Raw genomic sequence first — 1,112,607 nt, 5'->3', positions numbered from 1 at the left:
ATAAAATTACTTAAATTTAGATAAAACGATGAGGATACATTAATATAGGCACCTGAAAAGCAAATGTAACCTACAAATGTAAACCCAGGAACAGTAAAAATATCTAAATATAAACTGTAAAGAAATGAAATATGAACACATCACGGCAGTATATATTATTTGAAACATATATTGTTATTTCTGAACACTTTTGAAAGGACCTAACACAGAGCAAGTATTATTTTCCAAACTTGTTTGAGCACACAGTTATATTAATATATCACCAAAAAAATGGTGGTATAGGAGGGATAAATGAGAGTGAATGTGCAAGAACTAGGGAAAGGAATTAAAGAGAGATGAATTTTCAAGCATGCAACCATCAGTAGTTTCAACTAATCATGTCTTAAACTTTGACCAGTTGATTGGAATCCCCTGGCTTGGATAACTGCTTTTTCTCTTTGGTCCAGTATAGGGAGTCCATGAGCAGGTGTCAACACATCTTAGGAATGTACTGTTTGGTGCTGAAAAAAGATACTCACACATTTGAAAACAAATAAATAAATTATCTGAATGGGATGGGGGTTAAGTTTGGAAAGAATTACTCAGGGAGACCTGATCTGTGTGTTTGGCTAGGCACAAATGACCAAGAAGGTAGGAACATCAGAGGATATATAAAATGGCTTTGGAAGCAGACAGGCATGGTGGGATGAAAAAAGCAATACTGGCTTATTTAAAGTGGGGCACCAACATAAAGACATTCTAAGATTGAAGGAAGATCTGCTTTTAGCTGGGGTTTAGATTTGATAGGAAAGGAACTAGGACCATTGTCGACTTTTGAGTATTCTAGGTGAGGCAACAGACTCAGGTCAAAGGATTTGAACCTTATTTGCCTGAGATGGGGAAAGCCTCTAGGTGGGGAAATTACCTACTGCTGCATAAAGTACGTCCTAGATTATATACAACAGTGGTAGCTATAAATATGGTAAAAGTGAAAACGAGAGATAAAAAACAGATGAGACCAGAGGGGAGGATATAGCTCAAGTGGTAGAATGCATGCTTAGCACACACACGGTTCTGGGTTCAATTCCCAGTACCTCCTCTAAAAAGAAACAAGTAAGTACACTTATCCCACCCCCCATTAAAACAATACATAAATTAAGAAGAAAAAAAACCAAAAAAACAGGTGAGACTAAATAATTTCATGGGATTTTCTGCCCTGTGTCTAAAACTGTGGTCTGTAACTCTCCAAGCATTCAGAAAGGACAAGGAGAATTGAAGGAAGAAATAAGGCAGAAAAAGAAGAGAAAATAGAACAGTCGATGCCAAGCAAGAAAATACCAAACACCTCAATTACTTAAAAATGGAAGGCTATGCCCAATGTCAATCATACGCTGTAAGAGCCCAAAGCTCACACAGATTCCTGTTTATAAGGACCCTTGGGTTGCAGTAACAGCTTAAACTGTTAAAAATTTCTAAAACAAACAGAACTGACACAATCTCCTACCCTCGGATTGCTCCAGGGAGTTCTCCAACCCCCAAAGGCACAAAGGAAGGTTTGCAACCTGAAAACGCACGTTTATACCAACATTTGGCCAAAGGTGCCAGCCTGCCAAGCACAGTAAATGACTTTGCCCTTTCGACAACGTTGGGACTTTTCGGCTTACACAATGCCCCACCATCAGGACTTCATCTGAATGGGCGCCTTTACTCCTGAGTTGATACTAACGCCTCGGGCAAGCTCCACCGCGACCGTCCCAGGTGTGGCCGGTCCTCGGAGCCCGCCCGAACGGAGGGTGGCTGAGACGATGAGGCAGAGGGGTGAGGGCCGCTGCTCCGGCCCAGACGCAGGACAGTAAGGCCAAAACGCAAAGCTACCAGGTCCAAGTCCCATTTGGCCCTGCGACAGCGGGTCCAGCAGCCCCGAGACGTCAGCGCAGGCGTACGACGCTCCGCGATGCGAAAGCCACGCCGGAAGTGTCTCTCGGCGCCCCGGATGCGACCGGACGGCGACGGTTGCCAGGGCGACAGGAGCTTCCGAAAGCCGTTGGTACTCTAGATTGGAGACTTAGAAGTTTCTTTGTTGCAGGCTTTGACTGCTGGGCTCGTCCTCTCGGGGTCCCCAGGATGTTCTTTTACCTGAGCAAGAAAGTGAGTTTCCCGGGGTTCGCCCTCGCTCCTCCTCCGATCGCTCGCCCTGCGGGCGATTCCCGCATCCTGCCTTAGAGGCCAGGCGTCGTGATCGCGGCTTCGCCATCCCTCCTCCCACTTTCCTGCCTGGTCCAGCCTCGGACCTCCTGCTGAGCCCGAGATAGTCCCGGTGGAGCCAGCAGCCCTCTCGCACGATTCTTTCCCATTCCCGCCCCGGGTTAGGTCCTTCTGGGGGAGCTGCAGGACCCTGTGTGCTTCCCTATCCTTCCTCCGTCACCTGTTGCTGATGCAGTTGACTTAAATTCTTTGGATTATCACGGGCCGCTGAGCAGGAGAAAAATAATAACAAAAAGGAAGACAAACTGTGTGTGCAAAGAGAATATGGATTGATGGTATAGGTTTATACCTCCATTACCCCCTCTTCCTTTAAAAAAAAATCCATCAGGTCACTCCTCTCTTGGGTTCTTTCCCAGTCACTCACCTTGTCTTGTGTGCAGTTCATTCTCTTTCCCAAATGGCGGGGCCCGGGGCAGTTCAGGGGACTATGCTCATTTTCATAACGGCTCGCACTTCTGCAAGGCTGGCCGTTTTTCGTCTTCAGCCTTCGTCTCGGGTAGACCCATTCCCGACGCCTTCGTGAAGAGTTATGAGAGTGGATCTGGTTGCTTTTCAGATTGCCATTCCCAATAATGTGAAGCTGAAGTGTATATCTTGGAACAAAGACCAAGGATTCATAGCATGCGGTGGTGAAGATGGATTACTGAAAGTTTTGAAATTGGAGACACAGACAGGTAAATGGGAATGCAAATCCAAATGTTTGAACTCCATGGGAAATCATTTGTTCAGTGAGATTTGCTCATGGTATTTGTCAGTATGCAATTCTAATTCTTTCAAAAGGAAAAGAACAAAACCCCAAACATTCTGTGGTGTTTTTCTAGAGTATTTTTGTAATAAAATTCAGAGAATATCACATGTAAATGTTAGATGAATTTGGCTGAAGTTATTGATGGAAAATGAAAAAGAATGAGGAAAGAAAACTGAGTCACTGTGTTGCCCTAGGCAATGTGTGTTATTGTGCTGTGTTATTAGGAGACCAATAAAAATGATGCGAATCAGCATTTCAGTAAGGTTACAAAATCTCACATTTTGGCAGATTATTTACAGGTTTATGTCATCCTTTCTGATTTTCAGATGTGTGAATTAGTATGCACCTAGTTCTCAAGAACAGAAAATTGGATTAAAAACATTTTTATTAAGAAGTCTCTTGTGTTTTATTGCTTGATTTCTCTCTTTCTGGTTCTCTGGAATCATAGCAAACTGTTACACATTTTGTTAGGATCTAGTGTTGCTCCAGGTTGGAGAGCTAGACGATCCCTAATCTAAATTGTAGATCTAGATGAGGAGATTGGAGTTGGAACCTCAGCTCTGCCATAAGACTTCTGAATGTCTTTCAGCACATTGCTGAATATCCTTGGGTTTTAGTTCAGTTTTTTGTAAAATAAAGGATTGAGCTGAATTTTTTTGGATTCCTTACAGCATTGCTTCTCAAGCATTATCAGACATTAGGAATCATCTGATGAGGTTGTTAAAATGGATTTCTGGGCTCTAGCCCCAGAGTTGATCTGGAATGGGATCTGACAATTTGCATTTCTAGTGATACTGACGTTATAGGTTCTCAGACCACACTTTGAGTAGCACTGCTTTACAGCTTTGAAGTGGTATTTAGGAATATTAATTGAGCACTTTCTATGTTTGGGGTGTTTAACCTTCAGTATCTCATTTGACTTCATAATAATCTTGAAAGGTAGGTATTCCAGATGAGAAAACTGAGCAGTTAATAAATGGCCCAAGGTCACATAGAAAATAAGTGACACAGATAAGATTTGAAATAATGGGAATAGAAAAGAGTTTTACTTGAGCCAAACTGAGGACTATAGGCGGGAAGCAGCCTCTCAGGTAGTTCTGGGAAACTTCCAAAGAAGATGGTTTTATCTCTTGCTGAAACAAACAGCATCAAACATGACAATGGTACATTCCTTCAAGGAATGTATATGCTTCCTACACAACGAGTCAGTCTGGCTTTGTCTTTGGCTCCTGGGAAGAGAGCCTTATCATTGAAGGAGTACCAGCACTGAGCATTTATATTTATCTCTGTGTTCAGAATGGACATTCTTTACTTCTGGACAATGCACACTTTAATGATTAAAACAGATACACAAGATATGTTTGATAGGCTACAAAACAGGCTGTTCTAGTTAGCATAAAGTTTAAGTTAAATAATAAATAAGCCAGAATGACTTCCCCATACTTCAATATGTGAAAATTTCTTCTGTCAGAATTTAGTTTGTCTCACTTTCAAGCCCTCGGCTTTAACCACTACACAGAGGGCTCATGGACAGCCTCAGTAGAGAGAGAATAATTGTTTTGATGTGTTAGATTAATTCTATGAAATAAGAGGCAGATTTGGAAGGTAGATACTTATGTACCAATTAGAGTTTGACCTCTGATGTTTAGCAATTTAATCTCCCAGTGCTTTAGTTTTCTTAACTGTGTTAAGAGAAAATAATTTTTGTCTTTGTTGTTTTTCAAATATATAGGTACATATGTGTATGTATGTATTTTTTGTTTTGCTTAAAACATGTAGGAAGTTTTAGTTACATTAAGAAATGCACTTATGTTGAAGACTTTTCAAGAAAAAAATTACTTCTTTTCCTGTTCTGCACTTTTGATGAAGTATGGTTAGAGTATTCTTTGCAATTAGTGAGCAAGATGGCATATAGATTCTTGAGCGTCTTGAAAGATGGAGTAAATTATTTGTTTTGGAATGTAACGAGTGTAAATCATATTTTAAAGAGATAAATATGAGAACTATTGCTGGAAGATTCTTAAAAGTTCAGTCTATTGTATTTAATAATCATAGTTGTGATACAACAGATCCTCCAGTAACAATTACCAGATATTGCATTCCTAGTACATGTGAAGTACTGTGTTGTACTAAAGATGCAAAGATGTGACTTTGTAAGTACCATTTTGGAGTTTAGCTACAAAATAGCTAAGTTATTATCATTCATCAATATAATGTAACAATCCTCTACATCAGTAAAACACCTTCTATGGCATCATTTTAATGGCTCTTTAGTATTCCATTATGTTGGTATATATGATAGTTTATTTAACCAGTTCTAGTGTTGGACATTTAGATGTCTTCATATAGGTTGTCTCTAACAATATCTTCATATCTAAAGATATTTATTAAAGATATTTCTTTGTGTAAACCTTCAATTACTTGCTAGGATAAATTTCTAGAAGTGGAATCCACTGGATCAAAGGTCATGTACATTTATTTATAAAGCGTCTTCATATGTTTAGACAACTTATCTCCTAGGAAGTTTGCACTACTTTGCATTCCCTGTGGTGATGTACCCGGTTTTCACTCCCTTGCCTTAGAAGGAAAGGAACTAGAACCAGCATTAGCCTGCAGCTTTTTCCATCAGGTTAAGATAGGCGGGTGACTTTCTTCTCTCACAGGCCAACTTCCATATGTTTTGCTGGAGCCCACCTCCTCCCTCCTTCCATGGACCTCATTACTTTTTTATCCTCTCTCTCCTTTGAGTTTCAGTTTGATTTCTCCCTCTTTTCTCTCCCTCACCAGTGATTTTCATGTTACAAATCCAATGGACAGCTTTTATTTTTGGTTCTTATCAGCATTTGACCTTTCCTTCTGTCTTGAATCATAGTTTTTCAAGACAAAAGGAGGACTGAAGTTTTAAAATTATTGTTGTATTTCTATATATTGCTTTTCCCTCCTTTCTCAATCTCTTTACTAGATTTTCCTCTAACTGTTGGAATTCCTGAGAACTTGGTTCTGGGCTCTCTTCATTTTACATTCTCTTTAGACTTATTCTTTCATTCCCATGGCTTTAAATGCCATCTGTGGGGTGATGATTCCTAAGTAAACATCCCCAGCCCAGTCCTGATTTTTCAGACTTAGACATCGCCACAAGAATCTTTCATGGGTTTTAAATGCCTTCTTTTATTGGTGTCTTCTTTCATCATCCAACGGTTATTGGTACATGCTTTTAGAAGAATTCTGTCAGTATTACCCAATTTTTGTTCCCATGCCAGTCTGGTTTGTTTCCTCATTGGTCATGGGGAGTTTAGGAATGTAACTCACTAGAGTCTTGGGATACTGGTGGCTTTGCTCTACCTCTACCTCATTGAAAACTTTTGGCTTTTTTTTTTTTAACATCAGAACTTTCAGATGAATTTTGCAAAATTTTCTGCATGATCAAGTTCTGGAGTTGCTGCCAGCAAAAGACAATGTTTCAATGTGGATTATACTTGTTCAACATGTAAAGTGGAATTCCAAAAAATTATTCTCATCTGTCAGAATATATTTTGTGAAGAGTCCTTTACTTAATAGTTTAACAAAGAGAAAGTATGCCTGCTGTGCAGAATTATGAATTCAGACCATATAAATAAAGGGAAGGATGAAACTATTTCATCACACTTTCAGATATGTTAGGTCCTGTAAACCCTTAGAATCACATATCATTAATTTCACTTGGTTACAGTGACTATCACTATAGGCATTAGAATGGATTTTCAGTGCTATAAGAAACATGTTTCTAGAATACTAGAATAAGGTTTAAGTGTGTAGAACAATTTTTAAGCGATTCAATGAGTGAAAGAACCTTCTGTTAAAAAATAATGATCCACCTAATGTATATCAACAATATTTATTTTGTCTTAATTGTTTGACAGATGATTGTGATGTTATATATGTGCATTCTTGTTAATGTTACCAAGACAGTAACTGGATAATTAGAACTAGTGGTTTTAGAGGAACTTAGGTATTTTTTTTCTGAGATTGTTTTCAGAATAAAGGATATTTTTCATAATATTTTAACATACATGTTATTTGAAAGTAGAATTTTATTCAGCAGCAACTTTTATAATTCCCATTCTCACAAATTCTTAAAAGAGTTTCATAAATTAGTGTTTTTAAATAGATGTTTTAAATGCTGTATTTTACATGTATTAGTCAGATTTTCTAAGTGAAGATTAATGTACTGAGATGACATATTAATGTATTATTCTCTACAATATGATTAGTAATCAAGGAGAATAAATCACTTTAAATAAAAAAGTCTTTAAAGGCATACATTGCTCTTTGGATAAAATCTAAAAAAAATTTTTTTTATTGTTTCCTGCAAAGACTTCCTAATTTTTCCTGTGCCCATCACTTCTGCCTCCTCTTGGGCCATTCTCCCCCAGTTCAACCACATCGGCCTTTTTTCAGTTTGTCAGAGGCTCTACACTTCTACTCAGGGGCCTTTGCCTCGCTGTTTCCTAGCCCGGAATACTGCCCCCCTTTCCCTGCCTTGCTTGGCTTTTTCCAGTTTCTCCCTCAGTCTCAGCATAAATATCATTTCTTCAGAAATCCTTCCCTGGTTCTCCCTCTGTCCAATCTAAATTAATCCCCTTCTGTTACTGCCTCTTTTTATACCTTTACTTCCCCAGTTTATAATTATATATATATATATATACATAGTTATGTGGGTGTGTGAGGGTGTATTTAATATCTGTCCCCTCAGTAGACTCCAGGCTCTCTGAAGGGAGAGGCCTTAACTATTTTATTCATCATTTTATATTCAGAACCTTCCACAGTACATAGGGCAGTGTGGCCATTCAATAAATATTTGTTGAATGAATGAATGAATAAATACAAGATTCTGTAAAATCTAGTAAAAACCAGTTTCCAAAATCTTTGCTTTTTGATCAATCTTATGCCTTAGAGTTCTCAATCTGTATCTCATAAATATTTTTATGTGTTATCTTTGGGGAAGGAATAAGTAACAATAATAATGTTATATATTTAGTATACTGAATAAACAACATCCTTTACACATTTTTGCTTTATTTTTCCAGAAAAACATCTTTGCAAGAGGGTACATGTTATTGTCCATGTTTTTGCCATGAGAAAAGCGGATCAGAATGAGGCATACTTAAAAGAAATCTTTCTAATATTATCCGGGAATAGGAACTCCTTTCAAAAAAAGCAAGAAATGTCAAAATTTTATAATCTGCCACTTAGATATTTGCCATAGTATTTTTTTGTTTTTGTTTTTTTAGATGATGGAAAGTTGAGGGGTCTTGCAGCCCCTAGTAACCTTTCTATGAATCAGACTCTTGAAGGGCATAGTGGTGAGTCATGTAAATTTTTAAATCATATTTGAATAGTATTAACTTTAGGAATTTAGAAACTGTCTACTTAATGCAACAATGTCATCCTTTTAAATAATGGTAATATTTTAAGAAATCATTTCTATTTAGCCATAATTAATACAGCCTAGAGTCATTCACCAACTTTCAGATGATTAAATAACATCTTCAACAGATGTGAAAAAAAGTGGCTATTTTATATTTTATATATTAAAAATACTGATATCTGCCTATGGATAGGATATAATCCTTTTTTGGAGTCTATCCTATGGTCCCAGATTAAAGTAGACTAAAGAGGCATCTGAATGCACTACATGAGCCTAGACTGAATCATGAAATGACAAAAACAAGTATCTATAAAGGACATTATTTGGACAGTTGATAAAACTTGAAAGTGGGCTGTGGGTTAGATAATATTGTACCATTACTAAACTTTCTAATTTGTAAAATGGTTTTACAAGAGAAATGCTCCTGTTCTTAGGATATACACACTAAAATATTTAGGGATTAAAAACTGAAAGAAACCCCATTTGGTCATATAACCCGGAGGTTTAAGATATGCTCAAGAGTTTGTTACTAATAGGATGGAAAACAAGGTTGAGGGGGGGGAGAGAAATAGGGGACACATCAACCACAAACAAATATCCACCCCCTCCCCTGACCAAAAAAAAGTACTTAGTATGGTGCCCTTTGGGCATCATAATCCTTGGGAGTCAGGCAAATTGGGTAGATTTTACTTACATTTGTTTCTGTCGTCAGATATAATGGCAGCTCTTGCAGCTGATCCTACAGGGACTTTAGCTGGCATGGAATAGAAACAAACATGTGAAATAGGGTTATGCGTTCTTGTAGAAATGAGTAATAATAGTAGCTACATCCTGTGAATATCTTTGAGTAATATTAAAGTAATATTAAAAAGTAATATTAGTTGCCCAGGAACAGTATTGATTTTAATCTGCCCTTGGTATTTACTGTAAAAATATAAATTTGAAATTAACTGTGGCTCCCTTTTTGGTTTCTAAACTGTTTTATAATTTTTTAGGTTCTGTTCAAGTTGTCACATGGAATGAACAATACCAGAAGTTGACTACCAGTGATCAAAATGGTCTTATCATTGTTTGGATGTTATATAAAGGTATATTGGGAGAGTTTATTTAATCTTTCACAAAATGGAGTCTGGATTACAGTATCTGAATGGGGAAATAACTTCTTTTAAATAGACCCTTTTTTAACCAGCAACAGGAGGAGTTCACAGGAGTGATATTTCTGAATTTATGGCTGCCTACTCTTCCCTTTAACATTATTTCTTTTGAACTGTGACCTTGCGTTAAGAAGGTGAATTAGATGACTGTTGGTTATCTCCAAACTGAACTTAGGACTCTTAGCAGTATAGTTTCTGCTTGAGATAGCCTTTTTTTTCTTTTTCTTTTTTCAGTTTTCCAGTAAAAATTGGTTTCTCTGTGGTTGGTGGCTAGAGTTAGTTCAGTAGATAAGAACATATTTATGAAGAAGTCAAAGGCAATAATTCATTTCCTTTAATGAGTCAGGTAGCTTCCTTTTCTTCCACAGATACAGATTTTATCTCAGCTCTGACTACTGGCTCACAAGTTGTGCCTTTTGCCCACAAGAGAGAGAGAAGGATTAATTTAGGTGCATCACCGTTACCAGAAAAATAACTTAATAATACACATTCTCTTGAGGCCTGCAGCCATCATCTTTAAATGAAAAGGGCCCCTTAGTTCATATGTGTTGTTTTGAAAACGTTTAGGGTATGCCTTTTAAATATTCTCAATTAAAATATGCTGTAGTACATGAATTCATTTATTTATTTTTAGAGTTTATGTCTGTGTGTATGTGTGTAGGTAGTAGAATGTGAAAGTACAGGAGATTAAACTTTGTCTGTTTCCAAAGTAGGTCTTCTCTGAGCCTCAGTCTTGACTTGATGATACCCTGCTCTGACTAGTTAATCCACATTGCATGATTATTTGCCTGGCTTCAAGCCAGAGTTCCCTGTACCAGAATGTAGCAAAGCCTTTTAAAAACAAAAACAAAACAAAATGGCCTTGTGATTTATCTCACATTTGGTTATACCTTGAGTCAGGTCACATCTCACTCCAGCCCCTTGTACAAGAACGTTTTTGTCACTCAGCATTAGTGATGTGGTATCACCAGTGTGATATGAACAGCTTAAAATTTTTTTCAAGTAGGCTTAGAGTTTTTACATAATATGCTGATATTTAATACGCCTATAGTCAATCATTGGAGAGTTTATGCATACGTATAAAGGTATTGTAGTTATTCTGGTTTTTTCCTTGTTATGTGAGATGCACTCAAGTGGGAAAAGTTGGGCTTTGAGGAAAATCAATTGTTTTGGTTCTTCCAAAGCAAATGAAGTTTTATTTTTCAATTGACAGAAAAAAAGAAAGAGAAAAAGATTATGAAAATGAATATATGTACGTATATGCATGACTGGGACATTGTGCTGTACACCAGAGGCTGATACATTATAATTAACTGTACTTTAATTAAAAAAAATTCATTCTGAACAAAAAAATTGAAATAAATCAGTGGGAAAATGTAAAAAAAGAAAAAGAGAGAGAAAGAAAGCAAGAAAGAGGAAAAAAAAAGATGGGCATTTATTGTGTTTTCTGTGATAACCTTTGAAGCAATTATTAGTTAAGACCTAAGTTAATTTTGCATCTTGTTCTGTTGGATTTGAAGATTTTATAGTTTGATGTGTCAAGTTGTAGAAAACTTTGCAGTTATTTATCCCACTGTGTATTTTATGGCATGTTTTCAACTCTGAAGTACCATTTGTTAGATGGGAGTTTTGACTTGTAATTTGTTTTTATTTGTGAAAACAGGCTCATGGTATGAAGAGATGATCAACAATAGGAACAAATCAGTGGTTCGAAGTATGAGCTGGAATGCCGACGGACAGAAGATCTGCATCGTGTACGAAGATGGGGCTGTGATAGTTGGTTCTGTGGACGGTAATGCATTTTTGCACCTAGAGCTAAGATCAAGATTTAGCTGACATTTTTGATCTTTAGAGGTTTAAATTAATTGTCATATGTTAGCATTCTGACAGGGAAATGAACATGAAAAGGGAAAATAGTTGCCTTACAATTTGATGACATTCAAGAATCATTTATTTTCAAGTATAGTCAGGTAAAAAAAAAACAATTTAAAAGTTTCCTACAGTAGCACTGGAAAAAAATGAATTTTTCAGAATTATTTTAAATATATCTACCTAATTATATGACTTATCTTTACATTTGTTAGACTGTATTATAAATATGTAAATATTTCAAAAAGTATGTAGAGGTCTAACGATCACTTTTTAAACATTGAGATGAAAATGATATATAACAGTTTCAGGAGTATAGCATAATGATTCAGTATTTTTATATATTATGAAATGATCATCTGGTCATTTTTTAATAGAACTGAGCATGTCATTGCTGTGTTTTGTAGGCTAAAAACCTATATCTTTAAAATTCTAGTTCATCCATAACACTAGGGCTTCTAAGAGTTTGGACTTTTGTTTTAGTGTGAAGTTCTGTCCATTAGAGAAATAATTTACTAAAAAAATTTTTTTGTACAGAAAATAGTAAATTTTCTGAGAGCCTTCAAAATGACAGCTGTAGTTCTAGGCACTAGGTACAACAAAAAAAATTTCAGATCTGGATCAGGAGAGATGGGTAAGTAACCAGGCAATTACAATGCCTCGTGATAGGTGCTAAGGGAGGGAAGATACAGCAACACATGGAAGAAGTATGCAACCCAGAATCAGAGGGATCAGGGAAGGCATCCTGGAGGAAGTGATGTCTATGCTGAGGCATTAGCTACAAGGAAGGTTGGTGTGTACAATATCCTAGACCTAAGAAACAGCATTTGAGGAGGTCCAGAGGAGTTGAACTTACCCATGTTTAGGGTATTGAAACAATTTTGAGAATCAGTGTAGTATAAAACGAAAGGGGAGAAGAGTTGTATGTGATGAAATTAGGATATTAGCCTAGATTAGTGTCTGACTGGGGACATACCTCTTTCTGTGTATTAGGGGGCAAAGCAGAAAGGATAAGTGGCTTCAGTTCTGTTCCGAATGTTTGAAAGTGGGAATGGGGGATATCTTTTTTGAAAGCTTTTATTTTCTTCCCAAAGTGGAAGTGAGTAGGAGTGAGGTTCTGAGTCAGAGTTTAGAAGAGAAGGAGGAAAGTTGGAAACAGCTGCTATTTCAGATGCTTAGTAGGGTGTTTGACACATAGTAGGTGCTCAGTATTGACTGAATAAATTGAACAAATGCATGAATGCTGTGAAGAGTGTGAGAGCTTTTTCAGGAAACAAAGATTTTTAGAGAGGTTATTGGAGAATCATGACCTTGAACTTTTAATGAAATGATTATGTTTTATGTTTTGTTTTAGGGAATCGCATTTGGGGAAAAGACCTGAAGGGTATACAGTTATGCCATGTAGCCTGGTCCGCAGATAGCAAAATCTTACTTTTTGGAATGGCAAATGGAGAAATACACATTTATGATAATCAGGGGAATTTTATAGTAAGTATATATATTCTTTACTTTTATTTATAGTTTTATATGATTATTTTCTATATCATTCACATATGTATACACATTTATTTATTATGATAGTTTATGTAATCAAGAAAGTCTTCAATTCAGGTTTTCCTCCAATCATCTAAAATTGTTTAATTAAAAAAACTTCTGCGTTGCTTTAAGGTAAATTAATGCTCTTAATTCTGATTTTCTGGTAGCTGGAAAGGACAAGACCTCAGTGTATTGAAGCTGAGGGATAATGAGTAGGATGATGTGTGGTTTAATCTTTGTGTCTTCTAATACCTGAAGCCAAAGTTTCCATGAGATACCAAAGATATTTTTGTAGCAAGCTACTAAAGATTGTAAAAAGGATGGAAGACTTAAACATCAGGTCCTGAAAAGAAGACAAAATAGAATAGGCTGAGGAAGCATAATATCAAGAAAAACCTTGTCTTTGTGAGATCTGGCTGTGATGGATCTCTGACCTTACTTCTGGGGCAGTTTTTTTGAGGGGGGAGGGTAGGTAATTAGGTTTTTGTTTATTTATTTATTTTAATGGAGGTACTAGGGATTGAACCCAGGACCTCGTGCCTGCTAAGCATGCACTGTACCTCTGAGCTCCACCCTCCCCCTACTTTTGTTTTTACTGAGGATTAAGATGTTACATAAATCCACTCATTTGTGAAAGTGATAATAACCAACCAACTTTTACATGACACTTTGCTATTTTCAAATCACTTTTGTATACCTCGTGTCATTGAGTCTCATAAAAACTCTAGGCATTTTTTTTTTTTATCTTCATTTTACAAATGGGGAAAACTGAAACTCAGGTAAAGTGATTTGTCCACGATTGGTAAACCAGTAAGTGATGGAGCTTGCATCCCAAACCAGATTTTTAAATTTTTTCAGTGTTCTTTATATAACACTCTGATTCATACTGACTCCTGTTTTAAAATATAAAATACTAACCTAACTGATTTTATTTAGATGAAAATGAAACTCAATTGTTTAGTGAATGTCACTGGAGCAATCAGTATTGCTGGAATTCATTGGTACCATGGCACAGAAGGCTACGTGGAGCCAGATTGCCCTTGCCTTGCTATTTGCTTTGACAATGGGAGATGCCAAATAATGAGACATGAAAATGACCAAAGTATGTAATTTTTCTTTTTTTTTAATGTGGAGAATTAAAAAAATATTTTAAAATTGTCTTTAAGATGATAAAATTCTCTAGGCTAAGTTTTTCACTATAATTACTTCATTTTTTCTTTTTGACTAGATCCTGTTTTAATTGATACTGGCATGTATGTAGTCAGCATCCAGTGGAACCACATTGGCAGCGTGCTAGCTGTGGCAGGCTCCCAGAAGGCCATCACTCAGGATAAAGATGTAAACATTGTACAGTTTTACACTCCATTTGGTGAGGTAAGTGTATTAAAGGTTTTGTCTTCTTTCTATTTAAATATGCACTGAGTAAGGGGGGAAACTGAATGGAGGGAGGGATATGAATTTGTCACATTTTTTAAAAGGGACATTTCAAGTAAAAATGATGAACCATCAGGTGAATGTCTTTGAATGTTATCCCCATATTATAAGTCTTCATGGTTGTATTTTATCATGGAATTTATTTGATAATCTGTACATTTAGAAAACCAGATGTTTCACATCAGAAATCACTAGGGAGTAGCTGAGAATATTTTCTGTGATCTGAATATGCATCTCCTTTTACAGCTGGTTTTTGAGTTATTTTTAGTATAATTTAGTTGTTCAAGGTTAATTTTGGGGGGTTTTAATATGATATATTAAATATGCAAAGATATTAAATATACATATCTGTGTGTCCTTTTCCCAAACTTCTAGTAGTTTTAATTTGTTGTGGAATAAATAATTATTTTAAGAAAATCTATCTTAATAATTAATCTTAGGTGATGCTACATTAAAATATAAGTGTTGTTTTCATAAATACATGTGCTATCTTCCTCAATAGTATTATTAATAAATTTAATTTTTGAAGAGAATTTTATTTAAGCAGCAGTAGAAAAGATCAAGTAAGAGGATTCATATATTGTACATTTTAAAGTATTTAGAAAATGAGAACTTAGTAGTAAGTAAACTTAATACATTTTTGCCTATTTTATTTTCTAACTTTAGACTATATTCAGTCTCTTTTGGACATCCTGTTGATTTTTATAAATTCATCATAGACTTCAATAATACATATTTTTGGCTACACAAAAGCCTATACCAGTTGCTCTACTATTTTAATATTAATATTTTTATGTATTTTCATAATTTTTCTAAGGGTAAGAAATGGTGTCAGCTGATGCTGAAAGTTACCCAGTACAGTGTGCTCTCAAGAGCAGGTACTCTCTGTACGTTGTCAGCTAATAATATTTCTGGTAGATGTAAAAGCTAAGGAAAAACAAAAGCATAGTTCTCAAGGTTCCTAAATAATTAAAAATCTGAGTTCTAGTTATCTCAATGTTGATAGCCTCCTTTTTATTTATTTTTTTATTTTTTTAAAATTTTTTATTGATTTATAATCATTTTACAATATTGTGTCAAATTCCAGTGTTCAGCACAATTTTTCAGTTATTCATGGACATATACACACTCATTGTCACATTTTTTTCTCTGTGAGTTACCATAACATTTTGTGTATATTTCCCTGTGCTATACAGTGTGATAGCCTCCTTTTTAATTCGTGTTCTTTATTGGTTATTTTTGTTTGTTGTCATTGTCTGATTTATCATTATATTATTTTACCAGCTTATTCTTGTTAGTTCGGTCTTCTCTAAGTATAAAAAATTGCATTCAAAGGTCTTCTTGCTTTGTCTTGCAAATCAACGTGTTATGTGTTAAACTGAAAACTGTAAGTAGTTTTCAGTATAGTTATAATTAAAAGTATCTAACATAGTTCCTTGAGGTATTTAGTCACTTAATATTTTTTATTTTGTTGTGTTTTGAATGAGTGAATATATGAGGGATTTGTTTTTGGATCTGTGTTATTAAGATAGAGAAAGTAACTTGGAAGGAGATTACCTAAAGATTTAAACTTAAGGAAAGCCTCAGAGAAGTATTTGCTTTTGATTCTGACGGCTAGGGTCTTCTGGTTTTCACAGTGTGGTCTTAGCCATGGGAGGGGTAACAGAGCATGTGGTTTGTAGTCAGGTTGACCTGGCTTTGGCTTTGAATTCCCTTTCTACAGTGTAGTTTCACTTAGAGAAGTCATTTAACTTCTAAGACTCAGTTTACTTATTTCCTGAAATAAAGGTAACACCTCATGACATTGTTGTAAAAATTAAAGGAGATGACAATGGGAAAATGTCTACCGCGGTGCTCAATGAATGTTTACTAACCGTTGGTTTCTCCCCTGCTGCTGCCACCGCCTGGCATGTTTGCGGCGTTGGGAGATGGCCTTGCTCTCGCAATGTGGGTTGTCAGTACCAAGAGTGATGTTGTGAGAGCCTGCTTATTCCCTCTGGCTTCATACAGGCAGCAGGACAGATAGAGTGGACCCTCCTAGGTTAAACCTTTTTTCCCCCATTGATTTCCCTGGCAAAATAGAGTTTAATATATTTGATTTTAGAGCATACTTACTTAAGAACAATGGCTACCAGGGTGATCTATTAAAATTCTAGGGATTATACTCTTGTGTCAAATAAGCAAAGATTAAAAATGTTTTCTTTCTATGGCCACATTAAAAAAGTCTTTGTATTTGTTTATTCATTTGTAAATTTAGCCATAAAATAGAATGTGTTAGTATATGAAGAAATTAATTTGACTGCATTAATTTACGTAATAGGTATTTTTTGAATACTTGTTTACCAAGGAATCTATTAAGGGATAGGGAAATAAATGTGGATATGATAAAGTTAGTGCTCTCAAGTAGCTCACTGTCTGAATTCTCTGGAACTCTAGAGGGAGGGAAGAAGGCAGGAAGTAATATTTAAGTTGTATCTGTTTAAGATGCCTAGGAGAACTCCAGGAGGATGAGGAACAGGATAGGGGAGGCGTAAGGGAAAGGGAAGGATGATTTCAGGTGGAAGAGATACTATATGGGCCAAAGGCATGGAGGCACGGGCGTTCCCTCCTGTGTGAGAACACAGTCATTATGGCTAACTAGTAGGGTGCTGAACCAAAGAGTTTTGGGCAAAGGGGAAAGGCACTGTATACTATGCTAAAGAATGTGATGGTGAGCTATTGATTTTTTAAAATTATTAAACATTTTTTAAAGCAGAGTAGGATATGATTGGATTTGTGTTCCTGAATGATAACTGTGGCATCGGAGTGGAGACTGAATTTGAAGGGTGGGAATGATAAAGAGGCAAAAGGTAAATATTGCAGTTAGGAGGCTATTACCATAGTTCAGCCAAGAAAGGAGGCAGCTGTAGTGGAGGACAGAAAGGGGTGAAAGCAATAGGGCTTGCTGACTGCTTGGCTGTTGTGGGTGGGGTGGAGATGAACGGGATGCAAGACTTAAGGATTGAGTTTACTACTCCAATATTTCACTTGATTCTACAAAGCACAGTTTTTTACAACTCTAAAATTGGGATGCATCTTATAATCGAAGTTGTCCTATTTTAATTAGCAGTGTAATTTTCTTTCCTTAGTTGTACATAAAAATAAAGATGCATATTTAAATCTCTGCAATCTTAGGTTTGATGAAATTTGATACTGAATTCTTCGGCTCTGGTTTGTAAACTTCTATCATAATACTTGTTTTTCATTATAAAAATTGAAGGAAAATGATTTGAAGTATGTAGCAATCTTTCACAAAATATTTTTTGTACCACTTTTGATCTCTGTGAAGTGATTTTATTTATTTAATTGTGATAATTTAGGTTAAATATAATAATTTTTTTTTCAGCATCTGGGTACTTTGAAAGTTCCTGGAAAGCAGATGTCTGCACTATCCTGGGAAGGAGGTGGACTGAAAATTGCTCTAGCTGTTGATTCTTTTATATATTTTGCAAATATTCGACCTGATTATAAGGTAAGTATCATGAGCAGTTATAAAAAAAGATATTTTTTACTAAATTATTTTACTAAATAATTTTGTAATAGCTGGAAGTATAATGTCTGTTTCTTGCTTATATTCATAGCCATTTTGTTTAGAAGCCAGTTGAAAGGAGGCTTTTTCAGTGTGAAGACCTTAGAACTAGTAAGCTTTTCTAGGATACTGTATATAATTAGTAAAATTATTCCTGCAGTCAGGGTCTCAGCAGGAAACAGAGGAGTAATTGAAGAGAGATTCCTGAAGGGTTTATTACAGCAGTATGGACAGGGCTAAGGGGACCAGTAAGGAATGACAAAGCCAGCACCCAGGGACTAGCAGCAGTGGGCAAGAGAAGGAGTATTGTTCCTGGAACCCACTAGTGTGGTCGCTGTGCAAGAGGGGCTGCCCTGTGGGAGCACAGCCACCGCTAGCCGGCTGGGCAGAGACAGCTTGGGGGAATAAATACTTTCACCCAGTTATCTACCTGCTGGTGCCTTCTGTTGGCCAAACCCAGCTGGAAAGCAGAAGGCAAGGTAGCTCAGGTGATGGAGTTCACAGAAGTCATCCTCCAGGGCAGAGAGCAGGGTAGAGAAGGGCAAAGTGGACCAGGAGAAAATAAGAATAAGCAGTGTAATAACTAACCAGTATTTTACCTTAAAGTTAACATTTGAGTCATAACAAGATCTGAAGTATGGGATTGATCTGGTAAACTACTAAGAATATTTGTTGTGAAAAGACTTACATATTTAATTTTTAAAGATCAAGCACCTTGGAGAAATGGCTGATTCTAGAACTAGGGTGGGGAAAGTGAAAGATGAGCCTGGAGCATCTTATAGTGCCAGGAAGTAAGGAAGTGCTCAAAACAGAAAGGTGGGAGTGTGCCAAAGGGACAGAGGAGCCATCTTGAAAGAGCTCAAGGCTGGAACAATCTCAGCAACGAAATAAATGACGTAACATTGGATTTTCACCCAGATTATAAAATAAATGTCCATGAGTACAAACCAATGTCAATAAATTATTAAATAAATGGGGGAGAAGAAACAAATCTTACAGAAGTATTCTAACTTACTCAGACACCACCCTCCAGGAGGTGGAGTGTAGTCCCTCCCGTTCCCCCAACTTGGACTGCATTTAGTGGCTCACTTCCAAAGAGCAGGGTATGGAAAGGGGGAAAAAGAAAGTGACTTGCAGCGGAGAAACCTGGCAAGCACTACCTTGTCCAGGCGAGCGAGGCCAGCGTCATCGGTGATGTCACATGGAGCTCACATACCCCTGCTGTGACATGATGGGCGGAGCTCTTCACTTGTGGGGTGGTCTCCCCAAAAACCAATGATCCCCTTCTAAGCCTGAGAAAAGCAGCAGACAAACCTGAATTGAGGGACATTCTACATTAATACCTGACTAGTACTCCTCAACACTGTCAAGGTCATCAGAAACCAGGGAAGACTGAGAAACCATTACAGCCCAGAGGAGCCTCAGGAGACATGATGACTAAATGTGGTGTATTCCAATTGGGATTCTGGATTAGAAAAAGGATATTAGGGAAAAACAAATAAAATCTAAATTAAGTTTGGAGTCCAGTAAGTAGTAATGTATCAGTGTTGGTTTCAGTTGAGACAGATGTACTGCGGTAATGTAAGATGTTAACAGTAGGGGAAAATAAGTAAAGAGTATAGGGAACTTTGTAGTATTTTTGCAAATTTTTTTGAGTTGAAATAACTTTAATTGGTTTATTTTTAATCACATTTTTCACCTTAGTACAAGTCCCTTTATTTTTATTTTTTATTAATTTTTTTAATTGAAGTGTTGTCAGTTTACTATGTGTTAATTTCTGATGTATAGCATAGTGATTGTTATACTATTTTTGCAGTTTTTATATAAATCTAAAATTTTTTTAAGGATGGGATAAAAAAGGCAGAGGACCTATCTCTGAATTTTGGTTTGGGGACTCAGAATTGAACTCTGGCAGGGGTCGCTCCTTCTGTTGCCCCCAAGCAGCTGTTGTTGACTGCTGAAAAATCTGAAATTTTCACCACTGAAGCTTAAATCTTACAAATTAAATTAAGGAAAGTTAAACTAAGTTTATTTTGAAGCATATTTTTAAACTGTCTTTATTACTCTTAGATTTTTTTGTTATTTTAGTGAGAAAAGGTCTTAAGCTGAATATTCAGCCCTTAACGCTTCCATTTCTAAAGAATGGATTTTGTCACCACTGATAAACCACATATCTGCAATATTTCTAGAAGGAAATGTAATAATATGACTTTCCCAATGGTAATTTCTTTCTCCCTTTCTCTCTTGTCCCTCCTATCTTCCCTCCTTCTGTTCCCTCCCTTCCCTCCTCCCACAGTGGGGTTATTGCTCAAACACTGTAGTTTATGCGTATACCAGACCTGATCGTCCAGAGTACTGCGTTATCTTTTGGGATACAAAAAACAATGAGAAATATGTTAAATATGTCAAGAGTCTCATTTCTATTACTACCTGTGGGGATTTCTGCATTTTGGCTACAAAAGCTGATGAAAATCATCCTCAGGTAGGTGTTCCTTGATGTCTTAAAACTTAGGTGGGTTAACTGCTTGGCAGAATTGGGCTATGGTTATCCATCTTCTCAAGCATGGCCTCTATACTGGCAGATACAGCAAAGTATTGGGTCTTTTGGCCAGGTCTGTCTAGACCTCTGCTTGGAAAACTATGTGACTCCATTGGTTCTGTGTTCCCTGATTTTTTCTCCAATCAGTTAATCCATTGGCAGTTCATACTGACCAGTACTGAAGCTTTTTGTCTCTGGAATATATTTAAAATACCACAGTTCTTTTCCAATTTAAAATTCCATAAGCAAAAATGAATAACCAGATGTCTAGTACAAATGCTCAAGAAATTATGTAACAGTGACCATTTATAACAATTTGGGTAGCTTTGACATTCAGAAATGTACTTTTATGTGGAGTTATATTACTTTAAAAATCAATGTCTCATAAAATAAATAATATAAATAATGCCCTTTTAAAAATATGCTATAAATGTAAATATTTCCAGAAATATGCAAATTTTTCAAAAAAGGACTCCTTTATCTTTGTCTGTGTTATAAATTATTTTATCACATTAAAAAGTATAGAATTTTTAGTTTAGGGTGGCCATTTGAACAGCCACATTTGGCTCTCTTCTCTCCTGAAACTCATTAAAACAACAGGAAAAGTATTTTTAAAAAAGCCATACGCCCATAGGGACCAGAAAGGGAGAGGAAACGGCATCATAATTTCGGGGGTTAGAAAGTAGGTGGGTTAGTGGTAATTACCTTAGCAGACCCAGGAAAAATGGGATCCTCAGCCATTAGTAGAGAAAGCAAAGAAGCAGCTAGTTTTTATCATAGAATCCCAAAGAGACGCAGGACTTGATGGCACCTCACAGCAGAAAGAAACAAACAGAAAAGCAATTTGAAAGTACCAGAGATTATGCAGGCAGGAGAAAACTTTGGGGAAAAAAGAGGGGCATCTAAAGAAGCAGATTTCTAGATCCCCTTCCCACTACTGAGCTCATAGGGAGCTGCCCTTCTACCTCCAGGGGAGACTGGTTTGCCCCCAGAGAGGGTACATAGTCTGCACTGCAGGGCACCATGCATCAGGAAGGGTCAAGGAATTTGCTGAGAACAGGGCAGTTAAATAATGCTACCCTAGGCTTCTTTTCCCACTTGGTTCCCAGGACAGATTTCACCAGATCAGGTGTCATAATGGCATTCGACTTGTCAACCTCAATACTTTGGAGAATTGCTTTCAAATTTCTGAGGGAAAATGACTTCCCATCTTGAATTCCACACCTTAAGCTAATTATTAATGAAATATGAGGGTGGAATTCAGACATTTTTAGATATACAAGATCACCAAAAATATACCTTCCAAGCTTCCTTATCTTAGGAAGTTACTTCAGGAAATGGTTCACCAAAATGAAGAATAAACAGAAAGACGAAGAAACAGGGTCACCTGACAACAGTGGTAAAGAGTGGTACCCGCTGACAGTTATGCACATGCCGAGGCAGTCGTCAAATGAGAACAGGCCACGTGGCTCCAAAAGAAATTCAAGATGAAATTAATAGAATACTTACTTAAATTAATGTGGTTTAACTCTTGAGGGGAGACATACAAACTGGGGGATAACTGGACTTGAGTTAGTAGTAAATACCAAGAAAACTAAGCACAGAAAAAAAAAAGAATTACCCACTACAAGGAAAGCAAAATACGCTTGAAAGGAAAATAAATCATGTTATACCTGACTCAGCTGTGGGCCAAAATAGTCAAAATGCTATTCTCAACTGGATTTTTTTTAACATTAAACATTTTTGAAAACTGAAGTATAGTGAAGATTTTAAAAACGAAATCCTGATTTAACAAAATTATAATGGAACGATGGAGGGATGGGTGTGTGCTGCTGTGTGATGGGAGCCTGGGAAAGAGGGGTGAAGGAGGGCTCAACACGTAGCTGTCCTGGTGGGTAGTGGTTATGTAATGCGCCAGACTGAAACACAAGTAGCGTTGTAAGCATGTTACTTAGATTTGTGGAGGTAAATATCAAAAGGATGACATACAGGAGCTGGACGTACTTAATCTAGGGAGCAAGCAACGGGAAGTTGTGGGGATGGGCGGGACTTCCTTTTTTAATAAGAAAGTCTTATTTGATCATGTGAATGATGAATATATAAAACATTTGTATTTTGTGACAGTAAATAAGCTTATTTTAGGTAGTGAAAGAATAAATTATGATATTTTAGTATAATCCTTATTTAGTTTACATGTATGAAATTAAACAAGTTTTATGTGAGGTACTGAGAAAAGAAAAAGTCTACATGCATTGAAAGTTGGCTTATTTGAAGTTATTATTCTAATCAGGAAAATGTCTATGTAAAATAATATTCTTAGTACTGGATATAGAGAAGGTGACTAATGGCAAAAAAAGAGAGAAATTATTATTAGAATGTAAAGTGTGTATTGTGCTTGATTATTTTTCCTAATACTAATTATTGATAATTATTTGTGTGTGTGTGTGTGTGAATCACTGGGCATTTTAAGTTATTTTCATTAGGTTAGATTTTGTTTTTTCTGAATTAACTGACTTTTTTTTTTGAATTTCTATCATTTATATATTGCTTCAAAGGAGGAGAACGATATGGAAACATTTGGTGCAACGGTAACAAATTAAGTTAGCTCTTATATAGCTGGATATAGGATAAAAATGAGTTTTGAGGTTGTAGCTGATCAGGAATTTTAAAGGTACAAATGGTGAAAAGTAGCCAGTGTACTTGTGTTTCTTAACTGATCTCTTAATAACCAATGTTCCATTAAATCGAGAAATCAGCCTTGGTTTAATTTTAATTCATATTTCTTTATTTTTGATGCTGTAGATTATCTTTGCTATTCTTTGCACTTAATTTTATCAATTACTTCCATGGTAGTGATACTTGAAAAAGAGATAAGCATGTTCTGTTAAACATTATTTCTTTTATTGAAAGTACATAAACAAGAGGTTTGATATTTTCTATTTTATTTGTTCACAGTTTGTGCTAGTTCTTTGTAATTCTATTGGCACACCCCTGGATCCCAAATACATTGATATTGGTAAGGAGATGTTAATATTTATTTCCTCTTTAATCAAGTTTTATTTGTGAAACTAATTTAAAAGTGCAACAATGGCATTATTAATTAGAATGGTATTCTCTAAAGCAAGGATGAGCGTACTTCCTGGCTTGCCAGGCTCAGTACCAGTGTATGCCTGTTGTGGTAGAATTATTAATAACTCCCCCATTTCACTCTCAGAAGAATCCTGCTTAATACAGTAAATTATAAGGTTATTAAATTGACAACATTCTCACAACTTCCATACTGTCATCATTTGCTTTAAATGGGAAGTATAACTTAGAGGAATCGGTATCTAACCTAATGATTCGTATGTAATAAACTGAGGATTATAGAAAGAATTTTCCATGGAAGCACTTATTATTAATAAACTGCTTGTAAATACTTCTCTTCCATAAAAAACACTTTAGCTGCTTGTGAAAGTGAGTTTGTCCTTTCCAGATTTTTCTAATGAAATCAGTCTGTTAATAGGGACAGCTTAAAAAAATTCCTGACTTCTTGTTTTCAGAAGGCATTGTTACTGTGGATTTACCATTCCCTCTATCCGATAGCTATGAAAGTAACCATTAAAAAATTACAAATCTTGTTCTAAGGATTTTGTCAAAAATCGTTACCAATATTTTGTTGCCATTTCACTATATTTCCAAAATAATGTTTTTCTTTTACAGTGTATGGTAGTTTATTGGACAAGGAATTAGAAAAAATAGTTGGTTTCAAAAATTGAAAACTCATTGAATTCTCTGAATCTGAGAACTAGTCCTTTTTTTTTTTTTTTTTTTTTTTTTAAGATTTCACACTCAGCCTTAACAATCAAATGTTAAAGTCTGCCTTCTAAATGTTTGTATTTTGTTAAGGTCTTTGGGTGATACAAGCAAATGTGAAAAATACTTACTGACCTCAAAGATTTTATACTGTTGTGTGTAGGGTCTTGATAACTCATCTTTATACGTTGAAACTTTTCAACTTCATGTCTTATATTCACTGTTACATATGTATGTTTATATGTTTCTCTCTCTATATTTATATATATATATACACACATAAATGTTAGTGTTCTTTGTTAATGTTAGTGTTCCTTAGCTTAAAATTATTACAGACTCTTATCACATAAATATATTCTATTTATTAGAAATATAACAGTCCTAAATCTTAAGGGATGAATTCTGACAGACTTCAGATTATATGCTTTTTCTTTTAATGTCAAAAATTTTAACATAGAATCATAATGATGACAGGGTTAGCCTCAAAGTAATTTTAATCACAGGCAGTCTATTTTTTTAATAAAGACAGATGTAAATCCTTTACCTTCATAAAATGGCAAATGCTTGAGGGCATGATTATTTGTATTTTTGAGACTTGAAACTTTTTTTTACAGTCTCGCTGGCTGAAATTTTAACAAACAGTCCTTTCATTGGTCTGCAGTAAACTCAGCCAAAGACTCAACATTTTTGTTTCATACGTATCCTGTAAAATTCCTTTTTAAAGTTTCTGTGCCAAATTTTCATGAGGACTGGAGGCTAAAGCAGAAAAAGTATGTAACTGTTATCGTTCTAGGAAGTGTAATTTTTGTCACCTACTCTTCCTGAAAATCTTTATAGAAACTTTAAACAAGAACTTTATGCATTATTACAGAAGTTTAGTTTGTGGGGCTCTGTTATACTGCACATATAGGAGTTAGGTTTTTGGGGGCCTCTTCCTTTGAGCCCTCAGAATATTCGGTGTGCTTCTATCTGAAGTACTTACTCTGCACTGTGATTATTGATTTTCTTGCCTATCCTCCCCACAGGATTTTTAGCTTCTTAAAGATCTGTCTACATTTATTCATTTTTGTATCCCCACTGCCTAACACTGTACAAATAACAAGTGTTTATTGACTGTATGAAAGTATTTTAAAATAGAATCCATCTATTTAGCAAGCCATCAATGAGTATATACTGTTTCAGGTACTGTACTGGGTATTCTGACATTTCCTCTAGGATGTCTAAACAAATAAAATGTAGTTAATCTATTGAACAATGACTGTTGCTCCTCTGTTGTGTGCTAGGTACTGTGCTAGGTGCCGGATAAGTGGATGTCAGTGCGTAAGAATGTCAGGGACATTCTTTTCTACTTGGAGAAGGTTTCATTTGAGCTGAGTTTTGAAGGATCAATATTTCTTCAGGTGACATTTTAAGGAGAGGAAACAGCATTTGCAGAGGAATGAAAGCATGAAAAGTGCCTGAAAAGTACCAGGTGCCGGTGCTGCGGCCATTTTGGTGGGAGCTTGTATGACCTTTCTAATGACGGCCTGTAGCACACGCACTAGGTCTTCCATGTGTTCCAGAGAGACGTCATTTGATCTGAACATTTCAGTGCAGTTTCAGTTCACCAGCTCTTTAAACGGCTAAGAAATGAGTAAGTAGGAAAGTGGGGGAACATTACAGATGTAGACATTTATTTCGGGCCTCAGCATTAAAATATTACAAGCAGGTTTTACTTATAAGTGAATTCCTAGATTGCTTTAAATTATTTTACATCCTCGCTTGGCTAGTAACTACTACCTATTAGTGTTACAATTAATGGAAGCATAATTACTTTCTTTAAAAATTTTTCCTAATAATCTTTCTAGATATTTTGAATTTTTTCTTTCCAGGTATTGAATAGTTGAAAAGGACATGGAGTACTTTTATCCTGGTTGTGTTTTTTTTTTTTTCCTAAAATATTCTGTTAAAATTTGGTCTTCTAACTTTAATTCTAGGAAGCTAAGAACTAAATCCACCTGGATGGAATGGTTAATAAATAAAGATTTAGCATAATTTATGTAGGTAGAATTATCTCCATATGAATTTGCTGAAGCTACTCCCATACTGATTGAAAACAAAGAACATATTTTATATATATTTGGATTTGTTTTTTGTATTGACTCGTGAATTTGTATATGGTTTTATTATTAAAAATAAAAAGTAATAGCAACCATGCCTAACAGTTATTAACCCTTAATGAGAAGCAATGGGTAAGAGCACAGAGTCTAGAACCAGAATGTCTGGTTTTGTGTCCCAGCTTTTACCACTGTCTAGCTGTGCAATTTCAGCAAGTTATTAACCATTCCATCCTTCAGTTTCTTCATCTGCTAAATGGAGATAATAATAATGCCTACCTTATAGGGTGGGTGTGAGTTAATATATGTAATGTATTAATTATATATTATAACAATATAATTATATTAAATGCTTGACATATAATTTTTAAAAATTCAATAAATACTAGCTTTTAAAATGATTAAGTATTTCTTCTATGCTAGACACTGTTCTGTGCTTTAGATTTTTTATCTCTTTTAATCCTTAAAGTATCTCTGTAAGGTTGGTAATATTATTATTATTATCATCTTCAATTTATAGTAAGCAAACTGAGGTTCAGAGAGTAAGTAATTTACTTAAGGCCACAGAGTTAGCAAGTGCCTGTGTTTGAATCCAAGAAATCTGACTTGCTTTGAAGCACTGACATTTTAATTTTGAATTAATTAGGCTAATGATAAACTTGTGCTTATTTGGGATGTATCAAAAAGAAAGGAACATGAGTATAATTTATAACTGTAGTTAAACATCAGTTAGGAAAATGCTCTTCTAACGCTTAGGAAAAACTGTATTTTATTAGAAAGCAGTTACGGTTTGTGAACTAACTTCAAATCACACATAATAGTTACCAACATCATAATATCTGTGGTAGAATTTACTGAATGGTTTAGCAGTTATCTTATGATTTAGAGCAGATGAGGTCAGTAAAAGCTGAGCAAAGCTTGGGCCTGACATCCCCAGGGGCCCTGCTGCCATTCTCAGGAGTGCCTTCCCACCAGCTGTTCCCCAGAGGAAGGCTTGTAGCTCCCTCTAGAGTTTGGTAGTGGTATACATTTTGAATAGAGAAATCTTGGCAATTGTAATAAAAAAATTTTTTAAAATATGATTCAACTATACTGAGTTATTTAGCATATAAAATTGTTGAATTTGAATCTAAACTTATTAATCTATTCAATTAACACCATACCATCAGTCTAGTTTCTAGTTCCTTGTTCAGTTTCTAAGTCTCCTACTGCCTTAAATGTCCTTTATTTGGACTGTGGCAAGAACTGTGTAAATGGTAGCTGCTAACACCATTTCTTTATTCTGACCATATTAATGATTACTTTGTAAGTATTTGTAAATAGAAAAATATGTTTTGTACCATTTAAATTGTGAATTTAGAAACTAGGTACTAAAATGATCTTTTATAAAAGTTTTTGTTTTTCCATATTTTGTGTGAATGTGTGTGTCTAATTTTATATTGTTTAGTTTGTTACCTTGGACAAGTTATTTTACTTCCTTAATCCTCTATTTCTTTATATGTAAGATGGATTTGATGGGACTATTTCATCAAAGGATACACAGTAGGGATTTACTTAAATGTTCTCTAAGAAATGGAACAGATGAAAAAATGTTTAAGAGAATATATTCCTAAACTAGGAAGGAACTTTGGAGAATTTTCTTTTCTAAATTAATGAGGAAATATAAGACATATGAGATCAGAGGGAAGGATAAAGGCCTGAACCAGCCAGTGATGGTAGTGGAGATGGGAGGAAGGAGTGGGAGTTTTTAAATCCACCTGTCAGTTAGTGGACATATGGGCTATTTCCATTTTGTTGGCTGTTATGAATGCTGTTATGCACATTTGTGTATGAGTTTTTGTGTGGGCATATGTTTTCATTTCTCTTGGGTATATACCTAGGAGTGGAATTGCTGGGGCATATGGTAATTCTATACTTAACATTTCAAAGAACAACCAAGCTGTTTTTCAAAGTGAATGTGCCTACCATTTCTCTGTCATATTTTTGCAAATACTTGTTACTGTCTGATTTCTTGATTCTAGCCATCTTGTGGGTGCAAAGTGGTATCTCACTGTAATTTTGACTTGTGTTTGCCTGGTGGCTAATGATGTTGAGCATCTTTTCATTGACCTAGTGGCCATTTGTATATCTTCATTGGAGAAACGTCTATTTAGATCCTATTTGTCTTTTTATTATTGAGTTCTTTACATATTCTAGATACAATTCCTTATCGTGTATATGATTTTCAAATACTACTTCCATTTGGGTGTTGTATTTTCACTTTTTTTGGTTTTCTTTGCGCGGGGGGGAGTTAGTTGTGTTTATTTATTTATTAATTTATTTATTTTTAATGGAGGTACTGGGGATTGAACCCAGGACTCTGTGCATGCTAAGCACACACACTACCACTGAGCTATACCCTCCCCCCATCTTTTCACTTTTTTGATGGTGTCCTTTGGAGCACAGATATTTTTAATTTTGATAAAGTCCAGTTTATCTACTTTTTCTTTTGCTGCTTGCGCTTTTGGTGTCATGTTTAAGAAACCATTGTCTAACCCAAGGTCACAAAGATTTGTACCTAAGTTACCTTCTCAGTTCTATAGTTAGGTCTTTGACCCATTTTGAGTTGATATTTTTGTATAGTCCTACAAGCTTTTGACTCAGAATTTCTGATGCCCCAGACTGTGTGGAGTATATTGTCTGTAAAATGAGGGATTGGACTCAGTGATCACTGAAGTCTTTTGAAGCACAAACGTTTTGTGATTCTGTCTAACTGTAACCTAATTGTCTTTATGTTCTTTTTAATAGTACCATTATTTGTTACAATGACCAAAACCCATGTGATAGCAGCTTCGAAAGAAGCGTTTTATACCTGGCAATATCGTGTGGCAAAGAAGCTCACAGCGTTGGAAATTAATCAGATCACACGGTCTCGAAAAGAAGGCAGAGAAAGGTACATCTTTTGATGCATATTTTTTAGTAACTCAACCATATCACATTTAAATCAGACATAGCTATTATAAACTGTCATGCGTGAGAACTATAATTAGCAGTCATCTTCCTTCACACATACTTGAGATCTTACTGCAGTCTTCCCTTTCCTTTAAGACTCACTCATGTACTAAGATAAGAGTTATAACCCCAGTTTAAAAAAAAAATTGGATATGTGAATTCATGTGGAAGCAGAAAAAAAAAAGTTGAAAAATACTGTATCTTGTGTTCTCGGTAGTTCTGAACAACTCAATGGGAAGGGCCTTTGGCCTCTTTTGGGGGAGAAAGTGGATCTTGGGAAAAGTTGGGGCAGAAAATTCTAGCGTCTTCACTGAGTGAGCGTCCTCCATTAACCAGCTAAAGAGATTCTGGGTTTTGTTTAAATAAAGAAGGTATCATTTCCTTTTTCCTTATATTTCTGTCTGGGATGTACTTACTAGTTTTAATGACTTTGAGTCCGTTCCCTCTGGACCTCAGTTTCCCTGTCTGTAAAATACAGTTGACGATGGTGATCAGAGCCAACACTGACTGAGTACTTCTTATGTGCCAGACTCTGGTAAGTCTAGTTAGGACTCTTATTATTCCTGTTTCACAGAGAGGAAACTGAGACAAAGAGACTTAAATGACTTGCCAGAGGTTACCAGCTGATAAGGAGGGATGGGACATGGAGCCACTCTGCCCCGATTGGCCTTCCTTGTGGTTTCCTGCTTGTTTTAAGGAAAGGATGTCGGTCACACGATCTTTTGAGAGACCTCCTATTTTAACCTTCGACTTTTATTTTGTGATAACTAAGTAGAAATATTATGTTTGTACTTAATAGATATGTATTAGAAAGCAGAAACTTGGTACTTCTAAAATGATATACCTCTCTGTATTTGATACATTTCTATTACATTTATTTGACATTTGATCTCCCTATTACATTGCTGAAAGTACGAATGTGGCATCAATTTAACAATGACAAAATTTCATATTTTAAAGATAGAAAATGACTTGATTTTTCCTGTGGTTATATTGCAACTATAATTTCTTAAACTCCCTTTAGATATCAAGCTCTGTGCATGTGTGCTTTACAAACATTTTATTTATGCTTCTCAAAAACTCTGCAAAGGGGAAATTGTTAACCTTATTTTACAGATGGAGAAATTGCAGCTCAGAGAAGTTAAATAACTTGCCCAGGGCCTCATAGCATTCCTATGATATTTCTTCTCTATTCACCTCCATTCATTTTAGTATTTTTTTCATCAGACATTATAGAGCCCCTGACACTGTGTGGCAGGGACTGGAGATGCAGTCTTTGCCTCCAGGAAAACCACCATCTAGTGGGAGAGACAAGGACACTAGCAGTGATACTGCGATGTGAGTAAGCAGTACCACACAGGTGCCCGAGAGATGGTGCACAAGGTGGGGCAGCTTCATAACCGGTAAGCACAGGGGAGGATTCTTTACTTCAGAACAAAAATTCCATTCATTAGAGCTTCCCAAGTACACTTCAGTTCTACCTTTAGTGAGCACAGTGACAGGAGGGAAGTTATGGAGAAGCAACAGAGTAACTTAGTGCATTGGAAGTTACTGCTAACTGGTGTTCATTTGGAGACTAAGGGAAGCTATCTCTTGGGGCTTACTGCAGTTCACTGGAAATACGTGATTCAGCATCCAGATATATTTTTAGCACAGCCTTTAGGAACATGGCACTCACATAACTAGTAAACACCTTGTAGATAGTTTCTGCCTTTATAAGACTGAGCTGGGCCAAGAACTCTTTAAAATAATCAAGATATTTATATTAAATAACAATATTCATTGGTGTCATCCAATCCTTTAATTGTCCTAGAGATCATGAAATAGTAAAAATCTTCCTTATACTGTCATTGAAATTTGAATTTTTTTTTTTTTTCAGAATTTATCATGTTGATGATATTCCTTCTGGGTCAGTGGATGGGGTGCTTGATTATAGTAAAGCCATTCAAGTAGGTGATTTTATTATTGCCAGCAAATGTTAATATCCGTAGATTTAGAAATACTGTAGTTTTATTTTGAGACCAGAAAAAAAATTATTTCCAGTGAATAGCATATTATTCTAGTAATTCTTTTAAAAATTTCTATTCTGAAAAACTTTTTCTGAATCTGCTGCTTTTTCTCTTCTTTTGGTTTTAAAGAAAAATTTTTATTTTGACATAATCATAGGCTCACAAGAAGTTGCAAAAATAGCGCATAGAACCCCTTTACCCAGATTCTCAGTGGTGACATGTAATAGTAGGATAACATCAAAGTCAGGAAGTCGACATTGGTAATGATGCTGTTAACTAGACTATGACCCAGTTCCTTACTCAGTTTTCACTAGTTCTTACATGTAGGTTTATGTAACTTTATCACCATAAAGGAACTTGCCTCATGCTACTTCATTTCCACACCCTCTCCACCCCCATCCCTGTCCCCTGGCAGTCACTAATCTGTTTCCGTCTCTATAGTTTTGTCACTCTGAGAATGTTTTATGAATGGAACCATATAGCATGTAACCTTTTGAGATTGGCTTTTTTCCCCAAAAAACCCAAACCCAAAACCAAAAAAATGCTAAAGACCCATCCAGGTTGTACAGTGCCGTGCCGTTTGCCCCTTCCTCATTCTGGCATGTGCTGGTCCTTCTGCCGAATGTTCATCTTCTACAGCTAAGCTCAGGTTTTTGGCTCTCTTCACATTTTGTTGTAAGTTTACGCTCCTCCCTCTGTGCTCTCACAACTCCTGAGTTTACCTCTCCTCTTACCATACTGCGCTGTCATTAGGTGTCAGTCCACTGTCTTCCCCAGTAGACTTTTGAGTAATCCCTGAGGGCAGAGATTTCTATACTTAGATGCTATAGTGAAGTATTCTTCTTCGTGAATTTCATACTACCTTATACCAGATTAGTCATTCAATAAATATTTGTTAAAGAGTAACATTGATTTATTTTAGGGAACAAGGGATCCAATTTGTGCCATAACTGCATCTGACAAGACATTGATTGTGGTAAGTTCTTAAAAAATTTTTTCTATGAATGAGAATTGTTTAAATTGTAAAAATAGAATAAAGCAGTATGTTTTGGATTTGAATTTCATCTTTGGGCCCCTCCAGTTTTACTACGTCCAACGTAAGAAATAAGAACGTTTTAAAGATTGCCTCACAAATTATTAATCATTTGCAGAAATAGCAGTTTATAAAAGCAGTAGAACAGTGGCCAGCTGGGGAGAGTCTGACACGGGGTTGAATGAGCCCTGTAAAGGGTTGGCAGATGTGGAGAGGACTGGATGGTGGTAGTGGGTCTTGGAAAGTTGCCTCCTTTATGTGGCCTGTTATTTTGTACCAGAGAAGGTGCTTTGGCTCAGTCAGTTTCACGAGACTTAGAATGAGGAGGTAGTGTGTTTGCTAGCCAGTGAAGTAAAGTCTGTGGCAAATTTTTGTTGAATTTTTCAAACAAAATCAGTGTATCAATGTTACAGTGTCTTTTCTTGAGCTCTGATATTTGAAAATATTAATTTTAGAAATAAATGTTTAATGTAGTAATGCTGGTGGAGTCACTGAATTTGAATTATGTAAACAGATCCTTGATAGTGTGTATTTCCAGTTCTACTTACATTCTTTAGACATTAGCTAAGTTTATGGGAGGAAAAATCTTAAGAACATAGTGTTCATTATTCCTCATCTAATGATGTTGGTGTATGTTTTAAGCAGTTTATCTTACAGTCAGATCTGAGGAATCTCTTGTTTTCTTTTTAGATTCTTTGCTATACAGGTTTTTTTGTTTTTTTTTTTTTTGGCTGTGTTAGTTGTGTTTCTGACATTTGCAGGAAAAATCAAAAAACATGCAAGTCAAATCAGTCACAAAAATTGACTTGATTCCTAGATGACAGGGTGTACCTATGAGCAACACACTCAAATAGTTTTAATACCAGCCAAAAATTTTAATGGAAAAGATATCTTCTGCATTTAAGTTTCCACTGTTGAAATTCAAATGGTTTTTAGAACCATTACTTTTTCAACGTTTTTAGACCACAGAACCCCCTTTTTCAAAAACAAAATCTTATTGTGTACCTCAGCATATTAACTCTTTTAAAGACTATACCTCCCTTTTATACATTAAAAACATCCCCGCTCCTGACCACCCCGCTCTCCCCAGCCTTTCTGATAGGCCCTCTGCAGGCGCTGCAAGAGCAGTGATGCTCGGATTAGGGGTGGGGGGGATGGCGGGGAGGGATGGCTGAGTGCAGCCTTGCACTTTTTCCCATTGCCGTGGCCTGAGGCACGGCAGGGTTTGGAAATCATAGCTCTCTCCTGTCTGTTGCTCTAACTCTTGGTCTGTCAACCTTGAGGCTTGTACAGAGTTGCACAGAAACTTACACTCTGTTTTATTTTTAAGCACATTTAGACTAATACTCATTGTATCACTGTTTTCTGATTATCTCCCTTTGCCACAAACTAGTATCACATAGATGGCATAGGAGAAAAATGTAGACTTTCAGTAACAACTGTTTCCTGTAATGATCTTATATTGATATTTCATATAAGTACTTTATATTTTAGCTTTTAATGTACCCTGAATATTAACCAAGACAACTGTAAATAATCCTAGATATTTCTTCCTTGTGATAGAAATCTTTGTGTATTATCAAAGAATAGGTTTCTGATTTCTTTCTTGAATGTTACATTTAAAAAATTAGATCACCTTCAGCCACTTTAAAAAGGTTTTAATTAAATTAGGAGGTAAACATGTACTCAGAACATATTTCTGAGTATGGAATTGGGAATTCACTATGACACCATCACTTTGGCTTTGAAACAGTTGTATGAACATATAGGGAGACCTGTAGTTGTAATATATTATTATGATGTTTAAATATGCTTTCATAATCAAACATATTTTCCATAGAGTCGTGAATCTGGCACCATTCAGAGATACAGTCTTCCTAATGTTGGTTTGATTCAAAAATATTCCCTTAATTGTCGAGCCTACCAGTTATCCTTGAATTGCAACTCCAGGTAAGTCTGAAAACTTTCCTCACTTAGATGTTGGACTTAGAAGTAATTCGTTGGGATTGTTGCACTTATGTAATAAATGCAAAGATATGTGTTTGTTTTCTACTTAATAAAGCTCAGTGTGACTACTATACTGTATTTGTATTTAAACACTGTATTTACTATACTGTGTTTAGATATCTTTCTCTAACTGGGCAAAATATAGAAATTCTAGTGTAATATTTTAACTTATTTACACACCAATTGCTTTAGTCCCTTTGGATATTTTTTTCTCACACGGAAGCAAAATGGAAAGCAGCCCACATCGTCTAACAAATTTATAAACATGTGTTTAAAGCCAGTTATTTATTTAAAGCCATTTCTCCCTGATTCTCAGGTTCTGATGAACTAATTTTGAAGAATGGTGGTAGGTAATTATATTCATGATCGCTGGTGGCACTTTCACAATTTTTCTCCTCTTTCAATTTCACCGTTTGTAGTCGTCTTGCAATCATAGACATCGCAGGAGTTCTAACCTTCTTTGACTTGGATGCTCGGGTAACAGACAGCACAGGACAGCAAGTCACCGGCGAGTTGTTAAAATTGGAGCGAAAAGATGTCTGGGATATGAAGTGGGCCAAAGATAATCCTGATCTGTTTGCAATGATGGAGAAGACAAGGATGTATGTTTTCAGAAACTTGGATCCTGAGGTAAAAACAAGAAATGAGCATTAACAGTGCATAAATAATGAGCCAAATATCAAAACCTGGACATTTCCCCTTTGTTTCTTCAAGAGGTTTATTAGTGTTGGCTCCATGAATTTCTGAAAATAAACAGAAACATTTCTGTGGAATTTAAAAATATTTGGTCTTAAGTGGGAATAATATTTACTCCTTTAAAGATTCTCTACTTTCTCTGAAAGACGCTTCTAAGTATTTCTCTCCTTTTTAAAAGATGGAACCATGGTCACCAACTGTATAGCCTTTGTTTTTTCCTTTGTTAAAGTAAAAAAAAAAAAAAAAAGAAAGAAAATAGTGTTATTTACTGAAATTGCTTAAAACAGCCTAAATAAAAAATGTGGTTTTGAAACTGCCTTATCTTTTCATACTTTTGCCTTTCTGTCCACCTTCTGTGCTTACCTTGTCTTATTTGTGTTTACATGAAGTCCGTCACCCACTAATCCATGTTCTTCCTCACCCTGATGGTCTTACTGTGCCTCGCCTACGTTCTCTGAGCTATCAGGGAGCCCCTTTCTCACTGATTTTCAAGTTACAGTTTTATTTTCTACTTGTGGCTCTCATCAGCTAATTTTTAGCCTCTGAATTTTCCTGTCACTTAGTCTGCTCTGTATCAGCTGTAGATGTGTTTAGGAAATTCAGAATCATTTGAGCAGTAGCCTAATCAAAACATCGTTAAGAAAGTAAATCTTTTAAACAATTTTTGAATTATTAGTGGATTTTCACATTGGAAGTTTCGGTACTCCTGCTATATTCCACTACTGTGCATAATAAGAGATGACTTGATAAATGCTTTGTGTCATTAATTGATGTTTCTTTGGACCTATAGTTTCCTTCTTGGGAAGAAATTGCTCGCTTGAGCCTCTGAGCTACTGAAGATCTTCTGTAATGATTTATTTAGTGGTAAACTCTTTGCCTCTTTAATATCCTAAATTATTTTCACATTTCCCCGTTTGAGCCCTACTCAGAATCTTTGGGTTAGTAAATGACCTGATGTAAATTGCTCTCAAAGGTTTTTGTTGAAGTTTTTAGGAGTCTTAAGGATTTTTGTAACTGGGAATGGCTCAAAAGAAAGGTGTTCAGGGCTGCTGCATTTGACCTGTATGCATAGGCTGCTTTCAAGGATCCGAGGGAAATTTGACCCTTGCTACAAAACAAGTATGAAAATTATCCCATGGGATCACCTTGAGGATGGAAGTAAAATACTTTCTGAATGTTAGGGTCCTTTTTCCATCCTTGGCTCTACTTATAGTAATTCTGAAATCATATGCCTGGAAAAGGGAGAGGATTATGCCCAGCTGTCCATAATGTGTGTGTAGCACACATAGTTAATCTAGTACCAGGGGAAATCTTAGGCTGGTGGAAAGCATTCCTTGAGTAGTTTAACAAAACAGCCTTTTATTTATTTATTTTTGGAGTTTGTTGTCTGGCCCGTTAAGTTCTTCAGTTTCTATTAGATTTAGAACTAGGTGAATTTCTTATAACCTTACCACTGACTGAATTTCTTTATAAATCATGCTGTGCTGTTCTTTTCATTCATGAGAACGCTGTCTGGCTGTGGTCCCTGCTTGGTTAGTTACTCTGCTATTTATTCCTCCAGCTGCTTACTGACTGAGCATGTGAAGACATACTCTTCAAAACAGAGCTTACTAGAACTCCTTCAGGACACAGTGTTCTTTATTATTATTCAGGAGATAAGCTATTATTTGATGGTTAATGTTGAATACATTTTTATCCATTTGAGTATTAACTATGAATTCTAGAGTCATACCTTTCCTTAAGTTGTAAACCTTTCTTCAGATTATGTGTGAGAAAAGGGTGCCATTTGTGTACAAAGTTCTAGTTCATTGATAAAGTACATTTTCTTTGAAAATTAAAAAATAACTGTTTAATGTTGATATTCCCTGCTTGATCCTTTTCATCTCGTCACCCTCTCAAGATACTGATTCAGCTTTTTTATTCTTTGTCTTGGATCTTCCCTCTCTTTGGTGCTATTATTTTATATTCATAGTCCTTTCATATCTCACATTTTCATCAGTTTCGTATTTTTGTACTTTTGTACATTTTCCAAACAAGGGTTTTCTAAAGTTTTGAATCCGTACCCATCATAGATGTATACTTACTTATTTAGAAGAGAACATCCTTCTCTTTTAAAGGTATGTGCTGAAATAGGGGTGAAATGTCATGATGTCTCTAAATTTACTTTGAAATACTTTAGCCAAAAAAATTGACTGAAGCGTATTTAGCAAAATGTTAATTATTTAGATGATGGCTATATGGGTGTTAATGACATTCTCTTTACTTTTTTGTTGTTTTGAAAATTTTGATAATAAAATTTAAAATCATGATATGTTAAAGAAGGGAAATTTTGTACAATTAAACTTAACATTTGTTTTTGTCTTTAAAGGAGCCCATTCAGACTTCTGGATATATTTGTAACTTTGAGGACTTAGAAATCAAATCTGTTCTTTTGGATGAGATATTAAAGGTAATTCTTGTTAAGAAACAATTATATTTTTGTTGCTGGCTTAACTAGGATTCATTTTTGCACCGGGCAGTGTAGTGTCCTGGTTAGGAGTGTGGGTTGAAGAGGTCCAGCCTTGCTCTGTCACTTGTACAACCTTTAGGCTGGTTCCTTCATCTTTTCAACTTCATTTTCCTTCCCTGTTTATAAGCCTCAGTGTTTACCTCTATAAAATGTGGATGGTAATAGCACCTATCTTATATGATTGTTATCTTACAAGATAATTTATGAAAAGCACTTAGCACAGCGGGAGGAACTGAAAACTGGTAGATAATTGTTGTCATCATTATTTTAATATTAATAATAGAGATACTGAAGAAATATTTGATAATTTTCTTTAGTCTTTATCTTGTTCAGGGATATTTGAGTAACTTTTGTTTGGAGGTCCACTATCCTCCCATCTTGTTTTTAGGTTTTCATAAAATACTCTATTTCCAGATAATAGAATTCAGATAATTTTTGAATCTCTACTTTGGCCTTCATTGAACATTCTTTGAGAATTGTTTACTTTAAGAATATATTGAAAATTTACCTTCACTTTATCTAAATATTTACTTTGTCTATGTACTGTGTATGTCTTTTGGAATTGGGATAGATTTTAAATTTCCAGATGTTAGCTGCATTTTATAGCATGTTTTCATATTTTGGTTTATATGTAAATCGCAGCTCTTTTATTGTGAACCAGTTTGTTGCTAATGATGCTTGCTCTGCAGCAGCAGGATGGGCCTCCACCCTAAACTTGGTTCGCATGTCAAGAGTGATGACACTACAGACATACCAAAAGGGTGCAAGAAGATATTACCTTCATAATGGGGTTTTTAAGGGAGAAAGGACAGGCTTCCCAAGCTGGTCCAAAGATGGTTTGAGAGCAGAGAAAGGAGACTGGCTTGGTTTTTTTGGGACGTGGCGGAGTTAGAGGGTGGGGTTAGGGTGAGGGTTTCCATGTGTACGTAGATGTTTGTGAGTTTTGAAACTCCTGTGGCGCCAAAGGATGGACCACTTGTTCTTTCTCATCACCTTGCCCAGATGTGAGGCGGAAGGAGAAGGGGGAGGGATGAGGCTTAAAAGTTGTCAGCTGTCAAACATCAGAAAGGAATGTCTGAGGTTTTATTGCAATCTAGATGTTTTAATGATTAACATTAGGTAAACACCAGAACATTATTCTAGAAAGCTGTAACCCGTATGTAGAAAGATACATTTGATAGACTAGAAAAATAAATGGAAATAATTTTATAAGAATGGCATCACTGTACAATCTACTTTTTTAGTGTTAAATTTAATTTTAATTTAATAATGTGACAGTATTTGAAGGAATTGTAGAACATTAGGTAATTTTTTCTCACCACAAACAATACATTTTTCTGGGTAAGAAAAAACTATGAAAAACTAAGTTTATTGGTTTTAAACTACATTTTCATTGTTAATAGTATTGATTGTCCACTCTAAAAGATGATGCTCTTACATTTTCTCCCTCTTTCCTTCTTTTTTTTCAGACATACTATTTTTATGTTGTCAAGATTTAGAACTTTACACTTTGTTGTGTAACCCTAATTTTCAGTTACTTAGTCTCACATTAAGAGACAGCTATTACCAGTTTTTTCTGCATTTTCTTTGTACATGAATTATTAATTTTGATTAATCTTTCAGTTGGCTGGATTTCATGACTGTAGTTTTTAAGAAAGGCTCATAGTTGCTGATTGCTTTAAGATCTAGAATGCTTAAAAATGCCTGTGATATTGTTGGCCTGATAATTATATTTTTATGAAGAATTTTTAAAAATGCATATTTAAATTGTTAGATGTACTTTAAAATTCTTGATACACTGGACACATTTTTTGCATATCTAATTCTAGAATAAAGAATATCTATAATACTGTTGCCCAGTTTATTGGCAGGGCTGGTTAAACTGTAAGGGAAACCAAGTTCTCTGTGACAATTTTGTTATCTGACTTACTATGTGCCAACCCATAAAGAAAAGAATATTGTCATACTTCAGTTCCCACTGAGGCCTTGTCGACCCGGGAATTGTTTAGGTAAACTGTGGATTCCTTCAGACATACAGTTTTCAGAAATAACATGAGTGTTATACACCTAAAACTAATACAATGTTGTATGCCAATTATATCTCAGTAAAATAGGGGAAAAAGAGAAATAACATGAGAACTTTCTTGGAAGACTAGAGAAGAAGGAATGCAAAAAGGAAAGGAAGGGAATTAACATTTACTGACGTTCCTTCGTATGAGGTGTTCATTTGTCTTTGCATATTTATGTTTATTTGTCATTACAACTGTACTTGGTAGATATTACACAGACCTCATTTGTAGATGAGGAAGGCTCTTAGTGGGTAAGATATTTAACCAAAGTTCATCTATTCGTTGACTCAGCAAATATTTATTGAGATCTAGTAAGACAGTTTCTGGCCTCAAGTGGAGGATCTGGGGAGATGGACAAGACATTCAGCCACCGGAAGAGGGTTGGGATGCTGTGGTTCAGTTGGTAGGTGTATCTCTTCTAAGGTTTGAAGCAAGAGAGCATGAGGTCAGTTCTGAGACTGCGAATAATGTGAGTAGTGCAGCTAGGCACTGTGCTAAATGTTTGATGTGTTTTCTCAGTTAATCCTCACAATGCTTGGAAGTAAGTTTGATTATTCCATTTGTCCAAAGGAAGAATCTGAACAAGTCTGCGTAATTGTGAGGGACCCCCCCTTCCACCACTGTCCCCTTTTAACCTCAGGAGGGACTTGTGGGTTGGGGGTGTTTTCCAGATAACTCAAAAGATTCATATATGGGAATTCTTTTCTTCCTGGTTTTGCTCATAATATGATGCAGTTCCTTGTTTGCTTTTTACTGTAAAAAAGAAATACATATTCTACAGGGAACTATTTTTTTTCCTTTTCATCTTTACTTTCAGAATCCAGAACATCCAAACAAAGATTATATCATTAACTTCGAGATTCGGTCCCTGCGAGATAGCCGAGCACTGATTGAGAAGGTTGGAATTGAAGATGCATCTCAATTCATAGAGGACAATCCACACCCCCGACTTTGGTATTTAAAAAATTCAACAACAAAAAAACCTCCCCACATGTCAGGTGTAAGCCTTACAGTCTCAGCTCTGTCTTCCTCTGCACTCATCCTAGCCTCCTGATGGGAGTAGACTTCCGTTCTTGTTCTTTTAAAAATACAGAAATTCAGTTTCGATTTGGAAGTACTCAACACAAGCATAAAATGATATGAACGTGGATAAATGTGTTAAAATAATCACTTCCCACCATGGTTCACTAGAAACAACAGGTGTAATAATTGAATTCTGATTCGAAACTTGTTTATCAGTAACTTGCCATATGCTTTCCTGTTCTTTTGTACTAAAGGCGCCTGCTGGCTGAAGCAGCTCTTCAGAAGCTGGATTTGCACACTGCGGAGCAGGCGTTCGTGCGCTGTAAGGATTACCAAGGCATTAAGTTTGTGAAGCGCCTGGGCAACCTACAGAGCGAGTCCATGAAGCAGGCGGAGGTGGTCGCCTACTTCGGCAGGTTCGAGGAAGCAGAGAGAATGTACCTCGATATGGACAGAAGGTCAGTGATGAAGGTGCCGGCACCCGGAGTACTTCCAGAAATTGTAACTTTTTTTTTTCTCAAGTAGGGATTGTAAAACCATGTGTTTTAGAAAATAAATTCAGTTTGGATTACAACCTGGATATTCTGCATGACCTTCATGAATTTATGCTTTGTAATTTGGGGGCAGCTTTCTTCCCTTTTTATACATGTAGTAAGGGCTGGCCATGGGTTAGTTTTTTCATTTGGTAGGAGAAAAAAGTCATATATGGCTGCAGAAACTGGAAGCTTTAGCATTTATTTACTAAGCTGATTGTTTGGGTTCTCTTTTTTGATTTAGGCCTTTTGTCAAGGAGCATGAAATAACAATCAAAGGTATTAGGGGACTGAGTTTTATTCTTCATATTTCATTTGATTTGTAGAAAATAATTATGAACTTCATTTCAGCTGTGAACATTTTATCTAATTTTTATTATTTGTAGTTCTGAGAGATTGCTAATACAACTTGGGCCCTCACAAGAAGTATAAAACCAAACATGTAAACATGAAATAAGCCTGATCATGTCTTAAAAAACTGATGAAAAGAAGTGACTGTTTTTTAAATCATTATTTTGCCAAGTAACTTGAAAGTCTAGGAAAATAAGAGGCAGGAAATTGTTTCCCTTTTCTTATTCCAGGTTCTCCCTATTGCCTTTTACCTAATGGGGCTAAATTTTAAAATGTTTGTAGAGTTACCTCATTTGTCCATTCATTGCTGTGTATTCTCAGTGCCCTAGAATTGAACCTAGCATGGAGTAGGCACTTGATAAATATTTGTTGAATGAGTGAATGAATGAATGAATGTCATTTTTTTGTAGAGATCTTGCTATTGGCCTCCGGCAGAAATTGGGAGATTGGTTTAGAGTACTTCAACTCCTGAAAACTGGATCTGGTGATGCAGATGACAGTCTCCTTGAACAAGCCCACAATGCCATCGGAGACTACTTTGCTGATCGACAAAAGTGGTAGGTAACCTATCTGGACCCCCTCATCCATTCACCCAGCACTTAAAATTGTAGCTGCCTGAGTACTCCCCTATGACATAATGCTAGGGCTGCCTGAGTACTCCCCTATGACATAATGCTAGGGCTGCCTGAGTACTCCCCTATGACATAATGCTAGGTAAATGAAGGCCATCTTCCCGGGCCTAAATTCATGTAGTTCTAGATTCACGTTGAGGAGCAAGAGCTCCTTCAAGCTGTCATGTAAGCATCATAAGCCTTCAGAGTTTCAAAACTCACAAAACTTACATTTTAGTCCCAGATAACTTTCTGCTGTTTGAGGATATAGTTTATATTTGCTTGTTTTGTTATTACAGATTTTTTCCCAGAAATCATTGGCTTTGTTCTTAAGTTATCATTTTGATCAGTATGCTTATTTATTTATGTCAGTGTTAGGAAATACAACAGTATATCAGATTAAAACAGTATTTCTTAAGAATATTCAAAGACATTCTGTAATGAAGATGATGACTAGGGTAATACTAGTACTGGAATCCTAATGAAAGAACATTTTTGTGAAAGTGCTTATTTATCAGGACATTCATACTAGTTTCATTAGTTTTAAAAGTTTTTTTTTTCTTTCCCTAGGTTGAATGCTGTACAGTATTATGTACAAGGCCGGAACCAGGAGCGCTTAGCTGAATGTTATTATATGTTAGAAGATTATGAAGGATTGGAGAATCTTGCCAATTCACTTCCAGAAAACCACAAGTTGCTTCCAGTAGGTATTAAAAATTTTAGTTTTTGGAGCCGTTAGGTTACTTTATAAGGTTTTTACGTTATAGTCAGGAAATGTCCTCTATAATACATAAAATTAAAAATTACTACAGCTTTACAGTTTCTTAGACATAGAATGATGCTTTAGTTATTAAAGAAATTTGTCAGTATGCTTGAAAATGGAGAGAAAAATGTCAGTCATATTCCTACTATTTTAACATGATCATACTCTTGCGTAGGGTTGTCAGTTTTGTAAAATTGTTTTAAAGAGTTAGCTGAAAATGTGAAATACTTACAGATGAAATGATATGTTGTCAGAATTTCACTTCAGAATAATCTGAGGTGGGTCTGAGGAGTGGTGTGTGTGTATGTATGCTTGAAATTTGCTATGAGAAAAGTTTAAAAAGATAGCTTGACCTTTATTAGGTTACATTAACAATAAGGGGTTTAATGTTAAAAAAAAGAGAAACTGAAAGCAGAGTTCTCTTTAATTTTGTTCTATTTTCTCTTTTTAAGCCTCGTTAAATTAATTGTTGAATAATGTAAATGAGCTTGTATTTTATTTGTTTTATCTGAAATATAAATCACTGAGCTATATGATACCTAGAGAGGTAAGAGCTCTCAACTACAGGATCTGGACATATATCAGTTGTAGGTTCTCCCACAATGTTTTGTCTACTAATAGATGAGTAAAGAATTCTGATAATTCAGGTTTTTTTCTTCATTGTGAATCAGAGCAATTATCCCTGTAATAATGGCATTTTCACATACCCTTATTCTCAATCTTATGTGTTTACTTAAGTAGAAAAGAAACTGAAATTACTTACAACATAACCCTGGATATAGGGACAGTGAATTTGATATTACTGTCATCTGTTAGGTGTGTCTGATGGTGCAGAAAAAAATGTTGCTGTAGGGTATCCAGAATAGTAATATTATTGAGTAAATACTAATTATAGCTATAATAATAATAGTAATTAAATAATTAAAGTATAGTTTAATTTTTAAAATTGTAGTACAGTCAGTTACAATGTGTCAGTCTCTGGTGTACAGCACAATGTCTCAGTCTTGCATATACATACATATATTCGTTTTCATAAAGTATATTTTAATTTAAACTGCAAATTTTAAATCAAGTTTTGAAGGATTTTTTAATAATTGGGAAAATGAACAAAATATTTAAGTGGGGAATACAGTATACAAAACTGTATATACTATGATTATGAAACATACATACACACACATACACATATAGTCATAGGACACAGATGTTAGGACATTCCATCAGAATATGGAGAGAGGTTTCTTATGGGTAATAAGAATTATGAGTAGCTTTACTTTTTCATATTTTCTAATTTTTTTTACTGTAAGAATTACTTTATAATCAGAAAAATATAACCATCACTTAAAAAAAGATAGTTGGGTACAAAATGTACTTTTATGATATTTCCCAAAATCTTTTAGGAGTGGGGATGCAGAGAGAAAAACTAACCAATTAGATAATAAGAAAGGAAAAAAAACCTGATATTCTGAAAATGTTGAGTACAGCCCACTGGGTATGACTGGGTTTTGTTGTGGTTCTCCCTCTTCTGTTTTTGGTCTAGCTTCCTGAACTGATGAGTGGTCAACTTGTCTGGGGCATTTTTTATAGAGGTATTTGAGAGCTCTGTGAGTGTGAGGTTTTCCTTAAGCCTCTAATGATTAACATTGAGTGTAACATCAATTGCCTTAAAGGTTTTTTTTACCCACTAGTGTGGGGTTTGTTTTGGAACTTGGCATTTCTGTAAAATAGCTACTGAACTGAGAGAAGATACAAGTGCAATATCATTAGAACCTGGTTAAAAACCAGATCCTCGGTGTGAGTCACTGATTTTACAAAACATGATGCCTTAGCATCCTTTCTGGTTTGTAGCCTCTACCTCTGTGTCTGTTTAAAAGGAGAATTGGTAGACACCAGTGAAGTTAATATTCATGTCCCTATGGAGTTTCGTAAGTTAAAATATAAGTGATTTCCTTGTTCTGTGAAATCTGATAGTATTGTTTTGTCCACAGGAAATAGCACAAATGTTTGTGAGAGTTGGAATGTGTGAACAAGCAGTGACTGCGTTTTTGAAATGTTATCAACCAAAGGCAGCAGTGGATACCTGTGTACATCTCAACCAAGTAAGGAACTGAAATCAAAGTCACCGTAGTGATGCTTTAAAGACTGTTGCCAATGTAAGGGTTGGAGAGCTTGAGATGGATTTTGTGAAAGGAGTCAGATTGTCTCTTACTTAGTTGAGGACTAAGAAAATGTTAGAATGTGCACTTACCTCTTGAAGTGCTACCATTAAGGGTGACCCACTTGTAACTAATTCAATATGGGAACATGAACAAAACTGCTTTTAGTCTGGCAAATTTTTGTCTGGAAGTAATTTCATAATTTTCTGCATTTTATTATGATTGGGTTTTGTTTCCAAAGGAGGAACAGTTAACGGTCATTGCAAGAGGAAGGAATTGAATTGCTTTATCAATATTTATTTTGGCAAATCTATTTTCCTTTCCCTATATAGAAACCATATATTTGATATTTTTAAGAGCTGGAATTTAACTATAATTAAAGTACAGAATTATTGAAATTATTGACTATCAATGTATTCTTTTCAGTATTTTTTTAAAGTATTTTATAAAGCTTCATTTGCTTTATAAAAATAACTTCAGATGTTAAATCTGATAGGACGTTTTCTTAACTGAAATTGCATATTTTGTATTACTTTTATAGTAACAAATAGAGAATGAGAATTATAAGATTAATGTGATTATAAACTTTGAAGTTTTCTTTTTCAGATATACTTCGTAAGCATATCTTAGGTCATTGGATTATTTTGACACATGTTTGAGTCATAACATTTATAGTTGCTCTGATTTTAAGTGATTTTTAAAAATTGATACCAGTTTTTACGTTTTGATATAGTCTCATGTATTCTTATAAACTTAAAGCTTTATTGTGTGTATTTTAAGACATATCTGACTGTAAATGCTTGGGTAACTGTATGTTATATATATTTTTATCCAGTGGAACAAAGCTGTTGAATTGGCTAAAAGTCATAGTATGAAGGAAATTGGTTCCCTGATAGCGAGGTATGCATCTCATTTATTGGAAAAGAATAAAATTTTTGATGCCATAGAACTCTACCGGAAAGCCAGTTACTTTTATGATGCTGCTAAACTGATGTTTAAGGTAATGTAATAATCTTTGTGAGTATTTGGTTTCTTCTAGTTACCAATTTTTTTTCTATACTGAAGAGTACCTTTTCCATTTTCTTTGGAAACAAATATTTGTTATAGCAAAATCCCTCTCATTCCATTGCTATTGTAACTATATGTTATCTTAGTATTATTACCTTTTACTAAAAAGGCTATTTATTAATTTTAGCACTTTAATGATACCTAAGCAATTGTATATTTACTTAATATCAAAGTTAACAAAGAATTATAGACTTTTCAGGGACCATAAAGTACAAATTCCCTTAAGTGGAAATTAAATACCCCTGACAGCAGAATTTTGAGTCCTTTAAAAGGACTCAATTTAAAATGTTGAAATTTTAAAGACTTTACATTTTTAATAGTATGCATTTGGAGGGAAGATGACCAGTACAGTATTAATGTATACAAATTTTACATTCTTTTCTGTTCTTTTCCCATTTGATTTAATGAAAAAGGAAAATTTTCCCTCCAAATCATTTAAATAAACTTAAATTTCTGAAGGATGTACCATGTTAAAGCCATCTTATTTCTGGGTACTTGGAACATTACTCTAAAAATCTCCTTGTTATGGAAAATACTACCCATTCCATGAAAGTTTTCTTCATTCTGATTTAGTTTTTTAGCAGCATCTATTACTTTCTAAGATGGTTATGAGCTCTAACTCCAATAGCTAAACACTAAGGAAAAAACTAAATACTTATCAGTACTAAGGAAAAGAAAAAAAATTTTTTAATGGAGATACAGGGGATTGAACCCAGGACCTCGCCCATGCTTAAGCACATGCTCTACCACTGAGCTATACCCCCAAGAAATGGGTTTTAAAATACTTATCATAAATGAGTAGTATTTATATCCCATCATACTGACTTTCCTCCTTTTTGTTAGAGAATCATATTTCAGAAATGATAAGTGTACAAATATAGTTTAAGAAATACCTTCCATAACTCTTTAAATGTTTAAAGATTGCAGATGAAGAGGCAAAGAAAAGAACTAAACCATTACGTGTTAAGAAGCTCTATGTACTATCAGCTTTACTTATAGAGCAGTACCATGAACAAATGAAAAATGCCCAACGAGGAAAAGTTAAAGGAAAGAACTCAGAGGTAAGGTAGATTATTTAGTAACATTAAATCATCTGAAGTGTTTAAGGAAAAAAGAACTACCAAAATTCTCTTTATGGACAGGACATTTAACTTGTTTGTTTGCATTTATTTTCTTAAATGGTATGAGGAAAATGAATGAATGATTTGGAATTGGTACTCAAATTTTAGACATTGCAACTTGCAAATACTGCAAATTATTTTTTTACAAGACTAATCTGTAATCTTTGTTTAAATTCCTTACTTGGAAAATCCTTTCTAACAATGAGTTTTAAAAGCTTTCCTAGAATATGTACATTCTTTTAATGTGTGATGGAACCTTACATTAATTTAAAGGCTAGTTAATTCTATTTTAAAATTTGATCATACCATGGGGAGAACCTTCTCACGATGTATACATACATCAAATCAGCATGATGTACACTTTAAAAATCTCGTAATTTTTAAAATCAATTATACCTCAATAAAACTGAAGACAAAATTTAATCACACCTGTTTAACAAAATATGAATTATAATGGAGAAACTAAGTCTGGAATGAGTTTTGTAATGATAAAATCTGCGAATTTAGGTATTTTAATGTATAACAATTTCAGAAGTCATCTTCATTGGAAGACCATTGTTATGGTGGTGCTGACAGAAAATGTGGGTCTGCTTTACTTCTAGGCCACTTCTGCTTTGGCTGGTTTGCTGGAAGAAGAAGCTCTGTCCACAACTAGTCGTTTCACAGATAATGCGTGGAGGGGGGCTGAGGCTTACCACTTCTTCATCTTGGCACAGAGGCAGCTCTACGAGGGCAGTGCTGACAGTGCACTGAAGACAGGTGGGCCTGTTAACCTAGTCTATGTAACATGCCTAAAAAATTATAAATTGAGTATGAAGGGCCAGCTCCTTCACTTTGCCCCTATATTAGTTTCAGTAACACTTTTTGTCTGGATTTATTTTCATATGTTCAAGATTTGCTATCTATGATTTGTTTTGTACATTTTCTTTTTGAAGTTCTTTTTATTTTTTAATACATGGAAAGCAATATATACATGGTTAATAGAATAAGCAGAAGTTTGAGGTAAGGAAAAAGAACATTTATAAAGCATTCACTATCACTATTTTATTTATGCAAAGTTAAACACTTAATAGCCCAGTCCATATCCTTGTGTGTGTTTGTGTGTGTATATATATATATATAATATAAATCTTTACATATTTAATATGTAAGAATCAATGTATATTATATAAAATAAATATATGTAAATAGAAATAAAATAAGTATATATATATTTAAAAATAATTTTTTTTTACAATGCTGGGAGTATAACAGACCATACTTGTGTGAATTTTTAAGACAATGATCTGTTATCAAGTACTTCCATATTAGTAGATAGATTTCTATAGCATTTAACTTTTTAAATAAAAATGATACTTATGTAACAGTTTCAACTAAAATATGAAAAAATGCAAAGACAAGAGTAAAATAATCTAATAACTTATAAAATAATCTTAAAACTCCAGGATAAGCATTGTTAACATTTGAGTGAACCTCCTTTTAGACATTTCTCCACGCCTATAAAATTGTATACAGTTTTACTTAAAATCATATCATACTGTAAATTATTGCCTATGAACCTATGAAATTAGAGGATATTCTTTATTTTAATTCAGTGAATTTCCTTTTTGTAAATTTCTTCCAATGAGCTTTGTTGTAAACACTTGACCCCAACACCAGTGTATAAGAATCTATTGTAAAATACATGAATATGTTGCTTTGAATTGTTTTATGAAGTTTCCAGTATTATACTCTAACAAGATATTTTTGAGATTGCCAGGTCTAGAGAATAAAAAGATACAATTTGGTTGCTAATCTGTTATTAATTCTCCAGTGCATTTTAAAGAAAGAGATTATATCTGCAGTGTAGAAATACTGAAAATAAGACACGGTAGCTGTCAAAATAAATTGTCTGAACTAACAACTTAGAGTCTCATTTTCATTCTTTTTTCTCAAAGTTCTATTGTTTCAATAAGACAAACAGAAAAGCAATAATCTGTTCAAAGAAACACAAAGAGAAAACATATGATTTCATACTTTGCTTTTTTAGCAAAAAGAAACAGGATGTATTATTTTGAGAATCCACAGAAATATCTGACACACTTATATGGAACAAAAGATGTGTGTTTTGACACCTTTTTTTTTTTTGAGTCTGTGTGTATATTTCTAAATGGCACAACCATGTGCATCATTTGGTGGTGGTTGTTTTCATAGGCCCTGAGTTGTTAGCTGGGTTTGCAGAATGTGGAGATCATGTAGCCTCCATCCTCCTACTGGTTCTTCAGTCACCATTGTTTTCTTTAAGTTTGCTTAAGTTCATGTAGGTTAAACTGAAACAGCTTAACATAGATTCTTTCCTATGCATGTTCATGATATCATGATTGCTTTTAAAAATCCAAATTGTCTTCTCTTTCCTAGCTCTTCACCTGAGAGACTATGAAGACATTATCCCTGCCGTTGAGATCTACTCTCTGTTGGCCCTCTGTGCATGTGCCAGTAGAGCTTTTGGTACCTGTTCAAAAGCTTTTATTAAACTTGAATCTTTAGAGACCCTCAATTCAGAACGGAAACAGCAATATGAAGATCTTGCTCTAGAAATCTTCACCAAACATACTCCAAAAGATAACAGAAAATCTGAACTGGACAGCCTTCTTGAAGGGTAGGCTAACTGTAATTAGTAGATGTCAGTCTACCTTATTAGAAGCTTGGATTTTTATACCTAAATAGTGTCACGCAATAATAGAAGCACTAAATTTTGAAGTACTCTACCTTAACAGTATACCCTACTTTATTTACTCTTGAAAGTGTATTAATGCTTTATTTTCTCATTGTAAGAAGTTTTTATTTGAAATTTACCTTGAAATGTTTTTCATTCTTCAGTTTTTTTAAGTGTAATAAATAAAGTTTTAAGTAATTAGAAGTTTTATAGTATAATTGCTTTTCCTCTTATTTTTACAGAGGGGAAGGGAAACTGCCAACGTGTGTTGCCACAGGAAGCCCAATCACTGAGTATCAATTCTGGATGTGCAGCGTGTGCAAGCACTGTGTTCTGGCTCAGGAAATCAGTAACTACAACTTTTGCCCCTTATGTCATAGTCCAGTGGGATGAAGGAGTGACAAACTATGTATAATTGGAGTGTTTATTGTAATAAAGTTGACTCTGAACATCTTATATGAAAATCAGCATTATTATTTCATAGTTGTATTTTATAAAAAATTCAGTAGATAACATACATGATATATACACACATATATAAATTATGTATAATTTTGTGTAAAAATATAACTGTTAAATAATGATGCTAATTTTCATAGAAAGTGTATGGAAATCCATCGTATTGTCTGTCTGTTTATCTATCTTGTGGTTGTTTATATGATACTATGGAAATATTCCAAACAAGAAATTTTTTTTCTCACAGTGTCAGGGTTACTAATTCATTAAAAAGCTTGGTGCAGGGGAGGAGGGAATCATGGGAATGGGGCAAAGTTGAATTTAGGGAATTGCCATAACCTGTAAGAGAAGGAGGTTTAACAGCTGTAATACTGAAATGAGCACTATCTGTAGCTGCATTTAATTAAATAAGTTTCTTGAATGTCTTCTCTTTTATTTTTAGCAGTGAGGAGAAGGCATTTTAAGACTTTTTACAATTTGAATTATTTGTAATAGCTTATTTTTTATAGAGATTTTCCTTTTTTATCTACCCTTTTAGTTTCATCTAAGAGATGGCATTTGGCATGTAATCTTCATATTATTGTGCCAAACACTTGGCTCTGTTTAGAATGATATAAATTTATACAAAGATATCCAGTTTATAGTTATAGATTCATTTGAAACATTGTTGCTAAGCTGGACCTTTCATTTAAACAACTCTTGGACTATGGGGAGTGATTCTCACTATGCATGTTTTGAGTCACTGTCATTTAAATTAAAAAGAAAAAATTGTAATCAGTAATAGGTAATTTCTCACCTGTTTTATATAACTAATAATGTTCTCCATTTATTTCTCATGAATTTACATCCTCTCATTTTGTGGCTGCAGACCAGACGTTAGCACTATTTTATCAAGATTATATGCAGAATTTGGGCTGATTTTAGTAGAGGCAATACAGAGAAATATGCAACATTGTTATTGCAGCTTCAGTGCTTAGGTTAGTTCTCTCAATGTGATATGTTTTTGGTTCTGTAGAGACAAGTTAAGCCTGTTGCAGATTGAGAATAGTGGGCTACGAGAAGAGGTTTAGAACCCAGATGAGTTCATGATGGATAGTGGGCTCCTGTGCCTAAGTAAAATGAGGCCAGAAGTCTTAGAAGTCTTGACTACATTCACGTGCCTTGTGGGAATTTACCTTGATTTAATGATAGCCTCCAAATACACTACCAGGCAAGCCATTCCAGAAGTCACGGAACAGAAAAGGTTACAAACCACATGAGATGCTCAAATCACATGCTTTATTGAATCAGCTTGAAATACACAGCGAAGAACAGGGAGAAAGTGATGGGATAGATTAACACTATTAGTGTAGGATGCCAGTCAGGTAGAAAGATTACGGTTCCTGATTCCTGAGTTATGTATTGTTCTTATGTCCTGGCTCCTACTCTGCCTTGTCAGCTTCCCCCTGAGTTGAGATTTGAGCCAGGGGCCCCAATCAAATGGAATGTGCTTGAGGCCAGTGAGGCACACTTGCTCTATAGAAGAGGCAGTTTCACCTGGTCACAACTGTAGGTGCCAGTGAGCCCGCTGAGCAGTCATGGATTCTGTTTTATTTCTTGGGCAGAGGACAGGCCAGAAGTGTCACCAATGGGCAACTGAATCAAGACCTCACACACATGGAGAACTTTGTATGTCTCATGTATATCTAGTGTGTCATGAATACTTAGTGCCTTGGTTGCCTTTTGTATTTTTAGTGCCTCATCAAATACTAGGCAGAGTCACATACATACACTCTATTTACTATGTCTAATGAATCTCATAAGTTACTAACTTATGTAAGTTTAACACAATGAATTTAATCTAATTGGTTTTCTCCTATGACAGAATAGAATATTCCCCCAAATCTAACGATGAGATCAGCCCTAGGGAATATATCTCCTGCTGAACTTAGTTCCTTCTTGCCACAAGACTGTTTTCACGAATTGAACTATTCTCTGCTTCATTGATAAAAGAGAAATTTTCAGGGATGTAGGCTTAAGGATTCCTGCAGGACTGCATGTTCAGTGTTGTGATTCTTGGTCCGTGGTCTAATGCCCGAATATCTCTTCCTTCCCTTTCCCTTTCTCATCCCAGGAATCAGCTGAGAACTCAAAGTTAGATTGCCATTCCTCTAGCCCGCACTGTGACTTGTTGGTTACACTCCCAGTTGCCTCAGTTCCACAGTCAGCTGTTGACTCCTCAAGTTTTTCCTGGCATATCTTTTGGGAACTTTCTTTTGGAGCCTTCTCATTTGCCACTAATTCTTTGATTCTTGAGCCCTAGAATTTTTCCTCCAACTAATTATTTCAGAAAGATCTCGAGTTGTTGCCATTACTTCTTGTTCAGTTTAATCCAGAAACAAAAATCTCTAAAAAACAACCTCTCATGCCTTGTAGACCTAATTATCACATATGTATATGTCTGTATGTATATATGCTTATACACATACATACACCCACATGCATATACACGTACATATACATACAGACATATCTTCTCTACTATTACAAAAGCTTAGGACTGTTTGAGATTTAGATCTGTGGACATTTTAGTGATCTGCCATAATGTCTTGGGGATGGGCTTTGTCCTGCTTGAAAATGGTGCTGGAGAAGGATCCACAGTATGAATTGACCCAGTTGATTTTATTCAACATGAATGAAATTTCAGGATGACAACACCCACAAACCCTCCCCTGATGAAAGGGGCAAACAGAAGCAAAATTGTCTATATATAACAAATACTTAGAGAGAATTTGGTTAGACAGAAAGAAACAGTATGTTCAAGATAGTACAATGAAGGTTGTTCTCTTCTTGTAATAAACATGGACTGACTCCCTTTAAGTAATGCTGAGTTGTTCTTTATCACAAAATTTGGCCTCAATTATGTCAAGTTTCAAGGCAGCATGCTAGGCCAAAGTATTGGGATGATGGGACTGACTGATAAAGCTATACAAATAAGCAGTGGGCTAACAAGCAGCATAGCATTGTTGACCTGCTGTCATGCACACATGCTAATTTTATTTTATATGAATATATGAGATCTTAGGTTTTACATGAAATCAAGTGAAAAAAAAAAAGACTTGAAGTAAAAAATTTCCTGTTTCCTTTATCTGTAACTTTTGATAACATGGTATTTGTTTTGTTTTGATTTAAATATTTGTGTAGGGGTTGGGTAGGAAGGTGTTGGGTTTCAGAATGGGTAAGGGAAGAGAGGGACAGGAGGTATAACAGATGTGCAGTATCACTTTTGCTACCAACAGGAAAACAACAACTTATAAAAAGCTAGTCAAATGTCTGATGACTGGAGGTTGCCGAGAATTACTCCTTAGAGGTTACATAGTTTCTCCTTCAGAAATGGAGGAAAAACTATTAACAGACTTTTAATGGAAGATCAAAAGTGCTTACTTAATTTGATGATATTATAGCTCCAAAATAGTGCTACTGTTTCTAAAGTGAAAATAGCAATATTGAGTTGCCCCCTACTGTCTATTCTTATTATTTTCTCAACTTTTTTTTTTTTTTTGAAGAAATTTAACACTTACTGTTTTGAGCATAAAAGTAATGTATGTTCATGGTAGAAAGTTTTAAAATGAATAGAGTATAGATGAGAAAAACAATCTTAGTAACATTTTTAAAAATATAAGACAATTTATATTTTGAATTTAGGAGAAAACTGAAGTGAAACTGAAGAAATTGTCATTCTGCAAGTTTTCTTCATAATAAGAGCTCTTTGTTTTTAAGAGATTTCTCTAAAATGAAAAGAAAAAGTAGACATTAAGAGGCTGAGAGTTACTGTTTTACTAAACTACTCATTTCTTATTTGGCATGGTTTAAATTTCTAGTTAGTAAAATTGAGAGGAATTTAGACAAAAATGAGATACATCTACACACCCACTATAAAAGCTAGAATTGAAACTGACAAATAAATGATAAAGATATGGAGCAATTGAGACCCTCGTACATTGCTGGTGGAAATGTAAAGTAGTACACTTGTTCTGGAAAATCTGACTTCTAGAAGTTCTCTGTATATTCTGGAAAAATATATGTATTAACGTGTGTGTGTGTACACATAATTTAAAGTTTTTTAAATTAATTACTTTTCCTGTCCCAGTCAACAACAGGGAAACGTTACAGCCATGAAGCTCAGGCAGGAGGCTGACCTGCAGGGGAAGGAGGAGCCTGCGGAGGAGTCTTACTTGATTTTGTTTGTGGGGCACAGGTTGTTGTGGCCATACTTCTTGAGGCAGATACAGCTTGGGGCTGTGGGCGAGCATGACACTTTAGGTAGATCATCTTGTAGCTGTATTTCTAGGTGAGCTGGCTGAGGGAAGGCTTGATGATGCCACCCCGCAGGCAAAGCACCAAGTGCAAGTGGACTGTGTGGAAAATGGGCCAGAGAGTTGGGGAGAGGCAGCCCCAGCACTTCAGTTGCAGGGCAGGGCCCTCCCCTTATCAGATATATGATTTGCAGGTATATTCTTTCATTCTGTGGGTTATTTACTCTGTTGATAGTCTTCTGATGCACAAAAGTTTTAATTTTCATAAAGTTGTCTATTTTTTTCTTATGTTGCCTGTCCCTTTGGTGTCATATCCAGGAAATCACCACCAAATCCAATGTCATGAAGCTTTTGATTTATGTTTTCTTCTAAGAATATTTTATTTTTAGCTCTTACATTTAGGTCTTTAATTAATTTTGAGCTAATTTTTAAAATATGGTATTTAGCCCCAACTTCATTCTTTTGCATGTAGATATAGTTTTCCCAGCACCATTTATCGAAAATACTGCCCTTATGCCAATACCACACTGTTTTGATTTCTGTAGCTTTAGTAAGTTTTGAATCAGGAAGTGTGAGTCCTCCAACTTTGTTCTTTTTCAAGATTACTTTGGCTATTTGGGATCCCTTGTAATTCCTACGACTTTTAGGAAGTTTTTTTTTTTGTTTTTTTTTTTTTGTTTTTTTTTTTTTAGGGAGAATTTTTATATTTCTGTAAAAACATCATTGAGATTTTGATAGGGATTTCACTGAATTTGTTGATTGCTTTAGCATAACATGGGGTGTCTGTGGCTTTAATTTCTTTCATCAGTGTTTTGTAGTTTTCATTATACAAGCCTTTCACCTCCTTGGTTAAGTTATTTCCTAAGTATTTTATTCTTTTTGATGCTATTTTAAGTGGAATTGTTTTTTAATCTCTATGGAGTGTTCATTTTACATAATTTTTACTTGAATTAAACATATTGTACTTAACAAATTACTGCATGGGTTTCCCTTTGGTATAAAGGGCCAGGGAAGTAAACTAACATTGTCACCCACAGACTATCAACACAAAATACTTTTCAGTTGATCCTTACACTATTCTAGAGGTTCGAAAAGGTTGAGAAGTTTGCAGTCTAGAATCTTGGAGTTTTGAAATAAGACTCAGGACCACAGGACAACTAAGCTCACGAGATTTAGACACAAAGTGTCTCAGTGTAACCTATAGCCTACTGAAGCCAGCCTCTAGGGAGTGGACGCAGGAATCGGAAAAGCGCTACGATAAATCCGGGGGGCATTTAGCCATTCATAAAGCAAACCAAGGTCTTTCCGCTTCCGGGAGTCAGCCGCCGCACCCCCGCCATTCGTGTAACAAAGGGCAAGCTCCTTGCAACATCTGCCCGCGGACCTGGTAACCAGTGTGGAAGTATCGATCTACTGCTTTTCTGGAAACGAGCCAGGCGAGACCAGCAGTAACGAGAACTCCATTTCACAAGGATCTGTCTGCCCAAGCTTTCCGGGAGCGCCCAAGTTCTCCGCCGGCACTGTCGCTGATCTCGCGAGTCGACGGGTCCTCAGAAAACACAAACTTCCCCCTTTGCTAGCGCCGAGGTTTTGCCGTCAAGTTAAATTCCGGAGTGCGGAAGTGGCTTTGTGGTCCCGCCTCTAATCGCTCAGAGATCAACCCCATTTCTACACGGAAAGCAAGGCCTCCGAACGCTATGGAGGGGCAGCAAGGACAAGAAAGCCACGCAACCCTAGCCATTGCCCAGGCTCACTTCGAGAAGGGAGAATACGCGGAGGCCGAGGAGCTGTACTCCGCTTACATTCACCAGTGCGCCTGTGCAGCCTCCGTGGGAGCGGCGCCCGGGAGGTAACTATCGCGAGAACTGGGGACAGCGGGGTCTGGGCAAGGTGGGAGGCAGGGCTTGTTCAGTCCGGTTTCTCGGCCGCATGACCTCACCGGCGGCAAGGACGTAGCGGCCAGATATTTGACTTTCCAGAAAGGCAGCGAAGGGGCGGTCCTGCGGTGTCAGGCCCCCGCGGCCCCCGCTGCCTTTCACTTCGAGTGTCCCTCTTCCACGTTACTGTGATCCAGAGCCTTAGAGCCGATAGGACTTTTCTTTGTCATTTTAAAAGGAGAGGTAGCCAGGACCTGGTGAGGGCCGGCGAGTGCTACCATAGCCACAGCCACAGCGTCACAGCAGGTGTTTTCTTTTTCACTTGTGAAAAGAACCTTAAATATATGGAAATAATAGAATGAACCTCCAGGTAACCATCCCTGGGCTTAAGCATCATCAGGGCATCGTAGTATTTATCCCATGGATGTTTCAGAATCCATTTTTAGATACTAAGGATTCTTAAAAAGACCTAAACACAATATCATTATCACATAATTCCTAATGTCAAATATCCAGTTTTGGAGTTTTCTTATTGAGCAATAATGGTGGTTTTGTTTGGTTTGTTTTTAGCAGTTGGTTCACGTCGGGATGCACATCAAGGCTCAATATATGTAAGGCCCTCCATTTTTTTTCCCCTTGCAGTTTATTTGGTGAGGCAACCGAGTCATGTGTCCTGAGAGTTTCCCATATTTTGATTTGTTGAATTCATCCCCCTGATTTTTAATATCTTCTACATTGCTTGTGCTTTGGTAGTTAAACCTTGAGGTTTGATCCAATTCAGATCCAGAATTAAGGTGAAAATACTATTAAAGGTGGTAATGTGTACTTCCATCAGAGAGTGTGTAATGTCTTTTCCTGGTGTTAGCAACCTCACCTGCTAATACCTGCTCTCCCAAAGCATCTTGGACTTATGCCCGAATGTGTACCATTTGTTGTACTCGAAGTTTTGACTTTGTTCTTGGTGGTGTTGAGTGGTCCAGGATGAGAAGATAAAGAACAGAAAACAGTTGAATGACCAGCTGTTTTTTGGTAACAGTTTTGAGTTGTTTACCTGCCTCCTCTCCTGTCAAGGACTTGCTTTTTCTTGGCAGGATGCCAGCTTGTTTTATTTGTATGAAACTTGAGATTCTTCTCCTGTTTGTTAAACTCAGTTGTAATTAAATCAGAAAAACTAAATGGCTTTCTCATTTCAGCAATATACCAGAATAATAGTTAATAGAAGTTTTGGAACAAGCAATAAGGTGATACCACCAACCCTCCAAACGTTAGGAAACATAGAAAATGCAGTTTTCTATCCTTGTTTCAAGCTCTGAGAATAGATTTATCTAGTAGGTTTTTAAAAATTTGTAAAATTTTTTATTGATGTATAGTTGCATGTACATTATTATATGTTACAGGTGTACAATATAGTGATTCACAATTTTTAAAGGTTATACTCCATTTATAGTTATTATAAAATATTGACTATCTTCCCCATGTTGTACAGTATATCCTTGTAGCTTATTTTATACCTAATACTTTGTACTTCTTTACCCTCTACCTCTGTACTCTCCCTCCCTCCTTCCCTCTCCCTACTGGTAACCACTAGTTTGTTTTTTATTTTTGTTGAGTCTGCCTCTTTTTTGTTAAATTTGCTAGTTTGTTGTAATTTTTAGACTTAACTAGCAAGTTTCAAAAAGTGTTTATCACCAACAGATCTATTGATGCCATCTAGTCTTTTTTTTTCCTTTTTTTTTGGGAGGGGGGAAGGGTGATCCCATCTAGTCTTGTTCCTTTGTACATCTCAGCCTAAAATCACAAATTTGTTGCTTGCCAAATATAATTCCTGCTCCTTAACAGCGTAGGAAAGAAAATCTGCTGTGGTTTAGTAGAAGGTTGCTCAGCATGGCTGTATGAACCTTCTAATTTTCTTACAGTTCTGAAATTCTTCTAGGAGCTCATGGATTTAAACTGAATTCTGTTATTTCAACTTTCTTCCTTACATATATCTTTTAGAGTTTAAGTTTATTTTTAAAATAATGGATCATTGAATTATTTTGAAACAGTGTCTGGAATATTTGCATGCCTGCTGCTCTGAATGGTCTATAACATTTTCTTTTAATATCCAAAATTGCAGTCTTAGCCATAAACCTAATTTCCAAATATTTTCTTCTTTGCTAAAATTAGCAAGTGCAAAAAAAAAATCTATGCTTGGATCAGTTAACTTGGTTACATTCCATGAAAATAAATATACCGTTGCAAAAATTTCAGAATTAAAAAATTACGCTTTAACTCTTAGCCCACATCTTTAAACTACGAAACAATTTCCATAAGGAGAGTAGGCTTTTAGAATTTGTTATAATGAGATCTAATTCTCAATCAAACATTCGATGATCCTCTGATAATAAGATATTTATAACAAAGTTTTGAAGCTTAGAAATTTAATGGCTAAAACCTTATTAGGTCCCGAGGCTGCATTTTTCTTTGTTAGATACTTTATTTTATTTTATTTATTTATTTATTTTTAACATTTTTTATTGATTTATAATCATTTTACAATGTTGTGTCAAATTCCAGTGTTCAGCACAATTTTTCAGTCATTCATGGACATATACACACTCATTGTCACATTTTTTACTCTGTGAGTTATCATAACATTTTGTGTATATTTCCCTGTGCTTTACAGTGTAATCTTGTTTATCTATTCTACAATTTTGAAATCCCAGTCTATCCCTTCCCACCCTCCACCCCCCTGCATTTTTCTTAAAGACACTTTACTGGGCAGCAGTTCAGCTAATATCATAGCAGAGATAGATGACGGAGTGTTTCCTCTTGATTTTTAGGTTTTAACGGTGGTGCTAGTGGCAACCAGAAGTGTCCATGTACCCCCTCTCCCAGTCCTAGTGCACAGAAAGAGAAATTCTCTGAAGTTGCAGTGGTTCCTCTCCATTGTTTGGAAAATTAGGTTTGAAGGAGACCCCCTAGGCTGTGAGTTCCCCTTCTGGCAGCAATAGTAACAAGTCTCTGTCTGAGAGCCCAAGGATCAAGATGTTAAGAGGAGTAACATTTAATAACACTGATGGCTGTCACAAATATTTTCTAAGAACTAGACTTCATGCTCTGGAGCATAACAAAGAATGACAGAGAAGCTTAGCCTGCATCTTCTCTGTTTGGTTCAAATTTGAGAATCCCTTTGGAAAAAAAAGAAAAGAAAACAGAACCATCTCTGACATGGAGCAGAGACCATTGATGTTCTTTGTGCAGATGATTTGTCCAGCAGGGGTTGGCTGGTGTGTGTGGGAGTGTGTGTGTGTGTGTGTGTCCGTGTCCTGTTGAGCTGGTGGCTGGTCAGAGCTGCCTGAGTATCTGACTCCTCCCAGGAAAGTTGCTCACCCAAAGCTCTGCAGCCCTCAGATGGAGAGCCGGTTCTACACACAGGACCCCCAGAGTGGACCGGAGCCTTAATACTCTACAGCAGGAAGCCAGTCTGGCCTTGGGGAGAATACTTGTTAAGGCTGGAGGGAGGGCACTCCCTGGGGATTGGCGTGTTGAGTTTTCACCTACAGTTAACCTCCGTTTCTTCACTGGTGGAAATGACTTCAAATCTCATTGTTTTCACTTAAAAATTTGAGAATAAAATTGACGATTCATCTTGAGACAGACTTGAACTGTGGGCTGGCTTTCCCTCCTTGCTCTGTTTAATTCTGATTTGTCTTCTTTGCCCCACTGGCATGTGCTTAGAAAATAAACGATCATTTTAATATTGCATTCAGCAAAACAAGTTGACAATGAACGAGGGCTTTGAACACATGATAAAATGAGTGTGCTTTTCAGATAAACGTTGTGGTGCTGTAACCCTGCAAAAGCAGATTGCGGAATTAAACAAAAATTGATTCCACTGCTTTATTTCTTTGCACCTTGTTTCTTCCGCTTGGTTTTTTAGTGTAGATCTGCATGTTATAGGCTATGAAGTTTGACAAGACCCCAAAGAGAATGAAAGTGGAAACGAGGAATGTGGTAACACGTTTTTAATGTGAACTTTTTGTTTAAAGCAAATGCCGCCCTGAGGATTTGGCTACTGCATATAACAACAGGGGGCAAATCAAGTACTTGAGGGTTGATTTTTATGAAGCCATGGATGACTACACATCTGCCATAGACGTCCAACCCAGTTTTGAAGTTCCCTATTACAACAGAGGGTTGATCTTATATAGGCTGGGTAAGAAACTTTTTCCCCCTTTTGTCCTTGACTATATTCTGTGAATTGAGAACTCTCAAATGTTGTAAAACTAAAGTAGTAATCACTGAGTGTGAAAGTTATGTGAAATTCAGGTTTAGAGCCTGGAACAAAGGAAGCGTACCTGAATGTTTTTAGTCATTGGATAGATGTTACAGACCACAGTGGAGCACTGGGGTGGGAATTGGCGCCGGAGTGAGAATGACCCCATTGCTTTGTGTCTGTGTATTCCCAGCTGCAACATGAGGGTAATGCCGATGATCCCCTGTGAAACTTTTCTGAGTTAAAATCTTCGAAGGCACAGGAGGCAATATAAAGCCAAGGGATTTTTAGATCCTCGGATTAAAGGGACAGTTGGGGCTGTTTCTCATTTAAAGTGTTAAAAAGAATATTGCTTTCCTGTTTCTTAATTTTACTGTAATTATATCAAATAGGTGATACAATTTTGTTGAAATTTTGTGATGACTTAAGGTATTTACCTGTTAAATCCCAGGATGTAAACCTATAACTAATTTTAATTCTGTAAGAGTATGCGAAATTACTTTGATCCACACATTCTTATATCTTTATTAAGAAGAAAAAATTCCTTTAGTAAGAGTGGTTGAAGGCCTGTGAATGTAAAAGCAGAAGTATGTGTACCCAAACTTTGCTGTGAATAATATATAGAAATACTCAGGTTTTTTTCTCTTTTCCATTTTTTGGGTTCTGGTACAGGATACTTTGATGATGCTTTGGAAGATTTCAAGAAAGTATTAGACTTAAATCCTGGATTTCAAGATGCTGTTTTGAGCTTAAAACAGACTATTCTAGACAAAGAAGAAAAGCAAAGAAGAAATTATTGAAAAATATTGAAAAAATTTTAACTTAATTGGAATAATAATTCATGATCCCTACACCTGGCATCTCATTGTCTGTAGTTTCACATTGGTGTTAAGCTATTTTGATTCATATTTAAGATAAAGACATTCCTGCATCAGCACTGAAAGTTAAATAATGTACGTAAGGTAGTTACTTTCAAGTTGAGTAACTATTGAGCAGGTATGCTTTTTATAAAGTGTAAACGAGTAATAACAATGTATAATTGTATATTATTACGGTAAAATATTTAAAGAAATGTGTGGTGTTCTCTTCAGTAAAACTATTTTTTTGCTATTTTTTATTCCCAACTTTTTATTTAAATATTTTTACCTCTACAGAAAATTGGAAGTATAATACAGTAAACACTTAAAAACACACTTAGATTCATCAGTTGTTAACATTGTATCATATTTGCTTTTTCTCTAAATTTGAATATATAACTTTTTGCTGAACTGTTTGGAAGTAAGTTGCAGATATCACAATACTTTACACCTAAATATTTCAGCCTGCATTTTCTAAGGATAGAGACAGCCTTCTTTATAGCCACACCATTATAATATCTAGTAAAATTAATAATTCTGTAATATCACCCATACCCCTCCCATATTCAAATTCCCCAATTGTTTCCAAAATGTGTAGATTTTTATTTCTGGATCTGGAGACAGTCAAGTTACATGGCATTTTGTTTTTATTTGTTTGGAGTGGGAGAGGTAATTAGGTTTACCTAGTTATTTATTTTTAGAGGTAGTACTGGGGATTGAACCCAGAACCCTGTGCATGCTCAGTATGCACTCTACCACTTGAGCTATACCATCCCTAGGCATTTTATTAAGTCTCTTGGAGTTCTTTTAATCTGCAGTAGTCCCCTGCCCATTTTCTCCCCATGGCATCCACTTTGAGAGCAAACCTATTTTGTATAGCTAAGCTAGAGAGATGTAACATTTGGTCTTAAAAATAAATATATGTCTTACTTGAGAGCAGTTAGAAATAATTCAACTTCCAGTTGCTTTTCTCTAGTAACCACTGATAGGGTAGGTTAAGGTTTAAATGTGGAACATAGTTTTCTGTCTCTGGATACTGACAATAACGACTGCTATCCTCAGCATTAACTGATTACTCACTGTAAGCCAAGCACCGTTCAAACGCTCTATAACATTTTGCAAGTGGGATGGGGCTGCTTAGTGAGGTTAGGAACTGACAAAAAGCACTTAGTAAATATAAGGCTTAAAAAAATCTGTTTTATTTGGGTGCTGCCAACGAATGATAAGGCTGTGATGAAGCTTTCAAGAACTGGGAAGAATTTGAAGGGAAAACAAGCCAGAGCCGGCTGTGTCTCATCTAGAATTTTTTTGTATGTATGTGTTTTTATTGTTGATGTTTGGCTTGATAAGATACAGATCCTGCATCTTGGGATCTCCCAAACTGGTGTATAATTGCGGTGGAAAAACTGTTCTGGGGTGGAAATTGCCCTCATCAGGAGAAAAGAGCGTGTTTGCCCAGTGTCTCCAGAGGAGAGCTCAGAGTAACCACTGTGGTCCCAGATGCATTCACCATGTTTTTGTTTTTGTCTCGAGTTTAAGTGACCTCATAAAGCAGAGGAAGTAATTGCCTCGTTTGTAGTTCATAACTAATATCTGGCAAAATGCATGGAGAATTTGGGCTGCAGGTGAATGAATATTAAAAGAAAGTCAAGTTTGAAAGGAAACTAAAAGTCTCTGTATTTCTGGAATGATTCACATTTTCCAGATGACTTATCTTTCTATGTGTTGGAAATGTCTTTAAAAGAATTTATAAAGCTGCATTAAAATGTAGAAAAATCCTTCTTAAGAAAACTTAAAAAAAAAAAAAATTAAAGCAAAGTCTGTAGACTTTGGGAGAGCTTAAGCCAATCTACCCAGAAAATCAAATCCTTAAAAAATGCTTCAATAACTTTATTTCCTCTTGGCTCATATTCTCTTTTCTTTACACTTGATTGGGATAAGATGTAATATGAAAAAAAAAAAAAAAACCTTGTTAAAAATGTTGATTTATGGGATTTTATTATTCAATATTTCTTCATTAGAAAAACAAAGACACTGAAGGGCAAGAACCAGCACTTACTGATTTGGAGCCCAGGTGCTTCTCAAGTTACTGGAAATAAATAAAGTATAATATGTTGTCCTCATTTTTCTTCAAAACTTTAGCCATTACACATTCAGATTCTAAACTTCTGGTTGGTTAATAATACCTTTGCTACGTGCCTTTTAAAAAAGACATTACTTGCTGTTTGCTAGTGTTCATATTTCCCACATTTCAGTATTTGTAGAACTCTTCTGCTAGAAGAGTGCCCAAACTATATTGCTTTCCAGTTTTTCTCTGTGCAAACAAGGCAAAAAATTGTGGTTTGTTACAAAGTTTGTCTTTTATAAAGTAAGGTAAGAGAGAATAAATGGATATAAATTACTTTTGAGCTTAGAAAATGACTTTGAGCTCTGAAGCATGGAGCTATTTGGTTTTTTTCTGAAATCTGGAACTGAGTCAGCATGTGGACCTTCTTTATGATCGCGAACTACGGTAGATGGCAAATGAGATTTCCAGGTCAGCTTTTAGTCCTTATCTGTTTGCCCTTTTCTAGGTTTTTCCTGGCTTTTCCATCTCTCACTGGCCTCTCGACCCTCCCAACGCTGTATATACATGGTCTCAGCCTTCTGCCGTTTTTCCAGTTTTAGTCTTTCTCGATGGGGATGATATAGCTTAACCTTGCCACCCGGCCCAAATCAGTTCAGCATTTACACTGCTACTCATCTCAGTATCTTCATCTCTGCCGAGTCTAGTCCCCCTTCAACATTTAACTCTAAGTTTCACATAATTAAATCTTGCTTAACAACTTTAATTTGTTCTTGAATGCCTCAGCTAAGTGAAAAGCCATGGAAATGAAAAAAAAAATTCTACCATTTTGAAGCCCATTTTAGCCGAGACCCAAATACTTTTCACAGATAGAAAAATATATCAATTGGGTGATAAGAACAAGTTTATAATAAGTAATAACTTGAAATTACAACAGTTACATATACTGTAACGACATTAATGCTTCCTTTCTCTCTTTTTTTTTCTTTCTGTGCCATAAGAAAACAGCTTCATTGGTATACAAAGTGTACAATTCAATGGTTTTAAAGTATATTCAGAGTTTCTGTACTAGTCTTAAAACCAGTTTTTTAAGCTTTGTGGGTCTCCTGCTCTTTTTGCACGCACACTGCACTTAATGAAGTTATAACAGAAAAACACACCCTGGCAAATTTAAGGCGAAATGTGAGCGTGTTTCAGAACACCTAACAGCACACGCACAGCACAGATGGAAGAGTCCTGAGAACTGCCGCCTCTTTGGTTCCATCCAAGTAAGTAGCATGATTCCAATTTGGCCAATGTGATCTTCTCTGACTAGAAACTTGTGTGGAGTAAACAGGAGGTACGTGTCTGCCCGCAGCTGTGAAGTGGAACTTTCACGTACAGCACGCTTATTAAATGTGTTTGAGTAAACAGATTGTTATCTTAAAAAAACTAATTATTGACAAACATATGGTAAATAATGTTCCAAGAGCCTGGTTAATGAAACTGCTGGGACATGAGCTAAGTGTGTAATTTTAACAGCTGCTAAAGAAATGCACGTTGTGGTGTTTCTTACATTCCTCAAAAATGTGACACTAAGTGATGGAAAAGGGATTCCAGTTAAACATGGTGTTTGGTGAGAGAGAAGGGAGACTGAGAGAGACTGAGGCTTGTAGAATTTCACCTCTAATGTTAAAGGGACTTCAAAAACACCATTTCATTCTTTAGGAAAGAAAGATGAAAAATATAATTAAAACCCCCTTTTTTTGAAAAACAAAGCAATTGATAAGATTAAAAACTGTAATTTTACTTGTTAAAATCACAAGAAGATAGAAGGACACATCCACATAGCAAAAAACATGATAAAAAGAAGAAACCTACAAGGAAGCCCCTAAAAGCAGCAGTTATGACCTATGAATATGCATTTAACAGCACGGATCAGAGCCCAGCAGGTCCTCCCAGCTCTGTGTGTCAGCAAACGTGCAGCACTGACGTGATGAAGGTCTTATTTTTCAGAGGAGGAAACAGGCTAAGAAATTCAGTAACATGCCCAAAGTTACATCCAAAATACATATAAACGTTCACAACTGCAATTAGTGTCAATTGATTTTTTTGTTGCTGGCATCAACTCAAAACAGAAAAATAGATTTTTTTTTGTGTGTCCTGATACAAAATTTAAATTGCTCATAAAATGTTTTAGTGCTCATCAAAGTAAGTACCAAAACAATATAAAAATATTTTTAGTTTTTATAATGGAACATTTATTATAATTCTGGAATTGCTTGTTGGTAATCTTCCTGCCTGATTGAAAACAGACACAAAAGATGGTGAAAAGCAGATTAATACTGAGAGCAAACTCCATTTGGAAAATTGAAAGCCACGGCTGCCAATATGTAAATTTGTATCTTATGTTAAGAAAAAGTGTCCAACATTTATAAAGAAGGCAAAAGGGGGATTGCATATCCTTTCAATCTTGTGCTGAGCACAGCCTGACAGACCCACCCACGACTTTCAGTTCTTCAGGACTGCATCTTTCTTTGATTTCCTAATTACTCTCTTTGTGGGGGGAAGGAAGGGTTAGCATTTTTTTCTTTATTTAAAAAAAATTTTATTTCTTACTGAAATGTAGTTGATTTACAATGTTAGTTTCAGGTGTACAGCAAAGCATTTCAGTTACATATATACACATACATATATGTATTTTCCAGATTTTTTTCCATTATATGTTATTATAAGAAATTGAATATAATTCCCTGTGCTATATGGTAGTTCTTTGTTGTTTATGTATTTTGTATATAGTAATGTGTATCTTTTAATCCCAAACTGCTAATTTATCCCTCCCCCACCTTTTCCCTTTTGGTAACTATAGTTTGTTTTTTATGTTCATGAGTCTTTTTTTGGTTTGTAAATAAAATCTGTATCATTTTTTTTTTTTTAGATTCCACATGTAAGTGATATCATATGATATTTGTCTTTAGGGCCCAGACTCTGTGAAATTGAAGATTTCTTGAATTTCACGTTAACTTGCAGATTTTTCTCCAGGGAAGATGCAGATGATTGTGGTAGAAACGATAACCCCAAAGGTTCTGGTTTTATTGCCCTGGAGGACATTAACCAGTTTTGGTTTTAACCTAGTGACTTTAGTCCCAAACTCCTTCCTCCTTGACCACAACTACTCAGTTCCTCAAAGGCTCTCTTCCCATCCTGGTGGTTCTTGAGTTAAACACACACTTGTGCCGGGAGGGTTTGAAAGCACACAGTGGCAGTGGGACATCAGTCCGTGAGAAGCAGAGTTCTCACAAAAGCTCCCGTTGAGGAGCTTTGTACCTGCTGCTTCCTCTGTCACCCCAAGGCTGAGCCCTCCTGTCCTTCAGGCCTTTGCTGGTCTGTTACCTCCTTGTGGCTCTTCTCTGACCATCTCGTTTAAAATGCAAATCCAAATCTGACTCCTCCTCTCCCTGATTTCCTCTCTCCATCCATATCACATTTTAATTTTGTCTGCCTGTCTTCTCCTCCCGGGGAGGTAAGCTGTCCCACGGCGGAGGTTTCTGCCTCTCTTGTTTCCTCCTGTATCGTTAGCATCTAGAACAGTGTCTGGCAGACAGAAGGGCCTCGACTCTGTCCAATGGGTACATGAATTAGTTACCATAATCTGCTAATTAACTTGCTGTGTGGATCTTGCAGATTCAGTCCTGGCTGTTAGTTGTGAGGCGGACAATTGTTTGTCCCCTTGTTTCTCTGCTGATTTTGAGGAAGGGCCTGAATTATAGTTGTTTTCATTTTATTGACAATAGGTCACAGTTCTAGTTTAATTTAGAGGAAGAAAGCTGTCTAAAAGACAAGCTCAGATTCCACAAGGACTTCATGTTTTAATATGACTTTGTAACAGGTGCCTGTCATGGGGTCATGTGTTGAATTGTGTACCTCCCCGCCAAAGATATGCTGAAGTCTTAAGCACCAGTAGCTTAGAACGTGACCCTATTTGGGGTTATAAAGACATAATTAGCTCAGGCGAGGTTATGCTGGAGTGGGGTGGGCCCTTAAGCCAATATGACTGGTGTCCTTATAAGAAGAGAATTTGGATACAGATGCAGAGGAGGAAGCCATGTGACGATGGAGGCAGAGATGGAGTGATGCTGCCATTAGCCTGGGGCTCCTGGAACTGAAAGAGGCAAGGAAGGAGCCCCTGGCAGGAGCAGAGCCCTGCTGACATCTTGATTTCAGACTTCTAGTGTCCGGAGCTGTGAGAGATTAGCTTCTTTTCTTAGAAGCCACCCGGTTTGTGGTACTTTTATGGCAGCCCCGGGAAACTAGGTACCCAGGAAATGTTAGTTCAGTTTCCGAATGACAAGCCTTTTACACAGACGCCTTCGTGTTCTGGCACCCACAAAATGCAGCTCTGTGGGAAAAGGGGTGAACATTTTGTGAGGACAAGCCTATAGACAAAAGATTTCCAGAGGAGGGGAGGAAAGAGAGGGCTCTACTTTCCTTCTTTGTTCACGACCCTGACTGAACTAGGAGAAGGGCAGTGACTAAGCTCCCTGCAAAACATGCCCTGGCCTCCTGCTGAGAAGTTCATTGCCTCCCCATGTGCCTTTGAGATACTCGGCTCTTGGAGGACAGAGGCTCCTCTGGCTTGAGAATGGAAAAGAAAAGTGGGAGGCCCTTCAGGCTGCCAAACAACAAGCCAGGTGAGACGCCATCCAAGTTGGCTGAGCCAGCAGGATTGGGAGCTGTCGGTGGGTCCAGCAGAACGATAATCATTTCCATTATGAACAGCAGCTGCCCGTAGACTTAATGGAATAGGAGCAGCCTCTTGGATCGGAGGGTGGGGTGAAGGGTGAATGGAATGGGGCGCCTGCATATGGAACCCCAAGCCTCCGTCTCACTGGTGCCAGCGCGTGACAATGGCCAGGGGCCACTGCTCTTCCCTGTTATTCTCACTCCCACCTCCCTGCCTCTGCTCTCCTGTTCTCTCCCCAGTGTTCTCTCCCAGAATACGCTCTTTCCTTCGTTGATTTAAACCCTACCATTCATCAAGTCTCAACAACTACCATTAACCCTTCCCTGCCAAGATCAGCCCAAACTCATCTTGTTCTCCATTTTCCATTATGATCTAGACAGAGCACCTTTGCCACTGAATATGGTCCACTGGCCAGTAGCACTGGCATCACCTGGGAGCTCATTAGATGTGCAGACCCTAAGTTCTAAGCCAGACCTACTGAATCAGAATTTACATTTTCATGAGCTCCCCTTGTGCTTCATCTGCACACAAAGGTGTGGGAAGCACGGGTCCGTATGAAGCATGGGTCCGTATTGCTGGTTCTTGGAGTGTGGTTTCTAGAGCACCAGCACCAGCATCACCTAGGAACTTGTCAGAATGCAACCTGTGAGCCCCACACCAGACCTACTGAACTGAGTCCCTGGGGGTGGGGTGGGGGACCCTGCCTTCTCCCGGAGACTCTGAAGCACACTCAGATTTGAGAACCACTTGTCTACGTCACTCCGTCCATCATCTAATGATGCTCTTTCATTTCCTGGCTGTTTGTCTTTCCCTTCAAGTTGGGGACGCTGAGACCAGGAACAGTGTTTGTGTGTGTCTGTGCGGCTGAGGTCTCTGCATGGGGGGATGACTGATGTCCAGAGTAACTGTCCAGTGTTCAAGCACGTGGGGGCTGGAGAGAAGGGAGAGGATGAAAGGGAGGGTCCTGGGAGATTTCCCTTTGTTCTCTGAGTCTCTCAGGGGTTTAAGGTTTCTTGGGGTAGAGGGGAAGGTGTTATGCTTCTTCTCTCAAATCAGAGACCACATGGGTAGGTACCATGTAGTTTTCATAATGGGTTAATATCGCGTCAGGGCCTTACCTGATCCAGAACTCGGTCTCCAACCGTTTTACGTGGCTTTTCCTCTGTGGAAAAAGCCATTATTGCCATTGAGCAAAGAAAGCAGTGCTGGCTCATTGTTCCTTTTCCTGGATCAACAAGTCCTTCATCCGGGCAAGTGGCAGTGCCTAGCTCTCTGGCTTACCAGCGAGAGGGATTCTCAGACATGACTAGCATATAGCCTCCTCCTCATGAGCTCTCATGAAACACTGCTGTGTTCCTTCACCATCCACTAACTCCGCGGCCAGCAGTCTTGGGCTGGGGAGCAGAATGTCCCAGAATGTTGCCTTAAGTGCTCTTCCTCCTCAGGCTGGCTGCTAGCTTTCAAATTTCTAGACATAATTCCTTTTGAATTGCTTAATGGGCATATAATTTTAATCAGAGTCATATGACACTTGAGCTGGAAGAAATCATCTACTCTTCTATTTTTATTTATTTATTAGGCTTTCAACAAAAAACAAAACTGAGGAGTTACAGAGATTATCTGTATACTGTCGACCCTCACACATGCATAGCCTGCCCGTTATCAGTATCGCTGCCCAGAATGGTCCTTTTTTTTTTTTTAACCAAGGATGATATATCATAATCATCCAAAGTCCAGAGTTTATCTTAGGGTTCACTCTTGGTTGTGTACCTCCAGTGGGTTTGGACAAATGTGTGGTGACATGTATCCACCATTATAATATGATACAGAATATTTTCACTGCCCTAAAAATTCCTTTGTGCTCTGCCTATTCATTTATTGTAGACAAACGGGAGAAGGTTCTGGAGTAAATGTCATGCAGCTGGTAAACCAGAGAACTAGGACTGGATCAGCCCTTCCGAACCTTCCGTTTAAGAATAAGAGTGACCTCCGGTTAGTGACTCACCTCAGTTTATACTTATTTGCATGAATCCTGACCCCAAACCCAGACCTGCTTCAAGATCCAATTCTTTGCCCAGGACTGTTTTCCAGAACGGGAGCCCCACAGGCCCAGTCCTGGGATGAACTGTGCGAAGGCCTGGAAACCAGAGAACAGAGAACAGAGAAGCGTTATGTATAAAGGCACCCAAGTCACACCCTAGAGGCAGAGAGGATGCCCCAAGGCGCAGGTAAGTTGTGTGGCTGTAGCTGAGGGGCTGCAGGGAAGGCACTGGCACAAAGAACTCTGGGAGAGGAGAGAAGGGGCTGGTAGATGCAACAGTGTTTCCACCCCCTTTGGTGCTGTTATAATTTGACTTGCAAGTATGGGAAGAAGCAGCTTAATTCCCACAAATCTGAAGCAACCTGCTGGGAGGAGGGGCAGGGACTAGGGACTGGTTAGAGAACCTTCTCCTTAGGCAAATGCCTGCTGTTCTCCCTGAATTCTCATGATATCTCTTCAAGCCTCATGATAGCCCATCAAAATTGGCATTTATTTCTATTTCACCAAAAGGGATGAGTCCTGACTTAAATTAGGCTGGAGTCAAAGCTCCTAGAGAGTCCAGGTCTTTCCTTGCCCTCACACCTGAGCTCCCTATAGGGTGACCAGCTTGCCCTGGTTTGCCCAGGACTTTCTTGGCTTTGAGACCAGAAGTCTAGCATCCCAGGAAACCCCTCAGTCTGGGGTAAACCTGGCTCTCCCTCTTTTTGCTCCCTAGACCACAGGCATCTTGACAGGAGCCACTCTGGCCCCACAGGGCCTGAGTCAGGCCGGTCTTGCTCAGCTGATGGGCCCCTGGCACCAGGGCAGCAGGCTGGCTCCTGCTTCTGGACTGGAGGGTCCACAGCCCCAGCCTGCTGCTGCTCCACCAGCTCCTGTCCTGCTGCGTTGTACTGTGGAGCACTGGCCAACAGGAGGCGCTGTCTGCCTGGCTGTACATCAGCTCAGACAGAGGTGGACAAACAACAGGAAGACAAATGGCTCAGCCATTGGGGAAGCCAATCCCTGCTGTTTTCACCTTGGGACAAATGTAGGTGTGAGGATCAAAAACTCATTCAGAATCAACTTCAGTCAAAAGGGACTTTATTTTAGGGATACAAGTTCATAGGATGCAAGAATGAGCCTGAGGCGCAGGCTTGGGGAGGGGGAGAGTGTGGGAGCCGCCTCTCCCTGCTGGCTCTCCCCAGCTCAGACTTGCTGGAGTCTTGAGGGGCCCAGCAAACAGCACTGGGGTTTGGACCAACTGGCAGTGCAGACAGGCCCGTTTGGAGGGAATGCTGGGCTTCTTTGGGAGAAGAACTGGGTTGGAGGATGTCACTTACAGAGAGCGGAACACTTTTCCAACAGTGATGACTTAGAATGAGAGCAGTTTATCTATTCCCCGCTGCACTGCCACGTGATGGGGAGGATAGGGGTTGCTGCTGCTGCCCCCTCTCCCCCCGGAATACTTATGGCCAGGAGGAAAGAAGAGAAACAGAGACTCGGGAACTTAGGCTCCTCCCAGGAGAGGAAGGAAAGGGAGGAGCTTGGTTCCTCATCCACTAATCTGGGGAGTCACTCTACCTGAGGTCAGGGAGGGAGAGAGGGAGGGATGGGTGAGGGAGGAGAGCCGTTGGGTGTCACTGCCCACACGGAAGGGGCACCAGCAGTGGGGGGGATAAGCTTTTCCTCTCCCTCCCAATAGTCCGACTGGAATAGCCCTGTCTCATAGCCACCGTGGGCACCACGGGCACGTTACCCCCACTGCTCTTCAAGCTTAGAGCCCCTTCCCATCAAGAAGGCTCTGGATTGCTGCTTCCTTCCTGAAGCCTTTCTCACTCTCCTCAGGGCTGTCATCCCTTCTCTGAACACTTAGGCCCGTCAGTTTATACCCACTACTTAGGGCCTTTTGCTTTTCAAAGCAGTTCAAGTTTTAGTCAGTGCTTTCATGCAAAACCTGGAGGCTTAGGGCCCTTTAAGGGTCTCCTTGATGTCAGCCAATCCTTGCACTTAAACTCTGTTCTTCCTTTTCTTTGGTGCTCTTGGTGTTTCTAAAAGCCTGATAATGAACTGGGGGCCTCAGTGGGGAGAAGCCAGCAACTTGAAGCCTTTGTGGTCCAGCTGGGGTCCGGCCCCCGCAGGGACTCTGCGGCCAGGGCTCTTTACCACCAAGGCCAAGAGCGACACTCCACTCGGCCCTCCTCAGCCCTTACGGCTAACCAACCCATGATGTTCAGCTAGGTTAACAGGAGGGACCACCCATTTTTATAGTGAGAAACATTGCTCTTCTGAGACCATTACGTGGGCCAGGAAGGAGAGAACAGGCTGAGTTGAGAGCCCTGTCCATTACAGCACAATCTGGAAAGGAGACAAGCTCTGTAGTTGGGCCCCAAGGAGACATTCTTACCGCCCTCCTCAGAGACTGTTGCGGGACTGGCCAAGGCCGGGCCCACGACCAGAGGCCTGCATCTAAGGCCGTTAGATCACACGTGGAGGAAGACAGAGTTGCGCCAAAGATTTTCTCCAAGGTCAGACTGCGCTCTGTGAACTCCCACAGCTGAGTTCATGTTGGTCCCTGGGGGTGAAGATGGTCAAGTCGTCATCACTGGAAAACATTACGTGGGGAAGTGGGCAGCTGGGCTTCGCGGGTTCTGCCACGGAGGCCGCGACTGCTCCTAACAGGTTAGGCAGACACGTGAGAAAGTGGCGACAAAACAACCGGAGCTGTTGAAAAGTGCTTCCGGAGAACGTCGTTTCTAGCAGCTTTCTCCTCCCCTAAAGGACTTTGGACTTTAGTGACAACTGCTCTTGTCCCTAACATTTCTTCTTTGCTGACAGGAAACCAGACAATAGGGCTGAGGTCATTCATCTCATGTTGTAAAACAAATTCTAAGGCAACAAGCTTGGAGGGCCTCCGAAGTAGAGCGCTGAGCATTCTCCCTTGTTGAAGGAAGGGGCTGATACCTGAAGATCCCTGAACGGGAACCCTACTGACAGGACACTGGGGCTGATGTGTGCTTAGTTAAAGCTGTTTATTACATGTGGATCCGCTATGGATCCATAGAATGACTTACAGGTCATCCTGGGTAATGCCAGCACAATGGCCACCGTTGTGACAAGAAAGCAGCTGGCCAGGACTATGGCCAGGACCTTTGGGTGCTGCCCTCTGAGGAAGAAGGCAGGCTCTTAGGGTTAGCAGGTGACATGAGTTCTGAAGTTCCCTCTCAGATCTTGACTTTCTGGCTAACAGGCACATAGTCCCCAGAGGCACTGAACCCAGGCCATATGGTTAAAGCAGACTTTCCTGGCCCGAGTTCAAGGCGCATGTGGGGCTGAGCTGTCACTGAGGCAGGAAGACTAAGCTCTCTCGGCTCATGTGGACTTTCTTCCAGGACCTCCTTCTTCTACAAGGATAACCAGACTTGTTAAATGTCTCATAAAATGCTTGGCAATTAGCATAGCCAGACACTAGACAAGCTTGGTGGGTGAGAGCCAGGGGGTTTTGGCCAGAGTCCTTAGAACTCACCCAGATCTGCATGCAAGCCCTCTTCAAGGGAGAGTTCCTTGGGCTGAGAGAACAAAATGGGCCCAGCTGAGAGGTTGCCGTGGGATGCACAGTGCTGTTCAGAGAGCTCTGCAGAAAGGTGAGTTCACGGGTTGGTCAGGGCTTCAGGCAGCTCTCAGAAGGTTAGGCTCCTTTGGAGCAATGGAGGGGAAAGTTGAAGATGTTCATGGGCAGCACTTCTCAGTGTCATCACTAGACAGCACAGTAGGAGGCATCTCATCTCGTCTTCTCTCCTCCAAAGGGCACTGGCCTGGACAGGGCCTTCTAGGGTCCTAGTGTAGGTGCACAGGGGTCAGGCAGTGTAGACACATGAGAACAGAAGTGGAGGACAGTGGAGACTCCCTAATAGGAAGTCTATGAATTAGATACTTTACTACCACTTTGAAAGTCTTCAATGACCTGAAGGAGGTTCAGGTCCTCATTCTGCAGGAGAAAGTAGGAAATGGGAAATGACTGGTGCAGGTCACACAGCTAATAGCTGGCTAAGCAGAGGATCAGGCAGAGGTCCAGCTGATGCCAGGCTGCCTCCGACCACACTTAATCTGAGTTACTAGTTACCACTGGTGGGACTTGCCCTCTGGACGCCGATGCCAAGTCACCAAGCAGTATGTGTGAGCCCAGTCTCTTCAAAGAAACTGATGAGGTCCTCAGGGCCTGGGACTCCCAGGGGCTTTGCTCATTGTCCATCAACCATCCCTGTAACCGGGAGCCTAGATCCCTGTTTGGCCCTTTCTGGTTCACTGAGAGGTCACCTCTTCGGGGGCAGAGGCCACATGTTTCCCCACCAGCCTCTTGACCAGTGGCGGCTACAGGACTCCTTCGCTCTGGGAAATAGGGTAAAAGTCTCCCTCCAACAGGTTAGTTTCTTTTCTGCAGCTGCCAGAGGGATGTGGAGACAAGCAAGCTGTGAGGCACTCCGGAGAAACCTCGCGTCACCAGCATCTGCCTTCACCCATCCTGGCCCACTGTTACCCACAAGGAAGCCTGCACGGCGGTGGAGGGAACTGCTGGGAAGTCAGGGGAAGATCCCGACTGAGAAACGGCACAGAAGGCTGGTAGCTCAGGTGACATGACGGTCCCCTGGGAGACTGGGTCCCTGACTTTAGGGGTCTTGCTCTGGCACATGAGGTGTCCTTATAGAATCTTGGGCCAGTACCTCTGGTTGGATTGGGGTTCTGGTTCTGCCCTCTTAGTGTCTAGCTGAGGTCCTTGCCATCTGCAGTGATGTTCCACTGTGGGCTGCCATCAAATTCTGGTGACACTGCCATCCAGCGCTTGTCCGGGAGGAATTCTGCTGTGGCGCCTGCAGCGCTTATCAGCTCCCACCTGAAGAACACCGCCCCCGACGGCTGACTCAGCGGCCATTTCCCCACTGCAGAGCTCAGTGAGGGGCTCATTTCGGGGAGGGAAGCAGCTGATGTTCTCATGGGGGGTTTTCTTCTCTGCCCTCCTTCCCCCAGAAACCCCCCAGAATACCCTTACCTTTCGGTCCCCTTGTCTGCATCTCGGGGCTCTTCCTGGAAGCCCCCCTAGGCCCAGCTGAGTGAGGGTGCTACTCAAGGAAAGTTCTCCCTCAGTCCCCCAACTACTCACCGCCCTCTAACCTGGGCCTGTGACACCTCCGAGCCATCTCCTGGTGGCAGAACAGCTTTCTTGCTTGGCCCGTCCCCAGGCCTGCCCACTGTGGGTGGTGTTTCTTCACCTGAGTGGTTGCAGCAAAGCTTTAACCTCGGACAAGAGTGGACAAAATCAGAATTTACTCATTTTCACATACATTTTAGGAGTTGAATGCCAAGCCTGAATACCACCAGCGGCAAAGATCGTGGGCCCTGCCTTCAAGGAAATCCATTTAGAGGGGAAAATAAGGATACGTAATAAAGGACAAATTACCAGTCCAAGCTCGAATGTGGTTACGACTCTGATTACAAGAGTTTAAAGGAAGGAGGGTTGGGGGAGAGGGAAGGAGGAAGCAGAAAGGCTTGTGGGGGAGGTAGTAATTGAAATGGGCTCTGAAGCCTGAGAAGTCACACAGGAAGAGACGGGATCACTTCCATGAAGAAGATATGGAGGTGATATGGGGTGAGCTGGAGCCATGACCATCTCATTTGTCTTCCACAGAGGAATAGAGAAACTGGCAAGTCTGGAAAGGGATTCCACCGAGTGTCCACAGATGCTCAAGGCCTTTGACACTTGGGTCAGAAGCAGATGCAATGGCTTTAGAGTAGAGCCAGCAGGAGGCCTAAGGCAGGGCTGGAGGGTGGAATGAGGCAGTGCAGAGAGCAGGACACAAGGGTTGAACAGGACACAAGGCTGTTGGAGGCCAAGGAACCCCCTGGAAGCACCCAGCAGGAGACCCCGTGGGTGCAGACAGAAGCCTGTCCACCCACTAATGAAGTCACACCCTCCATGTGTGAGAAGGTTTCTAGACTCTTTAATGTGTCCATCTTCTTCAGAGTCACCTCAAAGGGGGCTCGTATTCTCTGGAGGGAAAGATCCCGTCCCTGTCTACTCTCCAAGCTGGGTTCAGCTTCCTCACCAGAAGCTCAGGCCTGGCAGTCCTCACCACAAAAGGCAAATGTAGCAACTGACGCCTGATGGGCCCGGGCTGCTAAGAGTTTCCTGCTTGCCTGCGGGCCCGGGATCTGGAAGCCATTTGTTCCCAGGTCTAAGGGTTAGCAGGCCAGGCACCAAAATGCAGGCCATTCCTCATGAACTCTGCTGCTGGCTCGCCTTGGAGACCCGGGACCTTCTCTCCATGAGAGCACCAGGAGAGAGATGGCTCAAGCCTGTGTCCTGCTGCTGAGAAGCAGCCTTCAGATTGTGGCCACTTCTTGGGTCCGATATGACAACACACTCCTTTGTGACTGGTGGCCCCTGAGCAGCGCCTGCCCAACTCCTCCTCACCCTTCTCAGCCCCCAACTTGACCACTCTCAGGACCCACCTCATAGAGCACCCCTGGGGAAAAGAGTTTTGCGGCCAGTAGCAGACGGGGCGGCTTACCTGTGTGGAAGATTCCACCAAGGGGTCCTGGCCCAGGGCTCAGGCACTGGTGTCCCATGTAGAGCTCCCAACTAGAAAACAAGCCAGTCACTGGCATGGCTGAGAACAGCTCAGCAGGCCTCACCACCCTGGATGGAGCGGAGGAGAAGCCCGGCAGAAGAGGCCTGTGTGGGGGAGCTCGTGCTGGGAGCCTAAGTGGGAGGCTCCCAAGTGGGGGGAAACTGAAAAAGGCAGGGGGCCTCCCAGGTGGGCAAGGTAAGGTAGTGCCACTCCTGTCTCCAGGATCTCAATGGACCACAGGGGAGGGGGAAGGCTGTGATGTGGTTCACAGCTGGGTTTTGAACCTGTCTTCTGAAGTCAGCCATCTATATACTGTATAGGAAAGAGGTGGGCAGATTAAACCAGGCTGGTCAAGGATTACTGGGTAATGCTGGGTCCTACCTCTAGGAGGGCCCCCAGCCAGCGCTCCCACATCCACTGCCCAGGGGCCTGGCTTTCAGATACCATGGGCAGGTTGCTTTTCAAGGATACCTGGCACCTGTTGTAGGTACACACAAGGGGGAGCGAGGCTCAGAGAGGTTCCCCTGGCTCTGCATCTCCTGGGGCCTCCTCGCCCCCAGTCAGGTGTCACCTCCACTGCAGGGGCTATGTGGTTTACACACATTCCCAGGACTTGGCCCAGCCAATACCCACATCCATTATGTCTTCCGGAGCAGGGAATCTGCCCAAGGTGACGGATCCCTCATAGGAAATGCCTTTCTTGTTGGGAGCAAGATTCTCCTGAGGCATCTGAAGGGCTGAGGTCCTGGCTGGGGCAGGGGCTTTGAAACCACCTTTGTGCCCCACGGAACAGCAGGGTGCCACCTGGCGGTAGCAACTATGTACAGCGTACCAACCTCCAGGCCTGTGTTCCTGGTGATCCTGGAAAATACTTGATTTTCTTCCCTCTAACCTCATCAAATCTTGCTTACAGAAAGGGATATAGTTCGTGGCTGATTAGGCTTAAATACTAAGAGACTGTTCCATGTAAATACTGAGTTTGGCTCACATTCACGGGGTGAGGAATGAATGAAAGAGGAACAGAATGTGGAGTAGCTGTCCATGGTCTCTCCACTGGGCTCATGAGCTGGGACACCTCGATGTTCACACTGAGGCGAAACCACTTATCAGCCAATAAGAAGAGCAAGAAAGTTCTCAAGTCCCAGGGAAGACTTGGAAAGAGCTTATCAGAGAGGCCTGGCCAAGTCCTGCATGACTTGGTGGGACTGAGGTCCAACCTCGTCAGTAGACAGACAGGTGGAGGTGTGTGGGGATGAGCAGTCGGACAGAACAGAGCAGGCAGAAGCATAGAGGAGGCTCAGGATTTAGAGCTCTGATGTCTCATCTCACCTGTTCTGTTCAAGAGCTCAGGTCAGCTCCCTGTATCCTCAAAACCCCAAACCCCGCATGCAGGTTGTGCAGGGGCTCCAAGCTGGTCGCCCACCAACTTGCACTGTAGCTAGGACAACAGCTTCGTTATGCCCCCCAGGGTCCCTACCTGATGGCTCCCACCTGGAACAGCCTCAGTCCACCCCAAGCCTCACCTGCGCAAAGTCTGGCCTCCCACCAATCGTCCAGCAGAAGCGGTGCAGGAGGATGAACCAGGAGTGAGGCAAATTGTTCTAGCTCTGGTCTTGTTTCCTTAGCCGTGTAAGCTGCAGCCATAGTAAGTGGGACTTGGCTTTTCTGTTCACTCTGCAAAGTTGCTCTATGCATTAAGGCTTTGCAGGTCAACCCTGGCAGGGTGAAGATGGAACCATGTGCAGTCTCTGCTCTCACAACACAAGCCGACTCTCAGCTGGGACAAGAGTCTGTGCCAAGTTGAGGCAGAGCAAAGTCCAGGAGGGAAGGGATTCCCCAAGCATCTCAGCCACAAGGGCAGGGCCTGGTGGTCCTTCCCACTGGTACGCGGTGTTTGCCTTGGCTATTGTTTGTGATTAGGATGTCAGCTCTTGTTTCTCAGGGCAGCTGAGTGGGTCCTCACAGAATCCACCTCACCTGGTTGACCCTGTTACAGCACAGTACAGAGGTTCCCAGCACAGTGTTTATTGAAACATCTTCAGACTGTACAGAATTACAGCCGGAGGCCAGCTGGGCATCCAGGGGAAGGCAGCACCCCCAGAAGGGTCTGAAGTGGAAGTAAGGACACCTTCCAGCCTGGAGGAGCAGGTCGCCCTCAGCGTCCCTGGCACCAGGATCACTTGCGGGAATGCTCAAGGTTGATCCCAGGGGAGCAGACCCAGGGCTTCCTCATGGGGGGCGGGCAGGAGACACAGATGGAAGGGCAGGCATTGCCCCGCTGCCTGGCAGGCTGTGCTGAGAGGCCTCTCAATTCACTGTCTCCACTGCCCCCAGCCAGGCCAGCTAACTTACCTGGTTGGTCAGCGTGGCTGGTGGGGGACAGGAGGTTGAGGCCATCAGAACCTGCAAGAGCCCTTCCCCTCTCATCAGCAAGTTCTAGGCAAAAGGCTTTGTTCAGAAAGCTCAGGGCAGCCTCATCCAGAAAATCTTGGGGAGGCAGCTGCTCTCCCCAACCTTGGGAAGACCTGGGGGAGGGTCAGTTAGAAAGGGCGGGCCCGTCCCTGCTGCCCCTCTGGGAGCCCCTCGAGGACTCCTCTATCGTCCTTCATAGACCCGGGGGCAGCAAGAGGATATAGTTTGGGCGCCCCCAGGCCAGAGCCACGGGGAGAAGGACCCGAACAGCAAGGACAGCCTTGGGCAGAGAAGCGGGCGGATGGGGAGGAGAAAGAGGCAGGGGTACTGCGAACGCGGTGACCTGAGCCTGCAGGCGCGTTAGCAGCAGCGCCCCCTCCAGGCGCCGAAGTTGGGGCTGGCCGCGCGGGGGCGATCGCGGGGCGAGGGGTAGGGGGCGTCCCCGAGGGGTAGGTGTGCGCCGCCTGCCGCCCGCCCTGCAGCTCCGTGCGGCCGCCCCCGGGGGTGTTGCGGCGGGGAAGGCGCATCAGTTTTCCCTTATTTAACATCACTGAGTCGAAAGACCTTCAAGCTGCAGGAGCTCTGAGGCTGGAGGGCTGATGATGACTTTTGGTGCGACTGGGCCTATGCGCAGGGTCGAAGCCCCCAGCACAACAGGAGTGCCCTTCCCCCCACCCGCAGCAGATGGAAGTTCCCGGATGGAATGCTGGGCGGGGTCAAGTGTGGACGTGACCCTGAGGCAGTCAGTGAGCAGCGTCTGGCAGCTTGAGCTGGGTCCGTGGGTGAGAGGCCCTGTGAACCCGCAGAGGAAGTGTACGCCTTCTCTGAGCGCCCATCATTACTTGATTCCATCCTAAGCTGTCTTCCACGCGTGCAGTGAGCTGAGGCTAAAATAAGAACCCTTATTTTAAGTAGTAACTGAGCACCTGTTCCGGGAAAGGTACAGTGTGCCATGCTTTCCATTCACTGTTGTCATGGAATCTTCTTGGGAACCCTGCGAGGTAAGTTCTTTCAAAAGCCTATTGTAGATAAGAGGAAATGGGCTTATGGGAGTTAAGTGAATTGCCCAAGACCACAGAGCCGGTTAAAGGCAGAGGCAGGATTTGAACCCAGCACTGCCTGACGCCAAGGCTTGAAAGTAAGTTGTTCACGTCATCGTGAACAGAGGGCATCTGAGCTGCGCGTGGCCTCAGAGGTGTTGTCTATAACCCCGTTGCCCACCCCTCCCCCCTCCCGCCACTTCAGGGGTGGGGCCTGTGACTCCAGGCAGGGGTGCGGGCTTATCCCAGTCCAGGTGCAGAGACAGGCCTGGAGCCCAGGTCGCTGCTGAGTTCCCTCTACTCCCTGCTCCAGGCCTTCTGGGAAGCGCCTGGGACCTGAGTTCCTCCCTGCTCCGAGCCTTCTGGAAGGCGCCTGGGAGCCCTGCTGCGTGTGTCCCTAGGGGGACAGAACTCGTTGGAGGGTCAGGGTGACTGTCCACAGCCGTTGTGAGTGGTCTGAATGGGAGGGCTCAGCTGCTCCACTCTCGCACATGGTTTTGTTATTTTAAATATCTGTGCAGCTGGTCAGATGGCCCTGCAAAGGTAAAGGAGGCCTTGCTGTCCCTCCTAGGACCTGGTGTCTTGTATTGGAGTCCAGAGGATGTGGGATGCAAATCTGACACCGCCACTTAATGTAAACCTGTGTGGGGCGGCTTCCCTCTCCTGTCCAGTTCCTGGGCCTGAGAGTGCCATTTTCCCAAATGACCACTGGGTGTCACTCTCGCTCCACAAGTGGGCCTTCCCGCCGTCTAAGGGTCGTTGCCAGTTTACCTGCGCGGACCTGTGATGGGTGCCAGGGAGGTGTGTCCCCTTGTCTGCCTCTGTTCTGAAGGCAGTGGGTCTGACTTGTCCGGAGATAGTCTGTTGCTCCCTGAGAACACAAGCTGTTTGTAGACAACATCAGGAATCTACTGAAATTGTTCACAGAACGCTTTTCTGTGGTCCCTGAGTGTACCCTGCTCTCCAGCGCCCTTGGTGTCGGGCTGTGTTTTTGCACATGCAGTGTCCCAGTCTCAGCCCCTGGGGCTTGGGAGTGTATGTAGCTAGACCCGTGACCTTATTTGAGGAATGGAAGGGCCTCGAAATCTAGTCAGGCGAGGCGCTGCTGAGACCTTGACACTGCCCTGGTGCTCACAGAACGCAGGCCTGCCTGTCCTCGGTCCCTCTCAACATGCTGGGGGGCAGGTGGGAAGGACCCGCCCTCCCCGTGCCACAGACTGAGGGTCAGAGTGGGGAGGGCCTTGTTCAGTATCGCTCAGCTGGTCAGGGCTGAGTTCCCTCTACTGCAGTTCCGTCCCAGAAGAGGTGCCTGTGATAGGTTGAATCGTGTCCTCCCAAGTTCATGTGTTGAATCCCAACCCCCAGGACCTCAAAATATGACCTTATTTAGAGATACGCTGTTGCAGGCTAATCACTTAAGATGAAGTCATGCTAGACTAGGGTGAGCCCTAATCCAGTGCGACAGTGTCCTTATGAAAGGGGACATGTGGACACAGACAGCGTGCAGGGAGAGGGCCGTGTGAAGGTGAGGGTGGGGGTCAGGGGGATGCTTCTAGATGCCAACGACGCCCAAGATGGCCAGCAAACCACCAGAAGATAACAGACTCTCCCCGACAGCCCTCAGAAGGAACCCACCTTGCCTGCACCATGATCTCGGACTTCTGGCCTCCAGAACCGGGAGGCAATGAACTTCTGTCATTTAAGCCCCCAAGGTTGTGGTCCTTTGTCACAGACGCCCTAACAGAGCAGTACAGTGTCCGCGTCTGAGAGGCTGTTTCACATTCTCGTTTCTTCCTTCCGGGCCTGTGGCTGATCAGCCAGCCCCTCTGTTGTCTCACTCAGCTCTCTGGCTGAACAAGGACTCTTTCTCTCCTCCGTGCTTTCCAGCCTCCTATTGTGGCCCTTGCTCTCAGATGACCCACCCGCTATCAGTCCTCCACAGAATCCATTCTTTCAGGAAGTTGAACTCTACCAGAAGGCAGCAGATTCATACTAAGGGGTGAGTGACTAACGCCTAAGTGGAGTGATCCTGGGGCAAGGCCTCACGTAGCTCTCCCAGGAACATGTATATGTTTGGTAGGTTTGTTGATTCCTGAAGAGGACCCTTTGTTGAATGAAGAATAGTTTTGTCACGTGAGTGTTTGTCCCCGTAATCCATGCAACATGTTATGTGTTTTCCTTACCATGAGGGGCAGAGTCCTGGAACATGTGTCTGTGCTGTGGACCTGGAGGCGCAGGACGGGTTCTGGCTTCTTTACAGGTGGGGGCCCTCAGTGCAGGCCCACCCCTCATCCCAGCCAGGAGAGGCAGGAGCCAGTTTTCTCCCTCCCTCCTCAGCGGAGGGACCAGGACCAGAGCTCTTCCAGCCCTCCTGGCTCTTCTCCCCACCCGCTGCAACTCTGTGCGGCCTGGCCTTGTAAAAGTGGGATGGCTCGCGGGGCTAGGGCTGTTTTCAGCCGCCCTGACCAGACGGGTTGTCCCTGGGGGTGGATGGTGCCGGCCTGCAGGCCTAGTTGGCCTCATGGGAGTCGGGCTGGCTGGACGTGATGATGCCCAGAAAGTCTTGGCACCAGACAGGCCACACTGCCTGGCTTTAATGAGTGATGACCTATGGTCTTCAGCTGTGGAGGGCTGGCGACATGGGGGCGCTGGGGAGGAAGGCAGGGCTGGCGAGGTGTGGGCTCTGGGATTGTCGGGGGGGCTGCCTCCTGAACTGGGTGCAGGAGTCTCTTTCTGCAGAAGTCTTGAAGAAGGCGTGAGAAGCCGTGGTTTCTAGGCTGAGGGCTGGGAAGGCAAGCAGAGTCCTTGGTGGGTGGAGAAGTGGGCAGGGGCTGGGCTGGCTGGATCACCTCCTCCCAGGTAAGTCTCCCTTGGGATCGGTGGGTCCCTCCCCACTGTCCTGTGTGCCTGGCCTGGGTTAAGCCATGCTGCGGGGGAAGCTCATGGTGTAGGAAGAGGCCCTTCTCCTAGCACGATCCGCTGCGGTGATACATGAAATGCTTACTCCACCTCGTCATGGCCCTGAACTGGTGGCTGGGACAGAACAGACTGTGTGCAGTAGAGACAGAAGCAGAGGATGAAGAAGGGCATTACTGTCTGTCGAAGAGTTCAGGGAAAGCTTCCTGGAGGAGGTGGAGTTTGAGCAGGGCCTTGAGGGGCACATGGGTTTGTCTTAGAGGAAGGGCGGGGAGGCCACCCTGGCTGAGGAAATCCTGCAGGGCATCCAGGAAGTAGAGGGTGTGGGACGTGCAGGCCCTTCAAGAGCCTTTCCAGCACAGGAACATCACTATGGATCTCTATCCTAACTGCTGCATCCTTGATTCTCTTCTCACCTTCAGTGTGGTCCGTCATGGGTCGTCGGTCATCGCAGTGAACTTCCTGGTCTTCCCTCTGTGCACCCCAGCTGCCCCGCCTCTTAGCTTTGCCTCGGTTCCCCTCTGCCTTGTAGGTTCTCCCGCCCTCATTGCTGAAATCCTACTGTCCTGTCCAGACCCCAATCCCACCGTGTTCGTTAAACTTTCCTGGTTTCTCTCAGCCCTTCCCCCACACCAGAAACCTCCCTGAAGTCATTTAAAAACCTCCCTCCAGTCGCCACTCAGCAAACATTTGTTGAGCCTCCAACTTGCTGGGCACTGGGGAGGTCTGTGTCCCCAGCCTGCAGAAGGTCACAGTCAGGGGACAGGCAGATGCACTGACCAGTCCTTGCGCGGTGTGGCCAAGCCTGGTTTGTAACGAGGTGCACCCCTGGCCATCTGAGGTCAGCTGAAGCCCTAGCCGCCTCTCCCAGCGTCTCCCAGTGTGAGCCCCCTTCCTGCCATCACTGGGCTGCAAGGGTCGCCCATTAGCCAGCCCCTCTTGCTTGGGTGTGGCCTTGTTTCCTGAAGTGTTATGTTAGTTCACTCTGGTTTTAGCAGAGCCCTTATTTGGAGCTCCCGGCTTCCCGGGATGAAGTGAAAAACTGTGGAGAGTCAGACCTGCTGGCCTCAGCGGCAACACCATCAGAAACCAGATCGCGTTTCTGTTTCCCCGTAAGCGCTGGGAATTGAACTATGTGCGGAAATACAATTCATAAGTCCATGAACATTATTTCCACTGTTCCCAGGCTTTAATTTCCAGAAACAAAATGTCAGTGTTATGGCTGAAATTCTCTTAGTTTTAGGAAACCCATCAAAACCCAGAATTGTTTATGTGTAGTTCCTATATTATATGACAAGAATGGTTTGGGGAGTCATGGAGGGTCACGGGATTGTGGTTGCACAGAAACAAGACAATCTGCGTGTGGTGATCCGTTTTTTAGATTATCTAGATCCCAAGTCCTTACTCTCCCCCAACTCTCCCCCAGGAAAAGCCGAGGGAGCTGTGGGTCTTCTGGAAACCGGGGCTGCGGGTCACCTGCCTCCAGTTGTGCCAGAGCCTGTCACTCGGAGAGCCCTGCACACATGTGCTGGTGTGTGTGTGTGTGTGTGTGTGAGAACGTGTGACTTTGAGTTTGTGTGTGTAAGTGAGTGTGGGTGTGGGAGACGGTGAGTGTGTATGTATGTGAAAATGTGGGTGTGTGAGCGGGTATGTATGAGTGTGTGGGTGTGAGGTCAGTGTGAGAAACAACAAGGCTGAGGCGGGAGAAATGGCTCTGGTCCTGCTCCCCCATGTCCTGCCACTGTTTCCTCTCCCCTCAGTCTCCTCGCGGGTAACCTGGGGTGCGTGACACCGACCTCAAAGGTCACCCGAGGGTCTTGTGATGTCATGTGTAAAGAGTGGAAGAGAGGGCTCCCCTGTCTGCTGGGGAGCTGGAGGTGCTTCCTGGAGCTGCGGTGTGTTAGGGCTGAGTGGAGCCCTTGGGTCTTTCCAGAGGATTCTGGGGTTTCTCAGGTGCTAGGAGCTCCTTCACCCACCTCTTTTCCTTCACCCCGATTATCGGGAAGCTGCTGTGCGCACAGTGGCCGGGCTGGGAAGGTGAGCTGTGCTGACATCTCTCCTCTTGCCGTGAGACCAGCTATTGGAGAAAAAACCCTCCGGGGCAGTTTTTACAGCCTCATTTTTGAGCAGAACATCAGTTCCAACCCATCTTTTTACACGATGCCCCCAAATGAACCATCTGCATTTGCTCAGGTCACTCCTGTACATTGCTCAGCCTTGCTGGAAGCCTTCATAAGGAGGGAAGCCAGAGCCACTTCTAGAAACAGCTCTGAGAACTGCTTTTCGGGATCCTGGGCGTCTGCAGCCCACAGTGCCTGCGAGTTTCCCTCCTGAGGCTTTGGACGGGGCTGTGTGTGCTCTGCTGGTGGAACACAACTGGGCAGGTGGTGGTGGGGCTGGGGATGCCCAGCCAGGGCCCCTCCCCAGGTACAGAGCCTGCCGTATGTCTGCCTCTGCTGGGATCCCCTTTTCAGACCCTTTCAAGGTTTTCAAATGGCAGAAATTCACTGCAGCACTCAAGATCATAATTCGAATCATTTTGACTTAGTTTTGGCTCTCACTTCACAGAACGCAGAGTCTACCTTCCTCAGTGGAGGTGTGTGCAGGCCCCTTTCAGGGAGGACAGAGCCCATTGTTCCAGAGGATGGCTTCTGTCCATGCTTGCAGCTGTCCCCACCCCTGTGCCCCCACCTTTGGTAGGGTGTCTCTCTGCTGTAGGCACTCGACTCAGGGCACTTGACGCTTCAGAAATGGGAGAGGAGACCTTCTCACGGCAAGAACCCACCTTGGCCTCTGGCAGTGGTTCTCTGGTTGCGGGTGATTGATAAGAGTTCTTTCCAGAGCTGTGTCCCATCTCACCCTGACACACGCCCATCCTTTGGAGCCAGAGGCCCAGCAGGTGCAGCTGGCTGGGGCAGATGAGGAGAGGGTTCAGAGACCCCTTCCTGCCAGTCACAAGCTGTCCAGAGCGCAACCGGAAAACCAAACAAGTCATGAAGGAATTGGTTCCTGAATGTCTTCATCTGTAGCAGACTGGTGGGAGGAGGAAGAAGAGAGAAACTTCCAAGTCACCGGGCTGCTGCTCACCTGCCCCGAGGGCCTCACCCTTGGCGACTGGGGTGAGTTGTTGCTTTGACAAGCAGATGTGCACGTGCAGTGGGTGTGGAGAGTCTGTCCCTTAAGATGTTTGGGGCTTCCTTGAGGCACAGGCATGGCCAGCTCTGATGGAGAAGAAAGGGCAAACTCACAGGGAACTTGCTTCATTTGTCTCATGAGTAACTGTGAGCAGGACTCTGAAAACCACCTCATCAGACAGTGAGGACCTGCTGTGCTGAGCGCTGCCTAGGGCCCGGCGAGGCGCGCTCCTCCCGGCAGTGCTAGAATGCACAGTGGGCTTAACTAGCGGGAGAAACAGGGTTGTGTCTGAAGACATCTGTCCATGTTTGGGCAGTTTTGATTTATTGTTAATTTGGGGAGTCTGACTTCTCCTTGAAAAGCATGGAATGTGCATTTTTTAATAATTGCCATCAAAATTTTGCCCTGATAAGGACTGTCTGGTTTCCTGGACACTGGGCAGCAGTAGTTTGGGGTCAGGAGATAGTCACCCTGCAAAACGTTTTCCCAAATGTTCTTTCAGCGGATTCCCCCAGATTCTTGTCAAGAGCAGGGTCAAGCTGCTTCCCAGCCCCACAGTTCTTCATCTTTAAAGACGTCCTGGGGTCTGATGGAGGGAGATGGGTGCCTTTGGGTCTGGCGGGGACAGGGGATCCCTGTTGGACCACGGGGCAGTGTTGCGGAGCGTGCTTTCCCGGTGCTGTTCTGATATGATTTCCTCTAGTTGGAGGAACAGGGAGAGAGACAGTAGGGAGGTGGGGGCACATCTGTGTTCTATGAAAACTGACCCAGAACTCTTCACGCAGCGGGGTTCTCCTTCCCTTCCATCTTGCAGTTGGAATTGACAAAACGGGTTATTGAGTCATCCTCCTGATGGGCCCGTAGTGTCAGAACCTGTCCAGGGCCCTGAGGTGAACTGAGGCAGGATGCGGGGTTGGCGCGTGTGATTGATTACGTTAACCGGGTGATCTGCACATCGAGAGGATGTCAGTATGAGGGGCTGCAGGTTTTCAGGCTGAGTTGTCCGGGGGAGTAAAGGGAGACGGAAGAGACTGTATTTTTCAAAGTTAATGCCAGGAGAGGAAACAGATGAAGAGAAGAATTTTGTTTTTACATTTTGCCTTACAAGGTAATTTGGGGGGGATAAAAACCCTTTGAATAGTTGCCAGCCCTGAACCAGTGAGAGTTCAGAAGTTAGAGTTCCCGACTCTGGTTTCAAATAAAGTACTTAACAGTCCTTTCCCATCATTCAGCATGGATACGTATCCCCGAAATTTCTCCAAAATTTGATTTTGTTCTCCATTTCAAGGAAAAAAGTGTCATGAACAGCCTGAGCCTGGTTTCCCCAGCTGCGACAGATTCTCACGAAACCAGCTCATGGGAACTTGATTTCCAAAGCCGTTTTCAGAGAGGCTGTGTGTCCCCACGGCGGTGGTGCAGGCGTCGGGGAGCTGCCCCTGGTTTGGGCTTTTGGGAGGGGGTGTGGGGGGAGCTGCATACAAATTGGATTCGCATCTAATTGATATTTAAGTCTCTCTCTGGAAACTTAAACTTTGATAGTTTACATCTCTGCTTAATAGCATATTAAATCATTTTATAACTCTTAACAACTGTTTAATCTTTTCATTGTTGAAAAATGAGGTAGTTGATCTAAGCCATGTCAGAATATGCCAGGAAAAACTTATTTAAATGTACCACCCTTTACCATGGCATTCAGAGGATTCGAGGGACCCATATGCGTTTTAGGGGGACCCACCTCTTTTACAATGGGGTCTCCCCCTGAATGGGGTTAGAGATGAGGAATCCTCAGTAGGGGGAGGCTAGGGGAGCCTGGAGAGGGAGGTTGGAGCCTGGGATTTGGCCCCTGGGCTATGGTATTGCTGCCATCTAGGATTTTGGCTCCTAATTGGGCATTGTTGAAAACACGCTTTTCTGGCCGACAGCATGTTCTATGATCTCTCCCTGTGTTCAGCAAGGTTGTTTGTGCACCATCGTAATTAGAGTACTCATGGCTGGGAGAGAGAGGGAGAGTGAGCGAGAGAACAAGAAAGAGAGAGAGAGAGAGGGGGCTCTGTTCTTCCAAAAACAAGTATGCCTTCTCCTTGGGAATGACACCAAAGAATACCTTCTAAATGAAGTATGCTTCCCTTCAGAGATTACAGCATCAGTTGATCAAAGTCCCCTGGAAATAGCTTTTGGCAACTCTGAGTTTCTCTGTAACTCTTCTCTGACGCGCGCCGGGCGGCCCTGGGTTGGGAGCAGCAGCCGTCCTGCCTTTGGAAGCTGGGGAGCCCGGGGCGGGGACAGACAGGTGTCCCGCGTGTCTGCTGACCGCTTTGCAAACCCTGCGGCGTCACGTTGGTTTGGGGTTGGTCTGGTTGGAAGTGGTTTTGTTTCTCCGGAAAATTGATTGTGGTGCATGGGCTGGCTCCCTCTGTCCAAGTAATGCAATACAGGCATCTTCTAAACTTAAACAAGGCTTTGGCCATCCTGGTGAAATGTATTGTCGTCGGCTCTGTGTCCTGACATCCTCTGCAGAGTTGAGGAATGTTTGGACCTTGGCCCCTGAGCCCTTTCTGGTTTAAGTTTAATGAAAGTACGGGCAATCCAAACGTCTACCTGGCAGCAGGGAAGAGACCCTTCATGTTAATTATTGCTAAGCTCCACTGTCTCCTTCCAAGCCCTATATACAGACCTACACATTTGTATACATTTTATATGGTCTATTTCCATTATAAATTGCCCATAAATTAAATACAGATTTCCCTGGGAACATCTTAAAAAAAGGAAAGGATCCGAATGATACATGTTTCTGGTATTGGAGGTGACATGGATGCAAGGGGAGGGGGGCGGGCCCGTGCGCGGACTCCCCAACATGGAGGTCAGGCGTCTGGGTTACAGCAACCTGAGTTGTGTGTGAACGGATATGCAGCGTGCCTTTTCTCCATCTTTTGTGTTGCGAGCTGCACATCGTGGTTTAAAAAAGGATGGAGACTGATTGATTGGCCTAGACAGGCTGGAGGGGGTCCAGGAGGGGGACAGGACAGTGAGGGATGGGAACGCTCCCTCCTTTTCTCCAAGGAGAGCACTGGGTTGGTTGCGTTTGTCACTAGGAGAGTGTTCTCAGCACGGGGTGGCGACGCTTTGGGGCGTCATCTTCTATGTGAGGTGTGTTGCCAGCATAATAGTAAAGAACTAACGTACATCCTAAAAGAAATGAAAGCAGATTCAAGGTTCATCTCTGCGACATCCTTCTCGTTCCCTTGCGTTTCCAGTTCCTTGTTGAATGGAGAGCTCAGGGTTGAGTTTTTCCCAGACTCTCATGCCTGTCCTGAAGCCAATCTGTGCACTGGCCTTTGCTGCCTCAGGGCCTTTGCACCTGCCGCTCCCGCTGTGTGACTTGCTTGCTCCCTCCCCTCTTTTAGGTCCTTACTCAATGCAGCCTTCCTGACCACTCTATTTAAAAATATACCCTGAGTTCTAAACCCCTTCCCTGCTTTATTTTTCTACGTATCTCCATTTGACATATTGTGTATTTTATTTATTATTATAATATAAGCAATAATAAATATAGGGCCTACAAGGCAGGGGTTTTTGTCTCTTTCATGCTCTGTTCTGCTTTAGTGCTTGGCACCTAGTAGATACTCAATAAAATATGTTACATGAACCAATGCCCATGTGTGGGCACTGGGGGTCATCCATTACAAAAATTTACATCCATGCAAAAATCTGCTTTAAGAGATTAGACATGAGCCAGTTAGCAGAAATTGCAAAAAAAGTGGATTTTAGTCTAATAAAAAAACTTTCAAAAATTACAAATTTCAACCAAGGAATGAGTAGATTTCTAGGGGCATAAATGCCCTTGGAGGGAGAATTTAAGGTGAGAGAGGATGACTGCTGGTCAGGGAGATTGAGGGGAGGACCCCTGCCCTGGGGTGGGGAGAAGGGTATGATCATAGGTAGCTTTTCTCCTCCTCTCTGTGATTCTGTTTAAGGATATAAAAGGTTCTATCCTGGGCTCTCCTAACATTCAGTTTCCTAGACTTATGGGTGCTTTGAGGGGTTCAGATGATTCTGGGACCTGTCCCAGATCACACAGCTCTGGGTGAGCCGGGCCTAGATGGTGCGGGTTTCTCTCTCAGAATGTGAGCGCCCCCCGACACTACCATCCTGCCCTGCTGGGAGAGACCCTGCATGTCCAGCTGGGGGTCTGGCCCTGGTGATCTCCAGCCTCCTTCCTCCTGCCCTGCTGGGCCTTTCCCCCGGGGCTAGCTTGTCCCCGAATGAGGTACTCACTTCTCTACTCTTTATTCGAGTCACCAATCCGTGTCCTGCCCTCTCCATGAGTTGACTCTGCTTGTTAGGACCCCCATCCCCCAGGAGCTGGACAGAAATTTTCTCTCCCTGCCCCCCCCATGTCCCACCAACTCTCGCTCAGACCCTCTCAGTGTGAGCTGTGCATGGAGGCAGGACGAAGCCAGCTCTAGGAGGAGCTGGGGCCGCCGAGCTGATGGCAGAGGGGCCTGTTGGTGGATGAGATGCCCGACGCCAGGCCTTACATGGGCACGGGAGGGACCATCCTCTTTCCCCATCTTTCTTTAGGGTGGGCTGTGCATCAATCTTTGTGTGGGGCCCAGGAATGGTGAGGAGGCACTGCCAGCCTCCCAGTTCTAGGATGTGTGGCAAATGCCACCCCGAGGGCCCCATCACCTCAGGTGAGGTCAGCAGGCCCGGGCTTCCTTACAGACCAGCCGAGTGACCTTGGACAAGCTGCTTGTTCTCTCTTCCTGCAGTTTCCGTATCTGTAGAGGGAACTAGACTCTACTCATGAGATGCTTATTACAGTGTTAGATGGGGTGGGGGTGTTTCTTTTCATTGCATAACTCTGTGTGCAGTTTGACTTTTTAACCCTGTATAGGCATCAATTTGATTTTAATAAGAAACTAGATATCTGGAAAACATTTACAAAATGCTCCGTGAGTGTGTCAGTCTCTGCTCTAGATCCCAGGGCCAGTGATGGTGATAAACAGCTCTGGAAACCCTGTGCTTTTGCCCAAGTCCTTATTCCGAGGCCGTGACACCCAGGCCTTCACGGGAGTCAGCCAGTCCCCCTGTGTTGGGGCCAGAAGCATATGCATGAGGGAAGGTCTTCTGCTCCAGCCTGGGGCCGGTGGGCTGGTTGGGGAAACTGCTTTATGGCCCTGGGTGGGGGATGAAGTCTTCCCCACTTGGGCTTCATAAATTATTCTGTGGGGTCCATTAGAGCTGGGTGGGGAGCAAGAGAGTGATTTTATGGGTGATTTACATGGCCTTTGTCCGAGGTCCCACACATTGCCAGCTGGACAGCGGCTTCTGGCTGGTTGCACGGCAAAGCCCCGGCCCGGGGCGGCCCCCACGGTGTGAGATCGCGCTACACGACCTGTGGCTGGGCAGAGGGGCCCCAGGCCCCCACCGGGAGTTTGGCTCCAGAAAAGCTAGTAAGGAAGTAAAGTCATGCAGCCCCGTCTCCCTGTCTGTTCTCAGGAGGACTTGGAACTCAGTCCCCAAAGCTGACGTGACTTGTCCTGCTCGAGTATGAGTCCTCTCAGGAACAATCATGATTTTGGAGACAGCAGTGCCTCTGAGATCATACAACCCAGATTTGGATTTTACTGTGGAAGAAACAGGCTTGGAGAGACAGGGGAGCCTTGCTGAGAGTCACGTAGTAGGTCAGTGGTGGAGCTGAGACCAGACCTCTTACCCCCACCTCAGTTTGCATCTTTGGACCAAAGAGAAGAGGAGGCAGGGATGTCCCTGGAACTTGTGGGGACTTGGTCCTCCTGTCTGTGTAGGATGCCTGAGCCATTGCTTGCCCTCCCAGCCTGTGACTTCCCTTCCCCCTACCCCTGGCACTGAGCCAGGTGCTGCTGAGATGCCCTGGTGCCTCCCCTGAGGCCGCCTGCTGCTGGCCAGGGGTTGCCAGGGAGCTCAGCCCTTGAGGCCTCTCTCCTGGGGTGGGTATGTGAGAATGACTCATTCCTCCCTTACTCTGTTGATGGCGGCAGCCCCTGGGAGGTGGTGGATCTGAACCTCATGCCTGCGCCTCCTGGGCCGCCGCAGGGCTGAGCTCATGGCTTCAGCTCCACGGGCATCTCATCTGCCACTGGGGTACAGGGGGAGGCCTGGCTTCAGGGGTTACACGTGTGCCACTCACTGGCTGTATGGCCCATTGTGCTTTTCCAGGAGCTGCTGCTTTTCCTGGGGGTGTTTTAGGAACAGAGTGCTGTGACTCAGCCTCAGTGGCATGGTGTCCTCAGCCCATGTGAGGCTCTCTTTCCTGCCTGTGCCTCTGTCTTGTTGTCTCCCCACTTCATGAGTGTCCGTGCTTAGAAGGACCTCACAGTATCATCTTGAAACTTTTCTTAAGTTTTGAATTAAGAGGACTCATATTTTCAGTCTGCTCTGGGCCCCCTGGTCCTTTTCCCAACCCCAGGTAGTCCCTTCCAGCCCTCATGCAGCTTAGATGGGTGACTCTGGAGGGCTGGGATGTGGGCATTTTGGATGGTGGGGTGTGGCTCTGGCTGGGATGGAACGGGGTGGGATTGACCTCCAGGGACCATGAGCTTAGCAGAGTTCCTCCTGGCAGCCCCTAGGCCCTGCTTTCTGTGGTTTCTCCTGATGCTCTCCATTCTCTCTACCTTCTGCTGATTTCTGAACCTCCCCTCCAAACTCCTGTTTTGGGGGCAGGTTTTATGGGGTTGGCCATTATTGTAATCAGGATCAGCTAGGTTAGGTAGCAGATTGACCTGGAAATCCCAATGGTTTAAACAGTGTTTCATGTCTTGTTCATGCTGCCTGCCCATCACAGATCAGGGGGCAGAAACTCTGCTCCACGCAGTCACTCAAGGCCCTAAGCTGACAGAGTCTCCATCACTTGTATCTTTACCATCTGGAGCACGCAGCCTCTCTTGATGCTGTGGTAGGAGGAGGGGATGAAGGTGGGTCCCCAACTGCTCTTCATGCTTCAGCTTGGAAATGATGCTCATCACGTTCATTCACGGCTCATCGGCCAGAATTAGTTGTGGGGCCCCATCTAACTGCAAGTGGGCTGGAACGTGGGGTCTTCTACTTCTAGGAAGAAGAAAAGAAACAGATCTTGGTGGGCACTGATATGTCTCCTGAAGTGGCCCCAGAAACTTTGGTTGGATGGGTAAATGAACACAAGGAAGGGAAGAAGAAGCCACGTGCACCTCTCCTCATCTGGAGAGTGTTCTCTTTACTCTTCACATGGGAGCATTTCAGGTGTTTATCATTTGCTTTCTAAATGCAAAGCCCTCCGCCAGGTCCCAAGTTTCCCTCAAGGCAGAAAGGCTCAGCTCATACCCTGTCATGGGGTCTGGAGTGTCAGCAAGCCAGGCTGTCCTGGGTCATAGCAGAAGAGCTGATAAAAAAAAAAAAAAGGGTGCTTAGTATCTGTGGATGTGGATGGCTGGCAAACTGTAAGTTTGATAAACTTAAGTGTAACCAGTGTGAATTTGATCCACATCATTTGGGTGTAAGAAATGTCACATTTATTTTTCTGAATCAAATTGGGCTCAGTCCCCAGCCTCATGGCTGTGGGATGTCCAATCTCTCTCATTATGTGTGTCTCCCCACCCTCCCCACTCCCGTCCCCCCCCCCCCCGCCCCCTGCCATGCCTGGCCCCCTCCTCCTCTTCTCTCTTCCTTCCCTTGAGGTGCAAGGACGGGCTATAGAAAAGCAGACTGTTGTCTCCTTTTGGCCATTTCTCCTTGCCCAGGACTGTGTGGTCCACTTGGGGGCAGGAAGTCCTCAGGCAGTGAATTCCCCCTGTGCTACACTCAGAATGGGGGCCCCACCATAGCTCAGGAGACTGACTCTTAGTGCCCGATTTTGTGAAGCAGACCCCACAGCCTATAGCTCAGGTGATCCTGTCCTGCTTTCCCGAGCCTCACCCCACCCCACCGCCAGACCACTCTTTTGAACCCCTAACCTATGGAACATGCTGGCTCCCTACCTGATGGCTACATGATTGGGGTGCTTGCCGGCCTATCTCCGCCGACACTCGGAGGCATTAGCCATCAGCCACAATATAACCAGAAGATTTAAGTGTGAGTTACCTCATTTTGTTCACGTTTACATGGCCAAAGCCCATCGCAGACAAAACACCAATAAAAGCCCAGGCCCGGAGAAACCCAGGGCCATAGAGCAAATGAAGTGGGTTGATCTCATGGCCCAAAACTTGTGTCTCCCCCCCGCCCCTCTTTTGGCAAAGGAGAAAATGGAATAAGTTTAAAAACAATGTACAGTCTACATTTGATGGCTGTAGAATGCGTATGGCCTTCAGCTGCTTCCAGCAAATTATTCATGATCTATTTGCGCATTAGCTAGACGCTGACACCATGTCTCCTCCTGACACTGACTCAGCCCCGCCAGGCCCTGCCTGGGGCCTTCTGGCCTGGGGCCTTGAAAGATTCCATACCTGAGCCAGGTAGCTCCCTTAGGATCAATTCTATGCTCAAATTCACAGACGGGCTCAGGGAAGTGAAGCATTAGCAGGGCTTTGCGTGGGCCCTGAAACTGGGCACGATGACATTGAGACCATCAATCTGTCCTGATAACAGTCTAGCATAGGTACCTGCCGAGGTCTCAAGGTTAAGCCCAAATGTTCTGCCCATGGGGGAAAAAACCCATGTAATTTGCACTTCTTATGATTCAGTTAGGGAGTAATGCCCCTCACCTCTCACTTTCAATATTCCTTTTGCACCTTGTACCCCGAAGGAGGGCTGAAGCTTGGGTGAGTTGATGAGAAGCACTCTGGCTGGGCAGTCAGGAGATCATCACATCCCATTCAGTGGGACTTTGCCAGTTCCCTGCTCTTCTTGGGCCTTGGTTTCATTCTCTCTTCTAAAAAGCAAAAGGTAGATATTAAAAAAAAATCCATTAGACCCTTTCATCAGACAAAAAGCCCCACATATAGAATAGACAGACTCAGAATTGCTCTTTTGGGGGCTGTGTGGCAGGGCCCTACTTTGCCCTACAGCCCCCTCCCCAGCACCCTTTAAAGGACTCTGCGACCCACAGGGCTCCATCAAGCATAGTCTGAAAACCACTAGGGTGAGTCACCTGTACATCATGGCAATAAACGACATTCTGATTGTTACCGCATCCCTACCTTGATAAAACAATATAAAGCCAAAATGGCTACGGAGCTTCCATAAGACCCAAGAATTAATGCAGAGAAAAGGAAGCCTGTGTCTTCATGAGAGTTTCCTCTTTCTCTCTGTGGCTCGAAGCACTCTTTGTTGACCACTGGGCTGCCTCCACTCCTGGACTCAGACTGTACTGGACCCCAGGGCCCCTTCTCTGTCAGCACTCCTGGCACAGAGGTCTAGGATCCAGAGAAGAGCGATGGCCCACTTTGGCAACGACAAGTTCCCGGACAAAGGGACTTTCTTTGTCCCAGGAAAGCAGACTTCTTTCTCCCCATTTAGCCTGATGAGGACCAGCCTAGGGAAATCTCTGCTTGTTAATGGTGTGGAGACTGAGCAGACAGAGATGTGTGTGTCCTGGGAGGCTCAGCCTGGAACACTTCACTGCAGGCGCCAATCACAGGTAGCCCCCCATTGGGCGGCCTACTTCCCTCACTGGGTCAGCGCGGTACATCTTGCTTTGCTAGGCTCACGCGGCAAGTGAGTTTCCAATTTCTGGGTTGGGGAGGAAGGCTGAGTGTTTTAGCTTGGCCTTTCCTGGCTGGTGAGTTGCAGCTAAGCTGTTGACGCTTGGACACAGTGGGGTTTGGGTTGAACTCAGGACCACATGTCCCCAAAGCCTATGCTCTTGTTGCTGGACCAGCCTGGTTTCATGGTCCGGCTCTGCACTACTTTGGGCCTGTCTTCTCCTCTGGGCCTCAGTTTTCCATTTGGAAAATGAGGTGTTGATCCATATCCCCTTCCAGAGCCATCATCCGTGAATGCCACCACCCTGGAGTTTTCCCAAAAGTGAGTGTGGCTGGGAGGTGTTTAGGGAAGCAGCATGTTCTAGAACTTCCTGGTCTGGGGAAGAGCCAGTTGCTGAGTTTGACCCTTTCCTCTGTCACCATTGATGTATTTCCCAATCATAAAATGTGTCCCCTCCCTAAGCTGGGGGGTAGGGGACCTCGTCCCTGGGGAATACCCAGGCTGGCTCATCCTTTGTGCCCATGGTTGGTCTCCTGGTTGCAGTGTTGATTACAGACTAAGCCCCAGGGAGGTCCAGGAGTCCTCTTCCAGCCAGGCTGGACCCCAGGATGGACACACTGAGCTGATCTGTAACCTATGAATAGAAATGTGTGAAGGCTGGGCATCTGGGGTACAAGGACTCCAGGCTAGGAAAGAAGACATGCTCAGACTGGGCTCTGCTCAGAAGCCAGGACACATGGCCCCTGACTGGCTCTGGGGAAAGAACATTCTTGTGAGGACCCATTGGTGGGAAAATGCATCTTGGCACTAGACTGTGGCTGAGTTTATGCCTTTGCTGGCTCTACGATAATGCTTGGAAAAAGCCACAAGGTGAGAGAGGAGCCCACATGAGCTGTTTGGTCCTCCTTCTTTTATTTCCCAGAGTTCTTCCCTGACCTCTAATAGCCAGCTCCAGTGGGGGCATTTCCTCCTGTGTGTCTGAGGGCTTTGGGGTCTAATGGGCACGTGTTTGTTGTTGCAGACACACACTTCGGACATAGGTGCTGGTTGCAAGACTCCATCACAGCACAGACCCTCTCCTGCAGGCAGTTGTGGGGAACAGATGCACTTACTTTAACTCTTCATCCAGATTTTGGAGAGTGAGAAGAGGAACATAAACTCTTGGCATAACTAAAATGGCTTTTCATGGTGATGGTTTCTCAGGAATGTGTGTGTGTGTGTGTGTGTGTGTGTGAGAGAGAGAGTCCACGCGAAGGTTCAACATCCAATTCACAGGTAGCTTGGGAGCCAGTGGCACCCAGCTGCAGGTAAAGACTGAGCTCGTTGGGTGTGTCCCTTCTGCAGGAAAGGACTGTTGTCCACGTATGTGAGTGTGAACTGGTGTGAGGGGAGGTGACTCCCATGGGGGGCTGGTTGTGTGTTATGCTGTCCATGTTGTCATCCATACCCACTGATGCATGTCCATCACACCGTGCCCAGTCCCAAGGCTTCCATTCAGACTTTGGCTTCCTGAGCCATTTGTCCCCACATCTCTGTGGTCCTCTGCAGAGCTTTCTTCTGGCTCAATGGGGGGATGTTTTCTAGCAGGAGTAGGTTCCTGGGAGGCTGCACAGGGCTCCTGCTTTGGGGCCTCTCTCCTGGCCACCAGCCAGCCCCGGGACTGAGGGGAAGGGGCTTTGAAAAGGCTCTGGCCTGTTGGCCGTCCAGAACGCCTGCAAGGATACCAGCCTGATGAGTGAAGTTGTAATAAATCAAGACCATGTGGCCAGCTCTCCTTTGAGATTCTCCCAGTTAAAGAAATTGAAGGGTGGGAAACATTTTTGGCAATCAGCCCTGAAGCTTCTCTTATATCCCCTTTCTCTTTGCTCTTCAGCCCCCAAATCTGAAAGAGTCATATGGTTCATTTTCAAAACAGAAACAGCCTTGGACTCTGTGTCCCCAAGGGCCAAGAATGTCTCTTCCTGCTATTCAGGTCTAGCCTGGGAGCAGAATGCAGCCTTGGTGTGAACGCTGGAGAATTTGGTGTCATGAAGATTTGGGTTGGGGGAGGGGGCCCCATCTTTTGTGTTTATAGTGGGTCAGATGGCATAGGAAATTCTGGCATTTGTGTGCTGGGGCATCGGGAAGGGCAAACTGAAGCCCAAGGGGAGGAGGGACTGGCTCAGCATCGTCAAGGGAAGCAGTCCCAGGATGCTCCACCCTCCCGTCTCCTGCTCTCAGTCCAGGCTTCTTTCTATTGGGAAGTCTGAGATTTGGAGGTTGAATTGGGGCTTGGTTTAAAGAAGAAAAATCTTTTTTTTCCTTTTTTTCCATTTTTAAAATTGAAGTATAGTCAGTTTACAATGTTGTGTCAGTTTCTGGTGTACAGCATAATGTTTCAGTCAGACATATACATACATATATTCTTTTTCATTGTAGGTTACCACAAGATATTGAATATAGTTCCCTGTGCTATACAGTATAAACTTGGCATTTATCTGTTTTATATATAATAGTATCTGTAAATCTCAAATCCAAGTTTATCCCTTCCCACTCCTTTTCCCTTTCAACTATAAGTTTGTTTTCTATGTCTGGGAGTCTGTTTCATTTGGTGTCTTTTTTTTTTTTTAAGATTCCACATATAAGTGATATCATATGATATTTTTCTTTCTCTTTCTGTCTTACTTCACTTAGAATGATAATCTCCAGGTCCATCCATGTTGCTGCCAATGGCATTATTTTATTCTTTTTTATGGCTGAGTAATATTCCATTGTATAAATATACCACGACTTCTTTATCCAGCCATCTGTCAGTGGACATTTAGGTTGTTTCCATGTCTTGGCTATTGTAAGTAGTGCTGCTATGAACATTGAAGTGCATGTGTCTTTCTGAATCAGCATTTCCTCCAGATATATGCCCAGGAGTGGGATTGCTGGATCATATGGTAAGTTTATTTTTAGTTTTTTGAGGAATCTCTTCAAAAAAACTATGTTTTTTGTTTTTCATGCTTTCTATAATGGCTGCACCAAACTACATTCCCACCAGCAGTGTAGGAGGGTTCCCTTTTCTCCACACCCTCTCTAGTGTTTATCATTTGTGAACTTTTTAATGATGGCCATTCTGACTAGTGTGAGGTGATATTTCTGTGTTGTTTTGATTTGCATTTCTCTGATAATTAGTGATACTGAGAATGTTAAGAAGAAAAATATTAGATAAAGAAGTGAGAAAAAGGCTTTTAGAGTATAGAAATGGGACAGGGAATTCCGGGATGATAGAGAGACAAAAAGTCTAAACAACCAGGGGAATTTTCTCAGTAAAACGTGAGGGAATTGCAGGATCTTAGAGTCATAGGCATGGCTGAAGTGGGTGTGAATCAGGAAGTGCTTGGATCAAGCTTGGGGCAAAAGGGCCTTATTTCAAATCCATAAAATGGCCACTTTCTGAGTTGAGGAAGGCTGCAGTGGTCTGGGTGTCTGTTCTGTGACAGTTTACATCATGGGGAGCCTGGGAGTCTGGTGTTCACGTTGTGAGGATGTTGGGCAGTTAAACAGATCATGCCTTTGCCCCACTATTTAGGCGTGTGCTCAGACTTGACAGTGGATTGGAAAGAACCAGCCTGTGAATTCATGAACATTCCTGGCTCTTTCTAAATTGTGCCCAGCTTTCCTGCAAAGGAAGTGGGTGAGCAGAAGCACCTTGGATCCCGGAGCTCAAGTTTGAACCCTGCAACTTCCTCCCCCAGTGACCATGGGCACATCACTTCCCTTTCCTAGGCCTTCATTTTGTCATCATTGGTGATGATGGTCCTCCTTATTCTTGGTGGGCCCCATTGTCTTGTCTGCCCAACTCTCCTTCCCCTGTTCTTCTGATAATCATTCTCCCTTCTCTACGGGGTGGCCTCTCCTCCATGTTAATTGAGTGATCTTAGTGGAGGCTGCCAGCCATACTCACTCTCCTCTCATCTCTGCCCATGAGTATAGTGGGGTCAATCAATTTATCTCACCCTTCTGGCCACAGTCATTCAACAAGAGTGTGTTATAAAAGAACGTGACCAGAATTGTTCCTGAACATGTGTGAGGCACCCATTGGGGAAAATCCCTACCATGAAATAACTGAGGGAGCCTTGGGAGGGAGGGTGGTGCTGAGTCCCTGTGCAGTAGGTGGAAGGTAAGAGCCATCGTACTATTGTTGATGTGACCAGATGTCTGCCATGGACTGGTGAGACCTGAGATGGGTTGAGCCATCATGGGATTATATCCATCTGACTCTTTTGCTTTCCAGGGCCAGAAATCACAACCCAAACTACCTTAAGCAAAAAGGGAACTTATCAGCTCACTTCTCTGAAAAGAGCAGAAGTCTTGTAACAAACACCTTAAGAAAAAATTTGGACTTTATTCCAAGACTGATGTGAAGACATTTAAACAGTAGAATGACATGATCCAGTGTGTGTTTTAGAAAGATTGGGAATGGACTGGAGGGGCCACACCAGAGGCAAGAGATCAGGTAGGAGGCTGTTGCTTAGATGCAGCTGGACGATGGCAGCATGAGCTGGGGTAAGGGTAGTGTTGGTGGAGAGAGGTGGACAGATGCTGGACAGTTAGGTGGGGGCATGGACTGAGTCAGTTTCAATTTTTGTTTGGGTTAGAGATGGAGAAAAATGAATGAGTCAAAGGCGAATGCCCAATAAATAAATAAATGCAAAAGCTCAAGCCTCTCTCTCAAAAAAAGGTGAATGAATACCTGGTTCTGATTCCGGCAACTAGATAGATGCAGACACTAATCGCTGAGATAGAAAGCATCACAGCAGGGAGATGGGGACATGAAGGGTATCTGGACTCCTTGGGTGGGACATCCAAGCCAAGAGTTGGCTAGTTTAGCTTTATATTCTGGACAGAGATCTTGATGAGAGATTTGAGAATTATCAACGAAGAAATTAATAATTTCAGCCATGGAGTCGGTGCCATAGATCAGAGACAGAGAGGTCTGGTGAAAAGGTGAAAATTTTAAGATGCCTTTAATCCTTTCAGGACCACAGTATTTAAGGGCTGGGCAGAGGTCACAACGGAGAATGAGAAGGAGCACTTGAAAAAGTAGGAGGAATAAAAGAAAAGAGGTGGTGTCATGGATATCAGCGTTACTGAGTATTTCAAGAAGAAGGGAGTGGTCAATTCTGTCAGTTGCGAATAAAGACTCTGGTAAGAATATTTTTGAGAAAGGGGTGGTGGCAGAAATTAGGTGTGGTGGGCTAAGGGCTAAATGGGAATGGAGGAGTGAGGATAAGCCTCTTAAGAAGTCTATCCATGAGCATCCCTATCACCAAGATCATGATCTTGAAAAACCATTTTCCATTAAAACAAATCAAGGCTTTTAGGATAAATAGCTAATTCTGGGTCTGGGAAGAAAATATAAAAGATGAGCCTGGAACATCTTGTCATACCAGATAGCAAGGGTGCTATCAGTGACTGCTAGGGCTGTGTCAAAGGCACCCAGGGGCCAATCTGAAGAGGCTCCTACTGGTAAAACATAGGAATCCATGACTTCATAATAATACTTAAACCCCAAAACTACTTGTCACCTTGGGAGGATGTTAGGGAACACATTTATTATCTTAAGAACTGGGTAAAGATAAGGAAAGAATCAAACATTTATCCTGTCTTTTCCATCTTAACTATACCACCATGTAACCAAGCTATAAGAGAGGAGATACATCTTTTACAGAATTCCAGCTACAAAAGGAAATGCTAGAATTAGGGTCTAGACCATGAGCATCAATGATTGCTAACATTTGAAAAGAAAGACAACCAGACACTAAACACTTCCTGATGAAAGAAACACCACCACCTATAGTCTTGAAATAAGGGGTCAGGCCTGAGCCTGATCGAGCCTCCAGAGCCAGGGGCCAATGTACAGGAAAACAGAAGACAGAGGAATGTGCTAAACTTCACCAAGAGTATGCAATCAGCAAAATCCAGACTGTGGGAAACGCTGCAGGTCAAATGACCAAAGAAAAAGGGATCAAGGAGAAACATGTAGATAGATAATAGGTACTTAAAAGATATATCACAACTAAACTACAGCGTCTAGGGACACAACTTTGGTGATACTCTAAAAACACACAATAAAGTGATTACTTTTTGGGAAAGTGGAAATATGATGGAGATGGAGCAACCTCATGGCTTCTGGGGTGGCTAGAAAAATACCATTTCTTGAACATCTTGACAAAATTATTTACTTTGTAATAATTCATTACATTATGTATGTACATTGGTTTTCCATATCTGTGTTTTATTTTTCAACCAAAAGGTTAAACATGTCTGACTATGACTGGGGAAAAGAATGAGAAGGGTTGGGGTGGTACCTGGGGCTGAGGAAAGTTATTTTATCTTTGTGTAAAGTCAGGCACATTTGAGCATGTTTAAGTACTGATGCCAAAGAATCAATAGCAAGACAGAGGAGTTGGAGACAAGAGAGGGAGTAGATAATAACAAGACTTCTAAGGAAGAAGCAGACAGGAGGAAGAATAAGTGGGATCCTTAGCCTTGGGCAAGAAGGAGATCTCCCATTTGAGTGAGCGGGAGAAGGGAAGGAGGCAGAGGGGACAGTTGGTGGCAAGCATCTTGCAAAACTCCTGTCCAGCGAGGGCATGAGGTCATCTCCCTGGAGCCAGAGGTGAAAGAGTGTCGGGGCCGAGTCGGAGGTTTGAGAGCGGAGAAGATTTGAGCCAGCTCTCTGGGAAAATGAGAACAGTATTGGGTTAGTTGGTGGCCAGACACTTACAGTGACTCCAAACCTAGGGTTGAGTTAATTTCTTCTGTAGGGTTCAGCTGCCCAGAGTTAGGCTCAGGAAATTAATCAGTCAAAAAGAATCCAGGGTTGCAGTTTTGTTGGGGGAATGTGGTGAAACATCAAAGGCACAAGGGTTTGATTTGAGGACATTGGCAAGAGCGGGATTTTGGTATTAAACCATGAAATTTCAGGTGGGCAGGGGAGGAAGTGAAGAGTAGAAGGAAGAGAGAGAGAGGGAGAAAGTCAAAGAAATGAGGGCAGACGTTATCTACATGGCTGAAGAATGCATACAGTAGGAGGAGCATGTTGGTATAACAGTAGTGCATACAAATGAATGAGCTGAAAGCATTCAAGATTGTGGTCAGAAATCAGGGTGACTGAATTCAAGATTTCAGAGTTGAAGGAGTATGGATGAAGACAAGTTCTACAGTGTAATAATAGGAATGATGATTAAGGTGGAGTGGAGGTACAGGTCACTGTTGATTGGAAGGTCAAGGAAGTTAGAAGCCCAGGTGCTGGGTGCAGATGTTGAGGTCACCTAGGGACTTTGGTTGGTGGAGATAATTATTCACCTGATGCTGAAGTTTTTGATGAATGAACAGTGGTAGGGAGTGGTAGTGAGTATATTGCTTGAAGGCATAAGCCTTCGAAGAGCTGGGATTTGCACAGAGTGAAGAAACATTGCTTTGCAAGAGCTGGAGATCAAGGAAGATGTCAGCTTCACCTCTTGATCTTGAAGATAAGCAGCTTCCTCTGGAGGATGCAGCAGGGGAAGTACAGTTCTTAGGGATGGAGAACCATGTGCCCCACGACAGTTCCCAGATGACCACAGCCTTGGGATTAGACACATTGAATAACAAGTCTAGCCAAGTGTGGTCAGCCCTTTGAACATCTGCCATGAATACACTGTTCCCTGCACCTGCCTGATATCTCCTCTGTGCTCTTGCCAGTGGCCAGGCCCCCCAGAAGTCCCTGCACAATGTTCATAAAATGTCCTACATGTTTGATGTCCCTGAAAGAAGAGGGAACACATAATCATGATTTTAAAATAAACAGCAGAAGACAAGAGTATTTCGGTTCTTGGCTCTACCCTGTGCTGGTGAAGTCATCTCTTTGAGCAGACTCTTGCCACGGTGCACTTGGAGGCCTTTGAGGTTTGGCAACAACTGGGCTTTGTCGACAGAAGGCTGGGCCTGTTCACAGATGACAACCTGCATTGCAACCACAGTCATGACAAGGAGGCTGGGGCAAGACCTTGAGCTGCAGAGCTCCACTGTGGGCTTTCTCCTTGCTGATCTGACTCTCTGTCTTCCTGTCTTTTCTCTCTTTGGGGGATGGGACAGAGCAACTCCACTATCAACCAGAGAGGCACTTCAGTGGATTTGCCATCCAACACGGGCCGAATATGCTGAGTGTTGGTGGTTCCTAAGGATTATTCAAACATATACACAAAGGCAAAGGGCTGGGTTCCAGTGCCAAGACTAAACTTTTGAATGTACATCACCCTTAAAAAGCAGGAGCCTTGGAAGGGGGTGATCATGCAGATGGCTCCCACTATGCCTCAGTGAGAGCTTTGGGAGTCAAGGGGAAGAGACTGGGAAGGGAAAAGTATAGAGGCAAAGGCACAGTGTCACATAAGATATGTAATCAGTGTCTTATTGTCCCCAGAGCTTAGATCATTGCTCCTGGAGGGAAGGTTGCATTATCTGTGGGCTATTTAGGAGTATATGGATATCAGAATCACAATCACAAAATGTAACATGTACGTTTTATTTAACAAAACTAAAAAGCATCTGCCTTGTGAAAATCAGATTAGGATTTAAAGCCAGATGACAAACCAGGAAAGATATTTGCAGCATTTCCAGTAGGGTTAATAAGCCCGATGTTTACAACACACTTAAAAAGCAAAAGAAGAAAGAAAAACAACCCACATAGACAAATGGGCAGATAGACTGAATAGGCAATTTACAAAAAGAAGAAATAAAGTGGTCAACATATAAAAAGATGTTCAAACTTGTTAATGATGAAAAAATCCTAATTCATAATTGAGATATCATGTTTTGCCTATTAGTGAAGGTAAATAAATTGGGTGAAAAATAGTAAGTTTTAGTTAAAGTTTTGAGAAATGTTTCATTCAGAAGAGTATAAATTAGTACAACCTGTTTGTAAGGCAGCTTGACAAGTTTCAGAACATAAAATACCTATATCCTTTGATCCAGCAATCCTACTTTGAAAAATTTACCGTAAGAAGGAAGCTGTTCACATGGGGAAAGTTGTATTAGGATGCACTGGTGTATTCATTAATTTCTGATTAATGGAAAACTGGAAAAACCTCTAATGTCCATTATTAAGGGGCCACTTAACTGAAGTATGGGTCATACTACAGATGAAAACTATGTGGTCTTTATAAAATGATAAAGTACCTTCAAATCAGTTGGAAAAAAAGATATTCATGATATACTTTTGAGTGAAAAAAATAAAACAAGCCAAACCACCTCAATTAAGTAACCACTCTTCTAGGTGGAACTTGCTCCAATGTGGGCACTTCCGTTGACTGACAAAACCATCCCAGGATGCTGTGGTCCAGAGAGCAGCCAGTTAGAGGCATTTTTTAGGAAAAGTGGTGTCTCTAAAGTAGGTTCTCAGAGATCCAGGGACAGAGAGGATGCTGGGCGGTGTTGGGCTTTGATGTACCTGTGGAAAGTGAAGTCCTGAGAGGGGTGAGTTGGGTGAGGAAACGCTGGCCCTTGACCTAGTTCATTCATTGTGGGAGCAAATACCGAGTGTGTCTCCTATGTTTTAGCCCTGTGGTTTTGGAAATACAGTGGTTTTAGGGGACCTTATAATATGTGTTTGCATAGTTTGTCTTTTTCTTTTCTTTTAATTTCAACTATTTACAAATAAGTTGTTTTAAATTTATCTCCTGAAGACAGCACATCACTGAGACTTAAAAAATCCACTCTGTCTGGACCTTTAAATTGTAGTGTTTAATACACTGGTGTTCAGAGTAATTATGGATATAGTTGGATTCAGGTATGTCATTTTGCCATTTGTTTTGTATTCGTCACATCTGTTTTAAGTTCCACTTTTCTTCTATTTTTTCCTTGTTTTGGATTGATTGAATATACGATAGTGTTCCATTTTGATTTCCTATTGAAATTTTAGCTATTATTTTAACACTTTGAGTTATTATTTTAGTGGTTTCTCTAGGGAACACAATGTACATCTTCAGCTTATTGCTTTATAATTAGAGTTAATAATGTATGACTTCTTAGAAAACGTAGGCCCCTTGCTCTAGCAAACTTATATTTATCTAGCTCCCTTTTCAGACAGAACATAAGCAACATCCACCTTTTAAGGGCAGCGTGCCAGTTACCCTTGCTTCGTGATAAATAACAAAGCATGATTGGGCTCCAGGTCTTGAATAGTGATGGGAGAGATTCATCTGGTATACCATCCAGTTATGCTATGGCAAGTACCTCCACCTGTAAGATGTACAGAAAGACAGCCAGGCCACAGATCAGTGGGGCCACTGGAAAATGGGGGAAATTATGTGTTAACTATAAGTGAAGCATGTGTGGAAGACAGAGGCTGCAAAGTCTGCTGTAGAGTGAATAAGAAGAAATCTGGATACTCTTTCTAGAAAGGTTTTGTCATTTATTTTTGGTTTCAATGATTAACTATTTACTCTGTTGGTTTGGTAATAAGAAAACTTTTTTTGGTAACATACTCTGTAGCACTGAGTTCAAAAACTCTAAATACATGTTTAATACAAAATTAAGTATGATTATTTTTCTTTCAAGAAAGTTAATGATTAATGAGTAACTTGCAAAAAGTGTTTGTTGATACCACAGGGGTAATTATACCACTAATTCCATGGAAACTAGAAGACACAAATGTGCCTGTTGAAGAGGTATCAGTCTCAAAAGTTTGTAGTTAAGTCTGTGCCCAAAGGTAATGATGATTAATAACTACAAAAGGTGTGTTTACATGTCATTTTATGACTCATTTAGACCAAATGACTGTTCTACTAAGTTAATTCCACTCATTCTCAACTCCAAGTTTTCCTGGGCATGGATGGAAAGTGAAGTGATGGTAGTGGATGTGTTGGCTCTATCAGCAGAAGATTAACTTCTCCAAGAGTTGTATGAAGCCAGCATTGTATCAATGTTGCCAGATGCTTCAAACAGAATACCCACTAAGTTAATTTTAATACTAGTTCAATTTTTCACCCAATTTATGGAATCAAAGTAAAGATTTTAGAAGTTAATTCTGTCAAAGATGAAATAGCTGAAATGAATCCAATTGAATTTGTCAAGAAGTTGAACGTTGAATTTTTTTTTCGCACTGATAATAAAAATACAAATTTTGGTGGAATTGAGTGTTGTAGAAACAAATAATATTCTTACTAAACTAAGACATTTATAGACCAGGAATGTTCTTGGAGTTGCTTGGCTGTACACATAATTATTAATTGCGTTGCTCTATCAACTGAATCACAAGCTGCATTTGTAAAAAGTGAAATAATTTTATACACGCTTAGAAAAACTGAACTACAAGCATTTTGTGACAAAACTGATTTTGAGTACAAAATACATCATCATGGCGATATAGACTTTCTCCTTTTGCTGCCTATCATTAATCAGATTTTAGGAATCTTTGAACTTTTAAAGAACTATGTTGTGAACCAAGTTAAAGGTCCTAAAATGTTGTTCAGGTTTTGCGTAAACAAACTCTCTAAGTTTTGGTTCATTTTGTTCAACACCAGCTGGAAATATTTAATCAAAATTAAATGAAGGGTTCACCCTGCAACATCAGGTTTTCAATCTTTCAGTGAATTGCAGTGATTGAAAACAAAACCTGCATGCTTTATCGCTACCAAAGCAAGGGAGACATTTCTAGGAAAGCAAAGGAGGAGATGAAAAAAATGAAACAATGAGAACATAAATGATGCGCAACAGTTAATATGCAAATTTTATAAGAGGGTCTGGGATATCTTGGTTTAGGAAAGAGTCTTGTGATGTTGCTCATATGGTAATGAAGTGAATTTATATTCTGCTCTGCAATGGAACAAAATTGAGCAGACCTATGATTTTGCAGCATCTAAGTGGTGAGCCATTCAGAAGAATCATAAATAGAGACAACTTATTTGACATGTTTTGTCAAGGAAAACTACTCTGAGGCAAAAGGAAAGCATCTGTGAAATTATTTGAAGTGAAATATTTACTCTTTTCAATGTGAAAAATAATTGAAATTGACAATAGCTTCTATTTAGCCAAATTTTCTCCAAGCTCACCAGATATCTCAGCACCAGGAGGCAGAATGTTGTCTCAATTAAAAAATTGTGATCTACACAGAAGGGTCAATTGAAAGAGTCAATAATCTCAAATTTATTACTCATACCATGCAATGCTGAAGAAAACTGCAAGCAATTTTATGGAAAAAATCTAAAATGATAAGATCATATTGAAAAATTACATTCTTCAGAAAAATTCAGTAATACAATATTAAAGAGTGATATGTCTAAGAAACTGATTAAATTGTGTGAATATGGACCAAGAATAAATTATTTTGCTGATGTTATTTTTTAAAGTTCAGGTTATCAACATAAAGAAAATTTTTAAAATTTGATGTATACAGCTATAAATATATATATTATAGTTTTGGAAAACATTTTATTTTTGAGATTAGCTTTTTGTGTAGAACAATTTTATGGTCCACCAATCAAACCAAATCAATTTGCTAATATATAAATATTTAAAAATTGCATAACTTTTATTATTTTTAGTTTTTTCTGTCACTCTCAAATTTGTCTCAATTTGGACAGCACATTGCTATTACATTTGCCATTAGCATAAGTCACAAATATTCTGATTTTCCACCTTTTAGGCTGATGGTAGTTTTGTGTGTCCCTGCTCTTTTTGTAATTAGTCATGACTGTGTGACTTATTTTGGCCAATGAAATGTGAGCAGAAGTGGTGCGTGATGTTGCTAAGACCCAGTCCATGATTTATCTTCTTTCTCCTGCTGCCATTGTCATGGCAGCTCATGTCAAGGAGGAGCTTCTGTCAGCTTCTGTCAGGTTGCAGCTCTGAATGATGAAGGCCTGGAGCACAGCTCGTAGTGATGCTGGGTGAGAAATAAATGATGAAGTGTGAGGAATAAACACACACACACATTTGTGTGCATAGATCTTTGTGGTGTTAAGCCACTGATATTTTGGGGTTATTTATTATTGTGGCAAAACTTAACCTACCTTAATTGCTAAAGCTGTGAAATAAATTAATCTATTGCTCAATTAATTTATACCTCCATTTGTTCTAAAAGGACTTAGGGCAGTTTATAAAGAGCAGGATAACATAAAAAGGTAGGGATTGAGTAAAGGGAAAATAGGGGTATAAAAATAAAGTCAGAGGGAAATTAGTCCTCAAAATGCATTCCTGTGTATTTCCTACTGATGAGTGGACATTTAGTCTGTGATCTTATCCGCCAGGGTAAATAGGGAAATCTGACCAGTAACAGCATGCATAATATAGCCACAAACAGTGTTTACAGTGTTTTACATATATCTGTATTATATGATGTTATATATATAACAGTACCTATAAGATGCTTGGGAAAAACTTTACATAGAAATGGGACAGTCTGTCAAATATTAGACAACTTTCCACCTGTAAATAAGAGTGTTTCCCACGGCTCTTTTTAATCTCGGTCTCAGTGCAAGCAGAGGACGTAATGACAGTGCTTCAATTCAGGAAAACAACAGGAGTTGATGGGAAACGTGATGGTCAAGAAAGCAGCCTGGATAAGTAGCTCTTGATTACCTGGCCTAGTCCAGCCTGAGCTTTGCAGAATCTCCAGCATGAGTGCATGTCCTTGGTCAGTCCTTCAAGAAGTATTTCTCTTTTCTTGAGGGCTCTTTGTATAAAAAATCGTATAAGAGGGATATTATTCTATTTTCTGGCAGGGTCCTAGAGCAGAATCACATGTGGCTCTTACCCTCCAGAAGCTTCCACTCTAACAACCAGGCAAGATGTATAAATAAACAAACACCCACAGAGTGGACTGAGTTAAATGAGGAAAGACCTGTGCAAACAGCAGGCCCTGATAGCCCCCAGGGAGGGTGGCAGCTCTCCTGTGATGACCGAATCATGCCCCAAGAGGGACCTCATTGGCTTCAGGGGCCTGCGCCTTGGCCGCGGTTTAAGGTGTCTGGATGGTTGGCATCAGTGTCTCTGAATTGCTTCATGTCCAAGGACCATCAGAACATGCTGTATGGAGTGAAGCCACAGGGTCAACCAGCTGACTGTGCCCGGGCAGCCCTGGTGCTCCAAGTGAGCTCAGAGAGAGGAACCCCAGCCAGGGCTGGATGAAGCCGGTGAACCAATGACCCAAAGGCTGGAATGTTTGCAAAAGTCTATTTTTATTTCAGATAAAACTGGAAATGGAGCCACTTGGGGAGCCAACCTCCTGGAGATTAATGGTGAAGAGTGAGCTGAAGCTCACCGGGGAAGTATGTGGAGCTCTGAGCTCACCGATCCACGTCCCTGCAAAACAAAGCTCGGCCATGGAGGCTGGGAAAGAAGCAGCCAGTCTGGACCGAGCATGGTCGGCAGAGACCGGGCCCCTTTTCCATCCGCCTGTCTGTGTCTGCCATTCTTCATGAAGCGCCCAGCTGGTGTCTGGTCCTGTTCTCAGCTGGGAGGCTGGGGCAGGAGGAGTAGGCCCTGCTCTCCTGTCCAGAGGAAACCTACCAGCAGAACAGCACTGAGGAAAGCACCTGGCCCATTACACTACAGTTTAGAGTCCAGGGTCTTGGGATATCCTCAGGTTGTTAACCCCGCAGCCAATAGAAAACCATGTTTTCCCTTCGGAAGCCTTTTCTTAGTTGGTCAGTTGAAGAGCAACTGATGGAGAGATCTGTGTGCCTGGCCCTGGGCTTAGTTTGTGCTGTTGGGGTGGGTGGGGAGTGAGAGGGAGCATCCAGTTCTCTGATGAGAACTAGAGCTGTGGTCCTGGAAGCAGAAACCCAGGCATCATTTAATCGCCAGAGGACTGGCTGCTCTCCATCATGACACAGACCAGGACATCCAGAGACCTTGCTGAGAGTCTCCCAGCTGATAAGAGGCAGATCTGACTCCAGATCTGTGCTGCTCCCCCCGCACCCGTGAGGGGCAACGCTTGCTCCATCCATCATCAGAGTCCAGGAATCTGGGTGGTGGGGAGAGGTCCTTTCCCACTCAGGCCATTCTTGCACCAGCTCTCTTTCCTTCTCTCTCCTTCCTCGCCTTGTGGCTCCTTGGCCCTCCACCGAACACTTGTCAAGTAACCTTGGAGCCTGGAAGTTTCTGAGGCTCCCAGCAGAGAGGTCTGGAATTTGCTGGGGAAATCTAGCGTCCCCCTGCCGCGAATGCCAGGTCTGTCTTCACCCCCCAAAAGAACAGGCCGGGCTCTGGATGTCCCTGGCTTATGGCCACATTGCTGCATATGTCATGTTCACACTCCCCTCCCTGAGTCTGTCTGAACATCAGGACATGAGGAGACGGCTCTCAGTGGGACCTGCTGGCACGATGACCAATGTCTGGGGAAGCCAGTCAGTGACTTGGCGGGACAGGGAACCGTCGGAGCCCCGCAGTGAATGCCTTTCTGCACGAGCCCCTTCTGACAGCAGGGGTGTGGTTTGGGAGCCTGATGTGTTTACTTTGCAGGAAGATGTCAGTCACCTGGACCAGAGTGAGAAGCAAGAGGATTCCTACCAGTGTTTAGACTCTGACTTAGAGGTGCTTTTAGTCAGTGTGCCTGTCCCTTAGTAGTGACTCATTGAGAGATAATCAGCAGAAGGACCCACAGAAGTTTTTTCAAGGCATGATTGGTGATACCAACTTGGTATTTAGTGAGGCTGGTGCTCTGTAATCTTTAACTGATCTCACGTGTGCCTCCTGTCCTCTCGAAGCAATCACACTGGGTCTGCCTTAAAACTCTGCTTCATGTACATTCAAATGTCTGTTCAGATATTCTGAGAGAGCAAGACCCTGTCGAGAGCGGAACTAGGATCAGTCATTGGGCTGTACGCTCCCAGCTCTTGCAGTGATCATTCACTCTTTTATTTCACAAACACTTACTGAGTGATTTCTGCTCGTTTGGGGCTGGGCAGTAAGCTGCAAAGATGACACAGAAGTGATTCTGTCTTTGAGGCTCCAAGTAGGTGAGATGTGACATGTTTATAGAATACCCTAACACCCAGGAGGCCTGGGGATGCTGCAAGGGAGGAAGGATATGTTCCAAGGCAGTTCAGTGAGTCGGCACCTAGAAAGGCTTTCTGGAGGAGGTGTTGTGATGGTTAATTTCATGTGTCAACATGTCTGCACCATGGTACTCAGATGTTTGGTCAAACATTATTTTAGACGTTTCTGTGAAGGTATTTTTGGATGAGACTAACATTTAAATCAGAAGACTTTGAGGAAAGCAGATTCCTTCCAGGATGTGGGTGGGCCTCATCCCGTCATTAGAAAGCCTTAATAGAAAAAGATTGACCTCCCTGAAGTGAGAAGGAATTCTTCTAGCAGATGGTCTCTGGCCACAAACTGTAACTGTTCCCTGGATCTCCAGCTGCTGGCCTACCCTGTAGATTTTGGACTTGCCAAGCCTCCACAATTGTGTGAGCCAGTTCTTTACAATAAATCTCTCTCTCCATACATACATGCCCTGTTGGTTCTGCTTCTCTGGAGAGCCGTGACTGCAGGTGTCAACGCCTGAGGGTACGTCGGAGTCATTGTGAGTTTATGTGAATTCTGGTGCAGAGCGATTTCTGCGCAGGAGAATAGAACATTCTGGAGTATCAGGCTCTCACAGACCCAATTTGGGGTTTATGAAGAGAGCTCACAGGCCTTCTTTCAGGGAGTAGTAGAAAGTGGTTATCAAAGATAAAAGCTTTTCTCTAGGAAAGTGATGGCCTTGGTGGAAGAAAGGCTGGGGAAGCTGCTGGAAATCCCAGAACTGTGGACAAGGCAGTTGTGAGTCCACATGAAAACAGTTAAAACAAAACCCAAAGTCAAGTGAGCAGGTGACTTTAAGACTTTAGAAATCTGAGCTCTTCCTAGTCCTGAGCCCCAGAGGAGCCAGAGACAACTATGTCAACTTGTTTTGGCCTTTGCTTTTCTAAAGTATATAATACTTTAAGTATGTAATGTTAAAACAGCATAGTGTCTTTGCCCAGATTCCTAATTGTATTACAGATTTTTCAGCAGAAAAATTATAACAGAGAATGGAAAGTTTATTCATTGTTCACTCCACTGAGCCTAGGTAGAAAGGAGATTCTGTGGGCGTTTGCCTGCCCAGATCATCTTTTGTAGTTTTGTGTGATTCCTACAACTTCCAGACTCTCTGAAAGCTAGTGGTATGCCTGAGAGCTAATGGTGGTCTTCTCTGATTTTATTCCATTCCATTCCATTCTCACAGTTCTATAAATGTCTACATTTTTTGTATGAAATTACTTTCTGCTTGATATACCTAGAACAATTTTCATTTTCCTGATTGGCTCCTGACTGATTCAGCACTTTTCACCACAAGAACTTTGAGAAAACAGACCTTTGAAGATGGGAAGATGGGTTGGTTATCCCTTCAGGTTAGGTTTGAGCCAGGGATGACCCTCTTGTCAATAGAAAGTGAAATACTGATAATGCATGGCTTATATTAACAAATGGTCTTTAGACACTTGAAGTTGCCTAGGGTTAAAGTGCTTATGGAGGGCAAAACTTTGGCAGATTAAATGGCTGCGGCTACAGGATATTATGGTGGAAATGCAGTGTGAGGACTGCTGGGATATGGGCAGGTTGGCTATTTCTGATTGCACTGAAAAGAAAAAAATGAATAATCTCAGGGTCTTACCTTCTCAGCTCAGTTCATGGCCAGAGAATCAGGGTGCTTCTGTATTTGTCCTAAATGAATTACTTTTTATAAAGTTTGATTGTGAGGTCTTAGATAGTAGCATAATACAATTCACGGCTGCACCAGATTTCTTATGGGCAAGTGGGGACATTGTTCAAGAAAGAGTGAGATCCGAGAATTGGGATGGGGACATTTGGGCAGACTGAGCTGAATCGGAGTAGCTTCACCTACTCCTCCAATCTCTCTGTGCCTACTTTGCTGTCAGAAGCAGCCTTCCCCGTCACTGTATGAGGGGCCTTCTTTCTACTTGATTGAAGACCATATGGTGCTGAGTCTCTTTAAGATGTATTCCCAGTACCCTCATTGCCTCCAGATCTATAACTAAGGCAGATCCTAGCATGACTAAGGGGGATGAGAATGCGGTGAGACCCGGGAGGAGAAAGCATATGTACCAGAAGAATTACAAGGAGACAGACTAGGGAGGAATCCAACTATGTAATGTTGGATTGGGCCGGATTTATCAAGATGTATGTATTAACCAGAGATTCTTGATTTAATATGTTAGTTTGAGCGGCTCAGAGTGACTACAGAAATTTATTTTCTTTTTGACTTAAACCTGGACTCAGTGGTGGCCTGTGCTAAATGAAACTGAGATATCAGGACTTCCTTGGTATAATGCAGACAAAGAAAGCCAAAGGCTAAAAGAGACTGGAATGTTGGGATGGGTTTATCATGTGCAACCTAGTCACGCAACACCTTATGGGAGGGGTTGCCTAATGGCAGTATTTTTACAAAGTCATTGAGAAATATATTGCTGATAGAAGTATCAGTGGCTTTGAAAAGCTTTGTGATGGTTATTCTCTGCAGGCAGGGGTTGATGGGGGGCAGACACTGCCATTGTGAAGGTTTTCTTCATTTCACTGGGGACAATAGGATCCCGGAGTGGTAAATGCCAAAGGTCAGTATTTAACCTCTAGAAACAAGGTGATTGTGGTTAATGAAGCCCACGGCAGGACTAGAGTAGTAATCGGAATCCCATTGTGTCTAATTATCAAGACATCCCTAGGGGTGACTAGGTGGGTAGCCAATGAGAGCTTTACTTGATCTATGTAACTGGGAGAGATTTTAGATCTAATGAACAAAGCCCCGAATTGGTTGGGGCAGCACAAATGGAAAGTCATAGTCTCTCACTCAATTTCCAGACCATGGGAACCGTAGTTTTTTGAAGTGAATGGTGATGATACCACTTGGGCACCACCCTCCCACCGAGGAGTAGCACACCTGAACTGCAGGTGGAACGTGTGTAGCGAACTCATTTTGGATTTGCAAAGCCAGGCCTTTAGAGTGTCCTCTGACTCTGTAGAGCCAGTGCTGGGCACAGATGAGAGCCTGGTGATGCTCGGGCCCTAAACGTGGCCACATTTATGGGTCCATGAGAATGATTGTTAACTCCTGGAAGTTTCTTGGTGGTGATCTCATCCACAGGTTGTTAACTTTTAAAGTTTACAGACCTGAGAATTTGATAAAAGCAATGAAGCAATTGTCAAGAAAAATGAATGCCCGCTTACTTGTACAACATTTATATTCAATTTTTGGAGGTTTTTGGACCGACCCTCTGAAGTTCCAAGGTAAAGGTCCTGTGACTCAATCCAGTGACAATAAAACAATGGGCAAAAATTACAGACAGAAAAGGAAATATACATGGTCACAAAAATATGAAAAGATTCTCTTGTCCACTAAAAACAAGAGTAACGCAAATCATACTGAGATACTATTTTTCACCAGCATTTGGCAATGATCAAAATGTTATATTATAAATTGTTTTTGAGACGTGCCCAAATCTCACAGCTGGTGAGTGGAGGGAGCTGGGGCTTGAGCCTAAGGCCTCTGACTTCAGATTCCTCTTTCTTTTCACTTAGCAGCATGGCGCTCATGAGATTCCTTGCATAGTTGATTGGGTGTGGGGCACGTAGCCTGATCAAACTCCCACACCTTGTTCTGGACCTTTCTGGAGGAGGCCACAAGGAGGAATAGCATCACATGGAAAAGAAAATGAAATTTTCAGTGGCCTGCAAGCAATTCCGGTTATCTTTTGTCTCCAGAGGGAGTGATAGCCATCTGACAATCACTTCCGGACACTTGACCTGCAGCCAGAGGCCTGGCTGGATCTGTATCTGCCAGGAGGACTTGGGGAATTTATGCACCTGAGAGAGGAGGGTCTTGGTAATCAGTACTCCAGGCTCCAGTGTCCTGCCTCTGATTCTGGAGCCCTGAGCCTGAGGGGTCAAGGTCAGGTGTAGGGGAGAGAGACAGAGGAGTAGCTGCTTTGGTCCTTGGGCCACAGTCATGACCCAGGGTTAGCATGGGCCCCAGAGGAGAAACGAAAAATAATAAGGGAGTGTGATAGCAAGAAAGTGAAGGAGGGAGAGAGGAAGAGGGAAAAGGAGGAGGAGAAAGGGGAGGGGGAGGGAGAGAGGTCACATATCTGTTTGTGTGAAGTCTCACCTTGGAGACTGCTCTTCTAGGTCAGGGCAGATACAGAGCAGACATTCTCCCTATCTCCTCTAGTACCGGATGGGGTGTATAATTATTTCACTGTGTGTACAGGATTTCTAGTTACATAATGACTAAAAGCAGATAAAGATCCAGCCAAGAGAACAGCAAACCATGGACATGATGCTAATAAAAGTCCTTAGCCAGGCTCAGGGCTTGGCTGCCAACCTGCTCTGGGGCAAGAGGGGTGGATAGAGCCAGGCATGAGGAGCCCTCCAAGAGCCTGAGGAGGAGGAGGAGGAGATGGTGGAGGGGGGGAGCAGCAAGGAAGGCCAGCCCTCGACTGCCAAGAACAGCAGGTTGCAATGCTTAATGTCCACACTCATGCCAGTGTGCTTAGGAACTGTTGTTATTTTTATGAGAAAAATGCAGAAAGGCTAATCTGTCTATTTATGTCTGTCTGGAATCATGTAATTACTAAAGGGATGCTCTGGTGCCAGGATCCAGCCGTGGCTCTTCCTCTCCCATGATGTCTTTTGGAGGCTGGGCCCGATGCCCCAGCCCGGCTCTAGTGAGGAGCCTGCCAAGGGATTTAGGCACCACTGGGATAGATAGCCAGACAGAGGAAAGGGGACTGGGAAAACCAAGATAATTGGGTCAAATACTTTTATGTATTTTAGAGTTTTGGCAACTGGTAACTTGAGGGTATGTCCATGGAGTCTATGACTGCTGGAAACTAAAGGTCTTTTCCACAAATTCTGACTGTTCAGGGCAGGCTTTACCATCCATCTGTCTGTTCGTCTGGGCCATCCATCCACCTATCCATCCACTCGTCCTTTGAGCAAGCATGTCATGCCAGTCATTTTGCTTGGCTCTAGAGATACAGAGATAAATAAGACATACATAGTCTTTCCACCTGAAAGACTCAGGGTATGGGAGGAGATAGAAATACCAACCGTCGAGCACAATGAAGTGCCTCAGGTGCTGTAATTGACTCTGCAGAGGTCCCTTGAGTCAAGGAAGGATCTGGGTGGTTAGTAAAACTGCAGAGAGCAGGTGACCCTTGAGCTCGGGTCTGGTAGCTGAAGGTATGTTTGGCATATAGGCCTAGACAGCCTTGGTCCTTGGGCCACAGTCATGACCCAAGACTCCAGAGGCTGCCCTGGGGTAGCCCAAGATATACTGAGTATAGCTTCAATTCTAACCCAAACCTATGCCTTGCATAGATTCTCAGCCTGGTATTAGGGACTCTCAGTGATCTGACCTCGAGCTACAATTTTCATTTCATCTCTGCTGCTCCCCACCCCCCGGCTACACGGGCCGTGTCATGCTGTTCCCTGCCTCCTTGCCTGTGACCAGGTTGCTCTGTCTTCTTGGGCTGCCTTCCTTTACCCTACTAGGTTCTTTTTGAGACCTAGGGTATTGCCTTCCTGGAGGGCTCAGTGTTGCATTTATGGAGATATAAGCAGGGGATTGAGCAGAGACCCCACTGTGTGCAGCAGTGTGTGTTTGAGGAGCCGTGTGCGATGAGGCTGGGAGTTGGTGGGTAGGTGTAGGCTGAGAGGAGGGTGATGCTTTGGGAAGGTATGAAGCAGGCCTGGGGCTTACTGATCGGAGGAAGGGGGCGGTAGGCGTCTCACCCACTTCCTTATACCCTAATCCTGACGACCCTCCACCTCATTGACTGAATCATCAGCTGTAGGAAAGTAGGCCTGAAAAGGTCATGTGACTTTCTGCCTTCCGTTCTCTAGGAATTTCTAAATCTGTAGTTCTGATATGTCCTCAAGTTTTGGAGAAGTTGCTTTTCCTGTTTCATAGTTTCACTCTCTGAGCTAAGGAAATGAGGTACCAGTGGTTCTGAGGGGCCTTCTGAATGGATTGAACTAGCCCCTTGGTAGCATGGGACTGCGCCCCAGCAAGGGATAGGCGTTGGCGGTGGAGGGCTCAGGGTTCAGCTGGCCTGCAACAATCAGCCCGAGGCTCAGCCCCTTCCAGCTCAGTAAGCTTAAGCCACGGGCTGGTGGGGGCTGGGTGTTGTCCGGAGCTGCAGATGCCTGGGGGCTGAAGCTGCCACGGATGTTCTCAGGGAGGCACTGGCACCGAGCAGGGGTGCAGGATCGAGCCACAGGGGCAAGAGATTCAAATGGAAGTTTTCTGTTAGTACCTGGAGTGAGCTGGGTGAGACCTCACCCCCTGGGGCCTCTGTCCTCCTATCTGGGAAGTGATGAGGTTGGACTAGCTGCTCTTAGAGCATCTTTCCAGTTCTCTGTTACTTGGCAATAGGCCTCTGTGAAGTGAATGGTCCACACGTGGTGCCAGGGCTATTTCAGGGACAATGATAAGATGTGGAGAAGGTAGAAGGGCTGAGTGTTACCGCTCAGTCCAGCCTCCACAAGTGCCACTAGCAGCTGAGTGGCCCACAGGCTCAGGGCCTGCGGACAGTATGTGGGGCACTCCATGGATGTGGCGCTTCTCTGGGACACCGATGCCTCTCTTTAGCACTTGTTTGTTCACTCATGTCCCTAATCTGTCCAGTTCTGTGCCAGCCATGCCGAGTGGGGATGAGTTTTTGTACTGAGAAGGGGCAGACTGGCCACTGTCCCCAGGTAGCCTACGACTGAGGTGAGTTGGGCTCAGAGCTCGGGTGGGGCCCAGCACCAGGAGGGACTGTGAAGCAGGCTGAGGAAGCTTCCTAGAGGAGCTGGGACCAGAGCAGGGCCTGGAGGTGGAGGATTTGGCCCGGTATAGGGCAGAGGGACCTAGGGAGGGAGAGAGCAGAGCAATTTTTCTCTAGCTGTTATAGGAAAGAAAGAGCTGGAACCACTTTGCACATTTGTTCCTTTGTGGATCTGGAGTTGCTGGAGATCCATCTGGAAATGTGCTCTAATCAGCTGTCTCTCAGCAGGAAAGGGGAGACTGGGTAATACACCAGCCAGCCCAGTGCCAGCGTCAGGGTCCTGAGCTCTCAGGCGCCCCAGCTTGTAGATGGGGGAGCTGAGACTGGGGGGCTGTGGGTGAACAGAGATCACACTGCAGGTGGCAGCAGAGTGGGGGCTGGGATTTAGAGTCCAGATATGCTCCTGGAACCTTTCAGCCCAAACGGCCTTCCCGGGTCACCCCTCTTTGCCTTCTGGGCCTCATCTCCAGCTCCCCCTCACCTGCACTCTGCACCCCAAACTGTGCCAGTCCCAATGGCCCGTGCTGTCCCTTCTCTCAGCCCCATGCCCGCATCCACCTCTTGGCAGGCCTTGGCCTCCCTTCTCCCCAGGAGACTCCTCTTCATCCTCTGCTCTGGTGTTTGCTGCTCTCTGGAGCTGCGCCACCCCTGTGCTTTGCTGCCTCTCTCCCTGGGGCTCACCTGACTGCAGTTATAAGGAAGCAATCACCTCCTGGGGTGTGAGCTCCTTGCAAGCAGGCCCGGGGCATTATTATCTCTCTATTCCTAGCACGCACAGGATACTTGCGAAGGTACTGGATAAACAAGTGAATGCAACCGTCCTGGCCACGTGCCCCGTGTCTCTGCTTTGTTCTTCCTCTGGCCGTGCCCTTCCCCAGAGGACGGGTTCAAAGTGACGCTTCCAAAGGGAGCCTGGAGCCAGGCCCCTTCCCCTGCAAACAGCTGGTGCCAGGGGCCCTGGAATCCTCTGCCCAGATGGCCCTGAGGCCTGCTTGGGGACCTTGTGAGGGTCTCCCTGAGGCCCAGTGAGGGCAGCTCTAGGCCTGAGGCCCTCACGAAGGCCCTGGTGGTGTGGGCCGGAGCCGGAGCTGGGATGGACAGAGGGGTGGGCCACAGTCTCGCACTTGTCCTCTTGCCCCAGGCCCTGCCCACGTTAGAGGCGGCCTGAATGAGTGACTTCATTCTCAGTGGAGCTGCATGTGTTGGGGACCCGAGAGCCAGGCTGAGGTTGGGAGGGGGTTTCAGGATAGTTGGGGACAAATGGGGCAGATGTGCCTTGGCCTTCTGGTGTGTTGAATCTTTGGAGTTAATCATCCTCATATCAATAGGTAGCATTTAATGAGCACCAACTGTGGACCTGACCCCATGTTGAGAGTTTTGTGCCATTTGTATGTTTGAATCTTCACAACGGTTCTTGCAGTGAGGACTAATATTGTTGCAACTTACAGAAGAAACCGAGGCTCAGAATTACACCACAAGGACTCAGACACCTGTCTGTGACTCTGATCCTGTCTGAGCTTTTGACCACCTCTCAGAGGGAGGCCTGTGGTGGGTGCGCTCAGCATTGGGGTGTCTCTGCGTCCAGCACCTGCTGCACTTGGGCAGGAAAGATGCAGCTTATGTGGGGCCTGGCTCTGGGGGGCTGCTTGGTTCCCAGGGGGAGGGTTAGAGGAGCCCGGGGGATGGGGGCGCTCTGACTGGGGCCAGGGGGTGAGGGCAGGAGGCTTGGCCTGATGTGGCTCTGTGACCTGGGCCTGCTGGGAGCTGGGTGCTCTCCACCTGCTCCATGCATCTCACTTGGGAAGTCAGCACTAGAAAGAAGCGTCCTTCCTTCCCCTCATGATCAAGTTTTGGATTCTCTCCACAAGGGAATATCCAGAAGCCCAGTGTTTTTGCTGCACCAGGGAAGACTTCATATGGGGTGGGGAGTATAGCTCAGTGGTAGAGTGCGTGATTGGTGTGCACAAGGTTCTGGGTTCAATTCCCTGTACTTCCGTTAAGTGGGGGCAAAAAGGGAAGGCTCCACAGTAACAAAAATGTGATATTATTATTATATTATCATGATTATGATCTTTACAGTGGCCACTGGGCCTCAATTAGCCCCACTTCCAGGTGTACCCAGGCTGTACAGATGCTCTTCTGTTGTGCTTCCCGAATATTAGAGCCGTTTCCACTGTTCATGCACTTTGAGAGCTCACTCCTGTTAGGGGTCAGGTATTTATTGAGGTCAAGATGAACAAGGGGCAGGGAAGTGGCAGGAGTGTGGCCTTAAGATGGGGATTTTGATGTGTGGATCTGCCGCTCGCCATCTCACTGCGGCTACTACCTGGGACTGGGCATGCAGTCTCCCAGAGCCTCAGTATTCTCATCTGTTAAATGGGAATTCTCCCTGGAGGCATCGTTGTCAGGCTCAAATGCTGACATATGGTTGATGTTCAGTGGTCACTTACAGTTATTGTCTTTCTCACTTTCTGGAACAGTTTCTTGAGCTGTTAAGGGGAAATTGTTCTTAGAAGTCAAGCCGTAGGGGGAGAGTATAGCTCAGTGGTAGAGCACGTGCTTAGCATGCACAAGGTCCTGGGTTCAATCCCCAGTACCTCCATTAAAATAAATAAATAAATAAACCTAATAACCTCCTTCCTGCTGCCCCCCCACCCCCACCAAAAGATAAAATAAGAAGTCAAGCCACCTTCTCTCATGTGGGGTCTGGGTTTTCTTTCCCAGAAGCATGGGCATGTGGGGAACAGAACAGGATGATCTCTGCTCCTCAGCCTGTGTCCTAAGCTCATTTCTCAAAGGACAAAGGGGCTTCATGGGGCAGCGGCTGGAGGCATTGTTGGAAAGCCTACGTTTAGTCTGTGAGGAGAGTGGGAAGTAGGACCAAACTTCCCTAACAGCCTTCCTATCTTGGGGATTGTTATTCGTTACGCCTTTTTTCCCCCTCACAGAGGGAAGAACGCTGGGTGAGCCAGAGCGCTGTCATGGGCAGGCAGAGATTTATTGTCTGTTCTGTTTTCTGGGTTTCCGCCTGTCCTCAGCCAGCCTCAGAGAGGAGCACTGGGCTGCCGAGCCGCCCGCAGCTGGCTGGGCTGGAAAGGATGGAGGCAACCCTTTTGGCTTTGGGGCAGGCGCAGCCCGAGTGTTTTGGACCATCTTTTCCCCAAGCTCTGTTTAAACATCCACCGAGCTCAGCTGGCCTGGCATTCGGAACCAGCCATTGTGTCCTTGGTGACTCATTTGCACCAAACTCCCCTGGAAATTCTGGAGAAAGAGGGTTCCAGAGACATTTTCAATTTTATTCCAGTGGTAAAGCATTTGGTGTTTGTCCCTCAAATCCCTGGCTCCCCGGTGGAGACGGCCTTCTGCTGGCCGGGCGTGGGGTGGACAGCACTCTGCTCTCCCTTCCCTGATACCCATGAACCCACAGACCAGGAGCTCCTCGACAGCTGGCAGGGTCCCCTTCGTGCCCGTGTCCTGGCACCCGCGACATGCTCAGTGAATGGGTGGAACTTTAAAAGAGAAAAGGCTGGGCATAGCCAAGTGAGCCCCAGGGCTGCTCCCATCCTCCTCGCTGGACCCCAGAGGAAGGACAAAGCAGACAGCGTTCTCAGGCAGACATGGGGCAAGGAAGGGGGAGTCGGGGAGGGGGTGCAGGAGATCCAGGATGTACCAGGACCTTGTTGCCTGTCCCTGGAGTGTTTGCCATCTTCTCTGCAGGACCTCTCACTTGTGTTCCCACAGTGTGGCAGGAGAGGGCGGTCAGAGCCAGCACTGGGTTTCCTGCTGGCCTCCTGCTGGGAGCCTGCTTTGCTGGCTCCCTTTTCTCTCACTCTGTTAACCCCAGCAGCCAGAGGGCCCTCTCTCTGGCCCCTTGGGACACCTGGTCCGCACAGTGTCAGAATCTGCGCTCGTCTTGGGGGTCTCTGCCTCAGCCCTTCCACTAGTCTGAGTAGTGCAGGGCACGATGGGGTCACTCCTCCCTCCCAGCACCTTCCCCAGCAAGATTCTTCTTCTTCTTTTTTTTAAACCAGACCTCTTTTTGCTTAAATAAGGCCTTAGGGAGATAGGAGGTTATGAGTGTGAGGACACAGTTGGGTGGACCAGTGAGGGGGTGGGGAAGGTAGCCACCTGCTATGCTGGTGACTTTGACAGGTAGAAAGTTCTTCCTTCTACTGCGCAGACGTCTGAGTTCAGGAAGCGCACACTGGCGACTCTGGCACAGAGTCCTCTGTGACTCTGAACAAGTACCAGCCATCAGTTGACCTAAGTAGCCATCAGCCAGGGCTCCAGTTCCCTGGGGTGGGGTGATGCCCAGGATAGTGCCTTGTTCTTGGGGGTCTGGGAGGGGCACAGCCTCTGCTTCTTGGCTTTTTATAAGATCTTCTTGTTTTATAATCTAGGAGCTTATAAGCTTGGGAACTGCTTTCAGGGGCCAGTGGCAGATAACACCTCTGAGCTGACTTGGAAGTGACTTGGGCCTGATAAGAGGAAGTCCCCGCTCTGGCTGGATGCTGCGAGAGCTCGCTTCCCACTGCCCACGTGATCTCCCTTAGAGTAGGGTTTGAAGACAGAAGGGCCTAGCCCCTAGACCCCAGCTTCCAGCCTTCCCTTGTATTTCATTAATTCTCTCACTCCCACTTCATTTGTATGACAGTCTCATGAACTGAGGACACCTTAGCCCCGAGGCTGGGACAGCTGATCTAAGACCGTAGAGCCAGTGAGTGGGGATTCCCAGCCTGGGGCACTCTCTTCCTCTCCACATGACCTTGCAACTCCATTCCTGCAGTTTCCCTTCTCCTCGAGGCTGAGCATGGAGGCTCTAGGACCTCTTACTGCCAGGCCTAGGGTGGGACTGGGGTGGGGGCACTTCTCCGACCACACATCTGAAGAAGGAGGCAGATGGTTTTACCCTTGGCCTGTCTTCTCACTGAGCTTCCTTTCTTCGTCTCTCTTTTAATTTTGGTTTCATGTTTGCCCCTCCAGCATCACGCCATCAGGTTTCAAGGTGGGAAAGAAAAACCCAGTTAATAGGTTGTTTGAAGGTGCTAGAGGACATGCGTGGCTGGAACCCGGTGCCCTCCTCCTAGCTCAAACTCCCTCCTGCCACTGCGCCCCACCCCTAGTTGTGCTAAAATCAGTGTACGTTTGGGGCAGCATCTCCATGACCTTGCCGGCTGTGTGCAAGGCCCAGGGAAGGCGCATCACAGGGTCTGGAGGCTGAGTGCTCCGGCCCTCCCCGGAGTCCTCTGTCTTGGGTCAGTCTGTCCTCCCTAAGCCCCTTCTTCTCAGGAAGCTCCTGTTCATACATTCCATTTTGTGTATCAAGCAACTGTCTTGCAAACAGCGTTGTTGGTAATTGGTAGGAATGGCTATTAGTTTCGGAGGCTGGCGCCTGCTAAGACCAGCCTAACACCAGCGGCTGCTTTTTTCCTTTTTTTTTTTTTTTTTTCAGCTTTCCTCATATTATTGTAGAAATTACAGAAAAATATTTGGCTTGTCATACTCAACAATATATATGGCTGATTCCCTGTCATTGTATTAATCCTAGAAAAATAAACCTCTTGGCATCTTGCAGATTTTCCCCGAGTGGAGAGGAACACAGGTTCCCATGTGTATTGAAAGCTATTAAACGTCTTTCTGTGTAGCGTTGTGCCTAGGAAGACACCGGTGTGATTAATCAGACTGAGTTCGTGGTACACATTGTCAGGGCTTGGTTGAGTGTTGGGGTGTGTTGACATTGTGCACGGATCCTCCGGGTTTGGACTCTGGGACGTCTGACAGCATGAAGGCCCACATTTGGGGCTGGTTATGGGGGAATTAGGCAAGGCCAGGCGTGCAGCTAGACTTACTAGAGCAGGAAGAGAGGGGTCTGGCTTGCTATGGCAGCCAAGACTCAAGGAAAGTCCGTGATAACAAGATCCCTTGGGGAGGGGCTCTCCTGTTCTGGAACATGCTATGAAGTGTTTTTTAAAAATTTGTTTTGAGGGCGTAGGTAATTAGGTTTATTTATTTTATTTATTATTAATGGAGACACAGGATTGAACCCAGGACCTCGTGCATGCTAAGCACGCACTCTACCCCTGAGCTATACCTTCCCCTGCATAAAATGGTTTTTGCTGGAACCCTGAGGCCATCTCACATTCATTCTTTCATGGGAGCTGGTGAGATAAGCAGGGCTGATGTGACTATGTCCATTTTATGGATGAGAAAATGAAGGCCCAGGCCGGCAGAATGACTTGCCTGAAGCCACAGGGAACTGAGTGGTCAAGCAGAGGCTTGAATGGGGGCCTCGTGATTTCGAGGGCAGCTTTCCATCCATTTCACATGGCCGCTACCAGTTATCTGTACGACTAACTGTTCCTTCCTTGGTGTGTTTGCCCCATTTTCCCTGCTCTTGGAGGCACCAGCAGACAGCTGTGTCCTGGTTCAGTTGACTCTCCTTTCAGCATTTGCTCTGCCCATTGACGAATGCTTGTCTTCCTTTTGTGGCAGGTGCCCACTGTTGCCAGGGCCTGGGCCGTCCCCAGCTACCCTGGACTTGGTGGCAGCTTGGCCCTGCAAAGCCTGCAGCCCAGCTTTCCCCTGGCACAGCCGGAAACATAATTCTTATTTCCTGGCTCCAGGGTCTGTCCCTTTGAAGGCAAAATTGCCGTTTTCCTCTTTGAGGATCATCTGAACCCGAGCAGTATTTCAGTTTATTGACTTGGCTTGAACCTAAAACCGCAGGTGGGGAAAATACAACCTTCCCAGCTCAGGGTCCATTCCTTTGGGAAAACGGGGAAGGAAAAACTGGTCTTTTCATGGCCACTGTCCTTTTGCTGTGAAGGAAGGCATTGCCAGTTCTGAAAGTCGAACCAGACTTTCCTTGGAGACATTTGTGGCTCACAAAATTGCAAGAGTTTCCTTCAATTGGTTGTAATGTTCCTCGGAATTTACAGTCTGGGATGCTCCCCTGAGTCCTGTTCTCTTGCAGGATCCCCACATGTGAGCTCCACTTTGTCCAGGGGAGCGGGGCCAACAAGAGGCAAAGATGGGCACGTTGGTCCTCTCCCCAGCTTCCTGTGGGATTGTGTAGGGGTCAGCACTGTGTGTTCTCAAGGCTCTGGGAGTTTTGAACTTGGCTCCCAATTCAGCCTCTCGTTTCCAAATTATTTTTGTTCTTATGACAGCAGGCAGAGCTCATTCACTGAGTTAGAAAGAAACTTGATGGGGTGGGGGTGGGGGCCGATGAATGCTTTGGGAACATCCTACTTGTTTTTAACCTATTTCTCTTTTTTTATGTATTTATATCTTCTATGTATACATTCATTCTATCTCATCCATGTTCCTTCCTTCCATCCATCTGTATCTCCATTTTTAAGAGCTATTTCTGACCAGCTGGCTCAGATACACACTAGTTCATGAACTATGTATCCTCAATAATGTCTATTATTTAAACAACTTCAAAAATGTGACCTGTGTTTTTTAACTTTTCAGGTCTCATTTTTCTGGGGCATAAATTTGAACCCAGAAATGGGTTGACTACGTAGTGCTTTGTACTTAAAAGACCATTTTATCTTTTAGCAGCGCCTCACATGTGGGTCTTTGCTGACACAGTCCTTTATAATTTGGTTTACGGGTTTTTTTTTTTTTTTTTTTTTTTTTTAACTTCCTTCTGAATTACGAGCATGGTTGCAAGGTCTTGGCCTCCCTCTCCAGTTTGATGACTATTAGGTCCCCACGCACATGCCAAGCTTTAGTCATAGGGCCCTGGTCATGGCCCCCGAAACCCAGCCTACTGTTCCCTGCCTCCACACCGTTACATGTACTGTACCCACCGCCTGGAGTGCGGTTTCACCAGGTTCACCCGCGGAGCTCCTTTTCCACCTTTCCGCAATCACTTGCGTCCCTCCTCCAATGTGCAGCTTTCCCTGCTACCTCCTGGCGGCGTTCGGGCCACCTTAATGCTCTTACAGCTCCAACATACTGTATTCTCCTCTGCGAGCTCCTTGAGGGTGGGACATGGATCTTGGTCGTCTTTATCTCTCGCATCAAGAATAGACTTGTACAGACTAAAAGCAAGTCAGTACTATTGGAGACAGAGATGTTAATGGATTTATCAAAAAAAAAAATGTTAGGATAAAAATGCTACACTTAAATCCAAAACCATGCCATGAACAGCATGTCACATGGGGTCACGATGTCACATGGGGTCACGATGCCACCTGGCCTGTGTAGTGAGGGTGAGTATGTGCACCTGTGGCTCCTGGGAAGCCTCCAAGCCCAAGGTCTTTCTTCCTTTAGTCATCAAGGAATTTACTGCCAGGGCATTGAGGCTGTGGCTAGCAGGAATGTGTACTTCTAGATTGCATCTGATAATTTAAATGAATAGCAAATGCACTAAGAGCAGCATGAAAAATGTTCAGACTCTGATGGTGAGAAAAGCCAAAGAAAAGCCACAGAAGTAGCCCCCGCTTACCCCACCCTTCCTTCTGCTTAGATCAGTGCCTCTGCCCTAAATGGCTCAACATGAGTCAGGGTCCTGGCAGGAGACAGAAGGGGTAACTGGGGAGAGTTGAATGAAGGGACTGTTTACAAAGTGTGAGAAGGACGAGGGCCACAAAAGGGATGCTGAAGCGCCCTGGGCAGGCAACAGTGGGGGGCGAGGAGCGGGAGGAGCCGTAGCTGACAGTGTAGGGACAGTGGTGGCCGAGGGGAAAGGCTGCAGAGAGGAGCAGGGGACTCTGGTGGAAGAGGCCGTGGCTTGGTGATATGGTGGTTGCTGGGCAGTAATAAGTACTCACTCTCACCCTCTGCTCTGGTGCTAGCACCTTCCACCGGCCAAACCCACCCAGAAACCAGAGGGCAAGGGAGCCCATTTCTAGAGCCCCAGGCCAGCCTGCAGGGCACAGAGCAGGGCAGAGGGTGGGTTTGGAGGAGCAAATCCAACATTCAGCATGGGCTTGCTGCACCTGGGCAGGCCACCTGCGTGTTAGTATGCCCATCTGCCAATGAGCAGATATCCTCCCAAGGACCATCTGTGTCCTTGCTGGAGACTTTATGTTACGAGGCTTTGCCTTGTGCCCAGGTGGGTTCATGGGGGGACCTGGGGAGTGGAGTCTTGCACAGTTTGGCAGAGGTCAGTCATTTCCCAGGAGGACACGCTCCCTGACCAGATGGCAGTGCCTCTTCCATCGTCTGCCTTTTCCCCAGCAGATGTAGCCAGGGGCTTGGGCCTCAGGAGTTGGGTGGGGCAGGAGCCTGGCCAAGGAGATGCAGGGGGCCGGGGATTCTCCTTAAGGAAACACCTCGGCACACCTGTAGGAGTGTGCAAATTGCAGGAGAATGGGCTACTCTCTACCTGGACGTGTTGGGGCTGAAAGTAGAGAAGCCATGTGGTTTAGGCAATACATGGAAGCTATGGGACCTGAACTTGAATCCTGACTCCAACCCTTACCTTAAGGGAAGTTCCTTAATCTCCTTGAGCCTCAGTTTCCATGGCTGTAAAATGGGGATGATAATTCTGACTGTTTCAGCTTATTGTAAAGATACGCTTATTGTATGCTAAATACTCCTTTGAGCGGATCTGGCCACCTGACCTTGTGCTTACTTTGGTCCCTGGCCCCTCGAAAACATTTTCACCTTGGGCCTCCACCAGGTGAATGACCAGGGAAGAAACTAAGGCAGCTCAAAATTATGGAAATGTTCAGGCCCTAAAATGGACTTGTTTTTCACTTTCCCACAAGGCATACTTACTAGGAAAAGTTGCGGAAAATTCGATGCTTAGTTTACAGTCCCAAGAACATGAAAAAGCTCCTCTGCCAGTTTAAAAAAAAAAGATGGATGTTGTTTCTGGGAGAAGGAATGTCGTACAGTGGCTCAGGCAGGAGACGGTGAGTCAGATGTGCTGAGAGACGGGCCAGGCTGGCCCCCAGGCCCCCCGGTGAGTCAGTGCTGCCCGCGAGGCCGGCTGGGCAGTGGGCCCAGCGGGCCGCCGAGCCAGGTGCAGCCTCGTCCTGCTGGGACTGAGGCTTCACTGTCCCATCACCCGCCCTGCTACCTCACAGGGTGCCTTCTTCCACTGGTGTTGTCAGCCAGCGTCGTCGATGCAGGCAGTTGCTGCTGTGGTCGCCCCCTTCCCCCTTTTTCCTGTAACATTTATCTGCTTCTGGATGAACCCCTCAACCTCCTGGCCCAACCTGGCCACCCATCCTCGCAGCTGACCCGGAGGTCCTGCTCCCTCTGTTGTCTCTAGGGATCTGTTGATGGAGATGCTATGTCTGGCAGAGCCGAGGTAGAAGAGAATGTTCCATCTGGGGGTCTTTGAACAATGAGTGTCCCTGGAGCTGGAGGGCTTTCCCCCCAGCTTCCCTGGAGGGACCCAGCCTGCAGAAAATCAGGATGCTGGAAACCAGACATTTAAGACACGAGAGGCAGAAAGTCTCCACAGGTAACAAGAGGTTTGCACAACCTGGACTAGAAGCTTGTCCCAGGCAGGTGGGCAGAGTCAGGAGTAAAGGGCCCATTTAAGAGATCTGGTTCCAGACCAGGCACTCCACCCCTTACTTGAAGAAAGTTTGACCTCTTCAGATCCTATTTTTCCTCATCTTTGAAATGAAGGAGACAGTTCTTATCTCACAGGGGTTTGTGAGAATTAAATCAAGATAGTTGATGTACAAGTACATTGTGATCTAAACATTTTAAAAATAAACGTAAGATGCTACTATACATTATTAGACAAGGAAGGAAGGATCAGAGAGGTTAATGCCTCACCTGAAGTCACACAGCTAGAGGACCCAAACACCAGTCTCCTCTTTCCATTGTTCTCTGTTATCTCGGTTTCTTCCATTTAGTGGGGAAGACACAGTGTTTTAATTAGTTTATCATTTTAAGCTCAGGGTGAGGGTCCTTTGCGGGTTAGCCAGGACCTTGACCTCTCTGGCTGGAGTGTCCTCCAAGCAGCCCGTCACAGGCAGAGGGCGCTGTGGCTCTAGGGGTAGCAGCGCCCCCACGGTGTGGATTTCAGCTGTGAGTGCCACTTCCGCCTTATCGCTCCCGCCCCGTCCGAATCCTCCTTGGCAGTTTGCTGTTTGCCCTTTGTCCCCAGCACCACTGTTCCCTTCCGTCCTGCAATGACCACACTCCTTGGTCCCGGTCTGCTCCCCTCATCAGCCTGGGTGGCCCACGTCTTCCTCATCTTGTCCTCTCCCTAGTGCGGATGGACACCTGACTCCCAGCCTGGCCTGCAGGATGTGCTGGAGCAGGTGGCCGAGCTGTGTGGAGGGTCTGCTCAGGTGAGGCAGGCAGCTTTCTGGGTGGATGTCCTGGGGTGGAGGTGGTTGCCTCCACCTTGATAGGCACAGAAAATGTCTATCATTGTTCATATTTTATGCATTTTCTGGGAGGGCTTAAGGGTGGCAGTGACTTCATTCATGCTGGTTGGGGTTAGCTGTGCGGGTCAGGAGAGGCCCTGTCCACAGTCGACAATCCCTGCTCTGCTGTGAAAAAACGTTCTCCTTGGAGCTGAGCTGCCCACCAGCCCCTGGGTCACATCTGATTGCAGCACCACTGGGCAGAGCCGAACCTGGCTGATCCTTGTCCTCAGGACCTTCAGAGAAAGAGAGGGGGAGCTGAGTGGGGTGGTCTCCACCCCCTCCCCACCCCTGTCTCAAAGACGATAGCTCTGGTTTGTAGTGGGAATTGGGGCTCCAGGTGACCGTTTGAAAGCAGAGATCCATGAAAGCACAGAAGGAGATGGGGCCAGTGTAAGACAATTCATGGCGAGTTAGCACAGATCCAGGGCTAAAATCTGGGTTCCTGGTTGTCCAGCTCAAATACTAGTCTTTTAATTTCTCCAGCCCTTTCATCCTTGAGATTCCCTTCCTAGTTATTGTGGGTTGGTTGGATTGATGTCCAGGTGAACGGATACATGAGGGGTTTCCAGGTGACATAGGCTGGGAGTCCAGTGGGCCCAGGTGCCTAGAGACAGAGCATTCCCCGGGGGCCACGGATGGAGACTCCCATTTTCTATCTTCCAGCTGTTTTAGTTCAGTTCCAGGAACTATGCAGAGGGAAGGTGCAGGAGCATGGAGCTGGGCAAGTAAGGTGGTTGGACTTGGGTTCTAGAAGCCTCACCCCAGATGGAGCAGGTGGTTGGAGCAGTGTTGGGGACAGGGCTCTTGTGGGAACATGGGTGAGGAGAGTGCAGCTGGGTGGCTGGCTCAAGCACTATCTGGGCGCTGCTGGCCAGCTTCCCGGGTGGCGGGAGGCTCAGCCAGACCCGCCTGTGCTGGCCATCAGGGAGAGACTTCCCTTGGCCTGGTTTCCAAAGGCAAGGCACAGCCAAGGCCAACATGCTGTTACCAGCTGGGATCTTGGCATTGTCGTCCCTGGACCTCGGCAGGGCTCTCAGCCTTTCCCACAGTCCCCTCTCCTGCCCGGACAGAGCTTGGTCTGCAGTGAGCGCCCATTCCACCACGAGATAGGTGTGGAGTGCCACTCTGGTACCCAGAGGGGACGGTGGTAGTCCTGGGAACAGAGTTTCAGCATGAAGCAGAAGAGACCAATGGGCAGGTCCACTTTGACCCCTAATGGGCTGAAAGGCCTTGAGTCCAGTTGCCTCACCTGTAAAACTGAGGTTGATCGGATTCAGATAAGGGACGTGCATCCAGGCTGGCCCCTGCGTGGGGCCATGCTGATATAAGGGGCTGTCTCTGCCCTCAAAGAGCTTTTTGGTCTGATGGGGCAGATTTAAAGAGAACACTGATTTCTACGGTATGAGGCAGAATTGCATTGTGGCCTGCCCCAGGGGTAGGAAGGTGGCATTGTGGGTTCTCAGAGAGGGGAGACAACCATACCTTGTCCTGGTAACCAGGGAAACCTTCACACAGCAGATGGCATTGGGAGATGGCTTGACTATGGCAGACAGGAGTGTTCCCTGTGAACACAGTAGGACTGGATGGTGTCTGGGGGGATGAGACAGAGTATGTGTGCACCTTCAGCTCCCTCTTCCCAAACTGCTGTTGATAAAGTAGCTGCAGTTTATTGGGAGCTTCGTGGGATAGGGGAATGCGCTTGGCCTTATCTCCGTGGATTCTTATGACTACTCTGTGAGGCATTCATAGCGTTACCTCTGTTTTGCAGACCAAGAAACTGAGATTCAACTAGCTTAACTTGCCCAACATCCCATGACCGCTAATCTGCAAAACTTGGATTCTAACCCAGGTTGATTTGTTCCAAGTCTATCTTCTTAACCACTCTGCCTGCAGTCCTTTGTGGTTTTAAAATGCTTCCTTCTTTTCTTTTTCCTGGATCCAGGATATTTTGAAACCTGTTCCTTGCCAGCTTTCTAAGATGCCTTCCCTTGCTTTGCTACATAACATATTCTGTTCTTGGCCTGCATCTGTGACCCTTCCCTCCAGGTTTCTGCACATCCCTGGGGCAAAACACATGGACATGAGAAAGATCAGGAATCAAAGGGACACATGTCACTGCACTGTGTTTTGGCTGAATGTTCAGCCTTCAGCTAGGCTGGAAATCCATTCAGGGCTCGATAGATCATCGTGCGTGGATGCATTCAAGATGCCACTTCTGTCAGTGGCGTTCTGGTCATTTCTGTGGTTCTTGTCCTAACCCAAGACAGGGAACACAGTGTGTGCTCAGTTAGTAAGTGTTGGGTGGATGAATGATGGGGTCACTTGACTTTCCATGATTGCTGCTTTCAGCAGAGTTACTGTAAAGGAAATAGACAAGACTCATGTCTGCTGGCTTTCTGCACAGTGAGTTCTAAATGTTTGGTTGGTCTCAGATTTCCTAGGACAGCTGGGGGCCCCCTAGGGCAATACTGTTTTTCAATAATAAAGACTAATTAATTAATTATCCAATTCATCCACCAGATGTTTATTGGTACCTACCACATGCCCAACCCTCTTTTTAGGTATGGCAGATAGAGCGGTGGATAATACCGCGTCCCTGCCCTCACGGAGCCTACATTCCAGTAAAGTTAGGACCCACTGAGAAGCATCATGGGCCCACAAATGTCTGCTGGTTGATTTTTCCTTGTGTAATGTGTTAATTTAGAAAACATTTAAAGCTCTGTTGTACTCATAACCTTTCAGCTATCAGGTTACTGCTCCATTTTTAGGAAGAACATTTACCCAACTACCAAATCATCAGAACTCTGCAGGGAGACTTTTCTTATTCAGAAACACTCCCATAACATCTGTGATTCATACCATTTGTTTTATGTAAAGCAGGGATTCCTACCGAAGATTGCAAGCAGGTTAGATTTGGCACCAATTGAAGTACAAGTTGGGGCTGAAACCTCAAGACCGCAAGGCCCTAGCAGGGGAAAGCCATTAGCATATGCATGACTCCCATGTCTTCTGTTTATAGGTCTCTTGTCAAAGCGAATGATTTTTCACTTTGGTGAAAACTTGTAACTTGCCGAGAGTTCCTGCTGTAAAGTATGAATGTCGGAAATCCAAACAAATCTCTGGGATTCTTACATACTACTATCTTCAGAAAAGGTAGGCATTCTTTAAACGGGGAGAAGACTGCCGGGACCCAGAAACCCCAGCTCAAGAATTTGCTCACTGTTCTTCCCTCCTTTCCATGACCGCTCGTGTTTGGTCCTTCCCCGTGGAGTGCAGAGGTGTGACTGTGAAATCAGGATTCTGCTTTTCACGTGTGGCATGGGTAAACTTCCTCCTGATGTAAAGTCATTACACTTTTAATTTAATTGTCCCCCCCAGGCAGCTAAGAGGGGGAAAGGCATCCAAGTTTCACTCCAGTTGAGTTTAGTTGGCTTTGCCTGCAGGAGGTGCGAACCGCTCTGGGCCGTGGTAGCCGTTAAGGGTCCAAACATCTCAATGCTTTCTACTTCTTGATTTGAGCGGCGAAGTATTTCATGAGGCTTTATATTTAACACTGGGGATACTTTCTGAAAAAGAACAAAAACATCCCCTCCTCTGCGCTCATTTTACTAGCTTGGTTCTGCCTGTGAAGTGCACATGCCCACCCAGACGCTGGGTAGCTAGCCTGCCCAGAGTGGGGTCTCAGCTCCCACCCCCTGGCTGTTGGCCTAAAGTGTATTTGGCCTTCTTGCTCTTCCGTCAAGAGGGGCGCCAACATTTTGCAGCTGATGTGTTTGGAGTAAAAATGTTTACAGGCCCAGAGGAGCATTAGCAGCATTGCAAATGCTTTTTATTAAGACTGAGAATGAAGCTGAATTATAGCCTTTTCTGCTTATGGTCTTGGGGAGTTGGATTTTTCTGTTTTGCTGTTGATGTGGCTGGAAGCAGGAGCTCAGTTCCTAATGAGGGAAATTGCTGACATTCATACGATTTGTTTATTGAGCATCAGAGCAGTAGGACAGATTCAGAAGGAATTCTTTGGGAGTTTTGAGGAGAAGACGATAATTACTCATGAAGAGAAGCAGAAGGCTTCCTGGAGGAAGCTTCTGCTGCGTCTGGAGGATGAAAGAGCTCAGCAATCAACCAAGGGGGATGGTTGTGATGGAGGAAGAAAACTCTTGGCAGAAGGAGAGGAGAGGCTGGAGTGGCTGTAACACAGAGTAAAGGCTGGGGAGTGAGCAGGACATAGGCTGAAAAGGGAGCTGAGCTGAGATTGCAGAAAGATTCACAAATGGACGCATGTGAAATTTGTAATAGTATTGGAGAGCCTTAAGAGTTTTGTGTGAATCTATGCTTTGAAAGGACAGCTTGTTGGCTATCTCTCGATCCTGTGGCTGTGCACCGTAGCTGTCTGTTGGGATCTGGAGAACACAGTCCACATCAGGCCTGCCAGACTCAGCATCACGGGGTCCCTGCTGGAACGGAGGTTGGGCCCGCGTGGTCAGCTGAGTCCACCTGCACTGAGGAGTTCTTGCTATGATGACATCTGAATGGTATTCTTCAATATGTGGCTTTGGGCCGGCTCCCCAAAGGATGAAATAGCCAGACCAAGCCAGTCCTGTGAGTGGAGTGTATTCAGACTCATTCAACAATGACACTGCCATCTTTGTAGTTTCCTATGATGTGTGTGACCCAGAGGTCATTGCAAACCCTCCCAGCCCAGGGGGCCTGGGTGCTGAGTCTCAGACTTTGCTTGGTGTTCTCTTCCAGACTTGCCTTGGAGTGTATGTCTGCCCACACCAGTGGATGGAGTTGTTCACCGACCCCATCTCCTTTTTTCTGGGTATTCTCTAGAGTCTTGTTTCTCCATCATTGTTGGGTGAATGAAAGGAGTAGCAGAAAGTCTTGTAAGACAGACAGACAGATGTGCTGGCTGTCTGGAGGCTCGCAGGAGAGCGTCAGCTCAGCTCAGCGTCAGCTGCTGAAGGACGCCTGGAGTCTGCTCAGTGGCCGAGAAGGATGCTGCCTCCTCTGCCGATGACGGGAAAGCTGACCCTGCTCCTGGTTCCAGTGCCTCGGGGGGCTGCTTGGTGTGAGACTAAGTCAAGGGGCTGCAACCACCCCCAGTCCCAGGCCATAAAAACTCTGCAGCCAGGTCATGTGCAGTCCCGCATAAAAAACAGTCATATTACTGAGCAATAATCCCACATCATAAGGTTTATCTTCTGGATTCCAGGCCCACGTCTCAGGACTCCAGTCTGGCCTTGGGCTGTGCACAGAGAAGGGGGAGCCATGGATGGTCTGGGTAGGATGTTTAAAGTAGTGCTGATTCTAGCCTGGGTTTTGTTTAGCTTGGTTAAACTCTCAGATGCATGGCGATTAAATCAGAAACAGTTCATGGTACTGTTTGTATGGGAAAATTGCCTGTGTGGGATTTTTATGTTCTAACCTACTTGTAACAGAAAGATAGCTGTTCTCTCTGTGATACAATCAGCTGTGACCTACTGGAAAGACTGTTAGAGCAGGGGTCCAACTCCTGGGTTCTCGTCCCCCTGTCACTCTCTTGCTCAGTGACCTCAGATGCGTCTCTTCCCAACGGGTTTCCGTTTTCACACCTGTAGGATGGGGTGGTTGGACTAGATGGTATTTGAGGTTCCTCCACCTTTGGGAAGTGGATCGTGACAACTCAGAATTTTTTTCAAGAAACTTGGAAACAGCAGGAGGACATCTTAGAAAACTGATGTAAAATGTCACTTTCGAAAATTCCCCTGTACAAACCTCATGATTAAATGTTTTGCCAAACTGGTTTTGGGTGGGCTCAGGGTCAGTGAATCAGAAACAGAAACCTGAATTTGTCCTGGGAATTCTTGGTGGTTGGAATCAAGTGCCTATGTGAGTCCCTTCAGCCTTTCCCGAGGGTGAGAAGAACAAAGATCAGAGAGGCTGAGGGACAGACTTTCTAGAACAACAGGCAGTTCTTTATGGAGCACACGCCATGTGCCCAGCCCTTTGGCTGGCAGCTGAAGATGGGCCTAACCTCGCTGGGTGGGGACAAGTCATGGTGGCCCATGGCAAGTGTGTGGTGGGAGACTGGACAGTCCCGGGTGCCTCTGTGGGCTGCCTGCATGTGTTTCCACGGCAGCTGTAGGGTTGCGCCGTGTCTGAATGGCAGAGGGCCCTTCTGCCTCTGGGGTGACCAGTCTCCCTGTTTTCTCGGAACTGAGGATTTTCCTGGGACGTGAGACTTTCAGTGTTAAAACAAGAGCATTCCAGGCAAACTGGGATGGCTGGTCACCCTACCTGCCACTGATCTGGCTTGGGAGGAGCTGTGATTAATGGGCCTGCAGTAGCATTCATTTCATCCGTTACCTCCCCTGGGGCTTGTTAATCAGTGGGAAAGAAGCAGAAAATCATACTGGCGTGGGTTTCTGGGTTCTTGACCCAAAGGCAATCCCTGTGAATGCTTGTAAGTAAACAGACTCTCAGAGAGTTCCCTCCTCCAGCTGGTAATGACCTTGAGGCAAGGAAAGGTTGATTCCATGGGGCTAGGTGGCCCCCTGCTATTGAGAAGTGTTTCATTATCCCACATGGAGCTGAGGCTGGCCTCCGGTCGGTGGGAGATCACATATCTGTGGCTCAGCCTCGGGGGGAGCTATGCCCCAAACAAAGCCACAACCATCTTGGCAGAATGATTTAATGAGCTGGGAGTATCCTTAAGAAGCAGCAGGCCTTCATTCAGCCAGAAACAAAACAATACTACCCATAGCAGAGATAAACCCTTTCTTCTCATTGGAGTATCCTTTCCCATCTAAGGCAGGTAGAGCAGTTTCAGCCCATTTACCAGATGACAAGACTGAGGCTAGGAGGTGTAAAGGGTCTTGCCCAGGAATCGTAGGTAAATGAGAGCCCCAGATCTGTCCTTCCCAGGACATCATGGAGATGTACTAATGCCCTAAGTGGTACCCGACAAGTACCCTTGGGATTAGAGGGAGGATTCTGTAGCAGGTGCTGTAGCCCCTCTGCTTTCGGAGGAGACATGAGTGTGTGAAGGAGGAGGAAGAAGAGGAGAAGGGGTCCCTCTGGGATGTTTTGAGGATTGAACAGCACCATGTGGGCATCATCTGCTTCTCTGGAGAATTAAGGCATATTTACTGGGTACCCAGCGTGTTCCAGGTGTAACGGTTAGGAAGTGGACGATTGATTTAAGGAAATAGGGCTTATTTTTCTCAGTTCAACAAGAAGCCCAGGGGTGGAGTCCAGGGCTGCTGCTGGGTGTTGATACCACCATTATTGCAGGCACCTTCCCTGCACAGAGTGTGGCTTTTATCCTCAGGGGTCTTTCATGGGTCAGAAAGTGGCAGCTGCAGCCCAGCCTCCCATCCACATCACAGGCAGGAAGATGCCTAAGGAAGCTTGTGTTGAAATGGGCAGCTCGTGTGTCAGGAAAGAAACTTCATACACAGATGGCAAATGGACTCCCACTGAGGTCTCCTGGCTGGAACTCCGTGCTGTGGCCCCTGAGCAGTAGGGGAGGCTGGGAAGGCAGGTCTTTAGCTGACTGCCTCCCTGCACTGAGCAGTACTGAGTTTCTTTAGGAAGGAAGGGGGGAGGATGGATATTGGGTCGGCAGTGAGTGGGGTTGGCCATACCAGGCCTGGCTAAGCTATGCTTGGGGGTGGTGCGAGCAAAGGGAATTTAAATGATCACAGAATCAGAGTTTCAGGGGCCTTGATTCTGGGATTGTGTGTGTGTGTGTGTACCCACATGTATGTGCGTGTGTATATGTACAACTCTTGACTTCTCAGAACTCACATTTGATTGCAGAGACAAAACAATGACCCATTAAACTGAATACTGATCAGTTAACCTTTGTGGCCAGCCCAGGGCTCTTTGAAGGGCAGGCCTGTGCTTTGCTGGAGGTGGGGCTCAGGCAGAATGGGGAGAAAGAGGGGCTCTACTGGTGGGTGACTTTCTCCTTCTGGAGCTAGAAAGATGCCTCCGAGGTTTGGAGCAGAGAGGGGGTCCTGAGGGATGGCTCCACCCATCAGCTGTGTAAATGCTTTTGGGGTGGGTCACACTTACCATCTCCTAGGTGCCATACTGTAATATTTCCACATACTTTCACATTTCATCTCATTTGCTCTTCCCCACAGGTGTGTGAGGCAGGCAGGCTGGGGCATTATTCCGGCTTTAGAGGACAAGAGAATTGAGGCCCAGAGAGAGGAAGGAGCCTTACTCAGTAAGCTGCTCGGAGGCCTCTCACCTCAGACACCAAGCCCAGGTTCCCTGAGGTCCTTTTACTCAAGTACAAGGTGGGAAACTCCAGTTTCCTGGAGCTCTGCTTCAGGCTTGCATAAATCTGCCTTGTGTTCAGAGCACTGGGCACTCCACCTGCCGAGTCCCGGGGAACGTGGCGGGGCTGCTGTCCTGGGCCCTGACGTCCCCCGCGGACGGGGCAGCACTAATAGAGTGGGCTGCTGGAGGCCTAATTCTGGCCTCTGGCTCTCCCCCAGTGCTTCCCAGGTCTTCTCACTCTGGGAAGCTGCATTTGCCCAGTCGTAACCCGCTCTTCTCCCTGACTTCTGGATCCCATGTCGACCCTAGATCTCACTCTGCACGTAGCCCTTTCATGACTCACCTCTCACCTCTTGCTCTATAGGTACTACTGTCCTGCGTTTCCATCTGTCCTGCTAACAGACCAGCCCTGGAATCTGGCCCCAAGGTTCAGATTTAAGCTCTACCTCAGATTCAAGGACTGCCCTGCCTGTTGGCTGTGTTTCCTCCCTCACTCATGCATCACACACATGCACATGCAGGAACTCACTCATGCATCACACACGCACACACACACACTCGTTCACAGTCTTAAGAGCCAGGCACTGAGCAGGTCTGGGGAAAGAGGGGAAACTAGGATTAGGCTGACACCATCCTTGCCCTCCAGAGCCTCCCAGTCAAGGCTGATTTTGCCCATACCTAAGCTTGAGTTCCAGCAGGATCTGGTCTCAGGCACGAGCTCTTGTCTGGTCAGGAAGGGGCCAATACAGCCACTGTTGTTTGGGTACAGAAATTCAAGGAAGATCCAGACATTCCTCTACCCTGGGAGCAAACCAGCCACTCAGGATACAGGACAGGTCATAATAGGAGTCCAGAATAAGCCAGATGTGTCCCAGAGGGCTGGAGGGACAAGGGGAAAAGACATTAGTTTAACACTGAAGACCAGCTTATTTTGCTTGTTGAAAAAGATGATCATGACTCGGCCCATAGGAGGCACTCATAGCTCAGAAAGTGCCAGCTCATCCCAACCAAGTGGGGAAATGCTTCTCTGGGACTGCCATTTGTCTCTTCCATACCTGCCGAACTCTTACCCGCACGTCAAGGCCCACTCAAGCATGCCCTTCTGTGTGAAGCTTATTTTCACACCACAGGTAGAATGATTTCTTCCTTTTCTGTGCTTTAACAGCACTTCTGAAAAATAATACCTTTATTATAATTCTTTGTTTGCTTGCTGGTATGTCCTCCCACCAGGCTCCTTGTGGTCAAGGCCATGTCTTTCTCATCTCAGTGTTCCTAGGACTTAGCTCGGGCTTGGAACAAAGGAGGTGCTCAGTGAAAGATGTGGCCTGTAATGACATCTACTGTTAACTGCCAGGAGTCTGTTAGCCTTCCCTTCACCTGCAGTCCCCTGGGCTGCACTGTAGCTGGTAGCTGCACTGACCACTTCCCCACTCACTGCCCAGAGCCCGGACACGCTATCACCCCAGTGCAAAGCTCTGAGTTGCTAATAGCCCTGCCCCCAGCAGGGCCATTAGTAGATGCCCTTGGGGGTGGAGGGCCATGAGCCCAGCTCCAGAGGCCTGGCGGTACCATTACTGAGTGGGATGTGTTTACCCAGCCTCTGTAACCCACATGTGCTGTTCCCAGCTGCCCTCTGTGTGAACCTGGCACAGTATTTTAGTGTGTCCTGTAGAATAATATTGAGAGAACGAACAAATCAGTGGCAGAACCTTCTGAGATTTGCCTAATTGCAACTCAAATTGTTCCCATATTGGAAATTACATGGCTAAGATGCCTTTTGGGGAACTGAATATTAGGAGCCCAGGAAGGTCAGCCAACAATGAGTTGCTGGGTTTTTTTTTTCCCTCCATGAACTCTTACCGAGACATTTTCCTGCAATGAGACATGTATAGGTTGACTCAAAACAGATTTCACAATCACTTTATCCAATTTTGGACGACTTAATTCGGCAATTCATGTAACCCTCTTTAATCAGCCTCACGTCCAGGGGCGGCTGTGGTCTCAGACACTCTGACGTAGATGTCACCCAGTGCAGCGCCTGAGTGCAGAGGCCGTGGTCAGTCCCTGCTGTGGCTCTGGGAACTGGGACCATGTTTAGGATTCTTAGTGACCCTGGATCTCTGCGAGGGCCCCAGCCGGTCAGGGGACCTGTGATTCTGTTTCTTGGGCGTGCACATACCTCATGCCCCATGCAGGGCTATGTCCAGGGATGATGGAAGTTAAAAAGTGATTTGTGTGCCAAGATTGTTCCAGTTTTGACACTGTTGTGAAGAGTGTGGAGGTCTTTGGGTTTTTGACTCTGACATTAAATAAAAATATATTGGCTATGTGCCTAGCTCAGAGTCCTTAGGGGGAAAGTAATTTCTTTTCCTTCTTTGTCTTTACAGCTCTGGGGGAACCATATCCCCGGAATTAGTTGGGGAAATAGGTCCAGGTGGTGTCACCCACACTGTCACCTCTCAGGGGCTGAGGAAGATGAAGAGTCTCTACTAGACTTCGGTTTGTCTAGCAATTGCATTTGCAAGCCCTTAGTTGTTGATTCAGCCCCGTCAGGTGAAGGGCTCTGGGGAAAGAGCATCCACATTTCACAGATGGGGCGACCGAGGCCGGAAGCACTTGAGTGATTTGTCCGAGGTCATGCAGGGAGTTCACGGCAGAGCCAGGTTAGGGCCAGTCTCCTGCTCCTGGTCCCGGAGTTTGTTTCGTTTGGTTTTTCGTTAGGGAATCTGCCTCTTGTCTGCTTCCGTGAAACACTGTTGAGCAGTAGAGGCCCTGCTGGCCCTGAAGCATGAAGGCAGGGGCCAGAGGCGGCGTCTGCACACTGCCCTGGAGCTAGACAGCTTGTTCTTGGGAGTTTTCTCAGGTCCCTGGGATGTAGTCATTTAGTCGTTCTCTGCCCAAAGCCCTACAGGCACCTGTTGTTCCTCTGGGCGGTCCCGGTTCCAGACCCGGTATGTTCAGGGCCTCAGTGGGGAGGAGGGGCCCTGTGCGCCAGGGTGTCATCCGGGTGCTCTGCATGGGTCATTTTATTCAGATGGCAGCTGAGTCAGTGCTGAGAGATTTCAGGGAAAGAGGGGATCGGTGTTGCCCGGATGGCAGGAAGTGAGTGTGTGTGAGAGAGACGTGTTTGCATGTGGTATTGTTTGTGGTATGTGTAATGTATGGTGTGTTTTGTGTGTGTCTAGTGTGTGTGTGATATGAGTACACGATGTGTGTGTGGGGTGTCTGTGTGTACTGTGTGTAATGTGTGTGTACACCCGGTATGTGTGTTGTGTGTATAGTGCGTGTGGTATGTTTCTCTCTGGTTTGTTTGTGTGTGCACATGGGTGCTTGGAGAGCAGTGGTCAGGGAAGTCTTCCTGGGGAGGCCTATGGTAGAGCTGTGTCACACCCTGAAGGTGGGGCCCATTTAGGTTGGAGAGGGGGAGCATTTCCAGCAGTGGATAGTGGGGAATGTAGGAGGGTGGAAGGTGGGTGGGAGGGCAGAGAAGGTGGGGGACAGGGGCTGCCGTGGTTGGCACTAAGGCGGCATGTTAGGAGACTGAGTTAGAGGGGTGAGCTGCTGTTGTCCAGACCCAGCCTTCTCCAGGCCCTTGGTTCTCCATTTTAGCACATGGAGGCCTTTAAGCAGAGGAATAATGTGATGAAAAAAGGATGTGGATGGAAAGCAAGGGCACTGCACCTTCTTACCTCCAGGGGTCACTGTGGAGCCCGGGTGCTGTGAACTGGGCAGGGGCCTTGAAAGTTTGATCACACCTGCCCCAGTCCAACCATGTGCTGGCAGCTCCCCAGTTCTTTTCAATTTTCTGAGCTCGGACCTCACACACAGTTACCTCCTTAGCATCTCCACTTGGAAGGCCCATAGGCTCCAACTTAACACATCCCAAGCAGAGAACTTGAGTATTCCCTCTCAAACCTGTTCCACCTCAACACGTGGCCCCCCACCAGCTACCCAGTTACTCCACCTGGAAACCAAGACATCATCCCCCTCACTCCCCTTGCTCATCCCCACACCCACTCATCACCAGTCTTTCTCAGATTTACCTGTTTCTTCACTGTGGTCTCTGTCCTAGTCTAGCTGCCATCATCTCTCCCTTGAACTCTGCAACTCACTCATCTCCTTGATATCATTCCAGAACCTCATCCAATCGACTGTCCCCAAGCAGCCAGACTGCTGTTTATCAAAATAAATCGGGCTGTGGGACTTTGTTGTGCACGGCCCCGCGTCGGCTGCCCTTTGCTCCAGGACATGATGCTCAATCCTTTCTGGCCTCCGCGGCATCCTGCCAGCCGCTCCCTCAAAGTCACCGTTGCGCTCCCGCTGCCCTCCAGGCCCCGGCCGCTGGCTTCCTGCTGGAGCCTGGTGCCCCTGCCTTGTCCAAGGCCTTTGCTGACTGCTCTTTCTCACACACCAGCCCTACTTACGTTCCACGACAGGTTAAGTGCAACTCTGCAGGGAGCGCTTCCACGACCCTCTCCCACAGAGGCTGCTCTTTGCCTTGGAAGTCCTCATCGCACTTTGTGATTCCTATGGTTTCCTTGTTTGATGCCTGGCTGCCCCACTAGCATGTAAGCTCCCCAAGGGCAGGGGCTATGGCTGCCTTGCCCACCAGCGTGAGCTCCACGCCTGGCATGGGGCCAGACGTGTCGGCGCGTCTGCTGACTATTGAAGGGTTGGATAAACGAACCGTGCTTCACTCTCATTGTGTGATCATGCTCTCCTTCCCTCATCTCCCGGGATTTTGAAGGAGGATCCAAGGTTTGAGGATGGGGGCTCACAAGTGGCTCACCCTGCTCTGCAGGAAGGGGCTGGGGCTCTAGCCCACACAGGCCCCTGGAGGCCCCTCGGGCGCCTGGGATGGAGCCAGTAGCCAGAGACTCTCACCCCAAACCCTCCTCATCCACTGAATTCCCTGAGTGACTCAGAGGTTCACTCCCAGTGCCTTCCAGAGAAGTGGCTGTGGGCTCATGGGTTTTCAGACAGCAATTCCCATCTTTGGGTCAGGAAAATAAGGTCTCAGGAGGCTGATCTGGGACTTCAAAAAAAAAAAGCCACCCAGGCCTTTTCTTTCTCTTATAACTTGAGATTCTCTCAACTTCCCAACCCATGCATACAAATAAAGTCACATTAAGAGCAATAATCTGAATTTATTGCTCCCTTCCCACTTTGGTTTATAGGGTCACGACTCCCTTGCAAAGTTCCCACCAAATATTTCTGGATCCCCCAGCATGTCTGGTGCATGCTTATGAGCTTGTGTGGACCTCTCCTTCTAAGATCTGCTGCCCTGTGCCCTGTGTGTCCCTCTCACCATGGGGCCCTGGCATGCTGCCTAAGCCTGGCTTCTGACCACTGTCATCTGTGGATGGCCACAGCTTTCTGTTGCTCATCCCTGATGCCCTGCCCTCTCCCGTCAGAAACTGTGGTCCCACCAGCCATGCGCTGCACTGGTGTGTGGGGCCCTCACGGTGTGGAAACTGAGCCCTGGTCTGACGTGTCCTTTTCAGCTACCAGCTTGTCGTAAAGAATTTAAAGACTGTAAACACGAATCTCTAGGACTAGACTTGGGAGGGACACAACCATTTAGAACCCTCTTTTGCTAAGGTGGGCAAACCTTACAGCCAGGTCTACATGGTTGAGTCTTGCTTTAGGACAGATTCTCTCCCTGAAAGCAGTTCAGTTCCTTATGCTGTTCGATTTCTGGGAATTTTTCCCCAAGTGTGCTTAGTAGGGTTGAGCTGGGACCCCTGCTGTTTACCACTGTGGTCTGGGAGGAGCTGAGCTCAGGGGTCCTGGGGCATTGAAAGTAATATCCATGCTACAGGCTGAGAGACTGACTCTGCTTGCCTGCTGTCTGGTGGAAGACACCAGGCAGATGAGGCAAACATTGGTTCCTCAGTAAATCTCTCTGCACTTTGCTTGTGCTGCTGGAACCCATCTGAGGAAATTCCATGATTCTTGTTTCTTCCCTTTGTAAGTATACATTTTGCATTTTTGCATGTCTGGCCATCTTCTGGCTTACCTCTTGGATTTCTCACCTGGACACACAACATGCAGGAAAATCAAATATTCTCAAGTTCAGGTTGGAATGCCCCTTGGGAAGCTGCAGAATTCCAAGGAGACGTCATGGATTTTTGTCTTAAGTAGATTATAGCCTGAGAGCCCTCCAAGTTGTCTCAGGAACTATAAACATCTCTGAGCAAGACCATACAGCTGGGCATCTGCAGGGGAGCCCAAGGCGGGAGTAATGATTGGCAGAAAGCTTTGGGGCTAGTGGGAATTTTGGGATCTGGCTCCTCCAGTCAAACGGGGGACCCTGTTTCTGAAGTTGGTTCAATGGGCAGGTGGCTTGTCAGTGACAAGTTGCGTGGTCATGCCCAAGGGTGAATCACCTGCTGTAGCTGGCACTGTGTCCCCAAGACCTTCCACCGGCTGGAGGCACCTTTGCTCGGCTCACTTTCATTGGCAAAGCTGATGCACATGGAATCTTTCTTACAGAGTTAAAGGCTGTTATCTTGCTAGGAGAGAGCCAAGAGTTTCCTCTGGGTTTCTAGCCCATGAGGGAGAGTCCTTCAAGGCATCACTGTTGGAATCATTCTGCGGCTAATAATCCAATTCAACATGCATGGAATTTCCTCCTCTGTGCCAGATGCCAAGATGAGGGGGAAACAGAGGTGGCTTAGAGACGGTTCTTGCCCAGAAGGTCATAGTGATCAGAATACAGAGTGGTGGTGCAGAAAAATCATTCCAGCAGCGTGGTAGACATTGTCTACTCACTTTCGCTGGACCATAAATTGTTTGAGATTCTGATGGGAGTAGTGGATTCACTTGTACGAATGTACAAATACACCCCTCCCGACCATGTATTATGTCCTAGTTCAGGGATCCCTTAAGTCAGAACTTCAGGATGAAAAGTTCATCCAAGAGGATAGACTGAGGGGGTGGCTAGAGGGACACCTGCCTGTGAGCTTTTGTATTATTTCAGGCAAGGGAGAAGCTGATCTAGGGAAGATAGTCCTGTTGGGATAGAAGAGGCTGAAGTAGATGCAGGATCTGAGGGTGCAGGTGGTGAAGAGGACATGAAAAAGAAGACTCAGTTTTCTCATCTGGATGATGGGATAGAAAGTGGTGTCATCAACGTGGAAGACACAGATTCCCCTTCATCATTGAGTGACCAGGAACGGGGACATAGTGCCAGACAGTACAGTGGAATGGGGCAGGGATAGAATGGGGGACCTTGGGAGCCATGGAAGAGGGGACAGGTGAAGGGCACCTTTCTCTTTAGCCTAGTTGTGCTGCCCTGGGCAGAGGTGGCCCCACTGGATGGCATGTTCTCGCCATGCTCTCAGCCTTGGGGGTGTGGTTTTATCTCTGATGCTCAGGCTGGCCTTGGGCATATCCAAACGCCTCAGCCAGGCTGGTGTCAGGAAACAGACTTACCTATAGCATCATGCTGTGGCTGGGATAGAGTGTTACGTTCTGTTCACGGGACTGTGGGTTGTCGGGGGCACGTCAGAATCCGCTGGGGAGCTCTTCTTACTCGCTACACCCAGATCACCTGAGATCTGACGGGTGATGTTGTCTGGGGGTAGGGGCAGGCGTGTACATATTTATAGAAAGTTCCCAAGTTGATTCTGATGAATGCTCTGAGAACCACCAATTTCGACCATCCACTCCTTTTATAACTGAAGAAATAGGGTCTTAGGAAGAGCAGAGCTTAGGGGATAGGTGTCCTCCATCCCAGATGGTTGCGATGGGAAAGCAGTACATAGATGTCTTCCCGGAGGGCCATACCAGGAAGCAAGACATCATCAGAGCCAGTCCGTTCTGCTTTGGACCAAGGCAGCCTAGGTTCCCAGATGGACTGATCTCAACAGAGACCATTTCTTTCCTGCTCATGGGTTAGTTTGGCCACAAAACTGGGCCTTCCAATGCCCAGGTAGGCTCCTTGGGGGCTAGGAGGTGAGGGCTGCTGGGGTCAGTAGTGTTGGCTTTTGGTTGAGGCTGTTTGGTACAGGTGATGCTCAGAGGTCTGCGAGCACAGCCTCATGCTCTGGCGGGTCCTCCCAAGGGGATTCTTGAAGCTGACCGAGTGCACATGGCTGGGTCCACCGTCCTGGCCCTCAAGGGCAGCCTGCAGTGCACACCCTTGTATCAGGGTTCTGAAGTGGGAAGGTTGCTCTATGACATTTATAGATGGCGTTCTCCTCTTTATCAGCTTTCTTCCTCTATAAGGAAAGGGAGAAGTTAATTATGTAATTGTGTAAATGACATGATTACATAGAAAAACCCCAATGAGGCATCTCCTAATAGGAGAAGGGCTGTCTCAATGTGGGAGGAGGAAAACAATTCTGGAGAAAAGGGATTCTGGATCGTGGGAGAGGGTGTTTCAGGCCACGTGATTCCCAGAAGCTTTTCTTGCAGGGGCATGAGAAGAGTCAGTTTACGCCGGAGGAGAGCCATACCTGCAGAATCTTTGCCTAGCGTGGATTTGGATGGCAGTGGTCACTATCTGGTTACAGACTGCTGGAACAGTTGAAATGTAGTATGGCAGGCTGGGTAGGTGAGGCAGAAGGGCTTTGATAATTCAGAGCAATGACAGATGGACAGAGGATTCATTCCAATAATTTTATCGATCCTGTTACAGTGAAGGGACCAGACCGGGTTAGTGCAGCCAGACATGTGGACCAGCACTAGAAGAGTAGAGTGGGACCAGGACCTCATGGAAGCACAGAGGAAACAGGAAACCCAGGATGGTGGAGGAGCTTCAGAATGAATGCAGAGGACCAGGCTGGGTAGACACAGAGGTGGCACCTTGGCCCTCCGTAGCCTTGGCTTTCACTCGTGTCCTAGGGAGGGGGAACTGGTGGTGAATGCCAGAACCACCTGGGATCATAGCATACTCTTGCAGATTTAACAGTTACAGTTTTGACTAGAGATCTAAGGCATGCTGTCATTTATAATCTTTTCAAGATAAGAATTTGAATGTAACTCTCTGCAAGGCTGGAGTGGACCATCAGCCATTGGAAACATGCAGTCAGACACAGAGTCGAACTGGCTGCCCACATGCACATCTCCGTGCAGTGTGTACTCTCCTGTCACAGCTCTGGGACTCTTGAGGAAGAGTATAGAAGTGTGCTTGTGTGTGTGTGTGTGTGTGTGAGAGAGAGAGAGAGAGAGAGAGAGAGAGAGAGAGAGAGAGAGAGAGACAAACTCACATTGCATTCCAACCGAATGTTCCCCCACCTCACCAGAACTGTGCAGTGCAAAACCTGCACAACTGAGCAGATCAGCTCTGACTTAGCCAAAAAATGGAATTTTGAAAGAATTTGAAGAGTAGACTATTGAGCTTAGCACTGGCTCAGCTCTGTGATGTGGAAGTGTTCATCATATACTTGATCTGGGCAAATGGAAAAGGAATTTGGGAGGCTCCTGCAAGTAGTTCTCCAGCTAGTGTGCAAATCTGTCTCTCCTCAACTGAGAAATTAAAACTCCAGTGAAAGTCGAAAAGGCTGTTAACCAGGGTTTGAAGAGAAGGCATTGAGAATATGAGCTCTCCTCAGAAATGTAGTACAGGAGAGAGCCAGGAGCTGGTCCACACATGTCTGCTTTTGTGTATTTGTGGCTTGTTGAAGGTCTCTGGGAACGTACTGTAATGTTACTTACAAAGTCCTACTGTGTATGATATGTAGATGTGCTCATAGGAACAAATTCACTTGGTCTCAAATTGTGTACAGAGAGCTCTCATTTTATATGCATTTATATTATATGCTGACTTTGGAAATTAATCTGAAGATGCAACTTCGCTGTCGCCTTCAGACTTCACCACAACAAGCAGATCTATTGATGTGCATCAAGGTTCTAGTCAGGAGCTTAGTTTAGAGACAGAATGGCAGGAACCCTTTGGAGAAGCAGGTGCTCACTATTGGTAACTTCCAATTACCTGTAGGAATGTGATGGTAGATTGCACTGAGTAACATTGACATCTACCAGTATTAAGTCTTCCACCCACAAACACAAGTGTCAACATTTATTTAGGTTTCCTTTAATTTTCTTCAACAACATTTTGTAATTTTCTGTGTACAAGTCTTTTACCTCCTTTGTTAAATTTATTTGTAAGTATTTTGTTCTTTTGGATGATATTGTAAATGGAATTGTTTTCTTAATTACCTTTTCATATTGTTCAATGCTGGTGTATTGAAATACAACTGATTTTGCATGTTGGTCTTCTACCCTGCAACTTTGCTGAATTTGTTTATTAGCTCTAATAGCTCTTTTTGGTGGAGTCTTTGGGATTTTCTATATATAACATTATGCAATTTGTGACCAAATATAGTTTTACTTCTTCCCAGTTTAGATGCTTTTAATTTGTTTTACATGCCTAGATAGTACTTCCAGTAAATACAAAACCACAACGTATCAAGCCTTCTGGGATACAACGAAGGGGAATTTATAGCAGCAAACACCTACATTAAAAAAGGAAAAAAGTCTCAGATGAATAATCTAACTTTAAGGAAATAGAAAAAGAAGAGCAAACGAATAATAGTGTCAAGGAGATTTCCCCTTATGTTTTCTTCTAGGAGTTTTACAGTTTCAAGTCTTAAGTTTAAGTCTTTAATCCATTTGGGGTTTTTTTTTTTTTTTTTTTTTTTTTTTTTTGGTATGGAGTATGGTAGGGATTTTCCTACCATTTTCAAGATTAGACCAGCTATAGGTGAAATATAAAATAGAAAAACAATAGAATCAATGAAAGCAAAAATTGGCTCTTTAACAGTATCAACAAAATTAACAGACCTTTAGCTAGACTGATGAAAAAAATAGAGTAGATGCAAATAAATAAAATCAGAAATGGAAATGAGGACATTACTATAAACCTTAACAAAATGAAAGGATCATAAGAGAATTTAATGAACAAGTTAGATAACCAAGATGAAATGAACAAATCTCTAGAGACACACGAATTACCAAAATTGACTTAAGAAAATGGAAAATCTGAACAGACTGATAAGTAGAGATTTAATCTGCAATTAAAAAACATCCAACAAAGAAAATTCTAGGATGAGATGGCTTCAGGGGTGAATTCTACCAAACATTTAAAGTGGAATTAACATCAATCTTTCTCAGACTTTTCCAAAATTAGAAGAGGAGGGAACCTTTCTTAACTCATTCTATATGAGACCAGCATTACCTTACACCAATGCCAGAGAAAGACATCACAAGAGAAGAAAATTACAGACTTGTGAATATAGATGCAAAAACCAAAACGAAATGCTAGTGAACTGAACATAACAGCATATCAAAAGGATTATACACCATGACCAAGTGGGATTTATTCCAGGAATGCAAGTGGTTCAACATAAGAAAATCAACCAGTGTGATACACCACATTAATAGAACAAAGGAAAAAAAAAACACATAGTCATCTCAATTGATGCAGGAAAAGCATTTGATAAAATCTAACACCTCTAGTGGTGGAAAACACTCAGAAAACTAAAAATAGAAGGGAAATTCTTCAACATGATAAAGGGCATTTATGAGAAACCCACTGCTAACATCATCGCCAACTGCAGAAGACTGAAAGCTTGCCCCTTCGATCAGTAAAGGAAGGATGCCCACGTTCACCCTTCCTAGTCAACACCTTCTCATGTACTTGTTAGCTCTATGTATGTCTTCTTTGGAAAAATGTCTATTTAGATCCTTTGCCCATTTTAAAATTGGGTGGTGGTGGTGATTATTATTATTATTGCTATCAAGTTGTAAGAGTTCTTTATATATTTTGGATATTATTATCTTACCTGATAAGTAGCCTGCAGATATTTTTTTTTTCATTCCATAGGCTGACTTGACATTTTTTTGGTTATTTCCTTTGCTCTGCAAATTTTTTTTTAGTTTGATGTAGTTCCACTTGTTTTTTGCTTTTTGTTGCCTGTGCTTTTGGTGTCAGAGCCAAAGAATCATTGCCAAGAATAGTGTCAAGGAGATTTCTCCTTATGTTTTCTTCTAGAAGTTTTACAGTTTCAGGTCTTAAGTTTAAGTCTTTAATCCATTTGGGGTTGATTTTTTTTTTTTTCCGGTATGGAGTATGGTAGGGCTTTTCCTACCATTTTCAAGTTGCTTTTTTTCTAGATTCAGTGTTTGCTTGATTGCTGTAAGGCTTTGGTTGTTTCCCAGAGTTCTGACAAAGTTGGTTCTAACAGTTTCTGGTTGATTTTTCAATGTTTCTCTGAAGGGACAGGCATTCGGAGCCTGCCACTCTGCCGTTTTGCTGGTGTCACTGACTACTTTCTTTATGAAGCTGTTCTGAACCCAACCAGAGAAAATTTCAACCTTCCCTGGTCCCCTAGTGATCTCTCCTTGTATTGTCCTAAGTGTTCCCAATTTGCATCCTAAAAAGATGGCATTCTCATTATCTTGAGTAGAATGTCAATGACTTTAGAAATAAATCTCATTTTTTTCAGAGCCTTCCACTGAACCTTGTTCATAGGAGACATCTGGAAATATTAGCCAGTTAAACTGACTCATCCTTATCCCTGGGCTTTGGTCTTCCCTGGATACTGGCAGTGCCTGGCTGTGCCCCCATATTGGCATGAACACAGTTTCTTTGCAGGGACATGGGCTCTGGGAAGGGATCTTTCGTCTTGCATCATAGGAGGAGGCAGGGCAAAGGCTTCAGGGGAGCTTTTTGATGGTTCCTTGTCCCCTCTCCCTGTCCTGTTCTGTTTCTCCTGCCAGAGTCCTCCTTTCCAGAGAACCTTTGAGTCAGAAGATGGTTGCGTGTTGGGCTCTGGCTGGACCCGAAGCCCTCCTGTTCCATGGTGATTCCTGCAGCACTATGCTGCCTTGGTGTCTGCGCCAGTCAGTTTGTTTAATGCACAAAAAGCATAATGACTTTAATTGGATTTTAGTGTAAATAATGAACACAATTACAGAGCAGGCCCTTCTGTCACCCTCATGGAATTTATGATTGTTTGAAAAGTCAGCACCCACTTTTAGCCACTCCTGTCCTTACTTCTTGGTCAATCCAGCATCCCCATTAATCACTGGGGTTGGCTTTTGATGCCAAAGTGGAAAGTCTGAGCTGCTTTTCCAACTTGAAATGACAGCTCACCCTTCCTCACCTCCATGCCCACTTGGGGCTCCAGTCTCAGCCTGGATGCCCTGAGGGCCTGTACTTTGAGGTCATATAGGACCAGTGATATTGGAGGTGGTAGCCTGTGTCATGGAAGAAAGGATGGAGAGTTCTGGCCTCCCACCCAGAGTCCTGTTCCACCATCTACTGTATCTCAAGTACTTTGCTGAGCACAGAGGCCCCACAGCCTAGGGGAGCTCATAGCCAGGCCAGGCCAGACCCACCCCAACAAAGCCAAGGAAGATGCAAGTCAGAAGCCAGCACTTGCGTAAGGTCTGACATGAGCCAGCTGTCTAGGGCCTTCCACGGGCCACAACAGGCTCCACACTACTGGGGCAGTGAGTGCCAGGTGGCCTTGTGGGACGGGCCACTTCAACTCCAGAGCACTAGGGGAGGGGCTGAAGTCGCCATTTGGGCTACCACATCTTCCCCACACTCCAAGGGCCGCGAGGGCAGTTTCCGTGGTTTGCCTCCTAACGTAGCTCTCATTCCCCTATTGTCAACATCTTGTTTGCTAACCTGCCATCTGCGCCTTCAAGGCAGTCCCTTCTCCCCTGATCTCCCATCCTCTGGGTCAGGTCCCACATGGTGTGGAATTGCTGAGGCAGGGCACAGTGCCCTCTTTCTTTCACCAACCACAGTGTGAATTTCTCTCTTCAGCTCTGTTGGAAGCTTCCTGAGGGCCGGGGCCCATATCTTCTCCTGGGCCTCTCAGGCACTGAGTAATGATGGCCAAGTCCCCCCTTCCCTTCGCACAGCCTTCATTGTCCCCATGAGAGAGCCATCCACTTCCCTGAGCCCCTTCTGCTGGTGCCCAAAGCGATGAGAGCCGCCCAGGTCTCTTCCAGGAGGGCCAGGAGGGCCTCTTTCTGCCCGTGGACATGAGGGCCTGGTCTCCAGCTCTCAATATGTACTTTTTTCTTGGGAGGAGAGGGTATGTTCTCACGCACTTCTTGCCCCTCTTCCCAGCTGTCACAGACTGGCCCCGTGTGTAGGGCTGGCTGGGCTCGGGCTCCCGGACACGGCCCATCCTCACCAGAGCCGTGCTTTGGAGTTTGGCGTGTGCCCAAGTGTCGGGGGTTGGGGGCGCGGGGAGGGGCAGGCAGCACCCAGTGTGCTCGGAGGATGGCAGAAGCCTAGGCCGCCCTGGGCCCCGCTGTGGTGCCGCAGCCTGGCGGTCATCACCATCTCCCCGATATTTATTGTCATAACATTAATCATGCTGAACTCACTTGGCATTAATGAGGACGTAATGTGTACTTGGATGGGAATTTTTATTGTAGTGCAGTATTAACTAACTGGCCTATTATTTAAAGTGTTACCAGACCTGGTATGTACAAATGGTTTACTTTGCAGTCTCCAAGTGTTGAAACTTTGTATGGTTTGTGTCAAGAAAATATGAATATGGAACACAAAGGAGGCAGGGCTGAGATGATGCGGGACCGTCCCCGCCGGCTGGCAGGGCGACAACGCACACTTGAGCGGAGGGCCCCCACCGGACAGCCTGGGCAGCCTACCTCTGTCCGGGCCTGTGCTGGTCTCATTCTTGTGTCTGAGCCAGATGCTGGATCTGAAAAACTTAGGGTGGTTTTTAGGGGCTTTCTGAGTCACCATCTTGGGGACAAAAAGACACAGAATCGCAGGATTTAGAAGTGGCGAAAAAGCCACAGCCCATGCTGAAGATCCTGTCTCTGGGCTCTTTTCCCCATTGTGGGTCGAGGGCAGCTGTGGTCCTTGTCCCCCTGCAACTGCCCATCTGCAGGATCCACCCTTCCCTACCACCAGCCCCTCCTGGCCCTGCCCACCCTCACCAAGTGTCCTCCCCTGAGGTGTTCCAAGCTTCCTGGCCTTGGCACATGCTGTTTGCTTGTTTTATTAATGTCTCTCCATCTTTTGAGACTCAACTCATCCTTCCTGAAGTCTCCAAGGTTCCCCCATTCCAAAGGTGTACGTAGTTCCGTTTCTCTGTGAACCCCTGTCACGGTCTGTGCAAGCTGGCTCATAGGGGAAATCACTGAGATGAGTGTGACATATTCCTTGTAGTGTGGAAGGCAAGCCACACACACACACACACACACCCCCCCCCATCAATTAGCCAGCAGGGTTTGAGAGCATGTAACCACCTTAGAGATCCAGCTGTGCAGTGCTGATAGCTGGACAGAAGTAAACAAACGGACTATTAGGGCAATAGTTATTCAGAAGAGGGAGAGATTAGTCTGTGCTGGGCCTTGAGGAAGAGATGGGAGCTAGACGTAGCTATGGGGATGTGAGTGAGGGGAGCACCAGGATTGGGAAGGGGCCTAATGAGACCCCTATGCTGTCCCTGCGTGTCTACTTCAGAGTTTACAGAGAGCTTCCACTTTGTCGACTCTGATTGCCGAAGCAACATTACTAAGCATGCAGGGACTACGCCCGTGTCCCCATTTATCAAATGAAAACAACACATCGCAAAAAACGGACGCTCAGGTCAGTTAGCTGATTGGCCAGGGCCCCCGGCTGGTAAGCAGTGGAGCTGCGATTTGAACCAGAAGCGAGACTTTCTGCCACTATTCAGAGGTTGCTGGTGGCTGTGCTGACTTAAAATTGATTTTCGAAAGCAGGTACTTGTGTTTGCAACTGTTTGCTCCACAGTGACTCAGGTTGGTGTGCCCGTAGATGCTGACAGCAAACCCCAGGAGGGGCTGGGGACCCTGCTCTCTTTGATGTGCAGTGAATCAACAGAGTCCTTTAGAAGGACACGAAGTCCAGTTAAGATATCCTTTGCACAGTGGTATACACAGCAGCCATTCAGCCACTCGTCAGCAACTACAGGGCAGGGAAAAGTCAGGAGTAGAAGACCAGTCACTGATTGCATATAACATGTGTGGTACAAGAGAGAATGGGGCTGGGGAGGGTGTAGCTCAGTGGTAGAGTGTGTGCTTAGCGTCCAGGAGGTCCTGAGTTCAATCCCCAGTGCCTCTATTAAAAAACAAACAAATACATAAATAAATCTAATTACCCACCCTCCGAAAAGCCCCAAAATACCATTAAAAAAAGAAAGATTGAGGATTTTAAAGAATTCACATGTAATAATGTCCCCTAATTTGCTGCATTCTCCAGTTCACACTAGTCCACAGACTAACCATGTATGAACAACTAAGGCTATTAGAATTAATAAACAAGAGACGGAAGAACATGTGCTGAGGAGAGAAGGGAAGGAAGTGTATGTATAGACTTACAGTGAAACACACCTTGGACTCAACCACACCCACTGGCAATCTGTACCTACTCCATGGTGTTGATCTAAGCTCTGCTTTGGATTACCAGTTGTGCTTCCACATTCTAACGTTCTAACAGTCTGGGTCCTTGGCATTTTTCCTTTTGATTTTGACTCACTTGGGATCTAGTGTTCTTTTCATGACTCCCTGCTGCCCCTTATGAGCAAAGGCATGGCCTGTCGTTCAAACCCCTGATACCAACCGTAAGGCATTCCCAGGAGCCAGCTAAGTCCACTGTGCGTGGAGGAGCTGGGTGCAGTGGGATGTGGCAGCCTGTCCTTGAGAAGATGGCTCTTGGGTTGGCAGGAGATTCATGCCAGGAAGGTCCGTCCCAGTGGCAAAAGGACTGTTGGCAGTGGTCTGTCCAGACCTCACAGAGATGCTTCCAGGAGCTAGACGGAAGGTCAAAGCTTCATCAGAACTGGGTGTCAGACAGACCAGGGCTCCAGTCCTTGTGAAGTCTTCTCAGGAAGCCAGGGTTAAGATCTAGGCATGTTAGTTAGCATGTGAGTGCTTAGAACAAACACATCCACATCCGCCAATCTCCGTGGCTTACTTTAATGGAAGGTTTATTTCTCATCACACGAGTCCAGCATGATGTTCCTGGTGTCGCTCCAGGTGGCGTCAGACATGTTCAGCTCGGGACTTTAGCTCCCCCATCCTGTGGTTTTGTCTTCCCCGAGGACTGTAGATGGCTCCACTGGATTTTCCGTATCTGGCGGACAGATGGGGGAAAGAGGAGGATTACGCATGGAAGGTTTTAATGGGCCAGGCCACTTTCCACAGGCCAGAACTCAAACGTGGCCACACCTAACTGCTGGGGAGTAGGGTCTATGCCCCCAGAGGAAAAGGAACCAGGTTTTAGTAGATCAGTCTCTGCCACGCCCAACATGGACTGTAAAGTCGTAACTACCATGTCGTGAGGCGCTGCTGTGTGCCTGGCACTGAGCTATTCTTTGTACATACGTGATTTGTATCCTGGTGGATATTTGACCAGACCCACTGGGTACTGGGCATAGGACAGAATGACTTCCCCTTCTGATGGGGTAGAGGGCCTCACACACGCCCAGTCTGTTTCTCATCAGTTCAGGACCTGGCATGGTCAACCTGAAGTGGCTGGATCTTAGGACGGGTGCCTGTGGACCGATATGACCTAAATGGGGGAGTTGGGGGGTCAGTGGGCCTGGCATTGCTGGGCCAGCTTTTTACCAAGGCCTGCCCTCTGGGTTTACTGGCCCAATCGGGATGGGGTGGGTTTGGGATTTCACTGTAAAGAGCCATTGGCTGGACTCCGGGCCCCCAGGTTATCACTGCATGACAGCCTCTGAAGTCCTTTAGTTGCCTCCTTTTCCTCCCTTCTTCTCTGTTCCTTTTTTCTCACTGTTTCTCCTGACCTTCTTTTATTTTCCTCCTAATTAACATTGTGGACAAGGTCCGCTGGTAAGTTAGAAGAGTTTATCCAAGCTGACACTCTGTTTATAATTTATAATTTACATTTCAGCTTTCGCAAGGTCTTTCCACTTCTTGACTGTGGCCAGTGTGTTCTCTCTGTGTGCTTGGCTTCAGATTGTAGAATGAGGGAAGCAAAGGTCAGGCCTCCAATTGCCAGGATGCTGATGAAACCGGGGTCTTAATGTGACAGATGTGTGGACACCATGTGAGGATGTTTACTCTTCGCTACAAGTAGCAACATCTTTATGATGTTCATGGAAATTCCCGGGCCCAGGGGTTTGAGGCATGTGGATTAGGGAGCTGGGTGATTTTCCCCAGCCCAACAAGCACAGCCCCCTGATAATGAACAGCCCTTTCCTTTATCCTTAATGTTGCCTTTGTTTAAGATGCTTCCAAATTATAATGGGGCTAGGCGCCAGAGTGCACACACAGCATTCTCTTCTAAGCTTTGTGCAGCCTTGAGTAAGTCAGTGTTCCTCTCTGACCTCAGGTTAATCAACTGTGTGGTGAGCAGACGGGGAAAGGTGTTATTTAAAATTCCTTTCAGCTCTGAAATCCATGATCTTAATTTTTGTTATTTTTCGTAATCTCTGTAGTTCTCCTCTCACACTGGGAGGCAATGTAGGGGAGTGGAAAGAGATGTTCTCTGAGCCTCAGTTTTCTCATCTTTAAAATGGGGATATGGTCCGTGACTTTGTAGGGATTTGTGAGGATCAAATATACATGAAGATTATACATGAAGAGTGTAACATGGTCCCTGGCTCATGGGTGCCAGCAAAGGCTATGTCTTCTGTGCCTTTCACCCCAGAATTAAGTATGGTCTGTGTTCTCTGGGAAAGCCCAGCCAATCCTCTGCATAGACAGAGGAACCACATGTAGGAGATGGCTGGTCAGGTATGTGGGGCAGCGGTCCAAACTCTGAGACCTGGAGCCACGTTAAACCAAGGCCCTGAGGGGAGAGATGTTATCTCTGGAACCAGCACCTGGCTTTGCCCTTTGGTGCACAGGAGAAAACCCAAGTAGGCCACAGGGAGGTCAGGGTCTCCTTGTAGAAATACATACAAATGTGTTTGTCGTTAGGCCTGCCATGCCAATAATCCATATCTTCTTCTCTTTCCTTGGTTGTGCTTTTCTCTGGTGGCCAGAAGCCAGATAAAACACACCGTCTCATCAGCTTCAGCAGCCGATTGTGCCTCCCCTAGCTGGAGTAGGGGCTGTGGGCAGGGCTCCCTCCACAACTGCAGACTCTGAGTCTCCTCCCCAGGGCTTTAGCAGCTGAGGGGCTTGGGAAGTCGAGTTGGGGCTTCTGGCTGATCCTGGAGACCTGGCCAGCAGTGCCCTGCAGTTATGGCTTCACCCAACACATCACGGCCTAGGGACACCCCAGAGTGCCGGTGGTCAGACCTGGGCAGGGGGAGCACACAGGCTCAGCTCTAGCTGTGTGACTGTGTTTCCCCCGACTCTCCCGCCCAGGTGATCTCACCTGCTCCATCGCCTTCTCGCAAGACCACTTGGTATCATTACTCATTTCCTTATGCACAAGTACCTGGTTTACTGAAGAGCCTCCACTCATTCAGCTTTCCACCTGTAATGGTTTTTATTTTATTTTTTCCAATGATGACTTTCAGTGAAACCATCTGGAATCTCCTTTTCCCACAAGGTTGTGGCTCCCTCAACAATATCTAGTCCAGATGCCATAACTTTTCAGTTCTTAGAAGAATCTTACTTTGTGATTTAAGATTTATTCCTAATAATTAATAAAAAAAGGGAACCCTCCAGTCTCGGATTTGATTCCTGGCTCTTCCCCTTCTGCCCAACAGTGTCTAGTCCCACTATCCGGCTTCAGTGACTTTGAAAGAGAGGGAGAGAGAGTGTGTGTGCACAGGTGGCATTTAGTCCCTTGGATGTCTTGGGAGGGGACAAAGAGACCCTACTGAGGGCAACATCTCCCTTACCTGGGTGAGGTGTAGTCTTCTAGGTTGGCTGTAACCACCCTTCCAGCTCATGAGCTGTGAGTTCCATGAAGAAAGGTGGCAGCTCCAGTGAGCCCTGCTGACAAGGGCTCATTTCTGTGAGACCCTGCTAGGCACCGGAGGTCCCTCCAAGATTTGGCCAGCCCTCCTTGTCCATCCCCAGTGGTAAGATTCAGGCTACACCCATTGATTGTGTGTTTCTCTGCCTCCTACACTGAGTGTTTCTCAAACTCATCTACTTCCTGCAGCCAACCCCAGGGCAGCAGGCATCTTCTGTACTTCTCGGAACCTGAGAAGTCAGGCCGTCACTTCTGCCCCTCCCCCCTTTCTTCCTGGCATCTTCCCACCATACAAATTCTCTCCAGTTTTCTTTCTCCTTGCTTAGGTAGCAAAGGGGTAGGTCAATAAATGCCAAAGTGACGTTAAACAAGTGAATGAGATGCAAGTCTCCTGTTCTTGCAAATACTTCTGTATTGGGTTCCCAGGGTCACCCTAACAAAGCATCGCAAACCAGTTATCTTAGAACATCGGAATATATTGTCTCTGTTCTGGGCCTCTCTCCTACCTTCTGGTGGTTCCTTGGCTTGTGACAGTGTAACTCCAGCCTCCACATGGCACTCTCCCTGTGTGTGTGTGTGTGTGCCTCTCTTCACGCAGCGTTCCTTATATAAGGATACCAGTCACATCCCATCAGGGACCACCTAACTCCAGTATGACATCATTGTAACTAACTGTATCTGCCATGACCCTATTTCCAAATAAGGTCACATTTTGAGGTACTGGGCATTAGTACTTCAACATATGTTTTTTTTGAGCAGGGGAGGCACACAATTCAATCCATAAAAAACATCTAATCTTTACAAGTGATTCTTGGAGTCTTCCTCTTCTCTTGCTTTGGCAGGAAGGCATGGCATTGCACCCTGAACATGGCCCCCTAAATACGCAGACCACCCCTCTCCATCTCTCCAGTTCTCTTTTGTGTTGACTGAGGCTGGTGGTTTGTGGTGGTAGAGTTGATTCTGGTACCTTGGAGCAGTGAGGAGAGATGGTACCTCTCCGAATTAAGCATATGGGATGCTCTGCATCTTTTGTCCATCACTTTGGCCCTTAGCCACAATTCTGAGCCAACAGGTAAAGTCCCACACTCCACACTGTTAGTGCATATTTTGTCTTAGCAAAATTGTGGCTATTTCAAGGCAAAAACAGTGTCTAATGGGATACAGAGGTGAGAGACTTGATCTCTGCCCTGCAGTTGCTCACGGTCTTGTGGGGACAAAGAGATGTGTGAAAAAACCAAGACGACAGTAGGGTGCACACTGTGGGGTCACTGTGAAGAAACAGCATGGATACAGCTGATGTGGGAAATGCCCAGTTCCAGCCCCAGTTCTAGCATTAAGGACACTGGGTCTCATCCTTCAGCATTTACACATTCTAGCAACCCGTGCCCTTTCAGGAAGGGGCTGGAGGAAAAGCGCACCCAGGGCCTTAGGAAGCAGACAGCCCTGAATACAGTGTAACTGCTGCTGGCGGAGGTGCTTTGGGATTCATCATGGTGGTGGTGAGCGCGCAGTGCCCAGAGTGAGCATTGAAAAGTGTAGTCAGAGCCACAGGCTCCCTGACACTGTAGCCCAGAGTAGGGTGCCCTGTGAAACCCCAGTCACTGGATCTGTCCCATGATGGGGAGAGAGAGGAAGGACTAGGCTTCAGAGGTCTGGGTCCTGGAGGGGGTGGTCTTCATGCACAGAGCTCCCCTATGCAAGGCCTTTTGGAAAGGGCACATATTGTCCTGAACTTTGTCCCTGAGCAGCAGTTTGGGCAACTAAGACACTCCGGAACCCCCCAAGTTCAGTGCCCGTAGGTAAACAGAGCTCTAACTGATGGGAACGCCGTGCAAAGTGGCTGCCACGCGGGTCCCGCTAGAGCTCAGGGCAGTGGCAGGAATTCTTTGTGCGGCCCCTCCCTCTGTCTCCATAGAAATAGTCTTGGATGCCTTCAGGCATCACATGTCTCTTTAACATAAGGTTTCAATCTCCTCTCAGAAACTGGAATATAGGTCTGTGATCTCCTGAATTCTCCCATAGCTAAGTGCCACCTGTCATTCACTTCGGTGTCCCCACTTCTGCTCTTTGAAATAGTCTTGAGTCTTGGGTGCTTGTAAGACCTTAAGGTGTATTCACAGCAGCTTGTACCTAGATAGCCTTGTTGCAGCAATGACTCCTCACTGGCTTCACCTCGGCTTTTGGCAGCCGCCTTGCTGGGTGCATCTTCTGAACATGTATGCGCAGAGAAGGCAGGTACCATCCAGGTATCCTATCGATCAGGAAGTTCAGAACTGGTTATCAGCAATATCCCAGAGTGTGTAGCTTCCAGACAAGCTAGAGCAAGGAGTAGAAGGAAATGCATTAAACAAATGTAGGAATTATTATTAGTTTCATTTTGTAAATGAGGTAACGGAAGTTTAAAGAAGTTGTATTGGACTGAACCGCCCCCGCCCCAAATTCGTATGTTGAAGCCCTAACCCCAACTTGATGGGATTCCGAGATGGGGCCTTTGGGAGGTGATTAGGTCTTGAGGGCAGGGGGCCATGTCTGATGTGCTTAGTGCCCCTAAGGAAGAGACACCCGAGAGTTTGAGTTTTCTCTGTGTGCGTGCCCCCAGGAAAGGCCCCATGAGTACACGGTGAGAAGGTGGCCATATGCACACCAGCAAGAGAGCTCTCACTGGAACCTGACCGTGCTGGCACCTTGATCTCAGACTTCCAGCCTCCAGAACTGTGAGAAAATACATTTCTGTTGTTGATAAGCCACCCAGTTTATGGTATTTTGTTACAGCAGCCCATATTGACTAAGACATAAGTAGTCTCCAAGATTGCAAGTCTAGGAAGAGACCAAGATTGGAATACAAACCCATTTCTATCTAAGTCTAGCGCATTGTCCTGATGTGCTGTGCTTCTGATGTGTGTTCATTTAACTTGCCTTCTCAAATCTGTACTGAGCATTGACTACATGGAAGGACCCACATTCTCTCCTGCTTTCTCCTCCTTTTCTCTCTTTCTTTTTGTAGCTCTTGTCCTTTTTCTTACCAAGACCATTGCAATAGTTATTATGACTGCTATAAATTAAATTCCCATGAAAATCCCTTAACACCACACACTAGAGGCATTGCGTTATTATGAACATCCAGTGTCTTTTGCACGTTGCTGGTGAGGTGGTTTGGGAGTGGCTACAGAAGAAAAAAGTGGTTGCTTATACATTCCAGGAGGAGTTGAGGGCTTTGGGGCATATGAATAAGTTCCCTTCCCCCAACCACCTCAGGGCAGTGTTAAAATGATCATAGCCCTAGTGATACCGGTATCTTTATCGAGCACAGGCAGCATTTTCCATTTATTTATTTTGATTCTTTTGAGAGTTGTGAGGCAGGTGTGTTTATCTGCGATGCTCTGAATATCCCTCCATCACCCTTGGGTTACTTTGTGTACCCATGGAGCCGGCTGTGTTTTCCAGATCCTCAGAGATCCACATCCTAGAGGCGGTAAGATGGTTTGATGGGGGTTTTTGGTTTAGCTGAATTGTTCCAACTTCACTGGGGCCAGTTAAAACTTGAAAGGAGCTGGTCAGTTTGGAAGGATTAAGGGATTATATATGATTAAAAAAAGGTTCTGAAACCAGAAGCCCCCAAGTGACGCTGTCTGAGAAACGGGAGCCAATGACCGGTTTCTCTTCATTTTTCAAACTGAGATGAAGACAAGCCTTATATTGGCTTTTAATCTGATACCAGTGTGGCCTCCCACACCAATCAAGGCTTCCCCTGCTTGTGACCTGGGAGGGCTTCTGATTGGAAAGGCAATTCTGAGAGGTGCTGAGGGATTTGGTCAAACATATGGGGATGTAGCATCAGCCCCTTTCTTGAGAGGTGGTTCTGGCTTTGCCCTTGTCCTCGAATGTGTGTGAGAGTGTGTGAGTGTGTGTGTGTGTGTGAGTGTGACAGGGTGCTACCTTATGTACATACCTATGAGGACATCCTTTTAATCCGGAATGGAATTACCTTTCTTGAATAGTGAAAACGATACATGATGATAAAAGGGGCAATCTTGAGGCTGTTTTTCCCAGCAGAAATTCACTTCCAAGACTTTTCGGCATCTGTCTGCCCCACCTAGCCTTGTGTGTGACCCCGGGGCCTGCTTGTTTTGCAGTGTTCAGGCCTCTCCAGGTCTCTGGGAATTACTCAGGATCCACGCTCTCCGTCAGCTCTGGAGTGGGGCCAATCTCATGCCTGCCTTTCTGCTGTCTTCATTAATACTGGGCTCGCGTCCCAGCATTCCTGAGAAATTGATAGAGACAGAACATCAATTGTAGTTTAGCTCTACAACAGGGAAACTCACGGTGACAGGCTGGGGGATTTTTTTGCCAGAGAAGTCGATGGGCCCTTTCCTGGAGCAGCCCCATGTTGAGACGCTCTGGGCCTTCGTGAGGTCACAGAGTGGGACACAGGACAAGAGCAACAAGCCGCTAATCTGCTAATTGCAGCCTGGCTAAGTGATGTTACCTTTGCGTTTGGCTTTTCTGGACTTGATGAATGGCTGTGTGTGTGGAAGAGAACAAACAGGCGTCTCCTCTCAGGCCGGGGGAAAGCTGCAGTGTGTGATTTCGAGCTCACGAGACCCAGGTGGGGGAGATGTGGTTGGACCCGGAACTTCCTGCGGAGGGAGGCTGTAGTATTGGAGCCGGGGAGGGTCGCCCAGGCAGGTTGGAACTGGGTTGGCTCACTCAACGGCCACCAGACCCCTCCGTTGGTTTGTCACAATGTTTGAGAAAAATATGCAGCTGCTTTTTCCTGTTCAGGTCTCTCTGGGTGCCCTTCCATCAGGGGGCTTCCAAGGGCTGGGTGCAGTTCCAAGATGGGAACCCATGTGCCTTTGTACATCGGGCAGGGGAGAGTACGGTGCATCTCTCCCAGACACGCCTGTTCTCTCTCTCATATTCTCCATCTTGGATACCTCCTGCCCTCAGCTTCCCAGTTCAGAGAACTTGGAGTGGTCCAGTACTCCCTCCTCCCACTCCACCTCAGGGGATGGCAGCTCCCTTTCTCAGGAAGTTGTGTCCATCTCTTCTTTCCCACTGGACCCTCCCTGGTCCAGGCCGCCATCAGCTTTCCCATGTGGGCCACAGTGTTAACCTCCCTCTTGTCTCTACTTCTAGTCTTGCCTCTTAATCATAGACTTTTCATCTTTTGGCTGTGGCTTCTCTTTCTAAAGTGTGAATCTGACTGTGTCACTTTGCTGTCTGAAGCCTTTGGTGGTTCCCCATTGCCTCCTGGAACAAGTCCTAACCTCTTGTCCTGACCGATAGGGTGCAGCTGGGCTGGGCTCTTTCCTGGCTTTCTCCAGCATCGTGTTCCCTGCCCCCACCCACCCTGTCCCTTCCAGCCACTGTGAACCTCTCGTGGTGCCCTGAATGTGTCAAGCTCTCTCCAGCAGCTTCTAGGATGTTGTTTGTGCTTCTCCTCTTCCTCTGCCCCCTTGCCCTCTTCTCTTGGTTAATTCTGCTCGTTTTCCTGGTCTCATCTTAGAGGTCACTTCCCCTGAGATAGCTTTTGTGACTCCCTCAGTTTAGGCCTGTCCTTCTCTGCGCCCTCATAGCATTCGATATGTTCCCATACCGCAGTCTGCTCACAGACAATAGTAAATGCCCAGCTATGCAAGGGAAGATACTTTTTCTTCATAAATGGTACAGAATTTCTCTTGAGGAAGGGATTGAATTTGTATAGGAAAATATCTTGACAAACCACTTGGTTTAGAAGATGGACTCTGGGGACCTGAATTAGCAGGAGGTCAAGGAGACCAAAGCAATGACTAAATTGTTGTGTATAAGAACTAGCTGAGAATATCGGTGTCTGTGAGAACAGACTGGGGGAGTCAGATGGCGAGAGGATGGCTGACCAGCATGGCGGACTGGCCAAAGGATTTCAGGACCAGAATAACTCATGTTCAATGAAAGTTATAGGCATTTTTGAGGTATAAACCTCCTTCACCTCCCCAAACCTCCTGTAAAATTTACCCTACACACTAACTACTTGTGTGGGTGTGTGGTATAAATCCAAAAAGGGAGGTGGGTTCATGTCTGGGTCTCTTCCATGGTGGAAATAAATTAACAGCCATAACACACAGAGGAAAGAACGAGAATTCAGAGGAGGAAGGACATCTCAGGTGGATAAACGAACATGAGGGTATTGGCTCTCCTTAGAACACACAAAAACTCCAGAGAAGCCACCAAGCTTTCCAAAATGTGCGGCTCTGCTGGGCGCGTACCAACTTTACTTCGATTTTCAAGGGAGGAGACCCCATCAACACCTGGGTTCCAATTCCTTGTCTGTTTCCTCACTGGGATTAACCTACGAAGGAGTCAGGTGTCGATGACTCTGTTCCCACACTGAATTGAGAAAACAGCTGTGAAACAAATAAAGGAAGGAAATATAATGAAAAATAAAAAGTAGTGGGTCTAATTTGCGGGAGGTGTTTAAGCTTTCAGGAATATCCTGAACAAAACTGAGGCCTCTGATCAAAGGGTCCACACAGGAGATTGGAATGAGGAGGCTCCCGGGTCCCCTGCTGGCCTGGCTCCCTCTTTGTGCAGGAATTGTAGTTTATCCTCTCTCCAAGCGCATCTCACCTGCAAACGTGACAGGGCTTAACGGGCACCAGGATGGTGGTACAGGGAGGAAGGCCGGGGGACCAGGAGGAAGGCAGGTTGGGACTAGATGGCTGGAAACCCGCACTGACTCATTTCTCTGCATGGTCCCTGCTCTTGAGGTATCCGCCATGCCTCTGGGAAGCAGGGCATGGATGTGTGACGAGAGAAGGAGCCGCCCAGGTTAGGGTGTCACAGTGAGTGGCGCTTCTAGAGCTTGGACAAGGGGGTGATTCTTTCTGATCTCCTCTGAGCTGCTTGTTGTGGCACCTACTGGAGCTGGATGCCAGAGCCGGGACCTGGCAACCACATACCCTTGAGGTGTCTACTCCCCATGATGGGTTAATCTTGCCTTTAGATCTGCTGCTCTTTTATTTTTCCTAATTATTCATATTTTGCCCACATTTTAAACCTTCCTTCAAACAACATAACCCCCCCCATATTAGGTTTTATAATTATTATGTGTTGGAGATATAGATAAATCTGCTTTTGCCTTTCCATGTGTGAAACTGATGGGTTTTTCGTCACCTTCCCTCGAGATTCAGTACATGCTTTGTAGTGGTCTTAATGAATCACCTTTCACCATCTACAGAGGTTATTTTTTCCCCTATTTTAAAAAAGGATCTGCCAGTGGAACAACCTACATGAACTGAAATGTTCCTGCCAAGTGCACTTGCCCCAAGGACAACCTCATAGTTGATAGACTTTAATCAGACCCCTCTTCTCTGCTCTCTGGAAATCTTCCTTCAGTTGCTCCTCCTAACCCTGATCTCTGGGGGTTTCACCCCCTCATAAGGCCAGCGGGGAAGTAGTTCTTTGGAAAGCTGGACAGGGAACAGCTTTGGTGAAGAGTGTTTGTCTTTTCCTCTCCAAGAAAGGTCATAGGAAAGCCTTTGCTAAGAATAAGCTTTTTGGAAGGATGCTTGACATGCTTCGGCCTTGGCCTTCAGTGGGGGTTGCACCCTCCGGGGGAGCCAGAGTGTCGGCAGCAGCAGGAGCAGCAGCCTCAGCCTTGGGGGGCCCAACGCCACCCCTCCTACCCCTCTTCCCCCATTAAGGGATGCCCGTCTTCCCTTGGGCTTGGGTGCGGGTTTCCCCCTTTTAGGGATAGATCTGGCTCCGCAAAGACTTCCTATGTCCTCCCTTGCTGTCTGATCTCCCTCCTTCCCACATAGTTCTCCTATGTTGGCATCACTCCAGCAGCTCTAACCTGTTTCTAGGTCATTCTGTGCATCTCATGGTTCCTAGCTGCCTTGCTTGGACATGCTGTTCCCTTGGCTTGAAATGTTCTTTTCTCCCTTTCCCCCTGGCAGACCCCGCTTCTCCTTTTAAGACTCAGTTCAGTTAGCAGCTTTTGGGAGCATCTTCCTTGGCCCTCAGGTTGAGTTAGATGCCTCCTCTGAGCTTCCATCATGTCCTGTACATACCTCTGTCCTGGCTCTGGTTGTGTTCTGTTGAAATGGAATTTGTACTTGCTTGTCTGCTTTACTAGGCCCTTGAGTATAGGGGTGGTGTCTGAATCATTGCTGAAATCTAACACTCAGCACAGTACTGAGCAGAGTGGATACTTATTGAGTTTTTTTTGAATATTAGAGAGGGTTGGGGACTGATTTATGGATTTGAGGGACAGCTGTAGCGAATGGGGCAGGATCTCAATGTTATACTCTGCTTCACTGCTTGCAGACCCTCTTCAGGTCAGCTGGAGACGCTGCTCTCTGCGCATTGCTCCTCCCCAGTTAATAGACTTCTCTAGCTTGGCTAATCTACCCATTTCCCCCCAAACATGCCCTCTACTTTTCATCTCCCTCCTCTTTGTTCATGCCATCTTCCCTGCTTGCAAAACCCATTTCTGCCCTTGTCTTCTGTATGGTCCCTTCATCTATGATTTTCTAAGTCCTTACTCCAGTCACTCTTTCTAGGAATTCTATACTTCTGCCCACATGTATCTTTCTCTTCTGAATTTTGATGATCCTAACTCTGACCTTCTGTGCTGATCCTCAGCATTTCCAGTTTGTCATTGACAAATGTCCCCCTTGGGGTCCTGAAGCCCTGGGTGAATGGCAAGTGAATTGCTAGTCTAAGACCCAAGTGTGTCTCCTTGCCTCCTCTGCCTGGTTCCTAGGGGATATTTGGAGTCTTCTCTTACTTGGCTTGGGTGTTGTGGGAGGCTGATCGGGGAAAGCTGGGCCCAGAGCTTCACAGAGGAAAGGGATGGGGTCTCCTGGAAGTGAAGTATTTGGGCCTTGGTATGGAGTGACTTCCATCCAATGCCATCCACTCCACCTGGAATGTCACCGTCAGTGAATCTTTTCTCATAGAGCACCTTTTAGACCAGGAGGAGCAGCCTAGAATGGAAGCTCACGTTACTGCTTTGGGGCTTGTCCATGGCCAGGACAGACTGTGATATGCTGATGTGTAACAAGTTAGGAGCTGTGAGGAGAGGAGAGGGCATGGACAGACCCCTTCCCCTGACTTCTCCACTTCTGTGTGTGCTGGTCCAGCTGCAGCTGGCTGGCAGAGAAGACTCAGAGGGGACCAGGCTTCCCTCCACCTCTGCTGATGAAACTAGGACCATACTTCCCAATCTGGAGAGGCCACTGCAAATGAAGTGCTTATTTGAAAGTTCCCCTAGAGCTGTCCTTACAGGATCAAGATGCAGAAAATAGTTTAATGAGGACGCCCACCTGCAGTGCACCTGTGCCAATTCTGTAGCCAAAGGCACTAACCTGACCACTCAGAGAGGAAGAAGCTTTTAAGCCTCTTTTGGGAAGCATCAGTCCTGCAGGGCAGATGGAAGCACCACACTGAAGCAGGAGGCAGATGGTGAAGGCATTCTTAGGACTCCACCCCAGCAGCCCACCAGTTAGCCTGCTCCCATGACAGTGTCCGTGGAGCTTAGTGGCTGCTCCTCAGCAAACCAGGGCAGCAGGGAACCACGGGAGGTGTGAGGAGACACCCAGAGTGTGCAGAGTGGGGAGCACTGGATGGAAAACTCAGGTGCTGGGTGGAGAGTATAGCACAACAGCTTCTTTAGAAATATATGTAAAATCATAGTCCATCGCATCCTGTGTGTGTATATATATATGTATATATATATGTGTGTATATATATGTATATATCAGTGCCTATAAATTGAAACAAAAGCATCATGGGACAGTGCTTACCCCTACTATGTAGGATGCACTTGGAACATTTCACTCTATTCTTTCATTTTAAAATGCTTCCTGTGACCTACAATATTTATTTTGTAAGCCTGCTAGTGAGTTGCTTGAACACAGTTTGAAAAATGTGGGTCAGGCACTTGTGGGCGTGGAGAAGTTGGAATGGAGAGCAGGCAAGGCCGTGCTGTCTGCCCTCTCATCTGCCCAGTGGGAAAACAGTCGGATCCTCCTTGTTGGTTTGCTGTAAAACTTAAATGAGATAATCTGTGTAAAGTGCTTAGTACACGGCTTGACATACATGAGAATCAATAATCATTAGAGACGATGATGATGGTGATGATGACGATATTGATTTCTGTCTTAGACAGTAAGTGCACACTGCCATCCTCTGTGGCTCCATCCTCCTTTTTTACAGTCATCACCATTAGTGTGAGACCGTAAGCCACTTTTACACCTGTTTGAAAGCCTTGGCTCCTCAAAGCAGTGAGGTGCACCTTGAAAAGTGGCAGGTGAGGAATCAGAGCTTTGCAAGGAGGCCAAGGTTAAAACCCCGATATCTGATGTATTTGCAGCATGGAAAGATTCTCTTGCACTTCTCATGATAGACACTTGGAGGGAGACAAGAGATAGCAACACAGAGAGGCAGTAAAGACTTCAGACAGAAATGGCTTAGACTTGGAAGAGGCCACCTGGAAAGTAGTGGGGGCTGAAAGTCCAAGCAGGTGGTAGCCACCGGATTGCTGTGTGTTTGGGGCTATTTTCATGCATATTCTTGCCTCTCTTTGTGCAGTGGGGCGCTCTGAGTCTCTGCTCCCCCACCCTGGACCTGCCGCCCTCAGCTCTGACATCCTGCAGCTCTAACGGGAAGGGAGGAGAGAACCAGGGAGTGTGCGCCGTGGGAGTGCCTGGCTCTGAGCTGCGGACTGGAAGTGGAGGGGCCCAGGCCTGCTGCCTGGAAAGGGACCTCTCAGGCCTGCAGGGGAGAAGCTGGTCACCTGGCTCGGGGCTGAGCATCCACACCCACTCTGGACACAGCCAAGAGAAACCCTCCTTGGAGCCCTTTGGTTTGCATATTCAGTCCCATGTTGTGGATTTGGCGTGTTGTCAAGACAACTGGCTCCTTCGCCCTGTCCCCTTTTCTGTTCCATCTTGCACAGATGCTTCTGGTTTCCCTTTTTTCCCGAAAGTGAGCCCAGGATGTTGATGTTGGAGCAGAGCAATGCCAGATGAGCCTGGGAGAAGGGGGCAGGGCAGGGAGAAGTCTGGGCCTCTGGGTGGACTAAACTTTTAGACCTGGCCCAGTAAGCTGCTGGGAGTGAGCCCACAGGGTACCCAGCTCAGTATTGGTACAGACCTTCCTTGACTTACGATGAGGTTACGTCCCGGTAAACCCATCATCAGTTCAAAGTATCATAAGTCGAAGATGCATTTAATACACCTAACCCACTGAACATCATACCTTAGCCTAGCCTACCTTAAATGTGCTCAGAACACGTACATTTTCCTACAGCTGGGCAAAATCACCTAACACAAAGCTGATTTTAAAATGAAGTGTTGAATAGCTCATCCAAGTTATTTACTGAATACTGTGCTGAGAGTGAAAAACAGAATGGTTGTCTGGGTACAGAAGGGTTGTAAGTGGATTGGTTTGTTTACCCTCTTGATCACATGGCTGCCTGGAAAAATCATTAAGTCGAAACGTTGTAAGTTGAGGACCACCTATACAAATGTTTCCAGCGATTCTGAGAGGGCAGTCCAGGCATGGGTGGTGGTCCCATGGTTCTCCTGCTCCCTGTGATTGGATGCCCCTGCTTTTCCATCCCTCAGGGCATTACAGTGACAGCCTGGGAGACCCGGCTGAGGCCGGGCAGTGCCCGAGCGGCTGGCTGGACAGTGCTTCGTGTGCACGTCACCAGTGGCCAGATGACCTGCGGGCACTTGCTGGTGCCACGAATAACACAGTGTAATGTGGAAGTCCAGGGAGTTTTTCTTTTCTGAGGTTTAAGTCCTTCCCCGAGATCTACTTCTTTTACACTCTGAAAATAACCTCCTAGAGCAGTTGCTAGATTTGAGTTGTGCACTCATGGCTCGAGCACAGTGCCCTGCTCTGCAGACGAGTGTCCAGCGAAAATCGGCCCTGGGTCTTCTCATTCTGTCTCTCTGTCTCTCTCCAAAGACCCCTGCCGTGTCTTACTGGAAAGAGCCAATGAACAGCTTCTCCTTTGTAAAGCATCTCCTTGTCTTCCTGCCCGTGCTATGCCCAGTGTCGGGAGAGACAGTAGTGCCTTGAGGAAAGGCCTTGGGGAAGGGGGCTTCTCCAGCTTGGGGACTCAAGGGACACTTGTTGGAAGAGGTAACTTGGAGCCTGTCCTTGAGGTGGGGGCATCACCAGGGTGGAAATGACAGGGGTATGCTGGGGCTGAGCCTGGCCCAGTGGGCGGGAAGGCTGAGAGCCCCAGGTGGATGAAAGCTGTCCTAAGTCTTTGCCTCTGGGGGCTGAGCGAGGCTCAGAGCGGGCTCTTCTGGCCCCGCTTGATGTGGGTGGGCTGTGAGGAGCTGGGGCATGGGGTCTCTGGGCACAGGAAGGACACAGTCAGCTCGTGGGTCTGGCTGGGGATTGGGCCAGGGACAGTGTCCACTGGAGGGCACTGCAGCACTGCCGTGGGCCACCTCGGCAGCCCCTCTGCCCTGGGAGTGGAGCTTGTCCACTGCCCAGAATTCATGGCAGCTCTAGAGGGAGACAGCTCAGTGGGCTTGGGTTTAGCACCCCGGGCCTGAGCATCCTGCAGTGTGCTCTCTCTTTCACAGACAGACAGACAGACAGACAGACAGACAGACACACACACACACACACACACACGCACACACCCCAATCTTCATTCACATGGATACACATAGACCCACATGTTCATCGTCACTCACACTCACAATGAGCAAACTACACATCCATATACACGTTTCTTACCACACACAGATACACGCCTAGTCACGCCCTCTCCCCCATGCTGACCCCCAGTTACGTGGACCCTCCCACATTTCACAAACCCAATCAGTCACACACACACGCACACACACACACTCTCCCCTCACTGCCAGTGTCAGCCATGTGCCTCACACATGCAGGCAGGCCCAGAGCAGCTGTTTGTGTGGTGAGGCTGATGTAATGTCAAGAAATTTCGTGTTATATTTAAAATGACACCTGTAAAAATAATCTTCAATTTGTAATTTAAATACTGTAATACTCAATTACGTGGACTGACAGGAAGTGTCCCAGTGGCTTTGGAGAACAACATTCTTGTGCCCCCCTCCTGTGTCCTGGGGACAAGGTGGGGATGAGCCGGGGCCTCCCCTCTGAGCCGCCTGCCAGGTCGCCCTGCCCGTGCCTGGTGGCTTCCACACAACAAGCGGGTTCCTGCTGCTGACTGCGCTCGCTGTCCCCACGTCCTTCTGTCCCCTATCCCTGGCTGCTTCCAGCAAGAGCGCCTCCTATGGGTTTACCCAGGCTAGCAAACCAAAGACATAGTTTCCACCCTTGGGGAAGGAGGGAGGCTCTTCCAACACCATGGATAGTCCCTGGACAGCCTTTGTCCATGGTCCCCGCACACAATTCCACAACCCCATAACACTGTTCCCTCCAACCCATAGCCTCAGGCCCCCAGCACAAACCTACATTAAATTAATATTTTTAAATTAAAAGCTTTTATTGAGATATAATTGACATATAACATTATATTAGTTTTAGGTGCACAACACAAGGATTCCATGTTTGTACGTATTGCAAAATGATCACCACAATGTCTGGTTAACATCCATCACTCTGTATAGTTACAATTTTTTTTTTCTTGTGATGGGGACTTTTAAAATCTACCTTCTTAGCACTTTCAAACGTGTAATACAGTATTATTAACTATTGTCACCATACTGTGCATTAAATTTAATTTAATTTTAATTAATGTAAAGTCATGTGCGGTGAGTGGCTACCACATTGGGCAGGACAGTTCTCAAGTGTGACCCTGACCACGCTGCACCTCTGCCTCCACGCCCTCCCACTGCTCCGAGAGGAGAATCTTGCCTTCGCAGTGCAACCTCGGTGACCCTGCACATGTGTCCAGTGATGTCACGCTATGCAGTTTGCCCTTCGCTTTCTGTGCTCCAACCTACGGGACTCCTGGAAGTTTCCTGAACCTAGGTGCTATTCTTTTGCACACTGTTTGGACTCACAGTGTTTCCTCTGCTTGGAAACCCTCCCTTGCATTCACTTTCTGTGCAGCCGTTGCCCCCTCCGGCCACCTGCCCCTTTCCCCGAGGCTGGCCCGGACCCAGCTCTGTGGTCCCACAGCACCTGCCGTGGCCCCTTGCTCCCTGCAGTATAGTCACTGTGTCCCTAGTGCTCCCCTCCCCTGCCAGACGGTGTCCTCCAGGAGGTGACAGCTGTCTTCTGGCTGTGGCTTCATCCCTGCACCTGCCTCAGCGTCTTGCACACGGAGATGCTCAGCTAGTGTTGGCTGACTCATTAAATGGAAAGACTGGGCTTCCTCAGCCATGTGTGTTCTGGAAAGTAGCTGAGATGGATGCAAAGCAGAGATGCTTCTGGATTCTTGGGGTCTCTTCTCCTGATGGCCTCACTTTGCCAGGAAAGGGGGGGGGTCATGCCTTTTGCTTGACAGCTCACTGTTTCCTTCTCTGGTTTTCTCCCCTTTCCCACTGTGACTCTTGCCCAGGAGACACAATTGTGCCAGCCTGTGCCCTTGGATGCTGTTCTGAGCTGCAATTTCAAAGGCTGACTTCTGGGCTTATTTGGCTCTTAATGCAGCACCTCTCCTCCCTGCTGCCCCACACCACCTGTCTATCCCCCCGATACCAGTCCCACCAGGCTCAACAAGTACCCCAGGCATTGTGGAATATTCCTAGGTCCCTGTTGGCCCATCCAGTAGTATGTGGATGGACCTTGGCTGCCTTTGGTTGGCTGTGCCCTCACTGACATCCCCTGCAGTCAGAAGGTGGAAAAAAAATGACATTCTTCCCAGAGGTTGATGGAGAATGTGGGGGATGCAGGTTGCTGAGTGAGGGTCCCCCAGATTCAGCCCAGCTTCTGGGATGCAGTGTCCCCTGTGGTTGGCTGCGGTTTCTAAGCTGATTTTAGGGTCACGATGTGGTCAGAATGCCAGCACACTGCAGCCCTGGAGTGTAGGCTTTAGGCTCAGACAGTCCTGCATGTGTGTGCTGCTCCTGTCATCAGATGGTCCTGCCTGTGTGTGTTGCCTCTGCCACTCTGTGTGAACCCGAGCAAGGTCCGTAAGCTTGCTGAGTTCCAGCGCCCTGCTCTGCATGCCGGGGATGACACCCCCGCCTCCCGTGGTTTCCATGCATGCCATCGTGCGGGCTGCGGCTCTGGGCGCAGTGTCTGGCCCAGAGGAGGGGCTCAGTATACGGCAGTTGCTCTTAACATTCACAGGATGCCTAATGAACTCTTCCAGAAAAATCTGAGCCTATGTGTATGTTTTTTCTTTTTTTCTGGCCAGTTTGAGAATTCTGCCACTTTGCTCCTCTAAAGGCTTAAGTAGGCAGGACTGGTGAACCTCTTTCCACAGTAAGAGGTTATTGAACTTCCGGTTATTGAACGCTGACTCTGTACTGGGTATTCTCCTAAAAGCTTCATCAACATCTTTCCAATCTTTGCTGCAAACTTCAAGGGAGACATTAACATTCCCATTCTCCAGACGTGGAAGCTGGCTCAGAGAAATTGGGTCAGTTTCCCAACCTACGTAGTCAGAGTGTTTTGAAGCCAGAAATGCAACCAAGGCTCTTCTTCTTTTTATAAAACACAGATATCTAAGACCGTGAGATGGGGGTGGGGGGGTTGCACGCTGATCATGGCTGGGGCGTAGAGCATCTCGGAGTCTGCAGAGTACCTTCCCGCTCCTCACATTTCCTGTGAAGCCCCGCATCACCTTTGTGAAGCGGGCCGGGTGGGGCTGTTATTCCTGTTTCACAGATGAGGAAGCAAAGCTCAGAAGTAAGTGTAGTGTCGAACATTTTGAAAGTAACGGGGCACCTCCTGGGTCACTGAAAATCAGACCTTTTCCAGGAACTAGTGATGGCTGGAGGTCAACCCTCTCATTGGCTGTGAGTGCCTTGGGGTTCCTTCTAGTCCACCTTCTCGTCCCCTTTCTTTTCATAGCACACTCAGCGGGAGAAACGTCTTTTGGACCTTGTCTTTCAGAATTCTGCATTTTTTCCTTTTTCACACCAGACCCGGCATCTCTAGAACTTGGTTTTTCTTGGAAGGGCTGCCTGTGAGAATAGGCTTTTGTTTGGATTTCTTTCTCCCTGGAGGGGTAGGTGGGGGAGCTGGGAGCCAGGAGGTCAAGGGCTCCTCCCCCTCCCCTTCCGAGGCCTCTGGGCTTGTAGACAAGGCCCCAGGAGAAGAGCTGGTGCCTTCCCTGGGAGGGAAGGCAGGAGTACGAGGGCTGCTTGCTTGAGGACTCTGGGCTTCTTCTGACCTGGAAGACTGATTCTGGAAGCTTCTTGTCCAGGCTACTTTGGGAAGGTAATACCATTCTGGTGGGTTCCTTGAGACCCAAACATTTATGCACTGCCACAACACATCAGAGACCTAGGGCGGCAGGGGAGAGCCCCTGCTTCTGTGTGTGTGTGTGTGTTATGTGTATGTGTGTGCAAAGTGTGACTGACAAAGCCTAGAAATGGCTTCAGTCACTGGGAAGCTAAGCGCACGAGAAATATCAAAGGAGTGCTTTTTCCATGCATTCATTCTTGAGAGAGGAGACACATCCTACTTACGGCCACATCCCCAGCCCATTGCCCAAATTCGGATACACAGAAGACATTTTATAAGTAGTCATTAAGTAAATGAATTCCTTTTTTTAAAAAAATTGAGATACAATTACATACTATAAAATATACAAAACTTAGGTGTACAGTGAGTTTTAGCAAGTGTCTGTGCCCATGTAACCAACACCCCCATCAAGACACAAAACATTTTCATCACCTGAGCGAGTTTTCTGTGCGTCTTTCCTTTATGCCCTCCTGCCCCGCAGAAAACACCACAGTTCTGAATACTGTCTTCATAGATTCATCCTGCCTGTTCTTAGAATTCATAGAAAAATTGGGTCAAACAACCTAAACTTTTTTTCCTAGCTCCGTTAGCTGAGTGTAGTATTTTTGAGATTCATTCATATTGCTGTGTGTATCCGTGGTCCACTTCTTTTTATGATTGTGTACTAGTCCATTCTATGACTCTACCTCAAATTTGTTTCTCTTTTTTCCTTTTGAAGGAAACAACCTTTGGGTTTGTTTTAAAAAGTCTTTATGAATAATTCTTCTGGGAGTATTCACATATAGTCATATATTTTGTGGACATATGTTTTCATTTTTTTTTTGAGTGATTCCGTAGGAGTGAAATTGCTAGAAAATCAGGTACGTGTATGTTTAACTTTATAAGAAATTGCCAAACAGTTTTCCAAAGAGGTTGTACCATTGTACACTTCCACCAGCAAAGTATGAGTGATCCAGGTGTTCTGCATCCTTTCCAAAATTTGGTATTGACAGTCTAGCTGATTTTAGACATTCTGCTGGGTGTGCAGTTGTAACTTACTGTAGTTTTAATTTGCATTTTCCTGATCACTTTTATGTGTTGAATATCCTTTATATGTTTATTGGTCATGTGGATTTCTTTTTTTTTTTAAGCATCTAAGTCTTTTCTTATTTTTAGGTTGTCTTTTAAAAATTGATTTACAGGAATTTTAAAATGTAGTCTGGATTCCAGTTCTTTGTTGGATATATGTATTGTGGATATTTTCCTGTGGCTGGTCTCTGTATTTTTTATGCCTTTTAATGAGCAGAAGTCTGCTTTATTACTTTTTCTGTGCTTTAGTGCTTTTTGTACCCCATCTAGGAAAAATTTGCCTCCCTCCCAGTTCTAAATACATTCTTAGGTTTTCTTTCTTTCTTTCTTTCTTTTTTTTTTTTTTTTTTTTTTTTTTAATAGTTTTAGCTTTTACATTTAGGTTTGTGAAAGTGTCTTGACTTAATTTTGGTGTATGGTCTGAGGTGTTGGTCAAAGTTCACTTTGTGATGGAGGAGTCCCGCACATGAGCATTTGCTGGGATGCCTCTTCTGCTGTAGGAAGCTGGCTGGTCACCGGCTCCTTCACCAAGGACAGCTGTCTTTGGCAGCCTCTACAGGGATACAGTGATTTCTACCTTGGGGAGCATTTCCAGAGGCAATCATTAATTAATTAGTTGTTATTCCTATGGTCACAGCTGGCTCCAATGGCAACTTGAAGGACTTTACACAAGAGAGAGTCTCTCCTGTGGGTCAAGGAAGGCTCTTTGGAGGAAGTCATTGAGATGGGCTTTGAAGAATGGAGAGGATTTTGGTGTGATAAATACAGAAAATGAACTCCAATAAAATCAGTAGTACTGTCCTCAGCTATGAGAAGGGTACTTAGTGGGGTACAGATGCACACCCACATACGTGTGTCTGTGTGTATATATGTCCGTATACACATATCTATATCTGTACCTATATCTACGTCTAAATCTAATCTATATCTAAATAAGAATCTGTATCTAAATCTATCTTTATCTCTAGAGCAAAATCTTTATTTCTCTATCTGACTCTGTATCTATGTTGAAGTTTCTGTCTCCGTCTCTAATCTGCATATCTGTCTCTGCAATCTCTGGACTTGGGAGTAACTAACAGATTCAAGCTTTCGCCAAGCTTGATAGTATAATTCGGGCACTTCAGTGGGCTGGGCATGGACAGTTCTTCCAACCTGCTGGCAGATTTGTCAACACCCTTCTTATCTAAGCTGTAGACCTATAGATCAGCACTGAGCAGTCAGCCAGGCCAAGCCTACCCATTATACAGATGTGGGCACCAGGCCCGTAAGGGGGAGGAGACTCATCGCATGTCCCCAGATCACTGGCAGAACCAGGAGCACAACTCACATGGCCTGGTTCTGGACCTGCGCCCTCTCCGTTTGCCGCCTCCCATCCTCTCAGCACCAGCCCTTCTTCCCTCTGCGTGCTGGGGCTCTTGCAGTGCTCCTTGATGCTGCTGCCATTTGTGGGGCCTCTGTGGGGTCAGGGTAATGAGGCATCAACTCTTGCTAATCTCCCTCTGTTGACTTAAAATTGTTAAGCCATCAGAGCCTCTTTCTTCCCTCCCTCTAATAACTCATGAGCTGTTTGAGGACAGGAGCTGTGTTTTAGCGGCCTTGGCATCCCTGTAGTTCATGAACCGACAGCCCAAACCGTACTCCTCATGCCACAGAGCCCCCGAGTTGCTGAAATCCTGCTTCAGTAAGGACATGCTCAGGGCGACGCATTATTCTAAGTCCAGCCAACAGCTCCGCTAAATACATTTCTCAGTTTAATTAACTTCAGCTTTTCTAGTGGCTTTGATGCTTCCTGTATTCTTGTTTTCCTTTTAAGAACCCATTCAGCTCCCACACCCTGGGGTCCATGCTTTGTTCCTGATGCACATGCTGTACAACCTTGTTTGAGGCCCAGCTTTGGTCTGGTCCTGCTAGAACATCGAGGGGTCCCTCCTACAATGTAGACCCTGCTAGCAATTAGGAGAGGGAAGCTGGTTTGTCCAAGAAGAGCACAGATGTCCTACCAGCAGGGCAGTTGGTATTCAGGTGTCAGTCGACTCTGATGGGGCCGAGAAGGGGGAGCTCAGGTCTAGGAGAGGCAGGGGACAGCATTTGCAGGCTTGAGCTCTTGGATCAACTCAAGGCTCGAGTCCTCTGGGTTCTCTTTTGGGTTTTTGTGGACACATCCTGGAGCCCCTAATGCTGGAGTGTCCCCAGGGAGGCCCAAGTGTGACTCTGTCACTTTATCATTGTCAGCAAGTGCTCCTGAATCTGCTGGCACCATAGCTGTGAGATTCCCACAAGTCAGCGTGACCTGGAGAAAGAGGACCCATCTGAGCACGCTGTCCTTCTTGGAGCCTGCGTGTCCCTTGAAATTAGATTCCCTTTGTTTATTTTCTCATAGCCTTAGTGATGGGCTCCTGCTGACTTAGAGAGAAGCTATGTGTCCTGTGGAGGAGGCAGAGAATAGCTGTTTTCTTAATCCAAATTTGGGGAAGTCTCCATGGCCCCTAGGCTCTCCTGAGGGCCTGGGCAGAGTTCAGCTCCTGTCCATTGCCGGAGGCTACTTGCCACTGGGGAGGGCTCAGGACAGGAGGGTGAGCCCTGAGGTGGCGGCAGGGTAACTGGGGCCTGGGCCTGAGAACAGAGCTTGGTTAAACGACCTGGCTTCAGGAAGCCAGCTGGAATCACCCACGGGGCGTTGACGTTCAGTGTGGGCTCTGTTGGCGTGTTCTGCAGAGTGTCCTCTCTCTCTCAGCCTTTTTTATCATTCAGCCCTCACTCATGGAGATCTGAGCTGGTCACCTTTTCTAGAAAGTTCTCCCTGGCTCCCTCTGCCCAGTATAATTCAATTCTGCAGTCATATCTTATTATATATCAACCCTCTGGCCTCTCCCTACTTTGGTCTCCAGCAATATCTTCCATTTGTATTCTCCAGCTAACCTTTTATTCTTCCCTGTTGAGGGAGTGTTCTTCAGTGAGAGTGGGGCTTGAGAGGGCAGAGACCATGCCTCGTTCAGCCCTGATGGTCCCAGGCACTTAGCACCTCAGAGGAGCTTATGGACAGTTCAAGGGCCACCCCACCATGAAAGTTTCTGTCGCTTCTGGGTCAGACTCATCACCCTGCCCTTTGTGTCTGCAGCATCCTCTGCATAGATGTCTCTCTGGCACTCATACACCAGGACAGTTGTCTGTTTACAGGTTTCTCTCCTTCTAATAACTTAGGAGTCGTTTGAGGACAGAGGCTACATTTCAAATCGTCTTAGCATCCCTGTATTTGATGAAGTGACAGATCAAACCATATTCCACAGGCATGGGAACCACCAGGCTGCTGAAGTTCCACTTGGTAGAGGAACTCTCAGGCTGACACATTGTTTTGAGCCCAGCCAGTTGTGCCACCACACTCCACTGGCTGGAACAGTGGGTAGAGCAGAATTTGCTCTCCTGTTGATTAGGGTCTGGCCAAGCTTTGCTCCTTTGGGGAAGCACCAGTGAGCTGTTCCAGGTGGAGCAGAAACCAGTGTAGCCCACAAAGCTGCCTCATTAGCCTTCCATGTCCCGCCTTGCTGCCTGGGTTGTTGAGAGCAGTAAAGGAGGAGACGAGTGACAGGTGCCCATCCTGGTATGTGACACACAGTAGAGGCTCAATGAAGGCTGGTTCCCTTTGTCTCCATCTCGAGGGACACAGAGGAGAACGTAACAGCCATTGGCCCCTGTAGGTTATGATTTTGAATTGAGGTAAGCAGTGAACTGTCATCCAGCTCAGAAAATCGATCTCGTCATAGGGTACGGTGGGGTCTGGATTTTGCAAATTTTCTTTCCTTTGTCGATCTCCATCCTCCCTCCATTGGTCCTAGGAGGTCCCACTTAAGCCCTGGATATGTGTAGTCTGGGTGAGTCTTGCCTCTCTATCTGGGCTGTGAACTCCTGAAGGCCAAGAGCCTGGACAATTTCCTGGGCCCCAGGCACCAAGCCGAGCTCAGAATAGTATCTTTAACACTTTTGGAGTGAAGATCCCTGAGGCTAATCTAGTGGGCTATCTGGTGTCCCCTAAGTTTCTTTTCCCGAGTTTCCATCAGTCCGGAGCTCCTGACAGCCCAGAGCTCCAGACAGCCCAGATGGGAGAGTGAGGTGATGGAGGTGTGGGGGGGAGGGGGTGGGAGTGTGTAGGGATGAAGGCCGCATTGCTGTGCCTCCCCGGGGCAGTGGCACCTCAGGGCAGCCCGAGGAGCATACTGGTTGGCTCCTGCACACAGAGCAGGGGCCTGGAGGGCCTCGCCCACGTGGCTGACAAGGAGCTCCCTGCCCCACTGACTGCTGGCCAGCTCAGGCTGTTCCCCAGGTCCCTGGCAGAGCTGAGCTTGTTCTGGGCTTTCCAGAATGTGCTTGCCATCAGCCTTCCGGCAGCTCACGTGAACGTTTGAAGTGGGGAGCGAGGTAAGTTGATACCCGCTGTAGCTCAGGGCCTACCCAGCCTAGCAGCCCAGCCCTGATTACACAGGCCTGCTCTGTGACCGGCTGGACGGCTGACACGCAGGGGGACTGGGGCAGCTTATGATTCCCAGGAGGGGAGAGCTCAGGTCCAGGGCCCAGCCCTGATGGACGATTGTTATTGCAACGTGTGTGCACTCGAATGACATCATGCTATGGAGTGCATGAATTTTTTTTGTCAGTCTTTTAACGCAAGTTTATGTTTTTCAGACCTTAAAGCTGCAGGTCATTTTTTACATTTGCTATTGAGAGCAGATGTGACTGATCCCTATCAGGTTCTACTGAAAAACGGTGGGGTTGCGGAAGGTCAAATGCCGAATGCCTCTCAATCTCCATTATTATTTCCTCCACTCAGTGGCCTCAGCAGGAAGCCCGTGCTGGTAATGGTGGCCTTCCGAAAATTCTCAGCCTCCTAGCCCCAGCCTCTGACCATTGGTGATCCCCGTGCTGTGAACCAGGTCTAGCCTCAGCCGCCAGCCAGCGGCAGAGAGCCTGGGCTGGAAGGCAGGGGACTTGGTACTTTCCGGGTCTCCGTTTCCCTGTCTGTACAATGGGAGCACAGATAGGGAGATACAAATATTGTGAGGGCATCATGACACTGCTGGTCTTTAGTTTTGTGACTCCTGGAATTGGAGAGGCTCAGACGACGAATCTTGTCTTTGGCATTACTAGCATCACTCCAGTGATTTGGGGAAGTTCAGGGAGATTCAGGTTGAGCTGGCAGGCGGGATAGGTTTGCCGTCCCCTAGAAGAGAATTGTGAGGGTTGTCTTCTAGGTTCACATCCCTCGTTGGGGTCATAGGTCCCCTCTTGAAGGCAGTTCTGTTTCATAGGCCGCTTTTATAAGAAAATTTCCATCCCAGAGTTGGGAAAAATACACTGCCTCCAAAATAAAATTATCTTATTCTTAGAAGTGCTGGGGGCAAGGGTGGGCTCGGTTAGGGGCAGGCCCAGTTAAAGACCCCTGTTTGGTGCCCACAGCTGAGGTGAGCACTGGCCTCCTTGAGAAACTGAGTTCAGGATCCTGATGCAAAGGAGGTGGGAGAGGTTCCAAGTCTCAGAAGATGGTCCCTGAGGAGACTGCAGCCCCCAGAGAGATCGCATTTGCTTCTAAGAGCACAGCCAGACCTGTGCCGGGTTGGTGTGACAGAGGCCACACTAGCTGTTTGCCTCCTGGAATTGCTGTCATGGCAAAGTACGGAGGTAGCTATGGCCTTCTGAGGAAGGCCTTTTGATTCGGGCAGGATGTATGGCAATGAATGAGCCCTAGAGAGATTAAATTTGTGACCATCAGGGTTCTGATGCTGCCGTGGGGATTAATTCAGGCTTTCGTGCATCTGCCTATGGATTGGTTGATGGATTCATCTGCCCATTCATCCATCCACCTATCCACTCACCTGCTCACCCACCCACCTACCCACGCATCCATTTATTCAGCGAGTGTTTATAGAGCATCTTCTTGTGTCTTCCTCTCATTAGAGTTATAAAGGTGGACAAGATGGTCTCTCCCCTTGAGCTCGGAGTGGGCCAACTAAAGAAGGCAGCTGGGGCTGTGGGAATGGAGTAAAGCTCCATGTGTAACTCCCAGGGGAAAGCGTTGGGGATGCCTGAGGTGTGGAGCAAGAGACAGAGCGGGGAAAGGAGTGGGGTTGAAAGGAGGCACTTGAGAGACAGTGCCAGCAGGAGGCTGCTGGGTTCAAGGCAACTATGGATTTTTCCTTGCCTTCCTTCCAGCAGCACCTGCAACCGCAATATAAGAGGTGGGGCCATTGTTGTGTTGGGTCCCACTGAAAGGGGCAGGCATTCAGGTGTAGGGGTGTGTGTGTGCACACGCATAGCAGGTGGAAAGGCTTGGGGTCTCAAGGCAGCACTTTAGAATTTAGGCATCTGAGAAAAAGGAGATTCTGTATGACTTGGCTCACTGACTGTCTTTTTTTTAAAAGTATATATTCTTTTGAAGGAAATTATTCTTCCCTTTGACTTGGAAACATCCTTTTGTCCATAGTGTAGGTTCTTGGGAACTTGGTGCACAGTGGCTACTTAAAAGGACTTGCTGATGGGGTGAGGCCAGTTATGTTGTCTAAGCTGCTGGAATCTCAGCTCGGAGGGAGGAACTGAGCGCCTGGAGCTGGCCAAGCTTTGTCAGCAGCGGCAGGGACAGCAGAGGGTTCGTCTTTTCTCTGACCCCTCAGGCTCCATCTCTGACTGGGACAGTTAGAGCCAGCTCACGGCCAAGGCCGGAGCTGCCTGTCCTCCTTCCAGCTCAGACCAAGGAATACAACCCTTCTAGCTCTTTCTATCAACACCTCAATGGTGGCAATTCCGCAACTCAGATGCCGTGGCTGGGAAACAATCTCTGTCCTGTCTTTTTTTCCCCTGCCTCACAGGGACATTGCGGGGACCAGATGAACTCAGGGCACGTGCTCTGAGAAGCTGTGAGCCTGGAGTGTAGCATGGAAGTAACATAGAGTTAAATGTTTCAGCAGGAAACAGGTTCCTCGTTTTCCTTGGGAACCTTTCTCAGGCACCTCAGGTTGGCCTTCCTTTAAAGAGGAGGCGGCAGCTTTTAGCACGGGGCCCGAGCAGAGGAAGGCCAAAGGGGGTCCCTCCTGAGGACTCAGGGGAAATTTGGCAAGAAGTATTAATAAAGGCGTCTTTTTCCCCCCGCTTTCTTTCTTCAATGTAAAATGCCAGGTTACGGTTGGCTAAAGCAGTGTAGCATCAGAGCCAGTTAATCTTCTGAGTCCATAATTTTTATGGGCACTGCGGGAGCTGTCCTGGCTTTTTGTTTCCAGCACTGGGATGTCAGGATTTGTATTGTACGGTATATCCAAAGAATAATTCTCCTTTCCTTTGATGTGCCTTGGACATCTTGAGGCACTTAGGGGTGCATTCTCAGGGAAGGTTGGAGGACAGGGTTGCGGGGCCCTCATTATGTTATTAAAATAGATCCAGTGAAGAGAGACTGTGAATTTCTCAGCAGAAAACCGCATTGCTAAGTGGAAGGCTGGTTCAGAAGTCACTCCTTGCCCTGATTTCTTGAACCAAGAACTGCATTTTATTGCAGTCGAGGCAGAAGTAAGATGTTGTGTTGCTCGTGTGATAGTTTCACAGTTGTAGGTTAACGTGGATTGTTTTTCCTGACGTTTGGAACATCCTGTCTTAACAAAATGTCATTTAGATTAAACAAAACACCAAACCATTAAAAATGTTGTCTGTTCATAACTTTGAAATGTCTTTAACAAATCTGCTGTTGCTTGGGGCTGATTGTAACCATCTCCTTAAGTAACATTTCTCCCTTAGTCTTTGCTCACCAGCCCAGCCAGCACAGCCCAGCCAAGGTGATTTTCCTGAGGGGCTACTTCCATCACGTGGTTCTGCTCAGAAGGCTTCAATGGCTCCCCCGATGCGTCCAAAAGACAAGTAGCCAAATCAGGCAGACCCTCCCGTTCAGCCCCCTGGAGCGCTTCCAACCTCATCTACTAGGTGGGGAGCCTCCTGCAGCCCCAGGGGCCCCCTCCCACTCTGGGTGCTTTTCAGCCCCCTCATCTCTGTTAATGCTGTTACATTTCCTCCCATTTCTCCTCCACCATCCCTCACCTCCACCTATTACCATCCAGCTTACGCCTTTGTCCAGAACAAGTCTCACCCCTTTTGAAAAGCCTTTTCTGCTCGTCTCAGCCCCGTGTGTCTCCCTTCCCCATTCCTGGTTTTACACAGACATTACAGAGAGGCCACCAGGGTATTAGGAAGAGTCATGCAGCCCTGGATTTGAAGCTTGCTGTGTGACCTCAGGTGACTTTCTTAACCTCTCTGATTCTCAGTTTCCTCATCTGTACAATGGGGACACAAACACCTACCTCATGTGTATGGGTTCATGAGATAATTTAAATAAGAACTATTAGCACAGCATCTGGCCCGTGGCGGGTGAACCCAGAACGTTCCTTTCCCATCTTATGGCACTTACAACATTCAAATAACTATACTTACCTGGGGCCCTCTGCTCATAGGCTTCCAGCTCTTGGAGGGGGGGGGGACTCAACTAATATTTCCCACAGTGCCTTGCACAGGACACCTCAAGAGACACTGAGCTTAAGTTTTTGAGCCGATGACTGATTTTATGGAAGGAAGGCTGACGGGCTTCCAAGTGAAGTGCCCAGGAGCCTGTCACATTGCAGCCAGGCCCCTGGGGCTGAGCCAGCGCCACTCAGGCCTCGCGTCAATAGAGCTGATTGGAATATCTCTCCTCTCCTTCCTGGATGGCAGTCAGGCCCCTTGGAGTCCCTGTAGGGAAGAAGTTGGCTCCAAAACATGGCCTAGCCCTTTTAATCAGAAAAAAACATGTTAATAGTGAGCCTCGCTGACACCGTCTTAACTAGCTGATCTAAGAGTCTTGCCCACGGCCCTCAGAAAAGCCCTGTGAGAACACCAGGCTTGTATGAGGGGCTTCAACGCTTTGCAGAGGGGCCGCAGGAAGAGCATTTACGAGATGGAGGAAATGGAATCAATGGTGAGGAGAGCCCAGCGTTGTTTTGGCACCAGGGCTGGTGGCTGGGCTGGGGCTCTGGAGGCAGATGATGAGGAAAAGGGCTGGGGGCTGGGGTGGCTCAGTGGACAAGCTGTGGGACTGACCTGAACCTGGTCTGCACAACGTCATCCCAACAACCTCAACGGTCCCTCAGCAGGTGTCACACCTGTAAGGTCCTGTTCAAATCCCACCCCCTGCCTCCTGAAGCCATCCCAGAGCCTTCATGCAGAGGAGTCCGCCCCTGCCCCCTGCCTGCCTGTCTGCTGTCCTCTCTGAGCTTTGCCTTCTGCCCACGTGCTGCCTGCACTTGCCTGTCACCCTCACGAGATGCCAGGATTCAGAGACAGACGCCCGGTCTAACGCATTTCTGCCTCTGTCACCCTCCTGCCTAACAACATCAATGGAGAACTTACTGTGTTCCAAGTACTGTACTAAGTACTTGGCATGGGTTTTTCTCATTCAGTCTTCACAGGCAATGCAGGAGGTGGGTAGTATTTTCAGCCCTATTTCAGAGGTGAGACATCTGAGGCTCCACAGGTTGAGCGATTTGCCTCGTGTTATATGATCTTGTATGAAAAGGAGCTGGGGTCTGAAGCTAGTCTGGCTCTGGGATTTGCACTCCCGCCCGGCATGCTATCCCTCTCCCCTCTGGCTAGAGGCCCTCCCCCCCAGTGGCAGTTGTTGTGAAGATTTCAGTATTGATGCTCATGATATGCTTCTCCCTACTGCTGCAGCCACAGCTCCTGTACTGCTGCAACTTTCCGCTGCTCTCGCCTCCCCCTGGTTGGGCTGGGACCTCTTGGAGGGCAGGGATCAGGGAATTAATCATTCTTTCCCATTCCTTCCTTCTGCCGAGATAGCGTGGTTGCAAACATGGGCTTTGGAGCCAGATGGCTTTAGTTCACATCTTGACTCTGTCTCTTGCTAGCTGTGCAGCCTTGGGAAGGTTACATAATCTCTCTGTGCCTCAGTTTCCTCCCTGAAAATGGTGGTAATGATGACATGCCTACCTCACAGGCTCGTTGTGAGGATGGAGTTAGGATGGAGTGAGTTATCGCACATTATGTGCTTAGAACAATGACTGGGGCACAGCAAGAGCTCCATGTGATGCTCCTTTCATTTTCCTTCCTTCTCCCCGCCGTAACACCCTGTCTCAGCAGGCTCTCGTAACTTCTTATTGGAGAGAAGCATCAAGTGTAGGGAGTGATGTGCCCAAGGCGCTTATCGGGGGACCTGGGAACACAGAGGTGTGAAGACAACAGCTCTTTCAGAATCCACCGCTGAGAAGCCGGTGAATGCTTTGGGTAAGCAGCTCTGAGCTTGGCCATGACAGAGAATCCAAGGCCATTTAGTGGAGACTCTGAGGTAGAGCGCTGGGTGCATCCTGGGAATCGGATTAGGGAAGCCCCATCTTGAACTGGATAAGGAAGAGAAACGGCACTGGGGGGAGCTGGGGAGAGGTGGAGATGCACCGGCGTAAGCAGAGCGAGGGCAGGAGAAGACAGGCAACTAAGTGAGGAGGTCAGGGAGGGGCAGCCTGTTGCTGGGATGGGGAGGATCAGAGGGAAGACCAAGAGGTGTTTCCTGAAGGATTCAGAGCGGCAGCAATATTCTACCCACAGACGGTAAAGCAGGCCAGGCACAGATGTGGGCAAAAGGCCCCTAAATCCAGACTGCATGGTGAGGGTGTGCCAGGACCACAGTCTCCGCCATCCCCTCGGGGGAGATGAGCTTGTCTCTGTGAACCACTTCTGGTGCTTCAAATCTCTCTTGCCTCAGTGGCAGGTCCTGCCACAGGGCCAGACATTAAACGGTTGGACCTGGGCTCTAAATCATAGCTCTTTCACCCCAGCAGTGCGATCACAGGGTCTTAGACAAGTACTCTCCTTTCTTTGATCCTCAGTTTCTTCTTCTGTGAAATGGGGGCAACGACACATACTTCATAGGGTTTTATGAGGATTTAATTACATGGTATTTGTAAAGGGATTTTTGCACAGAAGACAATAAACAGGCATTTTTATCCACTAACACTGGTTCTCAGTGTGTGGTCCCCAGGCTGGCAGCACCAGCATCATGTGGGAACCTGTCTGATGTGCAGATACTCAGGCTCCAATCCCCAACCTCCTGAATCTAAAATCAGGGGTGGGGCCCGCTCCCTGGACTCTGGTGAGCCCTCCAGGTGATTCAAGGCCGAGGACCACTGATCTGATAGAGGCCCAGGGAGAGAGCGCGTGGGAGGCTGCTTAGCAAAGGGGCTGCACACAGTAGGCCCTCAGTATCTGACAGCTCCCCCTCTTCCCCCCTGCCTGGGCAACAGTTCTACCCGAGGAGGTTAATGCTACCGCAGACCTCCAGGAGGTGAAAGGGCCTTGTTCCCCTGGAGGATAGACACATTATGACGGCTTCATCTGATTAAAAGGGGATGTTGATCATTAGTTATGACCCAAATTTCTTCTCTCCCCAGCAATCACTCAAAGTGTTCCCAGATGCGCAGGGGGCTGTTGGTTACCTGCGAACACAACATCCCTTTATAACGAGGATGCTCAGCCTCACGGAGACTTTCAGAGAAGCTGAGCGGCCTCCCCGCCCCCTCAGGCCTGCCCTGCGTTTGATGGAGTGAATGATGGAAGGGAAACATATGCATTCCAGATTGGACCCACAGAGCTGGGCTCCGAGAGGCGGCCTGCTTCCAGCGGCAGTGAGGGGAGGGGGGAGCTGTGCAAGTATTTGTTGTTCCCGTGGGGCTAATTATGGACTTTTAGAGGCAAGTAGCCACCCCAATTTCGGTTAGCACTGTTGTTGGTTACTGCATAATTATGAGGAAGGGGGAGCAGCCTTGGTGGGGAGCGAGGCAAAGGGAAGGCCAGATGCAAATAGCTGAAATACTTCTGAGGAACATTGGGCAACAGTGGCCAAGGTCAGACCTTCAGCTCTGGACACAAAAGACACAGGCAGGAGGCTGGCAGGGGGAAGGCCTGGAGACGGAGAAAGTGGTCCTGCCTGAGGCAAGTGTGGGTAGCTTTATAGGATTCCTGCCCCACTTGCCCTAAGGTGGGTTTAGTTTTGGAAAAGAATGAGCTTTGCTCCCCAGCTCAGGCCACAGACTGGAATCTTCCATCTGCCCCAGTACAGGATGGGCCTCCCATGGCCTCTGATGATCTGATGATGTTTCAGGGAAATTCACTGCTGCTGGGAGGTAGCGGAGCGTGGGAGGTAAGGCAGGGCGTGCTCAGCCCTGACCAGGAACCTGGTGGGGGTCAGGGCACCAGGGCACTGAGGGTTTAAGGGTTCTCTGCTGGACCAGCTGCGAGGTGGGATTCAGGAGGCCGGCAAACAGCTCTCTTGAAGGCTGTGGTCACAACAGCTCTTTCCTGCTGGGAGCAAATGTGTCCTAAGTCTTTTGTGCCGCCTGCTGGAGCCAAGACAGTCAGGCTCCTGAACTGTGGGGCGAGGGCCTGAGAGCTGGAGAGGGAGCCCTGGGGGACGGATGAACAGGTAAAGGAGTAGACGGGAGGGGCAAGGGGAACATTATCCTTGTGAGCTGCTGCCTGGTGTGGGGCTCAGAAGATTCCAGAAATCTATGGTTTGAAGAATGCTTGAAAACAGGATAGGGGAATGCAGAGCCCTGGCCTAGAAGTCAGAAGCCCTGGGTTCTAACTCAGCCCTGCCATTAATTGGCTGTGTGACCTTGATGAAGTTCCTGCCATTTCTGGGCCTTGTGGCCTCATCTGTAGAACCAAGGAGGGGCATGAGTGTTCTTAGGGACCCATTGCAAAAGGCAGGCTCCTGGCCTACACCACTGCAGTAGAGAGAGTGGAACTGGTATCTTTTTTCTCTTTGATCATAATGCTCCCCTCTCCCCTGGCTTCACAGGTGGAGGTAAGTTTGAAACGAGAGACATAGGAAGACATGGGTGTAAAGCTGAATGGTTAGGGCTGGGGCCATGCAGGCTTACTGGCTTTCAGCAGTAAGACTCCAGGGGGAGGGAGAGGACAAGCCCCTCGAAAGAAATTCATTCAGGTTTTGCTTCATGCAGAGAAACCCTTCCTCATCTTCCATAATCTGCTCAAGGAGGAAGGTGGGCATTTCCTTCATAGGAAGGAAAGGTGTATTAGTTTCCTGTTGCTGCTGTGACAAATAACCACCAACTTAGTGGCTGAAAATAACACAGATTTTGTTACCTTACAATTGTGGAGGATGGAAGTCCAAGATGGGTCTTACTGGCTAAAATCAAGGGGTTGGCAGGGCTGTGTTCCTTTGGGAGACCCCAGGGGAGGATCCGTTTCCTTGCCTTTTTTGGTTTGTAGAGGCTGCCCAGGTCCCTTGGCTCATGGCCCCTTCCTCCAAGGCAGTGGCCAAGGGAGGCGTCACACAGTGTCACTCTGACACTGACTCTTCTGCCTCCCTGTTCCATGTTCAAGGATGCTTGTGATCACATTGGGCCCACCTGATAATCCAGCCTACTCTCCCTGTTTTAAGGTCAGTTGATTAATCTATCTGCTACCTCAGTGCCTCTTTGCCACACAGTGTAACATGGGAACAGTTTCCAGGAATTGGGATGTGGGCGTCATCAGGAAGCTAATATTTTGTCTACCACAGATACCAGTTTGCAAAGAGCAATGCTGGGCCCCTGCAAAAGTGGCTTCGTTCCCCGAAGTTGGTTCCTGGCAGTCTTCTGAGTTGAGGGCACTCTCCTCACCCAGACGCGGGCCAGGTGCCTTCTCCAGGATCTCTCCCTCCCACAAGAAGGCCTCCCACTGCACTGTTGAACTCCCCACGTTTTTGTGGGGGCCCAGACTTGCTGATGCCTGGAAAGCAAACTTTCCCAGGCTGAAGGAGAGCTTTCATTCATCCATTACCTTTTTTTTTTTTTTTTTTTGTCCAGAAGTGGGAATGAGAAAGCAGTGGTGAGGAGGTCCAAACTGCAGGTGAACCTGTTCATTCATTCCACAAAGACAGGCTCATTAATGGACCCGTTGATGTCTGTTAACTCTTTCCCTGCCGAGTGAAGCTTAACTCCCTTTAAAGCATCAACATCTCAAAACAAGGGGCTATGATTTGCTTACTAGGGATTTTTCCTCAGCAAAATTTATTGTCTGAGAGATATCATAAATGGTTTCCCAGATTCTGGACCTCTCTTGCCTCTCAAGCCTCTTTTCTAGTCCTTTCCATAAGAATTTCACTTTCGGTTTTTGTTTGCTTGCTTTTTCTTCTGCACGGCTCATTATTTTTGGAGCTTCGTGGTACAATCGGAGCTTCATATAAATAGGAGCTTCAACGAGTTTGTGTAGTAATTTGGCTTCCTCTTTCTCTTTCTTTTTAATTATTTTCTCTTTGCCTAATGAAAGTATCGGATATTCCTAAGGGGTTGGTGGCTTCTTCCTCTCAAGTCCCAGAAGCCCTGAGCCAGTAAGAGTGGGAGGAATGTCACCCACCAGTGATGTGGGAGGAGGTGGTGACCAAGTGTCCCCATCGAGGCTGGGCTCTACCTCACAAGTCTGGTTTTCTTTTCCACTGGCTTTACACAGTGCTTTTAGTAAAAGGGTCAAACATCCTCCACAGAACTCTTGGCTATAGGTGGAAGCCTGTCTTTATTTTATATAGCTAGATTAATTTGAGAGTTCCTTTTAACCTAAATAAAACATACTACATGTCATCTTGCAGTGGGGAAAAATATTTCTTTTTAGGAGAAGAAATGAAACAGTATGATTGTGGGAGGCAGAGGGGCAGATTCTTGACCTGACCCCAAGGGTCTTTGAGCTTTGAACTTGAATCTTCTGATCCGTTTGCCGGTGTGGGTTGTGTCCGTGGTGTGGTTGTTGGACCAAGGATGTCCCAATGCCCTTAGCATCCCTGGCTTTCTCTCTATTATCCCAGGGACAAACTTGATGAATGCAATGCTCTTTTCTCTAACAATTCTGCAGTTTTGCTCCTGCTAAGTCTCAAACTGGGCCTATTTTTAAGTCAGAAGTTCAGTTCTATTGGACAGCAGCCCTGTCCAATAGAAATATAATGTGAGCCACATATATAATTAAAATTTTTCTAGTAGCCCCATTAAAAAGTAAAAAGAAACAGGTGAAATTAATTTTAATAATATATTTTATTTAACCCAATATATCCAAAATATTATCATGTCGACATGTAATCCGTATAAAAACATTAACTAGATATTTTACATCCTTTTTTTTTTTTTGTACTCAGCCTTCAAAATCCAGTGTGTATTTTACACTTAGAGCACTTTTCAATTTAGATACAAAGTTTTTCTTGGCAATGTTTGATCTGTATTTAAAGTTCATAAAATTGAGCATTGAAAAAGTAGATTCACATACCCAGATTGTTCCAAATATAATTAAGAGTTTTCTGATAACTAACTTAAGTATCAATTTTTAAATCTTGATTTTTAAAAATAAAATAAAATTAGAAGTCCAGCTCCTCAGTGACAGCAGCCACGATTCAGGGGCTTCCTAGCCACACGTGGCTGGTGACTGGACTGGCTGGTACAGGTCAGGAGTGGCACTCGACAGGCACCAAACAAAGATATGATATGGGGCCAGAAGGGCAGGCTGAGGGCAGGGGTGCACAGAGCCCTCCCCCTCTCCTTGGTGTCACCGCAGCAGCGACTCTGGGTTTGTGCCTTACTGTCCAGTGCTCTGTGTGCCGCGGGCAGGCCAGAGTCCTGTTCCTGGGGCCTTCATTCTCTTTAGTGCAATCATTAGTTCACACTTTCAATACAATTAGATGCTGGTACTGGATGTGGTATGGGGTTAAACTGAAGAGCCCGTTCGCTGAAACACCAGAGGGGATTGACAATAGTTAAGCAAAGAAAGAAGCGAGATCGTTTCAGATAGTGATGATTGCAACAAGGAAAACGGGAGATGCTAAGCAGAGACAGCCCAGTGGTTGGGCAGGTGGATTAGACGCGTCTAGAAGATGGCCAGGGAGGCCTCTCTGAGGATGAGTGACTAGAACAGAGACTGAGGGTCAGTGAAGATCTGAGGGCATGACCATACCAGTTGGGAGAGGATTCAATACCCAGGCCTGGGGGGGCACAGAGGGAGTGTCCAGAACCCAGGCAGGATGCTGCTGTCTGAGTCCATGACTCAGGTGCCCAGGGAGCAGGTGCAGGTGTGACGGACAGGCTGGTGGGGCAGGAGGACCGGCTCTCCTGGGCCTGAAGGCCCAGCCTCTGCCCCAGAGCCCAACAATTCCTCCCACAGCACTTGTTTGTTGATGGGTTATCATGGCAACAGGGGAAGCACAGGAAAAGTTAATTATCAGCACAGAATAAAACGGAACAATTTGGACTTTGGCTTAAAATTAATTAAAATTCTGTCTGTGATGTTTCTTCCAGGTCCTGGCTGTTTTCTTCAGCCTCGGGCTATCTCTGTGTCTCCTGCCTCAGAGAATAAGGCAATTTAAAAATAAGCTTGCCCCCGAGATTTAGAAAAACTTGTGATTTCTTTTTCCCACATAGAATGCATGTGGAGGGAAGACCTGTTCTCCTGGGAGTTGGGAGTTTAGAGGGCCTTGCAATTCAGCGGCTGCTCAAGGAGGTGGGGTGGGGGGAGTCGGGAGGTGGGGAGCTGTGAAGAGAACATATTGTCATCATCACTTTGTTTTTAAAACCCCAGTCAACCGTTTGGTATTCAGCATTACCAGCTGAATGCTCAGAACATCCCAGAGATTAGGAAGGAGGCCCGGGGAAGAGTTTTTTCCAAGATGCTAATTATTAGTGTGTGCGACACTTGGAGCTTTGATTAGGCTCCCGGCCAAGCATGGAACTCGGAAGGGAAGGCTCAGTCCAGCCCTGGAGCTCGCCCCGCCTCTGGGGCTTGGGAGGAAGCTGAATGTGGCCCACACGGGTTTGGAAAATGAAATGCTGGTCTGAGGAGCAGAAACGAAGAGACTCCATCTCATAAGGATGGCATGTAGCCGGTCCATTTGTTTATTTATTCACTTGTTAAGCACGTGTCTGTGGATTGTCTGCTACCTGCTAGGCGCTGCCTAGGCCCTGAGGATAGAGCAGTAACAGCAGAGACAACGCCGCCAGTCCTCCGGGGGCCTGTGTTTTAGTTGGAGGAATAATAAGATATATAAGCAATGTGTACTGTCTATTGAATGTCAGTATGGACTCTGATCGAAAATAAAATAAGGTGGTGACTGGGGAGTGTTGGGTGTGTGTATGGTGTTCAATTTTAGATAGGAGGGCCAGAAATGGCTGTGCCGACAAGTTGACATTCCAGTGAAGACCTAAAGGAAGAGAGAGTGTGGGCCTCAGAGATGGCCTAGGAAGAGAGAGCCGCAGGTGCACAGGCCTGATGGCAGGACATGCCTGGTGTGTTGATGGAGCAGCAAAGAAGTGGATGTCGCTAGAAGGGCAGGGGCAGGAGGTGAGTTCAGAGGTGATCGGGGCGTGGCGGGTGGGGGCAAATTGTCTAGGGCTATGGCTGATGGGCGGGCGTCTGAAAAGCTGCAGTTTGGATGTGTATGTTTTGCCCCTTGCTGTGGGTCCAAGGGTTGCTTCCTCAACACAGGAGGAGGCTGACCGAGGAGGGGGCTCAGCTTTCATGACATAAAAAGAATTTAAAGTATATACTTTGCACATGTTTGTGCAGGCTTGAAAATACTAATTTTCTTTGTTATTGAATATTGTTTGCTGGCTTGTTTATGCATAAAAAAATAGTACATGAAGTCATTTCTGTGCCCACTGTGCAAAGTTTGAATTTGAATCTACCTTTGGACGAATAAGGATACACTTTGGAAGGCTCTGTCTACACTCGTACAGACAGTGGATCTGCTAATTAGCACGGTTCAGTCTGCTCAGTAAACAGACCCTCTGTTCTCCAGGCTGACCCCCACCCCCTACATCACCCATGTATGCTGGTAATGCTTTATCCACCCTCTTCTGCCAAGTTCTGGTTAATTGGTTTTGAAAGATAAAAGTAATGGTTGCTGTCCTTTTCATTGGCAGATTTAGTGTTATATATTAATAATTCTAAGAGGTTTTCTGCCAGCCACCCTGTATAAGCTTATCTCATGGACTGGTGGAAATGTTTCGGGGGCAGCCTGGAATGTGGGCTCCAGGAACAGCATCTGCCTTGTTCGTTGTATCCCAAATATCCAGTGCATGTTGGGACTCAGGTCGTGTTGAATCAGTGCCAGGAGAACATGTGACTCTCCCCCCAGGGGGCAGCTCCCTTTGTCCCTATACTTGGACTGAAATGTGCTCCTTCCTTTGGGGACCCTGGGACCACTCAACTCTGGGGAGCAGCTTTTAGAATTCTTACTCTGAGCTTGCTGCTGGGCATTCCTGGTGAGATGCAGCAGGCAGTTGGATCTATAAGTCTAGGCACCATAGATTTAAAATTGGTGTAGACGTGGTTTCTGCAGCCCCATGGGACCATTTTAAATCACCTAGGGAAGTGTAGGGGGAGAAAATAAGGGGCTGAGTTGCTGAACTGAGGATACTCCTGTATGGAGAAATGAGCCGGAAATGGGAAGGGCCCGCTAGGATCCCAAGGAGGGTTTGTGGGGCAGAAGAGAAACCAGGAGAGTGTGGTGAGAAAGGGCTTTGCATAACAAAGCATGGCACACTGGCTAGCTTAGACGACAGCAGGTTCCTGTCCCCCAGTTCTGGAGGCCAGAAATCCGAGATCAAGATGTCGGCAGGGGTGCTTCCTTCTGAGGGCTGTAGGGGACCACGTGTTCCACGTCTCTTGCCTAGCTTCTGGTGGTTTGCTGGCCAAGTCTGGTGTTCCTCAGCTTGCAGAGCATCCCCGGGAACTCTGCCTTCATCTTCAGGTGGCCTTCTCCCTGTGTGTGCTTATCTCTGAATTTCCCCTCTTTATAAGGACACCAGTCATCTTGGATTAGGGCCCACCCTGCTCCAGTGTGACCTCATCCTAATTTATTACATCTGCCATGACCCCATTTCCAAAGAAAATCACATTCTGAGACACTGGAAGTGAGGATGTCAACATAAGAATTTGGGAGAGAGCACCCAATCCAACCCGTAACAAGGTGTTTCAGGAAGGAGTAATGTGACAAGTCTTACAGAAGCATCAAGTGAAGTGAAGACAATGAAGTCCTGGTTGGGTGTCCCGACAGGAGCAGGCTTAGTGGAGGGGAAGGCCCAGAAGGCACGTGGCCCCCAGGGTGGCAGAGCTGGTCAGAGCCGGCTCTCTTCTCTCCGGTGCCTCTCTCAAGCTCTAATACAAGCTGTTTAAGACAATTAAACACCAAGAGGAAATTATTGGCCAAATAAAAGCAGCAGAGGAACACTTAATGTGAAATGGTATTATCAGTGACTTTTATCTTTTAAAAAATTTAATAGTTTTATTAAGATATAATTCATATACCATACAGGTCATCTGTCTAAATTGTTTACTACCATATTTTTTAGTGTAGTCACAGGGTTATGCAACCGTAATCTAATTTTAGGACATTTTCACCCTCCCCAAATGAAACCCTGTATCTATTAACAGTTACTCTCCGTTCTCCCCACCCCAAACCCCAGCTCTCGACAACCACTAATTTACTTTCAGTCTCTACAGATTTTACTGTTCTGGACATTTCATATAAATGGAATCATGTAATGTGAGGTCTTCTGTTACTGGCTTACTTACCATGTTTTCAAGATCCATCCACATTATAGCATATATCAGTATTTTGTTTTATTTTTATAGCCAAATAGTCAGTGACTTTTAATTCCAAAGTCTGGGGGACTGGGAGTTTGGGAATAATACCACTGGGTGCCAATTTGGGGTAGTGTTTTTGGGTTTGGGGCCCAGTCTTGTCCTGTCTTGAAGAATTGTATTGCTAATTTCATGTCTAAGTAGGGGGCCAGTAGAAGGAGGCATTAGGGTTTTCAAGAAATCCTTAGAATTCTGCTGTCCTATCATTTCTCAGTTAGAACTAGCTTACACTGGATCTCTGTGACTTGCCTACAAAATGCCAGAGACTGTCCTTGGGACAGAGACCCACTCTGTCCCCCTTTTGTAACCATTCCAGCTTCCACTTCCAGATCACACTGGACATCCCATGGGTAAAGAGATTGTCCCGGCTTTTCTTTTGTCTACTTTATGGTCCTCTTTGACATTATTCTGGAGTTTTCCACTTCCTAATGAATAAAATCTGCTTTCTGAGAATCTGAGAAGCCACTCATTCTCCTTTAGGAAAAGCGTAAGTTGCCTTGCCTCTTTCCCGGCAGCAGGAAGCCACAGTCCTCTTTGGGGAATTCTCCATCATCAATGCTGGTGGGCGTGGCGGAGTCTTGTAGCCTCTCTCGTGCTTCAGAAATCACATCAGTGTCCCAGCAGGCAGCATGTCTGAGGCCCGGTTTGCACAGACACCAGCCCTCCCTTCCTCACCTGCAGGCAGAAGGTGCCCCGCCCTGGAGCATCCCCCGTGGTGCTCCTGCTGCTTCTTCCCGAGGGGTGTGGTCCTCCATTTCCAGGAACCTGCTCTCCAGTCACCCGGAGGGAGGCTCCAGAGAAAGGAGCAGCCTTCTGAGACTAACCAGACTCACCTTCTACCCTTCCCCTGATGATGCCAGGACAGGGCAGCTCCGGGGTCCTTCACCAGCCTGTGGGTAATCCACAGCCGTGCAAATGCCCACCCGTGGGAGTGGGTGGATAGTTTATTTGCAGATGAATACTTTCTCTACATGATTTTTACTTTTTAAAAATTTAGCTCTCTAAGGCACAAGTGCTTGGAGAGTGATTGTGACCATTGTGCCCTAGGGCCTGGCTGCTGGGGTGGGGGTAATCATTATACCCCCATCTCCAGCAGCTGGAGAAATCAGAAAGGGATTATGGCAGAGCCAGAAGAGTAGCAGAATGTTTCTCAGACTCTGGACAGCCTGAGAGTCCTTTCAAAAGGTCCAGCCCCTCCATGTGGGCTTCCCTGGGAGACGGTGGCTATCTGGGGAGGGGGGTCTGTGGGGAAGAAATGAAGCCTGGCGAGCTTTCCCCACCCATGACTGAACTCTCCCCCTGTTTGAGCGGAGAGTTCCCCTGGAGCAAGGGAGATTGTATTTCTTTGAACCAAGGAAGCTTGGGGGACCATGAGGCTCACTCAGTGCTGTGTCTATGGTGAGCCGAGTCCTAGGACCAGATTGGAGGGGGGCTGCCCTCCAAACGAGCATGCACCCTGTGCCTGCCAAGGATTGGCTGGCCCTAGCCTGGTAGCCATCACTAACTCTGCCATCCCAGTGCCTGGCTTAGTGTTAGCTTTTCCAAGGAAGCTTTAAAGGGGGAAGGGGAATTGACAGAGCCCTGGCAGAAGGGGAGTTCAGCCCCCACAGGTGGGCAAGAGTCGCTGTAGAAGTTTCCTTGCTCTGCTGTTACAGGAGAGACACCATTGTCCTGTCTGTGTGCCCATCTGCTTTAACCTCTTTTAAAGGAGCTGGAAAGTCATAATGTGTTTTAAAAAGTTTTAAAAGCCAATGGGATTCAGTGAAAAGAACTCTTCCAAATGTGGCGAGAGGTTGTCCGTCTTGCCGAATGGATGTTTACATCTTGTGCTGTGAACGAGAAATGCCATCACAAATGCCCAAACCACTTCCTTGTCTGGTGGGTACCTCAGTTTCCTGCCAACCAAGGTACTGGATGTAATCCTTTGAGCCTGTCTTGTGTTTGACCTCAGAATCCCCCCTCTTCCCTGTCAGGCTCTCCCAGCATCCTGAACTTTCCCGCGTTTCCCTCCCGCGAAGTTCCAGCTTGGCTCACTGGGTTGCTGGCATTCAGATGGCACGTGGGTGTGAACTGGGCGAGGTCTTGGGGGAGAGGGGGTGGGTCTGAGACTTGGGATCCGTGGTCCCCGGCCCCAGGCCTGGCCCACGGAGGGTGTTCAGAATACACACTTGCTCCAGTAGGTGAAATGGACTTCGGAAGCCCAACTGGGACATACAGAGCCCCCCTGACCTGCACCTGGTTCCCAGGGAGGCTGTGCAGTAAATCAGGGAATGGTCACTGGGCGTAAGATGCCCGTCAGGACATTTGTTGTGCAGGAAGGAGACGGGGGAGGGGGTTGAAGGAGGTGCCAGTGGAGCAAAGAGGGGAGCCCGGGGCCACGAGAAGGATTAAATGAGAGAACAGGAGAACACCACCTGGACCGCAATAACGGCTGTGAGAGTGTTGGTTAAATAAATAAAACCTGGAGTAAGACAGAATTGGGTTTAAGTGTGAGCTCCATTCTTATCAGTGGTGGACCTGGTACATCACTTAACCTTTCTGCACCTTAAATTTGCCATCTACATGGTGGGATTAATCATCATGACCCTCCCGACCCCAAAAGTCGGGTGCTGAGCTCAACATGAGCTCATGAACACTTGTGACTCTTAAATGCTGTGCATGTTGAAGGACAGTAAACAGATTCTTTTTTTGATGATTATCGATGTAAACATATGGGTGGCCCACTCAGCTGTGGGCCTCACTGCTGAATTTTCTTGGCATCAGTTTCTTCCCATTCCATCATCTCTTCTCATCCCTGACTTTTTCCCTTCTGTGTTTCTCCCAAGAGTTAGAATTACAGTGATTTGCTCTCCCTTCTTCAGGCCCTTCCAGAGGGTCGCTGTGGGAGGAGAGCATCGTGGGGCAAAGGCAGGGAGGGGAAGGCGGTGGCGGGAGTATCGGTCCCTTCTGCACAGAGAGATCTCATGCTACAGTGGGCAGTGATGCTGGTGTCTTGACACGTTAGGTGGTTTTGATTCTGAAAGGTGCACAGCAGAGCAGTGGGGCAAGTTTGGATAAATCAGAACTTGCCTGAATCTAGACTCTTCCTTAAACCGAACAACAGGGCATCTCTTTTGTCACTTCTGGTTTCAGGTCTACCTTCTCATCAGGGCCAGAGCGTCCAGGTTAGAGCAAAGCCACCTGCATTCTCCTTCTCTTCGGGCGACAGGTCTCCTCAGAGGGCAGTGCGGGTGGGAGAGGTTTTGTGTCAGTGCGGGCGGAGATGCACTTCCTTCTGGGGGTGATGGGGCAACACTGTCACATCTGTGACTTCAGAGCAGGAACCATTTGGAAAGCTGTAAACTCTGCATATCTCCTTCCCTGCCTCCTCCTCTCCCAGGGGAATTGTGTAAATTTGTTCCGTGACCTACCATTCACTGCAATTTGTAGGGAGGGCATTGAACATGCCACTGGGCTTAAAAATCAGCTGCAGATTTGTACCTACAGATCTAACAGGGTCCGTGAGTTCCAGGCAGAGCAAATGCTTTGGTTATGCTTGCTGACTAGCAGACTACAGAATTTTTTAACTGCAGATTTTTTTTCTGGAAACCACTTTTCTCAGGAGATCCTGGCCTCCTTGTTACCCATAGAATAGCCCTGATCAGATTTGCCCACTCATTGCACAAATACAAATTGAGCTCCTACTACATGTCATGCCCTGGGACCACAGACATGACTGGGCCTTGGTTTGAACAGCCAGAAATTCATCCTCCAGCAAGAGAGACTAATAAGTACACACGTCATTTTGATATAGGTGACTTTGCAGGCTAGAGGCAGGTCCAGGAATGTGGCAGGAGTGGGGAAGTATACTTCTCTGGGTGCAAGGTGGTCTTGGAAGGCTTCCTGGAGGAGGCAGAGGAGGAACTCATGAGTGAAAGGTGAACCGGCATCAACAGGAAAAGGCAGCAGCACGGGGTAGTGGCAGGGCAGTCAGCTATTCCTGTCTGCTGGGGAATGAGGGTCTCCTAAGACGTGGGACTCCAGTGCTAAATGAGGACAGTTCTGAGCAAACTGGGATGGGCGGTCACCATAGGAGTGGAAGACCAGGTGGTTTTAAAGTTGGAAAGCCCTGGGTTTGAATCCCAGCTCTGCTACTTAAAACCGGTGTGACCCTGGGTTAAGTAACCACTGTGGACCCAAACTTCATTATCTAAAACATGAAGGTGTATATGCCACCTTCACAGGACTCTGTCTAGCCTGTTGGTGCCAGTGAGAGGTAGTTATTTAGGTGGAAGAGGCAGCATTTTCCAGTGCCAGGCGGAATACCGTTGGAGGGGTGCAGGGAAGTGTGAAGAGCTTGGCTGGAGACAGGGGCTGGAGCCAAATTATGAAGGGTCTGAATAGTCTCCTAAGGAATTTAGATTTTTTTCCCTTAGGACAACGGTTAATCACTGCATTAATTTTAGAAGATGAGTAAGGCGATCAGATTCTTGCCTTAGAGTGGTTGTCCTGGAAGCAGAGGGGAAAGTAGATTAGGAGTCGAATCTGGAGGGGAAGGATGATGTAGCGAAGTGAGTGGGAACAGGGAATTATATTCTGAGAGAAACAGGAGAACTAATTTGAGAATTCCAGAGGAGGTTGTCAGCCAGCACAGTCAAGCTGCAAGCCCCAGAGGTTAAAAGGGACGGGAACCTCCTCTTCGGAGGTTAGGTGCTGCCCGTGAGCTGTCGCTGCGTGCTGGGCTGGGCTGGAAGGTTTGCTTCCCATACAGATGTGACACCTGGGAAACTGTGCCTGAGGATGACTTCATGAGCTACTTGGGATGTTTTCGATCCTTTGGCTAATGGGCCGGTCCTTCCTGTCTTCTCTCCATCTTCTTCCTTGGCTTCATCCTGCACAGGAGGCTTCTTGCCAGTGCTTTGACATCTCATCATCTCCATGGTGATGGAACAATGGTGTCCTAAACAGATGACCTCACCGTGTGGTTATGCAAAAGAGTGAGCTGGAAAGGGAGCTTTCGGGGTTGGAAGAGTCTGGCTGCGATAGGAAACCCTCGGATCAGATGCCTCTGAAGCCAGTCTCCAGGCCCTGGGAGAGGATGGAGTAGCCCCACAGCTGAAGTAACTTGGACCAGACCACTGAGGGTGGGCTCTGTGTCCTCAGCAACTTGGGATTGGGAAGGATTTTCTATAGATAATGACAATCAGAAGAAGTTATAAAATAATTTTTTTTTAGTATGTAAAGAACTCAAATAAACGAAAAGGTAAAAGACAAATGTGGGAAATTATTTGCAATAAATATAATGGACAGAGAGTTATTATCTTTAGTATGTAAAGAGATGTAGGGAGTTAAAACAACAAGTTATAGTACTAAGGGGAAAAAAGCCCTAGCAGAAAATGTGACAAGGTAGATAACCAGAAAATTTACAAAGGATAAAAGATTTATTTATTAATTTATTTATTCATTCATTCATTCCAATAAATCTGTAGAGTACTTACTCTGTGGCAAGCCCTGTTCTGGATACTAGAGATACAGCAGTAAACAAAACAAACTCTGCTTTCATGGAGTTTCAATGTTCTCCGCTTTTTTTCTATATTCTCTTCTAATTCGTTTTTCATGAACTTAATTCCAGATAAACTGTTTATTCATCTGAAATTATTTCCACATAAAAGTGAATTGAGAATTTATTCTCCCCCACAAAAGTAAACCAGTTGCCCTTACTACTAATTAATTCATCCTTCCTCTCCTCACTGATGGATGCACTATGCTACTTTTATCATGGAATATGTTCATAGATGTTTATATTAGGGCTGTACATTCTGTCTGAGTGATTGAGCTAACAACTTATACTGTAGCGCCGTACTATTTTCTTTTTTTATTGTTGGGGCTTTATGCCACATGAGCTAGCATAGGCTTTATACTTGATTGGAAAAGATTGCGACCACGATAACTTGGACACCGTATTGGTTGCTTTCTCCATGAGATGGCACTCACAGTCTTATTTGTTTAATTTTCTACCTTAATGAATCACTAGTGATTTTTGAACAGTCACAGAACAAAGAGAACTTATGGTTCACAATTTCCGAAGCTGATTTCAAGTATTATCATCATGTTTTATGTTCTATCATGTTTCTGAAGCTTACGAATTTTCCTCTTTCTGGGGAATTAAATTTTTACACGTGGACGTGGCTAGTGGGGCCAGTTCTCCCATGTTCTCTCACACCGCCTTCGTGAGGATGTGAGTCTCCATGAGAAAACAGCCAGCAAGCCTCACTCTTCCCCTCTTGTTGTGTGTGACAAACCTTGAAAACTGGTTGGGAAAGCATTTAAAAAAAAAATTCAGCTTTCCCTCGGAAACGTGGCATTTCTTCAAGTCTGCTTCTGTTTCACAGTAAAGTTTTTTAAAATGTTTTTAATAGACCTTCCATGTTTTCTCATTAAAATTATTTTATATTTATTATTATTATTATTATTATTATTATTATTATTATTATTATTATTATTATTATTAATTTCCCTGCTCATTTAAATAAAATCATTCCCCCCCATTGTATTTTCTATTAAGTTTAAACTACCTATTTCCGGCATATAGGTAACCTATAGATTTGTGTACTTTTAATTTGTAATTATTTGCCATACTAAAGTGTTACTAGTTTTGGTAGTTTTTCTCTTGGGCTTTATTTTTTTGTAGGCTGTAGTATCTTCTGCAAATAATAATTTGATCTCCTGGATTTTTAAAAATACCATGTTTCTGCTTCATGCTATTGGCTAGAAATAGAAAATATATAATCATAATAGTGATGGAAGTCATACTTGCCTTTTTTCTATTTTTAATGCAAATGCACCTATTGTTTCACCATGAACAGGATGTTGATTACAGGTGTAAATTCATGCCTCCTAGTTTGGTAAGGTTATTTTTTTTTAATTCACAAAAAGTATTATATCAAAAAATGTATCCTTAGACTCTCTTACAGCTTTTTTTTATCCTGTGACATATTGATGTGGACTGGTATATCCTTACAAATCTTAAATCATCATTACATTCCAGGAATAAATATAGCATTAGTCATATTGAATTATTCCTTTAATAGCTCCTGGATTTGATTTATTGGTTTTTTTATCTAGGATTTTTGCATTTACACCCTTAAGTAAGATTGGTCTGGATATGTATGCCTGTGTGTATGTGTGTGTGTGTATGTATGTGTATACACATATACAGTGTTACGTATGTAACATTATATGTGTATATGTATATTATCTTTACCAGGTTCCTCATAAAATTATGTTAGCCTCATAAACGGAATTGAGATATTTTCCATTTTTTTTTCTGTGCTCTAGATCTCATCCATAAAACTCAGCTCATCATCTTTTATAGAGATAATTCTTCTACATTTTTTTTTCAACTTATTTCATGGTTGATGGGATCTGTTCATGGTAATAAACACAGCTGTCCTTCCAGAGCATCCTGGACCTGGGATCGACCTGAATTCAGTTTACCCTGATTTTCCTTGGAGAAGCTGAGGTAGACTAGAAACTTCAGAAGACAGTCATTGATTACTGACAGAAAACAACAGGGAACAGTGGCACAGAGGACTCCAGAAGCCACGGCTCTTACAGCACATTATCGAAGTTCATAGCTTCTGATCTCTGTCATCTGCCTTCTAGTTCCAAGGGGCTGGCAGTTTCTCAGACATCTTGCCTAAGTTTTTTCAGTTTCTTGTTCTAGGCGGACTCCAACCAGAGGATTCCATCTTAATAGAGGAATTCCCTCCTAGACATCTTAACATTCTTGTGGTGGAGGCCACATTTGCCTCTCCTTGGCCCTCCTTTCCTCCCTTCTGCCCTTCAGTGTGAGGACACCCCTCCCTGTAGGGGAGAACAGCCCCTTACACTTACAAGAGGGGATGCCACATGGGAGCCCTTAGGACCGTCTTTAGTGGGTAGCAGGTTGGTCTGTAAGGGGCGTATGATATTCACGTTGAGAAAAGATACGTTAGGAGGATGGAAAGGAAGCTCAGGGAAGAGTCAGTTGGCCCCTGAGTCTGGGCTGAAGACACATGTAGGGCAGGTTGGGGCAAAAGGATGAAAAAGTGAAATGAGTCAAAATCTTCAGAATGAGATTATTCTGAAGGCCTTGAATCGTAGGTGAAGGAGTGTGGCTTTCTTCAGTAAGAGACGCAGAGATGAGTGAATAGAAGTTGCCCAGATGTTTCCTTTTCTGGTGGAGGTGCCTTTAAGGGCAGAGTCCGGGCGAGTGCCCTGCCCCGGGACTTGAGCCTCTTCTAGTGGCATTTCTAGATCTCTGGTGGGGGCCAGGATAATGCTGAAGGCCGGGGGCTTCCAGGGCTCCCCTGCATTTACAATCTCTCTATGCCTGTCTGTAAAATTTGGCCCCTGAAGTGAGTTTATACGGGAAAGTGTCTGTCTGGGAGCTGGGACCCTAAAGATGGACCAGTCCAAACATCTCATCTTAGGGGAAGGGTGATGTTCGTTTAGGCTGTGCAGGTATGAAGGAACTCGGATGAGCGCCCAGGCCTCCACGCACTCCTCCTAGTGCGTGGCTTCTGCGCTGCCATACCAGGAGCACAGGTGTAACGAGCAGAGGGAGGCTGGCTAAGGCAGGGCCCTGTGGGATGCAGGATGATGCTGTGGTGGCTGAAATCGGCGAGGCACCCCTTCGTCCAGCCTGTGCGGCGTCCTCGTGCTGCTAAGTGTGGAGCACCAGGCGGCAGACTCACGGAGCTCAGTCTGCAGAACCCCTGGCGAGCTGCCAGCCCCACACCTCCTCAGTAAATGCAGGCAGAGTACTTGGTCCTCTCAGGGCAGCCTATCAGGACAGGCAGAGCTACCTTAGGGCTAGTGACTTCTTAAGGACCCCTCCCTGTCCCCAGGCCTCACTCATCCCACCCAAGGGTTAAATGAGGCTCATCTCCATACCACTGGGGTTGCACAGGGGACCGGGTGGGCACATGGGGTGCTGGGGTGTGCTTGGCCCTGAATTCTACTTTTCTTGGAAGACCATAGCTGACTCGGGCTGGATGTGGAAAGGACACAGGGCTGCCTGGGGACAGACGCATCCTATCTTCACTGGGCTGAGAAGCTGAGCTGGCCCATGACAGGTGGTGGGGCCTGGATGCTGCCTTCAGTGGAAATTGGTTCCACTATCATGGGTATGGGCTAATTCATGACCAAGTCTTCCAGCTTGACTGACCCCATTTAGGCTACTGAGAGAAAAGACAAAAATCAAACCCAGGCAAGGGATCAGCTCCAAGAACCATGGCTAATACTTCCTAGTGGCCACTGCTGAAGTAGGGGTATGTGTGTATGTGTGTGTGTGAGAGAGAGAGAGAGAGAAAGATTGGATGACACACTGATGGGAGAGGTTGGGGGACATTTCCCTGGGTATCAGCTTCCCCGAGATATCTCAGAATTGACTTTTCAGCTGAGTGGATTGACAGGGACTGGGCTAAGGGCTAAAGCAGGTCAGAGCTTAGGACTTCTCTTCCTGCGTTTCAGCATGTGTCTTTGGTAACAGTGATGAAGTTCAGGGTGAGCACAGACCCAAGTGCTAATTTTATGTGTTCTGCTTCAGTGACCCACTCCCTCCATGACGGGGTGGGCTGCAGTTCCAGGCAGGCGCGGACATGTGCACACCGCCTGTCGCAGGCATCTGACAGCTGGAGCCCATTTGTTGGAGGCAGACTCAGGGCAGAGGTGCTCTGAACTGGCCAGCAAGAGGGCACGTTGTTGGCTGGCTGGCCCAACTGGAGCCTTCGTTGGCAGTAAAGGGGCTTTAACGTGGCCAAAGTGTGTGTGTCATCGGGCTAAGAACTGAGTCAAAGGGATTAAAGGTCCAAAATATCACTTGACAGTTATTAGTTCTTTTGTTATTTTTTCATGTCTGTTCATCTACTTAATAGTATGGTAGCTGTTTCTGGTTTAATTGATTACAAATAGTTTTATGTTTTATTTATCTAAGTAGTACAGCAGGAGGGCTGATCGAATCACCACATCTTAAAATGTCAGAGCTGGGAGTTCTCTCAGAAGTTGTCTGATCCCATTTCCCCATTTGATGTGTCAGGATTTGGGGCACAGAAAGGAGAGCTGACTAGCCCAGAATCACTAGGTGAAGCTACCAATAGGACTTGGGTCTTCCACCTCTGCCTACCCTGGGGTATGCGAGAGCTCTGTGTGCAGCCACTGTAGACCTGAGATTGTCCTCTTGGCAAGCCTTGGTGGCTGATTTGGGAGTTCAGCCCCCTTGGCAGCAACTAGAGGTGATGAAGTCTCTGGGTAAAAATACCCCAAACAGCGATGACCAGCCTTGATTCCATTCCACGAGCCTGGAGCATTTCAGATCATAAGGTGCTGGTATGCAGGTATCATCCTCTTACCTTCCCTGTGACCCTGTGTCACATGGGTTAGCCCCATTTTATGGATGTGGAAACTCACATCCTGGAGGTCAGTCCTTAGGGGCTCCTGAACCTCCCAGTTTCCTGGAGATTGATCATCTTTCCATCAATTTCCTCTCTCTCCCCACCATCCTTCTACTACCAGGATTTTTCTAGGAGCCTCCTCTCTTGTTCTGTGCCCTCCCACCCCCACCAATTTCAGCTCAGTCCCCTTGACCCTTGGTCAGCTCCTGGAGTGAGTGTGCAATCAGGAAAGGAAAACATCGCAGGTGCAGGAGATCTAGTTCCTTCCTTCTTCTGCTTCCCAACCAGACAGAGAAGTAATGAGCTTGGGCAAACCAGACCATCATTCATATTATCCCTTCACTTCTTCACTGGCTTCTCTTAGGAATAAAAGTGTCAGCCTTCCCCTTACCTTGCTGGCCCTCATGCTATCCCATTTCTATTCTGACATCCCGCCAACTATTTATAAGTCTACATCTTCTGCCTTCAAGACTTCATTCCTTAACACCTTGCAGTCTGGTTTTTGTGTCCACAGCCCAAGCATGAGGGTCACTGATGTCCACTTGTTTGCCAGACCCCACAACTTTTCCTAGTCCTCATGGTCCTGCTCCATTCAGCACTGTTGGCCACCATCTTCCTTCTAGAAACTCCTCCATTGGCATATCAGTCAGCAAAGGCTGAGTTGTGCTGCGGTTACCAACGATCCCAGTGGCTTAAAGCAAAGAAGTTGACTTCTCACTCCTGATGAACTCTGGTTCTGCTCCATGTCCTCTCGCTCCTGGACCCGCAGAGCAGCCTCTACCGGAACATACATGGTCGTTGCAGCCGAGGAGAGGGAGCTCTTGCGTGCCTCACATCAGCTTTAACTGTCTGGCTGAAAGTGACAATTGCTTTCACTTACAGCTCGTTGGCCAAAAAAAGTCATATGTGTCCACTAGCTGCAAAGGAGAGTCAGGAATGCCAGTCCTGCCAGGCTCCTGGAAGGGAGGCAGGACTGTCTGATGAGCAGCACTCATGGCTGCCCTGCTTCAGTGTCACCCTGACCCTTCCTTCCTCCCTGGATGCCCCTTCTTTGCCTCCTTTTCTCATTCTTTGGCCTTCTTTCAACTCTCAACTCTTTAATGCAACATTCTCCAGTATATTCCAAAATGCCTTCTAGATGTTTTTCTCTTTCATCCACTCCATTTCATTTTCTATATCTTTTTTTGCAGACATCTCCCAAACACATATCACCCTGATCTCTTTCCTGACTTCCAGTCTAAACTTCAGACAGGTACAAAACCAGACTCTTTACCCTTCTCATCCAAAGTCAGTCCCTTCCACCTGCTTTCCTACTGCAGAGATGCTGGAGGCTCAGACTCGCCTCTCTCTTGCAGCTACCTTCTCATCAACCTTCTACCGCAGGGAGGAGACTCCCTGATTTTACCCTCTCTACTCACAGCTGTGCCCCTGGTGCTCCTGACGATCAGAGTTCTAGAAGCCCCCAAATCTGCTGAAGTTGACCCCAGTGAATGAGGGTGCCGCTCCGCTTCCAAACCCCATCTCAGAACTTTATTTCAGTCCCATACTCTACCTCCACTGGGAGTCTGAGCCAAAGGGTAATTCTCGGGAGGGTTTCTCTTTCTTTTTCTCACTCCCTCTTATTTCTTGAGCAACCTCTGAGTAGCAGTTCAGATCCAGGCCTCTGACTCCCTCAGCTCTCTCCTGCAGTTAGAGTCCTTCCTTGTTCTCGAGTCAGAGCACTAAACTGTATCTGTAATCTCATTGCTGTAACAGTCCCTCCAATGGTGACTTCTGGACCCTATCATTTTATAAGAAGGAGAACTGAGGTCCAGAGAGAACCAGTGACTTTGCCCTCGTCCCAGTGACTCATCTAAGCATCTTCCACTAGTCCTCTTGCCTCTGAGAGTGGTTTCAAGGCTCCGATTTGCCCATGGCATGGAAGCCGTCTGTGTGTGTGAGAAGAGGAGGAGGAAGGGTTTGCTGAAAGGTGGCAGTGAGCTTGACACTTGCAGACTGAGTGCCACTTGTCACTGCTGGTTTAGGTCAGCCAACCACTGGGCCCTGCCAAGCAAAAAAACTTGGATGGCAACAGAGCCATTAGCTGTAACAGGCTGAGACCAAGGAGAGGGTGAGGCTTGGGAAGAAGATGGATCCAAGGAGCTCTTGGCACAGCTGGGGCTTGGTAATGTGCTCTTTCCCCCTTTGCGAAGGCCTGGTTCAGTTTTGCCTGAGCAGTTGGGGAGCATTGCCTCAGATGCCTCCTGCAGCCCCGATGCCCTGGCAGTCCTGGTGTGAGCCTGCCTGCCGCTGATTGGCCACAAGAGGGCTGGCCAGATGGCCGCTGGGTCCTGGCTGCTTGGGAGGTGAGAACTCCACCTCCTGGGCCTGGCTGGCCCCTACCTCCTGGGTGCCAGCTTTTGACTGGGAGATCCCAGGAGCTTGGATCTGTAATCTGAGATTTCTGGGCTTGGGTTGGAGGGAAGGACTTCAACTTGATGAGTTTTGTACTTCAGTTCTTCACAGCTGTCAGCCCTCCTATTGGCTGCGGGGCCAGGGGAGGGGTGTGGCAGGATGGTTTCCATGGGGAGCCAGAGAGAGCATCCTGTTCTGCTGTGTGTTGGATGGATCCTGGGTCTGCTGGCTGAATGATGGGGACCAAAGGCAGGGGGAGGGCTACCAGGAGCAGAAGGCCCTTGTGCCTTGAATCTGCAGGGGTAGTAGCTGGGGCTCCAGATGAGGGACTTGTGTTCTGCCTGACTTATGTGAGGGTCCTGCATCTTGGGCCTTGGGTGGGACCTGTTCCCTCTGGTTGGAACAGTTTGTTCCTCTCCAGTCTCCTCCCCACTGACCACCCCCCGCCCTTTGCTCATTCTGTCCCGGTCCCAGTGGCTGCCGCTGCTTCTCACGGGTGCCACGCATGTTCTGCCTCAGGGCCTTTGCTCTGGCTATTCCCTTTGCCCAGAACACTGTTCCCTCTTTGTCCCTTTGGCAAAAACTCTTTACTTTCTTTGAGTGCTTACTCAAATCTTACCTTTTCAATGAAGCAAAACCTGTCCACCCTGTTTAATTCTGCAGCCTGACCCGCTTACCCTGCTCTTTTTGTCTTTTTCCATAGCACTTATTACCTAATAATGTACTGTGTTAATGGGCACATTTATTCGGCTTTTTTCTTTTTCATATTCTTTTTATTATAGATTATTACAAGATATTGAATATAGTTCCCTGTGCTATACCATAGGACCTTATTGTTTATTTTCTTTAATTGGTCAATTAATTAATTTTTTACTTAAATATAGTTAGTTACAATTTGTCAGTTTCTGGTGTGCAGCATGTTTCAGCCATACATATACATACATGTTAGGCTTATTTTTTAATGTCTTTCTTTCTCCACCAGAGTGTAAGTTCCCTGAGACAAGGAACTTTGTGCTGGTCACTACTAGAAGAGTGTCTGGTGCACAGTAGGGGCTTAAAAAGTAAATGAGTGTGTCATAAGAGGCAGTTAACCCCACCTCCTGGGGCAGTAGAGAATCTTCTGGGTACTGCCTGGAAACAGGCTTTCCAATATATGAGGATCCACTGTTCTTCAAGCTCACTCTCAGAGGCTGAAGACCTACCATCAGGGAGGTGATGTTGATTGAAGAAACTCTGAAGGCAGCACCAGAGGGGAGGCCTCGCCGGAATGAACGCGTGACACAGGCCCACACCATTGGCTGGTTGAGTCACCCTCTCAGATGGTGATGGCTGCCATATTGGGTGTCTGAATCTGGTGTGAGCTGTGCCACAGGTGGCTTGTTAATGACAACAGTTAATAAGCTGAAGCGGACAGTGGCTTTCTTGGGTAGAAGGGAGGAGGTGGAGCTCTAGCTTCACACTGGGAGCTGGTATGGCTGTAGTGAATCCCAGCTGTGCTGCAGCCTGCAGCCCACTAGAGTGTCCATGCACATGAGTGGCTTATATTTAGGGACTGAAAGGAGATACCTTGCCTCTCCCCTGGGTCATGCCTCATAGGTAGGCTGCTCTGGGTTCAAAGTGCAGAATGGGAAAGCCATGGAGTTTGGTGGGCATCAGAGAGCATGTCCCCAAATTGCTTGCTTGTAGATGGCAGCCACTCAGCCTTTTCTGCTGCATCCAGCATCTTTGACCCTCCTTCACACCCCCAGCCTTTAGTGCCTAAAGTCTTCTGTTCTCAGACCCCTACCGTCTGAGGCCCTGGGTTCCACATGGGCCTAGAATGCTTGTAATCCAACCAAGCTGTGAGTGCAGGCCGCTGCTCATTGCTGCTCATCGCTCTCGTACACAATCCCAGTTATCTTGGAAGAGGAGGCCCTACAGTCTGAGGTTGATCTAATCTTTACAATCAGGAGGGACTTTGCAGTGATTAAAGAGCCATTTCCTGCTGACATTGGCAGTACCAGCAGCTTCCAAGTCATAAAGAAGAGGAGCTGACAGGCAGAGGGTGGCTGGTCGTGGGCAGGGCAGCATCCGGGGTGGTCTGCGCCGAGCGTGCAGCTATCTTGTGAGGCCGTCCTAGCACTTTTCTCTGCAGTGAGTGTGCACTTGGGGGATTGCTCACTGTCGTGGTCAGTGTTGGGGGGTGGGGCAGGCTTGAGTCTGAGTAGAGACAGTTGCCATGTGTGAGCTGTGATTTCTTTCCAATTGTTTCCAGAGCCTGGAAAAACTGGAGGAATGGCCCATGATGAGAGGCTGGATGTATACACTTCAGGGGGCCTCCTTCTTGTAGGAGGATGGAGAGAGTCCAGGGGGGTCAGGCATGGCTGAAAACAGAGAACTTGGGGAGGAAAAGGGTGTGTATGAGGACACTTTCTGATGCAAGTGATAAAAATCTAACCCAAAATATCTTAAGCGAAGTAGAGAATTCATTATCGGCTTAAGGTCCTGGGGTAGAAGTCTGGCTGAAATGGCATCACTGGGGCTCTGTTCACTCAAGGCCTTGGCTCTGCCCGCCGCTGCGCTGGCTTTATTCTGCAGATGGCTTCCCCCTGGGGATGGAGAAGATGGCTGCTGACAGCCTTAGACCCACGTGCTCCCTGCTTGGCACTAACACTGGATCAAAGCGACGTCTATGTCCCAGCTTATTTAGAGAAGACGTAAGTCTAGTGCTGTGTGGTCATTTGCCAGTGGGCTGGGCCTGGAGGGCGTGGCGGTGAAGACACCCCAATCCATCAACCTTCTTGACCACGTGCAGTCAAATGGCCATAACGTGAGTCAAGATGATACTCCATTTCCTCCTTCACCCACTCCTGAGGCTCATCTCTCCTCCACTTACTACTCCCCAGGTCAAAGAGCTACTAATTTGGGGTTTAGAATGAGAAAATGAAAATTTATAAGGACAAATGTAAATTTTTGCATTTCAGATCTGCTGTATGTACAGCTGAGAATTTGCCCTGATCCAGTTACTTCTGGATGCCTTCTGTTTTCTCCTTTTTTGAACAGTAGTGTGTAGAGCAGTTATCTTGGGCCTGTCCCACCATTGTATGTTGGGTGTGTGAGTGGCAGATAACGTGTCACTGTGGTTCCAGGTCTTTAGTGGGGACACCGTAGAAGAGGAACCATACCTACGGAGTCTCACTGGTGTCTGGACCTGCTTTAGATGAAAAGACCCAGAGGTCAAGCTGATGCCATAATGGAGTGAGCCCTGGGGATCTTGGGGAGAGCACGGGGGCATTTTGCATGCTGAGGAATGTCAACTGTTTTGGCAGGATTGTTACAGCTATAGCAGAGTGTATTTTCAACATCTCTTCCATCTATATGTTCTTTTTGCAGTGTGACCTGTCAGTCCACCATTAAGAGGCAGAATCTTTGTCCCATCTCCCTGAACCTGGGTGGGCCTTTGCCGCTGCTTCAGCCAGTAGAGTGTGGGGGAGTGGTGCTCTGGGCTTCCAAGGCTAGGTTGTCAAGGTGGTTAAACGTTCAGATTGGTTCTTCCTTTTTTAGGACACTTGCTTCAGGGAAGCGCGGGTCATGTGGAGAGGCCACATACAGGTGTTTTGGGCAATAGCCCCAGCACCAATCACCAGTATCTGAGTGATGAAGGCATTAGTCTCCAGCTTCAGCCCCCATCTCACTATAACTGCATGAAAGAACTGTCTGCCAACCTCCAAAACTGTAGGAGATGATTATAGTAATTAATAATAATAATAATAATAATAATAATAATAATAATAATAATAAAAAAAGTAGTAGTTGTAGTAGTAATAAGTGTTTCATGTCACAAAGTTTGGAGTGTTTTTTACATAACAATAAATGATGAGAATGGTTAATATGAAGATCACAGAGGAATCTTAAGCATCCACAACCTTGAGATGAGCTTGTTCTGTGGCTACTTAAACTCTAAAATATGCTTGGAGCAGGGAGGGTATAAGTAAGTGGTAAAGTGCTTGCTTAGCATATACAAGGTCCTGGGTTCGGTCCCCAGTACCTCCATTAAAAAATAAATAAATCAGTAAACCTAATTACCTCCCCTTGCCCTGCAAAAATTAAAAAAAAATTTTTTTTTAATTTTTAAAAGGGAGAAAAAAATAAAACAAAATACACTTGGAGAACTACAGTTCAGGTTGGAAGGAGGCTGCCTTGTATGTGGAGTTAATTAAGAAGTCCATGTAGGGATTAAACAGGTGGTTGGGTATTTGAGGTGGAGTAACAGAAGTGGTGGGACATTTTAACCAACAGTATTATTAACGTTGCCAGAAAGAGCCAATATTCCTTAGAAACTTCCCTTCAGAGGGTGGAGATGAAGGAATAGAGTCGCCAGTTCCGTTTCCCACATCTTCTGATGAAGTCGAGGTCTTGCTTGTGGGGAGTATAGCTGTGTGAACCCTCATGGGGACTCCTCTTGATTGGAGTCATTTTCGCTGAAAACCTGTCAAGTTTTCCCAACCCCTCGGGGACCTTCCCGAATTGCCCTGTTCTCACTGGTCGCCCTCGCTGCAGGGAGCATCCACCCCACACGTCTTAGCCCTTTGCTGCAGCACCGCCCTCTGCCGCCTCGGGACGAGGCCTTAGTGGGCTGCTCGCTATCTTGCCCTGCTTTTCCTGCCTGCCTTCCTTCCCCGCAGCCTTCCAGAACAACTGGTGGCTCTGAGACTACACCATACCTTTCCGTGGGCCCTTGCTGATGCTGTTCCTCCCTCCAGAAAAGCTGTTTCTTCAGCTTTTCCCTCTCCTTTTCTCCCCCTGCCCCACTGAGAAACACACACGCTCCTCTCCCACATTCACCCCTCTTCCTCCACCCAGTGCCTCGTCACCTTCCAGGTGTCCATTAAGAAGCCTCTTCCTCCAGGAGGCCTTCCGTACCACCTCCAGAACTGGGCTAAGGCTCTCCTTTCCTTGTGCCTCCACTTCTCACACATTGTTTCACTCTTAGAATTGTCTGGTTGCTGTTTCCGTCTAGAAGGTGACCTCTCTGAAGGCAGGGACTGTGTTCAGCTCATCTCAGCACCTGTTTTTGTCAGTCTGTGACCCTCCCCAGCCTAGAATCTCCTTTAGGCAGGGGCCAGGCTTTGTCTTTACACACATGAGGATGAGTGCACATTTGGGCTCCAAAGCTTGTTGACTGACTGACTGACTGACTCATAAGTTTTGCAGAGAGCATTCAGAGACCTAATCATCTATGAGCTTATCAGTCTAGCATAATGGAAAAGAATGTGGGTTCTGGAGTCAGCAAAAGACCTGGTTTGAGCCATGGCTTCTTGGTGTGGCAGCCATGGAGGCCGGCTGCTCAGACTTCTGGTCAAGAAAGCACTTGCAGAAGAGCTGCAAGGAGGGCAGTTAGCTGACGCCCTCCAGCTGCCACACCTCTGGGGTCTTTCATGGTGTTTGAGCCCAGGCTGCTCTCAGCCTGGGCATCTCCCAGCCAGTGGCTGAGTACAGCGGGGATGCTGGGGCCTGGACACCTCTGCTCATCGTGGGACCCTCTGTGGGCAGTCCTTGTACTATTGGGCTACTGAGATTTTCTCAGATATGCACTGTAGTCTGAGGTGCTTCTACCCAATCTTTCTTCCTCCTCCTCCTTTCACAAGTGTCAAGACTGCATTGCAGTTTGAGGACTTCCCTGATGCTTCTGTTCCCCTCCCCCATGCTCCATTTATCTTTCACAGGGGTTTATTCCAATAAATCTCTTGCATTTCTAACTTATCTTGGCATCTGCTTCCCAGAGCACCACCTGACACTCTATGACCTTAGAAAAGCTTCTTAGCTGGTCTGTGCTTCAGTTTCCTTATCTATAAAATGGGCACAGTAGTAGTAATGATTTCATAGGTTAATAGTGAAGATTAGTTACATGTTAATTACATGTTACGTGCTTAGTTTGGTTTCTGCCACATAAGTACTCAAAAAAATCAGCTACGGCTACCTAAAGCCCATAATCCACTTAGACTTGGTGCTTCCCTTGAACCCAGCACCCAGCACCCAGCTCAAGATCTGGCATGGAGTAGACACTCAGTAAAAGCCTGGTGGGTGAATAGAGATCAGTGAGGCAAAGCAAGCTTTCCCAGCAGAGCACCAAGTGCAGCCCCTGACCAGTCCCTGTGCATGGACCTGCAGCCCGAGAGAGCCTGCCTGAGGGAAGACTCCCACCAGCGGGGCCAGGATGAAGAGGTCCCCTCCTCCTGCCCGGCGGCCACCAGCTGGCTCCTTTGTTTCCACACCCCAGGGCTACCTCATGGCGGGGAGAAGGAAGGAGTGGGGGAAGTTTTTATCCCTTTCTGTAGAAAGATATCCCTCATGTTCCTTCTGGAAAAGGCCAGGCTCTGGGTGGGCTGGGCTGAGCCCCGTCTCAGAAGGTGTGAGCAGGTGTTCGGGCCTGAGGGTGACACCTGACCTTGATTCAGAGTCCTTCTGTGGCTAGGAAGTCACTATTCTCAGGGCTTGGACTTCCAGGGAGCTGAAAAGTAGTGGAGGCGAGGAAACACCCTTTCGTTTGCAGGGTCACATGATGTGCTGTGCAACCAGTTTCACGGTCCAGAATCTGCCTGGTGGAGGTCTGTGCGCACTGCACATCCACCCACCCTGGCCCACTGCAGAAAAAGCTGCGGGGCTAAGTCGGTTCAGTTAGCTGTCTTTTGGACAGTTCACTTATGTGGTGAATATTTGGAAACAACCTTATTTGAGGTATGGATGTTGCAAAGGTAATTTTTAACTGGGGATCTTTTCTAGCATGAGGGATGTAGAGCTTGCCCAAGCTCTAATGCTTGGAGAAAGAGGTTTTTCTCTCTGGCTTCTTTAGAACTCAGGGCCAGGTTCTAGAGAGTTAAGTGCTCAGAGACAATGCAGCCCTGTTTAGGGAAAACTTCCTATGAGCAGGGCACTGTGCTAAGCATTTCAGATACATCATTTCCAGCAAACACACACAGCAGCTCTAAGGGGGGGGAGCATCATGATAAAATGGCTTGTGGAGGCTGAAGGAGCAAGGGTTTTGATCTCTGTGGTTCAGTCTCAATGTCAACTGTCCTATCTTCCTGTCAATGTACTCAGGGAAAGGGAGCCAGGGGCAGGAGAGCATCTTTTAGGGTATCAAAGGAACACTGGAGTTAACTGAAAGGGCTCCCAAAGCTGGAACAATTGGAGCAAGAAAATAAAGTAGTCTTGGATTATAACCCAAAGTATAAAATAAGTATGAATTCCTACCGATATAAGTGATTGAATACAAAAATAAATAGGAAAGTGCAGGCAAATCTTCTGTGCAGAAGAATTCCACATAACTTATGTAGATACCCCACCCTCAAGGAGGTGGTGCATAACTGCACGTCCCTTAAGTGTGGGCTCGGCATAGTAACTTCCTTGCAAAGGGTGACATTGGGAAAGGGGAAAACTTCTCCTGGAGAAACTTGACAAGCATGACATTAGCCGGGTGATCAAGGTCAACATCAACAGCGATAAGTTCCTTTCAGATGATGAAAGTATATCCTAGGGCCTCCGGTAGTCCTGGTACCAAAGTCCAACCCAAGTGCATTTGCGACCACCATCCTTCCAAGCATTTCAGATCCCCTCTGGCCTCTTCTCTCAGCATCTCCCTGCCTCTCCACAGCCCTGCTGCTCATCCAACTCCCTGAGTGTACCACACCTGTCACATTCTTAACCCTGCCTGGGGTTCCCCACCCATCTCCATTCTTACCCCTCCAACAAGGTCCAGACCCAGGCCCATCTTTGAGGGAGCCTCACTTGGCCCCCAGACCACAGGGCTGTCTGAGTCCCTCAAGTGCTGTCTGTCTGTATCTCATCAGTTACCCCGTGCAGTTTAGGCTCTTGCAGAGTTTAAAGTGGGAGCTCCTGAGAGGAGACAGGACAGGACAGGACAAGGTCATCCCACATCCCTGCTTTCCCAGGGCTGTGGGTCCTGGCTGGGGTTGGGGGGGACTGTGGCAGCTACACGTGTTCTTGATCGAGAGTCACTTGTGCTCCTGGGAGCTTCGCATGGGCAGAGGCTGGGGTCAGAGGGCTGAGGTGTTTGATTAGTGGTGTTTGGCTTTGGGACTTCCCTCTTACCCCTGGACTTATGTGGACTCACCTCCCTCCCTCCCTTGTTGGGCCCCCTTCCCTCCCTCTCTCGTCAGGTGCCTGTGAGCTGCTGACTTGTCCCTGCCAGCCAGGAGACCCCCAAGCTGCTAGTCCTCTCTCCTCTTGGTAGGCCAGCGCATCCTTTGCATTCATAGATGAATTCCCTCCTGTAATTCTTGTGAATCAGAATTTTCCCGACTTTCCCAGAGGGAAAAGTGAAGTGCCCGAGGTAGGACTTCAAGAGGATGGGCTTTGGCTTGGGTGGAGAGGTCTTCAGTATCCCTTAAAATTTCCTTCTGTCTTCAACCACTTATTTAACCAACACCATCTGAGTGTCTGTCTCATGCCAGGCATTAAGAATACAGCTGTAAAAAAGACAATTGCTACCCTCAAGGTGCTTATAGTCTAGTAGAACAGAAGGAAAGTAAGCAGATAATTTTAAGACTGTGTCATAAATATTATCTAAGAGGTTTTAGGAGCACAGGAGACTAGCCTGTAACCCAGTCTTGGTGAGTCAGGAAATGCTTCCCTGCAGAAGTTACAGCTGAGACCTGGAGTGAAACTTCTCTGTCACCCGGGTGCCAGTTCAGACTCAAGTCTCTCTCCCCCGGAGCAGGTGCTAGAGAGAACCGAAAAGGATGAAGGGCCCCAGGCTCGGAGGAAGTGGGAAGGAGGGAAAGAGGAAACAGGAAAGAGAGGTGGATGAAGGTGAGGTGCAGTTCCCAGCACCAAGGCCCGGATCAGAACAGGACCGGTGGGCCGGGCTGCCTGGGCACTGAGCCCCTGTCCTGCTGGCCGGGCTCCCGCCCTTTCTTCTTTTGCCTCAGGCCGACGCTGGGCTTCCCTGGGGGCCTGAGTGACCCTGGCTGGAACCAGAGGACTGCAGGGCCTGGGCCATCAGCCTGGCCTTCGTCATCAGCTCTTTGGCAGGGCCATGGTGGCAGAACGACTTGTCCTGCCTCAGCCAGAGTGGAATGGGGGCTGTGCCGACCCATCAGCCCAGCCGCTCCTCGCTCTCCTGCCTGGATCTGACCAAGTGAGAATAAACACAGCGCCCTTTGAGTCCTGCCTCGTGGGGCTTTGGTCTTGACCTGCCAAGGGCATTCCTGGGCACTCTCTGCTGCTCTCTTCAGCCAGATCACTGTGTTTGGGCAAAAAGAGGTTGAGGTCACTGAAGGTCGGTCCAGGGTGTTGGCTCTGGGGAGTGTCCTGGAGGTGCTGAGCCAGAGTGCTGTGTGTCCTGCCGAGGCTCCAGGGATGTTCAAGAGTGTGGACTTTCACCACAAATGACAAATGCTGGAGATGCTGTAGAGAAAAGGGAACCCTCCTACACTGCTGGTGGGAATGCAGTTTGGTGCAGCCACTGTGGAAAACAGTATGGATATTCCTCGAAAGACTAGGAATAGACTTACCATATGACCCAGGAATCCCACTCCTGGGCATGTATCCAGAAGGAACCCTACTTCAAAAAGACACCTGCACCCCAATGTTCATAGCAGCACTATTTACAATAGCCAAGACATGGAGACAGCCTAAAAGTCCATCAACAGATGACTGGATAAAGAAGATGTGGTATATTTATACAATGGAGTACTACTCAGCCATAAAAACCGGCAATATAATGCCATTTGCAGCAACATGGATGCTCCTGGAGAATGTCATTCTAAGTGAAGTAAGCCGGAAAGAGAAAGAAAAATACCATATGAGTTCGCTCATATGTGGAATCTAAAAAAAAAAGAAAACATAAATACAAAACAGAAATAGACTCATAGACATAGAATACAAACTTGTGGTTGCCAAGTGAGGGGGTAGGTTGGGAAGGGATAGACTGGGAGTTCAAAATTTGTAGATACTGACAGGCATATGTAGAATAGATAAACAAGATTATACTGTGTAGCACAGGGAAATATATACAAGATCTTGTGGTAGCTCACAGAGAAAAAAAATGTGACAATGAATATGTGTATGTTCATGTATAACTGAAAAATTGTGCTCTACACTGGAATTTGACACAACATTGTAAAATGACTATAACTCAATAAAAAAAAGTTTGAAAAAAAAAAAAACCAGTGTGGACTTTCAGGGCTTAGAAAAGTCTTTGGGAGCATCCAACCCAACTTCCTTCCATGAGGATTCCCAACTGGGACACCTCTAGGAATCACAGACTAGAATCACTCGGAGGCGCAGTTTCAAATTGTACTCCCCTCGGCGATTCAGATCGTCTCCTCCCTAGGTGCATGTGCCTGTGTGTGTGTGTGTGTGGGGGGTAGGATACAGGTTGTGTTGGAGCAGACACAGGACTGGAAACCATGGCCCTCTGCACCCCCTGTCTTCCAGCCCCTGCCTGGATGCCTCTGCTTAGCGGACTGCCTGCCACTCATGTTATCCCTTCTGGTTGTTGGAGAGCTAGATTGTTAGAGGGGACACCTGCCTCCCAGAATTTATATCTTTGGTTCTGGTTGGAGCATGAGCTTTGGAGTCAGACAAACCCGGTTCTTACCTCCCTTCTGCCGTTGAAGGCATGTACATCCTTGTCAAGATACTGACTGTCTCTAAGAACCATCTTACCCATCTGTGAAATGGGGTAACAAAGCCAGCTTCTCAGAGTTGTTGTAGGGCTTACAATGAGTGTGAAGAGCTTTCCTAAGGCCTGGCTTGTCAGCCAGGATCTGCCCTTTCCTCAGTGCCCTCAGGCTCCCGAGAGCCAGGTGACCTCCTCCTCGTCTGTGAGGCTGTGCTTCAGATATGTGAAATTAGCTGTCACATCCCCTCTGTTTCCTTCTAACAAACGAAAGCTTCAGTCCACTTTTATTAAACACACTGAACAAGTGGAGCAGGTGTGTGTGTGTCTGCTTGGGCTGCCATAACAAAGCACCACAGACTAGGGGGCTTTAACTTTTATTTTCTCACAATTCCACAGGCTAGAAGTCCAAGATCAGGGTGTCAGCAAGGTTGATGTCTTCCGAGACCTCTCTCCTTGGCTTGTAGACAACCATCTTCTCCCTGCGTCTCCACGTGATCTTCCCTCTGTACGTTTCTGGGGCCTAATTTCCTCTCCGTATGAGGACACCAGTCATATTGGACTATGGCCCACCCTAACGACCTCACTGTAACTTCATTACCTCTTTAAAGACCTATCTCTAAATACAGTCACATTTTAAGGTCTAATGGTTAAGACTTTAACGTATGAATTTTGGGGTTGGGGAGGTGGTGGGGCACAATTCAGCCTATAACAAGATGTCACAGAAAAACCCAGATGTTTAAGATAGTTGAGTTGAAGTGACAAGCTGGACACAATCCATTTTTGTTAGTTCTTTGTTGCCTTGCCCTGTGGTCCTGTCCCAAGGTCCAGCTGGATGGAAGCTGTGTGACGTGGGCCTGGGCCCCTGCCAGAGGAGCTCAGCCACGTGTGGGCAGCTCTGCCCTCTTGACTGGGCAGCCATGGACTGCATTTCTATCGCTGACATTTTGAAATGTTTTATAGAGCTAATTCCTGCTTGTCAGCAGCCACATTTCTTCATCAGCTGCTCATTCGTTTCTCTAAAGGCCCCTGACACTTCTGACTAGCTCCAGAGCGCTGGGTGTGGCCTAGACACCCATGTGCTCTTGCATCCAAGTGTTCTCACACCCTGGGGCAGAGCCAGAATTCCCGACTCCTTCCGTTATTCTTAGCCTTGAAATGGTGGGAGCAGGCATTTCAAAACCAGACTTCAGTTTTTTTGCAGACATATTTTGGCCTTCCTGCCTACCTATTTTTATTTCCTTCATATTTGGAAAGAGAAAATTCCCAGACATGGGCCTGGGAAGCAGGCTGTTCTCAGGTCAGCCGTCTCCCGCTTGTCCCCCTGCCTGTGCAGGGGACACGACGCTTCAGCGATCTGCACTGGGGCTTCCCCACCTGGGAGCCGATGGCCACCCCCACCCAGGGAAGGAGGCTCCGTGCTCCTGCAGTCTGCCCCCTTTCAGACAAGTAGGGGCCCAGCGCTGTCGAGGCAGCTGCCCAGGTGGAGGGAATGTCTAGACCTGGGTCTTGTCCCATTGTTTCCGTTGGAATCACGCTCCCACGTCTCAGGCCCTGTGGACTTGCAGACTGGTAGCTTCCAGCGTCATCCAGACTCTGCTTTAGGAAAGTGGGTCGTGTTCAGCCCTGTCGGCAGTCCCTGCTTTTTTTCCACCTCACTGTGTGCCCACTGGCCCAGGCTACTGGAGCAAAGACACGGTTCCTTCTCTCTCTCAGCCACATCACAGGTGCTGTGAACCCAGAGGAAGATGCCCTGCCCTGGTGTGTCTTGCCTGAATGCAAAGCCCGTGCCCTCTGCCTGGCGTTGGTGGTGTCTGGGTGACATCATCTGTGGGTGGGGGCAGAGGGGTCTTGATCATTTTCACTGTACAGAGACAACTTTGGCAGCCACGGCTGTTTGACTGCAGACTGACTCCCAGCTGGGGGAGTTCCTGTAACCCCCATCCATCAGCAAGAGTGCTTGGGTGTGAATGAGAATGAAACAACCCAAAACATTTGTTTGGCTTTTACAAACATTTGTTTGAACTTTTTTGTTTTTCCCTCTCCCGCTCTGTCTTTTCTAGGGACAGGCAATGACGCTAACTTGTTTTATCTCCTTTGCAAGGGTGGTGTGTTTGAGAGCAAGTGTGCATTTATTTAATGAACCATAAGCATTAGTGTTCTTTTCAGGGAGAAAAAGTCACTAACATGTCCACCCACCCCCACTCCAACCAAATTTCGTGGAAATGAGCACTTCGTCGGTCTTGATGGGAGGAGCAGAGGCCAGCAGCAAGCCTGGGAGAGGGTGAGGTCAGTGGTGGGGGCGGCACCCTTCTAAAACTCTTTCAGGTACGTCTGGTGGGATAATAAGTTCCCCTGAAATCTAGGCAGGCTAGGTCAAGGTGAAGGGTCTCAGGTGGGTGTTGCCTGGAGAATCCTGGGGTTGCAGAAAAAGTGTCTTCAGTGTCCCACGGGCCATCTTGTGACCACCTCTGTGTGGCTCCAGCGGGTTGAACTAGAATCAGTGGGTTGCCATTATGGTGTGGCCAATTTCAGCTCACTGGGAGGACTGACTTCCTCGTGTGGAGCTGTCCACTGTCCTCGTGGGTAGCTGGGCAGTCATAGGCTGATTGACCACTTGGCTGGGATGAGGTGCAGGTGACCGACAGCTGGTCACACCTCTTCCTCTGAGCCTTCACCCCTCCCACAGAGATTTTATGTTTAGCCTGCAGCATAGAGGCTGGAGATCCTTCCTCCCTCCTTCCCTCCCTCCTTTTCTTCCTTCTTTCCTTCCTCTTTGTTGTCCCCTTGGGGACAGGGCTCTCTGAGTCAGAGCTGCAGGCACGCATAACTGCAAGGTAGCACTGGTCTGTGCTCTGCGTCTCCAGCTGCTTTCAGGGGTCCTCCCACCCTGCACCAAGCCTGGGCCTCTGGTCATAGTCCTGGCCAGCAGCCTGGGGACCCTCTTTCCCCATGGCAGCGCCTTGGGGAGACCTTCTCCCGGGGCTCTTGTGGGGTCAGGGAGGCAGGCTAGGAGTGGGGAGAGGCAGATGGCACCGGCCTGCTGGGTTGGTCCAGCTCCCTCCAGGAAGCAGCTTGCTCAGCTGTAAGAGTCTAGGTCAGGATTCTCTGTCTCCTCAATCAGCGTCTCCAAAAGCTGAGACGTGAGGGAGTTTCCCACTTGTTTCCCACACACAGCTTCGATTCAGCTCCATGCTTCCTGCAGCTAAGTGATTACCTGGGGAACCAAAACTTCTTTTTCAGCCCACTTTTCCTTTTTGGTCTTGCCCCACTGCTCCACCTCGCATCTCCCCTACCCCTGCCCCTTGCTACCCCTCTCTAGGACAGAGGGGTGTCTGCCAACCAGGGGCTCAGGGGTCCCTGGGCTCCAGCAAGGCCATGCCACACCTGGTGGGGATCTTCCTTGCAGTTTGGGTCTCATGCCCTTTCCAGAGTGTGGTCAGGCGGCTGGAGCCCCAAGGAGCGTGTCTAAGGAAGAGATCAGTGTGTGGGTGCCATGCTCAGTAGAGGGAAATCCAGGGCTCTCTGCAATGGGAAATGAACCTGGAGTCACAGACTCTGCCCCCTTCCTTCCATCTCCCCAGTTTGGCTGCAAAATCCCACACCCTGCGGTTCAGAACACAGTGGGCCTTTGGGAAATCCAGCACAGCCTGCCTCCAGGCTGAGTCCCATCAGCCCAGTAGGCTGAGCGAGGAGGGAGGAGCCCAGGCCCCAAAGGTTCTTCAGCCTCATTTCCTTGAGAGCTATTGTCTTGTCAGCCACGGTGCTGGGCAGAGCTGATGTAGAAGTTTCTGGAAGGACTGAGATAACACGGAGAGGATTGGGGTGGCACAGGAGCAGCAGGATCCAAGCTGACTCGGCCCCTTCACACCTCATGCAGCTCCCTCCTCCTCCTGACTGTCACAGGCCAATGAGGGGCAGAGGGATGAGGCTGGGGACAGAAGTCCAAGCAGAGAAGAATGAACGTGTTCGGGTGGTCCCGGGCCCCTCACCACTAGGCGGCCTGGATGAATTGCCATGCGTTTCTCTTTTCTCTTTGAGGGACGTGTTACGATTTTTATACCGTCACAGATAAAAAGTCTTGGGCCGTATTTCACAATTTATGTAGTTGACTTCATGTGCACTTGCTAACATTTATATGTTTTAGGGGGTGGTCTGGGGAGCACTTTCTCTTACCTTCAGATGCAGCACTGATGGTCATAAAGAAAGGCACTTAGGAGGTGGCATTTAGCTGAGGGGGTGAACAGCGACTTTCTCTGATGGGCTTAGGGCTGACCTAGAGTTCAGACCTGGACCCTGGAGAAGCCATGAAATAGAAGACAGGGTGTGAGAAGAGTGGAGGGAAGGCATGCTTCTGAGATGGGAAGAGACCTCAGTCATGCAAACCCGGAATGCTGCTGATGGGCATTCATGAGAAATGCCAGCCGTGGAAAGAAAGGACCCCTTCCCGTGAGTGAGACTAGAGGGATACTGAGGAGAGGGGTGCTGGGCAGTGGTTGCAGGTGCACAGACATGGGTGCAGACACAGAGGCAGAGTAGGGCAGGGTAACAACAGCCATTTTTATGGAGTCCCCTCCTGTGTTAGGGGCTTTGAATGAACGACTCTAGTCCTCATCTCTGCCCGCAGAGGATGCCTCACCACCCCAATTTCTGACTAAGGAAACTGGCAGTATGACTCAGTGGTGAGTGGGAGCTGGGATCTGAGTCAGGCTTATTTGATTTTGAAGTTCTTGAGCATTTCATGCAGCTTCTAGGAGACTCCGAAGGCTTGAGTCCCATGCAGGGCTTCTCAGAAGTGAAAGAACCCAAGTCTCTCAGTTTAGAGATAAGGAATCTGGGGCCCAGAAAAGGCAGGAGGAGGAATTTCCTGAAGCCGTCATGCTGGAGGATAAAAGAGAAGAAATCAGAACCTAGTTCTCTAGACTTGTGGTCTAGTGGAATGTCAGGATCCCAGCCTTAAAACAGGACGTTCCAGATTGCCACACCTGTTGTGTACTATTTTTGATGGTTATTATCTTTGACAGCTCTCCACTGACATGAATAAATTCTACATGAATTTTGAAATTATTTTAGAATATATTTATACATTATTCATAGCAGATTTATACAGCCAAGTGAAACCTGGAGCAACAGCTTCTGCTTTTTCGGCCATGACCCTATATTTTACATTATATCTCATTATACATATATGTATGTATATGTGTGTATATAGATACATACACACACACACACACACACACACACACACACATTCACACATTATAACTGAAACATATGTTTTCTGAAGTAATATTTATCCTTACTATGTGTGATATACTTTGATATTTTCTACTCTCATCCACTCTATTCTATTTTAGTAAAAATATGCTGGTTGTGAACCATCCAAATCAATTTCACGACAAATGAATGGTTCACGACCCGCAGTTTGAGACACCATGACCTAAACAATGTCTTAATCAGACATGGTTTGAGAAAAAAGTCATTACAGAGGCGATGTAAAGTTGCCAATTATCTTTGGTCATAAATGTGAAAATAGTAAGCTTTGAGTTTCACAGCATCAAAAAAGGAATTGCATACGTGAAAAAATCAAATGACACAGGCTTGGATCCTCTCCAGCCCACAGCTGATCTGTGATGCTCCTGGTGATGTGTGATGCTGGGTTTTATTCTCTGCCTGGATATCTGAACTAACCAGATGTAGCCAAAGATACAGATGGGAGTGGTTGTTATAGCCACAAGGCAGCAGGCTCAGAGCTGTCCTCTCCCTAACCCAGGCATACTGCCTCTAGCCCAAGGCTTTGGGAATTTACCAACTTGTACACATCAGGCACTCAATCTATATGCTGTTGTGTAATTAAGGTCTGAGGCTATGTATGTTCCTAGGAACATGACTGTAGGACCCTCCAACAGTCCTCCAAAAGCTTGTGCTAATTCACTTGATGTTGCCAACTCTCATCCCATTCTGTGCTCTCTCTCCTGTTTTGTCCTTTTGTCTGACAGCAGCATGGAAGGGGTGCTCCCACTGACTCCTGGAATTGCTCCTTCCTTTGATATGTTGGCCTTCTAGCTCACAGCAAACAAGTTTTCATTCACTTCTTTTAGGATCCACATTCTATCCAGCCAACCCAGAAGTGCCTGAAATTAGGAAAGTCCTCTCTTAGAGATTAGTATTTAAGCCAAGATCTGATTGATGAGGCAGTTATGTGCAGATCTGGCAGAAAAATACCTCAAGAAAAAGAAATGGCAAGTACAAAGCCCTAAGACAGAAACGAGCCTGGCATGTTCGAAGAATGAAAGAGGGCCACGTGGGCTGGAGACTGGTGGCCATGAGGAGGATGGCACACAGCGAGGTGGAGAAGTGGGTGGTAATCAAAATGTTAGGCACATCCAGGATGACATAGGTGTTGACCAGTCAGAACAGACTGGCTGAAAAGAGGCCAAATTACATGGGACTTTGTGGATCATCTCAAGGACTTTGGAATTTACAGTTGTTGTAATGGGAAATCATTGGAAAGCTTTACAAAGAGGAGCCACAAATCAGATTTAAGATTTAAAAAGACAACTCTACAAAATAACAACGACATCTTGCTACACCTGTTAGAATGCCCAAAATCCAAAATACTGACAACACCAAATGCTGGCAAGGATGTGGAGTAACAGGAACCTCATTCATTGCTGGTGGAAATGCAAAACGGTATAGAAGACAGTTGGGCAATTTCTTACAAAACTAAACGTACTCTTATATGACTCAGCAGTTATGTTCCTTGGTATCTACTCAAATGAGTTAAAAACTTATGTCCACACAAAAACCTGCACAAAGATGTTTATAGCAGCTTTATTCATAATTGCCAAAACTTGGCAGCAACCAAGATGTCCTTCAGGAGGTGAGTGGGTAAATAAACTGTGGTACATCCAGAAAATGGGATAGTATTCAGTACTAAAAAGAAATGAGCAATCAAGCCATGATAAAGACATGGAGGAAACTTAAATGCATATTGCTGAGTGAAAGAAGCCAGTCTGAAAAGGCTACACAATCCGTGATTCTAACTATGTGGTGTTCTGGACAAGGTAAAAACCATAGAGATGGCAAAAATATCAGGAGTTGAGGGGGAGGAAAGGATGACTAGGTGGAGCACAGTGGACTTTTAGGGAAGTAAAACTATTCTGTATGATACTGTAATGGTGGGTACATGTCATTATACATTTTTCAAAGCCAAGAGTGACCCATAAGGTAAACTATGGACTTTGGGTGATAATGACATGTCAGTGTAGTTTCATCAGTTGTAACAAACGCACAACTGTGGTGTGGGATGTTGATAGTGGAGGACACTATGTGAACATGAGGGCAGGGGTATATGGAAACTCCCTATACTTTCTGCCTAATTTTGCTGTGAACCTAAAACTTCTTTGAAAAATTAATCCGTGGAGCCGTGTGAAGAGTGGATTGTGTGGGGTCAAGAGAGGAGGAACGGAAGCAAGTTAGAAAGAATTTACAGTAAACTAGATAAGAGATGTCAGTGGTTTAGACTAATATTTTGATGATAAGCAGGGGAAGAAGTAGTCAAATTTTAGATATATTTGGAGGTAATATTGCCAGCACTTGCTGATGAATTAAATATGGAAGATGAGGGAAAGAGTAATCAGGGGTGGCTGTAAGGTCACTGGTCTCAACAATTGCATGAGAGAGTCTGTCATTGACTAAGATGAGGACTTAAGGAATAGCAGACTTGGTAAGTGAGTGTGTGTGCATGTGTGTGTGTGTAAAAAAGAAAGAGAGATAGAGACAGAGAGAGGGAAAAGATTAGTAGCTCTTTTGGGGCCATGTTAGATTTAGATCTGAAATGCCTATAATCATGTGGAGCTTTGGGATCATCAAAACAATGATGCTGTTTAGGACCATGAGAGTGTTTGCTATCACCCAGCAGTTGGGAAGAGATGGTGGCTGCAGACAGAGCTCTAGGTGGGGCACAGCACGAGTCTATAGCAAAGGAGACGGAGCAGTCACCTGCTACTGAGAGGTTCAGCATGCTGAAGACAGAAAACGTCGGTGATCCTCGTCAAACGCAAGTCCTTGGTAACCTTGATCAGAGCCATTTTTGTTGGGTGGTAGTGAGGGAAGCCCAGCGGGGTGAGTTGAAGGGACAATGGGAGATACGGAGGTAATTGCAGGGGTAAGGTCCTGAGAAGCTGAGAGAGAAGGATTCAATGCAAAGAGAATGGTTTGCTAGGCTTGGAGAGGAAATAACATGCTTTCTCCATATCCCTGTGGCAAGAGACTGAAGAGGGCCACTTGCTGAGAGTGAGGGGATTTTAGATGCTTGAGGGGATAAGAGAAGACATGATATAGTTGTCTTGGGGACTTGGAAAGTAAAATGAATAGACAAGAAAATAAGATTATTGGCAGTGTGATTTGTGCTTACAAATTTACAGCACATCCAATCAGCACAACTATGATGTGATGTTTTCCTGCGGAGGTGGTTGGTTGGTTACAGACTCAGAGTCAGCAGAGAACTTGGTTAACTGAGGTTCAGGTATTTCCAGGCTGGTGTGATATAGAGAAAAAAAAGGGACACAATTGACAAACGTGCAAGAGAGTGGATACAATGCTGCTCAGAGAAGCTGAGCTGGATACGGAGGAGGGTGAGACGGTGTGTGCATTTGGGGGAGAGGGTGATGGTGGTGATAAAGAGGAAGGCACGATGGATTGAACGTCTCAGTGGGATCAGAGTTGCTGGAGTGACTGCTCTAGATTAAGGGAAGAGGTGGCCAAAGAGTGAGCTGCTTGATATTTCCCAGGTGATGCAGTTATTGGTTGAAATAACTTTGCAAATCTATAAAGTACAACCATGGGAGGTGGTGGCTGAGGTGGGATGGAGGGAAAGCTCGTTGAATCTCCTGGGACCAAGGAAAAGAGAGACCCGAGTGCTGGGGAATAGGTCATTTATATGGATGTAAAGCTGCCAAGAATGATAGGAGTGGTGGTGATGAGGAGGACAGTGAGCCAAGTGCTGAAGTCATCAGTGAAGCGGGGAATGACAGGGAAGTCAACACAAGGCGGAGTGGTGGGTGGTGAAGTCTCATGACTTGCACTTCAAAGAACCAAGGGCTTTGAAGAAGGAAGGAGAAATGACTTGGAAGAAGCAATGAGGGGCAGAGAGGACACCTATCTCTCTTCCAGATCCTATAGGCCTGTGAGAGAATAGTGGCTTCTAGTTGAGAGAATTCCAGGGGAAGTGATGTTTTGGGGGCAGAGAATGTCCCCAGAGGAGCAGACTGATGGTTGAGCAGACTGTGGAAGGAGGGGATATGGTAGTTAACTAGACAGCTAAAAGAGGGAAGGGCTTTCTATACAGAAGGAACCCCATGTGCAAATTGTTCAGAAATAAGAAAAAGCATGATGTAATTGAGAAAGCATAAGGAATGACTCAGGGTACAGATTTTGGGTGGATAGAGAGAGTGGGAGTGGCAGGTCTAAGAGAGTGCTCAGGGGGCCATGTTAAAGAGCTGGGACTTGGGCTGCCATCGGAAGGTTTTGAACAGGGAACAATGCTGTGTTTCAGAAAGATCACTTGGGCTTTAGCATGGGGGACGATGGCATGCTAGAGGTGTGGAGACTGGGTCAGAGGCAGTTGCGAAAGTCTCTGAAGACAATCTGGAGGGCTCATCTCTCTCGCTGGGAGTATTTTGACTCTCTGTTCCTGTCTCAGCTGATTTTTGGGTAAATTCCAAGGCTGAGTATTCCCACATGTATTTAAAAGATGGATTAACTCTAATTGCCTGCTAAGAAGTGGACTAAGTCTTTGCATTCAGGAAAAGGGGTGGGCGTCCACTTTTAGAGAAAGAGAGAAGAAAAGAGATGAGAAGAGGGAGGACAACAGTGGATTTTTTTTCTGATTCTGTTTCTTGGATGGGACTTCAGGCCACTGGAGCAGATACAAGTGCAAAGAACAATGGATTTGAGGAGGGAGAGAGGAGGGTGCTGGTAGGAGATGTGAGCAGGACTCAGCTGTGTCATTACTGGCCTTTCCAGGTATTTCCATGTTGCTCCGTGCAGATCGGTGGCCTGCAGTTTACCTGGCACAGGGCTGGCTCCTTGCTCTGGCCCCCGCAGCCCCTTGCCAGAGGGTCAGTTTCTTGGGTTGTTTGCTTTTAGCAGTAATTTTTCAGAGGTCTTCTCCTCTCCATGACTCCTACTCTGAGGTTGTCTTAGGTGGTAAGCCATTTGAAGCAGCAATTTGTCATGGTGGAGTTTGAAATGACAAGAGGAAGGCATTCCTTCTTCTTCAGAAGCAGTCATGAACAGCCTTCTTGAACATCTGAAAACATTAGATCAGGAATTCAAAATTGAGGGTCACCCGGAAGTTCTTTGAGACTCTGCGTCCTGCCCCTCATCCTCTGGGCTCAGTCTCAAGGGGCATCTCCCTCACCCATCTCCCAGGCAGGGACTCCCTGAACGGCACCCTCAGCCGTGAACATAGAGGGCTGCTCTCTCAGCTTAGGTTGGCTGGAGTCGGGGGACACAGAGAGGACACAGTGAGTCCCACAGGAGAGTGGGACGAGGTTCCCTAGGGCCTTGGGGGCCGGGCCACGAGGTTTGAATCTTAAAGATGATGGGAGTCCTATGTCTGCGAGGGAAGAGATGGGGGAGCCCCGCCCCTCCTCTGGGACAGCCCCTGGGGCCGGAGCCCTGGCCTCTGAGCGGATCCCGGGCAGATTGCCACGGCGCCTTCTTCGCTGGCCTCGCGGAAAGGCCGTCTGTCGCTTGGGAAAGTCGACTGTGTCTCCCTCGGGCTGAGGTCATTATTAGCGATAATGTGGCCCCAGGGACTGAAGTTACACACGACGCAGCCGCAGACTTGCTTCTCGGGCCAAGGGCTCCAGCGTCTTCCTCAGGCCCGTGATCTAGACCAGGAGCTGCTTACCAGCCATGAAACAATTTTGCCTCTTTGGCTTTGCTTCAGTCGCCTTGGGTACAGGCATCAGGTGAGCCACTGAGCTTCTGCAACCACAGGGTCCAGGTCTGTAGATTTGAGGCTGGACCTGAGCAGTTGTCCTGTTCCTGGAGATGGTCTCAGAGTCCACGTCTGGCCAACCCCAGAGCTGTTTTCTGGTGACTAAGGTACCATTTTGATACTTACTTTCCCAGCAACCTCCCTGCCCTCCCCAGTGCCCACACCACACCAAGCCTCAGGTCACCCAGCATACCACACTAATAGATCTCACCCAGTATGCCCCATGGTCACCACACGCACACTCACACACACACACATTGCACAGTCCTTCGTATCTCACAGATCACAGAGCACAAGCAAACCTCACCCTTTCACAAACCCTCTACATCACACGTGGACTCCCAGCCTTCTGCCAGAGCTGGGCAGTTAAGACTGCCTGCTGGCGGGCTGGGCCAAAATTGTCAGGAGGTTGATGATGTGTCTGAAAAGGAAAAAAAAAAAAAAAGACATGATTTGGAAAATATTTCCAGGATTTGAAAACAAACGTATGATATTTGATCTGTTTGTGATCCATTTGTAGCACTCGTGTTGCTAAATACTGCCTGATGGTGAAAACATTTGGCAAGACTGCAAGTTTTATTTAGAGGTTTGGGGGGAAAATGCTGCTTAGTGAAGAGTGAGCTGGTGTGGCCAGGAGAGAGAAAGGGGGATGTGCATCAGAGATTTTAGTGGAAATCGGAAATCTGGGCTCCAAGCAGATCCATCAGTGAGCACCATTTCACTCAAAGGACTAAACTTTTTTCAGGCTGGCTTGGACAGACCTCCTCTCTCTACACGCTCCCATGGGTGGCATCTTCCAGCTGACTGCCCAGTGGGCCAGGCAATCACACTGGCACCCTCATGGGAGAGGCATGGGGGAAGGGAGAGAGGAAGGCAAGACCCTCCTCTGCCTCTCCAAATGCTGGTTTTTAAAGTCCATCCCCAGGCCCCCTACCAGAATGCTTTCCTTGACTTTTCTGTTCTCACCATAGCTTCTAAGAGCTTAGCACCAACAGCCTGGATCCTGGAACATGGCAATTCATCCAACACTCTTCTTTAAGCACCATATAACTGGAACTGAACCAGGGCTGGGGGAGAGAGTATTAACCAAGACAGACATCTTCTTGCTGCTGTAGGGAACAGAGATACTCAATAATAATAATAAAAAAAATACAATTGTAGAAGGGAAGGGCATTTGCATTTGTATAGTATTTATTTATCTTAGTTTTTTTTTTGAAATTGAAGTACAGTCAATTACAATGTGTCTGTCTCTGGTGTACAGCACAATGTTCTAGGCATACATATACATATATATATTTTCGTTTTCATTAAAGGTTATTACAAGATATTGACTATAGTTCCCTGTGTTATAGAGAAGAAACTTAAAAAAAATCTATTTTTATACATAATGGCTAACATTTGCAAATCTCAAACTCTCAAATTTATCCCTTCCCACCCCTTTTCCCCAGTAACCATAAGATTATTTACTGTGTCTTTGAATCTATTTCTGTTTTGTAGATGAGTTCATAGTGTCCTTTTCTCTTTTTTTTTTAGATTCCACATATGAGTGATATCATATGGTATAGTATTTGTGTCGTAACTCCCAGGGGACAGGAACTGTTGAAGGAGGGACAAGTGTTACTCTTTATGACAGAGAAAAAGGCAAAGAGTAGAAAAAAACTGAATTACACATCTGTAAAAGAAGTGTCTTTTTTTTCTCAGAGTCAGCTCAGCATTTTCAAATTCACAGATACTGACTCGTGGTAGACTTGAGGCCCAGGGAGGGGAAGGAACTTGCCCAAGGTCACACAACAAGTTAACAGCAGAAATGGGACCCAGGCTTCTTGCCTTCCAGAACAGGGCTCGCTGGCTTTGCGTAATTACCCAAATCCGTCCCAACGTGGAATCAGAGTCTCTGGCCACGGCTCTGACAGCATTCCAGAACCGAGTCGTAAATCCCCAGCCCTGCAGCCACTCCGCTCTGACATTTGTTGTGTTTTTACCGCCAAATGCTGCTGCTCAGAGATGCCATCTCCGGAGGGAGAAATTCTTGAAAGAGACACCCCTTTCTCCCCCTTCCCAAATTAGGAGTTAATTAGTACCAAAATGTGTGTGGAGGCGGAGGAGTGCCTTGACTGGCCTTCCAGTGGGTCCCAAAGCAGAGAAACGTCTCATTTTGAAAGCGTCTAATTGTGCCTGCATCTCTGTTTGGAGAAGGGAGTCTCTGCGTCTGGGCCAGGCACCCTCAGGGACGGATCTGTTAACTTGCTGTCACCTTCTTTTGAGATACCATCATCTTGTAACTCTGAGCAATAAAACGAGTAATTGTAGGTCTTTTGAAGCAAGGCTGTGCGCCCTGGCCAGTTTATTTACCCTGAAAGGCCTTCAGTCGGACCGGTGGCTGGCCCCATCACCCAGTCATCCATCTGCCCGTTCTTCCAGCTCCCCTTCCTGGCTTCAGGCTCACAGGAGCCCCCTCCCCCCTTCTCCTTCCTTCCCTTTCCTCCCTCTCTCCCTTTTTTCCCCTTGTTGTTCCCAGAGCTCCACATTTTAGAAAAGATTGTTTTCACCCTAAAGTCTTGCTGTTTGGCCTAATGAGGCTTTCCTACCTCAGAGGTGTTTGAAAAAGGGCTGACTCTCTTTGTTGGAATGCAGACTATCCACAAAAGCTGCCCCACCCCCACCCCATTCCATCCTTGGTTCCTCCCCAACCCTCCTTTAGGCTGGCAAACTCTGAGTGTTGGTGGAGCTGGGGAGGGGTCGCAAGCCTAGGGTGGCACCCCCGGCGGGGCAGCCCTGCCTCCCTCACTCAGCTCCGAACGGCATTTGTATTACTCAGAATTTAAATGAAGTTCTCAAAAGACAAAACTAATGAAGATTTACTAAGGCTGCCATTGTCTGATAATTCAATACCAGCTCATTATTAGAACCACATTTATTGAGGTTTAATCACTCTGAAGCAGATTGCTCTGGCATAGCTGTCAAACCGCACGAAATGTGTTCTTAATAACTAATCAGTACAGTATCTTGTCCTTCGAGCATTCATCATGGGCTTGGGTGTGTTTTTAAAGGGACGCTGTCCGTGTGCTTTAGAAACTTCATCATGGTTTGTTTTTAATAACTCTTCAGATCCTTTAAGCAACGGGAAAGGGAAAAACAGATTCCTCCCCAAATTCCGTCCCTGAGCCCTGATGGACGAGTCCTGGAACGTGACTGAAGCCTTCTTGGGATCCAGGGCTGAGCTGCTGACATTTTGTTTTTCAAAGACAGGAGAAAAAAAAACCAACCCTCCCCCCACGCTCAGTATTTGTTTTCCTTGCTTGGAATCTCCAGGCACCAAGGGGATGGTGAACTCAGAAGGGACTAAGGGCTCCTCCTAGTCTGGGATCTCACGTTCAAACACCTGAGCAAAGACTTTCTGAGTAAGCTGCTCTCTCTGCCCACACAGTCCAAAGGCTGGGGTCTTGGATGAAGCTGTGTCTCTTGATGGGGTTGACTGAGTAGAACCTGCATTCGGACTGTTTTCCCTACTGGGCTGGCGAAGGTCAAGGAAGACTGGGTTTTGTCTCCCCAGGGATCCCTGGAGAGCCTTGCAGAGGGGTGGTGAGGATCAGATGAAATCACCTACATGAAGTCACTTTCCATTCTGATCAGCATCTTCCCTAAGTTCACAGCTGGGGGGGTGTTATTATCATTTTTACTATTATGATTAAGAATGCAGGCTCTGGACTGAGTTGGCTTGAGTGCCAAACTTGGCTACGGTGCCAGCTCTTTGATCTAAGTAAGTTGTCAGTCTGTCTTAAGTCTCGGGTTTCCCTCCTCCAGGATGGGGATATCCTTCATCCCTACTTCAGAGAGTGCTTATGAGGGTCCAGAGGTGATGTGTGCAAAGAGCCCAGCTCTTAGCTGGGAGCACGAGAGCCTTTGGTGAGTGTTAGTTGCTTTGTTGTCAGTGGATAAGTCTTCATGGCCCTTCCCCCCCGCCCCCACCCCGGCCCCTTGGCCTTAGAGTTTGCTGCCATGAGCATCTGCTGGCTGTGAGGCCCTGAGCAACTTTGCTGAGGTCAGAGGAGGTGCTGAGGGCACAAACCCTCCTTTTTAGTGTCATCCCCCACTTTTCACTTTTCCCTGCTCTTGTCTAAGGAGGTGGCTCTCATCCAGGGACTATTTTGTCCCCCAGGGGATATCTGGCCGTGTCTGGAGACATTTTTGATTATCACAGCTTGGGGAGGGGGAGTTGTGAGCAGGTAGTGGGTAGCGACCAGAGATGCTGTGAGACATCCTACAATGACAGCCCTACAACAAAGGATTATTGGCCCCAAACGTAGTGCTGAGACTGAGATGCCCTGTTCTAAGGAGCTGAGACTTCCTGCTGCCAGGAGGTTCTGTATAAAAGGGCCTGCACCTGCGCTCAGAAGGTGGCCTTCCCAGGGGGATCCCTGGAGGTTAAAGAATTCACTGACATTTCAACCCTTAGAAAAGGACAGAAAGCGTAGTTCTGTGTCAGTTAATTCCATGGCCTTCTGTGACCTCTGAAGAGTCCATGGAGAAGAGTGGGGACACTGTCTTCCACTCTCAGCTCTGGGTTGGATTTTCTGGCCAGACGTCAGGTCCTTACTGTGCTTCGCTGTCCCCAGGTTACTCATGAAATCTCCTGGACTCAGAATCCATTGTTTGGCTTTGTGCCTTGCCCACCAGCCTCCTGGAACCCCTCACCCCTTCCACCCTATCCAGGTGCCCAGCTCCAGGGATTGGGCTCTGTCTCCATGGAGTGCCTCAGAGAGAACACAGGCAGCGTGGGATGCGTTGACCCACTCTAAGTACTTGCACTCCTGCCGGGGCTGATGGTCCCCAGGAGACCTGCACCCCAGGGTTTACTTCTCCCACTAGGACCACTGTCTCCTCCAAACAGGGTAACTGGAAGGGTTATCTCCTGTAGCAGGTGATACACTCAGGGTGAAATTCAAGGTATAAAGGAGAAGAGCTGGTCCTGCTGCTTTAGAGAGGTTTGCAGGTGAGCAGATTAGAGCTGGGCCCCGCTCTGCCTGGGGTGCGTGCCTCGTCAGTTCCTAAGGGAAAATCCAAAGTGCGGGGTCTGGGACCCCTGTGCTCATCGCCCTGAGGCTTTCACTGTGGTGGAGAAAACTCCACCAGGGATTAGACTGGAAGGATGACAGGTGCCTGGCAAGTGAGCAGGGAAGACTCTCAAGGGTGTGGCATTTTCTTGGGACCTTTGCAGCCACAAGCTCAGGTTGTAACTCAGTACAGCCTGATTTCCCCTCCCTGTCCCACTGTGAGCAGTGCAAGTGAGAAAGGGAGCGTTGTATTCCCCCTGCTCCATCTATCCAACCAGGCAGAGAGCATCCTATTTGTAGGGCCCTGGATGACCCTGCCGCACTGTTCCCTCCTGTGGCCTCATGCCATCTCTGTGAGGTAGGTGGATAAATACTGTCACAGCTAAGGAAATAGGCTCAGAGAGGACAAATGCTTTACCCAAGGCTGCACAGCTGGTGAAGAACAGAGCCAAAGCTGAAAGCCAGGGCTGCCAATCCCTCCTCTGGGGCCTTGGAAGGAGCTCAGGGTGACCCAAACCAGGGCAGCTCCAGTTGGTACCACCGTGTCCTGGGAAATGCATTTTAGATGACTCTACTTGGCCTTTGAGTCTGCGCCTCCCAGTCCGTGAGTCAGCTAGATCGATGGCACGTGTCTGTCCCAAACACGTGTCCTGCTTCCTGAGACATCAGAACTCCCCGCCCCATGGCCCTGAGCCTGTCTCCAGGTCCTGGCAGGCCTCTCTTTGGGAGGGCAGGCCTGGCTGCCAAGATGTGAACCCCTATACTCCAGGGAGGGCTGAGCGGTGGCTGCTTGCGGGGAGCACACGGAGCTTGAACACGTGGGCCAGTGACCATGGGGACTGACCGGAGGCAGCAGGCAAGGTGAATGGGCCAAGGGCTAGCGGTCCTCACACTGCCATGTTCTGGGGCAGAGCTCCGAGGAGTTGGAATTCCAACTGGCCTTCCAGGTTGTTTTGAGGGGATCCTTGTCAAGGCAGAAGGAGAGAATTTAGTTTTTCAGCAGTTTGTTGGCGTGATTCAGTACCATTAAGTGTGTACACTGTGGTAAGTGGGCCTCCGTTTGTACGCTAGCCTGGGGCCTGGCAAGTGTTAGGGGTGGACTCGGCCAGTTCCAGACCTGGAGGCTCCGTGGTCTTTCAGCCGCACGGGGCCTGGGCCTGCACCACCCGCTCCACTGCTGCCCTGTCCCCACTCCCTGTCCCCGTCTGGGCCATCATAGCAGCAGCCTCGGACCACGCTCCCCACTGCCAACTGCACTGTGCTGGAAGGAACACGCCAGCTGCCCTTGCCCGCAGTCCTCGGGAGCTCTTCAGGCTTGGTAACATGTTCTCGTGAGACATCCTTTTCACACATCTCTTCCTCAAAGGTCCAAATCCCAAGCCAGGGCCCCTAGACAAGTCTCCCCTCCAACTCTCTCCTCCCAGGATGAGATGTGTGTTTCCAGCCCTTGGAATGCCCATGTCTGCCTGCTTCTTATGATGTTGCTGGAGGCAGAATGATCTACCTCCTGGCTTGCCCAGGACCGCCTTGGGATGGAGGATTTTTAGTGGGAAAACTGGGATGTCCCAGGTTATCTGGAAGGCAGGGAACCTTCCTGATGCTTCTCAGCCTATAGGTTGGGGGCCAGGATTGTTTAACTGGACTCAGAACTCTGACGGCTACAAGTTATCCCTCTATGGGAGTAAGTCAGATCCCTGCTGAACAACTTCCTTAGTTCCGGTTGCCCATGAGCCTCGTACAGCTGCTCAGGGAAGGCTGGATCCTTCCGTGATCTGGGACCCACCTTCCCAGGAGCCCTCATCTCATGCCCTACACCTCGAACTTTCACCCTTCCTGGAACTTGTCACACTGTCTCCAGGGCAGGATTGGTTCTGCCCAGATCACCTTCCCCTCCTGGTGCACTCTCACTCATCTCTCAAAAACTCATCCAAGGGTGACCTCCTTTGAAAACATTAATACTCCCCTCCCCACCCTGCCCCTGGCATCAGTAATCATTCTTCTTTTCTCCCAGCTTCCCCTGCACTTGGTACAAATTCAACCGGTGTTGATGCGGGAGCTTGGAACTGTGCTAGGGACACACTTCTCTTATAAAGCTCTTCATATATGCTGTTATTACTATTGAATAATCTGCTTCTCCTGCTCAGCCAGTGGTTTCTAACTTCTTTTTCAAGGGCCACAGAGCCCTTTGAGAATCTGGTGAAAGTTCCAGCCCCTCTGCCTAGAAAAGTACACAAATATACAAATATATCACTTATGGAAGTTCAGAGACTCCTGGGGTCCACAGAACCAGGATATGAAATGCTGCATAGCATTGTAAGTTGCAAAATGAAGGTATGTTTTTCTGCAGGTGACTTAGCTCCACCGTGGCCGTGAGCTCTGAGGCCTGAGGATTCTAATGCTCAGGGCATTAGAGGTCTTAGAAACTAGGCTGAGAAAGAGCTGGAAGGGCAAGGAAGGGTACAGGCAGAGGAGCAAGGCCATAGTGGGTTACCTGGGGGAATACATTGTGAAATCTGCTTGTAAAAACAATCTGAGATGGGGGTTCAGGCATATTGTTGGAATGAAAAGAATAGGAAAGCTTTTGGAACCTAACTGAAACCGTATGTAGCCACATACTGTTTTTCCCAGAAAACGATTCTAATTAGGTCAATTCCATATTGTTCTTATGGCATTGGATGCACAGTAAAAGGGGGCCCCCAGCATTATACAAACTGCATTTCTGAGAAGGATGGAGGGGGAGTGGTGAGACCACCTCGGAAAAGACCCATTTGTCACGCGCACGGAGATCTGGTGAACCACATTCAGGGCTGACTTCTTAATGCCTAAGCACTGGAGCACAAACACCATGAGCCCAGCAGTGACTTGGCAGAGCCCATATCAAATGGGCAGGTGTCTCACTCTTTGCATTTCACATGCTCTGAGATCAGGGAGCTCTTTTCCTAACTGCTACGTGGCGCTCTCTCCTCAGCTGCGATCTGAGCTCCTTAAACACATCCCGGCGCCGGGGCGTTTCAGCTGCAGGCGTCCTGGAAGCCTATTTTGGTTTCAGGATCTAGGTAAGCAGTGCTGTTCTGCAAAGGGAACAATTATGTTCCCCCAAACACACAGAAGCATCAGAATTCACAGCATGCACTTTACAAGGGCAATAAAGTTTTATATGCAGCTCAGTGAAATACCTAATACAGCCAATTATCCACCAAAATAAACGGATGGGCGAGAGAATGGCTATATTTGGCTCAGGCTTAATTATTTTGCATTTGAACTTCTCCATTCCACGTAATAAAATTCCATTCTGCCCTTATTTCCTGGTTAGGTTACTTAATCTCGACTCCGGTAACTGAACCCTTGAGTGGAGTAGACTGTCCAATGTCAGTAGTAAGAAAATGTGAAAGGTTTGACATCAATTACAACATTACACACAACATAAAATTTAACAACTTGAATCAGGCTTTCATTGCTCTTTAAAGAGACCGTATGGCTTTTTAAGATCTAAAAATTAATCAGTTTCTAAGAGTCATACCTTTTTGGAAGTCCCAGGTCTTACTCTTAGCTCAAGATGTAAGAGAGAATCTCTCTCTCACTACGCATCCCCCCCTTTTATTTGAAAAAAGTCTCCCCTTTTATTTAAAAATGAAATTTAAGTTTTTCAGTTTGTAATTTTTTTAAGGGAGCGATTTTTCCTATAATGAAATAAAAAGTGATAAATAGAGAAATTGTTCTCCTGGGGGGTAAAATTCTGGGGAGACCACAGTGAAAACACAGGGACTAACATTTGGCCTTGAGTGAGGGTGCCCTGGGCAGCAGCCGGAGTAGCCTCACCAGGAAGGCTGCCAAGGCCCCTCCTTTGGGCCTGCGTCCGAATCTGTGTGGCAGCCTTCATCCCATTGCTCCTTGACACTTGATCGTCTCGTAAAACACCACATGTAATTCAGCAGTTTCGGCCCATAACAGGCCAACGTCCGTAAGAACGGGAGTAAATGACCTCCCTCTTTTAGTAAGTGTGGTCTCGGCAGGTCAGCCCCGGGTCGGACGCAGGGCAGCAGGGCAGATGGGCAGCAGCTGTGAGTTCTGGCAGAGCTGGGGGTCTGGCCCTGGCGAAGGGCTGGGCTGACTTTTCAGACACTGAATAGCAGGGAGATTGGTCTGCTTTCTTTCTGCTTCTCTCAAGGGGGAAGATGTACAAAGACAGAAGCTGATGGAGCTCGGGGTCTATGCTCTGTGTGCATTTGTTCCCCCAGCCTAACTCAGCACGGGCGCCCTGAAGAAGTGAATGAGTTTGTGAATTTCTGTACTGAGTGTTGCAGCATCACCTCACTGCTCTGACATCTTGAGCTGGTGGTGGAAAGGCACAAATCAGGAAGCTTCTGTTAGCCATGGGCTGAACCCTGAGCATTCCTTGGGGGAAAAGGGTGTGTGCCAGGGTGTGTGTGTGGGGATGGGGGGCTTGGGTGGCTACTGCAGGGTCCACCCTGACCTGTCTGATTGCTGGATCCTCCCTATGCTCTCTGCCCATTTTGGAAGAAATAGGCATTTTCTCTGTGTGATGTCCTCCCTGCTGGGTACCTCCCCTTTGGCACGTCATTTTCTCTGCTGATCGGGGCTGCCCAAAGTATCCCAGACAATCGCGTTCTGCCCCAACACGCTCAGGGGCCTTGGACAAGGAGGGTTCTGCAAATCTCAGTAATTGCTCTGGCTTTCCAAATGTTGTGTTCTCTTATGAAGACCTGAGGACATAAGTGGATTAATTTGATAATGGTCACCTGTTATCACATGGCGCTAAGCCCTGGGCAGGGCTGACTACCTGAGGATCAGCTCTCAGAAAAGGTCAGTGTGGAGGTTTCTCCTTTTTGCCTCCACCCTTCACTTTGACAAAAATAAGAGAAAGAGCGGCATAGTCCTCTCATGCCTAAGATTTAGTCTGGAGAACAACTTCCAGGGGATGCTTTGGGGGCGGTCCACAGTCAGGCTAACCTCCTTCCTTGCTTCTGGTCTTGTCTGTGGGAGTCTGGGGAGATGGGTGTCTTGTACCCCGGCAAGTGTGGAAGCCGCCACACCTAGCACCAACCAGGGCCGATGGATTTTAGAAAGGTTTCCAGTGTGTCGTGAAGGGTGAAACAGAAAAAGGTTTAGGCTTAGAGGACAGATAGCCAGAAGAGGAAATTAACCCCTTGTCCTAAGACACACACACACCCCAGAAAGTTTTTAAAAATAGACTTTATTACTTTTTAAGAGCAGTTTTAGTTTCATAGCAAACTTGAGCAAAAGTACAGAGTTCCAATATACCCCCTGTCTCCTCAACCTGCCTCCTCCTCAACTATCAACATTTCTCACCAAATTGGTATTTTGTTGCCATCGCTGAGTATATACATTGACATGTTATTGTCACCAAAAGTCCATAGTTTATATTAGGGTTCACTCTTGGAGTTTATTCTGTGAGTTTTGACAAACGTGTAAGGACACGTATCCACCATTTGAATTTAGCTATTACTTAAATTTGGTTATTATCTACAAGAGGTAATTTTGGCAACACCCTCCCTCCCCTCCCCCCAAATCACAAAAATAAATAAATCTTGCTATTTAAAATATTTTCATTAAAGAATCTAATATGTGAATTTATTGCTGTTCCTCTGGGAAATATTTTAAATCAGTGATGAAATAAAAAAGGAACATAGAGAGTAGTGGTGTTATCCGTTAGAAAACATTTAACCCACAGCTGGGAAAATTAGAGGCAACAAAACCATTTTTATTGCCACACTTATCACAAATCCCCTACATAATTTTATGAGATAGTTCATTAAACGAGCAGCTACTGCGTTATCTTCTTCCCCTGGCCCATTTCTGAAACAGCATTCATTTTTCACACTTCTTTACATCTCAAACATTAAAAAAGCCTTAATCGATGCTTTTACATAAAAAGCAAAGGGCTAGGTTTCCCATCATAAAACGTTATGTTGTTTACACAAAAACTGCAGCTAACCTCGTAAAACTCTAGTGATTTCCCAGTGGGGTCCTGCAGGGACACTTGGCTATGCTAGACGTCACACTGATTTCTAGTGCCGAAGCAAAGCGAACTTCCTGTGGAAAGCTGCTCTCAGCCCTGGCCGTTACTAATCAGACTTTTCAATTGGGGTGCACCAAACAGGCATCCTCTCCCCATCCCGGGTCTCCTGGCACCTCTGAGCAGCTAAGAAAACAAACGGAGGTGGAAAAATTTCAAGTATCAGCCCCCATGTCCTCATCTCCCACACTCTTTTTTGACACTACAGAGTTCCCGGTGCTTCGATCTCTCTGCTAGATCCCTGGGACCAGTTTCCAGGACAATAGCTCTCCTGGATAGAGAAAAGACACAAAGGGAAGGCCTGCCCACAGGTATGGCACTTTCCTAGAAATCATGTGCTTTCACAATCTTTTATTGGGTATTAGTGACTCTTAAAACAGTTAATGGCAAGATGCTTAACTTTGCTTCCTAAAGCTAAATAAATCAATCAAGCCAAAATGCTTTGCAAAACTAAAAGTCATTCATTGACTGTTCTCAAATGTCTGGTTTTCTCATGAAAATCAGGATAAATATTTGAAAGTTAGTTGCTTGCTTCCTCTATTAGACTAAAGAGGTGAACATTTTTATAGTTTTAACTTTGAAGATTGGGTATTTGCTTGCATTTGTGTAGAATAACAACATCTATGCTTCGCAAAGGATCTTTAAGAATCACCGTTTGTTTATTTTTACTCCTGTGGCCATTTTCTTTGTGGAAACTCAGTTAGGAATCACATTACGTCATCCCTTATCATATGGGCAGTTGTAGGAACAATAACACAAGGAAGCTCCTGGGGAAGCTGAGGCAAGAAGGCTTTACCCTTTATTATATGATTCCACAAGGTTTAGATGTTGAGGACTTTTGGAACTCAATGTTGCTTCTTTTGAGCCAGGATTAGAACAGGGGCTTTCTGACTCCAGCATCCTTACTCTTAACCATTCTGCTGTTCTGCCATTTGGGGAAGGGAGAAGAATTAGGTCCAGTCCTCCTTGAGATAAATTTAAAATTGGGATAAAATTGGAGATAAAAAACAGAGATGCATATACGACAACTAATATTAGAAGCTAATAATAGTTGGTGGGAAGACATAGTTAAGAAGTACTGATGATAAGCAAAGAGGCTAAGGTTGTCAGAGATGGTTTCCTGGATGACCTGAGACTTGATCTGGGCTTTGAAAGATTAATGTGCTCTGGCTGTGCAGAGGAAAGGGAAAAGGCCACTGAAGACCAGACAGATAATGGAATGGAGACATGTGGAGCTTAAGTATTGAAAAATAGGGCAGGGTCAAATTATAGAGGGTCTTGAAAAGCAACCTAAGGATATGGAATAGTTTGAGTAGATGCTTAATAAACCCTGGGCTCCTCATTCTCATTAAAAGAAAGTGTCACAACATTACTGTGCTAGTGATAAGGATTCAAAGATCAGAGAACAGAAGTTCCACCTGTGACATTGCATCCTGAGCACCCACCTGTGTGCCTGGTGCTCAGTAACTAGTTGATGAAAGAAAGGGTGAATGATTGTACGTCTCCAAAGGCCTCACAGGCTAGAGGAGTAGAACAGTGTAACCAAATATTTCACAAAGTACTCCTAAAAATGAGGATGTGCAGAAACCAGAAGACAAAGTGACTAACTGGATGGGAATAAAGGAAGGAAAAGTTTAGTGGAGGAGGTGGCCCCTCCGTAAGTATCACTCTGTTGTATGGTCCCTTGCAGGATTGGAGTGGGGAGTTGGAGGAGGATAATCAGAAGGTGAGTCTGGAGACCTAAGGAGCCAGATCATGATGGTCTTTAGAGCTGTGCTAATGAGCTTCGACTTGTACTGTAAGGAATCAGTGTGGACCACAGCTGTCCAGTGTTGGTGTGCATCTGCCTCACCTGGAGAGCTCCTTAAAACATGGATGCTGAGCCCCACCCCGGAGTTCATGGTTTAGTAGGTCTAGAGGGGGAGCCCAAAAGCCTGTGTTTCTAACACAGTCTTTGGTGGTACTGATGCTCCTGGTCTGGGGACCACACTTTGAGTCCGTCTGATGTAGAGGGTGCATTAGAAGAGGTGAGAAACTGGAGCTAGGGAGACCAGTCAGGAGGCAGTTGTCCACATCAGAAAGGATGCTGGTCTAACTGCACCACGAAACTGCTGCTCAGAGTGGTCTCAGAGCTAAGACTGGACCCCATATCTTCAGGCTCTTTTAACTCCGTTGTTTCAATAGGGAGAATCCTGGCCCAACAAGCACACACTTTATTTAAAGCTCAGTCTTTATTAGCAAACAAAATAGTTTGAATTCATACAACTATCAAGAATACATGTAGGGATTTAGTTTTATATTTTAAGGGATTTTTACTTTCTCAGAGAATGGTATGAAATTCTTTATCTGAAGTCCACAGCCTTGGAGTCCTTGAAAGTGAACCTGGTCCAGCTCAAATTAGATTTCCACTTTAAACAAAAAGGCTCTACGATTTCTCCAAGACATGGAAAGACAGGAGATTCTAATCAGAAGATCTCCAGCTCGACTTTCAAAGACAACCATTCTACCTGGAAGCTAGTCTCACAAATCTGTAAAGGAGATTCTGAAAGCTGAAGGGAATTAGACATGGAAAGATAATTCCCAAAATGGTGAAAAAGAAAGATTTCATTATTTTGTTGCTTTTTTTTTTTTTCCTTTTGGTAATAAAGAATTTGGTGGAGTTAGTTATTTGGCCGTGCATGCTTGGGCTGAAAACGTTAATTTCCTTTGCCAAGCTTTCTAAAAATAGTCTTTCTTCAGGCAAGGACCAGCTCAACATGAGCTACGTTCATTCGAAGCACGGCATGTTTAAATTCACGGAATGTAGTTATCTATTAACCTGAAGATTCCAACTGCAGTGAGACAAAGAATGTGGAATTTTACTTCTTGCAGAGTTATGAGCGCGTCTTGTTTTGTGTATGTAACAATAAGTCCTTTCATGACGTGACATCATGGCAGTGGGTGGTGAAATCCAATACCTGGCAAAAATACAATGGAATTATATAATACCAAAAAAGTCAATTGTTTTCCCCTTGGCTAATTAACTCCTTTGAGCAGGGAAGTACTGAGGATGAGATCAGCTGGTGGCGTTTGTTCTCCAGCTAGTTTCCATGCCGTTTTAGGCACTGTCTGTGCAGTGCGTTTTATAAACGGAGGAAGGAGTCTAGTGACTGTTGGAGCAGACTCTGGAATGGATACCACCGTGGCTTGGTAGCAGCTTCACCGACCCATGGAATTTATCTTTCCCGGGATCCTGCCCACCACCCAGACTTGAGATAATAAATATGTCCATGGCTCTGTCCCCACTTTTCTCCAGGGACCTTTGCACACAGGTATGAAACAGGGAAGCGGCTCACAGGATTCTTTAAGAAGAGATGTTACCAGCTGTAGGTCTGCCATGTGAAATCTGATATAAATTGGGACACATAACAACCCAGTGCAGGAGTTGTTGTCCTTACATTATAGATGAGGAAACTGGAGTTCAGAGGAACTAAGTATCATGTGCAAGACAAATTAGCTAGAAGGTAGTAAAGATAAGATGCAAATCCAGACCTTTCTCCAAAGCTCAATCCTGTTCACTAACACATTCCTTTCAGTAGTGTAGAGAGGGCCATAAATAGGGTTATCCTTCAAGGAGCATAAGAATTATTTTTAAAGTGACTTAATAATGTACTGATTTGTTTTCTTTCTGCTTTTTCCTAGATCTTTTGTAATAATCACATGTTACTTTCAAAATAGCAACAAATAATCTTTACAATACTTTTTAAAAGAACTGAGGAGGAGAGACGGTAGGCACTGGGACACTGAGATATTAGTCTATGTGAGATTGGCCAGAAGAATATACTTATGACCCCAGGAGAGGGAAGGACTACTCCAACAAAACCCAGAAAAAGCCAACCATAGAGCAAATGATTGATACATTTGCCTCCATTAAAATTACAAACTCCTGCATGACAAAAGAAACCATGGCCAAAGTGAAAAGATAAGCCCCAGGGTAGAGGACATTTTCAGCACATGCATCAGTAAAGAATTAGAATCTGGAACATATAAAACTCCCTACACATCAAGTAAGGGAGAAAAAGTAGCCCAGTATACAAAATAGTCAAAGGTTTTTATTTAGCCAGTTGCAAAAAGGAGAACATAAATGTCCAGTAAAAGGATGATCAAACACACTAGAGTGAAGGGAAACATTAAATGCCATTTCACACTCATCCATTTGGCAAAAATGGAAAACTGGCACAATTAAGTGTTAGTAGTGAAGACACAGAAGACGGGGAGATTATCCACTGCTGGCGAAACTGTAACTTGGTGCAAGCACTTCTAGGTATATACGCCCCAAAGGAAATTTGCTAAATGTGTACAAGGAAATATTAACAAGGATCCTCATTGAAGCATTGTGTATTATAGCAAAAACTTGGGATCAACTTAATTATCCATTTATGGTATATATATATATATACAGCAGATAAAATAAATGACATATGAATGAGTCTTAAAAATATTTGTTGAGGGGAAAAAAGCAATTTTTAAAATGGTATAGTCAATATGATACCATTGATATATAATTGAAAATTCATGAAAAGTGGTATAAATCATTATGTGTGTATGCATATGTGTCTGCATAAGAGGCAGACACATCAATTTCTAATGGTGGTTACGTCTGCAGAGGAAAGCAGTAGATTGGGAAAGGGAGGTGACTGACCATATCTGTAGTGGCTTATGTCTTTTATAAACAATTGCTTTTTTGTTGTTGTTGAAGTATAGTTGATTTACAAAGTTGTATTAGTTTCAGATGTATAGCAAAGCGATTCAGTTATACCTACATACACATATTTATACATAGTCTTTTTCAGATTATTTCCATTATAGATGAAGATATCGAATATAGCTCCCAGTGCTATACAGTAGTAGGTCCTTGTTGTTTATCTATTTTATATATAGTAGTGTGTATATGTTAACCCCAAACTTCTAATTTATCCCTCCCCTGCCTCTTTCCCCTTTGGTAATCATAGTTGGTTTTCTATGTCTGTGAATCTATTTCTGGTTTATAAATAGGTTCATTTGTAACATTTTTTTTTTTAGATTCCACATGTAAGTGATATCATATAATATTTGTCTTTCTCTGACTTACTTTACTTAATATAATAATCTCTAGGTCCATCCATGTTGCTGCAAATGGCATTATTTCATTCTTTTTTATGGTGGAGTAATATTCCAAATGATTGCTTTTTTAACTTTAGCAAAAAGCAAAGGTTGCTGTTATATTATTTTCAATGCTTTTTCACATGTTTAAGTAATGAGTAACTTTAAAATTAATAATGGAAATAAAATAGGAAAGGAACAGATTGGAGAGCAATTTAATTGCTATCACCAAATAGAAATAATTTCATGACCTGGAATATGATGGAAAGCTGGTCTTTATTTTTCATTTCAATTGTGATCATTTAGGCCAGAGATAAAGAAGAACTTATGGATCACGAATGCAGTTCAGACACTAACACTGACTACTGTGCAGTGTTCTGTACATCATTTTAAAAGAACTTGAAAGAGAGAGTGAATTTCCATCTGTCTGGAATAGTTTAGGTTAAAGCTTCTTATTTTGAGATCCTTCTGATCAAAATTGTGGAGCTCCCCTGGAGTGAATTAGGCGGGTTCTGCATTTCCCAGGAATCTGAGCTGGGGCTGGTGTACAAATGTCACTATGAGATCCATCACCCATGGGATCGTGAGCTGGGGGTCTGCAGTGTCAGTTGGGAAGCCCCTCTTCTTTTACAAGTGAGGAGGCAGGGAGAGGATAGCATGTGGACAGTGGGGAGGTCACCCAGCTTGTTAGTAGCAGCTCTCAGGCCTTACTCTTTTTAGCCATACTCTTTTGCATCTAAAAATTCCTGACTTTAGGTTTTTTTCCCCCACTCTTTCTGTTTCCACTGGAAATGAAAGTGGCATATGAACAGGTGGTTCTTATGCTCAGAGGAAGAAATTCCCACGAAATCCATGGATTCATTCATGGCAAGGCACACTGCCCCGTTTGCTAGAGGCGAGTCCTTGGAAGTGTTTTATGCAGAGGAAAACTTTTTAGCAGTCCCTTTGCAAGAAGCCAGGTTTTTTGGTTGAGAGTGACAAGTTGTTTTCCTCTTTGAAATTCAAAAATATGAAAATATTGCCTTGACAGATGGACGTATAAGGCACAGAAGTTATTCATTTTACTCAACTAAATAGCTAATTACAGAGGTAGAGGGGTGGGGATTAATGTCAGGAAATCAACACAAGCTCCAGGCTTACTCTTCCAGAATCCCTTCTTCTTTAAATTCACCATCTGGTGAGTTTGAAGAAACCAGTATATGAAAATATGGTGACAAGATAGAGGTGATAACCTAAAACATAAAACTAAGGAGAAGTGGACCCTGCACTTCAAGTTGGGACTTAAAAAAAATTTTTTTTTAAATTATTTTTTTGGTGAAGGGGAGCCAATTAGGTATGTTTGTATGTATGTGTGTGTGTGTATGTGTGTATTTATTTATAAACGGAGGTACTGGGGATTGAACCCAGGACCTCATGCACTCTACCACTGAGCTATATCCTCCTGCCTTGGGACTTTATTTGTGTCCTCTCTAGAGTCACCAGGAATGGTTCTCTATGTGAAAGATGACACTACAAGTCTAACTGCAGGTCCTGGGCACAATGTTTCCTATGTGCCAAAGACTTTGGAATTTTTACAGCATTTTAATAAGTGCCTAAAGTCAGAGAGATTTAGCACTAACCAACTGCCATTAACTAGCTGTAAGATTTAAGGCAAGGCAATGGCTTTTTTAAGCCTTGTCTCATCATCTGAAAATGGGAATGAGAAAAGCAGTTTCCTCAAATAGTGGTTCAGAGCATTGAGATGATGTATACAAAGCCTGGCTCACCATGGACCTGTAGCTCATGCTGAGTACTCAGAAGTGATAGTGGTAACTACTATTAATGTGAGCTTCTTGGAGAGTTTAACATGCTTGAAGCAAATACTGTTCACACTTTGATTGCCCAATTGCCCTGAACAAGGAAACGTTTAGAACTCCTGCTATAGACATGCGTGGACTGACTATCTTCTTTCCCCAAATGGCTCTCTTTTACCTCCATCTTTGCTAGTATTTTCCAAAGTCTGTTCTGAAGACTTCCAGCTTAGGGAGGAGAGTGCTACAGACTGAATGGAGTATCCCAGCCTACCCTCTGCCCCCATTCAAAAGCTGAAGCCTTAACTTCCAATGTGATGATATTTGGAAATGGGTCCTTGGGAGGGTATAATTAGGTTTAGATGAGGTCATGAGGTTGGGGCCCTCATGATGGGATTTGTACCCTTATAAGAAGAGACACTAGAGGTCTTGCTCTCCTTCTGCCACGTGAGGTGGCTGTCTGCAAGCCAGGAAGAGAGCCCTCACCAGGAAGCAAACCAGTGGGCACCTTGATCTTGGACTTCTCAGGCTCCACAGCTGTGAGAGGTAAATTCCTGTTGTTCAGGCCATCCCGTCTAAGGTATTTTGTTATGGCAGCACCTGGGCTGACTGACACAGAGGGGAGGAGTTCTGTAATCAAAAATGCTTGGGAGATAAAGCCTCCTGTGTGCTCTCCTTGAAGATCCACAAGGCGCATGGCTGATTAAAGGTGCTCCTGTAAAGGAACAAATTTAACTTTGTTTAATGTGGTGTTTCTAAAAATAACCAAAGCAGGGGAATCCTTTTGGTCTAAGCACTGCTACTGCTCCCTGGACCCTGAGTTCTTGCTGCCCTAGACCCTCAGCATCACTGTGTATTTGTCTGCTGTGGTCATTTGGACAATTTGCTGCTGACAGAGAGAAAGCCCCCCATCTCACTGGCACCTTGGCAGGCTGGGCTCGTGCTCAGCACTCCAAGAGTCTTCTTGTGCCCTCTTGCTCCGCAAACCAGCAGAAAGCAGCAGGCTGTGCTCCCCAGATGTTTGCTAATCCCCTCTGCGTGCGCTGATGTATGCGAAGTATGCTGGTGTCGCTCTGACCAGAGATTCAGGGAGACCATAAGTCTAGGGTGCATGAGCAGCTTCTGGCAGGACCAAAGGCTGGTTCTGGGGCTGGCTCACACACCACGGCTCACTGCATCCTGTGCTCCAGGCAGCTTAGGTCCCCATGCACATCCCTTGTTCTAAGGAGGCTGGGCTGGATCTGCGTGGCAGCCAGCCCACAGCACACCTGGGCGACTCTGGTCCCCACCTCTGTCCACTAGGATAATGTGTGCCCTCTGGTGGATTTTCCTCTCTGTCAGATTATAATAACATTATGCTAAGAAATACCTAGTTGAATGTGTCTCAAACTTTAACTTGAATACAAATCACCTGGGGGAGTTTGCAGATTCAGAAAGTCTGGGATGAGGCCTGAGATCTGCATTTCTAAGGAACTCCCAGGAGATGCCCACATGGCTGGTCATCATAGTCCAGGGCCACACCTTGAGTAGCACTAGCCAGGTCCAGAAGCAGGCATCTCCTAAGCAGGTGTTATATACCTTTTCTAAGGGTTCCCAGGCTCTCAGAAGGTTGATAGATATTTTCTTGTTAACACTGCACAACACCGTGTCAGGTGGTCTAGCAGGATTCTTATATCCATTTAGAAAATGATGACCTTGAGATTCTGAGATGCTGACTTACCTATGGTCCACTCGCAAGGGAGGACTCCATCCAGGGCTCTATTTACTGCTCATTTAAGGCTGTAGGAGAAGTTCTAGGCACTGGCTTCGGAACTGCCATTGCATTAATTACCCTCACTTGCCTCTGTCAAAATTATGTATATGCTCATTACCACCCCGAGCCACCTCAAACTCCTTGAGGATAAAATCACACCACATACGTCGTCACATCCCCAACAGCTCTTGACCCTGGGCTTGACAGTTCGTTTGTTGAATAAATGAATGGATATCTGAGGGTGTTTAATAATTGTTAGTGGAGGGTAATACATTCTGTGATTCTTTTGTTTGCCTTCTCGTTGCTCCCAACAGTGGTTCTTAATTTTGGGGTCAAAAACTCCACTGAGAATCTGATAGCGTCTATGCTGCCTCTTCCTAGGAGGGTGTATATTCTGTGTATTTTGCACTTTATTTCTGAAGTTTCATGGGGAACCCTGACGTCAGATTCTATAGACTCCAGTTAACAATCTCTAGCTAATAGGGTTAAAAATAAATGCTGCAGCCGGGCATCAAAGCTCTTTAGGGTGAAGGCAGTTTCTCCCATGAGGTACTAACTGGGGCTCCTTTAGTCGCAAGTAACAGAAATCCATTTGAGTTAAACAAAGTTATTTTTGTTTTTCTATCTAAGGGGGAAGGTTATTGGGATTGCTTTCAGAATCGACCGACGAAGTAAAAATTCCTTAGTGTCTAGAACCAGGGGCCAGAATGATACAAGGATCATTTTATCTCTTTATTTATTTACATCACAAGGACATAGCTGGGGGGCAGCTTCAAGTTCATGTTTCACAGGTGTGTGTCCAGAGAAAAAGAGCCCTTTTCTACCGGTTTTAAAACTAAGAAAAATAAAACATCCCAGGGAAAGTCTCTAATTGGCTTGCCTTGGCTCAGTGCCCATTTTTGGGCCTGTTACTGTGGCCAAGAGGGTGGGGTAGGATGTTTGGGTCACATGCCCACCTCACAAGTGCCCAGGTAAGAGGAAGGCAGCTCTGATTTGCACACTGCAGGTGGAAGGGTGCGGCGAGGGGTGGAAAGTCTTCCTTGAGACGGGGAAATACGGTGGGCTCCCTGGGGAGATGAGCTGTGAGGTGGCCACTCTGATGCGTGTTGCCTGCCATTCCTTTCTGAAATTCTTTGTTCTAGTTGGGTTGGGTTGTTTGCCGTCTCTCCCCTGCACTATTCATTCCCACCTCTGTGTCTCCAGGGTCCCCGCCCCATCCTGCGTGTCCATTTTGGACTTAGCCTCTTCCTAGGGTTGCCATGACAAGGTACCACCAACCACCACAAACAAGTGGCTTGAAATAACAGAAATGTATTCTCCAGCAGTTCTGGCGATTAGTTCTGGGGGGTGTCTGCAGGGTTGGTTCCTCTGAGGGCTCTGAGGGAGAAAATGTTCCATGCCTCTTGCTTGGCTTCTGCTGGCAGCTGGCAATCCTTGGCTTGCTAACTCATCAGTCCAGTTTCCGCCTGTAACTCCTCCTGGTGTTTCCCTGTGTCTTTCTCTTCCCGTGGCCGTCACTCTCTGTGTCTCCCTCCTCTTCCTATGGGGACACTAGTAATTCTGGATTAACTCACCCTACTTTAGCATGACCCCATCTTAGCTAATGACATCTGCAACCAACTAATTTTCACATTTGGATCGTACTGGGGGTTAGGACTGAAACATATCTTTTGCGGGACACAATTCAACCCATAACAGCCTCCCAGCCCAGATCAAGCCCATCTTCTTCAGCAAGCCTTTGGTGACTGTCCCTGGTCGGATCTGTTTCTCCTCTGAGTTCCTGCCGTCTTGACTCTGGGCAGCTGCACCACGTGGTGGAGACCTTAGCCCTTCTTGCATATACTGCCTCATCCTGAGACTGGAAGCTCCTTAAGGGCAAGAGTCCAGATCTTTTCAATATTCTCTGTGGTGCCTAGAGCAGCGTGTGATGGTTAATGTTATTTGTCAGCTTGACTGGGTCACAGAGTGCCCAGATATTTGGTTAAACATAATTTTGAGTGATTCTGTGTGGGTGTTTTTCGATGAGATGAAGATCTGAATTAGCTGATTGAGTAAAGCAAATTGCCCTCTCCAATGGGGGTGAGCTTTATTCCATCCCTTGGTGGCCTGCACAGGAAGAGAAAAAAAAAAAAAAAAAAGGCTGAGCAAAGGAGAATTCACTCTGTGACTGTCTTCAAGCTAGGAGATCAGTCTTCTCCTGACTTTGGACTTGGGCTTGGGCTGGAACCTAACACCATTGGCTCTCCTAGGTCTCCACCTTGCTGACTGTGGATCCTGGGATCTCTCAGTCTCTGTAATTTTGTGAACAAATTCCTTATAATAAGTATCTTTATATATATTGATATGCCTGTACACTTAGATATCCATAAAATCCGATTGGTCCTGTTTCTTTGGAGCACCCAGACTAAGCCTGACACACTGCCCCACACAATGTGAGGGCTCCTTAAAGGCAGAGAATGGATGAGGGAGTGAATGAGTGGGAAACGAGTGCTGGGGATGCTTCCCAAACTCTCCTCTGGGACAACGTGCCCTGATCCTCACTCAGTCCTTCTCCACCTCAGCTGCGCATCAAGAAGCACTTGAAGAGCTTTGAAATTCACCAGACCTCATATGAGCTAACTGTGAACTTCTGGGGAGGGAACCAGGCATCAGTGGTTCTCTTGTAAAGCTCTGCCGTGAGTTCACCGCACTCTGGATGTTGAGAAGCCTGGTTCAGGCTGTGGGAGAGCCCCAGGTCCCAGGCTCCAGGCTCTGCTCTGTGCTTACCCAAGTGAGCCTCACACACATGGGCTCAGCCTTTGGGCTTGCCTTGGGTCCAGGAAGGCATGAGGATGGCGGAAACCACTTTGGAGACAGGTGCAAATTTGTTCCCGACTGACTAGGCCAGCGTACCTCTTGGGACTTAGGAAACCCAGTGTTTGACATTTGCTTTGAGTTGATGTCCTGCCCAGACCCAAGCTCAGATTCTTGGAGAAGGGCCTTTAAGAAGGAGCCTTTTCATGCAAAGGGTGGGCAGGTGCTGTGTCAGCTGTCAGCACGAGGAAAGGAGAAGGGCCAGAAGTGCTCTGTATTTAGCTGGTGACAATGAGATGTCACGAAGGGCTGTTTGGGGAAGAAAAGCAGTCAGCTCTGGCAATGCCGTGTTAAGGTGGAGGAGGAACCCAGAGCCCCCCAGGGTGCTTCGGAGAGCTGTACTTCAGGCCTGTGTGGGAACAGGTGGTGACCTCGGTGACACGGCGCTACCAGCAGGAGATCAAAGTCTCCGGGCGCCGTGACTAGGGTGGTGTCTGGCCACTGCGTCCTGGCCTCCCGGCTGCTCCGTAAACCCCCTCTGACAGAGGGCATCTCCAGCAGACCGGCGGTGCAGGAGGGAACACATGCGGCCATATTTCAGCCTGGACACCAGGACTTGAACGGAGGCGTGTGCGTGTCTGGGGCTGAAGTTTCTCTGAAGCTGATTTGTGGCTGTCTGAATTTACGGCCTCAGAGGACAACAGGATGGACCAACGAGACCCATATGTGTTCAGTCCCCAAGCCTGGGTTTCAGAGAGCACACGGGGGAGGATGGAGGGCTGGAGGAGGAGAGACTGTTCCTACGTTCCCGGCAAGAGGTGGTGATATAGGTCCTGTCCAGCAACAGTTTTTCTGAGGCATTTTTAGGACATCTCATCATCCTCCTCTCTCTCACCCAAGGTTGTCTGCACAGCCTTGAGCTGAAGGAACTTGTAGAAATAGCTCAAAACCACAAACATATTCCACACTAGGAGACTGACACCTCGGGGTCACCTCCTTGGCCTGGCAGCCCCAAAAAACTTATCCTCATGCTGTAACTCCACGCTTTAAAGGAGGTAGGGCTCAGCTTCCCTCGGGAGTGGACTGGGTGCCTCCGCTTCTGGACACGCTTAGGGAGACCCTGAGGGAGGACACAGGGCCTGATCTGTGCACTGGTAAGGTGGTGGCTGCCCAGCAGGACCTGCCATTCCATCATAATCTCTGCTACCAGTGGCTTGTTTACCGACAGGCCTGATCTGCCCGAAGGCTGGGAGATGAGCTGGACCTCCATGGGGGGCTTCCAGCCCTGAGACCAGGAATCAGTCAGTTGACAAGCACTCCTGGAGCTCTGTGCTAGGCCTACTTCTGTAAGGTCATGAGTTACCCTTCTTTCCCCAACCAAGACAGAGTCTGAAATGCTTTCCCTCAGGGATGAGTGACATAGGCTTATTTGGACGAAGGCAGGGACTGACATCAGCTTCTTTTCTGAGAATGGATCTGCAGAGCCTCAAAGGGGCGCAGCAGGGGACGAAAGGGGAAATGGGTAGGAAGGGAACGGTTGGTGGGTCACAGGCGCCAAGCTTGCTGTCTCATCTCCCATCCAAGGCGTAGGATTTCCTGGGCGTCTGCTCTTCTTCCTGGATCGACCCTTGTCAGGTGGTATTCTTACGTGGAATGTGGCCTCCCAGCCCATAACTGGGTGTGTGTGTGTGTGTGTGTGCACGCCCACGCACACACGCACGTGCATAGAGACACAGTGGTAGTAAAGCAACACAAAGACACAAAGAGGCGGAAAAAGTAACGACATTGGAGTAAGAGGACTGTTACGGACTGAATATTGGTGCCCTCACCCTCCAAATTCTTAGGTTGAAGCCCCCCCCCCCCCCCCCCCCGCCTCCACTGCCAACTGTGATGGGGTTAGGAGGTGGGGCCATTGGGAGGTGACTCAGATGAGATGAGGTCATGAGGGTGGAGCCTTCATGAATGGGACTTGGGCCCTTACATGCTGCCAAGTGAGGATCTGAGAGGGCAGCAGTCTATAACCCAGAAAAGGGTTCTCATCAGATCTCAGCCATGCTGGCACCCTGATCTGGGACTTCCAGTCTCCAAAACTGTGAGAAATAAATTTCTGACGTTTATAAGCCACCCAGTCTATGGTACTTAGCTACAGCAGCCACAACTAAGATCAGCACTAGGTTTTGAACAACAGCCCTGCCATGTCCCAGCAGTGTGGTTTTGGACAAGTCTCTTATCTTCTCTAAGGGTGAATTTATTCTGCTGGAAAAATTGATAATTCCTGCTCTGCTTCCCTTCCTCACAGGGCTGTCAGGAAGCCCAAAGGAGAGCATGTATATATGAAACATTGTTTCATAGCCTATGCTTTTTTGAAATATTTTTGAAAATATTCAGAAAAAACTCTGTGTGTATTTTTAAAACAAACAACAAAACTGTAATACCACCATGGAGCTATTTTTTTTTTTTCTCACTAGGGTTGAGGATGTTTCTGTCTACATGATTCCAAAATAATGTCAGCGTCCCATTTTAGCTTTGAATTTCTACCTGCCATAAAGTCTCTCAATGGAGAAGACAGGTTCCTCTTTGTGTGGATTCCTTGGTTTCTTCTCTGCCCACCCTGCTGTTCTGTGACCTGGGAAAGTGAGCCAGGAAGGAGAGAGCAAGAGACTCGTCCGGAAATGCTGATGCTGGGGAAAGATCCCGACCTCTGGATAATGAAGTGTGTGTTCCTGGCAAATTTCTTAAGATAATAATGGTGGCAGGAAAAATAATGTTCAGTTAAAAAACTGGCAGTGGTTTTCTCAGTGAGAGAATTGTCTTTTGTTCAGCAGATTGCCTTGATGGCTTTTTTGAGTATGAAAGGTGAGCTTGCCCCAGGACATGGCTCAGATGAGCTACACTGGAGGAGGTTTTCAACCCTGGCTGCACAGAAAGGGCTTTGGAAAATTATGCGTATGTGTGCCCCAGCTCCAGAGCCTCTGACGTAATTGGTCTGGGGTAGGGTCTGGGCATCGCTATTTTTTAAAAACTCCCCAGGAGATTCTAACATGTAGCTGGCGTTGAGATTCCCCAGCGCCAGACCCAAACAAGAGGAGAGCAGAAAGAATTGGGCAGCTGGTAGCTTGGTGGGAGATGAGAAAGGGAAAGAGTTGATCTGGATGGTGGTGGGCTGGGGATGTCTGTGCAGAGACGAACAGTGAGGGGTGCCTAGAGGAGCCAGGCACTGTTAACAAAAGAATCACTGGCATTTAATTTTAGATTGTTTGCTGTGCTGCAATATAACACCACCCTATACCTTCAGATCCTCAGTGCAAGTCTTACATGCCCAGTCTAGTGTTCATGGTACTGTGGAGGGGGTGGTGATGGATCCTAGGCTGGCCCCAGTGATGGACAAAGAACGTCCAGCACCTGCAGGAGATGAAAATGGGAGCAGGGGTTGAAAATGCAGCAAAAGTAGGAAATTGGAGCTAGAGGGAACCAGGACAAACATAACCCCCCGGAGAATCCTCTGGGATGTTGGGAAGGATGCGTGGTTTCCTACCGTTTGTGGAAGAAGGATTCAAGGTAATTTTATTCAATCTCAGTGGATAGTGCCTCAGCTGCTGGAGGACATGAAGACTTACAAACAGCTGACGCTTGAGCCAAAGAATAATAAATAATTCACCACCTTCCCTCTTTCCACCTCACACACTCCATGTGGGGAATATTTTATAGCTATCACAGTTCATTCACATTCATCTCTCTTTGAGCCTTCCAAGGGGCCTGGGAGATGGGGAAGGAAGGAATTCGTCACATCTGATTGCTGAGAAATGGGATCCTCAGCGGCTGGATCTTGTGTGCAGTGGTGGAGCTTGAAGCATCACCAGCTCCGAACCATCACTCCCAGTTCTGACTCGGTGCTCAGGCCACCACTCCAGGCTGAGTTTGGCTTCCAACTGCTTTGAAACTGGAGGGAGATGTGACTTAACACTGTGTGTGTGTGTGTGTGTGTGTGTGTGTGTGTGTGTGTGTGTGTGTGTTTAACATGAATTCTGGATCCAATATTTACTCTCATCTCTTCACTGTCCCCTATTTTTTTCTCTCTCTTCTCTTCCTTCTCTATCCTATTCCCCCTTGTCACACCTCTTCTCCATTTCACCGTGTCTTTGTCTGCATCCGTCCACCATTTCTAATGTTCCCACGCCAAGTTCTCATTTGTAGACTACCCCCTAGATTAGTATATTCATACGTGAATTCTGTATAGAAGTGTTTTGGAACAATTCTTTGTTATTTGCTTTTCTTTCTTTCTTTATCTGATTCTAAGATGAGTCAAATGTCTTTACCAGCATGTATTGCTAAATCACCCAGTTTCTAATCGGGAAATGGTCACCCTGCCTATTTGGGAGGAACTTCACGAACCTCCACAAATTGTTGACGTAACACTCATTCTCGGCAGAGAGAGAGGACTAAATATATTAACTGGCTTCAGCTGACCTTTGCTCAAGATTTAAAAGAGAGGAATGGTGACCTGTTTCTCCCACGTGGAAGCAAAAAGCCAAGCGTATTTTATGCCCAGGTGTTTGCCATATAGCTTGATACAAAACCATGTCTTGGAAAACTATAAGCCAATCTAATTTATAGAAATAAACTGAGTGAGAATCATTATTTTTTATTGGTACCACTTAATGCGAAGAAAATGCACATTTTCCAAAAATATGGAAAAAACGTTCCATTTGCCTTATTGGGTCCAAATGTTAGGTTTAAATTATTTTACTATGCAAACTTTCTTTCATATCTTGGCAGTAGTGATTTCCATTTTTATTCCTTTGGTATCCATAATCTTAGGCGAATCAAAAACACATGCTTTGAGATCACTGGACAGGTCCTCCTCCAATATTTTCAAAATGCACAGGGAAGGTTATTGCTCTGGTAGCAAAAATAACAGGAACGCTATGGGAGAAAATTATGAGGACATCTAGGCAGAATGGGAAAGAGGTTCAAAAGGTGCATTCTGGTTTTTATGCTTTTGATTTGCAAGTCATTAAGCTGGAAGAGCCCCTGCCTCCTGCTGACTGCCACTAGGAATGCTTTTTTTTTTTCTTCTCTAATAGAGGATGCTTATTCTACGACTCCAGGTTTGCAATACTGGAGGAGAATGGGGGATCTGGATTTTCCAATGCTTCTAGAGATGGAGTGCTGGTCCTTGGAGGAGTGGGCTAAGACTTGGTGGACTTCTGGCCTCCCTTTGTCTGCAGGAGGTGGGTGCCTTTGGCAGGGAGCGGGAGGGAGAAGCATCATGCAAGTTTCAGTCCCAGAATTTCAGGCTGACAGAGAGAAGTCAGTGAAGAGGTGAGTGCTTTGTCTCTTCTCCTGAAAAAATTAGTTGAGAAAAAAAATTTTTGAGGACAGTCAGACATTACAATACAAGGAAAGGAAGGCAAGAAAAGTGTGAAAGAAGAAGGAAAAGGATAGCATCCTTCAGGGGTAAGAGGTCAAGGGCTCGGGGCATTGTCCAGACCTTGTATCAGCAGGTTACATAATGCTTAATGCATCACCCAAGACTCTAACGTTTCCAGAAGCATGCCATCCTTTGCCTCCTACTTCCTATTTGCCATGTTTGTCTTCTCTGGGATGTAAGCCTTACTCAGCGTACACAGCTGCACATCCCGCTCTCCTCTGTTCTTGAATTTGAGATTAGTGAACCAGTGTTTAAATCCACAGGTAATTCTTACTTGTATTTCTGCAGCACCTTTTGTCCTCAACAAAGATGTTGCGTTGGAATGCTCTTTCTCCCGTCGTCCATTTGGAAAACTCCCTCTTCTTTCAGAATTGACACATGCATCCTATCTTTATGAAACTCTACCTGATCTGTCCATGCTAAGCGGTTTCTTCTCTGTTTTGAGATCCCCTCTACCTGGTGGGCACATAACAATTATTGCCTTTATTTCTCCGTATTGCAATTTTTTTCTCTACAGGTCTGAACTCTTCTATAGCTAAACTCCTTAAGGGCAAAAACTGCCTTAATAACCCTGACTTTTCCTACATTTCAGTACCCAGCATGTAATAGGTGTTAAGTAAATGTTTTGAATGAATGAATGAATGGCATTCATTTAGCCAAGCCCTAATTGGTTGCAAGGATGAATTAAACATGTACTTCACTCACAAAGAAGCAAAAGTAATTGCACTAGCGGAATTATTAAAATTTTTTTCATATTATCCAATTAATTAATTTTTGCATTCTGAGAGTGAAGGGGCGAGCTTACAACTGTATGGTTAATAATCAAGTGGAAAAATAAAGACCCCCCTTAATACTAGAATTCCCTGACCTGTGTTCTACACTTACCTTGACTTTCTGACATTGACCAAGGGTGTTAATCAGAGATGCTGACCGACTGTTCCAAGACTGTCAGGTCACTTACCTCTGGAAATCAATAGTGACCCTTTGCTAAACAAAACTTTAAAGATGCTGAGGGGAGGAACCTTCACCACTGTGGGTACAGTGTCTCATTTGTTCAGACGGGGAAGGCTTTTGATGGCTATGATTTAGGAGGCAGGTTTATCTGTGCAGACTGGAAGGATGTAAGAGTCCTACCAGCAAATCATGTCTTCAGGACCTCAGTCTACTCTGAGGAAGGCTCACATCGAAGCCCCTAATAGCTCAGTCTCCTTGGTCCTCAGACCTGCCTTTGCAAGTCAAGCTTTCACTCATTTATGGGTGGCTTCTTCTGCAGGTCCAAGTCCTGCTCAGAACTCTCTTCATTAGGAGATATCTAAGGCTTAAAGGCAGAGTGGGCTTGTGCTTGGTAGGCATGGGTGGGACACATTAGTAATCAGCCAGACTAAAGAAGTGCGAAGTGCAGAGAGCTGGGCGCTAAGGGAATTCAGTGTGTGCTGGCCCTGCCCATTTCCCCATCACCAACCTCCGGATGATGCTTATGTTCTGAGTCTCACTTTTCTTTTTGCAACATGGGAGTGAAAAAAGCATTTCATTTGTATCTTAGAATTGTTATGAAGATTAAATGAAATAAAGACTGTATACTTATAATCCCTAACACACCTTTTTTGTTTTGCTTCTCACTGTATCTGTAGGGCTTCCCTAAGGGCTTGGGCTGTAGAAAGGGCTTGGGTCCTTGGAGAAGTTGATGGCCCTTTGAGAGACAGAAGAGCATCATGGTGTATATGACTCCAGTACCAACAGGCCTAGTTCAAATCTCAGCTCCACCTCTTCCTAGCTGTGTAGACCTTGAGTAAGCTACTTAGACTGTCTGTGACCCAGTAACCCTTCCTGAGGACAGAAGAGCCTCTACTTCATGGGGTGGTGGTGAGGTTTAAAAGAGATCATACCTTTAAAGCTCTCAGCACAGTTCCTGAAACATATAACCTTACAATAAACATGAGCTACTGCTATCTCATCTCCAAGGGCATCCAATGACGCATGGATATAGAATAATATTCATGTGTGAGATACTTTGGGTAACTTTTATTTACACGACTCAGATCTCTTTGCCAGTCTGCCAGCTTATAGGTAACTTTGTCAATGGACTCCAAAGCAAAGACTGCTGTTGCTTCTTACACAAGTCTTATACAGATCTTTCTTACCTAAGAAATCAAGGGATATAGTTTCAGGAACATGTTTGCTTTTCCTTTGATTCCCCTAGGGCTACACTCTTTTAAATAAACTTTTTATTTTGGAATAATTTTAGATTTACAGAAAACTTGCCAAGATAGTATAGAGGATTCTTGTTTACCCTTCCCCCAGTCTTCCCTCATGTTAATATGTCTTACATAACTATGGTGCATTTGTCAAAACTAATAAATTTACATTATGCAGTACTGCTGACCAGATTACAGATTTTATTTTGGATTTCACCATTTTTCCCACTAACGTCCTTTTTCTTTCCCAGGATCCCACAGTGCGTCCCCCAGGACTGTCTCATCCCATCTGTGACAGTTTCTCAGTCTTCCTTTGTCTTCCATGACCGTGACAGTTTTGAGGAGTTCTGGCCAAGCACTTTGCAGACTATTCCTCACCTTAGATTTCTCTGACGTTTTCCTCCTGATGAGATTAAGACTGTGGGTTTGGGGAGGAACAGCATAGACGGAAGTGCCGCACCTGCACTAGATGGGAAAGCTCTCTCTGCTGCTTTCCACTTCTCCTCAACTTCTCTTCCTCTCCTTTCAGGTTACTCCCCCCTCTCCCCTCACCATGGACTTTACAATCTAAGGAAATGAATTGGGCTCTGGAGGGAAATTAGAATTTGGAAATGAATAAAGCATTTTGCTTGCCCTAGTCTCCATCTTGACATGCCAGAACCCACCAGGAGGATATGGCCCCCCCCTTACTCCACCCACTCCCCCAATTTGCAGGAATTTGGGAGAGCCTTTGTACTGACATGTGGCATAAATTGCAGGTTCCTGCAGTTTTAGCTTCATTTCAAGGTGCAGGTGCTAACATTTCAGTGACACTCACCATGAATCTTCTGCTCCCGCATCTCAGAATGCCGAAGCCTTCATCTCTGCATGCTCAAATAGTGTGGAAGGAAGATAAGAGATAGTGGAATGGACTTCGTGCACTAAATCTCTGAAACACGAGAACTTTCAGGTTGGGATTTTCACGTTTAAAATTTAGGACAGCAAGAGGACTTGGTTTCCAGTCCCAGATCTGGCCATCCTGAAATCTGCATTTCCACAGCTCACTGCTTGTGTTTGAATGGGGGTCCCCACATCAGGACCACAGCAGTTATTTCATGTATGCATCTCATTTTCATTCAATGATGTGCTTACTTTTGTATAATTAAAAGTTCGGCAAAATTATATTTTGCATGCATATTATTTATTATCTAGTGAATGCCACTGTAAAAACTCTATATTTGTATGTATATTTGCTATTCAAATGTTCTTTTTTTTTGTAAACAAATGACTGTATATACTGTGGAGTGCTCTATGGGCAATTTAAGGGATATTCAAGAGTAATTTTGGCTATACCTGATTGTCCCTTTCGGGTCCAGCTTTACATCATAACAACTGAGTAAGATACAACACCCCTGCCATCCAACTGTGACTGGCTTTTGCTCTTAATTTATAACGTAGGACCCCTTCATTTCTCCAGGTATTTCTGGAAGATCCCAGGGATCGTATGTGAACTCACGGCCTGTGAATGAAGACTCTTCTGCAGGAGGGAGGGGCTGCGGAGGGAGGGGAGAGAGAAGGATGAGGACTGGGAACTACATTTGCAGTCACTAAGAGGCCGTGGGCGTCGATACCAACAGGGCTACACGTTCTCGCAGTGTCCCCTCCCACTGCGCACCTCCTGTGCGCATTTCCCACTGCGCACCTTCCACTGCGCATGTTCTGTAGGCCCCTGCGGGAGCCCACGTTTCCCAAACCCCAAGTTTGTTCAAAGGGCAGCTCTAACTTCAGCCTGTGGCCCGTCCCTTCCTAGGGCTCATACCTGAATCTGTGATACCGGCTTGAGCATCAGCATCTGAGCGCGACACCGTCTGCCCGCCGTTCTAAGACCTCCCCTGCCTTTCTCCTGAGAGCAGATTTCCTCTGCAAGCAGCTCGAGAAAATAACGAAGTTAAAAACCCTGAAACTGAAAAGTTACCCAGCCTCCAAATGACTGCGTTCACCACAAAACAGAAATCCTTCAGGGCTCGGACTTCGGCAGTTCTCAGGCCTCAAGTTTGACTGCCCTGCATCCCAGCTCCAGGCTTCGCTGACCTGGCTTTCCCACCCCAGGCAATGCCGGTAAGGTCCCGAGTCCATTGTATGATAAATGATAGGTAATTTAACCTTAAAACAAAAGATTTTTGGAGGAAGACAATATTATGGAAATGATTTAAGCCAAATGCTTAAAACTCTAAAAATGCCTCAGCTAATGGTTATTCATCTTCTGAAATAGGAACTTTTCTTAATTTTGAAAATAGTTAAAAGAAAGGAGCAAACCCACGATGAGAGTTGGCAAATTTCAAACTGAGTATTTAATTCTCACACGATTTAGGCCCAAATACTCCGCAATTTGTAGGCCTGTGAAGTTAAAATTCCTCAGACCACATGTTTTCTTGAGTTGCAAGATCATGACTGGGGGCTTACTAAGGATGTCTTCAGCAGCAAATATTTGTTGGGGGAAAAGCCTTGTTCTAAACATAAGACAGAAAGTGAAACTGATATTCTTCATGCATTTCTTTGAGTTACAGCCTGGTCTGGCATTCATTTAAACCAAATATTGCTGCTGCTCTGCCTCCGCTGTGGCAGGACAAATCAGAAAGGGCCCAAGAATAATCCATAAACTGCAAGCATTCAAAACTGCTTGATGTGGATTCAGGCAGAACAGACTGGAGAACATCCCCAAATTACGTGTTCTGTGTTCAAAGAAACCACAATTTCTCTTCTCCTTTCCCCCACCCCCTCTTCACCAAAAGCAGCATGTTATGATGACAGAAGGAGTATGGGCTTGGGGAAATCAATGTCTGAGGTTCGAGTCTTGGCTCCTTTGTATGCTAACTGTGAGATCCTGGATAAGTTACTTGGTTTCGAAGTCTCGGTTTGATCATTTGTAAAATAGGGCAAATTATTCCCACCTTTCCAAGTCGCTATGAATATTACAATAGTTCCCAGTGGGAAAGCCTCTAGTATGGCTGCTGGAATATGGAAGGTATTTGATAGGCATCCTTTGATTTCTGCACCATAGAATTCTGTTTCTTCATTATTTGTGTAGTTGGGCTATAAAGAAACAGAAGGATCTTCTGGAGCTTATGGTGGAAAATGAGTCTCGTCCATTCCACTGGCTCATTCCTACTGATTGTGACCAAAGGGCACTGGGAAATTTTATGGCACTAGGGGACATGTTGCCTTTGATCCTGCAGATCAGAACAGGTAGGGAAGAACTGACTTGAGCTACAGCCTAGTCTGGCAGACTGCAAAGAGCACAGCACTTAAGTCTGTGAAAAAGGTTTTATCTTCACAGATTTTTCTCTCAATGCTTCACCTTCATGTCTAAACACCTTGTGGACTCTCTGCCTTCTACTGACCGTCGTTCTGAAGTTTGCCGCTCCTTACTGCTTGCTCTTATGTCTGGCTCCAGATAAGAGACAGTGATCAGACTTCCACTTAACTTATTCCACCCCCTACTGACTTGAGCAACTCTCTGACCTCACTGAGATGCCCAATCCATCAACACTCATATGTTATCATTACTCCCACCTTCCTCATGGCTCAGTTCCCTTCTGACCAAGCTCTCTGGCTCCTTGTCGGCATCTCCACTCCCTTGCAAAGTTCATACCCACTCTTCCTCATTTTCCTCCATATCATACTTGCCCAGAAATCCCCAACCTGGTTAAGCCCAGCTGTCTACTTACACTGAGTCATACCTGAGCATCTGGACAGTGCTAGAGTGAAAAAAAAAAAAAACCAACAAAAAACCACTTGATAACTGTGCTGGTTGGACTCTCTTTAAATTAATGGTCACAGATCTCAAATTTCATACCTTCTCTTACCTATAAAAACTCCAAAAGACATTTACTTTAAGCTGATGAGCTGGCCTCAATCATACAGAAAAAACAGATGTGTTGCTGCTCTTGTATAAAGCCAGACCCTACTGCTGTGTTCTGGAGAAGCCACAGTATATATAGCTGGATAAATGATGTGTTGTCTTCAGCAATGGATGGATTAAAATAGAGTCCCATTCTACATTTAAGCCCAAATCAGAATAATTCTAATCCTCACCCCCTTTTCAAAGTTTGTCAGTTGGGGATTAAGTCCCCTCAAATCATGTCGGTTTTTCTCAGACTCCAGTGACATCTGCCAAGTTCTTTTTTTCTATCCTATGCCTTTTGCCTTCAGAACCACCTGAAGGTGGCTCATGGCTGCCAGGACTGATGGTGACCACTGTGAGGACACCAAGGTCTGTTTCAGAGGTGACTTTGCTGCGGCCTCTTAAGTTCACTCATCTCTGGGAGTTAAAGCTCTTCTGATTCTCTGCAGGGGTGGGAAGCACCTCCTCTATGTCCCTGAAAGCTGGTGGTCTCAGTTGTTGTCCATCCTGCCTACTTCTGGGTCACTGCTAGTTACTAAATACTCACGGTTGCCTTCCCGCTTAAAGAGCTTTTATTCCTCCTCCTAGAAAAAAAGCAAACATGGGATTAATTAGTGTTTTGGTACTGTTTTGTGAAAACAGAAAGTCAGAGGGCAGTCTTCCAGATATAATATCCACTCCCCCAGTGATGGATGATGAAAGTCTGCTGAATCTGGGTAAAATTTAGGTGGTTTCTCTGAGCCTCATCCTTACTGGGGTGTCATGCATTAGAAGTACAGTTGCTGACACTCCCAGTGAAAGGGCTGGGGCTCTGCTCCTCATTTGTTAAATTAAAAGGGTTGAACTAGCAAGATTTTTAAGCGTATTTCTACCTCTGGAATTTTACTTTTAAGAAACATCTTGAATGATACCAGGCATAAAAATCTTTTAAAAATGTTTTAAGATCCTTGAATAGAAAATCCCAAGGAAGCATGCCAGAGGGCCCTGAATTTGAGTCTTCAGCACTCCATTGGTTTCCTGGTACAAAAGCCAGTCTATGAAATAATCACGACATGTATGTTCTAATATATCGCAGCTGATTAAGGCAGGAGGCAACACTTTTGCATGTGTTCCCCAGACGTGTCAGGGGGAAACAGAACAATTCAAGGCTGGGGTGGTGCTGGTGGGTGGTCTTCCCCTCAAATAGTGATATAAAAACCAGTCTAGGTGCTGATTCTAATTGAAGACGCCAAGTATGTGACCTTGGGCATATCTCTGAGCCACGGTTTCCTCCCTTGTGAAATAGGAATAAAAATAATTCTTACATCTGGTTGTTTTGAGGATTGAATGAGAATTGAATATGTAGAGTTCTTAGCGCATGAAAGTGCTTAACATGCTATCAACAATAATAATAATAAGTTTTTATTATGACGAGTATCGAGATGAGAGATTAAAGGAGGGTTTCTTTAAGGCTGATGATAGGTTCTGGGGTCCAGGTGCCTTTCCTAATTCTCTGGATGTCAGGTATATGGGCAGCTACTGCTGCTTGGTAAGCTTAACCCTAGTTTTCAGCCTTACTTCCTGCCTTCTCTAGGCCCTCATGGCTTCTCGGCCTCAGAGTCACCCTCCAAGAAAACCTCGTCTTCACTATTTCTGGTGCTGGGCTGAAGGGGAACCAAAGATGCTGGCCCTGGCTGCCTGGGAAAGGCGGTGCAGGATGCATGCTCCGCTCACACCAGAGCACTGAAGACAGCAGAAGGGGCTTTGCTCATAAACGTAAATCCCAGCTTGGTTTGAAAAGGTCTCCATGTTCTCTTTCCGGGCCCGGGTCCCTGTGTCTCTTGGCAGCTTGAGCCGTTGAAGAGCGTACCCAGCGTCCCAGCAGATTTCTCAGCAGTTGTGCTGGCTCTTGGACTCCTGTCTTCTGACAGAGTCACGTAAATCCTGAAGACTCTGAGCTGCCAATCCCTTGTCCATAGCATCCTTGGCCTTCTGACCGAGAACTAGCCTCGTGACTTTGTAGAAGCAGAAAGAGTGTTGGATTTGATCTTGGGAGATCTGGGTTCAAATCTCAGCTCTGCCGTTCAGTAGTGACCACGTGACCTTGGGCAGAGAGAGTTACCTTCCTGAGCCTCAGTTTCTAATGAGTGAAATGAGGATGATAATATTGTCTGGGGTTGGGGGTGGGGGTAGAAAACCATTTCTTGGTGAAAATACCCTGATAAACCTTGAAGTAAAAAGAGAGTTATACAGTGTTATGTCCAGTATGATCACATTTTTGGAAAAGTAAAATACACATGCACAGAAAAAAAGCCGAAAAGGCTATTTACCGAAATGTATGGCGTTATCTCTGGGTAATAAAATGGTAAGTGATTTGTAATTATTTTCTTTGAGAATTATTGTTTTTAGAACCATACATTAATATGCAAGAGGAAAATGAAAGGTATTTCCTTTTTTTAAAAAAACAAAAGATGTATTTTCCTCAAGGTTTTATCAGTTTAATAGGAGGAGATGCACAAATCTCTCTAAGGCACTCAGGGACTAGGTGAATTGCAGGAGCTGGGCTAGTGGTGTCAGACTTTCTCGAATCACTGCAGGCAAGAGGTGAGAAAGCCTTCAGTAAGGAAATGAAACTTTAGTTATGTCTTAAGATGACGGAGAAAGCCAGGCACATTTGGTGAATTTAAGTAGGTAACAGGTGGCTCCCAGCATCATTAGCTCAGCATTCCAAAATGGTAGTGGCCAAAACCAATAAATTCTTTTTAAACATCTCTTATGTGCTGGATCTTGTGACAATTTTGTCCTAGTCCCTGTGAATTTATGTTTTTTAAATAAGATACCAGGAATCTTTTAAACATTAGAATTAAGAATTTGGCAAATATAAAATGCATCCCCCCAAAAGCAGTGTTCATGTAACTGTTGTGTAGATGTACCCCCTTACACATATATTTATGTATTCATTTTCTTTCTTGTCGGTTGCTATAAATCTTAAAACTGCCGCATGAGAGAGGAAGAGTTCAGATTCACTTGAAGCAGTAGTTCTGAGACAGCACACAGAGAAGAAGACAAAAAAAATGCACTCTCGGGAAAGTAGTTTCCCTGGAGCTTGGGAACAACCACTGGGCATGCTCCCCCTTGATCTGATGCTGGGAGTTCCCAGTGCGAAGGGAGGGGCTGTCTGGTGATACAGAGCAGCTTGGTTTGATCAGCAATGCCAACCCACCCCAAGAACATGGGCCACCGAGGTCTCCGTTTCTCTGTCTGATCAGTTTTAGATATAAATGGTTGCAAAATGTTCTAGGGCAGCCAAGGGAGATCACGAAAGATCAAGCAATCTGCACGGGGGGAGAAGGTGGGCACAGCTGGGAATCACCAAGCAGATTTGGGGGTCTTCAGTGAAGGGCCCCGTCTCCCTGTTCAGGTTTATCTCGGGTCCCTTCTCCCTGCACTCAGCTCACAGCCAATCTGAGCTACTGAATATGTAAATGTGTTCTTAAGTCTTTGTGCCTGGAATGTGTTACAACATTTCCATATAATGAGTTTCTTTGCCTTCTTCTGGCAAACTTTTTCATCACTGATATCTCTGCTCAAGCTCCCTTCCCTAATTCTTGCTTGCCTGCTGCTTTTGTTTCACAATTTCTTGCAGTTTTAAAAATGGAAGTTATTTCTTACCTCTTTGAATATTCTTAACACAATTATTTTGAAGTCTTCTAAAAAGACTGTTCCATGAAATTAACTTCATCTGGTGTGAATTCCTGCTCTGATCTTATTGGCTGTCTTTGGAGCATTACTTTTCTTGCTGCGTTTTGGCATTTGGATATGCAGTCTCACTTTGCATGTGATGTTTTTGTTTATTATTTTCTCTTCTTCTGTGGCTCATCCAGGGGGTTTCCCTCAGTTGTCCCCAGTCCAGAGCGAAATCTAATGAGAGTTTGGGGTTTCTGCTCCAGAGTGGCGTGGGGATGTTCCAGACCTAGTCACCAGGCCAGTGGGCACTTTGGTTCTGTTGCTAGTCTTAAGGTGCTTCTTTCTGTAGCATTCCTGGGTCCTATGAAATGGTGGTCCCAGATGGTTGGGAGAAACAGGTTTTTCTTGGCAAGAGGATGGTGTGGAATCTTGTTCCAGCCCTGCCTTTAAGGAGAGACTCTGCCTGTAACACCCATCCCGACACATCTGCTTCCACAAGCCTGCAGCTCAGCCAGCTTGTCACGGGATGTTTCTGTTCCACTTTGAGTCCATCACGAATATATCACAGTTTCCATAGTGACTCTGCCTTTTTGTTCCCCATTTTGCATTTCCTCTACCATTGCTCTGTATTGTGAACAGAGAGGGTATGCCGGCTTTGAAGTAACTATGCCGTCTTGACCGAGTGGGTCTTCTCCTTTGAGTTGCTGAGTGGTTTCATATGTCTGGAAATTATTCTCGGGTAGAGGTCATGTTCCACTCAGTTCCAGACAGGAAGACCTTGCTGAAGTTTTTTCTTGTCCTCTGAGAGTTCCAATAATTAATGTAAAAGAGGACTGGAGACAGAGATGTGGCCATCAGTGTGGGAATGTCACTTCTGCTCTGGAGTAGCTGCCAGTCTGCTACCTTGAAAGTCTGAAGCCGGCTGCGTAAGCAAATCCCTCTCCAACTGGTTAGTGTGTCCTGGGTCCAGCTCCTGCCGTACATAGCAGGCTGTGAGGGCAGCCCTAGCGGCCAGAGCTAGAGGAGTCCTACTCCTCACCAGCTGCTCGGTTGCTTCTTTGCATCTCTAGTCCTTGCTCTGATCAAGGGGATGTTTGGGAGACTGGAGGCAGGGAGGGGGCAGAGGCTATGTGATGGTCCTCCGGCTCCATGGCAGGACTTTGCACCTGGGTGGTGGGTGGCAGCAGATGGGCAGGCACTTCCCCAATGACCTTACTCTACTCTTGCCCACACAGCAAACTGCACAAATGCCCCAAGGACTTGGATCGATGTGTGGCTCCCATCTCTAATGTAGACTTTCCTTATGATGCTGCTTTCATCATTTCAGAAGGGAATTGGGTGAAGGAGGAATTTAAGCTACAGCATATCTTGAAAGTATGCTTGACGTTATGCCTTACATGTCTTTGCACACCTTGCAGGACCTAGGACAGGGCTGGGAATAATGGCCATTCAGATCTTATTTGATTGATTGAAAGTCCAGATGATTTTCCAATTTGAAAACAAAAAGCTTAGTTTCTCTTTGCAACAAATAGATGCAAACACACAATGTATAGCCAGTTCTATAGTCTTCTCTAAACTGCCAGCCCCTTCTGGGATGCCCTCTGTTTTTGTCAGGAAAGAGACTCTGTTTTTGACAAGTGACAGACACCCAGGAGAATTGATTTGCTCCTGTGACTTGAGGATCCAGAAGTGAAACAGGTCACAGGCACACCACTAGGGCTCTCTCTTCCTTTTCCTAATTCTACTTTTCTGCTAAGCTGGCTTCATTCTTTTCTGCTGTTGGAGACAGTAGAGTACAGTGGTTAAGAGGATAGCTCTGGAGGCAGACTGCTGTGTGACCTTGAACAAGTTAATTAACCTCTCTGGGACTTGGTTTCATCTTCTAGAGAAATACCATGATGATGATAATCCACTCATGAGTTGTTGTGAAGCTTACATTGGCGAGTGTGCGTTAACCTTTAGGGCAGCGCCTGGTCCACAGTAAGCACTTTAACCTTTAGGGCAGCGCCTGGTCCACGGTCAGCACTGTGTGAGATTTGCTCTTGATCACGTTGTTTTGTCTCTACAGATTGGGGAAAGGGACATGGCCTTAGATGGTTGCAGAGTTACATCATCGCAGCCCAGAGGAAAGAAGTTTTCCTTTGTCAGCATCCATGTACACAGGTCCCTGGGGGAATCTCATTTGCTCTTCTTGGTTCACATGCCCAGACCTTGAACCGGTTGCCATAGCCAGGGTTGATGGTTGCTGTGACTGACCGCTCCACCATAATTACAGGGACTGCGGACCAACAGCTCCCTAAAGAGGCAGGAGGCATTTTACTGGTTCACTCATCCATTTATTCATTGCATGTTGATTACTTGTCTGTTATGGGCCAGGCCCAGTTCTAAGCCTTGTGGTTACAGCAGTGGCGAGAGAAGAGTTCTCTGCCCTTACAAAACTTAACGTCCTGCTGATAGTGAGGGGAGTCACACAGCGTACAAATAAATGAAAGGAAATATTGGATGTGATAAGTGCTATGTTTAATATAAAATAAGGAGATGTCTGGGAGGGCGACTCGGGAGTGGTCAGAAAAGGCATCTCTTGAGTAGGCCACCTGAGGAAGAAGCTGAGGTCTGCTTGCCAAGGAGGAGCCACCACCCATAGACCTGTAGGAAGAGTGTTCCAAGCGGGTGGAGCAGCTAGTGCAGTGGTCCCGAGGCAGGGAGGAGCTCTGCAGGTTTGAGAATGAGAGAGGCAGAAATTGTGGCTGGAGCTCGCTAAGGCGAGGGAGAGGGCTGTGCAGCCAGGTTGGATGGAGAGACATGGCCAGGCAGACTTCACTGATGCTCTTAAGAAACTGATGTTGTCCAAGTTGCTGTGAAGGAAGGCAGGAGTGAAAGCCGGATAGGAGTCAGGAGGCTGCCCCAGTGTCTGGTGAGGAATGGTGGTGGCGTGGCTGGGAGCCAGCGGGATTGTGTCCAGATACAACTGGAAGCTGGGTGGGCAGGACTGGCTGACAGGTTGGACGTGGGGAAGGGAATCAGGGATGACATCTGGGCTTATGTTTTGAGTTGAGTGGATAATGGTGTCCTTTGGAAAGAAGGGGAAGATTAGAGGGGGAAAGAGAATCTAGAGTTCTGTGTTAGATTTGCTAAGTTGACTGTTTCTAGGCGATAACCAGGTGGAGATGAGTAGGCACTTAGAAACATGCTTCTGAAATTCGGGGGAGAGAGCGGGGCTGGGATTGGAGTCATCAGCAGGTAGATGAAATTAAAATTGTGGGCAAGATGTGATCATTGCGGGAGTGAGTGAAGATGGACAGCAGAGGAGAAGAGGCGCCGGGTCAGAGCTCGGGACGAGGAGGAAGGGAAAGCTGGGAAGAGTAAAAGAACGCTGTCCGCTCCCTTTTCTGAGAAAGGTAAGGCATCTTTGGAGGAAGATTGTACATGAGAGGCTTGGCCAGAAAGAGAAGGGAAAGAATTCCTTTGGTCCTCCTGGTGGCTTACCTTCTCCAGGCCACCTGAGTGTTCCTGAAGCAGAACTGTTGAGCTTTGAACAATCTTGCTTAACTTTCTCAGGCATTAGTTTTATTAGTTAATTGATCTTTGCTCCAACTCTTTTGGGACATCTTATTTTTGTTACGATTGCCATGGTTTTGCATCTTTCAGGAGTTACTCAAGATTGATGAGCTCTGGATTTGCATACTGTTCTCATAGGGGGGTCCTCTGGAGGTCCTGCTTTGATAGGGAGGCTTGAGGGGCCAGGGCAGAGATGACTGGAACTCTGCCCCCTCGTTTCAACAACACAGTTGTACATTTTGCTGTTTTACACACAGCAGTCCATGGGGGATAATATTAAGTCATTTGAAGATAGGATTTTGCAGGCGCAGAAGTGTGAAAGCCTCTATGGTGGAATATCAGCTTGTTGAAGGCAGAGCCCCGCTTGGCACCTGGTGGACTCTCAGTAAGCTTTTGCTGAATGAAGTCCTAGAGGGAGTCTGAAGGCTTCAAGGGTAGCAGCCCTAACACAGAGGCTGCGTTCCACAGGAATGCAGGTTCTTAGCCTCTAATTGTACATCAGAGGTGATCACTGTGGCTGCAAAAACTTCCTATGCAGCATGGAAACAATTACATTAAAATGCAGTTGGAAATTCCAGTAATCTCCTTGGAGCAGACAAATAAACTTTGAAATCATTTACAAATGATGCACCAAATCTGTGAGGCATCTGCTCATGGTAGGGGGAAGATAGGTTTCTTCCAAGACACTTCCCACGTGATGACACTGCTGCGTTCTCATGATGAGGAAGGAAAACAGGAGGAGCTGGCTGGGCTGGCCCCATATTGGACCTGGAGTCCGGGCATCCTCAGTGTGTGTGAGGATGCTGAGAGCTGGTTCTCCTGTCCTGCGCCAGCCTCTCACTCCTTGGAAACTGTTCTGGTGTGAGATGGGGATAGGCGTGTTGGCCACCACTCAGCTCCTGGGAGGATGTTTTCTCAGCTTTGCCTTTGCAAGGCTAGTGACAGGAAGCTGCCCTTTGACAGGCTTTCATGACAAGCCAAGAAGCTAGGAGAGCCTGTCCCAGACACACTCTTGCCACAGCCTTATGCTTGGCCCCCAAGCCAAGAAGGAGGCGATTCAGAGTGGCCACGTTGTGTATGAGGGCACATTCCTGAAGGCCTTGCCTAATTCAAATCTTACATAATTCAAGACTAATTTTCCTATAAATAACTCTTTGATAAATAAAATTATTAGAGTGTATAAAGTGGAGAGAATGCATTTTTGAATTGTGTAAATTTTGACTTCTGGAGTCTGGGGAATATTATAGGACATTCCTAGGCAGCCATGTCAGCAGAAAAATTTCCATTATCCTTGACTATATATGACTATTTTTTTTTGCAGACTTATAGGTGCAACTGCTTTAGTGCTGCTTTTACTTTTCTAGCATTTTCTGTGATCATTGTCTTAGTGCTGCCTGCTAAATTAACAGTGATGGTTGTCTGGTTTTCTTCATAGAATATTATCGCATTTCATTTCTGTTCCAAAGTATTATTGCTCCTAGCATTGTTATCACTTAATGAGTGCTTGGATGATATTGTTCTAAGATATAAAAAAGATTTCAAGTTATAATAATAGTAAATGTTGAAGAACCCACACAAGTTGTGAGTGCAAATACAACAGCATGATTTACGGGTTATTGTTAAAAGATGGTGAGCTGTTCTGCTTAATGGCTAAAACGGTTCTAACATGTGATTTTAATGTGAAACATGATTTATAATTTCTTCAGCCAGATAGCTTGGAAATGATGTGATCCCAGAGGAATTTTCAAAAAAGATTGGAGGATTCACATTGTTTCAAAATTTGTGTACAAAGTTAATTTTTAAAATTCTGTGCAATTTGTATTTGGAGAATTCAGATTCACATAACATCCATGCTATTATTATCTAGGATTCTTTGGGTTGTAGGTTATGGAACAGCTAACTCAAAATCTCTTAAATAAATGAGGGAATGTATTGTAAGGATACTAAAGTGTCTCAGAGAAACCTCAGAGCCCCATACCTGGGCTTCAGAAACAGCTTGAACCAGGGACTTCAAAGCTGCCAGTGTTTCTTCCTTCTGTTATTTTGCTTTTGTTCCTGCAAAACTGGCTGCACCATTTGTGGAGTTCCTGTGCAAAGGGAAATGCGGGCCCCCTGTTCAAAAAGCAGAAAAAAAGATTTTCCTTGTTTCCATAGTCTTTCTTTAAACCTAATGTGGGTTTTACTTGCTATTTAGTTTCCCTCTCTCTAGGTCAAGGGGCTACTAGCAGGGCAAGTGCAGCCCTCATTTAGTGTGGGCACTGTGACTTTTGCCTGAGATGCACGTACCCCCAACTTTCCCTGTGTGGATTGGAGAGAAGGGTAGCAGGGGGTCACTGAGTAGGGGCAGGGGAGGGGACAGCCCAGAATCCATTCAGGGGAGTCAGGGAGGTGGCAGTAGGCGCTAAGCCTCTGATGCATGACCCATTGTCCCCCCATCGGACTCTGTTACTGTATTAGCTTCCTATGACTGCCGTAACAAGTAGCACATTTGTGTGGCTTAGACAACAGAATTTATTATCTTATAGTTCTGGAGGCCAGACAGCTAAGATCAAGTGTCTGCAGGGTTGGTTCCTTTTGCGGACTGTAGGGGAGAAACTGTTCCATGCCCCTCTCCCAGCTCCTGGTGGTCTTAGACGGACTTTGAATTGTAGAAGGTGGTCTCCCTGTGCCTTTGCATCCTCTTCTTTCTGTATGTGTCTGTCTGTGTTCAAATTTCCCCTTTTTATAAGGCCATCAGACATGTTGGATTCAGTCCCACCTCATTCCAGTATGACTTCATCTTAATTTAACTAATTATATCTGCAGCAGCCTTATTTCCAAATAAGGTCACATTCTGAGGTGCTGGAAGTTAGTGCTTTAACATAGAAATTTCAGGGGACACAGTTCAACCCATACCACTTATCAAAACAGATATTCAGAGATAAAACAACTAAGAATTTCAGAACGGTAACTTCCCAGCATTAACTCCTATGCATGGGCTCCCCTTCAGATCTCAGGGCTCCGTGGGGCTGACAGAGCATTTGCCCTGCTTGCCCAGCGTGAACCACATGGCAGAAGATGGGACTCTTTGAATTTAAATCCTTGGAGAGATGACTGTACCCCCTGACTCCTGGGTATATATATTATAGGGTTTTAGCTCTGAGCCTGGAGTAGGCACTCAGGCTCCCAGTGGAAACCCTCTGGCACCATTCAAGACAATTATCAGCAAGCAGTCGGACTCCTGCGCACCAACTGTCCCCTCCCTGACCAGAGCTTGCTAACAGTTGGCAAAACTGTCTGTACTTCCATGACGGACACCTTTACCCACCCCATCCCTAAACTTCATAAGCCGAGGACCGGGGAGGGAGATGGGGATGAGATATCTGGGCCAGGGTCATTGTCTTTGTGGGCATTGCAGTGAAATCCTAGCTAGTCTCTCCCAGCAATGCAGAGGGCATCAGCAACCAGTCTCGGTTAGCAGCAGCTGAAGCCAGAACCCATGGTCATGAGCCTACAAACATGGGCAGTTAACTCTGTCCTCCTCCCCCAAGCCAGGTCATGGGAAGTGAGGGGAGGAGTTACCCCAGTGCCACACTAGACTCCTGTCCAGGTTGCAAGAGTAGGAGGAGGAGTGAAGGAGGAATCCATCTCTACTCCGCTATTCTCGAGGCCCTGAAGCATGGCCCTGGCTGTCCTTGCTGACACAAAAGTGACCTCATGCACTGAGGGAGCAGCAGAGCAGAGAATGCAAGGAGACCTCTGATGGCAGCTGAGCGGCCACACACCTGGAAGAGGCATGCTTCATTTAGAGAGATGCTGAGTGTACAGTGCCGAACCTGGTGGTGGACCGTGGTCACCAGAACCCCGTGGGACAAGAAGAGGAACTTGAATAAAAACAAGCAGAATCCAGGGTGGACCGACGAGGGGCTCGCTCTTTAGCTGCACCAGACAGGAGTTTGCATCAGGCACACTGCTATAGAAGCCACTATAGGATATAGAAATAGGGCGATATTTCTATATTTGTGTACACATTTCTGCATAAGGTTAAAGTGCTAGCTCCTTCCAGGAATGAAGGGTGAGGTATTCTCCATGAGTTTTTTTGACATGTCTCCTCCTTCCTATATGGTGATATATAGTTATTTAAGATGGGTATGCTCTGCCTGATTTTTTTCTGCCTCAGTATACTGAATATTACAAAAGCAGTTGCTAAATTCTGTTCATTTAACTCCTATAATATCCCTAATATCTGTTTTTATTAACAGATGCTTTAGGGGGCTCTTCCTGCTTCTGACCTCTTCCCGCAATTCTCAGGCCTTCAATGTAAATGACTTTGCTAGAAAGAAAGCATTCTATTGCATTTTACTATTCCCTGGAACATTTTATCTAAGACTGCAATTCTTTGTTCTATAAATGTTCAGTAGATCTTGTTTGTAAATCATCTGGGCCTGGTGTGATGGGTTATGTTCTGTGAGTGTATATGTTAGTATGAGGTATTTAAAATTCAGATTCCATTTATTTATCAGTTTTTTGACAGTTAAAGTTTATTTTGTTCTTGAGTCAATTTTGGCAAGTTATATTTTTCTAGGAACTTGTTAATTTTCTCTGTTATCAGAGTTATTGGTACGAAGGTATTCATTTGAATTTATGCTGCATTTTTTCTTTCCTAATGTTTACTTATGCCAGGTGCCTTGATTTTTTTGGGAAACAGTCTTACCAGAAGATTGTTGATTTCACTGGGCTTTTTAAAGAACTAACTACTGGCTTTGTTTTATATTTTATTAATTTTTATTCATAATTTTTATTTTTTTCTTTTTCCTACTTTCTTTAGATTCATCCTATCATTTTCTCTTAGTTTTTAACTGAATGGTTAGTTCATTAACATTCAGCCTTTTCCCTTTTCTCTTAAAGGCATTTTGGCCTAGAAGTTTTCCTATTAAACCAGACTTATCCTCATCTTATCTATGTCTCACATGGTATTTTAGTTGCTTTTTATCATGCAGTTCTGAATATATTCTAATTTTGTCTTTGACCCCTCAATTAGATACCCATTTCTTAATTCCCAAACCTATGGGTGTTTCTAGTTATCTTTCTATTGAATTTTTAATTTTATTGTATTGTAGTCTGAGCAGATCAGAGAATGTGACACCAGTACTGTGAAGTATATTGTGGTTTATTTTATGGCCAAATGTGTGTCTGTTTTCATAAATGTTCCTTGTATGTGTACTTGGAAATACTGTGTATTCTCTAGTCCTTGGATTTAATGTCCTGTATTCATCTGTTAGATCAAATTTCTCATGGTATGTCCTTATGGTGGGAAATTTGGCATCATGTAATAAAATTACAAATGCATTTCTCATTATTTCAGAATTTCTGGTTGCAGATATAAGTGCTAAGATATACTTTTCTAAGTGTGAGTTATAAATTCTTTAGTATGCAAAGATACAATTGGTTTATTGCATTGTCTATTATAGCAAAAACAATTTTAAGTGCCCATAATACAGGACTGTTTATATAAGCTAGGTTTCAGCTTTACAAATGACTACTATATAGTTATAAAAAAGAATCCGCAGAAAAATTCCAATTAATACATGTAGAAGAAACAAGGGAAATAGAACATATCCTTTAGAACATCACAGTAATATTTGCTGCAGGCAAAATACAGATTAATGCTAAAGTGGATGAAACTTTAAGGAGAAACAGCATTTTTCATCACCTCAAGTTATCTCTCAAAATAGTTGTTAACTTACTGTGGTGCTCACAATTTAAGAAATGAGCATAGACTAAATGAAAAAATTGTGACATTACAAATGGACAAAAGGAGACTTGAGCAAATGGCAAGATATGATACAAAATTACAAGGATCCCAGTTACTCATAAATAAGATTGCTATGTCTTCTTGGTGGGCTGACCCCTTTATTATTAAACACTGTCCCATTCTGTCCCTGGTAATTATCTTTGCTCTAATGTCTACTTGACCTGATGGTAATATAGCCACTCCTGCTTTCTTTTGACTTAGATTTGCATAGTGTATCTTTTTCTATCCTTTTAATTTCAACCTACCTATATCATTATATGTGAAGTGAGTTTATTTTAGATATTACCTGATTGGATATGTTTTTTTAGCCACTCTGCTGATCTTTGTCTGTTAGTTGGTGCATTTAGACCATTTATGCTTAATGTGATTATATGTTAAGGATTAAGTTGGACATTTTATATTTTTTGCCTTCTGTTTGTTCCTCTATATTTCATTTCTCTGTTTTTTTCACCTTCTTGTGGGTTAAACTTATTTTTAGAATTTTATTTTGATTTAATTGTGTGTATGAATATATCTTTTTGAATAAAATTTTTAGTGGTTGTTGAAGTCATTAAATATGCATAAATAACATCACAATCTACCAGTCTGAGTTAAGTATAGACACCTTTTCTCTCTTTAAGTCTCTTTACCACACCTCTCCCCCAACTTAACATTATCTTAAATGTTTCTTCTATATACTTTGAGAACCACATCAGGCAATGTTTGGAAAACTTAAGAGAAAGAAAGTCTGTGGTATTTACCAATGTTTTTGCTCTTTCCATTGTTCGTTCTTCCTTCCTTCCTGATGTTCTAAGATGCCCTTTTTAAAGTCATTTTCTTTCTGTTTAGAGAAATTCTGTTAACCATTCTTATAGGATAGACTGCTAGTAACAAACGCTCTTAGTTTTCCCTCACTTATCTGAGAATGTCTTGATTTCCTTTTGTTTCTGAGAGAGAAATTTGCAGGCTATAGAATTTGGAGTTGACAGTTCTTTCCTTTCAGCACTTGAAAGATGTTTTTTCACTTTCTTCAGGACTTCATGATTTCTGATGAGGAATCCACTGTCAATTGAATTGTTTTACCATATAGATAAGGTGTTGCTTTTCTCTCATTGCTTTTGAAGTATTTTCTTTGCCTTTAATTTGAGAAGTTTTATTATAATGTGTCTTGGTGTGGATTGCTTTGAGTTTATCTTATTTGGAGTTTCTCAAAATCTGGAATCTGGAAGTTTTACATCTTTTGCCAAATTTGGAAAATTTTCAGCATTATTATTTTTTTTTCAGTACTTTTTACCAAACCCCTTTTTCCTTTCCTGTTGAGATTCTGAAAATAGAAATATGAGACCTTCTGTTCTTGTCCACATGCTCCTGAGGCTCTGTTAATTTTTTCAGTCTAGTTTCTCTAGTCGTTTAGATTGGGTAATTTCTACTGTTCTGTCTTTAAGTTCACTGATTCTTTCCTCTGATTTTTGCCATTCTGCTGTTGAGACCATCCACTGAGTTTTTGTTTTGGCTATCATATTCTTCAGTTCTAAAATATCCATTTGGTCCTATTTTATATATTTTATTTCTTGGTGAGACTTACTGTTTTTTCATTTGTTACGAGTGTGCTCATTGAAGTATTTTCATGATGGTTACTTTAAAATATTTTTTAGATAATTCCAACATCTTTGTCATCTTGGTTTTGGCATCTGTTGATTGTCTTTACTTACTCAAGTCGAAATTTTTCTGGTTTTGGTATGCTGAATGATTTTTTTTTAACTAAAAATATTATATTGCTAAAAATGCCGAAACAATTACAGTTGTAACATCAAAGATCGCTGATCGCAGATCACCTTAACAAATATAATAATGAAAAAGTTTAAAATATTGCAAGAATTACCAAAATGTGGCACAGAAACATGAAGTGAGCAAATGCTGCTGGGAAAATGGGGCCAGTAGACTTGCTTGCTGCAGGGTTGCCGCAAACCTTCAATTTGTTAAAAATGCAATATCTGTGAAGTGCAGTAAAGCAAAATGCAGTAAAACGAGATGTGCCTATACCCAGGAAATGACATCATCTGTAGTTGGCTGTAATTTAAATGAAGGAGGTCCTGGACTTTAAGCGGATTCTGTAATAAAATATGACTGTAGGGGATCTTGGGAGCGGGGTGAGTCCATTTTGCATATGAGAAAGATGTAAATTGTGGTGACCAGAAGATGAACCATGGTAAATAGTATCCAGAGATGTCTCCCACCAATTACTTTCCTCTCTGTATATGCTGCCCTTCATATCAAGAGGTAGGGTCAAAATTACTCTCTTTTTGAATCTGGGTCGGACTCAGTGACCTGTCTGACCAATAGAATGTCACAGAAGAGATGTTCTGGGACTTGCTGAATGATTTTTGATTGTATCCTGGACATTTTTGGTTTTATGAGGATCTAGATTTTATTTAAGTCTATTTTAGAAAACTTTGACATTACACGACAAGGGGAGTGAGGGTCCTGCCTCATTACTGCCGGGTGGATGTGGAAGTCCTAGCTCCCTACTTGGCCTCCACTGACACCCTGGAATGGGGATGTGGGTGAGTGTGAGGGTGAGGGGAGGGCAACTTATTCCTCCTTGGGTAGGAGTGGGAATTCAGGTTCCGCTCTGCCTCTGTTGATACCACCCTAGTTAGGAGGAAAGGGCTCCTTGTTTCTGCTCCCCATGTGGCCTCCACTGACACCACACACAGGTGAGGAGTCCTTGTTTTCACAGGATAGTGTTGAAAGTCCTGACCCTCCTCTAGGCCGGATGGGAAGGGATACCTCGTTGCCTTTTGTTGGGGTAGAAGTTCAGGATTCCCACATGGCTCTTACTGATTCCTTGGGGAAGGGGCTCGTTACAGCCAGGCATGGATGAAAATCCTGCTTCCTACTTGGCCTTCTCTGATACCACACTTGCAGTGTGGGCATGTTGGTGGGAAGATTGGGGCTCCACGTTACATCCCGGTGAAGGTCTAGGCTCCCCACTCAGCCTCTGCTGCTGGGGGTGAAGGTACAGTCATGTTTTTTTCCGTGGTGTTTCTCTGGGGTGGGGAGGTTATTGTCTACACACTTCTGTCCTGCTAGGTTGTTTTCCTGTCCCTTTCGCTAGAGAGACTTGACTTTGGGGGCTTTATTTTTTGGTCTGTTCTCATTGATGTTTCTGGGTTGTTGGCTTCTCCGGCACCCAGGCTGGGGTATATGAGTCAAAAAGAAACCCCAGGGGACTCGCTGTCATGGTGTTCCTTGGGTTTCAAGTTCCTTAGCCAGTCTGAATTCTTCTCTCCACCTTTCAGAGTTCTTTTGTTTGTTATTATGTGTAATGCTCAGGGTTTTTAGCAGGAGGCATAGGAGAAACATTTTAGCAGGACTGAAAAGGAGGGATTTTTTTTTTTAACAGAAGAAATAGGAAAAAGTGCTCTTACTCCATGTTGGTCTGAAACTGAACTGCTTCCTTCCAATTTTTGTACCTAATGTTTTTTCTGTGAATACCTGTGTTACAGTGTGACACTGTGGTAATGATGGGGGTGGGCAGTATCCTGCATTATTCTTGGCTTCAGAAGGATAGTCTCTAGTGTTTAATCCACTGAGCTTTTGTTAAGAACTAGGATCTTTTCCTTTCTTAATTGGTGCTTTTTTTTTTTTTAAAAAAGTCAAGAATCACTGCTGATTTTTGTCAAAATTCTTTTTTGTTTTGGTATCTATGGAGATAATTAGGAGGATGCATTCATTCCCATTTTACAGATAAGACAGCGGAGACTCGGAGACTCGAGGAAGTGGAATTACCTGCCTGACATCACACAGCTAGGGTGTGTTAGAACCTGGACTCCACCCCAGCTCTGCCTGGCCTCAGGGTCCACAGACGTTACAGCTTGATGCCTGTGGCACAGAAAGGGCAGTTGCCCGGTGCCTTTGTGGACACAGCTCAGCAGTTCATAGCGTGCAAGACTGTGACACTGTGTGATAGTGCAGGTTATTTTCTGTCTTGAATCTGCAGAGGTTCAACATATGGCTTTCGTCATGCTACTCCCGTACAGCTTGCTTTTAATTTATCTGCTCAGGAAGTCTCCATTTTCACACAGTGTTTGGTTTCCAGTAGAAACCTATTCTGGTATCATTTGCTGGCCTGTCCGATTAGGGCCTGTCAGAGTCCAGTGGTTTTCCGCAGGCCATCTAATGCAAGTGAGTCAGAAGCCGTGGCTGCTGAATCATAAATTCAGAGTCCACAGGGCTCCTGATTCCTGAGCGCGGCCACCAGGCCACCGTCCTTGCTGAGCGTGACGAAGTACTGACTGCTCAATGGGAAACATATTGCGGAGAAGCCAACACTGAGGTGAAAAATAGACTTGGGGCTTTCTGAAGAGGAGATCTTATTTAAAGGCATGAGCATGCTATCGGTCTCTTAGGCAATAAGACAATTTTTTAGGTAGTGCTTCTCAGCGGGGGTGCCAGGGCATGCTGAGTTGCTACAGATGGATCACAGATGTGTCTGGGGTGTGGCTCGCCTTAATTTCTGGGGGCAGCCACACAGGTCCTGGGGCCCTCCAGAGCTGTGGCTTAGTTACCTCTTGCTGTGAGCAGTATTGTCCATTTACCCCTGGGGAGCCATGCAAAAGGTATTTTTTCTGTGTACCAAGAAGAGAAAATGGCTGGGGGGCACTATTTTAGGTGATGTCTACAGAGTCAGCTACCATACTGGGAACTTGATAAGCTCCAGGTGCCTGACCCTGTGCTAAGCTCCAGTTCAATTAGGACTATAGTGCTTTCTCAGGGTATGGCTCTTCTTACCAAGAAGATGAAGAGGGCTGGAGGGTGGGATGAGTCTCTGTGAAGGCATGAGGGGTGTGGATGGCAATACCATGTCTTTGCTCACCAAATCGTGGAATTCTGGAATTCAGGGGTTGAGGGTATCACCTGAAGCTGGGAAAGGTAAGTTGGTGAAAAGTTCAGAAATCCAGTTTATTTAATGGTATTAAAAGCTAAGAAATGAAAATACCTTCAAACTGAAAAGATAAAGACCCCCAAATTTTCTATAGGGTCAAGATCAACTATTCTGTTGTGTTTCTAAGGGGCATTAGGGTGCCACCCTTACCTTTTGAGGTTGATAACGGGTGGACCGCAAGGTCCATTTCAAGAGTCCTTGGCTCTGTAGTCAAGGATGCAGTGTGTGCCTCTGGGGGCATCTCTGCTGTCTTCAGTTCTGCTGTGTCCTCTTTCCCCTTTTGAGCCCCACGGAAGCCCCTTGCTTTACGAGCCATCCCCAGGGCCCTGAGCCAGGGCAGCTGTACTGACCTACCCAGGGAGCTGAGAGCAGAGGGGGGTTTCGGAAATGAGCTTTTTGAGAAGCCAGTGGAGAAGTAGGTTTGTTGCCTGTTGAACATCTGATATTTTTGGTTATTAGTGGAACTTCCTGCCTCATATTTGGGTTCCTTGGGCGTAAGTAAAGAGGTTTACTGTAATTAAGAGAGCACACAGGAGGTGGAGAGGAGCCTGGGGGGGACAAGAGAAGGAGGATGCAGAGGCTTTGAGGGTGCCTGACAGTGCATGTCCAGCTGGGGCTGGAGGCAGAAGGGTGGGCAGAGGGGCGTGGCAATCTCCAGAGGTTATTTATTTTTATGGTTGCTGCAGCAGTGGCTTTTGTATTATTATTATTATTATCATTGTATATTATGATGATGATGATGATGATATCACTTGTTTATGGCTGATTATAAATGAAGCCTTATGTGGAATACTTCACATGCATTATCTTAGTCTTTATAGCAACCTTGCAGTTTTGGTCTCATTGTTCAGACGAGGAAACTGAAAGAAGGGACAGGTAAACTAGAGACACACAGCCCTTTAAGGGCAGAAGGAGAACTTAAACCCTGCCTGCCTTCAAGGTCCTTGTGCTTTTCACCTCACTGTGCTGCCTTCTTGATTAGGCAAAACTTCCAGGTCAGAGGTTGAAGGAGCAGTGGAGCAGTCTGACAGAAGGGGCTGAGACGACAGGAAGTGAGGATGCCAGGTCTGGGGTGGGTGCTGGGATACTGAAGACAGGGTGAGAGAGCTCTTAGCTGGGGATTTGGAAGACTCAGTGTGTGGGTGGAAGCCAGGAGAATGGAGGAAGGGTGTAAAGAGTGAGAAGAGCAGTGGGTCAAAGAGTAGTTTGAAAAATAAAAGAAGGTGATGGATGTGCAGAAGAGGCGGGGTCCAAGAAGGACAGGGGAGGGGGCCTCTGGGAAAGAGCAGCCAGGTTGGTGGGAGGAGGAGGAGGAAGGAGGCAGAGTGTATGTGGTGCAAGGAGGTGGGAAGAGCTTGGGGCATCTTGGCTTTCACTGTCTGGTCCGGTGGCTGAAGCAGCCCTCAAGGCAGAAGCTGCTTCGGATGCCAGTGAACAAAAACTACATATGAGCATCTTGCTGTCATTCCAGGAGCAGAGAGCAGACCAGACCTCCCCACAGACAGGTGAGCTCCGTCCAGCTTGCTCCAAGGGTGGTTTCTACTGTTTGTTCACACTCAGAATCCTCTTGCTAAATCTCTGCAAAGCACTTGGCTGATGCCGGTCAACACTGTGCAAAGCACCGATCCAAGGCTAATGCCACTCTTCAGAGCTCCAAGTATGTAATCGAGTCTAGGAGGGGTTCTGCTCCTGCTCGTCATCAACACCTCTGGACTCAAGATCAGTCGAACTGTTTGCCTCTCTTCTTGTAGTTTTTAAAGCCCCCTGGAGTCTGTGGGTTTGGGTTTGGTTAACTGAATGCTTTGATGAGTGTCAGATCCTTCCTGCTGTTTTTGACACCTTCAAGATATCTTGAAGATGTTGTACAGGCAAATCCCATTTTATTTTGGACTACACTTTGGGATGGTATTGTTAGGAGAGGTGTCCTGGGAATATTTTTGGATATTTTGGAAATTTTGTATTCTTTTAAGACACTCTAATAGCCCTGAGAAGAAGGGTGAAAGGTCCCCTCTGGATACTTTCCCAGTTGCATTCTTGGGAAGGGTCATTCATCCTTACTTAGAAAGCAGTCACACTGCTGGCAAACATACGGGATCCTGAGCGCTTACAGAAAGGGAATCTCTTAATAGACTTAGCCGGGCTTAGTGGGTTATCAGTGAGGATTAGGCAATGTTCTGCATGGAGGTGGGAAATTGGAGGAGAAAGAAGTAGGAGGAAGAGAAGAGGAGAAAGTGGGAGGCAGAACAAAGAGGCGGACATTTCATTTCAACAGCCAAGGATTTGCAGACTGGAAACAGTGACCCTGAAGTGCACGTCAGGACTGTTGGCTCACAAGAGAGGTGTGGCAGGACCCTTTTTTCTCTTTCCCAGTCACCTCTGACATTGTTTGACTCATCTTTCTGGAAATAGTCCTAGCTGTACCTCTGAACCCTTGAATGTTTTCCAAGCTCATTGAAATGCACAAAATGAAAATTATTCATCTGTTTGGAGATTATACAAAGCTGAGAGTGCTGTCAGAAGTAAATGGATACAGTTACACAATCAGACAGATCCATTACGAGAAAAGGAAAGCTTTGCTAGTAACATCCCCAGGGGCCAAGTGCTGAAGACAGGTAAAGGGAGATGGAATCATTGCTGGTCCTCCTCAGGGTGGAGAGGCAGGTGCCCTGAGCAGATGCTTGAGAGGACTCGCATCCATCAAGGCAAGAGACCCAGAGCTGGATGCTGGCCACCCAGCTGGTCGCGTGGAATCTGCAGAGATGACTCAGGGTGTGTAAAATCAAAAGCAATGGAGAGAGAGCAGACAGAAGAGCGCCAGCTTGCTCTTGGACCAGGACTGGGCTGGGTTGCTCAGGGTCAGGGCATTGGATAGTGAGTCAGAATCTTGGGACCTCTCTTCCTGTTTCTGCAAGGATCAAAGAAGTGATGATCTGTCTTATTCAAGCCACTTAACAGACTTCTCTTTACAAAAGAGAACTTGTAAATCTTTCTCCAAAGCATGAGTAAATGAATCTGTGTATTTTCCAGGAAAATAACTGCTGAAAAGAACTGTATTGTTATTACTTAAGAGCAGGACCAGCTTTGCCACAGGGAGCTCAGTGGTGCTCTGTGTGGTATGGTTGGAGATGCTGGAAGGGTCTCTATAAGAGAATCTTTCTCATTGTGCTAGGAATTTCACTACTGCTGTTCATTCCTTTGGGCTAAACATTACTGTCTCTCACCACCTTTCTTAAAATACAACATCTGGGGGAAGGGGTGACACCAGAATGGCTGCAGGGTACAAATGAGACGTGCTCTGTCTTGGGCAGCATGAGAGTTCTGGATACTTGAAAGTGAGAAGGAGGAAGGTAATGGAACGAAGAGGAAGAAGCATATGGAAAGGAAGAGGGGGGGTGCCTGCATGCTGCCTTCTTTCTGGAAGTCTTCAGAGAATTAAAAGCCCCAAACTCCAAAAGGTACTTTATGACATGTGGGAAAAAAAAAAAAAACCTGTGGTCACTTTGATCCCAGAGATATTTCTTCTCTTTTTAAGCTTCTTATCTCATTTCAGGATTTTGGAGTACATAGACTCGTGGGCTTTCAGAGTTGGTGACAGTGTCGTGTTCTGGGTTAAGCGTGGAGTCAGCAGCCGGAGACTCTTGCTTGGCATCTCTGTGTGTCTGTGGTCATATTATTTAACCACTGAGCTTCTGGTTTCTTATTTATAAAGTGGGGATAACGATACCTACTTCCCAGATTTTCCTTGAGGTTAGAATGGAAATACCACAAAGCAGAAGGCTTAGCACAGTCCCTGGAAAATTTACCAAGAACCCGGTAAAATGCAGGTTCTTCCCTGCTGTACCGGAACCCTCTCTTCGGCTCCCAAACTTCCCTGGTCTGTTCCAGAACTAGGGTGAGAGGGCCAGCGAGCTCATTCCTGCATGAGGCAGCTTTCTTCACTTCTGGGCAGTTGTGATATTTGGGAAATTCTTTTCTGCGTCAGTTACCTGCCTTTCTGTACCTTCTGCTTGTAAACTGTACGATGATCTGCCGTGGTCATCGTAAGGTCTTCTGAAGACAGTGATGATGTGTTCTTGAGGTTTTAACTTTTCAAGGCTAAAAAGCTCTATTTCTATTAAGCCTTATTTGTCTACCATGGTTTTGAGCCTCAACAATCTTGCCTCCCCTGGACTACAGGGGATTTTTTTTTAAATCAGTTTGCAACTTATATGATTCATGGATTTGGTATTTATAATTGTGTGCACTTTACCAACTGAATCCATGAGTTCAGGGTTAGTGTGAACCCTGAGGGCCTATGTATCGAGACACAGCACCAAGGGACTGTGTTGGTTATTGTCATCTGCCTCCTGAAGCAGCTGTTCCCAGCTTGCCTCCAGCTCTGGTTGCACTGGGTCCTCCAGCTCTGCTGGGACATCTACTTCAGTGCTTCTTTTTATGCGGCCAAGAAATCTCCAATCCAGTACAAACTGACACTTGTAAAATGCAATGGGGGATGAATTACTGAAAAAACAAAAAACACAAATATACAAGCCATAATTTTTTACTGTTAAATTCCACAGATGTAAAATTATGTTTCAATAAATGTCATCAAAACAGATATAGGAGAAATAAAAACTGTACATGTTTATTACAGGTGTGCATTTATGTGAGAAATATAAAGAGTAGCTTTTACACTAGCAAATATTTGCCGTTCTGTAGTAGGACAGTAAGTTGTGAGGACAATAGAGAGTTCATATATTAAATACCTATACGTGTAGTCTGGACTTTTATTTAATTATTCAACTTTTACTCAAAGTGAACCCCAGGAATATTGTGTTTGAAAAATTTATCTTCAACTTCTCATCAATTTGCAACAATTTTATCCTGAAAGTTACAGGTAAATTGAATAATCTTTAATTGATGAATGCAGTCGATTCTAGATTGTATAGTACTTTCAGGGTGACAGATGAATGCTGAGATGTAACATGGCCCTAGTGCATGACTTGGACCCAGCTCAGACCACATTTGACTCACCAGAAAAGTTTGACAAGAACCAGTCTCTACCCTGGTCAACCAGATGTGTCCATGCTTGGATGTTGCAGCAACAGCCAATTACTTCAGATGTTTCCAAATGCTCTCTCTCTTTCTGTAAGTACCTCATCACCAGGCAGTAGCAACGATTCAACAACCAGTCATGGGTTTACCTTGAGCAGCACAGGGTTACCCTGTCTGTCCGTGTGGGGCAGCCACACCCATTGTTGGATTGTTCTAGTCCCTAGAAAAGTTGTCCTTACATTTCACCAAAATCTGTATCCTGTACCTCTTATCCACTGGTTTTAATTCTTTGCTTTTGAACCACGCTAAGACATTTACTTCTGTTATATATGACAGTCTGCCAGAAACTTCATAACAGATGTCGTGTATCCTTTAAATTTTCTTCTCCCCAGTAAACCAACTTTCCCTCAACCTACTCTTCATATGACATGGATTCTAGGATATTCACCTAGTCACCCTCTGGCTACTCTGGTGATCAGTGTCCTTCAAACACATACTGAGTACAGTTGACCCTGGAACAGTGTGGGAGGTAGGGGTGCTGACACCTCCCCACCATCATGCAGTCAGTCGAAAGTCACATATAACTTTTGACTCTCCTGAAGCTTAACTACTGTTGATTGGAAACTTTACTGATAACATAAACAGCTGATTAACATATTTTGTATATGTTTATAGACATATATTTTATGTACTCATGACATAACCTTTTCTTAATTTTTCATGACCTAACCATTTCTTAATTTTTTTCAATATTTCTAGGGCATACTGTTCATCTGCAAGGTTTTTCAAATAATTGCAAATCTCAAACAAAATCCAATATATCTATTGAAAACAATTCATGTATAAGTGGGCTTATGCAGTTCAAATCCATGTTGTTCAAGGGTTACCTGTTTTTATTTATACTCAGTAGTCTGATGGATATAGTATTTTCATTTCTGAATGAGAAGACTTTGATAGATGATATAAATGGACTTAGGTTCTAGCAGAAAAAAACTGTCCCCCCATCCTGCCCCAGCCTCTCTCTCTCCTTCTGTGCCTCTGTCCCCATCTCTCTCTCTCTCTGATTTCCAGTGCTTGACAGTGTTTCTGATTTTTAAAAGGGACAGACTAAGCATACTTGCTCAAACTGTGAACTGGAGCAGTGTTGTCAGTGCGAAGGATGCCCTGCTTTGCTTGGGGCATCTTCCTCTGCGATATCACACGAGTCTTCTTACAGTGACTTCGTATTTCACACACACTCCTACCCTTGGGCCACTAGATATGCTCTTTACTCTTCCTTCCTCCCTTCCGCAGATACTTACTGATCTGTGTCCCATTCTCTCCCAGGTCTTGAGTGTATAATGGTAAACAACACAGGTGTAGCTCCTGCTTTCACAGGGTTTCCCTTTAAGTAGGTAACACACACCAACCGATCAGAGGACAGGGCGGAGTTTCCAGGTGAAGAGTGGAAAAGTGTGGGTGTGTGTGACAGGAAATCATTGCCAGCAAATGCCAGTCTCGTGGCTCGTGGGAGGGCTCTGAAGCAGAAGTGTCATTCCGAAAGCAGTCCTTCTTAGACGTCTGCCGCGTGACTCGATTTCCAGCTAGAGAGCGAGCTCCTGACATGAGTGCGCAGCCGTGCCCGTGTCTCTCCTGTTCACCCCGACCCCCAGCACGGAGAATAGGGCCCGGCACAGAGCTGGCTCCTAACTCCTATTTGCCGACAGAGTGAATGAGTGGATAAAATTCAGTTGTTAATGCATCTATTGCTGTACTTTGACTCCAGAGTCATGGAATTCTAACAAAGACAATGAAAATGAATTGTATTTCTTCAGAATCACTTGTATATCCTCACATATGTTGCCTCACGCACTTTTATTCTCAGATGACCTGTAGGAAACCAAGGGCCCAGAAATCATAATGGAACAAGCCCAGGGTCACCCAGAGAGTGAAAAGCCATCTGGACATGGAATCCAGACCTCCTGACATGCAGACTGCCTATGATTGTGAAATAAAACTCGAGGTCCACTTTTTTGCTTTTTATCACAGACGCAACTATCACGGTTACACCAGTTTGCCCAGTAACACCATGCGTCTGTTAGCCATAGATTTACCAAAGGCTTTTAATACAACTCTTACTGCTTTTGACATCAAAAAGCAAAAATCACAAAAAGTTTTTTTAATATTATTTAAGTTTTTTAAAAATATAAGCTATTATTAGGGAAAAACAAAAGATCTTGTAAGCCCTAGAGGTGGACCATCTGGGAAGGCTCACCGGTGCTTTCTCCTAGGCAGGACTGGGCTAGTTCAGGTCTGTCACTCAGGGACCGATCTCTCCATGGGGGTGCAGCTCATGCCCATGGGCAGAGTTGCTTTTGTGAAGTTATTTCCTACAGTAGCAGAGGCATGGTCTCATTGTGGGTTGGTTCTGCTTTGAAACCAGAGCCTGAGACAAGGGTTTGCAGGGTGGTTGACTTGGAAGGTAATTCTAGGAAACAGGGGTGAGGACTGGGCAATGTGAGGGAAGAGGATAAGCCACACCAGGCTCCATTATCAAGGGCACCACTGAGGGCGGCTAGAGCTCGGTCATCAGGAGGAGTGCTCTCCCAACTGCCCCCAAGGATTGGCCTGGAGAGAGAATCCTGGGCTCCTCTTGCTCGTTGCTTGAGGTCCCCTGGTCAGGAACTTGCTGTACTTCCAGCTACACAGGCATGCTTGTCTCCTGGGCTCCTGAGGGATACAGGGCAAAGAAGTGCTGGGGCAGAAAGTGGATGAATTGTGGCAGGAGCTTCTGGCAGCAAATGTCAGCATTAGGTGAGTCTGCAGGCATGGAACAGTCTGCACCAGCCCAAAAGATGTGAGCCAGGGAACCCGAAGGGCAAAGGGCACCACCTTCCCACGTCCAGGAGAATGGTCACGGCTGGGGGTAGCTGGGTGCAGAGGCAAAGCTTCTGTGCTTTACAGGAGCATCTCCTGGAACCCCAGAAGGACACAACAATGCTGCGTGAGACCCACATTAGGGCCGGAGTTCATTCCTTTCGACATTTTTACTCTGTATCTGAGACTCATCTCTTTGCCAAGTCCAAGGTCCAGGCTGTCTGCCTCTCTGTATCCCTGCAGCCTGGCCAGCATGGACTGGGCATGCTGAGTGCCCTCAGAGAGGTCTGCACCTTAGCTGTCTGGCAACCTTGTTGCCTGCTCCCATGTCACATGGTGGAGGTGAGGGGCACAGTATACTCAGTGACAATGGTAGTTTCTGAACTGTGACCATTGTTGCCCTTCAGATTTGTTCATGGTGTCGGGGCTAAGACCTTCCATCTTGGAAAGACCAGAACTGGGGATGTAAAAAGAGAATCGTGGCTCCCACTTTCCACCTTGCTCTCTGATTGTATTATAGGTCCTCCCTCAAAAAGGCTCCTTGCTGTTCCCATATGACCGTCTTTAAAGACCCTGTCCCAGACCCCTCTTATCCAGGAAGCCACCTCTGATTAGACCAGGTACCCTAGGTACCACTCCTTTCTTTAGGCTCCTACCATGTTTGAAGCCAGATCCTCATACCTAACAACAGGTGGAGGAGTTCTGAATGCACACTCCATGGGAGAATGACTGGGCTTCCCTTCTGTGTAAGCACTGACTTCCAGGGGCTGGGCTCACTGGCCACCATCCATCTAGACTCTGGGCAGGCGGTCCAGGACGAGTGGCTGACTTGGGGTCTAAGAATGCCATGCACCCCCAGGCTGCAAGCTCATCTCTAGTGTCTGAATCACATCACATGAGCCTAATGTTTGTTTTGGAGGTTACAAAATTAATGGATGAAATAAATGCAGCAGATGCTACCTATTAGAGAAGAATTTCATGTAGCAGTCCATGAAATTTTTGTTTGCAAAATAAGACCTAATTAGTTTGGCTTATGCTAGAGCACAATGAATTAAAATGACAGGGTAATTAATAGTGATCATCTCGGTCTCTTTCCTGGGTTCACTTCTATTTGTGTTAGTTGTTGGGATTTTTTTTTTTTTTTTTTTTTTTTTTTTTTTTTGCTGGTGTCTCCTATTTGAAACCCAATCTGAAAGTCTTTCCTCAATATTCTCCTGCCCCTTAAGTGAGATGATTCTAACAAAGTCATTTTTTCCTGTCGGATCCACGGTCTTTCTTCTTTTGACCGCAGGAAATCTTGGCTTTGACTCTCTCCCTAGTGGTCTGATGAGTGTTCTGGAGGAGTCTCTTCTCCTGCTTTGCCCTCCATCCATCATTCTGTCCATCTGACAAATACCTCTGAGCACCTATGATGTGCCAGGTCCTGTTCTCAGTTTTAGAGAATCAGAGTGAAAGATGTGGCACTGCCCTCGAGGGGCTTACAGCCTAGCGGGGGAGGCAGAGAATAGCATCCTTAGTGCTGTGAAACACTGTGTTCTGGGTATGATCAGGAAGAGAAGGATGTAAATTACTGTGGGCAGTGAGACTAGATTAACTGAGTTTTGAAGGGCAAATTGGAGTTATGATGCATGGAAATTGCTGATGGATTTAAGAAGAGAGTGGCGTGATCAGATCTTTATTTAGAAGCACTGTGGAAGATGGGTTGAAGAGGGACAGGCCAGGAATCCAGGGAATAATACTGTATAATCCAGCAAGAGAAGTTTGGGGCCTGAACCAAGAGCTAGTGATGAAAAATGGCAAGAGAGATGAATACGGTGGCCTTTGGAAGACTAAAGACTAGGGACTGGAGGTGGGTGATAGAGAGTGACCAGGAGGACGCTGGGATGACGTTGGATTTTCTGGTTTGGTTGTTTGAGTGGATGGTGATAGTATTTCCTGGAATAGGGAGCAGCACCAGAAGAAATGCAGCTTTGGGGATAGAAGAGAGGGGAAAATTAACAGAACTAACATTTAGCACTTACTGAACCATAGGCTTGGACCTAAGCACTTAATCTTATAGTGACTCCATAAAGTAAGTACAGTTATCCCCATTTTGCAGACAGGAAAACTGAGGCCCAGAGAAATTAAGTAACTTTCCCACGATTACACTAGTAGTCTGGTAAGTGGCAGAATAGTTTGTCTCCTGGGCTGATACTTCCTGCCTTAGAGGTGATGGTTTCATTTTGGTCTGTGCAACAGCCAAGTGTCCAGCAGGCAAGTGCATGCTGCCATTGTCCCCAAAATGATAAACAAAGACACTTTTCAGAGGGCTATTGGGTGCAGTTAAAATGTAAAGCTGATAAAGGGGTTCTTCAAGGACCTCAGCCACACATTTTGGCTGTTGGCTTTCTACAACTTGATTTATGAAGTGTCTCCTCCTATCTTAGATGTCCTGTGCCCTCTGCTTCCCTTCCATCCAACCAGATATGTGTTTATTGACGGTGTACTAGGCGCTCGGTACTATATCATGATAAACAAGACAGACATAATCTCTTCAACCCGAGAGTTTACTGCATGTGCTTCTGTCAAAAACTGGGTGTGGAAGGACGCTGATGTCAGGTATTTCTCCCCAGGTGACAGTGTCAGCCACCATGGCTCCCTTTTTAAGATTTCGCTTTCATTGTGAGATCAAGGACTTTAGTTCCAGGAGGTAAGATTACAACAGGAAGAGAGGGATTAGGAGAGAGGGTGGGGGAGGCGGCAGGCAGAGAGGGTCTTCCAAAGACCTCTAAGATGTCACTGAGCTCCTGGGAGCCAGCGCCTCCAACAGGTAACACAGCCCTGCTTCTCAGGGGCATCCTGACCTTCTCTGCCTGTGACTGTGCTCTCTCTCCAAGCCCTTTTTATTGTTGGTAGCTGTTGAAATGTGCACAGCTCCATGGCGCTTCCCAACCTTCCCTTCCTTGGTTCGATCCCAAGTCTGTGACCAAACATCTGGTCTCTCAGACCAGACCTGTAGCGTTGCCAGTCAGAGGAGAAGAAAATAGGCCAGAAATCATGAAATGCTTCCTGACAGCATGAATCTTCAGGCGGAATGTGGCCCTTCACGGGGGACTCCCAGCCAGGAGGTAGATCAAACACTGCGGGGAGATTTGGACAGAACAATCCAACTGTCAGGAGGATAAATAAGGTGATCTCTTGGATGCTTTCCATTTCTTACTTCTAAGATTTCCTGACCTCTCTGGCCCTGCAGAGTTTGTCAAAAATGAGCAGCTGCTTCCGAGGAGGGTAGATAGCTTATTCCATCCTTGGTTGGCTGTACGGAAGGCCTGCGTTTTCTCAGGCAGGGGGCTAGGTTCTGGCCTCGGGTCTCCATGTGTGGTTTAGGAGGAAGCTCTGACGTTTTATCCTACAGACCTGGAACTCCTCCTCATGTCTCTTGAAGCTTCTCCTTTTAAAGACACACGAAAGGTCTTTATACACCCCTCCTCCCAAGTTGTGTGGGTGAGGTTCTCCGCAACTTAAGTCTTGGCTTCTCATCCAGGTTGATGTGGTCTATCACGGACTTTTGATCTTCCTCCTCAAAAGTCACAGTCTCCCCACGGTAAAATTTCATTACCTCTCACTCTGGTATCCTGAACAAGTCCACGTTTCAGGACGTGGCATGCTAACCTTTCAACCAACTAAAGCATCAGTGCCGTTACACGATCCTTCCACGTTACGGTGTCTAATTTAGCATACTTCCTCTGGAGGGACCATCCAAGAGAAATATTTCTCACGTGAAATTATTTTTGGAGACTCTCCAAATCAACAAGTCCCTTCTCTACCCTCAAGAGGTTGGAGGGCTGTGGATTTGCCAAAGTTAATAATATTAATCTGTCCATCATATTAGAAATTCATTGTGTTGGAGAATAATGCAGTTGTTCTCTCCAGGCCTGGTCCTGTGTGGTGCTGTTTTCTTCTCTGTGTCAGTCCTGTGGGGTGCTCCGGGGTGCACCACTGAATCCCAGATCGCCCCTTTCCTAGGATTTCAGATCACAGGTTACCATACAATCATAAGCAGCTGTGAGACTGCTGTGTTCCTCTGTGCCTCTCGCCTTGTGGCTTTTCTGGCTGAAGCTCTAAGTCCTTCCAGGGTTGCACTGTTACGTAGAAGGCACAGTCTGCAGCCTTGGGGTATGGTTTTTAGGAGATCAGTCCCTGTAGTAGGTGCTGGGGATCTTTTGCCTTTTGTTAATTTGTAACTGAAAGTCAAACTGTTACCCCAGGAGAAAGAGGGACTACGAGTATTTTTTGAGCACTTACAAGTACTGGTGTAGAACAAGCATTAACTTATTTAACTCTTCTAACAACCACACAAGGGAGGGATAATTTTTATCCATGTTTGACTGAGGAAACTGAGGGCCAGCAGGGCAGGGTAACTTGTTCAAGATCACAGAGCTAACACGTGGTGAAGCCACAGTTTGAACCCACACCTTCTGTCTTTCTAAACATAATGAGTGTTCATTCAAGTCTGGGCTTTGTTAGCATTTACACAGATACCAGCCCCTCACACAGTGTCATGTAGTAGGGGTTTAGAAAAGACTTGCCGAACTGAACAGAGCCTGAAAAGAGATGCCAAATTTGAGGTCCCTTTTAGACACATGTGTGACAGTTTATTAAATGTGAGGCCATCTCCATTCAAAACTGGGCAGTACATTTATTAAGAATTATTTAGAGTTCATACTGAGATCGTTAAAGAAAAAGTAGGTTGGAATTATGAAGCCTTTATAATACTAGCTTTCTTGGCGGGGAAGGGTACAGCTCAATAGTAGAGCCCCTGCCTAGCATGCATGAGATCTGGGGTTCAATCCCCAGTACCTCCATTAAAAAAAAAGTTAGTAAATATAATACTAGCTTTCTTTTGGTTATGAAGTAAGCATCTTTGCAATGAACTTTTAAGAATTAAGACAGAGCAGTATGGACTTTGTATGGGGTCAGTCAAACCTAGCTTGGTCTCAGGGCTACCACTTTCTGGTCATGTGACCCCCTCTCTGGTCACATGGCCCACATTGCTCTGTCTCTGGAATGAGACATTGGAGTACGTGATCCTGCTTGGGTCTTGCAACTGCAGCTTGTCTGCAGGTCTAGGACACTAGGTCTTAATGGGAAGTATTCTAAGCCTGTAATTAATTAACTAGCTGATCATTTGATGAGCACTTACAAGGCATTTTCGAGAGGCACCAAGGATTTGCAGAGAGTTTAGAAGCAGTCCCTGACTCAACCTAGTTATAGGGATGGAATAGAGGGGTGAACTGATTTAATCATCGTGTTATGAGAAGAACACTGAGTGGGTGTGGGTGACTGAGACAGTAGCACCCAAAAAACTCAGATGGAGAGGGCCCTCTGGCTCAGCACAGCGAGGGAAGTGGCGTTTAAGTTGTTCTTTGAAGGATGAGAAAGAGTCCAGTAGATGGACTGGGGAACTGGAGGGTGTTCCAGTTTGGGAGTGTGGCATGACTGGAGACAAGGGGAGGGAGGGCTTTGAGATGATGGAGAAAAGCATCCATGTTTGTTGGACACAAATGCTACGTTGCTACCTAATGCACCAACCAGAGTGATGCTGGCTGGGGGTGGGGGAAGTAGGGAGTTCTGGATTCAGATTTTGGTTTAATTCTAATTCTTGAAACAAAACCTCTTTGGATAATTCTTTTTTCCCACCTATAAAACAAGACTTTTGGATTAAGTCAGTGCTTCTCCTACATTTTTAAGGTATGTGTATTGGGGTTCTCCAGAGAAACAGGACCAATAAGATACAGAGGGGATTTATTATGAGGAATTGGCTTATGTGACTATGAAGGTTGGGAAGTCCCACCACCTGCCATCTGCAAGCTGGAGACCCAGGAAAGCCAGTGGTGTAATTCCAGTCCCAGATCAAAGGCTTGAAAACTGGAGAAGCTTAAACCAGTTCAAAGGCAGGAGAAACTGATGTCCCAGCTCAGCAGTCAGGCAAGAAGGAAACACATCCTCCCTTCAGATCCTTAAATTGAATGGTGACCACACACACTGAGGAGGACAATCTACTTTACTGCACCCATTGATTCAAATACTAGTCTCATCCAGAAGCATCCTCACAGAAATAATGTTTAAATCTGGGCATCCCATGGCACAGTCATGTTGACACATAAAACTGATCATCACAGTAGGGAACACCCAGAAAATGAAAATATGTGTACAGAATAACTCCGACAGGATTTGGAAGCATCTATAGAAGGCTTGGAGAAAACATTTATCGCATTATGTAAGTATGGTAAAAAATTAATACATGAATCATTAGGGAAAATATAACAAATACATTTTATTATTTTTAACTCACTTCTTTGAATGTAACTTTTAAAAAGTATTTTTTATGCTTGAAATGGCTGCACACAAATCCTCAACGATGTTTTTTAATGTGATCCCTTCAAATTCTTAATAGTCGCTCTTTAATATAAATGATACACAAATTCTTCAAGAAATAACAGTTGCTCGATGTTACAGCAAATGGTAGAAGGGTTTACAATATCAATTTATTGTTCTCCAGTGGATAGAAACCCTTTTTCCCCTTAACTATAATACAGATTGTTCCATCTCTTTAAAGGTAAAATTACCATGTCAAGGGTATGATCCAATCTTTAAATATAACAGATTTTCCTTTGCTTTTTTCAATGGTAGATGCAATGTTGAAGTTTCTTATGTTAATTTTATTGGATTTCAAATCCAATTGAACTTTTTATATAAATATTCCAAAATGATGATTTTCACAAATGTTACTCTTCTAGTCTTAGTGATTTTTAGTCTTTCATATTCAAACTAAAATGTTAATTGAACATTATCATTGAACCATTTTAACTTCATTTTTCCAAAGTTGAATTTTTGCTTTGAACCCATAAGCCTTCTAAGTGCACGTTAGTATATTTTCATGGCTCCTTGCAATTTTAGATTAAATTAATTCAAGTTAATTGAATGATTTTCTGAAACTAATAATTATCTTTTTTCCCCCCCAAATTTTAAATTGAATTACAGTCAATTACAATGTGTCTGTCTCTGGTGTACAGCACAATATCCCTGTCATGCGTACACATACATGTATTTGTTTTCTGTTTTTTCCACTAAAGATTATTACAAGATATTGAACATAGTTTGCTGTGTTAAGCAGAATAAACTCTTTTTTTTTGAATCTATTTTTATATATAGTGGCTGACATTTGTAAATATCAAACTCCCAAATTTATCCCCTCCCACCCATTTTTCCTGGTAACCATAAAATTGTTTACTATGTCTGTGAGTCTGTTTCTGTTTTGTAGATGAGTTAATAGTGGCCCGTTTTTTTGTTTTGATTTTTTTTTTTTTAGGATACCACATATGAGTGATATAATATGGTATTTTTGTTTCTCTTTCTGGCTTACTTCACTTAGAATGATGATCTCTAGGTCTATCAATGTTGCTGCCAATGGCATTATTTTGTTCTTTTTATGGCATAATAATATTCCATTGTATAAATATACCACAACTTCTTTATCCAGTCATCTGTCAGTGGGCATTTAGGTTGCTTCCATGTCTTGGCTACTTTATATAGTGCTGCTGTGAACATTGGGGTACATGTGTCTTTTTGACTTAGAGTTCTCTCTGGTTATATACCCAGAAGTGGGATTGCTGAATCGTATGGTAAGTCTATTTTTAGTTTTTTGAGAACTCTCCATACTGTTTTCCATATGGCTGCACCAACCTACATTCCCACCAACAGTGCAGGAGGATTCCCTTTTCTCCACACCTTTTCCAGCATTTATCATTCTTGGACTTTTGGGTGATGGCCATTCTGACTGGTGTGAGGTGATACTTCATTGTAGTTTTGATTTGCATTTCTCTGATAATTAGTGATATTGAGCATTTTGAAACTAATAATTATCTTTATACAAATCTGCAAAATGGAACTTACTTCTCTCCTTCACTCCCCAGGTTTTTTAGGTCTTTTTTATTGGATCATATTGTCTTTATTTATTTTTAAACCATTTTTTAAATTGAAGTATAGTTGATTTACAATATTGTGTTAGTTTCAGGTGTACAGCAAAGTGATTCAATTATACATTTATCTATCTATCTATCTATACACATATATTTATTCTTTTTAAGATTTTTTCCATTATGGGTTATTGCAAGATATTGAATATAGTTCCCTGTGCTATAAGTAGGTCCTTGTTGTTTACCTATTTTATGTACGGTATATATAGTGTATATACATATACAGTAAATACATATATACAGTAGTGTGTGCCTATTAATCCCAGATCCCTAATTTATCCCCCCCCACCCCTTTCCCCTTTGGTAACCATAAATTTGTTTTCTATATCTGTTAATTTGTTTCTGTTTTGTAAATAAGTTCATTTGTATCATTTTTTTAGACTCCACATATAAGTGATATCATATGATATTTGTCTTTGTCTGACTTCACTTAATATGGTAATCTCTAGGTCCATTTATGTTGCTGCAAATAGCATTATTTCATTATTTTTTATGGCTGAGTTGTATTCCATTGTGTGTGTATATACATACATGTATGTATGTATATATGTATGTATATACATACATGTATGTATGTATATATGTATGTATATACATACATACATATATATGTATATTTACCACACACACACACACACACACACACACACATATTTACCACAACTTCTTTATCCAGTTATCTGTTGATGGACATTTAGGTTGCATCCATATCTTGGCTATTGTAAATAATGCTGCTATGAACATTGAGGGGCATGTTATCTTTTTGAATTAGAGTGTTCTCTGGATATACGCCCAGGATTTCAGGATGATATGGTAACTCTGTTTCTCTTTTTTTAAGGAATGCCCATACTATTCTCCATAGTGGCTGCACCAAATTACATTCCTACCAACAGTGTAGGAGGGTTTCTTTTTCTCCACACCCTCTCCAGCATTTATTGTTTGTGGTCTTTTTAATGATGGCCATTCTGACTGGTGTGAGGTGATACCTCATTGTAGTTTTGATTTGCATTTCTCTAATAATTAGCAATATTGAGCATTTTTAATATGCCTGTTGGCCATCTGCATGTCTTCTTTAGAGAAATGTCTGTTTAGGTCTTCTGCCCATTTTTTGATTGGGTTGTTTATTTTTGATTTTAAGCTGCATGAACTGTTTGTATATTTTGGAAATTAATCTCTTGTAGGTTGCATCATTTGCAAATATTTTCTCCCAGTCTGTGGGTTGTCTTTTCATTTTGTTTAAGGTTTCCTTTGCTGTGAAGAAGCTTTAAAGTTTAATTAGGTCCCATTTGTTTATTTTTGTTTTTATTTCCATTACTTTAGGAGATGGATCCAAAAACATACTGTTGTGATTTATATCAAAGAATGTTCTGCCTGTGTTTTCCTGTATGAGTTCTATAGTATCTGGTCATATATTTAGGTCTTTAATCTATTTTGAGTTTATTTTTATATATGGTATTAGAGAATATTCAAATTTCATTCTGTTACTTGTGGCTATCCGGTTTTCCCAGGACCACTTATTGAAGAGACTGTCTCTTCTCTGCCATATGTTCTTGCTTCCTTTGTCATAGATTAATTGACCATAAGTGTGTGGGTTTATTTCTGGGCTTTCTGTCCTGTTCCATTGATCTATGTGTCTGTTTTTGTACCAGCACCATACTGGTTTGATTACTGTAGCTTTGTAGTATAGTCCGAAGTCAGGGAGCGTGATTCCTCCAGCTCTGTCCTTCTTTCTCAAGATTGTTTTGGCTATTTGGGGTCTTTAAAGTTCTTTCTTTAGGGAGCCAAGATAATTTTATTTAAAATGAATAGAGTTGTATTCTTATTTTATTTCTTCATAGAAACTGAAGTTTGTGGGTTTTATTAGGATCACCATCCTGTTAACATGATTTAATGTGAAATTCAGATGTTTATGTAGGAAACCTCTGTGTGAATAAATCATTATCTCAATCCTATGATGTTGAGGAAGGTGTAAAATCTGTTGTTCTATTGTCCTGTCATTTGCGACAACACCACAGCAGATCACAAACCAACTGTGTGTTTCTTTCATCTCATACTTGTTACAAACTTACAAAGTATTGACTTTATTACTTTAAATATGTTATTTTACCTCTGATAATTTATTTTGATACTTTTTTGCAAAACAAATGGTATTTTCCAACTATTCCTTCCTCAGTGATAGTAACTAGTGTCATTAACTGGGCAGTTACTAACATCTGTAGATTGTGGAACCTAAAGTGAAAACACTTTTAAATTTAATGATTTAGATGAGTGTCTGGGTCACTTGACATGCTGTTGAATACCTATAATAGTATTGTTCAAAAGCAGAACCTTTCCTATTTCTTGGTTCTTTTTGCTCCAGTACAGTGTTGATAATCTTCTCTTAGGCTGGCAGAATGGCTGATTCTGCAATCATGTGAGGCATTTTGTCCCTACCTGCTAATTGACCTTGTAACTAAATTCTTAAGCCTAACTGATGCTGCTATGAGCAAGTTCATGAAAGAATTTTGATCCTTTATTTTTAACTTATGTATGCATAAGCATGTTCAAATCTTTTTCTTCATAAGAGAGGTGTTTTGGAGTGATGTCTGTCATATTTTTTTTGTTGTTATTGTTGACATAATTGCTCCATTGACTATTTTCCAAGCAAAGAAGACATTTAGGCTGAGGAAGAGAATAATTTGGGGGATAGACAAATCTGAGATATTCCTCAGTAAATTGTCAAATTGGTGATATATTTAGACTACTCTGCTGATCATGTATGAATCTTCTAATTTTCTAGCTTAAATCAGGGAGTGTCTCTGCCAGTTATAAAATTCTACTTTTGAAGTGAAAAAAAAGTGAATGAAGGTCCGCAAATGGCAAAATATCATTCTTTTTTATGGGTGAGTTGTATTCCATTACATATATATATGCTGCATCTTAATTATCTATTGGACTATTGTTGTGCACTTAGGATGCTTCCATATCTTGGCAATTATAAATAATGTTACTGTTAATAGAAGGGTGTATGTATCTTTTTGAATTAATTCTTACTTTGTGGTTGGCTTTATTCCTTTGATAACTATGTAAAAAGCTAAAGCTCTAAGTATTCTTAGAAACAGTGAACAGTACATATATGTAAATTTAAAAATATATGTGCAGTAAAAAAAAAAAAAGATCTATCAAGCCATGAAAGCCATGGAAGAAACTTAAAAGACATATTACTAAATGAAAGAAGCCAGTCTGAAAAGGCTACAAACTGTAGGATTCCAACCAAAGACAATCTGGAAAAGTCACAGCTACAGAAACATGAAAAAAGATCATGATTTCCAGAGGTTTGGGGAGAGGGAAGGAGGGAGGAATGAATAGATGGAGAACAAGGGGTTTTTAGGGCAATGAAATTATTCTGTGTGATACTATACTGTGGCTATGTCATTATGCATTTGTAAAACCCATAGAATGTACAACATCAAGAGTGAACCCTAATGTAAACTATGGACCTTGGTTCATAATAATGTGTCCATGTTGGTTCATCGATTGTACCAAATATGCCACACTGATGAGGAATGTTGAGGGTAGAGGAGTATATATGTGTGGGTGGGGAGGGCTATGTGCAAACTTTCTGTATTTTCTACTCAATTCTGTTGTGAAACTGAAACTGCTCTAAAAGAATAGTCTATAAAAAAAAAGAATTCCTGATGATGATGTTGACAACTTACAAAAGAACCCAGTCCTTTTGGAGATGTCAAGTTCTATGGCTGTTCGGTGCTAGATCCAGGATTAAAATCCAGGTCTTCTGATACCTAGTCTAGGGTTCTTCCCACTAGGTCCTGCTACTGACCTTATATGCCATCTTGTTCTTCATGGAGATCGACTGCTTATTTCCCATTCTCATTTTGTTCTATTTGATGCCTGGTTAGTTCCAGTTTTCCCCGGGACAAAGTGCATCACGTAAATTCTCGCTCACTTTCCGAAAGAGCACGTTCTTTGCAGTTGTTCCTTCTTCTCCCCACCCTGCTGAACTAAGAATTCTTTAGGGGCAGGAAATTGTGTCTGCTGTTTTAAAATGATAAAACTTGAAGAGTTTGAGCCATGAGGAAGACCTTGAACATGCACATGATTACCTTTTGCTAATGGCAGTTTTCCAGAGGTAGATGGGCGGGGCGTGAATTTGAGACAGGACAGGAATTTCATATAATCAGTGCGTCTGGCCTTCAAGGCTTGGGGACTGTGAGAGCAGCACTGCTCATCCTGGATCCTTTCATGCTGCTTCCTTATAACTGGTTGACAGCTGACCATGAGTGTGAACAGGAAGATTAAAGGTTTCTTAAGAAAAGCTCCAGACATATATTTACAGTGTAAAGTTGTAACAAGTGGATTTTGGTAACATGTCTTGCTCCACCTTGGTCAGGCAACTAAAAGTGCATTTTTGAATCAGCGTGGCCTTGGCATTGTCCATTCCTCTGCGCGAACACCAGGAGAAGGGCCATCGTGATGGGCTCAAACCATGACAGACATCTGTTTGGAAGACTCAGGCTGATCTCTCATTTCCCCAGAGCACCTCATCAAGATTAACTAAGAAAACATTTGACTTCCGCTTTCCTGTGTTGAACTCCTGCAACTCCCCTGAACTGTGTAATCATGTTTTCTTGATAACTCCGGGCCAAGTGTGGATCAGGTGTCCCCGCCTTACCTGGCCTGGCTGACTGCAATAATCGAGTTCAGCACTTAATTGTCAGGCTTCCCTTTGTCTTCACATGGTTGAGACAGAATTTCAGAAAGCTTGGAAAGGCCCAGCCATAAATAAAACAAGATTGCACACACAGGGGCTCAGAAAATACAACAAGGACAAAGCCCCAGATGCAGAGCAGAGGGAATTCAGAGTGAAATACTTAATTACTTCATCACTGAAAAGTTAATTACCGATTGGGGAGTGTTTTCATTTGTGGAACATAGATTGATTAGCAGGATCACCGAAGTTCTAGTTTCCTTACTACTGATTACATCTTTCATGGAAGAAAAATGGGTTAGTTTTAACAAGCTCGAGTCAAACTAGAGACAAGCGGGGTTACGAAGAGTGATCGCACAGGATTAGTGTTATTCAATAGGCAAGGGGGTATTGAGTTCAGATACTTTTCCTGATAGGCTATTAGAGATAAATTTCACATTTGGGATTTACGCTTCTGTAATAGGCAAGGTCGTATTTTTCATTCAGGAAGTTAATTTGTTTGTTCCACAAAATGTTTCAATCACTGTTATACATGTTCAGTGACCTGGAGCCCTGAGGCTAAGTTTTGTCCCAGAGACTGGACATAGATATATTGTTTAAAGACCCGGTTTGGAAAATGAGGACCTCTGTAGCCACTTTTTAACACCAAAATAGAAGAGCTGTGGCTCATGGTGGAGCCCGGTAATCAGCAGGCGTCAGAATCTGATGGGGTGGAAGCCGGCGGGGTTTTGGGGAGAGTGGAGGGTCATTGTTTGGCTCTCATTTTCCCATCTTGCTTTTTCTTCTCTGGATATCTCTGTATCATCCTGGTGGCCAGCACTTTTTTCCCCTTTGCCCTTGTCAGTTTGCTTTCCAGAAGGAATCTGCTATTAGTCATTTGCCCTTGAGAATGGATTTAAGTCACGTTGTCCCCCCAGATCTCTCCTTAAGTTAGAAAGTAATTTCAGGACCCAGTCAGCAGGTGGGTTGTGGCCCTGGAGACACCACCCCCCACAGACACATTCTTGTTGTTGGCATGGAGGTTCTTGCTGTGGATGACATGAAGAGGTGCCCCGATACAGGAGGAAGGATGCCGCGGAAGGGCAGGAGACCTGGGCTCCAGGTCCAGGTCTGTCACATACTGTGTGTCATCAGATCTGTTGAGTGATCCTTTGAGTTCATTCCTCATTGCTTACAGGTGGGGGTCACATGAAACAGGGAATGTGACAGAGCAGTGAAAGTCTTAAAGTATTGCTTCGATTAAAATGATTATTTCAGTTGGCTGCTAAGATCGATTATTTGGATGCTGCAAGTGGTGACTTAGAACAAGGTTTATCCTATCCTGCCCAGTTTCACTCCATACTGGAGTTCGTGTTTTATTTTGAGATAGAGACAAACTTACAAACTCTAGTCTGTGAGCCAGCATGGCCTTCGTCCAGGAGTGTTCTCCTCTGGGGTTGAGACTGTGCCAAGACTTTGCAGAGCTGCCAGAGCCCTCCAATCGGGGCGCTTGGTCTGGTGGCAAGGTCAAAATGATTTTGAAACCACTTGCCTGTCACCTCTCCTGGCCAGCGGGTCACTCACTGCACACCTGGCTCGCTTGATTTCCCAGGGTTGGCTGGGGACGACCCCAGGCTAGACCATGACCTTCCTAACTTAAGAGGAATGAACTGTGTGTGATGCATGCGTGTTGTCTTGAGAAAGGAATTTAAACTTGAGGGTTTCACACATTACTTAGGTTACGACTTTTGGGGACTGACTTAAAAATTGATGGAAGTCCAATTAAGGGGCTTCAGAGGGGCAGCTGTGGTTGAGCAGACAGGGCAAAGGTATTGAACGGCTCCCTGAATATGTCGCTCCGTGACCGTGACCCCTCCAACAAGGTGAAGATTTCTGCCTGACGTTCTAGGCCAATGCTAACATAAAAATGTTTAAAGAAGATAAAACCACAAGACAAATGATAAAAACCAGAAATCTTAGAAATGGAAGGCTTAAAGAATCAAGTGCATAGGAGGAGGAAAGGTTTTAAAAACAGAATGATAAGAAATGTTGGAATGGTTTAAAATAGCATTATTAGACAAAGATAAAAGAGGTTTAAATAGTTAAAGATAACAATTTAAAAGTTAAAAATTGTGGAAAATAAAAGACATAAACAAATATTAAACAGCAACAGAAAAAATAAAACTAAAGCACTGAGAAGCAAAAAAAAAAAAAGAGACTGTAAAATCAGAAGGTAAAAGTTTAGACAGAAGTTAAAACATGTAAAGAACACTCAAAAGCTAAATAATACTCTAATAATTGAAAGTAAAGTTACCTAGCAACAAGGGGAAAGGATGCAAAATACCAACTTTTAAAAAAGTGCAAATGCTTCACATGGGAAAAAAAAGGTGACATACCTAAATTTTCTTAAACGTGAACACAGAGGCAGACAAAGGGGTACCTTTTTAATAGTAAATGGCCCACAAATTCTGGCTGAGTCCTGGGTGTTTAATCTTCCAGATATTTGTAGCACCTTGTAAAGGGGGTTCTTACATAAGATTTCTTTGGGATCAGGAAGGACTGACCCCCTCTCCCCCATTTTTGCTGTAGAAATTTCAAATTTTCTTAGGCTTTAGTAAAAACATAGCATTAGTATGAATTCCAGGAAGATTGCCCCATGAACCTCTTCGGTGTAGAAACTCAGGGCCCACCCGGAAATGGGGACAGAAAGACACCTTACACTCAGCCCCAGCTCCAGGAAGACTAGGAAATCTTAACAGATTCTTGAGGACTTATTATGTGCCTGGCAGCAGGGCTCAACAGCCTTCAGGGAATTATCTCCTTTAGTCCTCATAACATTATGAGACAGGTTCTATTAATATTCCAGTTTTACAGGTAAGGTGATTTAGCTAGCTCGGTTAAGTAATATATCTGAGGGCCCCAGCTTGCAGGTGTTGGAGCTGGCACCGCAGTCCAGGCCCTGGGACTCCAGGGCCCACATTCTTAACCCTGCTCGGCTGGCCTCCTGTCTGTCTGTACTGCCACCGGGGGCCCAGCAGAAGCCCCGTCCCCAGAGAGTGAGACCACTTTCTCTGAAAGCAGCAGTTTGTGCTGCTGTTTCTCTTTAATCACCGGCCCTGAGTGGACGGTAACACGTGCACTTGTCAAAGGCTATTAGGATCTGTCCTCGGCGATGACATGCTGACAGGTTGACTGAACGCCCGTTCTGTTTGCTGGCTGGGGGGTAGGGGGGTGGGCAGGCAGGGACCATAAGCTCCAGGAGGGGCAGGGGCACGTTTTCCTGGCGTTTTCTCTGGATCACCTTGAGCTTGGCACCTCATGGAGGCAGCCTTTCCATAAATGAAAAGGTGATTAGATTCTGCATTTTCTAATTAGGTCAAAGAGATAAACCAAAGACATTTTTGGTGGGCTAAAGATGGTGTCAATCACATTTCCTCTTTTTCTGCCTTGTTAAACTGCTTTATGGAGGTTGCCGAGATGACATCTGCATTGGGACTTTTGCCTCCTGCAGGGTGAGTGGTGGAGCGAGAGGGAATGAGTTCTCTGTGGGGGTCCCACTCACAGCGCAGCGGAGCAGGGACACCCACTGGGGTGTGTGGTGTAGGGGGTCCCAAACGACACTGCTGCCCAAAACCTTCCTCCTCCTGGACTTCCTACCACGAGAATCACTCCTTTGGTTGAGGTCCTGCTTCTGGGAAACTGCTAATAATAACAAAAACATGCAACCAAGAAGGAAACACATGAACTTCCTAGGAGCTTGTGACACTTGACGACTGGGTGGTTTGTGACACAGATGGCAGGATCCTGGTTGTTGAGAAACAAGGTGGGAAAGTGGGGGTGGGTGGTGGGGAGAGACGTCTTGGTGGTGGAGGACGGATGAGTGTTTGATTGCCTGTCCGCTGTGTGGGTTGATGGAGGCAGCGCCAGCTCCCTGAGGACAGTGGCGCTGTGTTTTGTTTACATCCGCATTCCCCAGCATCCAGTTCAGGGCCTGACATGGAAAAGGTGCTCCATAAATCAAGTAGGGTATTCTACCTATAGAATGAATGAAGGAGGAAACAGGAGGGCTTGTCCTTGATGCTGTCATCATAGGGAGTGACCGTGGGAGAATCACCAGGAGAGACTGGGTCAGGAAGGAGAAAACAGAGCAAGAGTGTGCGGAGGAGCACAGACTGTGTGTCCCGCCTGTGCCAGGTGTGGTGGAGGGTGCAGGCACCAGTCAGCCCATCTTGCCCCTGGGGAGCTTCCCGGGCAGCTGGGGAGGCATGTTAACATGATAAACAAGCAGCGTGGGTTAAAAATACGTGTGTTTTTACATCACCAGTAATGGGAGAAATAGATATCATATGCTTCCTGATACGATGGCTGAGAAGGACACATCGTCACTTCTGTGGCATGCTGGCCCACAATGCGTAACCTGAATCTAATCAGGGGAAAACATCAGAAAAGCCCAAGCTCAGTTGTCTTCAAAAATGTGAAGGTCATGGCGTGTGTGATCCTGGACAGCATCTGGGGGGAAATAAAATCCAAAAACCCACAACCCAAGTGTTGCTATAAAGGGTACTACTGAGATAATTAGCTGAATGTGAATATAACCTGTAGACTAGATAATAGTTTATCTTTGTTAATTTCTGATTTTTAGCAAGTATACCGTGGCTGCATAAGAGGATATCCTTATTTAAGGGGATGTACAGAGGTACTTAGAAGTAGAAGGGCCTCATGTCTGCAACTTACTCTCAAAGGGTTCAGAAAAATGTAAATAGGTGTGTGTGTTTGTGTAGGGAGAGGGGGCTAGGGGATGATAAAGCAAATGTGCTAAAGTGTTAACATTTGAGGAATCAAGGGGAAAATAAATACCGGAATTCTTTCTAGTATGTTTGTAATTTTTCTGTAAGTCTGAAATTATTTCCAAATAAAGAGTTTAAAAATGCACGTGTATACATCCCCACGTATACGACAAGGAGTCTAGCGCAGTGGATACGGACACACGTTCTGGAGTTGGAGTGCCTGGGTCCAAATCCTGGCTGGACCACTTGCGAGCTGTGGTGCTTTTCACTTAAGCAATGTGAGCCTGAGTCCTGTGGGATGATAACGGTGCCACCGTTGGTTGGTTGTGAGAATTAAATGAGTTCTAACCTGTGACAGGCTTATTAGAGCAGTGCAAGCAGGGCAGGTAGGCAGTAAATGGCAGCCTTTATCCTACGATGTAGAGTTGTGTATGGTCACTAGTAATTATTTAGTTTTAGGGCATGTAGTAGATACACATTAGCTGACTATAGGAACATAGCACTTTAGAGTTGTCAAGTAATTGATATATTTAATCATTATGACAATTTCATAATGTGTAATAGCGAGAACTGTTGCCCCCATTGTATAGATCTGTAAAGTGAGGCCAAGACAAGAAGCAACTGAAGACACCTGCTCTGGCTGATAATTGGCACAACCTGGAGCTGGTCCCAGGTGTCTGACAACTAATCCTACAGGAAATTCTTTTCAGCAGGTACTGCCAGTGTCACTGTTGTCACTTTGCCCTCTTTTATACTCTGTGAGTGAGGAATTTCCTGAGACAAAGTGCACTCAAGGGGACTTCCGTCATCCGCGTTGTTATCAGCTGTCAAAAACCATCGTGTGTACATGTGAGTGGGAGCATGGATTCTGTCAGAAATTACTGACTAGTTCTTTGAATCAGATTCCAGCAAAGGGGCTGCCAGTGGCTAATCCTGAGGATGAGAAGTGGCCCAGGCTGGGGGATGGGACACGCACTTGACCTTGTGAGGGGCTTGGAATACAGTGTTGGGGAATCTTCGCCTGAATGCCACATGCTCTGCCCACGTCTGAGTACATGCTTTTAAGAGTTGTAGCCAGTGCCTGGGCATGCTGGAAACTGTAGGTTCTGTTTGGAAGGAGCCTTAAAGCCGCTTAGAATTCAATCATTATCTCTCTCTTAAAAAATACCAACCAAACCAAACAAACAAACAAAAACTAACTAAAAACAAAAAAAGCAATAGGAGTTTCCTGAGAAACAGCCTCATCTGCACTTCAGAGAATCCAGAAACCAGATTCCTGCCTCCGTGGGTCTTATGATCTTCAATGGGGTCTCAGCCCGACAGATGTTATTACTATAAACCAATCTCTGGCAGCTTTGGGTGGAAAGGGAGCACCTCTCAATTTGTCAAGGATGATAATAACTTCCCTGCATTTGCTCACTGCTTTACAATTTGCACAGCTTTGTGCTGGATATTTCTGTCGACTCTCAATGAGCATTCGGGGTGGGTGGCATGGAGGTTTCGATTCCTACTGAGTAGATGATAAAACTAGGGGCTCATGGAGGCTAAACAAACAACCTGGAAGCCGGGACCTCAGGGTCCTGATCCAGGGCTGCTCACTTACACTGTCTCTCTGATACCTTCCTCTTTTGGAGGTCAATTTATTTTATTGACATTGCTACTTATTAATTATCCACATGTTTATTTACCACTTAACTAATCCACCTCGCCTCATCCTGCCATCATTTCAAACATTTCTGGGTTATCTCACCAGCTGTGAGTCTGGAAGCACTCCTGGGATGTGGAATCCTTTAACCACTTGCTTGAAAAGAAGGAAATTTGTGAGAATAAATGTGCTGCCAAGATGATTACAAAATGCACGATCTGTGAATTGCAAAAGGGCTCATCTAACGCTTGCCCTTTCTACCTTCTTGTGACAAGAAAATAAAGTAACATTTGAAAGCCTTCTGTGGATTGCAGAGTATTCCTCCAATGTAAGATGGTATTATGTAATGACAGTGCCAAAGATGATAATTGCTTCTGGGGAATTGCTACCTCTGTTGTGCTTCCTGAGTCCCTCATAGAAGAGAAGAATAGGTTCAATGAATAAAATGGTAAATAGCCTGTATATGAGTATGTGAATGAATGCACTGAAAGGAACTGTAAATTACCCTTCTACAGTATTTCTACTGAATCAAAAAGTTTACTAAAATGACAAGTCTTGTAGACTAACATACGGAAAGCCTTCCACTCCAACTCATCATTAAAACTCAGCTCAGCAGTCATCTCCTCCAGGAGGCCTTCTTGGACTCAGCCATCCTCCTCAACCAAGCTGGATGAAAAGGCCCTTCTCTGCGGCCGGCAGTAACACCTGGGCTCACGTCCGCTGCACTCGCCGTGCTGTAATTACCGGCGCTCGCCCCCCCTGCTGTAGATTCTGTCATTCATCTCTGCATCCTGAGCGTCCAGCACAATTCCTGGCGTATTATTTTTGTCGTAGGAAATGTTTTCTGAATGAATGGCCAAACATTTACCAGTTCAAACAAGTTTTGGCTTGTAAACACAACAGGGATTGAGGTCAGGGATGTGTGGTTCCCTTTTGCCATAAAGTGCTTATGTATTACACACTAACACACAGCGCTTCGTGACTTCTTTTTTCAAACTCTTACGGGGTCATCCTCACAAAAACCCCACAGGCTAGAAAGGACTATAATGACCTTGGTAGTTTGGAGCCGTTTAGTATTTTCTTTCCATCCAGCTTGGCCTGTTTTCATTATGAAAGAGATGACTGACTTCATGGAAGGCAGGAAGAATCAGTGGATGGCCTCTTCCCCACAAAGTCTTCAAAAATCCTGCCTGGCCTTTGGGAGTTCCCACGAGTGTATGCAGTATAAAGGATCAGTATGATACGGGCATATTCGTACATTTTTTAAAAGATTAAACGTGATATAGTACTGGAACTGAGCACGGGAGATTGAGGCCTGGGGTATTACGCCTTCCCTTGCTACAGGGGATGGAAGGAATATTGTTTCTCCTTAAAATGATTTATTTAAATGGGTAGGCTAGAATTCTACTTAAAACCCAGTGTCTGAATGCACCTGTTTAAGTCAGCTTCTTGTTCTCGCAGGTATTTAGGCATTGAATTTTCCCCATTAGGGAAGTGATTGACACCGTGGTCCTTACAATAACACATGATTATAACTCTGCAAATGGCAATTACATTCAATGGAAACCAGATGTTGCATGGAATTTGACTCTCTTGGTTTCTTGGTGAAGTAGATGAATTTGTAAAGTAGAAAACCACAATCATTACTCAGATGGACTGTACATGAATTAAGGACATAATATCTAAATCATATATGGTTGAAAATAATGATTAACTTAAACTATCAAGATAAGCTAACGCAAAACAGACTCTTAAAAAATTAAAGATATGTTTTCTCCAATATGTATTTTATCAGTATGCTAATAACAAAGCCAGACTTGTTTTCATGTCTCTTTAGCTCCAAGGAAGAAAAAAATATTTAAAAAGAAGCTCTTCCCAGTGGTTAACATTAAGGAGAAGGTGAACAATTAGGATGGTTTTTCTTGGCTGGTCAATTTTTAGGGTATCTGGAATCAGTCTTTAAAAAACATTGTTGTTAAGGACAGTTAGCGATGTTTTATGCTGAATTACACAGAAACGGTATATTTCTAAGGACATATTTGGCATGCAAAGTATCAGCTTTGTATGCCTGTGCAAAGCATCACCTCTCAAATACAACTTCTTTTCCTGTCCCTACCTCTCTCCAGAGCTTGTGTGCAAATGTGTACACACACACACACACACACACCCCTTCCCCAAGGATTCCTCGGGCCAGGAAGGCAAATCAGCGTCACATTTAAACCTGCACTGTCCCTTGAAAATCTCAGCCTTCAGTTAGCAGCCTCCTAAGTGGTTAAGTTTGCAAACCTTGGCCCATCATTTCCACTGTCATGAATTCTCAATGACATCATCACTGTAAAATTAGGAACTCTCTTTCTTTTCCTGCAGATGTGAAAGTTTGACATTGCATTCCATGGTCCCGTGCCACATTTCATCAGCGTTTTCCCTTTGCTTTCTCCAAAGCCTGTGGCCGCATGTGGCGTGTAGATTGCCAGTGCTGTTTGGGATCTCATATCAAATGCTGCTACCTAATCCCAGGCGGCCTTCCACAAGCCCACACCTGCAGCTCATTGAATCCTCCTGGAGTACAAAGGGCTGATTTACAGCACGAAGGATCCAGGCACTGGTTGCAGCTGGGGCTCCAGCAGGAAAAGGAAGTTGTTCATCATCTTGTGTGCATTTCATTAACAATAGTGTACCCGATATGTAGCTTATAGAATAATTTCAAATCACTGACAGAGAGCATTATGGCATTTGGCACTACTAGGAAAAATACTCCGGGATGGGCAAATTACACCTGAGCGTGAGGTTTCCATGCGACCCTCTGGAATGGTGCACACTGATTTATACCAGGTGGGTTGACCTTGCCATATTTTCTGATTCCTTGGGCATTTCCCCATCCCTCACTTCTTTCCCTTTGTCTTTGAAGCAGCCCTGGGGTAGAATTGGGATATCCTTAGCTTTCTGTTCTTTTCATGTATTAGCACCCCAGAGCTTAGAGAAACCTGCGCTAAGCATGGTATTTTGAAACCAGCCACCTGAAGAAATATCTGTGTAGCTGGTGAGCTGGGAGAGTCACAGCAACGTGTGACGACGAGTGTCTCCTCTTTGAGTTTCGACGGTTGTAGACACGAGGGAGTCCCAGGGAATGACTGAGACCCCAGCGCTGGCTCACCAGGACTCTAGGGAATTAAAAAAAAATGAGAGGGTCTCATACTTTCTTCTGTTGCCATGCTGGGCTGTGTATCGATTTTACTACTGAGTGGTTTTTACCGGAGCAAAGCCCTCATGGTGGAGATGCCGTGAGGGTGATGATGATGAATGCAGATGAAGAAAGTAATAAAGGAGGAACAGGCGGGAGGAGGATGACAGTCCCCTGGCTAAGGTTCCCACAGCCGTCAGCAGCCATGGGGCCTGGTTTCTCTGGGGCCAGCGTTGCCTCCAGGTTGGATGTCTCACCTACTTAACCAAGAAGTCTCCAGGTGCTCTGCCTTTCCAGATCTTTCCTGGGAGTATTCTGCAGATCCCAGTTGAAGGATTTTTTTTTTAAGGACGTGGAGAGCCTTAGAACCTCAGAACAAAACCACTTCAAGAGCTCTGGCTCTCTCCAGATTGGGGGGCAGGCCCCACACAGAAAGGACAGCAGTGATGGGCCCAGTGAAAATGCCAAGGCTTCCGACTGGTTTATCGTGGACATTTTAACTTCGACGTTTGTATAAGGAAGGACCAAATCAATAAAAATCACAGTCCTCAAGGGAAAGGGAGCAGGAGAGGAAAGGAAAATTTCTTTTCACTTTGTAATGGTAAACAAACTCAACTCAGAGCAGTATCTGATGTGGCTGCACGGAGCTTGGTTTCCAGTTTCTCTTGATGTGTCAAATGTATCCCTTATGTGAATCATAGTTTAAAAATACTTTACTCAGTGGGTTCGGGAAATCAATAAGCTTTTATGATTCTTGCCTTGCTTCACATAATTTCTGGTTTCAAAAGAGACTCTGGGTATTCCTTTAAGACGTTTATATATTCTGCATTTTAGAAACTAACAATTCATTCAGGGGCTTCCCAGGCATTGTTTTCGGAGTGTTTTTTTCTTCCCAAGCTTTTCCTTTCTTTCTCTCTCTCTCTTTTTAACATAATGCTAATGATTACGGGGCTTACACATAAATTGAAGCCGGATTTATAAAATGCAATATAAAAATCCTCGGGAAGGAAGATAAATATAACAAGCTATGAAACTGCGTTAGCCTCTTCCAGCGCTGGAATGACTACAGACGAGGAAGTTAATGACCAGGATGTGTGATGTTGCCCAGGTTAGGGGCTTTGGCTCTCAGGCAAGCTGCCCTCAGACTAGCTGTCCTGCATTCCTTGATTTCTCTGAAATACAAATCTAATTGCGGATTGGAACATATCCATTCGCTTAGTCTGTAAAAATAATTTTCCCTGAATATTTACCCAAAGCGCATTATTGCTTATACAGTTGTGAAAAGCATTTAGCACTTTATAATCCCATATTTGCTCCTATGTGGGCCTGGGAGGGTACTCTCCTTACAAAATTCACAAATGCCTAGAAGGCTAACAATTTTTACAAAGTGTTCCTCATGGAAAACATCTGGAAGTTTTCCAGAATGGCATTCCAGATGTTATGGTTTTAGCAGTCACAAAAGTGCACTACACACCGTGTGTGTTTGTGTGTGTGTGTTTCCTGGATCCACGTAGTATGTGACTTATACATACCCAGCTCTCTTTGCTCTACCCCTGGACCATTTTAGGTTTGAATTGTTTACTATTTTACTCTGGAAAACTCTGCTTTCAGGACAATTACACATCTGTAAGGAGGGGAGGATGGTGTAGACTACTGTAACCAAATATGCACCGGGAGAAGGGATCTTTAATTGGTATTTTAAAATTGATTTTTTTTTTTCTATGTTGGGTTGGAAAGCAGAATAAACACTGGGAGAGTGAGCCCTGGAAGCATTGCCTGTGTCAGGAGAGGGCTGCCCTCCTTCCAGTTCCCAAATTCTATGCTACAGAGAAGAGAATCTGGCTGCCCCTCTGGGCTTGCTCCCTAGCCACAGGGTGCTAGGTGGAATGCGGGTTGGGAGATGAGCCAAGAGGAGGCAGGATGTTCTTCTCTTAAGCTGGAAATGCTCCTCATCTGGGGAGAAATTTAGGAAAGCACTAGACCCAAGTCCTTGCTCCTTGAACTCTCTCTCCTTCCTGCCTTCCTTCCCTCTCACCTTCTAGACATGGGTCCTGGCCATAGCACCTGCCCAAGGAGATGTAACAGGTCATAGAAATTCAGACAAGAGACTGGCCTCTGTTTGGGGAACCAGCTTCTTGTAATGACAGGTCTCCTTCTCAGGACCAGGACAGAGGATGGTGACGAGGAGGAGAGGGAGAAGGGAAGATCTGGTCATGGGCAAGAATAAAAAAAGAAACATGCTGTGGTTTCGGGAGCCATGGGTTTTACAGTCTGTGCTATTTTCATCTCATGGGGAGACAGATGAATGGGGATCCACCTCCTTAACAAACTAACCGGAGATGAGAACCCCCTCTGAACAGAAATCTTTGTTGAACCAATCTCATTTTGTGCTACAAGTTACTTTGGGGGAGTAAGGGAGTGCATACTGGCAAGGAAAACACCTGAGGGAAGGATGGGGGTGGAGACGATGGATGCCTGCAGGTGATGGTCATGGGTCTAGACTGGCTGAAACAGCAAGGAGGTGGGACAAGAGGGAAGTGGGGTGCGTAAGACCTGTATGAGGGGGTGCAGATTGGGGAGCATCCCATAGAGGGATGCAGTTGCTCTTGTAGGCTTGGGAGGGATGATGTGAGGAACTCTGTCTTTGAGGAGAAGTCTTGGAAGACTGGACTGTGGAGAGCAGCCCTTTGAGTCCCATTCAGTTCAGCCAGCATCCACTGAGCACTTGCTCTGAGCGAGATGGAGGGTCTGCAGGTGAGAAGCAAGGTCTGAGCCTGGAAGGCCGTGTGCTGTGCCTGCTGCGCTCCCTGTGCCTGTCACCCTTTCACGTGCTGTGCCTTCAGCTTCCAGTAGCCCTTCGTCAGCCATCTGTTAACCCCCAGCCTGACTTGACCCCTTTGGCTGAGGCAAAATGAGAGCCATGAGTCTGGTGCATTCACCTCTTTAGCCCGGGTTATTGGTTTCCATCTGCAACTTCAATGTGCACTACCGTGATTGGAGTATCCTAGGGCGGGGGGTCTCTGGTTGAGCAAATGAACTGCACCCAGTGACAGACAGCTGAGTACTCATTACCACATGGTCACCAAGGCCTGGGGGGCATGAGTTGGGTCACTCTGAGGGCTTACAGGAGATGACCACAGGGACGCTGGAGCAGAGACCTCAAGCTCTTCGGTGAAAAGCTTAGGGGCCAGATTGGGATCCTGCCTGCAGGTAAGAAGTTCAGAGTGAATTTTCCATGTACAGTATCCAATTCTCTTGATGGCTCAAAGTCTCTTTTCATTGTAGGTGTTTAGACAATAAAGATAAACTGGGAAAGCTGACATGATGATATAACCTTGAAGTACGGCTTAAGGAATTATGACCATGTTGTGTCTATTTCATTTCACTTAGGCAGTTGAGAGTGTTTCAATGACAAAATTCAATTCTTGTCCTACATTTTTTCCCTGAAATAAAGGAGCTAGAGTGTTAATATGACATCCGAACAAATCTGTGAAGTGATAGATGAAGGGCTGGTTAATACACAGACAGTATCAGAGACTTCAGCCAGTGGTTTGACAACATCCTTTCAGGTAGTAGGTCATGGGGATGGTGGGACTTCAAAGGGCATTATTTGAATTTGGTTCACCTGGTCATAGGAACCCTGAACTGTGCAGTGAACAGTTGGAGCATGGACATGGAGGTTGACAGTGTCACTGCTCAGCACTGACTCACCAACGGGAAACTTAACTCCATCACATCGACACCCAAGGGCCCTTGACCACGTTGAAAATTCTGGGGTTGGCCAGAGGTAGTGTTCTGCCATGTCTAGAATGCAGCCCAGACCTTACAACATCAGGTTATGGTGCACTGTGATCTGAGACTACATAACATTCGATGGCAGTTTGAGACCCTTGATAAAGCCAAAATATCCGACAGTAAATTATTCACCTCTGAATTTAAGGATGAGAAAGCATTTCCTAATTAAACTGTTTACAGAAAGATGGGTCAGAGTAATAAAAAATGGAACCTATACATTTATGGGAAATAAACTTTAAGATACCCTAGTAGGTCACTTTAACTTATTCTGTCCTCTGGGGAGACATATATATAGCTGATACCTATATATGCTGATATTCTATAGATAACTTTTTGAAACTGAGGTACTGATTCCTAAAATTCAGTCAATAGCCTTAGAATATTTTTCTTTTTCCTTCTTTCTTTTCCAAGATGTTGGGTTCTGCATAGCTTGTATTTGAACCAATTCTCTGTTATTTTAGACTCTTCTTGAGCTGATTGTCCCATAGCTTTACCTGTCACATGTATATCTAGCACCTTCTAAGTGTAGGGCATGGAACTAAGAGTTCCTTGTATGGACCACAGAGGTTGCAGACCCCTACAGGCTCACCTCCCAGTGTGGAAAATGCAGTGCTCACGTCGGGGTCCACTGGGAGGTCTGAGCTCTTTGAGATCAAGGCTTGATACAGCATCCCCGCCCCCCGCCCACCATCTTGGGAATTCTAGCTTGTGGAAGTCCAAATACTTCTCCAACTTTTCTGTGAACTGCCAGGGATGTTTGGGCTTTTCTGCTTTCTAGACTTCTGCTTCCTTGTATGAAAACTTTGCTCTGCATTTTTTGATAAGCTATTATGGTGATTCTTATGCTGGTTGTCTGTGGATCACACCTTTGCAAACACTGATAGAAGGCAGCTTAATATGCTTCATGTCTTGCTCCCAAATGCACATACCTAAAACTGTTTGGCAGAGCTGAAGACTTCAGTTCAATATACTGTTCCCTCTATAAAACTCAGCTGTGGTTAATGACCTCCACTTTATTTTGTAATATTTATAAGACAAAGAAGTGTATGAATAATATTGAAGGAGTGTTAATGGAGAAGTCAATGTAAGCGTTCAGGGGATGGAAACACCATTGTGTTCCCGGAGTACAGGAAAAGACAGCTTCCTGAAAGGTGGTGAAACTAAACTTTAAGGGGGAAGATCTGGCCAGCTCTGGGGCGAACAAGATGAGCAAGAACTTGGGAGATGGACATGGGGGCAGAATAAGAATAAGATGTAGTTGAGGACCAAGAGGACATGAGCCCAGCTGGAGTAGAGAGCCCTGGGTACAAGGCTATCACCAGAAATTGGAAGAGAAACAATAACCTTGTCATCACTACTGGTGAATTCATAAGACATATTTTCTTTTTGAATCAGTGCCCCCCACATTTATGGACACAACAGGAATTTATAAAATTTCTTGCTTAGTTGATCCACAGAGCCTGATGCTCCGCTAGGAAATCAGGGAGACCTGACTGACGTGTTTTGTCCTGTTCCCCATGGCCTTCCTTTAAGGCTTCTGAAAAGACCGCCTTCTTCTTTTTCTGACCTCAGCACTCCCTCACCTCCACCTGCCTGCTCCCAGTCTTTCTGAGGCTGTGATTTCCCGTCTCGCCTTCCTCTGGGTTTAGTCCTTGTGAGCCTTGATTAGAGGTAAACCACGGAGCAAGCAGTCCCCTCGGGCAGCTGCCTTTCTTCCCACTCTTCCCGGAGCTGAGGCATCTGGTTCTCATTCCCTTCTTGATGCATTGGTCTCCACTTTCACCTTGCCCTGTTTTCGTGTATGTTATACTGCCAGTTTGAAACTCAGAGCTCCTAACTGGTCTTGCCCCCTGTAATAAAAGTAGCATCCAAAGGGAGTCTGAAGAGAACTGGACAGGTTAAGAAAAGCTTGCGTATGAATTAAAGCCTTACCCAGAGCAAAATTTCTGTAGCTAGGGAGATGTGAGCCTGTCGAGCCCTTTCGATGGAGGCATTCTTAGCTTTGATCTCTGGACAATCTTTGTGGATCCTTTTGACCCCGAAAATGAGATTGAAATTTGTGTATGGGCATGTACGTTCTTTGGAGGACAGGATCTGAAGCTTACATGAGATTCTCAAAGAGATATGAGACCCAAAAGGGATTAAAATCCACCATCACAAATCTATGTGGCTATCTGTAGCAACCCCTAGTTGTTACTAGGAGGAAGTTGAAGCTTAGAGAGGTTATGTACTTGCTAAAGTCACTAAGTATTGTGAACAGGAGGCAAATCAAGACAGGCTGGGTGTGGGCTCTGAGCCACTGTACCAGCCTGCCCCTCCAGTACGGGAGCATGTCCTCACAATTCATAGAAACACCTGTCACCTATTGGGCTGCTCAGGTGTGCAAAGGAGGCTGGGTGAAGCCCATGTGTTTTCTTTCGGTACCTGGAGCAGTGAGGCTCACCTAGAGCAGGTGTTCTCATCCTTGGTTGAAATGAGAAGTTCCTGGGTAACTCATAAAGATCTTGATGCCCTGGCCTCACCCCCAGTTCAATCACTGAAATAGACTCTTTGGGGGTGGGACTCGGGCACCAGTAATGTCTGAAGCTCCTCAGATGTTCCAGTGTGCAGTCAAATTTAAAAACCATTAACTGCTAGCATCTGGAATGGTGAAGTGAGTCTGCCATCGAGGAAACCTGGGTTCTGCCCCCAGAACAGCTGCCAACATGCCCAGTGCAGTAGCTGTTTTTATTTTCCCACCCAAAATGCCCACTTAGCTTGATGCTCATCAGGACTGGCCTTTCCTCATCTTTGCTCATCAAAACATTGTTCATTTTCCCAAACCCAGCTCCTAGGATGCCACCGGCCAGAAATGCCCTCTCCCTTGCAGCTCCCTCAAAACACTGCTGGTTCTTCTCTCTGGTTCTGTGGTTTGCTTTTTTTTTTTTTAAGTTTTATTTTTTATTGAAGTGTACTTGATTTACAATGTTAGTTTCAGGAATGCAGCAAAGCGATTCAGTTATACATATACATACATATAAAAATATATTTTTCAAATTCTTTTCCATTATAGGTAATTATAAGAAATTGAATATAGTTCCCTGTGTTATACAGTAGGTCTTTGTTGTTTATTGGGCTCGTCATGGTTTCTTCTTTAAGTTATTAGCTACAGGAGATCTTTTCTGGTAGTTTCCAGTCTTTTTTACCTACAGCTGTTCTGCAGTTAGTTGTGACGTTGGTGTGTCTGTGAGAGGAGGTGAGCTCTGGCTCCTTCCACTCTGCTATCTTGGCTGCCAGTGTGGTCTGCTCTTTGTTTCATCGTCCTCTGCTAAAGGCCATCTTTGCATCCTCCCTCTTGCTGCCCTCCACCCCTGTGCCTGGCGTCCGGTAGTCACTCAGCCTGTGCTTCTGGGTGGGTGGATGGATGAACGAACACGTGGCCTTGAGAATTTCACATACTTCTTAGCTACCCCCTCACCCCCAGTCTTTTAGATTAATGTCCCCAGTGAAGTCACGACAACCTTTCAGTTTCCAAAATTAATTTCTAGCACAGTCACTGGACCAGGACTTTCTTCAGGGATTCTTTCCTGATGAGGGAGAAATGAAAATGAGAGCCACAATATTAACTCGATTCTAATTTGTAAACAATCTTATTTATAAACTTCTGGTCAAAGGGAACTGAAGTGAGCTCATTTGTTTGGAGAGCTCAATAATTTTTTGACACTTAAGCTTCTATTCGAAATTTCCCCCTCCTAACCTGAGAACGTCTTGTTGGCTTTAGTTATTCCACAGCTCACTGTACCGGGGCATCTGCTGCTTCGCCCCTGGCCAGGACAGACCTCACAGCCTGCTTCCAGCCTCAGTCATCACCTCTGCCTTACCCTTGGGCGTCTCTAATATCATAATGGTTTTTCTTGGGATTTTCTCACAGCAAATCACACCTTTGCCTTTAAATGCCCTGGTTTGTCTTCTGTGTCCCCAAGGAACTGTATTGAGATTCTCCAAATGCACTTATTTGTAATTCACCTAATCAAACCACATTTGGGGATAAGTTGGAGGTGGACAGGGAGGAGGTGATGATCTCATGGAAGGAAAAGGAAGTGCACAGGCTCTTGGACTGAGAGTCCCACTGAGTCCCAGAGCTGTGGCTTCTTATTACTGACATGAATTTAGCTTCACAATATAGTAACCATCACAGTGGGAAAGAATAGTGGTCCTGGAGGGTGAGTATTGGAGATCATCCTGCCAGCCGCCTGAACTTAACTTAAGACGGTCTCTCGGGGTCAGTGTGAGGGGTGTCCAGCAGTGCTAGGACCCTAATCCCAGTGGAACATAGGGAAGGTGGACAGGACCTCGCTGTTCCACATTGTAGGTGGGCAAAGTGTGTGGAAATGGAGCTGCTCTCCCACACAGTGTGAAAGGCCTAGGGGGTCATGTCACCAATTCAGTTAATATTCAGGGAGCTGCAGGTGATGTCAAGCTGATGATGGCTCTTCTAAATTTATCTCACACACAACCATCTGAATCAGCCATGTTCTCTTAGGTATTAAATAACGTAGTCTGCCCTCTGTATCTGGAATCTGTACTGAGTTCAGCCTTGATCTTTTCTCTGTCTGCAGCAAGCAGGCATCAGAGAAGATTTTTATTTTTATTTTATTTAAAATACTTTTCTCATTTTTAGAGGATACTTTAAATAGAGCCTTCTGGACAAGATGGTAAGGTGTTTGAGTCCCCCATTTCCATTAAACTGACCAATGAAATATATACACATTTACAAAAACTTGTGTTCATACTAGAAACCAGGAATTGATGCCAATCACATGCTGTGACACTGAAGAATTTCTGAAACGGAGGTGGTGGGGTTTGAACTGAAAAAAGCTACATGGAGAATCCTGTCTCAGAGAAAGCAGAGTCTAAGGAATTATATTGAGGGGACACGGACTGGACCTCAGTGACAGTGCTGACCTGGAGAGATGAGGGTTGGCAGTGAAATCGGGCTGCAGAGGCCTTCAGTGCACGCTATTTGAATTGCTCTTCTGTGAAATGGAGGCTTGGTTCCCCGCAAATTGCACAGTGAGTTCTAGCGTTTACTCCTGAAACAGACAGTAGCACCAAGCACAGACCAGCTATTATGGAGAATTCATCTTGATGCCAGAGTTATCCCCAGTGGAGACAGATACACTACATCATAGGATGAAATGGACTTCACTGGTGTTTCATAGATCGATATTTGTGGCTAAGAATTTACCTTTGAGTGCCATATTGGCTTTATCCTTATTGTTTCAAAATTTTTTCCCCTAATTTTTTTGTCTTTACAATTGTCAGTTTGATTTCCTCATTGACCCTAAGGTTATTTCAGAGACTTTTTAAAATTTAACTTCCTCTAGCTTTCCTTCCTAACTCTAACAATTTGGGAATAATACTGTTACTCATATTTTGTGGTCAGACAATTTAGCTATAGAATTTAAGCACTCTGAATTTATTAAAGCTTTATTTGTTGCCTAGTATTAAATAAGAATTTGAAATACTTCATAGGCATGTATATTGGTATATTCTCAGCTGAATGCCAAGTTAAATCTCTCTCTCTCTCCTTCCCTCTTTCACACATACATATCTCTTCTTATAACTATTAATTATATGGTTCAAATCTTCTGTAACTTTCTCTTTGATGTATCATGGATAAATAGTGCCTTATTAAGTTTTATTGGTTTCACTTCTAGTTTTTACAATTGAGATCATTAAGTTTTTAACCAAAATGTTAAATTAATCAGCACATAAGTATTGATGACTTCCACTATTATTATTAAGTATCAATACAAAAAGTATTGCTTTATTCATTTAATATTTGTTACTCTTTTCTGATCTTTTTTCTATTCCTTCTCGAATTTTATTTGCATTTGCCTGACACATCTAAGTTAAATCTTTTGCTTTTAACCTTTCTGTGTCATTTACTTTGTTTTACTAATAGGTGATAAATCATTGCTGTGTTTTCTAACTTAATCTGAAGTTTTCTGTTTCTTTTTACTGAGAGAGTTGAACCTATTTATGTTTACTTATATCAATTGATCTTCTGTTAATCTGTTGTGCTTTCTTTTATTAGAGGGTTTATGAGGATTAAGTGAGATGATACCGCTGATGTTCTAAGCACAGAATCTGGCACATGTTTAGTACTTTAACTATTGCTTATCATATCAATAGAGGCTCATAAAAGTATTCATGAAGCACTCTTTCCTGATAAAGCTCCTTAAAAATGAGGATAAGAAAGGTACAGATTTTCTATTTAGCTTATTACATTTTTCAAATATCCTTCAAAGTTAATTTTGTTCATAAAATGTGCACGTATGTCTTCTTCCATAGAAGGACCTAGCAGTTGTATTTAAAATACAGATTCCTGGGCCTTACTCTGTGCCACAGAGCCAGCACTTCCAGGAGAGAAGCCTGGTGATTCTTTTGAAAACGAATATCTAAGATGATTATTTAGAAATTTGAGAAACACTACGGTTTCTGCATTGGGACTTCTCGACCTCATCATTTGGCTTCATTTAGTAAATTTGATGTGCTTGTTAAAACATTTATAGCATAGAATCATAGGTTCATCCCAAGTCAAGCAAACAATAGCATTAAAAATAACTAGAAGGGTCCTTTTTTTAAGAAAATGCTTTAAAGAATTCATCTGTAATTAGTATCTAAAAACTTTCTTCACAAAGAAACAGGAGAATCACTACCAGTAAAATAAGGAACAAGATGAAGGTGGCCACAGTCATCATCACTTACCTTTGACAGCCCAGCTACAAGCTCCCGTCCTGGAGTCCAGAGGCCTGGGGTGGTGGCCCTCATTCTTCTGCCAACTTGCTCTTTAATCATTGGCACATGACTTCTCTGTCCTCAGTTTTCTCAGCTCTGGAATGGGGATAGGGACAGTCTCGACCTCCTGGAAGGTGAGGATTAAGAGAGGGGATGCATGTGATATGCTGAGCAGAGTGCGTGGCCCATTCGTCAGCACTTGCAAAAGTCAGCTTTCTCACATTTTTGCCCCTGTATACATGAAGAAGGAGCTCAGAGAGAGTGTGGACTTGACCCAGGGCACCTGAGTTAGTGGACACGATCTCTGGCTGTGGGAGTCAGTCCAGCGTCTCTTACCCCACCACCCTGCCGCTTACACCTGGACTTGTTAGGATTGAAAGATGAGAAACAAACAACAGAAATAGATTTGACGTCTGGCACAGGCTAAACTGCCCACACTCATGCTTCCTGACCACAGCCCTGACTCTCAGAGAGACTGGAGAGAAGAATCTTCTAGCACCTTGCACCTCAGGGCGGGGAGATGGTGCCACACGGACCCCCATCCCAGCCTTCTCCAATTGTACCCAGCCTCCAGCAGGAAGCAGAGGCTAGTACACAGAACGCAAAGCCACTTTCTGCATGGTGGCCTCACCGAGGTGGATGGTGCTGTAGGTTTGCTTTCCCAGCAGGGATGGCTTGAACCTTTCATCACCAAGACCGCAGTTCAAGCTTGAAGAATGTGGTGAAATTAATTCTGTGGATCTTAACTCAGAGCTTTGAGCACGCTTCCTTCATATAAACAAATCACATTATTTTTCCCACTTTGGTGGTGGACAGTCTCGCCCTGCCCAGTGAGGCAGGAAGTACGCTGATGTGGAAGTGAACATCTCTGCATGGGCCTGCCCACGGCCGCCAGGTGACATCAGGCAGCAGCAGCAGGCACGTGTCTGGGTGGATGAATGAAGGAGTCTCTGGCTGCACAAAAACCTCTCTTAGTTTCCTTAGCAGGTTTGGTTTCTTATTCCCATTCAGTTATAAGAGAAGCCTTACATCTACTGTGATAATGAGAGTAGGTTAAAAAAAAAAAGAACCCAAACCAAAAAACTTCTGTGAAAACCAAGAAATGCAAAGGTATAAGCTCAGAAGAGACTGGGCATCAGGAATTCTGGGTTCCAGCCCCGATTTGCCCCTAGTAATTTTGTGGATTTGAACATACTAACTCAAGCTTCAGTTTTCTGTAGAATCCAGTTAATAATATTTGCTGAGTCATTCTCACTGGGGATGTAAGGTGTCCTTGAAAATTCACATAGAAGCTTTATTGAGGGTATGGTTCAATTCTTATTTATCCCTCTTCTCTGTGCTGGACGTAGAACAGTTCAGTGGAGTTTTGTTGAGTGAATGAATGGGTAAATGGAAGAGCACTACAAGCCATAAAACCTCATTTTAAATGATCTTTTTAATGTCTCTGTATCTCCTCCTGTCCTATGACTTTGATGAGGGAAGTCATCATTTTACCCTTAGATCCTATGTGGTGGCCTGGCTAGTTGCAGGCTCCCAGGTTGTAAAATCAGTGAATGCAGAATAGAGGTGATGCTGTTACAACAGTGAATGCAGAATGGAGGTGATGCTGTTACAACAGTGAATGCAGGATGGAGGTGATGCTGTTACAACAGTGAATGCAGAATAGAGGTGATGCTGTTACAACAGTGAATGCAGGATGGAGGTGATGCTGTTACAACAGTGAATGCAGGATGGAGGTGATGCTGTTACAACAGTGAATGCAGGATGGAGGTGATGCTGTTACAACAGTGAATGCAGGATGGAGGTGATGCTGTTACAACAGTGAATGCAGGATGGAGGTGATGCTGTTACAACAGTGAATGCAGGATGGAGGTGATGCTGTTACAACAGTGAATGCAGGATGGAGGTGATGCTGTTACAACAGTGAATGCAGGATGGAGGTGATGCTGTTACAAAGAAGCCCTGAAGCCCCAGCTCCTTCTCTTGCTCTAAGTTTATTTACTCTGAAAATCCTAATTGGTGTTAAATGTATTTCAGTTCACTTTATCTGTATGTCTTGTCTCTTCCATAAACTGTGAGATCCCAAGGGAGGGGACACTATCTTCTATCTTGGCAGTTTTCCTGGTGCCTGAAGACATGCCTTTAGGTCAGTGGATGGAGCAATTGGTACAAGTGTGGCTGACTATTACGCCAATATGTACCTCAAAAAAATAACAGTATTTTTTCTTATTATAAAAGTAATACAACCTCATGTTAGGAAATTTGGGGGCTGCAAAATATTATAAAGTAATTTAAAAAAAAAACCCTTAGGCTAATCTTCCCACCCAAGTACTGTTCTACATTAGAGAATTTAAATTTTATTTGAATTTACCAGGATAAAAGGAAATTGAAGACATTACTTAGTTTCTGACAATTTTTCTCCAATGTGAAAGTCACTGATTCTAAATTATTTCTTGCACTTGCTCTTGTTTTCTAAGCAGACAAACATTAAGAAGTTGGTGTTCATGAGCTTTAACACATCTTTGATTGGCATGACTTTCAATGTGTGGTTACTAAAACTTAGTCAAAGGTCAGAAGACACTGCTGAAGTCTTAAAAAAACAAGCGAGCAAGATAATTTTTCTTTAATGAGGTAAAGGAAAATATTTATACTGATTTTTATGATTACTCTGCAATAAAATTAATAGAGAAAGCTAATCTGTAATAAAAATACCCTATAAAAGCAAAAAAGCAGTTGAAGAAAGATGGGCAGATGCATTATGGGAAGAGGGGGGAAATATGGCAGGTTCCTGTTACCACCTCTAGTGCATTCTTGCTGTCTGAGGACTAGTTTATTCTTCCCTTTCTTCTTAGTTACCAGAACAACAGCATTTTAATTGATTTACTTATGCTAACGTATACTGAACACTTAATTTATACATGCCAGGTAGTGTCCTACACTCTCAACACATTTAAACTCATTTTATTCTCACAACACTTAATTTGCAGGTGAGGACTTGTGGTTTGGGGTAAGAGAAGGCTTTTATTCCACCTTCAGTAGATCTGTAAAGGGCTTCTGAGAAATCATCCAGTCTAACCATCTTGTTTCAGAATCAGGAAACTGAGGCCAGAGCAGTTAACTGATACCCACAGTCTCTCAGGCAGGTACTATCACAGCTGGGCTAATCTCCAAGTCTCATTCTTACTCCAGGGCTCTCTCCATAATTCTGAACTTGACTGTCATCACATAGTTTATCCTGGGACTAAACACCCTTAGCTGTCAAATCTATGTGCTTGGACCCAGTGGGAATGCTGGCATTTACTCTCATCAGTTGCATCGTCTTTGATGTGTGTGGAACTTCCTGGACCAGTGAACCTGTCTGCAATGCTGTGAGAGTCAACGGCATTGTATGTTAAGAGGGCAATAGGTTGGAAAAAGACTAGAGGTTCAGATGGCTGCTGGTTCCAGAAATGGGAGGGAGCGATGTGTGAGAAGGTGCAGGCCATCACCCCCCTTCCAGTGTCACTCTTGTCACTTGGAGTTAGAGCCCTAGGTGAGAAGGTGCTAGAGGGAATACAGCTGCTGTGTTTTCTTAGGCAAATCACTGATGCCAATCAGCACGTGTGGGCACAGACCATGTGCTAAGCCTTGGAGAACTCTCTCTTTTGTGTCTTCATTTTCAACACCAGCTTCTTGTTGTTTTTTAGCAGTGGTTGGGTAGTATTCCTCAGGTTTCACCCTTTCAGCATCTGAATGTCATTCCTTTGCCTAACCGATTTTTTTTTCCTTCCACTTCTTCACTTGGTGTTGACAGCAGAAACTGTTAGTTTGAAAAAAAGTTGATTTAATGGTCCACTTGCAAGAAGCCGTATAGCAACCAATCTGTTCTTAAGATTTGGAATTTATTTGATTCATCTTCTCAGATGACTTATTGAAATTGTCTTTAGAATGTGTCTAAAATGGGTGGTGTGTGCTCCACTGATGGCACTAGACCCAGACTTTCCATCCAGGTATTTATTTAATTGTCTCTTTTAATTCTCTCTGCTGACACTCATCTTGAAGCTTACTTTTGCCATTTTGTTGGAACGGTACTCCACCCCTGCCCCAAACATTTAACTCCTCTCAGATAAATCCAAGCCCAACCCTGAAATTCCCAGGTTGGCCCTAAATCAATGCCAGACCGTATGGTATGTTAGTAATGGCTCATACTTCAGGGAGAAGAATTTTCATGAGTAGTTTCAGGGATGCAGATAAAAGCAGTGGAAAGCCCACACTTGGGCTATAGAAATCATTGCTTAAGACGGGTAGGAAAAATATGGTGGAGAGAGGAGAAACTCAATGTTTGAATACAAAGTGACTCTTAGAAGGATGTGTTAGAACACTTGAGTCTCTCCAAATTAAAGCTGGACTCTCTAACTGTTTTTGAATTTAGTCTTAAGATAAAGACGCAAAGATTTAGGGTCTTTTAAAGGAAAGGATGGTCTGCTGGCTTAGGCTGTTTGGGTGGGGGCTTTGTCCATTAATGGACTGGATGCTCTTCAGAAAGGAGTGCTTCTTGGTCTGGGAAACAGAGTGGAAGAACCATCTTCCTAAGTGTGTGGACATGTCATGAAGGCCTGGACCACGGGCCATGCTCTGCTTTCTTTCCTGTAAGAATCTGTGTGGCACAGTTAAGCTTTTTTTTAAAGACAAAACTGGGACAATCATCTCTCCACTGTGTGTCAGTTTCCTCTGCAAAAGTCAGAGGTGTAGAATAGAGATGCTTCTAGCAGTACTGTTGTGTTCTCACTATGATGGGTTCTATACTAGGGTTTTAGACTCATAAAGCTGAAAACACCTTAGAAGTCATCTGGTCTAACTTTCTTGCTCTGTTAGCCTTTGCTGTGTAGCAAACCATGCAAAAATTTAGTGGCTTCAAACAAACAAAAATGTATTATTTCTCATAATCTTGTAGGGTAGCCAAGTAGTCTCTCTTCTGCTTTCCTGGTCTCACTCATGACTGCTTTCTGCTCGTTGGACCTTCAGCTGGGCTGGAAGGTCCAAATAGCCTCATTCACATGTCTGGAACTTGGTACTGGCTGTTGGTTGAGGTCCTTATTTTCCATGTGACCTTTCATCCTCTAATAGATTAGGCCAGCTTCCTTACAGGGAAATCTCAGGCAGCATCTTAAGAGAGGGATAGCCTCTCAAGGACTAGTCTCAGAAATCACACAAGGTTACCTTCCATGCCTTGATCATAAGGAAAATGCTGGTGTCTTAACTCTGCTAATCTAGTGCTGTGTTCACTCTGTAGCACAATGGCCATTCTCAAGTTCATTCTTCAACCATAGTAAGTATTATTGGACATATGTTGCATGCCAGGAATTGTGCTGGGGGTATTTTGGTAGATTGCAAGATGAATAAGAAAGCATCCCTTTTCCTTCAGGTAATCTATAACCTATGCCTCGCATGACATCCAAAAGTGGTTAACTGACCACATTTGAAGTAGGGCCGTAACCTATTTCTGCAGGCTCTGTAAGGATGTGTGTCATGGGTAGAAATAAAAGCCCCTTGTTATCTTGAGTTCAGTAGGCATTACCATATATTTTTGCTAGGACAGTTGGGGGGCTTTTCCACTTTCCACACAGTCTCTTCCACAGTAAGTTTAATATATGAAGAAAGACAATATCCAAATTATCGTAAATCTGTCGGCATCCCATTCCAGAACAGAGGCAAATGGAGCTTCCATGTATCTGAGATGTTGTACGTGTCTGGATTACTGTTTTATCCTTTAATGGGGTAGACCTCAGGGTCAGGTTTTATTATCTGTGTCTTAAAAATGTAGAGCTGGAGTTTCAGAGAGTGGAGCAGAAGGTGACCTGAGTCAGGGCGGGACATTAACCTCCTGACCTCAGAAACTGACGGATGTCAAGCAGTCCTGCACTCCAGAGGGGAGGCTGTTTTGGCACAGAGAGGAAGGCCAGACGGCCTGGTGTTTCATTTTAAGCTTTGAAAGGTTACACTTGGGCTAGCCTTTGCCCTCTAACCTGCCAGGGCCACCCCCGGCAGAGACCACCTTTAGAGTTTTCTACTTTTTCTTCTTGTACCTTCATTTTTCCCTTCCCCTTCCTGCAGTTACCTGATGCCCGCTTGTCATCAGCTGCCCCCTTCCGTACCTGGCTTTCCAGGAAGAACCAGCTACCAGTCATTTACATTTCGGTGTGAATGTCAGTCAGTCGGCAAGCCTGATCTTTTTCTAGGAGAAGAAAAGCTTCATTCATGGGTAAAGGGATTCCAGTCATCAGCAAGTAGGCTATAAAAACATTCCCAAGCCCCTCAGATCATGTCTGTTATTTTCCTGCTCTTAATACCAATTCAAAGAGTCTAAGATTCTAAGACCGTTGAGTAGAATGTCAAAATTGAAACAGTCAATGGAAATACTATTGGTACGCCTTATTTTGTTGGTGAAAAAACCTAAGACCCAGAAAGAAGTGATGGCTTGTCATACTATACAACTAGTTAGTGGCAGAGTTGGATTCAAATTTGAATCACTAGATCTTTAAACAAGTGAAGTTTGAGCCAGGTATTATTTCCTCTTCCTGAGAAATTGATCTACACAGAGCTGGACACTTTTCAGCTGTGTAAATTCTTGTAAATCATTTATAAGGCACTGGAGGGTTTCGGATACAAAAAGAATGGAATAAGGGGTGGAGAGGAGGCTCTGGACTGGTCTCTGAGTTGCTATTGTTCTTGTTTCTGCTGCTGCTGCTTCAATATGGCACATGGAAGTGGTATCAGAGAAATAGCATTTGACAGATTGAGTGCTGGGCTCCCGCATCCAGACCTAAGTCCGTTATATGGTCTTGGCAACTGGCATAACCTCCTTGCTCATCTTTTTTTTTTTCTTTTCTTTTAAGATGGAAGTCACAGTCTTTTATTTATTAATCTATTAAACAAAGAACAAGAATAGGTGATCTCTAAGCAAATTTATAGACTTTCCATCTCTAAAGCTGGGAAGATCTTCATGCAGCAACCAGAATGCGCACAGATATGGAGCGAAGAGGGAGTTGGAATCATGGTTATTAGGTGTTTCGGGGACAGCAAAGAGGCAGTCTGACCAAGAGGAATGACTTATGTTGGCAACATTGAGTAAAATAGAGATAACAGTTACTTTCTCAATGTGGAAAAATATGTTTTTCAGGAACCAAGACAGAATGCTCACTCATATCACCAGAATTAAGTCTTGCTCTAGAAGGACTTGGCAATGCCATTAGCTCTTTTATGTCTCTTGTTTTGGACCCCCTTTTAATCTTAAGGAATTATAAGAGTCCCAGTTCTTTACTGAAAGAAGTGGCTCTTTAATGGTAGAATTTTGGGCATCATGGACAAGCAAGTGGAATGAATAATTTTAGGCAGAAACCTTCCAGATGGTCTTCAGTTCATACTTACACATCTCTCTCCTGGCTTCTGACTGGGGCATTTTCAAGGGTAGGCATCTTATAACAGCTCTTCACTCACAGTTCTTCCTGCTCGATGGATGGGATAGACTTGTGGTTGGACCACTACTCCTGAGAAGACCACATTTCACATCCGCCACCCACCAGCCAGGCCAAGGCAGTTAGTACCACCAAATCCCTGTAGGCTTTTATGAAAACAGATACAATGGCACCTACTCTGTCTGCGTCACAAAATTGTTGTAAGGATCAAGTGAAAAAAAATTGTGAATGTGTTTTATTGTTGAGGGAAATTTATAGAGATAAGGGGTGGTTCTTGTCTGGACCCCTCGGGCCCATGGGTCTTCAGTCTCTGGAGACCCCTGTATCTGTGCATTGGCACTCACCCTGTAAAACCACAGTCTTCTCCTAGTGCACCCAAGGCTCGCATCACCGGATCCCATATACCCAGAGTATACGGCTTTCAGAGTGAGAGCCAGCTTGGAATTATGTTAGCAGAGCAGGTACAGTTAAAAAGCCTGGGGCTTTGGAATTTTTAAAAGGGGAACCAACACCAACATCGCTGAAATAAATTGATTTGGTTGAAACTCTTCCAAAGAAATTACCTTAATTCTGAGACTAAATATGCTGCGTTCCAGCCCAAATGGACTTTTCTTGGCCAATCCCCTGAGAAGTAAACATTCAAGTTTAATAGGGAAAGGGCAGTAGAACTTGCAGTTTTAGCTCACTGATGTCACCCATTGCTTTTTGAGCCAAAGAACAAGAAAATCCAACACTTCCTTCAAGTATGAAGGCATCATATGGGAACGATACAAATATGTTTGTGGTTTCTATATATTTTCTCTTAAAGAAAAACACAGGAATTGAAGAGGATACATTTTTCAGAATCTTGACAGACATATGTGCTTCTCTTGGAGAGGGGCCCACCTGGGAATCTTGGCTGTCTGGTCAAAAAGGCTGCTTTTTATTTCTTGATTAAAAAATATGATAAAAAATAAACACAGAGGGTTGAAACTGTGGAAGGGCTTAATGTTAACTCAAACTCCCAAAGTCAGACCCAGGGATACGATCTTAGTATTAGGGAGTAGAAGAACTTTTGAGCTGAAAGGCAAGAGTTCATTTTGCTGGGGAAGAGGTGACAAAATTAAGATCTAGGAGAGTTGTCTCGCTTACCCCAGGTCACAGGGCTTCTGTCATCAAAGCTAGACTAGAACACAGGGCTTTTGACACCAAGACTTCTCCTGTCTTGTTTGGGAACAAATCACTCCTTGATAACAAAGACATACTCTTAAGCTCACCCTAGAGTCCAGTGTCCTCACACTCACGTCAGTAATGACCCTGAGTAATTAAAAGATTGGGTTGTGACACCTCCCTCCATGCAATGAGGCAGGCATAGCCACCTGCCAGTGGCAGTCAACTGCAGTCAGGATCTGTATTCCAGGGCCTTTTCCTGGGCAGGCAAATCAGATCGTGGATTTCAAAGGAAGAGCTTGGACCTTGAGCCAACTCTTGGTGACTTCCACTAGACAGTGCAGAATGCTTGGTGAATCCAGTTTGAGTCTGTCACCCTTAAGCAAGCACCACTGAGCCAGGCAGAGGTTCAGAAGGGAGGAACGCCATCCCAAGTGACCCATGATCCAAAGAGATGGCAAGGACTGGTGCTTCTCTGTCTTCATATTCACGGTCCCTAACACTCAGTAAGTATTTAAACAATATTTGGTGATTGAATGTGGATGGTTAAATGTTAAGTTGATGGTAGGACTGCCCTGAGCATGGAGGAGAAGGACCATCAATCTTCCTGGAGTGTGGAAAAGAATAAGGTCAAGGAAAGCTTCAAAGCTGATAGTCAACCTGAGCCTTAAAGGGAAACACGTTGCAGAGCAGATGATCATCCCTTATCTGTTTGAGTTTCAGTGTATACATCGGATACTTTGGTGGGTGCAGGGGGGATGCTAGTATGTACTTACGTGAGGCACCCAAACGTCCCTGATAGGGAAGGTGGCCCCTGGGGTTGAGAGCAGGGATGGGTGCCCAGCATGTTTGCATCAGAGATACGGGAGCTGGGTGGAGCTTCCTCCTCTGGGCACTGGAGCCGACCTCGGGCCTTGGACTGGGCCTCAGACTGGGCCTTGGGCGGCCTCACCTGACTTCCTGCATTGCCCTCACTTGGGTCCCTGGGAAAGGCTGTTGTACTTGGCCTCCCTCCACCCCCAGGGTACACAATTACTCAGAAACTCCCAGCTGCTCCCCAGCCCCACACTGAGTTTCCAAACAAAACCTGTGAAAACAAATCTCTGGTGGCAGCGTCGGCCACATCTGGCAACTGCCCACATCCACGGTCCACCAGCAGCCTCTCGAGTCCCAGACGCTCTCCACTCCAGGTGCAAACGAAGCCCGGACGGACACCGTCTTTGAGACACATCCAGGAAAGATCGGCTCGGGCTCGATGTTTTTCTTTTGGCTCCATCCAAACCAAATGGAGCTGAGTGTCTGCACTCGGGCCTGTCCCTTTGTTGCAGGCACAGGCTCGTACCTCTGCAGTGGTGCAGTGAGAGAAAGGCTCTGCTACCTGCCGGGCCTCCTAGGGGTTCTGAGTCTCCGATCCTTCCTGTGTGGACCCCTCCCCCTACTCCTTCCGTCTTGCCAGTCACCCTGTCCTCTCTGTATCTGAACCTGCCTTTTTCCTTTCTGCCTTCTCATCAGCCCACTACTGTCACCCTTGTTCAGGTCCCCACTTCTTGCTGCATTATTTCCGGAGTCTCACTCTCCTGCCTTCTGTTCCTCTCCTTTGGAAGCATGGTGTTGTCTGATGTTTCTTTCCGAAGTGTAGACCTTTGGTGACATAATTCTCCTGCTCAAAACCCTCCCAAGGCCAGCTTTTGACTCCAGGATGCCTGACACATTAGCCTGGCATTAAGGTCTTCTCGGCTCAAGGCCCTGTGGCCGAGCAGGTCAACTTAAACTTCAGCTGCCCACCCACAGCGTACAAATGCTTCTTGGAAGTGGCTGCCCAGACTGGGATGACATTTCCCCCCTGCTCCCCTCACTGCCCCACCCTCCACCCTGAATCTAATTTTTCAAATGAAATGTGAGCAGAAGTGATGTGTGTGTCAGAGGAGGGTGCTCCTTTCCTACCCTTGTCTTCTCATTCTCAGTGGAAACAGAGGATCCTATGCCTGTGAGGGTTGAGGAACCAATGATAGAAGGACAAACACCACTTGGAGTAAACCATTTTGCTGATGAGGAAAACTTAATTGGTCTGTTTTGTGGAGTAGAGGTAGTGTGTATTGTCTTAAGCCATTGGACATTGGGGTTTTATTTTGTTATCTTGTCTATTACAGGCATCAGTGGCCATTTGATTTTTCTGTTACTCTCATTTATACTCCCGTCTTGAGTCCAAACTTGCTGTTCCTCATGTGCACTTTCTTACCTGCCTGTGTGCACCCCTGCTTCCCTGCTGGGGCGCCTTTACCCTCACCTGTATGAATCTACATCATCCTGACTGTGGCTCAGGATGCAGGGGAGAGGCCCCCACTCTGCTCAGCTTCCCTCAGCTGCTGGCTCCCTCACCTGGGAGGGATGGCTTTATCTGCACCCCCCTAGTTCTGCTCATCTCACGCCACTGTGTATCTCAGTCGGTGATTTATGTATCTCATTTTCCTACCCACTTGTAAATTCTTGGGAAGTAGGGGAGGTCATGTTTCTTTTACCTTTGTTATCCCCATTGTGCCGTAGCTCTGAGTGGTCCCCCTAACCCAACTCCTTGCATTTAAAGTCACCTGGTTTTTATAGAATTAACGACTAAGAGAATAAATGCGTGGTAAGTGTAGGATCCTCTTGTGGTGAGATTATAGACTCGGCAGTCTGTCTTCCAGCATCCTGGCCTCCTCTTCTTGTCCCCATATCACCTCTGCCTTCTCCTCCCACAAGCCTCCTTCCTCTCTTCATGCATGACATGGTGGAGGGCTGAGTCCACAGTCTTCGAACCCAGGCTTCCAGGATTTGAGCCCAGGCTGCCAGGATTTGAGCTTTGGCATCTCCTCCCACTCTGGGACTGTGGGCATGCCCCTTCGCCTCCGTGCCTTGGTGTCCTTATTGTGAAACTGGTAATAATAACCTCCCTCCTAGCATTGCTTGAGGGTGAAATGAGGTCATATTTGTGAAGCTCTTAGAACAGTTATGGGTCAGAGTGAGCACAATCTGAGTGTTCACAGCACATATCTCTTTGTTCGTCCTCACTTTCTTTCTCTACATCTGTCCCCTGGCCCTTGTAGGCACTGAGGAGTCAGGGATGGGGTCAGGCCAGGGCCTTGACGGTGGATGGGTCTCCTCTGTGTGTCACTGCTGACCATGCATGAGGGGCTGCCTGAGCGCTGCGTGGCAGGTGATTCTGAACCAGAAAGAGAGCCATGATCAAGGGGCTGGTGGTACCATTAATACAAGGGAGGAAATAGTGGCGTAGGTGCCGGGCATTCTTCGTCCCCGAAAGAACTGGGATTTGACTAGACATGGTAACTTAGAGGAATGAACAATTCATTGTGGAGTCAAGTATCTATAAGTAAACGTTCAGAATTCAGATGAATCATACAACCTTAGTGCTATGAAACTATAAAGGATCATTCACTACATACCCTCATTAACGTAGCAAAGCTAACACCTAAAGACAGGTGACTTGCTCTAGGAGCCATGATTAGTTTCCACAGTACAAAGACGAGAACCAGGCCCCTGACTACTAGTCTAGTGTAATCCTTAGGTATCACAAGTGCTAACCTCAGGCGAGTCTTGTACAACTATTCACATCTCACTCTCCTAGCCAAGAACCTTCAATGGCTCCCTACTACCCTGAAAGCAAGGTTAAATCTCTTACATGTATAGAAATCATCCACAGTGTCTTCCCTTTTCCCCACTCAGAATCCACCAGTGGCTGGCACTCTCTGCACTGTTGGTGATAAGGTAAATTTGCATAATCCTTTTGGAAAGCAGCGAGCAATACACATCAGGAACCATAAACATGCTCTTATGGTCCAGCAGTGCTACCTCTGGACCCCCTCCTAAAGAAACAATCCCTTAGCACAGAAAAACCTGTATGCATAAAGATACTCATAGTCATCATAGCATTATTTATAATAACACAAAAATGGAGAGGACCTAAATTTTTACCATTAAAATGGTTTTGAACAAATCATGATGTATTTACTAGATGAATTAGTGAGGTCATTGTCAGGATGGAGATAAAAACTATAAAATAACATGAGACATTTGAAAAGATTTAATGTTAAATAAAAAACAGGATATAAAAAATGTGTGTAGAGTATGGTGTCAGTGATCTGAAAAATACATGCAAGGAAAAAAGACACTGATGAAATTTAAATAGCTGTTGTATGGGATTCTTTTTTCTATTATCCAAAATATATGCAACAGCCTGACATTATTTTCATAATATCTAAAAATTTAATATTTCATAATGGTAAATGTTATCATTATAAAACATTTAAAAGCTCCCTATTACCCACAATAAAACAAAGGAAAGCGCCCTGTCCCAGCACTTAGATCTCAACATTGTGTCCCAGTTTTTCCTTTCTCTCCCATTTCCCAGAACTTTGTTTTTTTGTGTGTGTGCTCCCTGTGTTCCCTTCAGGCTGGTTTTTGGTTGTGTCCTTGGTAAGAAGGGGGCCAAAGGGTCGGTGAAGAAAACACAGACCTTGAGGATGGACAGACCTTAGTGACCCAACTTTGCCCATTTACAGCTAAGTGACTTTGGGTACATTACCTATCTCCCCAGAGCCTCTGTTTCCTCATCTGTAAAATGAGAAATAATAACATCTCTCAGGCTGCCGGAAGGATGAATTGAGACACATACGTATGGTACCCGGCACAGTGCATATTAGTACTTTTCATAAAATTCGTTCCCTGCCGTGGTCCAGCCCCGTTTTCAAACTACCCTTGTCTGGAACCCTTGCACTCTTCTCTTTTCTGAAGTCGTGTGATCTGATGTTGGGCATGCAGTTCAAAGCACTGCTGCTCCAAGTGTGGTCTATGGACCTGTCCTCAACCGAAGAGGTGTGGAAATAGAGTAAATGGTGTAATGTGATCTTGTCCTGGATGGGGAGCAGTCAGTTCAGGGCCCAGGACAGGGCTTGAGTGCTCTGGGAGAATGGAGAGTGTGGAGAAGCAGTGAGGAAGAAAAGCAAAAAGTTGGGCAAAACTACTGAAAATCAGTGACAGGTCCGGGGGGTTCACTATACTATTTTTTTTCACCTGTGTGGATATTTGACTATTTCCATAATAATAATACTTGAAAATTCCTGCACATGCTTCCTCCAGGATGCTGCTCTGGTCCTGTCTTTTTAGACCTCCTGTTTCTGTGCATTTTACTCACCCTGATCTCACTTTTAATGAGAAACTTGCTTGATGACTTATCTTGTTATGTATGTGTGTGTGTGTGTGTGTGTATACACATCCATGTGCATATATATACACATATATTACATACGGACACATGTACACATACGTCTTATATATAGTCTCCAATTAGGGTTATAAACTTCCTGAGGGCATGTGTCCCACTTTACATTTCTTTTGCTCCAAACAACACTTAAAAAGAGTTGGGGATGCACCATCATTGTTTTTGTAAATGTCGTGAATCAAGTTTTACAACTTGCCTGATGACTTGTTAAAAACAGATTTCTGTGCCCCTCCTTGGAGATTCTGATTCACTTGACCTAGGGTGAGACACAGCCTATAGATCTGCCAAGAAACTTTCCTTCCTTCATGTCTGAAGGACAGTTTGGTCTTAAAATGTTCCCTATTAAAATATGCTTGCAGTTGGGAGGAAAAATTCAATTCAAATAATTACCGTGGCTTACTGAATTAACACCCTCAGCCTTTAGTCCTTCATCGCAGGGAAAGGGAACAGGGAGCAGGGGTGCTGGGTATAAGATCAAGATCGGGGACGAGATCTAAGGACAGAAAGAGAACTTCCCCGAGTTTTAATCAACACAGAGTGTGTCTGTTGTTCCCATGACTTTGGGTTCTGAAAATCCCTGCCAAATTCTCCTTTCAATTATTTAAACAAGCTTCAAGATAATTCAGCAATATGGAGCAAGTACCCACACAAAGATCACGAGCCTAAGAAACGCATACTCTGTGAAGGCCTTGATTACAGCTTAGAAACAACAGTAGGTGTGCTGGGTTCCATGCACGGGGTGCCGATGTGTCAGACTGCCCGGTGCGTTACACTTGGTTCCAGTGCAGATGGAGAAACCAAAGCCGCACAGCTGAGTAAGTGGTAAAGCATCTGTCTGAACCCACATCAGTTCGGATTTAAAACGAATTTGACACACATTGTACAATGACTGTAAGTCAATAAAAAAACGTTAAAAAAAAACAAAGTCAGTTGATTAGCAGCCTTAAAAAGAAATAAAAATAAGACCATCTTCCTATTGTGCCTTACTGCTTCTTTGTATACGCAGTTCGTAGCCAGGGTCAAGAGCGCAGCAGATTCTCCGTAAGTGCTGGTTAAATGACTGAGGGGGTTTCCTCCAGCACTGTGTTCTCAACCCAGTGCTGGAGGCCAGAAGATTCAAAGCAGAATATGGATGATTCAGAGGGAAAATCTAGGGGAAAAAAAAAAAGGAAAACAACTGAAAGGTAGAAAAAGTGAAACAAAATAAAAGATTTAGAGGAAGAATAAAATGGGGTCATTAAACACGGAGAGGAAAGAGCTGAAAGCAGCCCTCTGAATGGTCCTTCTGGTCTATGACGAGCAGGGGATGCAGAGCTGGAGGAGCAGGGAGGCTTGGGGACTCACCACGGTGGCCTGGGACTCGCCCGGCTATTGGGCTGAGCTTTGTGGGATGGCAGCCTATGCTGACTGTGGACAAATGTGCAGGAAAGGAAGGAACCGCAAAACTCACCGACGGTCGGTTCACGGTGCCTCACTCTTGTGTCTGTCTGTGCGTATATCATCTGATGTTCTCCTGGCCGGAACCACTCCTTCCCAGCCTCAGCCTGGTCTGTCACAACAACTGGAAATACCATTATCTGCATATACTTGTATTTCTGCAGAGACCTCCGTCTCAGTGGATAATCTGACATCACAGTGCATGATGGATCATCTCGAACCATTTGCCCTGAGAGACACACATACCGCAGTAAAGCCAGAGATTATGTCACATGCTCTCTGGTCTCTCCATGGAAGCTCCTGCCATCAGTGGCTTGGGCTCCAAATGAACGCATGGAAGGAGGCAGAAAACCAGGACGTTCAGCCTGGGTTCTGGGAGCAGTGGAGTTACCGCACCCTTCGGTGGGGTCAGGAGTGAGCTGGCAAAGGGACATTTAATCCCCACCTCCTTGACCTGCGCCTACTGCAGGTCGGCTCTCTCACTCAGCTTTCCTGCTTATTTCTGCTCCCTCTACCTCCTATTGCTTTGGAAATCAAGCAACATTAAATCCCTTAGTTTCAATGAGTTTAAGTAGTTGAATAAGGAATATTATTTTTATTAAAGCAGTCTTACATAAAAACAAAACAGAACAGGGCAGAGAGGTTTCCACCAGAGAACGAGCATCATCCTTTTGATTACAAGGCTTGTCACAAAATTCCCTTGATGTCCCCAGTGCCTGGAGTATGCATTTGGAGCTCTTCCTTTATTGGAAAATGTAAAATAATGTCAGTAAGGAAATTCCCAACTATCTAGAGTTACTGATTCTGTTTCTCCAAAAGATAGCCCGTGGGTAGCAAGCTACATGAAGCCAACAGGGTATATATTATTGGTTCATGTGTTAAGCCTGTTGAAGTTAAAAGCATCCTTCAAAACATCCCTCAGGAGTCTCGAATCCCCTGGTTGGAACTGTGTCTGCCTCTCCTTGGTTTCCACCGTCCTCTCTGCTTAGAGCACTTGTCAGAGGCAGCCCAGACCTACTGAATGGAACACCATGGCACATTCACTCATACCCTTCCCCTCCTGCCTGCTGAAGGCCTTGAACCTGCTTGGCACTGCATAGGTATTTTGTGAAATCCAACCTTTGCTTCAGAGAGCATTAGAGCACCACAGAAACCACGCTAAGTAATTAAGATGGCAATGAATAACCCAACTCCCCACGACCTAAACCAGAGAATGAGCTCAGTGGTATTGCAGCTTGAGTGTGCAGCCAGATGTGGCTACACCTTTTTTTTTGTGACCAGCTCACATCAGCCTCCAGAGGAACCTGAAACTTCCTAATGCAGAAGAGCAGGTGATCACACACTGCAGCCCTAGAGGGAGATGTCTGTCGCTGATACGTATTTCAACAGTTGGAGAAGTTTCCAGGTAAACGGAGATACGGTAATCGTTTCCAGATATGTGGAGATTGCTGCTGGCTCAGTGATTGTCCCCATCAAGCTGGAAGATAATGAAAAGTGCCCTTTCTCTGGCTCAAATCACTTCCTCCTGTTGCTTGATTTTTTTTGAATTATACAAAGTTTATGGCTGTAGTGTGTTTGTAAGGGACGAGGCTCATTGTTAATATTGTGAATGCTTTGTCCTTGGGACAGTTTTATTATGCAAATTAATCGTCATGAAACGCACTTTTAAGTCATAACGACTTATGTGGAATTTAAAATATTTCCTATAATTATTTCACAGGAGCATATGGATTAGCAAATAGTATAGGGTAGAGGATACAAACGGAGATATTTACAGAAAAAGAAAAGTACACATGAAATATGGTTTGGCCAGGTTTAATACACACAGAATACACTTTAATACTTTCATATGGTCTGAATAATATCCCCATATTGATTTTTTCCCTCGTTTCTACCAACTCCACAGCAAATGGACGACAATGGCTCATTGATTTATGGTGAGTGTAGCAATGGGTTTATAACAGCATGAATCATGCCGATTGCTCAATTCACCACATGCCTTAATAAAAGTTTCACTTTAATAAAACTGAGCTAAGGCAAATATGCCCAGAGGCTGGCCTGACATTCCTTATACATTACCCTGCCTCAGGAAATTATTGCCATATATTTTACAGCAGCTACAGTAGGCTAGGGGATCAGGATTAAAATGTACTAACTACTGTGATATTTAACAGAACTCCTGTGTTCCCAGTTAACCCTCACAGGTACCAAATGAACAGAGCAATTAGGAAAGAGCATGGTGTAGGGAACAGAACCGGGTTGGGATGTGGGTCGTGGAGATCAGTCACACCGTGAGTGTCCCCTAAAAACTCCATACAGCGGAGGTGGAAAAAAAAAGATCCCATTTTCTTTCCAGAGGTGCTGTGACCATCAAAGGAGAAAGAGGAAGCACAGGGCTTTAACTACAAATGAAATGCAAGTGTAATGTGGGGTGTCGCCCTGAGGGGCTGTGCCTGCAAGACTCACACACACACCAACCCCTCAGCACTGTGAACTCTGTCTTTGGAAAAATCCATTCTCATGGTTGTTAATAAAAAGTGTGTTTGGATAAATAAAAGATCTTACTCTATTGATAGGTGTTTAGGGGTTAAAAAGAGAAAAAAGCCAAGCCTTCTAATAGAGCTTTATTATTCTTTTATAAACTAAGGATTGTTTTTTGTCTTCCGTAGTAAGAGTTGAAAACGCCTCCACCACACCTGTGTTGTGTTAAGGAAAATTAAGCTGGGATGTGAAAATGTAGGCCAAAAGGAATTGCTGGTACTGTTCAAGTGACTTATCACCTGCTTGTGATTGCTTCGGAAGAAATTGGGATTAGACCATCCGTATACCATTCAGTGCTGGTTGGTGCAATGTATGTTAGTCTAGAAGACCAGGAGGCCTGTTTGGATTTCGAATCAATACCAATCACTTAGGCTTTCTATAAAAAAAGTGTGATAGAGTAAGGGGGGTGTGGCAGAGTCCTGTGGAAAGAGTCAGACAGCTTTGGGCTCGAGTTGTACCTCTGCTGTTAACTACTGACTGATGATCTTGGACTAGGTACAAAAGCTTTCTGGGCCTCCATTTCCTCGTCTGTAAAATGGACTTGAAATTGTTGGTGTGACATTTAAAACTGTCGTTCCTTGCACCCGTTCTCAGCTGTTTCATGGTAATTAGTCTTCATCTCCCCAGCTAGGCTGTCTCTCCCGCACTTAGCCCTTTTCCTCGTCCCCCAAGCTCTCGCTTCACCCTCACTGCAGCCTGGTAGGGAAGACCGTGCTTGCCCAGCATCCAGCTCTGGTTCAGCTGGCCTTCCCCTGGGCTCCTGCAGCAACGCCGTCATATTCCACACCCTCCAAACCTGCTTGTATTCATCTCATTCCTCTCCCCCCAGTTAGAACCTGGAGGGAAAAAAACTGCTTTGTTTTTCTCAACTTTGTTCCCCTCATGGTTAACTTTCTGTCTGGCACATAGGAGGTAGTCAATAGATACTAAATAAACGATGTATGAAATCATGAATTCATGATGGACAGCAGGTCACATGTCAAAGAGTTCATACTTCTGCAAAAGTGAACGTGATCATAAGCTTTGAAAACGAGTGACGACTCAGGAGATGCTGGATGAGCCAAAAGCCAGTGCATAATTCAAAGTTGCGGCTTCTCGGGTAGAAAAACAACATTAATACACGGCTGATGTTTATTGACTACTTACTACGTGCTAGGCTCTGTGCTAATAACTCCGCGTACCTCACGTCATTAGTCCTTATGAGGACTCTATGACAGGTGTGCTATTATTAGTCCCACATTACAGCTTAATGCACTGAAGCCAGGAGAGATCAAATAACCTTCCCAAGGCTGCAGAGCTAACAATGGCTGAGCGAGGGTTTGGATGGTGTCTTTCTGATTCCAGAACCCGTGCTCTGACTCCTTTGTTGTCCTCAGCAAAGGGAAGTGAGCACGACGGATGCCAGCACCACTGGCCATGCATAAAAGGGTTCGTGTTTGAATATCGGGCTGAGGGTCAGAGCGAAATAAACTCACTGTTACCTTTTCTCCATATGAGTTTCACTTCTCCTGGTCCCTGTTCTGAGGCTTTAACCGCTCATTCTCACTCCCAACCACAAAGGACTCCAGCAGGGGCAGCTGAAATAAAACCTACCGTCATCAGCCAGGAACTGAGCTGTCAAAAGAAATGAAAAATCCAGGGGCAACTGCCGTCTTACCATTCATAAATGAGTTTATCGGGAACTCTCTTGACATTGAGCTCTAACTACGGCATTTAAGAAAATCCCAAATTTGAAATAAATAAGTTGGCTGACATACAGACATTTTACATATGAATTTAATAAAATAGATTTTTCTTTTTGAAATCTTTGGTAATCTCTGAAATATATCAACTGCAACCCAGGAACATTGTATCCCAAGTTGTGATTCATGAAATGAAACGGAAATGTATTATGTAATTCAATTTGGAGAGTCCAGCACAGAGCTCATTAGGGCTGCTGCTGGTGATGTGGACTGTAGTTTGGAGGCCCTGTGGTTTGGGCAAACTTCTCCCAGTCCTTACCTGCCCTTCCTCTGAGGACATTTTAACCAAATATCGTTACCCTTTAAAAATAGCATTCTGGAGCATTTTGCCCACAAATGAGGATAATTCAGGGGAAAACTTAGGAGAAACTAGATTGTTTCTCATCTCTTCCCACTTTACCATTAACCCATCTTGTCATGAGTCAGGCTCAGAAGTGACTCATGGCCTTTCTATGTGGTCCTTGGATCCAGACCAGGCCTCGCCTGTATATTGGGCAGGTGGACACCAGGATGTCATTTGAGGTGACTGGAGCCTAGAGAAATGAAGAGACTTCCCCAGGGTGATACGGCTTTTAAATATCACAGTTAGAACTAACTCCGAAATCTCTGGATTTTTTTTTTCAGTTTATCACATAGCCTGAATCAAAACCTTTTACAAAGCCTAGTTTTTCCTACATATGGTGATTTCTGTGAAAACAAATGAGAAAAATGAGTAAGAAAGCACTTTTAGTCCTATCTGATTTTTATTGTACTTCTTTGGGTTTCTTTTTGTTAAAAAAATTTATTGAGGTTAGATAAAATTGAACCATTTTAAAGTGTGTTATTCAGTGGCTTTTAGTACATTCACAGTGTTGTGCGCCATCACCACTATCTAAATCCAGAGCATCTTTATCACCCAGAGAAGAAATTGTGTGCCTATCAGGCATTCACTCCCCATTCTCTGAGCCCCTGGCAATCACGAAACCATTTTCTAGACATTTCATATCAACAAATCATACACATGGGCTCTTTGGTGACTGGCTGCTTTTACTTAGCATAATGTTTTCCAAGCTCATCCATGTTATAGCATGTACCAGTACTTAATTCCTTTTTGTGGTTTAATGATATTCTATCATAGGTATATACTACAGTTTATTTCATCAGTTGATGATAATGGGGTTGTTTCCAGTTTGGGGCTATTAATGAATAATGCTACTGTGAACACTCACGTATAAGTTTTTCTTTTTTTTTTAAATTTGTGTTTGTTTTCAATTCTCTTGAGTTTCCCTCGAGTAGAATTTCCATGTCATATAATAATTTTATGTTTAACTTTATAAGGAACCACCAAACTGGTTTCCAGAGCCCTGTACTGTTTTACATCCTCATTAGCAATATATGAAGGTGGTTCTAGTTTCTCAACATTCTTACCCACATGTCTTACTTTCTGTTTCTTTGTTTTTGTCCTTTTTTATTAGAGCCATTCTAGTGGGTGTAAGCGGTATCTCGTAGGGCTTTTGACAGGCATTTCTCTAATGACTAATGATGTTGTGCAGCTTTTCATTTGCTCATTGGCCATTTTTATGTCTTTAGAGAAACATCTATTAAAGCCATTTGATCATTTCTTGATTAGGTTGTTTTCTTTTTGTTGTTCAGTTGTAAATTTAGGTATATATTCTGAATACTAGACCCTTACTAGATATATGATTTGCAAATATTTCCTCCCATTCTATGGAATGTCTTTTCACTTTCTTATAGTGTCCTTTGCACAAAAGTTTAAGTTCAGTTAATTTTTTCTTTTGTTCCTTGTAATTTTGCTGTCATATTTAAGAAACTGTTGTCTAATCTGAGGTCATGAAGATTTACAACTGTATTTTCTTCTAAGAGATTAATAGCTTTAGCTCTTACATTTGGGCCTTTCATTCACTTTGAATACACTTTCTACATATGGTGTAACATAATGGTCCACATTCATTCTTTCCATGTGGATATCCAGTTGTCTGAGCACCGTTTGTTGAACATATTATACTTTCCCCACTGAATGCTTTTTTCCCCCCAACGCTTGTCAAAAGTCAATTAACCATAGATGCATGAGTTTACTTCTGGACTCTCAATTCTATTCTATTGATCGTCTGTCTAGCCTTACGCCAATACCGCATTGTTTAATTACTAAAGCTTGATAATAAGTTTTGAAATTGGAGAATGTGAGTCCTCTAATTTTGTTCTTCTTTTGAAGGTCATTTTGGCTATTCAGGGTTTCTTGCAATTTCTATGAATTTTGGACTTAGCTTGTCCATTTCTGCACGAAAGTTCATTGGAATTTTGGCAGAGGTTTCATTGAAAATATAGATAGATTTGGGGAGTATTGCCATCTTTACAATATCAAGTCATTTAATCCGTGAACACAGGGTGTCTTTCTATTTATTTAGGTCTTTTAAATAAACTTCTTTAAAAAATATTTTGATATTTTCAGTGTGTAAGTCTTATACCTCTTTGGTTAAATTTATTTGTGAGCGTTTATTCTTTTTGATACTATTGTAAATGGAATTGTTTTCTTCATTTCAATTTTGGATTGCTCATTGCTGGTATATAGAAATGCAGCTGATTTTTGTATGTTGTTTGTGTGTTCTGCAGCTGTGCTAAAGTTGCTTATTAGTCCTGATAGTTTTTTTGAGTGTGGGCTTTTTAGGGTGTTCAATGTATAACATCATATTGTCTGCAAATAGAGACAGGTTTATATTTGTCTTTCCAATTAGGATGACTTTTCCTTTTCTTACCTAATTGCCCCTGCTAGACCCTCTGGTACAGTGTTGAGTAGTAGTGGTGAAAGCAGACATCCTTTTCTTGTCTCTAATCTTGGAGGGAAGGTTTTTGTCTTTTACCATTAAATATAATGTTTGCTCTGGGTTTTTGATCACCGCCTTTTATTATATTGGCAAAGTTCCCTTGTATTCCTAGTTTGTTGAGTGATTTTTTATCATGGAAGGTGCTGGATTTCGTAAAATGCTTTTCCTGCCTCATTAACATAATCATATGGGTTTCTCTGCTATTAATGTGGTGTATTAACCTAACTGCTTTTCATATGTTGAACCACTGTTGCATAATGGAATAAATACAACTTGGTCATGGTGTAAAATCCTTTTAATGGGTTCGGTTTGCTAGCATTTGCTGAGGATTTTTGTATCTATAGTCATCAAGGATATTGGTCTGTAGTTGTCTTTTCTTGTGATGTCTTTGTCTGGTTTTGGTATCAGGATAGTACTGGCCTCATAGAATGACTTAGGAAGTGTTCCATCCTCTTCCAATTTTTGGAAGAATTTGAGTAGGATTGGTGTTAATTCTTTTTTTCAGTCTTTGGTAGAATCCACCAATGAAACCATTTGGTCCTCGGGTTTTCTTTTTGGAAGGTTTTTGATGGCTGATGCAACCTCTTTACTTGTGATGTATCTGTTCAAATTTTCTGTGTCTCTGTGAGTCAGTTTTGGTAATCCGTGTGTTTCTAGGAATTTGTCATTTCATCTAGGTTATCTCATTTGCTGTTGTACCATTATTCATAGTATTTCCTCATAATTCTTTTTCTGTATGGTTGTTAGTAATGTCCCTACTTTCATTCCTGATTTTAATAATTTGAGTCTTCTCTCTTTTTTCTTGGTTTATCAAACTAAAGGTTTGTCATTTTTTTCCCAAAGAACCATTTGTTTTCATCAATTGCATTTTTTTTTCTGTTCTCTTTTTCATGTACCTTTACTCTTATCTTTAAAACTTTCTTCCTTCTCCTAGCTTTGGGTTTAGATTGCTCTTTTCTTTTCCTAGTTCTTTAAGGTGTGAAGTTAAATCATTGACTTGAGGTCTTCTTTCTTTTTAAATGTGGACACTTGCAGCTATAGATTTCCCTCTGAGCACTGCATTTACTGTATCCCATCGTTTTTGATATATTATGTTTTCATATACATTTATATCAAAGTATTTTCTAATGTCCCTTGTGATTTCTTTTTTGGCCCATTGGTTGTTTAAGGATATGTTGTTTAATTTCCACACATTTGTGGAATTTCCGGTTTTCCTTCTGTAATTGATTTCTAGTTTCATTCCAGTGCAGCCAAAGAAGATGGTTTGTATGAATCCCAGTCTTTTTAAATTTATTGAGATTTGTTTTGAGACCAAACATATGTTTTATCCTGGAGAATGAATGTTTCATGTGTGTTTAATAAGAATGTGTATTCTATTGTGGTTGGGTTGAGTATTCTGTAGATATATTTTAGGTCTAGTTGATTACAATGTACTTCAAGTCCTCTATTCTCAGATTTTTTGTTTGTTTTATTCATTATTGAAATCATGGTATTGAAGTTTCTAGCTATCACTGTAGGATTGTCTATTTTTCTCTTCAATTCTTTGAATGTTTGCCTTGCATATTTTGGGGCTCTGTAGTTAGGTGTGTATGTTTATTATTTTTATACTCTCAGAATGTATTGACCCTTTTGTTATTATGTAATACCTATCTCTACCTCTTGTAACAATTTTTGGCTTAAAGTCTATTTTGTTTGATATTCATATAGCTATTCAAGCTCTCTGTTAGTTATTGTTTGCATGAAATATCTTTTTCTGCCCTTTCACATCACATTATTTGTGCTTTGGATCTAAAGTGAACCTCTTTGTAGATAGCATATTGTTAGATAATGTTTTTAAAATCCATCCTGCCAATTTCTGCCTTTTAATCAGAGAATTTGAGTCATTTACATTTAATGCAGTCTTTGTAAAGGTAGAACTTGCTTCAGCCAATTTGCTATATTTTTTCTTTATGTTGTATATATATTTTTTGTTTTTTAATTCCTCCTTTACCACCTTCTTTTGTGTTAAATTGATATTTAGTAGCATACCATTTTGATTGCCTCTTTATTTCTTTTACTATGTATTTTTTGTTATTGTCTTAAAGGTTGCCACAGGGATTGCAATTAATATCTTAATTTTTAACAATCTAGTTCAGATAAGTACCAATGTAGTGTCAATAGTACATAAAACTTTGCTTTTGTGTCACTTTGTTCCCCCATTTAATTATATCTTTATACATTGTGTGCCCACCAACATAGATTTATAATTATTGTTTTATGTAATTGTGTTTTAAATTACACAGGAAAAAAGGAGTTACAAACCAAAAATACATTAATACTAACTTTTCTATTTTCTTATGTAGTTACTTTTCTACTGTTCTGTTCTTTATTTCTCCATGGGGATTCAAATTACTTTCTGTTGTCCTTTCGTTTCATCCTGAAGGACTCCTTTCTTTCAGCATTTCTCGTAGAGCACATCTACTAGTAATGAACCCTCTCAGTTTTTATTTATCTGGGAATGTCTTACTTTCTCCTTAATTATTTATACAGTTTTATTGAGGTACAGTTCACATACCAGACAATTTATCCATTTAAAGTGTGCAGTTCAGTAATTTTTAATATACTCATATGTATGTGCAACCATCACCACAGTCAGTTTTAGAACATTTCACCACCTCAGAAACAGCCCATACCATTTAACTAATTACTTCTCTCTGGTTTCTTGTAAATAATTAATCAAACATCTGTGTTGGCTTGTAATTATTGTCATATAGTGTGGGAAACTTAAGCTGTGATTTCATCTCTTTAGAACGGATTGGATATTGTGAAATTGGTATTTGGGTAGCTTGGTCTGGTGGTGTATGTGAGACGGGTGGAAGGACCAAGGCTGGAAGCAAGTGAGGGTGCTTGCACAGTGACTTCCTGGGATATAGCAGATATTCTGTAAATACTTAGGTTGAAAGAAGGAATAACTGAATCAATTAATTAATGTGATGTCCAATTAAAAAACTAGTAAGAATCTGTCTAGAGTGGTGGCTTTAGGAAAATGCAGGGAGGAGAGATTACTAGAGATCTGAAAAGGAAAAATGTAGCTGAACCGGATGAAAGAGCAGAGATGAAGAAGAAACTATGTTTTCCATCCTGGGAGACAGAAGAGTGGAGGGAAGTGCAATGGGAAAATGCGGAGTGCTCGCAAGGGCAAGTCTGTGGGTTTGGGGTCAGCCTTTATTCTCATGCTCATTACATGCTACACATGTGTAATTCAAAACGTGTTAAAGTTAAAAATGAGAGAAATAAAAGGAAGATTGCTGTCCTGTCCTTAAGGAAACACACAGTGCTTAGGTGAGCACCTTTGAACTTCATTTTTTGCAGACACCATGATCCTAGCAGGGATTAAAATGTAGTATCCACATTGTTATAGAAGAGTAAGAACCGTGCTGTCTACTCAAGTCCTCTGTATAAAGCCTGTTGGTTAATTATTTGATCCAATCATTCCTTCATTCAACAAATATTTTTTGAATATTTGTTGTGTGCCAGGTAGACACTGTGCAAGACACTGCAGATACGGTAGTAGTAAATCATAGTTCCCTTCCTCAAGGAGAGACAGGTAAGTAAACACACTGTCTTAATATACTGTGACAAGTACTTCTCTGGGGCTCAGTGCAGAAATTATTGGGAGAATTAGGAATTATTAGGAATTACAGGAGAACAGAGGAGAGGCCAGTGGCTGATCCAGGGATCAGAGATCTGTTACTTCCAACTAGGAGCTAATGAACGATTAAAAGTGTACGAGGCAGATAAGATTGGGGTGGGGTAGGGGTAGGGAGCATTCTGGGCAGATAGACAGCATGTGCAATGATCCAGGTATTGAGGGCTTCTGGAAATTATTGATTGTTCAGTATGGTTGGGATTGACAAATCACAGTTGGGGAGAGAGGGTGGGAATTTGAATCTGGAGGTAAGCAGAAACTAGATCATTTAAGACTTGTTAGCTCTGATAGATATTTGGACTTTAGTAATTGAGGGGACTGAGCCAGTTAATACTTTCATCTTACAAATTAGTGCATACACACACGCACACACACACACACACTCTCTCTCTCTCTCTCACAGATACAGAGATACATGGATTCAGGGAAGTTGTTTTACCCATTATAAAGCCACAGTTTGATAGCCCCTTGTGCACACAAAACTCATTTTGCACATTAAGTTTAAATTGTGTGTCTGATTCTGCCACCTGGGGGGAAAGGGGCATGGGAGGTTACTTATACATGTGCTTGAGGAGCTGGTTGAGAAAACATGGAATCAGGATCTTCTTTAAAAGGATAGTAAATATTCTAGATTGTGGTGGTGATTTCCTGGACATGGAGGGCAGTTCTTAGAAGGGAGGGTGAAGATTGCTAGTCCAGGTCCAATCCAATGGCTTCAGATGAGGAAAACCCAATTTTTGAAATGTCCAATTCCCACAACAAGTTCCTGAGAAAGGGTTTGTGATATTCCCTGTGGAAGCAAGTGAAGTCAGCAGCACGAAGGGCTTCTGTCCCACCTAGTAAGCATCAGGGGCTAAGAGGGCAAAAAGAAGAGAGATCAACTGTGGAGCGAGAAATGCAAAATTCTTCGAGTGACTTGCCCCAGATGTTTAGACGGAGAGAGACAGGGTTACCTTCTAGGGACCTTCATCAATTCCCTAGTGGGAGGCAGGCAGAATTTCATCAAATAGAGGAGAGGATGTATGTTGATTGGAGGCAGACGTCATTGGGTAGCCAGCTAAGAGACCAAGTGAAGACAATTTTCTGGGGCATATGGGGCCATTTGCTGGAAATCAAGACTTCTGGTGGTGGGAAAATACTTGGCTTAATATTTTGATGGAAATAAAGGGGATACAGATAAGAAACAGTGCCCTCCCACTCAGGCTGGCCTTCAACCAGGGGTTGTCTCTTGGGGTGGAATTCCTGATGAGCTGAGAAGTGGGAAGTGCTGTTCACACTTTCCTCCCCCAGGCATGACCCTGGAAGGTGTTTGCTGGAGGAAAAAGAATAAAAGATGCTGCAGAAATTTAGCCTTGAGCTAAACTGGGCTCTAACTAGCCTGTGAAACTGGGTGGCTCTGAGAGAAGCTCTCCACTCCAGATATCATCTTGTACTTGTCTTACCCCTGAATAGATGGCCCAAATCTGGCAATGCCAGGCACTATGAATGAATTCTTCCAAGCCTTGAACCAGTCCAGCTGTGTTGGAACTGCTCTAGAATTAAGATTTTGGATAAAATGGTCATGTGGCTGGGAACAAAGATTTTTTATTTTGCATGTGAGCCTGGGAGAAACTGCTAGGCTTTTGCACTAAATTTCAAGGTTCAAAGGTCAATTTTGTATGATGTTTAGCTGGGTCCCTGTCTTATATTTTCCACCATTGAAAAGTGGGTAAAGGAACATTAGAATGAATGAATGAGTAACAGGGCATTATAATAAAAGAAGCCAAATGAAAGTGTGGAGCAGAAGCCCAGAGTAGAAAGAAGGCAAGATGGGGGCCTGTTTCCCCAATGACAACATGCAGATGCACAGCCCCAGGAGGTCAGCTTCCCCACAGGAAGAGACCTGCTTTGCCCCACTTTTGGGGCATGATGGGGAGAATGAATGAGAAGATAAAAATCAGTGGATTTTGGAAGTAGAGGTATTGTAATATAAGAAGAATGTCTTATAATCAACCAATTAAAAAGAATCACGTCCAAGGGCATTTTCTGTAGCCCTTAGCCGTCCTCTGGATAGGAAAGGGAAACAGCAGAAGTACCAACAAGAAGGGTGAAACAGACCTGAGGGCCCAAGTCCCAGTGTCAGGGTTGTGTATTTGCACTTCAGTTCTCTGTCAGCGAGTAACTGAGATTCTAACTTGTACAAGTAGCCTTTAGTTCCTCTCTCACGCGTCTTTTGCTGACTATCCACTCTCCCTCTCCCCTCCCTATACTCAGCATTGATGCCCTGAAATGTTGGTACCCGGACCTGCTGTGTGCTGCTGGCTTCTGGTGTATCCAGCCTCCCACGCCATTCTACACAACCGGTGAGTACAATGTATCTTATCCATCCCTGTCGGTCTCAGATTCCAGCATGGGATTGAGAGTAACTATTTTTTGATCAGTTGCTTGATAAATAAAAACCCTTTAAAAAATGAAAATGCAGAGGTTCAGCTTAAAATGAAAACAGTGGCGTGACCTTTTTGAATGCACCAAAATAGAAACTTACTGGCCGGGAACTATTAACTTATCTCCCGAACACACAGAAGGAGAAACATACCAGATTTAGGTTTCATAGCTCACATTTCCTTAGCAGGAGTTGTTGTTTTTCCTACGTTCTATGTGGACCAAATCAACGCTATGTTATAAAACAGTGAAAAAATGCAGAATATTGAAAATCTTTATTGGTAACTTTGATAAACCATCGTTTATCTTCACAACATTCATGTACATATTTGACAGATCTGTTTTTTACTTCAATAAATCGCTATTTTTAAATGGTACAATTCAAAAAATGATAGAAAACTGCGGTGTGGAGTAATGGAAAAAGGACTGGATTTGGCTTTTAAGTCTCAGGTATGATCATAATACCTATCTTTTGTAAACTTCTCTGAGTCCTAGTTTCCTCAACTGCACTATTAATATGGCAATAAAACATGCCCACACACCCTCTCAGGATTTTGAATGACTCCAGTGAGGTAAGACATATGACTATGATTTTTACATTCTAAAGTGTTCCACTATATTAGTTAATATTTTTACAAAGATGAAACAAAGCTCTCCAAGTCTTCTGTGGAAGAGGGATTTGGCATTAGCCATGCTCGTTGTATAATTTCAGATAAGCAGACCCACTTAGATCAGAATTGGCACTCTGGAATTTTGAAAAATGAATGATCTAATTTCATTTTTGTTTTTGTAAAATCGTCAGAAAATTTGTTTTGTGGTAGTGTTTTTTTTTCCCCTTCCCTCTTGTAACATCTGGTTTTCCTGATTCCATCAGACCTAGACATACCAAAAGAATGTAAAAAATATTTTTGGGATTCATTTGCAGACACTAGTCATTTGGATCTTTTCATGCATTTTCTGGGTTCTTATCTCAGCCCATCCTAGACACTTGAGTCTTTAAATATTCCTCATGTACAAGATGGTGTAGTTATCAGGTGAACCTATTTTATATTCAGCTTAAGAAGTTCCTTGAGACGGTACTTGTCCAAACTCCTTTATATCAGAAAGATGGTGGCCAAAGTGGTCCAGGCAGTTTCCTGTCATGGTGTGGCAGGGGGAAACCTCACGGAGAAGGTGGCTCATCATGTGGGGTGCCAAGTGAGAAATCACGAGTCCTGCCCTTCTCGGGCAGAGTGGATCTTGTGCCCTCTCAAGGCTGACTTCTGACCCACGTGACCAGGTCACTCCTTCACGTCTTCCCAAGTGTGGATGCTCCAAGGCTCAGGGGCAGTTGGCCTGGCTCTTGAGGCAGGTGAGTAGCTCAAGTCCCCGTTCCTTCCCTCCAGGCCAAGGCCACCGTGACCTCCCTAAGCTTAGGCATGAGGTGCTGGTCACCTAGGGCTCTGGCTCACTCTGCGGCTTGACTGCATTGACACAGCTGGACTCATAAGAGGCGTATGCTGGAGAAAGTTAGATTATTACCCACCGAGCTAGTGCACCCCTCGGCCTAAGTGGGGTGGAGGATAGAATTAATGTACACAAATCAAACTGCGGCTCAGCTCACCAATATAGTCTCAGTCTACAATCAAGTAGTCAGTCGGTATTCAGTATTCAAACACGAGATGCTACAGGAATGAACAAGGGGATAGCAACGCACTGGTGTTTTCTCATGCAGGGAGCCTTTGGATATCAGTTTCCATGTATTCCTTAACACAGTGGGAAAATGTTCATTGGATACCCATGACTTGGGCAGCATCTGGGTCCCGGGAACCAGCAATGGTTCCTGCACCTATGAGACTTATAGTCTGGAAGGGAAGAGAGACTTGAAACAAAAGGACACGTGTTCAGATACAAAATCACCACTGCGACAAGTGTTAGGAAGGAAAGATATTGAGTGCCATGATGGCATAAAATGGGGGAATCCAATCCAGTCTGAGTGTCATGAAGGCTTCCCTAAGGAGGTGACATTTAAGTTGATATCTGAAGAGTGAGGGTGGATCAGCTCAGAAGAGAACTCCAAGAAGAAGCAGTTGCTCCAGCAATGTCTCCATTACAGGAGGAAGCAATGTGTTCTGAGAGTTGAAAGAAATTGTGTGGTGTGAGGTTAGACTAAGAAGTAGAGTGGTACCTGCTGGAGTTGGGAGGGCAGCCCGGGACTGGACTGCTGAAGGCTGTGTGAACAGAATAAGAATTCTGACCCTTAGCCTACGAACAATGAGAAAACATGAAAGGATTTTAAAAGCTCAGTGTAGGGGACAGTTTGGAATGGTAAGAGTGGATGTGGGATACCTGTTAGGAGACTGGAATAAGAGTCAAGGTGAAATATGATGGTAGCTGAAAAAGACTAAGGCAGTAGTGGAAAAAAAAATGAATACAAGTGGACAGAACGGAGGACTTGGTAAGGACAGACAACACTTCACTGTCCTTACATATTTATGTATAATAAGATGCATCAAAAGTGACTAGGGTTTTTGGCTTGCACAGTGAAATAGATGAGTGTACCATTTCCTGAAATAAGGAATCCTGGAAGAAGACCAGGTTCATTTTGCACATGTGGATATTGAGATGCCCTGGGGCCGTCTCTGTGCAGACATAGAGTAGGCATTTGGATACATGAGACTACAGCTTAGAGGAGAGGTCATGGCTGGACATGTAATCTTGATAACTATGGCTACACGAGTGGGAATGGAAGCCATGGACATGAATGAAATTCATTGAAGTGAGAGGTGAAGTTGCTGCTGGTGGTTTTGCTCAGCATCTGCTACCAAATGCTAGGTCCCCAGTCACAGACCAAGAGCTGCCTCCTCAAGGCATTTGAGGATGTTTTTCACTCAGTCTTGGCAGGCTTCTTTTCGAATTAAGCAGAAGTGTGTGTGTGTGTGTGTGTGTGTGTGTGTGTGTGTGTGTGTGTGTGTGTGTGTGTATGTAGGTAGGTTTGTTCTGTGGATCCGGGGTTGGAAAGTTACTATGGACTGAGTTGGGATTTCATTTTCTAACACTGTAGTCTGCCAACATTTGCAAAGTGGAAGGAGCAGAGTGCCTTTTTCTGGGGTATAATTTGTTTCCTTTACCTTTGGCTTTTTTATGAAGCTCACACCTCCTTTCTCCAAGATTCCCTCCTGCCTATGACTTCAAACAGTCTGATTTTGTTTCTGACTTTCTCATAATTTCACCACCCACAATCAGCTGGATAGCTGTACTTTTCCTTCATCCAGCAGGGTTTACCAGGAGTCGAATACCTACTCTCTATTTTCCCACCTGTCTTGGCATACGATCCTGATTCCTCAGATGAGTCTGCTGGTCACAGCACTCCGCAGGGCTGGCACTCTGTCCCCACAGGGGCCCATTCTTTTGAGTGGACACTATCAGAGTTCTCGATCTTTCCAATGGGATTGTATGGCCAGGTTTTCACTGACTTTTAGTTCCTCAGTTTGGTTTGTGTGGATGGGGAACACATTCTGAAAACACTCCTCATCATAGTCCCCAGCTGGCCTTCCTGACTTTTCTGCACGTCTTGAAGAAAAGGTAGTTTTGAAGGGGCCAGAGTGTAAATTTTGGAAAGGCGAGGGTTTCTGTTTGTGGCCAATAGGCTTATTTAAGGCTCAGATTTTGTATCATCTTGCCTGTCATCTTTTAGTTGTAGTGTGGAAAAAACATATCTCTTGCTTTTAATTTAATTACCAATGAATCTAGGGTGAGTGCCTCATATAGTCTGTTGGGCTCATGCACTGGAGATATCAAAATAAGAAAGCAAGCCATGATCCAGACGGTCAAGATGCACATTTGTGTAGTAGAGACTCTAAGACACAAAGAAAATGACCAAACTCTAAGCTGTAATGATGACAAAGGTAAGGGAGCAGCTAATGTGGAGAGAATATAATATTCCACTGGTGATCTTAAAAGCTCTGTGTTCTAAGGGCGTGGAACTGGTTGGCCAGCACAAAGCAGACATATTAATAGTTCACTTCACAGGAAGAGACGGCTGTCTCCACAGACAGATTATGAAAACAGAATATATAGCCTGGAGGTAGACTGTGGACCTAAATAAACAGAAGCTCCTCTGCCAGTTAGATTTGTAACAAAAGTTAATGTTATTGAGGAATGGTGGATACACAGAACACACCAGCATTAGCAAAATGGCAAAATTTGTATCGCATTGAAGGTAGACTTCCAGAGCTAAGATGTCTAATGATCTAAAGAAATCATGAGGCTTCTACGGCCCCTAGAAGGACAAAATACAACAATGAATTTTGATGGATCTCAAACTTGTCTTAAATCAACAGCCTTCTACTCATGTTAATATCTTGATTAAATAACAATGAAACATAGCTGCACGTTACGTAGAAGAATTCTAGCTGGTAAACATGCCCTAGATATTTGTAAGAATATATTTAGTATTTATACACCTATTTTATTTTCAAATATTAGGAGAAAATGCAGTACAATTTTTTTCCTCCTGTTGAGACATTATCATTTAAGCTTAAACCTAGAGCACTTGTAATAAAATTTCGATTTACAAGATGAAAGCAGGGCGAGAAATGGCAGATGGCTGTAGGAACGTGTGTGTCTCTGAAAAGTCGAAATCTCAAGAGGGAAAAACAGAAATGTCATGTTCTATCCGTCTTGCTTAGTGAAAGAGCTGCAGCTTAAATTGTCTAAAGTAGCAGGTACAATGAATGTTGTCACAAACTGTTATGCTGACTACTGATAGTATCAAAATATACCCAGGATTGTTTTGATATCTGTATTTATAATAAAGAAATATCTGGGGGCAGGGATCTATGAATTTCTGTTAAAAGCTGTTCCTGTGTGTTACATGTAACATATGTGCTAAATATTTGTTTGGAGTCTTTGTTTAATAAAACAGTCATTTACGTTTAAGTGAAATCAACAAAGGGGAAATAGATGCATGACAATGTGATTTTGAGATTGAAGTTAGTGGTAAAATGTAAAAAATATGTGTAATGTGAAAGAAAATAGCATGCCTCAAGTTCTGAAGGGACCTGGAAGTAACAATTAGAAATTCTGTGTTATCCCAGAGGACATAACCAGGGCTTAGAATTTACAGAGAGGTAAAACCTAGCACACCAGAAGGGGAGCTTCCCAAGAACTGGAGATACTCAACATGGCAACGAGCGACTTCAGGTCAGTGCGCTCACGATGGCAGCAGTGTTCAAGCCGATGTTGGATTACTGCCTGTCAACGATGCCATAGAAGGAACTGATTTGTGTGAGACTGGGCTAGATCAGTGACTTTCAATTTCTTTTTAAGGAGGAGAATTTGTTTTTCTCCAAATCATCTCTTATATAAAAGCAGAAAATTTAAAAATATGCAACAAAAAAGAGGGCTGCTTTGGTGAATCACACCCTTTCGGTCTCCTCAACTCTCAAGTAACTGCCCCTTGGCACCTCCTCTAAATTCCATGGGCTTAAACAAGCTCCTCCTTGCTCCGTCATATCTAAGGATTTATGGTGCCTTTTCCTTCCAGGATTCCATGATTATTCTATATATAAATTGCTTTTGTTTGAAATTGTTCATTAGCTATGTTTCTTTTCTTTTTGCTTTAATTCCTAAAGCATATGGAATTTTACAAATTAGGTTCAGAATTTTTTTTTTAGCCCAGAGTTTAATATAGACTTGTCTAAATACATATGTTGACTGGTCAGGATACAGAAATGATTATTTTTTTTCCAAATGGAAGTTTTTGAGATCTAGTAATACATGTTTTAGATTTAAGCTACTTGAAATCAGAGTGTATGTCAGTGAGGAAGCACAGCATTAAGTAACCAGGTCCAATAACTTTGATCAGCTTGTATTTAGTGTGTTACGGAATTATGTGTTTCTTTCAACTCTGGCCACAGAGGATCTTTTGAAGTTCACGTGTAGGTAGTTAATGTTGACTGGGTTCATTGATTTATAGCAGGGAAAAAATGCTCTGGTGAATCCAAATAACTTAAACTTGAAAAAGTTTCAGTCAAGTGATTTTGTCCATGAGCCACTAATAAAATTAAAGAGATGTCAAACAGAGAACAGATATCTTGCGGGGGGGAAGGGTCACTGCTCTGCAGGTGCAAAAACTTGAGTTAACTAGTTAATCAGCTTGGGAGATTCAACATGCTAACTAACCTAAAAAAAAAATAGATGTATCAAGCAGATAATGATTTATTAATCAGAATGAAGAAAAAGGTGGGATGTCTGATGTGAAAAATGAGACATTTCTTTTTATCAGTCTCTCTGGAGTGTATGTACCCTTAGCAGACCAAATTACAGCCAATTTACAGAAGAAAGAAACATTGACAGATATGTTCATTGCCGCCTTAGTATGGTAGTAAAGAGCTGATGGCATTCTGGTTGTGTATCACTTGGAGAATATACGGATAAAGTGTGGTGGCTGTGTTCACTTTAGAATATTATGAGTAATCTGTTACAAGTAACAGGCTAGCTGCAACATAGCAACATGGATGCTTTGTAAAGACATAGAGCTAACACAGAGTTGCCTGTGGGAGGAATGGAGGAAGATAAGGAGCTGAGGAATGGGAATCAAAGAGAATAAAGACAACAATCAAACAATTAGTTGTTGTGCAGTGTAAAACCAGTGGTATGTAGGAGAAATGTCCAAAGTAAAATTTGGAAATGAAGAAGAAATTGATTGACTCTGTGGGGATGGGTGTGAGTGTTTTGTGAAGGTAGTAAAGGAGGCACTCAGAGGAAAGACTCAAAGGAGAAGGAAAGAGCTGGTCTCCCCTGATACAGGAGGAGAACGGTAGGCTTTATCTACATAGACACAACTGTGTGATCATCCCTCAAAATAAGTTATAGGATGTAGTCTTCACCACCAAAAGTTCCCTTATGTCCCCTTCCAACCAATCCCCTCCCTCAAAACCTGCCAGCAGAGGTGGCTACTTTTTTATTTTATTGAAATATAGTCAGTTTACAATGTTGTATCAGTTTCTGGTGTACAGCATAATAGTTCAGTCATACATACACATACATATATTTGATTACATATTCTTTTTCATTGTATGTTACTACAAGATATTTAGTATAGTTCCCTGTGCTAAAAGAAGAAACTTGCTGTTTATCTATTTTATGTATAGTGGTTAGTATCTGCAAATCTCAAACCCCCTATTTGTCCCTACCCACCCCCTTCCCCTGGGTAACCATAAGTTTGTTTTCTATGTCTGTGAGTCTGTTTTTGTTTTGTAAATAAGTTCATTTGTCTTTTTTTTAGATTCCACATATAAGGGATATCATATGGTACTTTTCTTTCTCTTTCTGGCTTACTTCATTTAGAATTACAATCTCCAGGCCCACCCATGTTGCTGCAAATGGCATTATTTTATATTTTTATGGCTGAGTAGTATTCCATTGTATAAATATACCACAACTTATTTATCCAGTCATCTGTCAATGGACATTTAGTTTGTTTCCATGTCTTGGCTATTGTAAATAGTGCTGCTGTGAACATTGAGGTACATATATCTTTTTGAATTAAAGTTCCCTCTGAATATATGCCCAGGAGTGGGATTGCTGGATCATATGGTAAGTCTGTTTTTAGTCTTTTGAGGAATCTCCATACTGTTTTCCATAATGGCTACACCAAACTACATTCCCAGTAGTGTAGGAGGGTTCCCTTTTCTCCATACTCTCTCTAGCATTTATCATTTGTGGACTTTTAAATTATGGCTATTCTGACTGGTGTGAGGTGATACCTCATTGTAGTTTTGATTTACATTTCTCCGATAATTAGTGATATCGAGCATTTTTTATGTGCCTATTGGCCATTTGTATGTCTTCATTGGAGAATTGCTTATTAGGTCTTCTGCCCATTTTTGAATTGGGTTGTTTGTTTTTTTAATTATTAACTAGTATGAGCTGTTTATATATTCTGGAAATTAAGCCCTTGTGAGTCTCATCTTTTGCAAATATTTTCTCCCACTCAATAGGTTGTTGTTTTATTTTGCTTATGGTTTCCTTTGCTGTGCAAAAGCATATAAGTTTAATTTAATTTATTTTTGCCTTTACTTCTATTGCAGAAGTGGTTACTTTTTGATTTTTGTTACTACCCTTTGTGCTTCTGCATACCTCATCAGATGTCTTATTGGGAAAAATGGTGGGAAATCTGGGGCTTAACTAGGTTTCAGTCCTTCAACATAGTCTGTATGGCTATCAAAGTTTGGTCTTTTCCAGAGTAAATTACTTGTACCTCTCAGCACACTTGATTGACAAATGCCACCACCATACAAAATAGCCAGCATTTGTCAGCTAGCAGCGGAGAGGACATTTTCTTCTCTGGAAATTTAGATAATTTAACCATTTTTGCTTCTATAGTTATCTAATGTCTCCAAAAACATTATTTTAAATTATTTTTCAATTTTTTCCCTAATTGTTGCAACAAAAATGTTGGGCTACTACATCCGGCTGTATACTACTGGAAAGTGGAAGTCTGTTTTCTTTCCAAAAGCTATTTAAAAATTGCCAACAAGTACTTATTGGACACCTGTTTTATTCTTAACGTTGTGCTGAAGGAGTTCGAAAAAAAATCTAAGCAATGATCGTTAACTAAGGCAGCTGACATCCGTTTGAGAAGAAAAAAAAACATACCTGAGGGAAACTATTAGAAAGCACAACAATAACGTTGACTGTAGTGGGAACATATATAACCTTGGTTAGGTAATTCTGTCTCCCAGATCTTAGTTTCCTCAGCTGCAAATGGGAGGTTTGATTTTGATGAGTAGTTATCAAACACATGTTAAATGCACTGAGCCACATAATGGGGCTGGCCAGCTGAGGAGCTGTCCAGGATCTCCATCTCTCTGAGGTGTTAAAACAGCAATGGAAATAAAATAAAATGGAGAAAGCTGAATTTATCAGAACTCCTCTCAGAAAGAGTACCATATGTGATCTTAAAGTAAGCCACTTGGGATATTGGGTGGGATTCCCAAGGAGCATGCTTAAGGAGCAACAGATGGAGGATTAAACCCTTCTAACGAGAGGGAATCAGGTTTACCACAGGGCTTTTGTTCTGTTACCCCGCAAGCTTGGGCCCCATCCAAGAGGCCTGGATGACAGGGGAGAGATTGAACCTCACCACTAGCAGTCCCATTTTTCTGCATCCTTCATGTAGTGTTTAGTATTTCTAGATAAGTGAACAAATATTTTAAAAATACAGTCTGAACGGAACACCCAAGTATTAGTCCTGCATGCTTCACCTAGTTCTGCAGCAAATCACTCCTTTACAAATGCAATTGTACATAGAACCCCAGTAGGAAAAAAGCCAGTGGAAGAAAAACCACTCTGTTTAAATTAGCTGTAAGAACATGGGACTTTACTCACTCAGCTTCCCTTTAAACCTGCTGAAAAAAACTTGTCAAATCCTAGTCATCTGCATTTGGGAAAAAAACTGACCTTGATGATTTCCACTTTTGGCACTAATCTGTGATTCTGTGATAAAGTATAGACATGTAGAGAATCGTAGTGTAATGCTTTGTTTCTTAGGTTCTAATATGTCATTCATCAATACTAATATTTTTAACAGGTTAAATAACAGGTATTTTGAGAAAAATGGAATATTGGAACATTGACATGTTAAAACGTTCAATTTGCACTTACATTTTCTCTGTCTTTTTTTAAACTTCTGTTCTGAAAGTTTTCCTGAACTCCTTTCAGCCCTCGTATTAAATTATATGTTTTTATTTCCATGGACGCATTCTTGTTCTTTGATGATGTCTTTTTTTAAAAAAAAATAGTAACCTGTTCTTGTTTGATGGATGCCCTTTCTTCCTAAACCTCTCTATTAATATAGGGTTATTTTGGTGTCTGTTTCTTTTTTCTAGATATCTTTTTTTTTTTCTTTTCTTTTTTTCTGTTCTATTCCTTCTCTTTTGAACACCTGACTCTGCAAGTTTCCCAGAAGCCTTGACTAGCATTTGTATTTAAGAAGGAATAACTAGACTGATTAGTAAAAGCAAAGCTGTGGTTTCCTCTGTTGCTTCAGCCTCCACCGCCTGCCACTCCCCACCCGCCTAGGAGATGGCAGCTCAAATTCTGGGCGTGTTGATCGTCAGGCTTCCTAACTCTACCTCTGCTGGCCTTTGATGAAGAGTTAGCATTGGGGTGCCAGCTCTCCCGTGGGGACACAGTGTCCTCCTAGGCAGGTTGCTGAATTCCTTTGGGAGCAATCTTCACGTCTTCATCCAGGGGAAGGACACTGCTGCTGCGTAGGGCAGGGTGACTGGAGAAGGGGTGGTGTCAGGCTGACTCAGCAGGTAGCTCTGCACTCACTGCATCCGCTTCTGCCTCCTCCAAACTCTCCGCCTTCACTCATCCCAAAACCCTCCACAGTGAAGACTTACAATGTGGCAGCCTTCTACGTGCCCTGAGCTCAGCCTCTTACATCCTAGTTTATTGAGCAGTATGATCCTATGGTCTAGGAGTTTTTAGAAATGACTGTTACTCCCATTATCAGTGCTTTTAATGAATTTTTCCCGTTTGTATTTTACTGCGGTGGTGCGCTTAAGATGGGGCAGTTGGAAGGCCCCATTCAGAGTGTAAGCAATAGTGGGTACATTGCTGGTAGAGCATTTATAAACAATAATAAAACCAACCAAAAGGAAGTCTGGTTTTAATTGTCACCAAGGTCAGATAAAATGTTCTCCGTCCCCTTCCTCCCCCCACCCCCACAGAAAAACACATCTTTTAAAAAAATATAAGTTCTGAACAATTGCTTTGGTTACTGTAGAGTTTTAACAAAATATATGTATGTTTCAAATAAGCACATTTTTACTATTTATTGTCTAAGAAACATTTGATTTTACTGGGAAGTTAATTTGGAAACCTCCCAGTTATACAGTTTTTTCCAACACCAATGGACGCAGCTACACATATTTGTTTCAAGTTTGTAAAGTTTTGGAATCATTCAAACTTGCTTTTGGCGCCATTTGTGTTTCCAATTCCTGTGGAACTACATATTCCTGCATTTAAACAGTAGATTGGAAATAAGCATTGACAGTGTGGTCTTGTGAAGATAAAGAAACAGAACTTGAGTTACTTCAGTTGTCTCGCTCCATGTGCCCATTCCTTTGTGTTTAACTTTGAAACAATGATATACAGAGCAAACTGTGAGCCATAATATTTTTCTATGGTAAGTGCAAATTGTAGTTTATGCACAAAAGCTTTTATAAAATTACAATGGTATCTTTAAATGGAAGTTTCTTGTTTATGAATTAATTCTTTGTTTTGAACAATGGAACAGGCCAAGGAAATAATGACTATTACTGAAAGTAATGTTGTCATAAGGAAAAACGGAGTATTAAAAGACGACCCAGTCCAGGTGCCAGATATACTATGCATGCCGTCTCACTGGGTTAGAGGAAAGAAGGCAGTAAGTGAATGTGTTCAGTCTGCCATTTTGAACCAGAAGCCTAGGTACTGTGATTAAAAGGAGAATTCAAGAGGTTAAATAACTTCCAAAAAGCAACAGAAGTCAGTAGTGGAACTTGTCTCCCGCTTCCATTACTTTTAGCCAAACTGGTCTTTGCACATTGTGTGCACCCTCTCCCAGCTCTACGAGTCCTCCTGGGCTGAGCACAGGTCCCATTCCTCTTGTTACAACTGCTCAGACAGCTTTAGTCCAGACTCGTCCCAACTCTCACCTAGCACTTTTCATATTGCACCTGTGTTTCGCTTCTGCTTAGACTGCAGGCTCTGTAAGAGCGGGGACTGCATCTGAAGGATCACTACATCCCTGGCGGCAAGGAGCCTGTTTACTGTAGGCTCCTAGGGGTGCTTGCTGATGGTTGTGGCAAGATTGCTGAGAAGGGCTAGTCCTCAGTGGTGACCTCCTTTGAAGGCGATTTGAAAAACATGGCCAATTCATTTGGAAATGAGATAAAAAGTGAATTCTGAAATCTAAGTGCTTTTTATGTCTTATTCAAAAGTCAAGTATGATGATAAAGCAATGACATTTCCTGCTCACTTAGTTTACACACTGGCTCTACAGGAATTTCCAAAAGGGTGACTACAGATGTGTCCTGTGCTAAGGCAGGGTCACCTGCATGAGCATATAGCCTCCTTCAGAGGGACTGCTCGGAAGGATAGTAATTATTGGGTCTGCTAGTTTTGTTGCCTGAATATTCTGAGGTAATACCATTTTCTTAAAGCACTCAATCACACTGAAGGCACTGGTTCAATTTGAATTTCATTATCAGAGATTAAAGGAGAACCTGATTTGCTAAGAGAGTAACAGTTTTGCTCCCTCTCATTTTTAGGAGAAAGTCATTGCTGTAATCAGATACCTTCTGTTCTGAAGTTGAGCAAAAAAAAAAAAAAAAAAAAAAAAAAAAAAAAAATGTTGCTCAATTCAACTCCAGAGAGAAATAGAAAAAGGTAGGGTAGCTGTGGCTGACAAGAGAATATTAGTTTATGTCATTAAGGTCTGGTCCCCACATTTTTATTTTAAAATCCAGACAGACATTTTAACAGATTGAGGATGTGGTGGGAGAAGAGAGAGCTGTAAGAATTCAGTCTCAAACAAAAAGACCTTTCATTTGGAAAGATAAGACTGCGTTTGGATAAAATCAAAGTTTATCAAGTCAAGGATAAGCTGAGGCTTGTTTAACAAACACACATACTAGATATTCAGAAGTGGTAAGTTTAGAATAAATAAAAGGGAATTATAATTTCAACAGAGGAAAGCGAATACACTTCTGGAACCCATTAGCCTAAGAGGTGGTACTGGCAAAAAATACAAGTAGACTTCAGAGGTTCAATTCATTCCTGGATGACAGGTATAACATAATTATCCAGGGTGGCCAGGATGACTGGCCACTTCCCTGACCTCCAAGGCTGATAGCAAATGTGACATCCCAGCCCTCTAGGACTCACTCTTGGAGTCCTTATTACAGACAATCTCCTGGGTTGTAAGGACCAAGGGGATGGCCCAGGGGCACGATTCTGATGTTCTCAAGTTTCATCTTACTGGGCTAAATATTAACTTTCAGCCTGAAGTGTCTGTCACCAAGTCATCTGTCTTGGTAAATGCTGTTGGGGTCCCAGCATTGTGAGGATGCAATGAATCTTTCCTGCTGACAGTGAGAATATCCACACCCAGCTGCCATAGAGATCTCTGCTTCCCACAGTGTTTATGACAGTAAATTAGGCTATGGAGTTCACCAAAGGTTGTTTATGTAACCCCTGATACCTGGTATATTTGTCAGCCCCACTCCATGGTCTGTGACTTTTGTAAAACCATAAAATGTTTAAAATATAAGGCTACAGATAATAAAGAAAATTATCAGAGCACTTTATAAAAGCTCATACTAGTTTAGTTGGATGTTTCCTTTCCTCCTTTTTCTCCTTGGTCCTCTCATTATCTTTCCCTTTTTCAACTCTTCTTTGTTAGTTTCAATTCCATACCCAAATAGGGTCGCTGGGGCTCTCCCTTTAAGCTGTTCATTGGACCCTCCACTTGCTTCCCTAAGTAACCATTTTCGTAGGAAGGTCATCCACACTAATTGGCTACATGTGCAGGTGATTTCTGAATCTATAGATCCCACTGTAACTTTTATTCTGCTTGCCTTGTTGCTTTCTTCTTAGCTTTATGGTTCCATTTACCTTATAAATTTAGTCTTTAGCAGAAATTCCTGTATTATAAGACCTGGTTGCAAAATAGAGAGATTGTTCTACAAAACAATCTCTGTAGAGTGTCATTCCAATCAAAAGAGAAATTTTGGGGGGATTTATTTTGCAATTCTTATTTATTGCATGTATTTCTCAAAACACTTTTGGAACATCTGTGTATAGCCCTCACTGGTGGTAAATTTGTCCTTTGACATGGGGATCTGATTTTTAAGAGTCAAAGTTACCTGGTTTAGATTCAGTAAATCTGGTGGTTAATTAACCCTTACAGATTTAGGTAGTTCTAATCCTTATACAGATATTATCTCTGTCAAGCTAAATTTTATTTTCTTATGCAGCTTATCCCTTTGTATAATTGAGCAGCTACTTTGTTCTCAGAACTGCAGAAGAGCTGCTGGTATTGAGCTGAATGATACACAGATAATGTTATTGAAATAAATGCTTAGTGTCAAGGAAATTTTTTTTCCTTGATTCTAATAATCCATTGTATTCACTTTTATGGTTTTGATCAGGTCAGGACTAATTTATGGATTGTGAAACTTTAAATTTGGTGGTCATTTCCTGTGCTTGTTGTTTTTTTTAATGGAGTGGAAGAAAATAGAAGAGAATGTGTATAATATTTTTTCCAGCATTATTGAGATATAGTTGAAATAGAAGAGAATAGAATAGTACAGAATAGATAGGATTCTGGTTCTTCTTAGGATAATGAGAAATGTAGAAAGCTATACGATAACCTTGCTCCTATTCTATTAATGAGAAAATACTGAATAATCAACAAAGTAATAATTTTCTTAAAACCATCATAGAGTTGAGGCAACAAAGCAACCAGGAGAACTGAATTTCAGAAGTGCAGGTCTCTCCGAGGAGGAGAACAAACACAGGGACAATTTCACCTTTGACATAACATGGGAAGAAGTTGCTGCCATGAAAGGAAAGAAGAAGACAGCTAAGAATTTTGATGAATTCTTATAGGTTGAGCATAGATTTGTATGATAGCTTAGAATGGCTGGGAGCACTGACACAAGGGAATCTCCACTCATTAGGGTTCTCAAAAGAAAGACTGGGGACAGGGCAGGATCCAGGCGATGGGGTCTCAGTGGTAGGGATCAGCTGCTGATCCACAGATGTAAAGCACTGCTAATGTCCCTAGATCGTTCTCATACTGAAGGAAAGGTCTTAAGATGCTGAACAAAGGGCTTGAAGCCCTCTTGGATCCAGGATTCTGCACTGATACAAAGCGGATATCTTCTGCTACTGAGAAGAGACAAGAAATTTTCTACTGCCAATGCCCTGCCTCCCACTACCACCACATGGACACAGGGCAGAGTGGCTGCCATCGTGAGGTTTTGAAAGGAATCCTAAAAATCCTCAATTCCCAAGGCCATGGTACACAGGACCTGCCTAAGACTGAGTCTGGATCAGGAGAACCAAGAACTCCCCCTCTGAGTCTAGCACCAAATAAGAAGCAGCAGCTGTCTTCTGCTGGAGTTGGTCAGAAGCATGGAGACAGATGTGTCTGTGGCGCAGAGTTGCAGGGGCTGCTGAAAGCAGAGAGTGAAGCAAGAACACTGAGGAAAACTCCTCAGCATTCCTCACTCCACACTAAGCACAAGGTAACAGTAACCCACTGCTGGAGGAATTTGAGTCTGTGGTGCACCAAAAGTAACTATAGCAATATGATAACCCAGATCAGTTAGATTGAATCAACTTCCCATACTAATGGCCTGACAGAAGAAGGAACACACCCATTTCTGCATATAAATTTTTTAACTCTACCTATATTGTTCTGAACAATAAAAATTACAAAAACTTTAAAAAGCAGGAAAAAATAACTTGTCATGAGATCAATAATAGAGATGATTTAGATGTTCAAACCATCAAATTTGTATTTTAAGATAGCTGTGATTAATATTTATTAAATATATTAGCCATTGGAGTTTGTAGACAACATGCAAGAATAGATTGAGACTTTGAGTAAAGTGCTGAAAACTGTATATAAAAAAAGAGTTTACAAGCAGATTGGATACAGTGAAAGAAATAAAATGAGTGAACGTGAAGTTTGGACAATAGAAATCATCCAAACTGAAACACAAAAAAGAAAAGCAAGCAGGGAGGAGAACAGAGCATCCAAGAATCATGGGGCAGTATCAGAAGTCTGACATACGTATAATTGGAATCCCAGCTGGAGAAGAAATGAACAAAGCAGATGAAATATTTGAAAAAGATCATGGCCCAAACTTTAATAAAAATGTAATAAACCAAAGATCCCCAAACTCAGTAAATCCCTAAGCAGGATTATTTGCCTTCCCCAACACCTCACACCTCAACACATCATATTCAAATTGCTGAAAATTAAAGATGAAGAAAATATCTTGAGGGCAGCTAGAGAAAGAATACATTTTATAAGTTGCAGATGTCATAAGCCATAATTTTACTAAAAGTAAAATTAAAACAGAGGTATAACTAAGGACTCAATAATGGAGGTAAAATGAGCGCAAAATAATCAGAAAGCAAGAAAAGAGGGCAAAAAGCTATCAAGAACAGATGAGACAAATAGCAAACAACTAGCAAGATGACAGATTTTTGTCCAGCCATATGAATAATCAGATCAAATATAAATGGTCTACACCCTCCAGTTGAAAAGCTGTGCTTCTATATATATGGATACCAAATTATCATGTTGTATATCTTAAATTTACACAATGTTATATGTCAGTTATATTTCAGTAAACGTTGGGGGAAAAAGAAAAGCAGTGATTGTCAGGTTGGGTAAAAAGCCAGATAAATCTATATACTATTTATGAGAAATGTACTTTAAATAGAAATGTAGCTAGGTGGGAGTGTAAGTGTGGAAAAAGATATACCACACAAACTTTAATCAAAAGAAAGTCAGAGTAGCTGTGTTACTATCAGACAAAACAGAGTGCAAAGGAACATTACATTATTATAAAGTAGTCATTTAATCAAAAAGATAATAGTTCAGAAAGTGTATACACTTGGCAGAATTTTGAAATACATAAAGCAAAAACTTTCAGAAATTAATGGAGAAATAAACAAGTCCACAGTTATAGATAGAGAACATAATACTCTCACTCAGTAACTAATAGAAAAAGTAGACAAAAAATTAGTGGGGCTGTGGAAGACCAAAACCATACCACCAACCATCAGCAGATTGATACTTACAGAACACTTCCCCCACCAATACATATTCTTTTCAAATGCATATGGAACATTCACAAAGATCCACTACCTCCTGGGCCATGGAACAGAACTCAACAAATTTCAAAGAATTGAAATTATGCAGAGTATGTTCTTTTGATAAAAATCGATTTAAGCTAGAATCAATGACAGAAACTTATTGGAGACAGTATTGTAAAATACTCAAATATTCTAAAATTAAATAGCATATTTCTATGCCATCTGTGTATCAAGAAATCACAAGGGAAATTAGAAAATATTCTGAGTTAAATGAAAATGAATACAGTATATAAAAATTTGTGTGATGCAGCTATGGCAATACTTAGAGGGAAATGCATAACAGAAAAGAATAGAAAATACCAGTACATTTCAAGGATTCTAAGTAGGAACCACATGTATTGCAATTAATATCAGGCCAACTACTGAGCCATATGGGAGATAATTTGTTTGAAGGAGACATGACAAAGATACACACTGGGTATGAATGAGTTTTTAATTTATTGCTTATTGTTTTCTCATTTGATTTTGTGATATGACAGCCAGTTTGATTATCAATATAACAGGATGGTTAAAGTGTATTGTTTAGTTTTTTTATTACTATAGCCCATAGTTTTGAAGCTAAGTGAGAAATTACGTTTCTCAGCTCTAAGCAAGAGTGTGGAGACTTTCAATCAAATTTCAGTTGTGAACTTTCAGTGCGTTTTTTAGAAAGGAAGTTTAAAATATGACATTTTCTGTGTTTGCAACAATTGTGGCATTTAATAACAAAGAGTATAGATTGCTCAATAAAATATATTGATTTTTTTATTAGAAGAAAAAATAATATTCATGTTCAATTTCAACTCCTGGGTATAAAGTGTAATAATATTGGTAAAATCATTGACCCTATTCTAAAAAATTTCTTATAGTGAAGTTTATTGAAAAAATAATTTTATCAAGTGCTGAAAACACAATGAGAATAACAGAATCCAGTGTATTTTTGTTATGAAAGTTCAAACCTTCAAAATTAAGAGATAAAAATCTACTTGGCAACACAGTATGCCAAAGTTGTTGATAAAAATTCTCAAATATTTTTGTTGGGAAAAAAAAATGATTGCAACATTTTCTGCAACATTTTTCAACCACTAAGCCTTTGTTATTACCATATTTAATAGTCTATAGTATTAATATATAGTGTGGCAAAGAGAAAATTGTTACTATAATTGCTGGAAAATTTATTTTTCCATTATGTATTGATGCTGTGTATACCCTTATTTTATCTTATATAATCTTTACTGTTGAAGAATATTCCACGGCAATGTTTATTACATACTCAAGTTTGGATTCTAGAATCCAGTCTAGTGAATGTCCTGATATTTGTAAGATAATTGTGGCAAGACAATTTTATAGCGGATTTGTTCAGTTGTATAAATTTTACCTAGATTAGAATTAATTTAGCCTAGATTTGAATTTCTTCCTAGACTCAGGAAGAAAAATTGTTAGTCAACATAAATTGACCTGAAAAAGCTACAAAATAATTACAGGTGATAAGACTGAAAATATATTGGAAAGTATATAGGAGTTAGTAAAATGGTTAGAGTTTATTAATAATGGTTCCATTCCAAAACACTTAAGAATACTTCATAAATCTGGGGAATCTCGAACATTTCTGCTAATTGTCATGGATATATTTAAAAATACATTGAATTGTTTTTAATTTATTGAAAGGCTTTTTACTAGGTAACTGGGTTTTGGAAATATTTTGTTCAGAAATTGTAGTTAAACATTGTTATTTACAATATCACTCTGAAAGTCCTTGATTTTTGGAAGAGAAAGTACTAAGCAGGGCACAGAAACTCACAAATGAGATTCACATTTTCAGTTATAAAAGAATCTCTCTTGGAAAATATTTCTACAGATGTCATATGGGTAACAAGTTTGGCTACTTAACTGATATTTTTAGCGTTCTTAACAAATTTAATTTAAAACTGCATGGAAAACCAATGCTATATTTCAACATGTCAGATGTATTCAAGAAGTTCCAAAAGATGTTGTTATGGCAAGGAAGATTCAAAAATAATCACCCTAGTTGCTATGTTTTCCCAACATTGCTGTAACATATTGAAAAGAATGTTATTAATGAAGCCAATTTGAATAAAACAAATTTAGAGGTATTGTTACTTTTCAATTCTGTGTCTCAAAACTTTAATCATTACTTTCCAAAAAAGAAATTTAAAACATTAGAGAAAAATGTTTTCTTTACAGATCTTGAATTAATAATTTATTTAAACTTGGTCAATCAAAAAAAAATTTATTGTGTCTCAGCTCTATACCAAAGACTATTTATAACATAGAATTTCTTATTATTTTTGGTTAAGATTACAGGAGAATTTCTACTGCTAAATAGAAAAAGTTACTAGAAATTTCTTGTGCTGTTATAGTTCCTTCAGCATCCTCTGCATTACACATGGAGAAATCTGACCCAGGACCCAAATGTCCCAGGGTAGTGGGACAGTCTTGGGCAGTGGTCTTTGAGGAGTGGTGAGGTTGGGAATTCTATGTTCTAGTTCCAATTTTTTCATTAAGTAGTTGTGGGGCAATAGGGAAAGTAATTATTTATTTGCTATGCTTCTGCATTTTAAAAATGAGGTGATTGGATTATAAGATCTCTAAGGCCTCCATCAGCTATGAGTCACCAAATCACATCAGTTTTTGAAAATCCAGGCATGGAACTGAACTACAGAGGGGCTGGGGCCGCTACCAGAAAGACTCTTCGACATTGTAGGGGATGCCAGACTGATTTAAAATACACAGCACCTACCTCAGGTGGCTTTGTCTCGAGTGGTTGTGGCCAGCATGAAAATAACCATGGTGTGTAATAAATGCTGCTGTCATGGTACACATTCTCCTCAAAGAGAAATTAGAAGCCAGTGCTTTAACATAATTGATAGAACTCTACATGCTTCTAATGTTTTCTGCATATATTACTTGACTTGGCACAATATATATCAAATAAATGGATTCTGTCTTTGTTAAGTCTTTTGCATGGCTCTGTATTCAAAAAGCCTAGTCTTCGTTACCAGTTAGACCTCTCCTCTGGGCTCCAGATTCATATGCCTGTCTGTCTACTTTATGTAGCAATGTACATGCTGGAGTTTTTCCCTTCTCTTGGTCTGTACGCTGGTCGCGCAGTGTGATAGAGTTGTCAGAACACTGGATTATGGATCAACAAACATGGGTTTTAGTCTGAGTCACCTCGTCTCAAGTTTTCTCATCTATAAAACAGAGAAAATAAGCCCTGTTTATCCATTGAAATGAACATTTTTGCCAAGATCAAATAGGTATGGAGGTATTTGGTAAAATGTAAAGTATTCTACAGATGTAAGGGATTGTTATTATTTCTAAATATGAATATGCAAAGAAACACAGGCTGAAGAAGCTAAGACTTTAACTTGCAGCTCCTCTGAGCTAGACCTAGAACTCATGGTGAGCGCCAGAGGTGCCTTTGGCTTTGCTCTTTATGTAGCCGAAGGGAATGATTCATGAGCTGCTGTTATGGGGCCTATATATGTAGCACCACCTGGGTGTGTGGTCAACGGTGCCAAAGTTATTTGGTCACCGGAATTTCAGAGAAACGCCTGGAGCACATCACTAGTACTTGGTGGGTGGTGATAGTAAACGTCTTTCTGAAGGACTGGGAGAGTAGATTTGATGCTCATGTCTGCTAGAGACCCTGTTGAAAGTGAATGAGTGAAAGTTACAGCATGCTTTCAGCAGGCCCGGGAGAAGCATGGCTTCCAGCCTGCAGCGAAGGGTCCACTCCATTCCCAAAGCCCCCATGCAGGCCTGTCTTTGCCATCCTTTATTGGGATGGTTGGTTTCCTTCTCGGCCGCTCCTAATTGGCTGTGAATTCCTTGAGGGCAGGGATGACTCTTAGCCATCTTTCAATTTCCAGCTCTTGAGACCTACAAGTGCAGAGTATGTGCTCAAAAATCCCTTTTGTGACTATTTGGAGGACTAAAAATAAAAAGAAAAGAAAATGATGGCTAAGAATAGGTTCGTGGTCTTGCAGAGCGGGAGAGCTGTGACCAGACGGTTACTAAGTGACAGGCTATATGTGAGGATAGATACTTCAGAGAAGGCTTCTTTGAGAAGACGACACTTGAACTGCATCTTGAAGGAGGTGGAGGCCAGGGCCAGGGGAAGAACAGAGGAATGATGGTTTGAATGTTCTGCAATGCTACATGTGTAAGAGGCTTAAATATTTCAAGGTGCTTTAGCATCCATTGTCTCAGTTCTCACAGAAATTCAAATGTGAAGAGGATAATCCTTAGGGCCACATTCATAGATCAGGAAAACAAACCCTAAATAGCTCTAAGGACTTGATTAACACACAGGCTGGAGGGAAGACCAGAATTAGAACTCTCCTAACTTTAATATTTTTTACTGTTCACCCTAGAACACACTGCTTTATGTGCAGGTGGGGAAGCTTCAACTCTGGATCCCAGACCGTTCTTTGAGTGCACCGAATAGTGAATTTGAAGGAGGTTCCAGAAGTAATTATAAACTGGGTAGGAAAATGAACTGTTTATCCAAGTTTGGAATGGAGAGATTTATTTGGTAGCTGGTGCTTTATTGATAAACAAAAGGAATTCGTTGCTTACAATGTAGATCTCAGGGATAGTAAAGACAAAAGAGTCTAAGTCACAGTGACATAAACAAGCTGAGTGGGTGTGGAGAGCAGAGCTGAATTGACCAATTGTCATGCAATATCTGAAACTTAAAAAAAAGAAGAAAACCTTTAGGATTTTGAAAAAAAAAAACAACCCTCAAACTTCCTTCTGCAGGGCTCTTCTCTGTTCCCTTCATTTCTAAACTTGTGAACATTTAAAGAAAAATCAAATCCATATGCTTTGGGATTAACAATATTTAAATCGTAAAGCTGCATTACATAAGAACCGTTTGATGTCCAAGGGGCAGTATGCCTTTGGTCGTCTAAATGAAAGTGTGTTTGTAAGATAACAACTCCAAAATGTTCAAGCACTATGTACGTTCTAAATGATCAAGGACTTTCTCAAGTTAAATCTGTGATCTGGAAGCAAGTCATTTCAATTCTCTGGACCCCAGCATTCTCATCTACAGACTAGGGTTCACTCGATCACCTCTGGGTTCCTTCCTAGCTGTGATGTGTGGTTCTGGCCCTGTGGCTATTTCTGGCTCACAAGCACAGAGAGACTGCCTGGGTTCCTGCTCTGGCTCTGCCACAGAAGAACTCTAAGTGATTTAGTCTCGTTGGCCTCAGTTTCTTTATTTATAAAAATGCAATGATAGAACCTACCTCATAGCGTTGTGAGCTTCAATGAGTTAACATAGGCAAAACACTGAGATCTGGGTGGGGGGACACACAAAGCGTTAAATATGAAAGCTAGTATTGCACACTGGCCGCTTTTTCACTTTGATAACAGTAAAACTAGCTAACATTGACTGACTGCTGCCCTTCTAGGCAGGTGCTACACCCTTGCCTGTACTGTCTTCTTCAGCCCTTACAACCCTACATGGGAGTTAATATTTTCTCTCTTGTAGGTGAGGAGACTGAGGCTTAAAGAAGCTTGCTCCTGATGTGCTTATATGTGGAATATAAAGAATGATACAAATGAACTTATTTACAGTCAAAAATAGACTCACAGACGACATAGAAAACAAACTTATGGTTACCAAAGGGGAAAAGGGGGGAGGGATAAAATAGGAGTTTGGGATTAACATACATTACTACATATAAAATAGATAAACAACAAGGACCTACTGTGTAGCATAGGGAACTGTATTCAATATCTTGTAATAACTTATAAATGGAGAAGAATCCATTATATATTCTTTTTTTCACCTGAAAAAGAATATATATATGTATAACTGAATCACTTTGCTTTACACCTGAAACCAAACTAACACAGCATTATAAATCAGCTATATGTCAATTAAAAAAAAAAAAAAAGCTTCTTCCAAAACACACATCTAGTAAGTGGCAAACCCGAGAATTAAAGCCACTGTCTGGATGTCAGAGAAGGAGTTTTCAACCTCCATCAGCTGCCTCCTCCTTCCAACTACCAAGTTCAGGTAGAACCCAGGGCTATATCCAGGGCTGGAAGTAGGGATTTCTGTAATTTGAAAATGTCCTCTGGTCTAGGGCCAGAAAATATGATTCAGAAAGTAGCACACACCAATCTGTAGTACTCATTCACAGTATTATATCCTCAGTTGTCCTAATTCATTCATCTCATAAGTCACTTTCTGCTTTTTTTTTTAACATTTTTTATTGATTTATAATCATTTTACAATGTTGTGTCAAATTCCAGTGTTCAGCACAATTTTTCAGTCATTCATCGACATATACACACTCATTGGCACATTTTTTTCTCTGTGAGTTATCATAACATTTTGTGTATATTTCCCTGTGCTATACAGTGTAATCTTGTTTATCTATTCTACAATTTTGAAATCCCAGTCTATCCCTTCTCACCCTCCACCCCCCTGGTAACCACAAGTCTGTATTCTCTGTCTGTGAGTCTATTTCTGTCCTGTATTTATGCTTTGTTTTTGTTTGTTTGTTTGTTTTTGTTTTTGTTTTTTAGATTCCACATATGAGCGATCTCATATGGTATTTTTCTTTCTCTTTCTGGCTTACTTCACTTAGAATGACATTCTCCAGGAGCATCCATGTTGCTGCAAATGGCATTATGTTGTCGGTTTTTATGGCTGAGTAGTATTCCATTGTATAAATATACCACATCTTCTTTATCCAGTCACCTGTTGATGGACATTTAGGCTGTCTCCATGTCTTGGCTATTGTAAATAGTGCTGCTATGAACATTGGGGTGCAGGTGTCATCCTGAAGTAGGGTTCCTTCTGGATACAAGCCCAGGAGTGGGATTCCTGGGTCATATGGTAAGTCTATTCCTAGTCTTTTGAGGAATCTCCACACTGTTTTCCATAGTGGCTGCACCAAACTGCATTCCCACCAGCAGTGTAGGAGGGTTCCCCTTTCTCCACAGCCTCTCCAGCATTTGTCATTTGTGGATTTTTGAATGATGGCTATTCTGACTGGTGTGAGGTGATACCTCATATACAATGGAATAAAGACAGTCTCTTCAGCAAATGGTGTTGGGAAAACTGGACAGCAGCATGTAAAACAATGAAGCTAGAACACTCCCTTACACCATATACAAAAATCAACTCAAAATGGATTAAAGACTTAAACATAAGACAAGATACAATAAACCTCCTAGAGGAAAACATAGGCAAAACATTATCTGACATACATTTCAAAAATTTTCTCCTAGAAGAAATAAAAGCAAGAATAAACAAATGGGACCTAATGAAACTTACAAGCTTCTGCACAGCAAAGGAAACCAGAAGTAAAACAAGAAGAAAACCTACAGAATGGGAGAAAATTTTTGCAAATGAAACCAACAAAGGCTTGATCTCCAGAATATATAAGCAGCTCATACGACTCAATAAGAAAAAAATAAACAACCCAATCCAAAAATGGGCAGAAGACCTAAACAAGCAATTCTCCAAGGAAGACATACAAATGATCAAAAAGCACATGAAACAATGCTCAATATCACTAATTATCAGAGAAATGCAAGTCAAAACACTTTCTGCCTTTAACATCAGCTTATTATTTCTGTGTTTCTGCTGATTTTTTTTTAACCCCAGCGGTTTACTACCCTCCAGTTAAATTCAACTAGAAACTCAAGGATATATTACTCTGGATAAAGAAGAACATTACAGAATTTTTTTAAATAATAGCAAAATCAAAAACAAACAAAACCCACCACACAATCTTAAGTAAATAAAAGTATATGCATAGTATGTCTCCTATGCTCTTGCTGAAAACAGACATAGTTTTTTGTGTCTGTGTATTTCTTAACTAGACATAAAGAAAACCATTCTGTGAGTGTCTTAAGGAAGTGGGAATGGAGGCATGAGCAGACACCTCAGCCTTTCTCTGCAACCTCATCTCATGCCATTCTCTTCTCCTCTCTTTGGACTTTAGTCACAATGACATTCTCTCAGTTCCATAAACCCATCAGTCTCCTTTCTGCCGCAGGACTTCTGTGCATGCTTCACCAGCTCCCCTCTCCCCAAATCCCTCGCCTTTGCTCTTTGCCTTACTAATTTCTATTAATTTTCCAAAGTGCAGTTCCAACTGCCCTTATTCACGAAGTTCCCCTGCTGCACACTTTCATAGCACCTGTGTAATTAATGATTTAATGTTGATCCACATGCTGGAAGGTAAGCTCCTTGAAGACTGGAACCTTCTTTTCTGTTATTTTCACCATTATATTCCCTGTGACAAGTGCAGTAATTTGTATGCTCCATAGTGAATGAAAACTCATAGGTTTTTAACAGGTAAATATTGTATTTTACTCCTAGAACCTGGTGCAACTCAAACATCAGTGCTGGAATGATGACTGGGAGAGAGTTTGAGTTTGGAGTCCAGGAATCTGCCTCTTTAACATTAATCCCATTTGGACCACTATGGCAGACAGTACCTTGAGCACCATGGTAAAGTGGAGAGAACATATGTTTTAGAGTCAAGATCTGATTTTAAATCCCACGTTAAATCCCATTCATTCACTAATTTAAGAAGTATTTTGAGTGCAGATGCTGTACTGGAAGCTGAAGAGACAGCAGCAAACTGTCTCAAAGTGTGCCTGTCTTCAAGGACTTTATATTTTGCTGGAGGAGAGACAAGTGAAATGCTGGGAATGTGTGATGAGAAGGGGAAGCAAGGGGTGCTCTGGGGACCCAGCACTGGGAGGACACCTGACGTCATCTGGGTGGTCTGGGAGGCTTCCTGAGGAAGTGAGGGCTAAACTGAGACCCCTTGGAGGAGGTCAGCTGTAGAGCAGTTCAGTGGGGCTGGGGCACATCAGGAGGCATGGCCGATGGTGCCAACTGGGGGGACAGAATGGGCAGAGCAGGGGAGTTCACTGTGGGTCGAAGACCAAGGAGGGGACATTTGGAAGGGGGCATCTCTGAAGGCAGTGAACCTCCTTAAGGGGGGCATCCGAGATGGTTCACAAAATCCCCAAATGTTTCTATATGCTCTTTTTCTTAGATAAATGGAGAGTGGGTGACGGTGCCCCCTTTCCTGCCTCCTTAAGACTCATCCTGAAGTTTGAAGCATGCATTACCTCCACCTCTCCAACCCCGTGTTACTTTAATGAAATTGCCAAGATCAAAGATTAGTCCCTCGTGATATGGAAGAGGCTCAGCAAACACAAAGCAATCAAGTTAAGAAAGTGGGTGACAGCACAGAATTTCATAAGTATTAAGAGTTAATTTAGGGCTTTTATATGAAACCCCCCAAGGGTCCTGCTCATAAATTCTCATTCTCTTTTCCACAGTCACTCGCCTTTCCCCATCCCAAACTCTTGTGGACTTCAAAGTCTCTCCCGGCCCCCAGAGGAGTTCTCTGGCCATGAGCGGGGAAGTGAGCCTGGGAGCCAGCAGAAGCAGGGCCCCGTCCTCTCCCCTTTCAGAGTGAGACCGCCTGTCAACTTGGGTCACTGTCCTCTGGATGAAGGCGCATTTTAAAAACAGTCTGAGCCAATGACTCTGGACGGTTTGGTCTCTTGTTGATATGGGATAATAAATTTCTAAATTCAGCAATGACAAATAACCCCTTGCAAGTTATTAATACTTCATAAAACAAATATTCCAACTTTTGTTTAGTTCCTGGCTTTCTCGGACTCTCTTCCCTTCTATTGTTCCGTCTTTCTCCTCGTTTTTCTTTCTCCTCTTCTAGCATCTGTCTTTTCTCAGACTCCCTTCATGGTTCTAAGTTTAGTTTTGATTTTTAAAATGTTGTTCCAAGTATACAGCTTGCTAATTTCTACCTTCATAACCTCTTTGAATTTCCAGGTGGAATTAAAAAAAAAAAAAAGACTTGTCTTGGTTGCAACTGTTGTGGCTTTGCTTCAGGATTTCTTTTACCATCAAGGTAAAGAGGATTTTATACTTGGTAATTTTTTTCTGTAAGGCTATTTTAAGATCGACTTGCTCCTTCTTATTCACCCTTTCCTCCTCTCCTAAGCTTTCTTTCCACTTCTCTCTCCCCTTCCTTGGACTGTATCTCATTTATCCAGCAGCTTCCCCCTGCCCTCCCCGTCTCTTCTGTTTCTCTCCAACTTCCCTTCCTCTCTCTGAAGTCCATTTTCTTATTGGTATGCTTTAATATTCTGGGAGGAAAAAAAAAGGTTCTAATATTCCATTGGAATCCCACCAGACCAGTTGTTTCTAGAAGCAATAAGGGTTTCCATGAAGCTTCTTTGAACATCCACTTAATTTGACTTTAAAAAAAAAACAAACCCTTTAGAACAAAAGAGAAGAAGCTGAAATTCTTAACAGAAGCATGTAAAAATTGCTTATGCAAATGAAAGTTTCCATTACACAACTCATTTCCATGTAATACATGTTCTTTCTCTCCGTTGTCCTGATTGAAGTTCTGTGTAAATACGAAGTCAAGCACATGTGCGAAATTTAAACGCCAGTCTTCCCTTTTCAAATATCTGCATCCTGCGAGTCACAGCACTTGCTCTTGCAAGCGGGCATCGCTAGCTCTTTCCTGCCACTTCGCAGCTCTCCGCGTTTTATAGCCTTCCAGGGAGAAGGGAGCCTGACTGCTTAAGTATCCCTCAAGGCAGGATGGACAGCGTCTCCAAATATCTAACAGATGTCGTGCTGTATCTCAGGATGAATCCATTATGGATTAGGAACTCTCGCTATGGTAACTTTTGCCAGGTTTCCTTTCACACTTGTGTTGAGGAAATGGCTTGAGCATCAGAAAGGGGACAAGACAATAACAATAAACAGACATGGGTTTGAAGCGAGGCAGTAATAACGAAAACAACCCCCGCCCCCATGACAGTCGCTCTCCTTCCAGAGCCAGGTTGCAAATCACTTTCTGTTTCCTTCTCCCTGAGCTCACACGCATTCAGAGACACAGGATCTGAAAACGTGCCCATTTCAGTTCTTATTCAAGGAAATGTTTGGATAAGAGAGACAGGGCTAAAGAAATTCAGAGTCATCTTGGAGGAAGTTATCAAAAGAGATGGTCGTGTTAGGCTTGGGAAGTGAAAAGAATGACTTAATTCTCTGTTCCTGTCTAATCAGAATCACCTGTAGCCTCGAAAGCAGGTCCTGATTGCAGTGGACGCCAGAGGCATATTTTCCATGTTCAAAGCAGAATCCATCATCTTCTCCCCCTCCTTCCAAACCTGTAGTCTCTCATCCAGTGTACCTAATACATCACTGTCATATTCCTTTTTTTATGCTCTTTACTCTCAACTGCCTTTGGTATTTTCGGGAATTTGGTGTGATAAGAATATATAAATTAGTTTTTGCACCTGTTATGTACTGAATGCCTGCCTAAAGACTGCTGAGAGCAGTAAGAAATGGTGGTACCCAGTGTAGCAGGAAGATGGTTATGTAAACAAACACAGTGAAAAGTGAGAAGTGAAGTCACAGAGCTCCTATGTGGTGCTACAGAGAAGAAAAGAAGGAGTTAACCCAACAGGAGGGGCGAGGCTGGAGATTATCAGGGAAGGCTTCATGGAGGCAGTAACATTTGAGCTGAATTTCCAAGGTTCCGTAGTGCTTTCCCAGACAGACAAGGAGGCTACTCACACAGAGAAATGGAAGTGTGAGAAATCAGGTGTTTGATGGAACAGTGACAAATTCCAGGCCAAAGCATAGGGGGCATAGGAACATGTGTGTTGGAGGGGGTAACCAGATAGACAGGTATGTAAAGTTCAGAGGATGATGGCTCTTGTGTACCAGGCTGAGGGTTTGGATGTTATCCTCCAGGAAAGAGGAGCCTACTGATGGGTCTTAAACTGGGGGATGATGCAATCATATTTCTACTTAAGGTTGATGAGTTGAGGGTAGGGGAGGAGACGGGGAGTGTGATGGGGCCGGTGCTGGAATGGAGAGGCACTAACAGGGGGCACTAGGAAGAAAGTGCTGTAGTAAGAGCACTAGGTAGACTTGATAGGGAATGGGGAGCACTTAGATGTGAGAGACTGAATAATGATAAATAATAAATTAATGTAGGCCACTAACTAGCTTTAAAAAAAAATACAGTGGTCTCTCCTGACTTAACCAAATTAAGCCAAAAATGTTTAGCCTGACATTCAACACCCTCAAGAATTTGGGTCCAATCTATCTTTCTGACGTGATTTTCCAATATTCCTCTGATGGAGGGAAAAGTAGAGGAATGCTAGTTGCTTTCTCTGTGTTTTCTTGATTCCCTGTCATTGCTCAAGCTGTTTTCTCTGCACCGACAACCCTTTTAACACTTCTGGGCCAAAGCCAATGGGCCAACAAATCCATGTTCCTTTGTCATCTCCCCAGTGGAATAGAATCTCCCTGCTCTTGGAGATTTCACAGGACCCTGAGTTTACTTCTCTCATTTCACTTATTTCTGTAGTGCTTTGTATTCGTCTCCTAGTCTTCTCTCTTCTCCTGTCTCTTTATCAACTAAGATACAATCTTCTTGAGGACTGATTCTCTTTTTCACGTTTTCAGTCCCCTTTCACACCTCACATAGGGAACATTGTCCATTACAGTTACAAAGTAAAGTTTTTCAAACTCGAGCGCTTTACTTTGGCTGAATTTCCCTAATTACATAAAGTAAAGTGCAGAATTAGAACATTTGAGACAGATAATCCAAATGAAGGTATCTACTTTGACCATGATATCTGGTCACGGCTAAGTGAAATCTCATGACAGTATTAACTTACACAGGATTTACTAATTGAGCAAAGGAAAACATATAAAGTTTTATGCTCTCCAACATTGATTCTGTCAATAAATCTTGGTTATATTTGGCACATCTCAAAGAGGCCAACAGATTGTAAAGATATTATTGATAAGATCCCATAAGCTTATATCCTGCTATTAATTTTTATGCCAAATTCCGATTGGCTTTAATGAGAACTTTGATTTTTCTTTTAAGATTATAATTCCATAAAAGTTCTAAGTGAATTTGTTTTTAGTTCTATAGTGAGTTATATGTGGATACAAGTAGAAAAAAGTGTTTTTGGACATCTTTATGGACCATATGTGTTTATTCATTTAGAGATATTTGAGTAGAAACTCCCCTCAAAGACCCCAAACATGAAACATGACATGAATGTTTGCATCATTACTATTTTATTTCTCAATATGATTATCATTATGCTATTTATATGGTGTTTGTCTTTGAGTGGCAATGTGCACATCTGTTAAAAAATAAAAAAGAAGTGTTTCATCTCTGCATGGTTCTTAAAGATGGCTGTTACTGCCACTTAACTTATATGGAACCAAAAGATGAAGAGGTGAAGCTAATTGATTGAGGTAATCGGAACTGTCTTTGACAAGATTTTAGCACAACCTTCAAAGCCTAGTTCAGTCCCACTTCCTCCCAATAGATCAGCCTGGCTATTCTGAGCCACGTTGATCTATGGCTCTGTGTCACTCTCTGCTTTGTGGATGTTGGTCTTGTCTGTCTATCTAGACTGCAAGTTCTTTAGGGATATGAAAACTCACGTTTATTGAGCACTTAGTGTGTGCCAGGTACTAGGGATAGAGAAAGGAATAACCCAGTACAGCACCTTCTCAAAGTCTGTGGCCAACACAGGAAGGTAAACCCATACCTACAGTCTGTTGGGAAGAGTGATTTTATGGAGAAAAGCATGGGATGTCATTGACTTGCAGAGAGGAGGCTGCTAACACAAGCTAACTGTTTATAGTTGATGGAACAGAGGCTCACAGAGGACAGGTAACTTGTCTCATACTGGCCCAGTAAATGGTTATTGCAGGAATTGAACCCCAATTGTGAAACCCCAGGCCCAAGCTTCTTTCTTCATATCATTACCTCCCTTGCACACCTGACTGTGTCTTACCTGTTTGTGTCCTGTGCCCCTATAAGACAGTAGCCAGGACCAAGGAAATGGTTGTTTTGTGGAGTTACTGAATAGGAGTTGATGTCGTTTCTTTCTGTATTTCATGCCAAATATTAAATTAATGCTAAATGACTCACTAAAGCATTTGCATGTTTTCAAAAGGTAAAAATCATCCTGGAGGCATGCTTTTCTGGAATGAGGGAGGTTGGGGGACGGTCAAGACAGACTATTGCTCTATTTTTCTTGTACCAATGGAATTGAAAGAAAAAAAAACAAACAAACAAGGCCACTGTTTAACCCATAAAGATGGAAATAGGGCAGAACTGGGGTCCTGCAGTGAGTGATGGGGAGAGAGCTGTTGCACAATTAGAGAATGGACTTTGAAAGCGTGGGGTTGGCTGCTTGTATCTTCTATCAATTTCACCTCTGTTTTTATGGGTCAGACGGGGAAGATTCAAGTACAGGGTGAATTCTGGACATAAGTGGCCCATTTATAATGCCCATCGATCCGTCATGAACCCTCCCACTCAGGCCTGGAAATGCAAAGCCCAGCATCTTCCATCTGCTCCACGTTATTTATGATGATGCCTCTAATTATGTCCAATTGAGTTGCTGTCGATGATTAAAGGTAATAGGTAATAATAACTTGGCCTCATCATTACCACCATTATTATTAGCTCATTGATTGCAATAATTTCTAAAATTACCCCTTGGAATAAAATATGTTAAGCACCTGGTTTATCCTTTTTTAGGAACATCTGCTCTAAATGTGTGATAGTGTAGGACCGAACGTGTCTTGCTCTGAAAGGAAAGCAAACAATGTTGACATTGGGAGTCTTGTCTGTGCTGGTATGAATATATTGTGGGATGATGAGAGGAGGAAATAATGATCAGTCTCAAGTTCAATGCTGGAATTAGAGCTGTTAAAAAAAAAAAGGGAAAGAAACACACACATGCAGAGAATATCCTACAGCTACTGCAATCTCTGCTCCTTCTTTGGAAAAATTCACATCTTCAAAGTGGCCCAGATCTCTGCCACAGCGGTGCGTCTCCTGGCCTGTATAAGCAGGACTTTTGGTATGTGGTGATTGGGAGGGGTGGGAGGTGGGTGGGAGGAATGGTGGAGCCAGAAATGCCGGTGGAGAGGAGAGGGCAGTGGTCTATAGGGATCCTTTGAGGAAGATCCTCTTGCTAATACCATGTTCTTGCCTTGGTTCTGGAAATCCCACTGCTGGCCTTTTATTCTTTTTGTTTAAGGTTCTCCAGGCTTTCTTTGGGTATGAGAGTCTGCCCTGTGGGGCTGCACTGTATGTTTGGGATGTCTTGGTATGCTTTAGTTCATGACACACTTCCCTCCTTTATAGGGTTGGAAGTCACTGTGGGGACAGACGCTGCATGTTCTTGGTGGTGTAAGGTGCTTACGGAGATAGAGGATCTGGAATGGTACTTACAATACGGCTCCTTCAAACGTCTAGCCTGCCTGCACCGTCCAGTGTGGTAGCCACTACCCACATGTGGCTATTTGTATTTAAATTAATTACAATGATATGAAACTGAAAATCCCTTTGTTAGTTGCACCAATCTCATTTCCAAAGCTCAATAGCCAGTAGTGTCCAGTGGCTACCATTTTGGTCAGTGAAAAATATAGAACATTTCCATCATCACAGAGAGTGCTATGAAACAGTGCTGGTGGACTGTTAGAAATATTTACTGAGTAGGGATTGAATATGGTGAACTTCTGCCAGGTGCTAATTGCTGATTTTCCATAGGAGCCCCCAAAAGGTTTGAGTAACTGAATCACATATAATCCACCCCAGCTCTTGAGGACTCGGATTCTTAAAAAAAAAAAAAAAGCAAGATACATGCCTTTGTGTATAATATAAGTGAGTGTTTAAGAATGAACTGCTCTCATATTTGTTGTCTCATTTACTGCTCATCATTATACTGAGAGAGTGGATTATGCCCATTTTATAAATCAATAAAATGAGGCCCAGAGAGGCTGGAGAATTTATCCAAGGCCACACAGACTACCAGTGGCAGCTATCATGCCATATTAAGTGGTAGAGCCAGCCAGGCCTTTAGAATCCTATTTCAATGCCTTCTCCTAAATATTCCACATATACACATGGAAACATAGGCATATTTACTCTCTGTATGGAGTATTCTGCCTCAGATAAAACACAGTTACATCATGATCAGACCAAATGCAAATTAAACCTGGGACATGAAGAGAAAAATATTTACAATTTTCAAAATTCTAAATTAAGTTACTTCTGAAAATCTCTTACACTGGGTCAAGAAAATTCAATTCATTTTTAAAAAATAGCTATTGAATAATGATGAATTTAAAATATTCATTGATATTAACACAAAATAGGTTTTTTAACTTCATAAATCTTGCCCCATTTTGGAATCACAGTGATGGAAGTTTAGCTTCCCTTCTATTTTTAAGTCTTTCCTTTTTCTCTCTGCTTTGACCAGGTGATCAGTTCCCTGCAGTCAAGTGTGGCTGGACTGCTCTGCCCAGATCTAGGCGGCTCCCAGACCCAGTGCCATAGTACCTCTGGTTTTTCAGGGGCTTTGCATATAAACCTTCTGATTGAATTCACAGAAACCAAGGAATATATATGTCATAGTATATAAGTACTTGTGGAACTTCTATGTGACTCCAGGGGCATGATTTGGCCCTGGCATCCAAGCTTTTAAATACTGTTAGGGTCCCTGAAGAATGTCACATTTCAGGAAAGAGCTCTAGTCACGTTGTATCATTAACTTTACAGAGTGTTGTGGAATAACATTTAGTTTGATTCTCATAGAATGAAGGTGCAAATCCACATGCATAATTTAAAAATAAAAATCCCTTCTCTGGTACCATATAAATATATGCCAGGTGTGAAAGGAGGACTGAAATGGTCTCCAGGGATGTTCTCATGAAGGGGGCTAGCTTTCAGCAGCTCCTCCCAGCCCCAGGGACACTCATGGCAGTTGCCGCCTGTCCCCACTGATTGTTGTTGCATCTGATGTTGTTCCTGGGGACTTTTCAGGGATCCCCTTCATGATCCCCACCCTCTCTTTCTCCTCCGTAAGTGAAAATAAAAAGCAAATTTCTGGAGGCTCAGACTGGGATATATTGCCTCCTTTATTGGGTTGCAATGCCGAAAAGATCAGATGAGATAGTTAAGAAAGTTCTGTATTAACTTCCGCACTACACTAGCATAAAGGAGTCATTCCCTTATTTACAGAAGAGTTTCAGCTTCAGCTAATGAATTGAATGCTAAGAAACTCAATGCTAAGATGAAGATTTCTGGACTATCATTTCAAAACAGTGGATAAGTAGCTGGCTGACTTGGAACCATGGGAGGCGAATATATCAGGAAGCATTTATGTCAACATTCCCTTCCTTCTGTCCTCAGTTAGGCATCCTGTCTTTGGCATGTGGACCTCCATTTCTTTTAGAAGCATCCAAAGATAGTTCACTGCACACTTGGGCCTCCCCCAGGAAACAGGATGGGCAAAATTCTCTCCCACTCCTCCAAACTCCCCCTCTGAACCCTCTTTCCTCCTTTGAGGGTCCCCACCTCCTTTCTGACCTCACTGCTTTACTGCTTCTCAAGGTTGCCCATGTCATAGAGGAAAAAGAATACAGTAATGTCTTCACAGTGAAGTGTTAGCAGCTCACCAGGGTCCTTACCCAGGTACGTCGGCATTGCAAGGATAAACCAGCAAGGGAAAGGTTTTGTTCAAAGGAGTAAATAAAGTCAGGGTTTTAGGTGCTGTAGCCCAGGATCCTGAGAAAAGCTGCAGGTGAACATCTTCGCCAACGTTGGGACTCTCCCATAAGTTTGATCCTTGTCTTGCCAGCCGTGCTTGGCTGAGAGAGGAGGGAGGAAGCTTCTGTGGGGCCCAAGCATCAGTCAGGAGGACCTAAATGAGAAGTCTGGAGTTGGGGAGGCCCACAGCCACAGAGCACTTGGAAGAGGAATAGGAACATGTGGTCCACTTGTGATCTGTGTTTACTCGTCTGTCTGGTGTGTCTGAGAAGAGGGCGCAGGCCAGCCAGAGGTCGGCGAGTCAAAACCCTTTGAAGACAGACCCAGCTTCTGAAATGGCTCTGGCATCCCCTTGCTGGCCCGGGGTCCTACAGTAGTCTGCATGCTTCTCAGCCCATCACCTGGTGCGTGTGTGTCATCTACAGCTTTCACTAGTGGAAACACAGGTATGCAAAACTGTGATGTTCTCCAGTTTTCTGGAACGAAACACTTCCTCTCTTGAGCCCCCTTCTGCCTGATAGCAGGAACTTTAGTTGCTCTAGGCAGACTTAAATCAAAATCAGTGTTCTTCCTTTCACCCTTCATCAGCCCAGAGTGGCATCTAAATGTTTTCGGGAGGTGGGTGGTATGCACGTAATGGCTTTACAGATGGTGTGGTTGTCCTTGCCCTCTGTGGTCGCAATCACACTGACCTGTATCTCTCTTGCTGGTGTTCAGGATCCATCCATGGCCTCAGGCTAGTCCCACCTGTGCCGTCGCTGCGGATGGCAGCCTGTCCTCAGGCCTCTTCTGATCCAAAACCTCCCTTAAGGATGTAGGGTGTTTGGATGCTCTCCTGTATCCCTAGGGCTGTAGGACATTCAAAAGACTATCTCAGTCTTTCTTCCTAATTAGTCCTAGCTTTTTCTCCCAGTTCATTGCCCGGGGGTGCAGAGGACATCTGAGAGGCTCTTGACTCAGCCTGCTGGAAGACAGGTGAGATGCCAGTCCTCTCTCTTCCAAGAACTGGTTCCCTCCACTACAGGTTATGTCACCTTCCTCTAGGTCAGGGCCTAATGTATGTGAGGGGAGATGAGGACATGAGGTCCCTTCCCTGAGACCTACGCAGTGACTGCTAAATCTTGCCCCCTTTTCCATCTCAGCTCTCTTCTTTCTCCAGCAGATTGAATTCATGTAATTTTTGGAGGAAAATCTGCCTTCTGCCTAACACTACTATTTATAGTATAAGATTTGTGTTCTGATTCCATCCAAGTTGTTGAAGACTCAAAAATCCTTTTCTCTATAATAAAAGTCTGGCTCTCACGATGAAAGCTTTGGCTCTTGAGGGTATGCTCTGCATTTTTTGAGTATATTTTAGAAATAAAAAGTCAAGATTTGATTCTTCTGTTTTCTGCATTCTCTCCTTTCCCTAAAGTGGTAAGAGGATTGGTGGATTTGACTAGGGGAGAAATGTGGCAGACCATGACAACTAGATAAAGAAGTTTAGTTTTAGTTGGATTGGGAGTGAAGGGCATGGGAATTTGGGAGTGGGGTAGGAGAGGAAGGTGTTGGGGTTACAACGGTGTCTGATTTGATGAACGTTGGCTTTAAAGAATACGGGTTTGGTACACTCAAGATTCAGGCCACAGGAAGGATGGCACATGAATTTTCATTCCCAAAGATCCACATACCATAAAGATTGGAAATTACCAGGACAATTATTTATTTGTATAATGGTGATAAGTCTGGATTAAAAAAAGTCCCCTAAAATCCAGAATATTTAATTAAACAAACAAATGATATTGTGTTAGTCTCTGTGTAGTATGCACAGATACATGTAGCTTTGTGCATCCACCTTCATGACTTTTATTTATGGGGCAATTGATATGGATTTAATGAAATGATTTATGATTTGTTTTCTTGGAATTACCAAATCATGTTTCTACAAAGTGCCAGGGGCTAACAATAGGAATCTCAGCTTCTTAGGAATAGTTGTACTGCACAGAGAGAAAAAGGTCTTGTGGCATCAATTTAGGAACACTTTTAGCTTTTTCTCGATCCTGTGGCGCAGGAAAAATTGGTGACCAGGCATTATTTTGCTGAGATGCGTAAGAAACTCATTGAAAAACTAATCAGCTCTCTATTGAGAATTTAGACCACAGTAGCCGCGTGTTTTATAAGCCTTTACTTTATTCAGTGAGGAGATTTCCTTATGCCACTGAGACTAGGAGTTGGTTAGGGATAATGCAGTTCAGGTTTTCCCGTAATTGTATGGAAATGCCCTGGGTGAAATGTATGGGTCTGGAAAAGATCAGAACTGACAATGCTCAGTGACTTCTGATTTTCCAACCCATCAGAATGCCCAGGAGTCTCTCCTTGGCCAGCTCCTCGTCAAGCTTGGAGTCGGTAAAGTCCTTAGTAGATAAAGCAATGCTTCTCACTCTGGGCTGTCACTGAAATCTAAAAGGAATAGAATGTGTATTTGGTCAATGGAATTGGCAAACAGAGCTGGCTTTCTGGGGCATCTGGACATTGTTCATCCTGAAACCTATTTGTTCATTGAGAAATGAACAATCAGGAAAGCTTCTGCGTTTGGGGGATATTTGCAAAACGAGCTCTTTCAGGTCGGGTTTGGCTGCAGTCCCATGTGAAGCAGTCACACTTCTTACTCAGAAGATTTTGAATAAACCAGGAGAGCTTGGCTCCTCAGACTGTTTGATCTTTGTTGCATTGCCCACTTCTGCCGATCCTGACATCTGGAATGTAAATTAGGACTATACATTTAATATTTCTGTTTAATGTTCATTATCGGTCTTCCCTGAAGATCATTATTCAGAATTGGCTGCCAAGGGCCTGCTATTCTAATTGACGGAGTTCTAATCCAGCATTCTGGTTGTCCCTCCCTCTCCCTGAGTAGACCGAGAAAGGAATGGCGCCCTTCTTCAATTTTTGTTGAAAACAGTAAATCATCAGAGCTGTGTAAGTTGATATTTGTGCTAAGTAGTTCATAAATGTTTGTTGAGTGAGCCATTCTAGAAGCTTCTAGAACATTTTTGTGTAGAAAATTCTTGTTTGCTCTCTGGGAATTTTGGAGATTCAAACATTCTAAACCGCAGACACATCATGTTATGCATCTAGTTTCACTCAGTTCTGTAAAGTTTAATCAGTGTATACCGTACCTATATCTCCAAGATGCTACTGGGACTACAAAGAAAAAGAAGGAATACCTTATAGTCTTAAGTAATGGTGTAGTTTCTTGCAGATCGCCGCCTTCTCACTGTGTCCTCTAGTGTCCCTCTGTGTGTCCTAATCACCTCTTCTTATGAAGACAACAGTCATACTGGATTAGAGCCCACCCGGTGGGCTTCACTTTAACTCAATTACCTCTTTAAAGACCCTGTGCACTCACATCCTGAGGTACTGGGGGTTAGGCTTCAACATGGATTTTGGGGGGGACACAATTTAGCCACTAACAGTAACTTCTAGTAGTAGAGGAGACACTATACACATAATGACTATTATGCAAACATAGAATCAGCCAAATGCAGGCGCAAAGTTCCACCGGTGGGGGTTGAGAGAAGAGATTACTCCCATCTGTTTGCAAGAACTGGGGAGCTCATTCTGATGAAATGGTTTTGAGATGGATATTGATGACTTCAAAGAATGAACTATTAAACTGAGTTACGAAATTGCTATTTTTAAATCAGAAGAGTCAAACACCAGCAGTTTCATGAGGTATAGCAACCTATTTATTTTTCTACTCCTGCTGTAGGGAAAGGCTCGGCTGATTTTTCTGTAAAGAGCCAGATAGTGTTTCAGGCTTTGTGGGCTACGTGGCCTCCTTCACAACTACTCAGCCCCGCTATTGCAGTGGGGAAATATCCACAGACAGTATGTAAGTAAATGAGCATGGCTGTGTTCCAATAAAACTTTATCTACCAAAACAGGCAGCACACACAGCTAGTTAGTAGAGGACGGAGGGCAATAATTCAGGTCCTCTGACTTTCAAACAAATGTCCTTTCCTCTTTGCCATGCTAATTTTATTTCCTAGGCACTGGCACGTTTCTAAGTACATAGGAGAAGGTTTTTTTTTTTTTTTAATTCAGAAAAGTCCATTTGGGAAAATAAAAACTTTTAAAACTACACCACACATCCTACCCGCCCCCCCTTCAAAAAAGACCACAGGCTGGATTTAGCCCTGGGCCATAATTTGCTTACCTTTACGTAGGGGAAACTTTAAATTCTCAAAAACGTGTCTTCTCTGGTACTTTCACACCCATGGGCCAGGCTCAGAGTTCCTCTTCTCTGACACGCGGACCCCCTCTGTTCCAAAGTGGAGCCTTCCAACATCCAGAGACTGGAGAGAACAGAAAATACCTTGGCTCCAACTCAATGTTGTCATGTGGTAACAGACCACAAACCTAAGCCACTTCCGCCTTGTTGTTTAACTCTTGGCACATGTGTGCTTTGTTTCTATTTTATTGGCTCTTTGGTGGAACTGCAAAAAGACGTGGGGCCTCCTTTCATCCAGCGAAGAAAAACAAGCAGCCACCTCTCTTTTCACAACCTTCTTGGTATCCCTGTTGCAGGAAGGGCTCTTTCATAATAGCAGATCTTTCCAGATGACTGAGAATTTCCAGCAAATACAAACAATCCATGGTGGGCGAGAGATAATGTATGTAACCACTCCTGTCTTTCATGGGGGGGAAACTGGCAATAAATAATATGCAACTTACCAGTGCAGACTCAGTGGTATCACTGGGGACCCCTCTCCTTTTAGTTCTTTATAAGTAGATAGAGTAGCTGTTTCACGCCTTCCAGGGACTGGGGACAGGATGGTAACCAGGCAAGGCAAGATTCCTTTTCTCATGGGGCTTTTATTTAAAGGGAAGAAGACAGAAAATAAATAAGTAGAAAGGTATATAAATCATACAGTTTTAAATAGCAATTATTTATAAAGAAACTAAAACAAGGTAATGGGACGCAGATTGAGGATGGCTATTTAGGAAATGGTGAAGGGATTTCAACAGAGAAGGGGCTGGCGGTGTGATGCGCTGCCTTGGAGAATCACAGGCAGAGGCAAGAGCCATGCAAAGGCCCTGAGGTGAGACCAGGCTTGGTGCGGTCACAGAACAGCAAGGCCACAGTGGTTGGAGTGGAATGAGGACCTGGGACATGCTGAGTAGAATAAGACTCCTTGTCTTAGATCCAGATAGCCTCAGACTGATGCACTTTTTAAAGTTCTTGTGTCTTTTTAACATCATTTTCACCCTTTCCTTTTCTATCAGGTTTTCTTAGCGTCTGCTCCACTCTTCTAACGCTCTGCTTCTAGTCACTGGGATAAGAAACTAAATAAATAATTCGTCTTATTAAAACTTAACATATAAGATCAAGTTGAACGCCAAATGAGGATATGAAAGCCTCTTCTGTGATACAGTTCTTGGGGTGTGTGACAGCCTTTTAGAAACTCACATGCCATTTCCATGCTGAACTCTCAGTCATGTCCTTGCTAGTTAAGGCTGCGGAATGTCCGACTTCTAGGAAGAGAGTGGAGACGTGGAAGGAACACAGTCTCCTTCCTTTATTATCTTATCTCCCACGTCCTGTATCTTTAGAAAGAAATCTAGTAGATTTCTAAAGGAAAAAAAATACTGGCCACTTTCTAATAATCATGCCTTTCCAGAATTCCAAATGAGCAGGAAAGACGGTGATGGCCGAACATAGAATTTAATGTCCGTGTAGCTCTTCCTGCGCTGCAGCCCAGCCCTGGCCAGTCAATGTTTTATGACTGGCTTCTCCTCTTCTCTTTTTCTCTTCATGGAGAAATTCTTATGAGAATTAGTTAGAGAAAACATCTTTTGTCCCTACTCCTTCTACTGTGGTAAGTAACAAGAAGACGAACAATAAAATCACTTCTGCTCCTATCTTTGTGGAAGACATAGCATTTGAACAGAGCAGGATTTCAGTCAGGACGATGAGGAGGATGTTAAGGGCTAAAGGTACACAATCCCCTGTCTGATCCTGAATGTTTCAGGGACTTGGTTTCTTCTCTGTCATTCTTTTCTCCCTCATAGTCTTGTGCTATGGTGTCATACTCTGGGATCCTTTGGCCAGAGTCTGTCAATACTGTTTTTTCCTGTGAAACCCAGTTTTGAAAGCTCTGTTTTCACTGATTTTACTTTTTCAGAAGCACTAATAACCAGAATACTGTTTGGCATGACCAACACAGATTTTACCATCAGGTGCAGGAGAGAGCTACCACATGAGTGACCTTTGGGATACATATAACCTTGCTACATCCTCCCCAAACCCTTCCTTGAAATTCCATCATAACAGCTATAATATCTGGATTTAACATTTTTGTCTCCCATGAAACTGTAAATACCCAGAGGAAGTGTAATGCCTTCAACTCTTAAGTATTTACCCGCTAGGGGGAGTTAGACACTTTACTGACCTGCAGTTTTTATAGGAGGAAGAGAGGAGAGTGTGAAAACACAGGGATGCCTGAAGCTCAGGAAGTCACAGTTGATGTTGGTGGTAGTTTTGGTGGAAGGGAAGGGAAGATTTGAGGGAGAAAACTCAAAAAGAAAGGCTGGCTACACCAAAGACAGGCTTGGCTGACTTCACAATCATCCATAGCTCTGGCCCCAGGAGGTATCGCTGGGCCAACTGACCCCTTCTTTGGTTTTTCAGTCCTGGTCTCTTTGGTTTTGTATTATTGGTTTCCATCCCTCTGCCCAATCCACCATATCCTAGCCAAGCACCTCCACCCCCAGTGATTTGGGCAATATGACTTGGCTAGGACCACTCAGTCCAAGTTTCTGAATCATCTCAAGACTTGGTGCATTTATTCTATTATTTGGCTCCCCTTCAATGCATATTATACATAAAAACTATTGCAAAGCTGGCTGGCCATTTTCTCTTCCTCCTGACCTTCCTCCCTTCAGGTGATCCCTTTCCAAGTAACAAATCCCTTCCCTGCCTTTCATCCATCTCCCTTTCTTGAGCCAGTTTTTTTTTTTTTTAATCTTTTTCTTTCTTTTTTTTTTTTTTTTTTAATCTTCTATGCTACATCACCCACATCCAATGGCTCTTCTCCTTGACCATTAATCCCGGATGTGGAATCTTGTCAAATCTTATTTAAAATCAAAGTCCTCCTTATATAGCCACTAAATCTCCTTCATCTTTCGTGACAGGGATATCTTCAAGAACTCCATCCGATTTGTTGAACATGACCTCCTCTGCCTGGGCCCTTGCAGCCTTCCTTCAATAAAGTGGGCTTTCCCAGGTGTTCTCCTACCAAATCTTTTAAGAATGTTTCCAAGGACTCCTCTGCTATACACTCTTTCTATCCCTAAACAAACCAGATGTTCCCCATGCTGATCTCCTATCTCCCTGCTTGTCTAAAGAGGGATCTTGAAAGAAATATGAAGCATGGATCTGGCTATTTTCAAATCCTTGGGAATTATTTCCAAATAAATGAATTTCAGTTGCTGCCTCTTTACCTCATGTGCTCTTCCCATGATTGCAAATTAAAAAAAAATAAATAAAGGTAAAATGAATAGCCATGTGTTTTCTACTGCTTTATATGATGTACGTATATTACATCCTATTTTTCTGAAGCTTGCCTCTAAGTCAGTTATCCTCAAATATAAACTTGGGATTTGAGGTGGCTCAATACATAGCATTCCTCTCAATACACAACATGCCTCAGTTTAGAACCAGTTGAAAAGGGGCATAGGTACATGGAGACTAATCCGTCACCTCTAAGCTTTGAGTAAGGGGATTCTCTTTGGTTTAATTTCAATTTAATTTAATACTCTTTCCATCCAGTCTCTGGAACAGGATAACCACAAGCTTCCTACCTCAGGATAAAGCCCACCCCACAGAGTCAAATATACTCCCCTGGCAGGCAGGTAGTTCCCAAAGACAAGGGAACGATGCAGGGTCTGAGGCAAGCATGCCTGTTTACTTTACATCACTCAGGTAAGTCATTCCTCCTTAAAGGGCAAATGTGTAAGGCATGAGGGGGATGGCAGGTGAAGCGCTCCTCTGTATGGAAGTTCAAATAGTGGGGGAACAGGCTCTCCAAAATACCAGGTTGCATAAGAACTAGTTGTTTATTTTAAAATGCAGATTCCCAAGGCTCAATCTGGTACAAGATCTGGGATTGAGCCAAAGGTTTCTAAATGTATAAAAGAACCCCAAATGATTCTGATGTGGGCAGTTTGTGAACCCCACATTGAGTAATAGCATTGCATAAAAAGTCTTATGTTCTCCCCAAAACAGGCATTAAAAAGTCAAATGTTTTGGAAAAACGGGATTTGAAAAATGAAGCACATTTCTTTTTTTGATTTGTAGTCTTATAAATGTTTGAGGGGAGGATACGTGGTATTTTCCAAATGTTTTTTCAGACTATCTGTTGATCACCTGAGGGACACTACTCACTGTCTAACACAGTGTGGAAAGTGCTAAGTTGAGTGTCTGCAACAAAAGAAGAAGCAGCATAACCTGTGCTGGTTAGAACACACCTCAGTTTGAGGTGCTATTACACTCTGAGTTGCTGAAAAATCTGGGGCATGTTGAAAGAAGAGCAAAAAGGATCTTTAAGGATTTGTGATCATCTCGCATGAACAATAGTTGAAAGACACTAAAGAGACTTCCAGGCTAAGATGGCAGCGCCAAGACATACACACGTCTCAACTCACTCCCTGGCAAAATGCCTCCAAAGCCATGGGAAAGAGATTCGAAGAACTGGGAAATAAAGAGAGAAGACAACAGTTATATTTGGAAGCTGGAAAGCCAATAGACCAATGGTAAATGAGGTAGCCAAACCAAACAGCTGCATCCAAAACCGGAGGGAAGAAAACTGGGCATCACCATGCTACCTGTTGCAGATTCCTTAGAGGGCACAGGATGGACAGCTCCGGTTTCTTTTGAAATGGGGCACAGTGGTGAGAACAAAAATAGGATTGGGTAAAAACTGTTGGCAAAGCAATCAGATGCCTGGATCTTCCGAAATCTATGCCACTGGGTAATGAACCCTCCCAACACCACATAAGACTAAAAGTTTATTCTCTGAAGAGTGTATAACTGTGGGTTGGGTGTTGGCTGGCATGGACATTGGTTTAGTTGAAGATGACAGTGTCCTACTGAAAGCAAAGAGATAATCAAATGCTCTATGTATTAAATGTTGAATGTTGAGTTCCCCAGTCCATTTTCCCTCCTAGAATACAAATTCCCCAAGCAAGAAGTTCAAAAGTATGCTTTAAGAAACCTGATTATCCCAAATGGAAAGACCAAAACCAAGGCTTCCTCACAAAACAGCCAAGCAAATCACCCTATGGGGATGCTCAAAGTCAGAAAAAAACTCTTCATCAATGGCTACAACAAGAGTCCCAGTTCCATGTGCAATTCCAGAACCTTGCAATGCCCTGCTAACAGTGTCTGTTTCTCTTCTTCTTGAGACTGGGTGGGATTTTGCGACTGCCTCAATAAATGGTCTGTGTTGTATGATTTTTTAGGCTAGGTCATAAAAGGTGGTATGACTTATGCCTGGCCCTTTCTCTGGATTCTTGCCCTGAGAAGGTTGCCACCCTGCTGTAAACTGGCCTATAGGGAGAGACCCACTGAAGAGGGAGAGGCCCTTGTCCAAAAGCTAACATCAGCCACAAGACCTGTGAGTGATGGATCCCAGCCCCCGGCTTTGGAACCTTTCCGCTGAGGCCTCTGACAGTGTGAAGCAAAAAGGCCATCCTTGCTCTGCTTTGTGTGAATTCCAGAGCCACAGCATCCTTGAACAGCACAAATGGTTGTTTTAGACCACTGTGCATTGGACTCATTTGTTCTAAAGTCATTAGTAACAGGAATAAACATTACTTAAACACTTAAAGAGTTAAACTTTTATTACTTTGGAGGTTGTCGTTCCTAAACATTTCAAGATCCTTTGAAGAAGCAATTTACCATCTTGGACTTTGGAGGAATTGTGTTTGTGTGTGTGTGTATGAGGAGCAGAGAGATCAGACTGTGATGGAAGGTACACGGGTACCGTATTGTCTATGATCCATAATTCTCTTAGAAACTTTTCTGGAATTTTAAACTATTTCCTTTTTTCTTTGATTAAAAAAAAACATAGAGGATAAGACATGAACTCATTACAAGAATAACAAGTTTCAGGACTTTGTAAAATGAAGAGAAAGTTTGGAATAGGCTGAATAAGAACTCAAAGACTACTTATACTACATTCCAGAATTCAGCAGCTTTTTTCAGATTGTCTGCGTTTAGGATTATATTCATCACTGCTGTGTTCAGTTACAGGTGGGGACATTACTTTGGAAACCTCTCTTTGTATTGTCTTTGTAACTTAGATCTATTGCCCATGACATTTTAGCTATTTAATAACTCTACTGTTCCAACAAAACCTCCCCGAGGAGTACTTCAGGCTCCCAGTGTCCACCAACCTAAGCTCTCCATAGGAGCAATGAAAAGCCACAGGTGCGGGAAATCTGAGGATTCCTTCTCTGAGGGGTCCCTCTTCATTCAGCTCTGTTTTTGTCTTAAAATAGATCTTAAGCTCTGCGGAGTAGTTAATCTTAGAAATTCAGAAATGGAAGATTAACCCCCAAAGATGAAGTGATCTTCTAAATATGTTAATTCCATGTGATTGTTAATTTATTACCTTCTGTCTTTATAATGAATGGCAGTCTCTCCTGCAGCCTTCATATCGATTATTTTCATCAGATGAGAACAAAAATTTCCCTGTAAGGAAAATAGATATCTTTCCTCCAAATGAACAACAGAAAGACAAAACCTTGCTCACGTAGCTTATGAAATGTGCAAAAGAGATTCTGAAGTCCTGGGAATCACTCAACTGATGTGACATTTTTCATTTGAAAGAATATTGTTTCCAGCTTGTGCCTGTTATAAAAATAGGTTTCCAGATATTTATAGAAATAAAATCTTTATCAGCCTCTCTTCTCCCAAAGAGATTCAGGGTTCTAAAACTCTGGCAAAACCAACTGATTTAAGAGATACTTACTCGATGTTCCTTTTTCCTAGGCTTTTTGAATGACTATAGAGAGATGAAGACAAGTTAATCAGACAAGGAATGTGACTTCAGAAAGCTTACAGTCTAATAGGGAGGCAGGCTGTTTGTAAAAATAATGAAAACATGAGATGGACTATATGAAAAGCAGAGACATACTGAGGGAGCATTCAGAAGAGGGGGAGAAAGCAGGATGGTGGAATAAAGGGAAGAGGAGCCAGGGAAAGGTGATTTCATAGTGGAGGTGGACTTACAGACACTACAAAGGAGTTGTTCAAGTCAACAATAAAGTTTCAGTTTGGATGGAACATCCAAACTAGACATACATCAGTGAGGACCTTCTAAAAGGGGAGATCCCTGACCCTTCACCAGACCCCAAGACCCAGCCTCCATAGCAGCAGACCTGGGCAGTCATGTTTTTAACAGGCTCCTCTGGTTATGGCTGGATTCGGGACTCTCTGGGCTGAAACGCAGGGTTTATAATCGAGAATGTTGGAGATGAAGTTGGGAAGGTTGGATGGCGCCAAATACCAAGAGGCATTGCCTTCCAGAACGCATATGGGCTTTTATTCATTAGTTAGTGGGATGCCAGGAGAGACCCTTGAGTAATGAAGTAACAGATCAGTGTGGTGCTTCAAGAGCAGTGATCTGCGGGTGTGTATAAGATGGATTGGAAAGGAGACTGGGGTAGAGAAATAATTAGGTGCTACCCGTAATTTCTCAGAACAGAGTAATGAAAGCATAAACGTTAGGAATAGCAACTGCAGGGCTGGCAAGGAAAGCCTGGATGGACATCTAGTCTCACTCACTCTTGTCACTTACTTTAGTTCTTGTAATGTCTCTTGCTTTGATCTTGCCTCCCATTGAAGACACTCTCACTCAGTAAACCCTTAACCACTCCTGACCCAAGTTCTTGCCTTTTGGATAAAATGCATTGTGTTTAAATGTATGGGGTGGTACTTGCTGCCATTATTTTAAGAAAAAAGTATGTTCAGGCCATTGAGTCCTCTGGACTACAGAAGGCTTGAGAATGTCTCCGCTCTGGATACAACTGATTCTTTGGCAGGAATGGTGGAATTTTTCTAGCTGCCCAGCACATTGCACGAGAGTGGGCATCTAGTAATCACGTAAAATGTTCTGATTATGGATTTGAGCTCCAATTCCAATTTCTGCAACTTTTGATTCTATCCCTTGATTCTCTTGAAAAGTCAGAGAAGGTTTTTCTGATACATTTCCTCTCTGTTAATCCTTTCTGTGCCCTGCCCCTGTCCCCCAGCCTATCCTCATAGACTTAATAGGCTCTGATTACTCAGGCTGCCGGATCTCACAAAGTAGTCCCTTTAGAGGGGCAAGAAGAAACCTTTTCACTGGAGTCATCCTGCCTTTGAACACAATGCACCTGTTTGGGAAAAGGCTCAGATATTTGGCATATTACTGGCCTTTCATGTGAATCCTTACAGCAGGTAGAAACAGGTATTCCTAGCTCTTCTGTATAAAGGGACATCATTAAATAAAAAGAAGAGAAAGGAAATGCTGTGTCCTTTTAAATGAAAACATCAGAGGAAGAAAAATAATTATCTGTCTCAAAAATATTGGTTTAATAAATTCACATTAAACTTAACCAAAAAAATGAAAAAAGAACCAAATGCAAATTAATCTTGAGAAGAGCTTAAAATGACCTACTGCGATCACTATGGTACCTGTTACGGGCTAAATTGTGTCCCACCAAAATTCAGATGCTGAAGCCCTAGCCCCCAGAACCTCAGAATATGACTGTTGTTTGGAGATTGGGCCTTTAAAGAGGTGTCGATTAAATGAGAATGAGTCTGTTAAGGTGAGTCCTAATCCAGTATGACTGGAGAAGAATGCATAAGAAGAAGAAATGCAGCACCCAGAGACACACCAGGGAAGAGCAGAGGACAGAGGGAGAAGGCGGCCGTCTGCAAGCCAAGCAGAGAGACCTCAGGAGAAATCAAACCTTCCGACCCCGTGGTCTTGGGCTTCCAAGCCTCCAAAACTCTGATAAATAAATTTCTGTTGTGTGAGCCTCCCAGTGTGAGGTACTTTGTTATGGCAGCCCCAGAAGACTGATCCCATGTGCCATGCCAAGTGGAAATCTGAGGGCTCAGGGAGCTGCCATGCCACCATCTGCAGCACGAGACCTAACTGAACTGGTGGTACTTGTGGTGTGAATGGATCTGCCACCCCCATCACTGACACCATCCCAGACCCAGAAGTGGAAAGCAGGAGGCACAGGGGTTTTCAGAGACTATCTCCCGTTTATCAGAGGGGTTAATGGTGATGCACTAGAGATTGAAATGACCAATAGGAGACGTTTTCAGAGTCTCTTTCCATTTGAACACCTGTATCAAAGTTGAGATGAAATGGAGATTGTTAATAAGGAGCGCTCCCCCAGATCCTTGCAGACTGTGGCCCCTCCCCCTCTGCGTGCCTTCTGGGGGCCCCGTCAATCAGTGTTCTTGCTCTTTACCCCCTCCCCCACTCGACCTTAGCAGCAATCCCTTCACCATGCGATTAGCTTTTATCACTCTGCCCTAGTCAGCCGCTGCCTGTTTCCACCTCCACTTTATCTTGTGTTTCAGGATGTCCCTTTGATCCCCAAGCCCACCTTCCGCTGACACCATAGCCTTGAGCTGATTCCAGCTGCTGTCACAGCCAACTCTGACGCACTGAACCCCAGGCTGGGCCAGAGCTCCAGGTCTGCCTGAGTGGGCGAGAGGAAACTGGGGTGAGCCCCACTGCAGACACTGCCCCATCGGTTGGACTCACCAGGCTTTCAGTGCAAAGGGGAGCAAAGCCCTAGTAAATTAACCTGCACCAGTAGTACCATATTCCATCAAATCTAGGACACTGTCAATTAGAACATACAATATTATTTTGCATACCAATAAAAAAGAATAAATGCTGATGAATAAACTATAATACATTATCAACTGTAAGATGCTTTAAATTTCAGAGTAGTTCAAATGTCAAAAAAAAAAAAGTGTCCTAGAGTGAATGACATGAGAGCTATAAGCATAACAATAACATCATTTAAGAATAATGACCAAACTTTAAAAATAAATATATTGAAGTCCGCTGAAATTCCGCTGCCCTTTAAGTATGTAATACATTCACTCATACTGCAAATATGGGGGAACACATGGAGCAAGAACTTCTCTCTAAGCTTCTGTAACTCCAGCAGCACTTCCATCCCTGTGCTTACTGCCCACCCCGCTCTTCTGCTCCCCATTTGCATCTTGTGCTCCACACTTCTCCTTTCTGTGTCCCCAGCTGACCATGGCCTCTTTTCTCCCCTATTTTAAAATGTTTCTTGCATTTTATTTTTGTGTGTATCCAATTTCATTGGGATTTGTAGCAACAGAAGTAGTTACTATTGCAGTATGTAAAAGTCTTTTGCCCTTGAGTGCAAAGAATTTCCTTCTAGCTGATGTTTCCGTATGAAATCCCTCACCCATTACTTCAGTGTTCTCTTCAGCTTCTCCTCTCCTCTCATCTGCCCTCCAGTTTAGCCCTCTAACTCCCTGTCTGCTTTAGGGACTTCACGCCCTTTTTTTTTTTTTAAATCTGAAACAGCCTATCATTATATTTACCCCAGAAAGAAATTATGGTACTCCCCCTAGGAGGCACATTCCCTTGCATTTGCATTTGTTGTTTGTTTGGTATAATGGACAGTCAGATGCACACATCTGAAGTATTCAGTTTGATGAATTTGGACAATTGTATATACTAATGTAACGACCACCTTAAACAAAATTTAAAGCAGGTCCATCATCTGAAAAGTCCCCTGTGTCCCTTTCCAATTAATTACCGGCCCTCCTCCTGCAGTTGTAACCACTTCCTGATTTCTATCACCATAGATTAATTTCATCTAATATTGAACTTCATATAAATGGAATCACTGTGTGGTCTTTTGTGTCTGAGCCCTGTTGCTTAACGTGCCTTTGAAATTCACGCCTGTCTTGCGTATATTAGTCGTTCATTCATTTTTATTGCTGAGTAGGATTCTATTCCATGAATATAGCATTACGTGTTTCTCTGTTCTATTGATGAACTTTTGGGTTGTTTTCTATTTCTAGCTATCAGGAATAAGGCTACTGTGAATAGTCTGATCTAAGTCTTTTTGCAGACATGTGATTTTCTGCTGTGATGTTAAGTTTTGCGAGATTTTTTCTCTACTCCTCAAGAACTAAGTAAATTTCCCTAAGCCATCATCAAAGTCTATGACTAATCCACATGTAGTTTCCCAGGACATGGTAACAAAGGCATGAATTTGGGGTGATTACTGTCCCAGAGATTTTCACGACTATCTAAACTTGTGATTATTGTTAATGAGAATGTTTCCAGAGGTGCTACTTTTTTTCCTGAATGATATTTTCTTTGCTTCATGTTGTGTGATGGCCCTTGCGTTCCAAATTCTCATTATCTGAACTCTTGCTATCTAAACTCAGGGACTGAATAGATATAGAGTCTTTTTTTTTTTTTTTTTTTTTTGAGGTGATCTAATCTCTCTCAATATCTCAGCTCTCATTCCTGTCTGTATGAGACCCAGGGACACTCTGATTTGGATACTGTTTCACAATGAGATTTAAAATTTTCCAGATCCAAATGGAACTTTCCAATGACAGAATAGCTAAGCTCCTGTCTAGGACCATGATTATTTAAACCCTCCCCATCACCTTCCAATCAGGAAGCCTGGCACTTCTGTCACTGGAGAGCTCGGTGGTCTAACCATGCAAACGTGAGTAAGTTCCTCTTCTGTTCCTACCTTTACTGTCCCTCTCTCTGTGTGATGGAATTGTAGCTGCGTCATAGAGCTCTAAGGATTGATTGTACGTAAAAGCTCAAGAGTCCTCAGGACCTTGGGTGGGCCTCATTCTTGTTTCTGGCTAGTCTCTGTTTACCTCTCTAAGACCCTCCTCCCTTCTCCACCCGCTTCACTTCCCAGAAGTTGACCTCCAGATTGCATCAGTCAAGCTGCCTTCCTTGACCTCTGGCTGCCGGTTGGTTTTTGCCAATAGGAAACATAATTACAGGATTGGGGGCAGAGAGGAAATAGAAGTTTGGGTTCTTATTCTGCTGGAGTCCTTCTCCTTCAGCTGTGGCTGGGCCCCTTCTTGTCTGAAGTCGTAATGGCTTCCTACTACATTTAGTCCCTGACAGCCCCATTCTTGGCTGGTTTCCTTAACTCTGCGTACACCTTTGAACATAGTCCCTTGGTTAAAATCTTCTGAGCTACACCTTTAAGTGTGCCATTTGTTTTCTTCCAGGGCCCTGTCTGGTGCCCTGTCCCAGGCCTGCAGGTGGTGGTGTTTGCCCCCTAATGGAGTTTGCTTCTTTAGAGGCTGCATCTCAGAGCAGCAGCAGAATGTCTTAACCAGAAGCATCCACCTTCCGGCCTGGCTCTGTGCAGGCTTAAACATTTTGTTTATGTGGTGAAAATAAGGAGAGCATCATTCTTGAAAAGGGATTTCTTTATTTTACTTTAGGCCAAGAACTCCTCCCCTCCCTCCCCTCCAACACACACACCTTAAAAAAAGGAAAAAAAAAAAAAAAAGGAAAAAGGAGACGCTCTGGCTTGAATTTATGAGGGAGTTAGGCATGCAGTTCTCCTTTCAAAGCTCTTCATGTGGAGAGGAAACGGGCCTTGACACTTACACAGTCCAGGAGAATTCCAAGTAGAATCTGGACAGATTGGGAAGTTACCATCTTGGAGTGTGTGGGGAGAACAGCCCTGGTGGGAAGATGTGGTGACACACATGAGACAACCCATGGATGTTAGGAATGCGCTGCTTCGGATGTGCCTCTCGACTCCACGGTCCAATGGGACTGCCAAAAATATGCATATGTTCTTTATGATATCACATGAGGAGGCCATCCAATTAAAGCACTCCACAATAAATGCAAGGAGCATAATTCCTGAGTATATTTATGATTGCTTAATGTCAACAAAAGGGTCTTTTAAACACAGCACATTCCTTACCCTGCTCTCGCAGACCACGCTAAACACATCCAAATGCACGGACTATAAAAGAAGGAAGAGGCAGTACCGGCACCAAGCTCTTTGGTTTCTGCATCTGGCCAGCGTCCACTGGGAGAAATGTAAGTCAGAGTTTACCACATGGATTACAAATGTGCTGAATTGCAGGAATGATTATTAAATGAAAATATCCATAGCACCTGCAGCTTGTCCCGGAAAATTCCCCCAGGGCATTGTGGGTGCTTTTTTTTAAATTTTTTTTTTATTTTTTGAGGGAAAAAAAGTAAGACAGGGTGAGATGCAAATGGCAACTCCAGCTGCCTCTAGTAGCAACTCCATCAATGTTCCTGAAGGGTTTGCAGAGGCCGTTCAATCAATCTGAGCGGCTCCCATTCCCAGCACGAGTGTAGGGAGGGAGGGGCTGGGGGAATATCATTAGCCTCTTTCCTTTGAGGTTTGGATGATCAAGAAAATGAAAATAATAGTAATGTAAATGGCAAGTGCTTTCAAAAACAAAGCCCATCAGTGCAGGAGGAAGCACGAAGCTGGCTCCGCAGCTCTGGCCCAGCAGTAGTGTTTATTCTGTTACAAGGTCAGGGCTTCTTCTGGAAACAGAAACTGAGTGGCTATGTGGATTTTGTTGATTTAATACATGATTGTATATATATATAGAACATTCTGCACATATGTAATACTTGGCTGTGTTTCAGTTAGCTTCTGTGTGTGTGTGTGTGCGCACACACACATGAAAACAAAAAATGAAGTTAGGAGAAGTTCAATGAGGTGGTTGATTTCTGGAATTTGAAACACAATACCAAGAGTCAGTTACCACCCTAGCCCTATAAGTACCTGGGCAAGTCCCTTCACCTTCCTGAGCCTCCATTCCCTCATGTATAAAATAGCAGTGATGGTTAAACCCACACTCATCTCACAGGTAGCTGTCAGGATCAGATGGGGTACTTTTGCATGAAAATGCTTCAGATATGGTAAATTGCTAACTACATATTGGTTATTGTTATTAGAAAGAATTTCTTGCAGCTAACGGACTCACATATAAGTATAACTCTATCAAATGTGTCAACATAAATATGGTTCACACATATCTGGATATTGGAATCTGACCAGAACATTGCACATTTAAGTAACCTCTTTTTGTTATTTGCTAGTAAGGAAACTGCATGCATGTAAGTTTCTTTTTAGGCTTGGAGAATCAAAGGTAAATCGATGGAATATGTGGTTGTACCGTTTTTTTTTTTTAAATTGAGCTTTTACAGTTAAAGATATTTAAGTGTCTGCACCCCTTTACTGCCTCCAATCCCTTCTCCACCTACTGCCAACAAATGCAGACTTCTAAAGGAGACTTCTGTGGTGTCCCCTGAGCCCTGGGGTTTGTGGTGCTGATCTGGTGAAAAGAGGACTGAAATAAGCCTCAGAACTGAATTGACTTATCTTATAGAAAAGCCAGAGGAAAGGCAGAGATCTAGAAATATGGAAGGAAGGTAAGAGCCATTGAGAGTTGAGAGTTTTTGGAACATTTGGGGCAGTTCTGAGATAGTGGGAAAAGGGATTTTGTGAAGACTGCTGTGCAGTGATGAGTGAAATTTGGAAAGAGAATGATTTAAAGTAAATTTTGAAGACTTTTTCCCCAGTACACTGTGCATTGCCACCCTCTTTGCCATTTTCTCAGACTTCAAGAAATAAAGTTTTTTGCAGTTTCTCTTGAATGCCAGTCTTAAATCTCTTCCAAATTTAATTGTACGTTGAGCTGGAACACTAGATGGCTCAGCTTTATGTGGGTTACACAAAGATAATTTTAAAATGACCGTTATAAGAATTTTAACATATATTGAACAGACAACAAGTTATATTTTGTTATGAAAAGATTTTTGACATATTTTGTTGAGGAATATGTGGTAAAATGAGAAAAAAAGAAATGTACAAGACATATATGAATCTGCCTGTATCTTCATAGCAAAATGTGGAATGACAGAAGTGTGAGAAGAAGCCAGAAACTCAGGTCCATTGAGAAGATCCTCATCGTAGTGCAGACCCTCCACACAAGCCATCAGGCACCTTTCCTGCTGCCCTGCGTCTTTAGCTGTCTAAAGGGAGTCCTCAACCCACTGTCTGTTCCAGCTTCTGCAATTATTGGGATCATCTATTCATATTCCCTCATTTCACATAGAGAACACTCAGGCACAAACAGGCTTTGAAGGACTGACTCAAGGTCAAATAATAAACTAAGGGTATCTGACCCTGCAGTTCAGTGTTCTTGGGGACACATCATGCTTTCCTGTAAAGTATCCTCCTAAAGATCCACAAGCTCAGGCCTCATGAAAAAAGATGCATCAAAGAGGTGGGTGATGGAGAGAAAATAGTCTTGCCGCACCCTGGAACCAACTCCCAGACATGCCTGTTGTGTTGTCCCCCACCCCATCCCTCAAGCCCACCAGCAGTAAGCTGCCACAGGCAGGAAGCAGGGTGCTGCAGGATGAATGTGTGGGCCTTCTGCTGGGACGGCTTCCACTGCTTGATGAATCCATCTCGAGGAAATGGCCTTGCCTGTCTATCTCACACAGCCCTGCAGAATTCTGTTAGTAATCTCCCTGGCGCTTAAGCTGAGGCTTCGCACCTGCTACGTTCACCTCTGCCTACTACGCACACTTGATATTAAACAGGAAGTGAGCTTAAAGCTCTTTCAGTGACCGCACGGAATGATACAGGGGATTCCACTCTTCATCCTATAACAGATTGGCAAGGGCTTGAGGTGACATGAGTGTAATGTGGCTGGAACACCACAGTTTGAAATTCCTAGGCTATATGAAATCTCTTTCAGAGCTTCTTCCTAGTCCTAAAAATTTGTTTCCTAGATTCAGTGAGAAGAGCTTCACTCATGGCATTGAAAAGAAAAGTACAAACATACCATACTTCCTGACTGTAATCAACTGGAAACATAGTGTAAACATATAGCTCTTGTATTTTAGTTCTTCGGCTTTAAATTGCAATCTTCCATCTCTGAGTTATGCCCAAGCCCAAGTGAGAACCATGGGAAGAAAATTCATGGCTTTGTTCAAGTTCTGAGAGTTCGAGCATGGGCAGGGATTAAAGATTGACAGAGTCACAGGAAATCCTGAAAAATCATTTTGTATAGCTGCTGCTCCTCATGCACCCCCTCCCTCTTATGCCTGCCTCTTTAATTACTGAAGTTCCCTGGAAATTTCTTCTGGCTTTTAAAGGGGGCAGGAGCCTATTCCTGCTTTTGATGACCCAGTAGAGCATCCAATAATACTCATAGAAAAATACGTAACTATTTTCCTTATGTCTAACCTAATTGCTAAGTATAGACTCCTGCTTCTAGCTTTGATGCAGTAGCTGGTGGCAGACTTAACCTCCTACCAAGAATAAGAAGAAGCTTGATTTTTTTAAAGAAAAGTCTCCAAGGGCCTGAGGGAGCTACTGACACAACAAGGACTTGAGGGGACAGATCCTGGAGAGAAAGGAAGTTCAGTGAGGTGAACAGACTGATTTCCTACTCAGGGCACTTGGCAGTCTTTGGTGGAAGGATAAGAGGTTGAGAAGCCAGTCAGAGGACCACTTCTCATGGGCAGGGAAGTGGTAGAGTGTTAGGAAATAATAAGAGAGCGGAAGTTGGAACTCTGGACCTTCAAGGCAGCTGAAGCTTGCAGGCCAAGATCCTCCTGAGTGCCAAGAAGAGAGGGAAGGTGCAGGGAAGTGAGCCTGACCTTTGGCACCAGATTTTCCTCTGGGCATTTGACAATTAAGCTGTGTAGGCCAAGAGACTGAGAGGCTAAACAGAAGGCAGCTGAAAAGCAGAGCATTTTGTGATGCCAAGAAATAAAAAATAAGAAAAAAAACCCCCTAGAGTTTAGGACTTGGAAGAGAGGAGGGACCATTGCAGACACCCCAGGCTCTCAGCTGGGACTGCTGGAGGATGATACTCTACAAGTGGAGACCAACCAGAGGGAGACCACACCTTCCAATGATGCAGTCTGGTCTCAACTCAATTCAATCTCTGATTGCACTGAGGCCATCTTTCTCTTTCTACCTTCCAAAAGTGAGGTTGATTCCTCTCCTGAAAGAAGATGACATCACCCAAAGTATAAGCATTTTTAATACACCGTATCTAACAGTCAGTTAAAAATGATCAGCCATGCTGTGAAACAGAATCAATAAATGCACAAGAGGAGCAAATAGGTAACCCGGATATTAGAATTATTAGCTATGGTTTAAAAACAATCGTAATTAAAATGTTCAGAACACTTGATGGCAATATAGAGAATTTTATCGTAGAACTAGAATCCATATGAAGTAATCAAATGGAAAAACTAGAACTGAAAATTCTAATATCTGATATTAAAAAATGAATAGATGAGTTTAGCAGCAGACTAGACAAAGCTGAAGAGGAGCTCAGTAAGCTTGAAGATAGGTTAGTAAAAAAATATTGAGTGAAGTATGAAGACAAAAAATGATAAGAATTATAGAAAAGAATATAGGAGACAAGATATGATAAAAAGTCTAATACAGATGTGGTATAAAGTCTAATACAAGGTTTCTAAACCTTGCACTACTGACATTTTGAGTCAAATAATTATTTGTTGTGGGGTATATTTGTCTTGGGGCCAATAAATGAATTGTTCCCTATTGAAAGCCACTAGTCTAATGTAAATATGATGTCAGAGAGACAATGGGGCCAACGCAGTACTTGGAGAGAAATGGCAGAGAATTAATTCAAAAAGTTCTACAAATCCAACATCTAGGCATATCACAATAAAACTGCCTAAAACCAAAAGTAAGGAGAACATCATACAAGCAGCCAGAGGAGAAAAGATCCACTGCTTTTGAAAGAGGAACTTTAAGACTCATAGCTCACTGCTCGAAAGAAAGGAAGAAAACTGTATGACAATAGAATAGTGTCTCTAAGGTGCTGAGAGAAAATAGATGCCAACTTAGAATTCTATAGTCAGCAAAAATATCATTCAAAAATGAAGAAGAAGTAAAGATATTTCTGACAAATGCTGAGAGATCTCATTCCCAGCAGGAAATGACCGGCAGAAAATGAGAAAGGGGAAGTGCAGGAAGAAAGAAAGAGCAGTGGAGAGGTTAAATATGTGGGTAAATCTAAATGAATATTGACCCTAAACAACTAACAGTTGTGTCTTATGGGATTTAAAACATATATAAAAATAAATATGTATGGTAACAATAATTCAAGACAAGAGGGCTTGCACAGGAAAGAACTAACACAGCAAGCCTGAGACTGCTCTTGTTAGAAAGGCCTGCTTGCAAGGTTGACTACCCATCTGGGAACTTGAATTTCAGGAAGGTTCCCACCATCCCCTGAACTGAGAAGAGTGGCTCACTGTGCCCAGACTCTTTGTGCGAACAACACGGTTCATACTGAACACCTGCTTTCTTTCTGGAAGTCTGGAATGTTGGTATGTGTGAGATGGAGAGCGTCTATATGACTAGGACCCAATCAATTTCATGGGTGCTGAGTCTCTAATGAGCTTCCCTGGTAGACAAGCATGGGATACATGTTGTCACAAGTCGTTGCTGTGTGATTTCACTAGGAGAGGACTCTTGGAAGTTTGCACCTGGTTCCTTCCAAACTCTGCCACACGTGCCTTTTCCCTTTGCTGATTTTGTTTTGCATCCTTTCACTCTAACCAATCAAAGCTGAGTATAACAGTAAGTGGAGTCCCGTGAGTCTTCCTAGTGAATCAGTTTTAACTGAGGATGGTCTTAGGGACCCCAGATGTAGGATCTGTTAACCTTCAAGTTTCAAAGTTTTGAGATTTCCAAGGCTCTTTCAGTGTTAGGAAGATTGTAAATGCACAAATCCGTATTAGTTTCTAATAAAACAAGAATGTACATTGTAGTCTTCAAGATAACCACTGAAGCAAGAGTAAATAAGTGTTTACTTAATGAACTAATGGGCGTGGGAGATGGGATAATAGCAAACACTTGATTAAGCCAAAGAAAGACAAGGAAGGAGAAAAAAAGAACATAGCTTATGGGGCAGATGAAAAACAAATATTAATATGGCAAATGTGAACCCAAATATATTAGCAATTATGTTAAATGTAAATGGCCTATATATTCTAACTAAAAGATACATCAGACTATGTTCTATAAGAAATCCAGTTATACACTGCTTAAGGGAGTTGCACCTTAAATATAAGGAGAGAAAGCAGTTCAAAATAAAATCATGAAAAAGATGTATCAAGCAAAGTAGTGACTCACTGGAGCCATCTCATAAGAGCAGATTGTTAAACATGTAGAAATTTTGCAAATCAGTTGTTAAAATTTTGGTTGCTTGAGATTGTCCATGGTAGGAATAGTCACACCATGGAAATCTGCAACTGCTACAAATCAGAGCTTTTTCTCTTCTCAGAGAGCCAGTACCCCACTGATCCAACCTTAATCACAGGAAAGCTGATGTGATATATATATATAATATGTAAGTTTAATATAATATAAATAATCTTCTCTAAGTCAAGAAAAGCATTATCAAGATAAAGAAATTCATTTTTAAATTATGAAATGATTGAGTCACTAATAAAGTATAACAATTTCAAATTTGCTTATTCCTAATAACATATCTTCAAAAAATAAAAAGCAAAAAATTAACAAAATTTGAAGGAGTCACATGCAGATTCACAGTCATGATGGAAGACATCAATACCTCTTATCAATAAATTATAAATACATTAGAAGAATTCCCTGCCTCTGCCACCCTTATGATATGGAATGGAAGTATTAGAACTTCTCATCTATAACCTTCAGACTTCAAGACCAAAGCAAAAATATCCAAAATAGAGACCATCATCCTACCACTTTAACTGTTCAGCAAATAAATTTTGGATGCTTGATATGGGTAATGGCTATTCATGCATGTCTTCATAGTAAGTCAACATTAACTGAAAGCCACTTTGTGCCATTCCCTGATTCAGGTGCTGATTATACCAAAAGGAGAAACATACTGTCCTTGCTGTCAAGAATTTAATCCAATTTGAGATATAAACAATTAATTGTAGAACAAATCAGTGAATACTCCGTTATCAGTTAGAATACTTCCCTTTGCAAATAATTTTTTTAAAAATCCCCTAGCCTCAGATTGTTTTTTAATGTTATTCTTCTGAAACATTTGAATTACTATAATCACAGAAAGTTAGAGACAGATGGAGGGGACCTTTGAAATCAGCTAACCCTAGTGCTTCAACTCTAATAGTAAAATATAACACAATTTCTACTGGATAGCACAGGGAACTATTCAATATCTTGTAGTAACTTATAATGAAAAAGAATATGAAAAGGAATATATGTATATGTATATATGTGTGTATATATATGTATATACATATGACTAAAACATTATGTTGTACATCAGAAATTGACACATTGTAAACCAACTATATATATAGTTTATATATATAATTTATATATATATATATAAAACACGACACAAACACGTTAAAGTTCAAAGTGGTGAAGTGACTTGTTTACATCCGTAGAGCAATTCAATTGTAATGCCTAAGATGAAAAGCCCCAATTCTTTATCCAGTGCTATTGTTGTTATACCACATCGCACACCTTGGTTCCTTTTTGAGCTCGTTCTGTCTTGAAGCAAAGCACGTAGTCTCATCCTTCAAACAAATAATCAGGCTAAAAAAATGATATAGGTGATTATTCAAGATTTTATATGGGCTTATGTTTCATTCATTATGAAATCTCTGCACATTCGTAACCAAGTACAGTTGAGAATTCTCAGGGCACATAATACGCTGATTCATTTATTTATTCAACCATCGAATGTTTATTGGCATCCTTACATGCAAGATACTGTGCTAAACACTGGAGATCTAAGAGTGGATTCACAGTGTGCATTATCTGAAAAGGAAAATGAATGAACACAGACATAAATAATTATAATAGTGATAATTGTTAGCATAGAGCTATGTACCAAGTAAGAGTATATAAGAGGAGCTAAGACTTCTTTTGAATGATCTTCTGTGGTTAGAAGACTTACACAGTGTGCTAAGTACATCACCGGCTTTGTGGGAATACATGTGTATGAGCTTGGAGATATAGATAGATAGATAGATAGATAGATAGATAGATAGATAGATAGATAGATAGATAGATTGATAGATCGATCGATCTATATATATATAAGAACTAGACTCATTACTGTTAACCTGAAAGTAGTTACCAGATCACTGGAAGATAGGAGAAAGAGGTCGTCACTAACCCATTGGTAGATAAGACCAGAATGAGAGTACAAATTTAACAAATTGAGAATGAGTAATTTTTTTCTAGCTTAAAAAGTGATCTCATTCACACCATCAAAAAATCGCCATTCTTTACTCTTGTGCAAATCCTCTACTACAGCTAAGTCAGCGCCTACACTGGTCCGCTAACAGCCGTGCACAGTCCTTTCTCTACATCAGTGGTTCTCAAAGAGTGGTCCATGGACCCAGTATCATGTACATTAACTGGGAACCTGTTAGAGATGAAAATTCTTGGATCCTCATCCCAGAGCCACTAAATTAGCATCCCTGGGGGCACAGTAATCAGTTTTAACCAGCCATGCAGGTGACTGGTGTACCCTCAAACTGGAGAAGCACTGCTCTATCCTTTTACTAATGCATCTTCCCTGGCTTGAGATGCTCCACTGGCCTCTCTCTCCATATTCAGTCTCTGATGCCAGCCTCTCACTCTTCTTTCTCTGGGAAGTCATCCTAAACTTCCCAAGGCCAAAGGAAGTTGTGTGGTCTTGCTAAAATGTCACCACATCTAAGCTAATTCACATCCAATTTTAATTTGTTCTCTAAATGGTTTCATGCACAATGAACCTGAATACTCCTCGAGGGTAGGATTTTTGCAACTTCCCTTCCACCCCTCCAGTAAGTTCACAGTAGATATGTTTTCTGCACTGAATTGAAATCACACAAAACTCCTTTGTCTTTGCATGGAAGATAATGGCAGTCCCCTTTAAGGTCAGGAGTGACATCCCAAGTCCAGCCTTTTGGCTTCTTCCTGCCTGAGATGTGGGCATGTAAGATGTAGGTGAATGGATTTTGGAGGCTTCTCTCCCATCACTTAAAAATCTTCTCCTTCACTGGCAAACATGCCAGGGCAGCCAGCCCTCTTTCTCCTCTTAAGACATATTATTGCCTCTTATTATTGCCGTTTCAGAAGTGTTGCTGAATTTTTAAGAGAGTCTCTGAGAAAAGAAGATAAGGCTTAAAAGTCTCCAACAAGTCGCCCACTCCCTTTAAGACCTTAAGAAACTCTTCAGGTACATTAAAATGTTTTCCTTTAATTTTTAATTTTTCTTTTACGATAAGGCTAATTAAAGCAACACCTGTTTGGAATGATATAGTTGGTGCTGGGTCAACATTTCCATTGGTTTATAATCCAGCTGTGAAAACTCAATTTGAACTAAAACTTGGGTGTATAATATCCAAACCCGGGGGGATGCAAAAGAAACAGTAATATACCAGTGTGCGTATTGGGGGGCAAAGCAAATAGAAGCAAAGTGGTTTCAGGTGCTCTTCAGCACTTGCGTGGTGTGCAAACAGTTTTTACGACCACGGTTTGTAGGCCTTCAGCTCCTCGTGTAGGTTGGATGCCTTTGGGTATTTAAAAGGAATGAAAACAGGCCAGTTAGTCCACGGGAAATACGAGCTACTGTGCACGCGTGGTAATGAGGCCTCTCTCATCAGCGGGGTCTTGAGACGTGAAATGACTGCTCTCGTGTTTTTCAGGATTTAAGACCGCCTGGAGGCACCCTGATGTGACAGACGACAGTGTGTCTTGAAGGCCAGTGGGCTGCTTCTGTCCTCCCTCTTCTATTGGGAGGCAGAAGCAGAGATTTATTTGCATGTCATGTAAAGAAACTGGAACTTGGGTTCAGGCTGGAAATAACACTACAGACTAGAACTTGCCCTACAGTGGTTCTCAAACACATTTTAAGACCTACAGGGAGACCAATAAATGAAGCAGATAAAAGTGGAGCTGCTCAAATTGAATTTGTGAGGGAGCCTGGATTCCCCACCTGGCTCAGCTCAAAGACACTCAGAAGCCCGAGAGAGGCCTGGTGGACCCTCTGGGGCTGTGAGAAGCTGAGTTGGAAAATGACCGTCCTGCCAGTGATACAGGCAGGTAACCCAGCTCCTGTCACTCTGGAGAAATAGCTGCTTAATCCAAAGTCACCATAGACCCTTCAAGCCGGGCAAGGTGCTGGAGATTATGCTACCTGCCTCCTAATTTTACATTGGAAAATGCAAGTTTGGAACTCAGGTGCCTGGATTCCCAGGGCAGGCTCTTTTGAATCATGGTGGAGGTGCCCAGTTACTCCCCCTGTGCTGGACTAGGATGCTGCCACCAGGGCACTGGCTATGTTCCCCTGGTGTCTCTTGCTTTCTGTGTGGGATCATGGGGCACCAAAGGATTTTACCTTCCAAGACTACACGAGGGAGCAGGTGGCCATTTCTTAAAGAACATGAAGCAGGCAGCGAGCAAGGGTCCTGTTCCCACTCCAATTTCAGACACATCTTCCAACCATCTCCTTCCTGACATCAAACCCTTCTCCTACAGATGTCAGTGATTGAAAACTGAACAATCATTGAGTCTAGATGCTCTTGGGGATTTTATTTAATTATGGCTAAAAATCTGAGTCAAAGTTATGAATTTCTGCTGGTTGGATTTTAAGTATCAGCCGATAGATCACTGGGGGTCGGGGGGCTGTCCCACACTCCTTTAATCCCACTGTGCTGCGAGTCTTCTCTACCTGCATATAAGTTTGCCCAGGTAGTTCCCTCACTCCTCTTTTCACCTCTCACCTGAATGGCATGTTAGTTCCTTGCAGCAGTCACCTGAAACAGTAAAAGGAAAGAGGAGAAGAGAGAGAGACGTGTAGGGCAGTTTTGTAGCCAAACTTTGTAAGATGGCCGTGATTTCAATTCTGTTTGGTGACTCCTGGAAAAGATGTTAGAAGACCATTGAAGTAATGTAGAAATTATAATATTTTAGTGCCAAAACCACATTTCCTAGGCTGTCTTTACAGTCAGGAATGGCAAAAATATTCTTTGTCAGGTTATGTGCCTTGATTGTTTAAGTTCCAGAAAAACATGGTTCCCGTGGCTAGGGAGGGAGAGGGGAACCCTGAGACGGTTATGGCATATCTTGTACTTTGGAGGTTATGAAGCTGGGAAGAATTCAGGAGAGGAGCTGAGGGCAATGAATGGCTTTTGTTTGCAGTTGACAACCCGGTGATGGCTGGAGAACACTCTGGAGACCCAAAGAGCCATCTGTCATGTGAGCTCAGCAGCAGGCTAACCCCACTTGATAGGATGGGGCTGGAGGCAGCTGAGGGCTGCCAAGCCTCCAGCCCCCTGGGAAGAAGCATGTACTGTCTCTGGAGAGCATAGGAGCCCCTTCTTTCCACTGGGCTCCCCTACATTTATCTCACACAACTCACCAAGCTGGAATTTGACCTGTGCTGTTTTAATTCCTTTTCCATGTGACTCTTCTGAGATATGGCTTCCCACATAACATTCCCAAAGCCTGTCACATGTTCTATGTGACAGAGAAGCCCCAGAAATGAGACAAGTGGTAGATGCTTTATAAAGCAGCGGGAGTTGAACTGAGTCAGTTCTCAGCAGCCTGACCTCTTCATTTTACCAGCCCCCAACTCAAGGTGTGGAGGTCAGAATGGTCCACTTTGGTTCCTGGAGGAAGTTCGTGGCGCAACAGATCCTGGAACCCAGATCTCTTGCTTGTCCTTTCCTGAGACTAGACCCATCCTACAAGCAGAGTCATGGGGGAAAGAGAGTGTTCTTGTTTGAATAAATATTCCTGGGGAGTTGCTGTCAAAAATGCCAGGAATGGGGCTCATTGTAAGCCATTTCTTCAGGCTGAGTTCTAAGCTTTCAAGCCAAAACAGAGACTTCTGAGCCCAAAGGTTGAAGAGCAGTGGAGGAAGATGTACGTAGGCCCACGCCCTGCACCGGGCCTTCATGTACCTGTTGAACACACGAGAATCTGGCAGTGGTACAAAGTTTTGTTGCCTTCACTGCCCCTCTGTATATACCAGGAGTCAGGGACGAGGATGGGCTTCTACCTGGAGGAAAAGACAGGGAACTTAGGAGTCAGCAGATCTGACAGAGGTTTGTCAATTCCCACCTGTGGCTGAAGTAAAGCGATGTTCAGCAGGTGACAATGACAGGACAGAGGAACTGAATGAGTTGAGGAAAAGGAGAAGCGCAGTGTGAGTCCCAGACTAGACGCTGAGCTGTTTCCCCTGAAGTGACACACGTGAAATAACAGGTGGACAAAATAAAATCTCCTAGGGTTAAGTGCTCTGTTGTGTGCTATCGACTTGAAGTGTAGTTTTAAGATAAAGGAGACAATAAGGAGGATTAGAGGCTGACTTGGGAAGATCTTTCTCACTTTAAAACGATAACAAGAGATGAGGCTTCATTCCTGTCCTACACCCCTACCCTCACCCCCCAGTGTGGGCTGGGCTTAGTCAGTCCCTCCCAAAGAACGGAGACGGGCAGGGGAAAAGAGAAGTGTCAGTGGAGAAGCCTGGCAGACACTACGTTAACCAGGTGATCAAAGTTACTGTCATCAGTGTTGTCACCTGGGTCTCGCGTGCCCCCTGATATGGTGATGAGGAGGTTACCTCTGTGGTGTTATTTCCCCAAGCCCATAACCCCAGTATAAGGGTGAGAAAAACTCACATTGAGAGACATTCTACAGGCTACGTAGCCTACTCCTTAACAATGTCAAGGTCATTAAAAAAAAAAAAAGAAAAGAAAGACTGATCATAAGATATTGGGGGAGATATGGCAACTAAATGCAATGTGATATCCCGGATTGAGTCTTGGGATTGGAAAAGGACATTAGCACAGGAAAATATATACAGGATCTTGTGGTGGCTCACAGCGAAGGAGAATGTGACAATGAATGTATGTACGTTCATGTATAACTGAAAAATTGTGCTCTACACTGGAATTTGACACGACATTGTAAAATGACTATAACTTAATGAAAAAATGTTAAAAGAAAGAAAGAAAGAAAGAAAAAGGACATTAGGGGAAAAGCTGATGAAATCCAAATAAATTCTGGAAGTTAGCTAGTAGTAATACTCCAAGATTGGTTTCTGAGTTTTGAGGAGTGGGCCATGGCACTGTAAGATGTTAACATTGTGGGGAACTGTACTGTTTCCGCAACTTCTCTGTGAATCTAAAATTATTCCAAGACCAAAAGATTATTAAACATAGAACAATAACCCACCCAACAACCAATAATGCCCTCTGGCCCCATCCCTGTCCTTCCACAGTGGAGCCTCCTGCAGTAACACCATGTTCACGGCCCGTGTGTGCTGTCCCTCTTCTTTCCAGTTCTGCTCTGTGTGACTCCGCTCCCGGTGGCATCGTTGACTCAGTGGACCACTCTCTCCTTGAAGCTCTGTCCTCCTTTGGTTAGTGCATCCCCAGGGTCTCATGGCTGACCCTCCTGTCTGCTCATACTACCCCTGCTCCCTGAATGACCTTCCCTTCCCTGCGTCTTCAGTTTCCACACACTGTGTACACCAATGACTCTCCTTTCCCCTGAAAATCCTCCTGCCTACTGGAAACTCCTCTGAGTGTCCCACAGGCACTCACTGACTATCCCCAAATGAAATTCCTTTTTCTCATTCGCCTCCTTGAAAAACTCTGTCTCTTTCCTCCCTTGGTGAATGGCATTGTCATTTATCCAGTTGTCCAGGCCAGAAACTTGAGATTTTACTCAAGTCATTTGTACCCTCACTCCCCGTGATGGCTTTAAAGATCTCTTCATCTGTTGTCTCCTGTCTCCACTTTGCTGCCTTAGTTCAGGTGTCCATCTGTTCCTACCTGCCCTACTGCTACGGTCCCCTCACTGGATTCTTTCCCTTTGTTTCTGCATCTCTTCAGTCCAACCTCTGCAGTTCTGACAATGAGATCTCTAAAAACATGACCTAAACACATGACTCCCCTTCTTAAAACCTTTTATGACTCCTATTACTTTGAAAAAATATCCAACCTTCTTTTACTTGGTATTCAAGGGCTCTGGGCATCTGAGTCTCCTGTGCCTCTTTAGTTTCACCTTTTTCTGCTCCACGTGTTCCCTAGGTTTCAGCCACAAGCAGATTCCTTATAATTCTCCAATTCTCTGACACATCAGACTTCTCCCTCTCTTTCGATTTTTATGTACCCAGAGGGTCCTTTCTTTGCTACAGCTCAGCATTGCCCAGTGCGTGTTTTATGGCTAAACTCCTTCATGCCTTGTCCTCTGATAAACTGAGGCACAGGGAGATTCAGTAGCATGCTTAGTCTCAACTGATGAGCAGTGGTTTTTCTCACTGAGGACCTTGAGCTGGTGGGAGTTTTCCAATGTTGGTTGGTTTGGTGATGACTTCTTAGGGAAATAAAAGGGGTTGGAGCATATGGTCCAGTGGTTACCAGAATTCCTAGTAAAGGGAGGAATGAGTGGGCCCTTTATAGATTTGAGACATGTAAGATTAAGAGAAAACAAGGCAAAACGCTCTGCAAAATGGCGGACTAGTCCCCAAATTTAAAACATTAATTTATAATGATAAGCCCCAAAGACAAACATCCACTTTGGCAAGTGATTCCCAAATTGAAATGGCTGATGGATGGCGAGGGAGCGACTGCTGAGATGAGGTATGAGGCTGTCCATGGAGAAGAGAGGCGGACATCGGTGAATTATGGGCTCCAAGTCCACCTGGGACTGCGAGTAAATAACTAAGTGCCAGAGTGAGGCTCCAGATGGTTTGCGTAGTGAGTGTGACCAGAACTCCACCGAGGAATTGAGGCCCAGTAATTCAAACTGGGCCTGCCTTTTTATGTTGTAGCAATTCACGAACTTGCCAGAGAGTGTCTATCAGGTGTACTGGTGGCCCCTTGACAAAAACAGACTTCCTCGGAAATGGCTGGTGTGAGATTTGGAGGCCATATCACATCCTGGCTAAAGTTCACAGCTTTTTTTTTTTTTTTTAATTCAAGTACAGTCAATTACAATTTGTCAGTCTCTGTGATTATTGATAATTTGGGGGACACCTCAGGCTCAGATCAACAAGCTTTTAGGAGTGTCAGCCTGTCCCGTCTATTACAGAGCGAATGTTCTAGGATGGAATAAGAAAGTGAGGGAACAACTCTCTTTAACCCCCACCATCAGACCTCGTTTGCTGGCCCTCACCACTGGGGCTACCTTGATTAGACAGTAACGAGGACCCATTTTCACGGAACTGTGTGCAAAACCGACAGGGCCTCCAGAGGCCGACACCGTCCTTGGGTCACAGGTGCATGATCCAGCTGGAAACAGCAGCGAGCGTTTCCGTGGCTCCTATCTGGAAGTCCCGGGGGTGCGGGTGGGGGGCTCCAGCACCTGGAGCAAGAAGGTGGAGCCGGACCCACTCATGCTTTCTGGCACCTGGCGCAGAGGAAGCCTGCAGGGCGGTGTTTCACAGCCTGAAGGAGGAAATGGAGCAGGAGACAGCAGTGCCTTAGGCCAGGGGGGTGGGAGCACCAGCAGCAGATGCTGCCTGGGGACTGCAGGGCATGAGGAACTACTTAAGGACAAAACCCCAGATTGACATCATTGACCTTCAGACGTGCCTATGTCTGAGGACAAAGTACACATTCTGTAAGTTGGGGAAATACAGCTTTTAAATTTTTCTTTCATTCACTAACCACTTTTGAGCATCTATTACCTGGAGGATGGAAAAAAGGAATATAGCATACTTCCTGCCCTTAAGAATCACTGAATCAACTGAACATGTTGAGTCCTTGAACGCATTCTATTCCCTAGGTCCTGGCTGCGGGGACTCAGAGAAGAAAGTCACTACTCCTGATAAAGTGCTCACAAACTACCCCTAGAGACAGGTTTTAAAAAAAATGTGGAGCACGGGGAACTATATTCAATACCTCGTAATAGCCTATAATGAAAAGGAATATCTGTCTGTACAACCGAATCACTATGCTGTGTATCAGAAATTAACGCAACATTGTTAATCGACTATACTTCAATTCAAACATTTTTTAATTAAAAATGTATATTGATAGAGGTCACTGTAAGAAGCCAGTGAGTCTTCCATGGAGGGACATTCAGTGCTCAGGGTTTGGAGGAGGAGCTTAGGAGGGTTTTCTGAAGGAGGTGGCGTTTCTGCTGGGATGCTGGCTATCTGAAAAGGGGAAGAGGTTTTCTGAGAACAGGGAAATGCATGTTCGACAATTCAGAGGTGAGAGAGTTGTTCCTGGGTTGTTCCTGGCTTTGCATGGCTGAAGCAGAGGATGGGGGTCTCGGGGGCAGGAAGAAGCTGGTGAGGCCATCTGAAGGTCCACGCCACCACATGGGGACTTCATGCTGAAGATCCCCAGGGGCCCTGGATAGTTGTGTAAGGACATGATCTGTTCAGAGACGTGTTCTATACCACTTGTCAGTCAAGTGGGGGACGAGTTGGGGAGGCTAGGCCAGAAAACCAGGGGGGAACCAGAGGATGAAGAAGGATATGCCCCAATGCCTCCTTAGCTTGTATTCTAGACGCCTCATCTCTAGCAATGACATGGATGCCAAAATAAATTATGTTAATTTCCCCAAACTGCCATAAACAGCTCAAAAGTAAGATGACTTGTCCATCCTTGTAGATTTTCCAGGCTGCTTTCAGCAGGGTTGGAGGCCCATCTGTTTCTTTGGCTTAAAGGGAAGAGAGCAATGTATAATAAACTTCCTGCACTGCCCTACAGGTAATGTGTGGTGGCCTGCTTCTTAGGTCCAGGGGAACAGCCTGGGTCACCAAGTCCAGGCCAGGGAGCCAGGGAACCTGGGGGCGGGCTGCTGCTGAGCTGGTGCAAGGTCTTATTTTTCTCATGCTGAATTGCTGGGGAAATGGTTGAAGTCAGAAGCAAAATGCCACATTGTACGCCCACTGAAGTCTGGGCTCAAGGAAAAGGAAAGCGATTGCCGGGGTGTTAGCTGTTCCCAATCCGCTCCTGGACCTTAAGCTGTTTTCAACAGAGTTGCCAAACAGCTTGGGAGAAACTGGCCTTTGGGTGGGTGTGAGCAGGGGAGGGGGGAGGGAAGGGAGCAGTTGGCTCATCTCAGCGACTCGTTCAGAAGCAGCTCCCTTCCCGCGAGGCTCCGTTATCACTGGTCTACAGCAGGGTGAGTCTTTGACTTTGAACGAGGACTTGCTGTCAGATACGCTGATTTGACTGTATCGCAAGTAAAGGGTCGTTTAAACTGATTTGGAGCTTTTAACCTTCCATTTGTTATTTTAGTTGGGAATTTCTTGGTAAGATAAAAATCTAGAGCTAAAGCCTTAGGCGGGAACTACCATACTGTGAAAGAATGATGCTGATTCTGTGTGGATTTCTGGATGGTGTTCTGGGGGTTCACATGCGAGAGTTTGTGACTGGAAGGTGATCATTTAGACGGCTGGAAGTGATCAGGCACCGTGGAAAGAGCAATGTCCCGGGCTCGGTAGACTGGGGTTCAAGCCCCTGTTCTAGTTCAGTGTGTTACCTTGTCCAGGTTTGTTCACTTCCTCAGATCTTACCCACCCTGGGTGAAATGAGGGCGTGAATCCTTCCAGTCAGTCTGACTGAGATTTTACAGTGGAGCAGACGGAGTCCTGGAGAACTGACAACACTTGTGCCAGGTCTCAGGGTGAGCAGATGTCAGAGCTGTGAGCAGACTCATTCACCGCATTCTGTAAGGAAAGCAATCTGGTCCACTACAGCATGTGCGATGTGGGGCGGTGGGAGCAGTCACATCAAGGTCACAGATCACCGTGGTTTCCACTCCCGTGTGGGTGCCAAGTTGAGGTCAGGCTACAGCTGAATAGGACAGAGAAGTGCTGGGGAGTAAAGCAGCAGCCTTCTGGCTTTTGCTCCTGAGCATCTCCTGATGGTCAGGAGAAGGCACTGGGCAGAGAAGAGGGGACAGTTTGCCTTCAAAGAGCTAGTGAAGTGTTGATTCCTAGAATATGTCTCTGTGCTTCTTTCATTCACTTTCGAAACACAAAGAGCTCTGTCTGGGACCCTGGCAGGGCAGCAAGTCTTTTCCAATAACCACAGTGATCAAGGATGATTTACAACTTGTTGCCTTGAGAAGCTCATGCTGAGTCAAGCTGGGTGCATTCTGGACTGATACTATGGTCTCCACCCGAGGGAGGGCTTAAGTGACGGTGTAGACCTCACCCTAGACACATGTTCAGGGGCGTGGAGAGGAGGGCTGATGCCCAAGCGCTCTCACTAGTTCCGGTGTTCATTGATGTTTTCTGTAGGGGAAAGAAGGGACAGAAATTGGTACATTTAGGGCAAAATGGAATATAAAATGCTGACTGTTACTATCTATGAAGAAAGGACAGTCTTCAGAAGTAGAGCTTAAGGTGTAATTGCATACCCCTTGACTTTTTTCTATTTTAATTAAAAAATAATATATGTATATAATTTAGTAATAATAATAGCAAATAATTGAAAACACCAGGCACTACTTTGCTAAGTGCTTTAATTTATTAACTGACTCGAGCCTTCCAAGAACACGAGGCAAGCATTATTGTTATTATTCCTGTTTGAAGGGGGACATCGAGGCACAGAAAGGTTAAGTATCTTTTCCAAGGTCACACAGCCAGCAAGTGTCAGAGCTGAAATCCAAACCCAGGTCTGGGCTCGTGAGTACCACACCACACTACTGCTTCTCTGAAATGCAAAAGTCAAATGGCATCATAAACCTTGCCATACAAAACAGCAGTTCCTTGTTCCTCCCTCTTCCATCCCTGAATTTTATTCTTCAGAAGTAGCCACTTGCATTCCTTACTGTTGTTTCTGTGGGAGATGAGGATTTCGTTCTCTTCATCCCACCCTTCTTCTGCCCCTGCCCCAAACACACACACATCTCATCTCCCCATCCCTCTTTGTAGTTACGGCATTTTTACTCAAATCAATATTCAGTGTCGAGCATTATATAATTACGTAAATATTACTCAAAGATGAGCCACGCGATATACTCTTACTCGTTATGTTTCTCTACAACTATTTGTAGTCAAAAATTCCTTCCTTTGTTTCATATTGTTAACTGTATAACTTAATTCTTCCCCAGCCTTTCTAATGAAGCTATACAGCACTCCTCAATATGAACAGAAAGAGACTTCAGGCAATCTTTCAGGTTTTGTTTTTTTTTCCTTAGACTTACTCCTCCTAGAGCCATCTGTCCTGTCCTCTCTGCCAGTCAAGATTGTTGATGCTCTGGAGCTGATGTATCCCGGTATCCTAGCAGGTGTCTTGATCGTCATCCTGGGAATTTCCTTCATCTGTCTCCTTAGTTGGATCCCTGCTTTCCTGGACCTCGTGTCTTCTTTCTTAGTTTAGACCTCCAAGTTGGGGGGTGGGGTGGGGATCATATCTTCCACAGGCTTCCTAAGAAAAATACAGGATAGAAGAAGTTTGGAAGAGCTAGCAGGTCTGAAAATATCTTTATTCTGCTTTCAGATTTGATTGTAGTTTGGGTATAGGTTTCCAGATGGGACACAGTTTTCTGTTAGAATTTTAAGGCATTTATTATCAACTGGCTCCCAATACTACATTTTGAAAATTATGAAGCAATTCTTTATATTCCTAATTCTTTTCATGAGAAAAATTCTCTGTTATGATTTTTCTCTCTGGAAACTTTCAGGAGCCTCTCTTTATCCTGAATTTTGTGAAGATAAGTCTTGATGGGTCTTCTTTTTAATTTAACATACTGGGCATGCAATATTCCCTTTTGATCTAGAAAGCCATATCCTTTGGCTCAAAAACATTTTCTTATAATTTTTTTTTTATAATTTCTTTCTCTGATCATTCCTTCAGGTTATCTCATCAGTTGAATGCCAGTTTTCATGAATTTATCTTTTCATTTTCTAATGTATTGTTTTCCCTTTCCATCTATCTCTTTTTTTTTTGTTATACTTTCCAGATTTCCTTCAATTTAATCAGCTATTGGATTTTTAAATGCTAATTTTAAGCGCTATAATATTTTTAGTGTCTAGGAGTTTTCTTGCTCACTATTCTTTTAATAGCACTTATCCTTTTCTATGTAGATTTGATATCTCTTAATATCTTTTCTTATATCTAAAAATATTTATTCTTTAAAAATGTTTCCTGATTCTTCCATTGCTTCTACTTCTTCTGAGTTACTTTTTCCTTTTTATTTTTTTATTAAGGCTTATATTAGAAACTTAGTGCAAGTCAGTGGCACAGAGATTCATTTTTTAAATTGAGACCCTAAAGACACTGATTTGAAGCTGTGTGTGGTAGCTGTGATGGGGTGAGGAGAGGAGTGTTCGTAAATCTGTGGGCTTTGCCTTGGGATTGTTGGGCAAAGGCCTGGCTTTTCATTGGGTTTCCAAGATAAGTCAATTTCTCTTCTCTTGGGGCTGATTAGTTTCCCTGGAAAGGAATTTTTTGCCCCTACCCCAACACCCCCCAACCTGGAGAGTACTCTGGCTTCTGGTGTTCTGGCTACTGAGCAGGGAAAGATGGTGGGTTTCACCATTCCTCGTGCAGTTGCTTACTTACATTCCCCTCTTTCTTTTTTGGTGCCTCGCCACTGACTTCAACTGGGCCTGGGGTCCTCAAGTCCAAAGCGTTTCCAGAGAGTAAAATTGTTTTTTGTCCCTGGGTGGAGGAAAGGCAGATGTTTGGTTGCATGGGCAGAGGGAAGGTTCTGGGGTCTACTTCTTATATTAGCCCAACCAGTCCTCCTGTTTTCAGGCTCAGCCCACACCCTGGCCTTTACAGATGTACCTGACACCCACTGATCACTGTGCCTTTCCAGACTTGCGCTGGGTGAATTAGTTGTATCTCTTTGGCTCCACAGTCCCTTTACTGGTAGTTAGATCTTAGTTACCACTTGTTTATCTGTTTTCTGTTTCCTAAGTTTCGTTGAGCATCTCTTGCCTGCTGTAATCCTCTCTTTGTCATTTGGGGTTCATATCTTTTACACTGCTTTACTTTAATGATGTTGCAGTGGGGAATGAAGATAAGTACCTACTTGACTTTCAGCCAGTCTCCTCATCCACTTGTGGCTGGTTTTCTACACCTAAATATAAATGAAAATGTCAGCTCCGTTTCCCTTGCAGGATCACGTCTGTGGTTCACTAATGTGACTCATGCATGTGTTCGTTAGAAAACGACCCCTGATGTCCAGAGTTTTGGGGGTTGTAAAGGAAGTATGGGACCCAGGAGAGGCATATCAGACCTGCAGGACCACTCCTGTAGAAAAGAAGACGCACCATGTGGGCAGGGAAGGGGAAATTTTTGAAACGAGGAGTCACAAAATAGGTAAATTTTGAGTTGCAGCGTCAAGTTAGAGATAGGGTTTGTAGGTTAAGAGGTGAATAGAGTATTGTAAGTGGTAGGAGAGCTCAGTAAACTCTTGGGGCAAGAATTCACATGGCAATAGGGAAGAAGTAGGGAGGACGCCAACCTGACAAGAGCAGAGATCACTTGTGAGCCTGCTTGGGAAAATAAGACAAGACAAAAAAAAAAAAAAAAAAACAATTAGAAACAGACGGCAAAGAGCTTTCTTGCCAGAGAAACAAGTATAGACTTAAGTTTAGAGGTGTGGTCTTTTCAGTTTTGTAAGGAGGCGAAGGAGCCACTTACATTTTCTCATGGCTTCGACTCCAGAAGTTGGGGAATTTCAGTCGTTCTGACAAAAGGCTGGAGTCAAGCAGAAGCAGTTGCCCCAGCTGCTCTAACTTCCTGCTGGCCTTTGTGGATGGACCAAGATGGGTTCATTGTGGTGGGGATATCCCAGGAGAGGAAGTTCGCTTGTCAGCAAAATCCCGTGACTTGTAGGGACTCCTACTGCAAGTGAGAGGAGGGGCCCTTTGTGGGCTCTAGAGAGACTGAGTGAAGGGACCTTAGTAGAACTGAAGGAGGATTAATGGGCAGTACAAGTGTTGGTCAGAGAAAATGAGGTGTTCTTCTGTGTCCTCCCTGACTTGTTGGTATGATGATGGTTTGGCAATATGTCTTAAGAGTTTTATTATTTTTTATCTTCTCACACTACAACTATGAGCAAGTTGCTTTCTTTACAGAGATTTCCTTAAAAGCAAGGAGGAAACTTCTGGTCGCACATGACAGATCAGACACCTGCATTTATCTCTGCTCCCTCCTGAGACTCAGTCTAAAGTCCTGGAACCCAGCCTGCTCAGCATCTCAGATTTCACCACATCAATGACAGGACTCCCCTTGTAATCGTAAGAGTTATTGACAATTTAAATATTCCACATACTTTGGAGGAGGGTGTAATTAATGGTTATATTAACGGCAAAAGGAGAGAGAAATGGGTGCTCTTTCCTTGTTAAAGGCAACCAAAGAACATTTGTGAGCTGGAATGGGCTTGGTGAAGAGGATTATTTTCTCAGTGTCTCAATGTCCAGATTGCCCTAGATTTCCAAATAACCGCCCATAGTGGCAGGCATTAGTGCCCCTATTTAGCCACTCCCTCCCACCCAAAACAATTTTGAAATATGGAAATGATGTGAGCTGTGTTCTTGGCAGTCACACATATCTCTGCACCATAGTTTATGCAGAATGAGCTTGGTTAAAAAATGGTCACAATCTGAGTACATAATTATTCAACCATGGTTTCAGAATTATGGTTTAACAGAATGGAAAACTGCCCAGACAAGTAAAAAAAAAAAGCAACTCACAATAAACAATATAGTATTAGATTCTAATGCAAAGTATAAAATAAATATCCATGAGTTTGTGCTGATAGAAATTAATGATTGAATAAAAAGACATGGGAGAGAGTAGACCAATATCCCATGAAGAATTCCAAATGATTTATGTTGATATTCTGCCCTCAAAGAGGTATGTGGGGAGAAGAGAAAGTGGGGGTAAGGGAGTAACCATACAGTGGAGAAACCTGACAAACACTGCCTCAGCCAGGTGACCAAGGTCAACATCGACAGTAATAAATCATGTTATTGTACATACTTTTGACATGACATGATGAAATTGTCACTTTATTTCTGTCATCTTCCTCCTGATAACCCAAAACCCAGTTTAATCTTGAAAAAAGACAAATCTCACAGAGGGACCTTTTACAAAATATCTAACCAGTATCCCCAAATTGTCAAGATCATCAAAATAAGGAAAGTCTGAGGAGCTGTCAGAATCAAGAGGAGCCTATGACAACTAAATACATGTGGTGTCCTGGATAGGGCCCAGGAACAGAAAAAGGGCATTGGGTGAAAACTAAGGAAATCTGAATAAAGTATAGACTTTAGTTTATAATTATTTATCAGTATTGGTTCATTAATTATAAAAAATGTACTACAGTAATGTCAGATGTTAATAGGGAAATTGAGTGTGGGGTGTATGGGACCTCTATAACCATCTTTATAATTTTCCTATAAATCTAAAAGTGTTTCAAAGTAAAAAGTGTATATTTTTTTACAAAAGCAAGTCACAGAAAAAGATTTATTGTTCACACACTTATGTAAAAACAAGCTAATTTCATGGAACATTCTCCAGAATAGATCACATATTGACCCACAAAGCAAGCCTCGGTAAATTTAAGAAAACTGAAATCATATCAAGCATCTTTTCTGACCACAGTGCTATGAGCTCAGAAATCAACTACAAGAAAAAAAATGCAAAAACTACAAACACGTGGAGGCTAAACAATATGCTACTAAACAACCAGTGGGTCACTGAAGAAATCAAAGAGAAAAGTGAAAAATACTTAGAGACAAATGAAAGTGAAAACACAATGATCCAAAACCGATAGGACACCTCAAAAGCAGTTCTCAGAGGGAAATTTATAGCAATACAAGCTTACCTCAAGAAACAAGAAAAGTCTCAAATAAATGACTTAACCTTACACTTAAAGCAACTAGAGAAAGAAGAACAAACAAAACCTGAAGTTAGTAGAAGGAAACCAACTAATTTCAAACTCTGCACATACTGTATGTAATACAAGTTGATATCAATATAGACACCTAGAAACATCTGAAAAAAAATGTTAAATGATTGTCTTAGTTAGTTCTAGAGGAGGGAAAAAGGATTTTGGAGCGGAACAACTAACTAACAGGGCTTTCATTATTATTGTCCGTAGTTATATCATTTGCAAATATTTGTAAAACACATGTATTCATTTATTACACATATAGTTAAAATTAAATGGGAAAAAGGGGGGAAAACGTAGTTATAATGAATTATTCTTACTTTAGATCTTGCATTTGCTCTTAGAGCCAATCGTGATGCAGAAAACGATGGTGGAGATGTAAAGCAGAAGTAACTGCTGCTCTCCACATGAAGTCTCTAACACGGCATCCTCATTCGCTCCTTCGGCAGACATGTTCTTCTCTCTCCGAAGTTAGACTGGCATCGTCATAAAGTCAGACCGAGTTAGAAGTATCCAAGATAGGTAATGTGCTACTTGGTTTGGGTCTTTCAGGTGAGGATGTTTCAGTCTAAAAAGTTTTATTTCTTTAAAATGAACTGGATTAACTCCCATCTGAAATTAGCTCAAGTACCAGGAATTTTTGGTAGCGTTGTTTGGCTTCCCCAGAGCTATTCCAAATTGGTAATGACTTTGTGCAAGGGTCGCTGGGGCAGGCTGAGATGGGTTCAGTCATCTTCGGAGACATGTGTGAAGCTCAGGAAACTGGTTGTGTAAACCTGCAGTTACAGCAGCCTTGGTCTTGGCCACCAGGTGTATCAGAGGTGCAGGAGGAAGAGGATAAGTCAGCTTTCCTGGCTGTGGGGCTGCCCAGAGATGGCCAGCAGCCCATCACAGGATCTGAATGGGTGTGATGGATGTGGATCCCAACTGGTCTGCCATCCATATTGCAAGGGTTTCCTCTGGGGAAGGAAGCTGGTGGTTTGTAGGAATGGAATGGCAGCAGGAGTCTCCGGAAGAGGGAGTCTTTATGATGACTGGCTTGATTGGAGGCAACTGTCCAGGTTGAAGCAGGAACCCATCCATCTCTGTTACATCCTTTCAGAAAGGTCAGAGGACAATAGTCCAGGGAATACAGACAATGTTTCCCAACTGGGCATTCAAGGTCTAGTTCTAATTTCTTTTTCTAACCTTATTGGTCCCTATGACGGCTATCACAAATTACCATAAACTTCGTTGCTTAAAACAACACAGATTTACTCTTTTACAGTTCTGGAAGTCAGAAGTCTGAAATTAGTTTCATTAGGCTAAAGTCAAGGTGTCAGCATGGCTGGGTTCTTCTAGAAGCTCTAGGGAAGAATCTGCTCCCTTATCTTTTCCAGCTTCTAGAATCCCCATATATTCCTTGGCTTGTGGCCCCTTCCTTCAGCTCAGAGGCTGCATAGATGCTCTGGGTATCTGGCAAGACCAAGTCCAGACAGAGTTTGCTGCTGGGAAGGGGGCCCTCACTCCATACCAGGCTTCATCTCCTTTGGTTCAGGACTCAGCAGGTCCAAGCCTGCAGGTCAGAGGTCTCCTACATGGAGAAGCTTGGGGAAGGCAAGTACTGATGCTTTATGCTACTGGTTTGCCAAAGAGCAGGTGCCCTGTCTCATTTGGCTCTCCATCCCAGCATCCAGCACAAGGCCCTGCATACTATCTTAGTAAGCATAGCTCACATTGTTAGCACATCTTTTCATTTAATCTCCCTGAATCCCTGTATCTCATGTACTATTACTTTTTCTACTTTACAGATGAAGAAATTTAGACATGGAGAGGGAAATGACCTATCCAGGGTCACTCTGCAACCAATCAGTGGTGCTGAGGCTTACCTGCATGGTGCTCTCAGGTCCTACCACAGAATTCTATTTTGTGTAATAGAATTATAAGAGAGTATAAGGTTCAATGATCTATTTATTATAATTATAAATTGTTGCCTTGGGTATGTTTTAATTCCTCATAGTGTCTTAGCACAGGAACACACAACAGTGTAAATTGAAAGATCGATAAATATTTAGTTGGCTACATATAGCTAACAACACTTTGATTAGTAGAAACAGTAGTTAATCTTCCCAATGATACATCTTTCTAAACACATATCATAATGTTACTTTTCATTGAGAAAAAGATCCAAATTGTTACCAGGGCATTCAGAAATCCTTTAAAATCTGGCTCTGATTACCTTGTGCACCTCATGCCCTATATACAGTGACTATACAGTATTTACTGATCCCTCCAAAATTCTTGAACTTTCTTGTCTCCACACGTTTGTTTTGTTTATTTCCTCTGCCCCAAACATTCTTTCTCCCTTGTCTGTTAAAAATCCTCCCAAACCAAATTCAAAGCCAGTTTCCACTGCAGAGCTATATCCATTTGTTCCTACCCAGAATTGGCTCTACCCTGTCTTTGGCAAAGGCAAGTTGGGTGTAGACCTACCATAGCACTTTTAGTCCACTGTGGGCTCCAGGTGGGTGTGTATATTTTGCTCCACATTCCACGCTTCCTGGAGACGCATCCTCCTAACTTTTATCCTTTTGAGTCTTCCATTGCCTTACCAAGAGACTCACACGTGTAAGTACTCGAGAAGCATTCACTTAATCCAGTGCTTCTAGAATTGGAACGCACAGAAGAATATGGGGTGTTTTTATAAATACCAACGCATAGACCCCACCCAGAATTATGAAAGCAGAAGTTCTAGGAGTGGGGTCCAAGCACTGATACGTGAATAAGTCTCCTCCAGCTGTTCTCACGTGCCTCCGTGTGACTGAAGTGGGCAGGGGTCCTGCAGAGGGCAGGGGTCCTGCAGAAGGCAGGTTAGCTCGGGCAGCCCTCCCTAATTCACGGTCTCGCCTGGGCCTTGATCACCCACATCTCTGAAGGCTCATCATTGCACCTGGAAAAGTTTTGGGCTTCACTATGACTTTGAAGTGAACTTTAACTTCTAAAAGAAATCTGTGATGACACGAAAGGCAGGTGAGATACACAGCTGAGAGGTCAGCCCCCACACGTGGAAGTGATTGGTCACACTCTGGAATGTACCTGTGAAAAATGTAGCTTTGAAAATGTTAGTAGCAGATGCTTCTGTTCATCCCGTGCAACTTACTGATTATGATGTGCTATCATTTCCTCTCAGATTCTAAGTCAGTTGTCTCCCGGAGGTGTTTCCCTCAATCAGGTCTGTGGCGCTAAGGTGTGCATTGGCCAGGCTGCCCCTTTTATGCAGTGATGCTTTCTGGAGCTGCGCGCCAGGTGCTCATGAGTTGTTCCTGGTCCTGTCTTTACAAAGTGTAATGGACAAGGTGAGAGCTGTTTCTCTCAGATGTCAGGATACTTAGTTCCTACAGAGTGAGGCTACCAGGACTAGGTCAGTGGTTCTCAAACTGGAGCACGTACCAGAATCACCTGGAGGGCTTATTAAAAAGATTTCTGGGCCCCCCACCCCAGAGTTTCTGATTGAGTAGGTTTGGGATAAAACCTGGAGAATTAGCACTCCTAAATTCCCAGGTGATATGAGTGCCGCTGGTCCGGGGACCACACTTTGAGAACCACTATTTTAGGTAGATGAGTAAAAAGGCAAGCATACAGGGAGTAGGAAAAAAAGAATTGACTAGGTTTTGAAAGTGGTATGGATTAAGGTTATAAAAGCTTTTATAAAGGCTGAGAAGAGAGGAAAAGGGCTATGATTCTGAATGTCTTAAGTATTCTGTGGCTGACCTCTAGCAACAAGAAATAAGTAGTGAGTGTGTCCGTGATTTTCAGTAACAGGCTGCTCTGGGTTCTGAGTCTGTGGATGCAGTTACAACCATAAGATGAGAATTTAGAGGGAGGTTATGTCTCCGCCGCAGAATTGTTCTTTTCACAAGTGTGAAGCCGTATCACAGTAGAAAACAGACTTTTCTAATAAGAAAACCAACTTTGCTGACCATGACCCTTACTAAACACACAAAACTCATAGCCCTTGCCTGAAACTCGAGCTGGGCAAGCTCTTAACTGCCTCTAAAGGTGTAGGACAGTGAGACGGGAAAACAGAGAGGGGTGCCGAAAAAGAGTTGTTTCTCTGATTTAAAGCTTACGTATTTATCTGCTGTTTGTATCAAGTAATAACCCTTTTTTTTTAGGATATTAAATGGGTACTGAAAAAGCCCAAAGGCAAAAATTAATAAACCCTGTGTTTTCTCAACACCCTCACAGAACTCATCGCCTGCTGTGTACTCAGGAAGTCCTGTTAGGCTGTGACTGAGAAAATAAAAAATATGTCCAAGAGATGACCCCATCCATCAAGAACCTACAGACGATTTTGTGAATTCAGGAAAGACAGAGCTGACAAACCAAATGCTATTGCAACATAAGGGAGGGGAGGAGTAGAGAGCAGCAGGGTGCTGGCAAATCAGATTCCTGTACCCAGTAAACAGTGAAGTTGATGCCGACTAGAAAATGAGATACATTCGGAAGTTCTTGTAACAGAGGAACAGGAGTTTAGGCTTTACAAGGTTGGACTGAGTTTTCAAGTTCCCTCTCCAGCTCTTCCAGCCCCCCAAGCTAGGCCCGTTAACACCTATCCCACCCTTTCCTATCCAGTGTACACAGAGGGTTCCCTGGTGCATAAGGTGTCCTGAAGATGGCTGTAAGCTTTAACACCAGTCGCCCAGGGGCTTTGTTTGGGAGAATGTCTCCAGTTTCAACCAGCCAGAGAGGAGAGACCAGGCTGATAATCCAATTCCTCAGTCTCTTTTTCTTCATGAATAATAACTTTTAATCAAGTAGCCTACTCTTATAACTCTCATAATTGCAAGGGTTCCACTACCTCTCCTTTGTTCTTCTGTCCTGTTAATAAAATGACGACAGTTTGTGAAAGTACCTCCTTTAGATACGTCCACTCCTCTGATTTCTGTTGCCATCTACTTGTGATGGGTCCCCAGGCTTGTATTCCTCCCCCCCCAGATTCAACTCTCTATTGGACATCTTCACTGAGAAGCATCTCAAATAAATTGAACTCATTAAATCATGCAAGAATGAATTAAATTAACTACACTGCTGTAATATATAATTTACCGGTACATATAATAATATATATAATACACAATAAACTGTTTCACATGTTTATGTTTTATCTCTCTAGCTACACTAAAAGTTCTTGAGATCACCTTTCTGGGTTGTATCCTGGCTTTATCACTTCCTGTGTCCCCTTGAGCAATGTTTGGTTGTCTTATTTATATACTAAGGACACATATGTTTCAGATTTATTTGAGGACTAAAATTTAATTAAGCTAGTGTATATTCAGTGCTTTGAAAATCTGTAAAGGATTATGAAAGTGAGAGATATTACTATATTCTGGCATCCTCCAACAGCATTTGCCCCTCACCGCTCTGTGTTCCCCCACACTCGCGATGGCACTGGGCACAGGAGGATGCCCAGTAAATGTGTGAGCACCGGTGGACCACTTAGAGATGGCAGGATGAGACTGGAGGGACTCAAACAAGAATAAGATGACCTGCCTTCACCATCATCTGTGCCACTATCTTCCTATGTGAGCTCAGGCAATCTCCTCACCTCTTTAAACTTTTTTTTTTTTAAACCCAGATGCTCTCTAAGAGTCCTTTCTGTTCCCATGTTAGTCCTGCATTATAGATCTCAAAATGAGATCCCAGCGACTCTTCCAATCCCATATCCGTCTTTTACTGCCAGGTCAACATTCTCTTTACCTGTATGCTCTCCTTTCTCTGCCCTCTCAGGTGAGGCTCTGGAGTGTGATAGTGGGTTCTCCATTGAAATCTCCATAGAACAAGGAAAGCAAGTGTGTGATGCCTTATAATCCCACATGAGGCTCTGGCATTGCTTGTCCTGGCCTTTCCGTCTCCATTCCTTCTAGTGGACAGTTGGAGAGGCACAATTGGTTGGCTATGTTTTAAAGCCAGTCAACAAGTTTCTTGACTTAGAAAGTTGCTTTTCTCTTTATTCTGTCAACAGGGAGGGGCTGGGACCTGTTTCTCCCCCAGGGAAGGGGTGTTGACCACGTCCACCTCTACACACTGACCTCTCAGGACTCATATTTGGCTCCATTCAATCTTGGCTGTGTCCACCTAGATGGCCAGTGACCAACTTCCTGTCTGACTTCTATTTGCACTCAAGGAGGAAATGAGGGTCCCACAGGCAAAGCCTCTTCCACTTCTGGGGCTGTTTCCAAAAATAAAGTCACTGTAATACCCGAAACACCAGGCATGGGACCGAGCAGCCACAGTTGTTCACTGGCCTTCCACCTCCTGGTGGCCATCGGCCAGCAGACTGCAGGGCCGCTGAAGGCTGTGTGATGAAATGTGGTCCCCAGGGTCCTCTCTCTAACATTTTTAGGCTCATCATAAAATAAACTGCCCCAGGATGCCACCTCCCTCCAGCCCCTCCTGGGGCCTTCTGAGGGCACTGGTGATATACAGATGGCCCTTGAACTTTCCTCTCACAACTGCTGTTTCCTAGCAGTTCTGCTTTGGAACTTTTCCCATGGGCTTCAAAAGCATCCTTCTCCGCTCTGCTTTTAAATTCAAAAGCTATAAAAATTTGCAAAACATTTTTTTTCATTTAGAGGCAAAACATTTTTTCGTGCATAAATTTCTCCTCCCCTCTCCTGTTATGTCTACCATCTCTATTTCTATCTCTACCATCTCTTTCTCTTTTCTCTCTCTCTAGCATTACCTGAGCTCAAGGATGTGAAATTCTTTAAAGAATAAATGGAAAGAGAGGGAACAAAGTTGATAGAAAAAAAAAAAAAAAGCACTGCATTTAGATCTTGGTCTTATGATGCCAGCCTCCCAAGAAGCCCAAATTCTTGGCTGCTGAGTGTCCTATAGTGACGTTGACCCAAGAGTGTCTGCCCCCAAACCCAAGGCTCTGACATGCTGTACACCTGGTGGCAGCTTCCGTGCTATTCTTCATGAGCAGAAGCAGACTTCTCTTTGGGAATCCATACCTAGGAATTTTAAACACGTACATTTCTGATGCCGATGGCAGGTTGGAGATAGTGTGTCGGGGGGTGACAAGTGGGCAGAGAGATGGAAATTAACTGACGCTTCCTGAAACAGAGTTGAAAGTACCAGAGTTAGCCAGAGGACTGGGTGGTCTGGTGTGGCTGCTATGCTGCTCTAGAAGAGAGAGATGATGATGACTTCGTCGTCACAGGGGCATGCTCTGTACCATGGAACTTACTTACTACTCAGATGTTGGATGCTTTTGTCCATTGTTTCCTTCATTATATAAAAAAAATGTAACGAGAAGGTGGGCCCTGGGTTAGAGCTGCTGCTTCTCTGTGTCCTCCTCAGCTGAACAGAGAAAATGTGCTTCGACTTTGGCGTATGACACTCTCCATTCACTTCATGGAAAAATTTTCTGGTGAACGTCAAAGAGAGATTTTCTATTATAACCTTGCTCTATCCCCAAACTCAAAGACTAAGGTCTGTGCTATTGACTTAGGGGCAGCTGTTCCCCCTGTTTCTGAACCTGAGCGTTTGGTGTGAGGTGAAGGTGAGCATCTATGTCCTCTCCTCAACGCACGCGTGTGAGGTTGCCCAGTACAGCTCTGACTTGTCAGCCTTCCCAATGAATTGTAATATTCTTCTGTATTACCATGAGATGGATGATGCTAATGCTGACAGAACAGGAACTTGACTTTCCTCTCTCCAAGCCCTTGGTGTGAGTAGTGAATTGGGCAATGTGCTTTAGGATTTGGAGATACTTAAAACAACTTTTGTTCTACACTTTTGAAACCTCAGCCCTAATCTAGAGATGACAGGAAAGATCTGATTCCACATTCTGTTAGACCAACATTTTCTCTGTTTAACATGAATGATTATTAAATTAAAAAATTATCAACTGATTTGTCTATATTTATTGAGACAGTCATGTAATTTTTCTCTTTAATCCCTTAATAGGATCATTTATATCACTGGATTTTCTAATGCCGAAGCATCCTGTATTTCTGGGAGAAACTCTACTTATTTACAATGTATTTTTTTTCACATTGTTGCTTCTGACTTGTTAATATCTGATTCAGGGCCAGTACATTCATATTCATAAGTTAGACTGGTCTATAATTTAATTTTCTGGTACTGTTCTTGCCAGATTTTGTATCATGTTTATGCCAGCCTCAAAACAGTTCTTGGGGAAATATCTTTCATTTTCTATATTCTGAAACAATTTGAATAATATAATAATTATCCTTTTCTTGAACAGTTAGTGGTCTCACTTATAAATGGCCTCAGCTTGATGAGTCTATGGAAAAGAGATTTCTGACTACTGAATTGTTTTCTTTTCAATTTCCTTGGTGATTATTGGTCTATTGAAATTTCTGTGTCTTTAGTGAATTATTTTCATTCATATTTTCCCAGAAAGTTGTTAATTTCATCTAAATTTTCAGATTAACATTATAGTTATTCCTAGAAGTTTTCCAAGATTACTTACATCTCCCCTGATTCTGTGGAAATGTTCTATTTTTTCTTAATACTGTTTATTTGTCCTTTCTTTTTCCCATACACCACTTTGTTAGACATGCCCTTCTTTGTCTTTTAAAGAGGAAAGTATTTTCTCTTATAAATTACTTCGATTATACTGAATTCGCTTTCTATTTGTTAAATTCTCTCTTATTTTAATATTTCTTTATTTCTAGTTTCTCTGAGTTTTCTGTTCTTTTTATGTCTTCTGGTTTTGACTCCCTATAGTTTTTATTTTCTTGTTTTTTAATAAATCATTTGAATGTACAAATTTCCTTCTAAGTATAACCTTACTGCAGCCCACAAGTTTTGATATGGTGTACTTTTTTGTTCTTTAGTTCTAAATGTTTCATTATTTACACCACTATTTTCCTCTCAAACCCACGAATTATTTAGGCGTGTGTTTTGAATTTTAATGCGTATGTATTTAAAATGATCAGTTTCTAACTCAGCAGGATTGTGAATAGAGAATGTGATCCTTTATGATCTCAAGTTTTTCTGTGTAATATGTGGTCCATCTTTATAAATATTTTGTATGTGCATAAAAATGAATGTCTGTTCTTTATTTGCTAGTGTGCAGGGTTTTATATGTACCTATCAGGTGAAGTTTTTAACCCTGTTGCTCACATTTTCTATGTTCTCACTAATTTTATATCCAGTTGATTTGTCCAGGTCTGAAAGAGGTATGTTAAAATCAGCCATTTTGGACAGTTTAGGTGGTCTGACATTGATGTGCCTTAACATGGGCTTCTGTGGGTTTATGATTCTTGATGTTCATTTAGCATCTTGTTTCTGCAAATTTCTGTCTTTCATCAAGTTTGTGTGTTTGATGTTATCTTGGAGATCTCCAAGGCCTTGTTCTTTTTTTAAATTTTATTTTCATTTTTTTCCTCTCTGTTCTTCACCTTCAATGATTTGTATTGCCCTGTCTTCAAGTTTACGTACACTTCCCTGCCAAGTCCTTTCAGCTGTTAAATCCATCTAGTGATTTTTTTTAAAATTTCTGAAATTGTATTTTTCAAGTTTAGAATTTCCTCTTTTTTGTTCCTATTTATATCCTAAGATTTCTTACTTCTCTACTGAGAGTTTTATTCATGGAAAGCATTTTTCTTTTTTTACTTCATTGAGCATAGTTATAATGACGTTAAAATCCTTGTTTGTTAGTTCCAACATCTGGTTTATCTCAGAGTAGGGATCAATTGATTTTCTTTTCTCCCGAGAATGTATTCCATTTTTTTTTTTTTTTTGGTTCTTTGTATGTTAGCCTTTAAACATGATGCTTCTATTTTGAGTGGCATGCAACTTCGACATCATGTGAAAGTAGAACATCTTTACAGCTCCCATCTTGGGCTCCCCTAAGGCTATACATCCATGGGGAGAGGGTAGGAGGAATTTCAGAAACTATTTTTCTCTCCCCTCTAAGTAGATGTAATCAAATTCCTATGTATAGCGGTTATTTTCAAATCCATGTCTGCTAATTCCAACGAGTGAATCATCTCCAGGTCTGCTGCTGTTGTCTTTTTTTCCTTGATTATCAGTCACATTTTTATTTCTTACATTTTTATCCTTCGTATTTCTCAATTTTTGTTATATTTTGGACAGGTGTATGAAAGAACCATGAAGACTGAGTTCATGTTATTTTCATCTCCAAGAAGGCTTCCCCATTGTCTGCTGTGCAGATAGAGTACGGGGGACTGATAATTCAATAAATAATTATGCTGGATCAAGGCTGAGTTGGAGTTTTAATTAGAATTTGATTCATTTTTTTCATTTCAAGTTTCGTGAGTGTTAGACATGTCAGATTTTACTACAGGCATCTTCCATGATTTGAGCTTCTAAGCTTCAAGAGACTATAGAAAATTTTTATTTTGCCTTTTCAGTTCAGTCCTTCAGCCTTCCTCACTGGCCTGGCACTTAGCGAAAATTTCATGGAGGTAAGTGTCTCTATGTTTGAAACTCGTCTAGATTCCAGTTCACACTTCCAGCCCATGCAGACGTGAGGAGCTCTGCTGGTCTCTTTTTATCCAGAGTTCTTCTGCCTGTCAAGCCTGATCTTCATCCTGTGCTCAGACTCAAAAACTTCCCCCAGAGTGGAAAACATCCCCCAATCGCTGCTTATGTTGAAAGCTCTCACTGGAATTTAATTTTTGTAAACCTCTTTGCTTTCACAGATCTTTTATGTCTTTTAAGAATATTGCTTTCATAACTTATCCAGTTTTCTTTGTTTTTATGAGGTGAGCGATTATCTGTCACTACTTTCTGTGCCCTAGCCTAAAGTGCAAGCCCCTTGTCTTGCATTTTAAGTGACTTTGAGGACGGAAATCCTATAAGGTTGGGAAAACAGTGTGGTAGGCAAAAGAGTGTTCCCCTCCCTGCAGACAAAACCTGTATCCCTGTGCCTGCAACCTGTGTATATCTCCCCTTTCACAGCAAAAGAGATTCCACAGGGGTGGTTAAGTACCCGGACATGGGAGGTTACTCTACATTACCTAAGTGGGTCTAATGTAATCACAAAGATCCTTAAACGTGGAAGAGGGAGGCAGAGGGAGAGGTCAGAGAGAAAAGGTCTGAAATGTACTGTCTACCACTGCTGGATTGAAGAGGAGGAAGGCCATGAGCTGAGAAATGGCAGGTGGCCTCTGGAAGCCAGAAAAGGCAAGGAAATGAATTCTTCCCTAAGTTCTTCAGAAAGGAACACAGCCCTGCTGACACCTTGATTTTATCCCTCTGAGCTCTTATTGGCCCTCCAACCTATAGCAAGTACTGGAAGATAAGAACTGTATTGTTTTATGCCACTAAGTTTTTGGTAATTTGTTAAAGCAGCAATGAGAATCTGTTACAGTAAGATAGGAGCCTGGGACCCTGATGACAGGGTTCCCCAGACTGCCGAACCCAAGACTGCTTTTACAGGAGAGAGAAATCTTCTTCTAAGTGTTTTGAGCCACTGGCATTTAAGATACTCTGTGTCAAACAGCTAAAGCTAATCCTAACTGAACAGTGGCCTCCTCCTCCAGCCCAGCCCCCTGCATCACCGACTCTGCAGTTATACTCGGACACTTAGCATCATCCCACATTCAAACTCTCAAAAATTTCACTCTCCGTGCGCTCTCATATTATTCCAGTTTTGTCTGTTCCACTTACGACACGACACCTGTTACTCAACTGCAATGTGACCTCCGATCTACTGAATGATGAACTTTTCCCTTATCCACAGGCCTCTTCTTTCTTTCCTTCTCTTTCTGTATGGCTTCACTTCCACATACAAACTTCTTAATCACCTCACAATATCTTAATTCTTTGCCATTATTTTCTCTGTCATTCCTGTTGGCAAAACCCCAACCATTGCTAAGTCTAAACTTCTCTGATTGATCTGGGACTCCAGATCATAGCTAGAGAAAAAAATCATTCCTAACAGATGAAGGAGTGTGTGTGTATGTGTGTGTCCAATACTGTGGTCCAGACCTGCATATATATCTAGCACCATAGCATCTCCACTTTGATGTCTCCAAGTAAACTCCTACTCAAAATGCCCTAAATTAAATTTGCATCTTTTTTTGTATTTATTGAAGTTTAGTCAGTTTACAGTGTTATATCAGTTTCTGGCATGTAGCACAATGCTTCAGTCATACATGAACATACATATATTCATTTTCATATTCTTTTTCACTGTAAGTTACTACAAGATATTGAATCTAGTTCCCTGTGCTCTGCAGTTAAATTTGAATCTTTATTCCACAAACCTGCTTCTGTGCTATTGTTTCCTGTATTGGTAACTGGTACAATCCCCCACCCAGTTATTCATCTAAACACCTGGGAGTTACCTTGACCCTTCCCATGTCCAACATAACTCATCAGTTCACTGAATGCTGTTGATTCTACTTTCTAATTATCTTTCACATGCATCCATATTTCTCCCTCCTTATTGCAAAACTTTTAGTCCAAGCTGTCCTCATCCTTTGCCCATATTTCTGCTATAGTCACCATTTCATATCTCTGTATCTACTCTTGCTACTCAACTGCAAGCACTGTCTACCCAGAACTGAGGTTGTTTTTAACTTCTTATGATAAAAAAAATTAAATATGGAGAAAATCAGACAGAATAATAAAATAAGACAAAAAGCACACATACAACATGTAGATACACACACGCACACACTAGATACACACACACACACACTAGATACACACACACACACATTTCTTTGAAATGGCTCAGAGGAAAAATTACAGGCATCATGCCATTTTGTCCCTGAATACTTTAGCACACATCTCCAAAAAGGTAAGGATATGGTCTTACATAACTGCAACACTGTTTCTACACTTAAGAAAATTAAAAATAATACCCTAATGTAATTTAGTAACTAGTTTATATTAAAATTTCCCATATGGTCTCTAAAATTTTTTTATAGCTGCTCCTTATGAAGCCAGGGGAAAAATCAAGAATCATATTTTGCATTTGATTGTTGTATCTCTTAACATTAAAAAAAAAATCTAGAATACTTCCCCCACCCCACTCCCATTCCCGCCCCCACATACACCTTTTCTTGTGCCATTGCTTTTCTAGAGAAAACAGGCCAGTGTGTAGGGTAATGTTCCACATTCTAGACTTGCCTCTTTCCTCATGGTGACTAGGGGATGATTTTTGAATGCAAATTTGATCTACAGCACCCTTGCTCCAGTGGTTCCCAGTTTCTCTCAAGAAAAAGTCCATAAACTTGTTATAGTCTGCAGAACCCACCATAACTTGGCTCCTGCCTTCCTCCTCCCCTACCCTAATCCCCCACCCTCGCCCTGTTCCCCTTTCTTCCTGGTTTTTCTTTTCCAGACCCTCTGCCTTCCTCTCTCTCTCTTTTTGTTTTTTGTTTTTTACAAATGCCCATCTCCTTCCATCCTCAGGAAACCAAACCTCATTCTCTTACCACCACTTTGCCTGCTTGGATTCTATTCATACTTCAGTTCCCAAATTAAATATTACTTCTTCAGGCAAATCCTTTCTGACCCACCAAATGAGGATACACCCCCCTTTACATACGTGCTCAGAGATCTCAGAAGTTTCCCTCCGCAGCACTTAGCACAGTTTCATTGAATGGTTTGTTAGTATTTGTTGTTACTATCTCCCTCAGCAGACTGTAAATCCTACGAGAATGGGGGCCATTCCTATCTCATTACCTTTGAATCCTCAACATTCATTACTGAGCTTAGCTCACAGTAGCTGATCAAAAATATAAGCACGTTTTTACTCTCTCTGTGCTTAAATCACTTGGCCTGTAAAGGTAAGAAGAAGAAGAACAATATTTGCCTTACAGGCTTTTTCACAGCAAATAAGATAAATCCTATAAAGACTTTAACATAGTACCTGGCAAATAGAAAGAGGCAAGGAGGAGAAATTCATGATCATGAATTTAGTAATTCTGAAAAAAAAAAGAAGCCATTTTTCAGAATTACCAGAGCTTGAATATGTAGCTGTCATTTCCCTACATGAACAATTTTTCATTTAATAGAATGTTTACAGTGTCTTAGTCAAAGTTGCTGTTCAACTAAAACGTGTATTTCAGTGTCTCTTGTTTGACGGGCTCAGCTGACACACAGTCTTTCTTTGGTCAGTGTTTCAGAAGAAACCTGTAATTTGTGTTAGGAGAATTAGAGACAAGTGATGGTTTGCCATTTGCATCATTTAATTAATTTGTGTATTTACTTGATGGCCAGGAGTATTGTATTCATGGCAGTTCATTGCTGATTGCATTAATTGATTATTTTGACACGCAGTTGACCTACCTCTTGGAGAAAAATAGTACACTTCAGACTTCATTTCCCCCTGTGTCAAAACCTCTTTTAAGCCTGGGTGCACAGGGACAGATTACCGACTTGTAAAGAGAGACACGCTCTGTTGTACACAATTGCTTCCCTGGACTGCCGCCTCCTCAGATTTCGAGAATTTTTTGGGTAGGCTGATGCTGCTATCGCTTGGCACCAGAATACAGACTCCCAAACACACGGAACAGTTAAAAACCAACTCCCACGAACGATTTCATTGTCCCAACTCCATTTGTAATGTAAATCCTTCAGAGGTGCTTCCTATTCTTGGAAGAAAAGTCACAAGCCGGAGGGTGCATCACCTTCGCAGTCAGCACCCCTTTTAGCTTCTAATGTGGAACATATGGTGGTTGAAGAGGTTACAGTGTTACAGAAATGTCATTACAGAATTTCTCTGTGTTCGCATGTATCATCTGTCATGTAATTGTTTGTCTTACAGCCCATACCTATAATGGGCTAAGTGGGGACTATTTATATCAGTTAACAATGAGTGCCTTTAATTAGTATTTCATGCAACTGGAACATGTTAAGAAAGCTGACACAAAGCTGGCTGGGTTGGGAGATTCCATGTGAATTTCATTACGGAATTGCTAGGATATTACAGTCGCACAGGTACCAAGGTTTCTCCAGTTGCCATAATGCTCTGGAAGTTCAACACTTGTGAAAATGACAAACCGTCACATTGGGTCTAACTCAGCTGATGGACAGGTGGAAATTGTCCGCCTTGTACCCATACCCCAAATTCCTCATGATAGCTCATCCAGGGGCCTGCAGAGGCACGCAGACAGCACATCACAGAGCCCGTGCAAACCCTGGGGAAGAATGCCGGAAAAAGAAACAAAGGGCAAAGCCTTTGTGGTGTAAGTGCTTAGTGCTAAGTGAGGGGTTGGCAGTTGGATAAAGTATTTTTCTTAACTGGTGCAAATGGTTTCATTTTCCCCATTCTCATTTTTAGACACTTGTATTGATTCAAAGACGCCTCTTCAACAGCCTAGATGCACTAAAGCAAAAACTGGGTTTAGTAGACAATGAAAACATAGTTACATGTCTAGACCTATAAGAAAGTGTCTCCAATAAAATATTGAAGAAGATAGTCATGTCAGCAAACCATCCTTTAATTCCTTTGAAAAGGAATCCCCACCTATGACTACAATAGAGGCTGGCGGGCTGTTCTAAACAGTCTCTGAGCAACTCCACGTGATGTGCTCTCTCCCCCTTTTAGGATTGTGTAAGATGTGCACAGTATATTCAATCTGTCATCTTGGTTTACAGAATCAGACAACATTTTCACATGTTGATCTCAACTTCAGAAAGAATGCTAATTGTTTTGTCAAACCCAAATGAATTTTTTAAACAGTGAAGTTTTATAAATTTTTTGTGTGATTTATTACTTGGTGGAAAAACAGTCCTGTATTTTTGACAATGTGGTCCGTGTTACAGAACTTAGTAATAGTGTCTACGATGTTTTCTTTGAAATCTTTAAAGCATTGTTCAGTAACGATTTATGGAAGTTCTGGTGGGTATATCTTGCCATTAGAGGCTGCTTATGTAGGCCAAAATATCTTTCCTTGGTAAATATACCCCCGATCACCAAACATCACTTTCTGTCATAGAGAATCCTGGGATCTGAACCACTGGAAAATCACTAGCAGGTCTCTGCTTCTTGTTACCTGTGTTAACCCAAAGTGCATAGGTTAGGACAGCAGTTGCTGGTGACAGGCACCATCCTTGCCTGACAGCCAACTTTGGGAAGCCTTACTCATCACTCTTCAGTTTCATTTCCTTGGGGCAGTAAGAGGGCAAACACCTAGGATGAATGTTCTTACCATGTCTTCAGCCATGATTGTCTCTCTGCAAGTATTTTGCTGTGGACTTTATTTATTCCTAGAGAAAATCATCAGCTTCTCTCTCTATGTCAGTAGCTGGATCTCTTTGTGTAACTGTATTGACGTCCACATCTCCTAGATGGACATCATCTCCATGCATATAGTTATTACTGATTTCTAACCACACATTCACCTGGACTCTTTGTAGGTCCCAGGACTTTAACATCTCACGTAAGCAACAGCTAGTTGATTGCGAGTTTTAAATATAATCAGCAACTTTCTTTTTCTTACAGAAGACTTGCCCTGATTATATTTGCTATTGCATTTGAATGATGGTTATCGTCTTTCAATGTTCTGCATTTGTATATGGTGTGATTCTTACATTTCTCTTTTTATCTAAATAGTATCTGTAGTAGCTTTTACACTTTGCATTTCAGTTGAAATCAGACAGGAATATAACCTTCCTTTATTTTTGTATTTTTCTAATCTCTTTAGCATTAACACTTTAGCACAAATGCTGTAAGTATTTCCTCTTCCTTAAGTAAGTCATATTAAAAAGTTAAGCCAGTTCTGAAATCCTGTTAAGGGGATGTATGGCATCTTGCTTCTTCCAAATCAAGATATAGAATGTAGGACAAAACAAGATAAAAATAAAAGATTTCACATATAGAATAGATTCAAGGTCTATACTGAGCTTTTGGAGACCCTGGGGGTCACTTTAAGTCTCCTACTGCCTTTGGGGTGCATGTATCCTCACTGGAAATAAAACCAGGTTTATAGTCTGTATAGGATGTTATCTGAGTTTTATTGGGTTTCTGGGGACATCAAAATAAATGCCACTGTGAAACTTGCTGACTAGATGCATGTAAAACAATCCAGTGAAGGAAAAGGAGCATATCGTACCATCTGTGAGCTGGGAGTTGCTGTTCTAGTGGAAGAGAGCCCTTACTGGACAAGTGGACATTGGATTCAAATGGAAGCAGGAGTGCAGAAATGGAGGTGCATCCAGGAAGCAGGTCCAAACCACTAACCTGAGTGGCAATGGGAGATGAAAAGGGAGATGAGATCTACAGTGAGAGCTGTGGCTCAGGATGATGAGTGAGGCAGGCTAGGAATTAGCTCTGCTGCTGCAGTGAAATGGTCTTCTGACTAGTTGAGTCCCTTGTAATAAGCTGGCCTCTTTGCTATATGCTGACACAATTCAGTGAGAAAAATTGTCAGGATGGCTTGTTGGGAAACCTTAGGCAAACTAGAGGATCGTGATACCATGAAACAGCCTTCAATGACTATTTGCTTCATTGAGTTTTACTCCATTACTAAGCTCAAACCAAGTAAAATACCCTGGGCAAATGCTGATCAAGACAAAAGTATACATCTAAAAAAAATTTAAAATAATTGTGATGGTGCACTGAATAACAGAGGATCTTCTGTCTAATATATCATCTGTATTAACAGAGTTCAAAGGACTTTAATTCTGTAATCACTGAGTTGGATAATGGATAAGTCTGTTTTATATGGAAGTCAGGAAGGGACTAGGTTATGACTAATCCCGTCAACGTCTCATTGAATAAAAAAAAAAAACAAAACACTGAACCAGGAAGAGTTTAAATGCTGTGAAGACAAAACCATTCAAACATCTCTTTTGCTTGTTTTTGCAAATGTTTATACACATCAACTAAATCAAGTTGGAAAGAAGACATTGTAGCAGATACCAATAAAATCCTTTGCCAAAAATAGTCAACAGAAATACAGTAGCTTGTAAACTAAATATACTTAAAGTAGCAGAAAACTGTGACAACCAATGCATTATATGAGGTTGTATGATTAAATCTACTGTGTGGATTCAATTATAATTGCAGATGTAGGAGCGGGTACACTGGCAGACAGACTTTCTAAGCTCAGCTTGCAAAATAGAGTAACAAAAGCTGGGATCATACCATGAAAAGTCTATTTGATAGCATGCTGCCCCAGGACAATAGTTATTGGGAGGTGGACAGGGGCTAGAACAGATTAGACTATGATTAGATATAATGATTAGATGATTCCTTGTGTAGTTAAAGGAATGCATAACAAACACTTGAAATGCCGAGTACAGCAATGTCAATAACTCAGTACCATGCAGCTTAGTTATCTGTGTGGTGCCTCAGGACAGCAGAGCTCACCACTGTCCCTGCCAATCTGCTGGAATAATTTATGACACGCCTAGGGGCAGGGACGTAGGGGGGATGTGTGTGTGCCTGTGGTGATAAATGGATTCTTGGATAGTATTGGCTACTGAGGCCAGGGATCAATTTGAGTTACTAACAAATTGGTTTCCTTATTTAAAATCCAAAAATGCCCAAGTAAGTTAAATAGACTATTAATGCAACACCATGAAAAGTCATTTTGTTTTTTGAATTAATTGTCAGTGGGCCACAGCTAACAGATTTTGAGTACTTACTATGTGCCAGGTGCTGAATTAAATATTTTACATTTTTAACTCATTTACTTCTTTTAGCAGCCTTAAGAAGTAGACATTTATTAGCTACTAAATTTTCTAGATGGAGAAAATGAGACCTCAGAAAGCTGTTACTTCCATGAAGTCACACAGCCAATCAGGCAAAGAGTCCGAGCTCAAATCGAAGTCTATCAGTCTCAAGTCTAGTTCTTGTGACATTCCCTTGCTTCCTGGGAGGCATCTAAATGCACTCGACCTAGATATTCCAACAACCATGAAATTGTAGAAAAAATCTGAATGAAAAATATGGTAGAAGGATGGCCCTCAAAGATGCCCACATTCTAATTCTCAGAACCTATGAATATGTTTCCTTACATGGCCCAAAGGACTTCGCAGGTGTAACTAAATTAAGGATCTTGACAGGAGGAGATTATACTGGGTTACCTGGGTGGACCCAATGCAATCACCATGGAGACAAAAGCTTCAGAGTCAGAAAAAGGACATATAAAAACAGAACCAAAGGCTGGAGTGATGGCTTTGAAGATGAAGGAAGGGACCATGAGCCAAGGAATGTAGGTGGCCTCTAGCATCTGCAAAAAGGAAAGAAATGGGTTCTTTCCAGAAGCAATGCAGGCCCTGCCGACACCTTGATCATAGTCCTGTCTTGAACTTCTAATCTATATATAGACTACAAGAACGAACGTGATTGGCTGTAAATCTCTAAATTTGTGGTAGTTACGCCAGCAATAGGAAGCTAATACAGGAAACTGAACTGAAATTAAAATGTCAAAGGGTCTCATAGAAGAAAGTCCAGGCTAAAGTTAGGCTAGTAGCATTTTACTACTGAAGCACTGAGAAGAATATTTTTGGACTTCCCTTACACACCATTACCACACTGTTTTAATTATCAAGGTTTTGCAATATGTTTAGATATGTGGATAGCTAGTCCCCTCTCATAGCTCTTCCTTTTCACTGCTTTCCTACTTATTTTGCAGGTGTGTTTTTCCACACAAACTTTGGTATCAGCTTGTCTAGTTCTAGAGAAGGCTGATTGAGATTACACCCATTTTATAGATTAGTTTAGAGAGAATGAGCATCTTGATGGTGTCGAGATGTCCCAAGTGAAAACAAGCAGTATCTTTCCATTTACTCAAGTCTTACTTTTATATCTTTTAGGACCTATTACTGGGGCAAAGATAGTCTTTTTATATCATGATGCTGGGAAAATTGGAGAATCATTTATAAAAAGATAAAACTAGATCCATAGGCACCATATACATATGAGGAGTTCTAAATGAATCAGAAACCTAAATGTAAAAAAAGAAAAAGAAACTACAAGTATAGATGAAAACATGGGAGAATTCCTCTGTAACTTGGGTGTAGTGTTTCTATACTGTGCTTTTGTTTATCCTTTTACTCGTAGTATTTCTGCAATTTGTTTCAGAGGCATCTCTTATATGCAGCACATGTTTGGATTTTGTGTTTGTGACCCAATCTATAAAACTTTAAGAGATTAATTTGTTTTATTTACATGTATTAGTATAATAATATAAATATAACATGCATACATGTGTATAGTTTGTTTTAATTCTCTTATGTTTTTGGTTTTAAATGGTTCCTTGAAATCCATTACCTAAGCTGGCTGTGGCATACATTCAGTTGTTCTGTATCCATTTTTCTTGGCAGTTAGGATGATTTTCAATCAATAGACTCAAGAGTTCTGTAATGCCTTGAGTTTTTTCTGTATTAGGATTTCAGTATATATTGTTTGATTTACTGGATTCTTCACTTCAGAGACTCCAGTCATGTCATCTTTAGGTTAGAATACACCATCCCATTACCAAGTGCTTTGGTACCTTAATCTTTTTCCCGCCTCTGTATTCATTAAGATTATTTTAAATCTTTTCCAATGTGCCAGCAAGTCAGTTTTAAGTAGTCAACTCTGTTAGAATCTGTTACTAATTAATTGTATTTCCTGTATCACATTATTATATTCTGGTCCTTGTTTGTTTTCTGCACTCTAAAAGCTCCCTTTTCATCTTATTCTGTTATTGGAACATCTCATCTCTGAGTTCATCTTGATTGGCTCTTGTCTTCCTTCTGCGGGTGATAACCTTTTGTCTCTCATCTATTATCAGCTTCATCATCACCTCTTTCTACAATGTGTATGCAAACTTCTCCCAGCCTTTCTCATGCTTTAAGTGAACACCTTGGTCTAGCCTTTGTTCCTTTGTCCTGATGCAGTGGGAGTGAACTCCCTTTCCATCTTGACTGAGCACCGTCTTTCCCCTTGAAGGTACAGTTCAGATGTGATTTTCTGTATCCTAAAGACCAGAGGAGGGAGAAAGGGGATCAGCAGTTTGAGGAAAGCCTCAGCCAGGACAATCTGTAGCCTTGGTTTGCAGTTAGAGTCTATTCTCTCCTCTTGGGTTTTGTTAAACTAAGCATCAAATCCCACAGATCATCTTCTATAGGAACCTCCCCCTCAGTGTTGTTTTATTCATTTAGCTTTTTCAGTGCTCCTTGTAAAATGTTGAAGCATGAAAGAAATGTTTGTATCAGAACAGAAAACTGAAAACTGAAATGAACAAACAGAAAACTGAAAGATCAAAAGTAACGATTTGTTAATAGATGTCTGTAAAATGCCACATTATGCCAAATGTTTTCATTGTTAAATTTGACATTAGTAAAAACAATCTATTATGCTTGAAAGGAATTATATGTTCAATGTTCTTGTTTTGTAAGAATTCCCAAGCTTGCATGATACTTGCGAATTAATCATCATAATTTTTAAGTGTAATAAACTACTGGAAACAAAAATAGTTTTAAAAGCAAAATTATAAAGGAATTTCCAAAAAAAAATGTATGGGCAACAGTCTCATTTAATGGGGGATGCGGGTGAATTTTAATATATTTGTTATACTGGAGAGGCGATTCCAAAAATAAGAGTGTCTAGAAACTCTAAGCACCATAAATGTCCCATTAGTCTGGGGCTGCAGATATGTTCTCACTTCCAAGGGCCCTGGATCCTCTGCTTCAGTCAGAGAGTTGCCTGGCATCCTTATCCTACCCACCTTCACCTTTCTGATGCCAGCAGCCTTTTCTGCATCCTCCCAAGCAAAACAGGGAAAAGAGATGGTAAAAGTAGTCATGGTGGGTCCGTGTCATATTTATGGCGACTCTGAATATTTTGAAAGCCTCTCTGTAGTCTGCTATTTTTTCTGCATTATGGGTCCTGCCTCCCCGAGGTAGGAGCTAGGAACTAATTCTTTTGATCTTGGTGCAGTCAGGGCACAGGGTTATGACCCTATTTGCTGCCGACTGTATACATCACCCAGGCTGCAAGAATTAAAGGTGGACCTCCTCTTGAAATCTGTGCTCTTGCCCCATCTTTTGCACACTGGTGAAGAGGAAGTTCATTGTGGAATTGCTTCCTGGACTGGGAGGATAGCGGGACCCGGGGGAGACACGAGGCTTTCAGATGCGGTGATGGCAGAGGTCCGAGCAACAGCACCCCTGGTGCAGGGTCTGTGGGGTGCCCCACAGCACGTGGACACGGATGGTAAGACTAAATTGCAAGCAGTTCTTTAACACGCTTGAGTCTTCTTCCAGACTGCAAAGCAGCCTGTCTGATTCTCTGGCTCTCCTACAGTTGCTGTGGATTTCCTTTAGGGAAAAAAAAACCAAGTTTCTTCTAAAACTAGCCAGAGTGCCTGGCTGCACTTGGTTTTGGTTCCTGTGAGAAGAGACCACAACACTGCCAGGTTCTCAAGGTGCCGCTTCTCCAGTCTGCTGCAGCTACTTTCTCTTTGTATTCTCTGTGGTTGAAATTACTCTTCATTACGGCTCTAGACAGTTGGCTCTGGGCTAGGGCTGTCAGATTTAGAAAATAAGAATACGGGATGCACCGTGGCTTATACGATTCAATGATACGAAATGTCTAGCTAGGTGAGTGTGCAGAGACAAAACACAAACCAGTGGTACAAAATGCAGACTAGTGTCTGCCTTGGGTTGGGAGCACAGATGTGAAGTGGCTGCTAATAGGTACTTGTCTCCTTTTGGAGTGGTGACAGTGTTCTAAACAGGGACTGTGGTGACAGTTCTGCAGCTCTGTAAATGTACTAAAAACCATTAAGTCAAGTTATGTAATTTAATTGGGTGAATTTCATGGCATATAAATTATTCCTCAATAAAAAAAGTCAAAACATTAAAGACACTTGGTTAAATTTGAATTTCAGATAAACGAAAAATAATTCTTAGTAGGTCCTCTATAATATTTGGAATATACTAAAAATATGTCTTGTTTATCTGAAATTCAAATTTAACTGGTGTCCTGTATTTCCTCTGGCAAACCTACTCTGGGTATTAATGGTGTTCTTGCTTTTCTGCCCATTTCAAGTAAGGCTCATCAGAATGGCAAACCCCAGAAAATGTTTTATTTAGTTTTTACGTTTAGTTTTTCAGGGTCAGGCTCTTAGATGCACCAAACAAAACCATGTAGATGCTTGGAACCTTATGTCATAATCTTTCAGTGACCTCCAGTCTTTCTTTTCTATGATGGTTGTTGTAATTTCCTGAAAATATCTGGTTTAACCATCCTCATCTTTTTTTTGCCTCGCCACCTTCCTCAATATTGATGTATGTAGGGCTCAAAAAATTATGCTGCAGAAACTGTGCAGTTAACTTACAAAAAGTGACGAATTACTATCAGTCAGAATATTTTATCAAGAAACTTCCTTTCTAAAAAATTACCAATCTTTATGCATAAAGTAGGGAACAATTGCAGGGATACTTCAGTTACAGAATGAAAATCTTGCAGTGGAGGTCAGTGAGGCAGTTGCAAAGGTCCACCCAAGTTCAGGGGGTGGGGACACAGACTCCACTTCTTGATGGAGAAGTGACAAGGTCCTATTGTACGAAAGGGCATGTGGGATGGGAAATATTGCCATCTTTGGAAAATACAAACTGACACAGTTTAGTCATCAATCTTTTAATAGAAGGCCAAATCTATTTAGTTAAGTAGGGGTTCACCAATCAGAATTCGTATTGTTTCACTTATATAAACCATCTCAACGCATAGCCTAAGATTTCAACTTAGAAAAAAGAGTTAACTGTGTTAGGTGACGGGTGTGTTAATTAACTTGATTGTGGTAATCCTTTCACAATGTATATGTATGTCAAATCATCCTGTTGTACACTTTAAATATATACAACTTTATTTGTCTATTATTCCTCAATTAACCTGGAAAAATAAAAATCACTAATTTTTTTCTGGAGCTAGATAGTTGATTGTAAAATTCATTTAGGGGAATAAATAAGCAAGAACATCAAGAAAACCCTTAAAAAAGGAAGCAGGGCAGGAAGCTAACCCACTAAACATTTGAAACATATTATTCAGTTAACTATTAAGTATTAACACTGGCACGTGAATAGACAGACCAGTGGAAAGGCATTAAAACTCCAAAAATATTATTTCTAATTAGTATGTGATAGAGGTGGCATCTCAAATTAGGGAAGGGAGGGATGGACTTATTAATAAGTGATGAGATAACTGGATAGTCACATGGATAGAGATAAAATTAGATGTATTCCTAACCCTATATGTGAGGATAAACCATCGGGATGATATCTAAAATGATCAGCCATTTAAAATATCATTTAAAAAAAATGAAACCATGACAGATGCTAAAAGGGGAGATGGTAAATTCTTCATATTGTGTCCATGGGGAAAACATCACTAGCTATGACCCAAAATCCAGCAGAAATAAGCAATAAGGAAAGAATTCATTTGATTACTTAAAATTTCTAAAAATTAATTTGCATGACAAAAATAATGAGAAAAGTAAGAATGACAATTTACAAACATTGGCCACTTATATTACATAAGGATAATATACCTGATGTTTGGGTTCAACGGTGTAAAACTCTTCACTCGCTGATGTTCAAAAATGGCCATTTTATATTGATTAACATAATATATGAAGAACAGCTGAAAAAAAGAGTAAAATTTTTAACAACCCTTTAGAAAAACGGTCTGGAAATATAAGCACACAGTTCATAGAGAAAAAGAAATGCCAATGACTTGTAATCCATATGAAAAATGTTTAACTTCACTCATTGTAAGAAAATGCATATTCAAACTACAGGGAGATACCATTTCTCACCTATTACGTTGGCAAAAACTCCAAATGTTGACAACGTGTGCTGTTATTGAGGCTTCTGGGAAATAAGCACCCTCATCTTGTTGATGGGCATGCAGATTACACAACCCCGCGGAGAGGAGGAATTGATCCTACCCAGCATAATTACATACGCGTTAATCCTCTGACTCAGCCATCCTCCTTCTAGGGATACTTGGACGTCCATTATACTTTTCTATTTACTTTTGAATATGTTTACCATTGTCCATAATAAAAGGTTGGTGAAAAGGACAAACAAAAACAAGAAATGGAGGGTGTTCATTAGACCAGTCAATTGGTTGAGGTCAGTTAAAAGAGATTCCACTCCATTTTAATGCAGAGCCATCTGGAGTTGCAGCTTCATGACAAATACACTTTCCAGGGTTCTTAGCAAGCTAAGAGTGAAGAGGGAGGCCAATACGTCACTATGATTACTGGGATGGAAACTAGGGCGGTGGGTATAATCATCTGTAGTTGATGAAGGGGCCGGCCAGTTTGGTGGGTAGAACAGGTCCTGCTGGCTCTGTCACGAAAACCATTTAAGTGATGTCCAAATGCAGGCCTTGGGCATCCACACTTGCTTTTTTAATGCAAATTCAGAAAGTTGCAATTTATATTCAATTTGGAAAACAAGAGAGAATTCACTAAAACAGAGAACATGGGTTAGAGCACATTTATGTACTTCTGCTGCAAGAATACAAGCAGACCTCTGTGACTGTGAGCAGATGACAGCTCTGGATCTCCATTTTCTCACCTATAAGGTGAGGGGTTTGTTCACATGGTGTTGGAGGGTCCTTCCAACTGTAACATCTGCAAATTCCAGGCAGCTGCATCTCTAGAGGCTTGGCCTCCAATGCATTAATACTTGGCAGCTACAGCGAAAGGGGGCTTGGAGTACCATTGAGACAATGTTGTGTGACACTCTACCTAGACCCTCAGTCCTTGCTCTGACCAGCTTTGATAGTCGGCCCCAACTTAGAAGTTGCCCTACTCTTGAGCGCTGCTCAGCATTTCTTTTTATGAAGACCATTTGAATGTTTCTGTTATACATCTTGGTTGCCATGCAAACTTGGCTCGCAGAAGCCTGAAACAAACCCCAAACACCTCCTTACATACTTGCTTTATGACATTTTATTTGAATGCCAATATAACAAGTTTATAGTAAATGGAGGATATGGCAGGAGACTAAAATAACACCATAGTCTTTGAACACTCTAATCTGAGCTTAATAATTTTAAGATTTTTAGACATTTGTAACTCAACCTATGGGCATAATCTAGTAGTAATGGTACTTGGGTAAAGATGTTATGCACGGAGCTCGAAAAGATTGTATTGGATCAAATAACACAGTGGTTCCAAAGGAAACTAAATCTTTTTAAAACCCTCAAACATCAGTTTAAACTGTTAACTTTAATTTTATTTTAAATTCATGTTAAAGTAATTGCATCAAGCTGGAATTAGGTACCGTCTCTGACTCTCCTTCTACAGAGTTAACCGTTTCATGTATTAGAAATACAAATATAGTTATTCAAAAGAGAAGAAGGTTAAGAACAAGCTAGAGGTTTCTACCTACTGTGGTTTTGCATAATCAATACCTCTAGGTGCTTCCCCCACAGCCTAGACATCAGTCATCCATCTCTCCATCTTTTGGAAGACAGAGCATCCATCTGAGCAATAACCTAGTGGAGAGACCACAAAACAGTACTCAAGTCACTGAACAAAGTGACAATTCAGCCAGTACCTTGCTCATTAAGAATGTGAGTGTTCAAAGTTGGTTTCATGATGCTCTTAAGGTAACAGCTCTTTGAAGGTGCAGCCTTATGGAACAGAGAGAGCACTGGACAGGGAGTCACCCAGACCCGGATTCCAGGACCTGCTCAGCCAGTCTCTAGCCTCCTAACTTTAGAAAATTTCTCTCTCTTGGTCTCATTCTTCAAAACTATGAAATTAAGGGGATTAATAAAATCTCAAGGGTCCTGTCAGAGACTGATGTTCTGGGATTTTTCATTTAGCAAAGCTCTTTGGATGTGAGCAGCAAGAAGGGAACCATCCACAGGGAGCATTGTAGAGTGTGAATTTGACTTACTGCTTTTTGTTTTCCTGTGACCACAAACTCAGCCACATCAAGAAGCAGCCAGGAAATGCCCAAGTGCTCTCATTTGGTCAGTCTCAGGCTGCTGTGGGGCAGTATCCAGGTCATTATGTGGAAAAATAAGGAAGCAAGGAAGGCCTTTTAATTCCAGCTTTTTCTTGACAAAACAATACTCCAGACCCCCATCTGCAAGGGGGCACTGCACTGTCAGAGAGGGCGAGGACCCTCCAGCAGAGGACTGCTGCGGTCATCAGAGCCTGTAAAAGCAGACCGTCCAGCCAGATGTGGACATGCAGGCCAGCTTCAGGATGGACTCACCAAGGTCATTTCTGGGTGCACAGAGGGCAGCCAACAGAGAGTGAGGTCAGGACTGCAAGAAACCAGCCAGAGCTAATGGTCAAGGGGTAGCCCAAGTCAGAACAGAGGGGCACTTCCTAACACTGGCCATTTGGGACCAGACTCCATTCTTCCCAGTGGTACCACGCAGACATGAGCCAGCTCCCAGAAGGGGGTCCAAATATGTTTACACCCCATCATTCCAAGTTCTGAGTAAGTGTCTACCTGCGATGGACAAAGATCACTCCTTGGAAACCATGTCTATTATTCCTTTCAGAAGAATTTCCACATAACTTCCTTTTGAGCTCTTAAAATGTAAGTGCCCAGATGTGATCTTGGAGGCATTTAGCTACTCTGAGACTCATGCTTCACACAGAATCTAAAGTCTTTGATTTTCTTTTTTGAACACGAGCATCAGGATGTGAATTGGTAACTTCCCAGGCTGTGGCCCTCAACTTCATTTTTCCAAGTAATTTTTCTTTTGCTAGATACAGAGCGGAGTCACCTGTAGAGTAATTTCAGTACTTAATTTTTTTGAATGTATAATATCTAGAAGACGTGGAATGCAAGTCTCACCTCAATTTCCTTATTTTGAACAGGGATTTAAAAATACAGTCATGTCAAAAATAAGGTAAAATAATTAAAGATATATGGTCACGGTATTTTTAATGGCATATATTTCAGGCATCTACACATCTAAAGCCTCACTTCAGCAGGAAAAACATAAAATTATTAAAATCAGGATTTGTTTAGATTAATATAATCAAGTGTAATCATTTATTTTAATTAAACTCTTCTTCCTTTGTTAAAATAGGTAATACTTATCCCATAAATTATGTACTTGAATTTCTTACAGGCCTGTTTGAATTTCTGCTCTTGGAGTAGGCGGGATCCAGGCTTAGACATTATTCTGTATGAATGCCTATGTGATGAGACATGAGACCTCACTTAAACAAAGAAGGATTACTTTTGTGATGGATTTGTAGATTTGTTTAATTTTATTCCTTATTGTAGAAATTAACTGTTTTAGGGTCTTTAAATGTTTTTTACACCCACTATAGAATAGAGTTCTAGATTTTTCTAGAAAAAGGAGACTATTCTTCCTTAAAGAGCACACAAATGTTCCAGGTGGCAAGCTACCTGAGACCTAGGGGCTTTGTCTGTGAATTATTCAGCATTCAGTCAGTTCAGCCTTGGGTGAATGGTGTATATGTGAGGAGGGGGGGTGTTGGAGGAGTCCTTGCCCTTGAGAACTTTAAGTCCAATGGAGAACATAAGAACCAGTCAAGAAATAGGAAATATTAGAGGAATTACTTGTGTTTGGGATACAAAGCAACCCCAGCAGTAAGCCCTGCTCTTTCCCTAATCGTCAAGTGTCCTGCACTGATTGATATTATCTTGCAAAAGGATGAGACAGGATATTCTGTTTCTCCAGGCCCTGAAAGACCTCGTTTTCTTCTCCCTGTTAAGACTCGGCAGGAGATAAGACAAACGGGGATGGAGTTGTGATGGTTCCTTTTGTGTGTCAACTTGAGTGGGCTGCAGGATGCCCAGACATTTGGTCAGACGTTATTCTGATGTATCTGTGAGGGTGCTTCCAGATGAGAGTAACGTTTGAATTCTCAGGCTGAGTAAAGCAGATTGCCCTCCCCACTGTGGTGGGGGCGGGGCTCATCAGGTCAGTTGAAGGCCCTGAATAGAACAGAAAGGCTGAGTATGAGGGAACGCCTCCTGCTTTGACTGTTTGAGTTGAGACATTGGTCTTTTACTGCCTTCAGATTTGAACTGAAAAATGGGCTCTTTGTGGGTCTCCAGCCCGTCAGCTTTCAGACTGGAACTTACACCATCGGTACCTCTGGGTATCAGGCCTTTGGACGGAGACAATACATCAGAGTTCTTGACTCTCCAGTTTGCCAACTGCAGATCTTGGGACTTTTCTGCCTCCATAATCGTATGAGCCAATTCCTTATAATAAACCTCTTTTTAAATAGATGAATAGATGCTGCTGATGATGAAAGTTGCAAAAACAAAATTAGGTATGGAGGCAAATGTATATTTAGAAAGGGAAAAGAAATCACAAAAAATCATATATTTTAAAGAACTGACAAATATCATATATGCCACAAAATCCATAATCTATAACTTAATACTTTTGATAATTAATTGCCTGATACATCTCTGTAATGGGTTGTCCCTACATTTTTGGCTGCCTATTCTTCAATGACCTTTTCATGTATATTAAAAAAATTGGTGTAGAGAGAATGAAAAGATAATTTAGTCTTTTCTCTAGTATGATTGATCAGATTTTACTTTTTACCATTTATAGTTTAGGGAACTTTATTTCAGTTTTATAACTCGCTGTTGGTAATGTAAAGTTTTTAAGATTTAGGAAAACTTCTATCAAGTGTCTCATATAAGACTGAGTAAAGTTGAAAGAATTTCCCACAGACTAGCTGCTAGCTCCATCTACGTCTCTTTGTGTGTGTGGTCTACTGCTTCTGTGGGGGCACCTCAGAACGCATGCATAGCGCCTCTGATCTTCACCTTCATTGAGTGCCCAGTCATTCTGCAAGGTGGGTATAGGAGTCTTCCTGGAAGCCATCCCTACATGATGAAGGAAAGTGTGACTGAAGGAAAGTCAGAGTAGAAAGAGAAGGCAGTCTTAACTAATCTTAGTTAAATATCTTACTTTTTCAAAATGCACAAAATCTTCTGACTGTATTGTACATCGTTAGACTCTTGCCAGGACCTTGGAAAGGGCCCGGATAAGTGAGGGGACCTGAAGCTTAACTCGGTCAGTTTCACGGCAAAGCTCTCTCTGGATGGTCCAATGAATTGAGGCCTCAGACCCCTGCTTTCAGGCTTCTTATTATTTATTCCTTATTTGCCATCTGCATTCCTGAGTCTGATGTCACCTTGTCCTGGAAGACTCTCCTTGAACTTCCAAGACCAAGCAAGGTGCTCACTCTGTGTCCTCCAATAACACCCTGTGTTCCCCTTTTTTTGGAGTACCTACCACCCTGCATTTCCATGCCTGTCCACTTGTCTGTCTACCCCAGTAGATTAGAAACTCTAGTAAGGACAAGAATGGTGCCTTTTCCACCACTGCATCTCCGGTGCCTTCCATGGTATATGTGATGCTTGTTAACTGTACTGGACTCAGTAATTGCTCTGGTTGTTCCAAGGATTTGGCCACCAGGTGGATGATCCATCCTTTGGTATCAGGCCCCCTTGATGGATGCTTTGTCAGCAACAAGTCATTCAGTTCAAACTTGACCTCCATCTCTGGAATTTATTTTTCTCAAGTTTGTTTGGTCTTTTGCAACTGGTCTCTGCCTCCTGCTGCCCCCTCCCTCCTGAAGGCAGCCAGGGTCTATGAAATGAAAAGGGTCTACATCCCTTCCTTTCTAATCACCACCCTTTGCTCTTGTCCATGCTGGAGTCTTCACACACGGTGGTTTCATGTACCATTAGATCCTCCCCATAGAACTGGCAACGCAGCACGATGGGGATTATTTTGTCCCCTCCCATAGAAGAGTAAGAAGCAGGAGGAGGAGGAAGAGAAGAAAGGGGAGAAGGAGAAGGATGAGGAATAGAAAATATAGGAGCAGGAGAAAGAAGAGAGGAGGGGGAGGAGGTAGAAAGGAGGAGGAGGAGGGAGGGGAGAAAAACTCAGGGATGTGAAGTGACTTAGCCAACATCACAAAGGCACCTGGAACCAGCGTGTGAGCTTCATAAACCCCCCAGTCCAGGACTGTTTGCGCCAAACTCTCTTTTTAAGACAATGCCACAAAGCACTACATTGGGAGCCATTCATTCATCTTCGGAGTTTTAAGAGAGTCCTCTGAGCCAAAATGATTGATGAAGCTTATAGAGGAGGTGGGATTAAAGTTGAGCCTTAAAGTTGGGAGAGGATTTGCAAAGGACACATTCCTGGGGCAACAGGGACAGCAGACACTTGGGGGACGTCAGAACACCAGCTGGACACCCTTGTCGTCTGCACCCAAGGCTTGCAGTTGTGTCAGCATAGCAAACTAGCCAGTGTGCAGAGTGCACTTGCGAGTGACGAGTTGTCCAAGCTGTGTGTGACTGGTCTTTGCACGGAAACAGTGAGCCAGTAGTGCAAGGCATTCTGGACAGTACGTGGGGCTATGGCGAGCCGTGAATGTGCAGCTTGCTCTTGCCCTTGACCCTTGCTTTCTTCTACATGTCAGTCCACAGCTGTCACCTGCCTGCATATCTTAAAGGAAGATGGAGAAACCCAATGTGCAAGGACAGTTGAGGCCCCCACAGGAGAATAGAATTGCCTCGAAGTACAAGGGCTCATGAACATTTTACATCCCGTGTGGAAATCCTCCTAAACTCTCTGCCTTGCTGGTTTCCTGGTACAAGATCTAATAAATCTGTACACTCAGCTTAAACTTAGTGCCAGGCCTCATAATGGAATGATTACATGTGTTTTGTGTGTCAGAGACCTGACAGAAAGATTATACAGCACAGTGAAGCGGTCGTTGGGGTTTTGGCAGGGGAAGAAGGAGATAAACATGTGTCCAGGGGAGAAAAATGGCAGCTTGTGGATTTGCCGCCTCACTGTCATTCAATCATTCAGCAAAAACGTATTAAGTTTAGGTCAACAGACATTTATCAAGTCCCTCCTGTGTGACAGGCATTATGTTACGCCCTGTGAGCACGGGGCGCGTAAGACACATCATCTATCCTGGGAGCTTATGGAGAAGTCCGTCGGAGGAGACAGGCATGCAAGAGGTGGTTTCTGTACAACAGGGTCAGTGCGGGGATAGAGGCTGTGACAGGGCACAATGGGAGGAGAGAGGAAGCGGACTTAGCTCAGCCTGGAGCATCAGCAGAGGCTTCTGCAGGAGGAGTCTGGGCGATGAGTCAGTGAAGGGGGAAGAGCTCCAAGCAGAGGAAAAGTAGGAACAAAAGTATAAAAAATGCAGAATATCCGGATACGTGTGTGAGTTTGGAAGGAGAGAGGGATGGATACAAAGGGACTAAATAGAAGACATTTGATGTTACTAGAGAGAAAAAAAAAAGATGGATAAGTGCTGTGAGGGATTCAGAGAGAAAGTACAGGCAGTTCTATCAAGGAACTTGCCAACCAGTCAAATCGACAAGTTAATGATACATTTCAAGTTATAGCGATATAAGATCCCATTATAAGAGGTACCAAGCCCAGTAAGAAATGGTAGAGTGCAAAAAAAGAAAAAAAAAAAGTGAGTTAGAGAATGACATGGGATGGGTTTGTAAGAGAGCAAAGACGCTCGCTGGGGGAAGGAGTTCAAGGGGGTGGTGACATTTGAGCAGAAGGGAGGCTAATCTATGAGTTAAGTTGAAAAGATGGAAACCGTCATTCCAAGCGAAGAGAACACCTTAATCAAAGGCTCGGAAGTAGCCTTGTTTCCAGTCATTTTGGGATTGCATAGGAAGTGAGACCGTGGTCTGAAAAAAAAAAAAAGTTCGAAATAAAAGTCTTTGTATCTGAAGCATTTTAAGTGGAACAGGTCACTTCCCTAGATTGGGCTGTAAAGGGAGCATGAAGACAGCCACTTGCAGGCTAATTTGTAAATTGCAAGAAAGAGATGGCGTGGGCTTTTGTAGCTCCAGTAACTGCAGAAGCTCTCCGTCTTTAAACAATCGATGGGAATGACCTGTTCCAAAGTAGAGAATACAAGTAAGGCTCTGGATCAGAGAGAAATGATAGAAATCTACAGCAAGAAGCCTGATACATGCACGTGGTACTTCAAGTCCTTCCCCTGTGTCCTGTTAATGGGGGGCTGCTGTATCTTAAAGTGACTTACCTCGCAGGTTGTCATGGAAACCAAGACATTGTTGTTTGGGGCGGAGGCTAAACAAGACAAGATGCCAGGAACACGTGTAAATCAGGTAGTCTAGGCACACTGACAGGAATCCCTGGATTGGTCAGTCCGGGTGGGAAAACAGATACCATGTGAGGCATTTCAACAGAGAGAGTTTAACTGAGAACGTGGGTTAAACCGGCAGGCGAGTCTAAGAAAGCACAGTGGGAGCAGCTCAGTAACACAGAGGTAATCAGGGTGGGGAAACGGGAAAAGAGGCAAAGAACCTAGAAGCGGAGGATAGACTGCAGAGCTGGGGCTCAGCCCCCTGGGGAGGGAGCACTTCCCTTCTGCTTCTGAAAGGCTCAGGGGCTCATGAGAGGAAGTCTGTGGAGCAGGGGCTCAGCTCTCTGAGGGTGGGTGCTGCTGGCTGGCGATGCACCTTCCTGGGACGTGATGAGGCCGGTGCTAGGAGCGCTGGAAGAAGCTGGAAACTGGAACCACCCTGTGATGCTGAGGAGAGGGCAGCACTAGGGCAACACTGACGAGCAGCCAGCAGACAGCCTTCCAGTTTCCCCCTGATGCCACCTACTCGCCAAGTCTAACAGCCGGGAGAGGAAAAGTGCAGTTCGCAGCGTCCCAGCCCCAGCATCACAGGGCAGAGTGTAGAAATGTGGGTTGGAACCGAGCACCACTGGTGTGATAACTGGCACGGTCACTCCGCCTGTACTGACTTCAAGGTGGGGGTTCTCTCAAAAGACCACTCAGCTCAAGAAGTGATGAAGCCACAGTCTGGTCCCAGCAGAAGAGGGAGACAACATTTATCAGTTACTCCCTTTGAGCTTTACAAATGTTGGTTCATTAATCACAGTCATCTCATAGAACAGATGGGTGTTCATCCCATTTTACAGATGAAGTTCTAAGCAGTTAAGCAGCTTACGCAAGAACCAATAGCTAGTAAGACGCCAAGTCGGGACTGGAAACCAGTTCTGTGTGGTCCCAAACCCAGCTCTTTCCACCACTTCTTGGTCTTTCTGTGGTGGGAGCTGCTTCTTCACAGGGCTGAGACCCATGATCCTGGATGGAGGGGCAGTGGCTGGACCACTCCTGGAGACCCTGGGCCAAATGACCTTTGCTGCAGCTGACCTCTTGAAAGCTCAGGCCCAGAAGGTAATCCATTCTTTGAGTTCACATCTCGCCAGAGTCTGGCGATACCAATGTGATTTACTCCTGCCCAGCACTGGCCTCACTCCCATCTGAAGGAGCCAGAACTTTGAATGAGCTCGCCACCTCTTGGGGGGAAGCTTCTGCTGCAGCCACCCTTAGCTCCCTCATGTGACATCCAGAGAGCGTTTGTGTCTGTGTGCCTGTCCATGTAGGTGCGTGTCATATAAATTCAACTGTACCCAACAGGATGACATTCTTGGATAATAGGCTAGCCAGAGAGCCAAAAATTGCAAAGGCAAGAGTGACTTTTTGGCTGAATCAAGTCTCCAGTCTTAGCTAAAGATGGAAGCAAATTGTGCCTGGATTTCTGGAAACGCTGATGCTGAGATGGGACCTTATAGAGGAATTCACCAAGGCCCAAGGGAACTGAGAAGATAAATGCTACCAGGCGGCTGCAACTTGAGCGATGTTCAAAAACAATAGAATGTCAACTCGAGATCATAGAAGGCTACGGCGAGGCTGACAGAAAGCAAGGGAACCGACTAGGTCCCCAGACAAATGAGGACGGGGCTAATGGGTGATGGCACTACAAACGCGGCTTTGAAAGGCAGCCGGAAGGGAAGGAGGCAGAGTCAGCTCTCCTACCCAGGGTTTCCAGCTCATCAAAGAGGGAGGAGGGAAATGCAGCTGCGGCCTGGCATCCTGCCGGCCCAAATGCCCCGGTTCCAGCCTTCCCCGTGGTTTCCCGAGCCACTCGGGAGGGCCAGGTAAGGGTTCCTCCTGTCATGCCAGTGTTTTTGCAGAGAGGGCTTTGGGGTCTTTTGGAAAGTGACTTAGCTGGAGCCACTCGCCTGCCAGCGTGGCAGCTGTTACCACTTAGACTGGGAACATCTGGCCTGAAGACTGCAGTAAAAGTGACACTTGTCTGCAGAGAAAAAATGTTGAAGTATACATTTTGGACATGAAGAAATAAGTAATGACATTTAATGTTTTCATAAAGCTGCTACATCACGAGCAGCAATCATCCGAACCCCCGGCCCCAGCCGCCATCGGGGCACCTGTGCACCGCGGCCTGCCTGTGGGGTTTGTGGAGGGCCCCATACCCAGAACATCATTACCTAATGCAGGCTTGGTCCTCTGAAGACACAGGACAAAGGGAGGCCCTCGTAAGACCCCCTCCTTTAAAAACCTTACTCACAGAAACGGGGAGCAGTGAGCAGAGTGTGAGAAGTCCCCAGCAGAGGTCAGGAATTCCAGCTCCGAGCTGCTGTTGTGTCTCCAGGTAAATCGTATTTGGAGGTTCAGGTTTCTCATCTGTGAAATGGAGGTGTCAAAGATGATATGTTTAAGTTTCCTCCAAGAGTTTATACTCTGTGCTTTTTGGAATAGAGGCAATTCTACCATTTCTATGCCAATCTTGTAGGTTAAACATGATTCTTTCCAGACTCTGCTCTTAAAATGGGCAGTTCCCTTGATGTGGTGATTCTTGCAGCCCCTTCAGCCTCAGAATAAGGGAGAGAGGCAAACAGGACCAGCCTGAAAGAAGAAGACAAGACACGATGAGAGGGAGCCCATACCGCCCACAGGGGCAACAGCTGATGCTCCAACCTGGGCCACCGTGCCTCAACTGAAGCGTCCTCTGCATTTAATTTCAAAGCCGGGACTTGAAGAGAAGATGAAGCACACTTGCTGAAACTGTGTTCTTTTTGTTGGCAGAGTGTTGATGAAGATGGTATAATAACTACACTGAGTTTGGCAGAGATTGGGATAATCAGATAAGAGTGCGTATTTAAGAACTTTGTGGTTTGTGAGTGGCCAGCCCTTTGCAAAATTTTAACATGCAATTGCTAATTATAGATGCCTTTTGAATGTAAAAATGTTACCTGGGCCCAAATGATGCATGAACCATGCATCATTAGTGTGCAAATATCCTGATTAATATGTACATTACTGTGTAAGTCCATGCCTCCCTGGAGATCTTAGGAGCCCCTTCTTACTTTCTCTTTGACTGGGAGGAGGAAGGTGGAGGCAGGTACCATTGCTCCCCTGTATGCTACCAGGCTCCACTCCTTCCCTCATCCCCCATCTCCTAAAGCAAGCTCTGAAGCCCACCCTTTCTTATGGAGAGGCTGAGCCCTGCACATCCTTCTCAGTGGATTCTCTCCTTGGTCAGTCTAACCTCCGGAGGAGTATGACCACGTGGAAAGGCCAGAGCCAGGTTGCTGGCCAGACCATACTGCTCACTCTCGGCCCAGGGTAGGGTTTGTGGGTCCCTAGGGCACCTACAGTTTGGTGTTGTGGTTTTTCTAAGCTTGAGTCTATGGGCTTTTGATTTGATTTTGTACATCCAGCAGCTTTTCTAGTCTGTTCTAGAAGATGAGATTAAATCCTGCATTTAGGACTAAGACCCTGAGCAGGGCTGGTGCTTGGGACTTGGGGTCGGAACAGTGTGCCATGCAGACATTCACGTGCTTCCTTCTGGGGGCGAGGGTCTTGCTCAAATGCAGCTTCCCAATCAGCAGGTCTGGGGCAGGGCCCAAGCACCTGCATTTCTTTTTTTTTTTAAACATTTTTTATTGATTTATAATCATTTTACAATGTTGTGTCAAATTCCAGTGTTCAGCACAATTTTTCAGTCATACATGGACATATACACACTCATTGTCACATTTTTTTCTCTGTGAGCTACCATAACATTTTGTGTATATTTCCCTGTGCTATACGGTATAATCTTGTTTATCTATTTTATGATTTTGAAATCCCAGTCTATCCCTTCCCGCCCTCCACCCCCCTGGCAACCACAAATCTGTATTCTCTGTCTATGAGTCTATTTCTGTCCTGTATTTACTCTTTGTTTTTGTTTGTTTGTTTGTTTTTGTTTTTGTTTTTTAGATTCCACATATGAGCGATCTCATATGGTATTTTTCTTTCTCTTTCTGGCTTACTTCACTTAGAATGACATTCTCCAGGAGCATCCATGTTGCTGCAAATGGCATTATGTTGTCGGTTTTTATGGCTGAGTAGTATTCCATTGTATAAATATACCACATCTTCTTTATCCAGTCATCCATTGATGGACATTTAGGCTGTCTCCATGTCTTGGCTATTGTAAATATTGCTGCTATGAACATTGGGGTGCAGGTGTCATCCTGAAGTAGGGTTCCTTCTGGATACAAGCCCAAGAGTGGGATTCCTGGGTCATATGGTAAGTCTATTCCTAGTCTTTTGAGGAATCTCCACACTGTTTTCCATAGTGACTGCACCAAACTGCATTCCCACCAGCAGTGTAGGAGGGTTCCCCTTTCTCCACAGCCTCTCCAGCATTTGTCATTTGTGGATTTTTGAATGATGGCCATTCTGACTGGTGTGAGGTGATATCTCATTGTAATTTTGATTTGCATTTCTCTGATAATTAGTGATATTGAGCATTTTTTCATGTGCCTTTTGATCATTTGTATGGCTTCCTTGGAGAATTGCTTGTTTAGGTCTCCTGCCCATTTTTGGATTGGGTTGTTTATTTTTTTCTTATTAAGTCGTTTGAGCTGCTTATATATTCTGGAGATCAAGCCTTTGTCGGTTTCATTTGCAAAAATTTTCTCCCATTCCGTAGGTTGTCTTCTTGTTTTACTTCTGGTTTCCTTTGCTGTGCAGAAGCTTGTAAGTTTCATTAGGTCCCATTTGTTTATTCTTGCTTTTATTTCTACTAGGAGAAAATTTTTGAAATGTATGTCAGATAATGTTTTGCCTATGTTTTCCTCTAGGAGGTTTATTGTATCTTGTCTTATGTTTAAGTCTTTGATCCATTTTGAATTGATTTTTGTATATGGTGTAAGGGAGTGTTCTAGCTTCATTGTTCTACATGCTGCTGTCCAGTTTTCCCAACATCATTTGCTGAAGAGACTGTCTTTATTCCATTGTATATTCTTGCCTCCTTTGTTGAAGATTAGTTGACCAAAAGTTTGTGGGTTCATTTCTGGGCTCTCTATTCTGTTCCATTGGTCTATATGTCTGTTTTGGTACCAATACTATGCTGTCTTGATGACTGTAGCTCTATAGTATTGTCTGAAGTCTGGGAGAGTTATTCCTGCAGCCTCTTTCTTTCTCTTCAGTAATGCTTTGGCAATTTTAGATCTTTGATGGTTCCATATAAATTTTATTATGATTTGTTCTAGTTCTGTGAAATATGTCCTGTGTAATTTCATAGGGATTGCATTTAATCTGTAGATTGCCTTGGGCAGTGAAGCACCTGCATTTCTAACAGGTTCCCCAGGTGATGCCGATGCCATCAGCAGACCACACTTCAGAACTGCCGAGCAGGGTGCCTTCCTTTTGAACTTGGGCTTTGGAATCAAATGCACCTGGGTTTAAGTACTGGTTCCAGACTTACCTAGCTACGTGGTTTAGGGACAGGCAATGTGATATTTCTAAGCCAAGTCTGCTCAGACAGAAAAGGAATAATCACAATACCGACCTCTTGGGTTTGCTGTGAGGAGTCAGGCCAAACATGCAGGCAGGCGGAGCCCACCAGCTCAGGAGAGGGGAGGACCCTGGGGAGAACTGTGTCTGCCTCTGCCCTCTGAGGCTTCAGCCCACTTCCAGGACGGGAGGCCTGGGACCTCACGTCTCTTTTAATAAAACAGAAGCAACTGGAATGATGCCTCTTTCTGGAGGCACCACACAAAAGAGCTCCTGAAATCACTCCAGTTGTGTCAGCAATAGAAATCGTGGGTCCTTCCCATCAAACCAGGGTATGCACCGGACTTGAGGAAATCCGTATAAACACTTTCTAAGAGGTTTGTACATTACCGCATCTCTACGCCATAGGTGATTAAAATTGATAGTACTTGTCTAGGACACTTCACACAGCTTTTAAAATTAATAAGACATGTAAAGTGGCATGTTCATTAATAGGCATGTAAATAGACCAAAAAAAATCCCTTCTTTTTAACCAAAATAAAATTGGAAAGTACTGTCAAAATAAAAGAAAAACATAAAAATGGAACCCTATTGGTTAGCAGCTAAAGTCATGACCCAAGTAACACAGGGTGTTTCGGGCCAGCTGTCCAGACTGCTTCTGTGTGGAGAATTCCCACCATCAAACCTACTACAAAATCTGGAACATGCAGGGCGCACGGGCAAATGGAAACTCAGCATTCAGCCCATTTAGCTCCTTCTCCTTCCAGCAACACTCAGAACAAACTATGGACTGAAAACAAGGACGACCAGGTGATGTCAGAGGCGTCTCCCCCCCACCCCCTTTACCCCAAGTGCCATCAGGCCTCCAGCACACAGGCTAGTTCCCACGTGCCTGAAGCTGCACATCCCTGTGGCCTCTGCTTGACCTAACTTCCAAGGTTAGCTTTGCTGGCTGGTTCTCTCCTGGGCCTCCCTCTGTTGTCGCAGGGGAGAAAAGTGACTTTTTTCCCTCTGTGGGCTGAGAGGGGTATTTTTCTCAAGACCCAGGACGGCTCACTCACTTGGATAAATGCTGCATGTTGGCAGCACGGGAGCCTCGTACGTGATGTGAGTGGCGGGAAACCCAAGCATCGCCCCCAAATCCCTCATCATCCCAGGGCACCAAGTGGATCCTAAAGTTGTGGCGTTGAGAGGGCTTGATGATGATCAAGTCCAGTCCTCTTCCTTTACAGGTAAGGAAAACGAGGTTTACAACATGAAACACTTAACAAGTGTGAACTGCTTTCTAGAAGAGCCTTTTCTTTGACGCTGGATAACTTTTCAGTCCTCGAAATCCTGAGCAAAACCAGGATGCCACGGGGCAGAATCCTACTTTACCAGTAATGCTCACTGTACGTGCACTCAAGAGACGAGTAGCATCCCAGTCAGCTGTGGAGCTTTTCAAACGTGCAGGCTCTCACGGCCCACAGCAGACCTCCTAAATCAGAAATGCTGAGGGTGGGGCCTGGGAATCTGCACTGTGAAAACTCAGCGTGACTCCAAGGCATGGGATTTTTTCCTAATTTTATTTTTTATTGAAGTGTCATTGATTTACAACATTAGTTTCAGGTGTATAGCAAAGTGATTCAGTTATACATATATGTGTATATGTATATGTATAACATATACATTTATATACATACACACACACACATATTTTCAGATTGTTTTCCATTGTAGCTTATTATAAGAAATTTTTAAAAAAAGAAATTGAATATAGTTTCCTGTGCTAGAGAGTAGGTCCTTGTTGTTTATCTATTTTATATATAATAGTGTGTATCTGTTAATCCCAAACTCCTAATTTATCCCTGTTCCTCATTCCCCTTTGGTAACCATAGTTTATTTTCTCTGTCCATAAGTCTTATTTCTGGTTTGTAAATAAAATTTATATCTTTTTAGAGTCCACACATAAGTGATATCATATGATATTTGTCTTTGTCTGACTTACTTCACTTAATATGATGTGGTATGGAATTTTGAAAAGCACTTTCTTAAACCAATAACACGTTAACTGTTGGTTATCACTCCAGCAAGAATTAGCGAACTGACTACCTCTTAAACTGAGCTGCAAGTGGCAGTAGGGGGAGGTTGCCGGTCCTCCTTTTCCTCAGTGGGTGGCCTTTGTACCCGGTGGACTGAGATGGAAACGCTCTGTGTCAGCATCCTGCTGAGGGCACCACGCTCTCCATCAGTTGTTGCCTGTGCAGGAGCCTGAGCATTGAGAACCCAGCTTTTCCCATTCATTTAGGTTGATGGCCTTCTGCAGCTCCCCCGGCCATCTTCTTAGAAAATTAAGGAAGACCAAGCCTTGCTATCGTTCATGGCTTATCCTTTTTAAGATAAATCTCCTGAAGTGTTTGTTACAGATGGAATTTTTGGCAAACCAGGTCATGATTCCAGAAATTCTTTATCTGGAACACATTGATAATCATGCTCTAGTTTTAAGTTTTCTCTGCATTTCCTTATTGTTGCCATGCGATATGCAAACGAGTGCCCAAATACACCAAAGGAACTCAACCATTAGTCATTTTGAAGTGAAAAATCATGGGCTAATATAGATCCCTTTTTTGAACTTCGGATTCGCTCAGAGTGGTTCTGCAAATGCTTTTCTCTTCAGAGGAATGGTTCTCATGCGGGGAATTGGAGGCATGACCAGCAAACGGACTTGCCTGGAGTCACCTGGGAATAAAAGAAGCTATGGTGGGAGCTGGCATTCTAAGTGCCAGCTGAGACCAGGGAGGATGCGCACCTGGCCTTTGATGCTGGCTGAACAGGGAGTGTGGTTTCCTGCTCTGTGCAGACACCCTGCTACACTGTGATGTGGCTCAGATCCATAAGTATCACTCCTTCTCCTCCCGAGCCTAACTTCACAGAAATCAGAGAAATGAAGGTTCTTCTAGCAGATGCGGTGGCCCTCTCCTAGCTTGCCTGTCACTTTGGATTTGCCCAAGGAGCAAATATCACAGAGCATCCTCAATTCCAGTCTCTCAGCCCACCCCATACCTCCTCAAAGCCAGGGCTTCGGCTTCACTTATACCTGGTGGAGGGACACCCCTTTTTAGTGCTGTATCTGGGTGCCTTCCAAGTTCCCAAGGGCGGTTGCTTCTCTCCCAGTTGGGTCACTAATTTGGGGACCCAACACTTCTTCAATGTGACAGTCTGAATGCAGGAAGACCCCTGCTGTAAACACTAAAGAGGCAGAAGCCACCATCCCCTTCCATCAAGTCAATGTCATTATCCATGCATCAGGGTGAGGCACCCCTGGGCTTCAAATTACATAGGGAGTGTTGGTGGCCTTAGCTGTTCTTTGGAATGTCTAAGTCAGGTCCCTTCCCTTTCCACATCTCATTGCAGACATCTTTCCCAGAGGAACTGAGAAACCCTATATCTCTTGCTGGAGCAGAGAATGATCGGTGGCAGGGAGCAGAGTCCTTCTCTGACAGCCTAGAGCAGGGGCAGGGACAGGGAGTCTTGTCTTTCCCTCAGTCCCTAGCTTGTTTTCTCTGCACATGAGCTCAAGCCTTTGCTCCAAGGAGTGCTGTAACAGTCTTGGAATAATCGGTCTTGGAAAGCAATTTCAGCCTCTGTTTTCTTCCTCATTAGAAATTGTGCAATTTCAGCTCTAAACTTCCCAGGGTGTCTGCAAGGAGCGTTGTAAAGAAGGTGGATAAAGGCCTGTGAGGGCAGCACAGCCGAAGCTCCCAAGGATCTCCGACACCCTGTTTTCTTCTGTAGACCAAGGACAGACCAAAGAGCACGTGAACAGGTGTATTTTTAGGACTTTTCTCTTGCAGTCTCTATACCGAAAGCTAGAGCTTTGATGACAAGGGAAAGAGAACATGCAGCTTTGCTGAACTTGTAAAACAGAGTAGAATCCTGGTTACCAGGGGCTGGGGGTTAGGGGAATTGTGGAGATGTTAAGGGTATAAACTTGCAACTACTAGGTAAGGTCTGGAGATGCATCGTGATTATAGTCAACAATACTGTATTATAAACTCCAAAGTTGCTAAGAAACTAGATCTCAATTGTTCTCACCACAAAAAAGAAACACTGATCATGTGAAGTGATAGAGGTGTTGGCTAGCCAGGGTATGGTGGTGGTAATCATATTGCAATAACTTTGCACACATTAAACTTACACAATGTTACATGTCTATTAGACCTCAGTAAAAATTAAAAAAAAAATTTTTAAGTTGCAGCTTTATACCCTGGTTTCTCTTCAGATCGTATAAATCTTTCACCTTTTAACGTTGCAGCTTTGATGCCAAGGAGTAGAGAGCGTCCAGCTCAAGTATTCCATGGGGAATTCGAGGAAGGAAGGAGCAGGAAAGGACCTGGAGTCCAGTAGCCTGGGAGGAAGGAGGGAAAGGGTGGGAAGCATCGCGAGTTTAAGGGAACCCGATTCACAGCAGCAGGCTCCCTCTCCCCATTCTTTTAGTTCTACAGAAAGCCGGAGTGGGCATCCTGGGAGGGGCGGGGTACCGAGGAGCGAGCGCCCAGCTGGGAAGGGATCTCGCAAGAGTCCGAACCTCCTCACCTCGAGGGAGCTACCTGGGAGGTAGCGCTAACCCAGCTCTGAGAGTGCAGAAAAGTTTAACGGTAGATTCTCGTTCATCGTTTTTCCCAGGACCGGAAACGAATGGTGGTATGGTGGTAGATCATTGCCGAGGATTTCGGATTATTAAAAACAAAGCAAAACCCTCCCAGGCTCTCACAAATTTGGAGCAGGGAAAACAGAAACCGTGTTTCTTCTTTGGAAGGTCAAGAAGGTGTGTAGTTTTAAACGAGTAAATGCGAATTTCGTAACTCAAAGAAGTACATTTAAAGAAGGGAGGGGAACTCTCTCAGTTATGATTAGGGACAACTGGATTTGAGACTTTTCAAGGAAGGGGCACCGGGAGATGTCACTTACTCACCAGCAGGTGGCGCATTTTCTTTAGGATTGCGGCCCCAAATCTCTGGATAAAAAACATCGCAGCCAGACTTGCTCCGAGATCCCTCACCGGAAATCGCTATGCAGATAATAACCCTCCAGTGTCTGGAAATTAATTACCGCGAACGCTCATTCCTCCAGCGCCGACCGCCGCCTGTGTAGCCGGTCAAAGACGTAGCGCCGCGGGTGTAGTAAGGTAATTCTGTCCGCAGGGTTTCCCCCTGACTATACATAATTCCGTTAAAATAACCTTTCTTCATCATCCGCAGTTTGATTAGACACTGTGTCCTTTCTAATACATTTATTTCCACCTTCAGATAAAAAGCAAATTCAGTAATCTCAGAACGTAGATCTGTCGAAAATAATTCTAGCAACTCATATTTGTACAAAAAGTAAAGACTGACCACAGCTTCTGCACACATTTCACATTTGATCCTCACAATTTAAGGCGTGATTTTCATTCCATTTTACTGGTGATAGTGTGGCCAGAGTTCATGCAATTCCACAGGAATATTCGTGCTTCCTAAGTCTTCTCGTAAACCAAGGGTAGATATATATGCATGTGTGAATTGTTTTATTTATTAAGGTGACAAATAGTTACAAGATACTTATGTGCTCATAAAGATCTCAGGAAACAGGAACTGCCTGGGAAAACAGCTCACTTTCCCTTTCAGTTTTGATACTGTAACTTGCCTGTCGCTGTCACAATAAACACTGGTGCTTGGGTTCACCTGGGATCTATTCTCCTAAGACCCTGGAGTTGCTTGTACCTTATCAGAGCATGTTATCTGCACAAGTGTCGGTGGATGTCGTGTTACATACCTCCCCGCTTAAAAACTTCCCCCAAAGCTGGATTTTGATCTGATTGATCGTAATGGTTCCAGAGGAACTATTGAGCCATTACAATCCATCATCTAAATGATTACAGAGGGATACCTAAATCTCTTGGTTATTTGAAAGCTCTGTACATGCTTAAAGGGGGGTCAAATGAAAAGACCCCCAGTTGTCCACAAAGTAGTTACAGGAAAGCTTGCGCTGGAAGCAAAAGTTCGCAAGTACTAAGTAAATTACATTTTTTAAAAAATGAGGTCACTTTTGTGTGGTTGGGAAGTGAGGAGAGGTGAGGTTCATTTTTTATCCCAAAACACCCCAAAGCAAAATGGGCCACGTTCTAGTTAATTTTCTGGAAACTGCTCAATGTTCACTGCAAAGCCAGGCTGGGGCACTTTCCTTCTCAGTAAGCAGGAGTCGGGAGAGGGTCTGGGGTTGGGGCCGGGAGTCCCGCAGAGGCTGTCACCAACCCAGACTTGCCCAGGAAAGGCGGCAGCGGCGAGGGCTCCCTCCGCGACTGGGGACAGTACAGCCAACGACTCGGTGCCGCGGGCCGGCCCGAGTATCGTTCCATGCTGGACCCCACCGGCACTAGTGGCGACTAACTCGGACCGGGAGGCCTGGTCGCTCCCGTGGGGGCATTTCCTCAAGGCTGCTCGGTCCCAGACTCCGGCGCCCGCGATTCCTCCCGGCAGGCGGCAAGCGATGAGTAGGGGAGCCGTAAGGAGCAGTGGTGGAGTTTGCGCGGGGTCTGGTCCCCAGATGGAGCCCGCAGGTTCAAAGTGAGCAGAGGCTGCAGCCGCGGGAGGCGAGTGCGCTGGACGCTCAGGAATGGGATGGGCGATCAGACTGGAGTTTTGCCACCTTCACTGGGCTCCGAGGCCACAGGGCGATTGGGTCCAACAGACCTAGGACGTTTACCACATTCGAACGTCCTTGTGAAATTCTAAATGAATCTGCCTTCGCTGAAAAGTAACCTGGTAGCCCTTAGGTGTCCTGAGTCTTGCTCTCCTCAGTCTATCTAAGCCGCAGTCCAGGCGCAGTGTGGCAATATGGACCCAGCTTAGTCTGATCAACTTCTAATGAGGGAGGGCATGCCCCCTTTGCACCCCTCGCACAGAGCAGCAGGGGGTTTCTTAGCTTCTTGGGTTTCTTCCTGCATGTGGGTCCAAAGGGAGCTAGGATCTGATCGGTCTCCACTGGAGACTGAGGTCAGGGTTTTGGACTCACCCCCCTTGGGAGCACAGATTGGGATGGAGGACTCTCCAGCAATTAGCAAATCTTGGAATTTGTTATCCTGGCTTTCTGGGGTTGTTCACTGTCCGAGACTAGAAGGAATGTCCTTGAAGCCAGGTGTCTGAAACAGGCCCAAGGTTGGGCGATGCCACTGTCCTGCACCTCTCTCTCATCTTGTCCTGTCATACCTTGCAGACCAGCTCAAGTGGAGGCCACCCGAGAGGCAAAACCTGAGAGGCTGGGCCATGAGGGGCCAACTCCAGCCTTGCATCCCCATCTTGCCCTACACCTGCTAAGTTCCTGGATTTGGCCTGAGTCAGGATCAGTTTTCCAAATAACCTGGCCAAAGTGGCATTAAACAATCTGGTTGCATGACCCTTTCTTTAGGATCCCTAAATACTCTCTCCAAGAGCTCTTTACGGATCCTACTTTTGTGGAGATTTCTAGAAGTCTTTGAGACATGTTGGCCAAGGGCCCTGATTCAGAGGAAGGCAAGTGAAAAGATGGAGGAAGCACAATTACATGTGTGGAGGTCTGAGCAAGAGATGGGGTTTGTAAACCGCAGAAGGCTCCATCTTCTTTGAATGTCCTCTTCTTAGGGAACATTTCCCATGTGATCTGGACAGCCAGATGCCCCACTGTGAAGGACTCTGGACTTTTCATTGCTGGTAATGAAAGCTCCCAAGCTTTGTCTCCTAGGAGAGCCTGAGACTAGTGCATACAGATTCCCTGGCCCAAAGTCCCACTACCATCCAAGAATGCCCTGCTGGACTTTCCTTCCAGGCCTTCTTCTGCTCTTGGAACTTGCTGCCTTGGAATCTCAGGAAAGGGAGTGATCTCAGCTCCCTCTGTTCCCAGGGGGCCTCCCAAGGGCCAGAATGTCTCCCCATGCTGGCAGTTACTAGGATTCCAGCAGCACAGGCAAATTTATATGGGTCCCTTACTCTAGCACTAACCTGTGGCAGGGGGTGAGTGCAGTCCCTTGGGGCGAAGGCTGCACCCCTTTTTCCAAATCCCTGCCCAAGCCAAAGTTGCCTAGGAGCTGGAGGCCAGGTTCTGTTCTAAAGGTCTGGGGATAAGACCAGGATGCCTATTTCTTCTGGGGCCATTTCCAATTACCACTTCCGTAGGTCAGGGAATCAGGACTCTAAAAAAGTCAGCTCAGACTTGCAGACTGAAGCTGCACAAAGTGGACACAGTGCCAGTATGTTAGAGACCCACTAAGGCCAGGATCCAGACCTGAGGGCTCAGAGGGGTCACTGGGCAGCAGCCTTAGGGCAAACCCCAGGAGTGCAGTGGTATAAATCTGGACCCACACAAGCTGGAGAGCCCAGCTCCTCCTCCGGGAACCCAGGGCCGCCTGTTTCCGAGAGGTGGCCAGGAGGGTTGTGGGCTGGGGTCAGCTAGAGGTCAGCGCTCAGAGCCAAGCAGTCAGGAGGGTACCAGCCCTCTCCCTAAAGCATAACCAGTGAAGACAGAATTTCTCGAAGCCAGAACTCTGACCCCGCTTAGATCCTAAACACCACTTGAACCAGGTCCTTGGACTCAAAGGTCCTGAAGCTGAAGAACTTTGCAGTTTGAATCGCGTGCCTGTGCTGCTCTCTTCAAACTCCCATCCAGGAATGAGAGAACAAATGAATGCATGATTAGAGGGTGTGGATGCTAGGTTTTGGGCCCTAGGAAAATAACTTTCTTGACCTCCTACCCCCACCTTCTGCCTCTGATCTTTCTGGCGAACTACATAACCCAGGGTTTGGGGTCAGCCATGGGCATTGGGATCTGGGTTACCATCCTAGCGCTGAGCAATCTTGGATGTCCAGGAGCTGCTCCACACCAGAAGGGGTTTTCGTAGAAGAGGCTACCCTGCCGGGGCCAAATTGTGCTGGAGCCCAAGCTAAGGCGCAAGGATACCGATGCACCGCCTCCGCCTCCCTGGACCTTGAACAGGCGGTGTCTTAGGCGCGCAGTAAGGGGATCTCGAAATGCGCGGTTTCAGCCCGATTTCATCTGCTAGAGGATGTTTCCTGTAGTGCTCCTGGGGTGATCTCGTGGGCTTAAAAACGCAGAAAAGATCGCATAGGACTGAAGAGCAGGGGACACAAGTCCCGGGAGGCCGGGACCAAGCGAGCGCCGCTGCCAAAGTCGGCTGCCCGGGTCAGCAAAACTTTGTTTCTCGTGCGCAGGCGCAGGGCAGGATGGTTGGGGGGGCGGCGTGGAGGGAGGGAGGAGAGGAATCCTGAGGCAAGGGGAGGGGGGAGGGGGGAGGGAGGAGGGAGGGTGGTGGATTAAAATAAGTAGGCGGCTCGGTGCTAAGGGGTGAGTGAGTCGCAGCTCCGTCTCTCCCCTGTACGTTCTCAGCGGCTCCGGGTTCAGACCCACCGTAGGAGCCGCGAGAGAGGTTCACCATCGCCGGGCCGACAGGACTCTGGGGCCGCAGAGCGCTCCCGCGTGTCGGGCGCTCCGAGTCCTAGCAGCCGGAGAGGGGCCGGGACTCTAGAGCTCCGGGGGTGCCTGTGGAATCCAGCGCCTCTGGCTTCCTGGGTCCCCCGCAGCGAGAGACCCAGAGACGCGCTCAGCACCCGGACCACCGTGGAATAAGGTAACTGCAGCTCTGGGCACCCCGGCTTGGCTAGGGGAATGCGGGCAGGAATCCGGAGTCTCCTGTCACAGCGCGTCGGGTGTCTCCTCTCTCCATGTCTCGGAAGGAAGCTCCTCTTGCCTAACGAAGGCTGCAGCACCTTTGTGAGAGTGAGAGCAGCTGCAGCCCAGGGTGGTTGAGGGTGCTGGCTCAGGGACTTCCCGCGCGGAGTCCTCGGCCTTTGACCCCGGGGGATGAGGGGGCGGGCCTCCACTACTGCCCCCAGCGCGGCGGGGCTTCGTGGAATCCCAGGCGAAGTGCCGTGGACTTCGGAAGTCAGCCTATGGGCCGCCTCTGAGAAACCTAAGCAACTTCTGCGGGCACAAACTTTCTCGAGACGCGCGCCTAGCTCAGCCTGACCTAACTTAGCTGACCAAGAAAGAAGAGAGAGTAGATGGATGGCCACGGCCACAGCCGCCCGCGCCAGGGACAGGTGCATGCCCCAGCCGGGTCGCGCTTTCGTGCGAGTTTGTCTTTTGCGGAGTTGCGCTCAGGTATGGGGTCGGCTGGATCCGGGAGCACAGGGCTGCGTGCCTGACCCCGCCTCGCACTTGCGCTCTGACTTCGGAGTGTTCTCTATCCTATGATTGCTCTGTGTGGTCAGGGCCTGGAGCGTAACGTGCGAATGTCCCCGCGAAAGGAAGCATGCAGGGGGCGCGAAAACTACTTCCCAATTAGAGACCCGCACGCTGCAGTAGCGGAAACACTGTGGAGCCGCGGGTGTCCCCAGTTTCGGGCTTGGAAAGGAAGGATTCGTTTGCTCCCTTGACTGTCTCCCTTCAGGAGAATAGGTGGGAGCAGGAGGAGAGAGGGAAAGAGGTAAGGGGCTGCCTGCTGAACTGACTTCTCTCCTGAAACTTCTCTCCTGAAACTTCTGAAATGAAAACTCACAGCAAGTCCCTTTTCAGCATCTCGGCTACTGGCGCGGCAGGCTCTTGGAGTATAGAGTAGCTGCGACGGTTTCTTTGTTGCCACAATTTGGTAAATTTCACCCGGGCTAAGAGCTGCGCGCTGGCTCTTGGGAACAGAAACCACGTGCAAGGTTAGTTAATCTACCAGGTTCACGGCCTCCTAGAGAACAGGGGGCTGGCAAGGACGCGGGGGACAGGGGGGCGGGTGTAGGGCGACCAGTGTGTAGATGTTCTACCCAAGGCTCCTTGAAGTAATTGCGGTTTCAATATGATTGGGCAGGAGATCGCTAAGGACGCAGTGGGCATTTAAATGCAGCAGGATTGCCGCCTAGCCGAAGGGTTCGTTCGATCTGTTCGTTGGGAGAATTAAACAGAAGTATCCCTTGCTGGTCAGTCCTCCCGCCGAGGGTCCAGACGCCTGTCACCGCGGTGATTCGATATCAAGGATGATTTTCTGGGGCTGCTGCTGGGCTCCTCCAGGCGCAAGCTCGTGGAGCTTGCTCCGTCCTCATTAATGCAAGCAGTTAACTTGCTCACGCTCAATTAGCCCTGAATAAACCACTTTAATAGACTCTGCACACTTCATTAATGCCCGGCATAGGGCTGGCGGCAGACCCGGGGTTGGCGCTCCACCGCAGAAAGTGTACAGTGTCTGCACCGCGCGGAGACCCGGGCTTGGAAGCGCGAATTGCGATTGTTGCGCTTAGTCGGCACCTTTACCCGCACCTTCCAGGTTCCGAGGTCCAAGCTCCTTGCCGAATGGATGCCTGGCCTGGGGCCTGGGGAGAGGTGTTTCGTCTCGTGTTTAAAGATCTAAAGCGTTCACGCTGGGGTTCCGGGGTCAGGGCAACGGGAGCCAGCGGGGCTGGGCGTTTGCTCTTCCTCTCCGGCGGGAGAGGCGAGTGTGAGGCTGTGTTTTTCTCTTAGCTGACCGCCTGAAACCGGATCGTGCATTCGGCCCATTCTTGGTAATACTAGTGTAGAAAGCCACGTTTCGAACGAATTTCGTCCCCGGGAAAGTCGTTGGCGAGAGCCTGGGGAGCCCTGGCCTCGGAATGCGGCAGAAAATAAACTGGCTGCGCCGCTGAGGAAAATAAATTGAGTGTTGGGGGAAACAAGATCGGGCAGATAGCCCGGAAAGGTTGGCTCCCGAGAACAGTGTCGGCTGCAAGCCCCCCCTCCCTTTACGGAGCCCAAGGTCTTGTCCGTTCCCGGGGGTGGGCGAGGAAAGGCCAGGTTAGCACGTGCGGTTGGTGGGACCTCCCGCCCTGCAAGAAGGGGGCTTGGGCTGGGGCTCGGGCCCGGGTGCAGCCCAGCGTCCAGCGCCATCGCCGGGGATGGGCCGAGCAGCTAGAGGAGCCAGTGGAGGGCCCGGCGGCGCCCGGCGGGCCCCGGGGAGCCAGAGATAAGGATCTGATTTCCAGCGCCTGAAGGGGAAGGAGAGGTGACAGCAAATCAAAGAGTGCTCACCTCGCCTAAGTCTGGGCAGACCTTTGAAGTCACCTCTTTATACCCCCTCCCCCTTCCCAACCCAAATAGGCTCCAGCTTTCTCTCTGACCCAATTCGAGTTTTACTTCGTCGTGTCTCAGCGCTGTAGGATGGTTTCGGGTTGTCCCTGGTCCGACCCCTGATCCACACAGTAGAGAAGTGCGGAGGCCAGGGCACTGAGGCCTGGGTCTGAGCTCCCAGATTTGTGCCTCCCTTAGTCCGGAGGCTGCATTAATTGCTGCGGTCTGACTTGGTTTTTATTCGACTGCTACTTTAACCTGCACAAGCAAATCTCTGCAGGCTCTCGGTGTTTTGCACCCTCCACCCACGGCTGAACCACTTTCCTGACCTCCCACCACACAGCGAGTTGACCTTCCCCAGGGTTTCCAAGGGAAAGGGTTTCTCGGTCAAAATTGTCCTCTCTTTTCTGGGGAACAGCACAGCACTGCCCTCTCATTAAAAGCTTCCCAGTAGTGAAAGGCAGCTGAGTCTAGGCCTGAGCCTTAGGGGCCTGGGCTCAGGATAAGCTAGGCGGGGTAGTGTCCAAGTGAGCTGTGAAGGAGGAAGCAGAGCAGGGGCCTGCCCATCCCAGGGCTGGGGACTCACTGCAGTTTGGAGGAAAGATCTGAAGAAGAGAAGAGGGAAAATAAGGAGTAAAGGAAGGAGGGCGAGTTGAGACAGGCAAAGGAGAAGTGCACCCCAAGCACTCTGCTCCCACAGGGACACCTTGAGTTGGAGTTCAGCACTTCAGCCTCCCCAGGGCCCCTGTGTCATGTCGGCTTTCTTTCTTCTTGTTTATGCCTTCATTGGACAAACCTGAGTTAGGAGTGTCTGGGAGGCATCGACATGAAAGTTCTCTCTACAGAGTCCAGACCTGTCCACAGTGGCTGGGGACCCTGACTAAGGGTCAAGGAGGCCAGGAGGTACCAGCCTGCTCATAACATCAGCACTGCTTCCCTCTGGCCTTGCATTTGGAGGGTGCATAGCCCATAGCAGCTGAGGCCCAGCCTCAACTCTCTTGCTCCCTGGCAACCCACCTGGCCAGGGTCCCACCAGACACACAAACATCCTGAGAGCCCAAAGGCCCTGCCTCTCTTCTCTACCAGGTAGGGAGGATGCTGAACCCCCCTCTTAGGTGACTGCCAGTGTTTGAGTTAGTAAATAATCGTGGGTGTCAGTGTCTTCGCAGAAACGAAGGTGATCCATCCCCAAGGGCTATGGAAGGGAGTCCGCGCGCACACAGCTGCAGAGAGGGTGGTGTCAGAAGGACTCATTAATAGTGAGGCAGAAAAGCAAACTGGAGGTCAGAGTTGAGAGATGCAAGGAGAAAGATGACGTGGCTTCTAGAAGCCAAATTGAAGGTCAGATAGTAGAGTTAATGCACAGGGCCGGGGAGATGTGTGGGTTTATACGTGTGCTGTCTGTGAGGCTCTTTGTAGGTGCAGTGTGATCCTCTGTGTGTGTGCGTTTTTGTGCTCCTTCTGCTTCTTGTATTTTGTTTAGGAGCACAATACTGGTCATCCCAGTTTATCTTTGCACCTTGTTGTCAACTCTGCTTCAGAATGTGTGAATCTGTGTTTATCTGTCAGTGTGCATTTCTGTGTTTGTTTATCTGCACATGAATGTGTAAGTGTGCTTCCAAGTTTCTGTTATCTTTGCAGGAGAGTATAATTCGGTGTTGACTCAGGCTTGCCTGGATGTAAGTCTTTACATGCCAGTTTCCCCGTGCTTCTGCCTTTCTCAGTGTCCTGTACACGGTAGACCCTCATTTTAAGTTGGTTGTTTTGCATAGGATTTAGTTTGGTTTCTGTATCAAGTTGTGTGTCTCTGCCAGAGGCCATTTGGAATGAGTCCTTGGATAAGAGAGGGTTCCTGTCTTCCCTGTGAGGGCAGTGAGTTCCATGGGTGGGGTCTTAGACTCCCAGCTCCTGCTCTGGGGGACAGAGAGGGTGTGGTTGGGCTGGAACTCAGAAGGAGGGCACCTACCCTGAACTTCTCTTTTCCTCTCCCCCTTCTCCTCTCTCCTTTTCCTTGCAGATCGAGATTGAGAACATAGTGAGACTACCGCCATGGGCAGCAAAACCTTGCCAGCACCGGTGCCCATCCATCCATCCCTTCAGCTCACCAACTACTCCTTCCTTCAGGCAGTGAATGGCCTGCCCACGGTACCCTCGGACCACCTGCCCAACCTGTATGGTTTCAGTGCATTGCACGCTGTGCACCTGCACCAGTGGACGCTCGGCTACCCGGCCATGCACTTGCCCCGGTCCTCTTTCTCCAAAGTGCCCGGCGCCGTGTCCAGCCTGGTGGACGCGCGCTTCCAGCTGCCCGCATTTCCCTGGTTCCCTCATGTCATCCAGCCCAAGCCCGAGATCACCGCTGGAGGCAGCGGCCCCGCGGCGCTCAAGACTAAGCCGCGGTTTGATTTTGCCAACCTGGCCTTGGCCGCAACGCAAGAAGATCCGTCCAAGCTCGGCCGCGGGGAGGGTCCCGGCTCCCCCGCCGGTGGGCTGGGCGCCCTCCTGGATGTGACCAAGCTGTCCCCAGAAAAGAAGCCCACGAGGGGACGCCTGCCTTCCAAAACCAAGAAGGAGTTCGTCTGCAAATTCTGTGGCCGCCACTTCACTAAGTCCTACAACCTCCTTATCCATGAGCGGACGCACACAGACGAGCGGCCCTACACCTGCGACATCTGCCACAAAGCCTTCCGGAGGCAAGACCACCTACGAGACCACAGGTGCGGTACTGGGGCGGGGGGAGGCAAAAGAGAGCCTTCTGTCTGCCTCTTGCTCACCATCCTCCCTAATGAGGAGGTTCTGAGACCCCCTGCCGACTCCAAGCCTCCTGAGTTTCCGGGGTTCCCCACATCTCGAATGAAAGCATACAAGGCTCAAGGAAGGGTTCCTGGAGCATGGGTGGAGAGAACATGGGATGAGTAGGACTTAAAGTCCCTTCAGGCACTCATAGCTTCCTCCATCCGCGGCGCTTGTACAATAGAATTTTCTGTGGTGATGGAAAGTGTGACACGTGACACGTGTGACAGTTGAACACTTGAAATAGGCAGTTAGTGTCACGGAGAAACTACTTTTTAGTTTACTTAATTGTAATTTTAGTAACCACACATAGCTGATGGCTACAGTCCTGTACAGCATAGCTTCAGCAAAGTGTCCCACCCAGGTCCCCTCACTCACCTTCAGTGTTGACTCAGGCCTTACAAGGAGGCCGTGCTGGGCTCTGGTCAGGAAGACAGGGGTCGATCAAGCTGGAGCCCTGTACTGCTCAGACGAATCAGATGTTGCCGGCGTCTCCTTGGTCTCCCTACTCCACCCCCAAACTCAGCGTTTGCCCGCTTCACACTAGGTACCCCACAACCTCCTTTTTTTTTTTTTTTTTTGAGGTTAAGTGCCTCGTTACAGTGGGAGGGGATCTTGGACAACTGTTTATAACATTGCATCATTTTGCAAGGATTAATTCGGGGTCTGTTTTTGCCCTCAGATATATTCACTCCAAAGAGAAGCCTTTCAAGTGTCAAGAGTGCGGGAAAGGATTCTGCCAGTCCAGGACTCTCGCTGTCCACAAGACACTACACTCACAGGTGAAGGAGCTCAAAACCTCCAAGATCAAATGCTAAATAGAGCCTTCGGGTCACCAGGACCCTGGGTCACGCTGCCCCCTCCTCCAGAGGGTCCAGAAGCCGAAGGCGACTCTGGCGGGCTGCGGGAGGGGCTCCCTGGACCTTCCCCCACCCTAAACGCGTCCCCTGGGTCCCGGGCGCACGCGGAACTCCAGAGCCCCGCCTCGGGGCCGTGACCCCGGCCGCCCGGGCGGCTCCCCCAGGACGCGGCTAAACTCTTGGCCAAAAGGCGGTACTCACGTGGCGGAAGGGAAACTGCATTAAAAAAAGAACGAAAGCTTCGCGGAGCCGCAGCGGCGCCTCTCCCAGAAGTATTACTTTTTCTATTGTTATTTTATACGTTTTCTTTATTATTTTTTTCTTTGACCATATAAGCTTGTAACTCTAACTGCGGAGAGAGAGAGGGGAGAGGAAAAGAAGTTCTGTGCTCTCGCAGCTTCCACCCCCCTCCTCCCGCCCCATCCTCACCCCCCCCCCCCCCCGGGAGCCTGCAAAAGTGTAATCCCTGTATCTGCTTCAGCCGCCCGGCCCCCGGAATCCCGGGCCGGGGAGCGCCCCTCCCAGCTCTCGCCGCGCAGGGGGCGGTGGGCTCCCGGACTCCCACGGCGGGGCGGGGGCCTGAGGCCCCGGGGCTGGAGGGGGCCTGGCCTCCGGCTCCTCTGATCCGCTGCCTTGTCACCGCGAGCGAGCAGCCGGCTAGGAGCAGGGCGATGTATTGCGATTGGCACTTTATGCTGACCATCGGTAACGGACATTTATCACTGGAGTTTTTAAAAATATTAAATAAACGGTTATTTTACAGGCATTGCAGGGTGGGTAATTTCCCTCCCAGACGCAGGAAACTGGGTGGCTCCTTTCTTTGTGAGGAGCGGGGTTTCGCTGCCCACTCCTACCTGTCCCATTACCGGAACCTCCCCCTTATTGGGGTTAATGGGTTGGGATGGGTGGAGAAGCCCTCCTCTCTCCCCGTGTTGGTCAACCTCGGACCCCACCCATATTGATTTTCTTACTTTTCCCTCCACTTCGGCCTTAAGAGTCTCAGTCTGCCCACTCCTCATCTCCAAAAGGCTCCGAGTTTAAAAAGAAGCCAAGCCTGCGGCCAATACATCGGCCGTAAAAAATCCCAACATTGCCGGGTGCTAGGGTAGCTTAGGGTCCACCAAGGGAACAGAAGGTCACCTACCTCGCCAACCAAGGGCTTCCCTACTTGCCTGACGCTTCTGCTTTGGGGAGGGAAGGAGGCGCCCTCACGGACAGTCTCAGACCAGTTCATTCCCCCGGGCCCCTAAACGCAGCTGCAAATACACAGTCACCGCAGCCTCCCCCAAACCCAAACCTACATCCCTTCCTCCGTTAGGATCCGCCTGACACAATTCTGTGGCCGGGGCTTGTCCCTTGCCCGGAGCCCGGCTCTATGCCCGCAAAGATTCCCTGCAGTTTTAAAGCCTTGTCAGGAATGGCGGAGGCGGGCGCCCTGGGAGGCCCGGGAGTTAGGAGGAGAAATCTGAGTCCGCCCTCCACAAGCTGAACCTTCCCTGGGGCGCCTAGTTTTCCCACAATTAGAGGCCAAGCCGCCGGGGGCTCTCCTGCTTGGAGCGGGGCGGGGCTCCCTCAGCTCCGGCATCCAGACCGCGCGGCGGTGCAGGCGGTGGCGCCCGCGGCCTTTCCCGAGCCGAGCAGGGCCTCTCCGGCTTTTGTGCCCGACGCTCCGCGGCCACGGAGACCGCTGGGTCGAGCTTCCCTGCAACAAGAGACCCCAAATCCCAGCCTTAGGCTGGGCTCTTATGTCTGAGAAAACGAGTCGGGACTGTAGGAGTTAAAACGTTCCAGCCTTTCACTGCGCAATCCCCACCACCTCCTCTGGGGACGCCTCCTCGCCCTCGGCGGGCTTGAACTGGGCGATTCGGGAACCCAACTGGTCACTGTAGCCTTGGCCGGGACGGCAAGAAGGAGCCCTGCCCTCAGCATTCGGAGCCACGCTGCCCCCTGCTGGACAGGCCTGGAGGGGCCGCTCAGGAATCGGGGTCCCTCACTGCGTCCAGCGCACAATTGGGAATAACTCTCAGCCGCGGTCCGGGTCTGCGCCTGGTCTTGCCCTTAAGCTTTTCTTGACTGGTCCTGGGGCCCACTGCGAACGAGGAGCAGGGCGCTGCCGGTTCTGGATGCCGGTTCTTGCTCAGCTAGATGAGCAAGATCCCAAGCTTTCCTACCCTCAGGTCCAAAAGGACTCTGCCCAGGAGAGAATGGAGCCCAGATCCCAGAGAACTGTGATGGCTGGGCATCTGGAGGGAGTTTAGTCAGTGGGTTTTGGACTTCGACAGTTTGGGCCCAGGCAGCATAGGCTGTGGTATGGGTCGCCCTTGGCCCAGGCTTGTGCTGGGGCCCAGGGCAGAAAGCGACACCCGTTTACTAGCCCATTGTGCTGGTTGTTCCAAGATGACGACAGTGTGTGGACACACACACACACGCACATACACAGCCACTACTGAGAGTTTTGGGCACCTCTGAGGACCTGAGAGAGAGTGTCACTTAGTCCCTTCACTCTTTCTGGGGTTCTACATCTTCCTCAACGATTGATTACCGACCACTGCTGCCCCATGCCGCTCACATTGCACTGTCTCCCACCTCCCTCAGACACGCAGAAGCTCTGTCCCCACTCAAGACTTCCTAAAGACTGAAACGAGGAGGCTTGCCTGCAAGGGTTTTCCTTGCTGGTCCATCCACTTCTGGTACCATGAATCCCTGCCCCTCCATGCCTAGGCCCTCCCACCAAGAAACGTTCAGTATCAGGGGTGCATCCTTGAAAGAATGAATTCCTAGCGCAGAGGGTTTGGGGGGGGGGAGTGGCTGTCCAGAGACCTCCGTCCTTTCACAATGTCTCTGCTGTGATTTGGATGGACTCAGAGGTCAGTTCTCAGTGTAGTTTGCTGCAGTCCCGTGACTGCAGTGATTTCATAGATTATACAGTACTAGCGACTGCGAGCAGAAAGGCAAACCTGGGCTGTGGGCCACCAGACCGCACACAGGCTACAGTTCCTTGGTGGTACTCCATGGGTCGCATGAAAAGGCAATGAGCCTGTTGGAAATGCTGGATGGGTTTTATTGCCTGTCCCATTGCAGGTGGCCATTTTCCCCACTCTAAACCTCTGGAAGAACCCCCAACACATACACACACCTACCCCACACCTCGTTTTCAGACATTAAGCATCTTTGGTCTCTGGTTGCCCAGCGTGCCTGGGGCCGGTTTTCAGGAGTGAAGGAGATGAGAATTCAGCAGGGATCATTTCCAAAGCTGCTAGGCCTGCAGTTCGTGTCCAGGGCAGGGGAGGGGGCGGGGGGGCTACCCGGCTGGACTTCTCGGCTGGGCGGAAAGCGCGACAGACTCTAGTGCTCGCTCTAGGAAAAGATCAGGAGAGACCTGGGAGAAAGAACAGCCTGCAGAGGCTTCGTTCAGGTTCCTTCTCCTCCTTCTGGAATATAGCTACGGGTTTGGGCTGCACGAAGGGACGTTTCCTTGCTGACCTCCTTGTCTGGAGATTCAGGGCTAGTACAGGATCCTGAGGAAGGGCGCGGGAGAAACGCGTGAGATGGCCTAGGGCTCCCTGACGTCACCTTATCTCCAAGAACGTGAGATCTGTGATATCATCCCATCCCCACCCCTGGAACCTTGGTGTACGGAGAAACCGGCTCAAAGTCGTCCCACCCCACCTCCTAGAGCACTAGGGCGCTATGACGTCAGGGCATCCTCTCGCTGACAGTGATGTCACACAGGTCTCTGGCAAAGCGCAAGGGCTCCGCGACGTCTAGAGCTGTATCTCATTTACGTACTTCCATGACGTCACATTGGGCCCCGCCTGGAGCAGAGACACTACTGCTCCTGTATTTCCCGGTCCCACCCCTCGAACCCTGCCCATAGACACGCCAAGAATCGGTTCGTCCTCACGGACAGGATCTGCAGACCCGAACCATTGGAGGTGCCTTTAGTGAAGGCGGGTGCGCAGCGCCTCCGCTTCCGGGATCTGGAGGCTCTGAATGCTCTCCCAGCCCGCAGGGTTTCAGGGCACCAGATGCCACGGGAATATTCGTCCCGCCCTCCCGGCTGGGTCCTACCCACCAGCCTCCCCGCCCACTGCGCAGGCCCGGCGCGCAGGCGCAGAAGGAAGTCGTCGCCCTGAGCAGTGGTTGCTGGAGCGCGCTGCTCCGCGGAGGTTTCAGGCGGTCGGTCGCTGCCGACTTCCGAGTCCCACTTTCAGGGATGACAAACTCGGGGTGACACTGGTCTGGCGGGCACACCTAGCCTTCGGCGTATGTGAGATGCCGACGAGGAAGAGGGCAGCTCCGGGTTAGTGCGGGCTGGAGCTCCTTGGATTTCCTGTGGCGTCTCAAATCCAACGCAGCTGTGGTCAGACCGAGGTCCCTGGGATTCGAGCCGGCAGGGATGGTGTGACCGGGCCCTGCTCTAGACCAGAAAGTCCAGTGCGTCCCAGCCTTCTCGAGCGGGGGCTCTGAGGCAGAGGTCTTGGCCCCCAGTCGGGCGGAGCTCTTAAAGGCACACCTGCTGTACCCATCCAGCCTGGCTTTCTGGGCCGCCTTCACAGCCAAACTGATGGTTGGGCCCAGTTTGAATCTGTTTTAGATGAAAAATTCACTACAGACATGAGATACTAGGAAGGGATCAAACCTCATGTCAGTGGCAGAGGAAGAATTAGAAGCTATATTTCCTTTGAGGCCTGAAGATCCAGTTCTGTCTAGCTTTTTCTGCTACTCACAAACTTTGGGCAAAGTCCCTACGCTTCTCTGAGCCTCATAGTGGGGATAATACTCTTCCCACTTACCTCAGTCAGTTAATGTAGAGGTCAAAGTCATACATACTTTCTCAGTCTTTTTTTTTTTTTTTTTTTTTTTTTACTGCTTAAACCAAAATCTGGACCTTGATGTGTTGCAGAACCACTTGGGCATTTATGAAGCACCCTGTCAGAGTATTATTAGAAATGCTTCTCTCAGCATCCTGAAATAGCCTGCTTCCCAAGCTGCCTTATTCTTAGAAGAATCTTCCTCCCACCTTCACTATATTGTAACCCAGGGATCCTGAAATGGGATGGAAGAAGGGTATCTCACCTGGACTGGTGGCGTCCTTGAACCCTCTTGAACCTCTTGGAAAACTTGAAAGAAGCCTTTTTTAAAAAACTGTCTGGAGACAAATGGATTAATCAGTTCACAGATGATCGTTATGTTTGGTTGGGAGAGGAAGTCGGGTGACAAAATGTAAGTGTCCTACTCACCACTCCTTTGAGACATATACTTAGGGAGAAAAAATCACCCTGGGGCAGAATGAGGTGTGGGGTAGGGCAGGGGCCTATGTATGTGGCAGGTGTCACTGGGTAAGTAGTAAGGGTCTTAAACTCTGCAGACATCCCCTACTACTTCTCCTTTGGAGTTGTGCTTTCTTTGACTTGTGCTAGAGTGTCCTAGCCTGTAGAAACACTAGTCACACAATACTATTCCATGGATATATTTGCAGGAATGTTTCTATCACCCAGCCACCCAAGCCCTGGCCATGTGCTGCCATTCTTGGCCGTTTTTCCTGCCCAGTGCTGGTTCCAGCTTCAGCAATAAGAATATAGAATAGAACGATTAACCCAGAAAAGTGGAACGGTTTGAGATGAATGAAGGATTAATAGGTTGCGAGTTTTGTTTTTCTTTTCCAAACGCTGAGCTGGCTCTTAGCAGCTCAGCCATCTCTGGGGAGGTATAAAGCATAATTAATTTATTTTTAATGTTTGGTTTGATTGAACTCTTTTTCTAATGAGATAAGATAAGGAGTTTGTCATGACAAGGGCAGGGATGGATTGCTTTTTGTCATTCACAGGAGTGGGTGCCACTTGGAAACTTGCAGGTGGATGGTGGCGTGAGATGAGAAACTTTACAGGGGATGTGAAAGAAAACTAGAGGAGATGGGACAGGAATGGCTAGATTCTTTGCCACTTGAAGGACCAGAGAGGGAGAATGAGCTTCCAGAGAATACAGGCCTGGCCTTAAATGTTGCGATTTCCTTGGGAGGTTGGTTGTTAGTTCACTTCTTATTGACCTGGGTCAAGAGCTGAGCGTGTTTGTGCAGTCGGAGTTCAGAATATCTTCAGTTATCTCACAGCATATGTGGCTCCTCCTGTAGGCTTGCAATAGGCCAAGAACCAGAGCAGATGTCGTGCGGTAACTATCAGGAACAGTCCCTGTGGTCTTGTCATTGGAGAGATCAACCAACACTGAAATATTTAAGCAGATACTCTAAGGCAGGTAGGGTGGCTTGAAGAGTTCTTGTCAGCTGTTAACGGGGATCTATGTGTCATAAGAACCACCTTTTTAATGATAAGGTTCATATCTAATGTATTTAAAAAATTTTGCCTATTAATTCCTAACTTTGATACTTAATGTGTTAAAATCTCCCACCATGATGGTAGAATTGTTATTTTCTTGTAGTTCTAGTGTGTGTGTGTATATATATATACATTATGCTATGTATGTACGTATATATGCTACACACACACACACACACTGTAGTTTTAGTTTAGCTATAACCTCTTCAGTTTGACTCACTAAAACTGAGTGTTTTATTATATTGTTTATAAAAAATATCGAATGTATCTGGTGGCTGGGAGCATGGATTTCTTGTTTGCTCTTTGGTTTTCAGATCATAATTTCAATATAAATTTGTGCATAGAATTTTAAGCCTCATTAAATTTTTGGCAATGGAATTTCAGGAATCTCTCCAAATCTTTCTAAACTCTTAGTTTAGCTTCCTTTACTGCCAAAGTATTTCCTAAAGGGGTAGGGTTTTTTTTTTTCTCTTCCAAAATTGTGCCTTATAGATTTCTTACCTTTGCTTTGGTCAGGAAGGGAAATAATTATTAAACAAAACCTTTTCTTCAGTTAATATTATTTATTAAGATCTATGACTTATGCCAGAGAACAGGCTAAGTGTGGGTATTATACAAATTGAGATCAACAGGCCTTGCTTTATCCAGATATATGTTGTTATAACCTAGGTTCACTTCAGCAAGTCTGGCCAGATGTAAGCAGATAACGTGGATAAAAGGGACCGGGAGACAGGAGACCTTTGTCTCAGCACAAGTTTTATTGCTGGACTTTGCTGAGTCACCTTCCTCAAATCCCGCAGCATCCCATGGCCTCAATTTCCTTACCTGTCAATGAGAATAAAAATACGTCTCTTCTAACTTCTAAAGTTTTTGTCACAGAAAATTTAAATTTGTGCCATAAATATAGATAATATTGCTAAAGGTTATCCACCTCTTTTTATTTATTCTTAAAAAGTATCTGCAAATGCTCCCAGTTTTTCTGCTGCTTTTGGTCTCAAAAATGTCTTAGGGCAATGAGAATCAGGAAACTGCTAGATTAGCTAAAAACGATTTCAGACTTCATCTACAAGGGTTGACTGTGTCCATTTTTGCTAGGAGTGAGAACCAAATCTATTTTTCTCTCTTTAATACTCATTCTTTAGTTGTGGGGCAGCTGGTTATGTCACCTCAGCGGACTAAGGTAGAAGCCTCACAGGTCGTTTACAGAACCGCTCAGCAGACATCCATGGGTTGAAATAGCTGTAATTAGAAAATCAATGCTCTCCAAGTAAGAAAAATGACAAAAACACAAAATTTGAAATAATGAACGCGAAGGTTTGAATCATAAATATTTATTTCTCGAGAAACAAGGCAAACTCATTTCTAGTTTCAGACGGAGAGGGCTCAGTGGTAGTTTGGCCACACCAACAGTGCCATGTCAAAACAAGAATTTCTGCATAAGACCGTCTGTGCATTATGCATAAGACCATAAGACAGGGACAAGAAGCCCTGTCACCACCCTCATAGTGGATAGGATCTCTCCCTCCATCTCTGGACTGGTTCTGAAAACATCCCTGCAGATTTTATCTTCTATTCATAACCTTCAGACTCTGAAATTTGGGAGTGAGCCAAAGCTAGGTGTTACACGGACTTTAGCTGTGGATGTTAAGGTCATTTCACAACTAGTTGCAAAGCACATTTTTGACTGGCAGAAAAAAATGCAAAGCAATGTTTAGAGTTTTCTTTCTGTGTGTGATATTGGTTTACTTCCCTGCCACATAGATCACTGTGAGGAGCGCGGTGGGTACAGGGCAGGAGGGTGTGGAAAGTGAGTTTCAGTGGGGATCTGCTGGCTGGCGTAGCGTCGGAAGAAGCCAAGTGAAACCATTCTGCCCTTTCCAGCTTGTGGGTGTCATTGTTCTCCACAATGGGGTGATCCTTCTCAGCCTGCTTGGCTGATACCAGGTTCTTGGAGGCTCCCAGAAAATCCCCATGTAAATGTGCAGCCCAAAAGGTGGGTGCACAGCTGAGTTTGTGCCTCACCCGGCCCTGGGGGCATGCATCCCTCTGGCCCAGGAGACATGCCTCTAGGTTGTGCAAAGAAACTCTTACTTAAAAGTATTCCCGTTGGTAGGATGATTTCAGAGACATCTATGAGAATTTCCCTCCCTTTGAAAACAAACAGACCCTCACCTGCATCCCTTCCCTTCTCCCCAGGGACCTGGAATCCCTCACTTTCTCGTGAAAACCCTTCATTCCTTAGTGAAGCTGATCTTTAGAATGCAGACCCAGCAGGAGGAGCTACCACTTCTCCACTTCTTGAGTCCTTTCCATATAGAAAACACCGTGGCAGGAGATTGCCATCCGGAGAAGTTATTCTTATTTTTTCAGATAAAGAAACAGAGGCTTAGAAGTATCCATTTGCACAGGGTGACAACGTGTGTCACAGAACCAGCTCTCACACCCAGATTCTTCACACTCCAGAGTCCATGCATTCCCAGGGCCCTCTCCTGTCTCCAAGATTCCCATTCACTTTGCCCACACAATGCTGGGCTTTAACCCTCCTGGAGAGGGAGAGAGCAGCTAGGATCTGTGGGCTGAGAAAGCTTTGGGCCTCTCAAGGTGTGCTGTGTGCAAGCCCAGGAATGATGAAGGCTGGGGTCCTAGCCTTGACCTCCAGGGACAAGACAGAGGCCCTCCTCCTGCTCCATGGGGCAGCCTACCAAGGCGTCTCATTCAGGCTGGAGCCCCTTCTAGGAGAAGGGGAGTGGGTGTGTGTGGCTGACCCCTGCGTGCACCAGGGCTCTCCTGCCTCTCTTCCATCAGGAGAGGGCGCAGCTTATTTGAGAGGGCGGTGTGGGTGGAAGAGGTTTCTGTGCATTCTGTTCACTTCACTCGCTCGAGTATAAGCCATGAGCCTGAGAAATGGTGGAGCACCTAAGCTGGGCATGTCAAGGGCTGTTGGCAGAGTGGAGTGTGAGGCCCCAGATGGGTCTCTGGGGCTGGCTGTCCTAGTGGGATGTGACTGTTACTTTCCAGTGCCCTTCAGAGCTTCATCTTGTAGTCGAGGCACCAGTGATCCGTGTGGCTGCAAACCAGATGGAGAAGGCAGGCGGAGTAACTCAGGTCCCCCAGACCAGACTCCCCACCTTCATGGTCTGGTCCGGGGATCTCTCCACGTGCTGCTGCAGAAACCTCAATCCTGACACTTCTAACTGTATGACGACTGGCTGCTTACTTAGAGATTGCAGGTCCCTTGAGGCCGGTTGTGTTGGTCCCACGATTCCCAGTGTCTTTTGTGACACCTGAGCCCGAGATGTCTCTAGCTAAGCTGGAATGTGAACAGCTTTGCCTCGATTACAGGAATGAGGACAACTTCATGGGAAACAGAGAAAAGAAGGCAACTGGTTCACTGTGGTTCTGGGAAAAGTCCCATTCTGCTCATTTGGACTGTGAATAAGAACCATGAGTGTAAACTGGAGTAGAAGGACTGTCCCTGGCTGCTTGGACTCTGGCTCCAGCCAGAGAGATGGGGCTGGCTGGAGGAACTTTCCAGAAAAGGGAACAGCAGCCTTGTTCTGGGACAAATCCTGTATTGCCTTTTCAGATAATTGTAATCTGCTAGCATGAAGGCTGTGCATGTTGGTTCCATTTTACCTTGTATTTAAAATGAACCTTCTGAAAATTTAGAAGGCAAGTAAAGCAATCCTGCTAATTTAATGAACATGAAGCTGTAAAAGTAGCTTTTATAGAGTGTCAGCCACTCACTGAGGAGCCTGGTAGCCAGAGGGAAAGACAGGGGAAAAGGTGTGCCGTGCCTCATCCCATGAGGCTAGAGCTTTTTCTAGTTTTCTCTAGCATGTGGGGTCTCTGAGGGGCAGAGGAGCTCTGCTGTGAAGGAAGCATCCAGAAACCTCAGCCCTATGAATTTTCCCTTCAACTTGCCTTGTTTTCTTTCTCCACGATGAGCTCGGAGGAGTGACAGGGCTGTCAGGAAACACTCATCCCTCTGGGTTGGTGAACGTCTCCCTCTGGTACCTCTGTGCCAAGGGGTCCGGACTGAAGACAAGCCTCTGTGCGGTACCCTCTGAGGCATGCGGCCTATCTCCAGAGCTGGTCAGAACGCAGGGGAGGGAGGCCGGCCTGTCCTGTCAGTAATCCCCTTGTCACGGCCACCTCCGGAGACTGCTCACCCTGACAGAGGGGATGTGATGGGCAGCCTGTCAAATAGATTGTGAGCGCATTAGCAGGATTAGTGGTGAAGGCGAATATTTCAGTGCTTCCAAAGTTCACGCACGGCCTCCGAGACTGGCCTGCTCCGCTGCCAAAGTGGGCAGGGCGCGGGCTTGAGAAGCCACGTCACCTCTGGGCCTGGCCCCGAAATGGTCAGGGGCTCAGCGGTCCTGCTATGCTCCACTTCTGTTTATACATTTTTATTCCACAACAGAGCTTGATTTTTAATATTAGTATGAAGTGCTAACTAAGAATTCTTTTCTTTCTTACCGGCAAACTAGCTGAAATCCTGTAGCAACCCCTCAGACCCAGATGCTTTGGTCTTGGCAGTGACTGAAGCATTACTGATTTTATTTTTGCTTGTTAAAGTAATATACCCTCGTTGTGGAGAAACTGGACCAGGAAAGTATAAGGGAGAAATTTAAGATATTCAGTCCTTTCACCAGATATTTCACCTCTGATGCCATTTTGTTGTATTTTCGTACAGTCTTGTCTATGCATATGTATTAAACAAAATTACAATTATATTATTTATTTGATTTGGTTTCCTTTTTTTTTTTAAACCCAAATGTTATCATTTGCCAACTTTCTTGCACTTTTAGTGAAAATACCTATGAAATAGTGTATGTGAGTGTATTTGCATTCGTTTTCTATTGACGTATGATATTACCACAAACTCGGCAACTTAAAGCGATGCCCATTCATTAGCTCACAGTTCTGTAGATCAGAAGTTGAGATCTCTGCTCAGGTCTCAGCAGGTCAAAATCAAAGTGTCAGCTGGGTTGAGTTTTCCTCTGGAGGCTCTGGGGAGAATCACTTCCAAGCTCATTCTTGTCAGCAGGATTCAGTTCCTCGAGATGGCAGGGCTGAGGTCTTCATGCCCTTGCTGGTTGTTAGCTGAGGACTGTTCTGAGCAGCTGGAGGCCACCTGTCTTCCTTAGACATGTGGCTCCCTTGATCTGCAAGCCAGCAACGGTGCATTGAATCCTTATTGTGCTTTGAATCTCTGGCTTCTTCTCTGATCAACTAGAGAAAACTCTTTGCTTTTAAAGGGCCCATCTGTTTAGGTCAGGCCCACCAGAATAATCTCCCTATCATCTTAAGGCGACTGTCCCATAACATGACCTAATCAGGGGAGTAAACGCCATCATATTGATAGTTGTCAGTATTATGCAGGGCATGTATCTCTACTTATCACAATATTAGAATTTATTTAACAGTTTCCCTATTTTAAAATACTGAGTCATAAGGCTACAATTCCACAGTTAAGTCTGCCAAAGCACTGCTTTCTGGAGAAATGAGACATATTGCCACTTCGCAGCTTTATTTGGGAATCCTGCTTTTGGCCAATCATGTGTGAGAGTGGGGCTATGGCAGTCTTTTCTGGATTGTAGGATAATTGGTGTATTAGTTTTCTAGGGTCGATCAACATAACAGAGTATCATGAACCGAGTGGCTTAAAATAATAGAGAATTATTGTTTCACAGTCCTGGAGGCTGGAAGTCTGAAGTCAGGGTGTCAGTAGAGCTGTGGTCCCTCTGAAAACTGTAGAATTCTTTCCTGCCTCTTCTGAGGTCCTAGTAGTTAGCCAGCCATCCTTGGGTTTCCTTGCTTTGCAGCTGTGTAACTCCGACGTCTACCTTCCCTGTCAATGCTGTTGTGCCTGTGTCTTCACGTGGACATCTTATAAAGACACCAGTCGTACTGGATTAGGGACCCCCCCCCCCCGATATAATCTCATTTTAACTTAACTGATTACATCTGTAACAACTCTTATTTTCAAATTAGGTTACATTCTGAGGTTTTGGGTGTTAGAACTTTAGTATATCTTTTTTTTTTCTTCCCAGTGGATACAATTCAACATTTAATGATTGCTATATTAGGTGACTTTCTTAGTGGAAACTGAGTGGATACACAGAGTGGTAGGCCTTGAGCCAAAAGCAGATATCACAGGGGTAGTTATTTTAGCAAAGATTAAGAAAGCTGGCTGGGCTGTGGGGTAGCATGCTAGCAGGTGTTGCTGGGCCAGGTTTGACTCCTAATTCCCACAGATAGGAATACTGTGATATCACTATCCTGGGGTTAAGTCCTTACCTGACATTTCCTGATGTAGATTCCTTTGCCCAAGCTTTGGCTAGTGGCCCTGAGGCTCAGTGAGCTGGGTGATAAAGGGCAGATACAGCCAAGGCTTCTCTGACAGGTGGTCCTGGAAGCAGGGACTATGTATAATGTTGAAAAATCTGTTTCCCCATCTCTTTTGCTTTTGCTGTTGACTTAAGTTTGCACAGATCTTTTTAGTTTGGAAAGTGACTTCACAATTTATGATCTTTCACAATTTTCGCATCCACCCTGTGAAGCTGAAATGACTCTTTCCTTTTAGGTATGGTGAAGTTAATGTTACCATACAATAACTGCCAGCCAACAAGATGAAAAGTAGATATTACTGTTTGCACTTTACCGATGAGACATTACAAAAGGTTAAGTGACTTGTCTCGTGGTACTTAGCAAGTGGTAGAATTGGGACCAGGACTCGGGGCTGTGTCCTTCCTAGTCTGGTGCATCGTCCTGGCTCTGTGCTACCAAGCTGACCACTAACTCGGACCTGCCTGGGGAATGTCATCACGGGCACAGCACAGGGATGCCGGAAGTCCTGCTTTCAGAAATATCCTCTAGACCCAACACTTAACTAGCTGTGTGACCTTGGAAAAGCAGGTTAAATTTCCTTGGCTTCATTCATTCGTTTAGTCATTCACTCAACAGTTGTTTTCTTACGATTTCTTTTCCCCCCTCAGCTTTCTTGAGATATAATTGACATATAAAATTTTGTAAGTTTAAGGTGTGCGATTTGATTATTTGATACATGTATATATTGTGAAAATGATTACTACAAAAAGATTGGTTAACATGTCCGTCATCTGACATAATTACCTTTTTGTTTGTGTGTGTGGTGAGAAGATTTAAGATCTCTTAGCAACTTTCAAGTATGCAATACGGTATTGTTAACTGTCGTCACAGTGCTGTACATTAGGTCCTCAGAACTTGTTTATCAAACAACTAAAGGTTGTACCTTTGATCAGTTTCTCCCCATTCCCTACCGTCAGCCCCTAGCAACCCCAATCCCACTCTCTGTTTCTGAGTCCAACTTTTTTAGATTCCACGTATAAGTGAGATCATACAGTATTTTTCTTTGTGTAATTTCTTTATTTCACTGAGCATAATGCTCTCAAATTCCACCTATGTTGTTGTAAGTGACAAGATTTCCTTTTTTAATGGCTGAATAATATTCATATATTTATGTTTATGCCTATCTATCTAATGTGTATATATATATATATAATAACATATTCTTTATTCGTTTATCCATTGATGATCACTTTGGTCTTCTTCATGTTTGACTATTGTGAATATGCTGCAGTGAACATGAAAGTGCAGATATTTCTTCAAGATAGTAATTTCATTCCCTTCAGATATATATCCAGAAGTGGAATTGCTGGATCATATGGTAGTTCTATTTTTAATTTTTCATAAAAAATTCCGTACCGTTTTCCATAGTGATTATACTAATTTACCTTTCCACTAAGAGTGCACGAGGGTTCCTTTTTCTGTACGTCCTAGCCAGTGTTCATTATCTCTTGTCTTTTTGATAATAGCTATTCTAACAGGTGTAAGGTAATATCTCATCATGGTTTTGACTTGCATTTCCTTGATGATTAGTGACCTTGAGTACCTTTTCATGCACCTGTTGACCATTTGTACGTCTTTTTTGGAAAAATGTCTATTGAGGTTCTCTGCCCATATGTTTAATGAGTGTTGTTTTTCTGCTACTGAATTGTATGAGTCAGTCCCACTCACCCCCGACATTTTTTGTTTTTGATGTCACAGTTTACATCTTTTTATATTGTATGTCCATTAACAAATTATTTTTAATTACAAACTATAAATTATACATCATAACTATCATCTCATTCTCTCCTGGCCTGCAAGGTTTCTCCTGAAAAATCCTCTGATTAGCCTTATGGGGTTCCCTTGTACGTGAGGAATTTTTTTTCTTTTACAACTTTAAAAATTCTTTGTCTTTGGTTTTAGACAATGTCATTATAATGCATCTTAGAGAAGGTCTTTTAGGTTGAAACTATTTGGAGATATATGAACTTCATGAACTTGAAGGTCCACATCTCTCCCCAGTGTTGGAAAATTCTCAGCCATTATTTCTTTAAATAAGTTTTTGCCCCTTTTTTCCTCTCTTCTGCTTCCAGGACTCCAATAATACATGATTTTTTCTCTTACAGTTCATGTAGACTTTCTTCAATCTTTTGCATTTTGTTTTCTTTGTTCTCCTCTTACTGGACAGTGTGAAAAAGATCTGTCTTCTCCCTTACAGGTTCTTTCTTCCGCTCGACCCAGTCTGATTTGATGCTCTCTATTGCATTTGTCATTTCATTCACTGAGTTTTCAGGTCTAGAATTTCTCTTTTGTTGTTGTTGATGATGATGATTTCTCTCTACCTGGTAAACTTCTCATTTCATTATTGTTTTCCTATTTCATTGAATTGTCTTTCTGTGTGTCCTTGTACTCACTGAGCTTCCTTAAAAAGACTATTTCATATTTTTCATCAGGCAGATATTTCATACTTTTTATTGGGCAGATCTCAGATCTCTACTTCGTTGAGGTGGGTTACTGGAAATTTATTGTTTCTTTGGTGGTGTCATGTTTCCTTGATTTTTAAATTTTCCTTGGAATTTTATGTTGCTATATTTGAAGGAGCAGTCACCTCCTCCAGTTGTTACTAACTGGCTTTGGAGAGAAGTGCCTTCCAGCATCCATGTCAGGGACTCTGAACCTTTCCTCAGATCTTTTCTATAGATGCTTCTGCTCTCCAGTTCTTGTCCCTTTTGGAGGGGGGAATTCATAAGTCAGCATGCCTTCTCTCAGTGCTGCAAAGTCACACTTGGTGCTGTCAGTCTCCCTTTTGCTTTCCCCAGGACTGTGCTAAATGCTCGTGTTTGTGTGCTTTCTCACAGTCCTATAGATCTGGACTGGCTTTCTGCATGAGCTCACTAGCTGTCTGCAGAGGCTTGCTCTTGCTGATATAGGAGCCAGCCACAGGATGGGGCGAGGTTGTGGAGCACTGGAGGTGTCTGTACCAGTTGGGAGGATCCGTGGGGGAGGCATCCTCAGTGACTCATCGATGGACTTCCTGATGGACTGTGCAGCACAGTAGGATCCATGTCCCTTTCCTGCTGTCCAAGACCCCTGGCTGCTGTTTGGCTAGCTATATCCCACTCCCCAGTCATGCAGCACACATCAGTATTCTGGGTGGAGTGGGAACAAATTGGGTCCCACGCAGCTGGGGGAGCTGGGTATCACTCACACACTCACAGTTTCCCTCGTGGGAGAAATCACAGGCAGAAGAGGTCTCCCTTGGCACCGAGCTGTGCTACCTTGGGGGAGGGGTGATGTGAGTGTAATGAAACTGATCCTCTTACCGTGGATTTTAAAATTTGTTTAAATTAAAAAAAATTTTTTTTTTGCCCCAGCCATGTGCTGGAACTTTTCCACTTGACTCCTGGATTTCCACAAAGGCACCCTTATCTCTAGGCGATCACCTAATCAGTATTCTTTGAGAGGAAGATAGTAGAAAACTCTTGTTCCACTGTGCTAATGATGTCACTCTTCTTAACGTCTACTTCTTGAGCACTTATTTACCAGGCCCTGTTCTAGGCCCTGGAATTACAGCAACATAAGCTAAAGTGCTTGAGGAATTTGTCTTCTAGAATTGCATCCATTTTATAATTTGTAAAGTGAGGGTAGAGAAACTACATGCCTAATTAAGACGTGAAGAGTAAAAAAAATCATGCAGGTAATGGGCTTAGCTCAGTGCCAGGCACATCATAATTGTCAGTAGGTGTCAGCTATTTATATAGAGAGATCACACACAGCGGCACGTGGGTCTAACGCTTGACTCTTTTGGAACTGCAGTGCCTCAACATGGGGGGAGCATACTGAATAATCTGGGGGAAGGTGTAAATTTAGAGCCTTGGAAGCACGCCTTTTCCAGATCTAGGATTGAAACACAAAGCTGGAGGGCAGGGGTTGTCATGAGGGCGGTGGCAGGGCCTCCCAAAGAGCAAGGTTTGGAGGACACATACCACGTTCATCTACTAATTCACCTTATGCTTCCCTGCTCCGTTGCTTAGATCTGTGGCCAGAGGTGAAGGATTCCACACTGCAAAGCAAAGAGTCAGTGAGGACCAAAAGCGACACAACACAAGTGACATTGTGTGGAGTGCATTGCTGGCTTTACATTTTGTTCTGCCTAAAGGGCCCCCTGTATTAGATGCCTGTCTTAAGTTCATACACCTCAATGTGGGGTATTAACTCTCCAATAGAAAACATGCAATCCGCCCAAAGCTAACATAGTTTAAGAAATGTAGTATTTTATATGCATCACATTTTAGAAAGCTGTTTTTTGTTGAGGAATGGGGTAACCACTACCCGACATTTTACTTTGCCTTGGGGATACAACTCCGAGGGTGGGGGTTTATACTATAATTTAGCTAATCTACTCAGATTCGGCATCTGCGCTCCTTTAAGTGGCATTTAATATTACGACAGGAAGTCTTTACTGTTTTTCTATCATAAAGAAACATTACTAGACTATACTGTATTACGTGCTCAAATTGGCTTGCCATCTCTGGTGAACTGTAGAAGAAGTGGAAACAGATAGTGAAGAGGGGATGCTTGCACGATCAGTCTCACATCCCACAAGGGTTTAGGTCTGCAGTGTGCATGTCAGGCCAGAGATCAGGGCTCAGGGCTTTCCAGAGCTCCCTGAGACAGAGAAAATGACGTTTGTCTCTCGGGTCAGTTGTGATGCTTAAATGAGATAATATGGGCAGTAAACCTGCTGCACGATGGATATTCAGCAAAAACACCTTTTAAGTCTCCTGCTTTATGAATTCAGTTTTCTTCAGTATTTTTGAAAAGCAGTTATAAACCACATTAGTTTTTTTTTTTTTATTTCTAGCTGCAGGATCTGGCACACAGAAGGGATCAGTGGGTGTTTGTGGATGAGCTGTTTGTAGTGTTTGGTATAAAGGTGTATCCTCTCCACACCCTTTGTCACCAGCAGTGGTGGGGTTTGGAGATTTGGTGCTATCTCCCAGCTCTTGAGCCAAACACACAGACAGCTGGTTAATCTCTTTCCAGATAAGGCTCATGGGAGAGTCATTCCTGTCTTCAGATTTGAGCCCTTTAAAGCAAATGCCCTGCCTTTAAATCTGCCTTTCAAATACCAGGTCACATTCTGTGTGCCTGGAACAGTACCAGAGTTTAGAAATTCAGGGAGGAATTAGAGGCATCCATTACCCTTAGGAAGTCAACAATTAAGTAGCAGAGAAAGTGCTGTACAGACAGACAGGCAGACGTACAGACAGGCAGATGTACAGACACACTCATGCATACATTTATATATGTGCTTTGTGTGTGTGTGTGTGTATTTGGGGAGATAGTGCACTAAAGCAAGGGGAAACACTCAATGTGAGAAATCTGAAGATGTGAGTATGCTGACCATGTTTTATATGTCAAAATTAGGATCCATAGACTAATAAGAATATAGGTCCATAGAAAGTAAAAAGGAATAATGCTTAAAGTTGAGGTAATCCCAGAATTAAGGCTGCCTCCTTAAGAGGTAGTTCTTGTCCTCAAGAAGTTTACAGTCTAGTTAGAGAGATAGTCTTGTGCACATCCCCGGATAAAAGAGAGTGCAGCTCTGTGAGATGTATCATAGAGGCAAGAGGAGGACCCAAAGAGACACATGGCCCCTGAGAGCCATGGGAAATGAGAAAGGAGAAGGGGAGAGTTTAGTGTCCATGAGTACTGAAGGGATCTGGGAGAAGAGGGCATGCTGGGTCTGGAAGGATGTTGTACAAAGGCCTGGCTGCAATCTTGTCTAAGCAGGGAGATCAAAGAGCCTTTCCTAGATTTAAGACAATGAGGCACACACACATCCTTGGGAAGCCAGGTACTTCTGTGGCCAAGGACTTTGCAGCTTGTCTGGCTGGCTCTCAACAACATGGTTGAGAACAGACATGTGGGACTGATTAGAAAACTATTATGCTTGGGAAAAAATGTAGACATCAGAGACATGAAAATGAGAACATGTGAGCATTTGTAAGTGAAATGTGCCTGTCATTGTGGTTTACTTGTCCGAAGACCTTGTGAGCAACCTGTAGATATGGCTGGGGAAAACGTGTCTTTGGAGGCCCCTTCTCTCTTCCTTGCACACTGATGTCTTTCCTTAGATGGCACCTGATGTTTATCATAGTTTGCTTTCTGAGATAGGACCTTCCTCTCACCGGTTGTTATCAGGAAGTGAACTGGTGGCCCACTAAACTCGGGCTTTATCAGACTCTCAGGAGGAAACCTTGTGTGTGTGTGTGTGTGTGTGTGGGTGGAGATGGTATAGCAAAGGGATCAAGGACATGCTCTGGAGACTTCTTGTTGTTGAGATTTGGAAAGTCACTTAAGCTTTCTGAACCTAGATTCTTAATTCATAAATGGAAATAATAATACCTATCTTGCAGAGTTCTTGAGAGGTCTCAACAAAGTAACAAATACAATAGGTAAGTACAGTGCTTGGCACATATTAGGTATTCAGTAAGTCTCACCTGTTATTATTGCTATTTGGGGGGTACAAGGTGATATAGTATGGATACCTTCTGGGTATAGTTAGAGCAAACTTAAAATCTGTTTGGGGTGGGGATGGGGAGGGGGCGGGCACACAAGCCTACACATTGCTGTCCATAGTGCTGAACCGTTGTTGCACAGGGCATGGCTGATGATCCTAACCCCAGGCCACTGCTGATAACTGATTAGCCTCCCCTGGGAATTCTGAGCCAGGAATGCTGAATGAAGAGACCCAGATGGTAGAGAGGCAGACTTAACAGTGGCTTTTGGATAAGTGAATGAGAAATTTCTATGGAGAGAAAAAGAGACATTTTAATCTCTTTTAGATATTTATATTAACCCCCCCCCCCAAACTGACATGGCTGAAAATGCCAATAAAAGTAAGACGTGTGTTATGTGCTGGAAGGCTGTGCAAGTGTTAATGTGAATGATGAGTTTGAGTGCTGATCAGAAGCCTAGAGGGGTAGAGATTGTTCAAGTGAGGTGTCATCAGTTGGGTAAAAGCCACATTAAAAATTTTGACTCAGTAAAATATTTGTAATTTTCACAATGTCACAGAACAAATAAAATCAATATTTTATGATGTATGTGGTCAATTTTGTGAAATATTGAACATTTAAGCACACTTCTGAGGGTAGTAAGTTTTCTTGGAAAGTCAGAGTTTTGAACGGCATGCGTCTCCCCCCATTCCTCTCCCGGGGGGCTCTGGTGATGGTTCTGGGTATACTGTTTTCTCTGGGGCCTCCTCCGTTTCCCTTCTCTTCTCACAGGGGCCCAAGTTGCTGGAGCAGCTTGGCTAACCTGCCTCCTAATGTCTACTGGCTCGTCAGTTTATCCTATCTATCGTCCATCCATCCATCCACCACAGGTTACCAGATATGCAATTATTGAGCGTCTACTGCAGATTATATGTTCTGGTGCTTTGTTGTATATTTTGTACCAAGAAAGAAGCTTGTCTAATCTGCTTGTTATCGTAACAAACCCTGACCTTTGACCCAGCCCCTCCAGAATCTGCTGGTGCTGTATTTATTCCTTCATTCGACAGCATTCATTAAGCATTAATTATAAGCCAGCTGCTGTTCTGGGGATACACAATACATACTGCTATCTAGTGGCTGGATTACTGAAATAGGCCTCTGATTGGTTCTGTTTTTGCCATCGACATCCTGCAGTTCATTGTCAATACAGCCAGCGGTCCTTTTAAACCTAAGTCTTGTTGTCATTTCTCTGCTCGTAGTCTCCCGGTAGCTTCCCATCTCGTAGCTTCCCATCTCGTTTGGTCGAGAGGTAGTGGTGGAGGTGATGAGAAGAATTTGTATTCCCTCTCTATATTTTGAAGGCATAGCCTACAGGACTCACTGACAGATGAGAAATTGAGTATGAACAAAAGAGTGGAGTCAGTAATATCCCCAAGAAATTTGTCCGTAGCGACTGGAAAGGTAGAGCTACCAATTAGTGAGCTGGAGGAGGCTGGCAGGAGCAGATTTGGAAGTGGAAACTCCAGATCATATTTTGGACAAGAGAAGTTTGACGTACCTATTTGGCATTTAAATGGGGAGACTGAGCCTGCAGTTGGATACAGAAGTCTGGAGTTTAGGCTGCAGATACACTTTCTGGATTCAATAGCATATAAAGGGCTTTTAAAGCCACACGTCCATATAAGACTCACAACATAGAGAAAAGAGAAGTTCCCAGGACTGAGTTCTGGAGCATTCATCATTTAGGAGGTGGAGAAATGAGAGATGGGAAGGAGACTGAATAGGAAAAGGTGAAGAACTGGAAGTGAACTCAATTTGGAAGTGGGTTGTATCAAGGGAAAATATATTTGAATAAAGAGAGTGGGGCGAGTGCTGAAAATTGACTTTTGGAAATCACAGGGGGACTTGATAAGAGTTATTTTGGTGGAATAGTGGAGTAAAAAATGTGATTAAATTGTGTTCAAAAGAAAGTAAGAAGAGAGGAAATGAGAAAGAGGAAAGACAACTGTTTTAAAGTAGCTTGAAATATGTCAAGGACTCTCTCAATTTTCACAGGGCTCTGCATGAGTCAACCTTGACTAGCTTTGTTGTTGCTGGGCTGTTCGGACGTTTGCAAAAACTGCACTGGCTTAAAGGGAGCTAGGCATCCAGCTGTGAGTGTCTCTCAAAACTAGCTGGGGGAGTGCTGAGTCAGCAAAAGGCTGCACCAGCTATAGTTTTACTAGAAGTTAATTCAAGGCTCATCATACTTAAGTCGCTTAAGCCAGTAGCAACAGCAACAAGAGCAACAACTTGGAGTTGTACTTTAGAGCCCTCACTCTGCGCTAAGCATTATGCTAAGTGTGTGTCATGGATGGGCTCATTTAATGCTCACTACCCAGTGAGGCCAGTATTGCTGTTACTCTTGGTGAAACATTTGGTGAGACCCTGATTTTTGCTCCCTTTTCAATGTAGGTATTGTTTCAAGACTGCCAAAGAGCAATGACGTGAAACAGTTCTTCAGAAGTGTAGGGAATAAGAAAAGACCGCATTCCTCAAGGACTTCTGTGTGGATTGAGACTAACTCTTCCTACTTCATTTCTTACTTGCTTCCTTTGGGAATACAGGTGCTGGGATGCTGCCCTGCCATTAATAGACCAGATGTGCCATCTTCAGGGCCCTTGTGTGGTTGCGGACGTAGCCTGTCCTTCTTGCTGTGGTCCATCTCCTCTTTGGCTCCCCTCTCTGGTGCCTGTGCCTCTCCTTGCCCCTTGCAGAGTGAAGGCCTTGCTCCACTCGGAAGGAAGCAGAGTGCAAAGTGAGGTCACTGGTTCCTGTTAATGCTTAAGACCTTAACTTTCAGAAACATTTCAGAAATGTTTCCTAAACATTTACAAGAAACAAGAGGTATTTTGATAGGCATATAAACTTTATTTAGTTTTAACAAATACTGAAGTTACTGGTTAACTATTCCGATAGGAATTACATGTTGTGCTATAAATTGAAAGGCCAAAATAGTTCAGATAGCTATAGCTCTAATTAAGATGTCAGTGCCTGGTGGAGCTCCGGGAAGGTAATAGTCCACAATCTGTGGTCTTTTTTTCAAAAATAGTGTAGGTACTCAAGTTTCATTTATTTAAAAGACCCCTTTATGAAAACTTTAGAGAACTTTAGATTCATTAACAGCAACTGCAGCTTTCCATGAGTGGCAAATGGATCCACTGAAAGGGCCAGATGAACAAATCTGAATTGACCATGACCTCCAGGAATTAGGATTCTGTTTGAAACATGTCAGTGTAACAGTGTTTTGTACAAGAGCTTTAATCTTTTTCTCCTTGGGTAGAACTTCAGTACTTATTTTTTTCCTTTTTCTTTCTTACTACCCTTTTCTCCTAAGTTTACGTGCACACACAAGCAATCATACAATTTCATATTGTATCCCCAAAGTATAATTTTCTCTTTACCTATATTTCAACGCATGTTTTTGTTTGCTTGTTTTTATCCTACAGTAATAATAATCATAATAATTAATGGAAGTGCTATAATAATCATAATAATTAATGGAAGTGCATTTGTAGGTATTGTGCATTTTCCCCAGCTTTATTGAGGTATTAATTGACAAATAAAAGTGTTTATATTTAACGTGTACAATGTGATGCTTTGATATACATATACATTGTGAAATGATTCCCACATTCCAGCTAATTGACACATTCATCACCTCAGTTACCTTTTTGTTTCTTTGTTACAAGAACTCTTAAGGTCTATGCTCTTAGCAGATTTCAAGTATGCAATGACTATAGTCATGCTGTACATTAGATCTCCAGAATTTACTCATCTGATAACTGAAAGTTTGTACCCTTTGACCAACATCTCCCCATTTACCTCCCCCCACCCTCTGGCAACCATCATCCCACTCTCAGCTTCTATGAGCTCGACTTTTTTAGATTTCACATGTAAGTGAGATCATATAGTGTTTGTTCTTCTGTGTCTGGCTTATTTCACTTAGTATGACGTACTCCAGTTTCACCCATGTTGTTGCAAACGGTAGAATTTCCTTCTTTTTATGGCTGAATAATATTCCATTGTGTGTGTAGTATATATAGATGTGCATTTTGTGTGTATATATGTATGTTGTCACACATACGACATTTCACACAAATTACATTCTTTGTCCATTCATCTGTTGATGGATACTTGGATCATTTGCATATCTTGGCTATTGTGAATAATGCTATTGTGTATTAACATTCCTCCAAAAGACTGCCTTAGACTTTCCATCCCCTACTAACCCAGGAGCAACAAACCAGAAGATAAGTAAGATATTTAAGGAGGATTTTCTTTACTGACTTTCACTCTGAATTATTCAGAGATTGAAACAGTGAAAAGCATCAAGGAAATAGAGAAGCTCTGTGTGATTCTGGTTCCCCATTATGTAATCCTTAAGAGATCTTCAGGGATTGTTAGATGTTTGTTATGAAAACTGTGAAATAAATACTATTTTAGCACCATTATTTTCTACTCCTCCTTCTTTTCTCCTTCTCTTTCCCTTTCCCTCTTCTTTCTCCTCCTCTACGTCATCATCATCATCATCATTATTTAGTTAATTTATTTCAGATACAGCTATCCCATTTTTTAAAGATTTATTTAGCAGACCTCTGACTGCAAAGGGTCTTGGGTGAGTCTCCCCAGAGTTGTAAATGTCTTTGTTCTTTCAGCATATTAGTATCAGAAGTCTTTTTTGGTCCTTGCTATTGATCAGACACAGTTTCCAGCGTATTTTGCAATTATCTGAAGCCCCTTCAAGTAAGGCTTACTATTCTCTTTTTTCGCATGTGTCTCCCTGCCCCAATTCCCGTTGGGTACCTGGATTTGAATCTCATCTCTGCCACTTATTAGGTATCTGAGCTTGGGCAAATCATTTAATCTTTCTGCACATCTATTTCCTTATCTATAAAATGGGGATAATAATACTGAGCTCATATGCTTGTGCTGATTAAGTGGGATAAATTTGGTAGAAGAAAAGCTCATTGTAAACTGTGAAGGTCTATTTAACATTTACATATAAATTATAATAGTAATAGTAATGATTTAATTGGAAAAAACTGGGGAGTAGAGTTGAAGACCAGTTTTTTTGTCTTTTGTTTTTTGTTTTTACCATGACGTGGACTATTTTAAGTGGTATGGTACAGTTCAGTTAGACCACAATGTACATAACCATCTTCTAAATTGGGTAATTAAATTGTTTCATACTATTTGGGCTTATAAAGAACACTGCAGTTGCCACGCTTATGCATGAATTATTTCTCTCCATTCCTGAGTATTGCTTTGGATTTCGGCTTCAGAGGGCCAGTCACTTTTCTCCAGGGCTGCTGTTGCTCTCGGCTCCTGTCGCTCTGGACTCCTGTCTTGTCAGCGCTGCTGCTCAGCTTTTTGGAGCGTTCCTTTTCCCTTGTGTTCTGCCTGGATCCTAGAAGGGCCTCCAGGAAGCCCAGGGCAAGTTAGAGTTCCAAGAGGATGGGCTTTGTGGTTGTTTGTTGGATGCTGAAGCTGGACTAACAATGCCTCTTTGCTCTGGGGATCTGGGTGTCGGGAAAGAGTAGGCTCTGCCTAGAGACAGGATGGACACCACAGGGAACAAGGAAAGAGGGCGTGTCAGATTGACCTCTGGGTACATGTTCCTGCCTAGAGCCCCTGTTGGGTCCCCAAAGCTCTCCCAGCTGGGCTTTATAGGATTACAACTGAATTAACAACTCAAGTCTTTGCCAGAGAGAGCAGTCTGTCGGCACACCCCTCCCCCAGCTCCTCACCCCACGTTGTATCCAAAGTGAGGGGCGGGAACAGCATCCCTCCAGGCTGTTAGTAGCTCGGTCTTTGAGTGAATGGCCTGTGAAATGTTAGAGAAGACCTGAAAGCCTCCTCCCTGGGTGGATATCACCTTCTTCCTTTGGATTTTGTGAAGAACCTGATCCTTTTTTCCTGGATGGAGCCAAATAAACGGGAGTCTCCGAGGAGGTTGATGGCTCAGCCATAGAAGTCCCCCAGCACCGTCTGGTTTTGATGTATTGCTGATGGATACAATCATGCTCAGAGAACGAGATCACTTGTGCCAGTTTGAGAGAAAGGTCATGTTTTTAATTTAACTTAATTTCCTACACCAAAGAGAATTTTCAATAGGATATTCGACTTTTGCACCTTTAATGAGACCAGATGCCCTGGGGCTTGCAGCCATGAAGAGAAAACAGACTTTCCAGTTTACACTTCACTTCGCGCATTCTCTAAGGTGGGGATGTGCAGCCCCTTCAAGGGTGCCACTCCTCACTGGTGTATCTCTCTCTCTCTTTCCAATTTTTTCCTCTTTCTCCCTTTCTCCATTTCTCTCTGTCTTCCTTTTTCTCTTCCCACCTGCCCTTTCTTCCTTTCTCCCTTCTGCTCCTTCCCCTTCTTAGAGTTATCTTTGAGCACTTAGCACAGGCTGAGCAATATGCTTAGAGCTTTAGAAACATATTGAATTTCTATTTTACAGGTGGAGAAATTGAGGCTCAGCAAGGTTAAGTAAGGAGTATGGTATATACTGTGTAGTGGATTGATAGGCTGAATAACATAGTATACACTCGGGTTACTGAAACTGGATCATCTGGGTTCAAGTCCAGGTTTGGCTATTTATTTGTAGTTACCTGGAAAAATTGTTTTTAACCTTTTGACTACCAGTTTATGTTGACTGTCTTAAAGTTACAAGTTTAATTTTATTTTTAATGATGACAGCCGAACATACCCAAGGGCATATATTTAGTTTATAGGCTAATAAAACAAATGCCTGGATGCCTTTCAACTAGATTAAGAAAGAGAGCATTGTCCATGCTTTTGAAGTCTTACATGAATTCCTCCCCTCTGCAGCTCCTATCCTCACTAAGCCTCCAGAGCTAACCATTGTCTTGGATTTTGATTTTATGTTGCCTTTGTTTTTCTCTACATGTACCATATACACACACACACACACACTCCATTCCTGAACAGTATAATGATTAGTATTGCTTGTTTTGTACTTTATTAAATTGAGAAATACTGTAGTTTTCTTTGAGTTGCTTTTTATGCTTTTAACTGTATTTATGAAATTTAACCATGTAGGTATATTTCATTTATCTTCAGTGCTAAGTAGAATGCTGTCATATGACTTCATCTCTATTTAGTCATTCCCTTCTCAATGGACACTTGGGTTGTGGCAGCTTTTTGATGTTACAAGCAATTCTTTTATGCACATAATTAGACTTTTCTCTTGGGGCACATCTGCTAAAATTTCTTTAGGGTATATACCTAAGAATGGGATGGTCATAGTTATGTATGTTCAACTTCATGCTCAGTTGCTTTGTGTATTTTTTGGTAACCGATTTACTGACTGGTAAAACAGAGAATTTCCATTTCTCTCCCTCTTCACAAACACATGGCATTGTCAGATTGTAAACCTTTTGCCAGTATGCTGAGTGCAAAGTATATCTTGCAGTGATTTTAAATAGCAACTTTCATTTTCAGTGAAATTAAGCAAATTTACATGTATTTATAGTTATTTGCATTTACTGATAGGTGAAGTGCTTGTTTATGTTTGTTTATTTGCTTTTTGCCCATTTTCCTCTTCCAGTCTCATCTTCCTCACTTACCAGATGTGAGGACTATTCTGGAAGCCCTCTAATGGCCCTGCCTTTGTTGTTGCTAACTCTCTGTTTTCACAAATTGTATTCTTCTCTTTGAAACATGCTTGTATGTTTTAGAGATTAGTGCCAGCTCGTGGCCCTGTCTCCTTGGTCAAGGGCAGTATAAAGTCTCTGATATAATAGCCCAAATTTCTTTTATTTGATTATTTTAAAATTCCCATTGATAATTAAAAAGAAAATCTTTTTCCCCCTTGCCTATGTTCCTTAAATGTTCTACAGTCGGGCACATATTTATGACTGGCCAGAATCCAGATTTTTCTGTGAAAGACATAATGGGGATGCCTTTCTCTTCTTTTTTTCTACTGTTCCTCTGTGGGGTTAGGATCAAGACAAACTTAAAGCCTGGTTGATAAATTCTTCCTGTTTCTATGAAGTTAAATACATGATCATAGTTTATTTTTAGAATAATTTATTACATGCCTCTACACTGCTCTGTTTTAACTCATGTTTTCCTTCAGATCAATGGTTTCAAAGCAACAACAAATCAAAACAAAACACAATACCCCCAATTCAATGAACCAACTAAGCAACAGAGACTTAAACACAAACCACCACAAAAGAATACCAACAAGCATTATCAAATCTAATATTACCCTTCGACTTAGATCTGGAACTACATAGGAGCAACTAGAATTTCTGGCACAGTTACCAATGTCTGCTTCTACCGCCCCTTATCTGTTACCGAATCAGGGATCTCTGAACCAATGCAGAAAAATGGGATGTCAGCAAGGTGATTCAGTAGGAGGGTCCCTGCTTGTATCCCCCCCAACCCTGGGCGAAAATAATTTGGCCACCGTCAAAGGAAAAAGGATCTTTATGGAAACTTTGGGATCCAGGTAGTAGCTTGTGAAACCCCAATGGAGCTGAAGACCAAGGAGGGCTACTCTGAGAAGGCATACCCCTATGGCTGGCTCAACAACCATGGTCCTAGTTATAGACTTGAAAACAGCCTCGTCCCACTATGGACTTGGCTTCTGCCTCAGTTGTCCTTGGTCCTGCCAATGTCATCTACCAGCATCAACTACCTAGGGATCTGGGCAGAGACACACCCACCAGTGCCTTGAATAACAGGCCAGCTGACCTCAGTCCTGCGTGTGGACTCTGAAGCAGCCCATGACCTGACTCCAGCCCCTCTCAGCTGTGGTCTGGGGTCAGTCCTGCCTGCCCAGGGACTCAGTGGGAGACACACTCCTCTGTGTTCCTTAAAGTCAGGTCTGCTGACCTTAGTCTAACTGTGGATCCTTTAGTAGCCCTGTGACCTGGTTCCAATCTTGTTCAGAACAGTCAGTGGGAACCTGGCAGGAGGCATGCCTAACTGCATCCCTGGAGGCAGACCTATAGATCTCGATCCCAGCTGTGGATCCTGATGTCACTCTGTGGCTTGGTTTGCACTGTACCCAATCATAGTCTGGGGCCAGTTCTGCCCACCCAGGGACCCACCCTGAGATGTAGCAGGAGCCCTCCTGGGGACATGATGGGAATCATACATTTCTGTACACCTGGTAATGGGCCCACCATCTTAAGACCCAGCTCCAGACCCTGAAATGGACCCTGTCCCAGTGCCAGCCTACTGATCAGGGTCCTAGAGGCAGTCCTGTTTTCCTACAGACTGGGCAGGACCCACACCTGCCTAAGCTACAAGTAACTAGTCTACCAACTGCAGACCGCAGTGTGGATCCAGCAGCAGCCAAGTGACCCAGCTCCAATCCTGCTCAACTGCAGTGCAATACACAGTCCCATCACCCAGAGGTCTGACAGGAGAAGATTGTTTTTGCCAAAGCCAGTGTGTAAAGACTGGAAGAGGTGTTTTGCACCTTCAAATGCACAAAGACACAAATGCAAGGCAACATGGATCATGAAAAATCAGGTAAACATAACAGCATCAAAGGAAACTAATAAAGCTCCAGTAACTCACCCCAAAGAAATGGAAATCTATAAGTTGCCTGACAAAACATTAAAAATAATCATCTTAAAGAAGCTCAGTGAAGTGCAAGAGAATCGAGAAAACAATGTATGACCAAAATGAGAAATTCAATAGATAGAAACTGTAAGAGAATCAAACAGAAATCCTGAAGGTAAAGAATAAAATGACTAAACTGAAAAACTCAGTACCAAGCTTCAACCACAAACTGGATCATGCAAAATACAGAATTAGCTAACTTGATAACAAGTCGTTTGAAATAAGCATGGTGACTATAGTTAATAATACTCTATTGTATATGTGGAATTTGCTAAAAGAGTAGATGTTAAGTGTTCTCACCACACATAAAACATGGTAAGGTATGTGAAATGATGAATGTGTTAATTCGTTTATTTGTGGTAATTGTGTCACTATATATATTTATATATCAAACATCACATTGTACAGCTTAAATATATATAATTTTTATTTATTAAATAAAATTATTTTGTATTATAACAATTCTATCTCAATAAAGCTGGGGAAAAAAACAAGGAGAAATGTGATGTAATGGGAAATCAGAAGGTTCAGCCTTTGGCCACTTATTAAGTATCAGTTTTGCTCCCGTGTTATTAGAAGCTCAGCTCAGCATAAAATTGCCACGTGGCTGTGCTGAGAACTTTTGCATTATAGGTATTGAGTAATGCCTGACAGCAGGGCAGTTGGCGGTGGTTGTAGAAGCCTCTTGAAAGCATGTTGCCTTCGTGGAGTTTCCATCCTATGTCAGAGAGGTTTATGGTGTAGAGTGTCTTGCCTCTCCCTCTTATAGGTCCTGGAACAGAGCTCAGGGTCAAATCAGAAAATTGGAATCAATCTTCAAATGACTGGATTATTGAACTCTCTGTCCTGAGGAAGAAGGAGAAATACACTGGAAATGGTGGCAGTATTTGTGAGGGTACTTGTCTTTCCTAGGGAGGTTAAAATGACTTTGGAAGTGGTAGCCTCTATTTGATTTCTACAGAGTTGACCAGGTTGGAGATGGGTTGGGCAGGGAGTATGTGTGGGCTGGTTGAAGACAGTGAACTTAGAATACTTGAAGAGCACTCCCAGGTTTCTTTAAGTTCCTGGTTTAAAATCCCTGAGAGCTTTGATGAGTCCTATCAAAGCTGGAAATAGAAGGGTTTGGAGGCCCAGGGCACTTCTTACCTGTCTACTATGCGTTTTGCTAAACAAAGGTGTATGAGTCTGGGTTCTCCAGAGAAACAGAACTAACGGGAGATGTGTGTGTGTGTATTTATATATAAAAAGAGATTTATAATAAGTAATTGGCTTAAATGCCTGTGGAGGCTAAGTCCCAAGATATGCAGCCAGCAAGCTAGAGATCCAGGGCAACCGATGGTTTAAGTTCTAATCTGAGTCTGAGTCTGAAAGCAGCAGACACTGATGTTCCAGCTCAAAGACAGGCAGGAGAGAATTAGATCTTACTCTGCCTTTTTGTTCTAGTCAGTTCTTTAATAGATTGGATGAGACTCAGCCACCCTGGGGAGGGCAATCTGCTTTACATAGTCTGCTGATTCAGATGTCCATCTCATCCAGAAATACTCTCATAGATGTATCTAGAGTAATGTTTTAACCAAATATCTGGGCAACCTGTGTTGCAGTCAAGTTGACATAAAACGTTAACCATCACAAAAGGGTTCCAACACTTAAAAAGCAGGAAAAAGTGAAAATCCTCAGTTCATAGCATGATAAGGAGGTAGTGATAGTTGTGTGGATGTTCTGTAAATTGTGACAGAGGCCTTGTTGGCCAGTTTTCCCAACCACACAGCCATAGTTTATCCTCTTAATTGTTGAGAAGTCTTTACATGACATCCTATATTAACAAGGTCTAAGTGTTTTAAGAAAATATCCACATGCATAATCTCCGTGATTTTCAAAGACTTTGTATCAACTCTTCCCTTTGCTAGCTTTTACTACTACTCCAGTAAACCCTACCCCACTCCCAGCAAATGCCATGACCTTTGCAACACTGCACTGGCCAGTCTGTCCTTCTGCCTGTCTCCCCTGGTCCCCTGGAAAAATCAAGTTGGATTGTTTTAGGTAATTTATTTGCGTGGGATTGGCTTTTGTTTTTGTCTATATACTTGATCATTGCTTCTTAAGGTTTAGTGAGTATTACCTGGAAAGTTTTTGATACACAAACTCCCGGGCCCTGGTCCCAGATAGTAGGTCAGGCGTGAGGGATCAGATAATTTACACTTCTAACAAGATATCAGGTTGCTAATTGAAGGACTTTAATTAGAGTAGTGCTGTTCTGGATGGTACTTGCAAAACCAATAGGATTTGTTTACATTTAGTATAACATATGATAGCCTTTTCATTGACATCTTATGGTTTCAAAATAAATATTTTATTATTTGAATCCTTTTGACCATTGGTTATTTCTCACTAAGTTGTTGGCTCTTTGAGGACCAACTTGTACTCAGATTTTGATTCATTGTAAAGGCAGTTCCCACCATGCTCAGCAAGTATATGTTGACTGAATGAAATAGGAAGGAAGAAATGATCAGTTGATGGAGGTCCACAGTACTCAAGGCTCCATGCTTACCCCTCACACCCTTATGCCACATTTCATCCAAACCCTGGAAATTGTGATCTCTCTCACTTCCTGCAGCAACTCACTGGCAGCCTTGAGACCACCCTGCCTCAGGCTGAGAAGTGAGAAATTCTGAAAGCAATCGAACACTGTAAATTTTCACAGCAGTTCGGCTGGAAGCTGTTGGGCACAGATGTTTCTGTAATTGTGATACGCTGGGAACATTCTCCAGGCTCCAAGCACACAGGGCCTCGGCTTCATTCTTCCACCTGGGTGCCTCAGTGGGCGAGTCTCACTGTATTGAGGCTGTAATGGGAACCAGGTGGCAGCATGTGTCTGCCTTAAAAGAGCTGAGCAAGATTCATGTCCCAGTCCTGGTCACTCCTTCCTCTGGCCCCAACTCACTCCTCAGGGAGCTGGCTTTGGTGACGGCAGGTCTCTCTGCTTACTACAAAGTGGAGGGGTTCTCAGTCCTTGTCCAAGATGGGAATGGAATCTTGTGTTTGCTGTTGGGTGGAGCCATGGAGGCCTTCCAGCTGCTCTTTGATAGGCTGTAAGAAAAGAATCAGGAAAAGGCCTTGGTGGCAGGAGAGAATACAACTCTTCCAAATGACCTCTGTGTGATCAGGATCCTTACCGTCATTTAAAAATCCATGGAAGGGTTTTGAAACTTGTGACATATTCCTTCCAAACTGAATTTACTTTTAGCATGTAGTATTCCTGCCTTTAATTAGAGATAGCCCCCCTTTGCTTCAGGGCTCTTCCTGCTTGGGGAAACATGAGGAAGACTATGAATAGCACAGGGGAAACATCTGCCACTGCTTGAAATGTACCCAACAAAACTGATAAAAGTTCAATGACCAGGGAACATTCTTCACAAATGTTCCCAGCTGGGATAACCTTAACCTGTGCATACTATAGCCAAAGGTGTAACGAGGACAGAGGATGAAGGATGTAGAACTGGACACCTAGGAAGAGGAAACAGACATTTCTTGGGAGGACCACATGCAGTAGTTAGCCTCTTGCCCAGGTGACTCAGGCTAAGTGTCTGCTCTTGTGCTTATAACTGTCAGTGTTGCTGTGTAACAAATGTTCTTCCACTTCTTTTCACAGGACATTTTCTTAACACAGCTGTTGAAGGACTTGTTTTTATGTACCCTCATATAACCTTTATGTCTTAATTTATTGCTGATGGGTAACATTATTTACACAACTGTTAAACAAAACAAATTTACACTTAACAGTATTCACAAATCTTCTAAGAACCAAAAGACATATTTACTTCCAGTTGTAGCTTTTATGAAGAACATGTTCCATATTAAAGTAGAGTTAGATCTTTCTTCTTGGTTCCCATTTTTCACCATGTTGTTATTTCTTCAAAAAAAGTGACTTGTTCAGTTTTTTAAATCTATAATCTCTTTGTAGCTAAAAGAAAAAAAAAAAAAATTCCAAGAAGGAGTATTTGCTGTAACTGTAGCTCAGTGAGGTAACTGGTAAGATAAAGTTAAAAGAAGCTCCCATTAAAAAAGAAAATAACAGACAAACTATTAGAAATAATGAGAAAGTTCTGTAAGTTTTCTGTCAGATCAGCTTACATATATTTAACATGATTTTTTATTAGTAATAATCAACTATCAACTAAAACATAGAAGAGAAGGTAACCTTCATAATGTCAATAAAGACGATAAGGTATCTAGGAGTTAGCTTAATCAAGAATACACAAGATTTCTATGGAAAAACATTAAATTTTATTGGAGTGCATAGAAAATGATTTATTTAAATGGAGAGATAGCCCTTGTTCTTGTATGGAATGAGTCAATCTTATCAAGTTGTTTTCTCCCCAAATTAATTTACAAATTCAATACAGTTTCATTTAAAATTACAAGGTGATATTTTGAAGGAATTGATAAAAATATTCTAAGAATATATGGAAGAATTAAGGTCTATGAATAACTAAGTGAATTTTAAAAAATTAAAGAGAATATTTTTCTTGCCAGAGAGTCATGTTACAAAGAGTGATATTTGTGTAAAAGAAAAAATAATCCAATGAAACAGAAGAGAGAACTTGGAGACAGACAGATATCTGTATATCTAAAACATCTACATTTATGTCATTTGTATCTGTATGCATTATGTGGATATATCATCCATATATGTACATACTATATATGCATATCTAGCTCTATGTATACTTATATCTACATCTGGGACTTTAACATTTCAGAAAACTGTCACAACAAATCAATGAAAGGAGGGAATAAATAATTTAATATTTGGATTTGGGAAAACTGCCTCACAATGTAAAGAAAAATAAAGCTAATAACATACAAAGATGAATTTCAGATGGATTAAAAACTTAGATGCGGAAGGAAATAAATACTACAATGCTAATTTAAGAAAATAAAGGAGAATACTTTTAAGGCCCAGGAGGGAGGAAGAACTTCTTAAATGAACCCATTAAAACATCATTGTAACTGACAGTACTTCAATTAAAACAAAAGCAAAACACAGTGCATAAGGCAGAAAAATTGATGAATTTGATCATGTCAAATTTAAGGACATATAAGGTTAATAACAGTTTAACAATCGGGGTAATATTCTTATAATGTCTAATATAGACAACATATTAATAGCTAGGACATAAAAACAACTCTTACAAAGCACTATATAAACGAGGAGCTCCAGCAGAAAAATGGGCCAAGGTTATGAATAAACCAATTTACTAGAGTAAATGAAGAGAAACAAATTAAATAATAAAATATAACTTCATATTTCTTATTCTGGCTAAAATGATGAAATTTGATAATGTCAAGTGTTAGGGACGGCAGGCGTATAGGGTAGGTCTCATGTTCTGCTTGGGGACTGCACACTGGGGCAGACATTCTGGAGAGCAGTCTGGCAGTGTTTGGCTAAGTCAAGTGTGCTCATACTCTGTGACCCAGCACAAAAACGCTCACACACGTCCATAGGCGACCTGTATGAGGCTGGGCGTGCAGCACCGTTTATGGTGGAAGGTGTTTGAGGCAACCCAGTGTCCATCCCTTGGGGAGTGGGTAGTTAAAATATAGGGCTGTTTATCATGGGGCACTATGCTGTAAGTTAGAAGCAACGGACTAAATATTGATGGACCTTAAAATATAGTGCATAATTAAAAATTGGGAAATTGAATGAGATTACACAAAACAATGCATATTTTACAAGAACAGATATAAACAGAAAGATGTGGACTAAACACATGAGAATGCTTAGGGTTAGAGGGACAGTGAGTCTGAAATAGGCATTAAAGGGGAAAAATAATAAAAGGACAGGGTGTACAAAATAATGACAATAATGTGCCCTAAACTGAGAAGAGTGATTAATTTTAAAAGTTTTAATCTTAAAAAATGAAGAAGGAAAAATTTTTTAAATTTCCATTTACAGTTGTCAATGTCTCTGCTTTTCTGTCTTTCTAAGTGAAATCAGGAGAACATTTTAGAGCACATCTCATTCTTTTCAGGAAAAACAACACTTGAATGACAACTTTGTCCTGTAAATGTAAGGCCAACCTCTGTGACTTCACCAAGTCAGTCTATCCTAGAACTGGTGGGGATGGTTGCTGATGGGTAATTTGTAGAAGGGCAGAAATCCTCCTTTAGGAGTAAAGAATTGAAACTAACTTCTTTTAGGGGGGACAATACTGGATCCAGATTATTTAGACTGAGTTTCCTCGAGACCGTATGCTCCCAAAGGGAACTCAGTGGAGTCTGGCCTGGTGACCAAATGCCAGGCTTCAAGGGAGTCTGCCAGGTGCTGCAGGGAGAGGAGGGATGGGGCTGGAGCTGGCATAGAGGTAAGCGAGGGCTGGGAGCTCCTCCCCTTGTCCAGCCCCTTCTGTCTCAGGGAGCAGTAGCTGAGCATGTGATGGGGAAGCAAAGACCTTGGGAGGCCAAGCTTGATTCATCCTTGGCCAAGCCCAACTCTGCAGTACCTTATGTGGAATTGTTTCTCTGGAAGAAACTCTACTGTTTGCATAGGAATTTGGACCAGAAGGGGTGTTATCACTGCTGTGTATCCAACTATATCTATTTTTGACAGAAATCAGTATGGCAAAGACAAGAGCCATAGCAATCAGACCCGGGGTTTTAGTTGTGGACAAATCTGATTCTCTGGTCCTCACTTTACTTGGAGTTTAAAAGTTGGAATGGCCCCTTTGGTTTTGAATAAACATTGGACTCATAGGCAATTCTAGGCCAAGAAAATCCCAAGAAAGAGAAACTGGATATCCTAATAATTTGGATAGTGATTTAAATGGTTAATTTGGATGTTAAGAAAAAAAGGGACAGTCCTTTGGTGAAGTGGGTAATACCGGTTACACAACCAGATTCCAGCACTTCAGTAAACAATTTAGAGTCCCCAGTATGTGCCAGGCATTATGCTAGAAAATGAGATGGATTCAAGATGACTCAGATATGACTTTCTCCTAGAGATCATAATGAAGTGATTTTTTTTTTCCAGATAGCAAGAAATCAAGCTCCTTGGGGTTCATTGTGATCTTAATTGTAAAGTTAGGTTAAGGAGTGTCGTGCATTGGTTATTGAACTGGAGTTGACTGACCCTCAATAAAGGTCAGCGTGCTCATACTTCCTCTGTGGGTATCCTAAGACAACTCAGTTAAACTCTAGAATCAGTACAGCCGTAACCTCCCAGCCACTCATTTACCTGTGTTTGTTGTGGACCTCTGGGCTTGACGTTCAGAGATGCCTGGGAGGGTGCTGTGGCTTTGTACTGCTTAGGTCCTGCTGTAGCACTGGGTCAGGGCAGTTGTTGGAAGAACGTCTCTGACAGAATTATCTTAACCTTCTGGGAAAGAAAGGCTTCACCTTGCAGGGACCTCTGTGGTCCTTTTTCTCTCCGGTCTGTTTGTTCTCTCCTTGCCTGTCATAACCATGTTTACGCACCACCCAACCCTTCCCATTAAAAATGACAGAGATGATGGGGCCCTAATGAATCACTCTCTAAGCATCTAAGTCACAATAATCAATTATAGCTCCCTGTCAGTAGGACAATGATCTCTGTGCATTGGTGATCTTTATATAAGTTTGTTAAGAGATCCATTAGGAGGGGGTGTGGACTCTCTCTCCTTTGATATATTGTTCTGACGAGAAGCCACATGCCTATGGGGCCCTTCACTCACAGGACTTAAAGCTTTGAGTCATAGATCGGCAGTGTGGGAATTAAGAGGACCTTTGGGATTCAACAAATTCTGCCCAAGAGAAGGTATCAGATTGTGTTGAAGGTGTTGCTTTCCTGCACGTTGTGGGGGAGGCTGCCATGTCTGGGGCTTCACTTTCTTCCTCTCCCTGAAGAATCTAACCTTTTATCCCATCTTGGCCCATCTCTAATTAGGGATTAGATAGACCTGACAAAGCTGTAGAGCAGAGTAGGTGAGTCAGCTAGCTATAAGGGTGATAAGTAATCTGGGGTAAAGGAAACATAGGATCCTGTTTAACGAAGAGCTCCCCATAGTTGAATATAGGGCAGAAATTCTCTAGGAATCATATATGTGAATGGGGGCAGACAGCTTTTTTAATTTGGGAAAGGATAAGAAAGCACGAGTCTTTGATCCTGAATAGGAAGAGGTGCCCAGAATTTCCACTAACGAAGTGGTGAGCTCACAGTGTATGCGGACAGGGCTGGATAGACACCTCCGGGCAGCATTGCCCTGGTGTGCCCCTTTCTGCTTGATCTGCTGTAGAGTCTTGCAGGGGCGCTGCCATCTCTCCTCTACAGGCTTTTGGGAGGGAAATGCACAGGGGTGTCTATTTGCAGAAATCTGCATGCGGAGGAATCCCAGAAGAGTGACCCTCGGGCACAAGGGTCCTCCTTACAGTTGCCCATGTTTATTGCTACGTCTCCTGGTCCTTGTGGCCCTCAGCCTCTACCCTCTCCAGCTCTTCATCTGGGCTCTATTCTGTCCCCTGTAACAATCCCCAAGGAGGTAGGAAGAACCGAGTGAGTGCTCATTCCCTCCCTCCCCTCTCCACCTGATGAGGGTCTGCTCCTGAGACCCTCCCAGGTCTGAATCAGGTTCCCTAGACAACCACCAGGCCCTGGTGTCCCCCTCCCTCAGGTCAGTCTTACTCCATCCTTGTTCCTCATTAGTGAACGACTAAATGGCTGGGTCTGTACACTGCACCTTGTTTAATATTTGTAACAATCCAGTAAAAGAAAATTAGTATCCCAGTTTTACAGATAAGAACATTTTGGCTCATAAATTTTAAGTAATTTGCCCAAAGTCACTTAACTAATAAACGATACATCTGGAGTTTTGTCTTGAGCCTGTCAAACTCTACTTTATTTTTTTTTCCTTCTTTCTACTACCCTTTTAAGCTATTTGATGGTGTGGATGAGGTAGTTTCTTTCTTCTTGAATTCTTGGGCTGTTCACCAGTTCCCCACCAGGGGCCTCCTTGGCTTGTATGTCCACTCCGAACAGAAAGAAACTTTGAAGACGGGCCAACTGGGCCAGCTTCCAGCCCATTGCCAATCCATGAAATCAAGTGGCAAATATTAGTAGATGTTCTTGGCTGGGGATTTTTAAACCAGTGGAATCTTTCCTTTAGTGATTATGCACTTTTGATTTGTTCTTCAACATATTTGCTCACTTTTTTTGGTGCAAATTTCAGAATATTGATTTTTTTCTATCATTGTTGCCTAATTAAAGATTATTCTATTGCAAAGCAATGGTTAAAAAGAACTATTATCATTTACAACAACTTGTCTCTTGAGTGGGATTTATATTTCATTGGAAACTACAGAACTAAGACAACATTCTGAAATAAATTAGATGCTTCAGGGTCTTCCTCCATTTCAGATTTTTCATCCTAATAATTTCATTATTCTAATCAATTGTTTTTATAATTAGTAAATGTATGAATTTACTAATAACTGATTTTTAAAATCTGTTTATGTGTTAGGTTTACATATCTTTCATTTTTGAAAGAGTTCTTTTACTAAAAATGTTTGAAAACCACTGCATAGTCTCTCTGAAAGCCCTCATTTCCACCTCACTCTCGCTACGCCCACCTTTGTAGACCCCCTACCTGCTTGCTTTTGCTCCAGTCTTCATAGCTTAGCTCTGGCTCCTGAATTTTGGAATATCTTTGATTCCTTTCTTGCTATTTTGAAACCTGCATGGGGTTTTCAACTTTGTAAATTTCAGCATCTGCCATTCTTTCAGGTCAGGATTCTCCTTTTCAGTGCAGCCCTGCAGAAATAACTTCTGAGGCTGATCCTACAGGTGCATCCTGAGCTGGGTCCCCACACGGAGGTGTGGACTGGTCTAACTTTCTCCGTTCACTACTATCGGAGGGGGCCATCTGGGAGCCTCAGAGTTGGGGGCCTGAGTTTTACACTGTTCTCGCTCACACAGCAAGTGTGCACAGGGGCTGCGAAGCGGGCTTCTTGGCAGCAGGACCTACTACCCACTGCCTGATAATTTTGGGGGCATTTAAAACACAAAAATTTGCATTCTTCAAAGTGAGCAGTATTGGCAGAAGCACAGAGTTCCTGAGTGCATGCTGTACACTGTGCTATGTGGTTCCTTGTGCATTTTCTCTTGTTTGCTTCTGGTTTGAACTAAGTGGAATAAACAAAACAAAGAACCCATTAGAGAGCACTCGTGAGATTGGGTTGAAGAAGTTTGCTTTTATAGGGGAAGAAGTAAAGGGAAGTGTTTGCCACCAGGGCAGGGATTTATTTATTCTGCTGGTGGGTCTCAGATTACACCTAAGGGCTCTCCGATGCCTTTGGAGAGCCCTAAAGGATTCTAGGTACATGGGTGGGAGCACTGGCACTTTGAACAGAGCCAAGTGGATGATTTCTGAAAATGTTCAGGACACCCTCATTTGTCAAAGAACAAACAGCGTGAGAAGGCATGGTCTTTGTTTTCAAGGGGCTCATGAGCTGGCTGGGAAGAAAAGGGACGATCTATACAAAGTCATTAATGGTATAGTCATGCCTGACACAAACCTTCAGGGCCCAGGAGGATGAGTGATTTAGACGTGCTGGGGGTCTGGGCAGCCACTCAGGACAGTAGGGCTGGTCTGGGCCATGTCTGATGGGCGCTTCCTCATGTGCTCCCCTTTCCTGTCATTTCCCATGTCTTGTGTGCAGTCCTTGTCTCCACGGCACTTTCTGCTCCTGTCTTGCGAGGAGAGGAGCTCTATCCGTGTTACTTCAAGTCATGGCGGGGGGTGGGGGGGCGCGTGCTGGGTATAGAGGATCATGTGAGGGGTTCTTATAAGGAACAATAGGACAGTGGGAGCTCATAGTATTTAACCATTCTCTGACTCAATTTCTTCTAATGGGACTAATAATAGTGCCCATTCTCTGGGTTTTTGTTAAAAAATAAATTAGATAATCCATGTTTGGCTTAGCTCAGTGGGTGGTACTTAGTAGATTCTCAATATATGCAGTTTCTATGATCACTAATAATTTCTGGTTTCTTAGAACTTCTACTTGCTGTGGGCTCTGGGGCTCCATCTCTGTATTCCCCTCAATGACTCTGTCTTGGTTTCTGGACTTTTACTTCTTGTTGCCCTTGCCTGACTTTCTTCTTGTTTCCAATAGTGTCTTAGCAGTGACTCTGACTGTCTCAGAGCTCCTGTTTTGGGTTGGACCGGGTCGTGTGTGCCTGGCCATTTTATTAGCAGGCTTGCATTAGGTCTGTGCCCTCTGTGTGTCCAATCTCCAGGGACTATTGGCAGGAAGAAACATACTTAGAGGCCTGTCGGGTGGGTGGATCTTGGTGTTGTGCTATCCACCCCTCAGAATGCTAACCTTGTGCAGATATCTGCCCCATTCAGACCTACACACAATCTCATCTACTCAATGCGGAGAGGACACACAGATGAGGAATATAAGGTCCTTGTGAGACCTCACCATCAGGGAATGGTTTGGAGTGAAGGAAACTAGCATGCCCAGAAGACTATCACATATGTCAGCTTCTGGGAGCAGAGTGAGGGGACAGGCTGGAGGCGTCAGTGGTGAGAAAAGAGATCCTGGGAGAGGACTTTGGGAGTCTCACAGGCAAACGGCAGCAAATATGTCAGATTTGGTGCTAAATGCTTTCATTACTCTTCACAGTGGGCCTGCAAGCACCATCACTATCTGAATCACACATGTGAAGGGACGGGTGTGCAGAAAGAGGAAGTGACCTGCTGTCAGTCACACAGTGCCAGTGAAAGCACTGGAAAAGGAGTGATTCAGAGCCAGGCGTGAAGGGTCCCACAACAAGAACAAGGGCACAGAGGGAAGAGATAGTTTAAGCTCATTCTGTCAGGAAAGGGATTTAACTGCCAGGTGGGATGGTTATTGGGACATTTTCTTGGCTGCCGTCTTGGATGCCCAAGCCTCGCTCCTCGGCCCTGTTCTCCTTCTCCCTCTAGCTCCTGCTTCACATGGACACCAGAGTGATCTTCCTGAAATCTCGGCCTCTTCATGTCACTTTTTTGCTTCAAGTGCTCCCACAACTCTAGAGCTCTCAGAATAAAGCTCAAACTCCTTAGTGCATCATTAAATAAACTTCCAATCTGGACTCATCCCACGTCCTTGACCTCTCCTTGATGCTCCCAAAGCTGCCACATTGAACTGCTCACCCTTCCCTAAACAGGCCATCTGTTTTCAAGACTGCATATGATTGGTAGGCCGTCATCCCTGTTCTGCCTGGAACACCGTCTCTTACTGGCTAGCACTTTCTACTGAGCTCCTTTACAGGAGTTAATCTGTTAGCCTCCACAGGAACCCTGTCAAGCAGACACTTTTATTTCCATTTTATAGATGAGTAAACTGAGATTCAGGGAGGTTAAAATGCTTGCACAGGGTCACAGTCCTAGTAGGATCAGAGGCAGGGTTTCAACCTGGACAGCTTGACTTTAAGGCTTGTACTCTTCCCCCCGAGCCTGTGTGGTCTCCCTCCTCTGTCTTTGCACTGGGAGGATTCTTTCTTACTCTACGTGGACCAGATCAGATACCTCTTCTGTAGCATTTTCCTTGATTACTCCCTCACCCCCAAACCTCTCTGTTAGATGAGTCACCTCTCCACAGTGTTTTGTTCAATTCCATTATAGCATTCATCACATCTTATTAGAGTTATTTTTTTAGGGCTTTGCTATGGACTGAATGTTTGTGTCCCTCCCCAAATTCGTATGGTGAAGCCCCAACCCTCAATGTGAAGTGGAGCACAGGGTACTGGATGGTGAGCCACCGTTCAGCAATCTTCCACAAGGGGAACTGAAATAGAGAGGTGTATTGTTCACAGGTCCGGGAAGAGGTGCACACAGGGCCACATGCGGAGATCAAGGCAAGGTGCAGAGGGAGGGGCAGGACCACCTTGGGCATGTGCCTTTGTTAGGGTCTGTGGGGTGGAGTGCTTTGGGATTCTGGGATCCAAACCAAAGGGCAAGGTTTTGGTGAGCCCCGTGGGGTTGCATAAGGCAGATGGGCTGGGACGGGGGGCAATGTTGGTCACAAGGGCTGTTGGGGAAGTCCTGTTGGGAACGTTCATTTGTTCGCGGCACTGCGGCTGCTTTCTAGGGCATGTGCCTGCATCAGGGGCTAGTGTCAGTTTGCCGTGCCCGTGGTCTGCGTGGCTAAGTAAAATGGCAGCAACTGCATAAAGCGGATGCTGTGTGATCTTGGCCTGAGACTTGCAGCCTCTAGAACTGTGGGGAAATTAATGTCTGGTGTCTGAGCCACCCAGTGGATGGTGTTTTGTTATGGCACCTGTAGCAAACTAACAGCAGCTCTTTCTTCCCTGATTGGGTCTCCCTTCTGAATGTGAGCTACTGGTTGGCAGGAATCCTCTCTGTTAGTGGCCCTATATTCCCAGCATCTCGCTTGGTGCCTACTGATTGAAAGCGTGGCACGCTGGAGGCTCTCGGGAAGTTGGTGGAATCCAGCCTCATTGTACCCTCACTCCCTGGGTCCCCAGGATCCCATGGCTCCATGTCGACTCAGAGCACCCTCCTCCTCTCCTGCCTGTGTTCACCTGTGCTCCGGGCCCCCGGGAGACTCTGGAGGCGGGGCTGTCTCTTCTGCATGGAGCTTTCACTGACTGCTGATTTACTAGCTCCTTGCAGAGGGCTTGGCGGCCTGCTGTCTCCTCTGGCCCTCGTAAAGCCGCCCCCCTCCGCTTCGCCCTGTGCCAGCAGCCGCCCCGCCCACTGCCTGGGCAGAATTTATGACAAGGATTCATCAGATTAGGAGGGATAGGACGTGGTACTTCTTCCACTGTGTGCAGAATGCAGTCTGACGACATTGCAGGTCCCTCTGCCTGCTGAGCAAACCCACGTGGTCGTGCTTGGCATTTTCCAACCCGAGGAGTCATTTGGAAACATTTTGATTTGACAAGAAATAACTATAAACATATTCTGGGGCTGAACAGAAATTTAACTTTTTCAGATCCTTCCTGTACCACCTCCTGCCAGGCTCTGGGGCTCCCCAGTGTTCTGCTCACAGCAGTTTGCTCTTTACCAGGACCTTGGGCTTACCTAAGGCAGCCCTGGGCTTGAGCCCAGCCTCCACTTTTCTCCTCCAAGAATGAAATATTCTCCCCAAGCCGGGGAAGCTGCTCACCCGCCCTTGGCCTGTGAGCATCTGTGAGAGCATCACCCCTTTCATAGTTTGACTACTTTGCTTCATAGAAAATTCTCCAAAACTTAAAAAATGTTTTACCTAACCTCTTATTTTTGCATCCACTGGGCTTCCTTCTGCCATTTTGGACAACAACAAAAGTGATAAAAGATCTGCTCCATGTTTTACACAGAAGTTTTTCACCAAAAAATGTTGTATTAGTAGACAGCAGTGGGTCTCATCCACCGAGCACTTATCAGGAGGCTGCTCTTCTGGGCACAGCAGAGGGAGAGATGTGCACAGGGTTGCTGCGTGGGATTTTGGGGTTATGTGCCGCACAGCTCCAGGGGGCTCCATGCACACAGACCGCGCAGCCTGCACAGTCATGGGGGGCTGTTTTGTGTGGACAGGGCATGCTCCTTGCCGTTGAAGCCCTTGCATAGTACTCAGGGATCTTCCAGGTCTTCTTTGCCCAGCTGACCCCCGTTGGCTCTCTTTCAGCAGTTCCCTCTTAGTCATGGTTTGGAGTTTGGTCACCATCTTGTTCTTTGTCCCTTGAACATGTTCTCATCTGTCAGGGTCCTTCTGCCAATGTGGGGCCTCCAAGTACAGTCTGAACACATCACCATGATTTAGGATGATCATCTCCATCTTGGACTTTGAACTCCTGTTCAAGCAACCCTCAGGGAAGGGCCATTGGCTAAGGTTTTGCTTCAGCGAGCGATTTCTAAAAATCAACGAGACTTGGAGATCATTTGACATGGATTAAAGGAAAGAGATACCTATTCTTCAGCCAAGCACATGGCACATGCCATTTAGGATTATGGTGATCTCCTTATATTCTTGTCTTCCTTATTAGTTTCTTTATAGGAGAGACTGAATTTTATTTGTCTGCATGTTTAGAGACAGCGGAGTACCTGGTCCAGGCAGCTGCTTGCTAAAGTGGAACAGATGACAGCTACTGGGTTCAGGCCTCGTTCTAGGTGTCCTGGTGGAGAAAACGTGGCTTCTGCTCTCACGGAGGCCTTGATGTCATCAGTGAGTGGCTAAGCAGTGACTTTAGAGGAGGTGACTTGGGGGAGGCAGAGCTCCTGAGGGATGCCCACCGTCTAGTGGGCTTTGCTGTGTCCTAGTGAAAGACTTTGGCCTCATCATCAGCGTGAGTGCCTTTTTTGACCTCCACGGCCAGAGAAGTTAACTCATAGCTATTTTTGGAAAGTCTAGACTTTCTAGGGACCATTTGAGGCATCAAGAGGAAAAGTCTTTGCAGGACTCATCTTTCGATTGAGCCCCAGTTTTCCCGGGGACACCACTGTCAGTTTGTTGTGGTTGTACAGGTCTGTGGGGGGGCAAGATGAAAGTGTGATTCGTCGCCCTCAGGTCACCTGCCCAGAGGTATTTGTGTTGGTGCCTACGTGAGAAAATCAGACATTGAAAATATCACAGTTAGGTCATGGGACAGAAAAAGCAAAGAGGGTGAGGTGAGGCTTTGCAGAGAAGGGAGGAAGCGGGGAGGGAGGGAGGCTGGGCCCTGGAGGGAAGGAGGTGTCTGTGCTGCCTGGAGGCCCTCTCTGTGGAGGGCTGACCAGGTCACCGGATCCCACAAGTGCTTTCCCGATCTCTCAGTGTCAGCCACAAGCTATAATAGCTCTCCCTCCCCTATTCCAGCTGAGTCCTTCCTGGTGCTCCAGGGCCCGGCAGAGCCAGGCCTTGACTGCAGCTCTCCCGACCCTCCGTTCTGCAGTTTTCCACAGCAACTCATTCACTGGTGTCCGTGCCATGATTTCAGTGGCTCTGACCACATAGTTCTCATCATTGGGCTGAAGAAAGGCCACTAGACTCAACTTCGGCTTAAGACAACAAACAAAAGCAACCTCAATTTTTGGTATACCTCCACACCTCTCCTCCCTTGCTTCTCTGTTTCGTTCCAGAATGCCTATAAGTCATTGCTGTGACATTTTATAAATTTAGTTGGAGGTTGAATTCATAATAGTATTTGGAAACTACCTTAATTTTATAATTAAAGATTAAGTGGCTCATTCAACCTTCTCCTTCTCTCCCCACAAATAATCTAGCAGTAAAACAAATCTCTGCTATTAAGTGGTATTTATTTAATTGTGATTTGCTGTAGAGCTGTTTAAGAGCGGGTCATTAGGTTAAAATCATTGTGCTTGTCCTCTGAGCAGAGGATGTCTCGCGCTGACTTACGTTGGGGTGTGCTTTCCCTGAAGCTGAGCTAACACAGCCATGTTTACATTACGCACATTCTCTAGCTGCTGACATTTTTTGTTCCTCCAGAAGGAAAGAGATGCAACGTAAACAAATGACCTTATTTGATGTGACGTGTCAGGTCAAGCTGGACCAATGGTTGATACTTTCCACTTGCACTAACTACATTTCCTTCCCCTCCTTCCTAATCTTCCTCTTCCCTAAGTCAATGTTGAAGAAGAAACTAGTCATTTCGGATGATCTGAATCCTTTGTAGCTTGTCCCGAGTCTCTGAAGCTGAATAGATGCTCGAGGGGCCAGTGACCCTGTAGGCTCCTTATGCCCAGACCTAAGAACACTACTTGAGCTCCTGGTTTTCTCTAAGTGAGTAGGAGTTTGCAAAACCACACAACTTTTTTTTTTTTCTGAAAGGTGGAAATAAGGCAGAGTCTGCACAGAATGGAAAAGGACATGCAGGGAGGGCAAGGCTCACCACAACCCCCACTTACCCCCCAGCCTTTCCTCTAATAGTTTTTCCAAAGTCCCTCATCTTCTTCCAACTCAGAGCCCTCTTGGCTTTGCATTTTCTAGGCAGATGTGAGAAGTGTCACCACGTTTCCTCAGAGGACCGGAGCAAGATAAATGGGCACTCCCGGAGCAGGACACCTGGATGGCAGTCTTATCTACAGCCCAAATGGGACCGCATGTGCCCGGTGTTTATTTATTCTCCTCCTGTTTGGAGACTTTCCCTGATTAATTACTTTCTAGTAATCGAGGCTGCTAACCAGTGTCTCATCTGATTAACCTGTAGTTCGGCCCTGGGTCCCAGAGGGTGGGCTGGCCATCCCGCCTGGGGAGTGAAGGAGGTCATTGGCCAGGGGCCCCTGGGATGCCAGTTTGGGGCTCGTTTATTTGCTTTAAGTCTTGTTTGCTATTCCTGCTGCAGTGACTGGCGACAGCTCCCCCCAAGTCCCATCCAATCTAATTGGCCTGCTGAAACAGCAGTGAGCACAAGATTTAAGAAATGTTTTCTTTGAAAACTTCTGGTCCGACAGACACTTTGAGATCACATTTCACCCTGTTTCAATTGCACGCCATTCCCTGGGCCCTTCAGGAGAAATATTGTAAGTGAGTCTTACAGGAGAACTGCTGCTTTGTGGTTTGGGGGGGCCGATGAGCTGGAGGCTGGAGGGGCGGCTGTGCCGAGGCAGCCCGGCATCTTCAGAATCTGGAGCCCCTGCCAACGTTAACACGTCCGAGGAGGTATTCAGTATCAAAGTCTCTAATATTTGGCTCCATAAACACGATACCGGTTGCAAAAACAAAGTTAAGGAGCTCATGCTGATTACTTCAATAAAAGCTGTTTAATTATGAACGTTTGGGAAATGAAGTTACCAACAGGACCAGGGGAGCTTTGGCGTCCAGTGTCCCTGCTCCCAGCATGCCACTGTTACACCAGATTGTCCACTCAGCTGAAAAGTCTGATGCTGAGCAGAGCACACCCTCAGCCCTGTGGGGGTACTACTTACTTGCCAGTAACAGTCGTCTTACTGCAGTGGCAAATTTGGGGAATTGATTAGTGATAGAATTATCAATGCTCTCAGTACCATTTTCAGGCCATCTGGGGGTTACCTGGGGTGGAGGTCCACGCTCCCAGTAGACCTGCATTTCTTTCTCGGTAGCTAGCTGACTTTTCCCCTCCAGAAGGCAGGGTTCCAGGACTAGGCAAAGTGGAAGAGAATTCTGAGCAGGGAGCCAGTGGGTCTGATTGTGACACATTTTGGAGTCCCCGGATGAGTTTTTCTTAATAACAGTTTAGGGAACGTAATCGTGTTAATGCTCCTGTGTAATTCTCGCCCTTTATGTGGTTATAAATAGTTATTTTATGTCACGTGGAATAGGTAGAACTATCCACGTAGAAGTTGAATGAACAAAAATCGGAGCTGAATTTGTGTTATGTGAGGAAAGAAATGTAGGACCTATGCGTTGTGAAGGAGTGAACTCTTCCTCAAAAGTGATTTTTTTCCCCATATATTGATGATTCTTTCTCAAAGAAGAAACTTTTTGTAGGCTAAACATTTCTGGTGCAGATCTTTAAAATTTGCTCTTACTCATCAGCAGATACTGAATACAAATTGTGCCTGACCAGCCCTGATGACGCCACGCTGTAAAACACTGAAACATTCAGAAACTCCTGAAGGACTCCTGGCTGTTGTGCCCGTGCACTGAAGCACAGTGACAGGCACTTCACTGAAATGCAAAGCGGGGACAGCTACAACTGCCTCACGGTGCCATGATGATCAGTAGACGTGATGCATGTGAAAATCAGTTAGAAAATATAATATGCAATGCTGGCTATAGTTTTTTTCTGTCTTTATGTATTTTAGTTGCTTCTATGAAGATGTTTCAACTGCTGCTCATAGCTGCTTCCTTATTTTATGCTATACAGCTTAGGCGAAGACCTGAGGACACCAATCAGAGTGAATCATACAAATTTTTAGACTGCTACCTGTCACGGGAGACATTGCACAAAACAGAGAAAAGAGCACGGATTTTGTATCTAGAGAATCCTGAGTTCAAATCCTAGATCTTTCTTTAGTAAGCTGTGTCTCGCTGGGCAATGTTACTTAACATTCCTGGGCTTAGTTTTTCTGTTCTATAAAACAGGAATAACAATGCCTATAATGAAAATTTTGTGAGGCTTGTATTTTGCAGGTTGCCCCCCCCCCCATGCCAGCGTCACTGGGCATTTGACATTTTAAGTCCTTTTTCAGGAGAATTTTCCTCTGTTAGGTTAATAGCTGTGCCCTAGATGGTTTGGGATTGCTGACATTCTGAATAACTATACAGTAATTTATGTTTATGGCCACTTGTGTAAGTGTGTATGTGTGTGTGTGTGTGTGTTGGGTCTTTGTGTCATAAGGATGTTCTGTGCTTTTGTAATGACTGAATATGTTCTTGATTTTTATTTCTCTTTAAACAATATAGCATTAATTCTCTTCTTTCAGTGCACAAGACAAAGACAATGAGCCAGGAAGAAATTCTGACTGTTGGGGCTAAGTTCTTGCTTTAAATTCAGGCTGCTTGAAGAAAGTCTGGAACCTCACAGGTGGCTGGTGAGATGCAATGAAGGGGAGGGGAATTGGGGGGGAAAAGGGAGGGAGGAGGGAGGGGGTGACTCTGGTGTTTTGTTGGCTGTCCTGGAGTTAGACTTCAGGCCCTGGGGCATTCACCTGGAGAACATGTGCCAAATCTTTTTTTTTTCCCAACTTATACTCAAAAATTCAAGTGAAAGGGTAACTTTTTATGCATGGTATACAAAGTTAAAATAACACCTTAAATTCCTCTGAGTATGAGTTTGTTTTCTCTCCAAATGGTCAGAGTTACTGAAAGAAACTTAGAAAGAAGGTTGTTTGAGGTTCACAGGACCCTCTGGGAGGAGTCCACTTAATCAGACCAGCTTTTGGGACTTCGAGAAGGAGCAGTGCAATGTTGTTACCTGACATTAGCATTACCAGTGTAATGCTAGTTCCCTGGGGCTGCCTGTGTCGTTCTTAACTGGAAACACCAGACTTTGTGGGACAAGGAGAGGAGGCCAGGCTGGGAATCAAGCTGCCTCGCTCCTGGTCCAAGCTCTCCTGCTATTTGTGTGACCTGGGATAATTCGTTTACTAGCCCTCAGTCCAGTCCCTCATTTGTTTAGTAAGGCTAGTACCACTGATTCCTTAGAATCAAAGGTGAAGGTACAAACCAACTAGGTAATGAACTGTGCAAGAATTTTGCCAAGATTACAAAATGCTATACAAATTCAAAGGCTAATTAATGCTGCATAATTTAGCCACTTTTAAATCCTTCCAGACTCCATACATGGTATAACGCGCTGGAGCAACGATGGTCTTAGAGGCCATCTCATTTTGTGCTCTGATTTTACATACAGGAGTCTGAAGGAGAATTGCAAAGAGAAAGGGACTTGTCCACGGAGTAATATGGTATGTTAGTGCCAGGGCTGTAGCTGGAACTAGGAGATTCCCCTGAGATGCTCCTGACAAGTGTCTCTGACAGAGAAAGCACATCATCCATAATGGCTGAGCTCAAATGAAACCACTTTGGGTGTTACGAAACAACGAAATTCACAGAGAATCCGGTGTGTCAAGAGAATGCAATTGTGAGGCCATCCTGCATTGCTTGGCTTTGTCTGGGATCTGCTGACTTTCCAGGCTGTTACAAGCTCTGTCCCCTTCGGGAAGCACACTCTTCAAGTTTCCTTTTTCCATCTTCTGACTTCCCACGTGACTGTGAGGTTTAGGGACTCAGCACACAGGGCTTTGAGCGGCTGGTCACCTGGTTATTTGGAGACAGATCCATGCCTTACCTCCTCATTTGGGAGAAAGGAGTGTGCCTAGGACAGAGCCAGCATCTGAGGAAGGACTGGCCTTGTAGGTGAGGGCCCTTGCCCAGGAGGGTTCCGTGTGTCTTTTTCCACAACAGCAAGGGCTCTGAAGAGCCTACCTGCGATGGTTCTCTGTTGATTGCCCTTCCTTTTATCCCAGATTTGGTTCTCCATAATGGACTTGTGGGGTACCCAACCCCAGCCCGAGTCCTAGACTCAGGCATCCCGTGAAATGTAATCAGCAGTGGCTAGGCAGTCGAGCTTCTATGGTGTAGTCACTAGATATTTTGAATTTTTGATGCTTTCATTTTCATTTTACATTGAAGCTTCTCTGCTTCTGCAACTCAGTAATTAATACCTCAGGCTGGGAAGCCTGCAGTCGGAGGTGGGAGGCTGTCTTCTCTGCTTCCTGTCTTGTGCTATTCTTGCACTCCCAGCATCTGTCCTGAGTTGGCTCTGGGTCTTCCAGGGCCGCAGGGAGTGAGTTAGGGAGCAAGGAAGGCGCTGCTGGATGGGGCCTACCACGATCAGAGACTGTCGCCCTCGGGGTTTGGTGGGAGCTTCGACACTCATACTGGGGATCAACTGCTCTTCCTTTAACTCAGTTGATGCCCCTTCAGATCAGCTACTTATGACTCCAGCCACCCATGTCTGGCCTTTCATGGGGTTATCTTGCTGCCCAGCTTCCAGGAGGAGTCTTATTAACATGATATATTCTGGTATCTTTCTATAGGGTCCTTATGGAACTCCAGGAAAACTCCAAACCCAGGCCATTTCCAGGGCAGCCTCTCTCCTCCCTCTGCCTTTAAAGAGCCCATCACTGCCTCTCTCTCCTGGGCTTCTCTAGGCTTGGAGCCAGCACCAGTCTCTGTTCCTTCAGACCCCAGATCAAGCTCTCCAAACTGGAATCCTGAAGCCTCCCACAGGTAAAAGGGATGCATTCCATTTCTTTTCCTCATGGGGTGTATGTAGGGGTGGTGTAATGCTCAGTGTTCTTGCCACAGAAATCCTTTCTTCTAAGTCTCTTCAACCTCAAAGATTTCAGAAAGGATCTTGGACTAAGGATTGTAAATGTGACTTCTGAAACATTTCCTTTGCAAGTCCTGCACTGGTGGGTTAGCATCTTGTTTTATCATGTGTTACTGGGAAGAACCCCATTGTTAACTCCTGTTACCCTTCCACTTGAGGTGCAGGCAGATCACATGGGAACCTGCCTTTTCTGCCTTGTGGGCAGGTGTAAGGGATTTCAAAAGGGGTCATGGAAGGAAAGAAGCTTTTGCAAACTCTAACATCCTACAGAAATGTTGGGAATTATTCTTGACATCCTTTTTAATGCAAATCAGAAAATCTGATGTGTCAGTAAATCATGTTTCTATCCTCTAAAATACATTTTCGGAACTTTTAATGACACTAACTGGCATTTTTGGTCATTGAGGCAATTCATTAGCCAACAGTGATATCCAAGATTAGGCAGGTTCAGGCCACGTACATCTGTCTCTTTAAAAGAGAAACTCTACTTTTATTAATGACTGTCTTTATGTCAGAGGAGGTGGCCTTCAGTTACGCATAGGCACAGACCAAGAATATCTCACCACAGCCTTTGGTATGAATTCTTGGTACCCCAAAAAGAGGAAATATGTTTTTACATTTGTAAAGGAATCCAAGACCTTTATGGTCACCAAGAACCCATGAAAGCAATGAGCCATACATATGAAAGTGGTCTGTGGCTCTGGTCTTCAACAAGCCAGTCTCTCTGCGAGTCAGTTTGGGAAACAAACATGAGCAAGGAGGGCTTTGGGTGTGAGAGTGTGTGGTGTCTGTTGGTGAATGAGACTTCTCCTGAAGTCATCTGGCCTTCCTCTACACTTAATCTTTGGAAAAACATTAGTGTTTCAATAGGTTTATTTTATGTTTTTATATGCCAGACATCAACTACAGCAAGTAAATAAGCAAATGAGAAACAGGTAGAGCAAAAGCAGAGAAATGAGTGTATGTTTCCAATCCCCCATTTTTAAAGTTTGAAGTTTTAAATGTTAACCAAAGGGTGCTTCAGAGCTCTATGTACTTTCACCTGTACCTGTCCCAAGTGTATAGGCTCTCAGGAGGAGTGAATGCCGGCATGAGAATCTTAGGTCTTTCCTGAATTTTCTAAATTGTAATTTCCAGATTTAGTGCCATATCTTTTCTTTATCTTTGCATGTATTAGCCTAGATAAACTGATCACGTGTGTGTGTGTGTGTGTGTGTGTATGGATTTTCAGAGGGGGGAGAGAGCATGGTGTATAGGGGTTAATTCTATCCAACAGTTGGCACACAGGATTTATTACATAGCCCCCAAAGTGGCTGAGTCTGACAGTTGTCTTTCAACAAGTATTTGTTATCTCCCATGTTCCAGGAACTCGGATAGTTTCTGGGGCTACACAGTTAATTAAACCCTGGTCCCTCAAGGTGCTTACATTGGAGCTGGATCTCTTTCACCGTTGTACATGGAGCACAGAGCTTGATGATTATTCACTATGATACACATTTATTCTTTATGTGGTACCCAAACGATGAGACAATCCTTGTTTAAACACATTTTAGAACTTTCATTTGAAAGTGCTTTTTCCATAAAACATTCCTGTGTGTAGAGGTCGTAGTTTTATGAGGAGCGGGGATTTTTCTTATGCAGATTTTCTTCATGAATTTGGAGTCACTGATGAAGTGGCAAGGGTGGGAGATTTAGTGGGTGGCAGGGAGATATACACAGCATCTTTGGAAATTGCCAAAATCAACACGAACAAGATGTTCACTCTCATAGCTTTCAGAATTTGGATCCAAAAAAGTATTGTGGTTATGTCTCGGACCAAGAGGCATTGTTTTTTATTTTACTGCAATGTTGCTGATTCTGCTGTTGGCAACAGAGCTTATCATACCATTCTTTTGGAGAGATAAAGCAAACTGTGTCTGGTTCTACTTCATTCTCAAGTGGGGCTGCCCATGGATCTGGAGTAATTAACTCAGTTGATGGGAATCTAGGGCCAATGAGGCCAGGTTGCTGTTCTGATTCCCAATTAGACATGAGTCACCTCCACACGAAAGAAAAGGGGATTCTTCCTTGCCTGTGGATGCCACATAATGCCAGCTGCCAAAGCCAATTACATGAGTGTGAGAAGACACGGGGAGGGTGTGAAGACTTGGTCTCCCCAGTCACGTCTCCCAAAGGAATAGTTCAACATACTTTGTACAATGGCTTTATCAGTCCAGTTGCCAAGGTTTTGGCAAGCACTGCAGATTAATATCTACCCAAATGGAGCCCAGGTCCACTGACAGCTTCCATCAGCCAAGTGAGCAAGTCTGGTTCCAGGGCTTAACTTTGCCTTGATTTTTCCTGAGATAAGCGGCCCCAGTGCTTGTACTGCCAGAACTAGTTCCCTCTTCAGCAGGGTAGGGTGCGAGCTGGTGTCTGAGTCTCCTAGGTATAATGTGTGAATTAGGCTGGAAGTCTGCCTAAGAAGCGGGCCTCTGGTGTCTGCTTTTCCAGGTGTTAATCAGCATTTCGGACATGCCCTCAGACACTGTTTTTCTTGAGACCTCACAGTTTTTGAGAAAATAACATCGCCCAGTCACAACCCGCTTCTCGCCAAGATCTCCCATAAAATGTGCAACAAAGCAATACTTTAAAGACAGAACATTTCTTGTTGATGGAGTAGTCACCAAAGGTCCAATTTATCCAGAAAGATAGGAGACAAGAGAGTGATGGTTGAATGGCTGCACTAAATTGAGGTAGATGGAAAGAACAAATCGATCTAGGTAGCAGAGATTTGCAAAAGGATACAGTTCGCTGCTGGCCTAGAGAAGGAATAGGAGACAGATGAGAAGGTGGTGGGGCATGTGTCCCTAGTCAGTTCTACAGTCCACGGCTGGGTGCCCTGGAGAAGGGGCTGGAAGGTGGCTCATGATCATGGAATATGCGTTGACTTAGCACGGGCCAGGCTTTCTAGTGGTGCAGTGGATGATGGGATCTTTTCAGCCATGCTTCACTACAGTGGCTTGGTAGATGTATAGGTAAACTTTCCACACTTTTCCAAACTAAATCATATGTTGTGCACTAAAGATAGAGTAGATATCCCTAGCTCAGACCTTTTCAGTATAAATTTCTTTGCAGTCATTCTTCTGTGTCTGATTATAAATTTTTATCAACTTCTTAAAAATAGCAATCATGCCCACATCCTTCTGAGACCAGACTGGATCCATGGTATCCTCCATACGGGTATTCAGCCTGGGCTGGAATTCCATTTACCACATGGAAGCCCCCTCATTAACAGTTGTTCCCATTGCCCAGAATCTCAGCACATAGGGCGGAAAAGAACCATGAGTGGTGCTTGAGTATGGTTTCCCAGAAAAAGCAAAAGATCTCAGTGGCCCATTCATTCCCTTGGGGGATCCCCCAAAGGCTTTGGTCCCAATCTCTCTGATCTGACCTCAGTGACCCTACTGTGAATCCATGGCCTTCTCTTCCCCATCCACCTCACTGACAGACCAGTAAGCCACACACTTACAGAATGGAGGCTATCAGGGGGTGTATGTTCGCTCCTGCTTTTGTTCTTCTGTGTCTGTGTTTGTGTGTTTTTCAGTAGCTTACCACCTGGCTTAGCCAAGGCCACACAGCAGAAGGAGAGGACTTTATGAGGAAGTAGAGGAAAGGCATTGTCTAGAAGAGTTGTGGCCTCACAGGCAAACCCAACTTGCCTCCTGGGCGTCTGTGCCGTACTCATGCGTGGATGTCACCAGCTTGTACCTCGGGGCGTCCTTCACTAGGTAGCCCAACAAGAAAGTCTGGAAGTTTCCTGTCACCCTGAGGGCACATTTTGCCTTTAACTGTTAAGCACCAATTACTCTGTCTCATTAGCACAGTTGTGTTCACATGGGGTTCAGGGGACCACTTAGCTCCTGAGCTGAGACTCAGCAGGCAGTCCTAGCTGGGCAGGAAGTCCCCGAGAAAGCATGGCCAAACCAGGGCGATGCATCCCTGCCAGGAGATACAGGTCTCCATGCACCCTCAAAAGACAATGGGAGAGGTGAGATTATCTCAGTATCAGGAGGCCTGGGCTTCTTGACTTTTATGTTCACGGTCCTTTGTTAATCCACCCGGGAGAATGAGAAGGGACAACGGACACCAGGCCACTCTGGTTGACACAGGTGTGTGAACTCTTTCCCCTCTTCTTTCCTGACCTGCCTGTGATCTTCTTGGGCATGTTATGTAGGGATGAAGTGGAAGTCCAGCCTCATAGTCTAATTACAGCCCTGGAACCTCTTCATTCTGCATTTGCTGTCACAGTTGACGTGGTTAAGACCCACTGGAGACCGCCAGGGCCCCCGTGTAGGGTATATCATTTCTTGAAAGACTCTATGCATGTATCATGGGTGAGCGCTTACAGTGTGGTTGCCTCATTCATTGTTCAATTGTTCTTTCCCTTTTGGACAGACACTGCCTGATATACAGGCCAAGCTTCAGGAGAGTGACTTCCAAATTACAGGGCAATTTTTAATTTGAACAAAGTGGTGCTCCTGGAAGTACCATCCTTCCTTGTCTTCTACCCAGTTACCTGGGGGGGGGGGATGGGGCCCAGTTCTCATGGGGCCCAGCCGAGCCCTTCCCATCCCACCATAGCTGAGTCTACACCATGCACTGGATGAAAGGGGGGTCAGAAGAGAAGGCTGTGGCTTGAGTCAGTGTTGTCACTCACACACACACATGCGCGCGCGCAGGGGATGCTGTGGGGGCTCATGTTCCAAACAGCCAAGCCCTCCCTCCCTCCTGACCCAGACAGGAGTTTTGGGAAAGTATGTATTCTCTTCCCTTAGAATGTGACATTAGGATGTTGAAAGCCCTGCATCTGGTCAGTTGATCTTCTTGGGATTAGAGCAGCTTGTGTTGTATGGGTGCAGGCAGGGAGGATGACCTCACTGACATCACTTATTAATCACCTGCTGTGTACAGACCAGGACGCCCTTTCACACAAACACTGTGGGGCGTGCACAGGTGTGAGGCAGGGGTGTGCACTGGAATGGATCAGTCTGGAGAAGATACAAGAAACAACAATGCATGTGGCAAATGACTGATGGCTCAACGGAGACAGAAGTTGTTGGGGAAGATTTCAGGGGGAAACTGGGTCTGCAGGTGGTAAAGATGTGAAATAAGGGAGGTGGTTTCTGCCTCACACAGAGCGGGGCTGGGACTAGCAACTGAAATCCCCATAGGCAACCAGATTTTCCAGAGATAAAGTGTTCACCTCAAGGCCACCTTCCCTGCAGTGGCAGGATAGATTTTAAAATAAATGTAGCTGCTTCAGCCGGGTGCCCTGCTGCTGGGCTGAGGGACTTCTCAGTGCATCCAGACACAGGGGCTGCTCTGGTCTGCTCACCTGTCCGGAATTGTCACGTTTTCGTTTTGATCTCTTCAGTGTTTTCTTTGACCATTTAAATGACAAAAGGGAATTTCTTGGAGGGGGAATGTGGAGAATATTTTTAGCATGAAGGACGTTGAAAAAAAATAAGACAACTTCAAGAGTTTGAAATTTGACAGAAGCAGACGACATTTTCCATCCCCACCATGAAACTTTGCCCAATTTCTTGGACCTTTAAATACCACAGATAAGCTTCAGTTTCTGGCCAGCGGGGAATGGGGTTCAGGCAGAGCTCTGTGGAGGCTCAAAGTGACACCTGTGCAGGGGCTGCCAGTGGCTCTGCTATTTCAGGCCCAGATTTCCTCCTTTTACCCTAATGAACTGGACGCTAACCCTCTGCGTGTAAGATTTGGCTTCAGAACACCCAGTTTTAAATTCCAGCTTCACCCATTTACTGGCTGCATGACCTTACGTGAGTCAGTGAGTTAACTTCTCTGAGCCTCTGTTTCCTCGTTTGTGAAGTCAGGATAGGTACCGTTCTAGACTCACATAGGCCTTGGGAGGCTTATTGCTTTGCTGTAGTGTTTTGTGGGCCAAGTGTGGTGAGGGATGCTGGGCATGTGATGTGATGCTGGGCATGTGATGTGATGCTGGGCATGTGGTGTGAGGCTTGCGGCTTAATAAGAAGACAGATGATCAAAGCAATAATTCTAATACAATGTGAGAAGTGTGACAACGTGTTGCAAGTGATTTAATAGGTATCTATGTGTGCAGAGTTCAGAGAAGGCTGAGAGAAAAGTGCAGTGAGGGCAGTGGTAATGGGTCAGGAGGAGCTGATGTGAAGAGACGTTTGACCTGAGGCTGGAAGGGAGGAACTGGGGAAACGCGGATGGACATGGGAGGGCAACCTCAAGAGGCGACTCTGTCTGCACAAGGATAAGGAAATGCGGAGACACCTCGCGGGCTCAGGATGCTCATGCTGGGGCGGGACCCAAGTGTGTGGTCTGCGGGTGAGGCAGGAGGGCTGGCTGGAAGCGGAGAGCATGCTGACGAGACCCCCAACGTGGAGGAACGTCTGACACTTAGGACCGGACAGGTTTCTTCTCAGCGTCTTTCATGACTGGCTTTTCTGAAATAGAGCTCTGGGCCTGCCCTCAGCCACCTTCTGGTCTGCTCCACTGCTTTCTTTTCCTGAGAGCAGTTCTCACTCTCTGAAATTATTTGCCTACTTTAAAATTTAACCTTGAATTTAAATTAAGTTCTTAACTACTCTATCCACTGTGTTTATACATATAGCCGGCATAAAATAGACACAATAAATATTTGCTCAAAGGACGAATAAGCAGCAATGATTGTAGACATCTGAAGACAGAATTAGCAGAAGCCTGTATCATAGACTCTGAGAGATGCCCGAAGAGACTCGGTCAGCTCTCCTGAGGCTTCTGTGGATGGGAAGGGAGGAGTTCGTCCTCTTTGCTGCAAAGTCTTCTGAGGGTGGGAAACAGAACATGTTTCCCGCATATTTGGGAATGACAGAGTAAGTGTCTATGCCTCTCCTGGTTTCTGCAAAGAAGAGAAGCAGAAAGAGGCAGTGGCCGGCTCAGAGAAGCTCGAGACTAGCAAGGAGGGACAGTCACCTCCATGTTTCTCCATGGAGCCAGATGTCTCCATGACCTTGGAGGTAGGACACGGGTCTGCTTTGGGCCCTTGGTGTGTTCTAAGGTTTGACGCCCCCTCGGTTGCTCTGCCACCCCGTTAAATATGTGATGTGCTGGGTTAACGTGGCTTCCTAGAATGCATCCCAATCAAGCTCATTTCCACAGTCCTTCACCTTAGCTGCTGCTGCCACTTTCATTTTTCCTTCGAGAAGAGATTTTCTGAAGATCTCACGAGGCCATTTATGATCTCTGACTCCTCCTAAATTGCCAAGTAGTGATGAGCTAAGAGAGGAAGCATTTGACATCTTTGCTACTCTTAGAAAGTTGGTTGCACGTACTCCTGCGGAGAGCACCAGGCTCAGGCCATACGTGCCTTTTGTAACAGCCGTGCTTCTTCGAAACCTGTTAACTGATCGGCCAGTCCTCGGTTATCTGTAGAGACCCGCAGAAACAGAACCTCGATTCTCTAACCGGGGCACTATGAGTGATTTCTGTGATGCACAACTGGGGGGAGGGGAATGGAGAGCTGGGGAAAGGTCTGGCTAGAATGTTTCTACTCAGCTCACCCATGACCTGGGTGGACCTGCTTGACCAGCTCCAAAGGACTGACGGAGAATTTGAAAGATTCCGTTTCTCCCACTATACAAGTCTGCTTTGGGTCTCTGTCATTTTATGTTAAATGATTTTGATGCAGTTACTGGATATTTTGCACCAACTGCTTAACATTTCTCCATTGCTGTGCATGACCTCTAGCAATGGTGAGGGTTTTTTCACTTTGGAGAGAGAGGCTAGCAAGTGGTATAATTTTTTTCAAGTTAAGCTGGAAGATATAGAGGGGTCATTTAAAGCACTGTCTCTTCTCATAGGTGGAGAAACTCAGGACCCCCGAGGGCTGGGAGTTATTCAGGGTCCCATCGTGAAGGTGGGGACAGAGCCAGTGATACAGTTGGGGGTGGGGGTCAGGCATGGCCGAGAAGCAGGCTGCCCACTGCCAAGCATCCTCAGTGTCCTCTTGGTGTTCACGCTGCTCTTCCTGGGATGTTTCTGCTGGCTTGACGGTGAGGCTTCTCTAATGCAGGCAGCCAAAGCAGTTACTTGTGTGCTATTCTCGTAGGCTCCTGAGGCTTTCCTTCACCTGTATCCTTCTCTGTGAAAACTCAAAAAGAACAGAAAGCTTCTCTCAAACAGTTTAGAAATTGGTATTGGAAAAGAACATTTTTTTAAACCCTTTAAATATGAATTTGTGAAGAGTGTGGGACATGTGGGCCTGAGGTTGGTGTCTGGTTAGTCTTGCTCCTGCCACCAAACTAGCATTCTTTGCTTGTGACGATGAAGTAAGAGCTGGCATTTAGTGGGCACTTAGCACACACTAGTCATTGTTTTAAACAATTTACATTATTAACTACTTTAGTTTTTATGAATCCCCGATGAGGTAGATCTTATTTTTATTCCTGTTTTTAGATGAGGAGTCTGAATAAAGAGGTCATGTGATCTGCTCACGATGGCAGAGTTAGGAAGGGGACACACAGAATCTGACTCAGCCCAGGTTCCTGGCCTGGAAGCTCTGGAGCACCCCTTTCTCAGCATTACCACTGCTACGTCAGTGGGACGTAATGTTGTTTCCTGAGGCCCCTCCAGTGCAGAGCCTCAAGTCTGCTTCAAAAAACAACAGGAGTAAGTTTTTGAGTTATCTGTGTCTGAGTATTCTCTACGCCACCGCAGTCTACACCTAAAAGGCTTCCAAGCCGGTTTACAGCTGGTCTGTACAGGCTTTCTCTGGCCCCTGAACTGGGAAGCTTTATGCAGCATACAAACTGCATGTCTGAGCAGCCCAGTTCTAAATGTTCTGGTTCAGTGGCCCAAGTCAAGGTTACTCCATGTTCTTAGGTTCCCAGGAATCTTTCATGAGTTTTCAGGGAGAACATTGTTTTGTTATCATTAAAGTTTTGATAAACCACCAGTAATAATTACAGCAAAGGTTTTTCTTACACAGCATTGATGTATAATGTTGCAAGACCACAGTGTTACCATTTCCATTTTACAGCTGGAGAGAGCGAGCCAGGCCGCTATTATACAATGATGTGGACAGCAGTGGACTGTGAGCCCCTGGTCCCTTCCTGACCCTGCCTTCAACGAGATATGTGACTTTGGACATGTCCCTTTCTCTTTCTGGGTCTCTGTCTTGTTATGGCACCTATGAGGCTGAATTTGATTTCTGAGTTCTTTTCCAGTTTTGAAATTCTATGACTTGCTACGATCAAAACAAGTTGTTTGTTAATTGACGTTTTATAGATGACATGATTCAAAAATGGATTTGAGGTGGCTTATAGGATTAAAATGCACTTAAGCTAGAATGGTTAAAAATAACAAGAGAATTGAAAATAATAAAAAGTGATGCAAAAAAGATGCTTTGGGCACCAAGAGTGAGTGAGTCACCAAAGGTCAGTGTTCTGTCTGGAGTCCCATAATCCCAGGATGTTGCTGCTGAAGTTAATCCGAGACAGCGTGGCTTATCCGTGTAGGTCCCAGCTTGTTAAGTTTCTCCTCCAGAGCATTCTGCAAGTAAGTGTATGCTATTTCCAAATAAAGCAGACTTGGAAATCTCGCTTTCTGACCCACAGTTTTGGTGAGTCCAGAGCCTCTGGGCTATTACAACTCAGCCAGGAATGGACCCCAGGTCTTCTGACTTTTTCTCGGTGCTTTGACCATGGCAGCTGCGTATGGTAACATAGTGCAGGCAGGGATTTGTGGCATGTAGCGTTTTTTCATAAACAGGATCTCTCTGATTTTCTTAATCTCCTGAAGGATAGGCAGGAAAGGTACTATAATTCCCATAGTATATCTGAATGAACAGGCTCAGAAATGTTGAGTATTTTCCCCAGGTTAATGGAGATCTGTTAACTCTGGAGTGCCTGGTTCTGGCCGTGCGCCATCCCTGTGCCCGGGCTCCTGGGGACGCCAAGCGTTCAGTGTTGGCGTGCCAAGAGTCCAAGTCTCAGGAGGCAAAGTCAAAGCAGCTTGTCCAAGACAGCTCAACCCACACATGGCCAAGAGACCCCAGGGAGGACTTTGGGAAGCAGAGTGATGGGGGCTCCCCAGCACTGAACTCTGGCTGCAGAAGCCAGGGCTTGAGTTTGAACTCTGTCATCTCAGATGTTACTTTTAACCTCTGTAAATACATAAAACTTCATGTTGTGTGTTACACAGGTCTTGAGACCAAAACTGATGATACTGTGGAAAGTCCAGAGTTTGAAGCAGGCTAAACCTCTCTGAGCACAGCCAGGGCTTCTCATCAGATTCAGCTGCGGGAAACCCTTGAACAGGACCACAGTGCTACTGAGCATGTCATTAGTCAATCAAGAAGGATTTCCTGAGACAGCAATGTGAGAATTCGATGAGATCACCCAAGTGACAAGTTAGGAGGGCAGCCTGGTGCAGAGCAAAGACAGGGGCTTCTGAGACATTCAGAAGGAGGTTTGAAGACTGGCCCGATAGTTTATGAGCTGTATAAGCCTGACCAAATCACCCCACCTCACTAAGCTTCAGTTTATCCATCTATAAAATGGGGAAATTCCTACCTCATTAGGCTTTTGGAAAAGCACTTATTTCCTATTAATTTCCTCTCCTTTGTCCAACATTTAAAAAAGTATAAAGTGACAAGTCGTTGATAGTTGTCAGTTAATTATTCCTATGTACTTGACATTGTATAAGACAATAGAAAGGGTGGGAAAGAGGGTGACATGGTCACCTTTCTCTGTGCAGGGACAAGATTATCCAACAAACATGGCAGGATGTGGGGAGGGGATGTGACTGAGGGTTTCTCAGCTTACAAGAGTTTCTTGGACAAGATGGAGATGGATCTTGTTGGGTGGGTGAGAGCATACACTATCGGGGCAGTCAGGGATTCCAGGTGAGAGGGGCAGCGGAAGCAAAGGCTGGGATGTTTGCAGGGCAGCACAAAGACTACTCTGACCAGAGCAGACAGGAAATAAAGGAAAATAATGATAAATAGTGTTCATTGGGTGAAGCAGCAAGAGCAGTTAACAACCTTAGACGTGTTACACTATCTGGTATGGGATGCTTTAAGCTTTTTCTGATAGGACTGGAGGCTGGAACTGTGTCTTCTTTTTTGTATCAAACTCTTATAAAATATTTAGCTTAGGGCTTGGTGTTTGAGTATGCTCAATAGTCACGTATGAAGGAATAAACCGGTGTTTATACAGACTAGGTCTGGCAATAGTGTGTGTGATGTTGAAAACTCTTTCAAACCCCGCCGCTCCCACCAGGTATCAAACGACTAAACGCAGCCAGTGGAAGCAGCTAATGAGGACAGGCTGGATTTTTGTTTCCACTTTGATTCAGGCTCACTGCAAATGACTCCATTTGTTTCACTTAGGTTTTTATCTTGTATTTTCTAAAATACAAGAATGTACACGCTGGTTGAAAAAATACTAACACTACAGAAAGTGTATCTTACCGACCATTTTGTTGGACTGAAAATACATGCGTAACATCCACTATCTATACATATATGGTCCTTTTAATGAATTTTGTTGAGGGATAACTTCTATACAATAAAATGTACCAATTTTAAGTTCAGTGTTTCATGAGTTTTAACAAATATATACACCTCAGTCCTATATAGCTGTAAAACACTGGCCTGAGATCACACAGTACTTACTATTCTGAGACTTGTTCAGGCATTCACAATGTGTCATGAGTATTTTGTTTTCCATGACACTGACCTCTTTTTAAATTATTGCATAGTTCCCTGGTATGGATACCTTTAATTTATTGAACTATTTCCTTATAGATGGATAGATATATTCCCTTCATATTTCACAACTCAAACGGAGTAATGAAGATCTTTTTACACTTGTCTTTGATGCACTTTAACATGTATTTCTATAGACTGGATTCTATAGACTGGAATTTTTTGGTCAAAATCTTTGAATCTAAAAAAAAAAAAGAGAAAGAGAGAGAGAGATTACGGGTCTCCTTGGAGATATTGCAGATTTGGTTCTGGACCACTGCAATAAAGCAAATATTGCAATAAAGTGAGTCACAGGAATTTTTTGACTTCCCAGTACACATAAGTTATGTTTACACTATAAACAACATCCATACCTTCCTTAAAAAATGCTTTATTGCTTAAAAATGCTAACCATCATCTGAATCTTCAGTGAAGCATAATCTTTTTGCAATAATAACATCGAAGATCACTGATCCCAGATCACCATAACAAATATAAAAATGAAAAAGTTTGAAATATTGCAAGATTTACCAAACGTGACACAGAGACATACCTGAAGTGAGCAAATGCTGTTTGAAAAAATGGCACCTAAAGACTTGCTCAACGACGCAGGGTTGCCACAAACCTTCAATTTATAAAAAAATGCAGTATTTGCAAAGTGTATAAAGCAAAGTGCAATAAAACAAGGTCTGCCTGTATAACAGTTTAAGCTCGCATAGTATAAGAACATGCCCTTTTTCCAAAGCGTTTTCAGTTTGAAGGTTATCAGACTTTACAAGTTCTGCCAATCTGATAGGTGAAAAATGATGGCATGTTGTCTTAATTTGCATTTCCCAAATTGCTGGAGAAGAGGAGCATTGTATTTTTGTTTGTTGTTCATTTGCTTTTCATCTGTGAATTAACTTATATTTTGTCTATTTTCTACCTGTTTTTCTTTTTCTTACTGATTTATAGGAAGTCTTTTCATATTAGGTCTTTTTCCTCCCACTATGCACCCAAGTTAGTAAGTGAAAGGCTGTCCTAGAGCAGTGCTGCTCAGAGCTTAGTGTGCCGGACCATCACGTGGGGATCTGGTTTAAACAGAGAATCTGCTTCAGAGCGTCAGGGAACGGGCCTGAGAATCTGCCCCAAGCTCCCTGGGGCTTCCAATGCTGCTGGACCACACACCATACTTTGACCAACAAAGTGTTAGGGTTTATGAGTTTTTTGGGGGTAAGAGTCCATCATGCTCAAGGAACAATATGTGGTAGATTTTTCCTTTGTTAAATAAAAGCACTGGGAATGATCTAACGAAAGTGATCAGTGTGGAAAAAAGAAGCCAGCGTAGCTGGGGAAAATGACTGGAGTCATAGTCTTTCCAGGGAGCTCGTGGGTGCTGATGTGGTTGGCTTTTGAGTTTTGAGTTAAGTCCCAACTCTACTTCCCTTTAGGTCACTTGGCTTTCAGTTTCCATCTTGAGAATCAGAAAAGACAGTAACCTCTGCTCTGATTATTGTAAAAGCTTTTTTTGAAGATCAAAGGAGAATTATTGATATACTTGATATAATGATATATTTGTGGCCTGTGACAAGCTAGAACATGGTAGGTATTGTACCCATCCAGGCAAAGCCTCTGGGAGGCCATGAGCATCCTGTCTGGCCAGTGTTGGCGGGGAAGGCAGAGTGCTTGGCAGAGTTTTGTATTGCTCCCCAAATTCTTGCTTAGACAAACTGTCTACCTTTGAGTTTGGATCATTAGAAGTGTGTCTGAATCACTTTGGACTTCAGTTTTACAGTCGGGAACCATTTCAGAATCCCCTGAATGTTTATCTGTGGCAAGTGTCAGGTGCTGAAATCCGCTGGGTCATTGTAGTCCAGTTATCTGGGACACACACACCCTAATACAATATATATATGATACAATATAATACAAATACAAATATAGTACAATAAAATAGGGATTATTAAAAGTATGGATTTTTCCAGTTGGCTGTCTGTAGCTGACAGTGGCTAGCTTTTTATTAGAGGTGTTTCCTTTTCCTCTGAACACACTGCTAGACAATATTCTGACTGCCTTTGCAGTGAGTGGGAGTCACATGTGTCGTTCTGGGCTTAGGTTTTTAAGAAGTGGATTTGGCTTTTCTGCTCTCTGACCCTGTGTCTCCTGGCTCAACACAGTTTCCATGGTCCTAGTAGAGAACTGAGCATATGAGCAAAGATCATGAGTCCCTGGATCTCATGTGGAAGGCCTGCCACCAATCTGTGCCACCTATTTTGGATTTTATGTGAGAAAGTTATTTATTTATTGTGTTTGGCACATTATATATTTGGGGGCTTGTTCACAGTAGCAGAGTTACCCTACAAATGCACTCTAATTCACATAGATCATTGAGATACTTTGCAATAAATTTCTAGCATAAACACTGCAATTCCCCGTGTAACCTACTAGATGATTACACAGGACAGATAAATAAAAGAGGAAAGGTGAGTGTGATGACCTGATGAATATGGTTGGAGAGTCTTTGAGGAGTAGAGTATTTGACACATGGGGAAACTTCCAATTGTCCTTAATTTCAAAACTTCATTGACTTTTTATTAATAATTGTCATGAAGCTTAGAAATCAGGCAGTGAGAAACAGTTAAGTGTTTCATGTGACAATCCCCCACCCCCTCTCCCTTTAATTCCTTTCTTGCTGCTCAGGCCTGGAACAGGATGGCTATTTTTTGGAGAATGAAAATGGAGTGAAAGTCCTGTAATGTTTCTGTTTGATGTTTTTGGCAGTGATGATGAAAATTCTAGACTGAAATGATATTGTATGAAGTCTGGACCAATTGCCTTGTTAAAGTCGAATGAATTTCCTCCCTTTTCGCTGTCTGGATCAATTCTTGGAGGACTTAGTCAGAGAATTTGGTCCCTCAGTTGAAGCAACATATTGTACTGATAACAGGCAAAAGCGCAGTCTGATTGGACTCCGCAGGCCTTTCCAACTCACTGCTCGTGTGAGCATTAGGAGGGCTTTTGCAAAATAAATAGAACTCACTGAGGTCTGCTAAGAAGGGTTCCAGATTCTGTTGACCAAAAGTGGAATGTTTAGTATTCCACAGTAAAAGAAGAAAAAGGGAAAAAAAGGAACTGTGGAATTCTGAGTTCCACCTGTTAAATTATTTGTCCTTCTAATAGAAGCAGGAATGAAAGGCGTGTGTTCAACATCATTTTGGACCCATTTTCTGTGGCGGGAAACCAAGGTAAACACATTTTTCCTGATGTAATTGTTGATGTTAGTTCAGCTCATATGATGCAGGCATAGCTGTGTGAACCGTTTTATTTGGACCCGTCCTCGGCTGGAGTTGGACATGCTAGTGGGAAGCCTGGTCTGTGGGGGCCCCGGACGGCTTAGGGAGCACCCAGGCCCGGGCATCGCTGCCGTGAGGGTGCCTTTTGGGTTCCTGGCCTCAGGCCTCATTTCTCTGCTTGTGTGTTTGGGAACATTCGGCTCATCTCCTCACTTGGGTTAGACCTGATGTCTTATTTGGCTTGTTCTAGGGAATTCTCATTCCACTTTTCTAGTTTTACTTAGATGTGGTTCTATTCTAAATACTAGTTTTTTTCTTTTAATTCTCCCTTTTTATCTTTGGCTCTCTCTTTTTCTTTATTCTCTCTGCCCTTCACCCTTTGACCCACACCAACCGATGTTAATAATCTAGAATGTTTTTTTTTTCCCATTTCCACATATGCTTGTGTATTTATGTACAAACACATATGCGCATACATATTTTCACTTTTTAGGGTCATTATTTTAACCCTCCTTTCTTTCTTCTTCTGGTTTAACAATAGTTCTCAGGGTAGCCTGTGATACGGGGTTTAGTTCTCAGGCTAGCCTCCCCAAACACATGTAGCCCACGGTTCATCTCTTCATTTGTTTTTCCCACTTTTTTTGGGGGGGGGGGTAATGAAGAACAGACAGGGGCATCTTGAGCAGCCTGGAGGGAGTAGACCCTGTGAATACCACTGGGCTCACTGCATCATCTCTGGAAGAACATGTTCCGAGTCTCACCTCGGGATGATTCAAATCCCACATGTCTGCCCCCTGCTCTGTTGGAAGGAGATCTGGCACAGGGGCAGGCGAAGTGGGGGCAGAATTAGTGGGGCTCTGCTGCAGGGGGTGGGACAATGATGGGGTCCTGCCCAAGGGATCTTGGACAACTGTGAAGGTGAAAGAGGTCGGATGGGCAACGGCTGTTGAGTTTGAGTTGCTTACAAGTCTGTGTTTGCAAGTGAGGTGCCAGTAACAAGGAGGATGCATTGCTTGTATAGTTACTTAGCATGTGTGACCTGGCCTTCCAACCAGACAATAAATGTGCAGAGGGCACGGCTGTCTCTCCCAGTGCTTATGCTTTTCCTGTGCACAGAACACAATGCTGGTCATGGAGGCATTAATTTAAGTGGGGTGCTGCTGACCAGAGGAATTAAAATAAAATTGTGAATGAACATTTACATATGAAACTACATCCCCAATGGACTTTTAAATACATTTTAACACCCTAGCTTCTAACAATAAAACTGCCTGCATTTGTGCAGTATTTATAGTTCACAAAACCTTGTCCAGTCCTTCCCTGGATCTTCACCAGGAACTTGGGAGGCAGATGTCTTCATCACTATCACGGTTTTACTTCAGTTCAGACCCCCCTGATGCTTAGGCTTTTCGTTCTTCAAGGGAGCAAAGCTGTCACTGGAAGGACCTTGGACTCAAGCTTTCTCTGCTTACTGTGACTTGCCAGCTTTCACAGAAGTGGCACAGGGAATAGGCAGCTCTCGTGGCCCTGATTTGGTGCAGGACCCCTTCAACTTGCAGGAACCGAGCCTATGACCTCAGGGCAGCTAGCCTGCACTGCAGTTTGAGTGGACAGACAGATATGGGTGATGAAGTCCACCCACTGGGAGTCCAGGGGGCTAGAAGGGACAGATGGCTATGACGTCAAACACCAGTCTAGGTCACAGTGCCAGAAATCCCACTGTTAGGAAAGCCATCTGCTGGATTAAACGTTGCCTGCCTCAATCTTCTTTTTAAACCAGAGATGCCTGTAGGAGAGGAAGACATGAGGTTGAAGCCATCAGTATCACCATAGTGGCAGCAGAGTTATCAGTTGCCCTGTTTGGCAATTACTTGGGAAAGGACTCAGCCCTAAGGTGATGTAAATTTGTTTGGTTTGTGTGCTTGTTTTAGGTAGACTTTGGAGCCTACTATATGATTCAGGAGAGTAGAACAATGGGCCACATCATTGGGGGAGGAGAGAGGGGGGACTGGGGGAGCACAGAGAAGCTTCTGCCTCCAGATCCTTGTGCTCCCGGCCAGGTGGCTTTGAGTTCCGTCTGATCCTGGACAACTATTCCTCAGGGATCCCTCAGACATCACCTCCACATTTCTGAGGCTGCCCTGGGCGGAAGCAAAGCAGGATGAGGGCTTCCTTCCTGTTAAAACCTCCTGAGAAGGGGGAGGAGGGTGTCAGGCACACAGGAGAGAGTGTCTGGGCTAGGCATGTTCTGGGAGAGAAGGAAGCTGGGCTCCATGGTGCTGGTTACTTTGGGGGAGGCAGTCACAGGGCTCTTGATATGGGATATAGGGCCACCTCCTGTGATGGACCCCCGGCATGGCCAGGTCAGCCCTGAGCCACCTGGAGGGTATGTCTGTGGGGAGCAGGGATCCTCAGCCTACTGTGAACCCCATCGATACTCATAGGCTGCTTTTCCATTATTTGCATGAAAGACAGTCATCAGTGCTGAAGTTCAAAGCCATGGTTCCTGTGTGTCCTTAACATGATACAGGTGGGCCTTCATTGGAAACACCTTCTGCTCCTCCAGCTCAGTTCCCATGAAAACAAACAGCGCTGCCCTTTGCCCAAGTCGGAAGAGGTGGCTGTGAAATCCCCGTGAGCTTCCCGTGCACGGCACAGCTTCAATCAGAGCCTTCTGTAGGGGTGAGGACCCGCACACCCATCCCGAGTTCACCACGGGCAGTGTGGCAGAGCCCCGTGGGCAGCGCACTTGCACAGGCCTCCTGCCAGAGCCATGCTGATGTGGGGTGAGGGGTCAGGGCCTCTTAGCACAGGTTAAAGTGCAGCTCCAACTGGGAGGTCTTTTGGAAACACTCCTCACAACCCAGCATGGAGTGATTCCGTCCTTCCCTTTGATAACACAACTGCTATTCCGCTGTGAGAGTTCAGCATAGAGCCTTAGACGCAGTGGCAGAGACTGAAGTCTGGAGCCCGACTGCCCACAGGTGAAAGCCGCAGCCACGCGACCCTGTGCGTCCCTAAGCTGTTCAGCATCTTCGCTGCTTCATCGGTGACGTGCAGGCCGTGCTATGCTTACCTTACAGGGCTTTTCTGAGGATTAAACACATCGACACATATAAAGGACTTAGAGTGATGTCTGGCACGGATTAAACACTCGGGGTTAGCTGTTCTTGTTATTAATACAGATGTCCAAATTTTTTTTAATAGGCTTTATTTTTCTAGAGCAGATTGAAGGGAAGGTAGGGAGATTTCCCACATACTTCTGACTCTCCCCGTGCCCAGCCTCCTCTGTTATTGGCACCCCATGCCACAGTGGCGCTTTTATTACAACTGATAAATCTACACTGACACATTACTGTCGCCCAAAGTGCACAGTTTACATTAGGTTCACTCTTAGTGTTGCACGTTCTGTGGGTTTGGACAATTGGACAATAACAGGTCTCCACCACGATAGTATCAGAGTAGTTTTACTGGCTTGAAAATCCTCTGTGCGCCACCTGCTCAACCCTCCTTTCCCCCAACCACTGACAACTACTTATCCTTTCACTCTAGCTATGTTTTTTTTTGCCTTTTCCAGAATGTCAAAGTTAGACTTGTACAGTATGTAGCCTTTTCATATTGGCTGTTTATACTTAGTAAATGCATTTAAGTTTCCTCCATGTCTTTCCCTGGCTTGATAGCTCATTTCTTTCTATTGCTAAATAATATCACATTGTCTGGATGTGCCACAGTTTATTTATCCATTCACCTACTGAAGGACATCTTGGTTTCTTCCAATTTTTTTTTTTTGGCAACCATGAATAAAGCTGCTATAAACATCTATGTGCTTGTCTTTATGTAGAAAAGCTTATTTTTAAAATTACATTAAACATATACTATATGGATTTGTATAGATCAGGATTTATACTGAATTTTCAACTCCTGACTCTGCTGCAAATGTGTGAGGTGGGATTCTGTGCCCAGGCTGGCAGTGATGCCGTCTGTAGGTACCCAGCTGTTGGCCTGCCCTTCACTTGCAGGACATCTTGCCAGTCACATCTCACTCCTCTGCATTTGTTTGTGCCCTTAATGCCAAAATCTAAAAGCTCAGGCAGAGATTGTTCCCTAAATCTTTACTGAGGTTTTTCATGCTTTCCCCCATAGCCTTGAGTTTTAGAAAAAAAAATACCAGTACATCATTAAATGATTGCAACATAATGTTGCAGAGAAGTTACACAGAGTTTCCAAAGCATAAAAGCAATGTGCAATTGACAAGGTAGGAAAACAGCTGAAGATACAGAATAGGCAATACTGATAGGAATTAATTTAAATTTAGGAGAAAGGCAAAATTACTGAGGGAGTAAATATAATTGCCAGAAATTTATGACAGAATTGGCACTTTATTCTTGATTGTACACAGGTTTAAAGAATGAGAAGTGATTGCAAACTTTCATTTTTGACAGATTTGTTTTAGATGATTCATTTGGAGAGGGAAGCTAAATTTAAAAAAAATTGCAAACAATGCTAAGTGAGGTGAGTACAAATAAATGTCTAAAAAATTTAGAAAATAAAAGGGAGAAAAGGACAACCTTATCACCTCAAACCAAGAATTCCATAAATATATATATATAATACTGTGTTAAAAAGTCGAAATTTGGGGAAATTACCCATATGATGTACAAAAATTTCCAAGAAGAGAAAAATTAGTGGTAAGGATTTTCATTTTCTACTAACTTTCCTTTTGAACTACTTATTTTCAATCAAATTATTAATGTTTTTCAATTGAATTATTGAGTAACCATTTCTCAGTGGCGTAACAGTGACGTTAACCCTCCTAAGCTTCAATCTTTGGGAAAATAGCAGTGGTTCCTTCTGCTTGGGTGAGATGTGAGGCCATCCTTACTCAATGGACTCCTAAGAGCTTTCTCCTTTACTCACTTTGACCTTGAACTTTCTGAACTTTAATGCTTCTATGTAACAATTGGGAATGAAGGATGTGGGCCGTGTGTTCTTTGAGGACTTGTAATTCTTACCATTTCTGAGTTCAGACACAGCTATGCACCACTGATCCCCAAAACTTTCACCCAAGACATAACCTTGTTGGTCACGCTCCCTTCCCTCATTTGGACCAGTTGTGGGTCATTTTTAACCGTGAAACCACTAATGCCCAGGCCACCAAAAGTGACAGTCAGGATTCTGGACAGAGACACAGAGCAGCTTCTGACTGTGAACTGAAGAGCTGGACTTATAATTAAGGTACTAAAAATAACAAACTCTATCCCTGCAACAATCCTACTGCCTCTGATAACTCCCATGACAAACCACGAAGGCTGAGTTGCACCAAACTCTTCCATGCCCAGCCCTCAGGTGGCCACTTTCTGATTGTTTTACCTTCCAAGGCTGTTTGCTGTAACCAATTTTCACTTAGTAATAACAGTTTACCATTATGGGTATATGTCCCACTATCTCTACATCTTTTTCTTTTTTTTTATTTTACATTTTTTATTGAGTCATTTTACAATGTTGTGTCAAATTCTAGTGTAGAGCACAATTTTTCAGTTATACATGAACATATATATATTCATTGTCACATTTTTTTTTGCTATGAGCTGCCACAAGATCTTGTATATATTTCCCTGTGCTATACAGTACAATCTTGTTTATCTATTCTGCATTTTAAAATCCCAGTCTGTTCCTTCCTGCCCCCCACCCTCTTGGCAACCACAAATTTGTATTCTATGTCTATGAGTCTGTTTCTGTTTTGTATTTCTGGTTTGTTTTTTTTTTTTTTTTAAGATTCCTCATATGAGTGATCTCATATGGTATTTTTCTTTCTCTTTCTGGCTTACTTCACTTAGAATGACATTCTTCAGGAACATCCATGTTGCTGCAAATGGCGTTATGTTGTCGATTTTTGTGGCTGAATAGTATTCCATTGTATAAATATACCACCTCTTCTTTATTCAGTCATCTGTTGATGGACATTTAGGCTGTTTCCATGTCTTGGCTATTGTAAATAGTGCTGCTATGAACATTGGGGTGCAGGTGTCATTTTGAAGTAGGGTTCCTTCTGGATATATGCCCAGGAGCGGGATTCCTGGGTCATATGGTAAGTCTATTCCTAGTCTTATGAGGAATCTCCATACTGTTTTCCATAGTGGCTTTCCTTGCTTCCCTCTCCCACTCTTAATGATTTAGATGTCTTCTTTTACAATTTTGTGTTTATTCTTTTTGTAATTCATGGCAGTTATCTCCTTTCCAGTTATGAGTTTCTCATTTTTGTAGCATCCTGTTTCTTTTCTATTTAGAGTAGACCTGTCAATATTTCTTTTAGCATGGGTTTAGTGTTGCCAAACTCTTTTAGTTTTTGCTTGTCTGTGAAGTTCTTTATCTCTCCTTCTATTCTAAAGGATAGCCTTGCTGGATCGAGTATCCTAGGCTGCATCTTATTTTTCATTCAGGACTTTGAATGTATCTTGCCACTCCCTTCTGGCCTGTAGTGTTTGTGTAGAGAAATCATCTGAGAGCCTTATGGGGGTTCCCTTGTAACTCACTCTTTGTTTTTCTCTTGCTACCTTTAGGATCATTTCTTTATCCTTGACTCTGGCCATCTTGATTATGATATGTCTTGGTGTGGGTCTGTTTGGGCTCTTCCTGTTTGGGAGCCTCTGAGCCTCCAGTACTTGGATATCTGATTCCTTTAGGTTTGGGAAGTTTTCAGTCATGATTTCTTCAAATACCTTTTCAATTCCCTTTGTTCTTTCTTCCCCTTCTGGAACCCCTATTATGTGTAGATTGGCACACTTTATATTATCCCATAGGTCCCTTATATTGTTTTCATTGTTTTTTATTTGTTTTTCTCTCAGCTGTTTTGATTGGGTGCTTTCTGCTGTCCTGTCTTCCAGGTCACTTATTCGTTCTTCTGCATTATCTAGCCTGCTTTGTACGGCCTTTAGGTCAGCTCTCATCTCAGCAAATGAGTTTACTAATTCTACTTGGTTCTTCTTTATAGCTTCTATTTCATTTTTGACATACTTGATATCTCTAAACACTATTTCTTCTAGTTCTTTCAGTACTTTGATCACTCCTTTTTTGAAATCTTGATCTAGTAGGCCATCAATGTCTATTTCCTTGATCGTGCTTTCAGGGAATTTCTCTTGATCTTTTAATTGGGAGTGGTTCCCCTGCTTCTTCATATTGCTCATATCTCTCTGGCATTGTGGCTTAAGGAGTATCAGTTATCTAGTTCTCCTGGAGACAGTGTGCTCTTAATGATTTTATCGAGAGGTCTTTGTGTCTTTGCCCTGTTTCGCGTACTCGGCTTGCTGTTTCCAGAGGCCATCTGTTGGCGCCCTTGTCTGTGCTGCTTCCAGTGGCTGTCGGCTAGCAGATCGCACCCTCTCCCAACACTGGGTCAGGTGCTGAGCTCTTACCCGGTGGGTGGGCGGGTCACTCCCCCTCCCGATGCTGCAGTCAGATGCTGCACTCGGGCGAGGCAGGTGGGCTGATTGCGCCCCCTCCCAGCACCGTGGTCAGGTGCTGCATTCCTGCCAGGAAGGTCGGGGGCTGCCCGCCCTCTCCTGGTGCCGGTCACTCCGCTGCTCTGTGCAGCTGCCTGCTCTGCCTCCTGTCAGTGCTCCGAAGGCAGGCTCAGGGAAGACTGCAGAAAGGCCCCACCCCTGCGCTGTGCCAAATCTCAGCTCCTTGTTTGTCTTGGCAGTGTGAGTTCTCTGAGGGACCAGAGCAGAAAGATCCTATCTACCTTGGGTTGTAAACAAGTCTCAGTCCTGCCTAGGAGGTTGTGGGGCCCCCGGGTGTGGATTCAGGTCTCGGCCCGCCCCTGCCCGGGCACTGCACACAGGAGGAGATGGCGGCTGTGGCTGCACCCCACCTCTCTTCTCGCAAGAAGCGCCAGTAATGGTGTCACAGGTCTGAGGAGACAAAGACTATGACGCCCCTCCCCCCAGGGCACGCCAGACGTGTTGCTTTGCTTTTTTCGCAATTTATGGGGGACCGAGGTTGTTCTGCTCTGTATCCTCTCCTAGCCATGGTGTGCAGCCCCCTGCTGTCCCCCGCGGCTGCCTCAGTGTAACTGTCCAGTCCTCCGCCCGGCTTGAGCGGCCTGCCCCAGCTCCAGCTGCTGGCTTGCGTCTTGGGCTGAGTGTTGCGGGGACCCTTTGTGCCCGTTTAACTCATTTCTGTTGGTCAAGGGGTGCTCGGGGCAGATCTGAGCCTCAAAGTCTCCCCCTCCGTCCCGCTGGCCTCTCCTTTGGAGAGGGGGAGACCCAGCAAATGAGCGCCAGTCCTCCTTTGCTGCTCCCTCCCCACAGGATCAGTCCCACACTGTTTTGCTTTTTCTTCTTTCTTTTTTCCTTTTCTCCTACCAGATTTTTGGTGTCTTTGTCTTTCGAAGAGGGCGATGTTCTTTCGGAGTTCGGCGGGTGCTCTGGTTGGCTGAATAGGTCTGTAGATGTGAGTTTTGGTGTATTTGTGGGAGAGGGTGAGCTACGAGTGTCCTTCTACTCCACCATCTTGCTTCTCTATATCTACATCTCTCTTTCTGGGCAGTGTTGAATTGTGTTTGTTCAAGTATAACACCGTTTCCTTCTAGGTGGTTTGATTAAGAAAGCTTGCTATCTATGGGCTGACCCACTTTGTCCCTCTCTTATAATATGCTAAGCATATTGGGCATATGGATAACAATCACTTTTAATTTTTCCTTTTCTTCTTCTTCTTATGGCAGCATCTAGTGGCATTCATCTGTCATTTTATGTTGCAGGCTTGTGACTGAGGAAGGGAGAAAGGGGAATTTGGGACTGATGGGAACCGTGATCAGTGAGGTGCTCATTTTTGCACAGAAGGCATTGCTTTTGTATCCCTTGCATCGCACATTCAGCTGCTCTTTGCCAATGGTGTCCACTTATTTTACAACAACTGTGTGCAGAGAGTAGAGATCATTGTCCACATTGAATAGATGAGAAGAGAGAGGCCCAGAGGGTTAAATGAACACATCAAGGTCTTGCCTAAGTATCATCTGTAGGCATGAGCACTCACTGAATAATTTTTCCCAAAGCACCCCCCTTCCCCAGAAGTCCTTCCCAATGTGATCCATCCTGAAGGGCAGCCTCGAGGCTGAAGTAACTCGATAGTAGATGGCAGTCTTCCAGGGAGTCACTGGTTTCCCTGAGTCTCAAGTTCCTTGCTTGTGTGAATATGAAAGTAAACTGAGTGGATATTGCAACACTGGGTTATCACTCATATGGTAACTTGCATGGGAAAATATCTCCCCTGCACAGATTAATTAAGAACCGATCCTTTGGAATCCTGTGCCTTGGAATGAATTGTGGGTGGTTTCTGTGAAGTTAAAGGGACAGAGACTGTTTTTTTGTGGTTGCTAACTGGAAACGTAGAGTGTAAGTGGACAGTACAGCTGCCTTTGTCAGAATGCAGGTTGTTTTTAATGAATGCCACATTAAGCATCTGACCACAGCATTCTCCCCCAGTTTGATGATGTCTGTAGGCATTGCAGCCTAGAATTCTCCAAATTACTCCCGTGTTGTGCCAGATGCAGCAGTGACTGAGGACTGTTTGCTGGAGGCAGCTGGAATAACAGGAACCTCATCAGTCAGCTGAGGAAGGGCGGACAGAAGATTGAGGTATAAAGGTAAAGTCTGATTCCAGGCTAGTTCCGGAGCTCACCTGGCAGGGACTGGGGAGGAAAAATTTACTCCCTGCAACTCAGCTAACCAGTCCTCACGGCCTGGACAAAGGGAAATGCTTCTGACTTCACGTGGCCAGGCTTTGGGGGAGCCTAGACCCAAGGGCACCCATCGTCATTTCCTTTCCCCAGCCCAGGAGCCCACGTGGCATGGGGACATCACGCCAGTTGTCTAAGGCATTGGGACTCAAGACCCTGCAGCTGCTGTTCTGGCCTCTAGGAGGACATCTCAGTTTTGCAGTGATAGTTTGACATGAATTTAAAGTAGAAAAGGGTGGTTGATTTTTATGTCAATCAGAGAAGACTCACTTTGCACTTATCACTGAGAAATAGAAGTCAAAAGAAGAGGAACTGTTAAGTAACCATTATACACACAGTAAATCCTACTGATTTGAATCGATGAAGTGGGATCGGCCTGATTATAAAGTGTTCAACAAGAAATGCATCTTGATATATTTAAGACGCATTCAGGGTTGGATAGGTACAAGAAAGGTATATAGTGAAAAGTAAACTGAGTTATTAAAACTTCTTCTCAATGCTTTAAAATGTTTATTTTTAAGTAGATAAAACATATGATATGCTGGCTAATTTACACTATTAATTTACTTTTCAAGTAGCTAATGCAAAGATAAAATCTAGCCTGGCTTTTGGCCAAATAATCAGAAATTCTAATTAGGGGAATCTGGATCAAGCACAATGTGGTATATGAAGAAAGGAGGGTGTGTCATTTGAGTGGGTCCAGACCTAGGGCTCTGCAGTCAAGATAAGCATAAATAATTCAAATTCTGCATATTAATGACAGCTCAGTGTCACACTATGAGGGTGCAGAAATGAAGCAAACAGACCATGCCTTTGCAGAGAATATATGTACCTGTAATATAAGTCATCTGTGGTTAGCATAGTAGCAATGGGAGGGTAAGATGATTTGGCCAGCCTTGGATGCTAAACTGAGGAGGCAATGAGGAGCCATGGAAAGTTTCTGAGCACTAGAATAACATGAACAGATCTCTGTTTTAAGAGTAGCTACACAGGTAGTAATTTGAAGGGATAGTTAGGGAACGTCTGTGTAGTTTGGATGAGAAGCCTGGTCCAAGAGTTATAAACTATGATGGTTAATTGGATGTGAAGAGGGGAAAAAATTCTCAAAAGGGGCTCTGAGACTTCCTGACTGGGAGACATGGAATGATGGTAATAAGATCAGTTTGGTGTAGGGGGACCACTTTGAAGACTGAGTATTGGACATTGATTTTGGACATTTCATTGTGAGTCTTTGTGGATTATGCAGTTGGAGATGTTGAGTTGGTATATGGTCTTGAGATGGATGAAGATGAATCTAAATTACAAATTTGAGTCAACTGCATAGAGGTAAGATCTGAATGTGGGGACTGGATAGAGGGAGAGAATGGATATAAGCAAATATTTTAGGCCTGAACCTTGGGTAATGAATCCTATGGTTAGAAATTGGCACATGTGGTCTGTGTTTTCTCTGTACCTCCAATTCCAGGGAGTATAGCTCTTGCTGAAGTGGCTAAGGGTAAAGATGGGACAATGGAGTATTCTTGTAAAGAATTATGCCATTACACCATGCAGCCAATAATTAGGTTTTTGCTATGTTGACAGGTTATCTTTAAATTATAATAAAAGTGATCCTATTGGCCATTCCCAGTCTTTGCTTTTCTTTTCTTTAGCTCTGTCGTAAATGTATTTTTGTCTCCTAATTTACTGTTAGAAATTTCCTGTGTAGTTTGGGGCTGAGAGTTAGGGCAACAGGTTTTGGGATTTGAAGCCCAAACACTGCTTCCTATAGGACACCTAAATTAATTTAGGGGTCAGAGGATATCTGGTGGAAATATCAAGAGCAACCTAGCCTTTTATTTATATGTGAAGCGAAAGAAAAGCACATCTGCAGTTCCTTTCAGGGTAGCCACATTCTACTATTGATTGAGAACATTAATATACCAACCTCAGAATCAGTTTCTGAAATAAATATCTGAAAAGATAAGCATGTTTAACTGCAAAAGATGTCCAGAATATGAGATGCACTACAGCAAAACCAAGAACCCAGATCAAGTATTAAAACAACAAAATGAGAAAGTTTTATTGACAACCAGTCCAATTCAACTGATGTTTATCAAATGCCTTTTAAGGGAAAGAATGAAGCATGGCCAGGATATGGATGGGCATCCTAAAAAGTCAGACGTGATTCCTGTTCTCAGGGAGAGGAGACACAAGTGAGTGAGCTTTTTATAAAAAATAACAACAACCATAGCAATGACAACAATAAAATGATGAAAATGCCGTGGAAAGTGAAATAGCTGATAAGATGAGACAGAGGAGCCCAGGGTCTGGGGGTGGGTGGGGAACTGATTCTGACTAGAGGCTTGGGAAAGTGTTCTCAGCAGAGGTGGCGTTTGAACTGCATCTCTGAGGACAATGATTGTGAGCATGCTGGTGGGTGGTGGTGGTGGTGGTGGCAGAGATGAAGGGAGCAGTTGCCAATCTTTGGATGCTGATGATTTACCAGGCTTATTATTACTTGCTGAACAGATTCTATGTTAACGTTTCAAAAGGAAAAGTGGAAGAAGGGGACTTTAGGAGACAAAAGAGAATGAGAAGAAACACATGGTGTGTTGGTGTGTGTGAAACAGTCATTTGGTGTGTTCAAGGTCCACCATGGAGGGTTGTAAGATGAGCTAAGGCTGGAAGAGGAAGAGCAACCAGATCAGCAGAGAGCTCCAAATACTCTGTGAGTTACATGAGTCATACTTAGCACTCTCTGGGAGCTTGTGTGGGAAGCTGACCCCATTAGACTAAGCAGGACAGCCTTGTGGTGTGCACATCTGTCCTCCACAACCCTGGAATATGCTCTCTGAAATTGCATGGTCTGCAGCAGAACTTTCATCTAAGGTTTATGAAGGAAAGACCTTGAACCCAGTCTTTCAACGGCTACAGGAAAGATGAATTTGGTGAGGGCCTGGCAGACATCATTATCAGAAGACGGCCAGTGCATCATGGACAGAGGAAGAGCGGGGTAGTGCTTTCTCAGGAGATGTGGTATTCCTTTCCACTTTAATCCACGTGCTTCCTGAAGCATCTGGGCTTCCTCTGTCTTTAAACATGAATTTCACATGTGCCTGAAATAAGCACTTCAATGTTTTGCTAACAAAAACCACTTTTTTATTATTTTTAAAATTGACTGAGTCTAATGTCTATACACCGTGGGGGGAAAAATGCCCATTCATGCTGTAGGTGTCTTTATGGGAAAAAAAATTCAGAGAATTCTGATCTCTCTGAAAGAGACAGAAAAACAGAAAAATAATGGCCCCCAGGAAAGAATATTATATTTTTTAAAGAAGTTGAAGTATCTTAGAGATATCAGCTGTGGTCTTTTTTTCTTTAAAATATGTGGTCATTTGGGGAATGAGGAGGGAATGTGTGTGTGTGGCGGGAGGGTTTAATCAGCTTGATAAAGTTCACCACTTTATTTCAGTTGGGCTGAGTCCAGTTAAGATTAGAAAGGAACAGAAAGGTTTATCTGGAGAACAATTAGTGGTTTATGAGGAATACTCAGTCCTGCTTTTTAGTTTTGGTAAATCTCAAGCAAAATAATGCAATAATACTGACAAAATAAATACAATAAAACCTTAAAAGACCCATATCAGTAGTTTTTACCAGATTTGAGAGGCAGCAACATCAGATGGCTGGGACTTACTTCTCCAGATCGTGATGCAAAGAACGCTTGCTCTTAAATGTTGAGTTTAGATTTCTTCCCAGGGTCTCTGGGTGTCCTGGGAGCAGAGACACATTTAGATGCAGGGACCAGGCTGGTTTCCTGAATTTCTAGGCATCCACAAGGCTTGGTTTTTAATGAAAAAGTTTATCTTAAAAATTCCAGAGATTTCAAGGCAAGCTGTTAACATGAGAAGCCAATGTTTATTCCCTCTCAAGTTCACCTTGAAACAATCAACAGAACGTGCCAGAAGGGGAAAAGAAATTTTTATCGACATGAGTGAACAGGGAGGGGTGCCATCCATATGCTGGACACTGGGCGAATTTGGCTGGAGGCATTGTTTGGAACAGTAAACAGTGGTGACCAAACTGACTGTGGACTGTTGAAATACTTTCATGCCGGTCAGTAGACAGCCACTTCCCGGAGACTCCTGAGTGCTCTCATGCTGACCTTGTCATCTAGGTGGTTCCCTCCGCTGGAAACCCTTCAGTCTGCCTGCAGTCCGGAAACTGAAAGGTTAATACTGGGCACTGTTGGGAGGTCTCCAGGATCCTGTGTCAGTTGCCACTGGGGTTGCCCAAGCTGTATTACTTGTTGAGTATTTTGAATGTCTGTGCTGTTGATTCGCCAGCTGACATGGTGTATGAGGGAGGTGTTGTTTGCTGTTTATCTTGAAATAGTATCCCCTTCTTTGTGGGAACTGCTTCTTCCCCACACCAAACGTGTGGTTCTGATGGGGGATGACAAACGTGGCTCCCTGTGGCCTTGGCTGTAGTGGTTGGTTCAGGGATGAACAGGTAACTCAAGCCAGGTCAATCAGATCATTTGTTTGTTTATTGTTGTCATCATCACTATTATTTTTATTTATTGAAGTACGGTTGACTTACAGTATTAGTTTCAGGTATATAACATAATGATTCGATATTTTTATAGACTATATACCATACAAAGTTATTACAAAATGTTGACTATATTCCCTGTGCTGTACATTACATCCCTGTGACTCATTTGCTTTATAACTGCTAGTTTGTATTTCCCATTTCCTCTGTTTATTATTTTTTAACGAGAGCTGCCACTCTCAGGTTACAAAGTGGAGGATGCTGGAACTCTCCACAACAATGCCTCTGCCACATGGGGGAGACTTCTAAGCGAAGAAAGGTCTACTCAAGGGGAGCAGAGAGAGCGATCGTGTGGAGGTCCTCAGGATGTCATGTCCCTGGGTCTGACTGTTTATGAACCCCCCTGCCCCCCAAGTCTATTCCAATCCTTTCTGCTGTTTACCCTCCCCTTCACAGAGTGTGATTTGGATTATTGTCACCTTCAACCAAGGAGCCTTGATTAAGACAAGATGTAAATGGGAGCTAATCCTGGCAGAGCCGGGGAACGCTTCAGGTAGAGAAGGGGTGTGGCAGTGAGGCCCTTGTGGAGTACGCTGTTGCTTCTCCATCAGCAATAGGAGGAAGCACAGAGCTTACTTCCTGGTGGAAGTGGTCACACAGACCCAAGACCTGGCCAGGGGAGCCTGTCTTCCCCACCTGTGCTGCTATGAAGCTCCCAACTGTCACTCAGGTGTGACTCCTTCTGTTTCCCTACTCTGTCTGCTCAGGATGCTAGTTCTCTGAACTGGCAATCCATTGTTGGGTGGAGCTTTTTTCCTGTTTTGGTTTCTTTTATCTATATGGAGCTGCTTCTGTTAAAGTTTCCACCAGGAGGATGCATACCAGTTTCTCACAAATCCCAGCTTCAACCTTACCTGACTGTGAGCCAGTGTTTAGGTGACATTATCACACTTGCTATGTGCTAAACACTGTAATATGCTTCCATTGCCTCATTTAATCCATGCAATAATTTTATGAGTTAGTTACTGGTTTTCCAACTAATCTATAGATAGAGAAACAGGTAAGAAAAGGTCACTGTGCCAACAAGCGGTAGAGACATCATTGAAACCCAGGCTGTCTGACTCCTAACTGTGCACTGCACTGTGGACAAAGGACTGGACAGTGGTCCGCAGGGAGCCCTGGTTCTGGAGCTTGGCTATCAGGAAGCCTCTGCTCCAAACTCATCATTCTGCTGCATGCCCTGCGACTCTCCTTAATATAGTTTGAGCTGGGTTTTTGGTCACTTTCCACTTTGAACCAAGAAGCCTTGACTAAGGACTAAGTGGGAGGAGACCCTGGAAGACCTCTGTGAACACTTACACAGGACACTGGGCACTTATTGCCCAGGCCGAGGGGAGATTTCTGTGAGGTGACCAGATGGGGCCGCACTGCAGGCCTTTGAGCACTTCCTCCACATCAGGAGGTGGCTTGGCTGCCAAAGACCCTGACAATTCCCAACTGCCTGCTCCGGAATAACTTCACTGTAAGGAAACAAGAACACTTGAGGATGTATTTCATGCATGTTTGTAAACTCAGTAGGGAACAGGGGCTGTGGACCGCATCATTAAAAGGGAGAAAACTAAAGTGAGTCCTCACCTTATCAGGATGAAGTACTTTAGTAAAAAATTTAAAATCATGTTTGGAACAGTGAATGGCTGGCTGGAAACTGTAGAAAACAATGAGGAGACAAGAGCTTTAAACAGTCTTCTCAAACTCTAAGGAAAACTTAAAAGGAAAATGACAAGAGATTGGTGAAGAGATGTGGGGAATAGATCTTGGAGACCAAACTGCGTACAGTAAGAATTCCTAAAAGAGGAAACTGTAAAGACATAGCAAAGATAAACAGCTAATAGAAGAAACTCCCCTAAAAGAACTGGAAAGGAAACAGAGAAAAGAAAGTATGAAATAAGTATCCTTAGGACACTTACAACATTGAATTATTCCTATTCTGTGCCACAGAGGACATCTCACTAAATAACACCACCCAGGCCCGAAACAGAAAGTGCACTGACCACAATGTCTGACCAAAACTAACTACTAAAGCCCTCAGTCATTAGATGAGGCTCTATGTGAATTCCTGGCCCCTCCATTCAGACCATCACGGTCCTGCCTCTGAGAACAGGTATTGTGTACCTTATGCTGTTACAGTTTTCATAACAAGGGGAACAGTATGAAATAACATAGCCTGGTGGGGGAGCATAGAAATTTACTGCAGGCAACTTCATGTTAGTTTTTGAAAAGAAAGGAATATATCAAATGATTTTAAAGAACTAGAATTATGGAGTTGGAGAGGTTCTTAAGCCATCCTTCCGCCTAACTCTCTGATCTCACGGAAGAGGGATGAAGACCCACAGAGGAGAGAGGATGGGTCTTGGGTCCTGTAGCGGACAAAATCTGGCTGTTGTCCATGTCTCCTGGGGGCTCCTAGTTCTGTGCCTTTCCACTGCTCTAGGAGTTCATCCTGAATCAAGAGTCGGTACTTAGTGTTCCGTGTTTGGATCGTGGGCTGGGTTCCGTATCTGAGAACTCTTGGTGGGCTCATTTGCCTGGCAGAGCAGAGACTGGCTGCTCCCTGGGGACTCCTCTTGCAAGGAGAACCTGGACAATGTGGTTGTCATTACCCAAATCGCAGGCTTTCCACCTCTGCCAGGTAACCTGCGAAGCAACCTCTGACATCATTAAATGCCGAAATCGCTAAACTGTAAACGTGTGTTGGGGGGTGTTCTCTGGAACGCCCTTACGACCTCTTTTTGTCGAGGCTCATTTTGTTTTTATCTTTTCCCCAGGATCTGACTAGTCTCTCCTCTTTCTTTCCTCTATCACAGGCGCCCAGGATGGGGCGCACCCTCTGCCTCCTCTCTTTGGACGGCATTTCTAAGTCACACCAGGTGGGCAGCTGCTTTTCCGTATCACCGGGCCAAGTGGTGTGTTCTCAGTTGTCCGGCTGGGCTGATCTCACACCAGGCCTTCTTCGCACAGCGGAGAAAGCAGAGAGGTGGAAGTCACGCCGGCTTTTCAAGACTGCTAAACTAACTGCTGCAGGGGGACCTTGTTTCCAGCCATGAACTTATGAACCGAGGATTTTATGAAATCCAATCCTCATTGTTATTATAGCATAATCCTCTTTCAGTTATCCACCCAATTCTTCTGTAACCATTTTACTTCTTCCTTCCTTTCCCTGTTGGGGGCTCTGGGCATCATGGTTTCGGATGCCCATCTCCTGACCCCTCTTCTGGTAAGATGCCAGGGGCCGAAGCTCGGTGGAAGCCGGCTCAGCCTCTGAAATCTCCACCGTGCTTGGGTGGGATGATGGCAGAGCCTCTCGGGTGGAGGCAGGAGGGTGTCTCTGGGAATAACGTCCTCTCAACTAACACACCTTAGTTTTGGTGCTTTCAGATGAGCCCTTTCTGTTGAGAAACAACGAAGAGCAAAGGATTTTAGGACAAGAGGTCGTCATCTTAGCGATCACCCACTCCAGACTCTCTGTTTCAGTTTTCTATTGTTTCATAACATAATCTCCCCCAAATGCATTGGCTGAACAGCCACCACCATTTATTTGCTCATGACTGCGATGCTGTCAGGATGCAGTTGTTGGGGAAGATCTCTCTTTCTGGTTCTCCTGCACGTGGCCATTCTCTCTCCACATGGTTGCTCACCATTCAGTTGTCAATCTGAGCATCTTCACCTGGAGGCTGCCTTCCCAGAGACAGAAAACAGTACCTACCTGGCCTCCCAGGGTTGGCTCAGAACTGGCTTCCATCACATTCTATTGCCCAAAGCAAGTTGCAGGGCAGCCAGGCATTTAGAAGAGAGGAAGTAGACAGAGGAGTGGCGTGAGCTTGCAGGAAAAGGAAGGGCACTTGGCACCATCTATGGACGCTGCACCATCTATGCAGAAGATCGACCACACTCTGTTTTTCAGAGAGCTGCGCTTGGGCCCCTGCAATATGGAGTGACCCAATGAACTGGCGGCAGGGTTGGAGGCTCCTGAGTCCCAAGAGAAAAGGACTCACTTTTCCTACTTTTGAGAAAAGAACTGAATTTCCCTCTTAGACTCATCTGAAAATATGAGGGAGTTCTCTGAGAGAGTAGTCATGGTGAGAAATTGGAGGGAGATAAGAAAGGGATGTGTATTTCGAGCTCTGCCAGCCACAACTCAGATCTATCAGGTGAGCCAAGTTCATATTTCCGTTTGGACTTTGTGTAAACCCCCTAGGGCTGCTTTTCATGTTTGTTAAGTGACTACTGATTATGTCACCTAAATCTATGTTTGATCTGGAAATGTGTTGAGTAAGCATGGGAAAAGTGAATCACTGAGGCTGTGCTGGCCCACACTGAACAGTGAGAATACGAACACACTACTTTAAGTGAAAAGAGTGTAGAAAGATGGGAGAGGAAACTCCATGTTCAACCCCCTGCAGCAGCACAGCAGTGAATTATGTGAAATCTGCGATCAGTCACAATGGCCTTGGAAGCTTCCTTGAGGAGGTGCTAAAGGTCTTGGCCATTTCTCTTTCTCTTTTCTTGCTTTTCATTGGAAAGATGTTCAGTAGACAGTTGATGCAGTTGGTGTGAGAATGATAAGGTGTGGTATGTACTGTGTCTTATGTGCTTTTCCAAGCTGCTTGCTTCTGATCCTAGAAAGAAAAGGCATCTGAAGTCGTAGGCTTAGCTTGGAGTCCAGACGTGAGTGGAGGCCCTGCCCCCAGGTGGTGGCTCCAGGCGCGGGTTCTCCCTGTTTACTCAGCCTGGGGATGAGGCGCCATCGTCTGCCTGCTTTGTGGGGTTCGGGGCAGGTGTGATGCACAGTTTTGCATGTGTAGTAAGCAGTTCCCCGACACTGGATACAACTGGGTTCAGGCCCCATTATATACCTACAATGTTCATTACTGATCCTAAGACCGAGATTCCACATCTAGATGGGCTGTTTTTGGTCTAAATATTGCTCTGTGCAGTACCTTGATGAATTACTTGAGGCATCATGCAGTAAGCATAAGGATTTATTCAGTTTATATTAAATGTTTAACAAAGTCCTTTTTGACTATAGTTACCTCTTTGTTGTCTCAGTCTTTGAATACATGATCACGTCTGCTATGAGACAGTAGTGGCAAGGCTCTTACAGTGGTATGCCCACAGTAAAGTTTTATCATGTTTCCTCAGTTGAAAAATTGGGGAGGTAGTGTTGGTAAATAGATAGATGAAGAAATAATGACTGATGTTGATCTTACTGTGGTGGTTTTACTATTGTATTAGTTTCCTGTTGTTCTGTAACAAATCACCATTAAGTTAGTGGCTTAAAACGACACACATTTATTTTCATACAGTTCTGGAGGTCAAAAGCCTAAGATGGGCCGGCAGGGCTGCGTTTCATTGGAGGCCCTGGAGAAGAACCCATTTCTTTGGCTTTTACACCCGGTAGGAGGCTGCCTGCATTCCTTGGGTTGTGACCCCACGTCGCCCCCACATCTGCTGAAGTCATCACATCTCTCTCCAGCTCTGCCTGTCTCCCTCTTATAAGGACCCTCGTGACTATGCTGGACCGACCTAGATAATCCAAGATAATCTTCCCATCTTAATATCCTTAGCTCAGTCTCATCTGCAAGGTTGTTAAGTCCCTTTTGCTCTCCAAGGGACATTATTCTGTCAGCCACACAACTGATGTTTGAAACACTCACATAGTATTCGCTGCAAGTGTCTGTACAGCCCGTTCTGTTACATGTTTCTTTTAATAGGAAAAATGGTATCAGTATAATGGTGATTTTTCACAAAACTTTTTAACGTGTTTAAAAAAGAGGGCAAGTTTGTTCTCAAGTAAAGTGACAGCCTTTGTGATAAATGAAAAACCTTAAGAAAAAAGCTGAAAACCCTGCACAATGCTTTCCTTTAGAGCAAGAAGTGACTGATATAATGGCTTTAAGCACTGGTACTCTTCCTTCTGTTGTGAACTATTTGGGGAAGCTATAAGGCAGTGAAGGAGCTGCAAATACATTTCCCTTAGTGTTAAAAAAAACTAACTGATAAAGAAAATTTATGCCTTGGATCATATGTTTTATTTTGATGAAACTAATCTCTATGAGATGAAATGCCCTTCAGGACCTATGTCTTGAAGGCAGAAATGAAAGGAATTAAGTGGAAAATTAAATTAAAAAAATTAAAGATGCAAAACATAGAGGGGCTCTGATGCCGGGAGCAAAAACCAGTGGTGATTTAACTACTCTATTATTTGTGTTACTAATTGTTACTATTTTTGTTAGTGCTGTTTAAAATTTCATGTTTTGAATGATCCACTCTTAACTTTATTTTCCCCAAAGCCCTGCTGCTTTTAATGTGTGGTTTTATAAAATGTGAGGTTTATCAGGAACATATATACGTTACTTCATTTGAATTTCAAAGTCACTGTTAATTCCCCTCACAGTAATAGACAGAAACCATCTGAACAGTTGCTAATTTTGTTTTCCTGAAAACCCCCATTAAAGGAGGATACTTACCCCAAGCAGAATGGGAGAGCATTTGGGAAATTTGGGAAGAGTTAGAAAAATTTTGATGTAGATAACATTTGAGCTAATTGTAAAGAATGAATAGGCATTACTTGGATAAGAAAAGATGGGAATGAGACTCAGAAAGGCGGTCAAACACTCAAGAAATATCTGCTGCGTTAGTTCATAAATTTTTTAGGAAGCTTAAGTTTGATTGTTTACATGTAACCAAATGGCTTTGATGCTGGCCTTGTTTGTTGTATTCTGTGTAGCATCTTGTTGAAAGACAGCACGAGCGATCTCCAGGGTGACAGCAAGTCTGTTTCTTTGGGGAGAGTATGCACTGGGATGCTGACCAGGCTGTTTCCCCATCCCCACCTGGCTGTCTGGCACTCACCTGCTGGGTGATCAGAATTGATTTAGAAAAAGCCACCTTCAACACAAATGAGGTAGATCATTGGGGCTGTCTGCATGAGACAAGCTCTGGCAAGGAATTTAGGCTCTTTCCATTTGTGCATGAGCAGTTCCTTTTAAGCTCAGAATTGTTTATTCATAAACTGAGACAAGGTGGAGGCGGGGTAGAGGAAAGGGACTCAGATTCTGCCACAATTTGGGGGATTTGTTTGGGGTGAGGTTAGCATGAAGGCTTTTTTTTTTTTTTTTTGCATTGGGGGCTCAGCAGATAGAGCATGGGAAGTAACGTGGGGCATACAGACCCCCACACCTCGAGGTGGAGGTGGGAGCAGTCATCAATCCAGTGCCTCTTGTCCTCCTTAGTTTTAAAAAGAGAAGGTTAAGAGGGCAAGAGGAGGTGAACGTCTGCTGTGCAGAGAGACAAGTCAGACAATGTGAGTTTTAATTGAAATCATATCCCCAGCATTTTACTTTTCAAAAGTTGTTAGCATGATCGAGGTTGCATTTTCTTGTGACTACTATTATTACTGTCACGCTGAGTGCTCTGGGCAGGGGCTGAAGGTTACATGTGGGCTGGGAACGCTGGGCCACGTGGGCGGGGCTGGCAGGTCGAGGCCCCAGTCTGGGAATGCTACTCTGGAGCCAGCTTCTGGCCGCCTTGCCTCTGGCCGTGCGCGCCTGCTCTCTGGACACCGAAGTGTCCTCTCAGGCACTTGGTGGAGGTGCTGTTGTCTGCCTTCTCTTCTGGCTCAGACCCCTTGGCTCCACGTTGTCTTTCTCTGCCGTGGGGAGCTGCGTGGAGCTATGCAGCTCGTGGATCACACAGAGGACTCTGCCAGGGATTGGACTCCTCAGTGCTCTGCAGGGTCCCTTTCAGAGAGGAGGGTGTAGCTTAATGAGGCTGCCCAGCCTTGAAAATGCATTTGACTCTCCTGGGGCCCCTGCTGGACTGCAGGGGCCGATGCAGTGGGTTTGGGTTGGGGGCACTTAGGCGGCTGTATTTTTAACAAGTTCCCAGGTGATGCCGATGCTGCTGGTCCCTGGACCACAGGGCCACACTTTGACTAGCAAGGACTTGGACTACAGCAGGAAACCAAGTTACCTGAGACCTCTAAGCTGTGTATTTTTTTAGAAAGAAAACTCCAAGGAGAGTAAACTCGAAGGGGCCCTCTCTATTTGCTGAGTGCCTGGACCGTGGGCACTCAGCAGGGCCAAACCTGAGAGAGCTGAGAAACACGCCACTTCCTGCCCTTGGGGAGCTCATGCCCGCGCTGGGAAGCCGAGACTCACCGCGGGCGGCGATCAATCACATGCCATGTTTTATTGCTGCAGAAGTGCCAAAGCCGGGGAGTAGGGGACAGATTCTGAGTGCTCTGAGGTGCAGAGTGACAGGCTGTCTGAGGGAGTCTGGAAATCTTGGTTCAAAGTGAGGTTTTTTCAAAGGCGAGGGTGAGTAGCTCAAAGGAGGCAGTGTAAAGGGCACCCCTTCTGCCTTCTTCCCCTGGACATGACTACTCTCTTCTGTCCTGGTGGCCAATGTTTCCAGTGGTTTCTTTTGTAGACTAAGTGACCAGGGGGAGGGAAAGGACGGCCTCACGTTTGCTTGGTGCCTGCTCAGCCCAGGGTGGTGCACCGCGGGAAAGGACCCTCCACCCCCGAATTCATTCCGCGAACATTTCCCACCGTGTTCCACGCCTGGTCTCCACAGGTCACGTGGGTACAGAGAAGTGGGCGGATCCTGTCCCCATCCTGTAAGAGCTCAAGTCGGCAAAAATTAAATCACTGGGCAGCTCTGGTTGTAGAGAAATTTGTTTTTTTGTGAAAAGCATGGAAGTAGGGATTTCTGTGAGTGATTTGTTTAACTCTTACCATAGGCAGCAATAGAATATTTTCAAAACCAGTTCAGGAAAAAAAAAAAAACCCACAGAATTCTCAATCAAGACTTGTTTTAGGTTATTCTGACAGACTCTCAGAGGTCTACTGCTTCTTTTAGAGGCAGCTGTGCTTGGAGAAAGGTGTCATTATGGCCCTCCACCAGTCACGGGTCTTGGGCTCAAGGTCAGGGTCTTTAGGAAAATCGAGTCTCTGGTTTCTGAATATCTAAATGACTTAGACACTTGGCAGTGAGGTAGAGTGAAGCGGTGGGGTGGGATTACCTTCTCCTTTCAGGCATCCTTGCGGCCGTGAGGCATCCTGGGGATTATCCCACAAGAAGCCCTCTCTGACATTTTCTGAAGCACTGGGTATCAGCACAAGTCATCATGTTCTTTGAATTGTTTTTGGTGGGGAAGGATTTTGCCTTACCTGTCCCTGGAGGGAAAATCCTGTTTTGTCCTAATTTTCTTGTATATGTTTTAGTACTAAAACGACTTTGAATACTATTGCTAAGAAGTTCAGAATGTTTAATGGGCTCTGTGGCAGTCGAGCTAAAATGCCTGTCACTCTGTCTCTCTAATGTGCACAGAGCATTCCTGACCAGAGTGAGAACCGTGAATGTTATTTTCTTGGCTTGGATCTTGGCAGGTGTGTAACGTGACTCCTGATAGCAGGACAGCAGATTACATTCGGCTATAAAACCATTTCTAAGGCTCTTGGCACCCAAACTGTTATTGCATGTCTGCAGGTGTTTAGTAATTGGATTAATGCAGAGCCGGAGGAATGTCTGCTCCCCGGCTCTGAGAAACATTGAGGAAAGACAAATTCATTTCGGAGAGTGACCTGGAATGCATGATGACAGGCCTGCGCTCACACATGAAGCCTGATCTAAGCCTGCACGTTTAAAACGAACCGCTGTGAGCAGTCACCTTCCCTAGGAAAGTTTATCCAAAGCTAAACACAGTAACAACGGCCTGTGAGTCCAACGGGAAGGAGCTTCAGCTTGGGTTTTGATCCTCTTCCAAAACTTAGACAACTTGAGCTTAAGCCTTCCTATCACGCAGCTTGTGAACCCTACAATCCTAGGTGTTTAATAATTATAATAATTTTGAAAAGACCTTGGTAAACAGAAGAGGAGGATAAGCCTCGCAGTGGAAGTGCAGCAACCACAACGGTATCCTGGCCCATCACGCTTTTGCCAGTTCATTCCCACCTTGATTGTAAAGACGGTCTCCCCTGGTCACAGACCTCCTGAAAGCCGCTCCTAAAATGACGAGCAGCCTTCACAGCCCACCGCAGCTCTGACCAGTGCGCAGGAGATGTGGCCCCTCTCGGGGTAGTTGTGTCATTCTGGCTAATTGAAACTTACGACAGTCTCCGAGAGCAAGAAGCCAGACTTCTCAGAGGCTCCCATCTGAGGAGATAAAACCTAACGGCTTGGCCTTACAAACCTAACCTCTTTCTCCGCTTTACAACCCAGGAGGGAGGCGGACCACTTGGAGAGAGTCCAAATAAAGGGAAGATAATGGTGAAAAGGCAAGTTCTGTGAAGAAAGGCAAAAGAATCAGGCCTGCTTAGTTTAAATTCGAGAGGGGTGACTTGTAGTTCACAAACATCAGTCCGGTAGGTAGTGAGAGCTGACCCGGGAGGGGAAGCCAGGAAGCCAGGCATGGGACACAGAGCATGAATGCGAAGGGCTTGGAAGGGAGAGGAAATGAGAAATCTCTGTGTGGAGGAAGAAGCCTGCTCCAAATGGCTACTTGCTCATTCATTCATTCATTCATTCAACACAACTTACTGATCACAGCTCTGGGCCAGTCCTGAATGTGTGGGGACTGCAAAGTGACTGAGATGTATTTCCGGTTTCCTGAGCGTTGTAGTGCAGGGGGCGTGGGCGTGTGGCAGCAACACCATGGACCAGTGACTCAGGGGCGGTGGGAGCAGGGCAGGCGTATCTGGGCAGGTGCTTCTCCCCAGGGAGGACACCAGGCCTCCTCGGTGAGCGGGATGCGGTTCCAGCTGACGCGCCAGCTGACTTCCCAGCTCTCAGTCAGAAGGAAATCTGATTGGGGGTGGGGAGGATGCACTTATGACTGCGTCTGGTTGTCTAGGTTGTAGGTGGGTGGAAAGCGGAGGCCTGGAAAGCACCTGTAGTGATCACCGCACAAGGGTCTCCCAAGAGCTGGAGGATAGAGGAGCCTGTGGGGCCTGTCAGGGAGAGCAGGGGATGGGTAGGTGGTATGTGGAGAGGAAGGTAAAAGGGGCCCATGAGTAGAAAACAAGCAAACAAAACCAAAAAGCAGAGACAATAAAACTTTCTGGTGAGAGGCTGAAGTCTGGAGGGGATTGGACTGCAGGGCTGGTTTGGGAGGAAGGTGCTCAGAGCCCTCATCATGATGCAGGATGCAGCCATCAGGGTGTTAGGCAGGTGGGGCGCCCTAGGGAGGGTGGGGATAAGACACAGGGCGAGAACTTGGTGGGGGTGTGTGGGGGGGAGGGGACGGCCCTCCCCGGCTGAGGAGGAGGGAGTTCTGCGTGAATCACTGCAGAAAGGGGCAGAGGTTCTTAGTGGATCACAGGATAGCACTGAGGCCAGTGCTTATTTTCCCAGGGGCAGAAAGGAACTTGGATGATCAAGAGGAAAACGAGAAGCCAGAAAGACTAATGAGACCAAAAAAGCTTAATTTTAAATCTTCACTTAAAGGTTGAAAATGAACTTATGAATCGGCTGACTGAGGCACTAACCAAATGACCATTTGAAAAGTCTAGAGTCAGCTAAACCCATTAGGTTACACCAGAAAGGTTCTTACATATCGTGGGTGCAGCCCCTTAGCTTCCAGGGGAGGGACAAGTCCCTGATCCCATAACTGACCAGCAGGCCTGGCCCTACCCAGGGGTCCTGAAAGGCTATGGGATGGGGGACAGATGTGGAGATGAGACAGAAGGAGGAGTCACTTCTGGGTGTTTATTTACGACACTGAAATTATTCAACCAACCCGAAAATCTTAACTAAGTAAGTGCCAACCAAGTGTAGGCACTGTGAAAGACACTGAAGTGTTTGAGAGCTTCTCATTCTTTTGGGAGCGACAAGACATCTTTGGCAGAGAGAATAATTAATTCCTTGGGAATTCGGTTGATGGAGAGATTGCTGTGGTGGGCGTGGTCACCCACCACGGAGGTTTTGAAGAGCTCAGACAATACAAATCTGTGTGTGTGTGTGTGTGTGTGTGTGTGTGTGTGTGTGTGTAAGGGGTGGGAGCGGGGAGAGGAGAGCAGAGTCCCCCGGGCTCTCAGAGGCTAGTGATTTGCTATGTCCTGGTACAGCTTGTACTGGTGATGTGTGAAAATGCCTGACCAATTTTGATGCTCTGTGCTCATGTTTCCTCTGCAAACACACAGGGCCAGGCCACGGGAAGCAGAGTAGAGCTATACACACCCCACCAGCTGAAGGGACAGAAAACCTGTGTTCCCGCCTTCCCAGCATCACTAACTTTCTGCTGGTCTCATCAGTGAGCCGGGGTGTCTCGTTAGGCAGATACTTATATTTGAGCCATTTGTACCGGTGTTGCCCAGGTAACAACAGGAGATCCTTTCAGCTCCGAGGCCAGGCTTGTTCTGTAGGGGGAATCAGGGTGCTCACACATGGTTGGCAGCGTTCCCCGGGCCAGGAAGGAACAGGGCCCTCGTCCGGCCCCCTCTGCTCTTTGTCAACATCTTCCTTCAGCACCGCCTTACCCTGGAAGCCCCTGAAAGCAAAGAGTCACTCCACACTTAAAATCTCTCCTTGTTTACAAGGTATTTGGGTACAGATGAAATGACTGCCTCCCAGGCCAATTTCTTCACCTCTCTTAACAATTTTATCGTGCAAAGGAGGATGCTGAAAGATCTCAACGCTACTGAAGATTGCGGCTCCAGAGCAGAGATTCATCTGCTTTTGGAATTCCATCCAAAGACCTTTCTGGACACATTCCATTTCCTTGCACAGTTTTATCACCTTTCTCAGGTCAGGGCTGGTCCTGGCAAACTCCTCTCCAGAAGCCCATCCCGTGGGACATTTTCACGGGTAAAAACCCTGGTGAAACCTCGTGGACAAGGACAATCTCTGGCAAGAGAGAGACTAAAATCTGAGTTGTCAACAGTAACAAAACCCAAGAAAGGTATTTATATAACCAAAGTAGACTAAGAAATGGTTCCTGATTAGTAGAAGGCCTTATGGGATATGTTTTAATAAGTAGATTGAATTGGATCACAATTACCATTACTTATATACACAATCAATAGAAATAATTATTTCATTAAATCAGACAGAAATGCTACCTTATCATCCTGTTTGCTTTGCTGATATTATTCAATCAAGACCTTTTTTATTTAACGTGGTGGCACAGGTAAATTTTAATCCCGATACTCAATTATCTAAATCACTGACATTTTCCTGTTCTCAGAAAAACGCTCCAGGAACACAGCCTGCTTGTTCCTCCCCTCCCCTGGCCAGCAGAGCAGGGCAGGGTAAAACAAAGAAAACTGGCAGAACTCCATTTTCAATCCATGTTAAAAACTGGGATGTCTCGCTTCTCTTTCTTGCTAAAATATAAATAAAAGAGGCTCTTCTTTAGGTAAAATTGCATCTTAACATTCTCCAAAATGGTGGCAGCTCCTGGACTTCACAAGAAAAGAGCTCCGTTTTCCTAAAAAATAACCTGGAGCAGGGAAGGCCAGGTGAAAGTCGTCCTCCCACAATGGTGAGGACTCCTCTCCTGCGGCCCCCAGGAGCACAGTGGGAGGCATCATGGGATCAAGGAGCTGAGTCAGCAAAAGAGGCGGGGAGACACAGCAGGGGTGCAGCGTGTGGCCCTGTACCCTGCCTCCTATTTGGCCTGGGGCTCAGCAAGGCTCCGTGCTTTCCCTTCCATCTTCTCCAGATCCTAAGAAGAAGTCAAAAAAGTCAAAAGAGGAAGCACTAGGTTAAGAAGAAAGATACTGAAGAACTTTTAACTCAGAAGTATTTGTTGATTGACTGGTGCACTCATTCATTCATCATTCAGAAAGAATTAAGTATCCACTGGGCATTAAGCCGAAGGCCAAGGCTGGAGGTGCAGAGATAAATGATTTATAACGGCTGTCTCCCAGAGGCTCCCAGTCTAAAGGCCCAAGAAGAAGCTGCGTCTCGCCAAGAGTCTTGGAATTCTCACTGCGCTTGTAGTTGGGCTTCCTTACTCATTGTTGATTTGGTGCATCCATCTTTTTCAGGAACATCTGTATCTTACAAGCTGATGGAAATTGACAACAGGCATAACTAAGAGCACTGAGTTTAGGCTGAGGCTTGGTCTCAGGGCAGGGCCCAGGGTAAAGCAGGCGAGACGCCCGGGGCAGGGGATTAAGGAGGCATGATCCTCAGGGATGCGCTAGTGGGGTCGGCCTAACAGTGACAGGTTAACAGACTTTGTAGCAGTCATTTAAACTCTCTGAGCTTCAGTTTCCTGTCTGTAAAACAGGGACATGCCCACCTCATAGAGTTGTTGAAAAATTCATCAAAATTAATGGTTATGGAAGTACCTTATAAACGATAAATGACATATGTTGGTTTTATCAATAGTAATAATAATTGTTTATGATCTTTTTCCTTTACCACAGTGACATTACTAATAACCAGAATCAAAACAATCTTTGTGGTAAATGCAACACATTATATTGGAAATGCACTAGAGAAATCAAAGGATCTGGTCCTACACTTTATAAGAGGCAGTGATTAAATATAATTCAGGAGTTCAGTATAGCAAAATTCTGGGCTATGGACTCAGACACGCTTGGATTTTAATCCCAGCTGTCACTTACAAATGTTTAAACTCACCTCTAAAGTCTCAGTTTCCTTATTTGTGCAAAGGGAATAATAACAGCGGACTCACAGGGTTGTTATTGAGGATTAAATGAGATAATGTGTGTAACGGTCTCACCGGGTGGCAGGCACTTAGAGAACACGTCGTGGATGTGAGTTGCTGCTGTTATGTGGGGATGGCAGCAGGCAAGTTGATGCTACAGACCAGAATGTCTCCTGAGATACTTCTCCTTTTCCAGTTTCCTTAGCTGAGATCATATTATATAACCCTAAATCACAAGGATATGTTTCCTACAGGCTTGCTTTTAGAAATAATAACACTAAACATTGTTCCCTCATTTCCTAAGTTTCTCCAGAATTATAGCTGTGGTGTAAGTGCCCAAAACTAAAGATTGGAACTTTTTCCTTAAAATAGGAACTAGAACATTAATGGAATCATGCTTTTATCTTCTTCTTTTAGTGATTTCAGTATGTACCTTAAATATTATTTTAAATAGGTAATTTCAGCATTTATTTATTTTAAAAGAGTCTGGCATCCCCATGACCTGACTCCTTATTGCCACAGGCCAGCTCTAGCTACATCCAAAGATGACTTTTGTCATCTATTGCAAAGCTAAGAGTGAAAAAGAAAGGCAAACATTGCTACTTCTAGTGTCAGAAGCTTGAGACATGAGCGGGGCTGGTATGAGATCCTTTGATGTGGGGCATGGATGGTGCACAGGGGCAGGAAAACCACATGAGGCCCCAAGAGTCAGTCTTGGAAAAGAAGTGTTGTCTTAGCCCCACTAGGAGGAACAGGTCTGGGACTAAGGGAAGGGCCAGTTTGCAGGTCCCGCGAGGGGTCAGGCAGAACGTATGCAGGGAAAAGCTCATGAGGCAGACACCCACTGGCTTAGGGAAAGACCCGGTGGTTCAAGAGAGGATGCGAGCATGTCTCTCTGCAGGTGTTTACTGGACACCCAGTGGCATCATCAAAACTGCAGGTAGCACAGATGCAGCTCACAGGCTCTGGCCCCAAGGAATGTCTCGCTGGTGTAAAGGACAGGGCTGCACACAGGACAGAGGGGCTCATCTCCGCACTTGAACTGCTGCTGGGCAGGGGCGATCCCGAGGTGAAAATGATTCTGCCTCTGCAAATTGCCTCTTTCTGCCCGTAGCTCATTCTCTCACCTGTTACCTGTCAGTTCCTATTGACCAATGGCTAATCCAACTTCTGGCATAAAAGAGGTCCCGAGGAGAAACATCTGTGAATGAAGGAATGCGCGAGGATACTGGGCCCTGAGGCATGTCCTCGCCACGGTGTCCTAGGAAAGGGGTTCTTAGTGATGATGAGCCACAGGATTCTCCTACTGGGAGAAGGAGCTGTGGGCGCTAGGGATCTTTGCTTAGGCTTGAAAAGTAGTTAATTAGATCACTGGAAGGATGATCACTGTTTCCTAGATCCTCAAAAGGGGGTCAAAGTTGAAAGCTTTGGGTTGTGTGCTATCAAGATCCATGTAATATTTTTTTTCCTTGAATTTAAGTTTAGAAAGAAATATTCTCTAAACATGGATTTAAATGCTTTGGATTTTAGCTAATAACCATTATTAAACCAATGTGCTTCCTCTTTGTTCTTAGCAATCGGAGTGCTAAAACTTAAAATAGAGCCCAAATGTTGTGCCTGAGAATCCCATCCTTGTTCTAACCTTCTATCCCATCTTTATCTTGAGATTATAGGGTGGTTTTTCAAGAAACGTCTCTGTATTTTCAACAATTTCTTTGTATTTCAATTTCTGGGGAGAGAGGGCATGGATTTTTCCTCGAAGGGATTTACGATTGTTCACAAAGTTCACGAACCCCAGGTTTAACTAGTTTTCATTTTTAATGGCAATTCCCAGGACACACAAGCCTGTAGTGACTGTAAAGAAGGAAGAGATACCGAAGAGTCACTCTCTAGTCAAGTCCATCCTTTATCACTGGAACCCCATCTCTGTCTAGGTTGGAGGGTAGGGTTCACAAGATGCCAGTTCTAGCCAGTGACAGGACTTGGACCACATCCCTCTTGCCCAGCAGGAGAGTTCACACTCTCCCATCATTTCCCATAAGACCTTCGGCAGGTCAACTACCTCAGATTCTTCCATTCTAAAAGTTTTGCAGGAAATGTGATTTACTTTCCCTGCCTCCCTCTGTTGCTTCAGAGAGCTACAAAATCCTGGTGAGGGAGCAGTGAGAAAAAAGCGGGAGTATAAGGACTTACAGTGGAAACTTGCAAACAAGGCTGATCCTCACCTTTCCTCCCCTGCCTGCTCTAATTGCAAAGCCACCGGGAGAGTGGGGTTAATTGATCCTAAGTACTGCCTCTAACTCCTCATGACTCTTAATTGCCATCTGGTTTATTGACATCCAGCCAATTTTGATATAGTCAATTTTTCACAAATTTTTTAACTCAATCATAGAATAAGACAGTCATCATAAACTAAGTCCAGGGCAGGGTTTGGGATGGTTGTGGTGAGCAGGTGGTTAGAGCAATAGCCAAAAGTCTAAGAGGAAACTGAAGGAGATTAAGTAATTTGCTCGAGGTCACAAAATAACAAGAAGAGAAGCAGAGATCCAAACCCAGGCTTACCTGACGTCTAAATCCATACTTGGAAACACTTTGCAGTCCTATTAAGTGAAGAGCATCCATGAAGGTCAATTACATGGTAAGAGGCTGCCTTGAGTGATGACATCATGCATCAGTTACTTCATGACAGTGACTGGCCTCCAAGGCAACCTGAAATTCTGTATCAGGACACGGGAAACAGAGTCACCTCCCATAACCAGGAAGCCACAGGCATCCACTGAGCGATCCTGAGTGGATTTTCCAAGCACTTCAAGATCAGACTATGTAATAAAAATCTTGATAATAGAAGATGCAAATCCTTCATTTCCATCGTCATATTTAAAAAATGTATCCTGGGGATATAATCAGAGATGTACACAAATTTTACATACAAGATGTTCACTTTAGAGTTATTTATAACATAAAATGATGGAATTAAACCAATAGTCAACAAGAAGTTTGAGTAAAGTAGGCGATTCTGCCCTCCACAACTCATCCCAGGACACCCAGGAGTTATGCTGCTTTTGTGCCCTCAGTCTTATCCAGGAGCTCTGTTGAAGCGACTAGCTCTCAGGCCATCTCCTGAGGATACTGGTACTGGCCCAGAAGGAGCTGGGCTGGAGGACATATCCTGAGTGTCACCTCACCAGGATTCATGGAGTTACTCCTCCCTACAAGGCCAAGTGCCTGACCTGCTCTCCCACACCACACCCCTTCCTTCCTCCTGAAGAAAGTTCTTCCCCCACCCAGTGCACTGCCTCCCAGAGGAGTGTTCCTTTCCCCACTGGCCGAGGGGCTCTCATGCTGTGAGATGTGGTGAATGGCAGCGCCGGCCTTTCCAAGGTCATCCTGCAGGAGGCTCCCAGCGGGCTGTGACGCACTTGCACTCGTCTGAGTTTGCACTGGGTAACACCCGGGCTCTGCTCTGGGCCATTTTCATAAATAAATAGCAGGTGATCCTTTTGGATTCAAATCACATGGTAATGACGACGTACCCAGAGTGGGCTCTTGGCCACACTCATGGCTCTTGCTCCAGAGGTTAAAGGTATCGGCCAGACAAGTTCAGCGTCGGGCCAAGCAGGCTACGGGCTGAGTGCTTTTGAAGGGCAGCTGGCTTCGGCCTTTAGAAGTGCTGTCATTCCTTCCACCACAAGATGCTCCCCTGGTTGAGCCCTTCCTTGCCAGCTGCCCTCATCCGGTGGATGCCCGGCCCAAGCAGCACTGGCTGAAGCTCAGGTCCAGTCTGCAGCTGGTGTAGGAGCCCAGAAGAAAGCTCTGAAGCTGGAGAAAGGCTTCAGACTGGGAAGGATGGAGCCCGGGATGGACCAAAAAAAGCCCACTGCTTTCACTCTTCCCAACACGTGACCTGAATTTAGAAAAGTGCCTCCATCAGCACGCAGGGGGCAGCGTTCAAAGCTCCGCTGTGCGCACATTCGCTTGGGTTCCTTGCTTTCTTTCTCACTCTTTGAAATGAAAAATAAAGCCGCCTGTCAAGGCGGGTGATATGTTCAGACCTGTCACCCACACAGATTCAGGAAGACTTCAAAGTGGAAACTCCTCGGATCTGATTACATTTCGTCACAGATGGTAAATTTATGCCCTGAGCTCCCACCTTTGCCCTGAATCCTGTTCTTTAAGTTGGTGAAGAGGATATACAGTGGTGTCATTTGCAGACTAATGAGTTAAATGCCACTTTTCCCCTCAAACTTTACAGACGATCTGGATTTCAACAGAGATGAGCTGAGACTTAGCTTTTTTATGGACTCTGGGCCCTGAGAAACAGTTGCCCATTAGAAGGTGAAACACTGTGAGGGACTCCAACTTCCCTACCAGGGTGTCTGTCAACTTTCCACTGGTGCTTCAACTTGTAACCGTGGGGATAAAGAGAGTATCTAACCCGTAGGGTGGGTGTGAACAGTAACTCAGTTATTGTATTCAAAGCACTAAAAATATCACCGGAGACAAATTGTTACATATGCATGAGCTCTGGTTTCCCTGAAGAAAAAGATAGGAAGGAGGATGGAAAGGGGAGGTGAGTCTATATGCTGACTGTTCAGTTGATAACCATATGTACCCATCATCAAGTGTAAACTCTGGTGGCCATTCAAGGCCCACCCTGATCTGGCCCCAAATTAGCCAAAAGAGATGCATCTAATGGTTCTCATTCTTGGCTGTTATACTCTGAGAGAGACTGGGATGCCACTTCCTCAGAGAAGAAGTACTGGATCATTGCCCTCTCTCTGATTCTCTAATGTGCATATTCTGGGCTATGGAGCTTGGCCCTGACTGATGACGAAGGTGGTGTATTTTTGACTTTCTTTTGAGGATCTCTTTATTGCTACCCACATGGCTTCTCTGTTGTTGTGCACACCTGTCAATCACTGGTTCGTGTTCACGGTCTCAGCCAAGAAGCATTTGTAAAGGTAAGAGTCACTATGACTTGGAAGAGATGTTGAGTTCATTCCTGGGCTTCTCTCCCAGACTTTGGACGGTGCCTTCTGGGTGAGCAGAACACTGGCCAGGTGAATAGAACAGTGGCCCTGGAAGAGCTTCTCCAGGCTGGCAAGGCAGGGTGTGTTATCTCGTGCAGACAGAGCACTCATTTGCTTTCCAGATCGGTGAGAGCTGAGCCAGTAGGTGAGCATATTTCCCCCTGGTCCAGGGCTAATGCTTTGTCTCCTGGTTTTGGGCTGTAATCCAGGCAGAGATCAGGTCTCCATACACTCTCAGGGCATGGGGCTCCTGTGTGGGGGGGCTCAAGACTCTTCTTGCTCATGACCTGGTCCTATCTGATTCCTCTTCTGGAAGAGAAAGGATCCAGATGGAACCTGGTTTGATATTAAGTAGGTTACTAGTTGGCTACTGGTTAAAAATATCCCCAGAGAGACCAGAAAACCACATATTTTACTACAGAAAAAGTTTTTTTTTTCTCTACCAGACTTAAATGGAAAACAGGAAGCATTAACTATTTGCATCAAAATGTTTTGTTTTGTTGTGACACAGGAAAATAACCAAGCACAATATTACATTCCATGCTTTTAATCATTTTTTTCTATCTGTTCCATCTGCTGCATTCATTTCTCCAGTCTCATGTCCAGTGATGTGGGAGGGTGGGTAGGTGCAGGGGATAATCTTGTCAAAAGACACACTGATGCATGTTCACGTGTCCATGAAAATGTTTTATGATATTAAAGAAAATCTTTTGGAAAAGAACAGGTTCCACTCATGCTAACTAAGGAGGTGTGGGAGAAGCTCTAATTCATCATCCTGAGTGGACTTTAGGGCTCTCCATCCTCCTTCTTTTCCTCTTTCCATAGGGCACTTTTGACACAGATGAGAATCTTGTAAACACCTCACTTTGGCAGTTGTCTTTAACACTGGCCTTTCAGCCAAAAACAGGCCATTCAGCACATTCCTGGACTGCTGACTCCATCCATGACCTTAGGGAAACAGAGAAAATAATTGCTATCCTCCAGAAGCTCACAGTCTTGGGGCGGCAGGTGGACAGATCCAGAGAGAATCGCAGGAGTGCAGACTTGCTGTGAAGGATGGATGAGGTGTGGGGCTGGGGGGCTGTGTTCTTGACGACGTCTTTGCACCGTCTTCCCCAGGGATGGCTTCCTTTCTCACGGAAGACAGCCATGGCCAGGGCCACGGCAGACGCTAATCTTCATCACAGGTAGAACATTTTCTCCTGTGGGGACTATTAGTGGTATTAATCCCAGCGTTCACTCAGACTTTCAGAGAGTTTCAGAGAGGCCTTGTCTCTCTACGCAGAAACCGAGCCAGGTTCTCAATTCCTCAGGCCCCTTCCTCTTGCTCCGTGGCCTCACTCCTCAAGCTGTTCAGCAGCTTTGCTTACCTGGTTGACTTAAATGTCAGATGCTGCTGAGTTTCCTTCTCCTGGGCTTCCCACTTTCTCATGCTCACGCCCAACTTGCATGAAGTCTTCACAGCCTGCTCAGTTGTTCTCTACTGTTCTTCAGTCTCAGGAGTCACTGCCCACACCTCTCATGTGGAAACTGCCACTGACACCCCAGGCCCCGCTCTGGTGGTACGGTGCTTTCACGTGGCCATCGATCTAAAATGCTGCTGAGATTTTTCAGCACGTGTTTCGGAGCACTCTCACTGATTGTGGACACTTTGCATCATAGCTCCCCTCTCATATACGCTGTTGCATCTTACAAAACCTAGAATAGAGGATTATATGTGGTAGTTATTCCGTATATTCCTGTTTTTCATACTTTTACTTTCAAACCTATCAGTAAATACTACTTGACTGTATTGCCCTTTCAAAACTATAAAAAAAAGCTTCTCCCACACTTGCACACATGACTATAATTGCTTCTATTTACTGAGTGCTGGCTATGTGCCAGGCTGTAGATGAGTTGGATGCCTCATTTTATTTTAACCCTTGTGATAACCTGGCAAAGTAAATGTTACTATGTTAGAGATGAACGAACTCTTGATGGCTGTCATCAGAGCCTGGAGGGAAGAAGGATGCTGAATCTGTAGGCTGACTGTTAGTAGCAATCTATACCCACTGCCTAGTGTGAACTCTGCCAGGGAAGCCACAGGTTAGAGAAGAGGGGATGGCTGTGAGAGGACAGTAACCTTCGGGGTGATGAGTTCCTCCGGAATCATAGAGTTATCTTTTTTTTTTTAACTTTGTTAGTGTTGGGCTATAGATAAAACTTACTTTAAATAAAGTGATGACAAAAAAGCAGGTCATTTGGGCTTTTTTAACTCATCATGTGACTTGGGTCCACAATATGGACTTAGCACAGCTGTGTTTTTAATAATCTAAGCGAGATTAAAGGGATCCATGTTTGAAATGTGTGTTTTATTTAACAACGTGTTACTTATAGCACTTCAGACACAGGTGGGCTTCTCAGTTTCTGTTGAGGAAGCCGCATCAATATTCAGGGAGCTGCAGTTTTCACAAAATTTGTCTCTTCCAAATCTTATTAAAAAAAGTAAGCTTTAGGAGCTTCTGTGTCTCTCAAGTAAATGAACACTAATCAACTGACATAGTTCAGTTCATTTAGTTTTTAAAATAGCTCCCTGCTATTTTACTTTAAAAATCTTGAGATTTCCTAAATAGATCATTACCACCAAGTTGGTACTGACTTGTGGAGGCAATAAAACAAATAAAGTCATTAAAAATAATTTGAACAAAAGGAGTAACTTGATATTATGCCGTCTACATTTGGTTAAAATGACATTTTAAAGTTCTCTTTCATCTTACTAAACAGATCTCTAAAAGAAAAAAACGTGATTAATAAATTATCCTCCATAAATCTTATGATAACTATTATAGTCTTTCGAGAATTATGAATCCACATCTGGAAAAAGTATTTTATATGCTACTGCCTGTAAAACAGCATGCCATGCATTTTACAAGTGCACGTTAGTAAGTAAAATACGGTATGTTTTTTGTGTTCATCATTTTCCCCTCCAAAAGAAGTGTAAGCCTAGTTTATTTCACAGTAAAGAGGGCTAATAAAGTTTATATGACGCTTGTTTTCCTCCCTTACTTTGGTGCTGATGCAGTTTCACTAGGTTATTGGGAATGAGTTTTCTATCAGAACTCAAGGAAGCCTTCATTATAAGCTGAGACGTTCGATCCCCTTAGAATCACTGCACGGGCAGAAGTCAGCTGGTCCAAGGGGTGGCAGAAACATCATAGGAGTAAGCTGAAGCCGTAGGCGCCACATACCCACAGACTTCACTTTTTTTTTCTTCTTGGCTCTTGAATTTGATTCCTTTTATACTATTTTAAATACACAACTCTCACAAGCCAGTGGTTCAAAATGCAAGATTGGCTCGTTTTTGGAATTAGAAATTTGATTAAACTTAAACATTTGTTAAATAAAATGAGCAAAGTACTTTGAGAGCCAACAATGTCCCTTGGAAATAGAAAATGTTTTTTCGTTTCCAAGCAGCTGTTTGCAATAAGAAGTGGCTGGTGAGTGAAAGGGAAGGGCGCCATTAAGTGAAGGTAACCCCTCCAGAGTTTTATGGCGCTCTGCAGTCATGTGAGCGCCGTCAGTGATAAATATCACAATAGAGGTTGCAGTGTGCCTGGTTTTATTTTCATGTGGATCCTTGAATACACTTTAACTCAAGTCACAGAATACATTTAATGACCACAGAAAAGCACAATCTTAATGTGCAACAAAAGCAACCTTAGGAAAATAAAAAGATGCAAAAGTCTTATTTCTGTGGGAATAACCTGCACTTACCCATAACAGTAACACCTGTAAACCGAATTTTCTTTCGTTTGGATTTTGGAAAAGCAGCAAGCTAGACTCTACTAAAGTAGATACCAGGTTTTCAGTCTCCAGAGAGTTTTAATGCATTTATCTTTTGGGCCTTGTTTCCAATCCTGTGAGTGACCCGAGGAAGGACTTGAGATGCTGTTGGAATGGTGAGGAGGGTAAAGTTCACTGAGTCCAGCCCCTTTACCTCATGGATGAGGAATCTGAAAAGCAGAATGGGAAGGGGACTTGCCCTGGGGTCAGTAACCAGCACAGACAGGACTAGGACCCATATCTACTGGGTTTGGGTCCCCCGACTCCTACCTACTCCAGTAGATTGACAAGTGTTGAAAAATACTTCTAACTTAAAATGAGGGCCGCTTGGCTGGTGAGGAGTAGGGTTTCTGTTCCTTTAATCAGGTATCAAAAAACATCTTCTAGAGTCTCATTTAGGGATTATTGATGGTGCCACTCGTAGTGTCATAAAAACACTACTTAATCACTATGAGATGGGTAAACAGAGGCAGTTGGGGTGCACTCAGGGCACCCAGAGAAATAATTCTATGGTTCTAGGTTTCTCGACTTATTTCTTCTAATAATTAGACACGTGAGCTTGCATGTTCTCACAATAGCTCTATACTTAATCTCTTCAACGTTAAAATAAAATCAGAAAAGATATTTCAAAGCTTCCTTTTAGATAAAAGAATACATTAAGGAATTATTCCAAGACTGGCTTCAGAGTGCTACGTGGCAAGATTTGCCAGTATCTATCTACCAGTTCCAAATCCTATCCAATGCCTGTAACTGTGAATCTATCAGCTAGGTCTTTCTATGTAACCAACCACCCCAAAACTTAAAGCTTAAAGCAATATCCATTAATCTGGCCAGAGACCCTGTGGGTTGGTGATCTGGGCTGGGCTCACTCATACGTATGCTGGATGACTCTGCTTTCAGGGGTTAACTGGCTGTTGGTTGTTGGGGTGCTGCGGGTATCTGGGCACACAGTTTCCCTTTTCCTACAGACTAGCCTGGGATTGTTCATATGGTGGTTGCAGGTCCCAAGAGACAGAGTAGATGTGATCAAATCCCTTGAGGCTTGGACTTGGACCTGGCACACCATTATTTCCGTGGCATTGGATATAATTGTTGCCAAGTCACAAGGCCAAGCAGATTGATGGGGGAGGGGAAATAGCCTCTGTCCCTCTATGGGAGAAGTAGCAAAATCACAGTGCAAAGTCAAGGTAACATGGATTCAGAGATGAAGGGAGAATTTTAGCCGTTTTTGCCATCTGCTATAGTGCCTAACTCTTTTTATTTAGAACACTATGTGTTCCATGAGCCAGTGATGTTAAGACTTTTAGATTTCATGAACCAGTAAAAAATGATAATCTATAATAGTGTGGGGAGTACACCTAAATATTCAAAAATTGGTAATTTTTGATTGTAATAAGTAAGAACATTTAAAGCCAAATGCCAGTCATTTTCCATCCCCATTATTCTATATATATGAAAAGCATGATTTACCACCAAGGAGTGTAGGAAGAATAAAAAATCTCAGATTAAATGGCAATCTTAGGCTGATATTCTACATGGCTGACTTATTATCCTGGTTCGTCTTACATCTTTGCTGTCTAATGAAAACTTCATCCAGAGTGGCAGTACTCCATGTGGTGGGATTTAGAAATCACTGCTCGAGGGAGTATTTTAGCTAATGGCAGGGTGGGAAACAGCTTCTCATTTATGGCTTTACGTAGCCTTCAGTGTGAATCTGCACTCCAGACACATCTCACACACAGGTGAGTCGGAGTGAAACAGTGAAACATTACCCCAGAGATCTGGCCCCGTTGGGTCCCCTGTTTAATTTGTTAAAATATCAAAGACTACATGAATCTCTATTTTGTGGCGTAACATCGAAGCTCAGTGGCCTGGCTCTGGCCTCACCTGGACTGCTGGTAGGAGGAACTGGCCCTCAGAGAACCTGGTTCTTACCTTGGCCCTGAAGTCACCAGCTGGGAATCCTCCACTAAACCATTCACTTGGTCAAACTTGAGTTTCTCATCTGTAAAATGTCATGGTAGTAACCTTTTCCATTGTATTTTTGTAAGTATTAATGAAATAACTTATGTGAAGTGCTTGACAACAGTGTCAGGCTCCTAGTAAGTGCTCAGTATTAGACAGTTAATTATTGGATGTTTGGTTCAGTATTTTTAAAAAATGTTGTTTTGCACACACCCCTTCTCACCACCAAGTTGCATGGGAAATGCCACAGACCTCATTTTGTTTTAACTCTGGTTGAAATTAATAGGGAAAACATAGCAATAAAATCAGTATGAAGTTATAGCCACATTTCATGAAAATGAGAAAAAGTGGTTATGATTGTATAACTTCTCACAGATATTTTTACAGAATTGTATAACTTTTCTCACAACATTAAACTGTATCAGTTCCTCCGTAATTTAATCCTGGTTCTCTGGGCAGCACTTAACCTGTCATGGCTGTTTCATCCTGGGATGAGTAGTTGCCTAAGGCTTGTCTGATGCCCTAGGAACTTTTGCGGAAATTAGTTTTTTTTTCTGCTACCAGCGTTTGTGACCGCTACCCCTGTTCCTTCCTCCAAAAACTAATGTATAAAGAACCACTTTTAACTTCTCAAAGAAAGACTCCATTTCTCCTTGTTAGTACAACTGATCTTATTCTTACATTTCTCTCAGGAAAAAGAGACGAAGAAATGTAACAGAATAATGTGGTGACCTTGGTTGGGGTGAAGCCAGTCCTGCGGGGCAGGGGTAGGAAGTGGTTCCATTTAACCCCGCCTTTCATCTGTCCTTGAAGCTAAGGGGAAATTGCAGGTGATTTCATTTAATCTGTACTATTTTGTACTTTCTAAATTTAGTACAATCAGAATCCATTATTTTACAGTGAGAAAAGACTCAAAACAAGGAGATCTGTAACTAGGTGATTTGTGTCTACAATGAGCTCTTTTTTTTTTTTAATTGAAATATAGTCAGTTACAATGTGTCAATTTCTGGTGTACAGCTTAATGTCCCAGTCATGCATATATATACATTTATTTATTTTCATATTCTTTTTCATTAAAGGTTATTACAAGATACTGAAATATAGTTCCCTATGCTACACAGAAGAAATTTTTAAAATCTGTTTTTATATATAGTGGTTAATATTTTCAAATCTATTAATAATTTGTATTAACGAGTCCCTTAGTAGCTGTTGTTAAGACAAGAATACATGCCGAAGTCCTTCTTGGTTGCACATTGGAGTTATAAAAATTTCAGTGTACTATGGAATTAACAAGGCTTTAAAACTAAGATGAGATGATTTTTCCACAAGTCTATGTATATGGTAGCCTGTCATCAACTTTTTTTCCCACTGCTCTTTTTATCCAGTTGGCTTCCCCAGTCTAAATCTGAGTGGTTTCCATTTGAGAGAGAGAGAAGTAACAACACACGTCACTGTTGTCACTGCTGTGGATGATCATCGTGGGGCCTTATTTACACTGGTGACTTAGCACAGCACCACACTGCTGACTTAGCACAGCACCTTCTTCTCCACGTTGACTGGTGGGGCTGGTTTCCTCACCTCTGCAGTTGCCCTGCTTTCTGACTCCTGTGAAGTGCTGAATTAGTCCACCACTCAGAGAAGGCTTGCACAGCACTGGAGGAGTTCATTCCTTCTGTAGCTATCTTATTGTTTTCTTAGTGTCTTCCTAAAGATGTAATTCTTGCCAAAAAAACAAACAAAAAAACCCTCAAACTTTACTGAAGCTGAAGAAACCACCTCAGCAGCTTTCTTAATTCTGTCAGCATTCATGACTCCTTCTCACTCCTTTATCCCTTCACCATGAGCATCTGTGTGAGCGTGTACCGCACATATGCTATTTCCTTCTCATTTTCATTTGGAATCTGGTGTTCCAGCTTGTTATTCAAAGTGATGGCTAATGCTTTTTTTTTTTTGTAGCCACTATTCGCCTGGAAAAATGAAGTAACAGTAGACCAATAGATAAACCTGAGAAAAACAAAGGGAAGGAGGATGTTACGAATAATGGTGATAAAATTAACTTTCCCATATTAAACTGTTAATTCCCTGGACTAATTTCACAAGCCTATGACTGGGAATGTGACATTTTACCTCTATTTCTACCCTTCTTCTCTCTGTCTGTTGAATTACAGAATCATATATGTCTGAACCTTATTTGGATTTTTAAACTTTGATTGGCAAGCATACATCGGTATCATTTTATTTTTTACTTTATTCAGAAAGTAAGTACCTTTGTGATGAGGTGGCATGCAAATCCTTTACCATACAGAAAACCAACCTTAAATACTATTCTCTTTGAAATGGAACTGACCTCCATGGATTAGAAGGGAGGCAATAAGAAAACAAAAATGCCTCCCTGAAACAGAACCCAGAATCTAAAACCAGTCATTCTCTTGAGGGTTGAAAATGTTTCCTTTCAAATTAAATTAAACTTGTGTTTCTACCATTATGGTTTTAGCAATGGAAACTTGATAAAGATGGCCATTTCTCTGTTTCCAGATGGTCCAGAGGACCTGGATCCTCCCCAAGCAAACTGCCCACGTTCTGAGTAGCAATCCTCTAATAAAATTAGCTTCATTTCCTTTAGTGACACAAGTGATGGTTTGTTCAGACTGAACCTACACATCTCCTGAGGTTAAACAGCACAACTCTGGATATATATTCTTCCCCCCACCCCACCCCCAAGTCAAAGTGTTTACATCCGTGAGATAACTTACAACTTTCAAAATACATATCCAGAGTTGTGGGTAGAATTTGCCAGGAAGCAGAAACAAGGAAGACCTCTGTAGGTGGATGACAGTCTGGCAAAGGTACAAGTTATGTCATGTGTCAGTTAAGAGATCTCAAGGCTGCGCTGAGTGTTCATGTGGACAATGTGGACGAGGTTGGATGGGTGGAGCAGGCAGCTTCTAGCATGGCTCCCAGTGATGCCCAGCTTCTGGTGTTAGTGCCCTGGTGCAGCTCCCTCCCCTTGAGGGTAGGCTGGACCTGGTGACTTGCTTTTAACCAGTAGAATATGGCAAACGTGATGAGATGTCACAGTCATGATCAGGTTATAAAAGACCGTGGCCTCCTTTTCCCTGACCCTCTTTCTCTGGCTCTTCTTGCTCAGATGAGGCAGGCTGCCATGTCATGACCTGCCCTATGGAAAGGACTGTATGTCTAGGAAACGAGGGTTGTCTCTAGTCAATAGTCAGTAAATAACTGAGTCTCTCATTGCAACAGGGCACAAAGCATCCCCACCCCTGTCCCCCAGATTCTCAGACAAGCGTGTAAATGAGCTTGGAAGCAGATCTTTCCCCAGGGAGGCATTCAGATGGGACTGCAGCCTCAGCAGACACCTTGATTTAAGCCTGTGAGAAACTCTGGAGCAGCGGACCCACGTGCACTGGGCCCAGATTTCTGACCCACAGGAACTGTGAGAGGATAAGTGTGTATTGTTCTGGTACAACTTCTTATGCAGCAATGGATGTTGTGTTAGGGTCAGAGATCAGAGAAAAAATTATATATCTGTATCTAATCTATATCTATATCATCTAACTCTCTCTATATATCTAGAGTATTCATGTGATTATAGAGGCTGGTGAGTCCAAAATCTTCAGTGTGGGCCAGTAGGCTGAAGACTCAAGAGAGTTAGTGGTGCAGTTTCAGGTGGAAGGCTGGTAGGTAGAGACCCAAAGAAACTAATGGGGCAGATGAAGTCTGAAGACTGTCTGCTGGGGAATTCCCTCTTGCTTGGGGAGGCTAATCTGTCTGTTCTATTCAGTCCTTCAGCTGATTGGATGAGGCCCACCCACATCATGGAGGACAATCTTCTTACTCCAAGTTCACTGACTTAAATGGCAATCTCATCTGAAAACACTCTAAGTTGACACATAAAATTAACCATCACAGATGTGAAGGCACATTTTAAAGATGCCTTTCAGAAAAGTTGGCATCAACATTCTGGGCAAGAGAGAGCACGTTTCAGTTCTTCAGCAGGCTGTAGTATGAAAGAAGTAGCGTTTGGGGAAAGCCTGACACTGTTGGGTGAAGGCTCTGACCCCGGCATCTGATGAGCTATGGTCCTAAGGCTACTCTAAGAGTCTCCCCAGCCTTGTTGGACACTCTCTGAGGAGTGACAAGATTCAGGTCACTCATTTTTCTCTCAGTTATAAATTTAGTTAGGTCTTAGCTCTCAGGCCACGGTAGATAATTTTGAGAACTTGGGAACAGATAATTACATTTTAACCAATTTGTTAGAGTGCAGATACCCATGTGGTGCCCACTAGGTTACAAAAGAACACAATACCAGCATCCCTGAAATCCCTGTGTGGCCCCCACCAGATCATAACTCTCTATCCTCCGTCAATTTTTATTATATATTCCATAATCAAAGAAATTTGGAAAACGTTAATTAAACTTATGACTATCAGTGGAACATAGAGTGTATACTGATTGCTCAAGGTATATTAAGATTTTCTTTCTCAACTAGATTAAAATACTCTTAAGGGCAAAGGTCTTGTCTTATGCTCCTCTTGGAGACCCGTAGCTTTATGCTTTAAGCATAGATGCCATGATGGTAGCCACCTCTGGCAGTTTAAGTCAGTGACAGGAGCAGTCTCAAAACTCAGATGGAATTTGTCAGGAGGTCGGATGTTTGGATGAGAAAACATATGTCTGATTGGGCCCAAACATTCCTCATAGCCTTTTAGTCTTTAGGGAAAAAAATTGTCTATCAGTAAAGAAAAAGCTAAGAATAGCCAGTCTAGGCTCTATCTTGTATAGACAGAGTTGGAATAATTGGGACCCTGAGTCTTTCATAACTGTTTAAAAATAACAGCTGTTTTTCCATGCTAAAAAGTTCAGCACCTAGGTTGATGGCTGCATTATGAGAGTTAATAGGCATCAATACCAGACCTTACTTTAATTAGCTGTGTGTGTGTGTGTGTGTGTGTGTGTGTATGTGTGTGTGTGTGTGTGTGTGTGCGTGTGTGCGTGTGTAGAGAGAGAGTTTCAAATATCAGGGGAAGTTCTGAAGGTCACATAAGTGCAGTTGAAGCCCACTGTCCTGCCTGCCTGCAGCATTTTACCGGATGATGAAACTTCTAGGCTCCATAAAAAATATATTCTGAATTTTTTCTATAAATTTTAAGTGTTTGTTTCATTGTGGTCTGCTGGCACTGGGATTGGGTCTGTCAAGGGTGTAATAAAAATGGACATAATGCTTTGAAGTGCCAAGAAAAACAAAAACTAAACAGAAGCTTGAGCAGGCTAAAATATGCAAACGAGACAAGGGACCTTATCCCAGCCGCAGGGTCGGGGGGGCTGGGGGTGCATGGGAAAGGGGGAGCGGAGTAAGTTGCAGGATTGCAGTATGCGCGGATTGCATTATGCGTGGTGGGAACACTTGCACATCAGGCAGTGGGGCTTTTGATGCACATGTCCAGCTGCAGGTTTCGTCGAGATTGATGTGCTTTGATGGCCACTCCTACCTTGAAGTTTCCAAGAGGAGTCAGATTCTGATGCCAAGTTGCCTCAAAACAGATGGGCAAGGCTTTTCCATGGAGAGAGAGCACCAAGGTGAAATGCCACATGTCAGGAGAAGGTATTTCAAACTTAATTCACAACAGGCAGAAACAATGTAGAAGAGTAAACTGGCCTGCAGAAATTTCTGGTGTGAACATTGAGAAGGAACCCAAAGCCCTTTCCTTGGAAAGACTGCCCTTTCCAGCTCCTCTCTCTGGTTTCCGGAGTTCACCTGTTGTGAAACGCTAGCATTTATTGTGGGAAAAGGGCACCAAATAATATGTTTTCACCCCCTGAAAAAAAAACCTCTGTTTTCATGAATTCAGCGTGAGACCAAATATGTCATCACTTTTCCTCAGTGCTGCAGAAGGGGGAATTCTTTCAGCTGTCTTTATTGGAACGGAGCATGTTTTCACACTACTTTATGTCAATGTCTCCCATTTTAAGCTTTTGTTTTTATTGGACACTTCGGACTTTTTCAGCCCAAATTGTACATATCCAAAACCCATTAGATTGTAGGCCAGACGACTGGGCCAGGGAATAGCTACTTCTTCCCAGATTTGTGTCACAACTGATTGAAGTAGAGATCCAGACGCTCCACCTGCATCGTCTCCAGTCTTCACTCCCGGAAACTCTGCTCTTTCCCACGATGGTGACCGTTGGTTATGACAATCGGATCCATTTTGACTAAGTCTTGTATTTGTGTTATTTAGAACTTTAAAAAGACTGTATTCCACTGAACCATGAATGTGTGTGCATTAACACCACTGAGGCTGCAAACCTGTCCTGTGGACTGCCATCAGGAGGAGGAAATGGTAGGGTTCATAGGTGCTGTGGGCGGAGAAGTTGCAACACAGATGGAAAGCATGAGAAGTACCTTACTATGGATGGCTAAGAAGAAACAATGTCTAAATACCACTGGGACAAGTGAATAACTGACAAAGTGCAAAATGGAAACAACAACAAAGTTTCAGATTTACACAAAACACTAAAGTGATTACAGATATATTCATAAATCAAATGTAACACATAGCACCATAGAGGTCTTCCCTACCATGGGATTTACAGTTCCAAAGTATTATTCACAATTTTGAATTCATAAGCATTGTTTTACACTTGCTAAGGGCAAGTGTGATCCAATAAAAAGAACCCCTGTTTTAGCTGCAGAAAATATGGATTTTAATCTAATTTTATTCTTTGCTGTGTGACTTTGTGACTTAACTTCTCTGTATTTAATTTTCCTCAGAGTGAAATGGAGATAACGACAGTTATAGTCGTTAATATAATGGGTAAATGATACAAAATGTGAGAAAGCATTTAGCACTATACCAGTCACATAGAAGGTACTTAATACATAATTATTATAGGAAAGGACAAGAACATGAACTTGGCATTTCTGTGTGAGGTATATATGTGCTATGTACACACAAATGGTTAAAGAACAGATTTGAAAGAGACATATTAGGGTTGAGAATGTAAGCACAATGATGCCTGAAGGGACACAAGGTGCTTGGCTTCTCAGAAGGCTATAGTCTTCAAGGATGGAGAAGACCACTGCCCTAGGTTCTCTTGTCCTTATGCGCGGTTCTTCCACCCTAGTTCCCATTGTGATGAACAGATGAATCACCAGCTCACTGCATAGCAGTCTTCCCAAGCCAACACACATCTGAGTTCAAGCAAAAAGACTTTTCAAAGAGTTGGAATCAGTTGTTTTGAAAGCATTCTCATGGAAATATCTGGCCTTAGGCAGAGGGAGAGTAGAAAGGTGGTGTGGATCTGATGGTCAGCCACAGTACCTCCTCTTTGCCTCCCATTAGCCACATTCCTAACCCGCCATGGACAGCACAGTGCCAGGACCACCTTTGTCATGTAGGACTGAGGCCCAGGGGGTCGGAGGGGAGTAGCGCCCACTGTGCAGCGCACTGTGAGCTGAGGCCAGTGTTTCAGAGCAGGGCTCTGTTCACGTAGACCTTCTTCCTGTCAGCGAGTGCTTCTTTTCTCGGTTCTGCCTGACCCACTTTTCCATCTGGGGGGGGGGGGGTTCATATTTATCCTTTTGCCTTGGGCCCCTGGAGTTTATTCCACAGATATTTATTGAGCACCTTCTGTGTGCAAGACCCATGGTTATAAGAGGAAAATCCATCCACGGCTCACTTCTGGCTCCAATACTCACATACACTGCTCCTTCGGCCGACCGTTTTGCCACTGCCTTTAACAGCAGATTAGATTTACTCACCTTTATTCCATGGCCGGCTTGTGGCCGGCTCTGCTCCCAGCAGGGCGGGCGGTGAAGAGGAGGCACAGAGCTGGACTCAGCCTCCTCCTCAGGAGGACGGTGTCGCCGGCAGGTGTCCAGTCCCTTTCTGAGCCAGCTCCATGGAAACGTGTTGTTCCACGAGGTAGAGGAAGGACAGAGGGACTACAAAGGAGGAAGCTGGGGAAAGAAAAACAAGAAAGGCAAAGTCATGGCCAGAAAAAGGATGCTGGCTGCTATTTCAGACGTGTAAACGAGACCAGGATTGGAGGAGCTGGCAACGAGCTCAGGAGTTCGAAGGCAAGAATGAAATGAGCTAGAAATCCCTTTTGTGTCATGTTTGATGTATGTTCCAAGGGGATGTTAGGTGGCTGAACGGGGAACATAATAAATTCTACTTGTAAAATGTTAAATAACCTCATTTTTAAGACAGTCATAGATAAATCATCCGGAAGTCATATTTTTATACTTATAATTACTGTATGATTTATACAGACCAAAATTCTTATAGAAATTTTAGAAAGATTCCTCATTGTTCCAGGGTTGAAGGAGGGCTTTCCGGGAAAGGTTAAATTTGAACTTGATCTTGAAAGAGAAGTGAGACTTGGAGAATTAGAGAGGGAAGCTGACTGCGAGGTGCTTTATTCTACCCTCGGGCAAATCCCTCGCCGGCCTTGTTTTCCCAAACGCTGCAGCACTTGAGTTTCCATTGACAGGTGCTCAGCAGAGAAACCTCCAGGGTGGGGACCAAGTCTGTCTCCCCATCCTCTGGCCCCTGCCTGAACCTAGCCTGTATCCGCCCACAATCCCCTCAGTGCATCAGGCCCCTCTTTACTCACCTCTCCTTGAAGCTTCTTTTTATCAGCACCATGGAGACAACCACTAAGCACCTTCTGGAGCCCAGGGGTCTGCATTTTTCATCACTCCTGCACCTCCAGTTCTTTTGCAGCAGGTGATACCTAAATCCTTTCTGAGATCCCAGATCTTTCTCCGGCAGCCCAAACACACACCTTGTGCTCTCTGTGGACTTTATCCTCCCAGTTAGCCTGCCAAATTATAAACCTCATCTAATAAGCCTCTTCCCTCCTCAGCCCACAGTTCCTAATCTTCCTCTCAAAAAGCACAGATGCAACTTAGTCCACAGGCTTTTATTGAGCACTGACTGTTCGCCCAGACCTGCACTGGGGCTGCACCATAGATCTACAGGTGCTCAGATGTGAAAGTCATGTGTCTGCATTTGACCTTGACCACAGCACCTGGAGGTTGATAGGCAAGGCGGGTGTTATGACATTTACAAAAGGGAGGAGTGAGCTGCAGGAAGGTTTAGTGACTTGTACGATTCACACGACTCACGTGGCGAAGCTGGGACAGAACACCGAGTCTTCGGACTCATGATTCTGTACTCCTTCTCCACTGGGCGATCCCACCACCACTGTGCCTCCTAAAGACAAACCTGACTTTTGGGATAGAACCTGCTATCATGCTTCTATTTCAGATGAATTGAGGGCGGGAAAACTTAGATAACTTACTCAAAGTTCATTGAGTAAGTGGTGGAGGTGGGACTTGAACTCAGGACAGAATATGTGCAAAAGCCATGCTGATAACCATCATGTAATCCAGATTACATGATGTGTAAAGGAAAGGAATTGTTCCGTATGACTTTGAGGCAGAACTGACACCCGTCAGTGGAAGACAGAGGGTCTTGTGCTCCGTCGCAATGGAAGGAGGAACCTTGTCACAGAGGAGTGTTGAGTAAGGAAATGACTAACTCTGTGAAACAGGGAGCACCCCAAGACCGGGGGTGCCTAGGTTGTTGGACGTGCTGCAGAGTAGCATCCTGCATTGTGTAGAAAGTTGGGGTAGGTGGTTCCTGAGGATTCTTCTAGTCTTGGACTTCTAAACGTCCATGAAGTCAGTGCCTACCAAGGAATTTGTAACAAAAAATAAAGTCGTGTTAGAGTTCCATATAAGTATCCTGGAGCTGGGAGACAGAAAAGCCATCTTCACTTTCAGGACATTCCCTTGAAGGTTTAAGGACCTGTGATTAGTCACTTAGTTTCAGAATGCCACTGGTCCCACCGATGATACTCAATGTGTCCCCTACTCCTGCTCTCTGTCCGTCCCTTTCTTCTCCCTCTGGGCCTCTGTGTCAAACTCATCCAAAGTTGACACTTTTCTCCTGTTACCCACACTAATTTTGGGGAAAACTCCTTCAGAAAAGAAAAGAAAAGAAGTGAAGTTGACTTCTTTTTGTCCTTAAGACTAGGGTACCTGAGCTATTGCTCATGTTTGTGTTTGGTTTAGGATCTGATCCAAGGTGACTTTTAATCTCTGTATTGTAGGAATTTAGTTCCTAATATGTCAGCTCCATCCTGCTGAGTGTTCCATCAACACCCTTAACCCAGTTATCAGCAGAGACCTTGACCCCAGACGGGGAGTCCCAGATGGAAGCCAGGACATTGCTTTAGGACAGACTATGAAAAATGTGTGTAAGATGGAAAAATGTGAATTATGTGTGAAACAAACAAAAGCACCAGGCAACATGGAATTCATGTCAACAAAAAGCTTGCTGCAAGCTGTTGCTTGCTTCTAAGGGGGAAACGGACTCTGATGGCCGGGGAACAGTAGCAGGGAAGGACTTTTTGCATGAGTTGTGGAAACAAAAGAGATGACCTGTTTTGACTGTAATTGGCTTTCAAATTTTTAAGCTCTCCTTTCTGCCTGGACCCACCTCCCTCAGCATTTGTTGTGCAGCTGGGGAAGTCACTGACTATTGAGCCAGTCTGAGCCGTGGGGATGGGAGTAACTGACATCTTTAATATTTTGACATATTCAAGAGAAGAGAGAAAACAGTCCAAAGGGTGGGGCCTCCAGCTGACCTTCTTGTTGACTATCGACCAACTCCACGACTGGATTGCTTGGGTGAACAAGGGAATGGCCAAGTTCTCAGGAGGATTCACGCACTGGAATGTCTAGCTCACATTCCAACTAAAATAGTATATCTAATGATATTAAACTACATAGACTTTTGGTGCCACCAACTGAAAATGGTGTTAAGTACTAGTTTCCAAGCTAGCTGCAGAAATCTAAAATTATCATTACCTCACCGAGAGATATTTCTAGGTAAGAGACAACCAATGTACACATTTTTTAAAAGCGAATTATTTTCAGTTATTTAAAATGATTACCCTCTTCCTCTCTGGATCACTGCTGGAGACCCAGGCATCCAAGTGCCATAGACTTCTCTGTCAAATATAATAAATAATACAGTAATTATGTTTGGGGTTGGGGGGTGGCTCACGCCCCTCTAAGTTGGCTCACAGCCACCCTTGCTACCACCAGAACTGCCTTCCTAAGGTATTCTGGGAGAAAGAGCCCTGTGCAGTCCAACTGGCAAGTCTTTCACATAAATACGTCTCCCTTTACAAGGCTGATGAGATTCTGCGGCCCTTAAGCCACAGCCTCAATCCAAATCCATGACCACCGCCACACACTTGCACGAATGTGGGAGGTACCACTTCTTGCTCTCACTTTTCCAAGTGGCTCCTGGGGCTCATTGCAGCCTTTTAAAGAAAGATTGAGGGAGGCGATCTGTCAGGTCTGCTTAAATGAGGCACCCGAAAATAAAATTTGCCTTGCCACCAAGAATATTCAATTGCATTCCATTCCATTTAATTCAATACATAGTCATTGAGTGTCAATTATATACGAGGTACTAAGGGCCTGCCTGTAGCCTGGGCTCATTTTAACTTCTTCTCATCTCCTTTCTAAGCCTTCATTTCTTCATGTATTATGTTGTTGTACATGATACAATTCCCTGTAGATTCCTGTGAGCCTACATAGTGCACCTTGCCCATTGGTACACGGTGGCACACAGTAAATGCAATGTCTCGTGTCCTCCTCCCGTCTCTCCAAATGATCAGAAACCAAAGTCCAGGAATCACTCCAGGCAGGAGCAGGAGATCTGTAGAGAGTGTCTTTGATGAAGAGTTCCTTCTCAGGACCACATTGCTACATTGAAGTGGCTGGATTATACTGCCAACTTCATACAGTTATAGGGGAATTAAGAAAGAGAATGTCTGAAAAATGCTAAACACATCTTGAGCGACTCATATTTCATGCAGTTTTATTACTATTATCCATCTGTCATCTATGGATCTTTCTTTCTTTCTATCTATCTATCTATCTATCTATCTATCTATCTATCTATCTATCTATCTATGTATCATCTATCAATTTGTTATTACTGTTTATTTTCTTGGTCTGAAACCTCTTGGATTCTGGAGGTCTGGTTGCCCCTCTACACTTCTGTTGTGACTTCCTGGCTCCTTACAGAGTTTGACTACTCCTTCATTTGTTCTTCAAACATTTACTGAGCACCTGCTAATTGCCAGGGACTTTACTAAGTCCATGGGTCATGAGCACAGATTGGGTCACCAAAAACTGGTTATAGGTGGGATCCCTGACCACTAACAGCATATGGTTTGTTGAGGAAGCCAGAGAAGTAAGCACATCATATCAATATTGTGTAACAAATGCAGGAGCAGAGGTCTGGGTGGTATGGTGTGGAAGCCTGTCACTAGTGACCAACAAGTCTAAATTCTGCCACCAGACTCTGCTTGAAAAGCTGGGACTACTGGGCTAGCTTCATCCCTGGGGCAGAGGCAAAAGCTTCTTCCTCCCTTTGACTCCAGAGCAGCACCTTCTGAGCACCCATGCCTGTGCCCAGGCTCGCTGCCGGTTTTCCCGTAGCCGGCCTTCCCTGCGGGCCACCCCACACAGCGGTGTTCCCCGGGGGCTCTGAGGAAAGCCCAGCCCCTGCGGGGCCAGGAAGCACACCCGTAAATAGACAGTGCTCCCAGGAAGACTGACAAGGGAAGGAGACCAAGACCACGCATCTCCCTGCTGTCCATCTGCTGCTCTCGTGTCCACCCATAGGGAGACAAAACAGCAAGGTTCATGCCAAGGCGATGAGGGCAAGAAAGTCTGTGAAGCACTGGGCAGGAAGTGATAACCAGAGACACTGAACATCCATGGCCCTCTATTTCTGGCCTCTGGTGTAGAAGACGATGCTCTGAAACACCAGGCCAGGCTTTCCCTCAGGGCAGGAAATCTTCCGCATCATCCCAGCAACATTTTCAAGAACTCAGACTTAGAAGTCGTGTGTGTCCATCCAGGCTGGGGCTGAGCTGGGATCTGGGCACACCCTGTGCGACATCTCTCCTGTCCATTCCCTCCTACTGTCTCTCCCTCTGGTCCTTAACATCCCCGTTAACTTCCTGGCCCACTTTGCTCTCCCTCAGGAAGCCCTTAAAGTGGCCCCAAATCTCATGAAAAGCCAAGCAGTTTGTTCAGCTTTCAGGATTTTCAAAGAAGCAAATATTAGCTGCTTTAATGAGGCACACATTCCCTTTTTTTTAAGACTTTTTTTCAGAGCAGTTTTAGGTTCACAGCAAAATCGAGGGAAATTAGAGAATTTTCCCATATATTCCCTGTCCCAGTACATGCACAGCCTCCCCCATCATCAACATCCCACACCAGAGTGGTCCATTTGTTACAACTGAGAAGCCTACATTGACACATCATAATCACCCCAAATCCACAGTCTACATTACGGTTCACTCTTGGTGTTGTGCAGTCTGTGGGCTTGGACATATGTCTAATGACATGTATCCATCATCATAATATCATACAGAGTATTTTCACTGCTCTAAAAGTCCTCTAGGCTCTGCCTGTTCATGCCTCTCCCTTAACCCCTGGCAAACATGAGCTTTTCACTGTCTCTGTGGTTTTGCCTTTTCCAGAATGTCATACAGTTGGAATCATACATCATGTAGCCTTTTCAAATTGGTTTCTTTCCCTTAGTAATATGCATTTAAGGTTCCTCCAAGTCTTCATGGCACATTCAGTTTTTAAACTTTCACGCAGACAATGTTAGATCCCAGGAGGGTGGTGTCTTCCCACTTTGAGAGACCAGGAACTCCTGAGGTGATGAGAGCACACAGATCAGGCCAGTGGGTCTGTACATTTGGGGGACTGGTGGGGAGGGCGTGGCCCAAACTCCTTAGTTTTACAGCTGAGGAATCTCCCAAACCCACTCTACGCTGTGTGGAAACTGACCTCAGGAGGAGAATAAATGAAATTAATTCCTTTTAGAGGAGATTATTGAGTAATTGAAACAAAATTCTTCAGAAGGGTCCTCCTCCAGTGTCCATCATTAATAATAATAAACCTGGAGTAGTAATGATGGAAGCAGTCAAAGCACAGCGGTTATAATGCTAGTTTGCTTGTGTACTGTGTGTGCAGTTGATACAGCCCTTCAATATCTGGTTTCTGATTGGAGCCCACAAGAATGATGGTGTAGATGCAGGAATGAGACCAACAACTCCATTTTTCAGATGAGGAGGCCACGTTTTTCTGTGGCTGTGGGACATAGTCAAGATTACACAGCTGGTGTGCATGGCAGGACCCAGATTCCAGTTCAGGTCTCTGACCCCAAGCCCATTAATGTTTCTAGTGTGCAATCGATCCAGCTCACATGTATGGAGCAACTACTGCGTGGTAGGCCCTGGACTGGGGCATGAGAAAGGGGACCCCCTGAGGTGGTTGGTACAGGCACACACAAATCCCTCAGGCACCAGGTGCCATGCCTGCAAGTCCAGTCATGGGGCTCAGAGGCAGCAGTGACCACCTCACAGTGGGTATCAGGGTGGGCTTCAAAGGAGAGGGGTCCCTTAACTGGGGCCCTGAAGACGTTTAGGCAAGCTCGTTACTACAGGGGACTCTTGCATGTGACTTTGTACGATGCCAGAAGGCTAAAATGTTCAGGTGGATGAGAAGGGGGTCACGAGAGAGCTGTGGTCACAAGGCTGCTACTCAAGTCTCATCCATGCCCCTTCTCACCTCCTTCTCAGCCTTGGCCAGCTCTGTCTCTGGCTCAAGGTGGTCTGTGCTGCAGACAAGGCACGTTTTCAGGGTCAGGGGAGGTGGCTGTGAGCTTGGTAGGGAACTGCTCCTTCCAGGGCTCTCAGCACAGGCCTCCCAGCTGTGTTCCTCAGGAGGAGGCCATCGACCTGCTCCCAGGCCTTGCTGTGATGTCAGGAGGAGCCCAGACTCCTGAGCTGCTCACACAGCCCCTTTCATATGGCCCTTTTCAGATGTGAAGGATGGACACAGAACAGAAATTGTTGGAAGGCCTGTTTAGCGGAGGGTGTAGGGGAGGAGGGGGGGACACTCCAAATCCAAAGCCAAGGCCCTCTACACTCCGCTCTGTGGCAGCTCATCAGTTTTCCCTCTTCTCACCGCGTGGGAGCCCGTGTGCTCCTGCCTGGCTGGCCGCATCTGTTAGCAATGAATGAAGACAGGGTGGTGGAGGTGGGGCTGGAGGGGGGGCAGGAGGAGAGTCTACTTAAACAAAATGTGTTTGCTCACACACATAAAACCACAGGCCTCCTGGAGGCAAGCACCCCATCCAGGCCCCCTCATTCTTGAATTTGTAATCAGGAGCATGTGATTGAAGGATTGAAGCCTTTATGTCTACCCAGAGGGCCTCCGGGTCCTCGTTTCTTACACATGAGGGGCTTGGAGGTTCTCAGGGCTTCCCAGTGCCGACATCCTGTGTCCAGTGGGGCGAGGGTCACCAGTCCACATGTCAGAGCCCGCCCATTCTTACGCGGGCTGGAGTGCTGTAGGACGCACGGTGTCTCTGGCCCAAGAAAAAGGAGCCTGGGTCTTCTCTGGCTCCCAAAGGGTGAAGCTTTGAAAGTGTCTACTCTGGAAAAGGGCTCCCTGCCACCTGCAGGGAAACATCTGACCTTCACCCTAGCATTGAACTCCTCCAGGGTCTGATGTCTGCTCTCCCATTATCCCCAAACTATATTATGTTTACTTGAAAACCACAACCTCCAAGGAAATAAGAGGTAAGAAAAGTGCTAGTGGGGCAAAAATACACTTCAGTGTAACCACATCCCTCTGGAAGGCTGGACAGGTGAAGGCAGTCTGGTATACAGAAAGAAGAAAGTTTCCAAGATTTTTCTTTAGCAAGTATACTCTTGGGAAATTATTGGGAGTGGACGAGGTGCTGGAGGCTCCCCTCAAGTCCCTTAAGAACAGAAAATGGGAAAAGAAAATGCCGCCCTCCTTCCTTCTGTGGGCCCCAGGAGGTAGTGTCCTGGTGTGGGCTGCGTGGCTCTCTGTCTGCCCCATCGATACAGGGCTTGTGGCTGATCCTGAGGCCCCTCCTAGTTCCCACCAATGAGGAAAATCAAGAAACCACCTCATCTTGGACTCCCCACACTCTGATGCTCTGGGGGCCATGTCCTAAGAGATTCTAGCCAGTGCTTCTATTTTTAAGACCTTTCATTGCCTTAGATGGTCAGTAGGTGGGAGATAGGAGGAAAGAGAATGGGAACAGTGTAAGAGGAGGGACTCAGTGGGCTGGAAGGAAGTCTTCCATACTCACTTTAGACTAAGGGGCTAGGTCCTTGGGAGGGTAGATTACACTCAGGCAGGAGCTGAAACAGGGCCCAGAGTAGGAGTCCCTGAGGCAGAGGAGGCTCCAGGAGAACTGTGAAGGGATGTGTCTACTTCCTGTTTCTCTTGGGCCCAGTCTTGACTGTGTGCTCTATGTATGGCTAAAGGGTAATCTTTGGTGAGCCAGCTAGATGTCTTGTATCCCTGTTACAAAGTCTCTAAGCTTGGTCAGCACTGACCCACTATGTGGCCCCGGAAAGTAGCCTGTTGGTTCCCAGGTCTCCTGCCTATCTGTGAATCGGGAATTCCATTGCCCCGACTTCTCAGCAGCCTTGGGGATTAATGAAAGCCTTGTTCGCAAATCTCTCAGAATTCATAAAGGTTTAGATCGATAATTAACAAGAAAGAGAAAGCATAAACATTTCAAACGTATATCAACTCCCAAATCTATAACAGCCAATAAGTCTAAAAACTGAGTGGCCACAATTTCCCTCAGTGACAGGCAGCCCATGCACTTTGAAAGGTAATTCTGCAATAAGCATAAATTACCACGTGGGGAAACCTTCCATGTATGCCATGGCTATGGATTTATTAAGTGAAAATGAAACTTTTAAATAAATATCTGGAACAAGAAGTGTATTTCCCAATCTAATCGGGCCACAGAGGCAAGAGTTTTTAAAGTGCTATGTAGCCTGGACTCAGAGGATAAAGCTCAGAACATTTCCTTAGAAGTCATTTTGCTGAGTCAGCCACTGCCACACAACTTTCCTCCCCAGCTCTTCAAACACCTGCATCCCCCTGATATTAGCTGAGAGTAACAGGGGCACCTACGTCCCCCGGGCTCTTCCCCATCCCTCAATGAATCTGAAAGATTCTGTGGCATCTTGTTTCCCTAGGAAGATCTGGATTTGGAATTTCCCCTCATATTCTCAAGCAACATTGCTTCGTTCATTCGCCTTCCCAACGAAATGTTCCTGCCAGGTTGTCTTCCCTTAAAGGGCAGAACAGGCCAGCATCACGTTCGGCTTTTGGTTAGTTTTCTTGCTACTGAAGGATCCTTGTAAGACACCAATGGAAAACCAGATATAAAATGGAAGGAGCACATCCCCAAACTAACCAGCCCGACAAACGCTTGACAGCATTTCCTGTGCAGTGGGCAGCAGCATTCAACGAGCACTGCCTGTCTCTCCAGCAGTCACTCTGACCTTCTTTTGTAGACCTTCCCAGCTCCAGGTATGGGCTCTTGGTCACATTAAATCATTCATGGTCATTCCTACTCTTGTTGCCAGAGAAGGATGTGGGAACCCAGGCCTAAGCTAATCATCACGTGGCATTCCCTGTTGGAAAAAATGTGTTCATAAATGGACAGGAAGTAAACATTCGAGCAATGAGATACGAGATGATATTTTTTTACGGGTCTTCAGTAAAATTTTCTTTGCTCATAAGAACAACCTCAGGAAGAGATGCTCTCTCAGTCCTGTTGGCAAGAGTAAGGAAGGATTGTTGTGGGTGGGTATCCAGTGAGAGCAAAAAAAAACCAGCCTTAGGATAAAACTGAGTCTAAGGAGAGGAGGTCAGTGATGGAAAAGGAATGGTCCTTGATGACCTCCTAGAAGGACTGGGTTAATTTATTTTCCTTTGGTTAGTTCAAGTTCTGAGATGAGTCTTTTAAGTACTATGAGTATTGGGGTATCTTGTAGATTGTTGACACTTCCAGCCTGTTCTTGGACAGAGATGTTGGGGTTGGGAACAATGCAGTTTTTTTTGATTTTTTGGTTTTTGTTTTTTAATTGAGTTAAAGTCAGTTACAATGTTGCATCAATTTCCAGAGTAGAGCACAATTTTTCAGTTATACATGAACATATGTATATTCACTGTCATATTATTTTTCACTGTGATCTACCACAAGGTTTTGTATATATTTCCCTGTGCTATACAGTAGTCTTATTTATCTGTTCTACATATGCCTGTCAGTATCTACAAATTTTGAACTCCCGGTCTGTCCCTTCCCACCCCTCTCCCCCTGGCAACCACAAGTTTGTATTCTATGTCTATGAGTCTGTTTTTGTTTTGTATTTTATGTTCTTTTTTTTTTTTTTTAAGATTCCACATATGAGCGATCTTATATGGTATTTTTCTTTCTCTTTATGGCTTACTTCACTTAGGATGACATTCTCCAGGAGCATCCATGTTGCTGCAAATGGCATTATGTTGTCTTTTTTATGGCTGAATAGTATTCCATTGTATAAATATACCACATCTTCTTTATCCAGTCATCTGTCAATGGACATTTAGGCTGTTTCCATGTCTTGGCTATTGTAAATAGTGCTGCTATGAACATTGGGGTGCAGGTGTCTTTTTGAAGTAGGGTTCCTTCTGGATATATGCCCAGGAGTGAGATTACTGGGTCATATGGTCTAAGTCTATTCCTAGTCTTTTGAGGAATCTTCATACTGTTTTCCACAGTGACTACACCAAACTGTATTCCCACCAGCAGTGTAGGAGGGCTTGGGGTTGGGAACAATGTTAATTGCAATACAAATCAGTTTTTCACATGGGAATGGAAATGAGAGGCACAAAGTCATTAGGAAAAAAAGTTGTCTTGTCTCCCCCAGGCAAAATTATTTTTAAACTTCTGCCTAGAATACTCCTGAACAGTTTCCTAGGAAATACAAAAGAATTTTCTTGTAAGAGGAAGCCAATCAAAAGACTTTCATAGTGCTGAAACCTTAATGTATTTGCAAAAGTATAAATCTTATCTGGGTTGAAATAGATCATGGTGCAGTTTATTTATTTATTTATTTTTTTGCATTCTGTTCTTATAATAATGGTGAGAATTGATTATCTCCTTTCTTTGCTTGGAGTAGTTACCATAATACCAAAGATTAGAATACTTCATTGTGTCCCTTTTCTTTAAAATTTTCAAAGAAAATGCACTCTTAAAATGTCTAATTTTCAGAGTAATGGATTATTCTGAACTCATTCCAACCCATCCAAATCTCTTGAGCAGTGCAAATACTCACAATAGACTGGGTTCTCAAGAAGGGAGCCAAATATATTGGAAGAAAACCTTTGTGGTTGTCCTATTAAAAACGTCATTACATCTGAGGGTAATGTTTATTCCCTTGCAGGCAACACAAGCACTAAATTCTTCTTGGCCCTCCTTGGTCTTCACTTGAGTGGCAGACTTGGTTTTTCCTTACCCAGTGACTGACATTGCTCTCTCTGTTAGCAGTCAGTCTTTGCTTATGGCCATATCTACAGTAGTCTTGGTTAAATCATGAATGGAAACCTCTGAATCAGGCTATAACTTTTATTTGAGTTCAATGAATATTTTGGAGTCCTCTCTATGTGTAAGATCCAGTGCTAGGAACTCAAGGTCCAGAGTTTCCGTTGTGAAGTCAGTTCTTATTATTATTCTATTACTATTCTATTGTATTTATAGCATCTTTTTTCACTCAGTTATTTTAAATATTTCTCCTTTATCTTTAGTTTTATCACTTTGACTATGATATTCCTAAGTTAATTTTTTGTATGTTATTATATTTTTCTTGGAATTAGCTGAGCTTCATGTATTTGTGGATTCATATCTTTTATCTACTTCAAAAATTCTCAGCCAATATATCCTCAAATATTTATTTTCCTTGTTTCCATTTCCTTTTATCCTGGGATTCCAGTTTTAAGGATGTCAGACTGTTTGATACTGTCCTTCAGATTTTGGGTGCTTTGCTCAATGCTTTTATTATTTCTTTTCCTTTCCTCTTCCTTTTCTTTCTTTTCCGCCTCTTCCTTCTCCTTATAGTATCAGTTGACTTGTCTTCAGGTTCACTGATTCTTTGCTTTCTCTTCAGTTATTAAGACCTTTAATTTAACTCTTTTCTGTATAGTAATTTTTGTAGACTCATACAATGTATAGTTTGTTTCATTTAGCATAACAGATTTGAAATTAAATTCACATTGTTGCACGTATCAGTTAGTTTATTCATTTTTATTGCAGAATAGTATTCCATTGTATAGACATACTACAATTTGTTTTCCTGTACTGGTGAAGAACATTTGGGATGTTTCCAGCTCTTGGTAATTTTGAATAAACATTCACTTAGAGTTTTTCTGTGAAAGTAAGTTTTACTTTCTCTTGAGTAAATATCTAGGAATGGTATAGCTGGGTCATATGTTATATGTAATGTTCAAGTTTATAAGAAACTGATGGTGTTTTCCAAGGTGGCTGTACCATTATATATTCTCACTAGCAATGAATTAGAGTTACTACAAAACCTCACCTGTGCTTGATGTTGTCAGTATTTTAAGAAAATGTATTATATAGCCATTCCAGCAGGTGTGTAGTTTTTTTGTAGTTTAGTTTGCATTTTCTTAATGTGATATGATGTTGAGCAACATTTCGTGTGCTAGTTTTTCATCTATATATGTTCTTTGGTGGATGAAAAATATCCTGGGGTCACAAAATTAATTAATAAGTGTTTTCTCCTTTTCTATTTTCTTGAAGAGTTTGTGTAGAATTGGCATTTCCTTCTTAAACGTTTGATAGAATTTACTGGCAAAACAATCTTGACCTCTTGACCTAGGCTATTTGTGTGTGTGTGTGTGTGTGTGTGTGTGTGTGTATGTGTGTAGTGGGGGGGCGTTTCTTAATGATAATTTGATTATATAATATTATTTAATAAATATAGGACTATCCAGGTTAATTGTTTTTTCTTTGATGACTTTAGTAGTAGATATTTTTCAAGGAACCTGTCCCTTTTATATAATGTGTAGAATTCATACAGATATATAAAGTATATGTATTATTATCTTCTTACCCTTTTAATCTATAGACTCTTTAGTGATGTCTCCCTTTCATTAGTGATATTGACTAATATTGGTAATTTGTCTTTTTTTTTCTTGTTCTGGCTAGAGATTTTTGAATTTCACTGATTATTTTAATAAACCAGATTTTGATTTTGGTGATAGTCTTCTTTACTTTGCTTTTCTGAGAACATTTCATTAATTTTTGCTCTCTGTCTATTTGTGTGTATATAATTTAATAATAAGTTGTCTTTTGTGCTCTACACTTGAGTTTGAGTTTGTTTTTTCATTTAGAATCCTTGTTGAAGTAGTATTTTAAAAATTCTCACAGTGAGGGCCACAGGTGTTAAACTTTCTTTCTTTCTTTTTTTTTTTTTTTTTTTGTATATGTGTATGTGTCTTTATTTTGTTCCTATTCCAAAGTACACTTTGAGCTGCATATAAAATTCTAGATTTGGCTATTTTCCTACAGTACTTTGCATGTAGTACCCCACCACGTTCTGCCTTCTGTCACCCCGTTGAGGAGTCTGCTTTAAGTCCTACTGTTAAAGCTTTGTGGTAGCCTGTCTTCTTTTCCCAGTTGTTTTTATTATTTGTTTCCTTACTCTTTATAATTTATGATATCTGCACATAACTATATTTTTATTACTTAGTAGTTGAAGTATATTTTTAGCCTGAAAACTCGTATCTCTCTCTAGTTCTATCAAGTTTTTAGTTCTTTCAATTTTCTTACTCTTCCATTCTTTTTATTTAAAAATACACATACAATGATTTGTTTCTAACAGGTGATTTTTAGATCTCTTGACTGATATCCCAGTTAAATGTATCTGTACTGTATTCCAATCCACTAATTCCTCATTTATTATTTCCTGTCTAGATTTTATTATTTTTTCTTCATTTTAATGACTGTTTTCATTTCCTATTCTTGTCCAATTTCTGCCAAGTTTTGTTTTATATTTTTTCTTCATTTTCATAAAAATGATTTCTTCATCTCTCTGATGTTCCTACACAAATTTATTTTATAATTTTTCTCAGACTGCCCTATACAATTTATTTCATCTGAAAAGAACAACTTTTCAATCTGTTAATGATTTTTGGCTACTTTCTTTACCATAAGATTTATTTGTGTATTTTAAATTTTAGTCTCAGATTGATTTCAAAATTTATTTTCCTCATCTCCCCCTCTGTGTGTATCCTTCTTATTCTGTTGAGTTTGTAGGGCCATCTTGTAGCTCTCCTGAGCTTGCAGGCCAGCCCCACAACTTCTAACAGCACTTTAGCATTGCTTCCCTCTGGCAGTTTTGTGGAAATGACGAATCCCATTAGTGGGCCAGCCCGGTGACTTGGCTCTGTTTCTGGCCTTTGTGCTCTCCTACACCCCTGTGCCCACAGTCTCCTCCAAGCAAAAACCCTAGTTAGAATCAGCAGCAGCCCCTTTCGGCCTAGTGTCATGTTGAGGAGTTCCCCTGTAGTACTTAACTTCAGATGCTCAACCTAGCTTTGATCTCCTGGACTGCATGGAGCACTTTTAGTCCATTCTGCCTCCTGGAAACTGGGTTCCTGGCTACTACTGCTCTGGTTTGGATCATGACCCAGAAGCCTTGTGGCTTCAGCTCTGCTGACTGCTTTGCATTTAAGTTCTATTTCAGTCCATGGTGATGCTTGTTATGATTTTAAGCCCAACTTTGTCTTTTGGGTTTCTCTTTTTCTATGTAATTTATCATTGCTATGTATCTAAAGCTGACAAAGTACACTAGACATAAATTTAATATGTCATCTTCACCTGAACTCTTCTTCTCAGTTTATAAGTGGAGAACTGAGGCTTAGAAACTGGAAGTGTCTTGTCTAAGGCCTTAGAGTGTGCTTATATCAGAGCCTGAGCAGATCCTCAAGTCTCCAGACTCCAAGCCCTGGACCTTTTCACTGTCTCCAGGTGCTCAGAAACTGACCCGAAGGGCAGGTCTCAGCCTCGAGCTGCTTCTTGCCTTCCTGAAGGAATGAACAAGGAGGCAGAGACAGCTGCTGGAGAGAATCACCTGATGTTTCCTGATAAGGTAGAGAAGATGTTTAACAGATTTCATCACTGCCAAATTCGTGTCTGCTTCAAAATCCTTTCTTTCAGCAAGCTGTCACAGTTTGAGTGAAGTGCCTCACCCCACAGTGTGTGGTGCCACATGTAGCCAGTGACCTTTGCATTCACCACCACAACTAAAGCTCTGGAAGCAGTGTTTTCCCTTTGGAGGTAAGGTAGCTTCCTTATAAAGAAGGGATAAAGGAGGAAAATTGATTTTCAATGTGAAATAAACGAACATTTCACTGTATGTTGTACAGATCAATCTAATACAACTGTCGGTTGAAAATGTCACTCAGCTTAAGGAAAAAAAATATCCCATGTGGAGGAAAACAATCTTTAACAGTTCTATTTGCTGAGAATTGTGACTTGATCAGACACTCATTCCTCATGATGTTTCATAGCTATGTAATTAAGGGCTATCAGATTAAACTAATTACTTAAAAGTCTGTAAAGTTAAAATTATAAGCAAATTGCTGATTGAAATAAATCAAGATTTTAAAAACTAGAATGTGAAGGTAGATATTTTTCTTCCTTTTGATTACTTAAAAAAACTAGCTGAAAAAATAGTTTTCTCTTTAGCCATAATAAACACGTTGCAGGCTGAAAATGCTGTTAGATTTTCTTCATGCTGCAGCTGGACTGCCTTAAAGCATCAATACCTCTTTTATTTCTGCAGCTGTGTGGCTTGTTCTATGTCCATGTGATCATTTTTGCCCTCATCTCTGTAGTTCAAAGTTCCAAATGAAATCATATGCACTCAGCAAGCTACATTTACTTGCACAGAATGTGCATCGGAAGATGACTTGGTAAGTTCTGTGCCTTGGACCCTTTAGCATCTCTCAGCACCCAGCAGTGGTGTAAGCGAGTATTCAGGAGGCTGAATGCCGGAAGGAAGGTGGCTGCTGATAATTGGGCAGCCGCAACCTCAGAAGGTTGTCATCACTGCTCATGCCTACAGGAAGCGGGTATTTCCCTTACTATGCTCTGAGATTAAAATGTGTAGCAGTTGACCAATGTAAACAGGCCAACCAGAGGATGTTTAAAGGATCAAGTCAGTGTTTGTCTAATGCTTTGAAGATAAAGGTGGAGATAATGAGCAAACTCCTATTATTGGAACTGATCTAATAATTACTTTAATAAGTATCCTCATCCAACCATAAACCAACAGTAGGTATATCCAAGTACAATGAGTTTCATAAAGTATTGTATATGCCTCGGCTGTAGTAGGGCCCATTGTGAGTGATAATGCAGATCAAATAACCGTCAATGGCAAAGCCACTCTGTTCACTCACCAGGTCTCACGTTGGTGACTTCTCTCACACCTTGCAATCAAGTAACAGAACAGTGAATGCACTAGACGTGGCTGGAGGGAAGCCAGGGAGGGGAGAAGGCAGCCCAGCTCCCAGTTTTTCTGTCTCCACAGTGTCAAGCAGTAAGTGAGTGTCTCCAATGAACCAGCTAATATCTTTTGTGTTGAACTGACAGGTTGTTTTGACATCATTAGACACAGCCCAACAAAGAATGAAAACAAATTGATAGCCACGTCTCACAGTTCCCGATTGTAGGCACAAAGTAATCAAACACACCTGCGAGAAATCCTGAACTGCAGGCTTTGATCCCAGCTTTGTTCAAGGTCTCCACCAGTCCTCCTCCACTCCATCTTTTTTTCCAGCTAAAGTAACCATGGGATGTGTCCTGGTCTTGCCAGTTCACAGAGTGAGACTTATCTCTTACGTTATTCCAAGAAACAGGTGCTCCGCTATAGCTGGGAAGCTCCGCCACAATCAGGCAGGTACGACAAAATGATGGGGGGCTCCTAGGCATAGAACATGCTAGAACTTAGAGACCAGGCCTGTAGATAGGAAGAGATGATCAAATAATCAGGAGGCTTGATGCTCTGCATTCAGCCTAGTTTCTACATCCCAGAGCTTGAAAACCTTGAAGTTTAAAGGTTAAAGACTTTTGTGGCAGTCAACTACCACAGTGGGGAATAAACTTTGAAAACTTCATTTTATAGAGATGAGTTCAAGAGTTTCGAATCAGTTCAGAAACAATACATCCATTATATGTTAAGAAGGAAGCTGTTATGTTCAGGGATCCAGCCGCAGTTCAATTGTCCTCTAGATGATCCTCTTGGGTTCCCAATTAGAGAAAGAATCCAGGGCTGGAAGGACGCTGGTCCAGGTGGCATGTGTCTCTTCTCTAATGTGGCAGGAAAATTCAGGGTTAGCATGCACCATCCCTGTCTGAGATGCCATATCCTGCCCTTCTCTCTTTTCACCCTTCTTGGGACACTCTTAACCATGCCAGAGGTTCGTTTATTTATTCATTTATTTCCTTCCTTCTTTCTTTCAATCTTTCCTTCTTTCTGCTATTTAATTTAATTCTTTTAGGTTTGTCAATAATCTCTGTAATTTCCTTTGTTTCATTTTATAAATTTTTCTTTTACTTTCATTATTGACTTCCCAACACTATCTCTCAGTTTAGATTTACTACTTTCTTTTTAAGCTTAAAAACCTATTTTATTAATTTTCAATCATTACTTTTCTCTACTGTATAAATGTAAGACTCTTAATTTTTCCTTTGAGAACTTAGATGCTAGATGTCCAGTAGAAAAGTCATATAACCATGACTACAATCAATCACAACTACAATTTGTGGTATGTGTAGAAATATGTTGCTTTAATTGTAATTTGGTTCTAAATATTTAAATTTTGGTTCTAAATATTTAAATTTTGGTTCTACATATTTAAGTTTCTAGTTTGATATTTTTCAGCAACATTGTGTTTTCAATTTGCCATGCTGTTTTCTTTTCTCTTTTTTTCTCATCTCCAGCTTTTATTGGATAGGTTATTCTCTTTTTTCTATTTTTTCGTCTAGTATATTGAAAAATTATACATTTTATTGCTAGTATTTTAGTAGTTTCTCTAAATTTTTTTTCTACCATTCATGCTTTAGTTAATATAGTCCAAGTTTACTCAATGTCTTTATCTTCCTTTTGAACATCTTTCTTGTTATTGGTGTTTAGTAATTTTTTCAACTTTGATTTTATATAATCCCCCAGGTAGATTATTATTATTATTGGTATTTTAACAGTCAGTGCTAATTTAAATTTATCAAATTTTTTTTGTCCTTTCTCCATTGATTTTGCTTTTTTTAAATTGAAATATAGGCAGTTTGCAATATCCTGTCAATTTCTAGTGTACAGCTTAATGTTTCAGTCATACATATACATATATATATTCATTTTCATATTCTTTTTTATTATGGGTTACTACAAGATATTTAATATAGTTCTCCATGCTATATAGTATAAACTTGTTGTTTACATATTTTATATGTAGTAGTATATATAGTAGTTAGTATCTGAAATCTTGAACTCATAGTTTATCCCTTCCCACTCCCTTTTCCCCTAGTAACCATAAGTTTGTTTTCTATGTCTGTGACTCTGTATCTGTTTTGTAAATAAATTCATTTGTGTCTTTTTTTTAGATTCTACATATCAACGACATCATATGGTGTTTTTTCTTTCTCTTTCTGGCTTCCTTCACTTAGAATGATGATCTCCAGGTCCATCCATGTTATTGCAAATGGCATTATTTTATTCTTTTTATGGCTGAGTAGCATTCCATTGTGTGTGTGTGTGTGTGTGTGTGTGTGTATATATATATATATATATATATATATATATGCCACATCTTCTTTATCCATTCATCTGTCAGTGGACATTTAGGTTGTTTTCATGTCTTGGCTATTGTACTATTTTAAATAGTGCTACTGTGAACATTGAGGTGCGTGTCAAATTATAGTTTTCTCTGGATATACGCCCAGGAATGAGATTGCTGGATCATATGCTAAGCCTATTTTTAGTTTTCTAAGGAACATCCGTACTGTCTTCCTTAGTGGCTGCACCAAACTACATTCCCACCAACAGTTTGGGAGTGTTCCCTTTTCTAGCCACAGCTCTGAAGTTTTGGATCATCATGTTTTCATTTTCATTTGTCTCTGAGATTTTCTGATTTACTCTTTGATTTATTCTGTGATTCAGTGGTTGCTTAGTAGCATATTGTTTAGCATCCACATGTTTGCAGTTTTGTACTTTTTTTCTTGTAGTTGATTTCTAATCTCATAGCACTGTGGTCCAAAAAGATGCTTGATATGATTTCAGTTTTCTTAAATTTGCCGAGGCTTGCTTTGTGGGCCAACATATGATCTATTCTCAAGAATGTTCCATGTGCACTTGATAAGAGTGTGTACTGTGCTGCTTTCAGATGGAATATTCTGTAAATATCAATTAAGTGCATCTGGTCTAATGCATCATTTAAGACCTCTATGTTCTTACTGATTTTCTGTCTGAATGATCTGTCCATTGATGTAAGTGGGGTGTTAAGGTCCCCACTATTGTTGTGTTATTGTCAATTTTTCCTTTTATGTCTGCTAACAGTTGCCTTATATATTGAGGTGCTCCTATGTTGGGTACATATATACTCACAATTGGTATATTTTCTTCTTGGTTTGATCCCTTTAGCATCATGTAGTCCTCCTTTGTCTCTTGTACAAGTCTTTATTTTAAAGACTATTTTGTCTGATATAAGGATTGCTACTTCAGCTTTCTTTTGGTTTCCATTTGCATGGAGTATCTTTTCCCACCCCTTCACTTTCAGCTTGTATGTGTCTCTAGCTCTGAAGTGGGTTATCCTGTAGACAGCATATACATATGTCTTGGTTTTGTATCCATTCAACTGGTCTATGTCTTTTGGTTGGAGTATTTAATCCATCTGAATTTAAGGTAATTATCAGTATGTTTGTTCTTATTTTCATTTTGTTAATTGTTTTGGGTTTGTTTTTGTAGGTCTTTTTTTTTTTCTTCTTCTTCTTTCTTCCTTCTCTTATGCTTTGATGACTATAGAGTTACATTTGGAGTCCTCTTTTTTTTGTGTGTCTGTATATCTATTACAGATTTTCAGTTTGCAGTTACCATGAGGTTTTGGTATAGAAGTCTATACATATACATGATTGTTTTAAGTTGCTGATCTCTTAATTTCAAATCCATTTTAGACGCCCTGCATTCATACCCTCCTCCCCTCACTATTACTTTTCTTGTTTCTAGTTATAACCTTTTCTTTTCTCTCTAGAGAATTTCCTTCAACTTTTGTTGTAAAGCTGGTTTGGTGGTGCTGAATTCGTTTAGCTTTTGCTTATCTGTGAAGCTTTTGATTTCTCCATCAAATCTGAATGAGAGCCTTGCTGAGTAAAGTATTCTTGGTTGTAGGTTTTTCCCTTTCGTTACTTTAAATATATTATGCCACTCCCTTCTGGCCTGTAGAGTTTCTGCTGAAAAATCAGCTGATAACCTTATGGGAATTCCCTTGTATGTTATTTGTTGCTTTTCTCTTGCTGATTTTATTATTTTCTCATTATCTTTAATTTTTGTCAGTTGAATTAGTATATGCCTCTGTATGTTCCTCTTTGGGTTAGTCCTGTATGGGACTCTCTGCACTTCCTGGACTTAGGTGACTCTCCTTTCCCAGGTTAGGAGAGGTTTCAGCTATTATCTTTTCAAATATTTTCTCAGGTCCTTTCTTCCTCTCCTCTTTTTGGGATTTCTTTATAATGTGAGTATTAGTGTGCTTCATGTTGTCCCAGAGGTCTACACCAGCTGTTCAAAATATATCACATAAAATAAGTCTATAAGGTTGAGTTCTGGATAAGTGTACAGAATTTCACTTGTACTTGATATTCCTTTTAAAACCACTTTTTTTTTAAGGTTTTTCTTTTTTCAAACCACTTTTATCACACAGAATGCAGTGTGGCAAGTTAGCTTACAAGACAATGTGTGTTTGTCTTATATCTGTTCAATCAGTGTCAAACCTCAAAAATCTCGAGTAACTAGGAAAAAGTCTGTCAGAATTATATTCCATTTAGGAAAGAAGTATCATTCTGCTACCTTTCATGTCCCCATGCCCCTTATTTTGCTCCTGGTGTGGCCTCAAATGTCTGCTAGTGGAACCTTAGGATTTAACAGAATTGAGAATGATGTGTAAATACTATACACTCTGTATAAACATGGTGCATCTAAATTGTCTGAAGCTTTTTTTCCCTGTTGACTCTTGGCTCAGACATCACAGTTTTTCACTGTTCAGGATCAGATTTGATGTGTGGTATAAGCTGGCAATAAATTTGAGAATTTAAAAAAAAGTTGACGATTTTAGTATTTTTCACATTCAAACCTAACACATCAGCCATTAAAAAAATCTTTTTTCTACATTAGGAATCTCTGTTTCCTCAATGTTAGGCAGTTCTTTTGATATACTGTTCTTCAGATATGTTGTACCTATAATTTGAGGAAGAGGGAAACATTTTGAAGTTTGGTTTTTACAACATTGGGTTTTATTGGCACTCTAATATCTGAATATTTTAGAAGTTGTGGCCTTGTAATTCAATATACCTCAGAATCTAAGTATCTTAATGTATAGAACTATGTATTTAATGCCAGCTCTATACAATGACACAAAAAGCACTTTACTGTAAAATGTTCTAGAAATATTAGTTATAATGGTTTGAGCATATATGGCCATGTGGCAATATTTCTATTGGCCATCAGTCAAAATATTTGATGTAAACTTTCAGCTTTTCATTCAAGTTGTCATTTGTGCATAATTGGTAAAGTTATATGATGAATACTCTGCTCTTTAAAAAAATGACCCATTGATATTGCCTGTAATAGAGATTGCATGATAAACATTGGGCTCTTTTAATAACCTTGACTCATCTTTGCCCCTCCTTTTCTTCATCCTTTTGTATTTAATATCATGGTAATGTGTGTCCTCCTTTAGATGGTGAATTCCCTGGAGACGAGGATTGATTTTATTCATTTCTGTATTTCTTATAAAATCTTACACAGATTTTTCTAGGCAATGGGAATGTCCTTAATGCTGCTGAAATGAGTGAATGAATGAATACTGTTGTCCTTTGTAGTTCTGGTACTTTGTCTCAGGATCTAGGGATGATGGAAGGTGTGCCTCTGGGATGATTATTGCAAGTGAGTCCCAGAAACCCAGGGGATTCGGAGCAGATCTCTGAAGAAACCTGCCTTCCTGTTCTCTCCATCCTTGCTAAGATTAGTAAAGGAGAAGAAAGGCTGATGGCAAATTTGCTGGTTGAATGAATTTGTAAGCCGAATATACATTTCAAAAAAACCCTCATTACTTCTGTGTTGTGACATCGTGTGCCAGTTCCCACTCCATTACACTGAATTAATCTGTGGATGAAAAAAAATTGAATAAATCTTTACAGTTTCTCAGATCCTGCATATTTATTTCACCACTGTATTTTATATCAGCCACACTCTTTTTCTTGGCCATGAGTCTACATTTCTGTTTGCTTACTGTCTGAACGCACTCCTTCTTAATGTTTAAACAAAGGGCTAGATAGCTCTACATGTAGACGCAGTATTAATGGAAAGAAAGTAGGAATCATTTACAGCTGGCACACATCCAGGAGACAGACACAGTCATGCCAGTGACAAGAGGAAATGCAGTCTTCTCTGCTTTAAACTCTGAATGCATAATGAAAAGGGAATTGAGGAACAGGGCATTGCCAAGGCAGAGAACCAGATAAGGTGGTGGGACCACTCCCAATCTTGCCTCCGCCACACACCTTGGTAGAATTTCCCAACCGGCAACTGGAAAAGAAGTGGATTTTACAGCAAATTGAGGCAGGCTGACAGCTCCCAATAAACAGAACATCGGTCCTCTCTGTAAACTGTATAGGAAGTTGCTATCTGCCTCCCCATATCTTGTCTTTAGCACAGGTTCTCTTCTAGTTTATCCAAAATTGATCCAGACTACATGGAAAATAATAATGATGAAATTAATGAATGGATCACATTTATTGAACACTTACCAGATGCCGGCAACTGGGCTAAGTGCTTTATAAATGTGATCTTATTTCTGAAGAAGTCCATTATAATTAATTTGATTTCACAGATAATAAAGCTAAAGCTCAGACAGGTTAAGTAATTTTCCTGACGTCTCACAGCTGGTGAGGGGCAGTGTCAGAGCTATGACTCAAGCTTGGTGTTTCTGATGACAATGCCTGCTCTTCACAGGCCACTCTCTCAGGATCCCAACACCCTGCACGGATAGCATAGCTCATCTAACATAATATACTTCTTTGCTTAGTTGTCTATCACCCTACTGGGCTGGGAACTCTGAGAAGGCAGGTCTGTTCATTTCTATATTCCTGGTGCCTAGTATAGTATCTGGTACAGGATAAAAACACAGGAAATGTTTAATGAATGGATAAATAAGTAAATGAAGCAAATAGTTGGTAGAAGCTGCTTTGTTGAAGACCCTTTATTATTGCCTTCCTGGTAATTTCTGCCCCTGTATTGGAAAATATATCACATGATAAGATTTGAATTTATTTTTAGATGTAGATGTCAAATCCTTTTTCTTGATAAAATAGTCAAGAAGTAAAAGCATCAGCAGAAGAAAATAAAAGGTTCTCTTTGGGAACAGGAGATGTGGACGGAGGTTGCAAGTTTAAGGTTAGAATCTTGAAGAACAGGTAGTCTGTCTGTTAAGGTCAAACTCAAAAAGGCTTACTTCTCTCATGTTTCAGAGCCTGGAGTGAGCTGTTTCAGTGCAGACTAACAGCCACCTCTTAGGGTATGTGACAGCTGCCCACTGGCTGGGTTAGGGGTACTTCCAAATCTAGGTCCCACTCTTCCTGGGAGAGGACCAGACAACAGATCTTGTCCCAGCATGCTCTCTTAGAATTACAGCCATCATTTTGCAGAGCGCATTAGAGGAAAGCTTTGCTCATATGGAATCAACAGATGTGATCTGAGTTTTCAAACACTTGGGCTCAGAGAAAGGAGCAAACAACTGCAGGCTGACTTCGTGAAACTCCAGCACGGACCACACTCAAGAGGAATTCACACACCTGGACCTCCAGCCACACTGGTTAAGAGTTCTCACCAGCTCCTAAGAGAAGGGCCACTAGGGACCTAGGCCAGTATGAACAGTGTATCTTTCACCCTCTGTCATCCATAAGGACCCAGGGTAAACTACTAAGTTATCATGCAAGAGAGTGCTCAACTATGCTCAACTGATCCTTGAATTAAAGAGCTAAAAGCTTTTCCAGATATGGACCAGATCAAGTCCATCAGTTTATTGGGGCAGGGGTGGGGGGTGGAGGGCAAGCTATGTAGACAGCTCTTTTTGCAGGATGCTACTTGGATGTCTTACATATTGATCAAAGACTTGGGAATATAGAGAGCTCGTGTTTTGTTTGTTTGTTTCTCCAGATTGCTAAGAGGTCCAGTATTTTAGGAGCATAGGTGTCTTGTGTAGAAACAAAGGGGGACATGGCTTCAGAATGAGGCATACAAAGGTTACTCCTCAGTCAGTTTATTCATTGCTGTGGGAAAGCAGTTACGCATCTGCCCTCTTTGCTGGCTGACGTCTGAAGTCAACCAGTAAAGATCAGTGTTCTGATCTCTTGTTATAAAGAAAATTTCCTAGACAGGCATGTAATATTACAGGGGAACCTCCTTCTCTGCTATGGAATGCTATAAAAGTGCAAATTTCTATTACAGCATCAGTCACTGACAGGTACAGATTGGTTTTAGGGAAGGTGAGACATTTTTAGATGAGATCACTGAGAAAGTATATGATTTGAGTTCAGCCAGGGATGGAAATAAGGATTCTGCTGGTTTGTCTTTCCTGGTGAGTACAAATTTAGTAGTCATTCATCTCCATTCATCTCCATCCATTCCCCCTTCTCCCGCCCCCCTCCACACACATATGTGCACACACACTGCTGTGCACAATCAGGCCCAAGCCTGGTGCAGACATTATTTCCCTGTGTCCAGCCCGGAGGTTTCCCACAGCTGGAGTGGGGAGCACCTGCGGGCTCTGCTTTGTGTCTGCTGCACTCACTCACAGGCAGGCCTGGTTACCATCTGCATAGGTAAGGCCCAGGCCTAGCATTAACCACCAGCCCAGCTCCTACAGGCACAGAGTAAACCTGGACATAAAGCAGGCATCCTGCCACACCTGAGAGGGCCTGCTTCATGTCCCTCATTCTGTCACACAAAGAAACTTATTTATGCTTCCTTCTTTCTTTCTTGATGTTTGCATCTTCTCTTTGTTTTCAGTAGCTGAGTCACTCTGGGAACCAAAGGGATGAGCTGAGGAGGACTCACAACTAAGTGGCTCTGTCACTGACTTCATTCATTCATTCAAGGAACTGCTGTGTGCCAGGCTCTGTGAAGACAAACCTGCATAGAACTTCACTGCACTAGAGGACCTTAGAGTCCTAGTAGGGGAGACAAATTGGTTAACTCATAATTGCAACCCAATATGAAAAGAACTCTTAGATGAGTTCATGGAAAGAACTTTGCAGGCACAAAAGAGAAAACTGCAAACTTCATCTGACAGAGTTTGGGAAGGTTTTACAGAGGATATCATTTCTGAGTTGGGCATTGAGGGATGCATAGGAGTTTGCTGGCTAGAGAAGTGGAAAAAGGTACAAACCATAAGTAAGAAACCATAATTTTTAAAAGATAAATGACAGATTGGGTAACAAAAAGCAAGACTAAATGATTCCACAGTGGAATTAAATTAGAAATCAATAATGAAAAGATCTCAGAAAAATCCCCAAATATTTGGAAATTAAGTAACAGATTTATAAATAACTTATGAATCAAAGAAACAATATAAATTGAAAAGGAAGCATTATGAACTGAATCAATATATATAAAAGCATATTAAAATTTGTGGGAGGCTGTATAACCAGTAATTAGGCAAAAATTTATAGCAGTAAGTACTTATATCAATTTTTGGTCTTATAAATTTTCTCTATTGTTTTCCTGATATTAATTTTATTAATTTCTGCTCTTTACTTTTCCCTTTGTTCTACTTACTTGGGTTTAATTTCTTCTTTTTCTAGTTTCTTAGAGTAGAAACTGAAGTCATTTATTTGAGATCCTTCTCTTTGATATAGGCTTTGATTTTCTGTGAATAGATCTACTGATTTAATGTAATCTCAAAATATCAGATGTTTTTGTAGAAATTGACAGGTATATTCTAAAATTTATATAATAATGCAAAGGACTGCAAATAGCCAAAACATTTTGAAAGAGAAGAACAAAGTTTGAGAGAGAAAGCATTTTTTGTTTTGTAGAAAAAATATGGAGATATTTATTAATACAAGACCATGGCGAATCTTGAATTATACTTTAATCATTTAAAAATGGGAAATCCACGCAAAAACTTGCACACAAATATTTACAGCAGCTTTATTCATAATTGTCAAAACTTGGAAGCAACCAAGATGTCCTTCAGAAGATGAATGGATAAAGTACATCCAGACAACAAAATACTCTTCAATGATAAAAAGAAATTAGCTATCAAGCCAATAATACATGGAGGAACCTTAAATGTATTATTAAGTGAATGAAGCCAGTGTGAAAAGACTACATATTGTGTGAATCCAACCATATGACATTCTGGAAAAGGCAGAACTATAGAGACAGTAAAAAGATCAGAGGTTGCCAAGGGCTTGGGGGGAAAGAGAGGTTGGAATGAATAGGTAGAGAACCAGTGATTTTGGGGTAGTAAACTATTTTCTACAATACTGCAATGGTGGTACATGATGTTATGCATTTGCCAAAACCCATAGAACTATACAACACGAAGAGTGCGCCCTAATGTAAACTATGTAGTAATGTATCAATAGTGGCTTGTAATTGTAACCGACGTGCCACACCAGTGCAAGATGTTAGTAGAGGTAACTGGGAAGTAGGTGGAGAGGTATATGGGAACTCTTTGTACTTCCTACTCAATTTTTCTGTAAACTAAAACTTCTCTAAAAAATAAAATCTATTTAAAAAAATAGGGACTCATTCTTTTCAACAGTGGAGTTAGTTTAATCAGAGCTGAGCTCTGCTACGTTCAGGTTTTGCCAGAGGCTGGAAGGGGAGACCAAAAGCCAACACATCAATTACGAGGTTACTGCAATCAAGGCCTGAGTCGGGTGGTGGCAGCCAGAACAGGGAGAAAGAAGAATGTAAGAGCGCTCTGAAGGAAGGATTAGGAGAGCCCGCTGATGAGCTAGCCGTGATGGTGAGGAGAGAAGTCAACTTTCATTGTGTCAGAAAGAATACTTGATTAGATCTGAGAGACTTCTGATTTAGTTTTGGCTCTGACTCCAGCATGTTGTGTGAGCTCTGGCAAGTGACTTGGTATTTCTGGACCTTGATTACTGCAGGAATGCCCAGGAGGCATTACTGTGATGTACAGGCTTAAGATGAGTCTAGAAGTGCACTGTCCAATACGTTAGCCATTCATAGTTGTGGCTGTTACACACCAGAAATGTGGTTAGTCCAAACTGAGATGTGTAAAATTTACTATAAGAAGACTTAGAAAAAATAATGTAAAATGTTATTAAAAACTTTCATGCTGATTATGTACTTGGATTTTACCTATTTCATTTTATGTTTTATAATGTGGCTACTAGAAAATTTAAAATTGCATATGTGGCTCACAGATGTGGCTCACATTATATATCTATGGGGCAGTGCTGGTCTTGGGCTTCACCATATGCTAAACTTCACCTAGAGGATTGTCCCTGTCCATACAGAGCCACGCCCCGTCCAGGAGGCAGTTGGGGTGGGGCAAGGAAGAAGAGTCAGGCAAGATTCCCAGAGCGACCTCAACACAACCTGGGTCTTTCTAGAAGTCATTTTTACCAACCACTTGGGGGTGTAACCTGGAGAGACCCATCCAAGCAAAAAGCCAACATGAAATTCATCAGAATATCTAAATGAAAAAGGCCAGTGCTCCTTTCCCAAGAGCAGAGTGATGTCTAATAGCTTCTAATAGCTTCTCTCTTCCTCTGCCTTCAAGCAATGATTAGCAATTTAAATCTGGGCCTGACCCAGGCGAGAGCTTCTCCCACCTCATTCTGCCCTGTGACTTGGCAGCAAGATAACCACAGTCGGTGATCATCGTGTCCTCTTGTTGCAAGACTGATACCATCGTGGGGAGGAAACTCTCCCACTCCGGGAGAATTGAGCCTGAGCCCCAGCTTGTTCCTACTGCTCCTTGGACTCTGACGCTCTTTCCAAGCATCTCCACTGTGCAGTAGACAGAAACATACGCCTGGTAGCTCTGCCTTGCTGCAGGGACAGCACCCCGTGCGTGTATCTTGCCCATACCCGTTCCATGGTGGACTTCATTATGTTGTCATATTCAGATAAAGACACTTGTACTATCTGCATCCTCCCATCCACAACCAGTGAGACTTGGAAATGTGGCCAGCTGCCTGGTCCACGAGTTGCTGCTCAGCTCGCAAGTACTCAGCCCCATCCCTCTTCCTCCAGCGTCATCAATGAAACCTAATATCCTCAGCCTGGCATTTAATCTTTCATAGAATGACTCAAACCAACTTTCCTGATGCATATCTCTTTTTCTCGGCAGGCAGAGCAGGGTTTCTTCCTTCCCATAAACACATTCTTCAAACATAAGAAGTTAGAATGTGGGGTGGTGGCCGTCATGGATGAGGTGTGGCTGTAGAGGTCTAAGTGATCCCATACAGACACGGCGTGTCTTTGAAGGTTTCTGTTATATCTTAAACATTCACGTACATTTTACATTCTATTCCACACGCACGCACACGCGCGCACACACACACACACAAAACCCACACATGCGTGTGCATCTTAAATCACCATTTAGTAAAATTGTTACCCCAGGAAGATATTTTTTCACTTTACCGTGGATTTTTATACTCCTGGCAAGCCACCAAGTACTCTCAAGGGTGAATGTTCCTCAGTTTAAGAAAAAATATGCAATAGAAACCTTCACCTTCAGTTAGGAAATATTTCTTCACTTTCTCTGGCCCCCTAGGAATTACTTAGCATTTCAGAAGGTGCTGTGTATCTGAATTCCTTGTACTAATTGCAGTCATATTCAGATTTCACTGCTTCCTCAGACCATCTCGGACTGTGCGGGCAGGATACAGGTTCTCACTTCACTAAATTGCTGCTGCAGCTTCTGTCTCCTGTTTTGTCCTTAGCTGCTCTGCTATGTGCCATGTCACTCTCCTGTCTCACCTGCTATCCCGTGAGGTTTGAAAAGGCAGGATTCATGTCCTTCTCGTTTATGGCTTATTCCTTATTTAGCATAGTGCCTGGCATATAATTAGTGCTCACTGAGGATGCAGTTAATCAATGAATGCTTAAATAAAAAGAAAACGGGTGCATCTTATCTTAAAAGACTGTCACTATTTTGAGGACAGTGTCTGCTTTCCAGGCTCTTATGTTTCCTTTGTGCCCGTGACTCATGCTCATTTGGTGTCCATGGAAGGTTGGATGGATGTGTGGTGAAGATGGCTGGAGAGCTGGGATATCTGATAGATTTAATAACCAGCTCAACTTATTTTCTTTCTGAACACATGATTAGACTGAGCTGTTCTATATTTGATGTTTTATATGAGGGTGTGTCTTAAAGTAGCTCTGTGCTTTGGTACAACATGCTATTAGACTTGGGTGTAGGGCCAAACTGTTGAGGGCCATTGAGAGCTTGGAAGCAGAGGAGTCTTTGGAAGTTTTTATGAGAAGGGAGGATGGATGGCAAAGTGGCAGCTAGAAGAGACAAGTGCTCGTCTCATGCAGATCATCAATAAATTTTCGATGTCTCTCCTGCCTCCTGATTTTGAGGCCTTTGATGGAGAACATGTCAAATTGCACGCTTATCCCCAGGCTTTGTAGTAAGGTGATAAGAGAGATGGTAGAACCACGGAGTAGGAATGGAATTTCCTGTCCCCCTGAATTTACTGCACACGATAGAGAACTGAGAGATGTCAGAAAGCAGAACAGAGAAGCGTGAGCAACACGTGCCCTCCTGAGGTAACGAATGTCTTGACGGGTGTGCGTGAGGGTGCGCTTTACAGGCTAGGTCTAACCAGGAGCCTGAGGCTCGTGCTCACTCTCATCTAAAGCTCTTTGCGGACTTTGGATTCCACTGTTCCTGTCCCATGTTCAGACATTTCCAGAAGTGGTGGGAAAAGTGATTGGGGCAGTGGAGGAGGGCATGGAGTGTCAGTCTGTTTGAGCTTCTATAATAAACTACCATAACCTAGGTAGCTGATAAATAATAGCAATTTATTTCTCATAGTTCTGAAGGCAGGGAAGTCCAAGTTCATGGTGCCAGTAGATTTGGTTCTGGTGAGGGCCCACTTCTTAGATAGTAGTCTTTTCGCTGTGACTCTCACATGGTGAAAAGGGTAAAGAAGCTTTCTCAGGTCTCCTTTATAAGGGTACTAACTCCATGTGTGAGGGCTTTGCCCTCATGACCTGGTCACGTTTTACAGGCCCCACCTCCCAGTAGTACCACCTTGGGGATTAGGATTTAATCACATGCATTTTGGGGAAACACCAACTTTCAGACCATAGAAGACTGGATGTATAGAAACCTGACACCATTGTTCAATAAATTTATAAGTGATGGCACTTCAAAGTGTACTTGTCCCTTTGGCTACATGAGAACAGAATGGGTAACTGAATTCATGTTAGTCCTGGAGGACACCTAGCCACTGTCTACAACAAGTCAGGAGCACGCTGGGTTCAGATCCAGGATGCTGGGCTCTCCCCATGGGCTCCTGGCAGGTGGGCCGTGCACATTTAGACTCTGCCACCCTGGCTTTCCTGTGCTAGTTTCTCCTGGCATGACTGTTCTTCCCTAATCATTGTCTTTTATCGTCACAAAACGTTAGTTGACACCATTGAATCACCAGCTGCCCTATACCCTTGGTCCCCCAAGTGTGGTCTGAGGACCAGCAGCCTGGTGTCACCTGGGAATGTCAGGCTTCACCCAGAGCTCACAAGTCGGAATTTGAATTGAACAAAATTCTCTAGTGATTTATATGCATTTTACAATTTGGAAGCACTACCCTCTAACACCCTTCACCAGGCTGCTGCTTTATAAGGGCTGTTCTTGTCTCCTAAATTCGGCTTCTTCTGTCTCAAATTTCGTCCCTACATCTGGTCATCAGACTTTTTTTTCCCACGTTAGAGATGGCTTTTCCAGGCCTGCCGCCGACAGACACTGCTTTACTGCCTGGAGATGAGCCTTCCAAAACTGCGTGTTTTCAAAAGGACTGGAAAAAGGAAACAGCTTACAGTCACTTTAATTTCTCTGTCTACCTAATTCCTTGTAGAATACATGTGGCTTGTCTTATTTTCTTGAAGATCTCAGTTCCTGATTCCCCGAAGCTGTAAGTTGTCAGAGAATTGTATGCATGTCTTCTTGAAGCTGAATGTGTTAGGTAAAAATTTCAGTTTTGTTCTTTGATGTTAGGAAAGTGCATTGCCACCATAAATGCTAACATTTGTGATATTAGGCCATTCATAAAGCACCTCATGGGATTCTTGGTGAGTCATTTTGTGACAAAAAGATTAGGAGTGCCGCCACCCACTCCTGCCCGCCCGCAGACCCCTGCCCAGCAATGTGTAACATGCGGCAGGCTGAGGTGAGCCGGTCTGCACCCTGGGGAAAAGGGGCACATGGGAAGAGTGAACAAACCTTCTAGGCCATTCAAGGGGTCTTGGTTGAGGATTTCAGTTTATAACGTAACGTTGTTGTAATAAACAGATAGGGGTGAAGAGGGACTTGGTTTGACCTCTTATAGTTTCCAAGTGTTCACGAAAGGAAGTATACCTTTAGTTGTAAAGACTTGTGGCTTTTCGAACTATCTAGTATGTTGGTAAGTTTCTTTAAGATTGTCCGTCTTATGTAATAAAAGACTAAGGCTTCAGGTTGAGACAGATCTAGACTCCAATGCCAACCTCAAAGTTTACTAGTCCTATGAACTTGGACAACTCATCTATAAGACGTGGAATTTCGTAACTAATATGGAGAGTGGCTGTGAACTGTAGCGAAAACAGATGCAGAATAGTGGCACATGTTTGGGACTCAGTAGCTGTTGGGTTTTATTATCTAGCTCTCAGGGTAATGCTTAGCAGAGTAAACACTTAAGAAATATTTTTGAATTTGCTCTCTCCCTGAACTCACCTTCATATGTTGAGGGACAAGTATAGTAACAGTCTGGGGAAAAGGTCTTCTCTTGATAACTCGATTTAGGAGTTAACTTCTATAAGCAGTCCCCAACTTTAAAGTTCGTTTTGTTACCTGTCTCCATCAATAAGACAGATTTTAGAGTGACACTTCAGGGATACAATGAGTCAAGTTGGCATCCATGGACACCCCTGATACAGACACATTGTTTCTCTGTGATAATTCTTGCTTCTAACCTAGAACATCTCAGTTTCCATCCTATGAATGCAGTAGCTATTGACTCTGGTCAAATTTCTTGCTCATCAGGGTTTGAGGGGAAGTATCTCTGATCCTGGCATGGGCCGAGTCAGACATTCATATACCCTGGACGTTCACATGTTAGGTGTTTATATCCCAGCTGAGTTGCTGTACAGCAGAAGAGCTAGTGGTGTGGCACTTGGAAGTTGGATAAAAGAGGATTTGGGATGAAGAACCAGGAAAGCAATGTATCATATTATGCCCTTATCCCTGAGTAATGACCTTGAGGACATGCTTAATATTTATTTTTGTGCTTATATAGTCTATTAATTAAACCTTCTATAACCTCATTTAAATAATGCTCATAATTAAGGAGCAGAACATTAACAGATGTCCTTTAATTTCCTTAAATGGTAAAGGCACTTGGTGAAGTTCAGGTTCATGGTGGCTGGGTATGAGTGGGCTTTGGGCAGGGAAGAGAAGCACACCAAAAATCCTTGACCTAGCTCTTATAGGTTACACTAAACATGAAGCTCACATTTGAAAAAATATATTTCTAAACTGGCTGAATAATCCTCATTTATCTTACTCTACAATGATAGAATGGAAACATTATCCAGAGAGTTGATGTTTATTTCCAAGAAGCTACTCATCATATTTTTGGCTTTTTCTTATTTAGTCCTTTATAATGGACATTTTTTTTTTTTTTCTCTTTGGGTAGTTTTGTTCCTCTTTTTTTTTTTTTTAAAAAAGAGTGATATCAGAAAATCTTAAAATGTATTCTTCACAGCTATTTTTATATGATCAAAAAGCAGTTTCTTCAAATTGAAGAAGCGTTTACAAATCTCATTACTTTCTAACTTCATATTCTAAGGGTTTTAGTTTGATTTTAGGAATTAAACTAGAATTTTTTTTCTACCAACGTACTCACCATCCTATGTAGAAACTAGAATATTGACAAAAACTTGCAATGGGATTCTCCCATCATATCTTCTTTTCACTCAATCCTTAATACTATGATCATTATAGCTTTTTAAAAAAAAAATTAAATCTTCACTTTTTTTTGGAACTTACACAAAGAGGTTAGGAAATCAGTCTTTATCTCCGAGGGACATGTGACTCTTTTAGGAACGTTCAATGCTATGTTAAACAATTCTCAGACCAGAGGGGATGTTAGTCCTTTTTTTTTTTTTTTTAATTTAAATACTGCAATTTAATGCTTGACAAGGAATAGCACAAATCAAATTTTATGACATTCTAAAAGTAGTTCTACATGTTACATGGGGAACCTGCCATCAAATAAGAAACAATGTCATTTGTCATCTAGAACTGGGGTGACTAGCCAGTGTTACTCAGAGTACAGAGTTAATCATGAGCAACATGTATACTTGTCTTCCCATTTGCACGCAGCAAAATCATGTCAGCTTTGAGAGGCAGAACATGGTCCTTCTAATTTACCATTGATTTTGGTTCTAAAATGTTATCTCACTGTGACTTTGATTTGCATTTATCTTATCCCTATTGAAATCAAATGCTTTTTCATTTATTAATTGGTCATACATAATTCCTCTTTTATAAAATATCTTTGTCTTTTGTCTATTTGTCTTTTTATTTTTTTGTTTTTGATTTGTAGACGTATTACATTTTTTATGCTTATGCTAGTCTCAGTTACATGTGTTATAGCATATCTCCCAGTCTCTACCTTAACATTTTGTTTTTAAAGACTGTTTTGTCATAACACAGATTTTGATTTTAATGTGAACAAATTTTCCATTTTTGTATTATCAGTTAACTTTGTCACTTCCAGAAACTCTCCTCTACCCAACGATTAGAATGATAGCTTTCATGCTGTGCCAGTTATATTAACTAACGTGTTACTCCATTAATTGCCATGTTAACATGTGAGCCATAAAAAATGTGTAACACACTGTTCTCAAGAGAAATGAGCCCATGAGCTGATATGTGGAACATGGTAATTGCTGTTATAACATTCAGTACACTTGGGCAGAAATCCACTTCCTTAAGACAGGATTCAGTAAAGTGGGTAACTTATGTAGTTTTGTTCACATCTGCCCTGAAAACTTGACTGAAACAGGCAGGACCATCTAGTCTACTCATTTATCTATAATAGTATTTGAAGACCATAGAAAAATTTGTTAAGAATGAGTCATATTTAGCTGATGATAAAACAAATTTTATATGTCTATTTTTGTGTGTGTGAGTTTGCAAATCCTTCCCCTCTTACCTCCCACTAAGATTCTAGTCTGAATTATAAACTGCAATGTTTGAATTATAAGGCTGCAACTGATTATGATCCAAACTGGACCATCTTTGGTATATGCCACGTTTGCTCTCATTCCAGCTCAAAGTGTGTGTTTGGATGTCTACTTCTTGCCTCGTCTTGGGATCTCTTGTTACTAGTCACACTGAATCCTTAGCTTTTGCCAGTCATTTGATCAAAGTGTAGAGTCTGAGTGTGGAGTGGCTGTCCATACAGATGGCTTTGATCACATCAAGTGCGCTCCGCAAAATGGAAGTTGCTTTCTTTCTTGGTACGATGAGTGTGATGCTCTGTCTCGTCTCCTCTCTAATCTCAGAGTTCTTGAAACTATTTGAATTCTCTTTGGTGGCTTCTGGAGAATTGATCTCATGTGTGCTGTCTGGATGAGGAAAAAACTTTAAATCACCTATAGTGGGATGTTCCACTTCTTGCTTTAAGTTGCATATGAAAATTGATGCCCATGGCACAGAAAATGTACACACAATGATACAACTTTGAAATATCGTAAAACTTTCTCCAGTCAGCAAGAAAGCTCTAGCATTATATGTAACCACATCATATCCGAATATCCTTTGTATTTTACTGGGAGAGGGGTAAGAATAGGGTGAAAGGAACAAAGAGAGAGTTGCTTAACCCACATGGGGTGGTCAGAGAAAGCATGTAAGAAGAGTCAGGAGGACTTAGCCTGATGAAGAAGAAAGAGGAGGAAGGCAGTGCAAAGTGCAGCAGCTGCAGTGGAGAAAGGCTATGGAGCTTTGAAGGATGGCTCATTTCCTTTTGTGGCTTAGAAGACATTGATATCATCACCCAATTGAAATCCTCAGTATGGCAGTGTGGAGATTCACCATCTCCATCACCACTGGAAACCACACTAGCAGTTAGCATATGTAATTATGATCTCATACACATTTATTCAAAGTGACATTCATATCACAATAGATCATTTCACACAAGGGACAAAGGGCAAAACTTGGCCACATATTCTGTGCCAAGAGGGTGGTCTTCCAAAAAAAATTCCCCAAGGTCTCTTTCCTTACCAAGGGGAAAACGTTCAAATGCAGGATCTCGCCACGTTTCCCTTCGAGCGGATGGCAGAAGGTTTGTCTGCAATGTGGAACTTGTTAAAGAGGGGAAGGCCTTCCTGATAGAGATCAAGAAGACTGCGTGAATTTACTTGGTGGTGGAATGGTTTGTAATCCATTCATGCTTGTGAGTATAATGTCTTTATAATTACTTGTAAGTAGATTGAGTGCCTCCAGAATCAACTCAAGGAGAAAGACTGTGTATCTGATGCTTAAACTTCTACTGAACACTCCAGACAATTTATCCATTCCTTGTCTTCATCATTGAATTACGTTTCACAAATACATCATTTTTATTTTGCTTCTTTGATAATGAAAATATTATTTTGCCTATCTACAGAAGAGGGGTCAAAGACCACAAAGGGGGTTACTTTTGGGAAATGGCTTGATGGTCTTTATGGACTATAACATCAAAGCCAGTCACCACTAAAACATCACCACCATCACTGCAACCCAAGGCAAGGTGTTGTATATACGAGGATGCACTAGGTTTTGCTATGGCAACAACCCCCCTCCCCAGATCTCATTGGTTTAAGACAAGTTTATTTCTCTCTTGTCCAAAGTTCACTCTGCAAAACGTTCCAAGGCAGCTGTCCTCCATGTGTTGGCTCAACATTCCAGGGTATCTGAAACTTATGACACTTCCATATCAACACACACTTCCGTAATCTCCCAGGCACAATGAGAACTGAATGATCCCGTACTGACAATTAAATGTTCCATCCCCCAAGTGGCACAAGTCTGTTCTGTCCATAACCCATTAAAAGAACTAATCATAGGACCTCACCCAACTGCAAGCCGGGTTAGAAGCTTTAATCCTCTCATGTACTGAGAAGGGGAGGAAACTGAATAAAGACAAGTATTCAGAGTCTAACATTTACAAAGCAACTTTATGCAGTAGGAATTAATGTGCTCATTTTAAACATGACAGGTAGTGTAGATTTAGTTCCTGAGAGTTTAGAGTTTAGTTTGGAGTCAGAGTGTCTTGAATCTCCAACATATGATCTGCAGGGGCTCAGGCAAACTATAATTTCTGTTATATTTTTTGGTAAATTTGTATGAGATTATATACTTCAGACAGGTGTTTTGAGGTTTAAATGCTGTAAATAAAGTGTATTACAGTTTCTGATACATAAGTGCTCAAAAACCTTAGCTCATAGCATTAGGAAGACACTGATTATCAGAGTTAAGAAACACATATCTAATGAGTGGGAAATGATTCTCAAATACTTTAAGGGAACACATTGACTCAGAAGACAACATTTTTCAAAGCTAGCCAAACTGGATTCAGACCTCAGATTTATCTAATTCCCTGCGGTGTCTCGGAGCCTTTGTTTGGACATGGGATGATAATGCATTATCAGGTTGTCTCAGACCTTCTTTATGACTCTCTTCCCTGGCCTGACCTTAACTACAGAGACGACTTGGGCCTGGCCACCATTGTTCAAGCACTTATGCAAGGAAAACAGGAGGTACCTACCATGCGTTCTGTCAGAAGACTTGGGTTTCAGTCTTAACGTCATCCCTCAATATCTGTGCAGCCTTAAGCAAGGCACTTAAATTCTCAGCTGTGCATTTGGGATAGTAGAAGTTTGTGTGTCAAACAAAAGAAAACCCAACAGTAGACATTTCATCCTACCTCACAGGGCTATAGGGATCAAATAAATTAAAATATTTGAAAACACTTTGGAATATCCAAAGGGCTATCCAGTGGAAGTCGTTACCATTAGGAGTTAAGGACAGAAAAAATTCTATTTAGCAGATGAGCAGAGAACATGAAGACTCAGGTCAGCACAGGTTACACGGATCTGGTTTCGCCACAAAGACCTGTGGTAAGAACAGAGTATTTGTCCAAAAGTCCTGAACCTCTGGATACCTACATACCCCATTTATCACTCAGCCTGGCTTGCTGCAAAAAAAGGCAAAAATTTCTTAGATAGTACACAAAAATACAGGTAACAAACATCTCTGCTCTTCAAAATATAAGAAAAGACTCTATTAAGAAAATTAAATGATAAACCACAGACTGGGAGAAGATATTTGCAAAATAGATATTTGAAAAAGGACTTGTAGCTGTAAGATATAAAGAACTCATACAACTGAAAGAAAAAAAGAGAGAGAGAATAAGACAACCTAATTACAGTGAGATACACTGCACACCATTTAGAATGGCTAAATAAAAAAAAAAGTACCAAGTGTTATCGAGGATATAGAGCAATTGGAACTTTCACGTATTGCAAAGGGAAATAAAAAATGTTGTAGCCACTTTGGAACACATTTTGGTAATTTCTTATAAAGTTACCATACACTTACCATATGACTCAACATTCCTCTTCTCTAAAATTTATCCAAGAGAAATGAAAACATGTGCATACACAATTTTGTTTGGGAATGTTCATAGTACCTTTCTTTATAATCATACTAAATGGGAAACAACCCAAATATTCATTAACTGCTGTACAGATTTTAAACAATGTTGTGGTGTATACATATAAAGGAAAACAACTTATCAATAAAAAGGAAAAATGTTGATACATGTATACATGATTGACTCTCAAGAGCATGAAGCTAAGAGAAAAAAGGCAGACACAAAAGACCACATACAGTAGTCCATTTATATGAAATGCCAGAAAAGGCAACTATAGTGACAGAAAGACAGCAGTTGCCTTTCTAGGTTCGAGAGAAGAATTACCTACAAAGGGACTGAGAGAGATTGTTGACTTGATGGAAATGTCCCATATAGTTCGTGGGTTGTCACACAACTGTATATATTTGTCAAACTTTATTGGATAGGGATGTTTACCAACATTCCTCAAGTCCTTGGCTGCCTTCAAATAGGTAGAGGCAAAATGAATGTTCCGGTTGACATAGGTTTAAAAGATTTTTTAAAAACTTTATCCATCTTTTGTAGGTGTTCTTGGCAGGATTGGTCTGACACAAGATAATCCATCAGTAACATGTCTTTTCATTTTTTTCTTTTTAAATTTATATTTCATATTTATTAGTGAAATTGAACTAATTTTTAGTTGACTGGACAGTCTATTTACTTCTCTGATACTAAAAATAAACTATTAATTTTAGAGTAGTCTTAAGTTTGCAAAAATTTCATGAATGTTGGTCGCCTGGTTGAGGTAGTGTTTGTCAGGTTCTTATGATTAGACTGTTCATGGACTTTGAGGAGGAAGACCACAGAGGTATCGTGCCGTTCTCATCCCATCAGATCAAGGGTGCAGACTGTGAACATGACTCATCACTGTTGAGTTAATGTTGGTCGCCTGGTTGAGGTAGTGTCCGTCAGGTTCTTTCACTGTTCTCTTCTTTTCCCCTTTCCATCCTGTACTTTTTAGAATTAAGTGATGACTAGATGCAGCCCACACTTTAGCAGTGAGTAGTTACACCTCCTTGAAGACAGAGTATCTACATAAATTATTTGGAGTTCTGCATGGGACATTTTTCTATTCTCCCTATTTATTAATCTATTCATTACTAATTTTTATTAGTATAACTCGTTTTGTACTTTGGGTTATAACTAATGCCACTTTATTTTTTGGTTGCACGTACTGTTCCTGCTTTGCATTGGAAACCCTTTCGGTTGGATCCCGTGCCTCTTGGATATACTTCCAGCATTATGGTTTTTTGTTCGTACGTCTTCACTTTCTGACAGTACAAGATGCTCCAGGCTCATCTTTTATATTCCTCGTCCCTGGCCTGGAATGCCAGTCATTTCTCCAAGGGGCCTTGGTTCCTTTTATTAGGAAAAGGGATTAGAAACCAAGATAGCGATGCTAGATGTGTTCATTTCTACCAGGGTGTCATTGTTTCTAGGCCCTTTCAGCTGACAGAGCAAGAAAATGTATGAATGCCTACTAACCTATGTATATAAATGTATCCATAAGAATTTCTATGCGTCCACCCACATCTATATCAAACTAAACATGAGTTCATGCTGATCTTTCCAACTCTAATCCATTACTTTGTGAATCATTCCAGCCCTCTCCCCTTGCTTGTCTGTAACCTCCCACTCCAGCAGTGAGAAATCTGGTTCCCAGCATTGCCTTTCATTCCTTAGTTGTGCAATTCTAGTAGAGATGTATAGTGGTGTCAGAGTTGTTAGCTCATATTCCTATGGGAAACAACTAGCTAGAGTACAGTGCTTATGTGCAGTTCTTTTTGCTTTAGTCTTACAGATGCCACTCACTGGGTTTTGAAAAATGCATAATGTCCTGTATCCACAATTGCAAATATCATACAAATTAGTTTCAGGGCCCTAAAAAATCCCTTATGCTGTTGCTTCCTAAACACCTGGCAACCATTGATCTATTTACCACCTCTATAGGTGTGTCTTTTTCAGAATGTCATATAATTGGAAGTATCCAGTAGGTAATCTTTAGATTGGCTTCTTTCACTTAGCAATATGTGCCTGTGTTTTTTGCGTTGCTTGATAGCCCATTCCCTTTCATTACTGAATAGTAATGGATGTTCAGCTTATCCATTCACATGTTGAAGGGCATCTTGGTTACTTCCAGGTTTGGTGATTATGAATAAAGCTGCTGTAAACATTTGTATGGATATCTTTGTGTGGACATAAGTTTTAGATCACTTTGGTAAATACCTAGTAGCTTGATTGCTGAATTGTACGGAAAGATTATGCTAAGCTCTGTGAGAAACTGTCAAACTTTTCCAAAGTGCCTTGTCATTTTCTTTCCTACCAGCAATGAATGAGAGTTCCTATTGCTTTGAAAGCTTATCAGAAATTAGTGTTGTCAGTTTTTCGTACTGTAGTCAAAAATAGATGTGTAGAGTTATCTCATTGTTTTAATTTGAATTTTACTGATGACAAATGATGTTGAGCATCTTTTCATGATTATTTGCTATATATATGTGTATGTATATATATGTGTGTGTGTATATCAATATCTATATCTATATCTATATCTGTGTATCTTCTTTGGTGAGCTGTCTGGTCAAATCTTTTGCTTATTTAAAAAAATTAAGTTGTTTATTTTTTTAATTGTTGAGGTTTGAGTTCTTTGAATATTTTAGATACAAATCTCTTTTATCCGATATGTGTTTTGTGAATATTTTCTTCCAGTGTGTGACTTTTGATTCGTTTATCATCATCTTTTACAGAGCATGTTTTAATCCTAATAAAGTCAAACATCTATTTTGTTCTTTCATGAATTATGATCTTGGTGTTGTATCTCATCACTGAACCCAAAGTCACACAGATTTTCTAAAGTGTTTTCCTCTAGAACTTTTATAGTTTTGCATTTTTACATTTGGGCTCTACTTAGCCATCTCTCCTCACCCGATTTAAACCCTGGCAGCCACCAATCTTTTTAATGTCTTTCTAGTTTTGCCTTTTCCAGAATGTCATATAATTGGAATAATACAGTGTGTAGCCTTTTAAGATTAACTTCTTTCACTTAGTAATATACATTTAAAGTTCCTTCTTGTGTTTTTATGGCTTGATAGATCATTTATTTTTACTGCTGAATAGCAGTCCATTGTCTGGATATACCAGTTACTTTATTCAATCACCTACCAAAGGACATCTTGGTTGCTTCCAAGTTTTAGCAATTATGAGAAAAAAAGCTGCTATAAACATCTGTGTGTAGGTTTTTGTGTGGAAATATGTTTTCAGCTACTTTGGAAAATACCAAGGGGCACAATTGCTGAATTGAATGGTAAGAGTATATTTAGTTTTTAAGAAACAACCAAACAACCCAATCCAAAAATGGGCAAAAGACCTAAACAAGCAATTCTCCAAGGAAGACATACAGATGATCAATAGGCACATGAAAAATGCTCCATATCACTAATTATCAGAGAAATGCAAATCAAAACTACAATGAGGTATCACCTCACACCAGTCAGAATGGCCATCATTCAAAAATCCACGAATGACAAATGCTGGAGAGGCTGTGGAGAAAGGGGAACCCTCCTACACTGCTGGTGGGAATGCAGTTTGGTGCAGCCACTGTGGAAAACAGTATGAAGATTCCTCAAAAGACTAGGAATAGACTTACCATATGACCCAGGAATCCTGCTCCTGGGCATATATCCAGAAGGAACCCTACTTCAAAAAGACACCTGCACCCCAATGTTCATAGCAGCACTATTTACAATATCCAAGACATGGAGACAGCCTAAATGTCCATCAACAGATGGCTGGATAAAGAAGAGGTGGTATATTTATACAATGGAATACTATTCAGCCATAAAAACTGACAACATAACTCCATTTGCAGCAACATGGATGCTCCTGGAGAATGTCATCCTAAGTGAAGTAGGCCAGAAAGAGAAAGAAAAATACCATATGAGATTGCTCATATGTGGAATCTAAAAAACAAACAAACAAACAAACAAACAAAGCATAAATACAGAATAGAAACAGACTCATAGTCATAGAATACAAAATTGTGGTCACCAAGGGGGCAGAGGAAGGAAGGGATAGATGGGATTTCAAAATTGTAGAATAGATAAACAAGATTATACTGTATAACACAGGGAAATATACACAAGATCTTATGGTAGCTCACAGAGAAAAAAATGTGACAATGTATATATATATATGTTCATGTATAACTGAAAAATTGTGCTCTAGACTGGAATTTGACACAACATTGTAAAATGATTATAAATCAATAAAAGATGTTAAAAAAAAAGAGTATATTTAGTTTTGTAAGAAACCATCACGCTGTCTTCCAAAGTGGCTGTGCCATTTTGCCTTCCCACCAGCAATGAACAAGAGTTCTAGTTGCTCCACATGCTCTCCAGAATTTGGTGTTGTCAGTGTTCCAGATTTTGGGCATTCTAATAGATGTGTAGTGGTATCTCATTGTTTTTATAATTTGAATTTCCCTGATGACATGTAATGTGGAGCATCTTTGCACATGCTTATCTAACATCTATAAATCTTCTTTGCTGAGATGTCTGTTAAAGTCTTTTGCCCATTTTTTTAATTGAGTATGTTTATTGTTGAGTTTTAAGAATTTTTGTATATTTTGCATAACGTTCTTTTATCAGATGTATATCATTTTAAAATATTTTCTCTCAGTCTGTGGCTTACCTTTTTTTTTTTTTTTTTTCTGTCAAATGCCTTATTTATTTATTTATTTATTTATTTATTTATTTATTTATTTATTTATGGTATGTATTGATACAATCACCTGAATTTTTCTTTTTCAGCCTGTCAGTGTGATGATTTATATTCACTGATTTTCAAATGCTTAAACAGCCTTCTATACCTGGAATATATCCCACTTGGTCATGATATACAATCTTTTTCTACACTGTTGGATTTGATTTTTAATGTTTTATTGAGTATTTTTCATCTATGTTCATGAGAGATACGGATCTGTATTTTTCTCTTCTTGTAATGTCTGTGCCTGATTTTGGTATAAGGGTAATACTGGCCTCACAGAATGAATTAAGAAGTATTACTTCTGCTTCTATCCTCTAGAAGAGATTGCAGAGAATCGTCATAATGTATTACTCAGATGTTTGGTAGAATTCATCAGTGAACCCATCTGGGCCTGGTGCTTTCGGTTTTGGAAGGCTATTATTACTGATTCAGTTTCTTTAATAGATAATAGGCTTATTCAAATTGTCTATTTCTTCTTATGTGAGTTTTGGGAAATTGTGTCTTTCAAAGAATTGGTCCATTTCATCTAGGTTAGCAAGTTCGTAGGTGTAGAGCTGTTCGTAGTATTCCTTTATTATTCTTTTCATGTCCTTGATATCTGTAGTGATGTGCCCTTTTTCATTTCTGGTACTAGTAATTTGTGTCCTCTCTCTTTTTTTTTCTTAGCCTGTCTAGAAGCTTATTAATTTTATTGGTTTTTTCAAAGAACCAGCTTTTGTTTTTTTTAAATTTTCTTTATGATTTCCTGTTTTTAATTTTATTGATTTTTGCTCTAATTCTTATTTCCTTTTTTCTACTTACTTTGGATTTAATTTGCTCTTATTTTTTTAGTTTTCCAAAGTGAAAACTTAGAATATTGATTTGAGATCTTTCTTCTTTTCTAATATATGCATTCAATGTTATAAATTTCCCTCCTAGCACTGGTTTGGTTATATCTCACAAATTTTGACAAGTTGTGTTTTCATTTTATCAAAATATTTTAAAATTTAAGATTCCTTCCTTGTTGAGAAGTGTGTTTTTTCACATTCACCAATTTTCTGATTTTCTAATTATTCTTCTGTTACTGATTTCCAGTTTAATTCCACTGTAGTTTGAGGACATTTTATGATTTCTATTCTTCTAAATGTATTAAGGTGTGTTTGATGGGCTAGAATGTGGTCCATCTTTGTGAATGTTTTATATGAGCTTGAGAAGAATGTGTATTTTGCTGTTGTTGGATGAAGTAGTCTAGAGATGTCAATGATATCCTGTTAATTAATGATGTTCTTGAGTTCTGTGTCCTTACTGATTTTCTGTCTGCTGAATCTGTTCACTTCTGATAAAGGAGTAGTTCAAGTCTTCAACTATGATAGTGGATTCATCTATTTCTTCTTGAAATTCTATTAGTTTTTACCTCACCTAGTTTTATGCTCTATTGTTAGGCACATAAACATTAAGTATTATTATGTCTTCTTGAAGAATTAATCTCTTTATTATTATGTAATGCCCTTTATCCCTTATTATTTTACTTGCTTTGAAGTCTGCTCTGCCTGATGTTAATATAATTACTCTTGTTTTATTTTGGTTAGTGTTAGCATGGTATATTTTCCCCCATCCACTCACTTTAAAAATATTTATTTATTTATTTATTTATTTATTTATTTATTTATTTATTTATTTATTTATCTATTTATTATTGAAATACAGCTGACTTACAATATTATATTAGTTCCAGGTGTACAATAGTGATTTGATATTTTTATAGAATTTACTCCATATAAAGTTATTATAAAATACTGGCTATATTCCCTGTGCTGTAGATTGCATCCTTGAACCTTATTTATTTTACATCTAGTAGTTTGTACCTCTTGATCTTATTTTCCTATCTTGCCCTTCCCCACCCCTTTTCCCACTGGTAACCATAAGTTTGTTTTCTATCTGTGAATCTGTTTCTGTTTTGTTATATTCATAAGTTTGTTTTATTTTTGAGATTCCAAATAATAAGTGAAAACGTACATTATTTGTCTTTTCCTGTCTGACTTATTTCACTAAGCATAATACCCTCCAGGTCCATCCATGTACCACATCTGTTGATGAACACTTAGTTTGCTTCCACATCTTGGATATTGCAAATAATACTTCTGTGAATGGATTCTGCCTTGGTTAGAGGTAAGATCGGGCCCAGAGGGTTGGAGCTGCACTTCTGAGCTGGCTCTTCTTTTCCTTCACTGCATGCGTATTTGTGTGTTTGTGATGGTGATGGTGGTCTCTGCCTTAGTGTGGACCAGTGCTGGAACAGGAGGGGCTGGAACAGGAGCATAGTGCCAGCTTGAGTGCGCTCTGGGGCAGTCCTGACAGGCTGGCCAGAGTAGCAGGCAGTTTTCAGTCTGCTGCCTCTGTGCTGGGTTGAGAGCAAGCAAGTCTGTGCTTGCACTCTTCTGGAGTGCAGTCTTGGCTTCTAATAGCCCTCTGGTAAGCTCCACTGGTTTTCAAATCAGCTAAGGGGGCTCATTTTCCCAGTGCCAGACCCCAAGGCTGGGGTGCCTAATGTGGGGCTTTAACCCGTTGCTCTTTAGGGAGTATCCCCAAGTCTGTGATATCCTAACCCTCTTCTGAGTGACCCACTAGGGGTGTGGATCCTGACTTTTCCTCCCCTCCTACCAGACTCTGTGCGGTTCTTTCTTTACAGCCTTGGTTGTAGAAGAGCAGTTCTGCTAGTCTTCAGTTTGTTCTCAGTGAGAGTTGCTCTATATGTAATTGTAGTTTTGATGTGTTCATGGAGGGAGGTGAGTTCAGGGACTTCCTACTCTGCCATCTTGATCCCACCCCCTTCCACTTACTTCTAACATATAAGTATCTTAATATCTAAAATGACTTTCTTGTGGACAGCATAAAGTGGGACCTTATATTTTGATTCACTGTGACAATTTCTGTTTTTCATTTGGTGCATTTAGAATATTGATATTCAAAATGATTACTGATATAATTGGAATAATATATACTGTATGTGTTACTTTTTTCTTCTTGTTGCCTTTGTTTTTTGTTTCTATTTTTGCAGGCCACTCTTTTTTTTCTTTTTTTTTTTTTGGTTGTTCCTACTGGACCCACCTTTTTATTGCCATCCATTCTTACTCTGCCTTTTGTGATTTTATATTAGCATTTTGTATAATTCTGTTTTCTCTCCTTTCTTAGCATATCAATTATACTTTTAAAAATTACTTTTTAAGTGTTTGCCCTAGAGTTTGCAATATATATATTTATAACTAACCCAAGTCCACTTCCACTTTTAGATAACACTATATTTACTTCATGGGTAGTGTGAGTGCATTATAATAACAAGATGATTCTAATTCCTCCCTCCTGTCCCTTGTATCATTGCTGTTATTTATTTTACATACATATAAGCCTACCTAAGCACATATATTTAGTATATGTGTATATACATGTATGTATGGATGCATAAGATATATATATATAAGCATACATAATTGAATACATTTTTTGCTTTTATTAGGAATAAGTAATATCTGTTATATATGTTAGATCAAGTAAGAATAAAAAAATAAAAAATTTAATTTTACCTTCACTTATTCTTTCCTCAATACTTTTTCTTTATGTAGCTCTGAGTGTCTTGTCTATATTATTTTATGTTCTCTCTAAAAAAATATTCTTTTAACCTTTCTTGCAAGGCAGGTCTACTGGAAGCAAATTCCTTCAATATTTGTTTGTCTGAGAACGTATTTCTCCTTTATTTTTAAAGATAATTTTTCAGAATTCTAGATTGGTGTTTTTTTTCTTTCAACAATTTAAATATTTTATTTTACTCTCTTCTTGCTTGCGTGGTTTCAGAGAAGGCAGATGTGATTCTTATCTTTGTACCTCTAAGATGTTCTTCTCCTCTGGCTTCTTTCAGAATTTTTTCTTTATCTTTGCTTTTTTGTACTTTGAAAATGATACAGCTGAATTTTTTTCTTGGCATGTATCCTGTGTGCTGTTCTTTGAGATTCTGGATCTGTGGTTTGATGTCTGACATTGTTTTGGGGGAAATTCCTAGTGTTTATCATTTCAAATATTTCTTCTGTCCTTTCTTTCTTTCCTTTCTGGCATCTCCATCATGTGTATGTTATACCTTTTGTAGTCGTCCCACAGCCCTTGAATATTCTGTTCTATTTTTTCCATCTTTGTTTTCTTTGCTTTTCAGAGTTGAGGATTTCTATTAGTATATACTCTGACTTAGAAATTCTTTCCTCAGGCTTGTTCAGTCTCCTAATAAGCCATCAAAGACATTATTTATGATATAGTATTGTTGATCTGTAGCATTTCTTTTTGTTTCTTTTCCCTAGGATTTCCATTTCTCTGCCTGTATGCCCCATCTGTTCTTGCATGTTGTCTACTTTATCCATTAGAGCCCTTAGCATATTAATCACAGTCATTTTAAATTCCCAATCTGAAAATTTCAACATTCCTACCATGTCTACTTCTGATACTTGTTCTGTCTCTTCAAATTGTGTTTTTTGCTGTTTGGTATACCACATCGTTTTTTTATCGATAACCAGACATGATGTACCAGGTGGAAAGAACTGCTGTAAATAGGCCTTTAGTAATATGGTGGTAGGATGTGGGGGGGGGAGGGAAAGTATTCCATGATCCTATAATTAGATCTCAGTCTTTTAGTGAACCTGTATCTCTGGACTGTGAACCCCACAACTGCTTCTCAGTTTTTTCTCTCCCTTTGTATAGGATATGATGGCTGGAGTCAGCTGGTGTTGGTTAGTTCCCTTCTCGCATGTGAAAGGCTAAAGCTGGAGTTGGGCATTTCCTTTCCCCTAGATGAGTTAGGCACTAGTAATACCTCATCAGGTTAGCCTCTGGTTAACCAGTTTCTCCTGTGGACAGGTTTTATTATGAAGAACATGATGATCTGGTGTATTTCAAAATGGTTTCTTTTCCTTTCTCCTGCCAGAAGCACAAGGAGCTTTTTCTCCAGTATTTACTGTGAAAACGTGGTTGAGCTCCTGGAGGTAAATCTCAAAAAACTGTTGGAACCCTAAGTGACTGGTTCCCCTGGAATTTCTAACTCTCAGAGTTGTCTACATTGAGCTTTCAGGGGTTCATCCATTACAGTTCATATTTTCCTACCCTACGTTGGTTCCCACTGCAGTTTCTGCTCATGAGTCTCTGTTCTGGTAAGCCATGGCTCCTTGCATTTTTCCTGTCTGTCTCCAATTTTGGGGACCGTGGTTTTCCTTGTGTCCTTCCCTCTCTTATGGATCTGAGAAATGTTAATTTTTCAGTCTGTTCAGCTTTTAACTTGTTTTTAAGATGGAATGGTGACTTCTGAGCTCATCACACATGGAACCCTATGGGTTTTATTTTGACCCTGTTAAAAGAGGCCCAAAAGTCTGGGGGTGCATAGTCTTAGTTCCAGTAGGAATCCTTATTCAGTGCTGGTAAGCCCTCCACTTGATTCCTGATCCTGGAGAAGGAGGTTGAAGCCCTGAGGGCAGAGGGTGTGGTCATTCCAGTGAGTGGGGCACACTTGATCTCTTTGGGAGAGAGTAGCCAGTACTGCACATTCTTGACTGATGATAAAGGATGACTGGGGAAAGCTGGTTTATATCTACTGTAAGTATCTCCTCTTAGTCTCTGATAACTATGGGCTAAAGAAGGTGCAAAGATTTTGTTTATTCTATGTGGATAATATTAGCATTTGTGTTAGTACATGAAATCTGTCTATAATTTTCCTTGGTTGTCATGTATTGGAATCAAGGTCATCCTAGCCTCATAAAACAAGTTTGGGAGAATTCTTTCTTTTATTATTCTCTGGAACAGTTTGTGTAAGACAGAGCTTTTGTGTTTTTTGAAGGTTTAATAAAAGTTTTCTATAAAACTGTCTGAGCCTGATGGTGTTGATGTTTGGGTTTGTGGGAAGACAAGGGTTATGAAAAGGTGGGAGTAGCGAGATGATTTTTTTAACTCAATTTAATTTCTTTAAGAGCTATTCAGTTTATCTATTTTTCTTAGATCAGTATGGATAATTTGCCCCTTTCTTTCTGTAAAATTTTTTGTTGTATTCTGGTTTTCAAATTTACTGACATGAAACTTTTCCCAGCATTCTGTAAAGACTGGAAAAAGTCTCCACTGTATCTGTAGTTATATTCCATTTAAATTTTTTTCTTGACTAGTTTTGTGATGAATTTGATTGTTTCATTCACCTTTCAAAGAATAAGCTTTGAATTTGTTGTTTTTCTCTGCTTTTCCTTGCTTTTTAGTACTATTGCCTTCCTTTAGAGTACCTTAAGTTGCACATTTAGCTTACAGGTTTCCATATGCATGTATGTTTGCAGATGTATATATATATCCCTGTGCTGGTTTAGTTGCCTTCCACAGGTTTTATGTTGTTATTTTAGCCTCTGTCTTTTAATTCACTTTTTATTTCTGACAGCTGGTTTTTTCTCTTTCTTGTGTGCTCTCTTATGTGTTTTAAACACTTTTCTGTTGGTAATATTTTCTTTGTGGAAAAAGGAATTCCACTTTAGTCAAACTGTGTTGCTGGAATTGGAAGACAAATATACCTTTTGGAATTGATAATGATTTTTTGGTTTTTACTAGGTGGGAGAAAATGCACACTAATATTGAAATTTCTGAAAAGTAAAAAGATCTGTAAGTCAATGAGTAGAAGTAAATGAATTTATAAGCAGGGGTATGTACAAGTGTTTTGAAGGATCATTCTAAATAATGAGTCAATTGGTGGCAGCATTTTAGTTTCTTCATCTATAAACTGGGAATGCGAACATCTTTACGACTTCATAGTCTGAGGGTAAGATGAAAATAGTAGGGAAAATACTTTAAAAATTAAACCCAGTGTGAGAACATAGCATTATGAGAGTTCTAGCTTCCAAGTGTTTGGAATCTGATATAATGGGATATTTGTGAGTGTGTTTTGTAGACCATATGGCACTGCACACACATTGCTGTTATTTTTAAGCACCTCTTTAAAGGAAGAACTATATAAATCCTTTAGGCTTTCATAGTCTAACCAAATTAGCACATTTAGAATATGTGCTGAGCAAGTCAAATATTCAGTTAGGTGACATCAAGGGGAAAAACACCTGTGAATGCATTCAGGTAGAAGGGAATGAAGAGCTTGCTGAGTGAAAGGCATCTATGAAATTTCAATCTTATCCCTTTTATCTAAGTATTATTTCAAGGCAGCACCTTATAAAGACTCTACCACACCCTTCTCTGTATGTGCTTTCTGCTATTCAATTTATTTTCTTTTAAACTATTATATCAAATCATTTTTTTTCCTTGGAAATAGGCAGGATACAAATGATTCATTAAAAATTTTAATAAACTCAATATACATATATAGAATAATGGAATGTGGGCTTTAAAAATTGTTCTTCAACTGAGAAATATATCACCAGGTATTAGGTGTTTTACCCATATTCTAAACTGTAACTATCTTTGCTCCTGGAGTTCAAAGTTCTAGTGATAAAGCATCTTAAAACTGAATTTCTCTCATCTGGATGATCTGTTATGATAGCTAATTAGTCCCTTTTGATGCTTAGAATTTATTTTTTCCAGAGCCAGATGTTCACTTACTGTTTCCAAAATAGTAAAACATTGCTAATTTGTTTCCTTGACATTAATCACAAATAAATCACATGTATAGAATAAAATTACTCTGTTCCTACACCTGGGCCCAAGTCATTAAGTACTTCAGATAACATTTCTCATGGCTTCAGAGCATTTATTAAAAGGCATACAAAGTACATTTTTAGAGTACTGGCAATCTAACTATTCATGTATTCATCCATTTACTGATTGGCAAATGTAGAGAAATTATCCTTCCAGGTCTGTCTCCCATCTGCATCCTACGTGAAGACTGTTCTGGACATTCTAACTTACAGGAATCTCTCTTCTGAGTACCTGAAGTATCTTCCTGGGCACTGAGTACATCTGTCCTGTGCCCTTTCCTGTATTACTAGGCAATTTCTATGTGCATGTGCTGTGACCCTCATAGATTTGTGAAATGGAAGCTTGAAACTTTCAAGCTGATGCCTCCCTGAGAGACCTGATATATAAATGTATTTGCAAATGTAGACTAGTGGGGTCCCCCTACTCTCCCTGAGATTTAGACACTCCCACCATGAGCCTCCTTCCTGTGATCCATGTACCGTGGAGAGTGGCCTCTCCACCTGTGTTTGCAGGTGCTCAAGCCCTCAGGTTTCCACCAGTGAGCTCTCACTCCAGGTAACCTGCTGATGCTCAATTCTCTTCTTCCACACTTGACCTTCTCCCTGTTTTTTCTTTTTATTTCATATTAATATTCAACTCAACAGGTTCTTTCTTCCTGATAACATTCCCTAAATCCTGTCACCCCTCTGCCTTCCCCAACAGCATCCTCTCTACATACAAATCAAAAGACAAATCAAATGATGAACCAGATTTCCTTACAGCTTTGTTAATAGATAATTTCAAAAGAATATAAAAGCTCCTATTCCAGAAAATTCCCTTGGTATTTCTGACAACGAAGACTCCAGCTTCCTGCTCCATTTCTCTGTCCTCTTTCCACCCCTTCCCCACCATCACAACACTCCACACCCTCCCATAATGCTTTCCACTTCACCGTGCGGAACCTTCCCCTGCCCATGACCTAGACTCTGTACTTACCCCAAAATACAGTCATGTGCTCAGCTCAACATCTATAAGAATTAGTGTTTCTTCCCTTTTCCTGACCAGTCTCCTCCAGGGGCAAGGACCAGGGCAAAGGGTTATTGCCTCCACAATATGAATTATGCCGTTCCTCCTGCAGTGAAACAGTCTCTCATCCAAACTGGGAGATGAGTGGAAAGTGGATGTTCCTTCTGGAACAGTATCTGCAGATGGTCAGGACCATATCTTTATGAGAATTCTTGCTTCACTAGCTGGGGTGACACTGCCTAATCTTTGTGTCCTAATTCCAGGACATATATCTGGGTGTGTATGTGTATATATATACACACACACATTTAATATATACGAATGTATATAGTACACTCATATATACATATATATGCATACATATACAAGTATATATACATATGCGTGTATATATGTATGTATGTATATATATGTATAAATGTCATATCATAACTCTGTAACTTCTCATGATTAGCACCGTTTTGGCCTCCTGTTTCTTCCCTGTACTGTTCGTGAGAAGTTACAGAGTTATGATTATGACATTTATGCGTGAGTTTCCTGGCAACCACAGCAGCAAGGAAAACCTGATAAACTTTCTCGACAGAATATAGGAAATAAACTCATTCCTCAAGAGGCATGCGTTTTCTGGCCTTTAATCACAAAAATAACTTGCAATCACATATGGTTATATCCTTGACAATCACTTCACAACAAACTCAGAGTGGTTTCTGTATAGCACATGTTTTATTGAACCTCTCATAAAAGCCAAAAGTGTGGCCTTATAGCACATCTTGGTGAAAGGCATTCTGTTGTGTCTAAGGTAACTGGTCCAGAAACCCTCTGGGTGGACCAAAGATGGTGGACATGGATTCAAATTCAGTGCCAGCAAGACGTGGCTCTCTGATAGAGGCTTGCTGGGCACCGGGGTCTCACTTTATTCACTAGAACGTGTGCTTGACCCTGAAGTGTATCCAACTGGCATCTTGTGTTTTTAAAAATTTTTTTATTATTGTATTATTTAATTATTTTATTGTGGTGGGGGTTGTGGGGAGGTAATTAGGTTTATTTATTTTTGGAGGAGGTACTGGGGATTGAACCCAGGACCTCGTGCATGCCAAGAACACCACTTGAGCTACACCCTCTCCCCACTGCCCAACTGGTGCCTTGTTTTACAGAGCTCAAGTCCTTGGGATGTGAAATGATTCAACCGGGCAAATCCAGTGCCAGAATTCTGGGATTCTGAGGACAGTGTCGTATTAATGTGACGGGTGCTTGTGTAGATGTTCTGATAGCCAAACTTGTAAACCTGATACACACACATAGTTAGCACTGTTTTATATTACAACGCTGCTATCCTTTAAGGTTCCTGAACAACAAACTTAGGACTGGAGGACACTTAGATGCACGTGACAGGAGCTGCTCTGTCAGTGGGATGGTCCTTTCAGCTCTATCTGTGTCTGTGTGGCCTGCAGTGGTGGAGCCCTGTTTCCGCATAGCTCAAGGCTGAGCTCAAGTCACACAGTGGGCTAGCTCGGTGGGCTGGCGCGGAGCCTCCGGGCCTGGGGAGCCCTGGTGGGAGCAGGCCGCCTCTGCGCTTACACAGCTGTCGGGCTCCTCATGTTCTCCGGCTGGCCCATCACACGTGTGGCTTCAAAATGTTCGAACCTCAGGCCTCAAATAATCTTTTGTTCCGCTTTCCTGCTTTGTATGTTTGACTCAGTAGCTTTGTTTATTTTCTTAAAATATTTCCTTTTGGTTTGTGTTTCTTGGCATGGCTCAGCTATGGTTTTTCTAAATGCAATCGTCTTCAGACCCCTTTGCCATTCAGAGTGCCACACCCCCAGAATGACGGACGGAAGGCTATTTAAGTGACTTCCACTTCCCCAGGCTGGCAGGGCACTCAGGACCATGGTGCCATCTCTTCTCAACCTGATGGCTGAGGGCGCATGGGACTGCTGTGTGGGGTCTGGGTTTCTATCACTTATGGTCCAAGTGATGTACCCAGGCCAAAGAAATCCCATTTATCTTCCAACCAAGCTTTTATACCATTGATATCAGCAGTACTGCTTTTCTGAAATTATAAGCTTCTTGACCTCAGCATTGGGCTTCTGCAACTGGGAAACCTTTAAAAGACAAACTTAAATTAAAGAGAAAAAAAAAAATATAGGGCAGTTTCTCTGCAGCAGCCCCAAGACATCTCAGGCTTTCTTTACAGAGATCTACCAAGTTTTTTTTCTTTTTTTCTTTTCTCCCCTGAGGAAAGACATAAAACCATTTCCCTAAGATTGTCAACATTCCAAAGCATCTCATCCTGCGGGTTTCCTGTGTGCAAATGGCCACTGCCCTACCCTGGAGCTGCTGAGCTCCAGGCTGGAAGCTCTTGGCTCCCGGAGCATCCCCTTCAAAGAGGAAAATACCAGGCCCTCCTGAACCAACAATGAGACATGTTTGACTAGTGGTGATGAAATGTCTTCTGTAAACACTCCCTACCTTACCCACCTCCCTTTTTCAAGGACTGATTCACCACTGAAATATTTGTGTCACCCAAGTTCAAGTACATGAAACCAAACGCTTCAATGCCACAGAAAGCAGCGTGAACTTCACTGGCCAGGGAGGTAATTAAATAAGCCAAAGCAAGCTGCTGGTCTCCAGCAGGCCTGCCGGGACTACAGACGAGAGCTGGGCCTGGGCCTTTCTGGGTCAGATCTATAGTGCCTGCTGGAATCCACGTTGCACAGTGACTCCCTCCTCAAAGTTCCTGGCCTTGCTCAGCCAGAACGCATACTTCCAGCGCAGGAAGGGAGGGGATTTTTTTCACTGCCTAATGTGTTCTACCCTCAGCAGAGGATGAAATCTAAAGTCAGGATCCAGTCCCTCAGAGCCTGAAACCGTAACTCACGTTTATCTTTAAACTCTTCCATGGGGACAGGGTTTTTTTAACGTATATTTTCAGCATAAGATAGACTGTGAAGATTCTAGACCAATTATTTTCTTGGGAAAGGAAGAAAATAATATTGAAAACATTAGAAGCAGCCAATTTATCTATATGTTGGAGAGAGTATTTTTCAGCAGCAAGAGTGTAAGTATAAGTTGATACTCTGCTTATGAGCGGAACACTGAACCCAAGCTTTTCGGTGAGCAAATTCTCCTGGGGGTACCTAGTCATGGGGAAGATGCTATCCCGGAAGTCATGGTCCAGACTTCAGAGACAGAAGGAGGAGCAGTTATGGTCTCTTCCCACAGAACCGTGAATTTTATTTTCCACTGAATACCAAGTTATATCTTCCTAAGACAGTCTGTAAAAATTCAAGTTCTCCATGATACAGCTATGGTATATTATTTTTATTATGACAGTACTGAACATAACTGAAGGGATAAGCAATGGGCTGTTGTTCTGCTGTGTTTGTTATGACCATGTACACCACTGGGTGGAAATAAGTGGACTGGTATTTTCCAAGCTAGTGTTTTACCGAACACTATTCTCAGAATTTTAATGAAGATAGTATAAAACAAAAATTTGTTACTTATTGAAATTAAGTTTAATGACAGCTGATGACATGAAGTTTAACAGGTTTCTTTACCTTAGAATCTTTAATAACTGAATGTGCTTTGTGATTCTCCAAGGGGAGGTTCTAGTGTACGCCCTTTCCCAAATGTATTTCACAAAGTAGCTTTTCTTTCTTTTGCTATTAACATCTCTTGAAATATTGAGCTATGGAACATGGTTTGGTAAATTTGGGGTTAAGCAGTGTTTCCTGTGATATAACTAAGTTAATGTAGCCAATATAACTTACACTAGAAAGTTCTAGAAGATGCATAGAAGCAACCCATATTGATTTAATAATATTCTATGTGGCCATTAAGTACTGTTTTAAAAACAGTGCTTGAAGAGAATGCAATTTTATATGGACTATCTAAAAAGCAAGCAAGCCAAAAAAAAAAAAAATCTGGCTACAGGGCGTGGCTTTATTGGGCTTAATGTTTGAGTGTGGCACTTGTCACATTATGCTCTTTGAATTAAAAATACTTGTGTGGCCCCACCTGGGAAGCTGATCACCTGATCACTGAATGTAAATTTAGATTTATAAGAAAATCTGCTCTGAATTAGAGAGGGCTAACTACCACTTCACCTTTGAAAAATCTACTTACTTATCAGATGGTACTAACCTGTAGTGGAAACTTAAACTTCCTACCTCATCCAAGTTTAAGCCCAATGTTCTCTCCTTCCAACTTCGCATTCCTTGTCTGTGTTGCTCTGCATTAGTGAGAGGCGCCTACACCCAGAGCTGTGATGTGAAGACAGTGTGAAGACAGAAGCCCGCCTTCCCAAGCATTTCTGTCCCCTTCGCAGTTCTAATCACACCTCCTCAAGTTACTGCTAAATTTGCCAAGCAGCTGGCATGAGTTTGCTACCCAGAGCAAGGCAAAGTGTCCCTTGTTGAGGAGAGGGGCAGCCTCCAGGCTGCTTTTAATCTGATTGTTTTAATTTAATTTAATCTGCCTGGTAAATATTTTTTTTCAGCTGCAGAAATGTGTAAATCAACTAAGTGGTTCATAATCTATGTATTTAGCTAACAGAGCTCATGCTGACCAATGCGTGGGACCTGATAGGAGTTTGCATTTGCTAGCCAATCACCACCATTACCCAGAAGGAAAAAAGCAAATCATATGAGAATGATAACAACAAAAAAAAATCTCATCCCAGTAGCAACTACCATTCTTTGGATATTTGCAATGTGCTGGTAACTTTTCATTGTCCTTATTATACTTGGCAGTGTTATCCCCATTTTACAGATGAGTTAAATGAAGTACAAAAAGGTTGAGTGATGTGCCCAAGACTTTCCACCTAACGGTGAAACCAGCATTCAAATCCATTTATTTTGGGGACCAATACCTTGCTCTTGCTGTTAGACTATTAGCATTCTGCGTCTGTAAAAGTGACCTGCATGATTTTAACCTTTTCAGTTTTATGGGCTTAGAGCCTAGATTTGTCTCAGTGGATTTGTCTGGGAACTTTTCTTTTTTTAAATGCCAGTCATCTCAAAATCATGATCCAATTGGATCTTTCAAATTTGCTCTAAAATTCCAGTGGAGACATAGTAGAAGATGAAATCACATGCCTCTACCAACATTTAGGACTAATATCCATTCTTTATCCAAAACTGGGACTCACTTCCACAGCCGCAAGACCATGAGTCTTTACGGAGAAACCTCATCTACATTAGATTGTTTACTTGAGTTTTTGTTTGTTTGTTTGTTTCCTGATGTAGGATTGTGTCACTATCAGCTTCACTCCTAGAACCGCTACTGCTGCATCCCATAGATTTTGGATTATCGTGCTTCCATTTTCATTCGCCTCCAGGTATGTTTTTTATTTTTCTTTGATTTCATCAATGGCTCAATCATTACTTAGTAGCATTTTGTTTTGCCTCTACTTGTTTGTGATTTTTCCGGTTTTCTTCATGTACTTAATTTCTAGTCTCATGTGATTGTTGTTGGGAAGAAATACGTGGTATGATTTCAGTCTTCTTAAATTTATTGAAATTTGTTTTGTGGCCCGGGCTGTTGTTGGCCCGTGGGTGGGGTCGGGTCCCAGGGCACCTGTCTGCAGGGCCAGTGCGGGCCTGGTTCCGGCCCCGCCAGCCTGCTGGAGGGCGAAGCCAGGTCCTGAAGTGGCTGACTGGGGGGTCTTGGGACTGGTGCCTGCCTGCTGGTGGGCTGGTAAGCCTCTGACACTAGGAGGCTGAGGGAGGATTCAGAATGGCACTTGTCAGCACCAGTGGGCTCGTGGTACAGTGAGTTCCCCCAAATGGCTGCCACCAGTGTCTGTGTCCCCAGGGGAGTCCCCATTGCCTCTTGCCTCTCCAAGAGGCTCTCCAAGATCATCAGGTGGATGTGACCCAGGCTTCTTTCAAATGTCTCTGTGCTAGGTCTTGGAGCATCTCAGATTTTGTGTGCATTCTTTAAGAACAGAGCCTCTTCCCTGCAGCTCTCCAGCTGTCCTGTACACAAGCCTCATTGGCCTTCAAAGCCAGATGTTCTGGGGTTCATCTTCCCAGTGCAGGTCCCGGGGCTGGGGTGTCCACTGTGGGGCTTGGACACCCCACTCCTTAGGGAGGACCTCTGCAGTTGTGACTGTCCTCCAGTTTGTGGGTCACCTACTTGATGGTGTGAGTCTTGACTATATCGTGTCTCCACTTCTCCCACCCATCTCACTGTGGTTCCTTCTTTTTACCCTTGCTTGTGAAAAATCTCCTCTGCTGTTCTTCAGGTTGCTCTCAGAGATAGTTGCTCTGTACATAGCTGTAATTTTGTTATGCCAAGGGAGGGGTTGAGCTCAGGGTCCTCCTACTCCACCATCTCAACTTACCATTTGTTTTTTAATGTTCTCACAAAAGTTCTCAAATTTATTTGGACAAGATCATTTATTGCAACTTGTTTTTAAATAAGAAACTTGAAAAGTAATTTTCTATAGGAGTATCAGGGTTGACTTGCTTTTTTCACCAAAATCTTGTTGGATGTATTAAAGGAATTGTATGGAATCAGTAGATTCAATTTAAAGAGAATTGAATATTTTATTGCATTTTCTCATTCACAGACACAATATAGCTTTATCATTTATTTCTCAATATTTGTAATACTTATTATTATTTGTCCTTTGAATTATGGACTATTTAGAATTGCTTTAAAAAAATTCAAAGTTTATGGGACTCTGAGGAGCATATTTTATCATTTCTAAATTTTATTAAATTTTAGTCAGAGAGTAGTCTGTGTTTTATAAATTATTTGATATCTGTTGGGATTTCCTTATGGGCTGAAACTATATTAATTTTCTATTGCTGCATAACCAATCATCTCAAATTTAGAGACTTAAAATGGCAGCCATTTATCAGCCCACAGTTCTGTAGCTCAGAAATCTGGCAAAGGGTGTCTGGATTCTCTGCCCAGGTTTTGACAATACAGAAATCACTTCTTGTCTGGAGGAACTGGGGCAGCATGCAGCATATGCTTCCGAGCTCATTCTTCTTGTTGGTTCGTAGCATTCAGTTTCTTGTGGGTGTCGGACTGAGGTTCCCATTTATTTGCCAGCTCTCAGCAACTAGAGGCCACCTGTATTCCAAGCCTTGTTACTCCCTCCATCTTCAAAGCCAGCAACAGAAAATTTCTCTTGGGTCAAATCTTCCTCATACTTTGAATCTCTGACTTTCTTTGTCTCTGACCTCTCGACTCAAATTTAAAGGGCTCATGGAATTAGGTTAAATCCAACTGGATTACTTTCCTATCTTAAGGTCAACTTATTTGAGACCCTAATTACATCTGTAAAAGCCCTTTCTAGTAGTACATAGATCAGTCTGATTGAATAACTGGGAGAAGCAGTATGTATACAAGGTGCAAGGCTCTTGGGAGCCATCTTAAAATTCTCTCTACCACCGATGCCTGTTAAGGATGTGTGCTTGAAAAGAATATATATATTTGTTTGGTGTGTTCAGTATTCCATCTATCTCTATTTGATCCAACTTACTAATTAGCCTCTTCAGACTCTTCAGATCTTCTATATCTTTACTAATTGTATAGGTTTCAATGCATCCAGATCAATGTTTGTTAATAGTTTGACATTTGTGAAAGTTGTGTAATTTAGGTAGTGAACTTTAAGACTTTAAGTAGGGTCATTTAAGATTTCATCATCTACAAGAGGGACTAACATTCTTTTACTCTGCTGACTTTAATTTTTCTACCTAGTATCTAAGAGCTTAACGAGAGTAAATTTTTTTTCTGCAGACACACCAGGTCCAACCTCTTTCGTTTGCTAATACTCTCTTCTTGGCATGGAAAGCTTGTTGTCTCACCAGTTCCGTTCTTCACTTCCAAAACTCTGAAACGTTCTTTAAGATACTCTTTAGTTATGTTCTCATGTAATTTCTGGCTTCCCAAGCAGCATTATCTTACAATTCTTTCATTTATTGTGGTTAGTACTTACTTCACTCATTCATTAAATATTCCCATAAAAGCTCTCACAATATTATACATCTCTCTCTCCATATATATATGTATGTAATATATATACACACATATATATGTAAATCTTTACATCTGCTTTCTTTTCTAGGTTATGCTATGCTGCATGGTTAAGTGTGAAGATTGGGAAGGGACATGTTTTAGTATCCAAGATAGTTCTTGGTCCATAATACTGCTCAAATTTTTGTTGAATAAAGAAATGGTTGAATATATCAACATTTATAGGTGTCAACTATGAGGGAAGGCTTTCATTAAATTATACTTAAAATATCACTGTATCTCAGCTTTCCCCACTAGTCTATAGAATCTCTTGGCTGGCGCAGTCGCCCTGCTCTACAGCCGCACTGTCTCTTGCCTGGTCTACTGCAGCAGTCTCCTTAGTGCTTTCCCCGTGTCCTAGTTCACTGACCTCCAGCCCGTTCTCAACACAGAAGTCAGAGTGAAATCCTAGAAGCTTAAACCATATCACATTATCACTATGTTTAAAATATTTCTTTAATAAAATGTATATTCTTTAAATTAATTTATAAGGGGGCAACCATACATTCCAGTTTGCCTAGGATAGTTCTGTTTATGCCTGTTGTCCCAGCATGAATCTCACACCTGTTGCCAAGATGCCAGTCCATGACCTTGGAGAAGATGCCCAGTCCATGAAACCATCCTAAAGCAGTGCCTTAAGAACTGCAAAGACTCGGCCATTTCACATGTACTTGTTATTTTGCTTTTTTAATCTAAATTTTTTTGGAAGGGGAGAGTAATTAAGTTTATTTACATTTTTATTTTTAGAGGATGTACTGGGGATTGAACCTCATGCACGCTCATCATACGTGCTTGTTATTGATGTGAGTGAATTAGAGTTGACTCGGGCACTGCACACTGGGCATCTTGGTTGTTTTTCAGCCTCACATTTGCAAGAGCCTTTGTATCTGAGTAATTGGATGATAGTGACAACCTCTTGATTCTTTGAGCTGACCCTGTAGTAGTCTTTGTTGACAAAGGGCGGACATCACGCCGTGCATTTGAGCCACTCGGTTCAGCCTTGGCAAGGCTCCTAAAATTTCCACTGTCTGTTGTAAAAATTAATAATGCTATTTTGACATGATTTCTAAATATATTGATCATTAAAACTGATGGCTACCACTCGTAGAACATTGGGATAAGTACAAAATACATTTCACACATTATTTACTTCTCTCATTCACAGTATAAGCATTTTTGTCTCTGTTTATAAACAAAGAAATTGAGATACTAACTTTTCCTAGGTTTGAATCATGAAATACCCAATGTTTCCTGTGTTCAAGACTAGTACTTGGAAGCACAAGTACTTAATCTTACTATGGTAGGTAAACAATTATCAAATAAACAACGATCATTGAACCTACAGAGATCAGGGCATTAATTTGTTTGTTGTAAATATAATTTCTGAGTAAGGGTACCATTTAACCTGCTTTGGGCATTTGGGATTTTAAGATTTAAATGACTAATTTTCTGACTTCAGAAGACCTCCAGTTTTGTTAGACAATTTTCATAGACAAACATTGCAATATTTTAGGAAAAGTGGCTTGCGTAGTGTTTGGCATACACATGGCATTAAATTATATACTCTTTGAATAAATGAAATAAGGCATGCATAAGAAAAAGGACAAATGAAAGTACAAAGACCAGGGAAGAGAAGAGGAAAGAACTTTCTGCCTGGGAAGTTGGCAAAAGCATCAAATAAGTGGTTACATTGAAACTGACTCCTGGAGGGTAAGTCTGAGTTTACCACAGGAAGGCTAGAGAGGGCTTTCAGAGCAGATGGAATAGCTTGGCAAATATATGAAGCTATACTAAAAACAAAAACCATGATGTGTTCAGGAAGTGGGTTCAATGAGCTCAGGAAAGGGTTTCAGAATTTCATGGGCAGTGTCTTCTTTGTTTGAGGAGAAATATCAGCCTTGATAGCACTGCTGTTCATGACTCAAGTTGATTCATTTTGCCTTAAGTGCAGTCTTAATATCTCAGACCGACTTCTGAGTGCTTGTGGATTGGGAGTTAGAAGAGACCAGAGCTGAGATGGATGGATGTAGTCTGATGCCATAAGCCCAGTTCTTCCGAGACCTTCACAAACTGTCAGGCATCAAAGCTACTTGTCTTTGAGTGAGAACAGCCTCCTCTCTAGGGGGCATTCTACTTGCCCACTATGTCCCAGCAAACAATGTAAAGCTCAGACTGCGGGGGCCACTCTTCCCTGATCACACTAGTCTTAGGAAGGTCAGAATCTGGTAAGTACTGTGTTCTCGAGGATTATTTAGTACGAGTGCTTCAAGGCCTGTGTGAGGGTCCTGCGAGCTGCAGCATTCCTTTGAGGGAAAGAGAAGGAGCCACAGGGCTGCAGCCCCACATATGAGAGAAACATTTCTGAGTGCGCTGCTGTGTCGGATTTGTTTCTGAGGAGGAGCCTTGTGAAAGGACACATGGACCAAACAGACACACAAACAGAAAAGCTACAGCCATGAATGCACTTTCTGCCACTTTTTCCTGAAAGGTGAAGGTTGATTTTGAGAACACAAAGACATGACAATACAACTCTCTTCTCTGTAATAGTGAGGGTGAGAAAAACCATTAAAGTTGCGTGTGTGTGTGTGTGTGTGTGTGTGTGTGTGGTATCTGGCTACTGTACTTTAACAATAATTCCTCTTGACATTATACAAGGTCAGCAAGTCACCTCAAGACCACCCTGCTTGAGGATTTGCTCTCCGTGCAGGGCTGTATTGGACTCTCTCAGCTGAGAAATGTCACCCAGCACCTTTCATATTTATGGTGACTCATAAACAGGAAACCAGTCCTGTCCATGACATTGGAACTTTTTCATATCTCAAATCCTTTTATGAAAATGAAAAAAAAAAGCACACCAAACAAAACAAAAGAACTTAGCTGCCTTATGCTTTCTGGGCCAAAATAAATATTGCCAAATTAGTAAGGCATACTGAACAAATTAAGCGCTAAATGCAAATTTATCGACTGAACTCCAATGGCAGACTCACCAAAGAGCGTACAGTGGTGGAGTGCAGCCCTGTAAGTAGGTGTTTGTGTTGGCGAGTCTCTGCAGAGAGGCATGGGAACAGTAAAAAAAAAAAAAAAAAAAAAAAAGAGAGAGCATTTCTGTTACACCCAAGATGAACAGTTTGTTTTAGAAAGTTCAAGTAAACAGTGTCTAACATATATTCACTGAATTCAGAACCTCAGTTGCTACCAAGAGGGAGATGAGAAAAAATAAACTGGCAAAATTTCTTTAAAAAATCTCACTTGGAAATGTTCAAGTCAGCCTCATAAATCACTGGATGAGATGGAGATATCCTTCCTCATCTCTGAGCCGTGAATAAGCCCCAGCAGTCCCTCACCAAGGCAAACAAGAACTTTTCCCTTAAGGATATTTGAAATCTTACAAAACAAGATTTATCTTAATGTTTTCTAATGTCCCGACTGGAATATATATGATGCATCCTTTTAAGTTATGGGCATCATTTATGGTGCCTAAGATTTAAAAGTTGCATGTGTATTACTTTAGCTCAGTGATTGATTTGAGGAGGGGTGGTTGGGGTGGAGAGTGGATGCGTTTGAAACTGCTTCGTTGTCTTCCTGCGGACCCTGGGCTCAGTGACTTCCCTTGCCACTTTGGTTGGGCTCTCTCACCCCTTTGAACATGAAAGAGCCTCAGATGCAGATTTCTGTTTGCGCTGGATGTTGCTGCTTCTTCAGTGAAGAGTTCCCACGTGCTTCCCGGGGCTTCCCATAATGCCTTGCCTCTTCTTTGACACTAGACAGTGGAAGAAACCAGGAAACAGAGAAGTCATTTTATCATACACTACAAATTGGGACTAAAATGGGAACCCCATAGTATGCCAAGCCTGGATGGATATTTGGAAAGCTTTGTTTTATAGACGGAAAACTTAGAGGCTCAGAGAGAGGTTGTAACCTGCCCAAAGTAACACAGTGAATTGGTGCCAGATAAATTCGATTTAGAAGATCAGATTTTCTTTATCTGCTGACTCTTAGCCAAAGTTCTTTATACGTATCACTCTCCCTCCTCCGTAGGTATTATTTAGAGGTCTTTTTTTACAGATAATATTCTCTTTTTACACCCAGCAGCTTTGAGTTACTACAGAGGTAAATATCTCCTTCTCCACGCCACTCCCTTGCTCAAGGAAATCCAGTGGACTGCTGCTGCAGAGGAGATCAAGCAGTTTGGGTTCTGAGGCTGAGGGTAGTCTTGGCCTTGGTTGGCCAAAACAAAGGACAAGTTGAAAATCAGCTTGTGCCAGGCAGATGGCGACAGGCCTGCAAAGCAGGAATAGGCCCAGCTATGACCCCTGGAGGAAGGGAAATATACTAATATTTAGTGCACGGAAATGAAAAAAGGCTTAGAAGTTCTTTTTCCCTATATGACATTCCCTAAGAAATCAGCCAGGATTACATTTTTAAAAAAGTATTAAGATAGTCAAAAAGATGAGCATCAGCTTGATTTAATTTATTTGCATAGCACAGTTTCAACTAACTAGAAACCGACTATGGATAACTCAGGACAGCTGGTAACACCTTCAGTTCAGAGGCCTGCACAGCATAAGTGACAACCTCATAAAGGCAGCTTAGTCTACCTGGGGCACTCAGGATTCATCTTAAATTCCTTTCTAGGTCAAAAGTCTGAGTCAGTGAGCACCACACTTCTACTCAGAAACATGTCCCTGGGATACAGGAAAACCTGGAATTGTTAAACACACACACACACACACACACACACACAAAACTCCTTTGGAGTCACTTTAGCTGGAAGTGATATAAAAATAGGTATAGTAATTTCAGGACATTAACCACATGTAAATATCTTGATGAAAGCAACCAAAGTTTACAGTTATTACAGATCAGTGCTTACTGATCTCTCCCTTGATTATTAGAATAGGCCCTCCCGTGGCCTTGGTCCTTGGTGCAAGAATGATAGTCCCAGCTTAGCTACTCTCCCCTTGAGCATGGCAGTTCAGAGTGATGCAGCCCAAATTCATCATGTTAGTCTACACAAGTCACTTAACACAACACCCAGATTATTCAAGAATTTAGTAAATATCTATCATTAATCTTGTTGTACTAACCTCAAGTTGTCATCATCACCGTCACCATCATCATCATTACCATTTATTTAACTCTTGCAACAACCTTGTCAATTCCTTAATGAGAAAAAAGCCAAAAGCCAACCTCACACTTGTAACTAGTAAATATATTATTTATAGTTTGTCTCACAAGACAAAGTCTATATTAACTGTCTGTAAAAAAGAACCTCCGTTAAATTTCAGAGAAGTCACTCAGCATGTTGAAAACATTCCTGTTCGTTATCTTCATAAATGTTATACTTAAAAATGTCCTTGGATGAGGTAACAGGTATCTGAGCACCACAGTCAGAAAACGCTGCCTTGACCAGGCTCCTTTCTGCTTGGGGGTCTTCTACCCCTCAAGTATACACATCTTGTCTTTCGTATTATGTGGTGACCTCTTTGAGGAGATAAATCTCATCATTTTTTTTTTCCACCTCTATTACAGCATCTGATGCTGAGCTCAGTATGTAGTAGGCATTAGGGAAAACTCGGCAATGAATGGACAATTCTGAGAGCCACTTTTGGCTGGGATTTTGGCTGGACCAGAGATGTCTTCACTGACTTGAATGTGAAGACTGTCGATAATCCTCTGTGCCTGTCCAGTCATCCAATTCTATAATACCTCACTTCATTTCACCACTCACAGAAACACACTTGATATGGGTGAGTGTGCATATAGGCAAATACATACACCTTTGCATGCGTGTGCATCTCAGTGCTGTCAAGTGTGGACAGTCACCTCTTTTGCATCCGAAACTAGCCCTACCTCCCCCGTGATCCATGCTCCCAGCCGGGCACACTGCACACAGACACACCAGCACAGACACGGCCACCACTACAGGACAGCGCCTGTACACATGTGTGCTGTGTGTACACATGCCGCTGCACACACTCTAGATGCCTTTGGAGCTGGGACTGAGGCAGGAAGCACCCTGAATCCTGGCCGGGGTGGCAGTCACAACACATCATATAAAAGAAAAAAATTCAGTCTATCCACTGGAGACTGTAGTTCGACTTTAATGTTTTAAAGGACCTCAAATCCTGACTCCTCTCTGACTTTGCTCAGGGCTAGTTCCTGAACAATACAGAAATTGTCAGGATCAATGGGAAAAGTGCACGATGTTCTCTTAAGTGCCTTTAGGAGCTGCATCTCAAACTCCCAAGACAATATTACTATTGTCTCCGAGGCTCAAGCCAGTCATTTTATCTTTGAGGAAGTTTATTCCTAGATAGAGATCTTCATAACACCAGCTAAAAGTGGAGGCATTGACAGGCTGGCTGGCCTTTACAGCTGCTGCACAAGAGAACCATTTCAAAGCTGGGTGAGTTTTCTGCTCCGTAAATACAGCCACTTACCCTGGTCAGGCCACCTTCCTTTCTAGAAAGCTGAAGCCTTAGGAATCAACCCAGTTAACTGGCAGAATCCACACAGCTATAAAGGCCAATGGGAAGGGAGAGGGTTTAAACTTTAACTTCTTCAGACATCATGGGACCATCACAAAAATGAATCAGAAACACCCACTGAGAGCATTTTTCACAGTCACCGTGCAGATGACAGACGATAAGGAATGTTAGTAAAGGTGGAAAGTTCTCTACTGATAGCATCTTAGAACTGTGTGCATGGAGACTGTCTCAGGAGTTCGCCGGGGCGTTCGCATCACTGGCTTCCTTCTGACCTACAGAAACAGAAAGAAAAATGCATCCAGAAATCGCTGTTAGGAGACATTCTTGCCCCCCCGCCCCCATCCTGATTCTGGAATGCTGAATCCAAAGGGCCCAACCCAGTACCTCTTTTACAGAAGAAGAATCAAGAAAATGCAAAGAGAGGGACTTATAGTGACCCTGTAACGTAGGAGCCAAGTGAAATTTTGTACTCAAAGCCTCAGACCCTCATTTTAGGGTTTTTATTTCTTTGTTTTCCCACCAGGTCGTGCTATTTCTCTCTCTCATTTAATCCTCCCCTATGACCGATGGAAATTAGGCATCTTTCCAGTGAAAACAATTGCTAACTCAGTCTCATTTTGCACCTTAAGCTTTAATTTATTCTCACTTTTACTATAATGATTTGTGTAGGATTTGAATTAACTCTTGAATGAATTTGATGGGGGAGCAAGTAAAAATGAATTAGCTTGTGATATAGAAAGAGGTCATTTATCCTAGTGACCTGAGGGCCTTTGGAACAGGATTTTTAAGACAGTGAGAAAAAGGATGTTCTTTTGACTTCCCTTTGCTCCAAATGTGGATGGATCAACTTTCCAGCATCTCTACCAGGTCAGGTGGCTGCAGCGCCACGTGCAGAAGCATGTGTGGCTGGGAATATTCTGGAGTTTTCCACGAACCTGTCCCTGAGTTGCCCTAGCAACCTGGAAAAGAAGCTCCCCTCTTTGAGGTAGTGGATCAGTTTTCTGACACCACTCCCACCAACTCCCAGGTAAATCAGTTCATCTCCCAAAAGGGGAAGCTCTTTTCCGGGATGCCAGATATCATTTGGCACTCATCGGGTGGTTCCAAAAACCTGTCATGGGCTAATTGCAAATCTACTCGTTCAAATGAAGATTCGCATGAATGGAGATTGTCACCAGCTCCTAGTTCTCAGTACCACTGGATTGACCTGGGGTATGGGTTATTTTGGAGAAGATAGTCCTTTGTTTTCTGAACTCTTCTGTGGTCCATACCCATGACTCTACACCCATGAAGGGGCCTTTGGTGCCTCCACGAGTGTCTCAGACCCTGAGAAAGCCACAGGGCTCTTCCTCCTCCTCTTTTTAGTCTGGACGTTGGGGGGGCTGTTTTTGCCACCTGAATCCTTCACTTTACCCTCCATGGATGTGGCTTCTACTCAGGGGTTCAAGGGTGTGGCTAATCTCCAACACCAGAAGCTACTCTAGATACTGATGAGTAAGGAGCTCAAATTGTTGGCTGATCTCTCTTCCTTCCTTCCTTCCTTCCTTCCTTCCTTCCTTCCTTCCTTCCTTCCTTCCTTCCTTCCTTCCTTCCTTTCTCTAATATTTATTTCCATTTTACAGATAAAAAACAGTTCCCACATAGAAAGACCTTGTCATGGTCACAGCCTTGTGAAATAGGCAAAGGGAAGAAAGCATGTGTTCAGCCCCTGAAACCAGGGTGTATTTCATGAGGTGAGGGTGGGTTCCATGGAACCTCCTTCTTCCTGGGGACCTGTCTAAAGCAGCTATTTCCCCAACTGTATTCTTTAATATGTCACTTGAGAACACAAGATTTTTGAGAACCCTGTGAAAAGGGGTTCAGCGATCAGATGAACTTAGAAAGAGCTGCCTGTTAAGCCTCTTAGAAATTTACAGCACTCCCTGAGAGAGCCTACAAAATGAAAAACCTCTTTAGATTTGTTTAACTCAGAATTTCCTGGATATTTCGCCGCAAGAACTTTTCCGCACGGAATACCTGTTACTGCGTCGCATAATCAGTATTCTGCACCTTACATTTTGTGAAGCCCCACATTTTGTGGAGCCTTCTCAGGGCTCCTTGGAGAGGTAGACTTTACCGTGCTTTTAAATTGTGCATGCTTATCATTTGAGGCAAGGGTCACAGATACCATTTCAGTGAGTCCTCTCAGCAACTTGGAGGTAGGTACTAGTTGTGCAACCAGTGGTCAGTTAATAATTAATATTTGTTATCTACTATGGGCCTGGCTCCAGGGCGGGTTTCTTTTTCTCCCCATTTTATGGATTGGGAAAGTGAGGCCCACAAAAGTTAAATAATCTATCAGAGTCACACAACCTGCAGGTAACAGAACCAGCAATAAAGCTCAGTTTCTTTAATTCCCAATCTACGGTTGTATCCACTTTTCCAGACAGCAGATAAGTTTCTACGGTCATCCTTGCCCCAACATCACTCTTAAAGTTCAGAACCGGGTTGCTGAAGAAGTCCTCGTTATGAACCTCAGGGAGATTCTTGCCTTTTCTCATCTTCCACCCTATGCTGTCTCCACTTCCGGGTCTGAGGTCAGGGAGTGAGGTTGGTGAGTTACTTTCTAGGTAGAGAGGCCCCCTCAGATGTGGGGAAATGAGATCATGTCCACACAGGACTCAGAGCTGCAGTCACCTTTGCGTTTGCATATCCCAAAGATGGAGAACAAGACTGCTCAATTCAAGACCTCTGAATCCCCCTGTCCTTGGCTCCTTCACAGGAGATCCTCCTCAGACACAAAGCTTCAGGGCGATCATTCTAAATGGGTGCCCAGGCCAGTGGGTGTAGGTGGGAGGCCTTTGGACTCTGGCTTCCTGTGCTGTGGTCTAAAACCTGTTCAGTCAAGTAGAATCATACTGGAATTCTGGGGCTTGTGTAGGGAGCCCACGGCCAGCTGTTTATTATTTTAAGAACTCTCGGTTGCTGCCCTTAGACATGTGGGCGGAGAGGGGCCAGCCTACTGTGCAAGGTGGCTGCCACGTTCTCCTGGGGATGACAATGTTGCTCTGTATACTCCACACGGCCCCTCGGGCACAGCTACTGCATTCCAGGCTCTACCCAGCCAGAGGAACAGAAGAGGTTTCAGCTCATCATTATTAAGACAAAGAGTCTCGGCTCCAGCAACCGTGTTCCTGTCATGTAACCTGTGTGGGGGGAAGATCCCACCGCGGACTTGAGATGGGGACACACAGCTTCATCAGAGTGATGGGTCAGCTCACTCGCCCACACTAGGCTTTGGGAAACACACTCATGCCTTCTTTACTTCTCAAAATGTGTCCCTGCTGGGTGCCCCCCAACACTAAGAATGTCTCAGTGTCCCACTGGGACATCTGTTATTGCCCAATCCAGCTCAACAGCCCTTCCAGCCATGTCCCAAGAAGCCAGCGCTGAGGACTTTCAATAAAACAGAGCAATGTCCTGGAGCTGTAAATGCCTCCCAAAGACAATCGGACAGAACTTCATTGTTTTTGGGAAGAAGGCACCTCACATAGTGGTCACATTGTGGTTACTGGGGGCCCGGTGATTAATCCACCGAGAGGATGTGCCGGAGAGAGGAGCTGGCATCATTCCTGTAGACGAAGATTCTTTAGAATTGCATGTCTCTGACTGAACATGTGCACCAGAAACACAAGATTTTCATTGTGAAGATTTCTTTGGCAACCTCGTATTCCCAGTTCTGAGTTGGCATTCAAGTAATTACCTTTTCTTTCTGCACAGGGATACTGTGTTTCTGAAACATGTGTTTCACACTTTGAAATGTACTTACAGTTACACATCTGAAGGTGCGCATTTACTGAGCTTTACGAAATTTCTGAAATAGAAATGGGATATTGAGTGACTGGTACATGGAAAAATTAACGAATTCAGATATTGATCTTTGTGTGTGTGTATATATATATATATATATATGGTGTAAATGATTGAATTATTTTAGAATCTATCTATCTGTCTATGTATCTATCTATGTATGTATCTATGTATCTATGTATGTATGTATGTATCTATCTATCTATCTATCTATCTATCTATCTATCTATCTATCTATGGTGTAAATGATTGAATTATTTTTATAATCAGTTTCTCAAAAGCTCTGTGCTAACATCTTTTAAAGGCACTCCAGGGGATTCTGGAAATATCCACCAATATCCACCAGGGTTCCTGCCATCTACATAATCACTGCTGGGGCAGGAGTCCTCTCACGAAAAGGGTGTTGCATAGGCCAGCAGTGTACTGGAAGGGCTGAAACAGAATAGCACGATGTTGTGATGGACAGAAGTCCACAGCTCTGCCCCTTACTGGTACTGGACCTTAGACAATTTCTCTGAGTTTCTGTTTCCTTATCCAGGTAAGTTTGCTCTGAGGAATAAATCACAGGATATGTATATAAGACACTTTTGCTCATCTAGCCTATTGGAATAACTTGTTAAATGTAAGTTCAATTCAGGATGACATCATGACTTTGGACTGTTGTGGAAATTTTTCCAGTCACGGTCTCAGTGATGACACCTCTCAGGTCAGTTCAGAACCCAGGCAGGAGAGTGACAGACAGCTCAGTGGGGATGAGACGGGTGCAGTGGAGGAAGTAATGAGGGATTTGTTAATGGACTGGAGATCAGAGGGAGAGAGATCAGTCTCAGAGAGGTCTTACTTCTGTGTTGGATGACTGGGTCTTTAATCTAGATCCTTCACTGTCCAGATTAAACGTATGCTTGAGCCTTTGGGGAAACCCAGGTCAGAGGGCACTGCCCCTGTCCAGAAGCAAGCCTTTTGCCGGGGCCGAGTGGGATAAGCTGTTGCTTGTTTTCATAACCTACCATCACACAGGACAGGCCTTAAAGCTCAGAAGACAAAGTAAAGAAAGTTGTGTCCCTTTGTTTTGAGCTCAAAGCCTTTTAGTGCCATCAAATATCTCCTTGTTCCCTTGTTGTGCAACAGGGCCCACAGCTCTGAATGGAACCTTTTATAACTGGAAATTCCGCAGTTCCACTTGCCCCTGACTCTCTTCCATGCCAAGCGGCATCCTCACAGACTTTGAAGTTGCATGTTTGAAGGAAGCACAGCCTCATGCACATCTCCCATCCTGTGTGCCTACCCACAGTGCCAGTCCAGACCCTGGGAGAGCAGTGGCCACCAACTGGTAGGAGCTGGAGTTAGGGGGCTGGCACTGCCTCACCCTTCAGTCCCCCTGCAGCTAGCTGCCCAGGATGGCTTCCTCTGTATCCTGGTTACATATTCACAAAAGAGGCCAACTTACCCGGTGTAGACCCAGGTAGCCCCAGTCACGTCCTGCCTGCAGTCAGATGTGCAGTGTGACTCCACCTCACCAGCAGCTCCTGTTCTCCTGATTTGTATGTAAGCAGGTTCTGAACAAATACCTCCCTACAGAGACAGCTGGATTAGAAGCGCATCCTAACCCTGGGATTGCTTTGGACCTCCATAGGGCAGAAGAGTGACAACATTTATCAGGCATATGCGATCTAGCTGGTTCCTTGGTATTCTATTTAATCATCACAAAACATACTGTAAGGCCATCTTTATTAGGCAGAGGAGAAAACTAAAGACCAGAGGTTTTGAGGATTTGCCCACATTTTTATGGCTACTAATTGGAGAGATGAGATTCAAACCCATGTCTGTTTAACGCCAAGTTGGGCTCTTTCTTTAAGAGCATGCTAATTTTCACATACCTTTCCTACTGAGTCTGATTACTGATAAGCCTTCACTGCTGGCCAGTTCCTTGAGAGGTGTGTCTTGGGCAGACTTACTCTGACTTGACCTCCTCTAGCTGCTTCCTTTCCTTCTTGGTGATGCATCGTTTCCTCTGCCCTCCACAGACGCCCAGAGTCCTCCGGTTTTCCTCTTTTCTCCCTCAGTTCCCCAGCCAAATGTGTCTGAGGTCCTTCACTCATGCTACAAAGGCATACAGGATGTTTAGAGAAGGACCTCCTGTGTGCACACTGTGTGAGCTCAATAGGGGTTTAAAACCACCTGCCCAGAGGAAGGCTGTTGCAGAGCAGGGGTCAGATCTGATTTGTTTTAAAATCCTGGAACTCAGCATAGCATTGGACCCATACATAGATATTCGGACGAGTGGAGCTCTAAGGAATTAGCTCACTGGTGGAAGAGCCTTTGAGAATATCAGACATTTTTCCCTTGCGTCTGTGAAGGCATACCATGTTGGCAGATACTCATAAGCTTGTGCTCAATGGCAGTACCCCACTGTGTTAAATTCATTTGTTATCTACAGTTTCATTCACCAGTGACTGAGCACTAATTCTCTGTTAAGTTATGAGATTGCAAAATGGGGGAGCTTAGACCCTATTCTTGAAGTGCTCACAATCCAGGTGAGGGACAGAGTTGATTTTCATTAAGAAACAAGACAGAGAGGAATGGACACGTCTCTCATTCTGAGAAATATATGTAAGAAGACTTCCTTGATGGGATGGCCTTGAACTGGTACTTAAAGGGTGTAGTAAGGAGTAAAAATTGGTAGAGATATTTAAAAGAAAAAATACTATTTTTTCTCTACACTCACACCAATACTTCTGATACTAGATGTGTGGGGTTTTCCACACCATGTAATTCTTTAATACCTGGCAGGTATCAAGTGGGTGTGCTACAGTGTAACTCAGTTCTGCCACTTTCTGCCCGGAGTTAGTGCAGACTGCACAGGTTGAGGGATCAGTCCCACAAGACTGCCCCCACCACTTCAGATGCCAATTGCAAGTCCCATGTTGTCACTTCGTACTTCCGATTGACTGACTGTAAATTTGGGGTTGCCACAACCCCTCCTTTGATTGGATAACTTACTAGAACAGATCATGGAACTCAGGAAAACAGTTTACTTACTAGATCACCAGTGTATTATAAAAGGATACAACTCAGGAACCGCCAATTGGCAGAGATGCATAGGGCAAGACAGGAAGGGGCACAGAGCTTCCACACCCCCTCTGGGCTCACCACCATCCCAGCACCTTGAGGTGTTCACCAGCCCAAAAGCTCTCCCAACCCAGTTGTTAAGAGTTTTTATGGAGGCTTCATTTCATAGACATGATTGATTAAGTCATTGATCATTCAGTGGTGATCAAACCCAGTCCCCAGCCCCTCTCCCTTTCTCCAGGAAGTTTCAAGGGGTGAGGCTGAAAGATACAATCCTCTAATCACATGGTTGGTTTCCTTGGAAACCAGCCCCCCATCTTGAGGGACTTTCCAAAAATCACCTCATTTGTATAAACTCAGGTATGGTTAAAAAGGACTTATTATTAATAACAAAAGAGCTTCTCTCACCCCTTATCACTCAGGAAATTCCAAGGGTTCTGGAAGCTCTGTGCCAGGAACTGGGAATGAAGTATATTTCTTATTTCTTTTTAATATCACCACATCACAGCATTCCATGCAGAGGGAACAGAACAATTAAAGCAGAGAAGGTATGAAAAAACCAGTGTTAGGTGGGCCTGTAACAAAGAATTTATGTGAGGAGGTGGAAAGAAGCCTGAACAATCAGTAGCAGCCTTGAAATGTTAGTGAGTTTGAAACTGTATCAATGTCATGCGGGGGCATGGATGATAATTACACTTTACACATGCCCTCGTTAAACCTTTGCTACCACCATGAACTAGGTGGTCCTTTTTTTTTTTTTTTTTTAGTGGTCTTTAAAATTTTAATGTATTTTTTAATGGAGGTAGTGGGGATTGAACCCAGAACCTCATGCATGCTAAGCACACTCTCTACCACTGAGCTATACCCTCCCCCTATAGGTAGTCTTGTTATTTCCAGCCCTTGTGTCAGGAAACTGAAGCCCAAGGGCACACAGAGAGTCCAGGGCAGAACTGGAACTATAACCAGGTAGTCTGAATCACCAGAGATAGGAAAGAGTGACTTCCCTGGAGACTAATCTCTCTGAGGACTAACAGCTCCTGGATGTAAAGGACCAAGTATAATCTCGAGCCAGTCTTGATTCTTGGACTCAATGAGAATTCCAGCTGTAGATGACAGTGCCAGAATGGCAAGCACCATTGTACCGGCCTGGATGGCTCATCATATGGTTCAGATTCTGTGTGTTCAACATTTATGAGACATTGACTCTAGTGGAAACAGAGAATACATGGAAAATGACCTCACTGGCTAAGGGCTGGAGTTGAAATGCCTGGCTTGAATCTTGGCCTCACCCACCCTTCCCTCCTTTCTGGCTGCTCCTGTGGCCATTGTGGCCCAATCCCAAGGCCTCTGTAGAGAGGCTTCTGTGCACAGGGTGGTAGCCCCTGGCAGCCCTGTGTATCTGCTTTGCTCCACGGAGGAACTCACCAATTTCAGTAGCAATCTGCGAGATTATCCAAAAAGACCAAGGTAGAGACATTTATAAGGTGTGACCATATTTCCCTGCTATGAAACAAAACTGGAAGAAAATGATGTGACTCATTGAAAAAATTCACTGAAAGGCCCAAATAATTATAAGGGGTGTGGCATTTCCACCTCAATACAGTAAGGTAATTTTTTTTTTTTTTTTGGTGAAAAATCATATACCTTCTTTTTTTTCTACCAGCTTTGTGAAATAGGCAAGTATTCTTTTACTTTTTTGAATAGGAGAAATCTGAAACTCAGAGAATGAATGAGAGGCAAAAGCAAGCTTCCCAACTCGGGTCTTTTTTGGCTTTTGTTTCAATACTTTTCATGCTCACTGATGCTGCTTTTCTTGGTCTCCTGAATCACAGTCAAGTGCTCTCTCTTCTCTGAGACGATGCTGTTGAATTTATTAGCCAAGGTGGTGTTCTGCCTGCTTGCACCAGTTTGACGTTTTTGTTGTTAATGAATAGCACCTGTCTGACTTATCAATGACCTTGCCATAGTAGTTTTTAAATATTTTGATTATCGCCTTTTTAATATAAATATTTAATATTTCTGCTACATCAAAAAATGTATGGCAGTTTCTAAAAATGCCATAAACTAGCCAGATAGCATCTATTACAAGTAGGTAAAGAAGCAAAAAGAAATACCAGGGTAGAAAGACAACTCTGGGCAGGAATGAGACCAACACAGAAGTGTAACTTGTAAGTCAAAACACTTGCTAGAGATGCACTTCTTGGATTCTAAACCTGCGAGGGCCAATGGCAGAGAAAAAGCTGACGATTATGTGATATACTGTGTCTTCAAGAAAAACCAAATCTAATGCATGTCTGATGCAAAATCATCTTCTTGAGATCCCCTCAAAAAAAGAGTGCTGTAACTTAATTAGTACTGCTCCCATGACACCTATAAAATGATCAGAACAATAATGTGTTTCAAGGATCATTTCCACAGATGACTTTAAACCAAGAGTCACAATGTCCAGCATTTGCCTTGCGTTGTTTTGTGACCTTCTGAGGATATTTGCCTGGTCTCCCTAGTTAGATAATTTCTCTGATATCTGATATTTGGGTCCCAATTTTCCTGGAAAGTTACCAAAAATAATAACTTTTTAAAACTAGAAAAATAAGAGTTGAACTACCATCGAATGAGTGGGAACACAAGGACCAGCTCCAAGATATCCCATTTCCTACCTGACTGAGCTCCTTCTCCTTATTATGTTCCTTATTCCACAAGACAAGGAAAGCCACATGTCTTCCATTGCCCTCTGAGCTAACAAGTAGAAGAATCTTATGAATGTTCCTGAAATTCTTGTCAGCTTCAGACAGAAAATAGTCAGTGAGATTCTTACGCCCATTCATTTGTCACTCATTCATTCGTCCTTTGATCAGAAATGTATAGACTGTTCCTGGCCCTGCAGACACAGAGGTGAGCAAGGTGCAGTGCTACCCTGGAAGAGGGTACAGATCAAAGGAGAAGACAGAAATGCCCACAGGCAGTCACAGCACAACACAGGAGCCATCGTCCCTGAGCTGTGTCCAATGTGGTGGAGCAAGGGCAGAGAAGAACCAACCACTGTCTCTGTCTGGGATGCTGTGGATGGGTTCCCGGAAGAGCTGATGCTTGATTCCAGTCCTGACAGGGACCCCTCAAGGAGTTACGATGGAAGGAGATTATTAATGGAGACAAAAGTATATTAATGGCATAGCAGTGAACAAGGGTGGAGGGTGTGTTTGGACAACAAAGAAAATTTGAGAGGCTCTGAGCAAAGTTGATCAGGCTGTCTCACCCACAAGCCAGTTAAGAATTCATGACTCTGGTTATTACACTTTAAAAGAGAAAAATGCTCTAAACACATGACTTGTTGAAATTTTGAGAGGGAGTTTTATGGACCCAACCTTCCTCCACTTGTGTTGATGAAGGCTCTGAGAGAAGAGGGGAGGGGCCGGAAGCACAGTGCTGTGTGCTGGGAACACGCGGGGCTGTCTGATGGCCGTGCCTCGGGGACTTGACTTAGTAACTGCCCATTTCCTCTCAGACATAACACTTAATTTTTTTCATTCAAGCAACATCATATGATGCTACGTCTTCCATGAGGTACTTCTCTCCTTCTTGGTAAGAAGTGTTGGGCTTTGGCATCATGTTTGGGTCTTGCCTAAACTCCACTCTGTATGATTAATATGCAGCTCCCACGGCCAAGAAAGAATGCGTTGCCTCTAACTAGGTTGCAGAGGCACTGATCCCAAAGCCACAGATTTGCAAAAATTGTACCATGAGTTAATTTTTTTATTTCTTTAGCAAGAGGATCACTTTCCCAGAAGAGCGATGTGCCTTTGCAGTTGTTGAGCGCCAGTTTAAAGCTTGCTTTGTGGTTCTATGAGCTGTTCTCGAAGTGAGGAAAAAAAATCAGTCTTTACTGATATTAATAAGTTGATGTGTACTGTTGTGGTTGAGTTAAAAAAAATTAAATCCATATTGGAATTGAACAACCTCTGAAGATTTAGGACACATCATTCAACATTTTAAATTTCATCAGTAGCAGTGGAATAATATGAATATCAGGGGATTTGCTAAACAAATGTAATAGACTTGGAAATTTAAAAGTCTGAATGGATGGGTTATAAATGTTCTATTAACACAAATAAACTGGCCAAATATATAAATTTAATTCTCCTTAAACATTTGTGGTAAAGTCCTTTTCATTCACATTAGCAGACAATTTTTCTTTTTTTTTCCAGAGGGAAGAGAGGGTACAATCTTTGATTTAACTTCACAAGAATTTCTGGTCTCAGAATCTCTGCTCACCTCAACTTGTTTGCTGCAGTTGGAGTCATCCAACCCAATTGGTAGACCTGAGATTGAGTTTCAGTAGGTTGCCTGAGTTGGCCAGATCCCTGAAAGGACTTTGCCACAAGCTAACGCTCATTAGGCAGTTCCTTACTGCAATAGTAGTTTTTTTCCCCCTCATTCTATTTAAAGCAACCCTCGCTCGGACCATGGTGAATGATTTTACACTGCACAAAATGTGCTGAAGCATTCACATTTTGGCTGATCACAAACCACACAGGAATAGGGCTTTACTCTTAAAGAATAGTTTGTGCCTGCCCTGAGTCTTTGTTGCTCACTTTCGAGACTCTTTGCCAACTCAACATTCTCCAAGAAAGTGTAAATCCTAGCACGGGAAAACGAGGTGTGGAATATGTGCCTCGGTTGATGACATCACCTTCTGGTTAGGGCTGTAAATTGTGTGAGACTCTGCATGCAGATACTGGCTCCCAAGTGCTGGGTTTTATAGCTGCATATTCTGAGCTTGAAAATACATCATTTGAGGAACGGAGAGCATCCCTTCTGCCTCACTGAGAGTCATTCTAGGGTCTTAAGGGAGTGCACTGGCCCAGAAGTCCAATGAATAGGAGGTTTTACACCTGAAACTGCTACTGCTTTGGGCCAAAAACTTGTGATTGGTTTATTATAGGTCTCAATCATACAATTCTGATAAACCATCCAATGATGTTATGGGCTACCTTGACCTCAGGAAGGGGCTGCCTTCGTTAAGCAACTTCAGGTCACCAAGAAGACAATTAAGCTGGTGAATGCCTGAGAGTCCATCATTATTAGACAGTCTCCATTGCATACTGACAATTCCTTCAGAAGGGATCATTGCTGAAGTCACCCAGTTAAGAACTAGGGTGATAGTGTCCCCAAGGGGACACTTGTTGAACTCTGAAGATATTTTTAGTTATTATAACTGGCTAGAGAGGGTGCTACTGGCATCCAGTGGGCTGAGACCAGGGATGTTGCTAAGCATCTTACAGTGCCCAGGACAACTTCCCACAACAAAGGATTTCCCAGCCCCACATGCCACTGGTGCCGAGGTGGCGAAGCTCTGTCTTCAGTGAGGAGAGGCTGACTGAAGTGGGGAGTGGAAGGGGTTGGAGGGGTGGTACATTAGGTTGCAGGCTTTATCTTCCTCCCCCCCCCCCCCCCCCCCGTCAACCAACACCACACGCCCCCTCCCGGACTTGCTCTGTTGATATTTAAACTTGTGTACATCCTTATTGCCCCTGCAAGTTCTATCAGTGAGGCATCCACAGTGACTCACCAGCTTCTTAAAACTAGACCACACCATAGCTCTTTCTCTTTGCTTCCTGTTTGCTCATAAAGAAACTGTCCAGACTTCTTTGGTATTTTCTTTGCTCAGATGTCAGCTAAATGATGTCACATTGGAGCCACAAGGAGACTCTTTGCTTGTGCCACTGCTTAGTGTTAACAGAGCGCTAATGCTGCTTGGCGTGAAAAAGGCAAGTCATCGTGGCCAAACTTCTGAGAGGTTGCAAGAGGCTGATGTGAGACTGCCAATTAAGCAGCAAGGTGGAAAATGCTTGCCTTTCTTTTGGCTCAAGTGAGTTGGTTGGGGGGAAAGTTAAAACTCAGCAGACAATAAAAAGAAATTTCATTTTTTAATGTACTTGAATGTATGAGAAGTTGTGCTACCATTACCGTCCCATGGATAACTCCACATCACATTCATTCCCCACACAGACACAGGCACATATATACAACAGAAGGAATCCAGGCAGTTGCCTCTTTGGCTTCAATTGCCAGGGCTCCTATCCGAGCAAATCTGCATAAGAGGAAATCCAACTTGCACCCCACGTTGACAGTTTAACCTCTGCCCACGTGTCCCTATTAAAACAATCCATCGTCAAGGATACAGATTGAGTTATAGGATGTCAGCTATTGGTAACAATAGTCATCAGACATTCGTGTCGCGCTTTAAGTTTTACAGAGAATAGCTACCATCTTGCTTGATCTGCACAATATCCTTCATTCTCTTATTCATTAACGGCCCAGTATGTGTCAGGCACTAGACTTGCCAGATTAATTGGGAAGCGAGATTAACTAACTTGACCAGAATTATACAACTTCTCAGGGGCATAATTTGGACTTAAACCCAAGTCTTCTGACTCACAGTCACAGACTTTTTCAACGAGCTACATTTTTCCACTCCCCTCAATAATGGGCATTTAGCTCACGTAGGGTTAATTAGTGGGGCCCCCGATTTAATGATGAGCTAGTAATGCTTTCATTTGTCTCATTAAAATATTCCTCCAAGGGCAGGTGGACTCAGCCCACTGACTAGCATATCTGAACTGTGTCTATGATTAGAAAGCCCCTTATTCCCACATGGGACAGCTGCAGCCTAATGACTTTTCTGTAGGTTTTCCTCAATGCATGTTTTCTTCAGAGCTACTGCCTGTGGTTCTCAGCATTTCAAGGATATGTGTAAGGAGTGTGAGTGGGGATTTTATTGTATTTTACAGATGGGAAAATTGTGTCAGGGACATAAAATGACTTGCCTAAAAGCCTCATGCAACATTCCATAGCTCCACAGGCAGATTTTTTGGTACATTTGTTACATGTAGGTTTTGCAAGAGAGCTGTTTTTTATTTCTAAAGGATCACAAAGACATAGACGTTTTGGCTCTGTAGCCCTTTGGTTTCACTTGGACTTGCTAGTTTTACGCCATGCTGACTCCGGGTTGCTCCTTTCACATACACACATTGCCCTTTATCCAAAGAATTTAAAGAGTTTCCTCTTGAACCAAACTAAAGGCCCATTGAATGGGAAGCTTGGCTCTCATCCTGCACCTCTGAATCCTAGTTCTCTACTCTCCCAGCGAGTAACACTTCTCACTCTCTGTGTGTGTCTCGCTCTTCCTCCTTCCCTCTGTCTCTTGCTCTTTCTCCCATTCATTTATTCATTAACTTATTCCATGAGTTTTATATGAGTATTTATTGAGTACATCTTTTGTGCCAAGTGCGGTAGCGGTCACTTGGAGATTCATCCGTAAGCAAATGGCTCAGGTGTGTGGGATGTATGCGCATGTGCGTGTGTGTGTGCATGTGTATGTGCTGGGGGTGGGTACGTGCAGATGTGTATTGGGTGCATATTGTGAACTAAGTCACTTACATCCTTGCTGTAATTCACATACAGAAATTCTCAAGTCTTGATGCCTCTTAGACCAAACAAAGGGGTAAGAGAAAAACATTTCCTAAGAATATCTTTGGTTCCAATTTCTCTACAACTTTTCCATAATCTCTCCTCTCTGCATTTTAACCTGGGAACAGCTTTTACTTTGAGGCTCACCTCTTCTACCTTTTAACTTAGATGTTTCAATGGAGGATGTGCACACTTCTCTTGCTACTGGAATCATAATGTCAGTTAAATAATCAACTTTTTGTACTGTAAATGTTAAAACTTTATATTTTCCTGCTGCCTTAATATCCCCGCAAACAGGCCCTGGTGACTAGGTGCGCCAGTGTGATAAGGCTGGTCCCTGCCAGAAGTTCCCCTCTGTGTCCTCCCCTGATAGTGACCTAGTAGTGATAATCACACACACCAATGAAATCCCCTCGTGCCTTGTGCTGGTGTACCCCACCCTGACCCCCCATAAAGGCACTGTCCACAGATCCTCACTCTCTCAGCCCCCACCTGCTTGGTTGAGCCCCGTCCCCTGGTAATCCCCTCCGTGTGGCTCCCTCACAGCGTGCGGTGACTCTGCCTCTCTAGGACCCACGAGTAACCATAAACCTAGTTTTCCTGCGCCTCTCCTGTGTCCCCTCCTGTGGCTGCAGCTGACTGACCATCTCCTGAGGAATACAAAACACCCCCTAGTATTAGACCTCTCTTAATTCTCTCCTCCAAAGAGATTAACGTACATTTACATCTTTAAACAACAACAAAAAAAAAATAACTGTCCTGCAAAACACAGAACCAAAGGATGATCTATCTGCTGGGTGAAGGACTCCTGAGGGCTTTCTCTCTGGCTGTGTGGTGCCATAGGCACGTGGTCTGGGAAAACCAGGGAGTTCCCACCCTTCACATCAGTGCTCCACGGGGCCTCCCAACACCAACCCGTGCCCTGTGTAAGTTCTGGCCCATGTGGGTATCTTCCAGTTGCTCTGTCCAAGGGAGGCAGAGGTGCCCATCACAAACCATCCCCTGTTCCCTTGCACCCAGCTCCAGGCAGGCAGCTGGACTCATTCTGAGGAGACACCCCAGTAGTCGGCTTTTCCGCAGTCATACTTTTCCAGCTCTTTGATTTCAGTCATTTTCTCGATCTGTTTTATCAGTACGTTTTCTCTTGAGACATCTCTCTCAACATTATTCTCTTTTTACTGCCCTTTCAACCCCTTCAGGTACCATCTCATCCATCAATTAGTCACATACCATCTCTTTATTAAAAATAGCACCACCTTATATTTGGATAACTTTTACACACATTATTCTATTTAATCCACAAAATAGTCCTGGACGATAAATGTTGGTCTTACACATATTTTTTTTTTAAAAAAGGAAACTAGGGAGCAAGAAAGTAAAGCCCTTGAATGGAGTGGGTTCTAGGCTGCTAGAGCCCTATCCAGTTGCAATAAAGATGGAGAGGCAGGGAGTGCTGCTGTCCATGCTGAGGACACTGGTGTTCCCTGCACGTTGCACTTTCTAAGTTCTGTCTCTGCTCCTGGGGCCAGCACTTCCTCATCTCAAAGTGCACGTTGCCTCAAAACATGGCAACCAAAGGAATTATTGTATGTTATTATTATTCATATTATATATATGTGTATACTGCTGGCTCCAGTTTACTGAATAACTCCCTCAGGATAAACTTTCTATACAGTATGCTATTCAGGTCTTACAGAAAGTATGAGAAAAATATTGTTGTCCTGGTTTAGGAGGCTGGAAGATTGGGTAATTGTTACAGGTTATAGCTGAACAACTCTCTTTCTACCACACTTGTTCACCTTCTTTAAATCACAGAAGATGTAAATACAAACTATGCTTCTGCTTGAACTTCTGGGACAGAAAAAGGCAGAAGTTGCAACGTGGCCCTGTGTTTGCTTTTGTAATTGATCAGGCAAGTATTGACGAGACGAACCACAGGTCGCGGCAGGACATCACTAACCTTTGGGTGGAGCAATAGCAGGGGTGTAGTGGAGCTCCCTTCCCACCTCCATCGATGCAAAGGACCCTGGGGATCAGTACAAAGTGGGGCAGTGGACAAAGTTTGCAGAACCTGGCTCCTTGACTGTGATCGCTCTCCTGCTGTGTGACTTTCTCAAGCTGCTTTCCCTCTCTCTGCCTCTGCTTCCTGATTTCTGGGGGACTTTTCCAGTTCTTTTGCTCAACCTCGTTAAGAAACATGTGGATCTTTTTTTTTTTTTTTTTTTTTTGATGCCAACATTTGAGTACTTACAAAGCGATCTGTAGGAACGTTTTCCTGGAAAGACTTTGCATGGATTTTCCACTGCCCGCTGCCCTCACTAGTGCTGGGGAAACTGCTGTTTTTTCTTCCTGGTTGCATTTGCCACTTATTCTACTGAAAACAGGAATTAAGACTTTAGACAGCTGCTGACCACATAAAATTTTCAAATAACATATTCCTATTACATTTTCTTAGGGAAAAAGTTCACTTGACTAGATTAGCAAAACTAGTGTAAATATGAAGTAATGCCAGTGGCTGCCTGCTGAAGGTGTTTTTAACTTTCCATTTCGACTTAAGGGTCCAGTGCATTGAGGTGTCTGTGACACTCTGCTCTGTGTCACATTTGAGTAGGATGATGTTGTAATGCTCCCATAATGGCTAATATTATGTTAATGGAGGTTGATGCCAATGTGCACTAATATATATTTGGTCAGGTGGAGGCATTCCCCACTGGTAATGTAACCTGTGTGGTTAAGTCATTTGCACATATAAATAGAACAAGGAGGATTCAACTCTTATTCTGGACACTGCATTTACCTTCGCATGACTACTCGATCCTTTCCGCCAACGTCTAAAGTCTGTTTGATTCTCTAACATCTGAAGTCCATTTTCACTCCTATGAAGAGAATGCAAAAATATCCTGACCAACTTATTCAATGAGTGGAACTCTGGTTCCGTCTTTCAAAAGGGCTCAGGTGGAGCTGGGGAAACTTAGGCACCTCGGACGAGAAATGGCAGGTGGTCCCCTTGGCCACGGCAACATGATGCTGAGCCAAGGGGTAAGTGGGGCCGTTGCCAGGACAACTCAGGAGGTTAAGCTACCTCCCTCTGTCACCTGTATAAGCCAAAACAGAAAGAGCCAGGATTAGGAGTTAAATTCTTCCTTCTGCTGTTAACTCCCCATGTGGCTTGGAAGAAATCGCTTAATTTCTCAATTCTCTCATCTATCAAGAAGTTTAGGACCCCCGATATTGTCTTCTCATGAGTTTTTCAAATAAAGTGATTCTGTTAAAGTTCAAGGGAGACACTTTGCAAAGTGGTGGAAGTGTGTAAAACAGAGACGCTTCCGAGATAGCCAGCGTTCTGCAGGGCATCCTCAGACTCCAGGCCCATGTCTGTGGAAGCCCTCCCTGGGTCAGCAGACTGGTCCAACAGCTCCTCTGCTCTTGGTATCACAAAGCACTACCTTAGATGTCGCAGCCCCGCCCACGGCTCCTCTCTAGCCCACCTTGCCACTTCTGACATGTTTAAGGAACAGACACCTCTTCTGAGGAAATCACTCAGAATGTAATGGGAGTCTAAGTTTAAATAACTGAAGATAGAGTGCAATAATATTTATAGTCAATAGATGACATGAGAAAGCAGAAATGCCCCTGATGTACCAAAAGGCCAGTCTCTGAAGGCCCCTTTCCCCCGTCACTCCCCGGACTGACACAGGAGTCAGCCTTCTTTGCTGATTTTCCCTCTTCCTGTGTGGCGTGTCTTCATTTCTGCTGATTCCGACTTCTGGCTCCCAGAACCTCACAAGTGGACATCATCTCTAGAACTTCTGGATCTGCAGGTGTGTTTACATTTTGTATCATGAAGATGATAGACTCTTTGTGTCCTCTGACTCTGCCATTTGCGGCCATAGGACTTGTAGAAGCTGCCCAGCCCAGTCCAGCCCAGCCCTGTGCCTGGGGAGTTTTATAATAATGTGGAGAGTAATGGAGAAGATGTAGTCCTGCCAGCATTCTACAGATCTTGAGGATGCTTTGACCAAGATGGCCTGTGCATCTGAGAAAAGAATCAGGACTGTTTTCTGTCTGAATGGCTAAGAATCACTTGAGTGTTCTGTACCTGAATTATGACCAGCCCTCTGTTTCACTTAGTTGTAAGTGTGCGCCCGCGTGGGCGAGAGCATCTAGAAGAGATACAGTTGATGGGGCCAAGAAAGAAGTTTCATATTGAAGATGAAGGAACTTTCAACAGTGAGAACTTTGTGGAATTGCATGGGCTATGTGAGAGGCAGAGATCACTTTGCTACTGGAAGAATTTAATCAGAACTATATGACTGGCCGGCAAAGGTACTGTGGAGGAAAATTTTCATTGAGGTAGAGATTGGTGAAGGAGAGGTTGGTTCAGACCTCCAAATTGGAAGGTTGCTTGCAATGCTAAGATATTTGGACTCGTGGTCAGGGAAGTAGTTCTGCTTCAGACACACACACACACATGCACACGCACACACACGTATGCACACATGCACACGCACACACACACAAGCATTCATAGGTGTTCTAAAACTGTAAGCCTCCCTACAGAGATCAGATCCATGCCCAAGAAAGTGGAGGACAGTGGAAGGCGCTCAAGAGAATTTCCCTTATGGGTAAGTAGCTGACTTGTTGGATGAGCAGGAACCCCTGGAGGAAAGGAGACATCTCAGCAGGAGGAGGGGCAGGAAGAAGATGGGAGAAAATAACCAGAAGGCAAAGCTTACCTTTTGGCCTCGTTAAAATGCTGTGCAGTGAGCCCCAGGAATCTCGTTCTGGAGCAAGTCCATAAAGTAAGCCTTCAAAACGTTTGCACAAAAGATTCTTAAGTAAGCTCATAAATGTGACACCAAGCAAATACTTGGCAGAATTCAGCCAAATCATAAAAGGAGTTGCTGGGACTGTGCCGCAGCGTTACCTGTGCCGGCAAAGGCGAGGGCGCAGGGCTTCACTACTCCTAATTAGGGATCAGGTAAGCAACAGAGATTTCGAGTTTTATTTACATTTGGTCCTGGGCCAGTTCTTTCTGGTCTCTGGACTCTTGTCGTAAAGGGGAACCAATATAAAGTAGGACAAGACCAAAGAAAACATGTGAACTTTTTATTGTAGAAATGTGAACTTTTTATGGGAGAATGAGGTCTGATGTGACCACATCGTTGCTGGGCAAGTTGGGGACTGAGAAAGTGCTCCCAGTCATGGACTGTTCTTGGAATTATCCTGACTGCGTTCTTTTCGCAGTGATTTTGTTTTTAATTAGATCACTAGAATCTTCTCTTCAGGCCTTGATCAGAAATGTTCATCACCAGTTGAGGTTGAATTGGAGGATCCCTTGGCCTGAAGAAAGATGTAACAACAGGTGTGTGTACCAGTTTGCTCAGGCTGCCTTATCAAAGGACCCCAAGCTGGGTGGCTTGAACAACAGAAATTTATCATCCAACAGGTCTGGAGGTGGAGGTCTCGGATCCAGGTGTCCGCAGGCTTGGTTCCTTCTGAGGGTTCTCAGAGAGGATCTGTTCCAGGTATCTTATGTAACTTCTGGTGCTTTGCTGGCAATCTTTGGCATTCATTCCTTGGCTTATAGGAGCGTCATCCTGATCTCTGACTTTACCTTCACAGCATGTTCTCCCTGTCCAACTTCTTCCCCTTATAAGGACATTGTCATATTGGATTAAGGCCCACACTAATGACCTTATTTTAACTTGATTAACTCTGTAAAAGGCCATCTCCAAATAAGGTCACATTCTGAAGTCTTAAGTGTTAGCATCTCCATATATGAATTTGGCGGAGGAGGGACACAGTTCAACCCCAAACAACCTGATTTCCAAACCAGGAGGGAAAGGAGCTCTTATAAATTTAATATTCTTTAAAGACTCAGGAATAAAAGAAACTTCAAAGCTTTGGTGGAAGGCTGTGATTCCAGCTCTTCAGAAGTACCACCTAAATAATTTATTTCTGCATGTTGATATGCTTGCTGTTCATTGCCCCCTGTAGAAGGACTCCTTTGAGAAATTTGGTTTATAGTTAGGTACCAAGAAAAACAGAGGCCTACTTGCTCCTTTATAATAACGAGACCCATGCCATTCACCACGCCACACTTTAAACTTGGGTTGCCAGAAAACCCAGTCTTGGGTTTCTTATTTATTCTTCTTGGTTGGACCTGGTTTTCTGGTTCAATTTCTCTGCTTTCTTCACATGGTCCTTGTATGTCCCTTCCTAGTTTGTTCACAACCTTCCTAGAGAGATGTGGGATGCACTTTGATGCAGCAAAAAGACTGACTCCCAGTGTCACTGCTGCAGCTTCTGCCCCAGCTCCTGAAGCCATAGTCCAGCATGAGCTTCTCAGGGAGTTTGCCCCAAGCATTCCTAGCTTATCCCGTTAGCCTTACCTCCAAGCTGCTACCTCTATGCTCGCCAGAGCTTTTGCAAATGGTGTTTTAACCCTGCTTACAGCATGGAACTATTTACTCCCTTGAGTCAGATATTTACTTTGAAGGAAATTCACCCTTAAAAATTCAATCACAAAAAAATATACCAAAGCATCTCCTTTGTATGAGAAACAACAAAGAAGTGGCAGAAAATCCTGTTTGTACTTAAACAATCTTTGGGAAAGATAGTTGTCATGTCTCGAAATAAGAGTAATCCAAAATAGGGGGAAAACACAACACCACACACACACACACACATATCCATACACAAACCACCACCAACAAACTGCTAGCTCATACTTCAGTGTTCATTTTTGGTCCTTTTGTATCACATCAAGAAATTTTAAAATAAAATATGTGACTAACACAGTTTATTTGTGAATACCTTATTACACATCTGAAACTGGGATGTACCTCAAGAGTCTTGCTTGGGGTTTGATACCCTTTGAGACATGACACGGGGTTGTGACTCTGACTCATAGTCCCTTCAGTTTTACAAGCAGCAGTAATGCAGAGGGTCAGGAAACTGAGTTAGGTTCCCGATCTCTTTGAGTGTTTGCTCTGTATTGTGACCGAGTCTTCTATTGGAGCTTTCAGATCTAAACTGGTACTCACGTATGCCTGTACTCTTTTCAGTCTATCTATTAAAATTTTTAAATCATATGTTTTTTTTTTCGGTTCCAGAAAGCCTTTTATTGGTCTCTAAATGACTTACTTTTATAGTATTCATTATTTTCATAGTTCTCTTCAAACTCATCTATTCAACATCAACAGAAGTCGTCTCTTCTACATGCGTCTCCTTCTCCCTGGGAATTCTTAAGTGTGTGCTTAAAGGGGTTTTATTTGCTTCTCCTTTTCTGTAGCTTCAGCAAAGGTGTCTGTCAGGCGAAGGTCTGTAGGACAGTGGAGAGCAAGGGAGGGTGAAAGACACAGTAGAGTTTCATCCTGTGGGCCAGCCATGCCTGTGCCAGTCAGCTGATGAAAGCCTGTCCCAGACCACCAGGGTCATTCTTGAGGAGGGATGACCAGTCAGGCCTGCTCTCATCCTGGGGGAATTGGCAACCTCTGGCTTCAGCTGTCTCTCTGTCCTCCAGAGAGGATAGTGGGAGAGAGAGAGAATCAGGGGAATGCTCTCAGGTTGATGTAATTTTAATCAATGTCCAGATTTTAATGAGCTTCAGGAGGACAAAGACAAAAGCATCAAAAACATTTTGGATCATGTCAAAGTCATGTTCATCTAAAAAAGTGTAGGGATGTTCAATGTCAGGAAGTCTATCGACATAATACCTCATATCAAAAAATTAAAAGAAAAATGCACGTGATTATAACTATAGGTGCAGAAAAGTCATTTATAAAATCTAGGAGCAGAAATTCCAAGTAAGAATTCTAAGTAAGAATAAAGGATGAAGATTAGTTACAGATAACATTGTATATAAATGGTTATAGATACTATATATAAAGTATATTTTTAGCTAGTTAGTAATAACATAACAAATACTGAAATGCCAAAGTCATTTTCCATAAAATTAAAAATAAAACAGAGGTGCCACTTATGTCCATCATAAGAAAACATCTCTCCAAATAACAACTTGGACATGAATATTCACAAAAGCATTATTCAAATTAGCCAAAGGTGGAGATACCCAAATGTCCATTAATTGATGAGTAGATGAACTGTGGAATGTCCATACAACTGAAATCATATTCAATCTAATAAAAGATTGAAGTGTACTGTTACATACACAGATAAACCTTGAAAACACTATGCTAAGAATCCAGTCACAAAAGGCCATATATTATATGAGTCCATTTTACAAAATGTCCAGAACAGGCAAATCCACAGAGATGGGAGATCTATTAGCAGTCAAGAAGGATTTGGGGGAATTTTTCTGACAGCTAAAAGGTATGGGGTTTCCTTTTGGGATGATGGGAATATTCTGGAAGTAGTATTGATGGTTGTGCAATGTGGTAAAAATGCTAAAAACCACTGGATTATCTGTGCATCTTAAAATGGTAAATGTTATATTGTATGAATTATATCTCAATTTAAAAAAGCTCTAAACCTTGCACATTCCTAAATAAAATACATATACACAAAATTAATTTTTTTACATAATATCAATAACCAATTAGAAATGAGGGGAAATTATATTTACAGTATCAATAAAAGTTCTAATTATATAGGAGTCATTTTACTAAAAAAGATATGAGGGGTATCTATGAAGAAAACAAGAAGAAATAATAGCATCAAATACCAGAATTTCCCAAATGACTGTATAATATAACACAATAATAATCATAACCATAATGTACTTTTAAAACTAAATAAATATTTCTCGAGCTTGCATGGAAGAATCAGTGTCTACAAATAGCTAGGGAAATTACAATAAAGAATATCTTCCCAGATATTAAAACTGAAAATAAAGTTGTCCGTAAGTAAAATAATATGGTCTTGACTCAGATACGGGAAAATGAATCAGTGGAGCAGAATCAAAACCTTTAGGAAATAGATCCAAGTAAATATGAGAAGTTAATACGGTATTTTGTTTCAGTGGATAAAGAATATTCACTTAAGAAATGATTCTGATACACAGGCAATATTGAAGCAAACCTAGGCCTTTCACTTCGTATACATACCCATAGTCAGGTAGATTAAATATATCAGAAATCAAGCAGATGCTTAGAAAAGCTAGGGGAAATATCATTATTCAAGGAAAGAAACTCAGAAGTAAAAACAATAGCAGATATCTCTAGCTACAATAGATTAAATATGTATAATGAAGGATATATGTAATAACTGTTATATGGTGACAGTATACATTAGGTGCATGCATATGTAATAGGTATTAATATTATATATACATTAAGTATATATATATATATATATAATTATAGCATATAGTTTGTGTATGAACGTATATGCTTAGAAAGAGATAGATGATAGATAAACAAAAGATTTCCCAGCCTCGTGGATGGGAAGAGTTAACATCCCCACAATCCTAAAAGTTTTACCAACAGATCAGGAAAGGACATAGACTCAGAAGAATGGGCAGATGTGAACAGAAAAGTCAAAGAAGAGAAATCTAAGCAGACCATACTCATATTAAACGATGCCCACTCTCACTAGTATTCAGAGAAAGGCAGGTGAACGTGAGAGCGAAGATAGTATTTTTCACTCATTAGACGCCAGAAGTTAAAGCAGTCGTACCCAGTGGTGGTAAGGTTTATGAGAAACTGGCACTTTTGTATGTTCAGCAAGTGAGTTGCTGTAACTTTGATAAAGTAATCTGGTAATGGCTATTAAAAAGTCACTTTTTTTTTTGATTTAGCAATCCTAGTTTGACAGTCTCTTCTATAAAAATAGAAGCATCATATTTAAGGAGGTTAATTGCAGCATTGTTTTCGTAGCAAAATATTGGAAACGTATTGAACACCCATCGGTAGTTACACTTGTACAGATGACATAATACCTATCATATAGAATATTATGCAGCTATCCAAAAGAGTGAGTTAGATCCCTTAGTCCTGAAAGGGTGCCCATAATGCATTGTTTACTGAAAGAAGCAAGTTGCCTAGTATCTTAAATATTTTTATAAAAATAAGAGACACCGTAATGACCACTCTGAATCCTTTTATATGTTAATAAATAATCTATATTTGTCTTCCTTAGCCATAATGAAGGATGAAGAGTATACCTAACAAATTATATTTAAAAGGTATATAATCCTGAAAGGTTATACCCAACAGGTTGACGTTGGTTGCCTTAAGTTTATAAGAAAGATTTAAGGAGGAGAAAGGGGGCTGGTTATTTCATTTTGTTCCATCAGTTACAATGAGTTTGTGTTATTTTTCAGTACAAAGAAAATAAAGGAAAATCTAAAAGAACAATATCTTTGTTCTGGTGATGTCCTCTTTTCTCAATTACCAGTTTATTTATGCACTTATCCTCATTCTGCACTTTTTATTGGGTTTAGATATATTTTCAAGATGGAACAGAGATAAATGTGAATTTGTTTTTTCATTTAAACCAGAAGCCTAGATTTTGTTTGGAATAATCATTCTGGCAAAGCTTCCATTATCTCCCACTTGTAAGGATAGAGTTCCTATAAAAGAAAGATTGTTCGCATGTTCTCAGAGTTGGGCTGGCCTGGCAGTACTGTCAGAGGGTGGAGGAGAGGGATCACACCAGGAAAAGACCTTTCAAGGACAAAGCAAGATTGAAGCAGGAGCAGTGAAAATCTGCTTGGTTTTCCCAAATCTGCTTGGAAAAGGAGAGTTGTCTTCCAGCCTGGGTCCTGGGCATGGCTTTTGTTTTGCTCTGCAAGAATTTCCTCACAAGTTGAGAGGACCTCAAGATCTCTTTCTAACATATGAAGTGTGATGGAGAGAAACTCATATTTTAGAATAAAACGTTGGAATGTGTTGTTGGAATAGCTTATGGAGCATGAGAGATAATCTTTCTAAGTATGTGAAATACTTTTCCAATAAAAACATTCAAGTTTAGAGTTTGTTATTATTGTTTTCATATTTTGGAGTAGTTTAAAAGTTTTTTCTTGGTTATATTACATTTAGGCACTTTATTCTATGTTGAGTTTATTTAGTTAATAAATAGTGTTTTTAGCTCATTAGGATTTCATATGCATTAGAATATATACGTATGTACTTAATATTCCTTATAATTTAGTCTTTTCCCTCCCCATCTTAGTTCTAGTTTTGTCATATCTGCCTAATTTTCTTAAAGTTTATCCAATTAATTGGTTAGTTTCAAAGAAACATCTATTGTATTATCAATTCTTTCTTTGCTTCTAATTTGTAGATTTTATGGTTTACTTATTTTCTTCATCCTACTATCATCAGTAGAATAGTTTTTCATTTTTCTTAAATATTCAAATTTGTTTATTTTAGATAGTGAATGCATTCAGTGCTATGCATTGACCATTAATGTATTGCGAGAATTACTTTCTAATTTTTCCTCGCCTTTGCTTCTTGTGTCTCACTGCTTCCCTGTGGGCTCAATTTGCTTCTTGCTTAAATATAAACTGTGATAGGTATCTATTTCAGCCATGGTCCATGGGTAGTACTCTAAAAATGTCTTTATTTTGTTGTCATTCTTCTATGATAGTTGAGCTGGTTTAGAATCATAGATTGAGTTATGTTCCCTCAGAACTTTGAGGTATGTTTTTCATTGTCCTTTGCCATCCATTGCTGCTGATGTGAAGTCTGCTGTCATTTATTTGTAGTAATCTCTTTTTCCTCTCCTATTAAGTTTTTTTTTTTTTTTAATCTTTGGCATTGTGCAGTTTAGATTTATGCTTTTATCTATGCTGGGACTCAGTATGATTTTTATTCTGAGGATTCATCTCTTGAAATCCAGGGAAAATAGAAACCCGGACAACAGCAACAGCAACAACAACAGCAGCGATGGCAAATTTTATAATGAATAGCAAATGACAAATTGTGGCAAAATTAGCAATCAAAAGTGAATCAATAATATCTAAGATCAGGAGCAAGGCAAGGATGCTCACTCTTGCCACTTTTATTCAACATAGTATTGGAAGTCTTAGGCATGGAATTCAGATAAGAAAATGAATAAAGTAAATCCATTTTGTAAAGGAAAAAGCAACACTGTCACTATGTACAGATGGCATAATACTATACATAGAAAAACCTACAGATGCCACCCAAAAGCTCCTAGAGCTCATCAATAAATTGGGTAAAGTTTCAGGATATAAAACTAATATACAGAAATATGTTGAATTTCTATAACTAACTGTCTGAAAGAGAAATTAAGAAAATAATTCCATTTACCATTACATCAAAAATAATAAGATACCTAGGATGAAACCTAACTAAGGAGCTAAAAACATGAGCTTGGAAAACTGTAAGACCCTGATGAAAAAAAATTAAAATCAACACAAACAGATGGAAAGATATAGACAGTGTGTTCATCATGGATTGAAGAATTAATATTAATTAGATGATCATACTATCCAAGGCAATCTACAGATTCAGTGCAAACCCTATCAAAATACCAATGGAATTTTTCACAGATCTAGAACGAACAATTCTAAAATTTGTATCAAAACACGAAAGACTCTTAATGTCCAAAGGAATCTTGAGAAAGAAGAATAGAGCTAGAAGTTTCATGCTCCCTGATGTCTGACTACACTTCAAAACTAAGGTAATCAAAACAATATGGTACTGACACAAAAACAGACACATAGATCAATGGAATGGAATAGAGAGCCCAGACATAAACCCACACACTTATGGTCAAATAAAGTATGACAAAGGAGGCAAAAATATGTAATGGGAAAAAGACAATATCTTTTATATGTGCTGCTGGGAAAACTGAACAGTTATATGTAAAAGAATAAAATTAGAACATTTTCTCATACCATATACAATAAAATCAAAATGGATTAAAGACCTAAATGTAAGACCAGAAACTACAAAACTCCTAGAAGAGAACAAAAGCAAAACACTCTTTGACTTAAATCATAGTAATTCTTTTTTTAGATCTATCTCCTAAGGCAAAGGAAACAAAAGAAAAAATATACAAATGAGTCCCAATTATACTTAAAAATTTCTTCACAGCAAAGGAAACCATTGACAAAACAAAAAGAAAACTTACTGAATAGGAGACAATATTTGTAAATTCTGTGACTTATAAGGGAGTAATATCCAAAATATATAAACAGTTCATACAGCTGAATATCAAAAAACCAACAATCCAATTAAAAAATGGGGAGATGACTTGAATAGATATTTTTCCAAAGAAGGCATACAGATGACCAACAGGCACATGAAAGGATGCTCAAGAGTGCTAATCATCAGAGAAATGCAAATCAAAACCACAATGAGATATCACCTCACACTTATCAGAATGGTTATCTCTAAAACCACCATAAATAACAAATGTTGGTGAGAATGTGAAGAAAAGGAAATCTTTATGCACTGTTGATGGGAACATAAATTGGTGCAGCCACTATGGAAAACAGTATGGAGATGCCTCAAAAAAACTAAAAACAGAATATGATCCAGCAATTCCACTCCTGGGTATATATACAAAGAAAACAAAAACACTCGTTGAAAAAGACACCTGGACCCCAATGTTTGTTGCAGTATTGTTTCCAATAGCCAAGATATGGATACAACCTGAGTGTCCATCAACAGATGAATGGATAAAGAAGATATATGTAGACATACATACAATACTACTCAACTATAAAAAAAATGAAATTCTGCCATTTGCAACAACATGGATATATCTAGAGGTTATTATGCTTAGTGAAATAAGTCCAACAGAGACAGAAAAGTACTGTATGTTATCACTTATATGTGGAATCTAAAAAATAAAACAAATGAATGTAATAAAACAGAAACAGACTCATAGATACAGGGAACAAACTGGTGATTACCAATGGGGAGAGGAATGTGGGAGGACAAGATAGGGGTCAGAGATTAAGAGGTACAAACTCCTATCTATAAAATAAATAAGCTACAAGGATGTATTGTACAGCACAGGGGATATAGCCAACATTTTATAATAATCTTAAATGGAATATAATCCATAAAAATTTCGAATCACTATGTTGTACACCTGAAACTAATATTAAAAATCAACTATACCTCAACAAAGAAATTAATCAGTGATAAATAGATGGCTTTCAAAATTCCTTGTCTGAAAATTGGCTGAAAAAAATCTTTTAGATTAAAGCACAAATCATAAAGGAAATTATTAATTGCAGAAGCTTAGCAATGATGAAAGACTAAATATCAAAATTACATCTAACTTTTTTTGCTTTATCTCATTTTTTTCTTTATCTCTTGAACAGTCATTAGATATATATTGGCATTTACTTTCTATATGTTATCCAGTCTCTTTCCCTTTTTTCCTGTTTTTTTATCTCTTTCTGTTTCATTTGGGGCGGCTTCCTCAAACCTAGATTCTGCTTTTAAATTCAAATCCAGTGATGCAGTGTCAAATTCAGTTTTTTTCTAAATATACCATTATACCTGTCAATTGAGGTATTTTTCTTAATTCAGTGACTGAGTATAATTTTCACATTTAGAATTTATATTTGTTTCTTTTCAATTCTACCTATTCTGTTTCCCCCTAAAACATCCCATACCTCTCCCAGGAATTCTATTTCTTCCATTATCTTTTCTAGTATTCTAAACATTCTGATTTCAGAGTCTCTTTCTGACTTCTTTGATATATATAGATTTTGGGGTGTGAATGATCACAGTTGTTTTGTCTGCTGATTTACTCTCAGGATGGTGGTGGAGTGTGAGGACTCAAAACTCAGAAAGCCTGAATGAAATTATGATTCCACTGCTGAGTGAATGTGAATAAGTCAGTTATCTGTGTGTGCCTCATAAAACAGAAACAATAGTTTCTTCCTCCTGCATTTTCTGTATACCAACACTAGTGTGCTATTATTTAATTTACCTGTAGATTCTTACAAGGTCACCAAACACAAAACACAACACAGGCATATCCTGTTGTCTGACAGTTGTTTTATTTATTTTTTTTTAAACTTTTTTTTTTTTTAATTGAGTTATAGTCATTTTACAATGTTGTGTCAATGTTGTCTGACAGTTGTAATTCCAAAGCAGGGACATATTTCAGGTACGTTGTCTACATGATAAACTTTGGGATACCTTTTTGTTAGTTATTGATACTAAAGGGATGGTAAAGGGACATGATTTCTTTTCCTGGATGTTGAAATGCAATTCTTGAGCTTGGAAAGTGTTTTTCTTTTAACTAGAGAGACAATGGACAACGATGTACTCCTGAGAAGGGTAGGAATTCATGAGTGTTTGGTTGAGAAGACAAGCTCTAAATCTCAAGGAAACCAAGTAAAAGGCTCTAGGCTTGACCTACCTGGATTCTCTGTGGTGCTTCTGTACTGTGGAATTGGAAAGTGACTTTTATACAAAGTTATTTTTTAAAGGCTACCATTTTCCATATGGGTTAATCCATCCTTTATAACTGCCAAGAGGTCATTTCTGTGGCAGACTCATACCTGGTATGTGTGACGATCGAGTGTCACACCAGGTTTTGCTTAGATGGGAAAGCAGTGTAGCATCAGCACGGAGCCTGGCAAGAATGGGTGATGATTAGAGACGTGGCTCCCAGGGGTGATAACCTGGGAATAAGAAACCTATGAAACATTTATTGGGCCTCTATGTGAAGCACTTACATAGATGTTAACCCATTTAATCATTGTAAGTATCCTACCAGACAAGTATTGCTGTTCCTTTTTTATAAAGGAGGGAACCAAGGGGGCTTGGTGCAGCAGAAGGACCCCTGGACTGGAGCTAATCAGCGAGGTCCCTAGTCCCGGATCTGCCACCTAATGGTTAAGTGGCTTTGGAGAAGTTGCTTATTCTCTGTCATCATTGTGGACTTGGCCCTTGTAATGCTGAAGTCCCTTCCAGCTCTGACACCCACAGCTTAGTCTATTCTATGGCTTGCTAGTCTGTTTCACACACAGGCCGAGACATTGCTGGCAAATATTGTGTTTTCCTTCATATTGATGTGATTGTGGTTTACAAATATACTCATTCTTTGAGTATGCCAACTTCTGTTTGCAGAATGTACCAGAGCCCGATACCCCACCAGAAGCTGGCTCAGAAAATGCTCCAGAGGCTGTTCACGGCTGGCTTGGAAACCCATTCTCTGAAGTAAGCCAAAGAAAGATGCCAACTTACTCTGCAGGGGAGAGAAGGCCTCGCATAGAGTGAGACACAGGCATCCTGTGCTACTCATTCTTTAGGACCAAAGATAATTATCCACATGTCATTTTTGGTGCCAACCCTGGGCACTAGGGTTACAAATCATTAACACTATGAATGCAACCTTCAGATTATTACCCAGAAGGATTAAAAGCAGCCAGGATAGCCACAAATGCCCACTGTGTAGCTCAGGCTGCAACAGGAGCCTAGAGTTCCGTGGAGGCAGGGCCTGTTCCGTCCCTTCATAGAGGCCCTCACCCCACCAGGAGGCTTCCTATGAGCGCTTTGTGAATTCCTAGGATTCATGTAAGACAATTTATCTCATTCATCCACAGAATGTGGTTTCTAAACCATCAGTCTTAGCAGTTATCAGTGCCCAGAGGACTATTTCACAGGGACTGCTTTGTGAGCCCTTTCTATATATTTATACTTTAAATGTTAAATATACTCAAACATAAGCCCTTGTAGAGGGCAAATTTGTACGATCAGGTCAAAGAGATCTATAAACTCTCTGATGAGGCCATTTATTTGTTTATTTTAACAAATGTAAGGACGAACAAACCCTTGGAGGAGGTTTAAGAGTGTGTAAGTCCCAGCGTTCCTGGTGTTTATCTTAGTGGAGCAAATGAGAAATCAGGACTTCTCACCCATTTATTCTTACGTCATGGAGTTTATGAGCACCTTTCTGCGGACAGTCACATAAAAACAACATGCAAATATCTGCATTCGCCGCATTTCTTCTTCTTACTGACAGTACCTTTGCAGGGCACTTGTGAAACAGTCTTATAAGAACCGTAATAAACATGGCAGTATATGGCTTAGAGTCTTTAGAGTGAAGTGGTCTGCTCATGCTTGGTTTAGAAAACAAGATGCTTTTCATGATGAGCAAGCAAGAGGTGTTAACCTCTCAAGCACAAAAACACTCTTTATGTACATTGCCTGTATCTTATTGGTACCTTCTCCTATATTACAGAAACGCTAGCCAGGATTCCTAGTTCTGCTGATTAAGGGACCTGATGAATTTCCCAAGTGCAAATATCAACAGTTAATAAATCAATTTTCTTTTTAATGGGATAGAGGAGATAATAGTTCCAGGGGAGTAGTAAAACCTGGGGAAAGGCATTATCCAAACTCCATTCTATGTGCTAGTCAAGGCAAAGTTTACGCCGAGTCTTTTGTGTGTGTGTGTGTGTGAAAAATAGGCATGGACTGTGTTGTTTTTGCAACTTAATATCCATTTCAGTTCAAATTTATGGCAGAAAGAATTATAAAGTTGCAAATAAAAAGTGTTCAAAAGCAAAACATATCCAATCTCTATATCCCTTTATAAAAGTCTGGAATTCTCGTCAGGCATTCTTTAGAAAAGCTATCTAGACTTCACAGTATCCTTTCAATCCTCCCGTTGAATGCTAACCTCAGCCTTCAGCGTGCCCTCGCTTCCGATGTGGCGGCAACCCTACACCCCAATCTCGACAGGAAGATGGCCTCACTGCCGGGTCCCTCTTCCTCCCCCACCTCAGCTGGACTGTCCCCACCAGCTGGAAAGACTTTGTGGTCTCTCAGACAATAGTCAGAGCCCATGGTTGTGACATTTTAAATCTCACATGTGATTCTTACATTTGTAAACCCCTCCCCCCACCCCCGGAGCTTCCCTTCTCTACCTCTATAGTGACTTCAACTTCCTGTTATCATTTCAGTAATTAAGACAGTTGCTCCGAGGCAGGATTACTTCAACATAGCTGTAGTCAACAAAGACTGAAAGAGGAACTCCCATTCTCTATCCCAGAGAAGAAAAATAGAGTCTGGCTTTTCAGAATAGAGATTAACGCATGGGAGAAGGAAAGATTACCACAGTGAAAAGATGACAGGTGTTCCAATTCAAGCAGTCCGGCCGTCAAGTCCTTGCTTGGCTGTTTAGAAGCGGAGCGACTTTGGAGAGATTATTTTCTTTTTTTGAGACATGGGTTCCCCACAGGCAAAACAAAGATTAAAATGTCTTCTTTATTGGGGTCCAGTGAAGATGAGGGATTATAGGTGTCAGATGTCTTGCTTACTTGTCGGTGCTGTGGTGGTCATAGCCCCGGAATTGTTGTTGGTGATGGTGTCAGTAGGGTTGTTGGTAAGTGGTGGCGTTGGCGATGGTGGAGGTAATGGTGGGGGGTGTAATAGTGGGAGTGAGGATGGAGGTATTATTGGTGGTTGGAGTTGGTGGACTGGTGATGGTGCACATGGTGGTGGTAGTGGTAGAAGCGGTGGAGATGGAGGTGGTGGTGGTGGTGGAGGTGGTGATGGAGGTAGAGGCTTTGGTGGTGGGCTTGGTGGTAGTGATGGTGAAACTGATAGAGGTGGTGGTGTTAGCAGAGTAGTAATGGTTACGAGATCCCTGAGTCTCACAGAGAGGATCCCCAAACGTCCAGGGAGACTTTGACAACAGACTTCAGTTGGCATGAGCTAACGGAAAACAGGCTTTCTTTTAATTTTCTAGGTAAATAAGCCTTGAACAATGGTGCAAAGTTAACATACAAAGTGAAAAGTGAAATCAATTTTGGATGCATGAGTTTTAAGTGTGCATATAATCATGTGACATCAGGGAAATTAAAGAAAATTTTTTTGAAGGACAGAAAAACCAAAACCATCTATCTTGAATGCTAAGTTCACATCCCTTGATAATGCTACAGACACAGGTGGAGGAATTAGAGAGACATATACCACACACACACAGACCTCCTTTTATTCAATTAACAATTTTAGGAAAGAAGTATTATTTCCATTTTACAGATGAGAAGACTGAGGCTCAGAGAAAGCAGAAAGCACTGTAGGATGTTCATTGGCTTCAAGATGAGGTAGATCTTGCACTAATCCTGTTTCCCATGCACCAGTTGTTTGACTATCTTTTACCCTCTTCAAACTGCAACTTCTTCAGCCTTGACAATAATGCTAATACTATCTTGCAGGATTGATGTAAGGTATGAACAAGGTATATTTTTGATCTAATGGCAATTTCATATAAACGATCTTGCATGGTACTTATCACATAGAAAGTGTTCAATAAAAATAACTGCCTTTTATTCATTCATTCATTTTTTTATGTACCTTTCCATCCATCTATGCTTTTATCCAACAAGTCCAGCTAAATTGTATAAGGCAAGATAAGTTTTACTTCATATTAAACCTCCAAGAATTGTATTGGTTGAAAATTTGGGGTTTCAGAGAATAGAAAACCTGATCCAAATACACAAAGGGAGTTTATTGCTTAATGTAACTGAAAAGTCCAACTTCAGGCATAGCTGGACCATGGGCTTGACTGATGTCTCTATGACTCAGTTTCTTCCCCCCGCCCCATTCAGCATAACTCCCTATGAACTGGTTCCTTTCTTGGTCAGACTCTCCTTTAATGATGTAAGAGCAGGATCTTCTGAATGTACACACTCTCACTTTTAAGTCCAGCACAAGGAAAAAGTTTCCCTCATAATCATCCAAAGTCCAGGGCCTAATTTCCAGGCAAGAGGATGGATCCAATCCAGAACCAATCACTCTTCCCAGTGAGATCAGTTACTCTGTTCAGCTTCAAACAAATGGTGCCTGCCCCTGGAATATCTGAGGCAATTCCCCAAACCATATGCACTGGAGGGGAAAAAAGCCATTTCCCCAAAGAAAATGCAAGTTGTTGTGGTATATGGGGGAGGTTGAATGGACTCTGGGTGGCAAAGCAAGGAACTAACAGCATTCTTCCTCAGCCTGGTCTTTTTTTACCCATTGTTCCGTCTCCAAGATCCATCCTTTCCACAAGTCTGAAACCCAAGAGTCATCCTTGACCCCTCCCTGTGCTTCCTGTCTCCCAGTGCTAATCCATGGCCAGTTTCTGTCAACTGCACCTCTTCTCTCTGGGCCTCCCATAGACTAGTGTTTTATCAATCTGGAATGCTGTTTCCTCACCCTGTCTCCCGTTAGTGTAGGAATCAGTTTATACATCCTGTCTTTGGGGAAGGCTTTCCCCTGTGGTATGTAAGGTTCCTCTGTTGTATATTTTCAAATCCCTGAGCACAGATTGTAATTGTAAATGAAAAAGAAGTGGGTGGCCACAGAAAACTGGAGCTCATGGTCTGTGTTTACTCACCATGGCGCCCCCAGTGATGACTGCAATGCTGACATGGAGGTGACGCTCTGTGAATGATCTGAGTGAAGGAATGAATCCAGGTGCCTTATCCTATATAATGGAGGTAATGAGTGACCACTAGGTGAGGGCTAAGTCTTCTGACCACATATCTAGTGTCACTTCTTCTCCCCTGGGGGGAAGGTTGGGAAAACGGGGCAATGTAAAATACTCAGTCTATTGGAGCTTCCTGAGGTGACCAGAAGGAAGTGGGGAGACAGAAGCAGATGGCAAGGTAAGGTGAGAGGGACACTGTGGCCCTGAAAAGGTGGCACAGCAGAGCAGTAAGGGAGCTTAACACCTTGGAAATGCCAATGAACCTGTGTGTGAAGGATTCACAAAGAGGTGTAAAGCCTGAAGAAATGAAGGACAACAAGATGTTAAGGTGGGGCACGGGGCAGCCGTCACGGCGGAAGCCACCATTCCCCCTTTCTGTGACTTGATCCCTGTGAAGCTACTAGTGATAGGCTGGGATTAGCCACCTTCAGGTTCTGGGACTCCCAAGAGTGTTCTGTCCAGGGCAGAAGAACAGCTTTTCTTCCTCAAGCCCATCTGCAGAATCCTGTCCCAGTCTAGGACCCCAGAATACGTCTCATTCACTCTGGAGTTTTGCCAGGACAGAGCCAACAAAAACCACCCTGTCTGTATCAGTCAGGGTTCTCCAGAGAAACAGAATCAATGGTGTGTGTGTGTGTGTGTGTGTGTGTGTGTGTGTGTGTATGAATTAAGGAGGCTGCTAAGGCCAAAGTCTGTGGGGTGGATCATCAGGCTGGAGACCCAGGGAAAAGCCCATGTTGCTGTTCAACTTTAAAGGTCCTCTGCTCAAGGTTATGTCAGTTTCTGTTCTATTCAGGCTTTCAACTGATTGGATGAGGCCCATCACAGGATGGAGGGTGGTCTGATTTACTCAAAGGCCACCACTTTAATGTTAATCTCATCCAAAAGGCACCCTCATAGGAACATCCAGAATACTGCTTGATTAAGTGTTTGGACACCATGGTTCTGCCAAGTTGAAGCATACAATTAACCATCATATTGTCTAATCCTTTGATCTTGGCCAAAAGTAAGGTGTTAGGGAAAAGTGTCTGCCTCTGTGGCATAAATAATGGGAACTAGCAAGATAGTTTATCAACAATTGTCTTCCCGGCTTCCTGCCATGTTGTGTAAAATTTCAGCATTTGAGATTTGCTCCTTGGGATTTATAAGCATTTGCATGTTCAAGAGCCTTTCTTAAAATTTAATACCTCATGGGGGTTATTTCTTTATCTTTGCACAGTTTATTGGCAAATTTTATAATTTAGCTAAAAATAGGATAAATCTAAGAAGGTAGTTGTAAGAACTAAATGAGATTAAAGACTGATCCAGTTTCTTTACATTGTAAGCACTTGGTAAGTGACCAGCGCTATTCTGGTCTTTAGCAATATTGTTATCTGTACAGAATCTAATACTATTCTCATAGAACCTGTGCTAAATAGATTTTCCTATTTTCCAGCTGAAAAAAAAAAATAGAGGCTTAGTGAGCCTTAAGGTAACTTTCCAAAGTCCCACATCGAGTCGGAGATGAGACGGAAGTTGGCACCTCGTCTTTTTGAACTCCAGGCCTTGTTATTTTTGCTGTTTTGCTACTCTGACTTCTAGACTCCCCTGGCCAACCGTAATTCCCAGGAAGAGGGCCTAGTCTGACCCTTCTCTTCCCGCCAGCACCTAGCCCGCAGCCAGCCACGTGGCAAGGGGCCTGTGACGTGAACCTGTGAAAGTAGCTGACACCATTGATGAATAACCTGCCTGAGCCAGAACGTGGCTGCCTGAGGGTGTTCCCGGGGTCTACTCAGGTGGAAGCCGATCTGTTTGCTGAGGAGACAGATGGTGCTGAGGTAACCATGTGTCCCTGGAGTGCCCACTCAGAAGGGAGGATCCCCTGCTTCCTGGGCTCCTGGAAGTAAAGCAGATGGAGCCTGCCTGCAGGGTCAGGCCTGACAGAGCCTTGAGGTATCTTCCCAGGAGCCTCCGGCCAAGGCAGGAGCATTGAGGGCCTGTCTCTGAAGCCCTGCTCCTTCTGGCGGGGGCAGGCCGGTGTGTTTGGGTTGAGGCTGAAATGTATACCACACATCTGGCCGGTGGGGAGATGGGGAGGGCTGGTGTGGTCAGCGGAGGTGCAAAGCCATTGCAGGGCGGTTAAGCTAAAGTAACCCGAGTATGGCAGGGCCTGAGCCACCCTGGACTCAGGGAGCTCCCTGTTGGGCGGAGACTGATGCCTGAACCCATCTGCGGCTTTGCCCTGCCTGGTCCTGCCCCTAGTTCCCTGCCTTGTCCAGCTCAGCTCAGCCTGGCCAGCTCAGGCCCCGCTGGGTTCAGGCCCAGAGGAATTGAGCCCGAACTGCAGAGCCAGGAGCTCTGAGCAAGGCAGTGATGTCAGAGAGGGTGGGTGCAGTGTGGGCACATCCCCCAGCCGCATCTGCCCCTGGATCCCTGCATCCGAGTGTGATCGGCTGCCTTCGTGTGTTTCCCGGTGACCGTCTGAGTGCCGGTTCTGGGCAGCTATGTATGTGTCTGTGTTAATGCCTGTGTGTTTTGTTGGCTCGTGTGTCTGGGTATGTTTTCCCTGGAAAATGAAAACATAATTGACTTTGTTGTAAAATTTGGTTGGTCAAAGAGCAGTGATCCTTTAGGGTTTTAAAAAATTCCCCTTATGTGCAAGGCCTCATGCCGGGGATTTGGGACACAGAACAGAACCAGCCCTTAAACTCAGGGAGTGTGCGGTCAGCCTGGAGCACATGCTTTCCCACGAGAGCCAGCCTGCTGCCCAGAGGGTTTGCGCGGTGCCGGTGCCGGGGACAGCGCGGAGAAGCGTGGTCACCACAGCCTGGAGGCCTGAGGCCGGCCCCGGGCAAGGGCCGGGGGCAGGAGAGGTGTGTGGCGGGGCTTGCCACTTGCTTCAAACATTTTGCCCCTCAGATAAATACAGAAACTTTGTGTCTGTCTTTCATGATTTCAAAATTCAAAATATTTGTCAAAGCGGTAAGGACAAAAAGGCCACTTTTTGGTTTCGTTTTTCTAGAACCACCCAGACCCCCAGCGTGGGATGGGAAGTGCAGCGCGTAGTCCCCTGCTCCAGTCTGGGGTCCCCTCCTCCTCACGTGGTGACGATTGCTGGGCCGGTCCTGCTGCTGTGACTAAGGGTGCGCAGGAACCAGGCCGAGGCGCCGCGGAGGGAATCCCCGGGCCAACCCCTCCATCCTGGTCTGGAAAAGCGGGACAGTCCATTTAAGCAGACGCAATTCAACTGTGACTGAGAAACTCAGGACTCTGAGGCGAGGAGTCCCTGGGGATCTAAGAGGAGGTTAGAGGAAAGCATGAGATATTTGTGAGGATTCCTTAAAGGGAAGGAGAAAGAGGGAGAGAAAAAAAAAAAAAGGAGATAAATACGCTGATGACAGTCTGGAGACAATGCTTGGAGCCGCTTCTCACATGTCAAGTTGCTCCTTAACAGTCTTGGCTTGCACAGCCCGTGGTGGTGTTGCAGCCCTTTGCCCAGCACACAACCCAGGAATGAAAATGTACCAGTGGAGCCACCCCAGCCACCACCCCCAACCCCTCTGACAAACACTGACAAGTGAGTGCCCATGAGTGTAGCCACCCCTCGAGAAAACTTGAGAAGCACCCTGCAGGTCTACCACTTAGCACTGCGATGGCTTGTACCCCCCCCCACTGCGGGGACAGCTTCTGGGGAGGCAATGCCTCAGGTGTCCCCCTGCTGGGGTTCCCTACCAGACAGAGCCTTGGATACTGAATGCACTGAATAAATACTTAATAAACACATGGCCATTTAAGTCATTCCACGTGGCGAATTGTTTTGTGAGTCTCCAAATAAAACTCAGAAAGTGTCGCCACAAGATTGACCTGGCACTGTGGTGGGGGGGGGGGTCACCCTGGCATCCTTCCTACCATCACTCCTGCACCTGGTATAAGCCACAGGGTATGTGCTGGGGAATGGGCACTTGAAGAAACAGAGCTACTCTGCTCATCATCTTCCCATCCTGTGGGTGGTCATCTGCCAGTGGCCAGTCTACTCTACTCCCAGTTTGGTTTAAAAAGCATGAAAGACATGTGACTGGGCGTAGGACCCTCATGATGGTCTACCCTTTGATACTCAGCTCCCCCTTGGATCTGGTGTGCGCAAGCCATTAAAAATTTCAGGAAGGCCGAATCCCATGTGGGCTTCTACTAGGGGCGGCTTCATGACACGCACAGAGAATCCAGAGAACATCTGTCATTCTTGGGATCAGCTGTGTAGCACCCAACTCACTTGACGGATCCCAGTCACTGGGTGATGAGTGAGAGGAGACAGTCTGTGGGTCCTCTGGTCATCGTGCTTTAAGAGAGGAACCTCCCTGTGCATTTGGACCAAGCCTCCAGCCACCTGACAGAACAAGATGGTGCCAAGAACTTAGCAAAGACAGACTGTCCGAAGCTCCCCAGCTTCTTAGAAAGCAGAGCAGCCAATCTGCATCTATCACCATAAATGGCCTGCCCGAACTGCTGGTGTCTTCAGTCCACGCCATCATATTTCATTCAACTACCCATTCGTTACACACATCCTGAAGGCAAATAATGTTAATGTAAATAATTTGGGAAGCATTGTTCCATCTGTGGAAAATGTGCAGTAGTTGCTTCGCCCCTTGTCTAAACTGGGGCGGCTACTTTCAGGCCAGTTTGGGAGGTAAATGAACTGTCTGGATGCTTTTCTTGGCAGTCTCTCTTATTAGTGGGAGGTGGCAGTAACGAGAACACGAGGAAGACGGAAAGTGTTTACTTAAAGTTGTGGCCAAATGGCGAGGGAGAGTTAAGATAAATCATAAGCTGTCAATGATGACAACTTCAGACTGCTACTAGTTCCCTCCTGTTTATGGAGTTTCAGATGTTACATTTAGAATGTGAAGGAGTTTGTTAAAGTTGCTGATTGTCTAGATGGCGGTGTTTGAGGCAAGAGGTAGCCGCCGCCCAGACTGGGAACGGTGAGTGCACGAAGCCCATGATGAGGAAGTCTGCCCAGTGAGCGGGCACCGCTGACTCATCCCCTTCAAGGCTCAGCCCCTGGACCGGCTGAGACTTGCTACACTCTTGTCACCTGACAGGCAATAATCGAGTATTAGAGTGAAGGGCCAAACGGATACGTGAGCTGAGTTCTTTGCTTTTTTCTGATTGCTCTTCTTAGCCAAGATAACTGTGATTGGGTGTTGACTTTAAAATTGCAGCTTAGAGCTTGGTTCATGTGAGCAAAAGACCAGAAACTTTTGAGGGTGCCCAATGTCCTTAACTGTTTTCGCCCAAACTCCTCTCTGAATGCATATCCACTTTTTTTTAATTAGCTTTTTTGAGTCTTCAGTGTTTATTTTACTGAACTGCAACGTCTTCCGCTTTCCTGGAGCTCGCTCGTAGCAAGAATGACTGCATCGGTGGTCATTTCAGAGGACATTCCAGAGAATGAATATGTTCTGTTCTTGCGCACAGGGCTTAGGAAGGCCTGCAAAGAGCTCTTCTCTGACTTGTGCATCCCTTCTCTGTACATGGCTCTCAGACACTTATGAAGTGCCAGCCAGGGTCCAGATACAATGGCAAATGTGACAGTCTATCCCATCAGAGGTTTGGTGTAATTAGGAAGGACTGTTATGCCAACAAATCATCTCAAGAAATGACCAAGCTGTGGTGTAGAAGCGTCTATACATTATTGAGAAGGGGAAAGGTAGGTCGAGTTCAAATCCCTGAGGAAGATGGGGAAGATGACACTGATCCAGGTCGCAAAGGTTGGATAGACGTTTTCCAGATGAGCAAGTGAGGCCAGGTTCCTCTAGGCAGAGGAAACCAGGTTAAAAGACAACCTGAAGCATGTCCTGGTTGGAGAATTGCTTAGTAGCTCTGTGTGGCTGATCATGATTTTTACAAGGCATGGTGGCTGAAGGTGAATAGGATAATCGTAAATTTTACAAAGATGGGAATAATTAGTAAAAGAAAAACTAAAACAAAGCAACAACATCGAAAATTAAATTCCACCGTATGAACATAGAGGCAGAGACTGGGGTGATGTGTCTGCAAACCGAGGAATGCCAAAAATGGCCGGCAGCCACCAAAAGCTAGGAGAGGGGCATGGAACAGATTCTCTCTCACAGCCCTCAGAACCAAATCTCCTGACACCTTGATTTCACACTTCTTGCTTCCTGAATTGAGACTAAATTTCTGTTATTTAACCCACTCCATTTGTAGTACTTTGTTATATAGCCCCAGAGGACTAATACGGAATCAGCTTTGAAGCAGCCGAGGATAGGTGGGAAGAAGGAAAGTGCTTGAGAGCAGGATGTCTGGCTGATGGGGACAGAATTTAAGATAGATTGGAAACATACATGAAACAGCCCAGAGGAATGGCACTCCAGATGGTCCTGCTGCCTAAGGTGATTCTCCAGACCATGCCTGGCTATTGGGTACTTTTCAAATAAAAATAGATTTTATGACAATGAAACTGAAGGGGTTTTAGATTGACGAATACTGTAGAACCCAGATAAGTGCTTCATCAGGAATCAAAATTAGTTCATTCTTGACTGAGAGAACATATATTTAATGTAGTGATCCAAGGAAATCATGTGACATGGACTTTCAAAGCACATGCTTCAAAAAAACAAGAGATGATTATTCACTTAAAAAAGTTTAGCAGTTACTTATTAACACTGAGGAGACACTGTAGGGTGGATTTAAACGATGTGCTTGTGGGTCTTGTGGCAGCAGCCTCACAAAACATGGATGCGAAATAAGGTAATATTTCCTCAATATTCATTTTATTAGAGTGAGGCTCTGGACTGGTCCATCTGTCAGAAATTGCCTCCTCCCCTCCAAATATCTCCAAGCATTTCTCATGTCTCACCTTCTCTTAAGCAATCAGTTCTCCTTCTTCTGCTCTGACCCTTCTTGTCTTGATGGTATGTTCTCAGAGTCTTTCCTGCTAAGAATCCCCTCAATGAGATCTTTGTTCTGCTGGCACTGTTGTCTCCACAAACATCCACCCTGAACACCCCCTCCACTCCAGGCTCCGAGAGTGAGTACTCTTCTGATTCTCACAGCTCACTTGATAGCAGGATAAGACTTGAGCAAGACTTTACCAGGTCCTAAATGGAATCCACAGAATAATGTCTGTGCCCAGACTCACACCCTGTCCTGCCTAATAGGCTTCCCTGCAGTGGGCATCTTCACATCCAAGACTCTAAGCCAAACACCTCTCTGGCTCTATGTAGAAATGTCTCTCTACTTCTCAGTCCTGTTCCGGGGTGACTGACTGCAGGGCTGTGTTTCCCCAGGGGAAACCCTGCTCCCTCCTCACAAGTGACTGTCTGACCCAACGGAACAGACATTGCAAAGAGAATAGTTACCACGCTTTAGACATGATTCAGTCACTCAGCAAATATTTATTGGATGCTGATAGCAACAAACAAGACAGACAAACTTTCTGCTGTTTAGGAGTTTATGTTCTAGCAGGGGAAGAAAACCCACGATGAAACACAGGGAAGACATCAGGGAATACGACTAGTGCTGGGAAGACAGTGACAAGGTTGATGAAACCAAGATGCACGAGCAGATGGCCAAGAGATACCATCAAGTGATGCTCGGAAGGCAAGAAGAGCTGTGATGTAACCCAATGCAATCCTGAGATCCAAAGAGGTTTGGAGAACTGGGCTCTAACACATAATTGTGCTCATTTTAAGAGGACAGTCCCTGTCTTTAAGAAAAGGCTTGGGATTGGGTCCTACATACAGTAAAGAATGAGTAAGTACGTGTGAAGTTAATGGACAGTGGACCTTAAGGTTTTAAGCAAACTTTACTGAGTAAAGGATGCCTTAGTTTGCTTTTCTAGTTTTATAGACAGCAATATCTCATAGAAACATCCCAGTTTGGCAGCTTGAAAATTGTCAGCACTGACCTCTAGCAATTTCTTAAATTCCCTCTCAGATGGGCCCAACATCTGTGTCATATCTGAGTCTGCTTCTATCGACTGATTTAGCTCAGCATTATGTTGTTTCTCCTTACCGTTTCAAATACTGTGTACATTTTTGTTTAGAGCCAAACACCTTGTGTAGGGCAGAAGAGTCTAAGGTAAATAATTTTTTATGCATAGGAATTACCATACATTTCTTTCCATCACATTCTTAATGTGGGAGTCTGAGTTAATCTCGTCAGGAGTACAGCTGGGTCTGAGGCTCATGGTCACCCTCAGCACACTGGAGACTTCAAATTCCTTCACTCATACTTTGCATGTCAGTGCTCCCGATCCTCCCTCAGCTGCAGTGCTGGGTCCTGAAAGTATATTTGCTCCTGCCCCAGGAGCAGAGGTTTTCTTCTTACTTCTTTTGCCCCGATGCAGTGAGTCTTCCCCAGTGCCCTAAGGGTGACAGTATCCATTGCACAACTGCCCTCCCTTACAGATTAAGGATTGTGTTCCTTGGTCAGAGAGAAGAGAAAAGGGCCTGGGTCTCACCATAAGGGATACTTTCTCAAGATGTTGCCCACTCATTTTTGCCAGTGCCCAGTGGTGTCTGTAGAACAAGATGGTGCTTTCATATCTGCAGCTCTAAGGAGCTCCACTCTCTTGGCATCTCACACTTGCTACTCCCAGTCCCTTGACTATACTGCATGACGCTTCCTGATGGGTGTCCGACTGCGTCAGCCCCAGCTAAGTCCCCATTCCTGTCCCATCTCTCCCCACAACCTCACCTCTCTGATGCAGTCCAGAGAAGTGAACTTGTAGATTGTCTGGCTTTTGTTGTTGTTGTTGTAAGGATGGAAGTGACACTTCTTTCCGTTCTTGGTATCCCAAGCAGAAACCAGATGTCTCTACCTGCTTCTCAATAATACTAACAATACCATCCATATTGTGTGTGTGCTATGTGAATGTGGATGTATATAGACATGCACTTATATACATGAATATTTAGATGGTGAAATTATGTAAAAGCTAGAAAGCACATTCATATACATTTATGCATAAATCAAGAAACTCTCATTGATCTGTAACCTGTTCATGAGGTCAGTCATAGTGCCCTTAATGGAAAGTAAATTATATGTTTAATACAAAATATATGTACAAATTCTTACAATGTTTCCAATAACTAGTTGTTTTAACTCAGGTTCCTAGCTACTTGGGTGTGAACAGCATAGGAATAAAGGTGATTGTGAATACTTATAAGAAAGAGTGTTTTCTTTTGAAAGATGTAGAAGTTCTCAGTGTGAAGGACGTGAAGTTCTCAGTGAGCTTGCGTTCTTGATGCCTTTTAGAGAATGTTGCAAAGGGAATGGTCCACAACGCCTGCTTTGGGTCACTTGTGTACCGAAAATATAGCTCAGTGTCTACTTGAAATATTTTCATACAGGCCAATGACTGTAATGACTAATAAGAGAAATGACTAATTGCAATGACTAATAAGAAAAAAGAATCAAATGGTTTCCAAAACCTGTTAATTAATACTGCAGTTCTTGCATAATAACCTCAGAATTTTAAAAAAAAGACAATTTAGTAACTAAAGGTGACATTTAATAGCTTTGAGACCTTGGTCAAAGTAATCTTTCTGAGGCACATTTTCCTCATCTACATCATGAGGATTGGACTATCTGACTTAATGGGTAACTAACTGTGTTTGCGGGGGTTCCTACGTAAATCCCCCTGCAAAGGGCAGGAGGCTCACAACAGTGGCCTCTGACAACAAAAAAAACCCCACCATAATGTGAATGACAGCCTTTCTTTCTTTCTCAGTCCGTCCCAGAGTTGTAGGTGCTTTGCAGAGCTGTCCCTTCATCCTCTTGTCCCATTGCTCACTTGTTTCTAACAGCATGAGCTACTAAACTAACCGTGCTGGATAGTCTGCTGCTGTTCGGGCCATATTCACTAACATTTTCTTTCTCCTCCAGTCACATGGCCAGACCAGGGAGGGGGCCTGAGGTCACCCCCTCTTCTCCTTTTCTTATTTGCAGGGTTGACTTTGGAACAACCCACAATCCCTCTATGACTGTAACTTAGGAATTGGGTCTGGGGTACCTCTCTGCCTGATGATGAGAACTTGCTTTTTATGATAGAGTTGTTTTTTATGGTAGAGTACTTTTCATTTATTTGTTGTTTTATTTAACAAACAGTTCTGTCTCTGAAATTTCTCCAGGTTAATTTTATTTCTTTTTCCATGCAGTACTTGCCGTATTTATTACTTGTGTCTTCTGTTCTATGTGAGCAGCCCAAGGATATTAAGATTCCAAGATAAAATATTCAGTTTAGAGTTTGGGGATCTGGATGGGGATCTGAGAGGATGCCATATGTCCTAGACATGTTACCAGAAAGTTCTGTGTTTGTTTATTTGGCATTGGCCAGGCTAATCATAAAGTCTACTTTAATCTCCCATTTGCTGGAGTCCCTTGTTCTTATAATCCCCTTGGGGACTTTCAGGGAAGGAGCTGTGAGATTAGGGCAGGATTCAGATGTTCCTGGCCCCCTGGTCCCAGGAGAATACTATCTAACATTACCAACACTTCACCCCTCTTTCTAAGACATCACTTTCCTTTTGAGAAGACAGTTATCCGAATGTTTCCTAGATGTGGAGCCTGTACACAATTGTTTTCTGAGCCTTATCATCATTAACTTTCCGATACAGATGAAAGTTGAATGCTAAGAAGATAATGATTCAGTTGGGGAGCGTTCACTTGCGGTACAAGATTGCAGGGCAAAGATGTCCAGACTGCAGAAAGGGGCATCAGGGTCAGGCTTTCTGGGTGATGACATGGTCAGGGATGGGTTGCATGTGGACTATTTTGGAGTGGCAGAAGCAGGGTTTCTGGTTCTGCATGCTTGGATTTATGCAGAAGGGTCATTTCTACCATGTGGGAAAGGAAAGAGACACTCACAAGAAACGTGGAGAGGAAGGATTATCTGTAAATTGCTCCTCTTTGTTCAGAGCCGCACAGTAAACACAGCTCGGCTCCTCCTGTGCAGGCAGGAGGCCCTGCTCTGCGTCCCTCTGGGACACTGGGACACCTCACGGAGAGCAAACACCTTGGGTCCTGCCTCTTTGAGATGCTGAGCTTCCCCAGGGAGGGTCCTCGCTTGTCTTTACACCACACACACTAGGGGGCTCAGGGAGGCAAACTGAGGCAAGTCAAACAGTAAATCTGAGCTTCTGAGATTCAAATCCCTCCACTTCTTCCAAATTCTAAAGAATCTTTTCTAATTTATAACAGTTAGCCAAGACAAGTCAATCAAGTCTGGCTTTTCCCATCACTGTTTTATTTGGGCTCTGAACTTTGATTTTTTCCTCTACCTCTCCAATAACTTTGATCAGTTTATGAATCTTAGAATTTTCTTAGAAGCTAGAATTAGAAAGATGGCAAAAGTTTAAGGCCAGTCCATTTTAAATGTCAGTTTATTGGGGAAAGAGAAAAAGAACCAGATTCAGTTTTAATGAAAATGAGACTATTAAAGTCCGTCATTTAATTCTCTCTCTTTTTCCCAGAAGGTCTACATAGAATATAGCTATTTTTGCTGACGAAGTTATCAAAAGCTGATCTTTCTCCTGACAATTCATAATTGCCCTGAAAGAGGGGACCACATCTTAATCATTGATAAATAGCTGGTACCCAGCCTATGGTCTAACACCTGGCAGGCAGTTGACAGATGCTTTTTGAAAGACTACATGGATGAAAGGACTGACAGACTGACCTTGATTTCTCAATTCTTGGTTAATCATTTTAAATATATTTGGATAGAAGCACACAGCCATGGGTTGCCTCCTTACCACAGGTGTGTCCATGGTCCCCTCTTATTTAATTGGATCTCATTGTTTTTGCCTTCGCTCTCCCCCCTTCCATGCACACTTGTGTGCACCCATCTGTTGTCAGTTACCTCATCTAGAATGTCTGCATTAGTTAGGGTATCTCTATAGGTTTATCACATAAACCTGAAATCTCAGTGGCTTAACAAAATAGATGTTTATTTCTTGCTTGTGTGTGTGTGTGTGTGTGTGTATGCACTTTGGAGGATCTACCTCACTGTCTCTGTCTCTCTGTCTCATACGTATAGTGAGAGAGACAATTATATAAAGACATGTAGAGAAGACACATGAATGAGAGAATGAATGGAAAGGTACCCATTAAAAAGTGGGCCGTGGTTAATTCTCAATGCTAGAATTATATGTAGCTTTTTTTTTCTTCTTTTCCTTTTTTTGCACTGTCAAATTTTCTAAAATAACTGTATTATCAAGAAAAAAGATAAATTCCCAAAGGTCTGGATTAACAGTATGGACATTCTAAGGCCCGTCAATATTTATTGACAATTTTTTTTACAGGTAGCTTGTGCCAATTGATACGTCCTCCAGGGACATAGTAAAGCAACTAACACATTAGACTGTCATGCGAATTATTCTAATTTTAAGAATTAGAGGAGGAAAAAACATTTATAGAGAGATACTCACCACTACATTATTTAAAATATTAAAAACTCTAGAAAATCAGGGAACTAATTGAATTATGGTTTATTTGTTGATACAATATGATCTTCAAAACATATTAGAGTTTTTACTCATGCTGGAAAACGCTTGTGTTATATTATTATGTGTAAAAAAGAAGCCATGCCAAATTATATATAATTATGATTCAAATTACGTAAAATACATTTTTCAAAATAAAAAATGACATTCCCCAAAACATGAGCAACACTTACCCCTGGCTGTGGGTTATGAGTTACCATGATCATTTTCTTTATATTTTCCAATAGTTTTCCACTTTGTTGTTTTTTTTTCTACAACAAGGGGAGGAGCTCTGAACTCAAGTCCAAAGGGCCCCAAACTACCATATGATTATTGCCAAGGCCCTTTCTGTCTCATTATCTTCCTCGTCTTTGCCGCGAGAGACTTTGAAAAGTGCCCTCCTCCCACCTTCCCTCCTGATGAGAAGACAGAACAAACTACTGGGGTGAGGGGCTGAATGAAGTAGCTATCTTTGTATGGAAGTTATCTTTGGAGTCTTGGTCTACAAAATGAATGTGAACTTTTTCTCATTCTATTCTTTAAGTATTGGTCTCAGTATAAGGATATTACTGTTGGGTGGACCCTGGGAGCACAGCATTTTAAGAAACAAAGATCTCAAGAGATTTCCAAGTTAATATTCCAAGAGTCTCTAAACCCAAGTGATAACAAAATTAAGAGGTCCTCGAATGAGTAAAGGTAGAACTGGCAATTGCATTATTTCCTACCTTGAATGATGCTTTTTCAAACGGAAATAAAAGAACAAGTGAAGTATGTGTATTTCCATGGAAAGGAGTATTCTAGGAGGAGCAGTCCCATAGGATTCGTGTTTAAAAAGGAGGATGCTAAGGGGCACATGCAGGAAGGAAAGGTACAGTCTTTCACATGAGAAAAGAACTCTTTTCAATCGAGGATCATGAGATGTTCCTGGAAGTCTCATGACAAATTGAATTCTATGTAATAATCTATTTAGATCTTGAACAGATGTTAAAAAAAAAAAAAGAAATCCTACTGTGAACTTCTTATGAAAAAAGTTTTGCTAGTATCCAGAGTGCATGGGAGGAGATGATGGACTGGTAGAAAAACAAAGCCCAGAGGAGTGTCTTTAATTGTGCGCTGTGAGATTTACTGGGGCCCGACAGGGGTCAGACTTGAGGTCCTTCCTGTTCAAAAATCTGTAAAAAATGGCAAAGACTGGTTAATTCTGCTGACAACACAGAGTTGAGGGAGGAGTAGCCATTCAACAAAAAGTCAGCAAAATTCAGAAGTGTTTGGGGGCTATTCCCTTGCCTTGAAAATTCTCGGAAATCAGTTGACGCTAGTTCATCAACGTTCACATTTGGAGGAGAATGTATGACCTACAAAGTAAGTGTAGAAGACCCAATCAAAAGTTGTTTTTGGCACGGGAATGAAGATTACATTAGTGTAACTTGAATTCCTGGATTGCTGTGGACAATGCCAAGATCTGGGACTCAACTCTAGATAAGGCAATTTTCCCAGCCTCCTATTTTAGACATGTCAGAATCTGGAACAGTGCATGCACATTTTTAGTAGGATGGAACACTTCACCTTTAGTTGGCCTTTGGTGGGCTGGCCCTGGAGCAGGGGCTGGGTAGTAGTCACTGGCACTCTGGTACGAGGTGGGTTCTTCACCATAAACAAACCGAGAAATCATGACATATGAACATTTCGTTTTATCCTTCCTTGCAACTCTGTGGAGGACTAGCAGAAATGCTATCTTCTCAAGAAGAAATGAAAGGTATCCAATTTATTATTAAGGACTGAATTTGTCTCCCCAATACAGAGAACATAGGCATTTCTTATAAGAGGAAATGCCATCAACACTTTTTGTTTATTTTTCCCACTGCTTTTCCTTCTTTCCAAACAAAGCTTTTTGTTTACTACAGTATTTGTTTCCATCTTGATATCTAGATATACCTCCTGAATTTGGAAGAGCTCATTCTCTATGAAACTGTATTGTTGCACTGTTTGAGCAAAGGTAGAAGGGTGGCATTCCAAAGGTGACAGTTTGGTGGGAGTCAGGGTACTTAAAGAAATGAAGCGTTTCTGGGTCTGGTGTGTGGTGTTTGGAGTGAACTGTTGAGATGGGGAGGACAGTTTGAAGTCATTCAAATTAGCGAGAGTTTAGGATTGTGGTTGGTGAAGTCCCCACTGCATCTGAGGACTTCAGGTGGAGAGTAAAAGGTTCTGCCTGGTTACAGAGAGATGCTAAATATGAAGAAATGACATACACAGAGGCCAGCAGATGACAGACATACAGACGAGGAGATCACACTAGTGACATGAGTCTCAAAGGAAGAAGGTTTTCTCAAGGAGGGTTGCAATGCAGTGGCCTAAAAGCTGTGGTGGAGGCCTGTCAAAATTTCTCTCTACCTGCAAGAACCAGTATCTAGGGGTCACATGAACACACACAGCACCATCACCAGAGGTCTTTGGGGTTTCTGGGGCCGTGGGTGACAGGAAGAATGCTTTTGGAGGAGTTTGAGTGAGGACTTGGGAGGAGGTCAGTATGAGTGATCTTTCCTGGGAACACAAGGGAGATGTTGGGAGCTAGTTAGTGAAAGGGGGAGTGTAGAGGAGTGGGCAAGGGCCACATTTGATGCAGACAGCAGTTCAGAAGGGACCGCAACTCTGCGGAATGCTAGGAAACATCAGGAATTAGAGAAGCAAAACCCCAGGAGCTAGAGAGAAACAATGGAGTTTAGAGACATTTAGCCAAGAGTTTTAACAGATATAATCTTAGTGCGCTACAAACCCCTAGGAGTGGGATTTCTATTTCCAGTGAAGAGGGAGATTCCTAACTGTGTCCTTGTTTAGATCACTGATCCTCGTGTGAACTGGTCTTGCCATCAGAACCTCAGACAAAGTTGAGGAGGTTCACTCCAGCGACTTGAACCCGAGCCTTACACAATTTAGAGAATTTACACCATTTTGTAAAAGTGCTCTTCCTTTACAAGCCATTCTGGGCTCTGACAACAGGCTAGGGATGGCCGCAAGGAAGTCATAGCACTTGGAAGGCCTCAGAAGAGAGGGAAGACGCTGACTCCAAGAGTAAAAGGTTGAATGATTGTCAGGCAGGGGGCCAAGGAACAGGGGAGCAATTCTGCCAATTCTCCACTCCCCCTCCAAGTGCTCCAACCTCCCATCTGCCGCCAAGACCCATGTCATTTTTCTGACATGAAATATGTATATAATCCTAGCCTGATTTTTTAAAGCACAAGAGGGTTGATTCTGTTTATGCCTCCCTCTAACTCCCACCCAGTACAAACATTGGTCTCCAGCCTGGTAGTGACGACAGGACCTAACAAAACAGAATCCCAGAGCCAGGAAGTAAACGGCTAAGTAAACTTGCCCCCAGTCGCTGACAGTTTTAACCAGGTAGGTGTAGCGCTGGAGGACTTGGACAGGGAGGCACAGGCAAGAGCACTGGGTGGGAGAACAGCAGCAGACACTTAATGACTGACTTTTTGCTTGGATGCTAGTGCTCTTTGTCTGGTCCCTGCGTTGGGACTTTGGCATCATCTGCTGGATTCAGATCTTGGTGGCTGAAGCAGGGAAAGGGTTGCCTCAGTGAAATAAGATCTGCCTCAGGACATTTCCTGTACATCCCCAAAATACATAGTTTGGCATCTTCATGAGCAAATATGGTTCATGTAGGAAAAGGAGACAATGTAAGTGAAGGGAATCGGGCACTCGAAAATATGCAAGTCCAGGAATTGATGAACTAGCATTACCAAGCACGTGTGTTGTGCCAAAGCAAAGCCGTTTGATAACGAGTCACCGTGCTATGCGCCTTGCAGCTCTCATTTCATTTAAATCTCACGTGGCTCCGTATCAGCTACAGGAAGAACTTTCAAAAACATCATTCCCATTGTCCTAGGCAGGGAGCCATGGCATCAAAGATCTTGTATCATTTCTCATTTATTAAGGTCCCTAAAAATGTCATTAGGTTTCATCCTTTGTCTCAATGCTTCTATAAGCAGAGTAGTTCTGTTCTCTAATGTTGTGCTTGTTCTCAGCCTCTAGCTCATAACACAGGCGTTTTTTTTATCACAAACACATTTTTGAATGAATATATAAGTGATAATGAATGAAGGACTCACCCTCCCTGTAGAGATTCTGAGACACATAAAAGGAAAATGTATAAATTCAGTTTAATTTTTGATAATTGTTTTATGGGTCTCAAAGGGCCATGGAAAGGATCTTTCTCAAAACCAAAGCAAGACCTTCCTGCTCACGTGTGGCTGCTTTGCAGTGTTGCTTCTTTCTCCAGGTACGGGGCTGCAAAGGGCCTCATTTCTGTTGCTGTGGTCAGTAGCTGTGGAGTAGGGAATGGTGCCTGCCCCTCCGGTGGCCCAGGTGAGAACTTGTCCAGGCAGATCTTTGACATTTGTGGAGCTATAGGGGCTGAAGTGTATGGATCGTCTTGGGGTGAGAGTCAAGCTAAAGCTGATCCCCCAACCTGAAAACTATTAAACTTTCCTATTTGATTATTTCTTCTAAAATTAGAGAATATTAAAAAAAATAAATCTGCAAAAAAGATTCTTGAAAGTCTTGTTCTGGATCTCCTTTTCTCTTACTCCATACTCTCTCCATGAATATCCCTCCCTGTCCTGAAAGAAAGACCTCAGATATCAGCCGCTACTATTTTGATTGCCCAAGGTAAGTTCAAAAATGGAAAAGAATCTGTCTCATAGATTATGACTCTAAAGTGTTTGTCATTACAAGAATCCATATTAAAGGACATGCACATGTGGGGATATGCTTTTAACTCCACTTCTTTTCCATTAGAAAATGTTATTCTTGATAAAATTGGCTGGATTAATTTTGAGCAGTTTTAATTCTTGGTTTTTGTCACCGTGCCCACAGGATATACAGCCTTCCCACTGGCCTGCTCCCTGTGTAATCTCCTCCTCAATTTTTGGCTCCTCTTCTCCCTGTGTTTAGACATCTGAGCTCATCACTACACTCTCCTTTCCCCAAGTGCTGTTGGGCTCTTTCCCATGCCCCTGACTGCAGGCTGGACGGTTACCCAGCAGCCTTCTCGCTAAATTAAGATGGTATCTCCATAGTGAGTGGGATCTTCTCAGCCAGGACGAAAGGAGGATCTTCTAGTTTTCTCAGCCAACGTCGGGAGATTTCTGGAGAATTGTAGCCAAGTGTGAGATGAGTTTTTATCAGGCTGCGTGTGCTAATAGTAACACTATCTTCCATTGTTTATGATGTTCCCCTTTGAGATGCGTTCTTCCTGTGTAACACCCTGTATAACATCACAGCTTCCATATTTTGCAGCTGCAGGGGGCCCATTCAGATGAACTGTGGTGAGAATGGAACTCCCTTAACGTTTGCAGGGCACACCCCAACGACCAGCCCCGTGGCACTTAGATGCCTGGACTCGTGGTCTACTGGCACTAAAAGGGAGAATGTAAAGAATCTACTCCTGCCTTTCACACATGAGGACCTGGGGTCCAGCAATGGAAGGTCTTATGTATTTTCAAACAGGTAGTTGTTTAGCGAGTGGTGTGTGAATTCACATATAGAACCCACATCTCCCTATTATCCACATGTGCTAATAGCACTTGATGGAAAATAAACTTTCCTTTAACATGCAAGGTTATGCAAAAACTTTTAGTTTGTTGGATAAAATTATAAGACCTACTTCGACAAACACAGACATCTTCATCATTTAAAAGCCATCGAGAGTTGAAGTAAAATCAAAATTTTATTCTAAAATTCCTTGCATGAAAAAAAAATGTTGTTCTTACGGAGAAGTGGGGGATTTCATGGACAAAGAAGTAGATATAGGATTTTTTACAAAGTCCTAAAGGAAGACCCACAATGATTATTTACAGAGTATCTAAGCTTGGGAAGAACCTATATTTCAGCTACTGTTTACTAAATAGCATAGATTTATCTTTGAATGCTAGCTCATCTATTAACAGAGAGGGGCACAGCCCCCTGTGCTGGGACACTGGGCTGGGAAGCAGAGAGCCAGCGTCCCTAGAATTAGCTATTCTTGAGGTTCATTGTTTGACCCAGACATGTTCATTTTCCTCTCTTATCCTAGGTCTATCAGGTTGTGAAAAGAGGTTAGACTAAATGATCCCCAAGGACTCTTGCCATCTTTAATATTTTATAATTTGTTTTCCTAGAATTAGGTAGAAGGTGAAGACACGTAATTGTTGCCACAGTACAGGAGTCTCGGAAGCGTAAAAGAGACCAGGGAAGCCTAGGATGCCTAACATTCAGCCTCGCTGCTGCTTTTTCCTTTTCACCAGACTGTTTGCTGTGTTCCTCATAGCTAATGGATGGTCCCCTCCTTACAGTCTACTGGATCGACCTAGAGCAAAGTGTCCCGGGTGCCCCCTCCACCACCATCTCCATTTTCTAAATCTTGGAATCCTCAGCCTTGCAGCCGCTTGCTGGCTCCGAGCTGAGTATCTGTTTACCTGGTGTTTCCCATCGTCTGGGAATTCTCATTCGGGACTCTCTGTTCTATGTGCATCATCTCTGTGCGCTCAGCCTCCTCGCTGATTGTTCGATTGCACGGTTTCCCTTCACGGCTCATCTTTTTTCATTTGTTTCCTGTTGTTCACATCAGTGTGCTTCAGCCCAAGCCTGATACTTCCGGATCCTTCCCAACAAAGCTCTGTTTATTTTTTCCTTTCTTCTTTCTCTCCTTCGTAGAGCATCTGTGCCCTTCCTGTAGTTTCATTCCACTGGCAATTGTAGAGAATTTATCAGTGCAGTTGAAAAACTTCACGCTCATTTACTGGAAACTTCCTTCTCACTCAGGGTCTTCTTATTTGGTCTTCTTATTCTCAGGAGGTGTCATCTTCTGTGTAATATCTCTTAGTTTCTGAAGCTTCTCCATAAAATGGAAAAATAAATGCCTCAGTGTGGTAGGCAGGATTTCTAAAATGACCTCCTCCCCCTTGAGATGTGATAATAAGGACACACATCTGTGCAGGCAGAAGTGGGAGTCGTAAAGATGTGAAGTATATGGACTGGACATGGCGTTGCTGCTGTGAAGCTGGAGGAGGCCACAGGACAGCCTGGGGAGGAATGCGGGTGGCCAAGGGACAGACAGCAACCTCTGGCCAACAGCCAACAAGAAAACAGGGACCTTCATCCAACAACCGAAAACCCCAAGAAAGTGAATTTGGCCAACAACCTGAATGAGATTGAAAACAGACCCTTCCCCAGACCCTGCAGATGAGAGCCGCACCTGGCCCCACCTTGACTTTGTCCTGTGCGACCCTGAGCAGAGAACCCAATTACACGGTGCCCAGGCCTCTGAGCTGCTGAAACTGTGATGTAATAAGTCAGTGTTCTTTCAAGCCAGTAAGTTTGTGATGATCTGTTTCGCAACAGTAGGAAACTAAAGTCCCAGCTGTGTGCTGCTTTGTGCTTCTGTCCTCCTGCCTCTGAGTCAGAACCCACGGAAGTGGGATCTTTGGGTTCATTGAGTTAAAGTCCTTTCAAATCACAAGATCTCCCAAATACTGAGGTTACGGGAAGCTTCCAATTAATCTCTTAAATAATTCTAATTTAGAATTGCAATATGGCTTTATCTGAAGAAGACTGGGAATAGCCTGGCACTGTTTCCCCAACTCAGATATCAGTAACTGAAATCTTTGAATTAGCAAATGATACCCTAAACTCAGTGGCACAGTAAGGAGGAGGGGGAGTATGGAAAGTGGGTGTGAATGATGTTGGACCAACCATGTGAGAAACCAGTGTCTTAATGCAATTTCAAAAGTAAATTAAAAAGAGTAAGAACAATTTGCCAAGGTAGAAAGACACCAGAGAAGAACAGGATCAGAAATATTGTAGGCAAGTTGATGGATAAGTTCTCAGAATTGATTCAAACCACTTACACAATAGCCATTCCTTGTGGAGGTAAAGGAAATTAGGTTGGAGAGAAAAAAATAATTTCATATTTAGGCAAACTCCTGGCATCATCTTAAGGCTGTCTTTTCTTTCCACTTCACTAGAAAGTGAAGAATAAACTAGGAAACTGTAGAACTAAATTGTATTTTTACTCCGATAATTTGAATCTGTGACTATGAAGCATAGGTTAACAGAAGAATAAGGTTAAAGATAAAAGAAAGTTAGCTGTAAGAGAATTCTACATCAAATTGCTCTGAAGCTTTGACACTCTCACCGCAAAAAAAAAAAAAAAAAAAAAATCAGCAAAATAAAAGTCAGATCCCTTGTTTGTGACCAGAGGTGAAACTGTTCAATTTGGGAAGCATCTTCTGTGAAAAAGAAGGTCTAAAGATGTCAGAAATCAAGATTTAAATTGAGCAATTTGGAGATTTTTACCTAAGTGTTTGCATTTCTATAGATCTCAGAATTGTGTGTCACTTGCATATCAAAAATTGTCATTATGTAAACAAACTTGTTTTTATAGAAATAAAAATATAATAACGTGCTAGCAATATGTGTGGCCCACGTCTAGCAAGTACCAAGAGGAGTAGATGCCGTCTATGAAACCAGGACCTTGGGGATCTCAGACTGAGCGAGAGATTAATGATTGTGTTCAGAAATTTCCCAAATTTCCCTGCTGTTGGGCAAAGTCAAGTTGTGACTGCTCCTAAAGTCATCCTAAATTAAATCTTGGGCTGGGTGTCCCCAGGTGGGCTGTGGCAGGTCCAGGTCAACTCATGGCGTTTACAACGAAATGGGAGCTGGGAGATCGCAGACCTGGGCTGGTGGCTCAGGGAGGGGATGAAAGCGCTAACTGAGACCTGAAATATGAATACTAGTGAGTGAGGTGAGGTAGGGAAGTGTAGGGAGGAGAGCATTCCAGGGAGAGGAAACAGAGAGGGGCCAGAGATAGCTCGTGTTCTTTCCTTCCTTCCTTCCAGGGATGACGATGTTGCCAACGATGATGAAAACAATGCTTTATATTTTCTGTATTTTCCCACGTTTCATAGTTACAGTATTCATATATCTTCTCTTCTTTAAAATAGCTTGTTGAAATATACAAGAGAGGAATTTATTACCCCAGTGTTGAAGATGAGGACATCTAGTTCCTGAGCAAATGAAGCGGTTCTCCCGTAGTTAGATTCACACTCATTTTACACTTTGTTGCATTTTTATATGCATTTTTAACTTATTTATCCAACGTTATTAAGTATTATCATTAAGATCATCTCCATTTGGAAGTAAGAAACTGAGTATCAGAAAGTTTACATAATTTATCCAACATCACTCCAGTTGGTAACTATGAGAGCTAACCTTAAAAATATCTCCATTGCCTAGCCTGCCCATTTTACCTGAAATGATGGAAAACCTATTAGAGTGATAGACCAAGTCCTAAATAATTCTTTTCCTCCTTGACTTAGGCCCACCCATGGGCAAATCAAGACAACTTAATTCTGTTACATTGAAGGCTTTCTTCCCACATCACCGTGTCCAACATTGGAAGCTGCCTATGATTTTTGCTGCGGCAATGATCAAAGTATTAGCACATCTGTCCTGTGTATATTTCAATGATCAGTCACCAGGCCAGCTAATAGAAAATTAAATATACATCTGTTTATTGTGTCAGAGGAGAGTTTCTTCAAATTTTTTTTAGGGTTAGGGAAGATAAGAGAAATAAGAGAAAGCTTGACAGATGATGGGGGAAATGGGGGAGGGAGAGGATGGGGGATGATGGTTCCAGGAATATGGAGAAACTTGGAGGAATGCCCAGAATTTGGAGTGGGAGCTAGGGAGGGAGACACGGGAAAAATAAGGGAGGCGATAAAGACAGACTCAAAGTGTAAGGAGGCCTTGAATGTCAGGACAGGAAGTTTGAAATTGATGATGGAGGCACGGAGGAGACAGAAGAGACATACAGGGACGTGAGTAAAGCTGTCACTGGAGCCCTGGAGGCCTGTCACGGGCATAGGGAGGCTGGCTGGCTGAGGCTTGGGGAAGAAAAGATTGCAAGGGAAGGGAGAATTTCCAACCCTCATGTGCCTCACAGATATATAAATAAAGCACAATAAGGACTATAATGAGGAAATAAATGTCATAAAAATGTTTGATAGCAGATGGGACATAGAAACATGAAGAGATGCCAACAGCCTCCAGCCAAGAGCAATAAGGGAACGAGTTTGGTCTAGATGACCTCGAAGCTTTGTTCCAACCTTGCAGATTCTGTAATTCTATGCTTCGGTTCAATTTATTGAATTCCACTAGCATTTATTTGCCAGCTACCGCCTATGTAGAAAACATTGTGCAGGGTGCTGTGGTGGAGGGTGGGGGGTGGGAAGGGGATATACGATTGAATATAATCCAGTTACCTATTCTGAAGGTCTGTGCATCCTGGAGAGAAAATCTTGCAAACTCTAATGCATTCCAGAATGAGTAAATGACCTTAGAGGACTGTACCTGTCATGGAAGCCTTGGAGGGGGAGCTGGACACACTTAAAACTCAACTAGGGGTGGGATGATTTTAGGGATAGGCAGAGATATGTGAAGACCCTTACAAGATGGAAGAATACTCATGTCTAAAAGGGGTAAGAAAAGTGCTCTGGGAATGACCGTTTTGGAGGCAGAATTCTAATTCACACCCTTGTGTAACTCCCTCTCCTTGAGCGCAGTTGGGACCTGTGGGACCTGTTGGCTTTTTCTAGCCAATAGATGATGTGACAGGTGGTGGATGCCACTCCCATGATTAGATTATGTTATACGGTAAAGGTGAGCTGATAACAAGGCATTTGCAGAGATGAGTTGCCACTTGCGAGAGTTCTACTTGGCGAGAAACTATAGGGCCTCCAGGTGCCGAGAGCAGCCCCCAGCTGACCACCAACAAGAAAGCAGGACCTCAGTCCTATAGCTGCCAGAGACTGCATTCTACCAATAAACAGATGGGCTTGGGAAAGAACCCTGAACTCCAGAAAGGAAAGTAGCATGGGGGACACCCAGATTGTAGTCTTGTGAGACCCTGAGCAGAGGCTCCAGCTGAGGCGTGCCTGGACTCCAGACCAAGAAAAACAATGAGATAACAAAGGGATATTTTTTAAGCTACTAAGTTGGTGGTAATTTGTTACACAGCAATAGAAAACTAATACTACAAGCTCTCAAGTCTGGCTGAAGCTCTGAGGACATGTCGAGGGTCAATGGGAGATAAGGCTCAAAAGAGTGTTTGAATTGAGGCAGTTTAGTCCAGTCCAAATTAGAGTCTATGTAATGAATGGAGTCTGGTTCATATTAGAGCTCAGTAAAATTTCAGCGGGTGGAACAATGTTGGGGGACACCATGTGCTCAGTGGTGATGGTGGTGCTGTACTTTGGGGAGCAAGTGGAGGAGTAACTATACAGAAGCAGGTAGCAATCAGCACCATACTGTCTTTCTAGCACTTGCCTGGAATAGTGGCTGCCAGGTTGCAGCTGTTGCGACAATTACCTCTGGGGCTATGCCACTCGCATCGACGGGGTTAAAGGATGAGCGAGTGTTATTAGAAGGCACAAGGGCAGGAGTGAATTACGGCTAGACAGACTGCCATGCAATCCTAGAAGCAGGAGGTGTAAGAGTATGAACTCACCTGAGTAACTCTACTCATAGGTGATTTACTACAGTGGCAAGACTGGAAGAGAAGACTTTCTTAATCTGAGTTGAACTTTCATGGAGTTACAATTGTCAGAGATGAGAAGTACCTTTAAAATGATCACTTTAAAATAAGAGAAAAGGAAGACACAAAGGTGGGAAGAGAACTGTTTGGGCTCCTGTAGTCACACCATGATCGGCCGACGGGACCTCCACATCTTCTCCCACCAGTCTCTCAGGGTTGGGACTGACAAAGAGGAAGGATTCATTTAAAGATGTCAACTGTTAGGGATGAAATGTGGCTAAATGCCTTGTGAATTTATATGCAAACCTAATGATTGCCCAAGCACTGCCTTGGATACTAGAGACTGTACCTCGTTTGTAATGTGTACAGTCAGTCTGTCTGTCGTCTCATCTTCTTGACTACTTCCACTCCCACTTATTTGTTTAATATGAGTTTATTGCATAACTTTGTACCTTTCCCTTTAGAAAAGCATGGCTAAGAGGAGACTCACATTTCTTTCCAGGGTAAAATTGGTAGGTGCCGTCCCTTTTTCGCCAAGTCTGCTCTCCTCTCTCTGAGCGTACATAGTTTACATGATCTTCCTCTCAATTTCAGGTAGATGATGGAAACAATAATCTTCCAGGTACGTGACTTATAATAGCTCTCCAGACTCAGCGATGCGATATTGCTGGAGTGGCAGACATTTGAGATGGCAGTTGAGGAAATGAGACAGTTCAGAGCCACCCCACGTAGACACTAAGACAAGCTCTGTTATTTGGTCGGAAATTCTTCCATAGGGAGAGCAGAGAGGAAGGGAGAAGAAGGAGGAGCATGGCAGAAAAGGCGGCATTGAGGAAGAGAGACACAGTTAGTGCAACTATTGGGAGAAGAAAAAAGAAAGGGCGCATGTAATGTTAAGCCTAACATTTTCCCCTGACTCAGAACATTAAAAACAATTTATCAAACTATGTGTGCACCCAGACATATTTTCCTGGATTGGAATGCTGTGGCCAGACCAGTCCTACAACCACCCACCCATTAAACACAGATTAATGTCCTGGAAATTTGGGTGGAGGTCAGTGACGATCTCAAAATGAAGTCCCTGTAGCCAGAATGGCTGAGCAAAGTCCTTTGCATCCTACTGGAGTGTCAGTCGGAGGCCTCATCTGATAGCAAATGACGAATAGCCACTCTGCAAGGGAAGGATTGCCCCTGAGAAGCATTCCTGGGAAAGAGCATAAAACCACAATCAAATGACCATGCTGCATCCCACGTTAAGTACACAGTGAGTGGCTCATGTGTGTGGGCTTTGGACAGAAGTCTAAGTCTCCAGATAGGCTGTTGGACTGCGAGTGCTCCTAATGACTTCACTGGCCTTGACATGTGAGGAAGCAGGACATGTACCCATTACAGGCAAATTTTTATTAGAATGACCATTCCAAGGATTATTAGCAACTTGTAAAGAATGCAATTACCACTTAAGTTGTGTTCAGCTGAATGCATTTTAACTATAATTGAAAACAAATGTATGCTTAACCGTATGGTTGGGTAAGCCTCATGATTATGACTGTTATCTTATTATTTTCCATTAATTAAAACAGCATGTGCTGGGATTTATTTGCAAGCATGCAGTGGCAATTCGATGAAGGCTCAAAACAGACTTCTCTTTAGCATTTGCTCTTCAGTCCCAGCTCAATGTGGGCCACTATATTTTTGTCACAAACTTTTTGGATCCACTGAAATGGTGAACAAAGGTATAGATGTACTTTTATTTGCATTATTTTAAGCGAATATTTTTAAACATATCACGCTGTTCCTTACTCTTATGTAACAGGAATGTCATTGATGGTTATGGCCACCTGACATTTTAATCTTGATGACTTTCAGAAGAAATCAGTTTCTAACTTCTGTTGATCATTAAGAGGCATGTTTAGGGCTTAGGAGCTGCAGTGAGTATTATGTTTGTTTTTAACCACATGCAATTGTCAAGGGTCTCATGGGATTTTTTTTTTTTTGCCTCAGATTGGATGTTTCATCCCAATGTACTAGGAAAATTTGATTTTAGGGGAATTTGCTGTAATTACATAACTTGCTTTCTGAGAACATGTTTCAAAGCTTAGATTTGGAAATAATTGAACTGGCTCTAATGCTCTAATTTGAAGTGATATCAGGAAGTGACTTCATATCTCTGGACCTTGGTTTTGCCATCTGTAAAACTGGGATAACAAACCTGATCTTATCTACCTAGCAGGGATATTTTGAGACCACAGGAGATGACAGCGGTGGAAAGGTTTTGAAACCGGTAATGAATAGTTCAGACGTTGGGATCATGATAACACCAAGAGCCTTCTCTCCTTGGACCTGAGATGTGTCTCCGTTCAATGCAGCAAGATCTGGATAATTATCAGATGCAGAATAAATGTTTGCTGGAATGCAGCCATAGTTTCATGGGGTGCATCTTTAATGGTCATCATGATGCATCTAGCACAGACACACAGAGATGCCTCTCAACCACAGATGGGGGGATTTAGGTAGCTTGAAAGGAAGCACCCAGTCTTTGAGATGAAGGGCTGCTGGAATGCCTCTTGTAGAGTCTTCTCCAAGTGTCTTTTCCACTTGCTCTCCCACTGGCTTTCCTTGATCCTCTTATCATGACAAACTAAGGGTTTCTCTTTGGATGTAGCCCTGTTTCATCTTACTTGTGATCATCATCCTCATTGTCAACTTAAGGTCATCTCTGAGCTTCCAGATGCTTAGGTAAACCCAAACATGAACCATAGGATTGTGCCTTCCAGCAACCGTACAATGTGACAGTAGGAGATGCTGACCCAAGGGGACGTGCCTGGAAGAACGGCAAGCTAAGCTACAGAGAAGACAGGAACTCAGGATTCTAAATTTTGTAATGAGGCACTAGAATAAGGTTTTGGCAGAGATAGAGGAAAATGGCATTTGATTTCAAGAAAAAAAAATTGAGGAAATCAAAACTAGTTAAAGGTCAGCTTATAGAAGAATAAGTCTTTATTAAACTACCAGTTAAGCACAGCATACAAGATCTCATCAAATCCAAGCCTTGCTTACCTTCTCTCCTTAGCTGGTCATTCTCACCTCTCTTTTATTTACCAGGCACATTGACTCTACATTTGAAAAACATTTGGAACATTCCCCATTTTCTGAATGTGCAGTGTTTTTAGGGCTGTTGTCTCTGCTTGGAATCTCTCCCCCCGTCTCCACCTGAGGAGCTCACCGTGATGGCATAATTCTGTATCTGTCTCCTTCACAACCCATAAGCCCCTTGAGAGCAGCAAGTTGTCTTGTTCACTTCTATGTTTTCAAAACTCAGTCGGGTGCTAGTGCAGAGGGTGTATAGACTGAATCTAAGTATGTATCATTGATGTCCAATAGAACTTTCTGTGATGATGGGAAGGAGTGTTCTGTATCTGTGCCATCCAGTCCGATAGCTACAAGCCATACGTAGTGACTGAGCACTTGAAATGTGACTAGTGCTGCTGAGGAACTTTATTTTTAATTGTAATGAATTTATGTAGCTCACATGACTAGTGGCCACTGTACTGGACAGTGCAGATACAGATAATGATGGGAGAGGGGCCAAAAGTGATCCTAAGAAAAGGTGCTCAGGTTCCACGCCAAGGGGGCTGCTATAAACCTGCAAGAGTGAGACTTGGTACGAGAAAGGACATATTGCCCAACACCCACAACCTTCCCTTATACAATGTTGGTCATACAGTGCCATCGCTGGCTTGGAAGCTTGAAAACACTAGCATCCATAAGCTATGCCCTCTCTCTCTGACTTGCCTCTGCACCTCAGTGCTGGACACACTCTGTATGGTTGGTGCCTGTAAAAAGAATCCTTTCTCTAAAGTATGAAGAGGCTTCTAGGAAAGAAATCAAATTATGGAGGAGGGAATGAATTTTTTAGGGTCGGCTGAAGGAGCTGTCCTAGCAAGAGACAAGGCTGGAAGGCCCCTCTCCTGGGTGGAGCCGTCTTGCCTTTGGCTCAGTCATTTTTATAAGGCCAAGGAAGGTACAGGGCAGCCAGGGAGACAGAGCATGTCTGGGTCAGGGAGAAACAAAGAGCACTGCAGGGTCACCAGTTGGAACAAACTGAAACCGAACACAGATGGAGGTCACGCTACATGCTTTCCAGATGCCTCCCTGGAAGCGGTTCCTATTATATCTCTGCAAAGGAGGTGTTTGAAACAAAAGTGAGATCATCACAGCTCCAGGACCATGTAACCGTGACTCTCTAGAACCGCAGTGTCCATGCTGGGGTTATCTCTGGTCATTACCCAGACGGGTTCTTAGCATGGCTCCAGAAGATCCACAAGGCCCCTGAATTGTAGGTAAATATTGTGCATATAAGCATTTTCCAGAAAGATGACACTTGGCATTCATAAAAATTTCAATGAGATTTACAAATCAAAAGATTCCAAACCACTGTTCTATTTCACATCCCATCTCCCATGTCCCAGGTGAAGAATTTGAGGCTCAGAGAGCGAAAATGGCATTTCCTATGCAAAGTAAAACCACAATGGGATATCACCTCACACTTGTTTGAATGACTATCATCAAAGAGATAAGAGTTAACGAAAGTTGGTGTGGACGTGGAGAAAAGTGAATCCTTGCGCACTGCTGGTGAGATTGTTGGTACAGCCACTGTGGAAAATAGAATGGAGGATCCTCAAAAAATTAAAAATAGAACTACTGTATGATGCAGCAATTCTACTTCTGAGAACATACCCAAAGGAAATGAAAACACTAAGTCGAAAAGATATCTGCACTCCCATGTTCACAGCAGCATTATTTACAATAGCCAAGACTTAGAAGTAACTGAAGTGTCCATGGATGAATGCATAAAGAAGTTGTGGTGTATATACACAGTGGAATATTATGCAGCCTTTAAAAAACAAGGAAATACTACCCTTTGCAACACCATGAATTGGCCTTGAAGGCATTATGCTAAGTGAAATAAGACAGACAGAGCAAGACAAATACTGTATGAATCTCCTATGTGAAATCTAAGAACAAAACAAAACAAAAACAAACAACAACAAAAAAACCCCCAAATTCACAGGAAAAGAGATCAGAGTTGTGCTTACTGGAGGTGGGGAGTAGGGAAAGGGAGAACTGGAGAAAGATGGTCAAAAGGCACAACCTTCCAGTTATAAGAAAATAAGTACTAGGGTTGTAATGTACAATATGATGACTGTAACTTACACTGCTGAATGATATATAGGACAGTTGTTAGGAGAATAAATCCTAAGAGCTCTCATTATAAGAATTTTTTTCATTTTTCTTTTTTTGTCCTTTTCTTTTTATTGTATCTATATGAGAAGACGGATGTTAGCTAAACCTGTTGTGGTAATCATTTCACAATATATGTAGATCAAGCCATCATGCTGTATGCCTTCAACTTACACAGTGATGTATGCCAATTATTTCTCAATAAAACCGGGGGAAAATGACATTTTCCAGATCATGCCTTGAGTCAGTGGCAGATCAAGGATGGAAGAGAAGAGAACCAGGGAATAGCTTATAGTTGCTCATTACAGACCGGATTCCGTTTGCCCCATTTATGATCAGCACTTTTGGAAGTGGTGGTTCTGTTTCATATTCACCTAACACATCAAAATCTACCTTTATTTCTCTGATCTCCGCAATGTGTCATGAGAAACTCTGTTGTGCCTGATTGAATACCAGCGCTGACGTCCAGTCTTCACGATTCCCAGCGGCCACTGGAAACTGTAGAATTACACACATGTCTGTGGATTCTCACACAAACCAAATATTGTCGGTAGACCGAATAAATTATGGTTTCCACATAGGGATGAGCACCTTAAAAATAGATGTAGACAATGTGGGGATAAACAAAATGCTAATGTATGTAAAAATTAATTCATTTGAAACAAAGCACAAAAAGTAAAACAACTGGCATTGAGGCTGTAAGCTGTGAAATATTTTGACGTCACAAGGAGCCACCTCACTCTCACAGAAGTATGAACCACCCCTTCTGCATTTCCCTGGTTTGGCAATCCTGAGAAATGGAGTAAGTTCAAGTGGGTATGTTCTTAATGAATATATTGCTAAAATGCTTTCTCTAGACCACAAATTGAAGTAAGCTACTGACATTTCTCAAGTGAAGGCACCCCATCCTACAACGAGGGTCTCTGATTCTGCCCGGCACCCTCAGCTTCACTGAGGCCGCTTAGAAAGCACATGGGTTTCGGACCTTTAGGGTGGTGGGCTGTTGGTACTGTCTTTCCTGGGGATGTTGGGCTCACCATTGGGCAGATGGGTTAGGGTTAGAGTCCCTGCAACAAAACTGGGGACAACTGGTACAACTACATACTCTGATGGGGAATGTGGTCTGGGGTTGACTGGATGACACACTGCCAACTGAGTGGCAGACACGCTGTCTCATCCAAGGTCCCAGAAGGAAGCAAATGGCCAGTGCGGTCTGCCTGGCTTACTTATAATGGAGATGCCATGTATTATGCCCCCTGCTTAGTTTATTCTCACTGGGGCTTTTCATAAATGAAAACTAACTTGTGGATTGTACTGTCGTGAGCATTTAAAACATACAGTTAGGGGCACACCAGTCGTTTCACTTCCTAGTTTTCCTCCTAAGGACCTTAATTAAATTCTAGGCCAAGAAAATCCCAAGGGACTAGGACCACACACTGTGTTTTAGGAGATGACAGACTGCTCCCACAATAGCCACAAGTAGCCAGATTCTTAAAGAGCACCCCCTGCACCACCCCTCGAGGCATTTCCACTCGGTGTTGCTGGTTCAGACATCTGCGGACGGCACCCTGTTCAGCAAGTAGAGCGCCGAGGGCCGCCCTCTGCCGGAGGAGCTGGAGGAGATGGACCTGGGCCCCAGTCCCCCTCTGGGAGGCGCACTTTGCACTTCCTCCGGAAGGCTGTGGGGTCGCCTGCCAAAAGGACGTGCATCTCAAGAAGCTGGCTCCGGCAGGAGGTGCAGGGCCAGCGGAGAAACTCGGATTGCTTTCTGTTACAAGACAGTGGGCTCACTGGAGAAACATGTTCCAATTTCGCTGAGGGTTTGTTAATAGAACTGAGTGGGTTTCGCTCACCGGACCTTCTCCTTACCCAGCGTGGCAGGGCCTGACTCCCCAGTGTTTCCCGCCTCACAGAGGTAATGCAGGCTCCTGTGCCCTTCCCTCTGCCAAAGGCCACCGTGTGTGACTTCACGGCCCCTTTAGTTTAAGGCTTGTTTCCCTACCATGGCGCCACCCACCTCCATTTCTCATTTGATGACTCCTTCAGTCATCCATACTTATCATAATGGGTTTACAGAATGTTTTTCCAGAAAATAATTTTGACTGTGATATGTGGGGCATAATCTTGTGTATTTTGAGAGAAGGTTATACTACCAAGGTGAGGACAAACAACTGGAAATGAAGAAGAGAATGCTCTGCATCAGCCTACTTTAACATTTTTAGAGAGGGTTCCTACTTGTTTGTTGGGAGTTGAATTCCAGGTGTGAGAAGTTACTAGGGCCACACACACACGTGACTGGAGTTGGAAATGAGTGCTGAAAACCAACAGCACTTCACATCGTGGGCTCTTCTGTGAGGGTGTCTTGCTCTCTTAGCTGCTAATCAAAGGCCTTAGGAACACAGAACTGCTGACCCTTAGCCTGTCTGAGGCAGGATCTCACACACACCCTGTACGTGGTACACCCTGGGATCGCCGTGCTCCCTGAGACAGACGGGAGAAGCTTACAAGATTTAGCTAGTTTCCTAAGAAAGAGACTGGTCTTGGAGGTCTGGAACGATGTGGTCAGGATAAAAGGATATGATTGAAGAATGTCAGAAATGCCAGGAAAATCTGGAAGATGGGCCTTTCACTATCGGTGCCCTAAAGCTCTCCCAGCCCAGCAAAGCTGGCTGATAACTGGAATCTCCTTATCAATGCAGGAGAACGAATTCAGAAAACAATTCATAGTGGACCAGTTGCTTTTAACCACCGGATGTGGAAGGGTTTTCCGTATTGACTGAACTTTTAAAGAGAACATTTCTCAATGTTGGTTTTAAAAGAAGGGCGATTATTTTCATTAGCAAGTGTTTCATGAATACCTACTCTAGGCGGATCAGTAACCCAAACATGAAAACAGACTCAGCTTTGAGGGCGAGGCCCACCCAGGCTCAGGGGCTTCTAGAGAGCAAAACTGGCCATTGGACTGAAAGGAAATCCAGCCCAACAGTATCTTTCTGAACAAATCCCTGAGAAAAAAAAATAAGAGAAGATAAGACAGAATACTAGCTATGGAAACGCAAACTGTAGGTTCGCTAAAGGAATCAGTTTTGTCGAGATCCTAGAAGGTGAGAAGATAAAAACTAAAGCAAACTAGATGGGTACGGTTGATCTTCTTTCTTTTTTTTTTGGTCATGAAGGAAACTGGCTCAGAGAAGGTAAGGGACTTTTCTGAGGGAGCAGAGGGAAAAACTGGGTGAGTTTCCAATTTCTTAATTCCAAGTCTAGTCTGGCTTCCCTTCCCCGACAACCTTCACTTTCGTCTCCTTGCCTTCCAGAGCAAGCCTTAACGTCTTTCAGTTCATTGTGCTAGAGCTCTGACGAGGCCAGGGCACAGTGGACAGGAGGTCGTCGTTCGGCTGCGCGTGGGCTTCTTCCTCCCTCAGTTGGAAACGCGGGCTGTTACTGATGGGGTGCTGTGCGTGATACCAAGAGCAGAAAGTTGCTAGATGACTGTCTGGTCGAATCTGGTCCCCTCCTCAGAGGGTTACTTTTCCAGCATGTATTTTTCAGTAGAAGCAGTAAGAGCTCCTTCCGCCACTCCAGGTGGCTGTGTCTCTCCCCACACATTGTAAGGAACAGGACAGTCCCTACGGCGGCTTGGTCCCCGGCCCCCAGGCGGACCGTGTGGGGAGAGAGGTGATGCTGCTTCAGGGGATCCTGGGGCAGAGGCTCGGCAGGAGGGACCAGGAGACGGAAGGTGAAGGACAGGGATAAAGGAGCAACCTTGGGCAGTGCCAGGGCTTTCCGTGTCTGGGTAAGAAATCATGGGAAACTCTCCTTAGAAACCCTCTTTCCTGAGACATGGGATTTTATTATCATGTTGGACCCTGAGATAAAACTCTTCTACCAGGAAGAGAGGGATTGACAAACTCATCAGTTATTCATTTTGGTGAGTACTTTTGGGTTGTATGCTAAAAGTTGAATGGAAAAACAGCTGGTAAACGGGCATACACACACATGTAGTAAATCAGCAGACATACATGCTGTCAGTTCTTCCCAATTTTCTGTCCCCACGTAAGTGTAGAATTTAGGTTGTGTTCTGCAAAAGACAGACATTCCCCCGAAGGCTTTTGCTCACTCTGAGGTTTCACAGAGTTATAAACCACCAGTCCAAGGCAAGCCTGGACAATTGGGCAAAATGGAGCGTGCTAATAGGGACAGTGTGTTGGGAGGCGCTGCTGGTGATGGGTCTTGGATTGGAAGCCCTTCGGGAAGCTCTCACAGCAGCTGATCCTGAATACCCTCAGCGGCAACCACAGTGAAGTGCATATCTGCACGCACCTGGGTCCCAGCGGGAAGGTCTAAAAGTACTCACATTTTCTTACTATAAGAACAAAGAAAATCTGTCCTGCTCTCACTCGCTCATCTGTTCCTTCTTATTTTGTCCCTGGTCAGGACCAAAAGATAATTCTGGCCATGGCAGGCTACCTCTGAATGTGGCTGTTTTCTGCTTGGTTTCGGTCACATCCAGGTCACCTTTACGGAAGGCACTTTGCATTCTCATACTGGGCTACCGTGGAGTTCGCAAACTGGGAATACCTGGGTCCAAACAAAATGATGTCAAGGAAAGAAGGAACCGTTCTGACACTCATTTGGCAAGTATTTATTTATCAGAACAGGGCTCAGTGTTGGAAATAGAAAAAACTAGACAGCCCTTGCTGTGGAGAGGCCCACAGTGTGGTGGGAACGCAGATGTATAAATGGATGATCACAAAACTGACGTGTGTTAATAGACAGGTATGCATGAAGTATAATGGTAGCACGGAGAGCAGTCATCTCCTGTACGAGCAGGAGTCATAAAACAGGTGAGACCTATGAAGAATAATCCAGGGTTCAGCAAGCTGGGGAAAGGATATAAAATTTTAGACAAAAACAGCATATGCAACATTGCAGAAATGGATATTATGCTAATCTACTACTCTGACTCACGTAGAATAAGATGCTGATTGCATTTCCCTCTGTGAGAGAGAAATAGACAAACATCAGGGTGGAAGGGGGACTGAGAGAGAGGAAGATATTGAGAAACAAGAATATAGATCAATTTGGTAGACCATTGCTTGTGTTAGCATCACATGGAAAAAAGACAGAAAGGCTCTCCTTCAAAATTGTTGACTCATTTGTGCCAATAACTAGTAACTTCCTATTGCTGGAATTGTGAAATTGAGCCTGGAACGGAGCATTCGACACCAAGGCCTCGTCATAGAGCCCACTGAGTCAGAAGAGCAGTGCGCTGCGGAATCCGGGAGGCTGCCTAGCTCAGGAGCCGATTTTTCCTTTCCTCCAGGCCAATGAAGCATCTTGAAGTGGAGCTCTCTGATCTGGAGATCATGTGAGCGTGATGTTCCCCCCAGAGTTACAAGATGCTCCCAGTGGGTGGATGCCATTAACTCCATAAGGCTCCCAAAGGAGGTGGACTTCTTGGTCCACCGAGGGCCGGAATCCGTCAGCAACTGTCCACAAAAGGACTCCCCACTGAAGAACCAGCCCCCAGGCAAAATACACTTTATGGAAAGTGAAGCAGTACCACGGAAGGACTTGGCCTCTTCCTTGATCCTGGGCTGGGAGTGACTCCCTGGGGAGGACTGCCTGACCATGGCTGTCAGAGGCTGTGTCCAAGTTCAGATTTGAAGGGAGCAGCAGACAGCCAACTGCAGGTGTGGGCATGCCCCTCCCTTCACCCACAGACCTTCTGGAGAAAGCTGTGCTTTCTGAGAAGGGCCTAATGAAAAAGATCAAGCTCACGCAGAGGCCCTGCTGTGCAGGAAGATTGCTTCCAAGGAGCGATTCATTTTTAGTTTAACAACTGTGCATTTGGTCCCCACACAATTTATCTTCGTGCAAAATCACATACCTGTGTGCCAGATGTGCACAGCTGTATGTGAGCAACTGCTGATCTATCTGGATCACATGCCAAGGGCCTGTTTCTTTAAATTAGGGGTGGGTTGAGATTTGGGCCGTGTGAAAATTTCATTTTGAAACCAGAAACCAAGTGAGCCCGGGCTACACTGGGGGGTTGGAGGATGATGAACCAAAGTTGAATTAGTCTTTTCCAGGACCCCCCAGAACCTCCCCCTTCCATGACCCCTGAAACTCAGCTGCACTCTGGGTCTGCAGAGGTTAGGCTATCTGGAGACTCAGTCCTGCCAAAGTGTGCGCCCTGGTAAATGCTTGCGGTGAAACTACAAACCCTCTGCCCAGCCCTCGGGAACTCCTGGAGCAGAATCGAACTTGACATTTTTAGTTTGTGTTTCAGTTTTTCCCCCCTGGACTCAGAAGCAGCAAGACCACAAAACACTCAATGAGGTCTACCCCCCACCCCCACCCCAGCAGCAGGGGTAAGGCCATTCACGGAAGGGCAGGGAACCAAGGAAATGAGAGGGCCGTCCCCCCAGAAACCCACAGCTGTGCAGGCACTGGGGGCCCCCAGCACCAGCGCATGGGCGCTCCCCTCTGGTCTTGCCCGTCTCTTTTCGTGGCCAAAGATAGTCAACATTGAAAGAGCTCCAGTCATCATTTTGTCATTTCATGACGGATTTATTGAGTGTCCACTAACGCCAGGTGTGTGCTTGGCATCAATGGTGGTAAAATGGTGGACACATAATAAACGTTCAGTGTGTGTTGGTGGCCGAAGAGATTACTGAAGATTTACCACTTTTCTATTTTTCCTTGACCTCCCAGATGCTAAATACTAGGCATGAAGCCTCCCATTAATTCTCACAACTCCATAGGCAGGCTTATTTTAAGACCACTATTATTACTGTTTTGCCGGCAGGAAAGCTGAGGCTCAGAGTGGTCACAAAACTTACTTAAAAATCACCTATCTCCTCCATGGTGGAGCCATGATTAAGATTCAGCTATGTCTGATTTCAAATTCTGCCTTCTTTCCACCGTGCTGCTGTCATTCCTTCTCCCTCCTGGCTGTTATCAGAGCCCTAAGAGAAGGCTTCTTTGTCCAGGAGAACATCGCATTTGCTCCTCCCAGCCCCCGAGCCATGCCCTTTTAATATGGACCCAGCCCTCAGTGTAACCTCCTGGTTGTCACAGCTCCCAGTCCCATTCTGGTTCTCATATGGGCAGGCGCTGTAAATCAGCTCACAATACACAGGCTCAGTTTGAATTTCAGCAGAGTTCTCTAGAAACAATAACCAGATGCAATTCAACTCGCATTGCGTCCACATAAGGAATCCATTCCAAGAAAAGTCAGAGGATGCACTGTGATTCGCAGTCAGATGAATGACTTCTAATCTTCCCTGGGCTCATTTTAGAACTCAAAGAAGAAATAACATCTAGATTAATTTTAGAGTTCAGCCTTTGCATCCGGCCTCAGGAAGAATGCATATATAATTTAGTCCTAGAATGATGACCCCTTAGATCACAGATCACTCATGGGTAGGGACTCCTTCTAGACACCTGCCACACTCAAGGCAATTTCCTCTTTTCAGTTTCAAGAGCAATTTCAGACTTTGCTTTCTTAGAAGCTACTTAGAAAAACCAGGACACCATCCTGGGAGTAAAACAGGATCCTCCAGGAATTACATCATTTATTTTTCAACAAAGATTAATTTAATTTGGTTTAGTTTAACACGAGTGTATGATCGTAGATTTGATAACCAAATAGATGCCTTGACATAAATTTCAGCCTTGGTTTAGCTCTCTTCCAGTGAGAAAAACAAAGACTCTCAACGGTAATTGGTATATCACCCCTCCAAGGGGGAGAAAAAGGCTAGGCTTTCAATTTTCTTAAACATAAAACTTGAAATCCACATATAATAATAAACAAATGGTTTAAGGCATTTTATGTCATAAATGTGCTGCCATTATTTAGTTATGAATTTTCAGGTTCAGGAATTATGCTAAAACCCAAGGGTCATTATGGAATGTCTGTATATTTGATTTCCTAAGTTCCAGATAGGTTTTAATGTGTTCAATGTTATACCACTGCATTCCCCAAGCTATTTCTTTACCCTCAGAGACATGTCCTAATAACAGGCCTCTGTGTCTTCTGCTTAGTGAAAGTGTGAATAATAGCTCCAAAAAGTATGTCTGTCTGTGTGTGTGTGTGTATATTTTTTCACTTTAACATATGTTCCCACATGGCCAAGTGGTTGAACCCAATACAGTTAACAACTTAGGAAGGGATTCATTGAATTTTCCAGGTCTCTTCATGGCCAGAGTTACTTTGTAAGGAGACCCTAAATGTGGAATAATCAACATGTTAAAGTAATCTAGATGTTTATGATTTGATAACTCTTTGGTGCATTGTTTAACAACATGTTTTCAATTTACTTTCCTTCAAATAGCTCCAAATAACCCCGTGATTTTGGATGATTGATTATGGGAATGCTGCTTTTACTGTACATCCAAGGTAATTTTAAAATTACATTTTCTTTTCATTGTTAAGGGGTAAAATCATTTGCAGGTCTTGACATGATTTATCAGAAAAAGGGGGACAAAGGGTCAGTCTTGGCCTCACTCCATTAGAACATTAGCATGTGAGCCCAGAAGTAAAGCATTAGGCTTCGTGGCAGCTGGGTCCTAATCTGAGTGTGCTAAATAATCAGCTCCGTGGCCTTAGGAAATTCATCAAGCTCTTGTGACTCACTTTCCTTCCATATAAAACCAACAAAACAATTGTGATCGAAACCTCCCATAGAGATTATGATTCACTGTAACTGGGGGCAAGACCTAGATATCTGTATTTCTCCTAAGAACCTGATGTTTATAGTCAAACAAGTTTGGAAAATATTAGATTAAATAACTTCTAGGTCCAGGCCTAAAGTTCCATGACTCTAGAACCAAGGCTTCCTGTCTTCTAGACATTTTTCTTTCAACGTAACCATTTTATTACATAATGGCGTCCTTACTTCACCATATAGCCATGTAGATTTCTCTCAAACACTGTGCTCAAGCTTTTATTTAAATGAACTGTTTAATCCTCCTAAGAGCCATACACTGTCAGCATATTAGTCATGGTTATTAATCCTACCTGCTACAACAAACTCCCCAGTCTTAGTGGCTTAACACGTGGAAGTTTTATTTCACACTCATGTAAAATCTTCCTCCATCTTGCAGCTATGTCATCTGGGATAGATGTCCTTCATGGGAAGACAAAGATAGGAGACACTGGATCTTACCTATCATCACAGGAAGTGACTTACTACACTTCTGTTCACAGCCGATTGGCTGAAATAAGTCACATGGTCCTGATCCAGTTAGAAGATGAGAAATGTCAAGGAGTACATGCAGGTCAATTAACCAAAAACGTCCCTGCCATAGGAGGGGGTCTGAATGTTACAGGTTTAAGGAACTGAGGCGCATGAAGGCCAATTAACAGCAGGGTTTCACTTGAAGATTGTCACTGATGAAGAACGTCACGTGGTATTTCATTCAAGAAAAGGGGCATGCGTTAGTCACAAGATGCCAAGATGTGGCAACAACCTAAATGTCCATCACTAGATGAATAGATAAAGAAAATGTGGTATATACATACAATGGACATATTCAGCCTGAACAACAACAACAAAAAAGGAAATCTTGCTATATGTGACTATGTGGATGAGCCTGGATGGCATTATGTTAAGTGAAATATGCTAGTCACAGTAGGACAAATACTGCATGATTCCACTTATCTGATGAATCTAAAATAGTCACACTTATAGAGGAAGAGAGCAGAATGGTAGTTGCTAGGGGCTGGGGGAAGGGAGAAATCGAGAGATGTTATTCAATGGGTATAAAGTTTTACTACTTAAATGCCCCCCCCAAATAAAATAAATTTTATTGATGTCAAGGTTGTCAAGCACAAATTTACAAGTAATAATAATAGAATATAAAATACTCTGTATGCAAAAAAAAAAAAAAAAAAAAGGCATGGCTTCCAAGAATAAAACTTACGTTTTCCCTTAGAGAGAAGAGGGTTTTCTTCCAAATATGTAGCTAGAGGAATGATTTTTTTTGAAGTTGTCTTTGCTACTCTGTCTTTGCATGCTAAACTCTGAAGCCATCTCCCTCCCTCAGGCAGACAGGTGCTCCCACTAAGGGAACATGAGGTCCCGGAGGTCTCTCCCGTAATCTACTTTGAACCTGACTTGCTCACTTCTGTAAAATAGGAATCTCAAGGTGTCGAAGAATCATCCATTTCACCTTAGCCTTTTTAAGCAGTTCTATGCACAGATTATTTCTTCACAACTAAAGCTGTGAAATACCAGCTCTGTCCATTCAAAGCACACCTGTTGTAAATAGACACTTTTTCATTCTTTCTACTTTTTGACCCTGAGAAATCTCTCAATCATTCAACAAATAATTTTAAGGAGACGGAGAGATTCCAAGATCTGTGGAAACAGAATATCAGGAAAGTAAGCCCTGTGCTGGAGGAACATCCGGTCCCCAGCAAAACCAAAACAGAATGAAAACAACAACAAAAAGCAGGCAAGTTGTGGTTAGTGCTGTAATTGACAAGCGTGTAGAGGAAGGAAAGGCTCGAGAGGGGAACAGGTACTTCCTCGGGCTTCCAGGAGTCAGGACGGGCATCAGAGGAAGCAAACGACAATTTCACTGGGCCGACAAGGATAAGGCGTTGTTCGTTAGCTAGAGGCGTAGAATCCAGGTGAGGGAAGAGGCTGAGCAGGAACACTGAAGTTGGGGAGTCCCAGCATTTGGGAGGATGCGGTGGGCAGGGGATGGATGGAAATCGGGGCTTGGGTCCAATGTTCAAGAACCTAAATAACCTTACAAAGAAGTCTGGACTTGACTCTGTGTTCATTAAGGAGCTATCTGAGGTTTTAATCAGGGGTCAAATATGCGCTGCAGAAACTTCATTTTGATGTCCAGGAAAGGTGAAATTCCACACTTGCATCATCTTTGTGTAGCGTAGAGAGATAATAAATTGTCAATCAATATCTGTTTTTCTCTACTTATAACAAAAATCTTAATGGGGTGTGTGATGCTCAGAATGAAGATGACATCGCCCATTTCCTTATGTTGGTATGGCCATGTGACTAAGCTCCAGCCAGTGGAACATAGATAAAGACCCAAGGGAACCTCTTAGTTATTTTTCTTAAAAGACAGCTGGCACACGTGATGGAGTCTCTTGTCTTCTTGCTGCCACTTAGAATCTAGATGTGATGACAAGCTTCTTGGGTCATTTTTTTAAAAAAAAAGATCATTCGAATTGAAAAGACCAACTGAATTGAAAAGGCCAGCTGAATTTTCCTTCATTTGGATTGCTTTTCCACTTTTACCAAAAATCAGCTGGACATATTTATGGAGGTCTATTTCTGGATTCTCTGTTTTGTTCTGTTGATCTATGGACCTATCTCTCTGCAAATATCATGCTGTGTTAGTTACTGTATGTATATAGTAAGCTTTAATGTCAGATAGAGTGATTCCTCCCACTTTATTCTTCTTTTTCAAGATTCACAGCCCATTTTAGGAAATACATTTTACTTTATAAAGTAGAATACACATACGTGAACACACATACATATATGAAATCCATTTCAGGAAAAAGATATATTGATTATTTGTGATGCACTCTGATTTTTTTCTAACCTATTCTGTTTCATTTTATTTTCAATAAAAAGTGCTGGCCATGACCCACTAAACTGCTTTCACAACCATGAATGGGTCTCTCAACTTGCAGTTGAAAAAACATTGCAACACACGGAAATGGGGAGTGGATATTTACCATCGATCCACTGTACCCCCCAGAGAGGAAAACTAGAAGGAAAGAGAAACCTGCTTCACTGGAAGGAGAACGACCGGTGGGGTTGCCCGATTCCTGTTAACTCTCTTTTCTGGTTGGGAGAAGGGCTTGTAAAGAACGTGCAGCCCACTTTCAGAGGCGCTCTCCCTAGGTCTCTAAACATGGGATTGGTTTTCTTTGAAACAGAAAAACCACTCCACAAGAAATTTAAAAGCCCTGTAAAACGGCATTTGTTATCATGCTAATCAGCAGGCCAGTTCTTTTACATGTGTTATCCTCCTGTATCCTCATCCTGTGGTAAGAGATACAGTATGATTTCCATTATATGTACGAGAAAACATACATACATTCTACATAACCCCATAGAGGGTGAGGGGTTTATTCAAATGTGCACAGCCGATGGGCAAGCACAGTCAGACCCAAGCCTGTGTTGGTCTCAACCCTCAGCCCCAAATCTCACGCCTGAGGCTGGGCTGAGGCACCCTGTTGTGATCAGACACCTACAGAGGAAGGAGATGAGCTCCTTTGAATGTTCATCTGAATGTTCTTAAGACGATGATGTAACTACCTATGTGGACCGTGAGGCTGGGGGCCACACCCCCGGAGCTGTACAGGGTCCTGGATTGTGAGGGAGACTTTGTGGAATGGAGCCACCAGACCAGCCCTGAACTACTACAGCCGGTCTTCTACATGAGCAAGGAAAAACTTTTATCAGGTTTAAGCCACTGTTATTTCGGGTTTATGTTACTCACAGTTGAATCTAATCCTAACTGATACACCCACTATCCCACAAGAACAGTGGCAGAAAAATATATATCACGTATCCATCACATAAATCTACTTTTATAAGGGAATGAAGTCAGATTATTACCCCCAATAAAAAGGTGTTTTGCAACATGACCCAGGAATTTAGAAGTGCCGTTTATTCCCTGTGTCTCCCTGTCTCAGAGTCTCACAGACACAGCTCCCTCGGCCTCAGTGGACATCTGTGGGAGCCTGGTTTCCATGGTGTCAGGATATGGAGGTCCAGGGAATGAAGAGCCTCGGAGGATGACGCCTGGATTGTCGAGCTCTGGCCAGCCGCACAATTTGGCCAACCTTGCCATCAAAAGCAAGATGAAGAGCTCGCTTGTTTTCTCCTTCACTGAGTAAGTTTTCCAAGTGGAGAAAGAAAAAGACAATGGCGGAGAAATAGAACAGAAGAAAAATGAAATATAAACAAACTAAACTCTTTACTGAGCAGAAAAGTTCAATTAAAAAAAAAAAAAAGAGGAGAGAAATGTAGGATACTAATTTGAACCATAGCCCCATGTCTAATGCTTTTAGCCAAGCAAAGGAGAGAAATGCAAAAGAAATCTGAGTCAGAGGGAAGATGTCATGGTGAGTTTCAATGGGATGAATTTCTTATTAATTCTAAAGAACACGATGCAACATGGATTTAATTATACAAGTCAACCCACCCACATTCCTCTGTTGCTTTTTCACACACATGGGCTTCTGAGGATGATGAAAGGTGGGTGGAGAAAAAGGAGAAAGGAGGAAACACACGGGGAGGCTAAGGCTACAGAAGAGGCGGCTCTCCTCCAGGGTCCAGCCACTCTCAGCCTCCCCTTTCTAAACATGAAAGCCACAGAGCCCCACCACATCCCAGCAATAGCATCCGACCTTGCCAGTCCCAGCTGCTCCACTGACCTGGCCTGCAAGCACACCTCCATTTTGTTCTGTTTACTGCAGAGAAGAGATTCTTAACATTTTAAAGGATGGAGAGAAGGAATATCACAAGAGGGACAGATAGGAGTTTCAAACAACCTCTCAGCTGCTTTTAATTTCCTGTGGGATGCTCGACACCATCGCACCAAGAATTTCACTAAGAACAAACAAACCTACTAAAACCCCAGAGAGTTTGAATGTATTAGAAAGTTTTTAAAATTTATATTTTTAATAGCAATTATATCTACTTAAGAAGTGAAACATGATGTTTTGACACATTACACATAGTAAAATAATGACTACAGTCAAGCTAACTAGCATGTCCCTCTCCTCTCATATTTATCTTTCTTTCTTTTTTTTCTTTTCTGGTGAGTGCACCTAAAATCTACTATCTTAGCAAATTCCCGGTGTACAATACCCTGTTACTAACTATTGTCATCATGCTGTACACGTTAGATCTCAAGAATTATTCATCCTACAAAGCTACCACTTTGTTGAAACAGCGTCCAGCATTCCCTAAAGTGTCTCTGGGGCGTCTTATCTGTGCTGCCATCAACGGTACCCCCATCTCTGTACAGGTGAAAGTGTTAATGATTTCCCGTAACTGAGACCCCAGTTTCCTCCTGCTGTTTCTTCTCACTTTCAGATAACACCCCCAGAGAATTCCAGCTGTTAGGAAGCCCCCTTGATCGTTCTATGACTTTTGCTAACTCTCCATAGACATTTTTAGACTATTAGACGGAGGCTGTCTCATTTGGGAAGGAATCCAGTGGCAGAGTGATGGACCTATAAAGTCGCCGGGCTTCAGCATCCGAGTGCGGTTGAAGATAAAAAAAAGACAAACAAATGAAATCCCCACGCTAGCCCTTCTATGCATACGGGATACACAGAAGAGAAGTACATGCTGAGAGAACCCTTGAAAAGCTTTAGCTAGGTCTCCATAGGTGACCCCCAGAGTCATCATGGAACTGGCCCAGCAGGGTAGTGGCCACCGCTCTCACCCCTGGGAAAATGGGGAATTGGCAAAATACACTGGAATATGGCCCAAGGAACACCCGGCCTTAGTCATAATCCAAGAATCCAGAAACTGCCTTCAGAACTGCTGCATTCAAAGCCACACCGTGTCTGCTGCGTCTGCACCAGCAGAGAGTGATGCCCTGCGCTCCTGCGTGATACCACAAAGCTCGTGACTGAAAACTGGCATGCCTGCTCAAACCAGGGGCGGGGCGGGGTCGGAGGGCAAAACCAGATGCCTCTGTGATCACGTTCGCCCCATTCCACCTTCTCAGCATCCCAGGAGTGTATCTGGAAACTATATAACATTTGGAGCCCTGGCCTTGAGGGAATACGCCTTTAACTCTCCACTCTTTACAGCATAAGAACGCGTGTTAGAAAGATAGCTTTCCGACATTTTTCAATTGCGACTGATTTTTTTAAAAACGAAATTTATTTTGAAATCATTGTAGATTTACATTCAGTTGTAAGAAATACTGCAGAGACCTCATGCACTCTTTACTCAGTTTCCCCAAATGGCAATGTCTTGCAAAACCATAGTACCATATCACAACTAGGTTTTACAGATATTGGTACAAGATATCTCAGTTTTATCTGTTCATGAGTGCGTGCGTGTGTGTGTGAGTTCTCTGCAGTTTTATCACATGCATAGAGCTTTCTATCGCCATAGTCACGGTACAAAATGCAGGGCACCTTGTTGTGCTCAAAAGCCAGGAGTGACTATAAAGGAATGCCATGGGCCTCCCATCTCACCAACAAAACCACCTGCATCTTCGCTATATTTGTAGCCACCCAGCAAGTAAGTCTTCGACCCCTCCGTTGACCTGGTCCACTCCAGCATAACTGGCTCGGCGTGGTCTCCCGTTGTCCACCTCTCAGTCCTTCCAGGATACCCATGCCTGCTGGGCTTCCTGGAACTGGGGACTGTCCTTAATTGAAGCCATCAGCTTCCACAGTCTAACCCTTAGGTCTCCCCCAGGAGCCATTCTCTAAAAGTAGCTTTGATTTTAAGCTCATAAGTCACATGTTGTTCCAGAGCTGACATTTAAAAAAAAAAATTTTACAAGCCCTTTCCAATAAAAAACGTTTGTAACCAAAATACAGGATAAACCAAACTTTTAGAGTCTTTGTTACGAGTGGGTGCTCGGTCATGAAAGCCAATGGTCTAAGTGGCCAGGGATGGTACCTCCTCTCTAGCAGTCATACCGAATCTATCCACAGGGGACGTTCTGAAAAGAGGAAAAAATCAGCTGTAAATCTTCAGAGATTTCGCTATTTTAAACACTAACAAAGTGAGAGGCCACAAGTTTTCATGTGAACCTGCCTTGTTATAGGGCTGGGTAGTTCTAGGATTTGGGACAAAAGAGGTCTGAATTCCAGAAGCTCTGGTGGGTTGTGAGTCATTGGAAGCAAATTTGATCCTTTTTTCTTGGTTCTGAGCTGAATCGGGGTACATGGTGCACAGAGGAGATGCAGAGGGAGTTCTCGGGGGGCCCCCATTCCATCAGGGTCTTCTCCCTGTCTTTACCACTCCTGTCCCCCTCGGTCTCCACCTCCCCACAGTGTAATTTGCCGTTTAATGCATTCTCTGAGCTTTTAATTTGAACAACTTCATTTTTTTCTAACACTTAGCTGTCTTTAAAGTGGTTTCCCTAACATTCACTTTCTACGCTAGGGCAGTTGAAAGGGACGAATGGTGTAGTGTTTTGCTTTCCCTAATTCAGCCTTCGTGAGTTAGCAGGTGATCATAGTTGCTGTGGTCCCCAGTATTTCATGCATTTCAGTCTTAGAAACCATGAAGCTTTGGTTTTTCCAGTAGAAGATACCTTCTTGTTTTAGGATATCCTCCCAGATATTTCTGGGAGGGAGGTTGCAGACAAGAAATGAGAAATAGGAAAGAGGGGAACTCACTCTCTGCTGGCATCATCCACTTGCCCCTATCCTTAGGAAGTGGCCTTGCCTACTGTACACAAATCTGACTTATCTTGTACCAACCACACTTGGCTCCTTCCTCTATTTACAGCAAACACACATTCTCAACCTCACTCTCCTGTTTTATATCATTTCACTCAGTCATCACTTCCACTCTTCAACTGAGAGACTTTCTGTTTACTTTGACCAACTCACATGATGTGAGATAAATGTTCAAATCCCTCTTTATGGGCATTTAAAGATTGCAACACTACTTTTACAAGGCAGCTCTTTGATTCCAAAGTGGATAAGCTGCAAAGCCACAGTTGGGCTCCATCACGGCTGCAAAGGGACAGAGTCCTGAAGTTGGTTTTTGCTCATAAAAAGGTAAACAATGACACACAGATTTGAAAACACATAGAACCAGGTACGCCCTGCAGAATGCTAGTAGTGTCCATCAGACTGGTATCACTGTCCTGGCATAATGACCTTCAGAGACCAAGTGTAGACTCACAAGTGCTAAGAGTTACCAGCCAACTATATTGCATAACCAAACCCATCTAGAGTCACAGCACTGGAAATAAGTACTAACATTTATCGAACACGTAGTAGATGTTCAGCGTAGCTCTGGTGCTGTACGCGAGTTCTTAATCTCATTCTCACAACTATTAGGATCCATTCCACTTTTCAGCTGAGGATGTCAAAGCACAGAGAGGTTCTGCCACTCGCCCCAGGTCACACAGCCAGAACATAGCAGAGCTGGGATTAAGCCCCCCAACCTCTGGCTCCAGAGGCCCTGCTCTTAGCCACTGTACCCGGCCACTTCTCCCAGGAATGCCTCCAGCAAGCCAGCGCTCACTGTTCCTCGAGGGAGCTATTTCTGTTGCCTCCCAGAACTATCAGGACACTTCTGTTGTTGAGTTAATGTGTCCCTCACTCCTTAAGTCTTTCTTCCATCTCCAGAGCCATCCAGAACATTGTTTTGTTTCCTTTTATTCTCCTAACAGGCTCCAGAGATTTGAAGATATCAATTGATCCTGTCAGTTGCACCTGAATATTCTCTTTGTGGTTAGTGGAAGCCATCCCATTCTAAAGGAAAAACTGTAGCATCGGATAATTGAACAGCTCGCCACTCCTCCAGCTCTAGTCGGAAGCCCAAGTTTAAAGTTGGGTGTAAAAAGCATTAGGGATAATCTCAAGGCAACGGTAAGATATGCTGATGAATATTTGTGTAGCTACTCACAGTGTCATTTCTATTATCCACAAATTAGGAATAACTCATGTCCAAAATAAGGGAATTAATAAAGGATAAGTTAGCCATGCATCATAATACGCATTCATTAAAATGGATGCTTTCAAATAATAACTAAGGATAGGAAATTCTCATAATAATGTTCATTTTTAAGAGTAGGATTTAAAACATTTAGAGTACTGTCTTAATTTTGAAAAACACATTTAAAGTGTTTTTAAAAACCTCATATATACATATACTGAGAAAAAGGGAAGAAATAAATGCACCATTCTACTAATAACAGATTATCTTTTATCTTTTCTTCTAAATACCCTGTATATTTTCTATGGACTTTCATAATTTTTGAAATCAGAGGGAATAGATTGTCATCATTTGTGTGTGTGTGTGTGTGTGTGTGTGTGTGTGTTTGTTTTAAATCAGATGTGTCCAAGAATCACCTCCAGCCAAAGTTGGATTTGAAGATTGGGGATGGGGGAACAACATTGAAATGGGATGTTTCTAACATCCGTTTGATCGCAATGTTTTGGGTCCCAAAATGCATTTCGACTCAGCGGTCAGGGAATGAGAGCAGCTGGGCCTTTCCCCCTCCACACTCCTCCTCCTTCAGTCTCCTAGTGGACAGTGTCAGGGCTCCCACCCACACAGGGTTGTCAGATAAAATGCAGGACACCCAGTTAAATTCAAACGAATATTGCATGGGACATACTTACATTAAAAAATGATTCCTTGTTTACCTGAAAATCAGATTTAGCTGGGCATCTTATATTTTAGCTGTTAAATCTGGCAACCCCGCATGCAGATCCCTCCGGATTTCCTCTTTACCGTTTTTGTGAATGTGACAGTGGTGCCCTCCTCCCCTACCAGCCCCTCCAGGAGAAACTCCCTTACTAAATCACTCACCCAGGGATCCTGCTCAGGACGTGTTTCTGCAGAAACTGAATTCAGGAGAAGCGCTCTCCTCCCTCTTTTGCCCCCTTATCTCTTTTTTCTGTTTCTTCATCTCTCTCCCTCTCTCTCTACCTAGTTTTCAAAAATTGCTCTCCTTTATTTTTTATGGATTATCTAAAAACTAAATATCCTCAAGATTTTTCCCAATGCATGAAAGTATTCCTCGGACAAACAGTAATCACAGTACGAAACTTGCCCACCAGAGGCCCACTAAGAAGTGGCCTGGGCCCAGTGGGCCTCCTGGCAGCAGGGCACACCCACATCTCTGGGGGAGGGGGGAGCCGAAGACAGCTCTGATGCTCAGACCTTATGTGGGGAGTTCTAGTCTCCCTAACAGCCCTCCTGTAAGAGCTAACTCAGTGAGGAGTGGCCAGAACCCAGCCAAAGATCAGCATCTGAACTGGTGACTTGCCCTAACTCTCCCTTCCCTTCCCAGTTGGTGGGTTCCCGGATTGTCTGAGGTTAGGTATAGAGGACAGGAGAGTCCCAGTAGTTATAAACACATTTGCTTTCTAAATCTTCCTAAATCATATTCATAACATCAAGATTGTTAAATTTTACTGTTAGGAATTATTCCCTCTGTTCTCTGGTTCTTGTCTGACAAATAGTCCCTGGGGCAGATGGCCTTAACTGGGCAGGTCGACGCTGCGGGAGGGGATAGGAAGAAAACATTTGTGTTGCTGAGTATCTTACATTGTGGTAAGTCAGCAGGTGTAGCAGAGGCAACATGAAAGAATTCAACCAGAAAATCAGCCCAAACTAAATCAAACCTCATTCCAGCCTTTTTCTCCCCTTTACTGTACTTTCTGAAAATTGCTTTGGAAAGACACATTCTCCTAATCTCAAGCTGATCATCCTCCAAGTTAGGAATAAATCTAAAGCCCTGAATAGCAATAAAGGACACAAACAGCTCAAGCAAGGAAGCGGTATCTGCTAATCATGAATCAGGCAACAAAGAGAGGAGGAACTATCAGGAGGCAGAAGGGAAGAGATAGGAAAGTATGCTGTCACCAATTTTTAGGTTTGCAGTTGGGATGGACAGAGCAGGAGCAGCAACCCATTTTGGACATGGGGAGTTGGGGGTCAATGAAGAGAAGATGCAACACTCTCTTAAAATGTTGTCTTTAATTTCCTCCATGTCGCCCATGGTTTCATTTAACTGCTTGTTGTAAGTGGAAATATCATTCTAGTTAAATTTAAATGATAAAGAGCTGGTTCCACTGGCTGGGGAGTTATAAACAATCTCAGGGTTAAACATTTTGGGGTAAGTTTAGAGAGGCTGACATAGTGCAGAAGCATAAGATACAATTATTCATTTACTCATTTTACTAATTCATTTGGCAAATAATTTTTGAGTGTCTATATGGTTCCAGGCCTGTGCTAAGCAACAGAAAGCAGAGAGATGAATAAAAGTCAGCATATGCCATCAAGATGTCACCATGCACAGTACCCAGCTATGTTATAGAGGATAGTGTCATGGCCACAGCAGCATGAGTGGGGGAGACTTGCTCTAGCTGGAGAGGTTGGGGATGGCTTCACAAAAAAGATGCTTCTTCAGGAAGCAGAAGATAATCAAGTGTATCCTTTGAAAGGAAGAGCATCCCAGAAAATGGAACTTTGATAAGAACCAGGATCCAGAGAAGGCACAGCATAGTTGAGAAATGACCAGACTTAAGTGTAAGAGGACCCCAGAGGACCTGAAGAAAGGAAATAAGAAAAGTAGGCAGGGGCCAGATCACAAGGCTCCTTAGTTCATGATATAATATTTGGACATTATTCTTTGAAGATGCAAGTCATTGACTGGTTTTTAGTGGGGAAAGAGTGACCAAACATATCACATATTAGAAAGATCACTCCTGTATTATTGTGGTGAAGTAATTACAAGGAGGCCAGGGTGCAAGCTGGAAGTCTGTTACATACTCTAGGGAAATGAAAATGGGGTCAGGACTAAACCAGTAGGACTTGGGGTGGGAAGAAGGGAAGCTTCAAGAGGTTGGATGGGTGCAGAACTGAGGAATTAGACAAGGTACAAAGGAAAGGAAGGAAAGATGATGTCCAAATTTGGGGGTTGGATGTGCAATAATAAGGCAGACAGGATAGAGAGGAGGTTTCCAGGGGATTAAAGAAGTTCAGCTGCAGATATGCCAAGCCTGAGGTGCCTGTGGGCCAGCCAAAGGGAAACATCTTTGTGCTGGTTGGTGGAAAGAGGTCTGGGTCAATGTATTATTTGGGAATCAGGTCTCTGAGGCTGTGAATCAGCACTGTCCTGACCAGTAATGTTTAAGGGGTAGGAAAGAAAGAGTAGCCAGTGAAAGAAACTGAAAAGAATCAGCCAGAGGGTTAGGAGAAGACCCCTGATTGCCAGGAGGTAAGAAAGACAGAGTATCAAGAAGGGAATGGCTAACTTTGCCAAATTCCTTAGCAAATAAATCACACTGGGCAGTTGGATTAAAGTCTGACTGCAGGATGGCCACTGGCCACAAGGAGTCAGATGGTGTTCTAACCCACAGGAGAACTTTCTAACAATCAAAATACCACTAGTTCCCTGCACACTGTAGGCTCTTGGTAAATATTAGCTAAAGTCAGGGATGTTTAACAAGGGGTTTCTTTGTCTGATGAGGGTTGCACGGGAGCTCCCAGGGCAGAGGTGGGCTGCCTACCAGACAAGGATGTAATAAAGGAGAATCTGCAATGGATGCGAAATCTGTACGAAGGAACGCCTTCTGACACTTGGACTGCCAATATCTGGTGTGAGTAGTTTTCATTTTTGTTTTTCTTTAAATTTTAAAATGAAGTGACTTTGGGCAGATGAAGAGTGAGCTCCCAGGCCATCACTTACTCACCAAGCCATTTGAGGTAATGCTCGTAACCCTGTGTCACATTTCCTGCTCTGTAAACTTGGGGCATATCACCTGTCCCATCTACTTCGCAGAGAACAAATGTTGTGCTTTTGAAGTGTTTGGGAACATTCAGAGAAAGAGGAGGTAATGGAACAGCTCGGGCCTGGGAGATCTAAGCCCGGCTTGGCTACTACTTTGCTAGGTCATCTGAAGCAAACTAGTTTCTTACATTTAGAAAATGAAGTGGGTAGAAAAGAGGATGTCTAAGATAAGGGCCATCTTCAGTTGCTTTCAGGTTGTGGTGTGATGATCAGCTCTTCAGCGTAATCACTGCTGTCACCTTGGCCTGGTGCAGGGGCCGCGCAGTGTGGAAAGAGCTTCTAAGACACACACTGACTCGGCTGGTCCTCCGCACAGTCCAGTGCTGGGCCTGGGGGAGGGAGTCCATGATGGCCTGCACCTTCCAGATGACACCGAGGCTCCAGAGGGTCTACTGTGACAGATCTGGGGTCACAAAGGGTGAGTTCTTTTCCCCCAAATCCATGCTCTTTCCACCTCCCTATAGAATTGTGTGCTTATACCAGGCATGATCAATTGTGAGGCAGACAGCCTCCATTGCTGAGGAGGGGGGCAGACCCCGCCTTCAGAAGGCCTGAGTGAGGGTCCAGTCTTCAGCCCGTCTCTAGTGTACACACTTAAGAAGTCTATTTCCCCTTTTTGGCCAGATGCTCAATTTCTGCACACACAAGAGGGGAGCCATCCCACCCTGCAGGTTCCCAGGCTGGTTAAGGGGCTGAAATGAGATGAGGGAGGCAGGCGGGGAGGCTCTCCTGCCGGCTGACCAACCGCATGGCGATGCCCTGCTTTCCACGCCTGTGCCGTGAGCTGGCTCTCTCCTCACGGCCTGGGCAAAATACCCCTCAGAGGGACTGGACTCTCCCTCCCAGTCAATCCAAATATTTAGCTTCGAGCCTGCCTCCGCTGTGCTTTGGCAAGAAGCGTTGGAGGAGGAGGCTGCTGCGAGGGGCGCTCCTTTGAAGCCCTGGGTGTCCTAGTCGTGTGGGGCCTGGGCCAAGCGGGTTGAGCTTTGAGGCCCGCAGCAGGGTTGAGACACTCTGGGGGCTGCTGACTTGGGCTGAGGGGACCCAGGGCCCAGATCCCTGCACGGCCCTGGGCTACGAAGGAGCTCTCTCAACTGAGAGCGGCCTCATGCACCTTCTCAGCCAGCCCTGGGGCCGCCCCTCCCCGGGGCCTCTGCGTGCCCCGGGAATCACTGGACTGCCCTGGAGGGTGCCAGGGGATCTTGGCTCTGTCTCTCTCTCTCTCTCTCTCTCTCTCTCTCTCAAGGATTTATTATTGAGCCCTGTAGTGAGTTTCTCGGGGTGCCCACTCACCGTCGCTGCCAGTGAACTGCTTGGGCAGTGCTTCTATACGCTTCTAGCCCCTGAAACTTTAGATTCTGGATTCTGTTTCTACCAGGAAACATTGGACTCCTAATAACTTAAAGCTGATTGCTCCCAGGTCATTGGGGGCCCCCCGTACCACTAGACCATCAGGCGAAGAAGGAGTTGCGGCACCCACAGTTGTAATGAACTCTGGTCGTAAGGAGAAAGGGCTGCTGTTTCACAGAGAAGAAGCAGGGTACGTGTGGCCCCAGGTCATCCACTAGCCTCTTCTGCTGTGCCCAGCCCTGACGAGATGCATAAGCTTAAAGGCATGGTGACCCTGGACTCAGACCCCTAGAGGTGGGTTAATGCATGAGGCAAGCCACCTAGATGGGTGATGCTAGCCAAGAGAGGGGAGGAGAGCGATCCTGGAGCATGGGGGACGCAGGAGATGATGAGTCTCGGTCACTTTGGGGACCAGTGGTGGTGTGAGAGCTGGAGGGAGTCCCGCTAAACCTCTCTAGGATGTTTCCTCGGGAGCTGTGATCAAGCAGAGTCTTGGAGGAGCTGTGCCTGGGGGAACTGACCTTAATGTGAGAAGCCTGGGTACCTGAGCAGGAAGGAGCGTTAAAGTTATAGATGCCGTTCGAGCCTCCAGGATCCTCTTTCCTGGGCCTGTGCGCCCGTTTCTCACGGCTTCTCCCTTCGCTACAGAATTAAGTTCTAAGGATTGGAAGCCACATCATTGAGGGTGTTAGGCACCTCATCCTGCCCTCTCCCCCGACCCCAACCACTCTCCCCGACTCCTCATACCTCAGCCAATGATCCCCTGACACAGAATTACAAAAGCATCACGCTCTGTTGTCAAGGTGGGACGTTGTTAAGGTGGGATTCACACTCCAGAGCTCACGTGGGGTCAGGCTGAAGGTGGGCCCCAGCGGAGATGACAGCCTTGCTTAGCTCCTCTCTTGTCAAATCCTGTTCACCTCATTCTTTTTCTCCTAGGTGCACCCTCATCCCCATTTCTGTTCCTAGGCACCAGCCTTTAAGTCAACCCCATCCTCTCCAGGCCGGGCATCCTGCAAGGCCCTTTATGTGAATTATCTCGCACGATCTCTGGTTAAACCTGTGAGATAACATCCTCATGTACCTTTATTATTAAGCTGAAGAAACCAAGGCTCAGAGTAGTTAAGTAAGTTGGTGAAAGTTGCACAGCTCATACTCAAGTCTGAGTCTACCTCCAATGCCCCTGGCTCTCACCCTTATTCATTCCCGCAGAAGAAATAGAAATAGTATGGCTTAATATCAGAGGAATAGTGGTAAACCCTGTCACTGAGGACATGGCCTGGGTAAGGAGAGTTAAAGAAGAGAAGGTGCTGGAGAGGCCCCAGGGAGGCAAGACTAAGATGTGTGAACCCCCGATATGCCATCAATCAAGAGAACACCTCAGTTAGGTAACCTCCTAGTCCCTGACAGCGCCCACACCACGGCTGAGGGTAAACATCAGAGACGGAGCACGGAAAAGTCCTGCAGCTGGAGGCAAGTAAAACAGAAGGACCCTTGAGTTTCCATCCAACCCAGTACCTTGACGATCATGAGGAGGATTCCAGGGCTCCTTGTAAATTGCTTAATCCCATAAGGACCCGTCTGACAGCCTCGAGTCTGAGTCACTGCAGGACCACTGGTCCAAACCTGGGCCAACATTTACAATGAAAGGCCCTGCGTGCTCTGTCTCCGATGGGGATCCCAGAGGACAGAGAGAGAGGGATCCGGCTTCCCTTCAAGAGCAACGCATGTAAGTGTCGAGTTTTCTTCCATCGGAACATGGAAGGAGTCCTTCCTCATTCAGGGAGGGGTTCAGCAGAGGAAGCACTAATAACGATGGTGCCGGCGACAGTAACAATTCTTACTACGTGCCAGATACTGCTCCAAGCAGTTTGCATGACAAACTCATTTGATTTTATAACTATCGGGTAAGTAGTTACGATTATTATATCCATTTTAACAATGAAGCAATTGGGGCATAGACAGTGATGCGTGGTCTTTTGAGAATGCACAGTAGAGTTTTCCAGAGGCGACGTGATGTGTGAAATTACAGTAGACTGAATGCAGAAGCAGATATGAGAGTCAGGGCTCTTCTGTTAAAACAAACATTAAGTAAATTGATTTCTTTCTCATAACTGCTTTGTAGAAAGTTATAGTTATTTTCATAAAAATATATTATTGATATCAAAATGTAATGATTTTTAATGATTATTAGTTCATTTTAATGAACTAATAAACCTTCAAAAATCATCCTCAGTTTAGGCTCTAATGTGTTAAATATCGATTGACAAAATCCACGTAAACTTTTGAGGTCTATAGTTCTAAGAGTGCAAAGGTGTTCTGAAACCAAAAAGTTTGAGAATCTTTACCTGATTCCATTCTTTAATCCAGAATACCTCCCATGCTTTCATTTTAGCAAAATACAATTTGAGAAATAAAACCTGTGGCATGTTCACTGGTGCTTGGTCAAATGTTTTGTCCTGATTATTAATTAGCTCAGCTGTCACTGGTCCTTCAAGATGGACTGTCTCCCTTCCCCTCTGGAGATGACTCCTCCCTGAATAACTAAGTAAGTAGTGAAGATACTGAGAGAAGCTGGCACTTACACATTAAGAATGTTACCTGCTCTGCTGGACTCAGAGGGTCGGGGGAGATAGTGAGAGGAGTGGAGGCTGGAGAAGGAGTTCAATATTCACGTGGAAGAGGAGGGTCTCTGCTCCAGGTCTGGGTGTGTCCTTGGCTGCTGTGGAAGGGCAGGAGGCAGAGGAAGTTGGACATGCTTTTCCTCAATGGCCTTGCTCCTGTCATCTGTCTCAGAATTGGTTGTGGGGGGAAAATGCTACACCACACCGTCTCCTCCTTTGGAGTGACCAAGATTTAGGTTAACCTCAGCTTAAGAGCATGGTTGAAAGGAAATGGGGAATTGTTTTGGGAAACAAAAACCCTTAAAAACAGAAAAGTGATGACCCCGATTAATAGAAGGGGCATTTTTCTTTTTCTATAGCTGAACATTTTCTCAGATCTTTCTGTTAAGATGAATCCTTTGAATAGATTGATGTTCTTGGGGAAGAACATCTACCTCAATGGTTGCATACTCAAGTATAATTAAATGATTAAATGTGGAGTCATGTGGTTAGTGTTTTTCGAGGATATGTTTACCACTGTATCTGCAAAGGCTAGAGCGATTCCTGGCACATGGAGGTACTCAGAAAAGACTTGTTGAGTGGAAAGCAGGAGAGAAGAAGAAGGAAAGAAGGAAGGGAGAGTGGAAGGAAGGGATGGAAGGAAGGAAGGGTTTCTTTTTTCTGGCTGATCAGTTTTAGAAGTTCCACTTGTGATACTATTCCATAAAACAGAAACTGGAGATAAGAAAAAAAAATCAATTTTTTCCTACTAAACTTATAGAACCCAAAGCATTTCCTAAAGAGAAGAACTGTGCTTATGGAATGGTAACATGTTCCTAAAGAAAAATGATCCCTCGTGCAAAAGCGCGCACCCACTGGCTTACTAAGGGGACGTGATGCTTTCACTACGGCAAATTCAGAAACATGGGACTCTCCGACTCGCCCCTACTCTGGTGGATGCTTCCTTCTGCCACAGTGGCATCGTAACTGAGTCCCGTAGTATTTGGGCTCCTCCTCTCCTAAAACGGTTTACTTCTGCCTGCTCCTTAACAACAGGGGTTGAAAGGAAATGTGTGGATTCAGAAAAAAAAAAAAACAATACACCTCAGAGCCACCTTTAAATGCATTTTCCCAAGGCATAGCAAATATCCTCGGAATTTGTTGTGAAAATCTGACCACATCCTAGTTAGCATGAGGTTAAAATTAACTGTAACATGTGTTTTAGGGATCTCAATTTGCAAAATATTAATAGAGTTCATGGGCAGTTAACTGCAATAAAGGGAGGAAATGAAGTTTATAGTGTGAGGCCCTGGGGATGACAGCCTTCCGTACCCCTGAGCATGTTTGGATCCCAGAACTTGCTGCGAGGTGGAGGCCATAGAGGGAAGATGGCAGGAAAGCTCGAGGTTAACTTCATGGGGCTCCTTCTCTTGCCTCCTAGGAGGGTGCAGTGCCTTGGAGGCAGCCTCACCCAGGCCTGGCTCCTTCCTGCTGATTCTGGAACCTTCTGATTCAGCCCGAACTGCCAAAGCAGAGACCCTGAGCAAGACCCACAGCCGCTGGAACATCAGGAGAGAGCTCTGACCCACACCTTATGATTCCTCTGAAGAGGTAATTGTTCCTGGGTTTGGCTCTCCAGGTGAATTGCTTAGGTAAGAGACAGTCATGGAAGACATTGTGGGTGGAGAGTCAGGAGATACGGATGTTTCTTTCCTCTGTTACTGATTCTCTTGTGGCCTTGAGGAAATCGCTTCTCCCCTCTGGACCTCTGCTTGCTTGTGTCCCCAGGGAAACGGTGGGCCTAAGTGGCCTGTAGGGGCTCTTCCTACTCTTTATAGTTTAACGTGAGTCTGGCCCTTGCCCCTGGACCTTCTAGGAAGCCCTATAAATAATGACGACTAAGGACACGATTCAGATGGTGCAGCTGGAGAAAGTCAGTGCAAACTAAACTAATCCTGGTAGGGAGAGAGGTGGGCTTTGGTTCAAAGCCCCAATAGGAGTAGAATGAGTGGAGGGGAAAGAGGGGGTTTCAGGGAAAGAGAGGGCTCTGGGTGAAGGCCTGAAGTGTGGAGACACAGCCTCTGATGTGAGGGTCGCTGGGGAGAGAGAGGTAGTTGGAGCAGACTGAAGGAGGAAGCACAAGAAGAGAAATATTGTGGCTTTCCCAGGACTTCGTGTGGGAAGGGAGGAGTCTCTGGGCTGTCTGGGGACCCGCTGCAGTGTAGTGTGTGGAAGCCTTTTAGGACTTAGAATGTCAAAGTCCGTGGCTGGTCTAGGCTCTTTCTGACGAGGGCCCACCGGCCTTGCTGCATCATCACTGAGCTCTGACCCGCTCATTGGACTGGCCCGTGTCCTCCCGCTAGTCCCTTTCACACTAGTTCCTTCACAGGCCTGGGTTATGCTCACTTGCTGCTTGCAGAGTGGGGGTCATTCTCCTTTTGCGAGAGCCTCCACGGAAAGGACCTGGATTGATGGCTTTCCATGGTGCTGGTACAGAAAATCTTTCACCCTTTGGTTGGCTTCCTCTACAGATAATTAGGGTTCATTCCTCTGACCCTTGAGGGGGCTTAAGAGTACCCAGGACTCAAGCCAGTCCTGCTCATGATAAAGGCTATCAGGAGTCTTTAACCAGCTCTGTCTTCTGGCCAGTGACGCTTAGAATATCATGCACCCTTGTTGGGGTCCCCTGACTATGTCTGATGCCAGGCACTCCCAGTGGATTCTAATCACTTTGGCCACAATGAGGTCTGAAGGTTGGAGCTCCCCAGGTAACCCTGTGATGTCTCTACTCCCCTTCGCCTTGCCCAGAGGGCTGAGATCTACCCTTAAACCTATTTCTTAGTCATGAATTCCCAAGGCCCCCCAGAGAATCACAGCTCTGTGAAGAATTCAGCACATTTATCTGGGGTGTTGATATCCTGGGTCATGTTTACCAGGGCCTGGATTCTTTGCCTGACTGATAGATGCTCTGATGGCAGTCACCTCTGGGTGATGACTAAGGCTGTTAGAGAGCCTCTCACACCCATTTTCTTAGATCCACTCATGTCATGTGCCCCTATCCCCCCCATCAAGTTCATCACACATTCTTCCTGCTTAAACTTGATTCTTGGCCCTTGATTTGCAAACAGTAGAAGCAAGAGTGGCCCCACAGAAATATCAGAAATAACTTTGTTATTCTTAAGACCTCATTTCACTCTCATTAAAGATCTTCTTGAGAAAGAATCTTATGATGCTAGCTCATATCCTTTATGGTTATTATTTGATAACTACTTGATAAAATATTTTAGGCTTATAGTCAGTTGCTGTCAATCTTCAGAACACCAAGAAATGAAAGGAGATATGTAAGGTTGGCTTGTTCCTTTATATGCTGTTTTAATGATGTCAGTAATTGCACAAATGTAGTCTTTTTAACTGTGCACACTCTGTGCCTTGGTTTATCTACATACAGTCCATGGCCAGAGGTAACTGGTCTTCTAAAGAGAATGTACACATGTCTGAAGCATCATCAGAGCTACGGGTCCTGCCCTGGCCTGCCACCCCACCCCCTCCGCCCAGCACCTGCAGACTTTGTCTTTCCGAGTCCAAGGCAAGGGAACTGCTCAGACCCGCTATGTATGGAACCTGGAATTTGTCCTTTCTCACAAGTCCTGGGCCTCAAGGAAACTGGAATAGATCTTGAGTATCTAGGAGTCTACTGGACGGCAGGCCTTTCAACCCCCAGAAGTGTGCCAGTCACAGGTGGAGGCCAGTTGCCGTGCCTCGCCAAGCAAAATAGCGTGGAACTAGTCATTACTGAGTAAATGGAACCCTTTGGAACATACGAACTGGACCCCCGACCACCCCCTTTGAGGGCTTCTACATTACATCTTCCCTCAAGACACATCCAGCTTTTGTTTCTGCAGTGGGCCCATGTGACAGTGTCCCAGAATGCTTTCAATGCCTGAAAAATAGCTGGTTGAGCCTTAAAGTTTTGGACTTCTGTTGAGTTTGTTATGATCAAGGTGAGGTTTTTAGCCTTCCCATTCACTCACAGTCCAATGAGAGAGGCCATCCATGAGGGCTGACGCATCCCACGGGAAATCACCAGCAACCCTAAATAATTCAGGCCTGGTCTTCCTTGTACAAGTGAGAATGTGGGCAAAATTCTTTCTGATTCTAATCTCTGAGTCCTTCACATATCTGTTCTTCTAGCAGATTCCCATAAGCAGCCCAAATTCCTCTGAAGGGTACCACGTGCACTGAGGTCCTGAAGGCTTTGGGGAAAACCAGCTTTGGAGCTACCGGGGATGTTCACACACTAGGGAGGCTTGGCAGAGGCACTATTCTAAGTAGCATTTTCAAAACAAGGAGGGACTCAGATTCTTCTCGTTTGGGACCAAGAAGAATTGCTAGTTTAACTCAGAGGATCACAATAAAGAGCCTTTTGAATGATGGGTAAGGAGGAAATCACAGTGATTTTGCAGTAGGCAGCTCTGGGTTCTAATTCCTGCTCAACCACCTGCCAACTCGGAGGCCATGAGCCTTTTTCTGTATTTCTCTTGGCCCTGATAGCTTCACCAATTAAATGGGAATAAAAAATGCACCTCAAGGAGTTACTGAGAATTATGGCCATAGTTACAAAATATCTAAATAGAATTTGGTACCCAGTAAGTGTTCAATATATAGAAGCTATTTACTACAGTAAAGGAGCGTGAGGGGCAGGTTACTAGATTTTCTTTATCATTCTTTCTGGATCTGAGAGATTCCGAGGGAGCTGATGGAACCAGGGAGATGGCCTAGTTAGTTCTAGGAAGAGCTACAACAAAACCTACTTTTCTCACAAGCTTCAGCAGAGCTAAGAGGAGTAACTGTCCCAACATTTGAACGAGAGCAAAAGGCTGAATTCAGGTTGCAGTCGTCTTGCAGACAAGCAGGATCCCCTTATCACACATCCCCCACCATATACGTGCACAAAGGTGCCTGGTGCTTTCAAGTTCACAGATGCACGCGGACACACACGCACACATACACATTTACACGCGAAGCCTCTCCCTCTCTAAGCCTGGCTCCTGTCTGTGATCCCTGTGACAGTGTTCTTAGGCTCTTGGGCTGTGCCACGGGAGAAGAAACTGATGTTACAAGCTGGTTGAATTCTAACTCATCAAAATAGTTCGGGTTACCCCCTGCACTCCTTTTAAGGCATTTTAGGTTTTTTTTTTCATAGGGTTGGGAAATCATGTTTCACCAGTAATAAACTGAGTGGAACCCCAAAAGAGCAAAGCTCAATTTCAAACTCAGAACTGAGGAGGTCACAATGGGTCCTATCACTGGAAAATCACCAACTCCCTTTCCTCAGCAGAGCAAGACATGTTCTGGAGGAAAGGGAGAAGGCTGAAAACCAAGCACAGCAGTTTCTAATATTTTTCCTCTTGACTTTTTTTAATTAGTGTTGACTAGCTTAACGAAGCAATTAAGGGGCTTATTTGCTTTCTAAATCACATGTGAAATTTAAGAAACCTTGACATAGAAGAAATATTTGTCCCCAAGATCTGACCCCACAAGGGATATCAGTTTGAATATTCAACAACTGCTGGAAAGTGAGGACAACTGGCCCCGCTCTCCGATTGAGGCCCAAGAGAAACAGACACCGTGGTAGCCAGCCCTGCGCCAAGAAAGCCCCGTAGGTAAATGGGTGCTTCTTGAATGTGTTTCTGACTTCCACTGAAAACAACGATAGTTAGCCTTTAATAATAATGAAATTTAACAAGAACATGAATAATGATGTCTATTGATTCCTTATGTGCCAGCAGCTGCGTTTTGCACTTATGTTATTTCAGTCTGAGTCTGTAAGTTCCCCTCCCCCGCCTCTCTAAACTAGAGCAAGGAAACAGGGATTCAGGGAGGTTAACTGGCCTGCCCAGGTTCCCACACCCCACATGGACTGGATTTAAACTTTTTTCATTCTGAGACATGTGGTCTTTCTATGGTATTTTACTACCTCTCCTTGTGACAGTTCTTACCATGAGAATTGTGGCCCGAGTATGCTGAAGGTTATTAGATAATTCCATTTGTGCATGTATGCTTACATTTATATTTATACCATGGCATATATGAACAGAGTATTATTAAAATTTGTTTTTTAATTTTAATAATCATATAATCAGATTATCTATATTACAGCATAATACACATTATACCATGTATAATACACTAATCATAAAATTATTGGAGCATTTTATATCTTAATAAAAAACCTCCCTACAAATAAAAGCCCAGGACCAGACGGCTTCACTGGGGAATTCTACCAAACATACAAAGGAGAACTCATACCAGTCCTTCTCAAACTCTTCCAGAAGATTGAAAAGGAGGGAATGCTCCCAAACTCATTCTATGAAGCCACCGTCACCCTGATACCAAAACCAGGCAAAGACACTACCACAAAAGAGAATTATAGGCCAATATCACTGATGAACACAGATGCCAAAATCCTCACCAAAATATTAGCAAATAGAATCCAACAGCACATAAAAAAGATTATACATCATGACCAAGTGGGGCTCATCCCAGGGACACAAGGGTGGTTCAACATATGCAAATCAATCAGTGTAATACATCACAGCAACAAGAGAAAGGACAAAAACCACGTGATTATCTCAATCGATGTAGAAAAAGCATTTGATAAAATTCAACACCCATTTATGATAAAAACTCTCACCAAAGTGGGTATAGAGGGAACATATCTCAACATAATAAAAGCTATATATGACAAACCTACAGCCAGCAAAGTACTCAACAGTGAAAAACTCAAAAGCTTCCCACTAAAATCTGGAACAAGACAAGGATGCCCACTATCACCACTCCTTTTCAACATAGTCTTGGAAGTCCTAGACAAGCAGTCAGGCAAGAGAGAGAAATAAAAGGGATCTAAATTGGAAAAGAAGAGGTAAAAGTGTCACTATATGCCGACGACATGTTACTATATATAGAAAGCCCTAAAAGGTCCACACAATAACTACTAGAGCTGATGGAAGAATTCAGCAAGGTAGCAGGTTACAAGATTAACGTTCAAAAATCAGTTGCATTTCTTTACACTAACGATGAATCAACAGAAAAAGAAAATAAAGAAACAATCCCATTTAAAATAGCACCCAAAGTAATAAAATACCTAGGAATAAATCTAACCAAGGAGGCAAAAGAATTATACACAGAAAACTATCAACCATTGATGAAGGAAATTAAAGAAGACTTTAAAAAATGGAAAGATATCCCATGCTCTTGGATTGGAAGAATCAATATTGTTAAAATGGTCACACTGCCCAAGGCAATCTACAGATTTAATGCAATCCCTATCAAATTACCCAGGACACATTTCACAGAACTAGAACAAATCATAATAAAATTTATATGGAACCATCAAAGACCTAGAATTGCCAAAGCATTACTGAAGAAAAAGAAAGAGGCTGGAGGAATAACTCTCCCAGACTTCAGACAATACTATAGAGCTACAGTCATCAAGACAGCATTGTATTGGTACAGAAACAGACATATAGACCAATGGAACAGAATAGAGAGCCCAGAAATGAACCCATGACAAACTTTTGGTCAACTCATCTTTGACAAAGGAGGCAAGAATATACAATGGAATAAAGACAGTCTCTTCAGCAAATGGTGTTGGGAAAACTGGACAGCAGCATGTAAAGCAATGAAGCTAGAACACTCCCTTACACCATACACAAACATAAACTCAAAATGGATCAAAGACTTAAATATAAGACAAGATACAATAAACTTCCTAGAAGAAAATATAGGCAAAACATTATCTGACATACATCTCAAAAATATTCTCCTAGAACAGTCTACTCAAGCAATAGAAATTAAAGCAAGAATAAACAAATGGGACCTAATGAAACTTACAAGCTTCTGCACAGTAACGGAAACCATAAGTAAAAGAAAAAGACAACCTATGGAATGGGAGAAAATTTTTGCAAATGAAACCGACAAAGGCTTGATCTCCAGAATATATAAGCAGCTCATACGACTTAATAAGAAACAACCAAACAACCCAATCCAAAAATGGGCAAAAGACCTAAACAAACAATTCTCCAAGGAAGACATACAAATGATCAATAGGCACATGAAAAAAATGCTCAATATCACTAATTATCAGAGAAATGCAAATCAAAACTACAATGAGGTATCACCTCATACCAGTCAGAATGGCCACCGTTCAAAAATCCACAAATGACAAATGCTGGAGAGGCTGTGGAGAAAGGGGAACCCTCCTACACTGCTGGTGGGAATGCAGTTTGGTGCAGCCACTGTGGAAAACAGTATGGAGATTCCTCAAAAGACTAGGAATAGACTTACCATATGACCCAGGAATTCTGCTCCTGGGCATATAACCAGAAGGAACCCTACTTCAGAATGACACCTGCACCCCAATGTTCATAGCAGCACTATTTACAATAGCCAAGACATGGAGACAGCCTAAATGTCCATCAGCGGATAACTGGATAAAGAAGAGGTGGTATATTTATACAATGGAATACTATTCAGCCATAAAAACAGACAACATAACGCCATTTGCAGCAACATGGATGCTCCTGGAGAATGTCATCCTAAGTGAAGTAAGACAGAAAGAGAATGAAAATACCATATGAGATCGCTCATATGTGGAATCTAAAAAAAACAAAAACAAACAAACAAACAAAACAAACAAAACATAAATACAAAACAGAAACAGACTCATAGACAATAGAATACAAACTTGTGGTTGCCAAGGGGGCAGGGGGTGGGAAGGGATAGACTGGGATTTCAAAATGTAGAATAGCTAAATAAGATTATACTGTATAGCACAGGGAAATAGACACCAGATCTTATGGTAGCTCACAGAGAAGAAAAATGACAATGAATATATATATGTTCATGTAAAATTGAAAAATTGTGCTCTACACTGGAATTTGACACAACATTGTAAAATTACTGTAAATCAATAAATAATGTTAAAAAAGTTACTTATTTAATGAAATGATAAAATCACATACAACTACATACAATATCTATAAACATAAATAATATGTATTAATATAACATATAAAACATGACATGATTAGGGCATATACATGAGACAGACTCATACTATATAATAAAAATCATAATATAATAATATATAATAATATGTAAAATAATACAGTGCATAATATATGTGATATATAGTGGTTATATAAAATACATACTATATAATGTGTGACAATTATATCTCAAATAAGCATATATATTTATAAAATCATCATACAATTTGATAGAGGGTTAATAATTATTTTAATAAGTAGATACTTAAAGGGTAGTATATGATATCATTATCTAATATAATGATGAATGAATTAGATTATTAAATAATAAGATTAATACATGATTAATAAATTGGAAGAGCCATAGTCTATTTATAGTGCCTCCAGCTATGGCAAATTAATATTTATGGCCGGCCATATTCTAGAACCAGTGCTAGGCATTTACATCACCTCTGCTAAACCTTACAACAAACCGGCAAGGTACATTCTATTAGTGAAAAATAAATTGAGGCTTAGATGAGTTGAATGTTTTGTTTTGTTTTATCTTCAGAGACACAGAACTAGTAAGAGTCCAATGTAACCCTGATTTTTGTCTGATTGCAAATGACGTGGTCTCTGTACTCTCCCAGTTTATATGAGTAGGTGGAGAAGACAAAGTAATAAAACAAAGAAAGGAGAAAAACATTGTATCTCAATGTTTGCCCAGTCCTTGTAGTCGAGGACTGTACGGCATAAACAAGGTTCACTGATACAATAGGAAGGCAAAAGAAGCGGACCCTGGCACCAATCCAGCCATTCCCTTAGCAACCGGCTTATTCACACGCTGCCTGCCAGGGTACTGGGGAGGAGGGAAGGATGTGGGGTGGCGTCTCACGGCCGGTGTCCTGTTGCTGGCACGTGCAGGCTGGTTGCCAGGCCCCTCCCTCCCAGTGTGACACCTTTGTGAACAGACTCTGCACACTCAATGGCACACCCTTGGACTCCCTCTACTTTTCCTGCTTCTGGGATTGCAGCCTACATACTTGGCATTGGAAAGACTGGCAGCTTCAAGACAGATTGGGAGGATGTCCCAGATGGCACTGAATCAACAGTGCCAACAGGAGGGAAAAACACATGTGAGCCCAGGGAGATTTCTTAACTATTTACCAAATAGGGGGAATTGTTTATTTTCTCCGTATCTCCCAAGGAGTCCATTTATGAGCTCCATTTACGACTTCAAACAGGCACGTTGGGAGAAATATGGCAGAGAAGATAAGAAGATGACTAATTAATGGTCTTGCAACAGGTTTCAACACCCAGATCTACAACTACTTATATTTTTTTCATAACCACGAACATTTATTTTCAAATACAAACATGCTTTTAAGTATTTTTGTTAATACAGCTAATAGTTTTACCTTGTTCTTGGCATGATTTCCTCTTCTTGATAGGGTTATAAATAGGGTATTCCACCTGGCAAAGATCTTGCCCGTGACATTGAAGCGATGGTTCTATACTTACTTACTTACTATAGCAAAACAGCACATAGTTGGCATATTTTCCTCCAAACTCTCCTAGCATTTACACTGCCATCTGCATACTTTTCAGCTGACTTCACTCTGAAAATTGCCTGTTCCTCTGATACATACCAGAGACTTGGCTACTTGGACATTTGGGAAAAAAAAAAAAAACAAAAAAACAGAACATGAGCGAGCATTCTTCCCATTTCTGCTCCCAGGCATTTAATACTTTCAATAGTACCATCATTTGTAAGAATGATTTAAGGTGGCTTCCTTTAAGGTCAATTTTAAGATCTTAGGATTCTGTGACTGGAGGAACAATTCTAGCATTAACTAACACAATGCTGTTAATAACTGCACTGTTTTCCTTAGTTTATGTAGTCAATTGCCTGAATTCAAGTAAAGGCATGGAAAAAGACATGATTACATATCATGGGTTTTTTTTTTTTTTAATTTGGTAAGAAAACTAAAACAATAGAATTGTAATTGAGGATTCAGAGCTAAAACCTTTGCAAAAGCTCTGCTGCCAATATTTCAAAGAAACATACAATTTGGATGAAATTAAGATGCTAGAAAACAGTATCTCTGGAGGTTTCAAGATTTTCATTGTCACGAGCAAAGAACACATTTAAGTACAAATCTCGAGTTCCATCTCCAAGATACTCCAGTAGCTGTTAAGCTGATCTTCACTTTCCCTTCAGGTCTAAAAACATAAGGAAAAGATTTTGGCAATTTTGGCAAGAGGTTATTTATGAGTTTATGCCTCCAAAGTGAGACTTTTGGGGAGTCAGAACGCCAATAGCCCTTGTCTGGAGACCTGGAAAAACCCACTCCATCTGCATCAGGCGTGGTTAGCCAAGGTGCCATCTGAATGAGTATTAAGAAAAAACTAACCGGCGTGCCCATCCTTCTTTCTGAAAGCCTGTGTCTTTTTCTCAGATTCTTGGGTAGTAGAAGAGAGGCCAGGTCATGGAATAAACATTGGCTCATAACCCAGTTTGCACGGAGGGCTATTCAGTGCCCAGTCATCCCCAAGAGAACCACACATGAGAATTCACCAGCACGGAAATATTTAAGACATATTTGAGAAGGCACCCAAATGGTGAATCCATCTGCAGGTAAAAAAAAAAAAAAAAAAAAGTTGGCGGTTGAGCTTGTGGTGCCGGGTGTAAGGTGTTCACTGTCATTGCTGCTGCTGTTTTATTCTTTTCTTCTGTGCAAAGTATTGTAGGAAAACCATTTGCCAACTTGGGCACCAGTGTCTAGTTGTGATTTTGATAGCATGATCTTAAATCTTTGGGGGATCAATTTCTTACAGTCTAGAGGACCCCAATTTTCTGTTTTTGTTTTAATAACCCTTTCAGCCTTAGAAGGAGGAGTGGGCACTGGCTAGTTTTACAGAATATCATATTCATAATCTAAGAAACTGATAAAGCTGAAACAAGAATGTCATTTCTTACGGGTTTAAAAGAATACAGATTATGTGTCTGACAAACCATGTTGGAGTTTTTGAATTCTAAGTGCTTCAGAGATAGAGAAAGATTTGGGTGAAATAAACAAACATACACACACACGCACACGCACACACACACGCACACGCACACACACACGCACAAGCCAATGCATTTTTAATGGTTTACCTGTTATATATGTTGGGTTTAAATGACTGAATATCAATGACCTCCACTCCTATCACTTCCATCCAGTTTAGACGATGGATATTTTAATTTAACTATGACATATAAACACATAACTGGTTGAATTTGACAAAAAAAAGTCACATGCAGAACGTTTTGTGGAAGACGCGGTGCTGACTACTAGCTACTGATTAAGAGATGAAAGAATGGACGTCATTTTGACATTGGAGGAGTGCATAAATCTGGTGAAGAACAAACCTTTATGACATGAATGAGTGCAAGCAGTTGCATTTTGAATCCTGTGGTTCACAGATGCCACGATTATAACCTGGCATCTCCTATGATCCCAACTTTCAATTCTTCCACCTCTTATTTTTCTTACCTCAGCCTCCCCACATTCTCTCAGTCCATCTCTCTCCTCCAGTCAGCAAGCACTTGTTTCCCCTGGATAAACCTAAAATTCTGTGACAGCCTCAGTCTACCATCCAAGGCGCCTGGAATTGCTCTGTCTAAAATGGTAGGCTCTAGTCACATGTGGCTTTTACATTAAAATTAAAATTAAATCAAACCAAATGTCCAGTGTCTTGGTCACAGCAACCACTTTTCAAGTCCTCAATAGACACATGTGGTCCATGGCTACTGTGTCAGACAATGCTGATTATAAAACATTTCCATCATCTCAGAAAGTTTTATCGGCCAGAACTGCCCTAGAACCTGGTTAAAAGCCTGTTTCCCAGCCTCTCTGCCCTGTGGTCCTCCTCAGGCAAGCAATCCTCCAATAACTTGAATATGCATTGCTTTCTGCAAATGCCCTGAGCTTTGCCAGTTTTGTCTTTGCTATTCCAAAGCTTGGGGTGCTCTTTTGGACTCTTGCTGTATTTCAAGACCTGGAAGAAAAGCATGTTTGTCCTAAAAAACCCTTTCTGATCTTCCCAGTTAGAGTTCTGCCTCCTCTGAAACCCCAGATCCTATATGATAGCTCACTCGTGGCTCTACTTCATTGTGCTTCAGACTATGATCGCCACGGATGTTTTGAGCATCCCTACCAGGTTATCCATTTTTTAACAGCAGAAGAGGTGTGTGGGTCTTTGTTTTATATTTGATGCCCTCTGGTTTTTGTCGTGTATGTGTTTTATTTTTACTTAAAATGTGAAGACATTAATGAGAAAAGATAAATGTGGTGACAAAGTCTGAAGGAAGAAGGGAAGAAACATGGCTGTGTTACCCGTATGGAAAAATGTTACTAGTATGAAAGAAGAAGAATGGGGCTGCTGCCCTATATATACTAGAAAAAAAAGTCCTATAATTAAAATCTGATTCTGCCACTTAGCCTGATGGGTCTGAGTGGAATAATTATCCTCATTAAATCTCAGGGTTTTTTTTTTTTTTCTTTTTCCATCTAGAGAATAGGAATAGTAATGTTTAGCACACAGGTTATTGAGTATCACTTGAGACTTAATAGATGTAAAAGTGCCTTTTAAAGAAAAAGAGGGAGAAGTCTTATACAGATGTGAGGTGTTATGCTTACAGCAAGCTTCCAGAAAAGGAGGGTGTGGAATAGGGAGGAACACATGTTGCCCTGGCCCCTTCACAAACCTGCTTTACTCTGACAAAGCCCAGTCGACTGATAAGGTTCCAGTAGACTCTTTGTGAGTTATCCACAGGGTTCTCTTTCTATCTTGCAGAAATATTTCTATGTCTATCAGTATCTATAATTTTTTTCTATTCCACTCTCCTTGGGGTGCAGTTATGACTTTTTTGTTTACTTTTCAGGCATTCTTTCTCCCTTTGAAGAAATCCACAAAAGAAAGAGCAAAATGCTGACAAGTTTTCAAAGCTGTGATTTACAGGAATGATTTCCGAAAAGCAAGCGGACATGCGAGTTCATCATCAAATAATATTTCTAAAGCACCCTCTAGTGCCTGGCCCCAAGCCAGATGATTCAATGCCTGGAGAGGCTGCAAACTGTTTTTAAAGGAAAATGGACTCTCATGTTGGCTCCTGAGAAAAAAGTCTGCACCATTTAGGATTCCTTAGGACTCTCTCTCTAAATAAGTATTAAGAATGGATTGCTTTAGAAAAAAGAATCAGTGCAATTAGAAACCATAAAACTATTAAATATAACTCAAATCCCAGTTTGAAATAGATATTAAGACTTAAAAGAACAAGTCAAAAATTACACCTGGAATCTGAAGAATTTGAAATTTAAGCGAATCACAGGGCAGGAAAATCTGCTCTGTAAGTGAAAAAGTTCTGAGCGTGAGAAAAGGTAAAAATTGCATGAATACATAGGTGTCATGTAGTAGGAATGCTAGACCCACCTGTCATCTGATTATGCTGTGACGGTACCAGCGGACAGTGTTCACCCAGCAGATTCTCCAGTGGTGTAGTGGAACGACTACTGCAGTATGTAGAACCAGAAGACTCATGGTCTAGGGTCAACTCTACTACATACTTAGCTATGTGATTTGGAACCTGTCACTTAAAATTAATGACCCTAATTTCTTCACTTGTAAAATAATGATAATTCTGCCAACTTTGTGGAATGGTTTAGACTTTAGAGATTAAATAAGATACAATGGACCAGTTCCTTGAACACAGTACTTGCCCACAAACTGTCAAAGCTTTTTCTACTTGTCTGATCGACTTGGCATTCAGCAGTTTTATGATATGTGTTCAGTATGACTCTTGCACATGTCTCCTCAAAGGAAGTTTCACTCTCCTCCCTCGTCATTCCCATGTCTCTGAAAACAGGATCACATTTTATATTCTCATATTGAAGTAGCAGAGTCAGTTCCTGCATAGGCTAGTTGACTTTAAAGATAAATGCCTAATTATTGATTGAATGATTGATTGATCAATTCATTCATTCATTTCACTCTCAACTTGTAAATATAGACTGGCCCCTTCACTAACTGGGGCCTTATTAACAAGATGGATTAGACGCTTACATCATATGCAAAAGATCTTTGTAGGCACGGGAATAAAGAATACTGAGTCATTTTAAGAAGTCACTTTGAAAATGACTTTTGAACATAGAAGAACTGGGCTTGTTCAAGCAAATTATATTTCAAAGTTTTATTTGTAAGGTTATTTATTACTGTGTGGAATCTCACTCCTGTGGCTAGGGTCAAGGAAAATGGGGACACAGGTGTCTGCCTATTTGCACAGGCATTAAAGAGTGTTGTAAAATGAGCTTCAGCCTTTTAAGTTACTGTCTTTTCCTTTATAATAATAATCTCTTCAATTTTACAAGGTCTATATTATTTTTAGGTAAGAAAACACTGTAGAGTTCATGTTTTATTGTTCCTTGCAGTTATATAAATTATGTTTGGCCAAAACAAATGTAATTCCTACTGTGTGAACTGGGAACCCGAAATGTTGATTTTCCTCAAGTTATAAACAATGTGAAGATATGTTATACTGGGTCACAATTTTCCAGAGCAGAGCAAAATATATAACTCAGTTTTAATAACAAAACTGCATATATCATTAAAGTTTCCTACTCCACACAGAATGTATTATATTACTCTGCCCAGCAAGAGACATCCTTTGTGTAGACCACAATTTCTAAAATACCATTTGATTGAATGGAAAACATTTTAGCCATTTGTTAGTTTAAAAAAAATGTAATGGTTAAATGCTCATGGAAATTCTGCTTTGTCTTTGCTGGGTAAATATTACATTTCTTCTCACTAAATTTGAATGCCATGGATTTTGTAAACAACAAGGTCTAGGGGACAACTATTATGAGCCTTTCCCCACTATTAGATGAATCTTCACATTTTTAGCATCTTAGAAGCAGATGTCTGCTTCTTGGTCACACCAATGAACCTTATTTATACATGTATTACATCAACTTGAAGCTGCATTGTAATTATTTACTTATAAGCTTGCCTGTCCAAATTGACTTGTAACTCAACAGGCCAGGGTCCTGACTGCATTATTCTCTATTCTTGGCTCCTGGTCCAATGCCTTCTACAGAGTTGGGGCACTAAAAATGTTAAATGAAGTAGAAATGCTGGAAAAACTACCACCAAATCATCAATTTACCCACCCACCTCTTCTTCTCAGAAAAATTCCAAAATTGGGGAGATTTATAAGTGCAACTACTTTTACAACACTGAAGAAAATGAGGAAAGATTATTTCCTTCATTTAAAAAGAGCCACAGATGGGATTAGCTAGTATAGCCTTCTTATTTCACAAATGGGGATTTGGGGGCCTGGAAAAAGAAAGCTTTTTTTGCTCTTGTTAATGTCACAAAACCAGAGGCCAAACAGCCTAATTGTGTTCATAGTGTTTTGTTTGCTTGATACAAAAATAATACATGTTAATTCTAAACATTTTGCAAGTTCAAAAATATATAAAAGAGCCAACAATTCTATGAAAAGATATTCCACATCAGAACTTGTAAGAGAAATGCAAGTCAAAACCACAATGAACTACCACCTCACATCCATCAGGATGGCTAATAAAAAAAGAAATGAAAATAACAAGTGTTGGCAAAGATGTGGGCAAATTGGAACCTATGTGCGTTGTTGGTGGGATGAAAATACTATGGCAAACAGTATGCTGGTTCCTTAAAAAATTAAAAATAGAACTACCGTATGATCCATCAATCCCACTTCTGGGTATATATTCAGAAGAATTGAAAGCAGAGTCTTGAAGAGATATTTGAACAGCCATGTTCATGGAAGCATTATTCACGGTGTCAGTAAGTGGAAGCAGCCCAGAAGTCCATCGAAAGAAGGACAAATAAAACATCGTATATACACACAATGGAACCATATGCAACCTTAAAGGAAAGAAATTCTGTCACATGTTACAACACGGATCAACCTTGAGGACACTATGTAAGTTAAATGTAGTCACAAAGAGACAAATACTGTATGATTCCACTTATATGAGGTATCTAAAATAGTCAAATTCATCAAACAAAGTGGAATACTGGCTTCCAGAGGCTGGGGGGAGAGGGAAATGAGGAGATGTTGTTAAATGGGTAGAGTTTCGGTTTTGCAAAATGAGCTGGTTCTGGTGATCTGTTGCACAACAATGTGAATGTACTTAACACTACTGAACTGTACACTTAAATATGCTTAAGATGGTAAATTTGACGTTATATGTCTTTTGTCACAATTAAAAATTAAAAATACCTAAACGAACAGAATTTCTAAATACACACGGCAGCATAAGAGATGTTAAGGTTAACACATTTAGTTGTCTTATCCTGTAGTATTTATATATTTGAAATAGCATTGTCTAAACGATATGGCACCTTTTCATTTTTGTTATAACGAAAGTATTTTGTTATAATGGAAGTATTTCTAAAACTCTCTAAATACTATTTGAAAGGCTGAATAATATCCCTTTATATGAATAAACCACAATTTACTTAATAATAGCCCCCATTCATATTCTTCTCATGTCTATAAATAATGCTTTATTTTCTATTTTTGTACATTCTTTGTTGTCTACATGTCTGATTCTTCCCTTTGAATAGAGTCTCAGAACTAAAATTAGTAGAATGGACATTTAAAAATATTTGCTACATGTTGTTTAGTGTTGCTCCAATATCTTCATAGAAACAGAACATGCATGCCTCTAGTTTATCATTCCCTCATCTGCACAGAGTCTTCTCATTTTTGCCTCTTACTCATTATTATGATTGTTATTATTATTATTTTGACATGAAAGGAAGGATCTAGGATTATTTGTTAACCTACATTTCCTTGCTTGTTAGTAAAACTGACACAATTAAAAATACTTTTCAGTCATTTGTATTTTTTTCTGTGAATTATATTTTTACATTCTAAGATAATATAAATTGAATGAGATCATTATTTATAAAGAAATTTAATTATTTGTCTGTCACATTTGATTGCAAATATTTTTCCTGGTTGTACATTTATTTTAAATTCTGTGTTCTAAGTACACAATTATTAATATGTAGGGGAACCTATTTAACTCACTTTCTTGCAAATTTTTATAGTTTGATCATATTGACAAAGCAAACTCTAGTTATAACTCTTTAAGTGCCTGTGACTGCCAGGTCTTGCCTTTACTGTTCCCATTAATTTAATCCATACAACAACCTTATGAGGCAGGTGCTATTATTATGACCATTTTACAGAGAATCTAATTGAGGCATAGGAAAGTTACATGATTTGCCCATGGTCACTCAGCAGTAAGTTGATGGAACCATGTTTTGACCTCAGACCACATATCTTCAGAACCCTGGGGCTCTCTGTTGCCTCTAAAGATCACTAAGCTGCCTCAAAATCTTTATAGAATGAATCTGTCCCCTTTAAAAAAAATTAAAGTTGACTTTCTGTTTCTAATATATTTTTCATATTTGTTATAAATATTTTTGGTTTTGTAATTTTTTTTGCTGGTTTAAAATGGCTTTTAAGTTTTTTCTCATATTTTCTTATTGATTATTTTTAGTGTCTAAACACTTTATTGAATTCTTACAATATTAAGAGATGTCCTTTATTTTTCTTGGGTTTTCTAGACTTCAAATTATGTCTCATGAAAATAATAATTATTTCTACTTCTGTTCCATATCTTACAGTACTATCCACAAGTTCTTTAATCATTAGATTAATAAGAGAGCAGAACATGTATGTGTGTTTTGCTCCTAAAGATAACAGAAAATACCTGGGTTTTCACTGTTAGGGGTAGTGATGGCTGTCAGGTTAGGAAAATATTATTTATTCTGTTTTACGTATTTATTATGTCTAAGATTTTCTGAAATTCAAAAAATGTTAATTTCATTCAAAATCATTTGGGGTTTGTTGAGATGATAATATATGATTCCCCCCCATTTATCTTAAATTAAAAAAAAGCAATCATAAGTACATTTCCTGGACATTATCATATTCTAATCACCACTTAAAACAATTCACATTCAATTTCATGCTTTATCTTCACAAAAAGCCTACAAGATAGGCATTGGAATTTTTTTTTCCACTCACAGACAAGGAAACAGAAGTATAGAGTGGTCAGTCATTTGCACAAGGTCATTTAACTAGTTAGTGGCAGATCTGAGATTTAAGTACAATATGATCTGCCTCGAAAGCCAATGTTCTTAATCACTCAGAGACACATGAAGACATCAATAAAGGTTTGAGAAGCCCTTCAGAATTAAAATCCATTATAGGGAGACACAGAGAGAAGGCTACTGTATAATACATACAAGAACTGGATGACTCTGAAAGGAAAAATGTCAGTCCATTCAGTGAAAGTGCTCAGTTTTTTGAAATCACCTTTGAAATACCCTTTTATATGTCAAAGATGAGCTCCCTGCTCACCCACCACTTTCACACCCCTTCAGAAGGGGCAATAAACAAGACAGGAAAAGAAATGGATCAATTGTTCTGCCTGCTGATCAGAATTGGGCAACTCTCCTCTTGAGATTTTAAAAGTCAGGAAGTTTGAATGGCTATGAGGAATCAGAAAAGAGGGAGGGTGTAGATGAGGGATCTTGGCAGGAAAAATGGGCCTATTGATATCAGTAACTGATACCTGCTCAAAGGACTGAGAGAGAGGCATTCCTTGAGACATTATTTATGGTTGCATGACTGAGTTGTGTATGAATTGTGCAGATAAAGCTGGCAGGATTTATAAGTATATCAGATATGAGGTCAGAGAAACAAGACCTTGAGGATGACATTCCTTATCCACGTGTTCAGAAACATCCTTTTCTAGAACTTTACTTGAGATTGCTAGTCAGCTCACTTGCTCCATTTCTAGTGTTTTGGCACTTCTCGAACGTCCACAATCTCCTTAAAGACATCTCATTCTCATATTGTCTTATTGCTAAGAGACGTAGTTGATCTGAATCAGGTGAGGTGATTCATATAGGTACCATTCTCCTGCTGCCTCCTCCACAATGAGAAATGTCAAACTGCCCCTTTGTTCCACCAATAAGTCCTCTCAAAATAAAAAGAAGTAGATTAAGTCTAGAAGCCCCTTTTTTTCCCTCCTAATTAGTCCTCAGCTTTAAGACATCAGATCTAATGGTGTGTCTATTCCTCATTCCATTTTTCTCCTCCAAATATTTCCAAGGTCAAACTATATTCTGAGTATGGTCTTTAAGACAGTAGGGAATGTTTAGAGGATTTTCATCATACATGGTTAACATTTTTTAAAGTTTTGGCACTTAAAGTCACAGGCTTTAGTTATTTGGAAAATTTATCTATAATAAACAGTCCATTCCCCAGCGATGGGTAAATAAATGAGGCAGCACTCCCAATGCACTTGTGTTGATTTATGCATTGACATGATCCATTTAACAATGCAAAGATGTGCACCTTCCGTTTGTTTTGTTGCTATGTGTACTGTTTGATCCCAAGATACCCTGAACTGGAAAGAAGCCTTATTGAGTGACAGGGTTACATAATTCTACCTTCTTGGTAAACTGTCTTGGGCCTCAGCATCCCCAGCTCAGATATCTGTCTATAAGGAGACATGTGGGTCTTGCATTGTTCATTCTGGCTTGACCCTAAGCCAAGAACTTTTGCAGAAGCCTGAGTCCTGGGCCTCCTTCCTAAGCAACCAGCATCATAGAAGTAACCAATTCCCTCTTGTGACTGCAGCTCCTGTTGACAGGAAATGCTGACCCTTTTCAAAAGACAGGCAATGAAAAACTGTTCCCTTGCAGGTGGAGTTTTCTGGCTCATGTAAGGATTAGAAATGAAATTAGCCATTGGAAATTTCATTCAGATCAATCCAACCATTGCGAAGTACAGCAAATGCAGATCTTTCCTCACTGGGTAATCAAGTTCAATCTCTCTCCATGTCTTTTATCCAAAGTAGACAGCTGTGAAACCCTTAGTAACTTGTTTTCCATGGACCCAGTTGCTCCCTGAGTCTACAGTGATCGAACATTCCAGAATGAGTGAGCTCTGAGCCCTGACCTTGCAGGACTTGAGATCTAGTCTGGAAGACCAGAGTCACTCATGAAAACTGCTCAGTGAACCAGGGAGCACATGATGGAGCAGCCAGCCATGTGGGTCAGACAATAGGGAGTTCAGAGCCAACAACAACTGCTAAGTGCATGGTGGAGCCAACTTCAGGAGAAATGGGAATGTGACAAAACGGTATAAATAAGATGCCTGATTTGGACATTTCAACCTCTACTGTTTCCTTTCTTCCAACTTCAATTTCCCTGTAACAGATCAAAACCACTTTGTAGCAGTAATCACTTTAAAATAAATTTTAAACTAATATGCCCCCACTTTAAAACAATATTCTTATTTTGGATGGACCTACCATCCATTCATCATCCTGACCCACTCCAGCAAAATGATGCATAATCCATCACAGAGCTTTCTGCACATTGTTCCCCTGTTCAAACACATAAATGGCTTCCTACGGCCAACATCAATCAGCCTTTCTTGGAGTCCCATAGTCTCCCCAGCAGGGCCCCGCCTCACCCACCCATATGTGAGTTAGAGCACGAGGGCTTCTCCTTGAGAGCATCTTCAGTAACGTCCCCCACTTTCCACCATACTGAATCTGCCATCTGTGACCTCATGGGACCATGGTATTTTATAGACTTGATGATATATCTGATTTGACTATTACCCATGTGTTAAGTGTTATCTTTCTAGTTGGAAAACATTTTCTTTCAGTACAAGCCTATACAGTATAATTGGAAATGTTTTCACTTTTTCCACAACCCATAGCACATAGTAGATGTTTAATAAATCACTCATTGATTGGTTTTCATTTCTCTAGAACTACAGCAAGGGGACCAGCATGTGATAATTATTGCACGCAGGGCCAGGATTGGGGGAGGAAAGTGAGGTGCCCTGGGGGGAAAATTTAAGGAGGCGTTTACTGTCAGTTGTGGGCCTTGAACTTGCAGGACCTCAGGAGTGAGTGTCTCCTTAAACTTTGTGCCCTGAAAGCTTCACTTGCCTCACCCTAGAAGCTGCCCTGATTAGATGGTATTATGAAGTATTTTTGCAGGATCTGTCTTTACACAGTGAAAGTAGATACTGAATTTGTTTTTTTCTCATCGTTGTTCATAAGCAGGACCCACATGTGTGTATGCATACATAGGGGTTAATTCCACCAAACTGGCTTCCCTGCAATAGTTACAAAACCATTAGGGGTTTTATACCTAATGGCTTTACCAAAAAGAGCTACCTGGCATCAACACCTAAATTCACTCTTCACCACCTAAGTAATCTTAACTTAATCTCCAAATATTATTTAGCAAAATTGTAAGGTAAGAATAAGAAGAAAGAAGAGAATAAAAAGGAAAAAAAAAAAAAAGGACGAAGAAAAAGGAGAAAAAAATCATAAGGTTTCTAGAAGGACTGACTGCAACACGTGAAAACACAAAGCCCTAAATAAAACTTAGTCATTATTTTCACTCTTTTTTTTTTTTTTTGGTCAGTGATGATCTTGGTTTGCTTTGTTGAGTGTTTATAACTCGTAGCAATTGTTTAAGTGCACAATTCCATCCATGTATGTCTCTGAATGTACACATACAATCATAATATATATTAAAGTTTCTGCCCATGCATTGCTTACCTCATAAGGATAGTGAGATATTAAATAGAAACTCCTCCTGAGTTGTTTCAGCCAGTAAGGAAAGAGGAATATTGAATGGGGCCACCAATAAAGCATCTCTGGATTCAAGGTTATATGCAACAGAGACTGTTTATTTTGTTCACCTTCATATTGGGAGATTTGGAAGTTAGTGGTGTCTTTGCACCGTTAACAAAAACTGAGAACTCAGGGGGTAGAGGAGATATGGGGGGCAAAAGGACTCACTCAAGTTTGAATTCCTAGTGGAACCCATGGGGACTGTGGACTCCTAACTTCAAAGCCAAGGTCATTTCCTAATAATTTACACGAAGTGAAAGATATACCATGTATACTATGATGCAAAGCACTTACGTGCTTTCTGAAACTGTTCCATTTAAACATTATGAGCATGTGTGTGGGGATGAACTGGGTAAGTCCAGTTAAATAGGCGACCAGTTGAGACCATTTAGGCATGACGTTTCCATGACTTACTCTGGCAAGACTGGACTGGCACTGACTCAGTGAACAGATGGCTGCCTTGCTCTGAGGCACAAGCCACCTTCCCTAAATTTACTAGGCAACTGAAACTGTCTAGACCTGGTTTAAAAAATAATTCATGAGACCAAAATGGATAAGAATGTAAAATACCTGTTCCTGGGCAGCACCTTCAGGTACATACGCTACCAAATCAGTGGCTTCTCAGGGCCCTATGAACAATTAGCAATAATGCTACCATTCGGATATAAAAGTTTTTATCTCTTCCATCTGAATAGTGAACTCATTTGTTTTTCCCAATCTAACTTAAAAAACAAATCGGTTAGTTTTGTGTCTTTGTTTCTTTGGTAATTCTTGTGCTTGAGTCTCCCAAAGATTTTTACGGATGGCAAATTCAGAATGACACTAAGGGAAGTGGCCTCTCAATATGATTTTAAGGAGAAAAAAAAAAAAGGACCAATGAAATGATCTAATATTATAGTCCATTAATAATTGAATATTTAGGACAAGTAAGCAAAGCCAGATGTTAACTGAAATGTCTCCCGGTTGGGTCAGAGTCTGAACATTCCCCTCCAGAGTAAACACTCCAGCCTTGTGCCCGGAGTCAGAGCGTGGGCCAGCGACCAAGTCACACAGCTTTCACTGTCCAATCAGGGTGCACTTAATACAACTAAAGTAACATGAAAATAAAGCCACATTAAAAAACAAACCCTAATGCTTTACCCACACACACGGGGGCGAGGCGGGGGCGGGGAGCCTGGTATCAACAACCTCAAATTCTCTTGTATTAGTAACCTAAATCTCTTGGTAGCCCACCAAACTGATGGCTTAAAGCCTTCCAGGACTTATTTAAGCGTCTGGGGAGTCTGATTTACTTCTCAATGGCCCATTCATCCTTTGAACGTTTACTCTGCAGCCCGTGCAGTTATAACCTAAGCTGGATTTCATACATGAAAACTGACCTTCGGTACCCACTCCTTTTGCCAAGTCCCAGTGAAGCCTCTTGGAATAATTTAGAGTTTGCCATAGTGACAAGTTTAAGATTCAATTATTGAGTGTAGTAAATTTATTTTTACTATGTTTGTAAAATGGCTTGGGCCCAATTCATTTTACTCTCTTTCACAGCCAAAAGGCCTAAGATAGCAACGGCCGAGCCTCCCAGAGCAGGGCCGCTCGCTCTCCGTTGTTTAATGCCACGTCAAACAGAAGGATTTCTACGGGACTCAGATGGAGACGTTTCTCTTTTGCCTTAGTTTGGGCAAAAAAGTGATTTCCTTCAGATAGCCGTAATAGATGGCGGGGAAGGCAGAGAGTAATCAGGCCCAGCTCGAGGCAAATGCCAAAAGTTTCCCAGAAGGATAAATCTTGTTTCCTGCCTTACTTCACAGAATTAAGCCTTAAACAAGTCATGTTCTGTGGCTTGGATGCTGTGTTTATATCAGCTTTGGTTCCCTGGCTCATGGCTGGGAACATTGTATTGGTCTGTAACCCAGGATGGTTTTCCTGAAGCAAGAAATCACTATCCCGGTATCTTTATCTCCCATTCCATTTTATTTGTTCTATTAATACTAGCAAACGAGCTCTGAATGGTAAGTGGATCATGGGAGACAGTGACACTTACCAGGTGCAGCCTGCAAAGCCAATGATTTAACGCTCTGCTTTGGTAACCGTCTTTCCCAGGAGTTGTATGAAAGATGCCTCTTTATAAAGGATTTTGTTTTGGAAAATAATAACAGCGCCTCATCTACGCATGGCCATTCTCAGTAGGTTCAGGAGAAAATCTTTCCTGTAGAGTTCAGGGTAGGCTGAGAACTTGTGGTCTCTCAGTGTCTTAAATGAAACCAAATCCTCTGGGGATTGCATTCGTTTATGGTTAGTAACAGGCGACTTCCTGTTTCGAAGCAAAATGGGCTTGAAGAGGCTTATAAAAAAGACTCAAAAGGTTTCTTGGACATCAAATGACTCTAGTAAAACATTTTGATGAGTTAAGTGTAAATGCATCAGCAGCATACGGATTAAATTCCCTTCTAAATAAACATTAACAGAGAACATGTTTGGCAAAATGCATTTTGAGTTTTGCAAAACTGAAAACATTTGAAAAAAGGAGTGTGAGATATTTGATGAACTCAGAAAGCAGCCGGATTGCCCATCCTGTCCTTGAATATTTTCTTTGGATGTTCTGCAGATGTCAAATAAATTTGGACACAGATATTAAAAGCAAAGACTGCTGCAGAAGTGATCAGCTGCCCTCCAGTTAGGTGGGTGTTTCCGTGGATACCCAGTTCACGGATGTGTGCATGAAGAGAGACCCAGGGGACCTGTAACCCTTTCCTCACTCACAGGCATCACTTCTTTCCTGGATTTGGCCCTGTAAGACCTTCCATTATTCACAGCTCTTGCATCTGTTTTTCCGCCTGTGGGATATTTTGACGCCCCAAAGGGGATTCCTGCTTTGCTATAAATCAGCAATGAAGCCTTGGTATCACCAGGCAGATGCCAGCCTTGGCGTTGCTTGGGCCAAGACCTTTTTTATCCAGAAGTCACTGCCCTTGTCAAAGCTCTCGTTGTCTCTCACCATCTCCTTTTTTCTGACATGCAAAGTTGATTAATCCTTTTGGCATGTCAGAAGTGACAATGGAAAGGAAAGACTAAATCTGAGATGTGGTTGGAACACAGCCTCAACTGGACTTGGTAACTGGCTATAGAAAGAGAAGAGTCCAGTGACAACTCCCAGAGGTGAGTTTGAGGGACCCATTCCATGGTGAAACCACTGAAATGAGAAAACTGCCTTTAGAAATATCCTGAGTTATAAATTCTTACAGAGTAGGAGGAATACACGACTGGCAGACATTTTGTAAAGCAGTTGGCCCAGAGCAACAAATTAGCAGGTCATAGGAGAAACTGGCACATATGTGAATGCCACTACCTTGCAGTCTGCAATCACCTTGACTTATGATCACTTTGCTTTTGAACTATACATGCAGAAAGCAGATTCGAAGAAAATTACCAGGCAAATAAATAGCAGGTATTTTGTTTAAATGCTGCAAAGATTAACAGTTTAGTACAGTGTATTTTAGCAAATGATGATATTATTTACAGATACCTGACATCCCTCCACCATATCAAACATTATAAAGAAAGTTAATATGCTGCTAATTAAAAAATATTCAAAACTGTGAAGGGAGTACTGGCTTCTCACTCTTGGTTTATTCAATGGTCTTCCTTCCTGCCATTTTTATTCATTCATTGAATGGTTTCCCGCTAAGACCATGGGGCTGAGGCTGTTGGTCTCGGCTCTCTCTACTTTTTCAATTTACTCTACATATGGTTGCCAGAGTTTTCTTTCAAAAGGACTAGTCCTGTCATTCACCTGTTCAATAATCTTTGATGCCTACCAGGTGTCACCAGACTAAAGTCCAAATTCCTTTTTTGGTGTTCAAGCCCTGATGGTCTGGCCTTAATTCACCTTTCAGTTCATAGACCCCCACCTCATAATCCCGTCGTACCAGACAAATCCTCTGTTCCCAGATTCCGCATGCTCATACACTGTCCTAGGACTTGGTACTTCTCTGCATTTTGCACACTTGTAAATATTTACTAAACTATTTGTTGAAACAGAGTTTTCCCCCTAGACTGTCAGTGCATGAGGGTGGGGGTCTGTCTGTTCTGTGTATTGTATATCCATCCTCAGGATCATAGTAGGTGCCTGTTGATACCTGTGCACGGACGGAGTCACCTGTCTGTGTCTCGTGGCACTGACTGTATATTTCTATCACGGCACTTGCTGGGTTTCATGTCTCACTACCTGATCTTCCTGTCACCAGTCCTTGAGCCTGGAGGGCAGCGGATATTCATTTATTTACTGTTTGGCTCTTTACAAATAAAGTTTGCTGATCACATTCTCGAAGACACATATAAATAAGAATAATAATAGTATCTACTACATAGAATGGTCATGAGGATTAAATGAGATTACATCTATAACATGCTTATCACAGTCTCTGACACAATAATTGCCTAGTAATTGTTAGATATTATTATTATTATCATTATCATAATATTATAAGTATTTTCTAACAGTCAAAACTATTAAATAGCAAGCCAGCAGGAATTTAATACAGACCACATTAAAGGCAGGCACAGGGATGGTAGGAGCATAATCTAAGGACCTGGCACTGACGGAGAAGCAGAGGACAAAGCAGACAAAGTGCTTATAGAAACACCATTCCATACACACATTTAACCCACTTTTCATACCCACTTAACAGGTGAGAAAAGTAAGGCATCAAATCCTTGTTCATTTGTCTTAGAATGGAAGCTAGAAGTGACAGAACTGGACTAGAAACCACAGCTTGAAAGGACTGTTACATATGGTAAGGGACCTAAAAGGAGTCTGTTCATTGTCCCTGGCTCATAAATGACCAACAAGGCCAGGGCAACTTTTGAAAAGAAATCACTGAAAAACTCACAACCCTGCAAATGGTGGGGATCCTGAGAGAAAGTGTTAACACAGAAATAGATCTCCTGACCAATAAACACGTGAAGAGGTGATCAAGGTCATTAGTGATTAGGGGAATGCTGATCATGACCACATGAGGTATCATTTAACAAGCAGATACATTTTGGTTGGTACATTTCTAAAAAAAATATGACCTTTCTAAGTGTTTGAAAGGATGAATCAATAGAACTTCCTTATCTTTGGTGATGGGATTATAAATTGGTACAACCACTATGGAAAACAGCTTTCCATTTTGTTCTAAATTTGTACCTTCATACATCCTATGACCCAACAAAAGCAATCTTAAGTGTGCACCCAACAACACTCTTGCACACACACAATAGGAGATGTGTATATGAATGCTCACAGCAGCCTTATTTTTAATAGTGAAAATCTGTATACCCATCAACAGAAGAATTAACAAAGTGTGCAAAAAGTACTTTTACACAATAGTTCAGAAAGGTGAACTACAACAAAATACAATAGGGTTTCACTTTGGTAATATAATCCTGAGTAAAAACAAAAGAAAGTCACTACATATCCCATATATTTTGGCATGATAAATTCTGTAAAGTTAAAAACTACTAAACTAAATAAATATTTTTAAGGAATATATGGAGATGCAAGAAAAATATAGCAAAGAAATAATAAACACAGGATTTAGGATGACAATTTCTTAACCGGTAGGGAGGCAGTCTCAAAGATTTAATTGAGATGTGTTTGCCAAGGGTGTTGATTCATTTATCCCTTTATTCAGTCAACAAATAATGTTAACTATATATTAACTGCTATTAAGTTATAAAAATCATCAAGCACTTATTTGGTGCAAAGCACTAGGATAAGTACATGACAGAATAATAGAAAAAGACAGACATAACTCTTGCCTTCATAGAGCTTACATTCTAGTGGGAGAAGAGTCCTGAAGACCAAGTTTTAAAAGATAATTCGTCTGAATTTTCCATGACAATGGAAAGAAAGAGCTTTCCAGAATTTCTTCCTATGGATAACTTGTTAGTTGAGAAGGGTCACCTATAATGCAAGTCCAAGTTGTCAAAAAATGACAAGAGTCACAGACCTGAGTGTGAGAAGCCCAACCCAACCAACACTCAGGATTTATACATGTATATGTATATATGTATATATATATATCCTCAAAATAGGAAGAAAGTAGAAAGAAAATACATAAAGACGTTGGTGACTACCCTACACCACTTACACATGGCTCCTCTTCAAGCACCAGAAAATTATTTTAATTGATGAATTCATTCAATAAAAACTTCTTGAGTCCTACTGTGTATGAGTCACTTATGTTTGATTTTGCATGGTCCTAAATGACCATTACTCATCTACATGCCCAGCAGCAATGATCTAGAGAAGAGATTTGTTCTCAAATGCTGTGGAACTGAGGGTTCACATGAAACTCTACAGCTGGCAGAGTCAACACACAACATTTTTCTAATGACTCATGGAGGTGACTGGTTTTCACAAAGCATGACTCCTTGAAATTTATTTGGGGTGCTGCTGATTGCTGCATTTTAGGAGCTCAAAAATCTAACTCTAGTTAATGAAAAGGTCAGAGCTGCTTGGTTTGACATTAAAGACACAGGAGCTACCCAGGGAACAGGCTTCATTTTTCTCCTGTGTCTGTATGACTCAGATCCCTCTGGAGTTAGTTCTTGCAACTTTCCCTTCAAACCTTACTCTCTGACATTCATACTGTCAGTAGCTCTTGATCTTTTTCTCACCAGATTTAATGCCAATATTCATGACTTCAATTTTGTTTTGTTTTCCTTCTTTCATGAGCAAGCTAACTGATGAAAGGAACCAGTTAATGCATCCTCCAATGATCTATTCCCTTGGACCCACAAAGAAGGACTCGAGTTTACTGATGAAATAGATAAATCAATTTCCAAAGGCTATGCTCCTCTTGAGAAACTGCATCAAAATAGGAACTGCTAATTCAAGTCTCCATGAATCTGAACCTCCTCCCTCTGGCAGACAGACCCCAGAAATTGTCCCCACTGCCCAGAATGCAGGATGTTGCCCTTGGGTGAAGTACCTGTGGTTTGCTTAGTGAGTGGACCTACTCAATAAGAACATTTTTGGTCTAATTTCAACCAGTTGTCAGCACATCAGACAGGAGGGAATCTGAACTAAACTTTGGTTAAAAGAATGGATGTTCCACAGAAACCCCCTGACTGGGGTTTCTATTAGGCAAGGAAAAATAGTACCCCTGCGGGGGACAGCCAAGGATCGTCAGTCCAAACTGTGCGAGCAGCAGTTTATTTGTTTTGTGGGTGTTTTTCTCCTCTGTAAACATGTTCTGAGGCCAAGTGATTGGTACATGTTTTATAAACTGGAAATATAAACACAGACATTCTCTTCCAAAAATGGATCTTTAGGACTTCCCTAGGGAACTTGCTCTCGCTGTTTGTTCTGAATTCTGAACTAGCATGAGTGCAAATGTTACACCTCTAATACTTGGAGTGTTAATCCCTGCATCAGAGAACACAAATGTTAAAAAGGTTTTGAGGTGCCCTATTAGACTCCCCAAACCATTCTTGCTTCTACTGAGGATAATACACTTACGTGGCACGTCTTAATGAAGGAAGAGGGGAAAAGAGACCAATGTGTGTATGGTGGGGAGGTGGTGGGGAGGGGCTGGCCCTTCGGAGAGATTTCTCCTTCAACCACATGCTCTGAGGTCTCTGTTTATGCCAACTGGCATTTCAGTTTTCAGTGTCATTGCTGGGTCATTCTATTTTTTCCCCTGATAATATGACACCTCCCTCTAAACTGGACATGGATTCTTTTAAAAAGCTATTTTGATACAGCCTAGAAATACTAATGAGGCATTTAAACACTTAGTAAATTGAATGCTTCATCAACTTTGCACCTCTAAATAAATGGTCTTTTTTTGCAAATAAGATGGTTCTTCCCTTACCAACTTACGAAGGGCTGGCCTAGAGAGTGACTGGTGCTCTTAGCTCAAAACCTCTTTCCTCCTTAAGTGATATTATTCAGCTGGATAAAAGAATTATACTATTTAAATAATTCTGGAAAGAGAACAATGTGTTTGGGAGAAATCTTGTAGAATGTGCTGTCAGGGAAATGTACTCAAGGGTTCAGAAATTGTTCTTCCTTACACATCTTCCTTCCAGAAGATTGTTTCTTATGTAAACAATGCTGTTGGGAGGTCCTCTGGGGTTTCCCTAGGGGGTCATATTTATTGAGAATGTCAAAATTTCTTTTTTGGGTTTATAAAATATATCCTCTGTCAATTGGCTTTGACTCATATGTACATAATAGGGGACCTCAAAGAACACACATGGCACCTTGGTAGTTTTTGCACTTTAGTTAATTGGCATTAAACTGCAGGCACCACCCAAATGAACTTCACATTTACTTAATCTGACACCATGAGAAATGTATGCTGCCTCGTTTCTCACACCTGCCCCCGAAACTCCCTCCCAACCCCAATCAACACATGGAACTATAGCCTACCAAACTGGAGAAGAAAGACTGGGCTCTAGTCTTACTTTATAAGGAGCCACCAATTAAATGTTTCCCCACCCTCACTACTCTCATACTAAGATTGGGACATGTTTCCACTTTTCTCACAGACATCAATGTCAAATACAATCTTCCCCTCTGGCCTATCCCCTCTATTCCCCCTCAATGACTTCAACCCCACATTGATGATTCCCGCCATCTACCCATTGGTTCTTGGGCTCCTTAAATCTCCTGGCCCTTAACCACAGCCTATTTCAGTCAGCCTCAGGCATGGTCATCCTTCAGCTTTCAACATTACCTGAACATATGTCTACTTGTAATAAACCAGAATACTAAACCCCCACTCTTTTGACTTAATCTGTGTTTCCCACAGTGCAAGCTGGCTAGAGTCCTTGATTCCTCTCAAATCTTCTTGATCAGTTACACGTCTCCATCTCAAATGGGAATCCACAGGCAATTATTCCAACTTCTCATAGATTCCAACTGCCATGCTTTAGCTCAGATGGACCCACCACAGGACCTACCTCTGTTTATTTCAATCCTAGATATGTTTCAAAATAAATTTAAATGCCATTGCCTCATAAAACCTTCCCTGATGGCATGCTGTTGGGTTTAAGTTTGCCTTCTCTCAACTCCTCACAGTACTTTAATGCTTTTGTATAGTTTATAGTACTTCCTCCTCAGCATCATAAAGTGTATCCCTTCGTTTGACTATTTGGAAACAAGGACTGAATTTTGTTCATATCTGATGCAAATAATACTTATCAAAATGTGTTGTATAGGATAGGTATTCATTAAATATTTTTCCAACAAAATATTTATTGTTATTTATCACTACAGATCCAGATTATTAAAATTTTCTCAAATATAAACACTTCTATTTTTCAGTGAAAAGATATTAAATAGGATGGAATTTTACTCAACTAAGTCATGTCCAGGGACCTCAATTACTTTGTCTCCACTGCAAACAGTGGTGAGACTGCTAAATGATCTGACGTATAAGACACAGTCCCACGAAATCCTTGAGGATAAGAAATATTTCACTTCCTTCAAATCATTGCTCAAATGACAGTTTCTCATTGAGGTCTACTCTGATCACCTTATTTAAAATCATAGCCCCTCTCAAAGTCAATACTGGTTCCCTTTTTCTACTTTACAAGTTTTTCAGAGCAGTTATCACTTTCTAACATATTACATAATTTACTTTGCTATTTTATTTATTGTTTATTTTCTCTGCTAAATATTAAGCTTAACAAAGACATTTTGTCTGTTTTGTTCACTCCTGTATCAATAGCCCTAGAACAGTGCCTGGCACATAGTAGCTGCTCAACAACAATGCTCAACAAATTGTTCAACAATTTCATTGTCAATGATATTGTAGTCAGTGGCATTCCCAGTGTATTTGAGACAGTGGGTCAGTTTTTACACTCATTTCCTCTACATGACAAAATTATTTTCATTTACAGCCAGAAAATAAAACAAAAATAATAAGGACCAAAAAATACCAGACAGTGGCACATTTTTTTCTGTATACAATCATATTTATAAAAATAAACATAGTTCAGAAATTAAAAATGCAACTATTTATTTAATAGTTATTAAATTTACTTAACCATTTGAACTTTGATTCTTTTATTCTAAGCCTGAAAAAAATTTTTTGTGTGAATAATTGCCCAGTAAACTAATAAATGAATTTTAATGAAAATGAAAGATTTCAAAAGGTGTAACAACTATGTCTATCGCATAGTTGTTTTATTTTATTGATTTATTCCTTAGTTTTGTAAGAATGAACAATTTCAAAGAACAAATTTCAATCTGAATTATTTGAATTCAGTAAAATATTCAGGTATGAGCCAAAATGTGCATTTACCAAATGAAAAGATTGTTCCTCACCTCGCAGCCTATACTTTGATTCTCTGCTTTAAAATTTTTAAAATAAATAAAACTTGGTGTCACAGAAATCACTCAAATTCTGTTCCTTTGTCTTCAAAAACCACCATGTCATCATTGTTTATTTCAAATATACTGTTAAACACAAGAATACCTAGTACCACAGAAGCTGGACACAAATGAGCTCCAACAATTCTGAACCATTAATCATGTATTTTCAAAACAAATACATGTAGCTGAGTGTAGTGTGTCAAGGGAATTCTCTGAATTAAGGTATATAGAATGTTTATTAGAGGAAAAATAATAAAAACATACACATTTGAAGCTTACATATATACATATGTGGGATTTTATATTAAATATATTTTAAAATTAGTCATAATAAATATATGTGCACAATATATAATATAAACAAAAAGTTAAATAAATAGATACAATTATATAAATATATTGTATAATATAGAAATAATGTATTGATGAATAAATAAAAATAGATCATTATACATATATAATTTTACATGTATTACATAAAGATATGATTAAAATCCTATAGTAGTTACAAAATTTGTTTAAAATTTAAAGCAACAAAGGATTTTTTTCAGGGAGGGGTATTCTGTCGCCAGTGTTACTTAGAATTGCTGGTCCATGGTGATAATAAAAAGTGGGCCTGTTTTTAATCTGTTTTAGTGTCATATTTAAATGCTCTACAAACAATGCCCACTTTTATTGCTGTCACCTCCCTGCCCTTGTTATAGCACATATTTTTTTTTTCACTCATCTTTAATTCCCGGTGCCTAGTGGAGCCTCATATTTGGCAGGTGGTCCACAAAAGTTGAACTCATCCCACTATCTACAGTTAACTGAGATGGAGAGTGGTCTTCAGGAAAGCATCTCAACGCAGTGAGATTTTCCTCTTTAGAGCCCCATTAGATGGGGTCAGAAGGGAGATGGCCATCGATTCAGCCTCTGCAGGGATGTGAGAGTGTACAGCCCTCCGGCCCTAGGACCTGAGCAGCGCTGCCCCTGGGCCAGGCCATCCGGCCCATCCTCTGGGAGGATTTGTGGCAGCTCCCAATTCTCCCTGGGCACAGGCCTCTGGGTTCCACAGGATGGCGCTCTGAGTTTCTCTGCCAGGGCAGGGGCTGCCAGAGTTCTCAAAGTCCAGGACTATATTAGGAAATATATGCACCAGGGGAACAACAAACACGTTTGTTTTCTTCCAGCGCCGTCTGCTCGGCTTATCTCAGACACCTCCCTTTCTTCAGCAGAAATCACAGCCCTGAGAGGAATGTTCCGCTGGGGCTTGAGAAGTTTTTCCTCTATCTGAATGAGGTCTTGCCCTTGGTATTTGTGAAATCATTTGAAAAGAAATCATTTCTCTGAGACTAACAAATAGACTTTAAAAAAAATCAAATGAGAACAGCCATGTAAGGGAGGCATTCCTGGAGGTGCGTGCAGTAGGTTTCTTGCCTGTCGCTCATTTGCTGAAGCACCATCAGCAGATGCCTTCTTCATGATGCTCCCAACCTGTCCTACCTGCTGTTAGCTGTTGTGCTCGGGGTGGTGAGAGCTGGGCCACCAGGAGGAAGTCGGGCACATGTGAGCCTATGTCCTTGTGCTCTCATCATTTACAGCCCTTGGTGCTTAAAACACTGCTTTGCCCCGGCAGGCCAGGAGTGGACCATCAGAAAACCACCTTGTCTCTCCTCCTCTCCCACCGCCCAGGCACACCTGCTTGGCAGGGTTAATTCTTCCTCATACCTTTCCTGAAATATGACACAGCTCGTGATCTTTCTGGTCACTTGGTATTAGTGAAATTTCCTTAGATTTCGGCTAGTCACAAAAATGTAATAGTTCATTAATTAAAATGTTCAATCGTGTAGTCAAAACTCTTCCTTTTCATCTCATTGAAAATTAAATCTTTCCCTTCCCCAGCTTGGGTCTGTTTCAGGCAGGGCCTTGCAGGGAAAAGGGAGGTAGGGTGGGTGGTTTCTCTCATTGTCCATTTTGTGTTTGTACCTTTCCTTCCCCAGCTTGAGAACCGAGGCTTTTGATTCTTCCAGAAATGGAGAGTGGACAGGGACATGAAGTAGATGGCAGGAAAGGTCTTCTTTGATTGGTCTTCTTGGATGTGCTGTTAGTTCTGTCTGGGTTCTTTCTCTTCTGGATGCTTCTGCCAAGTTCTTTGGAGAACCACTGCCCACCACTGGTGAGCTCTCCTTGCAGTTCACTCCGGCTGGGCACTAAGGATCATCCTTCAGCCTGAGAGCATCTGCAAGAAGACCTCCAGTCTCTGGGTGCTCGCCTCCTCACCCTCCAGGTGGCCTCTTGGGGCAGGACTTAAGACAAACCCCGGCTAACACTCCTGGAGTCTTGCTGAGGTTGCTTCACACCTTCCTTTAGAACGGAGGTGGCACTTTTGTCTTAAGGTCTCAGACACAAAAGAGACAAGGTCTAATTTTAAAACTATAATAGTAATCCAGTTCACACTTGGCTACTGGATTTTAATGTACAAAGTACTTTTGAGAGCCACGTACACAAGGAGATTAAAAGGTTAGATGAGGCAGCAAGAAGATACAACTGCAGGAGCATTCGTCTCATTCTGTGACATTAGATGGAACCCTGGGTGGAAGGCTTTTGAGTTGAGAGGGTCCTCAGGGGTCCTGAGACCTCTTCTTTTTTTCTAATCAAAATGCATTAGAGGCCAATAAAACCCTGACCTCCTTAGCCAGGCCATTCATTCAAATACGCCTGCAGCGCTGCTGCATGAGTGACATACATTGCAACACCTGCATTTGTAGGTTCCATGGGGTAATATACCAGCAAATGGACAAAGACATTTTTAAAAATATAGGTAATGAGGCTACACTTGAAAGAATCTATGTGGGACAATTACGAAGAGAATAATAGACAACTGGCCAATTAATCAATCAGTTCAAATAAAATCGTTCAGAATGATAAGAATAGCCACGAAAAATATAGTAACTGGCAGGAAAATTATGAATATCCCTATGTGTAAAAGAAGTACTCAGTAGTAGAAAATGAAATCTGCATGAGAATTAGGACATAAACACAACTGAAGCCTTTTCCCTAAAAACCTCATTTCTTTTAGTGTGAGGGATTAGTTGTTAACATCAACCCATGGCTGAGAGACAGCTGAATACTATCTATAAGTGTGGTGTATACGTAGCTTTTTCCTACAGAGACTGCTTCCATGATTCTTGGGACACATTCCACAATAAGGCTCTGGATCTTCTCGAATCATCCTTTGGTGATCTTTGTAAAGTCTAAGCTGATAAATGCCTTCCAGCAGTGCTATGGAGAGGAGTTTGGACCATATTCACAAGTATCTACCTTATACCAACCAAATAAAGGATACCTTTAATAAAAATGCATATTGTTTCCTTATGCCACACCTTTCACACTTTCACAAAATTATGTCATTTCACCCTTAAAATAACTTTATGGAGTAAATATTCATATTCCAGATAAAAGGACAAAACTTACAAAGATTAAATTATTTGCTCAAGGTCACACTGTTAAACAGTAAAGAGAAGCAGTCTCGCCCTTCATTAACAATGCTTGTCTATAATGTTATAGAAGACCTCAAAGTAGAAACTTTCTCATCAACTGCCTATCGATTGTCAGAAATTTGTAAATCAGCAGCAATCCCTGTATCTCAAATGAAACTATGTGAGGTCGGACAGTTTTAAGCGTCAGATTCCTAACTCAATCCAAGGCTTTCACTACAATACGACATTCCATCTGTGTATGTTTCCCTCTCTAAAAACGTGTACCTTTCTTTATTCAATTTCTATACTAAGAAATTCCTACATGTGGCTGTCACTTATTCCTAATCTCTTCCCTCTTACTTCCTCATTTAAACAGCCAGCAGCTTGAACCACAAGACAGAATGAATTAAAAATCCCATGTAAGTACTTTTTGTTTATATCAATTTCAGTGCTGGCCCCCAAAATACAAACCAGTATCAACAGTTTGAAATTATTGTGTTAACATTTTCTGTTTCTAAGCTAAGCTAAACATTGGAGCAAATTGTATTGCAACACATATTTGTTTTAACTCCAATACAACTGATATTCTCATCCAAGACATGTTAACAAACTTTCCCGTAGTTACCCATATAGTGATGAGATGGAAGTTAGTGGAATATTTTGGTTTACAAACTTGAGTAGAAATGAAAATTTTACAGATTTTTACAACTCAAAATTTGTGTTTTTTTCCTATTAAACTACTTTGCTCTGTGTCAGATATTAAAAATCCTTATACTTCATCCAGTAAACATTCCATTTTAGCCTAAAATTTGTAGCAATAGTCCCTCAGTGGAAATATGTTAAAATAGGATTGTTATGAAATTGATTTTTTTCTCATCTTACCAGTAAATTTTATGGGAAAACAAAGAATAATCCCCTGCCTGTACTCTACTCTTGTGCAGATGAACAAGAAAAATCTGATCATTTAAATTTTATTTCATATTTCATGACGGGGGTAACCAAAGTTCTCCCGAGAATACAAGTTTATATTATCAGCACTGACTCATTCTCTCAGAAATCATTTGACTTTCTCTTGCTATAAAATCATACCTTGGAAGGACAATTAGCTTAAAAATTAGACAAATTATCTTTTGATCAAATCTACTTCTAGTTGATTCTCACAGGCATACGATTATAAACGCAAAATCCAATGCTAAAAATGCTTATCAATGTATCATATATAATAGTAAAAATTGAAAACAAAATAAAATTTTAATAGATGAGACTAATTAAATAAGTTTTGATAGACCTGTATGATGAAATGTTAGGTACCATTAAAATAATATGCCTTTAAATATTTTTATGACCTGGGAAATTGCTCATGAAATAGGATTAATTTTCTAAAACATGTTATAAAAAATGCTGCCCATTACTAGCTCCAAGATCCACAATTTTCACCTTTTAACATTTGCAAAATCAGAATGCATCTTAAAATTCATGGTATCTTATAATCATTGTAGGCTGGGTAGCAGTGGTGACAGTTGTTCTTATTGGCACATGTATGAACACAGCCGTTATTCCTGTTGAAATGTCTGGACAACTGCCACTCTTCACTGTTTTACTCATGAAATCATTTAAGGACAACTTGCAAAAGAAATACAAAGCCTGGTTGGTGCCTGAAATTCTTATATAATCTCCTTCTTACAGCAAAAAGGTGCTAGCAACAAAACTCACTTGAGATGAAAGACTGAATGATTTCCCCGCTGAAATCGGGAGGAAGCCAGTGAGGGATGCTTACTCTCACCATTTGTATTGAAAATAGTACTGGAAGTCTTAGCCCATGTAATAAGCCAAGAAAAAAGAAATACAATTTTCTATAAAGAATATCCTAAGGAATATATATATATATATATATATATATATATATATATAACTGCTAGAACTAATAGGTTGGTATGACAAGTCACAGATTGAAGGCCAACACACAAAAATCAATCTTGTTTCTATATACTAACAATGGATAATCGGAATTCCACATCAAAAATACAATACCATTTATAATAGCTCCCCCTCAAAAATAGTAGGTATAACTTTAATAGGACTTCTAATTTTAATATGTATATGATCTACATACTGAGAACTGCAAAATACTGGTGAAAGAAATCAAAGATCTAAGTAATTGGAAGACATATGTGTTTATAGATTTGAAGACCCAGTATAGTTAAGATGTCAGTTCTCTTCAAATTTAGCAATAGTTTACAACTATTTCAAACAAAATGAGAAAGTTTTTTTTTTGTATAGACAAGCTGATTCTAAAATTAATATGGTAAGGCTCAAGAATCAGAATAGCCAAAACAATTTAAAAAAGAAGAAAAAAGTTGGAGTATTCATGTTAGTCAATTACAAGATTTACTCTAATGCTACAATAATGTAAACTGGTGAAAGCATAGAATTATAAATCAATGGACTAGAACAATGGATCTAGAAATAGACCCACACCAATATGTTTAGTTAATTTTTTGTCCAAGGTAAAACAAACAAACAAACAAACAAACAAAAAACAATTAAATGGAGAAATACTATCTTTCCAACAAATGGTATTGGAACAATTAACATCCATATGTGAAAAAAAAAACCCCTCAACATAACTTTAAAAATAAACTCAAAATGAACTTTGGATAAATATAAAATAAACAGCTGTGAAACTTTTTGATGAAAATATAAGCAAAAATCTTAGACACCTGGGGTCGAGTGAAGATCTTTTAGACATGATAAAAAAGATCAATGAAAGAAACAATTGCTCAAATTGGACTTCATGAAAATTAAAACTTTTGTTCTGGAAAAGACTGTTAAGTGAATAAAACGTGAAGCCATAGACTGGGAGAAAATGCTTGGAAATCATATATCCAACCACTGACTTATATCCAGATTGCACAAAGAACTCTCAAAACTCAACACTAACAAACAACCCAAATAAAAAATGAGCAAAAGACTTCACAAAATAAATTATATCAATGGGAAATACACACGTGAAAACGTACTCATCATCATCAGCTATTAGTGAAATGCATATTAAAACTGAGGTGAGATACACCTGTGGGAGTGTCTGAAATAATATTAAAAAAAATGACAATACCAAGGGCTGACAAGTATGGAAACAACTAGAATTTTATATCTTGCTAGAGGGAATACAAAATTGTTCAAGTACTCTGGACAACAATCTGGCAGTTCCTTCTGAACATGCATTTGTGCGAACTAGCACTCTTAACCCATGGCACTTAAACTGGACAACTGACAATGTATGTTCACACAAAAACCTGCATATAAATGTTTACAGCAGTTCTCTTCATAATCCCAGAAAGCTGGAAACAGCCTTTATGGTGAATGGATAGCGAACTCTAGTATATCCATACAATGGAATATTGCTCATCAAAAAACAAATAAATAAACAGGAAGAAACTACAGATGCACACAACATGTTAGAAGAATTTCAAAGGCAATTTGGTGAGTGAAAGACAGTCTCAAAGATGACATGTATGATTTCATATATGTGACATTCTAGAAAAGGTAAAACTATAGCAACTGAGAACAAATCAGTAGTAGCTAGAGATTAGGAGTGAGTCAGGGTATGACTGAAAAGGAGCATCACAAGAGAGTTTAGGGGGTGGTGGAGGTGTCCTGTATCTTGATTGTGGTGTTGGTTAACACAAATCTATACATGTGGTAAAACTACAGAACTGTATATTCCAAAAATGTTAATCTTTATGTTAATTTAAAAAAACCTTACATTATATCCCTACAGAAGTCGTCTTCTGTAGGCACAAATAGAAAGAGAAGTAAATTTTTAAAAAAGCACTGTGTCATAGATTTTCTTGATGCTACCTAAAACAGTGGTGTTTCATAATCAAAACAACTTAAACTTAATGGTTTAAATACATTGTCTCAAAGCGCCCATATAGGTGGAAAATGTCATCCAAAGTGTTAACAGTGGTTGTTTTAGGTTGTAGAATATAATATTTTCACATATTTTTTCATGTTTTTTTATGACAAGCAAGAATTCCTCTTATAATTAGAAAAAAAGAACAAAATAAATACTTAAAAATTTAAGAACAACAGAGGCTTATGCAAGTGGGTCCTGCTTGTCCTGATTCTACAAATGCAAATAAATGGTCACCCGTGGATACATGATGAGGTGGTTCACCTACCTTGGAACGCCCCGAGGGTTAGCTTAGTTCTTATTACTCACACCGATCCTTTCACCAGATAATTCCATAAGATACACACATCACGGACAATCTGCAAAGCAATCATCATTTGAGGATTATTTCTGGCAACTGGAAATGTTATAGTTGGAGAATTACCCACAAAAGTTTTTTTTTTTTAAACTGTTATCTTCATTGGGGAAACAGAATACTGCCCAAGGATCCTTCTCTTTAAAACTCTCAAATTATGGGATGTGATGAGAAAGCTAATATATCTGAATAGGTAAAAGAACACCAGTGGCAGATTCGCCTTTGTTTTCTGTCTCTGCCCCCTCATATGCATACATTTCCACATGTCGGTTCTCTGACAGCCTCTTCTTTCTGTACTCTGTCAGGAATGACTCTAGTAACAATAACTGTCAGGAGCTGGAATAGTAAACATTTTGTAAAAGCAAATGGCTTCCAAATGTGGACTTTCTCTCAGTGAGCACGTCCCTCACAGCCTGACTCAGAACGTCGGAGCAGGTAGAAATGCTAAGCCCAGAGCATGGTGACAGAATCAAACAGCTAAATCTGTCACTGAAGCTCAAACCCATCTGCACTCTCTCCTCTTTCTCCATGTCAAGGCGCTTTACCTGGCCTGTTGGTTCAATATACAAGAGTGACCCTTCCCGAGTGTTGGGCACAGCATTTGCCTTGTGGACCATTTACAAAGGTGCCTAAGCACAGCTTGGTCTAAGCTTGGACAGAAGTGAGCTGTTGATTTGCCCCCTTGCCTTTGGATCTTCTTCCAGAGAAAAATCTTTTAATTGTACTAAGACTCATTTCCTACATTTTCAGAATGGCCACCAAATCTCTGGGAATTACCACTTGACTGACTAGGTCAGGAGCATCAAAGCTGTGTATTTATCTACTGGTTTCATGGGTACCAGCAATATTACGAGGTATCAGCAGTGGATTTAAGGATGGCATTTTCAAAAAATTTAAGGATGCGACTAATGAAAAAAGCAGAGACAAAAGAATTATGCACGATTTTATTAAAGTGTTCCATCAAGAGCGATGTTTGTGTTAGACCAAAATGGCACATAGGAAAACAATAACAATTTTTATATCTGGTTAGTGGGGTTATGAGCAATTATTTCATAACACCATTTATACGTTCTGTTTCTTTGTCTAGAGCATATATTTCTTAAAAAAAAAACCTGAAAAATAACAGTCTAGAATTTAACTATTCTCTCTACATTTTGGAATTAGATTGGATTTCAGTATCTTTATGAGGTAGTCTTTCTACTCTAATTCCATGATCTCAGTGAAAGATATTTTATAATAAAAATATATGCTCTTAAACATTAAAACAGAGGATGTTGAGGAGGGAGCATCTCAATAGAAGAGAAAACATTTTGTTGTATTAAACATTTCAGTCACCCAGGGAGTGCCTGCTTTGGCACATCCTGGCTCTGCCTCCTGTTTGCCCATGTCAGAGTCCCCTGTGTTCTGGACTGCCCTCGAATCAGCATGCACTTCCCTCTGGTCTGAGGTAATCTCCCCGTCACTGCCTGCTGACCAAAATCGGTCTCTGGAAACATGGCACCAGCTCATGTTACAGAACTTGAGGGATTGTTTTAAAAAGTAAATGATTTCTAGCCTAACTGTCATCTAGAATTTCTAGCCTAACAGCTCCCAGCCATCAGAGAGGCTGACGAAGTTTGAGAAACACAGGGACATCCGAAGGTGACTGGAATAAGCAAACGAAAACAGTGCTCACTCCCCAGCCAGGGGGCTCCCTGCGCCAGCTTCACCCAGGCCGACAGCTGCCGTTGCCCCTTGTCTCTTAGGAGCTTTGGGCCAGGACATCCAAGTAACTCATGCTGATGCCGGGCCTTTGGCTGAGTTGGTCAAACACAGACCATCTTCAAAGGATCCCCATCCCATCTGTCCCTTTGAAGAACTTGCTTTGCTCAGGAGAAAATGTCACAATCCGTGCTGTTTAATTTTTACAGGAAGCCACGGCACTGATAAATGAGAGCTCATCCATACATGTTTCGCTCTGTTACCTAAGAAACTATCTTCAAAACAGAAGTCCTCATAAATACTCTGGAGATGCATCAGACGCTCTCCGGCGCTGTGCGACACTGTGTATATTGTTTGGCAGGAGTTCATTGGGGGAAGATAAACTAGCATATTTTGCCAGGATTCTATTACTCTTGACCCTGACCTTGGCTGGAGGCTGCTTCCAGTTACACTCCATCTTAAAGAAAGACAGCGCCTCCTCTTCCCCTGAGGTTCCTCTTTCCCTTCTCTTTTCAGCTGCCCCCGGAGCACAACCCTGAGGGTGCTGCCTCATTGCGGAGGGAACATGTGCAGCTGCTCCCCTCCTTGGATTTCTCATTTGAACCCAGCGTTCAAGTGCACCAAGAAACCCTCTTCTTTAAGCGATGGAGATTCGCTCTTAGAAAGAACTTGATCTGGAAGTTCGCGACACCATCTGAAAGGGTGCTGGTTACTCAGGCACTGCGCTGTACAGCAGATCTTCAGAACTTACTCGTTAGCATAACTGGAGCTGTGTATCCAGTGAACAACTGCACCTCTGCCCACCTCCCAGGCCTGGCAACCACTTCTGTCTTCTCTGCTTCTATGAGTCTGACTAGTTTAGATGCCTCATCTAAGTGGAATCGTGCAGTGTTTGTTCTTCTGATTGGCTTACTTCACCTGGCATTATGTCCTCTGGGTTCCATCATGCTGTCACACATGGTAGCATTTCCATCTTTTTAAGGCTGCTTAATATTCTGCTTTTATATATTTATATAAATATACATATACATCTATTCTTCCTCCATTCATCTCTCAACGGACACCTGGATTGTTTCCGTATCCTGGCTATTGTCAATAATGCTGTCATGAACACAGGAGAGCAGGTTTTTCTCTTAGACCTTGATTTCAATTATTTTTGATATGTCTGCTTCCTTGATTGTGGTGATGGTATCATGAGTGTATCTATTCAAACTCATCAAATTTTACACATTAAATGTGTATAGATTTTTGTATATTAATTATACTTTAATAAGACTCTTTTAAAGTACTTAATCTTGCACAGTAGTGCTCACTACAATAGTTTTCCTTCCGACAGTGATGGCTCAACTCATCAGTATCCCATCCAACATGAAGTTGATAGGAGTCCACATCCAATGTGTGGTCTCCGGGATAATGTGCCTGGCCCACATCCACGGTTCCCACCAGCTTCGACTGGGCTCATATCAAATATTCTCGAAAAATACAAAAAAAAAACTTTCCAATGGAGGTGGTGCCACGAAGCTTAGGCAGCTCAGACAGCTGTTGCCCCTAACCCTGGGGCATAGCCAAAGGCTTGATGAGTAGATTTATACTGTGTAGTAATTATAACTGAACTTGAATGCAGTGTAAGGAAGTACTCAGTTTCGAGCTGCTCAGGTTTCAAGCACCCTTAAACGTGAGACGAACGGCTGGTATTATATGTTCTTCATATGTATTATTTCACATTATCCTTAGATAATCCACGGGGTAGGTGATATTATCTCAGTTTTGCTTATAGAAGACAAAAGCCTGGTGAGGGTAAGTAATTTTCCTATGGACAATGGGATGGTACCTGGCAGAGACAAGGTCTGAGCCCCGCCTATTTCAGTCCAAAGGCCAGCTCCCTGCCTCTCTGCTGTTCAGCCTCCAGCACGACACAGAGATCTGAAACAGACTGAAAAAGGGAAAACCATTATGAATAAAATATCCTCATACAACTGACTAATGTGTGAGACACACTTAATTCTTACAAAACTAAGGATCCTCCAAGTTGTTAGAAATTATTTAAAATGACCAATTCTGACATATAGGGACCCTATTATCTCACTTTATAAAGATATAAAAATCCAACCTAATTCTAAAATGTAGAGATAACAGTTACATTTTAAGCTCTAAACTTTTCAGGTTTTCCTTCTAAGACATATATGTTCTAGACAATTATTGAGAACATATAGAGTGTATAAAAAATAAAAATCCCTCATAATTCCACCGCACATCAATAAAATTTGCTATTGTTTTCCTGCGTGTTGTTTCTACCTAATACAGACATTCCACGTGGTAGAATGCTTCAATAAAATTGTACAAAGCTCTTTTGTTACTGCCTTCTTTTCTTAGTCACATTCTTAACATTTTTGAAAGCATGATTTTTAAATCTGGGAGTATGTTACATTTAATGATATTTCATAATTTGTTTAAATATTGTTTTCTTCTTGAGCATTTAGATTTTTGCTAGTTTTTCAGGTAATAATCAAACATGTATGTAAACATATCCATATATTTTTGATTATTTGTCAGGACACATTTTTTTTTTCCCAGTGGAATTTCTAGGGCAATAATCTCAACAAGTTTAAGGACTTTCATGAACATTGCCAATTTGCCCCCAAACAAACTATTTTCAACTTATTTAGGTGGTTTACAAGAGTCTTTATTTGCTCACAGGTTCACCCCACCAGGTGTTTTTAATATCTACTAACATGACAGGCAAAGAACAGTATCTTTACAATCTTTATACATTTTGTGTGGGATTGAATTTGTTTTCATAAGTACTTTGAATATTTTAAAATTTGTTCTTCTTTTCCATTTTTATCCCCATTGTGATCCAAGAAACTTTTAACATTTCTTTCTAAAGATATATAAAATATTAAGGTATTAAGCTTAATATCTGTTCCAAATACTTTCCCAAGTTTTCTGCTTGTAAATTTTGTCTATAAGATGTGTTGATGAACATAATTTTTGTGATAAAGTAGTTCAATTTCATTATTATTCTTTATCTTATTGTTATTTGTTGAGTTTTTGGTTGTCATTTTATTTACTTTTTTGCATGTAAGGTCTCATGTACCTTAAAATCAGGTACCTGTATAATTTCTTTTTGTGATTCCTTTAGAGTTTCTCTTTCTACATTTAATTTTATATTAATTTAGAATTAATTGAGGCATATAAAAGGAATCAGGATTTTAACCACATGTATATTTTTTCAAATTAGTTGTCATGTTTATTATTCCTGGTGAATAAATATTAATTTAAAAAGAATGGACATCCATTAAACCTAATAATCTCATCTAGGGACAGAACATGTCTCTACAATTTTTCATTTTAAGTTTTCTTATTGAAGTTTTATTATGTTCTTATATGTGCTTTGAACATTTTTGTTGGGCTGGATATTTTATGAATATTTTTCTTATCAACAGGAATAGACTATTTCTCAGATCAACTTCAAACTAAGTTGTATATCAACATGGGAAACTACTGATTTTGGTTTTTTATGCTATTCCAATAATCTAATTTTAAATTATTGTTAATTTTAAGAAAGTTTTAGTTGAGTAACTTCTGAGTTTTTGTTCATATTTTTGCAGCTGCAAGCCCAGATTATTGCTGTTAAGTGTGTGTGTGTGTGTACTCTCAAGAGTAACTTTTGGTATTTGCTCTCTGTATTGTTATCCAGTTTACAATGATTATTTAGGAAATATGCTTGTCTGCTTCCAACACTTAACTCATTACATTAATATTATATTATCTCTAATCTTGAATTATTAAATTTTTTTTAACATTTTTTATTGACTTATAATCATTTTACAATGTTGTGTCAAATTTGAATTATTAAATTTTAATGATCTTTTGGTCACTTTTTAAAAAGAAGATTACGTGAGAAGTATATTTTCTAAACCCTGATGCATCAAAAGAGAGAGAACCTCTTCTGTTTGTGCTCATGGATGACATGAACAAAAGCCTACTTTTTTCTTATATAATCCCTGATCTGTATATATAAGAGTACAAATTCAATACAAAGTAGCACAAAGCTGCGTTAAGTATTTAACAGCAGATATTTCAAGGCTAGTCAGACATACCAAAAGTGTTCAGTTGCACAGAAATGATAAGACAATTGATTTTTTATCTAGTCAATAAATCCAGTAGACTTCCTACATGGTTGCTGCTGTAAAGCATTTTTAAACATTAGGGCGGTTGTGATACTGACTACATCTTAGAATATCTCCTAATCCCCTGTTCTCTGGAGTTGGCTAACCCTAAACTGTGTAAGTCTCTAAGGGTTTGTCAACATAATACTTTAATTATCATGGCATCTCTAGAACAAGGTTTGCCCACAATCAGCAGTAACAGTTTTCTTAGCCAGGATAGAATCCTTTCATATGTCTCTCTAAAAAACTTATTATTGATAGATATTGTTGCATTATTCCAAGTTTTCAGAAGACAGGCAATAAAATATGTGTATGTCTAGGAACAACCTTAGTTGTTAAATAACGTGCTATGTTTTGAAGTGTCTTATAATCCATAGCCCAATCAGAAGCAGTTAGAACGAGCCTTAGAAGTTGGAAATACTTTTGCTTATCTTTCAGATACTATAGGATTGCTGCCTTCTAAATGGAAAGAGGCTCTATTAAAATGGTATGCTCTTTCTACAGAGAAAAATCCTTTAGTTTATTAATTTTTTTCCTATTGCCATGTTTATATAAGCCACAAAAATTAAGAACTGTGAAGAGTTCTGCAAAGAAAACACTGTCATTTTTCCTCCCTTCACCCTACACTACCATTGCAGTCTTTTTTTTTTTTTTTTCTGTCAAACAGGAAGGGTGGAGGGTGAGATAGTAAGGCTTATGGAAAGATACACTAAGAGAACAAGAAATCTCATGTCTTTAAGAGAAGAGTCACTAAGTGTTGAGAGAACAACTGGAAAACGTTTAAGTTCAAATTGGTCTTGAAGGAAAGAAATCCATATGACCTCATTTTGAATTTGATTTCAGAATGGGATGTATTAGGAGATAGTAAATTTAAGGAATTTAAAGGAAAAAACTTCAACTAGATCACCTTTTGATTTACAACAGTTACAGTTGAGAAATAAAGGGATGGGACTGTGCCTTAATGCCTAGGCATTAAGGTAGGATGAAGAATGTGATCCATACGTATGTACTATTTTGCCCATTCTGAAGCTGGCTGTAGTAGTAGCAATCTCCCAATTCAATAAGTGGCTCTCTGATAATGAAAGAATCTATGAATTGGCCTGGTTCTGCTCTAGCCAGAGTCTCTCTTCAATCCTGCAAAGCATCCTGCAAATCACATGATATTTTGCAATGAATCCTCTTCTACTTAAACTTGGTAGAGTGGGTTCTCTTATCTGTACCTTAATCCATTTGAGACATTGTTAGATAATTAAGTGGATATATATATATATATATATATATACACACACACATACAAACAACTATGAGATAATATGGATGGAATTTAGCAAATATGAATCTTTAGCAATGTATTCCTATGGTTTACTTAAGTATATACAATTGAGGCACTGTTGCCAACTTTTGGAGTTGACTCTTATTTGAAAATTCTGGAATTCTTTTTTAGTTGTGCTTAAACCTTTCAATATATTGAAGTTCTTGTGGTTTATGTAATATGCAGGGGCAAAACAGCTATATATTAGAAAGAGTGTTCTAAAATAGCCACAAATTGTATCATCTTGTAATGGAGCACTAAGAATTTATATCCAGATGTTTGTTTCTTCCTTATAGAATCAGAAGTAATAATTGTGGCACATTTTTATATCATAGCACTTGTTTTATAATCAATATCATTCTGAGAAAATTACTGGCAACTGGGGATTTAAGAACCGCAAGAGATGTTTGATTCTCTGTGGAAGCTCATTATGAAAAAATATTCTGAATTTAATGAATTTACCACTGGACAAATAACACGTGAAGAAAAGTGTGCAGGAGGCTTCTTGTTTTCTTACTCCTAAGAAAGGGTCAGAGGAAAAGGGTCTTTTTCCCCCATGAAAGTTGTCAGGTTTGAGTGCGGTGCTAGGAATTACTGATGTGTCTTGCAATTATAAAGGAAGTCATTTTGGGGGGAAAGCCAAACTGTTCAGCCGTCCTCAATTGGGGTTCTTCTTTGGAACCACTGAACAAAGAAAATGATATATGTGGCTATTTTCTTAATTCTCTCAAGGGTGGTTATAATAGTACCATTCTAGGTGTACAGGAGAAAAGGTGATTCATTATACTCTCAATAAATGACTTAGGGCATTGGGGCTAAATTCTCTTGAGATCCAGTTGAGAAAGGCTGTATGATGAGTGAGATAATGAATCCACTGTATTTTTCTGGATTCTTTCTCATGAGAAATAATATACTTCCTTATTATTTAAGGAAATTAGAGGTGGGGTTTTCTGAAACTTACAGCTGAAAGCAATTTCACTTTATTCCTTACTATAAGACATAGTGAATTTCAGGTTACTTCTCTGTTTCCTCATTGATGGATATGGGGTAGTTAAGTTAATGTAAAGTATGCATTAGTTAGCAAAGAAGTTTGGTACCTGTAAGCAAACAATTATTTTTAAAGTTATAAATCATGCCTCTGCTGTGAGCTTCTTTTAGAAGAGTGATAATTTGTGAGCTTCGTAAGATCTTGTGGTTTCAAGACGTTTCATTCATTGTTAGAAAAATAAAATAGAATTGCACTGAGCACAGTTTGGATGAATAAACCTTTGACACTTAATGACTTAATAACTAGCAATAAAAATTCAGTCTTAACAATTTGCTGACTGTTGACAGCAGATGTGTAAACCTGACCTCAATTCATGTATTTGTTGACAGTCCTTCAGAAGCTTAAAGATATGGTTGACAAGTGTGTATCAAACATGGGGCAATTTATTTAAGGTAGTCATGCCCTTGGAGGAAAGGCAGGGACAGTGCTTTTATTTTCAGCAAAGTTTCTCAGTTGCCTTACTGTGGTGATGACGAGTGACAAGCTATTCCTTATGGACGGGTCCAGGGCAGACTGAAGGGTTGGGCAGGGTTTGTTACAAAGATTTTTTAAAAGAGGCATTCAACTGTCAAGTAATTACACACAATGATGATTTCATTTCTACTGAGTAAGATATAGAATGACTTCATTCCATATTTCTACATTTCATTCCAAAAAATTCCTAAAAATCCAAATCTGGGGCTTTATTTAAGGCAGAGTTTTTGTAGAGGTTTTATTGTTGCTGTTGTCTACCTACCTACTTATCTATCATCTGTCTAAGATCTGTCTATCTCTGTCATCTGTCACCTTCAAAGTGAAGTCAGAAGTACCATTTCAATACATAATATGGATAAAAATGTGACATTGATTGAAGTAGGAGTAGGGTCACAGATCCTCACCCTCTTGCACCTTTTCTAGCCTTCTAATGGTAACTGAGTGGACTTCAAGGAACACTTATCTAGCCTCTTAGAAGACAAATACAAATCTAAGCATACTCATACAAGTAAACACTCATCTGATGTAAACCCTCCTTTAATTTCAAACTGTTGGTTGCACACAACTCCCAGCTAAAAGAGATGGGTGTAAATAGTGACTTCCAAAATATTCTTAGAGAGTTACGATGTCATTGTTGAGAACATGGGGCTACAGGCAACAGTCATATAGGTGATGATGATGGAAACTGAGGGAAGGCCTTCCATCATAAGGTTTGCATTCAAAGAGATTTCATTTAAACTCTGGTTTCATCACTGCTATTGAGCATATTACTTAACTTCTCTAATGATGCATTTTCTCTTCTGGAAAATAGAGAGAGTAACACAAATATTCATTCATCTCTTAAATGAATATTTTTAGGGCACTGAAGAAGCTTCAGGCACCATGCTAAGCGGTAGGCATTGTGCAAGTTGTCTCCCTGCACAAATGTTTTGAAGATGACATGGCATAATATGCAGAGATGCAGGCACTTAATGAGAGCTATTATGTTCACCTTATTAACAAATACAGAACCCGGCCTTAGAATGAATACCCAGAAAGTAGGAACCAGGAGACTTTGTAGAAGCTAAGTTGATGCAATCACTGAAACAGCCCCCAGCGTTACTCAGAACTTTCATCACTTTTGGCCAATATTGTGATAAAAATTCTATCCAGTCAAATCAGGCAAGAAATAAAAGGCATTCAGATTGGAAAAGAAGTAAAACTTCAAAAATTCATAGACATCATGACCATCTGTGTAAAGCTTTTGATAAAATATATCCCCTCCAAAAGCTACTAGAATGAATGAGATTAGTAAAGTTGCAAGACTGAGATCAATGTACAAATATCCATTGCATTTCTATGCACAAGCAATGAATAATCAGAAATTGAAGTAAAAGTATACAATACTATTAAAATACAAAATACTTACAATGGGATATCTATTGGAATGGCTACACTGAAAAAGACTAATCATATCAAGTGTTGGAAAGGATATGGAGGAACTTGAACTCTCCGCTGGTGAACACACCAGCAGCGCTGGTGTGAACGTAAAATGGGACGATCACTTTACAAAAGAGTTTGTCAGGTTCTTAATTAAATATGCAGTTATATAATTCAGCTATTCTACTCTTACGTATTTGCCACTTGGAAGTAAAACCGTATGTCCATAAAAACACTCGTACGCAAGTGTTCACAGAAACCTTATTTGTAGAAGCCAAACGCAGGAAACGACCCAGATGACCACCAACAAGTAAGTGAATAGACAAGTTGTGGTATATCCATGCAATAAAGTAAATAAAGTACTACTCACAAATAAAAGAAGGAACTACTGATATACTTAACAACATAGACACATCACAAAATAGTTATTCTAAATGCAAAATGACAGATCAAAAAAGAGTACATGCTATATAATGTCATGTATATAAAATGTTAGGACATGCAAAATAATCCACAGTGACAGAAAGCCTACACGGTTTGCTTGGGGATGCGAGCAGGAGAGATTACAAAGGAATTAAACAAGTTTTTGTGGGTGATGGATATGCCATTATCTTGACTGTGGTGATGTTTCCATGAGTGTATACATATGCCAAAGATATCAAATTACACTACTTATGTCCAGGCTACTTATGTCAATTATATCTCAATGAAGCTGTTAAAATGGTTTATAATGTGAGAATTCTTAATAAAGGGGAAGGTCAGGGAGCTATGGGAACACAGACTGTAGCAATGTCCTCTAGGCTCCTTCTTAGGGCATCTGTCTAGACTGATAAGGCCAGATATGATCTTGGGCGATTTTTGAAAAACAAAGAAGGAATTCACGGCAAAGAAACCAAATGCCAGGGCAATGACTGAAGATAACTCAGAAGAATCAAGAATAAGCTCGAGATTTGCAGATATTGACTGGTATATACAAAACAGATAAACAAGTTTATACTGTATAGACAGGGAACTACATTTGATATCTTGTAGCAGCTTACAGTGAAAAAGAATATGAAAACAAATATATGTATATTCATGTATGACTGAAGCATTGTGCTGTACACCAGAAATTGACACAACATTGTACACTGGCTATACTTCAATTTAAAAAGGTAGACCAAAAAAAAAAAAAAAGAATAAGCAAGGGACCATATATTTTTTCATATTTAACAAAAGTTATGTAAACAGTAACTTAGAGAAACCATGTTTTTTTTTTTTTAGCACATTTATTATTATTAGAAAAAAAATCTCAGCTCCTAGTATGTACTGAGCCTTTTTATAAGCTTTGGAAACATAGATAGGAATGAGACATATATCTAGTAATGATCATATGCACAAATAGTAAAAACAACTTGTAAATATTATTCAAGCTGCATTAAAAGTTGTAGTCCATTATCAGCAGTGTTGAGGAAACAAGGTGACTACACCACCTGAGTTGTACGGAGGGAGATGACACACCCAGAAAATGGATCCAGCCATGACACTTAGAGATACTGAGCTCAGAAGGATTGATTTACCTTAAATCAAGTTCACAGAAACTGACTTACAGGCTTGACAATGACATGAATGTACCCTGAGAGTTAACATTCCAGAATGGTGAAGAATGCTTATCTATCAGTCAGCTGTGTTCTCCCCTACTGGGAACACAAAAACAGTTTCCAGAATTTTGTTTTGCAAGCATAGGATCAGAACTGGGAGGAGGAGAAAGATGATTGTTCATCCCTACCTTAGAAGTAGACCTGTCAGTGCTAAGCCCCATCTATCTGAGCACTCCTCCCTCTGGACCATCCCTCTGGACCATGCAGGAGGAACAGATATGCCCTTTCTTTGGCTCCCCCTTTAAAAATCTCCAAGTGAAGCATCCTTTCTCTGTGGGTTCATCTTGTTATGGGTTGAATTGTGTCATCCCCAAATTCTTATGCTGAAGTCCTCACACAAATATCTTAGAATATGACCTTATTTGGAAACAAGTTTTTGCAGATAATCAAGTTAAGATGAGGTCACTAGGGGAGGCCCTAACCCAAAAGCACACATGCACAGGGAGAATGCCATTGAAAATGAAGGCAGAGACCTTGGTCATGCTTCTACAAGCCAAAGAACACCAAAGATGGGAGCGCACCACCAGAAGCCAGGAGAGTCAAGGTACAGATTCTTCCCTAGAGCCCTCAGAAAGAACCAGACCCGCTGAGCACCTTGATCTCAGACTTTTAGCCTCCAGAACCTCCAGACAATAAACTTCCAATGTGTCAGCCACCCAGTTTGTTGTACTTTGTTACTTTGTGACTAGGAAACCAATACACATTTTCTTCCATGATGTCTGTGCAATTTGTATGTCTAATTTTCCTTTCCATCCCCCATACCACATCCTTCAATTAGATCTCTACTCTTTCTGCTTTGGTTTGGAAGATGCTCTGTAACTTAAAGGGACTTCTGCAGAAATCCTGTCTTATCCTTTCAGATTTAATTTTACCAATTTGTCTCTGGGAAGTGGTGGTGTTTTCCATGTAAAAGTTTTATTCTCTTACACTTTTATAATGTATTTTATTAAGTACTATATAGGTAATTATCTTATTTTTAATTTGGCTACCCAACTATCCTGTGAGACAGAAAAAAATCCTATCACGGATACATTATATCCAAATTGTAGGTGTCCTCATTTTAATTGGCTACCATGACCACATCCAAGACCAAAAATTTGATTTTCAAATCAAGGAATAAAACACAAACCCTACAAACTGTGGGACACAATAACCCAACGAAATAACCCAGTGTGTTAAATTTGAATGACTTACCCATAAGCACTAATAGTGCTTGGGCATTGAGAACTAAGTTCTCTCACCCCTTACTTGACTTAATTTTTATGGAAGTTATTGAAAGCAATATTCTCATTACTGCCTTCAATAATTAAAATAACTTGGATATCTAGTATTTTATTTACTCACTCATTCACTCATCCATTGAATTCATTAAATGCTTACTCTATTCTAAGCATGATGCTTGGTGCTGTGTATTCAGTCATGAGCCAAACAGACATGGTCCTCATTCTCATGTTATACACAGTCTAATGGGGAAATAACATTTTTAAATAAATGCATAGTTACACATTCTGGTAAGCATTAGAAGGGGAAAAAAACCTGAATGCTATAAGGAAGAATAATATTAAACCAGATTCCTAAGTAGTTTATATTTTTACTAAATGCATTAGTCGGAACTCCTTTAGTTGCAGATGAGAGAAATCCTTCACAAGGCGGGGAAACAGTAATAACAGAGGCGAAGGGCAGGATTTTTAGAAAGAACAATGACAGCTGGCTTGGGGAATAACTGAATCCCAGGCCTCCGAATGCGCGATGCTGATATCCATACCCTTTATTTCTACTTCTCTTGGCTGCTTTCCTCCGTCTGCCAACTTCTTTTGCTTCTAGTATAAACTTCCATTCTCTGTTCTGGTACTTCTAGGCATCTATCTTCATAGACTGGAAGCAGTTCAGGAAAAGGGCTTTCCTTGTTTAGAGGTGGTTCCTTGGTAGAAAAAGTTCCTAGGAAATACTCCTCAGTCCAGCATGAGTGTTTTATTTGAAGGGAAGACAACACCAAGAGGAAATGTGGACAGACATCACTTAGCTTAAATCCCTTTCACTTACGCATTTCCTTGCACAAGCTAAGTAGCAACTGTGCAGAAGCAAGAAAGGAGAGGGCTGTCAGGGCACATCCCATCTGTGCAGGAATTGACCAGTCTCACTGCTTTGGTCCTTACTCACTCATGGCCAGTGTTTCCTGGTCTCTGATGCCTTATGGTCAGCGTGTGCAAAGCTGACAGCAGCTCTGGAGCAATGCAGGGGTTAATGCCCGTCAGGTCTGGCGAGAGGTGGGCATATATGCTAATTAGGAGCCTGGGCACTCTGGGTGCCTCACTTTCCAACCCCAGTATTCTGATTGCTGACAACTAAGTTTTCACTAACTGTTGCATCATTGGCTATCTATGCTCTTTACCACTCCTTATCAGCGTGTTCATAAATTTTTGTACATTCTAAAGTATCTTTATAACATTGGGGTGTAGTCAGTGTTTATCTCTTTTAAAAGAAATAGGCATTTGCTTACCCGTAACAGGGTTAAAAAAAACACATTTAAAACTTCACACTTGTGGAAAATGCATTTACAGGCATAAGCCCATGTTGGGCAGGAAAGCTTATCTATGACTTTTAAGCATGGTAAACAGATTTTTATTCACTCCTGTTAAAATATGGGGTGAGAACTGTCACAGCCAAGAGGAGCCTAAGGAGACATGACAATTAAATGAAATGTATCCTCCATGGGATCCTTAGGATATAAAAATGATATTAGGCAAAAACGAAGGAAATCTGAATATACAATGGACACTGGTTAACACTAATGTGTCAAAGTTGTCAATTAATTGTAACCATATCAATGTAAGACGTTAACGGGGAAAACTAGGTGAGAGTATATACAAACTCACTGTACAATCTTTCAAACTTTCTGTAAATCTAAAACTGTTCTAAATTTTTTAAAAGTTTCCTTAAAAACACTAGAATGAGTCATTCTTTACAAAATTTTATTTTACATACCGCAATGAATATTGTGCCCATTCCTGCTGCATCAGCACAGTCAGAGGAAAAAGCAGGAAAAACTGGGGAGAGGTATTCTGGACCCCACAAAAAGAATAGCAAGTGCATTTGGTTAGAGTCATTGGTATTTGAAGCCTGAATTTACCAATAACCTTGATATTTTTGCTATTAATTGTTGATGGTGCATGGCTAAAACGTAATGTCTCAGTGAGAAATTGATGAACAGAGTTTGAGATTTTAAAAGAAGCCACTCAATAAATATAAACTTTCTTTATTTTTATCTCTGATCACATTGATTTGCAGAATGCTTAACAGCTCTCATTTTCCTTATGTAAAAACTCAAAACTGAGTTTTTAAAAGCATCATTCCTCATGGTCCTCTCACTCTCCCATCCTCCCTCCTGATCTTCCTCCTCCCCTTTCTCCTACTCCTCCTTCCACATTTATTGAGCATCCACTCTGTTCCAGACACTACGCTGAAGCTCAGTCAAGTAACACACCACCTAGTGGGAGAGATACATGCAAACATCACAAAACTGAATTTTCTATGCAAGAAGAAATAGGCAGCTGTCTTTCTCTTTTCAAAGGAGCTTGACAGGTTTGTCCCCTTGAAAATTCACCTTTCAATGCCACAAGATTAGAAAGGAGAGACTGGCACCAGCCAGCCACTGGGAGAGAAAGGCGGCTCTGGGAGGGGGGAAAGCCAGGGGGCTCATGTCTGTAGCGTAGAGGTGTGAGATCCCGGGCAAGTCCATCCACTCCTGTGTCCCCAGCTTCCTTGGGGACCAAGGGATGAAGGTGCTTCCAGCTTAACTCTGCGGTCTTCAATTGCACGGGTGTGGGGCTCTTTAAGAAACATTTGCTCCAGCTGATGTTTAAAGACTCCTAATTCTCCAAGGATTGACCAAGGAGGGTTTTCCTGTTTTTCCAAGCTGCCCTGCAGAACATATTATACTGTCCAGAAGTGATGTTTAAAGTTTCAATAGCTTCTGGTTCTCTGGGCCACATCACCTTGCAGTTGCCCTCAAATTGTTTCTGAATCACGTTTCTCTGGCACGAAGCAGGAGCCCTCGGTTCACATTACGCCTTACAATGTACAGCGCTCTCGCCCCGCTGTAGAGGAGCTTTAATGTCAGAATGAAAAATGATAAAGCATAAATGAAATAGCAACCACATGTTCTCTGTAGTGTGGCCCTGGGTCTGCGTGGCCTTTCCAAGCGGGGAGCAAAGCACCTTTGCAGCACTCGGTAACAGAGGTGGGGTCTGCCAGGGTTAGGGTGGGGGGGGGGTTGTCGGGGCTGTGCCTTCACAGCCCCCAGCCTGGGGTGACCTGAAGCCAAGAGGGGTTGCCTAGCTGGCCAGAGTCACCCTAGAAATGGCCACTGTAGGCAGAGAGTGGTGCAGTAAGACAGAGGAGGGCTTAATGGAATGGACCCAGAGCATCGGGTCCCAGTCTCTGTTATATCCATCTGCCCAGCTGATTCTACATCATGATTACAAACCCTCCCTTCCTCTTCATACCTAGCCCTTTTTGTTCCCAACCGAATTCCTGTGGCATCCTCTGATTGTCTTAGTGCCGCAAGTCTTGTCACCTTTCAACCTACTCACCCTTCTGCAGGCAAAGTGATATATTGGAAAAAAAAAAAAACTAGTTTCAGTTATGTAAAATGAGTAAGTTCTGGAGATTTAATGTACAGTGTGGTGACTATAGTAAACAATACTGTATTGTATACTTGAAATTTGCTAAAATGTTAGATTTTGAGTGTTCTCGCCACACATAATCATCCACAAGAAAAAAAAATGGTACCTATGTGAGGTGATGGATATGCTAATTAGCTTGATTGTAGTGATCATTTTACAATGGATACACATATGAAAACATCAAGTTGTGTATCTTCAATTTACACAATTCCTATTTGTCAACTATACGTCAATAAAGCCGGAAGTATATATAAATCCCCCTATCCAGCTCCCTCGTGATAAAGCAGGTCCAGTCTTCTAAACGCAATTTGGAGTTTCCTTTGTGATGTTGCTTCTTATCTCCTAAGACTCTCTCAGGACCACCCACTTTATGTCTTAACAACTACTCACAGCTCCTGGCCCACACCGTGCTCACGGACACTTGCACGCCCTTGCCCTGCCTTTTCCCAGCCTGAGAAGCCCTTACCTCACACTGACTGCTCGGGGAATTAACACTCATTCTTCAAGACAATTCAGACATCACCTCCTGTCAAGTCTGTCTGATAACCACCCTAGGGGAACTTAGGATTTCCACAGGGCCTTGTATATACCTTTATTACATAGTTATGCAATTTTGTGTTGTAAATATTTATTTACAATTCTGTCCCTTGCCTAATACTGTGAAAAACTCAAATATAGAAAATCTCTTCTATACCTTGTCACCATAGACTGGATGCCTGTATCCTCCCCAAATTCATATGTTAAACCCTAATGCCTAATGCCTAATAGTATTTGGAGATGAGTCTTTGGGAGATGATTAGGTCATGTGTGTGGAGCCCTCATGAATGAAATTAGTTCCCTCCTAAGAGACCCCAGATAGTCTTGTCCCTGCCCCTTCTGCTCTGTGAACGTACAGCATGAAGATGGCTATCCATGGACTAGGAAATGGGCCCTCACAAGACACTTGAGTCTGCCAGCACCTTGATCTTGGACTTCCCAGCCTCTAGAACGTGAGAAACAAACTCTTGTTTATAAGCCACACTGCCCCTGGTACTTTGTTACAGCAGCCTGAATAGACTAAGACAGTTGTTTTGTGGTGTGTTGGAGCCAGCCATACCACTTATAAGAGCAAATTATACACATCTTTCCTCACCTCGGAGTTCAAGACGTTACACTGGTTGTTAGAGATCAGCCATGGTGGGATTATTTATACCACAAAATTGTCAAACACTACAAATTACCTCCCCCTGACACAGAGCCACTTGTTAAACATTCCCTAGCATACCGTTGCTTGTATCCACCCTCAAAACCTAGCACAGGCCCTGAAATAAAGTCTCTACAAAAAACCTGAATGAGCAAATCTATGAATGAATGATCTAGATAATGAATCAATAAATAATAAATGATGGGCCAGGAATCTACTTAATCTCACCAATCCTTTCACAACAAATTTTCATCTGTAAAATGAAGATATCACACTCTACCTACCTTTAGGGAGAATAACAAGATGTTACAGATAGGAAGGTGTTTAAATACATAAATCATACCACATATACAAATCACAAGGGGTTCAAATTAATTTTTTTAACTCAACATTTGTCTAGAAATGCTGCCAAATGGATGAGTAAGAGAAGCGCCTAAGAGCAGCCTGAATCCTTCCTATAGGTCATGTAATCTAACTTTCTTCCATTTGTAAGTTTTAGTGTCTTCTCCAGTAATTCTTAGACCCTTACAAAATATAAATCATATTGCCTGGGGTGAATCTCATTATCTATTTTTAAATAGCTGAATTCTTACTAAAGAATTATACGAAATTCAGGTTTAAAATGGCATCTGGTTAGCAGTCCTTGAGTCTCATTTAATTCTCATTGTCTCCAAGCTGTGAGTCTGATATACCATCCCTAATAACTCTGACCTTCCCACCCTCCTCACCTTCAAAAATTAGAACTTGAGGCTCATCCTATTGCCAAAATCTGGGGAGAAGTCTCGCTTACTATAAGTTTTACAAAACATGTATTGAGAAAGGTAATTTAGGATCTAGTCTTGTGACGCTTCTGGAATAGAGTGAGCTTGCTGGCAGGGAAGAAGTGGAATGATCTTTTGTCTCTTCACCCGTATTTGCAACTTGGTTCAGAGATGAAAGTTCCGGAGAAAAAAACTGCTGTCCCTCTCCTACAATGGCTCTGCTTTTTGAGCCCCACATACTCTTTCTACCTCTTCTCCACCCCTTTGATTGAAACCATTTGGAGATCGCAACTCCCCTCACACAGTTGGCAAGGGCTGTTCACGGGTATGAGTGGAGAGAAAGGGGTAGAGAGTGAGATGAGGGGTGGGTCAGGCTATCATCGGACCTGGAGGCCCTGGAAGGATAGAAATCTAAATTGAAGTCAAGACAGACATGGGAGCTGGGGTGCCACATATATAGAGAGTTCAATTTTTTTTCCCCCAGAATTTATCTTAAAAAAAAGAATGGAAATAAAGATAATATCTTGACAAGATTCTTGGTAGGGTTTCTGTTTTCTTCTTGAAAGTTTAATAATTTCTCTTATTTTCAATATTTAAGATGCATTCTTTAAGTAAGTGTGAAACAGACACTTTAAACTTTGAGACTGCCTGGGGGGAAATTATTCTGGCACGTTTGTGTCAGAGGAAGGCTTTCCAGCTATTCACCAGCAGGAAGAGGAATTCTGGGCTGGTCTTCTTGGTAAGTCAGAGGTTAAGTCAAAGCTTTGAGAAGCCAGGAGCTCATTTCTTCTTGGCAAGTCGACAGGGCATCTAAATCAGCCGAGAGACACACACATGGGGCTCCTGGTCTTCTGTCTTTGGGCTTCACTGTGCACAGCTGCCAGGTCTGAGGTGAAGGAGAAGTTAGCTTCCCCGGAAGGTATCCTCTGCAACTCCTCTCCCTCTCCCTCTGCCCACAGGCCTGCTTCATGCCTTAAAGGTCTGAGCGCCTCAAAATAAAGCCCAGGACTTGTATTTGTCAAAGAAGGTAAGACGTTAGCCTCACAGCTAAACAGAAACCAAAGTATTTTTTTTCTTTCTTCTAAGGGCAAGAGAAAATGTCAGAGGCTTTTCCTTTCACACCCACAGAATATAATACAGTTCCAGGCAGCTGGAAGTTTCTAAATTGAAACACAAGAAATGTATATTCAACTGCGTGAGAATAAACAGCCCAGAGCACGCCTCTGCGGCACCTCTGAAAGTAGCTAATTGAAATAACACTGTAAAGACACCAAGCCCCAGCTGGAGAGGGGCTGGGAGGGGCAGAATGCAGTGAGAGGTGGAAAAGATATGATCTTGATTACATGCCCAGTGAAGTTTAGAAACAGGAAATTTAGATATAAACAGTTAGCATAATGCCAAGCACTGAGCAGATACATACTTGTTTGGGGACAGCACATGGCCCCTCTATGACTCTTCATGCTACTGATGATAAATACTACGAACATACGGAGAAGGGAGTGGAGTGATTGGTTATTCTGCTGGAAAGCAACCTAATGACGGTTAATCCAGGCAGTCAGGCAGGTTGGTGGGTGGCTGTGTCTCTTTGGCTCCTGTCTGTCTATCTGACTTCTGTCTTTAGCACCCTGATCAGAGGGCCCATGATACACACAGCTGAGGCTGGAACTTGTACCCTGAACTACTGAGCAGATACAAAGAAGCCCTGGCCTTTACGATTTCCTTATTTTCATAGGCTCCTCTGTCCTCCTGTGGAAACTATATATGGGGCTAGAAGCAAGATGATTTCTTCGCAGAAGCAAGATAAAACTCTTCTGAGGATATGCTAGGTCCATCATTCCCAAACTCTGCGCCGAGGCATCCTAGCACACCTCAGCAAAAGCACAGGGGCGCCACAGGCTTTTAGATTTTTTAATTAAAAAAAAATTAATGTCAAGGGAAGCACTGTGACACTGGACATCTGTCACCCAGCATGAGAACCCCTACCTCAAGGAAGGGCACAGTTTCAACATTAGACTGTATCACATTCCTTTGAATAATGTATTTTTGTAAAGCTAGGTTTTGGGTGCTTGTGGATTAAAGAGAGTGCTGCATGAAAATAAAATGCAGAACAGGAAACGAGAGGGGCAGCATCCAACCTGCTTCCAAGTTTTGTGAGGTTGCCTGGGGCTCAACAAGTATGTAGCTCTCATCAGTAACTGTGGTTTTTTAAAAATAAAACAAAAGTGGGTTTTTTTTTCCTTCTTTTAAGTTTCATACACTACAATATGCATATGTATTTTCAAATGGCTAAGTTCTTAGGACATAAATGTGTATCAAGTTATTTGGACCTAATTACTTAATAAATGGAAATGTTGGATGTTTCTTTTGGTCTAGGGATACCCTGAAAAAATTACTGAGTCGTTAAGGGTACTCTGATTTAAGAGAGTTTGGAACTTTCTGCCTTAGGCAAAGTTGGTTGGAGATTTTGCAAATGTGCACCTCACAAGATTTCTACTCTAGTTCAGGCTTTATAGACCCGAGATATGGAGGAAGTAACAGGCTCCAGTAAGCACCCACTCGGTATTTGCTGATGAATATTTTCCCCTAACATTTATTGAACCAGGCACTAAAAAAAATTTTTAATTATATTATCTTATAGAATTCTGATGATGTCCCAATGAAGTGGGCATTATAGTATTATATTTTACAGACGAGGAAACCCAGGCTCAGAGAGGTTAAGTAAGTTTGTAAGTCACACAGCTAGTCTGTCATTTGAACCCAGAATGGTTTAATTTGAAGCTCCTCCTCTTTCCACCACACCACACTTACCCCAAGTGGATGGATGAATGGATGAATGGATGAATGGCTGGATGGCTGGACAAATTAAAGACCTAACATTTCTAAACAGGGTGGACAGGGAGGAAGCTCCAAGTGCCATGGGATGGTGGAGAGAGCTGGACAGTATCAGTTCTTCTGTGAAATCAAATATACCAATTCCTCACTCTTCTTTAGGAACTGAATAAATAAACCCAGAATGCCAAATAAATCTACACCGAGTTCTGCAAAGCTCATCCTTTCTTTTGCATTTTGAAGGTACACAAGGACTAGCTTCTCTGTTACCATACAGTTAATTCCTAAAGACTTTAACTAAAGTCATAGGCTGATCCAAGTTCAAAGCGGACAATCCCTTATGTTCTGCATTGCCTTCAACTAATATGTCCATACACCATAAGGCCCAATACTTGGGATGTTTGAGATATTTCTGTCTCAATCAAGCATATCTATTTGCATAAAATATTTAGATATTAAATTTCTAATGCTTTAAAAAAAAAGCTTCAGAGGAGAAGAATGTTTTTCTTAACCTCATTTGTTTTAAAGGAGAAGAATGAAAAAGAAAAGAAATGCATCATGTTTTACATAAAGGAAACAGCTCCAGGCAAACCTTGCTAAATATTTTAATGGTTTAAACATTCATTTTAGCAAGTTTTCTTTAATTTTCTTAACTTTGTTCCTTTTGAACTGGCGCAACCTTCATGTTTAATCCTTGGAGCTTTCAAGGAACAGCTCACAGAAAGTTATATACACAAATATAACAAACATTTCAAATAAAGCACAGTGCATAAAACAGAGAACAGGAGAACTCTGACAACAGCTGCTAGATTTAACACTAATAGTTTTGAAAGATTTTGGCTTGAAGGTTAAGAGTATCTTATGACAATAAGCAGGCTTTGTATATAATGTCAACAGTCCTTTTGCAACATGTCCAGTTTTAATTTATTCTTTTTCATTTGTATAAGACAAATAATATAATTATGGATGTCTGGTTCATGACATTGAAGTAAAAGAAAAGTCCCAAATCAATCATGTTTTTCAAGAATAACAACTTTTAAAAACCTCTGGCCTAGATGCCTGGTAATAGCTATAGTTTGGTCTAAACTTGATAATATGCTTCAAATCTTTATGCATTTATTTAATTCATACTAGCATTTGGTGCACTGGTGCTTCTGCAGATGTGGAAGTGATTTAACTTTCCACTCAGTTTGCTTCTCCAGGGGGGACCGTGACTGAGTGTAGAGATGCCTCCCTCCGGCCCCACAGACCAGGGACACCGGAAAGTTTTCAGAATCAGCCCCTGGCCTGCGCCAGCGAAGGCTCTGGAAGCATCCCAGGCACATCAGAGAGCGTTTTACACCACGCATACATCCACGGAGACACACATGTACATGGCAAACACGTGCGCACAGTCTGTTGTGCAGATAATGCCGTGTACCAGGCCTTGCTGCAAATGCCCAGTCAGAACCGTCAGGAGGAGAGCTGTGTAACGAGGCACATGCGTAGAGGACACAAAATAAAAGAAGCACCGGGCCAGACTGCTACGTGGGAGGCAAATGAAGCTGGAGTGTGGCTTTCAGGAGGAGGAGGGGTTCAACACAGTGTTGGCGGTGAGCCCGTCTCCGCAAGAACGCACAAGCCACCAGCGAAGGCCCAGGCCAGGCGGTCAGCGGCACGAGCCGGCCTCCGTGAGGCTTACGTTAGAGGCCACCAGCTCTCCGTCCACACCTAGGCCGGCTTCTGCTGCAGACCTCAGGTCTGGTGTCTGTGGCCCAGAGTCCGGGTCTAGTGAGGAGACAAGGCCAACACACCACTCCTGGGCCCTGCTCCCAAGGGCGTGGCTTGGCCCTGAGCACTATTCTCCAGAAGAAACTTCCTCATTGAAAACAACAAAAGCAACAACAATAACAGTATTTCTGGGCACTGACTGTGGAGCACGTTTACTGATAGATCCTTCCTGATCCTTCCCCGCATTTTAGGAAACAGATATTATTTCCCGCATTTTGCACATACAAGAACTGAATCAATTTTCCCAAACACACAGTAAATCTGGGAGTAAAACCCAGATATCTTTCCTTACAGAATCTGTGGTATAACCTATCTTTCTTCCCAACAATGAAAATGCTCGGGATTGAACGAATGATCTCATGCTGACCATGATGTGATTTTTTTCCCCCTAGGTCGCAGTGCCCTCCTCAGTCACTCCCTTCTGAGTGCTTAAAAGCCCCATGCTCAGCCCACTCATCTTGTCATGTATCTTTCTATACCAAGGTGCTTTCTGCATGTGATCTAGAAGTACCCCACCCCCCACCTTAACCTTGAAACTCTTGCAACCTGTGCCTTCATAGGCACCTGACAATGACTCGAGCCCCACCCTGGCACACACAGGTATACACACACGTGCATGCATGCATGGTCCATGTGAATCTCTGACAGCTCATTAAACCACTGAATGTCAGCGCAGAATATCAGGGAAACCGCAGACATCATACAAGACTCAAGTCTCTCATTTCACTAAGTTCATTGAGGTCTTGGGACAGGTGAAAGGTTAAAGAGGATGCAGAAGGCAACCGTCCTGGTTCAGTCAGCAGATACTCTGAGAGTCCATTATTTTTTTGTGCAAGACTGTGTTTGGTCCAGGAGATAAAAAGAACAGATATTAAGATCCATGCCTTCCTGGGCTGATGGTCGAGGTTAGGAGGTAGCCAGGTGAACGGGCAACTACAGCTCAGGGCGAACAGCGCTCTTCTGGGAGGAGCACCAGGGGCTGCTGGAGGTGGCAGAGGGCCACTGGCCCCTGTCAAAAGCCTGTTACCCAAATCTCCTGCTCCCTGTCTTTTCATTCAGGAGAAATGTAATAAAGTGGCTGGCAGCCATGATCAGTTCTTGTAGAAGTGGATGCTACAGGTTTTTTTTTTTTTTTTCCAGCAAAGATGAGAGGGAAAATACCCAAAGCCTGAGAACTGAGATGTGCACGTGGCCCCTGTTTTCAGAGCATAGAGGGATTCCCCACTTTACACGGAACCCATCCTTTCATCACTGTGACCTTACTACCATTTCTCTTTATTGCACACCTGGTTTTAGCACACAGCCTGGTACCTACAAAGTGTTCAAGGTAAGTGTGCCAAAGGAGCACAGGCCAGACTTAGACAGGAAACTCAACCCCAGCAGGAGCTCTGGTTCTTCAATCGCTTGGTGGGTCTAGAGGGACACTCGCTGCTCTGCACCCCGGCCGGGGCTCCCACGCACGGTGCCTCTGGGAATCTGTGCAGCTACAGTCTTACCCACCAGGGACTCTGGGGTCTCGGGCCTTGGGGTCTCACTAAACCTAGTCTCTCATCACAGTTTAAAGTACAGACAAACCACTGCATGACCTTAACCCAGTCACAGAATGGGCTTCAGTGCAGAGCTGACCTCCCAGTTCAGATGCCCTTAGGCAGTACGAAGTGCAGTGCGTGGAAAGAAGCTGGAATCACGGTACTTAGGGTACCAGCCCAGCTCTGTCACTGTGTGTGGGACACACTCCCCTTGATGTGCAAGAGGAGTACGATGAAATTGTGGGGAAGATGGTGTCTTTGGTCTCATTTCACTCTAATATCCTGTGGTTCCAGGAGATGTTACACCCTGCATCAGAGAACAGGAGGCTCCCTGCTCCTTGGAGCTGTACCAGGTTCCTTTAGAGATCTGCATCACACGGGAGACACCTTAGGTTAGGGAAAGTTGCAGTGCAGTGTCCTGCTTACAAATTCCCCATGAGTCGTTTTCTTCTCCCTGTCTCCTTCTGCCAGGCACTAGCTTCAAGCCCCGAGTGGCTTGTTTTATACACCCTTTCTCGGGGTGCCTTGATGTGAGCATCTGGTGGAGTTTATCTCTTTCAAGGATCTGCACCTGTGTTCTATCTTGCCTCCTTCCCTTTTAACTATACTGTTATGTTTTTGAAAGCCTGGGCTCTGTGCTTCCTCTTTATGTTGTAGAGAGATTTCTACATCCAAGACCCGCTGACACCACCAAGGCTACTTGAAATGGGTCTTCTCTGCTGCTTTTCTTTGTGCAAACTGATGTGCTCATCAGAAAGGCTCTTGGGTACAAATGACAAAAACTGGATTCCAACTTGCTTTAACACATGTTCATTGTAAGAACAGATGAAAGCTCATAAATTTACTGGAAGAGTCGCAGTAACTGGAAACCTCTGGGACAGGGGACTCTCCCTTTCCAGGATGCTGTCTCTGCAATTTGTCCTCAGGTGTCAACTCTACTCTCTCCAGTGTCTTGATAATGTAGAGGACAAGGTCACCACTAGGTCTGCAAGTCATCACCTCCATGATGCTCCTTTATCAGAGAGGAAAAGGAATTTTCTCTACTTGCTTCACTTAAGAGAATCACAGGGAAAACTTATTGCTACAGCTTGGGTCACATTCCCATTGCCAGATAAATCACTGTCACCAGAGGATGGAACATTATTATTATCTGGCTCTGGGTCACGTGCTCATGCTGCATCTTGGAGACGGGGTCACGGAATTGGCAGCATGCAGAAACCCATGATCTGAGGAGGAGATGAGCAGGTCCCCAAAGAAAACGTTTCTACTGTTAAAATAAGGGAGCAAAGATGCTGGGCATATAGAAACTATAGCTGTACATCCCAGATAAGAATGATTGTACCATAATTTGTGAAAAACTCGATGTGTCTTGTCTTAGCATACAGTTGCATTTCAGGAGTCCTCATAACAAATACGCATGAGAAGGTATTTCCCCCATGCACTGACGAAGCAACTAAACACACATCCAAAGATTAGGCTACAGAGATGGTGCCATGGCTAGGCAGAGAGGCTGGAGAGGCATCCACAGTTGGAGGAATATTTCTGGATGTCTTAGTTTGGTACCACCTACGTCATTTCTCTGGATGCAGATAAAATATCATAAAGATACAAGTCAATACATCTTATTGATTATGCATCAAATAAGCATCAGAGAGCAGAGATAAGAGTAGAATTGAAATCATGACTTTTGAAGGAATATTTAGACCTCAAAAGTAGCTTAGTGCTAGAGCTGCAAAAGCCTTTGATATTGAACCAAGCCTTGAATTGTCACTCTAATAAAAATTCTGAATTGGGGAAATCACACAACTCGAAAATGGCAATTTAATAAATGGAATCCTAATTTCAAGTCTTCAAGTTTTGAAAAATCTGAATCTTTTAGTTATTATTTAGAGAAACTGATAAAGTAACTATAGAAGAGAAGTGAAAGATATACAATAAAAATGATAAAATGTTTGAAAAAAAGTATTATTCCAAGAGAAATTATTATTATCTAATATATTAAAATGTGACCATGATTTGATGACAAAAAGTAAATATATATATATACATATATAAAATGAATTTATATGTATGATTAAACTTGACCAAAGAAAGTTTGCAGATCTCTGTGGAATAACGGTGAACAAAACATAATAAAGTCAAGTTAATAAATATACCATTCTAAGAAATGATTTTCATGACCTCCTTCATAATAGAGATATTTTTTATGTTAATATCATAGAAATATATGAGCTAAAAATAATTTAATGTAATTACATAAATTTAGCTAAAGACGATAAAAGATTTAGTATGATAAATGGTAAAATTGATGTTAAGAGTAACTCTCTATTTATTGAACTAAGCCACCTTATGATGTCTAGCTAATGAAAAGTTGTTGGAAACCTGTGCATATCATGTCAAAATTGCAAACAGGGTCATTATTTAATTAGTGACACTTGTATCTAAGGAATGCTCATGCCAGCAATGTCTTAACATTCACTTAACATTAATAAGTGACTTGGAAATTATAAGGATGATTTTATGAATAACTTGGGGAACAGTTTATGTCACTGCATAAAGAGTTCTATAAAATGTAGTTTAGCTTATCTATAGAATAAAAAGAACAGTTTAAATTTCTTGTTTTCTATGTTTCTTGTTTCACCCCATTAATAGTAAAATATTCAACTATCCCCTCAGTATTTATGGACAAAGAGTTGAGGACACAGAGAGCATTCTCATGGGCCAGCTGAGAGTGCTTGCTGTAGAAGAAAGCATTCATGTGATTAGAAGTTGGGTAATTTCAAAAGACAGAATAGGTAAGAGAACATTTCAGAGGGAGTGAATTGTGGGATTCTGAATACTTGCACTGATGACTGTCATCTGACCCATTGAGTTTAGTACTAGAGGGAGTCAGAGGTAGGGGTGGGAAACAAGTCTAACCAGGTAGATAAGATCAGATTGAGTATCTTGAGAAACAGATAGAGCAAGATAAATTTTTGGGGTCTTGTGAATCACTGATTTTTTTTTAAAAAATCAGAATAGGTACATTGGGGCTTAATTTCCTGATCTATAAAATGGGATAAATAACTCCTCAAGAGTTAGAACTGAACTATGTACATGAAAGAACCTGGCACATGGGTAGATAACTGAAACACGTATTCCGGTCTATAAAAGTCTTCTGTCTAGTTAAAATATGCAGTCTTTTTCCAAGATCATACACTCATACGAGAGTTAAAGATTAACAGAAAAGTAATAAAATTTCCCTAGAAAAGATACACTCTGTTTATTAAATTACCTTTAGTACTTTACAGAAAACAATAACAAAGAATTCTCCCAAATGTATTATATTGCATTTTATTAATAAGAATGCAAATTGCTCGATTCACCTTGTTGTTGCATGACATGACACTAGCAGCTCTGCTTCTGTCTAGTCGCGACGTTTTCCTGAGGTTCAGAGCACTTAGTTGGTTGTATATTTTTTGGCTCATATGAAATCCAAGGTAATGAGCTTTAACACTACAAAGGCTCTGGAATGCTTTCAAAAACATTTGCTTCCCACAAGACAAATTAGCTGAACCAAGCAATAAAATGTGACATTAAGCATTCAATACTCCCATTTTTATGTAGTCCCAGGTCAACAAAAATGACCCCACTGGGGGCATTTCTCTAATGCCCTTGCTCAGAGTTCTACTAAAAACCTGTCTCTAGGAAGCCAATCAATAGTTATTTATGCATTGTAGACTCCTAAAGAAAGCCTGCCTCGTAAATTGAACTCAAGCCATTCTGGAAGCTTCTGGACCTAATGTGGTTTATAAGGACCCTCCGTCAAGTGGACCACCCTGTGTGCACACACATGTCTACATCTGTATATGTACATTTGCAATTTATCATTTTTACTCATTTGGTATTGTATCTTAAGGTCTTAACATTCTAAAGTTGTCTACTGATTAGTGAAATCCTACTCTTTTTGCCATTTTTGAACATTCATATTTAGACATTGTAGTTGTTGACTATCTATCTAGTTTTCAGAAGAAGGGAAATGTTCAACTCATCTGGAATAACATGTTCTTTCTATTTCAGGGGAAACATTTCTCTAGGTAAATTTTAATTGGTCTAAAGAAGAGAGGCCAGGAGAATGAAGACAGATCTTTGCCTGGAATAGTTGTTAAGGACTGGGTGTGTCTGGCCTAGAGAAGGCAAGAGCCCAGGAGTGGAGAAGGGAGAAGGCAGTGTCTGCATGACCCTAAAAGACTTAAACAGAAGAGAGTCCAAGGGGTTTAGATGAGGAGCAAGGGACAGAGTGATAGGGAGGCAGAGTTTAGGTCAGTACAAGGAAGAAATTTCTAAAACAATGGTCTCCCCAAAATGAACTACGCAGAGATTAGATAAGAGAGAATCCAACCAGTGATGCTTCAGACCCTTTCCAGCCGAGATGAAACACCTCAGTGATCCTCACGATGCACAACTTTTTCCTGCCTCTCGTATTTAGGAGATGTTAGGAGATGCTAGGAGATGCTAGCCAAGCCAGCATTTCCCACACAAGCCTTCCATGAATTAGGCAGCATATTCCCTGAGGACCCCAAGTTTGTTTTCACCCCAAGGCTAGCTTTTTAAAGTTTTGTAAAAAGAGAAAGTAGAAAAGCAAGGATATTTCTTTTTGCAAATTCAAATTAATTTTAAGAAATTTTTCCTTGACTATTTTTGAGACTTTAAAAAAAAATTCTACTAGGAATACTGAGACATTAGCTCAATCAGGTTGGTGAATTGCTGGCTGTTTTATCATCAAAATATATTTTGTCTGTTTTATCTGTCAAAATTATGGGTGCTTCCTCCCTATAGGCTACTCTATACCTTAATTAACTAATTGCAAGGAAAGGAAACTTCAAGACACCAAGGAACAGACTGGCCTATCAACTTGATGTGTTCTTCATTTCTAATATCCTTACAATTTACAGATGCTCCCTGTATGACTTTCAGCCTCACTTTGGAGTGATACAAAGAATCCTGGGTCATCATGATGGCGTTTGTCACTTGGTGCCTGGGGGTCAAAACAGAGGTGGGTGAAATTCTGATGGAGAAGGTAGAAGCTACCATCCTGTCAAGAACACACCTCTGCTCTATCACAATTCTGTGAACTGCGATTTAATTATGACTTCTCCTGGAGAAATTCAATGATGAATTCTACTCGTTGTGCAGCTCTATTACAGGATAATTTTGCTTTTTGACAGCTGCAAAGGGACATATGTTCCCCTGGTCTATATAGGGAGCCTCAAAGAGGGATTTGAACATATTAATCACTCAAAGTGCAATCCACCTCTTCCTGAAGAGAAGCAATCATAACTTCACCTGTTCTGGTGAAAAGGAAAAACAATTACAAGGCAGTTCTACAGAGGCTCAAATCCTTTCTGACACTGCTATGGGGATTCCTCTGCAGGAATCAAATGGTCACAGTCAATATCAGGGCAATGATACTGATAAGAATGAAGGATTGAATAAGAAAAATTGGCAAGAGGCTAGAAGAATGGCCAGGAGCGCTGGAGTAGCAGCTGGGGTGGAGGTGACTCCGGTGAGCAGGACTGGCAGCTGTGTGCCCTGCGATTTCTGTCATGAGGGCCTGTGGAGTTGCTGGCTGTGTAGCCGCATCATATTCTAAGTCAGAGCACCTCTTAAAGTCCCTTCTGGTTCCAACAGTCTACTTTCGCCACCAGCTTTAGGTTCTTCATCACCCCACCGCAATTCTAACTTCCAGAATCAATGAGTTAACCAAATACCAAAAACTCAGTCAAGGTTGGCCATACTTGAAGGAAGTTTAAAGCCGAGTCTCCTCTTTTCTTTTGGTCTTAAAAAGACTAGGCATGCGAGAGCAGAAAGATAGCTGTGGAGAGTCACTCAAGTCAATTGAAAGAAACTGCCCTTTGGGCAGTAAACACGCCCAATTTCCCAGTGCCTTGGGCTAAGCTGGTCAGAACAAAAGGAGATATTTGACAGGATAACTACTTGAACCAAGACTGGTTCTCAAATTTGTTTAGGTAGCAGAGAACCTGGCAATCACTGCCTTTTGTGAAATATAGAATGATGCTCTTTATCTATTTATATTAAAATAAATTATTTTGTAATATTTGTCACTTTATGTGAGATTGTGCCAGGTTAAAAAGTGGTAGCTGTCCCCAAAGGTATAGGAAAACATATATGCTAGAACTAAATCAAGTAAGTGGCAGGGCCAGAACAATGAAGGTCAATGTCAGTCTTCTAAAACCACATGATTTAAGAATTAATGGTTAAGTCAAATGCTGAAATTTGGAAGGAATTTAAATGAAATAAAATGACTCATTCTCCGACTTTGCGTGGGAGAGCAACTTTGGTGAAATTTTAAAAATACACCAGTGTCTACCCACCCCCTGCTTCCATTAGAATAAGCCTCAGGGAACTTGTAAGGGCCCCACCGGATTGAGTACGCATGTCGCCTTGCCCTTCATACTCTCAGCCCACGGGCAAACACAGGTTCCACATCCCGTCCTTCTGCTGCTGTTAATAATGCTCCCTTAACCCCATCGGGGCACAGCCTCAATTCACAAAATGTGAAGCCAGCGTTGGGAGGTAATCACCTGTTTCCTCATCCTGTTATTTCCCTCTACCTGAGGGTCATGCCAGCTGACAAGGTGGGTCAAAGAGCTTGCTGCACACAGGACAAGGGGGGGAGCTTCTGGGGATGAGGGCTGAAGTCTTCCCCAAGATGCAGGGATTACTTCATATCGTTCCTGGCAGAGCAAAGAAGGGGGATCAAAGATGTGAGGACCTTACATAACACACTCTCCCCTCCCATCAGGAGGACTTGAGGCGGTGTTGGCCGTGAGTTACATTAGCACTCACGGGTGATAGAACGTGTCACCGAAGTTGCCTCCAAAAAATATTTGTTGATCTACTGAATAACCAACTGCAAATTACCCTCATTATACTAATATAATTACTTCCAAAATGTTTTCTGGCAGGCAAAAATTCAGAGAGGGTAACATTAATATCCATTATGATTAATATGATTAATGTAGGTACTATGAGTTTTTCTCTTCAAAGAAAACTCAGCTGAAACAGCAAACCAATAACATTTATAATATATTTAAATTTTTCATAAACCAGTTTCTTATGCTAATAAGTTAAATTTGCTTAAAATTATTTTGTCTCTTTTCTTTTTCACCGTTTGATACTTTTCTGATTATAATATCTCAAGTATTTATATACTAACAAACACCTTACTCATCCGAAATCATTCAGCTGATAACTGTGACTCTCTGGAATATGGCCAGGTTTCTGCCTTGGGAAATGTAGGCACCTGGTAAATTTCTTCTAAGAATAAAGTAATTATATGCATGTCCTTCTGTAGCATTTATTATTCCATGCCAGAGTTAATTGTTCTATTATACTGTAAGCAACTTGATGGTGTAAAATATTTCAGCTTCTTTTCCATCCCTTGGCCTTTGGCTTGCCTGTCACATTGCAACGAGAAATCAGTTTCTGTGAGATAAAATATATTTCAAAAATATGCCTTGAGGGGAAGCCTAGATAGAGGTATTGGCAAATGCTATTCAGAAAGTCCAATATATTCCACCAACTTCAACAAATGGGCAGCCCAAGTCTTTTCCTCACTGACGCTCAGTTTCTCCATAGGTAAAATGAAATGTTCGGAAGGCATCATCTTTAAGCCCTCCTCTAATCTCGATATTTTGTGTCACTCCAGCATCCATTCCTCTGTATGCTATAAAACAGCATTCGTTTTCACTCAAGCTTTCCCACTGCATGGAAAGGCCACACTGAGTTGTCAAGGCTCCTGTGTCAGAGGCCCTGATAAACGAGGGAGGTCCCTGTATTCACAAGCATCACAAGCCAACCATTACATTCATGGGGTCCCTGCAGTATCCACCAGCAGGGTTACCTGGAGCAGCTCCTCTCATGCCGGCCTTGCCCAGTCTGTACCCAGCGGACAGCCATTCAGCTGCTCCTGAGTGAAGCCAGCCCCTGCAGAGGATGTCTGCCAGGGAGACCGTCAGAGGCCACCTCTCGACCAAGAGTTTCTGAGGCCCAGTAAGAGGAAGCTGGGTTCCAGACACCTTGCTTCTGCTGCTGCTCCCTGTCCTGCCCACAAAAGCCTGCCTGCTTCAGGACCTACAGGCAGGTCTTTTGTTAGAAAGAGCTTTCTTTCTCCTTGCTCATTTCCTTCTGGTTTATGCTAGCCTTGTTTCTCATGAAGCAGACTTTTGCGTTCACTTTTTTCTTCTATACATCCTCAGCCATTTCAAATTAGCTACTTATTCAGGGAAGACTTTAGGTTCTGACCAGTCTTATGCAGAAAACAGGGAGATGGATATTCGAGAGAGATCTCAGCCTCAGTCTAAGAGAAAGACATGTACACTTAGTTAGAGCTCACAGAAGGATGGACTACATCGCCCGCGTCCCTGACTCTGATAGTCAAAATAAGGGCAGGGGGGTCCTCGTCTCCCAGAACAGGAGATGGTTCACAGGTACGTGCAGCTCCACCCTCCTCTGCAGCATCCGCCGTGCTGGAACACAGGCTCCCCGATCTGCATCCCACATGTGCCCTCTGTCAAGGCGGTAGGGCTCATAACACTCAGCAATGTCTTATGAGGCTTTTTCTAAAGACCTTCCACATCCCAGAAATTAGCAGAGGCAAATCTGCTTCTCATTATCCTGATAGTCAATGATTTATACCTTCCAACTTGGGGGAGGGGAGAGGGCCAAAGAAGGTGAACCATTTGGCAAGTTATTAACCCTTCTAGGAGAAGGTGCTCCCAGCACGCCTCTGGAAACAGGTCACCATTCCTGATCGCTCCACCCCAATGGACTGTCTCCTTTCCTGGGTAACAAATGTATTTCGTTTTCTTGAATTCCTGACATTCTGCCTATTAGGATAGATGGAAACAAACTCCTCAACCCACCCCTTTTTAACCTCAACTGTTTTCCTCCAGTGAGTCCCCATTATATGAACTCTGCTTTCTTCCAGTTCTCCTACAAGTCCCTGGGGGCTCCTCTCTTCATTCACACACTCATCAGTCAGTTGAGCAACACATATACTGGGGGCTCTTTGACAAGGAGGATTTTTGTCATAAAGACGAATCTGCCGTTTAAAAATTCCACTTACCTCCACGTATCGAAAAATGTTTCTTATTATGAAATAGCTCTCAAGTTATGTAAATGTAAGGTTGTACAAGAATTTTTGTGTTAGGTGTTGATGTGTGTGTGTGTGTGTGTGTGCCTGTGAGTGGGAGAGAGAAAGAGAGAGGCTGCTTCCTTCCTTAGAACGTAGAGTCTGGGGAGGACTTTGCCTAAGGAGCACAAGATCTTGCAGAAAGGAGGAAATGGAGCCCCTAGATTCTTTATTTCAGATTCAAAGTTAGGGAGACAGTTTGGGGTAGATCAAGGCTGTCCTGAATCCTGAGTCCTCTTCTGCCTCACTGAAATTGGCCTATATTCTGGAAAAGAATTGGGTAGCCCCCTTTCCACTTTCCCTTGAGCCAAGAGCCAGTGTAAAGGAGCCAGCTTCTGTGGCCATTCCTCACAGCAAACTTCCTCTCAGCAAAGGGCTCGCTGAATCTCAAGAGCATTCCGAACTCCAAGGGTCCTGGGCCATGGATGGTTTCTGACCTACCACTGCTACAAAATGTGGGAGTCTGGCCTGTCTACAGGGGCTTGTTAGTCTCAGCAGCATGAAGGCTTTAGGCCACGGACGTCCTGGAGAGCCAGATGGCTGGGCAGGGAGGACCCCAGCTTCCAGGCTATTGCATGTGACAGGAGAGTGCACGTTCCCCTGGCAGAGTAGCCGGGGGCTCTGATTCAAAGTAATTCTTCTAGAAGCTTCTGAGCCATCAGCCAGAGTAGCCACATAGCAGAATCCAGTCAGAAACCTGTCAGTCTAATCCAGGGCTTCTTACCCTCAGCACCAGGGCATTTGGGACCAGACCATACTTTCTTAGGGGGCGGGGGGGGGGGAGGTTGCCCTGTGCATTGCAGCATCTTTCACAGCATCCTTGGCCTCCACCCACCAGATCCCAGTAGAGACCCTGCCCCCTCCAACACCGCCCAGATGGGACAACCAAAAGCATCTCCAAACACTGCCGAATCCCCTCGGGAGAAAGGGAGCAACAATCTCTTCTGACTGAGGCCACCAGTTTAATAGCACTCTATACCTCGGGCAGGTGCGTAAAGCTGCCGATCTATATTCTCCTCACCACCCAGAACAAGCCAAAACAAAAGCAAACATCCAAAATGTTTTCAATATTTTGTGAGGATTAATTTCGGTATGACTCGTATGGTGTGGAGCCTGGTGCTGGTGCAAGGTGGGTGCTCACCCAGTAGGGCTGGGTGAATCCCCCGCTTGCCCACGGAAGAGAGTGACTGAGGTTAGGGAAGGCCTATGGGGGCTTAAGTTTTCACCTGAAAACTGTATCTAATTAAGCTCCCTTTAATCTGATCTGAACATCATTCATGTGGCTGCACCACTTTTATTAACTTACGCCCCATAACTGAACATTGTTTGCAGCAAGCAGAATGACAGATGGAAATAGCATGCCCTCTGAAGGCCCTCTGCTCTCTGATCTCTGCTCAAATCCAGCTCTGCCACTTACTCGCTGGATGACTTTGGACGAGTCGCTTAACCTCAGTAAATACCAACATCATCACTATAAAGTCAGCTGAGTACTGCCAAACTCACAGGATAATTAAGAAGATGAAACGACTGAATAGATGTGAACCACTGGGCACCAGGCCTGGGACAGAACAGGCACTAGACAGCCCTCTGCATCAGCAGTCTCTGCGTTCATGTTGCCAGCACCTGTGTCCCCTATTATTGGGTACTAGCTTATTCCCCAAATCCAGTTCTGAACATCCTTGTACAGATGGCATTTAAATCTTTCTGTGTGTATGTGTGTTAGTGTTGCAGTGTTGAATTCACAGAAAAAGAAACTAGCCCTGACTGCTTCCACTGAGTTGGAGGGAGAAAAGTAAGTGTTGAATGAGGAAGAACCTCAGCCAACTTTTATCTCTGGGGCATGCTGACCTCAGAGGGCCTTGGCCCTGACCTGGAGGAAGGGAAAGCTTTCTCACAGCAAAGGTGCTCAGGCATGCCAATTACTGCAGGACATTTTAGAAATAGTCCTTGCTCTGAATTATAATCATGAAAATGCTACATTCACACAGACAAACTAGTCTGCTAAGTAGAAGTTCATGCTTATCCAGCACAGAATTTTAAGTTGTTCTAAACACAAAGAGCACAGTGCCGGGGCAGATTTATGTGCTTTGGGCTTGACATTCTGCCTCTTCTGCTGGTTGCTTGAACGATCTTGAGCGAGACCTCTCCGTAGCCCTTTCTAGATCTTGATTTGTGAGATTCTAGAACCCCTGGGCCCCTGCTCTTTTTTTCTGCTCTCAGTCCTTCGGAGTCTTCCAGAATAAAATTTCTAAATTGGCAGAGAAGGACTTCTTTGGCATCAAATGGCTCTTATGAAACAGCACACTGATGAGTTAAACGAAACGATTCAGAAAAATACCGATTAAGTTTCCCTTTAAATACCCAGGGGTTTAGAAATTAAGCAAAACTGCTTGGCACTATGCAGTCTGGATTCTAACAAACTCAAAATGTTTGAAAAATTGTTCAAGATGTTTTGACAAACAGAGAATGCCACTATGCTCTTCCCTGTCCCCTGACATCACTCTTCACTGCCAAAGGAAAAGCAGAATCAGAGTGTCCAGGGTGTAGAGATTAGCTAGTTTCCCAGGAGAGGCTTTTGTCTGTTAAATGGAGTAATTCCATGGTCCTTGTTTTAATACTCACTAGCTTGGTTCTGTTGAAAAGTAATAGAGCTAGTTTTTGCTTTATTTTAAAAATGAAACAAAATAAAAGCGAGTAACTATGAATAGTATCAAGTGGGTGCCTTAAACACTGGAATCGTATTTTTCAAAGAAAAGAAACAATTCCAGTTATGTGAACTGAATCTGTAACGTTGCCTGGCTTGATCAGCAAATGCAATGAACGCAAAGTGCCGCCCCCGTCAGCCCTACCAACACCACTACCATCAGCCGACCAGGACACTGACCCTCACTGGCTGCCCAAGGAGGGCCGGGATGTTTGTCAGGAAATAGAAAGACTCCTGAGAGGGCATGTGGCTGAGTGAAAAGGAGGACTGAATGATAAGTCAGAGGTCTGGGCTTCAGCCCCAAACCACTGCCGCCTGCACGTATCATGAGGAAGAAGCCAGGATTTACACAGAAAGCAGCCTCCCTCAGTGACCCCTCCTGAAAATTATGCGTGGGAAGAGAATCTTCGAGGTAACCTTCAGTTCTGGAGCATTCTAAGATACAGTCAGGTAGTATAATTTGTATCCTCAAATGAGAAACACAGTTCTATGTGCTGATGGATAAATGAGGGTCACTCATTTTCCAGTTTAATATAATTTTTTTCCAGGTGAGGAATATACATCTAGATAGATAGACAGATGCATAGATAGGTGTAGATTGCTGTATTTAGAGGCTATATTTATAACTATATCTGTATCTGTTTAATATAGTCTTTTTCCTCAATGGAACAATATTGATATAACTCAGCCCACTCATCCATCTATCTAATTTTCTTAACATTTTGCAATTTACAAAGTATATTTATTATCTCTTCTGCCTGAAATGGATCAATTACCTATGTCCCCAAACAATGCTCAAGGAAGCTGGTACTTCTCAAGGTGAACTCCTTAAGGTGACAAAGCTGATGAATGACAAAACTGGGGCTGAGTTCAACTCTACTGGTCCCCAAATATTTTCTTTGTAACATGGGCTGAGCTCATTCGACCACCATTCTACTGTCTGTAGAGGGATTAAAAAAAAAAAAAAAAAAAGATCATAGCTTTGGAGCCCTGGAGCAGCAGCAAGCCAGTAGGCTCTTTTCTGCAGTTTGATGACCCGGAGCCATTTGGATAATTACCAGGCTGAGACTGGTGAGACCCAGCCATTCTTTGGCAACTCAGTAAAGTGATCCAGGAGAAACAGTTTCCATCAACGACTCCCAATTCCCCAATCATGTCAGCGACCAAGCTGGGCTGGTTCGGGTTTTCTCATGGCAATCAGAGTCGATTTCAAGATTTAAAAGCCAAGTTCACGCTAGAGAACAAGTAGCCACACCTTCTCCCCTGTCATTTTATATGTTCTGTAAATTCTTTCTGCAACCATGAAATCAGGAAGCTGTAAGGCACTAAAGTGATATTATCACAAAGCTAGGGTTGGTGTTTTACCACACACAGGGATTTGATTTAAAACAAAAGCCATAGGGATGAACATGTCATAATAAAATAATTACGAATAATCACCTTGTAGCCTAGATATTGATCAAATTTTACAGTCTCCAAAATCCTTTTGTATTTATTTGTATGTACATCACTTGGTCATCAAAACAGGTTTGTGAGATAGGAAAGGTAAACATATTGTTCCCACTTTACAGGTGAGAAAAGTGAGAATTGCAGAGTCTTGGTAAATGGCATCCACCCGGTTGCCTGGAAGGGGAGCTGGATGGACTCTTTTCACTCCATCTCCCTCTCTTGTCACAGCTCATTCATCACCAACTGCTGGCCTTCCCTCCACCCAGGTATGCATCAGATCCATCCACTTCTTCGCAAATCCTCCAGCCCAAGTCTACTCAAACCACCATCCTCCCTTGTCTGCACCTTTGCAAGAACGTCCTCACTGGCCTCTTGGAGCTCTTTCCCGCTGATGCTGCACCGACGTCAGTGTGAATCTAGACTCTCAGGCTTGACCGGACTCCTCACAGCCTGTGCTCTCCAGCTCTCTCCTCACCACATCTCTTTCTTTCCTCTGCTCCCTGTGCTCCAACCACACCAGACTTCCTTCAGTTCTCAGATTCCCATGCTCTCTCTTGCCCAAGGGTCTTCCCACATGCCGTTGTTCCCACTTCTGGAATGTCTTTCCAGTCTCCTCCCCTTCTGGCTCCCATTTCCCTTTGCCAGGACGACTTATCTGCCTGTCTGATTTAAATATCACTTTCTCTGTGACTTCCCTCCCACAAGACTGGAATCTACACAGTGCAAGCCTCACTCAGTGAGTACTCAGTACTGCCTTTTCAGTGAATAAGTGAATGAATTAAGTCCCACCAGAGGCCTCAAACCAAGGTCTTTACACCATCAGTTTCAGTTCTGCCCCAACAAACATCTACTTATGCAGGATAACTGTGAATACTACCTCTCTGTCTAAAATTGCCAGGTGACCTGATGGTGCATAAATGCAGTCAGACTTTCCATCTTTCTTCCCAGACAGAGCAGCTGCCCTGAATCCTGAGTCCTCTTCTGCCTCACTGAAATTGGCCTATATTCTGGAAAAGAATTGGGTAGCCCCCTTTCCACTTTCCCTTGAGCCAAGAGCCAGTGTAAAGGAGCCAGCTTCTGTGGCCATTCCTCACAGCAAACTTCCTCTCAGCAAAGGGCTCGCTGAATCTCAAGAGCATTCCGAACTCCAAGGGTCCTGGGCCATGGATGGTTTCTGACCTACCACTGCTACAAAATGTGGGAGTCTGGCCTGTCTACAGGGGCTTGTTAGTCTCAGCAGCATGAAGGCTTTAGGCCACGGACGTCCTGGAGAGCCAGATGGCTGGGCAGGGAGGACCCCAGCTTCCAGGCTATTGCATGTGACAGGAGAGTGCACGTTCCCCTGGCAGAGTAGCCGGGGGCTCTGATTCAAAGTAATTCTTCTAGAAGCTTCTGAGCCATCAGCCAGAGTAGCCACATAGCAGAATCCAGTCAGAAACCTGTCAGTCTAATCCAGGGCTTCTTACCCTCAGCACCAGGGCATTTGGGACCAGACCATACTTTCTTAGGGGGCGGGGGAGGGGGGAGGTTGCCCTGTGCATTGCAGCATCTTTCACAGCATCCTTGGCCTCCACCCACCAGATCCCAGTAGAGACCCTGCCCCCTCCAACACCGCCTAGATGGGACAACCAAAAGCATCTCCAAACACTGCCGAATCCCCTCGGGAGAAAGGGAGCAACAATCTCTTCTGACTGAGGCCACCAGTTTAATAGCACTCTATACCTCGGGCAGGTGCGTAAAGCTGCCGATCTATATTCTCCTCACCACCCAGAACAAGCCAAAACAAAAGCAAACATCCAAAATGTTTTCAATATTTTGTGAGGATTAATTTCGGTATGACTCGTATGGTGTGGAGCCTGGTGCTGGTGCAAGGTGGGTGCTCACCCAGTAGGGCTGGGTGAATCCCCCGCTTGCCCACGGAAGAGAGTGACTGAGACTGCAGGAGGAGGAGAGCTGCCTTGCTCCTGGGAACCGGGTGCCCCCAAGTCAGCTCGGCGGCAACAGAAACTCCAGCGAGGGCAGGAGCCTGAGACCTCTCTGCTGAAGCCAAAGAAATCTGCAGTTTCGTTTGGGGCATAATCAGATCTCTTCTGGAGTGTTCCTTCTACCCGGCCTCCAGAAGAGATGATTTTCACTCATGTACCGTGTGATGGGGGTGTGGCTTCAGATGGTGAGGAAGCTGTCCCAGAAGGAGGTCAAGGGTGGGCCTCCCCTGAGAAAGGCAACAGCCTATGCCACACACAGGGGAGGGGAGGTAGAGGTGGGTATGAAGCTCGGCCCCGCTACCCGCTGTGTGACCTTTGGAACTCAGCCACCCTGAGCTTCACTTGCTATCCTTACAGGGACAACATCAGGGGCAAATGGCCTAATGCACGCAAATCGCTAGGCACAGCGCGGGCACCAGGGATCACACAGGAGAGGTAAGCACTGATGATATTAACTACTGCTGCGTCAACTTTTACTGCGACGGTCCTATTATCATCATCACGACCCTCATTATTGGCCAGAGTATTTGAAAGAGCATTACCTTTATGGACTTCAGATCTGCCACCTCCTGGAGTCAGCCGGGCCACTGGTCTCTCTTCTGGATTCCAAAGACTAGGAAGCAGGCAGGTCGTTTTAGCCCGTTCCTCTCTGAAAAGGGCTTGAGGTCCATTTCGGGTAAAAATCTGTGTAGTCTCTTGTCCCGGGACATCAAAGTGGCTTTATCTCTCTTGGCAGGTTAGGCTACGAGGAATACTGAACATTTTTCTGTCACACCCATTGCCAAGGGTGCAATTTGGGAAAACAAGTGGGGATTTACAGATAGTAACTTTCCTCTTCTTCTATTGATAGTCTGAGATAATTCATGGCTAGCTTTGGACAAATGCAAAAATGTGCATTTAGTTTGAATTTGGATTCATTCCTCATGAATATTAGTCATCTCAGCCTAAAATGCAAGCGCTTCTCTGTTTCAACAGATGGGAGGATGGACTGTGAAATCATACTACAGCACAGGGGGAAAACAAAAAGGTTGAAATCAAATTTAAAGCTAAGTCTTGGCACCGTGGGACGAAGTGTGCATCGCCCTGTATTTCCTTACAAAACAAGGAATGTGCTTTTAGGTGTGGTTTACATTCTTGAAAAAATGATGGGATGGGAATATTTATAAACCAAGTTTGCTTGATGATTTAATTCACTGTAGGAATATTTTTTTGCAGATAACTCTTCATGCAGAATTTCCTCTTACTGAATGCCTCAATCAGAGACTGGCTCAGGATATGTCATGTTCTGTTGTCAGTGATGAAAAGATGATTCCGGGGCCTGGCTGCCTTCTGTGTCCTCTTCAGCCTCTTGATATTCTGCTGCTCCCTGAATATTCCCCTGCTCCTCGTTCCTTCAGCATGGCAGAAGAGAGACCAATGTTGGACCAGTTGGCAACTTGGGAGAGGAGGAGAAAGAAGTGGGAGAGAAACAGGAGGAAAAGGAGAAGAAAGAAAAAGAAAAGGAAGAAAAGAATTGGAGCAGGAGAATTTCAAATTAATACTTTTTTCCATTACATCACACCAATTAATGGAGCTCAATAGGAAAATGGACTTGTTAATTCTTCTGATTTGTTGAGCACCAACTGTATACCAGACACTGTAATTGGGACTGGGGAAAAAATTAAACTTTTATGATAATGAGGCCAGAATCCATCTAACATTGAATAGATATAAATAGAGAACTCTAGTTTCCATAATTTTTTCCCCAAAATTTCCAATACTTTGATGTGTCAACATGCCAAAAGCACAATAATTTTTGTGGTATAAGAATAAATGAAAGGCTATACAAGATCTTGAAGTTCCTTTTACATCAAAGAAAGAATGGCATTCACCATATTTAAGTTTAAGGTATTTTTTACTAACATTGGAATTCACTAAACACAAGTAAATCCTATGTTCTATACATAATAAATCTTCTAGCATGTTATTGATCACCTAAGGATTCTCACTGACTTCTCAGTCACCAACACAATTTCTCAGAAGTAGTTCTGGTTAACTAGAGTCATACAGAAAAACTTTCTAGAATAATAAAAATACAAAACTTCAGCTTTGTAAGAGAGTCTAGAACCATTCTTTTTTCCTGAACAGATCTCCATTTATAGATAAGAAAAGAAAGAACTAACTGAATTAACTGAAGAACCATTTCACTGCCAATTTTTTGAAAGTAAAGCAGACACAGTTAAACTTTGCTGAGTATCTTTATGTACCCGATTTGGTTGCAGATACCTTCACCCATATAATCTCTTTTAATTCTTCCTTGGATACCATGAGCAAGCCTTAATGTTTCATATTTAACATATGAGGAAAGAGAAGCCCACAGAAGATGAATACCTTATCCCGAGTCACAGAGTTAATCTAACTTTAAGGCAAAAGTTTCACGAAGTGTTATTGTACTCAGTAAAGACAGAAGAATTTATACTACCCCAATTCTCACAGTTTCTTATACATTTAATAAAATACCTTGTATAAAACCATTTTGCCATTTGCCTTTTTTTGCTATAGAATTCAAGAGGACTTTCCCATTTATGTGACGCTTTAAGTGAGAGATTAAAATATAAAATTGTTTTTACTTCTTAGGTTTCCAGAATCTATATCGAGTGATTTGCTAGACTAATTATATTTTCTAATTCTTCTTAAAAGAAGGCTTTTTAAAATTGCTAAATAAATTTTGGGTAGCAACTGCAAAAAAAAAAAAATTGTCAGAGAAAACAGGAGCAAAAACAGGGTCACTTTTATAGCCTATTAAAAGGAAAACCCAAAGTTTTTATAGCCCAGCTTAGCTCTAACTGGATGAGTAATTAGGGCTGATAACATGGTCTTACTGTGTAGATGCCTGTGTTGAGTAAAGTAATGGTACCCAGATGACCTGCCCCCCACTGCAAAGAAACTGTCTCAAAATTACTGAAGGTGGATTTTTATATTTTATTTATTTATTTACTTATTTATTTATGTACAGTCAGTTACAATGTGTCAATTTCTGGCATACAGCTTATGGCTAAATACATGTTGCTGCTCCCCAACCTTAGAGGATTTTAATTCAGCAAGTTTGGAGTGGCTCAGAAATCTTGATTTTGTTTAAACCCCGCTCCAATGATTTGGTTGTTCAGTCATGTAGAACCATCAATCATGTTAACAATGTTTTACTTGTACCAGATATCGCCCAACTCCGAGCTTTATCTCATTAGTGTGGAAGCTTGGGCAAACCAAGAAAAATTTCTCAGCCTCATATTCCATACTATAGAGTGAGGGATATCAAACCTCAGTGGTGCCTTGTCCACCACATGGGGCCACAACTCACTTAAGATCATGAGTGCCAAAGGTGTTAAACTCTAAAGCTGTTTACAGTGTCCTTAACTTTAGTTGATGCCCGAGCAATCTGGTAGGTAAGAGACAAGTTTTGAGTGTCTGTTCCACACCAGGCACTGTCCTTGGTACTTTATCTTCTCAACCATCAATTTTTACGATTGCCAGGACCAGTCAAGTACAGAACTTTCTCCATGTTGCATCTGCCAGCCTTCCAGATGCTTCATTACAATCCATTAGCTCTATTTTACCTTTCTTTGACTGCTGACTTTTGGATTCAGTTCTTAAGCTCTGTTTCCCTCCTAGGATACGGTACGTGACTTGGTTATGCCCACATTGCCCTCCCTTCACTTTGCATCCTGCAAAAAAGGATCAGTCCCTCTCTCTTTCAAGGGACTCCTGGAGTTTCATTCCAGACATAGGTCCTGGGATTCTGGTTTCTTGGAATGGACCGTCAGACAACAAACATTTTGCAAGTTAAATGTCGTGATCTGTTTTTTTATAGATAAGAAAAATGAGCCTCTGTGATAAGTAACACACTCCAGCTCCACCACTAGGAAGGAGCAGAACTGGGATTTGCAGCCAGGGACCGTGCAGCTCTGAGTCCTGAAACTGTTCTACCAAATCATTCTATCTCCCGAGATTTCCAGGAAAATGGAAGCTTAGGAGGGCAAAGTGCAAGACAGAAACTTTCATCTTTTTGACTTTGCCAGACATTTTGCTCTACTTCGGAAGTAGACTGCTTATACTATGCTTCTGAGAACCTGTCCCCATTTTGAGGAGTGCTTTGATCACTCAGATCAATGCCCCCACTCTCCTAGTCTATGTGGTCTCTGTTTCTGAAGGGAAAGCCCTTCTTTTTTCCTGGTCACTATCTATATCACAGACCACAGAGCTTAGGATGACTTTTCTGTGCTTATACACAGTGTTCTGCCTCACTCTTTCCCCAAGTCAACTTCAGGCTGCTCTACTAAAAGAAGAGCAGGCTCTAAGCCCAGAAATCTGAAGAAATACCATAAGGGTAACAGGGATCAATATATTTCCCTTTACATTGGTTTTTACATTGACTGTGTGATTATTTCATTATATCTGTCACTCACATGTGCCTATAAGTTTATTGAATAAACCTAGGACAGTGCCTGGGATAAAATTCTTGTTCAATGAATAAGTGAATGAATAAATGAATGAATGGATAGATTAATTCTTTAAAGTTTCTATACCAAAAATAAAATTATAAGGGGAGTTGAATTTGGAGAGCACATTGGAAAACTATTTGTCGTATGGTGTTTGCTTGAGTAGAAAAATCCCATAATTTCCAAGTTCAGTCCATCAGTCACCCAACCAAACAAAACATTTTTGAGTACCCAGTGTGTACTAGGTTCTTTATTCCATGTTAAAAGGATGTAGAGTTGAACAAATAAGATACTTACAGGGCACGTACATCATTGGTTATGAGATTGGATTACACCTAAAAGCCACCAACCTCAGAAGCAGCGCACTAGGTCTTAGAGGACAGGTAGGGGGTTAAAAAAAAAAAGGGCTTTCAATTAGGAGGTTAGTGGGAGTAAAGATCACTGTTAAGGTGGTCAAGGAAGGCTTTGCTCTTAGAAAGAGTGAGCAGAGACTTGGTGACATGAATATGCTTGGCACGTACCAAGATAGGTGGACCTGTCTTGCCTACATATTGAGCTCTGATGGAAAAAATAAAATAAAATAAAACTATGAGATACTATTTAGGATATGACTGAGGCTGGATTGTAAAAGGTGGGTTTTTTCCTGTTTGTTTTCTGTTTTCTATTTTGTTTATTTGTTTGTTTGTTTTGTTTTATTTTTTAATGCAGGGTTAATGTCCTGAGTTTTGGAGCTCAAACTCAATGATTCTCTCTCCTAAAAAGGAGATGGCCTCATTGGCTCATTGTAGTGGGCACAGAACTGATTTAGCCATATGTAATTTTCCCTGTGTTTAAAGGTCTCTGTGTTTCTTTTGACTCCTTAAATTTTCAAAGGAAGGGGAAAAAGCATATTTAGTTGCTTAATATTTCTGTATATCTTAAAGGACCCTTCGTATTTATCATCAGAGACACACCAAAGCACATTACAAGTAATGTAAGCCAGCTGGCGTTTTGCAGGCCAAAGTCAGTTGATGGTTTAATAGTAAAAACCATCTTTTTGTTAACATTTTTCTGGAGCACATCACCAAAGAATGCATGGCCCCTTTTTACATTTTTCAGAAAAGAACTGTCTTATTAGCTCTTTTCTTAGGTTTCTGAATATTTCTAGGAGAAGACTTGGTCTGGTTTCTTTTGAGAACTCTTTCAGAGCTGTCTGAACCACCTTTCAAACATCAATGAAATTCTTTTTAATGTGAATTTGTGTATTCTCCAAATTTACCCACTTAGATCATGTCTAATAAACATATAAGGTTAGCAAAACCTTCTTGTCTAGGACATAAACTAATCTGTGTCCTCTGTGCTGGTTCAAGAACTGGTGATTGAAAAAGTAACTCAGAATCTAACTATTAGAGATTTGTCATTCACTGTTCTCTTCCATCTCCAAACCCTGATTTAGTCACAATTCATGGGTCTCCACACAGAATTGGAGAATGGCCACTGAAGTTCAAAAAAGAGGCCAAAAGGGTAAATGCTCTGTGCATCCAGGTATTTACCATTTTCCTGAATATTCCATGCTCCTTCCTAATCCTTATCTTTATACATAATGTACTAAACAGAATTTGGAGTCCATCCCAAAGACTACTTCCTCCAGGGACCCCATTCTTTGCCACTTCACCTTTTCCCTCCACCCTACTTCTGGCTCATTTATAGGGAATTTCACATAGTTTTATTACATCATATAATCCAACTGTGAACTGCTGAAGGGCAAGGACGGTGCCTAATTGCTCCACAATCCAGCTTTGGATGCATCATTGTAATTGGAACATAGTTTTGAAATGTCATGATGTCTATGTCGGGTACATTGTGGGAAGTTATTACATGCTTGCATAAGGAAAGATATTAAAGAAATAGCTCCAGGTGGAGCTACAGAGATCTATCTTTGGAGAAAGATACTACACAAAAGAAAAAAAAAAAGTTACTATCATGGATAGGGCAGTTGAGTTTAGTGCGTGTAAAATTTTCCCACCAAAGTTCTTCTGGAGGTAATCCTTTGATTGAAAACTTTGGTGGGAAAATTTTACATGCACTAAATTCAATTATCTAATTTCATCTTCTCAACAATTCTAAGGAAGTGGTTACTATTCACACACTACAGATCTGTAAACTGAAACGCCAAGTAGTTAAAATGCTGACTTAGGACTCGATCAGAACTCACGAATTTAAATGCTATAATTTTCTTTTCCTTACAGGGGTAAACTGAAGAGGAAGAGGGTAAATTATATCATAGACAGCATGAAAAACAAAACTCCAAACCATTACCTGCCCTGTTATCTTGTCCCTGATGCAAGAGAAAGGCTCTGGCCATAGAGGGGCGGAATATGACCCTGTCTTAACCTCTGAGGATTTAGTTCCCATAGCTTTTCCTCTGAGTTGAAGCTCCTCAAACTCAAAGTCATAAACTCCCAGGGGTCTCAGGATTCCTCCTGTTACTAGTCACCAGGCCTGGCTTTGAGTAGAGAAGATGGTGTACAAAACCCTACTCGCAAAGGAAAAAAAAGATGAGTCACTGTAATGTGATGATTTCCATTGGTGCAGCTGGGGAAAGACATGGCTTCTGCCAACATCCACTGAAGTCTCTTTGTGCCAACCCCTCAGAATAGAAACCCCTGAGAAAAACCAGGGGGCATCTCTCAGAAACACAAGAAGTCTGCCTGGGGTTTAGTTACATGTAAAGATTATACACTGAGCATCTAGGCTTCTGTTGGTTTTGCCCCTGTGCTGAATTTTCACCACATCGTCCCTCTTTCTACCTCCTGAGTCACTCAGAAGCCAGCAATGCTCTTCAAGAGTTGTCTCTTAGGAGCTCCTTCTATTCTAGAGAAATAAAGTGCCACAAGTACAAAATTCATATTTTGGCAAGGAGCTTCATTTACCAGCCTTTATCTTCCCACAGATTTCATTTTATTTAAATAGTACCTTCCTGGTGAATTGGGACCATGTAGACCCACCAAAGGCAAAACCCCAGGCAGAAAGGAGGACTTTGCGAGCTTGTTTGCTATTCCAAGTGACATTTCCTTAGATGTTTGCTGCCCTGCTGTGCAAACATAGTTACGCATGAAATAAAGTAAAAACAAAAAAAATTAAACAGCAGTTAGTGGTTGGATGTTATTTCCAGTTTGGAACCACTGACGAGGCTGCTATAGAAAACTCTTCCCTCTGTTATTACAAAATAACAGTCTGTGGATGGTGAAAAGAAAACACAACTGAATTTTCTTTTAACTTCAAATACAGAAGCTAGTGCATCTATCATTACCACCACATTACAATACATTATGGGAGAAGGTCATCGTAACTTTAGAGGGGTTATTTCCATCCACGTCTCTCATCCTCTCAAAATTGTTATACAGGGACCAGGACGATGCCAAATGCTCTGCTAAAGAAAACACACCAAGTTGAAGTGAGTGAGTTAGAGAGAATGAAACAGAACCAAAAGGTCAATGCATTGGGACCCAACATTAAAGCGGCAGGCTTGATCACAATGCGCCCAGATACAGCAGCATCAAGAACAGCCCCATTATCCTCGTTCACTTTTGCCTTTATGTCAACTTCTCCTTTTCCATAAAGACTATTCTGTATCCAAAGCCCACAAATGTGGTCCTTGTCAATATCCATGGAGTCAATCTAGGAACAAAAAGAATTCTCCCACCTCTTTCCTTCATAGAATTTTGTCATTACTTTCCTGACACTAATAATGATGATGATGATAAAAACAACAGCAGCTATAAAGTAGCTAATAAATACATGTTGAAGATTTACTACATGCCACATGATATTCTTATTTAAATCTCAAAAAAATCCTCTGAGGTGGTGATTAAAGACTTGCTTTGTATATTAGTTATGTGTCCAACTCAGGTGTCTTCGTATGGGACCTTCTGAGCTTATTCAATCACCATACTCCTCAGCCTCAGTCCCTAGTTAGTCCCAACTTGATACATGTGGTACAACTGTCCATAGGAGAGCCAGATATTCCGGAATACTTGGAGATATGGTGACCATGTCTACTCCAAATAACTAATAAAGATTATACCAGAACAATAAGTATACCTAAGCAAAAGAAATGCCAGTACATCAAAATGCTGCTCAAGTTTACCTTCTGACTTGGCTGATCATCTTCAATGGAAATGGAAGTAAACTAACATTTTCAAATGAGTGTATCATCATAGTTTGTACTTCATTTACAATGTGGCTCTTAGTTAAAGGATACGTGAATAATTATTGCACTGAGTGAGGGATATGCTTTAAAGAGCTCTGTAGTGTAACATTTATCTCCATTAAATATTTCTTAACAGTTGCAAGACATGACCTTGAATCAACCACCCAAAGCTGGCATTGCTCTTAAATGGGGCTACTCCACATCATGGCTCTCAGCAGTTCACAGCCATTAAGCTTGACATCATCATTTAGAAAATTTCTTAGATTTTTTTGGTTTTTAGATAGAAAACTAAAAATAACTCTTTTTCTTTTCTCCTCTCTAAAATGAACTGAAAACAAAAAACTAAGGAGAACATGAAATAGAAAAGGAGTATGCTATCTTTGATGAGTCTACGGGACACTTACAATTTCAAACTCTAATATAAAAAGAAGGGCTCTTGAGAGAAATGAAATGAGAGTGACGGTGAGAGACGACACCAAGAAAAGGCACCTGTCTTTAAAGATCTTAGGCCAGAACCAGATGAGTATGGTACCTCTTTGTTTTGGGTGACACAAGAAGTATGTGTAGAATCACAGTATGAGACTCTCTGAACACAGTTTGCCTCTATGGAATGGTAGGCAAACCAGGGTTGAAGAGCAAATGATCACTAACTTTGAAGAAACGGATGATGGCAGAGAAAGAATGAGAGTCAAAGAGCCCTTAAACTTAAAATAAGATTACATCACCCCCCTTTCTCTTTCTCATACACACACAAAAACTCACTCATTCATATTTTCACACACCTTCATCACATAGCATCATGTGTTTTTATGGTGAGCAAAAGAGATTTTCTGTTCTCCTGGCTCTTATTTTTACCTACAGGGCAAAGTGTTGATGAGCAAGTTTTTGTAGACAGACTCTCAAATTCCCTATTTTTTGGCTACTTAACTTGCTTCCAACCATAGCGTCCTCCCATTGGTCCCATGTCCACAAAATCCATTCAAAAATGTCTTGTTCAGGAAAGAAATCCTTTCACTCAAATACAACAAAAACAATAAGACTATTACTACTACTACTCATGGTATTAGTAGCAAGAAACAGAAAATGGTAAGAAAAAATTTTAAATCTATGAAACTTTTTTTGTTAAAAAAATGAGAAATTGAACAATACAAAGAAGGCAGATGAAGAACCACACAAGAAAAATTATAGTGTAAAGCAGCAGAAGGTTTTACCAAACACTGTCCACAACATTAGAGAATGTGAAGGCAATGTGACCTTTAATGAGGGAAACCCAATACGGGGCAAGAGAGAATCAATGAATAAATGCTTAGAATACCAACATGGCAAAACTCAGGAGAGAAGTGTAAGGGTGAATAGAAACCATCAGAGGGAAACAGGAAAAGACAAATACTGAAAAATTAGGAATAAGAAAAGTAGGCTTGACAACCCCGAACAAAAGGACACATTTGTAAAGAGCTTAAAGGATTAATGGGAAGATGATGGAAGCGGAATACATATGAAAGTGTACCAATATATGTATAATTGGTGTCCCTGAAGAAACGTACAGAACAAACGCAACAGGAATAAAATATTCAAATATAAACTTTAGGAAAGCTTTTCTGAAATTTAGAAATATTTTAATCTTCATATTTGATAGGCATTTCATGTTTCAGGAGAAAAATAATACAGATCAATCAAAATAAATATATATATGCTTATATGTTAAAAGACTTAGAGTATATAAAAATAATTCTGGAGATATGCTTGACGAAATAATCAATCTATAAATTGACAAAAATGAATATTTGGCATTCATTTGGCCATCCAGATTCTGAATACCTTACTATATCTAGGCAACTCTTCCCTGAATTATCAGTCTTTGTAAAGTGCAGTGACCAACCCTAATTTGAATAATGAAAATGGTAGGTATTCCCTTTCCCAGCCTTCTTGGTATTTGGGGCACAGGACTGGGGTTCACTAATCAGTCACAGTCATGTCATATTATGATAGAAGAGCTAGTAACGTCTGTAGGGAGAGGTGTTTATCCTTGGCATTGACAGAAAATGGTGGCTGGAAGGTCAAGTTTCTGGCACTGATGCTTGAATAAAGTCTAGAGGTAGCAGTGGTAAAAAGAGTAGTGTCTAGTACTTGGTGGCAGCAAGATACTGTGGTTTTAGCTACTATAAAGATAAACAACTAGACCGTTTGAAAAGAAGAGTCCAGAAATAGAATCACACATGTGTGAACAACTTACTTTTCACAAAAGTGGAAAAGCAATTCAGTTTAAAAATGGTAGTCTCTTTTTTTAACAAATGGTGCTGGATTAATTGGCTATCTGTATACACAAAGCAAAGCAAATGAACTTCATTCAATTCATATTTTCCACCACATACAACAATTAACTTAAAATGGACTTTAAATCTATATGTAAAACCTAAAACTATAAAACTTCTGGTAGAAAACAGAAAAGAAAATCTTTATAACCTTGGATTTTACAGAGAGTTCCTAGATACAGCTGCAAAAGCATGGTCTATAAATGTAAAAATATGATAAACGTCACCAAAATTTTAAATGTCTGCTCTCTGAAAGACGAAGAATGAAATGATATACTGCAGACTGGGAGAAACTATTTGCCTGTTGTATGTCCAATCAAAATTTATACCCAGAATATATGTTTAAAAGTTCTCAATACTAATAGTAAGAAAATAATAACTCATTTTTTGGAAAATAAGCAGAAGATTTGAACAGATAAGATATATGAATACCAAATATGAAAATGAAAGGATTATTAACATCCTTAATCATTAGGTAAATGCTCACTGAAACCACAATGATATACCTTTACATGCCTATTACAATGGTCTCCATGTAAAGGACATAAAAATACACGTTTTTAAACTAAATCATTTACAAAGATATTGATATAACCTCAGGGTAGGGAATGTATTTTTAGCCAAACAGGAAACCAGAAACCATAAATGAAATCATGGTAGATTTTTTACATTCCATGAAATTTCTTTAAACAATGACACATTTTATTTGCTTCATATCTTTACCGTGATTCTTATATATATTTTACAAGGCATTGCTAATTACTTTTCTTTCATTCTTGCTGAGAAAAAAATATATGACTGTTTTTGCCATGTAACTAGAATCTTCTTGCTTATTTCATATATCAATTTAAAAGAATCTATTCTTTTTTTCTTGAAAAAAATTTTTTTGCAGCCTACCAGCTTCGTATAGTAGGCCAGCTGTCATCATGGGATTGATTTTCATTGTACTTCTCAGCTAATTCCTATGTATCTTGTATCTCATGTTTCCTATTTCTCACTCAATTTTTTTAAACTTTACTATTTGAATATATCATCTAGAAACTTCCTGAGACTAGTGCATGGGAAATTCTATAGATGTTTTTATTTTTTTCTCATATATTCTCATCACTTAGCTGTGCATAAAATTCTAGATTCAAACTAATTTATTCTTAGAGGTTGGAAGGAAAACAATTTCATTATCTTCAAGCATCCATTATTGATGATGAAAATTCTGATGCCAGTTTGATTTCCATCCTCTGATGTTATGAAATTTTGCCTTTTAAGGATTTTCTCTTGATTTTTTTTGTGTTCTGAAATCCTGGAGAAAGAATGAAATAATTTAAGTGTATGTGTGCGCGCGCGTGTGTGTGTTCATGTGTGTGTTTGTGTTACCTTGAGATCACTCGAATATTCCTTTTGAATTAAAAAAAATCATTTTTTCTAAACCTATGGTAAATTGTTTTCTATCCTTTATTTATTTAAGTTCTTCTCCTTTTTCGCTCTTTCTAAAATTTTATTAAATGGCAATTCTTCTGGTACTTTCTGTAGCTTACTATTCTGTCATATTTACCTTTTTTATTCCTTTCTGGGAAATGTTACCAAATTTTACTCCTAGCCCTTCTGTTGAACTTCAAATTTTGGCAAACAATTTTTTATTTCCAATAGGCCTGTCACATGTTTTTTTTTTTCAACTTTTCTTTTTGTTATCATAGTCTATTCTTTTTTTATAGAGGCAACAATATCTTTCCATATCGTACTAATACATGTGAATTTTTAGTTCACTTATATTGCATGAAATATCTCTTTGTTTATGTTTAGTTGTTCTGGACTTTAAAAATTTCATTAGTGCTATTTATTATTCTTACACTTCTGGTAAAATCTTTTTTATGCATTCTATTTAGGCATGAAGGAGACTGTGGATTTTTTTTTAGGTAGTTGGAATAATGTTCTTATAGACCTTCTTTTTGATGATCTTGTTGGATATCTATGTCTGGTGTAGAAACTGTCAACTAGAGGGTTTTACTCTCAAGTCTTCTGGCAAAGTTGAGATGGCCATTAGACTAGAAGTGATACAACCTTTAGAAGCCTTAATCTTTCTCAAGAGGTAAACTGAATACTGTCAAAGGGGAACACTCTTTGTTTTTCCCTCTTTTGTTTGCCAGGCAACCTTTGTGTGCAGGTGGTCGTGGTGAAGATGAGGAGATCCAACAGGGCCGGTGATCTCTAGACTACCTTTATTAGTTCCTCTGTTTGGGCTCCTATTTTGTACATGCTAATTCTAAGTGGACCCTCTCCTACATTATTCCACAAAGATTGGATTTACCTCTTTCTGTGAGCTTACAAGCTAATGTGGAGAGGCAAAAAATACATAAGGTCAATAAGCACTGTAAGTTCAAACAGTGATTACTACTACGAGAGAAATAAAGTAGGGTGATAATTACGAGGTGAGACAGTGAGAATTAGTGTATTTTTTTGCCTTCAAAAATAAAGATTCATTTTCAGAGTAAATATTTGGAAAGGAAGAGCATGGACAGTCTGCATTCTTTGCTTTTGTGAATGTTTCATATGTTTCCTACATTAGTGAGGATAGAAACCAAATGCAAGCAAGCTTCATTCTTTGAAATTCACTGATCTGAACAGTTGTTTTTGAGATAGGACTTGCAATAAAGTATATATTTGTCTAGAAATATATTTTATAGCAAATTAAAGTGATTTTATAGTCACTATAAATGGTAGATGGGGAGGAATGAACATAAACTTAATACAAAACCTTATTTTAAGTTCAGTTAGTACAAATCATTGATGTTATTCTATAAAATAGGACATACGTTTATGTATATATATTTATCTCCAAAATCAGTTTCTGGCACAATGAGCTTTTTAAGATAATACAACTAAAACTGCATTACTTTAAAAATATCCTATAAAGCAGACTTCTTACCAAATTAGATTGACCTTTTCCTTTGTTAGTCCAAATCAGCGGGGTTTGACTAAATGCCTGGAAATATATAGAAAGAACCAGATGTCTAGATGTCACAAAACTAGCAAATCCCTAAATTTTATATAATTTCTGGCTCCATTGTGAAGCCTCGAGGGGAGCAGAAATCTTACTTTAAGTATGTGAAGAAAGGGCCCGCTGAGAAGGGAGGGTTGTTTAGAAAAGGCAGGTGGAAAGATGACAGAGGGGTGGGAAAAGGCAAGGTTTCATATTAGAATATCAGTCTGCATGGAATCAACATATTACTCGGGTTATGATTATAAAGTATGTGCACTCCCCATTTCTTTCCTTTCGTATTATCTGCTGCCACCTGACTCTTCTTTTCAGCTCTCACTGAGGCCTCCAGTGATGAATAAATGAATTCATGTTCCATGGAACATGATTTTCACAGGATATGCTAAGGTACTACAGGATACGAGGAGCTCTATGACCAACGAAGTTTGGGAAACTTTGCTAAATTGATACTTTTTGTTTATTGCAAAATTTCTCAGAATCTTTGGGATGCTAACATGAATTGTGAATATCTAAGGCAAGCACAGCATATGCACTGTTTCTCAAATGTATTTGGTCCTGGATATTTCGGCAGAACAGCTTTTTGTGACTAGTATTCCAATGATGATACTTTACGCTCTGTGTATTAAGCATTCAGCTATCAAAGAAGCTAAAGATGAGATTAAAACAGAAAATGAGCCCACAAGGTAGGCAAAATCGTGCTCCATTTCATGGGTTACTGCAACATTTCAATTAGCCCAGTGCTTCTCAAACTATCTGTGACAGAGGACCAGTGTTGCTTATTTTGGTTAAGTTAACTAATTCACCTTGATTCAAACTTTTATAAAAGGCAACAAAAATGTATTATTCAGAAACATGAGAAAACAGACTTAAAATATGACACTTTTTTTTTTCTTATTAGATTCAACAGATATAAAATGACTCTGTTAAATTGCTGGTGAAGTTTCAAAACTTAGACTCTCAATTTCTAGACTTCTGTCACTGCGAACCAGTAACACAGCACTTTCTTATTGGCACCAGTTCACACTTTGCGTAGCCCTGAGGTAGCCTATGTGCGTGTAAGCAGCACCTACGTAAGCTGCTGTTCTAAGTGTAGATGAGATGGATTCTCTCAAGTCCCCTCTTCAGCGATAAGTATATGTGAATTGCAGCAATGATTTTGTAACATGATATGTTTTTATCTGAAATTGGAACCAATAATGACCTCATGAGGTTGTCACAAAATAAAGTTTTTTTCTTCCCACCTTCCTTGTTCCACACACACACAGAGCACCACAAAGATATGTAAAATCTTCAGAGTCTGATGCAGGCTTTTTTCTCCTATCTGTTGCCCCAGTGACAAGATTCCCTTCTCCGGTCAATGCCGTAGGTTATCCTGTCACCACTGATTTCCAGGTCTCCAAATATCCGAGTGGGAATCAGTACTGGTGACATGATTTGGCCACCCTGAAAATAACTCTGTGCTAAATGTGAGCAGCTGGAGTTCAAAACTGCCATCAGATTTATTCCCCCCCAAACTGCTATTGTGTTGTGTGTGTGTGTGTGTGTGTGTGGGAATGCATACATGATCACGTGCATACGAACGTTTATGAATGTCTTTTGGGAGAAAACTTTGCAGCCCTTAACCTTATTTTTTATAGACCTTTTCTCTCTCCTCTTCTCTTGTGAGTCCCTCTGCAAGAACCTTTGGACATTCCCCTGTTTCCTAATCAGAGATCTCATGCCTCCAGTTCTCTTTCTTTCCAAATGCGTAAGCGCTTCTGTATCTCTCAGAAGACATGATCCAATATGTTATTCTGTCCTTTCTATTGAATGAGAACATCCATAGAGGGTGATTCTTCACTTCTGCCCTCTACTGTACCACCTTCATACTCTACCTCCTGTTTCTATTTACTCTTTTTTTAAAAAAAAATTATTGAGGTGTAGTTGATTTACAATGTTAGTATCAGGTGTACAACAAAGTGATTTAGTTATACATCATATACATACAAACATACATTTTCTTTTCAGATTCTTTAACATGATATGTTATTACAAGAAATTGAATATAGTTCCCAGTGCTATACAGTAGGTCCTTGTTGTTTATCTATTTTACATATAGTAGTGTGTGTCTGTTAATCTCTTAATTCAAATTATCTTTAGTTGCAGAACATCTGTGCTATATATAGAACCAAGAGAAGACAGCAGATCTGCTAAGAGCTGTTTAACTAATGGCTTTTGGTGGAGAAATTTAGCCTTCGTATGTCACTAAATGGTAATTTAGGTTAAAGAGCTAGAGGATGTCAAGAGCTAGGAAGAAGCAATCTCTTACACTTCCTCACCTTTGATTAGCTCATGTCAATCTCGCAAGAAATTACCTGTTTATTAAAAAAAAAAACACAACTTTTACCAGCACATAAAATCTTAATGCTCTGATTCCTAAAAGTAATATAAAGTCATCTATTCCTATTTTTATTTTGATTCCTCTTTTTGTACCCAATTACTATCAGGCATAAAAATGAATTTAAACATCCTCAAGAGATCAGTCCACCTGCTGCTTTTTTTCCATCACGAGAAGGTGTCATTTACTATTTTCAAAATAATATTGAAATGTGTCATCTCCAAAACTTGGCATTCCCACCTTGACTACTTATTTGCAGGGAGAAGGGACAGAAACAAATTGTCACTTATCAAATGCTGGGCTGAGGCACCCTTCTTCTACACAATTATGAGAAATGGTCTGCTGTAAATGCCATAAACAGGTCACTGCAGTAAAATGACAATGGCAAAGAGGAGGTATTTCCTAAGGATGAAGGTGTGTGGTAGGTATACAGCTTATCAAGATAAAAATATTGCTAAGGTTTTTTGGTTTCTAGAAAAGCTAACAGATTTTCTTAAGCAAGAATGTAGATATCTAGTTTACTGAGAACATAAAACCCTCAAGGAAAGAAGCTTTTTTTTTCTTTTGCTCTACCAACTGCCTTCTTTGGAGGTCTTGTTGAGTTACACCCTATGGCCTCATTAGGATGCACAAAGCATTGTGAATCAAAGTCTCCTAAACTGTCAACAACCTGGGGACCAAAGATTTTAGATTCATTGCCCGTCCAATAAACCATGTACAACCTGTAAGTAAAAAACAACATTTTACTGTCAACAAAAGTATGCCAGTTCAACTTCTCTCAGTCATAATATGGTTGGTAGTCAGTCCTGCTTGCTTAGCAAAACATGGTAAATAAATGGGTCTGACCAGGTATCCAATATTGTCTACATCTAAGTGTTTCCTGCTACCTGAATACAAAATGCCATAGCAACAAGGGATAAGAGAATGATAAGATCTAGCCAAATCATATATTTTAAATAAAGGACACTCTGATCCTTGGGCCTCTTGTTAACTACTGTATTTCATCCTCTAAAAAACAAATAAAAGACCTCTAGCAGTTCAATGGAAAAGAGATATTTAGCCTAGCCCAAACATTTCCCAAGATACATTAATACATCTTACAATTCCAGTAAAATCAATGAACCCAGTGCTCCACACTTAAGGACAAGGTCCAAGAAGCCAGTTAGCACTTGAGTACTTGCACAATGACTAATACAACTTTGTATGTGTGTGCATGGACTAGGGTGGGTCAAATAATGGGGTTACCAGGTTGGCTTGTATATTCTCAGTGAACTGAGGCCAGCTACCCAGCAGTCTGACCAACTAATGTGCATCTCATTTAATGTAATAATATACATTAAGACCTGTCAGGCCCTATTGTGGGAAATGAAGAACTACACATTGTACCACTTCATATGGAATCCTGCATATGGAACCCTTTAAGGGTTCTTAAGAGACCCATTGGGGTTTCTAATTATTGTGAAACATCTCCTGGAATCCAGAGAGAGAAGGCTCTTGGCAGAATTGCTTCTGCCATTTCAAATGTTCACTGTGAAAATAATTAGATGATGAGATTTAGACAGAAACCGCTAACGAATATATATTTTTTTTAAAGTCTCCTTTGCTATTTAATGTACAGAAAATGAAAATCTGAAATCGGTAAGTACAAAAGGAAAACAATATGGTGCAGTTCATTCTGGGGTGGGATTGAGGGGTTTCTTTTTTCTGACTTTAATGCTTGGCTTCCTGTGGTTACAAGCAGGGGGGATTTTTTTCATTTTTTGAACATTATACAATCCTGTTGAAAATTGGACCAAGGGTTGTTTTTTTAAACTTCTGTTCTAACTTTCTAAATGCAAGCAAGCCTCCATTGTTCCTTCAGGATTATGTCTATTTCTTTATAGGGAACCCTGACATTAGAGAAACTTGCTTTAATCAAGCTTTAAAGTTATCTCCCCCTCCACACCCCTAGCCAGAACCAGAGAAACCCCATCCTCTGAAACTGTGAGCCAAGCTAGCATGTAACCAATTAGGAGCCATCACTTGTACCCAAGACACAGAACATATTTGTTCAATTAAAACAAACAAATATGATTAGTCGTTTACAAAGCCATGCTTAGAGAAAGATGGACATTTCAAAAGAAATGCTGGGTTAAGAAGGACATGGCGGCGATAAGAGTAAGTTGCATGAAATCAGAAAGGTGAACTTAACAAATGGGGACACAGGAGTCAAACCTCGTGCAAAGCAACCAGGGTCTCTTTTCTGAACACATCAAGGTCACACCCTGCTGCCTGGTACCCACAGACGTCATTCACATGCCTAAGACACTCCAGCTCTGAGATCTAAGCCTTCTCTTGTCCATCCACGACATCCTGATTCACAGAACAGGAGTCAAGGAAAAGCTGATGTAACACCATTTTTCCTATTTCAAGCTAAACAAATCTGAGAACCTTCGTGTTTGCCGCACTATATAACAGGCTGAGGCAGCTCTCCATTTATCCTGAGGTCTCTCAGCACTGGGCTGGAGAGTGGCTACCACTATGTCCCACCAACCCACATATATTCCCTCCAGTTGCTTCCAGTTCAAGACTGGTCATCAAGTACTGGGTGGACTCTCCCTGCTGTAACAGAATCAAAGCAGAACTCACCATGAGATTTGCTTGATCCAGCTGGGTCAAACGCCCCTTCTCCATCTCTGTTTTTGATACTCGGTTAAAGACTAATGCAGTTCAGCTTTCCAAATCTGTCTTTTGGCTCTTTGTGGATTTCTACCAAGTCTGTAATCATCAACCAGTAAACTTTTTTTTCTCAGAAGTCCAATAAGTCGTGTTTCAGGTGCCATATATAAGTCAGAACACAGGATATGCTACAATTTCTGCTGATGAGAAATTTACTATTTCAGGGGGAGGAGGGATAAAGAAATGTTAATATTAATACCCATTTACTGAATGTCTACAATCTGCACACTGATTGCACAGCTCTTGAGAAATTACAATATTCTCTCAGTTATATAAGTATTTACTCTTTGTACTACTGAAGTACCGTTTTGTCTTTTGTTTTTTGACACTCTAAACCTATGGAATATGTGAAAATTAAACATTCCAGCAAGGCTACCACCAGTGTCCTTCCTGTTTCAGTCCCACCGGCCAATGCAGGACAATGCATCATGGTTTTTCTCATCCCATGCTTCCTGAGCAGATGTCTTCAGACATGCTGTTTCTGGTAGAATTTTCAGGATATCAACAAATACATATTAAAGATTTATAATATGCTGGGCTCTGTTACAGGTACTGGGAAAAGAGTAGTAAGCAAGACGGACAAAATCCTTATCTTCATGGAAATTATATTCTACTGGGGAAAATGAGACAAAAAGCTAAAAAAGTAGGTAGGTAGGTAGGTAGATAGACAGACAGACAGATAGATTAATAGATAGTAAGATGGCTGTAAGTGCTATAAGAAAAAAATGAGGCAGGAAAGAGATATAATGAGTGCATCAGAGTTCAAAAGTTCAATTTTAAATGTTTATTGAACATCTATTATATGCCACATGCTCTCCTAGGCATTGGTTATACAATATTGAACAACACAAAGAAAAATGAACAGAAATCTGAATTTTCAAAGAACTTATTTGTGTTCTAACAGAAGGAGACCAAAAATAGACAAATAAGTAAAATATTAGATGATAAAGAATGCCATGGGGAAAAAAGCAAGGTAAGGCAAGGACACGGGGAGTGGTGAGGTTGAGGCATCTTGGGTAGGTCTTACTAAGAAGGCAACATTTATAGAAATATTGAAAGAGGTTAAGTTATGTGATATTTGGCAGAAGTACACAAAGAGTGTCTTTTGATGGCTTCAGACATCAGCCTTGGAATGGGAGAGCAATGTCTGTTTTCTTCCTGTTGATACAGACCTTGTATGCTTGCATCAGGAGAAAAAAATGGTGGAATTAAGTATCTTCCTATCTTTTTCCATGTAGTCTTCTTTTCACAAGCCTACTGAAATTTTTTGGTTTCTTTTTTCATTCCTTAATATCATAAATACCTTACAATTAGTGGAAATTTATTTCAGATTTTGACACTTTTTGTCAATGTCTCTACATCTTTAATATTGTACATGTCTTTGCAGTATTTTGTTAGAAAGTCAGGAAAAAAAAGAAAAAAAAAATCCAGCAACAGGAGTTTCTCACCAAACACTATATTAAACCATGAGGCATCTTATTTAATCCTGAAGACAACTCTGCAAGATTTTCACCATAAAATCCAATTTAATCAGTGAGGAAACTGAGAAGCAGAACTGCTAAATGAATCATCCAAGATTGGTCAAATGATTCCATAGATTAACTTAGCAAATGCTGGTGTTTATCTGACAGCTAAGTCTATGTTTTCCTCTTTATCCCAAACTGCCTTGGGGAGGGGACTGCTAAGTACGTCTCTAATATCCTACTTCTTCAATCTTTCTTAGTAGCAAAATGTCTATATTACTGAGCATAGCAATGTGACCAGCTACAGGACATTTCCTAGGTTTTCATGCACCTTCCAGCTGCCATCTTGAGATCTTGAGGATGTGTGTTTGGTGAGAGACTCCTGTTGCTGTTTTTGTTGTTGTTTTCTGACTTTGTAACAAAATACAGTACTAGCAAATCACAGTTTAGCGGTGTGCACTCACACCTCATTAGGTTTGGGGTAGAAAAAAAGATTTAAAGTATACTTGAGGAATGGATAGAGTCCATGTCTGATTTAGTTTTATATACTACCCATGACACATAGAACGGTGTTTTTCAATAATATTTTTTGCAATGGATTGAATTTGAGTAGAGGGGGAATCCAGGGAAGAACTCCTTAAAATAAAACTCTATAGGTAGAAACACAAGGAGATATGTCTCCTCCTTTCTCTTCACTTTCCGCTTCCCTCCTCACTTTCCAGCCTAAGGTACCAAGTGTTACCTGATGTTCATCACTCAGGTGCTCTGAGCTTTGGGCCTTAGTGGAACATACTGTTGATTCCTTGGGCTAAAAACAGGTCTGTTTTCCACCTGCATCTATGCAGAGATCTGGTACGCATCTAGCATTGATTTGAGGCATACAGGTGACAGGACTGGCAAATATAAGAGCGGTTACTTTTGGGCAAGCTGAGCTGAACTATACTCTTTTGCTGAGAATGCCTGTTATCCAGAGGTTGAATGGAGCTCTGGTTTTAAAGTCTTTAAGAAGACTCTCCACTCCCAGCATGTGATGCCATGTCAGCCTCTGCTTTATCTCACTGAGGTCATGTCAGCTGGGTTAAATTCACTGGGGCATTCAGATGGAGCTGTCGACCACATGGCAGAGGCATTACTAGTAGTTACCTATTGATTTGGAAACAAATAGCTGAAACGACCTTACTGAGTTAGTTTGCTTTGTGTGAACATAGGCCCATAATCATCAAGGTTTTATGATTCTTAAAAAAGCAAAAATGAAAAAAAAAGATATATTATCTTAGAATTGATCTGCTTCTAAAATATTTCAGCAGTATGAAAATTGCTGACACATTTCCTCATAGAGGTGTTCCTTTTCCTAGAACAGGAGTTGGGTGAGTAGAAAAATAAAGACTATCAAGGCTGTAGAAAAGCTGAGGTTAACATAGAAGAGTATGGGTTACCCTCACCTCTAGCCAAGGGATCTTGGTCGTATCCAAGCAACATTTCTTCATTGCACTTACCAGTCAGGATTCAGTAGTTCTCATGTGGGGCTCTCTTTACATATGGAAACTTATCATTTGGAAATCCGTTTCTGTAAAATATTACTACTCCACTTATTCAACATGGTTTTCTAAAAATATGTCCCATGTGCCAAGCACTGCATTCCACATAAATTTTCTTTGCTTTTAAATCAAAGAGCTCTTAATAATTATTACATAAATGTAGCCTGGTAAAATAAGTCTGTCACTTCCCATCATAACATATTCTACAATGGAGAACACTGCATGAACTAAAAATTGCATCTAACCATTGATAAGAATGATGTGAAATAAAAGTGTCTTAAGCCAGTTGGGAGATTGCTTTTCTCTTGAGTAAAAGAAATCAGGAGAGAGACAGTCCAGAGAGAGTGTGATGGATGTATGCTATCATCAGTGGTTTAGGTCCATTTTGTCTTTCTGCTCCACTGTCCTTAACACATGGCATCCATCCTCAAGATCACAAGATGGCAGCTGGAAGTCTTGCTGTTACATCCATGTTTCAGGAAGAAAAAAGAAAGAAGGGGGGTGAACAAAACAGTACACCTCACAGCTGAGTTACACCCCTTAAAGAGCTTTTCTGCAAGACCTACCCAACAACTTCTGACTGACTACCCTCTAGGTGCATGAAAACCTAGGAAATGTCCTGTAGCTGGTCACATTGCTACACTCAATAATATAGACATTTTGCTACTAAGAAAGATTGAAGAAGTAAGATATTAGAGATGTACTTAGCAGTCCCCTCCCCAAGGCAGTTTGGGATAAAGAGGAAAACATAGACTTAGCTGTCAGATAAACACCAGCATTTGCTAAGTTAATCTATGGAATCATTTGACCAATCTTGGATGATTCATTTAGCAGTTCTGCTTCTCAGTTTCCTCACTGATTAAATTGGATTTTATGGTGAAAATCTTGCAGAGTTGTCTTCAGGATTAAATAAGATGCCTCATGGTTTAATATATAGTGTTTGGTGAGAAACTCCTGTTGCTGGATTTTTTTTTTTCTTTTTTTTCCTGACTTTCTAACAAAATACTGCAAAGACATGTACAATATTAAAGATGTAGAGACATTGACAAAAAGTGTCAAAATCTGAAAGAAATTTCCACTAATTGTAAGGCATGTATGCTATTAAGGAATGGAAAAGTCATACAGGTTTGTTGCATGAGCTCTCATGGTTGTAGGACTGACCGCCCTCTGAGAAAAGGGCACTTTGAGTTGCATTTCACTGAAGCGTGCATGAACCCTTCTGGAAGTTGCGGGGCAGGGGACAGTATCTGAAATACCTTCAAGGAGAAGTTCTCTCTCCATAGCAAGGTGATGCTTGTAAGTCCTCATTAGGCATATGTAAGGGTCTTGCACTAACATGAACTTGTCAGGGAATCGGACTGTGATGGACCAAAATTGGCCCCAAATCAAAGCCTACATGTTTACATCCACTCTTTTATATTTTTATTTTCTATTTATTACTATCACATGCATTTTATTGTTTAGCTCTCAGTAGGAATCTGAGGACCGGGGTTCTAGACCAACTTCAGCTACTGACTAGCTGTGTGGCCTTGGGTTTAAAGTCCCCTCAAACTGTAAAATTCAAAAACTCTACCATGTATATACCTATTATTTCTTATGGTTAAAAAAACATCAGACAACTTGGACATGTTTAGTCTGCAGAAATGGAGACTAGAAGAAGCATTGCAGCTTTTTCATTTCATGTCAAGCCCTCAGATCAAGAGATTAGTTGGTGAAGACAGAGGTTGGAGTAATAGTTTTAAATTCATAAGTAAGGTAATGGCTGAATGTGAGAAAATGACTTAAAAGGTTAAGAGCAATGATAACTATGGAAAAATGCTTATATATTCAACTCCATATAAAAGCAAAGACAAAGGATAACATTCTCTTTATGGAAGTGAATTGTGACAGCAGTGTAGGGTTGTTATTATCATTATTAGTATTGTTAATATCCCAGTCTAAGCTTATTACCTACCATTTATGTTATATTTATTATGGCCCAGACCCTGGGCTCTATGATTCATATACTTTAAGTCTCCACTACGAATGTAAAAGTTATATACTATTATCACTTTTACATGAGAAAACTGAAAAAATCTGCCTCAGGGTACTAAGAACAGATGAATTTCAAATCCAAAATTTTGGACACCGAAATCTACTACTATGCCACATTGGCTTTCAAATAAGAACATAGAGGAATAACAGCCAGTTAACGTATTCATCAGAGATGTTCTCAGACTGCTAAAAAATCCAGGCATTTAGGCCCCTAAGGTGACCTCACGAAATGCTGAGCTTTGGGCTCCCTGCACATGTTTGGAAACAACTACCACAGCTCCTCAGTTGGGCTCTGACAGCCATTTATTGTTTGTATGCCCCACTCTCCTCTAATCTCTACTGCCTCCTACAAAAGAGTGTAAAACACAAAGAAGAGCCACATCAGATCCTATGTCTAGCAAACTCTAAGAGGGCGGGGACTTTATTTTATTCCTGGCTGAATTTCCCATGCCTGGAACCATGCTGGGCTCATATCAGGCATTCAAAAGTAACAGCACTACATGAATGAATAAATCAACGAGTAAATGACTCTAAACTAACAATGGTTCTTCTGGTTAGTACACCTTAGCAGTCACATAGGTTCCTTCTTTGTTTTTATGTTAACACATTATTTTTCAGATGCTAGATGAAGAAATAAATGCATCTCTCCCTAACATAACAACTTTTACACTTTCTATATATGCTTTACAAATGGCAGAGCCAGGGTTTCTTACAGCAAAGTGAAAGCAGAGGTAGGAGTAAAAAGTTTACATTTGTAAGAAAGGTAATGACTGAGTGTAAGAAAATGGCTTAAAAGGTTTCTAGGAGCAATGACAATTATGGAAATGCTTATATGGTCAATTCCATGATACATTAAATAACAGTAACAACACTCTCAATATACATGGGAATCACAGGGCCTGCTCTTTCTTCTGGAAGAGAGAGGAGAAGGCATAGCATAGGACTTAAGAGCACGGAATCTGAAGCTGCCGGGTCCCAGGACACTCTGAGCTGGCCATATGATCACTGCTTTCTTTGTTAATGGATGCATTACTGCCTTGATCTGTTTCTCTCAACTGTGTTCAGTTTACTTTCGGAAGGCATCAGCTGAATCTTCAAGCACACCTCAGTTAAATTCATAATCCATTATTTGATGGATGAGTTTCTTTATATTTAGCATGCAAATGAAACCATAAGGGGGATACTTGACATTGTCCTTGACAATGATACCCTGAATTTGACATCAAAAGCACAGGCAACAAAACCAAAATAGATAAGTGGGACTACATAAAACTATAAAACTTCTGCACAGCAAAGGAAACAATCAACAGAATGAAAAGGCCTCCCATGGAATAAGAAAACATATTTGCAAACAAATGATCTAATAAGGAATTAATATCTAAAATATGTAAGACTATCTTACAAATCAATAGCAGAACAACAACAAAAAAACTAAAATTAGGCAAAGGACTTGAATAGAAATTGCTCCAAAGAAAACATACCAATGGCCAAAGGTATATGAAAAGGTTCTCAATGTCACTAACCATCAGGGATGTTCAAATCAAAACACAAAACATCACCTCACACTGGTTACGATGACTACTATTATAAGACAAAAGGTAAGTATCAGTGTGGATTAAAAAAATAGAATCTTAATACACTGTTGGTGGGAACGTTGAATGGTGCAGCTACTACGGAAAACAATATAGATGTTCTTCAAAATTGAAAAAAAAAAACAAAACTACCATATGATCCAGTAATCCTACTTCTGGATTTATACCCAAAAGAAATGAAATCAAGCTCTCCAAGAGATTTCTGCACTTTCTTTCATTGCAGCATTATTCACAAGAGCCAAGATATGGAAACAACCCAAATATCCACTGACAGATACAAGGATAAAGAAAATGTGTTATATACATACAATGGAAAGAAAAGATTTAAAAAAGAAAGTCCTGCCATTTGTGACAACATGAATTAAGAAATTATGCTAAGTAAAATAAGCCAGTCACAAAAGGACAAATACAGCGTGATTCCACTTATATGAGATATCTAAAACAGTCAAACTCATAGAAGCAGAGAATAGTGTTTGCCAGGGGCTGGATAGAAGGGGAAATGGGGAATTGTTTTTCAATGTGTATAAATTTCTGTTATGCAAAATGAGTAAGTTCTAGAGATCTGCAGTACAACACAGTGCCTATAGTTAATAATATGACATTGTGCACTTTAAAATATGTTAAAAGGATGGATCTCATGTTAAGTGTCTTACCAAAACAACAGAAACAACAATAACAACACAAAAGAACACAAATAAAGTTTTAGAGGTGATAGATATGTTTAGTACCTTGGCTGTGGTGACAGTATCACAGGTGTATGCATATGTCCAAATTTATCAAGATGTATACATTAAATGTGTGCAATTTCTTGCATATTACTTATATCTCAATAAAACTAAAATTGGAGACAATATCACCAACCTCATATGATTAGAGGATTAGACTAAGCACCATATATAACATGTCTGGGATGCAGCAGGTATTTAATAGCATTAAATATTTAGAACTCTTCCTTTAGGCATTTACTGCATATGTTTAACAACCTATGTATAATTGGTCTCTTGACTCATTTGTCTAAACATTGTCTCTCATTTTCTTGTTATACTAGATGACTTAATTATTGTCTTTTAAGTGCCTGGCTGACATGCTGTCCATGAAATCTTGCAGGGCTTATACATAGATGGTCTTGTTAGGATAGTTAATTGTGTTGCGTTTCTTTGAATAGATTTGACTTCATGTTGTTCCTAGTCTCAAGGGTACAAATGACATTGTAGTTTGTACAAATAAATGGAATAAAAAAATAAAAGTAGCATGAAGGTACTTATTAATAAATATATACTGAGGTTTTCAGAATTTTTTTCACTGTTATATTCCAGGTGGACAACTAACGTCATTCTTGATCTAATGACTCTGCAAATGACTGAAGTAACATTGCTGGATCTTAAGGCAGTTTTATTTTTAATTTTGTGAGAAACCCTTTCCTGTTTGCCAGAGTGGCTGTAACAGTTTACATTCCCATAAATAGTGCACAAGGGTTCCTTTTTCTCTACATCCTCACTAACACTTGGTATTTGTTGCCTTTTTGATAATAGCCATTCTGATGGTTTGAGGTGATATTTCATTGTGATATTAATTTGAATTTTCCTGATGATTAGTGATGTTGAGCATCTTTCCATGTGCCTGTTGGCAACTTGCATGTCTTCCTTGGAAAAATGTCTATTCAAGTCCTCTACACGTTTTTAGATTGCGTTGTTAGTTTTTTGGTTTTTTTTTTTTTTTTTTTTTTTTTTTTTTTTTTTTTTTAGTGTTGAGCTGTATGAGTTCTTTGTATATTTAAGATATTAACCCCTTATCAGATATATTATTTGTGAATATATTGTCCTATTCAGTGAGCTAACTTTTTTGTTGATTGTTTCCCTTGATAGACAAAAGCATTATAGTTTGATGTAATCCCATTTATTTACTTTTGCTCTTGTTTCCCTTGCCTGAGGAGACATATCCGTGTGTGTGTGTGTGTGTGTGTGTGTGTGTGTGTGTGTGTGTGTTGATACATGTCAAAGAGTGTACTGCCCATGTTTTATTTTAAGAGTTTTATGTTTTCAGGTTTACATTTAAGTCTTTAATCCATTTGAGTCTATTTTTGTATATGTTGTGAAAAGTAGCCCAGTTTGAATTTTTTGCATGTAGCTGTCCAGTTTTCCCAGCATCACCTATTGAACAGGCTGTCTTTTTCTCCTTTTATATTCTTGCCTCCTTTGCCACAAATTAATTGCCCATATAAGTACGAGTTCATTTCTGGCTCTCTACTCTTTTCCATTGATCTATGTGTCTGTTTTTGTGTCAGTACCACATTGTTTTGATTACTGTAGCTTTGTAGCACAATTTGAAGACAGAGAGTATAATATCTCAAGATTATTTTGGCTAATCAAGGTCTTTGGTGTTTCCATTCAAATTTTAGAATTATTTGTTCTAGTTCTGTGAAAAATGCCATTGGCATTTTGCTAGGAATTGCAATTGTCTTGGCAAGTATGGTCAATTAAAGTATGTTAAAATTAACTTTAAAAATATTAATTCTTCCAATCCATTAGTATGGTATATATTTTCATTTGTTTGTGTTGTCTTCAATTTCTATCATCATTGTCTATAGTTTCATCAGCACAGGTTTTACCTCTTTAGTTAGATTTACTCCTAGGTATTTTATTCATTTTGATGCAATTTTAAATGAGATTTTTTTCCTTACACTTCTGCCTTGGATAGTTTGTTGTTAGTGTATAGAAACAAAATAGATTTCTGTAAGTTAATTGTGTATCTTGCAACTTTACTGAAGTAACTGATGAGTTCTAATAGTTTCTTGTGGTGTTTTTAGGATTTCCTATATATTGTACCAAATCATCTGCAAACAGATGACAGTTTTACTTCTTTTCCAATTTGGATTTCTTTTTCTTGTCTGATTGCTGTGGCTAGTACTGCCAATACTATATTGAATAAACTGTAAGAATAGGCATTCTTGACTTGTTTCTGATCTTAGAGGAAATACTTTCAGTTTTTCACTATTGAGTAGGGTGTTATCTGTGGACTTTTCAGATATTACATTGTTATGTTGAAGTATGTTCCCTCTATATGAACTTTGTTAAGAATTGTTGTCATAAATGGATGTTGAATCTTGTTGAAAGCTTTTTCAGCATTTGTTGAGATGCTCATATGATTTTTATTCTTCATTTTGTTAATGTGGTATATCATATTGATTGATTTTGGATATTGAACCATCCTTGCATCCCTGAGATAAATTCCACTTAATCATGGTGTATGACCTTTTTAGTGTAATATTGAATTTGGTTTGCTAATATTCTGTTGAGGATTTTTACATCTGCATTCATTCAGTGATACTGGCTTGTTATTTTCTTTTTCTTTTTTCTTTTTCTTTTTTTTTCCCTTTCTTTCTTTCTTTCTTTCTTTCTTTCTTTCTTTCTTTCTTTCTTTCTTTCTTTCTTTCTTTCTTTCTTTCTTTCTTTCTTTCTTTCTTGTGTGTGTGTGTGTGTGGTCTCTTTGTTTGGTTTTGATATCAGGATGAAGCTGGCCTCATAGAATGAGTTCAGAAGTTTTCCTTCTTCAATTTTTGGGAATATTTTAGAAGGAGAGGTGTTAACTCTTCTTTAAATGTTTGGTTGAATCCACCTATGAGGCCATCTGCTCCTGAACTTTGTTTGTTGGGAGTGAATTGGTCCATTTCTTCTAGGTTGCTAGTTTTATTGGCATATAATTGTCTGTAGTAATCTCTTATGATCCTCTGTATTTCTGTGGTATCAGTCTTCTTCATTTCTGATTTTATTGATTTGGGCCCTCTCCTTTTTTTTTTTTTTTTTTTTTTTATGATACAACTGGCTAAAGGCTTATCAATTTTGTTTATCTTTTCAAAGAATCAGCTGTTAGGTTCATTGATTTCTTGCTCTCTCTTTTTAAGTTTCTGTTTCATTCATTCTGTTCTGATTATTTCCTTTACTTACTTTGGATTTTGTTTGTTCTTCTTATTCTAGTTCCTTTAGGTATAAGAATGGCTGTTTGAGATTTTTCTTGTTTCCTGAGGTAGGCTTGTATTGCTATAAATGCCCCTCTTAGAACTGCTTTTGCTGCTTCCTATAGATTTTGGATCATTGTGCTTTTGTTCTCATTTGTCTTCAGGCATTTTTCAATTTACTCTTTGATTTCTTCAATGACCCATTGATTATGTAGTAGCATATTGTTTAGCCTCCATGTGTTAATGTGTTTTTTCCAATTTTTGCAATTCTATTCCTGTATTTATCTGAACAAAATGAAAGCACTAATTTGAAAAGTTCATTGCAGCATTATTTATAATAGCCAAGATATAAAAGCAACTCAAGTGTCCATTGATAGAAGAATGGATAAAGAAGATATGGTATGTAAATACAATGGAATATTACTTATCCATTAAAAATAATAAAATCTTGCCATTTGCATACATGCAACAACATGGACCTAGAGGTATTATGCTAAGTTAAATAAGTCAGACAGAGAAAGACAAATACTATATGATTTCACTTATATGTGGAATCTAAAAAACAAAACAAATGAACAAACAACAAAACAGACACAGAGTCATAGATACAGAGAACAGATGGTTTCTGAAAGGGAGGGAGTGTGGGAAGGAGAGAAACAAGTGAGAGAGTTTAAAAGCTAGAAAGTTTTAGTTACAAAATAAGTGAGTCATGGTATGAAATGCATAGAATGGGGAATATAATAATAATAATAATGTAAATACCTTTGTACTATGACAGATGGTAACTAGACTTATTGTGGTGATCATTTTGTAATAGAAATATTGAGTCACTATCTTATGCATAAGGAACCAACATAATGTTAAAGATCAATTATAGTTCAAAAACAAACAAACAAAAAAATAAACTCATAGAAAAATAGATCATATTTGAGGTTACCAGAGGCAGGGGGTGGGAGGAGGGTTGAAGGTAGTCAAAAGGTACAAACTTTCAGTTACAAGATAAATAAATACTAGAGATGTAATGTACAGCTTGATAAATATAATTAACACTTCTGCAGGTTATATATGAGTTAAGAGAGTAAAACCTAAGAGTTTCCATCGTGAAAAAGTTTTATTTTTCTTTTACTTTTTATCTCTATGAGATGATGGATGTTCACTAAACTTATTGTGATAATCATTTCAGGATAAATGTAAATCAAATAATTATACATACACTTTAATCTTATACAGTGCTAGGTGTCAATTATATCTCAATAAACCTGAAAAGAAAAAAAAACATATTTCCCTACCATAACATCAAAAATATAGTGTATAATAAGATGATTTTTTAAAATCTTGTATTATATCAACTAACTTGGTAACAAAAGCTCTAAAGCATCCACACATATTTGAGTGCACATTATTTGATAGATGCTTTCACTCCTATTTTGCATTCAATACTTAGAAGAGTTCTTTAAGTTTGGTATTATCTCCGTTTCAAAGAAGAACTGAAGGCGAAGAGATGGTAACTAATTTCCTAAGGGCACAGTAAATTTCAGACCTAGGATTTTGGTGGACTTCTGTTTCCTGGACCAGTGCTTTATCCACTCCATCAGACTTGACTTCTGTGGGTTCTGCTTAAAATCCCTAGGTCATCATGACAATGTAACTCCTATGTGAGACAGTCCAGCTTACTCCACAGAGTGGGGAGTGCAGCAAGAAACTACAAACAAAACTGATCATATTTTAGGCACCATGACAAGTCAATTTACCATTTATTTCCCTGGTCACTCCACATTTGACTCTCATAGATGCACAGGGTCTTGTCAAAAGTGCTCTCCTAAAGCCATTTCACTACCCACCCAACCTCACCATAAGAAAATCCCTTCCATTTGGTTAAAGCAATTCTGCTTCCCCTTGCTGTATCCTTAGGGGCAGAAGAAAGGACAGATCATATAATTAGTGACAGAAAAACTTAGACCTACATTTGCTATCTCATAACACTTCTAACCCCTCCAGGACAGTACATGCACCCTTGCTTATGTCATTTGGGAGGGTTTTTGGTTCACAAGTGCTGCTTTGTCCCATTCCCTGACTGCCTAGATCCCATAATTTTGCCTGCCTTACATTCCATCCACAGTTCAGTACCTTTTTACTGAGCATAAACCATTCCCCAAACTTGTGCTAAGAGAAATGGATTTTTCACTCGGGAAGCTCATAGTCAGATGGAAGAGAAACATGTAAGAATATATGATTTTTATGAAAAGTGCTAACTGTATTGACATAAGTACAGGATAACTGTAGAGACTTAGGTCAGCCTGGGGACTGGAACAGAAGTTAACTAATGTCAAATCTTGCAGAACAAGTGGGCATCGGCCATGTAAAGCCAATGGTATCTCTTCCAAAGGTAGAGACAATGGCAACCATGATCCAGAGATGACTGTGGTGCTACAGCCTAAGAGGAGAAGTAAGGGCCTAGAGACAAAGTAGAATGGGAGAGGACCCCATTATTAGGGACTTACACTGTTGGTCATGGGAAACCACTTAAATGTTTCACAGGGGAAGTGGCAAGATAAGATATGGATCATAGGGTGGTCACAGTGGAGGCAGATATAAACAACTGATTGGGTAAAAAGACTGGAATAAAACAGGAAGATCAGTCAAGAGACTACCATAGGCATCCACAGAGAGAGCCTGGACTAGTGCAAGAAGAGAGTGGAAAAGAAGTGTTTGGAATTGGGAGCTATCTAGGACAGCCTCAATGTCTTTTAAATTCTCATGTGTCCTTTCATAGTCCCTGACCACTGTCCCTTCCTGCTGACCATTGTCAGCTTTGCCTCATCTAGACTTTGTGTGGAAGTTCAATCCATCCCTTCCAGCCTTCTCTACCCACTTGGACTCCTGGCTCCTATCCTTGTTACCACCTGGGCCATTTGGGATCTAAGTTGATCCTGAAATTATTACAAATCATGTGTATCTTGGAGTTTCTCTCAGTTTTGAGGGTCCACAGTCATTTATTTGTAACACAAAAAAAATCAAAAATGCTCTTCAAATCCAACTGTTTTCACAACTTTGAGCAAAATCATTTGACCACAGATTTGGATGTGAATTGATATGAGAACTTAGTGTAAATACTAAGATGTTTTGTCACACAATTATTAATGATTTTGATTATGCAGTGTTGGCCCAGGCCTTCTGAGGATACATGCTCTGTATTACAATATTGAAATCCAAAAATCTCTGAATCTGGCTAATGGGGTTGCTAACGGGATCATGGACCTGTGTCTGCATTTTCCCTCATGCCTAGGATGCAGAATCAATGACTGTGGCCAGCATTTTCATTATGCACTGATCTGACTGAGTCTCTTTCTCTGCTATTTCCATAATTCATCTGGGCTGTGAGTGCTCCTTTCTATGCAATTTTAATATTCCATCAAGGAAATCCACTGAGACAGCAGCTGTTCCATTTAAAATGTTCGGAAATATCTCTGCCAGTTGAAAAAAAATACAATTTCAAAGACCTATTTAACCTTTGCACTGATTTTTTCAAAGCAACAGTTTATTCAATTAAAAAGAAACATTTAAAAACAGATAATATTTTTTACAGTATCTTAGCAACAGGTGATTGAACCCATGCCTAGAACTAGGAGTTGTGATTTTGCCAAAAGGGCCACATACTAGTGATATCTTCCTTTTAACAAATGGAATAACTCTAATATTGTTTTGGACAAGATGTGCTGGGTTACATCATAATATGAAATTCTGACAACAGAGGACAAATTCTGACTACAGGAGGACAAGGTTGAGCCTTACCGACCCGCACAGCTTTTAAGAGAGAAAAGCAAATAATGTGATCTCCTTCATGGCTAAGCTTCAACTCAGGTGCCTAAAAGGAATGTGATTAGGCAAGTTTAACCCCGGGATCCCTGGTCATTCAGAATTCAATTGACTAGCAGTGACCTCTGAGACATAGAACTGTGCCCCACTCTTCACAGCCTACCCCCAACTGGAGGTTCACATAGAATTAGACTCAGTGACTCTTAACCCATTTGAGAATTTGCTATAAGCCCTACTCTAGTAAATTGCACCATTGAAATACACATGCAAAAATATTTGTGTGATTTCTAAGAGTTTGTATGACAGGTTAAAACTAACTTTGAACTCATAATTGTTCACTGTGCCCTGGTCATAGGACCCTCTGTTACATCTTGCTAACTTCCATCACCTCAGTGGAAACAGAGAGAAACAGAGTGATGAGGTGACTGGTTCTATGGTCCTGAGCACATGTCACCATATAACCTGCACATTCATATGGACAAAAAGTGGAGTAAGAGTGTTGGAGTATAAAGTCACATTTATGTTAATTAAGGATGAAGTGTGTGTGTGTGTGTGTGTGTGTGTGTGTGTGTGTGTGTGTTTTAAGCAGTGCAGCTCTTGGACGTTTATGTGCTGATTGGTAAATGTTGGTAGATGCAGTGTTAGCCATTAAGGAAAACCCCCTTTGAAAAACTGTAATTAAAACAACCTTTAGTCTATTCTCAAGAATGTCTCCAGTCAAGGCCAGTTATCCAGCTACATTTCCAAAAGTCCCAAAGTATATCAATAACAATTTAATATGTTTGTTGCAATAATGAGATGATACATGTGAAATATCTAATGGTATGGTAATGTACAGGTGCCAAGCATATTGTAGTGATTATTATCATAATTATTGGATATAATTATAATCCTGTTGTGTGATGCAATTGCTAGCATCATCTCTGACTCAGTGTAGGTGAAGCCAAAAGAGACCACACATTGAAATAACAAACCATTTAAAATACTTTGTAGGTCTGTTGGAATCTCTCTTTGCTCAGAGGAAATCTCGCGCTGTCTTCTTTAGTCAGTCATCTGGCAAATATTTACTATGTTCAGAGTTCTAATTTATCCCAGGCGCTGTGCTAGGGGCCAGAGATTCAAAAACAAGTACATGGTGGTCTCTGCCTTCAAGAGATATGGAATCCAGAAGGAGAAACACACACATAAATAAATGTGATACTGTGTGGAAAGTGAGAGAGATGGGCGCAGGGTATCATGGGAGCACAAAGGAGGTCAATCTAACCTGAGCTGGCAAGGGAGGTGTCTTAGCTCAGGTTTCATCAAAAACAGAGACTGAGGCAAAAGTTCCCTTGTTAATATTTGGGAGTGCAACCCAGAGAACCAGGACAGAAGCTGGAGGGAAAGTCGGGGGAGAAACAAATAAAAGATGGTGGAGGGCACTGCCCACGTGGTCACAGCTTCACGACAAACACGGATGGCTGTTCTTTTTCTCACATCATCCTGAGAGAGACCATACCAACCACCTCTTCTCAGAATAATACGTGGGGTTGCGAAGGAAGCGGGAATAATTTTTCCCACGGCTTTCTTCTGTCCTCTGTCCCCACTGGTAAAAATCAATGACCTCTTGGCTTGTGTCATCTGGTTCCCTGAGCCAGAGCCCCCAGGGCCAGCCAACCCTCTTCCTCAGTTGGCACAGTGCACAAGATTCCTCAAGCTACAGTGGAGACCGGCAGCTACAGCAACCTGGCGCCAGCACTAAGGGACTAGCTCAATCTCTTGCTCAGACCTTTTAGTCTAGAAAGTACAAATGGCCAAGACCTAGAGGGAGGGCAGGCATAGCTGCGTGGATCTGGGGGAGAGGAAGGAAAGGGCCTGGAAGAGATTGTCAGAAGGTGGCAGGCATCGTGACTTGAGAGGGAACAGAGCATTTTCCAGTAAGAAACTTCACAGTTGAACAAAGGCTGAGGCAAACAGGGCTCGAGTGGAGAGCATATGAATCTCAGAGGGAGGGAGGCTTACACTGAAAAGAGCAGTTTCCCCCTCCAACTGCATATGTGATGGGGAGAATGGGGGCAACTGGGATACCAGGAGACACTTCCTTCTGCAGAAACACCCCTATATCCAGAGGAAGTGATTCCCCCAAAAGGATGCAGTGAACTCTTTATCTCCTTCATCTACCTGTTCTCTCCTGCATTCCTTCATTCATCCAACACCTATTCAGTGAGGCCTGTCCTAACAGGCGTCTGGTGAGCAGAGTGACCAGGTCGCCCTTGAGATGCTCATGTCTAGCAGTGACACGCATGTCAATAATGCCTGTAGTGTAATGTGTATCAATGGACCACAGACGAAGGGACAGGTTACTCTTTTAAGGGAGTAACAAAATCTCACGGCAGCAGAAAAGAGGCACATATAAACTGAGACCGGGGGACAAAGCCTCAGTTTGTCCTGCGTGGAAGACAGAACAAAACAGCCCTGTCCATAGGGCATGATATGGAAAGCAGAACTGAGGGGGGCCACGCTCTGTGCAGAAAATGGTTGAGGAGTCAGCCTGGGTCTCACCTTAAGTCAGAAAGCAGACCAGCAGCAGATCTCAGAGCACTTTACTTCCACCAGGCTAATCTTTCTACAAATTGACATGTTTCCCTCCAAGTCAATCAAGAACCAGTTTCGAAGTATTCAGTGCTTTTAAGGCTAGACACAGTGGGGCTGCCCAAAACGAAGAGAGAGAGACTTTGCTCTCAGAACACCACCCTCCATGAGCCCACACCCAGGCAGCCATCCACTGGAGAACTCTTTCCCACCTCGGCTCACCTTGGGGTCAGCCCACCAGAAATGTGCTCAGAGTCACAGCACAGCCAGCAGTAGATAACACCTCCCTTTGCCTTTGATCTGCAGGCATGGTGAGCGTCAGACTGTACATTTCCGCTAGTGATGAAAACCCTAACAACCCCCCCACCCCAACCCTTAACCCTGAGCCAGGAGGCTGATAACGTCCTCCAGAACATGCAAGGCTACAGGCTGGAGCCCCAGCCCTGGGTGCAGGGAGAAAACTCTAAATAGAGCCTCTCTGGTTTCAGGCATGACACAACATACTGGTGGTGCCGGGGTTTGCTCCTTTGCAGGCAGATGTCACATTCAAATGAAAGCTGTTACATACACGGGATTTGAAAAAAAACCGAGAATGTCTGCTATTAAATTCAGGCTGGCTGGCCCAGCCCAAGCCCTGAGACAACGTGCCTCTACTTTGGGAAGGAAACTTGGAAGGATGTCTCCGAGCCTTGGCACAACACGAGCTTTCTGGGCCTTGGTGACATATAGGTGCTTTGTAATGTAGCCCACTTTTTATGCTGTTTAAATATGTATACGCTGGGTAGGGAAAGCTAATATCTGGAACAATAAGGTAATCCTATATGCTTTTCAATGAAAAACACGAGGAGAGGACGACTTGCTGCCAGGGTTCTGCCATTCTTGCTTAATTCTGTCTTTCAGTTACGTGATATCTCTGAAGGCATACTTTGTTTAAAACTGCGTGGAAAAAATGAACCACAAACAATATCCACTCCGTCTTTGAGAATCAGGAGGCCAATTAAACAGTTCCATTTGGAACTCAAAGAAATAACCAGGGAAGCATACTTCTCAGCTGTCTAGTCCCCATCCCAGTGGCCTGCTGCATTGTCTCCAAAAAATGCTGAGTGTGGGCAAGGGTGGGGAAAGAGGTGAGTGGGGAGAAGAGAGCTCTGCTTCCCCAAATATTCTGAAAAGTGCTTCATGGGAGGGAGACATCCAGACCCTTTGGTATGTTAGAGGCAGGGGAGTGTAGGTTCCTGGGGGCCATGATTTTGGCAACCTGTTCCATTTGGGGTGGAGCAAATAGCTAAATCAAAAATAAAATCGGTGGGGGTGGGGCTGCAGGGAGAGGGGCCAGTGAATCTCTAGATAAGCAGGTGCTAATAGAAATCTGAAAATAAAAGGCCTCATTCCCCATCAAGTGCTGACGGCCTGGGAGTGGGAGGTGCCTGAGCCCAGCCAGGCTCCAGCAGGCAGCACTTGCTGGCGCACAAGTTCTCGGCTCCTGCTCGCTTTCTGCTCCTGGGAGAGGCAGTGTGGGTGATGGAAAGAGCCCAGATGTTGAAGTTGGGAAGCCCTGATTTTACATCTTCGCCCTGGTGTATTCACATTGAGGTGAATGGTTTAACCACCTGGACCTTCAGTCCCTTTACAAAAATTTGAAAAGTGGTCTTAAACTTACAGGGTTGCTATAAGAAATCAAAACAACACATAAAGTTACCAAACGCAGTGTCTGATATAACCTGGGATGTCACCAATAGGCAGCTGTCTCAAGATACATAATGACCCCTAAAGAAAATAATGCTCTAAAAAACAGGCAAGATGAAGCCCTACCAGATACCTAACAAAAGGGACTCGGTTGGCTTTTCTCCTACCCTCCCCTGACAGCCCTAGTGTCTGCAGAAGGATCTGGTTCACTCAGTTTAGTTCCTCAGGTCTTACCTCCTACACCAACTCCTCTGAGAAGCCATCACTGATTCTCTAGGACAGAAAGCTCTGTGGGCCTCTTCCGCGCTCCCAGCATCACAGAACACGATGCACTTCACTATGATACTGTGTAACCTTGTCTGTTTCCCCACCAGCCTGGAAGCCCCCTGGGATTTAATGTTTCATTTACTTATGTATCTCCGCCCCCCACCCCTGCATCCCATGGCTAATTCAGAATATGCATTTCAAACATATCTGGTGAATGAATCTAAGTATGAATAGACGAATAAATGAATAGGATTAAATGAATAACCATTGCTTTCATCCCCAAGCTAAAAGTTCAGGCTGATTTCTCTGTCGTGAACAGGTTTCCCAGTCCTGTCACTAACCATGAAAATAAAGGCAGGGAAACACTCAGTAAGCCACATCTCAAAGAAATGACAGTTTCTGAGCTCTGTTTCTCTGGGTGAACGTCTACTCTGCGGAGTCACGGAGTCGTGAAAACCACTGTCGGACTCAGAGGGAAGCCCACTGCCTTGAGGGTGGGTGAAGTGCAAAGGTTTATCAGCCAGAGCTTCCTCACTGGAGCAGCTGTCTTCTTCTTTTGTCTAACTGTTTACAGCATCATTTAATTGGGACTTTCTATCTCAGAAGGAAGTACGATTCAGAGACACCCTTGCACTTGGTGGCCCAGCCACACTCTCAGGAAGACAGTTTTTCAGAAGAAACATCAAGGTCCATCTGTACTTGGACTCAGCGAAAAGCACACACCCAGATGACAACCATGGCCAGTGTCTGCACGGGGGCATCCGTACCGCTTCCTTCTGGTCTCAGGAGAGCTTGGAAACAGACCGGGCCGGCTTGTTCTCTTCTTCACATTATATTAAACACTCGCTCCATCTCTGAGGGCAGCCCTGATCAACAAGAAAGAGAAGTCTGGAAAGACATATACCTACATTAGAGGTGCAAATGGAAAGGGGGATGGGCAAGAACAGAGGACATGAAATACCAGAGGCATTTCAATCGCAGAACCTATTTTTGCCTTGTTTGACAGAGAAACATTGGGAAATGGAGACTCACAAGAATTCTTCAGAACTCTGTTCAATCTTTCACCCATCAAACCTTTACTGAGTCCTGACATGGTTTGAGTGTCCATGAATGGGCATGGAGTTGCTTGAATCGGGCCCTGGAGAAACACGTTTCCCACATGCACTACTGCGATTTACAGAGGACCCCACAGTAATGACCCTTCCATCCTTTAATCTACCAGATACTTAGAGGGCGTAACTTTAGATTTTCAGCTAAGTGGGTTTGCTAATATTTTACCCAATTTTAGACAAACTCACTATCCAGTAATTGGCAGTGCTCAACAATTCTTCGAGTCCCTGAAGGGGCAGAACCTTCTGCTCCAAGATTGCTCTCCAAACAATTAAGAGAAGACCAAATGGTAGTCTCTCTGCAGGCAGGCTGGTTTCTAAAGAGACAAGTGATGCTGACATCAATTTCTTTTCCCACCTCACCAACTGGATAACTCCCTCCTCCTCCAAAGGAGTGAAGGGTAGAGAGGGCTGGAGTCTTACATTGGCTAAAAGTTCCCCCATATAACAGACAGACTCCCCTCTCTTGATACGACTAATGCTCAAACACAGCCTTCTCTTGGGCTGAGAATGGCCTGCAGCTTCCAAAGAAACAGAAGAGCTAGTCCTTTTCTGTTAGCTAGACTTCAACATAAATCGTGATGAAGTAACAGCCCTTGGGAGTTACATTTGCCCTTGGAGAAAATCCATAAAAAACAGATTAACCAGAATTCAGGTGAGCATTCTCCTCTCTCAGTGGGATCTTGTCCCCCTCTCCCTCCCCTACAGGAGAAAAAAAAGGATCACAACAAAGTTGATTAATACCTGAAATTTATAACTGCTGGTTCTTGTGTGGGTCGACAAACATTTGCCTAATTTTTCAGAACTTCTGCAGCTAAAATTATATGCCATGAGGCCTGATGGTCAAAATAATTATACTCTAAGAATGCGCCTAACACAGACTTAAAGATTTCTTAGAAACCACTTACTAAGACTTGATAATTAACAAACATCTCTGATATACATTCAAAGCTTAAGACAGAATTTATGAAATTTACTATTTCAAACAAAGGTTAATTTAAAAAAGTAATTACTCAAAATGTTTTCCATTTTCCAAGTATTATAGCTAGCTGGGATTTTTGCTGCATTGTCATTTAAAGCAAATAAAATTGAGTCCTGATTTCTGTCAGTTAAATAAATATATTCTGCTGAAGCTTAAATTATCATCCATCTTAACAAAAGGGTTATATATTATATTAGCAGTCAGTGACTGATTAGTTATTTATTCTCTTAAAGAGTAGCTGAAAGAGATTAATATTCTGATAAGCTTGTCACTGATTTCTGAGGAGTGCCTGGCTTCCTTTCATCACTTGAACTATAATGTGTCAGACATAAATTCCATTATAATTACAATTAGTACTAATGCCTCCCAACTTATAGTTAATGGACAGGTCATTATTTTAACTACAAATAATTTCTTTCTTAAAAGAGCCTAAATGGATTTCCATGAAAAAAAAAATCATAGTTATATTAATGTTGAGGGAGGAACAGTAAATAAATCAGAAGGATATAGGTTAAAAGAAAAAGACAGTGTATTTTGCTTATTTTTCCAGCTGGGTTACATTTTTCACTCATGTGAAACATACGGTTCACGGCCAGTATTGGTTTTTAGGTGATAGTGGGAGAAGAATGGGGAGGAGGTGAAGAGAAGAAAAAAGAGAAGATGGGACCTCGTGTTGGTTAAATACTTGGTATGTTTCAGACACAGTGCAAAGTAGATATGCTTCCTGCTTTACTCAGCAGCAAAATGAGTCTCCTCGAGGTGAAATCACTCAAGCAGTTTCACTCCCCTCGGGATCTGAGGAGGTGAAAATTAAACCTGGGCCTCTGCAGCTCCAAACCTCCCACCCCCACGGGCAGTGGTTGTCGTTTCTCATTCTTCTGGGTAATGACAGCTGCTGGCAAAGCTCCACATTCCCACCAGTGTGATGGGTAAAGACCTGACCTAGATTACACTGGGGTAAGTGATGGGGAGACCGAGCCTTCCCTGGGGCACCCAGAGTCCTTTTCTGATTTTCCTGTAAGCTGGGTTCCCTGCTGCATTTCTTCTTAAACATTCTTAAAAGCACCACTGAACATAAGGAACGTAAGGAACAAGTAGAGATAATAACTGAGCCAGCATTTTGGCAGGATGACCACCGTGCTTCTTAACATGAAAACAGCATGTTGTGAAATGACCACGTTGTGAAATGACCATGAGATTTGGAATTAAAGGACCCAAGTTTGAAGTCTTGTGAAGCTAGACATAAATTAAAAACAAACAAAACAACCATTTTCTATACATTTCAACACACACACACACACACGCGCGCGCACACCCTGATCCCTATATGAGATACAGTTTACTCTGAAAAACTGTTTAGAAATAAGAACACATTGAGTACCTCTAACTGGTTATATGATCTTGCACAAGCCACTTCTCTAATCTGAGGCTGTTTCTTTGTCCATATATTAGAAGACTGGATTACATTAGTAGTTCTCAAGGCAGGAGTTTGTTAGAAATGAAAATCCTTGGGCCACATCCTAGAACCACTCCAGTAGGTCATGGGTCCCCATAAAGCTCTAAAAGGCTCTATGTCCAGTAATAAATGCAACCTCTTGCCATTGTACTCCACAAATCAGTTTAGGATACAGTACTTTATTCACTGTGGACAACAGACACTCATTTAGCATCAGGTGTATGTCAGATGGAGGCATCCTTTGATACATAGAGACTCAGCCCCTATGCCTTTAGGATTTCACTGTCTAATGGGAAGGAAAAAGGCAAGTCAGTAGAAAAATCAGGCATGGTAAGCACAGGATTGGTGGTAATCCCAGTGGCCATGGGAAGACATAAGAGGGAGCAGTGACTCAGAATGGAGGTGCCTTAACTCAGGTAGGGGATGGAGGAGGTAGAGGAAGGGAAGAACTCAGGTTATAAAAGAAGGCTTCTGGGAGAGGGGGACTTTGAGATCTGCATATTAAGACCAATGAGAAAAGTATTAATTTACATATTTTACAGGGGAAGCTGAGGATCACAGCAAAATGTCCAAGGTCACACAGCTATTGAGTGAAAGAGATGAAATTTAAAGATCGATCTTTGGACTTAGAAACTCTTACTTTATTTGATTCTGTGTTTCTATAGTTCTTGTAATAAAGCAACTATTAGGGGACAATGGAAACCTCCCCCATAGCCCTCTCCCCCACCCCAGGAATAAAGTACAACCCCTATAGGTCTAGAGGGGACGGGAGTCCCTCAGTAGTCAGTGAGGCAGCAGTGGCAGAGAGCTGGGGCCCCAGCAGTCACCAGCGAGCCTATTAAATGTATCAGATGTCATCGGTACCTCCTTTATCCTTCTCACTTTGGACCTCACAGGCTGATAAGAAGGGGAAAGCGTTATAACCCAGAAGTAAAACTGTTGCATGATTATAACCCTGACAGCCTCCCTCTAATGAGCTTCCCTGCAGATAGGGAGAGGGGAGAGTGCTTTGATCTCCAGGAGCAGGAGGCTGAAAGGACCACTGTTTGGAGCAGAGCCGTCTGATGGGGTCCAGTCTCCCAGTAATCAAAGTCACAAGCTACCATCTGAGCCATTTGTGAACCGCAGATAAGATTAGCTGCTCATTTGATAGATCAACCACTGCCATCAATGGAGGCTAATTGTATCTGAAATATGACCGGAGAAGTGTCAGCTCCCGGAGACAAGCATTTCCTTTATCCTGAGTTTGAAGCCAGGACAACACTTTGTGTTTGAAAACTTGAGTAAAATGTTAATGCATGCAGCATTTTCCTCCTTTACTCCCAGCCATAAGAGAAGAGGAAATGTGGGGTTCTTTGAATTAGACATCAGTCTGTAGTTTTAATTTTACGAAGATTCTGCATTATGGTGTCAGAGAATATGTCTTTTTTGGGGGCAAGCCTGTAGGTCCGGGAATACTTGTACCATAGAATTCTCTCATAGCTTCAGAGCTAAAAAAGGAAAGTGCTCCAGCTTTGGAAAACCTTGTCCAGGAAGACAGGCTTTGAAATTCTAGAGTGCTGTGTGCTGTAGAAAAAGAAGCGATGATTGGTCGTTTGGAATTTGAAGGCATTTATACGGGTAGCATTTTGCCTCAGAGGCTGATGTGACTGACAGCTTTACTTTCTTCGAACTTATTCCCATGTCAGTAGAAGTTGAGCTCAAGATGAATCATGATCAGGCAACTTGGACAGCCCCGACGCCTTGGCAAATGAAGAAAGGCCACCGTTCCACTCCACATCCGCTGAAGTTGGGTTTTCGCTACTTAAGGGATCGTCCATCCATTCCTTTGTATTTTCCAGGCATAGTGTGGTAAAAGAACAAGAAGGTTTGGCTTCTTGTCCTCTGTGAACATTTCTGTCTGTGATGCTGACCCATTTCAGCCTTCCTCTTTTACGAAGGGGAGGACACAAACCCCCACCCCCATCTCACCGTGCGGCAGCCAGGGCCGCTCTATTTCCAGCCTCATCCACTATAGCTCTTAAATTGCTAGGTTGTCCCCGTGTCCAGGCGGCTAGTAAAAGCTGCCTGAAAATGGCAAGATATCATGAGAAGCACCTCATTACGGCTCCCAAAATACACAGACCCGGAATAGCCTTGTGCAGTTGGGGTAAGAAAAGAAAGAGGGGACCAAGAAAAGAAACACTCTTAAGTCTCCCACCCCATGTAAGAGCTAGAGGAGAGGTCTGTCTCCTTTGCACAGACTCTCAAGCTATGATAGCTTGGTAGTGATCACCCTCATGGACTTTCTCCTACTTCCCAGGTTGGAATGACACCCTGTCCTGCCAGCATCTGATATCTCAGTCTTAGAAACCCTTTTAACCTTGCAGACGATGGTGACCACAATGACAATGTTCCAGTAGAACCTCCAAGTCCAAGTCTCAGAACCAAAGAACATTACAGGTGGAAGAGCCTTTATAATTAATAGCATCCTTAAAATGCGCCAGGCACTGTGCAAAGCATTTTCACTCCATGAATCATTTAATTCTCATCAATAACTTTGGAGGGAGTTACAGTTATTATTTCTGCTTTAAAGATGAAGAAACTAAGACTCAGAAATGTTAATTATATTGGCCCAGGAACACAGCTAGTAAGTGGCTGAGATGGAATATGAAACCAGATTCACTGACTGAAGGCAAATGCTTCAGTTTTTAACACTATGCCAATAGATCACTTGGATTATTACTCCAACCTTTATTTTTTAATGTTTTGCAACCAAAGATTTGACTGACCCACTTCAATAACCCTACCCCCACCAGGGCAACCTCTAAAATTCCCTCTTATTATCCAGTTTAAAAAACATCAATCAAGTTAACTCTATAAAAGCACAGTTAGGAGCATCTCTGAAACACAGATGTGCAGGCACTTCTCCCAAGTCACATAGTCACTTAATTGGACACCTGGAACTGGGACCCAGGACTCTCAACTCCCAGGCCAGTTCCCTGCATGCTGTGTCTTTGCTCCAAAGCATAAGGTGAATCCACTCGGCACCTGGTACACATAGGGATGATGCCGAACAGAGGATGCCAGGAGAAAGCCCTTCTACATCAAAGAGATACTGAGAACCAAGGGCAAATTTCTGATCACTGATGATGAAGCATGAGCTTGCTTTCTAGAACACTCTATGATCCAGAGTTATACATTCCCCCAGGATTCTAGACGGCCAAGGATTGCCTACTTGACCCAATTACTAACTTCACATATGAAAATCCCAAAGTTTGAGGATCATAGTTCTTTCCTAGGTCCTGCCTGGACCTCAACAAATGGGGTGTGAAACTGGGGAGACTGAACTGAGACACAGTAAGAGAGAATTCATGACACCACATTCTGTGACTTTAGGCCTCAGCAACTAAGATGGGCAGGATGTGCTCTGAGATCAAGGGACAGACAGGTCCCTTCTTGCAGGACTGTGGGTGAAGCAGACCATTTGCTACACCATTACCCACCACTGAGGAGCTTCTTTAGGCCTCCTGCCAGCAACCATGGCTCTGCTATAAGCATCTTAAGTTGCTACAGGGAATCTGGCTTTTTTTTTTCCTTGACCTCATTCGCACTTTCCCAGTTTTCACCTTTCCATACAGTTTTAGCTCATATTTGGGAGAAGCATCTTGAGCCATTCCCAACATTTTGATTCTCTGGAGCGTAACTCAACTCAACAGTGCTGGCTGAGAAGGCTCTGTGCTGGGGGCTCAGGGAAGCATGTGGAGCCCACTCTTGGGGCGTCATGGGAACATGCCTGGAGGTCAGACTTCCCCAGCAGTTAAGTTTCCCCAGGATTCCAAATAGGAACAGAGGAGAAGTCCAACACTGCCTCAGAAGTCAGGAGGCTTGGGCTCCTTCAAGTCCAACCTCAGTCCACTGTCTCACTTTGAGCAAATCCTTGTTTTCTTCCCTGGAACTCATTTTCTACATTTTAAAAATAAGGAGATCCTGTGGCTCTTACTCTAACTCCATAAGATTCTAAATCTTTGCACATTGTCTCCAGGGGACATTCTGAAAGAGGCTGATTCTCAATAGGCACAAAAAGGATCAGAACGGAGGGACGTTTGCTGAAATACTGACCATTACTCTTCAAGTGTGTCAAGGTCATGGAAGACAAGAAGACACTAAGAAATTATCATAAATTTGAGGAGACCAATTTGTGGAGGGATGCTGGTGGGATCCTGGAACAGAAAAGGGACGCTGGTGGGAAAACTGGGTGAAGTCTCTAAGTCTGTAGTTAATGGTATTGTGTCCATGTCAATTTATTTGTTTTGATATTATGATTATGTAAGATGTCAGCATTAGAGGAAGCTGGGTGAAGAGAATATGGGAACATTCTATAATGTCTTTGCAAATCTTCTTTAAATCAAAAATTATCTCCATATAAAAAACAGAAAGATAATAAAATGCAACTATATATTTTCCCAGAGAGCAGGACTATAATAGTGAGACTATTTCTCAAGGCCAAGGTTCTTCTTTTCTCTTTCTATATGTTCCTTAGCGCCTAGCATAGAGGTATACGGCAGGAAGTTCTCAAATTCTTATCAGAATCAAGTTGGCCAAAAATTATTCTCAACCAAATGTTAACCTGGGGCAGAGCAACCATATAATCGTGTCACTGTTTGTAAGAAGTGAGTTGCAACTTGCCATTGTGGTATTTCTACAACTAAAACAGAACAAAACAAAAAAGTCCAGAAAAATGCCATTGTTTCCTGGCACCAAGGAAAAGAAATCTCTCCATGTCCAAGTCAGATAGCCAGACTGATTTAGGAAAATAAAAAGAAAAGAAAGAAAAAGGAACAACACAAAAGATCAAGTGGCTTTTTTTAACAAAACCATCAACGTTTCTATTTGGACTGAGCCAGGAGCTCCAGATAACAGTAACCACTAAAGAGAAAAAAAAAAAAAGAACAGAAAACCCTCGGAGCTTTCAATTTGTTTTTCATAATAAATGAATTGCCCCCACCAAAATGCAGCCTTGAAGAGTTAATTAAACAGCTGCCCCCATGGCTGATTCTGAGATGTCAGGAGGCCCACGACAGGCCGCTAAACAAATGGGGCAATAAAGGTGTGGGCTGTTTGACTTGATTGAAGAGCTTGAGTTTTTCACCCCTTAGTCTCTAAACCATCTGGAAGTGAGCTCATGGAATGTGGGATGGCAGCCTCTCTGCTCTTATCTACTGATAAGATTCTCAGCCTCAAACACGTGTACTCGAAAAGCAGGGAACACATATTTCAGACCTTAAACAACTTGCAAATCCTTCCTCTAAAGTTCACGTTGTGCTGTGGCATGGAGGGAAGTACCCTCATCTCACACGTCGTTCCCTCTGAATCTAGGGCTTCTGATGTTAAATTGAACAAAGACCATAAGGTTGATCTAAAGGAAAACTGTGCTTTGGTTTTGATTCATGAGTTTCACCTACTTTCTCTGAGTCTCTACAAACTTCAGGCTACAGAAGTGAGGCTTCTGAGAGTTGCCCTAAGATGAGGCTACCATGCAAAGGATATCTGAGCAGAAAATTTGAGGATAAGGGCCAATGTCTTTCCACATTTACAACTGCTGTTCAAACTGAATCATAAAAAACAAAACATCTGAGGATGGCTTACAGCTTCCCTGACAGAGGGTTCAGGTGTCTGACAACAGAAAGGTTTGGCTACTGGGAATGAAAGAAATATGGAGATTGTTCTTTCTGTCTTTAAAATCTAAAAATGAGAAAGAATAATAGTGTGTTTAGCTGCTGTGATGGGCATGTGTCTGGTGGGTGTGAGTGTAAAATTAAATTTAGACCAAGCATAATAAAGAAAAAACAGGACTAGATGAGGCCAGTGACATCTTGGATGAGACATATGCACACACATACACACTTCACACACAAATAAGAGCTAAAGGGATGCCGTAGCTTCAAAAAAGCTTTCAGAATTCTACCATTTAATTGTTGATTCAGTCCTCTGTTTTTGAGCTCCTAATGTGTTCCAGGCACTAAGTGGTCCCTACGAAAAGAAAGTCAGGCAATACATTTAAATCTTGCTCTCAAGGAGTGTGCAATCTACTGCAACAGACAGAGGAATCCCACAATTATAGGACAGTGATAAGGGCCACAGTAAAAGCAAGTTCAGATTACCCGGTGAGGCCAGCCATGGGGGCAGTGAACAGAGAAAATATCTGTGTCATTTGTTTTTCAAAATAGGAGATGCTTTTCCTATTCTTGGCTCATCACATTTCAGACTGATCTTTAAACTCAAAGAAATATTAAGGCTTTAATAGTTGCTTGTGGAGCCGGAAAAATACAATAGCACACTTGATCAAAATGTTTCTTCTCTCTAGTCTCAAAAATCTTGAGTTTAAACTGTTTGTGTGACTAGTAAAATTATTTTTAGAAGAACAGAAAAGTCACCATTTAATTTTGTTGACTCACTCAGATGTTTTTTAAAGCACCTATTCTGTGCCAAGTGCTGAGCCCAAGCTAGAGAGTTCGGCCCTATTGTCGTAATTCTTCCCAAAGGCGCCACTCTGGTGTTAATTGCTTATAAAACTTCATTGGTTTTATAGTGAAAAAGTGATCCCGCTTCCCTTCCTTGACAAAAAGCAAAGTGATCATTTTATCTACACAATCTCGCTGGAGTCAGAGGAATTGTCTAAAGGCATTATAACTAGTTGCAAAGCAGCACAAAGATAATGATGGTCTTTTGGACAAAATGATTTCAAACATCTTGGCTCTAGTCAAACCAAACAATTGAGTTCTTTTATGCATAGCTGTGACAGTAATACAATGCTGTTGTGAAACTAACAGGAGGCGAATCAGCGTGCAAACAGAACAGCCGTGACAGATCAGCTGTGATAAACTTTTTGAAATTAACAGATCCCTTGAAAATATCACAGCTCTTTAAGGGCCCCATGTTTGTGCTCACACATGGACCCCCAACTAACTTTGTCCTTTGAATTTATAATTTTTTATATCGTATTCTTAAAATACCTTCAACATGCCACAAATGGATATTCTAAGCTCCCTCTACAGCTCTTCAAATACGAACTCTCTTGATGTTACCAATTGTGCGCCTGGGTTTAGTTTCTCTGGCTAAGTGAGGAACAGGCTTCTGCTCCCAGAGGTCAAGCATTATCTTGATTTAGCAGGTTGGGCCCCTGAATCACTGCTATGCTCAGTAGCAAAGAATGCAGGCTGAGAAGGATTAATTACCAAAGCCAGTAATCCTGACTCCAACCTCCAAAAATATGGGGAAGTCCAAAAAAAATCTTGAAAGTGATTTGCAACATTCTGTTCAAATCAGCCTCATGAGTAATGCCGCTCTGACACCTCTTACCCATGTAAACATAATTATCACAGACACATCAGATATGCTTTCGGAACCTTCTCCTTTTCACCCCAAGGCTCAATTTTCCCTCCTCTGAATGGAGATCAACAAAGTTGTAATAGTAGCTTCTTCCTCGGTCTTTCTAGTGAAACAAATATCCTCAAAGGGTAAGGATGCCAGTAGCCAGTTTTATGACAACTTGTGTGACTCCCACGGGCGTGGACGAAAAATTAACTACGTACTTTGGTCTCAAGCCCAGGGGACTTAGGTTCTCTTAGCAAAATCGGGTAAGTCAGACCAAACTCTGTAATTCCTGTCATTTCACATCAGCAAAATCTCAGTTTACTAGGAAGTAAATAGAGAGGAAATTCCTGGTTGACCATTAAAACTCCTAACAGGTACCACTTTCATTTACTTTGATCTGGGCTCAGTCAGCTCAGATTTCGCCACAAGATCACATGTCTGCTGTATCACAGGAGTAATTCTATGAATGAAAATATTTACAGCTGAAGTTATTCATCTATTGAACGTAAAATAAAAGGCATCATTGAGATATATATATATATATATATATATATATATATATATATAACACACATATCTATATATCTATATCTGTATATATATCTATACATAAAAAACCATGCCATCTGCCAGAGTATGATATTGCCTAAGTAAGGGTCTCCTAGGCTCAGAATGCTAAAAGTACCTTAATACATCCCCTCCATCAATAAAAGTTCAATACAATTACGGGGAAAGTTAACAGGAAATGAGGAAAAAACAGCATCTCACAATAAATGGCACAAACAAGTTTTATGTAAAATTTAGAACCTAGTATCATATGCTAATGTCTAGACATAAATACAATTAAAATCCAAATAACTAAGAAGAAAATGTGTTAAAACAGCTGATATAGCAAGAAATGCAATCTCCAAGGGAAGTTAAACCCCAAAGTTTATTACACACATGTAGTCATTATGTGTCACATGGGGCATTCTTTTTCTTCACAACAAACCCCCAGGGATTTTTTAAAATAATATTGTACCAAAGGAAGGGCTTAATGGACTGCAGATTTGAAAACTTACATTCACATCCACTGGGTCGGTCCAGCTCAAGGTTTGGAAGGAGGCACATCCTGAGACTTGATAGCAAAGAAGGTGATTCTAATAGCTGCATACTTGCTTTGCTGGTCCTGTGAAGATGTCTGGAAGATAACATTGAATGATTGTTATTGCGAGTACAGGTTTCTTCTTTGAGCCAGTGTCTACATACTTAAGATTACATTTTTACTTATCGTTCCTTTGGACAAGGTAAAGAAGGGAGGCAGGTTTTTTCCCATAACTCCAAGGGAAGGGGGATCAGAGCAGAGAGGGTAGTGGGAGGTATGTCAGGTCAGCTGGCTCCTAAGTGCTGTGCTCAAAGATCAATGTTCCCTAAACATGTGGGGAGGGGTTTTGTTATAGGATCACCTGGAGCTGGAACTCTCCCATGAACTTACATTCTCCAACACCTTCATTGTCCTTCCAAGAGCGTCCCACTGATCTTAGGACTGTGTTCAAAGCCTTAACCATTTATTAGAGGACTTTAGCTCTAGCTAAGCACTGCATCCTCCTCCTCCCTCATGACTCATTTCTACACTTCTATCTTCTTGCTTTCCACAAAACATGAATTCATGCATGTGCTTGGTCAGAACTTTTCAAATGCCAATTACTTGCCAGGACTGATACTGGCCTTGGGGATAAAACAAGAAATAAAACAAGTCTCTTCTCTTAAGGAGCCTATATTGGGGGAAGGGCACATTGAAAGACAATAAATACATAAACTAATAGGTAAGTGAATGATATTTAAGTGGCAATAAGTGTTTGGCAGACAGAGTTAAGAGGGGCTTTCCACAAAAAGGCAGAGGGGAACTCTCTAACTACAATGGTCAGAAAGGCCTCTTTATGGATGCAACTTCTAAGCAAAATCTTTATCCAAACAGAAAGAATAGCAAGTGCAAAGACCCTGAGGTAGAAGTAACATTATCTTGCCCAGGGCACAGAAAGAAGTCCAATTTGGCTGAAAGGATTAAGATGTTTGAAACAATGGTGGCTGTGGGCAGAATTCTAAGACAGCAAGGCAAGATTTCTCACAGAAAGTAACACTTTCCGCTGTATTACATCACATTCATTCTCTTCTGGTCCCTGATGTATGAGATAGCTTGAAGAAAGTCTATCTGGAATTTTTTCCACACATCCAAATATATTTAATTTATTTCTGATTGTTTCTTTTTTTTTTTTTCTTCTCCTGTTTCAAAAATGCGTACAGGTTTGTGTTTCTTTTAATGAGATTTAGTTCTTCCCTCTCTTTTTGTACTTCCTAAGTGGGCAATAATTCACAGGCTGAGTCTGAGAATGGGTTAATCCCTCTGCAGTCCGGGTAGAGCTGAGTTTCCGCCCTTGGTTCAAATGTTAAGTGAACCTGCATAACCAGCTTCAGGTGCAGTTTAATCTCTAGGCCACTGTTTATTTGTCAGAGGCCTTGCTGTGCACTCCTGTAGGTCAAAAGGCACAGAAATGAGAGGTGGCAGAGAGGTCAGACCCTGGGGAACTGTGGAAACAGCCAGGACTCCAGTAGGCTTGGCCATTAGCTCCCTGTGTGGCCTGGCCCAGGCCCCAAAGCTCCTAAGCTTCAGTTTCTACTTTGGTACATGAGGGCCATGGCCCAGAGACTCCCTGAAGACCTCTACCTCCCCCACCCCGACCCTGACATCTTACCTAGGAGACAGTAAACTCTGGGGAGGGCGGTCAATCCCACTTATAGAAACAACTACTCCGGGCTTGATCTCACTGTATTTCCTGAAGAGCAGTTCTTAATATTTGTTGAATATTTATTGGGTGAAGGTCTTTGTTAATTACCTTAATACACTATCACATTCAATCTTCACACAACCCTGTGGAATATTTACTCCTATTTTGCTAAATTTTAGATGATAAAATTAAGACTGAGCGAAGTAAGGAGTTTCCTCCAATCACACAATTGGAAAGCAGCAAAGCTAGATTACTTGTTTTTGGACACAGCATGTTTCAGTGTTTTAGCTGTATCCTCGCTGCTAAAATATAAGTTAAAAGCAATGTTCAACTACACAAGGATCTTAAAATAATGTAAATGGCACAGATGTAATCCCAACCTGTACCAAACACTACACTAGGTCTTTACATAGTTTTCACTGCAAAGTATATACTTCTATTTCTCATTTCTTATTAAAGAAACTAGGACACAGAGGGTTTAAGTAATTTGCCCAAAGTCTCACATCAAAACTGTGATGAGGCAGGGCTGCTGGTTGGTCTGGCTGTAAACCTCATTCTCTTCCACGGCATCCTGTGGCTCCTACTTGACAGAGATCACAGAGGAATGGGCCCATTATGTTATACAGCAAGACAAAGACATGGTAGGCAGGGCATGAAGGACACAGAGCCTAGGGCAGAGCAAAGTGATGCTTCTTATGATGAAGAAAAATGAAAATGGGAGAGGAAAACAATCTTCCGATAAGAGGCATCAGCAGGAGGTGCACAGGGTGCAGGTAAGCAGAGTTGGCTTTCTGGGCAGAGAAGAAAGAATAAGCTTATACCAAGGCCAGGCTCAGAGTCTGACCCTCTCCCACTGCCACAGCCAAAGCAAAGCCCCCACCACACTCCCCATACATCCAGCTCGAGAGACTGAGTTATCAAAAAGGAAAATGAAACAAAGAAAAATGAGCTCTCTTGATGCCCTTTCTGATAAGTAATCTTTTATGCACCTGACCCAGCACAGTCAAAACTGCAAGTCCTATCAGGAAAGGAGAGATGGTCCAGACCCACTCCTAGAAAAGCCTTGGTCCTTGTTCGATGCAAACTTGGCAACTACACGTGGGAAAAAAAAGACACATTCACAAGATTCTTGTCCCTAGAAGTGTGCTCTAGGTCTCTGCTGTGTGGCTACTCTGCTGGGAGAATTTGCCAGAATTCTTTACAAAGAGCAATTATTATCCTATAACTTAGAATTCAGCTCTTCTGTGGAGGGTGAGGAAGGGAATACACTTCACTACTGAGATCCAGGCAGTTTATTTAAATAGGAAGGCAGATGGATTAGCAAGATTTATGACAAAGTATTTTATGACTGCTATAAATCAGTAATAAGCATTTTGTTATTTAATTAGGATGCTATCACATATTCTGTTCAACAACTGTTCTCAGTGGGGCATTATATTTATTTAGAAGAATAATTAATAAATGACTTGTAATGTGTAAAAACAATAACTACTACAATGTCCCTCATTCTGAGGCACTTCACTTAAATCTGGTCTTTATGCTGGGATTTTTCGTACTTAATTAGAACAAAAGGTATTATCAGATGGTTTTGACCATTAGTGCCCACTCAATTTGTACTGACTCGATATACCCCGTTAAATACCCAAAGAAGACAGGAACAGCACACCAACCCCCTTCTTAGATAGGTCCAGTACCTTCCTCAAAGCTCTTAATCATGATACATGCCATCTGGCACTTGGCACCACGAAGACTAGGAACATAAATAGTAGTTACTGAGGGAGTTACTGCAGGCCCCAGGTTTCTGTTTCCTGCCAAAGGCCCTCTATGCTAGGATGCTGCGGTGCAACTGTCTCCTCTCCTTTTTTTTCCCTTCCTCATCTACCTTCTCCAAATCCACTGCCACAGCCTGTCTCTCCTAGATTTCTCACTCTCTGGCTCTTCTCTTAAGACTCTGATCCAGGTCATTCCAATCTGCCCTGATTGCCCAACTGCCCCTGGAAAGATTGAATGTTAACATAACAATGTGTTTGGATCTTTGGCAAAGTAGCCAAGTCCACCAAAATTTCACCTTTCACCTGGGATTGAAACAAAAGCACCTTTTATTGTTCTAAAATAAAAGAGAGTAAGAGGAAGCACAAGATGTAAAAAGGAATCACATTTCCTTATTTTGAGATTAGAGTCTTCCCAGGGAATAATCTTTGATGGTGGCAGTTGATAAAAGGAATGAAATAAATCACACAGGAACAACGTGCTTCACAAGGGGAGTAGGGATAAAGAAGTAGGAAAAAAACACACAGAAGAGGAGGGAAACTAAGAACAACTGCCAATTTGATAGACGGCAACTGCATTTTATTTTTGGTTTAATTTGATTTGTTTTTCATATAATAAGACTAAAGTTTTCACATTTCTTATCTATTTGTATTTCTTCTTTTATAAACTATCTATGGATATTACATGTGCATTTTTACTGTAGTTTTCATGTTCTCCATATGATTTATAATAGTTTAATTTATGATATTTAAAAAATGGGCCATATTTTGCAGTTTTTCCAACAGTAAATTAAAAAAGTTGTTTACAGTATTTTATCTCAATATTAAACTTTTTATACACTGAAATCTTTTGATAGTTCCTTAATTCTTTTTGCCTTTATTTAGAAAGGTTTTTCTCCTTAAAAGAACATCTAAATCTTCCCTTGTATTTTCTTTTATGTTTTATTTTTATATTTATATATTTAGTCATTCAGTAATTCTCATTTTGAAGTAGTACCTGGCACTTAAAGGTCACAGATTTCTCTCCTAATGTAATGCAGAGCCTCATGAGTTAATGCAGATATGACATCATCAACATGGAGAAATCAGAGTTTTCTACCATCATCCCCAGAAGAAAAACGATTCTGATGATTACCCACAGAAAAGAGGGCCTTTGTGGAAGTCCAGGAATCCAGAAGAGACGTTTCAGCACAGTATTGGAGAAAAAAAAAATTCTAAGATTGGATGCACTGAAGATAATAAGAGGAACATTTTCACTTTGTCCCCATCACCCTTTCCCCAATGTGGCCCTGCTCAGTGCCAAGAGAGACCTTTCTCAGCCCATGATTTCTCCCCTCAGGGAAAGTGGAGTGTGTGACTGAGCTCCTGTATTCCCCAGCTTTGGGAAATAGGAGACCCATTTCTTTCTTCTTGCTTACAGAATACTGAATTGTGAGCTACAAGACTGCAGGGCAGTGAACAGCTGGGAGAACAGAAGTCAGGGCTCAGAAAGGAAATTATCAAAAGGATGCATATCCTACTAACTGCTTTGCATACCCCATCATGAAGTCCATCCTTGAGCTTCTGGGACACCTTGACTGTGGGGACTGACCCATGTGCACCCCTAATGGTATGCATGCTTCACCCCCACACACTCCACACATGGCCATCTCTCTGTTTATGCTTCAGAAGATAGTAAGTATAAGTCTGCAAATGACAGTGAGCATGTACAGGAAGATGTCCCAACTCTGCAGGTTTGCAGAGAAAGCAAACAAAGCTAACCATTCAATACTGGCCTAGGAAAAACAAAAGGAAGACTATCAGCACCCAGGCCGGCTTTGCAGGCATATAATCTTAAGAATCCCCCTTGAGAGAATAAGAAGTGTGGAGCAGGTGCATACACAGAAAAGATCTGAGAAAACCTCAGAATTCCTAACAAGGCTGAAGTAAAGTATTTCTCTTCCAAAGTGAGTCAGTAAAGACCGGAGGAGGTGAATGCTTCTTCACACGTGAAGATAGCAATTCAGGACTTCAAGAAACATGAAAAATCAAAGAGACATGACGTCTAAAAAGGAAACAATAGCTTTCTGGTAACCCCAAAGAAATGGAGATCTATAATTTGCCCAATAAGGAATTCAAAATAGTTGTTTTAAGGAAGCTCAATGATCTACAAGAATACATGAAGAGAATTCAATAAAATCAGAAAAACAATGCATGGACAAAATAAGAAGTTTAACAGAGAGATGGAGGTCATAAAAAAGAACCAAACAAATTTTGAAGCTGAAGAATACAATAAATGAAATGAAAAATTCAACAGAGTGCATCAACAACAGACTGGATAACACAGAAGAAAGAATCTGTGAAGTAGAAGACAGATCATTTGAAATTATCTAGTCAGATGTGAATGACAAAAAGGACAAAATAAAGAAAGCCTATGTAAAATTATGGTATATAATTAAGATTAATAGTCTATGCATTACTGGAGTCTCAGAAGGAGAACAGAGGGAGAAAGGGGAATAAAACTTATTTAAAAAAATAATGTCTGAGAATTTCTCAGATTTGGGAATTTTATGAATCTTATAAATCCCTACATAATTTCAAACCCAAGTGATCTTCTCAAAGACATGTTATTACAAAACTGTCTAAAATCAAAGACAGAGAAATAATTTTAAAAGCATCAAGGGGAAAAAAAATCCTCACATACAGGGGAATCCCCTTAAGGCTATCAGCAGATTTCTCAGCATAAATCTTGTAGGCTAAGAGACAGTGGGATGACATATTCAAAGACTAGGAAGAAAAAAAAAATTGCTAACCAAAATTACTTTATTGGACAGAATTATTATAATGAAGGATAGATAAAAACTTTCCCTAACAAAAGTGGAGGGAGTTCAACACCACTAGATCTACCATACAAGAAATGCTGAAAGGAGTTCTTAAAGCTGAAATAAAAGGACACTAATTAGTAACATGAAAACCTAGGAAAATATAAAACACACTGGTAAAGGTAAGTAAATAGTCAAATTTAGAATACTCTAATACTGTCATATGGTGATGTGTTAATCATTTAACTCTGAAGTTTAAAGGAAAAATATTAAAAGTAACTATATCTACAATAATTTGTCAATGGATATACAACATAAAAGCTGTAAATTATGACATTAAAAAACAATGTGGGGAGGGAGTAAAAGGGTAGAGTTTTGGTATGCAATCAAAGTTAAGTTGTTTTCAGCTTAAAAGAGACTGTTATATCGATAAGATGTTTTATGTAACCATAATTAAAAACCTATAATAGACACACAAAGGTAAATAGAAAGGAATTAAAGCATTCCACTCCATAAAAATCATCAGTTCACAAAGGAAGACATCAAGAGAGGAAGAAATGAACAAAATAGTCAGAAAACAATATGATGGCACTAGTAAGTCCTTACCTAACAATGGTTACTTTAAATATAAGTGGACTAATTTCTCCAAACAAAAGGCATAGAGTGACTGAATGGATAAAAAACAACAAAACAAATAAAGATTCAACTGTATGTTTGCCTACAAAGTTCACTTCAGCTTCAAGGACACAACATAGGCTCAAAATGAAGGGATAGAAAAAGATATTCTACACAAGTAGAAACCAAAAGAGGCCAAAGGTAGCTTTACTTATATCAGACAAAATAGACTTTAAGACAAAAACTGTAACAAGAGATAAAGAAGGCCATTATATAATGATAAAGGTGTCAATTCATCAAGAAAATGCAATAATTTATATGCATAGAATATCAGAACAACTAAATATATAAAGTAAATACTAGTGGATCTGAAGGGAGAAAAAGACAACAATACAATAATAGGAGGAGAATTCAATATCCCACTTTCGACAATGGATATATCATCCAGAAAGAAAATCAATAAGGTCCATTGGACCTGAACTATATTTTAGACCAACGAACCTAACACTCAAACACAGAACATTCCATCCAACAGCAACAAAATACACATTATTCTCAAATGTAAATGGCATATTCTTCAGGATAGATGATGTGTTCAGTCTCAAAACAAGTCTTAGAAAATTTAAGAAGATGAAAATCATACCAAGAACATTTTTGAAACAATATGAAACTAGATATCAAAAATATGGGAAAATCTGGAAAATTCATAAATACATGGAAACTAAACCACACACTCCTGAACAATCAATGACTTAAAGGGAAATCAAAAAATGTTTTGAGACAAATGAAAATGGAAACAATATATCAAAACTTACAAGATGCAGCAAAATGTTCTAAGAAGTTAACAGTGATAAATACCTACATTAAAAAAAAAGATAAGCAACCTAATTTTTCATCTCAAGAATTAGAAAAAGAGGAACTAGCCCTAAATTTAGCAGAGCAAAGGAAATAACAAAAGATCAGGCCAGAAATAAAGAACTATGAACCATAAAATCGATAGAAAAGATCAACAAAACTAAGAGCTGGCTATTTGAAAAGATAAACACAAAATTGACAAGACTTCAGCTAGAGTAAGACAGAAAGAGATAAAACTCAAATAAATAAAATCAAAAATGATAGAGGAGACCTTACAACTTAACGGTGAAAAGTTGAAAGCTTTTCTTCTAAATCTGGATGAAAACAAAAGTGTCCACTCTCACCACTCATGTTGAACAGAGTACTGGGAGTTCTAGGCAGAGCAATTCAGAAAGAAGAGAAAAGAAAAAAAAAAAAAAACGCATACAAATCTGAAAGGAAGAAGTAAAATTATCTGCATTTGCAAATAACATATCTGATTTGTAGAAAATAGTGAAACTCAAGAAAGCTATTAGAACTAATTAACAAATTTAGTAAAGCTCCAAGATGCAAAATCAACATACAAAAATCAGTTCTTCACATCAGCAATGATCTATACAAAAAGGAAATCAAGGAAACAATCCCATTAACAATAGCATCTAAAACAATAAAATACTTAGAGATAAATTTAACCAAGGATGTGAAAGATCTGTACACTGAAAACTGTAAGGTATTGATGAAAGAAACTGAAGAAGACACAAATAAATGGAAAAATATTTTATGTTCATGGATTGGAAGAATGTATATTGTTAAAGTGCCCATAGTACCCAAAGTTATATGTAGATTCAATGCCATCACTATCAAAATTCCAATAGCAATTTTTACAGAAATAGAAAAAGCAATCCTGAATTTCATATAAAGCCATAAGGCTTTGAAAAGCCAAAGTAACCCTGAGGAAGAAGAACAAAGCTGGAGGCATCATACTTCTTGATTTCAAACTACTATACATAGCTATATTAATCAAAATAGTATAATACTGGCATAAAAAACAGGCACATAGACCAATGGAACAGCACTGAAAGCCCTGAAATAAACCAACACATATATGGTCAACTAATATTTAACAAGGAAACCAAGAATATTCAAAATGAAAAGGATAGTCTCTTTAATAAATGGTGTTGGGAAATGTAGATATTCATGTGCAGAAGTATGAAATTGACCCCTATCTTAAACCACTCATAAAAATTAACTCAAAATGGATTAAAGACTTAAATATAAGACCTGAAACCATAAAACGCCTTGAAGAAAACACAGGGGAAAAGTTCCTTGACATTGGACTTGGCAACAATTATTCAGATATGACACTAAAAGACCAAGCAACAAAGGCAAAAATAAAAAAAAGTGGTACTACATCAAAATAAAAAGCTTCTGCACAACAAAAGAAACAATCAATAAAATGAAAAGGTAACCTGGAATGGGAGAAAAAAAATTGCAAATCATGTATCTGATAAGGAGTTGATACCCAAAATATATAAGAAATTCATACAACTCAAGAGAAAAAAAATATTTAAAAATGGACAGAGGACCTGAATAGACATTTTTCCAAAGAAGACATACATATAGCCAACAGGTACATGGAAAGATGCTCAATATCACTAATAATCAAAGAAATTCAAATCATAATGAGATATCATCTCACACAGTATGAAGTTTCTTTAAAGGAATTAAAAACAGAATTACCATATCATCTAGCAATCCCACTTCTGGGTATATATTCAAAGAAGATGAAATAACTCAAAGGGTGATTACAGCATTATCCCCAATAGCTAAAACATAGAAACACCCTAAAAGTCCATGGATAGGTGAATGGATAAAGGCATTTGTATAATGAAATATTATTCAACCATAAAAAGAAGGAAATCCTGCCATTTGCAACAACATAGATGGACTTTGAGGGTATTATGCTAGATATAAAAATGTCAGACACAGAAATGCAAATCTTATATGAAAGATCTCATGTATATGTAGAATCTAAAAAGTTAAACTCATAGAAACAGAGAGTAAGTAGCATGATGGTTGCCAGGGGTGGTGTGAAGGTAAGTAGGGGCAGGGGATGAGGAGATGTTAGTCAAAGGGTAAAAACATCCAGTTATAAGATGAATAAGCTCTAGGTATGTAACTTACAGCATTGTGACTATAGTCACAATACTGTATTATATACTTAAAAGTTGCCAAGAGAGTACATCTTAAATGTTCTCATCACACCACACACACATCACAAATGGTAATTGTCTGAGGTGATGGGGGTGTTAATTAACCTTACTGTGAATTAATCTTACTGTGGTAATCATTTTGCAATGTGTATGTGTATCAAATCATCACACTGTGCACCTTAAATTTACAAAATCTTATATATCAGTTATATCTCACTGAAGCTGAAAAATAAGTTAATGTAGTGCTAACATATTACTGTGATAAAAGTACGTACACACTCAATTATTTCACTTAGCCTTGGGAGCAAGTGTGCACATGCCCCTCAAGAGCAGAATCCAGGCTTCCTATGGTCCTTCTGTTAGTCCCATACACCCTCCAACCAGCCAAGGGCGCCTGTCTTCCCTGTGTCAAACCTCAGGGTGAAGATGTCCAGTATGTGGCTTGAACCACTCACTTCCCAGGGAGGATCTCCGCCTGTGTAATCTCCTTTTTCATCTGAGTCCCCTCCCAAGGGGCACAAGTCCAGACCTGATTGCTTCTTTTCCCCTCCTAGTGGACTTTGTCTGGATCTTTCTTACAGGCTTTTTTATGAGATTCTTTTTGCCAGTTTCCAGTTAGTTTTATAAGAATTATTCCACCGGTAGGTGTATTTTTGATGTGTTCATGGGGAAAATTGTGTTCCACATCCTCCTACTCTGCCATCTTGCCCCCTCCCACTCTATTCACATCAAGTTTAAAAACTTGAAAAGCAGTATTTTATCAAATGTATGAATATCTACAGACATAGAAGTATAAAACCATTCAAGGGAATGATGAATGTTAAATTTGTACTACTGGTTATCTCTGAGGAAGGAGAGAGAGAACATGGTTGAAGAATAGACATAGATTTTTAAAATTATTCTCTATTTTTAACATTATATTTTAAATCTTTCATGATAAAAAAAAATTTGGGAGGAAGAAGGTGGTTTCTAACGGGAAAAAAGAAAACAAAAAAGCAATGACAATAAAGAACACCATAAAATCAAAATAATTATCCATAGAATTTCTTTATTTCAGATGTTGTGGTTTTTAAAGAAATGAAACTCTTCAGAGTTATTTTTAACATAATTTTAACTCCTTTTACAGCTGGTGGATGATCAAATTACCTCCCAGTCCCTGCCCCACGGTCTCATTGACTCTGTTCTTGTATGAAAGAATCAATACTGATTCATGGAAATTTCTGCCAGTCCAAAAAAGCGCTGGTGGTCCAGAACTACTGAATTCAACACAAACTTAATCAAACTGGAATTTTCTTTTTGGTCCATGTCATTAGAAGGAAATATACCTTAGGATATCTCTTCATTAAAAAACAGGTTTCATACAGGTCGATAGCCTGAAGTTTTGGATTGCAGTTCAGTCAGTGGTGAGGTGTATAATGTTGAATGAAGGACTTAACTTCACTGAGTTTAGGTAGAAATAACAGTTCATAGAGTTGTTATTAAATGACCAGTCTGTGCTCTTCAAGGCTTTGTTTTGTTTTGTTTACATTTAGTGAACGAGTCACCAAAATAAAACACCGCATTGATCTGGCTTTTGCTCAGACGTAAAAATGCGCCAAGGAGGACTAATAGCTCTTCCTAATTCACTCCCTTTTAACTTTAAACATCTTTCCCTCTTGCTCTAGCTCAGGTGTAAATTCCCTTGGGTTCTAACAAAGGCTTTGCCTGATTGAACCGCTATTAGTATTTGAGACAACTGATGAAAATGCAAATCCTAAAGTAAGAATTTAAAAACTTGATATTTTACTGAAATAATTTTTAAAACCTTGATCTTTGATTGCTTTTTTCAACATGAAGTCTCCACAAATAAATTCAGAAGTGACAACCTAGATTTTCCTCTGGGATGCACTGCCTTGGGCGAAAGTTTTAAATAAGGAATTTATGAGGTCATGAAATTTGTGAACCAATGTCTAACCCCAGCCCCGACAGACTACACATAAACTCTTCACAGCAGCTATGGGATAAGTTTATTCTTGGCCTGAGCCAGCTTCTTGGCCTGAGCCAGCTTCTTGGCTGCCGATGGAGCTGTGGGTATGAACAGGGTTGGAAAACCAAAGGCAGCATCACTGTGCCGGTGGGCCTAGAACTTCTGTGTGGAGGACTCAGGGCAGAGCCTTCCCTCTATTTCCTCTCCATCCTTCATTGGTCATTGGCCACGTATTATGCTGTCCTCCACCCACTCTCCTGCATCATCCCCAAATGGTAGTTTTGTCTGTGAAATGAATGAGGGAGGTGTTTCCTATCCTTTCTCTAGAAGAGAAAGAAAGCCTAGAGATGACAATTAGCTATAATATCTCAGAGCTTTACCTTGAGAAAATAAATCAGGGCATTTCCTTCTTGGAAACTAAATGAAGTCAAAACTGAAAAGGAAAACATCTTAGAGGATCAAAAACGAGTCTCTGCACCAAGTCCTGTTGCTCACATGGCACCAGTCAACCTGCAGCTAAAGATGCTGTGGAGCTGACCCAAGGGTATCAGGCAGCTCAAATACACAAGAAAAGCCTATACCTAGAAGGACAGAGGTCTCTGTCCAAGAGAAAGGGTTTGTGCATTGATTCCTCTTTACTGGATTTTGAGAAAAGGGGTCTGAAAACGAAGGGCTCCTTCTATTTGCAAAGCTGTACAAAATTGTGGGTAACTGATATTTTCCTGAAAAAATAACCATTGAAAAAGACCAAATCCCCCTTACTACAAAGTTGGCAATGGATCACAGAACTAGGAGAGAAGTAAAATAATAGTAATAGGAGTTCAAAAGCCAAATGCATTGAATTTAATAGTGGGCATGGTGGTGCATGGAGAAAGAAGACATGGGGACCCAGGTAAGGGTAGTAGGAACCCTTGTAAGTCCTAGCCCTCGGACTGGTTACAGGAAGGTGACATTTTAGGACTGATGAAGAAAGGTAGGAAAGGGGAATTGTGCTTGGGGACAGAGGAGTGGGTATCAAGCAGAGACACAGAGATCTTTACTGAGAAATTAATAAATACCTATCCTGGGAAACAGTTTATTCATTTTTGTCCTTCTAAAAAAAAATCAGGCAGTTGTCAAAGATAAGGTGTCAAGCAGATTTCCTATAAATAAAGAGCCTTCCTAATAAATTATATACTCAGTAAAAGGAGTTGCATTTTACCTGCTATGGCCTTACTTCACAGTTTTACAGATTTCTTTAATCCCAACTATATTTTCTCAGGTTTTATATGAGCTGCTGACACTGGGTACTAGTAGTGGCTGGTAAAATTGTACTTTTTCCAGGGTTTTAAATCTAGAAATGGTAGCTAGAGAGGAAGTAATAGTTCTGCTAAAAGATGGCTAAGGCTACAGCTTTCATGATTCCAAGGAAAAATGAATATATCGTAAAATATTCAAAGTTTCCTTTTTTCATAATTCTTTAGAATGCTCTCATCAAAGAATGCGTTATTTCTTCAAGTTTTCAGAAGGAATGGAAGCCAATTATGATCACTTGAAAAATCAGGAGTAACTAGTAAAACGAGTTTGAAGAAGTCCCTTCAACGTACATTAAGCACTCCTTGATTAAAGCCAAAGGCATTGCCTAGAGAGTGTTGGACCTTTTCTAAGATTCTTAAAAAACTTTTGGATGTCATTCCTGAATTCTAAAAAGCTTAATTACGGAGTATGAAACAAAATGTTTTCTAGGTTATAAATACTGAATATGATGCTAAAAGGTATACATGGAAAATAACAGATTCACAGAGTTAAATTCACTGCACCTGCATGGTGGCCTCAGGAACAGTTTTCCAGCAAAGGCTAAATGTTCACTGGGAAGCAAGGACAAACATGAGCATCTTAGGCTCAGGATCAAGCCAAGGTAGTTTACTGAGTTGTAGACCAACATAAGCTGAGGGATCAACTGCCAATCTCAACAGCTTCCACAACAGCTGAGTATTTAAATCAGAACCACCCTCTCCACCGTTTACTATGTGTGAATGTGCCACATTGTTTGTAGATTTTGAGCACTTGCTTCTAGCAGTACTCCTCCAGGCTGTATTCTCTGGGACGATGGAAGGTCAGCAGAATAAAGTCAAGAGTACAAGTTCAGTTCTGCACTCAACTGATGTGATTTTGAGCAAGTCACTTCCCTTTGAACCTCCTTTTCCATGTCTGTAAAATGAGGATCGTCATTCATGATTCCCAAGTTCCTTCTAATTCTAATATTGCATGGCTGAAAATAATGTGTTTCTTATTTGAAATTCTGATAAACATAGTTCCATCTTCCCTAGAAATCAGAGTTTAAAGAGTCTTTGGAAATTAAAACCAGAAAAAACCTGAGAAACAGTCTAACCCAAATCCCTTCATCCTCCTTGTAAAGAAACTGACCACTTGTGTTTGTTGGCTTCACTCCCAGATGCCAGTGAAATATTTGGTTATTTCAAGTAAGTGCAGTAATGGGACTCCCTTTGAATCTGAAAAATGCCGTTTCATGTTCTCTCAGGTAGGAATAATGTCATTTTACTGTCAGAAAAAATACAAATTCAAATTACGGTAGAAATAAGATATCCATCTAAAACAAAGGTGGGGTTTTCAGCATCATAAAATTAAATATCCTTGAATAGATTCCGAAGGTGGGACTTGGGAAGAAACCACACAGTATGCCAGCTGTGAGACTTATTTACAGGGCAGTCCTGGGGGCCTGGACTGAGAAGAAACTGAGAAGAAAAGAGGAAGAAATGCCAAGAGTAAAAGCAAGAGTATCTAGACATTTCTGCATGTTTACAGAGTACTCTGGAGCCCAAAACCAGGCGATGGGGAAGACAGAATGAAGAAGCAAATAGGAACAAAGCAGAGAGTGTAAGACCATTACTGGAAAGATCAAAGGGCCCAAGCTTCTTTTTTATTAGGATCTGCTCAGCCCCATGGGTCATGAGCAGATCAGCTTGAAAATTCAAGGTCAAGGTAGGCAAGGGAGATGTGGGTACATAACTACCAAAAAGAATCATTCACTTCTTCTTACTATCATGCTTTCAGAAAGTAATTGACATGACTAGCACTGTGGTATTATATTGTCTTGTAAGTCTTTTAGTGTCAGATATCTGTGCACATGCCTCTGTCTCACTTGCTGAAATACTAGCTCTTTGAGGATCGTATCCCCAAAGATAGGGCCTGTTACACACTAGGTGTTCGGTAAATGTTTGTTTCATTCCACAGCTATCAAACACTGTTTAGTTGAAAGTTACTTCATCGAGCATTTTATTATATTATTAATGAAAGCTTTTTTTTTTCCCACAGAGTATGCATCTTGTATACTTTTCTAAGTGTTCATAAATCTTTATAGGAATATTGTTGTGACTTGACGGTTCTGGAGATCTCTGCATACAGAATATAGGGTAATCCAAACTTATCTGCATTTATATTTATTTAAAAGTTGGCTTGAAAATGTTGGGTGTTCAGATGAACAGAAAAACTTTCCGTCTTTATTCATTACTAAAATGTTGTGGAATTCATGTATGGCCTTCTGAATGTTACATGACTACTGAAAGTATACATCAGACTATTATTTCATTTGTAGCCTGAAAATACATCTTTGGAGAATTATGCAGAGAAGAGGCTTGTATTCTGGGTTGACAAATCCTTTCACAATTAAGAATGTGTAGACTTCAGAGAAACTGTTTATCCTGCTCCTCAAGGCCCATTGAATGTTTGTCTCTTTAAAAAAGAAAGATGCAATCTCTGTTTTGTCTGCAGAATCATTCTTCCATTTATCCATTTACTCACCCTTGAAAAATCATTTATTTGGTACTTATTACATGGTAGACATAAAGGAATGAATTAGGCATACAGAAAGAAGTTAGAAAACAATCCACTGATTTCAAGGTATTTACATTCTAGAGGTTAGGTAGATGGATAAACACATATCGTATTTTCCTTGGTATCCTCCACAGTAACCGATACAAGCCTGGGTGCTAATAGGCACCTGGAAATCACTCACTACCTGAATGAATTAATAAATTCAGTTATGAGAGCTGGAAATAATGGACACATAATTGGTCAATAAGCCACAAAGGGATACATTTTAAGACCAGAAAAGGCATCGTTTAGATGTGATTTATGTGATTAGGAAATATGGAGGTTGTTTTCTCAAAGAATGGTTTCATCTTTGTGAAGACTCAATCCACGGTGGACATAGTAGTAAATCCCTGTCATTTGAAGTTAACACCAGACAGGCAAGCCAGCAGATCCACTTTCAAGAGGAGTCCTCATATACAAATGTCAGAGCAGAATCCCAGGGGAGTGGAGAGACTATGGCGTTTACCCAGGGAGCCACCGTCCATCCATTTATTGATGTGCTAAGTAAGCATCCCTGTGCTCTCTCCCAGCACCGAAGGCAGCTGAAGTCTGCTGAGCTCCCTGTCCCCAGCACATCGGGTCACAGTGATACAGCAGAGGGGCTCAAGGCACGAAGAGTTGCCTTTCAACCCTCCAAACTGTCCATCTACCCTGTGTGGACCTTCCCGGGGGTGGCTTCTCTGGTCTGCCCTTTATGTGAGAGTGTAAAAGCAAAGCAGGTGTTGCCGAGGGTAACACCAGTCTCTGGAATGGCGGTGTGGTCTGCTAATTCTGTAACAGTACCTGCTTTGCAGGGGAAGTGGTGAGACCTTGACAACCTGCTAATATAATGCAGTGCAGGATTCAGGAAGCCCTGCCTTCCCCCACAGTTTCTCCCAACAGAAGAACAGAAAGACCAGGTGACAGCAGAGGCAGAAATCAAGCTGCTGAGCCAGCACCAAAACGAAGCAAAGGGGATTCTCCAGCTTACTTAGGCTTTAAAACATTCCTGGGCTGAATGTAACACCGTCAATCTTTCCATCAGACTCAGTTCTGCACTTCAAGATAAAAGTGGCACTCATAAGTCAGCAGGCGCTGGTGTCTGGCAAGAAGCCAGTTAACACTTCTGTGGAACACTGGTTCTAAGCTTTGCCATCTACCCCAGCCCTTCCACTTTCCAACCCGGCTCGGAGGTTTAAGGAATTCATAACTGAAGCAACTCCAGTTTATTCGGAGGTCACACCATGTTCCTTGGCTTGGTAATGGAGGAGTCATGGAGAGATGCATCATGAAAATTAACATTTCATTGGAATAAACATACCCTGGATCACCCTTATCCAGTATCACTGTAGCAAAGACTGTAACATTTTCAGGGAACACAACTAGGACTGTGGGACCATGGCGCTCCCTAGAGATGACATACGCCACTGTCCTCAGCAATTTCCAGGTTCCTGAGACTTCATATTTTAGTGGGTTTTCTGTGACTGGACATGGCCCCATTGCGTGGAACAAATCTGCTTCTAAACATGACAATAATGAGTATGTTTTCTGCCAGATCACTAGAAACCTAGACTCCAAGTGCGTTCTTAAATGACTGTATTTTAGAAACATCCTCTAATCATTTACCTACTCATGGATTTTTTAAGAAATGTGCCAAGGACCCATCTCTGCTTCTATCCCATCCCCTTCATTTGGACAAATATCCTAACTAGTTTTCCTGTGCTAATTTTATTCCTTATGCACCCTTTTCAACAATACCAAAGGGGATTTTCTAAAACATGAAACTTGCCATGCCAGGACTTGGTTTAGAAAGTTTGAAAGCTCTGGATAATCTGAAATAAAATTACCAAACTCACTCTACTTCCCCGTCATATGGACTGTCTTGTGATGCTGCAAGTTTTTGTGATTCTCTGCCGTTCCACAAGCTCTCCCTCTGCCTGCGCACCTTTCCTTCACCATCCTCAGCTAAAATGCCACCTCCCACAGAATCCCCTTAATAGTTCAAAAACTGTGAATGGTACCCATCTGAACACCACCTTCCATCTTGGAAACTGTACTTTTAGAGGTGCACTGCTTGAGAGGTTAGAGAAATATATCACATGAAAAATAGCTGAAGGAACTGAGGAGATTAAACAGGAAAAAAATGGAACTCAAAGACAAGAATACTGACAAAGAAATATTATGGGAAGAAGGAGACTATTGAGGAAATTGGTTGAGTGTAGCCCAGAAGTCAGAACTAGGATCTATGGGTGGAAGTCGTATAAAGTCATATTTAACGTAATTTTTGGAAAGCCTTTCTTGAGATTAAAGATTTATAACATGAGAAAAAAAATTCCCCTGTAGAAAACTCAGGGCTCTAGGTTTCAGGAAAAGGCTAGATGATGCCCCAGAAGAGATTGCTTCAGGGGTTAGGCGGACAAAAGTTCAGCTTTTCTTACAGACATTGACCATCAGAAGATGACTTAGAGAAACAGGACAGCGATGGGGTGGAGAGGAAAACAGTGAACCCACTGGAATCTATAAAATCTTAATAACTTCTTCACATACAGAGTCACTAATAGAATTAATCACAGCACAGCCACCTTCACAAAAGTCTAGAGGATATTACTTTCTCCAGTTTTATAACTACTTAAGGAATGGATATTATTAACAAGATTTCCATGCCCTCTGCTCTCCAATATTTGTGGGCTATGAAATTTACAAGCAGCATTATTGAGAATATACATGAACATTTGTGTATATGGACACATTCAACAGAGAAATCTTTTTACATAAAGGCATATTTTAATGTTGATACATACATGTGTGCATCATTTACCCGCTGGTGTTCTGCATGGCCGTTATATTCATTCCGGCTAGAACACGGTGATGGTTCAAGACTATTGAATGACTACCTTCTAAACAAGCAGTTTGTATACTTCACTGGCATAATGCCCAGTTTACTGCTGAGATGCACCACCAAGTAATTTGTTATTAATGGTAGGTGAAGTCTGAAACCTGTGAATGATGTTAATTTTAGAACACTATAAATCATGTTCAAGATTATCCCCCAAATAATGTCACTTCCACCCACTTGCTTTCTTAAAGAGAGAGAGCAGGGTGGAGATTCAGTTAGCACTCAGGAAATGGCATCTAACTTCAGGTACATCCATCCCATGGGAGTACAGGATGCATGTCTTTTGCTAAATTTGTTATGACCAAGGAAGTTGAGAACTCTCTTCTAAACACAGAGTACGAAGTGACACACTGCCTTTTATGCTGCAGCTCTTTACATTTGCATGACCTTTGAACCACATGTGATGAACAGGAGCACATGCTGGAACATACTTTTAAGGTAAATCTTTCAGTTCTCAACTTCACAAGAAGGCAGCTAAATATAAGCATTTAATATCTATTGAAAACACAAAACTGATGCATGGACTTTGGAAGAAAACTATGAAGTTCCTATCTTTTTGGAGCACTTGCATGCATCGGTAACTTGGCTATACCTATGAGCTAAAATATGTTAGAGCTTCACATGCAATATCAACCGATGGTCAAGTTCCAATAGGAAATAGAAAGATTACTGGATCTTTGCTGTAGGAATGTTAAGACATGTAATGCCTTCGTTCACTCAGCTGACAAACATACTATGAGTGTTAGTGTTCCTCCGCATAAAAACCAAAAACTAAAACATAAGCACTGCTCTCTGAGAGAGCAAGAGAGCATGGTACAAGATGATGCCAGGGAGGCAAGTAAGGAGCAGACCTGATAGAATCTCGAAAGCTGTATTACAAATTATCTTTCTCCTAAAACCAACGTGAAGACATTGAAGTTTTTAAGGAAGGTTTAACATGATAGATAAAATTTTTATTTCAAAAATATACCCTGGGGGTAGTTAAGAGTAGATGTGGGTTAACTAGTTTAAGAAACTTTTTCAGCAGTCCAGACAGCAGATATTAGAATAGAGTGATAGAAGTAGAGAAATGTGGATGAACTCAAGGTGTATTTAGGAAATAAGACTGAAAGTTCCTGGACAGAAATCAGTAATGTGGAGGATCCAAGAGAGGGAGGAGTTGAGGATTATTCTTAAGTTTCTCATTTGAACAACCAGCAGGGGAATGTCAATGAAGAACCAGGTTTAGGAGAAAAGATAACGGTTTGGGTTTCAGATATATGGAGCTCAGGATGTCCTTAAGACATTCAAGGAGAGATGTAAAATAGTTATTTAAAAATGTTGTGGAGCTCAAAGGAGCGGTCTGAATTGGAGATAAGTATCGAGTTCATTGTTCCATTTTTCTATCTTTGCTCAAATCTCACTCTGTTCTGATTACTAGAGCTTTACAGTAAGTCTTGACAGCAGATATTGTAAGTACTTCAACTTTGTTCCCCTTTTTGAAAATCATTTGAATATTCAGGTCCTTTTCATATTCATATGAATTTTAGAATCACCTCAACGTCTTCAAATAAAGAAAAGCTTTCAGGAATTTTGGTTGGGATTGCATTAATTCTATAGATCATCTTGAAGAAAACTGACATCACAAATGCATCACAAATCGGACAAACACAATTGAATCTTTCAATTCAGTATAATGTTATATTTTGCCATTTATTTAATTCTTCTTTCTTTGAGCAATAATTCATAGTTTTCAACGTAGAGGTCTTGCACATATTTTGTTAAATGTATCCTAAGTATTTCATGTTTTTGATACTACTGTAAGTAGTATTAAAAATGTTCATTTTTGAAAATTTATTTGCTAGTATATAGAAATAAAACTATTTTTATATGTTGACTTTGTATCCTGAGATCTTATTTGTTTGAGGAGTTTTTCATTTTTTGGTAGATTCTTTAAATTCTTTTAAATACATCATCATATTTTTGTGAAAGAAATACAATTTTACTTTTTCTTTCCCTTATATTTGCCTTTTATTTTTCTCTCTTGCCTTCATTATATTAGCTACAGTCTCCAGTAAAATTTTGAATAGGTGTGGTCAGCGAAGACACTGCTGCCTCATTTCTGATTTTAGAAGGTAAGTGTTCAACATTTCACATTTAAACATGATGTTATCTCTATGGTTTTCATAGATTTCCTAAGTCTAATTACCTCACAAAGACCCCATCACCAATATCATCATGTTGGGATTTGGGGCTCCAAAATATGAATTTTGGGGTGACATAATTCAGTCCATAGCAGTTTGTCTGTTTAACTTCATCCCTGCTCCACAAATTCTAGCTGCCTTAGTCTCTCCAAGCTCTTTTTTTTTTTTTTTTTTAACTCTTCATCTCAGTGAGACCATTATGCTCTGCTTGAGTTTCCCCTCCCTGCACCACATTCTAGTATCAAACTGGACAATCACATGTGAATCCCAATACTATACTTCCTGTTATGTACTGTCTGAAAACAGTCATTTCATACATTTTTGTTTAGTTTTTATAGTGTTTATAGCAAGAGTTAACACCCAGTTATTTTAATCAGGCAGGAATTAGAAGCTGAAACTATGGATTTCTGAAAGTAGGGAATCAAACTGGTGGAAACAATGAATTGGAGGAAAGATGTAGGGTAAAATTTGGGTCAAGTAGAAATCAGAAAGGATGTGAGAATTCATGATTTTGGAGATGGAGCAGTTATTAGAGTGACGCAGGGTCACAATATGAGAGGCTAGCTTCCTCTCCATCTTTTCTTGACAGCCAAATGGGAAGAAAGTGGAAAAAACATCAGTCAGCTAATTGGGACTACTGTGCATACATGTTTACAAATTCACTTACTAAGCAATGCAGGCAATCAGTCATTTATTACCCAAACATTCTCTGGGTATCAGTCAAGGTTAAGACAAAAATGTATGGAAATTCAGAATTATAAAGTTTACCCTGTGGCTAGGATGAGAGCCTAGGGAACCAATTAATCTTAGGAGAAGACATCATAACTGAGTGAAATAGAACTTTGGAAATGGAGTAAGATGTCCTAGTTAATACAGTTGATAATTTTTAACAGAAATATTCCAGATACAAATGCTATACCATATTTATAAACTTTTATATCCTTAGACAGTCATCAGATTACATCCTATTGAGGGAAATAAATCAGTCTATCCATCTATTTTGCTGTCAGTGCCTCATAAAGTAGTCGGTTTACATCTCAGACATAAGATAAAACAAAAGTCCATGGAGTATTTTCCTTCCAAAAAATGTTCCAGAAAATTACAAGTTATATTCTTTGGAATTGCCTGCCATATTATCAAAGGATCCCAGTCACCCAAGCATAAGCCAGAAAGGTGATATTACTTAGTGAGTCAGACACAATGAATTCCAGTTCTGGGTCTGAATCTGAATAGTTCAGTGACTTTGGGCAAACTGCTAACTAGGAGAAAGAAGCAAGATACAGATTCAAGATATATAGAGGGAAAATGGACAGGAATAGTGGCTGACTGACTATATATAGAGAAGAGTCAAAAGTGATTCCTTGTTTCCAAGCTTGAAGGACTTGAGAATAGTTGTACCGTACATAAAGAGAAACAGAAAAAAAAGGTCTTAAGGGAAGTGAGTAACTTCAATTTTGAGAAAAGTGGAATTTGATCTCTAGGTGGAACTCAATGTTGGGCTTCTAAGTCTAGTCCTCTAGTGGAAATTAAATGGTTTGACATTAAATATTGGAGCTCAAAAGGGAATCTAGTCATTCATACATTTTATTCAATTCAACCAACAATAGTCAAATATTTATTTTTCCAGTCACTGTGCCAGTTATTGGAGACTCAGAAATAAAAGACAGGATAATATAATCTGTCTTATAAACTGTTTGGTTCCTGAGCTCCTTGAGAGTAATCACTAAGTGCCCAGTTATCTGGGCTAAGATAGAGGTAGGGACACGGTGCTCTGGAAACAAGAGGTGAGGAATCAGATTAGGCTTCCAGAGGAATGGAACTAAGTCTTGAAGGAAGAGTAGGGGTTTGCCAGACAGAGAAGATGAGGAAGGCCTTGAGGCATTGGAGACAGGGTTTGTAAAATTATAGAGGCTTGCACCAGCATAATAGGCACAGGGACCCTTGACAAGTGCATACATAACTTTCAGTAACACCAGATTCCTCACTGTATTCTTATCACACTGCCCGTTTCTTCTTCTGGACCTTTGTTACCTCCTTCCCTGCTCAGCTCCTGAATGACAGCACTCCCTCCCTGGCTGCTTCTCTTACGTCCACATTCTCTCCCTAAGTGATCACATCTAGGGTTTCACATATCACTGTCATATCAGAGATTCTTCTCTGAATTCAGACGCTTACAGCCTTTGACATCTCCATGCTACAACACTCTTTCAGCAAAAAATACAAATACAAATGGAAAAAACCCACATACCCTTTTCCCTAACCTGCTCCAAATCCACTGTTTTCTGTAAACAGCAACCTCATCTACTGATTATTCAAACCAAAAGGAGTCACGCATTCTTCCTCTCTTGGCCTTACCTCCTACATCAGATCAGCCAGTGTACACTTAGGACTTTATCTCCAAAAGATACTGCAGTAATTGTATATTCTCTGTCTTCTCTACCACCCCTCTAGTCCTACCTGCCAACATCTGTCACTTGGACAACTGTCACTGCTTCCTAGACAATTCCCTACTTTCTTGTTCATGTATAGTCGTTCTTTTACTCAACTGTGACCTTTGAGAGGGGAGTTTCAGGGGCAGAGGGGCAAAAACCAGATAGGAAGGATTTAAAAGTAAGGGGGCAAGATTTTTGTATTCGTTCACTTATTCCTTTATTAATCCATTCAATGTGAACAAAACGTAGGCATTTTCTTTCAGAAAGATGTCAACATACTAGTAGAAAGGGAGAAAAAATGAACATGCAAGAGGATCATGTACAGAAGTAAAATTCTAGGACACTGACGAGAGGCAGTACGGACACTGCAGTGGTTAGGGAGATGGGATCCAGAACTAGAAGCTTTTTGCTCATATTTGAGCAACATGATATTGGGCAAATCGTTAAACTTGCAGAGCCTCAATTTTCTTATAAGTAAAATGGAGGTGGCGGATGGTGGTCATGGGGAGTAAATGAGCGACATGCAAAAAGGGCTGAAAGCAGAGTTTGGCACAGAGAAAACACCCATTAAATTTCTGACATTAAAAAAAAAGGTAATTGATGGATATCCAAAAATGTGAAAAGACAGTATAGTCTGCTTTGTAAAGGAAAAATCATGATCATCTGTAATGAGTAAAATGGAGGTCTTGTATGTTAAATAATTGTAATAATATCAGCTACCCTGTATTGATTGTTTACTGTGTGTAAGGCATAATGTTAAGTATCTTACATAATTTATGTTATCTTTCCAGTAACCCTGTGAGGTCAATACCAACATTATCCCCCACTTACAGACTATGATATCAAGGTTTAAGGAGATGAAATAACTCACCCAAGGTCACCCAGATAGTACGTCAGGATTTGAATGTAAGTTTACCAAATTCTGTCCTCTAAACAGCTGTACCATACTGCATGTCGATTCCCTGCTCTGCAAATTTGAAAAGGGACGTCCCAAATGGGTATTCAAATCACCACCCTTTCAATATAATCAGAAGAGAATGAAGTGACTTTATATTGCATACATTGATACTCTCCCTTTATTGAAACACACTTCCTACAACTAATGAAGCAAAAACAACCAAACTGTCCTTCAGAATTCCTTTGTGATCAGAGTTAGCCTTCCACAGGGTAGAAATCGAATTTCCACAGAGAGGACGAAAAGCATCCGTCATCCTGAACCATGACGATGCTGGTGGCTGACAGAGAAACCTGCCCAGGGACAATGATCCCAAGCAGATGGCGATAAAGTTAATTTAACATTTTTATAGGAAATTTTAAAATCAAAAATATGCTTTCAGAATTCTCTTTTATCCCTAAGGCATGTTCTAAATATTTGCTCTTTGGGCTTCTGTAATAGGACTACCAGGTCTGGACCCACAATACACAAAAATAACCCTAGACTGACCTGGAAGGTCGGGGCCTAGTGAGTGATAAATCTGTTAGCCCCAATTTGGAGAGCAAAGTATTTTCTAGAGGTCACAGCACTAGCCATTCACACAGGCCTTACAAATACTTTCAGAGGTGCCCCCTAGTAAAATTGTGACCAGTACTTTGATCTCAGGGGTCTCTTTCTTTTTGTAACATGTCCGAATACCTGGGATTAGAAGGCAGGCAGAAGTCAGAGTGAAATTAAACAAACAGTAGAGAGTGACCAGCCAGGGTGGCTTCTAGTACTGAGGTCATGTGTTTGCCTTCCTACTTGCAGATCAAGGTGAAAAGTGCACCCTGAGCTCCAGCCAAATATGGTTTATAAACACACATGAAAGAAGGGCTAGCTCTCTTGCCTGAGACTAATGGGGACCCCAAAAATCAATAGCTGATTTGGGACAACAAGACTAAGTCAACATTGGACCAAAAGATACTGGCTGTATCCAACTCGCCCTTAATCTCAGGTAAACTTGTAGTAAATTCAACATTACTCATTTCCCTGGCTGCACTTCTCCCCAACTCGGAAGGAGAGCTGATGTAAGAGGCACACACAAAAGCCACCACTTGTTTCTTCTAATCAGATCCCTTTCTTCTCCGACTCATGACAGATTGCTGTTTGCACACCTTTTTTTGGTCCTAATTTTAGTTCGGTCAGCAAGAGCTCTTCGCAGAGAGAGAAAGCAGCCCATGGACCGCCCACTGTTCCGCCTGTTCCGGCATCCTAGTGCAATCAGAGAACCATCAGGAGCAGGGTCCTTCGTAAGGGAAAGACCGCTTAAGGTGAACTTGTAACATGGAAGGTTTCTTTCACCCATCATCAGGAGACATGCAAGGCAAAGTCAATGAGTATTAGGAGTGATGCTGTCACCGGATTTCTTAAAGACTTTAAACTGCATCACAGATTCAAGACCCTCACATCAAAGGCTTTTATGGCTTAGGGGTGGGATGGGGCTAAGTCCCACGGCCTGTGGTCTCCACTCCTGAATTTACAAGATGTAAGAGTCCCAGACTAACCTCTCCGATATAAATCTATTCAGAATATTTTGGCTTAGAAGTCAACTTGCGCAGAGATTTTTCCAAAACAACCCAAGGGAAAAGGGAGTGAAATTCGCAGGCATGTGCGCTATTATCATCTACATTTTGCAGATGAGGAGACTACAGAGATGACAGGATGAATACGAGGTGAATCCGGCACGCACGCCCAGGGAGCCTGACTCCAGGGTGGGTGTGCTTAGCCACCGAGCTCTGCTGCTACGTGACCTTAGTGTGCATGTTAATGTCTGAACCTTGGCTCTCTCATCAATAAAAGGCATATTTTTAATACACATCTAACAGTGTTGTGATGAGTGGTCAACAGAAATGTACGTCAGATACTTAGTAATGGCTTGGAACCCAAAGATCAAAAAAGGCCAACACTTCTCTATTGTTTTCTTTGATAAAGAAACTGAAAATACACACAGCGCTGATTCTCTGGGCTACTTCTTGGCACTGCTCATTGCTTCATATATTTTTCCTTCTAGGTTTTTTGGTCAAAATGAGTCTTATTTTAAATTTATATTTTTGCTGACACTCTCTTATCTCAGATTTGGGCTACCCTTTGGAAACAAATATCCATGCCAAGGCCTCCTCATCAGGAAAGGGGTTCATCTCTCCTCTCTCTGTCTAACGGCTTCAGCTTTTTCACTTAGCTGAGACTATAGCTCTTAGAGCTTTGGTAAATAATAAAGAGCTAGCAGCCCGAAGGGCACCTGGGATGGCTGCTTCCTGGACTGGTACTGCATCCATAGTGATGCGTGGAGGAAACACTGAGTGTGCTCAGTGTGAATGAAGAGAGTTCAGAGTTAGAGATTTGGAGTCTCAACCCTCCCCTTATCTTAAAGTTTGGGCAAATTGTGCCAGAAGAGGAATAAACTTGCCCAAGGTCCACAATATATCAGTGGACAGCCTCCTGTACGTGGTAGTGTCCAGGTGCGGGGGAAACCTCCCTTCATCCTCATATGAAAAATATTAAAATATTCATACATGGAGTGCTTGTTGTTTTCAGGCAATTGACTAGGTCTACACATTCATCAAGGCGCACATGTTTTGGCCTGGTGTTGAATGGCTGATTATTAAAATCAATATTTGGCTGGAAGCCAAGGCAGGGATTGAGTATCACTATTCATAGACTGCACTTTTGAGATACAAGAATAAATCTGAGGTCTTATCAAAAAGTAAATATTATTGCAACTTTATCTTCACCATTTCATACTCAAATTTTAAAAGATTGATATAGTGTAGGAAAAATCATTTCTTAGCGCTATCAGTTGCCGATTACTCTGGCGTTCACCGTACTGTACAACTGCAACAATAAAGAGATGCTCATTTTCAGCCAAGGTCATCAGAGGAGCAAGATAGTTTGTGTTCTGCTTTGCCAACATGAGGAACTACTGAAGTTCGTGTTACTCCCAAGTTATCGAGCTTCCTTTCCCCTCCAATTGTAACTTACTGAAGTCAATATCCATCTCCTTCCTCTTCAGCTTCCCTGAAGATATGGTCCCTAAAGTCATCTCATAAGCTAAAGGCTTTACTTAAAGAAGAAGCTTTCAAGATGAAGGATGCTTGAAGACTATTTTCAGAAGGACTGAAGTTGATGGTCTTACCCATCACCATGTGGACTTAAAAAAAACCTTATTTAATCCTTCCAACAACCCTTTGTGCAGATATCACATCTCTGTTTTACCATGAAGAAATTAGGCGTTAGGAAACTTAAATGACTTATCTAAGTTGGTGATTAAATAGGATTTTGGCCCAAGCAGTTTCAGGGCTATACACAGTGCTACACAACACCTAAAAAGAGCAGATAGCAGTTTTGTACTCAATGCCTGCCATGTGTCTGGACTGACATATACATAATTCATTAATTCTTACATGAAAAATTGAAGTAGCCATTCTTATGCCTACTTTACACATGGCCTGGGGCCTAACCTAATTTCTTAGGATTTGAACCCAGCTGTCTAATTCTTCAGTAAACACTGCTACCTACTGTACTACCCTGTATCTAACCACTTTTTCCACCCTCTGAAGATTCTTTCAACAATATTCTATGACTATAATTGAGCTCTGACCATATGCCAGGTACTGATTAAGTTTAAAGACTAGCATTTCTCCCCAAAAAGCATGAAAGCTTATTCCACATGGAGGATTAGATGTGCACGGTCACTTGGGAAAAAGAATACACAGTAACACAGCACACTTTCAGCAAATTAGAGAAAACAGTAGATTTAGATGCAGCATAAGAAGACAAAAGAAAAGTTGGCATGGAACCAATTGCCCTGTTCCTTGCCATTTTGCCCAGGGTTTGTCCAATAAGAGTGATATTAGGTTAGAAGACAGGTCAGCTTCATAGCAGTACCTTGCAGCAAGCCAACCTCTCTTTCCCTTGACCTCTCACCCCAGGCTCTTCCCATGGGAGAGGACAGGAGGCACCTGTGCAACCCAACTTTGCTGCCTGGAATAAGGTGGAGCTAATTCTTTCCCTGGGACATTTGTTTTTACTGAAATATTTTCTCCCATTTCCAGTTAGCCCATTTTCCATTATGTGAGTCCATCTGACAGTTTAAACATAACTATTACATTTTTTTCCCCTAAAGTGCGTGTTAAATGCAACATTTAATATAATGAGCCCAAGGTGAGGAAAGTTCACCGTAAAGATGAATATTCCTCTTTAAAAAAAAAAATTAGACCCAATTAATAGCTAGATGGTATAAGCTTGCAAACAATGAAAGGGGAAGGAGGTTTTTTTCCTTTTTCTTTTAAATTAAATCACAAGGTCTATTGGTTTGTTTTAAAGCCTGCATACTGATATATTTCATACATCATGGCTATTTTCTTAAAGGAAAAATATAAAACTATTTTATTAACCACTATTCCCTCATATTTACTGTAAGGTAAACAGCCGCCCTAGGTAACAGCACTTTTTCTCCTAAATTACTACTTCCCCCTGCTCCCTGGAGAAGTAACTAACGCCAGTTTGACAAAGATTGATCCTCAGTGGAGAGTAAGGAAGGCGGGCTTCTCACAATGCACTCCGCACTTCGCGGTCCTTAGCGGTTGAGTTCCAAATCCTACCCAAACCTCTCAAGGTTCAGACTCTCTTGCTTTTCCCAGCAAAATCAAAACTTGTTTCTTAGGAAGGTCCTAGCTAACATTGCTTATTAAGATGAGTTCTCGAATATTGCCTTTCCCTTAGCTAACAGCAGGCTGAGGATTTAAGACAAAATGAATCAGAAACATATGGCATGCATTTCTCTTAATAATGCTCTGGGTTTTTTATAATTAAAGGAGAACAGTGCTACAGGCAAAGTATGCTTTGAGAAGCTATTGAAAGGCAAAGGTTGAGTGGGATTGAGGAAGATCCATGAATGTAAAAGAAAAGGCCCACTTGGCCTTGACATTTGCACCAAGTCCATCATGGAAATTGCTTAAGAGAGTATTCCATTTGTGCCCTTTCTCCGTATTTATTTCATTTTCTTTTTCATTGTCTACTTCCTTTGATTCCCCACCCCTATACACACCACTCCTGGCCCCTTTACCAAGATCTTCCTTCTTATTAAAGTTAATACACTACTTGTTTAGAAGCCTCTATATGCTAAGATCTACATGAAATGAAGGTAGATGCTCAATAATTAAGTGTGTGACCAAATCCTAGTCCTGAGGTTACATTTAATTAACCTAACCATGAAGCGATCTTAATATCAATCTCATTGAAAATCCATGGGGGCTTGATATTGGCTTATAAGGGTTCTCATCATCTGTCTGTCTATGTGTTCAGTGTATTTTTCTGTGAGAGATAGAGAAGAGGATCCAACACAGCTGGGTTACAACCTATCAATTAACAGTCTGCCTTGGAGAAGTCCCTCCATTTTCTTGAATCTCAGGTTTTTAGATCCACAAACTGGAAATGATAATAATGCTACATTAGAGGTCTGTGGTAAGAAGGAAATAAGATACTGGCTTAAAAACTGTTTTGGAAGTTGTATTCAAATTAATTTTGAATACACGATCTTTACCACCGCAGGCCTTTAAATATTTAAAAAGGCTGTCTCAGACATGTTCTGTATTTTACTGTCATTAGGTTGCCCCTAGATTCTCTATACCATTTTGGAACATTATTTTTCCTCAGACAGAGAGAAACTGGATAGACCAAGTGTCCAGTTGGTGTACCTGTAGCCCAAATTCCCAAGCAGAATTCCTTTAAGAATTCCACCTTCTTCGAATGTTGGCCCTTCCGAGTCTGTAAACTGTCTAGCCAGTTTTTAGAGAGAGTCAAATAAAGTGATCCTATTCTAAAATTATTATCTAAACCAGAATTGTACAACTCTACCCTCAATTTTCTACTCTGTCACCTTGTGTTTTGGAATCGAACTGAAATCTCCTTCTAGAAAGGACTCAATCTTTCATTTGCCAAGGGTCTTCCAAGTGTCCTGCCCTGAACTAGGCCACCTCCTATATGCCATCTCGTTTAATTTTATCTCCACCGGCCATATGTTAAACCAGGATTTTGAGGGGGTCATGGAGCCCTGCTTGGTTATAAAACCAGGAATAAATCAAGCATTACATTGATTAGGAAGCAAGGGCCACCTGGCTGGCCACTCGGCCCAGCTGCTGGAGCTGTCCATCAAAGTGATGCTCTTCCTCCTCGCACAGCCACGTGGGCAGCTTCTGGTCTGCACTCCGGGAGTGCCTGGCTTTGGATAGGGTTAAGCCTTCTGAGACGTAAGCCCATTTCAATGATTTTAGGGCAAGAGAAGCAAATAGGATGCAGAGACAAGGAAGGGGAGTGCTCCTTTGAGAAGAGGTGCAGCACACTGCAGTGCAGTGAGCTCTGGAGCAGGCGCTGGCTGAGATTCAAATCTTGGCCCCCATCCTTCCATGTAGTTAGCTAAGTGACCTTGCCCAAGTCACTATTCTGGGATTCATTTCCTCATCTGTAAAATGTGGATGATCATTCCAGCCCTCCCCACCTTACATGGAAATGGTGGAAGTTAAATAACATTAAAAAAAAAAGAAAACTGAGAAACTGCTTATATGCAGTGCTGAGAATCACAAAGACGTTATCACCAACCATCTGTGATGTACTGGGGGTGCAGCCGCTGTTCTCCTTCCTAGGGTGGTGGAGGAGAGGCATCTGGAGAGAAAACTGCACAGGCTTTCCCTATTCGATTTTTTCTAGAACATGACTGAGAGCCCCAGGCCCTGGGCCTTGGTGGCCTTGCTTGACTCTGCCCAGGGCCCCTGTCTCTGGCCTCTGCTGAGCATGTTGCTGAGCAAGAGGCTGACGGTCCCTCAGAAACTTCTCTCCAAGGAGCAACAGGGCATCGTCTCCTCTCCCAGCCTGGCTAGATCCTCACGGGAACAGGACTCAGCAGATGGACAGAGCAATCAGCCAGAGGCAACAGGAATCTGGAGGAATGGAAATGAAACGCAGCCAGGTGTGGTCAAGGCCGTGATCAAAGGCGTCCCATGAGAAGAAACATGGCTCACTGAAGAGAGGGACTGTGGGAAAGCTTTTCCCTGCATGTTGTATTAACCAACGCTGTTTTATGCAACTTACAATCACGGAAGATTTACTCTAACCATGTTTAGACCATCCAGGATATGATTCCAGATGGGATACCGTGGACAAGCGGAGGAGAGGGGCAGGGTGAGAAGAGAAGGAAGGAGAGGAGACAGTAAATTTGAGAGCGAGAGAAATGAGACAAAAGGGGAGAGAGAGGGCATCTGATCCCTAGAAGGATGAAGTCACACATTTTGTACAGAACCAACTTTAAGCTCTCCCCATCATTCATAGAAAACAAAATGTGGTAGCACAACCCATTTATTCATCCGATTTCCCTTTCTCCCAACCTCCTTGAAGTTAAGGAACCCTGAGTTCAACCGTATCTCTATGGCCTCAATCTATACTCCTGTGAAAAGTAATGTAGAAAAGAAAAAAAGCATGTGTGCATGTGTGTGCATGTGTGAGTGTGTGTGCGGGTGTGGGGTGGGGTTGGGGCAGAGCTGCTCCCTTCCCAGGGTCCGGGCGCATTTTGCTATAGGAGCCTTTCTAGTAGGATGGCTGAGACAGCAAGCCCAGCTCAGGTTTCATGAGACTTTATCCTGTCTGAGGGCTGGTCGCAGAGCAAAGTCGGGTGTATTTCAGAGGTTGATTAAAGCTCTCACAAATGCCAGCTTACATCATTTCAGTGACTATTAATTTAAAGAAAATATTTGCCTGGAAGAAAAAGAAAAACATTGCAAACCATTCCTGTTTTATCACCAAGGGGTCCTATTCTCAGACAATCCTTTTCTTTACCACGAAGTGGGCAAGTCTGACCTGGGCCAAGTGATCAAGGTGGAGCAATTAGAGGAACACGGGCCAGATTCTTCCAATTAGGTGACTGTGCACAGACCTCTGCCATGGTGATGGCAAAAAAACTACTGTTCAGTCCCCCATTCCCACTGCTCAAGTGATAAATGACCCCCAGCCTGCTCTCCCCAGAGCCGAGCGAGGCCGGTCTCTGGACAAAGGCCAGGGAAAACAGAACAAGATTTATAAGAGCCAAAGGCAGAGTGAAGAAGAGCCGCAGGGCATGGGGGGAAAGGCCCAAGGAGAAAACGTAGCGTGTTTGAGTAGCTGCACGTTACTTTATGATGACAGGATGGAGGCAGGAGGGGCGGACGGGGGCTCTTGGAGGGTAAGTGGCCACAGTCAAATCGCCAGTGTCTGGGCCGGCTGGGGACTTCTCTGCAGTTGGCCCAGCTCTTTGGAAAGTGGGAACACTGGCCCTGAAAATCCTGGTCTGGTTCCTTCATTCACTCCAGCTCCTTCTAAACAGACATCATTCAAGGAATGTCTTTAAAACTAAGGAGACAAATGGAGACAGAGAAACAGCGGTCATGTGCTGCCAGATTAAAAGGCATGATGGTACAATTAAAGATATTTACCAGAGAAATTTGAACCCCATTACACGCCGGCGTACAGTATGCGAGGAAGAGCTGTTTTATATCATCAAAGACAAAAACCAGGTCTATAGGTAAGCTTTAAGAACAATAAACATCCTGAATTCAAGAATAAGTCTGTCAAATGAAGGGATATTGATTTTGGAACAAGGAATATTATGTCAAACAACATTAGTTTAATTGATCTGAATTTAGTTTAAGTACTAAAAGCATTTATATACAAACAGCAAACGAAAATTAACTGCAGCTGAAGCCCCGCTGCTCGTTCTCAGGGGTTTCGCACAGACCAGAACCTGGCACCCAACAGGCCTGCTTGGAGTTGCGAGCACGGGGGATGGAGCTGGGGTCTCTTCTCTGCATGACAACTGGGGAGGCAATGTGCTTTCTCTCAGAGGTAGGAACATTTAACACCGGCCTTTGACTTCTCAAAATACACAAATGCCGTTTCTTGCTCCAAAGGAATTCATGAGAGGACATGGGGCAAAGCCAGGAGCAAGGAGTCGAGTGGGTACCCAAGTAAGTGAATGAGAGTAGCCCCGGCAATGCCTCTGACCACTTGGCTTGGCCCTGTCGGAAAGGATGCCTAACAAGGCTGCCTGTTCTCCGCACAGAGCGGCCCCTTTCAGCAGCTGCCAGGCCCTGGGAGCCCCAGGTAGAGGCTCCAGGAAAGCACCTGGGCGCCCAGCCCGGGCAGGTCAGGTTCTCAATCAACAGTACCAGCCTCAGTCCCCCCACGGTGATGAAATGGAAAGAGTCTGCAAAAGTGTCCAAACCCATTTCCTGCCTTGTTCTCTTGTTTCTTCTGAAAGAGATCACGAATCAATCACTTTTCCTTTTTTAACCCCCAACCCATAGCCGTCCCATAGAACTCACTCCGAAGTGTATAAATAGACAGAGATGGACGGCGGTAAAGCCAGGGCAGAGAGGCACATTTTCTCTTTAGTTATGCAAGTCTTGTGTGCAAGAATAATTGTGATTCCCCCCAAAGGATCGTTCAAGGGAATTCCAGCGGGAGCCTTCAGAGGCCCACTGGTCCTGGTTATCACCCCAAGTCCACTCTCGGAGGCTCCCCTTGAAGGAGTGAGGGTGTGATCTGCTCACTTCTGTGTCAGACTCATTATTTAAGATCTGGTCAGCTCAGGAGCCAACCACGGTTCCACTTTGTTTTCAGAAGGCCTGACAAAGGCCCCAGGATGTTGTTTTGTTTACATCTTGCCACCTGTGTCCTCTCCCCCTGAAAGCCGAATCTCCACTCCCAGATCAAAGGGCACTTAAGTGGAGCTGGAAGAACCATCTCTCCACCTCCAGCCCTCAGGTCTCGCTCTCACTGTCACTCCAGAGTGCCGCACGTTGTCAGATTTATAGCCTCCTGTGTGAACACAGCCACAAAAACCAACAAAAACAGCCCCACACCGTGGTTTTTCTATCCATTCAGACCCCTTGCCACACACGTGAGGTTTATTATCAGGGTTTTAGCTGCGAAGGAACCATTATATGAGCTCTCAAGATGCCAGTTATCCTATCTGTCTCGATTTCTCCTTGTTGAAACATTTTTCTATTCCAAACATTTGACCCATTTTCTATCAAAATATTTTTCCCCTTTGATAGTCCTAGCCAGCAGAGTCAGTGGAGGAGCAGAGTGACTGAGGACCAGGAGAACTCGGTTCTAGAATGACAGATGTAACTTGCTGAGGACAATGCAACTAGAAAGAGGCCTTGGGTGATGGAACACTCTGGGAACAGTCACTCTGTAAAGGTACTATGTAGTCGTGTCTCACAGACTCCAAAGAACTAATGTTCCTGGGCTACTGTTCATATTATATTTGTTCATCAAGTGTGCATTGAACTCCATGATGCACCAGGCCTTCTGAAAAGCATCCATGAAGATGTGCACACTAGTCCGGACTTAGTCCAGATGAACAGATGATCCTAGCGCAGCCTGGCTCAGATCTGCAGAAACAGAGGTACAAACCAGCCCCTAGAAGAAGCTTGAAGACAGAGGCAGTTGCTCTCCCAAGAAAGAAGTGTGCTATAGTCTGAATGCTTCTGTCCCCTAAATTCATATGCTGAAATCCTACCCCCTCAGGTGACAGTATTAGGAGATGGGGGTCTCTGGAAGGTGATTAGGTCATGAGGCAGAGCTCTCTTGATGGGATTAGTAATCTTATAGAAGAGGTTTCAGAGAGATCCCTCACCCCTCTCACCACACAAGGACACAGCAAGAAATTGGTTATCTGCAACCCAGAAGAGGGCCTCCACCAGAACCCGGAGACTGCTATCCTGATCTTGGGTCTCCAGGCTCCAGAATAGCAACCTGAACTACGACAGGGAACCTGCAAGGAGAGTGGAAAGTCAGGAGCCTCCCAGCTGGGGCAGGTGGGGGGGGGGGGGGAGTCCATGAAGAGAGAACTGCCAGGTCAAAAGCACAGAGTGGGCAGCTGATGTCAGCATGATGCTGCCGGGTCCAGGGTGACTGCAGCCAGGGGCAAGAGTCCTGGACCAGAGCACTCAGGGCCTCCTGGCTTCTTTATTGCTTTCCTTTCCCCTTGAGGAGCTGTGACGGACTGAGAGGCAGATGGTCTTCGGTCTGAGGCACTCTCCTCCATTTCTTAGACACGGGACCTTGGACAATTCACTCAACTTTTCTAGACCCCCCTATTCCCTTGAAATATGCAGAAGGTAACAGTTACCTCCTCACACCTGGAGGTGGGGCTTACATAGAGAGAACATGTAGGAAAGCCCTTACACGTAGTACCCAGCTAGGCTTACAGGGCATTCAGCCATATGACCCAGAGGGGCCCACATATTGAAATGAAAGGAGAAGGTCAGGCTTTTTCTGGCCTGAATTTAGGGGAAAAAACTCCCAGTGGTTCTCTACATATGATGCTGAGCAAGTCATATCATCTCCCCAGGCCTTATTTTCCTCACCTATAAAATAGGAGTGGAAAGGCCAGGGTGGATTTCTAAGGTCTCTTCCGGTTTAGATTTCCAAGGACAGAGTTGAAAGCTCATTGGGCAAAATCGTCGGATTCCTGAAGACCTTGTTTAAATCCACCTCCTGGAGTGTAACTGTTATATGTCTCAATATTACAAATTATGAAATACGAAATAAATACATGCACATATACATAAACACATGTGAGTATATATAGACGTGCATGTGTATATGTAACTCAATTGTTCCAACCAGGGACATCAGTCCAATGCCTGGAGTTTCTCTTTTTCTTTCAGGATTCAACATTTGGCTCAGTTCCAGTGTGTTCCCAAGTTTCTGAGTCTTGTTCCCACAAAGATCTGTCTTCTCTCTCTGGTTAAAAGAAATGCATGCTGGGCATTCTGCCAAGCATTTGGGGGGCTTGTAGCATTCTGCTGTGACCCCTGGGGTGTACCCCTTTCCTGTGTCACTGGTTGCGGGGGGTGGGGGGAGCCTGCCATGGCCCTGCTAGAGCTAGGCATTGAATTCTGAAGCATGAAAGGTTTACCCAGGCCCAAGACTGGACTCCCCAGATCTGTGAGTCAAGAATCCCAGTCAACTCTAGCCCGAGGCACCAGTGCCTTGTGGAGTGACCTAGGAGGAGAGAGGCCCGCTTACTCTTCCACAGCCTCCATCACTAATGCTGTCTCTCACATCGAAACAGCCCTTCAGCGTTTACAAAATACAGTTACATTCTTGACCTGATGTAAGAAAAACCAGCCCATTAGTATCCAAACAAGAACTCCTCTTATAATGCACACGCATATGAAATCCTAGGGGTCACCTTTTGAGGAAGTGCCCTCTTACTGATCTTTAGTTATCCCAGAAGGGCCCAGATATACCCTGCCTGGGGATAGGGTATTCTGAAGCTCAAAGGAGAGAAGGAATAAAGGTTGGCTTTTGGCAAAATGGGGGAAAAAAAAAAGAACCTCTAAAAGATGAAGAGACTCCACCCTCCCCTTTCATGGCCTGCCCTCCTCAAAGCATCATTTCTATTTCTCTCACAGCCTTCCTCTTCCTCCTGGAAACAACTGCTTTCAGAACAAAATTTACTAGCAGCCTCTGAAGGCCCTTAAAACACTGACATTTTATGGTTCTATTTGAATTTCATCCAATTTCTTTTCATGAGATGAAGCCTTGGTATTAAGGAGTTTCAGAAATGTTGGGGTCATTTGGGAGGAAAGGTAGGGGTTTCCCTACCTAAGCAGATTTTATGGTGGATGTCTTCATGCAAACAGGCAGCATCATGGCGCCTGACCAGGGAGCCTGACAAGGTCACCTCATATATAACAGGAGGATGCCCAGGCAGAGGACCCAAGGAGATGAGGCTGCTTCTGAAAAAAAAAAAACAGCTCTTCTACTGATGCAATTTAGTGCAGCGAAACAGATACTACTGTGAACCCAAGGGCAGGAGGGATAAAGAGCCACGTTCTATACCTCCCGGATTTAAGGAGTCCATTGTCTACTAGTGGAAATATGCACACAAACAGATAATTTCAGTAAAATATTCTAAGTGGTAGAACAGATGTAAGCAAAGGTACTGTGAGAGCACAGAGAAGGGACATTTAGCCAATCTAGGAATTCAGAAAATATTTCTTGCCAGGAATGAAATCTGTTCATGTTGCATTTTAAGGATGCTTTTTGTTTTTTATAGCCTGTTCCTGGACTTTCTCTCACAGTATCATCACTCCATCCCTGTGAGGGAGGCAGGGAAAGAAGCATTATCTCAACTGACAGATGAGGACACCAGGGCGCAGGAAAAATACACAAAGTTGCACAGCCTGTTGGTGGCAGAGAATGAGCAAACCTATGTTGTCTTTATGCACTTAAAGTCAATTGGATAGGGACTGAATGGAATAATGGTGAGATTTCTAGATTATTTTGAGAATACAGAAAGGAAACAGGAGGGGGTGGGATACAGTTTTTGATAGTCTTGTATGTTACAGCCATATTTGATTTGCTTCAACCAAAGCTATCTGTCGTCTGTAGAAATGTACATTCTGTCACTCAGAAGCCTTATCCCTGGGAGGGGGTGGGAGGGGAATGGGTGAATGAGGTCAAAAGGTAAAACAAAAACAAACACATAATACCATTTACAAGTATTCCAAGAAAGTGAAGTACTTGTCTATTAAACTTGGACAGGATCTCTACACCAAAAATTACTAAATGCTCAGGAAAAAAAATCAAAGACCTAGATAAATGTAGAGACATGCTAAGTTGATGGACTGGAAGATTCAACGTAGTAAAGATGTCAGTTCTTCCCAAATTGGTTTATAGGTTTAATGTAATTCCTATCAAAATCCCACAATTTTTTTTATAGATATAGACAAACTTATTCTAAAATACAGGTAGGGGAAAAAAATCTGTAAGCTGTGTGTTTATGCCTATCAGGTTTAATGCTAGCTTAACAAAACCAACATTAGAGGCATTCTACAAAATAAATGGCTTGTAATCTTCAAAAGAATCAATGTCATGTTAGTTAAGGAAAGGTTGAAGAAAAAGTCCACATTGAAGAGCACTAAAATCAATGTGTAGTTCTGAACAGTATCCTTTTTCTAAAAGGAATGAATTTGGTTTCTTAGTGAAACTTAAATATATTTATAATAACATGTTTAGAGAAGAATGGTGCACCATGTCAGCAACTTAATCTCAGATGATTAAAAAAGTTCTTTCTCTGGTCTTTGAAACTTATGGATCAGTTTGATCATAATTTAGATACATGTATAGGTTTATTCAGAGCAATATTACTAATAATTGCAAAATATTAAAATCAACTTACACATATTATAGGAGACTGGTTGAACCATGGCACATCACAGAATGCTGTCTTACACAACTGTAAGAAAAATTGGGGAAGATTTCTATCCAATGATACAGCACAATTTTTTAAAAAAATCAGAAAGAAAATGAAATTACAAAGAATATCTATAGCATTCTATCTTTCAAATAAGGAAGAAAGGGAAGTAATAAAATATACACATATTTGCTAATTTGTACAAAAAGAAATACAGAAAATTTCAACCAGCAATGAGTGAAATTAACTCCCTGTAGAGGGTAGACAGAAATGAGATAGAAGGAATGGAAGAATGAAAAAGGAGTAGAAGGGATGAAGAGAAAGTGATACTCTCCTGAGCTTATCATTTGTATGCTTTGGATTCAGAACCACTGTAATATTTGGCCTGCCTCTCCCCAAATAAATGAATAATTACAATCAAGTGAGATAAATGTATATGGGGGAAAGGTAATTCAAGATAGAATCAAAATAGCAATAAATAGACATAGTTATATTGTAAAGAAATAATCACAGTGAAGAGCGTGAGGAAGAAAATAACTAACATGTAACAGAAATTCTGCACTATTTTGGTTATATAATATGAAGTTAAAGATGGGGGGAAAGAACTGTTTACACATTTAATTTGCTTTCCACAGAGGTATAGGATAGCAACTCTAACCGACTTTAAGTATACACGATAACTGAAAAATAAGTGAATATATTAAGGAAAAATGAGAGCCACAATTCTTACTGTTAGAGATGTTACAAATAAAGAAAGAGAAATTTAAAATAAACCTCATGGTGTTGTACTGGAATCAAAGGTACCAGAATGAACTCACAGCTTTTATACAAAAGTAAATATAAATGTGTAGGTATGCATGTGTTCATATGCATACATGTATTTCCTAGCTCTTAATGTCGAGAGGGCACACACTTAAAGGGAACAGAGCCAACTCATACCTGAACCTCAAGGCTTTTGCTCCATCAACTTGGGATCCAACCCTGCTCCTGATAGGACTATGATGGTGACTGAACAGAGAATAAGTCCTGCCTCACTTGGCTTAGCCTCTAGCCCCTTCATTTCCAGACCCATCTCCTACCAATGTGATGGCTGCCAGATCACCCTGAGGAAAAACATGAATTGTGTTCATGTCAAACTCACCTCTCCCATCAAAGGCACTGGGCACACACAGACTGTACAGGGACAGGACACATAAGACACCAACATAAGGACACCCCTTCAAGACTGCAATGGGTAATTGTTTCATCTAAATTTGTAATGATGGAGAAAGTTAAGCAAAATGAAAAGACAGAGAAACTGTTCTCAATTGAAAGAACAAGAGAAAACCCATGAAAAAATAATAAACAGGGAACAAAAAGAGAAATAAACAATTTACCAGATAAAAAATTCAAAGCAGTAGTAATAATAATGTTATCTGAGTTAGGGAAAATAATAGATGAACACAATGAGAAATTTAACAAGGAAATAGAAAATATAAAAAATAACCAGTCAGAACTGAAGAATACAATAACTGAAATGAAAAACATACTAGAAGGACTGAGTAGCAGACTAAGTGATACAGATGAACACATAAATGATCTGGAAATAGAGAAATAGAAATCACCCAATACAAACATCAAAAAGAAAAACAAATTAAAAAAAAAGACAGAGAACAGTTTAAGAGATCTCTAGGATAACATCATGTGTACCTACATTCCCATTATAGGGGGTCACAGAAGGAGAAGAGAGAGAGAAGGGGCTGAAATTGTATTTGGTGAAATTACGGCTAAAACTTCCCAACCTGAGGAAGAAACAGATATCCAGGTTCAGAAAGCACAGAGAGTTCCAACCAAGATGAATCCGAACAGAACAACACCAAGTCATATCATGATTAAAATGGCAAAATTTAAAGATAAAGAGAGAATTCTAAAGGCAGTAAGAGAAAAAGAAAGAGTCAGATACTAGGGCACTCTCATAAGGCTATCAGCTGATTTTTCTGCAGAAAATTTGCAGGTCAGAAGTGAGTGGCATAATATATTTTAAGTGCTGAAAGGGAAAAACTTGCAACCTGGGATACTCTACCCATAAGATTATCATTCAGAAATGAAGAAGAAATAAATAACTTTTCAGGCAATCAAAAAATAAAAGTTCATCAATGCTAAACCTACCCTAAAAGAAATGTTAAAAGTTCTTCCCTAAGTGGAAAAGAAAAGAAAGAAGTAAGACTCTAAAGGAAAGGAAAAAAATCCCTCTAGTAAAGGCAAATATATAGTAAAGGTTGCGGACCAACCCCTTATGCTTATATGAAGATAAAATGACAACAAATAAAAGCAACTATAACTACAATGAATAGTTAAGGGATAGACGTGAAGATGTAAAATATAACATTAGAAACAAAAGTGTCACTTTTTGCAGATAACATGATATTATACATAGAAATCCAAAAGTCTCCATCAAAAAGCTATTAGAACTATAAATGAATTCAGCAAAGTCGCAGCATAAAAAATTAATATACAGAAATCTGTTACTTTTCTGTATACAAAAAAATGAACTATCAGAAGGAGAAAGCAAAAAAAAAACTTAATCAAAAAGAATAAAACAGCTAGGAATAAACTTAATGGAGGAGGTGAAAGATGTCTACTCCTAAAACTATAAAACATTGATGAAGGAAACTGAAGATGATAGAAAGAAATAGATATTTCATGTTCTTGAACTGGATGAATTAATATTGTTAAAATGTCTATACTACCAAAAGGAATCTACAGATGTCATACAATACCATTAATATACCCATAACATTTTCCACAGAACTAGAAAAAATAATCCTAAAATTTATATGGAATCAAAGGAAATACCTTAATTACCAATGCAATCTTGAGAAAAAAGAACAAATCTGGAGGTATCACACTCCCTGACTTCAGACTATACTACAAAGCTACAGTAATTAAAACAGTATAGTACTTGCACAAAAAAAGACACATAGATAAATGAAACAGGTTGGAGAGCCCAGAGAATGAGGTTCTTATGACGTGATAGTCTTGAGATAAGACCTTAGAGTATTATCTCATGTTGGATCCAGGTTGGATGGCAGAAACCAAGGTGTGCAGCAGGCTCCAGGGCCACCAGCACTAGGACGGACTTGAGCAATTGACTCGAGCCCTCTTTTAGGCAACAGAACAATGTAGAATGCTTTTTGACTTTGAGGAAAAGCACTGATTGAGGAAAAGCTCAAATAATTAAGGTTCTATGGAATTATCACATGGTATAGAAGATAACTTGTCACTCTTGAGACCACAACAGTTATGTAACTGGTGAATTCATTCAATAGATAGCAGATGGTTGGCCCAAATACAAATGTACAAAGAAATTAAGTCCGCTAATTACCCTCACCTGGAAACACTAGTAATACAGTAGGAGTGAATGTACTCAGACTGTGTCATACTCCCCAACATAAAGTTATTCTTGAATATAAACTGTATGTTTAACACAACATGACAAATATTAATATTTATTTAGAAGGTGCTACTTTCATTCATTCACTTAAAAATAAACCAAAAAAACCCCCAGAGTTCAGGGATTCTTTAGAAAACTGTTGAAATATGTATTTCCATAAAACAAAATCAAAAGTAGAAAATGAATATCTTTAGAAAAATAAACTAGAAAATATTTTAATAAGTGCTTTAATTAATATAAAACTGTATCTTATGTAATGCCTATGAGATAGTCCTTTTAAAAAAATGTATGAAATATGAAGGAAACCAAGTAATAGAAAAGTATTAATATAGTAATAAAACAAAATTGGTTATGGATTCCCAGAATGCAAATTTTATTACACATATATTGCAGTAATCTGAAGAATACATCAAGTCTAGAAAACCCAATACCAATAGAGACATTAATCGGAATAGCACCTATCTTAAATGAGTATGTACTATGTGCTTTGCATTGAGTTAAGCATTTTATGCACATTTTTTCTCATTTAATTACAACTAAAGTTTGTTCATCTCCAATTTAGTAATGAGGAAGCCATGGCAGGAAAGTTCATTATCTTGCCCAAACCTACACAGTAGTATGTATATAGCCAAACCTAAATTTATAACTAGATATGTCCAGCGTCAAGGCTTTTGCTCAAAATCAAAATCCAACAAAATCCAACACATACACATGCTTAAGTTTCACTATCAATGTTAAGGCATCAGTCAGGCAGCCTTATTTCTGCAGACCCGTTAGAAAAACAGTAAAATGAAACAAAACAAAAAAACCAGCTCTTTCTATTTACAAACTCAAATTTTAGCCATAGGAAATCACACATGCATTGTGAGTTAAATCTGGAGTTTCTGAGCGGAATGTGTCATCAGAGAAGCTAATAATCCCCTCCTAAACCAAGGTTAGTCTACATTTAGTCTACGGAGGCTCAAAGAGAGAACATGTCAGGCTCACGGTTCATGCTGCTTCAAATGAATGCCCTGCATTTTCCTGCAGTGTGACAAAGTCATGAAAATAGAGTGCTATGATTTCAGTTAGGAAATGGATGATATCTCTACTGTCTGCTTTCCTTCCTGTCCATCCTTTTGGAGTCAAATTAAACAACAACCCCATGTGTGTAGCCAAATGTGTGAAAACAATGGTCAAGGTGAGTGAAACTTCCTGGTGCTGAAAATATCACAAAGGAAAGGATACAGAGAAGGCAATGAATGCAGAGAGGACAGAAAAGGTCATCCAGCCTGGTACAGCTGTGTCATCTTCAGGTGGAGTCCTGAAGATTGCAATGGTGACAGCACACAAAGAGGATATCCTGATGAATGAATGTGAAGCCTGGAAATTTCCACAAAGGAGATGAGAAGACTTTGAATCCAGCCATTTGCGGCTTCTATTTGACCTCACTCCCTGACTTCCAACAGTGTGGTCTATTTGGTTTTCAGAGCTATTTGTTGATGGTGGAGCTGAAATATAACTTGCTCTAGAGTTGGAAGGAAACACATAGGAAACCAGGTCAGTGTACTGTCTCTTTCCCTAAATTTATTTGTCTGGATCTCAGTCAAAGGCAGCTGAGAACTGGACAGGAGAGAATAGCTTTGACAGGGCAGAGAACACCATGAAAAAATTAATCATGCAGTTGGTGGGTTCACTTTTAAAGGTTTTTCAGCAGGTTTAGAACTACTTGATCGTCTTAGCCAAGTGATATATATCCCTTTATATTTGTTTTCTATTCATTAAAATCTTTGGTGTTATTCAGTGGGGGTTATTTCCTTAAAACCTTTGGTACATTTCAGTGGTATCTATCCAAGAGAAAGCAGGACTCTAATCATTGATGTCTACCCTCAAGTTCTTAAGAAAGATAATAATATTTTCACTGATTTTAACTTTAACCACAAATAAACCATAAAATAGAAATCTGAACACATAGCATTGATGTCTAAAAAGGAAGTATGAGTTTTTGTTATTGTACCCTGACATGGATTGCAAGCCCTAGCAAGTCCAAAACTTTATTCACATCATATTAATAATTGCACTTCCTTATGGAGAGAACCACATCAAATTCTTTGGATGATAACAGTGGCAGCTAAATTTTTTAAAAAAAAGCATTTGATAAAGAACTTCTGTAGATCTGAGTGGCTTAGTGACTTTAGAAGATGTCAAAACATTTGATTTTTCTCACAAGCCATAACTTTTCAAGGTAACGGGTAGGTGGCTCACACTATATGTTTATTTTTAATTAACATTTTCTCTCATTTCCTTTACCACATCTCCCACTCCACTTTTCACCTGAGCCAAGGGGGTAAATACACGTTAATGACACCCGTTAGCTTTGTCTTTACAAACATCAAATGGATGAGCAGACACCCCAAATCCTTCATTAGGTGGGTCATAAAGTGAAGGAGCTCTTTGATTATAATATGATGAAAGATTTATTAACAAACATGTATTCAGCTAAATCATAGTATTGGCAGGTTTATGAGATTGTCTCTCCCCAGCCGACAGGTGGGGCCTGCAGGCTGCTGTGGGAATGAAAACACTAAATCTGTTAGTGTACAACATAATGATCTAATTACTGCCCAACGGAGCGCCGCACAAGGGGCTAGAATTTCAGAAAGTTTCTTTGGGCTTGCTGGGTCCTGACACAGAAAAAGAAACATGTGCCACACTTTAGGGGACAAAGCTAAAATATGTTAAATAAAACAGAATAAACTAGGGATTAACAGAAGGCATGTGGTCAAGTGACTTGTCTAAAAATAGTAAGAAAGGAAAGAAGGAAGGAAGGGGGTACTCTAGAAAGTCACTTGGAAGCAGGTTTGATTCTCCACAGTCCTCTAGTGGACGCTGCTAGGAGGATTTTTAATGACTGTCAGGAATTTAAAATACAGAATAAATATGACAAACTGTACACTTCAATCACACCATATGATAAAAAATGGACTTAGAAATAATGAAAGTGATAATATTATTAGCTCACTGAAAATTAAATGTTTGCACATATATTGAAAAAAATGATAGGCCAAATCATATTTGCAACACCTTATACCATTGGACCAGAGGAGGTTTTTCCGCTTGCCATTCACTCAGAATTTTAGAGTTTTGACATAGGGTCATGTATATAGAGGTATACTCCTAAAATGTGGTTTCTGAGAAACTCTCTGAAAATATTTATCAAATTACCAATATTGTCTAATTTAACACTTTCAAAATGCTAAATTATTTTGTATAGTGGAGAATAACCAACTGTTGTGAACAATCACAATAATTTTGGGTGGGTTCAGATTTTTATAAGGTGTATTTTCCTTGAGTATTTTTTTTAATCCAAAGGTTTCTTTTCTTTTTGTCACAGTATACTTTGAACTATTATTTCTCTTCCCATTTGATATCTATTGACTATTGTTTGTCAAACATAGACACATTTCCTAAATTAATACTTACAGGTGAAATTGGCAATAAATATCTTAGTTTGAAATGTGGCTTTGGACTCAACATTTTCTATTTAAAGAAAATTTATATGCTTCTGTGTAGGTGTTAAAACTGAAGAATGATAAATACCATAAAGGAGATTATGCTCTTAATCCTTGTATTTGATGAAGATTAAACGAGGAAAGGAAAATCCTTAAACTCAGGACTGGAAAGGACTTTCATCTTTTTTTCTAACCTTCTCACTATGGATATAGCTAGACAAACTCCGGTAATTTCCTCAAGCATCGTTTCTGTAAACACAGTATTCATTTTCCATCATATGTACACAGACGTGAAACCACAAAGACCTCTTAAGGAAGTGTCAGTCTTCTGATGTTAATAAAGATCTCTGTCATCATAAACTTCCATAGGAAAGTGAGGCACTAAACTAGTCCTTGACATCAAATAATAGAAAAATATTCTGTAGAGTGTTTGTGCTTGTAAGAAAAAAAATCATTTCCAAGCATACAGCTAATAATAATAGCTTTCATGTTTTGAGTACCTGTCACTGGTGCTCAACAGTATGTTAGGTACTTTTCATATGGACAGTATCACATGCTAAAAGGATATATGTTGCCATAATAATTTTAAAACAAACTGCATTTAATTAGCCATTTCCTCACTTTTATCAATTCAGATAATCAGAAGGAAAATTTGCTGGCATATAGAGATTTCCTTAGTAGTACATATAGAGCGGTACTCTTTACTCTGCTTACCCTCTGTTTATCATTAAAATGGCAATACTAGTCATTACATTAGCCTCACTTGCTGTGAGGCTAAAACAAGGGAACACATGCATCTTCTAAGCTGCTAATGATATATAGGTTGGTGACCAATTACTCTTACTATGGATCCAATAATAACGCCTTCCACTTTATCTTTTTAAAATTTAATTTATTTTAAAATTTTTCTTTGTAGGGGAGAAGTAATTAGGTTTTTATGTATTCATTTATCTTTAATGGAGGTACTGGGGATTGAACTCGGGACCTTGCGCATGCTAGGCACCCACTCTACTAGTGAGCTACACCCTCCCACAACATTTTCCACTTTAGATTTAGAGCTTATCACACGCTGACATTTTCTAACACTTCCTTTGGTCTACATTCTGGAGAACTTGAAAGCCAGGAATTTAAACGAAGCAAACATTATAATTTTCGCTGCCTTATATCTTCACTAGTTAATAAGGATATATTTTACCTCCCTAAGAAGACTTGGTGCCCTCAGAGGACAGAGAAGACAACCCCTCTGTCTCTTCTAATCTCTGTATCTTCTAGAATAGGATGGAAGACAGGGAATTTATTCAGTGGACACTCAGCAGTTCATATAACTGTGGAAATTTTGAGAGTCACACTCTAAGAGGCAGATTTCCTAAAACAAAACATTCAAGATTATTTTCAAGTAATTAAAAAGATATTTTACTAGAAACTTACTTTGTGGTAAAGAGCCCTTCCTGAGCTATCCTAGGTTATTTCTCTGAGATTTCATTCATCTACAGACATTTTAATATCTGTACTATATTTTCTCAAAATTGGATTACAAAATCCCTTTAGCTATAGAATCCTTTGGCGGCAAATATTACCTGGACACTCCACTGTAAGGAGTACATCATGGTCCTTATATTTAAGGAAAAGCAATTGAGACTTCATATAGATGACTACTGCAATATTTGGAGTAAAATAAAACTCAGTAAGTGATTGATAATAAATTGCTGAGAACTGCAGGACGGAGCCTATGCACTAATGGAACAATCAGTACTCAGATTAATGAAGAGGTTATTCTAAGATGGGCAATGGAATTGGGAGGACAAGATTATCCATGAATTTTATTTTTATTACGTAAGGTATATGTTAGGTTCTGGGGATTAAAAGATGAAAATAAAAGACATATAGTCTGGTAGGGAAGAGAGAAAATAACATTTAAAAACACAACATAGTATAATCAAAGTGCTTCACTGAGAAAACAGAGGGTCCCCTGAGAACACAAAGGAAGGTACTGTACGGTGGCATTGGGGGTGGGTTCCCTGAACCTTACCCAGAGTACGGCCAAGGTAAGAAGGTGGGTGCTACGCAAGGGGGAGGCCTCAAGATGAGTAGTGAGAGATATTGTAATAAATTAAGAAGAGGAAAAAGACTGCATCTCACTATGGCTAGGAGCAAGATATCAGGAGAAAGATAGTAAGAGATGAAACTAAATTCAGGGTCTAAATATGTTAAGGGGTTTGGACCTCATCCAGAAGACAGTGGGAAGTCCACTGAGAGGCTTTTAGTAAGAGAATGGCATGATCAGCTTGTATTTCATAAAGATTATTTTGTTTCCATTGAGAAGAATAGCTGGAAGGGGTCCAAACAGGAAGCATAAAAAACATTTAACAGTCTACTGGTAAAAATCCCTGTGAATGCTTATAACAGCCTAAACTAGAACCATAAGAATAAGGGTAAATCGAAGAGGACATTATGGCTGCCCATATCAATATCTAGACAGACAGATAGATAAATAGATAGATAGATAGATAGATAGATAGATAGAAACAGTTTTATTTATTTTTTAATTAGGTATTTGTTTAGTTTTTGGGTCTGGTCAGATGTGGGAAAAATAATCAAGGATGATAGCAAGTTTTGAATTTCAGAGGCTAAATATGACACTATCATTGTCCGAGTTTAGCAGCCATAAAAGGGGCAGATTTTTAAACAAATTATTTCTGGAGGAGAAAAGAGCCAAAATTTCAATTGATTTTTACAGAGAAAGATAAACACATCAGCTCAGTAATGAAGCATCTCCGCATGGGTCTGCGTGGGTCTGAAGTTGAACAGTCCCTTCAACTGTATTGTGGGCAAAGGTTATCACGCTGTAGATTTCTAGCACCTTTTTTTCCCCCTGGAAATGTAAGACATTTCTGTGCTGCTTTAAACAAATTATTGAGTTACTATGGACTCCACATGATCTGTTTTATGTCCCACGTTTCGTTCTCTCCTCTGAGTGGACCTTAAAAGTTTAATGTTGCTGACTGCAAACAAAATGAAGATCCGAAGGAAAATTTGGTGGAGTTGGGTCCATCTCCAGAGGCTGACCAATAAAAATAATTTGTGTGAATGAGAAAAATTTCCATTGATAAACAAATGGAAAACTATGTTACCCCTTCATATATTTAAGCAATATTTTAGGAATCCTTAAAAAAAAAGATTAAAATTTTTTCTAGCTCTATTTTAATAATCTAGTAAGTAGCAACAAGAAATATTTAGCCCTGGAGAGACACCCAGCAAGAACTAATAAGTAACAAAACTCACAATATCTAGTGGCCATTTTCTACATTATCTTTCAGGAGAAAAATCTGAAAAAAGGATTTTTAAAGATAAAGCAATTCTGCAATGACAAAAAATAAAAGAAAAACTGATAATAATAAAAATTTGAAACATTCAATCACTGTCATTTAAAAAAAGGATGAGGGATCCTTCCAGGGAGTGAAAAACAGACTATATTTTAATCAGGGTGGGACTGAAGTTGTAAACATCCATCAAGCTGTACATCTAAGATTATACTTACCCTAAGTTACATCTCAATTTTTCAAAAATGGGAAAAAATGATTTTCCCATTCAGAAAGAAAGGGCAGATTTAAGAGTAAAAATAACAACTTCAAGTGGGACATATTGACTTTTAGATGCTTGTGGGATGTTCAACTGTTTCTATCTATCAGACAGTTGAAAATACGGATCTCAAGTGTACAATGGAGAGATAGCCTGAAAATATAAATTTAGGAAGTAAATTACTTCCCTCAACATATGGGAAGTAATTAAGTCTTAGACAGTGGAACTGGTCATGTGAGAAATACAAGTTAGTGGATGGACAGAGGAAGAGATTCCCACAAAGAAGAATGAGGAGACTCAGAGAAAAATTGGGAGAATGTCATGTCACAGAATCCAAGGAAAAAGATATTTTAAGAATGGGAACAGTTTCATTGAGATGATGAGAAAGGAGGTAGTTGGAGGGGAATCTGGTAAAAAAGGACACTTTCAAAAGACAGGGAAATGTCACTAATCAAGTTGCATTTGAAGAACTAGTCAAGGAAAGTCAATAGAAACGTTTGGCAGAGGTAAGAGCTAAGATGGTGTGATGCATGTTTAGTAAGGTAACTAGCGCATTGTCTGATGTGCTTTAAAAATAGCATTCTTACAAGAATGTTGGAGAGACTAAATTGGTGCAGATCATTCTAATCTTTGAAAATGGCAGACTGAGACAATTGGACATTGTCCTCTGAGACACTTGGGAGCCACTGAAAGGCTTTAGGCAAGTGTCAAGTTTAGAACTAATTAAAAAAAAAAATCCTAGGCATTGAATGAACAATGAATTGAGAATAATTACCATTAATCAATAAGTGGTAAGAACTAATAGCAATATTCTTTCTCAGTATTAAGCACTGAACATGTCAATATATCAACCATCCATGTGCAATATGTCATAACTTAACAGTGCTGTGATCTCATACTTGTGACTTTAAAAAGTACCTGTTTATATGGTAAGGAAATGCTAAGGGAGTTTTGCTCCAATTGTTTGATGAATGACTTTAAAGCAAGACTACTGAATTCCTAATAAATAGCCAGACCTTCTATAGCCAAATGAATGTAGAAAGTCATTCCCTTCAGATTTTCTCTCTCTTCTTTTTTTTTTTTTTTTAAAGCTGCACTTTCTGCTGAGAATGATTATTATTTGGCAGTGATTTTTATCATACCCACTAGCCTGGAATCCTGGTGACTCACACTGATTCTAGAAGTCAATTTAAGGTACCAAGTTGGAAATAATATCTTTCTCAAAAACATTCAAAAAATTTGAAATCACATCTAAAAAGACATTTCAAAAATATTTGGTACAACAGGAGCTTAGTTTGAAGATTTGCCAACTGTACATTGTTCCACAGTTACATCTCTCACTTGCCTAGAAAGGAAAAAGTCTGCGAGGCATGGTTCCCCTCACATGACTTAAGTTCCTAAACTAGCTAGAGTCCTATTAACCAATTAACACAGCTGGGTGCCACTTAACAGCCTACACTCTTACTCAGGACCTACATCCTCTATTTGACCTTAGAACAACTACCATCCTCCATCAAATGCTTGATTCCAACAATTCAGGCATGGGGACACCGATAAGGGAAAAGAAGGGTTTTCATTTCTGAAAGCTAGACGCCTGAGTCAATTTGTCCCAATTGTATCTGCACAAGGCCTATTATATGGACTGTGATTTCCAGGGATGAAAGCTGTGAACTCCCAGGTCACTTGTAAACTGATCACTCCCCAGTCTTTCCTCCTCCTGCTTTTAAGTGGTTTGAGGCTGGTAAATTGAAACCTGAAGAAACACAGAGCTCTGATCCCTGAGACCTCCAGAGCAAACCTGGACTTTGGCTGATTTGCTGTAGGAAGTAACTGCTTACTTACCCCATAATTAACACCACAAGCTGATCTTTGGAAGATAAAGTACAGAAGGTCAGACGTAAGATCACTTTGAGAACGATTTCACTAAAGCACTACTTTTAGTAGCTCTTGTGGCTACTTCACTAGTGAAACAATTGGGTGTAATTTCTAAAAATATTACTGTTCATAGTCATGGAGAAAAGAGTGAATTACACATCACTGAAGACAATCTCAGTGAGCTCCTCTTTGATTAATGAAACTACAGCACATGCCAACTTGATCATGTACTGAGATGTAAAACATGCAGTTTGTTCAGTGGCAAGTTAACTTAAACAATTTAAACTACATTTTACTACATGCAAAATGAGTCTTCTTCTCCGGTTAGAAGTATTCACTGGTTTACTATCCTCCATCTAATAAAATTCCCCTTTGAGCTTACAGGTCTTATCGAACTGGCTTCTTGATTATCTTTTGCAGCTGCCTTACTCTTAGTCTCATTCCATCCTCTCAGCCATGTTTACGTCCAATAAATGCAGTGAGTTTCAGGTTTTTGTACTTCTGCACAGACTGTTCCTTCATTTGGAATGTCCTTACTTCTTTGTCTATGCGGCAAATAACTCCTCATCCTCAGTCTTCCAGCTTAGGAATCACTGCCCTGCAAAGCCTTTCCTGGCTGTATCTGCAACATCGTCCTTCTCCGTGAGTGTACCACAGGTTACATCTATTACATTACTATACTGGAAAATACCAACCACTCCTGTAATCTGTTCATTCACGGATATCAAATTACAGGAATTGAATGAAGAGATATGCCATTAGAAGAAACTGTTTTCTAGTATTTTTGCTCCGAAATAATGTATAATCAAGGTCTATTTTCACCCATGTCAATCTGCATCTTGGAATCAATGAAGTTGGAGGCAGGTAAGTTTTTTTTTTTCCCAATGGAGTAAAGACCACTAAGGTTTAACCCAACCAAAATGAAGTAACTATTCATAACTATTCTACTGGTTCCAGGGAAGCTCAAGAGTGAGATTTCTCAGACCATATACATCAAGAATATTCAAGAATCACCTGTGGCATGTATGTGGTCTTGATCCCAGGTCAACAGCATCACTCTCATACATAAATGTTCACTCCTTTTCACTCACTGCTTCTACCTTTGGATATCTATAATAATCCCCCAAATTTGACATAACTTTAAATCCAATAATATTCTTTATAACTATATACATAATATTAAAAAGTAGAAAATAAGCAAAATATCCAAAAATTGGGACATTGCTAGATTCATGTGTATAGTATAGAAGCATGGTGAAATATTATAAATCCATCAAAATTGCTAATAAGGATATAGCCTATGGAAATAGACATAAGTGTTAGGTTAGAAAAAGAAGAATAAAAACTATAGAAGAGCCACATTAACATGGAGAGAAAAAATAAATGGAAACCTACACTAAAAATAAATGTGTTGCATAATTTTAATAAGACCATGTATGGCTTTTTAAATCTTCTAATTTTCAATATTTTCTAAATTTGTGTAATGAATATGTGTTAATTCAACCAGAAAAATTGTCAATGTGTTTTAAAGGGCAACATTTCAAAAATAAATATGTAATTCAACAAATTAACACTTATAAACCATATTAAACATACTGGTCAAATTTGAAAAGCATTCTATTTATGCAATAAACTAAAAAAAATCAGGAAATCTAAATGAAATTTCATTAAATTAATAAACAAACATGGTAAAGTTCAAATGGACTACAGGAAACATTTTAAAACAAGTCTCAGAATGTGTTTCTTAATGTAGAATGTAAATGCATTTGTAACCAATAACCCATGTTTCATGTTTTAAAAAATCCATGATGTATATATTTATACTATAAATAGAAAGCACTTTCAAAGAATTGAACAGGGATTTAGATAATCAAAAGTGCATGTGAGGCACTGTCTAGTGATGTGACTTTGAACAAGTTCTTTCCTCTTTGCCAACTCAAAATCAGCAAAGTCAAGGCGTTACAAAAGATATTAGCTAAGTTTCCATCTTGCTTCAAAATGCTAGTTTTCCAAGGGCTGTCATGCAGCAGATGAGGGTGGGGGAATAAAAGAGGTTTTAGGGATATGTCCAGGAAAAAAAGTAGCTTCCTAACAGGTAAAAATCTTCAAAAGGAAAGGATCTGAAAAACAGAGAAAAATTAGAGGTATGGGGTAGGGAGAGGAAGCAGGAAAGGAGGGAGTGAGAGAGAGAGAGAGAGACATCAAAGAGAGACTATTTTATGGGAGGAAAGCATTAACAAAGTATCTTTCAGGGATATTCCAGGGTGGAAAGCAGAAAGTAGGTATATGAGATATAAGTCCATGTGGCAAAGTAAAGTGCCACAAAGTTCTGCCCATTCCTACTCTGTGGACGCTCAGAAAATGGCATCTCATCTTCTGTTAACTACATCAGACCTGGAGGTCATGCTATTACCCATGGAATAAAAATAAAACAGGGACCCTAAGTTATTAATATGTCCAGGATTAATAACAGGTCATTCAGTAAAGATAAGAGATGATATTTGAACCATATTTGATTCATATCTCCAGGTGCACATCTCCCCTGGACGATCCAAAGGAACCTCAACTTCAGTATTACCAAAGTAGAACTCACCTTCATGCCCCACACTTGCTGCAAGGACTGGTGCCTCCTTATGCCTGGGGTCTAAAGTCAGATGTCTGGGTATCATTCCAGATGCTACTTCTAACTTACACCTAAGTCTCATGAATGTCCAATGTAGTATATACAATGTAGTGTACCCTAAATGTCTTTGGAATCAGTTTCTTACCAGCACCCCCTCAAGCCTGGTTCCTACCAGCAGATTTCTAACTTGTGTTTCCTCCAGTGTCACCTTCTGAATTCTACCTACCCCACAGGTAATTTTCTAAAATGGAACCCCACAATATAATCTCATAACTTTAACTCCTTGACTAATTATTGTTCATTATGTTTCTTCTAAAATAAACCCAAACTCATTAGAATGGCATAAAAAGTTGATCAGAATCTGGCCTCCCCTGCTTTCTCTGACCTCTGCATTATATTAAGTCACCCAAGGCCTTCCACACACGGGGGCTCTGCACACACTCTCCTCTTCATTCCTCAACATCTGTCTCAGAAGCCACTTTCTTTGGGAAACTTTTCTTAACTCCCTCACAGAATGTTTCCTTCCTCCTGCCCACATAGATCTTAGCGTACCTCTCTAGCACAAATCACACTGTGTTGTGATTTCTGTGTTCATATTTGTTCTCTCACTGACAAATGAATCTTTGAAATGATTTGAGTTGCAGAAGTCTTTGTATCACCTGCATTTGTTCATCTTGTACATAATCAGTAAATACTTGCTATATGAATTAAATTAATAAAATCCTTTAAGGATACATAGGCACAAATTTAGCAATTAGAGATGAGTGAGTAATAGGTACCATTTCAACAGTTACAATTTAACCTAAAAACAAAATTTAATGCACCAAATAAACCATCCCATTTCCTGGGTCAAGTTTAATCATTTGTATTACACAAGAAAAGTGTAATATCTCAAATCGTTTGATGGTATCTGGAAAAATGTACACGTGGTGCCTTGAAGAAATATACTAGCCTTTGGGTCACTGGGCATGCAAAGTCACTCTTAAGAAACTGGTATTAAAATAATTGAAAATAATAGATGAACTTTGGATTTTTGACCTAGATTGCTTTAATCAAGAATTGAATAAAAGGGAAATAAATATAGAGAAATACCTCTAGGTGTTTACTTTGATTCTATTCTCTTTTCTTTATGGTTTTAGCCATTATCTCTATATAAGAAATACTGAGTATAAATATGATCTTCTATTAGAAGTTCCAGAATATTCTTTTCAGTCTCCTGGAAATCTCTACCTGGCTCTTGTATAGGAAATTCAAACCCAGCATTACTATATTGTACCCATTATTTCAATAATCTCTGTCAACTAACTCCATTTATCCCCCCTTATCTCAGTGAATGGCACCACTACTTATCCGGTCACTCAAAAGCATGGTAACTTTCCGTTTTATTGTTTCTATCCACCTCATTTCATTCCTAACAGGTAATCAATTGTAGAATTCTTTGTCAGTATCTAACATGCATATCACAGTGGTCTCAGCTCTCCTTGCATTGCCATCACCCTAGCTGAGCCCCCAGTTACCTTTCATCACCTGGATTACTTTGAGAACATATTGTAAGTTTTGCTGCTTATTTCCCATCTCCCCATCTCTGCTTTCCATACCCTGCATACCATTCTTTGTACTGACTGGTGTCAGAGCCCAAAATCTAGTACAAAACTTTCCAATAGAAATTTTGGCATGAATAGAAATGTTATGTACTACCCAATATGGTAGATCCTAGCCACACAAGGATACCGAGCACTTGGAATATGGCTAGTGCAACTAGGGGGCTGATTTTTTTTATTTAATTAATTTAATCTTAAATAACTACACATGGTTAGGAACTACCATATTGAACAGTGCAGACCTAGATCTACCAATTCAGTCCTTCTTACAGAAACATTCAGTAACTCAGTTGTATCCTAATGGTGAAAACGAAGTAAACTGAAAACTCGTCAACTTGCCACTTGAGAGTCTTCAGGATCTGGTTCAACCTGAATGTCCATTCATATATCCCACTCCACCTTATCATGACCCCTATGATACAAACATATTGGAATGCCCATAATTTTTTAAAAGTCCCTTAGATTTTCCCTTTTGGAATTTTGTTCAATCTGTTTTCCTTAGAGCTCCAGCTTGGTACATCCATCTTCTAAAAGCCTGTCTATTTTTCAAGGATCAGGAGTCTTGAATATTCCATTTCTCAAATGAGCACCTGCCCAGAGTCCCTCAGTTGAGGGATTTCACAGACCCACAAAACACTGGGCCAGAGATGCAGTTTGACTTATATTTGTGCTTTTTATAAAATCTCTTATTAGAATCTTCTCCACTGGATTCTAAGTTTCTTAAGGTAACGTTGTATCTGATTCAAGTTTGTAAATCCATGACATCCTCCATGGTGTCTAGTTTTAATAAACATTTATTAAATGAAATATTATGACTTTGTAGAACAGACCTCTATCTTTTCTAGAAATCTTTAGCCCTTGGCCTTTAGAACAATTGGGCCCCATCATGAAGTTTGCTTTAGACAACTAGAACTGGGTGTATTCACACACTGTAACTATAAATACAGCATTAATGAGCAAGCACTTCAGATACATTTCATACTAAGAACCACAAAATGATCAAAGTTCATGATACTTCTACATTTACAATTTAACTAGAAATTTATCTATCAGGACTATGCTTGCTCCTCTGAAGAGGTTCCCAAAAGCTGGAATTGACTACACAAAATAATTTACCCCATAAAATTCACTAAATATGCACTGTATGATCTGCCCTGGGCCAAGTGCTAAAAGGCAGTTAAAAAAAAAAAAAAAAGTGTAAGAAATACTTTCTATTTCAGGTGCTTAAAATTGACCTGGGTACAAATGGCCTCCATGTAACAGAGTCAAGAGTGGCACAGAACAGTCTACTAGAAGGGTCCTGTTGCTTCAGTGAATAGGATACAGTTTTAGCTATACTGGTCTGTGAATATCTGCAAAGAGCTATGAAGGATAAGTTTGGCCACTTTGGACAAAAAGAGAGGCATGAACAAAGACTAGAATGTATAAAAAATAACAGATGATAAGTGAACTAACCTAAATGAATCTGTATGAAAGCAAGGTGGAATATTGTAGATAAATAAGGAAAAGATGCAGAGGCCGGCTTGTGAAGAGCCTTCCGGAACAAATAACTCGGACTTCACGAGTGGGGAACCTTTGGCAGCATTTGAGTAGGAGAGAGATGGAAGTAAAATAAAAAGCACATGAAAGTGATTTTTCCCATTTAGCTTTAACTTAAAATTAGTTCTATCAGCTCTTCCAGAGTGACTGGATAAGGAGATCAGAATAAGGAGATCATCAGACCCTGCCTCCATCAAAATAACATAACTGGTAAAAAGGCTTTTTAAGAAATCATGTCAAGTCTCTAGAAATTTTTCAAAGGGCACACAGGAAATAAAGAAACATTCATTCAAGAAAATCTACCAAAATTTAGCAAGATACTGAGAGTCTGTGGCATTTAGCCACAGTCTACACAATTCCTCCCCTCTGTCCCTATAACTTGATGTTATGAAAGTCTCCAGCTCCCAGTCTGGGCTAAGGTTTATCCCAGGAGGGATAAGATGCTGGCATTTCTTATCCCTCCAGACTCACATTGCGGAAGTTCTATTCCAGCTAGGCACTGTGGAGAGGGTCATGTCTTTCTTCCTTTAGCCAGCCCCCTGACTCATAGAGCAGAATCTCTACCCTAGTGGTCAAGAATACTGGGGTCTTGATTGCCCCATCTCAGCTCACTCATATGGAAGATGTTTCACATCAAGAAGAATCCAGAAGATGAGGGGCTGACTATCTGCTGCCCTCCTACATGCTTACTCACAAAGCATGAATGCTCTAAAAGAAAAGACCCCGCCCCTACCTTCAGTAGAGTGAATATCCTCAGGCAGCTATGGAATTTCCCTCCTGGTCTGCTTCCTATCTGGGTAGAACCACCTCTACACCAAAGGTGCTAATAAAAATATTAGTACATCCTAATAAAAATATTGAAATCCAAAATAAGAAAAAAAAATCTGAAAGCAAGAAGAGAAAAATGACTCATCACACAAAATGAACCACAATAAGGTTAACAGCTGATACCTCATCACAAACAAGGTGGCCGGAAGACAGTGGGATGACATACTAAAACAGCTGGAAGCTAAAATATCAACCAATCTTATATTCTGCAAAGCTGTCTTTAAAAATGAAGGCAAAACAAAGTTGTCCCCAGGTAAACAAAAATTGAAAGAATTTGTTATTAGTAGAACTTTTATGTATGGAATACTAAAAATTCTTCTGGCTGAAAGCAAGTAACACCAGGCAGTAATTCAAATCTACATGAAAAAGCAAAGGAGCACTGGCAATGATAATTATGTAGGCAATTGGAAAAGAGAGTATAATGACAAATTTCTTCTTTCTTCTTTTGACTGATTTAAAAAGCAATTATGTAAAACAATATATGCATTGTTGCCCATCTTGCATCTTTAGGGTCATAATATACAGAAATGTAACAAATATCTGACAATAACAAAGTTGTACTGAAGTAAGGAAATGATGCCAGATGCTAACTCAAACCCTCAGGATGAACTGAGAAGAACCAGAAAGGGTAAGTAAGATGATCAATATAACAAACTCTGTAAATATATACTTGCCATACTTTTTTTCTCTCAGGTGATTAAAATATATAATGTATAATCATAAAAACAGTATTATTGGATTTGTAGTATATATATTGACATAATATATAACAGTTTAAAAAGATGGAGAGGAAATGGTGTTACATAGGAGTGAAGTTTCCATATTTCACTAGATCTAACTGTATAAACCTGAAATGGATTCTGATAAGTTAAGATGTGCATTGTAAGCTCTAGAGTAACCACTAAAGAAATAACTCAAAAAGATAATTAAAAATCACTAAAGGAATTAAGATGTTACACTAAGAAATATTAACCTACTAAAAAAGAAGGCAATGAAAGAGGGAGAGAGAAACAACAACAAAAGACATGAAACACATAGGAAAAAATAAAGCAAATTGGTACATGCTAATCCAATCATATCAATAATCTGGACCTTTACCTCAAATCATATAAAAATAGCTCAACAAGGATTATAGACCTTCATGTCAGAGCCACAATGACAAAACTCATAAAAAATAACTGTGTAACCTTGGATTAGGCAATGGTTTCTTAAACATGTCATCAAAGCATAAGTAACAAAGAAAAAAAAGAGACAAACTGGCAAGTAGATGAAATAGATAAACAGACAAAATTGACAAATAGACAAAATTTAAACAGATGAATGTAAAACTCTTATGATGCAGACTACCACCCAGAACATGAAAAGACAAGCTACAGTATGGGAGAAAATACTTGCAAATCTTTTATATGAAAATTTTTTTGTATCCAGATTATATAAAGAGCACTTTAATTCAATGATATGAGGACAAATAATCCAATTTTTTAAATGGACAAAGGATCTGAGTAGACATTTCAACAGTGAAGACATACAAGTGACCAAAAAGCTCTTGAAAGGGTTCTCTATCTCACCAGTTACTAGAAAAATGCAAATAAGCACTACAAGGTGAGATGCTACTTCCCACCCACTAGGATGTAAAGTCAGATAATAACAAGTGTTAGAGATGATGAGGAAAAATCAAGAGTTGTCATATACTGCAGATTGGAAGGTAAAATGTTGCGACCACTTATAAACAGTTTGGGAGTCCCTCAAAGGGTTGAATATAGAGTTATCATATGACCCAGCAATTCTACTCCAAGGAATATAACCAAGACAAATGAAAACATACATCCACACAAGAGCTTGTGAAAAAACGTTTATAGCAGCATTATTCATAATAGCCAAAGAGTAGAAATAACCCATATGTTCATCAATTGGTAAATTGATAACTAAAATTTTATTTAACCATACCATAGAATATTAATTGGTCATAAAATGAAATGAAGTGTCAATACATGCTACAATATGGATGAACCTTGAAAACTTCAAGCTACATGAGAGAAACCAATCACAAAAGATCATATTTGAATGATATCATTTACATGACATGCTTAGAATAGGAAAATTTATACAGACAAAAAGTAGATTAGCAGTTTTCTAAGGCCTGGAGGAGGTAAGGGGGTAGGGTGGGAAATTAATGATATTGAGCATTTTTTATGCGCTTACTGACATTTGTATATCTTCTTTGGAAAAATGTCTATTCGGGTCCTTTGTCCACTTTTATCTGGGTAGTCTTTTTATTATTGAGTTATAAGTGTTCTTTATATATTCTAGATACATTTCATCAGATTTGTGATTTGCAAATTTCTGTGGAAGTTTTTTCACTTTCTTGATGGTGTTCTTTAAAACACATAAGTTTTTAACTTTTATGAAGCCCAGTTTATCTGCTTATCTTTTGTTGTTTGTGTTTTTGGTGTCATGAACCTATTCTTTTTAAAAGGAAAACCAAGAGTCTAATTCTGGTGTTTCCTTCCTGTTTACAGAGACAATACTCAACTACCAGTCTGACTCAAATTGCACCCTAACAGTGACAGTGGTGTGAGAAGAGTACATTGTTATCTTTGTAGAGCTGTAATAGGCATCTTGTCAGTAGATAATGATTGAGTGAATACCTCTCTGGTGCTGGGAGAAACCAGAGCAATCTTGGTAGCACAGGACAAAGAAAAGTTTTGCCCCAATGACATATAAGATATGTGAATTTCACTTAGAGATTTATGATTCTGTCACTTTCATGACATGTTAGGAGCAAATAAATTCATTTGCCTACAAAAGAGGGGTCTCCCCACCCCTTTTTTTTTTCTAGAACAAGTGCCCAGATGGACAGAGTAAGATAGACACGGCTTCCCCTCTGATGAAAGTCAAGAGTCACAGTCCCCTTTGCCCTTCAGTCCTCCATCCTTAAGAGCCAAGCGTAAGCTATCCAGATTGGAGCAAAAATCAGATGTTTAGTTTATTTGACAAGGAAGTACTTATACAGTGTCTTTACAATTTCAAATAAGGAGAGCATCTCTTGTCTGAGCATGTGGAGAGTGGGAGGCAGGGATGGTGAAAATGGGCCTTTACCACTCTGTCTGGGTTTTTTTCTGTTCCCACCCAGGCTATCCTAAACCTGTTAAGTTAGAAGGAGTCAGGCTAGAAATGTAAACACCACTCTTACATCAAGGATGTTCCAGGCAAAAAGACAATGAACATTTTAGCCTGCTTAGCTACGTGGAAGTGGTTAAGTACCAACCTCACTGGGGTCCCCGGTGTCTCCAAGCTGCCTCAGGTGTGCAGCTGTTGATGAACGTGGTGGATATTACTGATATTCTCATCTCCAAGTCAGTGACTGTTCTCTTAATAGCACCACAGGAGGCCTGAAGTTTCCAAGAACTGAGACTCCTACGAAAATCAAAGATGGCCCCAGGGAAACAATTTTCTATGCAATAAGAAATCATAAAATGTGCATCACTCTTCCCTGTTGATGTGAATATTTGGTAACTAGATAGGATCCAATAGTTGAAGCTCGTGTGTAATATATACATTCATAAAGGTTGATTAAGAATAAATCACAGAGTATGGTAAATTTGAAGTATAAAACAAATGTCTGCATTACGTGAGATTTTTTTGACTGTGTATATTTTGAAATCACTTATTTGTCACATCCTTGGCGTTATCCTAGGAACTGCTGAACACAATAAACAAATAAAATCAATAGACTCACAGAGTTTAAATTCCATTAGAGGAACAACCACAATCAAAAACAGATTATGGTGCTATAATGAGAAATAAAATATGTCGATATGATAATGAATCCCGGGAAGCTACCTAGCATTACCTGATCAGGGAAGGGCTGAAGGAGGAGATGGCATTGAGACTGAGACTCAAAGCTGACTGACAACAAAACACCCATGATGAGAAAAGGAGGGCAGGGGTAGGAGGCAGCATTCCAGGCCCAGAGACCAGCCATTGCCAAAATCTGGAGACAGGAAATGTGTTGGTGTGTCCCAGGATTAAGAAGGCCAGCATGGCAGGAGCAGAGGGAATAATGCGGAGAGTGACAGAAGATGGGGTCAGCCAAGTTAAGTAGCTGGGATTTCAGTTGCATTTTAATGCATTATTGCTGACATAGTAGTCTGAGCATCAAGATTTGGGTGGGTTTTGATCAATGCCCTGACATTAACTTACTGTATGACTCCGGAAAACTTATATCCTTTCTCTTGGCCTCAGACTGACCTCAGCTATGAAACAAAGAGATTGAACTAGAAAGTAGATGATCTATGAATTCCCTTTGAGTGCTAACATTCTATGATTCTAATCTTTGCCCTCAAAGATGAAGTTGAAGACTCCCTTTTCTTAAAAGTTCTGAGGCCCCTCTGTGAACTGGGGAAGTACAGCACAGGGTATGCTGATCATTTGCCCTGAATTGTAAAACTGCCAAGACTTAAGATAGGATGAGGAGCCAAAGATTGCATTTTCCCCTGTGTTGTCGACATTTCTTACAAGACATATTTGCTGTGAGTTTTTCTATTTTGCTCCTGTCTTCTTTACTTTTCCAGTTTCTTCGGAGTACCTGACTGAGGTCCCCTCAGTTCTTTATTTCCACCTCAACAATTAAAAAAAGAAAGAAAGGAAGAGAGAAATGAATGGATATGGGAGTCATTAATACCTTTCCAACATCCACAGGCACACTGGTTTCCCAAATTCTCCTTTGGGAATAAGGTCAACTGTGCAAAGACTGGCTCACTTCTTTCTGCAGAGAGGTGCTTGAAGATGTGACACTAATGTAAGCCTCATCACTTTATAGACATTCCCAATTGGAAATACAATCAATCAGGCTCGTGATTCCTAGAATGTGAAATTCACTGTGACCAAAGATTAGTTGGCTCCCACCATAAATAATTTAGAAAGACTACTAAACAAGCACTTCAATAGCTTCATAGGGCTGCTAAATAAACAAGCAATATGTGCACAAGACAAACCTTTTAAAGGAGCAGCTAAGAGATTTGTACTTTTAAAGAATATTTACCTTGGATCTGAGATAAAACCCAAGACTGAGTTTAAAGAGACAGCACATAGAACATAGACCCTCTTCTGTGGATCAAGAAGAGAAGAAACCCTGTTTCTGATTTGTGGTTATTTTAAGTTTCAGGGCTGCACTGAGACCATGACCTCTTTTTCTGAGTCACGCATGCTTTAGCAGGAAAAAACAAAAACATTTTAAAAACAATATAGATATTTGTGAGTTTGCTATGTTGTGTAATTTTTATCATGCCTTAGGGGCCAAAATACATCAGCTGGAAAACAACTCTAGTTTATTATGGAAAATAATATCTGACATACAGAAACTTTATTTGTAAGTAAAAATATATTCTATAAAGTAATTTTCAGCTAAACTAAACAAACACTCTAGAAAAAAATGTTGTTTATTTCTTAAGTTGCTAACAGTATGAGTCATTTGAGAGGTATTTTACTATGTACAAGCAAGAGTACATTGGATGACTGGGTTTTAACACTGCCTCTTTAGTAATTAGAAATGTAAGCTTGGACAAGTCACTCAGCTTCTCTGAGTATCACCTGTATCTGCTAAACAAGGCCGTTGGATTACATGTTCTCAGATTGTAATTCAATGCTGAAATGCTGGACATATACTTTTAACACCACATATTGCATCTGCACACAGCACATGGTAAGTTTTTAACCAGTTCATCAACAATTTAGTGAAGAACTAAAACAGTGTGACACAGTGCTTTGCTAATTAGGAAAGGGTATTACTTATTTTGGTAATGCAGTATCTTGGCAGGGTCCTGGAGTCGTTATCACAAATCCCTGGTTCTGTCTCCTACCGGCCATAAAGGAACTGTGAGAAGATAATGTAAATGTTTGGCCCACTATTTCCTCCTTTGTGAAGCAGGTATGACAGGACTTTCTTCTCATAACGTTTTGAATAATCAAGAACACAGACACTGGAATCAAAGAGTTGCATTTTAAAATCTGGCTCCACCAATTTGAGTTGTGTGATTTGGGGGCAATTTGCTTAATTTCTGAGTGCTTCAATTTTCCCATCTGTAAAATGGAGAGAAAAAAGAACCTAATTGAAAGAATAGTTGTAAGGATGAGGTAAGAGACCATGTGTATAGTAATTAAAATAGTGCTTAGCATTTAGTAAATGTTAGTGTTCACTAACATCATCATCATCATCATCATTATTATTATTATTATTATTATTATTATTATTATTAGAAATAGTAGCAGTAGCAGTTTCAACAGCAGAGACATGTGAAAATCCAGTATTAAGTAGGGAGAAATCAAGTTGCTTTAAGGGCAAAGAAAATAAAGTAGTCCTGTGGGCTGGAGCTGTTAAGGAAGGCTTGAGGATGCAGCCATGTTTAGGGTTGGGCCTCAATGAAAGAAAAGAAGGTTAACAAAAAAGACATTACAACAGGAGAGGACAGGATCATCAAAGAGAGGGAAGAGAAAAACCTAAGTCAGATTTCCAGGTGAAGGCAGAAAAATAAACACATGCATGTACTCTTGTTCCGCCCTGAAGCACTAAGAAAATGACATGAAGGAAATGTGTTTAAGGCAGAAAACAACATGAAAAAAATAATAGAAGAGAAAACAGCAACACAACTTTGGAAACTAGTGCTAAATGAGGAAACCTGAGTAATATGAATTCCAAGTTGGCAGTAGGAAAAGCTAAAATGTGACCACACTTATGGCAGAGCCCCCACCCCCACCACATACACAATTCAGGGATGTCCAGCACCAGCTACCTCTAAAAGTGGGAGTGAGGGTGGGTCTTGAAAAGTGGGGAATGCCTTGCAAGTTTGTTTCAAAAACCCTTAAACCCCCAGATTTTCTCCCCAGGTCCAAATAATCAGAAGGCCTTTGGACAGGGAAACAAGCACAGTTGAGGATGATACTACCTTACTGCAGTTAGAGAGATTATGTGTACATGTACATACTGGAGTCTGAGATCCACTAAACTACATCATTCCTAATCTTCTATCACTGATGGACTTGTAGAAACTGAAAATAAACCCAATTTCCTGTGGGGCAAAGACTGGACATCATTTCTGGGACTGTGACTAGCCCAGGAGGGAAAGGACAAAGGTACGGATACTAAGAATTTCCACAAGGCAACCCATCCTGATCACCTCTCGACTTTGAAGACTCTGGTTAACCAATTCCACCAAAGCATTTAAAAATTGACATCAGTCTTTAAGAGAATTGCTCTAAAAAACAGACTGTTCAGAAAAGATGCTAACATGAAAGATAAGAACCTAAATGCAAGTGGAAAAATAAAAAAAGCGCAACTTGGAAATAACCAAAAAATGCAAGAAAAAAAACTTCAGCAAAAAAACATTATTTGTGTATTATATTCATAAACTAGGAACTGGATGTACTTTACAAAAACAAATATTCTGACAATAGTAAAAGGGTCTTGGAAGTAAATATAACAGGAATGAAAAAGTCAGTAGGATTGCAAGATTAAATGAGGGAAATTTCCCAAGAAGCAGGACAAAGTGTTTAAGAGATGGAAAACAGGAGAGAACAGTATGAAAACTTAAAATCAGCTCAGAATTTTTGATATCCAAATAACAGGGGTTCTAGACGAAAGCACTGAGAAAAAGGAAGAAAGGAAGTCATCAGTAAAAAAACTATATCAAAAATATTCAGAACTAAACAATATGAATTGCCAAATGCCTGGCAGTGAGTGCAGGCAGACCCATACCAATATATATCATCTTGAAATTCCAAGATCATATGCATTTTCAGGGAGATATATGAACAGTCACATACAAAAGACACAAAAGGTGAGGAATCAAATATTGCTTTAGACTTGGCAATAACAGAGCTAGAAGGCAGACAACAACAAACCAGAGCCTTCAGATTCTGAGGGACCTAAAATTCCACCCCCAACCAAACTTTCGATCAAGGATGACATTAGAACAATGAAATTGTAAGGCATGCCATGCTCTTTTAAGAGTATAATTTCCCATTATTCTTTTTTTTTTTTTTTTTTGTAAAGCTACTGGATGACATTCTCCAGTAAAACAAGGAAGTGATCAAAATAGAAGGTGTGATTAAAATAAGAGGGACTCCTACTCTGGAAATAGGAAGAAAGTCACCAAGAAACTGAAGGCTAACCTAGGATGATAGATGTAAACTAAATGGAAGACAACCAAATCCATTAGAAGCAGATGCTCAAAATTTGGTTGAGACTTTTTTTCTTCTAGAATATAAAATTTAAAGAATACCTGAAGATTTTGATCCTTGGTAAAGTATTTGGGCTGAATTAATGGTATGTACATAGGAAACTCAACAACAACAACAACAAAAATCAAGACAAGCATTCACTAAAGACAAAAGGAAAATTGTGCAGAAGAAAAGAAATTATGATTTAGTACATTATTCAGGATTTAGCTAGTCATAATACAGGAAACACCAAACATTCATATAAACAAAATTATGAGAACTAAATTGGAAGGGTGGGAGAAACAGGAAATGTGTGTGTGTGTGCGCTATATCTTGAACAAGATTGGGAAGCATTGCTAAATATAGTGCTACTTACAGATGTTTCAGTTTAGGCATTAACCATTGACTTCACACACACACACACACACACACACACACACACACACACACACATATTTGCAAGGCACACAGGAACAAATGGAAAAGAAAATTGAGATTAGAGGCAATGAGACAGGGGATAAGGCCATCCCAGGTTCCACCTGACCTCCCCGGGGGCAGAAAGGATCACTGTCTCCCCACACCTGTAATGTATTTGCTGCTAACTGTTCAGGAGACTCTGATTTAGAGATAGCAAGGTAAATGCCAAAAGAATAAGCAAAATGAATTGAAAGTGATTTTCTTCAATCAAAATAGCATTTTATCATAGGGATCTGCTAGATAATTTACGTTGAAGATCAACGCAATTCAATGACTGGATATGCTTATTTCTTCCCACAACTTTCTGTCACCTCCTGTTGGCAAACCAGACTCGCAGACTTTTACAACACAGATCTTCTTCCCAAGATCTTCCAGATTCCCCACCCTAATCCCACACCACCACGCCCTCGTACACATACACACACACACGCTCACACGCAGTCTTAATGCTACTGGAATATCATCACTGTCCAAGGCCTAGATTCCCTCTCAGAACCCTACTTCGTTCCAGAGAGGGGGATCAGACTGGTCCACTTTTATAGTTTTTGGTTGGATTTGGAGGTGGCCACATTACAAAACTCTCTATCTCCCTGCCAGTTCCTCCACATTCACCGCCACCCACTATGCCCAGGATTCCGCCTCAATTTTTACATCAAAGGTGTCCCTCCTCTAGGAAAGAGTCTGGAAGGGAAGATTACAAAATAAGTGCCTTTTCTTGACAGTACAGACAATTTTTTGGTTTCCTTTTCTTAAATAAAAGCATTTTATTATTTAAATATATCGGTTCCTTCACTTCAACTTGCTCCATAGAGCACACTTCCCCCTTCTCAGGCCACACAAAATGTTGTCCAGGTCACTGACTGCCTGATAGCTGCATTAACTAATATATCTGTCCCGTCAATCAAAAAATGTTTCATGTAGACCTACTGAATTCAGTAGTGTTTGGAATAGTCAAGAAATCAAGCATTGCCCCTACTGGGATCAGTGCTCAACAGTAGAAGACAGGATGCTCCGGGTGCTCATCAGAAGAGAGGGACACTCAATCCAGACTCAGAGGAGGGAGTGGAGAGGACAGGACTGGTGTGTATGTGTGTATGGAGGGGGTTCTACTTGTCAAGGAAGAAGAATCTTGTAGGTAGAGAGAATTGTTTGTGCAAAGGACAAGAGCCATGATATTCAGGAAATAAAAGATTATTCTCCTGAAGCATGAAAAGAAAAGGAGGTGGGCTGAAGTTAGCTGTAAGATGGACTTGAAGCTGAAGACATGGGCAGGGCCAATCACATGAAGCCTTGTAAAATCTCTTCAGTGGTGATAATCCACTGGAGAGTTTTTTAAAGGGCAGTAAGATGATCAGATTTGCATTTTCAGAATTTCAGTCATTCTTGGCACAGCTGGGTGCTTGGGAGATCTGTTTTGTGCTTTAAAAAGCACGGATGCCTTGATTATAGCAATTCTATCAGTATTTTAACTTCAGTTGGATAATAGCTGTAAAACACTTGGAGATTACTAAATACTTCCAAGCATATTTTCACATTTTATTATCACGACTCTCTACAAGGCCATTGTGATTAGCCTCATTTTTACAAAAGAAGAAACTAAGATTCAGAAGAATAAAGTGGAGTCCTGGGACTGGCTTGAGGTTAACATTCTGCCACTACTTTGTTACCAATCTCCTGTTCCTGGCCTGAGGGAAGGTCCTTGTGCTCACATCAACAGCCTATAACAAACAATATAAACAGATAAAACAAACAGAATGGTTGGTTGCAGTGGACTGAAATTTATAACCTATATACTATGAATTAGTAAAAATGAAAAAAATGAATCTGAAAAGTGACTGTGAAAATTCTGTGGAAAATTCTAGGTGTTCTTTTAGGTAAATATCTCTCTATTTATAAAGACTGATCTCTGATGAAGTTGTTTAAAAAAAAAAAGTAAGTAAAGTAAAGCAGAGGACACATGTATTACAGTGCTCTTTGTATATATATTCCTCTAAAAACATCACCTGTCTCTGAAAAGACATGAGAAACAGGTATGGGTGATTGCCTCTGGGGAGAATTGGGGACTGGATGGAGATTAATTTTCACTGTATAGCTATCTGCACTGCTTTAATTTTTCACTGTGCACGTTTTGAAAATGGGCTGTAATTAAGAGAATAATTTGAAGAAAATGATAATTGCATGCTAACTCACAGTAAGTGTGTCAAAATAAAAACCCAGAACAGACAGGCAGAAAATATCAGACACGTTTTCTGCTGTATCTGACATATTTAGGAACTAGCTTTCTCATGCAGAGCAGTGTTCTTGGGGATTATATAACTCCTACGGAAATGACATTTGTTCTGACTTAGAATAGCCGTCTTATGTCTCAGAGCCCTAGGGCTGTGCCAAGGCTCTCCCGGCCAGGAGTGTCAGGCATTTTAGCCTTGGTTTACCCCCTGAGAAGGAGCACCCCTCCTGGCCACTGGGAAAACACATGATGTCAACAAATCAGCATTTGATCCTGAAACTCCACTGAGTATTTGGCAAGGGAGGGGCAGAGAGGTAGGAGGAGCCATTCTTAATGCCTGAGGCCAGTGTTTTAAAAACTATTTTCTGTGGTGTTAATAGCTGTTTCACAAGGAAGAGGAAATCTAGGTCAAATACATTTGGAAATGGCATTTTCTCTTCTTCCTCTCTCTTCTAATGTGGATCGGGGCACAGTGCGCATTAGTGCCTGGAGTCTCTGGGATTTATTGCACATACTCTTGACCAGAGAAATCTTTTTTTTTTTTTTTTAAAGGCAGGCCTTTTAACATTTTTCAGGACACTGTTCCTATATGGAACACTGCTGGGCCAACGCTGCCATAAGCTACTCAGTACATTTTTACGGCAACAGCCCCGATTCATCATGTTCTTGGTACCCATACCTCTGTGCATGCCTCTTCAGGCTGCTTTCTGACTTTGGCCGTATGTCTGCCTTGGCCAGCGGGGCAGCAGCAAAGAGAACAGGCAGAGGCTTGATAAAGACCGGCACACGGGGAACGTGCCCTCTGTGCCGCAAGATCCTGTGCCCTGAGACGCACGTGCTGCTAAGAAGTCAGGGTGAAGGGCCAAGAGGCCCAGCCAGGTCAGCTGAGCAAGTGAGCCCAGCCTCCGGCCAACTGGCCGCACGAACGGCGTTGCGTTAAGTGAGCCCCCATGTGAGCGCCGCAGAACTGCGCAACCAGACGCAGCACTGCGACAAATAATAACTCACCGTTGTGTGAAGGCACTCAGTTTGAGTGAGGTAACGGACACAGACAGTTCATCGTCAAGGTAAAAAGGAGCAGCCCAATAAGGACCCTGAATTCCATTTCGAGCTCTGTTCTCTGCCTCAGTTTCCTCATGTGTAGAAAGAGGAAGTCAGGACAGATAATGTCTCATGGGCTTTCTTGCTCTGATGTTGCATTTAAAGCAGAAGAAATGTGTTCCACATATATGTACTATATTTTGGCATCCGTTTGACCCCAAACTGCAGGGCCTGAGTTAACATATATCTTGCAGGTGAAAAAAGAGAGCTACACTTGAGAATTTGTAAATCTGGCTCCCAGTCCCCTAGGCTGACTTAGCCCAGATGTTGGAATGGAAATGTCTAAGTCTGGAGTGGAATTCTTTGCAAAAGAAAAGGAGAGGTGACGGCCTGCAGGTCACAGACTCTTTGCCTCCGCACTTTTCTGGGCTCAACGGGTGTGTCAGCAGCAGCATGACCCTGATCTTTCTGAGCGACAGGGTTTGTGTCTACAGTCCATAGGACCAAAGAGCAACAGAAACCACCCCAATTCCCAGCCAAGCTTTCTCACTGTCCAGGAGGAATAGGAGTGTGGGATCACACTCTGTTTATTTGTGGTTCTTTTAAGTGATGTCCAGAGACCCACATTTCATGCTTGTTTGAAAGTGTATACGTAACCGGGGAAGCTGTTAAACAGCAGTCTGCCTTCACTCTACTTATTTACTTATTTAGTTATATGTCAGCATGCCGTTCACTGAGTCATAACTCTTTACTGTGCCCTAGGATGACCAGTGTTTGAGTGTCAGAGGAAATCTGCATCTCATATTTATAAATGTTTCCCAGGACATCATATTTGGCTACTTATATTTCAGTTATCACAGTCGTCTTGTTTGTTTGTTCAAAAAGTTTTCTTTGATTAGTAATACGACTTACAAAAAAAGGTGGGAGAAAATTAAAAAATATGTATCTTTTTCAGAGAGAGGAAAAAATACAAGTCACCCCAAAATAAACTGAACCAAACTCCTTGAAAGTGCTGAAAACTACTTTAAGATGTGTAGATTCTAAAAAGTGGGAGAAAAGCAGTAATTCGTAATCCCCGATCTTTACTGCAAAGGTCTAACCTAAAACAGAAAAGTTTAGTTTAATTATGAGCGAAAAATCAAATAAGCTCAAACGCAAAACACATTTCTGCTATTCTGCATTGTGTATATTGGCAGCAGAAAGGATCATTCCTAAGGAAAAACACAATTCTAAATCAAGTGAAAACAGACCAGAAAGCTAGATGAAGATAACACCTCAAAGAAATGCTGCCTTCGTCACTTTTGTAGGAGAACTGACAACTGTAATCTACCAGCAGCGTTTCCTGGCTTGCAAAATGTTCCTAAAGTGCAGGCAGTGCAAGCCATCTAACTCCCATCGTAATGCCCACAAGGCAGTCACTCAGAGAGGAGGCATTTTCATCTGACTTCCTGGAGCTTTTCTGTGCGATACAATGAAGGCAAAGGCAGGATGGCTTAGCATCCCTTATGCAGCAGGAAAGGGTTGGCTGAAAACCTGGCTTCTTGGTCATCTCTCTTGTTCAGTTCTGGGTTCTGTGACTGGCAAAAAAAAAAAAAAAAAAGACGGGGGGCGGGTGCAACAAGAGAAGCCGAGTGGTGGCGAATGCTCCCTCTTTGAGTCTGCACTCAGGACCCAGAGCCACTTCCACCTTGCTCCTGGTAACATGCCCATGAAGACAGCCTTGAAGAATCTAGAAAGGTGTAGTCACTGCTTCCTTGGCCACATTCTCATGTTCATTTTTATAACCGTTACTGGCAATCAGTCTTAAGAGATAAAAGTTTATTTGGAAACGCAGTCAGCATGTTAACTGTGGTTTAAAGTGAATGGTTCCCTCTTCTCTCATTTTAGCCAGAGATTTACACCCCTTCCAAGCCGGCCCTGGTCTTATTTATGTAACTGCACTAGAGAGTGGCTTGAGGTTGCCTCTTATAATAACAAGCTCTATTTATGCCTTGTGGGGCTGGGCCCAGGCAGTTAAAGCAACTTAGATCGAAAACCAAGAAAGTAGGAGCAGGCTGCATGGAAAGGCTTCTACCAAGACCCTCCTTTAAATAAGACAGCTTGAGCATTCTGATTGTTTGGACCTCAGAGCAATGTGTGATCCCAAGGGACCTCCGCAGACTCTGGGTTCTGCATCGTTTCAGGCACAAAGTCCCTGAAATGTGGGCTTAGCCTTAATACAAAGCATCTACTGTTGGCCACATAAGGAACAGACAGAAATGCTTTTTTCTGCTGTCACGGCTTATCCTGATAGAAACAGGCATTATAAAATGAGCTTTGGTGTCAATTTTTATTCAAAGAAACACCTCCCACAGTTCCAGATGTTGTACTGTAATATCCACAATTTCACATTCATATGTATAATATGTACTAATAAATTTTAATAACATAAGGAGTCATCAACTGTTATTCCTTTTCTTCATCAACATTCTTACCTTTCACAAATCTACCCAGTATTTATAAGAATAATTAACGCTATGCACACATTTACAATGGAGCTTAGGTAAGGGGTCCTTAGCTTCATTCTCAGTTCAAATGTCAAAAGCTAAGTAAACTGACATCTCAGAGAGGAATATAAAATAAATTTCAATTTCACCTAGAATAGTAATACCATCTCTTACAGAAAGGCTAAGAACGGTTACAAAAGCAAACTTTCTTTCTCCACAGGCTGTTAAATGGCGCCCCCTTCCTGTCAGTGAGGAATTTGGTCAGGGAGCCAAAAAAAAAAAACAAAAGCACATTGCTTTGTAGTATCTCAGAATGTTAGTGATGTAAGGATCCTATACAGATAATTTCATGTAGACCACTCATCAGACACGTAAAACAGGCCAAGATCCCGGCAGGAGAAGTCTCATCAATTTCACTCATCAGTTAAAAATACTTTCAGCAGGCACTGTGTCAATCATGGGAGAGTAATAAGGATCTTAACTCTCAGGGAACTCAAAATCTCATCGGGGAGACATAAAAGTAAACCAAGTATTACAATACAGGTCAATATGTGCTATATTTGAGATGTGTATCAAGCACTATTAGAGAAATACTATCTGCCAGAGTAGTTTAAGGAGGGCTTCCTAGAGAAGGTGGCAAGTAAGTTAGGTAAAGAAGGATGGTTAAATGTTGACCAGGCATAAGAGGTAGAAAGAGAATCCTAAACAACTAAAGTGGAATTTCAAATTCTTCAAAAAGTCTGAAAGAGTGTGTTAGAAAGAGGACCAAGTACCTCACGGTTTTCAACCGCTTAAGAGTCTACGTGGACAAGTAAAAGAAGAAGGAACTGGGGAAAATATTCTAAAGGCTGTGTATGCCGAGATGAGGAGTTCAGACTTCAGTCTGATGGTGACTGGATACACAGAGACGTTGTTAAACAGCCCAGTACGCACTTAGTTATATTTCAGTGCCGTCGCTTCATTCCCTTCAATTACCAGATCAATTAAACATCTAGCCAACAATCTGTGTAGGGTGCCAATTCTATGCTGAGCCTTGGGGTACTTCAGAAGCATCTTCTTTGCCACTACATGAAACTGTTATAAATCTGCAGCAAGAACAAGGCAGAGGGTAGAATTTTATATATTATCATATTGAATCTTTGTAAAAAAAAAAAAAGTAGTGAAAAGAGTATTTATCATGGTAACTTTTGTGTTAAAAAGAAAAAAAGAAAATACATATAAATCTGATTATTTTTCATAAGGAAACATGAGAAAGATTAACATAAACCATAAACTTGTTTTGCTACAATAGGAGGAACACTCCCCTGAGTATAGAATTTTGTAGAGTTTGAACTTATGGAAGGTTAGTAATGTTCTATGTATTCAAAAATAAAGTTAGTAAAGATGGTGGGAAAAGATTCAAACTAAATGTAAAGAGAAACAAGTAAGTCTATTGTATTTACAAATGAATAAAATAATCACACTGAAGGGAAAAACAGAACTAACACCAGTGACTGCAGAACACAATACTCTGAACATATAACTTCTGTCTGGAGGAAACAGAACTGCAAACAAGTCTTAAACTCTTCCAAGTAGGTTTTTAACTTTTTCATAGTATTTTGGGTCTAGTAATTATAAAAGTAATTTTTATGTAATGTGGAATTGAGAACTGAAAATATGTCAACGTAATTGGGAGTCGAGGTTCTCACTGTCGAAGAAGGAAGGTGGAAATATGGAATGAGGGAAGGCAGGGAAGAATCATGTGATGTAGAGTGGCACTTGAAAGTACTGGCATGAATTAATGATTTCTAAAGATTATATACATAGTTTTCCCCCCAGCTCTGTCTGCTTAAAGTGCTTAGAAGCAGTGACACTCCAGTAGCAATGAGCACAACTAGCATCTGGATCTTGGCTTTCTCAATACCATTCCTTGGTAGAAGGGAAAAAGATCCTTGGAAAAATAACTGATTTCAGGATGGAGTGAAAAAAGCCAAAGATAAACCAGAAATAAATATCTTACTTTAAAAGAAAGTAATGAATTTCTCTAAAGGATACAGAGAGAATGTCAAAAAGACATGGGAGGCAACTTGAAGGGCCTCCTATTGGCATCAAAATAAATAAGGAGGGTAATGGATTGTAACTCATTGATTAAAATATGAATTCATGAATCTATATTAAGATTGATAGATGACAGAGGATACATAGATGACAGAGGATACATAGATAGGTAAGGAAGTGGGGCTTTTCCTCATAACAGAATGTCAACTGATAAATGTGAATGAAGTGGTGTAGTCATCACAGTAAACATGGGTTTAGACAAGAATCATAAATGAGTGCTAAGTCTAGCAGAGAAAGCTTATTAATTGCAAAGAGAAGATAACAACCGTAAGAAAAGAAACTGAACAACCATTTGACCAGTGATCAAAATTAGCATCAACAATAAGAGCAGGTAAATGTGGTAGGTTTCTGAATGTGATATCCTGATAAGGACACAGCCTTACATTTGCAGTATTCCCACTGGAGATGCATAACCAGAATATAATCACGAGGAAATATCAGACAAACCCTGAATGAAGACATTCTGTAAAATAATTATTCTGCAGTCTTCAAAAATGTCAATCACATGAAAGGCATAGCAAGGCTGAGAAACTGTTACAGATTAAAGGAAACTAAAGACATGACAGCTAAATGTAATATGTGACCCTATACTTGATCCTATAAATGGAAGGAAAAATGCTATTAAGGGCATGATTGGAACAATTGACAAAAGCAGAGTATGAAATGCAGGTTTAATACAAATTTTGCATCAGTGGTACATTTCCTAAATTTGATAACCATACAGTGGTTACATAGGAGAATATCAATTTTCTTAGAAAATGCACGCAAAAGTCTTAAAAGGTAATGGAGCATGACGTATGTAAACTATTCTCAAACGGTTGGGAAAAATTACAAACTATGCACATGCGTACACACACACCACAAACACACACATGCATATGGAGAAAGAGAGATATGGGGAGGAGAGAGATTGTGGTAAAACAAATGTGGCAAAATGTTAAAAATTGGTGAATTTTGGTAAACGATATATAGAAGTTTTTAGTACTATTTTAGGAAGTTTTCTATTAGCTTTAAGTTATTCCAAAATGAAAAGTTAAAACAAACAGCTATTCGTGACCAAATAATGAAGAGCACAACGTGCCCCACGGTTACTGTAATTAACCACGTAGCAACCAGCCCAGCAGGCCCGGTGGCATCTGAGCCCCGAATGTGTACACACATTTAGAGCCACTTCTGGGAAAGTACATAAACCAGTCTGTGTACCTCATAAAACCTAACTCAACGCCATAAGGGTCCCTCAGGTGGCCTTGATAACTATAATGCCACACTCCCTGCAGGCCTTTGGCAGATGAAGAGCAGCCCAGATTATCTTGAAGGACAGAGCTCCAATAATGGCCCCCAAAATACCTTAGGCCAGGGATCCCTAGACAGCTTCCTTTTAGATGCATTGTGGCTGTAAGAATGAATTCTCTTCCTCCATGGTCATCAGACCCTACCTTAATGAAGGTATTCTGAGACCACAGGCAGCAAAGACAAAAAAAAAAAAAAAACAAAAAAAAAAAAAAACAAACAAAAAACAAAAAATGGGCACGGTGCTATAGATTTGCAGTCTGTATTCACAGGATACATTATTTTAACAATCCCTTTAAAGATTTTATTTTATTTTGTAGGGTGTAATTGCGTTTACTTTTTCATTATTTTTTTTTTTTAATGGAGGTACTAGGGCTTGAGCCCAGGACCTCCTGCATGCTAAGCATGCACTCTATCGCTGAGCTATATACTCTTCCTCCCCTTTAAAGATTTTAGAGAGGCCACATGGTGATTCAGATAGAGTTCTGGGCTTAAAATTCAGGCACATTAGAAGCGATATGGCTGAAAGTATCACTAATACTGAATAATTTGAATTCTAATTTTATTACATGCTAAGTGGTTCCCTTTCATACAATGCTTTGCAATTTGCGTGGCACTTGCAGGCATACTGTCTTGATCACAGCAATGCTGTCGACAGTAGCAACGACTTTTTTTATGAAGCACTCACTCTGCAGTGAGCAGTCTATTAAGTGCTTCACATATATCTCATTTAATCAAAATAGCTCCATGAAGCAGTTTTTATCATGCCAGTTTTCCATGAAGCTCACGTAGGCTTAGTAAGTAATTTGCTGATATTGCAGAGAGTGAGTTGTCCTACTAGGATTTAAACACAAGACTGACATTAAAATCCAAGCTCTTACAATTATCCCCACAATGTCCCCTATGAAGATCATTCCCATTATTGAAATCAAGGAACTGAGGCCCTGGAAAGCTGAAGGATTTATCTGAGTTTGGAAGAGCCTAGCTCAGCTCTCTTGGCATCATTTTTACTCTGGATGCTACAAGGATCACCTAAAACAATGGGTGGAAAAATGCTTTGTAAATTGTGAAATTTGTGAATATATGAGGATTAAATATCGTCATTACCTTTAAAAACTTCCCCAGTGCATCATGAAAGCAAGGAGCAGCTGGAATTAAGAGGGGAGCTGAGACGCTTTGGAAATGTTTGGCAATTTCTTATAAAGTTAAACACACTTACCGTTTGACCTAGCAATCCCTCTCCTAGGTATTTACCCAAGAGAAATGAAAATATATGTTCATATAAAAATCTGGATGGGAAAGTTTATTGCAGCTTTATTCATAATTGTCCCAAACTGGAAACAACCCAAATGTCCTTCAGTGGGTGAATGAGTAAACAAACCGGAACATCCATGGAATGAAACAGTATTTAGCAATAAAATGAAATGAATTACTGATGCATGTAACAGCATGGATCACAAATGCATTAAGCTAAATGCCAGAAGCCATACTCAAAAAAGCTACAGGCTGTATGTTTCCATTATATAATATTCCAGAAAAGGCAAAATTACAGGACAAAAAATCAAAGCTGTGGTACCCAGAGGCTGGATATAGAGAAAGTATACTGACTACAGAAGAGCAGAAGGAAACTTTTCCAGGTGATATAAATGTTCACTGTCTTCTTCGTGCTGATGGTTACACAACTGTATGCTTTTATTAAAAATCATAGTATTCTACTCAGAAAAAAAGCCTCCATTTTATTGGATGTAACTTATACTCCAATAAAACTGACTTAAAATATTTTAAAAAGGAAGCTGAGATTCTTTAAGAGTTAGCTAAACAGATCGATGGCTGATGCAGCCCTTGGCACCTGCCCCCTCCCCCAGCTTCCTGGGAATACTTTTCAGTAATGCCCTAGAGATGGTGCATCAAAATTTTCCCAGGAAAACCATGTATACACAAGTCTTACACAGATGCCTCTCCACGCAGGGCTTTTGCTCTTCTCTGGCTTACTTCCACTTCTCAATTTATTTTGCTTATATACTTTAGCACTATTAAGGCACAGTCCATGCTGAGTCACCCACCTGGAGTGGGCCTGAGGAGACCTCACCTGCTTTGTTCCCTTCTCTGAGAACCACTCTGAGCCTCCCTCCTATCAGGAGCTCCCCTTCCTCTTCTCCAGCTCCTCTTCATGGTTCAGGGCCCAGCTCAGCTCTGCCTCCCTGACCACCTCTGCCCAGCTCTTTTTGGTCTTCATTTGGTTCTTACTGTATGCTGCTGCTGGTGATTATCTACAGCCTCTTGCTTGGTCTCTCAAATACAGACACAGTGTGATACCGCTTACTAGTGGCTCCTGACATCAATGTGTCTTCTTGTTCCTGGATAGAAGGTAGACTTTACTTCCTAGATGCCTTCACAGTTAAGTGGAGCCATGTGATAATGACCAAGGGTCTGTGAGAACTGATGTGTTTTGCTTACAAAGCTTAGAAGAGAAAGCCTGAAATATCAATGGATTTGTTTTACTACTTGTTACTGTGGAAGTCTCATATCGAAATGATAAAAACTGGAATATACTGAATCATGAAGGTACCATTCAGAAGATAGCTTTGTAGCATCATCTCGACCTTTAGTGAATTTTGTGTGGGGACAAAACAAACTTCCTTGTGATAGCTGTTGAGACTTGGGGGTTGTTTGTTACCACACTATAACTGAGGCTATCCTGACTAATACAAGTAGGTAGCATAGAAAAACATCTGGTACGTTAGAATCCAACCCCATGGAAACTAACCAGAGAAATGGATAAGTAAATGTCGCCACAACTCCAGGGCTTAACATGCTGCCTGAAACACACCCAGCAGGTACCCAGTAAATGCCTATTGAATTGCTCTGGCCACACAGCTAGTCAGTGTAAAGCAAGGACATACATCGAAATAACAATAGTTATTCAAGAGCAAACTACTCTCAGCGGTAACAGATAACAATAGTCTGAGACCATTCTTACTTTAGCTTTTAATCCCCATTTACTGAAATAATGAGAACAAAACTGAAAAGAACATTATTTGGAAATCAGATTATTCTTTTAAATTCTACTTCCTTTCAAGCAGATGAGATATTTATAAACTTATTTAGTGCCTCTTTACTCAAAAATGATGATAGAGGTCCTCCTGAAAGCCACATCATGTTATGTGGACACTAAACACGCGTGCACACACATACACGTGCACACACGTATACACACAGGCAATATGTTGTGTTATCTTAAATAAATGTATTAATAAAATATGCCTTTTATTATGTTTCAGTTTAGGAAGGTCTTGAGCTTAGGCACCTAGGTAAATAAAAACAAAAGTGAGCTCAAATGGAAAAAAAAAATAGATCTGTGTTCAGAAAATGGGGGTGAGAACTCAACCCTGCTGATCCTACTTTTGGTTGTGAGCATTCCAATCCCCTCCCCACCAAAACAGACATAAAATCATCTTATCTGCCTGCTTTACAGAATTGCTGTGAGATATGAATGAAATTTTATTATAATCAATATCGTTTAAAACTAGTATATTCCAGGAAAAAAAAAATCCTAGTTTTTGTTATCTCTTTCCTAGTAAAAGCAAACATTCCACTTAGGCCAACAAATAGTTTTTCTTCATAGCTGCATTTTGTATTCTCTCAGGAGTTCCACATTTACTCTTCTTAAGAAAAATAAAAATTTAATGCATCTCTCCATCAAGGCACTCACTTCCAGGCTAAATACTCCAGAGTCGGAGCTATCTTCAACTCGTCACTCCAATCACAGGTTTTGGAGTTTTCTCTTCTCCTCCAGGTGTTGTCTACACCCCTGACCCTGCTCCTTCTCTCCCATCCATGTGGGTTTTCATCAACCAATGCGGGGAGTCAGGTGGGGCTGCCCTTGCTGTGGGCAGAACACGGAAGGCTACGGAGAGTCCCGTGGAGGCCCACAGGGATGTGAAGGAAATGTGGGAGTGACGGGCGAATGCATGTTGATAGCACTGTAGGTGGGAAAGCTGGTCTGGAAATTGTTCCCCTCAGCCTGGATAATGTCCACAACATCTCCGCGCTCCCAGCATTGCTGGACTTCTTTCTGTGCCACTCGGTGGGAAATGATTTTGTTAGGATCACCCTTCATTCAGCAAATCACTTCTCTGAAGCTTTTGGAATTGCAGTTTCTGACTCCAGGTTTCTGCCAGCGCCGCGTACGTCGGTAGCTATTTCTCTACCATTCTGGAACTCCCAATTAAGTTGTAGTCAAGGCTCTCGTGGCATAAATTAGGAACAGAAAAACTAGTTTTAACTCACGGCTCTGAAAAACAATCAGGAGAGCCACGAGGCCTGCTTTGGCAAAGGCTCCCTCTCAGCCGGGAAACAGGACAGCCCAGCCAACCAGTCAGCTGCGCCTTTTCTGTCCCACAGGAGCAGGGCCACTGGTAGGCACACGGCGGCCTGTTTGCAGTGGCTCTGCTCCCAACCTGTGGCAGGGTCCTTGCTGCGTTTTTGGCAAGCTCAGAAAAGTAGTGGGAGATGGTGGATGCTGGTGTTCTAATTGGGAGGCTAACTGCCTTCCTTCCAGATTTATGATCCCCGAGGTCCGAGGGGCACGCAACCCAGATCCTGGCCACTCACAAGACAGCTTTGTGTTACTCTTTGGAAACCTCCTAGTATGTTCTGATGTAAAGGGTCTGGGGGAGTCCCTCCTTGGGATAACCCACTCTCTAAGCTTTAAGGGAGACACAGACGTTTTCTAGTCCCTTCTCTGCGTGCACAGAAGGAAACCCAGCATGCTCCCTCTGACATGGCCCATCAGTCATAAAAAACGCGACACACCGAAAATCAGCGGTGGGGGCGGGGCCGCGGCCGCACAGCGGCAAGTGTCCCTCCTCCTCCTGCTCTCGGGCCTGTGCGCCGAGCTGCACACAAACCCACGGCTCCGTTTTCCTTTCTTGGCCCTGGGCCCCTTCTTTCCGGCACTCTGTTTCAAAAACATCACAAGCCACGCAGGTGGTTTTTGTTGCACCACAGCTCGTATTCCTGACAGATCCTACATCTGCACATTAATACTCCTTGATGCCTCCAGCCTGAAACTTTCCCAGACACACTGGCCTAAGAGCCTCAGAAGCCATGCACGAGGGAGACTAACTGCACAGAAATTCCTTACTGGGTCTGAGGTTGGAGGGTCATGGCGTTTTAAACAAGAGAAGCTTCATGGTCACTTAGCTCTGAACTTCAAGGCATTTGACTACATTAGAAACCCATCCTCCCTTCAGAGCGGTGAGTACTTTGGCCAGAGCTCTGGGGCAAATCCAAGTTACTATAATCGTGAGTTATCACCATTGCCACAATTGCAATCACACAATTAATGTTCATTGAATAAATAAATGAATAACAATAATAGTAATAATAGTTAACATTTATTGAGTCCCTCCCATGTATAAGGCACTGGTCTAGATTAGACAATTAATCTCCATTGCTCACAACTACTGTATAAGGTAAATACTAATTTACACATTTAACAGATAACTTTACTATGGAAATAAGTAGATAAGTAATCTGACCAAGACTACACAGTTGGATTAAAGGCAGAATAGGAAATTAAACGTAGAGCACAGGTTCCCAAACCCAGGTTAGCTAATTCCACCTAATTATGCTGAGTTTAAACAAAAAGCAGGGGTTGTGAATGTGACAAAGAGGCTAAGGGCCTTGAAAACAAACTGCCCAGAAATTGATTTACATACTGGGGTCTGTCTTTGAGGAAGCCATTGGAATGCTTCACTGGCCAGAAGAAACATTTTTCTAATTTTACTAGCATTCAGTGAAATAGAATGGGATGCAGTGGTTTGGACTGAGTGAAAAAGAAGTTTCCCAGATTTAATAAGAAATAAAGATTGAAAAAAAAGAAAAAAGGATTCATCTCCCAGGAAGGCTGGAAAGAGGCAAACAGCATCATCCCTGAAGATACTAAATAGATGAGTAGAGGGACTATTAATAAATCAGAGCTTTTAGAGATAGCAGCCAATAAAAAGAAACAGCGTTAGAAGTAGTCTTTGAGGGTCCATTTCCTCCCTTCCTTCTGAAATAACACGGATTGTGAGTAACACCATAGACATTATCTACAATGACTCCAAAATGTTGTTTCTTTAAATCTATAATTTTTATTTTGAGGTTCACCCGGAGAAATTTGGCAGTTGTAAAAGTTGTCAGGATAGAGAAAGGGGGTCAACACAGGGGTCAAGGCATCTACTGGGGCCTGAAATCAAGCTGGAGAAGAGTGAGCAGGGGTAGAGGGAGCCCCCCTGACTGTCTGCTGAAGAAAAGTGACAGAAGGCCTGAGCCAGAGGGCTTCTCAAAGGGGAGGGCTGGAGGGCTGCCTCGGTCCCAAGTACATGACTAACCCATGACTTATGGAAAGCCTGACAGGTCTGACCTTGGAATGATGAAGAATCACACTGGAATTGACCACAGCCCCTTCGCTGGGCTTCAGCACTGCCCTAAGGAGGGCTTCCATCATGTTCCCAGTATGACTTCGGGTATGAACAATATCTGTGGGTGTCAACCACAGCGACAGGTCTGGGAACATTCTCAAAACACACATCTTAAATCTCTTCCACTTGATTATCTAGTTTTAATTCCATCTACTGTCCATGTAGATGGCTGAGAATGGGAAATCAGAGGGAGGTTTGATTCTGGGAAGTTTAACATTCTAAAACTCAGAGTCATGAAACTGAATTTGATTTCTCTGAAATCAGTTGGAGGTGCCCAAATAGATAATACATGATCAAACTAACACATACCAACTATTAGCTAAATCCAAGACTTCTACTAATTTATTTTTCATATTTTAACAGATTAGATTAGTGATCATGTTAGTATTAAAGTAGTTAGTTGAATATCTCATTGGATACTCAGTGGGAAGCTGCTATGTGCAAAAAAGAAGACATGAACTATGCAGGAAGGTTGAGGAAATACAAACTTAAGATCCTGCCCCTATTTTAGGGGAAGTTAAGACCAGATGAATGAAATTCACTATGTTGTTGTATTCCCATAATGATCTGCGGCCAGAAGCATTAAGTATTATTATACGTAAATGAAATGAGTAGAAGGTGTCTAACTGTTCTTAACATAAAGTTGCCCCCCCCTTCACCTGCCCACTTCAACTTGCCCAAGGTACCTGAAGAAGGAAAAGGAAGAAGGCAAACTTTTTCAACTTCTGGAATATAAAGGGTTCTTTTACCCTAGATAGTTTGAGATTCCATCTCAAAATTGCATAGGGTTGAGAGGGTAAGAGGAAATGGTAAGGGCCTGCTCCCAGGTGGGTAGTCTATCAGGAGATCCCTGCATCACGCTGGAATCTCAATGGGCTGTGCCCTTTTAGAAGGTTGAATAAGAAATAAACTCACTGCCAAAAATAGAAGATCCAGGAAACTTTCCAATCTCCACATTGGCACTAGTGGAAGGAAAAAAATCTCCCCTGAGATATTATAATCACAACAGACCCTTCACAGGTTTGCCATCCAAATTTACGCCACCTGTGAGGTCTGAAAGATCTCAAGTGGACAGTTTAATTCAAAGTGGTCCTAGGTCAGTGGTGCCCCCAGGAAACTGGCAGAGGCAAACACAAATCATTTCTGGAGGAATACTAATTCAACCCAGGCCTCAAAGAATTCCCACAGATAAAGTTCCAAAGAAAATGAACAACTCACTGGAAAAAAGAAAAACACAAAGAGTCCAAGCACCTTGAGTTAAATACAGGAGAGTCAGGTTGCTACATAGATCAGGTATTGTAATTCCCAGAGAATGTATCACTATGTTTACTTTGAAGAAATAAAGGAGAAGCATCAAAATATGAACAAGTAATAAATATTTTTAAGTGTAAGAATATTTTAAAAGATGTAAATAGCACATTAGAAATGAAAACTATAATGATTAAAATTGAAAATAAAATGGATAGGTTAAACAGAAGATTAAAGATGACAAAAATTAGTGACCTAGAATACAGATAAAAAGATAATATCAAACTTTTTTTAACATTTTTTATTGATTTATAATCATTTTACAGTGTTGTATCAAAAAAGATAATATCAAACTTGCAACTCAGAAAGACAGAGAGATGAAAAATGTAAAAGTTAAGAACCAGAGCACAGAGTGAGGAAAGCCAACAAATGACTGATTATAATTATAGAAGATAGAATGAGAATAAGCCAATATTTAATGATACTATGAGAGTTTTCCAGATCCCTTGAAGAACACCAACTCTCAGATCCAAGAATCTCAGTATATTCCAAAAAGAATAAATGAAAAATAACTTTACACAAAGATATATCACAGTTAAACTATGAACATCAAAGAAAATTAGTCCTTAAAGGAAGAATGGAGAAAAGATAGATAATCTGAATATCAGACTATCAGACAAATGTCTCATTTCACATCAGTATGTATGGAGATCAGAGGAGAATGCAATATCCCGACATGCTTTACCCAAAAAATGATTTTTCAAGAAGGAGGGTAAAATAAAGGCATTGTTTTGCATGATGAAAAGTGGAGTTTATCACAAAGATACCTTCATTGAAGGAAATACTGAAAGGAGTTAAATGAGATATTAGAAGGAAGGGTAAACAAAGAAATTGGCAAGTGGATTAATCTAAATAAATGTTGACTATAAAATTTTAATATTTAATTTGTGGGGAAATAAAGCTGAAATTTGGAACAGCAGTAAGGTTTAAGTTTGAAGTTGGCGTAAGGTAAGGTATGTAGTTTTAGGCTTTGCTACTCAAAGTGTGGTCCAGGTACCAGTAAGATTATCACCCAGACGTTTGTTAGAAATGCAGAATCTCAGACCCCACCTTTGGCCTCCTGAATCATAACCTAAATTTTAATAAAACCTAGGGTAATCTGAACATACATTAAAAGTTGAGAAGCTATTCAAGTATGTAGAATTTGTTAATTATGCATGTAAAAAAGAAAAAAACCTAGAGCAACCACTAAAAGCATAGACATACAGCATAATTTACAAACAATAGAGAGCAAAATGAAGAAATTAGGGAAAAAACTTGAATCAATATGTCAGTCATTATAGTCTGGTTATTCAGTACCAAAAATCCTCATATATCATAGGCTTAAAACAACAAGGGATAATTTCTTATTCATGTTGTACATCCTTTGTTTGTTAACAGAGGAACCCAGGGAACCAGATTGAAGGGATTCCTTATATATTTAGGTTTAAATCAATAATCTGACCACTTGTGTCTGATTATCTCTTTTAGCATAGATCTGTTGATAACTTTCTTTTTAATTTTCTTATTTCATATTTTTCCTTCATTTTAGAGTATATTTACTTGGAAACATAATTATAGGTTTTTCAACTATTTCCTTCAAGCACTTTAAAGATGTCAATTCATCATCTTCTAGTTTCCATAATTATTTCTAATGAGAATTTGCTGCTAGTCTCGTTGTTCATTTGAAGGTAAAATGTCTTTTTCTTTTTCCTGGCTGCTTTTGAAATTTCCTTTTTCTCTTGTTTTCAGAAGTTCTACTATGCTGAACCTAGAGTTGTTTGCTTTTTTTTTTTTCTTGTTCTTTTCTTCTTTTATTTATTTATTTATTTTTGGTCCAATTTAAATTGTGATTTTTCTTAAATTTTGTGTCTTGATGGTTTTTATCAGTTTGGGGTATTTCTTGACCAGTACCTCTTCAAATTTTGTTTCTACCATAATTTTCCCCTTTTCTCGGATTTCAGTTGTACAATATGTCATATCTTTTCATCATGCCCTGTGTGTCTTTAATGCATTTTTAAATCTATCTTACATCTTTTCTCTGTGTGTGTGTGTGTGTGTGTGTGTGTGTGTGTGTGTGTGTGTGTGTGTGTGTGATATTTGGTAGTAATCTATCTGCTCATCTTCTCTTCTGCTGTGATTAATCTATTAAACTTGTATTTTCAGTTCTTTATTTTCTTTTATATAATCTTTAGTTCTAGAATTATCATTAGATTATTTTATATATCCTCATTCCCTAGTGAAATTCTTACTCTTGGACATTTTTGTAGCATAGTAATCATAGTCATTTTAAAGTAAACCTCAAATAATAAATGATCACCTGTTGGTTTGATTTTATTGTCTCTATTTCTTCTTGATTTTGGTCACTTAACCCTGTTTCCTGACATAATTTATTCTTTTTACTTAACTGTCAGATATTGTGAATGAAAAAATGCAGAAGTAATTTGGGATTTGGCTGATTCATCTTTCTCCAGTGAGGAAATGGCATTTGGAGCAGGTACACATCCCCTTAATCCAACTCTGAAACTGACAGGCGCAAGTCTACTCTTTTATGAGGGACGATCTGTTACCTGTTTGCCTTTACTCCCAGTGTGTACTCCTTCAGGGGTCTTAATTGGAAGTGTGAAGCTTTTAACAGGGGCCCATTTCCCTGATAAACTGAGTCTAATTTTTAATCTCCTGTCCTATGAGATGGCCAAATACTCTGCTCAATTAGCAGCAACTTCCTGCTCAACTTTTTAGGCTCTTAGACCCATGTCAAGAATATCAAACACCTTAGGTGGGAAAACAATGCAAAAATTGGGGGTTCACTTCAATGCACTACCTTCTTTCTGGGTTCTGTCCCATCTAGGTAGCCCTGACTGCCATACTGGCTCTCTGGTCCCTACATGGATATTTTTTCCAGCCTCTCTAGATGCTCTTGGTGGGAGTGTTGGTCTACAATAAGCTACCCCATCATTACTGGAAACAGAGTTCCAGATTCCAACTTTGAATTTAAAATCTTATAAGCATTCAGTTATGGGGGGAGGAGAGGAACATACAAATACTTTTTGCATATAGAGACACAGAACATTTAGTGCCCAACATTCTGTAAGAGTAAGTAAATGAATAGAGTACTCTAGCAAAATTACAAAAGGGAAAAAACAGCAAATAATATAGGGTGTCAGGTGATTTTCTACATGCTGTACATGTATTATTTACTTTATTATTCATAATAATACTATGAGGAATATAGTAATTATCCCTATCTGATGATGAGAAAAGCAAGACATAAAAAGTCTAAGTCACCTGTATAATGTCACATACACAGTCACACCTACAAGTTGAACACCAGCACTGTATGCCTTCACAATCCAAGAAATATAAAGAAATTAGTATAAGCAGAAGAAATAAGGATGCCTGGAAGAAATTAAGAAGATTGATTAAACGCTGATACTTGGAAGGATCTTTTTTAAAAAACAAAGTTTTAGTGACTGAAAAAATTACATCTCTTTTTCTGAGTCCAATCATGCTATTTGAGCCTACCTTTAAAAATATTTAAATAATTATAATATGTGTTGATTTTGTTGGTTAGATCTCAGATTTTAGAATCAAACTCTCCTGACAATAACATATTATTGTCACAGAACCACGTGTAACATTTGTTTGGTGTTTTCTGACTGTTATGCATAGTACTAAGCACTTCAGGTGGGTTGACCAATTTTGTCCTCACAGTTACTTATAAAGGAGGGACCATCATTATCCCCAATTACAGATGAGAAATTTCAAGTTTTGACCTAAAGTATCTTTTTCATGGTTACCTAGCTAATAAGTAAATAAGTGATGAATGGAGTATGAACTCTAGGAGCTCACTCTTAACTAGGCTCCCTCCCACACAAGAAGTAAAAACAAGAGCATGCTCAATAAAAATTAGAATGTGAAGGAACAGAAGTGGGAGGTAGGGTAAGTGCTAAGTTCCTTATATTTTATGAAAGAACATCAATAGATATTGTTTGAAGATAATTTTAAAAGCAGAAATAAATCTGTAAACTTATAATAACCAGGGAAAGTAAAAAACAAATGTTTAAAAGCAGTTGCCTCTGGAGTATGGGATGATGGAAAAGAGTAGATAAATTATCTTTTCAGTTTATACCATTCTCGTTTGTTCTCAAAATTCGTAGGCATCACAGACAGAAACAGTGAGATATAGAGAGAGAAATTATGCTGTAGTAATGCTGGGAGGTTATATTCCATTGAGAGCATATGTCCTTTTTTTTCTTTTTCTTTTATATATATATTTTTAAATTGAAGTATAGTCAGTTTACAATGCTGTGTCAATTTCTGGTGTACAGCACAATACTTCAGTCATATAGGAACATACATATATTCATTTTCATATTCTTTTTAACCATAAGTTACTATAAGATTGTGAATATAATTCCCTGTGCTTATAGTATAAATTTGTTGTTCATCTATTTTATATATAGTAATATGTATCTGCAAATCCCGAACTCCCACCTTAACCCTTCCCACTCCCTTCCTCCCCAGTAACCATAAGTTCGTTTTCTGTGTCTGTGAATCTGCTTCTGTTTTGTAAATAAGTTCACTTTTCTTTTTTTCTTTTTTTTTTTTTTTTTGGTTCCACATATAAGTGATATTATATGGTATTTTTCTTTCTCTTTCTGGCTTAGTTCACTTAGAATGACATTCTTCAGGTACATTAATGTTACTGCAAATGGCATTATTCTGTTTTATGGCTGAGTAGTATTCCATTGTATAAATATACCACAACTTCTTTAACCAGTCATCTATCAATGAACATTTAGGTTGTTTCCATGTCTTGGCTATTATAAATAGTGCTGCTATGAACATTGGGGTGCATGTATATTTTTGAATTAAGGTTCCCTCTGGATATATGCCCAAGAGTGGGATTGCTGGATCATAGGATAAGCCTATTTTTAGTCTTTTGAGAGCATATGTTCTTGATTGCTCTTGGCCACATTGCAAACAGTAATAATAGCCTTCCCACTGGAGAAAGCCTGTGGTACTGACTGGTGCCACCTGCGAAGGAGGCTTCGTAAGTCTTTCTAATTCTAGTCCAGTGTTACAAAGCCCACATGCCCTGAGAAATAAGCCATATTAAACCATATCTGCTTTATCCATTATCAAGATTATATTTTGACCTTGAAATTTTCACTCTTTCTGTTCTCATTTCTAACAGGTTTAGAACTTGGGTGAAAAGAGGTGTGCTTTCTGATGAGTCTCCAGGCACACACTAACACATTTAACAAGAAAAATAATTAAGCATAAAGTTGAAAGAGAGGAACAGTGCTGAATCATTTTACAATTCCTTAGCACACCTAAAACATCGTTAAGATGCTTGAAATCATTTGATACCTTTCTTGGACTCAAATACAATAGTTCTAGGTGGAGTGAAAGCAAATTTAGAGTTTGGAAAATGACCAAGCTTGGATTTCAATCTTTTTTAGTCATTCCATGTCTCTTGACTTAAATTATGATTGGATAAAATGCAGAAGATATTTCACTCACTGTTACGCAAAGTGTAACCCATTACCAGTAAAGGTCCCAGGATTACCACACTCAATCCTGTTTGGGGAGAGCACTTGCAAAGAGATAACAATCCTCTCGAGAAGCTTGCTGAGTTTTCACAGCTCAGTCACAGCTTCACTGCATCCTCCTGTCAATAAAGCAAGTCTTCTTTATTTTCATGGGCTATTTATGGGGCGGGGTGGGGGCTGTTGGAGGGGAAGGAGGGCGCGGGGCGGGGGAAGAAAAAAAAACCCACCTTGGGATCCCTTAAGTCCCAAAGCAAAGAGAACTTGGAGCTCTGTTGTTTTTCTTGAACAAGGCCTCCTCTTTGCACTTTTCCCACTCTTTGCCAAGGTGCTGAGAAATGGTAAAGCTGGGACCGGCCAGCTAGCTCCAAGCAATCTCGCCTGACAGCCCAGAACCTACTCTAGGATGTGCATTTTACCCAACAGATGTTTCTGCTTCACTCTAATTTGTTCAGGATTTGGTTGGGACCCTAGAGTTCACCTTCTGCAAAATATTTGTTAATTTTTGTTTTTAGCCAAGAAAATACCTTTTCCCCTCCCAAAATGAGAACAATTTGCTCTGGGATTGAAGATGGATTTGTATTATAGTTGCAGTGGAGATTTGTTCAATTGCTTCATAGCCACATACCCAACACTCACTAATTCCTTTTAACAAGAAAATGGTAAGCAGGTGGGGTTGAAATCATAGATAAATAAAGAGTCCTCTCCAATCCATTCAGTTGGGTCTTTGTAGAAGGAATTCTACCCAGCTGGCAGTGCACATGCTAAAAAATGGAGTATTTTTTTTTAAACCAGCATTAAGAATGGTAGACATGATAACATGCTCATAAAATCTATTCAGTAGACAAGGCTTCAAAACAACATCATTTTGCTAATTTCTAAAACTCCTTTCCAGATATTACCATCTTCACTTAGAAACTATTTCTTTTCATACACTACCTTTATCTATGTACCTTGGTCTTATAACAAAACAATTAAACATTTTTGGTAGCAACAACTGTAAGCTTGTATATTTGAAGACATTTTTTTTTCCAATGAGAGTACGGCCTTTGTAAGCCTGACAAACAAAACTGTATATGTGAGACCAGCTTCCCCAAAAGGTATAGATTTTCTTTCCTGTAAAATATGTATTTTTTTATATCATAAAACATAACTAGATTATTGGTTAAGAAGATCCTAGGCATCTTATCAGTTCTGAAAAATTTCCAGTGAGACTCATAGATCCCTGAGGCCAAATTACAAGACCATTTCATTTGCCCTGTCCCTACAGTCAGTGTTGGGTCGCTATTTGTGAAGGACAATCTAATATTTATTTTAGCTTGAGTAATATTTTATGGACAGACACACAAACACATGAACACATATATAAACTCACAATCTCACGATAGCTGCTTTCTTCCTTACCTAGTATATAGTCCTGGAAGTGTTTTGTTGTTTTTATTTGTTTTAACTCTTCGTTTTATTATAAAATAAACAACATGCCATAATGAAATCTTTTCATTACCCTATCAAGGTAAACAAATTCAAATGCCTTCCTAATTTGTTTCCTACAGACCTTTAAAGTACTGCTTTCAACATTTTGGACCTGGACATACAGTAAGAAATATACTTTCTACTTTATTCAAAACCAAAACCAAAGTTTTATGAAATCATAACTCTCTTTGCTCTTTGTGATATCACTCTGATATTTTCTATTCCATTCCATTCTGGTCTACTTGTTTTTTTTTGTTTTTAATTTTTTTTAATGCTGGTAGTAACCTGCAGTTTGAAAAATCTTGCCCCATGGGAACTTATCTTTGCCTCTACATCTCCTAAATTGAATATTTAAGTCACCCAGCCTATCTCACTCTATTTTCCCACCAGATCTTAAAGAACTCACTGCCAAAGCCATTGCACTGAAAGGCAGAATTTTATGAGGTCTCTCTGTCTCCTTAACATCAAAATTCTAACCTGGTGTCCTAAAGTTAGCCATGCCCATCTTCAGTCCCACTTCACAGTCAGGCCCCATCCCATCCTACTTTGTATTAACCATGCAACATCTGTATTTCCTGCTGAACCGTAATTTCCAATGTGCGAAGAATTGTATCTAATTTGGTTTAATTTTTTTTTCCTCCTGCTCTCTTACTTTTCTTCTAACACAGTCTTATTCATCCAGGAGGTACTACATATATTAAAAAAAAATTTAAGGAACTTTTTAAAATTAAACCAATGTATCTTAACTTACATCTTCAACTGAATAATATCTAATTCAGTCTCTTCCCACAAATCCAATTTGACAAACAATTTGTGAGATTTCATTCCCAGATCTACTAAATCTCCAACAAAACAGATCTGTTTTCACTTTGAATTAAATGCTTCCAAACCTCTAGCTCTGTCTTTTCCTAGACAGGCACTTCCTAGATAGATGAATGTAAGACCAGGATACCCCAAGTCCTACATCAAATCATTAGCACAGAACTTGGTGTCCCAGATGCTGACACAACTCTAAAGGGAATCCTGAGCTTCTCATTCCATGCCACTGTTTCCTTACGCCCCAGACTTGCCCTCAGCTAATTTCCATGCTTTTTCCTTTTTTAAACATTTTATTGTTTTTAAAATAAAAATTGTATATATTTAAGGTATACACATGATGATGTGAAATTTAATCAAATCACATAGTGAAATAATTACCATAGTCAAGCTAATTAATGCACATAATTACACTTGTGTGTGTCATGACAGCACCTGAAATAATACTTTATGCCCAGTATTCAAAATGGTATTAACTAGAGTAATCATGCTGCATATTAAATCTCTAGACTTAATCATCCTGCATAACTGCAACTTTGTACCCTTTCCCCAACACCCCCCCAACTCCTGGTAACCATCATTCTACCCTCTGCTTCTATGTATTCAGCTTTTTCAGACTTCACACATAGGTGGGATGCATGGTTTGTTTGTTTTTTTCTTTCTTTCTGTATCCAGCTTATTTCATTTAGCATAATGTTCTCCAGGTTCATTCATGTTGTTGCAAATGGCAGAATCTCCTTTTATTAAGGTTAAATAATATTTCATTGGACACTTATATACCAGACTTTCTTGATCCATTCGTTCATTGAGGATACTTAAGACTGTTTCCATATATTGGCTATTGTGAATAATGCTACAATGAAAATGCGTGTGCAGGTTATCCCTTCAAGATACTGATTTAATTCCTTTGATTATATAACCCAGAAAATGGATTGCTGAATCATATGGTAGTTCAAATTTTAGTTTTTTGAGGAATCTCCATTTTGTTTTCCATAATAGTTGCACCAGTTTACATTTCTACTGACAGTGTACAAGAGTTCCCTTTTCTCTACAACCTTACCAACATTAGTTAGCTTTTATTTTTATTTTTATTTTTGATAATAGCCATCCTAAGAGGTGTGAGGGGATATCACATTGTGGTTTTGATTTGCCTTACCCTGATGATTAGTGATGTTAAGCACTTTTTCCTATACCTGTTGGCCATTTGTCTGTCTTCCTTGGAAAACTATCTATTCAGGCCCTGTGCTCATTTTTTTAATCAAGTTGTTTTGTTACTATTGAGTTATGAGACTTGCTTATATTTTTTGATATTAACTCCTTATGAGATATATGATTTGCATATATTTTCTCTGAATCTATTAAGTTGCCTTTTCATTTTCTTGATGGTTTCCTTTGCCATGCAGAGGCTTTTCAGTTTGATGCAGTCCCTGCTATTTATTTTTGCTTCTGTTGCCTGAGCTTTTGATGTCATATCCAAGAAATTATTGCCAAAGTCAACATCAAAGAGCTTTTTCCCCTTTGTTTCTAGGAATTTTATGGTTTTGGGTCTTATGTTTAAATATTTCATCCATTTTGAGTTGATTTTTGTGTATGATGTAAGTAAGGATCAAATTTCTATCTTTTTTATGTGGATATCCAATTTTCCCAGGACCATTTAATAAAGTGACTATTATTTTCCCATTGGGTATTCCTGGCTCCCTTGTAAAATATTAGTTGACTGTATACGCATGGGTTTATTTCTGGGCTCTCAATTGTGTTCCATTGGTCCATTTTTATGCCAGAACTATACTGTTTGATTATTATAGTTTATAATATAATTTGAAATCAAGAAATGAGATGCTTCCAACTCTGTTCTCTCTCAAGACTGCTTTAGCTATTTAGGGTGTTCTGTGGTTCTTTACAAATTTTAGAATTGGTTTTTCTATTTATGTGAAAAATGCCATTGTAATTTTGATAGGATTGCACTGAATCGGTAAATCACTTTGGATAGTATGGGCATTTTAACAATTTTAGTTCCTTCAATCCACAAATATGGGATATTTCCCCACTTATTTGTGTCTTCTTCATTTTCTTTAATCAATATATTACAGGTTTCAGTGTACAGATCTTTTACCTCATGGTTAAATTTATTATCCCTAAGTATTTAATTTTACTTTTGCCTTTTTGATTTGGATTATTTTAATTTACTATCTTCTTGTCTTACTGCTGTTGCTAGTACTTCTAGTACTATGCTGAGTAGAAGTAATGAGATTGGGCAGTCTTAACTTGTACTGGATCTCAGAGGAAAAGTTTTAACTTTTCCCCCATTGATAATGATATTAGCTGTGGACTTTTCATAAATGGCCTTTATTGTGTTATGGAAATTTCCTTGTATACCTACTTTGTTGGGAATTTTTATCATGAATGAATGTTGAACTTTGTCAAATGTTTTTAGTGCATCTACTGAGATGATCAAGCAGTTTTTATCATTCATTCTCTTAATGTGTTGTATCACACTGATTGATTTGTGTATGTTAAACCATCTTTGCATCCCAGGAATAAAGGTCATTATGATAATTATGTATGTGTTGTTGAATTCAGATTGCTAGTATTTTATTGAGGAATTCTGCACCGTTATTTATCAGAGATATTTGCTTATAGTTTTCTTATCTTGTGGTTATCTGTCTGGCTTGGGTATTAGGATAACACTAGCTTCACAAAATGAGCTTGAAAATATTCTACTTCTATTTTTGTGGAAGAGTTTAAAAAGGGTTAATATTAATTACTCTGAATGTTTGATAGAATTCAGCCATGAAGCTACCTGGTTCTGGGCTTTTCTTTGTTGGAAGGCTTTTGATTACTACTTTAATCCCTTTATTTGTAGTTGATCTGTTCAGGCTTTCTATTTCTTCTTAATTCAATACTGGTGAGTTGTATGTCTCTAGGATTTTATCTGTTTCTTCTAAGTTATCCAATTTGTTCACATATAATTCTTCATAATACTACCTAATGGTCCTTTTTTAATTTCTGATGCATCTGTTATTCTGTTTGTATTTATTGGAGTCTTCTCTTTTTTTCTTAGTCTAGCTACGTGCTTGTTAATTTTATTTTTTCAAAAACACAACTATTAGCTTTGTTGATTTTTTAAAATTGTATTTCTGTTCTCTACTTGATTTATATCTGCTTTGATCTTTATTATTTCCTTCCTTCTGCTAACTTTGGTTTTAGGTTTTTTCTTATTTTTATAGTTTCTTGAGGAGTAAAGTTAGGTTGTTTATTTGTGATCTTTCTTATTTTTTAATGTCAGCAATTATCACTATAAATTGAGTATGTTGAACGTCTAATTTACATGCTTTTCCCTCCCTGTTTCCCCTCTTTTTCCATGATGACCACCCCACCCATCCCCCACATCCTTCTAAGGAAGTCCTGGCCACTTTCTTCATGCAGCTTTCCCTGGTTTTCAGTCCCCACTTACCCATATATGCACTCTGACTTAACATGTTTGGTGTCTTCTGTAAATTTGATGCCCATTTCACTCCTTCCCCATGATATAATTTATGAACCAGTCTATTTTCCCCCAATATTCCTCCATTTACATACTTATATACTCCTGAGATTTCCCTAAGATAAAGTATTTCTTACATTACTTATTTTGGTTTTCCAGAAACCTTTAAAACAAAGCTGTGGTAATATATACATAATATTTACCACCTTAACCATTTTAAACGTACATTTTAGTGGTATTAACTACATTAATATTGTGAAACCATCACCACAAACCTTTTCCAGAACTCTTTTTATGGCAAATCTGAGGCCTTATGTCCACTAAACAACAACTTCCCATCCTTCCTCCCACTAACCCTTGACAACCACCAGCCTACCTTCTATTTCTATGAATTTGACTACTCTAGGTGCCTCATTTAAGTGGAATCATACAGCATTTGCCTTTTTGTTTCTGGCTTATTTCACTTAGCATAATGTCCTCAAGGTTTGTTCATATTGTAGCATGTGTGAGAATTTCCTTCCTTTTACAGCTCAAAAATATTCTATAATATGTATATACCATGTTTTGTTTATTCATTCATTCACCAATAGACAGGTTCCTTCCTCCTTTTGGCTGTTGTGAAAAACACTGCCATGAACATGGGCATACAAATATCTTTTCAAGTCCCTGTTTTCAATTATTTTAGGTATATGTATATACCCAGAAATGGAATTGCTGGCTATCGTATTTTTTATATTTTTAATTCTTTTTTTCCCCCTTGGAACTGCCATATTATTTTTCAAAGTGGCTGCACCATTTTATATTCTTCCAGAGCCCTTCTGAATGATGCCTAATATTGACTGAGGCTTAGTCAATGTTCATTTAATTTTATCAAATCAAACCATTAGTCATCCAAATTAATGTTGAAATGTACAAATAACGTGTTCTTTTGAACTATTTGGTAAGGCTTAAAGGTTAAAAATCTGCACTAGTGTTTGTGACTTGTTTGCCAATAACCATCACATTGGGTGTCATTTCTATTATTTCAAAATCATAAAAGTCAGAAGGCATAAAATAGTCTTATTTGTACAGAGATCTTGTTGCCTCCATACGCAGTGAAGCTTCTACCTTAATCACATGGCAAGTTAACAAAGATTAGACTTAGAAAACACAAAACAACTATCTCAATCCAATAAGATCAGAAGATTGGCTTAGATGGTCCCAAGCAAGACCTAATACTGATCTCTAAGCCTAGAGAGACCCTTCATCCTGCTATTCATCAATCACTCCCAAACAACAGAGGGAAGTCTAGGTAAATTATGGTGCACTTGCACAATACAAAAGTCCGTGGTTTCTTGCAAGGGCATTTGTAATGTCATTTAATGATATGGGAAAGTGATTATGCTAATTATATTAGGTGAAAAGTCAAAATAAATTGTTTTTCATACAATATGATCTTAATAGTGCAAAAAAAAAAAAACTAGACATAAAAATAACCAGAATGAAATATATACTTGTTAATGACTAATTTTATCCTATTTATACATTATGTAAAGCACCGATTTTCTTCAAATGAGTACATATTGCTCTTCTAGTAAAAATGTATATTTGAGAAAAAAAATCTATATGTGGGAGTCACTGGAGCTGTAACAAAAGGCTGAATCCATGGGAAAAAACTCATTCAGAAGAAGAGTAGCATGTTGCTCCTAAAGAGATGGTAGTAGCTATGCTCCCTGTGCTCAGAGCACCAGGCAGTGTGAGGGAGCACTGACGGATGCGGGCTGTGCATGGGGATGGGGCTAGTTGGTGGCTGGCCAAAGGTTAGAGGTGAAGGAGGAAAAAGTTATCTGTTCCTAACCTGCCCACAGTTGCATCCACTTACCCCCACCTCAGCACTCTCCCTCTCACTTCCCCATTCTTTATTCATACAGAGGCAGCAGGCATGAAGACCAACATTGTAAGTCACCCCTCCAGAGAGCAGCTCTCTTAATCAAAACCAAAGTCTGAATCTAGACTAATGAAGGCCAAAAGATTGGATTCCAGGAGTCAGTATTCGCTCAAGTACTTAATGAAAAATCCAGTTTGTGCGAGGCATCCACCTCAGAGATGAAAAGCTCAATAAAACTCCCTGAAAGAACTCATAGTCTGTTGGGGGTGAAGTCTCTCTTCCAGAGGCTGGGGGGATACAAGAGAGGTACCTGCCCTCATGGAACTTGTCCTACATAGATCTCAGCCCTGGTAGAGCCTCACTCATCAGTATGTGAACCTCAGTTTAGGTTCTGGTAAAGCAAAGTCAGAATTTACTGCCTACAGCTTGATTGCGCATGAGCAGTGGTCATGGTTAAATGAGATCAGCTAATTTGATAGAGGAGGGAAACCACAACTTTTATGGAATGATGGGAGAAGCTTTTAAACTTATATTAATGTTCCTTTGGTCATGGCTGGAGAAGCCAAAGTGCAGGGCTGAGAAGCATCTGCAATGTTTTTCTAGGCAGCCAATCTGTTTAAGAGACTTCTCACAGTCGTTAAAGCAAACATCAGATTCTCCATACCACACCCTTCAATCTGGCAGAGAACTCTGAGCTAGGCCCAGCAGGGCCTGACCCCTGAAAATGATGCTGTTTAAGCCCTCTGATATCAAAACTGCCTCTCTGGCCAGACTCATTTGCCAAATCCTTCAACATGGGCATACTTAACCTACGGACTTACTTACATAAACTACTTTATCCAAGAAGTAAAACTAAACGGAAACAGGCATGTTGTGTCTGTGTTTGTATATGTGATGTGCGTGTGTGTGTGTGCGTGCGCGCTATTATGGATGTGTGCAGTCGGAACCTAACTCATATTTATCCATGGCTCTATGTTTATCTGTGACAGGCCTATGGGTACTGTCTTAACTAATGGAGTAACTTCCAATTCCATGAGATACCCAATCAGAAAAAATGTCTCAGCAGCCTAAGAAAAACAGCTAGAGGAAGAAAGGATAGAGGAACGTTAAGAACAGTAAGAAAGGTGCAGGAGAGAACAGAGGAAAATGAAGAGGATGGTGTTTCCAAGTTTCATTAAATCCACTCCCCTCATTGTAGGCATTTTTCTTAACCAGCCATACATTTTGGTCAGCATTGCCAGAAGCCACAGAAAGACAGTGACTAGCCAAAAATGCTTAACTCCACTGTGCTAAGAAACGATCTGGAGTGCCTGGGATTTCCTGCCCTCTGGCCCTATTGAAATCTATTAAATCTCTCTTCTGAATTTTGGTGTTCTCACTGGGCTAAAGCATGGAGAGGGCAGGGCCAGGATCTTATTCATCATTTTGGCTACTGGATGATGGTTTTGAGAGGGTAACACTTGTCAGGCCCTCAGCTAATGATATATCATCTCATGTTTTGAGTACTATTACCATGTCCATTTTTACAGATGACCAAATGAAAAGTAGAGTTTGAGCAAGTTGCTAAAAATTAAGAGGTGTGTAGAATCAAAGAGAAACTCAAATCCCAGGTCTGACCTCCTACACACTCCTGGGTATGAAAATGCAACAGTAGGTAGTTAATAAATGACTTAATTCTGGCTGGAAATATGAGCTGGGTAGCAGCATGACAGTAGGGGATCCACCCCCTTCACACTCTAAATTGTACAGCCTGAGGTCAGGTCAGTGCCACTGGGATCACAGCAGATCAGAGAGTCCATGGGACTCATAGCAAGAACACTGTGCTAGGAGGAGGAGGCCTGGGCCTTGGAGCTAGACCACCACTGGTTCTCTGTGTGGCTTGGCAAAAGCAAATTTGTACCCCACGGCTTCCATTTCCTCACCTAGCAAACAAAAGATGTTCCACTCTATACCCCAAAAGTCTGGTAGGAGGACCAGAGGAAATAGACATAGGTGAAGGTGCTTCATATAACCCACATGGGAGGTAGCATCAGTGATGAAAGGGTCTTGACACTGGAGCTGGATCCATGTTCTTCTAAGTGACCTGTCTTCATGGTTGCTCTTTGCTTTCTGCCACTGAGGAGCACAAACACCACCACTACTACTTTAAGTAAAATTCAACAAACTCATAGGAAATGCAGGGAAGAAGAGTTGGGAAATACTGGCAGGTCAGATGGAAAGCAGATCTCTGAGTCACCATTTCTCTTGAAGGATATCAAATGCTCTCTCCCAGCATCCAAGGCCTCTCCCAACTCTCCTCCATAGACTTCCCGCTCCAGTAACAACACATGACACGCAGTTCCTCCAACACAGCAAGCTCTCTCAGACCTCTGATCCCTTTCACTTGTGGAGGGAACACTGATGCCTCATTTCCTTCAGTGTTTTGAAACTCAGTCCACGCACCACTACTGTCAGGAAACAACTCTCCTCCCTCCTCAGTGCTCACACAGCACTCATATCGTTATACAGTTCCTAAGTGTCCTTATCTCCGTCACCAATAAGTCCTTCAAAAGCAGGAACCATGCTTCTTTCATCTGGTTATTCCCAGTCAGTGGCGTAATACCTGGACCTCTGTAGGCATATGGTGAATTTTTACTCAATTAAGCTAAATTAGTATGCGTTCATAGTACCTTCAGTGGTCAGGAGAAAGTAGGGCTGATGAGTTTGATGCTAAACAAATGCCTCAGGAGCAAAGCTTCATTTGCAAAGTATTTCCTTAGCATGTATGATCTCTTACAGTCAGTTAATAATTAGCCCAAAAGAATCTCCATAATTTTATTAGTGAGGTTCCTGCAACTACACTGAGTTTAATCCAAGATGGAGACCATATTTTATTAATCTGTCAAATCACAGCTTCTCAATAATGTTCATTGATGGACTGAGTGAATGAAAGGCTTTTATGATACCCATTTCTACATCACCTCACAGAACCTAGCATGATGCTTGGGACATAATGTATGCTCAAAAATGACTACCAAATGAATGAGTGAACAAATAAAGGTCTCTTTTATCTATTTTTCTAACTACAATAACTAACAAAGGATAGAGCATGTAGCAATTCAAACATCATTATTTGGTGCATAAAAAAATTAAAGATTCAATAACAACCAAGTGAGAATCTGGCTATTTTTTCAGGTTTAAGACCTTTTTACAATACAAAATTAAATATGACAATATCAACTAAATATTCATACTTCTAAGTAGAATGCTGCTAGCAAAAGCATCATTAAAAATAGCACCCAGTAGCTGGTTAATCTCAAGATTGTCATGGTTATGTATGAGGTGACATATCGTTTGGCTATGACCATGGTAGAGTTCTTAAGCTGATGCATTTAATGAAGAATATATTGAGACGCAGGATAATTATTACTGAATTGCAGAAATGTTGCATTATGTTAAATATCCACCTGTTATGTCATATATTCTAAAAGCATTCCTTCCAATCAATCTCCTCCCTCTCCCCAAGAGCCAATCAGCATGCGTTAGAGTTCATGACATGGAAACTTCTCTGTGATGTTTCCCATATAAAAGGATTAGGCCTTAAGGACCAAGTAGAGTGAGACAAGTTTACCTCTACATGGCACTTTCCCGACAAAACAGTCAAAATAGCTCTTTTTTCCAGGAAACTCATGATTGGATTCTGTTTTGGAAAGATAGGCTCTTCCAGGCTAAGCCTACTTGGCTGAACAATGCTTCACTCTCTCACTGGGAATCATAAGCTTAAATGGACAGTAAATTGGGTCTTCGAGGAACCCAGGTTCAAAGGTGAAGCCAAGGCAGGGCGTTATACATGGATACAGTTAGTCTCAAAAATGTTGAACCACATGACTTCTCAAAATAAAACCCTACAAGTCCCAAAACCAAAGGCACATGACCCAATACCTCACAGTTCCTGTTTGAGTGGAAAAAACAAATACAGATTAAAATTCATCACCTCATAAATTTATACAAAACTCCAACAAAAAGCAATTGAAATAAATATAATATTTAAAAATGAGGAAAGAACTCTCTATTCACAATGATTTGATCCCCAACTCAGATTTATTCTTATCATAAACATAATTTATTTTAAAAAGGAAGTAGAACGCACTAGCAATGAAAGATTAATAAATTAACAATATGGCTTATTGCCCTTATAAGTCAGCAAATAATTTAAAAAGAAGAGTAGCCAATGTGATCAAATGCAGAGAAATGGGTCATCTCATTTATTGCTGTTATATACTGTTAGGATGCACAAACAAGATGAAAGTAAATACAAGATAATAGAAAGTAGAAGGAAAAAAAGAACCCTAGATTTGTTACCATCCAAAAAAAAAAAACAAAAAACCAAACAATAGGCACTCAAAGCTGATAGATATTAATTAATCTTCTCCCCCTACAATCACCTCCTTTCACCTTTTCTTTTCTCCCACTTGCCTACTTCTCCTCCATTATCATTATTGCCTCATACTCATCATTATCTACATCATCATCAGGAATAAAGAGCAAGCAGAAATCCTCTGGGTCTCTATTGGGAAATCACCATTTGTGACACATTGAAATGCAGTTGCTATGGGATAAAGAGACTTCTGGAAATTGTAAAGCACTTGATTACCATACCATGTTGTGTTGACTGTTTAATTTTTACTAAAAGTGTTTCCCTTACAGTTTCCTTTTTACTTAATGTTGCATCTCACAAACAAAATCAATAACTCTCTCCCTCTCCCCTTCTCTGTTTCACCTTCACACATTCTCACACACAATAAATCCTACAATCTCTTTAACCCATATAAAATTTCCAATTAATTTACTTCTACTCAAAATATTATGATCTTGCAGAGGCAAAATGCACATTGTTTAAAACAGTAGTATCAATTACTGTTTTAAATTTGATATTTTAAAAATTCTCCTTAAAAGGCCATCCATTCTAGTTAACATATCATAGTTATACCCAGTAAGAGAGTGAGACAGGGAAGTAGAGGAAGCAAGGGAAGAGTTAAAAGAACTGCTGTAAGATGTATGAATATCCGGTATGGACTAAGCATTTTACATGCATTACTTTGGTGATTTTCCATGTTAGGAGAAGGAGGATGGAGACTTAGGAACATTAAGTGACCAGCTAAAGAGCATTAGAGTAAGAGACTGAATTGTTATCTTTCTGACACTAAAGCCTATGTTTCTTTATAATTTGTCTCTTATGGTTATCCTCCTCTGTGACCTTTCTGTATTTAAATAAAGCAAAACATAAAAATAATTATATTTACTAAGATATTTGTTATATCCATATTATAGCAGAAGAAAGTTGGAATCAAGAAAATAAATTAAATGTCTAACAATAAGAGAATGATGGCACAACTCTAAAATGAGCAGCCATAAAAAGTCATAATTTGAGAGAATTTACAATAACATGGAAATGTTTATATTGAAATGATATTGGAATGTTATAATAATGGCATGGTATGGTTAAGTAGAAAAGTAAAGACAAATTAAATCATCAGAAAAACATAGTCATATCTTTTATGAATTTATACACAAAAATCCTCAACAAAATGTTAGCAAATCAAATCCAACAATAAATGAAAAGAATGATACACCATGACCAACTGGTATCTATTCCAGGTATGCAAGGATGGTCAAAATTTTAAAATCAATCAGTGTAATCTACCACAACAAAAATCTAAAGAAGAAAAGTCAAATTATATAATCATACCAATTAGTGTAAAAAAGTAGAAAAATCCAACATCAATTCATGGTAAATAAAACAAACAAAAACAACAACAACAAAAAACCTTTCAGCAAGTTGAGAATAGAAGAAAACAACTTTACTTGATAAAAAAGTAACTACCAAACATCCTATAGCTAACAGTATATTTAATGGTGAAAAACAATGCTTTCCACCGATGACCAGGAAGAACAAGGCAAGGATGTCTGCCATCACCACTCTTACTTAGCATAGTTAGTACTAGAAGTCCTAGCCAGTGCAACGAGGCCAGGAAAAGAAATAAAAGGCATATATACTTGAGAGAAAAACTAAAACTGTTATTATTTGCAGATTTGATTGTTCATTTAGAAAACCACAAGAAATTTACAAAAAACAATTTTACAACTAATTAGTGAGTTTAGCAAAGTTACAGAATTCAAGTTCACAATATATCTTGCTATATTAACAATGAATACATGGAAACAAATTAAAAATGCAATACCATTTACCATCACTCTAAAGAAAATAAAATATTTACAGATAAATTTAACAAAACTTGTATAGGACCTATATGCTGAAAATTTTTAAATGCTGATGAAAGAAATTTTAAAAAGGTCTAAATAAATGAAAATGCATACTGTGTACATGAATTGGAAGACTCAATAGTGAAGAGGTCAATTTTCCTAAACTTAGCTAAAGTTTAATATAATTCCTTCCAAAATCCCATCAAGGTATTTTGTAGACATATACAAGCTTATTCTAAAGTTTATTTGGAAAAGGTACATTTAATGTAATAGCTAAAACAATTTTCAAAAGAAGAATGTGGGAATTAATCATTTTATACTTAATATTAAAAGTTATAATACAGCTACAATATGCAAGACAATGTATTGGTGGAAGAATCGTCACATAGATCAGTGGAACAGCATACAGAACTCAGAAACAGACTCACACAAATATATTCAATTGATTTCTGATAAATTTGCAAAAGCAATTCAAAGCAGAATGGATGGTCTTTTCAAGAAATAGATTTGAACAACTGAACATCCAAGTGAAAAACGAAAACAAAAACAAAAGGCCTCACATTATACAAGATTACCACAAAATGGATCATAGATTTAAATGTAAAGTGTAAATCTATACAACTTTCAGAAAAAATAAAAAGTAAGAGAAAATCTGCAAGATAAAGGGTTAGACAGAGAGTTCTTAAATTTGACAACAAAAGCATGGTAAATAAAAGGAGATACTGCTAAATTGGAACTAATTAAAATTTAAAACTTGCTCTTTGAAAGACCCTGTTTAATCAATACTATAGTAACAAACTATAGTTTATATAGTACTATATATCAATACTAAAGTAACAAACAATCCAACTAATGGGCAGAAGACATGAATAGACATTTTACCGCAAAAGACAGAGAGATGGCAAATTTTAAAAAAAAGGCATCAGCAAAACTCATTTTACAGTAAGTATTATTATTCAGAAATAATGCCTGAGCAACTTCAGTACATACTTTCACCTCACTTTTCATGTTCCCAACACAACAAAACATGTAAACACAATTGTAACCTTGCCATGTTCACTTCAATAGTCAAAAACCAAAGAAAAACTCCCATAAGAGTATTATCAAATGACTATCCCTAAACTTTAATCGTTGGACTCAGGGAGATTCCCAAGTTGAAAAATCACCAACATATATATTTTAAATTATGCAAAAAGAATTCAGATTTGATCTTGGCTACAACTGTGATGACTGGGCCTAAATACCACCCTTTTTAAAGTTGCAGTCATATGATTAAGTCCCTCTGATTGAGTCCCTCAAAGACATGGAGCCCCTCACAGACAGTGAAATGTTAATAGTTGTTAACCAAAGAGCCAGTCTTTTCCAAAGAAGAGTTGAACAATGGCTAAGACAAAGTTATTAGAGCAGCCCAGAGCTCTCAGACAAAGACTTGTTCTTTCTGTGGGGTCCTTGGAATGCTTTCCATCATTCCCTGGGTATTCCTCTTGGATGATTTTCTTGGAAAATATTCACATTGATCTTTGGTTTATTCCATTGCTTCTCAAAGAAGCCAAAGTTAAAAACTGACCTTGAGCTCAAGTAACTTCTAATGTGTCACATATGGAGGCAGGGAGATAAAGCTCTGTCTGTGGTTGAGAAAGAATAATTCTGCCAAAGCAGTGTTCTCAATAGCACTGATGATAATAATAACAATAATACTCCACATATTAATAAAGTGCTTTACATCTACCAATATTTTAATATACATTATAGCATCGAATTCTTATGAAAATGCTGAGGTAGGTGAGCAAATAGTATATTTATTATTCTCAGATGGAAAAATGAGGCTCAGAAATGTATGTGCCTTGTCTAAATTAATTGTCCAGCAAGTGTTGCAGATACCACTTGAATGTCAAATCTCATTTGTAACATTAAAGAAATTTTTAAAGATAAAAAGAACATAAAAATTTGCGTTGAGACTAGCTGTGTCTAGTCTATACAACACAAACTTATCACAATTCCAAAAGAATGTAGAGTTACCATTTTTAAGCTGAAATATGTATAAAGGTAACTTTTCATTTATTCACTTACTAAAATCAACAGGAAATTGGATCTTTTCAATGATTAGCCATTTCCATTTCCTATCATATATTTTTTTCATTCATCTACTGAAGTCTTGATATTTTTCTTATATATCTGAATGAGTTAATTTATAATAAAATTAACCCTTCCTTGTAATTGATAAGGTAGTTTTCGGGTTTGTTTTTCTTTTAGTTTTTTTTTATTACAAAATTTTAGTTTTCCTCTTTAGTTGCGTCTGTAGCTTCAAATCTATTTTCTGTTTCACTCTGATTGAACTTTACTAAAATGTTACAGCCCTATTTTTGATCCATATGAAATATTCTTATAAGAAATGTGGACATCCATTTTTTTAAAAATATTTTTGTTTTTATACATTTTATACATACACATAAACAGCAAAATAAATCTAAGAGGCTTATTATAAAATATGAATCCCTTGTTGCTACCCCTCAATATTCCCCTTCTTCAGTGTTATCCACTCTCTACACTTCAATATACAATATATATTAATATATATGTAATACTTATATTGTTGATTTTTGATTTTTCAGTTTTAGCCATCAGATACTGACTTCTCAAGATGGGAGATATGGACGTTAACTGTCTCTCCCCATCCTGCATTACTATACACATGCTCTCCTCCATACTTCCATCCTCCTAATAAAGTTATATTTTTATATTGCTCAGGTCAATCTACTAAAGTTATCCAAATGTTATTTATAACTGAGCCATGCAGCTAGATGTAATTACTTTTCTTATCTTGCATAAATTTTGTTCTCTCTGGATTCAATGAATGTGTTATTGACTTTTGTTTTCTTTGTTGCCTGTGTTATTATGACTAATTCACCCCCAACTTTTCCCCAGTGTTCAAATATATCCAGTTTTCAATCAGTTTCATCTTCTTGGAAAACTTGTATTCCAGAGTCTCTGACCCACTCTAATCTGGACTGGGTAGGTTACTCTCTAGGCCTGTTACACATTTTTATCCTGGTATTTCTTTTCGACATCCCTAGTAGTTAAGGTAGACTGTAATGACAGATATACTCCCAGAAGAAAAACTTATTTCTCGTTCATGCAACAATCCAACATGGTGGCCCATTGTTAGAGTGTGTCTTCCTCCATGTGGTGAATTTGGGATCCAGGTTTTTTCATCTTGTAAACTTATTGTCTATTATCTTCTGCATCCAGTCTCCTTGAGTGGAGTTAGGAGAGGCACTCTCACTTCTTGAAAACAGTAGCCTGGAAGTAGCACAATCATTTCTATCCACAGGACTCAGTTCTGAGGCCATATTTAAATGCAGTGGAGTGTGGGAGGTACAGTCTAACCATGTACCTAAGAAGAAGAGGTAAGGGATTTTTACTAACTACTAAAAAAATCTCTGCCACACCATCATCAAAGATATTCCTTCTGGTGGGGCACACTCTAAAGTAGCTTTTGGAGAAATGGTGAGTAGGAGGTAAGTTTTTAGTAATATTGACTATCCAAAAATATCTTCATTCTACTGTCATTTAATTGCCAGTTCGACTGAGCACAGAATTCTAGGTTGGAAAACATTTTCCCTGAAAAATCTGAAGGCCTTTTCCATAAAATTTTTGAAGGTATTGCTATTTCTACAGAGTCCAAAGCCATTCTATTCATAATCTTTCGTTCATCTAATTTTTTTTTTCTCTCTCTGGGAGTGTCAAGATCTTCTCTTGGCCACTGACATTTTGAATTGACAGGGTGTGGTTCTATTTTGATTCGTTTTTCTGGGTACTTGCTATAACTTTTAATTATATAACATTATTTCTTGATGATTTTCTCTACCATTTTCTCTGTTTCGTCTGTTTAGAACAATAATTTTGGATATTTATCCTCATGAGATGCTCTTCTAATATTCTTATTTTTTCTTTCCTATTTCCTATCTTTATTTAATTTACTTTCTATGAGAATTCCTCACCATTAGCTTCTAAAACTTCCAATCATTTTATCATATTTTATAGTTTTAATTTGCAAGACCTTTCTCTTGGAGTCATATTACCCCTTTTTGTGGCATACTGTTCTTATTTCATCAACGCAAAATCTTCCCAGGTATTTGGAATATGATGATATTTTTAATATTGTTTATATCCCTGAATAATCTGTTCCATGCGTGTTGATGCTGTCTATTTATTTCTTTTAGTCTCTATCTTTTCAATTAGGAGCTTTGCTCAAATACATGGGGATCTTTGGCTGTCCTCTTAGATTTAACAGTGGATCTCTGCAGGTTGATGGGAACTGCTGAGCACGGTGTTTGCTTGTTAACTTTGGGCTTCACTTTAAGGAGTGGTATGACTGGGCTATATCATTGAAGAAAGTACTGATGTGTGTCTTTACGTCTTTTCTTGTTGATCATTTGAATTCTGTACAGACTCATCGTCTAGTCTCTTAAGAAAATATGAGCCAGCTTCCTAGTGTTCTGAGAGTAAAGTGGGAAAAGAGTGGTACAGGGCATCCAACATTCCATGAACAAACTTTTATGAAATCCCTCAATTTGCAGTAAGATTGTCCTTCCTTCAAATTCACCAAACATTCCCAGTCCAGAAACACACAAGCTCTCCAAAGAATAAACTTGCTCCTCTGCCAGGGTGAGAGAGAAGTCTTCCACCTAAGTAGTGGAGGGAGGCAATCTAGTGGCTTAACCGCATCTTAAAGCAGAGTTTAATCCAACCTCCCGTTTTCAACAACTTCTCCATACACTTTATTCTCCCCGCTTCTACAGGTACCTGGTGCTGACAATTTCTGAGCCTCTTGGGAGATCAGAGGTGCAGACTGAGGAGCTGCTCAGCTCTCTCCACTGCTGCCTTAGAATTCAGTTTGATTTTTTTTTTTTTAAGGTCAGCTAAGTGGTTTAGCACCCATCTTGTTGCTATTACCATTTCTCAATTTCTCTGTGCTTTTGTATATTTATGTTTAGACAATCTTTTACTGGGCTTTCAAGAAAGAGTGGAAGAAAAGTGTTCAATCCTTGATCTTCAACCCTCAAAACCGTAATGTAACTTTTCATTTTCTAAATTGCTATCGTCTCAGAGCACCATTTCATGAATAATCCTTATGTTCTCCTTGTGTGGAGTGTTTATTTGACCCATACCAAGTTAATTTTATTTTATATTCTAACCAACTGATCTGTTTTTACACCAATGTCATAATGTACAATTTTTTGCTATGCTAGAATATATTCTCATATACAGTAACTGCTCAGTACAGACTAGTTCTCTCTCCTCATTGCTTCATTTATTCAGGTAACCCATGTGGAAAGAACTCTGTTAAGACTCATCACGCAAGCGATTTGCTAATAATACCACATGCAGACTTTTTGTTTGTTTGTTTGAAAAGATAGTCATGTCCTTAAAATTAGTTCCAATTCTGTTAATCATCCCTCTTTTAGTATATGTCAGCCAAGATTGCTTCGATTCCAGGCATAAAGATTAAAAATCCCCTGGGTTGACAGTTTACTATGGAACATGACCCAGCATCGTTCAGCCTGATCTTCTCTAACCAGAAACACACAGAGAAGCACATATAACCACACACAAACCTCCCTAAGCCATGTGTATCCCACCTAGATTTCTGTCCCTTTGAAGCTCAGTGACATACTGCTTCAGAATATCAAGATATTTTGCCAGACACGAACTTTAGCAACCTCAGTAACATCTCTTTACAATATCAAAGTTTAAAAAGAGAATAAGCTTTCGTCCTTTACCAGGTAAATAGGGGCTGTGTAGCGCCACTTCTGATCTTTGAATCTGGGACTCTCCTTTATGTACGCTACTAAATATTCTCCCCCTCATCTGACCTTCCTTCTTGCTGAGATGGATTACAAAATGATCTACTCTGCTCTTTACTTCTTAAGACAATTAACTCTTCCCAAGAATAAGTGACCCTTACACATTAAAAAACTGATTTTTTCCTTCCCATATAGATTTATCCAGGAAAACTATTTAATTTACCTTTACTACAATTCTAGTCTCATCATATCTGGCAAATAAATATTAATCAAGTAATCATCTTTGAACTATACCTAACGTAACTATGCTTATGAAACCAAGTAGCTGCTGTACTTTTCAACTAGTTCCTCAATGCTAAAATTTATTATCTGTAGCTATTCAAGTAGCCAAATGTATGGAACAGAAGGACTGCTGGCTATCTGAGGGAATAACCTACACATTTTACAGTTGAAGCAGGCAAGGAAGACCAATAACAACTATGGAAAGAAGTATGAGAAATAATAGTATTACCCTATACATGGCACTCCTGGGGAAGATAATGCAATTATTTATAAAAGAACTGTGCATCAGTTTTAAACTGCTTTCTTTCTTATTCTAGATCTTGTTCATATTAGAGGTTGATTGTGTGATTTTTGGCTTATTCTTATGATCACTCAGAGACATTAAAACAATGGTGTGAACCTATTGGAACATTCCCCTCCTAATCTCACTGGAAAAATATAAAGTTTTTAATGGCCTATTTATGGTTCTCAAAAATTTGATTTAGGGTGGGAAATATTGGACTAAGCTACGTTTTTGCAATCAAAAGCGCATACCAAAAAGTAAGATAGTCTCTCAAATTAGGAATTTAGGGTCCAAAAAATAAAATGGAATCCAAATGTTTGTTAAGAAAAGAGACTAGGCAGAGACAGGCTTCTCAGCCCACCCCACCCACTCCCACTCCCACTAGAAAAGAGATTCTCAGAAAGGCATTTGCAAATGCTTAAAGGATTAACATTCATTAAAATAGGTGTTCTTTGTAATAGTAAAGTTAAAATAAAATAAAGCAGCTAAAGTAAGAATTAAGGGGACAGTCAAGGGTAGTCTGATCTCTCCCCACGACAAATATGACTTCCCTCAACTCCAGCTGTTTGACTTTGTTGACTCTGAAGGCAGTCATCAGAGGCTGAGTAACACCCAACCTTTCCATTTTAAGGTTTCTGAATTCCTCCCTTTTGGCCTTCACGTCCAAGAGTAAATCACATCCCAATTACCCCGGGGCTAAGGGGCCAAATCTACATGGATTCCTTTTCAGGAAATAAGCATCTCAAGGTCTTTCCTCTGACTTCTGCTCCTGCTTAGACATGTTTACCCAATTAGAAGAGAAGATAAAACCATTTAAATATGTTTGTGGGTATTTGTTTTATACAAAGGGAAACTAGTCTGCTTGATTAAATAATAAAGCCCCAAGCATAATGAAACTGGGTTTTCCTTGCCCCTGTCATTTTCCTCAGCTTCTACAATAGAGCCTGCACAGGTACTTCTGGCATTGTCTAGGTGACAAAACATAACCATTTGGTGCAACTAAATAGTAAGAATCAGAGCCAGCTAATTTTAAACAGAGTGAATCTCAATGTTGTGCTTAATTCCCCCTCATCAGACAATTGCCAATAAATAATGTGATTTATCCCTCATGAAAGACTAGTGGGGGGTGGGTAGTGAGGAAGGAGAGAGAAGGGTGTACATGAGTCAATTTTTGGAAAAGTCTGAATAAATAATAATCAGACTAATGGCAACTAGAAGGAAACACCCTAATGATTCTGGACCAGCAATGCTTTAGAACAAACATAAATAGTTTGAGTTTTAAGATTTCACTCTTAAAACTGACCTTCTAAACTAAACATAGACACTCACTCTAACACACACACACACACACAGAGTTTTTTTATGACACAACTCAGTTGACAGAGTATCAGTCATATTATAGCAATGTGAATTAATAAATCTAAAGTAGACAGAGATGAATGAGAGAGGGACAGAGGGAGAGACAGAGAGAGACCCAGATCTCTAATCAAATCTATTTTGTGTGGCTTAGGGGAAATGACAATCTTCAAGAGCCAGTCTGCCATATTACCTCCTGGCAAAAGCCTTGGGCAAATTATTTAATTTCCTTGTGCCTTACATTCCTTTTATATAAAGTGGAGATAATATTAAACTTCATTGTTCTTCATGGAGGAGTGAGATAAGATGCGAGAGGGTGTTCTATGAACTTAAAAACATCCAATAAATATTAGCAAAATATAAAAGCATTTATATACTATGTTTTTACATACCATTGGCGGGGATAAAATATACTTTTAGAATAAACCTTCTAAAAAGGCAATTTGTACAAAGAGCAATGAAATTTTTCATACCATTGATCCATACACTTACATATGGGAATCTATTCTAAGAAAACAATCAGAGAGTTAGACAAAATATTTTTCACAGACATATTCATTCAGTGTTATTTAAATAGTCAACCAACTGGACTCAGACTTAATGTCCAATAGTAGGACAATAGTACATCTACATACTGCTGTATTAGGCTATTTAACGGTTCATGTTTTTAATCAATGCTAAATGGCATGACCATGGGAAATATTCATATTAAGTTAAAAATAAATTGTAAAATTATAAACATGTAATGATGCAATTTATAGCACATGCAAACATATGTGCATACACACACATAACCCCAATAATGGAAGAAAGTATCTCAAATTATGGACAATGTGATTGTTTTCAGGTGGTACAGATTATATAGATTTGTGGACGATGTTTCTTCTAAGTTTTCTAAAAAATATATCCATGGATTAATTATTTAATCATAAGAAAGTGTTATTTAAAATACTGTACATATTCCAGTTTCATAATCTGTCACCCAGTGAGAGGTCCACTAACCTCACCTTGTAAGACCCAGATAAGGAAAGTGTTAAGAAATAACTGAATAAGCAATAGCAAGCCACTGTTTCCTGAACTTATGTTTCTTTCATTTATATTTCAGTCAGTGGTATAGGAATTGAATGATCTGGGAGATGGTCTCTTTGTAGCTCAGTGTTTATAACCTATAGACTGCAAATGTAAATATACATCCGTCACTGTCTGTTGACAGCATAAGTAAAATGTAGTTTATGTATTTATACATAAATAATATGTATTTATTAAAACTATTTTTAAATATGCAGATGTAACTGTGTTTAAAAAATTTGAAAAACCCATTTAAAATGATTCACAAGATCATAGCATAATCTTTTTTCAGCATGCAGTCCAATCAAGAGATCCTAAAAGTGTAAGTGCTCTTAAATATAAATATGCAAAATACTTTGATATTAAAAATAACTCTTCACATAACTCTTAAGAAGAAATGAACAAGTTAAGCCTCAAACATCATGTCATGACACACGGAAAGGAAGCAATTAAAGACTGTAGGGTACATCAATAGTAGCTGGGAGCAAACTTGAAGAAACTCCTGTTGGGTCAAATATGGAACAATCTGAGCTTCAAAGAGTATAACTATGCCTAATAGAAATATATCAAATATGCTTAAATCGAAAGGTAGTAATAATATTTAAAAAAAAAAAAACTAAATGTTCACCTTCAGAGGATTTTATGGAGTCAACTTATCTTGAAAACTGGTAAATAAAGAGAAAGGATCATCTTTAAAAATGCATTTATTCTGTGTTTCCTATATTAATTATACAACTAAGTAACTAACTAGTAGTTGAGGGGACATATCTATTTTTAAGTGTATCCCAAGTAACAAGTAAAAGAGAAATTACAGAATTAGGAGATCATTATTTTGTAATCCCCAATAAGTAAGTAGAACTAGGAATTGAGTTTGGTTTCCCTTCTCTTGCAAGCCCAAGAAGAGTTGTTGGTATTTTAGTGTTTTTAATTTTTATATGTTGTTAAGACAGGGTAGCAAGTTCCAGGCTTCTTACATGCAGAACTGGAAACCAGAAGTTTCATTTTGTTACCTTACCTGGCAAAAGAGACATTACAGATGCAATTCAGCTTACTAATCAGTTGGCCATAATACGGAGGTTACCTAAGTGGTCCTAACCTAATGAAAAGAATTCTTTAAAAGTAAAGAGTTTTCTTCATCAGTGTCAGAAGAGGAAGTCAGAGATTTGAAACACGAGAGGGATTCAACACAAGGGAGGTTCCTTATGCTGAGAACGTTAGGGCCACATGGAAGGACCTCAGAGTGAACTCTAGGAACCAAGAACAATCTCTGGCCAACAGCCAGCAAGAAGTCAGAGACCTCAGTCCTACAAACACAAAGAACTGAATTCAACCAATCACTTGAATGGCCTTGAAAATTAATTCTTCCCTAGAGCTTCCAGATGAGAACTCACCTTAGCAGACACCTTGGTTTCAGTCTTATGATATTCAGAGCCAGGAACCCACTCACAGTGTTCCAGACTTCTGACCTACAGAGCTGTGAGCTAATAGATGGGCATTATTTTAAGTTACTAAGTTTATGGTAATTTGTTATGCAGCAAGAGAAGCAAATACAAGCATCAACAGCTGCTTATATCTCATAAAGAGAGAAACCAGACATTAAATGCCTCCTGATTAAAAATATCACACACACACAAAATCAAAATATGCAGAACACAAGCATAAAGAAATCAGATAAAAAAGCATAGAGATGAAATAAAGTCTGAATAAGCCTCTGAATTCAGGAATCAATTTGCAAGAAAATAGAGGACAGAGGAACATGCTAAACTGCACCATGGCTGTGCAATGGCAAAAATCCAGACTATGGGAGAGGATAAAGGTCAAATGCTTCAGGTTTATCAGAAGATAAACTGGGAGAATAATGTGTTGGAGGGAGACCATGTAGACTGAAATACACTTAAAAGACATAACAAAACCTTTCAAAGGAAAAGACCAAATACAATGCCTATAGATACATGTGTGAGTGATAAACTATAAGATGATGCCAAAAAAAAAAAAAAAAAAAAAAAAGGATTACTGTAAAAGTCAAATTTGCATTTACTTTGTTGAGGGAGGAAGAGAAGAATTTCAAATTGGGATACAGCCAAGAAAGACTTCTGAAGTGGCTGGCAAAATTCTACTTCTTGACCTAGATGTTGAAAAATCTTGTTACATGCAATGAATACTTGTTGAATGAGCTAATGAATACATTAATCAAGGATAAAACAGAGATTTGAGTCATCATTATTTTTCCTGACAGCCTATAATGTTGCTGAAAAATTTAAACACAAAGCTCTTCACTGAGATAAGTTATGACTGTGACATTTAATCAGGAGATTCCCAAAGTCACCTGAACCTAGAAGAGAAAGATCACCTACCTTTTCCCTTCAGAAGACCCTCTCAGCTCTAGTCCCTACAAAGAGGGTCACAAGGTATGGTCCCATTTAAGAAACTCAAGTGCTTATAGGGCCCTTGAAGGGAACATAAATGAGTGAAACTGGCATATAAAATGTTATCTGGGAACAGGTGGTAAGATGTCAGCTGGGGGGAAAATAGGGAGTGTAGGGGATTATGGAAAACTGGGAGTCACTGAACTTCTCTGAAAGAGGGCAGAGACTTCTCTTTTATAGCCTTTTTGCAGATATGGGGGATCAGAGCCAAGTGTTGCCCAAGTGTTTTTCAAGGGAGTTTGGATATTTAAAGATTTATGTGAAATTCCTCCCCCTTTTTTTGTTATTAAATAATTCAAACATAAAACACTGTGTGGGCCAATGTTGTGAGTGCCAAACTAAACACTCTGAGGCCAGGTCCAGCCAAGAGGCTGCCAATTGGCTACCTCTGGTAAGGATCCAGGATGGGGACTTGCATATTTCTATGTCACCCCCCTGCTGCCACCCCAGCTGTTTCTAATATGCAGGTGTGTGCCAACAGCTTGTGTGCTGATTCCTAAGCTGCGGAAAGCATCTCAGTAGGGCCATTTTCAAGAAAAAGTCTTGGCAACAACTTATCTGAAAGCCCTTCAACTAGAGCAGCTCTTCTTCTCAAATCAAATCCTTATTAAACATATTCTACTCAGAAGGAAGCAGGAAAGGGTCGACCGGGTGTGGAAGGATACGATTCTCCATGCAGAAATAGTCAGGTCAACCACTGTCTACAGTGGTGGAAGACTGAGCAATTCCTCAAACTGTGTGAACCTCCCAGCCTAGATCTTTGTGTCACACAGGAGGGGAACCTTATCTACCTTCTGTCTTGAAACAGGGAGTTTGCACACAGCCCAGGGGTGCTGCAATATTGTGATGAACTAAAGCACATGCAGGCACTGAACGTTGCCAAGGCTTCGTGACCACCATTAGCACTGAGGCTTCATGTTATTACACTGCTGTCTACTGAGGAACTCCAAAACTACAATTACACAGCTGGTACCATTCATCCCTGTACCCTTGAGTGTGAAAAGAGAATTTGAAATTATAGTCTGAAATGGGCACAAAACTCCTACTGTAAAATAATATTATTTCCAGAAATCCCAAATTGTTATAATTTGGCTTTCAGTCCAAAAGAAAAAAAAAAAGATCCTAGGGGTCCAAAATTTCCAGCTAGATTCCAGATGTCTCACAAGAAAAAGCAAGAAAAGCTTTCTATACTTTGGACAGTCTTTCCAAAGATGTTGGCTTTTCTGAAGGCCCATTAGAAAAACAAACAAACAAACAAACAAACAAATCCATATTAATATGTTAAATAAAACTTTGTTACACAGAAAATTTCACAAGCCCTCCTGGTCCTATAGGTAGATGCCAATATCATTAAATTTCCCCAGCACACACTGTGGGCTTATTAAAATAGTACCAGGCAGAGGGGCTGGGCATTTCTGGGCATTTGTAACCCAACTGGAATGCTAGGTGCCTTTTGTAGGATTCCATAGGTGAGCAAGGCTTGCTGGAGAATTGAGTTTCTTCCTGTAACTATATTTTGTGGGGCCTTCTAGTATATATTCATCTCATCACTTTCCTTAAATAACAGGCACACATCACACCAAGGTGCATGTAGCCAAGCATACACTTTATGACAGGCACTATGTACATGTTAGGGCTGCAAAGAAGACTAAGGGAAAGTCTTTGTCTTGAAGAGCTCACAATCTGGTTATAGCTCCTGTCTGAGCCTCAATTCCTCTTCAGTAAATGAAGGGGGCTGGTTTAATAATTTCTGAAGTCCCTTTCAGTGATTCTATAATGTTGTTTCCAAGGATCTGATATATTCACGATGGCATCTGTCTTATTTTGTTTCAGGTGAAATATGGAACACGGAACAATGCAGGATACTCAGAAGAGGGTGGTATAATTCTTAGGTCAGGGCTTGGGTTGGTGTATAAGAGACTCCATTGGACAGACAAGGATGTGGCTTTCATCCTTGAACTCATCACTTAACTTCTGGGCCTAGAATACCAATTTGCATACAGAAGTGTAGGTTCATGATTGTTTAACAAAGGTTATAATATATGTCCTTAGTATTTTGAAACTGGGGAGCAATGTTGTTTCTTTTAACATCAAGTTGAGTTGGCATTGTATGCCCCATGACACCTTTGGCATTGTGAAAGAGAACAGAATAAGGAATAAAAAGACTACACTGCACAGGTAAGGAAACAATCCAAAAGAAAAATGAAAGATATTCTATGGATTTGGAAAAATTTTGGCAAACCACATGCCTGGTAAGGAGTTAATACCCAGAATATATAAGGAACTCACACAATTCAACAGCAACAAAACCACACAATTAAAAAATAGGCAATGGACTTGAATAGATATGTTTCCAAAGAAGATATACAAGTGGCCAACAGGTGTATGACAAGGTGCACAATATCATTAGTTATCTAGGAAGTACAAATCAGAACCACGTTGAGATGTTACGTAACAGCTGTTAGGATGACTGTTATCAAAAATAAATAAATAAATAAAATATAAGTGTTGGTGAGAAAACAGAGAAAAGGAAACCTTGTACACGGTTGGTGGGAATATAAACTGGCACACCTATTAACAGTATGGATTTTCCTCAGAAAAACTGAAAAGAGAACTACCATATGATCCAGCAATTCCTTTTCTGGATATATACTCAAAGGAAATTAAATCAATATCTTGAAGAGATGCTCCCATGTTCATTGCAGCATCATTCACAGTTGCTAAGATATGAAAACAACCTAAGCGTCCATCAAAGGATAAGTGGATAAAGAAACTGCAGCATGTATGTCAACTATATTTCAACTATAAACAAACAAACAAACAAATAAATAAGCTGTGAAAAAAGAAAAAATTGTAATATATATATATACATACATATATATGAATATTATTTAGCCTTATAAAAGGAGATCCTGCTATTTGCAACAACATGAATGAAACTGGAGGACAGTATGTAAAATAAAATTAGCCAGACACATAAAGTGAAAAAAACAAACAAACAAAAAGCAACTGCATGATCTTACTTACATTTGGGATCTAAAAATGTTAAATACATAGAAGCAGTGAGTACAACAGTGGTTACCAGGGTCAAGAAAGCTGGGAAAATAAAGATGTTGGTCAAAGGGTACAAAGTTGTGGTTAGGTAGTATGACTCAGTCCAGAGATCTAATGTACGGCATGATGACTATAGATAATAATATGATATTAAACACTGAAAATTTGTAAAAGAGTGTATTCAGGTGCTCTCATCACACACACTTAGACACAATATGGTGATTGTGTGAGAAGAAAATGTATTAAATAGCTTGACTGTAGTAATCACTTCACTATGTCTATGTATATCAAACCATCAGGTTGTCACCATATATATTTAGGCATACCGTGGAGTTCAGTTTCAACCACCATAATAAAGTAAATATTACAATAAAATGAGTCACACAAATTTTTTTGTGTTCTTAGTGCATATAAAAATTATGTTTATACTGTCTATTAAGTATGCAATAGCATGTCTAAAAATGTACATACATTAATTTAAAAATTCTTTATTGCTAAAAAAAAATACGCTAACCATCATCTGAACCCTCAATGAGTCATAATCTTTTTGCTAATAGAGGATCTTGCCTTGATGTTGATGGCTGCTGATGGATCACAGTGACTGTTGCAAAAAGTTGGGGTGGCAATTTCTTAAAACAGGACAACAATGAAGTGTACCAAATCAATTGACTCTTCCTTTCACAAGCGATTTCTCTGTAGCATGCTGTGCAGTTTAATAGTTTTATCCACTGTAGAACTTCTTTCAAAACTGGAGTCAATCCTCTCGAAACCTGCCACTGCTGTATCAACTAAGTTTATGTCATATTCTAAATCCTTTGATGTCATTTCAATCATCTTCACAGCATCTTCACCAGGAGTAGATTCCAGCTCAAGAAACCACTTTCTTTGGTCATCTATAAGAAGCAACTCCTCAGCTCTTTAAGTTTTATCGTGAGTTTGAAACAATTCAGTCACATCTTTAGGCTCCACTTTTAATTCTAGTTCTCTTGCGATTTTCACATCTGCAGTACTTCCTCCTCCGTAGACTTAAACTCCTTAAAGTCATCCATGAGGGTTGGAATCAACTTCTCCTAAACTTCTGTTATTGTTACTATTTTGATCTCTTCCCATAAATTACAGGTATTCTTAACAACATCTACAATAGTGAATCCTTTCCAGAAGGTTTTTAACTGACTTTGACCAGATCCACCAGAGGAATCATATCTATGGCAGCTATAGTCTTACAAAATATATTTCTTAAATATTAAGACTTGAAAGTCAAAATGACACCTTGATCCATGGGCTGCAGAATGAATGCTGTGTTAGCAGACATGAAAATAACATTCATCTTGTTGTACATTTCCATTAGAGCTCTTGGGTTACCAGGTGCATTGTCAATGAGTAGTAATATTTTGAAAGAAATCTTTTTTTCTGAGCAGTAGGTCTCAACAGCAGGCTTAAAATATTCAGTAAACCATGTTGTAAACAGATGTTCTGTCATCTAGGCTTTGTTGTTCCATTTATAGAGCACAGGCAGAGTAGATTTAGCATAATACTTAAAGGCCCTAGGATTTTTAGAATGGTAAATCAGCATTGGCTTCAACTCAATGTCACCAGCTGCATTAGCCATTAACGAGATAGTCAGCTTGTCCTTTGAAGCTTTGAAATCAGGCATTGACTTCCTCTCTTGAGCTATGAAAGTCCTAAAAGGCATCTTCTTCCAATAAAAGGCCTCCACTGAAAATCCGCTGTTTAGTGTAGCCACCTTCATTAATGATCTCGGCTAGATCTTCTTGATAACTTGTTGGCAGCTTCTACATCAGTACCTGCTGCTTCCTCTTACACTTCTGTATCATGGAGATGGCTTCTTTCCTTAGTTCTCTTGACCCAATCTCTGCTAGCTTCAAACTCTTCTTCTGCAGCTTCCTCATCTCTCTCAGCCTTCACAGAATTGAAGAGAGTTAGGGCCTTGCTCTGGATTAGACCTTGGCTTAAGGGAATGTTGTGGCTGGTTTGACCTTCTGTCTGGACCACTGAAGCTTTCTCCTTATCAGCAAGAAGGCTGTTCCACTTTCTCATCGTTCGTGTGTTCACTGAGGTAGCGCTTTCAGTCTCCTTCAGGAACTTTTCCTTTTCATTCACAACTTGTCTGACTGGTGCAAGAGGCTGAGCTTGTGACCCCTCTGGGCTTTTGACATGCATTGTTCACTAAGCTTAATCACTTCTAGCTTTTGATTTACAGTGAGAGATGTTCAACGCTTCCTGTCCCTTGAACACTTACTTAGAGGCCATTGTAGGGTTATTAATTGGCCTGATTTCAAAATCCTGCATCTCAGGAAAGAGAGATGTCTAAAGAGAGGAAGAGCAATGGGAGAACAGCCAGTCCATGGAGCAGTCAGAACACACACATCATGTATTGATTATTAAGTTCACTGTCTTACATGGGCACGGTTTACGGTGCCCCAGAATAATTACAACAGTGACATCAAAGATCACTGATCACAGATCACCATAACAAATATAGTAGTAGTAATAATAATAATAATAATAATAATAATAATAATAATAATAATAATAATAATAATAATAATAATAAAGTTTGAAATATTGAGACAATTACCAAACGTGACACAGAGACACAAGGACAAAGGCTATTGGAAAAATGGCACTGATAGACTTGCTCAAAACTTCAATTGCCACAAACCTTCAATTTGTAAAAACATAAAATAAAATAAACAAAGAAGAAATATCTGTGAAGTGCAATAAAGAGAAGCGTGATAAAACAAGTTATGCTTGTGATTTTTATTTTTAAAAAAGAAATAATAGAACAAACTTGGGTGTTAGAATCATCTGTGAAATGGGAAGAATACTTCAGAAGATTACTGCAAAAGAAATGAAGTATGCAAAGTATTTGCATATTTACTTATTACGATGACTACAGCTACTATTAAAATGCAATCTATATAAATGTTTATCTCTCTTTCTACACTTTCTAAGTAACCGACTACAGCTCCCTCCACACAGCCGCGAATAACCTTGATAATTCCTTATCTCCTTTGGGTTATTTTTGTTTGTTTGTTTTGTTTTGTTTTTGTTTTTTTACTATAAATAGTTCCACCATCCACAAGTTGTTCTGCTTTCCTACAAACCCTAGAACGTTTCTCATTAGCTCCATAGAAAGCACACCAAACCCAAGTAAGCGCTTAGCAAGTTAGTGGAATTGCTTTCCAGCAGAGAAGAAGACCTCTCTCCTAACCTGTCTGGGACCCCAGCCCTTCCTTGCCACCACTTGCTTCAAAGCCTTTAGTTGATTCACAGGGAACATTAATGAATGAAATTGATCCCTTGGGTACAAAGACGGCCATTGTCCTTGGCATGCTTCTCCCTGAAGCCAGCTGCCCTTTAGGCTCCGTAAGCTATAGAAGGCTAAAACAGTGCTGTTGACACATCACACCTGCTTCCCAGGGCACATCTCATCCAACACCAGCCAGACTACAACCCTGGGCCACATTTAATGATTCTGCAGCGTTCAGATTAACTCTTTTGCTTGACTGGCTTTTATGGACGTAGCCAAGTCCATTTGGTCTTGTTTTAATAACATCCCAATAAAAGAGCTGGGAAATTAGATGCTAGGAATGACATTTAAATCCTCCATTTCCCTTTGCTGCAATAATAGCCTTTTTGATAATAAAGTAGATAAATTTTATTAAATGATATGAAGTTTTTCCATTTGAAAGCAATTAAAAAATGCTTTCAGTTCAGAATTATAAAACTATTCACTTCAGATTCGAGGCTGACACTTTTATTGGGAATCTGAGTTATAACATGTTCAGCTCTATGCCCATTCATTGGCCCCTGATACTTCTGCCAACTTTTTATGGTTTTATGTGAAAGTACAGTATTTAAGCCTCCCCTAAATTCATGAGCTTCCCTTGCTTCTGAAAAAGGCTCCTCAGTGTCTTAACAATGCACAACCAGGGCTGATGTTTATTTAAAAACATCTGCTCCGTCCTTTGTGATGTAACATACTAAAGTAGCCTGACATTTTAAATACTTTTTCTTTACACTTTGTGTCAAACAATGAGAGAACGTAACTACTTTCGTGATGAAAAACTGTTCAGGGCAATTACAAGATGATACAGTAAGTGGACTAAATGGTACCCAAAGTAATCAAAGGCAAACACCGGGATTAGCCCGAAGGCTGCAAAAGCCCACTTTTATGGAGATTTCTAGTTCCCTAAATATCTCTATGATTATGCTTTACATCTTAGTGCTTCCTAATTGATAATGAAAATATTCCCTTGTTATTTTATTTTTTAAGATAAGAAGGTGAATTACTAATTTTTAAAGTTTTCGACAAATCAGGACAGGCAAAAAAAAAAAAAAAAAAAACAACTATCTCTACATCCCTGATTGCTATATCCACCTGGCAGCCTAGAGGGAACAGAAACTCTTTTAGTGCTACTGACCACTGATTCACTTGAAACCACTTTTCATAGCCACCCTTACTTATGTCCAGTGCAGAAGTGAATTAGGGATGTAAGGAAATGCAGTTTTTTTTCACTTATGTGCATATGAATCATTTAACTACCGGAATATTGCCCAGTAGAGACCCTGTTCAACTTACTTTGATGATAAAATATTGTTTCTAAAATACCAGGTGCTTCTAATATTTTCCAACACAGTTTTTTATCAGTCTAAACACAACTTCAACATTTCCCCAGAAACACACATACACATACGTAAGAAACTGTTTTCTGCTATAGATTGGGCAAAAGTAAACTTTGGGTTGGACTCTGTTGATAATAACAGATTACAAAAGCCTTTAATCAAGAGAAAACTTTATTACTGAAGACACTTGAACATTCTCTTGGGTATGATATCTGGAGCAAAGGTGACATTGAAAGAAAATGAAAGTCAAGCGTGGCTAAATTTCCTAAGGAGCAATTTGACAGCCACAATACACCCAAAGCAGAAGACAGCACAGCTCCGTTTATTTGCAGGGTGAAGAGTGATTTCTCACTGTTGTTGAAAACCTATTCTGCAGTCACAGAAACACAGGTTGCCAGTGCCAGGAAGAAGCCTGAGAATATTCCAGCAAAAAGAGATACTGTTCTACCCTGACCAGTCTGGCAGGAAGGAGCCCCTGCTCTGCCTGACTCAGGAGGGCTCCGTGCTCATCCTCGGTGTGAACTTCTGACTGTCCTCCCTCATTCCACACACTTGGGCATCTGCCACCGCATGGGTTCGCGATTTGGGATTAACACAATTGCTCACAACAGTGCCCAAGTGAATTCCTGAAAAGGAGCTAGGAGTAGAAGGCCACAGGATCTGTGAGAGCAGACACAACAGGGAAATGTTATTCGTGACCTTTTATAATATCCTGGCTCACTTTGGTCCATAAATCTCCTTTTCTGATCATACCAATCTACCCTGTGAACACACAGGCCTTTGATTGCCTCTTTATTAGCTTAGCAAATGGAGTGATGGGTGAGCTTCTGTCACGGTGCTGACTCTGTTACAAAGTGTAAAGGGAATTCCCATCCACCCACAGGCCAGGAGGTGCCCAAATGTCAAAATGCATCTGTTTTATGGACATTCAACAGGAATGTTTTATCAAAAAGCACAGTCATAAATCTCTACCAGCTGCCACTCTCTACTGGACCCTTCCAATCACCATATAATATGTCAAAGCATCTCCCATATTAAAAAAAAAAAAAAACTCCCCCTTTAACCCACATCCTCCTCTAGCTACCTGCCACAGTATTTCTGTCCCTCTCTTTACAGTAAAACCCTTAGGAGTAAAGAGTTGTGCTCCCTGTCTCCATTTCCTCTCCTCCAAGTTTTTTTTTTTTCTTTTAATCACTCCAATTAGGCTGATGTCGTCACCATCAAACAAAACATTTATTTTCAGTGTCACGAAAAAACAGTAACAACTCCATGTTGACCTTTGCTCGTTGGCTGATTTCTTTCAGCCTCCTTTGTTTATCTCTCTTCACACCCCTAAATTTTAAATTCTGAAGCATCTGGAAGTTCAGCCTTAAGACCTCATCTCTTCTTTATCTACTCTCTCTTACTGGGTGATTACATACAGACCACAGGATTAGATTCTATTTATGTGTTGACGACTTCCAAAGTAGATCTCAGGTACAGACTTCTCCACCGAAGACCCTACCTGCTTCCTCAACACTCTCACCTTGATGTCCCATAAAAATACATAACCTAATCTGTTAATTCCCTACAAACCCTATTCCTTCTGAAGTTGTCTCCATCATAGTAAATGACAATCCCATCCTTCAACATGTTCTGGTTCACCATATCCCTCCCACCTTAAAATTAAACTCATCCTTGGACCTTTCCTTTCTTCATGCCTTGTGTCCCACCTGTCAGCAAGTTATTTTATTTCTAGAATCTAGTCTCTTTTTACCTCCCTGGTTCAACCTACTATCATCATGCACCCAGGTTCTGCCAAAGCCTTCCATCAGGACTCCTTGCTTCCACCCTCTACCTCAAATGTATATTCTATACAAAGCAGCCAAAGATATTTAAATCATATCTTTTAAATTACCATATAGCAAAATTGATTCTTTGGTGTACAGTAGCATGACCATGATCATCCTAGAATCAAATCCTCCAATGGCTTCTTGAAGTCACCACCAGGGCCCTCAAAACCCTATGCAGTCTGACCACCAACCACTTTTCTCCACTCCTTGCTCTAATCCAACACATGGTATGCCTTGCTGTTTCTTAAACCCAATAGTCACTCTCTTACCTTTTCCTCTCCTCTGTCTGTGATGCTCATCTCCTGAATATACGCAGAACTTCTTCCAGGTTATTCACTCGGATGTCATCTTATCAGCAGAGTTTTCTCGAACTATCCTATCTAAAAATGAACCCCCAACTCTCTATGACACATACTATATTTTTCTTTCCTTCACAGCACTTGTCACACTATCTGAACTACTATTTCTACTACCGGGTTATTTGTTTGCAGGCTTATTACCCATCTCCCCTTACTAGTATGCAAGCTTAATGAGAGAGAGCATTTGTTGGTCACTGCTATATGCATTTGTCAAAAATAGAGTATGATTCATGTAGTAGGACTCAAATATATGTGAAATCATTAAATCAACACATTAAAGAATGTTAGATCTAGAAAGGACCACAGCAAACATCAAATTAAATAGAGTTTTTCATACATTCCTCAGCCAGTAGAAAAAGTCAGTCTACCAGTAAAGGAGCAATAATTTACAGATCATTTACAGTATCCTTTACTTTACAATGTAAAAAAAAAAAGTAGATTTTTCAATTTCTAAACTTTAGAAGACATTTAAGTAAGGATGATAATGGACAGCAGAAAATTCTACAAACTAAGGGAAACTTTAACTAATTACAATTTCCTCTGTTCATGTACACATATACATACACACATGACAGTTATCTCAGAGAAGAAATAAAAGGCTTAATGGGCAAGCTACAACCACAAATGACAATAAGGGAAAAGGAGAGGGTGAAGGGAATGGTAGTCTGTTTACACATGCTTAGCTGGATGATAAAGCAAGTTTGTAGCAAAGAAAACTGGTGATACCATGCATGGTAGACAATCAACTTCCTGTGTAGGGAATCTGTGGTAAGAATCTATTTTAGATCAGTCAATTTTCTTTAAACAGGGTCTGTGATTAAGATTCTCTTCTAAGTGGCACTACATACCACTGCCGATCACAATTCTATGAAAAGACTCCATCCATGCAAGTGTAAGCTTTAGAAAAACAAGACTAAATGGGACAATGTACATTCTGATGAGAGCATCAGATTTTACATATACACATGCCACACACACAAACACACCTAATTTCCATCTCTCGTTTCCATAAGAATCCTCTTCTAGATGAATGTTCTACTTCTAGTACTGATGGAGACAATATACTTAATACCTTTATAAGTCACATTATGGAAACTCCCATAAAAAGGGAGGTAAAATGTAATCGGGAAAGAGCAGATTGTAGAAGCAAGGGTAGCAGGTTTGAGGCCAATTAGAAGCATTGAAGTACTTTGTCAAATGTCCACCCACTTTTTTAGTACCCTGAGTTTTAGATTCAAACAGTCTTGGATTCAAATCATGGATCTAGAAACCACCACCCGTGTGACCTTGGAGAACATTCTTAACTCTTAGAGCTTCATATGTCTTCTTTACAAAATTGAGCACCCTTGCTGCCCCCATAAACCACAAGGCCAATGTGAAAAAGGAGTAACACTGGTAAAGAGGCTGGTACAGCTCTTAATATACAGTGTGTTCCCTCATATGTACTGCAGTTCGGTATCAGTCTTGCCAAGTGAGTCCCATTAAAGTGGAATGTATAGTGTGTCACCTGTTCTCCAGTGAAAAAATGATAATTGTATTGTGTGCTTGTTGAGTACTCAATTCTTTAAACTTGATTACAGTTCTATGGCATCTCCACTGGATTTTAATCTTGTTCTAAAACGTTATGAATCTGTTCCCTCCCTCCTGATCTTCTTTCATACTGACTGGTCACTTCAGCTAGATCCTTGCAAATAGAAGAGTTAACCAATTTTACAATCTAAAGGATTTCTATGACGATTTGTGGAAAAGACAGAAAAGAAATGTAATTGTCTTCAGCCAAGGCCACCTACAAACTCACCAGTATATCTCACCAACCTCATCTCATAACACATACTCCTCTTACAAATCCTCACTCTCAACAACCAACTCCAGGTTTAACCCCTTCTCCATCTCTGACCTCATCACACCAACAGGGATCTCCACCCAACTCACCTCATCTGTCATAAGGAAATACGGAATGGTCCATGTGTTTTTTCCAAGTATTCATTTCTCACAATGTCCCACAGAGAACACTCCAAAACAGGGAAACTGACTGCTATGGGAAACAGCTTCTAGCTCCAAAAACTTTTCATTTAAATAAATATACATTTCCATTTCCATCTATCTGTCCAATGAAAGAATAGTTAAGATGTCAGATATCCAATTCTACTAAGAAAATAAAATCAGTACTTGATAATGTGCTTTGTATGTATAAAGTGTTTTAGTGTTAAGAACTATACATAATTCAAATCATTTTTAAAGTAATTTTCTAGAAAAAGCCAAATTGAAAAGAATGGGAAAGACAAGTCTATTCTTTTTTGGTTGCTTTTTTCTTTTTCTTTTATATAGGTACACAATTATGATAAAAATATGTAGTTTCCAAGACACATTTTGTTTTCTAAATAAATAACAATCAAATTAACGGTGCAAATCTTTGCATTCAAGAATAAATCAGAATTTTCCTACAAATACTTTAGCCTTGAGGTTGGAACACAACTGTAAATTTCAGACAAACCCAGATTTTTTTTAAATCACATTTCTGGTTAACAGAAAGCAAGAACATGAAATTTTAACTTTTGTTAGCCCAGGAAAATTGTCACAAGCTGGAAGCATTTGTGACATAGGTTTGCTGATGTGAACAAAACAACAGAGGGGTAGCTATTTTAAAAATGCATAAGCACCTACTATGTGCTATGCACTGTGCTGAACAATGCGATGTCAGACCATCCTATCAATTATTTCATTAATGGGAAAATACATGGGAATGCTATCATTTGTCATCTTTAAAACACTTTAGAGTTTACAAGGGACATTCACTATCTACTCGTTCATATATTTTATTTTATTTTTTCCTACTAGTTCATGTAAAGTCTTTATAGCAAGTATTATGTGGTGGGTTGATTGATCCAAAAGACAAAAGAGGATGAAGAATTCTGCTTTGTTCCCAGATGTGGCCTACACAGAGCTTTCCCATGGTCATTTTAAAGCTCTGAAATGTCTCGGGAAGAAAGCAGCATGATGTGTGTAAAAATGTGATCAGAACAAAACAGTCATTCCTTATAATAGATGTATCTGAAAATGATAAGAAAGAATTAAGTAAAAGCCAGTAAAACTAAATCACTGATCCAGACAGAAGAGGCATTTGAACCGCACTTTTAAATTATGGTAAAATTTATTTTTTTTTTATTTTTTTTTTAATTTATTTTTTATCCCAAGTTTAAATCAATAGGTATATATGCTTCCAAGCCTTTAAGAAGACATGGATTCAAAAAGATGTCCAAGATAATTTGACCTCAGCATATTGAGAAAGAGAATTAACTCAAATGGATAGCGCGTACGGTTTCAACCCTCAGACAGGCACGTGCTGCACTCAGTGGGAACTGCGTGGGTGTTAGTGAGGGGAGAACTGGCCTGAAATAATTACAGAGACTTTTATGAACTTGAGCAAAATATATCATTAAATGTTTAGTTTCTACCAAGAACTACAGCTGCCCAGAAAAATCTTCATTCTGCTTTAATTTTGCCGAATGGCTAGGTATCAAACAGAACTCTTTCATGGTTTACTGAAAGTGTTCTTATTTTTTCTGGTAGGTTGGTTCAACCAGCAGTAAATAGTATAAAAAGAAAGAAACAGAAGATAGATAAGATATTGATTATTTACAGAAATTACCTTTTCTATTTTTTGTATATTTTTACATAAAGATTTAACTATTCACTAGATAATTAAGTAATTTATTTACTTTGGTAACTAGCCAGGCAAAAATATCTAAATTCTACTCTTGGAAGTAAGAATTATCTAATCATTCACAAGCTCTTATAATAAAACATTTATCATGAGTCATTAATCCATTAGGACTTATTTTCCGTCTCATCCTTTCACTAGCACCTTACTTTGAACGTAGTCAAGTTTGGCTGCAATTTTTCCTTTTATCATATATCACAGTTACAGGACGGGATGCACCAAAGCTGGATTCCAAAAACCCTGCACTCTGCTTGAACTTGGCATATAGAAACTCAACCACTGACTCTAGGGCTGAGACTCATCCAGCCTCAAGGCCTGAGATCACGCTTGGATCATGGGGTACTAGATGTTTAGGGTTAGGAGAAAAAATGTCTAGGTGCAACATTATCTCGCAGAGATTTAAAATTACTTTAATTCACAGGGCACCATTCCTGTGGTCCTAAGGGTAGGACTAAGAAGGCTCTCCCTGCATCAGATCTTCTCACCTATGACCCTATCCTCAATCCTTCCACCTTCTAATTTGCATTGTTCTGGTCTGGTAGCCTTCCCTTAATTAATACACTTACACACTACAAAAGAGACCGCTTGAATGTTTCTTAGGCCTGAATAACACCAACATACGTCTGCAGCTTCCTGTTCAATAGCAAGCTACGTTTCCTCAGAAATTACTAATAGTGAAAGAATACAACATAAATAGATATCTGTATGAAATCTGATTTTTGATGACTCAAAAAGGTAGCCAGTGTTGCACTAAGAGAGGCAGAGGAGGAAGTAAAGGACGATTGCACTAAAGGTAAAAAGATTTGCATCTGAGTCCCTTTTCTCTCATTTATGAAAATTACTACTGCTCTGTCCCTGTCATCATATTGTTATAAAACTTAAGCTAGTGTTCAAGAACATATTTTGTAAACTACAAAGCAGCAAGAATATATATGTCATCATTGTAATAATCTCTGTTGATAACCTAAAACTGCAATTTATTGAGCACCATACCTGGATTTATGCTGGCAACTGAAGAAATAAACAGTGGGGATATAGGCCCAAATAAGCCAAAAAGTGCACAGTAATAGCTACATTATAGATGAGGAAACTGAGGGTCACAGAGATCAAGTGACTTGATCAAAGACACACAGCTACCAAGTGGCAAGGGCTGAAATTTCACCTGCAATCTGCTTGCCTAAGAGTCACTAGTTCTTGGGTCTACACTAATGAGATGCATTGTTTCGAAGGCCCAAATTCTCACAGAGGTTAATGGTTCTGCCTCCAGGGGATAAGCTCACCCAGAAGAAACCAAGTAGACTGAGCCACTGAAGAAGCACAGAAGAAAAAGAAACATAAAAAACAAGAAACAGGAAAGAGCTAGGTGCCTTTTCCTTATGAAGAACGAGCATTTGAGGAAAGGTCATATACAATAATTTGAACAAGTTAGGACGTGACATAGATAACCATATTTCCTTGATTCTTTTCAATTTAGAAGATGTACTTTAAATGTTTTGTTTGTTGTTTTCCCAAACTGGGACACAGCTTATAATTGATTATCCAAAGCAATTTGTCAGCAGCTAGACCGAGAAGTAATTGTGAGGACCTTGTCCCCTCTCACTCATCCATGAACACAGCTCATACACAAGTCACCTGTTCATCAGGAGTCACCTCTGGTTAGTAATTCTTATTGGGAACATCACTCACAGCTTCAAACTCAGGTTTAGAATACCAATCGTTATTTAAAATGCCTCAAGAAGACAGTACTATGAAGCAACGTTGAAAATGTAAGTTTGTTACATAAGCAGAATGCTTGTCCCACACCAGGCAATTCAATTAATGTCAATAACAGGTGAGAGTTTCTCAACATTGACCATTTTTTTCAAGCTAGGAAGGCAGCAGTGACAGCAGCAGTCAGGGTCTGAGCCATGTTAATGGAGAGAGAAGCAAGCCCATTACCGGTGTCTTCTGTATCCTCCCAGACAGGACACACTGTCTTTCAAGCATCAAAAATTTGTCAGGAAGATTCTGGCTTCTCTCAAAAGAAGTTATTGAATTTCTAGCGAGAGGTCATTCAATTAAGGGGGGGGGGGAGGAAACTCTGGTCTTCTCTGACAAAACTCTGACAAACCTCAAATTATACCTTCAGTCTTAAAGGTGCTAAGTCAAGATAACAAATATGAGTTGAACAAAGGTAGACTGTCACCATGATGTTCTCTGTAATCCCTAATGGCTAAATTGATTCAGGGGGAAAAGAAAAGTTGTAGTCCTTATTTTCAGGATTAGTCTCAATATGGATGTTGAACCAAAGAGAAAAATAGTATGTGCCACATGGATTAATAGAAAATAACTAAAATAGCACATTTAAGCCATCCTCCCCCAAATGTTACTATTAAATCTAATGATCAATTTATTATTATTGGTATCATAGAGTTAATGATATGTGATTAAAACTATAAAAGTGAATAATCATCAGTACTAACCAGGCATTGTCTTGATTCTTGCTTTTGTCTCCTTTAAACCTCACTATGATCCTATCTGAGAGGCATGTTATTTCCATTTTACAGATAAGAAAACTGAGATTCAGACAGAGATAAAATTCATTTTCACGACCCGGCTGTGAAAGGAGTAATCCAGAATGTTAACCCAGGTGTCTCTCCTGACTGGTTCCACCCCTCACTGACCACACTACATGGGTGAATCTGTCACTGAAGGAGCATTATTTGTCATCTATCTAAAGACGTTCCAGAGCTAAGACAACACGGCTCCCTCTAATAGCCAAGGATGATCCAAAGGATACTGAAAAGACTGAGCTTTGGAGATCTCTTTCATTTCTAAATTATCTGTTTGCTACACCATTGATTAAACTACTCTCTATGGGCCGTGTGTTAAGAACACATACAGGGCTTTCCTGTGTTTTTTTCCAGACACTCTAGGAGAGATTCTTGCCAAATGAAATGTGATATGCCCAGAGAAGCATCTCATGCCTTTTGACAGGGGCTTCTTAGGCACATGGGTTATGTCACTTTTGTTATCTATAACTCTTCTCTCCCACAAGCCCTGATAATACAAAGTAGACAATAAAACAATTAAAGTGGAACTATTTTTCAACTACCTCTCATCGGCAGCAGATCATTCACTCCTAACCTGGCTAGACTGTTCCATCTCACACTCCAATCTCAGCTTATCTATAAAGCAGAGAGAGCCCCTCTCTGATCCCCTCCCTTAGTTTAATTCATCGGTCATTTAATGATATCAAAACCAGACACATCCAAATGTCTCCATTCCCTGACACACTGCAGATGGCCATGCTTCTGGTTTCTGAGGGAAAGTGGCAATGCCAAAAAGGTTCAGAGGCTCAATTCTTTCCTTTTCTCCCCACAGTAAGCTGTCTCTGCGTATTACACGTGCATGTGTGTTTACTCACCCACACCACAGATACACCCACACATATACACCGCATCATCTGTGTGTGTGATCACATTACACCCTTCCCTTGACTGGGAGAGATTAAGTTGGTTGTAGTCACAGGCCTCTGTTTTTGCTCTGTTAGGTTCTCTTGCCTGATGTCTTCAGCAGGGAGATATGTCTTTAAATCATGCATTGTGCAAATTAAGCCAACAGTAGCCTAATTTCCATGTCACCTACCTAAATATTCCACATATCAGCAGACTACGTAGACATTCCATTCATTCGGCAAATATTTTTTGAGGTACCCCTTACTTCAAGGTCCAGCTTAACTATCACTGTATCACCAAGGAAAAGAAGATGCACCCTCCCCACCCAAACAAAAAGAAACACGCTATTTTCATTTAGCGCAATGGATTCAGCTTATTCCTGAGAGCTTTTCTGACCCAAAGAGAGGAGAGAAATCTGGAGGGAGGGCTGGGGACAGTGATTGTATTTATTTTTATTTTTTTCAACAGTCTATTTTTCAATATCATTATTAGTCTTGCAAGTGTAAGTCCTCAAAAAATTGAGTAAAACTCAAAATTGTTCCTCTCCACAGAAATCTTTAGTAAAAGGAGATAGATCTATGTGATCTGAAGAGAAACCAGATTATAGTGATTTTTTAACACTTTTCATTCCCTATTAGTTGTCATTCTTACTTTTACAAACATTGTTTTTTTCTATGAACATGAGAAATATGGCTGTTAAATGGCAGCTCCTTGTAAACCCTCTACATGCCAGCGCAAACAACTAACAATGTAAGTTCCTTATCTTTGTGAAATCTAGTACATATTCAGAAGGGTCCAATATATAGCCTATGAATCCAAATTTTTTAAAGCCAAGTATTTGTAAGACACCTATCAGGTATGCCTGTGCAATGATACAGTCACATGTTTCTCATTAGTTTTCTTCACCCTCACTGAAAAAAATAAATAAACCAAGTTTTTGCTGTGTGTGTGGACACAGTCAATTCACTCAGGACTTTAAATCCTACGTGGCTTGAGATCAGTGGAAGTGACAATTAATGAGGAAATATGTCTTACATCTCGATTTTAGTAAATTAATTAAATTATATTCAGAGGAAACAGGGCTTTGGTGTGGCTGTTTCAATGCTCAGGTGAGTCCAGGCTTAAGGTAGTCCAGGGAAGGGTGTAAGGGGATCACACACTCAGAGCATGTGGTGTATATGCATGTATATGTTGAGTGTATCTGTGGTGTGGGTGAGTAAACACACATCCACACGTAAACATGCAGAGACAGCTTACTGCGGAGAGAAAAGAACTAAGCATCCAACCCTTTTTTTGCATTGTCACTATCCCTTGGAAACCAGAAGCATGGACATGCGCACGTAGCAATACACATCTGCACTGTCCTGGTGGCAGGTGAGGAGACAAAAATGTGCCACGGGATCCTGTCTTCTGATCTCCCATGATGAAAGTTTGGAAGTCAGCAGCATGTACTCTTCTCTGCAGGGAGACTTGTAAGGATGCTGAAGGACCAACTCGATAAGTCTCAGAGATTTCCCTCTGAATCTACACTCCAAACTTCTTAAAGCCCATGGAGAGAGTCCACCTTCTTCCCCCCTTCCCAGAGTTGATGGACAAGAGAATGGTATGTTTCAGTCTCTGTTCCATGGAGGATAGAGCAGTATCTTTGGAAAAGAAAAAAAAAAAATGAGATCTGTGACTTTAAGTCAAGCAAAAGCTGAAACCTTGGAAACAGACATTCATATGCCTAAGTTCCAAAAGTCGCAGGGGAAAAAAAAGGGAAAGTGTGGAAAAGAAACTTAAAATACATTCACTTTTCCTTTCTTCCCACTTGTTACACTGTGTTAAAGCTGGCTTTTCTGTCTGTCACTCACTCCTACTCCCATTCCCACTCCCCAGCCATCAACAGTATAAAAGCTCCTCGAAGAGAAGGACCGATTTCCATTCTATCCCTGTGAAATAACTAAGAGTCGATGCTCAGCACATATGTATTCAAATAATGTGTTCGCCAGAAAGGAAAACTTGTTTAAGGTGTTGGGGGCCAGAGTGCCACCAGCACCTAGTGAACCATGAAAACTCATTCTTCACCTCTTGGTCTTGTTTGGGAACAGATGACCTGGAGTTTAGCGTGTCCTGGTCACTGACTAGCCAGGAGATTTTGGATAACTCATTTTACTGTGCTGAGTTCAGAGACATTAATAAGGTTGCCAATCTCTCAGCCTGGGAAGTAGCAGACACGTTAAAAAAGGCCTCAGGTCACTATAATTGGGTGAATTTAAAAATCCCGTGGCCAGAAATCAGATGGAAAGTTAAACCAATGGGATAATGCATATTTGTAACATGAATATGTTCAATACGCTAAAATACATCTGGGGGAATTGTCAGAAATAAGAAGTCACTTACTGACACTTACTATATGCCAGACCCTGCTTGAAGCACCTTATGTATCGCAACTTGTTTACTGCTCATTACGTCCATGGAATGGATGCTCTGCTCTGGGGGCTCCCTTTGTATCTCTTGCCCTATCTGCCTTGCTCTCCTGAAGAGTATCTACTCAACTTTCAAGACTTAGGACGAAAGTCACCTCTAAACTTCCCCTCCCTTCCTCTGTAGCTTCATTCTATCAAATATGGATTTCTAAGAAAACAATGACAAAAACGGTATTACTTACTTGTGTTTATATATGTGCCTCTCTTGTGAGACTATGAGCTCCTTGAGGGCAAAATATATATCCAATTTACTTCTGCATACTCAGAGCTAAGCATAATAAATTTTGCTTGTTACTAATAAATGCTGCTAGATAAATAAATGATTGACCTAGGGCGTTTCTGTTTTTACAGCAGATTTATTGTATTTCAGATAGCCAAGCCTAACATAGAACTCTCTTATGGGCTGCAAAAAAAAAAAAAAAAAATTAAACAAAATTTCAGCCTGTGGAAACCCAAATACATCCAGCCAACAGTATTCGACCTCTGTAAGATATCCCGGAGAACAAATAAAGTGGCAAACCACAAGGAAACTTTACAAGATTAACTACGATCTCCTCTGAGTTTGGGGGAAGAGAACAAATCTGAGTGTACCATCTTCCCTGGGTAACAAGGATATTTTAACTAACACATTTAGGAAGCAGAGGAAGAGGGAAAGAGTGACAGATGGCAGTACACACACAGATGTCTCAGGTGGGGGGGCCTGCGTCCCACTCTCTTCAGATGACACACTCCTTGGAAGATTTGGGGCGTTTCATACTTTGTCTACCACTGTTCTCATTTTCCTTCAAGGAGAAAGCCGAAGTGGAACTGTTTGTATCATTCTTTTTCTCTCTTCTTAAAAATTAAAAATCTGCGTATATTCGAGTGTCTATAAATAGAGAAAATATAAGCTCTTTCTTGGGGCTGAGTTAATCTTGCCTCTGGATAAGACGTTAAAAGAAAGGTGATAATAGCCCCAGCTGATGACTTTGTTTATAACTCTTCTGTCCCTAGAAAAAGACCACCTGCATTTCTCTTGTATCAACACACAGACTGAGCCTGGGGTGGGGAGGCCCACGACCCAGAGCTGCAAATCTTTATCCTGTTACCAGCATTTTTTTTTTCAGGCTAGGCAGTGTGCTGAAGCCTTTATTTGACTTGTTCAAAAATCCCAAAATAAAAGCTATGATGAAACCCTTCCAAAAACACATTTTTGGAGAGCATGTAAAGCCTTTGATAATCCTTTCTTCCCTGTAAGATTAAAAGTATGTAAATCGCTGAGCACAGTGGTGGACCTGTCCAGGAAGTGGAAGGCGTCCTCCGCCCAGCTCCGCAGGTCCCAGGCTGAGAGGCCGAGGCTGGCCACATTGTTTGACACGAGGGTTAGTTTTCAGATAGTGAAATTTCAGTTGCCAGGTGCCAGAGGCAATTTATCAGACACTCATAAAATAAAGATCAAAAAGCCCATCCGTCTCCCAGTGCATCTGGGATCTAGGAAGGAACACTCACAGCCCTCGATCCTTTAAACAGCTCTCACTTAAAGAGCTTGATGTTTATAATAACAAGAAAAGGAGAAAGGGGTCAGGTCAAATTCTGCCGAATAGCAGGTGTTGTTGTAAGTGTTTTGTTCTCTCTCTTTTTTTTTTTTTAAAGTAATCTGAAAGAATATTGAGCTGCTCCAGTGGATGCCCTCCATATGCATTTAGTTTTTTTATATGTTTCAACAGAAAATGTGACCTGAAAATCAGACAATAAAAAGCCTTTAACTTTTAAAACAAGTTTTTTGAAAAACTTAATGGGCTAAATTAACTAAATAGAGGGAATCACATTTTTTAACAGCGTTACTACATGGTATCATCTGAGACTTATAATACACTTGCTAACACAGTGATTTCGAGAGACAGTAATTAACAACTGGTAATAACACTTGCAAATATATTAGAACTTTATTCTTTATTATCCTCTTGAGGTGCCAAGGGATGAGACTTGCCTGAGGTCATGCAACATGTAAGTGACAGAAACACCTAGACCCTGGTCCTGGGACTCTGGACCCTCCACTCTCCCCTCTGGTGCTCCCTGCTTTGCCCTGAGTGGTCAACGCTGGGCGCATAACCTGCCTCAGTCTTTTCCACTGAATTGAAATTAATACATCTATATTTTTGGTTGGTTAAAAGCCAATTTAGGGGAAGTTATTTAATTAAGAAATCCTTACCTTAAGTCCAAACTTTATTATTTTCCCATTTTGTGAAGCAAATGGTATGATTTTATGTTAGGGACAATGTACACTTGCAAACAGTCATTTTACTCTTTTAGTGTTTACGGCATAAAATTCAAAGCTAAGTATGTTGCCCACTAATATTAGGGCTTGGATTTCTTGGTACTGTATTCTTCCCTGTTTCCTTCTTCCCAACTTGCCACTTTATGCGTCTTTTTCTTTCCCCTTATGTCTCTATTTCTCTCTCTCCCTCCTCCTGTTTCTTCTTCCTCTCCCTCCTTCTTCTTCCTCCTCCTCTTATCCTTATCCCTCTCCTTCTCCTTCTCCTCCTCCCCCACCTCTATCCCTCCTCCTCTTCCTTTTTCTTCTTCTTCTTTTTTCCTTTTTAATCTTGAGATATACTTTTTTTTTTTAATTTGTGAAAGAGGTGAAAAAGGTAGAAAGGAAGAGAAGTAGGAAAAACAGAGGGGAGGAGAGAGAAAAGAAAACAGAAGGGTGAAAAAAGAAATCGGAAAAGATACCATGAAGGAAAACATAAATAAAAAATCAAAAATGTTAAAACCTAGCAGGGTCTACAAGTGTTAATCGAATGCAAAAGTTCAAGAGTATTGAGTACTAAAGAGAAAAAGTGGGGAAATTGAAGTTCTTAGAGAAAAAAAAAAAAGATGGCTTATTATTCCTGGAAAATAATCTACCATTATTCTTATTTCTAGTCTTTCTAATCTGTTCATTAAATATTTTATCTCATTAAAATATTTGTATATATTCAAAGAAATAATATACTGTTGCAGATATAAATATAGATTTTCAGAGCCAAGAGAGGGCTTTATTATAATCACAAGATTTCAGCAATGAATAGAGGAAAACAGCCAGAGTTAAACACGAATCCTCAGTGGAAATAACACAGTTTCAATGTCATGCTTTGACCTTGGAAGAGTGTTGACCCTGGAATTTAGATCCACAGACAACATTTCAGATATGTTTATAAGAGAAGAAAACAGTAGGTATTTGGCAACTTTAGACATTCATCAGTAGGACTGAAATTACAAATTAGCCAACAACAAAATATTATTTTCCAAGCATATTGGACACAAGAGAAAATAAATCGAAGATAGCTTGTCAGACATCATCTTAGGCTGGCTCTGAAACTCACACATGGGATCATTAATTCATGTGTTTGAGGAGCGAGAAAACTTAGAGGTTCTTAGGAAAGATGTTTTTCTTAGCCCAGAGCCCTTCCTGAATGTCACAGTTCTTTGGCATCCTTGTGGAGATTGTATATCTTGGGGACTTTGAGAACTACTCCCCCAAAACTCACACTTGCTGGGGAAATGGCAATTTAAGGCTTGATGCTGATGGGCTTTAAATCAAAGGATTCCTGCTCAGTAGTTCAGAAAGGAATGGTGGTGCACACTGGGATTTGTCTTGTGGCCTTAAGACCCAGCTCTTGCCAGTGGGGCTGGCTTGCAGGTGAAACAGTTCTAAGCTGTCTGGGGGGCCCACACCAAAGCCAGAGCACTAGAATAATAACAAATCGCTCTTATCTGATTACCTGCTTCACAACCTGATGTACATATGATTAGCAGCCATTCAGAAAATGGATCATTTTCAAGTTCCCTGGAACTCTAGGAGAGTTTACCCTCAGTAGTCACCATTCCCAAAGACAGACAAATCAAAATTTCTATGGAGATCAACACTCATTTAGGAATACAGATGACACCCCAAAATTGGAAAACGTGGATGACTGGTGATCTATGACTTGAGAGTATCCTCCCTGATGGTTCATTTTTAGAAGCAACTGACATATAGATAAATCAGCGTGAACCTGCCCAAATCACTCATTTATAGTCTGACTTTGCATAACCCCTGATCATCACTATTAGATTATCATTACTTTATATTTGTGCACATAGACTAATGTGGGTGGAATTGTGTTTCCCGAAACAATATGCTAAAATCCTAACCCCTAGTACCTCGGAATGTGAACTTATTTGGAAACAGAGTCTTCAAGGAGGTAATCAAGTTACAATAGGGGCATACTTTATTAGGGTGGGCCCTAAATGATTTACAATGACTGGTGTCCCTAAAATAAGGGCATCTGAAGATACAGGAACTCAGACGTACACAGAGGAAAGATGGCCTTGCAAAGACATAAGAAAAATTTGATGCTGCCAAAAACTAAGAAATCCCAAGGATGACCAGGAACCTTCAGAAGCTAGGAGATAACCTCAGAATGTTCAGAAGCCAGCCTTGCCAACACCTGGGTTTAAGACTTTCAGCATTTAGAACTATAGGAATAAATTCCTATTGTCTTAAGCTACCCAATTTGTGATACTTCGTCACAGCATCTCTAGGGAACTAATGCATAGACTAGGAAGCACCCTGACACTGAACATATGATATGACTTATTACAGCAAACTCCTGGGATAAACAGAATCACAGATCTCATCATCTTCATGGCCATGCCCTCATTTCTGTAGAATGTATGCTAGGCACTCAGCTCTGCATATTCCTAAACTAATCCTTATCACAACCAAATGAGAAAAGTATTATCAAGTCCATTTTATAGAAATTGAAACTGAGGCCTAGAAAACTTCAGTAATGTGGCCAAGTTCAAAACCCTAGTAAGTTGTAGAGCCAGAATTCGAACATGCTTTTTGTCTAAATTGGAACCATCAGCTCTTAAACATTATTTTAGAACACTCCATTACACCAACTCAAAAGTGAGAAGAAAATTTAGCACATTAGCACATTATTTTATGCCAGCCTCCTCATTTTATAGATGAAGAAATGAAAACTTCTGTACAGTAGATAAATTTTACTTAGAAACACACAACTTACTCCACGATGCTAACATAGGTCTTTGGTCCCTTGTTCCACTACATCATGCCAAGGACACTCTTTCTTCCTACACCATTAACACTCTTCAGTTCATTCTCTTCTGTTTAATGCATACTACATTTATTGGAGGATTAGGGCAAGTGTTAAGAGACACCAATATAGGAATCCTCGGCCCATGCTTCTCAGACAGAGTGACACAGGGCATACAGCGATTACTTCTGGAAAGTCTCCACCGGTCAGTTAGCTTCCCTGAGCCAGCAGTTCTTTCCTTGCTTTCTGTTGCTACCTGTGCTTCTAAGATATACCCATGGCTGATACGAGACAACAGTCCCCACTGCTTGTTAGAGGACTCACAAACAAACTAGGGAGAGTCAATGCATGGACCAAACCTACATTACAGCTTTAACACCACAAGAGTGAGGCGTTCTTGGCCCATCAAGTGTTCTTGGTGTGACCTAACAGGATTGGCCATCTTCTTCTGTGATATGCTTCCTGTCAAGGAGATGTGTTAAGACAACTTGAAGACCAAGATGGTCCACGTTGCTGAGTTGCTGTAGTGTTCTTCTTGCTCGGCACACGCCTAGAACTCTCCTCGGGAGAAACAGTAAGGCACACATGCCAAGTGCTAAGGAGACTAGTGATGTAAAGCATTGACAACTATAGCAAAATAATTTTTCTTTCCTATAGCACATTCAGTATTTCAATAATTTTTAAAATCGTCGTCAACTCTGAATTATTAATTCCTCTTCTAGGAAATAAGTAAAAATATAGCTGTGTAGCCCTGGACAAGCTGCTCATCTCTCTAAACATCAGTTTGCTCATTTGTAAAATGGGGATAGTAATCAGCTCAGAGGGTTATTATGACGATTAATTAAGATAACCCATGCAAAGGATTTAGCAGTGTACCTAATATACAAATATATTTTGTTTTATTTATATAAATATGAAAGAAGATGATGATGACTATACTAAGTGAATCTGATAAATCAAACAAAGCTTTATATGAAAAAATATTCATTGCAGTGTTATATATGACAAAATGGGAGAAATGGGAAGCAATTTAATGGCCCAAAGTAGGGAATCAGTTAAAAATCTTTTGTACCAGAACCTATGTATTTTGGCTTGAGGCATAAGATTAAAAGAAGCATTGCTCTTGCACTTGAAAAATCTCAGTCTGGTTGAGAAGATGAACATATAAATAAACAAGTTCAAAACAGGAGACTCGAACCGGGGATGGAGGTATACAAGGATACTATGGGAGCCCATAAGAGTGACATTCAAAGCCTGAGGATGAAGGGATGATTTAAGAAGGGAACATGTTATGCCTCTGTTGAAGGCAGAGTCAGTACCCTAGGGCGCAGTCCACTCCTTGTAACGGTCTATAATTCTTGAATGAAGAATGAAATTGAATGAAATTGTTAAAGTATATTGAGTGATCCAGAGTTATATTTTTTGATCGTTGTTGTTCTAAATCAAGATCATTTACAGTTTTAAAATCTGGACAGTAACTTCCTCCACATTTAAGTAATAATTTCAGAGATTATCATACTAAGTGAAGTCAGTCAGTCAGAGACAAATATCATATGATATCACTTACATGTAAAACCTAAAAAAAAAAAAAAGACACAAACAAACTTAGGTACAAAACAGAAAAAGACTTGCAGACATAGAAGACAAACTTATGGTTACAGGGGGTGGAGGGGAGGGGGAAGGGTGGGATAAATAGGAGTTTGGGATTGGCAGATACAGACTACTGCGTACAGAATAGATAAACAACAAAGTCCTACTGTATAGCAGAGGAAACTATACCCATTAGCTTGTAATAACCTATAATGAAAAAGAATATGTATATAAATACATAGGTATAGTTGAATCACTATGCTGTGCACCAGAAACTAATACAACATTGTAAATCAACTGCACTTCTATTTTTTAAATGGGGGGAAAAAAAGAATAAAGAAATTACCCAGCCCATAAAAACTAACAACCCCATCCCCTGGGGCTGCCTTTCTTCTTTGCCCTCCTGAGAGGGCCCACATTCTGTCTATGGCATGTATATTTATCTTCTGGAGCTGCTCTCATTTTTCTGAGAGAGAGGATCCCATTCTCTAGGGCAATCCTCCTTCTGAGATGGACCACATTCTGTCTGTGGTGTGTGTATCTCCCTGAATAAATCTACTTTCACTTTAAAAAATAAATATTTATAAAATCAAATAAATACCCAAAATTTCCTAATTAATCTCACAAAAATATCTAATATGATGTGTTTCCATATACTCGCCACAAAAAAGAAATACATTTACATTACACCTAAAGAATATAAAAACTAGAGAATTCTCCTAGCTACAATCTCTAGCATAGCTAGGAAAAACAAAAACAAAGAACTAAACACGTTCAAATGAATGAATCCCATTTTTCAGTTTTGTGCCACATTCTGTGCTTACGATATCAAAATATAAAAAGGATATCACATTAATAGCAATCTGTAGGATTAGGAGCATTTACATAACGCAATAATCAAGTAGATTTATTGTAAATTTTACTAAGATTCTGTTTGGGTTTGATGCCAAGAAAGTTTCCTTCTCTTACTCAATATAGATAGTTTAACTTCAGTAAATGTACTAAAACTGATAGCATTCCCTCTTAAGATATAAGCTAGCACTATGTCTGCAGAATTGATAAGGAAATTATTTTTTCTAAAACAAAGCCAAAGGAAAAAGATAAAAAGGAAATGCCACACTTTATTCTTTATGTTTTTAGATGACAATTAAAGCACATGGGATTAATTGTCTACCATTTCAGCGACCTCATTTTTTAAAAAAACAAAGCTATCTTAGGAATTCCCCACTCCAAAACTGAGATTATGGTCTCAATTTAAAGTGTAAAAATCTGTGTTTAAACCACACAAACTTTCCCAAGGCACTATTATAAACCAGCAGCACGCTTAAAAGCAGAGACAGAAAATTGATTGCTAAATATTTCATCAGTCTCGGAGTCTTTGCTTTGATGTTATAAACTGATATTGGGAAGAGAAGAATACAACTCCTTTTCCTTAATTTTCTTTCACTTTGGGTATTAATGGACTTAGTAAGTCAAACAGGCAAAGACACACACACACACACACACACACACACACACAAGAAAATAAACTCTGATATACGAACCCACCCACTACTCCAGAATGCCAAATGTAACAGTTTCCAGGGCTCTACCATTCTCTCCCTACACTACATCAGACTGTTTGTCCCCAGGATGGACAACCAGGAAGCTAGTATGAAAATGTCAACTTAGTAAAAAGTTGTATTTGTGTAATGGGCCAAATTCCAGCATCTAAAGGTCCCAGGAGACAGCATCATCTAGTACACTGGTACCCGAAGGACAAACTTCGTGATAATCCGTGTTTAATTTCGAGGATCGACCTCTTTGTTCGTTGAAATGTAAAAACCCCTATTTCACAAAACTTTACCCCTAGACAAAACCAGAAGCTTAATAATTTGGATGTATTTTAAATGGAATATTATGAAAGCTAACAAACACTGAAGAATCCTTCATTTCCCAAGGCCAAGATTCCCTTTTATTTCATCTTGAACATTTTGGTTTATTCTTCTCACTTATTTATTGTTATTGCTATTTTCTTCTGCTCTAAAGAGATATATTTTTTTTTCCCTCCATCCAATCTTATAATTATTAGTGGCCCACTATGTCCCATCCCATGCATGGACTGGTCACCACAGACAGAAATACATATATAAGCCAAAGTCCACTTCTTCAAGGAGCTCAGTTTAGTCAAGAAGACAGACGAGCAAACAGGCATTTGTAATTCATGTTCTACGTATTAGCCTCTAATTATTGCTGCCCAAAGCAAAGGCCCAGAATTCGAACTTCTCCCTTCTTTGGCTTCTGCCTTTCTGACTCAATTAGCTTAAAAATTTGCTGAAACACTTAGCTCCTTCTCCATATTTTTGTAAGCATAATGGAATAATCTAGGCCTCACTCTATAAAAGGTTGTATAAGATCTGGTTTACTCTTGAGCAAAGTAAGGCCTAGCCACCCAGCAGGAATGCTTTCGAGATTGAATCATGTTTTTATTCTCTCAATGCACCATTTAAGAGCTACTGTGGTTTTCTGAAGTTCCATTTGTGGGGCATGAAACATATGGGCATTCTTTTTTATACCACATTATGCTATATTATACTACTGGATTCCAAAGTTTTTACTTTTTCTTCCCTAAAATAAAAGGCATGTAGGATTTAAAATAAAATATTCACAGTACTCTCTGTTTTAATGCTCTACTCTTTTCAAGATGAAACAAAATCACCTCACAACTGTACAGAAAGCAGCCAACATTCCACAGAAACGTTTACTGTAAATACCTGATTTGGGGAAAGAATTCCTAATATAGCTGTTTGATTTCATAACTACAGGGTCCTACTTCCTCTACACAGATTTTCAAAACTTAAATAAACCTAGCATTCCTATCAGCTGTTTGTTTACAAAAATATTTGACATTTTTCTCCTTGGCAGGATTGAAGACTTACATTAGAATCACATTTGCAGGAAAGAAATGGTGTGAGATGCTTGCCATTTCATATCCAATTTGAATAATATCCACATTTTAATCCAAAAAGCAAGATGAAATATGAAACTTCACCCACTCATTCTTCATGTTTTAAAAACTACAACCAAAATGTCTTTGTCGAACAACAATGAGAAAAGTCGTTCCGCAGACAGAGTCTATACGTACTTCCACCTCCACACCTTTGCTCAGGGCATACTTTGCTGGAAAAATTTGTCCCTTTTCCATATCCATCTATCAAAATCCACACTTCCTATAAAGTGTGTGTGTGTGTGTGTGTGTGTGTACTTTATATATAAAGTACACACACACACACACACACACACACATATAGCTTCTTCCGTATGGCTTTCCCAATCTTTAAATCTAATATCTATGTTTTGTTCCTACAGTATTTTTCTTCATGCTCCTATGACACATTTGATGTAACTTTGTTTTGTTTTTGATGGTAACAATTCCCACAGGAGAATTTCCCAACCAAACCATGTAGGGGTGAATTTCATTCATCTTCCTAATCTTTCAGTGTACAGCATGTGGTACATTTTCAAAAAAAAACTTGCTGAGTTTAACCTAGTTAACGTACACACTAGAATTACAGAAGTCTGAGTACTGTTAATTGCTGATGCTAATCTTAGCATTTCCGGTGCAGGAGCAATTCTACTTCGTCCTTCTCCTCCACTTCTTCCCGTTCCATCCTTATTATTATTGTTATTGTAATTATTACTATCATTGCTATTATTATTATCATCTTAATCAAGAGCTCAGAAATATATTGCCTGTAAAACTTGTCAACATGTGTAGGACAGACTTGGCTGCTGTATAATGTCTACAGGTCTTGGCTCCATTTGGTACAGCATGAGATACCATCTCCTCTCTTAAATCAACCAAGACTCTGAGCTGCAGAGAAAACCTCTGGCCATGCTTCTTTCTGCCATGGCATACATAAATTATCCCTGACCATTAGGCATAAAATGAAGTAACCTTAAAAAACGCAGGAAGCTGTAAATTACCCTGGAAATGTTTTAATCTCTCACTATCAGTTCTTCCTTGGATCACAATCAAAGTGTATCCTATTTAAAGAAGCCCTTATGGGTTTCTTCTCCAGCAGAATGCCTTGCTTCAAATGAATGTCTGGGATAAGCAAAAAGCCATTTAATGTTTTACCATAACATTTAAAGAGGATATATTTTATTTTCTCAATTAAATTGTGAGCCCCCTTGAATTTGTGTTCTGTTTCTGAGTAAAAAAACCTGGAGAAACAATGGTCATTTCACATACCAAAGCTTTATCACAAAATATTATTGCATAAAATTGTCCAAACATCTCTGCTAATACAGCTGTTCAAACATCTGGGTGACTCCATTAAAAAAAAATCTCTCTCCCTATTAGCCTCCCCTAGGGGTATGTTCTACTCCAAGGTCTTTGTGACAAGTGATGACAGTAGACACACCAGTTCTCCAAGTCTGGTTCTAGGGTCCCATCACTGCAATCAACCAAAGGTTGCTGGAATAGAATCCTGTTTGGGGAGTATCACTTACAAGAATAAACAAAATTTATTTATCCACAAACAAAGCAAAATACTCAGACAAAATTCATTACTAGCCATGTTAGCTTTGAAATATATTCACATACATGTGTATATTTATATACATTTATACATATATGTATCATCTATATATTTTGCATATATCCACTTCCTAACCGTCAGACTGTCAACAGTTTCCTAATTCCTTGCAACCTGTATGTGAACTCTATTGTAAAATGAATGATCACATTTATATTTGGTTTCATAAACTGTTCATAAAATATTTTTAGTGTCCTATAAACTACACTTGGCTTATAAAAAAAGAAGAAACATAAGTTATACATCTCACAAAAATTCAGATTTCAAAATATTGCAAGCATACATATTTCCACATCAGAAATGGCCCTGAAACATTCTGAGGAAAGCACAGAGGGAAGGTTCTAGGTCTACATAGGTCTGTATCCCCAGTAATCAGTCCAGTACTTGGCACACAGTTGATGCTCAGTAAATACCTGTAAGCTAAATAAAGCAAAAATGAACTCTCTGAAACTAATGAAAAAGACAAATTAGGTGACCTAGATCTGACACCCAACTTCAGCATCTCCTGGATACACAACTCGGGCATCCACCATCTAAGACTCTGAACCCAACTTCCTGTCATGACACAACTGTGATCCTCAAGGTGTGGTTGTGAGAACTCAATGAGGAAACATGCAGAAGTCTTCTTACAACAATAATTCTACCATTATTGAGTGTCAACTATATGCAAAGCTATCTTTATCATTTAACCTTTAACTCTATATAACATTTTTCCAGCAGGTGCTAGTATCACTGTATTCCAGAAAGTATTATATACTCAGGTCTTCTTCTATGTCTGTTGGTTTCTAGTTTTTACTTTAATAGGAGGAGGTGGCTCTTCCCTTGACCATACTTTAGCTACTCAGTCAGAGACTAGCACCTGGACAGAAGGTAGATAAACCCGTTTTCAAATTCAAATCAAAGTATGTGTGAAAGTGCTCTGGAATTATATATGAGCACATCCAGTGGAAGACACAACTACTACCATGATTTCACATCTGGTTCAGAGGAATCACACCTTCCTGATTCCGAAGCCCCTTGGGTGATATTTAGGTTTCACTTACAGCATGTTGCAAAGCATGGCAGGACACTGAAGTGGTGGTAAGAAGCCCAAGTAATTTGAAATCACTCCTTCCTACAGTCCTGGGAATAAAAGAGAAAAGGAAACTCAAAAACGTAAAGATTGTGCCAGAAATTCCATTTTGGAAGGAGGATACTGTCTTCAAAGCAGCCAGTGCCTCCCACTTCTCTGTTTTGATATACAGCCCATCGCCAACTTTGTTTAAACTATTTCTCGTCATATACAACCACCTCAGGATCAGATCCCAACTACTTCTGGGGAAATGCCACATCTCCTAGGGCAAGTGAGAAAAGGACAGCTCAATTTTATGGCAGCCCGAGCAAAAATGTCATCTAAAGGAGGCTGGAGGAAAAAGACAGAGAAGTAAAACATTATAAATGAACATTCCTTCTTCCTCAGTGTCTTAGAGGGAGAAGAAAAGAATCTGGGGCCAGATAAGGGACCCAAGCCAGAGATACTGTAGCATTTTACAGTCTGAGGTCACCAGGAGGGGGACAAGGGGAGGCCAGGATGGAGGAGTAGAGCAAGTGATAGGCCAAGAAGTGTGGGGGAAATGTGTGGAGTTAGTCCTTGGAGGCTGTGGGGTGAGAACAGGGAAAGAGAAATGGGGAGGGAGGCAGCCAGTGAAGGTGTTTGGGGCTGCTTGAGAATATCAGATTTCTCTCTGAGAACAGTGGGTCCACATGTACAGTGACAGACTCTAAATCAAGAAGAAACTAGAAATACTAGGATAGCCCAGAGGGAGATTACTACCAAGAGTCTTCTCTCTCCAGGCAAGATAGGTTAGTTATGTCAGATTGTTCCATCCCTGGAATGAAATACATTTGCAAATGTGGGAGACATAAAGCAAAAATATATACAGTAATTCTAAATTTGGGAATTGATTGAAGAGTAAAGAAATGCAACTTTTAAAACATGAGAGTGGTGGGGTGAGGGGAGATGACATGAGTGGTTGTGGAATTACAACTGAAGAGTTGTACCATTTGTTCAGGAGTTGGTGAAAATTCCCAGAAGGGAACATATGGTGAAGTTGGCTGTGATGCACCAGGACTATATTCACCAACCTCTGTGAGTGCAAGAGGAATTCAGAAAATTCCAGGAGAAAGCATAATGAGGCTACAAACTGGGACCAGGGGACTCCATCAGATTCACATCTTTCACTAAACATTCAAGGCATCGGAAAGCTTTTGAATCTGTTTTTCTCATCTAGTTGAGAAATCTGAATTGTAGCATGACAGTTCTCCCGCTATTAGGTTGAGAAGAATAAATATTTCTTTCTTCTCTCCAGCTCCTAGGAATCAGGAAGTCTCTCTGGTACTTTCAGCAACAAATTCTAGGCAATCTTGGGTTTTTACTTTCTAACTTTTCATATCTTTAAACTGGATGGTCTCCCAGACAATCCAAAGAGAGGTCCATATCTCTTTTCACTTCATGTGCCCTGATCACAAATCTTTAAGCCACAAGCATAGACAGGAATGCAGAACTGGAGCAGCAAGTTTGTATTCTAGTATCTTTGAAAAGGCCCATACCCGAGTTCTAGAGATGGCTGGTTTCCTGAGGACCATAATAATAACTGTAATAAAAATAATTATAAAGCTAGCATTTATTGTGTGCAAGACATTGTTTAAATAGGTTGCCTCACATTTCATCCTCACAACAATCCTATGAGGTAGGTAGGTATATTTATTACCCACATTTTGCAAATGAGAAAACTGAAACACAGAGTAAATAATTTGCTCAAGCACACATACCAAGATTTGTACTCAAGCAGATTGTGCAAGAACCAATGACATCAATCACTATGGAATAACTTGCTGATCTCCAAATGCAAAAGAACACCCTCAGTACTACACAGGGTAAAAACTCTCCCTGATTCCACAGGCATTTTCCTCAGCACTCACGCAGTATTATACATCAACCCACATTAATCAAGAGCATATTGCTACAATTATTTGTTTAAATATCAGTTTATCTGCCTAGGCTGTAAACCACTTAGGAGTAATGACAATACTTTATTATATTTTTAATCAGCATTCTCAAAGTCTAGCATAGGGCTGGGAACATCATAGATACTCTATACATTTTGTTAAAGGAATGGGTAAATTAAAGTCAAACACGATTCATTACATCAGGTCTTAAAACTAGCAAATCTATGGTGATACAAATCTTAAGTTGTTGCCTCTGGTAAATAGAATCATAGTCATGTTTCCATCTGTGCCGAATTTGCTTCATACATTATGTTGGTTTAGGTTCATACATGGCTGTTGTGTGTGTAACAGTAGTGCTCCTTTTTATGGGCTCAGTAGTATTCCACTGTGTGAAGGGCCCACATTTGTTTATCCATTCACATGTTGATGGACATTTAGGATGCTTCCAGTTTGAGGATCCCATGATTAAGACTGCTATAAAGCTTTTTGTACATGCCTTGTGTGGTGATACATTTTCATTTCTCTTGATTAAATACCAAAAAAATGGAACATTGATTCATAGGATAAATATGTGTTTAGGTTTATAAGAAATTGCCTGTTTCAGTGGTAGGGTCAATTCATAATCCCACCAACAATGTATGAGAGTTCTGAGTACTTCACATTCATATCAACATTTGATGTTTTCAGGCTTTGAGTGCATCTTCTTTTTTCAAATGTTTGTTCCCCTTTTTTTATTGGGCTATCTTTTAATTATTTGTAAGAATTCTTTCTATATTTTGGATACAAGTTCTGTGTCAAATATATGTGCTGCAAATATGTTCTTCCAGTTTGTCCTTGTCTGTTTGTTTTGTTATATCTTTTTTATGCACAGAAAAATTTCATTTTGATGAAATGCAACTTATTGTCATTTTCTTTATGTTTCAAGCTTTTTATGTCCTAAAAATTGTCGGCTACCCTAAGGTTGCATAGGTATCCTCTTATGCTTTAATTGGGAAGCTGTACATCTCTAAATTTTCCTGTATAATTATGATTTGTCTCAAGTTTTTGTTATTCTACAGTGTGAGAAAAGGGTTGAGCTACATTTTTTTCCATATGGATATTCAGTTTTCCCAGGACCACTTGTTGAAATACTTAGCTCTCCCTCCTTGGATTAACTTGTCAAAATCAATCAATTATTTTTGTATGTGTGTATTTCTGTTTTGTTTACTCTGTTTTATTGATGTATTTACTGCACTTATGGTGATATCACACACTTTCTTGATGACTATAGCTTCATGGTGCAATCAGGTAGGGTAAGTCCTTCAACTTTCCATTCCGTTTCTTCTCTCTTTCTTCCCTCCCTCTCTTCCTCCCTCCTTCTCTTTTCTTTCTCTTTCTCTTTTTGTTGTTTTGGGGATTTTCTAGACATCTTATGTTATTGACTATAATTTATTACTTTTGGGCCCAGAAACATATTCTGTATGAATCCGGTTCCTTGAAATGTACTGGAATTTGTTTTATGACCCTGCAGATGGTGAATGTTCCATGTGAACTTTAGAATAGTATGTTTTATAAGTTGACCACAGGATTCTATAAGTGCCAACTATGGTCAAGTTGGTCACTAAAATTGTTCAAATCCTCCACATTCTGATTTTTATTTCATTTTGTGGTGACAATATCTGAGAGAGGATCTTCAAAATCTCCAATTCTAATAAGTTGGGTCAACTTTCATGTATTTTAAAGCTCTATTATTAAGCCATACTCCTTTACAACTGTATCACCTTCCTGATGCATTAATCCTTTAATCATACAGAGAGAATAAAATTTCTCTTTGTCTCTAACACTCCACTCTTGGGGCCCATTTTCTTATGATTAGTACAGTTTCACCAGCTATCTTTATTGTTTGCATGTTCCTATTCCTTTCAACTTATCTGCTCTAGATTGAATGCTTGTGTCTTCCCAGAATTCACATGTTAAATTCTAACACCCAATGTGATGATATTGGGAGGTGGGGCTTTTCAGAGGTAATTAGGTCATAAAGATGAAGCCATCATGAATAGAATTAGCACCCTTATGAAAGAGGTCTCAGAGAGATCCCTTGATCCTTCTGCTATGTGAAGACACAGTGAAAAGAAATACCATTTAGGAACCAGAAAGTTAGCTCTTGCAACACAATGAATCCATCACTGCCTTGATCTTGGACTTCCCAACCTCCAGAACTGTAAGAAATAAAGTTCTGTTGTTAATAAGCCACTTCGTGGTATTTTGTTATAGTAGCCCAAATAGACTAAGAAAGCATCTATGTCTTTATATTTAAAGTGAACACAGTTGGTTCTTCTCTGTGTGTGTGTGTGTGTGTGTGTGTGTGTGTCTGTGTACACACACACTCAGAGATGATTTTTTAAGTCTTTTTATATTTACATCTATATTTCCTCCTACAGATCCAGGTGCTCTTCAGCAATCATTTTGTTTCAGTCTGAAGAATTTCCTTTAGCATCTTCTTATACTGCAGGTCTGCAGGAAACCAATTAGTATTTGTCTATCTCAAAATGTCCCTAAGTTGCCTTCATTTTTGAAGGATATTTTTGCTAGATATAAGATTCTAAATATAGCCTCCTCCCCCTTTTTTTCCTTTCAGCTTTAAGGATGTTCCATTGTGTTCAGCCTACATTGTTTCTGATGAGAAGCCAGCTGTCATTTCTATTTTTGTTCTCATATATTTAGTGCGTCCCTCCCCACCATAACTACTTTGAAAATTTTTGTCTTTATCTTAGGTTTTCAACAGTTTGACTATGATATGCCTAGGTATGGCTTTGTTTTTATTCTGTCTGGTATTGAAGGATCTTGGATATGTGGGTTGGTATCTTTCATCAAATTTAGATAATCCTTGGCTGTTACATCGCCAACCATTTCCCTTTCCCATCCCACTTTCCTCTTCTGGTACTCCAATTACAGCTATTTTAGATCACTTGATATTCGCCAACCTATTCTATATGCCACAATCCATTTCTTCCTTCAATCATTTTCATCTTTATGTTTTAGTTTGGATAATTTCTATTGACCTACCTTCAAGTTTACTATTCTTTTTTATTCTACTAGACTTACTCTATTGTTAAATGCAGTGAATACATTTTTCACTTCTGACACATTATGTCTAGTATTTCCATTTGATTCTTTTTTACAATTTACATTTCTCTGCTTCAGTCCTCCATATGATCATGTGTGTTGTTCACTTTTTCCTCTAGATCTCTAAATATATTTATCATAACTCTCCTTAAGACATTTTTAAAATGTTTGAAAATCACTGCCCTAGAGAAATTCTTGTACGTGTGCACAAAGAGATGTCCAAAAAGGTTAATTACAACATTTTTTGTATACAGTAAAAATCTGAAAGCCATTTCAAAGTTCATCAGTGGGGAAAGGAATAAATAAAATTGTAATATGGCCATATAGTGGAATACCATATAGCAATGACACTTAAAAACCACAGCCAAATAGGTAACTCTCAAATAAAAGTCTGAGAGAGGAAAAACAAAAACTACTTGATTCAAATAGTGCAATACAATTTATATAATTAACAGTGTGCAAGAAAAAGTCTATATGTTGTTTAGCAATATATATTGCAAAAACATACACACATTCATGAGCCTGGCACTACCTGAATTGAAAATAGTGGTTATCTTTGAGGATGGAGGAGAAAGAGGTAATGGCTAGAGCATTCGGGAGATTTCACTGTTTTGCATTGTTTATTTCTAAAACTGTGTGATGACTACATAGGTCTTCAGTACATTATTCTCAACAATTTTTGTATGTTCAAAATATTTCATAATATTTTTGTCATGAGGAGCATATGTGGGGATATAAGTGAAAGCAGGAAGCCCACAAGAGGCCATAACAGTGGTTCAGAAGAGATTTAAGGGAGGTCCAGGGTCCAGGAAGCAGTATGCAAGATGGAGAGAAGAGGAGATCCTGGAAAAATAATTCAGAAGTAGAGTGAAGGGACTTGGTTACGAGTTATATGGGGAAAGAGAATGGTGAGAAAAAGTTAAAAATCAAGAATGACTCCTGGTTTTCACCTGAGTAGCTGCTAGGATAGTATTATTGACACAGGAAAGATTGGCGAAGAAGTAGATTCGGAGGGAAAAATCAAAGAGTTCATTTTTAGATTTGTTCAGTTTGAACTGTCTATTCAGCATCCAGTGGAGATGTCAAATAACAGTTGGGTATATAAGAAGTCAGGACTGAAATATATAAATGTGGAAGCTACAGGCACATGAACAAGACACTGCTCCTTCCCATGTATCAACATCCTTGATGCACCAGTTATCTAGTTATCACAAGAAGACGTGTCATGTGCTTTGCATTTTGTTTTTCTTTGCTTTGTTTGTTTGCTTGAGCCTTAAGATTAAGTATTGCTTTTTTATCTTTAGTCTTTGGTCTTGAAGCTCCCAAACATACTTTAAGAATTCATCCGCTCACAAACATTCTCCTTCTCAAGGAGTTCAGCAGCCAGGAGCAACCCTGTGCTAATTTGTCACTACCGGGCCCCCATTCATTGTCACAAACAATTGCTAATCATGAGCATGTTCTAAGTGCAAAACACTCTACAGGATGTCTTTGGGAATAGGGTTCTCTCTGGTACAATCACCACATTGAGAGCATGACACATCACGGGGAAGAGAAGATACACATAACAATTCCCATAACACCAGACTTCTGTTAAGTATTTTGGAGTGACTCGTGTGCATCAGATACCACCTTAGATTTGGGGATACAAGAGTGAGTTCAAATCTTATTCTGTTTAGAGTCAGAAAGCAATTGAAAATAAAGTTACAACTCTGACAGCAAATAGAAAGTGAATGAAAGTAAGGGATCTAACAATTAAAACAGTAGAATATCCTCTAGATCAAGAGTCAGCACACGTTTTCTAGAACTGTTCGGGTGGTAAATTTTTTAGGTTTTATAGGCCATACGGTTTCTACTGCAGTTAGTTTTCCCATAATAACAGGAAAGCAGCCACCGACATCATGAAAACAAAAAAGCATGGCTGTGTACCAATAAAATATTTGTATAGATACTGAAATTTGTATTTCATGTAATTTTCATGTTATGAAATACTGTACTTCTTTGGATTTTTTAAAACTATTTAAAAATGTAAAAAATATTCATAGCTCATAGATCATACAAAAATAGAATGTAGATTGGACTGGGTCCATGGGATGTTGTTTCATAACCTTGCTCCAGGTCAACTTCCCAATTCCGCTCCAGCTATAAGGATAAGTTACATACTTTGCAGGGCCCATTGCAAAAGGAAAATGAAGGACGTTCAAAAATTAGTAAGAATTTCAAGACTGCTACAGCAGAGCATTAAACTAAGTGTGGGCCCTACTGGGCTCAGCATTTTGTGGGACCACACAGCTCACATGACCATGAAGCCAGCCTGTCATGTATCTATATCTTAACTGCATTCCTAGTTTCCTAGATATGAATTGACTGGCATGGATAATATTGAAGTATGTGCTCCTAACACCAAGGACTGAATTTAACTCTGTATTGCTAGAAACTTACATAGTGCCTAGGACATAGCAGGTGTTCAAACCAAAATTAGTAGGATGAATGTAAAATGAATAAATGACTGCAGTTGAAAGTTTTGTATATTTTGATTCCTGAATCACAAAAAAATAATGATAAGCTCCTGTCACCTAAAGTTATAGTTTCCTTGAAAATCCACCCAGAGGTCTAGAGATAGGCATTTCTGAAATTTGTTTTTTAAAATAAGCTTACATTTTTTTTGAATCATTAAGCACTCTTTCTCCAGCCTTATTTATTCCCCTTTCCATATAGTACCTCACTCTCCACTCAAAATAATCCACCTGAGTTTCAGTTGTGTCAGGTTCTCTCAGCTTCCCAAGTTGTTGCACACTGCTTCCTCTTCCTGGAAAGACTCCCACTACGTCCACCTGGATAAGCCCTGATTTTCTTCAAAGTTTTGTTTCTCTGCCCTCTTGTTTGAGAAGCCTGTTCTCTCACACTGCTCCCTACAAGCTATATTAGATGCTCCTACTGCATCTCGATAACCTCCTGTCCCTGTGTCAGAGCTCGAATGGGGATGGATTGTGACTTTCTCTTCCCCTGCCTCCTTCCAGACCTGGGCCAGCTCCCTGGAAGCAGGGACCCTAAGGCATTTATCTTTGCCTCTTAAGCACTTGACACATAACAGGTGCTCAGTAAATGTGTGATAAATCAATGCGTGAATGAATGTGAATAGCAAAGCAGCCTGGTAAAAACTGTCTGACCGGGTCTTTTAAAGGTTCGTTTCCCTTAGACAATTAGATCCAAGACAAACAGCCTGAAGCCCTCCCCTCAAAAGAATGACAGCATACAAAGTTCTCTGGCAAGGTATGCTCAGCAAGGAGTGTGGCCTATGTGGATGGTGAAGGCAGCTGTGGCCACCCAGTGGTCACTGTTACAGTTCTCAGTAAAGCCTCAGTAAGTCCAGTGGAAATGTTCTGCATCTGTGTTCCTCTCCTTTCATCATTTATTCATTCACTCAACAAATAGTTATTAGACCCCAGGCACTATTCCAGCATGGGGATATGTCAGTGAGCCAAAAAATTCCCTTTTTCATTAAGCCCATGCTCTAGTGGCGGAAATACACAGTAAATAATCATACAATATATGTAAGATGATAATAAGGACTATGAGGCACAAAAATAGCACAGTGAGGGTGACTGGGGACAGTCCAACTAAGCGTGGTCAGGGAAGGCTGCTCTGACTGCCTCACTGTCGTGCACGGAGAGATACAGCAGTCATTTCCACGGGTGATTAGAGAAAGGCTATCTGCAGTTATCTTGCTTTTTTTTTTTTTAATTTGTTTTCTTGTGTTTTGCCTACCTTGCCCATTAGAAGAAAACCACCATGAGATCAAGGGCCATGTTGAGTATCCATAACTGGTAGGAATAGGCAAATTACAGTCCATAAGCCAAATCCAGCCCAACACCTGGTTCTGTAAAGTTATATCAGAACACAAGCAAACCTACTTGTTTATGAATTCTTTGCAGCTGTTTTCACTCTACCACAGCTGAGTTCAGTAACTGCAACCAACATCATCTAGCCCACAAAGCCTAAAATACTGTCCAGCCCTTTTAAGAAAGTTTTTCAATCATAATTCTAGAATAGTACCTGGCATATGGTAGGTACTTAGGAACTTTGTTGGATGAATGAATGAATGACTAATGACTTGAATCTTCATGACAACTTAATTTCATATAATTTTTTAAAGTTCAAGAGCTGAAATTTGAACTAAGTTTAACAATTCCAAACCTACAGCCATTCCACTGTGCTATATTCCTTTCCTAAAATAACTCTCACGTGTTTGACACTTTACCATTTATAAGATGTTGTTTTTCTGTTCTTGTTTGGACTTAGTGACAACTTTCTGAGAGAAGTTTTCAAGTTTTGCCATTGTCACCCCAATTTTAGCTGAGGAAACAGGCTATGAAAGGCTGAGTACTTTGTCCAGCATCACTCAGCTAGTAGAAGAAGGAGTCTGGACTGGGCCCCAGGGCTGTCCTTTGTCTTTACCACGTTTAGAACCCTGTTTATCTTCATTTATCATCTGTGCTCCTAAAAGGTGTGAATTTATTTTATTTATATTTATATCCTCAATGCCTAACATAGTTTGTGACTCATGTAGACAGCCCATAAGTGGTTGGTGAATACATGTAATTCATTTTCCTACTTCACAGAAGAAAACTAAATTGTGCAACATTAATTGTGCAAGACTGATGTAAGGGCAATCAGTATAAGGCCCAAAACCTGGCTGCGTTCTAGGTTCGATTCCAACCTACACAGACTCGTCTCCCTAATTCCTAGCTTACTATTTAAATAAGACAAGGCACATAACTAGGTAGATCATTTTCTGATCCCAAACCACTCAGATCTTATATCCATCTCCTTACTAATGTCAAATGATTTCCCTTTGAGTTGCACATGCAGCATCTACTTCCTTTTTTTAAAAAAATACCCGCTAACAGATCTACATTGTTTTTAAGTTGTGCCATACCTTCCTTGAAGAAGCATGAGACATTCTTCAAAAATTAAGATGATGTTAACGGATGAAATATTTATATAATTTTCCTTTTTTGAGAACTACCATGGCGTTTGTGGGAAACATGATTAATAGCATAAAAATTACTTCTATCTTTGGCTAACTAGTATCCGGTAATGAATCAACTCATCACAACTGAAGATAACGTGTACTCTTAGCCTGTTCAAATTTCTTACAGATGACATGATTGTAAGTGGAAATATTCCAAATCGTGAAATACTCACACAGCAATGAAAACAGTTAAGACACAACAGGCAAGTAGGGACAGTACTGTTCTGGACAGAAAGACAGACATGAGAAATGTGTACCAAAAGATGAACAGACATATGCCCTTTCTGAGAGTCTAAGACATCTCTCAGGATAGGCATGTCTTTAGGAGTGACTGATTTAGAGCCCTTTCCTGTTTCTGAGATGCAGCTGTCAAATGATATTTCCTCTCAGTTTTGGATTATAGGATAAAAGCTAAAGTGACAAATAGCTGTTCTGGACATTGGCCAAGTATCATTTAATGCATTATTTCTCTTTCTATCCCCTTCTCTCTCTCTCTTTCCCTTTCACCACCTTCTTCCCTGTGTCCTCCTCTTTCTCCCCCTCATTCCTTCCCCCCCTCATTCTTTCCCTCCTCTTCCTTCTTCTTCTCTCTCTCTCATCATCTCTATCTCTATCTCTCTTCTATTCTCTCTCTCTCTCTTTAGATTTTTCCTGAACTTGTAGCTTTGATGATTTAGGCATGAAAAACTGTATTATTAGCACATAATTAAGAATTCCTTTAAAATACTGTCAAACATAACAGGAATAAATGGCCAAATCCAAGTTAGTTTCTAAATACCCATTATTACATTCAAACAGTATATTGTTACAGTGTCTAATCGACTTAAGACTCTGGGAACTGATTCCAAGGCTCCACACTGAATTAATTTACAGAACTTGCACTGACCCAACTTTCTCGTCAGTGCATCCTCCCTTTTTCTAGATTCCACTATCACTGGGCTAAAATAATCAAACTACTATTTTATAATAATAATCCTAATTTCTTAACCAACACAGTTAATATAAGTAAATAGAAAGAGAACATTTGCAAACAGATTATCAGGCGGCTGTTATTTGTATAAGATCTAGCCAAGAAGATACTGGATTTTCTTTGGTATAAGATGAGCTGTGGAATTTATTATTTTTCAAAATCCTTCCAATTCGAAATAGCATAGCCTACGTTTCTAGGATACCAGGTATCAACTGCCTTGAATTCAATAAAAATGGATTATTTAATATTTCTCCCACAGTTCTATGATTCAAGAAATTCTTAATAAGAAAAAGGTACTACTGCATTTTATTATTCAAGCAAAAGACAGAAAAAATAAGACACCATTTCTATTAATGGTATTTATTATTCTACAAAATCAGCTCATTGAGCCATAGCCTTTCTTAAAATCCATGGATACTCTTGCATATATATGTGTTCTCCTATTCTTGATATCATTAGAGTCATTTAAATAGAAAAATTAACAAACAAGAATTGTCTCCAGTTTTAGGTTTATTTGAAAATTTAGAGCACTCCTATTACTGATTTTAGACTCTTCCTTGAAGTCTCCATTTTCATAACTAACTGCACAATGTATTTACTCATATTTACTTACCCTAAGGCAAGGGAAACACACATGGTTTTTTGGTGACAATAAATACTTCTTCCCTGTTTATATTCAGTAGAAGCCAGTACACTAGAAGTTTGTGTACTGGCTGGCCACTAGACACATCTGGGTGCTTCAGGACAGTTCCCTAAGTCAGTCAGTGGCGTGAGTAGGCTGTAGTCAAGAGACATCCTGGCTAACTCAAGACACAGTGTGTCTATCTGGTCCTGGCATTGATTGACTTTCACTAGAAATCAGGCATTTTTTGTTCCACTGGGGTGAATTCACCTATGGATGTTGCAGCTTTAGTGGTGGCTGCAGTTGTCCCCACTGACGTAATGTTAAAATTGTTACCATTAAGAGTTACCATTTATGATGACATGATGATTATATACTGGGCACTCCAGTAAGCACCTCACAAGCGCTATCTCATTTAATCTTCCCAACCACTGGAAAATTATAATCATTATCCCCATTTTATTGATAAGGTAACTAACACACAGTTTTAAGCTTTAAGGTCACATACCCAATAAATGGCAGATCTGTGACTTAAATCCAGGTCTGCTGAATTCTACAGTCAAAACTTTCCCCTAGTTCTTTACTGTAAATAATATTCAGCACATAAACAATTATTAACATAGAACCAGAAATAAAGTGTTATAAATGCCTCTTTTAAAAATGTAGTTAAAGGTGTTCTCCCTTTAACCCCATCCTTCATCTTGAGCTCTTCAGAATTCTGCAGCAAAAACACTGGGCCTGGAATCAAGGGAAATAAGTTCTGGTTTTGAAACTACCACCAACTTACTGTGTGATTTGGGGAAACCCATCTAAACTCTTTGGGTTTCAGTGTTGAGATCCACAAAACAATTCAATTGGATTATATCATCTTTAGGGTCACTTACTGTTTTGAGATTCTACAGCTGTCCGTTGGTTGGTAATGCCTCGTCTTTGCGAAAAGGTATACTTTATCTCAACTGTAATGACCATGACTTTTCTAACTAATGGGGCCTTAAGAAATGAGCTTTATCTTAAAAATTAAGTAATGGCTGAGAAAATTAACCATATGAACAGTCTAACTATAAAGATGGGAAACACTAGACCATGTGCTCAGTGCTTTCACTAATGCTACACCAATTCTGAGATATGTCCCTTTATTCTTATTTTACAGAAAAGGAAACCGAGGCCCTGAGAGGTAATGTTTCTTGTCTGAGGTTATGTAGTTAGTAAGGGGTACAGAAGTGACTGGAATCACAGACTCAGGAGTTGAAGGGGGTTTGGAAGTCACATAGCCTAATGTTCTACCTAAAATTAAGGTAATATTGGGCTGCTGATACCTGTGAAGTAATTTAGGATCTTTTTTTAATTGAATATAGGTTTGAAATGTACACTAAATTTCCCATAGTTTGGATGAAGAGAGGAGAACAGCACAAAACTCACTAAAATAAGGTCAGGTCCAAATAATGAAGGAAAATGCAAGTTTAACACAGTGATTAGAAGCCCAAGCCTTGAAAACTGACTGGCATGGGCTGAATCCTGACTGGCATTTAAAAGATATGTGACAAGTATGGTACTTTAAACTCAATAAGCCTCAGTCTCCACATGTCTGAATTAGGAATATAATACTTACTATAGTAGTACTATGACAATTAAATGGGATAATGCATGTTATACTGTTAGCAGAGAACCCATCACATGCATGAAAGTGGACTATTATTCTTGTTTCTCAATGAACTAAAGGGAAGAACTTAGACAACAGTCATCACTTAGTTCTGATCGCCAAGGCTCCCAGCCCTTCTTCCCATCCCCCACTGCCACTGTAAAGAAACTGCATTTCACTGAAGACAAATTGTGTTCATGGTTCTAAAAAAGAAAAAAAAATGCCATTTGCAGCAACATGCATGGGCCTGGAGATCATCATACTAAGTGAAGTAAGCCAGAAAGAGACAGAAAAATACCATGTGAAATCACTTATATGAGGAATCTTAAAAAAAAAAAGGGACACAAATGTACTTATTTACAAAATAGAGACAGAATCACAGACATAGAAAACAAACTAACAGTTACCAGGGGGGAAAGGGAGTGGGGAGTTTGGAATTGGTGGACACTAATTAGTATATACAAAATAGATAAACAACAAGGTCCTACTGTATAGCACAGGGAACTATATTCAATACCTTGTAATGGCCTATAATGAAAAAGAATATTAAAAGGAGATTATATACATACATATATATAAATGAATCACTATGCTGTACACCAAAAATTAATACATTATAATCCGGCTATACTTCAATTAAAAAAAATGTGTTCATGGTTCAATAATTGACATAAGTGCTTTAACCATTCATTCTAGGACTGAGTATCAGTTACCTTAAGAGCAAAATCTTTATGGGAAGACCAGCAGATATACTAGTACCAAGCCCCCATTGTAGAGCTTCAGTATTCAACGTAAATCCCAGCCTGACTGACGACATCATCATAGACCAGGTAGTAGTAACCTATGTAACCTCTAATCCAAAAAACATTTGGCAAGAACTAGAAATGTCAGAAAATGAAGAGAGAAGGAAGAGCGTGAGGTAAGAAGAGTGCTTCGGCCTCAGACAGGGATAAGATGGATGGTCAGCGATAGGGCTGTGCCAGAAACTAGTAGCATGGATGATTTGTCTTGGAAGAGCTTGTCAAAAACAGTAATTCTTGTTTACGTGCAATTTTTACAGTACTTTCCTTGAAAAACATGAAGGTTCGCCACACAATACCTCACGTTCTTCCAGGGAACAATGATAAGAAATAGCTTTAGGGCTCCAACAAGGTTGGCGAGGATGAGAGTCATCAGAGGACAACAAGGACACTGGGCGGCAGAGGGAGACTTGCATGGAAACAATAAACTCGGATGTGTCGGGGCATAAGGAGGAAGAGAAGTCAGTCTAGTGGTACCGATCTTTCCTCTCATTTCAGAAAGGGCCTGGCTATTTCCAGATTCTCCCCTCCAACCTTCTTTCTGTCACCTTTCCTTTTATATCTCAAATTATAAGTGTCTGGAGGGTGGGGAATCACCTATCTGACTACAGAAACTCAGTAAACTCTTGTCCCGTGAGTGATTGAAATCTGTGTAATCTTTGACGTGCTTAAGTACCTACATCTACAACTCTACATTTTCTTGCTCCCTAAATGTCATAATTATCATGTTTTACAAGTTAGCATGGCTAAGTCTCATTGTCTTTTTTTTCCTGGGAGTGTAAACAATGAAACAATGTGGTCACGAGTCTTTTCAACTTGTGCAGAGCGGGAGGCTGTAGAACCAAGTTCTGTGCTGCTAATGGTCTCAGTGCCCTTGGGCTCAATATTTAACCCTTCTTCACATCACTACAAAGTAACCTGATTAAAGTTTGAGAGGGAATATATGATCTTATGCCGCTTTCAATCAAAAGATTCTGCTAAGCCCTTTGCAGTATTTGGTGGACAACTTTTTTAACTGTGAAATTTGCATAAAACTATACATAAGATTACTTTTTGGAAAGCATTCCGGCCCAGAATCTAAAATGAAAACAAATGCTACAGGCAAGGTGGCATGGTATATCAAGAGAGTCACTGAACAGGGAGTTAAGACATCAGAGTTCTGGTTATGTCTCAGCTTTAAATTGTCATGGGAATTGGACATATTATTCACATCTTCTGGCCCTTTTTTCCCCCGTAAGTAGGTTGAAAGCGTTAGTATAGGATAACCTCAAAAGGTTCTTCATAGCCCTAAAACTGAAAAAAGTCCAGTGGTAATTTAATATGGGGCCAGATTTACACAATACACATATATTATGCTCCTGAATATAAAAGCATAGAATGTGTGCTATTTATAATGAACTGCTACAAAAATGATTTAATTTCATAAACTGGGCAAAGAGATGCTTTATGAAGTAACTTCACTACTAAGGAAGAAAATGAAAATGAATTTGGATCTGAAGAAATAAATGAGGAAGGAAAAGATTTTGGTGACTTTCCAAAACTATACTTAAGCCAAAGTGTTCAGGGAAAATTTAGCAATATTTACTTAAGATAAAAATTACAGGATTTAAACAAGTTGTTCTAATTTTAATATCGAATAGAGGCTTTAAATGGAAATTAGTACATTTACTCCCACAAGATGAAGAAATCAAAAAAAAATTTAATTTCAAGCAAAACAGTGGTAAGTAACTTACAGAAGTATTTTAGTTATCTATGACGAAGAAATTGGTAAGCATAATACATATATTAGAACTATTTCTTATAAAGCAATCTGAAAAGATAACATGTTTGATTTCACAAAAAACAAACCATATAGACATTTCTATAATATGCTTAGTAAAATATACATTAAATAGTGCTCTTGAATTGCCCTGAAAATCTAATCAACCTTCATGTAACACTGAATCCATGAGAAATGTTTTAGTTTCTAAATAAAACAGAACTGAAAGTGAATTATCTGCTTATGGGCCATTGTTAAGTTGAGAACAGTAAATATCAGAGAACAGTAGTATCCTATAAATCCACAGAAAGACTCTATCTAGGGCATTAAAAACTCCCCAACCTTGTGTAGCCAATCTGGCATGCCCCCCTCTGCCTACAGGCACACCAGGTACCATGTAAAACAGGACAGTCTACACTTCCATTTTATTCACTATTTTAGCTCTAAATCTCTCAGATCCCTTTCTTGCAGGTGAGTCCATACTATCCTCTAACATCTGTCTGCTAAACTTGCTACTCATCTGCATCCTTTGCCCACCTGCTGACTCTGTCACTTACCACCACCTTCCTAGCTTCAACCTTGCTCTTTCTCCACAACACTGCTCTCTTTATATGATTCCTCTGGCCACCCTGAACGAGCACCCCAAGACCGCCTGCTCCAGTGCACACCACAGACGGGGACACCCTTAGCTCTGCCCAGCCCATCAGGGGAAAACAAGACCAACATTTTTATAATATTCTAAGAGGAAGTGTTAATTAACTGGTCAAAATCACATAATGCTGAAAAATGCCTTATCACTGCCTGATTATTTTAAAAATTGACTGAGGATAGAGAAATAAAAGCATATTCATTTGACAGAATCAGAAATAAATTTCATTTGGTCAATGAATAATTATTAAGCACCTATTATATATCAAGCACTGTGTCAAGTACTGGGATCCAATGGTAAACAAGATATATTCCATGACCATGGCTATTATAAAATCTAGCAGAGATGAACTTTTGACAAGTTTATGGAAGATGAAGGTTATAAAATAGAGGTGCAAATACTACACAAATGTATAAAAAAGAAAGCCTAGTTTATTCTGAGATGTCAAAGAAATCTGGAAGTCAGGGAAATGTCCGTGTAAAATATTCCTTCTAAACCCTCAACTTACAAATAAAGGTATTTTGAGCTGGGAAGAGGAAATGAACAGCTTGCTCCACGAATGAAAGCCTAAATGAGGAGCAGCTAACTCTATATACTTCTCTCCCCATCTCCCAACCCACTCTCTAAGTGGAACTCTCCAAAACAGGTAACAGGTTAAGAAGACTGCATTCTAGAGACAGGTGCTCAATAGGCAAGCAATCAAAACTGTTATGGTAAATGAGTATTTGTTAGCATTTCATTCAACTCCATGAAAATATTATAAGTGAAAGTAGGCAGCATGAGGTGAAACAAATGTTATCATACACTGGCAACGCAAGTATCCCTTTCGGAAATTTAAATTCAGCCCAGCTGATATTTTATGTTCTTTAAGAAGCCTTTGTCAAGCCACAGGGAGTCCTCAGAAGTCCTGGCACGTTGGACTGTCTGCACCACTCCTACAGCACTGATGCTTATTATGTGCACTGCCATTTTTTCATGTGCACATTGTTTTAAGCTTGAGTACAGCAGAAACTACATATCAAAGCATTGTGCATAACCTTCAGTACTGAATAGTAATCAATGAATCATATGTATGGTAGGTGGAAATCTAAGATGGCTTCCAAGATTCTCACCCCTGGTATGCACACCATGTGTTATTCCTTCACTTTGATTTTGGACAAGACCTTTGCATATGATGGAAGAAGGGAGTGTCTATAGATAATTGAGAAACCTTAAGCCATTGACTTTGAATCAATCAAAAGAAAGACTATATTCGATGTGCCTGACTTTATCAGATTAGCTCTTTAAGAGAGACTGGAAACTTCAGAGATTCTCCTGCTGAGTTTGAAGGAGCCACTGCAAATTCTACAGCTACAAGGAAACAAATTCTGCCAAAAATCATGAGCTTGGAAGAGCACTTTTAACCTCAGATGAGATAGCTATTCCAAACAACACCTTAACTGCAGCTTGTGGCACTCTGAGCAGGGGACCAAGCAAAGCTGTGCCCACACTGCTGAGTCACTAAAAACTGTGAGGTAATAAATGGGTGTTGTGTTAAGCCACTAAGTTTCTGGTAAATTGGTTTGCAGCAATAGAAAACTAATGTAATAGCTGTGTACACTTGTGCAAGATGGTCTGGAAAGAGGGGAGCTGGTTTCTCCTGGCACACAGTGACAAATAGCATATTCATCAGCTTGGCCTGCCATAACAAAATACACAAACTCAGTGGCTTAAACAACAGAAATGTATTTTCTCACTGTCCTGGAGGCTGGAAGTCCAAGATTACGGTTCCAGCAGGTAGGTTTCTGGTGAGGCCTTTGTCCTCAGCTGGTAAATGGTTACCTTCTCTCTATGTCCTCATGTGTTCTTTCTTTTGCAAATAAGAGGGAGAGACAGAGAGATCCCATGTGCTACGGTGCTTCTTCCTCTTCTTATGAAGAAATGAGTCCTATCAGAATAGGGTCCCATCTTTATGACTCCATCTAATCTTAGTTACCTCTTTAGAGGCCCCATCTCTAAATATAGTCATGGGGGTTAGGGCTCCAACATATGAATTTGGGGGGAACACAGTTCAATCCGTAACAAATACGTAACGCAAATAGATGGCAGAGGCATGGATGGGTGATGGTGGAAAACGAAGAAAAGGGAAGCAACCTGGAAAATCGATGAAGGAATAATTGCCAGGGCCTGATGCTTACTTGGATACAGATGATGATGGAACAGCCCAAGCTGAGGCAAAGTATTCAGTTTGCAGGAGATTCACCAAAAGGGGTGCAGCTGACAAAAAAGAGAAATCACCATTCCATAGAGGACCAGTATCCTGTTTGGATTATTAGGAAAAGAAGGATAGAAACAGGGCAAGGAATTTTGTTGAAATTAAGGAATCAGCAAGTCACACAAACAGTTGTTTCCACCAGACAACGAGAAATAGAGGCTAAAAAAGGAAATAAGAAGTTCACGTTTTAGCCAAAAGAATCACTGAAATGTAAATAGTTACAGAATTGTTACAATTAAGATTGAAATTAGTGAAAAATTTAGGATTTTTTTCTATTTTTAAAAGTAAATTTTTTGTTTCCTAACGATTAGCTCATTTTATTTTGTTTGATCCAGTTGAGTGTGGAAATGTGATCAAATACAATTTTACTAAAACTTGAAACATTTCATATAGCAGTTCTAAAGTATAAGACAGAAACCTCATGAGGCTGTGATTACAGAGTTTTGTGCTAATAAAAAAGTGTACAAACTCTAAGTCTCCACCAGAGATCTGTGATGCCCATTACTTATGAGCAATTCTGAAGTCAATAGGATAATCTAGAGCAGTGGTTCCCAAATCTGGTTGCATAGCAGCATCACTGAGGGGTATTCACTAAAATGCAGATTAACAGGGTTCACTCCTAGTCAGGTCTTGGAGCCGAACTTGGATACTTCTAAGTTTAAATTGTCCTCAGACAAATCTGATGCATGGCTATAGTATTGGTCTGCAATAGGCTAGCAAGATACTTCTTGTGGTGACCTTGTGCTTTATTCCTCTGTCATCATGATCATTTAAGTAATTCCTACTAGACACTGGAATTAGCCTCATTCAACAAAGGAGGAAACTAAGGTTTAAAAGAAGTGGCCTTTCCCATTTACTGGTCTACATGGTGGAGCACAATCCAAGACTGTCCAACATGCCCTTTTCTCTACACTAAGCTCCCTTCCAGTGTCTGAGAAATCCTGCATCTCATTCAGAAATTTCTAAATGTATCCAAGAAATTCCAATAAATATTTTCTTAGTATCTACATACTCATGTGCACTGTATAAAACAATGAGAAAGCGTAGCAGTCCTAGCAAAGTAAAACAGTGAGAAAGAGGCAGAAGGCGGGGCCACTGCTTTCCAGTAGGCTGGCATGCAAAACCGGACAGCTTCCAAGATTGAAAGCATGAGGGAAGAATGGGTTATCCTGAGTGTCAGGAGCCTGCAGAACGTGTGTCCTGAGGAGTCCTCTCTGAAGAAGAGAGTCAGTTCCCTGTAAGCAGCTCCCAGTGGCGGCTCCTGGTCCTCTGTCTTGCTCTTGTTTGACCTGCATTCAAATCTGTTGCAAATGCATTGTCACCATCCCTCCTGCCACCTTTCAGCTCTCATTCCTGGTAGGAGTAACCACTGACTACAGGCAGGGGCTGTGTTCTAACTGTGCCACCTACTGATCTCGCCTCTGTAAATTCATGCTTAATCACCTGCTTCTCAGCGAAATGCTGAATCGTTCAAATAAACATTGCTGGGAGAGCTCAGATCAACAATTTAGGCCTGTGAAAGGGAGTGAGTGAGGAGGCCAGCCTTCTGGCTCCAGCTGGACTATTACTGTACCTGATCATCTGCTGCTTTCCCACACACTCTCATCCTGATTCCTAGAGGGGTTAGGTCCCTCCTCTTTGGAAATTCATTTCTCCAAGTTCCAGAAGCTGATAGTCCAAGATCAAGGTGTTGGCAGTGTTGGTTCCTTCTGAGGCTTCTCTCCTTGGCTTGTAGGTGGTCATCTTCTCCCTGTGTCTTCACATCATCTTCCCTTGGTGTCTGCCAGTGTTCTAATCTCTGCTCCTTATAGGGACACTAGTCCTATTGGTTTAGGGCCCACCATATGACCTCATGTTACACTAATTATTTCTTTAAAGGCCCTATCTCCAAATACAGGCCTTATTTCACATTCTGAGATGCTGGAGGTTAGGACTTCAACATATGAATGGAACGGAGTACATAAATCAGCATAGCATCCAGAGAAATGAGCACTTTCGTCCTGTTAGACTAAGTTTTTCTGTTCATGAGTAATCTCAGAATTCTAAGTGGAGAGAATCATCTCCCTGAGGTATATCATCCCTTCAGAAGAGGTAAATGCTCTCATATAATTGATGGAGCCTGGAAGGACAGGCCCTGAAGAAGGCAGAGACAGACTGATGAAGCTTAATAGAGCTTATGCTTCAGAGCCTGCCATTATGACTTCTGGGACCCTTAGAGTGTTCTGGCAGCAAAGGGAAAGGAAGGCCACAGTCAGGAAGCATTTCTAGACGAGCATTTCTGATGAACTGGCAAGGAGATTTCAGAAAAAGACATCTGGATCTCCAAGGCTCCAGTAATTGGTTGTGATTTTGTTTCATGTCCTTAATAAATATTTACCTTTACACCTAATTTTATATTAAAATGTCTTTTTTCTGTTAAGCTTCAGACTCCCAAAAAACTAGAGCTGCCCCTGTGGGAGCAGATTTGAAACAAACAAAATTCTTTCTCACAGCTTAGACACTGAAATGTCTGGAAATCTAGGATGAAGTTCCTGAGTTGGAGCGTTCAATCACCTAAAGAGAAGCAGAAGAGAGTTGGGAAGTGAACAAGCAAAATGTACTTGTCTCTGGAGTTTCGCGAGACTGACACAGAGCTGATGGAACTCGCACACTGGTACCATCTACTCTTGGTGAAACTTAGCTATCTTTGAAGTATTCAGGGGAGGAGGGTAGAGCTCAAGTGGTAGAGCGCAAGCCTAGCGTGCACGAGGAACTGGGTTTAATCCCCAGTACCTCCTCTAAAAATAAACAAACCTAATTACCTGCCCCCACTGCCAAAATAAAATAAATAATACAATTATAAATAAATTGAATATTTAAAAAATATTAAGTTCTGACCTGCTATCCATGCTAAAAAAATTCCATTGTAGAGAGAAAAAAAAATATTTCTCTGGCAAATAGTTAAAAAGCCTATATGTACTGATTGAAAAATCATCTTTAATAGGAACTAAGAGACTCCTTTTCCCAGCAACCTAATTCGCAAACCATGCCTTTGTAATCAGATCCATGTGGCACTAAGGACCACACAATTCATGTTTACCAGAGTTTATGTGTCCTTTACCAACTAATAACCCCAGCTACACAGCTACAATCTGTACGACGCCAACTGCCAGGCTTAAAGGCCCTAAACTGCAAGATCTATGCAGAGAAAGCCATAACCCCTTATGCAAATGTTAGTGGTACTCAAAATCTCATTTTCCTCGTGTTATTTTCAGCTCTAAATCCCAGTCCCTCTAAACATGGCTAAATTATTGCTGGCCAATGAGCTTATATTTGGAGTTTATACATAATAAACATGAGTCGAGTTTAGGACTAGCTGAGAATTAGACACAGCTAATGTATGACTTAAAGTGACTAGATCAGAGGATGTGAATTAGATAAATTAGATAAAGTGACTAGATCAGAGGATGTGAATTAGATGAATAGCCACAGTGAACTTTCTAATATTTCCTCCAAACTTCAATTTACCCTAAAGCAGAGTGGACAGTTGGAGGTGTACCCAGCTGGTAATTACCCCCTGGTAATCTGACCACATAGCAAAGAGAAGACCAGGGGGACCCTCGATGTGAATGGCCATATCTGAGAGCAACTGAATTTAGGAGCCGAACCAAACTGCCTGCCTCCAAACTCACCCATTAGATAAGTCTTGCCTATCCCTGTGGAAAGGACTGAGTAGACTAGAGGGCAAAAATCTCCAGATGTCCCTCTGGCCAGAACACTGAAACATAAAGCGCAGGGAGTGTGGGTTTCCATCCAACAGCACTGGCAACAAATAGCTCAAGTCTCAAAACTGTTTTGATCCTTAGATCAAGTAAAGGCATTTCCAAAAATATATCCAAAGAAAACAATCAGTGAAACAAACAAGCAGTTATGTACCAATATCCTCATTTTAATATTAGAGCAGGAAAAACAAAAATCAAGACAATAAGGAGAAAGAATAGCATGTCATTATTACAATGTTTTCTAAATTCTTTCTAAATGAAATAAAAAGACATTCATGTTGTTAATGGTGAATTTTTAAAAGGCAACATAATTGTATTACAACAAAATCTCGAAATGTTGTTTTGAAGTGTTTCCACAAAAATGTAAAATAGATTAAAAAACATCACAGGTATATTTTTTCTTATTATGTATTTTCTAAATGTTCTACAAGGAACATATATTACTTATACAATCAGGATAAGATTGTTTGTTTTAATCTTCCCGGCATATCCAATCCATGATTTCCTATGTACGCTAATTTCATAAAACTAAAAGGAATTTTATATTTGAGTATTACTCTTCTCATGACTTAAACAAAAACAAACCTAAATCTGTATAGCACATTACCATATAGAGAACAAAAGAAAATTCAAATCTGAATAGATACCCCCATTATTTCCACAGTGTAAAACAGAAAATACATATTTTATCCTACTGCTGTAATTTACCTGAAAAGTGGGGACAGACATCTAATATACCTATTGATTTTAGTGAAGCTAATCGATGATGAAATAAATTCATTTCTGTGAACAACAGCAATAGCATCTTTTAATTATTCATGACAAGGGTTGCTAGATAAAATACAGCATGTTCAATAAAATTTGAATTCATGATAAGTAATGTTTATTATAACTATGTCCTTTGCAATATTTGAGAGGGTCCATGCAACATTTAGAATATACTTACACTAATAAATTATTTATTGTTTATCCAAAATACCTATTTAATTGGCCACCCTGACTTTTTATTTGCTCCTCTGGCAACACCATTCATGATACCATTTCAGAAAGCCACATTCTCTGCTCTGAATATTTATTACTCTAGCTCCAGCAGGGGCTAGAACAACTGAATTAACCAGAAAACAGTTCATCAAGCTAAAACTAGAGTTTTCTAATTCACAAGGAAACACTCTCGGGGAGGACACTTGAAGAGATTCCAAGCTTGTAAAACTTGTGTATGCCACACTATAATTGCCTTTGCAGACCTCTCTCTCCCTGTCCCTGTTGAACAATCCCAGATAAAATAAGAACAGCAGGGAATCCAAGCGCCCTCGTTTCCAAACTAATTCTAAATTAAATATGTGGGAGCCCAGCAACCCTCCCCTGACACTGCCGGCATGGAACCACACCACTGCACCATGCGACAGCGCGGGAGGAGGGGGCTGCACCAGCTGTGGTCCCTCGCTGAAGCACAGAAAGCGGGAAGCCAGGGATCGCCAATGGAATACCTGTTACCACTGGAAGAAACAAGGAAGATGTCTGGCCTCTTTCTTCTTATTCCAAAGACACTATCCCACGTTGTGATCACAGTAAACTGAAGGCTGACCAAGGATAAGAAGGGCACTCGGACCACTGATGAATTACTACCCTATGGCTGTTATTCTATCGTTCTATGAACAGTAAATAAAGATACAGACCAAAGGATGCAGGAATTAAACCCTCTGCTTCACAAATAGGTGAGGACTCACCCTCCAGAAGACTTTGGTAGCCAGGTGGCTCTCTGGATCCTTTATGAAGTGCCAAATTCAAACCTCAAAAGATACCTACTCATTGTTTGGTAAAGTTGTTTAAAATGAAGATCAGCAACAATACTGAAGTCTGAGAACCAGATCAGCAGGAATAGGAAGGAATCCAGCAGAGGGCCTCAAAAGATAACATGTTCATTGTCTGACCTTTTAACCAGAAGACCCACCATGCCAACAGGGACTTACAAGGGCAGATCCTAGTTCCTCCCCTGATAACCTCCCCTCCCTTCAATTCTCCAAGACATGCCCCAGCCCCGCAAGGAGGTTTTATAGCCTAGTAGAAAAAGTCACAAGTAGATAATTTCAGGGTTAACTCCTGCTGTTCAATCACAAATATGGTCCTAGGACTCAAGCTGATGAATCAGATGTTAATCACCCTTAAATTATACATTTATTCACCCTGCAACTGTCCTGTTCACCTGTCACTATCCTGCACACACAAAGTGAGGATAAGCACCATCGTCCAACAGTTTGAAATCTATACTATTAGTCCAGTGGAATCTATACTATTAGCCCAATGCTGATTGGATGCAAACCGAGAAACAGAAATCATGTTTTCTGTATTCTAATTTTTGCAACTTAAACATCATTTGCTTTCAAAATTAATCAAGTATTTGTTTTGCATCTTGCTGAAAAGCCAACGTTATTCTGGTGTGTAGTTAGCAGATTTTCTTTTAGCCCCATCCTTTGCAATACTATAAACTTTGGTAATGAAGAACTTGCCTTAAGAGCATGTGGGAATGCTGCTTCTAGTCTTCTTTACTCAGTCTAGTTTCTCAGCTGCATTTTTCTTACCTATCTATGCTGATTGTCTCCACAGGTCCTGTGGCTGGAAGTTTCCATTCAGCCAGCACTACGGTATACACAAAGAAACAGAGACCTGAAAGAAACGACTCCTATCCTTTAGGAATAAGTTCTATTCTTTTTTCTTTTTAATAATGATACTGGCAATGAAAAGCATTTGAAAATCTTCCAAAAATTGAAATGTACTGTCCCTATCAACAAAATACTTCTGATAACTGTTTGCAAAACAAGCTGCAGTGAGAACCTAAAAGTCTAGGCTCTCCATTGACACAGGCATCCACCAGTTTTGTCCTTCCTCACTGAATCCATGGGAGTGTAGGAGGGGAGGGGTTTTTAAATCACCTTGGCTATCACTCTGTCTTGTGAGAGGACAGCATCTAAACTAAGATGATTTTATCAGGCTACTTTCCCTTCACAGAAATGAAAGCTGGGTTAATCATCTCCTGGGCATCTTCATCAGGAGAGGGAAACTCTACTGCTGTGCCTCAAAAAGGACCACCTCCCTCCTTTGGTATGGCGTTGGGGTGGCGAGTGGTCAAGAGGCAGAAAGTCTGGTTGTGTCCCAGGGCTTCTATGTGCTAGAAGTACATAAGGAACATTACATAAGGCCCGGTGTCAGTGTCAGCGTCCTCATCTACAACATAGGAATGAAACCCTGCCGGCCTCCTAGACCTATGAGAGGAAATGAATGAGCTCATGTGAGCAAAAAAATTCTGCAGACTGCAACCCTGATAAAAGCAAGTTCATAGCCTGCGAGCTCTAGCTACAGAGGAGAATCAGTCTCTAGAGACTCCCCTCAAAGCAGAGGCAGAAATTGTGATTTGAAAATATGCTTTTATTTTAATATAAATGTTTTAATCGATGCATATCTGCATCAAACACATATGTTACTCTGGGAAAAAAAATAGCATGCTGGTATTTTCAGTTTGTTTATTTTAGACCACTTATAGAATAGAATGGTTTCTCTCTCCATAAAAGCCTTTCCTGATCAATAATGTGTTTAACCTCAACGTTAAGGAGGTATTTAAATTAACACATGATTCTCAAGTTCTTTCTTCCCAGGGCAGTTCCGCAGAGTAACTTGCTGAATACTGTTTTTGTCTGGGCCAAATCAACTCGCGATGCCAGAAACACATTACTGCAAAGTCGCATTATAAGACAGTGCCATCATGACAAAATGGTGAAAACCAGAGCAGTTTTTATTAATAACAGCAGAACATAATTTCATGGGTTTTAATTTACCATTTTTATATTTTACCATGACATTATCCAGATATAAATTGTTATGGTGAGAAGCTATGCACTAGGGACAAAAAAAAAGTTAGAACTCTGCTTTTAAAAAAAGACCGTGCATATATCAGTGAAGGACGCACTAATAAAGATTGGTCTGGAACATTTCTCTGTATGACGATTGACTTATCAGCAATAGTTACTGCAGCAGAGTTGGAAATTACATAATTGCCAGAAACCGTAGATATTTGACTTGGCAAGAACCCTAGGTTTATCTGATTTATTTTTGTAAGAATTGGGCCCCGTGGATATTTAGAAATGTTTAATGAAAGAACAGTAGAATATAAATGAAACAAGCAAAAATCCTCTTTTCAAAGGCTGCATTTAACTCCATCGTCACTGTTGTGATAACACAAATAAACCAAAGACAAACCTTTGGTGGCGGCGTTGGGGGAAGCACTACTCCAAATTAAAACATTATGAGCTACTAACATCTGGACATTTTCTCCCTTTTCATAATCATTCTCATCCATTCTCTGCCCCCTGTTTATCAGCGGGCACTGCGTAATGTGACACGGAGACTTGGAACACACGCACGGTGAAGAGGAACACAAAACACACAGGGCTATATTCATGTACGGGCAAGTTCTGACCTCTGTCTGCACTCAGTGGGGAGGCCATCCATTGTCAAGAAAAACAAAGCTAAAGGAAGACAGAGACAGAGAGAGAGAAACACAGAGAGAAAAAGTACAGTGTTTTACTAACCAAAGGCTCTGTTCTGCCTTTGGATGTCCGATGCCTGGAACAATGCTTGTTACAAAGCTGATTCTCAGTAAGTGTTTTGTTGTTGAATTGTAGCAAATGAGAAAGATGGACTGATTAAGAAAAATAATAAAACAAAACAAAACAAAACAAAACAAAATAAAATAAAATAAAATAAAGCAGTTAGATACAGTGAGACTGACTGCAAAGACCTGGTTTCTATTCCTGGTTGTATCATCAACTTGCTATGTGACCTTAGGTAAGCCCTTTCTTCTTTCTAGACCTTGGTTTCCTCACCTATAAAACGAGTCCATTTCTCTTGATGGTATCTGAAACATCATCTACACCGTTAACGTAGACTTTTTAAAAGCCTATTGTCCCAACAGAAGTGTCACACTTGCTCCCCAATACAACACACTGCTCGTATTCACCACTATATTTACTTGATAAGTTCATCTATTTTGATGATGCCCCTCAACAGAATTTCATACATTACCTAAGTTTTCTGTTGTATTTCCTCTTGATGTTCCTACCTGGTATAGCTCCGACAGCATCTAAACTATGGCAGGCAGTCACACAGCAAGAAAAAAAAAAATGTTTTGAAATAAGACCAACCAGAGTTTAGATTTTTGGTTCCATCATTTTCTCAGAAAGTGACTCAGCTCCCATCAGACTTGTATCTGCAAAGTGAGATGCCTATTTCCTTCATCACTGAGTTGTAAGGTTGAAATAAGATAAACACACAGAGTAGTCACCTGGCACCTAGCAGTTTCTCAGTTTTTTTTTGTTTGTTTGTTTGTTTGTTTTGTTTTGTTTTTTGTTTTTTTTGCTTATAATCCATCTGTGGCCTTGCAGATCCTTTTTTAGAAATGGATGTATCTTCCATCTCTCCTATGCCAGTTTCACATGGAGAGATCAGGCCTGGAAGTGAATGGGTTAAAGAGATCCTAGAGAAAGGGAAATCCACTCATTTCAGAAGTTAATAACCCAGCTTCCATTCTTTCAGAAACATTTATTGAGGCCTGTGATGAAATAGGATGGTTTATGCATCAGAGCACAAAGTATAACTGAGCATCGAGGAGCATCTAAATCTGGTAAAAGTTGCCACTAACTCGGTAGTTTCAAAACTCTCTTGCCTGCATAGGTAAAGAGGAATACAGCGCTTGGGGAAATGCCCAACTCTCCCCCTTGAGGCTGTTTTTTTAAAGCAGGGTAAAAATTTAATTAAAAACTGACTTTTTCCACAGGAAAACAAGTTCATGGTTTTTTTTCTCATCACTACAAAAATGTTTATGCACAAGTACTTCACATGTCCACAAGATCTTTATATATTCAAAGTCAATATGGGAAGCTAAGAAGGTTCTCACATTAGAATATTACTCAGATTTAATAGTGAATAACTGTTATTAGAACAAGTATCTTCAATGATCCAGTAGCTAAATGACCAGCAAAATTAGCAGAATTCTAATCTAATGCTTACTATAAACATAGTAAGTGTTGACCCTGTTTTTCAAATACTTTTCTCAATTAAAATGACCTAAGTTCTTTTCTGGATCTTTTGCATTTTATCTTTCATCATCTCTTGAGTTGTAAATATGGTTGTAATGTCAAACATTTAAAATTTGGTCTGAGAACTATGTGTACGTAAGAAATTGAGGCAAGAAACATTGAAGGCAGGGCAACAAGGAAAAAGGTTCAATTTGTTTTTAAAAAACTATTGCATAGTGTTATAGGTTAGCAATTCCAAAACTACCCAATGTTTACACTAAAGCTAAGAAATAAGTATGTTGAGGGAAGCCAGAATAAGGGAGTTATAAATATAGAAAAAGAATAAAATGAACCCTGTAGAATTGTATTGCAATTGGAGATACCAGTATAAATTTGTGGTATTTAATACTGTAGACAGGTAGGTAGATAAATAGATATGAAAATAAACATAGACATGTCCATGTGTGTGTATCTATTACAAAGCTCCGTCCACTGGAAGAATCTAGAAGCTACAACATACTAGAAGCAACAAGCCACTTAATGCCTATATGTTGGTTTCTAAATACTACTGTCCACTAAAATGAAACAGAGCTCTAGAGAAATAGCTGATTCCATGGATGGAAGAGATAAAGTGCAAGATAAGTCTAGAGAATTTTGTTATTCCAGAAAGTAAGAAAATACTGAGAGAATCATGGGGATATATCAAAGACACATAGGAAGGGCTCCTACTGGTCAAATCTGGCACAATTTGAGCATCTAAATAAATAATGATAGTAATGAATGACACCCATTGAATTAAATAGAAATCTATGAAATATGAAAAATAATAGTCTTATAGAAAAGCATAAATGTGTCAGAAGAAAACAAACTTTATTAAAGTTTCTTAGTTTGATGTTTCTTTTTGTCTTTGTTTCCCTTGCCTTTAAAGTCATATCCATAAAAACATTGCTAAGACCAAAATCAAATTACTGCCTATGTTTTTTTCTAGGAATTTTATGGTTTCAGGTCTTACATTTAAGTCTTTAACCCATTTTGAGTTAATTTTTGTGTATGGTGTAAAATAGTGGTCTAGTTTCATTCTTTCGCATGTGACTATCTTGTTTTCTCAACAGCATTTATTGAAGAGACTATCCTTTCTCCACTGTATGTTCTTTGCTCCTTTGTCATAGATTTATTATCCATATATGTGTGGGTTTATTACTGGGCTCTCAATGCCGTTCCATTGATCTGTGTGTCTGGTTTTGTGCCAGTAATATACTGTTTTGATTACTATAGCTTTATGGTATAGTTTGAAATCAGGGAACATGATACGTCCAGCTGTGTTCTTCTTTTCTTTTGATTGTTTTGGCTATTCAGGATCATTTGTGGTTCCATAAAAATTTTAGAATTCTTTGTTCTAGCTCTGTGAAATATGCCATTGTAATTTTGATAGGGACCGCACTGAATCTGTAGATTGCTTTGGGTAGTATGGCCATTTTAATAATATTAATTCTTCCAATCCATGAATCTGAAATGTCTTTCCATTTATTTGTATCTTCAATTTCTTTCATCTGTGTCTTATAGTTTTCAAAGTACAAGTATTTCATCTCCTTGGTTAAATTTAATCCTTGGTATTTTATTCAGTTTAGTCCAATTGTAAATGGGATTGTTTTCTTCATCTCTCCTTCTGATAGTTCATTATTACTGTATAGAAACAATACTGGTTTCTGTATATTGATATTGTATCCTATGGCTTTACTGAATTCATTTATTAGTTCTAACAGTTTTTTGGTGGAGTTTTTAGGATTCTCTGTCTATATAATTGTGCCATCTGCAAATAGTGACAGTTTTGCTTTTTCCTTTCCAATTTGGATGCCTTTTATTTCTTTTTCTCGCCTAACTGCTGTGGCTAGGACTTGCAATTCTACACTGAATTAAAATAGTAATAAGAGGCATTCTTGTCTTGCTCCTGATCTTAAAGGGAACTCTTTCAGCTTTTCACTGTTGTGTATCATCTAGTTAAAGGTTTCTCTTTCCAGAGAAAGAAGAAGAAAGAAACAGAAAAATTACAAAAAAAAAAAAAAATCTAGAAAACAATGAACAAAACAGCAACACGTACACACATGTCAATAGTTTATTTAAATGTAAAAGGATGAAATTTGCCAATCAAAATACACAGAGTGGCTAAATTGATAGAATAATTTAAAAAAACCCAAGACTCATCTATATGCTGCTTACAAGTAACTCACTTCAGAAGAAAAGAAACACACAGACTGAAAGTAAAGGGATGGAAAAAGATATTCCATGCAAATGGAAATTAAAATAAAGCTGGAGCAGCTATACTCCAGCACATTATACTTGAGTATAATGGAGTGACAGTATACTCTAGTATAATACAAGTCTTGCTCTGAATCAGTTTACAGTGTACTAGAAACAATACAAACACATGAAGCAACTTGCATTGGTAGGGATTTTTTTTTATTGGTCACAATGGTGATCCAAAATGAGAAGTAACCAACTCCAGTTGAGGAATTCAGTTAATCTAGTTCAGAGAGTTCCTATCAGAAGTGATGAGGGTGGGAACTAGGCAATGATGGTGATGAGGGTACAGTTTCAAGAGATGTTATGAAGTTGATTCTGAAGAACTTAGTGCCCAAATGAATGACAGGATGGTAGAGCTAGGCTTTGCATGACTCTCATGTTCCTGCTCAGGTGACAGGGCTCACTAGGATGAGAGACACAGGACAGGGAAAAGATTCTGAAAGGAGAACTTTGGACTTGTCAAGTTTTAGGTGTCTGTGGGTCATCAGGCAGCACCGATGCCTATGTTTACTTAGATGAGTTTCCATAGAGCTATTAAGTAGACTAATTAATTGCTGAGAACATTTTGGCTAAAATCTGGAAAAACTCAAATAGGTACAGTCTCATTCAAGCCCAGGATTAACAGCAATAGTATTAGGAATCTAATTTTACAGTAACAGGAAGTACCTCTTCAATCTTCATCTCTCTTCTGACATAAGAAGTCTTTCCAATTGGAGACACAATGTCTTATACTCTTTTTTTTTCTTTTAGTAATCCAGGAGACATTTGCTTCAAATACTGCATGAGGCACTGGAGATGCAGAGATGAATAATTCATAGGCCCTGTCCCCCAAGGTTGTCACAGACTAATGGAAAGGAAAAATACAAGAGCAAGAAAGTATAAATCAGTGTGCTTGGTGCTTAGGATAGAGGTTGCACAGGGTGGTGTGGAAGGGACTACCATGCAACAGTGGACATATGATGGGCAGACATGGCTGGTTTTGAAGGATATTAAGGTCAAACCAAAAGATGCTAATGAGTAACAGGATGTGACAGGGAGGCAGATGCAGAGATCTAAAATAAATTCAGGATTTTACCTGAGCTACTGGGAGGATGGTGCAACTCACAGAAATAGGAGCACAGGAGTAGAAGTAAGCTTTGTTATTTTACTGGGGAGGAGAAAGTGAAGAGCCAAAGGAACTAATCAGAAAAGTAAGAAAAGGCTGTCAATCTTGCATGGAAACCAATTTGGCCCATATGCATCCCCCAAAATACAGAATCCAAACTGGACTCGATTTGGGACTTCACTTTGAGCTGTGCTGCACTGAGGGACATTTATTGCTGACCTACATTTTGCAACAATATTGGGGGGAGAACCACTAGAAACAAGCTGCTTGCTCCTCAAATAGCAAACACATATATTTTCTCACCACCAACGGGGCTGTTGCCAGGAAATCACACAGACCCCAAATAAAAAACAGGCCAAAGGAAAACAAAGAGAAAAGACTCCTGGTCTCCTGCTCGTGGGGCACTGAAGTTCAGGGCAAGGCCCTCCCTAGGTGGTCACAGGGTCCAGATAAAATCCTCCCCAGAGTCCCTGACATTTGTTTTTGCAGGTGAATCGGGAGGCAGGGGACCTGGGACGAGGATGGTTGCTGAGTGCCTGCTCTGTGCCAGGCATTGTGCTTCAGCCTTCACATTTCTTGTTTCCTTTCTCTCTATGAGGTCGGGATTATTATCATTCCTATCTTACAAATGAAGACACAGGCTGTGAGGTTAAGCAACTTGCAGAGACCCGTAGGAAGTGGCAGCACTGACGCTCAAAGCCAAGCGTGCAGACCGTGAACCCACCACTGTTCTCCGCAACAGGCTGTCTGTCCGAGGAGGTAGACATGCTGCCTGGGAGCTCCTGCTGCCTGGAAGTGAAGCCACCGCTGCCACCAGGATGCTGGGTGGCACTGCAGGGGCAGTGCGATGAGCATGTATATGTGTAGGTGTCTCAATTCTCTTTCTTTTTTGTTTTTTACTTTCTTTTTAAAGCTACCTAATAAAGAAAGCCCCTGAGTCTTCACAGCCCCTCTCAGATCACGGGCTCTCCGAGCAAGCTGATAAATGCCTCCAGGTCCCAGGCCAGGAGGTATTTCCCTGCTTTGTTCTACTGAAGACTTGGCTCTGCAAAGCGGAAGCATCACAGCATCATACAGAACCAGACAGCTTAAAGACAGCCTCTGCGAAACCCAGGACACGTCCTCCTTCACACACCGGAGTTCCAGGTGCAGCCGCTTACGCGCCTTGAACATGAGCGTACATATTTAAGTCCTACTTAGTGCTCGCTCATCTGGCCGGCGTGCAACAGGAAACTGAATAATCTTTTTTTTTTCTTTGGATGAGGCATAGCAAGCTGATTAATGATGTGAGGGAGAGCAGGCTAAGGAGGGGAGTTCTACAAATGTTTCTTTTAGGAGAGCCATAGCAGGCGTGGGGAAAGAAAGGTGCACATTGTAAGGGGGTGGCGGGCTGTGTTTGGCTAATTAGGGTTTGGTTAATGCTGGTGAGTGTCGAACATTCCTGCTAATGGCTATTACTAATGGGAGAAATGGGATCATTTGTTAACTTTACTTATGAAAGTAAGTGTTGAAGGCAGGATGAAGAAAAAAAAGGTGACCATGGACCATTTTGGCTATGCCAAATGAGTAGTGGAAAAAACTCCTCATGATTTTCTTAAAAAGATCAAGACCCCGATTTCACACCGGCAGCAAGCTCCCTTGCCTTTATGAGAAAGTGGTCACCAATCTCTACTTAGCCTGCCCGATTTTTAAGCTCTTTGGCCAACTTCCAACTGACCTTTTCTCCCTATTCAAACATGCATATTTTTTTTAAATGGAAGTTGTCTTGGAGGTATGTGTTATTAAGAACTTTCTGTGAACTGTGCTATGTGCTTTTACTTGCATGATTTCATTCAAGTTTTATGACAAAATTGTGAGACGTATATAAACATTTAATTCCTATTTTACAGATGAGAAGATTGAAGCTCAGAGCCTTAATGTACACAGCAATTAAGTGACACTTTTATTTTTGAAGGCCTTATAGTTTAAAGAGCATCTTTAACTTTACAACTCCCCCGAGGATAACTTCTAAAAAATATTTTCTAAGGTACAAGTGTTTTAAATTCTTTTTTATTCTTCCTCAATCCATCAAACATACGCATCACACTGTGCCACAGAGAGAGTTCTCTCGCTCCCTAAATCCATGGTGTCTCCTGAGTCATGTGGATAATCAAGATGGACTGACTGAATTAAGATGAACTTCAAAAACAACTTATGCTTCACTGGTGCATTCTGAACAGCATACTCTCCTCTCTGGATGAGGTTCCCAGAACTTGTACTTTGCAGCCGTGACCTATGTAAGCAGAACACTGACAACTGCCATCGGGGCAGAGCCTGGTGTATGTACACTGGCCTCCAGTCAATATTTTGGACAAGGAATTTCCACATATTAACTTTTGGCAAGAGCACTGTGCTTATGTACCGTCAACTGGGTTGACATGAGAAGCCACCCCTTTATCATGCTCTGAGACTTGCAGAGACACATTCTCACTGGATAGGGCTCATGTTTAGAAACTATGAAGACTTGTCTGATCTAATTACTTAGACTATTCAATTAACTGCATAAGGTTTCAGACTGACCTACTGTTAAGCTGGGGATAGAAGAATGGGCCACTGGAGAAGCTCTCTGAAGAGGAGGTATGATTAAACAGACAATCATTGTAAATTTTAGAGGGAGGTAGGATTGAGTTAGAAACTTGAGTCTACCAATTGCCAATTTTGTGACTTTGGACAAGTTGCTTCGCTCAGTTTGGTCCTTAAAAAGTAGTAAATCGTATAAAATATGTAAGGTGTCCTATGATAAAAATCATTAGTTCTCATTGTCTGTATTTTTTCACTCGTAAAGATTTCAAACTATCCCTATGACAGCAGCATTTCAAAAGGGGAAAAGCAGTCACTGCAAGCCTTTGAGGGTCTAGGCTCTAGGGATTCATATATTACTTCCCCAGCATTATGTCAGATAAAGCAAGTCACAGGCAGGCCTGGATTCCAAGGGGTGGGAAATAGACTCCACTTGCTGATGAGAATGGCTGCAAAATACTGTATATGACTCAGTTGGCCACAGAACCAGGAACTCTGGGCCAAGCACATTACAAGCAATATACATATATCCTTCCAATTTTGTTTAAAAAAAAAAAAACCTCTCAATCTAGATATCATAATGCCCATTATATAGAGATGAAAAACAAGACTCAGAGATGTTAACAGACTTGCCAAGATTAACCAAGTGGCTAGTACCAGGGCTGATCTTTAAATGCAGGTTTATTTGACTCCAAAACTAACATTGGTATCTCAGATGTATATTTTGAAGGCCAATCATGACAGATGCCCCTGCTTCTTCAGAAAGGACCTAAGAAGGGCATATCACTCTGTCCTCATGTCTATTTTTAGGACTATTCCAAGTAACACATTGTTGAGTGCATAAATGCCTTATTTAGTTGTCAAGGTGCTCCCAGGTCTGTTTCACGCCTGTCTCAATAATCACAGACTATCAGAGGGCTGTAGGGATATGTCTACCACTCCACCAAAAATACCCAAACACATGAATCCAAGGGAATTAAGAACAAGCTTAGACACCTCCCCAACTGTTGATTTTCCCAGCCTATATTCTCAAAAAATAGGAAATGTATTTAAATCAAGTGCCCAAAGGAGCCCCAGCTAGCCCGTTTTCCTTGAGGTAGACGATAGTGGTCAACAATTTGCAAGCCTGGGTTTTATTCATTTAGTGCTCTGTTTTGAAAACTCACTAAGGTGAAGTCAGTTAAACGAGTGAAGTCAGCAGAATTCTAAGATGCCTTCTTCCTACTCACCCCTGCAAAAGACCCGCACCTTTAAATAATACCCTCCGCTGCGAATACTTTCATCACTTTCACAAATGAGTATGTTATCATATATGGCAAAAGGGCTTTTGTAGCTATAATTAAGTTTACTCATCCGTTGACCCTGGGTTAATTTAAAAAGAGAGTTTTCCAGTGGGCATAACCTAATCATGTGATTTCTTTAAAAACAAAGCATTTCCTCTGTCTGTTAACAGAAGAGAAAGACAGAGAGATTCAAAACACAAGAGGAATTCAATACAAGGGAGGTTCTCCATTAATGAGACAGGGGGCCCTGGGGCAAAGATCTGAGAATGGCCTCTAGAAGCTGAGAGTAAACCTTGGCTAACATCCAGCAACCTGGTCCTAGTCCTACAATCACAAGAAACTGAATTCTGCCAACAATATGAATGGGCTTAGAAGCAGATTCTTCCCCAGAGCTTCCAGAAAAGGGCCCCTCCTGGCTTATACCTTGGTTCCAGCCTTAGGATACCCCGCGCAGAAACCCACTTAGACTTCTAGCCTGAGGAACTATGAGATAATAGATGTTTTTGAAGTTCCTAAATGTGTGGTGATTTGTTACACAGCAGCCAATTCAAGTGGCAGATGGAGGCAATAAGAAAATCTCAGTCTTTCTTTTTCCACAACCCATTCTGTTGTCTCAGAAAAGGTACAACTGTGTTGACTAATATCAGGGCCCAATATGCCCCAAGCTCTCCATTCTGTGACATGGAGAATGTCCATTACTAATTGTATTATATTTTCTAAGATAGTCTTGATCGGAAATATCATTATACCATGTGTTCTCATTTTCAGTCTGACAGTCCAGTTATGCCATAATAACATGCGTGGTTGGTAAGGCACTCCTTATAGCATCACAGCAGTGCTTTTTGCAAAATTCACGTTCATAATTCACTAAAAAAAGATAATAAACACTTATCTATTATTGCTATACACCTTATACTACCTACCATCCTTACAGCCTTTCTGACAGGTAGATGTTACTATTCCAATTTTGAGGGCAACAAAACTGAAATTTGATGAAGTGATGAAACTATATTGACTAACAGAGGTAGGATTTGGGTGCATGAGGTAATATTTATTGACATGACAAACACTAAGCAGGAAGCTGGTTTGCTGGGCTGAAATCAAGAGTTCCAATTTGGATATGTCAATTTGTAGATTCTATTAATCATCCAACTCTATTTTGAATGTACTAATCATTGTGGAAAGAAAGATTTTTGTATTCAGGAACTTGTACTTTAAAGAAAGGAGATACTCAAGAAAATAGGATTTATAATAGCAAACACTTGGAGATCCCCTAAATATTCAATAGTGGGGAAATACTTATGCAAATTGTAGTGCATCCCCTCTAGAACATTTTGGCATCAATAAATTTATGATTACTCAAATCAAGTAATAGCATGGAAAATATTTATGTTAATATTATTTGGGAAAATCAGGATACTGAATTTTGTGTACATATATATGTATATACACATACATATAATATAACTCTAACAATATTTTACAAAGGAGGAAAGGTTAAACTTTAAACAAATGGATAAAAAATTTCAGAGGAATAAAATTCTAATTATGACTGTCAGGATAGTGAGTTCACAGATGTCTCTTTTTATCTAACTCTCTAATTTTCACAAATTTTCATTATCTCAGAACCTATCTGCATATCTATATAAACACTTTAAAATATTAATAAATACTATTGACATTTAGACATACTAGTAACTTGTGTACCTTTAGACTCAGAGAAGAAAAATCTATGAAGTCAGAAGAGCATTTCTACACACAACATTTCTACAGATCAGGGTGGAGCAAGGTGGCCGTGTGAAGAAAAAGATTCTTTGGGGTCTTCCCATGGCACTGGTGTCTAGTTGTATTCCTTATAGCAATAGTGATAGTTGTATTACTATTTGTATCACTCTGTTAGGAAAAACTCCTGGCTAAACTGGAGTGTACTAGTGCCTCCAGAAATTCTGAATAATATCACAATCATTGAAGAAAATAAGAAACAGTAGAAGGATGGCCAAGTGGGAACCATGTCCCACAAGTCACTCTGCAGTATCTGCTAAGACTGCAGACTTTAGGATACGGGAAGAATCACTGTGCTGATATTCGACTGGTTATACATGTACATGAACAGTAGCAAAATTATAAATAAAAGTAATAGCTAACATTTGTTAACCACTTATGAATGCCAATCACTGTCTTAAATACTTTATAATATTTCAACCATCACAGCTACCATTTGATGTTAATACCATCATTATCTCCATTTTATGAATGAGGAAATTGAGATTTAGGACAATTAAACAACTTGCCAGGGATCACAGTGTGATATGGGGGAGGGGGTCTTAAAGGATTCAAACCTAGGCCATCTAACCTAGAGCCTATATATTTAACTAGCTAGAAGATCCCTTGGATAACTTTGATTAAAGCTGTCAAAAAATTCTCCTAATATTCAAACTAAGTTATCAAATCCCATGAAGAGGTCAGAAACCTGTCTCAGTTTATGATGGTTTGACCAACTCAGGTTGGCATGACACATGTCTCTTACCTAAAATCAGAACCATAAATGAAGAATATTATTGGACCTTATAAACCATAGTCAGGGACTAGATTTTACATATTTTTCTCTGTGTGTGCACAAGAGGGACAGATGTGTGTTTAAATGTTTAAGGATGGGGCAAACAGCAGGAAAAACAATGCAAGTATCATTCTGATACACTATGTCTAGCCATAGGGAAAGTGCTTTGACTTAATGAATGGAAATGGCCTTTATGGAAGGAACACCACATACTAAAGCTAAACTCCGGTCTAAACTTTGTGTCTAGAACAAGATCTCAGCTGTCAACAATAGTCTCCAAATTTTCAGAAAGTTCTCCAAAATCTGTCAGGATGAACAATAATAAATGATCGGATCCACAAATGAGTTTGCCACTTATTTTGGCAGTACCTGAAAATGTACAGCCACAAATGGGATTGATATGATGAGTAACACAGTAATGTTAACAGAGATTTAAAAAGAAGGAAGTAGTAATACTGATATTGCTACAAATTAAACATTTAAATATCATTCAGACATTGATTCCTAAAAACCCAATGGTTATGAGTGGATGTACTCAAATAAGAAATACTATTTCTTTCTTTTTTTTTTTTTTTTTTTTACAGTCACAGACTCACAGAGTCAGTTCCTACGGAATCACATATGATGTCATAAATTTCACATTCTAAATGCAAACCTAGACTGAGCAACAGAAACAACAGGAAATGGAGCTGGGGAGAGGAAAACCTGCATAACAACAAAAGAACTTCAATAGTTAAAGAAATGAGTCAAACATCTCTAAAACAGAAAAAGAAGGTCAGTCAATTGAACGTCCTAGAATCTTGCCAAAGAGCTCAGGAAATGTATGGGAATGCTCTGCAACAATTAGATAACTTCAGAGGACAACCACACATAGCAAAAAAAAAAAAAATAAAATAAAATAAAGGAGAAGTAAAGGAAATGAAGAGTGGAGAAAAAGGAGTTTAAAGCATGTGGTATAAGTCTGTCTAATAAGTCAGCATTTACTGAGCAAATGCTCATATGTTAGTGGTAAGAGGTGAAAACACAGTTGCTATCTTTGAAGAATGCACAGCCTAGTAGGAAAGAGAATACATAAACAAAGTACAATTCAGTGCTCGGAAAAAGTATGTACAAAAGACACAGGCAACACAGAGGAATGTTTAACACTGGGAACTTCTCCCAGGTCATGCTGAGCTTGGTTTTGAAGAACACTGGAGGGAAGAGGAGGTTATAAGAAAATAAGGGTGGTATACAGGCAAATACAAATCATTTGGCATAAATAGAACATAAAGTATAAAGTCGAGGACATGGAGTTAGAGGTCCACGGGATACATCAAGAGACTCCTGGTTGCTCTAACCAAGTGAATGAAGAGTATATCTGGAAATGAAGCATAAGTAGACTTACATTCTATACATTCACTCTAAATACATGAGGTATATGGATCTAGAAGTGGAGAGGATTTGTGGCCATGAAATCTGATCAAAATGCTATATTCTAAGAATGTAGGCCCATGATGATCTGAGGCCTGGAACAAGGCAATGGTAATAGGAATGGAGAAGAAGGACTAGATTTAAAATATCTTTGAGTTAGAAGTGACAGGATTTTATGGTGATGGTGTGAGGGGTTGATGGAAAGATTTTAGGATTAGTTCTGAGACCACACAGCTATGCCATTTTCTGCAGAGACAAATTCAATCATTCAACTAATACTGATGAGATCTTTTCTGGGAGATTAACAGACTGCCCCTGAGCATCTGGGTCTGTGCTAGAAGTTGAGCTCCTTAAACAGATAAATAACACTAATCTTGACTGCATTATCACTACTGAATTGGCATGAAACGATACAGTGAGCCAATACAAAGGTATTTCCTGCAATTGAAAATGAAAACAAATATTTGAATAGGTATCCATGAAATAAGTCATCTTCCTGTGCCTCCCTACATGGTCTTCCCTACTAATCTGTTAATAAGAAAACTCTTTTCACTCTAGATGCTGAACAGTTAGATAATAGGAATAGAAGATGCCTGTTGATTGATCTGTGTAAGATTAAAGTCCTTGATTTTAAAAATCAAACTATTATTGATGAGCCCTAGATTCACAGAAACTATGGTTTATTAAGAAAACAAGAGAAGTTTTAACTCTACATAGCAAATGAAAAAGTTCCATAAGTAGCAATCTTCAGAGTAATGGAGGAAAAAAAAAGTCATTCTGTGTGATCAACTTCACATTTAAATCCAAGTCCTGCTGACCCCTGCAAAATTCTCCCCTAGCATTTCCCGTGTTATCATTTTTCAAATGATAAATGCCTCATGCTTCAAATCCATAAACCAACAAATTTCTATATTGAAAATGTGTTTATCTAGTTTTCTGAAATGTGTTCTTTTAACTAATGCTTGTTAAAACAAGGGAAAAATATGTCTAAAATGTATATTTCTTTGATATTTGCAAAGAGACAAGTTGTAATTTTTATGTATCCTTTTATTCCCCAAATCCAAGATTTCTAATGTCTCTGGATTAAAAATTAATGAACATTCTTTGTTTCTATATTAAGAGTGAGACTGGATCGAGGTACTCAAAAGACAGCCTAGAAACAGACAAATCTAGAAAAGATTCTGAGAAATCTGGAGTCCGTCTGAGCACTCAGGTAAGCTGATTACTTTATCGTTGGTGAGAAAATTAAAGAGCAGAAAGTATAATAAAAAATATTAGGGGGCAGGGGAGTTTGGGGAGAAAAGACTGAGCTATGGAGATTTGTATTAAGGGAGAGCTAACGTCCTCATGGAGAGGTTAAGGAAAAATTAGGAGAAGCTGGTCCCTGCCTTCCCCTCCCCATGCTCATGTAGAATATGTGGTGTAGAATCCCTGCTCAGCCTATGGGATGAGACTGGTCTTTGTTCAAGTCGGGGAGGGAAGGGGAGTCTGGCCATCACATTGACCGTTTTCTGCACAATCTTTCAGATGAGGCGTGCAGTCAATCCGAATCACTTGCTGAGATGTTGTCCCATGCGGGGTCACTCGTCGTGTAGACGCTGCTTTTGTGCAGCTGAGGGAAAAGTACTTCCTGGCCCCTGCCGCACAATACATATTTATATTCACATGTGCCTGTTGTGGGAGCAGGGCCTGCAGATCACCACGATCAGGGTGAGCAGAGATCAAACTATTGATTTTGGAGGGGAGCCGCAGGGCAATCTGGGTGAGGGGAAGGACACGGGAATGGAAACCCTTCCACTCGCCTCTCCATGGTCTCCTCCATCCTGTTCCTCCTGAAGGGAATGCTAGAGGGCGCTATTCCCTCTTAGGCAGCTGCCTTGGAGCCCTGCTGCAGCCTTGTTTAGGGACCAGCTGCCCTCCTCTTTGTAGTCTGGTCAAAAATGTTGACTCTGTCTTTTTAGCATCTGCTAATAGGCTCATTCTTAAGGAAAGAAGTGGGGAAAGAGGAGGAAAAATGTTCAACTCTATTAAGTTTTGTATAAGAGGAGTCACAGGTGAAAAAATATGAGATATCAGACTTATTTCTTGATTTTGGATGCTCTTCTGGGTGGATTCCCACTTTATTGCTCCTCACAGAAGTTGGGATTGGGGCAGAGCTAGAACACTATACAAGGGCCAGGGTTGAATAGAGGGCAGGAAACATGTCACTGAGCACGGCTATATTTAGCCTGACATGGCCATTTCATAAGCATATGCATAGAAGGGGTGGGTGGCAGGGCATTACACCTCTGGGTTTCTTCTCTTCTTAAAAGGGATCACAAGAATTATCTTTGCCGAAGACAGGCTCTCGAGGGTACCTAGTCCGAAATCAGTGGTCTCGAACTTCTCGGAGCCCATCCACCAAAGCTCCATCAGTAGACGAGCCCAGAAGCAGGAACAACAGTCTTAAGGTAGAGACGGGGATGCAAGGGAGGAGCACACGATGGAATAATAATAATAATAATAATAATAATAATAATAATAATAATAATAATAATAATAATAATAATAATAATAACAACAACAACAACAACAACAACAACAATAACAACAACGAAACAACAACATTTCTTGATGCTTTCCATGTGCCAGGCCCTGTTCTACGTACTTTATATGGTTTAGCTAACTTAACCCCCAAGTTAAGCCCCCCAGAGTAAGAAAACTGAAATAGAGTAACTTGCCTAAGATGTCACAGTAGTAATGCTCATAGAGCTCGATTAAAACCCAGGGTCTCTAGGTCTAAAAACTGCACACTTAATGATTAAACTCTTATCATTTCTCCTTCCTTCCTTCATACATTCAAAAACTATTCATTGAGTACCCAAGAGACAGAAGAGGGGCTGGAAAGGTCAACAAAGGAGATAGATTGTCCAAGAGTGCTAGATTGTGTGATGCTCTGAGTCCTTAGCTAGGCCCAACCACGAAAGAAGAAAAAGTTTGTTGTGAGAATGAGTTTTTGGATTCAGAGAGAGTGACACAGGCCCAGCTACTGAGAGAACATGTATTCCCACCATCTGTCCCTGTGAGGACTGGCTCAATAACCTAACCTAACATGCCTTTTGAAACATGTGAAACAATCATAAAAACTGAAATAATACACGGATGCTTAATCACCTATCCCACACCTTAGTGAAGGAGTCCTTTCTCCAGAACCATTCCTTCCTATTTAGGAAGATGATTCTCTCCAGCTGAGCTTCACTGGCACAGGAAGCTCTGAAGGAGATGGGGAGACACCTGATTTTCCAGCCCACAGACCTTCCCAGCACTCACTGCATTAATTACAGGGCAAATGTGCAGGCAGATACCCCTGAGGTGCTTTGTAGAGCCTTCTGGTGGGAACTTGCAGTCTAGCTACTCATCGAGTTAACTGGAGGTCACAGAAGGAGGCAGTGCCAAGCAAGGTCCCTTACTTAAGCCCTCTGTCCTACCTGGAGGTCTCTGGCTGAGCAGGTTTATCAGAAGAAAGTGACACCTTTGCTAGTTACCTAAGGGCAAGGAAGAGGTCCCCCACCCTATCTACTCTAAAAGAAAACAAATAAAAAAGTGTGAGGTGCTGATGGGGCAACTGGGGGAAAATGAAAGGAGTCTGTCTCTGTGTCCCTGTAACAGAAATGTCTAATATTTGAAGCATCTGAGCCCCTTTAAGCCCTACTTAAAGGAGCTGAGATGAACCAGGATCCTTCTAAGGGCTAGGAATGGCACAGAGAGAAGGGGGTAGCTCCTTGACTCCAGCTGCCCAGAGATGAGGACAGGGACCCTGGGCGAGCATCGAACTCAGAAGCCCATTTTCTTGCTCCAGCCCCCCAACAGCTCCACGAGCTCCGGGACTTCATCCACCTCCCCTAGCCATCAAGAGTTGCCGCAGCCGCTGTCAGCGCAGCCCTCGCCGCCCACGCCAACCATGCCGCTCGACTCCCGTCCTTCCACGCCGCCGGAGCTCCAGCTCCCGTCCGCGTCCCGGCGCAGCACCAAGCTCACTGAGAATTCCGACGCCTGGTCTCATGGCGTGGGGCGGGAAAGCCGAGAGTCCCGAGACAAGCGAGAGTCCCGGGACTCCCGAGATACGCAGCAGCGGGAGTATCCTCGCACGCCCCCTACCGAATGGAAGCCCTATGCCCAGCGCAGGATGCTCTACCCTTCCCAGCTGGACCGCGACTGCATGTCCGACCTGGCCAGGCAGCTAGAGGAAGAGGAGGACGAGGACAATGCCTATTGGGCATCCGTGAAAACGCTGTATGAGAAGACACCGAGCTGCTCTCGCCCCCGGCCGGTGAGCAGGACCCACCTTTCCTGGTACCGGGGTTGTCCCTTCGCGCAGCCACGAGGCTGAGCCTCTCTCAGCCTCCCCCGGCCTCCCTCGTTTCCATGTGTCTAGGGAAGTCTGGCCCAGCCCTTTGCTTCTCCTCCCTAAACCTCTCCCTTTGCACTGCCACCTCCAGGTCCGAGCCCTTAGCTGTCTCCAGCATCCCAGTCCTCCAAGCAGGGACCCAGCTGTTTTCTTCCCACTCTGTTCTGTGCTGAGCCCCATTCCTGATCCCTTCGGGTCTGTGTGACTGTCTTGTTGATGTCCCTCTCTGCAGCCCAAACCCAAGCATGCCATCACCATCGCTGTGTCATCCCGGGCACTCTTCAACATGGTGGACGGCAGGAAAATCTATGAGGAAGAGGGTCTGGAAAAGTACATGGAATATCAGCTTAATAATGAGAATGTCGTCCTGACCCCAGGGCCCGCGTTCCGCTTTGTCAAGGTACTCTGAAAGCTGTCTTTGGCCCTCCAGGACTCTGGATGGCAGGGAAAGACCCATGCCAACACTTGGGATCTCATCCAGGTTTCCTTATAATTCCTAGTCCACCCCTGTCTTTCTTGCCCTTTTCAAGTCAACCTCAGATCACAGTTTACACTTTCACAGAAGCTTCCACACTGTTGAGGAAGAGACTGCAGCCCCAAATTTGGAATGTTGAGCTTCCCCAAGTGGACTCCTAATCCTGAGACCTGTAACAGAAAGTTTTGTTCCCTCCATAGAAGGAGTGGTAACCAGAAGCAATAATGAGCTTACAATTCCAAGTAGTAGAAATAAAACACCGCAATAAAATGAGACGAAATTCACTTTAGCTGCTCTTGCCCCAAATACAGCATATTAAGAAAGTCAAGATGCTCTTGGGCAGTTAGGGGGCATGACTTTAATAGAGAAAGTAAGGTTCTCAGAACTTACACTGAAATGTATAGTACTTACAGCTCTGATCCCCTATATAACTTAAACAAATATTACACAATAACATCATAACCAGGCAGAAACAAATGACACCTCCACTAGTTGTGAGGAGAAAGTAGTTATAGGGCCTAGTGGCAGCATGGGAGGAAACCACAAACCTAATCTAAAGACTCATGTTTAAACAACAGACAGAACGCTCGCTTTGGCAGCACATCTACTAAAACTGGAGCAATACGGAGACCATTAGCATGGCTTCTGTGCAAGGATAACATGTAAATTCATGGAGCAGCCTATACTTTTCACAGTAAAAAATAATCATCAGATGATCAGGAAAGACAGATTTTATGAATCAAACACAAAAGCAGACAAACCATAAAAGGGTTAGCCTGATCCTAGCTATCTACCCCACCAAAATAATTCCAGTAAACCAAATATAGCAATTTTCAACAAACATTACCCATCTTTCAGTAAACATTAACTTAGGTCCTATGCATAAGGGGCTGAAAATACAGAAATGAATGCCATAACCCTGCCTTAAAGGAGCCACGGTCTCTCAGTGAAGAGTCTTCAAGGCTTGAATTCGATACCAGTGTGATCCTTTCTCTCCAGTTTCCCAATGCCCATCTTGCCTGGCCCTCTTTACGCACATTCACGTTTGTAACCTTCAGGCACTGCAGCATGTCAATGCTAGACTCCGCGAGCTGTATCCTGATGAACAGGACTTATTTGACATTGTACTGATGACTAATAACCATGCCCAAGTGGGAGTGCGGCTTATAAACAGCGTCAATCACTATGGTAAGTAAAATAAATACCATGTGGAAGAACAGCTCGCTGCTCTGGAAGAGAGAAGCCATGTTATTTTGCTAACTGTGGCCTAACTAATGCAGTGTCTTTGATACTGACACCCCCTTCTGCGTGAGGAATGTTTATTTGCCTATGTCAGAGCAAGAGAGGCCATGTTCATTTTTAACTTCAGCACAGAGTTGGGCTCAAAGCGCTGGACTTAACTTGTCAAGTGTGAATTTCAAAGTCTTAATCCCAGGTCCTGCAATATATTTCTCTGTTTTATGTTTTTCACTTCTGAACTTGACTTCAAGCAGCCATCAACCCAGAGCCTTGTTCTGGGTGATCAAACTTCTTGCTCACCACAAATGCATGTTAAAGGTTTAAAGGTTTTTACCTCTCCTTTCTACTCTTAACATTTGACTCTCCCCGGCTGCTCCCTTCCCCCCATCAAATCCATACTCATGCCGGCAAAACTGTCTTTATTCCTTTACAAGGAAAATGTGATCGGTTCTGTCTCTTCATAGCATTTCCATCAGGCATTGGAGACTAAGTCCCCACTTTCCCTGTTAGGGAATCCACCTGACTTCTTACATGGGGACCTTTAACCTATTTTCTAAGTGAAATATCCAGTCTTACAGGTATGTCAAGTCAAAATAAGGTTTACATTTGGTATATTTAAATTCTAGGTTTTAACTGGGCATATTTACATACAGTCAATTTGTATTACAAAGTTATGAGTTTTATTATATTATGCTAATAAGGCTGATGTCTTACTGAGACAGTTGAAAATATGTCTGCCTTTCAAAAATGCCATCTTCAGAGTACTATGCTATGAAAAGACAACATATACAAAAGGTTTAGCACAGATGAGTGGCACAGTCACTCAATAAAGGACAGCTATTATTTTTACAAAACAAGTCTTATTTGATTTAGTAGGTGATTTAGGTCTATCTACCCCTCACCACACTGAGCCCATTGAGGCCTGTGGCAAAAAGAAACTATGGCTATTTATTTATTAATTGTTAATAAACACATTAAGCCCAATCTTATGCAGCCTTGCTGGGGGATTAACAACTTTTTACCTGGAAGAGTTACTTACTTCCCTCCTCTGGGTGCTAAAGGCAACTTGTCTCACTCTTTGCTATGGTCTTTGTTATAATTTTCTATTTACATGCCTGGCTCCTCAGTGCACTGTGATCTCCCTGAGAAGAGGGATGATGTTTTAATGATTTCTGAAGCCCCCAGTGCCACCAAATAATTTCTGATCATTAAATTAATAGTATGGTTCACTTTGGTGCCACTTAGGCCCAATGTTGGCTTAAGTGAAAAAGTGAGAGTATTTTGTCAATACCACAGCAAACACTTCCACTTCTACTGCTGAGAGACCGTATCCAGTCTCTTGGTCCATGCAGAAGACAAACAAATGACGAGACTCAAACAACTGACTGGACTCAAAATTCTGCTTTATATCATCTGCAGCTACCCAGTTTATCATATATCCAAAAACACTCTGAATGGGTACATGATATCCTTATGGACAGTGTTACACTTTAGCTATTCTCACATCACTGAACCATGTTTTGCTTTTATAAATAATCCTGTGCTGAGACCTTTCTACATAAATCTTTAACAGAGTTTCAGATTATTCCCTTAGGATAAACCCTTCAAAAAAGGAAACACAGGTCAAAAGGTATAAACCTCTTAATAGCTATTAATACTTTTATCAACAAATATCAAATTACTTTCTAGATAGCTTGTACCAATCTATACTTTCATTCATAGTGTATGTGGGTGCCTATTTTACAAACCTCTCACCAAATATCACATTTGTCTAGTATTTTTTATTGTTGATTTGAAAGACATTTAACGGTGTATTAATGTTTAGTCTGCTAATTGTATTTAAAATTTCAAGTCAAGAGACAATTTCAGGCCATTTGTTGTTTTTATAAAATAGTTTAAATCCTATCACTACTTGTTATTACTACTGTATTGTTACTAAAGAAATACAGAAATGGTACTTAAAAACAGACCACGTCCGAACTGGCCCTCTCAACAGGTGAGGATGCTGTAGCTGAAGGGAAAATGCACTGTTCTAGACTAGACAAGAGTTGATGTGAACTAGTGGGCTTAGACAAGCCTTTGTGTCTCGGTTTCCTCTTCTGTAACGAGGATAATAAAGCCTGCCATAACAGTCGTTGTGAGAGTAAACTGGCATGGCCTACCTGGATGTATCTGGACCATAAACTGTCATAACCAAGCAGATCCACTATTATATAAAATAGCTGAGACATTTTTCAATATTGGTGCTAATTCTAAAATCTCAATAGGGACTCAGTTATTCCTAAGGTAACTTTCACTTGCATTTATAGTAAGTATATGGTTTTTACTCTCTGACATAACAAAGTCTTGTTTGCCTGATAATAGGCTTACTAATTGACCGCTTCTGTCTGACTGGTGGAAAAAGCCCCATTGGATATTTGAAGGCGTATCTTACCAACTTGTATCTTTCTGCGGATTCTGAAAAAGTACAAGAAGCAATACAAGAAGGTATTAGTTTGGTCTTCTCTCTCTGGTTAACACAGAGGTCTGCATGAGTGTTTCCTTCCATTGGGCTTCACATAGTGTTATGTGGTATATGTTATTGTTGGATTTTCGGCTAAGGTGTCTCCATAAGTGGCAGCCCTCAAGTTTGTCTTTTAGAGCTTCGACCTTCTTGGAGGTGGGCATGTTCAGTGCTTATCCTACAATCTATTTTACTCTTTCCCATCCCTTATAGAAACGGAGGCAGTACAAAGACAACTGTTTTGAGATGTGTGGTTGTGAAGAGGAGTTGAGTCATTTTCAGAGAATAGCTAGAAAAGAAATTCAAGGTCTGGGAGGACTTTTTTTTTTAATAGTAGACACTAAAATTCATGATCCTGAGAAGAGTATTAATCAATCCCAATGTTCTGCCAGGAATCGCCTCTGCAACGATGTTCGATGGAGCAAAAGACATGGCTTACTGTGACACACAGCTCCGTGTGGCCTTTGATGGGGATGCGGTCCTCTTCTCTGATGAGTCTGACCATATTACCAAAGAGCATGGGCTGGACAAATTCTTTCAACATGAAACGCTATTTGAGAATAAGCCTCTTGCTCAGGTAAGTTCAATGAGTTCTAATTAATTTTGATCTACTTATTTTCCAAGACATAAATACTTCTTCATTGTGATACCTTACCAGTTAGCCATTTCTACATAATAGGTTCTCAAAATAATAAGGTCATTTCCAACAGGTCAGGAAACATTTGTTGGACCTCTCTGTCCATAATCTCAAACTCAATAAAGGCATCACTTAACTGAGAAAATCTGCAAAACTGAGAGCTTGAATTAAATCAACGAATGAGCCTCAAACAAGTGCAAACTATGAACAACTAATAAATTGAAACCGAAAACTTAGGTGTTTGGGGAATCAATCCATGAACCAAAGTGTTAAAGTCATGGTCTGAAATGAACAAAACCTATAACTCCTGAAGCAAAAGATCTGAAACTTCAAAATATTCTCCAAACTGAATCTGAAATAACTGATCATTTAGTTTTAGTCTATGAATCTTACCAAGGCCTTTTTTTAATTGGCCATTTTTTCTCAGCTCTTCTTGAGCTTAAGATAAACTTAAATATTGTTAGTTTTATTACATTCATAAAAGTATGAAGAGACTAATCAAAAGCTGGAAGTTTTACTAACTCGCCTCATGTTACAGCAAGGGATAATTAAACTCTCTGTGTGTGTTTATGTGTGTGTGTTTAACTTCATAGTCCCTTCCTAAATAGCTTTTTTAGAAGTCTTGAGCTCATGTCAAGAAGTTGTTCAGTGTTAACAAAATTCCCCATTGAAAGGAAAACCCTTTGTTATATTTTACATAAGTCTGCTTGGCTGAAATTCAGGGCCTATTGTATAGTAGCCTTTAAGTATTATTAAAATGTACAAGATCTTTAAAAAACTTCAAAAAAAGAATTATTTCAAAGTAATCTTAAAATACCATTTTTTTCTATCTCGGGGAAGTAATCCAAATTTCTTTTAGATTTTCCACTTATCAGTTCTTTTTTTCCATATTTTAAATCATTTTTGCCATTAAACAATTGAAATTGTGAAGCCCAACACTAGTTATAGCAGGAATACCTAATGAATTTTTATTAAGCATGCTTGTTTTCATTATGCGGTCCTTCTGGCAGTGGATAAATATGGAAAGACCCGGCTTTGCCAGATGTGTTCCACTGATGAGAAGGAAGTTATGAGGTATGATTACTACCCAGGGCTTTCAGCTATGTTGGTCATGGAGCTTGTGGTTTGGGCATGACAATGTCCCAATTGTCTCAAATGGAGGAGATCTGAGAGTCACCAACAAATGGGACAGCTGGATAGGATTAATTTAACCACTCTCATTGCAGCTTATAAGCCTCCAGTGTGGTACCAAGGCTAGTAATGGATGTCTCCTGATTTGATCTCTGTCTCATCTTAACCATTCTGGAATAGTGATCTCCAAGTGTGTGTGCACATTTTAATCAGAGTTGTTGAGGTATACTTTACATCAGTCTAATTCGTCATTTTTAGTGCATGATGCATTTAAGATTCATCCATGCCATCCCACGTGTCAGTAATGTGTTCCTTTTTACTGCTGAATAGTAGTTTTCTGTTCCATGGATATACCACTTTTTCTTTATTCATTTACCTATGGGAGGATTTTTAGGTCATTTCCAGTTGTTGGCATGTATAAATAAAGCCATTTTAAGCATCTGCATACAGGGTCCTGTGTAAACACAAAATTTACGCATTTCTCATGGGTAAAAACCTAGGAGCAGGATTTCTAGGTCACATGGTAAGTTGCCAAACCATTTCCCAAAGTGAACAAACCACTTCGCACTTCCAACAGCACTGTGTAAGTGATTTTTTTGCTCTGCATCCTTGCCAGGCATTTGGTATTGTCAGGTTTTTTTCATTTGTTTGTTTGTTTTAAGCTTTTCTGGTGGTTACACAGTAATATCCCATTGCGGTTTTAACTTGTATTACCCTAGCGACAAATGATATTGAGTATTTTATCAAGTGCTTATTTGCCATTATATGTATTCTTTGGCAAAAATATCTGTTCAGATCACTTGTTCATTTGAATAGGGTTGTTCATTATTTTATTATTGAGATTTGAAAGTTCTTTATATATTCTGGATACAAGTTCTTTACCATGTGTGTTTTGCAAATACTTTCTCTCAGTCTGTGCTTGTCTTTTCATTCTCTTAATATCTTTTAGTGTCCTTCAATAAGCCATAACTTGTAATTTTAATGAAATTCAATGTATCTACTTGTTCTTTCATGAATTGTGCTTTTAATGTCATATGTAAGAAATCTTTGCCTAACCCTAGGTCACAAAAATTTCCTATGTTTCTGTACAGAAGTTTTTATAATCTTATCTTTTATGTTTTTAGAATTATTACCTATTTGAGTTGATTTTTATATTTGTGCAAAGTAATGAATAAGGTTCATTTTTACTGTTTATGGATATAGCCTAATTGTCCCAGCACTATCTGTGGGAAAGACTGGCTTTCTGTTCCTCTACTATAGACATCTATCTTTCTGCAAATATCACACTGTCTTGATTATCATAGTTTTTAGTTAAGTCTTGAGACTGGTGGTGGGACTCCTCCAAATTCATCATTTTTCAAAATTCTTTTTGATATTTTGATTCCTTTTTATTTTCATATAGATTTAAGAATTTTCTTGTCCTTTTCTGGAAAAAAAATCCTGTTGGAATTTTTATTATGATTATGTTGAATTTATAGCTTAATCTTGGGAGATACCTTAACAACAGCAAGTTTTTCAGCCGGTGGACAGAGTATATTTCTCCATTTATTTAGATCATATTTGATTTCTTTCATCAGTGTTTTTTAAATTTCAGTATATAGATATCACACATATTTTGTTAGATTTATACCTAAGTATTTAATAATTTGGGGTAGTATTACAAATTATATCTTTAAATTTTTAATTTCCAGTTTATTTATGCAAATATACAGAGCCACAATTTATTTTTGTATACTGAGTTTAGATCCTGCAACTTTGTTAAAGTCACTTGTTAGTCATAGTAAAAATTTTGCAGGTTATTTGAGATTTTCTGCACAGACAATTTTGACTATGAATAAGAACACTTTTATTTGTTTCCATTCTGTATGTCCTTTATTTATCTTTCTTGCCTTATTACCCTTGCTAATACATTCAGTACAATGTTCAATAAACATTATGAGAGCAGACATCCTTGCCTAATCTTAGAGGGGGACATTCAGTCATTGACTATTAAGTATATTATCCACAGGTTCTATCAAGATGTCCTTTGTCAGGTTAAAGGAGTTGCCTTCTATTCCTATTTTTAGAGTTTTATAATAAATCCATGTTGAATTGTGTCATATGTCTTTTTTGCATTATTGAGAAAATCATGTGGCTTCTCTAGTCTGTTGATATGTAAATTATATTGATGAATTGTATTGATGGTATAAATTCAACTTGGTCATGTTGTATTATCCTTTTTTATATATTGCTGGATCCAATTTGTCAAAATTTAGTTTAGAATTTTTTTTTTTTTGCCTTTATGTTCTTGAATGTTTTTATTTTGTAAGAACTTAGAGAGTAATGCTGACCTCATAAAATGAGGTGGGAAGTATTTTTCTCCCTGTCTGTTTTCTGGAAGACTTCAGAGTTCGTATTATTTCTGCTTTAAATATATGGTAGAATTCAGAGAGGCCATCTGGGCTTGGACTTTTATTTTAGGAATGCTTGTAACTAAGAATTCAGTTATATTTGATAGATATAGAACCACTGTGCAGATTTTCTCTTTCTTCTGTTTCTTCTTCTGGTAGTTTATGAGTTTGTGTCTTTCAAGGAATCTGTCCATTTCAGTTAAGTCATTGAATTAATAAGCATAAACATTTTCTCATATTGTCTTATTATAACTTTATTATTTTTAGGATCTTTGGTAATGTACCCCTTTTCATTTTTAACATTAGTAATATTTACCTTCTGTTTACCCCCTGCCTTTATGGTCAATCTAGCTAGACTTAAACAATTTTTTTTTTTAATTTTTATTTATCTTTAACCAGCTCTTCCTAAGTTTTTAAAGGTGGAAGTTAAGGCCACTGATTTAAGATTTCTCTTCTATAATAAACATTTAATACTATAACATTCCCTCTAAATGCTACTGTAGTTGCACCCCACAAATTTTGATAGGTGGTTTGTAATTTTTATTCAATTCAAAGTACTTTTTAATTCCTTGTGACTTTATATTTGAGTTATGGGTTATTTATAAATGGGTTATTTAATAGTCAAATGTTTGGAATTTTTCCAGGTTTCTTTCCATTATTAATTCCAAGTAGAATTCTGTTGTAGTTAGATAATATATTTTCTATGATTTCAACTATTTAAATTTCTGAGGAGTGTTTTATGCCCAGAATATAGTCTATCTTGGTGAATGTTTCAAGTGTACTTGAAAAGAATGTTTACTCTGCTGTTTGCGGGTTGAACATTCAATAAATGTAAATTTGATTAAGTAAGTTGATAGTTTATTATGCAGGTCATATTGCCCAAGTGTTTAATATTATCAGTGATTTTCTTTCTCCTACTTCTACCCACTATTGAGGAGGCAGCATTGCAGTCTTCAAGTATAGTTAAGGATAAATCTATTTCTCCCTTCAATTATATAATTTTTGCTTCATGTATTTCTAATTTGTGTTGTTCAGTGCCCAAATATTTAAGATTATTATCTATTCTTGCAAATTAATCCCTTTTCATTATGCAGTGCCCCTCTGTCTGATATCTATACAACCATTCTAGATTTTTTTCTTGGACTGATGTTTGTATGGTACATCTTTTCTGTTTTTACCTTTAATTTATTTATGTTCTTACATATAAATTGTCTCCATATTTAAATTGGTTTTCTTGTAGCAATTACATAGTTTCTGTTGCTTTTCTGTATAATACGATAATCCCTGTGTTTTAATTTCTGTTTTTAGAACATTTGTATCAAATGTGATTCTTACTTAGATGGGATTAAATCTACCATTTTCCTAATTTTTCTATTTGTTTTGTCTTTAGTTATCTTCAGTTTCTTTTTCCTTTTGTCATTTTTGCTTTTGAATGTGTTGTTTATATTGAATGTTTGTAGGATTCCATTTTATCTCCACTATTGATTTATAGCTCATTTTACATTTTTCAGTGGCTATCCTAGGAATTACAATATGCAACTTTAAGTAATCACAGCCTACTTTCAAACAATATTATGTCACATCAAGTACACTGTAAAAACGTTACAACAGTGTACTCTCAATTCCTCTTCCCCTTGTTTAGTGACACTGTCATATATTTTACTTTCATCTATACTATAAACTCACAATACTTTGCTACTATTTTTTTTAATTTAGGTAGTCAATTATCTTTAGAATGAATAAGGATAAGACAAAAATATATCTTTTTTATTCATCTTCATTTTAACCATTTCCAGGAATCTTCATTTCTTTGTGTAGATCCAGGTTTCTCCCTGGTATCTTACTCCTTTTACCAGACCATCTTTTTACATTTTATGTAGAACCAATCTGCTGTTACTAAAAGCTCTTAGTTTTCCTTTGTCTGAAAAACTCTTTACTCTCCTTCATTATTGAAAAAATATTTTATTTTGACTGGCTATAGATTTCTGTATTTCCCCTGTTTTTCTTTCAGCACTTTAAAGATACCCATTCATTGTCTCTGACTTGCATAAATTCTGACAACAAATTGTTGGAGATTCTTAACTTGGCCCTCTGTATGTAATGTCTCTATTTTTCTCTGGCTTCCTTCAAGACTGTCTATATTTCTTTGTGTTTCAGCAGTTTGAATATGGTGTATGTATGTGTATTCCACAGCATTTCAATGCCCTGTTCTTTTTCCCCCTACTATTTTTTCTCTTTATTTTCAGTTTGGGTAATTTCTGTTGACTTGTCTTCAAGTTCATTGATTCTTTCCTCAGCTATACTGACTCTATTAATGAATCAAAAACATTCTCCATTTCTGTACCATATATTTCTTCCTAGCACTACCATTCAACTCTCATATTTTCTACTCTTTGTTGAAATTACTACTTTACTCATCTACTTTTTAATATAGTTGCTGAGATATAATCACAATTATTTTCAATCTGCTCTCCTACATTAATGACATCTAGGTCATCACTGAGTTTTCTATCAATTATTTTCCCTTGAAAGTTAATTGCTCTTTTTATTTATTTTTATTGTAGTCTCAGAAATCTTTGATTAATTTCTAATCATAGTATGTAGACAGTATAAGCTTTGGTAAATAGTATTTTTGCCTGGTAATAGGCATGACTCCTTTTCTGCTAGCAGTTCGTGTGACTGATTGAATCAGTCAAATCAGGAATCTGACTGGGTATGCATTTTGTTGCTGCTATTGTTACTTTCTTTTTGCCACAGGCTTCAAATTCCTCTGGTAGGTTAGTGGAGGGTTTTTCATGATATTCCTCTTCCATTTTCAGCTGCAGGGCTTCTCCTTGTGTCCATGCCTCAGGGATGGTCTCTGTGTTGTTACCCTTCTCCTCCCAACTGTTACTGTTTGTCTCTGCCAACTAGGGGGATGATGTGGGGAAAAGGGGCATTCTCTGCTGTTCTAGTTAATCCTAAATCTAAGGCAGTGCCTGTATTTCCCTAGGTCTTAGGGGAAAAGTTGTATGATTTATCTTGCCTCTCTCCCAGTGATAGGAGATACCTTAATGATCTGGGTCTCCTGTCCCTCTCACAAGGATGGAGGGTTTTTCTTTTTCCTTACTCCATAGCAGTAGATCTTTACCTGTGTTCTGGGGTAACAGTGCTTGAAGCCCTTCTTCTGGCAGTTTAATACTTTTGTCTCTTAGGAAACATGGAAAAAGGCAGAGCTTTAATCTTTTCCTATAGTGGCAGCAGCTCCTCTCCTCCACATCTGCTCCACAAAGGACTGAATACTTTCATCTTCCACACTGTCTATAGTCCTTCTCATAAGTAACTAGTGAAGTCCATAGAGAAAAAGCCTGTAAGAGAGTGTTCATTTCTTTTTTCTGTGGTTTCCAGGTCTTCTGTGTTCTCTCATTAGCCCATACTTAGCCTTTTTCAATTTGTTTTTAAAAATGACCTGACTTTTTAATACCCACTTCTATGGTCTCTGGTATGTCTTCCCTCAGTGCTCTGCCAAAGATATGCCAGTTCTTGAATTCCATCTGTCCTTGAAGATTACCTTAGATTTTTCCTTAAATTTGTTCCCTTAGATGCATATTAGTTAGTTGCCCTGTTACCTCAGCTGTCTCATGGGCTCAAGAAAAAATTATAATGTTTTAGATTTTCTGGCTTTTTATTGTTGTTAGGATAGGATTAACAGTCTTTCCAGCTTTCGACATCCTAGGCAGATTCCAAATGTTTTAAATTATACAATTCTTCAAAAACGTATGTTCAAGTAACTTTCTCCCATGTTTCTATATTTTTATTGATAAAGTACATACTTATACTACCATATAAATATATAAAGTATTAAACATATCCAAAACGGAAGTAAGAAAGAATGACATGGGTACCTAGTTTGAATATAGTGACATAACTGGCCAGGCTCCATTTATTCTCTTTGGAAATTACTCAAAAGCATCAAGGAGAGCTGTGTTCCTCTGCGTTTCAAAACCAAACTGTGAGGAAGGTGGCTTCTTCCAATAGTTACTACACCTCCTTTGTTGCTGTTGCCAAAAAAAAAGGGGTTATAGTTTTTGTTTGTTTGTTTGTTTGTTTTTTACTTATGTGTATGCCTCTCACCTTTAGGAAGTAAATTTTACTCTTCTTTTTCTGATATATTTAGCCTCAGAGAAAGCAATACTAAACAAATGATCACATAGATAAGCCACTTTTGTGGAAAACAGCTGGTTTCCATGACAGCAAAGAAGAAGAAAGCTTTTGAATTGTGAAAAGAAGTCAGTTTTGAAATATTACCCTTGACCTTTCCCCAGAAATCCTCTAATTTTTCCAACGAAAACCAACCTACTTCAGCGATAAGTAATAAAAAGAGAACCAGCACATTATATATGAAAAAATACTATGAGAAAAAAGGCAGACACAGAAAAGTAAAATCTAATAACAGATGGAGAACTCTCATTAGAAATAGTTGCCATAGAATAGGTGAAAATTGTGACTAAACATATACCATGACTTTTAAAAACTTAATAAAGCAAGGCCATAAAGTAGAAATGCAAAAATCAGGGAAGAGTTGATAAAATGTTAAATGACAGAACTCTGGAAATGAGCAGAATAGAAAAATAATATTTTAGAGTGAAAAAATGACAGAAATAGATCACAGATAAAGAAAATCCAACATATGCACAATTGGAATCCCTGAAGAAAACACTAAAATTATGTTCTGGGGGAGAAGAGGATTGTGTGTGGTAAATACAAAAATGCAAATTTACATCAAAATATAAGTCAAAAAAGTCCTGAATTAGAATATTTTAATGCATACACTAAACTATTACAGATTAAAAATTAAAGGCCACATTATGTTATAGGGAAATAGAACAGAATGATCATCACTGAGACATATCCTAGTAAAGTTACTTGACTTCAAAAATGAAAAAAATAATCATTTGGGCAGCCTGAACACACAAGTGAGGGAAAGAAAATCAAGCTGTCCTTGAGTCTTCTGCACAACAGCACTCAGTAGCAAAACACAGTGGAGCCTTACTTATAAGATCAGGTAGAGAGAAAATATAAATCACAGATTCTATATCCAGCCAGAAGTTCATTCAAGTAAAAAGGAAACAGATCAACGGTTAAGAATAGAGTATATTCTCAGGGATTATTATTTCCATAAGATTTTCTTCAGAAAACTAGCGCAAAAGGACATGTTTTGGCCAACATGTAGATGACTAGAAACACAAAGGCACAAATGGGTGTAGAATATATTTAACATAGAACTAAAACTAAAATATTTGCAGAGTGACAGAAAAGAAAGCACATATTTTGTGCTCTAACAATGTAGAAATTACATAACTATTAAAAACTGAAAACGTGGAGGAAAAAGTTATAAGGAAGAACAGGCAAGCTGATATCTTCAGTTACAATAGCTGATCAAAGGATAAAATGTACACCTGATAGAAAGATTAAAATCTTTAATAATGCAAATATAAACATTGAGAAAGACATCCAGTTAAAACTGGATGATTGAAGAAAAAATAGAGGATAAGACAGAGATGAAGAAGTGCCCTAATTTCATTATTTTTCATTGTAAAAAGTAATAGATCCAGGATTTTAAAACAATAGGGGACTAAGGGTATTATAAAAAGTTATAAAGGTAACTAATAGAAGGAAATAATGTAAACCTTCCTAAATGTCAAAAGATACACATGTGCAGATAAAAAATACACTCAGTGAATAATCTTCTAAAATCTTTAAACATGAAAAATGAAATAAAAATTGTAATACAGAACCATTATCACATATATTTGTAATATCAATAAATGTAAGTGGCCTAAAAGTCAACTTCTGTTTTAAAATTTAAGATTTTCAGATTGGATCACATAGCAAAATCCAATTCTATTTTCTATATTAGAGATAAAGCTAAAACTATGAGTTCAGAAATATTGAAAATAAAGCTAGGTGTAAAGATATACAAAGTAATTGTAAATATAGACAAGGTTGGATTCCAGCCAAGAAGGAATTGAACAAGATAGAGAAAAAGCATATTTTATAAAGCTAAAATGTAAAATTCACAAAAAGTACATTAAAAGAGTAGTGCTTTGATGATTAACTGAACTTTAGAGTATCCCATTTTGCCCTGCATAGTTTATGTCTGTTGCACTGGTTCAACTTTACAGGAACTTCTTTTACTCTTAAAATATTTGTGTTTAGATGATAAATTATATGGTCATCCTATGTTTATTCTAGGAATGCAAGGATGGTTTTATATAAGGAAATAGAATCACATAAATGGAAGGAGTCTCAGCACTGTACCACTGGCCTGTACTCCATGTCTCATGCAGTATTATTTACACTTTTATAAGTTCTTATAAACATCTGCCTTTTTTGCATTCACTTACTTTTGCTCACTGCATCACAGCTGTGACATATGTTCCTTTTACAGGGTCCTTTGAAAGGCTTTCTGGAAGATTTAGGCAGACTGCAAAAGAAGTTTTATGCCAAAGACGAACGGTTACGTTGCCCCATCAGGACCTACCTGGTTACAGCCAGGAGTGCAGCCAGTTCAGGCGCCCGCGTGCTGAAAACCCTTCGCCGCTGGGGTCTAGAGATAGACGAGGCTCTTTTCCTTGCTGGAGCCCCCAAAGGTCCCATCTTGGTGAAGATAAGGCCTCACATCTTCTTTGATGACCACATGTTCCACATTGAAGGGGCACAGAAACTTGGCACCATCGCAGCTCATGTACCTTATGGATTTAATCAAAAAATGAACAATTAGGAATGGGGAGGAGAAATAAAGCAGTGAGTCTGGTCTTACAGGAGCCACTTCATGTGGATCTCTAGGGTAATTAGGTATTTCAGTAGATTAGACTTCAGAACTTTGTTCATTTGGAAAGGTGTTTCTCTTGAGTTTTTGAAAACATTTTGAACTCTCAAGTTACCTTCAAGCTACTTCTCTTGGAGCTGTCAATGCTGGTGATGCCATTGCACCTACTTTTGTGTGTAAGTCATAATGATAATTTTTAGTATACGTTTAAAACTTGAATGCTTAAATGCTTAAAGGGCTATGTCAGAAGCCTACTTAGTTTTACAAAGCATTGCTCATTTTTGGATGTTGGTAGCCATAATGAATCATTACCCATCATCATTATAGAATAGTGGGTTTTCATAGGTGGAAAGAGTAGGGTTAAGCCCACTCTTGAAAATTGGAGCTTTTCGGTCTGTTGCCTCTGTAAACGTTTAGTCTTTTAATTGTGGCAAAAATGAAGATGTTACTCCACCTGCATTGAAGTATACCAATTTTGACATTGCCCATTTAGAGATAAAAGAGCTGGTTATTCATACAGGTTATTCATCTAAGATGAACTCGAGACAGAACCTCTTGGAAGGGTTCTCTGAAGCTTATTTAGTGGGTTCATTCACTGTTGTCATTCTGTTGTGATTTTTGTCTTGATTTCAAAAAACATTGATTCATAATAATATTAACCATAATCTGCTATAATGTTAGGAACAGTAAGCTGGTTATTTTCACATGTTACCTCATTTTTTCATCAAACCAAACATTTGTGACATAATATTATTATTACTTTCCTTTTTGTCAATGAAGAACCTAAGTTTCAAAAAGATTAACTAGTTTATCCAAGGATAATAAATGGTAGGATAAAGATTCAAATTTAGGTCTTACTTCAAAATCTACCTGTTGTCTATTTTCTCTGTGTTACAGAGCCTTCCAAATTGAGTTGCTATTAATTCCATGACTGTAGGACCCACCCCGAACAAATCAGTAATCGCATTACATTTTATGCTTAAGCTACATGGCAGTTACACAGTAGGTCAGGGGACTCCTCCTCGCTTCCTCACACCCTCTCTTGCTCCTTCTACCCCCACCTCCATCCCTACCTCACCCACATAGACATATTCCACCCCTGGTTCTCATTAAAGCAGACCACTACTGACACATATCTTTTGATCTGCTTCCTGATTTGATGTAAGCCTGTACAAAATATATCATTCATGACACTTATTGAGTACCTGTTTTCTAAGCATTCCCCAATATAAAGACCACAAGAGAGACTCAGACATAATCCTATCCTTTAGAAAATTTAAAACTTTTAACAATCCCTTAGAGGAAGTCAAATGTGCAAGCTCACATACCCCACACTAGAGGGCTGTTTGTTCTCAGCGCCAAGTGAGGGTCACACAGGAGGCTGAAACAGAGATCTGTATGGGCTGGAAGTGGTCAGGAAATGAAGAGAACTGAGGTGGGCTTTGAAGGACAGGAAAGAGGTGGGTGGATAGAAAGGAAGAGGGAGAGAAAGCATGTGCTTCTGGCTCAATGAGTTGGAGAAGCAGCTTCAGGTTACAGACAAGGTGGAATAAAGGCCTACCCCTCATGATTTCTGTTCCTGGTGCCATGTCTAATCCTCCGTGTTAGTGCCCCTTCCCCTCTCTGAGCTCCATTCTCAGCACTCATAAGAAACCTTCCGGCATTACATCCCTTTTCTTTGTATTGTGACTTTGTATTGCATATCACTCCCAAATATAAGGGAGTGGAGGAGAGTTTATCAGAATTATCTAGGGAGCTTATTTCAAACTACGGAAGTTGTGTGTGTGTCTCTTCTCTTGTCCTAAAGATTCTAGAATGGGGGGTGGGGCAGAGTAGATCTCTGTACCAGACAGTAAACACCCTGAGGGTAGAAATGTTGCCCTATTTCTTTGTGACTTTCACAGGACACAGAGCCTGTCACATATTGGATGGGGGAGGCAGGTAGATGAATGCATGACAACTTAAGAGTAGCTTGGTCTAAAGTATGAAGTTACAGCCTGAAGGTTGATGCTGTTACCATAACCCCTGACATTTCTGAAGCATTTTACAGTGTAAAAAACTCCTTTCCTTCGTTGTTACATTTAATATTCTCCGGGAGGCTGTGGGGAGACACTTGTAAATGGTCCTGCCCATTAAGTCTATGTTTACAGTAAGTCCAAGCTTTTCCCAGTGTACCACTGCCAGTGTCAAATAAGACCATTTAAGGATGACTTCTTATATAGGGACCAATGCACAATGGCCTTCAGTTTTCAAACCGTGGTTCCCAGATCAGCAGCATCAGAATCACCTAGGAACTTGCTAAAAATGCAAATTCTCAGGTTTCATCTTGAATTCCAATATATTCAAAACTCCAGTGCCTGAGCCCTGAAATTTCTTTCTTTTCTTTTCTTTTTTTTTTTTTTAACAGTTCCTGCAGGTGATTCCGATGCGACACCAAAGTCTGCGAACCACCGGTCCATTCTATTTCTAACGGATTCAAGTTCTAAGTTCTTAGAGTCATCTGTTGGAAAAAAAAAAAAAAAAGCCTTTCCTCAGACTTCAGTTCGGCAGGGACCATTCTCCAGAGGATGAAGGTAAACTGAACTGAGGGTTAACAAGCCCCAAGAGTCCTTAATGGAAACACACACTAAGCCAGCCCTCAAGAGTAGGATTTGTAAAGCAGCCTATAAAGAGATTTGTAAATTCAAAGTATTCATTAGGCATTCCCACGAGGAAGACCACCACCACTCTGGGATTTCCATGGGCAGGGACCTCAGAAAACTGAAAACCCAGGGCCCGTCCTCACCCTCCACTCAGGCTGGGAGCCGGCTCCACCGAGACGCCACGAGCCAGGCGCTGAACTCTCCTAACCAATCAGGTGCCCTTGGAAGGGAGACTACAAATCCCAGCATGCCCCACGTCAGGGGACGACAGGGAACGACAGTGCGCGCCCCAGAGTTCTTTGCGTACCGGTGGCAGCCCCAGCCCCCGGCGCCTGGCGACTCCGGAAGTCCAGCGCAGGGGCCGGTGGGCCTTCGGCCCAGGCGGCTATGGCAGTGGCTACTGTGGCGGCATTACTGGCCGCATTGGGTGGGGCCCTGTGGCTGGCGGCCCGGCGGTTCTTGGGGCCCAGCGTCCAGCGGCTGCACGGAAGCGAGCACTCCAGCTTCATGCACGGGAAGACCGTGCTGATAACGGGGGCGAACAGCGGCCTGGGCCGCGCCACGGCCGCAGAGCTGCTGCGCTTGGGGGCGCGAGTGATCATGGGCTGCCGGGACCTCGAGCGCGCCGAGGAGGCGGCCGGTCAGCTCCGCCGCGAGCTCCGCCAGGCCGGGGGCCCCGAGCCAGGGCCCAGCTCCGGCGGGGCCGGCGAGCTTGTCGTCAAGCACTTGGACCTCGCCTCGCTGCGCTCGGTGCGCGCCTTCTGTCAGGAGATGCTCCAGGTGTGCGGCTCGGGGAGCCTGCTAGAGATCGGGGGAGGGGCCAGGGGCCTGGGCGGGCGGCGTGAGGCCTGGAGGGCCGGGGGCTGAGCCGGGAAGGGACCTCCCAGAGTCGAGGGGGTGTGACCTTGGGAATGACTGAGGGAGGTTAGGAGTAGAAACAATCGAATGATTGAGGCGGCTTGGGAATTGGAGGCTGGAAAAATTGGTAGGACAGTCTTCTGTCTTCCAAGAATGTTGAGAAGAAAATGAACCCAAGAGGAAAGTAAGCGAGTTTCTGAACATTTCCTCTTGTTATGTGAGGACAGCCCAGGAGGAGATCCGCCAGGTCTCTGGATTGTTTGTCTTCTGTCCAGAGTGAATCTGCACCAAGCCATCTCTTCAAAGAGCATGAGAGCACGTAGGGGAAGTTGCTAGCCAAGGACCTTAAAGCAATTATTATTGTTTTACCCCCTGCTGGAGTAGGAAGTTTAGCTTTCTGCCACCAGTGAACTTATTAGTGCCATCCTTAACCGGACTCTGGCCTAATTTCCAAATAGACTGGAGCTTGGAATGCCAGTGGTCATGTGCTCTAAACGGTTCCTGAAATAAAAATAACATCTAGCATTTATTGAAGGTTTGCCATGTGCCAGGGGCTGTTCCAAGCATTTCAGATACTTTATAAAAAAAGTTTTTTAATGAAACTAAAGTGACCGTGGTCCTTACTGTCATCCATTACTACAGTAACTGTGAGGTAGGCATTATTATCCCTATTTTACAACCTAAGGCAACTGAGGCATACGTAGGCTAAGTAACTTGCCCAGGACCTGTCTCTAAAGTCCTTGCTTTTAACACCTGTACTCCTACTGCCTGCCCCAGTGAGCGTGCAGGATTTCTTTGTTTAGATAGTAAATATTCCACTGAAATGAATGTCCTCTGTTGGAATTGAGGTAGAAGGATTTCCTGCAGAGGTGACTTCCAAGAAGGCAAGAGTGATGTTTAAAATTAGTTGGCACAGAAAAGGAGCCTATAGGAAAAGGAGTCTCTTGAGTCTCCTCAAGAGAGAAGAAGTTCTCAAACTTTCTAATTTTTTCATGATGCCCTTAGGCCAAAGGAAATATCTACAGTTTATTTATTAAGTAATTAGGTCCAAGCAACCTAATAAATATTTATGCAACAACTTGGTAGCTGTTTGAAAAAATAATACACATAGCTGAAAGAAAAAAGGATTTTTTTTCATTTTTCAATAACCATAATTATTATAACCATAAGTATACTAATGGGAAATGTGCATCTGTTGTTCACTGTTCCAACTTGTCAGACTTTGGAATCAGATGGGAACATGGCCACCCTTATTTCTGTTCTATGTCGATTTTAACATTCTACTTGGATTTTATTACAGCAACTGCTAAAAAGTCAGCCCTGCAAAGATATGACATCATCAAAAGGAATATAGCACAGTATGATGTCGAAGCTGTGAACCACCTGGAGCTTGTAGTTTTTAGATATTGAACAGAGTATCATTTTCTTTCCCTTGAAAATTTAAAATACTCCAGATCACTCCCAAATCACCCTGAGAGTTCCTTGTGACTCCCTAGGGCACCCTGATGCACAGTTTGGGAACTGTTACAGATCTACAGGGTGTTTTGTTTTGTTTTGTTTTGTTTTTATGGCTCATTATCAGGTAAAATAGGTTAAGAAATAAGAAATAGTGTATAAGAGATATTGGTAGAATCAGAATCAAAAGTGGGTCTTCCTATTCTTCATTAAAAATGTAGGTGGGGCTGGGTATATTTATTCCTTGATACCTATGTTTTGTTGTTTGTTTGTTTGTTTGTTTTTACTACTTTGGCCACCTGAGACAGAACCAATTAAAAGTTAAGGCGATAAAGAGATAACTTAGTTGCTCTTGCTTCTAAGTATGTATTTCTGTGCTCTGAAGTTCAGTAGTTCAGTGACTATAACCAGAATTAAAAAAAAAAAAAAAGTGGAAGTGTATATTTCCCACAGGTTGGTATTCTTGGTATTTATGTCATTTATCTCCTAGATTTTAAAAAACAGTAAATGATAAAGTCTTAAAATAACACAAGCCCAGTAAAGAATGATGGCTCAGAAATGATTAATACAGGAAACTCTTCCAAAGGATTACTGAAAAGAACACTCCTTTCTTTCCCCCACGGGTGAACTTTTGCCTTCTTTTTGAAGTTGACTATTGGAAAAGCAAAAGGTGCTTAGACAGAATGAGAAATAGTTAATCCTCTGACAGGTAGGCTCTGATAGCAGTTGTGAAATTTAACACATTTTTCTTTTCACTTATACTTGGCAAAAGGGCCAGTGATATTTGAAATTTAACCTCAAATTTATTTAATTGTGGGTCATCACTGTGTCTTTACACCTGGAACGTGTTATACATTTCTTTTTCTCTGCCCATCAGAAGAGACAGGGGAGCCAGGAAAGGACGATGGAAAACCAACTTACATGAATTAAGGAATGAAAAGACTTCCCTTTGAGGACAGTCTAAATGTTAGGATTTTAATCTGGAAAGATGCAAGATATGGTCAAAATGCAAAATTCTGACTGTATGGATCTCCTAAGTTGGCCCCTGGAAGCTTGGAAGAGATAGATTTCTTATAGGGAAAACAGAATTGTGAATTCTGGAGTAATCGTAGAGGTTAAAGGTGTTTGTTGGGCCTACCTCCTCTGTTCATCTCCTTTGCTGTTATTGTGAAACTTAGTATGTATGATTCATGGCGTTGTTTCTGATATTTTTATATTACCTGTTTAATTTGTTTCTTATTGTTTCTTTGATTTATTCACGATGTTCTCTCCAGTCTTAATCTGCATCCCTGACCCTCTCTATTGCTTGTCCCAGTTTTAAGGAAACAACTTGAAGTTGCTCCACCCCCATGGTGCCATTTCCCCTTAGAAAACTGCATAATAAAGCAACCCTAACTTGCCCCTGGTGTTGATACTAGTAGCTCTGGGCATAAACAGTGCTGACCTGTTCTCTGCTGTAGTTCCACTCTAGCTCACATCGGCTGTCAAGCTGCGATTTGAAAATCCCAGTTAAAGGAGCACGCTAGCTTGCTAATTAAGAACAGGGACATCCATGTCAGATTTCATCTTAAGATTTTTGCTTGCTACTTAGGTGTCCTGTGATGCTGTACTGGGTGCTGCAGTTTGCTTACAGAGTTGTTGAGAATAGATGAGGTAACATGAAAAGCACGAGGTCAGGCCCCAGTAAGCATGCAAGTCGTCATCTTCTTTTCTCTCGATTGTTGAAAACTCAGAGGCGTTTTAGTAGTTTGCAAGAATTTTTTAAAATTTTATTCTCGGCACATTTAAGGCCTGTGTTCATAATTCTGCCGTTCCCTTTTTGACATTTAAAGGAAGAGCCTCAACTGGATGTCTTGATCAATAACGCAGGAATCTTCCAGTGCCCTTACATGAAGACTGAAGATGGGTTTGAGATGCAGTTTGGAGTGAACCATCTGGGGCACTTTCTACTCACCAATCTTCTCCTTGGACTCCTGAAAAGTTCAGCTCCCAGCAGGATTGTGGTAGTCTCCTCCAAACTTTATAAATACGGAGACATCAACTTTGAAGACTTGAACAGTGAACAAAGCTATAATAAAAGCTTCTGTTACAGTCGGAGCAAACTGGCTAACATTCTTTTTACCAGAGAATTAGCCCACCGCTTAGAAGGCACGAACGTCACTGTCAATGTCTTACACCCTGGCATTGTGCGGACTAACCTTGGGAGACACATACACATCCCACTGTTGGTCAAACCACTTTTCAATTTGGTGTCATGGGCTTTTTTCAAAACTCCCCTAGAAGGTGCGCAGACTTCGATTTATTTAGCCTCTTCACCTGAGGTAGAAGGTGTGTCAGGAAAGTACTTTGGAGACTGTAAAGAGGAAGAACTATTGCCCAAAGCTATGGATGAATCTGTTGCAAGAAAACTCTGGGATATCAGTGAAGTAATGGTTGGCATATTAAAATAGGAACAAGGAGTGGAAGAGAGCTATTTATAAAACTGGATGTCTGCTCTGTCTTTGATCAGGAGTGGTGTGGCTTGGGCACTTGCTACTTGAAAACACAATTTTGGTTTTACAGTAGTCCTGCTAAGAGGTACATGTGGATATTTTGAAGTTACTAAAGGTTACTTTTGAAGAACCTAAAATTTCAGAAAAGATAATTTAAATATATACATAATAAGCATATGGATAATTATAATGAGTGATGCAGTTATATTTTAAGAATTATAATTGAAGCATGGATTACAAATACTAAAGAATTCAGTGATTTAAAATAGATTAAATATTATGTTTGAGTTTATGGTATATTTAAGGTGTTCAGTACTTTAATCATAATGCTGGTTTTTGTGTGGAAATAATATGCCTGGTGTGAATGTATAATTCTTACTTGGAATAAATTTACTGATGCAAATTCTTAACTATGTATTTCTTTAGAAGTTTCACTGAAATTAATCCTTTATCTCATTATCCTGAACTGATCTTGGTATGCTCACTGTCTTTTCTTCCCACATATCCTGCACTGCTTTAAGAAGTAATATTTCTAAAACTCATGCCTGTGTCACGGTGTCATGTCCCTGCTTAAAAACCTGTGGTGGTTTCCAATTCTTTTTTTTTTCTTTAAAGCTACAGAATTTCTTTCTTCAAAGGAAGACTTACTCAAATGTGGAAGTTGGATGGGTAGACAGGTCATGGCAGTGTTGTGAGGATGGAGTCCTCCAAGGCTATTCCTGAAGGGACTTTATGGAATTCAGTAGTTTCTAAACCATTTCTAGTTCAACTTTTTAGTATACTTTTGAGACTCCATGAACTGGCCACAGGCTTGCCTTGTACTCTTATACTCAGTGCTGTCCAATAGAACTTTCTGCAGTGATAGAAATGATTCTGACCTCACTGTCCAATATGGTAGACTCTAGACATGTGTTTACTGAGTTCTTAAAATATGACTGAGAACTGAATTTCTAATATTATTTAATGTTAATTTAAAGTTAAATAGGTCGAGTTACTAATGTCTTGGACAGTACCCCCCCACCCATTCCTTTGTATATAACCCAGTCCTCAATATAGACCAGCCACCCTCTTGAATCTGGGCCTTTCCTTATATTGTTCTTTCAATCTGGAATATCCTTTTTCCCTGGGAATACTACTTAGCCTTTAACATTCCCATCAAGTGTGTTCTTTGTCTTAATACCTATAGGAGGAACCAGTTCTCACTCTACTTTGTTTTCATTGATCTTGGCAGATTTACTAGAAATTTAGTGTGCTAATTATTTGTTCACAAACCCAGCTGGACAGTTGGGATAGGAACTATCCAGGGAAAGATTTTATTCTTTTATTATATTCTTACTAGTTTTCCTTCCTCAAGAATCAGGGGCAGTACCTGACACACAGTAGACATTGAATGATGTTTGAATAAATAATAAGTAATTATTACTCAATTATTTTTGCTATTATTAAGTAGGAATATTGAGTAAGCAGGAGTATTAAGTAAGTAGGAATATTGTAGGCATCTGTGTTACAACAAAAAATAATAATCTTAACTATTTGTCTTAACTGTAATATTGAGAAAAGAAGTAACAGTAAGGGATGGACTGAACTACACTGAATTTAATGACCATTTTGGTCAGGGGTAATCCTTGATTGGTTATTATTTTTAAGACTAGTATCTGGTTACAGTATCAGTTCTTTTTAGGAATGGCAGGATCTTGGCAGATCATATAGAAGGTCTGTTTTCTGTTAGACTGCTGGGTTGCGAATATGAGAAACACTTAGTGTTTGTATCATCACAGGTGTGTCCTTGCAGGTGTAGTCATTAGAGCTGCATCACGTTCTTCAAAACGTATTTTTAAAAAAATAATCCTACAAAGAGACCTGCTGAATTTAGAAATATGGGCAGGAAATACATCAGAATGCAACCTGGAAAAATGGAAGCTAATAAATCTGTCCTACACCTCGACTTCATTAAAATGGAGCCCTTTTTCTTTTTTTTTCATTTAATACCATCTTTTCTGGCTGCATTTTGATACCTGATGCTTTTCAGGGGATTTGGGCCTTTTGTAAGAGTTGAGCCTTTCAGAGTTCTTGCTTGTGGCACTGTAATAAAATAGGATATATTAATTTATCATGATGAAAAACTAGAAACTCATCTGGAAACACCAACTATCAAGGTAAAATGAGCTGCCATTTGGAAGATGTCCTTCCCACTCGGTGTTTGTTGGAACTGAGGACTAACAGCCGTAGTATATATAACTATATATATTAGATTTTGAAGATTATTTAAGCCATTTGCTTCTCTCTTCTTTCCCCCTTCTGCTGACTTCTAACTATTTCACTGGGCAAGGAAATAAGAAAAAGCAATTCTGTTACTTTGATACTAACTCACCCTTAGCAAAATATTGTTAAAAAGAAGCATGTGATGTGCCAGATAATGGAATAATTTTAGTTGGAAACCCATTTTCATGTTGATTATTGACTTAATCTTTTGAAACATTGACTTCTATTTCAAGCAGCTTATTCTGAAAAGGAGTAAGATTTCTGGGTCTTCTGCCTCAAATTCACTCAGAGTAACTATTTTATACAGTGGGGTTGAAGTAGCGTTTAACTGGGAAAGCCATTTCACTGCTTAAATACACCACTGCACTGGGTTTGATGAACGACTCCACTGCTTAGTTCTCTCTGTGACCTTGGCAAGTTACTTAACCTCTCCGAGCTTCTGACTAAACCAAGGGTCAGCAACATTTTTTAAAAAGGCTAGATTGTAAATACTTAAGATTATTAGGTCACATGCAGTCTCTGTTACATATTTTTTTGAACAAGTTTTTAAAAACATAAACGCCATGCTTGGCTCATGCGGGCTATCCTGTTGTACTTACGCAACATCCGGATATGTTCACTTACTTGTCTTTAAGACACTGTGTAAGGCGGCAGTTCCTGTGTAAACTGTTACTCCTGTTTCTTAAAAAGGCTCCTGTTGTTTCTCCAGATCATTTCTAATCTTGTGGGACTATTTGCTTACAGACCCAGGAAGTCTGAGAGTGTATTTTTAAGTCTCTCTCCAGCTATCAATTCTGGCACGAAGAACAGCGGTGATCTGCCTTCACCTCCCGCTCTCCCAAATCTGCTGGGCCTGGCCAGAGATCTGAGAGAACCTATATTTGAATATTTAATTGATTCCAAATGTGCTAAGGAACACTGAAGACAGGACATGTTACTAATCACTCTTCAAGAGCTGGGCCCCCACAGAAACAGCTTCAGATGTTTCACAAACCTTCTCCGGACAAGAGGGAGTTAAATTAGTTACAGGTTAACTTGGAGGAAGGGTGTTTATTCCTAGAGGTAAGTTAGACGGAGTGCTCAGTTTTATACAGGCATTAAGGAAGAGTTTTTGCTACACTACAGGTTTAATCAAAGTGTAGTAGAAGCACTCGTAACCTACCATCACCTAATAGACTTGCTGTATTAACTGATTCTCCATTCTTTTTGCAAGATATGGTGACTGATGCCCACAGCATGTGAATGCACTAGACGGGCAGCATCCCCTCTAAGCTACCTCTGGCATTTCTCCTCCCACCTGTTCTGTTACGCACTTCGGAAGAGTGAGCTGGGTAACATTTATTTAACAAATACTTATTGAATGCCTAGTATGTGCCAGGCTTTATTCCAGGCTTGGGGGACACAGGAGGCAACAAAGGGAACCAGATGAAATCTGTGTGTGTCTGTGAGCTGTGTTTGTTGATAATCGTAATAGAAGTTATTCATCATAATGCAAACCAATGAAATATGAATACAGAGAAAGAGAATTTCCGTGAAAAGTAAGCTGAGTGCTTTGTAAAAACTAAATGAAGGCAAATCACTAGAAACTTACAGTTGAATAAAGTTCCAAAACAACTGTCAGATACTAAAAATAAATCTAAAAATCTAAAAAGTGTCTATATTCAGTGCTTTGCAAGTGGCTTTAAATTTTGACTCTGTTTTAAAGACACAAAAGCTAGAAATCATAGACTATATAATTTGAGTGTAATGTAAGGTGAAATTCTAAATGAACTCAACAAAGACAAGCCTTCGGCTTTATATCAGAAGTTGGGAAATGAGTGAACATTTTCTGTTTTAAATTCAAATAATAATTTTGTGTTGCATACGATTATTAATGATTTTCTTCTTTAATCAACTTTTCATGTAACTAACTAATTTCAAATAAGAAGGCTCCTATTGTATAAAACAGAATTATCACTGACGGAAACGTTTCAGTTTGGAGGAACTGACAATAAGTGTATCTGTGTAGTGAATCATATTTTCCCAAAGCCTTCTAATCTAAGTTTTGGAATATGTTTTATTTTTTTCAAATGTCCCAATATATTGAATTTATGATTTGATATATTTGGTCCTGATTGTTTTTGCAGCCAAAGCCTTATTTTCATTATCAACTCTGCTTCTCTCTCTCATTTAATTATGTTAAATAGATAAGGTCTCAAACACTTAACAGAGTCACTTTTTAGTGTGTCATTTTATGGTTAGAAGTTGTCACATTACATATGATGTATCACAGCTTGATCTGTCCTAAGTTTCAGGTCTTAAAGTCTACTTAAAAAATAACAAAAAAAGAAGTTTCAAATTTCCTTTATAAATTCTAACCTAAGAAAATACCAGTACTTTTCTTTTCTATTTTTTGGGGGGTGGGGTACTCCATAGACCTGGATAGTTATTCAATTATTAGCAGAATGGCTCTAAATCCTAATGGCACCTTTTTTCTACTATGAAAGCAATAAGACGAAAGTAAGTAAACAGAAGTTTAAGTAGCAAATTTAGTCAAAAGATTTTTATCTGTGCAGATCTATATAACAGTGTTTGTGTTTTAGGCATATCTGGAAGTTGCACACTTCCAGATGAGGAAATGCTAGGCACTGAGAAATACATAATCATTATTAGTTTGTGAAAAAAGCAGTGCGAGTTTCTGCCACCAACCCATGAAAGCACAGGAAATGGCTTCATGTAGTAGGTGTTCGCGTCTAAGCATTCTGTTGACAGAAGCGGGCTCTACCCAGGGATTTTGTGTTAATGTAATCAAACACTTCAGCGCTGCAGCCTCGCAAACTCAAGTCCACCCACCTCAGAGTTTATCTTTAGCTCATCTGGAAGAGTTTATTTTAAACATTGAACATTGTTTGCTGCTGTTGAAATGAAAGTGAGAGAGTTACAAGCTTTCTTCCACTGCCATCTGGCAGATTTACTGATGGATGGGTTCTTTAATCCGTGCAGCCCCGTGTGTGGGAGCTATTGTCTCCCTGTTGATCATGCAGCTGGCTTGGCTGAACTTTAAAAAGCTCACACAAAGCTATCAAACACCATCCTATAGATAAATGAAGTTGGGGGGGGCGTTACAAAAGTCACTGTGTATTTTTCATTTTTCTCTGAGCACACATTTTTTTACTCTGTAGTTTCTTATGAACTGGAAGAGAGAATACCTCTATTTGATTATTTTGAAAGAAATAATTGGAAAGCTACAGAAAAGTGACAATACTTAAATTAGAAAACGTTGGCAGAGTAGAGAGGAAAGGAACAGCGGATTTGGGGGCGTCTATATCTCATTAAAGTAAATATGGGATGAAAGAAGTCAAATAAAAGTGCTGTGCTTTTCAATGGGGATTTATCTTTCTATTTTTCCACACTGTGTGGTATGGGGACATTCAATGGTACATACATTGCATAGTTAATCATTAGTTGTAGCCTCCTTGGGCATGAAACTAAACAGGATCTGATGCAGTACATCACACTAAGTATAACTTACAACTAACTCTAGTGCACAATTTTGATCATACCCACAAATGCATACATGGGCAGTAAGAGATTACATGGGAGCAGTAAGCTATGTGAAAGATAGTACGCCTTCACTATAACTTCCATTAAGTTTATAGGAACATAAAACGAATTGAACCGAAAATACTGGGAATGTGGTCAATCGCCATTCAGTTTTCTTTCCTCCTTAGATCTGGAGCACCCTTTATATCTTGCATAGGCTGGAGAGTTTTTAAAAAAATACAACAAAAAAACTACATTACTTATGTTCTGGATGAAAACGTTTCCATCAAATAGATGCCCCTGGACTTAGATTTTGAAGAGAGAATTGAAAAGGAGGCCTTTCTCCTGCGGTTTTCAGCTGTCTTCTGCTGTCAAGAAAGGCTGTGGATACAGTTATTTCTTTTTGTTTAGTTTGCCTTTTTTCTTCTGCTGTTTAATAACAAGAGGCAGTTGGGGTAGACCTCACAATTCTGTGTGCACTGACTTCTGAATGGAGGAGGCTGCGGTGGTGGTGGCCTCCTGGTCCCTCCCCGTTTCCTGCTCCCTGACTCACAGCAGTGGTGCTGTGTTGGAACTCCGGATTTCCATCGGCGCCCTCCAGGTGGGTTCCCACCTTCCTGATTGTGGCAGAAGTGATCGCGTCACTTTGTGGGTCAGTTCTGTTGTCTTTTTTGGAGTCATTCCTGTGACTAACCTATCCTACTTTCCCAGCCCTTCCCATTATTTTGTAGGCCCCTAATTTATTCTTTCTCTTTCTCCTTTAAATATCTGGGGTAGATTTTATTTCCTGTAAAGAAAATCGACCACCAGGATTACTGACCAGAGAGAAGAAACGTAAATTTGTCAATAATTATCACTTTGTAAATAAGTGAAGGCCTTTATAGAAGGCAAGAAGAAATTGAATATCACAGCTTGAAAGGGAGGGGGCTGATGAAAGAGAGGTAGCCAACATGGCATATTTTTGGTGAAATCACCCTAGTGCAACATTTGGGCCACGACTTAGCAGCCTCAGATATTTCAGTTTGTCAAAATGTCAGTTGATAATGAAAAACCACCGAAGGAACTGAAAATCTCTCCTTTGGGAAGCACACTGTACCCAAGTGTGGAAATCTATTTGGGGGACCAACTTACAGTCAGAATCTTGGTTTGTTATTATAGAATCAGAGGAGAGGAAGTTAATTCTGAGGCTGAATGTTTGGTGACATTAGCAGTGATACCTGCGTTAGGTGACCCCACAAGCAAGAGACTGATGCTCTGCATGGACATGGATCTTAACCTGGGCCCTATAGGGATGTGTTCTGTTGTTGTGGACTATGCTGCCTCCCGAGTGATATTTTTTTCTTTTTTTAAATATGTATTTGTCATCTAAATATTGCTAGTCTGGCCCAGGAGACTTTTCACCTCTAGTGTACCTCACAGAGCGGTGGAAAAGGAGCCAAGTGAATTAGCCACACTTGAAGACACAGATGGGGTGGAGGAATATATTATTCAGAGCTGGAAAGACTAACAGTTGAGAGACTATCTGAGAATCGTTCCATTTCTGGTGAATGGATTAATTTATCACAGCTGTTTTCCATTTAGGAAAAAATGTAATAAATACTGGGCTTCCTTTAGCAGGCAGTTTGATGAAGATTGTAGAATGACTTGTAATGGATAACTCTGCAAAAGTGTTTGGGGTAGTGTGAATGGACTGGAAAGACATTCATAACCGAGACCTTGGCTACCCTAGAAAAATTTATTTCTATTTATCTGCTGCGAATCAAATCAGAGAAGTAAAGGTGAGAAGGAATTCAAAGACTAGATGTGAGTTTTCAAGAACCAAACGATAGTGTGTTGAAGGCAGGGACATACTGGAACATCCCTGCTAACATCTGGCACAGGGCTGTATTCTATCTATTACTCACAAGATACTAGGTTGATTATTTAATTAGTTAATTAGTGACCTAAAAGCTAAGAGGTCTACCACACTATTGATGGCCGGGGTAGATGGACTGATTTAACTGCCCCGGAAGATGGTCCCTTACTATACCTTCAAACCCCAAAGGGAGAAAGGGCCCTTCTGGCTTGTGAAAGTCCTGCTGGGTTTTCTTGCAGACTCTTATTGAAAACATGCAATGATAAGTATGAAAGCCTTGAGTAAGTGTGTCATCATTTTTGACAACTGCAGTCGTGGTAATTTGGTATTAATAGGAGAGAAGCTAGAATGTCACCATAGGAGGCTTACAGGCTGAAAAAAAAAATTGCCCCCGATGCTCCTGGAAGCTTCCACAGAGTTCAAATTATTGACTTCTGCCTTCCAGTTTTTTCTGCAGATTCCTGTGTAGTCTAGTAAGCAGTCTGCCTTCAGGTGACTAGGTGAGCTCTTCTAAAGTGAACACAATTAATTCTGCCATAACCAGTATGTCTTTATTCTGTACCGTAATTAATCTTCAAGTAAGTATATTGAGATAAAAAAAAAAGGGCTCATTTTCTTTTTAAAATAATGCCAAATCCCTGAGACTGTGGGTCATCAATTTGGAGGACAAATTAGGGGATATGATTAAACTAGAGAAAGTTCTTTCTCAAATGTTAATAACTACTATTTATGTGAGATTTTTACATATATTATCTCTGATCCTTGTAACAACACTGCAAGGTATTCTCATTCATGAGTGAGCTTCGGAAGGCTTAAGTGAATTGCCTGAAGCCTGATGAGCCCAGAATTTGAAAAAAAATTTTTCAGATTTAGCAGCAGGCACCACTTTTAGCAAACCCAAATAATGTACACAGAAAAATTTAAAATTTTCTCTAAAATAAAAACAATAGTAGATATTTAGTTATCACACTTACAATCACTAGTATTCATGCTTTCCCTTTAATATAATCATTTTCTAGAGTAGATAATATCTGAAGATTTCTTTTTTCTAACCGTTAGGTCAAAAATGTGTTAAATTTTTTTCATTGACTACTATATTTAGTTTCTCTGTCAACACAGCTAGTTGAAAAGGTTTCTGCATAATGTTCCCCCAAGTGTAAACTATTTATCAGGTGGTTAAATAACCCAGTGCCCGATCCAGAGTGCTGGTTTTCTGCCAGAGGGATGTATATCAACTTTCATGGGTTTGGAGAAATTGCACAAACAATGAAGATGTCTGAGTTACATCATAGTACAATGATCAAAAGAACCATATTGCCGTACTTTATAGTGAATGCATCCTTTAAAAAAAATACAACAGTTTTCTCTCCAACATCTGTTGAGAAGTCAAAGAGATTACACATATCCTATCAGTAAAAGCCTACTAATTAAAGATTCCAAATACTTAGACTAGCTTTCCTTATGATGCAACTGATAACATACTTGACACATCAATATTATTTCATGTAAATTTTTCTAAATCAATTGAGAGGTGACAGAGGAAAGATTTTTTGTGTGTTTTGTTTTTCAAAATCTTTGTTTCAGGGAACATTGGCTTCTGCCAAGGGCAAGATAGGCTATTTGGACCAATTCTTCTTTTAGGACGTCTAACAATTCTGATAAAGATAAGAAAAACTAAATTTTCTTAAACACATCAAAGTGCTGACAAGATGCTGGGAAATTCTTGATCAAAATCATGCAAACATTAAGGTATGAATACTAAAAGTTAAGTGAGAAGGCAAATTACTTTGGCACAGAGGACATGTGTCTTCTTAGGAAAAAAACAACAATGAATGTAAAGGGCTTTTTGACACCTAGAACCTGAGGAAAGGTAGAAATGAAAGCTTGGACAAAATCTGGGGTGGACAGACAGCCACACAGATTCCCATTAAGCTGGGATTCTGAAGGACTACACGCTCAAGGAGAGGATGAGCAAGAATGTATTACACTCCCAACTGTCCCTTGAAACAGGGGAGTTGTCTTAACACTGAGCAGAAGAGGGAATATATGAAAGAAGAGAAAAGCTATCCTTGGAAAGCTAAAAGCTGACCCCCGGCTCCCAAGCAGAAGTGAAAATTGATTTCACCAGGACAAGCCAAAAAACTGAAAACATTGATTTGATATAAAAAATTGTTTGGGGCTAGTAATACCCTAGATGACCAGCAGAAAAAAATAAAACAACAACAAAAAACAAACCTCAATGCTCTATAGAGGAGGTTGCCTTCATAAAAGGGCTTGGTCAATCTCTGTAAATAATTTTTTCAAGGGTGATGTCTAGTACTAAGGTTACAGGTACAGGTACCATGAGTGAGAATCAGATCACTGATCCAGAAATACCAGATATGGGAATTATCAGGCTTGGATGATATAATCACCATGATTACTGTGTATAAAGAAATAAAAAATGAGTTTGAAAAACAATAATCCACATCTTCAACAAGCCTAATTCTAAACCGGAATATTAAAAAGGCATACATTGAAAACCTATGTCCATGCAAAAAAAGATGCACATGGATATTTATAGCAGCCGTAGTCATAGTGCCAAACTTAGAAACAACCAAGAGTTTCCTCAATAGGTAAATGGGTAAATAAACTGTAGTACATCTAGACAATGGAATGTAATACATCACTAACAAGAAATGAGCCATCAAGCCATGCGAACTCATGGAGGAACTCTAAATGCATATTGATAAGTGAAATAAGCCAACCTTAAAAGGCTATATGTTGGCATGATTCCAACTATATGACATTCTGGAAAAGGAAAAACCATGAAGACGGTAAAGATTAGTGGCTGACGGGTTAGAGAGGAGGGAGGAATGAATAAGGAGAGCACAGAGGATACTTAGGGCAGTGAAGCTATTCTGTATGATACTGTAATGGTGCGTATATGTCATTAGACATTTGTAAAACTCCATAGAATGTACAATACTGAGTGAACCCCCTATTTTAATAAAAAAGCATTTGTAACTGGATACATCATAAAGAAACTGCAGAAAACAGAAGTCAAGGAGAGGATAGTTAAAAGCTACAGGGAAAAACAGATCGCCTTTAAAAGCAAAAGGATTGATGGACAGCCGCCTTCTCACCTGTAGCATATGTAAGCCAGAAGACAGAAATGTGTTAAATAACTGCCAACCTAGAATTCTATACCCAATCAAAGTATACATCCAGGATGGATGTAAAATAAAAATCTTAACAAACATACTGAAGTGAAGAAAACTGGCCACAGCTGAGCCACATTAAAGGGCATTTTAAATGATTCTTTCAGGTACAAGGGTACTAATTCCAAATGGAAGTCCTGAGATACGGGAAAGCAGTAAGAACAAAGGAAATATTATGTAAGTATAAAACTGATAATCATACACTTGCATGTTTGAAAATCAAGAAACACACTTCTAAATTAGTAACAGATCAAAAAAAGAAATCAAAATGGAAGTTTTAAAATATTTTGAAAAGAAATGACAATGAAATGATAGCCTCAAATGACTATATTAGAAATAGAGAATAATTGGAAATCAATCAGCTATGCATTCATTTCCAAATTTGGAGAAAGTACGGGAAAAACTAAGTAAAGTAAAATAAATAAATAAATAAGGAATTTAAAAATATAAGAACAGTTCTTAATGAAATAGAAAGCAGATCTATAACAGAAAAGACAGACAATATTAATTCTTTGAAAAGGTTTATAAAATTGGCCTACTCCTTGTAGGGAAGGCACAAATAAATGCTATCATTCACTGCCGTTCAAGTGCTCACTGCCAGGCTTCTTAAGACCTTTCCTGCTTTCACTACTGATCTCCTTGAGGCTCTTCCAACTTCTGCCTATTATCTAGTTTCAAAACCATCATCACATTTTTTTTTCATCGTTCTACTTCTAGATACCAACATTTGTTCTGCTTCTCTACTGCTGTGAAACAAACCATTCCAGAACTTAGATCCTTAAGACAGTAGCAACCGTGTATTTTGCTCAAGAGTGTACAGTTTGGGGCTGGGCTCTGCATGGGTGGTTCTTCCTTTTTCCTCTCGGCGTTAGCTGGGACCCAGCTGGTCTCAGGGGTGTGCAGTCAGTGTTGTTGCAGACGCTTCACGTTCATAAGAGGGCCCTATGCTTGAGTTTTAATGCTCTGCACTCTTTGTGTTCAGATTCTTACAGTTTTACTTTTGAATTTGTGTTTTCTTAGAGTGGTCTGATGGGAGCATGCAGTCAGGTCTCGGAGCCAAAAATCACATGTAGTCTAGCCTTCTGCCCACTCCCAGGCTCTAAAGGAGAGTTCTTAGCTTCCTGGTTCCTGCCTCCATCAGGCACCCCCTTCAAACACCCCTATTCTTAGAGTGGGTTCAGGCAACTTTGAGGGTCTGCACTCACTTGGCAAGTATCCCTGTGCCAAAAGGAGAATGACATTAAACAGCAAACAAACAAACAAAAAACACCATGGCAGGTCAACTAAGAGGCCACGAAAGAAAAGAAAAAAAATTCTTTCCTACTTTAAGAACGTAGGCCTTTGAATTTTCATTTTGCCCTGGGGCCCATCAATTATGTAGCCAGCCCTGTCTGGGGCAGCCTGTCTTAGCTGGAAGATCCAGGTCCAAGATGATTCATTCACAATGCTTGACGGCTGGTGCTGGCTGGTTAGCTAGTTCTGTCTCTTAACCTGCATGGTTGGGTATAGTTGCTTTAGACATTTGCTTATGTGCTATACTTTCCTTTTTTTTTTTTTTTTGGTGTGTATGTTATTTTCTTTTAAGTAAAAAAAAAAAAGTAACTGAATTTAAAACTAAAGTTAGTTTTCAGGTGCTTACAGCATAGCTTTATTATTAATAAGCAATCATATTTGTATCCTAAAAATGCATCTTTTTTCTAAAGTGATTGCACATGGAATAAAACCCCATTATTTAGATTGAGCTGAGAATTTATAATAGCACGGCTAGAGATGAAATGGGTCTCCTTTACACTCTCTGAAGACAAAGCATTTCAAGCAAATGAAAGAGCAGTGCTGTGTTTCCCCTGGTTAAGAGAAACAGTTTTCAGCCACGTGAGTAATTGATGTATCTAAGCACCTTTCATATTTCCCTTAAAATGTATCTCCTAAGGATATGTATATATTTGAAGCAGAATTTACAGTTATAAATAACAACCCACACTGGCCCTTCTAATTGGAATTGTTTTTTTCCTAGGCAAATCTACTAACTCACATAGATTTGCCAAAATTATGTTATCCTGAAACTTAGAACTTGGGTTATTTTTATTTGGAGACACATCGGAATGACTATAAGATCACAGATATTACAGACTCTGTCTCTAAAACTTATAATCCACCTATGTTAACATCTCCCGATTTTTGACTCCTCAAAATACCATTTTGCATGCCTTTGCACATCACAAGAAAGTTTTCCTGGGAAGCAGATTATGAGGTAGAGACGTGCATGCAGGTGGCTTATCAGAGAGTGGTAATTACATATGAAAAGGTAAGGAGAGCAAGGTTGGGTAGCGGAAGAAGTTGAACTAAAATGCAGTTACAATGAAGGCTTCAGCTAATCCCACAAGGAGCTCTAAAGCTGGGATGGTCCTTCAAAGATACTTTCAACTGAGGCAAGGGGGCTGGACCCTTGTACCTCTCCATCAGTGAATCCCTGTATGGGGATGGCCCGTTGAAGGGGTGCATGACTTTGGTGAGACAACCACCGTTAACCAATGTAGGTTCCCTGGAAGAGAACACAGCTGGCAGCTGGGGAGTGTTTTGGCCCCTGGGACAGGATCTATGTGGTGAGGTGAACCATCGCTTCTAGTACATCCTGTTTCTTGTAACATTCAAATTTGCTTTCTTCGTCTAAGAAGTACAGCTCTTCCAGGATTCCGGTTGATCTCAATTCCTGAAAATGTTAGTGGAATATAAAATAACCTCTGCCACTATGGCAGGTCTCTGGGCAGCCAGGAGGGAGAACCACTGACTTACAGAATGAATGACACAGAGAAGAAGGAAAGCAGAGCATCCTGATCCTGCACCTAGACTGATGCCCAGGAGAGGCATGGAGTCTGGGAACAAGATTTCCACTTCCTCTGCCTGCCTGCTGGTTTTTGTCTCTTACCCTGGCACCACCCTCTGACCTCCGTTCCTAATATTCCCTTAGATTTAGATGATGCCTTAACCAAAATATTTTAGACACATGACCTGTGGGTTTCAACTCTTTTTGCTGTCTATATTTTCCATTGACACGCTCAAAACACATCTCTATGTTTAATTTAGATTCTTGTCATCACTAATGAAAAGACTTTTAAGTTATCCTGAGCGCATTGCTACCAGTCAATAATTCTATTTATCAGTGGTATTGTCTGTGTTCTGCCATGTTTGGAAACTTATTTGGATATTGACTGCATTTTATCAATATATTTTTTTAAATGTTGAAATGTAAAAGAAGAAAGTAACAAGTTAATATGTCTCATAAACCTAACACACTTGAGACTGAAATGCCAAGTAATGAATACTCATTTTGTTGTCATTGTTGAATGAATGAACAAAATAAATGCACTGAAAGCAAACACTCCATAACCTCAAATACATGGTCACCACTTGGCTTATGCTCATTATTTCCGAATTCAGTTGTAAAGTAAAACAAAACAAAACAAAACAAAACAAAACAAAACAAAAACAAAAACAAAAGACCACAAAAACAAAAAAGTCCAGAAACTATTTTTTAAAAAAGCAACATGTAAAAAATGTTATTTCTAAGATTGCACCAAGACAGTGAAATGCAATTAGGGATTTTGTAGTTAATAATTATCTGGACCAACCTTTCCTTACAATGTGTCTATGCATCTGTAACGGTTGTTCAACTGAAACCTACCTGACTTTCACACACGTCTAAGAAGCATGTCACGCCCACACATAGGTGTCTGACCTTGCCTGCTGGTCTTCACAGCACTTTGTGAGGTGGGGAGTGTCAGCCCCCTTCTACAGGTGAGGAAGTCGAGGCTCAGAGAGGTGAAAGGGCGGCGAATTAACAGAACGGCAAGCAGACAGGCAGCCTAAGGCCTCTAGGACTTGCCATCCTTCAACCCCATAAGCCTTTCGGCCTTTCTCTCACCTGATTGCCACCAATCTCCGTGGATGTGATCCAACAAATCCTGAAGCGAGACCCACCTCCTTCCTAATTATTTTAATTCAAAGACCCCATTGAATGATAATCTACTGGTAGAACTTCAAAAACTATAAATTAACCTGGAACGGTGGGTGGCTTCTTCTAAATCCCACCTTTCTATCCATGAATCCCAGTTACCGGGGGCTGGGAGGGAAATCTTGTTTGGAAGCACAGGTTCCAGCCTTTTCTGAATAGTGGGGACCTTTTCCAACTGATCACCATCGTTCTGAACGGCTCCCAGAACTGCGTGATCCCCCCAAAATTAAATAAATTACACGTGGTGTGGTTATGAGAAAGTTAAGCTCTTATTTATCCACATCATTAGTCATCGAAATTCTTGTAGGGAGTAACAGCTCAGCCCCACAGGTCAGCCACTCCGTGTTTCCTTAGCACTTCCACTGTTTTTTAAACACCGAGTCTTGATTTATGACTGTTCTGTGGCCTCAGCCTGCGACTAATAATATAGCACGTACCACCCCCGATCAGAGTGACACACGCACTCCCTCGCGCCAGTTTAAGTCATCCCATATGTGGGCTCTTGCCTTGTCTCCTGCTCCCTGGAAGTTCATGAAAACAGGTGACCAGCGTTGCCAGCCAAGGACATTCCCTTCAACATGAAGACGCGTTCAGCAAACGACTCTGTCTTCTCAGCTAACTTTCAGCCACTCAGTATTCTTGAGGCTTTTTTGGCTGCTTCTTATTTTCCTCAAACTGGGCCACTTGCATCTACTGGGAATGTTTCCCCTTGTTTATATCCTGTACGGGTAAGGAATTACTTTTGTCTTTCGACCCATGCAATGAGCCCCAGACCACATGACGCTTCTACCGGAAGCCTTTTCCATCCCCATCTCCATTCAAGCCTTTAGCACACTGCGGTGAGTCGTGTCTGGGTCTAGGTCATACCCATGCGTGTCTCTATGCCTGGCACATATTAAGCATTCAGAAAAATTCTACCGTTATGAGTATATATTATATTCCACGTACCGTGCTGGGCACTGGGGATACGTGGATTTATAAGATTAAGTGACATCCAGTCTAGCAGTGCAAATAAATATATGAACACAAATAGCTATAATCCACAATGACTGAGTCTATAAGAGCTCAAAGGATGACCAACAGTGGTGGCTGGGAAAGCTTTGAGCACGTGGTTTGAGTTGGCCTGGGAAGTGCAGGTTCCCTGGGGAAGAAGGAGAGAAGAAAGCTGCACGCAGTGGGAGAAGCAGAGGCTGGGACTCAGGGGTGTGGCCCCACGGGGCAGGAGGGTGGAGACCAAGAGGCACTCTGGGGGCCTGGATGAGACAGTCGTCATGAGAGGTGCGAAGGCTGTGTTAGTGGTGACCTAGTATTTTAGACAATGGGATGTCCTTGGAATTTTTTAGCAGGTGAATGGCACGGTCAGCCCTGTATTCCAGATAGCTTGCAATCACAAGGATGGGGGTGGGGGAGATGTTCAAATGGGGACAATGATGGCAAACAAGGCAGTTGGGGAGCTGGTTCTCTAGTCCAAGCAAGAGCTGGTCAGGTGATAACTACTCTGGAAGAATCGACAGCTCTGGGAGATTTATTGGCTGTTGGAAGAGAGCAAGAGAGTAGAGGCAGGAAGACTTTAACTGGGAAGAAAATGATTAATCTGATTCTTGACCACTTGAATATAGGCATCGCCTCGGCAGGCCTCTTACCCTGAAACGGGGCCAAAGGAACTCCAATAACCTCTGGTAGGCTTAAGCCGGCTCACAAGGGTCTCTGAGATCCACTGGGGGAGGCGGGACTAGGGAAGTGACCATTGTGGACAAATGCAAGGTCTGTCTTGTCCTGGGCCATGACAATATTTTTCATTTACTCACTCATTCTTTCTTTTCTTTGTTCATCAAGCATTTTCAAAGCAGCTTCAAGTAACCTCAAGAAACTTGGCGGAGGAAATAGGCAGGTAAACGGGTGTTATGGGCTAAATTTAACTGCCACACCCAAATTCATACATGGAAGCCTTAAGACCATGCAGTACCTTAAAACGTGACTGTATTTGGAGGTAGGGCCTTCGAAGAGGTGATTAAGTCAAGATGATGCTGTATGTGTGTCCATAATCCAATATGATTGGTAACCTTGTAAGAAGAGGAGGTCACAGACGCCATAGGCACAGGAAAGCCCTGTAAACACCCAGTGAGGTGACGGCTGTCTGCAAGCCAAGGAGAGAGGCCTCAAGGGAAGCCAAGCCTGCTGACGCCCTGATCTTGGACTTCTAGGCTCCAGACCTGCGAGAAAGTAAACTTCTGCTGTGTGGGCCACACGGTCTGTGGTATTTTGTGACGGCAGCTCTGGATGACTAACACAACAGACAGCTGGGGTTTGTCATGGTAGGGTTGTGATCAAGTCTAAACCTGGTACCCTGGGCATGAGGGAATCGTGAGCCATTCAGCCTGAGAAAGTGAGAGGGTGCAAAAAAATCCTCGAATGAGGGTTTGAAGGATGAACAGGACTTTGACAAGCAGAAGTTGAAGGATGGCATCCAGGAGAGAGAATTCTGTCTCTCTGGCTCCTCTGTCTCTCTCTATCCATATCAGTCCTCCAGTTAATTCCCCAGATCTTGTTTGCCTCGGCTTACACTCAGCCAGTCCTTACTAACAGAGTGCAAAGCCCGCTGTTTCTTGAGACCACTGGCTCTGCTCTGCCTGCCTCTCCTTGGCTTCATCCTCGAAGAAACTGCCTTCCTATTTTGCACGCTGGCTGCTGACAGCCTCCAGCCCCCATGGCCCTGCCAGCCGGGGCTCCTCCAAGCCACCCTCACCCACAGCACCCTGATCTAATCTTACAGATGCTGGGAACATACACCCATCTGTGCAAAACCATAGCCGGGAAAATGGCCTTTGTCCATCGGCCAGGCCAGCTTGGGTGACAGTACCACCCTCTGGTCAGTGCCATCTGAACCACGCGGAATGTCTTGCACTAAGGAAGGAGGAGCTGTGTTATCAGATGTCGAAGAAACACCAGGGAGGCAAAAGCAGCTGCGCTTCATGACTGTAGCAGTGTTAGTTTTAGTTGGGGAAAGCAGGCTCAGAGAGGTTAAGTGGCTTGCAAGCATCATTATTCATTCATTCATTCATTCATTCATCCACCCATCCGTAATATCCCGAGCACTTACTGGATGTGAAGCATTGTGCTTGGTCCTGGGAATCAATTCATGAACAATACAAGCAGAAAACACCCCCCCCTCCCCAAAGAAGTTGGAATTCCAATAAGAGAGGGCATCGGTAAAGAGTAGCATTAATAAGTCAATGATATGTCAACAAAGTGATAAGGAAACAGAGAGAGTGTGGAAAGGTGGGCCTGCAGAGATGGCGATCATTTTGAATCACTACCAGGCTAAGTCTCATTACGAAGAGGACATTTAGGCAGAAATGTGAAAGGAGGTAAAGGAGTTGTTCAGGCCAAGGGCAGCGCACTCAGGGTGATGCAGCGGGGCTGCGTCCGGCACTGACTGGAGAACAGCAGTCAGGAGGGGAGTGTGGTCGGAGGAAAGGGAACACAGAGTAGGGTTAAGTGAACCATCAGGGGTCTGGGGTCACATTAGGTAGGGCCTCGGGGACACTTAAGGACTTAAGTTTCTCTTAAAGGAAGTGGTTGTCTGTTGCAGGATTTTGAGCAAACGCCCTCAAATCTGAGTCATTTTGTGGGAAAATGAAAGCTGCTTCTGAATGACATGCCTATGACCAGGTTGGCGTAATTATTATTGTGGAAAATACATACCCCTTTGCCCTCGGCACAGGTCTCTGTCCTCGGCAGGCTGGATGCCTCCCAAGAGCTGGGCCCGCCCCTCAGAGGCCCTGGGTCTGAGGGGAGGGGAGGTGGCCGGGTGGGCGGTGAGGGCTGAGAACCAGGGTGTCCCTGCTCTCTGAAGACTGGCCGTGAGCGTGACCTCAGTGTCGAGGGCCTGGGGTGAGATACGCTCCTGCCTTCCGATGCCTCATCACCTCTGGATGTGGGAGCTGCACGGCGTGGGGGCAAAAGCAATGGCTTTAGAACCAGAGACCCAGGTTTCA

At 42.0% G+C, this 1,112,607-nt stretch overlaps 5 protein-coding genes, 2 long non-coding RNA genes, 2 other non-coding genes and 1 pseudogene across 26 annotated transcripts; 8 read left to right on the top strand and 2 right to left on the bottom strand.

Moving 5' to 3' along the window:
* Nucleotides 1-1,951: 1,951 nt before the first annotated feature.
* WDR35 (WD repeat domain 35) lies at nucleotides 1,952-51,117 on the top strand. The gene is made up of 27 exons (XM_010947369.3): nucleotides 1,952-2,127; nucleotides 2,801-2,918; nucleotides 8,263-8,334; nucleotides 9,395-9,487; nucleotides 11,217-11,345; nucleotides 12,777-12,910; nucleotides 13,895-14,060; nucleotides 14,187-14,332; nucleotides 17,778-17,903; nucleotides 20,257-20,442; nucleotides 23,455-23,515; nucleotides 29,178-29,322; nucleotides 31,261-31,330; nucleotides 32,313-32,366; nucleotides 34,264-34,373; nucleotides 34,850-35,060; nucleotides 37,495-37,575; nucleotides 40,522-40,658; nucleotides 40,982-41,185; nucleotides 42,022-42,168; nucleotides 42,793-42,925; nucleotides 44,974-45,084; nucleotides 45,977-46,141; nucleotides 47,130-47,270; nucleotides 47,933-48,089; nucleotides 49,728-49,968; nucleotides 50,268-51,117. Exons 1-27 carry the CDS (start codon nucleotides 2,104-2,106, stop codon nucleotides 50,416-50,418), a joined length of 3,513 nt encoding a protein of 1,170 aa, XP_010945671.2. The 5' UTR covers nucleotides 1,952-2,103; the 3' UTR covers nucleotides 50,419-51,117.
* LOC141573396 (E3 ubiquitin-protein ligase RNFT1 pseudogene) lies at nucleotides 6,140-7,135 on the top strand (annotated as a pseudogene).
* Nucleotides 51,118-55,752: 4,635 nt separating the features above from the next.
* Nucleotides 55,753-76,043, top strand: TTC32 (tetratricopeptide repeat domain 32). 2 transcript variants are annotated; one of them, XR_012499250.1, is made up of 4 exons: nucleotides 56,489-56,625; nucleotides 64,975-70,548; nucleotides 70,635-70,784; nucleotides 75,015-76,043. XR_012499250.1 is itself a non-coding variant. In XM_045510928.2 (3 exons), exons 1-3 carry the CDS (start codon nucleotides 56,474-56,476, stop codon nucleotides 61,709-61,711), a joined length of 447 nt encoding a protein of 148 aa, XP_045366884.1. In that variant the 5' UTR covers nucleotides 55,753-56,473; the 3' UTR covers nucleotides 61,712-63,880. The 2 variants fall into 2 exon arrangements, 1 of the variants encoding a protein (XP_045366884.1); XM_045510928.2 differs by lacking the exons at nucleotides 64,975-70,548; nucleotides 70,635-70,784; nucleotides 75,015-76,043 and adding exons at nucleotides 60,685-60,851; nucleotides 61,584-63,880 and having other exon boundaries at nucleotides 55,753-56,625.
* Nucleotides 76,044-475,073: 399,030 nt separating this feature from the next.
* OSR1 (odd-skipped related transcription factor 1) lies at nucleotides 475,074-482,271 on the top strand. Its single transcript, XM_074341703.1, is given in 4 exon segments — nucleotides 475,074-475,393; nucleotides 479,870-480,569; nucleotides 481,328-481,439; nucleotides 481,441-482,271. Coding segments are annotated over 3 exon segments (1,020 nt in total). The 5' UTR covers nucleotides 475,074-475,393; nucleotides 479,870-479,901; the 3' UTR covers nucleotides 481,681-482,271.
* A 2,885-nt stretch (nucleotides 482,272-485,156) lies between these two features.
* Nucleotides 485,157-768,656, top strand: LOC105062943 (uncharacterized). 17 transcript variants are annotated; one of them, XR_012499245.1, is made up of 13 exons: nucleotides 485,157-486,731; nucleotides 529,731-529,838; nucleotides 531,846-532,038; nucleotides 651,865-651,956; nucleotides 733,566-733,630; nucleotides 737,915-738,114; nucleotides 742,609-746,551; nucleotides 746,927-747,160; nucleotides 748,163-749,999; nucleotides 750,567-750,640; nucleotides 752,137-752,306; nucleotides 762,184-762,362; nucleotides 764,655-768,656. It is a non-coding gene; the product is annotated as an uncharacterized LOC105062943 (long non-coding RNA). The 17 variants fall into 17 exon arrangements; XR_012499237.1 differs by having other exon boundaries at nucleotides 485,157-485,808; nucleotides 486,412-486,731; nucleotides 748,163-752,306; XR_006722070.2 differs by having other exon boundaries at nucleotides 742,609-742,807; nucleotides 746,422-746,551; nucleotides 748,163-752,306.
* LOC123614631 (uncharacterized) lies at nucleotides 656,870-1,089,228 on the bottom strand. Its single transcript, XR_012499249.1, has 9 exons — nucleotides 1,089,097-1,089,228; nucleotides 1,086,024-1,086,231; nucleotides 881,413-881,531; nucleotides 832,003-832,851; nucleotides 795,136-795,237; nucleotides 791,517-791,607; nucleotides 678,323-678,401; nucleotides 677,777-677,899; nucleotides 656,870-661,412 (listed from the first exon to the last, which is right to left on the bottom strand). It is a non-coding gene; the product is annotated as an uncharacterized LOC123614631 (long non-coding RNA).
* LOC123614639 (U5 spliceosomal RNA) lies at nucleotides 1,012,660-1,012,774 on the bottom strand. Its single transcript, XR_006722085.1, has one exon. It is a non-coding gene; the product is annotated as a U5 spliceosomal RNA (small nuclear RNA).
* On the top strand, nucleotides 1,066,070-1,086,263 carry NT5C1B (5'-nucleotidase, cytosolic IB). Its single transcript, XM_045510926.2, is given in 11 exon segments — nucleotides 1,066,070-1,066,102; nucleotides 1,067,859-1,067,951; nucleotides 1,068,266-1,068,490; nucleotides 1,068,492-1,068,500; nucleotides 1,069,051-1,069,188; nucleotides 1,070,577-1,071,047; nucleotides 1,071,358-1,071,525; nucleotides 1,072,659-1,072,788; nucleotides 1,075,204-1,075,326; nucleotides 1,075,735-1,075,919; nucleotides 1,085,931-1,086,263. Coding segments are annotated over 11 exon segments (1,908 nt in total).
* LOC123614643 (U6 spliceosomal RNA) lies at nucleotides 1,072,188-1,072,290 on the top strand. Its single transcript, XR_006722089.1, has one exon. It is a non-coding gene; the product is annotated as a U6 spliceosomal RNA (small nuclear RNA).
* A 10-nt stretch (nucleotides 1,089,229-1,089,238) lies between the features above and the next one.
* Nucleotides 1,089,239-1,094,168, top strand: RDH14 (retinol dehydrogenase 14). The gene is made up of 2 exons (XM_010947362.3): nucleotides 1,089,239-1,089,733; nucleotides 1,093,099-1,094,168. The coding sequence occupies exons 1-2, from the start codon at nucleotides 1,089,341-1,089,343 to the stop codon at nucleotides 1,093,714-1,093,716; spliced, it is 1,011 nt and encodes a 336-aa protein (XP_010945664.2). The 5' UTR covers nucleotides 1,089,239-1,089,340; the 3' UTR covers nucleotides 1,093,717-1,094,168.
* The last annotated feature ends 18,439 nt before the right edge of the window (nucleotides 1,094,169-1,112,607 follow it).

This window comes from Camelus bactrianus, chromosome 15 (genome assembly GCF_048773025.1).
Source record: "Camelus bactrianus isolate YW-2024 breed Bactrian camel chromosome 15, ASM4877302v1, whole genome shotgun sequence".
NCBI classification, from domain to species: Eukaryota; Metazoa; Chordata; class Mammalia; order Artiodactyla; family Camelidae; genus Camelus; species Camelus bactrianus.
The sequence above is the reverse complement of the archived record's forward strand: the minus strand, read 5'-3'. Positions and strand labels throughout refer to the sequence as shown.

What these genes read in the sequence shown, in the direction of transcription:
- WDR35 (XM_010947369.3), top strand. Translation starts at nt 2,104, where the DNA reads ATGTTCTTTTACCTGAGCAAGAAA. An exon ending in GAAATTGGAGACACAGACAG is followed by an intron (nt 2,919 to 8,262) that starts GTAAATGGGAAT and finishes TTGTTTTTTTAG; the next exon opens with ATGATGGAAAGTTGAGGGGT. An exon ending in ATATTCGACCTGATTATAAG is followed by an intron (nt 17,904 to 20,256) that starts GTAAGTATCATG and finishes CTCCTCCCACAG; the next exon opens with TGGGGTTATTGCTCAAACAC.
- TTC32 (XM_045510928.2), top strand. Translation starts at nt 56,474, where the DNA reads ATGGAGGGGCAGCAAGGACAAGAAAGCCACGCAACCCTAGCCATTGCC. An exon ending in GTGGGAGCGGCGCCCGGGAG is followed by an intron (nt 56,626 to 60,684) that starts GTAACTATCGCG and finishes TTTTGTTTAAAG; the next exon opens with CAAATGCCGCCCTGAGGATT. An exon ending in GTTGATCTTATATAGGCTGG is followed by an intron (nt 60,852 to 61,583) that starts GTAAGAAACTTT and finishes GTTCTGGTACAG; the next exon opens with GATACTTTGATGATGCTTTG.
- RDH14 (XM_010947362.3), top strand. Translation starts at nt 1,089,341, where the DNA reads ATGGCAGTGGCTACTGTGGCGGCATTACTGGCCGCATTGGGTGGGGCC. An exon ending in TCTGTCAGGAGATGCTCCAG is followed by an intron (nt 1,089,734 to 1,093,098) that starts GTGTGCGGCTCG and finishes TGACATTTAAAG; the next exon opens with GAAGAGCCTCAACTGGATGT.